At 41.8% G+C, this 1,153,433-nt stretch overlaps 6 protein-coding genes and 1 long non-coding RNA gene across 9 annotated transcripts; 2 read left to right on the forward strand and 5 right to left on the reverse strand.

Annotated features, from left to right (window-relative positions):
- Positions 1-14,094: 14,094 nt before the first annotated feature.
- On the reverse strand, positions 14,095-22,356 carry LOC125448672 (probable G-protein coupled receptor 139). The gene is made up of 2 exons (XM_059642679.1): positions 22,290-22,356; positions 14,095-14,993 (listed from the first exon to the last, which is right to left on the reverse strand). The coding sequence occupies exons 1-2, from the start codon at positions 22,354-22,356 to the stop codon at positions 14,095-14,097; spliced, it is 966 nt and encodes a 321-aa protein (XP_059498662.1).
- Positions 22,357-241,804: 219,448 nt separating this feature from the next.
- LOC132207350 (probable G-protein coupled receptor 139) lies at positions 241,805-243,287 on the forward strand. 2 transcript variants are annotated; one of them, XM_059642706.1, is made up of 2 exons: positions 241,805-241,911; positions 242,268-243,287. In XM_059642706.1, the coding sequence occupies exons 1-2, from the start codon at positions 241,842-241,844 to the stop codon at positions 243,197-243,199; spliced, it is 1,002 nt and encodes a 333-aa protein (XP_059498689.1). In that variant the 5' UTR covers positions 241,805-241,841; the 3' UTR covers positions 243,200-243,287. The 2 variants fall into 2 exon arrangements, with proteins under 2 accessions (XP_059498689.1, XP_059498690.1); XM_059642707.1 differs by having other exon boundaries at positions 242,460-243,287.
- A 657,036-nt stretch (positions 243,288-900,323) lies between these two features.
- On the reverse strand, positions 900,324-901,739 carry LOC132207341 (probable G-protein coupled receptor 139). Its single transcript, XM_059642680.1, has 2 exons — positions 901,636-901,739; positions 900,324-901,285 (listed from the first exon to the last, which is right to left on the reverse strand). Exons 1-2 carry the CDS (start codon positions 901,703-901,705, stop codon positions 900,324-900,326), a joined length of 1,032 nt encoding a protein of 343 aa, XP_059498663.1. The 5' UTR covers positions 901,706-901,739.
- An 82,365-nt stretch (positions 901,740-984,104) lies between these two features.
- LOC132207349 (probable G-protein coupled receptor 139) lies at positions 984,105-985,697 on the reverse strand. Of its 2 annotated transcripts, none has more exons than XM_059642700.1 (2): positions 985,595-985,697; positions 984,105-985,196 (listed from the first exon to the last, which is right to left on the reverse strand). In XM_059642700.1, the coding sequence occupies exons 1-2, from the start codon at positions 985,662-985,664 to the stop codon at positions 984,283-984,285; spliced, it is 984 nt and encodes a 327-aa protein (XP_059498683.1). In that variant the 5' UTR covers positions 985,665-985,697; the 3' UTR covers positions 984,105-984,282. The 2 variants fall into 2 exon arrangements, with proteins under 2 accessions (XP_059498683.1, XP_059498682.1); XM_059642699.1 differs by having other exon boundaries at positions 984,105-985,244; positions 985,595-985,691.
- Positions 985,698-1,115,456: 129,759 nt separating this feature from the next.
- Positions 1,115,457-1,126,029, reverse strand: LOC125448708 (uncharacterized). The gene is made up of 3 exons (XR_007246759.2): positions 1,125,372-1,126,029; positions 1,123,193-1,123,316; positions 1,115,457-1,116,420 (listed from the first exon to the last, which is right to left on the reverse strand). It is a non-coding gene; the product is annotated as an uncharacterized LOC125448708 (long non-coding RNA).
- Positions 1,125,781-1,130,889, forward strand: LOC125448707 (gastrula zinc finger protein XlCGF8.2DB-like). The gene is made up of 2 exons (XM_048524175.2): positions 1,125,781-1,125,853; positions 1,127,019-1,130,889. The coding sequence occupies exon 2, from the start codon at positions 1,127,372-1,127,374 to the stop codon at positions 1,128,155-1,128,157; it is 786 nt and encodes a 261-aa protein (XP_048380132.1). The 5' UTR covers positions 1,125,781-1,125,853; positions 1,127,019-1,127,371; the 3' UTR covers positions 1,128,158-1,130,889.
- Positions 1,130,890-1,137,586: 6,697 nt separating this feature from the next.
- On the reverse strand, positions 1,137,587-1,144,970 carry LOC132207342 (probable G-protein coupled receptor 139). Its single transcript, XM_059642681.1, has 2 exons — positions 1,144,853-1,144,970; positions 1,137,587-1,138,488 (listed from the first exon to the last, which is right to left on the reverse strand). The coding sequence occupies exons 1-2, from the start codon at positions 1,144,968-1,144,970 to the stop codon at positions 1,137,587-1,137,589; spliced, it is 1,020 nt and encodes a 339-aa protein (XP_059498664.1).
- Between the last annotated feature and the right edge of the window lie 8,463 nt (positions 1,144,971-1,153,433).

Consider the following 1,153,433-nt stretch of genomic DNA (forward strand, 5'->3'; position numbering starts at 1 on the left):
ATGACAACATAGGCCAAATAGAACACAGGGTTGGACATCTTTGAGAAGACAGTTTTGAGATATCAAAATGCTTCCAGACTCTTCATTAAATCACAAGCTGAAAAAGTAAATATACTTTGTATTCAGCTCAATCCAAACTGATAATGCAAAAGCTCATGCAGACAGAGAAAGAGGGCACAGATATTTTTGTTGAAATATCACAACTTTTTGAAATGATCTTTAATTCAAGTGCCAATAAAATTGTGAAAGACTGTTATTTAACAGTAGATTTAAGTAGCCAAGGGATTCCATCAATAAGTTAACTAGTGATTGCCACAGATCAGCGGAAAACTGTGATTTTGATGGTTTGACTTTCAGAATTTATAAGGAACAGAATTGTTGGCATTACTGATGAACCTTTGTCAGATTAATCACAGCATAAAGAGCATTTCACTTGAGAGAAATCTATTTGGACTGGAAGCAGAAAGCAAGAAGGGAAATCCTGAGAGAAGGAGGAAAACTTTATCATGAGAGGCAAACAGTTGATTCTGAATTTAGGGTCTAAAAACCCTTAGGATATAAAGCATGGGCCTGACAACAGATGTTAAGAATCAATTGTTTTGAAGCAATGAAGTCCTCACCAGCACAAGCAGTGCACTATTACTTGAAAAATGCAAATCTATAAGTCTGTAGGTCCCTTCCAGAAGATGTGTAGAAGTAGGACACAGTAACTGAGCAAGAAAGAGCCACTCACAAAGATGTTAATATCATAGAGTAGCCAGCATTAGAAAAGATATTCAATGGATCCCTAGAGGAAATTGATAGTCCACCAAAAATCAAGTTTGACCAAACTTGTATCTGCTGATGGACATCTTAGTGATTTTATGCTTGACACAGGGATGTGTATCACTGTGTTATCAGACCGTTTTCTCTGGGTGAGCTAACAGAAGGTAGAGCCAACAACAATGAAACTATATGACCCAGTTGGAACTGCTCTCAAAGTTAGGTGTGTATTGCGAGCAACACTGCAACACAGAGGTGCAAGAGAATAAAGAAGTCATACATTACATCTGATTTAAGAAATTGAGCTGTCATGCCTTGAGTTGAAAATGATTGATGTTGAAGAATTTCAGATAGTTACAATATATAGTGAGCAGGTGAAAGGTGATGTGGTTGTTCACGGCGCCAGGGACCCGGGTTCGATTCCAGTCTTGGGCAACTGTCTGCACATTCTCCCCATGTCTGCGTGGATTTCCTCCGGGTGCTCTGGTTTCCTCCCACAGTCCAAAGATGCGCGGGTTAGAGTGGATTGGCCATGCTAAATTGCTCACAGTGTCCAGGAATGTGCAGGCTGGGTGGGTGAGCCATGTGGAAATGCAGGGTTACTGGGAGTAGAGGGGTGGGTCTGGGCAGGAAGCTCTTCAGAAAGTTGATGTCGATTCGATGGACACAATGGCTTGTATCTATGCTGTAGGGATTTTAATTTATTTTTTAAAAAGGAATTTTGGCCAAAGACCAGCCTATTGGAGAACAAATGGGACAGTACAGACAGTCACTGAACAACAGGTGAAGGGACTTCCTATGGATTTCATTGGAATTTTTTGACTCTTGGCAGAACCCAAGTGAAAAAAACAATCAGCTGACATTACTCAGATTGCCGGAAAAAAATTGCTCTTCGTTCATTTGTGGGATGCGGGCATCGCTGGCTGGGCCAACGTTTATTGCCCCGTCCCTAATTGCTCCCCCCTCCCCGAGAAGGTGAGGGGCTGAGCCGCCTTCTTGAACCGCTGCAGTCCTCCTGCTGTGGGTTGACCCACAATGCCATCAGGGAGGGGAATTCCAGGGCTTCGACCCAGCGACAGTGGAGGAACAGCAATGTATTTCCAAGTCAGGGTGGCGAGTGCCTCGGAGGGCAACTTTGAGATGGTGGTCTTCCCATGGATCTGCTACCCTTGCCCTTCTAGATGGAACAGAGACAGGAGTTGCTGGAAAAGTTCAGCAGGCCTGGCAGCATCTGTGGAGAAAGGGTCAGGGTTAACGTTTCGGCCCCAGTGGCCTTTCCTCAGAACGGGACCCAAAATGTTCATCCTGAATTTTTCTTCACAGATGCTGCCAGACCGGCCGAGCTTTTGCAGCAACTCCTGTCTCTGCTCCTGCACCCGCAGTTCTTTTGGTTTTTATTTAGTCCTGGGTCGTGGGGTTTGGAAGGTGCTGTCTGAAGATCATTGGTGAATCTCTGCAGTGCGTCTTGTAGACGGTACACACTGCTGCGGCTGAGCGTCGGTGGGGGGAAGGAGTGGGATGTTTGTGGATGTGGTGCCAGTCAAGCGGGGGCTGCTCTGTCCTGGATGGGGTCGAGCTTCTTGAGTGTTGTTGGGGCTGCCCCCATCCAGGGGCAAGTGGGGAGTATTCCCTCACACTCCTGACTTGTGCCTTGTAGATGGTGGACTGGCTTTGGGGAGTCAGGAAGTGAGTTATTCGCTGCAGTATTCCTAGCCTCTGGCCTGCTCTTTTAGCCACTCTGTTAATGTGGTGAGTCCAACTGAGTTTCTGGTCAATGGTGACCCCCAGGATGTGGATAGTGGGGGGATTCAGTGATGGTAACACCATTGAATATCAAGGGGCGGTGGTTAGATTCTCTCTTGATGGTGATGGTCATAGCCTGGCATTTATGTGGCATGAATATCACTTGCTACTTATCAACCCAAGCCTGGATATTGTTGAGATCTCGTTACATTTGAACATGGGCCGTTTCAGTATGTGAGGAGTCACGAATGGTGTTGAACATTGTGCAATCATTGGAGAACATCCCCACTTCTGACCTTATGAAGGAGGGAAGGTCATTGATGAAGCAGCTGAAGTTGGTTGGGCCTAGGACACTGCCCTGAGGAACTCCTGCAGAGATGTCCTGGAGCTGGGGTGACTGACCTCTCTCTACCATGGCCATCTTCCTATGTGTCTGGTGTAAGTCCAACCATCAGAGCGTTTGCCCCCCCGATACCCACTGATGCCAGTTTTGCTCGGGCTCCTTGATGCCACACTTGGTCAAATGCAGCCTTGATCTCACCCTCTGGAATTCAGCCCTTTGTCCATGTTTGAACCGAGGCTGTAATGAGGTCAGGAGCTGAGTGGCCCTGGCGGAACCCAAACTGGGCGTCACTGAGCAGGTTACAGCTGAGCAGGTGCTATTTGGTAGCATTGTTACTGACACCTTCCATCACTTTACTGATGATCGAGAGGAGACAGATGGGGTTGGGTTGGAATTGTTCTGCTTTTCAGCCCAGGATATACCCGGGCAATTTTCCACATTGTCGGGTAGATGCCAGTGTTGTAACTGTACTGGAAGATCTTGACAGCATTAAAATGACTGGCAGTGGAGTGTGATTTCGGTTTAACCCTTGATGAGATGCTGAGAGATCCATTGGTATGTGGGGTTAATGTTACAACCGTGCAAAGTGCCCATTAGCTGAAGGCCAGTGGGTACTACAAATGGCTTTGCCATTAGAAAATGCAGCAAGTAGAGGCTATGAGTTACAAAGCATTCTGATGTGAGTTGATATCGTTGCCAGGCCGACTGAGCTTGGGGAAGCCCCACTCGAGTGAAGGAAACTCTCTCAGGGAGAGACACAGCAAAAGCCCAGAACATAGTGCAAATGGTTAAATTTTTCTCAGGATCGGGGGCGGAAAACCGTAATAGTTGCTGCTGGCGTGTGGGCTTGAGATAGCAAAACAGTTCCACTTGGCCAAAATTGTTTTTGATTTGATTTTAATATTATTGTCATGTGTACCGCAATACAGTGAAAAGTTTTGTTTACCAGAGGGTAAGGGCAGATCGCAGCAAGAAAGGGATGTACAGATCAAAAAGTCTCAGAGGAGTACAGGTCACATTGCAGGGCACATTATTTGAGGCTAGAGTCCATTCAACAGCGTGACAACGGCCTGGAAAGTAGCTGTTCCTGCACCTGTTTGTGCATGTGTTGGGGTTTCTGTATCTTCTGCCTGATGGAAGAGGGTGTAGGAGGTCATTACCAGGGAGCGACGGGTCTTTGATGATGTTGGCCGTCCTTCTGTGGCAGCCAGCCGTGGATTTGTAGTTGGTCGATGGAAGGTTGGCTTCCATGAAGGTGAGGCCTGTGCACGTCACCTTCTGCTAGTTTCTCACGGTCCTGGGCAGAGCAGTTGCCGTACCAGGCCGTGACGTACCCAGGCAGTGAACTTCCAGTGGGGCATCTGTACAAGTTGGTGAGGGACCTTATGGGCATGGTACATTTCCTGAGCTCCCTGAGGAAGAAGAGGCTTCGTTGTGTCTTCTTGACTGGCACATCTATGTGGGCAGCCCAGGACAGGTTGATGGTTATTGACACTCTAGGGAACTTGATGCTCTCCACCATCTCAACCACATCTCCTTTGATGTCGATGTGGGCATGTTCTCCTCCTTTCCTTCCGAAGTCACTGGGTAGATGCCAATGTTCTAACTATACTGGGACATTTTGGCAAGTTCTGGAGAACAAGTCTCCATAGTCTTGCCAGGATGTAGCCTGGCCCATAGCCTTTGCAGTATCAGGTACCTTCAGCCATTTCCTGATATCAGTGGAGAGAATGGGATTGAACTAAAGGCGAGTTTTCTCAGATTTTTGACAATTCCACGCAATCTTTTTTTTGTTTATTTGATGTCTTTTTCTCCCTGTTTAACACTTTTTACTCCATTTCTCATCATTCATTAAATGGGTTAAGGGCATCCCTGGCCAGGCCAGCAGTTACTGCCCATCTCTAATTGCCCAGAGGGCAGCTAAGAGTCAACCACATTGCTGTAGGTCTGGAGTCACATGTAGGCCAGACCAGACAAAGATGGCAGTTTCCTTCCCTAAAGGATATCAGTGAACCCGATGGGTTTTTCCAACAATCGATTCATGGTCATCGTTAGATTCTTAATTCCAGATAGTTTATTGAATTCAAATTCCACACATCCATTCACAAGTCTAATAACAGCGAGGAAGACGATGTTTTGAATTTGCTGGTACGTGTGTTAAGCTTTTGAGTCTTCTGCCCAATGGAGGAGGGTGGAAGTGATTATAACTGGGGTGCGAGGGGTCTTATGTGATGTTGGCTGCACTTCCAAGGCAGCGAGAGGTATAGCAGGAGTCAATGGATAGAAGGTTGGCTTGTGTAATGGGCTTGTGTAATGGGCTCATGACTCTGTAGTTTCTTATGGTCCTGGGCAGAGTAATTGCCTTATGTATCCAGGTGGAATGCTTTCTATGGTGCATCTATAAAAACTCCGAAGTTAGGAGTTTTTAATGGACAGGCTGAATTTCCAGCCAGCTCCTTCATTTTGCTGATGTTGCGGGAGAAATTGTTACGTTTATACCACAGCGCCAAACATTCTATCCCTTTCCTGCCTCATCATTGTTTGAGAACCCACCTACAATAGTGTTGTTGTCGGCGAACTTGTCGATGGAGTTAGGGTGAAATTTGGCCACACTGAGTGCACGGGGAGTGCAGGGACAGGGCTGAGTACGCGGCCTTGTGGGGAGATGGTGTAGGGGCTTGTCGTGGGAGGAGGTTCACTGGTGGCTGACTGTGGGTGAGATTAGGTCAGTGGTCGGGTTAGACCGGCGTGGGTGTGGATGGTGTCTAGGGTCACAGGGTGTATCCAAGTGGCTCTTTTGGATTCAATTACATGAAGTTAAGAGAAAAATTGGTGCAAAAGCTGCAGAAACAATCACACCATCCTCTGTGTGAAAAAATTGCTCCTCGGGCCCCTTTTAACTCTCCCCTCTTGTTTCGAACCCTCCCACTCTCAGGATAAGACCTTTGCTGTTGACCTTATGATTTAGAAACCTCTACAAGGTCTCCCCTCAACCTTGTATGCTCCAGGGGAAAAAAAAATTGCCATAGCCTGTTCAGTCTCTCCTCACAGCTCAAAGCCTCCAGCCCTATAAATCTCTTCTACAGCTATTCCAATTTAATAGTAACCTGCCGTTCGCAGGGTGGCCAGAACTGTACACTGTGCTCCAAAAGAGGGCCTCACTAACGCCCTGTACAACCACAACACGGCATCCCAATTCCTACACACAGTGGCCTGAATCATGAAGACAGGCATGCCAAATGCCTTCTTTACCACCCTCGGATGCAGCTTTCTAAAGCAAATGTGCCCGAGCCCTGAGGCCTTTCTGATCGACACCGCTCCCCAGGGCCCTTCCGTTAACCGCATAAGTCTATAGATTTCCTTAGAGCACAGCAGGCCGAGGTGCCTGACTTGGGTACGTAAGTTGTAGGTAGAGCTGATGGGGAGAAATGTTTCCCCTCAGTAGGGTGGCCAACGATTGGGAGGCCCAGACTAAGGCAAAGAGCAGGAGATGTTGGCGATTGGAGGAAAATTGCCTTCACTTGAGGTTGTCTGGAGCTCATTGGCTAAATGGATGGTCGAGGAGGGACGTTTGAAAAAAGGACTTAGATGAGTATTTGAAATGACATAGTGTTCGAGGTTTCAGGCCAAATGTGCAAAATGGAGCGGGAATCGATAGTTGATAACTACTGCCACCTGGAGGGCCAGTGGTGGTATTGCGGCACTGTCACTGGACTCTTATTCCAGAGGCTCAAGTAAGATTCTGGGGACTGAACTTTGGGTCTTACCATGGCAGAGGGTGAAATTTGATTTCAATTTTTGACAGAAAAGTGCCCATAGAATTCTGGTGATGACTAAATTGTTGTCGCTTTTTGGAAGAATGCATCTGTTCCTCCAATGTCCTTCAGGGAAGGAAACTGCCCAGTCTGGCCTACATGTGACTCCAGACCCACAACAATGTGGTTGACTCTTAACTGCTCTCTGGGCAATTAAGGACGGGCAATAAATACCAGTCTGCTCAGGAGTGGCTCACATCCTGCGAATAAATAGAAGGGCCAAAAACTCTACAGATTCTTGGGATCTGGAATCAATGTAGCGAACCCCTTTCTGTATAAGACTGTGCGGTGACCACCAGTGGTGGGTTTGTCAGCCTGGTGCCATTGGACTTGCCAAGGATGGGTGGTAAAGGAGAGCGGCACATTGACTGTAAGGTATGATTGGAGAGTGTGACTACATTGGGCAGTTGCTTCACTAGTCCGAGATAACAAAGTGCAGAGCTGGATGAACACAGCAGGCCCAGCAGCCTCTTAGGAGCGCAAAAGCTGACGTTTTGGGCCTAGACCCTTCATCAGAAATGGGGGAGGGGAAGAAGGTTCTGAAATAAGTAGGGAGAGAGGGGGGAGGCGGAATGAAGATGGATAGAGGAGAAGATCGGAGGAGAGGAGACAGGCAGGTCAAAGAGGTGGGGATGGAGCCAGTAAAGGAGAGTGTAGGTAGGGAGGTAGGGAGGGGATAGGTCATTCCGGGGAGGACAGACAGGTCAAGGGGGCGGGATGAGGTTAGTAGGAAGGTGATGGGGGTGAGGTGGGAGGAGGGGATAGGTGAGAGGAAGAACAGGTTAGGGAGGCGTGGACAAGCTGGGCTGGCTTTGGGATGCGGCAGTGGGAAGGGAGATTTTGAAGCTTGTGAAACCCACATTGAATACCAGATTTCCTGGCTACTTAACCAGAAATGCCCACGTCCTGTGAATGAGTAAAGGAACGAAAAGCAAAAAACAGAATTACTGATGCAAAGACAGCCTGTTTTGACTAGGAGATGACCGCGTGGCACTGAATTCTCTGTGAGAACAGTTTTATTGTCCATGGGGCCACCTGGATTTGTTTTTAAGCCTGTTTCAAATGTTGGAAAAGTTATGAACTGAAGGTTCCGCACATGATCTTAAATTTAGAATAGTGTTAACATCAGGAACTTTACCATGTATGTGAAACTGCTCACCATCGGGCTGGTTGAAGCTTGGAAAGTGTATCCAATCAAAGCACACTGTTCATTAGCTTCGACTGAATGTGTGAGAGAAGGAACTATCTGCTATGAATTTGTTGATGCTGGAAGTGGACTCTGGCCGTTCAGTGAGCCCATTCCGTTGGCCCACATTACATCAAAGGCTGGTAGAAAATGAATGAGTTGTGCAATGCAGTGCGACATATTCGCAAGCTCTTCAAAGGTCGAAAGCATCAGAGGAGCGGGAAAGTTGACATGTTGGGTCATTTTCTTCAGATTCTGAGAATAGAGATTCTTCAGAAATCTTTCAGATTCAGAAATCTGAAGAAAACGACCCGAAACATCAGCTCCCCTGCTCCTCTGCTGCTGCCTGGCCTGCCGTGTTCCTCCAGCTCCACACTGTGTTATCTCTGGCTCCAGCATCTGCAGTTCTGGCTATCTCGCTGCACAATGTGTGTTGTATTTCATTTAAGGAAAGAGTTCTGGGTAACTTGTAAATTTCAACACCATTTGTGATTGGATTATTGTATTTAAAATTTCATTTTCTGGCCAAAGCTAACTTCCAAATATATTTGCAATGTGTGAGTGAATCTTTAAGTTCTGGAAAATAAGATTTACTATCTGGAATGGACTGTCCTATAATTCTATGCTCTATGAATGTTTGCTGCTGTAATTCAGAGCTCTGGAAAGGTGAGGAAAAGAGGAATTTTGGAAAGGCAATTCACCGTGCTGTAATCTGAGAAAACTGACGTCAAAGGGTTTGAAGAAGGTAAAATCTAAGAAAGGCGTATCCTTCACTCAGATCATAAATATTACATCTGGTCCTTATCTCCTATCTCAGAGGAAGAGGGAGGTGTTGACATAATTATGTCCAAGAGACTCCAGACAAACTATTGCATCAGTTCAGAGCATTTAGATATTCTATATACGTATTATTGGATAGTGATGTATGGACTAATTGACCCATTCTGCTTGAAGTGGGATGGATAAATACTTAGAGATCGTAGGAACAGACGATGTTGGAGAATCAAGGTGTAGAGCTGGATGAACACAACGGGCCAGGCAGCATCAGAGGAGCAGGAGAGTTGATGTTTCGGGTCTGGACTCTTCTTCGGAAAATTTTCTGCAGAAGGATCCAGACCCGAAGCGTCAGCTCTCCTGCTCCTCTGATGCTGCCTGGTCTGGATAAATACTTGCCAGTTTTCTTCGCCCAACGGCTTCAAATTTCTGAATTTGGTTGCACACTTCCTGCATCACAGTTGTGCACGCTGCATGTTAATACTGGGGCTGATGATGAGATGGAATTCCCCCTTGACATAGGAAAAAATCAGAGCATGCCAGAGTAAAATCTGTGAACAGACAGTGGCTGCAGCTGTTGGCTTGCGTGCCAAAGCAGTTAACAGTGAAAATGGAGTTGTTAGTCTGTCCCCAACTGTTCCATATCCATGCAGTGAGGCGAAATAAGTGTGGAAAGTCAATCAGGAGCTGGAAAGGATGGGCAACTGAATAGGATGCTGAGGCACAGTTGAGGAAGTGGTCAACAAGTCCCATTCCCCCAGTGAAATTAAAGAAGAGTTCTATGAAAATTGCATTGTACTCACAAAGTATTCCTATGCACGTGCTCCTTACATTCAACTGAAATCAGTACTAAAGCAGTCATCCTAAAGCACCGTCAGTTTTAAACTTTGAAATTTTATATCATTGGAAAGTGTATATTATGTTTAAACTGCTATAGAAAGGATGCTGGAACAAAAATGGTCCAGTTTGTTCTCAGAACATTTTTTGCAGAGGGCATCAAATTTGAACTCTGAACTTGAAATGAGAAATTTTCAGTCTTATTTCTTTTCAAAGGTGGTCTTGAAAGAAACACCTAGAAAATGTTTTCTTTAAAGCGACAGAAAGTCAAGATGCCAGTTTGAGATTATCAGAAGATATTGTGACAGCTTTGAACTGAATAAGCAGAAGCATGACATGATGTTGGCTTGAACTCTGTTGCTTCTCAAAGTTAACTCTACCACTGAGAGTTTTAAATCTTCTCAAGCAACTTCTGGGGGGAGAGATGTGTTGTGTGGATGTTCTTAAACCACTGAGTTTCTTCCTGAGCCACAACAGATTTTGTTTTTTTCTCTTTTTGCATTGGCTTCAAGGGAGCCAGAGGTCTGAAAGATAAAGTCTTTGAATCAGGGGAACCATGAACTGACTACAATTACTGGAATCTCCTGTACAATATAACTCCCTACCCACAAAGCCTGGATATAATTGTTTCTGTAATTGCAATTGATAAAGTTATTTGATACAAGCTGTTAGTTCATGCATACAAAGGGAAATTCAACTGAAGTTTAAAGGGCAAATAAATTTAATTCGTTAAATTTCAATTTAAAACAGGAACCAATGGAAAGAGTCAAGGTGGCTTTAATTTTTGAAAACAAAAATAGAAATGTTGCTTGTGAAGAAATTAGTTTACCACTAATGAAATCTATTTGCCCGACAACACTGCTGAGGCTATACACGACTGAAATCTTTGAGCATGTCACCGTAAATTTTGAAGTAATTTTGAAAGAGGGAAAGTCAAGAGTAATCTAGGAAATTGCATTTGAGGAAATTGTCATGTACGTTTGTTGCAAAAAAGACAACTAAGTGAAAATTTGGTAAAGCTTGAAACCACACGCTAATAACGGTCATTTGCCTCTTTTAAAGTTATCGTATAAACACACTTCTTTCCTTTCCTCTGGACAGCAAGGCTTTCTCCAGAGTTCCTGAATCATGTAGTGTATATAAATGGTGATTAATTGTAAGAGAGAGGTATTGCCTGTGAATTTATGTAGAGTCAGCATTTATTAATGATGCAGTTAGACATAAACTCCACAAAATCAAAGAATAGGAAGTGATAACCTTATGTCACACCACCAATCATTTGAGTAGGGTGTCTTCCCATGTAAGATTTAATAAATTATGTGCTTCTTTGCACAACATCTCATTTAGAACAGTATGCCATGACTTCTTATGGGTAGAAACTGCCATGGCATACAGCCATGATCAATTGATTGGCATAGTGGGCATTTTAGGAACACTTATTGTGCATAATTTGTGGGACATATAGCTTTAGCATACTCTTACTGTTATGGCATCCAGTTGTGGTACTATCGTTAGTTGCTTGTTTCTTGTTCTTATGCACATTTGTAATGGCCTGTAAACTTTATTGCATGTGTAAGCAGCTTACAGCTATTAAATAATATGTATGCACTCGTATAAAGTTTTGATCACCATCAAAAGGTGGTGCGTAGTGTTTGGCTTAAAAACACTATTTTCAAGCCAGGCCATTGAAAGTCAATCATTAAGGATTAATTGCTCACCAATGAGCAATAGAAGGAACAGGGAAGAATACCTGAAAATGGGCCTGTTGCGAAAGATAGTCTGTTTTGACAAGGAGGTGACTGTATGACACTCACTTGTCTGTGAGAGCAGACCCGTGCTGCAGTTGCATGGAGTCACCTCGATTTGTTTCTGAAGATTGGAAAGGTGCTGCTGTTATTGTGAAATGGACATTCAGCACGTAATCTTAGATTTAGAATAATATTACAATTGTGTTTTGTCCCACTCATGGGACTCTTCACCATTGGACTGGGACTTGTGAGACTGGTGCCAGGTATTCTGAGGTAGTGATCCGAGGGCCACATTCACCAAAGCGTCTAACAAATGGAAGGCAGTATCGGATCCACTTGTTTGCACACACGCACACACACACGCACGCACACACACGCACACACGCACACACACACACACACACATGCACACACACACGCACACACACACACGCGCACACACACACACGCACACACACGCACACACACATGCACACACATGCACACAAGCGCAAACACACACACACACACGCACGCACACACTCGCACACACGCACACACACGCACATGCACACACACACACGCACGCACACACACGCACGCACACACGCACACACGTACACACACACGCACACACGCACACACACACACGCACACACACACACACGCACACACACATGCACACGCACACGCACGCACACACTCGCACACACACACATGCACACACACACGCACACACACGCGCACGCGCGCACACACACACACACACACACACACACATAAATACATATTTGTATATATATATATGTATGCATGCATGCATACATAAAAGAGATTCTCTTATTAATTTGTACATGTCTCTAATATATTAAGTAGGTCAAGCTGATAAATTGGCTTCATATTGACATGCATGCATTTTCCTGGAATCATTTTGACCAGGCCTTAAATAACCCATTAGCTATTTTCAGCCTAACAATGCAGGAACTTACAGAGGGTGGTATTCTCATGTATGGACATAGACATAGAATATTACAGCACAGTGCAGGCCCTTCGGCCCTCGTTGTTGTGCTGACCTGTGAAACCAATCTGAAGCCCATCTGACCTACACTATTCCATTTTCATCCATTTGTTTATCCAATGACCATTTAAATGCCCTTAAACTTGGCGAGACTACTACTGTTAGGCAGGGCATTCCATACCCAAACTACTCTTGAGTAAAGAGCCTATCTCTGACATCTGTCCTATATCTATCACCCCTCAATTTAAAGCTCTGTCTGGACTGAAGGGCAGGTCTTATGAGGAAATATTGAGGGAGCTAGGGCTTTTTGTCATTGGACCAAAGAAGGATGAGAGGTGACTTGATAGAGGTGTACAAAATGATGAGAGGCATAGATAGAGTCAGAGGCTGTTTCCCAGGGTGGAAATGATTATTATGAGGGGGCATAATTTTAAGGTGATGGGAGGAAGGTATAGGGGAGATGTCAGAGGTAGGTTCTTCCCACAGATAGAGGTCGGCGTGTGGAATGTGCTGCTGGCAGTGGTAGTGGAGTCAGATACCTTAGGGACTTTTAAGCGACTCTGGGATAGGCACATGGACTATAGTAAAATGTATGGTACACAGGGTAGTTTGATCTGAGTAGGATAATAGGTTGGAACAAAAGTACTGTTCTATGTTCTATGTTCTATCTGTTGCTTTTGTCCTTCCAGCTGGAAATTATCAAAGGTTTTCAAGGTGTGTCTAAGGAGTCACTTTTGCTGTCAGAGCACCCCCAGAATTTCAACTTTGTTCCTTGGAAGTGGGCATCACTCATACAGCCAGCATTTCGTGCCCACCCCTAACTGTCCATTTGAAGCTTAGACCATGTTGCTGCGGGTGTGGAGTCATATGTAAGAAGAAATGTCAAGCTACCATTAATGAGATTCTTCCTAAGAAAAGGGCTCTGTACTATTGATATAAGATGATTAGGCATTGAAGCAGAGGTTGGTGCCTTTTCTCAGGAGGCTCGGGGCTGTGAGGAGTAGACACAAGGGAGAAATTGAGACCATAAGGAAATTCTGCCATATTTTCCTGAATGGTGGAACAGGCATGATGGGCTGAATGGACTAGACCTGCATCTATTTCCTTTGTCCTCTGCTCTGATGATACCATCGATCGCATTTTCTCTGCCCCTCAACAAAAGGAGTGTAAATAGATACTGTAGTAATATCGATCAAGATCACAGAATTGTTGTTGGCCTAAGGGATTGAAAGGCCAACATTACATCAATGTTCTCGAAAAGGGAGAGGGATATGTTTGCAAACATTAGGCAGCAATGTGAAAGAGTACGCAAAGCATTTTTAAACATTTAATATTAGATGAACAGTTCAGGAAAACTGCATTCCATAGGGTTGACATTGCAATTCATTTCAAATTATCTGCTCACTTCAGGGGTAGTAGGAGCTGCAGATGCTGGAGAATCTGAGACAACAAATTGTAGAGCTGGATGAACACAGTAGGCCAAGCAGCATCAGAGGAGCAGGAAAGCTGACATTTCCGGCCGAGGTCTAGGCCCGAAATGTCAGCCTGCATGCTCCTCTGCTGCTGCTTGGCCTGCTGTGTTCATCCAGCTCTACACCTTGTTATCTCTATCTGCTCACTTCATCAGCTTTCCATCTGGAAGCTGCTTATGTCTGGCTATACAGTAAGTGTGAACTGACTTTTATAGATCACCTTATCAAAAATTCTGCACATTGGACTTTCAGCTCTGTCCTTAAATCTAGCAGCTGAGTTGTCAATCTGAACAGTTCATAGCATAGGCAAGAAACAGTATCACACACAGGTATATTTTGAGATCCTGGGATATGTTGGGACCAACAATGAACAGGGTACAGCTTAATGCAGATCTGGATGGAGCTCAGATTTTCTTACTACTTAGTTAATTTCGTGATCAGTTTCACTGGATATTTCAGCATGATCCTGAACTGCTCTCTGAACTTGGTATTAGTCACACCGTAAATAAAAGTGTTTGTGCAGGAGCTCAAAATCTGCAACATGTATCCGAATTGTTCAAAGACAATGACAGAATTGGTGTAATCTGCAAAGTTAGCATCTGTAATGTTGTAATATAAGAATTCTGCAACCGTCGTCAACCATAACAGCGTGAAGCTGCCAGAAACAGCAAACAGCAAGATCACAGACTTCCTTCTGCTTGCCATTTCTGGGTCACTGTGATTCCCTCCTCTGCTCTGACCCCTCAGTTCCTTACGGACACGGCTCTTCACTAGAATGTGTCTGATAGTCAGAAAGTTGAGCAGCAAAATTAAAGCGAAGGGAAGCAATGGAGTTAGAACTGAGTCAAACCAGTCAAATATCACCCACCCAAGATCAGTAAAGTAGTTATCTTTTGTCAAGCAGTCCCATGGTACATTGTCAATGATCGCATCATGTTTTAAGGTAAAGTAGAATGGAAGGCTTTTTAAACAGAACAATAGCGAGGTCGTTGCAATCACTACCGCTGCAGTTTTCTCAGTGCAGTATTTTCTCTTCAGCTTCTGGCTACAAATGGCAACAAAGCGATCAAAGGTGAAAGAGACTGTGAACCAAACTGAAGTGTTTGTAGATATATGACTTAGGACAATAATAATACTACACACAGGAGTCATATCGAGGAAGGAACCCCGGAAGTAATAATAACTAACCCGATACAATATGACCTCATTGATCACAACAAGTAGATCTGCTGTTGCCATGGCTAACAGGTAGCGACTGATACAAACAGAGAGCCCACACTTTCCTTGGGACAGGATCACAATTGCCAGTAAATTAACTGCAAAAGAAAAATACAAAAAAGGTAAAAAAAGGTGGGAAATTGTTGATAAATATCTCATTCTTTATGCCTGAGAATAGGCAATAAAAATTTAATGTATATGACATCAAAGCCCTTTGCTGAATGAAGTATAATTGTGCATTATAATTGGATAATTCCTTGGAGTGAAGGGATTTTAGGCTGGCAGGAAAGTGCCTTCTCAGCCCAGAGTCAGTCTCCCATACTTAATCTGAATATCTGAAACTGGTAACAGCTTGTTTGGAGCTAACCTTTCATGGCATTGATGTTGAGGGTATGCCTTTCCAAAACATTGTTTTGTCTTTTTCTACAACCCCTGCTTTTGTAAATCACCTGCTCAGTTCCACTTCTCAGTCATCTGTTCAGATCCTTTTCCACATGGAGCTTTATAGGTTTCCCCAATTTAATGAGCAAATGCAAAATCACTTCTTTGCTCCACTAGACTTTGTTGTCAATAATTTTAAACTATTGTCACAAACTTTGTAAGCTGTTCTGAGCACTACTAAACATGAGTGAGTGAAAACAAATGCTTTCAGAGCAACAGTGCATCCTGTCTCCTGCATGAGAAAGACACCAGTTCTGTTTTCTGTTATGGATTCAATTGGTTATCTAAAATTTCATTTCCTCTTTAAGCTCATGCCCTTTACAAATAATTTACTCATATCATAAAGTAGTTATTTCTTAATTCAATCCTTTTGCAGAGAGGCGTGAAGCATTTCCTTCAAATCAGTTAAAAATGATCGATCCCATTTTCCTCTTAACATGTTTCCAAGATCATTTAGCCAACTCAGTGTTGACATCCTTTTCATTGGCATGATTTAAATTTAAGGCACTAGTTTTTAACTCCAATTCCCCCCTTCCAACTGATTGTGAAATTTCACATATTATGGCCTCTCTTCCTTAGAGGATCCTTCACCGTGATTTCATTTAGCCCCTAGCCGATGTATTTCTATTCTTAGTTGCTCGAGTGAGGTGTAGGAAGATTGAAAGTTGGCTAATGTTGTACCAGCATCTCAGAAAGGTGGTGAGGAAAAGCCAGAGAACCATAGACTGGTGAGCCGGTCATCAGCAGTGGGTAACTTGTTGGATGGGACTCTGAGGGGCAGGATTTACATGGTTTTTGGAAAGGCTAGGACTGTTTGGGGGTAGGCCAGCGTGGCTTTGTGTATGGGAAATTATGTCTCACTAACTTTGTTGAGTCCTTTGTATAGCCAACCATGTAGATAGATGAAGGCAGTGCAGTAGACAATGTCTTCATGGAATTTAGTGAGGCTTTCAACAAGGTACCACATGATAGACTGGTAAGCAAGGTTATATCACTTAGAATCTAGGAAGAGCTAGCCATTTGGATACAAATTTGGTTTGAAGTTTGTAGGCTGTGGGTCGTGGACGAGGGTTTTTTTTCGGACTGATGGCAAGTGACCAGCGCTGTGCTCCGAGCATTGGTACTGGGTCTATTGCATTTCGTCACTTATGTAAGTGATTTGGATGTTAATACAGTAGGTACGGTTTGTAAGTTTTCAGATGAAACCAAAATTGGTGGCCATGGGTACCCGCATGGGCCCAAGCTATGACTGTCTCTTTGTAGGTTATGTGGGACAATCCCTCTTCCGCACCTACACTGGCCCCAAACCCCACCTCTTCCTCCATTACATTGATGACTGTATCGGCGTCGCCTCGTGTTCCGAAGAGGAGCTCGAACAGTTCATCCACTTCACCAACACCTTCCACCCGAACCTTACATTCACCTGGACCCTCTCTGATGCCTCTTCCTCCTTCCTGGACCTCTCTGTCTACATGTCTGGCATCCACCTGGAAACCAAGATCCATTTTAAGCCTACCAACTCCCACAACTACCTAGAATATTCCTCCTCTCACCCACCTTCCTGTCAGAAGGCCAACCTCTATTCCCAATTCCTTTGCCTCCAGTGCATCTGCTCCTGAGTTGAAGCATTCCACTCTCGAACATCCCAGATGTCCTCATTTTTCAAGAACTGCAGCTTCCCCTCCACAGTGATCGAAAATGCCCCCGACCGTGTCTCCTACATTTCCCACAACTCATACCTCAATCTCATCTGCAAAAATAACCAAAACAGAATCCCCCTCGCCCTCAGGTACCATCCCACCAACCTCCAAATCCAACACATCATTCTCCGACATTTCCGCCATCTGCCCCCACCACCAAAGACATTTTTCCCTCCCACCCTTATGTGTTTTCCAGAGGGACCACTCTCTCCGTGACTCTCTTGTCTGCTCCACACTGCCAGCAGGCCCCACCACTCCCGACACTTTTCCCTGCCACCGAAGCAAGTGCTATACTTGCTCCCACACCTTCCCCTTCCCCCCCATCCCAGGCCCGATGAAGACATTTCACATCGTCAGATGTTCACCTGCACATCTGTTAATGTGATATTCTGTATCCGCTGTTCCCGTTGTGGCCTCCTCTAAATCAGGGAAACCAAATGAGGGCTTGGGGGCTGCTTTGTGGAACCCCTATTCTCTGTTCACAACAAACAACTGCACCTCCCATTCGTGAACCATTTCAATTCCCTCCGCCCACTCCTTGGACGACATGTCCATCCTGGGCCTCCTGCAGTGCCATAATGATGCCACTGGAAAGATGCAGGAACAGTATCTCATATTTCACTTGGGAACCCTGCAGCCCAAGGGTATCAATGTGGACTTCACAAGCTTCAAAATCTCCCCTCCCCTGACCACATTCCAAAACCAGCCCAGTTAGTCCCTGCCTCCCTAGCCATTCCTCCCACCTCGAGCTCCACCCCTATTCCCTACCCACTAACCTCATCCCGCCACCCCTGACCTGTCCATCCTCCCTGGACTGACCTATCCCCTCCCTAACTCCCCACCCCTACATTCACCTTCACTGGCTCTAACCCTGCCTCTTTGACCTGTCTGTCTCCTCTCACCCTACTTTCTCCTTGATCCATCTGCTATCCGCCTCCCCCCGTCTCCCTATTTATTTCAGAATCCCCTTCCCCTCCCCCATTTCTGAAGAAGGGTCTTGGCCCGAAATGTCAGCTTTCCTGCTCCTCTGATGCTGCTTGGCCTGCTGTGTTCATCCAGCTCTACACCTTGTTATCTCACTATACTGAAGTTATTTTGTCAGCCATAAAAGGACTGCTCTTCCTGTTGTAGTCTTTCACCCGAGAAAAGGGTTCCAGATCCTTGAAATGTACACGTTAATCTTTAAACATGAACAGTTACCTCTCCATTTCAGTGAAATCTTGGTATTTGTTGCTATAGGAATGGAGCGTAACGATAGAGGGGTGTGCCTTTACAAAGCATCAGTGAGACCACATTTGGAGTATTGCATTCTAGCTGGGTCTCCTTACTTGAAGGGGATGTAGTTGCTTTGGATGCAGGATAGAGGAGGTTCACTAAGTTGATTCCAGAGACGACGGGTTGTCTTATGAAGAGAGGTAGAACAGTTCAGGCCTATATTACGTAGAGTTTAGGAGAATGAGGTGAAATCTAATTGAGGTACATCAGATGCTAAGGAGGATTTCAGATGTGATGTAGAGAGAATGCTTCCGCATATGTGGCAATCTAGAACGAAACGTCATTGCTTTCTAATGTGAGTTATCAGATTTAAAACTGATGAGGAGAAATTACTTCTGTCAAGGGGTCTTGAATCTCTGGAACTCACTCCCCTCGAGTGCAGTGGACACTGGGACATTGAGTAAGTTAAAGAGGAGATAGAGTTTTAATTAGTAACCAGTTCAAGGGCTATGGAGAGCAGGCAGGCAAGTGGAGTTGATGTCGTGATAAAATGAATCATGATTGTATTGAATGTCTGAGCAGGTTTGAGGAACTGAATGACCTATTGCAGATCCTAGTTCCCATGGAGCTACCCATTCCCTCTCATCCTAAAATCATGCCTTGTACCTCATATCTTCACACTTTCCTTTGTTTAGCTACAATATCCTAGATTCAGACTGGACTACATTAGAAATCATACAGTATGGAAACAGAGGCCATTTCGCCCAACAAGTCCACACTGGCCCTCTGAAGAGCATCCCACCCAGACCCATTCCCCCACCTCTGCATTTCCCTTGTCTAACCCACCTAACCTAAACATCACTGGGCACTATGGGGCAATTGAGCACGGCCAATCCACCTAGTCTGCACAGCTTTGGACTGTAGGAGGAAACCCACACAGATGCCAGGAGAATGTGCAAACTCCTCTCAGACAGTCGCCCGAGCTGGGATCGAACCCGGGTTCCTGTGCTGTGAGGCAGCAGTGCTAACCATTGAGCCACCGTGCAGCCCACTTCAATTTCTATCACAATGAAGAGTTCAATCATGCTTTGGTCATCTTGTGCTAACAGATCTCTCACAAGAAGATTATTGATAAACTCCTTCTCATCGCACAAAACTGAATCTAGGAAACTATTTCCCTCATTGGTTCATCAATATGTGGGTCCACGAAGCTATATTTTACATATTTCAGCAGTGCACCCAGTACAATCTTATTCCTAATGTGCTTTGCTCAGTGTGTACCTGGATTAAAATTATTTCTGGTTACTGTAGTACCCTTGTTTTATTCATCGCTATTTCTTACTTCACCCCAGCTCTGCTTTCCCAACACTGATTGGAGACCTATAAATATCTCCCATTAATATTTTCATCTCTTGTTGCTTCTGAGCTCCACTCAGACTGGTTCTGCACCTTGATTTCCTGTGCCAACATCTTTTCTTGCTTTTGCACTGATTTATTCTTTCACAAAGAACATTAGCCCATCTCCTTTCCCCTCTTACCTGTCATCCACAAAGATTGCATTCTCTTGGATATTTAGTTCCCAGCCCTGGTCACCCTGCTGCCATCTTTCAATAATCATATTAGTTTACCTATTTGCAGCTTTTTCTGCTGTGAATTCATCTATCCTCCATGCTTTCAGATATTTTGGGCTTGTCTTTTTGACATTTCTGCACATTTCGTTGTACCATGGCTCATCTTTTTGACGTTTCTATATATTACTTTGCACCATGGCGCTATTTGCTGCTCATCATTGCTTCTGCTCCCTTCTGTTTTTGCTTTCTGCTTTTCTATAATCAATTTCCAATTTTGCTCCCCCGCTCTTGTTTCCACACTCACGTTTCCGTTTGCCTTAATGCTCAGGTGACCCTGCAACTTGCTGAAGTAGCCTGATATTCAAAGGTGCTGGATGTCAGCAGCCAAGATACACTGCTCCACTACAGTGAATGTTGATCTTAGATTCAAGGAGAATATTGTATATAATATAAATGAGATTTAGCTGAAATAATACAGAGCATCAGTCATACTAAATCTGGAACACACTGAACATTTTTGGACCACTTATCTAAGGATAGATATACAGGCATTGGAAGGCAGTCTACGTAAGTTAATACCAGCTATGGGGCGGGGGGGAACTGTCTCAGGAAGACAGATTGATTAGGTTGGGCCCATACTCATTGGAATGTAGAGGAATAAGAGGCTGCCTTATTGAAACATACAAGATTCTGAGGGACTTGACAGGTTGGATGTGGAAAAGTTGTTTCCCCTTATGGGAGAGTCTAGGATCAGAGGGCATCATCTCAGAAAAAGGTGTTGCACATTTAACACAGCAATGAGGAGCAATTTCTTGTCTGAGAGGGTAACGAGTCTGTGGAATCCTTTGCAACAGAGGGCTATCGAGATTAGGTCATTAAAGGCTGAGACAGACTGAGTTTTAATCAGAGGAGCAGAAAAGTTGATGTTTTGGGTCGGGGCCCTTCTTCAGAAATGACCCGTTTCTGAAGAAGCATCCTGACCCAAAGCGTCAACTTTCCTGTTCCTCTGATGCTGCCTGGCCTGCTGTGTTCCTCCAGCTCTGCACTGTGTCGTCTCTGACTCCAGCACCTGCAGTTCTCGCTGTCTCAGAGTTTTAATCAATAAGCTGATCAAGATCGATGGGGAAAAGGCAGGAAAGTGGAGTTGGGGATTATCAGGTCAACCACAACCTCTTTGAACAGCGGAACACTTGATGGGCTGAATGGCCTATTTCCATTCTTACATGTAATGGTCTTATAACTATGTGTGTACGGTATTAGATTGCTAAAAGTGAAGGGGCTTTATTCAACAGAGGGACAGTGCCACTATAAAGATGTACTGGCGCGAAGACTAGAATTAGGTTGTAACGCAGTGTAAGTTTTACATGCTCGGTAAGTCTGAAACTCCATTCCAAGTGCAATGAGGAGTTAATTATTGCCACCCAGCCAACTGAGCCAATTAGTACCCCAAGGGGTCAGGCTGTTGTAACAATGGATATTTTTAATGCTCCTCACAGCCTTGGTGTTGAAGATAGAACTTCCAAACTTACTCCCATCACATGCCTGTGTTATCAGCTCCAGCCTAGCTCACAGTGCTGCAATCAGCAAATGTCTGTAATATCTGGGACTTCCAATTACGCTCAGCTCACTAGCATTTCACACAATAGTGCCTAATTTCAGCCTTTTACCTAAATAAGCCACATGGTTCTCTCGAGTTGGGAGATTGGCCACCTGAAGTTGTCATTTTAAGGAGCTAAAAACAGTTTTTAGCGCAGCTCCATAAACAAGTAGAGCTGATGGATTACTGTATATTCTCAAACTTTTACACCTTTTTCTAATCAGCACAACATCTCAAACTCAAACAGGACTTCATTCAGGACAGTGAGGCAAAGGCTGAACATATTATAATCCCTAATTCCAACACATCACCTCAGACTAATCCAGCATCTAAAACTACCACTGCATTGCATCCTAATTCTGATGTTCACGCCAACACATCTTTGCAGTGACACTGTCCCTCTGTTGAATAAAGCTCCTCAAATTGATTCCTTTCCTAAAATAGAGCTCAGACAGATAAATCTCCTCTAACTAATATACCGTCTCACACTCATGCAGCACCTCATATGAATAGAGATTCTCTGTAACTCAAGCAAATAAATGTTAATACAGAATCTTTATTTAATACAGCAATTCAAAATTTGTAGTTTATAAATAACCTAACTGGACAACTCAGATAGACACAACATCCTGAACTGATACTAACCTTGAAACCGACCTCCCAATGTGGTCCATTACGTGTAGAATGGGTTCAACTTAACATGAGCAATTACATTTAATAGAAGCATTACAAATACAGTGAAGTGTGATACAGCTGTCTCTGTGATATCCAACAGTGAACCAGCACTTCATTATGTTGTTATTCACAACAGCAAAGGCAGAAACCAACTCACATAAGCTTTACAATGTTTAATTGATCATAGTAACTTACCTGGGACACCAATGATTGCGAGTACAAGGTAATATATTTTAACAAACTTATGAAATATTTCAATCATTTCTCTTGTGAAAGAGCCCCTCTGTGTTGCAGGCAGTCACTTCCAATTAGTTTCTGAGGTGATACAGTCCCAGTTTATAGCTTTTAGCATGTCCACTGGGACAGCTACATTGCAACATGTGAAGAAGGGCCACTGCACTCGAAGTGTAAACTTTGTTTTCTGCCTCCAGAGATGCTGAGTTTCTCCAGCACTTTCTGCTTTCTGTAGGCTGCTTCATCATCAGCTTATGTTTCAACGGCTTTGTCTAAACAGAGTTGACCATACCTCGTTAAATGCCAATTGTGGGTATTGAACATTGAATTTGGCAGATTGAAAGCTGCCAGTCATCCTGTTGTTGGGAGTCCCCAGTGTTAATCATAATGCAGCAATATTTATGTGTTCAGATACCTCTGTGACATCGCTTCAGGATAGGATAACATGCATCTGTTGAAGTTGCTGGTTCAACCGAAATGTTAAATAGAGCTTTGATAGCTAGGAACATTCAAGGGATTCATAGATTGTATGTTGATGACCAAAAGTCTGACTCACAGGGTTGGCATTATCTGGCCATCCAGGCAACTGAGTCAATTGGTACTCCAAGGAATCTGGGCTGCTGTTACAATGCACGTTCTTATACGCACCTTACAGCCTGGATGTTGAAAATTGAGTCTCCAACCTTACTCCCATCATGTACCTTGTTATCAAAGGGCTATTACTAGGCTAGAGGGAGTTCAGAAAAGATTTACCAGGATGTTGCCAGGAACGGAGGGTTTGAGTTGTAATTGAGTTGAGGCTGAATAGGTTAGGAATTGTTTTCACTGGAGCAAAGGATGCCAAGAGGCTACCTTATAGGGGTTTATAAAATCATGAGGAATATAGGTGTCTTTTCCATAGTGTTGGGCTTTTGAAGACTAGGGGAGACATAATTTTAAAGTGAGAGGAAAGAGATTTAAAAGGGACTTGAGGGGCATTGTTTTTACACAGACAGTGATTCATGTGTGGAATGAACTTCCAGAGGAAGTGTTGGGTGCTTGTACCGCTACAACGTTTAAAAGACATTCGGATCAGCACGTGAATAAGAGATGTTTGGAAGGATATGGGCCAAGCGCAGGCAGGTGGGACTAATTTAGTTTGGGATTGCAGTCAGCATGGACTGGTTGGGCTGAGGGGCGTGATTCCCCGCTGTATGACTGCATGATCAGAAGTCTTTCCCTCCATACCTGTCTGCAATTGATGTCTGTAGGAAGGATACAAATGTTGATCCTCAAACAATTTGGCTATGTCCTTCCTTGGCATCTGGTAACAGCAAAGCACTGTAGATGCTGGAGATCTGAAATGAAATCCAGGAATGCTAGGGAAACTGGGAAACTGCTATGAAATTCTATCAGAGAAATATGATTGTTCCTCATCATCAAATCTCAGAGTGGGAATCAAACATGGGACATCAAAGACAGTGAGGCAGTCCACTACACTAACTCAAGGAATTCAGTATTTAGACAATTCTATGTACAGTGCACCCCAGATCGAATGAACATTTATCTCAGATTAATTGTCTAGTGATAATACCAATTGGTCATCACCTCATTGCAAAGGCTGGAGGCAATGACCTGGTGTGTTAGTGCTGGAGTGTTAACGCAAAGACCCAGCTAACATTCTGGGAAACTGGGTTCAACTCCTGCCATGACAGATGGTAGAATTTGAATTTAATTTTAAAAACCTGGAATTAAGAATCTAATAATGACCACGAATTTGTTACCGATTGTTGGGAAAAACCCGTCTGGTTCATCAATACCCTTTAGGGAAGGAAACTGCAATCCTGACCTACATGTGACTCCAGAACCACAGCAATGTGGTTGACTCTTAACTGCCCTCTGGGCAATTAGGGATGGCTAATAAATGCTACCTAGCCAGTGCCACCCATATCCCATGAATGGATAAAATAACTTTACCACCATGTTTATGTGGTTGGCAATTCATAGTGACACCAGTGAAACAATCGCTGAATTTCATCGACAGTGATGATTCAGTCATAGAGCCATTGAGGTATGCAGCATGGAAACTGGCCCTTCAGCCCACTTCATCCTTGCTGATCAGGTTTCAAAAACTGAACTACTCTCATTTGTCTGCATTTGGCCTATGTCTCTTTAAATGTTTCCTCACCATGCACTATTGTAAATGTTGCCAACTCTACCACTTCCTCTGGCAGCTCATTCCATTCATGCACCGCCCTCTGCTGAAAAAGTTTGCCCCCAGGTCTCCTTTAAATTTTCCCTCTCTCGCATTAAACCCACGCCCTCCAGTTTTGGACTCCACATCTTGAGAAAAAAAGACCTTGGCTATTCACCTTATCTATGTCCCTCATGATTTTATGAACCTCTTTAAGGCCACCCCCAGTCTCCAATACTCCAGGGAATAAAGTCCATGCCTATTCAGCCTCTCGTTATAACACAAACCGTCCAGTCTCTTTTTTCATCCTTTTCACTTTAATAACACTCTTCCTATATCCACCATGGTTAGCACAGCCAGGAACCCGGGTTCGATTCCACCCTCAGGCAACTGTCTGTGTGGAGTTTGCACATTCTCCCTGTGTCTGCATGGGTTTCCTCTTGGTGCTCCGGTTTCCTCCCACAGTCCAAAGATCTGCAGGCTGGGTGGATTGGCCATGCTAAATTGCCTGTAGTGCTCAGGGATATTTAGGTTAGGTGGGTAAGATATGGGAAATTAGGGGAGTGGGTTTGGGCGGGATGCTCTTCAGAGGGGTGATGTGGACTTGTTGGGCTGAATGGCCTGTTTCCGGGCTGTAGGGGGTCTATGATTCTATAGCAGGGTGATGCGAATTGTACACAGTACCCCAAATGTGGCCTTACCTGTGTCTTCTGCAGATACAATATGATGCACCAACTCCTGTACTCAATGCTCTGACCAATGAAAGCAAGCATTCCAAAGGCTTTCTTCACCACCCTGCCTACATGTGACACCTACTGTCAAAGAGCTATGTATCTGAACCCAAAGTCTTCCTGTGCGAAAACACTCACCAGGGCTCTGTCATTATCTCTGCGTAAGTCGTGTCCTGGTTTGTCTCAGTAAAACACAAATGCCTCGCATTTATCTGAATTAAACTCATTCACCGTTCCTTGGTCCACTGCAACTACATGCCCTGGATAATCAACATACCCTACCCAAGACTTACCATCCATCATGTCCTTCTCCTTTGTGAATGCCAATGCAAGTATTTATTAATTGCCTAGCCCACATGTAAATTCTCTCCTTTGTCTTTGAGTGGACCTATCCCTTCCCTAGCTACCCTCTTGCTCCTTACACATGTTTAAAATTTCAGGGATTTTCCTTAATCCTGTTTGCCAAAGACATTTCATGGCCATTTTTTGCCTGCTGGGCTGATATTCTTCAAGACATCCATCTTGTCTTAAGTTGCCATAAGCTTCCATAAGCCTCCTTTTACTTCTTGTCTAAACTCTCTATTTCTCTTGCCGTCCAAGGTTCCCAAATCTTGCCATCCCCATCCTTCATTTTCACAGGAGTGCGCTGGTCCTGAAATCTAATCGACCGGCCATTAAATGACTCCCATGTTAGAAATGGATTTACCTCAAACAGTAGCCCTAAATCTACCTTCCTCAATTCCTGCTTAATATTTTGGTATTAACCTTTCCCAATTTAACTACCTTCACCTGAGACCTACTCTTATCCATGAGTAACTTCAAACTTACCGAATTTATTGCCACTGTTCCCGAAATATTCTGAAAGTTCGATCGCCTGACTGGGCTCATTCCCCAACCCAGTCCTAACATCGCCCTTTCCCAAAATGGACTACTCAAATATTGTTTCAAAATAAACACCCCACCCCCCGTGCCCCTTCCCTTCCATAGAACTGTGGTACTAAGTGAGTTCCAGTCAATATAGGGGAAGTTAAAATCACCCACGACAACAACGCTGTCGTTTTCTTACTCTTTTCTATGATCTGTCCACTATCAGTTCCTCTGGTTGTTGGGAGGCCTGTACATAGATATGATTTGATTTATTTATTGTCACATGTACCTGAGTACAGTGAGAAGCTTTGTTTGTGAGCAATACAGGCAGATCATAGTGAGCGAGGACATATAGGTCATTGGGTTAAAAAGTAAGCCATACAGGTTACACCTCATAGAACATGCGCTAGATCAACATTAACAAGATCAGCATTGTTTGAAGTTAGAGATCCATTCAGCAGTCAGATAATGGCAGTGAACAAACTATTCTTGAACCTGCCAGCGCATGTGTTCAAGCTTTTGTATTTCATGCCTTACAGAAGAGGTTGTAGGAGAGCATGACCGGGATGGGGTGGGCCTTTGATGATGTTGGAAGCCTTCACACAGCAATGAGATACATAAATGGAATCCATTGGTGGAAAGATTGGCTTCTGTGATGGTCTGGGCTGTACACACAACTTTCTGCACTTTCTTACGGTCCTGGGCAGAGCAGTTACCATACCAGGCCGTTATGCACCTGGACAGTATGCTTTCAATGATCCATCTGTAGAAGTTGGTGAGGGACCTTATAGACATGACAAATTTCCTGAGCTGCCTGAGGAAGAAGAAGTTTTGTTGTGCCTTCCTGACTGCCGCATCTATGTGGGAAGTCCAGGACTGGTTGTCAGTTATCATCACTCTGAGGAACTTGATGCTCTTCACTCTTTCAACCTCAGTTCTGCTGCTGTAGATTGGGGTGTGTTCTCCTCCTTTCTTCCTGAAATCAATGATCAGTTATTTTTTGCTTTGCTGACATTCAGAGAGAGGCTGTTACCATTGCAGCATAACACCTAGCCCTCCATCTCCTTTCATATGCGTCTTGTGTTTCATATCCGTCCCGCTACAGTGGTGTCATCAGAAAATCTGCTGATGAGGTCTGTTCAGAATTTGGCAACACAGTCGTGGTTGTACAGGGAGTGCAGTTGGGGGGGGGGGCGCGGTGAGTGCTGAGAACGCATCCTTGGGGCTTTCCAATGTCAAATGTTATTATGGACGAAGTGCAGTTGTCTGTCTCTGCTGATTGCAGTCTGTAGGTCAGGAAGCTGAGGATCCAGTTGCAGGGGGCAGAGCCAAGAACTATTTCTTAGAGTTTCGAGATCAGTCTGGACGGGATAATGGTGTTGAAGGTGGAGCTGTAGTCGATGAGCAGGAGTCTGACATTGGTGTCTTTGTTGTCCAGATATTCCAAAACATAGTACATAGAACATAACACATATAACAGTACAACACAGGAACACGCCCTTTACCTGATGATATTGTGCCAAACATGACTCCAAATTAAACTAATCCCTTCTGTCTGTCCTTGATCCATACCCCTCCATTCCTTACATTCTCATGAGCTTATTCAAAAGCCCCTTAATTACTTCTATAGTATCTGCCTTCACTATCACCCTTGGCAGCATGTTCTAGACTCCTAACACTTCTCTGTGTGAAAAAAAATACTTGGCCCTCATTCCTCCTTTAACGTTCTCCCTTTCACCTTAAATGCAAATCCCCTACTTTTAGATATTTCAACTCTGGGGTAAAAGAGGATTCTGACCGTCAACACTATCAATTCATCTCATAATTATGTATACGTCTATTAAGCCTCCCCTCAGACCGAACTTTACTAGCCTGTCTGTATAATTCACAATCTCTAATCCAGTCAGTATCCTGGGAAACCTCTTCTGCACCCTCTCCAAAGCCTCCGCATGCTTCCTGTAATGAGGCGACTGGAATTTGATGCAATACTTGAAGTGTGGCCTAACCAAGGTCTTATAAAGGTGCAACATGATATCCTAACTCTTGCACTCAATTCCCCGCCCGATAAAGGCAAGCATGCCATATGCCTTCTTTACCACCCTACCTAACTGTGCTGCCACTTACAGGGAGCTATGGACTGAGCCCCAAGGTCCCTCTGTACATCAGTGCTGTCCAGGGTCCTCTTATTAACTGCATATTTTTCCTTAACATTTGATCTCCCAAAGTGCTGCATCCCACTCTTACCTGGATTAAACTCCATCTGCCATTTCTCTTCCCATATCTTCGACTGATCTATATCCTTTGATAACTTTATCCTTTGACAACCTTTTACACTATCCACAACTTCACCAAGCTTTGTATCATCTGCAAACTTACCAACCTACCCATATCCATTTTCATTCAAGTCAAAATCAAGTACAGATCTCTGAGGATCACCAATAGTCATGGACCTCCAGCCAGAAAAGCACCCTTTGGCCACTACCCTCTGCCTTCTATGGGCAAGCCAATTCTAAATCCAAGTGGCCAAGTTGCCATGGACCCCATGTATTTTATATCCTGGATAAGCCTAACATGAGACCTTGTCAAAAGTGTTACTAAAATCGACTGGACAGCATCCACTGCTACACCCTCAGATTCTGAGGGGCATTGACAGGGTTATTGTTCCCACAAGGGATTCTTGAACTAAGGGCTTTTGTCCTAATTCTGAGTTGTTTCCCCCGGATGAAATGGGCACTGAACCTTTAATGCAAGTACTGAGATCAATCAGAGAATTGAAAGAATAAATGATATGGTTAAAATTAAACATTCACAATGTGATGGGGTCAGACAGGGTTGTGCAATTCCTTGGCTGAGGCTTACCTCCTTAACAAAGGGAAGTCCAGATAAAATTCAGACAGAGGTAGATGCCAGGCCACTAAGGGGAGAGCTTGTAACTGAGGGTTTGCTTTTGGATGACTGTTGCAAATAACAGACCAAATGCAAAGGCTGGAACATATCCTCGTGTCCAACAAACATCTCCAGCATGAAATTGGCAGTGGTGGGCCAAGAAAAGTCTTGGAAAATTATCTATGCAACAGGTCATTTGAGAACAAGTCAAAAAATCTGGAAGGGAGACAGAGTGAGATTTGTTCAAATCGGTACTGTAAATAATGGTGGAGATTTCTCGGTCACTTTAGGAGATTAAACCTTAATGGTCATGGTTACCCTGCCTGGTATGCCACATTGTCGTTGGGAGAATGTTCATCTTTTGATCAATGACTTTACCTATGCAGCTGCATCTATAACAGACTCATTATTAATATTAATGTCATTCAAAGCTACATTCAGGAAAGGGACATTTTGGTTGGTGTTGGAATATGGCTCCTTTTAGACAATCACTAAGTTAAAATAGTCCACAAATCAATCACTGTGTCTGTCTATCTATCTATCTATATCTCTGTATGCCTGTCTATCTATCTATCTATCTTCAAGAGATTAATAAAACATATTTGCTTTATTTTAAATCAAAAATGGAATATTTGGCCCAACTCTGAATTTACCTGTCCAATTTCTCTTTCACCTGCACCTTTGGTTATTGTTTAACACCCTGGTGGGAAGACTTCAATCCCCTCTAAGGTCTTAGTGAAAAAAGCAAACTGTAAATGATGAAATAACATTGTCAAGGAATCTCAGCCACACCAAAAGAAGGATACAATGAACAAAATACAATGAATCAAATAGGATGTCCTAATGAAATACTTTCAAGGGCATTTATGATGGAATGAAACAGGAGACTGAATTTTTCAACATAGAATATAAATGCAGTTAAAATCAGTACCAAATTAATGTTGCTATTTATTAGGCATACCTATAATGACAAGGGTGGGATAATAAATTTCCTGTATATCTAAAAGTGCATACATAATTCTGTTTTCCAATGAATATTTCTGACCCATCCCCATCTTGTTGACCTCCGCAGAATGCTGATTCATGGTTGTTCAGGAGACCAATCTCTACCTGACACTCTGGCTTTACGCACGGTGAAGGCGAGAGAAATCTCCATTGACATAATTAGGGCACAAGAAGACTGAGTTTAGTTCCACTGGTTGAACAAACAGCTTCAGTCAAACTTTTAATGCAACAACTGAGGTGCAATAATTATATTTAACCAGTTATAGAGCATGAGGAAAGTGAATTTTTCTCTCGCCCTGGTGACACTTGAAACCTGGCACTGGGCAGTTCACAAAGCACTACACAGTTGCGTCCAAGTTATCACGCAATATTGTCTGAGAGAATTTTTGAGTGTAATGGGGTGAGGTTGCTGGTGATGGATACATTAATTAAGAGTTAATGAGGTTTGAAATGGTTTTATAAATACAGGGAACTAGTAATCAAAGCATGAGATTTTTAAGAAATGACTAATTGAAAAGAACTTTCACAACTAAATGAAGATTCAGACTCTGGTTATTTTTTGAATTTAACATTGAGAGTAGAGGATGGTAGAGCCAAAATGTGAAGTTTTGGGGCATGACTGCAGAGCTCTGATTTCTGAAAGTGAGTCTCATGACTGAAATAACTCCACAAAAGCCAATATTCAGTCACCAAGTCACACTTTACTTACACTAGAAGAGCCTTTGACACTGATCCAGCACCCTCAGAGCCAACTCCCAGAGTGAGCACAAGTGCTGATGCTCCTGATTATATCTGTCAGACAGGGCTCCCTGATTGGACCAGATTAACAGCCTCAATCAGGGAACTCTCATTCTATGATGTTCACCTGGCTGAGCTCATTGTAATAACTGCAATGACCAGTGAAAGATTAAGTTAACTCACTAGCAAAGAGGAAGCAAAGGTGTTGTGACTTCCAATATCATAGAGAAGCAAAACTTTCTTTTTGGAATTGGAGCCTGATGATGTGAATACATGTGCACTTTTTGAACAAATTGTTAAGTTTCTTGAATAAACTTCATCCAAACAACTATCCATTGACTGCTTTTGGTGTGGTCAGATTTTGATAAATGTCAGAGAACTACCAAGCTGTAGAGAAATTGGAGTGTCTACAGAGATTATAGTTGGGGGACAACCCTGGATATGCATGGGAAAGTTATCCCTGCAGACACTTGTGCTGATAAAGCAAGGTCAATAGCACAAGGTTTTGAAGAAAAACTGGAGGATTAAGATAAAAAGGCAGATTTTCCAACATCAAGAAATGCACTTTGACTATTTTTTGGCTTTGCGACCAACAAATCCTTGAGAAAGTAGTTGGACTGAAATGAAAGTCACATTTCTATAGGAAGATCTATTCAAGAGGGAAAGCCTCCAAAAAAGGCACCAAATGCAATGGTGACACTCTGGAAGATTAATAAATGTTTATATGGCCTTAGTGTTGCATGTAGAGTTTGGTACTTCTTAATGTGTTCTGTGTTATTAAAACCCGGCTGTTTTTAGTCAAAAGCAAATCCTGCCTTGTTTCATGGCATCACAAAGGGCAGCTTTCAGAGGGAATATGTGACTGCATTAGAGACAATGCAAAGGAGATTCATCAGGATGTTACCAAAAGGCTGGATAAGCTTGGAGATAATGGGAACTGCAGATGCTGGAGAATCCGAGATAACAAAGTGTGGAGTTGGATGAACATATCAGGCCAAGCAGCATCTTAGGAGCACAAAAGCTGATGTTTCAGGCCTAGACACGGGTCAGCTTTTGTGCTCCTAAGATGCTGCTTGGCCTGCTGTGTTCATCCAGCTCCACACTCTACTCAATCTGGAATTGAAAACTAATCAAATGCAAATTTTGCTCGTTACTGCAGTGAGCATATCTGGTTTCAGATCCTTCGCAGGATCCTTCCTTGACAGCAAATGAAGGTACATTTGTTGCACGGGTAAACAATTCAAGAATTAACCTTTAAATCTTTCCAATGCATTTCAATGTAGGTTTTAAAATAAGATTACATATAAGATGTGAGTGTGGATGGCTGACAGGCAGTTATTGCCCATCCTAGCTACCCTTGAGAAGGTGGTGGTGAACGGATTCTCAAACTGCTTCAGTCCACTTGATGTAGGTACCCACAATATCATCATGGAGGGAATTCCAGGAGTGTGACCCAGTGACAATGAAGGAATGACACCATATTTGCAAGTAGGGATGGTGAGTAGTTCGGTGGCAAACTTGCAGGTGGTGATGTTCCCGTATATTTGCTGCTCTTGTACTTCTCAATGGCAGTGGTCATTTGTTTGGACGGTGTTGTCAGAGGAGCCTTGGTGAATTTCTGTAGTACATCTTGCAGAGGATTCACTGCTGCTACTGGCTGTCAGAACTGGATGCATGTGAATGCAGTGCTAATCAAGTGGCCTGCTTCATGTTGGATAATATCAAACTTCTTGGGTGTTGCACCTATCACGCACTCTACTTTGTGCCTTGTAGATGGCGAACAGGCTTTGGGGAGTCAGGAAGTGAGTTACTCACTGCAGCCCTCCTCGCTTGTGACCTGCTCTTGTAGCCATTGCATTTACATGGTGTCTGGCTGCATTTCTGCTCAGTGGTAAACCCCACAATGCTGATAGTTGGGGATTCAGTGATGGTAGCAACCATGGAATGTCAGGGCGCAGTGGCTAGAATGTCACTCATTGGAGATTCTTTTCTTCCTGGCGTTTGTGTGGTCTAATTTTTATTTGCCACTTCAAAGCCCGAGAGTTGATATTGTCCAGATCTTGTTGCATTTGCACTGCTATAATATCTGAGGACTTATGAACGGTGCCAAACATTGTGTATTCATTTGCAAACACCCCTATCTCTGACCTTATGTCAGAGGGAAGATCATTGATGAAACAGCGGCAGACTGTTGAGCCTAGGACACCAACCTGGGGAGCTCCTGCAGAGATGTCTGACCTTCAATAAACATATCTTCCTGTGTGCCAGAACATAGAGAATTTGTTGCAATTCCAGTTTTGCTAGGGCTCCTTGATGCCACACTCAGTCATCTGAAGCCTCGATATCAAAGGCTGTTGCTCTCACCTCACCTCTGGAATTTGACTCTGTTGTCCATGTTTGAACCAAGGCATTTATATAAATGTTATATGGCATAGATTTTATGGATAGAGATTCCAGTTTATTTCCATTGTATGATTGACATTGGTCAAACGTGACCGAAATGCACTGTTTGAGCATAAGCACTGATGTGTTGGGCTGTTTTATCCCTGCGGATTGGAATTTGTGGAGCCCCCACCTCCAGTGAATTGTTTAACTGTTCACCACCATGCACGACCGCATATGATCTTCTGGTTATGGGATCACATAGTTGTGTCTATGCCATATAACATTTATCCTTGTGATGAGGTGAGGAGCTGAGTGGCCCTTGTGGAACCCACACTGAGTGTCACTGAGCAGGTGCGGCTTGATAGCGCTGTTGATGACACCTTCATTTTTTTCAGAGATTATCATAGTTTGTACAGCACACAAACAGGCCATTGGGCCCAACAGGTCCACATTGACTCTCTGAAGAGCATCCCATCCATACCCGCCTCCCTACCCAATCCCTGTAACCCTGCATTTCCTATAATTAATACACCTACGCATTCCTAGACACTACGGGCAATTTAGTGTGGCCAATCTCCCAACCCGCACATCTTTGGACTGTGGGAGGAAACCAGTGCAGACATGGTGAGAATGTGCAATCTCCACATAGACAATGGCCTGGGGTTGGAATTGAACCTGGGTCCCTGGTGCTGTGAGGCAACAGTGCTAACCACTAAGCCACCGTTCTGATGATTGACAGTGGACTGGCACGGCAGTAATTGGTTGGATAGGATTTGTCCTGCTTTTTGTGTACAGGACATACTGGGGCAATTTTCCACTTTGTCGGACAGATTCCAGTGTTTTCACTGTACTGGAATAACTTGGCTAAGGGAGCAGCACTTTCTGTTGCACAAGTCTTCAAAGCAATTGGCAGAATGTTGTTAAGGTTCCACCCACAGCCTCTAACTTCATCGTTCCCCAACCCCACACCACCCAGTGCATCCAACCATTTCTTGATATCAATTGCAGTGAATAGAATTTGGCTGAAGGCTGACATCTGTGGGGCTGGTGGCCACCGGAAGAGGCTGAGATGGACCGTCCACTTGACACTTCTCGCTGAAGATTGCTGCGAATGCTTCATCCTTATCTTTCGCACCGATGTGTTGGGCTGTTTTATCCCTGAGGATTGGAATTTGTGGAGCCCCCACCTCCTGTGAATTGTTTAACTGTTCACCACCATGCACGACCGCATATGATCTTCTGGTTATGGGATCACATAGTTGTGTCTATCACATGCTGCTTATGCTCAAACAGTGCATTTCGGTCGCGTTTGACCAATGTCAATCATACGATGGAAATAAACTGGAATCTCTATCCATAAAATCTATGCCATATAACATTTATATAAAAATGCATGTTGCTACGGAAATGCAGACTCAGCAAGGGAGGGGAGGGCAAGGATTTGCTTAGATGGGCACTGTGGATAAGGTTCATAACTCATGCTAACAACATGGGATTTGACCCACATCCCTGGTGAACCCAGGCCTCACTTCCTTGGTGGGTTGACCTGCCTTCATTGTACTATTATAGATGGTATAATTTATTGCTGAATTGTTCATTATTAACCACCATTATGTGAAATGTATCAAGAGTTATTACCTGATTATTGATTATTATATGTGATGTTTATGATTGATCAACATTCAATATTCAGCAAAAAAATTGCTCCTAGGAAACAGAGACAGTACGAACTGCCGATGCTGGAGAATCTGAGATAACACGGTGTGAAGCTGGATGAACACAGCAGGCCAAGCAGCATCAGAGGAGCAGGAAAACTTGATGTTTCAGGTAGGAACCCTTCTTCAGAAATGGGGGAGCAGAAGGGGATTCTGAAATAAATAGGGAGACAGGGGAGGCAGGTAGAAGATGGATAAAGGAGAAGATAGGGTGAAAGGAGACAGACAGGTCAAAGCGGCGGGTTAGAGCCAGTGAAGGTGAATGTAGGGGTGGGGAGTTAGGGAGGGGATAGGTCAGTCCAGGGAGGACGGACAGGTCAGGGGTCGGGCGGATGAGGCTAGTGGGTAGGGGATGGGGTGGGGCTTGAGGTGGGAGGAATGGTTGGGGAGGCGGGGACTAACTGGGCTGGTTTTGGAATGTGGTCAGGAGAGGGGAGATTTTGAAGCTTGTGAAGTCCACATTGACACCCTTGGGTTGCAGGGTTCACAAGCGAAATATGAGCTGCTGTTCCTGCAGCTTTTGGGTGGCATCATTGTGTCAATGCAGGAGGCCCAGGATGGACATGTCATCTGAGGAGAAGGGGGAGGGGGGGAGAGTTGAAATGGTTTGCGACTGGGAGGTGTAGTTGTTTGTTGCAGCTCGAGCGTAAGTGTTCCGCAAAGCGGCCCCCAAGCCTCTCTTTTGTTTCCCCAATGTAGACGAGGCCACAATGGGAACAGTGGATACAGTATATCACATTAACAGATGTCCAAGTGAACATCTGTTTGAGGTGAAAAGTCTTCTTAGGGCCTGTGGTGGGACTGAGATAACAGGCAGGTGTAGCACTTCCTTTGGTGGCAGGGAAAAGTGCCGGGGGTGGTGGGGCCGGAGGGCAGTGTGGGGCGGACAAGGGAGTCATGGAGTGAGTTAGGAGGGAAAAATGTCTTTGGTAGTGGGGTCAGATTGCAGATGGTGGAAATGTTGGAGGATGATGCGTTGGATTTGGTCGTGTGGTACGTGAGGACGAAGGGGATTCTGTTTTGGTTATTCTTGCGGATAGCAGCTGTGAGGTATGAATTGTGGGAAATGTGGGAGACATGGTTGAGGGCAGTTTTGATCGCAGTGGAGGGGAAGCTGCGGTTTTTGAAGAACACAGACTTCTGGGATGTTTGGGAGTGGAATGCCTCATCTCAGGAGCAGATGCGGCAGAGGCAGAGGAATTGGGACTAGAGGATGGCCTTTTGACAGGAAGGTGGGTGAGAGGAGGAATATTCTAGGTAGTTGTGGGAGTTGGTAGGCTTAAAATGGATATCGGTTTCCAGGTAGATGCCAGAGATGGAGACAGAGAAGCCCAGGAAGGAGAGAGAGGTGTCAGGGATGGTCCAGGTAAACTTAAGGCTGGGTTGGAGGGTGTTGGTGAGGTGGATGAACTGTTTGAGTGCCTCATGGGAACATGAGGTGGTGCCAAAACAGTCATCAATGTACTGGAGTAAGAGGTGAGGGATAGGGCCAGTGTAGCTTTGGAAGAGGGATTGTTCCACATACCCTACAAAGAGGCAGGCAAAGCTTGGGCCTATGTGGGTACCCATGGCCACCCCCTTTGTCTGCAGGGTGAGGAATCAAAAGAGAAGTTGTTGAGGGTGAGAACGAGTTTGGCTAGGTGGATGAGGGTGTCAGTGGAGGGGGACTGGTTGGACCTGCGGAACAGGAAGAAGCGGAGGGCTTTTAAGCCATCTATATGGGGAATGCAGGTGTATAAGGGCTGGATGTCAAGAGTGAAAATGAGGTGTTGGTGGCTGGGGAATTGGAAGTTCTGGAGGTGATGGAGGGAGTGGGTGGTATCACAGACGTAGGGAGGGAGTTCCTGGGCCAAGGGGGAGAAAATGGAGTCCAGATAGGTGGAGATGAGTTCGGTGGGGCAGGAGCAGGCAGAGACAAATAGGTTGACCAGGGCAGTCAGGTTGTTGGATTTTGGGAAGGTGAGAGAAGCGGGTGGTGTGGGGTTGGGGAATGATGAAGTTAGAGGCTGTGGGTGGGAGGTCATCTGAGGAGATGAGGTTGTGGATGGTTTGGGAGATAATGGTTTGGTGCTCGGGGGTGGGGTCATGATCCAGGGGATGGTAGGAGGAGGTGTCGGAGAGTTGGCGTCTGGCCTCAGTAATGTAAAGATCGGTGTGCCATACTACAACTGCGCCTCACTTGTCTGCGAGTTTAATGATGAGGTCAGGATTGGAGCGGAGGGCTACATGTTCTGTGGGGGACAGGTTGGAGAGGGGTGGAGAGGTTGAGGTGATCGATGTCTCGATGGCCCGAAATGTCAAGCTTTCCTGCTCCTGTGATGCTGCTTGGCCTGCTGTGTCCATCCAGCTTCACAGCGTTATATCTCAGATTCTCCATCATCACAGTTCCTACTACCTCTGTAACAATTTTAACCCCGCTGTGAAACCTCTTTGAAGGATGCCTTCCTTAAAGAGGTTACCCTCCTCCCTCCAAGAAAACCTCAGTTCACCCCTCTCCACTGCAACCCTCTTGTACTTTCTTCGGCCTTGAAACTGCTCGACCACGTCCTAAGGCAAACCAGGTACTATAGTCACATTACCTTTCTGAGTACCTGCCTGTGGACCTGGATCATGCCCAACTCCATCCCCATAAACTCTCCATTCAAACCTTCCAAATTTGGCCCCAACCACGACGACTGCTAGGTCTCCTCCAGAAGCGTTTCTTGCTGCGACTGCAGAAATACACACTCGCTGCAATGCGCCGGCATCTCCAAATACTGCAATCAAGCTTAGCCCAACTCAGGGCCTCCCTCTCCCAGGCCTGCAAAGGACCTCTCCTAACCAAAACAGGATCCCCCTCGTCCTCACGTACCACCCCACCAACCTCCAAATCCAACGCATCATCCTCTGATGTTTCCACCATCTGCAATCTGACCCCACCACCAAAGACATTTTTCCCTCCCCACTCTTATGTGCTTTCCAGAGGGGCCACTCTCTCTGTGACTCTCTTGTCAGCTCCACACTGGCCTCCAGCCCCACCACCCCCGGCACATTTCCCTGAAACCGAAGCAAGTGCTATACCTCCCCCTCACCCCCATCTCAGGCCCTAAGAGGACTTTTCATCTCGACAGCATCTCATATTTCGCTTGGGAACCCTGCAGCCCAAGGGTATCAATGTGGGTTTCACAAGCTTCAAAATCTCCCCTCCCCTGACCACATGCCAAAACCAGCCCAGGTAATCCCCCCTTCCCTAACCATTCCTCCCATCACCTACCCACTAACCTTATCCCGCACCCCTGACCTGTCCATCCTCCCTGGACTGACCTATCCCCTCCCTAACTCCCCACCCCTACATTCACCTTCACTGGCTGTAACCCCGCCTCGTTGAACTGTCTGTCTCCTCCCACCCTATCTTTTTGCAGCAGAGAGTGGTGGAAGCCGGGCGGACATGAGGTCGGAGCAGAGAGGCAGTTGGGAAGGTAAGTGAGTGCTATTTAAGTAGGTGTGTTCCCAGCCCCAGGTCCTACACGGTAGGGCCTCCCTCCCACCCTCGTCCTCGAACCTAATTAAGAGTCCCGCAGACTCACAGCAAAAATCAAGGGTTGAGGGAAGTGCCTGGTGAGTAAAGTGCGAGTTTTCAGCGAAGAGGCTCAGTGAGGAGATTATGCCACTGTTGAAGAGGTGAAGACATGATTGCCAAGCTGATTCAGTGTGCTGCGTGCATGATGTGGGAGGTCAGGGACACTGATGATGTTTCTGGCTCCTTTAGCTGTGGTAAGTGTGTACACATTCAGCTTCTGAAGGAGGTTGTTGCAGCCCTGAAGAAAGAACTAGATGACCTCAGGCTAATCCGAGAGAATGAGAATTTTCTGGACAGGACCTTCAGTGAGATCATTACACCGAGGATACCAGAAGAGAGAAAGGGGATGTCGATGAGGAAGGAAGACATGAATGAAGTACAAGAGACCCCGGGGAAGTACCTATTGCAAATAGGTTGACTCTCTTGGAAATTGTTGAGACAGACCACATTGACAGTCCAAGAGGCGGACAGGTCTGCGAGTCAAAAATTGGCATAGAGGCAGAGCCGAGGAGTCAGACATCACGCAGAGCTGTGATAATAGGGGACTCCATAGTGAGAGGGACTGAAAGGGGTTTCTGTGGCAACAGGCGGGATTTGAAGATGGTGTGTTGCCTTCCTGGTGCCAGCATCCAGGACGTCACTGATAGAGTGCAGAGGGTGCTCAAGGATGAAGGTGAAGAACCAGAGGTGGTGGTGCATGTCGGCACTAATGGCATCAGGAAGAAAAGGAGGGGCATTCTACAGTAGGACTTCAGAGAACTCGGAAGAAGGCTGAAAAGCAGGACTTCCAGGGTGGTTATCTCCGGTTTGCTTCCAGTTCCTCGGGCTGGAGAGGGCAGGAACAGAGAGATAATGAACTTGAACGTGTGGCTGAGGAACTGGTGCTGGAAGCAAGGATTTAAATTCTTGGATCAGTGGGGTATATTTTGGGGTAAGGATAAATTGTACAAGAGGGACGGGTTCCATCTTAATGGTGGGGGGGGGGGGGGGGACCAGCATTCTGGCAGGCAGGTTTGCCACTGCAACACAGGTGTGTTTCAACTAAGTAGTGGGGGGGGGGGGGGGGGCGCAAACTGGAAATTTAAGAATGAAGTTAAAGGGAAAGTGAGAATAAGAGAAGTTAAGAAAGACAACAGATTCAACGGAGCAGAAAACTCAAGAAGGGATCGTACAGTATGGCCAAGTGAAATAGGGATTGATAGAAAGGGTGAGGGGAGAAACAAATTAAAAATATTATATATGAATGTACGAAGCGTAAGAAATAAGGTGGTTGAGTTTGAGGCTCAGTTGGAAATTGGCAAGTACGACATTGTGGGATAACTGAGACGTGGCTTCAAGTGGACAGGGCCTGGGGAATGAATATTCAAGGCTATACGTGCTATCGAAAGGACAGATTGATGGGCAGAGGGGTTGGGGTGGCCCTGTTGGTGAGGAATGATATTCGGTCCCTTGCGAGGGGGGACATAGAATCAGGAGATGTAGAGTCAGTATGGATAGAGCTGAGAAATTCTAAGGGTAGAAAGACCCTAATGGGAGTTATCTACAGGCCCCCAAACAGTCGTCAGGATGTAGGGTGCAAGTTGAATCAAGAGCTGAAATTGGTCTGTTGCAAAGGGATCACGACAGTTGTTATGGGAGATTTCAACATGCGGGTAGACTGGGAGAATTAGGATGGTACTGGACCCCAAGAAAGGGAGTTTGTGGAGTGCCTCCGAGATGGATTATTAGAACAGCTTGTACTGGAGCCTACCAGGGAGGAGGCAATTCTGGATCTGGTGTTGTGCAATGAACTGGATTTGATCAGGGACCTCAAAGTAAAGGAGCCATTCGGAGGTAGTGACCATAATATGATAAGTTTTAATCTGCAGTTTGAGAGGGAGAAGGGACAATCAGAAGTGTCAGAATTGCAGTTGAACAAAGGGAACTATGGAGCTATGAGGGAGGAGCTGGGCAAAGTTCAATGGTTCAATACCCCAGCAGGGATGGCAGTGGAACAACAATGGCAGGTATTTCTGGATATAATGCAGAAGGTGCAGGATCAGTTCATTCCAAAGAGGAAGAAAGATCCTAAGGGGAGGCAGGGGCGGCCGTGGCTGACAAGGCAAGTTAAGGACTGTATAAAGATAAAAGAGAAGTATAACATAGCAAAGATGAGTGGGAAGCTGGAGGACTGGGAAGCCTTTAATGAGCAACAGCGGATAACTAAAAAGGCAATACACAGAGAAAAAATGAGCTATGAAGGAAAACTGGCCAAAAATATAAAGGAGGATAGTAAAAACTTTTTTCAGTATGTGAAAAAAAAAGGTTAAGACTAAAGTTGGGCCCTTGAAGTCAGAAACGGGTGAATTTATTATGGGGAACAAGGAAATGGCAGAAGATTTGAATAGGTACTTTGGATCTGTCTTCACTTGGGAAGACACAAGCAATCTCCCAGATGTAACAGTGGCTGAAGGACCGAGGGTAATGGACGAACTGAAGGGAATTTATATTTGGCAGGAAATGGTGTTGGATAGACTGTTAGGTCTGAAGGCTGATAAGTCCCTGGGACCTGATGGTCTGCATCCCAGGGTACTTAAGGAGGTGGCTCTAGAAATTGTGGACGCATTGGTAATTATTTTCCAATGTTCTGTAGATTCAGGATCAGTTCTTGTGGATTGGAGGGTGGCTAATGTTGTCCCACTTTTCAATAAAGGAGGGAGAGAGAAAACAGGAAATTATAGACTGGTTAGCCTGACGTCAGTGGTGGGAAAGATGCTGGAGTCAATTATAAAAGATGAAATTCCAACTCATTTGGACAGCAGTAACAGGATAGGTCAGAGTCAGCATGGATTTATGAAGGGGAAATCCATGCTTGATTAATCTTCTGGAATTTTTTGAGAATGTATGTATGAAGATGGACAAGGGAGAACCAGCGGATATAGTGTACCTGGACTTTCAGAAAGCCTTTGATAAAGTCCCACATAGGAGATTGGTGAGCAAAATTAGGGCACATGGTATTGGGGGCAAAATACTGAGTTGGATTGAAAATTGGCTGGCTGACAGGAAGCAAAGAGTAGTGATAAACGGGTCCCTTTCAGAATGGCAGGCAGTGACCAGTGGCGTTCCACACGGTTCGGTGCTGGTACTGCAGCTGTTTACAATGTACATTAATGATATAGACAACGGCATTGAAAGTAATATTAGCAAATTTGCTGATGACACAAAGCTGGGTTGCAGTGTGAAATGTGAGGAGGAAGTTATGAGAATACAGGATGACTTGGACAGGCTAGGTGAGTGGATGGATACATGGCAGATGCAGTTTAATGTGGATAAATGTGTGGTTATCCACTTTGGTGGCAAGAACAGGAAGGCAGATTACTATCTAAATGAAGTCGTTAGGTAAAGGGGAAGTACAATGAGATCTAGGTATTCTTGTGCATCAGTCAATGAAAGCAAGCATGCAGGTGCAGCAGGCAGTGAAGAAAGCTAATGGCATGCTGTCCTTCATAACAACAGGAATTGAGTATCGGAGCAAAGAGGTCCTTCTGCAGCTGTACAGGGCCCTGGTGAGACTGCACCTGGAGTATCGTGTGCAGTTTTGGTCTCCAAATTTGAGGAAGAACATTCTTGCTATCGAGGGAGTGCAGCGTATGTTCACGAGGTCAATTCCAGGAATGGTGGGGCTATCATACGTTGAAAGATTGGAGCGACTGGGCTTGTATACACTTGAGTTTAGAAGGATGAGAGGGGATCTGACTGAGATGTATACGATTATTAAGGGATTGGACACTCTGCAGGCAGGAAGCATGTTTCTGCTGATGGGTGAGTCCAGAACCAGAGGACACAGTTTAAAAATAAGGGGTAGGCCATTTAGAACAGAGTTGAGGGAAAACTTCTTCACCCAGAGAGTGGTGGATATATGGAACGCTCTGCCCCAGAAGGCAGTGGAGGCCAAGTCTCTGGATACTTTCAAGAAAGAGACGGATAGCTCTTAAAGATAGTGGAATCAAGGGTTATGTGGATAAGGCAGGAACAGGATACTGATTGTGGATGATTCAGCCATGATCATAATGAGAGGTGGTGCTGGCTCAAAGGGCTGAATGGCCTACTCCAGCACCTATTGTCTATTATCTTCTCCTTTATCCATCTTCTATCCGCCTCCCCCTGTCTCCCTATTCATTTCAAAATCCCCTTCCTCTCCACCATTTCTGAAGAAGGGTCCCGACCAAAGCGTCAAGCTTTCCTGCTCTTCTTGAAAACAGGACTCTTTGCAGTGGGAAGGGTTAGACTCAGAGGACAATGGAAGACTGTGGTCCTGTAAACAAGTTCAGTGCTCACTGCAGACAGAAAGAAATAAATATCTGCAGGGAATTGTTTGTTTCATAGAACATTGCAGTGCAGTACAGGCCCTTCGGCCCTCCATGTTGCGCTGACCTGTGAAACCAATCTGTAGCCCATCCAACCTACACCATTCCATTATCATCCAAATGTTTATCCAATGACCATTTAAATGTCCTCAAAGTTGGTGAGTCTACTACTGTTGCAGGCAGGGCATGATAATTTCTAGGTCCTCAACTGCTGTAACCTTCCTGCCATTAGTTTTTGGCATGTTATTTGTGTCTTCCACTGTGAAGGCCGGCACAAAATAACTGTTTAATGTCTTGGCTATTTCCTCATTCCCAGTTATTAAATTGCCTCTGTGTTCACACTCAAAATCAGGGCTAAAAGCACTGACATGACAAATTGTGAACTAGAAAAAAGCTGGGCTTAACCAGAAGGTCAAGATCACGATAAGGAAGCATGACAAGAACAGGAAAGCTGAGCTCCCTGTCAAACATCTGTTAAACTTGGCAAGTAAGGCCCAAGGCATGGTCTGGCAGGAGACTGAATTGTGCTGTCAAACAGGGTGACCTTATTGAGGTGTATAAAATCATGAGGGGCATAGATAGAATGAATGTGTGCAGCATTTTCCCCAGGGATGGGGAACTGAAAACTAGAGGACATTGGTTTAAGGTGAAAGATTTAAGAAGGATCCGAGTGGAAACTTCTTCACAGAGGAGGTGGTCATATTTGGAATGGGCTGCCGGAGAAAGTGGTTGGGGCAGGTACAATAGCAACATTTGAAAAACATTTGGATAGGTACACGGATGGGAAGGGTTTATGGGGACATGGACCAAATGTGGGCAATTGGAACTAGCTGAGTGGGCACCATGGTCAGCATGGACCAGTTTGGGCTGAAGGGCCTGCTTCCATGCTGTATTACTCTATGACTCCTAAAAGAACCGGGCGATTTGGATGAAACAGTTTGCTCCGTGACACTCAGACTGAGGAAAAGACCAAGACACTGTGCACCTGATTTAAGCCAGGGGCCATTTGGGGAATGTTCTGTCACGTCAGGAATCTTTGATCCCCATTGCAAACCTTGTTCCACCCCCATCATCCCTCTCTCTGGCAACCGGCTGATTCAGAATTGGTCAGCTTGCAACCTTATTGGAATGTTTGACCTCGAGAGCTTCTTCCATCCACATGCCTTAACCTCCAGGTAAATCACATTTCCACCTCAAGAAAGTAGCCTGACTCCCTGGCTGAAATCACATGCCAATGCAATTGTCTCCTCTTGACCTGAATATTGCAACAGCAACTCCCCTCCCCACAACCCCCTCCCCCCAACCCACCTCGGTCTCTCACCCATATTCGGGTGTCCATAAGAACATAAGAACCAGGAGTGGGAGTAGGTCATCTGGCCCTTCGAGCCTGCCCTGCCATTTAATAAGATCATGGCTGATCTTTTAGACTCAGCTCCATGTACCTGCCCACTCACCATAAACCTAGGGTCATCCAGAATACCAATGTGTGTATCTGAAAAGGAATGGAATTCTTTTCATCTTCTGCTCCAAGTGCATTGACCTACACCGAATCCCAACTCTGAATCATGCAGCTCAATCTAATTAAATTCTCATCTTTGTTTTTCAGCTGCATGGGAAAGTACAAAACAAAATTAAGACAAAGAAGAACTCAGAAGAAGTCATTAAAGTTTCCAGAACACAAAACAGAAGAGAGTGCTTGGAAAGGGTTAGGAATCAAACTTCAAGCTCACTGGAGAAAGGGATGACAATGAGAAGAGGGGTGGTAAATATAGGACTGAAGGTGTTGTATCAGAATGCACACAGTATATAAAATAAGGTAAATGACCGTGGGGTGCAGATTGAAATTGGTAGGTATGATTCTGAGGGCAACACAGAGATGTAGCTGCCAGGGAATCAGGACTGGGAGCTAAATATCCAGGAATATACATCCTATTGAAAAGACGGACAGGTTGGCAGAGGGGTTGGGATTGCCTTATTCGTAAGAAACGAAATTAAATCAATAGCAAGAAACGAAGTGGGGTGAGATGATGTGTAATCTCCTCTCTGATGAAGGGTCTAGGCCCGAAACATCAGCTTTTGTGCTCCTGAGATGCTGCTTGGCCTGCTGTGTTCATCCAGCCTCACATTTTATTATCTCTGATGTGTAATCTGTCTGGTAGAGCTGAGGAACTGCAAAGGTAAGAAAAAAAGACAGAATAAGCATAATGGGCAGGTCTCCAAACAGTAGTCAGGAGCAGGGGCACAAGTTACACCAGGAGATAGAAAAGGTGCATGAGAAAGGCAAAATTAAGGTGACAATAGGGGATTTCAAATGCAGTTGGAAATCAGGTTGTAAGCGGATTGCAAGAAAAAGAATTTGTGGAATGTCTTGAGATGGCTTTTTGTAGCAGCTTGCAGTAGAGCCCACTAGGGGACAGGCATTACTGGATTTAGTGCTGTGCAATAAGCCTGACTTGATAAAGAAGCTTAAGGTGAAAGAACCCTTGGAAGACAGTGACCATAATATGATAGAATTTCCTTTGCAATTTGAGGAGATGCTGGAATCAGAGGTAACAGTATTACAGTTGAATAAAGACAACTACAGAGGCATGAGGGAGCAGCTGGGCAGAATAGATTGGAAGAGGACCCTCGCAGGAAAGACATTGGAACAGCAATTGCAAGAGTTTCTGGGAGTAGTTGGGGAGACACAACAAAAATTGATCCCTAAGAGAAAAAAAGGGGGGGAGCAAGGAAATCAAGGGAACTCAGGGATAGCATAAAAGCAAAAGAGAAAGCATATAATGCAGCAAAGGGCAATGGGAAGCCTGAGTATTGGGAAGCCTACAGAGACCAACGAAGAAAGAAATAAGGAGGCAGTAGATTAAATCCGACGGCAAGCCAGCCAGTAATATAAAAAGAGTTCCTTTAGATATGTGAAGGGCAAAAGAGAGACAAAAAGTCCACATTAGGCTGCTGGAAAATGAAGCTGGAGAAGGACTAATGGGGAACAAAGAAATGGTGGAGGAACTAAACAAGTATTTTGCATCAGTCTTTACGGCGGAATACACTAGTAACATCCCAAAAGTTCAAGAGAGTCAGGGCAGTAGAGATGAGTGCGGTTGCCATCACCAAAAGAGAAGCTGCCAGAAATACTGAAAGGTCTGCAGGTGGATAAATCACCTGCACCAGTGGGACTACATCCCAGACTTTTGCAGGAGATAGCTGAAGAGATTATGGAGGCGTTAGTGGTGTTCTTTCAGGCATCACTGGAATCAGGAAGGGTCCCAGAGGACTGGAAAGCTGTTAATTTAATCCTCCTGTTTAAGAATGGAGTACAGCAAAAGTCGGTAAATTACAGACTGAGTAGACTGACCTCGGTCTTTGGTAAGATTTTGGAGTCCATTGGAAAAGAGGATATTGCTGAATATTATGAAGTGCAAGGCAAAATAAGGCAAAGTCACTATGGTTTCATCAAGGGGAGGTCATACCTGACAAATCTGTTGGAATTCTTTGAGGAGGTAACAAGCAGGTTAGAACAGGGAGAGCCAATGGATGTTATCAACTTGGACTTCCAGAATACCTTTGATAAGGTGCTGCACAGGAGGCTGCTGAGTAAGGTAAGAGCCCCTGGTGTTAAAGACAAGTTACTAGCATGGACAGAAGATTGGCTGCCTGGCACAAAGCGGAGAGTGGGGTAAAAAGGCTCCTTCTCAGGATGGCAGCTGGTGACTAGTGAAGAGGTCAGTGTTGGGCCACAACTTTTTACTTTAGCATTAATGATGTAGGTGAAGGAGCTGAGGGCATTCTGGATAATGAGATAAAGATAGGTGGAGAAGCAGGTAGTATTGAGGAGGTAGGGAATCTGCAGAAAGATTTAGACAGGATAGGAAAGTGGGCACAGAAGTGGCAGACAGAATATAATGTGGGGAAGTGTGAAGAGTAGAGGTATAGACTATTTTCTAAATGGGGAAAACATTCAGAAATCTGATATGCAAAGGGACTTGGGAGACCTAGTCCAGGATGCTCATAAGGTAAACTTACAGGTTCTTCAGCACCGAGGAAGGCAAACACAATTTTGACATTTATTTCGACAGGACTAAAATATAAAAGCAGGGATGTACTTCTGAGGCTTTATAATGCTCTGGTCAGAGAGCATTTAGACTATTGTGAGCAATTTTGAGACCCATACCTCAAGAAGGATGTACTGGCCCTGGCGTGTGTCCAGAGGAAGTTCATCACATTAATCCCAGGAATGAAAGCTTTAACATACGAGGAACATTTAAGGACTCTGAGTCTATACTCAATAGAGTTTAGAAGTATTGGGGGGTCGGGGGGGGGGAAGCATGATTGAAACTTACTAAATGCTGAATGGCCTGGGCAAAGTGGATGTTAGGAAGCTGTTTCCATTTGGAGAGACTTGGACCCAAGGGCACAAACTTAGAGTAAAGGGAAGGCTCTTTAGAATGGAGATAAGAAGAGACTTCTTCAGCCAGAAAGTGGAGAATCTATGGAATTCAATGCCACAGAAGGCTATGGAGACCAGGTCATTGAGTATTTTGAAGACAGAGATAAATAGGTTCTTGATTGTCAATGGGACCAAAGGGATTGTATTCTTTAGAGTTTAGAAGTTTGAGGGGAGATCTAATAGAAACTTACAAGATAATGTATGGCTTAGAAAGGGTGGATGCTGGGAAGTTGTTTCCATTAGGTGGGGAGACTAGGAGCCATGGGCACAGCCTTAGAATTAGAGGGGGTAAATTTAGAATGGAAATGAGGAGACATTTCTTCAGCCAGAGAGTGGTGGGATTGGGGAATTTATTGCCACGGAGCGCAGTGGAGGCCGGGACATTAAATGTCTTCAAGGCAGAGATTGATAAATTTTTGATCTCACAAGGAATCAAGGGCTATGGGGAGAGTGCAGGGAAGTGGAGTTGAAATGCCCATCAGCCATGATTAAATGGCAGAGTGGGCTCGATGGGCCGAATGGCCTTACTTCCACTCCTATGTCTTACGGTTATGGGGAGTAAGTGGGAGAATGGGGTTGAAGAACTTATCAGCCATGAATGAATAGTAGAGCAGACCTGACTGGCTGAATGACCTGATTTCTGCTCCAATGTCTTATGGTCTCCCTGCTGTGCACACGTCGGTGATCATACAGTGTGGCCGATATTGTGATGCCTCTTCCAAGCACCAAGCAAAGGAATGGCTTCTCCTCCCATAACAGCAGGAAGGACTGAGTGAATCTCTTCCCACACAAGCAGCAGCTGAATGGCCTCTCCCACACTGTAGTGGTGAGTTTCCAGCTGCAATATGGAGTTGAATCCTGTCCCACAGCTTCCACATTTTCAGGGCGTCTCCATGGTGCCCTACATCTCTCCAGTCTGGACGTTGGCCAAAGCTCTGTACACGTACACAGCACAGGTACAGGCTCAGATCTGAAGAAGGCTCACTGGATCCGAAACTCTGATCTCTTTTCACCGATTTTGTCATACCTGTTGAGTTATTCCAGCATTTTGTTTCTTTTTGTATTTTTGCATTCACCGTTTGTTCTTTCTGGCGCAATTTCTCCCTGTTGTGAGCAGGATTTCTTGTTCAGGGAGCATTATCAGTTAATCCACTTCACAGCATGCTGTCACGGGTGTTTGAGTTCAGCCCCAGTCATAGTGATTTTAAAATCTTTTCCCACAGACAGGATGCACAAAGATGTTTTAATCAAAACTGTGTGGAGCTGGAGGAACAGAGCAGGTTAGGCAGCAACAGGGCAGTAGAAAAGTCGAAGTTTCAGGTCAGGACTCTTCTTCAGAAACGTTAATTTTCTTGCTCCTCTGATGCTGCATGACCTGCTGTGTTCCTCCAGCTCCGCACTGTGTTGTCTCTGACTCCAGCATCGGCAGTACTTGCCATCTCCAAGATTTCTCGGTATATGTGAGGAGCTTAATAATATTCGAGTCCTGATTATTCTCTTCAACTTTATGTGATGTTTGCTTTGAGCTCCCCTCTGTAAATACCCACAAACCAAAAGCCTGAGAAAGGAGCTTGGAGTCATCATTTGAAATACAGGACAGAAATCTGCTGTGGATAATTTTATGGATCCATTCCTCCCACTCTTCTGCTAAGGAGCTCCACACTGATGACTCCCTCCTCTCTGGGCTGAGATACCTCAAACTATCTCCTCCATTTCTTTCTTCCACTCCCAGTCGTCTCCATGCCCCTACCCTCACTGGGCTCAGTTCTTCAGACTGTGCAGAGTCAGGATATTCAGAAATGCAGGCACTGGAGTTACTGTTGATATAAAACAGGTCATCAGTGTGCACTTTTAGCCAAATCCTGCACAATCTTCAAGCTCTGAAATCTATGCTTATGCAGCAAATGGCAGAGGTGAATCAAATGATAGATTGATTTGAGACACGTGAGTTTAATGCCAGAAACTGAAGTAGCACTATGTGCAAGGAGGACAGATCAATCAGCAGTTCTGTGAACATCCCTCCCCTCATCCCGACTGCAAATTGAGCCCAGCACAAGCAGCTCACCCACCAATAAATAGCTGAGAAAAATCAAACCCTGTTAAAATACAGTATGGAAATAACACCCAATCCTGTGCACTGAACATTTTTATATACAAATATAAATAAAAGCTCAATATTATCTTCATAGTCATACCAATTAACCTAAAATCCACACACAGTCCCAGTCAGCACTCACTTCACTCATGCAAGTTGAGTATCAGGGCCTGCTATGACTACATTAATACCCTCTTTGTGTGGGTGGGCATTGGCCCAGATTGGATCCTGCAGTTGGAGGATCACTCCTTCCTGCCCTCGGCTTCTCCTCCAGTCACAGGATCTCACTCTGGTGGAACAGCTTGTATCCAAGGTGGTGATTGGAGGAGATGGCAAGAGACAGGATCTCTGCCTCTTTTTTTCCAATTGGATGCTGTGGTGATGGACTTTTTTCTTGGTTTTTTGGGGGAAATCTGCCTGGAGGTAACTGCTACCTCCATGTGTTTACCACCAAGCCACTTCTGAGGCAGATTGGGCCATTATGCCCCTGACTGAATTTTCCCAGGCTTTTTGTGAGCATATTCACCTATCATACCCATCACCGGATTTCTCAGGTGTTCTGTGGACAGATTCACACCGTACCCTCATGATTGAATTTCATAGAATCATTGAACCATACAGTACAGAAGAGGCCCTTTGGCCCATCAAGTCTGTGCCACTAAAGCTATGCGAGACCTACTTTTCAGTACTGGGCCCAGAGCCTTGAATGTTACGATAGCTCAAGTGCTCATCCAAGTACTTTATAAAGATTGTGAAGTTACGATTCTCAACTACCCTCCTAAGCAGTACAATCCAGACCCCCACCTCCCTTTGGGTGAGGTTACGTTTCCTCAAATCCCCACTAAACCTCTTGCCTTGGACTTAAAATTAAACCATTGTTAATGACCTTTTATTGAAGGGGACAACTAAGCTAAAGTGCTCCATTGCAGATAACATTCTGATGAATCTCCTCTTCATCCTATCCAGTACAATCACAACTCTCCCACACAGGGGAGACCAGAACTGCACATCATAGTCCAGCTCCTCAGGTATCTTGATAGCAAATCCACCCAGTAAATTGCCTCAGGCATTCTGATGGTGAATCCAAATGATATATGACTTAATTTTCCCAGGCATTCTGGGGGAAAATCCACCCACGTCTCCTAATATGGAATTTTCCTGGGTATTGCGCTCAGGAAATTTGCCCACCACATGCTCTGATGAGTAAATTTTCCCAGGGTGTTTGGGGGCAAATTCACTTGCAACTCCTACTTTGCTGGGGTAAGTCACCACAGCTTGCATGATTGAATGTTCCTGAGGTGGTTTTCTGGAAACAAATTGACCGTCACATCCCCAACACTAGGTTAATTCAGAGGCCCAGATAATGTTCTCGGGATCCGACTTTGAATCCCGCCAGGGCAGATTGTAGCATTTGAACCTAATATCTACAATTCAGCATCTAGTGATGACTTTGAATCCATTGTCAATAGTTGGAAAAACCCACTGGTTTCACTAATGTCCTTTAGGGAAGGAAACTGATATCCTTACCTAGTTTGGCCTACATGTGACTCCAGGCCCACAGCAGTGGTTGACTCTGAACTGCCCTCCAGGCAATAAATGCTGCCTAACCCAGCGATGCCCTCATCCCATTAATGAATAAAAAATAAACAAGCCCACCCACGAAGCCCCATCCACACTTAAACACTTCCTCACTAAACTCGCTGCTTTGAGTGTCCCAGGGTTGCTGAGCCGATGCTGCCATGACATCACTTCCGGCTGGGTTTCCCCCGGATGGGACCTGTTGCTGTTAGCAACTGGGCCACCCAAACCAACATGGCGGCGACTTGAACCTTCCTAACGCAGCTGCCATTCACTGACGGTTCGGGGAAACGGACACAAAACGTATCCAGAGCAGCAAACATGAAAAATTAAAGGTTCTTTATGCGACTCGAGGTGACGCTGAACGTTTCTCAAACCTCCTCCTGCTCTCCGCGGCAAGAGCCCCTCTTGCCTTCCCCAAGGGGTCTGGGGATCGAAATGACATTGCGCATGCTCTGGACAGCCACGCCGGCGCGCATGCGCACACCCGCTTCACGGTGAAAAAAGGACGGTTTCTGCACCGGGTTGCATGCTGGGTAGGAGATCTACCATTGTTCGACCCCAACAGGAATTGGTTGAGGCATCTCAACAAGGATGGCAGCGTCTGTGAAAAGAGAAAACAGAGTTAACGTTTTAGGTCCGGCGACCCTTCTTCAGAACTGATGGCATTGGAAAATACTGGCATGTATGGTGAAGATCCAGGTGAGAGGTAGAACCGGAAAAGAAATTACTGGAGAAACTCAGCAGGCCTGGCATTACACGTGGAGAGAGAAAATAAGCTTACTGTTTCAAGTCCAGTCACCTTTCTTTCAGAACTGATGGGAGCAAGAAAACAATGGTGTACATGCAGAAGACAGGACAACGTGGATGGATATGGTGGGTGGGGGGAGTGGTGGAATGTAGCCAGTAGACATGGAGTATGTGATAAGGGGAGACAGAGCCCAGAGGGAGAGAAAGAGCGACAATTAAATTAACCATAGTGAACCAGAAGAATGATTAGGATGGAAATCCTGCCACAGAGTGGAGCAAAACTTCAAGGCAGGCATACCAGGGAGAGTTGTCACAGTGAGTTAAACACTAAAATGAAACAAAGAACAGTGGGTGCTGGAAATTTGAAATAAAACCAAAAACAAAATTGATGGAGAAATTGCTGCCAATGCCAGGCAGAGACTGGGAAATTGTTTTCCTGAGATCCCAACGAACTTCAATTCCAAAAGCACAAGCCAAAAGTCCTGCAAAGAAAACAATGGTGGTCCGGTTGCCAGCAGTGATTAATTACTGTTCAGATCTATCAACCCTGAAGTCGTGAGGGTTGTGAAGAATAGCCAAAATGTTAACTCTGTTTTCTCTTTCTGCAGATTCTGCCAGATCTGCCAAGTTTCTCCAGAAAGTTCTGTTTTTTGCCTTGAAGCCACAGGTGGGTGTTTCCCCCCTGCAAATGGAGTGTTCAGTTCTCTCAAAAAGAATCTCAGAATTGTAATGGTGCAGAAGGAGGCCATTCAGTCCATCATGTTTCCGATGGTTCTCTCTAACAGTTCCATATTACCAAGTGAGCAATTTTAGAGTCATAAAAATCTACAACAAGAAAATGGCCCTTCTGCCCATCATGCACATGGCAGCCAAAAATAACCTCCTAACTATTCTAATCCCATTTTCCAGCACTTGGCCATAGCCTGCTATGCCTTGACATTGCCAGTGCATATCTAAATAGATTTTCAATTTGTGAATGGATTCAGCTTCAACCACTTTTACAGACAGTGAGTGCCAAATTCCTGGGTGATTCAGTTTCTCCAAAAGTTGATTAATTTTAGAATTGTTGTGGTGCAAAAGGAGATGGTTCAGTCCATCTTATCTTTACTGGTTCTCTGAACATCTTGACTTCATGCCAATCTCTTGCCTTTGTATTGTACCCTGAACTTGTTTCTGTTTAAGTAATCATCCAATGCCCCCTTGCGCATTTCATGTCTGAACATACTCCCTACATATCAATTTTTTTCCTTAGCCATCTTTGGTACTTTAGAAAAACAAAGCCAGGTTCAGAATCAGAATTTAATGTTAACCCACTTCCACAGCGGGGCTTAAACCCCTGACCTCAAGTTGACCAGCGTCCTCCTGGTCAACTAATATTGCTAATGGACCAGAGCACCTGACATGACAGCTAGTATTTTCCAAGTTTATTTTCTTGTCTTCTATTTTGAAACAAGCAAACACAGTAATATTCAACATTTAACAAAACATTCACAAGTTCTGTCTGATGGCACAATGATGATGTCACCGGGCCAGCAATGCAGAGATGGGTTCAATTCCTATGCAGTGCAGAAGATAAAATTTGAATTGAGCAGAATCTGGAATCAAGATGCCAACCACACGGTGCCCGCATCACCATTGATGTCAAATACCATATGATTCACAAATGCCCTTCAGGAAGACAAATATGCCATCTTTACCCAGTCTGGCCTAAACATAACTTCAGATCAACAGGTCATTTCTGAAGAAGGGTCTAGACCTGAAACTTCAGATTTCATGCTCCTCTGATGCTGCTTGGCCTGGATAAATACTTGTCAGCTTTCTGAGACTCTCCAGCATTGGCAGTTCCTACTATCTCTTCAGATCAACAGTAATGTGATGACTGTGAGCTCCCAGCTGAAATGAACCAAACGAGACATTCAGTTATCTTATCCCCAGGGCAAATAAGACTCGGCAATAAATGCCAGCCCTGTCAGTGACTCCCAAATTATAAAAGTAAAATAAGCCATTGTTCAATTGGAGCTTTGCCATTGACTGAATTTCAAGTCCGGTCATCTGGAATTTTTTGACCTAGAGGTGTTGGGATTATGGGATTATTTACCATCCTGTTCAAAGATGAACAAATTTTATTGAATGTTGTTTGGATAAGATAATGGAATCATGACAATACAGAGGAAGGCTATTCAAGACATTGAGTCCTTGCTGGCTGTCTGGAAAGCAATGCGGTACGTCTTAATGACCCATCCCATACTCATAGCCTGGCCAGATTATAGCCTTCAAGTCTCTGCGCAAAATCTTAAAAGCACCTCATGACTGCTGCATCATCCACCCCTGGAGCCAACAAGATCCATTCATTACACCATTCACCATCCTACACCCTCAAAACTTCTACAGATCCTTAAATCAGTGTTCACTTGGTCCTTCTGCTATTTGCTTATGAGAATGGGTATCATTTATCTCCTCTCATGATATTGCACACTGGTTTTCAATCTCTGCTCAAGCTTCTTTATTTCAAGTTAGACAATTGCAACCACATCAATCGAACATTGCAGCTAAAATCTCTCACTTCTGGAATGAGGCCTTGGTCTCCCTACTACACCAGTCACTAAAAGTAAGTTGTAGGTGCAACTGGTGGTGAAGATGACAAATGGGATGTTGGAATTCAGTGTGACAGGATTGGAATACAGGAGCAGGCATGTCTTGCTGCAATTGTACAAGGCCTTGCTGAGACCACTCATTGAGTACCCTGTGCAGTTTTAGACTCCTTGTCTGGGAAATGAGGTTGTGGCTATGGTGTATGTAATGACAGTTTACCTGATTCCTGGCATGAAAGGACTAATGCATGAAGACAGGATGGATCCATTAGAGTTACAGTCACCAGAGCTTAGAAGAATATTTTTATGTGTATTTCATCGAAACTGAAGAAATTAAAACAGGACTCGTCAGGGCAAACACAGGAAGGACGTTCTCATGATGGGGGCTTCCAGAACAAGTGGATCACAGTTGAATGATACTGGGTAGGGAAATTTGGGCTGACATGTGGAGAAATGTCTTCACACAGAGAGAGGTGAGCCTGTGGAATTCTCTGCCAAACAAAGCAGTTGAGGTTTCAAAACTGAATATCTTCAAGAAAGAATTAGATACAGATCTTTAGGCGAAAGGGATCAGCCATGATCAAGTTGTTGGGTGCAACAGGATCAAGGTTCTGAGATGCCTAATCCTGCTTCTGTTGTCTGTTATTTCATGGCCAATAGCACACAGAGCAAGAATAGCAGAACAGGTCTAATCACAGAGTCCATCCCCTGCTCCTGTTTCTCAATGGTGGGAGGTTGGAAATGGATCACATGACTAATGCACAATTAACATTGTTTGCCCCCTCCTTCATAATGGTACAAATGTGGTGTCCAAATAAAATTCATGAATATGCCTCCTGTCCCTCAAGCACAATCCTTGATAGAAATTAAATGATCTCCTTGTGATAACTGCTCACGGGAATTCATCTCAGTGTGGGTGTGCACCATGGATTGGAGTCGAGCTTACAACATTTATGAACGTACAAAGATACGAAGTTGAAACAGAAGTGAAACATGATCCCCAAGTCTGCTCCACCATTTGATCAGATCATAGCTTATTTGTTTGCATTTCAATTTCTACATTCCCAATTTTCCTTTCATTTTCTTAACTATCAAGAATCTATTTACTCTCAAAAATATTCAATGACAGACCCGCAAATAACAAACACTGTCTGATGTGAGCTACAATCTTGCAACCCCTCAGAGTAAACAGAAATTCTCTTCAGCTCATATAAGGGTAAGTTGTAATTCTAAAACAGTGACATTTAATCACCCCTCAGACTCTACTGACCAAGAAGAGGAAACATTTTTTTTTGCCATTGTGTAGTTATAACTATTTAGGATGTTACATTCTTTGAGGCATTTTATCTCTGCTCAGGACCACAACAGGAAAGAATATTAGTAAACATTTATTTTCTGCTCAATTCAGGAGCAAGGGAGGAATGAGTTTGGATTTTTCATTTGAAGAACCAGGACATCAGTTAAACACATGTTCTTTGTGATCTGCAGAGAGATTGATGTTGATCAGAGCTGGTAATCTGCCTCTTTGCCATTTGCCTGACAGTTCCTGAAAGTCCCACTGCTCTGAAGAATTCTGGTCTCACCATAATCCAGTTCAGCTGTAAAGTTGGCAGATAGAGGTAGAATAATTTGGAAATTAATCCGGGAATTGCCCGGAACTTTCAGGGAAGTGTCAACTTTTCAGACTGACACTCAATTGTCAGTATGTTGTCGGACATATTCAGGCAATCGCCAAATCGCTGGTAAAATTCAGAGCCTGTTTCCTAGTAAACCCAGCACAGAGATGGGCAGTTTGTTCCACATTTTCTCAAGCCTTAGTTGGTATCTGTCTAGACTCTTATTTGCCCAATTTTGTTTTGGGAGATCAATGCATGAATTGTCCACACAGCAAGACTTGTAAGAAATCGATTTTTGTGAACAAAAATAATCAGACTGAAGACTGTGATGGAGACGAGTTAATTCTTTCCCCCTTGGTGATTGTAGGTTGTGAAACATGAAGTGAAAATTAATTCACATGTTTCAATCTTGTTAACCAGTTACATAGTTTAATGAGTTGCTTGAAAGGGTATATCATTGCATTCTTCAGCTCTTTCCTGAATTTAGCCTGGCTCACAACATAAATACACGTGTTGGTGCAGGAGCTGAGCACTTGCAGCATCTTTGCTGTGCGATCTGTGATAAAGCAAGGGTCTGTCAAAGAGTCATAAAATTTGAGATCTCTAATACGTGAATAAATATTATACACAACTTTGGTCACCCACAAAAGCACAAAACTGCCCGATATGCTGAAAAGCAAAATGATGCATTTCCAGCGGTTTTCCATCTCCACATCCTTGTGTTTCTCTCCACTTCTTTGGCCGCGGAGACCCCTACGGATTTGACTGCTCATTAAAATATGCCTGACAGTCAGCACATTGAAGAGCAAGATCAGAAAGAATGGCACACAAGGAGTTAAAATGTAGTTAATCATTTGAAATGCAGTCCATGCAGGGGAAGTGAAATAAGTCGATTTCTGGGTACAACCCCACGGAAGATTATTAATGATGTACCGTGGCTCATATATAAAGTACCAGGGTAGAGACACTACGCAGCCCAGCACGGTCACAGTCCCTAGAAATGCTGCTGCAGTTCTCTCGGTGCCAAATTTTGTTTTCAATCTCTCATGGCAAATGGCCACAAATCTGTCAAAAGTGAATGTGACAGTGAACCAGACAGAAATCACTGTGGCTGCTGACCCCAAGGCAGAGAAAAGACTGCACATGGGAGTAAGTCTCACGAATGAATGTGGTAAATAAATTGGAACAGTGATCCACATTATGGCATCAAAGACAACGACAAGGAGATCAGCCACTGCCATTCCAATCAAGTAATGAGTGATGCACTTGGAGAGTCCACACTTTCCTCGGGACAGGATCATTATGGCCACCAAGTTAACTGTGAGGGAAGACATTCAAATAGAAGTAAATATTTACAGATCGTGTCCTGAACCAAAGAGCAATTTGACAGAAAAACAGGGCAAAATTTCCAGCATTGATGTTGCACAACAGGTCTAAACTGAATGATTGCGTGCTTTCCTATAATTGCGTGCTTGAAGCACGATTACCAACAGTATATTATGGATTCCATAACTAAAACATAAAAAGTAAGCAAAGGAGACATATAGTCCATGGTCAAGGATGAAATGATTCTCCTTGAAGAGTGAAGGATTAGACATCTCAGCAGCATTTCATGATGATGAGAGTTGTTTGTGCGAAATACACAGAAATAAGTAATGACAATTAAACAACAAAGTTATCAGTAGTTTGCATCAGGAACACTTATGATAACATCTTACCAGGAACACCAACAGCTGAAATAAGAGGATAGAAAATATCTTCTATTTGCCATACAATTGGATATCCCATTTCTGAGAGAAGCAACAACTTTGGCTGTTGTGGATATCACGCTTCCAGCAACAGCTATGAACTGATCCATTCCAATCGATCCTGTTTTATTCAGATAGTAAGCCTACAGTGACATCATTTCACATGATATCACTGTTAGTAACACCAACATGAACAAACAAATTACATCAACAGCTTTGCCCCTGATGTGTTTACTATGTTGGGCAAAACACAACCAACTCAAAACTCAGGAGTCAACATTAGTTCCACCATTATACAATGAAGCTAACAGCGCATGCAGATACAACTGAACCCGTAAGTAATGACGAGATGCATTTAGAGTTTCCCTGGAAATCATGGCCCCTTTTGTTGAGATTAAATTAGTTATTGCTGCTCTCGAATGTAGATAGAATAGAAACATAGATTCATTCTGGTTCTACAGAATCCCAGCTAAAAAGACAAACTTCAATTCTCTAATGACACTGAATTCTGTCTCTGCAATTGAGTTGTTGAGATGCATAGAGTTCAATGTTTGACAACCAGTTGGTAAGGGCATTGTATGGAAGTCAATGCTTACTCAGTTTTGATTTAATTCCAAGTTGGAGAATTGTGACTGTTCAAATCTGAAGTGTGAAATACAACTGCATTGCCAGGACAGAACACCCTCTGCAATGAGGCAATTAATGCCCATTTATCAAAACCTAATCTTAACCCTCATCCTAACAGCGTCCCTCTGTCGATACTGAAGTCTATTTTGAGCAATTAATAAAGAATTGTAGTATGCTCTTTCTTTCTCTGTCTCTTCGTTAAGAAGTTGTGGTTATGGTTAAATGTAGCCTGAGAGGCAGGTTTTTGCCATTTTGATTTATTAAATTCACTCGAGGGGCATGGACAACAATGGTTCAACATTTTTCATCATCACCAAATGTCGTTTGAGGAGGGCCTGGTCAGCTGCTTACCTGCACTGCATCAGTCCATGTGCTGTAGGCCGACCCAGAATATCACAATTGAGGGAAACATGAGATTTGGACGATGGAAGTATGAAGAATTATGATTTAGCATGGGAACTCAACTGAATAGTCACACTACAAGGGGCAGTGCTGAGGTAGGCTGCAATTGGAGGTGGCCATCGCGTGCCATGTGGTGTAGGTATCACCTTCCACACCTTAGCCTAAGCCTCAATAGTGTCCAGAACTTGTTGCATTTGTACATGGACTGCTTTGGTGTTTGAGGAGCCATGAAGGATGCTGAACATTGTGCAACCATCATCAAGCTTCCTCACTTCTGACCTTGTGATAGAGGTTAAATCATTGATGAAGTAGCTGCTGTTGGTTGGTCTTAGAACGTTCCCTCTTGCTGAGTTGAGATTCTGGACTTCCAACAACGTCAAAACATCTTCTTTAGTGGCAGGTACGATTCCCAATAGCTGACTGTTTGCTTGCTGACAACCATTGGTTCCAGTTTTGCTCCTTGGTGTCACGCATGGTGTATTATGACCTTGATATCAAGATAGTTATTCTCACCTCTCTTCCCACTTTGTCAATTAAGTTTATTTGTCCATTTTTGAACCAAGGCTGCAATGAAGCCAGTCTCTAAGAGGTCCTGGTGGAAACTGGACATCATTGAGCAGGTAATTGATAAGCTGACGCGAGTTGACAGCCGAGTTGTTGACAGAGTCCATCACTTTACTAAAAATTAAGTGTACTCTGATTGGGTGGTAACTGGTCAGGTTAGATTTGCCGACATTTATTATATGGGAAATACCCGTGCAATTTTCCACCTTGTTGGACAGTTGCCAGTATTGCAACAATATAGAAAAGACTGGTTGCGATGTCGCATGATCTGGAATGCTATTTTCAGGGCTCATAGCCTTTACAGTGTCCAGTGCCCTGAGAAATTTCTTGACGTCATGTTTGCCATATAATTTTATTTAACAGTTCGGGCTTGAGTTCAATTGAGACGGAGATGTCCAAGTTGAGAGCTGTTTGGAATTAAAGAGGAAAGGTTAGTTTCGATAACGAATTGATTTCATGAAAGGAAGCAGAACTGAGGTATTGTGGTTTTGTCAGGCAGGAGACAGAATGCACCATTGATCCTGAAGGATTCGTTTGAGCTCCCTAACAGGTCGTATTGAGGTCGTACTGTGTCAGATCAGTCGTTACTACTTCAAGGAATCCAACCTTGATCTGACTCATGTCTGTGGTATTATTACTGTATGAAGGGGTCTATCTGCAAATACTTCAGTTTCATAAACAGTGGTCTAGTGTTATTATAACTGGACTGTTAATCCAGAGAACAGATAATGTTCTGAGAGACATGTTGAATGGTGACATTGCAGATGGTGGAATTTAAATTGAATACAAATGTCTGGAATTTCGAATCACTTGATGACCAGGAATCCATTGTCAATTGTTGGAAAAATCCATCTTGTTCAGTGGTGTTCTTGAGGGGAGGAAACTGCCAACCTTACGTGGTCTGGACAGCATGTGACTCCAGACACGCAGCAATGTGGTTGACTCTAGATACTGCCCTCTGTGCTTTCAAGGAATTGCAATAAATGCTGCCTGGTCACCGCTGCCTTCATCCAATGAATGAACCAGTTTAAAACTGAATTTTCACTGTGGATCACTTTGTAGCCAGGAGCTGATAAGCAAGTATTGTGCTGAGAAAACTGCAATCATGGTGACTGCAAGAACCATTCTCCTGTTCCATCCAAAGCTCTGCTTATTGACTTTACCCGACAACATGATAATATCTTTGACAATGACCTGTTGGACTTATTAACATGAGATCAGACACATGTTGATGACTGTCAGTTGCTTCATGAACATATTTGTTGATGGAGTGACGAGTACCAAGTTCATGGATCACACTGACATATCCAGTAGAACTTCATTGTCGGGTCAATTCAGCCGTAAGAAGCACTGAAATTTATCCAATGCTGCATTCACTTTTATTCTGCTCACGGTTCATCAAAAGGCATCCCAACATCCCAAAATAAATTTCTGTATGGTACTGTTTCTTGCCTGTCCTGTGCAAAGCTTAGGTTAGCACTCTGATCCAAACTGACATGTCAGTATGTTTGTCTTTTCCATTCAGCATCTCACAATCATTCCAAGTGTAAATTATTCTCATGCCAAATGTCAGAACTAATTGAATCCAGGCATGTCGGATTTAAAGAGTGCTCTTATACTGGAGTTCCAGTGACTGTAGTCAGTTCAGGGTTTGCCTGATTTCAAGTATTGACTTCCAGGCTTCAAGCTCATTTACACTTTTCTTGAAACCTATTTCAACAACACAAAACGAAAGAAGATGTCCACACTGACTCATAAAGAAACCCTGTGAGTGACAAATATCCAGACAATACATCTCACCTCAAAGACATCATGGGAGAAGGTTTAAAACTGTCGGCAGAAGTGTTAAATTTGTGAAGTGGCAGAGCACAGTTCACCACGTGAACTCATATCGCACTTTCATGTCCTCAGATCAAAAACTGTCACAAATATCTTTTGATAATCTCAAAGTTGTATTTTGAATGTCTATTTCTTTAAATAAAACAGCTCCAGACTTTCTTTCATCTAAGTCCTTTTTAAGTGTCTTAAGGCGTTTCTGTGTTGTCAGCCATTCGGACAATGAGTTGGATGCACCCACGGGGTCTCAGTAAGAGCAGTTTTCACAAAATCTTCTCAATTCCCTGCTCTTCATCTTAAATCTGTTCCTCCAGGCTATTGAACCCTGTACTATTGGTAAATCTCCATGTCACCCTCAGAGACACCCCTTGTTACTTTGAACACCCAAATCAAAATCCTTCAATCTTTTCTGCTCAAAGGAAAACTATGGACCAACACAGTTCATGGTAATGCCGTGGGAAAGGAGTGCAGGAGAATTGTTTTTGGAAAGTTGCATTAAAGCAGTACTGAATGGCGCAAAGGCGTTTGGCGAGCTTACCTTCATTGATGTGACCAATGATTATCAGAATTGGGATGTCATGTTGAGGTTGAGCAGTAAATTAGTGATGCGACTTTCAGAGCGTTTTGTTGAAATCTGGTTGCCCTGCTTTGGGAAGGATATTATTGAATTTGAGAACGTGTAGTAAAGATTTACAGGAATGTTATCGGGGCTGGAGTGTTTGAGGTATTCGTAGATATTGGACAGGCGAGGTGTTTCTTTTTGTAAAGTAAAAGTTTGAGGGGTCACTTCATACACGGTTATAAAATCACTCGGGGAATAGATAAGGTGAACTGCAAAGATATTTTCCTTGTTGTAGGATAGTTTGAAACTGGAGGCAATGTGTTTAAACAGACAGAGAGGAATATTTTTAAAACGACACGAGGGCTATCTGTTTTATACAGAGGCGGTATGTGTGTGGAATAAACTGTCAGAGGACGTGGTTGATGTCGGTGCAGTTCCAACAGTTAAAAAACATTTGTACAGGTTCAGGAACAGGAAGGTTTCAGAGGGATATGCGCTAAGTGCCGACACATAGGAGCAGTTTATGGTGGGAAATGTGGTCGTCTTGAATGACTTGAACCTGACAGTCTGTTTCTGTGATGTATGAGCTGATGAGTCTATGGCTTAACAACCTCATGGGCCAGCATATTCTGTAATGTATCATTACTGCTCACCCAGGAGATATGTGAGCACAATTCCTGACACTTCCCTTTCACATACACGCTGGCAGTTGTATTCAATGTAAATTCTCCAAGATATTGACCTGGAAAATGTACCAAGTGTAGCTGTGCATAGATTTGAGATAGTATTTGATATACAGGTTTTAAAACTATTTTTTGTTGGGTGATTTTCTCACTAAAGTTTGGTCTGATTGTCTGATTTAATAATGAAGTTTTGATGTGAATGCAAACATCGTGGTAAACTCTGTAAAATCTGAGTGACCCATGCTGAGGAGGATTCACTCAATCCAAAATATTACCTTTGACATCTCTCCACAGATGCTGCCTGATCTATTGAGCTTTTCCAACAATTTTGGTATGGCAAACCCCCAGTGAGAACTCTTCAGCCTGACTGCTTGAATGAGGCAGATGAGCGTTTGTCACAGTCACATGGATCAGGGCTGGATTTTCTCACACAGGATTACATTCGGTTCAAATCAGATTCACATTCAACGGTCACTACAGGACATAAAACTCTGGCCTAAAATTGACCTCAGTCGTCCCAGTCAACTAACGTTGCTTCAGGACTTGGACAAACACAACTTTCCCTCCTCACCCTGATCTGTCTTCCAGAGAGACCACTCACTCCGTGACTCCCTTGTACGCTCCATAATCCCCATCAGCCCCACCACCCCTGGCACTTTTCCCTGCAACTACAGGAAGTGCTCCACTTGCACCCATACCTCCCCCCTCGGCCCCAAGAAAACCTTCCACATCAAACAGATGTTCACCTGCACATCTGCTAATGTGTTAAAATGTAACCATGTTCCTGATGTGGCCTCTACATCAGGGAAACCAAGCAGAGGCTTGGAGACCGCTTTGTGGAAGATCTATGCTCGGTTCGTGACAGATGACCGCACCTCGCAGTCGCAAACTGCTTCATCAACCCCTCCCACTGCTTGGATGACATGTCCATCCTGGGCCCCCTCCAGTGACACAACAATGCCACCGGAAGATAACTTGACAGCACTTCATATGGGAACCCTGCAGCCAAATGGTGTAGATGTGGACTTCACAAGCTTCAAAAATATTCCCTCCCCCAACCCCATCCCAAAACCAGTCCAGCTCACCCTCGCCTCCCTAACCTGTCCATCCGTTTTCTCACGTATCCACTCTTCCCACATCAGGCCCCACCACACCTCCGACCTACCAGCCTCACCCCATCTTCACTGGACTGGCCTAACCCCACCCTACCTGCCTACCTACACTCACCTTTACTGGCTCCACCCTGCGCTCTATGAAATGTCTGCTTCCTCTACATCTACCTGCTCCTTTATCCGTCTTCCATCCACCTAACCCTCACTCTTTAATTATTTCAGAATATCCTTCCCTTTCACCATTTCTAAAGGAGCATCCAGACCTGAAACATTAACTTTCCTGCTCCTCTGATGTTGCTTGAACTGCTATGTTCATCCAGCTCTCCCCCATGTTATCTTAACTATTATTACTTACAAGCCAAAGCACTTCAAACTGTATCTCATGTTTTGGAAGTTTATTTTCTGATCTTCTATTCAGGAATTAGAAAAACGATTCCAGAATTCTTAAGACAACATCCGTTCAGTTCCACCTGGTGGATCAGTGATCATGTTAGGAATCGAGGCATCGAAACTGAGAAGATCGAAGCAGGAGGATGCCATCCACCCCTGGAGTATGCTCAGTCATTCATGTGAGTAACAAACTCCATTTATGATCCCTCATCACATCATCACCACACTCTTCCTTTAAACCTAAAGTCTGTACCCATTTGGTCCTTATGCTATCTGCTTGTGAGAATTGGTCTTGTTTTTCTACCCTCATAATTTTGATCACTGCTTTCAAATCTCTGGCTGAGCTTCTTCATTCAAGATGCACTATTGTATTTGCCGAGTGCCATTCTCGCTGTGCTGTGGACCTAGAGACCAGATAACATTCCTGTGACTCTGGTTCGAATCCAGACATAGCAGATGGTGGAATTTCAATTCCAAAGCTTCTGGAATGAAGAGTGGAATGATGACGGTGAATCCATTGTTGGGGAAAACCCCATCTGTGTCAAAAATATCTTTTTGGCAGGGAAACTGCTCCCCTTACCTGGTATGGCCTAAATGTGATTCCAGACCTGCAGCAGTGTGATTGACTCTTAACAGCTTTCTGGGCAGTTAGGGATGGGCAATAAATGCTGCCGAACCAGCTGCACCCTTATCCCATGAATGAATAAGAACAAACACAACAACTGAGTGTTGCAGCTAAAATCTCTCAGAGCTGGAACAATGTCTCTTGGTCCTACCTAGAGTTGCTGAAAGTATGTGTGCAGACAGTGAAGATGACAAATGGGACATTGGCATTCAGAGCGAGAGGGTTGGATTACAGGATCATGAATGTCTTGATGCAATTGTACAAGGCTTTGGCAAGACCGCTCATTGAGTATCCTGTGCAGTTTTCGACTCCTTATCAGAGAAATGACGTTCCAGCTCTGGAGAGCGTGTAACCACAGTTCACCAGACTGATTCCTGAAAGCACCGATGCTTGAAAAGAAACCAATCCATTTCGATTATGTTCGTCTGAGATGTGGAGAATGTTTCCATGCGTATTTCATCGAAACTGAAGAAATTCAACGAGGGTTAGTGAGGGAAAACACAGGGTGAATGATGTCATGATGGCTGCCTCCAGATGAAGGAGTTCGCAGTTTAATAATACAAAGCAGGGAACTGAGGTCTGACATGAGAAGAAAATCCTTCACACAGAGAGTAGTGGGCCTGTGGAATTCTCTCCACAAAAGGCAGCTGAGGTCTCAAAACTGAAAATCTTCAAGAAAGAGTTAGATATCGTTTTTTTCGTGTGAAAGGAACGAAAGTGGAGATGGGAGAGTGTGGGATTCGGGCAATAAGTTCAATGATAAGCTCTGGTCATGCAGTGAAGGGCTGAATCGCCTAATCCAGCTTCTGTTTTATGTTTTTTACGGACCAGTAGCGACCAGAACAGAAATAGGAGAACATCGAAAAGCTTAGAATGGAGCCCCTGTTCCCTTCTTCTCAATGGTTTGAGGGTGGCAGAGAGGGAACACATGACTAAGACAGAATTAACTCTGTCGTTTTTCTTAATGCTGCAAATGTGTGTCCATATAATATGGTCTGTAGCCATTCAACAGAATCTTTCATTTCCCTCAAGCACAATTCGTAATGGAAATTAAATGATCTTCTTGCTATAATTGCTCAGGGGATCTCATCTCAATGTGGGTGCGCACTAGGGATTGTAGTTTTTCTTACAATATTTATGAACGTACAAGGTCACAAAGCGGAACCAGAAGTATAACATTGTCCCCAGGTCTGCTACACCATTTAATCAGATTATGGTTTATTTGTTTGTGTTTCAATTCCTGCATTCCCAATTTTCCTTTTAATTTCTTTCCCATCAAGAATTGATTTTCTTTAAAAATATTGAAATACAGGCCCCAAACCACAACCATCCTGTGTTTGCACACCCTCAGAGAAAACAAAAATCTCCTTGTGTCAAAAAGGGGAATTCTAAAACTACAACAACGACACCCCAGTGAACCTTCAGTATGCACAGAACCACAAGATTTAACATTCTTTTCATTTGCAGTTATAAATGTTTGGGAACTTACATGCTTTGAGGCATTAGATCTGTGCTGAGAGCCACAATAGAAAACCATATTGGGCAGCATTTATTTCGTACTCTGTACAGGAGTGAGGGAAAGATGATTTTCGATTTCTCATCTTTGGAACACGGATCACGGTCAACAATCATAAATCAGGTTCAGAGCTGTTATTGTCCCTGTTTGACGTTTTCCTGACAATTCCAGAAGAGCACTGCTGTGAAGAAATTCGATTTCACCTCAATCAGGTTTGGCTATAACGTTGAAAGATACAATTAGAAATAAAATGGGAAATAATTCCGATTTTGGCCAGCAACCTGAGGGAAAAAGTTAACGCTTAAGACTGATGGTCAATTGTCAGCATTTTATTACATATATTCAGACAATTTCCATAACGCTTGTGAAACTCAGAGACCCCTTCCTATCAATCTCACAGCAGAGATGGGTAGCTTCCTGCACTATTTCGACAGACCTAGTTGTTTCCTGTCTGATCTCTTACTTGCCCATTTTTGTCTTCAGAGATCAATTGATGAATTGCCCACACATCAAGACTTGCAATAAATAGATTTATGGAACAGACATAATCCGACTGAAGACTGTGCTGCTGATAATTTACCTTTCACCCCTGTGGCGAATGTAGTTATTCAAATAAATAGTGAAAATAAATTCACCTGTTTCATACATTTCCTTAATCAGTAACGTGTTCCATGATTTCATGATTTGCTTGAAGGGGTAGGTCTTTGCATTCTTCAGCTCTTTCCTGAATTTAGCCTGGAGCACAGTGTAAATACACGTGTTGGGACAGGAGCTGAGCAATTTCAGCATCTTTGCTGTGCGATCTGTGATAAAACAATGGTCTGTGTAGGAGTAGTAATATCAGATATCTGTTATTCGTGCATAAATATTGTACACAAGCTTTGGAACAAACAAGAGCACAAAACAGCCCGATATACTGAACAGCAAAATGATGGACTTCAATCTGTTATTTTTATCTCCGCATCATTGTGTTTCTCTACAGGTATTTGTCCCCGTGAGACCCCGACGGATTTGACTGCTCACCAAAATGCATCTGACAGTCATCGCATTGAACAGCAAGATCTGAAAGAATGGCACACAAGGGTTTAAAATGTAGTTCGTCATTTTAAATGCAGCCCATGCAGGGAAATTGAAATAACTCGGTTTATGGGTGCAACCCCATGGAATATTATCAATAATGTATTGTGGCTCCTGCATGAAATACAACGGTAGAGGCTCCAGGCAGCCCAGCAAAGTCACAGTTCGAGAAATGCTACTGCAGTCCTCTCAGTGCAAAAGTTTGTTTTCAATCTCTCATAGCAAATGGCCACAAGATGGTTAAATGTGAATGTGACGGTGAGCCAGATAGAAATCTCTGTGGCGGCTGATGCCAGGGCAGAGACTACACATGGTAGTAATTTTCATCAAAGAATTTGGTAAATGCATTGGAAAAGTGATCCACAATATGGCATCAAAGAGAATGACATGGAGTTTCGCCACTGCCATTCTCATCCAATAATGAGTGATGCATTTGGGCAGACGACACTTTCTTGGGACAGAATCATGATGGCCACCAAGTTAAGTAGGAGGGATAAGATTGACATCGAAGTAAATATTTACAGAACATGTTCTGAATCAAAAGAACAATGTGACAGAACCTATGGCAACGTTTCCAGCTTTGATACTGCATGATAGGTCAAATCTGAAATGTTGCAGCCTTTTGTACACTTACAAGCTTGTAACGCCGTTATCAACACGATATTTTGGAATCCAAAGCACAAGTAAATAAAGCCAGCAAAGGAGGTTTACAGTCTATCATTAAAGCTAAAATGAATTTGCTTGCAGTTCGAAGGGCCAGATATAATGGTGGACTTCAATGATCAGAAAAGGTGTTTGTGCATAATACAGAGCAATAGCAAATGACAATTAAGCAGCAAAGTTATTGTCAGTTTTTGTCTGGATTATTTGCGATAACAGCTTACCAGGAACACCAATGTCTGAAATAAGAGGAATGAACACATGTTGTGCGTGCCATAAAATAGAGATGCTATTCCTGAGATTAGTAACAAATTCCATTGTTCTGGGTCTCACACTGCTGGCGGGAACTGTGAACTTATCCATTCCAATCGATGCTGATTTAAAAAGCGGGTCAGCCTCCAGTGATGCAGATACAACTGAAATCGTTATTATTAACGCCAACTTGATAAACACAACACATCAACAACTTTGACTCTGATGTAATTACTGTGGTGGGCAAAACATAACCATCTCAAAACTCATAAGTTATCATTAATTTCACCATTCCGCAATGAAGCAAAAATTGCTTGCAGAAGAAACTGATCCCACAAATATTGAGTAGCTTGATTTTGAGTTTTCCAGTAAACCATGGTCCTTTTCGTTTCAGTTAACTTAATTGTTTCTATTTGGAAAGTTAGACAGAATTCAGAAACACAGATTTGTTCTGGCTCTGCAGTTTACCAGACTGATTCCTGGCGTGAAAGGACTAATGCATGAAGACAGGATGGATCCATTTGGGTTATAGTCACCAGAGCTTAGAAGAATATTTTAACGTGTATTTCATCGAAACTGAAGAAATTCAAACAGGACTCGTCAATGCAAACACAGGTTGGACGTTCTCATGATTGGGGCTTCCAGAACAAGTTGGTCACAGTTGAATGATACCCGGTGGGGATCTTCTGGCTGACATGTGGAGAAATGTCTTCACAGAGAGAGAGGTGACCCTGTGGAATTGTCTGGCAATCAAAAGAGTTGAGGTCTCAAAACTGAATACCTTCAAGAAAGAGTTAGATACAGATCGTTGGGCGTGTATGGGTGGGAATGTGGGAGCATGGGGCTAATTTCACTGATCAGCCATGATCATATTGTTGGATGGAGCAGGATCAAGGTACTGAGACACCGAATCCTGCTTCTGTTTTCTGTTATTTCATGGCCAGTGCACACAAAGCAAGAATGGCAGAATAGCTCTAATCACAGAGTGCACCCCCTGTTCCTGTTTCTCAATGGTGGGAGGTTGGAAATGGATCACATGACTGATGCACAATTAACATTGTTTGCCCCCTCCTTCATAATGGTACAAATGTGGTGTCCAAATAAAATTCATGAATTTGCCTCCTGTCCCTCAAGCACATTCCTCGATAGAAATTACATGATGTCCTTGCTATAAGTGCTCATGTGAATACAACTCAGTGTTGGTGCGCCCCATGGATTGGAGTGGAGCTTACAACATTTATGAACGTACAAAGATACGAAGTTGAAACAGAAGTGAAACATGATCCCCAAGTCTGCTCCACCATTTGATCAGATCATAGCTTATTTGTTTGCATTTCAATTTCTCCATTCCCAATTTCCTTTCATTCCCTTAACTATCAAGAATCTACTTAATCTAAAAATATTCAATGACAGACCTCCAACTCACAAACACCATCTGATGTTAGTTACAACATTGCACACCCTCGGAGAAAACAAAAATTCTCTTCAGCTCATATAAGGGCAAGCTGTACATCTTAAACAGTGACACTCAATCACCCCACAGACTCCACCGACTAAAAAGAGGAAAATTTAATTTTTTGTCATTGTGCAGTTATAACTATTTAGGATGTTACATTCTTTGAGGCATTTTATCTCTGCTCAGGACCACATAAGGAAACAATATTAGTGGACATTTATTTCAATTCAAGATTGACGAAGGAATGATTTTGGAGTTTTTATTTGAAGAAACAGGACTACAGTTAAACACATGTTCTTTCTGATCTGCAGAGAGATTGATGTTGATCAGAGCTGGTAATCTGCCTCTTTGCCATTTGCCTGACAGCTCCTGAAAGACCCACTGCTCTGAAGAATTCTGGTCCCACAGTACCAGTTCAGATGTAAAGTTGGCAGATACAGGTAGAATAATTTGGAAATTAATCCGGAATTTGCCTGGATCTTTCAGGAAAGAGTCAACTTTTCAGACTGACGCGGAATTGTCAGCATTTTGTCGGACATATTGAGGCAATCACCGAATCTCTGGTGAAATTCAGAGCCTGTTTCCTAGTAAACCCAGCACAGAGATGGGCAGTTTTTTCCCACATTTTCTCAAGCCTTAGGTGGTATCTGTCTAGACTCTTATTTGCTCAATTTTGGTTTGGGAGATCAATTCAAGCATTGTCCATATTGCAAGACTCGGAAGAAATCGATTTTTGTGAACAAAAATAATCAGACTGAAGACTGTGATGGAGACGAGATAATTCTTTCTCCCTTGGTGATTGTAGTTTGTGGAACACGAAGTGAAAATTAATTCGCACGTTTCAATCTTGTTAACCAGTTGCATAGTTTAATGAGTTGCTTGAAAGGGTATATCATTGCATTCTTCAGCTCTTTCCTGAATTTAGCCTGGCTCACCACATAAATACACGTGTTGGTGCAGGAGCTGAGCACTTGCAGCATCTTTGCTGTGCGATCTGTGATAAAGCAAGGGTCTGTGAAGGAGTCATAAAATTTGATATCTTTAATACGTGAATAAATATTATACACAAATTTGGTCACCCACAAGAGCACAAAACTGCCCGATATGCTGAAAAGCAAAATGATGCATTTCCAGCGGTTTTCCATCTCCACATCCTTGTGTTTCTCTCCACTTCTTTGGCCGCGGAGACCCCTCCGAATTTGACTGCTCATTGAAATATGCCTGACAGTCAGCACATTGAAGAGCAAGATCAGAAAGAACGGCACACAAGGAGTTAAAATGTAGTTAATCATTTGAAATGCAGCCCATGCAGGGGAATTGAAATAACTCGATTTCTGGGTACAACCCCACGGAAGATTATTAATGATGTACCGTGGCTCATATATAAAGTACCAGGGTAGAGACACTATGCAGCCCAGCACGGTTACAGTCCCTAGAAATGCTGCTGCAGTTCTCTTGGTGCAAAATTTTATTTTCAATCTCTCATGGCAAATGGCCACAAATCTGTCAAAAGTGAATGTGACGGTGAACCAGACAGAAATCACTGTGGCTGCTGACCCCAAGGCAGAGAAAAGACTGCACATGGGAGTAAGTCTCACGAATGAATGTGGTAAATAAATTGGAACAGTGATCCACATTATGGCATCAAAGACAACGACAAGGAGATCAGCCACTGCCATTCCAATCAAGTAATGAGTGATGCACTTGGAGAGTCCACACTTTCCTCGGGACAGGATCATTATAGCCACCAAGTTAACTGTGAGGGAAGACATTCAAATAGAAGTAAATATGTACAGATCGTGTCCTGAATCATGGAGCAATGTGACAGAAAAACAAGGCAAAATTTCCAGCATTGATGTTGCACAACAGGTCTAAACTGAATGATTGCTTGCTTTCCTATAATTGCATGCTTTTAGCACAGTTACCATCAGTATATTATGGATTCCTTCGCTAAAGTATATAAAGTAAGCAAACGAAACATATCGTCCATTGTCATGGATGAAATGATTCTCCTCGAAGAGTGAAGGATTAGATATCTCAGCAACATTTCATGATGAGGAGAGTTGTTTGTGTGAAATACACAGAACTAAGTAATGACAATTAAATAACAAAGTTTTCACTGGTTTGCATCAGGAACACGTATGATCACATCTTACCAGGAACACCAACAGCTGAAATGAGAGGATAGAAGATATCTTCTATTTGCCATACAATTGGGTATCCCATTTCTGAGAGAAGCAAGAACTTTGACTGTTGTGGATATCACGCTTCCAGCAGCAGCTATGAACTGATCCATTCCAATCGATCCTGTTTTATTCATATAGTAAGTCTTCAGTAACATCATTACACATGATAACACTCTTAGTAACGCCAACGTGAACAAACAAATTACATCAAAAGCTTTGCCTCTGATGTGATTACCAAGGTGCGCAAAACACAACCAACGCAAAACTCAGGAGTCAACATGAGTTCCACCATTACACAATGAAGCTTATAGTGCATGCAGAAACAACTGAATCTGTAAATAATGAATAGATGCCTTTTGAGTTTCCCTGTAAAACATGGCCCCTTTTGTTGAAATTAAGTTAGTTATTGCTGCTCTGGAATGTAGATAGAATAGAAACATAGACTAATTCTTGTTCTACAGAATCCCAGTTAAAAAGACAAACTTCAATTCTCTAAGGACATTGAATTCTGTCTCTGCATTTGAGTTGGTGAGATGCATAGATTTCAATGTTTGACAACCAGTTGGTAAGGGCCTTGTATAGAAGTCAATGCTTCCTCAGTTTTGATTTATTTCCAAGTTGGAGAATTTTGAATGTCCATACCTGAACAGTGAAACACAAGTGCATTGCCAGGACATGACACACTCTACAATGAGGCAATCAATGTCCATTTCTCTAAACCCAACCTAAACCTTCATCCTTCCAGCGTCCCTCAGTCTATACTGAAGTCTATTTTGTGCAATTAGTTAAGAATTGGAGTACGCTCTTTCTTTCTCTGTCTCTTCATTAAGAAGTTGTGATTATGGTTAAATGTAGCCGGAGAGGCAGGTTTTTGCCATTTTGATTTATTAAATTCTCTTGAGGGGCATGGACAACAATGGTTCAACAGTTATCATCATCACAAAATGTCGTTTGAGGAGGGCCTGGTCAGCTGCTTACCTGCACAGCAGCAGCCCATGTGCTGTAGGCCGACCCAGAATATCATAATTGAGGGAAACATGAGATTTGGACGAAGGAAGTATGAAGAATTATGATTTAGTATGGGGACTCAACTGAATAGTCACACAGCAAGGGGCAGTGCTTGGGTAGACTGCAATTGGAGGTGGTCATCGCGTGCCATTTAGTGCAAGTCTCTCCTTCCACACCTTTGACTTCGCCTCAGTAGTGTCCAGAACTTGTTGCATTTGTACATGGACTGCTTTGGTGTTTGAGGAGTCATGAATGGTGCTGAACATCGTGCAGTCATCATCAACGTCCTCACTTCTGACCTTGTGATAGAGGGTAAATCATTGATGAAGTAGCTGCAGTTGGTTGGGGTTAGAATGTGCCTTCTTCCTGAGATGAGATTCTTGACTTCCAACAACATCAAAACATCTTCTTTAGTGGCAGGTAAGGTTCCAAATCGCTGACTGTTTGCTTCCTGACAACCGTTGATTCCAGTTTTGCTCCTTGTTGCCACACATGGTCTATTCTGACCTTGATATCAAGATAGTCATTCTCACCTCTCTTCCATCTTTGTCACTTCAGGTTATGTGTCTATTTTTGAAACACGGCTGCAATGAAGCCAGTCGCTCAGAGGTCCTGGTGGAAACTGGACATCTTTGAGCAGGTAATTGATAAGCTGATGCTAGTTGATAGCCGTGTTGTTGACAGAGTCCATCACTTTACTAATAATTGAGTGTACACTGATTGGGTGGTAACTGGCCAAGTTAGATTTGCCGACATTTATTATATGGGAAATACCCGTGCAATTTGCCACCTTGTTGGATAGTTGCCAGTATTGCAATAATATAGAAAAGACTGGATGCGGTGTCGCATGATCTGGAATGCTATTCTCTTGGCTCATAGCCTTTACAGTGTCCAGTGCACTCAGACATTTTTTGACATCATGTTTGCCGTCTAATTTTATTTAACAGTTCGGGCTTGAGTTCAATTGAGAAGGAGACGTCCAAGTTGAGAGCTGTTTGGAATTAAAGAGGAAAGGTTAGTTTCGATAACGAATTGATTTCATGAAAGATAGCAGAACTGAGGTATTGTGGTTTTGTCAGGCAGGAGATAGAAGGCACCATTGATCCTGAAGGATTTGTTTGAGCTCCGTCACATTTAGCAGAGTTCAGCGCAGCTTATAAAGTTTGTGCTGATAATTCAGAATTTTGATACCAAAATCTAGAGCATCCCTGAAGTGATGTTGGTTTTTTCTCGTAAAATTTGGAAAACTATAAAGCTCCATATAAAATGTCAGAAAGGAGTTGAGCAAGTAATTGATCAGTGCTAGTGAAAGAGTGATGTCCATATACAGGGGTTGGAGTAAAAGGCAGAACAATGCTTCGTAGAGTCTAACACAGCATGAATGTTGTAATAGGTTAACTCACAACAAATTGCTGGAAATTCCATGATTTGATTTTGAGTGTAGTTCACCGAGTCCGACTGTCTCTGATCTGAAAAGGATCTTTCCTGCAAGCTTGCAATACATTTTCTGGAATTATCTGACTAATGTATGCAATTGTGTTTCTCTGGGCTAAGAATGTTGATTTCAGGTACATTACAATCTTTATTATCTGTTCTGTGGCATGGGTGAATGAGGTGTTTATCATTAATTTCCACTTGTTTTCTTCAGTTCTGCACTGTGCAGTAAAGTTACTGGTGATTGTTGACTCTTTTCCAAGGGTATTGTGCATTTGTGTCAATCACTACTTGGTCACCGTAGCAATGGCAGATATAATGGTTGCAAGCAATGAGGTCGTATTGTATCAGATCAGTCGTTAGTACTTCAAGGAATCCAACCTTGATCTGAATCATGTCTGTAGTATTATTTCTGTATGAAGGGGTCTATCTGCAAATACTTCAGTTTCATAAACAGTGACCTAGTGTCATTATAACTGGACTGTTAATCCAGAGAACCAGATAATGTTCTGAGAGACATGTTGAATGGTGGCAATGCAGATGGTGGAATTTAAATTGAATAAAAATGTCTGGAATTTCGAATCACTTGATGACCAGGAATCCATTCTCAATTGTTGGAAAAATCCATCTTGTTCAGTGATGTTCTTGAGGGGAGGAAACTGCCAACCTGACGTGGCCTGGACAGCATGTGACTCCAGACAGGCAGCAATGTGGTTGACTCTAAATAATGCCCTCTGTGCTTTCAGGGAATTGCAATAAATGCTGCCTGGTCACCGCTGCCTTCATCCAATGAATGAACCAGTTTAAAACTGAATTTTCACTGTGGATCACTTTGTCGCCAGGAGTTGATAAAGCAAGTATTCTGCTGAGAAAACTGCAATCATGGTGACTGCAAGAACCATTCACCTGTTCCATCCAAAGCTCTGCTTATTGACTTTACCTGACAACATGATAATATCTTTGACAATGACCTGTTGGACTAATTAACAAGAGATAACTATTTTGCTGACCTTGAGTGTGCGAAATTTGACTGGTTTGACTCAGTTCTAACATCATTACTACCCTTTGTTTCAATATTGCTGCTCAAATTTCTGAACAGTAAAAACATGTTGCTGAGCAGCAGCAGTGACTGATGTCCAGAACAGAGGAGGAGAATTGCAGAGATCCAGAAATGGCAAACAAAAGAAAGTATGTGTTCTTGCTGTTTGCTGTCTTTGGCACTTCCATGCTTTTGCGGCTGACTATGATCATTAGAGAGGCTAACCTTGCAGATTGCAGCCATTCTCTCATTATCTTTGAAGAGGTCAGGCATATGTTGATGACTTTCAGTTGTTTCACGAACATATTTATTGATGGAGTGATAATTACCAAGATCGTGGATCACACTGACACATCCAGTGGAAATTGATTGTCGAGTCAATTAAGCCGTAAGAAGCACTGAAATTTATCCAATGCTGCATTCACTTTTATTTTGTTCACGATTCATCAAAAGGCATCCCAACATCCCAAAATAAATTTCTGTATGGTACTGTTTCTTGCCTGTCCTGTGCAAAGCTTAGGTTAGCACTCTGATCCAAACTGACATGTCAGTATGTTTGTCTTTTCCATTCAACATCTCACAATCATTCCAGGTGTATATTTGTCTCACGCCAAATATCAGAACTAACTGAATCCAGGCTTGGCGGATTAGAAGAGTGCTCTTATACTGGAGTTCCAGTGACTGTAGTCAGTTCATGGATTTGCCTGATTTCAAGGATTGTCTTCCAGGCTTCCAGCTCATTTATGCTGTTCTTGAAACCTATTTCAACAACACAAAACGAAAGAAGATGCCCACACTGACTCATAAAGAAACCCAGTGAGTTACAAATATCCAAACAATACCTCTCACCTCAAAGACATCATGGGAGAAGTTTTAAAACTGTCAGCGGGCGTGTTAAATTTGTGGAGTGGCAGAACACAGGCCACCACGTGAACTCATATCGCACTTTCATGTCCTCAGATCAAAAACTGTCACAAATATCTTTTGATAATCTGAAAGTTGTATTTTGAATGTCGATTTCTTTAAATAAAACAGTTCCAGATCTTTCTTTCATCTAAGTCCTTTTTAAGTGTCTTAAGGCGTTTCTCTGTTGTCAGCCATTCAGACAATGAGTTTGCAGGCATCCAAGGGGTCTCAGTAAGAGCAGTTTTCACAAAATCTTCTCAATTTCCTGCTCTTCAACTTAAATCCGTTCCTCCAGGTTATTGAATCCTGTACTATTGATAAGTCTCCATGTCACCCTCAGAGACACCCTTTGTTACTTTGTACACCCAAATCAAAATCCTTCAATCTTTTCTGCTCAAAGGAAAACTATGGACCAACACAGTTCATGATAATGCCGTGGGGAAAGGAGTGCAGGAGCATAGTTTTTTGAAAGTTACATTAAAGCAGTACCGAATGTTACAACGGCATTTGGCATGCTTACCTTCATTGATCTGACCAATGATTATAGGTATTAGGATGTCATGTTGAGGCTGAGCAGTAAATTAGTGATGCCACTTTCAGAGCGTTTTGTAGAAATCTGGTTGCCCTGCTTTGGGAAGGATATTATTGAATTGGAGAACGTGTAGTAAAGATTTAGAGGAATATTATCAGGGCTGGAGTGTTTGAGGTATTCGTAGATATTGGACAGGCTCGGACTTTCTGTTCTGGAATGTAAAATTTGAGGGGTCACTTCATACAGGGTTATAAAATCACGACTGGAATAGATACGGTGAAATGCAAAGATATTTTCCTTGGAGTAGGATAGGTTGTAACTGGAGGCAATGTGTTTAAAAAGACAGAGAGGAATATTTTAAAAATGACACGAGGGCTATCTGTTTCATACAGAGGGGGTATGTGTGTGGAATAAACTGTCAGAGGACGTGGTTGAGGTTGGTGCAGTTCCAACAGTTAAAAGACATTTTTACAGGTTCAGGAACAGGAAGGTTTCAGAGGGATATGAGCTAAGTGCGGACACATAGGAGTAGTTTATGTCGGGAAATGTGGTCATCTTGAATGACTTGAAGCTGACAGTCTGTTTCTGTGATGTATGAGCTGATGAGTCTATGGCTTAACAACCTCATGGGCGAGCATATTCTGTGATGTATCATTACTGCTCACTCATAAGATATGTGAACACAATTCCTCACACTTCCTTTTCACATACACGCTGGCAGTTGTATTCAATGTAAATTCTCCAAGACATTGACCTGGAAAATGTACCAAGTGTAGCTGTGCATAGATTTGAGATAGTATTTAATATACAGGTTTTTAAACTATTTTTTGTTGGGTGATTTTCTCACTAAAGTTTGGCTTGAGTGTCTGATTTAATAATGAAATTTTGCTGTGAATGCAAATATCATAAAATCTGAGTGACCCATGCTGAGGAGGATTCACTCAATCCAAAATATTACTTCTGACATCCCTCCACAGATGCTGCCTGATCTATTGAGCTTTTTCAACAATTTTGGCCTGCAAACCCCCAGTGACAACTCTTCAGCTTGACTGCTTCAATGAGGCCGACGAGAGTTTGACACAGTCACATGGATCGGGGCTTGATTTTCTCACGCAGGATTACATTCGCCTCAAATCACATTCACATTTAACGGTCACTACAGGACATAAAGCCCTGGCCTTAAATTGACCTCTTTCGTCCCAGTCAACTAACGTTGCTTCAGGACTTGGACAAACACAACTTTCCCTCCTCACCCTTACCTGTCTTCCAGAGAGAACACTCTCTCCGTGACTCACTTGTCACCTCCACACTCCCCATCAGCCCCACCACCCCGGCACTTTTCCCTGCAGCCACAGGAAGTTCTCCACTTGCCCCCACACCTCCCCCCCACCCCCATCCCAGGCCCCCACAAAACCTTCCACATCAAATAGATGTTCACCTGCACATCTGCTAATGTGTTAAAATGTAACCATGTTCCTGATGTGGCCTCTACATCAGGGAAACCAAGCAGAGGTTTGGAGACCACTCGGTTTGTGACTGATGACCGCACCTCGCAGACGCACTGCTTCAACAACCCCTCCCACTGCTTGGATGACATGTCCATCCTGGGCCTCCTGCAGTGACACAACAATGCCACCGGAAGATAACTTGACAGCACTTCATATGGGAACCCGGCAGCCAAATGGTATAGATGTGGACTACACAAGCTTCAAAATATTCCCTCCCCCAACCGCTTCCCAAAACCAGCCCAGCTCATCCCCACCTCCCTGACCTGTTCATCCTTTCTCCCACGTATACACTCTACCCAAATCAGGCCCCTCCCCACCTCCGACCTACCAGCCTCATCCCGTCTTCCCTGGACTGGCCTAACCCCACCCTACCTGCCTACCGACACTCACCTTTACAGGCTCCACACCGGGCTCTATGAAATGTCTGCTTCCTTTACATCTGTTGGCTCCTTTATCCATCTTCCATCCACCAAACACTCACTCTCTAATTATTTCAGAATATCCTTCCCCTTCACCATTTCTGAAGAAGGGTCCAGACCTGAAACATCAGCTTTCCTGCTCCTCTGATGTTGCTTGGACTGCTATGTTCATACAGCTCTACCTCATGTTATCTTAACTAATATTACTTATAAGCCAAAGCACCTCAAACCATATCTCGCGTTTTGGAAGTTTATTTTCTGTTCTTCTGTTCAGGAATTAGAAAAACGATTCCTGCATTCTTAACACAGCATCCGTACAGTTCTGATTGGTGGATCAATGATCATGTTTGGAATCGAGGCATGGAAACTGAGAAGATCGAAGCAGGAGGATGCCATCGACTTCTGGAGTATGCTCAGTCATACATGTAAGTAACAAACTCATTTTATGATCACTCATCACACCATCCCCACACTCTTCCTTTAAACCTAAAATCTGTACCCATTTGGTCCTTATGCTATCTGCTTGTGAGAATTGGTCTTGTTTTTCTACCCTCATATTTTGATCACTGCTTTCAAATCTCTGGCTGAGCTTCTTCATTCAAGATGCACTATTGTATTTGCCGAGTGCCATTCTCGCTGTGCTGTGGACCCAGAGACCAGATAACATTCCGAGGACCCAGGTTCGAATCCAGCCATAGCAGATGGTAGATTTCAATTCCAAAAATCCTGAAATGATGACGGTGAATCCACTGTTGGGGAAAACCCCATCTGTGTCAAAAATATCTTTTTGGCAGGGAAACTGCTACCCTTACCTGTTATGGCCTTAATGTGATTCCAGACCTGCAGCAGTGTGATTGACTCTTAACAGCTTTCTGGGCAGTTAGGGATGGGCAATAAATGCTGCCGAACCAGCTGTACCCTTATCCCATGAATGAATAAGAACAAACACAACAACTGAGTGTTGCAGCTAAAATCTCTCAGAGCTGGTACCATGTCTCTTGGTCCTACCTAGAGTTGTTGAAAGTATGCGTGCAGATGGTGAAGATGACAAATGGGACATTGGCATTCAGAGCGAGAGGGTTGGATTACAGGATCATGAATGTCTTGATGCAATTGTACTAGGTTTTGGCAAGACCACTCATTGAGTATCCTGTGCAGTTTTAGACTCCTTATCTGAGAAATGACGTTCCAGCTCTGGAGAGCGTGTAACCATAGTTCACCAGACTGATTCCTGAAAACACCGATGCTTGAAAAGAAACTGATCCCTTTGGATTGTGTTCGACTGAGCTTTGGAGAATGTTTCCATGTGTATTTGATCGAAACTGAAGAAATTCAACCAGGGTTAGTGAGGGAAAACAGAGGGAGAATGATGTCATGATGGCTGCCTCCAGATGAAGGAGTTCGCAGCGTAAAAATAAAAAATAAAAAATAAAAGCAGGGAACTTAGGTCAGACATGAGAAAACAATCCTTCACACAGAGAGTAGTGGGCCTGTGGAATTCTCTCCACAAAAGGCAGCTGAGGTCTCAAAATTGAAAATCTTCAAGAAAGAGTTAGATATCGTTTTTTTCGTGTGTAAGGAAAGAAAGTGGAGATGGGAGAGTGTGGGAGTCGGGAAATAAGTTCAATGATCAGCTCTGATCATGTTTGTTGGTGGAGCAGTGAAGGGCTGAATCGCCTAATGCAGCGTCTGTTTTATGTTTTTTAAGGACCAGTAGCGTGCAGAACAGAAATAGCAGAACATTTAAAACCTTAGAATGGAGTCCCTGTTTCTTTCTTCTCAATGGTTTGAGAGTGGCAGAGAGGGAACACATGACTAAGACAGAATTAACTCTGTCCTCTTTTTCTTAATGCTGCAAATGTGTGTCGATATAATATGGACTGTAGGCATTCAACAGAATCTTTCATTTCCCTCAAGCATAATTTGTAATGGAAATTAAATGATCTTCTTGCTATAATTGCTCAGGGGATCTCATCTCAATGTGGGTGCGCACTAGGGATTGTAGTTTTGCTTACAATATTTATGAACGTACAATGTTACAAAGTGGAAACAGAAGTATAACATTTTCCCCAGGTCTGCTACACTATTTGATCAGATTATGGTTTATTTGTTTGTGTTTCAATTCCTGCATTCCCAATTTTCCTTTTATTTTCTTTATATCGAGAATTGATTTACATTAAAAATAATGAAAGACAGGCCCCAAACCATAACCATCCTCTGATTGCACACCCTCAGAGAAAACAAAAATCTCCTTGCGTCAAAAAGGGTAATTCGAAAAGTAAAACAACGACACCCCAGTGAACCATCAGTCTGCACAGAACCACAAGATTTAACATTCTTTTCATTTGCAGTTATAAATGTTTGGGAACTTACATGCTTTGAGGCATTAGATTTCTGCTGAGAGCCACAATAGAAAACAGTATTGGGCAGCATTTATTTCGTACTCTATACAGGAGTGAGGGAAAGGTGATTTTCGATTTCTCATTCTTTGGAACACGGATCACAGTCACCAATTATAAATCAGGTTCAGAGCTGTTCTTCTCCCTGTTTTACGTTTTCCTCACAATTCCAGAAGAGCACTGCTCTGAAGAAATTCTGATTTCACCGCAATCAGGTTTCGCTATAACGTTGAAAGATACAATTAGAAATTAAATGGGAAATAATTGCGATTTTGGCCAGCAACCTGAGGTAAAGAGTTAACGCTTCAGACTGATGCTCAATTGTCAGCATTTTATTACATATATTCAGACAATTTCCATAACGCTTGTGAAACCCAGAGACCCCTTCCTATCAATCTCACAGCAGAGATGGGCCGTTTACTGCACAGTTTCTACAGACTTAGTTGTTTCCAGTCTGAATTCTTACTTGCCCATTTTTGTCTCCAGAGATCAATTGATGAATTGCCCCCACAACAAGTCTTGCAATAAATCGATTTATGGTACAAACATAATCCGACTGAAGACTGTGCTGCTGATAATTTACCTTTCTCCCGTGTGGCGAACATCGGTATTCAAATAAATAGTGAAAATAAATTCATGTGTTTCAAACTTTTCCTTAATCAGTAACGTGTTCCATGATTTCATGATTTGCTTGAAGGGGTATGTCATTGCATTCTTCAGCTCTTTCCTGAATTGAGCCTGGATCACAGTATAAATACACGTGTTGGTACAGGAGCTGAGCAATTGCAGCATCTTTGCTGAGCGATCTGTGATAAAGCAATGGTCTGTGTAGGAGTAGTAATATCAGATATCTGTAATTCGTGCATAAATATTGTACACAAGCTTGGGAACAAACAAGAGCACGAAACAGCCCGATATACTGAACAGGAAAACAATGGACTTCCATCAGTTTTTTTTAATCTCCACATCATTGTGTTTCTGTGCAGGTTTTTGTGCCCGGAGACCCCGGCGGATTTGACTGCTCACCAAAATGCATCTGACAGTCAGCACATTGAACAGCAAGATCAGAAAGAATGGCACACAAGGGGTTAAAATGTAGTTTGTCGTTTTAAAAGCAGCCCATGCAGGGAAATTGAAATAACTCGGTTTATGGGTGTAACCCCTTGGAATATTAACAATAGTGTATAGTGGCTCCAGTGTGAAATGCAACGGTAGAGGCTCCAGGCTGCCCAGCAATGTCACAGTTCCGAGAAATGCTGCTGCAGTCCTCTCAGTGCAAAATTTTGTTTTCAATCTCTCATAGCAAATGGCCACAAGATGGTCAAATGTGAATGTGACGGTGAACCAGATAGAAATCACTGTGGCGGCTGATGCCAGGGCAGAGACTACACATGGTAGTAATTTTCATCAAAGAATTTGGTAAATGCATTGGAAAAGTGATCCACAATATGGCATCAAAGAGAATGACATGGAGGCTCGCCACTGCCATTCTAATCAAGTAATGAGTGATGCACTTGGACAGACCACACTTTCTGGGGACAGAATCATGATGGCCACCAAGTTAACTAGGAGGGAAAACATTGACATCGAAGTAAATATTTACAGAACATGTTCTGAATCAAAAGAACAATGTAACAGAACCTATGGCAACGTTTCCAGCTTTCACATTGCATGACAGATCAAAACTGAAATGTTGCATTCTTTTGTACACTTACATACTTGTAACGCAGTTGTCAACACAATATTTTGGAATCCAAAGCAAAAGTAAATAAAGCAATCAAAGGAGGTTTACAGTCTATCATTAAAGCTAAAATGCATTTCCTTCAAGTTCGAAGGGCCAGATATAATGGTGGACTTCAATTATTGGAAAAGGTGTTTGTGCATAATACAGAGCAATAGCAAATAACAATTAAGCAGCAAAGTTATTGTCAGTTTTTGTCTAGAATACTTGCGATAACAGCTTACCAGGAACACTGGTGGCTGAAATAAGAGGAAAGAAAACATAATGTGCTTGCCATAAAATTGTGATGCTATTCCTGAGATTAGCAACAAATTCCATTGTTCTGGGTCTCACACTGCTGGCGGGAACTGTGATCTTATCCATTCCAATCGATGCTGATTTAAAAAGTGGGTCAGCCTCCAGTGATGCAGATACAACTGAAATCGTTATTATTAACGCCAACTTGAACAAACACAACACATTAACAACATTGTCTCTGATGTAATTACAGTGGTGGGCAAAACATAACCATCTCAAAACTCTGAAGTTATCATTAATTTCATCATTACGCAATGAAGCAATAATTGTTTGCAGAAAAGACTGATCCCACAAACATTAAATAGCTTCATTTTGAGTTTTCCAGTAAACCATGGTCCTTTTCGTTTCAGTTAACTTAATTGTTTCTGTTTTGAAAGTTTGACAGAATTCAGAAACACAGATTTGTTCTGACTCTGCAGTTTACCAGATTGATTCCTGGTTTGAAAGGACGAATGCATGAGGACAGGATCGATCCATTAGCGTTATAGTCACCAGAGTTGGAAGAATATTTTTCTGTGTATTTCATCGAAACTGACGAAATTCAAACAGGACTCGGCAGTGTAAACACAGGAAGGCCGTTCTCATGATGTGGGCTTCCAGAACAAGTTGGTCATAGTTGAATGATACCGGGTAGGGAACTTCAGGGTGACATGAGGAGAAATGTCTTCACACAGAGAGAGGTGACCCTGTGGAATTGTCTGCCAAACAAAAGAGTTGAGGTCTCAAAACTGAATATCTTCATGAAAGAGTTATATACAGGTCTTTGGGCGTGAATGCGTGTGAATGCGGGAGCAGGGGGTTAATTTCACTGATCAGCCATGATCATGTTGTTGGATGGAGCAGAATCAAGTTTCTGAGACGCCGAATCCTGCTTCTGTTTTCTGTTATTTCATGGCCAGTTAACACAAAGCCAGAATGGCAGAATAGCTCTAATCACAGAGTCCACCCGCTGTTCCTGTTTCTCAATTGTGGGAGATTGGAATTGGATCACATGTGTAATGCACAATTAACATTGCTTGCCCCCTCCTTCATAATGGTAAAAATGTGGCGTCCAAATAAAATTAATGAATATGCCTCCTGTCCCTCCAGCACAATCCTTGATAGAAATTAAATGATCTCCTTGCTAAAAGTGCTCATGTGAATACAACTCAGTGTGGGTGCGCTCCATGGATTGGAGTGGAGCTTCCAACATTTATGAACGTACAAAGATACGAAGTTGAAACAGAAGTGAAACATGATCCCCAAGACTGCTCCACCATTTGATCAGATGATGGCTTATTTGTTCGCGTTTCAATTTCTCCATTCCCAATTTCCTTTCATTTCCTTAACTATCAAGAATCCATTTACTCCAAAAATATTCAATGACAGACCTCCAAGTGACAAACACAATCTGATCTGAGTTACAACATTGCACACCCTCGTGTGCAATCAAATTATCAAATTTTATGACTCCTTCACAGACCCTTGCTTTATCACAGATCGCACAGCAAAGATGCTGCAAGTGCTCAGCTCCTGCACCAACACGTGTATTTATGTGGTGAGCCAGGCTAAATTCAGGAAAGAGCTGAAGAATGCAATGATATACCCCTACAAGCAATTCATTAATTGCTTGAACAAAAATTCTCTTCAGCTCATATAAGGGCAAGCTGTAGATCTTAAACAGTGACACTCAAACACCCCACAGACTCCACCGACTCATAAGAGTAAACATTTTTTTTGCCATTGTGCAGTCATAACTATTTAGGATGTTACATTTTTTGAGGCATTTTATCTCTGCTCCGTGCCACATCAGGAAACAATATTAGTTGACATTTATTTCAATTCAAGAGTGAGGAAGGAATGGTTTTGGAGTTTCCATTTGAAGAACCAGGACTACAGTTAAACACATGTTCTTTCCCATGTGCAGAGAGATTGATCAGGATCAGAGCTGGTAATCTGCCTCTTTGCCATTTGCCTGACAGCTCCTGAAAGACCACTGCTCTGAAGAACTCTGGTCCCACAGTACCTGTTCAGATGCATAGTTGGCCGATACAGGTAGAATAATGTAGAAATTAATCCGGAATTTGCCTGGATCTTTCAGGAATGAGCCAACTTTTCAGACTGACACGGAATTGTCAGCATTTTGTCGGACATATTGAGGCAATCACCGAATCTCTGGTGAAAATCAGAGCCTGTTTCCTTGTAATCCCAACACAGGGATGGATAGTTTTTTCCACATTTTCTCAAGCCTTAGTTGGTATCTGTCTAGACTCTTATTTGCCCAATTTTGTTTTGGGAGATCAATTCATGAATTATTCACACAGCAAGACTTGTAAGAAATCGATTTTTTGAACAAAAATAATCAGACCGAAGACTGTGATGGAGACGAGTTAATTCTTTCCCCCTTGGTGATTGTAGGTTGTGGAACATGAAGTGAAAATTAATTCGCATGTTTCAATCTGGTTCACCATTTCCAAAGTTTAATGAGTTGCTTGAAGGGGTATATCATTGCATTCTTCAGCTCTTTCCTGAATTTAGCCTGGCTCACAACATAAATACACGTGTTGGTGCAGGAGCTGAGCACTTGCAGCATCTTTGCTGTGCGATCTGTGATAAAACAAGGGTCTGTGAAGGAGTCATAAAATTTGATATCTTTAATACGTGAATAAATATTATACACAACTTTGGTCACCCACAAGAGCACAAAACTGCCCGATATGCTGAAAAGCAAAATGATGCATTTCCAGCGGTTTTTCATCTCCACATCCTTGTGTTTCTCTCCAGTTCTTTGGCCGCGGAGACCCCTACGGATTTGACTGCTCATTAAAATATGCCTGACAGTCAGCACATTGAAGAGCAAGATCAGAAAGAATGGCACACAAGGAGTTAAAATGTAGTTAATCATTTCAAATGCAGCCCATGCAGGGGAAGTGAAATAAGTCGATTTCTGGGTACAACCCCACGGAAGATTATTAATGATGTACCGTGACTCATATATAAAGTGCCAGGGTAGAGACACTACGCAGCCCAGCACGGTCACAGTCCCTAGAAATGCTGCTGCAGTTCTCTCGGTGCAAAATTTTGTTTTCAATCTCTCATGGCAAATGGCCACAAATCTGTCAAAAGTGAATGTGAAAGTGAACCAGACAGAAATCACTGTGGCTGCTGACCCCAAGGCAGAGAAAAGACTGCACATGGGAGTAAGTCTCACGAATGAATGTGGTAAATAAATTGGAACAGTGATCCACATTATGGCATCAAAGACAACGACAAGGAGATCAGCCACTGCCATTCCAATCAAGTAATAAGTGATGCACTTGGAGAGACCACACTTTCCTCGGGACAGGATCATTATGGCCACCAAGTTAACTGTGAGGGAAGACATTCAAATAGAAGTAAATATTTACAGATCGTGTCCTGAACCAAAGAGCAATTTGACAGAAAAACAGGGCAAAATTTCCAGCATTGATGTTGCACAACAGGTCTAAACTGAATTATTGCGTGCTTTCCTATAATTGCGTGCTTGAAGCACAATTACCAACAGTATATTATGGATTCCATAACTAAAACATAAAAAGTAAGCAAAGGAGACATATAGTCCATGGTCAAGGATGAAATGATTCACCTTGAAGAGTGAAGGATTAGACATCTCAGCAGCATTTCATGATGATGAGAGTTGTTTGTGCGAAATACACAGAAATAAGTAATGACAATTAAACAACAAAGTTATCAGTAGTTTGCATCAGGAACACTTATGATAACATCTTACCAGGAACACCAACAGCTGAAATAAGAGGATAGAAAATATCTTCTATTTGCCATACAATTGGATATCCCATTTCTGAGAGAAGCAACAACTTTGGCTGTTGTGGATATCACGCTTCCAGCAACAGCTATGAACTGATCCATTCCAATCGATCCTGTTTTATTCAGATAGTAAGCCTACAGTGACATCATTTCACATGATATCACTGTTAGTAACACCAACATGAACAAACAAATTACATCAACAGCTTTGCCCCTGATGTGTTTACGATGTTGGGCAAAACACAACCAACTCAAAACTCAGGAGTCGACATTAGTTCCACCATTATACAATGAAGCTAACAGCGCATGCAGAAACAACTGAACCCGTAAGTAATGACGAGATGCATTTAGAGTTTCCCTGTAAATCATGGCCCCTTTTGTTGAGATTAAATTAGTTATTGCTGCTCTGGAATGTAGATAGAATAGAAACATAGATTCATTCTGGTTCTACAGAATCCCAGCTAAAAAGACAAACTTCAATTCTCTCAGGACACTGAATTCTGTCTCTGCATTTGAGTTGTTGAGATGCATAGAATTCAATGTTTGACAACCAGTTGGTAAGGGCGTTGTATGGAAGTCAATGCTTACTCAGTTTTGATTTAATTCCAAGTTGGAGAATTGTGACTGTTCAAATCTGAAGTGTGAAATACAACTGCATTGCCAGGACAGAACACCCTCTGCAATGAGGCAATTAATGCCCATTTATCAAAACCTAATCTTAACCCTCATCCTAACAGCGTCCCTCTGTCGATACTGAAGTCTATTTTGAGCAATTAATAAAGAATTGTAGTATGCTCTTTCTTTCTCTGTCTCTTCGTTAAGAAGTTGTGGTTATGGTTAAATGTAGCCTGGGAGGCAGGTTTTTGCCATTTTGATTTATTAAATTCACTCGACCGGCATGGACAACAATGGTTCAACATTTTTCATCATCACAAAATGTCGTTTGAGGAGGGCCTGGTCAGCTGCTTACCTGCACAGCAGCAGCCCATGTGCTGTAGGCCGACCCAGAATATCATAATTGTGGGAAACATGATGTTTGGACGATGGAAGTATGAAGAATTATGATTTAGTATGGGGACTCAACTGAATAGTCACACAGCAAGGGGCAGTGCTTAGGTAGACTGCAATTGGAGGTGGCCATCGCGTGCCATGTGGTGTAGGTATCACCTTCCACACCTTAGCCTAAGCCTCAATAGTGTCCAGAACTTGTTGCATTTGTACATGGACTGCTTTGGTGTTTGAGGAGCCATGAAGGATGCTGAACATTGTGTAATCATCATCAAGCTTCCTCACTTCTGACCTTGTGATAGAGGTTAAATCATTGATGAAGTAGCTGCTGTTGGTTGGTCTTAGAACGTTCCCTCTTGCTGAGTTGAGATTCTGGACTTCCAACAACGTCAAAACATCTTCTTTAGTGGCAGGTACGATTCCCAATAGCTGACTGTTTGCTTGCTGACAACCATTGATTCCAGTTTTGCTCCTTGGTGCCACGCATGGTGTATTATGACCTTGATATCAAGATAGTTATTCTCACCTCTCTTCCCACTTTGTCAATTAAGTTTATTTGTCCATTTTTGAACCAAGGCTGCAATGAAGCCAGTCTCTAAGAGGTCCTGGTGGAAACTGGACATCATTGAGCAGGTAATTGATAAGCTGACGCGAGTTGACAGCCGAGTTGTTGACAGAGTCCATCACTTTGCTAAAAATTAAGTGTACTCTGATTGGGTGGTAACTGGCCAGGTTAGATTTGCCGACATTTATTATGTGGGAAATACCCGTGCAATTTTCCACCTTGTTGGACAGTTGCCAGTATTGCAATAATATAGAAAAGACTGGTTGCGATGTCGCATGATCTGGAATGCTATTTTCAGGGCTCATAGCCTTTACAGTGTCCAGTGCCCTGAGAAATTTCTTGACATCATGTTTGCCATATAATTTTATTTAACAGTTCGGGCTTGAGTTCAATTGAGAAGGAGATGTCCAAGTTGAGAGCTGTTTGGAATTAAAGAGGAAAGGTTAGTTTCGATAACGAATTGATTTTATGAAAGGAAGCAGAACTGAGGTATTGTGGTTTTGTCAGGCAGGAGACAGAATGCACCATTGATCCTGAAGGATTCGTTTGAGCTCCCTAACAGGTCGTATTGAGGCCGTACTGTGTCAGAGCAGTCGTTACTACTTCAAGGAATCCAACCTTGATCTGACTCATGTCTGTGGTATTATTACTGTATGAAGGGGTCTATCTGCAAATACTTCAGTTTCATAAACAGTGGTCTAGTGTTATTATAACTGGACTGTTAATCCAGAGAACAGATAATGTTCTGAGAGACATGTTGAATGGTGACATTGCAGATGGTGGAATTTAAATTGAATACAAATGTCTGGAATTTCGAATCACTTGATGACCAGGAATCCATTGTCAATTGTTGGAAAAATCCATCTTGTTCAGTGGTGTTCTTGAGGGGAGGAAACTGCCAACCTTACGTGGTCTGGACTGCATGTGACTCCAGACACGCAGCAATGTGGTTGACTCTAGATACTGCCCTCTGTGCTTTCAAGGAATTGCAATAAATGCTGCCTGGTCACCGCTGCCTTCATCCAATGAATGAACCAGTTAAAAACTGAATTTTCACTGTGGATCACTTTGTTGCCAGGAGCTGATAAGCAAGTATTGTGTTGAGAAAACTGCAATCATGGTGACTGCAAGAACCATTCTCCTGTTCCATCCAAAGCTCTGCTTATTGACTTTACCTGACAACATGATAATATCTTTGACAATGACCTGTTGGACTTATTAACATGAGATCAGACACATGTTGATGACTTTCAGTTGCTTCACGAACATATTTATTGATGGAGTGACTAGTACCAAGTTCATGGATCACACTGACATATCCAGTAGAACTTCATTGTCGGGTTAATTCAGCCGGAAGAAGCACTGAAATTGATCCAATGCTGCATTCACTTTTATTCTGGTCACGGTTCATCAAAAGGCATCCCAACATCCCAAAATAAATTTCTGTATGGTACTGTTTCTTGCCTGTCCTGTGCAAAGCTTAGGTTAGCACTCTGATCCAAACTGACATGTCAGTATGTTTGTCTTTTCCATTCAGCATCTCACAATCATTCCAAGTGTATATTATTCTCAAGCCAAATGTCAGAACTAATTGAATCCAGGCTTGTCGGATTTAAAGAGTGCTCTTATACTGGATTTCCAGTGACTGTAGTCAGTTCAGGGTTTGCCTGATTTCAAGTATTGTCTTCCAGGCTTCAAGCTCATTTACACTTGTCTTGAAACCTATTTCAACAACACAAAACGAAAGAAGATGTCCACACTGACTCATAAAGAAACCCAGTGAGTGACAAATATCCAGACAATACATCTCACCTCAAAGACATCATGGGAGAAGGTTTAAAACTGTCGGCAGAAGTGTTAAATTTGTGAAGTGGCAGAGCACAGTTCACCACGTGAACTCATATCGCACTTTCATGTCCTCAGATCAAAAACTGTCACAAATATCTTTTGATAATCTGAAAGTTGTATTTTGAATGTCGATTTCTTTAAATAAAACAGTTCCAGACTTTCTTTCATCTAAGTCCTTTTTAAGTGTCTTAAGGCGTTTCTGTGTTGTCAGCCATTCGGACAATGAGTTGGATGCACCCACGGGGTCTCAGTAAGAGCAGTTTTCACAAAATCTTCTCAATTTCCTGCTCTTCATCTTAAATCTGTTCCTCCAGGCTATTGAACCCTGTACTATTGGTAAATCTCCATGTCACCCTCAGAGACACCCCTTGTTACTTTGAACACCCAAATCAAAATCCTTCAATCTTTTCTGCTCAAAGGAAAACTATGGACCAACACAGTTCATGGTAATGCCGTGGGAAAGGAGTGCAGGAGAATTGTTTTTGGAAAGTTGCATTAAAGCAGTACCGAATGGCGCAAAGGCGTTTGGCGAGCTTACCTTCATTGATGTGACCAATGATTATCGGAATTGGGATGTCATGTTGAGGTTGAGCAGTAAATTAGTGATTCGACTTTCAGAGCGTTTTGTAGAAATCTGGTTGCCCTGCTTTGGGAAGGATATTATTGAATTTGAGAACGTGTAGTAAAGATTTACAGGAATGTTATCGGGGTTGGAGTGTTTGAGGTATTCGTAGATATTGTTCAGGCGAGGTGTTTCTTTTTGTAAAGTAAAAGTTTGAGGGGTCACTTCATACACGGTTATGAAATCACTCGGGGAATAGATAAGGTGAAATGCAAAGATATTTTCCTTGTTGTAGGATAGTTTGAAACTGGAGGCAATGTGTTTAAACAGACAGAGAGGAATAATTTTAAAACGACACGAGGGCTATCTGTTTCATACAGAGGGGGTATGTGTGTGGAATAAACTGTCAGAGGACGTGGTTGAGGTCGGTGCAGTTCCAACAGTTAAAAGACATTTGTACAGGTTCAGGAACAGGAAGGTTTCAGAGGGATATGCGCTAAGTGCCGACACATAGGAGTAGTTTATGGTGGGAAATGTGGTCGTCTTGAATGCCTTGAACCTGACAGTCTGTTTCTGTGATGTATGAGCTGATGAGTCTATGGCTTGACAACCTCATGGGCCAGCATATTCTGTAATGTATCATTACTGCTCACCCAGGAGATATGTGAGCACAATTCCTGACACTTCCCTTTCACATACACGCTGGCAGTTGTATTCAATGTAAATTCTCCAAGACATTGACCTGGAAAATGTACCAAGTGTAGCTGTGCATAGATTTGAGATAGTATTTGATATACAGGTTTTAAAACTATTTTTTGTTGGGTGATTTTCTCACTAAAGTTTGGTCTGATTGTCTGATTTAATAATGAAGTTTTGATGTGAATGCAAACATCGTGGTAAACTCTGTAAAATCTGAGTGACCCATGCTGAGGAGGATTCACTCAATCCAAAATATTACCTCTGACATCTCTCCACAGATGCTGCCTGACCTATTGAGCTTTTCCAACAATATTGGTATGGCAAACCCCAGTGATAACTCTTCAGCCTGACTGCTTTAATGAGGCAGATGAGCGTTTGTCACAGTCACATGGATCAGGGCTGGATTTTCTCACACAGGATTACATTCGGCTCAAATCAGATTCACATTCAACGGTCACTACAGGACATAAAACTCTGGCCTAAAATTGACCTCAGTCGTCCCAGTCAACTAACGTTGCTTCAGGACTTGGACAAACACAACTTTGCCTCCTCACCCTAATCTGTCTTCCAGAGAGACCACTCACTCCGTGACTCCCTTGTACGCTCCATAATCCCCATCAGCCCCACCACCCCTGGCACTTTTCCCTGCAACTACAGGAAGTGCTCCACTTGCACACATCCCTCCCCCCTCAGCCCCATCCCAGGCCCCAAGAAAACCTTCCACATCAAACAGATGCTCACCTGCACATCTGCTAATGTGTTAAAATGTAACCATGTTCCTGATGTGGCCTCTACATCACGAAACCAAGCAGAGGCTTGGAGACCGCTTTGTGGAAGATCTATGCTCGGTTCGTGACAGATGACCGCACCTCGCAGTCGCAAACTGCTTCATCAACCCCTCCCACTGCTTGGATGACATGTCCATCCTGGGCCCCCTCCAGTGACACAACAATGCCACCGGAAGATAACTTGACAGCACTTCATATGGGAACCCTGCAGCCAAATGGTGTAGATGTGGATTTCACAAGCTTCAAAATATTCCCTCCCCCAACCCCATCCCAAAACCAGTCCAGCTCACCCTCGCCTCCCTAACCTGTCCATCCGTTCTCCCACGTATCCACTCTTCCCACATCAGGCCCCACCACACCGCCGACCTACCAGCCTCACCCCGGGTTCGCTGGACTGGTCTAACCCCACCCTACCTGCCTACCTACACTCACCTTTACTGGCTCCACCCTGCGCTCTATGAAATGTCTGCTTCCTCTACATCTACCTGCTCCTTTATCCGTCTTCCATCCACCTAACCCTCACTCTTTAATTATTTCAGAATATTCTTCCCTTTCACCATTTCTAAAGGAGCATCCAGACCTGAAACATTAACTTTCCTGCTCCTCTGATGTTGCTTGAACTGCTATGTTCATCCAGCTCTCCCCCATGTTATCTTAACTAATATTACTTATAAGCCAAAGCACTTCAAACTGTATCTCATGTTTTGGAAGTTTATTTTCTGATCTTCTATTCAGGAATTAGAAAAACGATTCCAGAATTCTTAAGACAACATCCGTTCAGTTCCACCTGGTGGATCAATGATCATGTTAGGAATCGAGGCATCGAAACTGAGAAGATCGAAGCAGGAGGATGCCATCCACCCCTGGAGTATGCTCAGTCATTCATGTGAGTAACAAACTCTATTTATGATCCCTCATCACATCATCACCACACTCTTCCTTTAAACCTAAAATCTGTACCCATTTGGTCCTTATGCTATCTGCTTGTGAGAATTGGCCTTGTTTTTCTACCCTCATAATTTTGATCACTGCTTTCAAATCTCTGGCTGAGCTTCTTCATTCAAGATGCACTATTGTATTTGCCGAGTACCATTCTCGCTGTGCTGTGGACCCAGAGACCAGATAACATTCCTGTGGCACTGGTTCGAATCCAGACATAGCAGATGGTGGAATTTCAATTCCAAAGCTTCTGGAATGAAGAGTGGAATGATGACGGTGAATCCATTGTTGGGGAAAACCCCATCTGTGTCAAAAATATCTTTTTGGCAGGGAAACTGCTACCCTTACCTGGTATGGCCTAAATGTGATTCCAGACCTGCAGCAGTGTGATTGACTCTTAACAGCTTTCTGGGCAGTTAGGGATGGGCAATAAATGCTGCCGAACCAGCTGCACCCTTATCCCATGAATGAATAAGAACAAACACAACAACTGAGTGTTGCAGCTAAAATCTCTCAGAGCTGGTACAATGTCTCTTGGTCCTACCTAGAGTTGCTGAAAGTATGTGTGCAGACAGTGAAGATGACAAATGGGACATTGGCATTCAGAGCGAGAGGGTTGGATTACAGGATCATGAATGTCTTGATGCAATTGTACAAGGTTTTGGCAAGACCACTCATTGAGTATCCTGTGCAGTTTTCGACTCCTTATCAGAGAAATGACGTTCCAGCTCTGGAGAGCGTGTAACCACAGTTCACCAGACTGATTCCTGAAAGCACCGATGCTTGAAAAGAAACCAATCCATTTCGATTATGTTCGTCTGAGATGTGGAGAATGTTTCCATGCGTATTTCATCGAAACTGAAGAAATTCAACGAGGGTTAGTGAGGGAAAACACAGGGTGAATGATGTCATGATGGCTGCCTCCAGATGAAGGAGTTCGCAGTTTAATAATACAAAGCAGGAAACTGAGGTCTGACATGAGAAGAAAATCCTTCACACAGAGAGTAGTGGGCCTGTGGAATTCTCTCCACAAAAGGCAGCTGAGGTCTCAAAACTGAAAATCTTCAAGAAAGAGTCAGATATCGTTTTTTTCGTGTGAAAGGAACGAAAGTAGAGATGGGAGAGTGTGGGATTCGGGCAATAAGTTCAATGATAAGCTCTGGTCATGCAGTGAAGGGCTGAATCGCCTAATCCAGCTTCTGTTTTGTTTTTTACGGACCAGTAGCGACCAGAACAGAAATAGGAGAACATCGAAAAGCTTAGAATGGAGCCCATGTTTCCTTCTTCTCAATGGTTTGAGGGTGGCAGAGAGGGAACACATGACTAAGACAGAATTAACTCTGTCGTTTTTCTGAATGCTGCAAATGTGTGTCCATATAATATGGTCTGTAGCCATTCAACAGAATCTTTCATTTCCCTCAAGCACAATTCGTAATGGAAATTAAATGATCTTCTTGCTATAATTGCTCAAGGGATCTCATCTCAATGTGGGTGCGCACTAGGGATTGTAGTTTTTCTTACAATATTTATGAACGTACAAGGTCACAAAGCGGAACCAGAAGTATAACATTGTCCCCAGGTCTGCTACACCATTTAATCAGATTATGGTTTATTTGTTTGTGTTTCAATTCCTGCATTCCCAATTTTCCTTTTAATTTCTTTCCCATCAAGAATTGATTTTCTTTAAAAATATTGAAAAACAGGCCCCAAACCACAACCATCCTGTGTTTGCACACCCTCAGAGAAAACAAAAATCTCCTTGTGTCAAAAAGGGGAATTCTAAAACTTAAACAACGACACCCCAGTGAACCTTCAGTCTGCACAGAACCACAAGATGAAACATTCTTTTCATTTGCAGTTATAAATGTTTGGCAACTTACACGCTTTGACGCATTAGATCTGTGCTGAGAGCCACAATAGAAAACCATGTTGGGCAGCATTTATTTCGTGCTCTGTACAGGAGTGAGGGAAAGGTGATTTTCGATTTCTCATCTTTGGAACACGGATCACAGTCAACAATTGTATATCAGTTTCAGAGCTGTTATTGTCCCTGCTTGACATTTTCCTGTCAATTCCAGAAGAGCACTGCTCTGAAGAAATTCGATTTCACAGCAATCCGGTTTGGCTATAACGTTGACAGTTACAATTAGATTAAAAAAAGGGAAATAATTCCGATTTTGGCCAGCAACCTGAGGGAAAAAGTTAACGCTTCAGACTGATGCTCAATTGTCAGCATTTTATTACATATATTCAGACAATTTCCATAACGCTTGTGAAACTCAGAGACCCCTTCCTATCAATCTCACAGCAGAGATGGGTAGCTTCCTGCACAATTTCTACAGACTTAGTTGTTTCCTGTCTGATCTCTTACTTGCCCAAATTTGTCTTCAGAGATCAATTGATGAATTGCCCACACAACAAGACTTGCAATAAATAGATTTATGGAACAGACATAATCAGACTGAAGACTGTGCTGCTGATAATTTAGCTTTCTCCCCTGTGGCGAATGTAGTTATTCAAATATATAGTGAAAATAAATTCACCTGTTTCATACATTTCCTTAATCAGTAACGTGTTCCATGATTTCATGATTTGCTTGAAGGGGTAGGTCTTTGCATTCTTCAGCTCTTTCCTGAATTTAGCCTGGATCACAGTATAAAAGCACGTGTTGGTACAGGAGCTGAGCAATTGCAGCATCTTTGCTGAGCGATCTGTGATAAAACAATGGTCTGTGTAGGAGTAGTAATATCAGATATCTGTTATTCGTGCATAAATATTGTACACAAGCTTTGGAACAAACAAGAGCACAAAACAGCCCTATATACTGAACAGCAAAATGATGGCCTTCAATCAGTTTTTTTTATCTCCGCATCATTGTGTTTCTCTACAGGTATTTGTCCCCGTGAGACCCCGACGGATTTGACTGCTCACCAAAATGCATCTGACAGTCAGCGCATTGAACAGCAAGATCTGAAAGAATGGCACACAAGGGGTTAAAATGTAGTTCGTCATTTTAAATGCAGCCCATGCAGGGAAACTGAAATAACTCGGTTTATGGGTGTAACCCCTTGGAATATTAACAATAGTGTATAGTGGCTCCTGCATGAAATACAACGGTAGAGGCTCCAGGCAGCCCAGCAAAGTCACAGTTCGAGAAATGCTGCTGCAGTCCTCTCAGTGCAAAATTTTGTTTTCAATCTCTCATAGCAAATGGCCACAAGATGGTTAAATGTGAATGTGACGGTGAGCCAGATAGAAATCTCTGTGGCGGCTGATGCCAGGGCAGAGACTACACATGGTCATAATTTTCGTCTAAGAATTTGGTAAATGCATCGGAAAAGTGATCCACAATATGGCGTCAAAGAGAATGACATGGAGTTTCGCCACTGCCATTCTCATCAAATAATGAGTGATGCACTTGGACAGACGACACTTTCTCGGGACAGAATCATTATGGCCACCAAGTTAACTAGGAGGGAAAACATTGACATCGAAGTAAATATTTACAGAACATGTTCCAAATCAAAAGAACAATGTGACAGAACCTATGGCAACGTTTCCAGCTTTGATATTGCATGATACGTGAAATCTGAAATGTTGCAGCCTTTTGTACACTTACAAGCTTGTAACGCAGTTATCAACACGATATTTTGGAATCCAAAGCACAAGTAAATAAAGCAATCAAAGGAGGTTTACAGTCTATCATTAAAGCTAAAATGAATTTGCTTGAAGTTCGAAGGGCCAGATATAATGGTGGACTTCAATGATCAGAAAAGGTGTTTTTTTGCATAATACAGAGCAAGAACAAATGACAATTAAGCAGCAAAGTTATTGTCAGTTTTTGTCTGGATTATTTGCGATAACAGCTTACCAGGAATACCAATGTCTGAAATAAGAGGAATGAGCACATGTTGTGCTTGCCATAAAATGGAGATGCTATTCCTGAGATTAGTAACAAATTCCATTGTTCTGGGTCTCACACTGCTGGCGGGAACTGTCATCTTATCCATTCCAATCGATGCTGATTTAAAAAGCGGGTCAGCCTCCAGTGATGCAGATACAACTGACATCGTTATTATTAACGCCAACTTGAACAAACACAACACATCAACAACTTTGACTCTGATGTAATTACTGTGGTGGGCAAAACATAACCATCTCAAAACTCATAAGTTATCATTAATTTCACCATTCCGCAATGAAGCAAAAATTGCTTGCAGAAGAAACTGATCCCACAAATATTGAGTAGCTTGATTTTGAGTTTTCCAGTAAACCATGGTCCTTTTCGTTTCAGTTAACTTAATTGTTTCTATTTGGAAAGTTAGACAGAATTCAGAAACACAGATTTGTTCTGGCTCTGCAGTTTACCAGACTGATTCCTGGCGTGAAAGGACTAATGCATGAAGACAGGATGGATCCATTTGGGTTATAGTCACCAGAGCTTAGAAGAATATTTTAACGTGTATTTCATCGAAACTGAAGAAATTCAAACAGGACTCGTCAATGCAAACACAGGTTGGACGTTCTCATGATTGGGGCTTCCAGAACAAGTTGGTCACAGTTGAATGATACCCGGTGGGGATCTTCTGGCTGACATTTGGAGAAATGTCTTCACAGAGAGAGAGGTGACCCTGTGGAATTGTCTGGCAATCAAAAGAGTTGAGGTCTCAAAACTGAATACCTTCAAGAAAGAGTTAGATACAGATCGTTGGGCGTGTATGGGTGGGAATGTGGGAGCATGGGGCTAATTTCACTGATCAGCCATGATCATATTGTTGGATGGAGCAGGATCAAGGTACTGAGACACCGAATCCTGCTTCTGTTTTCTGTTATTTCATGGCCAGTTCACACAAAGCAAGAATGGCAGAATAGCTCTAATCACAGAGTGCACCCCCTGTTCCTGTTTCTCAATGGTGGGAGGTTGGAAATGGATCACATGACTGATGCACAATTAACATTGTTTGCCCCCTCCTTCATAATGGTACAAATGTGGTGTCCAAATAAAATTCATGAATTTGCCTCCTGTCCCTCAAGCACATTCCTCGATAGAAATTACATGATGTCCTTGCTATAAGTGCTCATGTGAATACAACTCAGTGTTGGTGCGCCCCATGGATTGGAGTGGAGCTTACAACATTTATGAACGTACAAAGATACGAAGTTGAAACAGAAGTGAAACATGATCCCCAAGACTGCTCCACCATTTGATCAGATCATAGCTTATTTGTTTGCATTTCAATTTCTCCATTCCCAATTTCCTTTCATTCCCTTAACTATCAAGAATCTACTTAATCTAAAAATATTCAATGACAGACCTCCAACTCACAAACACCATCTGATGTTAGTTACAACATTGCACACCCTCGGAGAAAACAAAAATTCTCTTCAGCTCATATAAGGGCAAGCTGTACATCTTAAACAGTGACACTCAATCACCCCACAGACTCCACCGACTAAAAAGAGGAAAATTTAATTTTTTGTCATTGTGCAGTTATAACTATTTAGGATGTTACATTCTTTGAGGCATTTTATCTCTGCTCAGGACCACATAAGGAAACAATATTAGTGGACATTTATTTCAATTCAAGATTGACGAAGGAATGATTTTGGAGTTTTTATTTGAAGAAACAGGACTACAGTTAAACACATGTTCTTTCTGATCTGCAGAGAGATTGATGTTGATCAGAGCTGGTAATCTGCCTCTTTGCCATTTGCCTGACAGCTCCTGAAAGACCCACTGCTCTGAAGAATTCTGGTCCCACAGTACCAGTTCAGATGTAAAGTTGGCAGATACAGGTAGAATAATTTGGAAATTAATCCGGAATTTGCCTGGATCTTTCAGGAAAGAGTCAACTTTTCAGACTGACGCGGAATTGTCAGCATTTTGTCGGACATATTGAGGCAATCACCGAATCTCTGGTGAAATTCAGAGCCTGTTTCCTAGTAAACCCAGCACAGAGATGGGCAGTTTTTTCCCACATTTTCTCAAGCCTTAGGTGGTATCTGTCTAGACTCTTATTTGCTCAATTTTGGTTTGGGAGATCAATTCAAGCATTGTCCATATTGCAAGACTCGGAAGAAATCGATTTTTGTGAACAAAAATAATCAGACTGAAGACTGTGATGGAGACGAGATAATTCTTTCTCCCTTGGTGATTGTAGTTTGTGGAACACGAAGTGAAAATTAATTCGCACGTTTCAATCTTGTTAACCAGTTGCATAGTTTAATGAGTTGCTTGAAAGGGTATATCATTGCATTCTTCAGCTCTTTCCTGAATTTAGCCTGGCTCACCACATAAATACACGTGTTGGTGCAGGAGCTGAGCACTTGCAGCATCTTTGCTGTGCGATCTGTGATAAAGCAAGGGTCTGTGAAGGAGTCATAAAATTTGATATCTTTAATACGTGAATAAATATTATACACAAATTTGGTCACCCACAAGAGCACAAAACTGCCCGATATGCTGAAAAGCAAAATGATGCATTTCCAGCGGTTTTCCATCTCCACATCCTTGTGTTTCTCTCCACTTCTTTGGCCGCGGAGACCCCTCCGAATTTGACTGCTCATTGAAATATGCCTGACAGTCAGCACATTGAAGAGCAAGATCAGAAAGAACGGCACACAAGGAGTTAAAATGTAGTTAATCATTTGAAATGCAGCCCATGCAGGGGAATTGAAATAAGTCGATTTCTGGGTACAACCCCACGGAAGATTATTAATGATGTACCGTGGCTCATATATAAAGTACCAGGGTAGAGACACTATGCAGCCCAGCACGGTTACAGTCCCTAGAAATGCTGCTGCAGTTCTCTTGGTGCAAAATTTTGTTTTCAATCTCTCATGGCAAATGGCCACAAATCTGTCAAAAGTGAATGTGACGGTGAACCAGACAGAAATCACTGTGGCTGCTGACCCCAAGGCAGAGAAAAGACTGCACATGGGAGTAAGTCTCACGAATGAATGTGGTAAATAAATTGGAACAGTGATCCACATTATGGCATCAAAGACAACGACAAGGAGATCAGCCACTGCCATTCCAATCAAGTAATGAGTGATGCACTTGGAGAGTCCACACTTTCCTCGGGACAGGATCATTATAGCCACCAAGTTAACTGTGAGGGAAGACATTCAAATAGAAGTAAATATGTACAGATCGTGTCCTGAATCATGGAGCAATGTGACAGAAAAACAAGGCAAAATTTCCAGCATTGATGTTGCACAACAGGTCTGAACTGAATGATTGCTTGCTTTCCTATAATTGCATGCTTTTAGCACAGTTACCATCAGTATATTATGGATTCCTTCGCTAAAGTATATAAAGTAAGCAAACGAAACATATCGTCCATTGTCATGGATGAAATGATTCTCCTCGAAGAGTGAAGGATTAGATATCTCAGCAACATTTCATGATGAGGAGAGTTGTTTGTGTGAAATACACAGAACTAAGTAATGACAATTAAATAACAAGGTTTTCACTGGTTTGCATCAGGAACACGTATGATCACATCTTACCAGGAACACCAACAGCTGAAATGAGAGGATAGAAGACATCTTCTATTTGCCATACAATTGGGTATCCCATTTCTGAGAGAAGCAAGAACTTTGACTGTTGTGGATATCACGCTTCCAGCAGCAGCTATGAACTGATCCATTCCAATCGAAACTGTTTTATTCAGATAGTAAGTCTACAGTAACATCATGACACATGATAACACTCTTAGTAACGCCAACGTGAACAAACAAATTACATCAAAAGCTTTGCCTCTGATGTGATTACCACGGTGCGCAAAACACAACCAACGCAAAACTCAGGAGTCAACATGAGTTCCACCATTACACAATGAAGCTTATAGTGCATGCAGAAACAACTGAATCTGTAAATAATGAATAGATGCCTTTTGAGTTTCCCTGTAAAACATGGCCCCTTTTGTTGAAATTAAGTTAGTTATTGCTGCTCTGGAATGTAGATAGAATAGAAACATAGACTAATTCTTGTTCTACAGAATCCCAGTTAAAAAGACAAACTTCAATTCTCTAAGGACATTGAATTCTGTCTCTGCATTTGAGTTGGTGAGATGCATAGATTTCAATGTTTGACAACCAGTTGGTAAGGGCCTTGTATAGAAGTCAATGCTTCCTCAGTTTTGATTTATTTCCAAGTTGGAGAATTTTGAATGTCCATACCTGAACAGTGAAACACAAGTGCATTGCCAGGACATGACACACTCTACAATGAGGCAATCAATGTCCATTTCTCTAAACCCAACCTAAACCTTCATCCTTCCAGCGTCCCTCAGTCTATACTGAAGTCTATTTTGTGCAATTAGTTAAGAATTGGAGTACGCTCTTTCTTTCTCTGTCTCTTCATTAAGAAGTTGTGATTATGGTTAAATGTAGCCGGAGAGGCAGGTTTTTGCCATTTTGATTTATTAAATTCTCTTGAGGGGCATGGACAACAATGGTTCAACAGTTATCATCATCACAAAATGTCGTTTGAGGAGGGCCTGGTCAGCTGCTTACCTGCACAGCAGCAGCCCATGTGCTGTAGGCCGACCCAGAATATCATAATTGAGGGAAACATGAGATTTGGACGAAGGAAGTATGAAGAATTATGATTTAGTATGGGGACTCAACTGAATAGTCACACAGCAAGGGGCAGTGCTTGGGTAGACTGCAATTGGAGGTGGTCATCACGTGCCATTTAGTGCAAGTCTCTCCTTCCACACCTTTGACTTCGCCTCAGTAGTGTCCAGAACTTGTTGCATTTGTACATGGACTGCTTTGGTGTTTGAGGAGTCATGAATGGTGCTGAACATCGTGCAGTCATCATCAACGTCCTCACTTCTGACCTTGTGATAGAGGGTAAATCATTGATGAAGTAGCTGCAGTTGGTTGGGGTTAGAATGTGCCTTCTTCCTGAGATGAGATTCTTGACTTCCAACAACATCAAAACATCTTCTTTAGTGGCAGGTAAGGTTCCAAATCGCTGACTGTTTGCTTCCTGACAACCGTTGATTCCAGTTTTGCTCCTTGTTGCCACACATGGTCTATTCTGACCTTGATATCAAGATAGTCATTCTCACCTCTCTTCCATCTTTGTCACTTCAGGTTATGTGTCTATTTTTGAAACACGGCTGCAATGAAGCCAGTCGCTCAGAGGTCCTGGTGGAAACTGGACATCTTTGAGCAGGTAATTGATAAGCTGATGCTAGTTGATAGCCGTGTTGTTGACAGAGTCCATCACTTTACTAATAATTGAGTGTACACTGATTGGGTGGTAACTGGCCAAGTTAGATTTGCCGACATTTATTATATGGGAAATACCCGTGCAATTTGCCACCTTGTTGGATAGTTGCCAGTATTGCAATAATATAGAAAAGACTGGATGCGGTGTCGCATGATCTGGAATGCTATTCTCTTGGCTCATAGCCTTTACAGTGTCCAGTGCACTCAGACATTTTTTGACATCATGTTTGCCGTCTAATTTTATTTAACAGTTCGGGCTTGAGTTCAATTGAGAAGGAGACGTCCAAGTTGAGAGCTGTTTGGAATTAAAGAGGAAAGGTTAGTTTCGATAACGAATTGATTTCATGAAAGATAGCAGAACTGAGGTATTGTGGTTTTGTCAGGCAGGAGATAGAAGGCACCATTGATCCTGAAGGATTTGTTTGAGCTCCGTCACATTTAGCAGAGTTCAGCGCAGCTTATAAAGTTTGTGCTGATAATTCAGAATTTTGATACCAAAATCTAGAGCATCCCTGAAGTGATGTTGGTTTTTTCTCGTAAAATTTGGAAAACTATAAAGCTCCATATAAAATGTCAGAAAGGAGTTGAGCAAGTAATTGATCAGTGCTAGTGAAAGAGTGATGTCCATATACAGGGGTTGGAGTAAAAGGCAGAACAATGCTTCGTAGAGTCTAACACAGCATGAATGTTGTAATAGGTTAACTCACAACAAATTGCTGGAAATTCCATGATTTGATTTTGAGTGTAGTTCACCGAGTCCGACTGTCTCTGATCTGAAAAGGATCTTTCCTGCAAGCTTGCAATACATTTTCTGGAATTATCTGACTAATGTATGCAATTGTGTTTCTCTGGGCTAAGAATGTTGATTTCAGGTACATTACAATCTTTATTATCTGTTCTGTGGCATGGGTGAATGAGGTGTTTATCATTAATTTCCACTTGTTTTCTTCAGTTCTGCACTGTGCAGTAAAGTTACTGGTGATTGTTGACTCTTTTCCAAGGGTATTGTGCATTTGTGTCAATCACTACTTGGTCACCGTAGCAATGGCAGATATAATGGTTGCAAGCAATGAGGTCGTATTGTATCAGATCAGTCGTTAGTACTTCAAGGAATCCAACCTTGATCTGAATCATGTCTGTAGTATTATTTCTGTATGAAGGGGTCTATCTGCAAATACTTCAGTTTCATAAACAGTGACCTAGTGTCATTATAACTGGACTGTTAATCCAGAGAACCAGATAATGTTCTGAGAGACATGTTGAATGGTGGCAATGCAGATGGTGGAATTTAAATTGAATAAAAATGTCTGGAATTTCGAATCACTTGATGACCAGGAATCCATTCTCAATTGTTGGAAAAATCCATCTTGTTCAGTGATGTTCTTGAGGGGAGGAAACTGCCAACCTGACGTGGCCTGGACAGCATGTGACTCCAGACAGGCAGCAATGTGGTTGACTCTAAATAATGCCCTCTGTGCTTTCAGGGAATTGCAATAAATGCTGCCTGGTCACCGCTGCCTTCATCCAATGAATGAACCAGTTTAAAACTGAATTTTCACTGTGGATCACTTTGTCGCCAGGAGTTGATAAAGCAAGTATTCTGCTGAGAAAACTGCAATCATGGTGACTGCAAGAACCATTCACCTGTTCCATCCAAAGCTCTGCTTATTGACTTTACCTGACAACATGATAATATCTTTGACAATGACCTGTTGGACTAATTAACAAGAGATAACTATTTTGCTGACCTTGAGTGTGCGAAATTTGACTGGTTTGACTCAGTTCTAACATCATTACTACCCTTTGTTTCAATATTGCTGCTCAAATTTCTGAACAGTAAAAACATGTTGCTGAGCAGCAGCAGTGACTGATGTCCAGAACAGAGGAGGAGAATTGCAGAGATCCAGAAATGGCAAACAAAAGAAAGTATGTGTTCTTGCTGTTTGCTGTCTTTGGCACTTCCATGCTTTTGCGGCTGACTATGATCATTAGAGAGGCTAACCTTGCAGATTGCAGCCATTCTCTCATTATCTTTGAAGAGGTCAGACATATGTTGATGACTTTCAGTTGTTTCACGAACATATTTATTGATGGAGTGATAAGTACCAAGATCGTGGATCACACTGACACATCCAGTGGAAATTGATTGTCGAGTCAATTAAGCCGTAAGAAGCACTGAAATTTATCCAATGCTGCATTCACTTTTATTTTGTTCACGATTCATCAAAAGGCATCCCAACATCCCAAAATAAATTTCTGTATGGTACTGTTTCTTGCCTGTCCTGTGCAAAGCTTAGGTTAGCACTCTGATCCAAACTGACATGTCAGTATGTTTGTCTTTTCCATTCAACATCTCACAATCATTCCAGGTGTATATTTGTCTCACGCCAAATATCAGAACTAACTGAATCCAGGCTTGGCGGATTAGAAGAGTGCTCTTATACTGGAGTTCCAGTGACTGTAGTCAGTTCATGGATTTGCCTGATTTGAAGGATTGTCTTCCAGGCTTCCAGCTCATTTATGCTGTTCTTGAAACCTATTTCAACAACACAAAACGAAAGAAGATGCCCACACTGACTCATAAAGAAACCCAGTGAGTTACAAATATCCAAACAATACCTCTCACCTCAAAGACATCATGGGAGAAGTTTTAAAACTGTCAGCGGGCGTGTTAAATTTGTGGAGTGGCAGAACACAGGCCACCACGTGAACTCATATCGCACTTTCATGTCCTCAGATCAAAAACTGTCACAAATATCTTTTGATAATCTGAAAGTTGTATTTTGAATGTCGATTTCTTTAAATAAAACAGTTCCAGATCTTTCTTTCATCTAAGTCCTTTTTAAGTGTCTTAAGGCGTTTCTCTGTTGTCAGCCATTCAGACAATGAGTTTGCAGGCATCCAAGGGGTCTCAGTAAGAGCAGTTTTCACAAAATCTTCTCAATTTCCTGCTCTTCAACTTAAATCCGTTCCTCCAGGTTATTGAATCCTGTACTATTGATAAGTCTCCATGTCACCCTCAGAGACACCCTTTGTTACTTTGTACACCCAAATCAAAATCCTTCAATCTTTTCTGCTCAAAGGAAAACTATGGACCAACACAGTTCATGATAATGCCGTGGGGAAAGGAGTGCAGGAGCATAGTTTTTTGAAAGTTACATTAAAGCAGTACCGAATGTTACAACGGCATTTGGCATGCTTACCTTCATTGATCTGACCAATGATTATAGGTATTAGGATGTCATGTTGAGGCTGAGCAGTAAATTAGTGATGCCACTTTCAGAGCGTTTTGTAGAAATCTGGTTGCCCTGCTTTGGGAAGGATATTATTGAATTGGAGAACGTGTAGTAAAGATTTAGAGGAATATTATCAGGGCTGGAGTGTTTGAGGTATTCGTAGATATTGGACAGGCTCGGACTTTCTGTTCTGGAATGTAAAATTTGAGGGGTCACTTCATACAGGGTTATAAAATCACGACTGGAATAGATACGGTGAAATGCAAAGATATTTTCCTTGGAGTAGGATAGGTTGTAACTGGAGGCAATGTGTTTAAAAAGACAGAGAGGAATATTTTAAAAATGACACGAGGGCTATCTGTTTCATACAGAGGGGGTATGTGTGTGGAATAAACTGTCAGAGGACGTGGTTGAGGTTGGTGCAGTTCCAACAGTTAAAAGACATTTTTACAGGTTCAGGAACAGGAAGGTTTCAGAGGGATATGAGCTAAGTGCGGACACATAGGAGTAGTTTATGTCGGGAAATGTGGTCATCTTGAATGACTTGAAGCTGACAGTCTGTTTCTGTGATGTATGAGCTGATGAGTCTATGGCTTAACAACCTCATGGGCGAGCATATTCTGTGATGTATCATTACTGCTCACTCATAAGATATGTGAACACAATTCCTCACACTTCCTTTTCACATACACGCTGGCAGTTGTATTCAATGTAAATTCTCCAAGACATTGACCTGGAAAATGTACCAAGTGTAGCTGTGCATAGATTTGAGATAGTATTTAATATACAGGTTTTTAAACTATTTTTTGTTGGGTGATTTTCTCACTAAAGTTTGGCTTGAGTGTCTGATTTAATAATGAAATTTTGCTGTGAATGCAAATATCATAAAATCTGAGTGACCCATGCTGAGGAGGATTCACTCAATCCAAAATATTACTTCTGACATCCCTCCACAGATGCTGCCTGATCTATTGAGCTTTTTCAACAATTTTGGCCTGCAAACCCCCAGTGACAACTCTTCAGCTTGACTGCTTCAATGAGGCCGACGAGAGTTTGACACAGTCACATGGATCGGGGCTTGATTTTTTCATGCAGGATTACATTCGCCTCAAATCACATTCACATTTAACGGTCACTACAGGACATAAAGCCCTGGCCTTAAATTGACCTCTTTCGTCCCAGTCAACTAACGTTGCTTCAGGACTTGGACAAACACAACTTTCCCTCCTCACCCTTACCTGTCTTCCAGAGAGAACACTCTCTCCGTGACTCACTTGTCACCTCCACACTCCCCATCAGCCCCACCACCCCGGCACTTTTCCCTGCAGCCACAGGAAGTTCTCCACTTGCACCCACACCTCCCCCCCACCCCCATCCCAGGCCCCCACAAAACCTTCCACATCAAATAGATGTTCACCTGCACATCTGCTCATGTGTTAAAATGTAACCATGTTCCTGATGTGGCCTCTACATCAGGGAAACCAAGCAGAGGTTTGGAGACCACTCGGTTTGTGACTGATGACCGCACCTCGCAGACGCACTGCTTCAACAACCCCTCCCACTGCTTGGATGACATGTCCATCCTGGGCCTCCTCCAGTGACACAACAATGCCACCGGAAGGTAGCTTGAACAGCACTTCATATGGGAACCCGGCAGCCAAATGGTATAGATGTGGACTTCACAAGCTTCAAAATGTTCCCTCCCCCAACCGCTTCCCAAAACCAGCCCAGCTCATCCCCACCTCCCTGACCTGTTCATCCTTTCTCCCACGTATACACTCTACCCAAATCAGGCCCCTCCCCACCTCCGACCTACCAGCCTCATCCCGTCTTCCCTGGACTGGCCTAACCCCACCCTACCTGCCTACCGACACTCACCTTTACAGGCTCCACACCGGGCTCTATGAAATGTCTGCTTCCTTTACATCTGTTGGCTCCTTTATCCATCTTCCATCCACCAAACACTCACTCTCTAATTATTTCAGAATATCCTTCCCCTTCACCATTTCTGAAGAAGGGTCCAGACCTGAAACATCAGCTTTCCTGCTCCTCTGATGTTGCTTGGACTGCTATGTTCATACAGCTCTACCTCATGTTATCTTAACTAATATTACTTATAAGCCAAAGCACCTCAAACCATATCTCGCGTTTTGGAAGTTTATTTTCTGTTCTTCTATTCAGGAATTAGAAAAACGATTCCTGCATTCTTAACACAGCATCCGTAGAGTTCTGATTGGTGGATCAATGATCATGTTTGGAATCGAGGCATGGAAACTGAGAAGATCGAAGCAGGAGGATGCCATCGACTTCTGGAGTATGCTCAGTCATACATGTAAGTAACAAACTCATTTTATGATCACTCATCACACCATCCCCACACTCTTCCTTTAAACCTAAAATCTGTACCCATTTGGTCCTTATGCTATCTGCTTGTGAGAATTGGTCTTGTTTTTCTACCCTCATATTTTGATCACTGCTTTCAAATCTCTGGCTGAGCTTCTTCATTCAAGATGCACTATTGTATTTGCCGAGTGCCATTCTCGCTGTGCTGTGGACCCAGAGACCAGATAACATTCCTAGGACCCAGGTTCGAATCCAGCCGTAGCAGATGGTAGATTTCAATTCCAAAAATCCTGGAATGATGACGGTGAATCCACTGTTGGGGAAAACCCCATCTGTGTCAAAAATATCTTTTTGGCAGGGAAACTGCTCTCCTTACCTGTTATGGCCTTAATGTGATTCCAGACCTGCAGCAGTGTGATTGACTCTTAACAGCTTTCTGGGCAGTTAGGGATGGGCAATAAATGCTGCCGAACCAGCTGTACCCTTATCCCATGAATGAATAAGAACAAACACAACAACTGAGTGTTGCAGCTAAAATCTCTCAGAGCTGGTACAATGTCTCTTGGTCCTACCTAGAGTTGTTGAAAGTATGCGTGCAGATGGTGAAGATGACAAATGGGACATTGGCATTCAGAGCGAGAGGGTTGGATTACAGGATCATGAATGTCTTGATGCAATTGTACAAGGTTTTGGCAAGACCACTCATTGAGTATCCTGTGCAGTTTTAGACTCCGTATCTGAGAAATGACGTTCCAGCTCTGGAGAGCGTGTAACCATAGTTCACCAGACTGATACCTGAAAACACCGATGCTTGAAAAGAAACCGATCCCTTTGGATTGTGTTCGACTGAGCGTTGGAGAATGTTTCCATGTGTATTTCATGGAAACTGAAGAAATTCAACGAGGGTTAGTGAGGGAAAACAGAGGGAGAATGATGTCATGACGGCTGCCTCCAGATGAAGGAGTTCGCAGTTTAATAATACAAAGCAGGGAACTGAGGTCAGACATGAGAAAAAAATCCTTCACACAGAGAGTAGTGGGCCTGTGGAATTCTCTCCACAAAAGGCAGCTGAGGTCTCAAAATTGAAAATCTACAAGAAAGAGCTAGATATCTTTTTTTTCGTGTGAAAGGAAAGAAAGTGGAGATGGGAGAGTGTGGGAGTCGGGAAATAAGTTCAATGATCAGCTCTGATCATGTTTGTTGGTGGAGCAGTGAAGGGCTGAATCGCCTAATGCAGCGTCTGTTTTATGTTTTTTAAGGACCAGTAGCGTGCAGAACAGAAATAGCAGAACATCTAAAACCTTAGAATGGAGCCCCTGTTTCTTTCTTCTCAATGGTTTGAGAGTGGCAGAGAGGGAACACATGACTAAGACAGAATTAACTCTGTCCTCTTTTTCTTAATGCTGCAAATGTGAGTCCATATAATATGGACTGTAGGCATTCAACAGAATCTTTCATTTCCCTCAAGCACAATTCGTAATGGAAGTTAAATGATCTTTTTGCTATAATTGCTCAGGGGATCTCATCTCAATGTGAGTGCGCACTAGGGATTGTAGTTTTGCTTACAATATTTATGAACGTACAAGGTTACAAAGTGGAAACAGAAGTATAACATTGTCCCCAGGTCTGCTACACTATTTGATCAGATTATGGTTTATTTGTTTGTGTTTCAATTCCTGCATTCCCAATTCTCCTTTTATTTTCTTTATATTGAGAATTGATTTACATTAAAAATAATGAAAGACAGGCCCCAAACCACAACCATCCTCTGATTGCACACCCTCAGAGAAAACAAAAATCTCCTTGTGTCAAAAAGGGGAATTCTAAAAGTAAAACAACGACACCCCAGTGAACCATCAGTCTGCACAGAACCACAAGATTTAACATTCTTTTCATTTGCAGTTATAAATGTTTGGGAACTTACATGCTTTGAGGCATTAGATTTCTGCTGAGAGCCACAATAGAAAACAATATTGGGCAGCATTTATTTCGTGCTCTGTACAGGAGTGAGGGAAAGGTGATTTTCGATTTCTCATTCTTTGGAACACGGATCACAGTCAACAATTATAAATCAGGTTCAGAGCTGTTATTCTCCCTGTTTGACGTTTTCCTGACAATTCCAGAAGAGCACTGCTCTGAAGAAATTCTGATTTCACCGCAATCAGGATTGGCTATAACGTTGAAAGATACAATTAGAAATAAAATGGGAAATAATTGCGATTTTGGCCAGCAACCTGAGGTAAAGAGTTAACGCTTCAGACTGATGCTCAATTGTCAGCATTTTATTACATATATTCAGACAATTTCCATAACTCTTGTGAAACCCAGAGACCCCTTCCTATCAATCTCACAGTAGAGATGGGCCGTTTCCTGCACATTTTCTACAGACTTAGTTGTTTCCAGTCTGATCTCTTACTTGCCCATTTTTGTCTCCAGAGATCAATTGATGAATTGCCCCCACAACAAGTCTTGCAATAAATCGATTTCTGGTACAAACATAATCCGACTGAAGACTGTGCTGCTGATAATTTACCTTTCTCCCGTGTGGCGAACGTAGGTATTCAAATAAATAGTGAAAATAATTTCATGTTTTTCAAACTTTTCCTTAATCAGTAACGTGTTCCATGATTTCAGGATTTGCTTGAAGGGGTATGTCATTGCATTCTTCAGCTCTTTCCTGAATTGAGCCTGGATCACAGTATAAATACACGTGTTGGTACAGGAGCTCTGCACTTGCAGAATCTTGGCTGTGCGATCTGTGATAAAGCAATGGTCTGTGTAGGAGTAGTAATATCAGATATCTGTAATTCGTGCATAAATATTGTACACAAGCTTGGGAACAAACAAGAGCACGAAACAGCCCGATATACTGAACAGGAAAACAATGGACTTCCATCAGTTTTTTTTAATCTCCGCATCATTGTGTTTCTGTGCAGGTTTTTGTGCCCGGAGACCCCGGCGGATTTGACTGCTCACCAAAATGCATCTGACAGTCAGCACATTGAACAGCAAGATCAGAAAGAATGGCACACAAGGGGTTAAAATGTAGTTTGTCGTTTTAAAAGCAGCCCATGCAGGGAAATTGAAATAACTCGGTTTATGGGTGTAACCCCTTGGAATATTAACAATAGTGTATAGTGGCTCCAGTATGAAATGCAACGGTAGAGGCTCCAGGCTTCCCAGCAAGGTCACAGTTCCGAGAAATGCTGCTGCAGTCCTCTCAGTGCAAAATTTTGTTTTCAATCTCTCATAGCAAATGGCCACAAGATGGTCAAATGTGAATGTGACGGTGAACCAGATAGAAATCACTGTGGCGGCTGATGCCAGGGCAGAGACTACACATGGTAGTAATTTTCATCAAAGAATTTGGTAAATGCATTGGAAAAGTGATCCACAATATGGCGTCAAAGAGAATGACATGGAGGCTCGCCACTGCCATTCTCATCAAATAATGAGTGATGCATTTGGGCAGACGACACTTTCTGGGGACAGAATCATGATGGCCACCAAGTTAACCATGAGGGTAAACATTGACATCGAAGTAAATATTTACAGAACATGTTCTGAATCAAAATAACAATGTAACAGAACCTATGGCAACGTTTCCAGCTTTCACATTGCATGACAGATCAAAACTGAAATGTTGCATTCTTTTGTACACTTACATACCTGTAACGCAGTTGTCAACACAATATTTTGGAATCCAAAGCAAATGTAATTAAAGCAATCAAAGGAGGTTTACAGTCTATCATTAAAGCTAAAATGCATTTCCTTCAAGTTCGAAGGGCCAGATATAATGGTGGACTTCAATTATTGGAAAAGGTGTTTGTGCATAATACAGAGCAATAGCAAATAACAATTAAGCAGCAAAGTTATTGTCAGTTTTTGTCTAGAATACTTGCGATAACAGCTTACCAGGAACACTGGTGGCTGAAATAAGAGGAAAGAAAACATAATGTGCTTGCCATAAAATTGTGATGCTCTTCCTGAGATTAGCAACAAATTCAATTGTTCTGGGTCTCACACTGCTGGCGGGAACTGTGATCTTATCCATTCCAATCGATGCTGATTTAAAAAGCGGGTCAGCCTCCAGTGATGCAGATACAACTGAAATCGTTATTATTAACGCCAACTTGAACAAACACAACACATTAACAACATTGTCTCTGATGTAATTACAGTGGTGGGCAAAACATAACCATCTCAAAACTCTGAAGTTATCATTAATTTCATCATTATGCAATGAAGCAATAATTGTTTGCAGAAAAGACTGATCCCACAAACATTAAATAGCTTCATTTTGAGTTTTCCAGTGAAACATGGTCCTTTTCGTTTCAGTTAACTTAATTGTTTCTGTTTTGAAAGTTTGACAGAATTCAGAAACACAGATTTGTTCTGACTCTGCAGTTTACCAGACTGATTCCTGGTTTGAAAGGACGAATGCATGAGGACAGGATCGATCCATTAGCGTTATAGTACCAGAGTTGGAAGAATATTTTTCTGTGTATTTCATCGAAACTGAAGAAATTCAAACAGGACTCGGCAGTGTAAACACAGGAAGGCCGTTCTCATGATGTGGGCTTCCAGAACAAGTTGGTCATAGTTGAATGATACCGGGTAGGGAACTTCAGGGTGACATGAGGAGAAATGTCTTCACACAGAGAGAGGTGACCCTGTGGAATTGTCTGCCAAACAAAAGAGTTGAGGTCTCAAAACTGAATATCTTCATGAAAGAGTTATATACAGATCTTTGGGCGTGAATGCGTGTGAATGCGGGAGCAGGGGGCTAATTTCACTGATCAGCCATGATCATGTTGTTGGATGGAGCAGAATCAAGTTTCTGAGACGCCGAATCCTGCTTCTGTTTTCTGTTATTTCATGGCCAGTTAACACAAAGCCAGAATGGCAGAATAGCTCTAATCACAGAGTCCACCCGCTGTTCCTGTTTCTCAATTGTGGGAGATTGGAATTGGATCACATGTGTAATGCACAATTAACATTGCTTGCCCCCTCCTTCATAATGGTAAAAATGTGGCGTCCAAATAAAATTAATGAATATGCCTCCTGTCCCTCCAGCACAATCCTTGATAGAAATTAAATGATCTCCTTGCTAAAAGTGCTCATGTGAATACAACTCAGCGTGGGTGCGCTCCATGGATTGGAGTGGAGCTTCCAACATTTATGAACGTACAAAGATACGAAGTTGAAACAGAAGTGAAACATGATCCCCAAGACTGCTCCACCATTTGATCAGATGACGGCTTATTTGTTCGCGTTTCAATTTCTCCATTCCCAATTTCCTTTCATTTCCTTAACTGTCAAGAATCCATTTACTCCAAAAATATTCAATGACAGACCTCCAAGTGACAAACACAATCTGATGTGAGTTACAACATTGCACACCCTCGGAGAAAACAAAAATTCTCTTCAGCTCATATAAGGGCAAGCTGTAGATCTTAAACAGTGACACTCAAACACCCCACAGACTCCACCGACTAATAAGAGTAAACATTTTTTTTGCCATTGTGCAGTCATAACTATTTAGGATGTTACATTTTTTGAGGCATTTTATCTCTGCTCCGTGCCACATCAGGAAACAATATTAGTTGACATTTAGAGATAATTGGAACTGCAGATGCTGGAGATTCCAAGATAATAAAATGTGAGGCTGGATGAACACAGCAGGCCAAGCAGCATCTCAGGAGCACAAAAGCTGACGTTTCGGGACTAGACCCTTCATCAGAGAGCTGATGAAGGGTCTAGGCCCGAAACGTCAGCTTTTGTGCTCCTGAGATGCTGCTTAGTTGACATTTATTTCAATTCAAGAGTGAGGAAGGAATGGTTTTGGAGTTTCCATTTGAAGAACCAGGACTACAGTTAAACACATGTTCTTTCCCATGTGCAGAGAGATTGATCAGGATCAGAGCTGGTAATCTGCCTCTTTGCCATTTGCCTGACAGCTCCTGAAAGACCACTGCTCTGAAGAATTCTGTCCCACAGTACCTGTTCAGATGCATAGTTGGCCGATACAGGTAGAATAATGTAGAAATTAATCCGGAATTTGCCTGGATCTTTCAGGAATGAGCCAACTTTTCAGACTGACACGGAATTGTCAGCATTTTGTCGGACATATTGAGGCAATCACCGAATCTCTGGTGAAAATCAGAGCCTGTTTCCTTGTAATCCCAGCACAAGGATGGATAGGTTTTTCCACATTTTCACAAGTCTTAGTTGGTACCTGTCTGGACTCTTATTTGCCCAATTTTGTTTTGGGAGATCAATTCATGAATTATTCACACAGCAAGACTTGTAAGAAATCGATTTTTTGAACAAAAATAATCAGACCGAAGACTGTGATGGAGATGAGTTAATTCTGTCCCCCTTGGTGATTGTAGGTTGTGGAACCTGAAGTGAAAATTAATTCGCACGTTTCAATCTGGTTCACCATTTCCATAGTTTAATGAATTGCTTGAAGGGGTATATCATTGCATTCTTCAGCTCTTTCCTGAATTTAGCCTGGCTCACAACATAAATACACGTGTTGGTGCAGGAGCTGAGCACTTGCAGCATCTTTGCTGTGCGATCTGTGATAAAGCAAGGGTCTGTGAAGGAGTCATAAAATTTGATATCTTTAATACGTGAATAAATATTATACACAAATTTGGTCACCCACAAGAGCACAAAACTGCCCGATATGCTGAAAAGCAAAATGATGCATTTCCAGCGGTTTTCCATCTCTACATCCTTGCGTTTCTCTCCACTTCTTTGGCCGCGGAGACCCCTCCGAATTTGACTGCTCATTAAAATATGCCTGACAGTCAGCACATTGAAGAGCAAGATCAGAAAGAATGGCACACAAGGAGTTAAAATGTAGTTAATCATTTCAAATGCAGCCCATGCAGGGGAAGTGAAATAAGTCGATTTCTGGGTACAACCCCACGGAAGATTATTAATGATGTACCGTGGCTCATATATAAAGTACCAGGGTAGAGACACTAGGCAGCCCAGCATGGTCACAGTCCCTAGAAATGCTGCTGCAGTTCTCTCTGTGCAAAATTTTGTTTTCAATCTCTCATGGCAAATGGCCACAAATCTGTCAAAAGTGAATGTGACGGTGAACCAGACCGAAATCACTGTGGCTGCTGACCCCAAGGCAGAGAAAAGACTGCACATGGGAGTAAGTTTCACGAATGAATGTGGTAAATAAATTGGAACAGTGATCCACATTATGGCATCAAAGACAACGACAAGGAGATCAGCCACTGCCATTCCAATCAAGTAATGAGTGATGCACTTGGAGAGTCCACACTTTCCTCGGGACAGGATCATTATAGCCACCAAGTTAACTGCGAGGGAAGACATTCAGATAGAAGTAAATATTTGCAGATCGTGTCCTGAACCAAAGAGCAATGTGACAGAAAAACAAGGCAAAATTTCCAGCATTGATGTTGCACAACAGGTCTAAAGTGAAATATTGCGTGCTTTCCTATAATTGCCTGCTTGAAGCAGAATTACCAACAGTATATTATGGATTCCATAACTAAAGCATACAAAGTAAGCAAAGGAGACATATAGTCCATGGTCAAGGATGAAATGATTCTCCTTGAAGAGTGAAGGATTTGATATCTCAGCAACATTTCATGATGAGGAGAGTTGTTTGCGTGAAATACACAGAAATAAGTAATGACAATTAAACAACAAAGTTATCAGTAGTGTGCATCAGGAACACTTATGATAACATCTTACCAGGAACACCAACAGCTGAAATAAGAGGATAGAAAATATCTTCTATTTGCCATACAATTGGATATCCCATTTCTGAGAGAAGTAACAACTTTGGTTGGTGTGGATATCACGCTTCCGGCAGGAGCTGTGAACTGATCCATTCCAATCGATCCTGTTTTATTCAGATAGCAAGTCTACAGTGACATCATTACACATGATATCGCTGTTAGTAACACCAACGTGAACAAACAAAATACATCAACAGCTTTGCCCCTGATGTGTTTACTATGTTGGGCAAAACACAACCAACTCAAAACTCAGGAGTCGACATTAGTTCCACCATTATACAATGAAGCTAACAGCGCATGCAGAAACAACTGAACCCGTAAGTAATGAATAGATGCATTTAGAGTTTCCCTGTAAATCATGGCCCCTTTTGTTGAGATTAAATTAGTTATTGCTGCTCTGGAATGTAGATAGAATAGAAACATAGATTCATTCTGGTTCTACAGAATCCCATTTAAAAAGACAAACTTCAACTCTCTAAGAACATTGAATTCTGTCTCTGCATTTGAGTTGTTGAGATGCATAGAGTTCAATGTTTGACAACCAGATGGTAAGGGCATTGTATAGAAGTCAACGCTTACTCAGTTTTGGTTTATTTCCAAGTTGAAGAATTATGACTGTAAATACCTGAACTGTGAAACACAACTGCATTGCCAGGACATAACACAGTCTGCAATAAGGCAATTAATGCCCATTTCTCGAAACCTAAACTTAACCCTCATCCTAACAACAGCCCTCAGTCGATACTGAAGTCTATTTTGTGCATTTAAGAATTGTAGTATGCTCTTTCTTTCTTTGCCTCTTTGTTAAGAAGTTGTGGTTATGGCTAAATGGAGCCTGAGAGGCAGGATTTTGCCATTTTGATTTATTAAATTCACTCGAGGGGCATGGACAACAATGGTTCAACATTTTTCATCATCACAAAATGTCGTTTGAGGAGGGCCTGGTCTGCTTCGTACCTGCACTGCATCAGTCCATATGCTGTAGGCCGACGCAGAATATCCGAATGCAGGGAAACATGAAATTTGGACTAAGGAGCTTTGACGAATTGTGATTTAGCATGGGAACAGAACTGAATAGACACACAACAAGGGGCAGTGCTTAGTTCGACTACAATTGGAGGTGGTCATCGCCTGCCATTTGGAGTAAGTATCACCTTCCACACCTCAGACCAAGCCTCAATCGTGTCCAGAACTTGTTGCATTTGTACATGGACTGCTTTGGTGTTTGAGGAGTCATGAATGATGCTGAACATTGTGCAGTCATCATCAAGCTTCCTCACTTCTGACCTTGAGATAGCGGGTAAGTCATTGATGAAGTAGCTGCTGTTGTTTGAGGTTAGAACGTTCCCACTTACTGAGATGCGATTATTGACCTCCAACAACGTCAAAACGTCTTCTTTAGTGGCAGGTATGATTCCCACTAGCCAACTGTTTGCTTTCTGACAACCATTGATTCCAGTTTTGCTCCTTGGTGCCACACATTTTCCAATACGACCTTGATTTCAAGATAGTCATTCTCACCTCTCTTCTCACTTTTACAATTCAGTTTATTTTTCCATTTTTGAACCAAGGCTGCAATGAAGCCACACGCTAAGAGGTCCTGGTGGAAACTGGACACCACTGAGCAGGTAATTGCCCAGCTGACGCTGGTTGACAGCACTGTTGTTGACACAGTCCGCCACTTTACTAATAATTGAGTGTACACTGATTGGGTGGTAACTGGCCAGGTTAGATTTGCCTACATTTATTATATGGGAAATACCCGTGCAATTTTCCACCTTGTTGGACAGTTGCCAGTATTGCAATAACATAGAAAAGACTGGTTGCGATGTCGCATGATCTGGAATGCTATTTTCAGGGCTCATAGCCTTTACAGTGTCCAGAGCTCTCAGCCATTTCTTGACATCAGGTTGACTATGTAATTTTATTGAACACTTCGGGCTTGAGTTCAATACAGAAGGAGAAGTCCAATTTGAGAGCTGTTTGAAATTAAAGAGGAAAGTTTAGTTTCGGTAACAAATTGATTTCATGAAAGGAAGCAGAACTGAGGTATTGTGGTTTTGTCAGGCAGGAGATAGAATGCAACATTGATCCTGAAGTATTTGTTTCAGCTCCCTAACATTGAGCTGAGTACAGTGCACCTTATAAAGTTTGTGCTGGTAATTTACAATTTTGAAAACAACGTCTATAGCAGCCCTGAAGTGATGTTGATTTTAGCTCACAGAATGATGGAAAACTACAGAGCTCCATGTGGAATGTCAAAAAGGACTTAAACAAGTAATTGATAAGTACTAGTGACAGAGTGATGTCCAAATACATGGATAGAAGTAAAAGGCAGAACAATGCTTTGTAGAGGTTCACACAGCATAGCTTCAACAGGAATACTGTAAAAGTTCATCTCCCAACAAACTGCTGCAAATTCCATGATTTGAGTTTGAGATTAGTACACCGAGCCAGACTGTCTCTGAGCTGAAAAGGAACTTTCCTGCATGTTTGCAATCCATTTTCTGGAAGCAATTATCTGACTAATGTGTGCAATTGTGTTTCACTGGCTAAGAACGTTGATTTCAGGTACATTACAGTCTTTATTGTCTGTTCTGAGGGATGGGTGAATGAGGTGTTTATCATTAATTTCCACCTGTTTTCTTCACATCTGCACGTTGCAGTAATGATACTGGTGATTGTTGTCTCTTTTCCAAGGGAATTGTGGTTTCTGTATTTGAATCAATCACTCCTTGGTCACCGTAGCAACAGCAGATATAATGGTTGCAATCAATGAGGTCGTATTGTATCAGATCAGTTGTTACTACTTCAAGGAATCCAACCTTGATCTGAATCATGTCTGTAGTATTATTACTGTATGAATGGATCTCTCAGCAAATACTTCAGTTTCATAAACAGTGTTCGAGAGTTATTATAACTGGACTGTTAATCCAGAGAACCAGCTAATGTTCTGAGACATATGTTGAATGGTGACACTGCAGATGGTGGAATTTAAATTGAATAAAAATGTCTGGAATTTCGAATCAATTGATGACCAGGAATCCATTGTCAATTGTTGGAAAAATCCATCTTGTTCAGTTTGTTCTTGAGGGGAGGAAACTGCCAACCTGACGTGGTCTGGACTGCATGTGACTCCAGACATGCAGCAATGTGGTTGAGTCTAAATAATGCCCTCTGTGCTTTCAGGGCATTGCAATAAATGCTGCCTGTTCACCGCTGCCCTCATCCAATGAATGAACCATTTAAAAACTGAATTTTCACTGTGGATCACTTTGTCGCCAGGAGCTGAAAAGCAAGTATTCTGCTGAGAAAACTGCAATCATGGTGACTGCAAGAACCATTCTCCTGTTCCATCCAAAGCTCTGCTTATTGACTTTACCTGACAACATGATAATATCTTTGACAATGACCTGTTGGACTAATAACAAGAGATAACTATTTTGCTGACCTTGAGTGTGCGATATTTGACTGGTTTGACTCAGTTCTAACGTCATTACTACCCTTTGTTTCAATATTGCTGCTCAAATTTCTGAACAGTAGAAACAAGTTGCTGAGCAGCAGCAGGGACTGATGTCCAGAACAGAGGAGGAGAATTGCAGAGATCCAGAAATGGCAAACAAAAGAAAGTATTTGTTCTTGCTGTTTGCTGTCTTTGGCACTCCTATGCTTTTGCGGCTGACTATGATCATCAGAGAGGCTAACCTTGCAGATTGCAGCCATTCTCTCATTATCTTTGAAGAGGTCAGACACATGTTGCTGACTTTCAGTTGTTTCACGAACATATTTATTGATGGAGTGACTAGTACCAAGCTCATGGACACACTGACATATCCAGTGGAAAGTGAGTATCGCGTCAATTTAGCCGTAAGAAGCACTGAAACTTATCCAATGCTGCGTTCACTTTTATTCTGCTCACGGTTCATCAAAAGGCATCCCAACATTCTAAAATAAATTTCTGTATGGTACTGTTTCTTGCCTGTCCTGTGCAATGCTTAGATTAGCACTCTGATCCAAACTGACATGTCAGTATGTTTGACTTTTCCATTCAGCATCTCACAATCATTCCAAGTGTATATTTTTCTCATGCCAAATGTCAGAACTAATTGAATCCAGGCTTGGCGGATTTGAAGAGTTCTCTTATATTGGAGTTCCAGTGACTGTAGTCAGTTCACGGGATTGCCTGATTTCCACGACTTGTCTTAGAGGCTTCCAGCTCATTTACACTGTTCTTGAAACATACTTCAACAACACAAAATGAACGAAGATGTCCACACTGACTCATAAAGAAACCCAGTGAGTGACAAATATCCAGACAATACATCTCACCTCAAAGAAATCATGGGAGAAGGTTTTAAACTGCCAGCAGAAGTGTTAAATTTGTGGAGTGGCAGAACACAGGTCACCACGTGAACGCATATCGCACTTTCATGTCCTCAGATCAAAAACTGTCACAAATATCTTTTGATAATCTCAAAGTTGTATTTTGAATGTCTATTTCTTTAAATAAAACAGTTCCAGATCTTTCTTTCATCTAAGTCCTTTTTAAGTGTCTTAAGGCGTTTCTCTGTTGTCAGTCATTCGGACAATGAGTTGCAGGCACCCACGGGGTCTCAGTAAGAGCAGTCTTCACAAAATCTTCTCAATTTCCTGCTCTTCATCTTAAATCTGCTCCTCCAGGTTATTGAACACTGTACCATTGGTAAGTCTCCATGTCACCCTCAGAGACACCCCTTGTTACTTTGTGCACCCAAATTAAAATCCTTCAATCTTTTCTGCTCAAAGGAAAACTATGGACCAACACGGATGATGGTAATGCCGTGGGGAAAGGAGTGCATGAGCATAGTTTTTGGAAACTTGCATTAAAGCAGTACCGAATGGTGCAAAGGCATTTGGCATGCTTACCTTCATTGATCTGACCAATGATTATGGGAATTGGGATGTCATGTTGAGCTTGAGCAGTAAATTAGCGATGCGACTTTCAGAGCGTTTTGTAGAAATCTGGTTGCCCTGCTTTAGGAAGGATATTATTGAATTGGAGAACGTGTAGTGAAGATTTACAGGAATGTTATCGGGACTGGAGTGTTTGAGGTATTCGTAGACATTGGACAGGCTAGGACTTATTGTTTTGTCAAGTAAAAGTTTGAGAGGTCACTTCATACAGGATTATAAAACCACGATGGGAATGGGTAATTTGAACTGCAAAGATATTTTCCTTGGAGTAGGATAGTTTGAAACTGGAGGCAACGTGTTTAAAAAGACAGACAGTAATATTTTAAAAATGACACGAGGGCTATCTGTTTCATACAGAGCGGGTATGTATGTGGAATAAACTGTCAGAGGACGTGGTTGAGGTCGGTGCAGTTCCAACAGTTAAAAGACATTTGTACAGGTACAGGAACAAGAAGTTTTCAGAGGGATATGAGCTTAGTTCGGACACATAGGACTAGTTTATGTTGGGAAATCTGGTCGTCACGAATGACCTGAACCTGACTGTCTGTTTCAATGATGTATGAGCTGATGCGTCAATGGCCTCTCAACCCCATGGGCCAGAATATTCTGTGATGTAACATTACTGCTCACCCAGGAGATATGTGAGCACAATTCCAGACACGTCCCTTTCACATACAAGGTGGCAGTTGTATTCAATGTAAATTCTCCAAGACATTGACCTGGAAAATGTACCAAGTGTAGCTGTGCACAGATTTGAGATAGTAATTGATATACAGTTTTCTTAAACTGTTTTTGCTTGGGTGATTTTCTCACCAAAGTTTGGTCTGAGTGTCTGATTTCATAATGAATTTTTGATGTGAATGCAAACATCGTGGTAAACTCTGTAAAATCTGAGTGACCCATGCTGAGGAGGATTCACTCAATCCAAAATATTACCTCTGCTTTCTCTCCACAGATGCTGCCTGACCTATTGAGCTTTTCCAATAATTTTGGCCTGGCATAACCCCAGTGAAAACACTTCAGCCTAACTGCACTAATGATGCAGATGAGCGTTAGTCACAGTCACATGGATCGGGGCTGGATTTTCTCACACAGGATTACATTCGGCTCAAATCACATTCACATTCAACGGTCACTACAGGACATAAAGCCCTGGCCTAAAATTGACCTCAGTCGTCCCAGTCAACTAATGTTGCTTCAGGACTTGGAGAAACACAATTTTCCCTCCTCACCCTTACTTGTCTTGCAGAGAGACCACTCTCGCCATGACTCACTTGTCTGCTCCACACTCCCCATCAGCCCCACCACCCCTGGTACTTTTCCCCGCAACCACAGGAAGTGTTCCACATGCCTCAACACCTCCCCCCTCACCCCATCCCTGGCCCCAAGAAAACCGTCCACATCAAACAGATGTTCACCTGCACATCTGCTGATGTGTTGAAATGTAAACATGTTCCTGATGTGGCCTCTACATCAGGGAAACCAAGTTTAGGCTTGGAGACCGATTTGTGGAAGACCTACGCTAGGTTCGTGACGGATGACCGCACGTCGCAGTCGCAAACTGCTGCACCAACCCTTCCCACTTCTTGGATTACATGTCCATCCTGGGCCTCCTCCAGTGACACAAAAATGCCACTGGAAGGTAGCTTGAACAGCACTTCATATTGGATCCCTGCAGCCAAATGGTGTCGATGTTGACTTGTCAAGCTTCAAAATATTCTCTCCCCCAACCGCATCCCAAAACAAGCCCAGCTCATCCCTGCGTCCATAACCTGTCCATCCTTTCTCCCATGTATCCACTCTTCCGACATCAGGCCCCACCCCACCTCGGCCCGACCAGCCTCATCCCGTCTTCCCTGGACTGGCACACCCCACCCTACCTGCCGACCTACACTCTACTGACTCCACCCCGGTCTCTTTGAAATGTCTGTTTCCTCTACATCTACCTGCACCTTTATCCATCTTCCAGCCACCTAACCCTCACTCTCTAATTATTTCTGAATATCCTTCGCTTTCACCATTCCTGAAGAAGGGTCAAGACCTGAAACATCAGCTTTCCTTCTCCTCTGATGTTGCTTGGACTGCTATGTTAATACAGCTCTGCATCTTGTTAACTTAACTAATATTACGTATAAGCCAAAGCACTTCAAACCGTATCTCGTGTTTAGGACGTTTATTTTCTGTTCTTCTCATCAGGAAGTAGAAGAACGATTCCAGAATTCTTAACACAACATCCGTTCAGTTCTGCCTAGTGGATCAATGATCATGATAGGATTCGAGGCATGGAAACTGAGAAGATCGAAGCAGGAGGATGCCATCCACCCCTGGAGTATGCTCAGGCATTCATGTAAGTAACAAACTCAATTTATGATCCCTCATCACACCATCCCCACACTCTTCCTTTAAACCTAAAGTCTGTACCCATTTGGTCCTTATGTTATCTGCTTTTGAGAATTGATCTTGTTAACCTACCCTCATAATTTTGATCACTGCTTTCAAATCTCTGGCTGAGCTTCTTCATTCAAGATGCACTGGTGTATTTGCCGAGTGCCATTCTCGCTGTGCTGTGGACCCAGAGACCAGATAACATTCCTGGGACCCAGGTTCGAATCCAACCATAGCAGATGGCGGAATTTCAATTCCAAAAATTCTGGAATGAAGAGTGGAATGATGACGGTGAATCCATTGTTTGGGAAAACCCAATCTGGGTCAAAAACATCTTTTTGGCAGGGAAACTGCTATCCTCACCTGGTATGGCCTAAATGTGATTCCAGACCTGCAGCAGTGTGATTGACTCTTAACTGCCTTCTGGGCAGTTAGGGATGGGCAATAAATGCTGCCGAACCAGCTGCACCCTTATCCCATGAATGAATAAGAACAAACACAACAACTGAGTGTTGCAGCTAAAATCTCTCAGAGCTGGTACAATGTCTCTTGGTCCTACCTAGAGTTGCTGAAAGTATGTGTGCAGACGGTTAAGATGACAAATGGGACATTTGCATTCTGAGCGAGAGGACTGAATTATAGGATCATGAATGTCTTGATGCAATTGTACAAGGCTTTGGCAAGACCACTCATTGAGTATCCTGTGCAGTTTTAGACTCCTTATCTGAGAAATGACGTTCCAGCTCTGGAGAGTGTGTAACCACAGTTCACCAGACAGATTCCTGAAAACACCGATGCTTGAAAAGAAACCGATCCCTTTGGATAATGACAACAAAATGTGAGGCTGGATGAACACAGCAGGCCAAGCAGCATCTCGGGAGCACAAAAGCTGACGTTTCGGGCCTAGACCCTTCATCAGAGAGGGCGATAGGGTGAGGGTTCTGGAATAAATAGGGAGAGAGGGGGAGGCGGACCGAAGATGGAGAGAAAAGAAGATAGGTGGAGTGAGTATAGGTGGGGAGGTAGGGAGGGGATAGGTCAGTCCAGGGAAGACGGACAGGTCAAGCAGGTGGGATGAGGTTAGTAGGTAGATGGGGGTGCGGCTTGGGGTGGGAGGAAGGGATGGGTAGATAGGATAATGTACGTCTGAGCTTTGGAGAATGTTTTCCTGTGTATGTCATCGAGAATGAAGAAATTCAACGAGGATTAGTGAGGGAAAACAAAGGGAGAGTGATGTCATGATGGCTGCCTCCAGATGAAGGGGTTGGCAGTTTAATAATACAAAGCAGGGAACTTAGGACTGACATGAGAAGAAAATCCTGGTCACAGAGAGTAGTAGATCTATGGAATTCTCTCCACAAAAGGCAGCTGAGGTCTCAAAATTGAAAATCTTCAAGAATGAGTTAGATATCGTTTTTTTCTCGTGAAAGGAAAGAAAGTGGAGATGGGAGAGTGTGGGAGTCAGGGAATAAGTTCAATGATCAACTCTGATCATCGTGTTGGATGGAGCACTGAGGGGCTGAATCGCCTAATCCAGCGTCTTTTTTTTAAGGACCAGTAGCGTGCAGAACAGAAATAGCAGAACGTCTAAAACCTTAGAATGGAGCCCCTGTTTCCCTCTTCTCAATGGTTTGAGGGTGGCAGAGAGGGAACACATGACTAAGACAGAAATAAGTCTGTCCTCTTTTTCTTAATGCTGCTAATATGTGTCCATATAATATGGACTGTAGCCATTCAACAGAATCTTTCATTTCCCTCAAGCACAAATCGTAATGGAAATTAAATGATCTTCTTGCTATAATTGCTCAGGGGATCTCATCTCAATGTGAGTGCGCACTAGGGATTGTAGTTTTGCTTACAATATTTATGAACGTACAAGGTTACAAAGTGGAAACTGAAATATAACTTTGTCACCGGGTCTGCTACACCATTTGATCAGATTATGGTTTATTTGTTTGTGTTTCAATTCCTGCATTCCCAATTTTCCTTTTATTTTCTTTACTATCAAGAATTGATTTACTCTAAAAATAATGAAAGACAGGCCCCAAACCACAACCATCCTCTGATTGCACACCCTCAGAGAAAACAAAAATCTCCTTGTGTCAAAAAGGGGAATTCTAAAAGTTAAACAACGACACCCCAGTGAACCATCAGTCTGCACAGAACCACAAGATTTAACATTCTTTTCATCTGCAGTTGTAAATGTTTGGGAACTTACATGCTTTGAGGCATTAGATCTCTGCTGAGAGCCACAATAGAAAAAGATATTGGGGAGCATTTTCTATACAGGTGTGAGGGAAAGGTGATTTTCGATTTCTGATCTTCGGAATACGGATCACAGTCAACAATCATAAATCAGGTTCAGAGCTGTTATTCTCCCTGTTTGACATTTCCTGACAATTCCAGAAGAGCACTGCTCTGAAGAAATTCTGATTTCACAGCAATCTGGTTTGGGCATAAAATTGACAGATACAATTAGAAAAAAATTGGAAATAATTGTGATTTTGGCCAGGAATCTGAGGGAAAGAGTTAATGCTTCAGACTGAACCTGAATTGTCAGCATTTTATTACACATATTCAGACAATTTCCATAACTCTTGTGAAACTCAGAGACCCCTTCCCATCAATCTCACAGCAGAGATGGGTAGCTTCCTGCACAGTTTCTACAGACTTTGTTCTTTCCTGTCTGAACTCTTACTTGCCCATTTTTGTCTTCAGAGATCAATTGATGAATTGCCCCCACAACAAATCTTGCAATAAATAGATTTATGGAACAGACATAATCAGACTGAAGACTGTGCTGCTGATAATTTACCTTTCTCCCCTGTGGCGCATGTAGGTATTCAAATATATAGTGAAAATAAATTCACCAGTTTCGAACATTTGCTTAACCAGTAACGTGTTCCATGATTTCATGATTTGCTTGAAGGGGTATGTTTTTGATTTCTTCAGCTCTTTCCTGAATTGAGCCTGGATCACAGTGTAAATACACGTGTTGGTACAGGAGCTGAGCACTTGCAGCATCTTCGCTGTGCGATCTGTGATAAAGCAATGGTCTGTGTCGGAGTAGTAATGTCACATATCTGTTATTCGTGAATAAATATTGCACACAAGCTTGGGAACAAACAAGAGCACAAAACAGCCCGATATACTGAGCTGCAAAACGATGGACTTCCATCAGTTTCTTTTAAAATCACGGCATTATTGTATTTCTCTGCAGGTTTTTGTCCCCGGAGACCCTGGAGGATTTGACTGCTCACCAAAATGCATCTGACAGTCAGCGCATTGAACAGCAAGATCAGAAAGAATGGCACACAAGGGGTTAAAATGTAGTTCGACATTTTAAATGCAGCCCATGCAGGGAAGCTGAAATAACTCGGTTTATGGGTGCAACCCCTTGGAATATTAGCAATAATGTAATGTGGCTCCTGTATAAAACACACCGGTAGAGGCTCCAGGCAGCCCAGCAAGGTCACAGTTCCAAGAAATGCTGCTGCAGTCCTCTCAGTGCAAAATTTTGTTTTCAATCGCTCACAGCAAATGGCCACAAGATGGTCAAATGTGAATGTGACGGTGAGCCAGATAGAAATCTCTGTGGCTGCTGTTGCCAGGGCAGAGACTACACATGGGAGTAATTTTCGTCTCAGAATTTGATAAATGCATTGGAAAAGTGATCCACAATATGGCATCAAAGAGAATGATATGGAGGTTCGCCAATGCCATTCTAATCAAGTAATGAGTGATGCACTTGGACAGACCACACTTTCTCGGGACAGAATCGTGATGGCCACTAAGTTAAGTAGGAGGGAAAACATTGACATCGAAGTAAATATTTACAGAACATGTTCTGCATCAACAGAACCATGTGACAGAACCTATGGCAACGTTTCCAGCTTTGATATTGCATGATACGTGAAAACTGAAATGTTGCAGCCTTTTGTACACGTACATGCTTGAAACGCAGTTATCAACACAATAAATATGAATCCAAAGCGCAAGTAAATGAATCAAGCAAAGGAGGTTTACAGTCTATCATTAAAGCTAAAATGAATTTTCTTGAAGTTCGGAGGGCCAGATATAATGGTGGACTTCAATTATTGGAAAAGGTGTTTGTGCATAATACAGAGCAATAGCAAATGACAATAAAGCAGCAAAGTTATTGTCAGTTTTTGTCTGGATTATTTGCGATAACAGCTTACCAGAACACCAATGTCTGAAATAAGAGGAAAGAAAACATGTTGTGCTTGCCATAAAATGGAGGCGCTATTCCTGAGATTAGCAACAAATTCCATTGTTCTGGGTCTCACATTGCTGGCGGGAACTGTGAACATATCCATTCCAATCGATGCTGATTTAAAAAGACGGTCAGCCTCCAGTGATGCAGATACAACTGACATCGTTATTATTAACGCCATCTTGATAAACACAACACATCAACAACTTTGACTCTGACGTGATTACTGTGGTGGGCAAAACATAATCATCTCAAAACTCATAAGTTATCATTAATTTCACCATTCCGCAATGAAGCAAAAATTGCTTGCAGAAGAGACTGATCCCACAAATATTGAATAGCTTCATTTTGAGTTTTCCGGTAAACCATGGTCCTTTTCATTTCAGTTGACTTAATAGTTTCTGTTCTGAAAGTTAGACAGAATTCAGAAACACAGATTTGTTCTGGCTCTGCAGTTTACCAGACTGATTCCTGGTGTGAAAGGACTAATGCATGAGGACAGCATCGATCCATTAGCGTTATAGTCACCAGAGCTTGGAGGAATATTTTTCTGAGTATTTCATCGGCACTGAAGAAATTCAAACGGGTCTCGTGAGGGCAAACACAGGAAGGACATTCTCATGATTGGGGCTTCCAGAACAAGTTGGTCATAGTTGAATGATACTTGGTAGGGAACTTGGGGCTGACATGAGGAGAAGTGTCTTCACACAAAGAGAGGTGACCCTGTGGAATTCTCTGCCAAACAAAAGGGTTGAGGTCTCAAAACTGAATATCTTCAAGAAAGAGTTAGATACAGATCTTTGGGCGTGTATGGACGTGAATGTGGGAGCAGGGGGCTGATTTCATTGATCAGCCATGATCATGTTGTTGGACGGAGCAGGATCAAGTTTCTGAGACGCCGAATCCTGCTTCTGTTTTCTGTTATATCATGGCCAGTTCAGACAAAGCCAAATTGGCAGAATAGCTCTAATCACAGAGTCCAACCCCTGTTCCTATTTCTCAACGGAGGGAGGTTGGAAATGGGTCACATGACTAATGCACAATTAACATTGTTTGCCCCCTCCTTCATAATGGTACAAATCTGGTGTCCAAATAAAATTCATGAATTTGCCTCCTGTCCCTCAAGCACAATCCTTGATAGAAATTCAATGATCTCCTTGCTATAAGTGCTCATGTGAATACTACTCAGTCTGGGTGCGCTGCGTGGATTGGAGTAGAGCATACAACATTTATGAACGTCCAAAGATACGAAGTTGAAATAGAAGTGAAACATGATCCCCAAGTCTGCTCCACCATTTGATCAGATGACGGCTTATTTGTTTGCGTGTCAATTTCTCCATTCGCAATTTCCTTTCATTTCCTTAACTGTCAAGAATCTATTTACCAAAAAATATTCAATGACAGACCTCCATCTCACAAACACCATCTGATGTTAGTTACAACATTGCACACCCTCGGAGAAAACAAAAATTCTCTTCAGCTCATATAAGGGCAAGCTGTAGATCTTAAACAGTAACACTCAATCACCCCACAGACTCCACCGACTAATAAGAGGAAACTTTTTTTTGCCATTGTGCAGTCATAACTATTTAGGATGTTACATTTTTTGAGGCATTTTATCTCTGCTCAGGGCCACATCAGGAAACAATATTAGTGAACATTTATTTCAATTCAAGAGAGAGGAAGGAATGATTTTGGAGTTTCCATTTGACGACCAGGACATCAGTTAAACACATGTTCTTTCTGATCTGCAGAGAGATTGATCAGGATCAGAGCTGGTGATCTGCCTCTTTGCCATTTGCCTGACAGCTCCTGAAAGACCCACTGCTCTGAAGAATTCTCGTCCCACAGTACCAGTTCAGATGTAAAGTAGGCCGATACAGGTAGAATAATGTAGAAATTAATCCGGAATTTGCCTGGATCCTTCAGGAAAGAGATAACCTTTCAGACTGACACGGAATTGTCTGCATTTTGTCGGACATATTGAGGCAATCACCGAATCTCTGGTGAAATTCAGAGCCTGTTTCCTAGTAAACCCAGCAGAGACATGGGCAGTTTTTCCCACATTTTCTCACGACTTAGTTGGTAGCTGTCTAGACTCTTACTTGCCCAATATTGTTTTGGGAGATCAATTCATGAATTGTCCACACTGCAAGATTTGTAAGAAATCGATTTTTTGAACAAAAATAATCAGACTGAAGACTATGATGGAGACGAGTTAATTCTTTCCCCCTTGGTGATTGTAGGTTGTGGAACATGAAGTGAACATGAATTCGCATGTTTCAATCTTGTTAACCAGTTGCATAATTTAATGAGTTGCTTGAAGGGGTATATCATTGCATTCTTCAGCTCTTTCCTGAATTCAGCCTGGCTCACCACATAAATACACGTGTTGGTGCAGGAGCTGAGCACTTGCAGCATCTTTGCTGTGCGATCTGTGATAAAGCAAGGGTCCGTGTAGGAGTCATAAAATTTGATATCTGTAATACGTGAATAAATATTATACACAACTTTGGTCACCTTCAATAGCAGAAAGATCCCTGATATGCTGAAAAGCAAACTTATTCCTTTCCAGCGGTTTTCCACCTCCACATCCTTGTGTTTCTCTCCACTTCTTTGGCCGCGGAGACCCCTACGGATTTGACTGCTCACTAAAATATGGCTGACAGTCAGCACATTGAAGAGCAAGATCAGAAAGAATGGAACACAAGGAGGTAAGATGTAGTTAATCATTTCAAATGCAGCCCCTGCAGGGGAACTGAAATAACTCGATTTCTGGGTACAACCCCACGGAAGATTATTAATGATGTACCGTGGCTCATATATAAAGAACCAGGGTAGAGACACTACGCAGCCCAGCACGGTCACAGTCCCTAGAAATGCTGCTGCAGTTCTCTCGGTGCAAAATTTTGTTTTCAATCTCTCATGGCAAATGGCCACAAATCTGTCAAAAGTGAATGTGACAGTGAACCAGACAGAAATCACTGTGGCTGCTGACCCCAAGGCAGAAAAAAGACTGCACATGGGAGTAAGTCTCACGAATGAATGTGGTAAATAAATTGGAACAGTGATCCACATTATGGCATCAAAGACAACGACAAGGAGATCAGCCACTGCCATTCCAATCAAGTAATAAGTGATGCACTTGGAGAGACCACACTTTCCTCGGGACAGGATCATTATGGCCACCAAGTTAACTGTGAGGGAAGACATTCAAATAGATGTAAATATTTACAGATCGTGTCCTGAATCATGTACAATGTGACAGAAAGCAGGGCAAAATTTCCAGCATTGATTTTGCACAGCAGGTCTAAAGTGAAATATTGCGTGCTTTCCTATAATTGCGTGCTTGAAGCACAATTACCATCAGTATATTATGGATTCCATAACTAAAGCATAAAATGTAAGCAAAGGAGACATATAGTCCATGATCAAAGATGAAATGATTCTCCTTGAAGAATGAAGGATTAGACATCTCAGCAACATTTCATGATGAGGAGAGTTGTTTGTGTGAAATACACAGAAATAAGAAATGACAGTTAAACAACAAAGTTGTCACTATTTTGCATCAGGAACACTTATGATAACATCTTACCAGAAACACCAACAGCTGAAATAAGAGGATAGAAGATATCTTCTATTTGCCATACAATTGGATATCCCATTTCTGAGAGTAGCAACAACTTTGACTGTTGTGGATATCACGCTTCCGGCAACAGCTATGAACTGATCCATTCCAATCGATCCTGTTTTATTCAGATAGTAAGCCTACAGTGACATCATTTCTCAAGATATCACTGTTAGTAATACCAACGTGAACAAACAAATTACATCAAAAGCTTTGCCCCTGATGTGTTTACTATGTTGGGCAAAACACAACCAACTCAAAACCCAGGAGTCAACATTCGTTCCACCATTACACAATGAAGCTAACAGCGCATGCAGAAACAACTGAACCCGTAAGTAATGAATAGATGCATTTGGAGTTTCCCTGTAAAACATGGCCCCTTTTGTTGAGATTAAGTTAGTTATTGCTGCTCTGGAATGTAGATAGAATAGAAATATAGACTCATTCTGGTTCTACAGAATCCCAGTTAAAAAGACAAACTTCACTTCTCTGAGGACATTGAATTCTGTCTCTGCATTTGAGTTGTTGAGATGCATAGAGTTCAATGTTTGACAACCAGTTGGTAAGGGCATTGTTTGGAAGTCAATGCTTACTCAGTTTTGATTCATTTTCAAGTTGGAGAATTTTGAATGTACATACCTGAACTTTGAAACACAACTGCATAGCCAGGACATAACACACTCTGCAATGAGGCAATTAATTCCCATTTCTCTAAACCCAACCTAAACCCTCATGATAACAGCCTCCCTCAGTCTATACTGAAGTCTATTTTGTGCAATTAGTTAAGAATTGGAGTACGCTCTTTCTTTCTTCGCCTCTTCGTCTAGAAGTTGTGATTATGGTTAAATGTAGCCGGAGAGGCAGGTTTTTGCCATTTTGATTCACTAAATTCTCTTGAGGGGCATGGACAACAATGGTTCAACATTTATCATCATCACAAAATGTCGTTTGAGGAGGGCCTGGTCAGCTGCTTACCTGCACAGCAGCAGTCCATGTGCTGTAGGCCGACCCAGAATATCATAATTGAGGGAAACATGAGATTTGGACGAAGGAATTATGAAGAATTATGATTTAGCATGGGAACTCAACCGAATAGTCACACAATAAGGGGCAATGCTTGGGTAGACTGCAATTGGAGGTGGTCATCGCGTGCCATGTAGTGCAAGTCTCTCCTTCCACACCTTTGACTTCGCCTCAGTAGTGTCCAGAACTTGTGGCATTTGTACATGGACTGCTTTGCTGTTTGAGGAGTCATGAATGATGCTGAACATCGTGCAGTCATCATCATGCTTCCTCACTTCTGACCTTGTGACAGAGGGTGAATCATTGATGAAGTAGTTGTTTTTGTTTGGGGTTAGAATGTGCCCTCTTACTGAAATGAGATTCTTGACTTCCAACAACGACAAAACATCTTCTTTAGTGGCAGGTACGATTCCAAATAGCTGACTGTTTGCTTCCTGACAACCATTGATTCCGGTTTTGCTCCTTGGTGCCACGTATGGTCTTTTACGGCCTTGATATCAAGATAGTCATTCTCACCTCTCTTCCCACTTTGTCAATTCAGTTGATTTGTCCATTTTTGAACCAAGGCTGCAATGAAGCCAGACGCTAAGAGGTCCTGGTGTAAACCGCATCATTGAGCAGGTAATTGATAAGCTGACGCTAGTTGCTAGCTGTGTTGTTGACAGAGTCCACCACTTTACTAAAAATTGAGTGTACACCTATTGGGTGGTAACTGGCCAAGTTAGATTTGCCGACATTTATTATATGGGAAATACCCGTGCAATTTTCCACCTTGTTGGACAGTTGCCAGTATTGCACTAATATACAAAAGACTGGTTGTGATGTCGCATGATCTGGAATGCTATTACAGCCCTGATAGCCTTTACAGTGTCCAGTGCTCTCAGCCATTTCTTGACATCACGTTTGCCATGTAATTTTATTGGACACTTCGGGCTTGAGTTCAATACAGAAGGAGACGCCTAATTTGAGAGCTGTTTGGCATTAAAGAGGAAAGGTTAGCTTCGGTAACAAATTGATTTCATGAAAGGTAGCAGAACTGAGGTATTGTGGTTTGTCAGGCAGGAGATAGAATGCGCTATTGATCCTGAAGGATTTGTTTGAGCTCCCTAACATTTAGCAGAGTTCAGTGCAGCTTATAAAGTTTGTGCTGATAATTTACAATTTTGAAAACAAAGTCTAGAACAGCTCTGAAGTGAAGTTGATTTTAGCTCACAGAATTATGGAGAACTATAGAGCTCCATATGGAATGTCAAAAAGGACTTAAACAAGTAATGGATATATACCAGCGACAGAGTGATGTCGAAATACAGGGATTGCAGTAAAAGGCAGAACAATGCTTTGTAGAGGCTAACACAGCATACCTTCAACATGAGTACTGTAAAAGGTTAACTCCCAACAAACTGCTGCATATTCCATGAATCGGGTTTGAGATTAGTAGACCGAGCCAGATTGTCTCTGAGCTGAAAAGGAACTTCCCTGCATGTTTGCAATCCATTTTTTGGAAGCAATTAATTGACTAATATGTGGAATTGTGTTTAACTAGCTTAGAATGTTGATTTCAGGTACATTACAATCTTTATTGTCTGTTCTGAGGCATGGGCGAATGAGGTGTTTATCATTAATTTCCAATTGTTTTCTTCACTTCTGCGCTGTGCAGTAATGTTACTGCTGAATGTTGACTCTTTTTCAAGGGAAATGTGGTCTCTGCATTTATATCAATCACTACTTGGTCGCCGTAGCAATAGCAGATCTAAAGGTTGCAATCAATGAGGTCGTATTGTATCAGATCAGTCGTTACTACTTCACGGAATTCAACCTTGATCTGAATCATTTCTGCAGCATTATTACCGTATGAGGGGGTCTATCTGCAAATACTTCAGTTTCATAAACAGTGATCTAGTGTCATTATAACTGGACTGTTAATCCAGAGAACCGGATAATGTTCTGAGACACATGTTGAATGGTGACATTGCAGATGGTTGAATTTTAATTGAATAAAAATGTCTGGAATTTCGAATCAATTGATGACCAGAAATCCATTGTCAATTGTTGGAAAAATCAATCTTGTTCAGTGGTGTTCTTGAGGGGAGGAAACTGCCATCCTTACGTGGTCTGGACTGCATGTGACTCCAGACACGCAGCAATGTGGTTGCCTCGAAATACTTCCCTCTGTGCTTTCAGGGAATTGCAATAAATGCTGCCTGTTCACCGCTGCCCTCATCCAATGAATGAACCAGTTAAAAACTGAATTTTCACTGTGGATCACTTTGTCGCCAGGAGCTGAAAAGCAAGTATTGTGCTGAGAAAACTGCAATCATGGTGACTGCAAGAGCCATTCTCCTGTTCCATCCAAAGCTCTGCTTATTGACTTTACCTGATAACATGATAATATCTTTGACAATCACCTGTTGGACTTATTAACAAAAGATAACTATTTTGCTGATCTTGAATGTGCGAAATTTGACTGGTTTGACTCAGTTCTAACGTCATTTCTTCCCTTTGTTTCAATATTGCTGCTCAAATATCTGATCAGTTGAAATATGTTGCTGAGCAGCAGCAGTGACTGATGTCCAGAACAGAGGAGGAGAATTGCAGAGATCCAGAAATGGCAAACAAAAGAAAGTATGTGTTCTTGCTGTTTGCTGTCTTTGGCACTTCCATGCTTTTGCGGCTGACTATGATCATTAGAGAGGCTAACCTTGCAGATTGCAGCCATTCTCTCATTATCTTTGAAGAGGTCAGACACATGTTGATGACTTTCAGTTGTTTCACGAACATATTTATTGATGGAGTGACTAGTACCAAGTTCGTGGATCACACTGACATATCCAGTGGAAATTGATTGTCGAGTCAATTCAGCCATAAGAAGCACTGAAATTTATCCAATGCTGCATTCACTTTTATTTTGTTCACGGTTCATCAAATTGCATGGCAACATACCCAAATAAATTTCTCTATGGTACTGTTTCTTGCCTGTCCTGTGCAAAGCTTAGGTTAGCACTCTGATCCAAACTGACATGTCAGTATGTTTGTCTTTTCCATTTAGCATCTCACAATCATTCCAAGTGTATATTTTTCTCATGCCAAATGTCAGAACTGATTGAATCCAGGCTTGGCGGATTTGAAGAGTTCTCTTATATTGGAGTTCCAGTGACTGTAGTCAGTTTATGGTTTGCCTGATTTCAAGGACTTGTCTTCCAGGCTTCCACCTCATTTATTCTGTTCTTGAAACCTATTTCAACAACACAAAAAGAAAGAAGATGTCCACACTGGCTCATAAAGAAACGCAGTGAGTTACAAACATCCAGACAATACATCTCACCTCAAAGAAATCATGGGAGAAGGTTTAAAACTGTCAGCAGAAGTGTTAAATTTGTGAAGTGGCCGAACACAGGTCACCGTGTGAACTCATATCGCACTTTCATGTCCTCAGATCAAAAACTGTCACAAGTATCTTTTGATAATCTCAAAGTTGTAGTTTGAATGTTTATTTCTTTAAATAAAACATTTCCAGATCTTTCATCTAAGTCCTTTTTAAGTGTCTTAAGCCGTTTCTCTGTTATCAGCCATTGAGACAATGAGTTGCAGGCACCCACAGGGTCTCAGTAAGAACAATTTTCACAAAATCGTCTCAATTTCCTGCTCTTCTTCTTTAATCTGTTGCTCCAGGTCATTGAAGCCAACATAATGGGGAAAACGCCAGGTCAAGCTCACAGACACCCCGTGTTAATTTGTGCACCCAAATCAAAATCCTTCCATCTTTTCTGCTCAAAGGAAAACTATGGATGAACACAGTTCATGGTAATGCCTTGGGGAAAGGAGTGCAGGAGAATAGTTTTTTGAAAGTTGCGTTACTGGAGGACAGAATGGTACCGAAGTGTTTTGGAATGCTTACCTTCATCGTTCAGACCAATGATTATAGGAATTGGGATGTCATGTTGAGGTTGAACAGTACATTAGTGATGCCACTTTCAGAGAGCTGTGCGGAATTCTGATTGCCCTGCTTTGGGAAGGGTATTATTAAATTGGCGTGCGTGTAGAACAGATTTACAGGAATGTTATCTGGACTGGAGGGTTGAGGTATTCGGAGATACTGGATAGGCTTGGACTTTTTGTTCTGGAAAGTAAATGTTTGAGGTGTCACCTCATATAGGGCTATAAAATCACGACGGGAATAGATAAGGTGAACTGCAAAGATATTTTCCTTGGAGTAGGATAGTTTGAAACTGGAAGCAATGTGTTTAAAAAGACAGAGAGGAATATTTTAAAAATGACACGAGGGATATCTGTTCCATACAGAGTACGTATGTGGAATGAACTGTCAGAGGACGAAGTACAGGTAGGTGCAGTTCCAACAGTTAAAAGACATTTGTACAGGTACAGGAACAAAAAGGTTTTAGAGGGATATGAGCTAAGTGTCGACACATTCGGACAGTTTATGTTGGGAAATGTTTCTGGTTGAATGACTTGTACCTAACAGACTGTTTCTGTGATGTATGAGCTGATGAGTCTATGGCTTAACAACCCCATGGGCCAGCATATTGTGTAATCTATCATTACTGCTAACCCAGGAGATATGGAGCACAATTCCTGACACTTCCCTTTCACATAGAAGCTGACAGTTGTATTCAATGTAAATTCTCCAAGACATTGACCTGGAAAATGTACCAAGTGTAGCTGTGCATAGATTTGAGTTAGTATTTGATATACAGGTTTTAAAACTATTTTTTGTTGGGTGATTTTCTCACTAAAGTTTGGTCTGAGTGTCTGATTTAATCTTGAAGTTTTGATGTGAATGCAAACATCGTGGTAAACTCTGTAACATCTGAATGATCCATGCTGAGGAGGATTCATTCGATCCAAAATATTAATCTGATATGTCTCCACAGATGCTGCCTGACGTGTTGAGCTTTTCCAAAAATTTTGGCTTGGCAAACCCCCAGTGATAACTCTTCAGCCTGACTGCTTCAATGAGGCAGATGAGCGTTTGTCACAGTCACATGGATCGGGGCTTGATTTTCTCACACAGGATTACATTCAGCTCAAATCACATTCACATTCAACTGTCACTACAGGACATAAAGCCCTGGCCTAAAATTGACTTCAGTCGTCCCAGTCAACAAACATTGCTTCAGGACTTGACCAAACACATTTTTCCCACCAGACCCTTATCTGCCTTCCAGAGAGACCACTCACTCCTTGACACCCTTGTCCGCTCCACACTCCCCATCAGCTCCTCACCCCTGGCACTTTTCCCTGCAACCGCAGGAAGTGCTACACCTGCCTCCACACCTCCCCCCTCACTCCCATCCCAGGCCCCAAGAAAACCTTCCACATCAAACAGATGTTCACCTGCACATCTGCTACTGTGGTATACTGTATCCAGACTCTCAATGTGGCCTTTTCATCAGGGGAACCAAGCAGAGGCTTGAGGAACACTTTGTTGAACACCTATGCTCGGTTCATGACAGATGACCGCACCTCCCAGTCGCAAACCACTTCAACAACCCCTCCCACTCCTTGGATGACAAGTCCATCCTGGGCCGCCTCCAGTGCCACAACAATGCCACCAGAAGGTTGCTTGACCAGCACTTCATATGGGAACTCTACAGTCAAACGGTATCGATGTGGACTTCACTAGCTTCAAAATATCCCCTCCTTCGACCGCATCCCAAAACCAGCCCAGCTCTCTCCGTCTCCCTAACCTGTCCATCTTTTCTCCCACCTGTCCACAGTTCCCACCTCAAGCCCCACTCCCACCTCCGACCTACAAGCCTCATCCCATCTTCCCTAGACTGGCCTACCCCACCCTACCTGCCTACCTACACTCATCTTTACTGGCTCCACCCTGGCCTCTTTGAACTGTCGGTCTCCTCTACACCTACGCGCTCCTTTATCCATCTTCCATCCACCTCCCCCTCACTCTCTAATTAATTCAGGATATCCTGCTCCTCCCCCATTTTTGAAGAAAGGCCCCGACCTGAAACATCAGCTTTCCTGCTCCTCTGATGTGACTTGGACTGCTGTGTTCATCCAGCTCTACACCTTGTTATCTTAACTAATATTGCTTCTGAGCCAAAACACTTCAATCCATACTGAGTTATTTTGAAGTTAATTTTCTATTCATCGATTCATAAATAAAAAAATAAACGATTCCAGAATTCTTAACACAACATCCGTAGTGTTGTGCCTGGTGGATCCATGATCATGTTAGGAATCGAGACATGGAAACATAGAAGATGGAACCAGGAAGAGGCCATCCACCCCTCGAGTATGCTCGGGCATCCATGTAAGAAACAAACTCTATTTATGATCACTGATCACACCATCCCCACAACTCTTCCTTAAAACCTAAATTCTGTCTCCATTTGATCCTTGTACTATCTGCTCGTGAGAATTGTCCTTGTTTATCTGCTCTCATAATTTTGAACACTGCTTTCAATTCTCTGGCTGAGCTTCATCATTCAAGATGCACAATTTTATTGGCCGAGTGCCATTATTGCTGTGCCGTGGACCCAGAGACCAGATAGCATCCCTGGGACCCAGGTTCGAATCCAGCCATGGCAGATGGTGGAATTTCAAATCCATAAATTCTGGAATGAAGAGTGGAATGATGACGGTAAATACATTGTTGGGGAAAACCCCACCTGGATCAAAAATATTTTTTCGGCAGGGAAACTGCTATCCTTTCCTGGTATGGCCTCCATGTGATTCCAGACCCGCAGCAGTGTGATTGACTCTGGACTGGGCAGTTAGGGATGGGCAACAAATGCTGCCGAACCAGCTGCACCCTTATCCCATGAATGAATAAGAACAAACACAACAACTGAGTGTTGCAGCTAAAATCTCTCAGATCTGGAACAAGGTCTGTGGGTCGTACTTTGAGTTGCTGAAAGTAAGCATGCGGATGCTAAAGTTGACAAATGGGACATTGGCATTCAGAGCGAGAGGGTTGTATTACAGGATCAGCGATGTCTTGATGCAGTTGGACAAGGCTTTGGTGAGACCACTCGTTGCGTATCCTGTGCAGTTTTAGACTCCTTATCTGAGAAGTGACGTTCCAGCTCTGGAGAGCGTGTAAACACAGTTCACCAGACTGGTTCCTGAAAGCACCGATGCTTGAAGTGAAATGGATCCCTTTCATCGAAGTCTGGAGAATGTTTCGATGTGTATTTCCTTGAAACTGAAGAAATTCAATTAGGGTTAGTGAGGGAAAACACAGGGAGAATGATGTCATGATGGCTGCCCCCAGAACAAGGGTCAGTTTAATAATACAAATCAGGGAATTTAGGGCTGACATGAGTAGGAATGCCTTCACACAGAGTGTAGTGGGCCTGTGGAATTCTCTCCACAAAGGGCAGCTGAGGTCTTAAAATTGAATATCTTCAAGAAAGAGTTAGATGTGTTTTTTTGTGAGAAAGGGAGCAAAGTGTATGCGGGAGAAAGTGAGAATAGGGGAATAAGTTCAATGATCAGATCTGATCATGTTGTTTGGTGGAGCATTGAAGGGCTGAATAGCCTAATCCAGCACCTGCTTTCTGTTTTTTAAGGATCAGTAGCGTGCAGAACAAGAATAGCAGAACGTCTAAAACCTTGGAGTGGAGCCTCTGTTTCCTTCTTCTCAATGGTGTGGGGGTGGCAGAGAGGGAACACATGACAAAGGCAGAATTAACTCTGTCCTCTTTCTCTTAAAAAGAGATTTTCGATTTCTCATCTTAGGAACACAGACTACAGTCAACAATTATAAATCAGGTTCAGAGCTGTTATTCTCTCTGTTTGACATTTTCCAGACAATTCCAGAAGAGCAGTGCTCCAAAGAAATTCTGACCTCACAACAATCCGGTTCAGCTATAAAGTTGACAGATACACTTAGAAAAAAATGGGAAATAATTCCAATTTTAACCAGCAACCCGAGGGATAGAGTCAACTCTTCACACTGATGCTCAATTGTCAGCATTTTATTTCATATATTCAGACAATTTCCATATCTCTGGGGAAATTCAGAGACCCCTTCCTATCAATCTCACAGCAGAGATGGGTAGCTTCCTGCCCAGTTTCTGCAGACATAGTTGTTTCCTGTCTGAACTCTTACTTGCCCATTTTTGTCTTCAGAGATCAATTGATGAATTGCCCACACATCAAGACTTGCAATAAATCATTATGGGACAAACATAATCAGATTGAAGACTGTGCTGCTGATAATTTACCTTTCTCCCCTGTGGCAAGACTGTGCTGCTGATAATTTACCTTTCTCCCCTGTGGCGCAGGTAGGTATTCAAATATGAAGTGAAAATTAATTCACCTGTTTCCAACATTTTCTTAATCAATAATGTGTTACATGATTTCATAATTTGCTTGAATGGGTATGTCTTTGCATTCTTCAGCTCTCTCCTGAATTGAGCCTGGATCACTGTATAAATGCATGTGTTGGTCCAGGAGCGGAGCACTTGCTGCATCTTTGCTGTGCGATCTGTGATAAAGCAATGGTCTGTGTAGGAGTAGTAATATCAGATATCTGTAATTCATGCATAAATATTGCACACAAGCTTGGGAACAAACAAGAGGACAAAACAGCCGAATATACTGGACAGCAAAACGATGGGCTTCCATTGTTTTTTTATGTCCACATAGTTGTGTTTCTCTGCAGGTTTCTGACCCCGGAGACCCCTGCGGATTTGACTGCTCACTAAAATACATCTGACAGTCAGTACATTGAACAGCAAGGTCAGAAAGAATGGCACACAACAGGTTAAAATGTAGTTCGTCATTTAAATTGCAGCCCATACAGGGGAGCTGCAATAATTCGGTTTATGGGTGCAACCCCTTGGAATATTATCAATAATGTAATGTGGCTCCTATATCAAATACCTGGGTAGTGATTACAGGCAGCCCAGCATGGTCACAGTTCCTAGAAATGCTGCTGCAGTTCTCTCAGTGCAAAATTTTGTTTTCAATCTCTCATTGCAAATGGCCACAAATCAGTCAAAGATGAATGTCACGGTGAACCAGATAGAAATCACTGTGGCTGCTGATGCCAGGGCAGAGACTTCACATGGTAGTAATTTTCGTGAAAGGATTTGGTAAATGCATTGAAAAAGGAATCCACAATATGGCATCAAAGACAATGACAAGGAGATTAGCCACTGCAGTTCTCATCAAGTAATGAGTGATGCACTTGGGCAGACCACACTTCCTTGGGACAGAATCATTATGGCCACAAAGTTAACTAGGAGGGTAAACATCGACATCGAAGTAAATATTTACAGAACATGTTCTGTATCAAAAGAACAATGTGACAGAACCTCTGGCAACGTTTCCAGCTTTGATATTGCATGATAGGTCAAAACTGAAATGTTGCATGCTTTTGTACACTTACATGCTTGAAAAGCAGTTATCAACATAATATTTTGGAATCCATAGCACAAGTAAATAAAGTAGCCAAACGAGGTTTATAGTCTATCATTAAAGTTAAAATGAATTTCCTTGAAGATTGACGGAGCAGATATAATGGCGGACTTCAATTATTTGAAAAGGCCTCTTTGCAAAATACACAGCAACAAGAAATGACGATTAAGCAGCAAAGTTATAATCAGTTTTTGTCCGGAACATTTGGGATATAGCTTACCAGGAACACCAATGGCTGAAAAACGGAGGAAAGAAAACATATTGTGCTTGCCGTGAAATTGGATATGCCATTCCGGAGATTAGCAACAACTTCCGTTGTTCTGGGCTTCAAACTGCTGGCAGGAACTGTGAACTTATCCATTCCAATCGATGCTGATTTAAAAAGACAGTCAGCCTCCAGTGATGTAGATACACCTGACATTGCTACTATTAACGCCAACTTGAACAAACACAATGCATCAACAACTTTGACTCTGATGTGATTACTGTGGTGGGCAAAACGGACCCATATCACAACTCAGGAGTCATCATTAATTTCACCATTATGCAATGAAGCTAAAATTGCATGCTGAATAGACTGCTCCTGCAAGTAACGAATAGCTTCATTTAGAACTTTCCAGTAAACCATGGTCCTTATCGTTTCAGTTTACTTAATTGTTCCTGTTCAGGAAGTTGGACAAAATCCAGAAACGCAGATTTGTTCTGACTCTGCAGATTCCGAGTTAAGAATACAGACTTGAGTTCGTTGTGGAAATTGATGTCTGTCTCCATGTTTGCGGTTCTGTGATCCTGAGAGGTCAATGTCTGACAGCCAACTGGTGAACGTAAACGTTAGACGTCAATGTTTACTCAGTTTATTATTTACTTGTAAGCTGGAAAATTGCTGACTGTGAAATCTAACTCCCGAGTCATTTCATGAAACATTTTGTATGTATGTAATTCATGCCCACTTCTCTTATCCTAGCCCTCGCCCTCATCCCAACTCGAATCCAACCTAGATGCCAGTGACAAAGTCATAGCCCACTTTGTAGAATTAACTAGGAAATGAAGTATGCTCTTTCTTTATTTGTCTCTTCACAAAGATATCGGCGTTCTGATTCAATAATGCCTGAGTGGCTCCTTTTTGCTATTTTGATTTGTTTAGTTTACTCGTGGGACTTGAACACAACTGATTGGTTCAACATTTATCGTCATCTCAAAATGCCATTTGGCGAGGCGCTGGTCAGCCTCTTACCTGCACTGTTGCAGTCTGTGTGCTGTAGGTGCAGCCACAATGTCATAATGGGATTTAGGCCCAGGAACGCTGAAGGGATGAGATTCAGTGACCTGTCAAAGGACATTGAATTGTTGGACTCCTATTGGCCGTGGTAATTGCCTGCTTCAGGTTGTAAATATAATGTTCCACTCCTTAACCGAAGCTTCAATGTTGTCCAGAACTTGTTGTATTCATACAGGGACTGCTTTGATGTCTGAGGAGTAATGAATGATGTTGAACGTTGTGCAATCGTCGTCAAGCTTTCCCACTTCTGATCTTATGATAGAGGGAAGGTAATAAATAAGGCAGCTGAAGATGGTTGAATTGAAAACATTTCCCTCAAGAACACCTGCAGGATTGCAATGATTGACCTCCAAAAACTTCAAACAATCGTCTTACAAGCCAGGTATGACTCCAACTAGCCGAGTGTCTACCTCTGATAGTCATTTATTCCAGATTTACATCTTGATGCCAGACACAGTTCAATATGACCTTGATATCAAGGGTAGTCATTCTCACCTCACTCCCCACCTGCTCAAGTCAACTTATTCGTCTATTTTTGAACTAAGGCTGTAAAGAGGTCAGCAGCTGAGTGGTCCTGGTGGAAAGTGGGCTTCACTGAGCAGGTAGGTGCTAACCTGATGCTGCTTGATTACACTGTTCTTGTCGCTTTACTGATGATCAAAAGTTGACTGATTGGGCGGTAATTAGCCAAGGTAGATTTGAATGGGAAATACCGGGGCAATTTTATACATTGTTGGGCATGTGCTGGTATTGCAACTTTATAGAAAAGCATGGTTGCAATGCAGCATGCTCTGGACAACATGTTTTCAATACGATTGTCAGGATTCATCGACTTTGTAATATCCGGTGCTATCAGTCATTTGTTGACATCACATGGATGCATCAAATGCAAGAAGACTGTAATCTGTGTGTTGGATCTGTCTGGACAGCGCAGCGTTCAATTGCACAATGGATACTTATAGCTGAAGCCTGTTCCTAATGCTACAGCCTTATCTTTTGCACTGATGTGCTGGCATCTCCCAACATTGCAGACTTGGCTATGTGCAGAGTGCCCTCCTCGTGACAGGTTTATGATAGCCCATCACCTTTCCCAAGTCAGGGTGTTAGGAGCTTACACCTTATCCATTGGTTTTAGGACCACTTATCTCTGTCTGTCAGTTATTGCTTTGGCTGCTTGGTATGCAAGTCATCCTGGTTGTAGATTCACCAGGTTATTGATTGTTCGCAAGGCTCTCCCATTCATTGACTAGTCGGGGTAATCAGCATAGTCTGGCTAATGGAATGTTATGCTGTACTAATTTATCACATCCTTTGAAGATTTGTCAAGGAAATTGATGAGGGTGATGCAGACGACCTTGTCTACATGTATTTTAGTGAGGCATTTGATGAGGCCCCACATGGCAGACTGGTCAAAAACGTAGACTAATGTGAGGAATTGGATCCAATCTTGGCTCAATGACAGGGAACAAAGGGTAATTGTCGATGGCTACATTTGTGAATGGGAAGCCGCATGGAACGTGCTTCACAGTCTCAACATTGGACTTCAAGGAGAGTTTTAGAGTGGCTTTAGATGATTTCATTGTCTTCTCCTGGAAATAAAAATGTTTCTATCTTTGAATAGTTTGTGTGTGAGAGAGACGATATAGTTGACCAGAAAGTTTTATGGCACACTTTGGGTTTGGGTTCAAGACAGAATTAGGAGAAGACAATGTTGAGAGCTGTTTGGAATTAGTGAGGAAGTGTTAGCTGAGATGAAGAATTGATTCCATAAAGAGAAATAGCAATGATACATAGTGGGTTTGTCAGGTGGAAGATAGAATGCACTGTTGCTCTGTAAGGATTTGTTGCAGCTCCAAAATATTTAGTAGAGTTCAGAGCAGGCTATAAAGTTTGCGCTGATAATTTCCAATTATTGACAACAAAATCCAAATATGCACTGAAGTGATCTTGATTTTTGCTCATAGAATTGTGGAAACCTATAAAGCTCCACATGTAGTGCCAAAACGGATTTGAGAAGTGGAACTGGCAGAGTGATATCCAAGAAGAGGGGTTGCAGACAAAAGCAGAACAATGTTTTGGAGGGGCTAACACAGCATACCTTCAACATGAGATTGTAATAACTGCTGATGCTGAGTCACAGGTAACACAGTGTCGAGCTGGCAGAACACAGCAGGCCAGGTTGTATCAGAGCAGCAGGAAAGCTGATGTCTCCAGTCAGGACCCTTCTTCTGAAATGTTGGAGCAGGAAGGGGCCCCTGAAATAAATAAAGAGGATGGGTGAGGCTGGGGAAGGGAGGTGGGATGATGCAAAGTGAGGGCAGCTAGGCAGTGGCGCGGATTGGTTAGTGAGGTGGGAGGGGCAGACAGGTGGGGTAGAAGATGGACAGGCCAAGGAGGTGGGAATATGAGGGAGGGTTGGTCAAAAGTTGAGGCTGGGGTTGGGGAAAATTTGAATCTAATAAAATCCACATTGAAACCATTGGTTGTAGGCTCCCAAGCTGGAATATGAAGTTCTGCTCCTTTAGTTTCTGGGTGGCATGCTTGTGACACTGGAGAATGCCCAGAATGGACATATGGTCCAGGGAGTGGTGGGGGTGGGTGGTGGTTTGAAGTGATTCACAACTGGAACGTGTTGTCATTTGTTGCGAACTCAGTGCAGACGCAATACAAAGCTATCTCTGAGACTCTGCTTGGTCCCACCAATGTAGAGGAGGCCACATTGGGAGCAGCAGATACATTAGCTGATGTGCAGGTGAACATCTGTCTGATGTGAAAGTTTCTCTGGGTCCTTGGATGGAGGTGAGAGAGAGTCGGAGGGGCAGGTGTAGCAATTCCTGAGTTTTCAGGGACTGGTGCCAGGGGTAGTGGGCTAGTGGGGATTGTGGAGTGGATGAGAGAGTTGCAGAGAGACCGGTCCCGATGGAAGGCGGTTAACGGTGGGGAGGGAAATATATCATTCGTTGTCGGGTCAGCTTGCAGGTGGCCAGAGTGGCGGAGAATGATGGGTCGAATCTGGAGGTTAGTGCGATGATACGTGAGGACAAGGGGGGATTCTGTCTTCATCAGCAAAATGTTAAAGGAGAGGAAGGTTGATGAAGCATTCCATGTCCCAATATCGTCCTTTCATGATGGATTCTTTGTGAAAGAGAGCTTGGTGGGGTGTGGCTCTCTATATTTTGGGGGCTATTTGGAACAATAGCGCATGGGGCTGCTCCATGCCAGGGAGGACTGTCTGCAGGAAATAGATTTTAGAACACAAACCGAGCCTGTTGCACACAGTAGAGAAGGGAGTTTGATGTTTCGGGTCGGGATCCTTCTTCAGCAAGGCGCCCTTTCTGATGAAGTGGCTGCCGTCGAAATGTCAACTGCAGCATCTGCAGTTCTTTGCATCTCCAAAATTGCTTGATCCATGTGAGGTTAATAATATTCGAGCTCTGATGATTCCTCTTCGCCATTCTGTGATGTTTGCTTTGAGCTCGCCTCGACACATTCTCACTCACCAAAAGCCTGAAAAAGGAACTTGGAGGCATCATTTGAAATGCAGCACAGGAATCTATGGATGGTTTTATGTCGTGTGCATTCAGAGGAAAGCCCTCTTCCCTGCCCCAATACCCCCATGTGTCCTTGAATGGAGCAATTGACCCACAGCAGGACTGATCTGGCATTCAAGTAGAGTAGGTGATGGCTTACTGCTGTTATTGCTGGACTATTAATCCAGAGACGCATATAATGTTCTGGGGACACGGGCTCAAAACACGGAGCAGGGAATGGCCATTCAGCTGTTGCTTGTGTGGCAAGTGATTCATTCATTCCTGTAGCCTGCTTTTACATGAGGAAAAACCATTAACTTGCTCAGTGCATAGAAGGGCCATCACAAAATCAGCCACACTCTATGATGAGCAGTGTGTGCACAGCCAGAAGACCAGAAGAACATAAAATTTCAGAGCATAAATTGGTCCATTCAGCCTATCGAGTCTCCCCTGCCTTTCAAGAATGGTTGATAATTTCCTCAATTCCATTCTCTCACTTTCTTCCCTTAACATTAGGAAACAATAGGAAACCTATCTACCTCTGTGTTATATACTCGATGACCTGATATCCACAGCGTACTTTGGCAATGAAGTTCATAGATTCACTACTCTTTTCTGAATTAGTTTGTCCTTATCTCCGATCTAATAGGTCTTCCCTTAGCTATGAGGCTGTGCTCTCGGATCCGTGTCTCCCCTGCCAATGGAAACATCTTCCCAACATCCACTCTGTCCAGGCCATTCAGTATTCGATTAGTTTCAAGTAGATACCCCCTCATCCTTCTAAACTCCATTGAGCATAGACCCAGAGTCCTCAAACTATCCTCATATGTTAAAACTTTCATCTGTGTGATCATTTTGGTAAACCTCCCCGAGACACGGTCCAGGGCCACTCTATCTTTCCTGAAGTATGGGGTCAAAAAAATGCTCACAATAATTTAAATGTGGTCTGATCAGATCGACCTTAGAGGTACACACCTGCTTTTATATTTTAGTCCCCTCGACATAAATGCGAAAATGGCATTTGCCTTCCCAACTACTGACGGAACCGGCAAGAATGCCTTAAGTCAAGCTGGACTAAATTTCCCAAGCCCCTTTGCAATTCATATTTCTGAATTTTCTCCCCATTTAGAAAATAGCCCATACGTCTATTCGACCTACCAAAGTGCACGACCTCAATATTTCCCACATTATATTCCATCTGCTCCTTCTTTGCCCACACGCCTAACCTGTCAAATCCTTCTGCCACCTCCCCCAGTCACCTCAATACACCTGCCTCTCCAGCTACTTTTGTTTCATTAGCCAGAATGCCCTCAGTTCCTCAATCTGGAACATTCATGTTTAGAGTGAAAAGTTGTGGTCCCAAACCTGACCCTTGTGGAAAACCACTTGTCAACACCTCCCACTTTTCACCCCACTCTGTGCTTTGTGCCAGACAGCCAATCTTCCATCCATGATAGTACCTTGCCACTGACACCATGGGCCCTTATCTTACTCAGAATTCTGCTGAGTGGAACCTTGTCAAAAACCTTCTGGAAGTCCAAGTGGATAACAACCTTTGGCTTTCCCTGATCTTATCGGCATGTTACCATCTCAACGATTTATAACAGATTTGTCAGGCATGACACCCCATTGATGAAACCACGCTGTGTTTGGTCTATTTTACTGTGCACATCCAAGCATTCATAAATCTCATCTTTCACAATGGCCTCAAGATAATACCAAAGCCCAGGGTCACACTAATTGGTCAGCAATTTTCCCTTCTTAAAGAGGGGGTTACCTTAACAATTTTCCAGTCCTCTGAGACATTTCGTGATTCCAGTTGCTTGACGGAAACTGTTGTGTCACCAGGTCTTCACTCCAGTCTGGGGATGGATGATACTTCATTGACTCTGAATTTGGGAAGCGTGGCTTCAGTTTGTGCAAACTCTGGACTGATGAGTTCACATGAGGAAGAGACAGCTGTCTTGTAACTAGGTGTGGGAATGCCTTGAGAACTTCATCCAGCCTCCAGTGGCGCGAGTGGCATTCATGGTGAAGAGAATGTGTACCTGAACTGAGCATGGGAAGCAGTTCATCTAATCTGACCCCAGTACCAGTTCACATTTGAGGGATAGGTTTAGAATTGATCTGACTGGAAGGGTGGCTGACTGTACAGAGTTTCACATGTTCCAGTCACTGTGAATATGTTTTGCAGCTCGATGAGCTTACTAAAACGCTTCTGTCCCTGGTATTTCAGTTCCCCTGTTTTATCCTCAGGAAAATTTAGATTGCAGATTGAAGCCCAATCGCTGTCTGTCACTCATTGCAAACTCCCTTTAAAGTGAACTTGCCCAGTGCACGCAGGATCTGTAATGTTATGTACAAGCCACATTATGAAGCACACGTAGATAAGGCGACAATGGGGAGCTTCCTGTTATCGTGGCAATGTTCACAGGGTTAATAATTCAGATCTCGAGGCGAATACTCAAAGAACGCTGTACAAATCATGCAGCAGCGAGAGCTGCACGTGGAATTTAAAATATGATGATTAAATTTGGAGTTAGGCAATGGGTACTGACGTTATTAGAGATGAACATATCCCAGTAAAACTGGAAACAGAACAAAAATTGCATTTTCTTTATGACTGCACTCTTTTTGAGATGCAGAGTCCTTCAGCACAGAGACAGGTCCTTTGGCCCAAAATGTCCAATTCAACCACGTTGGCCATCCACGCTGACCCCATTTCTCTGCACTTGGCCCACCTTGTTCTAACCCTTTCCTGTCCATATATTCATCCAAGTGCTTATAAATGCTGTTCATGTGCCCATCTCAACCACTTCCGTTGACAGCTAATTCCATATATGGACCATTCTCCGTGTAATCAAGTTGCCCTTCAGGTTTCCATGTGTTCTTTCCCCTCTTGGTTTAAACTGATGCCCTCTAGTCCTTGACCACCCACCCCTGGGAAAAGGACTGGGTGCATTGACTATCAATGCCTCTCATGATCATATATACTTCTATTAGATCCCCCATCCGTCTGCTACACTATAAAGAAAGAAGACCCAGCTTGTCCAGCCTTTCCCTCGAACTCAGTCACTTGAGTCCTGGCAAAATCCTTGTAAATGTCTTCTTCCATTGTCAATGACTTCTTTCCTGTGGCAAGTTGGTCGAAACTAAACACCATGTTCCAAGTCTAGCTTCACCAATGCCCTATAAACTGCAAGGTAACTGCGCAACTTCTGTCCTCAGTGCCCTGATTGATGAAGGCCTGTTCCTTCAAATAATCCCTGTTGCTTGTGTTGAATTGTTCCATTTTAACATGAAAGGTCTATTCCAACTCTTCATAAAATTGTACTATCAAAGCAGCAACAGTAAAGCTTCAGTGTGCGGAGTTCAATCAGGTTTAAACATGATGTAGGTCTGACCCACTGAGAAACATCTAAGATCAAAACAAATGTTTATTCTCTTGCACATCTTGGAAAACTTACCAATGTTATGACATAGGAATCACAAGTTACAACAGATCGGGCTCACTTACAGTGGATTCTTAACACAGGAAAACAAAAAAAATAAAACTGCACGTCAACATGCTCGATTTGCTCTATCCAGACTCTAAAAATGACAAAACTTTGTATCAATTTCATAAATTAAACATACAGTTGATTGATTTATTGTGATATGTACTGAAATAAAGTGAAAAACTTTGTTTAAGAGGCAGGTAGGTAAAGGCAGATCACAGCAAGGAAAGGATGCACACATCACTGAGAACTAGAGGCAGACAGTTTTCATTGCTGGTCACAATTTTTGAGGCTAGAGTCCATTCGACAGTCTGATGATGGACTGGAAAGAAACTGTTCCCGGACGTGCTTGTGCATGTGTTCAGGCCTGTGTCTGCAGTTGGACAAAGCACAGAGCTAACTGCAAACCACCAGAGAGAGCAGACCTCAACTCTCATTCTGTACTCCTTTTTGGGTGTTTTGGTTTTAGCTCTCAGAGCAGGGGCCAACCTCCGTTTTGTAACCATATACTACAAATCAAAACACTCCAGAGGAAACCATGAACAGAGGTTGTTACCTTCCAAGGCAATGCGGTCAACCATGAGAACGGGAGTTGTTGGTGTTTCTCCGACTGTTCGATCTCTGGCAGTGAGGTAAACCGGTGTATAATGGTACTCGGGAGATGCAGGTGGGAAAATAAGTACAACATACCGGTGTCTCTGAGTGAGTGATCAACAATTCTCTTTCCTGTAGTGAAGTTAAAGGAACCCTCTGTGAAAATTGTATTGTACTCACAAAGAGTTCAGGGAATCACCTGAAAGCATTACAGATACAAACCTCTGAAATCTTGTTTCATTGAAATTTGAGGAAAATGTTTTCTTTCTAAAGAATGCTGCTGAAACGATTTGTGAATAAAAATGGCTTAGCTTTGTATCGAATCACATATAAAACTTCTGTGGAAGTCATCCAATATGAACTCTGAACTTGGCATGAGATGTGCCTTGTCCGTGTACTTGCATTGGTTCTTTTTGCAAGAGGTCTTGAAAGAAAAGTTAGAAAATATTTTCTTCATGGCAATAGAGATGAGACATGCCAATTTGAAATGATCAAAAGATATCTTTGACAGTTTTTGACCCCAGCATGTGGAAGTAAGATATAACGTCACGTGGAGATGATGGTTATGCCCCCTCACAGATTTAAATCTTTTGTTTACAGTTTTAAACATTCTCCCACAATTTCTATCCGGTGAGATGTGCTGTGGGGATATTCATACCTCACTGGGTTTCTCTCAGAGTCACCATGGACGTTTATATTTTGTTTTGTTTGAACAGGTTTCAAGAATAGAACAGGCTGGATGGAAGCTTGGCAGACAAGTCTTTGAATCCAGATCAGCTATAAACGGAGTCCAATCACTGGAATCACCAATATAACAACCTGCTAAGGACCACCAAGCCGAGATGCAATTGCTTCTGAAATTTGAATTGGGAAAAATATTTAATACAAGTCGCTAGTCGAAGCATGCAATTGGAAACAAAACTTCAGTTTGAATTTCAATTTTAACTTAGGCACAATGTAACAGTCAAGGATGTTTTAATGTTTGAAAACAATAAATGCATATATTGGCTGCAAATGATATTGGAGTCCTGTTGATTCTCTTCTGGAAGTTTTTCTACCTGGAATGCACATCAGTTGCATTGGGGAAGAGACAAACATAGTGAGAGATTATTTTGTGACAGAGTGTGAGTCCAAACATTACATAGGACAGGCAAGAAACAGTATCAAACAGAAATATATTTTGAGATGTTGGGATGTCTCGTGATAAACAGCGAAAAAGATACAAATAAATGTCGTTCTGGAAAGAGCTCAGTGCTTCTTACAACTTAATTGACTTGATAATCAGTTTCCCTTGGATATTTCAGCATAATCTTGAACTGCTCCATGAACTTTATATTAGTCACCCCTATCATGTGCAGGAACTTGATATCAGGACATGTATCTGACTTCTTCAAAAATAGTAAGAGAATGGGTGCAATCTGCAAAGTTAGAATCTGCAATATTAGAATATAAGAATTATGCAATTGTAGTCAGTCACAATATTGTGAAAGTGCCGGACAAACCAAATAGCAAGATCGCAGTTTTCCTTCTGTTTGCCATTTCTGTGTCTCTGCAATTCCCTCCTTTTTCTGGACATCAGTCCCTGAAGGATTTGGCTGCTCTTGCAAAACGTTTCTGCTTTTTGGAAGTTGAGCAGCAAAATTGAAACAAAGGGAATGAATGAAGTTAGAAGGGAGACTAACCAATTAAATATTAACTACCCAATATCAGTAAATTAGTTGTCTTTTGGTGAACATTCCCACACCAGTACATTATCAAAGATCTTATCATGTTATCAGGCAAAACAATAAAGCAGGGATTTCAGATGTAACAGCAGATTGCTTGTTGCAGTTAGCACCATTGCAGTTTTCTCAGTAGGATATTTTCTTTACAACATGTGACAACAAATGATCAACAAAATGATCAATGGTGAAAAAGTCTGTTTACCAAACTGAAGTACTTGTACATATATAACTAGGAGCAGCAATAACACCGAAGTCATGCTTCATGTTGAGTAAGAAATCTGGAAGTAATAATGATTGATCTGACACAATATGACCACACTGATTGAAACCATTAGATCTGCTGTTTGTCTGGGCACCAGGTAATGACTGAAGGAAACGGAGAGCAGACGGTTTCCATGGGAAAGTATCACTATCATCAGCAAATTAACTGTGAAATGGAGAAGGGAAGAAACAAGTGGAAGCCAGAATCTAAAACTGCACATTGGTTGCAGCGGAAGTACGGAGCTCACCAACACCTCCACAAAAGGGCATTTTGGGATGGCGATAAATCTTGAAGCAGTCATGGTGCCCAAATCCAACAAGCGATTTAAAAACTAAACAAAATGTCAAAAAACTTGCCTCTGAGGCTATATTGAAACACCGTCCCAACATTATAATGAACAGGCAGAAAATAAAGAATATACTCCATTTCCTCGGTAATTTTACAATGGAGACTTCAGTGTGCTTCGGCTGTGGTTTGGATTAGGGTTAGGGTTCCGGTTAGACAAGTGGGCATTAATTGTTTCATTGAAAATGCATCATGTATCTACACTGGAGTTGAGTTTCAGTTAAGATTTGAAAATGCACTATTCTCCACTTTACAAATAAACCAAAAACGAAGTACCTGCACCAACTCTATGTCATAAATTGAACTTTGAAGATCACTCAATCGAAAGTGGAGAGAAGGCATCATTGTACTTAAAGAATTGTAGTTCATATTTTAAAGTGAGAATCTACAGAACCAGAATGAAGCTGTGTTCCTGGATTTTTTGCACCTTCCAGAGCAGCAACAGTTCATTGAGCTGAAACAAAAAGGATCATGGCTTACAGGAAAACTGTAAAAGGAGCTATTCATTTTTATGGGATTAGTTTTTCCTGTATGAACTTTTAGCTACATTGCATCATGGTAAAGCTAATGTTGACTCATGAGCTTTGAGATGGTACTGTTTTCCCACAACAGTAATCACATCAGAGTCAAATCTGCTGATGTAATTTGTTTGTTCATGTTGGTGTTACTGATAGCGTTCTCAGGTGTAGCAATGTCACTGGAGGCTGACCCTCGTTTTAAATCAGGCTCAATTGGAATGGATCAGTTCACAGTTCCTGCCATAAGTGTGAGACACAGAACAACTGAACTTGGCGCTAAACGCGGAAATGGCATATCCAATTGTGTGGCAAATAGAAGATGTTTTCTATCCTCTTATTTCAGCCATTGGTGTTCCTGGTAAGCTGTTATTGCAAGTTTTCCTGACGCAAACTCGTGATGCCTTTGCTTCTGAATTGACATTGCTTATCATTTTGTACTTTGCATTAAAATATTTTCGAATCATTAAATACTGCCATTATACATCTGCTCATTCACTCTTCAAGTAAATTTATTTTACCCATTATAATGAGCTATGAAGCTCTGTGGCTTGCTTTGCTGACTTGCATTATGAATTCCAAAATACACTGTTGGTGATTTTATTTCAAATATGCATTTTTAGGAAAGCATGTAATAATTCATTTTTCGCTTGTCATGTGACTACATAGCTGGGCATTTTGCCTGATCTGCTTTCATATTGCTCTTTGATTAGGAGATGATCTGTAAATTTTTACTTCTGTTTCAATGTCTTCCCTCACAGTTAACTTGGTGGCTATAATGATCCTGTCCCGAGGAAAGTGTGGACTCTCCAAGTGCATCACTCGTTACTTGATTGGAATGGCAGTGGCTGATCTCCTTGTTGTTTTCTTTGATGCCATCTTGAGAATCACTGTTCCAATTTATTTTCCGAATTCTTTCGTGAAACTTACTCCCATGTGCAGTCTTTTTTCTGCCCTGGGGTCAGCAGCCACAGTGATTTCTGTCTGGTTCACCGTCACATTCACTTTTGACAGATTTGTGGCCATTTGCTATGACAGACTGAAAACAAAATTTTGCACAGAGACAATGGCAGCGGCATTTCTATGGAGCGTGACTGTTCTGGGCTTCCTGGTGTCTCTACCCTGGTATTTTACATATGAGCCTCATTACTTCATTGGGAATATTCCGTGGGGTTGCGCCCATGCATATAGTTATTTCAATTCCCCTGCATGGGCTGCATTTGAAATGCTCAACTACATTTTAAGCCCTTGTGTGCCATTCCTTCTGATCTTGCTGTTCAATGTACTGACTGTCAGGCGCATTTTAGTGAGCAGTCAAATCCGTCGGGCTCTCCGAGGGCAAAGAACTGGAGAGAAACACAAGGATGTGGAGATGGAAAACCGGTGGAAGTCCATCGGTTTGCTGTTCAGTATATCGGGCAGTTTTGTGCTGTTGTGGGTGACCAAAGTTCTGTACAATATTTATGCACGCATTACAGATATCCAACAGTATAACTCCTACACAGACCCTTGCTACATCACGGATCGCACAGCAAAGATGCTACAAGTGATCAGCTCCTGCACCAACACGTGGATTTATGCTGTGATCCAGGGTAAATTCAGAGAAGAGCTGAAGAATGCAATGGCATACCCCCTCAAGCAAATCATTAAATCATGGAATTGCTTGAAGAGTTTGAGCAATGCAGACTAAATTTCACTTCCTATTCCAACAACTACATTCACCACGGTGACAGGAATTAAGGTATCACGAACACAGTCTTCAGTCTGATTATGATTCTTTGAAAAATCTATTTCTTACTTCACTTTCTGTGTGGTCAATTCATCAATCAAACTCAAAAAACAAAACTGGAAAAGTGAGAGTTCAGATTCAATACCAATTAAGCATGGCAAAAAACTTGTAGAATGCTGGTCATCTCTGCTGTGGGATTAATAGGAAAGGGACTCTGAATTTCAATGGGGATATGGCAAATGCATGAATGCCTGTATCAAAATGCTGAAAATTGGGTAGCATTCTTGAACTTTTATGCTTTCCCGAACATTGCTTCCCTAAATCTGAATTATTACCCAATTCTACCTCCTTCTGCCGACTTTCCAATTGTCAGCTAAATGGCAAAGAGATAGAATATCAGCTTTGATCCGGATCTCAATCGCTGCAGTTGAGAGAGAACACATGTTTAACTCAAGTCATTGTTCGTAAGATAAGCAATCGAAAATCACCTTTCACTCTCCCCTGAATAGAACAGAAAGCTTATTTTCCCCATATTGTTTGCTGATGTTCCTCTGTGCAGACATAATATGTCTCAAAGCATAGAAGATCCCAAGCAGTCTTAACTGTGCAAGGAAATAATGTGTCTTCTTGTGGGTCTGTGGAGACTGAAGCGTTATGGGGGTGTCACTTTATTCCAAGTAGAGATTGCCCTTATATGAGATGAGGAGAATATTTGTTTCCTTTGAGGTTTGTGCAAGATTGAACATCATATCAGAAGGTGGTTGTGGGCTCGATGTCCATCGTTCAATAGGTCTTGAGTGAAGGCTGATGAATTCTTGATAGTAAAGGAAAGGAAAGGAAAATTGGGAATGCAGGAACACAAATAAACAAGCCATGATCTGATTAAATGATGTCGCAGCTTTGCTTAAAAGGGCATACATCTGATTCGACTTCAGATGTTTGTACCTTCATAAATGTTGCAATTCCAATCCAATGTGCCCAACCACATTCAGATGCATTCACGTGAGCAGCGATAGCAAAGACATCATTTAATTTCCAGGCCGTATTGTGCTTAAGAGAAATGAGACATTTTCTTGAATGGCTACAGTCCATAATGTATGGGAACCGCATTTTCATTAAGACAAACACACTAAATTCCATTTTAGTCATGTGTTTCATCTCCTGCTCCCTCAGACCTTTTTGAAGAAGGAAGCAAGTGCTGGAATCTGTGGTTTGGGTTGTTCTGCCATTCCAGCTGTGCACGCTCCTACTCATTAAATAACTGAAAACAGAAGCAGGATTCGGCTTTTCAACATTCAATGTTCACCTGCTAAAGAACATGCTTGTGGCTGATCATTGAACCCCACTCCCATTTTCTCCCAGAAAATAAAAACTTTGTTTCTTTTCACACAAAGAACTGCACTGAACTCCTTCTTGATGATATTAAATGTTGAGTCCTCACTCGCCTTGTGTGGCAGAGACTTCCACAGGTGCATCACTCTGTGAGAAGCTGTTTCTTCTCATGGCAACCTTAAGTTCCCTCACCTATACCATTCAACTGTGACACCCTTGTTCTGGAGGACCCCATAATCAGATCATCCCCCCTGTGTTTGCCCTTTCTATTCCAGTTTGAAATTTTTCAGTTTTGGTGAAATACACATCAAATTATGCTTCTAAACGATGGTGAACATAATCCTAACAGATCCATTCTCTTCATGCATTAGTTCTTTCACACCTGGAGTCAGTCTGGTAAATGATCGTTGAACTCTTTTCACAGCCCGAACATCGTTTATCAGGTAAGGAGGCTAAATATGCAAAGGATGCTCACGCACTGGTCTCACCAAGGCCCTGTCCAATTCTAGATGATCCCTGCTCGTGTACTCTCACTCCTAAAGCCAATGTCCCATCTGTCTTCTTCACTGCCTGCTTCACATTCATGCTGACATTCAGTGAATGGTGCAAGAGGGACACCCAGACCTTGTACAAGCGCTGACAGATTTTATCTGCAAGGTTCGGTTGACGTGGTTCAAATTGTCTATCTTGAAATGAAAAATCTCAGACAGAGATTTGAATGCAGTGTGCAAGATTACGAGGTTAGAAAATCAAGACCCATTCTCATCAGCAGATTAAGTAATGAATGAGGGGATACAGACGAGGTTTTGAGAAAGGTTTGTGGGGAGGATATTGAGTGATGAGTGGGCATGCATGGTGTTTGTTCCTCACATGGTTTGTAAAAGCAGCAATCATGAAGCCACTTCTTAAATATTTTCGATAGGAGTTTGCCTTCTGCTCCTTTATAATGAATCTGTGACCTCAACACTTCCAATAAAATTTGTGTAAGAAACGTTGATACGACATCAAGGATGTAATGTCAGGTGGCAGTTGAGCAAAACACACTGCTAACTGCCATCTACCAGAGCTAACGGACCTCAGCTCTGAAAAGACAAATGCTTGAGTCGCATGTCTCCCCCCTCCCCACATGTCTCAGAGAATGCAGCATCTACTTGGGAAAGTTACCCATGGCATAACTAGTTAACATTCCTGACTGAAGAATTAATGGTGTCCAGAGGGCATGCAACATGACTGTAATTCCAAAGGCATAAGTTATTTTTTTCATTAGAGTTGGGATTTGTATTTATGACATCAGCATACCATTGGGATCTTGCATAATTCAGGAATAGTTCATAGTTAGCGCAGGTTTATTGTGTTTGTTTACACTTTAGGTAATTTGTTCTCTGTTCGAGTTAGAGAAATTAATTGTCACTTTTTGAATTTAAAATGATTGCAATGGATTTATTTTATTTAGAAATTGGAAGTTGCGCAAAGCCAGGGGACACGATTTTTCATACTCCGTTAGAGATCAAAGGATGAGGTGTTCCTCTTCGGGTGTTTCACTTTTAGTTCTCACAGCAGAGATGATACTCCATGTCATAATGCTCGAGCAAAATCAAAACACGCCAGCTGAAACAGTGAGCAGGGGCGATTAACTTCCAATGCAGTGCAGTCAAACATGAGAATGGAGTTGTTGGTGTTTCCCTGACTGTTCGATCTCTGGAAGTGAGGTAAAACCGGTCGATACTGGCACTAAGGGGCTGCAGGTGGAAAAATATGAGTTCAGGAAATCACCCAAAGGCAATACAGCTTGTAACCTCTGAAATCTAGTTTCATTGGAAATTTGAGAAAACATGTTGCTCTTGAGAATGCTGCAGAAATGATTAGTGAATAAAAGTGGCTTAGCTTTGTATCAAAGCAGATATAAAACTCTTTTGGAAGACATCCAATCTGAACTCTGAATTTGCCATGAGAAGTGCTTTACTCGTGCACATGTCTTGGTTCTTTTTGCAAGAGGTCTTGAAAGAAAAGTTAGAAAATATTTTCTTATTGGAAATGGAGATGAGAGATGCCAGTTTGAAGTTATCAAAAGATATCTTTGGCAGCTTTTGACCTGAGGACATGGAAATAAGATATGACATCACCTGAGACAAGGGTTCTGCCCGTTTATATCAAAAAGATTTAAATCTTTTGTTTACAGTTATAAACATTCTCCCATAATTTCTGTTGGTGAGATGTGCTGTGTGTATATTCACAACTCACTGGGTTTATCTCTGGGCCACGGTGGACGTTTTTATCTTGTTTAGTTTGAACAAGTTTCAAGAACAGAACAGGTGGGATGGAAGCTTGGCAGACAAGTCTTTGAATCCAGGTGAACTATAAACTGAGTACAATCATTGGAATCTCCCGTATAACAGCCCTGCTAATAACCACCAAGCCTGGATGCAACTGATTCCGAAATTTGGATTGGTGAAAATATTTGATACAAGTTGCCCTTCGAAGCAGACAAAATGAAACAAAACTTGTTTTAATTTCAATTTGAACTTAGACACAATGTAACAGTCAAAGTTGTTTTAATGTTTGAAAACAATAAATAAGCATATTGCTTGCGAATGTTACTGGAGTCCTGATGATTCTCTTCTGTGAGTATTTACACACGGAATGCACGTCAGATGCTTTGGGGAAAAGACATACACAGTGACATCTTTCTTTGGGTCAGAGCGCTCATCGAAACATTACACGGGACAGGCAAGAAACAGATCAAACAGAAATATATTCTGACCGGTTGGGATATCATGTGACAAACAATGAAAAAGACGCAAATACATGTCGCTCTGGAAAGAGCACAGGGCTTATTACAACTTAATTGACTTGATATTCAGTTTCCCCTGGGCATTTCAGCATAATCTTGAACTGCTCCATGAAATTTATATTAGTCTCCCCCACCATGTCCGGGAACTCGAGATCAGGAACACGTATCTGGCTTATTCAAAAATAGCAAAAGATTGGGCACAATCTGCAAAGTTAGAATCTGCAGTGTTGGAATATAAGAATAATGCAATTGTAGTCAGCCACAAGATTGTGAAAGCGCCTGACGCAGCAAATAGCAGGATCACAGACCTCATTTTGTTTGCCATTTCTGAGTCTCTGAAATTACCTCCTCTGTTCTGGACATCAGCCGTTCAGGATTTGGCTGCTCTGGAAAATATTTCTGATTTTTGGAAGTTGAGCAGGAAAATTGAGACAAAGGGAAGGAATGAAATTAGAAGGGAGACAATCCAGTTATATATGGACCACTCAAGATCAGTAAAATAGTTGTCTTTTGGTGAACATTCCCACAGTACATAGTCGATGATCTTATCATGTTACAAGTCAAAGCAATAAAGCAGGGGTTTCAGATGACTCAGCTGATTGGTTGTTGCATTTACCATCATTGCCGTTTTCTCAGTGGGATATTTTCTTTACAACTTGTGGCAAAAATGGCAACAAAATGATCAATGGTGAAAATGTCTGTTTACCAAACTGAAGTACTTGTAGATACATAACTAGGAACTGAAATAATACAGCAGACAGGAGCCATGTTGAGGGAGAAATCTGGAAGTAATAACAATTGATCTGTTACAATTTGAACACGTAGATTGGAACCATTAGATGTGCTGTTGGTCTGGGCACCAGGTGCTGACTGAAGCAAACAGAGAGCGCACACTTTCCTGGGAAAATATCACTATCATCAATAAATTAACTGCGAAATGGAAAAGGGAAGAAACAGGTGGAAGTTAGAATCTAAGACTGCACATCGAGTGCAGCAGCTGAGGGAAGGAGCTCACCAGCATCTCCTCAAAAGGCATTTTGGGATGGTGACAATTCTGCAACCAGTCAACAAGTGATTTTAAAAGAAAACAAAATGTCAAAAACGTGCCTCTGAGGCTACATTGAAACGTAGTCCCAATATTTTAATGAACAGGCAGACAAATAAAGAACATACACCATTTCTTTGTTAATCTACAAAGGAGACTTTAGTGTACTTAAGATTGTGGTTTGAATTAGGTTTAAGGTGACAGTTAGAGAAATGGGCATTAATTGCTTCATTGCAAAATGCAACATGTAGTGACGCTGGAGATGAGTTTGAGAGTTAGGGTTTGTATATGCACAGCTCTGCACCTTATAACTAAATCAAAAACTAAGTAAAGATTGACTCCAGTAGTTTTCCTACACCAACTCTGCGTCATAAAGTGTACTTTGTAGATCACTTCATCGAAAATGGAGAGACAGGCATCAATGGGAACTGTAGTTCGTAACTTAAAGTGACAATCGACAGAACCAGAATGAACCTGTGCTTCTGGACCCTGTCCACCTTCCAGAGCAGTAACAGTTAAGTTCACTGAAGTTGACAGGAAAATAGTAATTGAAGCTGTTCATTTTTATGGGATCAGTCTTTTCTGTGTGAAGTTTTAGCTTCATTGCATCATGGTGAAACTATTGTTGACTCATGAGCTTTGAGATTGTTCAGTTTCCCAAAACACTAATCACTTCAGCATCAAATTTGTTGATGTAATGTGTTTGTTCACGTTGGTGTTACTAATAGTGTTCTCAGGTGTAGCTATGTCACTGGAAGCTGACCCTCTTTTTAAGTCAGAATCATTTGGAATTTTTCAGTTTACAGTTCCTGCCATAAGCGTGAGACACAGTGCAATTGAACTTGCTGCTGAACTCAGAAATGGCATATCCAATTGTCTGGCAAATAGAAGATGTTTTCTATCCTCTTATTTCAGCCATCGGTGTTCCTTTTAAGCTGTTATCAGAAGTGTTCCTGATGCAAACTCATGATGACTTTGCTGTTGATTTGATGTTGCTTATCATTGTGCATTTTACACTAAAACGGTTTTCTAATCATGAAATACTGTCATTACTATATCTGCTCCTTCACTCTTCAAAGAAATTCATTTTCTCTTTCACGATGGACTATAAAGCTCCTTGCTTGCTTTGCTGACTTGTATAATGAATTCCAAAGTTGGTGTTTGCGTTTCAAACATGTATTTGTAGGAAATCATGTAATAATTCAGTTTTCACTTGTCATGTGACATCTAAGCTGGACATTTTGCCTGAGCTTCTGTCATATTTTTCTTTGATTTAGGAAATGATCTATAAATATTTACTTCTGTTTCAATGCCTTCCCTCACAGTTAACTTGGTGGTTATAATGATCCTGTCCCGAGGAAAGTGTGGGCTCTCCAAGTGCATCACTTGCTACTTGATTGGAATGGCAGTGGCTGATCTCCTTGTCGTTGTCTTTGATGCCATATTTTGGATTACTATTCCAATTTATTTCCCAACTTCGTTCGTGCATCTTACAGCTGTGTGTAGTCTTTTCTCTGCCCTGGCATCCGCAGCCACAGTGATTTCTGTCTGGTTCTCCGTCACATTCACCTTTGACCGATTTGTGGCCATTTGCTGTGAGAGACTGAAAACAAAACTCTGCACAGAGACAAGGGCAGTGGTGTTTCTAGGGAGCGTGACTGTGCTGGGCTCCCTGGTGTCTCTACCCTGGTATTTTACATACCAGCCGAGTTACTTCATTGATAATGTTCCATGAGGTGGCTCCTATACATCTAGTTATTACAGCTCCCCTGCATGGAGTGCTTTTGAAATGCTCAACTACATTTTAATCCCTTGTGTGCCATTCTTTCTGATCTTGCTGTTCAATGTGCTGACAGTCAGGCGCATTTTAGTAAGCAGTCAAATCCGTCGGGCTCTCCAAGGCCAAAAAAATGGAGAGAAACACAAGGGTGTGGAGATGGAACACCAGTGGACGTCCATCAGTTTGCTATTCAGCATATCGGGCAGTTTTGTGCTGTTGTGGTTGACCGAAGTTGTGTATAATATTTATGCACGTATTACAGATATCCAACAGTGTAACTCCGACACAGACCCTTGCTATATCACAGGTCACACAGCGAAGATGCTGCAAGTGATCAGCTCCTGCACCAACATGTGTATTTATGCTGTGATCCAGGTGAAATTCAGAGAAGAGCCGAAGAATGCAATCACATACCCCTTCAAGCAAATCATGAAATCATGGAACAGCTTGAAGAGTTCGAGCAATGCAAGCTAAATTTCACTTCCTATTTCAAAATCTACATTCAGACCAGGAAAAGAATTAAGATATCACCATCACAGTCTTCAGTCTGATCATGTTTATTCGAAGAACCTAACTTTTTTTTGCCCTTGGAGCATGTTCAATTCATCAATTGATCTCCAAAATCAAATCTGAGCAAGTGAGAGTTCTTATTCGATACCAATTAAGCATGGCAAAACCTTGGAGAATGATGCCCATCTCTGCTGCGGGATTAATAGGAAGGGACTCTGAATTTCAACAGAGATATGGCAATTGTCTGAATATCTGTATCAAAATACTGAAAATTGGGTATCATTCTTGAAAGCTTATGCTTCCCCTTGCTCCCTTCTTCAAAAAGTTGTGAGGATGGTAGAGATGGAACACATAACTAAGATGGAATTTACTTTGTTAATTTGAACTCTGAATTTGGCGGGAGGCTTGCTTTGTCGGTGTCGTTGTGTTGGTTCTTTTGGCATGTGGTCTTGAAAGAAAATCTAGAAAATGTTTTCTGAATAGCAATAGGGATGAAACATGCCAGTTTGAGGTTATCAAAATATATCTTTGACAGTTTTTGACCTGAGTACATGGAAGTAAGATATTAAGTCACGTGGAGATGAGGGTGATGCCCCTTCACAGATTTAAATCTTCTGTCCACAGTTTTAAACATTCTCCCACAATTTCTGTATGGTGAGATGTGTTGTGTGGATATTCACAACTCATTGGGTTTCTCTCTGAGCCACCATGGACGTTTTTATTTTGTTTTGTTTGAACAGGTTCCAAGAACAGAACAGGCGGGATGGAAACTTGGAAGACAAATCTTTGAAATCAGATGAACTATAAACTAAGTACAATCACTGGAATCTCCCATGTAACATCCCTCCTAAAAACCACCAAGCCTAGATGCAATTGCTTCTGAAATTTGGATTGGAGAAAATATTTGTTCAAGTTGCTCGTTGAAGCATGCAACAGGAAACAAAACTTTAGTTTAAATTCCAATTTGAACTTAGACATGATGTAACTGTCGAGATTGTTTTAATGTTTGAAAACAATAATTGCACATATTGTTTGCGAATGATATTGGAGTCCTGATGATTCTCTTCTGTAAGTGTTTACACCAGGAATGCACATCAGATGCTTTGGATAAAAGACATATGTATTGACATATTACTTTGTGCCAGAGTGCTAGTCAAAACAATGAACTGGGCGAGAAACAGTATCGAACAGCGATGTTGAGATATCTTTTGACAAACAATGAAAAAGATTTAAATAAATGTAGCTCTGGACAGAACTCAGTGCTTCTTATAACGAAATTGACTTGACATTCAGTTTCCCCTGGATATTTCAAAATAATTTGAACTGCTCCATGAACTTTGTATTCACTGCCTCATCATGTACAGGAACTTGATATCAGGAACATGTATCTGACTTCTTCAAAAATAATAAGAGTGTGGGTGCAATCTGCAAAGTTAGAATCTGCAATGTTATAGTGTAAGAATTATGCAATTGTAGTCATCCGCAAGATTGTGAAAGCACTAAACACAGCAAATAGCAAGATCACAGACCTCCTTTGGTTTGCATTTCTGTGTCTCTGCAATTCCCTCCTCTGTTCTGGGCGTCAGTCCCTTTAGGATTTGGCTGTTCTGTAAAATGTTCCTGATTTTTGGAAGTTGAGCAGCAAAAGTGAAACAAAGGGAGGTAATGAAGTTAGAAGGAAGACAAACCAGTTAAATGTAAACCACCTAAGATTAGGAAAATAGCTAACTGTTGATGAGTACCAGAGTACATTGTCAATGATCGCATCATTTTGTAAGGCAAAGTACAAAGCAAGGATTTCAGATGGAACCGGAGAGCGTTTCCTAGAGAGACCGGCATCAATGTCCATAGAGAATTTGTGGATTTCATTTTTAATTGTGAAACCACAGAAACAGAATGAACCCGTGTTTCTGGATTCTGTCACCTTCCAGAGCAGCAAAAATTAGATTAACTGAAAAAGGGACAATGGTTGATGAGGAGACTCGAAATGAATTAATTCAATATTTGTGGGATCAGTCTTTTCTGCAAGAACTTTCAGCTTAATTGGATTCTGGTGGAGCTCATGTTTACTCATGAGCTTTGAAATGGTTGTATTTTGCTCACAACAGGAATCACATCAGAGTTAAATCCGTTAAAGTAATGTGTTTGTCCAAGCTGGTGTAACTAACAATGTTATCAGGTTTAACAGTGCGACTGGAGGCTGACCCACTGTATCAATGAGGATCAATCGGAATGTTCACAGTTCCTGCCAAAAGTTTGAGACCCAGAACAACCAAAGTTGTTGCCAATCTCTTAAATGGGATAAGCTGTTGTCTGCCAAAAAGAAGATGATTTCTATCCTCTTATTTCAGCCATTGGTGTTCATGTTAAGCTGTAATCACAAGTGATCCTGATACAATCTGTTGATAACTTTGCTGGTCAATTGTCATGACTTATCACTGCGCACTTTTTACAATTATCACATCGCATTATTAAACTCTGCCATTATAGCTGCACCTTCACTTTGAAGGAAATTCATTTTATCCTTGCTGTTGGACTATAAAATTCCTTTGCTTCCCTTATTTATTTATGCTATATACTGTTGGTCATTGTGATTCATGCATTTCATTACTGAAAAATACGCAATAATTAAGTTGACACCTGTCATGCAATATCGAAGTTGGAAAGTTTGCCCGAGTTTCTGTCACATTGTTCTTTGTTTCAGAATATGAACTGTCAATCTGTATTTCTATTCCAATGTCTTCGTGCATAGTTAATGTGTTGGCAATAATGATTCTGTCCAGAGGAAAGTGCGGACCCTTCAACAACATCACTCATTTCTTTTCTGGAATGGCAGGGACTAATCTCCTTATCATTGCATTTGGTGTCATTTTGTGGCTCACGGTTCCAATTTATTTTCAGAATGCATTCGTGAAAATTCTTCATGTTTGGCGTGCTCATTCTGCTTTGAGGTCAGCAGCCACAATGATTTCTGTCTGGTTCACAGTGACATTCACTTTTGACCGATTTGTGGACATTTGCTAGGAGTAATTGAAAAAAAGTTAGCAACTACAGAACCGCAGCGGCATATCTTTATCCCCTGACCATTCTGGGCTCGCTGGAGTCTCTACACAGGTATTTTACAATTGAGCCACGACACTTCATGATAAAATTCCATGTGGTTGCACCCATAAACAGAATTATTATAGTTCTCCTGAATAGATTGCATTTGGATTGATTAATTATATATTCACTCCTTGGCTGCCATTCTTTCTGTTCTTGATCTTCAATGTCCTGACAGTCAGGCGTACTTAGGTGAACAGTTTAACCCGTCGGGGTCTCAGTCGTCAAAAAAGTATGAAGAAACTCAAGGATGTGGACATGAGAAATCTGCAAAAGTCCATCATTTTGCTTTTCAGTACATCGTGTGATTTTGTGCTGTTGTGAGAGACCCAGTTTGTGTACAATGTTTATGCACACATTACAGATGTCCGATATTACTACTCTTACACGGACCCATGCTTTATCACAGATCGCACAGCGAAGATGCTGCAACTCCTCAGCTCCTGCAATAACACAAGTATTTATATTGTCATCCAGGTTAAATTCAGACAAGAGCTGAAGAATGTTATCATATACCCGTTGAAATAAATTGCTCAACCATAGATCGGTGGAGGTGTATGAATTTTGAAAAATAAATTGCACTTAATATTCTGGTGCCCTCAGATCACCATAGGGGAATGAACGAAGTGATCAGAATAATACAGTCTTCAGTCTGATTAATGTTGCTTAAAAATCAATTTATTGCAAGGCTTGCCATGTGGGCAATTAATGAATTCATCACCAAAACAAAGCTCTATAAGTGAGAGGCATGAACAGTTTCCACCGAAACCCATGGAAAAAATGGAGTGAGCTATCAATCTCAGCTGTGGGACTATCGCAGTGGAGTTTATTCCATTTCATGAGATATCGGGAGATGCTCTGAATATGTTGAATAAAATACGGACAACTGAGCATCGGTCTGAAAAGCTGGCTTTCTTTACCTGCTGATGCTGCCTGGAATACAAATTATTTCCTTATGTTCCTGATTTTATCTGGGGACATTATAGCTGAACAGGATGACTGTGAGATCAGAATATCACTTCAGAGCAGTGTTCTGTTATATATTTGGGAAGCAAGTGTCAATGTTTTCACAGGTTGGAGAGAATACACAGCCTGCTGCAGGTCCCCTTAACATGAGAAATCCAAAATCACCATTCTTTGGAAAGAAAAATACTCATAATATTAGTTTCAGAAGTGATTCCAAGCGCATATGACATTCTGCCAGTGTGTCAAAACATGGTCCTAAACAGTGTTGACAAGGTGCAGATGGAATGTATGTTTCCCCTCGGAGGATAGTGCAGAAGGAGGGGCTGGCAGTCTGAGCAGTGGCACTGTTTTAACATGAGGCTGGCCCTTCCGAAAAAAAAAAGGAGAAATTTTGTTTTCGCTCGAGGTTTGTGTAAGTTTGGAACACTCTTCAGAAGGCAGTTGTGAAATTTGGATTGTGTCATTGAATATTTTAAAATCAAAGGAGAGAGATTCTTGCTCGCAAAGGAAATGGAACAAAATTTGGAAGATGGAGCTTGAAACACAAACAGGTAAGCCCTGATCTTATCTAATGGTGGAGCAGGCTTGAGGGGAATGTTATACTTCAGCACCTATTTCATAAGTTTGTACACACATCGATATTTGCAAGTTCAGTTTCAATCCCCAGTGCTCACTCACATCTGGTTGAATTGATACAAGCATTGACGGCAAGGATATCACCGATTGTTCATTCCAAATTGTCCTAGAGGGAGTAGCATGTCATTTCCTTGACCAGCTGTGTACATTTCTTGCAGCCACCACAACTGCAGTGTCATGAGGGAGGGGGAATCAATGTCAATTGCGATTCTTCCATGTGTTCCCTCTTCCCCACCCTCACAGCACCCAGACTAAGGAGCCGGGGCTGAAATCTATTTTTATATTTCATTCCTTCAATGGGTGAGTTTAGTGCTGGTGGGTCTGCGTTTATTACCCATCCCAAATTGCCAAGAGGGCAGTTGGGAGTCATCCACAATGCTGTGTGTCTGGAGCCACACATAGGCCTTACCAGGTAAGGATGGCAGTTTCCTTCCTGGCAGGACGTTGGTGAGCCAGATGTGTCTTTCCCAGCTGTCAACCATGGATTCATCATCATCGCTCGATGCTTTATTCAACATATAAATTGAATTCAAAGTCCACCATCTTCCATGGTGGGATTTGACCCCAGGCCCCCAAGGACATGATCTTGGCCTCGAGTTTAACTGTTCAAAATTAAGAGCACCCAAGAGCTGTATCTCACTCTCTCCTGAAAATATTGAATATTGAAAACAACTGTCATGCGCAGCAGATAATTCTGCAGACTCAACACTCTCTCGGTGATGGCACTGCTCCTCATTTCAGTTCTGAATGGCCTACCTCTTAAACATCACATATGGCCACACTAGTTCTGCAGCACCCATAATCAGGAGCATACTTCCTGCTTTTGTCCTGTGCAATCCTGTCAGAACTACGTCCGTTTTGATGACATTGACCCAAAACCATTCTTCTAAACTCGTCAACAACCCAGTGTCTCTTCAGACATCAACTTTGCTATCACTGGATTCAGTCTATTACACATTCCTTGCATTTCTCACATTGTTAGAATATGGGGTGGCAGAGTATCTCAGTGCACGGTATCTCAGTGGCATGGCACGGTGACACATTGATTCACACTGCTGCTTCACGGCACCAGGGACTTCAGCTGCAAGGCGATGTGGTAGAATTAGTTATGTTAAAATGAAGAAGCTCGATGTGAGATTTGAAAGCACTGTGCAAGATTATGCTGTTAAATAAGCAAAACTCATTCTCATCAGCAGATACTGTAAGAACCAAATGGACATTGACTTTTGGTTTTGAGGAAGCGTTGTGGGGCGAGTGTTGAGTTTTGGCTTGGTCATGAATGGAGTTTGTTACTCTTGTGGATGGAAAAATCAGCAATTATGAAGCCATTTCTCAAGGATTTTGGGTAGGAATATGCCTTGTGCTTTTAACCTGTTGACTGTGTGACCTCATTTCAGACCGTCAACAAAAAATTCTTTCACGTACACGGGAGAGCCAAACATCACAAAGCCTCCACGTACAATGAAACTGCAGATGACCCGAACTGAAGTTCAGTCAATGGCACGTCAACCACTTCAACACGTTTAATCAGCTTCTTTTTTATTTATTCATGGAATGTTTGTGTCACTGTCTCAGCCAGGATTTATTTCCCATCTTTCATTACTCTCATTATGAGACAACTGAAAGGATTGCTCCAAACAATTCAGAGGGCATTTATGATTCAAACACGTTACTGTTGGTCAGCAGTTTTGAGCAGGACAGCCCTGGTAAAGATGGCATGTTTAATTTTCAGAGATTTGAGTAAACCAGGTGTGGTTTCAGGCCAATGGTTTGGGCACCATGAAGTGTGCTTTTTGATTCTGGATTTTTCTGAATTCAAAATTTACCACGAGTATTGGATGGAATTTGAGCGTGTCTCAGCAAAATATCCGCCTCTTCAGCATTAATGCATTCAGGAGGCAACCACATCATGCACCTCTGGCGAATTTTCAAAGTTCATGTGTAGAAAGCAGTTTTGGGCTATTGATTTGGGCAATCAGTGATGATTGGAGGATCAGGGTCGAAGGGTCGAATGGCCTCTTACTGCTCTGATCTTCTATGTTTCTATTCCTAGCTCACTAACATTATCAGTCTTCCATTTGGCAAAAGTTGTGGATGTTGTGTTTGGAATTCCGTATTAGTGTTTTATTTTTCCCTCGTAGTAGACCAGAAAATAAACTTCCAAAACATGAGTTGAGATGTTAAGTGCTATGGCCCATTAGTAAAATTAGTTATCAAGGAGGGCTGCGGTCAAATTTAGGTCAGGGGATGAGATCCTATTATGACAGTTGAATGTGAAAGTGATCTGAGCCGAATGTGATCCTATGTGAGAGAACAAAGCCGCTGATCAATGTAACTGGGACAAGTGCGCTTCTGCCTCAAGAATGCAGTCAGTCTGAAGAGTTGTCAGTGAGGGTTTACCAGGACAAAATTAGAATTTGTTGGAAAAGCTCAGCAGGCCAGGCAGCATCTGTGGATAGATACAAGTGTTAACATTTTATATGGAGTAAACCTTGCTCAGATTCGGGCCACTCCAACTCAGATTTCAGAGTTTACCATGATGTTTGAAAACAGATCATAAATTCAAAGTTAAATATGATACTCAGAATAAAAAATAGTTTCAAAAACACAAAATGAAAGATTCTTTTTCAGAAGTACTGCATTTAATATTTCAAATCAACGCATAACTACACTTGGTGCATTTTCAGGGTCAATGTTGTGAAGAATTTCCATTGAATGCAACAAGAGCTACAAATGCCAGCAAGCATGTGAAAGTTAAGAGCGAGGAAATTTACTCAGTATCTCCTGGTTTAGATGTAACGACAGACTACAGAATATACTGACCCATGCTGTGTCTTTGAGTTGTCAAGTCAGACAGCACACACTGTTTGGTTCAAGACATTCAACCCGACCACCTTTCCCAATGTAAACTAATCCTGTTTGTCTGCATTTGGCTCATATCCCTCTGAGCCTTTCCTGCAGATGAACCTGTACAAATGTCTTTCAAATGTTGTAAGTGTACCCACATCTACAAGCCCCTCTGCCAGTTTAGTCCATCTCCACAAAGCTGTCTGTGTGAAACAGAAACCACTCAGGCCTCTTTGAAATCATTTCACTCTTTCTCTTTAAATAAAAGCCCTCTCGTGTTGAACTGTCTGACTACAGTGGCGGGGTGGTGTCGGGGGAGGAACCCTGATGATCACCTTATCCATGCTCCACATGGTTTTTTAAAGCTGTGTGAGGTCACTCTTCAAACTTTTATTTTCCAGGAAAAATATCCCAGCCTATCCCGCCTCTCCCTATAACTCAAACCCTACAGTGCTGGTTAGATCCTAGCAAGATATTTTCCACAACCTCTCCAATTTAAGTACATCCATCCCATACGGGGCAACCAGACCTTTGCACAATCCTCTGAAGGTTGCAACACTCACGATCTGTATAGCCGTATCATGACACTCCAATCCCTATATGCAATGTTCGAAGCAATGCAGGCAAGTGTGATAAATGCCTTCTTTACCACCCTGTGTACTTCAGATGCAATTTTCACAGAAGCTATGCCCTTGCACTCTTATGTCTCTCTGTTCAACAACATTCCTCAGGGTCTTCCCATTAACTGTGTCAGTCCAAAGTTTCCCTCAGAGCAGAGAAGGCTGGAGGGTTCTGATCTGACTGTAGAAAATAACAAAGGGCCCATGAACTTGACACAGATAATTCTCCTCATTATAGAGTTCAATAACCAGGATGCATAAATTAAGATAAAGAGGTCGAAATTTAGAGGGTTTCAATCAAACCGTTCTCACTGAGAGGGTTTTGTCTATCTGGACAGCATCGTCAAAATGGCTGCGACCAGAGTAATGCCTGAAGCCATTAAAGAAGTACTTCGATGAGAGTTGAAATGACAGAACACATACGGTTTCAAACCAAGTGCTGCTAAAAAAGATGAGAACAGATGTTCTCCAACTCGACCAGATAAGACGAGATGGAATGGATTTATCGGACTGGGAAGGGCGTATTATTACATGGGGCTCAGGTGATCGGGCACGCAGCCTTTTATTGTGCCGCAGGAAGGAGGTAATTTGAATTCAATGTTTAAGGCACTATCAGTGCTTACATAATCTGCAACCAGCACAATCTCCAACGTCATGGCCCTCTTCCAGTCAGCAATTTTCATCAATGAGGGGAGAGCCCTTGGTTTAATGGAGAGAACAGGACGACATGCCACTATAATACCAAAATTCAGTTTTCACCCTGGTGAAGCTACCAGAGAGGAATACTTGTCAAACAGCATGAGCACTAAGTGATAGACCGTACAAAGCAATCCCACCACTAATGGAGCAGATCTAATTCCTGCCGCATGCAGGCCTCAGTGGTTGTGGGCAATTCAAAAACTCACTGGCAGAGGAGTCTCCACTAATATCCACATCCTCAATGATCGAAGATAAGAAATGCCTTCGCCCATAGAGTGAGTCAATCACCTTCTCAAGTGCAACTAGGGAAGGAAATTAAATATTACGCAAGCTAGTGACACACACGCACAAATCCCCTGACTGAAGCCTTTTTAATAAAAAAATTATCATGGAATATTCATGTGAAATTAGTTTCTTCAGGGCTTGGTGACATTTTCATCCTGGAATTGGTTACAGACATGTGAAACCAATTGAAGAAAGGAAATTAAGTCAAATGATCGAACTTATTATTCTTTGCACAAAATGCCATACAACATGCGTTGTATTTAGTTTCAAGCAACAGCCCTGGATCATCATAAAAATTTGCAAACTTTGTGATAGAATAATTGTCTTTGGGATTTCACTTTCTGGTCAGAGTGAACGTCCAAATATTGTTGGCATATCTGAATGAATATTGAATTCCTGACGATACAATTGGCTAATCTTGAATGGATTGTTCTCTTGACTGTGTTCAATGAAGGTTTGTTGACGTGAATTGAAGCTCTGGAAAGATAAGGAAAATTTGAATGTGGAAAGGTAATTAACTCTGATCAGATCGAAGAACATCAATGTCAAAGGGTTTGAAGATGGTAAAATCTGAAAAAGGAAATATACTTTTTCCTATAACCAGAAAGGAAACATAGCACATAGCCCCAATTTCCTGTCCATGTGGAAGAGGGAAGTGTTGACACGATTATGTCCAAGAAAGTTGAGCTGAACTATTGCAACAGGTGAGGGAACTTAGTGATGCAATAAATGTCATTTGCATTGATACATGATCTAATTAACCCATTCTGCTTGAAATCGCTTGGATGGGTGTATTTTTATTTTCCATTCTTTGTTTACAAGCAGCTTCAAATTTCTTCATATGTCTGCACATTTCACGCTTTGCAGCGACATTGACTGGACATTATTATGAGTACTGATTTTGAGATAATTGTATGGTCCCTTTAAAAGTTCAGATGCTTTTCCTGTTGAGATTTGAAGTGGATGTCTACGAACAGCAATGTGAAAGTTTGCAAGTTCACACAAAGCACGGAAACCCAACAATTTGCATCAAAATTCTGTGCCAGTTTACAGGCCAAGCAGCTGGTTTCACGAAAATGACAAACATTTGCTATTCACCAATCAATTGCAGACAGACACGTAGATTCCAAAATCTATTGCATTTACACTTGTAGGTTTTGGCAACTTAGGACGGCCCCTGTGGTAAGAAATATTGATCTGTCGTCAAGTGTATACACGAAGCAGTCTGTTTGAGCAAGAATAGTGCAAATGGCCGTCTGATGGAGCTGTCAGCTCCCAAGTCTCAAGACAGAATCGATCACTCTCACAGCCTCCTCTCTGTTTTATAGAACACACCGCTAAATAACACGGCATAACTAGTTCATATTCCTGACTCAAAAACTGCTGAATGCGGCATTCTTGAAAGAGGAATTGACAGAGAAAGCACAGAAAATTCCAGAAGATGTGTAACCTGTTTGTAATTTCAAGAGGCTGCATTGATTTTTCTGAAACAGTGTGTCTCGTATTTATTGGAACAGAATACCATTGGAATTGGGCTTGATTCAGGAACAGTTATTCGTTTGCAGTGATTGATTCGGTTTGTTAATCGTTGAATTAATTTGTTCACTGTTAGACTTAAGTAAACAATTTCTCCTGCTAAATTTAAAGTGAGTGTCAGGGACTTATTTTATTTCAGAACTAGAAGCTGCTGAAAGGTAGGTTCCGTCACTTTTCACACTCCTTTACAGATTACAAAGTGAAGTGCTCATCATTGGGAGATTCAGTATTAATTCTCAGAACAGGGACCAACCTCCACTTTGTAACAATATAGCAAAATTCAAAGCAGCCAGAGAGAAAATAAGGAAGAGACAGCAGCTGGGGATGTTAACTTGCCTGATCATGCAGTTAAGCTTGAGAATGGATTTGTTACTGTTTCGCCAACTGTTACCTCCCCTGCAGTGAGGAAAAGCCGGTGGATCATGGAACTCAGAAGCTGCAAAAGATGGGAAAATAAGTACCACCTTTATGCACAGCTCAGGAAGACACCAATAGGTGTCTTTCCTCGCACTGCCATTAAAGAATCCCTCTGTGAAAATTGTATCATACTCAGAAAGAGAATCCACGCAGCTTAGTGTGGGAGCACTGCTTATATGCAGCTGAAACCAGTACGAATACAAGGAGTTCTCTAAAAGCATCATAGGTTCAAAACAGTGAAATCTGGTTTCGTTGGAAAACTGTGATTTTTTTTCAAAGATTGCTGCAGAGAAGGTCTGTGAAAAAAAGTCGTTTAGCTCATTCTTGAAAGAAACCGAAGCCTTCTTCGGAAGACATACACTTTGAACTCTGAATTTGTTGTAAGAAATGTTTTATCCATCAAGTCGTGTTGCTCCTTTTTGAAGGTGTTAATGAAAGAAATACCTGGAAAATGTTTTTTGAAGAAAGTACAGGTACAAAATGCCAGTTTGAGATTAACAAAAGATATTTTTGACAGTTTTTGAAAGTATGGTGTGGTGACACATCCTGATTGTGATCGGCCTCTTCTCATGTGTTGTCAGTTTTAAAGCTCCCACTACAATATATACATGCTGAGATGTGTTGTGGAGATGTTCTTAAATCCCCGGGTTTCTTTCTGAGCCAACATGAACATTTCTTTTTGTGTGTTGTTGAATCGTTTTCAGGAACAGAACAAATGAACTGGAAGCCTGGAAGAAAAGTTCTTGAAATCAGGAAAACTGCAAACAGACTAAAATCACAAGAATCTCCAAATTAAAAGCACTGTTTTAACAAACCAAGCCTGGATGCAATTGTTTCTGAAACTTGGATTGATGAAAATATTTGGTTCAAATTGCACGTTCAAGCATTCAAGCAGAAACTAAACTTCAGTTTAAATTCCAGTTTAAAACAAGAGCCAATGGAACAGTCGAGTTTTTTTTAATGTTTGGAAACAAATCCAAGGCACACATTACCTCTGAATGATACTAGAGTCCTGATAATTTTCTTCTGTTAGTGTTTACACCTAGAATTCAAATCAGATTCTTTGGGAAAAACATGTACATACTGATATGTTCCCTTGGATCAGAGAGCCAAACTGATCGTTTCACAGGGCATGCAAGAAACAGTATCACATGGAAAAATATTTTGAAATGATGGGATATCTTTTGGTATCTTGTGATAACCAATGAACAGGATACAAGTGAATTCAGTTCTGGACTGAGCTAAGACTTCTACAAACTTAATTGACTTGACAATCGGTTTCCCCTCGATAACACAGCATGATCTTGAACTTCTCCATGAACTTGGCGTTAGTCGCTCCATAAGAAAACAGTGTTTGTGCAGAAATTTATTATATGCCACATGTATTTGACTTCTTCAAAGATAATAAGAGAATGGTTGTAATCTGCAAGGTTCGCCTCCACAATGTCATAATATCAGATTTCAGCAATCGTAGTCAGCCACAAGAGCACGAAAGTCCCTGAAAAAGCCAAGAGCCAAATCATAGAATTTATTTTGTTTGCAATTCCCTCCTCTGTTCTGGACCTCCATCCACTCTGCCGTTCAATAAAATGATTCTGTTGGTCCAAATGTTGAGCAGCAAAATTGAAAGAAGAGTAATAAATGAAATTAGAAGGCAGTCAAACCGGTGAAACGTCATTCAACCAAGATCAGAAATATAGTGATCTTTTTTTGAACAATCCCACAGTACATTGTCAACGAGCTTATCATGTCGTAAGGGAAAGTCAGAAAGCAGGGTTTTTAGTTTGAAATGTAGAATAGTTCTTGCAATCACCATCAGCCTTCTCACTAGAATGTTTTCTTTTCAGCTTCTCACCACAAATGCTGACAAACTGATCGAGGATGAAAATAAATGTGTTTTACCAAAGTCGATCATTTGTAGATTACTAACCTTGGACAGTAATATCATTACAGGCAGGTGTCAGCTTGAGGAGGGAAATATGGAAGCATTAACGACTGGTATAACACAATATGACCTCAATGATTGTAACCATGAGATCTGCAGTTGCTATGGCTATCAGGAAGGGACTGATAGAAACGACATGTCAACACGTTCCTTGGGAAGTGACCCAAAAACATCAGTAAACTAACTTCACAGTGGAGAAAGGAAAGAAAGAAGTGGAAATTATTGATAAATAATTCATTCCCCATGCCCTCAAACAGGCAATAAGTATTGTAACGTCGACGACATCAACATCATTTGCCCAGTGTAATAGAATTGCACACGTTAGTTCAATAATTTCTTGCAGTAAATAAATTTCAAACTTTGCAAGAAAGTTCATTTTCAGCTCAGAGTCAGTGAGCTTGGTGTTTAACCCTCAATCTCAAAACCTGGAATTTGTTGCAATTTATTTGGAACCAAACTTTCACTGTATTGATGTTGAAGGTATGCAGTATCAGCCCCTCAAAAACATTGTTCTGCCTTTTTTTCTGCAATCCCTGTTATCATACATCACCCTGTCAGTTCCAATACTCAATTACCTGCTCAAATCTATTTGGAATTCCATCTGGAAATTTATATGTTTTCCAATTTTATGAGGATAAATCAACATCACATCAGTACTCCTCTAGATTTTATGATCAGTAATTGTATATTACAACCACTAACTTCATAAACTGCACTGAACTCTCACAAATATTAGAGAGCTGTAAATAATCATTGAGGAGCAACAATGCATTCTGTCTTCTGCCTGACAATATGACCATGTCTCAGCCTTGTTTCTTCATGCAAGCTCAATTTTTTCTCTCAGCTAATGCTTACTCTCTAACTCCAAACAGCTGTTGACTTTTCCTTCTCCACCTTCTGTCTCGACACAAGCCCAAAGAGTTGCTTGAAACTATGAGGGAAAAGATCACAAATTCTCTCATCTCACTAACTGTTTGAGACACAAGCATATTTACTTCCAGGGAAGATGATAAAATAACCCTTTAAATACATTCTAAAACTCTCCTTGAAACCTACATCTGATCCTGTGGATCACTTTCTGTGTAGCTACACATTCACAAATGCAGTCATCAACAATTGCACTTTGTTTCCAGTAACTGGGCCAAGATTACGTCCATTTCATCACAGTCGACTGTGTCCAATGTGTCTTTACGTTTTTGACCAGTCTGCCATGTGGGACTGAGTCAAATGCCTTCCAAAAGTCCTGCAGACAATATCGTCGACATTACCCTCTTCAATTTCCTTGCCTCTTCCTCAATGAATTCAATCTGATTAATACAGCTTCATCTTCCATTGATAAAACCCTGTTGATGATTTCTGATGAGTGACTGACTGGGAAGACCTTGGTCACAATCAATAGTTTGATGAAGATACATTCCAGGGTTACTTGTGCACCAAACAGCCAAAGCAACAAATGAGAGACAGAGTTATGTGGTAGAATTGGGGCGGCACAGTGGCTCAGTGGTTAGCACTGCAGTCTCACAGCACCAGGGACCCGGGTTCGATTCCCGCCTCGGGTAACTGTCTGTGTGGAGTTTGCACATTCTCCCTGTGTCTGCGTGGGTTTCCTTCGGGTGCTCCGGTTTCCTCCCACAGTCCAAAGATGTGCACGTTAGGTGGATTGGCCATGCTAAAATAGCCCGTAGTGTTCAGGGGTGTGTGGGTTGGAGGAGGATGGGTCTGGGTGGGATGCTTCAAGTGGCGGTGTGGACTTGTTGGGCCGATGGGCCTGTTTCCACAGTGTAGGAAATTTAATCTAAAAGTGAACGGATCTGTTCTGCAGTCCTGCCACGCCAATTTGGGAATTGCACTGGACAATCAAATAACTCATGAGAGGAGGGCGCTGAGCTCCGGCATCCAGCACATCAGTGCAAAATATAAGGCTGTAGCCTTTGCAATAGTCTTTAGCCAGAGGTGTTCAATGTGCAATTTAATTCTGCCTCATACAGAGATCCCCCAGCAACACAGATGCCAGTCTTCAGCCATTTGATTCATCTACATGATGTCAAGAAAAGGCTGTGAGCCCCGGATACGACAATGACTATAAACCCTGATGACAGTGTTGAAGACTTGCATCCTAGGGCATGCTGAATCATGGAGATGCTTTCAAATATTGTTGCAATACTGGCACCTGCCCAACAATATGGAAAATTGCCCAGGTATTTCCAATAAAAGAGAAATCGGCAAATCTAACTTGGCCAGTTATCGCCGCATTAGTCTGCTAATGGCCATCAGCAAAGTGATTGATGGTTTCAACAAGAGTGCTATCACGCAGCATCACATTAACAATTGTCCACTCAGTGATGCCAAGTTTCCACCAGGACAATGAGCTCCTGGCCTGATCACAGCTTTGGCACAAAAATGGACAAACAATTTGAATTGAACAACTGGAGAGTGACACAGAATGACGACCCTTGATATGAACCTCATACTGGACCGTGTCTGGTCCCAAATACCAAAACTGGAATCAATGGGTATCCAGAGGCAAACACTTGACTCCTTGGATACATATCTTATATGTAAGAAAATAATCTGAGGCTGTTGGAGATCAATCACCTCAACTACACAGGAGTTCTGCAGGGGCATTTTCTGTACCCAACTATCTCCGGCTGATTCATCTATGGAATTTCCTCTATCTTAATGTCAGAATTGCGATGCTTGGTGTTGATTGCATGTTCAACATCAGTCACGACCCCTCAGATACAAAGCAGTCCTTGCACATCTTCCGGACAATGTTGACGCTCAGGCTAAGGTGTGCAAAGTGACATTTACACCACATGGCAGGCAATGACAACCTCCAATAGCAGAACAAATATACACTGCCCTTGACGAGTTAAAAAAATTCAGTTCTCTGTAACTTTTATTAATGACTTGGATGAGGGGATTGATGGATGGGTCAGCAAGTTTGCAGACGACATGAGTTTGAAGGTGTCGTTGACGGTATAGAGGGCTGTTGTAGACTGCAGAGGGACATTGACAGGATGCAGAGATGGGCTGAGAGGTGGCAGATGGAGTTCAACCTGGATAAATGCGATGTGATGTATTTTGGAAGGTCGAATTTGAAGGCTGAGTACCGGATTAAGGATAGGATTCTTGGCAGTGTGGAGGAACAGAGGGATCTTGGTGTGCAGATACATAGATCCCTTAAAATGGCCACCCAAGTGGACAGATTTGTTAAGAAAGCAGATGGTGTTTTGGCTTTCATTGGCAGGGGGATTGAGTTTAAGAGTCGTGAGATCTTGTTGCAGCTCTATAAAACTTTTGTTAGACCACACTTGGAATACTGCGTCCAGTTCTGGTCGCCCTATTAAAGGAAAGATGTGGATGCTTTGGAGAGGGTTCAGAGGAGGTTTACCAGGATGCTGCCTGGACTGGAGGGCTTATCTTATGAAGAGAGGTTGACTGAGCTCGGACTTTTTTCATTAGAGAAAAGGAGGAGGAGAGGGGACCTAATTGAGGTATACAAGATAATGAGAGGCATAGATAGAGTTGATAGCCAGAGACTATTTCCCAGGGCAGAAATGGCTAACATGAGGGGTCATAGTTTTAAGCTGGTTGGAGGAAAGTATAGAGGGTATGTCAGAGGCGGGTTCTTTACACAGAGAGTTGAGAGAGCATGGAATGCGTTGCCAGCAGCAGTTGTGGAAGCAAGGTCATTGGGGTCATTTAAGAGACTGCTGGACATGCATATGGTCACAGAAATCTTAGGGTGCATACATGAGGATCAATGGTCGACACAACATCGTGGGCTGAAGGGCCTGTTCTGTGCTGTACTGTTCTATGTTCTGTGTTCTATCATGAATCTCATCCCTGCAGATTTCCTGACTATAAATTCGATGTTATCCTCCATTATGATATTGTGGGTCCATCTAAAACGCAACAAATGCAGCAGTGCACATGAACAGCACACTAACAGCTTCTAAACTGTCATTTTGAGATTATGATAAATGTTGAACCAGTCAGCGGTGCCCCAGATCCACAAGTGCATTTTTTTTATTAAAGCAAAGCCTTTGTTCTCAGACGCCTTTGAACCATAATACCAATATCTGAATGAAGAGGCGCAGAAAGAAAGATCATACTGAATTTCTTAGGTAATTGGATTAAAAAAACACCTCAGTGTAAAGGGTTGTGATTTGGATTACAGTTAGGGATAGGGGTGGGGTTAGAGAATTGGCCATGAGTCGCCTCGTTGCAAAATGCGTCATGTACTGACACTGGAGTTGTGTTTCAGAGTTAGGACATGTACATCGGCAATTCTCCACCTGACAGGGAAATCATAAATTGAATAAACATTGACTTCAAACATTTGCCCTCACCAACTGATTGTCAGCCATTGAAATCTTGGGATGTCACGACCTCAAATGAAGAGCCTAAGAGAATTGCCTGAAAGAATTGAAGTTTGTATTTTTATTTGGGAATCTGCAGAACCAGAATGAAGCTGTGTTTCTGGATTGTGTCTACCTTTTAGAGTAGCAACAATTAAGTTAAGTGAAGAAAAGTGGAAGATAGTTTACAGAAAAAACAGTAAATATGAATCCATTCATGATTTATGGAATCAGTTTATTCAACACGCCCTTTTAGCTGCATGGCATAACGGTGGTAATAATGTTGACTCCTGAAGGCTGAGATGGCTGTGTTTTGGCCACCGTAGTAATCACATCATGGTCAGACGTGTTGATGTAATTTGTTTATTCAAGTTGGTGTTATTAGTCGCGACGTCAGCTGTAACTAGATCCCTGTAGGCTTAGCCTCTATATAAGTCATGTTGATGAGAATGGATCAGTTAACAGTTCTGGGAACAGTGTGAGACCCAGAACAACTGAAGTTGCTGCTGATTTCAGAAATGGCATATCCAATTGTCTGGCAAATAGAAGATGTTTTCTATCCTCTTATTTCAGCCATTGGTGTTCCTGGTAAGTTGTTAGTGCAAGTGTTGCTGATGCAAACGTGTGATAATTTAGCTGTTTAAATGTCATGACTTATCATTGTGTATTTTGCACAAAGACCATTCATAATCATGAACTACTGCCGTTATATCTGCTCCTTCAGCTTCCAGGAAATACATTTGACTCTTAATGATGCAGTATTAACTGCGTGTGCCTACTTTGTTTGTTTGTACTCTGAATTCCAAAGTGCATTGTTAGAAACTGTGTTTGAAATGTGTTATTGTTGGACAGCATGTTATATTCAACATCAAAGCTGTACATTTTGCTTATGGTTTTGTTAAATTGCTATTTGATTCAGGACAAGACCGGAAAATATTCACTTGTATTTCACACTCTTCCCTCACAGTTAACTTGGTCGCAATTATCATCCTGGCCCGAGGAAACTGTGGCCTGACCAAGTGCCTCACCTGCTACTTGATTGGAATGGCAGTGGCTGATCTCCTTGTCGTTGTTTTTGATGCCATCTTGATATACACTTTTACAATTTATTTTCCAAATTCATTCGCGAGACTCACTCCGGTGTGTAGTCTTTTTACAGCCCTGGCATCAGCAGCCACAGTGATTTCTGTCTGGTTCACAGTCACCTTCACTTTTGATCGATTTGTAGCCATTTGCTATGAGAGGTTGAAATCCAAATTTTGCACTGAGAGAACTGCAGCGGCATTCCTCGGAGCGGTGTCTGTGTTGGGCTGCCTGGAATCTCTCCCCTGGTATTTTGCAAATAGCCCAGCATACATCATTGATGATATTGAATGGGGTTGTTTGAGTGTGTCGAGTTATTTCACTTCCCCTGCATGGGCTGCATTTGAAATCATCAACTACATTTTAACCCCTTGTGTTCCATTTTTTCTGATCTTGCTGTTCAATGTGCTGACTGTCAGACGTATTTTAGTGAGTAGTAAAATCCGCAGGGGTCTGCATGGCCAAAGAAGTGGCGAGGAGCACAAAGATGTGGAGTTACAAAACCGGCAGAAATCCATCACTTTGCTGTTCAGTATATCGGCCAGTTTTGTGCTTTTGTGGTTAACCAGGCTTCTCTTCAGTATTTATGGACGAATTACAGATATCCAATATTACTACTACTCCGATAAAGACCCTTACTTTGTCACAGATCACACAGCGAAGATGTTGCAAGTGCTCAGCTCCTGCACCAACACATTCATTTATGCTGTGAGCCAGGCTAAATTCAGGAAAGAAATGAAGAATGCAATGACATATCCTTCCAAGCAAATTATTAAATTGTGGAACAGATTGAAGAGTTTGAAACATGTGAATTAATGTTCTCTAATTTTCCAAAATTTACAATTCCATGCAGGAAGAAGTAAGTTATCAGCACCACATACTTCAGTCCAATTTTATTTGTCAAAAACATTGAATCATTGCAAGTTTGCTGTGTGAACAAGTAATGGATTGTTCTCGAAAAAAAGAGCAAGTGAGCTTTCAGACAGATACCAACTAGGGCTGGAGAAAACGTTGAGAAAGGTGTCCATCCCTGCTGTGGGAGGAATAGAAAATGGGATCGAATTTCACTTAGATATGATGATGCCGGAATACATCCAATGAAATGCCAAAAATTGATCATTAGTCTGAAAAGATGTCTCTTTCGTGAACATTACTGCCCACAATTAGAATTATGTCCATCATTTTTTAGCTTTTTTTGCGGACTTTACGGCTGAACTGGATTACTGTGAGATCAGAATTTCTTCAAAGCAGTGCTCTTTCAGGAATTGTCATACAAATATCAAAGATGCAAAATTTCAGTGCTGATCCTGATCAACATCTCTTCTGATCGGAGACAACACATGTTTCACTGTCGTCCTTGTTCTTAATATTAGAAATCTAAAATCAACATTCCCTCTCTCCTGACTAGAACAGGAAATAAGTGTTCCCTACTATTAATTTTTGATATGTCTCTGAGCAGAAACCTAATGCGTCACAGAATCTAAGATCCCAGACATCTTTAACTGCACATGGAAAGATTGCTTCCTCTGTTGTGTCTGTTGAGACTACGGGGGCATAGTGGTGTCACTCTTTTAGAATGAGTGCTTGCCGTGATATGAGATGGGGAGAAGCTATGTTTTCTCTGAGGCATGTGCAAGATTGGAACACACACCAGAAAATAAATGTAGTTTGTTGGTCTGTCATTGATTTTTTTTTTAAGAGTGAAAATAGATGGATTCTTGACAGTGAAACAAGTGAAAGAAAAATTGTGAATGAAGAATCTGAAACATAAACAAAATGGCTGAGCAGGATTGCGAACAATGATTTACTTCTGGTCCAACTTTGGATGTTTGTACATTCATGAATGTTGTCAGCTCAACTCCGATCTATTGTGCTCACGCCCATAAAATTGATTGAGAAAGAGGAGGTCATTTAATTTCCATCCCACATGGAAGATGCTTGAGAGAACCGAGATATATTCATGAATGGCTACATTCCATATGATTTGGTTACCTCGTTTGCAGCATTCTGCAGGAGGGGCAAACAATGTTAATCGCGCCTTAGTCATGTGTTCCCTCTCCACCACCCACACACCATTGAGACGAAGGTAAAAAAGGGCTGGGATCTGTTGATTGGGCTGTTCTGCCATTCTTGCTCTTCATGAAAATGATCTTTAAAGAGAGACTTCCACAGGCTCACCCCTCTCTGTGTGAAGACATATCTCCACATGTCAACTCTCAGTTCCCTAACACAGTACCATTCAATTGTGACCCCCTTGCTCTGGAGGCCCCATCATAACAACATCCTCCAAGTGTTTGCCCTGTCTAGTCCTTTTTGAATTTCTTCATTTTCGAAGAAACAGACATCAAAACATTCTTCTAAACTTTGGTGAATACGACTCTAAATGATCAATTTCCTCTTCACACTAAGAATAAGTCTGGTGACCTATCCTGGCACACGCTTCAGAGTCTAAACATCATTTCTCAGTTAAGGTGATTAAACTGCACAGTATACTCAAGGAGTTGTCTCACTGAGTCGCTGTTCAATTGCAACACGTCAGCCCGACTCCTGTACTCAAAACCTTTAGCTCTGAAGGCCAACTTCCCATGCATGCATGCTTACTTTCAGTGATTCGTGTAGAAGAGACACCAAGGCCTCATTCCAGCAGTTGGACATTTTAGCTGCAGGGTGCGATTGACATGGTTGGAGTTGTCTATCTTGAAATGAAGAGCCTGGAACAGAGATTTGAAATTCATGTGCAATGCTATGACAGTATGTACACGATATCCATCATCATAAGCAAACAGCATAAGGAGCAAGTAAACATTGACTAAAGGTTCTGTAGAAGTTTTGGGGGTGTAGGGTAGCGAGTTGTAATGAATAAATCTTGTGGGCTCCATTGATGGATGAAGCAGCAGTCACGAAGCGAGTTTCAGGATTTTGCACAGACACTTGAAGGAAATAATCTGGCCAGGATATGGATATCGTGTGATCATTAAGACTGACTGGATTGCAATCCAGAGGGCCGGTACAGACTCAACGTGTTGAATAGCCTCCCTCTATCTTGTCCTGATTTTGTGACCTTATCCAAACAACCTTCCTTAAAATTTGATCTCATTTGCACAGGATGACAAATAATCACAACACCTCCAGACCCAAAGAAATCCAGATAACTGGATGTGAAATACCGTCAATGGCAAGGGTCCAATTGAAAATGGGCTTATTTTAGTTTTGAGGTGAGTGAGCAACTGACGGGACTGGGCATTTATTATCGAACATTATTTGCCCGGGAATGAGACAACTGAAAGTGCCATTTGGGTCATTTCAGATGGGAGCTCGGAGTCATCACTCTACCATAAATCTGGTGTGACATTTAGAGCAGACTAGCTAAAGACAGTGTCTTTCTCTACCTAAAGGTCATTCGTGAACCAGGTTGGATTTTCTGTCAAGATTTTGTTCTATTCAAATTTTACAGTTTGCTTCGGTTGGGAATTGAACCGATCTGTGCAAACCGTTCCTTTACTCTGTATTCCAGCCACAGAGACATTTTCTCTGTGCTATCAGGCAAACTTTGCTGAAGCCTCAATAACAATTCAATATTACTGTGTTTGCTTGTTTTGAAACAGAAGACATGAAAATAAATTTCCAAAACATTAGTTGACATGTTCAGCGCTGTGGTCCATTAGCAGTATTGCTTGACTTGGAGAACACAGGTCAACGTGAGGTCAGTGTTTCGACCCCACTGTAGGAATGGGTGAACTTTCAATTCCAATTCAGATCCTGGCTTGTTATAAATGTTTCAGTGTTTTCGTCATTGTGGTTGTTGTCGTAACTGGGAATGGGGATCAGATATCCTACCGCAAAGGACATTCGGGAACCAGTATTGTATGTCACTTGAATCCAGCAGTTCTTACGTCCTCCCTTTCCCATTCACGTCACTGTTGTCTATTTTTGTTAATGTCTCAAATTAATTCCATTGATCTAACAAACTATATCTTAATATTTTCTCTTTTTCTCTGTCAGTTGCTATCAATTTGCATTGCTTTGTTCTTTCATTTCTTTGAGTACTTTAATTCACTCTCATCCTTTTGTTTTATTCCTCATTGGGACATGGGTGCCACTCTCTGGTTCAGCAATTATTGTCCATCCCTACTTTCCCCTTCGAAAGATGACGGTGAACTGCATTCTTAAACAGTAGCAGCTGGTCTGTTCCAAAGGGTCCCACACAAGTCTGTCAGGCAGGGAGTGGCAGGATTTTGCTCCAACAATACTGAAGGTCCTGCAATGTATTTCCAAGTCAGGATGGTGATTGTCTAGAAGGGATTGTAATGTCAGGCTTGAAAATGTTACATTTCAACCAGATTATTAAGGATTGTTTAAGAATTAATTGCTTGTAACATGGAATAGTCTGTGAGATATGTCCTCATTTGCGTTTACATGGGACCACCTGGCTTTGTTTCTCAGCCTGTTTTAAAGAATATAAAAGTGTTGTTGTCGTTTAGAAATGGAGATTCAGCACAAAACCTTAGAGTCAGAAACGTTTTAACATCAGACACTTTGCTGCACTCATGTGACTTCTCACCATTGTGCAAGGTGCCACGTAATCTCATACAGATCGAAGTGCCATCCTTATTAATGTATACAAAGGACAGAAGCCGAATGGGACTCATTTGTTTGTGTATACAAGCAAACAGATTAACTAATGACATTGCATGTGTCTCTCATCTGTCATAAGTTGATTAAATTAAAGATGTCGTGTCATATTGAAGGGCACATGTCTTCCTGTAGTCATTTCGATCAGACCGTAAATAACCCATTGGATACTTCTCGCCTAACAATACTGCGAAGCAGGAAAATAATGCAATACATCTGGCATTTCAAGGAATGTCTGAGCAAAATATTCAAGGAGAAGAAGACTGGGGAAGTATTCTATGTGCAAAAATTGTCTTCTCATGATGGATTCTGTTTGCAACAGAACTTGGTGCCTGGGTTGTGGGTCTTCATGTTTTGGGATCTATTTGGAACAATGTCCCATGTGGTTGCTCCATGCTAAGGAAGACTCCCTCCAGGAAATAGGTTTCACAGTGAAAACCAAACCCGTCACACACAGGCTGAATTCTGATGAATAGCCTCTGCAATTTGTGTTGGGAAGTGGGAGAAATAAAGGTGCTGAACAATACATTGCTCGGCCGTAGCAGAACAGCAGAAGGTTGCGCTGGAAGAGATGGCTTGAATTGACTAAGTTAGGTATCAACCAGGTGAAATGTTGAAGGTGAATAATTTAAAATGCGCTCTTTATTGACATCTGCTCAGTGAGTGAGACAGGGAGATACTGCAAGCGGCCCTGGTGTGCTGAGTGACCTCAGTTAGTGTTTCAGAAACAAGAATCATAGACCCAGAGGAACACGGCAGGACAGGAAGCATCAGAGGAGCAGGAAAGGTGATGTGCCGGATTGGCACACTTCATCACCAAGGTTTCCTTTCTGAAGAAGCGTCCAGAGCTGAAATGTCAACTTTACTGCTCCTCTGATGCTGCCTGGTCTGCAGTGTTCCTCTCACTCCACAGTGTTTTGTCTCTGACTACAGTATCTGCAGTTCTTGCCATCTCCAAGATTTCTTGATCTTTGTGAGGAAGTTAACAATATTCAAGCTGAATGATGCTCTGACACTTTATGTGATGTTTGATTTCATCTCCCTTCTGCAAAGTCTCACGACACAAAGTCTGACCAAGGAGCTTGGAGTCATCATTTGAAATACAGGATAGAAATCTGCTGTGGATAATTTTATGTCGAGGAAAGATCTCTTCCCTCCCAGGGTGCCATTCTTTCTGATCTTGCTGCTCGTTGTGCTGACTGTCAGGCGTATTTTAGTGAGCAGTCGAATCTGAAGGGGTCTCCATGTTCAAAGAATTGGAGGGAAACACAAGGATTTGGAGATGGAAAAGTGGTAGAAGTCAGTTGGTTTGCTGTTCGGTATATAGTGCAGTTTTGTGCTGTTGTGGGTGACCCAGGTTGTGCACAATATGCATGGCTTACAGATATCCGATATTGCAACGCTTTCACAGACCCATGCATTATCACAGATCATGCAGCAAATATGCTCCAACTGCTCAGCTCCTGCACTAACCCATGCATTTATGCAGTGATCCAGGCTAAATTCAGAGAAGAACTGAAGAATGCAATGATATGTCCCTTCAGGTGAATTATTATATTATGAACACTTTGAAGTGATTGAAACATGAGAAGGCAGATTAACTTCATTTTCCAACACCTCCTCTTGGCACGGGCGAAAGAACTAAGTTATCAGCATCAATCTTCAGCCTGATTACTTTTGTCCAAAAATTGAGTTATTGCGAGTATTGCTGTGTGGAAACTCTGTGAATAGATCTCTAAAAAGACAAAAATGGAAAAGTATATAGTTCAGACAGAAATCAAATCTACCCAGGGAAACTATTGAGAAAGCTGCCAATCTCTGCAGTGTGATGAATCAGAAAGATACTTTGAACTTCACCAGAGATACAGCGATTACCTGAATACATGCAATAAAATGCTGACAATTGAGCATCACTCTGAGAAGTTGACTCCGTTCCTGAACAGTGCTGCACAAAATCAGGATTATTTGTCCATTTTATACCTGTATCTGAGGACTTTACAACTGAGCTGGATTACGGTGAGTTCAGAATTCCTTCAGAGCAGTGCATTTTCAGGAATTATCAGGCAAATGTCAAAGAAGAAGTATATCAGCTCTAATCCTGACCAATATCTCTGAAGGTTAGAGAGAACACATGTTTGACCACAGTCCTTATTTTTAAGATGACAAATGCAAAATCAACTTTCTCTCTTTCTTGAATCGGAAAGGAAATAAATGTTCCACAACATTGATTTCGGGTGTAGCTCTGAGCAGAGATTGTGTTGGGGGTGTGTAGTTGAATATTTTAAGAATGAAGGTAGACAAGAGCTTGTCAGGAATGGAAGTGAAAGGAAAATTGGGAATGCAGAATTTGAAACACGAACAAACAAGCCTTGAACTGATCGAATGGTGGAGCAGGTTTCGGGACAATGGAATGCTTTTGTTTCGGCTTCGTACATTTCTATGTTTATAAACGTTGTAAGCTCAACTCCAATCCATGGTGCTCATGTAGAGCACCATGTAGATAAATTCAAGTAGATAAATTCATGTGAGCAGTTAAAGCAAGGAGATCATTTAATTTCCTTCTCGAATTGTGCTTTGGGGAAATGAGACATTATTGTCAATGGCTGCAGACCATATTGTATGCACACATATTTGCAACATTTAGAAAGAGGGGTCAAACAATGTTCCTTGTACCTAAGTCATGTGTTCCCTCTGCCCCACCCTCACACCATTTAGAAGAAGGTAAAAGAGGCTGGAATCTGTCTTTTGGGCTGATCTGCCAGTTTTTCTCTTCATGTTACTGGGCCTTGAACATTAGAAAGCAGAAACAGGATTAGACTTTTCAGGCCTTTGAACCAGCAGCGCCAGCAACTAGACCACGGCAGGTCATCGAACTTAGTCCCCGGTTCCCATTACCTTTGACAAACATTTTGTTCCCTTTAGCCCAAAGAACTATATCTAACTCTTAGAGATATTTAATGTTGAGTCCTCAACTGCCTTGTGTGGAAAGAATTCTCCAGGCTCCCCACTGTCTGTATGAAGACATTTCTCCTCATGTCTGCCGAAGTTACCCAGCCCATATCATTCTCCTGTGATCCCCTTGTTCTCGAGGCCCCCGTCATGAGAACACCTTCCCTGGCTTTTCCCAGCCTATCCCTGTTTGAATTTCTTCACATTCGATGCAATACACATCAAAACATTCGACGAACCTCTGGTGAAACTAATCCAAATGGATCGATTTTCTCTTCATGAATGAGTCCTTTCACGCTAGGTCTCTGTCTGATGAACGATTTTTGCACATATTCCATACCCAGAACATCATGTCTCAGATAAGCACATTAAAACTTCATTGGAAACTCGAGAAATAGCCTCTCCAAAGCACTGTACAATGGCAGCAAGCCAGCTCCACTCCTGTGCTACAGCCCTGTCGCTCTGAAGGCCAACCTCCACTTTGTCTTCTTAACTGCCTGTTACAAATGCATACTTACTTTCAGTGACTGTCGTAGGAGGGACACTCGGACCTCGTTCCAGCAGCGAGAGATTTTCGCTGCAACTTTCCGCTGATGTAGTTACAATTGCTTGTCTTGAATGAAGAAGCTCGACCAGTGATTTCAAAGAGCTGTGGAAGATTATAAGGGTAGATAACTAAAAGCCATTACCATGAGCAGATCATTGAAGGACTTAGTACCGGCTTTAGGTATTGAGGTAAAGTTTTGGGAAGGGAATCCAGTAGATACTGCTCATGAATGGAGTTTGTTACTCGTATGGACGGTAAAATCAGCAATCATGTATACATTTCCACAGGATTTTGCTTCGGGAGTTGCTTCTACTATATTATAATGACTCCATGAAATCATTCAAACACCTTCAAGAAAATTTGCTTTCTCTAACACAGGGACAGAAAAGCACCACAACATCTCCATCTCTTACAAATGTCCAAATGACCCCAAGTGAAATTCAGTCAATGACCAGGATTCAATTGAACAAGCCTATTCAAGGCTTTACTTGAGTCACTATATATCAGTGTTCCTGACTTGCTCAGCATTTATTACCCACCTTAAATTACTTGAAGAGTGAGGCAAATTAGAGGGTCGCTTGAGATAGTAGGAACTCCAGATGCTGGAGAATCCGAGACAACAAGGTAGAGAGCTGCATGAACACAGCAGGTGAAGCAGAATCAAGCAGGAACCCTGGCTGAGAAAGTGTGAAATTAGATGAACACAGCATACCAAGCACCATCTCAGGAGCACAAAGGCTGACGTTTTGGGCCTAGACTCTTCCTCAGCGATGGGAATGGGAGGAGGGTTCTGAAATAAATAGGGAGACAGGGGGAGGCTGACCAAAGATGGAGAGAAAAAAAAAGCTAGGTGGAGAGGAAGTATGGGTGGGGCGGTAGGGAGGTGATAGGTCAGTCCAGGGAGGATGGACAGGTCAAGGAGACGGGATGAGTTTAGTAGGTAGGAAATGGAGGTGCGGCTTGAGGTGGGAGGAGGGGATAGGTGAGAGGAAGAACATGTTAGGGAGGCGGGGACAAGCTGCGCTGGTTTTGGGATGCAGTGGGGGAAAGGGAGATTTTGAAGCTTGTGAAGTCCACATTGATACCATTGGGCTACAGGGTTCCCAAGCAGAATATAAGTTGCTGTTCCTGCAACCTTCGGGTGGCATTATTACGGCACTGCAGGAGGCCGATGATGGACATGCCGTCTAAGGAATGGGAAGGGGAGTTAAAATGGAGGTGCAGTTGTTTATTGCGAACCAAGCGGAGGTGTTCTGCAATGTGGTCTCCAAGCCTCGTCACAGTTTCCCCAATGTAGAGCAAACCACACCGTGTACAGTGGATACAGTATACCACATTGGCAGATGTGCAGGTTAACGTCTGCTTCATATGGAAAGTCATCTTGGGTCCGGTATTGGGGGTAAGGGAGGAGGTGTGGGGCCAAGTGTAACACTTCATGTGGTTGCAGGGGAAGGTGCCAGGTGTGGCGGGGTTGGAGGGGAGTGTGGAGAGGACAAGGGAGTCATGTAGAGAGTGATCGGCCCGGAAAGCAGACAAGGGTGGGGATGGAAAAATGTCTTGGGTGGTGGGATCGGATTGTAGATGGTGGAAGCGTTGGAGGATGATGCGTTGTCTAGCCAAACTTGTCCTCACCCTCAACAACTTCTGTTTTGCTTCGCCCCACTTCCTACAGACAAAGGGGGTGGCCGTGGGTGGCCACATATTCCCAAGCTATGCCTGCCTCTTTGTAGATTACGTGGAACAGTCCCTCTTCCGCACTTACACAGGACGCAAACCCCACCCATTCCACCGTTGCATTGAAGACCATATCGACGCCGCCTCTTGCTCCCAAGATTCCCAGTTCATCCACTTCACCAACAACTTCCACCCAAACCTCAAGTTCACCTGGGCCATCTCCAACACATCCCTCACCTTCCTGGAACACTCAGTCTCCATCTCAGGAAACCAGCTAGAACCTGATGTCCATTTCAAGCCCACTGACTCCCACTGCTACCTAGAATACACCTCCTCCCACCCACCCTCCTGCAACAATTCCATCCCCAATTCCCATATCCTTCGTCTCCGCCGCATCTGCTCCCAGGATGAGGCATTCCACTCCTGCACATCCCAGATGGCCACGTTCTTCAAGGACTGCAACTTTACCCCAGCAGTGGTCGAGAACGACCTTGACTGCGTCTCCCGCATTTCTCGCAACACATTCCTCACACTCCGCCCTTGCCATAACCGCCCTAAGCGGACCACCCTACTTCTCACATAGCACCCCACCAACCTCCGGATACAACGCATCATCCTCTGATTGCACACCCTCAGAGAAAACAAAAAATCTCCTCGTGTCATAAAGGGGAATTCTAAAACTGAAACAACGACACCCCCATGAACCATCAGTCTCCACAGAACCACAAGATCAAACAATCTTTCACGTTCAGTTATAACTGTTTGGGAACTTACATGCTTTGAGGCATTAGATCCTGGCTGAAAGCCACAATTGAAAACAATATTGGGGAGCATTTATTTCCAACTCTAAACAGGAGTAAGGGAAAGGTGATTTTCGATATCTCATCTTTGGAACACCAACCACAGTCAACAATCATGAATCAGGTTCAGAGCTGTTATTCTCCCTGTTTGATATTTGCCTGACAATTCCAGAAGAGCACTGCTCTGAAGAAATTCTGATGTCACAGCAATCCTGGTCAGTGATAAATTTGACAAATACTAATGGAAAAAATGGGAAATAATTCTGATTTTGGGCATCAACCTGTGGGAAAGAGTCAACTCTTCAGAATGATGTTCAATTGACAGCACTTTATTACATGGATTCAGAAAATTTCCATATGTCTGCAGAAATGTACAGCTCCCTTCCTATCAATCTCACAGCAAAGATGGGAAGCTTCCTGCACAGGTTCCCCAGACCTAGTTGTTTCCTGTCTGAACTCTTACTTGCCCATGTTTGTCTTTAGAGTTCGATTTGTGAATTGCCAGCACATCAAGACTTGCAATAAATAGATTTATGGGACAAACATAATAAGACTGAAGACTGTGCTGCTGATAATTTACCTTTCTCCCCTGTGGTGAATGTAGGTATTCAAATATAAAGTGAAAATTAATTCACCAGTTTCAGTCTTTTCCAAAATTCAATAACGTGTACCATGATTTCATGATTTGCTTGAAGGGGAATGTCATTGCATTCTTCAGCTCTCTCCTGAATTTAACCTGGATCACAGCATAAATTCATGCGTTGGTTCAGGAGCTGAGCACTTGCAGCATCTTCACAGTGCGATCTGTGAGAAAGCAATGGTCTGTGTTGGAGTAGTAACATTGGATATCTGTAATTTGTGCATAAATATTGAAAACAAGCTTGGGAACAAACAAGAGCACAAAACAGCCCCTTATACTGAACAGCAAAACGATGGACTTCCATCGTTTTTTTGATCTTCACATCCTTGTGTTTCTCTGCCAGCTTCCGGACCCGGAGACCCGGGCGGATTTGACTGCTCACTAAAATACTTCTGACAGTCAGCACATTGAACAGCAAGATGAGGAAGAATGACACACAAGGGGTTAAATTTTGGTTAGGTATTTAAAATACAGCCCATGCAAGGGAACTGACATAACTCGGTTTATGTGTGCCAACCCTTGGAATATTATCAATAATGTATTGTGGCTCAGAGATAAAATAGCAGAGTAGAGACTCCAGACAGACCAGCATGGTCACAGTTCCTAGAAATGCTGCTGCAGTTATCTTGGTGCAAAATTTTGTTTTCAATCTCTCAGAGCAAATGGCCACAAGATGGTCAAATGTGAATGTAATGGTAAGCCAGATAGAAATCACTGTGGCTGCTGACGCCAGGGCAGAGACTTCACATGGGAGTAATTGTCGTAAAAGAATTTGGTAAATGCATTGGAAAAGTGAGACACAATATGGCATCAAAGACAACGACGAGGAGATTAGACCCTGCCATTCCAATCAAGTAATGAGTGATGCACTTGGACAGACCACACTTTCATCGGGACAGAATCATTATGGCCACCAATTTAACCAGGAGGGAAAATATTGACATTCAAGTAAATATTTACAGAACATGTTCTGAATCAAAAGATCAATATGACAGAACCTATGGCAACGTTTCCATCTTTGATATTGCACTGTAGGTCAAAACTAAAATGCTTCATGCTTTTGTATACATACATGCTTGAAATGCAGACATCAACTCAATATTTTGGATTCCAAAGAACAAGTAAATGAAGTAAGCAAAGGAGGTTTATGGTCTATCATTAAAGTTAAAATGTATTTCCTTGAAGATCGAAGGAGCAGATATAATGTTGGACTTCAATTATTTGAAAAGATGTTTGTGCGAAATACAGAGCAATAACAAATGACAATTAAGCAGCAAAGTTATCAACAGTTTTTGTCGGGAACATTTGGAATAAAAGCTTACCAGGAACACCAATGGCTGAAATAAGAGGAAAGAAAACATATTGTGCATGCCATAGAATTGATTTGTCATTCCTGACATTCTCAACAACTTCCATTGTTCTGGGTCTCACACTGCTGGCAAGAACTGTTAACTGATCCATTCCAATCGATGCTGATTTAAAAAGAGGCAATTCATCCAGTGATGTAGATACACCTGACATCGCCATGATTAATGCCAACTTGAACAAACGCAACACATCAACAACGTTGACTCTGATGTGATTACTGTGGTGGGCAAAACATAACCATCTCAAAACTCAGAAGTCGTCATTAATTTCACCATTATGCAATGAAGCAAAAATTACTTGCAGGAAAGACTGATCCCACAAATAATGAACTGCTTCATTTCCAGTTTTCCAGTAAAGCATGGTCCTTTTCGTTTCAGTTAACTTAATTGTTTCTGTTCTGAAAGTGAGACCGAATCCAGAAACAGATTTGTTCTGACTCTGGAGTTTATCAGACTGATTCCTGATGTGAAAGGACTAATGCAGGAAGACAGGATGGGTCCATTCGGATTATAGACACCGGAGCTTGGAAGAATATTTTTCTGTGTATTTCATCGAAACTGAAGAAATTCAAACAGGACTCGTCAAGGCAATCACAGGAAGGATGTTCTCATGATTGGGGCTTCCAGAACAAGTTGTTCAAAGTTGAATGATGCTGTGGAGGGAACTTTGGGCTGACACGAGGATAAATGTCTTCACTCACAGATAGCTGACCCTGTGGAATTCTCTGCCAAACAAAGCAGTTGCGGTCTCAAAACTGAGTATCTTCTAGAAAGAGTTACATACAGATCATTGGTCTAAAGGAAACAACGTGCATGGGGGTGATAGTGGGAGCAGGGGACAAATTTCAATGATCAGCCATGATCATGTTGTTGGGTGGAGTAGGAGCAAGTTTCTGAAATGCCTAAACATGCTTCTGTTTTCTGTTATTTAATGGCCAGTAGTCCACAGAGAAAGAATGGCAGAACAGCTCTAATCACAGACTCCAGCCCCTGTTCCGATTTCTCAATGGAGGGAGGTTTGAGATGGATCACATAACTCATGCACAATTCAACTTTTTTGCCCCCTCCTTCATAATGGTACAAATGTGGTGTCCAAATAAAATTCATGAATATGTCTCCTGTCCCTCAAGCACAACCCTTGATAGAAATTAAATGATCTCCTTGCTATAACTGCTCATGTGAATACATCTCATTGTGGGTGTGCACCATTGATTGGAGTTGAGCTTACAACATTTTTGAACGTACAAAGATACGAAGTTGAAAGAAAAGCATAACATTATCCCCAACTCTGCTCCACCATTTGAACAGATCATGGCTTGTTTGCGTTTCAATACCTCCATTCTCAATTTTCCATCATTTCCTTAACAATCAAGAATCTATTGACTCTAAAAAAAATTCAATGACAGACCTCCGACTCACAAAAACCATCGGATGTGAGCTACAATCTTGCACACCCTCGGAGAAAACAAAAATTCTCTTTATCTCATATAAGTGGAAAAGGGCAAGCTGTAGTTCTAAAAATAGTAACACTCAATCACCCCTCATGCTCGACCGACCAATAAGAGGAAACATTTTTTCCATTGTGCAGTTAAAACTATTTAGGATGTTACATTCTTTGAGGCATCTTATCTGTGCTCAGGGCCACATCAGGAAAGAATATTAGTGAACATTTATTCCCTGCTCAATTCAGGAGAGAGTGAAAAATGAATTTGGATTTTTCATTTGAAGAACCAGGACTACAGTTAACCATATGTTCTTTCTGATCTGCAGAGAGATTGATCAGGATCAGAGCTGGTAATCTGCCCCTTTGCCATTTGCCTGAAAATTCCTGAAAGACCCACTGCTCTGAAGAATTCTGATCCCACAGTAAACCAGTTCAGCTGTATAGATGGCAGATACAGGTCGAATAATTTGGAAATTAATCCGGAATTTGCCCGGAACTTTCAGCAAATTGTCAACTTTTCAGGCTGACACTCAATGGACATGTTGAGGCAATCACCGAATGTCTGGTGAAATTCAGAGCCTGTTTCCTAGTAATCCCAGCACAGAGATGGGCAGTTTTTTCCACATTTTCTCAAGCCTTAGTTGGTATCTGTCTGGACTCTTATTTGCCCAATTTTGTTTTGGGAGATCAATTCATGAATTGTCCACACAGCAAGAACTGTAAGAAATCGATTTTTTGAACAAAAATAATCAGACTGAAGACTGTGATGGAGACGAGTTAATTCTTTCCCCCTTGGTGATTGTAGTTTGTGGAACATGAAGTCAAAATTAATTCGCATGTTTCAATCTTGTTAACCTGTTCCATAGTTTAATGAGTTTCTTGAAGGGGTATGTCATGGCATTCTTCAGCTCTTTCCTGAATTTAGCCTGGCTCACAACATAAATACACGTGTTGGTGCAGGAGCTGAGCACTTGCAGCATCTTTGCTGTGTGCTCTGTGATAAAGCAAGGGCCTGTGAAGGAGTCATAAATTTTGATATCTCAAATACGTGAATAAATATTATACACAACTTTGGTCACCCACAACAGCACAAAACTGCCTGATGGGCTGAAAAGCAAAATGATGCATTTCCAGCGGTTTTCCATCTCCACATCCTTGTGTTTCTCTCCACTTCGTTGGCTACGGAGACAATTATGGATTTGGCTGCTCACTAAAATATGCCTGACAGTCGGCACATTTAACAGCAAGAATAGAAACAACGGTACACAAGGGGTTAAAATGTAGTTAAACATTTCAAATGCAGCCCATGCAGGGGAAGTGAAATAAGTCGATTTCTGGGTACAACCCCACGGAAGATTATTAATGATGTACCGTGGCTCATATATAAAGTACCAGGGTAGAGACACTACGCAGCCCAGCACGGTCACAGTCCCTAGAAATGCTGCTGCAGTTCTCTCGGTGCAAAATTTTGTTTTCAATCTCTCATGGCAAATGGCCACAAATCTGTCAAAAGTGAATGTGACAGTGAACCAGACAGAAATCACTGTGGCTGCTGACCCCAAAGCAGAGAAAATACTACACATGGGAGTAACTTTCACGAATGAATGTGGTAAATAAATTGGAACAGTGATCCACATTATGGCATCAAAGACAACGACAAGGAGATCAGCCACTGCCATTCCAATCAAGTAATGAGTGATGCACTTGGAGAGTCCACACTTTCCTCGGGACAGGATCATTATGGCCACCAAGTTAACTGTGAGGAAAGACATTCAAATCGAAGTCAATATTTACATATCATGTCCTGCAGCAAAGAGCAATGTCACAGAAACTGGGTTCGTGAACAAAATTAGGGCACATAGTATTGGGGGCAACATACTGAGTTGGATTGAAAATTGGCTGGCTGCCAGGAAGCAAACCGTAGTGATAAACGGGTCCCTTTCGGAATGGCAGGCAGTGACTAGTGGTGCACCACAAGGTTCGGTGCTGGGACCACAGCTGTTTACAATGTACATTAATGATATCGACAAAGGCATCAAAAGTAATATTAGCAAATTTGCTGATGACACAAAGCTGGGTGGCAGTGTGAAATGTGAGGAGGATGTTATGAGAATACAGGGTGACTTGGACAGGCCTGGTGAGTGGACGGATGCGTGGCAGATGCAGTTTCATGTGTATAAATGTGTGGTTATACACTTTGGTGGCAAGAACAGGAAGGCAGATTACTATTTCAATGGAGCCCAGTTAGGTAAAGGGGAAGCACAACGAGATCTAAGTGTTCTTGTACATCAGTCAATGAAAGCAAGCATGCAGGTACAGCAGGCAGTGAAGAAAGCTAATAGCATGCTGGCCTTCATAACATGAGGAATTGAGTATATGAGCAAAGAGGTCCTTCTGCAGCAGTACAGGGCTCTGGTGAGACCGCACCTGGAGTATTGTGTGCGGTTTTGGTCTCCAAATTTGAGAAAGGACATTCTTGCTATTCAGGGAGTGCAGCATAGGTTCACGAGGTCAATTCCCGGAATGGCGGGATGATCATATGTTGAAAGATTGGCGCGACTGGGAATGTATACACTTGAGTTAAGAAGGATGAGAGGGGATCTGATTGAGGCGTATAAGATTATTAAGGGATTGGACACTGTGGAGGCAGGAAACATGTTTCTGCTGATGGGTGAGCACAAGACCAGAGGACAAAGTTTGAAAATAAGGGGTAGGCCATTTAGAACAGAGTTGAGGAAAAACTTTTTCACCCAGAGAGTCGTGCATATATGGAATGCTCCGCTCCAGAACGCAGTGGAGGCCACCTCTCTGGATACTTTTAAGAAAGAGATAGGCAGAGCTGTTAAAGGTAGTGGAATCAAGCGTTATGGGGAGAACGCAGGAACAGGATACTGATTGTGGATGATCAGGCATGATCATAATGAATGGTGGTGCTGGCTCGAAGGGCCGAATGGCCCACTCCAGCACCTATTGTCTATTGTCTATTAGAATTTCCAGCTTTGATGTTGCACAACAGCTATAAACTGAATTATTGCATGCTTTCCTGTAACTGCTTGCTTGAAGCACAATTACCAACAACATATTTCGGAATCCTTCTCTAAAGTATGTAAAGTAAGCAAATGAGACATATAGCCCATGATCAAGGATGAAATGAATCTCCTTGAAGAGTGAATGATCAGATATCACGGCAGCATTTCACGATTAGGAGAGTTGCTTGCCTGAAATGCACAATAATAAGTAATGCCATTTAAACAACGCAGTTATCATTAGTTTGCATCAGGAACACGTGTGATAATATCTTATCAGGAACACCAACAGCTGAAATATAAGAGGAAGGAAAATATCTTCTATCTTCCATACATTTGGGCATCCAATTTCTGAGAGTAGCAACAACTTTGGTTGTTGTGGATATCATGCTTCCGGCAGGAGCTATCAACTGATCCATTCCAATCGATCCTATTTTATTCTGAGAGCAAGCCTGCAGTGATATCGTAACACATGATATCGTTCTTAGTAACACCAACGAGAACAAACAAATTACATCAACAGCTTTGGCTTTGATGTGATTACTGTGGTGGCAAAACACAACCGACTCAAAACTCAGGAGTCAACATTAGTTCCACCATTACACAATGAGGCCAACAGTGCATGCAGAAACAACTGAACCCGTAAATAATGAAGAGATGCATGAGGGGTTTCTCTGGATAACATGGTCCCTTTTGTTTAAGTTAAGTCAATTGTTGCTGCTCTGGAATGTAGATAGAATACAGAATCAAAGATTTATTCTGGTTCTACAGAATCCCAGTTAAAAATACAAACTTCATTTCTCGAAAGACATTGAATTCTGTCTCTGCATTTAAGCTGGTGGAATGCATAGAGTTCAATGTTTGACAACCAGTTGGTCAGGGCATTGTTTAGAAGTCAATGCTTACTCAGTTTATGAGTTATTTCCAAATTGGACAATTGTGAATGTACATACCTGAACTCTGAAACACAACTGCAGTGCCAGGACATAACACACTCTGCAATGAGGCAATTAAAGCCCACTTCTCTGAACCTAACCTTAACCCTCATCCTGACAGCAGCCCTCAGTCTATGCTGAAGTCTATTTTGTGCAATTAACTAAGAATTGGAGTATGCTCTTTCTTTTTCTTCCTCTTCTTTAAGAAGTTTTGGTTATGGTTCTATGTAGCCTGAGAGGCAGGTTTTTGCAATCTTGATTTCTTAAATTCACTCGGGGGGCATGGGCAACAATGGTTCAACATTTATTATCATCACAAAATGTTGTTTGAGGAGGTCCTGTTCAGCTGCTTACCTGCACTGCAGCAGTCCATGTGCTGTAGGCCGATCCAGAGTATCCTCATAGAGGGAAACATGTGATTTGGATGAAGAACTATGAAGAGCTGTGATTTCACATGGGAACACAACTGAATAGTCACACATCAAGGGGCTGTGCATAGGTGGACTGCAACTGGAGGTGATCATTGCGTGCCATGTGATGTAATTATCACATTTCACACCTTAGACTAAGCCTCAATAGTGTCCAGAACTTGTTGCATTTGTACATGGACTGCTTTGGTGTTTGAGGAGTCATGAATGATGCTGAACATTGTGCAGTCATCATCAAGCTTCCTCACTTCTGACCTTGTGATGGAGGGTAAGTCATTGATGAAGTAACTGCTGTTGTTTGGGGTTAGAACGTTCCCACTTACTGAGTTGAGATTATTGACCTCCAACAACGTCAAAACATCTTCTTTAGTGGCAGGTACGACTCCCACTAGCTTACTGTTTGCTTCCTGACAACCATTGATTCCAGTTTTGCTCCTTGGTGCCACACATGGTCCCATACGACTTTGTTATCAAGATAGTCATTCTCACCTCTCTTCCCACTTTGTCAATTCAGTTTATTTGTCCATTTTTGAACGAAGGCTGCAATGAAGCCAGTCGCCAAGAGGTCCTAGTGGAAACTGGACACCACTGAGCAGGTAATTGCCCAGCTGACGCTGGTTGACAGCACTGTTGTTGACACAGTCTGCCACTTTACTAATAATTGAGTGAGCATTGATTAGGTGGTAACTGGCCAGGTTAGGTTTGCCTACAATTATTACATGGGAAATACCCGGGCAATTTTCCACCTTGTTGGATAGTTTCCAGCATTGTGATACTATAGAAATGCCTGGTTGCGATGTTGCACGATATGGAATGCGGTTTGCAGGTCTCATAGCCTTTACAATGTCCAGTGCTCTCAACCCTTTCTTGACATCACGTTTGCAATATAATTTTATTGAACACTTCTGGCTTGAGTTCAGTCAATCCGGAGACGTCCAAGTTGAGAGCTGTTTGGAATTAAAGAGGAAACATTAACGATTTGATTTCATGAAAGGAAGCAGAACTGAGGTATGGTGGTTTTGTCAGACAGAAGATAGAATGCACCATTTGTCCTGAAGGATTATTTGAGTTCCCTAATAATTAACAGAGTTCAGCGCAGCTTATAAAGTTTGTGCTGATAATTTAAAATTTTGAAAACAAAATCTAGAGCATCCCTGAAGCGATTTTGATTTTTGCTTATGGAATTATTGAAGCGTATAAAGTTCCATGTCAATTGTCAGAAAGAACTTGAACAAGTAATTGATAAGTACAAGTGACAAAGTGATGTCCAAATACAGGGATTGCAGTAAAAGGCAGAACAATGCTTTGGAGAGTCTAACACAGCATACCTTCAACATGAATACTGTAAAAGATTAACTCCCAACAAACTGCTGCAAATTCCATTACCTGAATTTGTGAGTAGAACACCGAGCGTGACTGTCTCTGAGCTGAAGAGAAACTTTCTTACAATCTTGCAATCCATTTTCTGGGAGCAATTGTCTGACTACCGTGTGCATTTGTGTTTCACTGGGCTAGGAATGTTGATTTCAGGTACATTAAAATCTTTATTGTCTGTTCTGAGGCATGGGTGAATGAGGTATTTATCATTAGTTTCCACCTGTTTTCTTCACTTCTGCACTGTGCAGTAAAGTTACTGGTGATTGTTGACTCTTTCCAAGGGAATTGTGGTCTTTCCATTTGTATCAATCACTACCTGGTCGCCATAACAACAGCAGATCGAATGGTTGCAATCAATGGGGTCGTATTGCATCAGATCAGTCGTTACTGCTTCAAGGAATCCAACCTTGATCTGAATCATGTCTGTAGTATTATTACTCTATGAAGGGATCTATCTGCAAATACTTCAGTTTCATAACCAGTGGCCTAGTGTTATTATAACTGGATTGTTTATCCAGGGAACCGTATAGTGTTCTGAGACCCATGTTGAATCGTGCCATTGCAGATGGTGGAATTTAAATTCAATATAAATGTCTGGAATAAAGAATCTATTCATGATCAGGAATCCATTGTCAATTGTTGGAAAAACCCATCTTGTTCAGTGGTGTCCTTAAGGGAAGGAAACTGCCATCCTTACCTGGTCTGGACTGCATGTGATTCGAGATGCACAGCAATGTGGTGACTCTGAATACTGCCCTCTATGCCATCAGGGAATGGCAATAAATGCTGCCTCATCCAGTGAACGAAGAAAGAAAAATAAATTTTTCACCTTGGATCACTTTTTAGCCAGGAGCTGAAAAGCAACTATTCTGCTGAGAAAACTGCAATGGTGGTGACTGCAAGAACCATTCTCCTGTTCCATCCAAAGCTCTGCTTATTGACTTTACCTGGCAACATGATAATATCATTGACAATGTACAGTTGGACTAATTAACAAAAGATAACTATTTTGCTGATCTTGTGTGGGTGATATTTGACTGGTTTGACTCAGTTCTATTTTCAATGCATCCCTTTGTTTCAATGTGGCTGCTCAAATTCTGACCATTAGAAACATGTTCCTGTGTAGCAGCATGGACCGACGTTCAGAACAGAGGACGAGAATTGCAGTGATCCAGAAATGGCAAACAAAAGAAAGTCTGTGTTCTTGCTGTTTGCTGCTTTTGGCACTTCCATGCTTTTGGAACTGACATGGTCCCGTGACTGACTATGACATTACAGAGGCTAACCTTGCAGATTGCACCCATTCCCTCATTATCTTTGAAGAAGTCAGACACATGTTAAAGATTTTCACTTGTTGCACGAACATATTTCTTGATGGAGTGACGAGTACCAAGTACATGGATCACGCTGACATATCCAGTGGAAACTGATTGTCGAGTCAATTAAGCTGCAAGAAGCAGTGACATTTATCCAGTGCTGCATTCACTTTCATTCTGTTCATGTTCATCAAAAGACATCCCAGCATCTCAAAATATGTTTCTGTCTGATGGTGTTTCTTGCCTGTCCTGTGCAATGTTTAGATTTTCACTATGATCCAAACTAACATGTTTGTCGTTTCCCTTCAGCATCTCACAACCATTCCAGGTGTATGTTTTCCTGAAGCCAAATGTCAGAAATAACTGAATCCAGGCTTTGTGGATTTAAAGAGTGCTCTTATACTGGGGTTCCAGTGACTGCAGTCAGTTTATGGTTTGCCTGATTTCAAGGACTTGTCTTTCAGGCTTCCAGCTCATCTACGCTGTTCTTGAAACCTATTTCAACAACACAAAAAGAAAGAACATGTTCACGCTGACACATAAAGAAACCCAGTGAGTTACAAATATCCACACAATACATCTCACCTCAAAGAAATCATGGGAGAAGGTTTAAAACTGTCAGCAGAAGAGTTAAATTTGTGAAGTGGCAGAACACATGTTACCATGTGTACGCACATCATACTTTCATGTCCTCAGATCAAAAACTGTCACAAATATCTTTTGACAATCTCGAAGTTGCATTTTGAATCTCTACTTCTTTAAATGAAACATTTCTATATTTTTCTTGCATCTAAGTCCTTCTGAACTGTCTGAAGGCTTTTGTCTGTTATCAGCCTTTGAGACAATGAGTCGCAGGTACCACAGGGTCTCAGTCAGAGCAGTTTTCACAAAATCTTCTCAATGTCCTGGTCTTCATCTTAAATCTGTTCCTCCAGGTTATTGAACCAGATACTACGGGTATATTGTCATGTCACCCTCAGAGACACCCCTTGTTACTTTGTGCACCCAAATCAAAATCCTTCAATCTTTTCTGCTCGAAGGAAAACTATGGACTGACACAGATAATGGGATCTGATTGCAGATGGCAGAAGTGTCGGCGGATGATGTCACCACCCAAGACATTTTTCCATCCCCACCTTTGTCCTCCTTCCAGAGAGACCACTCTCTCCATGACTCCCTTGTCCGCTCCTCACTCCCCTCCAACCCCACCACACATGGCACCTTCCACTGCAACCGCAGGAAGTGCGACACTTGTCCCCACACCTTCTCCTTCACCCCATCCCAGCCCCCAAGATGACTTTCCTTATTAAGCAGATGTTCACCTGCATATCTGCTGATGTAGTATACTGCATCCACTGCACTTGGTGTGGCTTCCTCTACATTGGGGAAACCATGCCTAGGCTTGGGTACCGCTTTGCAGAATACCTCCACTTGGTGTGCAATAAACAACTGCACCTCCTAGTCGCGAACCATTTTAACGCCTCCTCCCATTCCTCAGATGACATGCTCATCATGGGCCTCCTGCAGTGCCACAATGATGCCACCCCAAGGTTGCAGGAACAGCAACTCACATTCCGCTTGGGAACCCTGCAGCCCAATGGTATCAATGTGGGCTTCACAAGCTTCAAAATCCCCCATCCCCCACTGCATCACAAAATCAGCCCAGCTCATCCCTACCTCCCTAACCTGTTCTTCCTCTCACCTATCCCCTCCTCCCACCTGAAGCCACTCCTCCATTTCCCACCAACCAACCTCATCCCACCTCGTTGACCTGTCCATCCTCCCTGGACTGACATATCCCCTCCCTTCTCCCCATCTATACTCTCCTCTCCACCCAGCTTCTCCTCTATCCATCTTCGGTCTGCCGCCACCTGTCTCCCTATTTATGTTAGAACCCTCTCCTCATCCCCCTCTCTGATGAAGGGTCTAGGCCCAAAACGTGAGCTTTTGAGCTCTTGAGATGCTGCTTGGCCTGCTGTGTTCATCCAGCTTCACACTTTTTTATCTTGGATTCTCCAGCATCTGCAGTTCCCATTATCTCTGATCACAATTTTAACCTCACTGCGAAGCCTCTTCCAGGGATGCCTAACCTGAAGAAGTTACCCTCCTCCCTCCGGAACAACCTCAGTAAATCTCTCTCCCTGCATCTGTGTTGTAATCTATTTGGCCTTGAAACTGCTCGACCATGGCCCGAAAGAAAACCAGGTACCACAGTCACATCACCTTCCTCAGCACCTGCTTACAGAATCGAATCATACCCCATGGACTACAGTCTACATTCAAGCCTTCCCAATTTTTCCCCAACCGTGGCCACCTCTACATCCAGAACATTGAGACCCTTCAGCAATGTTTCTCCCTGCGAGCCCTGAAACAGACACTTGCAGCAATGCGCCGGCATCTCCAGGCACTGCGATCCAGCCTACCCCAGCTCAGAGCCTCCCTCTGCCAGACCTGCAGAGGACCTCTCCTGTTTTTTATTCTCCAAAAGATCCACAGACTGAACACTCAGTCCTACTCAGCTTTATTGGACACCAAAAATTGCAAGTACAACAAACTCACTGGCTCCTGCCACAGTAAAAAGGATTCCTGCACCTTCCAAATCCCCAGCCTGTCCCTACACTTCCCCGACCTTGTACCCGCCACCATTGACCGTGAGGACATGACCGGTGAACCCACCAATGACGACCTGTCTGTCACCGCCAGGCACACCACTTCCAGGACTGTGAAAGCGACCATTGCTGCAGTCACCGCCTCCACTTCCAGAACCAACACGACAAACATCACACTTACTGTTGCTGCCACCGCTCACCCCGCTCCTCCCACCGCCGACGGAACATCGCCCACCACCGACGGAACTCCGCCCACCACTGATGACAACAGCACTCCGCCCACCACTGACAGTACCCCGCCCACCACTGACGGAACCCCGCCCACAGCCGGCAACCTCATCGCTCCGCCCACAACCTCCACAGCCAGCAACCCCAGAGAAGACAGCCACCCTGTGCCGTGCTGAATCTTCACCATCCCCATAGACCTACCAGTGACTGAGGACAAACGGTCAGTCCTAGTCAAGGGGCTCACATAAGTCCCCCTCCACCCACATATCAACCAATACCAGTCACCTCTGGACATAGTGCAGTTTTTCCTGCCACCTTCGCCTCCACACTTACTTCTTTAACTGGGAGCATAACCCTTCCTCCACTGACCCCTTCACCGGTCTCCAACCCAAGTCATCCTCCTGGACACCACCTCCAGGCCTCCTACCCTCCCATGACCTCTTCATCTCCAACTGCCTTCGCGACATCAACTGCCTCAACATCTCCACTCCTCTCACCGACCCGAACCTCTCCTCCAGAGAACGGGCAGCCCTCTGCTCCCTCCACTCCAACCACAACCTTACTATCAAACCCGCAGACAAGGGAGGTGCAGTGGTAGTATGGCAGACTGACCTCTACATTGCCAAGTCCAAACGCCAACTCTCTGACACCTCCTCCTACCACCCACTTGATCATGATGCCACCTCCGAGCACCAGACCATCATCTCCAATACCATCCATGGCCTCATCACCTCAGGTGACCTCCCACCCACAGCCTCCAACCTCATTGCATCCCAACCCCGCACAGCCTGCTTCTATCTCCCCACAATCCACCAAATCGCCTTCCCTGGCCGACCCATTGTCTCCGCCTGCTCCTGCTCCACCAAACTCATCTCCACCTATCTGGACTCCATTCTCACCCCCTTGGTCCACGAGCTCCCCACCTACATCCGTGACACCACCCACGCCCTCCACCTCCTCCAGAACTTTCATTTCCCTGGCCACCAACACCTCATTTTCACCATGGACGTCTCGTCCCTATACACCTGTATTCCTCATGCAGATGGCCTCAAGGCTGTCCGCTTCTTCCTATCCCGCAGACCCGACCAGCCCCCATGCACTGACACCTCATCTGCCGAGCCAAACTCGTCCTCACGCTCAACAAATTCTCCTTTGATTCCTCCCAATTCCTACAGACAAAGGGGTGGCCATGTGTACCCGCGTGGGCCCAAGCTATGCTTGCCTCTTTGTAGATTCCCTGTTCCACACCTGCACTGGCCCCAGACCCCACCTCCTCCACCGATATATTGATGACTGTATCGGCGCTGCCTCTTGTTCGCGAGAGGTGCTCGAACAGTTCATCCACTTTACCAACACCTTCCACCCCAAACTCAAGTTTACCTGGGCCATCTCCAACACATCCCTCACCTTCCTGAACCTCTCTATCCCCATCTCAGGCAACCAGCTAGAAACTGATGTCCACTTCAAGCCCACCAACAACCACAGCTACCGAGAATACACATCCTCTCAAACCACCCCCCTGCAAAAATTCCATCCCTAATTCCCAAATCCTTCGCCTCCAAAGCATCTGCTCTCAGGATGAGCCATTCCACTCCCACACATCCCAGATATCCGCGTTCATCAAGGACCGCAACCTCCCCCCCCCGGCAGTAGCCGAGAACACCCTTGACCGCGTCTCCCACATTTCCTGCAACACATCCCTAACACCCCGCCCCCGCAACAACCGCCCCAATAGAATCCCCCTCGTCCTCACATGCCTCCCCACCAACGTCTGGATACAACGCATCATCATCCGACACTTCTGCCATCTACAGTCAGACCCCACCAGCCAATACATTTTTCAATCCCCACCCTTGTCCTCCTTCCAGAGAGACCACACTCTCCGTGACTCCCTTGTCTGCACCACACTTCCCTCCAACCCCACCACACCTGGCATCTTCCCCTGCAACCGAAGAAAGCGCTTCTCTTGCCCCCACACCTCCTTCCTCACGCCCATCCCAGGCCCCAAGATGGCTTTCCATATTAAGCAGATGTTCACCTGCACATCTGCCAATGTACGATACTGTATCCACTAATAATTGAGTGTACACTGATTAGGTGGTAACTAGCAAGGTTAGATTTACCTACATTTACGTACATATATTGGAAATACCTGGGCAATTTTCCACCTTATTGGATAGTTGCCAGTATTGCAATAATATAGAAAAGCCTGGTTGCAATGTCGCATGACCTGGAATGCTATTTTCAGGGCTCATAGCGTTTACAGTGTCCAGCGCTCTCAGACATTTCTAGACATCATGTTTACCATATAATCTTATTTAACACTTCGGGTTTGAGTTCAATAAAGAAGGAGACGTCCAAGGTGAGAGCTGTTTGGAATTAAAGAGGAAAACGTTAGCTTAGATAACGAATTGATTTCATGAAAGGAAGCAGAACTGAGGTATGGTGGTTTTATCAGAGAGAAGATACAATGCACCATTGATCCTGAAGGATTGTTTGAGCTCCCTAACATTTAGATGAGTTCAGTGCAGCTTATAAAGTTTGTGCTGATAATTTACAATTTTGAAACCAAAATCTAGAGCATCTCTAAAGCAATTTTGATTTTTGCTCACGGAATTATTGAAGCCTATAAAGCTCCATGTGGAATGTCAGAAAGGACTTGAACAAGTAATTGATAAGTACAAGTGACAAAGTGATGTAGAAATACAAGGATTGCAGTAAAAAAAGCAGAACAATGCTTTGTAGAGTCGAACACATCATGACTTCAACATGAATAATGTAAAAGGTTAACTCCCAACAAACTGCGGCAAATTCCATGACCTGAGTTGGGAAGTAGAACACCGAGCCTGACTGTCTCTGAGCTGAAAAAAGATATTTAGTGCAAGCTTGCAATCCAGTTTCTGGAGGGAATTATCTGACTAATGCGTGCAGTTGTGTTTCACTGGGTGCAGGATGTTGATTTCAGGTACATTACAATCTTTATTGTCTGTTCTCAGGCATGTAGGAATGAGGAATTTGTCATTCATATTCACCTGTTTTCTTCACTTCTGCACTGTGCAGGAAAGTTACTGGTGATTGTTGACTCTTTTCCGAGGGAAACGTGGTCTCTCCATTTGAATCAATCACTACTTGGTAGCCATAGCAACGGCAGATATAATGGTTGCAATCAATGAGGTCGTATTGTGTCAGATCAATCGTTACTTCTTCAAGGAATCCAACCTTGATCTGAATCATGTCTGTAGTATTATTACTGTATGAATGGATCTCTCTGCAAATATTTCCGTGTCATAAACAGTGGTCTAGTATTACTACAACTGGATTGTTAATCCAGGGAACCAGATGGTGTTCTGAGACCCATGTTGAATCCTGCCATTGCAGATCGTGGAATTTAAATTCAATTAAAAAAATGTCTGGAATAAAGAATCTATTGATGACAAGGAATCCATTGTCAATTGTTGGAAAAATCCATCTTGTTCAGTGGTGTTCTTGAGGGGAGGAAACTGCCATCCTTACGTGGTCTGGACTGCATGTGATTCGAGACGCAAGGCAATGTGATTGACTCTAAATATTGCCCTGTGTACTTTCAAGGAATGACAATAAATGCTGCCTGGTCACTGCTGCCCTCATCCAATGATTGGACAAAGAAAAATAAAATTTTGACCGTGGATCACATTGCAGCCAGGAGCTGAAGAGCAACTATTCTGCTGAGAAAACTGCAATAGTGGTGACTGCAAGAACCATTTTCCTGTTCCATTTAAAGCTCTGCTCATTGACTTTACCTGACAGCATGATAATACCTTTGACAATGACCTGTTGGACTAATTAACAAACGATAACTATATTGCTGATCTTTAGTGTGCAATATCTGACTGGATTGATTAAGTTCTTACTTCATTTCTCCTCATTGCTTCAATATTGCTGCTCAAATTTCGCACCATTAGAAACATGTTACAGAGCAGCAGAAGGGACTGATGTATGGAACACAGGAGGGAATTACAGAGATCCAGAAATGGCAAACAGAAGAAAGTATGTATTCTTGCCGTTTGCAGTTTTTGGCACTTCCATGCTTTTGCGGCTGACTATGATCGTTACAGAGGCTAACCTTGCAGATTACACCCATTGCCTCATTATCTTTGAAGAAGTCAGACACATGTTGAAGATTTTCTGTTGTTGCACAAACATACTGATTGATGGAGTGACTCGTACCAGGTTCATGGATCACACTGACATATCCAGTGGAAACTGAATGTCGAGTCAGTTAAGCTGTAAGAAGCACTGACATTTATCCAATGCTCCATTCACTTTTATGCTGTTCACAGTTCATCAAAAGACATTCCAGCAACTCAAAATATATTTCTGTATAGTACTGTTTCTTGCCTGTCCTGTGCAAAGCTTAGGTTAGCACTCTGATCCAAACTGACATGTCAGTATGTTTGTCTTTTCCCTTCAGCATCTCACAATCATTCCAAGTGTATATTTTTCTCATGCCAAATGTCAGAACTAATTGAATCCAGGCTTGGCGGTTTGAATGAGCGCTCTTATATTGGAGTTCCAGTGACTATAGTCAGTTTGTGGTTTGCCTGATTTCATGGGCTTGTCTTCCAGGCTTCCAGCTCATGTACGCTGTTCTTGAAACCTATTTCAACAACACAAAAAGAAAGAACATGTCTACATGGCTCATAAAGAAACCCAGTGAGTTACAAATATCCACACAATACATCTCATCTCAAAGAAATCATGGGAGAAGGTTTAAAACTGCGAGCAGAAGAGTTAAATTTGTGAAGTGGCAGAACACAGGTCACGATGTGAACTCATATTGCACTTGCATGTCGTCAGATCAAAAACTGTCAAAAATATCTTTTGATAATCTCAAATTTATATTTTGCATGTCTATTTCTATAAATAAAACTTTACCAGATCTTTCTTTCATCTAAGTCCTTTTTAAGTGTCTTAAGGCGTTTCTCTGTTATCAGCCATCGAGACAGTGAGTTGCAGGCACTCACGTGCCTCACTAAGAGCAGTATTCACAAAACCGTCTCAATTTCCTGCTCTTCTTCTTTAATCTGTTGCTCCAGGTCATTACCTTATGGGTAAATCGCCATGTCAACCTCACAGACACCCCGTGTTACTTTGCACACCCAAATCAAAATCTTTCAATCTTTTCTGCTCAAAGGAAAACTATGGGCCAACACAGTTCATGGTAATGCCGTGGGGAAAGGAGTGCAGGAGCATAGTTTTTTGAAAGTTGCATTACTGGAGGACAGAATGGTACAGAAGGCGTTTGGCAAGCTTACCTTCATTGTTCAGACCAATGATGTGAGGAATTGGGATGTCATGTTGAGATTGAGCAATACATAATTGATGCCACTTTCAGAGATCTGTGCAGAATTCTGGTTGCTCTGCTTTGGGAAGGATATTATTAAATTGGAGCGCGTGTAGAAAAGATTTTTAAGAATATTATCAGGACTGGAGGGTTGAGTTATTTGGAGATAGTGGGTAGGCTTGGGCTGTTTGTTCTCGAAAGTACAAGTGTGAGGTGTCACTTCATACAGGGTTATAGATAAGGTGAACTGCAAAGATATTTTCCTTGGAGTAGGACAGTTCAAAACTGGAGGCCACGAGTTTTAAAAAGAAAGAGAGGAATATTTTAAAAATGACACGAGGGATATCTGTTCCGTACGGGGGTGGGGGGGGGGGGGGTACATATGTGGAATAAGCTGTCAGAGGACGAAGTACAGTTAGGTGCAGTTACAACAGTTAAAAGACATTTGGTCAGGTACAGGAACAGGAAGTTTTCAGAGAGATATGAGCTATGTGCGGACACATCGGACTAGTTTATCTTGAGAAACGTGGTTGTTGAATGACTTGAACGGAACAGTCCGTTTCTGTGATCTATGCGTTGCTGAGTCTGTGGCATAACAACCCCTGGGTCAGCATATTCTGTAATGTATCATTACTGCTAACCCAGGAGATAGTGAGTACAATTCCTGACACTTCCCTTTTACATACACGCTGGCAGTTTTATTCAATGTAAATTCTCCAAGAAAATGTACCAAGTGTAGCCATGCATAGATTTGAGATAGTAAATGATGTACTATTTTCTAAACTAAGTTTGGTCTGAGTGTCTGATTTAATATTGAAGTTTTGATGTGAATGCAAACATCCTGGTCAACTCTGTAAAATCCGAGTGACCCATGCTGCGGAGGATTCACTCGATCCAAAATATTAACTCATATATCTCTCCACAGATGCTGCCTGACGTGTTGAGCTTTTCCAACAATTTTGGCCTGGCAAACCCCCAGTCATAACTCTTCAGCCTGACTGCTTCAATGAGGCAGATAAGCGTTTGTCACATTCACATGGATCAGGGCTTGATTTTCCCACACAGGATGACATTCAGCTCAAATTGTATTCGCATTCAACTGTCACTACAGGATATAAAGCCCTGGCCGAAAATTGACTTCAGTCGTCCCAGTCAACTACCATTGCTTCAGGACTTGGCCAAAGACATTTTTCCCTCCACATCCTTATCTGCCTCCCAGAGAGGCTAGTTTCTCTGTGACTCCCTTGTCCGCTCCACACTCCCCATCAGCCCCACCACCCCTTGCACTTTTCCCTGCAATCACAGGAAGTGCTACACCTGCCTGCACACCTCCCGCCACAACCCCTTCCCAGGCACCAAGAATGCCTTCCACATCAAACAGATGCTCACCTGCACATCTGCTACTGTGGTATACTGTATCCAGACTCCTGATGTTGCCTCCACATCAGGGAAACCAAGCACAGGCTTGGAGACCACTTTGTGGAACACCTACGCTCAGTTCATGACAGATGACCGCAGCTCCCAGTCGCAAACTGCTTCAATAACCCCTCCCACTCCTTGGATGACATGTCCGTCCTGGGCCTGCTCCAGTGCCACAACAATGCCACCGGAAGGTTGCTTGAACAGCACTTCATATGGGAACCCTGCAGCCAAATGGTATCGAAGTGGACTTCACAAGCTTCAAAAATCCCCTCTCCCGACTGCAGCCCAAAACCAGCCCAGCTCATCCCTGCCTCCCTAACCTGTCCATCCTTTCTCCCACCTGTCCACTCTTCCCTCCTCCGGCCCAACCTTCACCTCCGACTTACCATCCTCATCCCGTCTTCCCTGGAGTGGCCTACCCCACCCTACCACCCACCTATACTCATCTTTACTGAGTCCACCCCGGGCGTTTTGAACTGTCTGTCTCCTCCACACCTACCCGCTCCTTTATCCATCTTCCATCTCCCTCCCCCTCATCTCTAATTATTTCAGAATATCCTTCTCCTTCCACATTTCTGAAGAAGGGCCCAGACCTGAAACATCAGCTTCCCTGCTCCTTTGATGTGCCTTGGACTGCTGTGTTCATCTAACTCTACACCTTGTCATCTTAACTGATATTGCTTATGAGCCAAAACACTTAACACCATGCCTAGTTATTTTGATGTTTATTTTCTGTTCTTCTATTCAGAACTAAGAAATAAACGATTCCAGATTTCTTAACACAACATCCGTCGTGTTCTCCCTGGTGGATCCATGATCATGTTAGGAATCGAGACATAGAAACATAGAAGATCGAAGCAGGAGGAGGTTAACTACCCCTCGAGAATGCTCGGGCATCCATGTAAGAAACAAACTCTATTTATGATCATTGATCACACCATCCCCACAACTCTTCCTCAAAACCTAAATTCTGTCCCCATTTGATCCTTATACTATATGCTTGTGAGTATTGGTCTTGTTTATCTACTCTCATAATTTTGAACACTGCTTTCAATTCTCTGGCTGAGCTTTGTCATTCAAGACGCACAATTTTATTGGCTGAGTGCCATTATTGCTGTGCCGTGGACCCAGAGACCAGATAGCATCCCTGGGACCCAGGTTCGAATCCAGCCATGGCAGATGGTGGAATTTCAAATCCATAAATTCTGGAATGAAGAGTGGAATGACGATGGTGAATCCATTGCTGGGGAAAAAAAGCCCACCTGGTTCAAAAAAAACTTTTGGGTAGGGAAACTGCTATCCTTTCCTGGTATGGCCTCCATGTGATTCCAGACCCGCAGCAGTGTGATTGACTTTTAATTGCCTTCGGGGCAGTTAGGGGGTGGGCAATAAAAGCTGCCTAACCAGCTGCAGTCTTATCTCATGAATGGATAAAAAACAAACACAGCAGCTGAGTGTTGCAGCTAAAATCTCTCAGAGCTGCAACAAGGTCTGCGGGTCCTACCTCGAGTTGCTGAAAGTAAGCGTGCAGATCATGAAGTTGACAAATGGGACGTTGGCATTCAGAGCGAGACGGTTGGATTACTGGATCAGGGATGTCTTGATGCAGTTGTACAAGGCTCTGGTGAGACCACTCATTGAGCATCCTGTGCAGTTTTAGACTCCTTATCTGAGAAATGACGTTCCAGCTCTGGAGAGTGTGTAGCCACAGTTCACGGACTGATTCCTGAAAGCAACATTGCACGAAGAGAAATTGTTCCCTTTGGATTATTTTCATCGAAGCTTTGTAGAATGTTTCCATGTGTATTTCCTTGGAACTGAAGAAATTCAAATAGTGTTAGTGGGGGAAAACACAGGGAGAATGATGTCATGATGGGGGCCAGCAGAGCAAGGGTCAGTTCAATAATACAAGTCAGGGAATTGAGGGCTGACATGACTCGGAATGCCTTCACGCAGAGAGTAGAGGTCCTGTGGAATTCTCTTCTCAAAGGGTAGCTGAGGTCTAAAAATTGAATTTCTTCAAGGAAGAGTTAGATGTGTCTTTTTGTGTGAAAGGAAGCAAAGTGTATGCGGGAGAAAGTGAGAATAGGGGAATAAGTTCAATGATCAGATCTGATCATGTTGTTTGGTGGAGCAGTGAAGGGCTGAATAGCCGAATCCAACTTCTGGGTTTTTTTAAGGGTCAGTAGCGTGCAGATCAAGAATAGTAGAACATCTGAAACTTCAGAATCAAGCCTCTGTTTCCTTCTTCGCAGTGGGTGAGGGTGACAGAGAGGGAACGCATGAGGAAGACAGAATTAACTCTGTCCTCTTTTTCTTTCAAAGAGATTTTCGATTTCTCATCTTAGGAACGCAGAATACAGTCAACAATTGTTAATCAAGTTCAGAACTGTTATTCTCCCTGTTTGACATTTTCCTTACAATTCCAGAAAAGCACTGTTCTGAAGAAATTCTGATCTCACAGCCACCCGGTTCACCTATGAACTTACTTGACAGATATACGTCGAGAAAAATGGGAAACAATTCTGATTTTGACCAGCAACCTCCGGGAAAGAGTCAACTCTTCACACTGATGCTCAATTGTCAGCATTTTATTACATATATTCAGACAATTTCCATATCTCTGGGGAAATGTCGTCAGAGATCGATTCATGAAGTGCCCACACAACAGGTCTTGCAATAAATCAATTTATGGGACAAACATAACCAGACCTTTCTCCCCTGTGGCGAATGTAGGTATTCAAATATGAAGTGAAAATAAATTCCCCTCTTTCAAACATTTTCTTAATCAATAACATGTTCCATAATTTCATGATTTGCTTGAAGGGGTATGCCTTTGCATTATTCAGCTCTCTCCTGAATTTAGCCTGGATCACAGCGTAAATACATGTGTTGGTGCAGGAGCTCTGCACTTGCAGCATCTTCGCAGTGCGATCTGTGATAAAGCAATGGCCTGTAAAGGTGGAGAAGTATCAGATATCTGTCATTCGTGCATAAATATTGTACACAAGCTTGGAAACGAACAAGAGCGCAAAATAGCCCCACATACTGAACAGCAAAACGATGGGCTTCCATCGTTTTTTTTAATGTCCGTGTAGTTGTGTTTCTCTGCAGGATTTTGTCCCCAGAGACCCCGGCAGATTTGACTGCTCACTAAAATAGGTCTGACGGTCAGCACATTGAACAGCAAGATCAGAAAGAATGGCACACAACGGGTTAAACTGTAGTTCGTCCTTTAAATTGCAGCCCATGCAGGGAAACTGAAATAACTCGGTTTATGGGTGCAACCCCATGGAATATTATCAATAATGTATTGTGGCTCCTGCATGAAATACAACGGTAGAGGCTCCAGGCAGCCCAGCATGGCCACATTGCCTCGCGATGCTGCTGCAGTTCTCTCCGTGCAAAATTTTGTTTTCAATCTCTCATAGCAAATGGCCACAAAACAGTTAAAGGTGAATGTCACGTTGAACCAGATAGAAATCACTGTGGCTTCTGATGCAAGGGAAGAGACTACGTATGGTAGTAATTTTCATGATAGAATTTGGTAAGTGCATTGGAAAAGTGATCCACAAAATGGCGTGAAAGACACCGACAAGGAGATTAGCCACTGCCATTCTAATCAAGTAATAAGTGATGCACTTGGACAGACCACACTTTCCTCAGGACAGAATCATTATGGCCACCAAGTTAACTAGGAGGGTAAACATTGACATCGAAATAAATATTTACAGCACATGTCCTGAATCAAAAGAACAATGTGACAGAACATATGGCAACGTTTCCAGCTTTGATATTGCATGATAGGTCAAAACTGAAATGTTGCATGCTTTTCTCCACTTACATGCTTGAAACGCAGTTATCAACACAATATTTTGGAATCCAAAGCACAAGTAAATAAAGTAGCCAAACGAGGTTTATAGTCTATCATTAAAGTTAAAATGAATTTCCTTGAAGATTGAAGGAGCAGATATAATGGTGGACTTCAATCATTAGAAAAGGTGTCTTTGCAAAATACAGAGCAATAACAAATGACAATTAAGCAGCAAAATTATCATCAGTTTTGGTCCGGAACTTTTGGGATATAGCTTACCAGGAACACCAATGGCTGTAAAACGGAGGAAAGAAAACATATTGTGCTTGCCGTGAAATTGGATATGCCATTCCTGAGATTAACAACAACTTCCATTGTTCTGGGTCTCACACTGCTGGCAGGAACTGTGAATATATCTTTTCCAATCGATGCTGATTTAAAAAGAGGGTATGCGTCCAGTGATGTAGATACACCTGACATCGCTATTACTTACGCCAACTTGAACAAACACAATACATCAACAACTTTGACTCTGATGTGAGTATTGTGGTGGGCAAAACATAACTATCTCAAAACCCAGAAGTCATCATTAATTTCACTATCACGCAATGAAGCAAAAAAATGCTTGCAGAAAAGACTGCTCCCGCAAATAACGAATAGCTTCATTTAGAATTTTCCAGTAAACCATGGCAAATTCCGAGTTAAGAATACAAACTTGAATTCGTTGTGGCAATTGATGTCTGTCTCCATGTTTGTGGTTCTGTGATCCTGAGAGGTCAATATCTGACAGCCAACTGGTGAAGGTAAACTTTAGATGTCAATGTTTACTCATCTTATCATTTACTTGCAAGGTGGAGAATTGCTGACTGTGAAATCTAACTCCTGAGACATTTCGTGAAACATTTTGTATGTATATAATTCATGCCCACTTCTCTCAGCCGAGCCCTCGCCCTCATCCCAACTCGAATCCAACCTAGATCCCGGTGACAAAGTCACAGCCCACTTTGTAGAATTAACTAGGAAATGAAGTATGCTCTTTCTTTATTTGTCTCTGCATAAAGATAAATCCTGAGTGGCTCCTTTTTGCTATTTTGATTTGTTTAGTTTACTCGTGGGACTTGAACACAACTGACTGGTTCAACATTGATCGTCATCCCAAAATGCCATTTGGCGAGGCGCTGGTCAGCCTCTTACCTGCACTGTTGCAGTCTGTGTGCTGTAGGTGCAGCCACAATGTCATAATGGGATTTAGGCTCAGGAACGCTGAAGGGATGAGATTCAGTGACCTGTCAAAGGGCAGTGAATTGTTGGATTCCTATTGGCCGTGGTAATTGCTTGCTTCGGGTTGTAAATATAATGTTCCACTCCTTAACCTAAGCTTCAATGTTGTCTAGAACTTGTTGTATTCATACAGGGACTGCTTTGATGTCTGAGGAGTTATGAATGATGTTGAACGTTGTGCAATCATCGTCAAGCTTTCCCACTTCTGATCTTATGATAGAGGGAAGATGGTTGGATTGAAAACATTTCCCTCAAGAGCACCTGCAGAATTGCGATGATGGACCTCCAAAAACCTCAAACAATCTTCTGACATGCCAGGTATGACACCAACTAGCCGAGTGTCTACCTCCTGATAGCCATTTATTCCAGATTTACTTCTTGATGCCAGACACGGTTCAATATGACTTGATCCCAAGAGTAGTCATTCTCACCTCACTCCCCACCTGCTCAAGTCAATTTATTCGTCTATTTTTGAACTCAGGCTGCAAAGAGGTCAGCAGCTGAGTGGTCCTGGTGGAAAGTGGGCTTCACTGAGCAGGTAGGTGCTAACCTGATGCTGCTTGATTACACTGTTCTTGTCGCTTTACTGATGATCAAAAGTTGACTGATTGGGCGGTAATTAGCCAAGGTAGATTTGAATGGGAAATACCGGGGCAATTTTATACATTGTTGGGCATGTGCTGGTATTGCAACTTTATAGAAAAGCATGTTTGCAATGCAGCATGCTCTGGACAAGAAGTTTTCAATACGATTGTCAGGATTCATCGACTTTGTAATATCCGGTCCTGTCAGTCATTTGTTGACATCACATGGATGCATCAAATGGAAGAAGACTGCAATCTGTGTGTTGGATCTGTCTGGACAGCGCAGCGTTCAGTTGCACAATGGATACTTATAGCTGAAGCCTGTTCCTCATGCTGCAGCCTTATCTTTTGCACTGATGTGCTGGCATCTCCCAACACTGAAGACTTGGCTATGTGCGGAGTGCCCGCCTCTTGACAGGCATTTGATAGCCCATCACATTTCCCAAGTCAGGGTGTTAGGACCATTTATCTCTGTCTTTCAGTTATTACTTTGGCGACTTGGGGTGCAAGTCATCCAGGTTATTGATTGTCAGCAAGGCTCTCCCATTCTTTCAGTAGGAAGGGGTAGTCAACATACTCTGGTTTATGGAAGGTTAAGCTGTACTAATTTGATCACATCCTTTGAAGAAGTGTCAAGGAAATTGATGAGGGCGATGCAGCGGACCTTGTCGACATGTATTTTAGTGAGGCATTTGATGAGGTCCCACATGGCAGACTGGTCAAAACGTAGACCAATGTGAGGAATTTGATCCAAACTTGGCTCAATGACAGGAAACAAAGGGTCATTGTCGATGGCTACATTTATGAATGGAAAGCCGCATGGAAAGAGCTTCACAGACTCAGCATTGGAATTCAAGGAGAGCTTTAGAGTGGCTTTAGATGATGTTATTGTCTTCTCCTGGAAATAAAAAATGTTTCTATCTTTGAATAGTTTGTGTGTGAGAGAGACGACCCAGTTTACCAGAACGTTTTATGCAACACTTTGGGCTTGGGTTCAAGACAGAATTAGGAGAAGACAATGTTGAGAGCAGTTTGGAATTAGCGAGGAAGCGTTAGCTTAGATGACGAATTGATCCCATAAAGAGAAATAGGAATGATACATAGTGGGTTTGTCAGGCGGAAGATAGAATGCACTGTTGCTCCGAAAGGATTTGTTGCAGCTCCCAAATATTTAGTCGGGTTCAGAGCAGCTTATGAAGTTTGCGCTGATAATTTTCAATTATTGACAAGAAAATCCAAATATGGACTGAAGTGATCTCGATTTTTGCTCATAGAATTGTGGAAACCTATAAAGCTCCACATGTAGTGCCAAAACGGATTCGAGAAGTGGAACTGGCAGGGTGATATCCAAGAACAGGGATTGCAGACAAAAGCAGAACAATGTTTTGGAGGGACTAACACAACATACCTTCAACATGAGATTGTAATAACTGCTGATGTCGAGTCACAGGTAACACAGTGCCGAGCTGGCAGAACACAGCAGGCCAGGTTATATCAGGGCAACAAGAAACCTGACGTCTCTGGTCAGGACCCTTCTTCTGAAATGTTGGAGGAGGAAGGGGCCTCTGAAATAAAAAGAGAGGATGGGTGAGGCTGGGGAAGGGAGGTGGGATGGTGTAAAGCGAGGGCAGCTAGGCAGTGGTGCAGATTGGTTAGTGAGGTGGGAGGGGCAGACTTGTGGGGTAGAAGATGGACAGGCCAAGGAAATGTGAATATGAAGGAGGGTTGTTCATAGGATGAGGCTTGGGTTGGGGAAAATTGGAAGCGAGTAAAATCCACATTGAAACCATTGGTTGTAGGCTCCCAAGCTGGAATATGAAGTTCTGCTCCTCTAGTTTCTGGGTGGCATGCTTGTGACACTGGAGAATGCCTAGAATGGGCATATCGTCCAGGGAGTGGCGGGGGTGGGTGGTGGTTTGAAGTGAGTGCAGACGCAATGCAGAAATATCTCTGAGACTCTGCTTGGTCCCACCAATGTAGAGGAGGCCATATTGAGAGCAGTAGATACATTAGTGGATGTGCAGGTGAACATCTGTCTGATGTGAAAGTTTCTCTGGGTCCTTGGATGGAGGTGAGAGAGAGTCGTAGGGGCAGGTATAGCAACTCCTCAGGTTTCAGGGATAGGTGCCGGGGTAGTGGACTAGTGGGGATTATGAAGTGGACGACAGTGTTGCAGAGAGACCGGTCTCGATAGAAGGCGGTTAACGGTGGTAAGGAAAATATATCATTCGTTGCGTGGTCAGCTTCCAGGTGGCCGGAGTGGTGAAGAATGATGGGTCGAATCTGGAGGTTAGTGCGATGATACATGAGGACAAGGGGAAATTCTGTCTTCATCAGCAAAATGTTAAAGGAGAAGAAGGTTGGTGAAGCATTCCATGTCCCAATATCGTCCTCTCATGATGGATTCTTTGTGAAAGAGAACTTGGTGGGGTGTGGCTCTCTATATTTTGGGGGCTATTTGGAACAATAGCCTCTGGGGTGCTCCATGACAGGGAGGACTGTCTGCAGGAAATAGATGTTACAACACAAACCAAATCTGTCGCACACAGGCTGAATGCTGCCGACCAGCCTCTGGACAATGTAGTGGGAAATAGGAGAGTTAAATGGAGTGAATGGTACATTGCCTGCCACAGCAGAATAGCAGAAAGTTATGCTGGGAGAGAAGGTTTGAATTGATCACAGTCCAGCATAACAAGCAGGTGAAATGTTGAAGGTGAATCATATAAAAGTGTGCTCTTCATTAATTTCAGCTCAGTGAGAGAGCGAGTGAGAGGGGGACATCCAAAGACAACCCTTGAGACCATTTTTGGACTCTGAGTATTGAGTGAACTCAAGTAGTGATTCAGGGACAACACAGCACAGACCTGGGGAACACAGCAGGAAGGCAGCATCAGGAGAGAAGGGAGTTTGATGTTTCAGGTCGGGATCCTTCTTCAGCAAGGCGCTCTTTCTGATGAAGTGGCCGCCGTCGAAATGTCAACTGCTGCTTCTGCAGTTCTTTCCATCTCCAAAATTTCTTAGTCCATGTGAGGTTAATAATATTCGAGCCCTGATGATTCCTCTTCTACATTATGTGATGTTTGCTTTGAGCTCGCCTCTGCAGAATCTCACTCAGTAAAAGCCCAAAAAAGGAACTTGGTGCCATCATTTGAAATGCAGCACAGGAATCTATGGATGGTTTTATGTCGTGTGCATTCAAAGGAACGCCCTCTTCCCTGCCCCAATACCCCAATGTGTCCTTAAATGGGGCAATTGACCCACAGCAGGACTGATGTGGCATTCATGTAGAGTAGGTGATGGCTTACTGCTGTTATCGCTGGACTGTTAATTCAGAGACGCATATAATGTTCTAGGGACACGGGCTCAAAACCCGGAGCAGGGAGTGGCCGTTCAGCTGCTGCTGGTATGGGAAGTGATTCATTGAGTCCTGCAGCCTCCTTTGGCAGGAGGAGAAAACATTGCCTTGCTCAGTGCATGGTAGGGCCATCACAAAATCAGCCACACTCCATGATGAACTGCGTGTGCACAGTCGGGAGGCCAGAAGACCATAAAACTTAGGAGCTTAAATTGCTCCATTCAGCCTATCGTGTCGATCCCGCCTTTCAATCATGGTTGATAATTTCCTCAACCCCATTCTCTCGCCTTTTCCCCATAACATTTGATCCAGTTCAAAATAAGAAACCTATCTGTGTCTGTCTTAAATACTCGATGACCTGATCTCCACAGCGTACTTTGGCAATGAATTTCATAGATTCGCTACTCTTTGGCTGAATTAGTTTGTCCTTATCTCCAATCTAATAGGCCTTCCCTTTGCAGTGAAGCTGTGCTCTCGGAACCTTGTCTCCCCTGCCAATGGAAACATCTTCTCAACATCCACTCTGTCCAGGCCATTCAGTATTCGATTAGTTTCAAGTAGATACCCCCTCATCCTTCTAAATTCCATTAAGCAGAGACCCAGAGTCCTCAAACTATCCTCATATGTTAAATCTTTCATCTGTGTGATCATTTTGGTGAACCTTCCCGAGACACGCTCCAGCGCCACTCTTTCTTTCTTAGCAGTGTAGATGAGCAGAGAGATCTCGGTGCCCATGTACACAGATCCTTGAAAGTTTCCACCCAGGTTGACAGGGATGTTAAGAAGGCATACAGTGTTTAAGCTTTTATTAATAGAGGGATCGAGTTCCGGAACCAAGAGGTTATGCTGAAGCTGTACAAAACTCTGGTGTGGCTGCACTTGGAGTATTGTGAACGGTTCTGATCACCGCATTATAAGAAGGATGAGGAAGCTTTGGAAAGGGTGCAGAGGAGATAACTAGGATGTTGCCTAGTATGGAGGGAAGGTCTTACGAGGAAAGGCTGAGGGACTTGAGGCTGTTTTCATTAGAGAGAAGAAGGTTGAGAGGTGACTTAATGGAAACATATAAAATAATCAGAGGGTTAGATAGGGTGGATAGGGAGAGCCTTTTTCCTAGGATGGTGACGGCGAGCACGAGCGGGCATAGCTTTAAATTGAGGGGTGAAAGAGAGAGGACAGATGTCAGAGGTAGTTTCTTTACTCAGAGAGTAGTAAGGGAATGGAACGCTTTGCTTGCAACGGTAGTAGATTCGCCAACTTTAGGTACATTTAAGTCGTCATTGGACAAGCATATGGACGTACATAGTATAGTGCAGGTCAGATGGGCTTGAGATCGGCATGACAGGTCAGCACAACATCGAGGGCCGAAGGGCCTGTACTGTGCTGTATTGTTCTATGTTCTAAGTTCTATGTTCAGAAATGCTCACATAACTTAAATGTGGTCTGATCAGATCGACCTCAGAGGTACACCCCTGCTTTTACATTTTAGTCTCCTCGACATAAATGCGAAAATGGCATTTGCCTTCCTAACTACTGACAGAACCGGCAAGTATGCCTTAAGACAAGCTGGAATAATTTTCCCAAGCCCCTTTGCAATTCATATTTCTGAATTTTCTCCCCATTTAGAAAATAGCCCATACTCTATTCGACCTACCAAAGTGCATGACCTCAAAATTTCCCACATCATAATCCATCTGCTCCTTCTTTGCCCACATGCCTAACCTGTCAAATCCTTCTGCCACCTCCCCCAGTCGCCTCAATACACCTGTCTCTCCAGCTATTTTTGTTTCATTAGCCAGAATGCCCTCAGTTCCTTCATTTTGATCATTCATGTATAAAGTGAAAAGTTGTGGTCCCAAACCTGACCCTTATGGAAAACCACTTGTCAACACCTCCCATCCTGGGAAGGGCCCTTTTCACCCCACTCTCTGCTTTGTGCCAGACAGCCAATCTTCCATCCATGATAGTACCTTGCCACTGACACCATGGGCCCTTATCTTACTCAGCATTCTCCTGAGTGGAACCTTGTCAAAAACCTTCTGGAAGTTCAAGTGGATAACAACCTTTGGCTTTCCCTGAACTTATCGGCATGTTACCATCTCAACGAATTATCACAGATTTGTCAGGCATGGCATCCCATTGATGAAACCACGCTCTGTTTGCTCTACCTTACTATGCACATCCAAGCATCCAGACATCTCATCTTTGACAATGGCCTCCAAGATCTTATCAAAGCCCCGTTTCACACTAATTGGTCAGCAATAGTCCCTTCTTAAAGAGGGGGTGACATTAACGATTTTCCAGTCCTCTGAGACATTTCTTGATTCCAGTGACTTGACTGAAACTGCTGAGCCATCAGGTCTTCACTCCAGTCTGGGGATGGATGATATTTCATTGGCTCTGAATTCGGGAAGAGTGGCTTCAGTTTGTGCAAACTCTGGACTAATTAGTTCACATGAGGAAGAGACAGCTGTCGCGTAACTAGGTGTGGGAATGCCTTGAGAACTTCATCCAGCCTCCAGTGGCGCGAGTGGCATTCATGGTGAAGAGAATGCGTACCTGAACTGAGAATGGGAAGCAGTTCTTCTAATCTGACCCCAGTACCAGTTCACACTTGAGGGATACGTTTAGAATTGATCTGACTGGAGGGGTGGCTGACTGTACAGAGTTTCACATGTGCCAGTCACTGTGAATATGTTTTGCAGCTCGATGAGCTTACTGAAATGCTTCTGTCCCCAGTATTTCTGTTCCCCTGTTTTATCCTCAGAAAACGTTAGCTTGCAGATTGAAGGCCAATCGCTGTCTGTCACTCATTGCAAACTCCTTCTAAAATGAACTTGCCCAGTGCACACAGGATCTGTAATGTTATGTACAAGCCACATTATGAAGCACACGTAGATAAGGCGACAATGGGGAGATTCCTGTTATCGTGGCAATGTTCACAGGGTTAATAATTCAGATCTCTAGGCGAATACTCAAAGAACGCTGTTCAAATCATGCAACAGCGAGAGCTGCACGTGGAATTTAAAATACGATGATTAAATTTGGAGTTAGGCAATGGGTACTGACGTTATTAGAGATGAACATATCCCAGTAAAACTGGAAACAGAACAAAAGTTGTATTTTCTTTATCACTACACTCTTTTCGAGATGCAGAGTCCTTCAGCACAGAGACAGGTCCTTTGGCCCAAAATGTCCAATTCAACCACGTTGACCATCCACGCTGACCCCATTTCTCTGCACTTGGCCCACCTCGTTTTAAACCTTTCCTGTCCATATATTCATCCAAATGCTTATAAATGTTGTTAATGTGCCCATCTCAACCACTTCCGTTGACAGCTAATTCCATATGCGGACCATCCTCCGTGTAATCAAGTTGCCCTTCAGGTTTCCATGTGTTCTTTGCCCTCTTGGTTTAAACTGATGCCCTCTAGTTCTTGATCACTCACCCCTGGGAAAAGGACTGAGTGCATTGACTATCAATGCCTCTCATGAACATATATACTTCTATTAGATCCCCCATCCGTCTGCTACGCTATAAAGAAAGAAGACCCAGCTTGTCCAGCCTTTCCCTGGAACTCAGTCACTTGCGTCCTGGCAAAATCCTTGTAAATTTCTTCTTCCATTGTCAATGACTTCTTTCCTGTGGCAAGTTGGTCTAAACTAAACACCATGTTCCAAGTCTAGCTTCACCAATGTCCTATAAACTGCAAGGTAACTGCGCAACTTCTGTCCTCAATGCCCTGATTGATGAAGGCGTGTTCCTTCAAATAATTCCTGTTGCCTGCCTTGAATTGATCCATGTTAAAATGAAACGTCTATTCCATCTCTTCAAAAAATTGTATTTTCAAAGCAGCAACAGTAAAGCTTCAGTATGCGGCGTTCAATCAGGTTTAAACATGATGCAGGTCTGACCCACTGAGAAACATCTAAGATCAAAACAAATGTTTATCCACTTGCTCATTTTGGAAAACTTACCAATGTTATGACATAGGAATCACAAGTTACAACAGATCAGGCTCACTTACAGCGGATTCGCAACAGAGCAAAACTAAAAAAAAACTGCTCGTCAACATGCTCGATTTGCCCTATCCAGACTCTAAAAATGACAAAACTTCGTATCAATTTCATAAATTAAACAAACAGTTGATTAATTTATTGTGATATGTACTGAAACAAAGTGAAAAACTTTGTTTAAGAGGCAGGTAGGTAAAGGCAGATCACAGTAAGCAAAGGATGCACACATCAATGAGAACTAGAGGCAGACAGGTTACATTGTTGTTCACAATTTTTGAGGCTAGAGTCCATTCGACAGTCCGATGATGGACTGGAAAGAAGCTGTTCCTGGACGTGCTTGTGCATGTGTTCAGGCCTGTGCCTACAGTTGGACAAAGCACAGAGCTAGCTGCAAACCACCAGACCGAGCAGACCTCAACTCTCATTCCGTACTCCTTTTTGGGTGTTTTGGGTTTCGCTCTCAGAGCAGGGGCCAACTTCCGTTTTGTAACCATATACTAAAAATCAAAACACGCCAGAGGAAACCATGAACAAGGGTTGTTACCTTCCAAGACAAAGCGGTCAACCATGAGAACGGAGTTGTTGGTGTTTCTCCGACTGCTCGATCTCCGGCAGTGAGGTAAAACCGGTGTATAATGGTACTCGGGGGCTGCAGGTGGGAAAATAAGTACAACATACCGGTGCCTCTGAGGGAGCGATCAACAATTCTCTTTCCTGTAGTGAAGTTGAAGGAACCCTCTGTGAGACTTGAGGGGAATGCTATACTTCAGCACTTATTTCATAAGTTTGTACATTCTTCGATGTTTGCAAGTTCAGTTTCAATCCCCAGTGCTCACTCACATCTGGTTGAATTGATACAAGCATTGACAACAAGGATATCACCGATTGTCCATCCGAAATTGTCCAAGAGGGGGTAGTATGTCAGTTCCTTGACCAGCTGTGTACATTTCTTGCAGCCACCACAACTGTAGTGTCATGACGGAGTGGGAATCAATGCCAATTGCAATTCTGCCACCTGTTCCCTCTTCCCCACCCTCACACCACCCAGACGAAGGAGACAGGGGCTGCAATGGATTTTTATGCTTCATTCCTTAAAGGGGTGAGTTGGTGCTGGTGGGCCTGTGTTTATTACGCATCCCTAATTGCCAAGAGGGCAGCTGGGAGCCATCCACAATGCTGTGTGCTGCAGTCAGACATCGGCCTTACCAGGAAAGGATGGCAGTTTCCTTCCTGAGAGGACATTGGTGAGCCAGTTGTGTCTTTCCCCAGCTATCGACAGTAGATTCATCATCATGACTAGATTCTTTATTCAATGTATAAATTGAATTCAAAGTCCACCATCTCCCATGGTGGGATTTGACCCCAGGCCCCAAGGACTTTATCTGGGTCTTGAGTTTAACAGTTCAAAATTGAGAGCACCCAAGAGCTATATCTAAGCCTTTCCTGAAAATATTGAATATTGAAACCAACTGTCTTATGCAGCAGAAAATTCCACAGACTCACCACTTTCTCGGTGATGGCACTTCTCCTCATTTCAGTTCTGAATGGCCTACTCCTTAAACATCACATATGGTCACACTAGTTCTGCAACACCCATAATCAGGAACATACTTCCTGCATTTGTCCTGTGGAATCCTATTCGAATTACATCCATTTTGATGAAATTCAACCCAAACCATTATTCCAAACTCCTCAACAACCCATACATCGTCTCTTCATACATCAACTTTGATATCGCTGGAATCAGTCTATTTCTAATTCCTTGCATTTCCTACATTGGCAGAATACAGGGTGGTACAGTGTCTCAGTGGCCCGGCGTCTCAGCGTCTCTCTTGCTTCATGGCACCAGGGACTTTAGCTGCAAGGTCGGTTGATGTGGTTGGAATTGGTTATCTTATAATGAAGAACGTCGATGAGAGATTTGAAAACAGTGTGCAAGATTACCATGTTAAATAAGCAAAACTCATTCTCATTTGCAGATACTGTAAGAACCAAGTAGATACAGACTTTTGATTTTGAGGAAGCGTTGTGGGGAGAGTGTTGAGTTTTGGCTTGGTCATGAATGAAATTTGTCACGCTTATGGATGGAAAATTGAGCAATTATGAAGCCATTTCTCAATGATTTTGTGTCGGAATATGCCTTGTGCTTTCAATCTCTTGACTGTGTGACGTCATATCAGACCTTCAGTAAAATTTTCTTTCACATGCACAGGAGAGCAAAACATCATAAAGCCTCTTTCTACAATAAAACTGCAGGCGACCCGAAGTGAAGTTCAGACAATGGCACGCCAACCACTTCAACGAGTTTAATCAGTTTTTTTTATTCATGGAATGTTCGTGTCACCGTCTGGGCCAGAATTTATTACCTAGTCTTCATTACTCTAATTATGAGAAAACTGAGAGGCTTGCTCCAGCCACTTCAGAGCGCATTTCAGATTCAAATACATTACTGTTGGTCAGCAGTTTTGAGCAGGGCCTGGTAAAGATGGCACATTTGGTTTTCTGAAGTTTGAGTAAACCAGGTGTGGTTTCAAGTCAATAGCTTGGGCACCATGAAGTCTGCTCTTTGATTCTGGATTTTTTCTGAATTCAAACTTTACCACCTGCGTTGGATGAAATTTGAGCGTACCTCAGCCAAATGTTCAGCTTTTCAGCATTAAGGTATTCAGGAGGCAACCACATTATGCACTTGGGGCGAATTTGATCAAAGGTCTGCTTTGGACTGTTGATTTGGGCAATTCGTGATGAATGGAGCATCAGAATCGAAGGGTCGAATGCCTTCTTACTGCTTTTATTTTCTATGTTTCTATTCATAGCTCACTAACATCATCACTGTTCCAGCTTGCAGAAGCGGATGCTGTGTTGCGAATTCCATGTTAGTTTTTAGTTTTTCTTCATAGAAGACCAGAAAAGAAACTTCCAGAACATTATCTGAGATGTTAAGTGCCATGGCCCAATAGTAATATTAGTTAAAAAGGAGGGTTGAGGTCAAATTTCGGTCAGGGGATTAGATTACTTTATGACTGTTGAATGTGAATGCGATTTGAGCTGAATGTGATCCTGTGTGGGAGAACAAAGCCCCTGATCAATGTGACTGGGACAAGTGCGCTTCTGCCTCATGAATGCAGTCAGTGTGGAGAGTTGTCATTGAGGGTTTGCCAGGACAATCATAGAATTTGTTGGAAAAGTCTAGCAGGCCAGGCAGCATCTGTAGATAGGTACAAGTGTTAACATTTTATATGGAGTGACTGAACTTCCCTCAGAATTTATATTGAATGCAACAAGATAAACAAATGCCAGCATGTATGTGAAAAGGAGGAGTGAGGAATTTTACTCAGTATCTTCTGGTTCAGAAGTAAGGATAGACTACAGAATATGCGACCAATGCTGTATCTTCGAGTCATCAAGTCATACAGCACAGAAACAGACTGTTTGGTTCAAGATATTCAACCCGACCACATTTCCCAAATAAACTAATCCAGTTTATTTGCATTTGGCCCATATCCCTCTGAACCTTTCCTGTAGATGTGCCTGTACAAACGTCTTTCAAATGTTATACGTGCACCACCTCTACAAACACCTCTGCCAGTTTCGTCCACATACACACAGCTCTCTGTGTGAAACAGAAATCGCTCAGTTGACTTTGAAAACATTTCACTCTTTCTCTTTAAATAAATGCCCTCTAGTTTTGAACTGTCCTACTCCCGGGGAAAGACCTCTGATGATCACTTTATCCGTGCTCCACATGGTTTATTTTTAACCCTGTCTTCAAACTTTTACTTTCCAGGAAAAAAAAACCCAACCTATCCCACCTCTCCTTGCAACTCAAACCCTTCAGTGCTGGTTCGATCCGAGTAAGATACTTTCCACAACCTCTCCAATTTAAGCACATCCTTCCCATACAGGGTGATGAGAACTCTACACAGTACTCTGAAGGGAGCAGCACGAACGTCCTGCACAACTGTATCATGACATCCCAATTGCTATGTGCAATGGTCTGAGCAATGAAGGCAAGTGTGACAAATGCCTTTTTTAAAATCACCCTGTCTACTTCAGATGCAATTTTCACAGAATCCATGTCCTTGCACTCTTATGTATCACTGTCCAACAACGTTCCTCAGGGTCTTGCCATTAACTGTGCCAGTCCAAAGGTTTCCTCAGAGCAGAGAAGGCAGGAAGGTTCTGATTTGAGTGTACAAAATAACCAGGGGTCAATGAGTTGACACGGATATTTCTCCTTATTATAGAGCTCTATAACCCGGATGCATACATTAAGAGGAAGAGGCAGAAACTTAGAGAATTTCATTCAAACTGCTTTCACTGAGAAGGTTTTGGCTATCTGGTAATCATTGTCAAAATGGCTGGGAACAGAGTAACACGTGAAGTCACTTAAAAAGTGCTTAGATGAGAGCTGAAATGACACAACATCTACGGTTTCAAGCCAAGTGCTGCTAAAAGAGATGTGAATAGATGATTGCCGATTCGACCAGATAGGACGAGATGGAACGGATTTATCGGATTGGGAAAGAACCATTATTACAGGGTCTCAGATGATAGGTCATCATCTGTCATCAAGTGTATACACAGAGCCTTCAACATTGCCACGGCAAGGAGGCAATTTGAATTCAATGTTTAAGGCATTATCAGCGCCTGTAGGATCTGCAACCAGCAGAATCTGCAACCTCATGGCCTGCATATCTTCCAGTCAGCAATTCTCATCAAACAGGAGAATAACCCCTGGTTCAATGGAGAGAACAGGACAGCATGCCACTATAATACCGAAATTCAGTTGTCACCCTGGTGAAGCTCTCAGACAAGTATACTTGCCAAACAGCATCTGCACTAAGTGACACACAGCACAAAGCAATCCCACCACTAATGGAGCAGATCGAATTTCTGCCACATCGAGGCCTCATTGGTGGCTGGGCAATTCAACAACTCACTGGAAGAGGGGATTCCACAAATATCCACATCCTCAATGATTGAAGTGAAGAAATGTCTTCACCCAGAGAGTGAGTCAACCGCCTTCTCAAGTGCAATGAGGGAAGGACATTAAATATTATGCAAGCCAGTGACACTCACACATCCCATGATTGAATCCATTTAATAAAAAAACCTATCATGGAATCTTTATGTGAAATTGGTTTCTTCAGGGTTTGGCACCACTTTCATCTTGGAATTGGTTACAGACATGTGAAACCAATTGAAGAAAAGAAATTAAGTTAAATGATCGAACTTATTACTCTTTACACAAAATGCCACACAATGTGTTTTGTATTTAGTTTCAGGCAACAGTCCTGGTTCATCGGAAATCCTTGCAAACTTTGTGACTGAATCATTGTCTTTGGAACTTCCTCTTCTGGCCAGAGTGAGTGTCCAAATATTGTTGAATATCTGAGTGAATCTTCAATTCCTGACCATACAATGAGCTAATCATGAATGAATTGTTCTATCTTGTATGTTCAATGAAGGTTTGTTGACGTGATTTGAAGCTCTGTAAAGATAAGGAAAATTTGAAAGTGGAAAGGTAATTTACTCTGATAAGATCCGATAACACCAATGTCAACCGGTTGGAAGAAGATAAAATCTGAAAAGGAAATGTAATTTTCCTATAATCAGAAAGGAAATATAACACATGCCGCGTACCTCCTGTCCACGAGGAAGAGGGAAGTGGTGACACAATTATGTCCAAGAGACTTGAGTTGAACTATTGCATCAGCTGAGGGCCCTTAGTTATTCAATATATATCATTTTCATTGATACATGAGCTAATTAACCCATTCTGCTTGAAGTCACTTGGATGGATGCATTTTTATTTTCCATTCTTTGTTTACAAGCAGCTTCAAATTTCTTTGTACGTCTGCACACTTCTCGCTTTGCAGCAGTATGGAATGGACGTTATTATGAGTACTGGTTTTGAGATAATTGCATGGTCCCATTAAAAGGTCAGATGCTTTACCTGTGTTTGGAGATTTGAAGTGGATGTCTATGAGCGGCAATGTGAAAGTTTGCAAGTTCACACAAAGCACGGAAACAAAATTATTTGCATCAAAATTCTGGACAGTTCACAAGACAAGCAGCGAGTTTCACCAAAATGACAAACATTTGTTTTTCTCTGATCAATTGCAGACTGACACTTAAATTCCAAACACTGATTACATTTACATCTCATGGTTTTGACAACTTACATAGGGCCCTGTATTAAGAAACATTGATCTGTCATCAAGTGTATACACGAAGCAGGCTGTTGGAGCAAGAACAGTGCAAATGGCTGTCTGATGCAGCTAACTGCTCTCAAGTCTCAAGAGAGAATCAATCACTCTCACACCTTCCTCTCTGTTTTATAGAACGCACTGCTAATTAACATAGCATAACTAGTTCATATTCCTGACTCAAGAACGGCTAAATGCGGCATTCCTGAAAGATGAATTGACAGAGAAAGCACAGAAAATTCCAAAAGATGTGCAACCTCTTTGTAATTTCAAGAGACTGCATTCATTTTTCTGAAACAGTGTGCCTTGTAGTTAATGGAAGAGAATTCCATTGGAATTGGGCTTGACTCAGGAACAGTTATTGGTTAGCAGTGGTTGATTCGGTTTGTTAATAGTTCAATTAATTTGCTCACTGTTAGACTTAAGTAAATAATTTCTCCTGCTAAATTTAAAGTGAGTGTCAGGGATTTATTTTATTTCAGAACTAGAAGCTGCTGAAAGGTAGGTTCCCTCACACTTCACACTCCTTTACAGATTACAGAGTGAATTGCTTCTCTTTGAGAGATTCGGTGTTAATTCTGAGAACGGGGACCAACCTCCGCTTTGTCACAATATTGCAAAAATCAAAGCACGCCAGAGAGAAATTCAGGGAGAGACAGCAGTTGGGGATGTTAACTTGCCTGACCATGCAGTTAAGCTTGAGAATGGATTTGTTACTATTTCCCCAACTGTTACATCCCTTGCAGTGAGGAAAAGCCAATGGATAATGGAACTGAGAAGCTGCAAAAGATGGGAAAATAAGTACCACTTTTTTACACAGCTCAGGAAGACACTAACAGGTCTCTTTCCCTGCATTACAGTTAAAGAAACCCTCTGTGAAAACTGCATCATAGTCAGAAAGAGAATCCACACAACTTACAATGCTGACATGCAACGAAAACCAGCACTAACACAAAGAGTTCTCTGAAAGCAACATCGGTTTAAAACAGTGAAATCTCGTTTCATTGGAAAACTGTGAATTTTGTTTTTCATAAATTGTTGCAGAGAATGTCTGTGGAAAAAAAAAGTCGTTTAGCTCATTGTTGAAAGAAACAGAAGCCTTTTTCAGAAGTCATACACATTGAACTCAGAATTTGTCATAAGAAGTGTTTTGTGCAGACAGTTGTGTTACTCCTTTTTGAAGGTGTTGATGAAAGAAATATCTGGAAAATGTTTTTTTAAGCAAATACGGGTGCAAAATGCCAGTTTGAGATTATCAAAAGATATTTTTTACAGTTTTTGAACAGAGTACATGAAATTATAATGTGATGACACAGAATGATTGGGATTGGCCTCTTCTCAGATTAGGCTCATCTACTGTGAATTTTATAGCTTCCACTACGATGCAAATATGTTGAGATGTGCTGTGGGCATGTTCTTAACTCCCTGGGTTTCTTCCTGAGCCAGGATGAATGTGGTCTTTCTTTTTGTGTTGTTGAATCGTTTTCAGGAACAGAGCCAGTGAAGTGGGAGCCTGGAAGAAAAGTTCTTGAAATGAATCCAACTGTAAGCAGACTAAAATCACTGGAATCTCCAATTTAAGACCAATGTTTAAAACAACCAAGTCTGGACGCAAATGTTTCTGAAATTTGGATTGATAAAAATATTTGGTGCAAATTGCTCGTTCAGGCATACAAGGAGAAACTATAATGCAGTTTAAATTTCAATTTAAAGCATGAACTGATGGAACATTCGAGTTTGTTTCAAGGTTTGAAAAAAAAATGCAAGTATTGCTTGCGAATGACAGTGAAGTCCTGATGATATTGTTTTGTAAGTGTTTACACCTGGAATGCAAAGAAGATTCTTTGGGGAAAACATTTCCATACTGAGATGTTTTCTTGGATCAGAGAGCGAATCTAAACATTTCACAGAGCATGCAAGAAACAGTATCACATGGAAAAAAAAATTTTGAAATGCTGGGATATCTTTTGGTATCTTGCGATAACTAATGAACAAGATACAAGTCAATCCAGTTCTGGACAGAGCTAAGTGCTTCTACAAACTTAATTGACTTGAGAATCACTTTTCCCCGGATATTTCAACATGATCTTGAACTTCTCCATGAACTTGGCATCAGTGACTCCATACAAAAAATAGTGTTTGTGCAGGAATTTATAATCTGCCACATGTATCTGACTTCTTCAAAGATAGTAAGAGAATGGGTGCAATCTGCAAGGTTAGCCTCTGCAATGTCATAATATCAGATTTCAGCAATCGTAGTCAGCCACAAGAGCACGAAAGTCCCCGAAGAAGCCAACAGCCAAATTATAGGATTTCCTTTATTTGCAATTTCTGGATCTCTGCAATTCCCCCCTCTGTTCTGGATCTCAATCCACTCTGCCGTTCGATAAAATGTTTCTGTTGCTCTAAAAGTTGAGCAGCAAAATTGAAACAAGGGGAATGAATGAAATTAAAAGGCTGTCAAACCGGTGAAACGTCATTCAACCAAGATCAGAAATATAGTTATCTTTTGTTGAACAATCCCACAGTACATTGTCAATGATCTCACATTGTCGTAAGGGAAAGTCAGAAAGCAGGGTTTTTGGGGAGAAATGTAGAATGGTTCTTGCAATCACCACCAGTCTTCTCAGTAGAATGTTTTCTTTTCAGCTTCTCACAACAAATGGTGAAATACTGATCGAGGAAGAAAATAATTGTGTTTTACCAAACTCAATTATTTGTAGATTACTAACCTTGGACAGTAATATTACTATAGACAGGTGTCATCTTGAGGAAGGAAATATGGAAACATTAACGACTGGTCTAACACAATATGAATACAATGATTGTAACCATGAGATCTGCCGCTGCTATGGCTACCAGGAAGGGAATGATAGAAACGACATGCCAACACCTTCACTGGCAAGCGATCCACAAACATGAGTAAATTAACTGCACAGTGGAGAAAGGAATAAAAGAAGTGGAAATTATTGATAAATAACTCATTCTCTATGCCCTCGAACACGCAATAATTGTTGCAATGTGTACGATATCAACGTCATTTGCCCATTATTTGTGAGATAATTTCTTGCAGTAAATAAGTTTCAAACTTTGCAAGAAAGGTCATTTTCAGCTCAGAGTCAGTGAGCTTGGTGTTTCATCCTCAATCTCAAAACCTGAAATTTGTCGCAGTTTATTTGGAGCTAACCTTACATTGCATTGTTGTTGAAGCTGTGCAGTATCAGCCCCGCAAAAACATTGTTTTTCTGCCTTTTCCTGCAATCCCTGTTTTCATACATCACCATGTCAGTTCCACTTCTGAATTAACTGCTCGAATCTATTTGGCATTTCCTCTGGAAATTTATCCGTTTTCTCAATTTTATGAGGATAAATCAACATCACATCAGTGCTCCTCTAGATTTTATGATCAATAATTTTAAATTACCAGCACAAACTTCGTAAGCTGCTCTGAACTCGATCAAATATTAGAGAGCTGTAAATAATCATTGAGGAGCTACAGTGCATTCTGTCTTCTGCCTGACAATACCATCATGCTTCAGTCTTGTTTCTTAATACAAACTCAATTCTTTCTCTCAGCTAATGCTTCCTCTCTAATTCCAAACAGCTGTCGACTTTTCCTTCTCCCTCTTCTGTCTCGAACACAAGCCCAAAGAGTTCTATGAAACTATAAGGGAAAAGACCACACATTCTCTCATTCTCACTAACTGTTTGAGATGCAAGCATTTTTACTTCCAGGGAAGATAATAAAAGCTCTTTAACGACATTCTAAATCTCTCCTTGAAACCTAAAACTGATCCTGTGGATCACTTACCATGTAGCTACACATTCACAAATGCAGTCATCAACAATTACACTTTGTTTCTTGTTACTGGGCCAAGATTGCACCCAATTCATCACATTCGACTGTGTCCAATGTGTCTTTCGTTTTTGAACAGTCGGCCATGTTGGGCTGTGTCAAATACCTTGCAAAAGTCCTGTAAACACTGTCCTCTGCATGACCCTCTTCAATTTCCTTGTCTCTTCCTCAGTGAATTCAATCTGATTAATACAATTTAATCTTCCAATGATAAAACCCTGTTGATAATTCCTGAAAAGTGAATGACTGGGAAGACATTGCTCACAATCAATAAGCTGATGAAGCTACAATCCGGGATTACCTGTGCACCAAACAGACAAAACAACAAATGAGAGGCAGAGGCATGTGATCCAAAAGTCAATGGATCAGTTCTGCCGTCCTGCCACGCCGATTTGGGAATTGTGGTGGACAATCAAATAATGCACGAGAGGAGGACACTGAGCTGCGGCATCCAGCACATCAGTGCAAAATATAAGGCTGTAGCCTAAGCAATAGTCTTCAGCCAGAGGTGCTCAGTGCGCAATTTAACTCTGCCTCGTGCAGAGAGTCCCCAGCAACACAGATGCCAGTCTTCAGCCATTTGATTCATCTAAATGATGTCAAGAAATGGCTGTGAGCACTGGATACGACAAAGACTGTTAACTCTGATGACAGTGTTGAAGACTTGTGTCCCATGCCATGCTGAATCGCGGAGATGCTTTCAAATATTGTTGCAATACTGGCACCTGCCCAACAATATGGAGAGTTACTGACGTATTTCCAATAAAAGAGAAATTGGCAAATCTAACTTGGCCAGTTATCGCCCCATCAGTCTGCTAATGACCATCAGTAAAGTGATTGATGGTTAACAAGAGTGCTGTCACGCAGCATCGCATGAACAATTATCCACTCAGTGATGCCAAGTTTCCATCAGGACCACTGAACTCCTGGCCTGATCACAGACTTGGCACAAAAATGGACAAAAAATTGAATTGAGCAATTGGAGAGTGCCACAGAATGACAACACTTGATATGAACGTCATATTGGACCGTTTGTGGTGCCAAATACCAAATCTGGAATCAATGCGTATCCAGAGGCAAAGACGTGGCTCCTTGGAGACATATCTGACATGTAAGAAAATAATCTGAGACTTTTGGAGATCAATCACCTCAACTACACAGGAGTTCCGCAGGGGAATTTTCTGTACCCAACCATCTCCAGCTGATTCATCCAAGGAATTTCCTCTATCTTAATGTCAGAATTGCGATGCTTGATGATGATTGCATGTTCAACATCATTCACGTCCCCTCAGATATCAAAGCAGTCCTTGCACATCTTCTGAACAATCTTGACGCTCGAGCTAAAGTGTGTAAAGTGACATTTACACCACATGGCAGGCAATGACCACCTCCAATAGCAGAACAACTATACACTGCCCCTTGACGTGCAAACATTAAATTCAGTTGTCATATTGAATCTCATCCCCGCAGATTTTCTGTGTCTAAATTCCATGTCACCGTCCATTATGATATTGTGTGTCGATCTGCAACGCAACGAATGCAGCAGTGCATGTGAGCAGCACACTAACTGCTTCTAAACTGTCATGTTGGGATGATGATAAATGTTGAACCAGTCAGCGGTGCCCCAGTTCCACAAGTGCATTTTTTAAATAAAGCAAAGCCTTCCTTCTCAGACGACATTGAAACATAATACCAATATCTGAATGAAGGGGCACAGAAAGAAAGATCACGCTCAGTTGATATGTTAATGTGATAACATCCCATTGAGTTCTGTGCTTCTATAAATGAAAGCCTTTTATCTGCATTTGATTCATATGCAGAGAGTTTATAGAAGTAAACTCTGATCTACCACACATAAGTAATCAGGCACTGCCCTGAAGCTTCCTGCCCAGCTCGGAATTCAGTGTAAAGCTTTTGTAACTCCTTTTCTTCTCACACATAGGTATGCAGGCACTGCCGTGAAGCTTCCTGCCCAGCTAGGAATTCAGGATAAAGCTTTTGTAACTCCTTATCTTCTCATACATCGATATGCAGACACTGTCTTAAGCTTCCTGACTGAATTAAAATTCGAATCAAACTGTTTCAAATAGGGTTAGGTGGGGAAAATTTGTAATGGTGTGAAAGCTCTAAAGCATGTAACTTTTGCCGCTGTCAAAGGGGCCAGAGAACTGACTTTGTTCTAGACAGACACACTGGCAACTTGAAATCAGAATCTGTCCCGGACAACAACTCGAAATTGCCTCCTGCCATTAGCAGCTACTTCATGAGCAATCGATACTTGATCCTGGTCTTTTATGTTCTTGATGCAATATTTGTTTGGTATCCTGTCTTTTCTTTAGTAATTGGTTCATGAATCATGTCTTTTGTATATTGTGAAATTGTTTTTTGTATCACGTTTTCTGTAAAGTTTAAAAAGTGGGGACTGTTCGCTGCTCGGGGAGAATTACTTGCGAGACTCTGCACTCTGTGCTGGGTTGAGTACAGTGATTCTCCACAGCTTGGACTTGCTTGTTAATGAAAGGATTTGTGTTTTTCTTAACAGGTCAGTGTCTTGTTATTGCAGCAAGTCCGTGAGGGTGTCCGAAAAACAAACCCGACATTTTGCGCAATGAGCACGGTTCCAACATGTACAGCAGTCTCACGTGGAGGGCTGAATAAGTGATCATTCGAGTGTCAGTGGAGTGAGACGGATGGGCCCGCAAGGTACGATTTACCTTGATCTCTCTCACTAAGCTGCCACCCATGCGACCCCTCGTCCCTGCGTGGCTCTACTGACAGAACCCGAGACAACTCACGGTCTTGAACACTGCTCAATCCGAACGCCTGGAGGTTCAAGTCCACAGGTGAGTAAAGAAATCCCGGTGGCTCGAGTCCCCAGGTGGCCAGAGTTAGAGTCCGCAGGTCAGATAAACTGAGAGAAGAAATCCAGCAGGTTCGAGTCACCCGGTGGCCGGGGGTAGAGTCCGCAGGTCAGATAAACTGAGTAAAGAAATCCGGGAGGTTCGAGTCCTCCGGTGGCCGGGGTTAGAGTCCGCAGGTCAAATAAACTGAGTAAAGAAATCCAGGAGGTTCGAGTCCCCCAGTGGCTGGGGTTAGAGTCCGCAGGTCAGATAACTGGTAATTTTTAAGATCCGGGAGGATAGATTACCCCCGGTGACCGGGGGGGGGGGGGGTGAAACCCTGTGTCGGGCAACAGGGAAAAGGGAGGTGGATTAGTATAAGACCGAGGTATAGTATCTGTCTGTTTCAACCACCCTGCCTTAGGCCGGTTGTTAAGAGGGGAAATCCCCCACGCGAAGGTCAGGACCCTGAAGTGGGTGATGAGATGAAGGACACTGCTGTAGTATATAGAGACAGTAAAAACTGAAAATGCTAATAAAATAAAAAAAAGCAAAGGGAAAATGGGACAAAAACTGGATAAATCGGGTGGGGGCACTCCTTTGCATCGATTATGCCAGGATGATCCAGAAAATGAAGTTCAGTGCAGACGTCTGTCAGCATGCTTAAACAAGAGATTGGGAAATGAGAATTGGCCATTAGGGGGATCGTGGGATATAGATCTATGTGCTAAAGCAGAAGAGGCACTGGAAAGGGTTCATGTCATTCTGGAGAAAGAGAGCTGAGGAGCTGACTGAAAAATCAAGCCTGGCCAGTTGGGTGGATAATGCACGTAGGAGAGGGATCAGTGCCTGTGATAACGAGGGGAAACCAAAAACTTGGGAAGTTTTAAAACTGCAGTGTGAGAATAATGAGATGAATGAAAGGGGAAGAGTTAACCGAGAAAGGCAGGAGAGAGAACAACGAGACAAAGAACGGGGGCAAGAGCGGCAGGCCGCGGTGACAGAAAACAAAAAATCAGAGGTACCTCCTGACATATCTGGCATGCAGGTGTTGTTCCAAATTAATGACACAGATGAGCAAGACGAGGAGGACTGGAGAAGGCATCCTTCTGCCCCATGGGGACCTCTACCCCTCCAGAACCCTACCTGTCCTTGGCCATTCTACATCTGCAGGCACCCCACCACTGCCATCAGTCCCAGCAACCGCCACCGTACGCTGCCCAAACTAAACCTCCCATAGAATCTCCAAGCCCTTCAGTAGGCAGCCCACATGGATCCCCTGGCAAGCCCACGGCTTGTACAGACCCTACCTCCTGTCGTACCAGATCTAAAGCAAAACAGGGAAACAGGAAACAGGAGGCAGGCCAGACCGTTAGTGAACAAAAAGACGGATGACAGGATCCTTTTAAAACCCATAAGAGAAACCCAGGAAGACGTAAGTCCCGGGTGCAGCCTACTTGACCCTCTAACACCTGTTTACTGTTTGCTGGCGACTCCACAAGTAGCGAAGAATATGATCGTCCCAACTGACATGCAGAGGATAGTGAATGTGAGGACAGAGTTTGGAAGAGACCCTCGAACAGCCATCCCCTAAAGAAGGATCTCTGTTAAAAAAATCACCGATAATTCCCTCACCGCATGGTCCCTCACCCGAACCCAACACAAGGGGGTCAAAATACAATGCAAGTCTGTACCCCTTGGAAGCCACAAGAGATATGCTTAATTATGTCAAGGGCCCCTGATCGAAAGACTAACACAGAAGATTTTGTAGATGACATCCTGGGCACTATTCAAATGTACCAAGACACCCAACAAGCTCTCTTCAGCCTGTGCTGCATCTATGCTGCGCTCTCCAGCCCTCGGGTTCAGTCCCAGGAATTTGACCTCCCTCAAACCTATCTGTGCCTTCTTAAGGTCTACCTTCAACCCTCTCTTGCACGGGAGTTGTAACAACTCATTAACTAGGTGTCCATGTTCCTCACTAATGTCTGTGAACAACAGGATGTCGTCCATGTACTATACAAGCCTGTGTGGCTCACTGAAATCTTTTAAACAGCCTGCATACACTGGTGGAGAATTCTGGGGCTATAATGGAAACCCCGTGGCAGACAACTCCACGTGTACCATTGTTCTTTAAAAGTAAATGCGAATTTGTACTGGTCCTGCCAATCCGGAATAGGCCAAAAACCATTCGAGATATCTAGCACTGTGCAATTCCAAACCCCACCCTCGCGCTTAAAGGTAGGAGAGCGCCTTTCCATCAATGGCACACGCCATTGTTTTGATATTGACAACCACTTCCCCAGGTAATGGATCCCTCTTGAAACTGCTGGCTGCGGTTTCTCCCGCAGCTGCGGCCCCGGCGGGGGGTCACAACCACTTATCCAGGTAATTGATACGTCTTGGAACTTGCAGTTTCTCCCACAGCTGTGGCTCCGCTGGGTCCGAGGGCCCAGCTGCAACATTAATTCTTTTTTCCCCAAGAATTTCTGATTTTTCTGCATGGTAAATTTGTTTTTTTTAGAGTGTACAAATCCAAATCTTGCTTGGTAATTTTTTAAACGAACTGGAGTTTTCTTCTCCTCCTGCCACTCTCTCTCTAAGTTCAGGATATCATTGCAATGTTAGTGCCCATACTGCCTCCCTGGTTCAGTTTGGTCAATGGGATATGGTGACACTGTGCAAATGAGACATGACACAGAGCAGAGATTCCTCCTCTGCAGTCACCCTGTTGCCCTTCCTCCTGACTGATAGCAAACATCATGCGGAATGGGTATTGAAACTGCCCCACCCCGTGTGGTACTACATCACTTACACACGCACAGGCATCATACTGAAACTGACAGGTTTAAAATAGGCCCTTTAAACTTGAATTATAACAACCAGTTGCCTACTGCTCCACTCGCCTGGACACTGTAGCTCAAGGATTACCCCCCTTGTTCCCAGATTCTCCCTGCAATTTGTTCCTTTTCTCTGCGATTTGTTCCTTATCTCTTCCTGCTCCACTATTAACCCAGCCACATTTCTGTGCGAACCCCCACATGACTGCCTGCTGAGGAACCAATTTCTAATCTCTCCCCTCCCGGCCCTTACTGATGCCCCACTCCCTTCTCCGGACCTAGTATGGATTTTTAACGTCCTCAGGTACACCCATCCAGGATTCCCTGACTGTTGAAATCCTCCAGGCAATCCTCTTCTTTGAACAGTTTCACATCTAAAACTAAACAATTGGCTATTATCAAATGTGCTGCCTATGCCTCTGTTGATTCTATAGTTACTCAGGGCAACATTCGGGCTCATCTGTGTGCTAAACAGGCTGCTGCAGGCCAATTTTTTTATCATACCCTCTATGAGCAAGCAGGCAGTAAATCGCAAGCCTTCAGATAAGACAGGCAAGCCAGATACGGTCACTGTTCGGCACTTACAGGGGGACGCCGCTGTTTCTGAAAAGGATATTTCGAAGGCGCATGGATGTTTTCATTCTGCGTCCTCAGGCCTTTGGTTTACCCCAGTCGGCCAAGTGTGTGTATCTGATACTTTATTACCTGTGCTTGTTGGCTGTCTGCATTCTGACACCCACCTTGGCAAGGAGGGAATGAGTGATATTATGCTCCCTACCTGGTGGCACCCCAGACTGACTGTGGAAGCCCAGTCTCATACAGCATCTTGTTTCACGTCCCAGCAGAACAATGTGGGTCGGGGGTGAAATGCTCACCAGGAAAAAACACCCTTGCCAGGTGAACTGTTTGAATGCATTCAGTTGGATTTTATTGAATTACCGTGCGTAAACTGTTATAAATATTGTCTTAGAATTAGGGTTAGGGTTAGGGATAGAGAAGTGGGCATCAATTGCCTCATTGCAAAATGTGTTATGTCCTGATACTGGAGTTCAGTTTCAGAGTTAGTGCACGTACATCCGCACTTCAACAGCTGACAGTTAGATCATAAACTGAGTAAACATTGACTTCAAACATTTGCCTTCACCAACTGACTGTCAGACGTTGAACTCTCGGGATGTCACGAACTCAAATGAACAGACAGGCATGCCAAAGAGATTTGAAATTTGTATTTTTATTTGGGAATCTGCAGAACCAGAATGAAGCTGTGCTCCTGGATTCTGTCTGCCTTTCAGAGCAGCAACAATTAAGTTAAGTGAAGCAAAGTGGAACATGGTTTGCAGAAAAACGGTATAAATAAATCTATTCATAATTTATGGAATCAGTTTATTCAACATGCCCCTTTACCTTCATGGCATAACGGTGGTAATAATGTTGACTCCTGAAGCCTGAGATGGCTGTGTTTTGGCCACCGTAGTAATCACATCATGGTCAGACGTGTTGATGTAATGTGTTTGTTCAAGTTGGAGTTATTAATAGCAACTTCAGCTGTAACTGTATCCCTGCAGGCTTACACTCTATATAATTAAGGTCGATTAGAATGGATCAGTTAACACTTCCGGGAACAGTGTGAGACCCAGAACAACTGATGTTATTCTACTCTCAGAAATGGCATATCCAATTGTCTGGCAAATAGAAGATGTTTTCTATCCTCTTATTTCAGCCATTGGTGTTCCTAGTAAGCTGTTAGTGCAAGTGTTGCTGATGTAAACTTGTGATAATATCGCTGTTTAAAAGTCATGACTTGTGCATTATAATCATGAAATACTGCCATTATACTTGCTCCTTCATTTCCCAGAAAATTCATTTGGCCATTGATGATGCAGTATTTGCTGCATTTCCTTACTTTATTTGTTTGTACGCTGAAATCCAAATTGCATTGTCAGAAATTGTGTTTGAAATGTGTTATTGTTAGAAAGCATGTTATGTGCAACATCAAAGCTGAACATTTTGCTTATGGTTCTGTTAAATTGCTATTTGATTCAGGACAACGCCTGAAAATATTTACTTGTATTTCACACTCTTCCCTCACAGTTAACTTGGTCGCAGTTATCATCCTGGCCCGAGGAAAGTGTGGTCTGTCCAAGTGCCTCACTTGCTACTTGATTGGAATGGCAGTGGCTGATCTCCTTGTCGTTGTTTTTGATGCCATCTTGATATACACTTCTTTAATTTATTTTCCAAATTCATTCGCGAGGCTTACTCCCTTCTGTCGTCTTTTTACAGCCCTGGCATCAGCAGCCTCATCGATTTCTGTCTGGTTCACAGTCACATTCACTTCTGATCGATTTGTAGCCATTTGCTATGAGAGATTGAAATCCAAATTTTGCACCGAGAGAACTGCAGCGGCATTCCTTGCAGCGGTGACTGTGTTGGGCTGCCTGGAGTCTCTACCCTGGTATTTTGCTAATAGCGCATCATACATCATTGATGATATTGAATGGGGTTGCCTACTTAAATCGAGTTTTTACACTTCCCCTGCATGGGCTGCATTTGAAATCATCAACTACATTTTAACACCTTGTGTGCCATTCTTTCTGATCTTGCTGTTCAATGTGCTGACTGTCAGACGTATTTTAGTGAGCAGTCAGATCCGCAGAAGTCTCCGTGGCCAAAGAAGTGGAGAGAAACACAAAGATGTGGAGTTGCAAAACCGGCAGAAGTCCATCACTTTGCTGTTCAGTATATCAGGCAGTTTTGTACTTTTGTGGTTAACCAAGCTTCTCTTCAGTATTTATGCACGAATTATGGATATCCGAACTTATGACTACTCCGACAAAGACCCTTACTTTGTCGCAGATCACACAGCGAAGATGTTGCAAGTGCTCAGCTCCTGCACCAACACGTTTATTTATACTGTGAGCCAGACGAAGTTCAGGTCCGAACTGATGAATGCAATGACATACCCCTTCAGGAAAATTATTAAATTGTGGAACAGATTGAAGAGTTTGAATCATGTGAATTAAATTTCTCCTATTCTCCATAATCTACAATCGCCACGCAGGACGAAGTAAGTTATCAGCACCACAGACTTAGCTCCGATTATTTGTCCAAAACATTGACTCCTGGCACGTCTTGCTGTGTGAACAATTAATGAATTGCTCTCGCCAAAAAATACAATGAGCAAGTGAGCATTCCGACAGATACCAGCTAACACTGGAGAAAACTTTGAGAAAGGTGTCCATCCCTGCTGTGGGATCAACAGCAAATGGGCTCGAATTTCACCGAGATATGATGATGCCGGAATACGTCCAATAATATGCCAAAAATTGATCGTTTGTCTGAAAAGATGACTCTTTCGCGAACATTGCTGCCCATAATTAGAATTATGTCCACTTTTTTTCCCCTTTATCTGTGGACTTTACAGCTGAACTGATTACTGTGAGACCAGAATTTCTTCAAAGCAGGACCCTTTCAGGAATTGTCTTGCAAATGTCAAAGATGCAAAATTTCAGCGCCGATCCTGATCAATATCTCTTCCGATCAGAGACAACACAGGTTTAATTGTCGTCCTTGTTCTTAATATTATAAACATTCACTCTCTCCTGACTAGAACGGGAAATAAATGCTCCCTAATATTGATTGGTACGGCTCTGAGCTGAAACCTAATGTGTCACAGAATCTAAGATCCCAAGCAGCTTGAACTGCACGTGGAAAGATTGCTTCCTCTGTTGTGTCTGTTGAGACTGCGGGGTCATTGTGGTTTCACTCTTTTAGAATGAGTGCTTGCCCTGCTATGACATGGGGAGAAGTTATGTTTTGTCTGAGGAATGTGCAGGATTAGAACTCACCCCAGAAAATGGGTGTAGTTTGTGGGCCAGTCATTGAATTTTTTTAGGGTGAAAGTAGATGGATTCTTGACAGTAAAGCAAATGAAAGGAAAATTGGGAATGAAGAATCTGAAACATAAACAAGATGGGTGAGCAGGATTGCGAACAATGATATACTTCTGTTCCAACTTCGCATGTTAGTACATTCACAAATGTTGTCAGCTCAACTCCAATCTAATGCGTCCACTCCATTAAAATTGATTGCAACCAAAGAGATCATTTAATTTCCATCCTGCATGGTTCTTGACAGAATTGAGACGTATTCATGAATGGCTACATTCCATATTATTTGGTTACTTCGTTTGCAGCTTTCGGAATGAGGGGACAAACAATGTTATTTGCACTTTAGTCATGTGTTCCCTCACCCCAACCACACACCTATGAGAAGAAGGTAAAAGGGGATGGGATTTGTTGTTTGGGCTGTTCTGCCATTCATCCTCTGCATGAAAATTACCCTGAAACAGGCGCATCCGTTTCTGTGTGAAGACATATCTCCACATGTCAGCTGTCAGTTCCCTACCACAGTATCATTCAACTGTGACCCCAATTGTTCTCAAGGCCCCATCACAACAACATCCTCCAAGTGTTTGTGATGTCTGGTCCGTTTTGAATTTCTTCAGTTTTGATAAAACAAACATCAAAACGTTCTTCTAAACCATGGTGAATATGACCCTAAATGATCCATTTCCTCTTCATGCATCAGTCCGTTCACACTAAGGATAAGTCTGGTAAATTTTCATTGCACACTCTGCATAGTCAAAACATCATTTCTCAGTTAAAGTGATTTAAACTGCATAGCATACTCAAGGGGTTGTCTCACTCAGGCCCTGTACAATTGCAACAAGACATCCCGAATCCTGTATTCCAAACCTTTTGCTCTGAAGGCCAACTTCCCATGAATGCATGCTTACTTTCAGTGATTTGTGTAGAAGGGACAGCAAGGCCTCATTCCAGCAGTGGGATATTTTAGCTGCAGTGATCGATTGACGTGGTTGCAATTGTTTAACTTGAAACGAAGAACATCAAACAGAGATTTGAAATTGGTGTGCAATACCATTTCAGTAGGTACACAATGTCCATTCTCATAAGCAAATTGCACAAGGACCAATCAAACACTGACCAAAGGTTCTGTAGAAGTTTTGGGGGTGTAGGGCAGTGAGTGGTAATGAATGAAGCTCGTTGGCTCCATTGGTGGATGAAGTGGCAGTCATGAAGCGAGTTTAAGGATTTTGCACAGAAACTTGAAGGAAATAATCTGGCCAGGATATGGATATCGCGTGGTCATTAAGACTGACCGGATTGTAATCCAGAGGGCCAGTACAGACTCAATGTGTTGAATAGCCTCCCTCCATCTTGTCCTGATTTCGTGACCTTATCCAAACAAGCCTCATTAAAATTTGATCTCATTTGCACAGGATGGCAATTAAACACAACACCCCCAGATCCAAAGAAATGCAGATAACTGGATGTGAAATGCCATCAATGACAAACCTCCAATTGAACATGGGCATATTTTAGTTATGAAATGTGTGAGTCACTGACTGGGCTGGACATTTATGACCGATCCTTATTTACCCTGGGAATGAGACAAGAGAATCTGTCCGTCGGGTGATTTCAGATGGGAGCTTACAGTCATCACTCTACCATTAATCTGAATTCACGTTTAAGCTAGGCGAGGTAAAGACAGTGTATTTCTCTTCCTCAGGGTCATTCGTGAACCAGGTTGGATTTTATGTCAAAATTTTGTTGGATTCAAATTTTACCATTTGCTTTGGTTGGGAATTGAACCTATCTGTGCAAACTGTTAATGCACTCTGTATTCCAGCCGCAGTGACATTTGCTCTGTGCCATCAGGCAAACCTTGCTGAAGCATGATTAACAATTCAATATTACTGTGTTTGCCTGTTTTGAAATAGAAGACAAGGAAATAAATGTCCAAAACATTAGTTGACATTAGCGAGTTTTGAGAAGATTTGTAGCTCAGGTTGAGGTTCAGGATGTGAGTTTGCTCGCTGAGCTGGAAGGTTAGTTTTCAGGCGTTTCGTCACCATTCTAGGTAACATCATCAGTGAGCCTCCGACGAAGCGCTGGTGTTATGTCCCGCTTTCTATTTATCTGGTTAGGTTTCCTTGGGTTGATGATGTCATTTCCTGTTCTTTTTCTGAGGGGATGGTAGATTGGCTCCAAGTCAATGTGTCACACTGGGAATGGGGATCCGATATCCCACCGCAAAGGGCATTCGGGAACTGGCATTCTATGTGATTTGAATCCAGCAGTTCTTCGGTCCTCCCTTTCCCATTCACATCATTGTTGTCCATTATTTTTTACTGTCTCCAATTGCGTCCATTGATCTGTCAAACTATATCTCAATATTTTCTCTTTTTCTCTGTCAGTCGCTGTATATTGGCATTGCTTTGTTCCTTCTTTCCTTTGATTACTTTCATTCACTCTCATCCTTTGGTTTTATTCATCACTGGGACATGTGTGCCACTCCCTGGTCCAGCAATTATTGCCCATCCCTACTTGCCCATTGAAAAGATGGCAATGCAGTGCATTCTTAAACAGTTGTAGCCTGTCTGTTCCAGGGGCTCTCACACAAGGTAGACAGGCAGGGAGTTGTAGGATTTTGTTCCAACAATACTGGAGGTCCTGCAATGTATTTCCAAGTCATGATGGTCAGTCTCTTGAAGGGATTGCAATGCCACGCTTGAAAATGTTACCTTCCAACCAGATTATTAAGGATTGTTTTAGGATTAATTGCTCATGACATTGAATAGTCTGTGAGATATGTCCTCATTTGCATTTACGCGGGACGGCCTGGCTTTGTTTCTCAGCCTGTTTTGAAGAATATAAATGTGTTGTCGTTGTTAAGAAACGGAGATTCAGCACAAAACCTGAGATTCAGAAAGGTATTAACATCAGACACTTTGCGGCACTCATGTGACTTCTCACCATGATGCGAGGTGCCACGTAATCTGATACAGAACTAAGCACAATCCTCATTATGGTCTAGAAAGGATAGAAGCCGAATGGGACTCATTTGTTTGTGCGTACGAGCAAACAGATTAATTAATGGCATTGCGAGTGTCTCTCATCTTTCATAAGTTGATTAAATTAAAGATGTGGTTTCATATTGAAAGACACTTGTCTTCCTGTAGTCATTTCGATAAGACCATAATTAACCCATTAGATACTTCTCACCTAACAATACTGTGAAGCAGGAAAATAATGCAATATATCTGGCATTTCAAGGAATGTCTGACCAAAATATTCAAGGAGAAGAAGACTGGGGAAGCATTCTATATGCCAAAATTGTCCTCTCATGATGAATTCTGTTTGCAAGATGACTCGGCGTCTGGGTTGTGGGCCTCTACGTTTTGGGATCTAGTTGGAGCAATGTCCCATGTGGCTGCTCCATGCCAAAGAGGACTCTCTCCATGAAATACTTTTCACAGCGAAACCAAACCTGCCACACACAGGCTGAATTTGGCTGAATAGCCTCTGCAATTTGTCACAGGAAGTGGAGAAATAAAGGGGGTGAACATTGCATTGCTCAGCCACAGCAGAGCAGCAGGAGGTTGTGCTGGAAGAGATGGTTCGAACTCACCACAGCCCAGCATAATTAGCAGGTGAAATGTTGAAGGTGAATCATTTAAAATGCACTCTTTATTGACTTCGGGTCAGTGAGAGAGAGAGAGAGGGAGATATCTGCAGTGAACCCTCTGATACTGCACGCAGCCTCTTGGTGTTGAGTGAACTCAGTTAGTGTTTCAGAGACAAGAAGCATAGACCCAGAGGAATACAGCGGGACAGGAAGCATCAGAGGAGCAGGAAAGTTGATGTTTCGGACTGGTACATTTCTTCACCAAGGTGCCCTTTCTGAAGAACATTCAAGAGCTGAAACGATAAATTTACTTCTCCTCTGATGCTGCCTGGTCTGCAGTGTTCCTCTAGCTCCACAGTAGTTTGTCTCTGACTACAGTATCTTCAGTTCTTGACATCTCCAAGATATCTTGGTCTTTGTGAGGAAGTTAATAATATTCAAGCTGGATAATTCTCTTACACTTTATGCGATGTTTGATTTGATCTCCCCTCTGCAAATTCTCACGACTCAAAGACTGAACAAGGAGCTTGTATTCATCATTTGAAATGCAGGATAGAAATCTGGTGTGGTCAATTTTATGTCGTGGGCATTCAGAGGAAAGCCCTCTTCCCTCCTTGGGGACCATTCTTTCTGATCTTGCTGCTCGATGTGCTGACTGTCTGCTGTATTTTGGTGAGCAGTCGAATCTGAAGGGCTCCCCATGTTCAAAGAAGTGGAGGGAAACACAAGGATTTGGAGATGGAAAACTTGTTGGAAGTCTGTTGGTTTACCTGACGGTATCTCGTGCAGTTTTGTGCTGTTGCGTGTGATGCAGGTTGTGTACAATGCTTATGCACGGCTTGCAGATATCTGATATTACAGCTCTTCAGACGCATGCTTTATCACAGATCGCACAGTGACGATGCTGCAACTGCTCAGCTCCTGCACTAACTCATGTATTTATGCTGTGATGCAGGCTAAATTCAGAGAAGAACTGAAGAATGCAATGATATGTCCCTTCACGTGAATCATTATATTATGGAACACTTTGAAGTGATTGAAACATGAGAACACAGATTCACTTCATGTTCCAACACCACCTCTTGGCATGGGTGAAAAAACTTAGGTATCAGCATCAGTCTTCAGACTGATGATGTTTGTCCAAAAAATCAAATTATCGCAAGAATTGCTGCGTCGAAAATCCATGAATCAATTCTCCAAAAAAAAAACAAAAATGGGAAAATTGATAGTTTATACAAAAACCAAATCTTCCCAGGGAAAACATTATGAAAGCTGCCCATCTCTGCAGTGGGATGAATCAGAAAGATACTCTGAATTTCACCAGAGACACAGTGATTGTCTGAATACGTGCAATAAAAGGCTGACAATTGAGCATCACTGAAAAGTTGACTCTTTCCTGAACATTGCTGCCCCAAATCAGGATTATTTGTCCATTTTCTGCCTGTGTCTGAGGACTTTACAGCTGAGCTGAATTACTGTAAGTTCAGAATTTCTTCAGAGCAGTGCTCTTTCAGGAATTATCAGGCATCATAAATTCAACGCTGTATCAGACACACAGCGCAAAATTTAGTGAGAAAAAAACCAAATGAAAAACAATTTTTGTAGATGTACGTAAATAATTTACTGCTATAAATCGATGCATTAATGCACTCAGTGCGTTTTCCAGTTCAATGTCGTTCAGAATTTACATTGAATACAACCCAAGCCAAAATGGTCAGCAGGGATGTGAAAAGGAAGTGTCGAGAATTGTATTCTGTATCACCTGGCTTCACAGTAATGACAGATTACAAATATGTGAGGGCATGGGGTTGCAACAACAGAGAGTCATCAAGTCCTGCAGCAAAAACACAGGCTGTTCAGTGAATATTATTCATGCCGATCACATTTCCCAAGATAAACCAGTGCCATTTGTCTGCCTTTGACCCATATCCCTCAGAAACTTTCCTGCTCATGTACCTGTAAAAATGTATTTTAAATGTTGGAACTCTACCTTCCTCTATCACATCCTTTGGCAGTTTATTTACCAAATGTACACCCCACCAAACCCCGCCCACCCCAAACCCTCGGTATGAAACAGATGTCCCTCAGGTCACATTGAAAATCGTTCATTCTGTCCCTTGAAACACATGACCTCTAGTTTTGAACGTCCTACTTCAGGGAAAAGACCTTTGCTGTTCACCTGATCTATGCCCCTCATGATCTTATTACCGTGCATGAGGTAACCCCTCAAACATTCACGTTTCAGGACAATACGTCCTCGCCAATCCAGTCTCTCCAAATTACTTCAACCATCCAATCCTTGTAACATGCATGCAAATATTTTCGACACGGCCTTCAATTTAATAACATCCTTCCCACAGCAGGGCAACCAGAACTGTACACAGCACGATGAAAGTTACATCATTAAGTCCTGTACACTCACAACATGACATCTGGATCCCTTTTGTAAATGACCTGAGGAATGAAGGCAAGCATGCCAAACATTTCCTTTATCACTCTGTCTGCCTTTGATGCAACTTTGAAAACAGCTACGTACTTGCAATCTTCAGTCTCGTTGTTTGACAACATTCTTCAGGACCTTACCATTAACTACGTCATTCCATAGTTTTCCTTTAGAGCCGAGAAGACTGTTGTATTCTGGTTTGGGTGAAGAAAAGAACAATGACATTGTTTTGGAGATTTCCACACAGTATAGGGTTGGATTACCAGGAGGCATTGATTGAAAATAAAGAGCAGGAAATTCAGAGATTTTGATGAAAACTGTCTTCACTGAGAGATTGTGGGTATCTCGGACTCATTGCCTAAACAGCTGAGAATAGACCAATGCCTTGTGTGATGTTTAAGAATAACTTAGATGAATGTTTCAAACGACACAACACCCATGGTTTCAGACCAATTTCTTTAAAAAAAAAACAGATTTAAATCGATGTTTGATGACAAGTCCGTATTGGAGAGGATGTGTTGGTTTTGTGCAACTGTGAATGAAATATGATTTCAAAGGCTCAAGTAATAATCTGGGGTCAAGTCTTAAATCTCGCCATTGCAAGGATGCCATCTGAATTCAACCTTGAGGGAACTAACAGTGTTTACTTGATCTGCAGCCAGCAGAATCCATTACCTTATCGCCTACCATTTCCAGCAAATGAAGGAATCACTCCTTGATCAATGTAGGGCCCAGGAGGACATGCCAGGTGAATCCCTGAAATTCAGGTATCAACCGAGTGAAGCTTCCACACAAGACTTTTTGCCAAACAACATAAACTGTAAGTGATCAACAAGACAAAGTGATCCCACAACTAACAGATCAGAGCGAACTGCTACCAGATTCAGGCCTGAATCGTGGTGTGCAATTCAACAACTCACTGCAGACAGAGGCTCCACAAATATTCCCATCTCAATGATGGGAGAGAAAAATGTCTTCACCCAGAGAATGAGTCGACGAACTTCTCATGTGCAACTCGCAAATACAATAAATGCTGCCCCAGTCAGTGACATGTATGTATCAAGGATGGAGACTTTTGTTTTAGAAAAAAAAACCTTCTGTGAAGTTTTTAAATAGAACTCGTTCCGTCAAGTCTTACTAGAGCTTTCCAGTTGGATTTGTTTGCAGACGTGTGAAACGAATTGAAGAAAAGAAGTTGATTTAAATGCCAGAAATAAATTCCTTTTTCAAGGAGATGTCGTGAAATGTGTGTTGTATTTCTTATGAGGCAAGGTCCCTGTGTAACTCGCAAATTTCACAATGATTTTGATTCGCTAATTTTCTTTGGAACAGCAGTTTCAGGCCACAGCGATCATTCAGATAATATTGGAAGATGTGAGTGAATCTTTAAATCCAGATAATACAGTTTGCCAGTCGTGAATGAATTGTTGTATGTTGCATTTTCTCAGAAAACTGAAGTAAAAGGGTTTCAAGAAGGTAAAATCTGAAAAGAAAGTACACTTCTCCTTTGCTCAGAAAGGAAATAGAACACGTGGCCCATATCTCCTGCCCATGAGGAAGAGGGAGATGTTGATGCGCTTATGTCCAAGAGTCCTCAGCGAAACTATTGCATCAGCTCAGAGCATTTATCTAATCAAATTCTATAATTTTCATTAATACATGGACAAACTAACCCATTCTGCTTGCAGTGAGATGAATGGACACATTTTCACTTCGCATTTCTTTATTTGCCGACAGTTTCTAATTTCTGAATAATTCTGCACTCTTCTAGCATCACAGCTTCACAGACTGGATAGTAATTTGGGGTCTAATGACGAGATGGATTTCTCCATTCATATTGATGCGAACTTCGTGGAGTAATTGTGGACTGCAAGTCAGCAAGTTAGGACTTGGTGATTGCAAAATGACACGGTCATTATGTGGTCACTTTAAAAGATCACGTACTTTTTCAATGCATTGGCATTTGAAGCCCATGTCTGTGAGCAACAGGTTGGATGGTTGCAAGTAGAAAGCGAGCACCTGAATTGAAACATTTTTATCGAAAGGCCATCCAGTTTGCAAGCCAAGCATCTGTTATTTGTTTTTTCCTGCCAAGACAACATACTTTTAAATTTAGTCAATCAATTTGATAAAAGGCCTTAGATGTTAAGACCATATCAATTTAAATCTGTTGGTAGTGTGAATGTAGGACAAATCCTGTTGGAAGCAATATTGATACGTCATCAATATATAAAGGACGGGGGCAGCTTGACCAAGCACAGAGCTAACAGATTTCAGTTCTCAAGGCACACGCACTGGGTCTCACATCCTCCTCTATGTCTTAGAAAATGTATTATCTGTTTAACAAAGGTACGAATGGCAAAACTAGTTAATATCTTTGACAGACTAATCAGGGTAGAAAGCACAGTATATTCTGGAAGACAAGTAACCTATCTGCAAATTCCAGAGACTGAATTTGTATTTCTATACAAGTGGGACTCATATTTCTTGCAACGGTAGACCATGAATATCTTGGTTCATTCAGGAATGGTTAGTAGTTAGCAGTGGTTTCATCAGTTTGTTAAAGATCAGTTAATTTGTTAGGTAAATAAATTGTTACTTGGTGAATATAAGATTTAAAATTAGTGTCGGGGATCTATTTTATTCAACCACTACAGTTGTTTAAAGGCTCATTAGCTTACTTACTACACTCCTTTACAGGTTACAGGCTGCGGTCATCCTCTTTGGGTATTGCATTTTTAGTCCTCAGAGGGAGTCAACTTCCATGTTATTACAAAACAGCAGAAATCCATGAGATTTTCAATGAGAGCGCTCGTTACATTCAACTCAAATTAGTATGAATACTAGGAACCATCGAAAAGCATCATAGGTTCCCAACTCTGAGACCTTCTTTCATTGGAAATTTGAGAGCAGTATTTTTCTAAAGAAAAGATTTGTGGATAAAAGTGGTTTAACTTGTTCTTGAAACATACAGAGACATTTTTTGGAAGACACCCATTTGTACTCAATTTGTCGTGAGATACATGTGTTGTTTCTTCTTGAATGTGGTCTTGAAGGAAGGATCTAGAAAATGTCAACTTTAAAGAAATAGGGATTCAAAATGTCAACTTGAAAACATGGACAGATATTTTTGAAAGATTTTGAACTAAGTACATGAAAGTATGTGTCACATCATTTGCTGACTTCAGTTCTGCCCCTGCTCAGACTTCACACTTCTGTTGACTGTTTTAAAGCTTCCCCAACAATTCCCATACGGTGAGACTTGACATGTGGATATTCTTAACTCACTGGCTTTCCACCTGACAAATAGATTTTTTTTAATGTGTGCCTGTGTGTTTTATGTTAACAGGTTTCAAGAATCGAACAAGTGAGCTGGAAGCTTGGAAGACATGTCATTCAAATCAGGGAAAACATAAAGCGACTACAATCACTGGAATCTCCAGTATAACAAGAAACCACTTTAAAGCACTACCCGAGAGGCAAATTTTCCTGAAATTTGGATTGGCAAAAAATATTTGAATAAAGTTGCTAGTTCAAGCAGATAGTTGGAAATTAAACTGAAGATTAAATATCAAATTTCAACCAACAGTCAATGGAACCATCCAGGTGGTTTTGATTGAAAACCTAAAGTACACATATTGTTTGTGAATGACACCACACGTCCTGCTGTTTCTCCTTCATCAGCGGTTTCACCTGGAATGCTTTTCAGATGCTTCGGGAAAAGACATACACGCTGATGTGTTAGTTTGGATCACAGTGCAAAGACTCAACAGAACAGGTGAGCAACAGTATCTCACAGGAATATATTTTGAGCTGCTGGGATATCTTGCGATGAGCAATGAATAGGACGCAACTGAATGCAGCTCTGGATTGAACTCAGTACTTGTTACAACTTAATTGACTGGTCAATCAGTTTCCACTGTATATTTCAACATGATCTTGAAATTTTCCATTGAGAAGTTATTGGGAAAACATCCCATTGATTTCTATACTTCTACAAATCAATGTCTTTTATCTGCCTACACATAGGTATGCTGGCACTGCCCTAAAGCTTCCTGCCCAGCTGGGAATTTGGTGTGAGACTTTGTAACTCCTTATCTTCCTACATATCTCTACGCAGACACTGCCTTGAGATTCCTGTCTGAATAGAATTAGAGTTAAACTGTCTCAAATAAGGTTAAGTTAAGAACATTTGTAAGAGTGTGAGACTTTTGAAGTTTGTAACATCTGTCCCTGACATGGGGGCCAGGACAATGACTTTGATTTCAGCCAGACGCATTGGCAACTTGAAATTACAATCTGTCTCGTTAACAACTTGAAATCACCTCCTGCCATTAGCAGCCACTTCACGAACCATCGATACTACATCGTGAACTTTTACGTTCTTGATGTAATAATTGTTTTGTATACTGTCTTTGTCTGTTGTAATGATTATTTCATGCATGATGTCATTGTGAGATGTGAAATTGTTTTATGTATTATGTACTTAGTAATGTATAAAAAGCGGGGACGATCCGCTGCTCGGTGAGAATTACTTGCGAGACTCTGCACTCCGTGCCAGATTAAGTACAGTAATTCTCCACAGCTTGTACTTACTAGGTAATAAAAGGATTTGTGTTTCTCTTAACAGGTCAGTGTCTTGTTATTGCATCAATTCCGTGACAGCCTCCAAAAACGAACCTGACATTTGGCACTACGAGCAAGGTTCCAATATGTACAGCAGTCTCACGTGGAGGTCTGAATAAGTGATCGTTCAAGTGTCGGTGGAGTGAGATGGATGGGCCCGAAAGGTACGATTCACCTTGGTCTCTCTCACTAACCTGCCACCCGTGCGACCCCTTGTCCCTGCGTGGCTCTGTACTGGTGGAACCCCGAGAGAGTTCACAGTCTTGAACACTGCTAAATCCTAACCCCTGGAGGTTCGAGTCCCCACGTTACAGAATAAATCCGGGAGGTTGGAGTCCCCTGGTGGAAATGGGTAAAGAAATCCGGAAGGTTAGAGTTCCCTGGTGGAAGTGAGAAATGAAATCCAGGAGGTTTGAGTCCCCCGGTGTCCCGGGTTCTAGTCCCTGAGTCAAGTCACAAAAAAAAAGAAGCAAAATCCGGGAGGTTCAATTCCCCCAGTGGCCGGGGCTAAAGTCCCTGGGACTTGTAATTTTTTTTTAAATCCGGGAGGATAGAGTTCCCCCGGTGACCGGGGGTGAAGCCCTGTGTCGGGGAATTGTGAAAAGGGAGCGGGGTGAGTATAAGACCTAGGTATAGAATAGTTACAGTGTCTGTCTGTTTCAACCACCCTGCCTTAGACTGGTTGTTATGAGGAGAAATTCCCCAAGCGAAGGTCAGGACCTTGAAGTGGGTGTTGAGATTAAGGACACTGCTGTTGTATATAGAGGTATGTAAAAGGTGAAAACGGCGGATAAGACAGCTGTTGGAACCCTTTCACATCAGTTATGACGGGATGACCCCGAAAATGAAGTACAATACAGACGTCTGTGGGCATGCTGAAACAAAAAATTGGGAAAAGAGAATTGGCCATGGCTGGGAACGTGGGACATGGATCTATGTACAAACGCAGAAGAGGCACTGGAAAGGGTTAATGTCATTCTTAAGAAAGAGAGCTGAGGAGCTGACTGAAAAATCAAAACTGGCCAGTTGGGTGGATAATGCACGTAGGAGAGGGATCTGTGCCTGTAATAACAAGGGAAAACCAAAAACTTGGGAAGTTTTAAAACTTCAGTGTGAAGATCATGAGATGAATGAAAGGGAAAGAGTTAAACAAGAAAAGCAGGAGAGAGAACAACGAGACAAAGAACGGGGCGCTAGAGTGGCAGGCCACATTGACAAAAAAAAAATCAGAGGAACCTCCTGACATATCTGGCATGCCGATGTTGTTGCAAATTTAATGACACAGATGAACAAGACGTGGAGGTGTGGGGATGGCATCCCTCTATCCCATCGGGACCACTACCCCCTCCACAACTCTACCTGTCCTTTCCTAACCTACATCTGCAGGCACACCAACACTGCCATTAGTCCTGGCAATGGCCCATAGCCCTATCACCATACCGTACACTGACCAAACTAAACCTCCTTTAGAATCTCCAAGCACTTCAGTAGTCAGCCCACACCAATCCCCTGACCAACTCGCGGCTTGTACAGACCCTATCGCCTGTCGTACCAGATCTAAAACGAAGCAGACAAACAGGAAACAGGACTCAGGCCAGACCGTTAGTGAGCAAAAGGAAGTACGACAGGATCCTTTTAAAACCCATAAGAGAAGCCTGGGGAAACATAAGTCCCGGGTGCAGTTTACTGGACCCCCTAACACCTGTTTACTGTTTCCAAGCGACTTCACAAGTGGCGAAGAATATGACAGTCCCCACTCACGGGCAGGGGATAGCTTGGGAGGGGTTTGGGTGAGACCCCCAGGTAACCGTCTCCGAAAGAAGGGCTCCATAAGAAAAATCATCGACAATTTTCTAATCGCACGGTCCCTCACCCAAACTCAACACAAGGGGGTCAAAATACAATGCAGGCCTCTACCCCTTGGAAGCCACAAGAGATGTGCTTAGTTATGCCAAGGGCCCCTGATCGAAAAACGAACGCAGAAGATTTTATAGGTTACATCCTGGGCACTATTCAAATGCATCAAGCCAACCCAAGATCTCTTTAGCCTGCGCTGCATGGCTCTTAACCCTAGTGATGTACTAAGAGGAAAGGCCACCGAGGGAACCCGGCTCCCCAAGAGGAGGCTGCCTTCGCGGATCTTGTGGCAGATGGTCTTCGGCTGCAAACCATTAAAGATGCGCTCAAGCGAAACTTCCAAAAGCCAGTAGATATTACCAAGGTACTGAAATGCAAACCCAAATGTGGGGAGGACGGCCCTGATTTCTGGGTTCATTTGTTGCTCTACCTGTGCCACATATTCTGGCGATACTGCCTACATTGCAGGGAATCCCTCACCGCAGTTCAATGCTATTTTGTTACAGTTATCTACAGCTATTGTGGCGACAGCTTTTCACACTAATAACATGGATTGGCCAGATAATGCTCGTCCCCAGATGAGAAGAGCCTTAACTTATTACTGGAACACTGTGAAGGAATCCAAACCAACCAAGATCAAATATGACATGGCGCAATGTCCCCCACGTCAAATTAGATCCAACCGTCTAGCACCCCTCACTTTAGACTTTGCCAGAGCAGATTCAATCGCATCCCACAACTATGTTCCGAGCCAGACTGACAATTACGATTACGGTTATGCGAACCGCCCACAATGTCCTACTGACCTTCGAAATAGAGTGCTGTATGCACCCAGCCCCACGTTTCTCAGGCCTGATGCCAGGATGCCCCACTCCGCCCCAGAATGTTTTCACTGTAGCAGCCAGGATCACTGGTGGAGAGATAGCCCACAGAATCAACCAGGAGGGGATCCCAGGGAAGAAGGCAACCCTTTTCAAGTAATAATTCTTTTCTGGCCTGACTATCTTCGCCCCATCATTTGTCCATTTTAACTAAAGATCCTGAAGATGAACTGATTAATCTAACTGTACAGGGTATATCAATTCCCTTTATGATTGATACTGGGGCCACGACATCTCAGCTGGATGCTTCATGTACACAGCAATATGGGTTGAGGCTCTTACCCTCCTCAGTAAGCCTTAGCGGGCTTTCTGGGAAAGAAGACACCTACTCCTCAACAGAACCGATATGGCCCTCAAACCTGTGTAATTCAATTTGCCCGGGCTCTCCATTTGGGAGTTAGCTTAGCGGGGAGGGACTTGTTGTGTCTTCCTCAAATTGAAATTCTTAGTCTCAACGAGGGCATTAGCATAAAAAGTGATCCGGCTAAACGGCAGTTGTGGGTTCATTGATCGCCACATTGGTGGACAATTGGCTTATCCCCTCGGGATTTCACGTCTCCACAACAAGTCCCAGCCCTCATATTGCATTGTGCTATGACACTACAGAGCTTCCCGTGGATTAGCTGCTATCTACGCCCCCTATCTGGGATAAAGCTTACCTGTCACTGTTACAGGTTATACTGAAGGAAAGGAAGAGTTCGAGTTGTTGTTGGAGGTGCTGCCCCACCTATGGCGCCAATCAGGTCTTGTGCCCACCCGCCACCTCACACTGACTGTGAATACTGGCTCTGAGGCTAAGTCCTTGGGATTCTGAGCGCACCGCTTGATCCAACAGGCGGACCCAGAAGTGAAGGATTCCACACTGCAGTCAGCTGATGGCCTCATTTTATGTTATTCAGATCCCTTTACTGCTATTGGGACATTGTGTTACCACCATCCTCATCATAGCCCTTCCAACGAGCCTTCCCAGACCTGTGGTCTGCTTCCCGACATGAGGACATTGGATTGGAACCTCCTTCGAGCAGAAGATTTGAATGGAGCTGTTTTTGTAAGGTGTGTTCAGGAGGGTTTCCTAACGCAGTACGTTGACAGGCCGACGAGGGGAGAGGCCATTCTAGACTTGGTGCTCGGAAACGAGCCGGGGCAGGTATCAGATCTTGTGGTGGGAGAGCATTTTGGTGATAGTGACCATAACACTCTCTCATTCTACATAGCTATGGAGAAGGAGAGGATTAGGCAGAATGGGAAGATATTTAATTGGGGAAGAGGAAACTATGATGCGATTAGACACGAGTTAGGAAGCATGGACTGGGAGCAGTTGTTCCATGGTAAGGGAACTATAGACATGTGGAGATGGTTTAAGGAACAGTTGTTGGGAGTGATGAGTAAATATGTCCCTCTGAGACAGGCAAGAAGGGGTAAGATAAAGGAACCTTGGATGACGAGAGCGGTGGAGCTTCTAGTGAAAAGGAAGAAGGTAGCTTACATAAGGTGGAGGAAGCTAGGGTCAAGTTCAGCTAGAGAGGATTACATGCAGGCAAGGAAGGAGCTCAAAAATGGTCTGAGGAGAGCCAGGAGGGGGCACGAGAAAGGCTTGGCAGAAGGAATCCGGGAAAACACAAAGGCATTTTACACTTACGTGAGGAATAAGAGAATGGTCAAAGAAAGAGTAGGGCCGATCAGGGATAGCATAGGGAACTTGTGTGTGGAGCCTGAGGAGGTAGGGGAAGCCCTAAATGAGTTTTTTGCTTCTGTCTTTACGAAAGAAACGACCTGTGTAGTGAATGAAACCTTTGAAGAGCAGGTGTGCATGCTGGAATGGATAGAGATAGAGGAAGCTGATGTACTGAAAATTTTGTCAAACATTAAGATTGACAAGTCGCCAGGCCCGGATCAGATTTGTCCTCGGCTGCTTTGGGAAGCGAGAAATGCAATTGCTTCGCCACTTGCGAAGATCTTTGCATCCTCGCTCTCCACTGGAGTCGTACCTGAGGACTGGAGAGAGGCAAATGTAATTCCTCTCTTCAAGAAAGGAAATAGGGAAATCCCCGGCAATTATAGACCGGTAAGTCTCACGTCTGTCGTCTGCAAGGTGTTAGAAAGGATTCTGAGGGATAAGATTTATGACCATCTGGAAGAGCATGGCTTGATCAAATACAGTCAACACGGCTTTGTGACGGGTAGGTCATGCCTTACAAACCTTATCGAATTTTTTGAGGATGTGACTAGTAAGGTTGATGAGGGTCAAGCTGTGGATGTGGTGTATATGGACTTCAGTAAGGCATTTGATAAGGTTCCCCATGGAAGGCTCATTCAGAAGGTCAGGAGGAATGGGATACAGGGGAACTTAGCTGCTTGGATACAGAATTGGCTGGCCAACAGAAGACAGCGAGTGGTAGTAGAAGGAAAATATTCTGCCTGGAAGTCAGTGGTGAGTGGGGTTCCACAGGGCTCTGTCCTTGGGCCTCTACTGTTTGTAATTTTTATTAATGACTTGGACGAGGGAATTGAAGGATGGGTCAGCAAGTTTGCAGACGACACAAAGGTCGGAGGTGTCGTTGACAGTGTAGAGGGCTGTTGTAGGCTGCAGCGGGACATTGACAGGATGCAGAGATGGGCTGAGAGGTGGCAGATGGAGTTCAACCTGGATAAATGCGAGGCGATGCATTTTGGAAGGTCGAATTTGAAAGCTGAGTACAGGATTAAGGATAGGATTCTTGGCAGCGTGGAGGAACAGAGGGATCTTGGTGTGCAGATACATAGATCCCTTAAAATGGCCACCCAAGTGGACAGGGTTGTTAAGAAAGCATATGGTGTTTTGGCTTTCATTAACAGGGGGATTGAGTTTAAGAGTCGTGAGATCTTGTTGCAGCTCTATAAAACTTTGGTTAGACCGCACTTGGAATACTGCGTCCAGTTCTGGGCGCCCTATTATAGGAAAGATGTGGATGCTTTGGAGAGGGTTCAGAGGAGGTTTACCAGGATGCTGCCTGGACTGGAGGGCTTATCTTATGAAGAGAGGTTGACTGAGCTCGGTCTCTTTTCATTGGAGAAAAGGAGGAGGAGAGGGGACCTAATTGAGGTATACAAGATAATGAGAGGCATAGATAGAGTCGATAGCCAGAGACTATTTCCCAGGGCAGAAATGGCTAGCACGAGGGGTCATAGTTTTAAGCTGGTTGGTGGAAAGTATAGAGGGGATGTCAGAGGCAGGTTCTTTACGCAGAGAGTTGTGAGAGCATGGAATGCGTTGCCAGCAGCAGTTGTGGAAGCAAGGTCATTGGGGTCATTTAAGAGACTGCTGGACATGCATATGGTCACAGAAATTTGAGGGTGCATCCATGAGGATCAATGGTCGGCACAACATTGTGGGCTGAAGGGCCTGTTCTGTGCTGTACTGTTCTATGTTCTATGTTCTATGTTCTATGAGGTGGGATACACTCCAGTCACTCCCATACAGATACAGATTTTCCTGGGAGTGCCCTTACCCTCGATACCTCAATATCCTCTCAAGCCCGAGGCAGTGGAAGGGTTAACCTCCTCAGTAGATTCATTACTCCAACAGGGCATATTAGTCCCTTGCCAATCACCTTGCAATACTCCTATTCTGCCCGTCCCTAAACCTGGCTGACGGGAATGGCGACTGGTCCAAGACCTCAGACACATCAATCAGGGAGTCTGACCCTTACATCCAATTTTCCCTAATCATGCCACGACCTAAGTAACATCCCCTCGGATGCGTGTGTTTTCACAGATGTGGACTTGCAACATGCATTTTTTGCTGTTCCCTTGGATAAGGAGTCTCAGTATCTGTTTGCCTTTACCTTCAGGGGTCAGCGGTATTCCTGGACTCATCTCCTCCAAGGGTTCGTTCACTCGCCTACCCTGTTCTCCCAGGTTTTGAACCGCCAGCTCCAAGATCTCCAGCTCTTGGATGGCTCCACGGTTATCCAATACGTCGACGATCTACTCTTGACTAGCTTGTCAGAATCCATTAATGTTGCAGATACAAACCAGCTTTTAAATGCTCTCCACTATTGGGGATATGTTGTGCCTGCCACGAAGGTTAAGCATAACCAACGACAGGTGCAGATCCAAGGGATTTTACTCAGCGCCTCAGAGAGGACCCTCACCCCTGAGTGCGTTGCCCATATCCTTATGACACCCTCGCCCACTACCCCTGAACAGATGAGGACCTTTTTAGTGTTGATAAATTAATGTCGGCCATGACTCCCTAATATCACATTGCTCACCCAATTCCTCACTCCTCTCGCTTCTTGTAAAGCCTCAAAAACCTTGACCCTCTCTAGAGAGCAGGAGTCAGGCTTCACGGACTTAAAAGCAGCCCTTGCTGCCACCCCGACTTTGGGCAGACCTTTGTATGACGGGCCTTTCCAGCTATGTGTTAATGTTCTAGATTGGTGTGCTATGGGGGTGTTTACGCAGACTCACAGCGACCGCAAGCAACCGGTTGCCTACTATTCTACCCTCCTCTTTACTGTTGCTCAGGAATCACCTCCTTTTTCCCAGATTGTCCCCGCGATTTATTCCTTCGTCACTGCAGACTCAAATGTTACTCTCCACCACCCGCATACCGTCTGTATCTCACTTGCCATCGTGACCCTTCTCACCTCTCACCAGACTCAACACCTTACCCAGGCATGTTTGAGCCGCTATGAGGTCGCAATCCTCAACAATCCCCTCCTGACATTCTCTTTCTGCTCCATTATTAACCCAGCCACATTTTTGAGCGAGCCCCCAGATGAGCTCTTCGAACCCCCTCATGACTGCCTAATGAGGAACCAATTCCTGACCTCTCCACGTCCGGACCTTATTGATACCGCACTCCTTTTGCCAGACCTTATCCTGTTTGTTGATGGCAACTCCTCCATGTTCCCCTGAGGTACACCTCTCTCTGGATATGCAATTGTCGATAATACCTCTACATTAGAATTGGCGGCATTTCAGTCCCAGGTGTCCGCGCTGAAGGCAGAACTTTTTGCCCTGCATTCTAGCCGCAGGGAGGTCAGCAAATATTTATACCGACTCTCGGTATGCTTTTGGGGTCTCCCATGGCTTTGGCCAGTTGTGATCTTAGCATGGAGGAACACCCATCCAAAATTCCCTGTAAGTTAAAAGCCTTCTCCAAACAATCTGCCTCCCGAGACGATTGGCTATTGTCAAATGCGCTTCCCATGCCTCCGTTCATTCTATAGTTACTCGGGAAAACGCTCGGGCTGATCTGGCTGCTAAACAGACTGCTACAGACCGAATTTTCATGATACCCTCGATGAACAAGCAGGCAGTAAATCGCACGCCTTCAGACAAGACGGGCATGCTAGGTATGGTCACTGTTTGGCACTTACAGGGGGACGCCCCTGCTTCTGAAAATAATATTAAGAAGGCGCATGGATGTTTGCATTCTGCGACGTCACGCCTTTGGGTTATCCCAGTCGGCCAAGTGTGTGTATCTGATACTTTATTACCTGTGCTTGTTGACTGTCTGCATTCTGAGACCCACCTTGGCAAGGAGGGAATGAGTGGTATTGTGCTCCGTACCTCGTGGCACCCCAAGCTGACTGAGGCAGCCCAGTCTTGCAGAGCATCTTGTTCCACATGCCAGCACAACAATGTGGGTCAGGGGGTGAGATGCTCACCAGGAAAAACACCCTTGTCAGGTGGGCCGTTTGCATTCATTCAGCTAGATTTTATTGAACTGCCACGTGTAAACTGTTACACATATTGTCTTGTCATTGTAGATGTATTCAATAGTTGGATAGAGGCTTTCCCAACGACAAACAACAAAGCCTCAAGAGTAGTAAAACTGTTATTAACCGAAATAATACCAAGGTTTGGAGTACCGCGACAAATTAGTTCGGACAACGGCCCTCAATTTGTGGGGAAAATTAATAAGGACCTGTGTGATACATTACGCAACCAACAACAATTCCACTGTGCCTACCACCCTTGGGAAGCAGGGATAGTAGAGAGAGCTAATGGAACTCTTTAAACTAAACTGACCAAGTTGATATCAGAAACCGGCCTTAATTGGTTAAAGGTTTTGCCACTTGCCTTGTATCACATGCAAATAAAACCATTTTACTACTGGGATCTCAGCAGCGGAAATAGTCTGTGGCCGACCCAGCAGAACACCATGGGATGCCAATACTATCCCATCAGCCAAATTGACCTAAGTGTGATGGGAGAAGAAATGCAAAGGTACTTCCAACAACGAACATCATCTTTACAGTTTCTCCATTCGCAGGTGAAGTGTGCCTTCAGACCACCTCCGCAGACATTGGAACAAGACCTCAACATTCAGGATCGAACTTCGTGTCCGCAGATTGGGGATTTTGTACTTGTCCGGGACTGGGGTCGCCCCAAGCTTGGACCAAGGTGGAAAGGACCATACCAAGTGCTTCTTCAGACTCTGACAGCCCTTCCGGTTAAAGGACAGAATGGCTGGATCCACCGAAGTGACTGTAAACGATGGATTTCCTCATCGGCATGCAGTTAACCATTGGACTGAGTATTATTCTGCCCCTGCATGGCCAGCAGGACAATTTGTCTTATAGAACACACATCTGGCTGCACGGGAATCGGACAGCATGTTACCCACTAGCACGGTCCTTAGAAGGGTTATTTGTAGCGACACCTGCCTAGAACCCTCGTCTTCTTTATGAAATAGAGTATTCCAGTAAGCTTACCGAGGGGAGGGGGGCAAGTTGGACGAGCGGTGTGCTGGGTACATGTGTGAAACTGGTAGTTAGTGGCCTCCCTGTAGTGGGGACACTAGACCTGGCCATGGAAAGAAAGAGGATAACTGTACATGTCCCAACATCTATCCGTTTTGCTTTCATGGAACTGGGACTTTTTGTGTGCCTGCTCTAGTCGCTAATGACACCCAAAATGTTTCCTGGTCCCATCGGTGCGTAAAGAGAAATTGCACCACTAGAGGCGGATTGTTGAACTGCCCTGCTTGAAATCTAATCCCATAACTGTGACCCCGGGCATACAGTGGACTTGTGCGGATTGCAATGGCACTCATGTAAAACAGACTATGGGTCATTTCCATTTAACTCCGCAAACTTCCGTCCACATAAGGTTCAGACTTCCTAGCATAGCTATCAAGAAATACATGAGTCTGCTACCTGCTACCGGGCTAAAAAAAAGGATTTGTTTTCCTCCTTAACGGGACCTGCACTACTGCCACTCCAACTTTGCCGGTGCTGTTTGCTGTTGGGACCATTGAGCCCCTCACGGTCCCTTGTCCCCAACAAGCACGAATTCAACGGCGAATTGTCACACGCTACCTGACCCGGGAGTTTTGCGCTGCATGGCAGAACCCAATTGCCCTGGGCTCTTCCATGGGATGCAGCTTCCCGGGAACTGTCGGCTTGGGGAATTCGAAATTACCTTGTATGTGGTCTCGCCGCCCTGGGAAACAGTACAATGACAGCGTTGGAGGCAGTCAACCAAGAACTGGCTGAACTTCGGCACTATGCTCAGCAAACCCGGTATGCAGTGGACTATCAGCTGGCTCAGCAAGGAGGAGTCTGCGCTATTATAGGGGACGAGTGCATTACCCACGTCACCAACGAGTCCTATAACATTACCCAGGCTCTCCAAACCATACAGCGGCAGTTGGAACAGTACAGAGAGGGACCCCAGCCTGGACAGGGTTTGTTGGGATGGCTTCTGGGCGGTTCTTGGGGCTCATATTTGCTGCATGGGTTAGTTGTTCTAGTGGTTGTCATAGCCACCTGCTGTACATTTATGGCAGTCCTGAACCCTTGCTAAAGATTAGTGTTTGGCAGGCTGGCAGCTGCCTTCTCGGCCCCGATATAGGTTATCATGAAATGATAAAAGGAGGGAGTGAGATGTTATTGGGATGACATCCCATTGATTTCTATACGTCTATAAATTAATGTCCTTTATCTGCTACACATAGGGATGCAGACACTGTCTAAAAACTTCCTGCCTAGCTGAAAGATAGGTGCAAAACTTTGTAACTCCTTAACTTCCGACACATTGGTCTGCAGACAGTGCCTTAAGATTCCTGTCTGAGTAGCATTAGTGTTAAACTGTGCAAATCGTTATCTTCCTGCATGGGGGTATGTGGAAACTGTCTCAAATAAGGTTAAGTGAGGAACATTTGTTAAGGTGTGAGTCTTCTGGGGTATGTAACTTCTGTCTCTGACAAAGGAGCCAGAGCACTGACTTTTGTTCGAGCCAGACACTTCGGCAACTTGAAGTTACATTCTGTCACATCGGCAACTTGAAATCATCTCCTGCCATTCACAGCCTTTTCATGAACGATCGATACTATATCCTGGTCTTTTATGTTCTTGATATAGTAATTATCTTGTATCCTGTCTTTGTCTGTTGTAGCAATTGTTGCATGTACGATGTCATTGTGAGTTGTAAAATTGCTTTATGTATTATGCACTTGGTAAAGTATAAAAAACGGGGACTGTCCGCTGCTCGGGGAGAATTACTTGCAAGACTCTGCGCTCTGTGCCGGGTTAATTACAGTGATTCTCCACAGCTTGTACTTGCTCTCTAATAAAGGATTTGTGTTTTTCTAAACAAGTCAGTGTCTTGTTGTTGCTTCAAGTCCATGAGGATCTCCACAACATGAACCTGACACATGGACTTTTTATTAGTCACCCCATCAGGTACAAGAACTTGATCTCAGGAACATGGATTTGACTTCCTCAAAAATAGCAAGAGAATGGGTGCAATCAGGAAAGTTAGAATCTGCAATGTTATAACATCAGAATTATGCAATTGTCGTCAGCCACAAGATTGTGAAAGCGCTGAACAGAACAAATAGCAAGATCACAGATATCCTTTTGTTTCTCATTTCTGTGTCTCAGCAATTCGCTCCTCTGTTCTGGACATCAGTCCCTTAATGACCTGGCAGCTCTGTAAAATGCCTCTGATTTTTGGAAGTTGAGCAGCAAAATTGAAACAAAGGGAAGTAATGAAGTTAGAAGGGAGACAAACCAGTTAAGTATAAACCACCCAAGATCAGTAAAACAGTTGTCTTTTTTGAACATTCCCTCAGTACATTAACAATGACCTTTTCATGTTATAAGCCAAAGCAATTAAGCAGTGATTTCAGATGGAACAGCAGATTGGATGTTGCCTTTAGCATTTTGAAGTTTTCTCATTAGGATATTTTCTTTACCATTTGTGGCAGCAACTGCCAACAAAATGATCAATGGTAAAAATGACTGTCTACTAAACTGAAGTATGTGTAGATATATAACAGGGAACAGCAATAATACAGAAGACAGGAGTCAAGTTGAGGACGAAATCTGGGAGTAATAACAATTGATGTGATGCTGAATCAAAAATGGAGAGACAGGTATCGCTGAGAATGGTAGTTCCTATTTTTACGTGAGAATCCACAGAACCAGAATGAACCTGAGTTTCTGGAGTCTGCCCACCATCCAGAGCAGCAGCAGTTAAGTTCACAGAGACGAAAAGGACCATGGTTTACAGGAAAAGTGCAAATGAAGCTATTCATTTTTATGGGATAGGTTTTTTACTGCATGAACGTCTGATTTCATAGCTTCATGGTGAAACTCATGTTGACTTAAGATCTTTGAGATCTTTCTGTTTTGCCCACAACAGTTATCATATCAGAGCCAAAGCTGTTGATGTAATTTGTTTGTTCGAGTAGGTGTTAATAATAATGTTGTCAGGTCAAACTATGTTCCTGGAAGCATATCCTCGAAATAAATAAGGATCAAGTGGAATGGACCAGTTCACAGTTCCTGCCTGCAGTGTGAGACCCAAAACGACCAAAGCTGTTGCCAAGCTCAGAAATAGCATATCCAATTGTCCGGTAAATCGAAGATGTTTTCGATCCTCTCACTTCAGCCATTGCTGTTTCTCGTAAGGTGTTATCGCAAGCGTTCATGATACAAACTGTTGAAACTTTTCAGCTGATTTGTCATTACCTATCACTGTGCAATTTGGACAAGGACCTTTTCTAATCATTAATGCTGCCACCATGTCTACACCTTCACTCTTCAAGGAAATTCGTTTTCCTTTTAATGATGGACTGTATACTTCCTTGCTCACTTTAATTACTGTTGCCATTGATTCCAAAAAAGTACTCTTTGTAAATGTGTTTCAAGCTTTTAATTACATTGTTCTTTGATTGAGGCCATGACCTGTAAATATTTATTTCAATTTCAATGCCTCCCCTCGCAGTTAACTTGGTGGTCATAATGATCCTGTCCCATGGAAAGTGTGGTCTCTCCAAATGCACCACTCATTACTTGATTGGGATGGCAGTCGCTGATCTCCTTGTTGTTGTATTTGATGCCATTTTGTGGTTCACTCTTCCAATTTATTTCCGAAATTCATACATGAGCACGACTCCTGTGTGTGTAGTGTTCTTCCTGCCTTGAGGTCAGAAGCCACAGTGATTTCTATCTGGTTCACAATCGCATTCACTTTTGACTGATTTGTGGCCATTTTCTGTGAGAGATTGAAACAAAACTTTGCACCAAGAGAACTGCAGTGGCATTTCTAGGGATGGTGACCATATTGGGCTGCCTGGAGTCTCTACCCTGGTATTTTGCAATTCAGCCACGGTATATCATTGATAATATTCCATGGGGCTATTCCCTTGTACAGAGTTATTCCAATTGCCCTGGATGGGCTGCATTTGAAATGATTAACGACATTTTAATCCCTTGTGATCTGTTCTTTCTCAGCTTGGTCTTCAATGTGCTGACTGACAGGCGTATTTTGGTGAGCAGTCAAACCCGTCGGAGTTTCCGTGGTCAAAAAAGTGGAGAGAAGCACAAGGATGTGGACACGGAAAAGCAGCGAAAATCCATAGTTTTGTTGTTCAGCATATCAGGCAGTTTTGTGCCGTTATGGCTGACCCAGGGCGTGCACAATATTTATGCAGTAATTACAGATATCCAATGTTACTAGTCCTATGCAGACCCATGCTTTATCAAAGATTGTACAGTGAAGATGCTGCAACTCCTCATCTCCTGCACTAACACGGGTATTTATGCTCGCATCCAGGTTAAATTCAGACAATGGCTAAAGAATGCCACGATGTCCCCCTTCAAGAAAATTGCTCAAGCATGGAAAAGGTGGAAGATTTTGAAACTTTCAGAGTAAATTGCACTTAACGCTCTGGTGCCCTAAAATCACCACAGGCAAAAAAAAAGCTGTCAGCATGACAAGGTCTTTATTCTGACCAATTTTGTCCAAAAATAAATAATTTCATTGCAACTCTTGCCATGTGGACAATTCATGAATTGATCTCCAAAAACAAAACTGTGTCAGCAAAAAGGCCCAACAGATTCCACCCAGTGCCATTGCAAGAAATGGAGCAAGCTTTCAATCTCAGCTGTGGGACGACTGGGAGTGGGATCTTCAATTTCATGAGGCATAAGGAGATGGTGTGAATATGTGCAATAAAATACCGACAACTTAGCATCAGTCTGAAAAGCTGCCTTCCTTTTCCCACTGATGCTGCGTGGAATGACAATTATTTCCCGTGACCTGGCTTTATCTGCAGGCTTTACAGTGGAATTGGATTACTCTGAGATCAGAATATCACTTCAGAGAAGTGTCCTGTTATACATGGGGCAGACAATTGGCAATAGTTTCACAGGTTGGAGAGAATGCATGGCTAACTGCAGCTCTTGTTCTTAAGATAAGAAATCCAAAACCACCATTCATTGGAAATAAAAATTGCTCCCTAATATGAATTTGTGATGTGGCTCTGAGCAGATATGACCGTTCTTCCAATGTGTCAAAGCATGTGAGATTCCAAAAAAGTGTTGACAAGGTGTGGATGAATGTCTGTTTCCTCTCGTGGAATACAGCAGAAGCAGGGGTTGCCAGTCTGAGCAGTGGCACTGTTTTATGATTAGGCTGGCCCTTCCAATAGCGAGGGGAATTTTTGTTTTCTTTGAGGTTTGTGCAATTTTAGAATGCTCATCAGAAGGTAGTTGTGCGATTAAGGTTTTTCATTGAATATTTTTAAAATCAAGGTAGACCGATGCTTGCGAGGAAAGGAAATGTAACGGAAATGGGAAAGACGGAAGTTGAAACTCACATAGTGAAGATCTGATCCTATCAAATGGTGGAGAAAACTTGAGGGTAATGGCACTCGTCTGCACCTATTTCATACGTTTATATGCTCGTCGATGTTTGCAAGTTCAATTTCTATCCACAGTGCTCACTCACACCTGATTGAATTGATGCAAGCATTGATGGAAAGGATATCGTCCGTTGTCCATCCCATATTTCCTTGAGAGAGCAGTCAATCATTTTTTTGACCAGCTGTGGTCCATGTCCTGAAGACACCACAACTGCAGTGTCATGAGGTAGGGGGGAAAACAATGTCAGTTGCTGCTCATTTGTATGCCCCCTCCTCCCAATGCTCAAACCACTCAGATGAAGGACACAGGGGCTACATTTTTTTTTCTTTATTAAATCAAAAGATGAAGTTATTGCTGGCTAAGCCTGCATTTATTACTCATCCCTAATTTCCAAGAGGGCAGATGGGAGTTATCTATATTGCAGTGGGTCTGGAGTCACCCATATGCCTGACCAGGTAAGGATGGCAGTTTCCTACATGAAAGGATGTTGGTGAGACAGATATGTCTTTCCCAACTATCGACAATAGATTTGGGGTCAGCAGGACGTTCTTAATTCCAGATATTAGTCGAATTCAAAGCCCACTGTTTGCAATGGTGGGATTGAAACCACATCCACAGAAGGTTATCTGTGTCTCTGGGGTAACATTCCAAAAATAGTCAGAGTTGGCCCTTGACTCTCCTTGTTCCATGGTCTGCGCTGTTCTTCCGTTCTTGATCTGCATACTGCTGGACCATAAATCAGAGAAAATAGAATGAGAAGTATGTGTTTTGAACCTTGAAGCCTGCCACGGCAATCAATGGACCTGTCTTCAGAAATGGCGGAGAGGAAGGGCACTCTGAAATAAATCGAGGGTGGGGTCCGAGATAGAAAGTGCATAGCAGAACGGATAGGTGGAAGAGAAGACAGACAGTTCATCGAGGTGGGGATGAAGCTGGTAATGGTGAGTGAAAGTCGGAAATTGGGATGGGGCTTGGTCAGTGAGGCGGGGGAGCTGATAGGTAGGGAGGAAATTGACTCGTCAAGGAGGTGGGGATGGGGTTGGGCTGGTCTTGGGATGAAGGGAAATTTTGAAGTTAGTAAAATCCACAAAGCCCATTATGACCCCACCCCGACCAGCAAAACATTATCTCACAGACCATCCATCACTTCAGGTGTCCTCTTACACACAGCATTAAACTTCATCTGTCCCCAACCCCGCACCACCCATTTCTATCTCCTTCCAAAAATCCATAAACTCAACTGCTCTAGCTGACACAATGCTTTTGCCTGCTCCTGCCTAATAGCGTTGTAATTCCACCCCGCCCCACCCCGCAATATTTAAATCCAATACATTCTGCTCTTATCCCTCTCCATGACGATAGTAAAATCCAGGCAGCTGTGATCACTGTCACCAATTGCACCCCCCGCCCACACCGAGATATCTGACACCTGACCTGGTTCGTTCCCAAGCTCCGAATCCATATGGTCCCTCCCACCCCCGCCTCTATTCGGCCTATCTGTTCAGTCAGAAATCCTTACCTGACAAAATCTGTTCCATGCAAACTATTTGCACTTCAGATTTTCTAGTCTATGTTATTCAACTTAAAGTCGCTTATGACAATAATCATATTGCTCTGTACCATTCCAAAATCTGTCTCCCAATCTGTTCCTCAGCGTCTCTGTTGTTACTGGGGGATCTACAAAAAACTGCCAAGAAAGTAACTGCTTGTTTCCTGTTTCTGGCTTCCACCCATACCATCTCAGTGGAGAAACCCTCCTCTACGAACACCCTTTCTGCAGCTGTGATACCATACGTGATTAGCAATACCACTTCCCCATCTATTCTAGCTCCCTCCCTATTTCTATTGAAAAAGCTAAAACCCAGAACATCCAATAACCATTCCTGCTCCTGTGTTATCTAAGTCTCCGTTAAGGTCACAACAGCATAGTTCTGAGTACTGATCCATGCTTTAAGTTTGTAACCCTTATTCCTGACACTTCTCACATTGCAGTAAACGTGAAAAACAACCTTTACACATCTCCCTAAAAGTTTCCACTGAAGATGAACCATTGCACCCTTGAAACTGAAAATCAATCCTGGGAAAAAGCTTCTGACAATTCAATCTATGTCTGCCTCTCCTACTTCCACAGAATTCTGTCAGCTCTCTTCTCTGCCGTCATCTTTTGAATGAATACAATCCTTGTATTTTTGGGCCAAGACCCTTCTCTAGAAATGTAAGAGGCTAAGGGGACTCTGAAATAAATATGGAGCGAGGGGGATGTGGATTGAAACCGGATAAGGGATAAGATAGGTGGAGAGGTGACAAACAGGTAAAAGAGGTGGAGGTGGAGCCAGCAAAGGTGAGTGTAGGTGGGGAGTTAGGGGGGAGATAGGTCAGTCCAGGGAGGACGAACGGGTCAAGGATGTGTGATGAGGCTCGTTGGTAGGAGATGGGGGTGAGGCTTGATGTGGTAGGAGGGGGCAGAGAGGAGCAAGGACAGGTTAGGGAGGCGGGGGCAAGCTGGGCTGGTTTTGGGATGCAGTTGGGAGAGAGAAGAGCTTCAAGCTTGTTTGTCTTTTACATTTTGTACACTTCTATCAAATCACCTCTCATCCTAAAGAGAACAGTCCAAACTCACTCAATATTTCCTCTGAAGCACCTCCCTCCATTCCAGGCAACTTCTTGGTAAGTCTCCTCTGCACCTTTTTCCATGCTTCACATCTTTCCTGTAATGAGGCGACTAGAACTGGACATAATTGTCCATATGTGGCCGAACCAGGCTTTTGTCTACCTGGAACATAACTTCATGGCTCTTGAACTCAGTCCTTCTATTAATGAAAGCTAAAGCACAATGTGCCTTCTTAACAACTCTATCCACCTGGATGACAGCTTACAGGGAACAGTGGACATGAACGCCATGATCCCTCTGCACCTCCACACTGCCAAGATCTGTCTGTTAACTCCGTATTCTGCTTTCAAATTTGCCCTTCCAAAATAAATCACCTCACACTTCTCAGGGTTAAACTCCACATGCCACTTCTCAGCTCACTTCTGCATCATTGTCCCTTTGTAACCTAAAACAGCCCTCCACACTTTTCTGAATCTCAGTAATTCCTTCCTCTTTTCTGCCATTCCGTATCTTAAGGACACGGCTGCTCAGTAAAATGTATCTAACTGTCAGAAAGTTTCGCTGCAAAATAGTACATGAGGTTACTGTAGGGAATGCTTCTCTGATCAAGCAACACTCCTATATGCTTAATCCTGTCAAAGCCCTGCAGGCTGAGAAGGATTTGGAAGCCATGCTCCAAGAAGAGATCATAAGGATGAGACAAAGTGAGTTGAGTTCACCAATCATGCTGATACCCAAACCTGATGATTCAACAATTTTGTGTCGATTGTCAGATGGCCAACGCTGTGTCCAATTCAGACTCATACCCATTCAGAGGGTGGACGACTGTATGGGAAAAGTGGGAATAGCCAGCTGCATTACAAAGTTGGACTGACTTTGTGGTTACTGTCAAGTAGTTCTGTCAGAAAGGCAGTGAAATCAGTTTCTGCTTTTGTAAGCTCCAATGCACTAAATCAATTCAAAGCAATGTCCATTGAAAGTAAAATGCACACCAGCCACTTTCCAAAGTCAAAGTTGTGGCAGCATTGACTAATTGTGCCATCTATATAGATAATTGAGTGATCTCTAGCCAATCGTAGGAAAGTCACGCGGCACATTTGACAAAACTCTTTATAGGACTATGAAATGCAAAGTTGATCATAAATTTGATAAGAATAGAATTTGTGAAGGCGGAAGAAACACTCTTCCAGCACAATATCAGATAGGGATGAATGACACTGAGGAATGTAACGATGAACACCATTAAGGAATTTCCAAATTCATCCTCGAAGAAGGAAGTGCTGCAATGTTTCGAATTGAATGGATTCTACAGTTTTTTTTTAACAAAGATCAATATTGTAAAGGCACCATTGAGGGATTTCGTAGTAAAACAGAGCATGAAATTCTGTTGCCAGAACAATGCCAGCAGACATTTGTGATTTTAAAAGCGGTGTTAACCAGCACACCAGCTTCAGCCACACCACATTATTAAAACCCCTTCAAAGTTGTCATCGATGCAAGTGATGTAGTGGTTGGGGCTGGATTGTTTCAGGAGGATAATTGGGGAATTGAATAGCTAATCAGTTATTTTTTTTCAAAGAAACTCAATATCCTCCTGAAAAAAAAGTATTCAAGCATTGAAAATGAGTTTTTGCGCTTTGAAATGACTGCAGAACACGTCAACATTTATGCTGCAAAAAAAGCATCAGACATAATTGTGTATAGCGATCACAGTCCTTTAATATTTCTTGAAATATTTAAATACAAGAGCAACAGATTATTTCATTGGAGTGTCATATTACACACCTTTGATTTACAACCAGTACATGTTGCGATTAGTGAAAATATAATTGGCAGATACTTGATCACGAACCAAAAAGAAAAAAAAAGTTTGTGTCAGTTAGAAATGGTGGAGTTCAATGTTTAAAATGTTTAGAATTAGTGTCAACTTTGTAACTCCAGATAAATGAGCTTTCAATGCAGTAACGTAAGACAGTTGAGGTTTATCTGCGAAAAAAAGCCATCTTTTTTGATAATCATTCATATTTTGCCTTATGGGGGTGGGGATGATAAATTGCAAAGTTGGATAAAGTGCATGTGGATTTGGAGACAGGAAGTTAGAATTTGGTGTTTGTAAAATGCTCGTCGTGAAAGCAATACATGGCCCCTTTGAAGGTTCATGTGCATTTTCTGTGCTGAGAGATTTGAAGTGGATGTCTGTGAGCAGCAGATTGAAAGTTTGCAAGTTCACAGAAAGCACCCAAACTGAAAATACAAGGCGTTTAGCTGGATGGACAGAGCAGGTCAGACAGCATCAGTGGAGCAGGAAAGTTCTCATTTCGGGTCTGGACCATTTTCTTCTGAAGGGTCCAGACCGAAACGTCAGCTTTCCCGCTCTTGCAATACTGCCTGGCCTGCTGCACTCATCCAGCTCTGCACTTTGTTATCTCAGGTTCTCCAGCATCGGCAGTTCATACTATCTTTATACACAAACTGAAACATATGTCTAAAAATGGCAGACAGTTTTAAGACCATGAGACCACAAGACATAGGAGTGGAAGTGAGGCCATTCGGCCCATCGAGTCCACTCCACCATTTAATCATGGCTGATGGCCATTTCAACTCCACTTAACCGCACTCTGCCCGAAGCCCTTAATTCCTTGTGAGATCAAGAAATTATCAATCTCTGCCTTGAAGACATTTAACGTCCTGGCATCCACTGCGCTCTGTGGCAATGAATTCCATAGGCCCACCACGCTCTGGGTGAAGAAACGTCATTTCTGTTTTAAATTTACCCACTCTAATTCTAAGGCTGTGCCCATGCGTCCCTGCTGAAAGGAATCAACCTCCCAGCGTCCACCCTTTCTAAGCCATACATTATCTTCTATGCTTCTATTAGATCTTCCCTCAATCTTCTAAACTCTAATGAACACAATCCCAGGATCCTCAGCGGTTCATCATATGTTCGGCCTACCATTCCAGGGATCATTGGTGTGAATCTCCGCTGGATATGCTCCAGTGCTAGTATGTCCTTCCTCTGGTGTTTCCTCAGGTGGTTTCAGGCCAAGCAACCTTTCTTTTTAACAAGACAACATGACTTTGAATGGAATCAATGATTTTGAACTAGGCCCTTAGATACCAAGAACATACTAAATTTAAATCTGATGGATTTGACAATATTGGACCAATCCTCCTCTTAGAGATGCTGATGCGTCATCAAGGGCATAAAGAAGGTTGGCAGTTGAGCAAAGTACAGTGGTAACTGCTGTGTACCAGAGCTGACAGACATCAGCTCTCAAAAGACAATCGCTTGGGTCTCATGTCCTCCTCGATATTTCAGAGAATGCAGCATGCATTTGGCAAAGGCACCCATGGTATAACTAATTAAAATTCCTGAAAGAAGAATGAATGCAGGAGGCATTCCTGACAGAAGAATTGATGGAGAAGGGATTGATGGAGAACACAGAAAGTAGTCCAGTGGACATGTAACCCGAATGTAATGTCAAAAGCCTAAATATAATATTGTTTCAAATGTAGTGGTAATCATATTTATTGGAACAGCATGCCATTGGAATCTTGCGTAATTCAGGAATAATTAGTTGTGAGCAGGGGTTTATTTGGATAGGTAATACTTTGGCTAATCTATTTACTGTTAGAGTTAGAGAAATAATTTGTTACTTGTTGAAGTTAAAATGAGTAGATTATAGATCATATGATCCCGAAAGTGCTCGAACAGGCCATTTGGCACAATAAGTCCACATCAACCCTCAGAGCACCCCACCCGGACCCATCCCACGATAATCTACGTAATCTACCCAAACTCTGAGCACTACACGCAATTAGCATGGACAAACCACCTAGCCTGCGCATCTTTGGACTGTGGGAGGAAACTGGAGCACCCGGAGGAAACCCACTCAGACATGGTGAGAATGCACAAACTGCACACAGTCACCCGAGCATGGAATTAAACCTGTGTCCCTGGTGCTGTGAGACAGCTGTACTTATCACTGAGCCATCGTGCCACTTAAAGGGCAAAAGGGGAGATTAAAAGATGAATTGCTCTTCTTTGTGTGTTGCACTTTTAATTCTCACAGCAGAGATCAAATTCCACGTTATAACAGTGCAGCAAAAATCAAAACACGCCAAAGGAAACAGTGAGCAGACAGCACCTGGGGCTGTTACCTTACAAGAGAATGCAGTCAAACCCGGGAATGAACTTATTGGTGTTTCCCCGACTGTTACGTCTCTGGCAGTGAGGAAAAGCCAGTGTATGATGGGACTCAGGAGCTGCAAAAGGTGTGAAACTAAGTCAAACACTAATGCACGGTGAAGGAAGAGATCGACAAGTTTCTTTCCCACAAAGAAGTTAAAGAAACCCTCTGTGAAAACTACTCATTCACATAGCATTCCCATGCAAGTTACAGTGAGCGTACGCATTACATTGAACAGAAATCAATATCATTACAAGGCATCGCCCAAAAGCAACACAGGTTCAAACCTCTGAAATCTCGTCTCAATGGAAATGTGAGAATGGTATTTTTGTTGGGAATTCTGTAAAAAAATGTGAATAAATGTGGCTGAGGTTGATATTGAATCATATACAAAGCATATTATTTGGAAGACATCCAATTTGAACTCAGAATTTGTCTTGAAAAAATGTTTTGACAGTATGCAGGTGTTATTTCTTTTGTAAGTGGCCTTGAAAGAAAGGCCTAGAAAATGTTTTCTACAAGGAAATAGAGATTTAACATGCCAGTCTGAAATTATCAAGAAATTTTTGACAGTTTTTGACCTGAGTACTCGGCAGTATGTTATGACATCACATGGAGACCTGGGTTCTTTCCCTTCTCAGATTTAAATTCCCTTTTGGCAGTTTTACACATTCTCCCACAATTTCTCCATGGTGAGATGTGTTGTGTGGACATTCTTTACTCAATGTGGTTCTTTTGGAGCGACTATGGACATTCTTATTGTTTTAATTTGAACAGGTTTCAGGAACTGAGCAGGTCGGCTGGAATCTTGGAAGGCAAGTCTTTGAAATCAGCTGAATCTCACACTGTGGAAGATCACGAGAATCTCCAAAATAACAGCAGTGCTAAAAACCACTAAGCCAAGATACAGACATAACCGGGGGTAGAGCTGGATGAACACAGCAGGCCAAGCAGCATCAGGGGAGCAGAAAACCTGATGTTTCAGACCTAGACCCAACTGTTGTTGAAATTTAGATTGGTAATAATATTTGATACAAGTTGCTAATTCAAGCACACAGTGGCAAACTCAAGTTCAGTTTAAATTTAAATTTGAACCAAGATACAATGGAAATGTCTATGTTGTTTTAATGTTTGAAAACAATAAATACACATATGGCTTGCGAATGTTACCCGAAGCCCTGATGATTCTCTTTTGCAAGTGTTCACACCTGCAAGGCTTATCAGATGCTTTGGAGAAAAGACATGCATAGCGGCATGTTAGTTTGGATCAGAGTGCTAATCTAAACTTTGCACAGAACAGGCACGAAACATTAGCACACAGAAATATATTTTGAGATGCTGGGACATCTTGTGATATCACTGAGCAAGGTAGAAAGAAGTGTTGTTCTGGATAGAACTCATTGTTTCTTCCAACTTAATTGATTAACATTCAGTTTCCCCTGCATGTTTCAGCATGATCTTGAATTGCTCCATGAACATTATGTCCATCATCAAGTAAATAAATATATGTGTGCAGGAACTTAATATCAGGAACATGTCTCTGACTTCTTCAAAGAGAATAAGAGAATGGGTGTAACCTGCAAAGGTAGACGCTTGCAATATTACGATATGATAATTAACACATGTTGTCAGCCACAAGAGTGTGCAAGTGCCAGAAACAGTAAACAGCAAGATCACAGACTTCCTTTTGTTTGCCATTTCTGGATCTCTGCAGTGTCCTCTTCCATCTGGACCTCAATCTCTTAAGGACTTGGCCCGTCAGTAAAATGTTCCTGATTATGAAAGTTGAGCAGCAAAATCAAAATAAAGGGAAGTAATGAAGTTACACGGGAAACAACCCCATCAAATATCACCCACACAAGATCAGTAAAGTAATGAACTGTTGTTTAACAGTCCCACAGCACATTGTCAATGATCTTATCACAATGTAAGGCAAATCCATAAAGCAAGGATTTTAGTTGAACGATAGAGTGGTTGTTGTAATCACCGACATTGCCGTTTTCTCAGTAGAGTATTTTCCTTACAGCGTATGGCATCATATTGCAACGAAGTGATCAATGGTGAAAATATCTGTTTACCAATTTGAAGTATTTGTTGATCCATAACTGCAGGCAGTAACAATACTCGAGACAGGACTCATGTGGAGGAAGGAATCTGCAAGTAATAACGATTGATCTGGTGCAATATAACCTCATTGATTTCTACCATTTAAACTGCTGTTTGTCTGGGTTCCAGGTAGTGACAGAACCAAACGGAGAGCACACACTTTCCGTGGGAAAAGTTCACAATCGTCAGTAAATTATTTGCAAAGTGGAGAAGGGAAGAAAACAGGCAGAAATTAGAGATGAAAACTGCACATGGACTGCAGCAGTGCAGGTAAGCAGCTCACCAGCACCCCCTCAACAGCTATTTTAGGATAACAATAAATGTTGAACTTGTCATTGGTGCCCAAGTCCAATGAGTGAATTAAAAATAAAACAAATTGCAAATAAAATCTTCTCCAGCTGTATTGTAATATAATCCGACGATTGTAATGAAGGGGCAGACAAAGAAAGAACATTAGCGAGTTTTGAGAAGAATTGTAGCTCAGATTGAGGTTCTGGACGTAAGTTTGCTCACTGAGCTGGAAGTTTCGTTTTCAAACGTTTTGTCACCTATTTTTTATTTGAAAAAATATACTTCATTCATAGAATGTATAAAATAATAAAACGTTCATACACCTACCCAGTCATGCAAGCCGCTCCGGGTCACCCAGGGGTAACGTCCACCAACTAAAGAAAAAAACAAAACAAAGTTAAAAAAAGACAAAGAAAAAATACCTCGGCAGTCGGCTCCCCACACAGTCCCCGTTGACCCCCTGAACAGTTGGAGAAGGCATCACCTGGGCCCAGTTACCAGATAGGGCCCTTTTTTCTGTTCTGGATGAGGGGTTTCATACGATGGTCTTTCCCCAGCGTGCCTTGGCGGCAGCTGCCCCAAGCTTTAGTGTGTCCCTCAGCACTTAGTCCTGGACCTTGGAGTGCGCCACTCTGCAACACTCGGTCGGGGTCAGTTCTTTCAGCTGGAAGACCAGCAAGTTGTGGGCAGAGCAAAGAATGTCTTTCACTGCTTTGATGGTCCTCCAGGCTCAGTTGATGTTGGTCTTAGTGTGCGTCCAGCGAAACAGCCTGTAGAGCATGGAATCCGGTGTCATGGAGCTGCTCGGGACGAACTTTGACAAATACCATTGCATCCCCCTCCAGATCTCCTGCGCAGAGGCACACTCCAGAAGGAGGTGATAGACAGTTTCGTCCCTGCCCCCCCACCCACCCCCGGCAGACATCTGGAGGGCAGCGTGCGGTGGCACAGAGAATCCAGGCGTGCATAAAGGATCTCACTGGCAGAGCCCCTCTCACCGCCAGCCAAGCAATATCTTTGTTCATGTTTGAAAGTTCTGTCGAAGAGGCATTCTGCCAAACGACTTTGGCAGTCTGCATGGGGAACCACATGACGGGAACCACACTCTCCTTTTCCCGAAGTTTCTCGAGGATACGATATGCTGACCACTGCCTGACGGCCCTGTGGTCGAAGGTGCTACCTTTCAAATATTTCTCCCTGAAGGACAGGTGGTCCGTGATGGTCCAACGTCTTAGAGCCTTCTGCGGCAAAGAGGCCTGGCCCATCCTTCGCAACACCAGGGACAGGTAGAACCTCAGTAAGTAGTGACACTTGGTGATTGCGTACTGGGGATCTTCGCACAGCTTGCTGCAGCTGCACACAAAAGTAGCCATCAGAACGAGGGTGCCGTTCAGTACGTCCTTTCCGCCGTTCCCCGGGTCATTGTAGTGGGTGCCCCTGCGGACACGGTCCATCGTCGACCCCCAAATGAAGTGGAAGTTGTCCTGGGTGACCGCAGCAACGCATTCCAGGGAATAGGCCAGGCCTACGCCACATACAACAGTACCGAAAGCATCTTGCACCTGACAATCAGGTTTTTACTCACAATGGAGACGGACCGGAGCATCCACCTGCCAATCCTCTGCTTCAGTTTGGTGATACGCTCCTCTCAAGTCTTAGTGCATGCCCCAGCTCCACCAAACAAAACACCCAGCACCTTCAGGTAGTGTGTCCTGACGGTGAAGGGGATGAAGGAGCGGTCGTCCTAGTTCCCGACGAACATGGCCACGCTCTTACTCCTATTGATTTTGGCTCCCAAGGCCAGTTCAAACTGGCCGCAGATGTCCAACAGCCTACTCACGGACTGACGACTGGTGCAGAAGATGGCAATGTCGTCCATGTACAGGGAGGTCTTGACCTGCAGGCCTCCACTGCCTGGGATAGTGACGCCCTTCAGGCTCACATCCTTCCTGATGGATGTGGCGAAGGGTTCCATACAGGACACGAATAAGGCAGGAGAGAGCGGGCAGCCCTGCCTGACTCCAGATCTGGTGGGAAAACTGTCCGATTCCCACCCATTGATCGAGACTGTGCGAATGATGTTGGTGTAGAGCAGCTGGATCCAATTTCGGATGCCCTCCCCGAACCCCAATTTGGAGAAGACGTAACTCATGTAAACATGAGAGACCCTGTCGAAGTCCTTCTCCTGGTCCAGGCTGACAAGGCAGGTGTCCACCCACCTGTCCTGCACGTAGGCGATTGTATCCCTGATGAGCGCGAGGCTCTCAGTGATCTTTCTGCCCGGCACAGCACAGGTTTGGTCAGGGTGAATCACTGACTCCAGGACAGACCTGACCCGGTTGGCTATGATCTTGGCCAGGATTTTGTAGTCCACGTTCAATTTTGAAATGGGGCGCCAATTCTTAATTTCTTCCCTCGCCCCCTTCCTCTTGCAGATAAAGGTAATGATGCCCTTCCTCATGGGCTTGCGCATTTCCCCTGCCCGAAGTGCACTATCATACACCTCCAGCAGGTTCTGGCCGACCAGGTCCCACAGAGTGGAATACAGCTCGACCGGAAACTTGTCATTCCCGGGAGTCTGGCCCAGCCACTCCCTCGTACCGTTGTCTAAGGCCTCCGTGATAGACGACAGGGAAGACTCAGAGGCCGTGCTGTCCGTGGGCTTCACGTCATTCAGTCCAGCATAGAAAGATCTACTGATCCTCAAAATGTCGGCCGAGATGACGTCACTGAGCAGTCATCCTCCTTCAGCCGGCTAAGCACAGGGCTCTCTTTGTGCACCTTCTGAAAGAAGAAACGCGAGCACATCTCGTCCTGCTCCAAGAGCGGACCCTTGACCGGAAGTGTATCCTGGACGCCTCCGCGGCGAAGAGCAAGGCTTGCTGTCCCCTCACTTCATGGAGGTCCTCCGTGACATCAACCCCCATTGACTGCCGAAGGAGCAGGTTCTGCACCCTTTTCTGGAGTCGCGATAGCTTTCCCTGCCTGTCTCTCGCATTCCGAACACCCTTGAGGACAAAGAACCTTTTGATGTTCTCCATCACCATCTCCCACCAGTCGCCCGGAGACTCAAAGAGGGGTTTCATGGTTCTTCAACCGGCATACTCCCTCTTGAGCTCCTGGACGTTCTCTGGGGTCAACAGAGTCGTGTTGAGCTTCCATGTCCGCTTGCCGGCTTGCTGGCCGTCCTCTAAGTGACAGTCGGCCAGCAGGAGGCAGTGGTCTGAGAAGAACACCGGCTCAGCGCCGGTGGACCTGACCAAGAACGTCCGCGAAACAAACAGGAAGTCTATCCTTGAGCGGATAGACCCGACTGGCCGCGACCACGTGTATCTGCGCTGCGCTCCATCTGCAGGGGTGCTGAAGACATCGAGCAGCTTGGTGTCCTTCACTGTGCCCATCAGGAATCTGGAAGTGACGTCCAGTTTACTCCCCCCACCCGCTCTCCCCACGCCCATCGGCTCCCCGCTGAGAAAAAGAACAGGAAATGACATCACCAACACATGAAATGACATCACCAAGCTGAGAAAACATAAACATATAAATAGAAAGCGGGACATAACAGCAGTGGTTCACTGGAGGCTAACTGTTGATGTTACCTTGAATGGTGATGAAACGTGTGGGAGCGAACGTTCCTGCTCAGTGAACCAGCTTACATGCGGAACACAGCAAAGATCCACTCTTTTGTGGACTGAGAGGAGGAGAGCACGACTGTGTTGGAGTTAGAAGGAAGACGTCGGGTTGGCTGTGCACCCTTGCAACCGGTGGATCTTAATGCTGGCTTTGGCCTAACGCTGGTTCAGGGGAATAGCCCACCTGCAACGATGGCTGCGGCGAGTGCTCGTGCCCCAGGTCAGGGGGTCCGGAACACCATCCGCTTTTCCGTGAAGAAGGTGGATGAAGGTGCACCTGTGGACTGCACCTTCTTCGGGAAGAGGGTCCTGTTGGACTGTTGTGGGTTCGCTGCTGCGGACATTTATTGCCTACAGGATTTCCCCAGAGAAGTTTTCTACGATGTAACCTTTCGGAGTGCCAAGCTTTGCGAACGCTTCCTGGAGGTTTTCAAGGAGAAAGGAGGTGAGGGCCCCCTCTCTGTATTGACAGCTGTCCCGCTGTTCATGATGCCAGCGCAGAGGAGTCACATGGTGACTGTACACATGTACAACCAGCATGTGCCAGAAGTTGATGTTCTGACCTTCCTTGGAAGGTACATGAAAGTGGAAGGGGACCGAAGCAACATAATGGACACCTTTGGCATCTGGACCAGTAAGAGGCAGGTCAAGGTGACGCTGAGGATGGGCGCAGACAGGAACATTGTACACCCACTGTCCAGCTTCAAGATCGGCGGGAGCAAGGGCTACCTGACCTACGCAGGGCAACCTAAAGTCTGCCATGCCTGTGGTAGGTCAGTTCACGTGGCAGCCGACTGCAAAGCCACCATCTGCAGGAACTGCAGGGAGGAGGGACACCTTGCAAAGGATTGCCCACAAGATAAAAGCTGCAACCTTTGCGGGGAATCGGGCCACCTCTATAGGGCATGCCCGCTGCGGGGGACCACCTACGCCCAGGTCGCTGGCTGCGGCAATGCAGGGCAAGCCTCCCCGGAGGAGAGGAAGGCGCCAGAGGCCTGCAAGGGCTCCCCTAATGCTGCAGGAGGGCCAGGCCGTGCAGGACGGCCAAGCCCCGCAGGATGGACCCGAGGCCTGCAAAGTGCCCCTGCAGGCTCCGCTCCCCCCCCGACCCCCAACAACTCGGAGTTGATGGAGGCGGCGACAGGTGACTCAGGGGAGTGGACGATGGTCTGGAAAGCGAGGAGGAAGGCGTGCCGGCGGGCCCAGGCACCACACCCATCAGGCGGGAAGAGGCTGCTACGGGGGGAGTGAGGGCTATAAGAGCTCCTCTGACAAGGGAGATTCAGAGGACGCCCACCCAAAGCAGAAGCTAAAGATCGCAAGGGAGAAGGAAAGCAGCACCCCGCTTCCAGGTGACGGGAGGCATCCTGATGCTCCACCCGACACCCAGTCAAGTGCGCTGGGGCACTGGAGGGCCCCCCAGAACTTCCAGGCGGGACGAAGGAAACAGCGCTTGCCCAGCCTGACCCAGAGCCGGACTCTCCTGCCTCCGTACCCCCGACGGGGGGATGCCACCTGGAAAGCAGCACGGATGGTTTCCTAAGCCCGGAGAGTGTCCAGCAGTTAGCCCAGGCAATGGGCATGAAGGGACAGATGGAGGGGATGGACCTTGGACTTGGGGAGGGTCCTGTGGTCACTGCCCACAATGGGGGTACAAGTTGCGAGTTTTAATGTGTGCAGCGTCAAGTTCACCACAAGACGTGTGTCCACGTTGGGCTACCTGACCACCGTCAAGGCGGAACTCCTGATTCTGCAGGAGTGCGTGATGCCGCACCTCAGCAGGTACGGGAATTGGTCCGGCATCTGGGCCTGTGGGCCTTCGATTTGGGTGGGGGCATAACGACTGTCGCTCCTCGGGCCTGGCTATTCTGCTGCGGGAGCACAACATCACCATCTCTCAAGTTCAGGAGGTTGTGGGGGGCGCCTCCTAGTGGCTGATGCCACCTACAGGAATGCTCCCCTGAGGCTGATCAGCGTGTATGCCCCAGTGGTACAGAGGGAGAGGTTGGCCTTCCTGCAGCGGCTTCCACCCCTGCTGGCTACATCCAGGCCGGCCATCCTAGGTGGAGACTTCAACTGCATCATCGATGCAGATGGAATTTCCGGCTTGGGGACAGCGGGTGGGGAGAGTCAACTGGACGTCACGTCCAGATTCCTGATGGGCACGGTGAAGGACGTGAATCTGCTCGACGTCTTCAGCACCCCTGCAGACGGAGCGCAGCGGAGATACACCTGGTTGCGGCCATACGGGCCTATCTGTGCAAGGATAGACTTCCTGTTTGTGTCACAGGCATTGTGGGTCAGGTCCACTGGCGTCGAGCCAGTGTTCTTCTGTGACCGCTGCCTCCTGCTGGACGACTGTCACTTACAGAACGACCAGCAGGCCGGCAAGGGGACGTGGAAGCTCAACACGACTCTGTTGACCCCAGAGAACGTCAACAAGCTTAAGAGGGAGTATGCCGGTTGGAGAAACGTGAAACCCCTCTTTGAGTCTCCGGGCAACTGGTGGGAGATGGTGATGGAGAACATCAAGAGGTTTTTTGTCCTCAAGGGTGTTTGGAGAGGCGGGGAAAGCTGTCACAACTCCAGAAAAGGGTGCAGAACCTCATTTACAAGAGGAAGGGGAGAGGGAAGAAATTAAGAATTGGTGTCCCATTTCATTATTGAATGTGGACTGCAAAATCCTGGCTAAGGTCATAGCCAACCGGGTCAGGTCTTTCCTGGAGTCAGTGATTCACCCTGACCAAACCTGTGCTGTACCGGGCAGGAAGATCGCTGAGAGCCTCGTGCTCATCAGGGTTACGATCACCTACTTGCAGGACAGGAGAGTGGACACCTGCCTCTTCAGCCCTGACCAGGAGAAGGCCTTCGACAGGGTCTCTCATGCTTACATGAGGGAGGTCCTCTCCAAATTGGGGTTCGGGGAGGGCATCCGCAATTGGATCCGGCTGCTCTATATGAACATCGTTAGTGCAGTCTCGATCAATGGGTGGGAATCGGACAATTTTCCCGCCAGATCTGGAGTCAGGCAGGGCTGCCCACTCTCTCCTGCCTTGTTTGTGTGCTGTGTTGAGCCCTTTGCCGCATCCAACAAAAAGACATGAGCCTGAAGGGTGTGACTATCCCTGGCAGCAGAGGCCTTCAGATCAAGACCTCCCTGTACATGGACGACGTCGCCGTCTTCTGCACCGACGGTCGGTCGGTGAGTCAGCTGTTGGGCATCTGCGGCCAGTTTGAACTGGTCTCGGGTGCCAAAATGAATAGGGGTAAGAGCGAGGCCACGTTCTTCGGGAACTGGGACGACCGCCCCTTCATCCCCTTCACGAGGCCACGTTACCAGACAGGGCCCTTATTTTCTATTCTGGACGAGGGGTTCCATATGGTGGTCTTTCCCCACCCTGCCTTGGCGGCAGCTGCCCCAAGCTTCAGCGCATCCCTCAGCACGTAGTCCTCGACCTTGGAGTGGACCAGTCTGCAACACTCGGTCGGAGTCAGTTCTTTCGGCTGGAAGACCAGCAAGTTGTGGGCAGACCAAAGAGCATCTTTCACCGCATTGATGTTCCTCCAGGCAAAGTTGATGTTGGTCTCGGTGTGTGTCCTGGGAAACAGGCCATCAAGCACAGAGTCCTGTGTCATGGAACTGCTCGGGACGAACCTCGACAAATTCCTCTCCAGGCCTACTATGCATAGGCACACTCTAGAAGGAGGTGATCGGCAATCTCGACCCTCCGCAGCCACCTCGAGGGCAGTGTGCGGTGGCGCAGAGATTCTGGGTATGCATAATGGATCTCACTGGCACAGCCCGTCTCACAGCCAGCCAAGCAATGTCCTTGTGCTTGTTTGAAAGTTCTGGCGATGAGGCATTCTGCCAAACGACTTTGGCAGTCTGCATGGGAAACAACATGACGAGATCCAAACTCTCCTTTTCCCTAAGTTTCGCGAGGATACTACATGCTGACCACTGCCTGACGGCCCTGTGGTCGAAGCTGTTTCCTTTCAAAAATTTCTCCATGAAGGACAGGTGGTATGCGATGGTCCAACGACTCAGAGCATTCTGCGGGAATGAGGCCAGGCCCATCCTTCGCAACACTGGGGACAGGTAGAACCTCAGTAAGTAGTGACACTTGGTGTTTACATACTGAGGATCTACGCACAGCTTGATGCAGCCGCACACAAAGGTAGCCATCAGGGCGAGGGTGGCGTTCAGTACGCCCTTTTCCCCATTTTCCAGGTCTTTGTGCATGGTGTCACTGCAGACCCGGTCCATCCTCGAACCCACAATGAAGTAGAAGATGGCCCAGGTGACCGCAGCGGCGCAGGTCCAGGGAATAGGCCAGGCCTTCACCACATACAACAGTACCGAAAGCCTCTTGCACCTGACAACCAGGTTTTTACCCGCACTGGAGGGGGAGCGGAGTGTCCACCTGCCCAGCTTCTGCTTCAGTTTGGTGATACGCTCCTCCGAAGTCTTAGTGCATGCCCCAGCTCCACAGAACCTATCACCCAGCACCTTCAGATAGTCTGTCCTGACGGTGAAGGGGATGAAGGAACGGTCGTCCCAGTTCCCGAAGAACGTGGCCTCGCTCTTACCCCTATTCATTTTGGCACCCGGAGCGGCTTACATGACTGGGTAAGTGCATAAATGTGTTCTATTTTTTGCATGTCTTATGAATAAAGTACATTTTTTTCAAACAAAAAAAGTGACAAACCATCTGAAAACGAACCTTCCAGCTCAGCGAGCAAACTTACATCCAAAACAAAGAGCATGCTCTATTTCTTTTTTAATTCTATCAAGTAAGCTTCAGTGTAAACTTAAGGTTTTTTGGCTGGATGAGGGTGAGATTTACAGTTGAAGAAATGGGAATTAATTGCTTAATTGCAAAATGCGTCATGAACTGGCACTGGATTTGAGTTTCAGAGTAATGATTTGTACACCCGCTATTCTCCAATGTACTAATAAATCAAACTTTAAGTAAAGATTGACTTCAAACTATGCCTACACAAACTGTGTGTCAGACATTGAACTTTTGAGGTCACGCTATCAAAAGTGGAGAGACAGGCACCATTGTCCTGAGAGAATTGTAGTTGAGGTTTTTGAGTGGGAATCTGCAGAACCAGAATGAACCTGTCTTTCTGGATTCTGTCTATCTTCCAGGGAAACAACAGTTAAGTTAACTGAAACCGAAAAAAAAATGATCATAGGTTACAGGGAAACTCTAAATGAAGCAATTCAATATGTATGGGATCAATCTTTTCTGCATGAATTTTCAGCTTCATGACATAATGGTGGATCTGATGCTGACTCATGACATTTGAGATGGTTGTATGTTGCCCACAACAGTAATCACATCAGAGTCAAAGCTGTTGATGTAATGTGTTTGTTCAAGTTGGTGTTAATAATTGCGTTGTCAGGTGTAACTCTGTTACTGGAGGTTTACCCTCTCTATAAATTAGGATTGATTGGAATGGCTCCGTTCATATTTCCTGCCAGAAGTGTGAGACCCAAAATAACCGAAGTTGTTGCTAATCTCAGAAATGGCATATCCAATTGTGTGGCAAATAGAAGACGTTTTCTATCCTCTTATTTCAGCCATTGGTGTTCCTGGTAAGTGTGATCACAAGTGTTCCTGATACAACCTGGTGATATCTTTGATGCTCAATTGTCATTATTTATCATTGTGCATTTTGCTCAAACACCGTTTCAAATCGTTAGATGCTGCCAATTTATCTGCTCCTTCACTCGTCATGGAAATCCATTTTTCTCTTAATGATGGGCTATAAATTTCCTTTGTTTACATTATTTACTTGCACTGTGGATTTCAAAGTATACTGTTGGTGATTGCGTTTCAAGCATTATATGATTGGAAAACACGTTTACAGCTTACAGCTGCCATGCATAACAAACCTAGAAGCTTTGTCTGATTATTCTTTGATTCAGACCTGATCCGTAAATGTGTACTTCTATTTCAATGTCTACCCGCACAGTTAACTTGGTGGCAATAATGATCCTGTCCCGAGGAATGTGTGGACTCTCCAAGTGCATCACTTATTACTTGATTGGAATGGCAGTGGGTGATCTCCTTGTCGTTGTCTTTGATGCCATAATGTGGATCACTATTCCAATTTATTTACCAAATTCATTTGTAAAATTTACTGCTGTGTGCAGTGTTGTTTCGGTCCTGAGGTCAGCAGCCACCGTGATTTCTGTCTGGTTTACAATCACATTCACTTTTGATCGATTTGTGGCCATTTGCTATGAGAGATTGAAAACAAAAGTTTGCACCGAGAGAACTGCAAAGGCTTGCCTATGCACAGTGACTGTACTGGGCTGCCTGGAGTCTCTACCCTGGTATTTTGCACTTGAGCCACGATACATTATTGATAATATTCCATGGGACTGTGCCTATACACAGAATTACTACAGTTCCCCTGGATGGGCTGCATTTGAAATGATCAACTTAATTTTAACTCCTTGTGTGCCGTTCTTTCTCATCTTGTTATTCAATGTGCTGACTGTCAGGCGAATTTTGGTGAGCAATCAAATCCGTAGGGATCTCCGTGGCCAAAAAAGTCGAGAGAAACACAAGGATGTGGAGATGGAAAACCGGCTAAAATCCATCGTTTTGCTGTTCAGCATATCGGGCAGTTTTGTGCTGTTGTGGGCCACCCAGGTTGTGTACAATATTTATGCACGGATTACAGATAAACAATATTACTACTCCTTTACGGACCCATGCTTTATCACTGATCGCACAGCAAAGATGCTGCAACTCCTCAGCTCCTGCACTAACACAGGTATTTATGCTGTCATCCAGGTTAAATTCAGACAAGAGCTGAAGAATGCAATCAAATACCCGCTCAAGCAAATTGCTAAGTCATGGAGCAGACAGAAGGGTTTGAAACTTGAGAACTAAATTGCACTTAACATTCTGGCATTCCAGTAGCACCACCAGGGAAATAAATAAGCTATCAGCATCAAGGAGTCTTCATTCTGATCAATTTTGTGCAAACAATCAATTTATTTCAATTGTTGCTGTTTGGATCATTCATGAATTGATTTCTAAAAACAAAACTGTATAAGTGAACAGCTCAGACAAATTCCACCTCAGCCCAATGACAGAAATAAAGTAAGCCATGAACATTAACTGTTGGAATATTGGGAGTGTGGCTTCACAATTACATGTGACATCAGCAGGTGTTCTGAACATGCGTCATAAAATACTAACATCAGTCTGAAAAGGTGAATTTCGTTTCCCGAATCAAAAACAAATTTGTTGGAAAATCTCAGTCGGTCTGGCAGCATATGCGAAGGTAAAGAAAAGGTAATGTTTCATGTCTGGTGACCCTTCCTCCGAAGAGCAGCTTTGTTTCCATTCCTTATTTACAGCATCTGCAGTACTTTCGCCTTTTTTTTTCTCCTTAATGCTGCCTGTAATGGGAATTACTGCCCGATTTTCCAGCCTTTTTCTGCGGGCCTTACAGCTGAAGTGGATTTCTGTGAGGTCAGATTTTCACTTCGGAGCAGTCTTCTATTGTAAATGGGAGAGGCAATTGGCAATGTTTTCGCAGGTTGTAGAGAACACATGGCCAACTGCAGATCCCGTTCTTAAGCTGAGAAATCCAAAACCGTCTTTCTCTGGAAAGGAAAAAAATGTTCTCTAACATTAATTACTGACATGGCTCCAAGCACATATGATATTTTTCAAGCATATATCATCCTCAACAGCGTTGACAAAGTGCAGATGGATGTTTCGTCTCGTGGGATATTGCAGAAGGAGGGGTTGGCGGTCTGAGCAGTGGCAGTGTTTTAACATTCGGCTGGCCCTAACAAAGATGAGGCAAATTTTGGGTTTCTCTGAAATTTGTGAAAACTTGGAACATTCATGAGAAGGCAGTTGTGAGTTTGGGGGTGGGTCATTGAACATTTTTAAAGTCAAGGTAGATGGATACTTGCTGACAAACAATATGAAATGGAAATTGGGAAGACAGAATTTGAAAAACAAGCTATTAAGACCTCATCCTATCAAATGTTGGAACAGGCTTGAGGATAATGTTATACTTCTGCACTTATTTCATAAGTTTTTACACACATCAATGTTTGCACGTTCAATTTCTATCCACAGTCCTCACTCACATCTGGTTGAATTGATTCAAACATTGATGACAAGGCTGTGACCTATTGGCAATCCCGAATTGCCCTTGAGAGAGAAATAATTCATTTTCTTGACCAGCTGTGGCCCATGTCCTGCAGTTGCCACAATTGCAGGAGGAGAGAAATCAATATCAGTTGTGAAACAGCCGTGTGTTCCCTCTTCCCCATCCTCACGCCACCCAGATGAAGGAAAGAGGGTTTGCAATCGATTTCATTTCTTTATTTATTAGAAGGATGAGGGTGTTGCTGGCTCGTCGTGCATTTGTTACACATCCCGAACTGCCAAGAGGGCATTTGGCATCACCCACATTGCTGTGGTTCTGGAGTCACACAGAGGTCAGACCAGGCAAAAATGACAGTTTCCTTCCTTCAAGGATGTTAGTGTGCCAAATACGTCTTCCATAACAATCGACAATGGATTCATGGCCGTGTCTCGATTCTGAACTCAATATATTGTTTGAATTCTAAGTACCCCATCTCCCATGGTGGGATTTGAATCCAGGCCCATCGAAATTTAACTCAGTCTGTGGGCTAACAGTCTAAATATAATTATAGCACACCCTCGCGTCTTCATCTTCAGTGGTGTGTGCTGTTCTGCCGTTCTTGATCTGCTCGCTGCTGGTCCTTAAATCAGAGCAAACAGAATTAGAAGTATGCCTTATGGGCCTTCGAAGCTGTTCCACCAATCGATATGATCTGGGCTGATCACAGAACTCAGTACCCTATTCCCATGTTCTCACGCATACTGTTTGATCCCTAAAAGGTGCATCTAACCCTTTCTTGAAAATATTGAGCATTTAAAACACAAATTTCTTCTGCAGCAGAGAGTGCCACAGGCTCACCATTCTCTCGTTGAATGGTCTAAATGGCCTCCCCTTAACCTTCGTTTGTAGCTACCTTTGTTTGATAGCAACCATCCTGAGGAAAATCCATACTGCGTTTGTCCTGTCTAATCATGTTAGAATTTCTTCAGATTCAATGAAATTCTCCCAAACCATTCTTCTAAACTCCTAACCAATCGAGTCTTCATGTGGGATGTTAATGTGATAACATCACATTGATTTCTATACTTGTATAAATTAAAGTCTTTTATCTGCATTTTATTCCTGTGCAGAGACTTTAATTTATAGAATAAACTCTTATCTACAGACACATAGGTATGCAGACACTGCCCTGAAGCTTGCTGCCCATCTAGGAATTCAGTGTAAAGCTTTTGCAACTCATTTTCTTCTCACACATTGGTATGCAGACACTATCTTAAGCTTCCTGACTGAATTAAAATTCTGTTTCAAATAGGGTTAGGTGGGGAAAAAAATCTAAAGGTGTGAAACCTCAAAAGCATGTAACTTCTGTCGCTGACAAAGGGGCCAGGGCACTGACTTTGTTCCAGCCAGACAAACTGGGAACTTGAAATCACAAACTGTCCCGGACAACAACTCGAAATCGCCTCCTGCCATTAGCAGCTACTTCACTAGCAATCGATACTATATCCTGGTCTTTTATGTTGTTGGTGTAATAATGGTTTGGTATCCTGTTTTTGTCTGTTGTAGTAATTGTTTTATGTATCATGCCATTGTACATTGTGAAATCGTTTTATGTATCATGTCTTATGTAAAGTATAAAAAGCGGGGGCTGTCCGTGGTTCGGGGAGAATTACTTGTAAGACTCTGCACTCTGTGCCAGGTTGAGTACAGCGATTCTCTACAGCTTGTACTTGCTTGGTAATAAAAGGAGTTGTGTTTTTCTCAACAGGCCAGTGTCTTGTTATTTCAGCAAGTCCGTGAGGGTCTCCGAAACCGACCTTGACACATGCATCAGTTTTGTCATCTGATGGTCAGCCTGGTAAACATTCCTTGCATTTCGTTCATAGCCAGATAACGGCGTAGGGCAGAATCCCAGTGTCATGGCATGGTGACTCAATGGTTAATCCTGTTTTCTCACACCACCTGGGATCCGTGTTCAACTCCAACTTTGGGCAGTTGTAAGTGCAGAGTTTGTTCATTCTTCCCACGTCTATTTGCATTTTCTGTCGGTGTTTCGGTTTGCACCCACCATCCAGAGATGTGCATTTCCGATGGTTTGGTCATGTTAGGTTATCCACAGCATACAAGGATGAGTAGGTTAGGTGCATTTGACATGGCTAATTCAGGGTCTCAAGGACAGTGTGCGGGTGTTGAGTGTGGATGCAAAGCAGTTCAGAGTATTAGTGTGGACTGGTTCGTTTTAATATCCCGTTTCCACACTGTAGCAATCCCAATCGATCTTTCCTCCGTCCGCGAGATCAAAACTAAACATGAACGCTCAGAGGTTCTCACATAGGCACTGGACAATTACAGCGAGACATCTTCACTGCTGCACTCCAACCCTCTCGCTCTGAAGGCTTACATATCAATTTCATTCTTCACCACCTGCTGCACCTGCATGCTTCCTTTGAGTGACTGGTATACGAGTGACACCAAGGCCTCGTTCCAGCAGTGAGAGTCTTCAGCTGCAAGGATCGGTTGATGTAGTTACAATTGTTGATCTTAAAATGAAGAGTCTGTAACAGATCTTCGAAAGCTGTGTGCAAGATTATGACGTGGGTTAAACAAGACCCATTCGCATTAGCAGATAGTACAGGGGAAAGTGCAGACAGACTTGAGGTTTGGTGGAAGCTTTGAGGGGAGCGTGTTGAGTGGCGAGTGGTCACGAATGGGGTTTGTTACTAACATGGATGGGAAAAGCAGCAATCATGAAGCCGTTTTTTTGCTGATTTTGCATAGGAATATGTCTCCTGTTTTTCATTTAATGATTGTTTTATCATCATCTCTAAAACTTGAATACAATTTTCTTTCATTTGCAAAGGACAGCAAAGCACTAAAACACCTCGATCTCCAACAAAACTCCAGATGAACCGAACTGAAATTCAGTCAATGGCAAGTCCTCAGTTCAGCAAGTTTAATCAGGGGTTTATTTTATTCATGGAATGTTGGTGACACTGACAAGGCCAGCATTTACTGCCCATCCTTAATTAACCTAATTATGGTACATCTGAGATGCTTGCTCAAGCTATTTCAGAGTGCAGTTAAGATTCAAAAACATTACTGATGGCCTGCAGTCATGAGCAGGGCAGACCTGGTGAAGAAGGCATATTAAATTCGCTGAAGTTCATGAGTGAGCCGGATGGAGATTCAAGCTAATGGTTTGGGCATCATGAGGCTCGATTTTGATTCTAGATTTTACTGAATTCAAACTTTACCATCAGCATTGAATGGAAATTGAACACATCACAGCAAAATGTTCGTCTGTTCTGCATTAACCTTTTCAAGGAGCAGCTAGTGTAGCATGTGGGCTGAATGCAAACAAAGCTTCTGGGAAGAAAGCAGAATTAGGCTACAGGATTGGGCAATCAGAAATTGTTGTGATGTATAGAGGAGCAGGCTCAAAGGGCCGAATGACCTCCTACTGCTCCTGTCTTCGATGTTTCTATTCCTAGCTCACTAGCATTATGATTGTTCTACTAAGAAGAACTAACAAATTATGTGTTAAGAATTATATGATTTGCTTAACAAAAGACAAGAAAATAAACTTCCAAAATATTAGATGTCACATTAAGCGCTTTGGCCCATTATTAAATACAGTTGACCAGGAAGAATGAGGTCAATTTTAGGTCAGGGGTTTTGATTCTCTTGTTACAGTTGGACGTGAACGTGATTTGAGACGAATGTGATCCTCTGTTGGAGAACCAAGTTCCTGATCCATGTGACTGGGACAAGCGCTCTTCTGCCTCATTAACCTAGTCAGACTGAAAAGTTGTCAGTGAGGGCTTATCAGGATAAAAATAGAAATTGCTGGAAAAGATCAGTGGGTCAGGCAGAATCGGTGGAGAGATATCGGAGTTAACATTTTGGATTGGGTCACTCAAATTTTAGCGTCCACCAGGATATTTGTGTTCAGATCGTATATTTAATGTTAAATAAAACACACAGAAAAAAAAAACACTCATGACAAAATCACAGAATGAAAAACAGTTTTAAAAAGATGTACAGCAGTTAATGTTTCAAATCCCTGTTTCTCTAAAGAAACCAGCTTCAGGTCCCTCAGCCTGTCCACATAAGATCTTCCCTCCATACCAGACAACATCCCGGTAAATCTCCTCTGCACCCTTTCCAATGCTTCCACATCCCTCCTATAATACGGCGAAAAGAACGATACCCAATACTCCAAGTGAGGCTGAACCAGAGTTTTGTACAGCTGCAACATGACCTCATGGCTCCGAAAATCAAACCCTCTACCAATAAAACCGAACATACCATAGGCCTTCCTCACACCCCGATCAAACTGGGTGTCAACTTTCAGGGATCTATGCACATGGACACCGAGATCTCTCTGCTCATCCACACTGCCAAGAATCTTACCATGAGCCCAGTACTCTGTATTCCTGTCGATCCTTCCATAGTGAATCATCTCACATTTTTCCACATGAAACTCCATTTGCCACCTTTCAGCCCAGTTCTGCAGCTTATCTATGTCGCTCTGGAACCTGCAACATCCTTCCGCACTATCCACAACTCCAGTGGCTTTCATGTCATCCACAAATTTACTAAACCATCCTTCTACGCCCTCATCCAGGCCCTTTTGGAAAATGACAAACAGCAGTGGCCCCAAAACAGATCCTTGCAGTGCACTACTAGTAACTGAACTCCAGAATGAGCATTTCCCATCAACCATCACCCTCTGTCTTCTTACAGTTGGCCAATTTCTGATCCAAACCGCTAAATCAGCGTCATCCCATGTGTCGTCATTTTATGCAATACCTACCATGGGGAACCTAACCAAACACTTTACTGAAATCCATATGCACCACATCAACCACTTTGCCCTGATCCACCTGTTTGGCCACCTTCTCAAAGAACTCAATAAGGTTTCTGAGGCATGGCGTATCCTTCACAAAACTGTGTTGACTATCCCGAATCAAATTATTCCTTTTTAGATGATTATAAATTCTATCTCTTATAATCTTTTCCACAATTTTACCCACAGCCAATATAAGGCTCACTGGTCTATATTTCCCAGGGTTGTCTGTACTCCCCTTCTTGAACAAGGTGAGAACATTTGCTATCCTCCAGTCTTCTGGCACTATTTCTGCAGACAATGACGACATAAAGATCAAAGTGAAAAGCTCTGCAATCTCGTCCTTAGCTTCCCAGATCATCCTAGGTTAAATCCCATCCATCCCAGACAACTTGTCTATTTTCACCCTTTCCAGAATTGCTAACAGCTCCTCCTTGTGGACCTCAATCCCGTCTAGTCTAATAGTCAATATCTCAGTATTGTCTTCAACAACATCGACTTTTTCCTACGTGAATACTGACGAAAAATATTCATTTAGTGCCTCTCCTATCACTTCGGACACCAAGCACAACTTCCCGATACTGTCCTTGACTGGCCCTGATCTTCTTGTTTCTCCAACACAGGGCCACGTTCGTTTAAAGTCACATTCACATCCAATTGTCACAATAGGGTCTATACCCCTGATCCAAAATCGACCTCAGTCATCCGGGTAAATTAATATTGCTCATGGGACAACTTACAGAACATCGCAGCTGATGTTTTGGAAATTTATTTTCTGGTCTTCTATTCAGAAAAAAACACTGTCCACGAATATGCATTTCTTAACACAGAATCCCCAATTTCTGCTTGGTGGAACAATGATCATGTTATTGAGCGAGGAAAAGAAATGTGGAAACGTAGAAGATATGAGCAGGAAGAGGCCATTTGGCCCATTCATCACGATCATGGTTGACTGTCTAACTCAATAGCCTGTCCCTGATTTCTCCTCATGATCATTTATCCCATTCGCCCTCAGTGCCAACCTAGCCACCTTCTGAATGAGTTACAGCAGAACAGCTGAGCAGTTTGCAGATATGTGCTAAAATTCAATCAAATGTACAGTGTAAAACTTGAATTCAGTAATATCCAAATCAAAAATCAACCTTCACATTGCCCACAGAATCTTTGCCTCTGAACCTTTTCTTGTTCACTCACAAACTTTAGAAAAGTGAATGTGCTGTCTTTAACGGGTCTGACCAACTCATGACTCCAGACATACAGTCATGTGCTTGAGTCCTATCCTCCCTCTGAAATGGCTTGAGTGAACCTGTCGGGATGTCTCATACTTAGTCTAATTAAAATCTGGTACGAAATGCTGGCTGATTCATTGACACTGGCATCTCATGAATAAAATAAAACCTTGATTAAACTTGCTGAAATGGGGCCTTGCCATTGACTGATTTTCAGTTTGGGGCTTCTAGATTTTAGTTGCTGATGGAGGTTTTGTGGTGCTCTGCTCTCCTGTGAACGTGAGTGGAAATTTTATTGGAGGTGTTGAGGTCACGGAGTCATTATGACGCAGCAGGAGGAAAATTGTTACAGAAAATCTTTACGAAGTGGATGCATGATTTCTACTTTCACAATCTATTTGGGTAACAAATTCCATTCATGACCACTTACAACTCGACGCTCACCACAAATCTCCTCCTCTAAACCTGAAATGTGTATCTACTTCGTCCTTGTGTTATCTGATCATAAGAATGTGTTTATTTTATCTCACCACATAGTTTTGCACACTGCTTTTAAACTCTGCTCAAGCTTTTTAATTTCAGTGTAAGCACTTGCAACCACATCAAGCGAAAATTGCAAATATAATCTCTCAATGTTGGAAGAGAACCTTAGTGTCCCTCCTGCACCAAGCGCTGAAAGTACGCATACACCTGCAGCATGAGGTGAAAACGACAAATAGAATGTTGACCATCAAATCGAGAGGGCTGGAATACAGGGGCAGGGATGCCTTTCTGCAATTGTAAATGGCCTTGCTGAAACCACTCCATCAGCATCCTGTGCAGTTCAATTCTCCTTGTCTGACAAATGATGTTGTGTAGTGGGGAGAGTGCAATGATAGTCGACCAGAATGGTTCCTGGCGAGAAAGGACTGATGCATGAAGTGAGAATGGATTTTTTTTTGGGTTACGTTCACAACAGCGGAGGAGAACGTTTTGTTGTGTATTTCATCGAAACTAAAGAAATTGAAACATGACTAGACAAGCCAAACACTGCGAGGATGATATCATGATGTTCGCCTCCAGAACAAGGGTGTCACAGTTGAAAGATATGGAGTAGGGAACTTAGGGCTGACATAAGCAGAAATGTCTTCAGATAGAGAGCGGTGGGCCTGTGAAATTCTCTGCTACAAAATGCAGCGAACTTCACTACATTGAATAGTGTGTTGATTCTTTCTGTGCCACTCCATTAAGATATCGGTATTTTGTTTCAATATAGGTTTTGGCATTTTGTTTCAGATTCACCTGTGGGAATTAGGCACCATGACTTTTCCAACATTTATCATCATCCCAGAATGCCAGTTGAGGAGCAGGTAGTGAGCTGTTTACGTGCAAGTCTGTATTCTATGTTGTGCAGACAGACTCAAAACATAACTGGCGTGAACATTGAATTTAGACCAAGGAGCTCTTAAGGGATGAGATTCATATTGTATCTGAATGGAATGGTAACACGTCAAGGGGCAGTGGATAGTTGTCCTACTATTGGAGGAGAACATGGCATGCCATGTGGTGCACATGTCATCTCCCATATCTTAGCCTAAGCTTCAATATTGCCCAGGAGATCTACAAGGACAACTTTGGTTTCTGAGGATTCGAGAATGATGCTGAACATTGTGCAATCATCATCAAGCATTGGTGGGTACAAAAAAAAGCAAGTGCTTTCTCTGCCTTTCAGACAAAGCTACCTGACGGTAACCATAAACTAAGTCCAACTTTGTGATGTCCATGGCTGGTTCTACATTCTCCATATATTTCTCCTCACTTAGAATTGGTTATGAGTCTGATTTGCTCACGGTGTTGACGATCTGATAATCTACACAGAAATGTTGTGCACCAACAGATTTGACAACCAGCATGATTTCTGAACTCAACAGACACTAATTCGACTGAATATGTCTCCTTGGAACATTGCTTGCATTTACTTCTGAACTTGCAGTGCTTTGACACACTTAACACCACTGACGTATTGTTTTATTAGAACAGCATTGCTTACATCAACCTCATGTCTGAAAAGACAAGTATTCCCTATTCTATTTCAACAAACAGCCTCACAGCACTTTAAAAAAAAGTTTCAAAATCACTTCTCTGTTTATTGAACAGATGGATCACTATCCTAACCCATCCTCTATAGACGTCCTCATTATTCCGTTTATTCTGAGCTTCATCAACCTGCAAGTCATTTGGATTTGTTTCCTCACTCTGAGTGGCAGTAACTAATACCTGTTTCACCGTTTTGCTTTCCCTGTCATAGTAAGGTTCACACGACATTCTTGACAACATTTTTCTTAACTCGTATCTCTACCAGATAATTCACCTGATTTAACTTTTTTCTCAGTCTGATAGGAACCACGAAATATTGCTTTGATGGGATCTCCTCCCATGTATAACTGCACCAATACTTTATCTCCATGGGTAAACTTATGGAATTGAATTTCCCTTCAGCTTCTGACCTCATTAGGTTCTGTGGCACCTTCAATGTTGTCCTGCTACTTCAAATACTCTGTCTAATTTTCTCTCATCTTGGATTTATAATCTAACCAAGTGATCTCTGACATGGGACCTATCGACATTTCTTAAGTAATTTGTAAGGCCCTTTAACTTTATGTCTGAATGCCAGTTCAAACGATGTAAACTGAGTCAATTTATTTGGAGCATCTCCAGCAGCAGAAAATATAAAGTGAATACATTTATTGCAACCATTTGGGAAATCCTGACAACAAGCCTTCAACATCAACTCTTGCGTCTGATGCCACCTTTTCCATGATCATGTGGATTCAGGATGATACACGCTTGACAAAAGCCGATTGACCCCCAAACTATCCGCAACGATCTTAATAATTTGGCCGAAAAATTGTACCCTTAGTCTAATTGAATGCAAGCAACAGATTCCCCAGCAAACCTTTTTGCTTCTAAATTCCGTCTTGAATTTTCCTCCAGAAATCTGGTAACTGCATCCATTTGGGGGATCTAGAACTGTTTCAAACTTTTTATTTCAGCGAGGCGACCTACAAAATCTATCATGACGTCTTTCAAGGATTCTTCCAATGGAGGATGCTGCTTTAATTACTGTCTCTGCTTTTCTGACCATCTGACATGAATACTTAGTTTGGAAAAAGTCCATGAGAACTCCATGGCTCAGTGGTTTGCCCTGAAGCCTCACTGTGCCAGGGGCCTGGGTTCACATCCATTCTTGGATGAATGTCTGTGTGAAGTTTGCACATTGTCTTGCTGTTTTGTGTGAGTTTTCTCTGGGTGCTGTGCTTCAAACTACAGGACAAAATATGTAGGCTAGGTGGATTGGCCATGCTAAACTGCCCATAATGTTCACCGATGTGTAAATTAGGTGAGTTGTAGTGGGATGTGTCTGGGTGGGATCCTCTGAGGGCCGTGGTGGACTTGTTTGGCCAAAGTCCCTGTTTCCACAATGTCGGGATTCAAAGGTCATGATGTAACTTTTTATGAAAACGCTACTATATCTTCGCCTGAATCTTGCTCGTTCCAAGATGACCTCCTTGCGGTAATTCAGAGGCTAATCACAATACTTCCTATCTATATTCTACTGGCAGCACAATGTGGCGAACTTCCGAATATTTTCCATCTGCACTAACCTGCTGACTTCTCAATTTCCCCTTTAGGATGTTATCCTTCCCGCAATAGCATTCTGGAATGCATTTAATTGCTTTTAAGGAAGACTTTTTGATATCAATTTCTAAAAAAATCCTTTTCTAAAAATCTTTTTGTTGTAACTCGTTAGCCTTTCAGAAATAAACAGCTCTGCTGAACCTCTACCAGCAGTATGTTTTCCTTTAACATCTCATCAAACAGAATGTCAGCTAATTCCTTCAACTTTCACTATGTTTTCCCTTCTTAATTGAAATTAAGCTACGTGATCTTCTGACCACACAGTCCGGACCAATTCCAGTCTATTTTCTTTTTAAACGTCTCAGTTCCTTGATTTTCTTTTGTTTTTGCCACAACGATGGGTACAACACCCACTCGTGAAACAGTTATATCGTTTCCAAGAATAAACTGTCATCTTGGAATAGACAATTTTTCCATCACTCCCACCATCACGTCACCAGTCCTGATTGAGTTTACTAGCCTAACCTTAAATAGGGGAATGCTCCTCCTCTCTCCATTTCTTCAAAAGATAAGAATAGATTCCTTTCAGTGTGGAAACAGGCCCTTCAGCCCAACAAGTCCACACCGCCTCTTGCAGCATCCCACCCAGACCCATCCTCTGAAACACTATGGGCAACTTAGCATGGTCAATCCACCTAGCCTGTACATCTTTGGACTATGGGAGGAAACCGGAGCACCCAGAGGAAACACACGCAGACACGGGGAGAATGTCCAAACGCTGTACAGACAGTTAGCCGAGGCTGGAGTCGAACCCGGGTCCTTGGCACTGTGAAACTACACACTGGGCCACCGTGCCACCCTAAGTACCACTCGATTGGGCAATATTTGAGAAAGACTGCAAATATTTTCATCTCTTACTATTGGAGACAGACGAGGTCAATTAACTCTTAATATTGTAAATCGTTTATCTACTCCCAAGTCTACCCACGTAAATCTGACCCAGACACATGAAGTCTTTGAAAAGATCAAATTTTATCTCCTTATGCAGTCTGTGACAGGCTGTGCACTCTCCTGCAACTCATTGAGCTCTCTTGCGATTTCCTGCACTATCTTAAACAATGCAACTGGTTTAGATTCTTTGGCCACAACCATTTTCCCAGTTCGTCTCTTAACCAATCAGCACTGTGCCTTTGTCTGCCTCATGTTACCGCAGTGAAAACACTGGAGGCCTTCCTCCTCTTTTCCAGCTTCTTGGGTTTCGTTTTTCCACACGTGGGAAACTGAACCTGTGTGACTGACATTTTGTTATTTTTAATCAATGGACGTCCCTGTTTCCCAATTTCTATCCCTCATGGAATGAAATTGCTGTCAGAAGTTAGAATTTGAATTAATGCGTATTCATCCAGCATTTCTGCAGCTCCTCTCAAGGTTTTCAATTTCTGTTAAAAAACATATATTCTTATCACTTCTGCAAATGAGTATTTAAACTCCTCCAGTGGAATAATATCTCTCAGAGCCTCATTTGTCTTTTCTATCTTTAAACCTCCAGCTATTGAAGTTGCTCTTTTCAATTTTTTTTTCAATTTCAACATAATTCTGATCTGTTTCCTTTCTTATATTTCTTTTCTTCTGGTACTAATCTGTATCCGTTCAAAATTGACTGATTTACTGATCCATGTTCTCTTGACACCTCCTCTGACAGAGCTGCATTACCCCAATAGCCCCGCCTGACGCTTTGGTTTGAATTAACATTGCACACATGCAGTCTGTGGCCAGGTTGTCTGTCTTATTAATTGCTCAAAAGAAATGAGAAAGGCATCTTTTTTCATCGAAGTTTGGAAATGTTTAGAGATATTTGTACTTTTACCAACCAGACCGTTGTTTACCATAGATTTGCTAATCATCACTATCGATTTTACAAACGCCAAATTCTAACCTCCTGTATCCCAATGCACAAGTACTCTACCAAAGTTCGCAACAATATCACGGGAGGAGTAAATTTCGTCATCGCACACAACATCGGCATCCAGTCTGTACACCAGCAAAGCTGGAAGTGTGCAGACATGTTCAGGAATTTGAAGCTGGTGGAAAATTAAGAAGTGATAAAGGTAAATGTATCCATCCATCCCAGCTCAAGCAGAATGGGTTGATTAGTGTATGTATTACTGAAAATTATATTTCTTAATTACTTGAATGGTCGGAGCTGATTCACTAGTTTATCTGATGCCTCTTGGAAATAACAATATCAGCAGCTCCCTCTTCCTCCTGGGCGTGAGAAAAGTGTCATGAGTTATACTTTCTTTCTGAACAAAGGAAATGTCTGCTTGCATTTTGCATTTTACCTTTGCCAAAAACTTTGCCATCAGTTTTCTCAGGTCTTTGCAGAGTGAATCACCTTTACAAAATTCCTATTTTCCCAATCTTTCCAGATCTCCAATTCACACCAACTGCTATTCCTGAAACAAACAACATTGAACACTTCATTGAAGACGAGCAATTCGCATTATTTCAAACTAATGATTCATATGCACCTTCCAACAATATTTCGACATTTACACTGGTCAGAAAATGACAGTCCGATAATCCAATCACAAAATTTGTGAAATTTGTCTTTGGTCCAGGACTCTTTCCTTAACTACATGCAACACATCCTGTACTGTGTTTCGTGGAAAGAGGAAATAAGTTCCGGCATTTAAGGTAACTTCTTCATTTCAAATGGTTTCACATGTCTGTCTCCGATTCCAAGATGAAAAATTTGCCAAGCCCTGAAGAAACTGACTCTAAATAAATATTCGGTACAGTTTTTTTTCTTGAAATAAATTCTTGCGGTGTACGTGTCACCAGCTCCAGCAGTGTATATTGTAAGTCCCAAGTTGTGCTCGAGAAGATGACCTGCTCCCTCTTTTTGAGAAGGCATTTGTTCTGTTCCACAGGTGAGGGTTGGGACATTTGTGGAGCCTCCTGCTCCAGTGAGTTATTCAATTGCGCACCACCATTGAGGCTTGGATCTGGCAGGACTTAGATCTGATGCATTTGTTTTGGGATCACTTTGCTCCATCTATCCTTCAATGCTTGTGCTGTTTGATGGGATTGGCTGAGTGGGTGATATTGCAGGCCATGAGTTTGCGAATTGTGCTGTTTGCACATCATTTGAGTAGTAATAGTTCCTGCCAAGATTGAATTCTCTTCACTTCTTTGCAATAGAAAGATAAAAGTCCCATTCCACAGCCTGGAATCTCTGGAATCACTGGAATTGCAGTCCTTTCACCGTGCTGAAATAGCACAAAATCCCCTCCTGTCTGGAAAAAGTAATCAAACATCTAATTTAATCTCTTATTCTGAAACCGTGAATGTTTTGTCATTTCAAACTCTCACCTATGTCCTTTTGAAATATCTTCAGGCTTTATTCCGCAATAAGCCATTTGGGCAGTGAGTTCTAGATATCCACAAACTCTCAGTGAAAGAAGTTTCCCCCCAATTCTCTAAATTTCATTCTCTTTATCTTAAATCTATGCCTCCATTTTATCAAACCCTATACTCAGGGGGAAATCTCCATGTCAACCTCGTAGACACCCCTCATTACTTTGTGAATACAAATCAGAACATCCAACTTTCACTGCTCGAAGGAAAACATGTGAAATTAACCTGTCAATGGTGAGGCCCTTGGGGATGTTATTGAACAGCCAGACGTAAGAGGGCTGGAGCATAGCTTTTTGAAAGTTGGGTCAAAGGTAGTCAAGGTGGTAAAGAAGGCATTTGTCACGCAGCCTTCATTGCTCAGACCATTGAGTATATGAATTGGAAGGTCATGTTTGCCATTGTACAGGACATTCGTGGCGCGAAGTTTGTAGTATTCTGTCTAGTTGTGGTCTACCTGCTGTGGGAAGCATGTGATTAAATACGAGAAAATGTAGAAAATGTTTACAAGAATGTCACCAGGATGTGAGTGTTTTGTGGGAAGGAGAGCCTAGACAGGCATTTTTTCTTGCGAAAAAAATGTTTGAGGGGTGCTGGAAAAGAGTGTTACCAAATCACAAGAGGCAAAGATGAGGTGAAAAGCTTAAGTCTTCTCTCTGGAGCAGGACATTGCAAAGCTGGAGGCCATTAGTTTCAGAGAGAGTGGAACAATTTCAAAGTGACCTGAGTGTCATCTGTTTCACACAGAGGGAGGTGGGTCTGTGGAATAGCGTGGATGTGTGGAATAAACTGCCAGAGGAGGCAGTAGAGGCATTTAATGTTCCAAAATTTAAAATACATGTGTACAGTGACATGAACAAGTATGGTTCGGACGGATATTGTCCAATTACAAAAAAAACAAGACTTGTTTATCTTTGGAAATGTGACGGCCATGTACAACTTGGACTGAGTAGTCTCTTTCTGTGCTGTGTGACTTGATGACTCTGTGATTTAACAAACCCATAGGCCAGCATAACCTGTAATCTATCACTGCTGCTAACCCAGTTGATACTGCATAAAACTACTGACACTTCCATTTCATATATGCGCTGGCAGTTGCAGCTCAGATTGTATTCAATGTTATTTATTCAGGGCATTTACCGGGAAAATGCAAGTTGCTTGAATAAATAGACTTCAAATATGAAATGCTATAGATCTTAGAAAAATGTATTTCACTGTGAGCTTTTCTGTCAAAACTTTTATTCTGAGTATTGGACTTAACACTGAAGACAAACATCCTGTAAACTCTTTAAAATTTGATTGATGCATTCTGAAGAATGTTCATTTGATCTAGAATGAAAACTCTGATGTTGCTCCACAGATGCTGCCTGACCTGTTCAGCTTTTCCAACAATCTCTAATAGAACATAGAACCTAGAACATCACAGACCAGTACAGGCCCTTCGGCCCTCGATGTTGCGCCGACCTGTGAAACCAATCTGAAGCCCATGTAAACGACACTATTCCATTATCATTCATATGTTCATCCAATGATCATTTAAATGCCCTTAAAGTTTGTGAGTCTACTACTGTTGCAGGCAGGTCATTCCATGCCCTTCCTGCTCTCTGAGTAAAGAACCGACCTCTGACATCAGTCCGATATCTATCACCTCTCAGTTTCAAGCTATGTCCCCTTGTGCTAGCCATCACCATCTGAGGAAAAAGGCTCTCACTGTCAACCCTATCTCATCCTATGATCACCTTGTACGTCTCTATTAAGCCTCTCTTCACCTTCTTCTCTCGACCGAAAACAGTCTCAAGTCCCTCGGTCTTTCCTCATAAGACCTTCCTTCTGTACCAGTCAACTTCCTGGTAAATCTCCTCTGCACCATTTCCAATGTTTCCACGTCCATCCGATAATGTGACGACCAGAGCTGTATGCAATACTCCAGGTGTGGCCGCACCAGAGTTTTGTACAGCTGCAACATGACCTCAAGGCTGCAAAACTCAATCCCTCTACCAGTAAAACCTAACACACTTAACACCTTCTTAACAACCCTGTTAACCTGGGTGTCAACCTTCAGGGACCTATGCACATGGACACCGAGATCTCTCTGCTCATCCACTTGACCAATAATCTTACCTTTTGCCCAGTAGTCTGTATTCCTGTTCCTCCTTCCAAAGTGAATCATCTCAAACTTTTCTGCATTCAACTGCATTTGTCACCTCTCAGCCAAGTTCTGCAGCTTATCTATGTTCCTCTGTAACCTGTAACAACCTTCCGCACTATCCGCAACTCCACCAACTTTTTGTCGTCCGCAAATTTACCAACCCATCCTTCTACGCCCTCATCCAGGTTATTTTCAAACATGACAAACAGCAGTGGTACCCAAACAGATCCTTTCAGTACACCGCTAATAACTGAACTGCAGAATGAACATTTCCCATCAGCCACCATCCTTTGACTTCTTACAGCGAGCTAATTTCTGATCCAAACTGCTAACTAATCATCAATCCCACGCATCAGTATTTTCTGCAATAGCCTACTGCGGGGGACACTATCAAATGGTTTACTGAAATTCATATACACCACACCAACTGCTTCACCTTGATCCACCAGTTTGAATTCAATCATGTTTGTGAGGCATGACCTATTCTTCACAAAACTGCGTTGACTATCCCGAATCAATTTATTCCTTTCTGGATAATGATCAATCCTATCTCTTATAATCCTTTCCAACAGTTTATCCACGACCAAAGTAAGGCTCACAGGTCTATAATTACCAGCATTGTCTCGAATCACTTTCTTGAACAAGGGGAAAACATTTGCTATCTTCCAGTCATCTGGCACTATTCCTGTAGACAATGACAACGCAAAGACAAAAATCAAAAACTCTATAATCTCCTTGCTAGCTTCCCAGAGAATCCGAGGATAGACCCCATTCAGCTCAGAGGACTTATCTGTTTTCACCCTTTCTAGAATTACTAACACCACCTCCTTAGAAAACTCAATCCTGTTAGGTCGAACAGCCCGTATCTCAGTATTCTCCTCGACGATATGGCCTTTTTCCCATGTGAACACTGATGGAAAAAAAAATGTTTCATGCCTCTCTTGTCTCTTCGGACGTTGCACACAACTTCCCACTCCTGTCCTCTACTGACCTTAATCTGATTGGTTCTCCAACACAGGATCGCATTCGGCTCGGCTCAAATCACATTGAATTTCAATTGTCATAATAGGATCTATACCCCTGACCTAAAATCGACCTCAGTCATCCGAGTAAATTAATATTGCTAATGGGACAAATCACGTAACATCACAGCTGATGTTTTGGAATTTTATTTTCTCGTCTTCTATTCAGAAACAACAACCTACTAAGATGCATTTCTTAACACAAAATCCCCAAGTTCTGCCTGGTGCAACAATGATCGTGTTATTGAACGAGGAATAGAAATGTAGAAACGTTGATGATACGAGCATGGGGAGATCATTCGGCCCATCATCACGACCATGGTTGATCGTTGATCTCAATAGCCTGTACCTGCTTTCTCCCCGTGACCATTTAACCCATTTACCCTCAGAGCTATATCTAGCCACCTCCTGAACAGTTTGTAGAGATACGCTAAAATTCAATCAACTGTACATGATCAACCTTGAATTCAATAATGTCTAAATCAAAAATCAAGCTTCATTACACCCAACGAATCTTTGGCTCCTAACCCTTCTTATTCACTCATAAACTTCAGAAAAGTGAACGTGCCATCTCTACCAGGCCTGGCTGACTCACGACTCCAGACAGTCACGTGGTTGAGTCTTATCTGCCCTCTGAAATGGCTTGAGTGAACCTCTCGGTATGTCTCATGCTTAGGTTAATTAAAGACGGGTAAGAATTGCTGGCCGACACAGTGACACTGACATCTCATAAATAAAATAAAATCTTGATGCAAGTTGCTAAAGTGAGTCCTTGCCTTTGACTAATTTTCCGTTTGGGATGTCCGAATTTTTGTTGCCGATGGAGGTTTTGTGGTGTTCTGCTCTCCTGAGAACGTGAATGGAAATTTTATTGCAGGTGTTGAGGTCACTGAAACATTATTGTGTAGCAGGAGGAAAATTGTTGTGGAAAATCTTTAAGAAGTCACTGGAGGCTGACCGTCTTTTTCAGTCAGAATCAATTGAAATCGATCAGTTCACCGTTCCTGCCATAAGCGCGAGAAACATGCCAATTGAACTTGTTGCTCAGCTCACAAATTGCATATGCCATTGTCTGGCAAATAGAAGATGTATTCAATCCTCTTTTTTCAGCCATTGGTGTACTTGGTAAGCTGTTATCGCAAGTGTTCCTGAAGCAAACTTTTGCTGCTGAATTGACATGGCTTATCATTGCGTATTTTGCGTTGAAATGTTTTCTAATCATTAAAAAGTGCCAGTGTATATCTGCTTCTTAACTCTACAAGCAAATTTGTTTTACTCTTTGTGATGGACTATAATGCTCCTTTGCTTGCTTTGATGACTTGTATTATGAATTCCAAAATATATCGTTAGTGATGGTGTTTCAAACATGTATTTGTAGGAAAGCATGTAATAATTCAGTTTTCACTTGTCATGTGACATCGAAGCCGAACATTTTACCCGAGGTTCCTTTATTTCATTATCTGATACGGGAAATGGGATATAAATATTTACTTCTGTTTCAATGTCTTCCCTCACAGTTAACTTGGTGGCCATAATGATCCTGTGCTGAGGAAAGAGTGGCCTCCCCTAGTGCATCACTGATTACTTGATTGGAATGGCAGTGGCTGACCTCCTTGTCGTTGTCTTTGATGCCATCTTGTGGATCACTGTTCCAACTTATTTTCCGCATTCAAATGTAAAACTTACTCCAATGTGTAGACTTTTTTTCTGCCCTGCGGTCTGCAGCCACAGTGATTGCTGTCTGGCTCACAGTCATATTCACCTTTGACCGATTTGTGGCCATTTGCTTTGAGGGATTGAAAACATTTTTTCCTTTTCACAGAAACAACCACAGTGGCATTTCTAGGGAGCTTGACTGTGTTGTGCTCCCTGGTGTCTCTACCCTGATATTTTATATATGAGCCTCGTTACATCATTGATAATGTTCCATGGGGTTGCACCTATACCTCTGGTTGTTTCAGTTCCCCTGCATGGCCCGCATTTGAAATGATCAACTACATTTTAACTCCTTGTGTGCCATTCTTTCTGATCTTGCTGTTCAATGTGCTGCTGGTCAGACGCATTTTAGTGAGCAGTCAAATCCGACGGGTTCTCCGTGATCAAAGGAGTGGAGAGAAACTCAAGGATTTGGAGATGGAAAAGCGGTGGAGATCCATCAGTTTGCTGTTCAGTATATTGTGCAGTTTTGTTCTGTTGTGGTTGACCAAAGTTGTGTATAATATTTAAGCATGTATTACAGATATCTGACACTGTAACTCCGACACAGACCCATGCTTTATCAAAGATCACACAGAGAAGATTCTGCAAGTGCTCAGCTCCTGCGCCAACACGTGCACCTATGCTGTGATCCTGGCTAAATTCAGAGAAGAGCTGAAGAATGCAATGACATACCCCGTCATGCAAATCATTAAATCATGGAACAGCTTGAAGAATTTGCACAATGCAAACTTAATTTCATTTTCTATTCCATCATCTACATTCACCACAGGGGAAAGAATTAAGATATCACCATCACAGTCTTCAGTCTGATTATGATTATTCGAAAAATCGAATTATTACTTCACTTGCTGTGTGTTCAATTCATCAACCGCCCTCTAAATTACAAAACTGGAAAAGCGAAAGTTCAGATTCGATACCAATTAAGCATGGCAAAAACTTGGAGAATGATGCGCTTCTCTGTTGTGGGATTAGTAGGAAAGGAACTCTGAATATCAACAGAGAAATGACAATTGGCTGAATATCTATATCAAAATGCTGAATGGTGGTAATCATTCTTGAAATTCTATGCTTGCCCGAACATTGCTCCCCTAAATCAGAATTATTTCCCAATTCTACATTCATCTGCCGCCTTTACAATTGTCAGGTAAATGGCAAAGAGGCAGGATATCAGCTTTGATCCTGATCTATATCGCTGCAGATGAGAGAGAACGTATTTTTAACTCAAGTCATTGTCTGCAAGATGAGAAATCGAAAATCACCTTTCACTCTCTCCTGAATAGAACAGTAAGTGACTGTTCCCCAATATTGTTTGTTGACGTGCCTCTATGCAACCTAAAAAGTCTGAAAGGAGATAATATCCAAAACTGTTTTGACTGCAAATGGCAAGAATGTTTCTTCTTGTGGGTCTGTGGAGGCTGAGGGGTTATGGGAGTGTCACTTATTTCCAAGTAGAGATTGCCCTTATATAAAATGAGGAGAATTTTTGTTTCCTCTGAGGTTTGTGCAAGATTGAACATCATATCAGAGGATGGTTGTAGGTTCGATGCCCATCATTGAATAGTTCTTGAGTTAAGGCTGACAAATTTTTGATAGTAAGGGAAAGGAAAGGAAAATTGGGAATGTAGAAACACAAATAAACAAGCCATGATCTGATCGAATGATGTAGCAGCTTTGCTTAAAATGGCACACTTCTGATTCGACTTCAGATGTTTGTACCTTCATAAATGTTGGAATTCCAATCCAATATGCCCAACCACATCTTGATGCATTCAAGTGAGCAGTAATAGCAATGAGATCATTTAATTTCCATCCTGTATTCTGCTTAAGGGCAATGAGACATTTTCTTGTCTGGCTACAACCCATAATGTGTGGGAACGGCATTTTCATGAAGACAAACACAGTTAATTCCACCTTAGTCATGTGTTTCATCTCCCCCTCCCTCACAACTTTTTGAAGAAGGAAGCAAGGGCTGGAATCTGTGGTTTGGGCTGTTCTGCCATTCTTGCTGTGCGCGCTCCTGCTCATTAAATAACTGAAAACAGAAGCAGGATTAGGCTTTTCAGATATTCAATGCTCCCCTGCAAAATAAAATGTTCGTGGCTGATCATTGAACCACATTCCCAATTTATCCCAGAAAATACTTTGTTTCATTTCACACAAAGAATTGCACCAATCTTTTTCTTGATGATATTAAATGCTGAGTGCTCACTCGCCTTGTGTGACAGAGACTTCCACAGGTGCATCACCCTCTGTGTGAGGATATTTCTCCTCATGGCAAACTTAAGTACCCTAACCTGTATCATTCAACTGTGACAGCTTTGTTCTGGAGAACCCCATCATCAGAGCATCCTCCCTGCGTTTGCCCTTTCTAGTCCAGTTTGAAATTCATCAGGTTTGATGAAATACACATCAAATTATTCTTCTAAACGATGGTGAACATAATCCTAACAGATCCATTCTCTTCATGCATTGGTTCTTTCACACCTGGAGTTTGTCTGGTAAATGATTGTTGAACTCTTTTCGTAGCCTGAACATCGTTTATCACATAAGGAAGCTAAATGTGCAGAGGATGCTCACGCTCTCGTCTGTCGAAGTCCCTGTCCAATTCTACACGATCCCTGCTCGTGTACTCTCACTCTGAAAGCCAATGTCTCAACTGTCTTCTTCACTGCCTGCTTCACGTTGATGCGTACTTTCTGTGAATGGTGTAGGAGGGATGCCCAGACCTTGTTCCAGAGCTGACAGATTTTATCTGCAAGGTTTGGTTGACGTGATTGCAATTGTCTGTCTTGAAATGAAAAATAAAATGCTCAAGCAGAGATTTGAATGCAGTGTGCAAGATTATGAGGTTCGATAATCAAGACACATTCTCATCAGCAGATTGTGCAACAAATGAGTGGATACAGACTAGGTTTTGAGAAAGAATTGTGGGGAGGATATTGCGTGGTGAGTGGCCATGAATGGTGTTTGTTCCTCAGATGAATTTTAAAATCAACAATCATGAAGCCACTTTTTAAAGATTTTCCATAGGAGCTTGTCTTCTGCTCCATTATGATGACTCTGTGACCTCAACGCTATCAATAAAATTTGTGTAAGAAACGCTGATACATCATCAAGTATATAAAGAAAGGTGGCAGTTGAGCAAAGTACACTGCAAACTGACATCTCCCAGAGCTAACAGACCTCAGCTCTCAAAAGACAATCTGTAGGGATGTATGTCTCCCCCTGCCCCCATGTCTCAGAGAATGCAGCATCTACTTGGGAAAGTTACCCATGGCTTAACTAGTTAATATTCCTGATAGAAGAATTAATGGTGTCCAGAGGATACGTAACATGACTGTAATTGCAAAGGGCTAAGGTCTTTTTTTCATGATAGTTGGGAATTTGTATTTATGACATCAGCATACCATTGGAATCTTGCATAATTCAGGAATAGTTAGGAGTTAGCACAGGTTTATTGAGTTTGTTTGCACTTTAGTTAATTTGTTCAATATTCGAATTAGAGAAATTAATTGTAAATTTTTGAATTTAAAATGATTATCAGGGGTATATTTTATTTAGAAATTGGAAGTTGCTGAATGTCAGGGGAATCCACTTTTCACACTCCTTAAGGGATCAAAGGATGAGGTATTCCTCTTCGGGTGTTTCACTTTTAGTTCTCACAGCAGAGATGATACTCCAAATTATAATGATAAGGTAAAAGCAAAACACGCCAGCTGAAACCGTGAACAGGGGCTGTTAACTTCCAAGGCAATGCAGTCAAACATGAGAACGGAGTTGCTGGTGTTTCCCCGACTGCTCATTCTCTGGTAGTGAGGTAAAACTGGTGTATAATGGCACGAAGGGGCTGCAGATGGGAAAATATGAGTTTAGGGAATCACCAAAAAGCATTGCTGATTGTAACCTCTGAAATCGAATTTCTTTGGCAATTTGAGAAAAATGTTTCTCTTGAGAATGCTGCAGAAACGATTAGTGAATAAAAGTGGCTTAGCTTTGTATCGAAGAAGATATAAAAATTTTTTTTGGAAGACATCCAATTTGAACTCTGAACTTGTCATGAGAATTGTTTTACCTGTGCACATGCCTTGGTTCTTTTTGCAAGAGGTCTTGAAAGAAAAGTTCGAAAATATTTTCTTTTTGGAAATAGAGATGAGACATGCCAGTTTGAAGTTATCAAAAGATATTTTTGGAAGCTTTTGACCTGAGGACATGGAAGTAAGATAAGACATCACTTGGAGACAAGAGTTACGCCCCCTCACAAATTTCATTCTTTGGTTAACAGTTATAAACATTCTCCCATAATTTCCGGATGGTGAGATGTGTTGTGTGTATATTCACAACTCACTGGGTTTATCTCTGGGCCACCGTGGACGTTTTTATTTTGTTTTGTTTCAAAAGTTTTCAAGAACAGAACAGCCGGGATGGAAGCTTGGAAAACAAGTCTTTGAATCCAGGTGAACATTAAACAGTACAATCACTGGAGGCTCCCATATAACAGCCCTGCTAAAAAAAATCAAACCTGGATGCAATTGCATCTGTAATTTGGATTGGTAATAATATTTGACACAAGTTGCTTGTCGAAGCAGACAAAGTGAAACAAAACTTTAGTTTTAATTTCAATTTGAACTTAGACACAATGTAACAATCCAGGTTGTCTTAATGTTTGAAAACAATAAATGCACAGATGGCTTGAGAATGATACTGGAGTCCTGATGATTCTCTTCTGTGAATATTTACATACAGAATGCACATCAGATGATTTGGGGAAAAGACATACACAATGACGTCTTTTTTTAGGTCAGAGTGATCATGAAATATGACATGGGACAGGCAAGAAACAGTATCAAACAGAATTATATTCTGACAGGTTGGGATATTATGTGACAAACAATGAAAAAGACACAAATAAATGTGGCTCTGGAAAGTGCTCAGTGCTTGTTACAACTTAATTGACTTGATGTTCAGTTTCCCCTGGATATTTCAGCATAATCTTGAACTGCTCCATAGACTTTACATGAGCCACCCCCATCATGTATGGGAACTCGAGATCAGGAACATGTATTTGACTTTTTCAAAAATAGTAAGAGATTGGGCACAATCTGCAAAGTTAGAATCTGCAATGTTGGAATATAAGAATTATGCAATTGTAGTCAGGCACAAGATTGTGAAAGTGCCGGACACAGCAAATAGCAAGATCACAGACCTCCTTTTGTTTGCCATTTCTGTGTCTCTGCAATTCGCTGCTCTGTTCTGGACATCAGTCCATTCAGGTTTTTTGCTGCTCTGGAAAATATTTCTGATTTTTGGAAGTTGAACAGCAAAATTGAAACAAAGGGAAGGAATGAAATTAGAATGGAAACAATCCAGTTAGATATAGACCACTCAAGATCGGTGCAATAGTTGCCTTTTGGTGAAGATTCCCACAGTACATAGTCGATGATCTTATCATGTTACAAGTCAAAGCAATAAAGCAGGGGTTTCAGATGACTCAGCAGATTGGTTGTTGCATTTACCACCATTGCAGTTTTCTCAGTGGGATATTTTATTTCCAACTTGTGGCAACAAATGGCAACAAAATGATCAATAGTGAAAATGTCTGTTTACCAAACTGAAGTACTTGTAGATATATAACTAGGAACTGAAATAATACAGCAGACAGGAGGCATGTTCAGAAAGAAATCTGGAAGTGATGACGATTGATCTGACACAATATGAACATATTCATTGGAACCGTTAGATGTGCTGTTGGTCTGGGCACCAGGTGCTGACTGAAGCAAACAGAGAGCGCACACTTTCCTGGGAAAATATCACTATCATCAATAAATTAACTGCGAAATGGAGAAGGGAAGAAACAGGTGGAAGTTAGAATCTAAGACTGCACATCGAGTGCAGCAGCTGAGGTAAGGAGCTCACCAGCATCTCCTCAAAAGGCATTTTAGGATGGTGACAATTCTTCAACCAGTCAGTTGTGCCCAAAGCCAACAAGTGATTTTAAATGAAAACAAAATGCCAAAAAAATGCCTGTGAGGCTACATTAAAACGTAGTCGCAAAATTTTATTGAACAGGAGACCAATAAAGAACATGCAACATTCCTTTGTTAATTTTACAAGAGAGACTTTAGTGTACTTCAGATTGTGGTTTGAATTAGGTTTAGGGTGACAGTTAGAGAAATGAGCATTAATTACTTGACTGCAAAATGCAACATGTAGTGACACTGGCGTTGAGTTTGAGAGTTTGGATTTGTGTATCCACAGCTCTGCGCCTAACAACTAAATCAAAAACCGAAGTAAAGATTGACTTCAGTAGTTTTCCTACGACAACTCTGTGTCATAAATTGAACTTTGAAGATCACTTCATCGAAAATGGAGATACAGGCATCACTGAGAATTGTAGATCGTATTTTTAAGTGACAATCGACAGAACCAGAATGAACCTGATTTTGTGGATTCTGTCCACCATCCAGAGCAACAGCCGTCAAGTTCACTGAAGCGAAAAGGACCGTGATTTACAGGAAAACTGTAAATGAAGCTGTTCATTTTTATGGGATCAGTGTTTTCTGTGTGAAGGTTTAGCTTCATTGCATCATGGTGAATCTAATATTGACTCATGAGCTTTGAGATTGTTCAGTTTCCCAAAACAGTAATCACATCAGCGTCAAATCTGTTGATGTGATGTGTTTGTTCAAGTTGGCGTTACTAATAGTGTTCTCAGATGTAGCCAAATCAGCGGAGGCTGACCCTCTTTTTAAGTCAGAATCAATTGGAATGGATGAGTTCACAGTTCCCACCTTAAGCGTGAGGCACAGTACAATTGAACTTGGTGCTGTACTCAGAAATAGCACATCCAATTGTCTGGCAAATAGAAGATGTTTTGTGTCCTCTTATTTCAGCCATTGGTGTTCCTGGTAAGCTGTTATCAGAAGTGATCCTGATGCAAACTCATGATCACTTTGCTGTTGAATTGATATTGCTTATCATTGTGCACTTTGCTTCAAAAGATTTTCTAATCATTGAATACTGTCATTACTGTATCTGCTCATTCACTCTTCAAGGAAATTCATTTTATCATTCTTGATGGACTATGAAGCTGCTTTGCTTGGTTTGCTGACTTGTATTATGAATTCCAAAATTGGTGTTTGCTTTTCAAACATGTATTTGTAGGAAAGCATATAATAATTCAGTTTTCACTTGTCATGCGACATCAAAGCTGGACATTTTGCCTGAGCTTCTGTCATATATTTCTTTGATTCAGGAGATGATCTATAAATATTTCCTTCTGTTTCAAAGCCTTCCCTCACAGTTACCTTGGTGGCTATAAATATCCTGTCCGGAGGAATGTGTGGTCTCTCACTTGATTGGAATGGCAGTGGCTGATCTTTTTGTCGTTGCCTTTGATGCCATATTTTGGATTAATATTCCAATTTAGAGGCCACAGTGATTCCTGATTGGTTCACCGTCACATTCACCTTTGACCGATTTATGGTCATTTGCTATGAGTGATTGATAACAAAACTCTGCACAGAGACAATGGCAGTGGCATTTCTAGGGTTCGTGACTGTGCTGGGCTCCCTAGTGTCTCTACCCTGGTATTTTACATATGAGCCTCGTTACTTCATTGTTAATATTCCTTTGGGGTTGCTCCTATACATCTAGTTATTACAGTTCTCTGCATGGGCTGCTTTTGAAATGATCAACAACATTTTAAACCCTTACGTGCAATTCTTGCTGATCTTGCTGTTCAATGTGCTGACAGTCAGGCGCATTTTAGTGAGCTGTCAAATCCTTCGGGCTCTCCGAGGGCAAAGAATTGGAGAGAAACACAAAGATGTGGAAATGGAAAACCCGTGGAGGCCCATCAGTTTGCTATTCAGTATATTGAGCAGTTTTGTGCTGTTGTGGTTGACCAAAGTTGTGTCTAATATTTTTGCATGTATTAGAGTTATCCAACAATACAACTCCTACACAGACCCTTGCTGTATCACAGGTCGGACAGCGAAGATGCTGCACGTGATCAGCTTCTGCACAAACACGTGTATTTATGCTGTGATCCAGGCTAAAATTCAGAGAAGGGCTGAAGAATGCAATGGCATACCCCTTCAAGCAAATCGTTAAATAATGGAACAATTTAAAGAGTTTGAACAGTGCAAACTAAATTTCACTTCCAATTCCCAAATCTACATTCACCACCGGGAAAAGAATTAAGATATCACCATCACAGTCTTCAGTCTGATTACGTTTATTTGAAAAGTCGAATTATTACGTCACTTGCAGCATGTTCAATTCATCTATTGATCTCCAAAACAAAGGCTAAGCAAGTGAGAGCTCTGAATCAATACCAATTAAGCATGCCAAAACCTTGCAGAATGATGCCCATCTCTGCTGTGGGAGTAATAGGAAAGGACTCTGAATTTCTACAAGGATACGGCAATTGCCTGAATATCTGTATCCAAATACTGAACATTGGGTATCATTCCTGAAAGCTTACACTTTCCCTTGCTTTCTTCTTCAAAAAGTTGTGAGGATGGTGGAGATTCAACACATGGCTATGATGGAATTAACTTTTTAAATTTGAACTCTGAATTTAGCATGAGACTTGCTTTGACCAAGTTCTGGTTTTGGCTCGTTTTGCAAGTGGTCTTCAAAAAAATCTAGAAAATGTCTTCTGAATGGAAATAGGGATGAAACATACCAGTTTGAAGTTATCAAAAGATATCTTTGACTGTTTTTGACCTGAGTACGTGGAAGTAAGATATTCAGTCACGTGAAGACGAAATTTATGCCCCTTCACAGATTTAAATCATCTGTTCACAGATTGAAACATTCTCCCACAATTTCTGTACAGTCAGATGTGATGTGCATACATTCGTAATTCATTGGGTTTCTCCATAAGCTACCATGGACGTTTTTATTTTATTTTGTTTGAACTGGTTTCAAGAACAGAAAAGGCGGTATGGAATCTTGGAAGGCAAGTCATTGAAATCAGGTGAACAATAAACTGAGTACAATCACTGGAATCTTCCATATAACAGCCCTGCTAGAATCCACCAAGCCTAGATGCAATTGCTTCTGCAATTTGCATTGGGAAAAATACATGACAGAAGGTACTCGTCGAAGCATGCAACAGGAAACAAAACTTCAGTTTAAATTTCATTTTGAACTTGGACACAATGTAACAGTCGAGATTGTTTTAATGTTTGAAAACAATAAATACACATATTGCTTGCGAAAGATATTGGAGTCCTGATGATTCTCTTCTGTAAGTGTTTCCACCTGGAATGCACATCAGGTGCTTTGGATAAAAAGACATACGTATTGACATATTACCTTGTGCCAGAGTGCTCGTCTAAACATTGTACAGGATAGTCAAGAAACAGTATCAAACAGCGATGTTGGGATATCTGTTGACAAACAATGAAAAATATACAAATAAATGTCGCTCTGGAAAGAACTCAGTGCTTCTTATAACTTAATTGACTTGATATTCAGTTTCCCCTGGATATTCAGCATCATTTGAACTGCTCCATGAACTTTATATTCACCACCTCATCATGTACCGGAACATGATATCAGGAACATGTATCTGACTTCTTCAAAAATAATAAGAGTTTGCGTGCAATCTGCAAAGTTAAAATCTGCAATGTTATAACATAAACATTGTGCAATTGTAGTCATCCACAGGATTGTGAAAGCGCTAAACACAGCAAATAGCAAGACCACAGACCTGCTTTGGTTTGCCATTTCTGTGTCTCTGCAATTCCCTCCTCTGTTCTGGGCATCAGTCCCTGAAAGATTTAACTGCTCTGTAAAAAGTTTCTGATTTTTGGAAGTTGAGCAGCTAAATTGAAACAAAGGGAAGGAATGAAATTAGAAGGGAGACAAACCAGTTAAATATAAGCCACCCAATATTAGGAAAATAGTTCACTGTTGTTGGATAGTACATTGTCAATGATCGCATCATTTTGTAAGGCAAAGTAGCAAAGCAGGGATTTCAGATGGAACAGTGAGAGTGTTTCCTAGAATCATCATCATTGTAGTTTTCTCAGTTTTTTTTTTCACAGCGTCTGGCAACAGAGTGATCAATACTGAAAATGTCTGTTTCCCAACTGAAGTATTTGTAAATACATGGTTTTGAACAAAAAATAATACTGCAGACAGGCGTCACGTTCAGTAATGAATCTGGAAGTAGTAACGATCGATCTGATATAATGTGACCTCGTTGATTGCAAAAAAAGAGAACTTCTGTTGCTCTGGCCACCAAACAAGTACAAACGAAATTCGAGAGCCCAAATGTTCCTTGGGAAATTATCACAATCATCAGTAAATTAACTGCAAAATAGAGAAGGGACGAAACAGGTGGGAGTTAGAATCTAAAATTGCACATGGATTGCAGCAGTGGAGGTAAGTAGCTCTCCAGCAACTCCTCAATAGGCATTTTAGGATGTTGGCAAATGTTGAACCAGTCAGTGCCGCCCAAGTCTAGTCAGTGAATTTGGAAAATAAAATGCCTCAAATTTGCCTCTCAGGCTGTGTTGTAACATAATCCCACTATTTTAATGAAGATTCAGGCAAAGAAAGAACATGCTCCATTTCTTAGTCAATTCGATAAATCAGACTTCAGTCAAAACTTAAGGTTGTGGTTTGGATTAGGGGTAGGTTTGCGCTGAAAGAAATGGGCATTAATTGCTAAAATGCAAAATTGTCATGTAGTCACATTGGAGTTGATTTTCAGGTTTAGGATTTTTATATCTACTGTTCTCCTCTTCACAAATAACTCAAAAACTAAGTAAAGATGTACTCCAATACTATGCCCACACCAACTGTTCGTCATAAATTGAGCTCTCGAGATCATGCTATCAACATAGAGAGACAGGCATCACTGTCCTGTGAGAATTCATCATTTTCCTTATTAATTAAGAAACTGCAGAAACAGGATGAGCCCATGTTCCTGGATTCTGTTTATCTTCCAGAGCAGCAACAATTAGATTAACTGAAAAAATAGACTGTGGTTGATCAGGAAACTCTAAATGAATTTATCCAATATTTATGGGTTCAGTCCTTTCTGCAAGAACTTTTAGCTTTATTGTATAATGGTGGAGCTCATGTTTACTCATGATTCATGCATTTAATTACTGGAAATCACGCAATAATTAAGTTGACACCTGTTATTCAATATCAAAGCTGAAACGATTGCCTGAGGTACTGTCACATTGTTCTTTGATTCAGAATATGAATTGTAAATGTGGATTTCTATTTCAATGTCTGTGCGCATAGTTAATGTGGTGGCAATAATGATCCTGTCCTGAGGAAAGTGCAGACTCTCCAACTACATCAGTTATTGTTTGTCTGGAATGGCAGGGACTGATCTCCTCGTCATGTATTTGATGTCATCTTGTGGGCCACGTTTCCAATTTATTTTCTGAATTCATTCGTGAAAATTCTTCGTATGTGGTGTTCTTTCTGCCTTGAAGTTAGCAGCCACAATGATTTCTGTCTGGTTCATAGTGACATTCACTTTTCACCGATTCGTGGACATTTGCTCGGAGTGATTGAAAACAAAAGGGCACATCAAGAGAACAGCAGGGGCCTGTCTTTGCCCCCTCACCATCCTGGGCTGGCTGGAGTCTCTACTCTGGTATTTTCCAATTGAGCCATGATACTTCATGATAACATTTCGTGTGATTGCATCCATAAACAGAATTATTACAATTCTCCTGAATGGAGTGCACTTGAAATGATCAATTGCATTTTCACTCTTTGGCTGCCATTTTTTTTTCTGTTCTTGCTCTTCAATGTCCTGACAGTCAGGCACATTTAGGTGAACAGTTAAAACCTTAGGTGTCTCAGTCTTCAAAACAGTGGGAAGAAACAGAAGGATGTAGACATGGAAAATCTTCAAAAATGCATCTTTTTGCTTTTCGGATTATCAGACATTTTTGTCGTGTTGTGGGTGACCCAGGTTGAGTGCAACATTTACGCACAATTTTCAAATATTCGATATTGCCACTCTTACATGGACTCATGCTTTATCACAGATTGCACAGTAAAGACTCTGTAACTCCTCAGGTCCTGCAATAACACAAGTATTTATCCTTTCATCCAGGTTAAATTCAAACAAGAGCCAAAGAGTGCCATCATATACCCGTTCAAGCAAATTGTTCAACTGTAGACAGGTGGAAGGGTATGAAATTTGAGAAATAAATTGCACTTAACATTCTGATGCTCTCAGATCAGCATAGGGGAATGTACTAAGTTATCATCATGATAGAGCCTTCATGATCGATCAATTTTGCCCCCCAAAAATGAATTTTTTGCAAAGCTTGCCATGTGGACAATTCAAGAATTCATCTCCAAAAAACAAAGCTCTATCAGTGTAAAACACAAACAGTTTCCACCTAAGCCCACAGAAAGAAATAGAATGTGCTGTCAATCTCAGCTGTGGGACTATTGGGAGTGGAGTTTGTTCCACTTCATGAGATATTTGGAGATGGTCTCAATATGTGGAATAAAATACTGCCAACCGAGCATCAGTCTGAAAAGCTCACTTTCTTTTCCCGCTGATGCTGCCTGGAATGTGAATTACTTCCTAACGTTTCTGGCATTATCTGCGGGCTTGAAAGCTGAACAGGATGACTGTGAGACCAGAATATCACTTCAGAGCAGTGTTCTATTATACATCTAACAAGCAAGTGGCAATGGGTTCACAGGTTGGAGAGAATACTCGGCCTGCTGCAGGTCTTGTTCTTAACATGAGAAATCCAAAACCACCATTCTTCGGAAAGAAAAATGCCCCAAACGTTAATTTCCAATATGATTCCAAGCGAATACGACATACTTCTGGTGTGTCAAAACATGCAAGATCCTTAACAATGTTGACAAGGTGCAGTTGGAATATATGGTTCCTCTCGTAGGATGGTGCAGAAGGAGGACTTGCCAGTCCGAGCAGTGGCACTGTTTTAAAATTTTGCTGGCCCTTCCAAACATATGAGATGTTTTGCTTTCTCTTGATGATTGTGTAAATTTGGAATGCTCATCAGAAAGTAGTTGAGTGATTGAGGGTGTTGATTAGATTAGATTACCTGCAGTGTGGAAACTGGCCCTTCGGCCCTACAAGTCCACACCGCTCCTTGAAGCATCCCACTCAGACCCATCCCCCTGTAATCCACACACACCTGAACACTATGGGCATTTTTTTAAGCATGGCCGATGCACCTAACCTGCACATCTTTGGACTTTGAGAGCCAACTGCAGCAACCGGAGTAAACCCATGCAGACACGGGGAGAATGTGCAAACTCCACACAGACAGTCGCCCGAGGCTGGAATCGAACCCGGGCCCCTGGTGCTCGGAGGCTGCAGTACTAACCACTGAGCCACCGTGCCGCCCCATTGAGTATTTTAAAATCATGGAAGAAATATTCTTGTTTGCAATGGAAATGAAACAAAAATTGGGAAAATGGAATTTGGAACACAAACAGGTCAGCCCTGGTCCAAACAAATGGTGGAGCAGGCTTGATGGTAATGGTATAGTCTGCACTTATTTAATGAGTTTACGCATTGATCGATGTTTGCAAGTTCAATTTCAGTGCACAGTGCTCACTCACGTCGGGTGGAATTGATGCAAGCATTGATGACTAGGGTATCACCGATTGTCCATTCCAAATTGTCCTTGAGGCAGGACTACGTTCTTTTCTTGACCATCTGTGTCCATTTTTTGTAGCCACCGCAATTGCAGTGGCATGAGGGAGGGGGGAATCGATGTCAATTGCAATTCTGCCGTGTGTTCCCTCGACTACAACCTCACACTGCACAGACCAAGGAGACAGAGACTGCAATCTATTTTTATTCTTCACTCCATCAAGGGGTGAGTTTGGTGTTGTGGGCCGACGTTTATTAGCCATCCCTAATTGCCTGCAGGGCATTTGGGAGTCATGCACAATGCTGTGGGTCTGGAGTCGCACATAGGTCTTACCAGTTTAGCATGGTAGTTTCTTTCCTGACGGGACCTTGGTGAGCCAGATGGGTCTTTCCCAGCTATCGACAGTGGATTCATAATCATTGCTCGATTCTTTATTCAACGTATACATTGAATTCAACGTCCACCATCTCCCATGGTGGGATTTGACCCCAGGCCCCCAGGACATTATCTGGGACTCGAGTTTAACCGTTCAAAAATTAAGAGCACCCGAGAGCAATATCTAACCCTTTCCTGAGAATATTGAATATTGAAAACAACTGTCTTAAGCAGCAGATAATTGCATGGCTCACAACTCTCTCGGTGATGGCACTTCTCCTCATTTCGGTTCTGAATGGCCTACCTCTTAAATGTCGCACATGGTCACCTGACTTCTGAAGCACACATAATCAGGAACATACTTCCTGCTCTTGTCCTGTCTAATTCGGTTAGTATTACGTCCGTTTTGATTAAATTCGCCCAAATGCATTCTTCTAAACGAAACAATCCAGTCTCTCTTCATACATCACCTTTGCCATCGCTTGGATCAATCTGTTACACATTCTTTGCATTTCCAACATTGGCAGAAACGGGGTGGCACAGTGTGTCAGTGGCGTGGCACGGTGACACCTTGATTCACACTGCTGCTTCAGGGCATTGGAGATTTAACTGCAAGGTTCGGTTGATGTGGTTGCAATTAGTTATCTCAAAATGAAGAAGCTCCTGCAGAAATTTGAAAGAAATGTGTGATGAAAGATCGCGATGTTAAATAAACAATCTCATTCTCAATAGCAGATACTGTAAGAACCAAGTGGACACAGACTTTCGGTTTTGAGGAAGCATTGTGTGGAGTGTGTTGAGTTTTGGGTTGGTCATGAATGGAGTTTGTTTCTCTTATGGATGACAAAATCAGCAATTATGAAGCCATTTCTTTAGGATTTGGGGGCAGGAATATGCCTCGTGCTTTAAATATATTGAGTGTGTAACCTCATATCAGACCTTCAATAAAATTTGCAATCATGTACATAGCAGAGGAGAGCACCATAAACCCTCCATTTAAAATAAAACTCCAGATGACCCGAACTCAAATTCTGTCATTTGCAAGTCAACCATTTCAAGAAGGTTAATCAGAGTCTTTGTTTTTAATTCATGGAAAGTTGGTGTCATTGTCTCAGGCAGGATTTATTTCCTATCCTTCATTACTCGAATTCTGAGACAACTGAGAGGCTTGCTCCAACCCCTTCAGAGGGCAACTAAGATTCAACCACATGACTGTTGGTCCGTAGTTCTGAGCAGGGCAGACCTGGTAAAGATGGCCCATTCGGCTTTCTGAAGTTTGAGTAAACCAGGTGGAGTTTCAAGCCAATGGATTGGGCACCATGAAGCTTGTGGATTTTTCTGAATTCAAACTTTACCACACATATTGGATGGAATTTGAGCATATCTCTGCAAAATGTTCGGCTCCTCAGTATTAAAGTACACAGGAGGTGACCAGATATTGCAGTTGGGGCAAAATTCATGTGGAAAAAGCAGTTTTGGGCTGTTGATTTGGATAATCAGTGATGAATGGAGGATCAAAATCGGAAGTTCAATGGCCTCCTACTGCAACTATTTTATATGTTTCTATTCGTAGCTCACTGACATTATCACTGTTCCATCAGGCAGAATTTGCGGATGCTGTGTTAGGAATTCCATATTACTGTTTTATTTTTCCTTGATAGAAGACCAGAAAGTTAACTTCCAAAACATGAGCTGAGATGTTTAGTGCCATGGCCCTTCAGTAAATTCAGTTAACAAGGAGGATTGAGGTCAAGTTTCTGTCAGGGGTTTAGATCCTTTCATGACAGTTGAACGTGAATGTGATTTGAGCTGAATGTGATCCTCTGTGGGGGAGTCAAGCTCCTGATCCATGTGACTGGGAAAAACGCTCTTCTAGCTCATTGACGTAGTCAGACTTCAGAGTTGTCAATGAAAGTTGACCAGAGCAAGCAGAGAAATGGTTGGAGAAGCTCAGCAGGCCAGGCAGCATCTGTCGATAGATACATGTGTAAACATTTTGTTTGGAGCGAACCTTCCTCAGATTTGAGCCACTCAGATTTTATAGTTTACCATGATGTTTCAAACAGATCATAAATTCAATGTTAAATATGATACTCAGAATAATAATGAGTGCCAAAAACACAAAATTAAAAAAACCATAAAGATGTACACGATTAAATATTTCAAATCCGTGCATAACTGCACTTGGTGCATTTTCCAGGTCAATGTTGTGAAGAATTAACATCGAATGCAACAAGAGCTGCCAGCACTTAAGTGAAAGGGAAGAGTCAGGAATTGTACTCAGTAACCCCTGGGTTCGAAGGCAGGACAGACTACGCAACGTGCAGACCCATGCTGTGTCTTCGAGTCCTCAAGTCACACAGTGCAGAAACAGACTGTTTCGTTCAAGTCATTCAACTCGACCACATTTTCCTAAGGTAAACTAATCCTGTTTGTCTGCATTTCGCCCATATCCCTCTGAAATGTTCCTGGTGATGTACCTATATAAATGTCTTTCAAATGTTCTCTGTGTACCCGCATCTACAAACCACTCTGCCAGTTTAGTCCACAAACACACAGCTATCAATGTGAAACAGAAACCGCTCAGGTGACTTTGAAAACTTTTCACTCTTTCTCCTGAAATAAATGTCCTCTGGTTTTGAACTGTCCTACTCCCGGGAAAAGATCGCTGATGATCAGCTTATCCATGCTCCACATGGTTTTTTAACCCTGTCTGAGGACACTCTTCAAACTTTAAGTTTCCAGGGAACATTATCCCAGTCTATCCCAACTGTCCTAAAAAATCAGACCCTCCAGTGCTGGTGAGATCCTAGTAAGATATTTTCCACAACTTCCGAATTGAAGCTCATCCTTCCCATGCGGGGTGACCAGAACTCTCCACAGTACTCTGAAGGTTGCAACACGAACGTCCTGTACAGCCGTATCATGACATCCCAATCCCTATATGCAATGGTCTGAGCAATGCAGGCAAGTGTGATAAATACCTTCTTTACAGCCCTGTCTACTTCACATGCAATTTTCACAAAAACTCGGACCTTGCACTCATGTTTCATTCAGCAAACAAAGACACAAAATGTCATTTTGTGATTAGCAAAAGATATTTTTGACAGTTTTTGAACAGGCGATCTGAAAGTCTCATGTGATGATGCATCGTGACTGTAATCGGCCTCTTCTCAGATTTGACACATCTGTTGTCCGTTTAAAATCTTCTACCACAAATTATGCAGACTGAGAGATGTTGTGGGGATGTTCTTAACTCACCGGGTTTCTTTCTGAGTCAACATTAACATGGTCCTTCTTTTTGTGTTGTTGCATTGTTTTCAGGAACAGAGCAAGTGACCTGGAAGCCTGGAAGAAAAGTCCTTGAAATCAATCAAACCATAAACAGACGAAAATCAATGGAATCTCCAATTTAAGAGCACTGTTGAAAACAACCGAACCTGGATGTAATTGTTTCTGAAATTTGGATTGTTAAAAATGTTTGGTGCAAAATGCTCATTCAAGCAGACAGTAGGAAACTAAAATGCAGTTTAAATTCCAATTTAAAACAAGAACCAATGGAACAGTAGAGGTTGTTTTAATGTTTGAAAACAAATTAAAATGCGCATATTGCTTGTGAATGATACCGGAGTCCTGATGATTTTCTTTTGTAAGTGTTCATGCCTGGAATGCAAATCGGATTCTTTGGGAAATACATATATATGCTGGAATATTACCTTGGATCAGAGAGCCAATCTAAGTACTTCAGAGGGCATGGAAGAAACTGTATCACACGGAAAAAAATTGAAATGCTGAGTTATCTTTTGGCACCTTGTGAGGAACAATAAACAGAATACGATTGATTCACTTCTGGACAGAGCTGAGTGCTTCTAAAAAAATAATTGACTTGACAATCACTTTTCTCCTGGATATGTCTACCTGGTATTAAAGAAACAAAGAAACCTACAGCACGGGAACAGGCCCTTCGGCCATCCAAGCCTGCGCCGATCAAGATCGTCTGTCTAACCTGTCATCTATTTTCTAACGGTCTGTGTCCATTTGCTTCCTGCCCATCCATGTCCCTGTCCAAATATATGTTAAAAGACGCTAACGTGTCTGCGTCTACCACCTTTGCTGGCAACATGTTCCAGGCACCCACCACACTCTGCGTGAAGAGCTTTTCACGCATATTACCCTTAAACTTTCCTCCTCTCACTTTGAACTCATGACCCCGAGTAACTCAGTCCCCCACTCTGGAAAAAAGCATTTTGCGATCCACCATGTCGAGACCCCTCATGATTTTGTAGACCTCAATCAGCACCCCACCCCTCAATCTCCGTCTTTCTAATGGAAATAATCCTAATCCATTCAACATCCCTTCATAGTGAGCACACTGCATAACAGGCAACATCCTGGTGAACCTCCTCTGCACCCTCTCCAAAGCATCCACATCCTTTTGGTAATGTGGCGACCAGAACTGCACACAGTACTCCAAATGTGGCCGAAACAAATTCCTATACAACTGCAACTTGACCTGCCAACTCTTGTACTCAATACCCCGCCCAATGAAGGAAAGCATGCCAGATGCCTTCTTGACCACCCTATTGAACTGCGTTGTTAGCTTCAGGGAACAATAGACCTGAACACCCAGATCTCCTCTCTCACTTCCCTCATCAACCTGGGATAGATCCCATCCGACCTGGGGACTTGTCCGCATTAATGTCTTTTAGGATACCTAACACTTCCTCCTTCCTTCTGTCAACTTGACGTAGACTAAGCAAACATCAATCCTTAACCTCAACATCCATCATGTCCCTCTCCTTGGTCAATACTGATGCAAACTACTCGTTAAGGATACCACCCATTTTCTCTGAAACAGCGCATAACTTTCCTTCTTTGTCCTTAAGTACACCAATCCTTTCTCTAGTTACCCTCTTGCTCTTTACATATGAATAAAAGACTTTGGGATTTTTCTTAACCATGTTTGCCAGCCATATCTCATATCCTCTCTTAGCCCTCTTAATCCCTCATTTCAGATTCGCTCTGCATTCCCGATATTCTTGCAAAGCTTCATCTGTCTTCAGTCGCCTCGACCTCATGTATGCTTCCTTTTTTCTCTTGGCTAGCCTCACAATTTCACCTGTCATCCATGGCTCCCTAGTCTTGTCTTTTCTATTCCTCATTTTCACAGGAACATGTCTCTCCTGCACACTTATCAACCTCTCCTTAAAAGCCTCCCACATATCAAATGTGGATTTACCTTCAAACAGTTTCTCCCAATCTACATTCCTCAGATCCTGCCGAATCTTGGTATAGTCAGCCTTCCTCCGGTTTAATACTCTTCCTTTCGGACCACTCCTGTCCTTGTCCATGACTATTGTAAAATTTACGGAATTGTGGTTGCTATTTCCAAAGTAGTCCCCTACTGTAATATCAACCGCCTGGCCGGGTTCATTCCCCAGCACCAGGTCCAGTATGGCCCCTTCCCGAGTTGGATTACATACATACTGCTTTAGAAAACTCTCCTGGAAACACCTTAAAAATTCTTCTCCATCTTGACCCCTAACACTGAGTGAATCCCAGTCAATGTTGGGAAAATTAAAATCTCCCATCACCACCAAACTGTTTCTCCTACACCTTTCCATTATCTATTTACATATTTATACCTCTATCTCATGCTCGCTGTTGGGAGGCCTGTCGTAAAGCCCCAACATTGTTCCTGCATTCTTCCTATTTCTGAATTCTACCCATATTGCCTCACTGCTTGAGTCCTCCATGGGGCCCTCCTACAGTGCGGCTGTGATATCGTCTTTGAACATTACTGCAACTCCCTTTTACCTCCCTCTCTATCCCGCCTGAAGCATCGATATCCTGGGACAACTAGTTGCCAGTCATGCCCTTCCCTCAAAAAAGTCTCAGTAATAGCAACAACATCATACCCCCAGGTACCAATCCAAGCCCTAAGCTCATCTGCCTTGTCTACTACACTTCTCGCATTAAAACAAATGCACCTCAGCCCACCTGGCCCTTGGTGTTCATCATCTGCTCCCCGACTACTTTTCCCTTTCGTCACACCGACTCCATTATCTAGCTCCCTGCAGGCTTTCCTTTCAATCTCATTTCTGTCCAATATTTGGCTCCCATCCCCCGCCACATTCGTTTAAACACTCCCCCACAGCATTAGCAAAAGCACCCCCAAGATCATTGGTTCCAGTCCAGTTCAGGTGTAGACCGTCGAATTTGTAATAGTCCCACCTTCCCCAGAACCGGTTCAAATGTCCCAAAAATCGGAACCCCTCCCTCCTACACCATCTCTCAAGCCACACATTCATCCTGGCTATTCTTTCATTTCTGCACTGACTAGCACGTGGCACCGGTAGCAATCCTGAGATTACTACCTTTGAGGTCCTTCTTTTTAACTTGGCTCCTAATTCCCTAAATTCTGCTTGTAGGACCTCATCCCGTTTTGTGCCTATGTCGTTGCTGCCTATATGCACCACGACAACTGGCTGTTCACCCTCCGTCTTCAGCCGATCAGAGACACCCCTGACCCGTGCACCTGGGAGGCAACATACCATTCGGGAGTCCCGTTATCGACTGCAGAACCGCCCATCTACTCCCCTTACAACTGAATCCCCATTGACTATCGATCTTCCACTTTTTTCCCGCCCTTCTGTACAGCCGAGAAAGCCACGATGCCAGGAACCTGGCTACTGCTGCCGTCCCCTGGTGAGCCGTCTCCCCCAACAGTGTCCAAAACGGAATACCTGCTTTGGAGGGAGATGAGCGCAGGCGACACCTGCACTGCCTTCTTTCACTTCCTCTGCCTTTTGGTCACCAATTCGCTATCTCCCTCAGCGATCCTAATCTGCAGTTTGATCAAATTGCTCAACGTGCTATTCACGATCCTCTCAGCATCGCTTATGCTCCAAAGTGAGTCCATCTGCAGCTCCAGAGCCGTCATGTAGTCTAATAAGAGAGCAGCTAGACACATTTCCTGCACGTGAAGGAATCAGGCACATCAGCCCTGTCCCTGGGCTCCCACATGGAGCAAGAGAAGCCAACACGTGCGTGAGAGATCTCCTAACATTATTCAACTTAACTTAGATAAATGAAAAAGGAGCCAAAAGGCTTTTGGCAATACTGCAATATATATATAAAGAAACGTGAAATAGAAAAAGCCTTACCTTATCTGCACACCACCGTGTCTTTTTTTTGGTGAGAGGAGGAGGGTGGGTGGGACACACTACACGTGTATTGTCTCGGGTTCAGCTGCTGCCCAAATAAATGAAGAACGCTACCACTCGAGGTAAGCTTTTTAAAGTAGTAAAAAAAAGTTACCTCACCGGCAGCCTCCTGGTTCTCTCTCTGTCTGGCTGTCTCACTCTCCTCGCGGAAATGAAGATGGCTCCCGCTCGAGGTAAGCTTTTTAAAGTGGTAAAAAAGTTACCTTCCGGGCAGCCTGCTGGTGCTCTCTCTGTATGGCTCTCTTGCTCTTCTCGCGAAAATGAACTGCTCCATGAGCTTGGCCTTCGTCACTCCATTAAAAAAAACTGTGTTTGTACAGGAACTTATAATCTGCGAATGTATCTGATTTCTTCAATAACAATAAGTGTATGGGTATAATCTGCAAGGTTAGCCTCCGCAATGCCATAATATCAGAATTTTGCAATCGTAGTCAGCCACAAAGTCCCTGAAACAGCAAACAGCAAAATCACAGACTTTCTTTTATTTGCAATTTCTGGATCTCTGCAATTCCCTCCTCTGTTCTGGACCTCAATCCCCTCAGCTATTCAATAAAATGCTTCTGTTGGTCCAGAAGTTGAGCAGCAAAATTGAAATAAGGGGAATGAATGAAATTAGAAGGCAGTCAAATTGGTGAAACACCATCCAACCAATATAGTTATTTCAGCCTTCTCAGTAGAATATTTTCTTTTCAGCTTCTCCCAACAAATGGCGTCAAAGCAATCGAGGATGAAAGTAATTGTGTTTTACCGAATTGGATTATTTGTAGATTTCTAACTTCGGGCAGTGACACTGCGAGAGGTTGGTGTCATCTTGAGGAAGGAAATATGGAAGCAATTACGACTGGTCTAACACAATATGATTTCAATGATGGTAACCATGAGATCTGCTGTCGCTATGGCTACCAGGTAGGGGCTGATAGAAACGACATGCCAACACCTTCCTTGGGAAGTGAAAACAATCATCAGGAAATTAATTGCACAGTGGAGAAAGGAATAAAATAAGTGAAAATTATTGAGAAGTTACTCATTTCCCGTACCCATGACCAGACAATAAATATTGTAATGTGTACGACATCAACGTCATTTGCCCAGTGTAATACAATTGCTGACGTTAGTTAGATAATTTCTTGCAATAAATAGATTCCAAAGAATTTTTTTTAAGAAAGTTCATTTTCAGCTCAGAGTCAGTGAGCTTGGTGTTGCATCCTCAATCTCAAAACCTGGAATTTGTCTCAGTTTGTTTGGAACTATCCTTTCACTACATTGATATTGAAGAAATAGTGTCAGCCCCTCAAAAACATTGTTCTGCCTTTTCCTTCAATCCCTGTTTTCAGACATCGCCCTGTCAGTTCCACTTCTAAATTACCTGCACAAATCTATTGACATTCCAAATAGAAATGTATGCGTTTTCTCAATTTTATGAACATAGATCAACATCACATCAGTGCTTCTCTACATTTTATGATCAATAATTGTAAATTACAAGCACAAAAGTTGTAAACTGCTCTGACCTCTACTAAATACGAGAGAGCTGAAGATAATCCTTGAGCATCAAAACTGCATCCTATATTATAGCTGACAACATCCATATGCCTCAGTCTTGTTTCTTAATATAAAATCAATTCTTTCTCTAAGCTAATGCTTCCTTTGTCACTCCAAACAGCTTTGGACTATTCCTCCTTTCCCTTCTTCTTGAACACAAGCCCAAAGGGTTGCATGAAACTATATGGGAAAGATCACACACTCTCTCACTCTCACAAACTGGTTGAGGTTACAAGCATTTCTTTTTACTTACAGGGAAGATAATACAAGCACTTTGAAGACATTCTGGAACTCACCTTGAAACCAAAAGCGTCCCTGTGGAACATATTTTGGGCAGCTACCCATTCGCAAATGCAGCCATTAACAATTGCACTTTGTTTCCTGTTATTGGGCCAAGATTGCAGCCACTTCATCATATTCGCCTGTGTCCAATGTGTCTTTACGTTTTTGACCAGTCTGCCACGTGAGATTGAGTCAAATGCCTTCTGAAAGTCCTGTAGATAGCAACCTCTGCGTTACCCTCTTCAATTTCCTTGTCTCTTCCTCAATGAATTCAATCTAATTAATACGGCTTCATCTTCCATTGATAAAACCCTGTTGATGATTCCTGAAAAGTGAAAGAATGGGCGGACCTTGTTCACAATCGATCACCTGATTAAACTACAAACCAGGATGACTTGTGTACCAAGGATAACAAGGTGTAGAGCTGGATGAAAACAAGCAGGGCATGCAGAATCAGAGGAGCACAAAGGCTGACATTTTGGGCCTAGACCCTTCTTCAGAAGAAGGGTCCAGGCCCGAAACTTTAATCTTCCTGCTCCTCTGATGCTTCTTTGACTGCTGTGTTCATCGAGATCTACACCTTGTTCTCTCAAATTCCTCAGGATCTGCCTTTCCTACTTGTTCACTAAACAGCCAAAGCAACAACGGGAGACAGAGTTATGAGATCGAAAAACCAACGGATCAGTTCTGCAGTCCGGCCATGCTGATTTGGATATCGTGGTGGACAATCAAATAATTCACGAGAGCAGGACGCTGAACTGCGGGATCCAGCACATCAGCGCAAAATATAGAGCTACAGCCTGAGCAACAGTCTTCAGCCAGAGGTGCTCAGTGTGAATTTTAACTATGCCTCTTCCAGAGAGCCCCCAGCAACACAGATGCCAGTCTTCAGCCATTTCATTCCTCGACGTGATATCAAGAATTGGCTGCCAGTGCTCGATACTAGAAACATTGTGAACCGTGATGACAGTGTTGAAGACTTATGTTCCAGAGCATGCCAAAACACAAACATGCTTTTTTACATTGTTGCAATATTGGCATCTGTCCAACAATGTGGAAAATTGCCGAGGTATTTCCCATAAAATAGAAATTGGCAAATCTAACTTGGCCAGTTATTGCCCTATCAGTCTGCTATTGACCATCAGCAAAGTGATTGATGGTTTTATGAAGAGTGCTATCACGCAGCATCAAATTAACAATTATCCGCTCAATGATGCCCAGAAAAAAAAACAGGAAAGAAACGAACAGCAACAGTACATGAACACCAACTGGCTACAAAAAGAGTCGACAAATCCTCACTCATCTCAATCCACATGGACAAGGAGAACCACGACTTTGGCTGGGACAGCACCAAGATCCTGGGACAGGCCAGGCAGAGACAAACATGCAAATTCCTGGAAGCATGGCACTCCACGAAGCGTGCTATTCAGAAACACAATGAACTCGATTCTATATCCATTCCACTACGGAGGAAGCCCGGAAGTAAGGCAATCATCACAATGGACGCCAGAGTTTAAAAACCAGGTGGGAAAACAGACCACTGCTTCACCAGAGGCTGCACTGAGGATGTTACGAAGAATGCTGACAAAATGTTTGCGGAACAACAAATGAGCTCAGCGAGCCAATCAATCTCAAACACTTGGCGAGTTGGAGTCATATCAAACACATGAGAAGATAGTCGGAATGTATTGGAGACGAATCATCTTAACTGCAGAGGAGTTCTGCAGTGGAATTTTCTGTGCCCAAACATCGCCAGCTGTTTCATCAACGAAATTCCCTCTACAGTAACACCAGAAATGCAGTGCTTGATGATATTGCATGTTCAACATCATTCGCCACTCCTCAGAAACCAACGCAGTCCTTGTACATCTTCTGGGCAATTTCGAGGCTTAGGGTAATGTGTGGGTAGTGACATTTGCACCACATGGCAGGCAACGATCACATCCTAAAGCAGAACAACTATACACTGCCCCTTGACTTCTTAACATTAAATTCAGTTCTCATACTGAATCTTATCCCTTCAGATATCCTGGGAATAAATTCCATATTACCCCCAATGCTCGGAAACTGTCATTTTGGGATGATGATAAATGTTGAACCAATCAACAGTGCCCCATTTCTATGAGTGCATTTAAAAGAAAAAAAAACAAAGCCTGGCCTCTCAGACTATATTGAATGATACTACCAATATCTAAATGAAGAGGCACAGAAAGAAGGAACCGACTCAGTTGTTGAGCTAATTCCAGAAAATACACATCAGTGTAAAGTAAGCTGTGGTCTGGATGAGAGTTAGGATTCGGGTTGCGTTTAGAGAAGATGGCATCAATTGCCTCATTGCAAGATGTGTTATGTACTGACACTGGAGTTGGGCTTCAGAGTTACGACACATAGGTACGCAATTCTCCACCTGACAGGGAAATCATAAACTGAATAAACATTGACTTCAAACATCTACCTTCAACAACTGGCTGTCAGCTATTGAAATCTCGGGATCCCACGACCTCAAATGAACAGACGGGCATGCCTGAGAGAATTGAAATTTGCATTTTTATTTGGGGATCTGCAGAACCAGAATGAACCTGTATTTCTGGATTTTGTACACCTTTCAGAGCAGCAACAATTAAGTTAACTGAAGCAAAAATGACCATGGTTAACAGAAAAAAAAGGTATCTCAATGAATCAATTTGTTATTTATGGAATCAATTTATTCAACATGCCCTTTTACCTTCCTGGCATAATGGTGGTAATAATGTTGACTCCTGAAGTCTGACATGACTGTGTTTTGCACACCATCGTAATCAAATCATAGTCAGACCTGTTGATGTATTGTGTTTGTTCAAGTTGCTGTTATTAGTAGCGGTGTCAGCTGTAACTGTATCCCTGGTCGCTTACACTCGATATAATTCGCGTTGGTAAGAATGGATCAGATCACAGCTCGGGCAGCAGAGTCAGACCCTGTACAACTGAAGTAGTTGATAATTTCATAAATGGCATATCCAATTGTCTGGCAAATAAAAGATGTTTTCTATCCTCTTATTTCAGCCATTGGTGTTCCTGGTGAGTTGTTAATGCAAGTGTTCCTGATGCAAACTTGTGATAATTCAGTGTTTAGATGTCATGACAGATCATTGTGGTTTTTTTGCACAATTACCATTTGTAATCATGAAATACTGCCGTTATATCTGCTGCTTTATTTTCCAGAAAATTCATTTGACCTTTAATGATGGAGTATTAAACTCACTCGCTGACATTATTTGTTTTGTGCCATGTTTTCCAAAGTACACAGTAGTCATTGCCTTTCAAGAGTGTTATGATTGGAAAGCATGCCATATCTCCGGACAAAACTGTCTTGCAACATCAGAGCCGTCCATTTTTCCCTAGGTTCTGTTACATTGTTCTTCGCTTTTGGGCAAGACCTGCAAATATTTACTTGAATTTCAAACTCTTCTGTCACAGTTAACTTGGTCACAATTATCATCCTGTCCCGAGGAAAGTGTGGTCTGTCCTAGTGCCTAACCTGCTACTTGATTGGAATTTCAGTGGCTCATCTCCTTGTCGTTGTCTTTGATGCCATATTCAGTTTCGCCATTCCAATTTATCTTCCAAATTCATTTGCAAGACTGTGTCCCTTGTGTAGTCTTTTTACGGCCCTGGCATCAGCAGCCACAGTGATTTCTGTCTGGATCACAGTCTCAATCACTTTTGATCGATTTGTATCCATTTGCTCTGAGAGATTGAAATCAAAATGTTGCTCTGAGAGAACTGCAGCGGCATTGCTAGGGACAGTAACTGTACTGGGCTGCCTGGAATCTCTAAAATTGAATTTTGCAAATGATCCAGAATACCTTATTGATAATATTGCATGGGGTTGCATCAGAGTATCGAATTATTTTACTTCCCCTGCATGGGCTGCATTTGAAATTATCAACAGCACTTTAACCCTTTGAACCCTTTAACCCTACACTTTCATTCGAGAGAAGAATGTTGAGAGGTGACTTAATTGAAACCTATAAAATAATCAGAGGGTTAGATAGGGTGGATAGGGAGAGCCTTTTTCCTTGGATGGTGATGTCGAGCACGAGGGGGCATAGCTTTAAATTGAGGGGTGAAAGATATAGGGCAGATTTCAGAGGTAGTTTCTCTACTCAGAGAGTAGTAAGGGAATGGAACGCTTTGCCTGCAACGCTAGTAGATTCGCCATCTTTAGGTACATTGAAGTCGTCATTGGACAAGCATATGGATGTACATGGAATAGTGTAGGTTAGATGGGCTTGAGATCGGTATGACAGGTCGGAACAACATCGAGGGCCGACTGTGCTGTAATGTTCTATGTTCTATGTTCTATGTTCTAACCCCCGTGTGCCATTCTTTCTGATCTTGTTGTTCAATGCACTGACTGTCAGACATATTTTCGTGAGCAGTAAAATCCGCAGGGGTCTCCGTGGCCAAAGAAGTGGAGAGAAGCGCAAAGATGTGGAATTACAAAACCGGCAGAAATCTGTCACTTTACTGTTCAGTATATCAGCCAGTTTTGTGCTTTTGTGGATGACCCGACTTGTCTTCAGTATTTATGGACGAATTGCAGATATGCGATATTATTACTACTCCTACAAAGACACTTATTTCATCACAGATGCTGCAAGTGCTGAGCTCCTGCACCAAAACATTTATTTATGCTGTGAGCCAAGCTAAATTCAGGAATGAACTGAAGAATTCAATGAAATACCCTTTCACGCAAATCATTAAATTATGGAACAGACTGAAAAGTTTGAAAAATGTGAATTAAATTTCTCCTATATTCCAAAATCTATGATTGCCACGGCGGAAGAAGTAAGTTATCAGCATCACAGACAGTCCAATTATATTTGTCCAAAAAAATTCATTGCAAGCCTTGCTGTGTGAACAATTAATGAATCACCCTTCCAAAAAAAAGGCAAGTGAGCAATCAGACAGATACCAACTAAGGCTGCAGAAAACTTTGAGAAAGCTGTCCTCCTTTGCTGTGGGATGAATAGAAAATGGGCTCAAATTTCACCGAGATATGGTGATTGCCGCAAGACATCCAATAACATGCTGAAAATTGAGCATTAGTATGTAAAATTGACTCTTTCGTGAACATTGATGCCCATCATTAAAATTATGTCCAGCATTTCTTTTTACCTCTATCTGCAGACTTTAATGCTGAAATTACAGCTGTGTTGCTGTGACATCAAAATTTCTTCAAAGCAGTGCTCTTTCAGGGATTGTCATGCAAATGTCATCAACACAGACTTTCAGCGCTGATCCTGATCAGTATCTCTGATGAGTGGAGACAACACGTATTTGACTGTAGTCCTTGTTCTTAAGGTTAGAAATTTATCATCAATATTTTCTCTCTCCTGACAAGAACGGGAAATAGAAGTTCCCTCAATAGATGTTGGTTTCTGATGTGGCTCTGAGCAGAAACCTAATGTGTAACAGAATCTCAAGTCCCAAACAGCTTTAACGGCACATGGAAAGATTGCTTCCTCTGTTGTGTCTGTTGAGACTGGGGGGTCAGAGTGGGATCGCTGATTTCGAATGAGTGCTTTCCATGATCTGAGATGGGGAGAAGTGATTTTTTTTCTGAGGGTTGTTCAAGATGCGAACTCACACCAGAAAGTGGATGTTGTGGGTTGCGGGCCTGTCATTGGATATTTTCAGCGTGAAAGAAGATGGATTCTTGACAATAAAGCAAATGAAACAAAAATTGGGAATGAAGAATCCGAAACATAAACAAAATGGCTGAGCTGGATAGCATGTAATAGCATACTTCTGTTTTCACTTCGTATGTTTGTACATTCATGAATGTTGTAAGCTCAACTCCGATCTATCGTGCTCCGTCCCATAAAATTGATTGAAAACAACAAAATCATTTAATTTCCATCCGGCAGGGTGCTTGACAGACTTGGGACTTATTCGTGAATGGCTACTTTCCATATTATTTTGTTACTTCATTTGCAGAATTCTGAAGAAGGGGACAAGCATGTTAATTGCATCTTAGCCATGTGCTCCCTCTCCCCCCCGCCCACACACCAATGAGAAGAAGGTAAAAGGGGCTGGGATCTGTTGTTTTGGCTTTTCTGCCGTCCTTGCTTTGCTTGAAACTGACCCTTAAGTCGAGATTCCCACAGGCTCATCCAACTCTGTGTGAAGACATTTCTCGACATGCCCGCCCTCAGGTCCCTACTCCCATATCATTCAACTATGATGCCCTTGTTCTGGAGGCCCAATCATAATAACATCCTCGAGTGTTTGCCCTGTCTAGTCCTGTTTGAATTTCTCCAGTTTCAATGGAACACACATCAAAAGGTTCTTCTAAACCATGGTGAATATGACCTCAGATGATACATTTCCTCTTAATGCATCGGTCGTTTCACACTAAGAATATCTCGAAAATCATCACTGCACACTCTCCATAGTCATAGAACATAGAGACACAGAACATCGAAACATACAGCACAGTACAGACCGTTTGGCCCATGATGTTGTGCCGAGGAATAATCAGAATCCAAAAATAAAATAACCGAACCTACATTCCCCTCAATCCACTGCTGTCCATGTGCATGTCCAGCAGTCGCGTAAATGTCACTAATGACTCTGCTTCCACGACTTCCACTGGCAAAGCATTGCATGCGCTCACAACTCTCTGGGTGAAGAACCTCCATCTGACGTCCCCTCTATACTTTCCTCCTAACACCTTAAATCTATGACCCCTTGTGGCAGTCAATCCTGCCCTGGAGAAAAGTCTCTGGCTCTCGACTCTATCCTTGTCTCTCATTACCTTGTACACCTCGATCAGGTCACCTCTCTTCCTCCTTCGCGCCAGACAGAAAAGTCCACGATCAGTCAAACTCTCCTCGTAAGAGAAGCCCTCCAGTCCAGGCAGATTCCTGGTAAACCTCCTTTGCACCCTTTCCAAAGCTTCCACATCTTTCCTATAATAGGGCGATCAGAACTGTACACAATATTCCAAGTGTGTTCTCATCAGGATTTTGACGAGCTGCAGCATAACAGCGTGGCTTTTAACCTCGATCCCCCTGTTAATGAAAGCCAAAACACCAAATGCTTTCTTCACAACCTTACCTACTTGCGTGGCAACTTTGAGGGAGCTACGCACTTGAACACCAAGATCCCGCTGTTCCTTCATACTGCTAAGAATCCTGCTTTAATTCTATATTCCACATTTAAGTTCGACCTTCCAAAATGCATCACTTTGCATTTGTCCAGGTTGAACTCTATCTGCCAATTCTCAGCCCAGCTCTGCATTCTGTCAATGTCTCACTGAAGCCTGTAATAGCCCTCGATACGATCAACGGCTCCTCCAACCTTTGCGTCATCAGCAAACATATGAACACACCCCTCAGACTCTTCATCCAAGTCATTTATAAAAACTACAAAGAGCAGAGGGGTGTGGGACACCACTCAGCACTGACCTCCAGGCAGAATACAGACCAACTACAACCACTCTCTGTCTCCTATCAGCCAACCAATTCTGAATCCAGACAGCCAAATCACCCTGTATCGTATACCCGCTGACGTTATGAATGAGCCTGCCGTGGGGAACGTTATCAAATGCCTTACTGAAGTCCATGTGCACCACATCCACGGCTCGATCCTCATCAACCTGTGTTGTGACTTCCACAAAGAACTCAATAAGATTAGTAAGGCATGACCTCCACCTCAGAAAGCCATGCTGACTCCCTTTAATCACACTATACTTTTCCAAATGGTCATAAATCCTATCCCTCAGCATTCTTCCCAAAACCTTGCTGACCACAGACGTAAGGCTGACTGGTCTGTAATTTCCAGGGATTCTCCTATTCCGTTACTTGAAAAGAGGAACAACATTTGCCTCCCCCCAATCTTCTAGTACGACTCCCGAGAGTGACGAAGCATAGATCTTCGCCAGCGGCTTAGCAACCTCCTTTCTCGCTTCCTGGAGCAACCGCAGATAAATCTGGTCTGACCCTGGGGACTTATCAATCTTAATGTTTGTCAGAATTTCCAGCACATTAACTTCCTCAGTCTTGATCTGTTCAAGCCTGTTTTCCTGCTCCTCAAAGTTCTCATTCACAACAAGGTCCCTTTCCTTAGTGAAAACCGAAGCAAAAAAAAACTTATTTAGGTCTTCCCAATCTGCTCAGACTCCATGCACAAGTTCCCTACGCTATCCCTGATCGACCCTACCTTCTCCCTGATCCTTCTATTATTCCTCACGTATGAGTAAAATGCCTTCGGGTTCTCCCTAATCCTTCCTGCCAAGCCTTTATTGTGCCCCCCCGACACTCCTCAGTCCACTTTTGAGCTCCTTCCGAGCAAGCCTGTAATCCTCTAAAGCTGTGCCAGATCCTTGCTTCCTCCACCTTACATACGCTGCCTTTTTCGTTTTGACAAGAAGCACCTCTGCACTCGTCATCCAAGGGTCTTTAATCTTACCCCCTCTTACCTGTCTCAGAGGAAAAAATTTTTACATCACTCGCAACAACTGCTCCTTAAACAGTCTCCACATGTCTGCTGTGCCGTTTCTGTCGAACAATCGCTCCCAATCTGTACTTCCCAACTCCCGCCTGATGGCGTCATAGTTTCCTTTTCCCGAGTTAAATATCTTCCCCTGGTAACTGCTCCTTTCCCTTTCCATAGCTATGGTAAATGTGGTCACTGTCGCCAAAGTGTTCTCCCACCACGAGTTCTGACACCTGTCCTGGCTCATTGCCGAGCACCAAATCCAAAATGGCCTTTCCCTCGTCGGCCTGTCCACGTACTGAGTAGGGAAACCCGCCTGAACACACCTGACAAAAACGGCTCCATCCAAATCATCTGCACTAAAGAGGTTCCAATCAATATTGGGAAAGTTGAAGTCAACCATAACAACAAGCCTGCCACGTTTGCACTTTTCAACAATCTGCCGGCCGATGAGTTCTTTGATCTCCCTACTGATTTTTGGGGGTCTGTAGAAAATCCCCTATGAGGTGACTGCTCCCTTGCTGTTCCTAACTTCCACCCATACTGACTCGGTCGATAAATCTTCCTCGACAACCTCATCCCATACCACCACGTCAAAAGTTCTTTCAGCCACCGTTATACTGTCCTTGGCCAACAAAGCCACACCTCCCCCTCTTTTACCACCTTCCCTGACCTTCATGAAAGATCCCAACCCTGCAACCTGCAACGACCATTCCTGACCCTGCTCTATGTCTCCGAAATGGCCACAACATCGAAGTCCCACGTACCTACCCAAGCTGCAAGCTCACCTACCGTATTCCAGATACTCCTGGCGTTAAAGTAGACGCATTTCAATCCAGCTTGCTGCCTGCCAGCACACGTCTGTGACAGTGAGGTCCTGACCATGTCCTTCTGCCGCTCATCCTCCTGTGTACTAGCAATATACCTCAGTTTCCCATCCCCTTCTGATCGAGTTTAAATCCACCGGAATAGCACCAGCAAATTTACCATACAGAATATTAGTTCCCCTCTGGTTCAAGTGGAGACTGTCCTGTTTGTAGAGGTCCCACCTTCCCCAGAATGAGCCCCGATTGTCCATGTACCTGAAGCCCTCCCTCCAGCAACATTCCCGCAGCCACGTGTTAAGCTGAAATCTCTCCCTGTTCTTTGCATTCGTATCATGTGGCACGGGTAAGAACCCAAGATAACCACTCTGCTTGTTGTAGCTCTCAGCTTCCACCCTACCTCCCTGAAATCCTGCCTGACATCCTTATCCCTCTTTCCACCTATGTCGTTGGTGCGTATGTGGACCACAACTTGGGGCTGGTCACCCTCTCCCTTCAGGACCCCAAAGACAAGATCCAAGGCATCACGGAACCTGGCACCGGGGAGGCAACACACCAACCGTGAGTCTCTTTCGTTCCTGGCAAACCTTCTAGCAATCCCTCTAACTATTGAGTCCCCAATGACTATCACTCTCTTCCTACCCCACCTTCCCTTTTATGCAACAGGGACAGAAACTGCGCCAGAGACCTGCACCCGACTGCATGCCCCTATAAGTGGCCTCCCCTCAACAGTATCCAAAACGGTATGCTTGCTTTTCAGGGGAAGGACCACAGCGGATCCCTGCACTGACTGCTCTCCCCCACTTCCAACAGTTACCCAGCTTTCCTCACACTTAGGAGTAACTACTTCTCTGTAAGTCTTGTCTATCACTGACTCTGCCTCCCGAAGGATCTGAAGTTCATCCAGCTCCCGCTCCAGTTCCCTAATGCGGTCTTGGAGGAGCAAGAGTCAGGTGCACTTCCTGTAGACATATTTTGATGGGACACTAACGGGGTCCCTCACCTCATACATCATGCAGGAGGAAAATTCTTCTATCTGCACTGCCATCCCTGCTAATCCCCTAAACAGAAAGTAATAAAAAAGAAGCTTCCCTTGATTTGCCCCTGATGTATAAGGTCAGAGGAGGTGGATGGGTGGGGCGCTCTACAAGGGTAGGGTCTCGGGTTTACCAAACTATCACTTATGTAGCTGAGGGATGTTAAAAAAAAGTTACTCCCTTCCCAGAAACCTCTGCTCCCAGGTGCTGCTGCTGCAACCAGAAATGGAAGGCACCGATGAGCTTTATAAAGTTTGAAAAATCTCTGACTCAAATGCTTCCCGACAGTCCCCCGGTCCAAGCTCCCAGTCGCACCGCCGCTGCAACCAGAAATGGAAGGCACCAATGCTCGAGGTAAGCTTTTTAAAGATATAAAATCTCTGGCCCACCGGCTTCCCAACAGGCCCCTTGTCCAAGCTCCAACTCGCGCCACCTGCAGTCAGAACATAATTTCTCAGTTAAGGTGATTTAACCTGCACAGGATACTGAAGGGGTAGTCTCACTCAGGCCCTGCACAATTGCAACAAGACATCCCTACTCCTGTACTCCAAACCTTTTGCTCTGAAGTCCGACTTCCCATGCATGCATGCTTACTTTCAGCGACCGATGTAGAAGGGATACCAAGGCCTCATTTCTGCAGTGGGTTATTTCAGCTGCAAGGTTCTCTCGATATGATTGCAATTTCCTAACTTAAAACTAAGAAGCTCGATTAGAGATTTGTAAGTGGTGTCCAGTATCATGACAGTAAGTCCACAATGTCCATCCTCATAAGCAAATAACACAGGGACCAAGTAAACACTGACCGAAGGTTCTCTCGAAATTTTGGGGGTGTAGGATAGCCAATGGTAATGAATGAAGCTTGTTTGCTCCACTGGTGGATGAAGCAGCAGTCATGGAGCTAATTTACATATTTTGCACAGGCACTTTCTAAGGAAATAATCTGGCCTGGATATGGATATTGCGTGGTAAATAAGATTGACTGGATTGCAATCCAGAGAGAAAGTACAGACTTAATGTGTGGAATAGCCTCCTTCTATATTGTCATGACTTTGTAACCTTATCCAAACAACCTTCATTAAAATTTGATCTCATTTGCACTGTACGGCAAATAATCACAACACCTCCCGATCCAAAGAAATCCTGATGACTGGATGTGAAAATCCATCAATGGCAAAAGCTCCAATTGAACATGGGCATATTTTAGTTATGAAGAGTGTGCCTAACTGACTGATCTGGACAGTTATGACCGAGACTTATTTGCCCTGGGAATGAGACAACTGAACACCTCATTTGGTTCATTTCAGACAGGAGTTAACAGTCATCACTCGACAGTTGATCTGAAGTTACGTTTAAACCAGCCTGGGGAAAGACAGTGTCTTTCTCTTCCTGAAGGTCATTTGTGAACCAGGTGTGACTTTATGTCAGGATTTTGCTTTATTCAAATTTTACAATTTACGTTAGTTGGGAAATCAACCTGTCTGTGCAAAATGGTAATGTGCTCTGAATTCAAGCCACAGTGACATTTTCTCTGAGCCACCAAACAAACCTTGCTGAAGCCTGGTGCACAATTCAATATTACTGTGTTTGCGTTTCTTGAAACAGAAGGCAAGAAAATAAATTTCCAAAACACTAACTATGTGCTGTGGCACATTGGCAGTATTATTTGAGTGGGAGGACACAGGCCAACTTGAGGCCAGTGATTATAACCCACTGTAGGAATGGGTGAGCTTGAAATTCCAATTCAGATCCTGGCTTTTTAGCAAATGGTTTTTCTGTTTTTATTGTTGTGGTTGTTGTCGTAACTGGGAAAGGGGATCAGGTGTCCCACCCCGAAGCTCATTATGGAACCTGTATTGCATGTCATTTGAACCCAGCAGTTTTCACGTCCTCCCTTTCCCATTCATGTTATTGTTGTCCATTACTTTTTACTGTCTCCAATTGCCTCCATTGATCAGCCAAACTATTCTCTATTAGTTGTTGTCTATTTATATTGCCTTGTTCTTTCTTTCCATTGAATTCTTTACTTCTCTCTCGTCTTTTTGCTTTCTTCATCACTGGGACATGGGTGCCACTCTATGGTCCAGCAATTATTGCCCATCCCTAGTTGTCTCTTGAAAAGATGACGGTGAACTGTATTCTTAAACAGTTGTAGCCTGTCAGTTCCAGGACCTCCCACACAAGGCTGTCAGGCAGCGAGTTGCAGGATTTTGTTCCAACAATACTGAAGGTACTGCAATGTATTTCTAAGTCAGGATGGTGAGTGTCTTGAAGGGACTTGTAATGCTAGGCTTGAAAATGTTACCTTCCAAACAGTTTATTAAGGATTGTTTCAGGATTAATTGCTCATGACATTGAATTGTCTGTGAGATATGTCCTCATTTACATTTACACGGGATCGCATGACTTTGTTTCTCAGCCTGTTTTGAAGAATATAAACGTGTTGTCGTCGTTCAGAAATGAAGATTGAGCACAAAACCTGAGATTCAGAAGTGTATTAGCATCAGGCACGTTGCTGCACTTATGAGACTACTCACCATGATGGTAGGTGATATGTCATCTGATACAGATCAAAGTGCGATCTTCATTATGGTCTACAAGGGATCGATGGCCATAGGGGACTCACTTGTCAGAGTATAGAAATAAACAGACTAACTAATTGCATTGCATGTGTCTCTCATCTGTCGGAAGTAGATTCAGTTACAGATTTGGTTTCATAATGAAGGGCACATCTATTTTTGTGGTCATTTCGATCAGCCCATAAATAAGCCATTAGATACCTGTAGTTTAGGGATTGGCAATAATTGCTGGACCAGCGAGTGGACCCCATGTCCCAGTGATGATTAAAACAAAAGGATGAGAGAGAATGAAAGTATTTAAAGTAAAGAAGGAACAAAGCAATATAAATAGACAGCGACTGACAGAGAAAAAGAGAAAATATTAAGATATCATTTGACAGATCAGTGGAGGCAATTGGAGACAGGAAAATATAATGGACAACAATACGTAAATGGGAAAGGGAGGGAGTAAAAACTGCTGGTTTCAAATGACACACAATATTGGTTCCTTCATACCCTTCAGAGTGGTATATCTGATCCCCATTCCCACTTATGACAACAATCAGAATGACAAAAACACGGAAACATTTGCTACAAAGCCATGGTGTGAAATGCAATTTAAATTTCACCCATTCTTCCATCTCCCAAATTCGTCCTCACATGATGGATTCTGTGTGCAAGATAACTCGGTGTCTGGGTCGTGGCTCTCTATGTTTTGGGATCTATTTGGAACAATGTCCCATGTGGCTGCTCCATGCCAAGGAAGACAGTCTCCAGGAAATACTTTCCACAGCGAAAACCAAGACTGTCGCACACAGGCTGGATACTGCTGAATAGCCTCTGCACTTTATCTCGGGAGGTGTGAGAAATAAAGGGGGTGAACAGTACATTACTCAGCCGCAGCAGAGCAGCAGAAGGTCGTGCTGGAAGAGATGGCTTGAATTAACCATAGTCCAGCAAAACAAGCAGGTGAAATGTTGAAGGTGAACCATTTTAAATGCCTCCTTCATGGGTTTCTTCTCAGTGAGAGAAAGAGGGAGATATCGACAGTGAAACAGCTGATACTGCAAGCGGATTGTGGGTGTTCAGTGAACTCAAAATAAGTGTTTCAGAGACAAGAACCATCGACCCAGCGGAACAAAGCAGGACAGGAAGCATCAGAGGAGCAGGAAAGTAGATGTTCCGGATTGGTACTCTTCTTCACCAAGGTGCCCTTTCTGAAGAAGTCTCCAAAGTTGAAACGTCAGCTTTTCTGCTCCTCTGATGCTGCGTCTTCTGCCGTGTTCCTTATATCCAATCTAAAAAAGGTCTTCCTTTTGCTATATGGCTGTGCTATCGGATCCTTCTCTCCCCTCCCGGTTGAAACATCTGGCCAACATCCACTCAGCCCAGGCCATTCAGTTTTTAGATTAGATTAGATTCCCTACAGTGTGGAAACAGGCCCTTCAGCCCAACAATTCCACACAGCCCCTTGAGGCATCCCACCCAGACACATCCCCCTGTAATCCACACACCCAGGAACACTACGGGCAATTTATCATGGCCAATCCACCTAACCCGCACATCTTTGGACTGTGGGAGGAAACCGGAGCACCCAGAGGAAGCCCATGCAGACACGGGGAGAATGTGCAAACTTCACACAGACAGCCACCCGAGGTGGGAATTGAACCCCCGGGCCTCTGGCGCTGTGAGGCTGCAGTGTTGACCACTGAGCCACCACGCCGCCAGTGTCGATAAGTTTCAATTAAATCCCACCTCATTCTTCTCAACTCCAGTGAGCACAGAGCCAGAGTCCTCAAGCTATCCTCATATGTTAAGGCCTTTTTGCGCTGGGATCATTCTGATGAATCTCCTCGAAACAAACTTGAATCTCAAGATATCTTTCATGAGGGATGGGGCTCAAAACTGCTCGCAATAATCTAAATGTGGTCAGACCAGAGCCTTATAAATCCTAAGAGTTACATTCCTGCTTTTACGTTTTTGTCCTCTCGAAATAAATGACAATTTAGTATTTGCCTTCCCAACTGCCGACAAAAACCGACAATTTCCCCTCAAAATAAGCCTGGCCAAGGTTTCCCAAGGCACGTTACACTTCCGATTTCTGAATTTTTTTCCCCGTTTGGAAAATTGCTCATACCTCTATTCTACCTACCAAAGCACATGGCCTCATGCTTTCACACATTATATTCATTTGCTACTTCATTGCCAACACTCCTAACCTGTCAAATCCTTCTGCAGCCTCACACCACCTACTCAATACGACTTGTTTCTGCACCTGCCTTAGTTTCATTAGCCAGAATGCTCTCAGTTCTTTCATCTACATCGTTAATATATACAGGGAAAAGTTGTTGTCCCAAAACTGACCCTTGTGGAACGCCACTTGTTAAAGCCTAGCATCCTAGAAGGGACCATTTATAATCACATTCTCTGCTTTGTGCCAGACAGCCAATCTTCTATCCATGCCAGTACAGTGCAGCGAACACCATTGGCCCTTATGTTACACAGCAGCCTGCTGTGTGGCACAGTATCAAAGGCCTTTGGGAATTCGAAGTGGATAACAAGCGTTGGCTTTCGCTGGCTGCAGCTGCTCGATACCAACTCACAGAATTATAGCGGATTTGCCGGGTATGAGTTCTGAGGAAGTTTCACGGGACCCGAAATGTTAATCAATTTTCTCATCGATAGAAGCTGCTAGACCGACTGAGCTTTTCCTGCAACATTTTTTTTTGTTTTCAGGTATGATTTCCCCTTGGCGAAACCATGCTGACTTTGTTCTATTTCACTTTGAACATCCAAGCATTCAGAAATCTCATGTTTCATAATGAACTCCAAAATCTTTCCAATGCTCGTCTTCAGGCTAATTGGGGACTCAGCTCATGTCTTCAGCCTTACTCCCTTCCACAAGACGGGGTTACATTAACTCTTCTCTAGTTCTTTGAATACTTTCATGATTCCAGTGACTCAACTGAAACTGGTGAGCCACAAGGGGTTCTCTACTGTTTGGGGATGTAGGAGAAAATTGTTGACTCGGAAATTGGGAAGTGTGGCTTCATTTTATGCGAACTCCAGCCCGACGAGCTCACTCGAGGCAGACACTGCTGTCCTGTAACCAGGCGCGGCACGGCCAAAAGAAATTCAAACAGCCTCCTGCTATATGAGTAAAATATAACGATGAAGAGAAAGTGTACCTGAACTACGCATGTAAAACAATTTGTTGCTTCATCTCGTCTCACACCATTATCAGTTCACACTGAGGGAAATGTTTAGAAATGAGCTGACTCAAGTTTGGCTCACTGTACAGAATTTCACGTGCATCAGTCACCATGAGTATGTTTTCCATCTCGATGAACTTACTAAAATGCTTCTGTCCCCAATATTTCATTGTTTTTATCCTTGGGAAATCTTAGCTTGCAGATTGAAGTCCAATAACTTTCCATCACTAATTGCAAACTCCTTCAAAAATGAACTTGCCCACTGCACTCAGGATCTGTAACATTATGTACAAGCTATGGCTGCTGGCCTTATCAATGACCCCCATGCCCCACGAAAACATGAAACAAAACAAAAGTTGCCCTTTTTGATTACCACAGTCTTTTCGAGCCAGAGAGTCTTTCAGCATAGAGAAAGGCCCTTCGGCCCAAACTTTGCAGCAAAGATTTGTGAATAAAAGTTGTTCAGCTTGTTCTCGAAACATACACAAACCTTTTTTGGAAGAAACCCAATTCAAACTCTGAATTTGTCATGAGAAATGTTTTGATGGGACACCGGTGTTGTTTCTTTTTGAAGGTCGTCATGAAAGGAAGATCTGTAAAATGTCTTCTTTTTTTTTCCCAAAAGATTTCATATGCCAGTTTGGTATTACTGAACGATAGTGTTGAATGTTTTTGAGATGAGTACATGAAACTGCGAAATGAGGTCACATGGTGACCTCGGTTCTGCCTTTTCACAGATTTACCCTTTCTGTTAACAGTTTTTAAACTTCTCCCACAATTTCTTCATGGTGAGATGCGTTGTCTGGAGTTTATTAACTCACTAGGATTCTCTCAGAAACAGCATAGACATGTTCTTTCTTTTTGTGCAGTTCAATACATTTCAAGAACAGAGCAAGTGAGCTGGGAGCCTGGAAGACAAGCTCTTGCAATCAGACGAACCATAACCTGACGATGATCCTTGGAATCTCCAACTTAAGGTAAATTCTAAAAATCGCCAAACCTGGACGCAATTATTTCTGAAATTTGAATTGATAAAAATATTTATAAGCCATCGGTAGTTCAAGAATACAACAGGAAATTAAACAGGTGTTCAAATGTTTATTTCAAACAAGGCACAACGGAACAGTTTAGGTGATCTTAGTGCATGAAAATTAAAAAAAAACATATATTGTTTGTGAATGATACTGGAGTCCTGCTGATTCTCTTCAAACAGTGTTTACACTGAGAAAGCATATCCGATGCCTTGGGGCACAGACATTCACACTGCCGTGTCAGTTTGGATCAGAGTGGTAATCTAATCATTTCACAGGACAGGCAAGAAACAATGTCACACAGAAACATATTTTGAGCTGCTGGGATATCTTGTGATGAGCAATGAACGACATACAAGAGAATGCAGCTCTGGATAGAGTTCAGCACTTGTTGCAACTCAATTGACTGGACAATCAGTTTCCTCTGGATATTTCGGCCTGATCTTGAAGTACTCCATGAACTTGCGATTAGTCACACAATAATTAAATGTGTTTCTGCAGAAACATAAAATCTGCGAAGCATATCTGATTTCTTCAAATATAATAACAGAAAGAGTGCAGTCTGCAATGATGGCCTCTGTGATTTTATGAAACACCTTGAAACCAATATCCATTTCAAGCCCACTGGCTTCTACAGCTGCTGAGAATATAACTCCTCCCACCCATCTTCCTGCAAAAAAAAATGCCATCCCATGTTCATAGCTCCTTCAGCTCCGCTGTATCTGCTCCCGGGATGAGACATTCCATTCTCGTACATCTCAGATGCCCTCGTTTTTCAAGGACCACAACCTCCCTGCCTCAGTGGTCGAGAACGCCCTCGACCATGTATTCCGCATTTCAAACAATTCATCCATCACACCCCATCCCCGCAATAAGAACCAAACGAGAACACATTAAAGCCTCACATACCAACCCACCAACTTCCGGATCCAATGCGTCATCCTCTGACACTTCTGACATCTACAATCCAACCCCACCACCCAAGATATTTTTCCCTCCCCACACTTACCTGCTTTCCGAAGGGACCATTCTCTCTGCGAATCCCTTGTCCGTGCACAGTCCCGTCTAGGCACACCACACCCGGGACTTTTGACTGCAAATGCACGAACGGCTGTACCTGCCCCTTATCCTCACCCCTTGGCCCCATCCGTGGCCCCAAGAAGACATCCCCCATCAAGCCAATGTTCACCTGCACATCTGCTGATGTGGTATGCTGCATCCGCTGTTCCCGTTGTGGCCTTCTCTCCATTGTGGAAACAAAGTGAATGCTTGCGGACGGCTTTGCAGAACACCTATGCTTGTTAGGCACTAAACAACTGTAACTCACAGTCATGAACCATTTCACACCCCTCCCCATTCCCAAGACGCCATGTCCATCCTGGGCCCACTGCAGTGCCACAGTGATGCCACACAAAGGTTGCAGGAACAGCACCTCACATTCAGTTTAGGAACCCTACATCCCAATGGTATCAATTCACAAGCTTAAAAATCTCCTTTCCCCCACCACATCCCAAAACTAGCCCAGATCATCCCTGTCTCCCTAAACTGCCCTCTCTCCTTTATATCCCCTTGTCCCTCTTCAAGCCCCGTCCCCACCACCTACTAGCCAACCTCATCCCGCACCGTTGACCTGTCCGTCCTGCCTGGACTGACCTATCTCCTCCCTACCTCGGCACCTACACTCACTCTTTACTGGCTCCACCCTCGCCTCTTTGATCTGTATGTCATGTCTCCTCTCCACTGATCTTCTCCCCTGATCATCAACTATCCGCTTCCCCCTCTCTCCCTTTTAATTTCAGAAACACATTCCCCTCCCCCATTTCTGAAGAAGGTTCTAGGCTCAGAACGTCAGCCTTCCTGCTCCTCTGATGCTGTGTGGCCTGCTGTGTTCATTCAGATCTACACCTTGTTATCTCAGTATTGAAGACTTGTTGTCCCGAGCATGCTGCATCACAGACATGCTTTCCTATAATGTTGCAATACTGGCACCGACCCAAAAATGTGGAAAATTGCCCAGATACTTCCCATTCAGTGGAAGTTGGCAAATCTGTAAAGTTGGACTATTACAGACTCATCAGTCTACTCTTGATCACTGTGCAGTGACTGACGGTTACAAAATGAGTGCGATCAAGAAGCGTCAAATTAGCACAAAACTGTTTAATTTCACAGGTTCCAACAGGGCCACTGAGATTTTGACTGCATGCAGCCTTGGTACAAAAATGGACAAATATATTGAATTGAACAACTGGAGAGGGAGGTGGGAATGACAACCCATGATATGAAAGTCATATTGGACGTGTCCGATGTCAAATACCAAAATTGCAATCAACGGTTAGTTGGAGTATTATCCGACACTTAAGAAATTCGTTTATGCTGCTGGATGCGAATCATCTCAACTCCAGCAGAGTTCTGTAGGGGGATTTTCTGTCCCCAACCATCTCCAGCTGCTTCATCAATGAAATTCCCTCGATCGTAACAACAGAATTGGGATGCTTGCTGATGATTGCTCAATGGTCAACATCATTCACGATTCCTCAGAATAAAACATCTAGTCCTTGTCGATCTTCTGGAAAAATGTTGTGACTTGTGCTCAGGTATGGGAAGTGAATCTTACACCAGATGACAGGCAATGACCGCCTTCAATAGTAGGACAATCATCCACTGCCCCTTTCACGTGTTCCCATTCAATTGAGTTCCCATAATGAATCTCATCCCTCAAGAGTTCCTTGGTCCAAATTCCAAGTTACTGCCCATTATGATATTGTGCGTCTATCTGCAGCACCTAGACTGCAGAATTGCATGTAAGCAGTTCACCAGCTGCTCCTCAATTGGCATTCTGGGATGATGATAAATGTTGAAAAAGTCAGTGGTGCTCAATTCCCACAAGCAAGTTTGAAACAAAATGCTGAAACCTTGCCCTTACGCTCGATTGAAACAAAACACCAATATCTTAATGAAGAGGCGCAGAAAGAAAGAACATACTCCATTTCTTAGCAAATTGTATAAAGTACACTTCAAAATAAGGTTGGGTTCTGGTTATAATTCGGGTTAAAATTCGTATTGGGTTTGGAGAAGGAGGCACTAATTGCCTCATTGCAAAATGCACCATGTACTGGCACTGTAGCCGTGTTACAGAGTTAATATATGTCCAGATGCTCTTCTTCACCTGACAAGTAAGTTATTAACTGAGGAAACATTGACTTTAAAACTGTGCCTTCACCTTCTGGCTGTCAGACATTGAACTCTCGGGATCCCACTAACTCAAATGGAGAGACATATATGCCTCAGACAATTGAAGAATGTATTTTTATCTCGAAATTGGCAGAACAGGAATGATTCTCTGTTTGTGAATTCTGTGTAGCTTCCAGAGCAGCAACAATTAAGTTAACGGAAACAAGTTCCATGGTTTACTGAAAACGAATCCAAATGAATCTATTCATTATTTATGAGATCAGTCATTTCTGCAAGCATTTTTTAGATTCGTTGCATAATGGTGGAACGATTGGTGCGTCTTGAAGTTTGAGATGGTTGTGTTTTGACCACCATGGTAATCACATCATAGTCAAACAAGCTGACGTAATGTGTTTGTTCAAGGTCCTGTTACTAACAATCATGTCAAGTGGAACTGCATCATGGGAGGATAACACTATATAATTCGGATCAATTGGAATGGATCAGTTCACAGTTCCTGCCAGTAGTCTGAGACAAAGAACAATTGAAATTGCTCATCTCTGAAATGGAATATCCAATTGTCTGGAAAATAGAAGATGTTTTCTATCCTCTTATTTCAGCCATTGGTGTTCCTGGTAAGCTGTTATTGCAAGTGTTCCTGATGAAAACTGCTGTGTAAATGTCATGAGTTATTAGTGTGTGTTTTGAACAAAGACATTTTCTGTTCATTAAATGCTGCTGATATATCCAAAACTTCTAACCTCCAGCAAATTTATGTTACCCTTAATGATGAAGCACTAACCTCCTTAGCTTACTTTATTTGCTAGTGCTATGGATTCCAAAATGCACTATCAGTAATTGTGTTTCAAGTGGGTTATTATTGGAATGCATTTTGTAAGTCAGTATATATCTGTCTTCCAAAAGCGAGGCTGGGCATTCTGTCCTAGGTTCTGTTGCAATGTTGTTTGCCTCAGGGCGATATTTACTTCTACTTCAATCTCTTTCCACACAGTTAACTTGGTGGCAATAATAATTCTGTCACGAGGAAAGTGTGGTCTCTCGACTTGTGTCACTTGTTACATGATTGGAATGGCAGTTGCTGATGTCCTTGTCGTCATCCTTGATGCCACATTGCAATACACTTTTTCAATTTATTTACCAACTTCATTCCTGAAAATAACTCCCATATGCAGTGCTCTTTCTGCCCTCGTGTTTGCAACCACAGCGATTTCGGTCTGGCTCACAGTCACATTCACTTTTGACCGATTTGTGTCCATTTGCTATGAAACATTAAAAACAAAATTTTGCACCAAGAGAACGGCAGCGGCAGTTATGGGGACTGCGACCGTGCTGGGCTGCCTGGAATCTATACCATGGTATTTTACATATGAGCCACGAAATATTATTCATAGTATTCCGTGGGGCTGCAAGCAGAAACCAAATTATTTCATATCCCCTGGATGGGCTGCGTTTGAAATTATCAATTACATTTTAACCCCGTGTATGCCTTTCTTTCTGATCTTGCTATTCAATGTGCTGACTGTCAGACGTATTTTACTGAGCAGTCAAATCCGTAGGGGTCTCCGTGGCCAAAGAAGTGGAGAGAAGCAAAATGATGTGGAGTTACAAAACCGGCGGAAGTCCATCACTTTGCTGTTCAGTATATCGGGCAGTTTTGGGCTTTTGTGGGGGACCAAGCTTGTGTTCTCTATTTATGGACGAATTGCGGACATCCGATATTACTACTATTCTGACACAGACCCTTACTTTGTCACAGATCACACAGCGAAGATGCTGCAAGTTCTCAGCTCCTGCACCAACACGTGTATATATGCTGTGAGCCAGACAAAATTCAGGAACGAACTGAAGAATGCAATGACATACCCCTTCAAGCAAATTATTAAATTAAGGAACATTTTGAGGAATTTGAAAAAAATGAATTAAATTTCATTTCATATTGCAACATTGACAGACGCAACGGGGGAAAGAAATAAGTTATCAGCATCACAGTCTTCAATCTGGGCAGATGTCTAATGAGTTTAAGCATGTATGATCCTCAACCGTTTCAACTGCACCTGGGAAGAAAGTTTTCTCTTGTAGGTCTGCAGATACTCAACGAAAATATGAGAGTCCCTGATTCAGAGCAAGTGCTTGCCATGATTTGAGATGGGGAGAAGTTTTGTTTTCTCTGACTGATGTGCAGGTTTGCAAGTCTCACCAAAAAGGGATTGTTCCATGGGGGTTGTCATTGAATATTTTTCCATTGAAGGCAGACAGATTCTTTATATTAAAGGAAATGAAAAGAAAAATTGGGAATGCAGAAACTAAAATGTCAATAAATATGTCAAGATCTGATCAAATTACTAATTACAGTTGGGGATAATGGCAGACTTCTGTTCCGAATTTGCATGTTTGTACGTTCATGAATGTTGCAAGTGCAACTCCAAACTATTGTGCCGAGCTGCGTAAAAATCAATTTGTGTGAGCAGTTATATCAAAGGGATACTTTAATTTGCATCTTGAATTATATTTGTGGGAAATTTGACATATTCGTTAATGGTGAAATTCCATTTTTGGACACCACATTTACAGCATTCTGAATGACGGACAAACAATGTTATTTGCACCTTAGCCATGTGTTCCTTCTCGTACACACTCACTCCATTGTGAACGAGGAAACAGGAGCTAGAATCTGTGGTTTGAGTTATTCTGTCACTCTTTTTCCACATGGTACTAGTACTTAAATAATAGATAACAGAAGCACAATCAGTCTTTTCAGAACTTTAAGTCTCCTCTGCCAAATAACATGAACATAACTGATCATCAAAATTAGCGGCGTGTTCACACATTCTCACCCATGCTCTTTGTTCCCTTCAATCCAAAGAACAATATCTAACTCACTCTTGAAGATATTCAATTTTGTGATGTTAACTGCATTGTGTGGCATAGAATTCCACAGGCCCACCACTTTCTCTGTGAAGGGATTTCTGGTTTTGTCAGTCCTCAGTTCTATACTCCGTAGTATTCAACTGTAGCCTTCTGGTTTGGGAGGCCAACATCGTGACATCATCCTCCCTGCATTTTCCTTGTCTCGTCACGTTTCAATTTCTTCAATTTTGAAGAAATACACATCAAAACATTCTTCTCTGCCATGGTAAATATAATCCTAAAAGATCCATTCCCACTTCATGCATCAGTCCTTCTCCCCCAGGAATCAGTCTGGTAAACGATTGTTGCACTCTCTCCACAACACAACATCATTTATCGGAAAAGCGGAATAATCTGCACAGGATGTTGACAGAGTGGTCTCACCAAGTCTCTTTACAATTGCAGCAAGAAATCCCTGCCATTGTATTCCAGACCTCACGCTCTGAACATCAACATTCCATTGGTCTTCTTCACCTCATGCTGCAGCTGTATGCATACTTACAGCGCTTGGCGTAGGAGGGACATTGAGATCTCCTTCCAGCATTGAGAGATTTTATCAGCAAGGTTTGTTTGATGTGGTTGCATTTATTTACACTGAATTGAAAAAGCTCGAGCAGAGTTCGAAAAGCAGTGTGCAAGATGATGAGGTGAGCTAAAATAAACACATTCTCATGATCAGATAGCACAACGACTTAGTTGACACACATTTCAGGTTTTGAGGAAGAGATTTGTGGTGAGCGTCGATTTGTGATTGGTCATAAATGGATTTTGTTCCCCAAATAGATTCTGATAGCAGAAATCATGTCGCCACTTCCTAAAAAAATTCCATTACAATTTGCCTCCTGCTACATAATAATGTCTCAGTGTCCTCAACACTGGCAATAAAATTCCCATTCACTTTAACACTGGAGCAGATCACCACTAAACTTCCATCGGCACCAAAAATCCAGATGTCCCAAAATGAATATACGTCAATGGCAAGGCCCCACTTCAGCAAGTTTAGTCAACGTTTTCTTTTATTCATGAGATGTCAGTGTCAATGAATCGGCCAGCATTTCATACCCGAGCTGAATTAGACTAAGTATGAGACATCCCGAGGGTTCACACAAGCCATTTCACAGGGCGGATAAGACTCAAACACATGACTGTTTGTCCAGAGTCATGAGTTGGAGAGACCTGGGAAACATGGCACCTTCGCTTTTCTGAAGTTTATGATTGAATAAGAAAGGGTTGAGAGCCAAAGACTCTGTAGGCAACATGAAGCTTGATTTTTCTTTCAGATATTAATGGGTTCAAATTTTACCAGAAACATTTGTTTGAATTTTAGCATATCTCTGCAAACTGTTCAGAAGGCTACATATAGCACTGAGAGGGAATGAGATAAATAATGAGGGGGTGAAAGCAGGTTTGGTCTACTGAGTTAGACGATCAACTATGAGCTTGATGCAGGGCCGAATGACCTCGTCATGGTCCTGTCTTTGACTTGTCTACATTTCTATTCCTAGCTCAAAAACATGATCATTGTTCCACTGGGCAGAATTTGGGGATTCTGCGCAATGAAATTCATCTTAGTGGATTGATTGTTCTGAATAGAAGACCAGAAAATAAATTTACAAAACAACAGCTGTGATGTTACGTGAGTTATCCCATGAGCAACATTAATTTCCTATGATGACCAAGGTCGATTTTAGGGCAGGGATATAGATCCCATTGTGACAATTGAATGTGAATGTGATTTGAGCTGATCGTGATCCTGTGTTGGAGAACCAATAAGACGAGGGCCAGTGGAGGACAGGAGTGGGAAGTTTTGCGTGGCGTCCGAAGAGACAGGAGAGGCATTAAACAAATATTTTTCATCAGTATTCACACGGGAAAAAAAGACAACGTTGTCAATGAGAATGCTGAGATACAGGCCATGAGATCAGACAGTATTCAGTTTTATAAGTAGGAGATATTAACCATTCTGTAAAGGGTGAAAATAGACATGTCCCCTGGGCCGGATAGGATTTATCCCAGGATTCTCTGGGAAGCTAGGAAGGAGATTGCAGAGTTTTTGACTCTGATCTTTGCATCATCACAGTGGCTCAGTGGTTAACACTGTTGCCTCACTGCACCAGGGACCTAGGTTTAATTCCAGTCTCGGGTGACTGTTTGTGGAGTTTACACATTCTCCCTGTGTCTGTGTGGGTTTCCTCCGGGTGCTCCGGTTTCCTCCCACATTCCAGAGATGTGCAGGTTCGGTGGATCGGCCATGCTAAATTGTCCGTAGTGTTCAGGGGTGTGTGGGTTACGGGGGGCAGGTCTGGGTGCGCAGCGTCAAGGGGCAGTGCGGACTTTTTGTGCCGAAGGGCCTGTTTCCACTCTGTAGGGAATCTAATCTCATCTGCTCGTGCCAGAAGACTGGAGGATAGCAAATGTTGTCCCCTTGTTCAAGAAGGGGAGGAAGGACAACCTTGGAAATTATAGACCAGTGAGCCTTACTTTGGTTGTGGGCAAAGAGTTGGAAATGATTATAAGAGATATGATTTATCATCATCTAGAAATGAATAATTTGATTAGGGATAGTCAACACGATTTTGTGACGGGTAGGTAGTGCCTCACAAACCTTATTCGGTCAGACGTGTTTGGGGAGGTAGATGAGTGCTGGCCCCAGTCACATGGATCAGTGGCTTACATAGAACATGGAACAGAGAACATTAAAGCACAATACTGGCCATTAGGCCCTCGATGGTGTGCTGACCTGTGAAACCAATTTGAAGCCCATCTAACCTACACTATTCGATTATCATCCATATGTTTATCCAAAGGCCTTTTTACATGCCCTTAACGTTGGTGAGTCTACTACTGTTCCAGGCAGTGCATTTCATATCGTTACTACTCTCTGACAAAAGAACCTATCTCTGACATCTGTCCTATATCTATCACCCCTCAATTTAAAGCTATGCCGCCTTGTGCTAACCATCACCATCCGAGGAAAACCTCACAAACCTGAGAAAGTGCCCAGACAGGTGGGTGAGGGTAAAGCTGTTGATGCGGTGTATATGGATTTAAGTAAAGCATTTGATAAGGTTCCCCGCAGTAGGCTATTTCAGAAATTCCTGAGGCATGGGATGGTGAGTGACTGAACGGTTTTGATCAGAAATTGGCTCGCTGTAAGAAGACAGAAGGAGTAGCTGATGGGAAATGTTCATCCTGGAGAACAGTTATCCGTGGTGTACTGCAAGGATCTGTTTTGGTGCCAGTGCTGTTTGTCATTTTTGATAAATGACCTGGGCATAGAAGGATGGGTTAGTAAATTTGCGAATGACACTGAAGTCGGTGGAATTGTGGATAGTGCAGAAGGATGTTGGAGGTTACAGAGGGACATAGATAAGCTGCAGAACTAGGCTGAGAGGTGGCAAATGTAATTTAATGCAGAAGAGTGTGAGGTCATTCACTTTGGAAGGGATAACAGGAATACAGAGTACTGAGCTAAAGGTAAGATTTTTAGTAGTATGGATGAGCAGAGAGATTTCCATGTCCAAGTGCACAGATCCTTGAAAGTTGCCACCCAGGTTGATCGGGTTGTTCAGAAGCAGTATGGTGGGTTAGGTTTCATTGGTAGAGGGATTGAGTATGGGAGCAATGAGATCATGTTGCAGCTGTACAAAACTCTGCTGTAGCCACACTTGGAGTATTGTGTACAGTTCTAGTCGCCGTATTATAGAAAGGATGAGGAAGCATTGGAAACGGTGCAGAGGGGATTTAACAGGATGTTACCTTGTATGGAGGGAAGGTCTTATGAGGAAGAGCTGAGGGACTTGAGGCTGTTTTCATCGGAGAGAAGAAGGTTGAGAGGTGACTCAATAGAGACATATAAGATGATCAAAGAATGAGATAGGGTGGACAGTGAGAGCCTTTTTCCTCGGATGGTGATGGTTAGCACAAGAGGGCATAGCTTTACATTGAGGGATGATAGATATAGAACAGATGTCAGAGGGAGTTTCTTTCAGCAGAGAGTAGTAAGGACATTTAATGCACTGCTTGTAACAGTAGTACACTCGCCAACGTTAAGGGCATTTAAAAGGTTATTTGATAATCATATGGATGACAGTTGAACATTGTAGGTTAGATGGGCTTCAAATTGGTTTCATAGGTCGGCACAGCATCGAGGGCTGAAGGGCCTGTACTGTGCTGTAATGTTCTCTGTTCCATGTTCTGTGGAAGCCACTGATCCATATGACTGGGACGAGAACTCATCCACCTCCCCAAACACGTCTCACCGAAGAGTTATCATTGAGGGTTCACTGGGAAACAAAATAGAAATTGTGGGAAATGCTGAACAAGTCAGGCAGCATCTCTGGACCAACATCAGAGTAACATTTTGTATAAAATGAACATTCCTCTGAAGTGGGCTGGATGAACTCAGCAGGCCAAGCAGCATCTTAGGAGCACAAAAGCTGCTGACTCGGGCCTAGACCATTCATCAGAAAAGAGGGATGGGGAGCGGATTCTGAAATAAATTGGTAGAGAGGAGTCGGCGGACTGAAGATGGATAGAGGAGAAAATAGGTGGAGAGGAGAGTATGGGTGGGGAGGCAAGGAGGGAATAGTTCAGTTCGGGGAGGACAGACAGTCCAAGGGGGCAGGATGAGGTCCGTAGATAGGAAATGGAGATGCAGCTTGAGGTGGGAGGAGGGGATAGGTGGGAGAAAGAACAGGTTACAGAGGCGGGGACAAGCTGGGCATGTTTTGGGATGCGTTCGGGGGAGGGGAGGTTTTGAAGCTGATGAAAAACAATCGATACCATCAGGGTGCAGGGTTCCTAAGCGGAATATGAGTTGTTGTTCCTGAAACCTAAGGGTGGCATCATTATGGCACTGGAGGAGGCCCAGGATGGACATGTCTTCTAAGGAATGGGAGGGGGAGTTGAAATGGTTCACGACAGGGAGGTGCAGTTGTTTATTGCGAACCAAGCAATGGTGTTCTGCAAAGCGATCTCAAAGCCTCCACTTGGTTTTCTCAATGTCGAGGAAGACACACCGGGTACAGTGGATGCAGTATACTACAATGGTGGAGTTGCAGGTGAACATCTGCTTGATGTGGATGGTCATCTTGGGGCCTGGGATGGGCGTGAGGGAGGAGGTGTGGGGAGAGGAGTAGCACTTCCTATGGCTGCAGGGGAAAGTTCCAGGTGTGGTGCGGTTGGAGGGGAGTGTGGAGCCGACAACGGAGCCACGGAAAGAGTGGTCTCTAAGAGATGGTTCTCAGGTCACTTTGAAAATTTTCCACTCTCCCTTGAACAAACAGCCTCCAGTTTCGACCTGTCCGACTCCGGAGAGAGGACTTCAGCTTTTCACCACATATATGCCTCTCATGATTTTATAACACTCTGTTCCAGCACCCCTCAAACTTTCTTGTTTCTCCCCAGGAAAAAAAATCCTGCCCAGCCTCTCCTTCTACCAAAAGCCCTTTCGTCCTTCTGACATCCTTGCCAGTCTTTACCAAATGATCTCATATTTAATCACATCTTTCCCACAGCAGGTACACCAGAACTGCGCACAATACTCCAAAAGTCATACCAGTAATGTCCTGTACAATGGCAAACATAACCTTACAATTCATATACTCATTGGTCTGAGCAATGAAGGCTGCATGACAAACACCTTCTTTACCAGCCTGTCTATCATTGATGCAACTTGCCAAAAAAAACGATGGGCCAGCCCTCTTAAGTCTCGCTGTTCAACAAGGGCCTCACCATTGCCAGCGTAATTCCAAAGGTTTCGTTCGAGCACCTTATCCTAACCCTTTCGCAGTTTATGACTTGTGTTCACAAAGTCACAATGGGTGTCTGCGAGTTGACATGGAGATTTCCCCTGAGTATAGGTGTCGATAAACTGCAAGCATAGATTTAAGATAAACAGAATGAAATGTAGAGAATTGTACTAAAACTGCTTTCACTGAGAGTTTGTGGATACGAGAACTCACTGTCAAAATGGCTCATAGCAGAATAATGTTTGAAGATATTTTGAAAGGACTTAGATGCGAGTTTGAAATGACAAAGCATCCACGGTTTCAGAAAAAGCGATTAAATTTGATGTTTGATGACCTTTCCAGACAGAAGGTGATTTGGTGCAAGTTTGGCTCTGTGAATGGAATGTCTTTCCAGAGATTCAGGCCAGGGTCTGAGGACTGAGACTTTACTCTTGTGACTGCAATAAAATAAATTGAATTCAGTCTTGAACGAGCTTATAGTGCTTAAATTATGTTCAAACAGCACAATTCGCAATCTCATGGGAGGGAATATCATCCGTTCAGCCATTCCCATCAAACAGCAGAAGCATTCAGGGATAAACAGAGCAAAGTGATCCCGCAACGAATGCATAGCATCTCAGTCCTGCCAATCCAAGCCTCAATGGTGGTTGGCAATTCAATAATTCGCTGGAGCAGGAGGCTCAACAAATATCCCCATCCTCACCTGTGGAACAGAACAAATGCCTTCTCAAAAAGAGGGAGCAGGTCACCTTCTCAAGCAAAATTGAGGACTGACAATAAACGCTGCTGTAGCCAGTGACACACACATCGCAAGAAAGAAGTCTTTTTCTTTTTTCCGAGGGAAAAAAAAACTGCTACTGAGTATATATTTAGGGTTAGATGCTTCGGGATCTGGCAAAATTTTCGACTTGGAATCGGTTGCAGACGTGTAAAACCATTTGAAATGAACAATTTCAGTGAAATGCCAGAATGTCTTTCCTCTTTCCACAGAATATCGTCCAGTAATTGTTGCATTTAGTTTCAGGAAAGAGTCATGGGCCACAGGCAAATTTCACAAGTTTTGTGACTGATTTGTCGTGCTTTCATTTTCCGACCACTGTGGATATCCAAATATAGTTGGAAAGTGCAAGTGAATCACTAGTTTGAGATTATGCAAATTGCTGGTCTTCAATGAAGTGTTCACGGTAGTTGGTTCCATGATTGCCAGTTGATGCGAAATGGAGATCTGGAAAAATTGGGAAAATAGGAATTTTAGAAAGGCCATTCGCTTCACTAAGATTGGAGAAAACTGATGGCAAAGTGTTTGGAAAAAGTAAAATGCTAAATGTCCAGGAGGAAGAGGGAGCCGCTGACATAATTATTTCCAAGAGGCATTGGATAAACTCATGAATCAGCTCAGACCAGTCACGTACTTAATCAATATAATTTTCAGTGATACCTGGACAAATCAGCCCATTTTGCTTGAAGTGGAATGAATGGATACATTTTCCTTTGTCATTTCTTACTTTACCAACAGCTTCAAATTCCTGATTATGTCTGTACAGTTCTAGCTTTTCCGGTGTACAGACTGGATGCCAATGTTGTGTACGATGATGAGATGGACGTCTCCCTTCATATTATTGCGAACTTTGGCAGAGTATTTGTGCGTTGGAATACAGGAGATTAAAATTCGGCATTCGTAAAATCGATAGTGATGATGAACAAACTGATGGTAACGAATAGCCTGGTAGGTAAAAATACAAACATCTCTAAACATTTCCGAACTTTGATGAAAGAGATGTAGATGCCTTTCTAATTTCCTTTGAGGAAAAGGCGAGACAGACAAGCTGGCCACAGACTGCCTGTCTGCAATGTTTATTCAGACCAAAGTGTCAGATAGGTCTACTGGGGTGATGATGCGCTGTCAGAGGTGATGTCAAGAGAACATGGATGAGTAAATCAGGCAATTTTGAATGGACACACATTAGTACCAGAAGAAAAGAAATGTAAGAAATGAAACAGATCAGAATTATTTCGAATTTGAAAGAATTAAAAAGAGCCACTTCAATAGCTGGAGGTTTAAAGATAGAAAAGACAAATGAGGCTCTTAGAGATACAATTCTACTGGAGGAGTTAAAAGGCTCACTTCCACGTTTGATAAGAACGCATGTTGTTTAACAGAAATTGGAAACCTTGAGAGGAGCTGGAGAAATGGTTGTTGAATACGCATTAAGTCAAATTCTAGCTTCTGACAGCAATTGCATTCCATGAGAGAGAGCTATTGGGAAGCAGGGACGTCCTCTGATTAAAAATAACAAAAAGTCGATCACACTGGGAACAGTGTACCACGCGTAGAAAAACGAAACCCAAGAAGCTGGAAAAGAGGTGGGAGGCTTCCAATGTTTTCACTGCAGTGAGGTGAGACATACAAAGGCACAGTGCTGATTGGTTAAAAGGGGCACTGGGAAAATGGCTATGGCTGAAGAGGCTGAACAGGTTGCATTATTTAAGGCAGTGAAGGAAAATGCAAGAGAGATCAAGGAGTTGCAGAAGAGTGCACGGCCTGGTCACGGACTGCATAGGGAGAAAGAAATTGATCTTTTTCAAAGATTTCATGTGTCTGGGTCAGATTTATTAAGAGTTAACTGAACTCGTCAGTCTCTAAGAGTAAGAGATGAAAAATATTTGCACTCTTTCTGAAATATTGCTCAACAGAGAGGTAATCTGTGGATGAAATGGAGAGAGGAGTAGTGTTCCACTGTTTAAGGGTCAGCTGGTAAAGTCAATCAGGACTGGTGGTGTGATGGTGGGAGTGAATGAAAAATTGTTTCCTCCAGGATTACAGTTTCTTCTTGGAAACAACATAACTGCCACAAGTGGGCGTTGTATCCATCGTAGTGCAAAAGCGAAAGGAAAGTCAATGAAATGAGAAGTTAAAAGGAAAATGCCCTGGAATTGTTCCGGACTGTGTGGTCAGGTGATCCCGTTGGAGAACTTAAAATAAAAAAGGGCAAACATAGTGAAAGTTGAAGGAGTTAGCTGACATTCTGTTTTAAGAGATTTTAAAGGAAAACCTACTTCTGGTAGCGGGTCAAGCAGAGCTGTTTATTTCTGAAAGGTTAAGGAGTTACAACGAAAAGATTAAACAATAACGGATTGATCCCAAAACATCTTCCTGAAAAGCAATCACAATGTATTCCAGAATGCTATCACCAGAAGGAAAATCCGAAAGGGGAAATTGAGGGTTTAGCAGATTAGTGCAGAGGCAAAATGGGCAGAAATTCACCAGATTGTGCTGCTCGTAGAATAAAGACCAGAAGTATTTTGATTCGCACCCAGATTACTGCAAGTCGATCATCTTGGGACGAGGAAGACACAGGCAAAGATATACAAGCATTTTCGTCTAAAAGACCTTACATAATGACCATTGAATCCCTGCAGTGTGGAAATCGGTACTTTGGCCCAACAAGTCACAATGACCCGCAGAGGACCCCACCCAGACCCATTCCACAATAACTCACCTCAGGTACATATTGCTGAACACTATGGCCAATTCAGCATGGCCAATCCACCTCTCCTACATGTCTTTGGAAAATTGATTTCATAAGTTTATCCATGGAGGTAAAGCATTGGTGCTGTAATAAATAGAAGGAGATCACATCAAAACAATGATTAGTGGTTCCTACCAGATTGAGAAAAAAGCTAAATCAGGTGAATTATCTGGTAAATATACAAGTAAAGGAAAAAAGTTATCGAGTATGTCGAGTGAACATGCTGAAACTGTACCATGACGGGGAAAGCAAAACAGTGAAACAGGGATTAGCTACTGTGACTCAGAGGGAGAAGACAAATCCAGGTGTTTTGAACTTTGGAGAAGCTCAGAAGAAAGAGTATAATGAGGATATATATAAGGAATGGGAAAGGATAGGGATCCATCTGTTCCACGAATAGAGAATGAATTTGAAAGATTATTTACAGTGCTCCGAGGATGTTTGTAGAAATAGAATAGGGAGGACTTGTGTTAGAGTACATGTGGTTGATGTAGATAATGCTGCTCTGATAAAACAACACTCCTATAGGGTTGATCGTGTCAAAGAAGTGCACGTTCAAAAGTAAGTGCAAGCGATGGTCCAATAAGACCTCATAAAGTCAAGTCGAAGCGTGTTGAGTTCACCAACCATGCTGGTTCTCAAACTTGCTGGTGTTCTACCTTTCGATGTAGATTATCAGATCTTCAACGCCATGAACAAATCAGACTCACACCCAAGTCGAAGGGAGGAGAAATGTATAGAGAGTGTAGGATCAGCCAGTGACATCACACTGTTGGACTTATTTTATGGTTACTGCCAGGTGTTTTTGCCAGAAAGGCAGTGCAAACACTTCCTTCTTTTGTATCCACCAATGCGCTATATCAATTTACAATCATGCCCTTTGGAAGTGTAGCAGCCACTTTTCAAAGGCTCATGAACAGAGTTGTGGCACCAGTGACTCATTCCGCCATTTATATAGAAAGCTGAATGATCTTTTACCATTCATAGAAAATTCACATGGTGCATTTGGCAGAAATTTTTGACAAAAAATTGACAAAGGCAGAAATTGTGAAGTCGGAAGTGACATTCTTCGGGCACAACATCAGATATGGATGAATAACACTGAGGAACGTGAGATGAAGACCGTTGAGTAATTTCCAAGATCATACTCCAAGGAGGAAGTGCTATGATTTTTTTGGATTGACCACATTCTGCAGGACATTTGTAACAAACATGCATTGCTTACTGGTGCACATGATGAATTTAAAAACGAACAGAAAGAGAAAAAAAAAACATGACATTCCGATGGCCAAAACAATGCCAGGAGGCATTTGAGAATTGGACTGCCATACCAGCTGTAACCAATCCACATTTTTTAAACCCCTTCAAATTGTCATTGCTGAAAATGATGTACGGGTTGGAGCTGTTTTCTTACTAGAGGATGATTGTGGAATTGAAAGGCCAATCAGTTATTTTTCAAAGAAATTGAAGATCAACCTGAAAAAACAATCAGCCATTGAAAAGGAGATGTTGAGTTTGGTAATGACTTTACAACCTGTTCATGTTTCCACTTCAAACAAAAAAGCAGAGATGATTTTGGATATCAATCACAGAATTTTGACATTTCTTGAGATATTTAAGGACAAAAACATCAGATTATTTCAGTGGAGCCTCATTTTACAAGCATTTGACACACAGACTGGACATGCCGCAAGTCATAAAAAAAAAACAAGGGGTAGTTTATCGTGAGTGTAAAAGAAAAATGTTTATATATGGTAGGAATGGTACAGGTCAATGTTTTATATGTGTCGAATTAGTATAAAATTTGTACGTTCTCACGAATGAGCTTTAGATCCAGAATTATAGCATAGTTGAAGACTTTTTTTTGAAATGAGAAGCTGCCTTTTTCAAAGAATCATTCATCTCTTGTATTTTGGGGGATGTGGTGCAAATTTGGAAAAAAAAACTTGTGAATGGGGAGTCAGAAGGAAGATAGGGAGTTAGAAATTAGTGTTTGTAAAATGCTAGGAGGGAAAGAATTACACGGTTCCTCTAAAAGCTCACGTTCCTTTGCTGTGCATAAAAATTTGAAGTGGATGTTTGTGAGCAGCAGAATGAATGTTTGCATGAACACAGAAAGCACCCAAAGTGAAACATTTATGAAAAAAAAGGCCGTACAATTTGTGGGCCGAGCAGTGAAGATGAAGACTATTGAGGAATTTACAAAGAACATTGTCAAAGAAGAAAATGTTATGATTTTTAGGACTGGACAGAACCTGAAGGAAATTTGCACCAAACAATCAAAACACAGTGGTACCGTTGTTTTAGAAAAATGAAATTCTGCTTTGCTATTTAATTTAGAATTTAAAAGCAGACTTAACCAGAGCACTAACTTTCACTACATTTATAAAGTTCCGTCAAGGCTGCCATCGATGCAAATGCTGTAAGTGTGGAATTGTATTGTTACAGGAGGGTGATTGTGGGATTGAAAGGACAATCAATTATTTTTCAAAGAAACTCACTACCCTCCTGAAAAAATATTCAACAATCGGAAAAGAGTTATTGCAATGGTCATGACCTTACAACATGATAATGCTTATGCTGCAAACGAAGCATTGGAGACAATTGTGTATATCAATCAGAGTCCTTTGACATTCCTTGAAATATTTAAGGACAAGAACACAAGATCATTTAATTGGTGTCTCATATTACAAACAATTGATTTACGGCCAATACAAGTTGTGTGGCATGAAAATATTAATGCATGGCACATTATCCTGAACCAAATGGAAAATAGTTATGTAAGACAGAATTGGAGGATTTCAATGTTTAAATTAATTTCATTGAATAAAATTGGTAACTCCAGATGAATGAGCCTTCGATCAAGTAATATAATAGAGTTAAGTTTTATTTTAAAGAAGCCATATTTTTCTAATAACAGTTCTTTTTTGTCTGACAGGGAGATATGTCAGAAAGTTGGTTAAATCCTTGTGCATTGGAAGACAGGAAGTTAGAATTTCGTGTTTGTAAAATGCTTCCAGAGAAAGCATTCCATGGATCCTGAAAAAGAGCGTGTGCTTTTTCTGTGCTTCGAGGTTTAAATTGGAAGTATGTGAGCAGGAGACTGAAAGTTTGCAAATACACAGGAAGGACACAAGTTGACACAAAAAACAAAAACAACAGCCATACAATTTGCAGGCCAAGCAACATGTTATATTAACAACAATTTGAATTTAGACAATTAATTTGAACCAGATCCTGAGATACCAAGAAACTATTAAATTTAAATCTGATGGTTTTGACAACACACACACAATCCTACTGTAAGGAATATTGAAATGTCATCAATGATATAATGGAAGGGGGAAGTAGGACCGAGATAACTTCCATCCGCCAGAGCTAACAGACTTCAACTCTCAAAAGACAATCGCTGGGCCTCGAGAGCTGCTCTCTGTCTCATAGTATGCAACATCTATTCAGCAAAGATATCTCTTGCACAACCAGTAAATATTCCTGACAGAAGAATCGATGGAGAAGGCATTCCTGAAAGAAGAATTGATAGAGAAATCACAGAATAGGCCAAAGGACATGTAAGCTCACTGGAATTTCAAAAGCATTTTTGTTTCCAACATGGTAGGGAGTCATATTTATTGGAACACTGTGCCATTGGAATCTTGCCTAATTGAGAAATAGTTAGCAGTTGGCAGATTATTATTAGGTTTGTTAATACTTAAGTTAATCTTGTACACTGTTAAAGTTCGAGAAATAAATTCTCACGTGTTGAATTTAAACGAGTGTCAATAATTTATTTTATTCAATAACTAGAAGTTGCTGAATTGCAGGTAACATGATTTTTCATACTCCTTTTGAGATTAAAAGTTGAAGTGTTCCTCTTTGTGGGTTTCGCTTTCAGTCTCAGAGGAGAGGTCGAACTCCACATTATAGCAATCAAGCAGAAATCAAAACATGGCAGAGGAAACCATGAACAGACAGCAGCAGGGGCTGTTACCTTACAAAACAATGCAGTTAACCACAAGAACGATGTTATTCGTGTCTCGCCAACTGTGAAATCTCTGGCAGTGAGGTAAAGCCAGTGTATAATGGCACTCAGGAGTTGCAAAATGTGCGAAACTGAACACAACACTAAGGCACAACTGAAGAAGAGATGAACAATTCTCTTTCCCATAATGAAGTTAAAGAAGCCCTCTGTGAAAATTTCATCGTCCTCACAAAGAATACCCACGAATTTACAATGAGACCACGCCTTACATTCAACTGAATATGGAATAAAATCCAAAAAAAACTGTGGAGAAGCTGTTGTCAAGTTCGTTTCAGAGACCCACATGGACTTGCTGCAATAACAAGACACTGACCTGTTTAACAAAACACAAATCCCTTTATTACCAAGCAAGTAAAAGCTGTTGAGAATCATTGTACTCAACCCGGCACAGAGAGCAGAGTCTTGCAAGCAATTGTCGCAAGCAGCGGACAGTTCCCGTTTTTTATACTTTACAAAAAACATGATACATGAAACGATTTCACAATTTACAATGGCATGAGACATAAAACAATTAACACAACAGACATAAACATGATACCAAGCAATTATTACATCAACACTTAAAAGTCCAGGATATAATATCGATTGTGAGTGAAGTAGCTGCTAATGGCAGGAGGCGATTTCGAGTTGTTGTCCGGGACAGATTCTGATTTCAAGTTGCCAGTGTGTCTGGCTAGAACAAAGTCAGTGCCCTGGCCCCTTTTCCAGCGACAGAACTTACATGCTTTAGAGGGTTCACACCTTTACAAATTTTCCCACCAAACCCTATTTGAAACAGTTTAATTCCAATTTTAATTCAGTCAGGAAGCTTAAGTCAGAGTCTGCATACGGATGTGTGAGAAGATGAGGAGGTACAAAAGCTTCACCCTGAGTTCCTAGCTGGGCAGGAAGCTTCAGGGCAGTGCCTGCATACCGATGTGTAGGCAGATAAGAGTTTACTTCGATAAATTAAAGTCTCTGCATAGGAATAAAATGCAGACAAAGGACTTTAATTTCCAGAAGTATAGAAATCTCTTTCCCTCCTTTTATCATTTCATGATAACCTATAATGGGGCCGTGAGGGGAGCTGCTAACCTGTCAAACACAAATCTGCAGCAAGGGCTCAGGCATGCTGTAAATGTACAGCAGGCAGCTTTGACAACCACTAGAACAACCAACCCATGCAGCAAATATGAGCCCCAAGAACCGCCCAGAAGCCATCCCAACAAACCCTCTCCAGGCCGGGGTCCCTCACTGCACTGTCCCAACTGCCCCTGGATGGCTTGGATAGCCTAGGTAATGTTATAGGACTCGTTGGTGACGTGGGTAATCCACTTGTCCCCTATAATAGTGCATACTGCTCCTTGCTGAGCCAGCTGAAAGTCCACTGCATACCGGGTTTGCTGAGTATAGAGCCGAAGTTCAGCCAATTCTTGGTTGACTGCCTCCAAAGCCGTCATTGTACTGTTTACCAGGGCGGTGAGTCCACATATAAGGAAATTCCGATTTTTTGCGGACACCACCCCAGGGGAGCCTCCCAAGCTGACATTTCCCAGGAAGCCGCATCCTAAGGAAGAGCCCAAGGCAACTGGGTTCTGCCATGCAGTGCAAAACTCCCGGTTAAGGAAGTGTGTGACAATTCGCCATTGAATTTGTGTTTGTTGGGGACAAAGGACCGTGAGGGGCCCAATGGCCCCAATAGCAAACAGCACCGACAGAGTTGCAGTGGCAGTTGTGAAGGCCCTGTTTAGGAGGAAAACAAATCCCTTTTTTACCCCGTAGCAGGTAACAGACTCACATATTTCTTGATAGCTATGCCAGGAAGACTGACAGTTATATGGATGGAAATTTGCGGAGTTAAATGGAAATGACCCATAGTCTGTTTTTTACATGGTTGCCATTGCAATCCCCACAAGTCCACTGTATGCCCGGGGTTACAGTTATTGCCTTAGATTTCAAGGAGGGACGGTTCAACAATCTGCCTCTCATGGTGCAATTTCTCTTTACGCACTGGTAGGGCCAAGAAACATTTTGGGGGTGATTAGTAACTAGAGCAGGCACACAACAAGTCCCCAGTTCCATTAAAGCAAAACAGATAGATGTTGGGACCTGTACAGTTCGCGCCTTTCTTCTCATGCCCAGGTCTATTGTCCCCAGAACCAGAGAGGCCACTACCTACCAGTTTCACGCATGCACCCTGCACACCCCTCGTCCATGTTCCCCCCTTCCCTCAGCAAGGTTTACTGGAATACTCTATTTCATAAAGCTGACGAGGGTTCCAAAAAATGTGTCGCCACAAATAACGCTTCTACAGACCGTGCTAGCGGGTAACATGCTGTCTGATTCCTGCGCAGCCAGATGTGTGTTCAATAAAACAAATTGCCCTGATGGCCAATCATGGGCAGAATAACACTCAGTCCAATGGTTAACTGCACGCTGATGAGGAAATCCATCGTTTGCAGTCACTTAAGTGGATCCAGCGATTCTGTCCTTTAACTTTAAGGGCTGTTGGAGTCTGAAGAAGCACTTGATACGGTCCTTCCCAACTTGGTACAAGCCTGGGACCAACCCAGTCCCGGACAAGTACAAAATCTCCAATCTGTGGACACGAAGTTCGATCCTGAATCTCGAGGTCTTGTTCCAGTGTCTGCGGAGGCGGTCCAAAGGCGCACTTCACCTGCAAATGGAGAAACTTTAAAGATGATGTTAGTTTTTGGAAGTACCTTTACATTTCTTCTCCCATCACATTTAGGTCAGTTTGGGTGGGTGGGCTTGTATTGCCATCCCACGGTGTTCTGCTGGTTTGGCCACTGACTATTTCCGCTGCTGAGAGCCCAGTAGTAGAATGAAGTGTTTTCACAAGGCTGGTGGCAAAACCTTTAACCAATTAAGGCCGGTTTCTGATGTCAACTTGGCCAGTTTTATTTTTAAGTGTTCTATTATTTCTCCCTGCGATCCCTACTGCCCGAGGGTGGTAGGCGCAGTGGAATTGTTGTTGGATGTTTAATGTATCGCACAGTTCATTTTTAAATTTTCCCTACAAAGTGAGGGCCGCTTTCCGAACTAATTTCTCGCGGTACTCCAAACCTTGGTATTACTTCACTTAATGGCAGTTTTGCCACTGTTGGGGCTTTGTTGTTTGTCGTTGGGAAAGCCTTTATCCAAATACTGAGAACATCTACAATGACAAGACAATATTTAAAACAGTTTACGCGCGGTAGTTCAATAACATCCAGCTGAATGCATTCAAACGGTCCACCTGGCGAGGGTATTTTTCTTGGTGGGCATCTCACCCCTTGACCCATATGGTTTTGCTGGCATGTGAGACATTATGCTATACGAGACTGGGCTGCCTCAGTCAGTCTGGCGTGCCACCAGGTACGGAGCATAATACCACTCATTCTCTCCTTGCCAAGGTGGGTGTCAGAATGCAGACAGCCCACAAGCATAGGTAATAAAGTATCGGGGACACACACTTGGCTGACTGGCGAACCCAAAGGCCCGAGGACCTAGAATGTAACATCCATGCTCCTTCCAAATATTCTTTTCAGACGCGGGGGCGTCCCCCTGTAAGTGCCGAACAGTGACCATATCTGGCATGCCCATCTTGTCTGCAGGTGTGCGATTTACCGCCTACTGGTTCATAGAGGGGAGAAGAAAAATTTGGTCTGCAGCAGCCTGTTTAGCAGCCAGATCAGCCCGAAGGTTTCCCCAAGTAACTACAGAATCAACAGACGCATGGGCAGCATATTTGAGAATAGCCAATTTTTTCATTTTTAGTGTGAAACTGTTTAGTGAGGACGACCTCATGGAGGTTTTCAAAAGACAGGGAACCCTGGATGGGTGTACCAGAGGACGTTAAAAATCCACACGACGTCCGGAGAAGGGAGTGGGGCATCAGCAAGGGCCGGGCGGGGTGAGGTTAGAAATTGGTTCCTCAGCAGGCAGTCATGCGGGGGTTCGCTCAGAAATGTGGCTGGGTTAATCGTGGAGCAGGAAGAGATAAGGAACAAATCGCAGGGATAAGGAACAAATCGCAGGGAGAATCAGGGAATAAGGGGGGTAATCGCTGAGCTACAGTGTCCAGGCGAGTGGAGTAGTAGGCAAGTGGTCGTTATCATTCAAGTTTAAAGGGCCTTTTATAAACCTGTCAGCTTCAGTATGATATCTCTGCGTGTGTAAGTGATGTAGTACCGCACGGGGTGGGGCAGTTTCAATACCCACTCCACATGATGATTGCTATCAGTCAGGTGGAAGGGCAACACGGTGAGTGCACAGGAGGAACCTCTACTCTGTGTCATGTCTCATTTGCACAGTCACCATATCCCATTGACCAAACTGAACCAGGGAGGCACGATGGGCACTAACATTGCAATGGTGTCCTGAACTTAGAGAGAGAGTGGCAGGAGGGGAAGAAAATTCGTTTGAAAAAAATACCAAGCAAGAGTTGGATTTATACATGCTAAAAAAAACTAATTTACCATACAAAAAAATCAGAAGTTCTTGGGGGGATAAAAAGAATTAATGTTGCAGATGTTCCCTAGGACCCAGCGGAGCCATAGCATTGGGAGAAACTGCAAGTTTCAAGAGGTATCAATTACCTGGATAAGTGGTTGTGACCCCCCGCCGGGGCCACAGCTGTGGGAGAAACCGCAGCCGGCAGTTTCACGAGCTATCCATTACCTGGAGAAGTGGGTGTGAATTTACCCCCCGCCAGGGCCAGAGCTGTGGGGGAAACTGCAACCGGCAGTTTCAAGAGGTCTCCATTACCTGGAGAAGTGGTTGTGAATTTCAAAACAATGACACGTTCCATTGATGAAAAGGCGCTCTCCTGCCTTAAAGCGGGGCGGGGGGAGCCGTGTGGTGCGGGGGGGTTGGAATTTCACAGTGCTGGATATCTCGTGTGGTTTCTGGTCTGTCCCAGATCGGCAGGACCAGTACAAATTCGCGTTTACTTTTAAATGAAGAACGGGACACGTGGAGTTGTCTGCCACAGGGCTCCCATAATAGCCCTGGCATTCTCCACCAGTGTATGGCAGAATGTTTAAAAGATTTCAGTGAGCCACACAGGCTTGTACAATACGTGGACGACATCGTGTTGTTCACAGACAATAGTGAGGAACATGGCCCCCTACTTAGTGAGTTGTTACAACTCCCGTGCAAGAGCGGGTTGAAGGTAAATCCTAAGAAAGCACAGAGAGGGTTGAGGGAGGTCAAGTTCCTGGGACTGACCCCGACGCTGGAGAGCGCAGCATAGATGCAGCACAGGCTGAAGAGAGCTTGTGGGGTGGCTTAGTACATTTGAATACTGCCCAGGATGTAATCTATTAAATCTTCTGGGTTAGCCTTTCGTTCAAGGGCCCTTGACATAATTAAACACATTTTTTGTGCCTTCCAAGGGGCATAGACTTGCATTGCATTTTGACCCCCTTGTGTTGGGCTCGGGTGAGGAACCGTGCGCTTAGGAAATTGCCAGTGATTTTTTTCTTACTAGTGTCCTTCTTTAGGGGAAGGCTATTCGAGGGTCTCTTGCAAACTCTGTCCTCACATTCACGATCCTTTGCCCGTGAGTTGGGACTATCATAATCTTCGCTACTTGTGGAGTCTCTAGGAAACAAGAAACAGGTGTTAGAGGGTGGAGTAGGCTGCACCCGGGACTTTTGTCTTCCCGGGCTTCTCTTCTGGGTTTTCAAAGGATCCTGTCATCCCTCCTTTTGTTCACTAACGGTCTGGTCTGCGTCCTGTTTCCTGTTTGTCTGTTTAGTTTTAGATCTGGTACGACAGGAGAGACTGTCTGTACAAGCCGTGGGTTTGTCAGGGGATTCATGTGGGCTGACTACTGAAGGGCTTGGAGATTCGAGAGGAGGTTTAGTTTGGTCAGTGTACGGTGGCGGTTGCTGGGACTGATGGCAGTGTTGGGGTGCTTGATGATGTAGATTGCCAAGGACGTTTAGGTTTGTGGAGGGGGTAGTTGTCCCGATGGGGCAGAAGGATGCCTTCCCCAGTCCTCCTCGTCTTGCTCATCTGTGTCATTAATTTGGAACAACATCGGCATGCCAGATATGTCAGGAGGTAACTCCGATTTTTTGTTTTCTGTCAACGCGGCACACCACTCTCACCCCCATTCTTTGTCTCGTTGTTCTCTCTCCTGCCTTTCTTGGTTAACTCTTTCCCTTTCATTCATCTCATGATCCTCAGACTGCAGTTCTAAAACTTCCCAAGATTTTGGTTTCCCCTCGTTATCACAGGCACGGATCCCTCTCCTAAGTGCATTATCCACCCAACTGGCCAGTTTTGATTTTTCAGTCAGCTCCTCAGCTCTCTTTCTCCAGAATGACATTAACCCTTTCCAGTTCCTCTTCTGGTTTAGTACAGAGATCTAGATCCCACGTTCCCCCCAATGGCCAATTCTCATTTCCCAATCTTTTGTTTAAGCATGCTGACAGACGTCTGCACTGTACTTCATTTTCAGGGTCATCCCAGCATGCTCGATGTAAAGGAGTGCCGACACCCGATTTATCCAGTGTTTGTCCCACTTTTTTTTCCTTTGCTTTGTTTTAAATTAGCGCTTTCAGTTTTTACAATCCCTATATACTACAACAGTGTCCTTAGTCTCAACACCCACTTAAGGGTCCTGACATTCGCGTGGCGGATTCCTCCTCTTAACAACTGGTCTTAGGCAGGGTCATGGAAACAGATAGACACTGTAACTACACTATACCTAGGCCTTATACTATTCCCCCTCCTTTTTCCCTGTTGCCCGACACAGGGTTTCACCCCCGGTCACTGGGGGAAACATATCCTCCCGGATTTTAAAAATTACCAGTTACCTGACCTGGGGACTCTATTCCCGGCCACCGTGGGACTCGAACCTCCTGGATTTCTTTATTCACCTGGAGACTCGAAAGTCCAGGCGTGAGGATTTAGCAGTGTTCCAAGGCTGTGAGCTGAGAAACGTGGGGCTGGGTGCATACAGCACTCTATTTTGAAGGTCAGTAGGACATTGTGGGCGGGTCGCATAACCATAATCGGAATTGTCAGTCTGGCTCGGAACATAGTTGTGGGATGCGATTGAATCTGCTCTGGCAAAGTCTAAATTGAGGGGTGCTAGACGGTTGGACCTAATTTGACGTGGGGGACATTGCGCCATGTCATATTTGATCTTGGTTGGTTTGGATTCCTTCACAGTGTTCCAGTAATAAGTTAAGGCTCTTCTTATCTGGGGACGAGCATTTTCTGTCCAATCCATGTTATTAGTGTGAAAAGCTGTCGCCACAATAGCTGTAGATAGCTGTAACAAAATAGCATTGAAACTGTGGTGAGGGATTCCCTGCAATGTAGGCAGTATCGCCAGAATATGTGGCACAGGTAGAGCAACAAACGAACCCAGAAATCAGGGCCGTCCTCCCCACATTTGGGTTTGCATTTTAGTACCTTGGTAATATCTACTGGCTTTTGGAAGCTTCGCTTGAGCGCATCTTTATTGGTTTGCAGCCGAAGACCATCTGCCACCAGATCCGCGAAGGCAGCCTACTCTTGGGGAGCCGGGTTCCCTCGGTGGCCTTTCCTCTTAGTACATCACTAGGGTTAAGAGCCATGCAGCGCAGGCTAAAGAGATCTTGGGTTGGCTTGATGCATTTGAATAGTGCCCAGGATGTAACCTATAAAATCTTCTGCGTTCGTTTTTAGATCAGGGGCCCTTGGCATAACTAAGCACATCTCTTGTGGCTTCCAAGGGGTAAAGGCCTTCATTGTATTTTGACCCCCTTGTGTTGAGTTTGGGTGAGGGACCGTGCGATTAGAAAATTGTCGATGATTTTTCTTATGGAGACCTTCTTTCGGAGATGGTTACCTGGGGGTCTCTCCCAAACCCCTCCCAAGCTATCCCCTGCCCGTGAGTGGGGACTGTCATATTCTTCGCCACTTGTGAAGTCGCTTGGAAACATTAAACAGGTGTTAGGGGGTCGAGTAAACTGCACCCGGGACTTATGTTTCCCCAGGCTTCTCTTATGGGTTTTAAAAGGATCCTGTCGTACTTCCTTTTGCTCACTAACGGTCTGGCCTGAGTCCTGTTTCCTGTTTGTCTGCTTCGTTTTAGATCTGGTACGACAGGCGATAGGGTCTGTACAAGCCGCGAGTTTGTCAGGGGATCGGTGTGGGCTGACTACTGAAGTGCTTGGAGATTCTAAAGGAGGTTTAGTTTGGTCAGAGTATGGTGGTGGTGATAGGGCTATGGGCCATTGCCAGGACTAATGGCAGTGTTGGTGTGCCTGCAGATGTAGGTTAGGAAAGGACAGGTAGAGTTGTGGAGGGGGTAGTGGTCCCGATGGGATAGAGGGATGCCATCCCCACACCTCCACGTCTCGTTCATCTGTGTCATTAATTTGGAACAACATCGGCATGCCAGATATGTCAGGAGGTACCTCTGATTTTTTTTTTGTCAATGTGGCCTGCCACTCTAGCGCCCCGTTCTTTGTCTCGTTGTTCTCTCTCCTGCTTTTCTTGTTTAACTCTTTCCCTTTCATTCATCTCATGATCTTCACACTGCAGTTTTAAAACTTCCCAAGTTTTTGGTTTCCCCTCGTTATTACAGGCACAGATCCCTCTCCAACGTGCATTATCCACCTAACTGGCCAGTTTTGATTTTTCAGTCAGCTCCTCAGCTCTCTTGCTCAAGAATGACATTAACACTTTCCAGTGCCTCTTCTGCGTTTGTACATAGATCCATGTCCCACGTTCCCAGCCATGGCCAATTCTCTTTTCCCAAGATTTTGTTTCAGCATGCCCACAGACGTCTGTATTGTACTTCATTTTCGGGGTCATCTCGCCACAACTGATGTAAAAGGGTACCAACAGCTGTCTTATCCAGCGCTTTCACCTTTTACTTATCTCTATATACAACGGCAGTGTCCTTAATCTGAACACCCACTGAAAGTCCTGGAGTTCGCTTGGGGAATTTCTCCTCATAACAACCAGTCTAAGGCAGGGTGGTTGAAACAGACAGACACTGTAACTATTCTATACCTAGGTTTTATACTCACCCCGCTCCCTTTTCACAATTGCCCGACACAGGGCTTCACCCCCCCGCCGCCGGTCACGGGGGGAACTCTATTCTCCCGGATTTTAAAAAAAATTACAAGTCCCAGGGACTTTAGCCCCGGCCACTGGGGGAATTGAACCTCCCGGATTTTGCTTCTCTTTTTTTGTGACTTGACTCAGGGACTAGAACCCGGGACACCGGGGGACTCAAACCTCCCGGATTTCGTTTCTCACTTCCACCAGGGAACTCTAACCTTCCGGGTTTCTTTACCCATTTCCACCAGGGGACTCCAACCTCCCGGATTTATTCTGTAACGTGGGGACTCGAACCGCCAGGGGTTAGGATTTAGCAGTGTTCAAGACTGTCAACTGTCTCGGGGTTCCACCAGTACAGAGCCACGCAGGGACAAGGGGTCGCACGGGTGGCAGGTTAGTGAGAGAGACCAAGGTGAATCGTACCTTTCGGGCCCATCCATCTCACTCCACCGACACTTGAACGATCACTTATTCAGACCTCCACGTGAGACTGCTGTACATATTGGAACCTTGCTCGTAGTGCCAAATGTCAGGTTCGTTTTTGGAGGCCGTCACGGAATTGATGCAATAACAAGACACTGACCTGTTAAGAGAAACACAAATCCTTTTATTACCTAGTAAGTACAAGCTGTGGAGAATTACTGTACTTAATCTGGCACGGAGTGCAGAGTCTCGCAAGTAATTCTCACCGAGCAGCGGATCGTCCCCGCTTTTTATACATTACTAAGTACATAATACATAAAACAATTTCACATCTCACAATGACATCATGCATGAAATAATCATTACAACAGACAAAGACAGTATACAAAACAATTATTACATCAAGAACGTAAAAGTCCACGATGTAGTATCGATGGTTCGTGAAGTGGCTGCTAATGGCAGGAGGTGATTTCAAGTTGTTAACGAGACAGATTGTAAATTCAAGTTGCCAATGTGTCTGGCTGAAATCAAAGTCAGTGTCCTGGCCCCCATGTCAGGGACAGATGTTACAAACTTCAAAAGTCTCACACTCTTACAAATGTTCATAACTTAACCTTATTTGAGACAGTTTAACTCTAATTCTATTCAGACAGGAATCTCAAGGCAGTGTTTGCGTAGAGATGTGTAGTAAGATAAGGAGTTACAAAGTCTCACACCAAATTCCCAGCTGGGCAGGAAGCTTTAGGGCAGTGCCAGCATACCTATGTGTAGGCAGATAAAAGACATTAATTTGTAGAAGTATAGAAATCAATGGGATGTTTTCCCAATAACTTCTCAAGCGAAAATTTCAAGATCATGTTGAAATATACAGTGGAAACTGATTGACCAGTCAATTAAGTTGTAACAAGTACTGAGTTCAATCCAGAGCTGCATTCAGTTGCATCCTATTCATTGCTCATCGCAAGATATCCCAGCATCTCAAAATATATTCCTGTGAGATACTGTTGCTCACCTGTTCTGTTGAGTCTTTGCACTGTGATCCAAACTAACACATCAGCGTGTATGTCTTTTCCCGAAGTATCTGAAAAGCATTCCAGGTGAAACCGCTGATGAAGGAGAAACAGCAGGACGTGTGGTGTTATTTACAAACAATATGTGTACTTTAGGTTTTCAATCAAAACCACCTGGATGGTTCCATTGACTGTTGGTTGAAATTTGATATTTAATCTTCAGTTTAATTTCCAACTGTCTGCTTGAACTAGCAACTTTATTCAAATATTTTTTGCCAATCCAAATTTCAGGAAAATTTGCCTCTCGGGTAGTGCTTTAAAGTGGTTTGTTGTTATACTGGGGATTCCAGTGATTGTAGTCGCTTTATGTTTTCCCTGATTTGAATGACCTGTCTTCCAAGCTTCCAGCTCACTTGTTCGATTCTTGAAACCTGTTAACATAAAACACACAGGCACACATTAAAAAAAATCTATTTGTCAGTTGGAAAGCCAGTGAGTTAAGAATATCCACATGTCATGTCTCACCGTATGGGAATTGTTGGAGAAGCTTTAAAACAGTCAACAGAAGTGTGAAGTCTGAGCAGGGGCAGAACTGAGGTCAGCAAATGATGTGACACATACTTTCATGTACTCAGTTCAAAATCTTTCAAAAATATCTGTCCATGTTTTCAAGTTGACATTTTGAATCCCTATTTCTTTAAAGTTGACATTTTCTAGATTCTTCCTTCAAGACCACATTCAAGAAGAAACAACACGTGTATCTCACGACAAATTGAGTACAAATGGGTGTCTTCCAAAAAATGTTTCTGTATGTTTCAAGAACAAGTTGAACCACTTTTATCCACAAATCTTTTCTTTAGAAAAATACTGCTCTCAAATTTCCAATGAAAGAAGGTCTCAGAGTTGGGAACCTATGATGCTTTTCGATGATTCCTAGTATTCGTACTAATTTGAGTTGAATGTAACGAGCACTCTCATTGAAAATCTCATGGATTTCTGCTGTTTTGTAATAACATGGAAGTTGACCCCCTCTGAGGACTAAAAATGCAATACCCAAAGAGGATGACCGCAGCCTGTAACCTGTAAAGGAGTGTAGTCAGTAAGCTAATGAGCCTTTAAACAACTGTAGTGGTTGAATAAAATAGATCCCCGACACTAATTTTAAATCTTATATTCACCAAGTAACAATTTATTTACCTAACAAATTAACTGATCTTTAACAAACTGATGAAACCACTGCTGACTACGAACCATTCCTGAATGAACCAAGATATTCATGGTCTACCGTTGCAAGAAATATGAGTCCCACTTGTATAGAAATACAAATTCAGTCTCTGGAATTTGCAGATAGGTTACTTGTCTTCCAGAATATACTGTGCTTTCTACCCTGATTAGTCTGTCAAAGATATTAACTAGTTTTGCCATTCGTCCCTTTGTTAAACAGATAATACATTTTCTAAGACATAGGGGAGGATGTGAGACCCAGTGCGTGTGCCTTGAGAACTGAAATCTGTTAGCTCTGTGCTTGGTCAAGCTGCCCCCGTCCTTTATATATTGATGACGTATCAATATTGCTTACAGCAGGATTTGTCCTACATTCTCACTACCATCAGATTTAAATTGATATGGTCTCAACATCTAAGGCCTTTTATCAAATTGATTGACTAAATTTAAAAGTATGTTTTCTTGGCAGGAAAAAAACAAATAACAGATGCTTGGCTTGCAAACTGGACGGCCTTTCGATAAAAATGTTTCAATTCAGGTGCTCTCTTTCTACTTGCAACCATCCAACCTGTTGCTCACAGACATGGGCTTCAAATGCCAATGCATTGAAAAAGTTCGTGATCTTTTAAAGTGACCACATAATGACCGTGTCATTTTGCAATCACCAAGTCCTAACTTGCTGACTTGCAGTCCACAATTACTCCACTAATTTCGCATCAATATGAATGGAGAAATCCATCTCGTCATTAGACCCCAAATTACTATCCAGTCTGTGAAGCTGTGATGCTAGAAGAGTGCAGAATTATTCAGAAATTAGAAACTGTCGGCAAATAAAGAAATGCGAAGTGAAAATGTGTCCATTCATCTCACTGCAAGCAGAATGGGTTAGTTTGTCCATGTATTCATGAAAATTATAGAATTTGAATAGATAAATGCTCTGAGCTGATGCAATAGTTTAGCTGAGGACTCTTGGACATAAGCGCATCAACATCTCCCTCTTCCTCATGGGCAGGAGATATGGGCCACGTGTTCTATTTCCTTTCTGAGCAAAGGAGAAGTGTACTTTCTTTTCAGATTTTACCTTCTTGAAACCCTTTGACATCAGTTTTCTGAGAAAATGCAACATACAACAATTCATTCACGACTGGCAAACTGTATTATCTGGATTTAAAGATTCACTCACATCTTCCAATATTATCTGAATGATCGCTGTGTCCTGAAACTGCTGTTCCAAAGAAAATTAGCGAATCAAAATCATTGTGAAATTTGCGAGTTACATAGGGCCCTTGCCTCATAAGAAATACAACACAAATTTCACGACATCTCCTTGAAAAAGGAATTTATTTCTGGCATTTAAATCAACTTCTTTTCTTCAATTCGTTTCACACGTCTGCAAACAAATCCAACTGCAAAGCTCTGGTAAGACTTGACGGAACGAGTTCTATTTAAAAACTTCACAGAAGGTTTTTTTTTACTAAAAAAAATCTCCAACCTTGATACATATATGCCACTGACTGGGGCAGCATTTATTGTATTTGCGAGTTGCACATGAGAAGTTCGTCGACTCACTCTCTGGGTGAAGACATTTTGCTCTCCCATCATTGAGGATGGGAATATTTGTGGAGCCTCTGTCTGCAGTGAGTTGTTGAATTTCACACCACAATTCAGGCCTGAATCTGGCAGCACTTAGCTCTGATCTGTTAGTTGTGGGATCACTTTGTCTTGTTGATCACTTACAGTTTATGTTGTTTGGCAAAGAGTCTTGTGTGGAAGCTTCACTCGGTTGATACCTGAATTTCAGGGATTCACCTGGCATGTCCTCCTGGGCCCTACATTGATCAAGGAGTGATTCCTTCATTTGCTGGAAATGGTAGGCGATAAGGTAATGGATTCTGCTGGCTGCAGATCAAGTAAACACTGTTAGTTCCTTAAAGGTTGAATTCAGATGGCATCCTTGCAATGGCGAGATTTAAGACTTGACCCCAGATTATTACTTGAGCCTTTGAAATCATAGCTCATTCACAGTTGCACAAAACCAACACATCCTCTCCAATAGGGACTTGTCATCAAACATCGATTTAAATCTGTTTTTTTTTTAAAGAAATTGGTCTGAAACCATGGGTGTTGTGTCGTTTGAAACATTCATCTAAGTTATTCTTAAACATCACACAAGGCATTGGTCTATTCTCAGCTGTTTAGGCAATGAGTCCGAGATACCCACAATCTCTCAGTGAAGACAGTTTTCATCAAAATCTCTGAATTTCCTGCTCTTTATTTTCAATCAATGCCTCCTGGTAATCCAACCCTATACTGTGTGGAAATCTCCAAAACAATGTCATTGTTCTTTTCTTCACCCAAACCAGAATACAACAGTCTTCTCGGCTCTAAAGGAAAACTATGGAATGACGTAGTTAATGGTAAGGTCCTGAAGAATGTTGTCAAAGAACGAGACTGAAGATTGCAAGTAAGTAGCTGTTTTCAAAGTTGCATCAAAGGCAGACAGAGTGATAAAGGAAATGTTTGGCATGCTTGCCTTCATTCCTCAGGTCATTGACAAAAGGGATCCGGATGTCATGTTGTGAGTGTACAGGACTTAATGATGTAACTTTCATCGTGCTGTGTACAGTTCCGGTTGTCCTGCTGTGGGAAGGATGTTATTAAATTGAAGGCCGTGTCGAAAATATTTGCATGCATGTTACAAGGATTGGATGGTTGAAGTAATTTGGAGAGACTGGATTGGCGAGGACGTATTGTCCTGAAACGTGAATGTTTGAGGGGTTACCTCATGCACGGTAATAAAATCATGAGGGGCATAGATCAGGTGAACAGCAAAGGTCTTTTCCCTGAAGTAGGACGGTTCGAAACTAGAGGCCATGTGTTTCAAGGGACAGGATGAACGATTTTCAATGTGACCTCAGGGACATCCGTTTCACACCGAGGGTTTGGGGTGGGCGGGGTTTGGTGGGGTGTACATTTGGTAAATAAACTGCCAAAGGATGTGATAGAGGAAGGTAGAGTTCCAACATTTAAAATACATTTTTACAGGTACATGAGCAGGAAATTTTCCGAGGGATATGGGTCAAAGGCAGACAAATGGCACTGGTTTATCTTGGGAAATGTGATTGGCATGAATAATATTCACTGAACAGCCTGTGTTTTTGCTGCAGGACTTGATGACTCTCTGTTGTTGCAACCCCATGCCCTCACATATTTGTAATCTGTCATTACTGTGAAGCCAGGTGATACAGAATACAATTCTCGACACTTCCTTTTCACATCCCTGCTGACCATTGTGGCTTGGGTTGTATTCAATGTAAAATCTGAACGACATTGAACGGGAAAACGCACTGAGTGCATTAATGCATCGATTTATAGCAGTAAATTATTTACGTACATCGACAAAAATTGTTTTTCATTTGTTTTTTTTCTCACTAAATTTTGCGCTGTGTGTCTGATACAGCGTTGAATTTATGATGCCTGATAATTCCTGAAAGAGCACTGCTCTGAAGAAATTCTGAACTTACAGTAATTCAGCTCAGCTGTAAAGTCCTCAGACACAGGCAGAAAATGGGCAAATAATCCTGATTTGGGGCAGCAATGTTCAGGAAAGAGTCAACTTTTCAGTGATGCTCAATTGTCAGCATTTTATTGCACGTATTCAGACAATCACTGTGTCTCTGGTGAAATTCAGAGTATCTTTCTGATTCATCCCACTGCAGAGATGGGCAGCTTTCACAATGTTTTCCCTGGGAAGATTTGGTTTCTGTCTAAACTATCAATTTTCCCATTTTTGTTTTTTTTGGAGAATTGATTCATGGATTTTCGACGCAGCAATTCTTGCGATAATTTGATTTTTTGGACAAACATAATCAGTCTGAAGACTGATGCTGATACCTAAGTTTTTTCACCCATGCCAAGAGGTGGTGTTGGAACATGAAGTGAATCTGTGTTCTCATGTTTCAATCACTTCAAAGTGTTCCATAATATAATGATTCACGTGAAGGGACATATCATTGCATTCTTCAGTTCTTCTCTGAATTTAGCCTGCATCACAGCATAAATACATGAGTTAGTGCAGGAGCTGAGCAGTTGCAGCATCGTCACTGTGCGATCTGTGATAAAGCATGCGTCTGAAGAGCTGTAATATCAGATATCTGCAAGCCGTGCATAAGCATTGTACACAACCTGCATCACACGCAACAGCACAAAACTGCACGAGATACCGTAAGGTAAACCAACAGACTTCCAACAAGTTTTCCATCTCCAAATCCTTGTGTTTTCCTCCACTTCTTTGAACATGGAGACCCCTTCAGATTCGACTGCTCACTAAAATACGCCCTACAGTCAGCACATCGAGCAGCAAGATCAGAAAGAATGGTCCCCAAGGAGGGAAGAGGGCTTTCCTCTGAATGCCCACGACATAAAATTGTCCACAGCAGATTTCAATCCTGCATTTCAAATGATGAATAGAAGCTTCTTGTTCAGTCTTTGAGTCGTGAGAATTTGCAGAGGGGAGATCAAATCAAACATCGCATAAAGTGTAAGAGAATTATCCAGCTTGAATATTATTAACATCCTCACAAAGACCAAGATATCTTGGAGATGTCAAGAACTGAAGATACTGTAGTCACAGACAAACTACTGTGGAGCTAGAGGAACACTGCAGACCAGGCAGCATCAGAGGAGAAGTAAATTTATCGTTTCAGCTCTTGAATGTTCTTCAGAAAGGGCACCTTGGTGAAGAAATGTACCAGTCCGAAAATTCAACTGTCCTGCTCCTCTGATGCTTCCTGTCCCGCTGTATTCCTCTGGGTCTATGCTTCTTGTCTCTGAAACACGAACTGAGTTCACTCAACACCAAGAGGCTGCTTGCAGTATCAGAGGGTTCACTGCAGATATCTCCCTCTCTCTCTCTCTCACTGACCCGAAGTCAATAAAGAGTGCATTTTAAATGATTCACCTTCAACATTTCACCTGCTAGTTATGCTGGGCTGTGGTTAGTTCAAACCATCTCTTCCAGCACAACCTCCTGCTGCTCTGCTGTGGCTGAGCAATGCAATGTTCATCCCCTTTATTTCTCCACTTCCTGTGACAAATTGCAGAGGCAATTCAGCCAAATTCAGCCTGTGTGTGGCAGGTTTGGTTTCGCTGTGAAAAGTATTTCATGGAGACAGTCCTCTTTGGCATGGAGCAGCCACATGGGACATTGCTCCAACTAGATCCCAAAACGTAGAGGCCCACAACCCAGACGCCGAGTCATCTTGCATACAGAATTCATCATGAGAGGACAATTTTGGCATATAGAATGCTTCCCCAGTCTTCTTCTCCTTGAATATTTTGCTCAGACATTCCTTGAAATGCCAGATATATTGCATTATTTTCCTGCTTCACAGTATTGTTAGGTGAGAAGTATCTAATGTGTTAATTATGGTCTTATCGAAATGACTACAGGAAGACAAGTGCCTTTCAATATGAAACTACATCTTTAATTTAATCAACTTATGAAAGATGAGAGACACTCGCAAAGCCATTAGTTAATCTGTTTGCTCGTACACACAATCAAATGAGTCCCATTCGGCTTCTATCCTTTCTCGACCACAATGAGGATTGTGCTCAGTTCTGTATCAGATTACGTGGCACCTCGCATCATGGTGAGAAGTCACATGAGTGCCGCAAAGTGCCTGATGTTAATACCTTTCTGAATCTCAGGTTTTGTGCTGAATCTCCGTTTCTTAACAATGACAACACATTTATATTCTTCAAAACAGGCTGAGAAACAAAGCCAGGTCGTCCCGCGTAAATGCAAATGAGGACATATCTCACAGACTATTCAATGTCATGAGCAATTAATCCTAAAACAATCCTTAATAATCTGGTTGGAAGGTAACATTTTCAAGCGTGACATTGCAATCCCTTCAAGAGACTGACCATCATGACTTGGAAATACATTGCAGGACCTCCAGTATTGTTGGAACAAAACCCTACAACTCCCTGCCTGTCTACCTTGTGTGAGAGCCCCTGGAACAGACAGGCTAGAACTGTTTAAGAATGCACTGCATTGCCATCTTTTCAATGGGCAAGTAGGGATGGGTAATAATTGCTGGACCAGGGAGTGGCACACATTTCCCAGTGATGAATAAAACCAAAGAATGAGGGTAAATGAAAGTATTCAAAGGAAAGAAGGAACAAAGCAATGCCAATATACAGCGACTGACAGAGAAAAAGAGAAAATATTGAGATTTAGTTTGACAGATCAATGGACGCAATTGGAGACAGTAAAAAATAATGGACAACAATGATGTGAATGGGAAAGGGAGGATGGAAGAACTGCTGGATTCAAATCCCATAGAATGCCAATTCCCGAATGCCCTTTGCGGTGGGATATTGGAACCCCATTCCCAGTGTGACACATTGACTTGGAGCCAATCTACCATCCCCTCAGAAAAAGAACAGGAAATGACATCATCAACCCAAGGAAACCTAACCAGATAAATAGAAAGCGGGACATAACACCAGCGCTTCGTCGGAGGCTCACTGATGATGTTACCTAGAATGGTGATGAAACGTCTGAAAACTAAACTTCCAGCTCAGCGAGCAAACTCACATCCAGAACCTCAACCTGAGCTACAAATCTTCTCAAAACTCGCTCATGTCAACTAATGTTTTGGACATTTATTTCCTTGTCTTCTATTTTAAAACAGGCAAACACAGTAATATTGAATTGTTAATCATGCTTCAGCAAGGTTTGCCTGATGGCACAGAGCAAATGTCACTGCGGCTGGAATACAGAGTGCATTAACAGTTTGCACAGATAGGTTCAATTCCCAACCAAAGCAAATGGTAAAATTTGAATCCAACAAAATTTTGACATAAAATCCAACCTGGTTCACGAATGACCCTGAGGAAGAGAAATACACTGTCTTTACCTCGTCTGGTTTAAACGTAAATTCAGATTAATGGTAGAGTGATGACTGTAAGCTCCCATCTGAAATCACCCGACGGACAGATTCTCTTGTCTCATTCCCAGGGTAAATAAGGATCGGTCATAAATGTCCAGCCCAGTCAGTGACTCACACACTTCATAACTAAAATATGCCCATGTTCAATTGGAGTCTTGTCATTGATGGCATTTCACATCCAGTTATCTGCATTTCTTTGGATCTGGGGGTGTTGTGTTTAATTGCCAACCTGTGCAAATGAGATCAAATTTTAATGAGGCTTGTTTGGATAAGGTCACGAAATCAGGACAAGATGGAGGGAGGCTATTCAACACATTGAGTCTGTACTGGCCCTCTGGATTACAATCCGGTCAGCCTTAATGACCACGCGATATCCATATCCTGGCCAGATTATTTCCTTTAAGTTTCTGTGCAAAATCCTTAAACTCACTTCATGACTGCCACTTCATCCACCAATGGAGCCAACGAGCTTCATTCATTACCACTCGCTGCCCTACACCCCACAAAACTTCTACAGAACCTTTGGTCAGTGTTTAATTGGTCCTTGTGCAATTTGCCTATGAGAATGGACATTTTGTACCGACTGTAATGGTATTGCACACCAATTTCAAATCTCTATTTGATGTTCTTCGTTTCAAGTTAAACAATTGCAACCACGTCAATAGATCACTGCAGCTAAAATATCCCACTACTGGAATGAGGCCTTGCTGTCCCTTCCACACAAATCACTGAAAGTAAGCATGCATTCATGGGAAGTTGGCCTTCAGAGCAAAAGGTTTGGAAGACAGGATTCGGGATGTCTTGTTGCAATTGTACAGGGCCTGAGTGAGACAACCCCTTGAGTATGCTATGCAGTTTAAATCACTTTAACTGAGAAATGATGTTTTGACTATGCAGAGTGTGCAATGAAAATTTACCAGACTTATCCTTAGTGTGAACGGACTGATGCATGAAGAGGAAATGGATCATTTAGGGTCATATTCACCATGGTTTAGAAGAACGTTTTGATGTATGTTTTATCAAAACTGAAGAAATTCAAAACGGACCAGACATCACAAACACTTGGAGGATGTTGTTGTGATGGGGCCTTCAGAACAATTGGGGTCACAGTTGAATGATACTGTGGTAGGGAACTGACAGCTGACATGTGGAGATATGTCTTCACACAGAAACGGATGCGCCTGTTTCAGGGTAATTTTCATGCAGAGGATGAATGGCAGAACAGCCCAAACAACAAATCCCATCCCCTTTTACCTTCTTCTCATAGGTGTGTGGTTGGGGTGAGGGAACACATGACTAAAGTGCAAATAACATTGTTTGTCCCCTCATTCCGAAAGCTGCAAATGAAGTAACCAAATAATATGGAATGTAGCCATTCATGAATACATCGAAATTCTGTCAAGCACCATGCAGGATGGAAATTCAATGATCTCTTTGGTTGCAATCAATTTTAATGGAGTGGACGCATTAGATTGGAGTTGAGCTGACAACATTTGTGAATGTACTAACATGCGAAGTTGGAACAGAAGTATATCATTGTTCGCAATCCTGCTCACCCATCTTGTTTATGTTTCAGATTCTTCATTCCCAATTTTCCTTTCATTTGCTTTACTGTCAAGAATCCATCTACTTTCACCCTAAAAAAAAATCAATGACAGGCCCACAAACGACACCCATTTTCTGGGGTGAGTTCTAATCCTGCACATTCCTCAGACAAAACATAACTTCTCCCCATGTCATAGCACGGCAAGCACTCATTCTAAAAGAGTGAAACCACAATGACCCCGCAGTCTCAACAGACACAACAGAGGAAGCAATCTTTCCACGTGCAGTTCAAGCTGCTTGGGATCTTAGATTCTGTGACACATTAGGTTTCAGCTCAGAGCCGTACCAATCAATATTGGGGAACATTTATTTCCCGTTCTAGTCAGGAGAGAGTGAATGTTTATATTTCTAATATTAAGAACAAGGACGACAATTAAACATGTCTTGTCTCTGATCGGAAGAGATATTGATCAGGATCGGCGCTGAAATTTTGCATCTTTGACATTTGCAAGACAATTCCTGAAAGGGTCCTGCTTTGAAGAAATTCTGGTCTCACAGTAATCAGTTCAGCTGTAAAGTCCACAGATAAAGGGGAAAAAAAGTGGACTTAATTCTAATTATGGGCAGCAATGTTCGCGAAAGAGTCATCTTTTCAGACAAATGATCAATTTTTGGCATATCATTGGACGTATTCCGGCATCATCATATCTCGGTGAAATTCGAGCCCCTTTGCTGTTGATCCCGCAGCAGGGATGGACACCTTTCTCAAAGTTTTCTCCAGTGTTAGCTGGTATCTGTCTGAACGCTCACTTGCTCATTGTATTTTTTGGTGAAAGCAATTCATTAATTGTTCACAAGTCAATACTTGCCAGGAATCAATGTTTTCCACTAATAATCGGAGCTATGTCTGTGGTGCTGATAACTTACTTCGTCCTGCGTGGCGATTGTAGTTTATGGAGAAGAGGAGAAATTTAATTCACATGATTCAAACTCTTCAATCTGTTCCACAATTTAATAATTTTCCTGAAGGGGTATGTCATTGCATTCATCAGTTCGGACCTGAACTTTGTCTGGCTCACAGTATAAATAAACGTGTTGGTGCAGGAGCTGAGCACTTGCAACATCTTCGCTGTGTGATCTGCGACAAAGTAAGGGTCTTTGTCGGAGTAGTCATAAGATCGGATATCCATAATTCGTGCATAAATACTGAAGAGAAGCTTGGTTAACCACAAAAGCACAAAACCGCCTGATATACCGAACAGCAAAAGGTTTGGAATACAGGATTCGGGATGTCTTGTTGCAATTGTACAGGGCCTGAGTGAGACAACCCCTTGAGTCTGCTATGCAGTTTAAATCACTTTAACTGAGAAATGATGTTTTGACTATGCAGAGTGTGCAATGAAAATTTACCAGACTTATCCTTAGTGTGAACGGACTGATGCATGAAGAGGAAATGGATCATTTAGGGTCATATTCACCATGGTTTAGAAGAACGTTTTGATGTTTGTTTTATCAAAACTGAAGAAATTCAAAACGGACCAGACATCACAAACACTTGGAGGATGTTGTTGTGATGGGGCCTTGAGAACAATTGGGGTCACAGTTGAATGATACTGTGGTAGGGAACTGACAGCTGACATGTGGAGATATGTCTTCACACAGAAACGGATGCGCCTGTTTCAGGGTAATTTTCATGTAGAGGATGAATGGCAGAACAGCCCAAACAACAAATCCCATCCCCTTTTACCTTCTTCTCATAGGTGTGTGGTTGGGGTGAGGGAACACATGACTAAAGTGCAAATAACATTGTTTGTCCCCTCATTCCGAAAGCTGCAAACGAAGTAACCAAATAATATGGAATGTAGCCATTCATGAATACGTCTCAATTCTGTCAAGAACCATGCAGGATGGAAATTAAATGATCTCTTTGGTTGCAATCAATTTTAATGGAGTGGACGCATTAGATTGGAGTTGAGCTGACAACATTTGTGAATGTACTAACATGCGAAGTTGGAACAGAAGTATATCATTGTTCGCAATCCTGCTCACCCATCTTGTTTATGTTTCAGATTCTTCATTCCCAATTTTCCTTTCATTTGCTTTACTGTCAAGAATCCATCTACTTTCACCCTAAAAAAAAATCAATGACAGGCCCACAAACGACACCCATTTTCTGGGGTGAGTTCTAATCCTGCACATTCCTCAGACAAAACATAACTTCTCCCCATGTCATAGCACGGCAAGCACTCATTCTAAAAGAGTGAAACCACAATGACCCCGCAGTCTCAACAGACACAACAGAGGAAGCAATCTTTCCACGTGCAGTTCAAGCTGCTTGGGATCTTAGATTCTGTGACACATTAGGTTTCAGCTCAGAGCCGTACCAATCAATATTGGGGAACATTTATTTCCCGTTCTAGTCAGGAGAGAGTGAATGTTTATATTTCTAATATTAAGAACAAGGACGACAATTAAACATGTCTTGTCTCTGATCGGAAGAGATATTGATCAGGATCGGCGCTGAAATTTTGCATCTTTGACATTTGCAAGACAATTCCTGAAAGGGTCCTGCTTTGAAGAAATTCTGGTCTCACAGTAATCAGTTCAGCTGTAAAGTCCACAGATAAAGGGGAAAAAAAGTGGACATAATTCTAATTATGGGCAGCAATGTTCGCGAAAGAGTCATCTTTTCAGACAAATGATCAATTTTTGGCATATCATTGGACGTATTCCGGCATCATCATATCTCGGTGAAATTCGAGCCCCTTTGCTGTTGATCCCGCAGCAGGGATGGACACCTTTCTCAAAGTTTTCTCCAGTGTTAGCTGGTATCTGTCTGAACGCTCACTTGCTCATTGTATTTTTTGGTGAAAGCAATTCATTAATTGTTCACAAGTCAATACTTGCCAGGAATCAATGTTTTCCACTAATAATCGGAGCTATGTCTGTGGTGCTGATAACTTACTTCGTCCTGCGTGGCGATTGTAGTTTATGGAGAAGAGGAGAAATTTAATTCACATGATTCAAACTCTTCAATCTGTTCCACAATTTAATAATTTTCCTGAAGGGGTATGTCATTGCATTCATCAGTTCGGACCTGAACTTTGTCTGGCTCACAGTATAAATAAACGTGTTGGTGCAGGAGCTGAGCACTTGCAACATCTTCGCTGTGTGATCTGCGACAAAGTAAGGGTCTTTGTCGGAGTAGTCATAAGATCGGATATCCATAATTCGTGCATAAATACTGAAGAGAAGCTTGGTTAACCACAAAAGCACAAAACCGCCTGATATACCGAACAGCAAAAGGTTTGGAATACAGGATTCGGGATGTCTTGTTGCAATTGTACAGGGCCTGAGTGAGACAACCCCTTGAGTCTGCTATGCAGTTTAAATCACTTTAACTGAGAAATGATGTTTTGACTATGCAGAGTGTGCAATGAAAATTTACCAGACTTATCCTTAGTGTGAACGGACTGATGCATGAAGAGGAAATGGATCATTTAGGGTCATATTCACCATGGTTTAGAAGAACGTTTTGATGTTTGTTTTATCAAAACTGAAGAAATTCAAAACGGACCAGACATCACAAACACTTGGAGGATGTTGTTGTGATGGGGCCTTGAGAACAATTGGGGTCACAGTTGAATGATACTGTGGTAGGGAACTGACAGCTGACATGTGGAGATATGTCTTCACACAGAAACGGATGCGCCTGTTTCAGGGTAATTTTCATGTAGAGGATGAATGGCAGAACAGCCCAAACAACAAATCCCATCCCCTTTTACCTTCTTCTCATAGGTGTGTGGTTGGGGTGAGGGAACACATGACTAAAGTGCAAATAACATTGTTTGTCCCCTCATTCCGAAAGCTGCAAACGAAGTAACCAAATAATATGGAATGTAGCCATTCATGAATACGTCTCAATTCTGTCAAGAACCATGCAGGATGGAAATTAAATGATCTCTTTGGTTGCAATCAATTTTAATGGAGTGGACGCATTAGATTGGAGTTGAGCTGACAACATTTGTGAATGTACTAACATGCGAAGTTGGAACAGAAGTATATCATTGTTCGCAATCCTGCTCACCCATCTTGTTTATGTTTCAGATTCTTCATTCCCAATTTTCCTTTCATTTGCTTTACTGTCAAGAATCCATCTACTTTCACCCTAAAAAAATTCAATGACTGGCCCACAAACTACACCCATTTTCTGGGGTGAGTTCTAATCCTGCACATTCCTCAGACAAAACATAACTTCTCCCCATGTCATAGCAGGGCAAGCACTCATTCTAAAAGAGTGAAACCACAATGACCCCGCAGTCTCAACAGACACAACAGAGGAAACAATCTTTCCACGTGCAGTTCAAGCTGCTTGGGATCTTAGATTCTGTGACACATTAGGTTTCAGCTCAGAGCCGTACCAATCAATATTAGGGAACATTTATTTCCCGTTCTAGTCAGGAGAGAGTGAATGTTTATAATATTAAGAACAAGGACGACAATTAAACCTGTGTTGTCTCTGATCGGAAGAGATATTGATCAGGATCGGCGCTGAAATTTTGCATCTTTGACATTTGCAAGACAATTCCTGAAAGGGTCCTGCTTTGAAGAAATTCTGGTCTCACAGTAATCAGTTCAGCTGTAAAGTCCACAGATAAAGGGGAAAAAAAGTGGACATAATTCTAATTATGGGCAGCAATGTTCGCGAAAGAGTCATCTTTTCAGACAAACGATCAATTTTTGGCATATCATTGGACGTATTCCGGCATCATCATATCTCGGTGAAATTCGAGCCCATTTGCTGTTGATCCCACAGCAGGGATGGACACCTTTCTCAAAGTTTTCTCCAGTGTTAGCTGGTATCTGTCGGAATGCTCACTTGCTCATTGTATTTTTTGGCGAGAGCAATTCATTAATTGTTCACACAGCAAGACGTGCCAGGAGTCAATGTTTTGGACAAATAATCGGAGCTAAGTCTGTGGTGCTGATAACTTACTTCGTCCTGCGTGGCGATTGTAGATTATGGAGAATAGGAGAAATTTAATTCACATGATTCAAACTCTTCAATCTGTTCCACAATTTAATAATTTTCCTGAAGGGGTATGTCATTGCATTCATCAGTTCGGACCTGAACTTCGTTTGGCTCACAGTATAAATAAACGTGTTGGTGCAGGAGCTGAGCACTTGCAACATCTTCGCTGTGTGATCTGCGACAAAGTAAGGGTCTTTGTCGGAGTAGTCATAAGTTCGGATATCCATAATTCGTGCATAAATACTGAAGAGAAGCTTGGTTAACCACAGAAGTACAAAACTGCCTGATATACTGAACAGCAAAGTGATGGACTTCTGCCGGTTTTGCAACTCCACATCTTTGTGTTTCTCTCCACTTCTTTGGCCACGGAGACTTCTGCGGATCTGACTGCTCACTAAAATACGTCTGACAGTCAGCACATTGAACAGCAAGATCAGAAAGAATGGCACACAAGGTGTTAAAATGTAGTTGATGATTTCAAATGCAGCCCATGCAGGGGAAGTGTAAAAACTCGATTTAAGTAGGCAACCCCATTCAATATCATCAATGATGTATGATGCGCTATTTGCAAAATACCAGGGTAGAGACTTCAGGCAGCCCAACACAGTCACCGCTGCAAGGAATGCCGCTGCAGTTCTCTCAGTGCAGAATTTGGATTTCAATCTCTCAGAGCAAATGGCTACAAATCGATCAGAAGTGAATGTGACTGTGAACCAAACAGAAATCGATGAGGCTGCTGATGCCAGGGCTGTAAAAAGACGACAGATGGGAGTAAGCCTCGCGAATGAATTTGGAAAATAAATTAAAGAAGTGTATATCAAGATGACATCAAATACAACGACAAGGAGATCAGCCACTGCCATTCCAATCAAGTAGCAGGTAAGGCACTGAGACAGACCACATTTTCCTCGGGCCAGGATGATAACTGCGACCAAGTTAACTGTGAGGGAAGAGAGTGAAATACAAGTAAATATTTTCAGGCGTTGTCCTGAATCAAATAGCAATTTAACAGAACCATAAGCAAAATGTTCAGCTTTGATGTTGCACATAACATGCTTTCCAACAATAACACGTTTAAAACACAATTTCTGAAAATGCAATTTGGATTTCAGCGTACAAACAAATAAAGTAAGAAAATGCAGTAAATACTGCATCATCAATGGCCAAATGAAATTCCTGGGAGATGAAGGAGCAAGTATAATGGCAGTATTTCATGATTATAATGCACAAGTCATGACTTTTAAACAGCGATATTATCACAAGTTTACATCAGCAACACTTGCACTAACAGCTTACTAGGAACACCAATGGCTGAAATAAGAGGATAGAAAACATCTTCTATTTGCCAGACAATTGGATATGCCATTTCTGAGAGTAGAATAACATCAGTTGTTCTGGGTCTCACACTGTTCCCGGAAGTGTTAACTGATCCATCCTAATCGACCTTAATTATATAGAGTGTAAGCCTGCAGGGGTACAGTTACAGCTGACGTTGCTATTAATAACACCGACTTGAACAAACACATTACATCAATACGTCTGACCATGATGTGATTACTACGGTGGCCAAAACACAGCCATCTCAGGCTTCAGGAGTCAACATTATTACCACCGTTATGCCATGAATGTAAAGGGGCATGTTGAATAAACTGATTCCATAAATTATGAATAGATTTATTTATACCGTTTTTCTGCAAACCATGTTCCACTTTGGCTCACTTAACTTAATTGTTGCTGCTCTGAAAGGCAGACAGAATCCAGGAACACAGCTTCATTCTGGTTCTGCAGATTCCCAAATAAAAATACAAATTTCAATTCTCTTTGGCATGCCTGTCTGTTCATTTGAGTTCGTGACATCCCGAGAGTTCAACGGCTGACAGTCAGTTAGTGAAGGCAAATGTGTGAAGTCAATGTTTACTCAGTTTATGATCTACCTGTCAGCTGTTGAAGTGCGGATGTACGTGCACTAACTCTGAAACTGAACTCCAGTATCAGGACATAACACATTTTGCAATGAGGCAATTGATGCCCACTTCTCTATCCCGAACCCTAACCCTAATTCTAAGACAATATTTATAACAGTTTACGCATGGTAATTCAATAAAATCCAACTGAATGCATTCAAACAGTTCACCTGGCAAGGGTGTTTTTTTCCTGGTGAGCATTTCACCCCCGACCCACATTGTTCTGCTGGGACGTGAAACAAGATGCTGTATGAGACTGGGCTGCCACAGTCAGTCTGGGGTGCCACCAGGTAGGGAGCATAATATCACTCATTCCCTCCTTGCCAAGGTGGGTGTCAGAATGCAGACAGCCAACAAGCACAGGTAATAAAGTATCAGATACACACACTTGGCCGACTGGGGTAAACCAAAGGCCTGAGGACGCAGAATGAAAACATCCATGCGCCTTCCAAATATCCTTTTCAGAAACAGCGGCGTCCCCCTGTAAGTGCCGAACAGTGACCGTATCTGGCTTGCCCGTCTTATCTGAAGGCTTGCGATTTACTGCCTGCTTGCTCATAGAGGGTATGATAAAAATTTGGCCTGCAGCAGCCTGTTTAGCACACAGATCAGCCCGAATGTTGTCCTGAGTAACTATAGAATCAACAGAGGCATAGGCAGCACATTTGATAATAGCCAATTGTTTAGTTTTAGATGTGAAACTTTTCAAAGAAGTGGATTGCCTGGAGGATTTCAACAGACAGGGAATCCTGGATGGGTGTACCTGAGGACGTTAAAAATCCATACTCGGTCCGGAGAAGGGAGTGGGGTATCAGTAAGGGCCGGGAGGAGAGAGGTTAGAAATTGGTTCCTCAGCAGGCAGTCATGTGGAGGTTCGCACAGAAATGTGGCTGGGTTAATAGTGAAGCAGGAAGAGATATGGAACAAATCGCAGGGATAAGGAACAAATTGCAGGGTAAATCTGGGAACAAGGGGGGTAATCCCTGAGCTACAGTGTCCAGGCGAGTGGAGCAGTAGGCAACTGGTTGTTATAATTCAAGTTTAAAGGGCCTATTTTAAACCTGTCAGTTTCAGTATGATGCCTGTGCGTGTGTAAGTGATGTAGTACCACACGGGGTGGGGCAGTTTCAATACCCATTCCGCATGATGTTTGCTATCAGTCAGGAGGAAGGGCAACAGGGTGACTGCACAGGAGGAATCTCTGCTCTGTGTCAAGTCTCATTTGCACAGTGTCACCATATCCCATTGACCAAACTGAACCAGGGAGGCAGTATGGGCACTAACATTGCAATGATGTCCTGAACTTAGAGAGAGAGTGGCAGGAGGAGAAGAAAAATCCAGTTCGTTTAAAAAATTACCAAGCAAGATTTGGATTTGTACACTCTAAAAAAAAACAAATTTACCATGCAGAAAAATCAGAAATTCTTGGGAAAAAATGAATTAATGTTGCAGCTGGGCCCTCGGACCCAGCGGAGCCACAGCTGTGGGAGAAACTGCAAGTTCCAAGACGTATCAATTACCTGGATAAGTGGTTGTGACCCCCCGCCGGGGCCGCAGCTGCGGGAGAAACCGCAGCCGGCAGTTTCAAGAGGGATCCATTACCTGGGGAAGTGGTTGTCAATATCAAAACAATGGCGTGTGCCATTGATGGAAAGGCGCTCTCCTACCTTTAAGCGCAAGGGTGGGGTTTGGAATTTCACAGTGCTAGATATCTCGAATGGTTTTTGGCCTATTCCGGATTGGCAGGACCAGTACAAATTCGCATTTACTTTTAAAGAACAATGGTACACGTGGAGTTGTCTGCCACGGGGTTTCCATTATAGTCCCAGAATTCTCCACCAGTGTATGCAGGCTGTTTAAAAGATTTCAGTGAGCCACACAGGCTTGTATAGTACATGGACGACATCCTGTTGTTCACAGACAATAGTGAGGAACATGGACGCCTAGTTAATGAGTTGTTACAACTCCCGTGCAAGAGCGGGTTGAAGGTAGACCTGAAGAAGGCACAGATAGGGTTGAGGGAGGTCAAATTCCTGGGACTGACCCCGAGGGCTGGAGAGCGCAGCATAGATGGAGCACAGGCTGAAGAGAGCTTGCGGGGTGTCTTGGTACATTTGAATAGTGCCCAGGATGTCATCTAAAAAATCTTCTGTGTTAGTCTTTCGATCAGGGGCCCTTGACATAATTCAGCATATCTCTTGTGGCTTCCAAGGGTACAGACTTGCATTGTATTTTGACCCCCTTGTGTTTTATTCGGGTGAGGGACCATGCGGTGAGGGAATTACTGGTGATTTTTTTAACAGAGATCCTTCTTTCGGGGATGGCTGTTCGAGGGTCTCTTCCAAACTCTGTCCTCACATTCACTATTCTCTGCATGTCAGTTGGGACGATCATATTCTTCGCTACTTGTGGAGTCGCCAGCAAACAGTAAACAGGTGTTAGAGGGTCAAGTAGGCTGCACCCGGGACTTACGTCTTCCTGGGTTTCTCTTATGGGTTTTAAAAGGATCCTGTCATCCGTCTTTTTGTTCACTAACGGTCTGGCCTGCCTCCTGTTTCCTGTTTCCCTGTTTTGCTTTAGATCTGGTACGACAGGAGGTAGGGTCTGTACAAGCCGTGGGCTTGCCAGGGGATCCATGTGGGCTGCCTACTGAAGGGCTTGGAGATTCTATGGGAGGTTTAGTTTGGGCAGCGTACGGTGGCGGTTGCTGGGACTGATGGCAGTGTTGGGGTGCCTGCAGATGTAGAATGGCCAAGGACAGGTCGGGTTCTGGAGGGGTAGAGGTCCCCATGAGGCAGAAGGATGCCTTCTCCAGTCCTCCTCGTCTTGCTCATCTGTGTCATTAATTTGGAACAACACCTGCATGCCAGATATGTCAGGAGGTACCTCTGATTTTTTGTTTTCTGTCACCGCGGCCTGCCGCTCTTGCCCCCGTTCTATGTCTCGTTGTTCTCTCTCCTGCCTTTCTCGGTTAACTCTTCCCCTTTCATTCATCTCATGATTCTCACACTGCAGTTTTAAAACTTCCCAAGTTTTTGGTTTCCTTTCGTTATCACAGGCACTGATCCCTCTCCTACGTGCATTATCCACCCAACTGGCCAGTTTTGATTTTTCAGTCAGCTCCTCAGCTCTCTTTCTCCAGAATGACATGAACCCTTTCCAGTGCCTCTTCTGCTTTAGCACATAGATCTATATCCCACGATCCCCCTAATGGCTAATTCTCATTTCCCAATCTCTTGTTTAAGCATGCTGACAGACGTCTGTACTGAACTTCATTTTCTGGATCATCCTGGCATAATCGATGCAAAGGAGTGCCCCCACCCGATTTATCCAGTTTTTGTCCCATTTTCCCTTTGCTTTTTTTTATTTTATTAGCATTTTCAGTTTTTACTGTCTCTATATACTACAGCAGTGTCCTTCATCTCATCACCCACTTCAGGGTCCTGACCTTCGCGTGGGGGATTTCCCCTCTTAACAACCGGCCTAAGACAGGGTGGTTGAAACAGACAGACACGATACCTCGGTCTAATACTAATCCACCTCCCTTTTCCCTATTGCCCGACACAGGGTTTCACCCCCCCGGTCACCGGGGGAAATCTATCCTCCCGGATCTTAAAAATTACCAGTTATCTGACCTGCAGACTCTAACCCCAGCCACTGGGGGACTCGAACCTCCTGGATTTCTTTACTCAGTTTATTTGACCTGCGGACTCGAACCCCGGCCACCGGGGGACTCGAACCTCCCGGATTTCTTTACTCAGTTTATCTGACCTGCCGACTCTCACCCCGGCTACTGGCGGATTCGAAACTCCCGGATTTCTTTCCTCAGTTTGTCTGAACTGCGGACTTTACCCCCGGCCACCGGGTGACTCGAACCTGCTGGATTTCTTCTCTCAGTTTATCTGACCTGCGGACTCTAACTCTGGCCACCTGGGGACTCGAACCACCGGGATTTCTTTACTCACCTGTGGACTTGAACCTCCAGGCGTTAGGATTGAGCAGTGTTCAAGACCGTGAGTTGTCTCGGGTTCTGTCAGTAGAGCCACGCAGGGATGAGGGGTCGCATGGGTGGCAGGTTAGTGAGAGAGACCAAGGTGAATCGTACCTTGCGGGCCCATCCGTCTTACTCCACTGACACTCGAACAATCACTTATTCAGCCCTCCACGTGAGACTGCTGTACATGTTGGAACCGTGCTCATTGCGCAAAATGTCGGGTTTGTTTTTCGGACACCCTCATGGACTTGCTGCAATAACAAGACACTGACCTGTTAAGAAAAACACAAATCCTTTTATTAACAAGCAAGTACAAGCTGTGGAGAATCACTGCGCTCAACCCAGCACAGAGTGCAGAGTCTCGCAAGTAATTCTACCTGAGCAGCGAACAGTCCCCACTTTTTATACTTTACAGAAAACGTGATAGAAAAAACAATTTCACAATATACAAAAGACATGATGCATGAAACAATTACAACAGTAAAGGCAGGATACCAAACAAGTATTGCATCAAGAACGTAAAAGACCAGGGTCAAGTCTCGATTTCTCGTGAAGTAGCTGCTAATGGCAGGAGGCAATTTCGAGTTGTTGTCTGGGACAGATTGTGATTTCAAGTTGCCAGTGTGTCTGGCTCGAACAAAGTCAGTGTTCTGGCCCCTTTGACAGCGGCAAAAGTTACATGCTTTAGAGCTTTCACACCATTACAAATTTTCCCCACCTAACCCTATTTGAAACAGTTTGATTCTAATTTTAATTCAGTCAGGAAGCTTAAGACAGTGTCTGCATACCGACATGTGAGAAGAAAAAGAGTTACAAAAGCTTTACCCTGAATTCCTGGCTGGGCAGGAAGCTTCAGGGCAGTGCCTGCGTACCTACGTGTAGATAGATACGAGATGACTTCTATAAATTAAAGTCTCTGCATAGGAATCAAATGCAGATAAAATACTTTAATTTGTAGAAGCTTAGAAACCAATGGGATGTTATCACATTAACATCTCAATCCATCGCATCGGACCTCAGAGTTTAAAATCTCCGACGCTTCATCAGAGGCTACACTGAGGATGTTACGAGGAATGCTAATGAAATGTTTGCAGCACAACAAAACAGCTTACCGAGCCAACCAATCTCAAACACTTGGCTAGTTAGAGTCATACCTGACACGTAAAAAGATGGCCTGAATGTGTTGGAGACCAATCATCTCAACTGCCAGATGTTCTGCAGGGGCATTTTCTCTGTCCAAACATCTCCGGCTGATTCATCAATGAAATTTCCTCTATCATTATGATGCTTGATGCTGATTTCATGTTCAGCATCATTCACGAATCCTCAGAAAACATAACAATCCTTGTACATCTTCTGGACGATGTTGAGGCTGAGGGTAATGTGTGGGAAGTAACCTCTACATCACTTGGCAGGCAATGATCATCTCCAACAGCAGAACAACGATACATTGCCCATTGACGTGTTCACATTAAATTCAGTTCTCATACTGAATCTCATCCCTTCAGAAATCCTGAGACAAAATTCCATGTTACCCTCCATTATGATGTCGTGAGTCCATCTGCAGCGTAAACAAAATGCAACAGCGCATGTAAGCAGAACCCCAGGTTCTATGAAACTGTCATTTTGGGATGGCGATAAATGTTGAACAAGTCAGCGATGCCTCAGTGTCACGAGTGCACTTTAAAAAAAACTTTGCCTCTCAGACTCCATTGAACCCCAATACCAACATCTGAATTAAGAGGCACAGAAACAAAGAACATACTCAATTTCTTAGCTCATTGTATAAAACGCACCTCGATGAAAATTGGGATGTAGAGTGGATTACAATTAGGGTTAGGGTTGAGGTTAGAGAAGTGGGCATCAATCACCCCATTGCAAAATGTGTTATGTCCTGATACTGGAGTTCAGTTTCAGAGTTAGGGCACGTCCATCCGCACTTCAACAGCTGACAGGTGAATGATAAACTGAGTAAACATTGACATCAAACATTTGGCTTCACCACCTGGCTGTCAGCCATTGAGCTCTCGGGATCCCATGACCTCAAATTAACAGATAGGCATGCCTGAGAGAATTGAGGTTGCATTTTTATTTGGAAATTTGCAGAACCAGAATGAAACTTTGTTTCTGGCTTCTGTCTACCTTTCAGAACAGCAACAATTAAGTAACTGAAGGAAAGTGGACCAGGGTTTGCAGATGAACAATCGAAATAAATTTATTCATTATCTATGGATTCAGTTTATTTCTCATGCCCTTTCAGCTTCATGGCATAATGGAGGAAATAATGTTGACTCTGAAGCCGAAGATGGTTGTGTTTGACGCACCGTAGTGATCACGTCGTAGTCAGACCTGTTGACTTCATGCGTTTGTTCAAGTTGGTGTTGCTAATGGCAATGCCAGCAGTATCTGTATCACTGGAGGCTTACCCTCGATATAAATAAGATCTATTAGAATGGATCAGTTGACAGTTCTAAAAGCAGTGTGAGACTCAGAACAACTGAAGTTGTTGCTAATCTCAGAAATGAAATATCCAGTTGTCTGGCAAATAGAAGATATTTTCTATTCTCTTATATCAGCCATTGGTGTTCCTGGTGAGATGTTAATAAGAGTGTTCCTGATGTGAACTGGTGGTAATTTAGCTGTTTAAATGGCATGACTTATCATTGTGCTTTTTGCACAAAGACTATTTATCATCATAAACCACTGCCATCATATCTGCTCCTTCATCTTCCAGGAAATTCATTTGACCAAATATAATGGGGCATGAACTTCATTTTCTTGTTTTTTTGTGCTATGAACTCCAAAGTGCACTGTTAGTAATTGTGTTTCAATTGCATCATTGTTGGAAAGTATGACCTGAAAATATTTACTTCGAACTCTTCCCTCACAGTTAATTTTGTCGCAATTATCATCCTAGCAAAAGGAAAGTACCGTCTGTCCGAGTGCATCAGTTGCTACTTGATTGGAATGGCAGTGGCTGATCTTCATGTCGTTGTCTTTGATGCCATATTGGTGCACACTTTTCCAATTTATTTACCAAATTCTTTTGCGAGACTTACTCCCATGTGTAGTCTTTTTACAGCCCTGGCATCAGCAGCCGCAGTGATTTCTGTCTGGTTCACAGTCATATTCACTTTTGATCGATTTGCAGCTATTTGCTACCAGAGATTGAAATCAACATTTTCCACTGAGAGATCTGCAGTGGTATTCCTTGGAGCAGTGACTGTGCTGGGCTGCCTGGATTCTCTACGCTGGTATTTTGCAAATGACCCAGCATACATCATTGATGATATTGAATGGGGTTGCTTCAATGAATCGAGTTATTTCACTTCCCCTGCATGGGCTGCATTTGAAATCATCAACCACTTTTTAACCCTTTGTGTGCCATTCTTTCTAATCGTCCTGTTCAATGTGCTGACTGCCAGACGCATTTTAGTGAGCAGTCATATCCGTAGGGGTGTCCTTGGCCAAAACAGTGGAGAGAAGCACAATGATGTAGAGTTGCAAAACCGGCAGAAGTCCATCACTTTGCTGTTGAGTATATCAGCCAGTTTTGTGTTTTTTTGTGGATGACCCGGCTTCTGTTCAGTATTTATGCACGAATTACAGATATCCGATATTACTACTACTCCGACAAATACCCTTACTTTATCACAGATCACACATCAAAGATGCTGCAAGTGCTCAGCTCCAGCACCAACACATTTATTTATGCTGTGAGCCAGGCTAAAATCGGGAAAGAGCTGAAGAATGCAATGACATACACCTTCAAGCAAATTATGAAATTGTGGAACAGATTGAAGAGTTTGAAACATGTGAATTAAATTTGTCTCATATTCCAAAATCTACAATCCCTGCGGAGAATGAACTCAGTGATCAGCACCATAGACTTCAGTCCAATTATATTTGTACAAAACGTTGATTCATTACAAGTCTTGCTGATTGAACAATTAACAATTTCCCTTCACCAAAAAAGGGCAAGTGTGTGTTCAGACAGATATCAATTAAGGCTGGAGAAAACGTGAAGAAAGCTGTCCATCTCTGCTGTGGGATGAATAGAAAATGGTCTCGAATTTCACTAGAGATATGGTGATTTCTGGAATACATACAATAACATGCTGAAAATTGATAATTAAACTGTAAAGATGACTCTTCCGTGAACATTGCAGCCCATAATTAGAATTGTGTTCACCGTTTTCAAAACTTTCTGCAGACTTTGCAGCTGAACTGGATTACTGTGAGATCGGAATTTCTTCAAAGCAGTGCTCTTTCATGAATTGTCATGCAAATATCAAAGACGCAGAATTTCAGGGCTGATCCTGATCAATATCTGCCGTTCAGAGACAAGCCATTGGAAATCTAAAATCAACATTTTCTCTCTCCTGACTACAACACGAAATAAATGTTCCCTAAAATTTCTTCCTGATGTGTCGCTGAGCAGAAACGTAATGTGTCACAAAACCTAAGATCGCAAACCGCTTTCACTGCACATGGAAAGAATATGTCTGTTGAGGTGGAGGGGTCATAGTGGTGTCGCTCTGTTAGAATGAGCACCTGCCACAATATGAGATGGGAAGAACAGATGTTTTCTCTGAGGGATGTGCACGATTGGAACTCACACCAGAAAGTGGGTGTCGGTTGCGATTCAGTCATTGAGTATTTTTTACGGTGAAGTAGATGGATTCTTGACCCTAAAGCAAGGAAATGTGGGGATGAAAAATCTGAAATATAAACAAAATGGCTGAACACGATTGCAAATAATTGCATACTTCTGTTTCGACTTTGTATGTTTGTACATTCACGAATATTGTAAGCTCAAATCCAATCTATTGTGCCTACTCCCATAAATTGACTGAGAACACGGAGATCATGTAATTTCCATCCCGCATGGTGCTTGACAGAATTGAGACATATTCATGAATGGCTACATTCCATATTGTTTGGTTACCTCGTTTGCAGCATTCTGAAGGAGGGGACAAACAATGTTAATTGCACCTCAGCCATGTGTTCCCTCTCGTGCACCCTCACACCATGGAGAAGAAAGAAAAAAAGGGGCAATGATCTGTTATTTGGGCTGTTCTGCCATTCTTGGCCTGCATGAAAATGACCCGAATGCAGAAAGTTCCACAAGCTCACACCGCTCTGTGTGAAGACATTTCTCCACATGTCAGCCCTAAGTTTCCTACCCCCGTATCATTCAACTGTGGCCCCTTGTTATGGAAGCTCCCCATCAGAACAACATCCTCAAGTGTTTGCAGTCTCCAGTCAAGCTTGAAATCCTTCAGCTGCGATGAAACACACATCAAAACACTCTTCCAAATTATGGTGACTATGACCCCAAATGATCCATGTCCTGTTCATGCATCAGTTCTTTCACACTAAGAATAATCTGGTAAACTATCATTGCACACTCTCCATAGTCAAAACATCATTTCTCAGATAAGGTGATTTAAACGGCATAGGATACTCAAGGGATTGTCTCACTAAGGCCCTGTACAATTGCAACAAGCCATCCCTACTGCTGTACTCCAAACCTTTTGCTCTGAAGGCCAACTTCCCATGCATGCATGCTAACCTTCAGTGACTGGTGTAGAAGGGACACAAGAGGAATCATTCCAGCAGTGGGATATTTAAGCTGCAAGGTTCAATTGACGTGGATGCAATTGTCTAACTTAAAATGAAAAACCACAAACTGAGATATGAAATTAGTGTGCAACATCATGACAGTAGGTACACAATATCCATCCTCATAAACAAATGGCATAAGGACCAAGTAAACACTGACACAAAGTTCTGTCGAAATTTTGGAGGTGTTGAGTAGGGAGCAGTAAAGAATGAAACTTGTTGGCTCCATTGGTGCTTGAAGCAGCAGTCATGAAGCGAGTTTAAGGATTTTGCACAGACTCTTGTAGGAAATAATCTGGACAGGCTATGGGTATTGTGTGGTCATTAAGGCTGACCGGATTACAATCCAGAAGCCAGTACAGACTCAATGTTTTGAATCGCCTCCCTCTATATTGTCCTGATTTCCTGATCTTATCCAGACAACCTTCATTAAAATTTGATCTCATTTGCACAGGATGGCACATAGCCTCAATCCCTCCAGGCCCAAAGAAATCCAGATAACTGGATGTGAAATATCGTCAATGTCAAGCCTCCAATTGAACATGGGCATATTTAGTTATGAGGCGTGTGAGCCACTGGCTGGGCTGACATTTATTGCTGAGCCGTATTTGACCTGGGAATGAGACAATTGAACATCTCATTTTGGACATTGCACCAAGGACTTAACAGTCATCACTCTCCTATTGATCTGAAGTTACATGTAAACCAGATCTGGTAAATACAGTGTCTTTCTCTTCCTGAAGGCCATTCGTGAACGAGGTGGGACTTTACAGCAAGATTTTGCTTTAATCAAATTTTAAAATTTGCCTTGTTTGGGAATTGAACTTACCTGTGCAAAATGTTAATGCGCTCTGTACTCCAGACACAGTGAGGTGTTCTCGTGACATTAGGCAAATCTTGGTGAGGACTGATTCACAATTCAATTTTACCGTGGTTGCTTGTTTTGAAATAGAAGACAAGAAAATAAATTTCCAAAACATTAGTTGATACGTCAGCTGCTGATACCCATTGGCAGTCATTACTTGACTTGGAGGACACAGGTCAACTTGAGGTGTTTCGAACCCACTGGGTGGGTGAACTTTAAATTCAAATTCGCATCCTGGCTTTATTGCAAATGTTTCTGTGTTTTTGTCATTGTAGTTGTTGTCCTATCTGGGAATCGGGATCAGATATCCCACTCCGAAGGGCATTGGGGAACAAATATTGCACATCAGTTGAAACGAGCAGTTTTTACACCCTCCCTTTCCCATTCACATCATTGTTTTCCGTTACTTACTACATCTCCAATTTCCTCCATTGATGTGTCAAACGATATCTTAATATTTTCTCTTTTTCTCTGTCAGTCGCAGTCTATTTATATTGCATTGTTCTTTCTTTCCTTTGAAGACTTTCATTCTCTCTCATTCTTTTGTTTTATTCATCACTGGGGCATGGGTGCCACTCTCTGTCACAGCAATTATTGCCCATCCCTAGTTGCCCCTTGAAGAGATGACAGTGATCTTCATTCTTTAACAGTTGTAGCCTGCCTGTTCCAGGGGTTCCCACCCAAGGCTGTCACGCAGGGATCTGAAGGATTATGTTCCAATGATACGGAATGCATTGCCACGTCAGGATGGCGAATGCCTTGAAGGGGCTTTTAATGTCAGGCTTGAAAATGTTACCTTCCAACCAGATTATTAAGGATTGTTTAAGGATTAATTGCTCATGACATTGAATTTTCTGTGAGATATCTCCTCATTTACATTTATGCAGGACAACCTGGCTTTTTTTCTCAGCCTGTTTTGAAAATATAAATGCGTTGTAGTCGTTAAGAAATGGAGATTCAACACAAAACCTGAGATTTAGAAATGTATTAACATCAGGCACTTTGCTGCACTCATGAGACTCCTCACCATTCTGCTAGTTGACACGTAACCTGAAACAGATCTGTATGCCATCTGCATTATGTTTTCCAAAGAACAGAAGGCGATATGGGACTCATTTGTTTGTGTATACAAACAAACAGATTAAATAATTGCATTACATGTGTCTCTCATCTATCGTGAGTAGATTAAGTTGAAGATTTGTTTCCATATTGAAGGGCAGGTCTTCTTGTAGTCATGTCGATCAATCCATAAATAACCCATTAGCTAGCTCTAACCTACCAATTCTGCTGAGCAAAAAATAAAATACAATACACTTGCCTTTTCAATGAGTGTCTGAGCAAAATATTCAAGAAGAAGAAGACAGGGAAAGCATTCCATGTCCCAAAATCGTCCTCTCATGATGGATTCTGTGTGCATGAAAACTCGGTGTCTGGATTGTGGCTCTCTATATTTTGGGATCTATTTGTAACAACGTCCCATGTGGCTGCTCCTTGCCGAGGAAGCTATCTACCGGAAAAAAAAATCACAGCGAAATCCGAGCCTGTTTCACACAAGCTGAATAGCCTCTGCACGTTCTCTCCGGAGGTGGGAGAAATTAAGGGTGTGAACAGTACATTGCTCAGCTGCAGCAGAACTGTGCTGGAAGAGATAGCTTGAATTGACTACAGTCCAGCGTAACAAACATGTTAAATGTTGAAAGTGAATCATTTAAAATGCAACCTTTATTGGCTTCTCCTCAGTGAGAGAGAGAGGGAGATATCTGCGGTGAACGCTCTGATACTGCAAGTGGCCTCTGGGTGATGAGTGAACTCAATTAGTGTTTCAGAGACAAGAAACAGAAACCCAGAGGAACACAGCAGGACAGGAAACATCCGAGAAGCAGGAACATTGACGTTTCAGACTGGTACCCTTCTTCACCAAGGTGCCCTTTCTGAAGAAGTTTCCAGAGTTGAAACGACAACTTTACTGTTCCTCAGATGCTTTCTGGTCTGCAGTCTTCCTTGTCTCCGATGTAAAAGGTCTTCCCTTTGCTAGAAGTCTGTGCTCTCGGATCCTTGTCACCCCTGCCAATTGAAACATCTTCCAAAAACATCCACTCTGTCCAGGACATTCAGTATTCGCTGAGTTTCTATTAGATCCTGCCTCATTCTTCTCAACTCCATTGAACATCCACCCAGAGTCTTAAAACTATCCTCATATGTTAAGGCTTTTTCACCCTGGGATCATTCTGATGAATCTCCTCTGGACACGCTCAAAGTTCGAGATATCTTTCATGAGGGATGAGGCTCAAAACTGCTCACAATACTGTAAATGTGTTCTGACCAGAACCTGATAAAGCCAAAGAGGTACACCTCTGCTTTCACATTTTCATCCTCTCAAAATAAATGATAACTTTGTATTTGTCTTCCCGACTGCTGACAGAACCAGAAAGTTTAGTTTGAAACAAGCTTGGACTGGATTTCCCAAGTCATTTTTAACTTCAGATTTCTGAATTTTTTCCCCATTTAGAAAATAGCCCATACGTCTCTTCTACCTACCAAAGCACATGACCTGGCACTTTCCCACATTATATTTCATCTGCTACTTCGTTGACCATACCACTGACCTGTCAAATCCTTCTGCTGCCTCCCACCACCTCCTCAATACTACTTCTCTCTGCACCTGCCTTTGTTTTATTGGCCAGAATACACTCAGTTCCTTCATCTAGATCATTAATATATACAGAGAACTGTTGTTGTCCCGGAACCGACCGTTTTTGAATATCATTTGTCAACGCCTAGCATCCTGGGTGGGACGTTTTATAACCACACGCTGTGCTTTGTGCCAGACATCATATGTTCTGTCCATGCTAGTACATTGCTGTTATCACCATTGGTCCTCATCTTACACAGCAGCTGCTGTGTGGCACCTTGTCAAAGGTCTTTGGGAATTCGAAGTGTAGAGCAACCGCTGGCTGCCCCTGGTCTAAACAACTTGATACGAACTCAGAGAATAATAGCGGACTTGCTGGGTATAAGTTCTAAGGAAGTTTCACTGAACCCGAAATGTTACTCTATTTTGCCCTCCACAGATGGTGCCAGACTGCTGAGCTTTTCCTGCAACTTTGTTTTTGTTGCCAGATATGATTTCCCCTTTGTGAAGCCATAATGAATTTGCCCTTCCTCAGCACCTGCCTACGGAACCAAATTATCCCCAATGGACTACAGTCTACATTTCAGCCTGCCCAATTTGGCCCCAACCGTGACCACCTCTGCACCCTGAATATTCAGACCCTTCAGAAGCGTTTCTCCCTGCGAGTCCTGAAACAGACACTCGCAGCCATGTGCCGGCACCTCCACAAACTGTAACCTTAACCGTAATCCAAACCACAACCTTAATTCTACTTTGAAGTCGACTTTATACAATTAACTAGGAAATGAAGCATATTAGCCATGCGCCAGCACCTCCAGGCACTGCAATCCAGCCTGCCACAGCTCAGAGCCTCCCTCTCCCAGACCTGCAAAGGACCCCTGCTGTTTTTTATCCTCCGCAGGATCCACAGACTGAGCACCCAGTTTCACTCAGCCTTACTGGACACCAAAAATCGTAAGTACAACCAACTCACGGGCCCCTGCCACCCACAAGTGGATTCCTGCGCCTCCCAAATCCCGAGTCTGTCCCTGCCCCTCCCCCACCATGCACCCGCCGCCATTGACCATGAGGACACGGCCGGAGACCCCACCGATGACGTCACATCCGCCTCCGCCGGCCACACCACTTCCAGGACGCTGCACCAGTCATCACCTCCACTTCCAGTTACCACACCTCACAAACCACCCTCACCGCAGCTGCTGCGCCCGCCCGCCCCGAATAAGCCAACCGCCGACGGAACCCCGCCCACGGCCGACGGAGTCACGCCCACGGCCGACGCCGACGGAACCCCGCCCACGGCCGACGCCGACGGAACCCCGCCCACGGCCGACGACCTCATCGCTCCGCCCACAACCTCCACAGCCAGCAACCCCAGAGGAGACAGATACACTGAACCCTGCCGCATCTTCACCATCGCCCCCAGACATCCCACGGACTGAGGACGAACGCTCAGTCCTTAGTATGGGGCTCACCTTTGCCCCCCTACAACCACACATCAACGAATACCAGTCACGATTGGACATAGAGCAGTTTTTCCGCCGCCTTCGCCTCCATGCCTACTTCTTCAACCGGGAGCCTAACCCTCCCTCCACTGACCCCTTCACCCGCTTCCAACACAAGTCCTCCTCCTGGACAGCACCCCCAGGCCTCCTACCCTCCCTCGACCTCTTCATCTCTAACTGCCGTTGAGACATTAACCGCCTCAACCTCTCCACCCCTCTCACCCACTCCAACCTCTCCCCTGCAGAACGGGCAGCCCTCTGCCCCCTCCCCTCCAACCCCAACCTCACCATCAAACCCGCAGACAAGGGTGGCGCAGTGGTAGTATGGCGCACGGACCTCTACATCGCTGAGGCCAGACGCCAACTCTCCGACACCACCTCCTACCGCCCCCTCGATCATGACCCCTCACCCGAGCACCAAACAATCATCTCCAACACCATTCATGACCTCATCACCTCAGGGGACCTCCCACCCACAGCCTCCAACCTCATTGTTCCCCAACACCGCACAGCCCGTTTCTATCTCCTTCCCAAAATCCACAAACCTGCCTGCCCTGGTCGACCCATCGTCTCAGCCTGCTCCTGCCCCACCGAACACAGCTCCACCTATCTGGACTCCATTTTCTCCCCTTTGGTCCAGAAACTCCCTATCTACGTCCGTGACACCACCCACGCCCTCCACCTCCTCCACGACTTCCAATTCCCTGGCCCCCAACACCTCATCTTCACCATGGATGTCCAGTCCCTATACACCTGCATTCTGCAAGCAGATGGCCTCAAGGCCCTCTGCTTCCTCCTGTCCCGCAGGCCCGACCAGTCCCCCTCCACCGACACCCTCATCCGCTTAGCCGAACTCGTCCTCACCCTCAACAACTTCTCTTTTGACTCCTCCCACTTCCTACAGACTAAGTGGGTGGCCATGGGCACCCGCATGGGCCCCAGCTATGCCTGCCTCTTTGTCGGTTACGTGGAACAGTCCCTCTTCCGCACCTACACAGGCCCCAAACCCCACCTCTTCCTCCGGTACATTGATGACTGTATCGGCGCCGCCTCTTGCTCCCCAGAGGAGCTCGAACAGTTCATCTACTTCACCAACAACTTCCACTCCAACCTTCAGTTCACCTGGGCCATCTCCAGCACATCCCTCACCTTCCTGGATCGCTCAGTCTCCATCTCAGGCAACCAGCTTGTCACTGATATCCATTTCAAGCCCACTGACTCCCACAGCTACCTAGAATACACCTCCTCCCACCCACCCTCCTGCAAAAATTCCATCCCCTATTCCCAATTCCTCCACCACTGCCGCATCTGCTCCCACGATAAGACATTCCATTCCCGCACATCCCAGATGTCCAAGTTCTTCAAAGACCGCAACTTTCCCCCGACAGTGATCGAGAACGCCCTTGACCATGTCACCCGTATTTCCCGCAACACATCCCTCACACCCCGCCCCCGCCACAACCGCCCAAACAGGATCCCCCTCGTTCTCACACACCACCCCACCAACCTCCGGATACAACGCATCATCCTCCGACACTTCCGTCATCTACAATCCGACGCCACCACCCAAGACATTTTTCCATCCCCACCGCCGTCTGCTTTCCGGAGAGACAACTCTCTCCATGACTCCCTTGTTCGCTCCACACTGCCCTCCAACCCCACCACACCCGGCACCTTCCCCTGCAACCGCAGTAAATGCTACACTTGCCCCCACACCTCCTCCCTCACCCCTATCCCAGGCCCCAATATGATATTCCACATTAAACAGAGGTTCACCTGCACATCTGCCAATGTGGTATACTGCATCCACTGTACCCGGTGTGGCTTCCTCTACATTGGGAAAACCAAGCGGAGGCTTGGGGACCGCTTTGCAGAACACCTCCGCTCAGTTCGCAACAAACAACTGCACCTCCCAGTCGCCAACCATTTCCACTCCCCCTCCCATTCTTTAGATGACATGTCCTTCATGGGCCTCCTGCAGTGCCACAATGATGCCACCCGAAGGTTGCAGGAACAGCAACTCATATTCCGCCTGGGAACCCTGCAGCCTCATGGTATCAATGTGGACTTCACCAGCTTCAAAATCTCCCCTTCCCCCACCGCATCCCTAAACCAGCCCATTTCGTCCCCTCCCCCCACTGCACCACACAACCAGCCCAGCTCTTCCCCTCCACCCACTGCATCCCAAAACCAGTCCAACCTGTCTCTGCCTCCCTAACCTGTTCTTCCTCTCATCCGTCCCTTCCTCCCACCCCAAGCCGCACCCCCATCTCCTACCTACTAACCTCATAACACCTCCTTGATCTGTCCGTCTTCCCTGGACTGACCTATCCCCTCCCTACCTCCACACCTATACTCTCTCCACCTATCTTCTTTTCTGTCCATCTTCAGTCCGCCTCCGCCCCTCTCCCTATTTATTCCAGAACCCTCACCCCATCCTCCTCTCTGATGAAGGGTCTAGGCCCGAAACGTCAGCTTCCCTGAGATGCTGCTTGGCCTGCTGTGTTCATCCAGCCTCACATTTTATTATCTTGGATTCTCCAGCATCTGCAGTTCCCATTATCTCATGACTTTGCCCTATTTTACTTTTAACATCGGAGCATTCAGAAATCTCATCTTTCATAATGAACTCCAAAATCTTGCCCAAGCCCGAGTTGAGGTTAATTGGGCAGTAAGCTCGTGTCTTTTTCCTTACTCCCTTCATCAAGAGGGGGTTACATGAACATGTTTCATGTTATTTGCGTCCTTTCGTGATTCCAGCGGATTCAACTGAAACTGTTGAGCCACCAGGAGTTTTCTTCAATTTGGGGATGGAGGAGACAATTGTTGCCTCTGAAATTGGGAAGCGTGGCTTCATTTCATGCAAACTCCAGACCGATGAAATCTCTCCAGGCAGAGACTGCTGGTCTGCAAATAGGCTTGGCAAGGCCTTCAGAAATTTACCCACCCTCCTGCTATACGAGTGAAATCTAACAACAAAGAGAAAGTGTACCTGAACTGAGCATGGAAAACAAGTTGCTGCTTCATCTCGTCTCACCCGATTACCAGTTCACACTGAGAGAAAAGTTTGGAAATGGTCTGACAAGAGGGATGGCTCGCTTTACAGAGTTTCACTTGCGTCAGTCAATGTGAGCATATTTTCCAACTCGATGAGCTTACTAAAATGCTTCTGTCCCCAGTATTTCAGTCCACCTGGTTTATCCTCGGGAAATCTTTGCTTACAGATTGAAGCCTGGTCACTGTCCATCATTAACTGCAAACTCCTTCTAAAATGAACTTGCCCAGTGCACTCAGGATCTGTAATGATATGTACAAGCCACATTATGAAACACACATTGATAGCACCTCAGTTGGGAACTGCCTGATACATTGGCAACTTTGACTGGATTAGACATTCAGAACAGCTGGGTAATTCTCAAAGAAGACATGTTAAAATCAAGCATCAGCAACCGCTGGAGGTGGAATTTATATTTGAAAAATAAATTTGGATTTCGGCTATGGATGCTGGCCTTATCAGTGATGATGAAAACAGAAGTTGCACTTTTTAAAAATTATTATCACTACACACTTTTTTGAGGTATAGAGCTTTTCAGCATAGAGGAAGGCTCTTTGCCACAAACTGTCCACATCAAACAAGTTTTTGATCCACGCTGATCCCATTTCTTTACACTTGTCCCACATCCTGCTCAATCTTTCCTATCCCCATATTCATCCAAGTGCTTTGAAATGTTGTTAATGTGTCCACCTCAGTCACTTCCGTTGGCAGCTCATTCAAGATGAATACCACCCTCTTCGAAAATAATTTACCCTTCAGGTTGCCATGTATTCGTTCCCCTCTTGCTCTCAACTGATGTCCTCTCGTTGTTGAGTATCCAACCCTGGGAAAAATAAAATACTGAGCGTATTGGCCCTATCGATGCCTCTCATGGCCTTATATATTTCTACAAGTTCAGTCTACATTGCTTGAAACAAACAAGTCCTAGCATTCCCAACTTCTCCCTGTAACTCAGTCCATTCAGTCCTGGCTACATGCTTTTAAATTTCTTCTGCACTCACCCCAGTTTAATCGCATCCTTCCTATAGCAAGGTGAAAACTATTAACATAATACTCCACGTGCGGCCTCACCAATGTTCTTGAAATCTTCAAGATAACTTCCCAAAGTTTGTACTGAATGTCTTGACTGAAGAAGGCTAATTCATTCAAATAGTTCCTGTTGGCTGTTCTGAATTGATCAATTTTAATAGATTGTGTAATGTTCTTTCCAACTCCTAAAGAATTTATGCATTCAAAGCACAAGCAGCATAGCTTCTTTATGCGGAGTTAAATCAGGCTTAAAAACGGTGCAGGTATCGCTCACTGAGAAACGTGCAAGTTGAAAACCATTTTCGATTTTGGAAAACCTACTACTGTTACGATATAGGGATCACAAGTCACGCCAATTCAGACTCACTAACACTGGATTCACAATACAGTGAAATAAAGAAAAAATCACTGCACGTCAACATTACGCAATTCACCCTATCCAGACTCTAAAAGTAACAAACCAGGGTACAAGTTCATTAATTAAATAAATAATTCATGGGTTTATTGTCCTGTGTTCCAAAATACAGTGAAAAGCTTTGTTGAAGAGGCAGATAGGTATAGGCAGATCTCAACAATATAAGGCTGCACAGATCAAAAAGGTTAGAGGCATTCCAGTCACATTATTTGAGGCGACAGTCTGTTTAACAGTCTGATCATGGCTGGTAAGAAGCTGTTCCTGAATCTGCTCGTGCATGTGAACAGACTTGTTGTATCTTCAGTTGGACAAAGCATCGAGATATCCGCCATCCACCAGGACCAGTAGACCTTAGCTCTCATGAGGGACTCGCTGGTTCTCCTGTATTTCTCTATGCCTCAGAATTAGCACCATGTATTTAACAAAGGTACCCAGGGCAAAACTAAATGATATTCCTGACTGAAGAAACGATGGAGAAGACATTCCTCTCAGAGCGTTTGACAGAGAAAGAATGCATTTTAGGAATAGTTGACAATTAGCAGGTGTTTATTCGATTTGTAAATGATTTAGCGAAGTTGTTCACTGTTTCACTTCGATAAATAAATTGTTCCTTGTTAAATTTCAATATCAGTGTCAGAGATTTTTTTTATCCAATAGAATTTGCTTAAAGGCAGATTATCTCACTTTCACAACCCTTTAGACATGATAGGATGAAGTCCTCATCTTCGGATGTTTCAGTTTCTGTTCTCAGACCATGGATCAAACTCGACGTTATAACAATGCAGCAAAATCAAATCACACCAGAGAGACCACTGTAATCAGATAGCAGCGTGGGGCTGTTACATTACAAGGCAATGCAGTTAACCTCAAGAATGAAGTTTTCTGTGTTTCCTGAACTGTTAAATCTCTGCTGGTGAGCTAAAATTGGTGTGGAATTGTACAATGCAAAAATTGGGAAATTATTTAAAACACTTAGGCACAGCTGAGGAAGAGATCAACAAGTCTCCTCACCACAGTGAAGATGAAGAAAACCTCTGTGAAAATTACATGGCACTCATAGAGTGCTCCCATCCAAGTTAAAATGAGAGCACCCCATATATTCAACTGAAAACAATACTAATCCAAGTTGTTGTTTGAAAGCATCACAGGTTCAAAGCGCTGAGATCTTGTTTTGTTAGACATTTGAGAGAAGTATTTTTCCTGAGACTGCTGTCGAAAGGATTTGTGAAATAAAGTTTTTCAGCTTGTTCTCAAAACATACAAAACATTTTTTGAAGAAATCCAATTCCAACTCGAAATTTGTCATGAGAAATATTTTGACGGAAAACCGGTGTTGTTTCTTTTTGAAGGAGGTCATGAAAGAGAGATCTCGAAAATGTCTTCTTGAAGGACAGAGAAATTCCAAAAGCCTGTTTGGCATGGCCCAATGACAGTCTTGAAACTTTTAGCACTCGTTGCGTGAAAGTAAGATATGACGTCACATGACGACCTGCGTTCTGCCCTTTCACAGATTTAACTCTTCTGTTGAGAGTTTTCAACATTCTCCCACAATATCTACCTGGCGACATGCGTTGTCTGGACTTTATTAACTCACTGGGTTTCTTTCTGCACCACAATGGACGTGTCCTTTTTTTTGTGTTGTTCAATATGTTTTGAGAACAGAGCAAGTGATCTGGAAGCGTGGAAGACAAGCTCTTGAAATCAGGCAAACCGTAAACTGACGATGACCCTTGGAATCTCCAAGTTCAGATAAATTCTAAAAATTACCAAACCTGGACGCAATTATTTCTGAAATTTAGATTGATAATTTTTTAAAACATTGTCAGTTCAAGAACACAACCAGAAATTAAACTGATGATTATATTTCTATTCGAAACAAGAGACAATAGAACAGTTTAGGTAATTTTAATGCATGAAAATAATTTTTAAAAAAAACTACATATAGTGCTTGCGAATGATCCTGGAGACCTGCTGACTTTCTTTCAGAAGTGTTTACACCTGGATTCATGTTTTGACGAGTTTGCCATGTGTACCGACTGAAATGCCTCACTAAACTCCATGCAGACAACATCTCTTACATTACCCTCATCAATTTCTTTCTCATTTCCTCAATGGATACTATCTAAGTAATAGCACCTCATCTTCAATTCACAAAACGATGTGACTATCTCTGATGAGTAAATGTTTGGGAAGATCTTAAGAATAATCAATGACATTTTGAAGCAGCAAACTAGGATTAGCTGCGTACAAAACAGGTAAAACAACAAATGAGTGAAAGAGCTACATATGTTAACACAAAAGGACAGGTCCAAGCACTCCAGTCCTGCCGCCACGACTTGGAAATTGCATTGGGCAATCACATAACTCACAAGAGGAGGAGGCTGTGCAAATATACATGTCCTGAGTTTTTGGAGGGACCAGCACATCAGTGCAAAAGTTAAGGCTGTAGCCTCAACAACAGCCTTCAGCCAGATGATTTTTTTTTTAACAATTGAAAGCTGCCTCGTCCAAAGAGTCCCCACCTACACGGATGCCAGTCTTCAGACATTTGATTCATCAATGTGATGTCAAGAAATGGCTGAGAGCACCAGATGCTGCAAAGTGCATGAGCTCTGACTATATTATTGAAGGCTTGTCGTCCGGAGCACATTGCTTTGCAGACATGCTTTCCCATAATGTTGCAATACTGGCACCTTTCAAAAATGTGGAAAATTGCCCAGATATTTCGTATACAATTGAAATTGGAAAATCTAACTTGGCCTATTACAGGCCCATCAGTCTACTCTCGATCATCATTCAGTGACTGACGGTTTCAAAAAGAGTGTGATTAAATAGCATCAACTGAGCACTAAACTGCTCAGTGATGTTCAGGTTCCACGAGGACCACCGAGCTTCTGGCCGCATGACATCCTTGGTAAAAACAAAAAGGCAAAATAAGTTGATTTGAGCAACTGAGAGTGACGTGAGAATGACTACCCATGATACGAAAGTCATATTGGACTGTGTGTGACGTCAAATACCAGAACTGAAATCAAGGGTTAGTTGTAGTCAAATCTGACACATTTGAAGATAGTTCAGGCTGCTGGAGGTCAGACTTTTCACCTCTACAGGATTTCTGCGGGGGAACGTTTTGCACCCATCTGTCTCCAGTTGCTTTGTCAATGGTGTTTCCTCTACCAGAACATCAGAATTGGGATGTTTGATGATGATTGCACGTTCAGCATCATACATGGCTCCTCAGAAACCAAAGCAGACCTTGTGCATCTTATGGACAAGGTTGAGGTTCAGGCTGAGTTGTGGAAAGTGAAATTTACACCACATGGCAAGCAATGACCACATCCAATAGCAGGACAAATATCCACTGCCCATTGATGTGTCACCATTCGATTTAGTTATCACACTGAATCTCACCTTGAAAGAGTTGCTTGAACTAAATTCCAAGTCAACACTCATGATGATATTGTGGGTCTATCAGAATCACATAGAGTGCAGCAGCGTATGTGAGCAACTCACCAGCTGTTCCTCAACTGGCATATTGGAATGACGATAAATATTTAAAAAGTCAGTGGTGCCCAATTCCCAGGACTGAATTTAAAACAAAATGGCACAACCTTGTCTGACATTGAACAGTAATATCAATATATTAATGAAGAAGCACAGAAATAAAGACCATACTTCATTTCGAAGCAAATTGTATAAAATACATATTAATATAAGGTTGGGTTGTGATTTGGATTAGGGTTAGGATCAGCTTTGGATTAGAGAAGTTAGTATTAATTGCCTCGTTGTAAAATGCGTCATGCACGAGCACTGGAGTCGGGATTCAGCGTGAGGATATGTACAGATGCAATTGTCCACCTTACAAGTGAGTCATAAACTGAGCATGCATTGAATTCAAAAATTTGCCTTCACCTGCTGGAGGCTCTCAGAAAATTGCGAATGCAGAATATGAAACGTACATAAATCAGCAATGATCTGCTCAAATGGCTAAGAACGCTAGGAGGCATTTGAGAATTTAAAAGCAGCCTTAACCAGCAAACCAACTTTCAACAAGCGACATTTTTAAAGCCCATCAAAGCTGCCATTGATGAAAACGGAGTAGTGTTTGGAGGTTTATTGTTACGGGAGGGAAAGCGTTGCCTTGTTCCTATAAAAGGACATGTGGTTGTTCTGTGCTTCGAAACTTGAAGTGGAAGTCTGCGAGCAACAGATTGAACGTTTGCAAGTCCACAGAAAGCACCCAATTTGAAATATTTGTTTCAAACGGCCGTACAGTTGGCAGGCCGAGCAGCATTTTCTTTTCAACAAGAAACCAAGGTTTTTAATTTAGACAATCAATTTGAACGAGACCCTTAGATACCAAGAACTTATTAAATTTAAATCTGATGGCTTTGACAATACACAGACATTCCTACTCTGAGGAATATTGATATGCCATCAAGGATATAATGGAAGGGGGCAGTAGGACAGAGACAACTGAGCTAGAGCAAAAACAACTCAGCTCTCAAAAAGAAATCGCTGGATCTTGAGGCCTCCTTTGTGCCTCAAAGTATGCAGCATCTATTCAGCAAAGGTACCTCTTGCACAACGAGTATATAGTCCTCACAAAAGAATCGATTGAGAAGGAATTCCCGAAAGAAGAATTGATGGAGAAAGCACAGGATAGTCCAGAGGACATGTAACCTGACTGTAATGTCAAAAGACTAAAAATTATTTTCCAACACAGTCGGGAGTCGTATTTATTGGAACAGCGTGCCATTGAAAAGTTACCTAATTCAGGAGTAATTATTAGTCAGCAGAGGATTATTTGGTTTGTTAATAATTTAGTTACTTCGTTGACTGAGAAATAAATTGTTACCTGTTGAAACTAAAATGAGTGTGAAGGATTTATTTGACCCCGAATTTCCTGAAGTTGTTCTGAATTCTGAAGTTGCTGAAAAGCAGGTGATATGATTTTTCAGACTACATTAGAGATTAAAGTGTTACGTGTTCCTCTTTGTGGGTTTCACGTTCAGTTCTCAGAGTAGGGCCCATCTCCACGTTATAGCGATTGAGCAAATATCAAATCACACCAGAGGAAACCGTGAGCAGGCAGCACCTGGGATTGTTACCTTACAAGACAATGCAGTCAACCACGAGAACGGTGTTATTGGTGTTTCCCCGACTGTTACATATTGGGGAGAGAGGTAAAGCCGGTGTTTAATGGCATTCAGGAGCTGCAAAAGGTGCGAAACTAAGTACAACACGAAGGCACAGCTGAGGAAGACATCAACAATTCTCTTACCCACAATGAAGGTAAAGAAGCCCTGCGTGAAAAGTACATTGCACTCACAAAGAGTTCCAACGCAAGTTACAATTCGACCACCCCTCATATTCAACTGAAACCAAGACTAATATACAAAATCAATCAACACCGTCACAGATTCAAAGCTCTGAAACTCCATTCCATTGGAAATTTGAGAACAGTATTTTTTTTGAGAATGCTTTCAAAAAGTTGTGTGAATAAAAGTGGCTCAGCTTGTCATCGAAACAACCAAAAATGTTTTGGAAGATACCCATTCTGAACTTTGAATTTGTTGTGAAAATTTATTTGTTTGTATTCAATTGCTGTTTATTTTGAAAGTGGTCGTGAAATAAAGATTTGGATTTTGTTTTCTTGAGCAACATAGAAATTCAAAATGCCACTTTGAAATTATGCAAAGCTATTTTCACAGTTACTGAACTGAGTACATGGAAGCATGATATGACGTCAACTGGAGACCTGGGTTCTGCTCCTTCACAGATTTAAATCTTCCGTAGAAAGTTGTCCACATTCTCTCACAATTTCTGTATGGTCGGATATGTTGCATGGACATTCTTTGGATTTCTTTTTGATCCATCATGGATTTTTCTTCTTTTTTTGGTCTCTTCATGAACAGATTTTAAGAACAGGACAGGTGGGCTGGAAGCTTTAAAGATAAATCTTTGAAATCAGGTGAACTATAAACCGAGTACAATCACTGGAACTTCCCACATAAAAAAGACCTGCCAACATCAGCCAAACCTTGCTGCAACTGTTTCTGAAAGTTGGATTGGAAGTTCCAAGTTCAAGCTTTGCGGAAAAGGCAGAAATACTGAAATCTTTTGTTGAATCAGAGTGCTAAATTAAACTTTACACAGAACAGGCAACAAACAGTATCACACCAAAATACATCGTGATGTGCTGGGATGTCTAGCGATGAACAATGAACAAGATACAAATTAATGTTGCTCTGGATAGAGCCCAGTGATTCTTACAACTTAATCGCCTTTAAATTCAATTTCCCCTGCATATTTCTGCATAGTATTGAACTGCTCAATGAACGTTAAATTGCTCACCACAAAAATAAATATGTTTGCGCAAGAAATTAACATCAGGGGCATTTTATTTGGTTTCTTCGCACACAGTAAGGGCCTGGGAGCAATCTGCTCAATTAGACTCTGCAACATTAAGACGTATGGATTCTGCAATTGTGCTCAGCCATGAAGTTGTAAAAGTTGCCGAAGCAGCAAACAGCAAGGCCATAGATTCCCTTCCACTTGTCATTTCTGGATCTCTGCAATTCCCTGCTCTGTTGTTTGTCAGTAAAACAGTGCATTGAAAATGATCTAATCATGTTCTCAGGCAAAGGAACAAAGGAGGGATTTCAGATGGAAGAGTTCAGAGTTTTTTGCGATCACTATCATTGCAGTTTTGTCAGTAGGATATTTTCTTTACAGCCTCTCGTACAGAATGATCAATGGTGAAAATGTCTGTTTTCCAAACTGAAGTATTTGTAAATATAAGGCTACAAGCAAAAATAATACTGAAGAAAGGAGTCATGTTCAGTAATGAATCTGGAAATAATAATGATTGATCTAATATAATATGGCCTCATCACTTGCAAACATTAGAACTGTTGTTGATCTGGCCACCATGAAAAGACTGGTGCAAACAGAGACCCCACGCTTTTCTTGGGAAAGGATCACAATCACCAGTAAATTAACTGTAAAATGGAGAATGGAAGAAAACGGATGAAAATTAGAAAGTAAAATTACACGTAGAGAGCAGCAACGTGTGTCAGCAGCTCACCAGCACCTCCTCTACAGGCATTTCTGGATGATTATAAATGTTGAAACAGTCATTGCTGCCCAAGTCCAATAAGGGAATCTGAAAAATTAGAAAAAAATCAAAGTGATAAAAATTTGCCTCTCAGGCTATATTGTAACATAAGCCCACTATTTTAGTCAAGATGCAGGCAAAGAAAGACCATGCTCCATTTCTTGGTTTATTCTACAAGGTAGAATTCAGTGCAGACTAAAGTTTGCGGTTTAGATTAGAGGTAGGGTTGCGGTTAGAGAAATGGGCATTAATTACTAAATTGCAAATTCTGAAAACAATGGCAATCAGGAGCTGCCAATAACGGAAAATAAGTGCAACACTTTCTCACAGCTCAGGAAGAGATCAAGAAGTCTCTTTTTCCCAGTGAAGTTAAAGAATCCTCGATACAGATTGCATTGAATTCACGAAGATTTCCCACGGAATCTACAATGAGAGCACTCATTACGTTTAACTTAGATCAGGATGAATACCGGGAGTTATCTGAGAGCATCAAAGGTACAAGACGCTGAGATCTCGTTTCATTGGAAATTTGAGAAAAGTGTTTTTCTGAAGAAGGCTTTAGAAAATATTTGTGAATAAAAGTGGTTTTGCTTGATCTCGAAACATACAGAAAGCATTTTTGCAAGATACTCAAGTTGTACTCAATTTGTCATGAGAAATGTTTTGCCCACAGACATGAGTTGTTTCTTCTTGAAAGTGGTCTTAAGAAAAGATCTTGAAAATGTCACCTTTAATGAAAGAGAGATTCAAAATACCAGCTTGAAATTATTGAAAGATTTTTTTGACAGTTTTTGAACTGAATACATGAAGGTTTGTGTTATATCACCTGTTGATCTCAGTTCTGCCCCTTCACATATTTCACGCTTCTGTGAACCATATTAAACCTTCTCCCACAATTTCTATGTGGTGAGATGTGTGGTGTGAATATTCTTACCTCACTGAGTTTCTATCTGTGCCATGGAAAATGTTTTCTTTTTTAACAGGTTTCACAAATAGAACCAATGAGCTGGAAGCTAGGAAGGCAAATCCTTGTATTCAGGGAAAACGTAAAGTGAGTACAATCAACGGAATCTCCAGCATAACAGCACCACTTTCAAGCACCAACCCGACATGCAAATGCTCCAGAAATTTGAATTGGCAAAAAAAATTGAATAAACTTGTTAGTTCAAGCATACAACAGCAAATTAAACTGAAGATTAACTTTCAAATTTCAAACAAGTGACAATGGAACAGCCGAGTTGGTTTCACTGAAAACCTAAAGGACACATATTGCATGTGAATGATACCCCAATTCCTGCTGATTCTCCTTCATCAGTGTTTACGTTTGGAATGCTAATCAAGTGCTTTGGTTAAAGACATACATGCTGGCGTGTTAGTTTGGATCAAAGTGGAAAGATCCACCAGGACAGGCGAGAAACAGTATCTCACAGGAATATATGTTGAGATGCTGGGATATCATGTGATGAGCAATGAACAGGATGCAACTGAATGCAGCTCTGGATTGAACTCAATACTTGTTCCAACTTAATTGATTGGCGATCACTTTCCACTTGATATTTCAGCATGATCTTGAAATGTTCCCTGAACTTTGTATTACTCATTACCTTACAAGTAAATGTGTTTGTGCAGGAAGTTACACCATGTGTCTGACTTCTTCATTGATTATAAGAGAATGAGTGCAATCTGCAAAGTTAGCCTCCATAATCTTAAAACGTAATAATTCTGCAACTGTCGTCAGCCACAAGATTGTGGAAGTGCCAGGATCAGCAAACAACAAGAGCATGGACTTCTTTTTGTTTGCCACTTCTGGATCTCTGCAATTCCGTCCTCTATCCTGGAACTCAGTCCCTAAAGGACTTGGCTGCTCACTAAAATATTACTGATGGTCTGAAACTTGAGAGGCATAAATGAATCAAAGAGAAGCAATTAAGTTAGAAGGAAATCAAAACAGTCAAATATCACCCACACAAGATCAGTAAAATATATATATTTTTTCAACAGTTCCATAGTATATTGTCAATGATATTGTCATGTTGTAAGGTAATGTAGAAAAGCAGGGTTATTAGATTGAACAGTAAGACTGGTTGATTGATTAACAACCATTGCTGTTTTCTCAGTTGATCATTTGGTTTCACTTTCTGGCAACAAAGTGATCGAAGTTGAAAATGATTCTTTACCAAATTGAAGTACTCGTAGGCAGATAACTGCAAACAGTAATAATACTACAGACATGAATCATTTTGAGGAAGGAATCTGTTTGTAGTAACAATTGATCTGATGCTATATGACATCGCTGATTACTATCATCAGATAAACTGCTGCTATGGCCACCAGGTAGTGTCTGAAGCAAACGGAGAGCCAGCATTTTACTTTGGAAAGATCACAATCACCAGTCAATTAATTTTTTTAAAAAAAATGAAGAAAAGAGAGGGAAATTAAAAATTAAAACTACACTTCGATTGCTGAAGTGGAGGGAAGCAGCTGGCCATCACAAGTGGTATTTTCAGATGATGATAAGTAGTGAAAAAGTCCGTGGTGCTCAAGTCCCACGAGTGAATGAAAAAAAGCCAAATTGCATTAACTTGCCTCTCATGCGACATCGAACCATAATCCCAATTTGTTAATGACGAGGCAGAGAAAGAAAGAGCATACGCAATTTCAGAGTTAGTTCTGCAAAATAGATTTCAGTATACAGTTAGGGTTGTCGTTTGGATTCGGCTCAGCGTGAAGGTTGGTGTGAGAGAAGTGGGTATGAATTGTCTCATTGCAAAATGCACCATGTACTGGCACTGGAGTTGGGTTTCAGAGTAAGGATATGTGCATCCACAATTCTCCAATATACAAATAAATCATAAACTGAGTAAAGGTTGGCTTCTAAATTATACCTTCACCAACTGGCTGTCAGACATTGAAATATTGGGGTCCCACTACCTCAAATGGAGAGACAGACTTCACTGACATTAGAGAATTGAATTTTGCATTTTTATCTAGGAATCTTCCGAACCAGAACGAATATGTGTTTCTTGATTCTGTATACTTCTGCACGAAGGTATTCATTATTTATTAGATCAGTCGATTCTGCATGCATTTTTCCCTTCATAGTATAATGGTGGAACTCATGCTGACTTCTAAATTTTGAAATTATTGCATTTGGTTCACTACAGTAATCACACCAGAGTCAAAGCTGTTTGTTCAAATTGGTGTTACTAGTAGTGATATTGAGTGTCACTATTTCACTGGAGGCTTACACTGTGTACAAATCAGGATCGATTGGAATGGGTTAGTTCACTACTCCTGCCAGAAGTGTGAATCCCAAAACAACTGAAATAGATGCCAATCTCAAACATAGCGTATCCAATCATATAGCAAATTGAAAATGCTTTCTTTCCGCTTATTTCATCTTTTGGTGTCATAGGTCAGCTGTTATCACAAGTGATCCTGATGCAAATTTTGCTATTTAATTTTCATTACTTATCACTGTGCATTTTGCTCAAACACCTCTTCTCATCATTAAATGCAGACATTATATCTGCTCCGACATTTTTCAAGGAAATTCATCTCACTCTTAATAATGGACGATAAACCTCCTTTGCTTGCTTTATTTACTTGTGCTATGGATTCCAAAATGTACTGTTGGCAAGTGTGGTTTAATTTTGTAATAATAGGAAAGAATGCAGTATATCAGTTTAGACCCATCTTGTAACATCAAAGCTGGACATTTTGCATGAGGGTTTATCACATGGCTCTTTGATTCAGGATATTTGAGATCAATACTTGTTTTTTTTTTCAGTCTCTTTCCTCACAGTTAACTTGTGGCCATAATGATCCTGTCCTGAGGAAAGTGTGGACTCTCGAAGTGCATCATTCATTACTTGATTGGAATGGCAGAGGGTGATCTCCTTGTCGTTGCCTTTGATGCAATATCGTGGATCATGGTTCCGAATTTTTTCCGAATTCATTCATAACAATTACTCCCATGTATAGACTATGTTTTCTGCCCTGGGGTCAGCAGCCACAGTGATTTCTGTCTGGCTCGCTGTCGCATTCAATTTTGAACATTTTCTACTCATTTGTTATGGGAGATTGAAAGCAAAACTTTGTGGCAACAGAACACTAGTGACAATTCTAAGAACAGTGACCGTGCAGGGCTGCCTGGAGTCTGGTATTTTCTGATAAATCTCCTGGCCCCGATGGGCTACATCCTAGCGTTTTGAGGGAGATGGCTGAGGAAATAGCAGAGGCTTTGTTTGTGATCTTTCAAAAGTCACTGGAGTCTGGGAAATTCCGAGGTGATTGGAAAATTGCTCCTGTAACCCCCCCTGTTTAAGAAAGTATCAAGACAAAAGATGGAAAATTTTAGGCCTATTAGCCTCACCTCGGTTGTTGGTAACATTCTTGTATCCATTGTCGAGGATGAGATTTCTAAATTTTTGGAAGTGCAGTTTCGGGTTTGAACAATTCAGCATGGATTCAGTAATGGGAGGTCGTGCCTGACAAACCTATTAGAATTCTTTGAAGCGGTAACAAATAGGTTTGAGCAGGGAAACCCAATGGATGTTATCCATCTGGACTTCCAAAAGACCTTTGAGAAGGTGCCTCATGGGAGGCTGCTGAGTAAGGTGAGGGCCCATGGTGTTCGAGGTGAGCTACTGGGTTGGATTGAGGATTGGCTCTGACAGAAGGCAGAGAGTTGGGATGGAAGGTTCTTTTTTTGGAATGGCAACCAGTGACAATTCAGTGTTCAGTGTTGGTGCCGCAGCTGTTCACACTATATAATAACGATCTGGATGAAGGGACTTGGGGCATTCTGGCAAAGTTTGCCGATGATATGAAGATAGGTGGACAGGCAGATAGTACTGAGGAGGTGGGGAGGCTGCAGAAACGTTTAGACAGTTTAGGAGAGTGGTCCAGGAAATGGCTTATGAAATTCAATGTGAGCAAATGCGAGGTTTTGCACTTTGGAAAAAAAGAATACAGGCAGGGACTATTTTCTAAATGCTGAGAAAATTTGGTGCAAAAATTCGTCAAGTAGCAGTACAAAGGGATCTGGGAGTGTTGGATTCTCTGAAGGTTAACTTGCAAGTCGAGTCCGTGATTAAGAAAGCGAATGTAATGTTGCTGTTTACCTCAAGAGGGTTGGAATATAAAAACAATGATGTGCTTCTGAGGCTTTATAAAGTTCTATTAGGCTGCATTTAGAATACTGTGTCCAATTTTTGCCCCACACCTCAGTGGCCCTGGAGAATGTCCAGCGGAGATTCACTTGGATGATCCCTGGAATGGTAGGTTTAACGTATGATGAACGGGTGAGGATTCTGAGATTGTATTCAATAGAGCTGAGAATGGTGAGGGGTGATCTAATAGAAACTTATAATTTAATGCATGGCCTAGGAAAGGTGGACGCTGGGAAGTTTTTTGTGTTATGCAGGGAGATTAGGACCCGTGGACACAGCCTTAGAATTAGAGGTGGTAAATTTTAAACGGAAATAAGGAGACATTTCTTCAGCCAGAGAGAGGTGGACCAGTGGAATTCATTGCCATGGACTGCAGTGGAGCCCAGGACGTTAAATGTCTTCAAGGCAGAGATTGATAAATTCTTGATCTCACAAGAAATCAAGAGCTACAGGGAGAGTGCAGGGAAGTGGAGTTGAAATGCCCATCAACCATGATTAAATGGTGGCGTGGACTCGATTGGCCGAATAGCCTTACTTACACTACTTTGTCTTATGCTCTTATGTATGAGCCACGGTACATCATTCATAAAATTCTTTGGAGCTGCGCCCATAAACCCAGTTATTTCAGTTCCCCGGCATGGGCTACATTTGAAACAATCAACTACATTCTCACTCCTTATGTGCTGTTCTGCCATGGTACTGTTTTCAAGAACCACCATACTGTTCCATCTAAAATAATTGCTTTATTACATTACCTTACAACACGGTTAGAACATGGACAATGTGCTGTGTGACCGTTCAACAAAAGAGAACTATTTTACTTATCATTCGTGGGTGATATTTGATTGGGTTCACGCCATTCTAAATTCATTACTTCCCTTTGCTTCAATTTTTCTGCTCAATGTTCCGGCCACCAAAAACATTTTACTGAGGACTAGAAGGGAGATGAAGCAGCAAATCGTCGTCTGTGCTCAGTTCATGTACACTTTCTCTTCATCATTCGATTTCACTCGGAGAGCAGGAGACTGGGTGAATTTCTTAAGGCCTTGCCACACCTGAGTTGCAGGACAACAGTCTCTTCCGAGAGTGAACTCGTCTGCCTGGAGTTTGCATAAAATGAAGCCACCTTTCCCAATTTCAGAGTCAACAACTGTCTCCTCCATCCCCAAACTGAAGAGAACGCCTGGTGGCTCAACAGTTTCAGCTGGGTCACTGAAATGACGAAAGGACTCAAAGAACTAGAAAGGTGTTCATGTAATCCCCTCTTCAGGAAGAAAGCCAGGCAAAATCCAGGAACTTACTGCCCACTTAGCCTGAACTCGGTCTTGGGTACGATTTTGGAGTTCATGATGAAAGATGAGATTTCTGAATGCTTGGATTGTCAAAGTAAAATAGGACGAAGCCAGCATGGTTTCACCAAGAGGAAGTCATATCTGGCAACAAAAACAGAGTTGCCAGAAAAAAATACTCAGCAGGTCTGGCAGTATCTGTGAGTAAGAATTTAGAGTAACATTTCGGGTCCCATGAAACCTCCTCAGAACACACACCCGGTAAATCCGTTAAAATTCTGTGAGTTGGTACCAAGAAGCTTAGGCCAGGGACAGCCAATTGTTGTTATCCACTTCGAATTCCCGAAGGCCTTGATAAGGTGCCGCACAGCAGGCTACTGTGTCAGATAAGAGCCAATGGTGACAACGGCAAGGTACTAGCATGGATAGAAAATTGGCTCTCTTGCACAAAGCAGAGTGTGTGGTTCTAAAGGGTCCCTCCCAGGATGCTAGGCATTGACAAGTGGTATTCTACGAGGGCTAATTTTGGGACAACAACATTTCCCTGTGTATATTAATGATCTAGATGAAGGAATTGAGGGCATTCTGGCTAACGAAACAAAGGTAGGTGCAGAGGCAAGTAGTATTGAGGAGGCAGTGGGAGGCTGAGTAAATATTTTGCAGGATAGGAGTGTAAGCAATGAAGTGGCCAATGGAATATAATGTGGGGAAGTGTGAGGTCACGCATTTTGGTAGGTAGAATAGAGGTATGGGCTATTTTTTAAATGGAGAGAAAATTCACAAATTGGAAGTGCGAAGTTACTTGTGAAATAAGTCCTGTGTTCTTTTAAGGTAAATATGTCCTGTGTTCTTTTAAGGTAAGCTTGCCGGTTCTGTCAGTCTTTGGTTAGGCAAATACAAAGTCGTGCTTTATTTCAAAAGGACGAAAATGTAAGAACAGGGGTGTACGTCTGAGGCTTTCTCAGTCTCTGGTCAGACCACACGTAGATGATTGTGAGCAGATTTGAGGCCCATCCCTCAGAAAAGATATCGTGAACTTTGAGCGTGTGGAGAGGATATTCACCAGTGAGATCCCGGGGGGGGGAAAATGCCTTAACATTCGAGGATAGATTGAGGACAATGTGTCTATGCTCAATGGAGTTTAGAGGAATGAGGCAGGATCTAATTTTGAAACGTATTGAATACTGAATGGACTGGACAGAGTGGATGTTGAGAAGATGTTTCCATTGTCAGGGGTTACAAGGATCCGAGAACACAGCCTTATAGCAAAGGGAAGACCTTTTAGATTGGTGATCAGGAAAGACGGGGAAAACGTAAGACAGAGATAGATACCTCCCCTATTGTGAACTGGATCAGACATTACAGGGATGAAGTGAAAGAATGGGGTCCAGGAAATTATTAATCATGATTGAATGGCAGGGCATACTCGATTGGCTGAATAATTGACGCTCCTATGTCTCATGATCTCCCTGCTGTGCACACGCTGTTGATCAGAGAGTTTAGCAGATTTTTTGATGCCTCTTCCATGCTCTAAACAAGGTAATAGTTTTTTTGCCTCCTGAAAAGGCAGGCTGCCGACTGAGTGAATCCCTTTCGACACGATCAGCAGCTGAACGACCTCTCTCCCACTGTGGGATTCCATGCGAGTTCCCCAATACATTATCTGTGTATGTAGATTAAGAGTCCAGCAATTAAAGAAGTAAGCCATCGTCTCCTCTGCACACTGCCAGATCAACTCTGCCACGGTTCAGTCGCTCCAGGTCAGGATACATGGGGGCATTGGAGGAGGGAAGATGACTTTGCATTGAATGCCGATGACATAAAATTATCCACAGCAGATTTCTGTCCTGCATTTCAAACGATGACTCCAAGCTCCTTTTTTCAGAATTTGGGTCGTGAGAATTCGCAGAGCGGAGATCAAATCAAACATCACAGAACGTGTAAGAGAATCGTTCAGGCTTGAATATTATTAACCTCTTCACAAACACCAAGAAATCTTGGAGATGAAAAGAAATGCAGATCCTACAGTCAAAGACAAAACACTGGAATTCCACAGACTCCCCACTGTCTGGGTGATGACATTTCTTCGCAGCACGGTCCACCCTGTATCCTTAAACTGTGTCACGCCCACCCACCTTCAGCAGAGTACATAGAGTCTCACAGCACAGAAAGTGGCCCTTCGACCTATCCAGTCGATACTAACCCATTGCACTAGTCTCACTTAGGCCTGTATCCTTCACTGTTACGACATTTCAAGTGCTTATCCAAATACTTCGTAAAAAAAAAGACGTTCGCGAGGTCTCCCGCCTGAACCAGCCTCCCAGGTCGAGCATTCCAGACACCACCCCCTCCCCCGGCAACGCCGACCTCACCCCACCCCCAACCAGGCTCCAGTTGGAATAAACAAAGTTTTTCCTCACATTCCTTCTAAACCTCCTGCCCATTTCCTAAAATCCATCCCACAGTGAGAGTACTGTGTTATTGGAGGGACATGATAAAACATAGAACCATACAGCGTAGGACAGGCCCTTCGGCCCTCGATGTTGTGCCGACCTGTGAACTAATCTAAGCCCAACACCCTACACTGTTCCATCATCGTCCATATGCTTATCTAAGGACTGTTTAAATGCCCCTGATGTGGCTGTGTTAACTACATTGGCAGGCAGGGCATTCCACACCCTGACCTCTCTCCGAGTAAACAACCTGTCTCTGACTTCTGTCTTAAATCTATCACCCCTCAATTTGGAGCTATGCCCCCTTGTACAAGCTGAAGTCATCATCCTTGGAAAAACACTCTCACTGTCCACCCTATCTAATCCTCTGATCATCTTTTATTTTTCTATTAAATCCCCTCTTAGCCTCCTTCTCTTCAATGAGAACAGAACCAACTCCGTCATCCTTTCCTTATAGGGCCTGCGCTCCAGACCAGTCGACATCCTGGTAAATCTCCTCTGCGCCCTTTCCAATGCTTCCACATCCTTCCTGTAATTGGGCGACCAGAACTATATGCAATACTCCAAATGAGGCCATACTGGCATTTTGTACAGTTGCAGCATGACATCATGGCTCCGGAACTCAACCCGTACCAATAAAACTTAACACACCGTAAGCCTTCTGAACAGCACTATCAACCTGGGTGGCAACTTTCAGGGCTCTATGTACATGGACACCACGATCCCTCTGCACGTCCACGCTACCAAGAATATTTCCATTGACCTGGTATTCTGCCTTCCTATTGTTCCTCCCAAAGGGAATCACCTCACAATTATCCGTCTTGAACTCCATTTGCCACCTTTCAGCCCAATTCTGCAGTTTATCCAAGTCTCCCTGCAACCTGCAACATTCTTCCACACTGTCCACCACTCCACCGACTTCAGTGTCATCTGCAAACTTACTAACAAATCCACCTATGCCTGCTTCCAAGACAATGATAAAAATGACAAACAGCAGTGGTCCCAAAATAGATCCTTGAGGCACCCCACTAGTGACCTGACTCCAGGCTGAATATTTTCCATCAACCACCACTTGTTGCCTTCTTACAGAAAGCCAGTTTGTAATCCAAACTGCTATATCTCCCTCAATCCCGTGCCCATGTATTTTCTCAAATAGCCGACTATGTGGAACCTGATCAAAGGCTTTACTGAAGTCCATGTACACCACGTCAAATGCCCTTCCCTCATCCACATGCTTGGTCACCTTCTCACAAAACTCAAAATGAGTTTTGTGAGACACAACCTGCCCTTGACGAATCCATGCTGGCTATCTCCAATCAAATTGTTGATTGCAAGATGATTATAAATCTTGTCTCTTATAATCCTTTCCAAAACTTTTCTCACCACAGTCGTAAGGCTCACAGGTCTCTCATTACCTGGGTCATCCCTCCTGCCCTTCTTGAATAAGGTGACAACATTTGCTATCCTCCAGTCCTCTGGTACTAAACCTGCAGACAATGAGGGCTCAAAGATCAAGGCCAAAGGCTCCGCCACCTCCTCCCTAGCTTCCCAGAGAATCATCGGTAAAATTCCATGCGGCCCAGGGCATTTATCTGCCTTCACATCTTCTAGAATTGATAACATCTCCTCCTGACTAACCTTAATCGTTTCAATTCTAGTAGCCCGTAACTCAGTCTTCTCCACTACAATATCCTCGTGTTCCTCAGTGAAAACAGATGAGAAATAATCATTTAGAACCTCTCCAATCTCCACAGGGTTCACACATAACTTCCCACTTCACCCTTTGACTGGCCATGTTCCTAACCGAGTCATTCTCTTATTCCTCACATGCCAATGGAAAGCTTTAGTGTTCTCCTTTATTCTACCTGCTAACGTCTGCTCATTGCCCCACCATGCTCTTCTTAAAGGTTCTCCTTCATTCTAACTGCTAATGTCTGCTCATGTCCCCACCATGCTCTTCTTACCTCTCTCTTTAAATCTTTCCGAGCAAATCTGTAACTATCCATCACCTTATCTGAACCATCTTGTCTCATTGTCACATATGCCTCCCTCTTCCACTTAACAAGAGATACAATTTATTTCATAAACCACGGTTCCCTTACCTTATCGCTTCCTCCCTGCCTGACAGGGGCGTACCTATAAAGGACATGCAATGTCTCTTCCTTAAACTATCTCCACATTTCGATTGTCCCCATTCCCTGTATTTTGCGGACCCATTCTATGCCTCCTAAGTCTTGCTTAATCGCATTATAATTTCCTTTCACCCATCGATAACTCTTGCCCTGTGGCATGTTCTGACTCCTTTCCATTGCTAAAGTAAACGTAACTTTTGCGCTGAATCTCCATTCCTTAACGACGAGAACACATTTATATTCTTCAAAACAGGCTGAGAAACAAAGCCAGGTGATCCCGTGTAAACGCAAATGAGGACATATCTCACAGACTATTCAATGTCATGAGCAATTAATCCTTAAACAATGCTTACTAATCTGGTTGGAAAGTAACATTTTCAGGCCTAACATTACAACTTCTTCAAGACACTCACCACCCTGATTTAGAAATACGTTGTTGGACCCTCAGTACTGTGGGACCAAAATCGTGCAAATCCCTGCCTGACAGCTTTGTGTGGGAGCCCCTGGAGCAGACAGGCTACAACTGTTTAAGAATGCAGTTCACCGTCATCTTTCCAAGAGGCAACGAGGGATGGGCAATAATTGCTGGACCAAAGAGTGGCACTCATGTCCCGGTGATGAATAAAACAAAAGGATGAGAGACAATGAAATTATCAAAAGGAAAGATAGAACAAAGCAATATAAATAGACAGCTACTGACAGAGAAAAGGAGAAAATGTTCAGATATAATTTGACAGATCAACGGAGGCAATTGATGACTGTGAAAAGTAATGGGCAATAATAACGTGACTGGGAAAGGGAGGAAGTAAAACTGCTGGATTTAAACAACATGCAATGTTGGTTCCCTAATGACCTTCATGGTGTGATATCCGATCCCCATTCCGAGTTACGACAACAACCACAATACCAAAAACACAAAATCATTTACTACAAAGACAGGATTCGAATTGGGATTTAAAGTTCACCCATTCCTGCAGTGGGTTCTAAACACAGACCTCATGTCCTCCGAGTCAAGCAATACTGCCAATGGGCCACAACAACTAATATGTCAATTAACGCCTTCAATTTCAAAACAAGCAAACACAGTAATATAGAATTTTTATTCAGGCTTGAACCAGATTGTCCTGATGGCTCAGAGAAAATGTCATCAGAGCTGGAATGCAGAGTACATTAATATTTTGCACAGGTAGGTTCAATTCCGAACGAACACAAATTGTAAAATTTTAACAAAACAAAATCCTGACATAAAATCCCACCTGGTTCACGAATGGCCTTGAGGAAGAGAAAGACACTGACTTTACCCTGATAATAAAATGTGAAGCTGGATGAACACAGCAGGCCATCTTGGAATTCTCCAGCATCTGCAGTTCCCATTATCACTGACTTTACCCTGACTGGTTTAATTGTAACATCAGATCAATTGTAGAGTGATGAGTGTTAACTCCCATCTGAAATGACCTGAATGAGACGTTCAGTTGTCTCATTCCCAGGGCAGATAAGGCTCAGTAATAAATGTCAGACCAGTCAGTGGCTCCCTCACCTCATAACTAAAATATGCCCATGTTCATTTAGAGCCTTGCCATTGACGGCATTTCACATCCAGTCAAGTGGATTTCGTTGGGTCTGGAGATGTTGGGATTATTTGCCATACTGTGAAAATGAGATCAAATGTTATTGAAGGATGTTTGGATCAGGTCACAAAATCATGACAACATACAGGGAGGCTATTCAACACATTGAGTCTGTACTGGCCCTCTGGATTGGAAACCAGTCAGTCTTCATGGCCACATAATATCCATTGCCTGGCCATGCTATTTCCTTCAAGTGGCTGTGGAAAATCCTTAAACTCGCTTCATGACTGCTGCTTCATCCACCAATGGATCCAACAAGCTTCATTCATTACCAGTCGTGACCCTACACTCCCCAAACTTTTACAGAACCTGAAGTCAGTGTTTACTTGGTTCTAATGCTATTTGCTCATGAGGATGGATATTCCGTACCCATTGTCATGATATTGAACACCACTTTCAAATCTCTACACGAGCTTCTTCGTTTTAAGTTAGACAATTGCAGCCACATCAAAAGAACTCTGCAGCTCAATTATCCCACTGCTGGAGTGAGGCCTTGGTGTCCCTTCTACACCAGTCACTGAAAGTAAGCATGCACACGTGTGAAGTTGGCCTTCAGAGCAAAAGGTTTGAAGTACAGGGGTAGGGATGTCTTGTTGCAATTGTACAGTGCCTGAGTGAGACAATCCCTTGAGTATCCTCTGCAGTTTAAATCACCTTGTCTGAGAAATGGTGTTCTGACTTTGGGGAGTGTATAATGATAGATTACCGGATTATTCTTAGTCTGAAACGACTAATGCATGAAGTGGAATAAGATCATTTCGGGTCATAATCACCACTGTTCAGAAGAATGTTTTGATGTGTGTTTCAACAAAACTGAAGAAATTCAGAAAGGACTAGACAGGGCAAACACTTGGAGGATGTTGTTCTGATGGGTCACTTCAGAACAAAGGGGTGACAGTTGAAAGATATGGGGGGAGGACACTTAGGGCTGACATGTGGAGAAATGTCTTCACAGAGAGAGGGGCCAGCCTGTGGAAATCTCCATTTGAGGATCAGTTTCATGCAGGGCAAGAATGGCAGAACAGCCCAAACAACAATCGCAGCTCTTTTTTCCTTCTTCTCAATGATTTGTGGGTGGGGGAGAGGGAATACATGACTAATGTGCAATTAACATTGTTTGTCTCCTCCTTCAGAATGCTGCAAATGACGTATCAAATAATATGGATTGTACTTATTCATTAATATGTCTCAATTCTGTCAACACCATGTGGGATGGAAATTAAATTATCTCCTTGCTCTCAGTCAATGTTAATGGAGTGGGCACAATAGATTGGATTTGAGATTGAAACATTCATGAATGTACAAACACACGGAGTCAAAACAGAGGTATTTCATTCTCCGCAATCCTGCTCAGCCATATGGTTCAAGTTTCAGAGGCTTCATTCTCAATTTTCCTTTCAGTTGCTTTACTATCAAGAATCCATTTTCTTTCACCCTAAAAATTATCAAGGAAAGACCCGCTACCTTCATCGACTTTCTGGCCTGAGTTCCAATTTTGCACAACCCTCAGAGAAAACATCACTCCTCCCCATTTCATATAATGGCAAGCACGCATTCTAAAAGTGCGACACCACGATGAATCCTCAGGCTTAACAGATATAACAGAGGAAACAATCTTTCCATGTGCAGTTAATGCCATTTGGTATAATCGATTCTGTGATGCATGAGGTTTCTGCTCAGAGGCACATTAGAAACCAATATTAGGGAACATTTATTTCCTGTTGTTATCAGGAGAGAGGGAATGTTGATTTTAGGTTTCTAATCTGAAAAAGAAGGACGACAGATAAGCATGTGTTATCTCCAATCGGTATACATATTGATCAGTATCAGTGCTGAAATTCTGCATCATTGACATTTGCATGACAATTCGTGAAAGAGCACTGCTTTGAAGAATTTCTGAGCTAATAGTAATCCAGTTCAGCTGTAAAGTCTGAAGATAAAGGTAAAAAACTGTGGACAAAATTCTAATTATGGGCAGCAATGTTCTCGAAAACATCAACATTTCAGACAGATGATCAATTTTCAGCATTTTATTGGATGTATTCCGGCAATCACCATATCTCACTTGTCCATTTTTTTTCGGGGGAGAGTGATTTGTTCAGTGTTCACACAGCAAGACTTGTAATGAATCAATGTTTTGGACAAATATAATCGGCCTGAACCTTGTGGTGCTGATAACTTACTTGTTCCTCTATGGCAATTGGAGACCTTGGAATATAAGACAAATTTAATTTACATGTTACAAACTCTTCAACATGTTACATAAATTCATAATTTGCTTGAAGAGGTATGTTATTGTATTCCTCAGCTCTTTCCTGAATTTAGCTTGACTCGCAGCATAAATAAACGTGTTGGTGCAGGAGCTGAGCACTTGCAGCATCTTTGCTGTGCAATCTGTGACAAAGTAAGGGTCTTTGTCAGAGTAGTAGTAATATCGGATATCTGTAATTCGTCCATAAATACCGAAGAGAAGCCGGGTTAACCACAAAAGCACAAAACTGGCCGATATACTGAACAGCAAAATGATGGACCTCTGCCGGTTTTGCAACTCCACATCTTTGTGCTTCTCTCCACTTCATTGGCCACGCAGACACCTGCTGATTTGACTGCTCACGAAAATACGTCTGCCATTCAGCACATTGAACAGCAAGATCAGAAAGAATGGCATACAAGGGGGTAAAAAGTGGTTGATGAATTCAAATGCAGCCCATGCAGGGGAAGTGAAATAACTAGAGTCACTGTTGCAACCCCATTCAAAATCATCAAAGATGGATGCTGGGTCATGTGTAAAATACCAGGGTAGAGACTCTAGGCAGCCCAGCACAGTGACAACTCCTAGGAATGTCGCAGCATTTCACAGTGCAAAATTTTGATTTCAGTTTCTCATAACAAATGACAACAAACCGATCAAATGTGAATGTGACTGTGATCCAGACAGAAATCACTGTGGCTGCTGATGCCAGGGCTGCAAAAAGATTACACAGGGGAGTAAGACTCGCAAATGAATCTGGTAAATAAACTGGAATAGTGTACCGAAATATGGCATCAAAGACAACGACAAGGAGATCAGCCACTGCCATTCCAATCAAGTAGAGAGTGAGGCATTTTGACAGACCACACTTTCCTCGGGACAGGATGATAATTGCGACCAAGTTAACTGTGAGGGAAGTGATTGAAATAGAAGTCAATATTTTTAGGCCTTGTCCTGAATCAAAGATCAATGAAACAGAAACATCAGCAAAATGCGCATCTTTCAAGTTGCAAAACGGGTGTATACTGATATATAACATGCTTTCCAAGAATGAAGCACTTCAAACACAATTTCTGACAGAGCGCTTTGGAATTTATTGCACAAACAAATAAAGTAAGCAAATAAGGTTAATACTGCATCGTTAATGGTCAAATAAATTTCCTGGAAGATGAAGGAGCAGATATAATGCCAGTATTTCATGATTCTAAGTGATCTTTGTGCAAAAAACACAATGACATTTAAACAGCGAAATTATCACATGTTTGCATCAGGAACACTTGAAATAACAACTTACCAGGAACACCAATAGGTGCAATAAGAGGATAGAAAATATCTTCTATTTTCCACACAATTGGATATGCCATTTCTGAGATAAGCAACAACTCAGTTGTTCCTACAACTTAGTCTCACACTATTGGCCAGAAATAAAAAACAACTGATCCATTCTAATTGATCTTAATTATATTGAAAGTAAGCCTCCAGGGACACAGTTACTGCTGACATGGCTATTAATAACACCAACTCGAACAAATAAATTATTTCAACAGTTCTGACTATGATGTGATTACTATGGTGGGTAAAACACAACCATCTCATACTTCAGGAGTCAACATTATTTCCACCATTATACCATGAAGCTAAAATTGCGTGTTGAATAAACTGATTCCATAAATAATGAATAGATTCTTTTAGATTGTTTGTCTGTAAACCATGTTCTACTTTTCTACAGTTAACGTCATTGTTGCTGCTCTGAAAGGCAGACAGAATCCAGAAACACAGCTTCATTCTGGTTCTAGAGGTCCCAAATAAAATACAAAGTTGAATTCTCTCAGGCATGCCTGTCTGTTCATTTGAGGTCGTGGGATTCCGAGAGTTCAATGGCTGACAGCCAGATGGTGAAGGGAAATATTTGAAGTCAATGTTTACTCAGATTATGATTTACCTGTCCGGTAGAGAATTGTGTCTGAAATCTGAAACCCAACTCCAGTGCGAGTACATGACGAATTTTGCAATGAGGTAATTCATGGCCACTTCTCTCACCCCAACCCGAATCCTAACTGTACTCCAAACCACAATCCACTTTACACTGAGCTGTATTTTATACAATTAGCTCAGAAATTGAGTATGATCTTTCTTCCTGTACCTCTTCATTCAGATATTGATTTCATGTTTTAATGTAATCTGAGGAGCAAGGATTTGCTTTTTTAAAGAAAAAGAATTGCACTTATGGAACTGGGGCGCCGCTGACTGGTTCAACATTTATCATCATCCAAAAATGACAGGTGAGAAGCAGTTGGTGTACTGCTTCCATACATTGCTGCATATGTTGCGTTGCAGATGGACGCACAATATCATAATGGAGCTTAACGTGGAATTTAGACGAGGAAGTCTGACGGGATGAGATTCAGTATGGGCACTGAATATAATTTTAACCCGTCAAGGTGTAAATGCATCGTTTTTCTGCTACTGCAGATGGCCATTGCCTGCTATGTGGTGTCAATGTCACTTTGGATGCCTTCGTCTGAGCCTCAGCATTGTCCAGAAGATGTGCATGGACGGCTTTGGTTTCTGAGGAGTCGTGAATGATGTTGAGTATGCAATCATCATCAAGCATTGCAATTCTTCCGTTATGATAGAGGAAATTCCATGGATGAATCAGCCAGAGATGGTTGAGTACAGAAAATTGCCCTGCAGAACTCCTGTGCGGTTGAGGCGATTGATCTCCAATAGCCTCAGATTATTTTCTTACGTGTCAGGTATGACTCCAACGAGCCAAGTGTTTGCCTTTGATTCCAGTTTTGCTATTTGGCACCACACACTGTCCAATATGACGTTCATATCAAGTATAGTCATTCTGCGTCATTCTCCAGTTGTTCAATTAAAGGTGTTTGTCCATTTTTGTTCTCAGGCCATAATTAGGTCAGGAGCTCAGTTGTCCTGGTGGAAACTTGGCATCACTGAGCAGAATACTGTTTGATGCTGCGTGTTAGCACTCATGTTGAAACCATCAATCGTGTTACTGATGGTCATTAGCAGACTAATGGGGTGATAAGTGGCCAAGTTATTTTGTACATTTATCTATGAAATGGAGTATGTTCTTTCGTTCTCTGCTTCGTCATGAACATTTTAGGATTGTAGTTTGATGTAGCCTGAGAGGCAACATTTTGCCATTTTGCTTTTTTATGAATTTGCTCATGGGACTTCAGCACAAATCATGGTTCAAACATTTATTGCCATCCAAAAATACCAGTTGAGGAGGTGCTGGTCAGCTGGACCTGCACTGCAGCAGTCTGTGTGCAGTTTCAACACATGTTTTCCCCATTGTATCTTTTCTTCTTCGCTTTTCAATTAATTGAAAAGATATTGTAAACTTCCCAAAGGAAAATGTTCACTCTCTGTTTGTTTCATTTATTACCTGGTGAACATAGCAACAACATATCTGGTGATAGAAATCAATGATGTCATATTGCTTCAGATCATTCGTTATCACTTCCAGATTCCTTCCTCAACATGATCCCTGTCTGTGGTATTTTTACTGTTCGCAGTTATACACCTACAAATATTTCAGTTTGGGAAACAATCATTTTCAACCTCGATCACTTTGTTGCTAGAAGCTGAAAAGAAAATGTTCCTCTCAGAAAACAGCAATAGTTGTTCTTGTACCAATCACTCTACTATTCCATCTAAAAACCCTGCTTTTCTACATTACCTTACAATGTGAGCAGATCATTGATGATGTACTGAGGGAATATTGAACAAAATATATCTATTTTACTGATCTTGGGTGGGTGATTTCTTTTCTGGTTTGACTCTCTTCTAAATTCACCTGTTCTCTTTATATCAATTATGTTGCTCAGGTTGCAGACCTTCGATAATATGTCAATGAGCCGATGAGTCCTTTACAGACTGAGGTCCAGAACAGAGTGGGGAATTGCAGACATCCAGAAATGACAATCAACAGGAAGTCTGCGATCTTGCTGTTTGCTGTTTCTGGCACTTTCACGATCTTGCAGCTGACTACAATTGCAGAATTCTTATATTACAACATTATGGTGGCTAACATTGCAGGTTACGCTCATTCCCTTATTATCGGTGAGGAAGTCAGATACGTGGTGTAAATTCATGCACAAACACATTTATTTCTGTGGTAATGCATCAAACAAAGTTCATGGATCATTTAAAGATCATGCTGAAATATCCAGTGGAAAGTGATTGTCAAGTCAATTTAGTTGAAACAAGGAGTAAGTTCAATCCAGAACTGCATTCAGTTGCATACTGTTCATTGCTCATCATAAGATATCCCAGCATCTCAAAATATATTTCTGTGAGATACGGTTTCTCGCCTGTCCTGTTGAATCTTTGCACTCTGATCCAAGCTAACGCATCAGCATGGATGTCTTTTCCCGAGGCATCTGAGAAGCATTCCAGGTTTAAACACTGACGAAGGAGAATCAGCAGGATGTGCGGTATCATGCACAAGCAATATATGGACTTTAGGTTTTCAATCAAAACCACCTCGAGTATTTGGTTGTATATTGGTTGAAATTTGTAATTTATCTTCAGTTTAGTTTCCTATTGTCTGCTTGAAGTAGCAACTCTATTCGAATAATTTTACCAATCCAAATTTCAGGAACGTTTGCATCTTGGGCTGTTGCTATAAACTAGTGTTGTTATCCTGGAGATCCCAGTCACTGCAGTCGGTTTATGTTTTCCCTGATTTCAAAGTTTTGTCTTCCAAGCTTCCAGCTCACTCGTTTAATTCTTGAAATCTGTTAATATGAAACACACACACAAAAAACACCCATGGCTCAGATGGACAACCAGTGAGGTAGGAATATCCATCTACCACACCTCACCGTGTGGGAATTGTTGGAGAAGGTTTAAAACTGTCGACAGAAATGGTAAATCTGTGCACGGGCAGCACTGAGATCAGCAAATGATGTGACACATATTTTCATGCACTCAGTTCAAAAACCGTCAAAAATATCTATCGATAATTTCAACGTGGCATTTTAAGCCGCTATTTCATTAAAGATGACAATTTCTAGATCTTTCCTTCAAGACCACTTTCAGGAAGAGACAATACATGTATGTGGGCAAAACATGTCTCATGACAAATTGAGGACAAATGCGAGTCTTCATACAATGTTTATGTGTGTTTTGAGATCAAGCTAAACCACTTCCATTCACTATACTTTTCCAAAGCCTTCTTAAGATGCTTTGCTGTCCTTATGTTAGTGAAAGCAAATTTTATTGCAGATATTGAAATGAGCTCACGGAGTCATGATAATATATCAGGAAGCAAATCCCGAAGCAAAATCCTTAAGAAATAGATACATAATTGCTAATGTTACCATCTATCTGAGTAACAAACTCCATTCAGGAGCACTATCGACTCAAATCTCTTCACAAATCTCTCCCTCAAAACCTAAAGTTTGTAATTAGTTCTTATACTAACTGCTCATGATAATGGGTTGTTTTTATCTACCCTTATAAGCTTCCACAGTGCTTTCAAATCTCTGGTCAAGCTTCTTCATTCGAGACAAACAATTGCAACCACGTCAGCGGAAAGTTGCAGCTAAAATCGCTCACTGCTGGAACGAGGCCCGGGTGTCCCTTCTACAGTGGGCACTGAAAGTAAGCATGCATTTAGAAGAGGCAGTGAAGAAGACAAAGAGGAGGTTGGCCTTCAGATTGAGAGGGCTCGAGTATAGGAGTGGAGTTGTCTTAGTGCAATAGTACAGAGTCTTTGAGAGGCTATTCCTGAAGTATTCTGTGCAGTTTTAATCTGCTTATCTGAGAAATGATGTTCTGTCTGTAGGGTTTGTGCAAAAAATCCCTTATCAGACTGAGTCCTGGCCTGGAAGGGCTGATTGTTAAAGAGGAAACTGATCCATTTGGATTATTTTCACCAGAGTTCTGTCGAATATTTTGATGTGCATTTCACCGAAAGTGAAGAAATTCAAACAGGGCGAGACAGGGAAAATACAGGGAAGGTGTTCTCATGATGGGGGGTGACCAGAACAAGGGGGTCATAGGAGAATGATATAGACCGGGGAGCTCAGGCTGGCATAAGGAGAAATGTCTTCACACAGACAGTGGTGAGGCTGGGGAATTATTTCCACACAAGGCAGTTGAGGGCTCATAATTGAATATCTTCAAGTAAGAGTTAGATATAGTTCTTTGGGCAAAAGGGAACAAAGTATACGGAAAAGGTAATGGGAACAAGGGACTAAGTTCAATGAAATGCCAAGGTCATGTTGCTGGTGCAGCAGGTTCAAAGGACCAAACAGCCTCATCCTGTGTCTCCTGTCGTATGTTCAAGGAACAGTATAATGAAGCGCAAAACTGGCAGAACAGCCCAAACCACAGATTCCACCCCTTTTTGATTTTTTCTCAATAGTGTGAGGGTGCTGCAGAGGGAAAGGGTGACTTAGGTACAAGTAACATTGTTTGTTCCCTCTTTCATAATGTTGCAAAAATGGTGTGCAGATAATATGGTGTGCAGCCATTGACAAGAAATGTTTCCTTTCCCCTAAGCCCAACTCGAGATGGAAATTAAATGATCTCCTTGCTACAACTGGTCACGTGAATTCATCTCCATGCTCATGGGAATCATGGATTGGAGTTGAGCTTACAACGTTTATAAACATACAAATGTATGAAGTCGAAAAGAAGTATTCCATTATCCCCAAACCTGCTCCATCATTAGATCAGTTCAAGGTTTGTTTGTTTCTGTTTCAAATTCTGCATTCCCAATTTTCATTTCACTTTTATTCCTGAAAAGCTCTTGTCTGCCTTCATTCTAAAAATATTTAACAACACACCGCTAAACCAATCTCTGCTCAGAGCTACATCAGAAATCAATGTTGTAGAACATTTATTTCCTTTCCAATTCAATAAAGAGAGAATGTTGATCTTGCATTATCATCTTCAAAAAAAAGGACTGTGGTTAAACACGTGTTCTCTCTAACCTTCAGGAATATTGATCAGGATTAAAGCTGATAGTCTTCTTCTTTGACATTTGCTTGATAATTCCTGAAAGAGCACTGCACTGAAGAAATTCTGAATTCACAGTAATACAGCTCATCCGTAAAGTCCTCAGGTTGAAGTAGAAAATGGACAAATAATCCTGAATTTTGGGCAGCAATGTTCAGGAAAGAATCGACATTTCAGAGTGATGCTCAATTGTCAGCATTTTATTGCATGTATTCAGGCAGTCACCGTATCTCTGGTGCAATTCAGAGTAATTTTCCTATTCATCCCACTACAGAGATAAACAGTTTCCTCAATGGTTTCCCTGGGTAGATTTGGTTTCTGCCTGAACTATCAACTTTTCCATTTTTGTTTGTGAAGATCGATTTATGGATTTTCCACACAGAAATTCTTGCATTAAATTGAGTTTCTGGACAAAGATAATCAGGCTGAAGACTGATCCTGAAAACTTAGTTCTTTCGCATGTGCTAATAGCATGTCTTGGAACTTGAAGTGAGACTTCATTCTCATATTTCAATCACTTCAAAGTGTTCCATAATATAATGATTCTCCTGATTGGTATGTCATTGAATTCTTCAGTTCTCTGAATTTAGCCTGGATCACAGCATAAATACACGTGTTGGTACAGGAGCTAAGCAGTTGCGACATCTTCGCTGTGCCATCTGTGATGAAGCATGGGTGTGTGTAAGAGTTGTCACATCGGATATCTGTAAGTCGTGCATAAGTGTGGTACACAACCAGGGTCTCCCACAACAGCACAAATCTGCATGATATACCAAACAGCAAACCGACTGACTTACATCGTTTTCCATCTCCAAACCCTTGTGTTTCTCTCGAGTTCTTTGACGACGGAGACCCCGACGGATTTGACTGCTCTTTAAAATGCACCTGACAGTCAGCACATTGAGCAGCAAGATCAGAAAGAATGACACACAAGGAGTTAAAATATAATTGGTCATTTCAACTGCAGCCCATGCAGGGGAAGTGAAATTACTTGATTTCTTGGAGCGACCCCATGGTATTTTCTTAATGATTTATTTTGGCTCGGAGATAAAATACTAGGATAAAGACTGTATGCAGTGCAGCATGGTTACAGTGCCTAGAATCGCCACTTGAGTTCTCATAGTGAAAAGTTTTGTTTCAATCTCTCACAGCAAATAGCTGCAGATCTGTCATATGTGAATGTGACTGTGAGCCGGACATAAATCATTGTGGCTGCAGATGCCAGAGTAGAAAAAAAACTCGACACATGGGAGTAAATCTTACGAATGAATGTGGCAAATAAATTGGAATAGTGATCCATAAGATGGCATCAAAGGCAACGACAAGGAGATCAGCACTGCCATTCCAATCATGTAATGAGTGATGCACTTGGAGAGACCACGCTTTCCACGGGACAGGATCATTACTGCTGCCAAGTTAACTTGAAGAGAAAACATTGAAATAGAAGTAAATATTTACAGATCTTGTCTTGAATCAAAGAACTGTGTGACAGAACCTTGGGCAAAATGTGCAGCTGTGATAATTCATGACCGGTGGCAAATGAGGTATTGCATACTTTCCTACAACTACATGTTTGAAACACAGTTACCAGCAGTATGTTTTTAAATCCAGAGAACAAGTAAAGAAAGTGAGAAAAGGAGGTTAATAATTCATCAGTGTAAAATGAATTCCCTTGAAGAAGGAAGGAGTAGATTTAATGGCAGCATTGAATGATAAGAAAAGGTGTTTATGCAAAATGCACAGTAATAGGTAATAATAATTGAGCAGAAAATAAACACAATTTTGCATCAGGAACACTTTGATCACATCTTAAAAGGAACACCAATGGCTGAAATAAGAGGAAATTAAATCTCTTCTATCTTCCACACAATTGGATATGCCATTTCTGGGATTAGCAAAAACTTTGGTTGTTCTGGGTCTCACACTTTTGGCTGGAACTATCAACTGATCCATTCCGAGCACTCTTGATTTTATTAGAATTTAAGCCTCCAGTAATGAAGTGATGCCTGACATCACCAATAGTGACATCAACTTGAACAAACACATTCCATGATCAGCTTTGACTCTAATGTAATTAATGAGATGGGAAAAGCACAACCATCTGAAAACTCAGAAGTAAACACGAGTTCCACCACCATGAAATCAAGCTAAAGATGCACGCAGAAATCCCATGAATAATGAATGGCTTCGTTTAGATTTTCCTGGTAAAGCATGTGCTCATTGCTTCAGTTAACGTAATTGTTGCTGCTCTGGGATGCAGGCAGAATCCAGAGGAAAAAAAAACGAGTTTTATGCTAATTCTGCCAATTCCAAGGTGAAAATGCAAACTTCATTTTTTGAAGGACATTGACATCGGTATCTCCAGTGGGATCTTGAGAATTAAATGTCTGATAGACAGTTGGAGAAAGCATAGTTTAGAAGTCAATTTGTACTCAGTTTCAGTTTTTTGTTTAGGTCGAGAACTGGAGAAGTAACTCTGAATTCCAACTCTGTTGCCAGGACAAGACACATTTTACAATTAAGTGATTAAAGCCAACCTCTCTGATCCTAACCTGTGCCCAAATTCAAACAACAACCCTAACTCTACACTGAGGTCTATTTTCTGCGATTAACTAAGAAATGGAGTGTTCTCTTTCTTGCTCTGCCTCTTCAATAAGATATTGGGATTATGGTTCATTGCAGCCTGAGAGGAACGTTTTGCCAGTTTGATGGTTTTTTTAAAAAAAATCACTCGTGGGACTTGGGCACCACAGATTGGCTGAAATGTTATTAACGTCCCAAAATGCGTTTCGAGGTGAGCTGCTTCCCGGCACTTCTGCAGTCAATGTGTTGCAGAGAGACACAGGATATCATTATGGAGGGAACTTTGGAATTTCGACCAAGGAACTCAGAAGGATGAGATTCAGTATTATAACACATCTGAATGTAAACACGTCAAGAGGGTGTGGTGAGTTGGACGTGCGTTTGAGGAAGCCATTGCCTGCCATGTAGTGGAAATATTACCTTCCACTTCTTCGCCTGAGCCTCAGTACTGCCCAGAAATTGTTGCATTGGAGCAAGGAATGCCTTGGTGTCTGAGGAGTCATGAATGATGCTAAATATCGAGCAATCATCATCAAGCATTCTCACTTCTGGCCTTTGGATAGATGGAAGATTATTGATAAAGCTACCAGAGACGGTTGGTTTAGAAGATTCCCCAGAAGAACTTCTGAGGAGTTGAGATGATTGACCTCCAACAACATTAAACCATCTTCTTATATGCCAGGTATGACTCCAACTACCTGAAAGTTTAGCCCCTGATATCCATTGTTTCCAGCGTTAGTCAGCATTGTTTTGACAAAGGAAAGTCAAGCCTGACTAATTTGATTGCATTCTTTCAAGAAGTGACACGGAGATTGGAACAGTGAAGCAAAATATTGCATCAAAGACAATGACAAGAAAATCAGCAGCTACCATTCCAATCAAGTAATGGATGGAGTCACTTGGGGAGATCAGAAATTCCATGGGACATGATCATTATTGCTACCATTAACTGTGAGGGAAGACATTGAAGTAGAACTAACTATTTTCAGATCTTGTTCTGAATCAAAGAACAATGTGACAGATCTTTGGAAATACGTCCAACTTTGATGTTGCAAGACAGGTGTAGACCAAAGAATAATATGCTTTCCAATAAAGAAACACTCGAAACATAATTACGAACAGTGCGCTTTAGAATCCACAACATAAACAAGTAAAGGTCGCAGAGAAGGTTACTACTCCATCATTAAGGGTAAAATGAATTTCCTGGAAATTTGAAGGAGAAGAGATAACGGCAGCATCTAATGATGATAAAATGTCTTTGTGCAAAATACACAGTGATAAGTCATGGTAATTAAACTGCAAAATTACCACCAGTTTATGTCAGGAACACTTTGCAATAACAGTTTCCCAGAAACACCAATGGCTGAAATAAGAGGATAGAAAACATCTTCTATTTTCCAGACAATTGGATATGGCATTTCTGAGATAATCAACAACTTCGGTTGTTCTGGGTCTCAGACTGCTGGCAGGAACTGTGAACTGATCCATTCCAATCGATTCGATTTGTACAGAGTATAAACCTCCAGTGATACACTTGCACCTGATCTCGCTATTAGTAATACCAACTTGAACAAACACATGAATTCAACAGGTTTGACTGTGATGTGATTTCGGTGGTGGGCAAAACACGACCATTTCAAACATCAGGAGTCAACAATAGCCCCACCATTATGTAATGAAGATAAATGGGCATGCTGGAAAAAAAAAACTGACACCATTAATAATGAATACCTTTATTTCGAGATTCCCTGTAAATCATCATGCTTTTTTGTTTGAGGAATCTGAAGTGATGCTGCCTGGAAAGTCGACAGAATCCAGAAACATGGATTCATTTTAGTTTTTTTCACATTCCCATATAAAAATACAAACTTCAATTCTCTCAGAACGTTGAATTCCGTCTCTCCATTTGAGGTGAAAGGATGTGGAGAGTTCAGTGGCTGGTAGCCTGTGTGTGAAAGCATATTTGAGAAGCCAATTTTTACTAAGTTTTTGATTTATTTCTAAGTTGGAGAATTGCGGATATACAGATCCTTACTTTGAAACTGAACTCCCAGTGCCAGGACAGAACACATTTTGCAATGAGGCAATGAATGCACACTTCTCTGAACCTAAACCTAACCTGAAAGCAAACAAAAACCCTCAGTCTGAGCTGAAGTTTATTTTGTGCAATTAGATGGGAAATGGGGTATGCTCTTTCTTTCTCTGCCTCTGCATTCAGAAGTTGTGATTGTGGTTCAATGTAGCATGAGAGGGAAGTTTTGCCATTTTAAATTTTTAAATTCACTCTTGGGGCATGGGCACCACTAACTGCTTCAACATTTGTCATCATCATCATGAGGAGGCGCTGGTTAGCTGCTTACAAAAACTTTTGCAGTCTCTGAGCTTTAGGTGGACTCACAATATCATAAGGGATGGAAAGATGGACTTTGGAATAAGGAAATCTGAAAACATGTGACTCAGTACGGTAACACAACTGAGTGGTCAAGGGACAGTGGCTCGCTGGACTCTTTTTGGAGGTGGACATTGCTGCAATGTGGTGTAAATGATAGCTCTCATTCCTTTGCCTTCCCTCAGTATTGACCAGACCTTGTTGCATTTATACAAGAATTGCTTTGGTTTCCGAGTGTCATGAACAATGCTGAACATTGCGTAATCGTCATCCATTCTCAATCCTGACCTTATATTCAGCAAAATTCACTGATGTAGCAGGTGGAAATGGGTGTGTTCAGAACATTCCACTGAAGAATTCTTGTTGAGTTGAGTTTACTGGCCGGTACCAAAATCAAACCTTCTTCTTTCGTATCAGGTATGACTCTAACGAGATTAATGGTCTCCTCCTGACATCCATTGATCCCGGTGTTGCTCCTGATGCCACACACTGTCGAAAAAGACATTGATATCGAAAAAGTCATTCTCACCTCACTCACCATTTGCTCAATTCATTTTATTTGTCCATTTTTGAAAAAATCCTGTAATGAGGTCAGCAGCTCAGAGTTCCTGGTTGAAACTGGGCATCACTAAAGATGCAGGTGCTAAGCTGATGATGCTTGATAACGTTGTAATTGAAAACATCCAGTACTTTACTGATGCTGGAGCACAGAATGATGAGGTGAAAACTGACCAGGTTAGATTTTCTGACATTTATTGTAATAAAATACTGTACAAATTTCCATGCTGTTGGGTACTTGTCAGTTTTGTAACACTATATAAAAACCCTGCTGCGATGTCGCAAGTCTTTAATACTATTTTTCGGGCTCAAAGCCTTTACAGCATTCATCCCTCTCAGCCATTTCTTGACATCACGTGGAGTGAATCAAATGGCTGAAGGCTGGCATCTGTATTGTTTTGGGCTATCTGAATGTGACAGAATTAAATTGAACACTGAACACTTCTGTCATTGACATGGCAGGGATGGTCAGTGTGGTGGGCAGAAGGTTAAACCTTACTAATGTGATTGCATCCTTTGAGGAAATTGCAAGGAGTTTGATAAGTGTGAGTAACATGGATTGTATTGAGGAATTTGACTAGGTCCCGCATGGCAGACTGGTCAAAAAGTAGTCTCATGGGATACAGGAAAATTTGGTGAATTGGATCCAAACTTGGCTCAGTAATAGGAAACAAAGGCTAATTGTTAATGGTTGTGTTTGCGAATGGAAAGCTGTACAGAAAGTCTCGCACACAGGTTCAGTGTTGTTTGTCAAGGATAGTTTCAGCGAGCCTTTAAAGTATTCTTATTGTCTTCTCCTGGAAGTAAACACGCTTGCATCTTCAAATAGTTTGTGTGTGAGAGAGGATGTGTGTTCTTTTCACATATAGATTCATGCAACACGCTCGGTTTGGGTTCAAGACCGGAGGATGAGAACACAAAATTGAGAGCTGTTTGGAATTCAAGAGGAAGTGACAGGTTAGATAACTAACTAATTTCATCAAATGAAACAGGACTGGAGCATCATGGTTTTGTCAGGCAGAAGATGGAATGCAATGTTGCTACAATAATTTCTATTTCAGCTCATAATATCGAGTAGAGTTCAGAACAACTTATAAAGTTTGGGCTGATAATTACTGTGGAAACCTGTAAAACTCCATATTATATCTCCAAAATGATTTGGGCATGTAGTTGAGAAGTGTAATTGACAGAATGATGTGCAAAAACGGGGATTTTTGGAAAAGGTAGAGCAATGTTTCAATCGAAATAACACAGCATGCTTTTAATATCAATGCTGCAAAATTTCGCCTCAACTCAAATTCCAGGTTTTGAGAATGAAGCTCGAACAAGAAGTCTCACTGACTCTGAGCTGAAATTGAACTCTCTGACAAGCTTGACATGAATTTTCCAAAAGCCATTATCTAACTAAAGTGTGTATTTGTATTTCACAGAGCAAAGAATGTTGATGCAATTAACATTACTCTATTAATTATCTGTTCAAGGGCATGGAGAATTAGCTGTTTATCAAAAATTTCTCCCTCTTTTCTTCCATTCTCTACTGTGCATTTATTTTATTGGTGATTGCCATCATATCGAAGGAACTGTGGACTCTCCGTTTGTATCAGTCACTACGTGGGAGCCTTAGCAACAACAGATCTCATGGGTGCAATCAATGAAGTCAAATTCTATCAGATCCATTGTTGTTGCTTCTAGGATTCCATCCTCGATATGACTCGTGTCTGTAGTATTATGATTGTCCAAAGTTAAAAAATCTGCAAATATTTCAGCTTGGTAGACAGTCGTTTTCACCTTCGATCAGGTTGTTGTCATTTGTTTCCGGAACTGGAAAGAAAATATTCGATCTGGAAAACTGAAATGATGGTGATTGCAACAACCAGTCTACTGTTCCATCGAAAACTCAGCATTTCTACTTTACCTCGCAATATGATCTGATCACTGACAATGTACCGTTCAGCAAAAGTCAACTATTTTAGTGATCTTGGGTGAGTGATATTAGACAGGTCTGACTTCTTTCCAGCTTCATTTCTTCCCATTCCGTTTTGAATTTGATGCTCTACTTTCTGAACGTCAGAAACATTTTACTGAGCAACCACAGCCTTAAGGTTCCGAGTCCCAGAGCTGGGAAGGGAATTGCAGAGATCCGGAAATGGCGGACAAAACGAACTCTGTGATTTGGCGAAGATAATAAAGTGTGAAGCTGGATGAACACAGCAGGCCAAGCAGCATCTCAGGAGCACAAAAGCTGACGTTTCGGGCCGAGACCCTTTATCAGAGACGAGGATGGGGTGAGGGTTCAGGAATAAATAGGGAGAGAGGGGGAGGCAGACCGAAGATGGAGAGAAAAGAAGATAAGTGGAGAGGAGAGTGTAGGTGGGGAGGTAGGGAGGGGATAGGTCAGTGCAGGGAAGACAGACAGGTCAAGGAGGTGGGATGAGGTTAGTAGGTAGGAAATGGAGGTGTGGCTTGGGGTGGGAGGAATGGATGGGTGAGAGGAAGAACAGGTTCGGGAGGCAGAGACAGGCTGGGCTGGTTTTGGGATACAGTTGGCAGAGGGGAACATCCGGGCTGGTTGTGTGGTGCGGTCGGGGGAGGGGACGAACTGGGCTGGTTTTGGGATGGGGTGGGGGAAGGGGAGATTTTGAAGCTGGTGAAGTCCACATTGATACTATTGGGCTGCAGGATTCCCAAGCGGAATATGAGTTGCTGTTCTTGCAACCTTCGGGTGGCATCATTGTGGCACTGCAGGAGGCCCATGATGGACATGTCATCTAAAGAATGGGAGGGGGAGTTGAAATTGTTCGCGACTGGGAGGTGCAGGTGTTTATTGTGAACCGAGTGGAGGTGTTCTGCAAAGCAGTCCCCAAGACTCTGCTTGGTTTCCCCAATGTAGAGGAAGCCACACCGGGTACAATGGACACCTCCACTTGGTTCGCAATAAACAACTGCACCTCCCAGTCGCGAACCATTTCAACTCCCCCTCCCATTCTTTAGATGACACGTCCATCATGGGCCTCCTGCAGTGCCACAATGATACCACCCGAAGGTTGCAAGAACAGCAACTCATATTCCGCTTGGGAATCCTGCAGCCCAATGGTATCAATGTGGACTTCACGAGCTTCAAAATCTCCCCTTCCCCCACCCCATCCCAAAATCAGCCCTGTTCTTCCCCTCCCCACACTGCACCACACATCCAGCCCAGCTGTTCCCCTCCCCCTACTGCATCCCAAAACCAGCCCATTCTGTCTCTACCTCCCTAATCTGTTATTCCTCTCACCCATCCCTTCCTCCCACCCCAAGCCGCACCTCCATTTCCTCCAGACTATCCTCATCCCACCTCCTTGACCTGTCCGTCTTCCGTGGACTGACCTATGCCCTCCCTACCTCCCCACCTACACTCTCCTCTCCACCTATCTTCTTTTCTCTTCATCTTCCGTCCGCCGATTCCTCGCTCCCAGAACCCTCACCCCATCCCCATCTCTGATGAAGTGTCGAGGCCCGAAACGTCAGCTTTTGTGCTCCTGAGATGCTGCTTGGCCTGCTGTGTTCATCCAGATTCATGCTTTACTATCTCGGATCTCCAGCATCTGCAGTTCCCATAATCTCTGTGATTTGGCTGTTTTCTGTTGTGGCAGTTTCATGCGTTTGTGGCTGACTGCGATTGCAGAATTCTTATATTGCAAGATTACAGAGGCTATATGTGTTGTATTGTTTATACAGATACTAGAAGGAGGTGGAAGCTTTGGCGAGAGTAGAGAAAGGGTTGACCAGATGGTTTCCTTCTCTCCAGGGCATTGAATATGAGGAAAGATAAAAAATGACATAGGCTGTTTTTACTGGAAAGACGTCAGATGAGAGGAGACCTGATAGAGGTCTGCAAAAGAAGGAGAGTCATAGATCGAGAGGATCATCAGAAGCCTTACCCCAGGGGTCGAGTTTTCAATGACAAGGAGGCAGAAGTTCAGTATCAGTGAAATTTTTAAGGGAGATGTGCAAGTGGTGTTTTTCATGCAGAGGGTGGTAACAACTTGGAATGGGACACCAGAAGAGGCGGTGGAAGTGGACATATTGAAGACATTTAAGAGGCACCCAGATGGACAAATGAATAGCGAATGAATAGAGGGATATGGAACAAAAATAGCAGTTTGTTTTTAGACTCAATGGGGCATAATGATTGATACATGTTTGGAGGGCTAAAAGGACTGTTTCTATGCTGTACTTTATTGGCATTTTTTATTTGTTTATTGCACCCAGTTTTTTACTACTGTCGATGAGTCAGATACACGTTGCAGATTTGAAGTTCCCAGACAAACACATTTATTTCGAGCGTAACTAATATCAAAGTTCATGGGACAGTTCAACATCATGCCAAAATTACCTGGGGAAACGAGTTGTCATGTCCTGCAAAGTATAAGAAGCACTGAGCTGTATCCTGTTCATTGTTCATCAAGAGGTATCCCAGCATTTCAAAATATATTTCGGTTCATTACTGTTTCTTGCCTGTCTTGTGAAATGTTTAGATGAGCACTCTGATCCAAACCAACATGTCAGTATGAATGTCTTTCTCCCCTTTCTTCTGATAAGCATTGCAGGTGTAAACATTGATGAAAGAGAATCAGAATGACCTGGGATATCATTCACAAGCAATCTGTGTATTTACTGTTTTGAAGCAAGAAAGTAAGCTAAACTGTTCCATTATGTCTTGGTTCAAAATGAAAATTAAACTGAAGGTTTTTTACCGATTGTATAATTGAACTAGCAACTTCCAGTCCAAATATAAATTACAAAATCTACTTCCCAAACAAGCAGCCATTTCACTGGTAAAAAAAAAGGTCCCAGAGGCCTGGAAAACTGTTATTGTAACACACACCACCCCACCTTGAAGAGGGAACATGGCAAAAGTCAGTCCATTACTGATTGATGAAACTGATGCTGGGCTTTGGTGAGGTTTTGGGGTCCATTGAGAAAGATGAATTTTCTGAATGCTTGGATGTACATGGTGAAAGAAGTCAAAGTCAACATGGTTTCACCAATGGGACGTGGTTTCATAAATCTCTCATCATTCTTGGAAGTGGTATCAAGCAGTTTCGACGAAGGAGAACCAATGGTTGTTATCCACTTGCACTTCCAGAAGGCTTTTCACAAAGTATTGCACAGGAGGCTGCTGAGTAAGATCGGGACCATTGGTGCCAGCGGCAACATACTAGTATGAGAGGAAGATTGGCCGTCAGGCACAAAGCAGAGGGTATACTTAACGGTGTCCTTCCCGGGATGGCAGATGGTGACAATTGGTTTTCCATTAGGCTCGGGTTTGGGAACACACATTTTCACTTTGCCCATTAATGGTCTAGATGAAGGAATTGAGGGAATTCTGGCTAATGAAACAAAGATGGGTTGAGAGACAGGCAGTATTGAGGAGGCAGTGTGAGGCTGCAGGAGAATTTTACAGCTTAGGAGTCTGGGCAACAAAGTGGCAGATGGAGTACATTGTGGGAAAGTGTAAGGTCATGCACTTTGGTAGGAAGAATACAGGTATGAGCTGTTTTATAAATGGTGAGAAAATTCAGAGACCTGAAGTGCGTTGTGACTTAGTCCTGTGTTGTTTCAAGGTAAACTTCCCAGCTCTGTCAGCAGTTAGGAAGGCAAATACAAAGTTGTCATTTGTTTCGAAATGACGAAAATGTAAAAGGAGGAGTGTACCTCTTAGGTTTTATAAGGCTGTGGTCAGACCACACTTGGATTAATTTGAGCAGTTTTGAGCCCCATCTTGAAAGAAAGATATCGTGAACTTCGAGTTTGTCTGGAGGAGATTCATCAGAATAATCCCGGGGGAAAAAAGCCTTAACATATGAGGATAATTTGAGGTCTCTGGGTCAATGCTCAGCGGAGTTTAGAAGAATGAGGTGTGACCTAATAGAAACTTATGGAATACTGAATGGCCTGGAGAGATTGGAAGTTGGGAAGATGTTTGCTTTGGCAGGGCAGACAAGGATCCGAGAGCACAGCCTTATAGCAAAGAAAAGACCTTTTAGATCGGAAATAAGGTAGAATGTATTCAGGTAAAGAGTGGTGAAACTGTGGAATTCATTGCCGCAGAAGGCTATGGAGACCGAATCATTCAGTGTTTCAGACAGAGAGAGACAGCTTTCTTATTGTGAACTGGATCAGACATTACGGGGATGAAGCCAGAGAATGGGGTTCAGGAAATTATTAATCATGATTGAACGGCAGGGCAGTCTCGATTGGCAGAATGGACTAATCGATGCTCCTATGTCTCAGGATCTTCTAGACAGCCTGCTGTGCACACGCTGTTGATCATCGAGGGGAGCCGATTTTGCGATGTCTCTTCGATGCACCGAACAAGGGAATGGCTTTTCCTCCTGTAAAGGCAGGCTGTGACTGAATGAATCCCTTCCCACATGATCGGCAGCTGAACGGCCTCTCTCCCACTGTGGGATTCCACGTCCGGTCCCCAGAACATGATCTGGGTCTCTGGATTAACAGCACAACAATAAAAGAAGTAAGCCATCGCCTCCTCTACACATTGCCAGATCAGTCCTGCTGTGGGTCAATCTCTCAATTTAAGGATACATGGGGACACTAAAGGATGGAAGAGGGCTTTCCTCTGAACGCCCACGAAAATAAAATTAGACACAACAGATTTCTGTCCTGCATTTCAAATGATGACTCCAAGCTCCTTTTTCAGACTTCGTTTCATGAGAATTTGCAGAGGGATGCTCAATTCAAACATCACATAAAGTGTAAGAGAATCATTCAGACTCGAAGATTATTAAACTCCTGACATAGACCAAGAAATCTTGGAGGTGGCAACAAATGTAGTCAGAGAGGAAACACTGTGGAGCGAAATTAACACTGCAGACAAGGCAGCATCAGAGGAGCAGTAACAGTAATGTTTCAGCTCTGGATTATTTTTCAGAAAGGGCACCTTGGTGAATAAGTGTACCAATGTGAAACGTCACCTTTCCTGCTCCTCTGATATTTCCAGTCCTGCTGTGTTCCTCTGGCTTCTTGTCTCTGAAACACGAATTGAGTTCAATCATCACCCAGAGGCCACTTGCAATATTAGAGGGTTCACCGCAGATATCTCCCTCTGTCTCTCACTGAGCAGAAGCCAATATGAGGGCATTTTAAATGATTCACCTTCAAATTTTCACCTGCTTGATATGCTGGGCTGTGGTCAATTTAAGCCATCTCTTCCAGCACAACCTTCTGCTGTTCTGCTGCGGCTGAGCAATGTACTGTTCACCCCCTTTATAGCTCCCACCTCCCGAGACAAAATGCAGAGGCTCTTCAACAGAATTCACCCCGTGTACGACAGACTTGGTTTGTGCTGTGAAAAGTATTTCCTGAAGATATTCTTCCTTGGCATGGAGCAGCCACATGGGACATTGTTCCAAATAGATCTCAACACATAGAGACGCACATCCCAGGCACCGAGTTCACTTGCACGTAAAATCCATCACGTGCGGACGATTTTGGGACATGGGCTGCTTCCCCAGTCTTCTTCTCTTGAATATTCTGCTCAGACACTCCTTGAAATGCCATGTGTATTGTTGTTTTTTTTTGTTTTGCTTCGCAGTATTGTTAACTTACAGATATGTCATGGGTTATTTATGGTCTGACCGAAATGACTGCCAGAAGACTTGTGCCCTTCAATATGAAACCAAATCTGAAACTTAATCTACTTACGACAGATGAGAGACACATGCGATACAATTAGTTGCTCTGTTTGCTCGTATACACAAAGAAATGAATCCCATATCGCCTTCTATCCTCTTTCGAACATAATGAGGATGGCACTTAGATCTGTATCAGATTACGTGGCACAGAGCATGAAGGTGAGGAGTCTCACGACTGCAGCAAACTGCCTGATATAAATACATTTCTGAATCTCAGGTTTTGTGCTGAATCTCCATTTCATAACGACGACAACACTTTTATTTTCTTCAAAACAGGCTGAGAAACAAAGCCAGGTGGTCCCGTGTAAATGCAAATAAGGACACATCTCACAGACAACTCAATGTCATGAGCAATTAATCGTTTAACAATCCTTAATAATCTGTTTGGAGGGTAATTTTTCAAGCCTAACATTACAAGTCCCTTCAAGACACTCACCATCCTGACTTGGAAATACATTGCAGGAGAGGTGTGTGGGTGGCGGGGCATGGGGGTGGGGGAGGGTACACATGACTAAGGTGCTATGAAGATTGTTTGCCCCCTCATTCAGAATGCTGCAAATGAGGTAACCAAATAATATAGAATGTAGCCATTTATGAATATGTCTCAATTCTGTCAAACACCATGCGGGATGGAAATTAAATGATCTCGTTCTCAATCAATTTTGTGGGATTGGACAAAATGGAACGGTGTTGAGGTTACAACATTCATAAATGTACAATCATACAAAGTCGGAACAGAAGTATACCATGATCTTCAATCCTGCTCAGCCATTTTGCTTATGTTTCAGATTCTTCATTCCCAATTTTCCTTTTCATCGCTTTACTGTCAAGAATCCAGCTACTTTCACCCTAAAAATATTCAATGACAGACCCGCAACCGACATCCATTTTCTGGTGTGAGTTCAAATCTTACACAATCCTCACGGAAAACAACACTTCTCCCCATCTCATATCATTGGGAAGCATTCATTCTAAAAGAACGACACAACTATGACACCTCAGTCTCAACAGACGTAAGAGAGGAAGGCTTCTTTTCATGTGCAGTTAAAGCTGTTTGGGATGTTAGATTTTGTGACGCGTTAGGGTTCTACTCAGAGCCACATCTGAAACCAATATTCGGACACATTTATTACCTGTTCGAGTCAGGAGAGAGGGAATGTTAATTCTAGATTTCTGATCATAAGAACAAGGACTACAGATCATCATGTGTTATCTCCAATCGGCAGAAATATTGATCAGGATCAGTGCTGGAATTTTGCGGCATTGACAAGTGCATGACAATTACTGAAACAGCACTGCTTTGAAGAAATTCTGATCTCACAGTCATCCAAGTCAGCTGTAAAGTCCGCGGATAAACGTAACAAACGTTCGACAAAATTGAAATTATGTGCAGCAATGTTCGCAGAAGAGTCAACTTTTCAGACAAATGATCAATTTTCAACATTTTATTCAACATCATATTCTGGCAATCACCATTTCTCTGGTGAAATTCGAGCACATTTTCTATTCATACGTCAGCAGGGATGGACAGCTTTCTTAGCATTTTCTCCAGCCTTAGCTGTATGAACTGTATGAACGCTCACTTGCCCATTTTTTCATTTTTTTTTGCGAGAGCGATTCGTTAATTGTTCACACAGAAAGACTTGCAATGAATCAATGTTTTGGGCACATATAATCAGAACAACGTCTGTGGTGCTGATAACTTACTTCTTCCTCCGTGGCAATTGGAGATTTTGGAATATAAGACAAATTTAATTCACATGTTTCAAGCTCATCAACCTGTTACATAATTTAAGCATTTGCTTGAAGGGGTATGTGATTGCATTCTTCAGCTCTTTCCTGAATTTAGCCTGGCTCACAGCATAAATAAACGTATTGGTGCAGGAGCTGAGCACTTGCAGCATCTTCGCTGTGCGATCTGTGACAAAGTAAGGGTCTTTGTCGGAGTTGTAGTAATATCGGATATCCATAATTCGTCCATAAATACTGAAGAGAAGCTGGGTTAACCATAAAAGCACAAAACTGGCTGATATAGTGAATAGCAAAGTGATGGACTTCTGCCGGTTTTGCAACTCTACATCTTTGTGCTTCTCTTCACTTCTTTGGCCACGCAGACACCTGCGGATTTGACTGCTCACTAAAATACGTCTGACAGTCAGCGCATTGAACAGCAAGATCAGAAAGAATGGCACACAAGGGGTTAAAATGTAGTTGATGATTTCAAACGCAGCCCATGCAGGGGAAGTAAAATAATTTGATGCACTGATGCATCCCCATTCAATATTATCAATAATGTATTCTGGGGCATGTGCAAAATACCAAGGAAGAGACTCCAGGCAGCCCAGCACAGTCACTGCTCCTAACAATGCCGCTGCAGTTCTCTCAGTGCAAAATTTTGATTTCAGTCTCTCATAACAAATGGCGACAAATCGATCAAAAGAGAATGTGACTGTAAACCAGACGGAAATCACTGTGACTGCTGATGCCAGGGCTGCAAAAAGACTACACACGGGAGTAAGTCTCGCGAATGAGTTTGGTAAATAAATTGAAAAAGTGTATACCAATATGGCCTCAAAGACAACGACAAGGAGATCGGCCACTGCCATTCCAATCAAGTAGTGAGTGAGGCACTTAGACAGACCACACTTTCCTCGGGACAGGATGATAATCGCGCCCAAGTTAACTGTGATGGAAGAGTTTGAAATTGAAGTAAATATTTTCAGGATATGCTTTCCAACAACAACGCAAGTCAAACACAATTGCTAAAGGTACATTTTGGGATTCATAGCACAAAAAAGTAAGCAAATGATGTTAATATTGAATCAGTAGTGTTCAAATGAGTTGCCTAAAAGAGGAAAGAGCAGATATAATGGCAGCATTTCATGACTGTAAATAGTCTGTAAATTGTAAAAAAAAACACAATGATGCACTTTTCAACAGCAAAATTATCACAAGTTTACATCCTGAACACTTGCACAAACAGCTTACCAGGAACACCAATGGCTGAAATAAGAGGATAGAAGACATCTTCTATTTTCCAGACAATTGGATATGCCATTTTAGAGATTAACAACAACTTCAACTTTTCTGTGACTCACACTGCTGCTGGATCTGTCAACTGATCCATTCTATGTGATCTGAATTATATAGAGTGGAAGCCTCCAGGGGTACAATTACAGCTGACATCACTATTAATAACACCAACTTGAACAAACTCATTATATCAACCGATCTGACTATGATGTGATTACTATGGTGGGTAAAACACAACCATTCAGAAGAAGGGTCTAGGCCAGAAATGACAGCTTTCCTGCTCCTCTGATGCTGCTTGACCTGCTGTGTTCATCCAGCTCTACACCTTGTTCTCCCTGATCAGCAAGTAATCCTGGTTTGTAGCTTAATCAGTTATTGATTCTGAGCAAGGTGACCCCAATCATTCACTCGTCATGAATCATCAACAGGGTTTTATTAATGGAAGATGAAGCCCTATTAATTCGATTGGATTCATTGAGGAAGACACAAGGAGATATAAGAGGGCAATGCAGAGGATGCTGTCTGCAGGACTTTCGGAAGGCATTTGACTCACTCCCACATGGCAGGCTGGTCAAAAACTTAAATACACATTGGGCACAGGCGAATGTGATGAAATGGGCGTAATCTTGGCCCAATAACAGGAAACAAAGGGCTCATTGACCAATCGTGGATTCGAGAGACCACGCAGGGGGTCAAGATTTTCATCTGGAGCCATGGCTTGGATTCAGTATGGACGAATTGTGGACAATGGTGTAAGACCCTTGAGTCCTCCACTGTCGAGTGTTGAGAAAACGGCCAGCCAGACGGAAGTATTTTCTCCATCTGGCTTTCCTCTCATTCTGGTAGCAGTGGACTCGACCCTTCTCTGCCTATAGTCTAAGTCCAGCCTAAAAAAGCATCGGTCTTGATATGATAAAAAGCAGTCCGTGACTCTAATGTTGTGAAGTGAGAGACAAAAATAGACAGGTCAGGGACCTGAGTATTGAAGATTTCAAATGATTCAGGGACTCAAATCTGATGAAATTGGCATTATCTAAAATGATTTCCAAATTAGTCTGTGAAAGACGACACTAGGGAGTATTGTGATATATTATAACGAGGCTGTCAAGGTTTTCGAATGTTGTGAAGGTTTTGTGGACGTCGTTAGTTTGTGTTCGTTGACAGACTGTTGATTAGTGAAAGTTTTGGGTCGAGATTATAAAGTAAGGTTGTTCAAGATGGGTAATAATGTAGATAAGATGGACGATTGTCTTCTTCAATGGTGAAACTGTGTGAAAATTATTCGGATAAATCTGAAAATCTGCGTGAACTTTCTGGCGGCTTAAGTCAGAAATTAGGTGATGAACAGTGGCCCTTAGGTGGTCCCAAACATAATCAATTGGTTAAATCAGCCCAGCAATTGTTTTGGCGATGAAATATGGACTCAAAAATGGAAGTACTGATTGGGCTGTGGCGACAATTTTGTGATGAAAGCCACAAAAAATCGGTATTAAGTTCATGGCAGGAGTCTGCCACCGAATTGGGAATTAAACTGAGTGATTGGTGTTCCTATCTGCGCCTCGCACCCTTGAGCAGGCGTTGTGTTTAAAAGACCGGGAGGTTTGTGTCCTCCAGTGGCAGGAAAAGTAAAAAATTCTGGAGATTCTCAGGGAAAGAAGAGTCGGGAGGGGTTCGTATAAGACTGGTAAAGTAGAATAAGTATTCCGCTGGAAGTATAAGACAAGTACAGTGTTTGTCTGTTTCAAACACCCTCCCTTAGACTGGTTGTTAAGAGGGGAAATCCCCCACGCGAACGTCAGGACACTGAAGTGGGTGTTGAGACCCAGGACACTGGTGTAGTATAGAGAAATAAGCAACAAGGTAAAAGCGCTAAAATGGGGAAAACCTTCGATAAATCCGGCACTGGAGCTCCTCTACATCGAATGTTCCGAAGTAATTCTGAGGATGAGAAGTGATGCAGACGTCCGCCGGCATGACTTAATAACAAATTAGGGAGTGAAATTTGGCTGATGGGGGAATGTGGGATGCAGATAAATGCATAAAAGTGAAAGAAGCAATTTGAAAATGCAGTTTGGGGACAAAATGAAAAACTTTAATGTCCACGTGGAGAAAACCTGCTGAGGAAATAACAAACAAATCTAAACTGCCAAGGTGGGAGAATAATGCACATTGAAGAGGTATCAGAGTATGTGATCATGAGGGAAACTTGAAGTCGTGAGGGATGTTGAAGCAGCAGCGTGAGGATTATGATTTGAGTAAAACAGAACTGGAAATCTTGAGAAAGGAAATGCAGAATAAAGAATTATGAGTGAAACACCAGTCTGAATTACCATACAGAAATAAAAAGGAGGTACCTCCTGACATGTATGGCTTGCCAATGTTATTACAAAGTAATGATATAAATGAGTAAGACAAGGAGGACTGGACAGGAAGTAGGCAACATAAAATAAAGTGTTACATGCAAAGCAGATGACGTGAAATAGTAGAACATGCAGAAAACAGAAGATGTGCATTCAAAAAAATTCACACTACAGAAGCTGTACTTCACACACGGTAGTTATTAGACCCAAGTTAAAAGATAAACTGCTTTTTAATACATATCCAAGATTGTGTCATTTACAACCACAAGCTCCAAGACTTATTTTATAGAGCAATATCGGATATCCCCCCAAAAAAGTCGACTGTTAACCAAGATCATGAGAGCATTGCATTCATATCTGTAAGAAATACTGTTCAATTCATTAATTTGGTCTTCCTTGCCCAATTTATGTTTCTGCAGAAAGATCTAAAACACAAGGCGACATTTGGCTCAAGTACAAATAAGGATGTGATTTAAAATCTTCTGGCAAACCTTATTCTAAAAATATTTACAAATTAACAAATTTTGCAGAAATTCTACCAATACTGAGTTGCAGATCTGATTAATTGTTTTAAACTTCCTGTTAACAATGCAGAGATTTAGCTGGTTTCGAAGCACGTCATAATACAGCATCAAGGGGCTATTTACTTGCAGAAGTTATTTTTAAAGAACGCAGTAACCTGCCTTTGGTTGCCCACATTGGAATACTGGAGGAATTCAATTCTTTCATGTCGTCATTTTCAGACTAAACATCATTAATGCACTTATACTGTTTCCCGGCACACCACATTTCTGGCCCAAGCCATAAGATAAATAATACAAACCCATACACACCTGATCTCCTGTCGTACAAGTTCTAAAACTGAACAGAGAAACAGGCAACAGAATACGGAACAGACTGCGGGTGGACAAAAGGAGGGAGAGCAGGATTCTTTTTAAAACTCACAGAGGACGCCTGAAAAAAAAAAGTCCTTAGGTACACCCATCCAGAATTCCATGTATGTTAAAAACTTTTTCCAGGCAATCCTCCTCCCCAAACAATTGGCTGTTATCAAATGCGCTGCCCATGCCTCTGATGAATCTGTAGTTATTTGTGTAACGCTCAGGTTTCTCAGGCTGCCGCAGATCAAACTTTTATTGTGCCCTCTATGAGCAAGCAGGCAACAAATTGCTTGCCTCCTTGGAACACGACGAGCATGCCAGATATTGTCACTGTTCAGTGTTTACAGGGGAACGCCCGTGACTCTGAAAAACAACTATGGAAGACACATGGATGTTTGTGCTCTGCGTCAAAAGGCCTCTGGGTCACTCCAATTGGCCAAGTGTGTATACCTGATGCTTTCTTCGCAATGCTTAATGCTGGTCAAGGAGTGCAGTGCATAACAGTCTTGTCAGGTGGTCTGTTGGAGCGCATTCAGTTTGATTTTATTGAAATGCTGCATGTACATTGCTCCAAGTATTGTCTTGTTACTGTTGATGTAGTTTGTATATGGATTGAGGCCTTTTCAGTCACGAATAATAAAGCCTCGACAGTGCTAAAATCATTACTGACAGAAAGTATAGCAAAGTTCAGGGTACCTCGACAGATTAGTTCAAAAATGTCCCCACTTTGTCGGAAAGATCAACTGAGAACTATGTGAGGTACTGCATATCCAGCAGCAATTTCATTGTGCTGAACACCTCCAAGCAGCAGGAGTAGTGGAAAGGGCAAATGGAACCTTTAAGACCAAATTGACTAAATTAATGTCTGAGACTGGTCCCAACTGGTTAGAAGTCCTGCCTTCACCTTGATCCCACATGAGCTTAACCCCCATTCAACTACAGGTTTATCCGCCAAGAAAATAATATATATCTGACCGAATAGAACCCCTTGGGATGCTGACACAGGCCCACCTACACAGATAGACCCGAATATCATGGGAGAGGAGATGCAAATATATTTTCAGCAGCTTACCTCGTCTCTAAAGTTTCTCCATTCACAGGTAAAGAATGCCTTCGGACCACCAGTAGAAGTGACAGATCAGAACTCAGATGACCAGAAGGAACCTTGCAGACTGCAAATGTGAAACCTCGTGTTGATCAAGGACTGGGACCGCCCCAAGCTCAGGCCAAGGTGTAAAGAACCATTCCAGATACTCCTGCAAATAACAACAGCAGTCAAAGTTGAGGGACACAGAGGCGCTGGATTCATCTGAGTTATTGTAATGAGTTTTGGGCCCCCACAGAAGGATTAATGATGACTGTCAGACTTTCCATTGTCATGGCCACTTTATGGCATTAGGCCTAGAGGACATTTTTTATCTAAGACTCAAATCCTTTTGCATGGAAACCGCAGTGTGTGTTACCCATTTGCTCGATCAGGAGAGGTGTTATTTGTAGCCACCCTTGGATGAACCTGCGCTGTTCAGCTTTTCCAACAATCTCTAATAGAACATAGAAGAGAGAACATCACAGCCCAGTACAGGCCCTTCGGCCCTCGATGTTGCTGCGACCTGTGAAACCTATCTGAAGCCATTCTAAACTCCACTATTCCATTATCATTCATATGTTTTTCCAATGATCATTTAAATGCCCTTAAAGTTTGTGAGTCTACTACTGTTGCAGGCAGGGCATTCCATGCCCTTATGACTCACTGAGTAAAGAACTGACCTCTGACATCAGTCCAATATCTAGCACCCCTCAATTTGAAGCTATGCCCCCTTGTGCTAGCCATCACCATTTGAGGAAAAAGGCTCTCACTGTCCACCCTATCTAATCCTATGATCACCTTGAATGTCTCTAATCAGTCACTTCTTCACCTTCTTCTCTCTCATGAAAGCAGTCTCATGTCCCTCAGTCTTTCCTCATAAGACCTTCCTTCTGTACCAGTCAACTTCCTGGTAAATCTCCTCAGCACCATTTCCAATTTTTCCACATCCTTCCTATAATGCGGCGACCAGAACTGTACACAATACTCCAAGTGCGGCCGCACCAGAGTCTGGTACAGCTGCAACACGACCTCAAGGCTCCAAATCTCAATCCCTCTACCAATAAATCCTAACACACTTAACACCTTCTTAACAACCCTGTTAACCTGGGTATCAAATTTCAGGGATCTATGCACATGGGCACCGAGATCTCTCTGCTCATCCACACTGCCAAGAATCTTACCATTAGCCCAGTACTGTGTATTACTGTTACTCCTTCCAAAGTGAATCATCTCACGTTTTCCTGCATTCAAATCCATTTGTCACCTCTCAGCCAAGTTCTGCAGCTTATCTGTGTCCCTCTGTAACCCGTAACATCCTTCCGCACTATCCGCAACTCCACCAACTTTCTTGTCATCCACAAATTTACTAACCCGCCCTTCTACACCCTCATCCAGGTCATTTACAGACATGACAAACAGGAGTGGCTCCAAAACAGATCCTTTCGGGACACTGCTAGTAACTGAACTCCAGAATAAACGTTTCGCATCAGCCACCATCGTCTGACTTCTTACAGCGAGCTAATTTCTGATCCAAACTGCTAAATAATCCTCAATCCCATGCCTCAGTACTTTCTGCAACAGCCTACTGCGGAGAACATGATCAAATGCTTTACTGAGCATCCATGTACACCACATCAACTGCTTTACCCTCATCGACCAGTTTGAACTCAATCAGGTTTGTGAGGCATGACTTACCCTTCACAAAGCTGCGTTGACTATCCCAAATCAATTTATTACTTTTCAGGTAATGACGAATCCTTTCTCCTTTAATCCTTTCAAACATTTTACCCACAACCAAAGTAAGGCTCACTGATCTATAATTACCAGCGTTGTCTCTACTCCCCTTCTTGAACATGAGGACAATATTTGCTATCCTCCAGTCTTCTGCCACTATTCCTGTAGACAATAACAACGTAAAGATCAAAGTCAAAGGCTCTACAATCTCCTTCCTAGCTTCCCAGAGAATCCTAGGATAAACCCCATCCAGCCCAGAGGACTTATCTGTTTTCACCCTTTCCAGAATTATGAACACCACCTCCTTTAAAACTCAATCCTGCCAGGTCGAATAGCCTGTATCTCAGTAGTATTCTCCTCGACGATATAGACTTTTTCCTCTGTGAACACTGATGAAAAATATTTGTTTAACGCCACTCCTGTCTCTTCAGACGACGCGCACAACTTCCCACTCCTGTCCTCGACTGGCCCTAATCTGATTGGTTCTACAGCACAGGATCATGTTCGGCTCAAATCACATTGACATTCAATTGCCAGAATAGGATCTATACCCCTGACCTAAAATCGACCTCAGTGACCCTAGTAAATTAATATTGCTCATGGGACAAATCACGTAACATAACAGCTGATGTTTTGGAAATTTATTTTCTGGTCTTCTATTCAGAAAAAAAACTATCTACTGCGATGCATTTCTGAACACAAAATCCCCAAGTTCTGCCTGGTGAAACAGTGATCATGTTATTGAGCTAGGAATAGAAATGTAGAAACGTAGAAGATACGAACATGAGGAGATCATTCGGCCCATCAGCACGCTCATGGTTGATCGTCGATCTCAATAGCCTTTACCTGCTTTCTCCCCATGACCATTTATCCCATTCACCCTAGGACCTATATCGAGCCACCTCCTGAACAGTTTGCAGAGATATACCAAAATTCAATTAAATGCACATGATAAAACTTGAATTCAGTAATATCTAAATCAAAAATCAATCTTCATTCTGCCCACAGAACCTTTGGCTCTGAACCCTTTCTTCTTCACTCATAAACTTTAGAAAAGTAAACGTGTCATCTTTACCAGGTCTGACCGACTCATGAATCCAGACAAACAGTCATGTGGTTGAGTCTGATCTGCCCTCTGAAATGGCTTGAGTGAACCTCTCGGGATGCCTCATCCTTAGTTTAATTAAGGACGGGTAAGAAATGCTAGCCGTTTCAGTGACACTTACATCTCATGAACAAAATAAAATCTGATTTAACTTGCTGAAGTGGGGCCTTACCATTGACTGATTTTCAGTTTGGGACGTCTGGAGTTTTGTTTCCAAAAGAGGTTTTGTGGTGATCTGCTCTCCTGAGGACGTGAATGGAAATTTTACTGAAGGTGTTGAGGCCACTGAGACATTATTACACAGCAGGAGGAAAATTGCTGTGGAAAATAGTGAAGAAGTTGCCACATGGTTTCTGATTTTTGAACCTATTTGGGGAATAAACTCCACACGTGACCACTCACAACTCAACGCTCACCACAAGTCTCTTCCTCCAAACCTGAAATGTGTATCTACTGAGTCCTTGTGCTATTTGATCTTGAGAATGTGTTTATTTTGTGTCTCCTCATAATCTTGCACACTGCTTTCAAACTCTGCTCGAGCTTTTTAATTTCAGTGTAAGCACTTGCAACCACATCAAACGAACATTGCAGATAAAATCTCTCCATGCTGGAAGGAGATCTCAGTGTCCCTCCGACACCAACCGCTGCAAGTACGCTTACAGCTGCAGCATGAGGTGAAGAAGACAAATAGAATATTGACCTTCAGGCCGAGAGGACTGGAATACACAGGCAGGGATGACTTGCTGCAACTGTAAGCGGCTTTGATGAGACAACTCAATCAGCACCCTGTGCAGTTCATTCTCCTTATCTGATAAATGAAGCTGTGGTTGTGGAGAGAGTGCAATGATAGTTTGCCACGCTGATTCCTGGGGGGAGCGGACTGACGCATGAAGTGAGAATAGATCCTTTAGGATTATATTCACCCCAGTGGATAAGAATATTTTGATGTGTATTTCATCGAAATTGAAGAAATTGAAACAAAACAAAACAGGTTAAATACAGTGAGGATGATGTCCTCAGGGCGGCCTTCAGTACAAGGGGTTCACAGTTGAATGATATGAAGTAGGGTACTTCGGACTGACAGAAGCAGAAATGCCTTTACACAGAGAGTGGTGTGCCTGTGGATTCTCTGCCACACAATGCAGTTAACGTCACAAAATTGAACAGACAATAGACAATAGGTGCTGGAGTAGGCCATTCGGCCCTTCGAGCCAGCACCACCATTCATTATGATCATGTCGGATCATCCACAATCAGTATTGTGTTCCTGCCTTATCCCTATAACCCTTGATTCCACTATCTTTAAGAGCTCGGTCTATCTCTTTACTGAAAGTATCCAGAGAGTTGGCCTCCACTGCCTTCTGGGGCAGAGCATTCCGTATATCCAATACTCTCTGGGTGAAGAAGGTTTTCCTCAAGTCTGTTCTAAATGGCCTACCCCTTATTTTTAAACTGTGTCCTCTGGTCCTGGACTCACCCATCAGCAGAAAAATGCTTCCTGCCTCCACAGTGTCCAATCCCTTAATAATCTTATACATCGCAATCAGATCCCCTCTCATCCTTCTAAACTCAAGTGGATACAAGCCGAGTCGCTCCAATTTTTCAACATATGATAATCCTGCCATTCCGCGAACTGACTTTGTGAATCTACGCTGCTTTCCCTCAATAGCAAGAATGTCCTTCCTCAAATTGGGAGACCAAAACTGCACACAATACTCCAGGTGCGGTCTAACCAGTGTCCTGTACAGCTGCAGAAGGACGTCTTTGCTCCTATACTCAATTCCTCTTGTGATGAAGGCCAGCATGCTCTTAGCTTTCTTCACTACCAGCTGTACCTGCATGCTTGCTTTCATTGACTGATGCACAAGAACACCTAGATCTCGTAGTGCTTCCCCTTTACTTAACTTGACTCCATTGAGATAGTAATCTGCCTTCCTGTTCTTGCCACCAAAGTGTATAACCACACATTTATCCACATTAAACTGCATCTGCCATGCATCCGTCCACTCACCGAGCCTGTTTAAGTCACCCTGTATTCTCAGAACATCCTCCTCACATTTCACACTGCAACCCAACTTTGTGTCATCAGCAAATTTACTAATATTACTTGGAATGCCTTTGTCTATATCATTAATATATATCATAAACAGCTGCGGTCCCAGCACCGAACCTTGTGGTACCCCATTGGTCACTGCCTGCCAATCAGAAAGGGATCTGTTTGTCATTACTCTTTGCTTCCTATCAGCCAGCCAATTTTCAATCCAACTCAGCATTTTCCCCCAATGCCATGTGCACTAATTTTGTTCACCATTCTCCTACGTGACACTTTATCAAAGGCTTTCTGAAAGTCCAGGTACACTACATCCACTGGTTCTCCCTTATCCATCTTCATAGAGACATCCTCAGAAAATTCCAGAAGCTTAGTCGAGCACGATTTCCCCTTCGCACGCCCATGCTGACTCTGACCTATTCTGTTACTGCTATCTGAATGAGTTGTAATTTCATCTTTTATAATTGATTCCAGCATCTTTCCCACCAACGACGTCAGTCCAACCAGTCTATAATTTCCTGTTGTCTCTCTCCCTCCTTTCTTGAAAAGTGGGACAACATTTGCCTCCCTCCAATCCGCAGGAACTGATCCTGAATCTATAGAGCTTTGGAAAATAATGACCAACGCGTCCACCATTTCGAGAGCCACCTCCTTATGTACCCTGGGATGCAGACCATCAGATCCCGGGGACTTATCAGCCTTCAGGCCGAGCAGTCTATCCAACACCATTTCCTGCCTGATATAAATTCCCTTCATTTCGTCCATTACCCTCGGTCCTTCAGCCACTGTTGCATTTGGGAGATTGCTTGTGTCTTTCCTCGTGAAGACAGATCCAATGTACCTGTTCAACTCTTCTGCCATTTCCTTGTTCCCCATAATAAATTCACCCGTTTCTGACTTCAAGGGCCCAATATTAGTCTTCACCAATTTTTTTTTCTTTTCACATGTTTGAAAAAGCTTTTACTATCCTCCTTTATATTTTTGGCCAGTTTTCCTTCATAGCTCATTTTTGTCTGTGTATTGTCTTTTTAGTTATCCGCTGTTGCTCTTTAAAAGTTTCCCAGTCCTCTGGCTTCCCACTCATCTTTGCTATGTTATACTTCTTCTCTTTAATCTGTATACAGTCATTAACTTTCCTCATCAGCCAAGGTCGCCCCGCCTCCCCTGAGCATCTTTCTTCCTCTCTGGTATGAACTGATCCTGCACCTTCTGCATTATATCCAGAAATACCTGTCATTCTTGTTCCACTGCCATCCCTGCTAGGGTATTGTACCACTGAACTTTGGCCAGGTCCTCCCCCATAGCTCCATAGTTCCCTTAATTCAACTGCAATACTGACACTTCCGATTCTCCCTTCTCCGTCTCAAACTGCAGATTAAAATTTATCATATTATGTTCACTACCTCATAATGGCTCCTTTACTTTAATGTCCCTGATCAAATCCGGTTCATTGAACAACACCAGATCCAGAGTTGCCTCCTCCCTTGTAGGCTCCAGTACAAGCTGTTCTTAGAATCCATCTCGCAGGTACTCTACAAACTCCCTTTCTTGGGGTCCAGTACCATCCTGATTCTCCCAGTCTACCTGCATGTTGAAATCTCCATAACAACTGTAGAGATACCTTTGTGACAGAACAATTTCAACTGTTGATTCAACATGCAACCTACCTCCTGACTACTGTTTGGGGGACTGTAGATAACTCCTAATAGGGTCTTTCTACGCTTAGAATTTCTCAGCTCTATCCATACTGACTCTACATCTCCTGACTCTCTGTCCCCCCTCGCAAAGGACTGAATATCTTTCCTTACCAACAGGGCCACCCCACCCACTCTGCCCACCAGTCTGTCCTTCTGACAGCACGTAAAGCCTTGAATATTCATTTCCCAGGCCCTGTCCACTTGAAGCCACGTCTCAGTTATGCCCACAACATTATACTTGTCAACTTCCAACTGAGCCTCGAGCTCATTCACCTTATTTCGTATGCGTCGTGCATTCATATATAATATTTTTAACTTGTTTCTCCCCTCACCCTTCCTATCAATCCCTATTTCACTTGGCCATACTGTACGATCGGTTCTTGAGTTTTCTGCTCTGTTGATTCTGTTGTCCTTCTTAACTTCTGTTATTCTCACTTTCCCTTGAACTTGATTCTTAAATTTCCAGTTTGGCCCCTCCCCCCCATTACTTAGTTTCAACATACCTGTGTTGCAGTGGCAAACCTGCCTGCCAGAATGCTGGTCACCCAACTTATAAGATGCAAACCGTCCCTCTGGTAGAATTTATTCTTCCCCCAAAACATACCCCAGTGATCCAAGAATTTAAATCCTTGCTTCTGACACCAGTCCCTCAGCCACACGTTCAATCCAGTATCTCTCTGTTCCTGCCCTCTCCGGCCCGAGGAACTGGAAGCAAACCAGAGATAACCACCCTGGAGGTCCTGCTTTTCAGCCTTCTTCTGAGTTCTCTGAAGTCCCGCTGTAGAATGGCCCTCCTTTTCTTCCCGACGTCATTTGTGCTGACATGCACCACCGCCTGTGGTTCTTCACCTTCACCCTCGAGGATTCTCTGCACTCTATCAGTGACATCCTGGATGCTGGCACCAGGAAGGCAACACACCAACCTCAAATCTCGCCAGTTGCCACAGAAACGACTGCCAGTCCCTCTCACCATGGAGTCCCCTGTTACCACAGCTCTCTGTGATGTCTGACATCTCAACTCTGCCTCTACACCAATTTTTGAATTGCAGACCTAACCACCTGTCGGACTGGCAGTGTCGTCTGTCTCGACAGTTTCCAAGACAGTCAGTCTGTTTACAATATGTGCCTCCCCTGGGGTCTCTGGTACTTCATTCATGTCTTCCTTCATCATCGACATTCCCCTTCTCTCTTCAGGTATCCTCGGTGTAATGACCTCGCTGAGGGTCTTGTCCAGAAAATTCTCATACTCTCGGATGACCCTGAGGTCTTCTAGTTCTTTCTTCAGTGCTGCAACAACCTCCTTCAGAAGCTGAATGTGTACACACTTACCACAGCTGTAGGAGCCAGAAACATCATCAGTGTCCCTGACCTACCACATCATGCACGCAGCACACTGAAACAGCTTGGCAGTTATGTCTTCACCGTCTTCAACAGTGGCACAATCTCCTCACTGAGCCTCTTCACTGAAAACTCACACTTTACTCACAAGACACTTCCCTCAACCCTTGTTGTTTGCTGTGAGTCTGTGGACTCTCAATTACGTTAGAGTAGGAGGGTGGGATGGAGGCCCTATCGTGTCGGACCTGTGGCTAACAACACACCTAATTAAATAGCACTCCGCTGCGAAAAGGACAGCTGGCTTCGAGGTAAGTACTTAAATAGCACTCACTTACTGTCCCAACTGCCTCTCAGCCCTGACTTCATGTCCGCCCTGCTCCCGCCGCTGTCTGCTGCAAATAGACTGACTTAGATATTATTCTTTTGGCTTATGGGAACAAAGTGCATGGGTGAGCATGTGGGAACACGCCACTAAGTTCAATGATCAGCAATGATCATGTTATTTGGCAGAGGAGGCTTTGTCAGGTTGGTTTTCGGAGACCCTCACGGACTTGCTGCAATAACAAGACCCTGACCTGTTTCACAAAACACAAATCCTTTTATTACCAAGCAAGTACAAGCTGTGGAGAATCACTGTACTTAACCCGGCACAGAGTGCAGAGTCTCATGAGTAATTCTCCCCGAGCAGCAGACAGTCCCGGCTTTTTATACTTTACAAAAGACATGATACATAAAACGATTTCACAATTTACAATGACATGATGCATGAAACGATTTCACAATTTACAATGACATGATATATAAAACATTACTACAACAGGCAAAGACAGGATACCAAACAATCATTACATCAAGAACATAAAAAAACCAGGACATAATATCGGTTGCGAGTGAAGTAGCTGCTAATGGCAGGAGGCGATTTCAAGTTGTTATCGGGACAGATTGTGATTTCAAGTTGCCAGTGTGTCTGGCTAGAACAAAGTCAGTGCCCTGGCCCCTTGGTCAGCGACAGAAGTTACATGTTTTAGAGGTCACACACGCTTCCAAATGTTCCCCACTTAACCCTATTTGAAACAGTTTAATTCTAATTTTATTTCAGTCATGAAGCCGAGACAGTGTCTGCATACCGATGTGTGGGAAGGTAAGGAGTTAAAAAAGTTTTACACTGAATTCCAAGCTGGGCAGGAAGCTCCAGGGCAGTTCCTGCACACCTATGTATTGAAAGATTTTAATTTATACAAGTATAGAAATCAAATGCAGATAAAAGACTTTAATTTATAGAAGTATAGGAATCAATGGGATGTCATCACATTAACATCTCAGCTTGAAGGTCTGAAAAGCCTGATTGTGCTTCTGTTATCAATTATTTGAGGACGAGTACCATATAGAGCAAGAGTGACTGAATAGCTCAAACCACAGATTCTCACTCCTGTTTCCTCATTCTCAATGGTCTGAGCAAAAAACATGACGAAGATGCATTTGACATTGTTTAGTCCCTCATTCAGAATGCTGCAAATGTTGCGTCCAAAAATATGGAATGTCACCATTCAAGAATATGTCAAATTTCCCACAGACACAATTCGGGAAAAAAATAAATTATCCACTTAATATAACTGGTCACGGGAATTTATTTTTCACTGACTTGGCACAATAGATTGGCGTTGAGCTCACCACATTCATGAACGTAAAAACATACAAAGTCGAACAGAAGTATGCCATCAGTCCAAAGACTACTTAGCCATTTGATCAGATTATGGCATATTTATTGACGTTTAATTTCTGCATTCCCAATTTTACATTTCTTTTCCTTTAATATCAAGAATCTGTCTCCCTTCAATGTAAAAATATTCAACGATAGACCCCCATCACATCAGCCCATTTTTAGTGGGAAATCCAAGCTTGCACATTGCTTAGATAAAACAAAACTTCTCCCCATCTCATATCATGGTAAGCATTTATTCCAAAACTGCGATAACCCCATGATCCTTCAGTATCCGCAGACCTACAAGAGAAAACTTTATTTCCATGTGCACTTAAAATTGTTGATAATCACCCATGTTTCGACGCATTCCACATCTGGTCAGCCTGAAGACTGTGATGCTGATAACTTATGTCTTTGCCCTGAGATGACTGTAGATGTTGGAATATGAAATGAAAATTAATTCGCGTGTTTCAATCTCTTCAAAATGTTCTATGACTTAATCATTTGCTGAAGGGGTATGTCGTTGCATTCTTCAGCTGTTTCCGGAACTTTTTTCTGGCACAGAGCAGAGATACACGTGTTGGTGCATGAACTGAGCACTTGTAGCTACTTCGCTGTGCGACCTGTGATAAAGTAAGCGTCTGTGTCAGAATAGTAATAGTACACCGAACTAAGATATGACGTCACCTGGAGACGAGGATTATACCCCTTCACAGAGGTAAATATTCGGTTCACAGTTTTAAACATTCTCCGACAATTTCTGTATAGTGAGATGCATTGTGTGGATATTCATAACTCTCTGGGTTTCTCTCAGAGCCGCCATGGACTTTTTTAAAAAATTGTTTTGTCTGAACAGGTTTCAATAACAGGACAGGCGGGATAGAAACTTCGCAGACAAGTCTTTGAATGCGGGTGAACCATGAACTGAGTACAGTCACTGGAATCTCCCATATAACAGCCCTGCTAAAAACCACCAAGCTGAGATGCAATTGCTTCTGAAATTTGGATTGGTGAAAATATTTGATACAGGTTGCTCAACGAAGGATACAATTGGAAACAAAACTTTTGTTTAAATTTCAGTTTGAACGTAGACACAATGTAACAGTCAAGGTTGTTTTAATGTTTGAAAACAATAAATACACATATTGCTTGCGAATGTTGCTGGAGTCCTGATGATTCTCTTCTGAAAGTGTTTACACCAGGAATGCACATCAGATGCTTTGACGAAGAGTCTTACATCGCGACATACTACTTTGGTTCTGAGTGCTCGTCTCAACATTACTCAAGACAGGCAAGAAACAGTAGCAAACAGTGATGTTGGTATATTTTGTGATAGACAATGAAAAAGATTCAAATAAATGTAGCTCTTGAAAGAGTTCTGCGCTTCTTACAAAATAATTGACTTGATATTCAGTTTCCCATTGATATTTCAGCATAATCTTGAACTACTCCATGAACTTTTTATCAGTCACCCGATCATGCAGAAGAACTTGATATTAGGAACATGTATCTGAATTCAAAAATAGTAAGAGAATGGGTGCAAACTGCAAAACTAGAATCTGCAATGTTATAACACAAGAATTGTGCAGTTGTCGTCAGCCACAAGATTGAGAAAGCGCTAAACACAGCAAATAGCAAGATCACAGATCTCCATTTGCTTGCCATTTCTGTATCTCTGCAATTCCCTCCTTTGTTCTGGACATCAGTCTCTTAAGGACTTAGTTGCTCTGTAAAATGTTTCTGATTCTTGGGAGATGAACAGCAAAATTGAAACAAAGGGAAGGAATGAAGTTAGAAGGGAGACAAACCAAATAAATATAACGCACCCAGGAGCAGTAAAATAGTTCTGTTTTGGTGTACGTTCCCACAGTGCATTGTCAATGATCTTGCCATATTGTACGTCAAAACAATAAAGCAGGGATTTCAGAAGGAACAGCAGATTGGTTGTTGCAATTACCACCATTGCAGTTTTCTCGGTAGGATATTTTCTTTACAACTTGTGGCAACGAATAGCAACAAAATCATCAATGGCGATAATGTCTGTTTACCAAATTAAAGTACTTGTAGATATATAATTAGAAGCAGCAAGAATACAGAAGACAGGATTCATGTTGAGGAGGAAATCAGAAAACAACAACAATTGATCTGATACAATATGACCTAATTGAGTGAAACCATGACATTTGTGGTGATTCTGGGGAACAGGTAATGAGTGAAGGAAATGGAAAGCGCACACTTTCCTGGAAAAGTATCACAATCATCTAAAAATTAAATGCAAAGTGGGGAAGGGAAGAAACAGGTGGAAGCTCGAACCTAAAACTGCATATAGACTGCAGCACTGGAGGTAAGTTACTCACCAACAACTCCTTAATAGGCATTTTGGGATGGTGATAAATCTAAAACCAGTCAGTGGTGCCCAAATCCAACAAGTGATTGAAATAGAAAGCAAAATGTCAAAAAAAAACTAGCCTCTGAGGCTATATTGAAACAAAGTCCCAATACTTTAATGAGCAGGCAGGCAAGTAAAGAACATGGCAATAAAATGTGAGGCTGGATGAACACAGCAGGCCAAGCAGCATCTCAGGAGCACAAAAGCTGACGTTTCGGGCCTAGACCCTTCATCAGAGAGGGGGATGGGGTGAGGGTTCTGGAATAAATAGGGAGAGAGGGGGAGGCGGACCGAAGATTGAGAGAAAAGAAGATAGGTGGAGAGAGTATGGGTGGGGAGATAGGGAGGGGATATGCCAGTCCAGGGAAGACGGACAGGTCAAGGAGGTGGGATGAGGTTAGTAGGTAGATGGGGGTGCGGCTTGGGGTGGGAAGAATGGATGGGTGAGAGGAAGAACAGGTTAGGGAGGCAGAGACAGGTTAGACTGGTTTTGGGATGCAGTGGGTGGAGGGGAAGAGGTGGGCTGGTTGTGTGGTGCAGTGGGGGGAGGGGACGAACTGGGCTGGTTTAGGGATGCGGTGGGGGAAGGGGAGATTTTGAAACTGGTGAAGTCCACATTGATATCATTAGGCTGCAGGGTTCGCAGGCGGAATATGAGTTGCTGTTCCTGCAACCTTCGGGTGGCATCATTGTGGCATTGCAGGACGCCCATATTGGACAGGTCATCTAGAGAATGGGAGGGGGAGTGGAAATGGTTTGCGACTGGGAGGTGCAGTTGTTTGTTGCGAACTGAGCGGAGGTGTTCTGCAAAGCGGTCCCCAAGACTCCGCTTGGTTTCCCCAATGTCGAGGAAGCCACACCGCGTACAGTGGTTGCAGTATACCACATTGGCAGATTTGCAGGTGAACCTCTGCTTAATGTGGAATGTCATCTTGGGGCCTGGGATAGGGGTGAGGGAGGAGGTGTGGGGGCAAGTGTAGCATTTCCTGCTTTTGCAGGGGAAGGTGCCGGGTGTAGTGGGGTTGGAGGGCAGTGTGGAGCGAACAAGGGAGTCACGGAGAGAGTGGTCTCTCCGGAAAGCAGACAGGGGTGGGGATGGAAAAATGTCTTGGGTGGTGGGGTCGGATTGTAGATGGCGGAAGTGTCGGAGGATGATGCGTTGTATCCGGAGGTTGGTGGGGTGGTGTGTGAGAACGAGGGGGATCCTGTTTGGGCGGTTGTGGCGGGGGCGGGGTGTGAGTGATGTGTTGCGGGAAATACGGGAGACGCGGTCAAGGGCGTTCTCGATCACGGTGGGGGGAAATTTGCGGTCCTTGAAGAACTTGGACATCTGGGATGTGTGGGAGTGGAATGTCTTGTCGTGGGAGCAGATGCGGCAGAGGTGGAGGAATTAGGAATAGGGGATGGAATTTTTGCAGGAGGGTGGGTGGGAGGAGGTGTATTCTAGGTAGCTGTGGGAGTGAGTGGGCTTGAAATGGACATCAGTTACAAGCTGGTTGCCTGAGATGGAGACTGAGAGGGCCAGGAAGGTGAGGGATGTGCTGGAGATGGGCCGGGTGAACTGAAGGTTTGGGTGGAGGGTGTTGGTGAAGTGGATGAACTGTTCGAGCTCCTCTCGGGAGCAAGAGGCGGCGCCGATACAGTCATCAATGTACCGGAGGAAGAGGTGGGGTTTGGGGCCTGTGTAGGTGCGGAAGTGGGACTGTTCCACGTAACCTACAAAGAGGCAGGCATAGCTGGGGCCCATGCGGGTGCCCATGGCCACCCCCTTTGTCTGTAGGAAGTGGGAGGAGTCAAAAGAGAAGTTGTTGAGGGTGAGGACCAGTTCGGCTAGCCGGAAGAGGGTGTCGGTGGAGGGGGACTGGTCGGGCCTGCGGGACAGGAAGAAGCGGAGGGCCTTGAGGCCATCTACATGCGGAATGGAGGTGTATAGGGACTGGACGTCCATGGTGAAGATAAGGTGTTGGGGGCCAGGGAATTGGACGTCCTGGAGGAGGTGGAGGGTCTGGGTGGTGTCACGGACGTAGGTAGGGAGTTCCTGGACCAAAGGGGAGAAAATGGAGTCCAGATAGGTGGAGATGAGTTCGGTGGGGCAGGAGCAGGCTGAGATGATGGGTCGACCAGGGCAGGCAGGTTTGTGGATTTTGGGAAGGAGATAGAAATGGTCCATGCGGTGTTGGGGAACAATGAGGTTGGAGGCTGTGGGTGGGAGGTCCCCTGAGGTGATGAGGTCATGAATGGTGTTGGAGATGATGGTTTGGTGCTCAGGTGTGGGGCCATGATCGAGGGGGCGGTAGGAGGTGGTGTCGGAGAGTTGGCGTCTGGCCTCGGCGATGTGGAGGTCAGTGCGCCACGCTGCACCACCCTTGTCTGCGGGTTTGATGGTTAGGTTGGGGTTGGAGCGGAGGGAGCGGAGGGCTGCTCGTTCTGCAGGGGAGAGGTTGGAGTGGGTGAGAGTGGTGGAGAGGTTGAGGCAGTTCATGTCTCGACGGCAGTTAGAGATGAAGAGGTCGAGGGAGGGTAGGAGGCCTGGGGGTGCTGTCCAGGAGGAGGATTTGTGTTGGAAGCGCGTGAAGGGGTCAGTGGAGGGAGGGTTAGGCTCCCGGTTGAAGAAGCAGGTGTGGAGGCGAAGGCGGCGGAAAAACTGCTCTATGTCCAATCGTGACTGACATTCGTTGATGTGTGGCTGTAGGGGGACAAAGGTGAGCCCCTTACTAAGGACTGACCGTTCGTCCTCAGTCAGTGGGAGGTCTGGGGGGATGGTAAAGATGCGGCAGCGTTCAGTGTGGCTGTCTCCTCTGGGGTTGCTGGCTGTGGAGGTTGTGGGCGGAGCGATGAGGACGTCAGCCGTGGGCGGGGTTCTGTCGGTGTCGGCCGTGGGCGGGGTTCCGTCGGCGGTTGGAGCATCGTGGTGGGCGGCAGCAGCTGCGGTGAGGGTGGTGTGTGAGGTGTTGTACCTGGAAGTGGAGGTGGTGACTGTTGCGGAAGTGGTGTGGCCGGCGGAGGCGGATGTGACGTCATCGGTGGGGTCTCCGGTCGTGTCCTCATGGTCAATGGCGGCGGGTGCATGGTGGGGGAGGGGCAGGGACAGACTCGGGATTTGGGAGGCGCAGGAATCCTCTTGTGCGTGGTAGGGGCCAGTGAGTTGGTTGTACTTACGATTTTTGGTGTCCAGTAAAGCTGAGTGGAACTGGGTGTTCAGTCTGTGGATCCTGCGGAGGATAAAAAACAGCAGGGGTCCTTTGCAGGTCTGGGAGAGGGAGGCTCTGAGCTGTGGCAGGCTGGATTGCAGTGCCTGGAGGTGCCGGCGCATGGCTGACATGCTTCATTTCCTTGTTAATTGTATAAAGTCGACTTCAATGTAGAATTAAGGTTGTGGTTTGGATTACGGTTAAGGTTACAGTTTGATAAATGAGTATTAATTGCTTCATTGCAAAATGCGTCATGTAGTGAAACTGGAGTTGAGTTTGAGACTGAGGATTTGTACATCCACTGCTATCCACTTTGCAAATAAATCAAAAACTAAGCAAAGATTGTGTTCTGTAGTACACCTATACCAACTCTCTGTCATAAATTGAACTTTTAAGATTACTTAATCGAAAATGGAGAGACAGACATCACTGAGAATTGTAGTTTGTACCTTGAAGTGAGAATCTGCAGAACCAGAACGAACCTGTGTTTCTGGATTCTGTTCACCTTCCAGAGCAACAGCAGTTCAGGTTGCCGAAAGGAAAAGGACCACGGTTTACAGGAAAACTGTAAATGAAGCAATTCATTTTCATGGGATCTTTCTTTCCTGCATGAACTTTTAGCTTCATTGCATAATCATGAAACTAATGTTGACTCATGAGCTTTGACATGGTTCCTTTTTGCCCACAACAGTAATCACAGTAATGTGTTTGTTCAAGTTGGTTTTAGTAGTAGTGTTCTCAGGTGTAGCTATGTCACTGGGGGTTTACCCTCTTTTTAAGTCAGAATCAATTGGAATGGGTCGGTTCACAGTTCCTGCCATAAGCGTGAGGCACATGCCAATTCAACTCAGAAATGGCATATCCAATTGTCTGACAAATAGAAGATGTTTTCTATCCTCTTATTTCAGCCATTGGTGTTCCTGGTAAGCTGTTATCGCAACTGTTCCTGATGCAAACTCATGACGACTTTTGCTGCTGAATTGACATTGCTTATCATTGCGTATTTTGCATTAAAATATTTTCTGAACATTAAATACTGCCATTATATATCTGATTCTTCACTCATAAATGAAATTTATTTCACCTTTATGATGGACTGTCAAGCTCCTTTGTTTGCTTTGTTGACTTGTATAATGAATGCCAAAATATACTGTTAGTGATGGTGTTTCAAACATGTATTTGCAGGAAAGCATGTGATAATTCAGTTTTCACTTGTCATGCAACATCAAAGCTGGGCATTTTGCCCGAGGTTCTGTCATATTATTCTTTGATACTGGAAATGATCTGCAAATAATTACTTTTGTTTCAATGTCTTCCCTCGCAGTTAACTTGGTGGCTATAATGATCCTGTTCCGACGAAAGTGTCGTCTCTCCAAGTGCATCACTCCTTACTTGATTGGAATGACAGTGGCTGATCTCCTTGTCGTTATCTTTGATGCCATATTGTGGAACACCGTCCCTATTTATTTTCCGAATTCATTTGTAAAACTTACTCCAATGTGTAGACTTTTTTCTGCCCTCGGGTCTGCAGCCACAGTGATTTCTGTCTGGCTCACAATCACATTCACCTTTGACCAATTTGTGGCCGTTTGCTTTGAGGGATTGAAAATAAAATTTTGCACAGAAACAACCGCAGTGGCATTTCTCGTGAGGGGGACTGTGCTGGGCTCCCTGGTATCTCCACCCTGGTATTTTATGGATGTGCCTCGTTGCATCATTGATCATATTCCATGGGTTGCACCTATACCTCTAGTTATTTCAGTTCCCCTGCATGGGCTGCATTTGAAATGATCAACTACATTTTAACTCCTTGTGTGCCATTCTTCTGATCTTGCTGTTCAATGTGCAGACGGTCAGACGCATTTTAGTGAGCAGTCAAATCCGTCGGGTTCTCCGTGGTCAGAAAAGTGGAGAGAAACACAAAGATTTGGAGATGGAAAACGGTGGATGTCCATCAGTTTGCTGTTCGGTATATTGTGCAGTTTTGTGCTGTTGTGGGTGACCAAAGTTGTGTATAATATTTATGCCCACATTACAGATGTCCGACACTACTACTCCTACACAGACCCAAGCTTTATCACAGATCGCACAGCAAAGATGCTGCAAGTGCTCAGATCCTGCACCAACACGTGTATCTATGCTGTGATACAGGCTAAATTCAGAGAAGAGCTGAAGAATGCAAGTAAATGCCCCTTCAAGCAAATCATTAAATCTTGGAACAGCTTGAAGGGCTTGAACAATGCAAACAAAATTTCACTTCCTGTTCCAGCATCTACATTCGCCACGGGGAAAAGAATTAAGATATCACGATCACAGTCCTCAATGTGATTATGATCATTCGAAAAATCGAATTCCTACTTCACTTGCTGTGTGGTCAATTCATCAATCGACCTCTAAAAGCAAAACTCGAAAAGTGAGAGTTCAGGATCGATACCAATTAAGCATGGCAGAAACTTGGGAGAATGATGCCCATCTGTGCTGTGGGATTAATAGGAAAGGGACTCTGAATTTCAACATGCATATGGCAATTGCCTGAATATCTGTATCAAAATGCTGAATGTTGGGTATCATTCTTGAACGTTGAAGCTTTCTCGAACATTTCTCCCCGAAATAAGAATTATATATCCAATTCTACCTTCATCTGCCGCCTTTACATTTGTTAGGTCAATGGCAAAGAGGCGGAATATCAGTTTTGATCATGATCTATATCGCAGCATATGAGAGAGCACACATGTTTAACTCAAGACATTGTCCACAAGATGAGAGATCGAAAATCGCCTTTCACTCTCTCCTGAACAGAACAGAAAGTAACCGTTCCCCAATATTGTTTGCTGATGTGCCTCTGCCCATAAAATGTCTCAAAGGAGAGAAGATCTAAAACAGTTTTAACTGCACATGGAAAGAATGTTTCTTCTTGTGGGGCTGTGGAGACTGAGGGGTGGTGGGAGTGTCACTTTATTCCAAGTAGAGATTGCTCTTATCTGAGATGAGGAGATATTTTTTGTTTCCTCTGAGGTTTGTGCAAGATTGACCCTCATATCAGAAGGTGGTTTTAGGTTCGATGTCCTTCGTTGAATAGTTCTTGAGTGATAGTAAAGGAAAGGAAAGGAAAATTGGGAATGCAGACACTCAAATAAAAAAGCCATGATCTGATCACATAATGTAGCAGATTTGGTAAAAATGGCATTCTTCTGTTTCGACTTCAGGTGTTTGTACGTTCATAAATGTTGCAATTCTAGTCCAATGTGCCCAACCACATCCAGATGTATTCACGTGAGCGATAAGGGCAAAGACATCATTTAATTTCCATCCCATATTGTGCTTAAGGGAAATGAGACATCTTCTGAATGGCTTCGGTCCACAATGCATGGGAATTGCATTTTCATTATGACAAACAAAGCTAATTCCATCCCAGACAAGTGTTCCATCTCCCACACCCTCACACCTTTTTGAAGAAGGAAGTAAAGTCTGGAATCTGTGGATTGGCTTGTTCTTCCATTCCTGTTGTGCGCGCTTCTGGTCATTAAATAACAGAAGACAGAAGCAGGATTTGTCTTTTTAGACATTCAATGCTCCCTTGCTGCAGAACATGATCATGGCTGATCATTGCACCCCGTTCCTCATTTCTCCTCTTTACACTTTGTTTCCTTTACCCAAAGAACAGCTTCAAACTCTTTCTTGATGGTATTAAATGTTGAGTCCTGACTTGCCTTGTGTGGCAGAGACTTCCACACGCACATCACTCTCTGTGTGAAGATGTTTCTCCTCATGACAACCTTAATTTCCCCACCCTGTATCATTCAACTGTGACACCCTTTTTCTGGAGGAACTCATCAACAGACCATCCTCCCTTTGTTTGACCTTTCTAGTCCAGTTTAAATTTCTTCAGTTTCGATGAAATACACATCAATTTTTTCGTCTGAACGATGGTGAACATAATCCTAACAGATCCGTTCTCTCTTCATGCATTAGTTATTTCACCTGGAATCAGTCCGGTAAATGATCGTTGAACTCTCTCCACAGCCATGACATCGTTTTTCAGATAAGGAGGCCAAACACGCACAGGATGCTCACACAATCGTCTCAACGAGGGCCTGACAATTCTATATAATCCATGCTCGTATACTCTCACTCTGAAGGTCAACGTCCCATCTGTCTTCTTCATTTCCTGCTTCCCATCCATGCTTACCTTCAGTGAATTGTGTTGGAGGGACTTACTGGCCTCGTTCCAGCGCTGACTGATTTTATCTGCAAGATTCGTTTGACGTGATTGCAATTGTCTATCTTGAAATGAGAAAAAAAAACAACAATGCTGTGTGCAAGATCATGAGGTTAGATAATCAAGAGCCAGTCTCATTAGCAGATTGTGTGAGGACGAAGTGGATACAGACTAGGTTTTGAGAACGAGTTGTGGAAAGGATATTGAGTGGTGAGTGGTCATGAATGGAATTTGTTTCTCCAATGGATGGTAAAAGCAGAAAGCATGAAGCCACTTCTTAAAGATTTTCCGTAAGAGTTTGCCTTCTGATACATTATAATGACACTGTGACATCAACACATCTAATTAAATTTGCGTTCACGTATGCAGGGTGGTAGACCACCACAAACCTTCATCTCCACCAAAAACCCAGACAATCCAAACTGACATTCAGCCAATGGCAAGGTCCGACTTCAGCAAATTTAATCAGTGTTTTATTTTATTCATGTCAGTGTCCCTGAATCTGCCAGCATTTATTACCCATTCGTAAGGGCCCTCAGTTTGAGACAACTTGAGAAGTTTGCTCAAGCCATTTCAGAGGGTGGATAAGACTGAAGCAAATTACTGATGGTTTGGAGTCATGAGTCAGTCAGGCCTTGTACAGATTGCACATTTTCATTTCTAAAGTTTATGAGTGAACCAGATGTGGTTTCAAGTCAAGGATGACATGAAGCTGGATTTTTAATTCTTGATTTGATTGAATTCAAACGTTACCATTTGTATTGGATGGAATTTGAGGATAACTCTGCAAAGTATTCGGCTGTTCTGCATTTACATATTGAAGAGCTATGGCACTTGAGGGATTGGGGTCAAAGGCAATGGGGAGAAAGCAGGTTTAGGTGGTTGAGTTGGACAGTCAGACATTTTTGTGGCGAATAGTGGTAGAAAGTTGGAAGGACCGAATGGCCTCATCCTGCTCCTATCATTTATGTTTCTATTACTGGTTCATCAAAATTAAACTGTTGCACCAGCCAGAATTTTCAGATACTTTATTAAGAATTGCATATTAGTTTTTTTCCCTTATTAGAAGATCAGAAAATACACTTCCAAAACATCAGTTGTGATGTTAAGTGTTTTGGCCCATCAGAAATTTTAGTTGAATCCGAGGGCCGAAGTTCATTTTAGATCAGGCTTACAGGTCCTGTTGTGACAGTTGAACGAGAATGTAATTTGAGCCGAACGCAGTCCGATGTGCAGGAATCAAGTCCCTGATCCATGTGAGTGGGATCAACACTCACTTTCCTCAGTAACACATACAGACTGAAGAGACATCAATGAACATTCCACAGGACTAAAACAGAAATTCTTCGAAAAGTTAAACAGGTCTGGCATCATCTGTGGAAAGACATCAGGGGTAATATTTTTAATTGATTGAAACTTCCCCAGAATGGATGTTTCCATTCACATCATAAATTCAGTGTTAAATCAGATTCTCTGAACTAAATTTATTGAGAAGCACACAGAATGAAAATAATATTGTTTTAAAGATGTATAATGTTTAATATTTCAAATCAATGCATAACTCACTTCGTGCATTTTCCAGGTCAATGTCATGATGAAATTACAGTGAATACAATGCAAGCTAAAACTGCCAGCATCAATGTGAAAGGTAAGTGTTAGGAATTGAACTCAGTGTCTCCTCAGTACACAGTCGTGATAGATTGCAGTATGTATTGGACCGCGGTATTACTTAATCACAATGTCATCAAGTGATGCAACATAGAAACAAACTCTTTGGCTCAATTAATTTACTCCAAACACATTTCCCAAGAGAAATAGTACGACCTTCACATGGAAGCCCTACAGTGTGGAAAAAAGGCCCATCCGCCCAACAATACAACACCGATCCTTGCAGCACCGCACCCAGACCCATCCCCCATAACACACCAAACGACACATCCCTGAACACTATGGGCAATTTAGCATGGCCAGTATACCCTCGCCTGCACATCTTTGGACTGTGGGTATAAAACGGAGCACCGGGAGGAATCACGGGGAGAATGTGCAAACTCCACACAGACAATTACCCAATTGAAACCAGATCCATAATGCTGTGAGGCAGCACTGTTAACTACTGAGCCACCAGGCCATCTGACAGCATTTGGCCCATATCTGTGGAAAACGTTCCTGTTCGTAGGGCAAGGAACACTCAGGCTAAAATACAGAAGTTGGCCCAGATTACATAATGATTGGTTGAATCTTTTCATAGCTACCATTCATGTCTGATGGTCAGAAAGTCACAGTCAGTAATAAAAACAGCATCCTGCTTTTGAAGAATCCTTTAAAAAGTTATGATTGATTGTGCAAGTCCCATTCCTGATAACAGAAGTGGGGAACAATACTTGCCAACCCATTGGATGCTGGTACCAGATTTCTGGAGGCAAATCGATTCCGGAATGTCAAGGCAAAAAAGGTTGTGGAGGAGTTTCTTTCTTGCAGGGAGATTCAATCAGACCAAGGGTCCAATTTTACTGCCAAATTATTTGAGAGGGTCATGTCTTGTTTGGACGTCAAATAGTTTTTATCAAATGTTACCATATTGAATCCAAGGAAGCATTGGACACGCAGCATCAAACCTTAAAGTTTGTGTTGCAGGTTTATTTTCAGCATTGAACGAACGATTGGGGTAAATGCATCTTGCTGAGATTATTTGCTGCTGGAGATGGTGCAAATGAATTGCCTCAGATTACTCCACTTGAATTGATATTCAGACTCGAAGTGAGAGGACCTTTATAATTCAGTCAGAAAATGTTGGATTCTGTATCTGTGTTGAGAGAAAGATTAGATACAGCACTATAATGAGCAAGATAACATTTCAAGCTGTCACAGTACCTAATGGAAGATCGGAAAGCAGATTGGAAAGCTTACATACATATGTTTGCCGAAGGAGATAAAGTATTTGTGCTGTTACAAATGGTTGAATGTCCTTGCAAAATAATGTTTAGTGGTACTTATCAGATGGAGAAAAAGTTAATCAGGTAAATTATCTGGTTAAGATACAAGTTAGGAATAAAATGTCGAGTATGTCATGTCAATGCGCTGAAACCTCAATATGGCAGTGAAAACAGACTGTGAAACAGGTGCAGTACCTGCCACTCACGGTGTGGAAACAAATCCAGAAAAAAGAAACTGGATTTTGATGGGCCTCAGAATAAATTGAACAATGAGAATGTCTTAAGGAATTCGACCGGATCATGATTTATCTGTTCCATGAGCAGAGAACTGAATTGAAAGCTTCTTTGTACAGTGCTATGCGAATGTCAGTAGAAATAGAATGGGGAGGGATTGTGTTATAGTGCATGTGGTTAATGTAGGGAATGCTGTTCTGATTAAACAACAATCCTATAGGTGAAATCCTGCTCAAGCAGCGCAGGTTCAGAAGGAGTTGGAAGCCATGTTCGAAGAAGGCATTGTTGAGACGAGACAAAGTGAGTTGTGTTCACCGATAATGCTGGTACCCAAACCTGATTGTACTCAACAATTCTGTGCCAATTGGCAGATGTTCAATGAAGTGTCCAGATCAGACTCATACACATTCCAGTGATGGTGGACTGTATGGAAAATGGAGGACTAGCCAGCTACATCACAAAGTAAGACGTACATTGTGGTTAATGTCAAATACTTCTGTCAGAAAGGCAGTGAAGGCAGTTTCTGCTTTTGTAACCTCCAATGCTCTAAATTATTTCAAAGTAATGTCATTTGCAAGTAAAATGCACAGCAGCCACATTTCAAAGTCTATTTTATGCACGATGGAAGGCAAAGTTGGTCATAAACTTGACAAGGGAAGACTTTGTGAAGGAAGGAGTGACATTTCTTGGGCACAATATCAGATAGAGATGAATGACACTGTGGAATGTGAAGAGCAAAGCAATTGAAGAAATTCCAAGGTCATCCTCGAAGAAGGAAGTGGTATGACTTTTAGGATTGTACGTGTTCTACAGGAAACTTGAAATAAACTTTCATCATGCAGTTACACCATTGACGGATTTGTTAGATATAGGCATGAAATTCCATTTCCAGAAGAATACCAGGGAGGCATTTGAGAATCTAAAAGCCGGTTTGACCAGCACTCGTCTTTCGCTAAGCCACATTATTTAAACCCCTTCAAAGTTACCATCGATACAAGTGATGTAGTGACTGGGGCTAGGTTGTCCCAGGAAGATGATTTTCGGATTGACGGCCATTCAGTTATTATTCAAAGAAATTTCCTAAAAAAAATTGAAAATGAGCTAATGAGTTTTTTTAAATAACCTTACCTAACGTTAATAATTACACAAAAACAAAGCATCGGAGATGATTATGTTACCGTTCATACTCCTGTGATACTTCTTGAAATATTTAACGAGAAGAACACTGGGCGGTTTCCTTGATTTACAGACTGTACACGTTGCCAGTTGTGAAAAAAAAAAGTTCGGCAGATACTTCATCATGAGTCTAAAAGAAAAGTGCATCTGTCAGTTCTAAATGGTGGAGTTCAATGTTTTATGTGTATAGAATTCAGATAATATTTGTAACTCCAGATGAATGAACTTTAGATCTCTTGATGTAATCCAATTCAGGTTTATTTTAGCAAAAAAAGACAAATCTTATTCAAACAAGCCATCATTTTTGTCTTTCGGGTAATTTGTTGCAAAGTTAGATGAAGCACTTGTGAATTGGGAGGCAGGAACATAGGGTTTGTCTTTTTTGTTAAATGCTACTGGGAAAAGCATTACATGTTACGTTTAAAAGACCATGTGCTTTTCCTCTGCTAAGAAATTTGAATTGGACATCAGTGAGTAGCAGATAGAAAGTTTGCAAGTATGCAGAAAGCACCCACTTTGAACCATTTGTATCAAAAGACCATAGTTTGCAGACCAAGCAGCATTTTGTATAAAAAAGACTTTGAATTTAGGAAACCAATTTGAACCAGCTCCTCAGATGGCTAAAACTTATCAAATTTAAATCTGATGGTTATGACAATATCCGGCCAATCCTAGTGTAAGAAATGTTGAAACACCATCAAGGACAGAAAGGTACGTGGCATTTACGCAAAGCACAGTGCTAAATGCCATCTATCAGAGCTAACAAAAGACAATCCGCTGGGTTACATGTCTCCCCCCTCCCACCATGTCTCAGAGAATGCAGAATCTACTTGGGAAAGGTTCCCAAAGCACAACGAGTGAATATTCCTGATAGAAGAATTAATGGCAAAAACACAGGATAGTCCGGAGGGCATGTAACCTGCATTTAATTCCAAAGGACTAAGTTCTTGTTTCATTAGATGTGGGATTCGTATTTATTACATCAGCATACCATTGGAATTTTGCGTAATTCAGGAATAGTTAGTAGTGAGCACAGGTTTATTTCTTTTGTTTGTAATTTAGTCAATTTGTTCACTATTAGAGTTAGAGAAGTTGATTGTCTCCCTTTGAATTTAAAATGAGTGTCAGGGATTTATTTTATTCAGGAATTAGAATTTGTTGACAGTCAGGCTACACCAGTTTTCACACTCCTTGAGAGATCAAAGGATGAGGTGCTCCACTTCGGGTGTTTCACTTTTAGTTCTCACAGCAGAGATAAAACTCCACGTTATAATGATCGAGCAAATTCAAAACACAGCATAGGAAATCGTGAACAGGGGTTGTTACCTTCCAAGGCAATACAGTCAAACATGAGAATGGAGTTGTTCGTGTCTCCCCAACTGTTTGATCTCTGGCAGTGAGGAAACACCGGGATATAATGGCACTCAGGAGCTGTCGGTGGGAAAATAAGTACATCACATAGACACATCAGAGGAAGGGATCAATAATTCTCTTTCCATTGTCATGAAGTTAAAGGAGCCCTCTGTGAAAATTGCATAGTATTCACAGGGAGGTCAGCGAATCACCAAAAAGCATGACTGATTGAAACCTCTGAAATCTTCTATTGTTGGAAATTTGCGAAAAATGTTTCTCCTGAGAATGCTGCAGAAATGATTTGTGAATAAAATTGGCTTAGCTTTGTATCGAAACATATATAAAACATTTTTGGAAGACATCCAATTTGAACTCTGAATTTGACATGAGACTTGGTTTGTCTGTGTACTTGTGTTGGTTCTTTTTGCAAGTGGTCTTGAAAGAGAATCGAGAAAATGTTTTCCGAATAGAAATAGGAATGAAACATGCCACTTTGAAGTTATCAAAAGATATCTTTGGCAGTTTTTGACCTGGGTACGTGGAAGTAAGATATTAAGTCACCTGGAGGCGTGGGTTCTGCCCCTTCACAGATTTAAATCTTCTGTTCACAGTTTTAAACATTCTCCCACAATTTCTGTATGGTGAGATGTATTTTGTGTATATTCACAACTCATTGGGTTTCTCTCTGAGCCACCATGGACGTTTTTATTTTGTTTTGTTTGAACGGGTTTCAAGAACTGGACAAGCAGGATGGCAGCTTGGAAGGCAAGTCTTTGAAATCAGGAGAACAATAAACTGAGTACAATCACTGGAATCTCCGATATAACTGCCCTGATGAAAACCACCACGCCTAGATACAAATGCTTCTGAAATTTGGATTGGTAAAAATACATGATATAATTTGCTAGTCGAAGCATGCTACAGAAAACAAAACGTTAGTTTAAATTTCAATTTGATTACAGACACAATGTGACAGTCGCGATTGTTTTACTGTTTGAAAACAGTAAATATACATATTGCTTCCGAATGATATTGGAGTCCTGATCATTCTCTTCTGTCAGTGTTGACACCAGGAATACACATCAGATGCTTTGGATAAAAAACATATGTATTGACATGTTACTTTGTGCCAGAGTGCTCGTCTAAACATTGCACAGGGCAGTCAAGAAACAGTATCAAACAGCGAAACAGCGATGTTGGGATATGTTTTGACAAACAATGAAAAAAATACAAATAAATGTAGCTCTGGAAAGAATGCAATGCTTCTTATAACTTAACTGACTTGATATTCAACTTCCGCTGGATGTTTCAGCAAAATTTGAACTGTTACATGAACTTTATCTTCACTACCTCATCATGTACAGGAACTTGACATCAGGAACATGTATCTGACTACTCGTAAAATAATAAGAGACTGGGTGCAATCTGCAAAGTTAGAATCTGCAATGTTATAGTATAAGGATTATGCAATTGTAGTTTTCCACAAGATTGTGAAAGCGCCTGTCACAGCAAATAGGAAGATCACAGACTCCCTTTGGTTTGCCATTTCCGTGTCTCTGCAATTCCCTCCTCTGTTCTGGGCATCAGTCCCTTTGGGATTTGGCTGTTCTGCGAAAAGATCCTGATTTTTAGAAGTTGAGCAGTAAAATTGAAACAAAGGGAAGGAATGAAGTTACAAGGAAGAGAAACCAGTTCAATATAAATCAACCAAGATTAGGAAAATAGTTAACTGTTGTTGATCGGTACCATGCTACATTGTCAATGATTGCATCATTTTGTACGGTAAAGTAACAAAGGAGGGATTTCAGATGGAACAGTAGACTGTTTCCTGTAACCACTACTGCTGCAGTTTTCTCAATTAGATATTTTCCTCAAAGCTTGTGGAAACAGAGTGATCAATACTGAAAATGTTTGTTTACCAACTGAAATATTTGTAAATATATGGTCCTGAACAACAATAATACTGCAGACAGGAGTCAACTACAGTAATGAATCTGGAAGTAATAATGATTGAGCTGATATAATGTCATCTCATGGATTGCAAACCATAGAACTGCTGTTGCTCTGGCCACCAGATAATTACAAATGCAATTGGAGAACCCAAACTTTCCATGGGAAAGTGTCACAATCATCAGTAGTTAACTGCAAAATCGAGAAGGGAAGAAACAGGTGGGAGCTAAAATCTAAAACTACACATCGACTGCAGCAGTGGAGGTAAGTAACTCACAAATACCTCCTCAATAGACATTTTGGGATGGTGATAAATCTTGAACCAGTCAGTGATGCCCAAGTCCAATGAGTCAATTTTGAAGAAAAAGTCACAAATTTGCCTCTCAGTCTGTTTTGTATCATAATACCACTATTTTAATGAAGACGCAGGCAAAGAAAGAACATGCTCTATTTCTTAGTTAATTCAACAAATCAGACTTCAGTAAAAACTTGAGGTTGTGGTTTGGATTAGGGTTCGGATTGTGGTGAGAGAAATGGGCATTAATTGCTAAATTGCAAAATCGTCATGTAGTCGCACTGGAGTTGAGTTTCAGGTTTAGGATTTTTACATCCATTGTTCTCCACTTTACAAATTACTCAAAAATTAAGTATAGATTGACTCCAACACTATGCCTACACCAACTGTATGTAATAAATTGAACTCTCGAGTTCACACTATTGAAATGGAGAGACAAGCATTACTGTCCTTTGAAATTTTATAGAATTCATTTTTCATTGGGAAATTACAGAAACAGAATGAACCCGTGTTTCTGGATTTTGCTCACATTCCAGAGCAGCAAAAATTAGATTAACTGAAAAAGGGAGTATGGTTGATAAGGCGACTCCAAATGAATTAATTCAATATTTATGGGATCAGTCTTTTCTGCAAGAACCTTTAGCTTAACTGCATTCTGGTGGAGCTCATGTTTACTCATGAGCTTTGAAATGGTTGTAGTTTGCTCACAACAGGAATCACATCAGATTTAAAGCTGTTAAAGTAATGTGTTTGTCCAAGTTGGTGCACGTAACAATGGTATCAGATTTAACAATGTGATTGGAGGCTGAGCCACCATATCAGTCAGGATCAATTGGAATGTTCATAGTTCCTGCCAGAAGCGCGAGACCCAGAACAACCAAAGTTGTTGCTAATCTCAGAAAGGGGACAAGCCATTGTATGCCAAAAAGAAGATGATTTCTATCCGCTTATTTCAGCCATTGGTGTTAATTTTAAGCTGTTATCGCAAGTGATCCTGATAGAATTTGATGATAACTTTGCTGGTCAGTTGTCATGACATATCACTGCACGCTTTTCACAAACATCATTTCTCATCATTAAACTCTGCCATTATATCTGCAAATTCACACTTGAAGGAAATTCATTTTATCGTTACTGATCCACTCTTAACCTCCTTTGCTTACTTTATTTACTTGTGCTAAGGACTCCAAAATATACTGTTGGTAATTGTGATTCATGCATTTATTGGCTGAAAAATATGCAATTATTAAGTTGACACCTGTCATGCAATATCAAAGTTGAAATGTTTGCCCGAGTTTCTTTCGCTTTGTTATTTGATTCAGAATATGAATTGTAAATATATATTTCTATTCCAATGTCTTCGTGCGTAGTTAATGTGTTGGTAATAATGACCCTGTCCCGAGGAAAGTGCGGACTCTCCGACAACATCATACATTGCTTGTCTGGAATGGCAGGGACTGATCACCATGTCATTGTATTTGGTGTCATCTTGTGGCTCATGGTTCCAATTTATTTTCTGAATGCATTCGTGAAAATTCTTCATGTTTGTCGTGTTCCTTCTGCCTTGATGTCAGCAGCCACAATGATTTCTGTCTGGTTCACAGTGACATTCATTTTTGAACGATTTGTGGACATTGTCTCGGAGCAATTGAAAACGCAATTGTGCACAAATAGAACTGCAGTGGCATATCTTTGCCCCCAACCATTCTGGGCTGCCTGGAGTCTCTACACTGGTACTGTGCAATTGAGCCATGTTACTTCATGACAACGTTCCATGCGGTTGCACCCATAAACAGAATTATTACTGTTCTCCTGAATAGAGTGCATTTGAAATGATTCATTACATTTTCACTCCTCGGTTGCCATTCTTTCTGTTCTTGCTCTTCAATGTCCTGACAGCCAGGCGTACTTAGGTGAACAGTTAAACCCGTCGGGGTCTCAGTCGTCAAAAAATTAAGAAGAAATTCAAGGATGTAGACATGAGAAATCTGCAAAAATCCATCATTTTGTTTTTAAGTATATCGTGCGACTTTGTGCTGTTGTGGGAGACCCAGTTTGTGGACAATATTTATGCACACATTACAGATGTCCGATATTACGACTCTTACACGGACGCATGCTTTATCACAGATCGCACAGCGAAGATGCTGCAACTCCTCAGCTCCTGCAATAATACGGGTATTTATGTTGCCATCCAGGTTAAATTCAGACAAGAGCTAAAGAATATTATCATATACCCGTTCAAGCAAATTGCTCAACCACAGATGGTGGAAGTGTATGAAATTTGAGAAATAAATTGCACTTTGCATTCTGGTGCCCTAGGATTACCATAGGGGAATGAACTAAGTGATCAGAATGGTAGAGTCTTCAATCTGATTAATTTTATCCAAAAATCAATTTATTGCAAGTCTTGCCAAGTGGGCAATTCATGAATTCATCACCAAAAACAAAGCTCTATCAGTGAAAAGCGCAAACAGATTCCACCGAAGCCCATGGAAAGAAATGGAATGAGCTATCAATCTCAGCTGTGGGACTAGCAGCAGTGGAATTTATTCCATTTCATGAGATATATGGAGATGCTCTGAATATGTGGGATAAAATACTGACAACTGAGCATCGGTCTGAAAAACTGACTTTCTTTTCCCGCTGATGCTGCCTGCAATGCGAATTATTTCCTTATGTTCCTGACTTTATCTGGGGGCATTATAGATGAACAGGATGACTGTGAGATGAGAATATCACTTCAGCGCAATGTTCTATCGTATATTTTGTGAGCAAGTGGCAATGTTTTCACAGGTTGGATAGCATACACAGCCTGCTGCAGGTCCCCCTCTTAACATGAGAAATCCAAAATAACCATTCTTTGGAAAGAAAAATGCTCATAATATTAATTTCAGATGTGATTCCAATCGCATATGACATTCTGCCAGTGTGTCAAAACATGTACGATCCTAAACAGTGATGATGAGGTGCAGATGGCATGTATGTTTCCCCTCGGAGGATAGTGCCGAAGGAGGGGCTGGCAGTCTGAGCAGTGGCACTGTTTTAACATTAGGCTGGACCTTCCGAAAAAAAGGAGAATTTTTTTTTTCACTCGAGGTTTGTATAAGTTTGGAACATTCTTCAGAAGGCAGTTGTGAAATTTGGGGTGTGTCATTGAATATTGTAAAATCAAAGGAGAGAGATTCTTGCTCAAAAAGGAAATGGAACAAAGTTTGGAAGATGGAACATGAAACACAAACAGCGAAGCCCTGATCTTATCTTATGTTGGAGCAGGCTTGAGAGGAATGGCATACTTCAGCACCTATTACATAAGTTTGTACACACATCGATGTTTGCAAGTTCAGTTTCAATCCCCAGTGCTCACTCACATCTGGTTGAATTGATACAAGCATTGATGGCAAGGATATCACCGATTGTCCATTCCAAATTGGCCGAGAGGGAGTAGTATGTCATTTCCTTGACCAGTTGTGTACATTTCTTGCAGCCACCACAACGTCAGGGTCATGTGGGAGGGGGAATCAATGTCAATTGCGATTCTGCCATGTGTTCCCTCTTCCCCACCCTCACACCACGCAAACTAAGGAGACAGGGGCTGAAATCGATTTTATAATTTCATTCCTTCAATGGGTGAGTTTGGTACTGGTGAGTCTGCGTTTATTCCCCATCCCAAATTGCCAAGAGGACAGTTGGGACTCATCCACAACGCTGTGTGTCTGGAGCCACACATAGGCTTTATCAGGTAAGGATGGCAGTTTCCTTCCTGACAGGACGTTGGTGAGCCAGATGTGTCTTTCCCAGCTGTCGACAGTGGATTCATCATCATCGCTCGATTCTTTATTCAACATATAAATTGAATTCAACGACCACCATCTAACATGGTGGGATTTGACCCCAGGCCAGCAAGGACATGATCTGGGCCTCGAGTTTAACAGTTCAAAATTAAGAGCATCCAAGAGCTGTATCTAACTCGTTCCTGAAAATATTGAATAATGAAAACAACTATCATGTACCGCAGATAATTCCACAGACTCACCACTCTCTCGGTGATGGCACTGCTCCTCATTTCAGTTCTGAATGGCCTACCTCTTAAACATCACATATGGCCACACTAGTTCTGCAGAACCCATAATCAGGAACATACTTCTTGCTTTTGTCCTGTGGAATCCTGTTAGAATTACGTCCTTTTTGATGACATTCACACAAAACCATTCTTCTAAATTCCTCAACAACCAACTATCTCTTCAGACATCAACTTTGCCATTGCTCGATTCAGTCTGTTATACATTCCTTGCATTTCGTACATTTGTAGAATATGGGGTGGTAGAGTGTCTCAGTGGCACGGTGTCTCAGTGGCATGGCACGGTGACACAGTGATTTACTCTGCTGCTTCACGGCACCAGGGACTTGAGCTGCAATGTTCGGTTGATGTGGTGGAATTAGTTCTGTTAAAATGAAGAAGCTCGATGACAGATTTGAAAGCAGTGTGCAAGAATACGATGTTAAATAAGCAAAACTCATTCTCACTAGCAGATACTCTAAGAACCAAATGGATACTGACTTTTGGTTTTGAGGAAGCATTGTGTGGAGAGTGTCGAGTTTTGGCTTGGTCATGAATGGAGCATGTCACTCGTATGGATGGAAAAATCAGCAATTATGAATCCGTTTCTCAGGGGTTTTGGGTAGGAATATGCCTTGTGCTATTAACCTCTTGACTGCGTGACCTCATTTCAGACCTTCAACAAAATTTTCTTTCACGTACACAGAAGAGCCAAACATCACAAAGCCTCCATGGACAATAAAACTGCAGATGATCCGAACTGAATTTCAGTCAATGGCACGTCAACCACTTCAACACGTTTAATCAGGTTCTTCTTTTTTACTCATGGAATGTTTGTGTCAGTGTCTTGGCCAGGATTTATTTCCCATCCTTCATTACTCTAATTATTAGATATCTGAGAGGATTGCTCCAAACACTTCAGAGCGCATTTATGATGGAAACACGTTACAGTTGGTCAGCAGTTTCGAGCAAGCAGCGATGGTGAAGGTGGCACATTTGATTTTCAGAGATTTGAGTAAACCAGGTGGTGTTTCATGCCAATGGTTTGGGCCCCATGTAGTGTGCTTTTTGATTCTGGATTATCCTGAATTCAAAATTAACCACTCGTATTGGATGGAATTTGAGCGTGCCTCAGCAAAATGTCCGGCTCTTCAGCATTAATGCATTCAGGAGGCAACCACATCATGCACGTCTGGCGAATTTGATCAAAGTTCAAATGTAGAAAACAGTTTTGGGCTATTGATTTCGGCAATCAGTAATGAATGGAGGATCAGGCTTGAAGGGTCGAATGTCCTCTTACTGCTCTTATCTTCTATGTTTCTATTCCTAGCTCACTAACATTATCACTCTTCCATCTGGCAGAAGTTGTGGATGCAGTGTTTGAAATTCCATATTAGTGTTTTATTTTTCCTTCGTGGTAGACCAGAAAATAAACTTCCAAAACATGAGTTGAGATGTTAATGCTATGGCCCATTAGTAAAATTAGTTATCAAGGAGGGCTGAGGTCAAAGTTAGGTCAGGGGATTAGATCCTTTTATGACAGTTGAATGTGAATGTGATCTGAGCTGAGTGTGATCCAATGTGGGAGAACAAAGCCCCTGATCAATGTAACTGGGGCAAGTGCGCTTCTGCCTCAAGAATGCCGTCAGTCTGAAACGTTTTCAGTGAGGGTTTACCAGAAATAACATTGAATTTGTTGGAAAAGCTCAGCAGGCCAGTCAGCATCTGTGGATAGATACAAGCGTTAACATTTTATATGAAGTGACCCTTCCTCAGATTCGGGCCACTCAGGCTTTAGAGTTTAAATTCAAAGTTAAATATGATACTCAGAATAAAAAATTGTGACAAAACACAAAACGAGAATTTCTTTTTTCAGAAGAACAGCATTTAATATTTCAAATCAACACATAACTACACTTGGTGCATTTTCAGGGTCAATGTTGTGAAGAATTTACATTCAATGCAACAAGAGCGACAAATGCCAGCACGTATGTGAAAGTTAAGATTGAGGCATTTTACTTGGTATCTCCTGGTTTAGAAATAATGACAGGCTACAGAATGTACTGACCCATGCTGTGTCTTTGAGTTGTCAAGTCAGACAGCACACACTGTTTGGTTCAAGACATTCAACCCCACCACCTTTCACGTTATAAACTAATCCTGTTTGTCTGCATTTGTCTCATATTCCTCTGAACCTTACCTGTAGATGAACCTGTACAAATGTCTTTCAAATGTTTTAAGTGTACCCGCATCTACAAACCCCTCTGCCAGTTTAGTCCACCTACACAAAGCTGTTTGTGTGAAACAGACTCAGGCGTCTTTGAAAACCTTTCACTCTTTCTCTTCAAATAAAACCCCTCTAGTTTTGAACTGTCCGACGACCGTGGCGGGGGAGGGGGTTTGGTGGAGGTACCCTGATGATCACCTTATCCATGCTCCACATGGTTTTTTTAAAGCTGTGTGAGGTCACGCTTCAAACTTTTAGTTTCCAGGAAAAATATCCCAGCCGATCCCGCCTCTCCTTATAACTCAAACCCTCCAGTGCTGGTTGGATCCTCGCAAGATATTTTCCATAACCTCTCCAATTTAAGTTCATCCTTCCAATACGGGGGGACCAGAACTCTACACAGTCCTCTGAAGGTTGCAACAAACACGATCTGTACAGCCATATCATGACACTCCAATCCCTATATGCAATGGTCGAAGCAATGCAGGCAAGCGTGATAAATGCCTTCTTTACCACCCTGTCTACTTCAGATGCAATTTTCACAGAAGCTCTGCCATTGCACTCTTACATCTCTCTGTTCGACAACTTTCCTCAGGGTCTTCCCATTAACTGTGTCAGTCCAAAGTTTCCCTCAGAGCAAAGAAGGCTGGAGGGTTTTGATTTGAGTGCAGAAAATAACAAAGGGCCCATGAACTTCACCCAGAGAATTCTCCTTACTATAGAGTTCAATAACCTGGATGCATAAATTAAGATAAAGAGGTAGAAATTTAGGCAATTTCACTCAAACTGTTTTCACTGATAGGGTTTTGGCTATCTGGAGAGCATTGTCAAAATGGCTGGGAACAGAGTAATGACTGACGTCATTAAGAAGTACTTCGATGAGAGTTGAAATGACAGAACACTTACGGTTTCAAACCAAGAGCTTTTGGGCGGCATGGTGGCTCAGTGATTAGCACTGCAGCCTCACAGCACCAGGACCCAGGTTCGATTCCAGCCTCGGGCAACTGTCTGTGTGGAGTTTGCACATTCTCCCCTCGTCTGCGTGGGTTTTCTCCGGGTGCTCCGGTTTCCTGCCACAGTCCAAAGATGTGCACGTTAGGTGGATTGGCCATGCTAAAATAGCCCGTAGTGTTCAGGGGTGTGTGGGTTATAGGGGGATGGGCCTGGGTGGGATGCTGCAAGGGGCAGTGTGGACTTGTTGGGCCGAAGGGCCTGTTTCCACAATGTAGGGAATGTAATCTAATCTAAAAGAGATGAGAACAGATGTTTGCTGACTCGAGCAGACAAGACGAGATGGAATGGATTTATCGGACTGGGAAAGGATTATTACATGGGACTCAGGTGATTGGTGTGGCACAAAGCCTTTAATCTTGCCCCCAGAAGGAGGTAATTTGAATTCAATGTTTAAGGCACTATCAGTGCTTACATGATCTGCAACCAGCACAATCTCCAATGTCACGGCCGTCTTCGAGTCAGCAACTTTCATCAAATGAGGGGAGAGCCCTTGGTTTAATGGAGAGAACAGGGCGGCATGCCACTATAATACCAAAATTCAGTTTTCACCCTGGTGAAGCTACCAGAGAAGAATACTTGCCAAACAGCATGAGCACTAAGTGACAGACAGGACAAAGCAATCCCTCCACAAACGGAGCAGATCTAATTCCTGCCGCCTTCAGGCCTCAGTGGTGGTGGGCACTTCCAAAACTCGCTGGAAGAGGAGTCTCCACAAATATCCGCCTCCTCAATGATCGAAGAGAAGAAATGCCTTCGCCCAGACTGAGTCAACCACCTTCCCAAGCACAACTTGGGAAGGGTAATACATATTAGGCAAGCTTGTGACACACACACAAATCCCCTCACTGAAGCCTTTTTAATAATAAACTATCATGGAATACTCATGTGAAATTAGCTTCTTCAGGGCTTGGTAAAGGTTTCATTTTGGACTTGGTTACAGACAGGTGAAGCCAACTGACGAAAAGAAATTAAGTTAAATAACCCAACTTATTACTCTTTACACAAAATGCCACACAATGTGTGTTGTATTTAGTTTAGTCAACAGCCCTGGATCATAGGAAACTTTTGCAAAATTTATGATTGAATCATTGTCTTCGGAACTTCATTTTCTGGCCAGAGTGAACGTCCAAATATTGTTGGCATATCTGAGCGAATATCAATACCTGACCACAAGGGTGGCACGGTGGCTCAGTGGTTGCCACTGCAGCCTCACGGCGCCAGGGAATGGAGTTCGATTCCAGCCTCGGGTAACTGTCTGTGTGGAGTTTGCACATTCTCCCTGTGTCTGCGTGGGTTTCCTCCGGGTGCTCTCGTTTCCTTCCACAGTCCAAAGATGTGCGGGCTAGGTGGATTGGCCATGTTAAATTGCCTGTAGTGTTCATGGGTGTGTGAGGGTGATGGGTCTGGGTTGGATGCTGCAAGGGGCAGTGTGGACCTGTTGCGCCAAAGGGCCTGTTTCCGCACTGTAGAGAATCTAATCATACAATTAGCTAATCTTGAATGAATTGTTGTGTTTACTATGTTCAATGAAGGTTTGTTGACGTGAATTGAAGATCTGGAATGATAAGGAAAATTTGAATGTGGAAAGGTAATTTACTCTGATAAGATCCGATGAACACCAATGTCAAAGGGTTTGAAGAAGGTAAAATCCGAAAAAAAGGAAACATACTTTTCCGATAATCAGAAAAGAAACATAGCACATAACCCCAATCTCCTGTCCATGAGGAAGAAGGAAGTGTTGACACAATTATGTCTAAGAGTGTTGAGCTGAACAATTGCATCAGCTGAGGGGACTTAATTATTCAATATATATCAGTTTCATTGATACATGAACTAATTAATCCATTCTGCTTGAAGTCACTTGGATGGATGCATTTTTATTTTCCATTCTTTGTTTACAAGTGGCTTCAAATTTCTTAATATGTCAGCACATTTCTCCCTTTGCAGCGATGTTGACTGGACGTTATTATGAGTACCGATTTTGAGATAATTGCATGGTCCCTTTAAAAGATCAGATGCTTTTCCTGTGTTTGGAGATTTGAAGTGGATGTCGATGAGCAGCAAGGTGAAAGTTTGCAAGTTCACACAAAGCATGGAAACCAAAGTATTTACATCAAAAGTCTGCACAGTTCACATGCCAAGCAGCCGGTTTCACCAAAATGACGAACATTTGTTTTTCACCGATTAATTTCAGACAGACACTTAGATTCCAAAACCTATTTAATTTACATCTGAAGGTTTTGACAATTTAGGACGGACCCTGTGGTAAGAAATATTGATATGTCATCAAGTGGATAAACGAAGCAGGCTGCAGGATAAAACAGAGTGCAAATGGCTGTCTGATGGGGCTATCAGCTCCCAAGTCTCAAGACAGAATTGGTCACTCTCACAGACTCCTTTCTGTGATATAGAACGCACCGCTAAATAACATGGCACAACTAGTTCATATTCCTGACTCAAGAACTGTTGAATGCGGCATTCCTGAAAGATGAATTGACAGAAAAAGCACAGAAAATTCCAGAAGATGTGTAACCTGCTTGTAATTTCAAGAGGCTACGTTGATTTTTCTAAAACAGTGTGTCTCGTATTTATAGGAACAGTATACCATTGGAATTGGGCTTGATTCAGGAACAGTTATTCGTTAGCAGTGATTGATTCGGCTTGTCAACGGTTCGATTAATTTTTCACTGTTAGACTTAAGTAAATAATTTCTCCTGCTAAATTTAAAGTGAGTGTCAGGAATTTATTTTATTTCAGAACTAGAAGCTGCTGAAAGGTAGGTTCTGTCATTTTTCACACTCCTTTACAGATTACAAAGTGAAGTGCTACTCTTTGGGTGATTCAGTATTAATTCTCAGAACGGAGACCAACCTCCACTTTCTAACAATATAGCAAAAATCAAAGCAGCCAGAGAGAAAATAAGGAAGAGACAGCAGCTGGGGATGTTAACTTGCCTGACCATGCAGTTAAGCTTGAGAATGGATTTGTTACTGTTTCGCCAACTGTTACCTCCCCTGCAGTGAGGAACAGCCGGTTGATCATGGAACTCAGAAGCTGCAAGAAATTGGAAAATAAGTACCACCATTTTGCACAGCTCAGAAAGACACCAACAGGTCTCTTTCCCTGCATTACAGTTAACGAAGCCTTCTGTGAAAATGGTATCATACTCAGATCGAGAATCCACGCAGCTGAGAGTGGGAGCACTGCTTATATGCAACTGAAACCAATACGAATACAAGGAGTTCTCTGAAAACATCATAGGTTCAAAACGGTGAAATCTCGTTTCATTGGAAAACTGTGTTTGTTTTTCAAAGATTGCTGCAGAGAAGGCCTGTGAAAAAAAACGTCGTTTAGCTCATTCTTGAAAGAAACCGAAGCCTTCTTCAGAAGAAATACACTTTGAACTCTGAATTTGTCGTATGAAATGTTCTGTCCATCCAGCCGTGTTGCTCCTTTTTGAAGGTGTTAATGAAAGAAATATCCGGAAAATGACCTGGAAGCCTGGAAGAAAAGTCCTTGAAATCAATCCAATTGTAAACAGACTAAAATCACTGAAATCTCCAAATTAACAGCACTGTTTTAAAAAAAACAAACCCGGATGCAATTGTCTCTGAAATTTGGATTGATAAAAATATTTGTTTCAAATTGCATGTTCAAGCATACAAGAGGAAACGAAACTGCAGTTTAAATTCCAATTTAAAACAAGAGCCAATGGAACAGTCGAGATTTTTTTCAATGCTTGGAAACAAATCAAATGCACACATTACTTGAGAATGATACCGGATCCTGATGATTTTCTCTTGTTAATGTTTTCACCTCGAATGCAAATCAGATTCTTTGGGAAAAACATATACAAACTGAGATGTTAACTTGGATCAGAGAGCCAATTTATTCATTTCATAGGGCATGCAAAATACAGTACCCACGGAAAAATAATTTGAAATTCTGGGATGTCTTTTGTTATCTTGTGATAACCAATGAACCGGATACAAGTGAATTCAATTCTGACAGAGCTCAGTGCTTCTCCAAACTTAATTGACTTGACAATCAGTTTCCCCTGGATCTGTCAGCATGATCTTGAACTGCTCCACGAACTTGGCGGTAGTCACTCCATAAAAAAGTCTGTTTGTGCACGAATTTATAATCGGCCACATGTATCTGACTTCTTTAAAAATAATAAGAGAATGGGTGTAATCTGCAAGGAGGACGCTGAGCTGCGGCATCCAGCACATCAGTGCAAAACATTAGGCAGTGGCCCGAGCAATTGCCTTCAGCCAGAGGAGCTCAGTGTGTAATTTAGCTCTGCCTCATACAGAGAGCCCCCAGAAACACAGATGCCATTCCTTAGCCATTTGATTCATCTACGTGATGACAAGGAGTGGCTGTGAGCACCAGATACTACAAAGACGATTAACCCTGATGACAGTGTTGAAGACTTTTGTCCCAGGCCATGCTGAATCACGGAGATGCTTTCAAATATCTTGCAATACTGGCACCTGCCCAACAATATGGAAAATTACCCAGGTATTTCCAATAAAAGAGAAATTGGTAAATCTAACTTGGCCAGTTATCGCCTCATCAGTCTGCTAATGGCCATCAGTAAAGTTTTTGATGATTTCAACAAGAGTGTTATCACATAGCATCAAATTAACAATTATCCGCTCAGTGATGCTAAGTTTCCACCAGTAACACTGAGCTCCTGGCCTGATCACAGCCTTGGCACAGAAATGGACCAACAAATTGAATTGAACAACTAGAGAGTAACACAGAATGACAACCCTTGATATGAACCTCATACTGGACCTGGCGTGGTGCCAAATACCAAAACTGGAATCAATGGGTATCCAGAGGCAAAGACTTGGTTCCTTGGGGTCATACCTGGCATGTAAGTAAATAATCTGAGGTTGTCAGAGATCAATCACCTCAACGACACAGGAGTTCTGCAGGGATATTTTCTGTACCCACACATCTCCAGCTGATTCATACAAGGAATTTCCTCTATCTTAATGTCAGAATTGTGATGCTTGATGATGATTGCATGTTCAACATCATTCACGACTCCTCAGATACCAAAGCAGTCCTTGCACATCTTCTAGACAATGTTGAGGCTCAGGCTCAGGTGTGCAAAGTGACATTTACACCACATGGCAGGGAATGACCACCTCCAATAGCAGAACAAATATACACTGCCCCTTTACATGTTAACATTAAATTTAGTTCTCATGCTGAATCTCATCCCTGCATATTTCCTGGGTCTAAATTCAATGTTAACCTCTATTATGTTATTGTGGGTCCATCTACAACACAACAAATGCAGCAGTGCACATGAGCAGCACACTAACTGCTTCCAAACTGTCATTTTGGGACGATGATAAATGTTGAAGCAGTCAGCGGTGCCCCAGTTCCACAAGTGCATTTTGTTTATAAAGCAAAACCTTCGTTCTCAGACGACATTGAACCATAATACCAATAGCTGAATGAAGACGCACAGAATGAAAGATCATACTCAATTTCTGAGCGAATTGCATAAAATACACGTCAGTGTAAAGTGGGTTGTGGTTTGGAGCACAGTTCGGTTTAGGGTTGGAGTTATAGAATTGGGCATGAGTTGCCTCATTGCAAAATGCATCATGTGCTGAAACTGGAGTTGGGTTTCAGAGTTAGGACACGTTCATACGCAATTCTCCACCTGAGCGACAATTCATAAACTGATTAAACATTGACTTCAAACATTTGCCTTTACCAACTGGCTGTCAGATATTGAACTCCCGGGATGTCACGATCTCAAATGAACAACCCGGCATGCCTAAGAGAATTGGAGTTTGTATTTTTATTTGGGAATCTGCAGAGCCAGAATAAAGCTGTGTTTCTGGATTCTGTCTGCCTTTCAGAGCAGCAATAATTATGTTAACTGAAGCAAAGTCAAACATGGTTTGAAGAATTTCAATATAAACGAATCTATTCATTATTCAAGGAATCAGTTCATTCAACACGCCCTTTCAGCTTCTTGGCATAGTGATGGTAATAATGTTGACTCCTGAAGCCTGAGATGGTTGTGTTTTGGCCACTGTAGTAATCACATCATGGTCAGACGTGTTGATGTAACGTGTTTGTTCAAGTTGGTGTTATTAACAGCAATGTCAGCTGTAACTGTATCCCTGGAGGCTTACCCTCTATATAATTAACATCGATGAGAATGGATCAGTTAACAGTTCCGGGAACAGTGTGAGACCCAGAACAACTGAAGTTGCTGCGAATAACAGAAATGGCATATCCAATTGTATGGCAAATAGAAGATGTTTTCTATCCTCTTATTTCAGCCATTGGTGTTCCTGGTAAGCTGTTCGTGCAAATGTTCCTGATGCAAACTTGTGATAATTTCACTGTTTAAATGTCATGACTTATCATTGTGTGTTTTGTACAAAGACATTTATAACCATGAAATACTGCATTATATCTGCTCCTTCATCTTCCAGGGAATTCATTTGATTCTTTATGATGCAGTATTAATCTCATTTACTTACTTTATTTGTTTGTGCTCTGAATTCCGAAGTGCATTGTTAGAAATTGTGTTTGAAATCCGTTATTGATGAGAAACATGTTATATGCAACATCAAAGCTGTACATTTTGCTTCTGGTCCTGTTACATTGTTATTTGATTCAGGACAAGACCTGAAAATATTTACTTGTATTTCACACTCTTCCCTCACAGTTAACTTGGTCGCAATTATCATCCTGGCTCGAGGAAAGTGTGGTCTGTCCAAGTGCCTCACCTGCTACTTGATTGGAATGGCAGTGGCTGATTTTCTTGTCGTTGTCTTTGATGCCATATTGATATTCACTTCTGCAATTCATTTTCCAAGTTCATTTGCGAGACTTACTCCGGTGTGTAGCCTTTTTACAGCCCTGGCATCAGCAGCCACAGTGATTTCTGTCTGGTTTACAGTCGCATTCACTTTTGATCGATTTGTAGCCATTTGCTACGAGAGATTGAAATCAAAATTTTGTACTGAGAAAACTGCAACAGCATTCTTAGGAGCAGTGACTGTGTTGGGCTGCCTCGTGTCTCTACCCTGGTATTTTGCAAATGGCCCATCATACATCATTGATGATATTGAATGGGGTTGCCTGTTTGAATCGAGTTATTACACTTCCACCGCATGGGCTGCATTTGAAGTCATCAACTACATTTTAACCCCTTGTGTGCCATTCTTTCTGATCTTGCTGTTCAATGTGCTGACTGTCAGATATATTTTAGTGAGCAGTCAAATCCGCAGGCGTCTCCGTGGCCAAAGAAGTGTAGAGAAACACAACGATGTGGAATTGCAAAACCGGCAGAAGTCCGTCACTTTACTGCTCAGTATATCGGCCAGTTTTGTTCTTTTGTGGATGACACGGCTTCTCTTCAGTATTTATGGACGAATTATGGATATCCGTTATTACTACTACTCCGACAAAGACCCTTATTTTGTCACAGATCGCACAGCAAAGATGCTGCAAGTGCTCAGCTCCTGCACCAACACGTTTATTTATGTTGTGAGCCAGGCTAAATTCAGGAAAGAGCTGAGCAATGCAATGATATACACCTTCAAGCAAATGATTAAATTGTGGAACAGATTGAAGAGTTTGAAACATGTGAATTAAATTTCTCTTATATTGTAAAACCTACAATCACCACAGAGGAAGAAGTAAGTTATCAGCACCATGTACTTCTCTCCGATTATATTTGTTCAACACATGTTGATTCATTGCAAGTCTTGCTGTGTGAATAATTAATAAATTGCTCTCACCAAAAAAAGGGCAAGTGAGCATTCAGACAGATACCAGCTAAGGCTGGAGAAAATGTTGTGAAAGCTGTCCATCCCTGCTGGGGATGAACAGAAAATGGTCTCGAATTTCACTGAGATATGGTGATTGCCGGAATACATCCAACAAAATGCTGAACATTGATCATTAGTCTGAAAAGATGACTCTTTCACGAAGATTGCTGCCCACAATTAGAATTATGTCCATCATTTTTTAGTTTTATCTGCAGACTTTACAGCTGAACTGGATTATTGTGAGATCAGAATTTCTTCAAAGAAGTGCTCTTTTAAGAATTGTCATGCAAATGTCAAAGACACAGAATTTCGGCGCTGATCCTGATCAATATCTCTTCCGCTTCGAGACAACACATGTTTAACTGTAGACCTTTTTCTTAAGATTAGAAATCTAAAATCAACATTCCCTCTCTCCTGACTAGAACCGGAAATAAATGTTCTCGAATATTGATTTCAGATATGTCTCTGAGCAGAAACCTAATGTGTCACAGAATCTATGATCCCAAACAGCTTTAATTGCACATGGAAACAATGCTTCCTCTGTTGTGTCTGTTGAAACTGCGGGGTCAGAGTGGTGTCGCTCTTTAAGAATGAGGGCTTGCCATGAAAAGAGATATTGAGAAGATATGCTTTCTCTGAGGAATGTGCAAGATTGGACGCCACACCAGAAAATGGATCCAGTTTGTCGGTCTGTCATTGAATATTTTGCAGGGTGAAAGTAGATAGATTCTTGACAGTAAAGCAAATGAAAGGGAAATTGGGAATGAAGAATTTGAAACATAAACAAAATGGCTGACCAGGATTGCGGATTTTGGTATTCTTCTGTTTCAATTTCCTATGTTTGTACATTCATGAATGTTTTAAGCTCAACTGCGACCTATTCTGCTTCACCTATAAAAATTGATTGAGAACGAGGAGATCATTTAATTTCCATCCCATATGGTGCTTGACAGAATTGAGACATATTCATGAATGGCAGCATTCCATATTATTTAGCTACCTCGTTTGCAGCATTCTGAAGGAGGGGGCAAACAATGTTAATTGCACGTTAGTCATGTGTCCCCTCACCCCCACCCACACGCCATTGAGAAGAAGGCAAAAAGGGCTGGGACCTGTTGTTTGGGCTGTTGTGTCATTTTTGCTCTCCATGAAAATGATCCTGAAATAGAGTGTTCCACAGTGTCACCCGACTCTGTGCGATGACATATCTCCACATGTCAACTCTCAGTTCCCTCCCACAGTATCATTCAATTGTGACCCATTTGTTCTGAAGGACCCATCATAACAATATCCTCGATAATAAAATGTGAGGCTGGAAGAACACAGCAGGCCAAGCAGCATCTCAGGAACACAAAAGCTGACGTTTTGGGCCTAGACCCTTCATCAGAGAGGGGGATGGGAGGAGGGAACTGGAATAAATAGGGAGAGAGGGGGAGGCGGACCGAAGATGGAGAGTAAAGAAGATAGGTGGAGAGAGTGTAGGTGGGGAGGTAGGGAGGGGATAGGTCAGTCCAGGGAAGACGGACAGGTCAAGGAGGTGGGATGAGGTTAGTAGGTAGCTGGGGGTGCGGCTTGGGGTGGGAGGAAGGGATGGGCCGCACCCCCAGCTACCTACTAACCTCATCCCACCTCCTTGACCTGTCCGTCTTCCCTGGACTGACCTATCCCCTCCCTACCTCCCCACCTACACTCTCTCCACCTATCTTCTTTACTCTCCATCTTCGGTCCGCCTCCCCCTCTCTCCCTATTTATTCCAGTTCCCTCCCCATCCCCCTCTCTGATGAAGGGTCTAGGCCCGAAACGTCAGCTTTTGTGCTCCTGAGATGCTGCTTGGCCTGCTGTGTTCATCCAGCCTCACATTTTATTATCTTGCAATTCTCCAGCATCTGCAGTTCCCATTATCTCTGAATACAATATACTCCAAGTGTTTGGCCTGTCTAGTCCTTACTCTTCAGTTTTGATGAAAAATACATCAAAACATTCTTGTAAACTATGGTAAATATGACCCTAAATGATCCATTTCCTCTTCATGCATCAGTCCTTTCACACTAAGAATAACTTGGTCAACTATCACTGCGCTCTCTCCATTGTCAGAACATCATTTGTCAGATCAGGTGATTTGAAATGAATAGCATACTCAAAGGGATGTATCACTAAGGCCCTGGACAATTGCAACAAGACATCCGGAATTCTGTGTTCCAAGCCTTTTGCTCTGAAGGCCAACTTCCCATGCATGCATGCTTACTTTCAGTGATTGGTGTAGAAGGGACAGCAAGGCCTCATTCCAGCAGTAGAATATTTTAGCTGCAGGTTTCGATTGATATGGCTGCAGTTGTCCATCTTGAAATGAAGAACCTCGAGCGGAGATTTGAAATTGGTGTGCAATACCATGACAGTAGGTACGATATCCATCGACAAAAGCAAAGAGCATAAGGAGCAAGTAAACAATGACTAAAGGTTCTGTAGAAGTTTTGGGGGTTCTGTAGAAGGCTTGGGTACCGCTTTGCAGAACAACTCCACTCGGTTCGCAATAAACAACTGCACCTCCCAGTCGCGAACCATTTTAACTCCTCCTCCCATTCCTCAGATGACATGCCCATCATGGGCCTCCTGCAGTGCCACAATGATCCACCCGAAGTTTGCAGGAGTAGCAACTCATATTCCGCTTGGGTGCACTGCAGCCCATTGGTATCAATGTGGGCTTCAAAGTCTCCCCCTCCCCCACTGCATCCCAAAACAGGACCAGCTCATCCCCTCTCCCCACTGCATCACAAAATCAGCCCAGCTCATCACTGCCTCCCTAACCTGTTCTTCTTCTCACCTATCCCCTCCTCCCACCTCAAGCCGCTCCTCCATTTCCCACCTACCAACCTCATCCTGCCTCGTTGACCTGTCCATCCTCCCTGGACTGACACATCGCCTCCCTCCTCCCCACCTATACTTTCCTCTCCACCTAGCTTCCCCTCTATCCATCTTCGGTCCGCTGCCCCCTCTCTCCCTATTTATGTCAGAACCCTCTCCTCATCCCCCTCTCTGATGAAGGGTCTCAGCCCAAAACGTGAGCTTCTGTGCTCCTGAAATGCTGCTTGGCCTGCTATGTTCATCCAGCTTCACACTTTGTTATCTTGGATTCTGCAGTATCTGCAGTTCCCATTATCTCGGATCACAATTTTAACCTCACTACGAAGCCACTTCCAGGAATGCCTAACCTGAAGAAGTTACCCTCCTCCCTCTGGAACAACCTCAGTAAATCTCTCTCCCACTGCAACTGTGTTGTAATCTCTTTGACCTTGAAACTGCTCGAACATGGCCTGAAAGAAAACCAGGTAACACAGCCACATCACCTTCCTTGGCATCTGCCTGTGGAACCGAATCATACCCCGTGAACTACAGTCTATATTCAAGACTCCCCAATTTGGACCCAACTGTGGCCACCTCTCCATCAAGAACACTGAGATTCTTCAACAACGTTTCTCCCTGCAAGTCCTGAAACAGACACTTGCAGCAATCCGCCGACATCTCCAGGCACTGCAGTCCAGCCTACCCCAGCTCACAGCCTCCCTCTCCCAGAACTGCAGAGGACCTCTCCTGTTTTTTGATTCTCCATAAGATCCACAGACTGAACACCCAGTTCTACTCAGCTTTATTGGATACCAAAAATTGCAAGTACAACAAACTCACTGGCTCCTGCCACCCACAAGAGGATTCCTGCACCTCCCAAATCCTGAGCCTGTCCCTACACTTCCCCCACCCTGCACCCGCCACCATTGACCATGAGAACGTGGCCGGTGAACCCACGGATGACATCACATCCGCCACCACCGGGAACATCACTTCCAGGACTGCAGAAGCGACCACAGCTGCAGTCACTGCCTCCACTTCCAGAACCAACAGGACAAACATCACCCTCACCATTGCTGCCGCCGGCAACCCCGCTCCTCCCACCGCCGACAGAACACCGCCCACCACTGATGACAGCAGCACTCCGCCCACCACCGACGGAACCCCGCCCACCACCGACGGACCCCCGCCCACAGCCGACTACCTCATTGCTCCGCCCACAACCTGCACTGCAAGCAACCCCACAGAAGACAGCCACCCTGAGCCCTGCCAAATCTTCACCGTCTCCCCAGACCTTCCAGTGACTGAGGACAAACAGACAGTTCTAATTAAGGGGCTCATCTTTGTCCTCCTCCAGCCACATATCAACGAATACCAGTCAACTGTGGACATAGAGCAGTTTTTCCCCTGCCTTGGCCTCCACAATTACTTCTGTAACTGGGAGCATAAACCTCCCTCCACCGACTCCTTCACCCACCTCAAACCCAAGCCCTTCTCCTGGACACCACCCCCAGGCCTCCTACCCTCCCATGGCCTCTTCATCTCCAACTGCCGTCGAGACATCAGCCGCCTCAACCTCTCCACTGCTCTCGACCACCCCAACCTCTCCCCCAGAGAATGGGCAGCCCTCTGCTCCCTCTGCTCCAACCCCAAACTTACCATCAAACCCGCAGACAAGGGAGGCACATTGGTAGTATGACGCACTGACATCTACATCGCCAAGGCCAAACGCCAACTCTCCGACACCTCCTCCTACCACCCCCTTGATCATGATGCCACCTCCGAGCAGCAAACCATTATCTCCAATACCATCCATGGGTGCATCACCTCTGGTGACCTCCCACCAAAAAGCCTCCAACCTCACTGTTTCCCAACTCTGCACCACCCGCTTCTATCTCCCCAAAATCCACCAACTCGCCTGCCCTTGCTGACGAATTGTCTCCACCTGCTCCTGCCCCACCGAGCTCATCTCCACCTATCTGGACTCCATTCTTTCCCCCTTGGTCCAGGAGCTCCCCACCCACATCCATGACACCACCCACGCCCTCCACCTCCTCCAGAGCTTTCAATTCCCTGGCCCCCAACACCTCATTTTCACCATGGACGTTGAGTCCCGACACACCTGCATTCCTCATGCAGATGGCCTCAAAGCTCTCCGCTTCTTCCTGGCCCACAGACACGACCAGCCCCACTCCACTGACAACTCATCCGCCGAGCCGAACTCATCCTCACCCTCACCTTCAACAACTTCTCCTTTGATTCCTCCCACTTCCTACAGACAAAGGGGGTGGCCATCGGTACCCGTATGGGCCCAAGCTATGCTTACCTCTTTGGAGGTTACGTGGAACAGTCCCTCTTCCACACCTACACTGTCCCCAAACCCCACCTCTTCCTCCGTTACATTGATGACTGTATCGGCGCCGCCTCTTGCTCCCTCGAGGAGCTCGAACAGTCCATCTGCTTTACCAACACCTTCCACCCCAAACTCAAGTTTTCCTGGGCCATCTCCAACACATCCCTCACCTTCCTGGACCTCTCTGTCTCGATCTCAGGCAACCAGCTAGAAACTCATATCCACTTCAAGCCCACCAACACCCACAGATACCAAGAATGCACATCCTCCCAACACGCCCCCTGCAAAAATTCCATCCCCAATTCCCAAATCCTTCGCCTCCGCCACATCTGCTCACAGGATGAGGCATTCCACTCCCACACATCCCAGATATCCGCGTTCATCAAGGACCGCAACCTCCCCCCTGGCAGTAGCCCAGAACACCCTTGACCGTCTCTCCCACATTTCCTGCAACACATCCCTAACACCCCGCCCCCACAACAACCGCCCAAAAAGAATCCCCGTCGTCCTCACATGCCTCCCCACCAACGTCTGGATACAACGCATCATCATCTGACACTTCCGCCATCTACAGTCAGACCCCACCAGCCAAAACATTTTTCAATCCCCACCCTTGTCCTCCTTCCTGAGAGACCACACTGTCCGTGACTCCCTTGTCTGCAACACACTCCGCTCCAACCCCACCACACCTGGCATCTTCCCCTGCAACCGCAGGAAGTGCTACACTTGCCCCCACACCTCATTCCTCACCCCCATCCCAGGCCCCAAGATGGCTTTCCAGATTAAGCAGATCTGCCCATGTCATATACTGTATCCACTAATAATTGAGTGTACACTGATTGGGTGGTAACTGGCCAGGTTAGATTTATCTACGTTTGCTACATATATTGGAAATACCTGGGCCATTTTCCACCTTATTGAATAGTTGCCAGTATTGTAAAAATATAGAAAAGCCTGGTTGCGATGCCGCATGAGTTGGAATGCTATTTTCAGGGCTCATAGCGTTTACAGTGTCCAGCGCTCTCAGACATTTCTTGACATCATTTTTACCATATAATTTTATTTAACACTTCGGGCTTGAGTTCAATAAAGATGGAGACGTCCAAGGTGAGAGCTGTTTGGAATTAAAGAGGAAAACGTTCACTCAGGGAACGAATTGATTTCATGAAAGGAAACTGAACTGAGGTATAGTGGTTTTGTCAGGCAGGAGGTAGAATGCACCATTGATCCTGAAGGATTGTTTGAGCTCCCTAACATTTAGCAGAGTTCAGTGCAGCTTATAAATTTTGTGCTGATAATTTACAATTTTGAAACCAAAATCTAGAGCATCCCTGAGGCGATTTTGATTTTTGCTCATGGAATTATGGAAGCCTATAAAGCTCCATGTGGAATGCCAGAAAGGACTTGAACAAGTAATTGATAAATACAAATGACAAAGTGATGTCCAAATACATGGATTGCAGTAAAAGGCAGAACAGTGCTTTGTAGAGTCTAACACAGCATGCATTCAACATTAATACTGTGAAAGGTTAACTCCCAATAAGCTGTTGCAAATTCCATGACCTGAGTTTGGAAGTAGAACACCAAGCCTGACTGTCTCTGAGCTGAAAAGGATATTTCCTGCAAGCTTGCAATCCATTTTCTGGAGAGAACTATCTGACTCATGCATGCAATTGTGTTTCACTGGGCGAAGGATGTTGATTTCAGGTACATTACAATCTTTGTTTCCTGTTCTCAGGCATGTGGGAATGAGGAACTTATCATTAGTTTCCATCTGTTTTCTTCACTTCTGCACTGTGCAGTAAAGTTACTGGTGATTGTTGACTCTTTTCCGAGGTAAACGTGGTCTCTCCATTTGAATCAATCACTACTTAGTAGCCATAGCAACGGCAGATATAATGGTTGCAATCAATGAGGTCGCATTGTATCACATTAGTCGTTACTACTTCAAGAAATCCAACCTTGATCTGAATCATGTCTGTAGTAGTATTACTGTTTGAATGGATCTCTCTGCATATACTTCAGTTTCATAAACAGTGGCCTTGTGTTATTATAAGCGGACTGTTAATCCAGAGAACCAACTCATGTTCTGAAACCCATGTTGAATCCTGCCATTGCAGATGGTGGAATTTAAATTCAATAAAAATGTCTGGAATAAAGAATCTATTAATGACAAGGAATCCATTGTCAATAGTTGGAAAAATCCATCTTGTTCAGTGGTATCCTTGAGGGAAGGAATCTGCCATCCTTAAGTGGTCTGGACTGCATGTGATTCTGGATGCAAGGCAATGATTGACTCTAAATACTGCCCTCTGTACCATCAGGGAATGGCAATAAATGCTGCCTGGTCACTGCTGCCCTCATCCAATGAACGAACAAAGAAAAATAAAATTTTGTCAGTGGATCACGTTGTAGCCAGGACCTCAAAAGCAGCTATTCTGCTGAGAAAACTGCAATCATGGTGACTGCAAGAACCATTTTCCTGTTCCATTTAAAGCTCTGCTTATTGACTTTACCTGACAACATGATAATATCTTTGACAATGACCTGTTGGACTAATTAACAAAAGATAACTATATTGCTGATCTTGTGTGTGTGATATTTGACTGGTTTGATCAAGTTCTTACTTCATTTCTCCTCATTGTTTCAATATTGCTGCTCAAGTTTCTCACCATTAGAAACATGTTACAGAGCAGCAGATGGGACTGATGTCCGGAACAGAGGAGGGAATTACAGAGATCCAGAAATGGCAAACAAAATCAAGTATGTATTCTTGCTGTTTGCTGTTTTTGGCACTTCCATACTTTTGCGCCTGACATGCTCTTGTTGCTGACAATGATCATTACAGAGGCTAACCTTGCAGACTTCACCCATTCTCTCATTGCCTTTGAAGAAGTCAGACACATGTTGAAGACTTTCTGTTGTTGCACGAACATATTTATTGATGGAGTAACTCGTACCAATTTCATGGATCACACTGACATATCCAGTGGAAACTGAATGTCGAGTCAGTTAAGCTGTAAGAAGTACTGACATTTATCCAGTGCTCCATTCACTTTTATGCTGTTCACAGTTCATCAAAAGACATTCCAGCAACTCAAAATATATTTCTGTATAGTACTGTTTCTTGCCTGACCTGTGCAATGCTTAGATTAGCACTCTGAACCAGTCTGTTTGTCTTTTCTCTTCAGCATCTCACAATCATTCCAAGTGTATATTTTTCTTAGGCCAAATGTCAGAAATAATTGAATCCAGGCTTGGCGGTTTTAAAGAGCGCTCTTAAATTGGAGTTCCAGTGACTGTGGTCAGTTTATGGTTTGCTGATTTCAAGGACTTGTCTTCCATGCTTCCAGTTCATGTATGCTGTTCTTGAAAACCATTTCAACAACACAAAAATAAAGAATATATCTACGTGGCTCATAAAGAAACCCAGTGAGTGACAAATATCCACACAGTATATCTCACTGTTTAAGGAACAGTTGTTGCGAGTGATGAGTAAATATGTCTCTCTGAGACTGGCAAGAAGGGGTAAGATAAAGGAACCTTGGATGACGAGAGCGGTGGAGCTTCTTGTGAAAAGGAAGAAGGCTGCTTACATAAGGTGGAGGAAGCTTGGGTCAAGTTCAGCTAGAGAGAATTACACGTAGGCAAGGAAGGAGCTCAAAAATGGTCTGAGGAGAGCCAGGAGGGGGCACGAGAGAGGCTTGGCAGAACGAATTAGGGAAAACACAAAGGCATTTTACACTTATGTGAGGAATAAGAGAATGGTCAAAGAAAGAGTAGGGCCGATCAGAGATAGCATAGGGAACTTGTGTTTGGAGTCTGAGGAATTAGGGGAAGCCCTAAATGAGTTTTTTGCTTCTGTCTTTACGAAAGAAACGAACTTTGTAGTGAATGAAACCTTTGAAGAGCAGGTGTGCATGATTGAATAGATAGAGATAGAGGAAGGTGATGTGTTGAAAATTTTGTCAAACATTAAGATTGACAAGTCGCCAGGCCCGGACCAGGTTTGTCCTCGGCTGCTTTGGGAAGCGAGAAATCCAATAACTTCGCCACTTGCGAGGATCTTTGCATCCTCGCTCTCCACTGGAGTCGTACCTGAGGACTGGAGAGAGGCAAATGTAATTCCTCTCTTCAAGAAAGGAAATAGGGAAATCCCGGGCAATTACAGACCAGTAAGTTTCACGTCTGTCGTCTGCAAGGTGTTAGAAAGGATTCTGAGGGATAGGATTTATGACCATCTGGAAGAGCATGGCTTGATTAAATGCAGTCAACACGTCTTTGTGAGTGGTAGGTCATGCCTCTCAAAACTTATCGAGTTCTTTGAGGATGTGACTAGAGAAGTTGATGAGGGTCGAGCTGTGGATGTGGTGTATATGGACTTCAGTAAGGCATTTGTTAAGGTTCCCCATGGTAGGCTCATTCAGAAGGTCAGGAGGAGTGGGTTACAGGGGAACTTAACTGTCTGGACACAGAATTGGCTGGCCATCAGAAGGCAGCGAGTGGTAGTTGAAGGAAAATATTCTGCCTGGAAGTCAGTGGTGAGTGGTGTTCCACAGGGCTCTGTCCTTTGGCCTCTAATGTTTGCAATTTTTATTAATGACTTGGATGAGGGGATTGAAGGATGGGTCAGCAAGTTTGCAGACGACACAAAGGTTGGAGGTGTCGTTGACAATATAGAGGGCTGTTGTAGACTGCAGTGGGACATTGACAGGATGCAGAGATGGGCTGAGAGGTGGCAGATGGAGTTCAACCTGGGTAAATGCGAGGTGATGCATTTTGGAAGGTCGAATTCGAAAGCGGAGTACAGGATTAAGGATAGGATTCTTGGCAGTGTGGAGGAACAGAGGGATCTTGGTGTGCAGATACATAGATCCCTTAAAATGGCCACCCAAGTGGACAGGGTTGTTAAGAAAGCATATGGTATTTTGGCTTTCATTAACAGGGGGATTGAGTTTAAGAGTCGTGAGATCTTGTTGCAGCTCTAAAAAACTTTGGTTGGACCGCACTTGGAATACTGCGTCCAGTTCTGGTCGCCCTATTATAGGAAAGATGTGGATGCTTTGGAGAGGGTTCAGAGGAGGTTTACCAGGATGCTGCCTGGACTGGAGGGCTGATCTTATGAAGAGAGGTTGACTGAGCTCGGACATTTTTATTGGAGAAAAGGAGGAGGAGAGGGGATCTAATTGAGGTATACAAGATAATGAGAGGCATAGATAGAGTTGATAACCAGAGACTATTTCCCAGGGCAGAAATGGCTAACACGAGGGGTCATAGTTTTAAGCTGGTTGTAGGAAAGTATAGAGGGGATGTTAGAGGCGGGTTCTTTACACAGAGAGTTGTGAGAGCATGAAATGCGTTGCCAGTAGCAGTTGTGGAAGCAAAGTCATTGGGGTCATTTAAGAGACTGCTGGACATGCATATGGTCACAGAAATTTGCGGGTGCATACATGAGGATCAATGGTCGGCACAACATCATGGGCTGAAGGGCCTGTTCTGTTCCGTACAGTTCTATGTTCTATGTTCTAAATCGTGGGAGAAGGTTTAAAACTGCCAGCAGAAGAGTGAAATTTGTGAAGTGGCAGAACACACGTCACGAATTTAACTCATACTGCACTTTCATGTCGTCAGATCAAAAACTGTCAAAAATATGTTTTGATAATCACAAAGTTATATTTTGAATGTCTATTTCTTTAAATAAAACATTATTGGATGTTTCTTTCATCAAAGTCCTTTTTAAGTGTCTAAAGGCGTTTGTCTGTTATCAGCCATTGAGACAATGAGTTGCAGGTACCCACACGGTCTCAGGAAGAACATTTTTCACAAAATCGTCTCAATTGCCTGCTCTTCTTCTTTAATCTGTTGCTCCAGGCCATTGAAGCCTACATTATGGGTAAATCGCCATGTCAACCACACAGACAGCCCGTGTTACTTTGTACACCCAAATCAAAATCCTTCAATCTTTTCTGCTCAAAGGAAAACTATGGCCCAACACAGTTCATGGTAATGCCTTGGGGAAAGGAGTGAAAGAGCATAGTTTTTTGAAAGTTGTATTACACGAGGACAGGATGATCCAGAAGGCGTTTGGCCAGCTTACCTTCACTCTTCAGACCAATGATGAGAGGCATTGGGATGTCATGTTGAGGTTGAACAGTACATTAGTGATGCCACTTTTAGAGCGTGGTGCAGATTTCTGGTTGCCCTGCTTTGGGAAGGATATTATTAAATTGGAGAGTATGTAGAAATGATTTTTAAGAATATTACCAGGACTGGAGGTTTGTGTTGTTTAGAGATAGTGGAAAGGCTTGGACTTTTTTGTTCTCGAAAGTAAAAGTGTGAGGTGTCACCTCATACAAGGTTATAAAATCAGGAGGGGCATAGATAAGGTGAACTGCAAAGATATTTTGCTTGCAGTAGGGCAGTTCAAAACTGGAGGCCACGAGTTTTAAAAAGACAGAGAGGAATATTTTAAAAGTGACACGAGGGATATCTGTTCCACACAGAGGGGGTACGTATGTGGAATAAGCTGTCAGAGGACGAAGTACAGTTAGGTGCAGTTACAACAATTAAAAGACATTTGGTCAGGTACAGGAACAGGAAGGTTTCAGAGGGACATGAGCTTTGTGCTGACACATAGGGCTAGTTCATCTTGGGGAATGTGGTTGGTTGAATGACTTGAATGGAACAGTTCATTTCCATGATGTATGAGTTGATGAGTCTATGGCTTAACAACCCCATGGGTCAGCGTATTCTGTAATGTATCATTACTGCTAACCCAGAAGACACTGAGCACAATTCCTCACACTTCCCTTTCACATACACGCTGGCAGTTGTATTCAATGTAAATTCTCCAAGACATTAACCTCGAAAATGTACCGAGTGTAGCTGTGCATAGATTTGAGATAGTAAATGATGCACTATTTTGTAAACTAATTTTGCTTGGGTGTCTTCCTCACTAAAGTTTGGTCTGAGTGTCTGATTTAATATTGAAGTTTTCATGTGAATGCAAACATCCTGGTCAACTCTGTAAAATCCGAGTAAACCATGCTGTGGAGGATTCACTCGATCCAAAATATTAACTCATGTATCTCTCCACAGATGCTGCTTGACGTGTTGAGTTTTTCCAACAATTTTGGCCTGGCAAACCCCCAGTGATAACTCTTCAGCCTGACTGCTTCAATGAGGCAGGTGAGCGTTTGTCACATTCACATAGATCGGGGCTTGATTTTCCCACACAGGATGACATTCAGCTCAAATCGCATTCACATTCAACTGTTACTACAGGATATAAAGACCTGACCTAAAATTGACTTCAGTCGTCCCAGTCAACTACCATTGCTTCAGGACTTGGCCAAAGACATTTTTCCTTTCACATCCTTATCTGCCTCCCAAAGAGGCCAGTCTCTCTGTGACTCCCTTGTCCGCTCCACACTCCCCATCAGCCCCACAACCCCTGGCACTTTTCCCTGTAACCACAGGAAGTGCTACACCTGCCTGCACAACTTCCACCTCAACCCCATCCCAGGCCCCAAGAATACCTTCCACATCAAACAGATGTTCACCTGCACATCTGCTACTGTATCCAGACTCCTGATGTGGCCTCCACGTCAGGGAAACCAAGCAGAGGCTTGGAGACCACTTTGTGGAACGCCGACGCTCGGTTCATGACAGATGACCACACCTCCCAGTCGCAAACTGCTTGAACAACCTTTCTCACTCCTTGGATGACATGTCCATCCTTGGTCTGCTCCAGTGCCACAACGATGGCACTGGAAGGTTGCTTGAACAGCATTTCATATGGGAACCCTGCAGCCAAATTGTATCGATGTGGACTTCACAAGCTTCAAAATATCCCCTCCCCCGATCTCAGCCGCAAACCATCCCAGCTCATCCCTGCCTCCCTAACCTGTCCATCCTTTCTCCCACCTGTCCACTCTTCCCACTTCAGGGCCCACCTCCAGCTCCGACCTACCAGCCTCATCCCGTCTTCCCTGGAGTGGCCTACCCCACCCTACCACACCACCAAAACTCATCTTTACTGGGTCCACCCTGGCCTTTTTTAACTGTCGGTCTCCTCCACACCCACCCGCTCCTTTATCCATTTTCTGTCCCCCTCCCCATCACTCTCTAATTATTTCAGAATATCCTTCTCCTTCCACATTTCTGAAGAAGTGCCCAGACCTGGAACATCAGATTCCCTACTCCTCTGATGTTCCTTGGACTGCTGTGTTCATCCAACTCTACACCTTGTTATCTTAACTAATATTGCCTATGAGCCGAAACACTTAACACCATGCCCAGTTATTTTCATGTGTATTTTCTGCTCTTCTATTCAGAAATAAGAAATAAATGATTCCAGATTTCTTAACACAGCATCCGTAGTGTTCTGCCTGGTGGATCCATGATCATGTTAGGAATCAAGACATGGAAACATAGAAGATGGAAGCAGGAGGAGGCCATCCACCCCTCGAGTATGCTTGGTCATCCATGTAAGAAACAAACTCTATTTATGATCACTGATCACAGCAACCCCACAACTCTTCCTTAAAACCTAAATTCTCTCCCCATTTGATCCTTGTACTATCTGGTCGTGAGAATTGGCTTTGTTGTCTACTCTCATAATTTTGAACACTGCTTTTAATTCTCTGGCTGAGCTTCGTTATTCAAGACGCACAATTTTATTGGCCGAGTGCCATTATCGCTGGGCTGTGGACCCTGAGACCAGATAGCATCCCTGGGACCCAGGTTCGAATCCAGCCATGGCAGATGGTGGAATTTCAAATCCATAAATTCTGGAATGAAGAGTGGAATGATGATGGTGAATCCATTGGTGGGGAAAAAACCCGCCTTGTTCAAAAATAACTTTTGGGCAGGGAAACTGCTATCCTTTCCTGGTATGGCCTCCATGTGTTTCCAGGCCCGCAGCAGTGTGATTGACTCTTAATTGCCTTCTGGGCAGTTAGGGATGGGCAATAAAAGCTGCCTAACCAGCTGCACTCTTATCTCATGAATGAATAAAAATAAACACAACAGCAACAGCTGAGTGTTGCAGCGAATATCTCTCAGAGCTGCAACAAGGTCTTTGGTCCTACCTCGAGTTACTGAAAGTAAGCGTGCAGATCGTGAAGTTGACAAATGGGATGTTGGCATACAGAGCGAGACGGTTGGATTACTGGATCAGGGATGTCTTGATGTAGTTGTACAATGCTTTGGTGAGACCACTCATTGAGTATCCTGTGCAGTTTTAGACTCCTTATCTGAGAAATGTCGTTCCAGCTCTGGACAATGTGTAACCACAGTTCACGGACTGATTCCCGAAAGCACCATTGCACGAAGAGAAATTGTTCCCTTTGGATTATTTTCATCGAAGCTTTGGAGAATGTTTCCATGTGTATTTCCTTGGAACGGAAGAAATTCAACTCGTGTTAGTCGTGGAAAACACAGAGAGAATGGTGTCATGATGGGGGCCTGCAGAACAAGGATCAGTTCAATAATACAAATCAGGGAATTGAGGGCTGACATGATTCGGAATGCCTTCGCACAGAGAGTAGAGGGCCTGTGGAATTCTCTCCACAAAGGGCAGCTGAGGTCTAAAAATTGAATTTCTTCAAGGAAGAGTTAGATTTTTTTTGTGAGAAAGGAAGCAAAGTGTATATGGGAGAAAGTAAGATAGGGCAATAAGTTCAATGATCAGATCTGAGCATATTTTTTTGTCGAGCAGTGACGGGCTGAATAGCCGAATACAGCTTCTGTTTTTTTTTGTTTTTTTAAGGACCAGTAGCGTGCAGATCAAGAATAGCATAACATCTGAAACTTCAGAATCGAGCCTCTGTTTCCTTTTTCGCAATGGGTGAGGGTGGCAGAGAGGGAACACATGACGAAGACAGAATTATCTCTGTCCTCTTTTTCTTTCAAAGAGATTTTCGATTTCTCAACTTAGGAACACAGAATACAGTCAACAATTGTAAATCAGGTTCAGAGCTGTTATTCTCCCTGTTTGACATTTTCCTGACAATTCTAGAAGTTCACTGTTCTGAAGAAATTCTGATCTGACAGCCACCCGTTTCAGCAACAATCTTATTGACAGATACATGTCGAAAAACTGGGAAACAATTCCGATTTTGTCCAGCAACCTCCGAGAAAGAGTCAACTCTTCAGACTGATGCTCAATTGTCAGCATTTTATTACATATATTCAGACAATTTCCCTAACTCTGGGAAATTCAGAGTCCACTTCCTATCAATCTTACAGCAGAGATGGGTAGCTTCCTGCACAGTTTCTCCAGACTTGGTTGTTTCATTTCTGAACTCTTCCTTGCCCATTTTTGTCGTCAGAGATCGATTCATGAATTGTCCACACAACAGGTCTTGAAATAAATCAACTTATGGGACAAACATAATCAGACTGAAGACTGTGTTGCTGATAATTTACCTTTGTCCCCTGTGGCGAATGTAGGCATTCAAATATGATGTGAAAATAAATTCCCCTCTTTCAAACATTTTCTTAATCAATAACGTGTTCCATGATTTCATGATTTGCTTGAAGGGCTTATGTCATTGCATTCTTCAGCTCTCTCCTGAATTTAGCCTGAATCACAGCGTAAATACATATGTTGGTGCAGGAGCTCTGCACTTGCAGCATCTTCGCAGTGTGATCTGTGATAAAACAATGGTCTGTGAAGGTGTAGAAATATCAGATATCTGTAATTCGTGCATAAATATTGTACGCAAGTTTGGGAACGAACAAGAGCACAAAACAGCCCGATATACTGAAAAGCAAAACGATGGGCTTCCATGGTTTTTTTTTATGTCCGCGTAGTTATGTTTCTCTGCAGGTTTTTGTCCCCAGAGACCACGGCGGATTTGACTGCTCACTAAAATAGGTCTGGCAGTCAGCACATTGAACAGCAAGATCAGAAAGAATGTCCCACAACGGGTGAAAATGTAGTTCGTCAAATAAATTGCAGCCCATGCAGGTGAACGGAAATAACTCGGTTTATGGGTGCACTCCCTTTGTAATATTTTCAATAATGTATTGTGGCTCACATATAAAATACCAGGGTAGAGACTGCAGACAGCCCAGCATGGTCACATTACCTCGAGATGCTGCTGCAGTTCTCTCAGTGCACTACTTTGTTTACAATCTCTCACAGAAAATGTCCACAAAACAGTCAAAGGTGAATGTCACATTGAACCAGATAGTAATCACTGTGGCTGCTGACACCAGGGCAGAGGCTACACATGGTAGTAATTTTCGTGAAAGAATTTGGGAAATGCATTGGAAAAGTGATCCACAATATGGCATGAAAGGCTCCGACAAGGAGATTAGCCACTGCCATTCTAATCAAGTAATGAGTGATGCACTTGGACAGACCACACTTTCCTCAGGACAGAATCATTATGGCCACCAAGTTAACTAGAAGGGTAAACATTGACATCGAAGTAAATATTGACAGAACATGTTCTGAATCAAAAGAACAATGTGACAGAACCTATGGCAACGTTTCCAGCTTTGATATTGCATGTTAGGTCAAAACTGAAATGTTGCATGCTTTTCTCCACTTAGATGCTTGAAAACAGTTATCAACACAATATTTTGGAATCCAAAGCACAAGTAAATAAAGTAGCCAAACGAGGTTTACAGTCTATCATTAATGTTAAAATGATTTTCCTTGAAGATCGAAGGAGCAGATATAATGGTGGACTTCAATCATTAGAAAAGGTGCCTTTGCAAAATACAGACCAATAACAAATTACAATTAAGCAGCAAAGTTATCAACAGTTTTGGTCCGGAACATTTGGGATTTCAGCTTACCAGGAACACCAGTGGCTGAAAAGCGGAGGAAAGAAAACATATTGTGCTTGCCAAGAAATTGGAACTGCCACTCCTGAGATTAGCAACAACTTCCATTGTTATGGGTCTCACACTGCTGGCAGGAACAGTGAACATATACATTCCAATCGATGCTGATTTAAAAAGAGGGTATGACTCCAGTGATGTAGATACACCTGACATCGCTATTACTTACGCCAACATGAACAAACACAATATATCATCGACTTTGACTCTGATGTGATTATTGTGGTGTGCAAAACATAGCTATCTCAAAACTCAGAAGTCATCATTAATTTCACCAGTATGCAATGAAGCAAAAATTGCTTGCAGTAAAGACAGGTCCCACAAATAACGAATAGCTTAATTTAAAATTTTCCAGTAAACCATGGTCCTTTTCGTTTCAGTTAACTTAATTGTTCCTGTTCTGGAAGCAAGACAGAATCCAGAAACACAGATTTGTTCTGACTCAGCAAATTCCGAGTTAAGAATACAAACTTGAATTCGTTGTGGCAATTGATGTCTATCTCTATGTTTGTGGTTCTGTGATCCTGAGAGGTCAGTGTTTGACAGCCAACTGGTGAAGGTAAATTTTCGATGTCAATGTTTACTCAGCTTATGATTTACTTGCAAGGTGGAGAATTGCTGATTGTGAAATCTAACGCCTGAGACATTTCGTGAAACATTTTGTACGTATACAATTCGTGCCCAGTTATCTTATCTGAGCCCTCGCCTTCATCCCAACTCAAATCCAACCTAGATCCCGGTAACAACGTCGCAATCCATTTTGTAGAATTAACTAGGAAATGAAGTATGCTCTTTCTTTATTTGTCTCTTCATAAAGATATTGGGGTTGTGATTCAATAAAGGCTGTTTGGCTCCTTTTTGCTATTTTGATTTGTTTAGACTTGAAAACAACTGACTGGTTCAACATTGATCGTCATCCCAAAATACCATTTGATGAGGTGCTAGTCAGCCGCTTACCTGCACTGTTGCAGTCTGTGTGCTGTAGGTGCAGCCACAATGTCATGATGGGATTTAGGCCCAGGAACGCTGAAGGGATGAGATTCAGTGACCTGTCAAAGGACATTGAATTGTTGGATTCCTATTGGCCGTGGTAATTGCTTGCTTCGGGTTGTACATATAATGTTCCACTCCTCAACCTCAGCTTCAATGTTGTCCAGAAGTTGTTGTATTCATACAGGGACTGTTTTGATGTCTGAGGAGTTATGAATGATGTTGAACGTTTTGCAATCATCATCAAGATTTCCCACTTCTGACCTTATGATAGAGGGAAGGTAATAAATAAGGCCGCTGAAGATGTTTGGATTGAAAACATTTCCCTCAAGAACACCTGCAATATTGCAATGTATGACCTCCAAAAACCTCAAACAATCTTCTGACATGCCAGGTATGACTCCAACTAGCCGAGTGTCTACCTCCTGATAGCCATTTATTCCAGATTTACTTCTTGATGGCAACCACGGTTCAATATGACCTTGACATAAAGTATCGTCATTGTCACATCACTCTCCACCTGCTCAAGTCAACTTATTCGTCTATTTTTGAACTAAGGCTGTGAAGAGGTCAGCAGCTGAGTGGTCCTGGTGGAAAGTGGGCTTCACTGAGCAGGTCGGTGCTCACCTGATGCTGCTTGATTACACTGCTGTTGTCGCTTTACTAATGATCAAGAGTTGACTGATTGGGGGGTAATTAGCCAAGGTAGATTTGAATGGGAAATACCTGGGCAATGTTATACATTGTTGAGCATGTGTTAGTATTGCAACTTTGTAGAAAAGCATGTTTGCAACGCAGCATGCTCTGGACAAGAAGTTTTCAATACGATTGTCAGGATTCATCGACTTTGTAATATCCGGTGCTGTCAGTCATTTGTTGACATCATATGGATGGATCAAATGCAAGAAGACTGCAATCTTTGTTTTGGATCTGTCTGGACAGCGCAGAGTTCAATTGCACAATGGACACTTATAGCTGAAGCGTGTTCCTGATGCTACACCGTTATCTTTTGAACTGATGTGCTGGCATCTCCCAACACTAAAGACTTGGCTATGCGTGAGTGCCCTCCTCTTGACAGGTATTTGATAGCCCATCACCTTTCCCAAGTCAGGGTGTTCGGACCACTTATCTCTGTCTCTCAGTTATTACTTTGGCTGCTTGGGTTGCAAGTCATGCTAGTTTGTACGTTCACCAGGTTATTGATTGTCAGCAAGGCCCTCCCATTCATTCACTAGTAAGGGGTAGTCAGCATAGTCTGGTTTATGGAAGGTTAATCTGTACTAATTTGATCACATCCTTTGAAGAAGTGTCAAGGAAATTGATGAGGGCGATGCAGCGGACCTTGTCGACATGTATTTTAGTGAGGCATTTGATGAGGTCCCACATGGCAGACTGGTCAAAACGTAGACCAATGTGAGGAATTTGATCCAAACTTGGCTCAATGACAGGAAACAAAGGGTCATTGTCGATGGCTACATTTGTGAATTGAAAGCCGCATGGAAAGAGCTTCACAGACTCAGCATTGGAATTCAAGGAGAGTTTTAGAGTGGCTTTAGATGATTTTGTTGTCTTTTCCTGGTGATAAAAATGATTCTGTCTTTGAATAGTTTGTGTGTGAGAGAGACGACATATTTTACCAGAAAGTTTTATGCAACACTTTGGGCTTGAGGTCAACACAGAATTAGGAGAAGACAATGTTGAGAGCTGTTTGGAATTAGCGAGGAAGCGTTAGCTTAGATGACGAATTGATCCCATAACGTGAAAGAGGACTGATACAGAATGGTTTTGTCAGGCGGAAGACAGAATGCACTGTTGCTCTGAAAGGATTTGTTGTAGCTCCCAAATATTTAGTAGGGTTCAGAGCAGCTTATGAAGTTTGCGCTGATAATTTCCAACTATTGACAACAAAATCCAAATATGCACTGAAGTGATCTTGATATTTGCTCATCGAATTGTGAAAACCTATAAGGCTCCACATGAAGTGCCAAAAACGATTTGAGAAGTGGAACTGGCAGAGTGATATCCAAGAACAGGGATTGCAGACAAAAGCAGAACAATGTTTTTTGGGAGGGCGCTAACACAGCATACCTTCAACATGGGATTGTAGTAACAGCTGATGCTGAGTCAGAGGTAACACAGTGTCGAGCTGGCAGAAAACAGCAGGCCAAGTTGTATCAGAGCAACAGGAAAGCTGACGACTCCGGTCAGGACCCTTCTTCTGAAATGTTGGAGGGGGAAGGCGCCTCTGAAATAAATAGAGAGGATGGGTGAGGCTGGGGAAGTTTGGTGTGATGGTGCAATGTGAGGGCAGCTAGGCAGTGGTGGAGATTGGTTAGTGAGGTCGGAGAGGCAGATATATGGGGTAGAAGATGGACAGGCCAAGGAGATGGGAATATGAGGGAGGGTTGTTCTAAGGATGAGGCTGGGGTTGGGGAAAATTGGAAGCGAGTAAAATCCACATTGAAACCATTGGTTGTAGGCTCCCAAGCTGGAATGTGAAGTGCTGCTGCTTTAGTTTCTGGGTGGCATGCTTGTGACACTGGAGAATGCCCAGAATGGACATATGGTCCAGGGAGTGGCGGGGGTGGGTGGTGGTTTGAAGTGATTCACAACTGGAAAGTGTTGTTATTTGTTGCGAACTCAGTGCAGATGCAATGCAAAGTTATCTCCGAGACGCTGCTAGGTCCCACCAATGTCGAGGAGGCCACATTGGGAGCAGCAGATACATTAGCGGATGTGCAGGTGAACATCTGTCTGATGTGAAAGTTTTTCTGGGTCCTTGGATGGAGGTGAGAGAGAGTCGTAGGGGCAGGGATAGCAACTCTGCAGATTTCAGGGATAGCTGCCAGGGGTAGTGGGCTCGTTATGGATTGTGGAGTGGACAGAGAGTTGCAGAGAGACCGGTCCCTATGGAAGGCGGTTAACGGTGGGGAGGGAAGTATATCATTCGTTGTGGGGTCAGCTTGCAGGTGACCGGAGTGGCGGAAAATGATGGGTCGAATCTGGAGGTTAGTGCGATGATACGTGAGGACAAAGGGGGATTCTGTCTTCATCAGCAAAATGTTAAAGGAGAAGTAGGTTGGTGAAGCATTCCATGTCCCAATATTGTCCTCTCATGATGGATTCTTTGTGAAAGAGAACTTGGTGGGGTGTGGCTCTCTATATTTTGGGGGCTATTTGGAACAATAGCCTATGGGGCTGCTCCATGCCAGGGAGGGCTGTCTGCAGGAAATAGATTTTACAACACAAACGGAGCCTGTTACACACAGGCTGAATGCTGCCGACCAGCCTCTGGACAATGTCGTGGGAAATAAGAGAGTTAAAGGGAGTGAGCGGTACATTGCCTGCCACAGCAGAACAGCAGACGTATTGAGTGAACTCAAGTAGTGATTCAGGGACAACACAGCACAGACCTGGGGAACACAGCAGGAAGGCAGCATCAGTCGAGAAGGGAGTTTGATGTTTCAGGTCGGGACCCTTCTTCAGCAAGGCACCCTTTCTGATGAGGTGGCCGCCGTCAAAATGTCACCTGCAGCTTCTGCAGTTCTTTCCACCTCCAAAATCTCTTGGTCCATGTGAGGGTAATAATATTCGAACCCTGATGATTCCTCTTCTACATTATGTGATGATTGCTTTGAGCTCGCCTCTGCACAATCTCACTCACTAAAAGACCGAAAAAGGAACTTGGAGCCATCATTTGAAACGCAACACAGGAATCTATGGATGGTTTTATGTCGTGTGCATTCAGAGGAAAGCACTCTTCTTAGCCCCAATACCCCCATGTGTCCTTAAATGGGGCAGGACTGATCACGGATTCATATAGAGTAGGTGATGGCTTACTGCTGTCATCGCTGGACTGTTAATCCAGAGACGCATATAATAGAACATAGAACAGTACAGCACAGAACAGGCCCTTCAGCCCACGATGTTGTGCCGACCATTGACTCATGTATGCACCCTCAAATTTCTATGACCATATGCATGTCCAGCAGTCTCTTCAATGACCCCAATGACCTTGCTTCCGCAACTGCTGCTGGCAACGCATTTCATGCTCTCACAACTCTCTGTGTAAAGAACCCGCCTCTGACATCCCCTCTACACTTTCCTACAACCAGCTTAAATCTATGACCCCTCGTGTTAGCCATTTCTGCCCTGGGAAATAGTCTCTGGCTATCAACTCTATCTATGCCTCTCATTATCTTGAATACCTCAATTAGGTCGCCTCTCCTCCTCCTTTTCTCCAAAGAAAAAAGTCCGATCTCAGTCAACTCTCTTCATAAGATAAGCCCTCCAGTCCAGGCAGCATCCTGGTAAACCTCCTCTGAACCCTTTCCAAAGCATCCACATCTTTCCTATAATAGGGCGACCAGAACTGGAAGCAGTATTCCAAGTGCGGTCTAACCAAAGTTTTATAGAGCTGCAACAAGATCTCACGACTCTTAAACTCAATCCACCTGTTAATGAAAGCCAAAACACCTTATGCTTTCTTGACAACCCTGTCCACTTGGGTGGCCATTTTAAGGGATCTATGTATCTGCACACCAAGATCCCTCTGTTCCTCCACACTGCCAAGAATCCTATCCTTAATCCTGTACTCAGCTTTCAAATTCGACCTTCCAAAATGCTTCACATCGCATTTATCCAGGTTGAACTCCATCTGCCACCTCTCAGCCCATCTCTGCATCCTGTCAATGTCCCACTGCAGCCTGCAACAGCCCTCTATACTGTCAACGACAGCTCCAACCTTCGTGTCGTCTGCAAACTTGCTGACCCATCCTTCAATCCCCTCATCCAAGTCATTAATAAAAATTACAAACAGTGGAGGCCCAAGGACAGAGGCCTGAGAACACCACTCACCACTGAGATCATTTAATTTCTATCCCGTATTGTGCTTAAGGGAAATGAGACATTTTCTTGTCTGGCTATTTTCCATAATGAATGGGAACCACATTTTCATTAAGGCAAACACAGTTAATTCCACCTTAGTTATGTGTTCCATCTCTCCACCCCCCCCCCCCCCCCACCTCACACACCTTTTTGAAGAAGCAAGTAAGGATTGGAATCTGTGGTTTGGGTGTTCTGCCATTCTTGCTGTGCACTCTCCTGGTCATTAAATAACAGAAAACAGAAGCAGGATTAGGCTTTTTTACACATTCAATGCTCCCCTGCTAAAGAATATGTTCGTGGCTGATCATTGAACCCCAATCCCATTTTATCCCAGAAAAAAAACAACTTTGTTTCTTTTCACACAAAGAACTGCATCAAACTCTTTCTTGATGATGTTAAATGTTGAGTCCTCCCTCGTCTTGTCTGGCACCGACTTCCACAGGCTCACCACTCTCTGTGTGAAGATGTTTCTCCTCATGGCAACCTTCAGTTCCCGAAACTGTATCAGTCAACTGTGACACCCTTGTTCTGGAGGACCCCATCATCAGAGCATCCTCCCTGTGTTTGCCCTGTCTCGTCCAGTTTGGAATTCTTCAGTTTTGATGAAATACACAACAAGTTATTCTTCTAAACGATGGTGAACATAATCCTAACAGATCCATCCTCTCGTCATGCATCAATTCTTTCACACCTAGAATCAGTCTTGTAAATGATCGTTGAAATCTCTCCATAGCCCCAACATCACTTATCAGATAAGGAGGCTAAACATGCAGAGGATGCTCACGCTCTGGTCTGACGAAGGCCCTGCCCAATTCTGCACGATCCCTGCTCGTGTACTCTCACTCTGAAAGCCAATGTCTCAACTTTCTTCTTCACTGCCTACTTCACATTCATATTGACTTTCAGTGAATGGTGCAGGAGGGACACCCAGACCTTTTTCTAGGCTGACAGATTTTATCTGCAAGGTTCAGTTGATGTGATTGCAATTGTCTATCTTGAAGAGAAAAAGCAAAAACAGAGCTTAAATGCAGTGTGCAAGATTACGAGGATCGAAAATCAAAACACATTCTCATCAGCAGACTTTGTAATGAATAAATGGATACAGACTAGGTTTTGAGAAATAGTTGTGGGGTGGAAATTGAGCCGTGAGTGGTCATGCATGGTGTTTGTTTCTCACATGGATTGTAAAAGCAGCAATCATGAAGCCACTTCTTAAAGATTTTCCACAGGAGTTTGCCTTCTGCTACATTACAGTGACTCCGTGAACTCAACACTTTCAATAAAATTTGTGCAAGAAACATTGATACATCATCAAGGATAGAAAGGAAGGCGGCAGCTGAGCAAAGCACACTGCTGACTGCCAACTAGAAGAGCTAACAGACCTCAGCTCTTAAAAGACAAATGCTTGGGTCGCATATCTCCCCTTTTCCTCCAGGACTCAAAAAATGCAGAATCTATTTGGGAAAGGTACCCATAGTATAACGAGTTAATATTCCTGACAGAAGAATTAATGGTGAAAACACAGAATTGTCCAGAGGACATGTAACATGACTGTAAATCCAAAGGTCTAAGTTCTTTTATCATTAGAGTTGGGCCTCGTATTTATGACATCAGCATACCATTGGAATCTTGCGTAAGTCAGGAATAGTTCATAGTTAGCACAGGTTTATTGGGTTTGTTTGTACTTTTGTTACTTTGTTCATTTTTCCCGTTAGAGAAATTAATTGTTACTTTTTGAATTTAAAATGAGTGTTAGGGATTTATTTTATTTAGATGTTGGAAGTTGTTCAAAGTCAAGTTACACCATTTTTCACACTCCTTTAGAGATCAAATGATGAGGTGTTCCCCTTCGGGTGTTTCACTTTTCGTTCTCAGAGCAGACATGATATTCCACGTTATAATGATTGAGCAAAATCAAAAGACGCCAGCTGAAACCGTTAACAGGAGCTTTTACCTTCCAAGGCAATGCAGTCAAACGCGAGAACGGAGTTGGTGTTTCCCCGACGGTTTGATCTCTGGCAGTGAGGGAAAACCGGTGTATGATGGCACAAATGGGCTGCAGGTAGGAAAATATGAATTCGGGAATCACCCAAAAGCATTGCGAATTGTAACCTCAGAAATCTAGTTCCATTGGAAATTTGAGAAAAAATGTTTTTTCCTGAGAATGCAGCAGAAACGATTTGTGAATAAAAGTGCTTTCTATCGAAGCTCATATAAAACTTCTTTCGGAAGACATCCAATTTGAATTTGGCATGAGACGTGTATTGCCCGTGTACTTGTGTTGGTTCTTTTTGCAAGAAGTCCTGAAAGAAAAGTTAGAAAATATTTTTTTTAATGGCGATAGAGATGAGGCATGCCAGTTTGAAGTTATCAAAATATGTTATTTTCTTTTGTTTGAACAGGTTTCAAGAACAGAACAGACTGGATGGAAGCTTGGCAGACAGGTCTTTGAATCCAGGTGAACTATAAACTGAGTACAATCACTGGAATCTACCATATGACAGCCCCGCTAAAAACCACCAAGCCTGAATGCAATTGCTTCTCTAATTTGGATTGGTAATAATATTTGATACAACTTTCTAGTCGAAGCAGACAAAATGAAACAAAACTTTAGTTTAAATTTCAATTCTAACTTAGACACAATGTAGCAGTCAAGGTTGTTTTAATGTTTGAAAACAATAAATACACATATTGCTTGTGAATGATACTCGTTTCCTGATGATTGTCTCCTGTGAGTATTTAGACAGGGAATGCACATCAGATGCTTTGGGGAAAAGACATACACAGTGACATCTTTCTTTGGGCCAGAGTGCTCATCGAAACATTACACAGGACAGGCAAGAAACAGTAAAAACAAACAGAAATATATTCTGACCAGTTGGGATATCATGTGACAAGCAATGAAAAAGATACAAGTAAATGTCGCTCTGGAAAGAGCTCAGTGCTTCTTACAACTTTATTGACTTGATATTCAGTTTCCCCTGGATATTTCAGCATAATCTTGAACTGCTCCATGAACTTTATATTAGTCACCTCCATCGTGTATGGGAACCCGAGATCAGGAACAGGTATCTGACTTATTCAAAAATAGTAAGAGTTTGGGCACAATCTGCAAAGTTAGAATCTGCAATGTTAGAATACAAGAATTATGAAATTGTAGTCAGCCACAAAATTGTGAAAGCGCCAGACAAAGTAAATAGCAGGATCACAGACCTCCTTTTGTTTGCTATTTCTGTGTCTCTGCAATTCCTGCCTCTGTTCTGCACATCAGTCCAATCAGGATTTGGCTGCTCTGAAAAATATTTCGGATGTTTGGAAGTTGAGCAGCAATATTGAAACAAAGCGAAATTTGAAGGGAGATAAACCAGTTCAATATAAACCACCCAAGGACATTTAATTAGTTGTCTTTTAGTGAACGTTGCCATCATTCATTGTCAATGATCTTACCATGTTACCAGGCAAAGCAGGAAAGCAGGGATTTCAGATGGAACAGCAGATTTTTTTTGCAATTACCACCATTGCACTTTTCTCAGTAGGATATTTTCTTTACAACTTGTGGCAACAAATCTTCAACAAAATGATCAATGATGAAAAAGTCTGTTTACCAAACTGAAGTACTTGTACAGATATAACTCGGAGCAGCAAAATACAGAAGACAGGAGTCATGTTGAGGAAGAAATCTGGAAATAGCACGATTGATCTGATGCAATATGACAACAGTGATTGAAACTATTAGATCTGCTGTTGGTCTGGGCATCATGTAATGACTGAAGGAAACGGAGAGCACACGGTTTTCATGGGAAAGTATCACTATCATCAGTAAATTAACTGTGTATGGAGAAGGGAAGAAACAGGTGGAAGCTAGAATCTAAAACTGCACATCAACTGCAGCAGCGGAGGTAAGGAGCTCACCAACACCTCCTCAAAAGGCATTTTGGGATGGTGTTACATCTTGAAGCAGTCAATGGTGCCCAAATCCAACAGGCGCTTTAAAAACTAAACAAAATGTCAAAAACGTGCCTCTGAGGCTAAATTGAGACACAGTGCCAACATTTTAATGAACAGGCAGACAAATAAAGAATATACTCAATTTCTCAGTTTATTTTACAAAGGCGACTTCGGTGTATTTAAGGTTGTGGTTTGAATTCGGGTTTGGGTTGCGGTTAGACAAGTGGGCATTAATTGTTTCATTGCAAAATGCATCATGCATCAACACTGGGTTTGAGTTTCAGAGTTAAGATTTGTATATCCACAGCTCTCCACGATACAAATGCATCACAAACTAAGTACACATTGACTGCAGAGGTACACCTACACCAACTCTATGTCAGAAATTGACCTTTGAAAGTCATTGAATTAAAAATGGAGAGAAGGCATTACAGTCCCTGGAGAATTAATGCTATGTAATGAGCCTGACTTTATTAAAGATCTTAAAGTGAAGGAACACTTAGGAGGCAACGATCATAATATGGGAGAATTCAGTCTACAGTTTGAAAGAGAGAAGGCAAAATCGGATGTAATGGTGTTACAGTTAAATAAAGGTAATTACAGCGGCATGAGAGAGGCATTGACGAAAATCGACTGGAAGCAGAGCCTAGTGGGGAAGACAGTCTATCAACAATGGCAGGAGTTTCTGGGTCGAATTGAGGGCACAGCACGGAAGTTCATCCTAAAGAAACGAAAGATTATCCGGGATGGGATTCGACAGCCATGGCTGACAACGGAAGTCGGGAAATGTATCAAAGAGAAAGAGACAGCTGATAAAGTGGCCAGGAGCACTGGGAAATCAGAAGATTGGGAAGGCTACAAAAACAAACAGAGGGTAACAAAGAGAGAAATAAGTAGGAGAGGACCAAATATGAAGGTAGGCTAGCTAGTACAATTAGAAACGATAGTAAAAGTTTTTTTCAATACATAAGAAACAAACAAGAGGCAAATGTAGATTTAAAATTGAAATGAGGAGACATTTCTTCAGCCAGAGAGTGGTGTGCCTGTGGAATTCAATGCGACGGAGTGCAGTGGAGGCCGGGACGTTAGATGCCTTCAAGGCAGAGATGGATAAATTATTGAACTCACAACGAATCAAGGGCTACGGGGAGAGTGCAGGGAAGTGGAGGTGAGGTGCCCATCAGCCATGATTTAAATGGCGGACTGGACTTGATGGGGCGAAGGGCCTTACTTCCACTCCTATGTCTTATGGTCTTATGGAATTGTAGTTCGTATTTTTAAGTGAGAATCTAAAGAGCCAGAATGAACCTGTGTTTCTGGACTTTTCCACCAGCCAGAGCAGCAACAGCTCAGTGAGCTGAAACAAAAAAGGACCATGGTTTACAGGAAAACTATAAATAAAGCTGCACATTTTTATGGGATCAGCCTTTCCTGCATGACCTTTTTGCTTCATTGCATCATGGTGAAGCTCACGTTGACTCATGAGCTTTGAGATGGTTCTGTTTTGCCCACAACAGTAATCACATCAACGTCAAATCTGATGATGTAATGTGCTTGTTCACGTCGGTTTGACAAAGTGTTCTCAGGTGTACCTATGTCACTGGAGGCTGACCCTGTTTTTAAGTCAGATTCAATTGGAATGGATCAGTTCACAGTTCCTGCCATAAGCGTGAGACACAGAACAACTGAACTTGCTGCTAAACTTCGAAATGGCATATCACATTGTCTGGCAAATAGAAACAGTTTTCTATCCTCTTATTTCAGCCATTGGTGTTCCTGGTAAGCTGTTATCGTAAGTGTTCCTGATACAAACTTGTGATGACTTTGCTGCTGAAATGCCATTGCGTATCATTGTGTACTTTGCATTAAAATATTTTTCCATCATTAAATACGGCCATTATATATCGACTACTTTACTCTTCAAGGAAATTCATTTTACACTTTGTGATGGACTATGAAGCTCCTTTGCTTGCTTTGCTGACTTGTGTTATGAATTCCAAAATATGTTGTTCATGATTTAGTTTCAAATATGCGTTTGGACGAAAGCATGTAATAATTCAGGTTTCACTTGCCCTTGTGACAACAAAGTTGGGCATTTTGGTCGAGGTTCTGTCATATTATTCATTGATTCAGGGGATGATCTGTAAATTTTTACTTCTACTTCAATGTCTTCCCACACAGTTAACTTGATGACTATAATGATCCTGTCCCAAGGAAAGTGTGGTCTGTCTAAGTGCATCACTCGTTACTTGATTGGAATGGCAGTGGCTGATCTCCTTGTCATTGTCTTTGATGCCATCTTGAGAATCACTGTTCCAATTTACTTTCCAAATTCATTCGTGAAACTTACTCCCATGTGCAGCCTTTTTTCTGCACTGGGGTCAGCAGCCACAGTGATTTCTGTCTGGTTCACCGTCACATTCACCTTTGACCGATTTGTGGCCATTTGCTATGAGAGACTGAAAACAAAAGTTTGCACAGAGACAACCGCAGTGGCATTTCTAGGGAGCATGACTGTGCTGGGCTTCCTGGTGTCGCTACCCTGGTATTTTACATATGAGCCTCATTACTTCATTGATAATGTTCCTTGGGGTTGAGCCCATGCATCTAGTTATTTCAATTCCCCTGCATGGGCTGCATTTGAAATTATAAACTACATTTAACCCCTTCTCTGCCATTCTTCCCTGATCTTGCTGTTCAATGTGCTCACTGTCCAACATATTTTAGTGAGCAGTCAAATCCGTAGGGGTCTCCGTGGTCAAAGAATTGGAGAGAAACACAAGGATGCGGAGATGGAAAACCGGTGGAGGTCCATCGCTTTGCTGTTCAGTATATCAGGCAGTTTTGTGCTGTTGTGGGCGACCAAAGTTGTGTACAATATTTATGCACGTATTACAGATATCCAACTGTATAACTCCTACACAGACCCTTGCTATATCACAGACCGCACAGCGAAGATGCTACAAATGCTCAGTTCCTGCACCAACACGTGTATTTATGCTGTGATCCAGGCGAAATTCAGAGAAGAGCTGAAGAATGCAATGACATACCCTGTCAAGCAAATCATTAATTCATGTATCAGCTTGAAGAGCTTGAACAATGCAAACTAGATTTCGCTGCCTACTCCAAAGTCTACATTTGCCAAGGGAAAAATAATTAAGATATGACAATCTCTGTCTTCAGTCTGATTATTTTCATTCAAAATATCAATTTATTGCGTTTCTTGCTGGGTGTTCAATTAATCATTCAACCTCCAAGTACAAAAGTTGGCAATTGAGAGTTCAGATTCGCTACCAATTATACATGAAAAAAAAACTAAGAGAATGATGCCCAGTTCTGCTATGGGATTAATAGGAAAGAGAGTCATAATTTAAACAGAGAAATGGCAATTGCCTGAATATCTGTATCAAAATGCTGAGTATTGGGTATCATTCTTGAAATTTGATGCTATACCGAACATTTCTGCCCAAAATCAGAATTATTTCCCAATTTTTCTCCCTTTATCTTCCGACTTTACATCAGAACTAGATAACTGTGAGATCAGAATTCCTTCAGAGCTGTCCTCGCTCAATAATTGTCAGGCAAACAGTGAAGAGCTAGACTATTATTGAACATAGAACATAAGACATTACAGCACAGTACAGGCCCTTATGCTCTCGATGTTGTGCCGACCTGCCATTCCGATCTCAAGTCCATCTAACCTACACTATTCCATGTACGTCCATATGCTTATCCAATGACGACTTAAATGTACCTAAAGTTGGTGAATCCACTACTGTTGCAGGCAAAGCGCTCCATTCCGTTACTACTCTCTGAATAAAGAAACTACCTCTGACATCTGTCCTACATCTTTCATCCCTCAATTTAAAGCTATGCCCCCTCGTGGTCGCCGTCACCATCCTGGGAAAAAGGCTCTGCCTTTCCACCCGATCTCACCCTCTGATTATTTTACTTGTCTCAATTCAGTCAACTCTCAACCTTTTTGTCTCGAACGAAAACAGCCTCAAGTCCCTCAGCCTTTCCTCGTAAGACCCTCCTTTCATACCAGGCAACATCCTAGTAAATCTCCTCTCCACCTTTTCCAAAGCTTCCACATCCTTCTTATAATGCAGTGACCAGAAATGTATACAACACTCCAAGTGCGGCTGCACCAGAGTTTTGTACGGCTTCACCATAACCTCTTGGTTCCGGAACTCGATTCCTCTATTAATAAAAGCTAAAACACTATACGCCTTCTTAACAGCCCTGTCAACCTGGGTGGCAACTTTCAAGGATCTGTGTACATGGACACCGAGATCTCTCTGCTCATCTACACAACCAAGAATCTTACCATTAGCCCTGTACTTTGACTTCTGGTTACTCCTACCAAAGTGCATCACCTCACACTTGTCTGCATTAAACTCCATTTGCCACCTCTCAGCCCAACTCTGCACCTTATCTATGTCTCTCTGCAACCTACAGCATCCTTTGTCACTATCCAAAACTCCACTGACCTTAGTGTCATCTGCAAATTTACTAACCCATCCTTCTACAACCTCATAATAAAATGTGAGGCTGGATGAACACAGCAGGCCAAGCAGCATCTCAGGAGCACAAAAGCTGACGTTTCGGGCAGGGTCTAGGCCCGAAACGTCAGCTTTTGTGCTCCTGAGATGCTGCTTGGCCTGCTGTGTTCATCCAGCCTCACATTTTATTATCTTGGAATTCTCCAGCATCTGCAGTTCCCATTATCTCTTCTACAACCTCATCGAGGTCATTTAAAAAAATGACAAACAGCATTGGACCCAACACCGACCCGTGCGCTACACCACTAGTAACTGGTCTCCAGCATGAATATTTCCCATCAACTGCCACCCTCTGTCTTCTTTCAGCAAGCCAATTTCCGATCCAAACTGCGATATCTCCCGCAATCCCATTCCTTCGCATTTTGTACAATAGCCTACTGTGGGGAACCTTACCGAACGCCTTGCAGAAATCCATATATACCACATCAACCGGTTTACTCTCATCTACCTGTGTGGTCACCTTCTCAAAGAACTCAATAAGTTTTGTGAGGCACAACCTTCCCTTCACAAAACCGTGTTGATATCCCTAATATATTGATTATTTTCTAGATGATTATAAATCCAATCCCCTATAACCTTTTCCAACATTTTACCAACAACTGAGGTAAGGCTCATCGATTAAATTTGATCCTGATCGCAAAAGCTGCAGATGAGAGAGAACACATTTTTAACTCAAGTCATTTTTTGTAAGATGAGAAATCGCAAACCAATTTTTACTCTCTCCTGAACAGAGTAGAAAATAAATGTTCCCCCAATATTGTTTGATGATGTGCCTCTGTGCAGACATAAAATGCCTCGAAGCAGAGAAGATCATAAACAATTTTAACTGCACATGGAAAGAATGTTTCCTCTTGTGAGCCTGTGGAGACTGAGGGGTTATGGGAGTGTCACTTCATTCCAAGTAAAGATTGCACTTATATGAGATGAAGAGAATGTTTGTTTCCTCTGAGGGTTGTGCAAGATTGAACCTCATATCAGGAGGTGGTTGTGGGCTAGATGTCCATCGTTGAATTGTTCTTGAGTGAAGGTTGATGAATTCTTGTAGTAAAGGAAAGGAAAGTAAAATTGGGAATGCCAAAACGCAAATAAACAAGCCAAAATCTGATTAAATGATGTAGCAGCTTTGGTTAAAATGGCGTACTTCTGATTCGACTTCGGATGTTTGTTTGCTCATAAATGTTGCAATTCCAATCCAATGTGCCCAGCCACATCCAGATAAAGTCATGTGGGCTGTAAAAGCAAAGAGATCGTTTAATTTCCATCCCGTATTGTGTTTAAGGGAAATAAGACATTTTCTTGAATGGATACAGTCCATAATGTACTGGAACCACATTTTCATGATAACAAACAGAGTTAATTCCATTTTAGTCATGCGTTCCGTCTCCCCCACCCTCACACCTTTTTGAAGAAGGAAGTAATGGCTGGAATCTGTGGTTTGTGTTGTCCTGCCATTCTTGCTGTGCACGCTACTGGTAATTAAATAACAGAAAACAGAAGCAGGATTCAGCTTTTCAGACAGTCAATGATCCTCCACTAAAGAACATTATCATGGCTGATCATTGAGCCCCGTTCCCAATTTATCCCTGAAACACTTTGTTTCCTTTCGCCCAAAGAACTGCATCAAAGACTTTCTTGATGATATGAAATGTTGAGTCCTCACTTGTCTGTTGTGGCAGAGACTTCCACAGGTTCACCACTCTCTGTGTGAAGATATTTCTTGTCATGGTAACCTGAAGTTCCGACCCTGTAGCATTCAACTGTGACACTCTTGCTCTGGAGGTCCTCATCATCAGAGAATTCCCTTTGTGTTTGCCCTTTCGAATCCAGTTTGAATTTCTTACATTTCGAAGAAACACACGTCGAATTATTCTTCTAAACTGCGATGAACATAATCCTAACAGATCCATTCTCTCTTCATTCATCAGATCTTTGACACCAAGAATCAACCTGGTGGATGATAGGTGAACTCTCTCCATAGCCAGAACATCGCGTATCAGATAAGGAGGTTAAACGTGCACAGGACACATACACAGTGGTCTCACCAAGGCTCTGTACAATTTTAGCAGAACATCCCTGCTCCTGCACTCTCACTCAGAAGGCGAGCATCCCAGCTGTCTTCTACACTGCCTGCTTCACATTCATGCTGACTTCCAGCAAATGGTGTAGTGTCAGGTTCATTTTCGGAGACCCTCACGGACTTGCTGCAATAACAAGACATTGACCTGTTTAGAAAACAAAACACAAATCCTTTTTTTACCAAGCAAATACAAGCTGCGGAGAATCACTGTACTTAACCCGACACATAGTGCAGAGTCAAACACGTAATTCTCCCCGAGCACCGGACAGTCCCCACTTTTTATACTTTACAAAAGACATGATGTGTTAAACGATTTCACAATTTACAATGGCATGATACATAAAACAATTACTGCAACAGACAAAAACAGGATACCAAACAATTATTCCATCAACAACAGAGAAGACCAGAATATAGTATCGATTGTTCGTGAAGTAGCTGCTAATGGCAGGAGGCGATTTCGAGTTGTTGTCCAGGATAGATTGTGATTTCAAGTTGCCAGTGCGTCTGGCTAGAACAAAGTCAGTGCCCTGGCCCCTTTGTCAGCAACAGAAGTTACATGCTTTCGATGTTCCACACCTTTACAAATTTTCCCCACCTCGCCCTATTTGAAATAGTTTGATTCTAATTTTAATTCAGTCAGGAACCTGAAGACAGTGTCTGCATACCGATGTGTGAGAAGATAAGGAGTTACAAAAGCTTTACACTGAATTCCTAGCTGGGCAGGAAGCTTCAGGGCATTGCCTGCATACCTATGTGCGAGAAGAAAAAGAGTTACAAAAGCTTTACACTGAATCCCTAGCTGGGCAGGAAGATTCAGGGCAGTGCCTGCATACCTATGTGTAGGTAGATAAGAGTTTATTTCGATAAATTAAAGTCTCTGCATAGGAATAAAATGCAGATAAAAGACTTTACTTTATAGAAGTACCGAAATCAGTGGGATATTATCACATTGACACCTCAGTAGGAGGGACACCCAGGCCTTGTTCCAGCGCTGACAGATATTATCTGCGAGGTTCGGTTGACCTGGTTGCAATTGTCTATCTTGAAATGGAAAGAAAAGCCCAAGCAGAGGTTTGAATGCTGCCTGCAAGATTACGAGGTTAGGTAATCAAGCCCCGTTCTCATTAGTAAATTATATAAGGACTGAATGGATACAGACTGGTTTTCGAAAAAGAATTGTGGGGAGGCTATTGAGTGGTGAGTAGTCATGAATGGAGTTTGTTCCACACATGGATGGCAAAAGTCGCAATCATGAAGCCACTTGTGAAAGGTTTTCATAGGAGTTTGCAATCTGCTACATTAAAATGACTCTGTGGCCTCAACACCTTGCATAACATTTGTGTTCACACACAGGATAGCAGAGCAGCAGAAAACGTCGATCTCCAACAAAAATCCAGATGACCCTAACTGTAACTCAGTCATTGGCAAGGCTCCACTTCAGCAAATTTAATCAGTGGTTTATTTTGTTCATGTCACTGTCCCTGAATCTGCCAGCATTTATTACCCATCCTTAAGCACCCTAATTATGAGACTTCCCGATAAGTTTGTTCAAGCCATTTCAGAGGTCGGAGAAAAGTCAAGCACATTACTGATGGTCTGGACTCATGAGTCGGCCAGACGTTGGAAAGATGGCACATTTTCTTTTCTAAACTTTCAGCGTGACCCAGGTGGTGTTTCAAGCCAAAAATTACATGAAGCTGGATTTTTAATTCTAGATTTTATTGAATTCAAACTTTACCATCTGTATTGGATGCAATTGGAGCCTATCTCTGCAAAATGTTCGGCTGTTCTGCATTAACATATTCAGGAGGTACGGCATTTAAGGCGATTTGGATCAAAGGTAACGGGAACAAAGCAGGTTTAGGCGATTGAGTTGGATGATCAGACATGAACGTGGCAAATGATGGAGAGAGTTGGAAGGGCCGAATAGCCTCCTCCTGCTCATATCATTTATGTTTCTATTCATGGCTCGCCAACATTAAAATGTTGCACCAGGCAGTACTTGCAGATACTTTGTTAAGGATTGCATATTAGTTTTACTTTTTCCCTTATTAGAAGATCAGAAAATAAACGTCGAAAACGTGAATTGTGATGTTAAGTGGTTTGGCCCATGAGAAATATTAGTTGACTCGGAGGACGGAGGTCAATTTTCGATCGGGGTTGAGGTCCTGTTGTGAAATAAGATTGTAATTTGGGCCGGACATGATCCGATGTGCAGCAACCAAGTCCCTGATCCATGTGACTGGGATCAGCACTCACTTGCCTCAGTAACACATACAGACTGAAGGGACATCAGTTAACATTTAGCAGGACAATAACAGAAATTCTTGGAAAAGCTCAACAGCTGAGACATCATCTGGGGAGAGACATCAAAGGTAATATCTTCCTCAGAATGGATACTTCCATTCACATCGTATATTCAGTGTTAAATCAGATTCTCAGGACTAAATTTAGTGAGAAAAGCATAGAATGAAGAAAGATTTTTTTAGAAGATGTATCACATTTGATATGTCAAGTCTATGTTGAACTCGCGTGGTGCATTTTCCAATGTAATGATGAATTTACAGTGAATGCACTGCAAGCTACAACTGCCAGCACTAAAGTGAAAGGAACGTGCCAGGAATTGAACGCAGGATCTCCTCAGTATGCAGCAATGGCAGATTACAGGGTACACTGGACCGTGCTTTTACTAACTCACAGAGTCATCAAGTGATATACAGCATAGAAACAAACTGTTTGGGTCAATTAATTTATACGGATCACATTTCCCAAGATAAACTAGTACTACATTCACATAGAAGCCCCACAGTGTGGAAAATGGCCCTTTGGGCCAACAATACCACACCGATCATTGCAGCAGCACCCCATGCAGACCCATCCCCCGATAACACACCTAACCTACACATCCCTGAAAACGAGGCGCAATTTAGCATGGCCAATCCACCTACCCTGTACACCTTTGGACAGTGGTAGAAACCGGAGACCAATGGAAACACAGGCAGATGTTGGGAGAATGTGCAATCTCCACACAGGCAATTGCCCAACGGTTGAATTGAGACTGGATCGCTGACGTTGTGAGGCAGCACTGTTAACCACTGAGCCACCATGCTATCGTCTGCATTTGGCCCATATCCCTGTCAAACTTTCCTGATCATAAAGAACAAAGAACAAATCAAATTACAGCACAGGAACAGGCCTTTTGGCCCTCCAAGTCTGCACCGATCAAGATCTTCTGTCTAGCCTGTCATCTATTTTCTAACAGTCTCTGTCCATTTGCTCCCTGCCCATCCATGTGCCTGTCCAAGTATATCTTAAAAACGCTAATGTGTCTGCGTCTCCCCCCTCCGCTGGCAACATGTTCCAGGCGCCCACCACCCTCAGTGTAAAGAGCTTTCCATGCATATCTCCCTTAAACTTTCCTCATCTCACTTTGAACTCATGACCCCCAGTAATAGAGTCCCCCACTCTGGGAAAAAGCTTTTTGCTATCCACCCTGTCTATACCCCTCATGATTTTGTAGACCTCAACAAGTTCCCCCGCAATCTCTGTCTTTCTAATGATAATAATCCTAATCTACTCAACCTCTCTTCATAGCTTGCACGCTCCATACCAGGCACCATCCTGGTGAACCTCCTCTGCACCGTCTCCAGAGCACCCACATCTTTTTGGTAATGTGGCGACCAGAACTGTACACAGTAGTCCAAATGCAGAGAACCAAAGTTCCATACAACTGCAACATGACCTGCCAACTGTTGTACTCAATACCCTGTCCAATGAAGGAAAGCATGCCGTATGCCTTCTTGACCAGCCTATTGACCTGCATTGTCACCTTCAGGGAATAATGGACCTGAATACCCAGATCTCTCTGTACACCAATTTTCCCCAGGACTTTTCCATTTACCGTATCGTTCGACCTTGAATTTGATCTTCCAAAATGCATCACCTCGCATTTGCCCAGATTGAACTCCATCTGCCATTTATGTGCCCAACTCTCCAGTTTATCTATATTCTGCTGTAATCTCTGACAGTCCCCTTCACTATCTGCTATTCCACCAATCATAATGTCATGTGCAAACTTGCTGATCAGACCACCTACACCTTCCTCCAAATCATTCACATGTATCACAAACAAAAGTGGTCCCAGCACAGATCCCTGTGGAACACCACTGGTTACAGGTCTCCAATTTGAGAAACTCCCTTCTACTACTAACCTCTGTCTCCTGTTGCCCAGCCAGATTTTTTATCCATCTAGCTAGCACACCCTGGACCTCATGTGACTTCACTTTCTCCATCAGCCTGCCATGGGGAACATTATCAAACGCCTTACTAAAGTCCATGGAAATGACATCCACAGCCTTTCCCTCATCAATCAACTTTGTCACGTCCTCAAACAATTCTATTAAGTTGGTCAGACATGACCTTCCCTGCACAAAGCCATGTTGCCTGTCACTGATAAGCCCATTTCATTTTCTTCCAAATGGGAATAGATCCTATCATTCAGTATCTTCTCCAGTAGCTTCCCTACCATGTCGTCAGGCTCACCAGTCGATAATTACCTGGATTATCCTTGCTGCCCTTCATAAAGAAGGGGACAACATTAGCAAGTCACCAGTCCTCCGGTACCTCACGCGTGTCTAAGGAGGCTGGAAAGGTCTCTGTTCAGGCCCTCGCTATTTCCTCTCTCGCTTCCCTCAGTGCCCTGGGAGAGATCCGGACCTGGGGTCTTGTACATCTTAATGTCTTTTCGAATACCCGACACACCCACCTTCCTTCTGTCAACTTGACCTAGAGTAAGAAAACATCTATCCCTAACCTCAACATCTGTCATGCCCCTCTCCTTGGTGAATACCAATGCAAACTACTCATTAAGAATGTCACCCATTTTCTTTGACGCCGCGCAAAACTTTCCTTCTGTGTCCTTAAATGGGCCAACCCTTTCTCGAGTTACTCTCTTGCTCTTTATATATGAATAAAAGGCGTTGGGATTTTCCTTAACCATGTTTGCCAGCGAGATCTCATGTCCTCTCTTAGCCCTCTTAATCCCTCGTTCCAGATTCACTCTAGATTCCTGATATTCTTGCAAAGCTTCGTCTGTCTTCAGTCGCTTAGACCTCATGTATGCTTCCTTTTTCCGCTTGGCTAGTCTCACAATTTCACCTATCATCCATGGTTCCTTAATCTTGCAATTTTTGTTCCTCATTTGCACAGGAACATGTCTCTCCTGTACGTTAATCAACCGCTCCATAAAAGCCTCCCACATATCAAATGTGGATTTACCTTCAAACAGTTTCTTCCAATCTCATTCATGCAGCGAGCAACACTCAGGCTAAAATACCGAATTGATCCCAGGTTACATCATGATTGGTTGAATCTTTTCACGGCTAACATTGTGAAAATGTCTGTTTACCAAACTGAAATAACAGGAGATGTATAGCTAGGGACAGAAATAATACAGCAGACAGGAGTCATGTTGAGGAAGAAATCTGGAAGTAATAACGATTGATCTGACACAATATGACCGCATTGATTGGAGCCATTAGATGTGCTGTTGGTCTGGGCACCAAGTAATGTCTGAAGTAAACAGAGAGCGCACACTTTCCTGGGAAAGTATCACTATGATGAATAAATTGACTGCGAAATGGAGAAGGGAAGAAACAGGTGGAAGTTAGAATCTAAGACTGCACATCGAGTGCAGCAGCAGAGGTAAGGAGCTCACCAGCATCTCCTCAAAAGGCATTTTGGGATGGTGATAATTCTTCAATCAATCTGCGGTGCCCAAAGCCAAAAATTGATATTAAAAGAAAACAAAATATCAAAACTTTGCCTCTGAGGCTATATTGAAACGTAGTCCCAATATTTTAATGAACAGGCAGACAAATAAAGAACATGCACCATTTCTTCGTTAATTCTACAATGGAGACTTCTGTGCAATTAACATTGTGGTTTGAATTAATTGTAGGGTGACAGTTAGAGAAATGGGCATTAATTGCTTCATTGCAAAATGCAACATGCAGTGACGCTGGAGGTGAGTTTGAGAGTTAGGGTTTGTATATGCACAGCTCTGCACCTTACAACTAAATCAAAAACTAGGAAAAGATTGACTTCAATAGTTTACCTACACCATCTCTGCGTCATAAAGTGTACTTTGTAGATCACTTCATCGAAAATGGAGAGACAGACATCAATGGGAACTGTAGTTCGTAACTTAAAGTGACAATCGACAGAACCAGAATGAACCTGTGCTTCTGGACCCTATCCACCTTCCAGAGCAGTAACAGTTAAGTTCACTGAAGTTGACAGGAAAATTGTAAATGAAGCTATTCATTTTTATGGGATCAGTCTTTTCTGTATGAAGTTTTAGCTTCTTTGCATCATGGCGAAACTATTGTTGACTCATGAGCTTTGAGATTGTTCAGTTGCCCAAAACAGTAATCACTTCAGCATCAAATCTACTGATGTAATGTGTTTGTTCAAGTTGGTGTTACTAATAGTGTTCTCAAGTGTTTCTATGTCACTGGAGGCTGACCGTCTTTTTAAGTCATAATCAATTGGAATGGATCAGTTCAGATTTCCTGCCACAAGCGTGAGACACAGTACAATTGAACTTGCTGCTGAACTCAGAAATGGCATATCCAATAGTCTGGCAAATAGAAGATGTTTTCTATCCTCTTATTTCAGCCATTGGTGTTCCTGGTAAGCTGTTATCAGAAGTGTTCCTGATGCAAACTTGTGATGAGTTTGCTGTTGAATTGATATTGCTTATCATTGTGCATTTTGCATTAAAAGATTTCCTAATCATTAAATTCTGTCATTACAAAATCTGATCCTTCACTCTTCAAGGAAATTCATTTTATCCTTCATGATGGACTATAAAACTGCTTTGCTGAATTTTATTATGAATTCCAAAATTGGTATGTGTGTTTCGAACATGTATTTCTAGGAAAGCATGTAATAATTCAGTTTTCACTTGTCATGCGACGTCAAAGCTGGGCATTTCGCCTGTGCTTCTGTCATATTTTTCTTTGACTCAGGAGGTGATTGATAAATATTTACTTCTGTTTCAATGCCTTCCCTCACAGTTAACTTGGTGGCCATAATGGTCCTATCCCGAGGAAAGTGTGGTCTCTCCAAGTGCATCACTTGCTACTTGATTGGAATGGCAGTGGCTGATCTCTTTGTCGTTGTCTTTGATGCCATATTTTGGATTACTATTCCAATTTATTTCCCAACTTCGTTCGTGCATCTTACTGCCGTGTGTAGTCTCATCTCTGCCCTGGCATCCGCAGCCACAGTGATTTCTGTCTGGTTCACCGTCACATTCACCTTTGACCGATTTGTGGCCATTTGCTGTGAGAGACTGAAAACAAAACTCTGCACAGAGACAATGGCAGTGGCATTTATAGGGAGCGTGACTGTGCTGGGCTCCCTGGTGTCTCTACCCTGGTATTTTACATACCAGCCGAGTTACTTCATTGATGATATTCCATGGGGTTGCTCCTATACATCTAGTTATTACAGTTCCCCTGCATGGGCTGCTTTTGAAATGATCAACTACATTTTAAACCCTTGTGTACCATTCTTTCTGATCTTGCTGTTTAATGTGCTCACAGTCAGGCGCATTTTAGTGAGCAGCCAAATCCGTCAGGCTCTCCGAGGGCAAAGAAGTGGAGAGAAGCACAAAGATGTGGAGTTGCAAAACCGACAGAAGTCCATCACTTTGCTGTTTAGTATATCGGGCAGTTTTGTGTTGTTTTGGTTGGCCAAAGTTGTGTATAATATTTATGCACGTATTACAGATATCCAACAGTATAACTCCCGCACAGACCCTCGCTATATCACAGGTCGCACAGCGAAGATGCTGCAAGTGATCAGCTCCTGCACCAACACGTGTATTTATGCTGTGATCCAGGCTAAATTCAGAGAAGAGCTGAAGAATGCAATGGCATACCCCTTCAAACAAATCATTAAATCATGGAACAGCCTGAAGAGTTTGAGCAATGCAAAGTAAACTTAAGTTCAGATTCCAAAATCTACATTCACCACCAGGAAAATAATTAAGATATCACCATCACAGTCTTCAATCTGATTATGTTTATCGAAGAATCGAATTATTTCGTCACTTGCAGCATGTTCATTTCATCAATTGATCTCCAAAACCAAAGTTGGACAAGTGAGAGTTGTTATTCAGTACCAATTAAGCATGGCAAAACCTCCGAGAATGATGCTCATCTCTGCCGTGGGAGTAATAGGAAGCGACTCTGAATTTCAACAGAGATATGGCAATTGGCTGAATATCTGTCTCAAAATCCTGAAAAATTGCGGATCATTCTTGAAAGTGTAGGCTTTCCCTTGCTTCCTTCTTCAAAATGGTGTGAGGATGGTTGAGATGGAACACATGGCTAAAACGGAATTAACTTTGCCAATTTGACCTCTGAATTTGGCATGAGACTTGTTTTGTCCCTGTACATCTGTTGGTTCTTTTTGAAAGTCGTCTTGAAAGAAAATCTGGAAAATGTTTTCTGAATGGAAATAGGGATGAAACATGCCAGTTTGAAGTTATTAAAAGATATATTTGACAGTTTTTGACCTGAGTACGTGGAAGTAAGATATGACGTCATGTGGAGACAATGGTTCTGCCCCTTCACAGATTTAAATCTTCTGTTCACAGTTTCAAACTTTCTCGCACAATTTCTGTACAGTGAGATGTGTTGTGTGGATATTCATACCTCACTGGGCTTCTCTATGAGCCACCATTTTGTTTTTATTTTGTTTTGTTTGAACAGGTTTCAAGAACTGAACGGGTGGTACGGAAGCTTGGAAGACAAGTCTTTGAATCCAGGTGAACTATAAACTGAGTACAATCACTGGAATCTCCCATATAACAGCCCTGCTAAAAACTACCAAGCCTGGATGCAATTGCTTCTGAAATTGGGATTGGTAAGAATACATGATATAAGTTGCTAGTCGAAGCATGCAACAGGAAACTAAACTTTAGTTTAAATTTCAATTTGAACTTGGACACAATGTAACAGTCGAGATTGTTTTAATGTTTGAAAACAATAAATACACATATTGCTTGCAAATGATATTGGAGTCCTGATGATTCTCTTATGTAAATGTTTGCACCAGGAATGCACATCAGATGCTTTGGATAAAAGATAAAAGACATATGTACTGACAGATTACTTTGTGCCAGAGTGGTCGCCTAAACTATGCACAGGGCAATCAAGAAACAGTATCAAACAGCGATGTTGGGATATCTTTTGACAAAGAATGAAAAAGATACAAATAAATGTAGGTTTGGAAAGAACTTAGTGCTTCTTATAATGAAATTGACTTGATATTCAGTTTCCCCTGGATATTTCAGTATCACTTGAACTGCTCCATAAACTTTATATTTACCACCTCATCATGTACAGGAACTTGATGTCAGGAACATGCATCTGACTTCTTCAAAAATAATAAGAGAGCGAGTGCAATGTGCAAAGTCAGAATCTGCAATGTTATAATATAAGAATTGTGCAATTGCAGTCATCCACAAAATTGTGAAAGCTCCAGACACAGCAAATAGCTAGAACACAGACCTCCTTTGGTGTGCCATTTCTATATCTCTGCAATTCCCTCCTTTGTTCTGGACATCAGTCCCTTTAGGATTTGGCTGTTCTGTACAAATTTCCTGATTTTTTGCAATTTCAGTAGCAAAATTGAAAGAAAGGGAAGTAATGAAGTTAGAAGAAAGACAAACCGATTAAATATAAACCACCCAGGGTGAGGAAAATAGTTCACTGTTGTTAATCAGTACCACGGTACATTGTCAATGATCGCATAATTTTGTAAGGCAAAGTAACAAAGCAGAGATTTCAGATGGAACAGTAGAGTGTTCCCTGCAATCACTGCCGTTGCAGTTTTCTCAGTCAGTTATTTTCTTCACAGCTTCTGGAAACAGAGTGATCAATACTGAAAATGTCTGTTTACCAACTGAAGTATTGTAAATACTTGGTCTTGATCAAAAATAATACTGCAGACAGGAGTCACATTCAGAAATGAATCTGGAATTTACAATGATTGATCTGATGTAATGTGATCCCATCGATTGCAAACAATAGAACTGTTGTTGCTCTGGCCACCAGATAACTACAAATGCAACTGGAGAGCCCAAACATTCCTTGTGAAAGTGTCACAATCATCAGTAAATTAACTGCAAAATGGAGAAGGGAAGAAGCAGGTGGAAGTTAAAATTTAAAACCACACATCGACTGCAGCAGTGGAGGTAAGTAGCTCACCAACACCTCCTCAATAGGCATTTTGGGATGGTGATAAATCTTGAACCAGTCAGTGCTGCCCAAGTCCAATGAGTTAATTTTGAAGGAAAAGTCACAAATTAGCCTCTCAGGCTGTATTGTAACATAATTCCACAATTTTAATGAAGATGCAGGCAAAGAAAGAACATGCTCCATTTCTACGTTAATTCTCTCAATCAGACTTCACTAGAAACTTAAGGTTGTGGTTTGGATTAGGGTTAGAATTGTGGTGAGAGAAAGTGGCATGAATTGCTAAATTACAAAATCATCATGTAGTCGCACTGGTGTTGAATTTCAGGTTTAGAAGTTTTACATGCACTGTTCTCCACTTTACAAATAACTCAAAAATTATGTAAAGATTGACTCCAATACTATGCCTACACCAACTGTTTGTAATAAATTGAACTCTTGAGATCACACTATCGAAATGGAGAGACGGGCATCACTGTCCACAGAAAATGTGTAGATTTCATTTTACTTGGGAAACTGTGGAAACAGAATGAACCCGTGTTTCTGGATTTTGCTCACATTTCAGAGCAGCAAAAATTAGATTAGCTGAAAAAGGGACGATGGTTGACAAGGAGACTCGAAATGAATTAATTCAATATTTATAGGAGCAGTCTTTTCTGCAAGAACTTTTAGCTTAACTGCATTCTGGTGGAAGTCATGTTTACTCATGAACTTTGAAATGGTTGTATTTTGCTCACAACAGGAATCACATCAGAGTTAAAGCTGTTAAAGTAATGTGTTTTTCCAAGTTGGTGGAACTAACAATTTAATCGTGTTTAACAATGTGACTGGAGGCTGACCCACTCTATCAGTCAGGATCAATTGGAATGTTCGTAGTTCCTGCCAAAAGTGTAAGACCTAGAACAACCAAAGTTGTTGTTAATCTCAGAAATTGGATAACCTAGTATATACCAAAACGAAGATGATTTCTTTCCCCTTATTTAAGCCATTGGTATTCATGTTAAGCTGTTATCGCAAGTGATCCTGATACAATCTGTTGATAACTTTGCTGGTCAATTGTCATGACTTATCACTGCTCACTTTTACCAAATATCATTTCTCATCATTAAACTCTGCCATTCTGTCTGCGCCTTCACTCTTGAAGGAAATTCATTTTGTCCTTCCTGATGGACTATAAAGCCTCCTTTGCTTACTTTATTTATTTGTGCTACGGACTCCAAAATATGCTGTTGGTAATTGTGATTGATGCATTTAATTCCTGAAAAATACGCAATAATTAAGTTGACACCTGTCGTGCAATATCAATGTTGAAAAATTTGCCCGAGTTTCTGTCGCATTGTACTTTGATTCAGAATATGAATTGTAAAGATGGATTTCTATTCCATTGTCTTTGTGCATAGTTAATGTGTTGATAATAACGATCCTTTCCCGAGAAAAGTGCGGACTCTCCAACAACGTCACTAATTCCTTGTCTGGAATGGCCGGGACTGATCTCCTTGTCGTTGTATTTGGTGTCATTTTGTGGCTCACGGCTCCAATTTATTTTCTGAATGCATTCGTGAAAATCCTTCATGTTTGTCATGTTCTTTTTGCCTTGAGGCCAGCAGCCACAATGATTTCTGTCTGGTTCACAGTGACATTCACTTATGACCAATTTGTGGGCATTTTCTCGGAGTAATTGAAAACAAAAGTGTGTACCAAGAGAACTGCTGTGTCCTATCTTTGCCCCAATACCATTCTGGGCTGCCTGGAGTCTGTACACTGGTAGTTCGCAATCGGGCCATGATACTTCATGATAACATTCCATGTGGTTGCACCCATAAACAGAATTATTAGAGTTCTCCTGAACAGAGTGCATTTGAAACGTTCAATTACATTTTCACTCCTTGGTTGCCGTTCTTTCTGTTCTTGCTCTTCAATGTCCTGAGAGTCAGGCTTCACGCGTATTTAGGTGAACAGTTAAACCCGTAGGCGTCTCAGTCATCAAAAAAGTAGAAAGAATCACAAGGATGTAGACACGGAAAATCCGCAAAAATCCATCATTTTGCTTTTCAGTATATCGTGCGATTTTGTGCTGTTGTAGGACACCCAGTTTGCGTGCAATATTTATGCACAAATTACAGATGTCAGATATTACTTCTCTTACATGGACTCATGCATTATCACAGATCGCACAGCGAAGATGCTGGAACTCCTCGGCTCCTGCAATAACACAGGTATTTATGCTGTCATCCAGGTTAAATTCAGACTAGAGCTAAAGAATGTAATCATACACCCGTTCAAGCAAATTGCTCAACCATAGATAGGTGGAAGTGTATGAAATTTGAGAAATAAATTGTACTTTAAATTCTGCTGCTCTAAGATCAGCGGAGGGGAAGGAACTAAGTTATTAGAATGATAGAGTCTTCAGTCTGATTAATTTTGTCAAAACATCAATTCATGAATTCATAACCAAAAAAAAAGCTCGAAAAGTGAAAAAACACAAACAGTTTCCACCTAAGCCCATGAAAAGAAATGGATTGAGTTATCAATCTCACCTGTGGGACTATTGGGAGTGGAGTTTATTCCATTTCATAAGATATATGAAGATGGTCTGAACATGTGGAATTAAATGCTGACAACTGAGCATCGGTCTGAAAAGCTGACTTTCCTTTCCCGCTGATGCTGCCTGGAATGTGAATTATTTCCTTATGTTCCTGACTTTATCTGGGGACATTATAGATGAGCAGGATGACCATGAGATCAGAATATCATTTCAGAGCAGTGTTCTATTATATATTTGGGAAGCAAGCGGCAATGTTTTCACAAGTTGGCGAGAATACACGGCCTGCTGCAGGTCCCAATCTTAAGATGAGAAATCCAAAATCACAATTCTTTTGAATGAAAAATGCTCATAACATTAATTTCAGATGTGATTCCAAGCGTATATGACAACCTTCCAATGTGTCAAAGCATGTAAGATCCTAAACAGTGTTGACAATATGCAGATGGAATGTATGTTTCCTCTCGTAAGATAGTGCAGAAGGAGGGGTTGGCAGTCTGAGCAATGACACTGTTTTAACTTGAGACTGGCCCTTCCGAAAAAAAGAGATTTTTTTTTCTCTCGACGTTTGTGTATGTTTGGAACGCTGTTTAGAAGGCAGTTGTGAAATTGTGGGGGGGGGGGGGGGGGTGTCATTGAATATTTTAAAATCAACGGAGAGAGATTCTTGCTCGCAAAGGAAATGGAACAAAAAATTGGAAGACGGAACTTGAAACACAAACGGGTAAGCCCTGATCCCATCAAATGGTGGAGCAGGCTGGAGGAGACTGGTATACTTCAGCACCTATTTCATACGTTTGTACATTCATCGATGTTTGCAACTTCAGTTTCAATCCACAGTGTTCATTCACGTCTGGTTGAATTGGTACAAGCATTTACAGCAAGGATATCACCGATTGTCCATCCCAAATTGTCCTAGAGGGAGTAGTATGTCATTTCCTTGACCAGCTGTGTACATTTCTTGCAGCCACCACAACTTCAGGGTCATGACGGAGTGGGAATCAATGTCAATTGCAATTCTGCCACGTGTTCCCCCATCCCCACCCTCACACCGCAGAGACGAAGGAGACAGGGGCTGAATTCTATTTTTATATTTCATTCATTCAAAGGGTGAGTTTGTTGCTGGTGGGCCTGCGTTTATTCCCCATCCCAAATTGCCAAGAGGGCACGTGGGAGTCATCCACAATGCCGTGTGTCTGGAGCCACACATAGGCCTTACCAGGTAACGATGGCAGTTTCCTTCCTGATAAGACGTTGGAGAGCCAGATGTGTCTTTCACAGCTATCGACAGTGGATTCATCATCAAAGCTCGATTCTTTTTTCAACATATAAATTGAATTCAAAGTCCACCATCTTCCATGGTGGGGTTTGAAACCAGCTTCCCAAGGACATTATCTGGGCCTCGAGTTTGACAGTTCAAAATTAAGAGTACCTAAGAGATGTATCTAACACTTTCCTGAAAATATTGAATATTTGAAACAACTGTCGTGCGCAGCAGATAATTCCATAGGCTCACCACTCTCTCGGTGATGGCACTTCTCCTCATTTCGGTTCTGAATGGCCTACCTCTTAAACATCACATATGGCCACACTAGTTCTGCAGCACCCATAATCAGGAACATACTTCCTGCTTTTGTCCTGTGGAACCCTGTTAGAATTACACCCGTTTTGATGGCATTCGCTCAAAAACATTCTTCTGAACTCCTCAACAACCCAGTCTCTCTTTACACATCACCTTTGCCATCGCTGGACTCAGTCTATAACACATTCCTTGCAACCCGTACATTGGCAGAATACGGGGTGGCAGAGTGTCTCAGTGGCACGGTGACTCAGTGGTGTGGCACGGTGACACAATGATTCACACAGCTGCTTCACGGTTCGGTTGATGTGTTTGGACTTAGTTATCTTAAAATGAAGAAGCTCGATGAGAGATTTGAAAGCAGTGTGCAAGATTACAATGTTAAACAAGCAAGACTCATTCTTATTAGCAAATACTGTAAGAATCAAGTGGATACAGACTTTTGGTTTTGAGGAAGCATTGTGGGGAGAGGGTTGAGTTTTGTCTTGGTCATGAATGGCGTTTGTCACTCTTATGGATGGGAAAAAATCAGCAATTATGAAGCTGTTTCACAAGGATTTTGGACAGGAATATGCCTTGTGCTTTTAACCTCTTGATTGTGTGACCTCATACCAGACTTTCAATAAATTTTTCTTTCACTTACACAGGGGAGCAAATCAACACAAAGCCTCCATGTGCATTAAAACTGCAGGTGACCCAAACTGAAGTTCAGTTAATGGCACGTCAAGCACTTCAACAAGTTTAATCAGGTTTTTTTTTGAAATGTTCGTGTCACTGTCTCGGCCAAGATTTATTTCCCATCCTTCATTACACTAATTATGACAAAACTGAGAGGCTTGCTCCAGCCACTTCAGGGCATTTAAGATTCAAACACATTACTGTTGGTCAGCAGTTCTGAGTGGGGCAGCCCTGATAAAGATGGCACATTTGGTTTTATGAAGCTTGAGTAAAGCAGGTGGGGGTTCAAGCCAGTGGTTTGAGCACCATGCAGTTTGGTTTTTGATTCTGGATTTTTCTGAATTCAAAGTTTACCACCCGTATTGGATGGAATTTGAGCGTATCTCAGTAAAATGTTCAGCTCTTCAGCATTAATGTATTCAGGAAACAACCACATTATGCACTTGGGGCGAATTTGATGAAAGTTCATGAGTACAAAGCAGTTTTGGACTTTTGATTTGGACAATCAGTGATGAATGGAGGATCAGGATCCAAGGGTCGAATGGCCTCTTACTGCTGTTATTTTCTCTGTTTCTATTCCTAGCTCACTAACATTATCACTGCTTCATCTGGCAGAAGTTCTGGATGCTGTGTTAGGAATTCTATATTCGTGTTTTAATTTTCCTTTGGAGAAGACCAGAAAATAAACTTCCAAAACATCAGCTGAGATGTTATGTGTTATGGCCCATTAGTAAAATTAGTTAACAAGGATGCTGAGGTCAAATTTAGATCAAGGGATAAGATTATTTTATGACAGTTGAATGTGAATGTGATTTGAGCCGAATGTGATCCTGTGTGGGAGAACAAAGCCCCTGATCATTGTGACTGGGACAAGTGAGCTTCTTCCTCATGAATGCAGACAGTGTGAAGAGTTGTCAGTGAGGGTTGACCAGGACAAACATAGAATTTGTTGGAAAAGCTCAGCAGGCCAGGCAGCATCTGTGGTTACATTCATGTGTCAACATTTTATATGGAGTGAACCTTCCTCAGATTCGGGCCACTCAGATGTTAGAGTTTACATTGACGTTTGCAAACAGATCATAAATTCAATGCTAAATATGATACTCAGAATAACAATTAGGGACAAAAACACAAAATGATTTTTTTTTCCAGATGTACAGCATTTAATATTTCAAATCGACACATAACTACACTTTGTGCATTTTCAAGGTCAATGTTGTGGAGAATTTACATTGATTGCAACAAGAGCTACAAATGCCAGCACGTATGTGAAAAGGAAGAGTGAGGAATTTTACTCAGTATCTCCTGGTTCAGAAGTAAGGATAGACTACAGAATATGCGACCAATGCTGTATCTTCGAGTCACCAAGTCATCAAGCACAAAAGCCTTGTTACGGCAAGGAGGTGATTTGAATTCAATTTTTAAAACACCATCAATGCCTGTAGGGTCTGCAACCAGCACAATCTGCAACCTCATGGCCTGGCATATCTTCCAGTCAGCAATTTCCATTAAACGACGGGATAATCCCCCGTTCAATGGAGAAAGTAGGAGGAATACCGAAATTCAGAAGTCACCCTGGTGAAGCTACCAGAGAAGAATACTTTCCAAACAGCATGAGCACCAAGTGACAGACAGTACAAAACAATCCCACCACTAATGAAGCAGATCTAATTCCCCACATCCAGGTCTCAGTTGTGGTGGGTAATTCAACAACTCACTGGAAGAGGAGTCTCCACAAATATCCACATCCCGAATGATCGAAGAGAATAAATTTCTTTACCCAGAGAGTGAGTCAATTACCTTCTCAAGTGCAACTAGGGATGGACAATAATTGTCACACCAGCCAATGACACACACACATCTCATGAATGAAGTCTTCTCTTAATAAAAATATATCATGGAATCTTTATGTGAAATTAGATTCTTCAGAGCTTGGGAACATTTTCATCTTGGAATTGGTTGCAGACATGCGAAACCAATTGAAGAAAAAGTATTAAGTAAAATTCCAAAACTTATTTACTCTTCACACAAAATGCCACACAGTGTGTGTTGTATTTAGTTTCAGGCAGCACTCCTGGATCATCGGTAAATTTTGCAAACTTTGTGATTGAATCATTGTCTTTGGAATTTCATTTTCTGGCCAGAGTGAATGTCCAAAATATTGTTGGAATATCTTAGTGAACATTTAATTCCTGACCATGCAATTAGCTAATCTTAAATGAATGTTCTATTTTGTATGTTCAATGAAGGTTTGTTGGTGTGAACTAAAGCTCTGGAAAGATAAGGAAAATTTGAATTTGTAAAGTTAATTTATTCTGATAAATCCGAGAACACAAATGCCAAAGGATTTGAAGAAGGTAAAATCTGAAAAAGGAAATATCATTTTCAGACAATCCGAAAGGAAATCTCGCACAAGGCCCCGATTTCCTGTGTATGAGGAATAGGGAAGTGTTGAGACGACGATGTCCAAGAGATTTTAGCTGAATTATTGCATCAGCTGAGAGCACTTCGTATTCAATACACATAATTTTCATTGATACAAAGACTAATTAACCCATTCTGCTTGAAGCTGCTTGAATGAATGCATTTTTATTTCCATTCTTTGTTTACAAGCAGCTTCAAATGAATGTTATAATTAGGACGTATTATGACATGGTCATTTCCTTTGATATCGTTGCAAAGTAATTAGAGCACATGTGAATGGGAGGTAGGAAGTTAAAATCTGGGTTTTATAAAACGCTGGGGGATAAATAATTGCATGATCCCTTTAAAATATCAAACGCTTTTTCTGTGGTGAGTGATTTGAAATGGATGTCGGTGTGCAGCAATTTAAAAGTTTGCAAGTACGTGTAAAGCACCTAAACTGAATTATTTGCATCAAAAATCTGTACAGTTCACAGGCCAATCAGCCGCTTTTACCAAAATGACAAGCATTTGCTTTTCACCAATCAATTGCAGCCAGAAACTTAGATTCCAAACATCCATTACATTTACATTTGATGGCTTTGACAAGTTAGGACAAACCCTGTTGTACGAAATATTGATATGTCACAAGTGTATAAAAGAAGAGGGTTGTTGGAGGAAGCACAGATCAAATTGTCATCTGATGGAGCGAACAGCTCTCAAGACTCAAGAAAGAATTGGTCACTCTGACAGCCTCCTCTCTGTTTTACAGAATGCACGACTAAATAACATGGTGTAACTAGTTCATATTCCTAACTCAAGGACAGTTGAACGTGGCATTCCTGAAAGATGAATTGACAGAGAAAGCACGGAAAATTCGAGAAGACTTGTCAAATGTTTGTAATTTCAAGAGACTGCTTTCATTTTTTTTTCTAAACCAGTGGGTCTCGTATTTATTGGAACAGAATACCACTGGAATTGTGCTTGATTGCGGAACAGTTTTTCGTGAGTAGTAGTTGATTTGGTTTGATAATAGTTTAATTAATTTGCTCACCATTAGATTTAAGTAAATAATTTGTCGTGCTAAATTTAAAGTGAGCGTCAGAGATTTATTTTATTTCAGAACTGGAAGCTGCTGAAAGTTAGGTTCCCTCACTTTTCACTCTCCTTTACATATCACAGAGTGAAGTGCTCCTGTTTTGATGATTCGGCATTAATTCTCAGAATGGGGACCGATCTCCATTTTGTAACAAAAACGCAAAAATCAAAGCACGCCAGAGTGAAAATCATGAAGAGACAGCAGCTGGGAATGTTGCCTTGCCTGACCACTGAGTTAAGCTGGAGAATGGGGTTGTTACTGTTTCCCCAACTGTTACCTCCCCTGCAGTGAGGAAAGGCCAGTGGGTGTATAATGACACTCAGAAGATGCAAAAGATGGAAAAATAAGTACCTCTTTTATGGACAGCTCAGGAAGACACCAACAGGTCTCTTTCCTTGCATTACATTAAAGAAGGGATCTCTGAAAATTGCATCATACTCAGAAAAAAATTCCATGCAACTTACAGTGGGAGCACTGCTTACATGCAACTGAAACCAATACTCATACAAAGTGTTCTCTAAAAGCATCATTGATTCAAAACGGTGAAATCTCATTTCATTGGAAATCTGAAAAAACTTTTCTTTCCAAAGATTGCTGCAGAAAGGATTTGCAAAGGATATTCTGACAGTTATTGAACAGAGTACATGAAAGTATGATGTGATGACACACAGTGACTGCGATCGGCCTCCTCTCAGATTTGACTCATCTGTTGTCAGTTTTAAAGCTTCTACTACAACATATACATTCTGAGATGTGTTGTGGAGATGTTCTTAACTCGCTGGGTTTCTTTATTAGCCAACATGAACATGGTCCTTATTTTGGAGTTGTTGAACAGTTCAACAAGGTCAGGAACAGAGCAAGTGAGCTGGAAGCCTGGAAGAAAAGTCCTTGAAATCAATCAAACTGAAAACAGACTAAAATCACTGAAACTTCCACTTTAAGCACGCCATATAAAACAACCAATACTGGATGCAATTGTTTATGAAATTTGGATTGATAAAAAATATTTCGCGCAATTACTCATTCAAGCATCCAAGAGGAAACTAAACTGCAGTTTAAATTCCAATATTTAACAAGATTAAATGGAGCTGTCGAGGTTGCTTTAATGTTTGAAAACAAATCAAAAGCACATATTGCTTCTGAATGATACCAGAGTCCTAATGATTTTCTTTCGTAAGTGTTTACACCTGGAATGCAAATCAGATTCTTTGAGATGTTGCCTTGGAACAGAAAGCCAATCTAATCATTTCACAAGGCATGCAACAAATATTATCACACAGAAAAATATTTTCAATGCTGGGATATCGTTTGGTATCCTGTGATAACAAATGAACAGGATATGAGTGAATTTAGTTCTGGACAGAGCTAATTGTTTCTACCAGCTTGATTCACTTGACAATCACTTTTCCTCTGGATGTGTCAACATGAACTTGAACTGCTCCGTGAACTTGGCATTTGTCACTCCATTAAAAAAATGTTTGTCCAGGAACTTATAATCTGCACATGAATCTGACTTCTTCAAAAGTAATAAGAGAATGGCTGTAATCTGCGAGGATAACCTCCGCAATGTCATAATATCAGAATTCAGCTATTGTAGTCAGCCATAAGAGCACGAAAGTCCCTGAAACAGCAAACATCAAAATCACAGAATTTACTTTATATACATTTTCTGGATCTCTGCAATTCCCTCCTCTGTTCTGGACCTCAATCCCCTCTGCCTTTCAATAAAATATTTCTGTTGTTTCGAAAGTGGAGCAGCAAAATTTAAACAAGGGTAATGAATGAAATTAGAAGGCTGTCAAACCAGTGAAACGTCATTCAACGAAGATCAGAAATATAGTTATCTTTCGTTGAACAATCCCTCAGTACATTGTCGATGATCTTATCATGTTCTAATGTAAAGTCGGAAAGCAAGGTTGTTATGTAGAAATGTAGAAGGGTTCTTGCAATCACCACCAGTTTTTGCAGTAGAATATTTTCTTTTCAGCTTCTCTCAATGAATGGTGACAAACTGATCGAGGATGAAAAAAATGTGTTTTATCAAACTGAATGATTTGTAGATTAGTAACTTTGGACGGTAATACTGCAATAGACAGGTGTCATCTTGAGGAAGGAAATATGGAAGCAATAACGACTGATCTAACGCAATATGACCACAATGATTGTAACCATGAGATCTGCAGTTGCTGTGGCTATCAGGAAGGGACTGATATAAACGACATGCCAACACCTTCCCTGGAAACTGATCCACAAACATCAGTAAATTAACTACACATTGGAGAAAGGAATAAAAGAACAGGAAATTATTGATAAATAACTCATTCCCCGTGCCCTCAAACACGCAATAATTATTGTAATGTGTACGGCATCAAAATCATTTGCCCGAGGCAATATAATTGCACAAGTAAGTTAGATAATTTATTTCAGTAAATAAGTTTCAAACTTTGCAAGAAAGTTCATTTTTAGCTCACTCAGTGAGCTTGGTGTTTCATCCTCATTCTCAAAACCTGGAATTTGTCGCAGTTTATTTGGAACTAACATTTCACTGTGTTGATGTTTAAGCTATGGATTATCAGTCAATGAAAAAACATTTTTTTTCTGCCTTTTCTGGCAATCCCTGTTTTCATACATCGCCCTGTCAGTTCCACTTCTCAATTACCTGCTCAAATCTATTTGACATTCCATCTGCAAATTTATCCATTTTCTCAATTTTATGAGTTTAAATCAACACCACATCAGTGCTCCTCCAGATTTTATGATCAATAATTGTAAATTACAAGCACAAACTTCATAAGCTGCTCTAAATTCTACCAAATATGAGGCAGCTGTAAGTAATCCTTGAGGAGAAGCAGTGCATTCTGTCTTCTGTCTGACAATACCACCATGCATTAGTCTTGTGTCTTAATAGGAAATCATTTTTTTCTCTCAGCTCATGCTCCTCTCTAATTCCAAACAGCTGTCGACTTTTCCTTCTCCACCTTCAGTCTCGAACGCAAGCCCAAAGAGTTACATGAAACTATTTTGGAAAAGACCACACATTGTCTCACTCTTACTAACTGTTTGAGATACAAGCATTTTTACTTCCAGGGGAGATAATAAAAAAAAACTTCAAAGACATTCTAAAGCTCTCCTTCAAACCTAAAGCTGACCCTGTGCATCACTTTCTGCGTAGCTACCCATTCACAAATGCAGTCATCAACAATTACACTTTGTTTCCTGTTACTGGGCCAAGATTGCACCCAATTCATCAAATTCGACTAGGTCCAATGTGTCTTAACGTTTTTGACCAGCCTACCAGGTGGGACTGTGTCAAATGATTTCCAAACGTCCTGTAGACAATATGCTCTGCATTACCCTCTTCAATTTCCTTGCCTCTTCCTCAATGAACTCAATCTGATTAATGCAGCTTCATCTTCCATTGATAAAACCCTGTTGATACTTCCTGAAAAGTGAATGACTGGGAAGACCTTGCTCACAATCAATAACCCGATGAAGCTACATTCCAGGATTACTTGTGCACCAAACATCCAAAGCAACAAATGAGAGGCAGATGTATGTGATCCAAAAAAAAATCAATGGATCAGTTCTGCAGTCCTGCCACGCCAGTTTGGGAATTGTGGTGGAAAATCAAATAACTCACGAGAGGAGGACGCTGAGCTGTGGCATCCAGCGCATCAGGGAAAATATAACGCTATGGCCTTAGCAATAGTCTTCAGACAGCGATGCCCAGTGTACAATTTAACTCTGCCTTGTACAGAGAGCCCCCAGCAACACAGATGACAGTCTTCAGCCATTTGATTCATCTACATGATGTCAAGAAATGGCTGTGAGCACCGGATACTACAAAAACTATAAACCCTGATGATAGTGTTGATGTCTTGTGGCACAGAGCATGCTGAATCACAAACATGCTTTCCTATATTGTTGAAATACTGGCACCTGCCCAAAAATATGGAAAATTGCTGAGGTATTACCAATAAAATAGAAATCGGCAAATCTAACTTGGCCAGTTATTGCCCCGTCAGTCTGCCAATGACCATCAGTAAAGTGATTGATGGTTTCAACAAGGGTGCTGTCACGCAGCGTCAAATTTACAATTATCCGTTCAGTGACGCCAATTTTCCACCAGAGCCACTGAGCTCCTCGCCTGATCTCAGCCTTGGCACAAAAATGGACAAACAAATTGAATTGAACAAATGGAGAGTGACACAGAATGACGACCCTTGACATGAACCTCATACTGAACCCGGTGTGGTGCCAAATATAAAAACTGGTATCCAGAGGCAAACATTTGGCTCGTCGGAGTCTAACCTGGCATGTAAGAAAGTAATCTGAGGCTGTTGGAGATCAATCGCCTCAACTAAACAGGAGTTCTGCAGGGGAATTTTCTGTACCCAACCATCTCCGGCTGATTCATCCATGGAATTTCCTCTATCTTAACGTGAGAATTGTGATCCTTGATGATGATTGCATGTTCAGCATCATTCACGACTCCTCAGATACTGAAGCAGCCCTTGCAAGTCTTCTGGACAATGTTGAGGCTCAGGCTAAAATGTGCTAAGTGACATTTACACCACATAGTAGGCAATGACCACCTCCAATAGCAGAACAAATATACACTGCCACTTGATGTGTTAACATTAAATTCAGTTCTCATACTGAATCTCATCCCGGCAGATTTCCTGAGTCTAAATTCCATGTTACCCTCCATTATGATATTGTGGGTCCAACTGCAACGCAACAAATGCAACAGTGCACGTGAGCAGCACACTAACTGCTTCTGAACTGTCGTTTTAGGATGATGATAAGTATTGAACCAGTCAGCGGTGCCCCAGTTCCACAAGTGCATTTTTAAATAAATCAAAGCCTTCCTTCTCCGACGACATTGAACCATCGTACCAATATCTGAATGAAGAGGCACAGAAAGAAAGATCATTCTCAATTTCTGAGCTAATGGCATAAAATACACGTCAGTGTAAAGTGGGTTGTGGTTTGGATCACAGTTAAGATTAGGGTTGGGGTTAGAGAATTGGGCATGAGTTGCCTCATTACAAAATGCATCATGTACTGACACTAGGGTTGGGTTTCAGAACTAGGACACATACATATGCAATTCTCCACCTCACAGGTAAATCATAAACTGATGAAACATTGACTTCAATCATTTGCCTTCACCAACTTACTGTCAGCCATTGAACTCTTGGGATCCCATGAATTCAAATCAACAGACAAGCATGCCCGAGAGAATTGAAGTTTGCATTTTTATTTGGGAATCTGAAGAACCAGAATGAAGCTGTGTTTCTGGATTCTGTCTACCTTTCAGAGCAGCAACAATTACGTTAAGTGAAGAAAAGTGGAACATGGTTTGCAGAAAAAAAACAGTATAAATGAATCTGTTCATTATTTGTGGAATCAGTTTATTCAACACGCCCTTTTAGCTTCATTGCATAATGGTGGTAATAATGTTAACTCCTGAAGACAGAGATGGTTGTGTTTAGGCCACCATAGTAATCAAATCATGGTCAGACGTGTTGATGTAATGCATTTGTTCAAGTTGGTGTTATTAATAGCGATGCCAGCTGTAACTGTACCCCTGTAGGCTTATCCTCAATATAACTAAGGTCGATGACAATGGATCAGTTAACAGTTCCGGGAGCAGTGTGAGACCCAGAACAACTGAAGATTTTGTTAATGTCAGAAATGGCATATCCAGTTGTCTGGAAAATAGAAGATGTTTCTATCCTCTTATTTCAGCCATTGGTGTTCCTGGTAAGCTGTTTGTGGAAGTGTTCCTGACACAAACTTGTGATAATTTTGCCGTTTAAATGTCATGAATTATCATCGTGTATTTGGCACAAAGATCATTTATAATAATGAAATACTACCATTATATCTGTTCCTTCATCTTCCAGGAAATTCATTCATCAATGATGCAGTGTTAACCGCATTTTCTTACTTTATTTGTTAGTACTCTGAATTCCAAAGTGCATTGTTAGAAATTGTGCTTGAAATGCGTTATTGTTGGAAAGCATGTAATATGCAACATCAACTGTACATTTTTCTTTGGTTCTGTTACATTGTTATTTGATTCAGGACAAGACTTGAAAATACTTACTTGTATATCACACTTTCCCTCACAGTTAACTTGGTCGCAATTATCATCCTGGCTTGAGGAAAGTGTTGTCTGTCCAAGTGCCTAACCTGCTACTCGATTGGAATGGCAGTGGCTGATCTCCTTGTCATGGTCTTTGATGCCATCTTGATATACACTTTTACCATTTATTTTCCAAAGTCATTCACGAGACTTACTCCCGTGTGTAGTCTTCTTACAGCCCTGGCATCAGCAGCCACAGTGATTTCTGTCTGGTTCACAGTCACATTCACTTTTGATCGATTTGTAGCCATTTGCAATGAGAGATTGAAATCAAAATTTTGCACTGAGAGAACTGCAGCGGCATTCCTAGGAGCGGTGACTGTGTTGGACTGCCTCGAGTCTCTGCCCTGGTATTTTGCAAATCGCCCATCATACATCATTGATGACATTGAATGGGGTTGATGGAGTGAATCGATTTATTTCTCTTCTCCTGCATGGGCTGCATTTGAAATTATCAATTGCATTTTAACCCCTTGTGCGCCATTCTTTCTGATCTTGCTGTTCAACGTGCTGACTGTCAGACGTATTTTAGTGAGCAGTCAAATCCGCAGGGGCCTCCGTGGCCAAAGAAGTGGAGAAAAGCACAAAGATGTGGAGTTGGAAAACCGGCAGAAGTCCATCACTTTGCTGTTCAGTATATCGGTCAGTTTTGTGCTTTTGTGGATGACCCAGCTTCTGTTCAGTATTTATGGTCGAATTATGGAAAATCCGATATTACTACTACTCCGACAAAGACACTTACTTTGTCACAGAACACACAGCGAAGATGCTGCAAGTGTTCAGCTCCTGCACCAACACTTTCATTTATGCTGTGAGCCAGGCTAAATTCAGGAAAGAACTGAAGAGTGCAATGACATATCCCTACAGGCAAATTTAATTGTGGAACAGATTGAAGAGTTCAAAACATGTGAATTAAATTTCTCTTGTATTCCAATACCAACAATCGCCACGATGGAATAAGTAAGTTATAAGCACCACAGACTTCAGTCCGAATATATTTGTCCAAAACATTGATTCATTGCACGTCTTGCTGTGTGAACAATTACTGAGTTGCTCTCACCAAACAAAAGGGCAAGTGAGCGACAATTACTGAGTTGCTCTCACCAAACAAAAGGGCAAGTGAGCGACAATTACTGAGTTGCTCTCACCAAACAAAAGGGCAAGTGAGCGTTCAGACAGATACTAGCTAAGGCTGAATAAAACGTTGAGAAAGCTGTCCATCCCTGATGCAGGATGAATAGAAAATGGGCTCGAATTTCACCAGAGATATGGTGGATGCTGGAATACATCCAATAAAATGCTGAAAATTGATCATTAGTCCGAAAAGATGACTCTTTCGTGAACATTGCTGCTCATAATTAGTATTATGTCCACCATTTTGTAGCTTTATCTGTGGACTTCACAGCTGAACTAGATTATTGTGAGATCAGAATTTCTTCAAAGCAGTGCTCTTTCAGGAATTGTCATGCAAATGTCAAAGACACAAAATTTCAGGGCTGACCCTGATCAATATCTCTTCTGATTGGAGACAACACATGTTTATCTGTAGTCCTTGTTCTTAAGAGTAAAAATCTAAAATCAACATTCCCTCTCTCCTGACTAGAAGTGGAAATAAATGTTCTCTAATATTGCATTCTGATGTGTCTCTGAGCAGAAACCTAATGTGTCACAGAATCTAAGCTTCCAAACAGCTTTAACTGCACATGGAAAGAATGATTCCTCTGTTATATCTGTTGAGACAGCGGGGTCATAATGGTGTCACTCTTTTAGAATGAGTGCTTGCCATGATATGAGATGGGGACGAGCTATGTTTTCTCTGTGGAATGTGCAAGATTGGACCTCACGCCAGAAAATGAATCTAGTTTGTCGGTCTGTCATTGAATATTTTGCAGGGTGAAAGGAGATGGATTCATGACAGTAAAGCAAATGAAAGGAAAATTGGGAATGAAGAAATCTGAAACATAAACAAAATGGCTGAGCAGGATTGTGAACAAAGGTACACTTCTGTTCCAAATTTGTATGTTTGTATATTCATGAATGTTGTAAGCTCAACTCCGATCTATTGTGCTCACTTCCATAAAATTGATTGAGAACGAGGAGATCTTTTAATTCCCATCTCACATGGTGCTTGACAGAAGTGAGACATATTCATGAATGGTTACATTCCATATTATTTGGTTACCTCGTTTGCAGCATTCTGAAGGAGGGGGCAAACAATGTTAATTGCACGTTAGTCACGTGTCCCCTCTCCCCCACCCACACGCCATTGAGGAGAAGGAGAAAGCGACTGGGATCTGTTGCTTGGGCTGCTCGGCCATTCTTGCTCAGCATGATAATGACCCTTAAATAGAGATTTCTGCAGGCTCACCCCTCTTTGTGTGAAGACATATCGCCACATGTCACCTCTCAGTTCCCTACCACATTATCGTTCAAATGTAATCCCCTTGTTCTGGAAGGCCCCATCGTAACAGCTTCCTCCAAGTGTTTGCCCTGTCTAGTCCTTTTTTAAATTTCTTCAGTTTTGATGAAACATACGTCAAAACATTCTTCTAAACAATGATGAATATGACCCTAAATGATCCATGTCCTCTTCATGCACCGGTCCTTTCACACTAAGAAGTAGTCTGGTAAACTATCATTGCACACTCTCCACAGTCAGAATATTATTTCTCAGTTAAGGTGATTTAAGCAGCCCAGGGTAGTCAAGGTGTTGTCTCACTAAGGCCCTATATATTTGCAACAAGACATCCTAATTCCTGTATTCCAAACCTTTAGCTCTGAAGGCCAACATCCCATGCATGCATGCTGACTTTCAGTGATTCATGTAGAAGGGACACCAAGGCCTCATTCCAGCAGTTGGATATTTCAGCTGCAGGGTTCGATTGATATGGTTGCATTTATCTATCTTGAAACGAAGAACCTCGAACAAAGCTTTGAAATTGGTGTGCAATGCCATGACAGTCGGTACACGATATCCATCGTCATAAGCAAACAGCATAAGGAGCAAGTCAACATTGAATAAGGATTCCGTAGAAGTTATGGGGGTGAAGGGTAGCGAGTAGTAATGAATGATGTTTGCTGGCTCCATTGGTGAATGAAGCAGCAGTCACGAAGCGAGTTTCAGGATTTTGCACAGACACTTGAAGGAAATAATCTGGCCAGGATATGGATATCGCATGGTCATTAAGACTGTATGGATTGCAATCCAGAGAGCCAATACAGACTCAATGTGTTGAATAGCCTCCCTCTGTCTTGTCCTGAATTTGTGACCTTATCCAAACAACCTTCAATAAAATTTGATCTCATTTGCACAGGATGGCAAATAATCAAAACGCATACAGACCCAAAGAAATACAGACAACTGTATGTGAAATGCCGTCAATGGCAACGCTCCAAATGAACACGGGCATATTTTAGTTTTGAGGTGTGTCAATCCCTGGCTGGGCTGACATTTATTACCGAGCCTTATTTACCCTGGGAGAGAGACAACTGAACGTGTCATTTGGGTCATTTCAGATGGGAGCTCACAGTCATCACTCTACCATTAATCTGATGTTACATTTAAGGCAGACTAGGTAAAGACAGTGTCTTTCTCTTCTAAAGGTCATTCGTGAACCAGGTTGGATTTTACGTCAAGATTTGTTTTATTCAAATTTTATATTTTGTATTGGTTGAGAATTGAAGCAATCTGTGCAAACTGTCAATGCTCTCTGTATTTCAGCCACAGTGACATTTTCTCTTTGCCATCAGGCAAACCTTGCTGAAGCCTGATCAACAATTCAAGATTACCGTGTTTGCTTGTTTTGAAATAGAAGACAAGAAAATAAATTTCCAAAACATTCGTTGACATGTTAGGCGCCGTGGCCCACTAGCAGTATTGTTTGGCTAGGAGGACACAGGTCAACGTGAGGGCGGTGTTTCAACCCCACTGTAGGAATAGCTGAACTTTAAATTCCAATTCGGATCCTGGCTTTGTAATAAATCTTTCTGTGTTTTCATCATTGTGGTTATTGTCGTAACTGGGAATGGGGATCAGACATCCCACCCCAAAGGGCAGTAGGGAATCAATATTTTATGTCACATGAATCCAGCAGTTCTTACATCCTTCCTTTCCCATTAACGTTCTTGTCTTCCTGTACTTTTTACTGTCTCCAATTACCTCCATTGATCTGTCACACTATATCTCAGTTTTCTTCTCTTTTTCTCTGTCAGTCTCTGTATATTTGCATTGCTTTGTTCTTTCTTTCCTTTGAATACTTCCATTCGCTCTCATCCTTTTGTTTTATTCATCACTGGGACACGTGTGCCACTCGCTGGTCCAGCAATTATTGCCCAACTTGTCCCTTGGAAAGATGACGGTGAACTGCATTCCTAAACAGTTGTAGCCTGTCTGTTCCAGGGGCTCCCACAGAAGGCTGTCAGGCAGGGAGTTGCAGTATTTGGTTCCAACAGTACTGAAGGACCTGCAACATATTTCCAAGTCAGAATGGTGAGTGCTGTGAAGGGATTGTAATGTCAGGCTTGAAAATGTTCCATTCCAACCAGATTATTAAGGATTGTTTCAGAATTTTTTTTTGTGACATTGAAGAGTCTGTGAGATATGTCCTCATTTACATTTACACGGGACCACCTGGCTTTGTTTCTCAGCCTGTTTTGAAGAATATAAAGTGTTGTCATCATTAAGAAATGGAGATTCATCACAAAACCTTAGATTCAGAAACATATTAACATCAGGCACTTCATTGCACTCATGCGAATTCTCACCATTATGCGAGGTGCCACGTAATCTCATACAGATCTGAGTGCCATCCTTATTATGGTCTACAAAGGGCAGAAGCCGAATGGGACTCATTGGTTTGTGCGTACGAGCAAACAGATTAACTAATGGCATTGCATGTGTCTGTCATCTGTCGTAAGTTGATTAAATTAAAGATTTGGTTTCATATTGAAGGGCACATGTGTTCCAGTAGTCATTTCGATCAGACCATAAATAACCAATTAGATACTTAACGCCTAACAATACTGCAAGCAGGAAAACAATGTGATACATTTGGCATTTCAAGGCGTGTCTGAGCAAAATATTCAAGGAGAAGAAGACTGGCAAAGCATTCTATGTGCCAAAGTTGTCCTCTCATGATGCATTCTGTCTGCAAGATAACTCGGTGCCTGGGTTGTGGGTCTTTACGTTTTGGGATCTATTTGGAACAATGTCCCATGTGGCTGCTCCATGCCGAGGACGACTCTCTCCAGGAAATACTCTTCACAGCGAAATCCCAGCCCGTCACACACAGGCTGAATTCTTCTGAATAGCCTCTATAAATTGTCTCGGCATGTGGGAGAAATAATGTGGGTGAACAGTACATTGCTCGGCTGCAGCAGAACAGCAGAAGTTTGTGCGGGTACAGATGGCTTGAATTGACCACAGTCCAGCATAACAGGCAGGTAAAATGTTGAAGGAGAATCATTTAAAATGTACTTTTTGTTGACTTCTGCTCAGTTACAGACAGAGAGAGAATTCTACAGTGAACCCTCTGATACTCCAAGCGGCCTCTGGGCGTTGAGTGAACTCAGATCGTGTTTCAGAGACAAGAAGCATAGACCCAGAGGATCACGGCAGGGCAGATAGCATCAGAGGAGTAGGAAAGTTGATGGTGTGGATTGGTATCCTTCTTCACCAAGGTGCCCTTTCTGAAGAAGTCTCCAGAGCTGAAATGTCATCTTTACTGCTCCTCTGATGCTACCTAGTCTTCAGTGATCCTCCAGCTCCCAATGTTTTGCCTCTGACTACAGTATCTGCAGTTGTTGCCATCTCCAAGATTTCTTGGTCTTTGTGAGGAAGTTAGCAATATTCCAGCTGGATGATTCTCTTACACTTTATGTGATGTTTGATTTGATCTCTCCTCTGCAAATTCTCACGATTCAAAGACTGAAAAATGGAGCTTGTAGTCATCATTTGGAATCCAGGATGGAAATCTACTGTGGTTAATTTTATGTCCTGGGCATTCAGAGGAATGCCCTCTTCCCTCCTTGGATGCCATTCTTTCTGATCTTGCTGCTCGATGTGCTGACTGTCAGGCGTATTTTAGTCAGCAGTCGAAGCTATACGGGTCTTCATATTCAAAGACGTGGAGGGAAACACAAGGATTTAGAGATGGAAAACTGGTGGAAGTCACTTGGTTTGCTGTTCGGTATATCATGTAGTTTTGTGTTGTTATGGTTGACCGACGTTGTGTACAATATTTATGCGCGGCTTACAGATATTACAACTCTTACACAGACCCATGCTTTACAATAGATCGCACAGCGAAGATGCAGCAACTGCTCAGTTCCTGTACCAACACATGTACTTATGCTGTGATCCAGGCTAAATTTGGAGAAGAACTGAAGAATGCAATGATATACCCCCTCAGACCAATCATTATATTATGGAGCACATTGAAGGGATTGAAACTTGAAAACGAAGTTTCACTTCATGTTTCAATACCTAATATTGGCAGGGGCAAAATAAGTAAGTTATCATCAGCTTGATTATGTTTGCCCTAAAAAATCAATTTATTGCAAGAATTGCTGTGTGGAAAATCCATGAATCGATCTCCAACGCCAAAAATGGGAAATTTGATAGTTTAGACAGAAACCAAATCTGCCCAGGGAAAACATTGTGAAAGCTGCCCATCTCTGCAGTGGGATGAATCAGAAAGTTACTCTGAATTGCACCAGAGATGCAGCGATTTCCTGAATACATGCAATAACTTGCTGACAACTGAGCATCACTCTGAGAAATTGGCTCTTTCCTGAACATTGCTGCCCGAAATCAGGATGATTTGTTCATTTTCTGCCTGTATCTGAGGACTTTACATCTGATCCGAATTACTGTGAGTTTAGAATTTCTTCAGAGCAGTGCTCTTTCAGGAATTATCAGGCAAATGTCAAAGATGAAGAATATCAGCTCTTATCCTGATCGATATCTCTGAAGGATCAAGAGAACGAGTGTTTAAGCACAGTCTTTTTTTTAGGATGACAATGCAAAATCAACTTTCTCATTTTCTTGAATTGGAAAGGAAATAAATGCTCCACAGCATTGATTTCTGATGTAGCCCTGAACAGAAATTGGGTTGGGAGTGTCTCGTTGAATACTTTTAGAATGAATGTAGACAAGGACTTGTCAGGATTGGAAAAGAAAGGATAATTGGCAATGCAGAACTTGAAACACGATGTTGATATTTCGGGCCGAGACCCTGAAGAGTCAAGGTCCAAAAATTCAGCTTTCCTGCTCCTATGATGCTGCTTGGCCGATTGTGTTCATCCAGCTTTACACCATGATATCTGAGAGTTTCACTCTAGCCATTTCCAGAGGCAGTTAAAATTCAAGCCTCATGCTGTTGGCCTGGAGTCATGAGTACGCCCTTTATATCCTGCTGTGATTCTTGAGAACATGAATGTGATTTGAGCTGAACATGAACCTGTGCCGGAGAACAAAGTCCCTGATGAATGTAACTGGACAAACACTCATCTGCCTCATTACACCAATCAGACTGAAGAGTTGTTAGTGAGGGCTTACCAGGACAATAAATAGAAGACTTTGGTGATGACTTTGTTGATTAATTATCATTACTTATCACTGTGATTTTTGCTCAAGCATCCTTTCTAATCATTAAATGCAGACATTATATTTGCTCCTGCATTCTTCAAGGTAATTCATTTCACCCTTCATGATCGACTATAAACCTACTTTGCTTGCTTTATTTATTTGTACGCTGGATTCCAAAATGTACTGTTGGTAATCGTTTTTCAGTCTTGTAATTATCGGAAAGCATGCAGTTTATCAGTATGTCATGCAACATCAAAGGTGGACATTTTGCCTGAAGTTCCACCACATTATTCTTTGTTTCAGGACTTTTTATGAAAATATTTACTTCTGATTCAACACTTTCCCTCGCAGTTAACTTGGTGACCATAATGATCCTGTCCTGAGGAAAGTGTGGACTCTCCAAGTGCATTATTCGTTATTTGATAGGAATGGCAGTGGCTCATCTCCTTTTCCTTATCTTCGACGCCATATTGTGGATTATTGTTCCAATTTATTTTCTGAATTCATTCATGAAACTTACTCCCATGTGTGATGTTCTTTCTGCCGTGGGGTCAGCATCCACAGTGATTTCTGTCTAGCTCACTGTCATATTCACTTTTGACCGATTTGTGGCCATTTGTCATGAGAGATTGAAAATAAAATTTTACACCAAGGGAATTGCAGCAGGAATTAAAGGTACTGTGACAGTGCTCGGCTGCCTGGAGTCTCTACCCTGGTATTTTATGTATGAGCCACGATATATTATTGATAATATTCCATGAGGCTGCACCCATAAACTGAGTGACTTCAGTTCCCCTGCATGGGCTGCATTTGAAATAATCAATTACATTTTCAACCCCTGTGTGCCGTTCTTTCTGATCTTGCTTTTCAATATGCTGACTGCGAGGTGTATTTTAGTGAGCTTTCAAATCCGTAGGGGTCTTCATGGTCAAAAGTGTGGCGAGAAACACAAGGAAGTGGAGATGGGAATTCAGCAAAAATCCATCATTTTGCTCTTCAGATTGTCGGTCAGCATTGTGCTGTTGCAGGTGACCTGGTTCGTGTAGAAGATTAATGTACGAATTACACATATCCGTTAATTCAATTCCTGCACAGACCCATGATTTATCACAGATTGCACAGCGAAGATGCTGCAACTCCTCAGCCGCTACACTAACACAGGTATTTATGGTGTCACCCAGTTTAAATTCAGACAAGATCTAAAGAATGCAATGATATATCAATTTAAGCAAATTACTCAACCGTAGAATAGGTAGAAGAGTCTGAAATTTGAGAAGGAAATTGCACTTAAAATTCTGTTGCTTGCAGGTCTTTCAAGAACTAATTTATCAACATCATCGAGAATTCAGTCTGATTAATTCTATACAAAGGATCTGTTTATTGCAAGATTTGCCATGTAGACAATTCATGAATTTATCTCCAAAAACAAATCTGTTTTAGTGAAAAAGCTCAGACAGATTCCACCTAGTGCCACGGATAGAAATGGGGAAGCTATCAATCTCAGCTGTTGGACTATTGGGAGTGGGGCTTCTCAATTTCATGAGACATAAGGAGTTGGTTGGAATGTGTGGAATAAAATACTGACAACCTAGCAGCAGACTGAAAAGTTGACTTTTTTCCTGCTGATGCTGCCTGGAATATGAATTATTTGTTGATTTTACTGCCTTTATCTGCGGTCTTTACAGGTGAAGTGGACTACTGCAAGATCAGAATATCACTTCAGATATCACTTCAGTTCTATTATTAATGGGACGTGCTAGCAGCAATGATTTTGCAGGCTGGAGAGAATACATGACCAACTGCAGCTCGTCTTCTTCAGATGAGAAATACAAAATCACCTTTTTTTGGAAATAAAAGTGCTCCCTAATATTAATTCCTGATGTGGCTCTGAGCAAAAATGACATTCTTCCAATCTGTCAAAGCATGTATGATCCGAAACAGTGTTGACATTGTGCAGCTGGATTGTATGTTTCCTCTCGTGGGATAGTGCAGACGGAGGTCGGGTGGGGGGTGGTCGTTGGAAGTCTGAGCAATGGCACTGTTGTAAAATTATACTGGTCTTTCCAAATATAAGACTTTTTTGTTGCCATTGAGGATTGAGCAAGTTTAGTTTGCTTATCAGAAGATAGTTGTGAGTTTGAAGGTTTCTCGTTGAATATTTTCAAAATCAAGATCGATAGATTCTTGCTAGCAAAGGAAATGAAACGAAAATTGTAAAGATGTAATTTGAAACGCAAGCAGGTAAGCCCTGAGTCTACCAAATGTTGGAGCAGGCTTGAGAGAAATGGTATACTTCTGCGCCTATTTCATAAGTTTCTACAGTCGCGAAGTTTGCAAGTTCAATTTCTATCCACAGTGCACACTCACACCTGGGTGAATTGTTGCAAGCGTTGATAACAAGAATATCACCTATTCTCCATAACAAATTGTCCTTGATGGAGTAGTACGTCATTTTCTTCACCAGCTGTGTCCATATCCTGCAGCCACCACAACCCCAGTGTAATGAGGGAGGTGGGGAGGAATCAATGTCAATTGCGATTCTACCGACTGTTCCCTCTTCCCCAAACTCTCACCACCCAGATGAAAGAGACAGCGGCTGCACTCAAACTTTTTTCTTCATTCGTTCAAAAGATGAGCTTGTTGCTGACTATGTCTGCAACTATTACCCACATTCCCAAGAGGGCAGTTAGGAGTTAGCCACAATGCTGTGGGTTTGGAATCAAACAGAGGCCACAGGACGAAAGGACGAAAGGTTCCTTGCTGATATGGACGTTGCTGATCCGGATGCGCCATTCCCAGTGTCGGCAGTGAACTCATAACCATCACAAAATTCTTTATTCAACGTATGAATTGAATTCAAATTCCACTGTCTGCCATGGTGGGGTTGGTCCCAGGTCCCCAGGATGTTAGCTGACTGTCCGTGTTAACAGCCGATAAATAAGATGGCCCAAGAGCAATATCTAACCCTTTTCCTGTAAAGAGTGAATATTGAAAATTCATTGTGTTCAGAGATAATGGGAACTGCAGATGCTGGAGAATCCAAGAACACAAAGGGTGAAGCTGGATGAACGCAGCAGTCTAAGCAGCTTCTTAGGAGCACAAAAGCTGACGTTTTGGGCTTAAACCCTTCATCAGAGAAGGGGCTGGGGAGAGGGATCTAAAATAAATAAGGACAAAGCGTGAGATGGGCCGAAGATGGGTAGAGGAGAAGATAGGTGGAGAGGAGAGTATAGGTGTGGAGGGATGGAGGGGATAGGTGGCCAGGGAGGACAGAGCGGTCAAGGGGGTGGGATGTTGCTAGGTCGGAAATGGAGGTGCGGCATGAGGTGGGAGGAGGGCAGAGGTGAGAGGAAGAACAGGTCAGGGAGTCAGGGACGAGCTGGGCTGGTTTTGGGATGCAGTGGGGGGAGGGGAGAATTTGAAACTTGTGAAGTCCACATTGATACGATTGGGCTACTGGATTCCAAGCGGAATATGAGTTGCCGGTCCTGCAACCTTCGGGTGGCATCATTACGGCACTGCAGGAGGCCCAGGATCGACATGTCGTCCAATGAATGGGAGGGAAAGTTAAAATGTTTCGCAACTGGGAGGTGCAGTAGTTTATTGTGAACTGAGCAGACGTGTTCTGCAAAGTGGTCCCCAAGCCTCCGCTTAGTTTCCCCAATATAGAACATAGAACATAGAACATAGAACAGTACAGCACAGAACAGGCCCTTCAGCCCACAATGTTGTGCCGACCATTGATCCTCATGTATGCATCCTCAAATTTCTGTGACCATATACATGTCCAGTAGTCTCTTAAATGACCCCAATGACCTTGCTTCTACAACTGCTGCTGGCAACGCATTCCATGCTCTCACAACTCTCTGCGTAAAGAACCTGCCTCTGACATCCCCTCTATACTTTCCACCAACCAGCTTAAAACTATGACCCCTCGTGCTAGCCATTTCTGCTCTGGGAAATAGTCTCTGGCTATCAACTCTATCTATGCCTCTCATTATCTTGTATACCTCAATTAGGTCCCCTCTCCTCCTCCTTTTCTCCAATGAAAAGAGACCGAGCTCAGTCAACGTCTCTTCATAAGATAAGCCCTCCAGTCCAGGCAGCATCCTGGTAAACCTCCTCTGAACCCTCTCCAAAGCATCCACATCTTTCCTATAACAGGGCGCCCAGAACTGGACGCAGTATTCCAAGTGCGGTCTAACCAAAGTTTTATAGAGCTGCAACAAGATCTCACGACTCTTAAACTCAATCCCCCTGTTAATGAAAGCCAAAACACCATATGCTTTCTTAACAACCCTGTCCACTTGGGTGGCCATTTTAAGGGATCTATGTATCTGCACACCAAGATCCCTCTGTTCCTCCACGCTGCCAAGAATCCTATCCTTAATCATGTACTCAGCTTTCAAATTCGACCTTCCAAAATGCATCACCTCGCATTTATCCAGGTTGAACTCCATCTGCCACCTCTCGGCCCATCTCTATATCCTGTCAATGTCCCGCTGCAGCCTACAACAGCCCTCTACACTGTCAACGACACCACCGACCTTTGTGTCGTCTGCAAACTTGCTGACCCATCCTTCAATCCCCCCATCCAAGTCATTAATAAAAATTACAAACAGTAGAGGCCCAAGGACAGAGCCCTGTGGAACCCCACTCACCACTGACTTCCAGGCAGAATATTTTCCTTCTACTACCACTCGGTGTCTTCTGTTGGCCAGCCAATTCTGTATCCAAGCAGCTAAGTTCCCCTGTATCCCATTTCTCCTGACCTTCTGAATGAGCCTACCATGGGGAACCTTATCAAATGCCTTACTGAAGTCCATATACACCACATCCACAGCTCGACCCTCATCAACTTTTCTAGTCACATCCTCAAAAAACTCGATAAGGTTTGTAAGGCATGACCTACCCCTCACAAAGCCCTGTTGACTGTATTTGATCAATCCATGCTCTTCCAGATGGTCATAAATCTTATCCCTCAGAATCCTTTCTAACACCTTGCAGACGACAGACGTGAGACTTACCGGTCTATAATTGCCGGGGATTTCCCTATTTCCTTTCTTGAAGAGAGGAATTACATTTGCCTCTCTTCAGTCCTCAGGTACGACTCCAGTGGAGAGCGAGGATGCAAAGATCTTCGCAAGTGGCGAAGCAGTTGCATTTCTCGCTTCCCAAAGCAGCCGAGGACAAATCTGGTCCGGGCCTGGCGACTTGTCAATCTTAATGTTTGACAAAGTTTTGAGAACATCAGCTTCCTCTATCTCTATCCATTCCAGCATGCACACCTGCTCTTCAAAGGTTTCATTCACTACAAAGTTGGTTTCTTTCGTAAAGACAGAAGCAAAAAACTCATTTAGGGCTTCCCCTACCTCCACAGGCTCCACACACAAGTTCCCTATGCTATCCCTGATCGGCCCTACTCTTTCTTTCATCATTCTCTTATTCCTCACCTAAGTGTAAAATGCCTTTGTGTTTTCCCGGATTCCTTCTGCCAAGCCTTTCTCGTGCCCCCTCCTGGCTCTCCTCAGACCATTTTTGAGCTCCTTCCTTGCCTGCATGTAATCCTCTCTAGCTGAACTTGACCCTAGCTTCCTCCACCTTATGTAAGCTACCTTCTTCCTTTTCACGAGAAGCTCCACCGCTCTCGTCATCCAAGGTTCCTTTATCTTACCCCTTCTTGCCTGTCTCAGAGGGACATATTTACTCATCACTCCCAACAACTGTTCCTTAAACAGTCCCCACATGTCTATAGTTCCCTTACCATGGAACAACTGCTCCCAGTCCATGCTTCCTAACTCATGTCTAATCGCATCATAGTTTCCTCTTCCCCAATTAAATATCCTCCCATTTTGCCTAATCCTCTCCTTCTCCATAGCTATGTAGAATGTGAGGCAGTTATGGTCACTATCACCAAAATGCTCTCCCACCACAAGATCTGATACCAGCCCCGGCTCGTTTCCGAGCACCAAGTCTAGAATGGCCTCTCCCCTCGTCGGCCTGTCAACTTACTGCGTTAGAAAACCCTCCTGAACAAACCTTACAAAAACAGCTCCATTCAAATCTTCTGCTCGAAGGAGGTTCCAATCAATATTAGGAAAGTTAAAGTCACCCATTACAACAACCCTACTGCGTGCACACTTTTCCAAAATCTGTCGACCTATGCTTTCTTCAATCTCCATGCTGCTATTGGGGGGCCTGTAGTAAACCCCTAACGAGGTGACTACTCCCTTGCTGTTCCTAATTTCCACCCATACTGACTCAGTAGGCAGATCTTCCTCGACAATGGAAGCTTCTGTAGCTGTGATACCCTCTCTGATTAGTAGTGCTACACCCCCTCCCCTTTTTCCCCCTCCCTATTCTTTTTAAATGTTCTAAACCCTGGAAGATCCAGCAACCATTCCTGCCCATGAGAAACCCATGTCTCTGTTATGGCCACAACATCATAGCACCAGGTACTGCACCATGCTCGAAGTTCATCACTTTTATTCCTGATACTCCTTGCATTAAAGCAAACACACTTTAACCGATCCCTTGGTTCCTTCCCAGGAAAATCCTTCCCACTAGCTGGTCTACCTCTTGCTACTGCCTCACCTGCATCAACGCTCACCTCTGGTATACAGCTCAGGTTCCCACCCCCCTGCCATACTAGTTTAAACCCTCTCGAACTACTCGAGCAAACCTTCCACCCAGGACATTGGTCCCCTTCCAGTTCAGATGCAACCCGTCCTTCTTGTACAGGTCCCACCTTCCCCTTAAGGCATCTCAATTATCTTCATATCTGAAGCCCTCCCTCCTACACCAGCTGCATAGCCACGTGTTCAGCTGCGCCCGCTCCCTGTTCCTCACTTCGCTATCTCGTGGCACCGGTAGTAAACCAGAGAACACTACTCTGTTCGTCCTGCTCTGCAGCTTCCATCCTAACTCCCTGAAATCACTTTTTATATCCTCAATCCTATTTCTGGCTATATCATTTGTGCCAATATGTAACACGATTTCTGTCTGTTCGCCCTCCCCTTTTAGAACCTTATACACCCGATCGGAGACATCCCGGACCCTGGCACTAGCGAGGCAACATACCTTCCGGGAATCCCGATCTTGACCACAAAATCTCCTGTCGATTCCCCTAACTATCGAGTCCCCTACCACGAGTACTTTTCTATTCTGCCCCCTTCCCTTCTTTGCCACAGTGTCAGGCTCAGTGCCAGAGAACTGACTACTATGGCTTTCCTCTGGTAGGTCATCCCCCCCAGCAGTATCCAAAACGGTATACTTATTGCTGAGGGGAATGCCCACAGGGGATCTCTGCACTGTCTGTCTGTCCCCTTTCCTCCCCCTAACTGTAACCCATCTATCCTCGTCCTGAGCCTTAGGAGTGACCAACTCCCGATAACTCCTCTCAATTACCCCCTCTGCCTCCCGAATGATCCGTAGTTCATCCAGCTCCAGCTCCATTTCCCTAACACGGTTTTCAAGGAGCTGTAGTTGGGTGCACTTCCCGCAGATGTAGCCAGCGGAGACGTGTGCCACATCTCCCAACTGCCACATTCTGCAGGAGTAGCAAGCAACTGCCCTAGCATCCATACCCCACTTATCTGAACACCCACTCAATACTAAAGTAGAAAGCTTCCGTCAAGTAATAATAACAAATTAATAACAAACTTATATTCAATAGAGAAAGTTTAGAATGAACCTTACCTTATTAACTAGGTTAGAGGAGGAGGGCGGGTGGGAGACTCTACAGTTGTAGAGTCTCGGGTTGAGCCGCCTTGCTGATATATATGGTCACTGCTTTCCTTCCCAGCTGCCCCTCCAATCTCCAATCTAAAAGGCCTTCCTTTTGCTATAAGGCTGTGCTCTCGGATCCTTGTCTGCCCTCCCAATTGAAACATCTTCCCAACATCCACTCTGTCCAGGCGATTCAGTTTTCGATAATTTTCAATTTGATCCCAACTCATTCTTCTAAACTCCATTGACCATAGACCCAGACTGCTCAAACTATCCTCATACGTTAAGGGTATTTTTTTACACTGGGATCATTCCGACGAATCTCCTCTAGGCAAACTCGAAGTTCACGATATCTTTAATGAGACATGGGGCCCAAAACTGCCCACAATAATTTAAATGTCGTCTGACCAGAGCCTTATAAAGCCTAAGAGTTACATTTTTGTCTTCTCAAAATAAATGACAACATTGTATTTGCCTTCCCAACTGCTCACAGAACCGGCACGTTTTCCTGAAAACAAGATAATAAAGTGTGAAGCTGGACGGACACAGCCGACCAAGCAGCATCTCAGGGGCACAAAAGCTGACGTTTCCGGCCTAGATCCTTCATCAGAAAGGGGGATGGGGTGAGGGTTCTGGAATAAATAGGGAGAGAGGGGGAGGGGGACCGAAGATGGAGAGAAAAGAAGATCGGTGGAGAGGAGTTTATAGGTGGGGAGGTAGGGAGGGGATAGGTCAGCCCAGGGAAGACGGACAGGTCAAGGAGGTGGGATGAGGTTAGTAGGTAGGAGATGGAGGTGCAGCTTGGGGTGGGAGGAAGGGATGGGTGAGAGTAAGAACAGGTTAGGGAGGAGAGACAGGCTTGGCTGGTTTTGGGATGCAGTGGGTGGAGGGGAAGAGCTGGGCTGGTTGTGTGATGCAGTGGCGGGAGGTGAAAAACTGGGCTGGTTTGGGGATGCGGTGGAGGAAGGGGAGATTTTGAAGCTGGTGAATCCACATTAATACCATTGGGCTGCAGGGTTCCAGAACGGAATATGAGTTGCTCTTTCTGCAACCTTCGGGTGACATCACTGTGGCACTGCAGGAGGCCCATGATGGACATGTCATCTAAAGAATGGGAGGGGGATTTGAAATGGTTCGCGACTGGGACGTGCAGTTGTTTATTGAGATACAAACGGAGGTGTTCTGCAAAGTGGTCCCCAAGCCTCTGCTTGGTTTCCCCAGTGTAGAGGAAGCCACACCGGGTACAGTGGATGCAGTATACCACATTGGCAGATATGCAGCTGAAGCTCTGCTTAACATGGAAAGTCATCTCGGCGCCTGGGATATGGGTGAGGCAGGAGGTGTGGGGGCAAGTGTAGCACTTCCTGCGGTTGAAGTGGAAGGTGCCGGGTGTGGTGGGGTTGGAGGGCAGTGTGGAGTGGACAAGGGAGTCATGGAGAGATTGGTCTCTCCGGAAAGCAGACAAGGGTGGGAAAGGAAAAATGTCTCGGGTGGTGGGGTCAGATTGTAGATGGCGGAAGTGTCGGAGAATGATGCGTTGTATCCGGAGGTTGGTGGGGTGGTGTGTGAGAATGCGGAGGATACTCTTGGGGCGGTTTTGGCGGAGGCAGGGTGTGAGGGAAGTGTTGCAGGAAATGTGGGAGACGCCATCAAGGGCGTTCTCCACGACTGTGGGGGGAAAGTTGCGGTCCTTGAAGAACTTGGACGTCTGTGATGTGCGGGAGCCGCATCCTGGGAGCAGATGCGGTGGAGGCGGAGGAATTGGGAATAGGGGATGGAATTTTTGCAGGAGGGTGGGTGGGAGAATGTGTATTCTAGGTAGCTGTCGGAGTTGGTGGGTTTGAAATGGGCATCAGTTACAAGCTGGTTGCCTGAGATGGAGACAGAGAGGTCCCGGAAGGTGAGGGATGTGTTGGAGATGGCCCAGGCGAACTTGAGGTTGGGGTGGAAGGTGTTGGTGAAGTGGGTGAACTGTTCGAGCTCCTTGTGGGAGCAAGAGGCGGCGCCGATACAGTCATCAATGTAACACAGGAAGAGGTGGGGTTTGGGCCCTGTGTCGGTGCGGAAGAGGGATTGTTCCACATAACCTACAAAAAGGCAGGCATAGCTGGAGCTCACGCGGGTGCCCATGGCCACCCGCTTTGTCTGTAGGAAGTGGGAGGAATCGAAAGAGAAGTTGTTGAGGGCGAGGACGAGTTCAGCTAGGTGGATGCCGGTGTCGGTGGAGGGGGACTGGTCGGGCCTGCGGGACAGGAAGAAGTGGAGAGCCTTGAGGCCATCTGCATGCGAAATACAGGTGTATAGGGACTGGACGTGCATGGTGAAAATGAGGTGTTGTGGGCACCGACGTAGGAAGGGAGTTCCTGAACCAAAGGGGAGAAAATGGAATCCAGATAGGTGGAAATGAGTTCGGTGTGGCAGGAACAGGCTGAGACAATGGGTCGACCAGGGCAGGCAGGTTGTGGATTTTGGGAAGGAGATAGAAATGAGCTCTGCGGGGTTGGGGAATAATAAGGTTGGAGGCTGTGGGTGGGAGGTCCCCTGAGGTGATGAGGTCATGAATGGTGTTGGAGATGATGGTTTGGTGCTTGGAGGTGGGGTCATGATCAAGGGGACGGTAGGAGGATGTGTCGGAGGGTTGCCGTTTGGCCTCGGTGATGTTAGAGGTCAGTGCGCCATATTACCACTGTGCCATCCTTGTCTGCGGGTTTTACGGCGAGGTTTGGGTTGGAGCGGAGGGATCGGAGGTCTGCCCTTTCTGCACGGGAGAGTTTGGAGTGGGTGAGAGGGGTGGAGAGGTCGAGGCGGTTAATGCCTCGACAGCAGTTGGAAATGAAGACGTTGACGGAGGGTAGGAGGCCTGGGGGTGGTGTCCAGGAGGAGTACTTGTGTTGAAAACGGGTGAAGGGGTCAGTGGAGGGAAGGTTAGGTTCCCGGTTGAAGAAGTAAGCGTGGCGGCGAAGGCGGCGGAAAAACTGTTCTATGTCCAAATGTGACTGGTATTCGTTGATGTGTGGGTGGAGGGGGACAAGGTTGACCCCCTTGCTGCGGGCTGACCGTTCGTCCTCAGTCAATGGGAGGTCTGGAGGGATTTTGAAGATTCGGCAGGGGTCAGTGTGGCTGTCTCCTCTGGGGCTGCTGGCTGTGGAGGTTGTGGGCAGAGCGATGAGGTTTTCAGCCGTGGGCGGAGTTCCGTCGGCGATGGGAGGAGCAGCGTGGGCGGCTGCAGCAGCGGTGAGGGTGGTGTGTGTGGCGTTGTAACTGGAAATAGAGGCAGTGACTGCAGCAGCAGTCACGTCCGCGGTCCCGGAAGTGCTGTGCCCGGCGGTGGCGGATGTGACGTCATCGGTGGGGGTCACCAGCCGTGTCCTCATGGTCAGTGGCGGTGGTTGCGTGGTGAGAGAGGGGCAGGGACAGGCTTGGGATTTGAGAGGTGCAGGAATCCTCTTGTGGCTTGAAGGGGCCAGTGAGTTTGTTGTAGTTACGATTTTTGGTGTCTAGTAAAGCTGAGTAGAACTCTGTGTTCAGTCTGTGGATCCTGCCGAGGATGAAAAATAGCCAAGGCCCTTTGCGGGTGTGGACGAGGGAGGCTCTGAGCTGGGGCAGGCCGGATTGCAGAGCTTGGAGGTGCCAGCGCATGGCTGCGAGTGTCTGTTTCAGGACTCGCAGGGAGAAACACTTCTGAAGGGTCTGAATTTTCTGCGTGTAGAGGTGGCCACAGTTGAGGCCAATTTGGGAAGGCCTGAATGTAGACTGCAGTCCAGTGGGGATGATTCGGTTCCATAGAAACGTGCTGAGGAAGGTGATTTGACTGTGGTACCTGGTTTGCTTCAGGACATGGTCGAGCAGTTTCAAGGCTGAAGAGATTACAAGAGATTTGCAGTGGGAGAGAGATTCCCTCAGCTTGGTCTGGAGGGAGGAGGGTAACTTCTTCAGGTTAGGCATCCCTGGAAGAGGCTTTGCAGTGAGGTTAAAATTGTATCAGAGATAATCGGAACTGCAGATGCTGGAGAATCCAATATAATAAAGTGTGAAGCTGGATGAACACAGCAGGCCAAGCAGCATCTCAGGAGCACCAAAACGAACGTTTTGGGCCCTAAAATAAGACAGGACCAGGTTTCCCAAGTCACTTTGCACATTAGATTTCTGAATTTTTTCCCCATTTGGAAAATAGCCAATACTTCTATTCTACCTACCAAAGCACATGACCTCACACTTTCACACATAATATTCCAACTGCTACTTCGTTGCCCACACCCCTAACCTGTCAAATCCTTCAGCAGCCTCCCACCACCACCTCAAAACTACTTGTCTCCGCACCTAACTTTGTTTCATTAGCCAGAATGCCCTCGGTTCTTTCATCCAGATCATTAATATGTACAGGGAAATGTTGTTATCCCAAAACTGACCCTTGCAGAACACCACTTGCTAATGGCTAGCATCCTGGGAGATAACCTTTATAATCACATTCTCTGCTTTCTGACAGACAGCCAATCTTCTACCCATGCTTGTACCTTGCTGAGATCACCATTGCCCCTTATGTTACACAGCAGCCTGATGTGTAGCACCTTATCAAAGGCTTTTGGGAATTCGAAGTGGATAACAACCGTTGGCTTTCCCTGGCCTAAGCTGCTTGATACCAACTCACAGAATTATAGTGGATTTGCCTGGTATGAGTTCTGAGGAAGTTTCACAGGACCCGAAATATTACTCCAGTTTTTTATTCACAGAAGCCACCAGAACTGCTGAGCTTTTCCTGCAAGCTTGTTTTTGTTGCCACATATAATTTCCCCTTTGTGAAACCATGCTGGATTTTCTTCTATCTTACTTTGAACATCCAAGCATTCAGAAATCTCATGTTTCATAATGAACTCCAAAATCTTTCCAAAGCCCGAGTTCAGGCTAATTGGGCAGTAAGGTTGTGTCTTTTGCCTTACTCCCTTCCTCAAGAGGGGGTTACATGAACTCTTTTCTCGTTCCTTGAGTCCATCCGTGATTCCAGCGACTCAACTGAAACTGTTGAGCCACCAGGTGTTCTCTTCAGTTTGGGGATGGAGGAGAAAATTGTTGACTCGGAAATTTTTAAGTGTGGCTTCATTTTATGCTAACTCCAGACCGACGAGTTCACTCTAGGAAGAGACTGCTGTCCTTTAACTAGGTGTGGAAAGACCTTAAGAAATTTATTCACCCTCCTGCCATATGTGTGAAATCTAACAATGAAGAGAAAGTGTACCTGAACTGAGCATGAAAAATAATGTGCTGATTCATCTCGTCTCAGCCCATTATCAGTTCACACTGAGGAAAATGTTTAGAAATGATCTGATTGGAGGGGTGGCTCACTGTACAGAATTTCACGTGCATCAGTCACTGTGAGTATGTTTCCCAACTCCAAAAGCTTACTACAATGCTTCTGTCCCCACGATTTCAGTTCCCCTGTTTTTATCCTCGGCAAATCTGAACTTGCAGATTGAAGTCCAATCACTGTCCGTCACTGATTGCAAACTCCTTCTAAAATGAACATGCCCAGTGCACACAGGATCTGTAACGTTAAGCACAAGTTGTGGATGCTGGCCTTATCAATGACACCCATGACCCAGAAAAAAACATCATTCAAAACAAAAGTTGCACTTTTTAAAATTACTACACGCTTTTCAAGTCAGAGAGTCTTTCAGCACTGAGAAAGGTCCTCCGGTGCAAACTTTGCGGCAATGACTTGTGAATAAAAGTTGTTCAGCTTGTTCTCGAAACATACACACACCATTTTTGGACGAAATCCAATTCAAACTCTGAATGTGTCATGAGAAATATTTTGACAGTATTCCGGTGTTGTTTCTTTTTGAAAGTTTTCATGAAATGAAGTACTGGATAATGTCTTCTTGAAGGAAATAAAGATTCCGAATGCCAGTTTGATATTTTAAAGGGTTCTGCCCTTTCACAGATATAACTTTTCTGTTAACAGCTTTCAACCTTCTCGCACATTCTCTTCATGGCGAGATGCGTTGTCTGGAGTTTATTAACTCACTGCGTATCTTTCTGAACCACCTTGGGCATCTTCTTTCTTTTTGTGTCGTTCAATACGTTTCGAGAACAGAGCAAGTGACCTGGAAGCATGGAAGACAATCTCTTGTAATCAAGCAAACGGGAAACTGACTATGACCTCTGGAATCTCCAACATAAGATAAATGTTTCAAATCACCAAACCTGTACGCAATTATTTCTTAAATTTGGATTGGTAAAAATAGTTATAAAACATCCGTAGTTCAAGAATACAACAGAAAATTGAACAGATGTTTAAATTTCTATTTCAATCAAGACACAGTGGAACAGTTTAGGTGATTTTAATGTATGCAGATAAAAAAAATACATATATTGTTTGTAAATGATGCTGGAGTCCTTTCATCAGTGTTTACACCTCGAAAGTATATCCAATGCTTTGGGGAAAAGACATTCAGTCTGCCAAGTAAGTTTGGATCAGAGTGATAATCTAATCATTTAACAGGACAGGCAAGAAACAACATCACACAAAAAAAAACACATTTTGAGCTGCTGGGATACCTTGCGATGAACGATGAACAATATACCAGAGAATGCACCTCTGGATAGAGTTCAGTACTTGTTACAACTTAATTGACTGGACAATTAGTTTCCTCTGGATATTTCAGCCTGATCTTGAAGTACTCCATGAACTTGTGATTAGTCACATAATAAATAAACGTGTTTCTGCAGAAACATAAAAGCTGCAAAACATATCTGATTTCTTCAGATACAACAATAGAAAAAGTGCAGTCTGCAATGTTGGCCTCTGTGATTTTATGAAACCACCTTGAAACCAATATCCATTTCAAGCACACTGACTCCTACAGCTGCCTAGAATATAAATCCTCCCACCCACCTTCCTGCAAAAATGCCATCCCCTGTTGCCAACTCCTTCAACTCTGCTGATTCTGCTCCCAGGATGAGGCATTTCACTCACATACATCTCAGATGTCGTCGTTTTTCAAGGACAACTTCGCTGCCTCAGTCATTGAGAACATATTCGATCGTGTATCCCGCATTTCCCAAAACTCATCCTTCACACCCCATCCCCGCAATAACAAACAAAACAGAACCTATTAAAGCATCACGTACCAACCCACCAACATCTGGTTCCAACGCATCATTCTCTGACACTTTCAACATCTGCAACCCGTCCCCACCACCAAAGATATTTTCCCTCCCCATCCTTATTTGCTTTCTGAAGGTATAACTCTCTCTGTGACACCCTTGTCCACTACACACTCCCCTTCAGCCCCATCACAGCCGGCACTTTTCACTGCAAATGCAGGAATTGCTGCACTTGCCCCTACACCTCACCGCAGCCCCCATCCCAGGCACCAAGAAGACATTCCACATCAAGCCGATGTTCACCTGCACATCTCTGATGTAATACACTGACGCGCTGTTCACGTCTGGCCTTCTCTACATCAAGCAAACTAAGCGGAAGCTTGGGGACAGCTTTGCAGTACACCTATGCTCGTTAGGCACTAAACAACTGTACCTCCCAGTCACGAACCATTTCACCTCCCCCTCTCATTCCCCAGATGACATGTCCATCCGAAGTCGAGTGCAGTGTTACACCGATGTCACTGGAAGGTTGGAGGAACAGCACCTCATATTCAGTTTGGGTACCCTGCAGCCCAGTGGTATCAATGTGGACTTCACAAGCTTAAAAATCTACCCTCCCCCCACCACATTCCAAAACTAGCCCAGATAGTCCCCGCCTCCCTAACCTGTCCTTTCTCCCTCATATCCCCTTATCCCTTTCCAAGCACACGCCCCACCTCCGACAGGCCAACTTCATCCCACACCATTAACCTGTCCGTCCTCCCTGGAATAACCTATCCCCTCCGTCCATTGCCACCTACACTGGCTCCATCCCTGCCTCTTTGACCTGTATGTCTCCTCTCCACTGATCTTCTCCTCTGTCAATCTTCTATCCGCTTCCCCCTCTTTCAATTTTAATTGCAGAAACACATTCCCCTCCCCCATTTCTGAAGAAGGTTCCAGGCTCAAAACGTCAGCCTTCCTGATCCTCTTATACGGCTTGGCCTGCTCTGTTCATCAAGGTCTAAACCTTGTTACCTCAGTACTGAAGACTTGTTGTCCAGAACACACTGCCTCACCGACATGCTTTCCTATAATGTTGCAATACTGACATCTACCCAACAATGGGGAAAATTGCCCAGATATTTCGGGTTCAGTGGAAGTTGGCAAGTCTAACTTGGACTATTACAGACCCAGCATTCTACTCTTGATCACTGTGCAGTGACTGACGGTTTCAAAATGAGTGCGATCAAGAAGCATCAAATTAGCACAAAACTGCTCAGTTGCACAGGGTCCACCAGGACCACTGAGCTCTTGACTGCATACAGCCTTGGTACAAAAAATGGGCAAATATATTGGAATGCACAACTGGAGACAGAGCTGAGAATGATAACCCATGATATGAAAGTCATATTGGACATGTGCGATGTCAAATACCAAAACTGCTATCAATGGCGAGTTGGAGTATTACCTGACACATCAGGAATTCGTTTAGGCTGCTGGAGGTCAATCATCTCAACTCCAGCGGAATTCTGTCGGGGAATTTTCTGTACCCAACCATCTCCAGTTGGTTCATCAATGAAATTCCTTCGATCATAACATCAGAAATGGGACGCTTGATAATCATTGCACAATGTTTAACATCATTCACGACTCCTCGGGAAAAAGAAAAAAAAGTAGTCTCTGTCGATCTTCTGGACAATTTTGTGGATTAGTCTAAAGTATGGGAAGTGAAATTTACACCAGATGGCAAACAATGGTCGTCTTCAATAATAGGACAATTATCCACTGCCCCTTGACTTGCTACCATTCAACTGAGTAACCATAATGAATCTCATCCCTGAAGAGCTCCTCGGCCTAAATTCCATGTTGCTGCACATTATGATATTGTGGGTCTATCTGCAACATATAGACTGCAGAATTGCACAAAAGCAGCTCCCCGACTGCTCCTCAACTGGCATTCTGGGATGATGATAAATGTTGAAACAGTCAGTGGTGCCCAATTCCCAAAAGCAAATTTGAAACAAAATGCCAAAACCTTGCCCTTACACTCGATTGAAACAAAATACCATGATCTCAATGAAGAGGGACAGAAAGAAAGAACATACTCTATTTCTGAGCAATTAGTATAATATAGTCTTTAACATAAATTTGGGCTGTGGTTTTAATTCGGGTTAAAATTCCTGCTGGGTTTGGCGAAGGAGGCATTAATTGCCTCATTGCAAAATGCACCAAGTACTGGCACAGTAGCTGTGTTACTATGTTAGAATATGTATAACGTCTATATATACATACCTGACAGGTAAATCATTAATTGAGTCAACATTGACTTCAAAACTTTGCCTTCACCAACTGGCTGTCAGGTATAGAACTCATGGGATAACACTAACTCAGATGGAGAGACAGACATGCCTCAGACAATTGAAGAATTTAATTTTATCTGGGAATTGGCAGAACCGGAATGATTCTGTGTTTGTGTATTCTGTGTAGCTTCCAGAGCAGCAACAAGTAAGTTAACAGAAACAACAAGGCCCATGGTTTACTGAAAAAGAACCCAAATGAATCTATTCATTATTTCTGGGATCAATCTTTTCTGCATGCTCTTTTAGCTTTGTTGCATAATGTGGAACTACTGTTGCCTTCTGAAGTTTGAGATGGTTGTGTTTTGCCCACCACAGTCGTCACATCATAGTCAAACCTGTTGAGGTAATGTGTTTGTTAAAGCTAGTGTCACTAACAGTCATGTCAGGTGTAACTGTATCATGGGAGGATTACACTCTATATAATTCGGATCGATTGGAATGGATCAGTTCACAGTTCCTGCCAGCAGTCTGAGACAAAGAAGAACTGAAATTGCTCATCTCAAAAATGCCATATCCAATTGTCTGGAAAATCGAAGATGTTTTCTATCCCCTTATTTCGGCCATTGGTGTTCCTGGTAAGCTGTTATTGCAAGTGTTCCTGAAGCAAACTGCTGATATTTTTCGCTGATTAAATATCATGAGTTTCCACTGTGTGTATTTGAACAAAGACATTTCTATTCACTAAATGCTGCTGGTATGTCAGCTCCTTCTAACCTCCATGAAATTTCTGTTACCCTTAATGATGGAGCATTAACCTCCTTAGCTTACTTTATTTGCTTGTGCGATGGATTCCAAAATGCACTGTCAGTAATCGTGTTTCGAGTGGGTTGTTATTGGAATGCATGTTGTATGTCAGTATATATCTGTCTTCCAAAAGCGAAGCTGGGCATTCTGCGTTAGGTTCTGTTACAATGTTGTTTGCCTCAGGGCAATATTTACTTCTACTTCAATCTCTTCCCTCACAGTTAACTTGGTGGCAATAATAATTCTGTCACGAGGAAAGTGTGGTCTCTCGACTTGTGTCACTTGTTACATGATTGGAATGGCAGTTGCTGATCTACTTGTTGTCATCCTTGATGCCGCATTGCAATACACATTTTCAATTTATTTCCCAACTTCATTCCTGAAAATTACTCCCATGTGCAGTGCTCTTTCTGCCCTCGTGTTTGCAACCACAGCGATTTCGGTCTGGCTCACAGTCACATTCACTTTTGACCGATTTGTGTCCATTTGCTATGAAACATTAAAAACAAAATTTTGCACCAAGAGAACTGCAGTGGCATTTATGGGGACTGTAACCGTGCTTGGCTGCCTGGAATCTGTACCCTGGTATTTTACATATAAGCCACGAAATATTATTCATAATATTCCGTGGGGCTGCATACGTAAACAGACTTATTTCATATCCCCTGGATGGGCTGCGTTTGAAATTATCAATTACATTTTAACCCCTTGTGTGCCATTCTTTCTGATCTTGCTCTTCAATGTGCTGACTGTCAGACGTATTTTAGTGAGCAGTCGAATCCGCAGGGGTCTTCGTGGCCAAAGAAGTGGAGAGAAGCAAAACGATGTAGAGTTACAAAACCGGCGGAAGTCCATCACTTTGCTGTTCAGTATATCAGGCAGTTTTGTGCTTTTGTGGGGGACCCAGCTTGTGTTCTCTATTTATGGACGAATTGCAGACATCCGATATTACTACTATTCTGACACAGACCCTTACTTTGTCACAGATCACACAGCGAAGATGCTGCAAGTGCTCAGCTCCTGCACCAACACGTGTATTTATGCTGTGAGCCAGACAAAATTCAGGGAAGAACTGAAAAATGCAATGGTATACCCCTTCAAGCAAATTATTAAATTATGGAACATTTTGAAGAATTTGAAACAAATGAATTAAACTTCATTTCATACTGCAACATTAACAATCGCCACGGGGGAAAGAAATAAGTTATCAGCATCACAGTCTTCAGTCTGAGCAGATGTCTAATGCGTTTAAGCATGTATGATCCTCAACAGTTTGAACTGCACATGGGAAGGAAGTTTTCTCTTTTAGATATGCAGGTACTGAAGGACAATGGCGGGGACCCTGATTTAGAGCAAGTGCTTGCCATGATATGAGATTGGGAGAAGTTTTGTTTTATCAGAGTGATGTGCAAGTTTGGAACTCTCACCAAAAAGGGATTGTTGTATGGGAGTCTGTCATTGAGTTCTTTTTCCATTGAAGGCAGACAGATTCTTTATATTAAAGGAAATGAAAAGTAAAATTGTGAATGCAGAAACTGAAATGTCATTAAATATGCCATGATCTGATCAAATGACTAATTTTGCTTGGGGATAATGGCAGACTTCTGTTTCGAATTTGCATGTTTGTACGATCATGAATGTTGCAAGCTCAACTCCAAATTATTGTGCTGAGCCACCTAAAAATGAATTTGTGTGAGCAGTTATATCAAGGGGATACTTTAATTTTCATCGTGAATTGTGTTTGTGGGAAATTTGGCATATTCATGAATGGTGACATTCCATTTTTTGGACACTGCATTTGCAGTATTCTGAATGAAGGGACTAACAATGTTGTTTGCGCCTTAGCCATGTGTTCATTCTCGTCCGTACTCACTCCATTGAGAATGGGGAAACAGGAGCTAGAATCTGTGGTTTGAGTTATTCTGTCACTCTTGCTCAGCATGGTACTAGTCCTTAAATAATTGATAGAGAAGCGCAATTAGGCTTTTCAGAACTTTAAGTCTCCTCTGCCAAAAACCATGAACATAACTGATCTTCGAATTTAGTGGCATATTCCCACATTCTCACACATACACTTTGTTTCCTTCAGCCCAAAGACCAATATGTAACTCTCTTGAATTTATTCAATTTTGTGGCGTTAACTGCTTTGTGTGGCATAGAATTCCACAGGCCCTCCACTCTCTGTCTGAAGAGATTTCTGCTTTTGTCAGTCCACAGTTCCCTACTCTGTATCATTGAACTGTAACCTCCTTGTTTGGGAGGCCAACATCATGACATCATCCTCCCTGCGTTTGCCTTGTCTAGTCATGTTTCAATTTCTTCAATTTTGATGAAATACACATCCAAACATTCTTCTCTGCCAAGGTAAATATAATCCTAAAAGATCCATTCTCCCTTCATGCATCAGCCCTTCACCCCCGCCCCCCAGGAATCAGCCTGGTTAACGATCGTTGCACTCTCTCCACAACACAACATCATTTCTCGGATAAGGGGAATAAACTGCACAGGATGCTGACAGAGTGGTCTCACCAAGTCCCTTCACAAATGCAGCAAGACATCTCTGCCCGTGTGTTCCAGACCTCTCGCTCTGAATGTCAACATTCTATTTGTCTTCTTCACCTCATGCTGCAGCTGCATGCATACTTTCAGCATTTGGCATAGGAGGGACATTGAGATCTCTTTCCACATTGCGAGATTTTATCTGCAAGGTTTGTTTGATGTGGTTGCAATCGTTTACACTGAAATGAAAAAGCTCGAGTAGAGTTCTCAAAGCAGTGTGCAAGATGATGAGGTGAGATAAAATAAACACATTCTCATGGTTAGATCGTACAAGGACTAAGTAGATACATATTTCAGGTTTTAAGGAATAGATTTGTGGTGAGCGTTGAGTTGCGATTGGTCATAAATGGAGTTTGTTCCACAAATAGGTTCTAATAGCGAAATCATGTAGCCACATCTTAAAGATCTCCCATAACAATTTTCCTCCTGCTACATAACAATGCCTCAGTGACCTCAATACCTGCAATAAAATTGTCATTCACTTTCACACTGGAGCAGATCACCAAACCTCATCGGCAACAAAAAATCCAGACAACTCTAACTGAAAATAAGCCAATGGGAAGGCCCCACTTCAGCAAGTTTATTCAAGGTTATATTTTATTCATGATGTCAGTGTCACTGAATCGGCCAGCATTTCTGAGCCGTCTTTAATTAGACTAAGTATGAGACATCCTGAGAGGATCACACAAGCCATTTAAGTGGGCATATAAGACTCAAGCACATGACTCTTTGTCCGGAGTCATGGCAAGACCTAGTAAAGATGGCACCTTCATTTTTCTCAAGTTTATGAGTGCAGAAGAAAGGGTTTAGAGCCAAAGACTCTGCAGGAAAGAAGAAGCTTGATTTTTGATTTAGATATTACTGAGTTCACATTTTACCAGAAACATTTGTTTGAATTTTAGCCTATCTCTGCAAACTGATCAAGAGAAGGCTACATATAGCACTGAGGGGGAACCAGATAAATAATGATGGAGTGAAAGCAGGTACGTTCTTCTGAGTTCGACAATCAACCATGATCGTGATGCAGAGCCGAATGACCTCCTCATGCTCCTATCTTCGACTTATCTACATTTCTATTCCTAGCTTAAAAACACTATCTTTGTTCAACCAGGCAGAATTGGGAATTTTGCGCTAAGAAATGCATCTTCGTGGATTGATTGTTCTGACTAGAAGGCCAGAAAAAAATTTTCCAAAACATTAGCTGCGATGTTACGTGAGGTATCCCATGAGCAACATTAATTTACTAGGTTGAGTAAGGTCGATTTTAGGTCAGGGGTATAGATCACATTGTGACAATTGAATGTGAATGTGATTTGAGCTGAACGTGATCGTGTGTTGGAGAACCAATAAGATTAGGGCCAGTGGAGGACCGGAGTGGGAAGTTTTGCGTGGAGTCCAAAGAGACAGGAGAGGCATTAAACAAACATTTTTCATCAGTATTCACACAGGAAAAAAGGCAACATTGTCAATGAGAATACTGAGATACAGGCTATTAGACAAGACAGGATTGAGTTCTCTCAGGTGGAGGTATTAACGATTCTGCAAAGGGTGAAAAAAGACATGTCCCCTGGGATGGATAGGATTTATCCTAGGATTCTCTGGGAAGCTAGCAAGGAGATTGCAAAGTTTTTGACTCTGATCGATAGTTCGTCACAGGGGCTCAGCGGTTAGCACTGCAGCCTCACAGCACCAGGGACCCAGGTTCAATTCTAGCCTTGGGTGACTGTCTGTGTGGAATTTATAAGTTCTCCCTGTGTCTGCGTGGGTTTCCTCTGGGTGCTCCGGTTTCCTCCCACAAGATGTGCAGGTTAGGTGGATTGGCCATGCTAAATTGCCCGTAGTGTTCAGCAGTGTGTGGGTTATAGGGGGACAGGTCTGGGTGCGATGCTTCTAAGGGCAGTGTGGGCTTGTTGGGCTGAAGGGCCTGTTTCCACACTGTTTGGAATCTAATCGAATCTAATAGTGCCAGATGACTGGTGGATAGCAAAATTTGTCCCCAGTTTCAAGAAGGGGAGGAAGGACAACCGTGGAAATTTTCAACCAGTGAGCCTTACTTTGGTTGTGGGTAAAGTGTTGGAAATGATTACAAGTGATATGATTTATCATAATCTAGAAAGGAATAATTTGATTACGAAGAGTCAACACGATTTTGTGACGGGTAGGTAGTGCCTCAGAAACCTTATTGAGCTCTTTCAGAAAGTGGCCAAACAGGTGGATTAGGGTAAAACTGTTGATGTGGTGTATATGGTTTTAAGTAAAGTGTGTGATAAGTTTCCCCACGCTAGGCTATTGCAGAAATTCCTGAGGGATGGGATTGAGCGTGATTTAGCGGTTTGGATCACAAGTTGGCTCGCTGGATGAAGTCAGAGGGTAGTGGCTGATGGGAAATGTTCATCCTGGGGTTCAGTTATTCGTGGTGTACTGCGACGATCTGTTTTGGGGCCAGAGCTGTTTGTCATTTTTGATAAATGACCTCGATGAGGGCATAGAAGGATAGGTTACTAAATTTGCGGATGACACTAAAGTCGGTGGAGTTGTGGATAGTGCAGAAGAATGTTGCAGGTTACAGAGGAACATAGATAAGCTGCAGAATTGGGCTGAGAGGTGACAAATGTAGTTTAATGCAGAAAAGAGTGCGGTCATTCACTTTGGAAGGAGTAACAGTGGAATACAGAGTACTGAGCTAAAGGTCGGATTGTTAGTCGTGTGGATGAGCAGAGAGATTTCCATGTCCATGTGCATAGATCCCTGAAAGTTGCCAACCAGGTTTATCGGGTTGTGAAGAAGAAGTGTGGTGTGTTAGGTTTCATTGGTAGAGGGATTGAGTATGGGAGCAACGAGGCCATGTTGCAGCTGTACAAAACTCTGGCATAGCCGCACGTGGAGTATTGTGTACACTTCTTTACAAAGAGGGTGGTGGGTGCCTGGAACGCATTGCCACTGGAGGTGGTAGGTGCAGACACGTTATCATCTTTTAAGGTATATTTGGACTGGTACATGGATGGGCAGGGAGCAAATGGACACAGACCGTAAGAAAATAGATGACAGGTTAGGCAGCGGATCTTGATTGGCGCAGGCTTGGAGGGCCAAAGGACCTGTTCCTGTGCTGCAATTTTCTTTGTTCTTTGTTCTTTGTTGCTCTGGTTGCCGCATTACAGGTTGGATGTGGAAACATTGGGAAGGGTGCAGCGGGGATTTACCAGGATACTACCTTGTATGGAAGGAAGGTCTTATGAGGAATAACTGAGGGACTTGAGGCTGTTTTCATCAAGGAGAAGAAGGTTAAGAGGTGACGTAATAGAGACATATAAGATGAACATAGAATGAAATAGGGTGGACAGTGACAGCCTTTTCCCTCAGATGGTGATGGTTCGCTCAAGGGGGCATAGCTTTAAATTGAGGGGTGATAGATATAGGACAGGTGTCAGAGATAGGTTCTTTAGTCAGACAGTAGAAAGGACATTGAATGCACTGCCTGTAACAGTGGTAGACTCGCCAACGTTAAGGGCATTTAAAAGGTCATTGGATAAACATACGGATGACAGTGGAAGAGAGTAGGTTAGATGGGCTTCAAATTTTTTTCACAGTTTGGCACAGCATCGAGGGCCGAAGGGCCTGTTCTGTGCTGTACTGTTCTCTGTTCCATGTTCTATGAAAGCCATTCATCCATGTGACTGGGATTAGCACTCTTCTACCTCACCAAACACGTCTGACTGAAGAGTTATCATTGAGGGTTTACCAGGAAAAAAAAATCGAAATTGTTGGAAAAGCTGAACAGGTCAGGCAGCATCTCTGGACCAACATCAGAGTTAACATTTTGGATCAAACCAACATTCCTCAGAACGGGGCGGAATGAACTCAACAGGCCAAGCAGTATCTTAGCAGCACAAAAGCTGATGATTCAGGCCTAGAACATTCATCAGAGAGGGGCATGGGGAGAGGGAAAAAAAAAGGGAGAGAGGGGGAGATGGGCCAAAGATGGAGAGAAAAGAAGATAGGTGGAGAGGAGAGTATAGATGGGGAGGTAGGGAGGGGATAGGTCAGTCCAGGGAGGACGGACAGGTCAAGGAGGCGGGATGAGGTTGGTAGGTTTTTAGTGGAGGAGCAGCTGGAGGTGGGAGGAGGGAATCGGTGGGAGGAAGAACAGGTTAGGGAGGCGGGGATGAGCTGGGCTGGTTTTGTGATGCAGTGGGGAAGGGGAGATTTTGAAGCTTGTGAAGTCCACATTGATACCAATCGGCTCAGGGTGCCCAACTGGAATATGAGTTGCTGTTCCTGCAACCTTCGGGTGGCATCACTGTGGCACTGCAGGAGGTCCATGATGGACATGTCGTCTGAGCAATGGGAGGGGGAGTGAAAATGGTTCGCGACTGGGAGATGCAGTTGTCCTGCTGATATGCTTGCAAGTCTTTTCTGAAATATCTCATGTTTAATCACATCCTTCCGAAAGCAGGTACACCAGAACTATGCACAATACTCCAAAAGTCGTACCCATGATGCCCTGTACAATGGCAAACATAACCTTACAATTCATATACTGAATGGTCAGAGCAATCAAGGCTGCAGGATAAACACCTTCTTTACCACCTGTATACATTTGATGCAACTTACAAAAAAAACCTCTGGGCCAGCCCTCTTAAGTCGCGCTGTTCAACAAGGCCCTCACCATTGCCAGCATAATTCCATAGATTTCCTTCGGGCACCTTACCCTTACCCAATCGCAGGTTCTGATTAGTGTTCACAAAGTCACAAAAAGGGATGACTGTGATGATTACATTGAGATTTCCCCTGAAAATAGGTTTCAATAAACTGGAGGCATAGATTTAAGTTAAAGAGAAGGAAATTTAGAGAATTGTGGGAAAATGGCTTCCACTGAGAGTATGTGGATGTCTGGAACTTACTGTCGAAATGTCTCATAGCAGAATAATGCTTAAAGATATTTCAAAAGGACTTAGATGACAGTTTGAAATGACAAAACATCCACGGTTACAGGAAAAGAGATTAGAATTGATTTTTGATGACCTTTCCAGACAGAAGGTGATTTGGTGCTGTTTTGGAACCTGTGAATGGAATGTCTTTCCAGAGATTCAGGCCATGGTCTGGGGGCTGAGATTTTATTCTTGCTTCTGCAACAAAGTAAAGTGAATTCAGTCTTGAAGGAGTTATTAGTGCTTAAATGATGTCCAAACAGCACAATTCGCAACCTCATGGCTGGGAATATCATCAACTCAGCCATTTCCATCAAAACGAATAAGTGTTAAGGGACAGACAGAGCAACGTGATCCCACAACGAATGCATCGCATCTCAGTCCTGCCAATCCAAGTCTCACTGCTGGTAGGCAATTCAATAACTCTCTGGAGCAGGAGGCTCAACAAATATTCCCATCCTCACCTGTGGAACAGAACAAATGCCTTCTCAAAAAGAGGGAGCTGGTCACCTTCTCAAGCACAACTTGGGACTGACAATAAACACTGCTGTAGCCAGTGACACACACATCGCAAGAAAGAATTTTTTTCGAGGAAAAAAGAACTCCTACTGAGTATATATTTGGAGTTAGATTCTTCAGGGTCTGGCAAAATTTTCATCTTGGAATCGATTGCGCACGTGTGAAACCATTTGAAATGAAGAAGTTAAGTTAAATGCCAGAATGTATTTCCTCTTTCCAAGGAATACAGTACAGTATGTGTTGCATTTAGTTTCAGGAAAGAGTCCTGCGCCTCAGGCAAATTTAACAAATTTTGAGATTGGTTGATTGTGCGTTCATTTTCCGACCAGTGTGGATGTCCAAATATTGGTGGAAGGTGCAAGTGAATCATGAGTTTGAGATAATGTAAATTGCTGGTCTTCAATGAATTGTTCAATGTAGCTGGTTCCATGATTGACAGTTGGTGCAAAACGGAGATCTGGAAAAATTGGGAAATGGGAATTTTAGAAAGATAATTCACTTAACTAAGATCTGACAAAACTGATGGCAATGTGTTTGGAAAATGTAAAATGTTACATGCATCAGGCCTTTCCGTTGCTCAGAAAGAAAATATAACGCATGACCCTTTGCTCACTTCCAGGAGAAAGAGTGAGGCGCTGACATAATTATTTCCAAGTGGCATTCGATAAATTTGTGAATGAGCTCAGACCATTCACGTACTGAAGCAATATAATTTTCAGTGATACATCGAATGTCAGCCCATTCTGCTTGATGTGGGATGGTTGGATACATTTTCCTTTCTCACTAATTAATTTACCAACAACTTCGAATTCGTGATTTTGTCTGTACAGTTCTAGCTTTTCTGGTATACAGACTGGATGCCAATGTTGTGTACGAAGATGAGAATGGACGTCTCCCTTGATATCATTGCGAACTTTGCCCGAGTATTTGTGCGTTGGAATACAGGAGGTTAGAATTTGGCGTTTGTAAAATCGATAGTGATGATAAGCAAACCGATGGTAACCAATGGCCTGGCAGAGAAAAATACAAATGCCTCTAAACATTTTAAACTTTGATGATAGAGTTGTAGATGCCATTCTAATTTCCTTTGAGGAAAAGGCGAGACAGACAAGCTGGCCACAGACTGCGTATACGTAATATTTATTCTGACCAAAGTGTCAGGCGCGGCTACTGGGGTGATGCTGCGCTGTCAGAGGAGGTGTCAAGAGACCATGGATCAGTAAATCAGGCTATTTTGAGTGGATACTGATTAGCACCAGAAGAAAAGAAATGTAAGAAATGAAACAGATTAGAATTATTTTGAATTTGAAAGAATTAAAAAGAGTCACTTCAATAGCTGGAGGTTTAAAGATAGAAAAAGACAAATCAGGCTCTGAGAGATATTATTATACTGGAGGAGTCTAAAGACTCACTTCCAGATTTGATAAGAATGTATGTTGTTTAACAGAAATTGAAAAACTTGAGAGGAGCTGTAGAAATAGTGAATGAATACACATTCAGTCAAATTCTAGCTTCGGACAGCAATTCCATCCATGAGGGACAGAAATTGGGAAGCAGGGACGTCCTTTGATTAAAAATAACGAAACGTTGGCCACATTGGGAACAGGGTATCACACGTGGATAAACGAAACACAAGAAGCTGGAAAAGAGGTGGAAGGCCTCCACTGTTTTCACTGCAGTTACGTGAGACAGACAAAGGCACAATGCTGATTGGTTAAGAGAGGCACTGGGAAAATGGATGTGGCCAAAGAGGCTAAACCAGTTGTATTAGTTAAGGCAGTGAAGGTAATCGCTAGAGAGCTCAAAGAGTTGCAGAAGAGTGCACAGCCTGGTCATGGACGTGTAGGGAGGTAGAATTTGATCCTTCCAAAGACTTCATGTGCCTGGGTCAGATTTACTTGGGTAGACTTGGGAGTAGATAAACGATTTACAACATTAAGAGTTAATTGACCTCGTCAGTCTCCAAGAGTAAGAGATGAAACATATTTGCACTCTTTCTGAAATATTGCTCAACAGAGTGGTAATCTGTTAGAGAAATGGAGAGAGGAGTAGTGTGCCATTGTTTAAGGGTCGACTTGTAAAATCAATCAAGACTGGTGATGTGATGGTGGGAGTGATGAAAGAATTGTTTTCTCTGGGATTACAGTTTCTTCTTGGAAACGGCATAACTGTAACACAAGTGGGTGTTGTACCCATCGTAGTGAAAATGCCAGAAGAAAATCAATTAACTGAGAAATTAAAAAGAAAATACCCTGGAACTGTTCTGGACTGTGTGGTCATATGATCCCATTGCAAAACTTAAAATACAAAGGGAAAACATAGCGAATGTTGAAGGAGTTAGCTGACATTCTGTTTGATGAGATGTTAAAGAAAAACCTACTGCTGGTAGAGCATCAGGCAGAGCTGTTTATTTCTGAAAGGCTAAGGAGTTACAACAAAAAACGATTAATCAATAATGGATTGGTATCAAAACGTCTTCCTGAAAAGCAATCAGAATGCATTCCAGAATGCTATTAACATCTGAAAGGGCAAATTGAGAGCTCAGCAGATTAGTGCAGAGGCAAAATAGGCATAAATTCACCAGATTGTGCTGCTGGTAGAATAAAGACAGGACGTATTGTGATTCACACCCAAAGTACTAAAAGGAGATCATCTTGGACTGAGGAAGTCTCAGGCAAAGATATGCAAGCATTTTCATGAAAAAGTCACATAATGATCAATGAATCCCTACAGTGTGGAAACAGGTACTTTGGCCAAACAAGTCACATTGACCCTGAGAGGATCCCATCCAGACCCATTCCACAATAATTCACCTCAGGTACATATTGCTGAACACTATGGGCAACTTAACATGGCCAGTCCACCTCTGCTACATATTGTTTGGAAAATTGATTTCATAAGTTTATCCTTGGAGATATAGCATGGGTGCTATTGTAAGTAGAAGGTGATCACATCAAAGCAATGTTTAGTGGGTCCTACCAGGTTGAGAGATAAGTAAAATTTGGTCAATTATCTGGTACATATACAAGTTAAGAAAAAGAAAGTTATCGAGTATGTTGTGTGAACATGCTGAACCCTTACTATGACAGGGAAAGCAAAACGGTGAAACAGGGATTTGGTACTGTGACTCAGAGGCAGTCCAAAAATCCAGATGTTTTCCACTTTGATGAAGCTCAGAAGAAATAGAATAATGTAGATGTCTACAAGGAATGGAATAGGTTAGTGATCCATCTGTTCCAGGAACAGACAACTAATTTGAAAGATTATTTTACAGTGCTGTGAGGATGTTTGTAGAAACAGAAAAGGGAGGGCTTGTGTTATAGTAAATGAGGTTGATGTCGATAATGCTGTTCTGATAAAACAACACTCCTCTCGGGGTTGACCCTGTCAAAGCACTGCAAGTTCAGAAGTAAATGCAAGCGATGGTCCAAGAAGTCATCATTGAGATGAGTCAAATTGTGTTGAGTTCATCAATCATGCTTGTTCTCAAAACTGTTGGTGCTCAACATTTCTGAGTAGATAATCAGATCATCAACGTCGTGGATAAATCAGACTCATACCAAATTTGCAGGGAGGAGAAACGTATGGAGAATGTTAGACCAGTCAGCTACATCATAAATTTGTACTTAGTTGATGGTTACCGTCAGGTACTTTTGTCAGAAAGGCTGGGCAAGCACTTGCTTCTTTTGTATCCACCTATGCGCTCTATCAATTTGCAGTCATGTCCTTTGGAAGGGTCCAGCCACTTTTCAAAGGCTCACATTAAACCTGTGACACCATTGATTAAGTGTGCCATTTGTATGGACAACTGAATGATCTTTTACCATACTTAGAAAATTCACATGGTGGATTCGGCAGAACTCTTTGAAGGACTATGTAAGGCAAAGTTTGTCATAAATTTGATTAGTCAGAAGTTGTGAAGTCAGAAGAGACATTCTTAGGGCACCACATCAGATCGGGATGAATGACTCGGAGGAACATGAAGATGAAGACCATTGAGGAATTTCCAAGAACATCCTCCAGAAGGGAATTGCAATGACTTTTAGGAATGAGCACATTCTACAGGAAATTTGCACCAAATGTTCATAGCTCATTGGCACACAAAATGAATCGTAAACAAAGAAGTCCACAAAATTTCGGTGGACAGAACAATGCCAGGAAGCATTTGAGAATTGAACTGGCAAGATCCACCTGAAAAAGATGTTCAACCATTGAAAAGGAGATGTTGCGTTTGGTAATGACTTTACAACATGTTCATGTTTCCACTGCGAAAAAAAGAATGCATCAAAGGTGATTAAGAATGTCAATCGCAGACTTTTGATATTTCTTGAAATAATTAAGTACAAAAACGTCAGGCTATTTCATTAGAGCCTCATATTACAAACATTTGACATGCAGACTGGACATGTCACGAGTCAGTAAAAAAAAAATTGGCAGGTAGTTTATCATGAGTCGAAAAGAAAAATGTTTGCATGCGATAGAAATGTAACAATTCAATGCTTTATATGTCTCAAATTAGTATAAAATTTGTAACTCGTCGTGAATGGGCTTTAGATCTCGGATTATAACACAGTTAAAGATTTTTTAAAGAAAGAAGAAGCTGTATTTTTCAAACAATCGTTAATATTTTGTATTTGGCGGGCGCAATATTCTGCAACTTTGGAAAAAAAATTGTTGACAGGGAGGCAGGAAATTAGAATTTGGTGTTTGTAAAATGCTAGCAGGGAGAGAATTCTGCGGTCCGTATGAAATCTCATGTACCTTTTCTGTGCCTAGATATTTGAAGTGGATGTATGTGAGCAGCAGAGGATGAAGACCATTGAGGAATTTACAAACATCATTCTCAAAGAAGAAAGTGCTGTGATTTTTAGGACTGGACAAATCCTAGAAGAAATTTGGACCAAACTCTCAAAATGCTGTGGTCCTGTTGACGGAATTGATACAAAAAAAAAGAAATTCCATTGCCAGAACAATGCCAGGAGACACTTGAGAATGCAAAATTAGCCTTCACCAGCAACAACTTCGAACATATTTTTAAAATTCCATCAAAGCTGCCACTGATGTAAACGATGTAAGTGTGGAAGTGTATTGTTGCAGGAGGATGCTTGGGGAATTTAAAGGCCAATCAGTTATTTTTCAAAGAAACTCAACAGACACGTGGAAATAAAATGAACAATTGGAAAAGAGTTATCGCATTTGGAAATGACCTTACGACATGGTAATGCTAACGTTGCAAGCAAAGCATTAGAGACGATTGTGTATCCCAATCACAGGCCTTTGGTATTTCTTGAAATATTAAAGACAAGAACACTAGGTTATTCATTACAGCCTCATATGAGAAACATTTGATTTACAGTCAGTACATGTTGCGGGGCATGAAAATATGAATACAAGGGATATTATTGTGAATCAAAAGGGCATTTTTTTCTATAATACAGAAATGAAAGAGTTCAATGTTTTGTGCAAATATAATTGTTATAAAATTTGTATGTCTAGATGAATGAGTCATTCGTTTCTGTAATATAGTGCATATAAAGTTTTTGCTTGAAAAAAAGGCCATCTTTTTCAAATAATCGTTCTTTTTTTTGTCTTACAGGTGGCTATGTCGGAAATTTGAATAAAATATTTGTGTATTGGGAGACCGGAAGTTACATTTGGTGTTTGTAAAATGCTTCCAGAGAAAGCATTCCATGGTTCCTGTAAAAGATCGTGTGCTTTTTCTGTGCTTCGAGGTTTGAAGTGGATGTTTGTGAGCAGCAGATTGAAAGTTTACAAGCACACAGTAAGCACCCAAATTAAAAAAAAACAAAATCAAACAGCCGTACAATTTGCTGGCTGAGCAGAATTTTAACAAGGCACCAAGAGTTTGAATTTAGACAATCAATTTGAACCAGGCCCTTAGGTACCAAGAGCTTAATAAATTTAAATCTGATGGTTTTGACAATATGCAAGCAATCCTACTGTAAGGACTATTTTTATGTCATCAAGGGTATAATGGAAGGGCGCACTTGGACAGAGATAACAGCCATCCTCCAGAAATAAGAGACTTCAGCTCTCAAAAGACAATCACTGGGTCTCGAGAACTGCTCTCTGTCTCATAGTATGCAACATCTATTCTCCAAAGGTACCTCTTGCACAACTAGTAAATATTCCTGACAGAAGAATCGATGTAGAAGGCATTCCTGAAAGATGAATTGATACAGAAAGCACAGAATAGCCCAGAGGATGAGTAATCTGACTGTAATTTCAAAAGACATTTTTTTTCAACATAGTAAGTGCTTTTATGTCTTGAAACAGCGTGCCCTTGGAATCTTGCCTCATTCAGGAACAGTTAGTCATTGGCAGAGTATTATGTGGTTTGTTAATATTTTAGTTAGTTTGTTCACTGTTACTGTTAGAGATATAAATTTTCAATTATTGAATTTAAATGAGTGTCAAGGGTTTCTTTTATTCAATAACTAGAAGCTGCTGAAAGGTGACACGATTTTTCACGCTCCTTCAGGGATTAAAATGAGACGTGTTCCTCTTTGTGGGTTTTATTTTAGTTCTCAGAGTAGAGGTGAAACTCCACGTTGTCGTGATTGAGCAGGAATCCAAACACGCCAGAGGAAATCGTGAACAGATCGCAGCTGCGTCTAAAACTTACAATACAATGCAGTCAAACACGAGAATGGAATTATTGGTGTTTCCCTGACTGTTACATTTCTGGCAATGAGGCCAATCCCGCGTATAATGGCACTTGGGAGCTGTAAAAAGGTGCGAAACTAAGTTCAACACGAAGGCACAGCTGAGGAAGAGATGAACAATTACCTTTCCCATAATGAAGTTTAAAAAGCCCGCAGTGAAAATTCCATCGTACTCACAATAAATACCCACACAAGTTCTAATGAGGCCACGACTTATAGTCAACTCCAATACTAATACATGGAATAAAAAACAAAACAAAACAAAAAAAAACACTGTGGATGCTGTAAATTAAGAACAAAAAATGTTGCTGGAAAACCTCAGCAAGTCTGGAGGGATCTGTGAAGGAGACAAGAGTGTTAAAGTTTTGTTTCCACTGACCCTTCCTCAGAACAAGGAGTAGAAGGAATCACACAAGAGCATCACAGGTTTAAAACTCTGAAACATCGATTCGTTGGAAATTCGAGAATAGTATTTTTCTTCAGAATGCTGTCGAATAGATTTGTGACTAAAAGTGGCTTCGTTTGTCATCGAAACATGCAGAACACTTTTTGGAACACACCAAATTTGAACACTTAATTTGTCATGAAAAATCTTTTCTTCAGATATAAATGATGTTTATTTTGTGAGCAGACTTGAAAGAAAGATCTAGAGTTATTTTTCTTCGACAGCACAGAGATTCAAAACGCCAGTTTGAAATTATGAAACGGTACTTTGACAGTTTCTGACCTGAGTACATGGAAGCATGCCATGACATCGTCTGGAGACCTGCGTTCTGCTGCTTCACGGATTTAAATCTTCGGTTGGCAATTTTACACATTATTCCACAATGTGTATTTGATCACATGTGTAGCATGGATATTCATAAATCAATGGGTTTCTTTCCAAGCCACCATGCATTTTTTTTTATAGTTTCTGTATGAACAATTTTCAAGAACTGAACAGGCGGGCTAGAAAGTTGGAGGACACGTCTTTGACATTGTGTGAATCATAAACTCAGCACAATCACTGGAAACTCCCATATAACTTACCTACACAAATCAACCAAGCCGGGATGCAATTGTTTCAGAAATGTGGATTGTAATTGGCTAGGTAACAGAACTTCAGTTTAAATTTCAATTTGAAACAAGACATAATGGAACAGTTTGGATTGTTTTAGTGCTTAAAAACAATAAATACACATCTTGCTTGCGAATGATATTCCAAGCCCTGATGATTCCCTTTTGGAAGTGTTTACTTCTGGAATGCTTATCACATGCTTTGGGGGAAAGGAAAAAAATGCTGACATATTAGTTTAAATCAGAGCGCCAATCTAAACATTTCACAGAACAGACCAGAAACAGTGTCACACAGAAATACCTTTTGAGATGCTGGGATATCTTGCGATGAACAATGAACAAAATACAAATAGAGGTTGCTCTGCACAGAGCACAGCGCTTCTTACAACTCAATTGACTAATCATTCAGTTGCCAGTGCATATTTCGGCATGATCTTCAAATGCTCCATATACTTTATATCATTCACCACATGAATAAATATGTTTGTGCAGTAAATTAATAACAGGAATATTTACCTGAATTATTCACACATTAGAACAGACTGGGAGCAATCTGCAAAGTTAGACTCTGCAATAATATGACAGAAGTATTCTGCAATTGTCGTCAGCCACAAGGATGTGAAAGTGCCCGAAGCAGCAAACAGCAGGATCACAAACTTCCTTTTGTTTGCCATTTCTGGATCTCTGCAACTCCCTCCTCTGTTCTGAACCTTGGTCCCGAAAGGACTTGAATGCACCATAAAATGTTTCTGATTATGAAAATTGTGCAGCAAAATCGAAACAAAGTTAGAAGGAAGACAACCCAGTCAAACATCACCCACCAAAGATGAGCAAAATAGCTAACTGTTGTTGATCAGTGCCACAGTGCATTGTCAATGATCTTATCGCTTTGTAAGGCAAGTAACAAAACAGGGATTTCAGTTGGAACAGTAGAGTGTTTCCTACAATCACCATCATTGCAGTTTTGTCAGGAAGATATTTTCTTCACAGCTTCTGGCAACAGAGTGCTCAACAGTGAAAATGTCTGTTTACCAACTTAAGTATTTGTAAATACATAGTTTTGAACAAAAACAATACTGCAGACAGGACTCACGTTCACTAATGAACCTGGAAGTAATCATGATTGACCTGATATAAAGTGACCTCATTGATTGCAAACACTAGAAATGCTCTTGCTCTGGCCACCAGACATTTACAAAATCAATTGGAAAGCCTACACTTTCCTTGGGAAAATGTCACAATCATCAGGAAATTAGCTGCAAAATGGAGAAGTGAAGAAAACATGTGGAAATTAGAAAGTAAACCTGCACATAGAGTGAAGAAGAGCATGTAAACCGCTCACCAGTATCTCCTAAATAGGCATTTCGGGATGGCGAGAAATGGTGAACCAATGAATGCTGCACAAGTCCAATGAGTGACTTTGTAATATAACAAAAAAAAGTCACAAATTTGCCTCTCAGGCTGCACTGTTACATAATCCCACTATTTTAATGAATATGCCAGCAAAGATAGAACATGTTCCATTTATTAGTTAATTCTACAAATCAGACTTCAGTAAAATCTTAAGGTTGTGGTTTGGATTCTGGTTGCGGCTGCAGTGAGAGAAAGGGACATTAATTGCAAATTTGCAAAATCGTCATGTCGTCGCACTGGAGTTGAGTTTTAGGTTTAGGGTTTTCACATCCACTGTTCTCCACTTTCCAAAAAATTCGAAAACTAAGTAATGATTGACTTCAATACTATGCCGACAGCAACTGTTTGTCATAAATTGAACTCGCTAGATCACACTGTCAAAATGGAGACAGGCATCACATCATAGTTAATGCTGTTCATATAAAGTGTTTGCCCAACTTTGTGTAACTAACAGTGTTCTCAGGTTTAACCCTGTTACTGGATGCCTACCCAGTATATCAGTCAGGATCAATTTGAATGTTCACAGTTCCTGCCAAAAGTGTGAGACCCAAAACAATCAATGTTGTTGCTAATCTCAGAAATGGGATAACCTATTGTATGCCAAAAAGAAGACGATTTATCTCCACATTTCAGCCGTGGCTGTTAATGTTAAGCTGTTATTGCAAATGATCCTGCTACCAACTGCTGATAACTTTGCTCGTTAATTGTCATGGCATATCACTTTGCACTTTTCACAATACCTTTGCTGATCATTAAATTCTGCCATTTTATCTGCACCTTCACTCTCGAAGGAAATTCACTTTATCCTTACTGATGGAACATAAACCTCCTTTGCTCACTTTATTTACTTACGCCAAAGACTCCAAAATATATTGTTGGTAATTGTGATTCATGCATTTAATAACTGGAAAACATGCAATAATTAATTTGACATGTCTCATGCAAGATCAAAGCTGAAACGATTGCCCGAGGTTCTGTCACATTGATCCTTGATTCAGAATATGAACTGTCAATATATATTTCTATTCCAATGTCTTCGTGCATAGTTAATGTGGTGGCAATAACGATCCTGTCCTGAGGAAAGTGTGCCCTCTCCAACGACATCACTCATTCCTTGACTGGAGTGGCAGCAACTGATCTCTTCGTCATTGTATTTGACGTCATCTTGTGGCTAACAGTTCCAATTTTTTTCTGAATTCATTCATGAAAGTTCTTCATGTGTGTCGTGTTCTTTCTGTCTTGAGGTCAGCAGCCACAATGATTTCTGTCTGGTTTACAGTGACATTCATTTTTGACCGATTTATGGAGATGTGCGACGAGTGACTTAAAACAAAAGTTTGCCCTGAGAGAACTGCAGTGACCTATCTTTGTACCCTGACCGTTCTGTGCTGCCTGGAGTCTCCATAATGGTATTTTGGAATTGAGCCATGACATATCATGATAACATTCCATATGGTTGCGCCCACAAACAGAATTATGAGAGTTCTCCTGAATAGAGTGCATTTGAAATGATTAATTACATTTTCACACCTTGGCTGCATTATTTCTGTTCTTGCTCTTCAGTGTACTGACGCTCAGGTGTATTTAGGTGAACAGTTAAACCCATAAGGGTCTCAATCGTCAAAAAAGGGGAAAGAAACACAAAAAAGTAGATTTGGAAAATCTGCAAAAAATTCATCATTTTGCTTTTCAGTACATTGGGCATTTTTGTTCTCCTGTGGGTGACCCAGATTACGTACAATGTTTGTGTACAAATTCCAGATATCCGATATTAATACTCCTAAATGGACCCATGCTTTGTCACAGATCGCACAACGATGATGCGGCAAAGCCTCAGCTCCAGCAATAAGACATGTATTTATGCTGTCATCCAGGTTAAATTCAGACAAGAGACAAAGAATGCAATCATAAACCCGTTCAAGCAAATTGCTCAAATGTAGATCGGTGGAAGGTCATGCAATTTGAGAACTAAATTGCACTTAACATTCTGGTGCCCGACGATCACCACAGGGGAGTGAACTAAGTTATCAGCATGATAGAGTTTTCAGCCTGATTCATTCTGTCCATAAAGCAATTTACTGCAAGGCGGACAATTACATGAATTCATCTCCAAAATACAAAGCTCTCCAACTGAAAAGCACAAACAGTTTCTACATAAGCCCACAGAAAGAAAAGGAAGAATCTATCAATCTCAACTGTCGGACTATTGAAAGTGGGGTTTATTCCATTTCATGAGATATATGGAGAATGTCTGAATATGTGGAATAAAATACTGACAACACAAACATCAGCCTGAAAAGTGGACATTCTTTAACCGGTGATGCTGCCTGGAATGCAAATTATTTCCTTATGTTCATGGTTTTATCTGAAGACATTATAGCTGAACAGGATGACTGAGAGGTCAAAATATCACTTCAGAGCAGTGTTCAAATATATGTTTGATTCGCATGTGGCAATGGTTTAGAGGTTGCATAGAAAACACGGCCTGTTGCAGGTCTCGTTCTTAACATGAGAAATCCAAAACTATCATTCTTTGGAATGAAAAATGCTCCTAAAATTAATTTCAAATGTGATTCCAATCGTATATGACATTCTTCCAATGTGTCAAAGCATGGAAGATCCCAAACAGTGTTGACAAGGTGCAGATGGAATGTACGTTTCCTTTGGAAGGATAGTGCAGGAGGAAAGGTTGGCAGTCTGAGCAGTGGCACTGTTTTACCATTCGGCTGGTCCTTCCAAATATAAGTAGATATATTGTTTTCTTTTGAGGTTTGTGCAAGTTTGGAATGTTCATCAGAAAGCTGTTGTGTGATTGGCAGTGTATCATTGACTATTTTAAAATTAAGGGAGAAATATTCTTGCCAGCAAAGGAATTTGAACAAAAATTGGGAAAAGAGAATTTGATACACAAACGGGTAAGCCCTGATCTGATCAAATGGTGGAGCAGGCTTGAGGGTACTGGTATACTCTGCACTTATTTAATATGTTTATATATTGATCAATGCTTGCAAGTTCAATTTCCATGCACAGTGCTCACTCACATCTGTTTGAATTGATGCAAGCAATGAATGCAATGATATCACCAAGTGTCCTTCGAAAATAGTCCTTGAAGGAGTAGTGCGTCCTTTTCTTGACCAGCTGTGTCCATGTCTTGTAGCCACCACAACTGCAGTGTCATGAGGGCGGGGGGAACCAATGTCATTTGTGATTCTTCCATGTGCTCCCTCTTCCCCACTTCAAACCACCCAGACGAAGGAGATGGGGGCTGCATTTGATGTGTATTCCTCATTCCTTCAAAGGGTGAGGTTGTTTCTGCCGAACCTGTGCTAATTACCCACACCTAATTGCGTGCAGGGCAGTTGGGAGCCATCCACATTACTGTGGGTCTAGAGTCACACATAGGCAATACCAGGTAAGGATGTCAAATTCCTTCCTATTAGGATGTTGGTGAGCCAGATATGTCTTTCCCAGCTTTCGACAGTGGATTCATCAACATCACAAGATTCTTTATTTAACATATAAATTAAATTCAAAGTCTATCGTCTCCCACGGTGGTATTTGACCAAAGGTCCCCAGAACGTTATCTGGGTCTTAGGTTTAACAGTTCAAAATTAAGATCGCACAATAGTGGTATCGAACTATTTCCTGAAATTATTGAACATTGAAAACAACTGCCTTATGCAGCAGATAATTCCACAGGATCTCAACACTCTAGGTGATGGCACTTCTCCTCATTTCACTTGTGAATCGCCTACCCCTTAAGCATCATATATGGTCACCCGAGTTCTGTCGCACCCATAGTCAGGAACATACTTCCTACATTCTGTTAGAACGACTTCAGTTCCAATCAAATTCTCCCAAAACCATTCTTCTAAACTCCTCAACAATCCAGTCTTTCTTCATTCATCAACTTTGCCGTCGGTGGAATCAGTCTGTTACACATTCCTTGCATTTCCTACATTGGCAGAATACGGGGTGGCACAGTGTCTCAGTGGAATGGGGTCTCAGTGGCGTGGCCCAGTAACACAGTGATTAACACTGCTGCTTCACGCCACTGGGGGCTTTAGCTGCAAGGTTCAGTTGACATGCTTGGAATTAGTTTTTCTTTTGAAATGAGGGGGCTCGATGAGAGTTTTGAAAGCAGTGTGCAAGATTACGACGTTAAATAAACAAGACTCATTTTCATTATCATATATGGTAAGAACCAAGTGGATACAGATTTTGCGTTTTGAGGAAGCATTGTGGGGAGGGTATTGGGCTTTGGCTTGGTCATGAATGGAGTTTGTCACTCTTAGGATGAAAAAAAATCAGCAATTATGAAGCCATTTCTCAAGGGTTTTGGGGAGGAATATACCATCTGCCTTAAATCACTCGACTGCGTGACCTCATATCTGACCTTCAATAAAATTCTCTTTCATGTACACAGGACAGCAAAGCACCATAAGGCCTCCATGTACAATAAAACTCCAGACGACCCGAACTGAAGTTCAGGCAAGGGCAAGTCAAACACTTCAACAAGTTTATCAAGGCTTTGTGTTTATTCATGGCATGTTAGTGTCACTCTTTTGGCGAGGATTTATTTCCCATTCTTCATTACTCTAATTATGAGACAACTGAAGGACTTGATCCAGCCACATCGGAGGGCATTTAAGATTCATGCACCTTACTGTTGGTCTGCAGATATGAGCAGGGCAAATCTGGTAAAGATGGCACTTTTGGTTTTCTGAAGTTTGAGTAAACCAGATGGAGTTTCAGGCCTATAGTTTTGGCACCATGAAGTTTGCTTTTTGATTCTGGATTTTTCTGAATTCAAAGTTTTCCACCCATATTTGATGGAATTTGAGCGTATTTGAGCAAATGTTCGGCTCTTCAGCATTATCATATTGATGAGGCAACCAGATATGACACTTGCGGAGAATTTGATCAAAGTTCATGAGGACAAAGCAACTTTGGGCTCTTGATTTGGACAATCAGTGACGAATGGAGGATCAGGATCGAAGGGTCGAATGGCCTCTTACTGCTCTTATTTTCTATATTTCTATTCCTAGCTCACTAACATTATCACTGTTCCATCTGATAGAAGTTGTGGATGCTGGGTTTGGAAATCCATATTAGTGTTTTATTTTTTCCTTCACAGAAGACCAGAAAACAAACTTCCAAAAGATTAATTGAGATGTTAAGTGCTACGGCCCATTAGTAAAATTAGTTAACAAGGAAGATTGAGGCCAAATTTAGGTCTGGGGTTTAGATCCTTTTATGACAGTTGAATGTGAATATGTTTTGAGCCGAATGTGATCCTCTATGGGAGAACCAAGCCCCTGATCCATATGATTCGGACAAGTGCTCTTCTGGATCATTAATGACAGACAGTCTGAAGTGTTGGCAGTGAGGGTTTACCAGTACAAACATAGAAATTGTTGGAAAAGCTCAGCAGGCCAGGCGGCATTTGTGGATAGATATAAGTGTTAACATTTCATATGGAGTGAACATTCCTCAGATTTGAATCACTCAGATTTTAGAGTTTACCATGATGTTTGCAAACAGATCATACATTCAATGTTAAATATGATACTCAGAATAAAAATTAGTGACAAAAACACGAAGTCAGAAATAAATTTTAAAAATGTACCCTATTTTATGTTTTAAATCCACACATAACCACACTTCACGGATTTTCAGGGTCAATGTTGTGAAGAATTTATACTGAATGCAACAAGAGCTACAAATGGCAGCACGCATGTGCAAGTTAAGAGTGAGGAATTTTACTTGGTTGCTCCCGGTTTGGAATTAATGACAGACTACAGGATATATTGACCCATGCTGTCTCTTTCAGCTGTCAAGTTATACAGCAAAGACTGTTTGATTCAAGACATTCAAACCGACCACCTTTCCCAAGGTAAACTAATTCTGTTTGGCTGCATTTGGTCCATAAACCCTCTGAATTTTTCCTGTAGATGTTCCTGTACAAATGTCTTTCCAAGGTTGTAAGTGCACCAGCATCTAACAACCCCTCTTCCAGTTTAGTCCACATACACGCAGCTCTCTGTGCGAAACAGAAGCCGCTCAGGTGACTTTGAAAACATTTCACTCTTTCTGTTGAAATAAATGGCCTCTAGTTTTGAACTGCCCTACTACTGGGAAAAGACGTCTGATGATCACCTTATCCATGCCTCACATCGTTTGTTTAACCCTGTGTGAGGTCACACTTCAAATTTTTACTTTCCAGGAAAAAAATTTCCAAGTCTATCCGACCTGTCCTGGCAACTCAAACCATCCAGTGCTGGTTAGATCCGAGTCAGATATTTTCCACAACCTCTCCACCTTAAGCTCATCCTTCCCATACGGGGCGTCCAGAACTCCACACAATACTCTGAAGGTTGCAACACTAACGTCCTGCACAACCATATCAGGACACTCCAATCCCTGCATGCAATGTTCTCTGCAATGCAGGCAAGTGTGATAAATGCCTTCTTTACCACCCTATCTACTTCAGATGCAATTTCCACAGAAGCTATGCCCTTGCACTGTGATGTCTCTGTGCTCGACAACATTCCTCAGAGTCTTGCCATTAACTGTGTGAGTCCAAAGTTTTCCTCAGGGCAGAGAATGCTGGAGGGTTCTGATTTGAGTGTACATAATAACCAGGGTCTACGAGCTTGACACGGACATTTCTCCTTATTAATAGCGTTCAATAACCCGGATGCATACATTAAGATAAAGGGGCAGGTATTTACAGAACTTCACTCAAACTGTTTTCACTGAAATGGTTTTGGCTATCTGGAAATCTTTGCCAGAATGACTGGGAACACAGTCATGCCTTAAGTCATTGGAAATGTACTGAGATGAGAGTTGAAATGACATAACATCTACGGTTTCAAACCAAGTGCTGCAAAAAGAGATGTGAATAGATGATTGCCGACTCGACCAGATAGGACAGATGGAATGGCTTTCTCGGTTTGGGAATGCACTATTATTACAGGGGACTCAGGTGATAGGTGAGGGACAATGACTTCAACCTTGCCACGACAGGGAGTTAATTTAAATTCAATTTCAAAGGCACTATCAGTGCTTACATGATCGGCAACCAGCACAAACTGCAACCTCATGGCTTGGGATATCTTCCAGTCGGCAAGTTCCATCAAATGAGGGGATAACCCCTGGTTCAATGGACAGAACGGAGGCGCGGGGGCATGCCACTATAATACCGAAATTCAGTCGTCACTCTGGTGAAGCTCCCAGACAAGGATACCTGCCAAACAGCATGTGCACGAACTGATAGACAGGATAAAGCAATCCCACCACTAACAGAGCAGACAGAATTCCTGCCACATCCATGCATCAGTGGTGGTGGGCAATTCAACAACTCACTGGAAGAGGGTCCTCCACAAAAATCCGCATTCTCAATGATCAAAGAGAAGTAATGTCTTTGCCCAGAGAGTGAGTCAATCACCTTATCGACCGCAACTTGGGAAGGACAATAAATGTTACCCAAGCCAGTGACACACACACACACACACACACACACACACACACACACACACACACACACACACACACATCCCCTGAAAGAAGTCTTCTTTGCATAAAAACCTGTCATGGAATCTTCACGTGAAATGAGCCTCTTCAGAGCTTGGTAACATTTTCACCTTGGAATTAGTTGCACACGTGTGAAAACAATTGCAGAAAATAAATTAAGTTAAATGCCAGAACTTATTTGCTCTTTACACAAAATGCCATCGAATGTCTGTTGTATTTAGTTTCATGCAACAGTCCTGGTTCAGAGGTAAATTTCACTACCTTTGTGATTGAAACGTTGTCTTTGGAATTTCATTTTCTGGCCACAGCGAACGTCCAAATTTTGTGTGAATCTTTAATTCCTGACCACACAGTGAGCTAATCATGAATGAATTGTTCTATTTACTGTGTTCGATGAAGGTTTATTGTGCGAATTGAAGCTCTGGAAAGATAAGGAAAATTTGAACGTGGAACAGTAATTTGCTGTGATTAGATCCGAGAACACCAATGTCAAAGGTTTTGAAGAAGGTAAAATCTGAAAAAGGAAATATACTTTTCCTATAATCAGAAAGAAATGCTAGCACTTTCCCCCTACCTCCTGCCCATGAGGAAGAGGGAAATATTGACACGATGATGTCCAAGAGACATGAGCTAAACTGTTGCAACAGCCGAGAGCACTTCAGTGTTCAATATATATAATTTTCGTTGATAAACGGGCTAAGTAATCCTACCTGCTTGACGTTGTTTGTAGACGCATTTTTACTTAATTTTCTTCGTTTACAAGCAGCTTCAAATTTCTGAATATGTTTGCACACTTCTCGCATCATAGCAATATAGATTGGACATTATTATTCGGACTGATTTTGAGATGAACTTCTCCCTTGATATTGTGAAGTTTTTAGAGTGCATGTGGATTATGACGTTGGAAGTTAAAATTTGGTGATGATAAAATGCTAGTGGAAAAGTTATTGCATGGTCCCTTTAAAAGATCAGATGCTTTTTCTGTGGTCAGAGATTTGAAGTGGATGTCTGTGAGCAGCAAATTGAAATTTTGCAAGAACACACAAGGCACCTAAACTGAGCTATTTCCATCAAAAGTCTATACAGTTCACAGGCCATGCAGCTGGTTTTACCAAAATGACAATCATTTGCTTTTCACCAGTGAATTGCAGCCAGGCATTTAGATTCCAAACACCTATTGCATTTATTTCTGATGGTTTTGACAACGTCGGACAATCCCTGTTGCCAGGAATATTGATATGCCAAAAAGTGTAGAAAAGAAGCGGGCTGTTGGAAAAAGAACAGTGCAAATTGCCATCTGATCGAGCTAACAGCTCTCAAATCTCAAGAGAGAATCGATCACTATCACAGTCTACTCTCTGTTTTATAGAACGCACCGCTAAATAACATGGCATAACTAGTTCATATTCCTGACTCAAGAACTATTGGATGCGGAATTCCTGAAAGATGAATTGACAGAGAAAGCACAGAAAATTCCAGAAGGCGTGTATCCTTTTTGTAATTTCAAGAGACTGCATTCATTTTTTCTAAATCAGTGTGTTGCGTATTTATTGGAACAGAATACCATAGGAAGCGGGCTTGATTCAGGAGCAGTTATTCGTTTTCAGTATTTTTGTTCGGTTTGCTAATAGTTCAATTAATTTCTTCACTGTTACACTTAAGTATATAATTTCTCCTACTAAAGTTAAAGTGAGTGTCACGGATTTATTTTATTTCAGAACTAGAAGCTGCTGAAAGGTAGGTTCCCTCACTTTCACACTCCTTTACATATTGCAGAGTGAAGTGTTCCTCTTTGGGTGATTCAGTATAAATTCTCAGAACGGGAACCAACCTCCACTTTGTCATAATATAGCAAAAATCAAAGCACGCCAGAGCGAAAATCAGGAAGAGACAAAAGCTGGAAATTTCAGCTTTCCTGGCAATGCAGTTTATTTTGAGAATTGAGTCATTACTCTTTCCCCAAATGTTCCATCCCTGGCAGTGAGGAAAAGCCGGTGTATCCTGGCGCTCAGAAGCTGCAAATGATGGCAAAATAAGTACCAGCTTTATGCACAGCTGAGAAAGACACCAACAGGTCTCTTCCCCTGCATTGCCGTCAAAGAAGCCCTCTGTGAAAATTGCATCAAACTGTGCAAGAGTTTTCACGCACTTACAGTGGGAGCACTGCTTATATGCAACTGAAATCAGCACTAATACAAGCAGTTCTCTGAAAGCATCACAAGTTCGATACGGTGAACTCTCATTTCCTTGGAAGTCTGATTTTTTTTCAATGATTGCTGCACAGAAGGTATGTGACTAAAACTGGTTTAGCTCATTCTCAAAACATACAGAAACCTTTTTTGTAATCTGCGGTTACTATGTCTGCCAGGTAGGGACTGACTGAAACGATATGCTAACACCTTCCTTGGGAAACGATCACAGTCAGCAGTAAATTAAAAACAGTGGAGAAAGGAATACCAGAAGTGGAAATTATTGATAAATAACTCATTCCCCGGTGCAGTCATTCACTTTGGAAGGAGTAACGTTGGAATACAGAATACTGAGCTAAAGGTCGGATTGTTAGTAGTGTGGATGAGCAGAGAGATTTCCATGTCCATGTGCATAGATCCCTGAAAGTTGCCACCCAGGTTTATCGGGTTGTGAAGAAGCAGTGTGGTGTGTTAGGTTTCATTGGTAGAGGGATTGAGTATGGGAGCAACGAGGCCATGTTGCAGCTGTACAAAACTCTGGCATAGCCGCACGTGGAGTATTGTGTACACTTCTTTACAAAGAGGGTGGTGGGTGCCTGGAACGCATTGCCACTGGAGGTGGTAGGTGCAGACACGTTATCATCTTTTAAGGTATATTTGGACTGGCACATGGATGGGCAGGGAGCAAATGGGCACAGACCGTAAGAAAATAGATGACAGGTTAGACAGCGGATCTTGATTGGCGCAGGCTTGGAGGGCCAAAGGGTCTGTTCCTGTGCTGTAATTTTTTTTGTTCTTTGTTCTTTGTTGTTCTGGTTGCCGCATTATAGGTTGGATGTGGAAACATTGGGAAGGGTGCAGCGGGGATTTACCAGGATATTACCTTGTATGGAAGGAAGGTCTTATGAGGAATAGCTGAGGGACTTGAGGCTGTTTTCATCAAGGAGAAGAAGGTTAAGAGGTGACATAATAGAGACATATAAGATGAACATAGAATGAAATAGGGTGGACAGTGACAGCCTTTTCCCTCAGATGGTGATGGTTCGCTCAAGGGGGCATAGCTTTAAATTGAGGGGTGATAGATATAGGACAGGTGTCAGAGATAGGTTCTTTAGTCAGACAGTAGTAAGGACATTGAATGCACTGCCTGTAACAGTAGTAGACTCGCCAACGTTAAGGGCATTTAAAAGGTCATTGGATAAACATACAGATGACAGTGGAAGAGTGTAGGTTAGATGGGCTTCAAATTTTTTTCACAGGTTGGCACAGCATTGAGGGCCGAAGGGCCTGTCCTGTGCTGTAATGTTCTCTGTTCCATGTTCTATGAAAGCCATTCATCCATGTGACTGGGACTAGCACTCTTCTACCTCACCAAACACGTCTGAATGAAGAGTTATCATTGAGGGTTTACCAGGAAAAAAAAATCGAAATTGTTGGAAAAGCTGAACATGTCAGGCAGCATCTCTGGACCAACATCAGAGTTAACATTTTGGATCAAATCAACATTCCTCAGACCGGGGCGGGATGAACTCAACAGGCCAAGCAGTATCTTAGCAGCACAAAAGCTGATGTTTCAGGCCTAGAACATTCATCATCGTCCTCAAAACATACAGAAACTTATTTTCAGAAGCCATACAATTTGAACTCTGAATTTGTCACAAGAAATATTTTGTCTGTAGAATTGTGTTACTCCTTTTTAAAGGTGTTAATAAAATAAATATCTGGAAAATGTTTCCTTTAAGCAAATAGAGATACAAAATGCCAATTTGTGATTAACAACAGATATTTTTGAACAGAGCACATGAAAGTATGATGTGATGCCACATAGTGACTGGGATCAGCCTCTTGACAGATTTGATTCATCTGTTGTCAGTTTTAAAGTTTCTACCACAATACATACATGCTGCGATGTGCTGTGGAGATATTCTTAACTTCCTGGGTTTCTTTGTGAGCCAACATGAACATGGTCTTTCTTTCTGTGTTGTAAAATCGTTTTCAGGAACAGAGGAAGTGAACTGGAAGCCTGGGAGAAAAGTCCTTGAAATCAATCAAACTGTAAACAGATTAAAATCACTGGAATCTCCAATTTAAGCGCACTGTTTAAAACAACCAATTCTGGGTGCAATTGCTTCTGAAATTTGGGTTGATAAAAATATTTGGTGCAAATTTCTTGTTCAAGCATACAACAGTCAAAGCTGTTTTAATATTTGAAAGCACATTAAATACACATATTCTTTGTGAATGATACCGGAGTCCAGATGATTTTCTTTCATAAGTGTTGACACCTGGAATGCAAATCAGGTTCTTTGGGGAAAACATATACATACTGACATGTTACCTTGGAACAGAGAGCTAATCTAAACATTTCGCAGGGCATGCAAGAAACAGTATCACATGCAAAAAAAAAACTGGGGGTATCTTTTGTTATCTTGGATTTCACAATGAACAGAGTACGAGTGAATGCCGTTTTCGAGAGAGCTAAATGCTTCCAAAAACTTAACTAACTTGACAATCACTTTCCCCTGGATATGTCAGCATGATCATGAACTGCTCATGAACTTGGCGTTTGTCACTCCATAATTTTGTTTTAAAAGTGTTTGTGCAGGAACTGATAATCTGCCACATGTATCTGACTTCTTCAAAAATAATAAGAGAATGTGTGTAATCTGCAAGATTTGCCTCCGCAATGTCATAATATCAGAATTCAGCAATCGTAATCAGCCACAACAGCACAAAGTCCCTGAAACAGCAAATGGCAAAATCAAAGAATTTCTTTTATTTTTTATTTCTGGATCTGTGCAATTCCATCCTCTGTTCTGGACCTCAATCCCCTCCGCCGCTCAATAAAATGTTTCTGTTGTTGCGGAAGTGTAGCAGCAAAATTGAAACAAGGGGAATGAATGAAATTTGAAGGCAGCCAAACCGGTGAAACGTCATTCAACCAAGATCAGAAGTATAGTTATCTTTTGTTGAACAATCCCAGATTACATTGTCAATGATTTTATCATGTTGTAATATAAAGTCCGTAAGCACTGTTTTTAGGTAGGAATGTAGAATGGTTCTCGTAATCACCACCAGTTTTCTCAGTAGAATATTTTCTTCTCAGCTTCTCGCAACAAATGGCAATAAAGTGATCAAGGATGAAAATAATTGCGTTTGACCAAACTGAATTATTTGTAGATTTCTAAATTCGGACAGTAATGCTACTACAGGTAGGTGTTAACTTGATGAAGGAAATATGGAAGCAATAACGACTGGTCCAACACAATATGATTTCAATGATTGTAATCTGCGGTTACTGTGGCTGCCAGGTAGGGACTGACTGAAACGACATGCTAACACCTTCCTTGGGAAACGATCACAATCAGCAGTAAAGTAAAAACAGTGGAGAAAGGAATAAAGAAAGAGAAAAATATTGATAAATAACTCATTCCCCGTGCCCCTGAACAGGCAATATGTATTGTAATGTGTACAGTGTCAACATCATTTGCCCAGTGTTCTACAATTGCACACGTTAGTTAGATAATTTCTTGCAGTAAATAAATTTCAAGCTTTGCAAGAAAATTCATTTTCAGCTCACAGCCATTGAGCCTGGTGTTTCATCTGGAATTTGTCACAGCTTGTTAGTAACTAACCTTCCACTGCTTCTAGGTTGAAGAGTTGTCGAGAGTGTAGTGGAGTCAACATCACTAGGAGCATTTAAGCAGATGTTAGATAGGCATATGGATGATAGTCTCAGGTAGCAGTGGAGTTTAGAGAGACCACATGTTTCGGGTAAAGCTTCAGCACAATATCATGGGCCGAAGAGCCTGTACTGTGCTGTGCTGATCTATGTTCCATGTTCTATGTTGTATGTATGTAACATCAGCCCCTCAAAACATTGTTCTGCCTTTTTCCTGCAATTCCTGTTTTCGGATAATACCCTGTCAGTTCTGATTCTCAATTATCTGTTCAAATCTATTTGGCATTCCATCTGGAAATTTATATGTTTTCTCATTTTTTATGAACATAAATCAGCATCGCATCAGTGTTCCTCTAGATTTTTGATTAATAATTGTATATTACAAGCACAAATTTCATAAGCTGCTCTGAACTCAACTAAATATTAGAGAGATGAAAAATAATAAGATCCTTGAGGAGCAACAGTGCATTCTGTCTTTTGCCTGACAATGCCAAAATGCCTCAGCCTTGTTTCTTAATACGAAACAAATCTTTCTCTGAACTAATGCTTCCTTTCTAATTCCAAACAGCGGTCGACTTTTCCTTCTCCCACTTCTGACTTGAACACAAGTCCAAAATGTTGCATGAAACTATAAGGGAAAAGACCACACATTCTCTCACTCTCAAAAACTGTTTCAGGGAACAAGCATTGTTATTTCCAGGCAAGATAATAATAATAATAATAATAATAATAATAATAATAATAATAATAATAATAATAATAATAATAATAATAATAATAATAATAATAAAACAACAATACTGACCCTTTAAAGACACTATGAAAAATCTCCTTGAAACCTAAAACAGACCGTGTGGATCACTTTCTGTGCAGCTATCCATTCGCATATGCAGCCATCAAGAAATGTACTTTTGTTTTTTTTTCCTGTTACTGGTTCAATATTATGCACATTTCATCACATTCGCCTGTGTGAGATGTTTATTTACGTTTTTGACCAGTGTGCCATGTAGGACTTGGTCAAATGCCTTCCGAAAGTCCTGTAGAAAACAACATCTGCATTACCCTCTTCAATCTCCTTGTCTCTTCCTCAATGAATCCAATCTAATTAATAGGTCTTCATCTTCCATTGATAAAACACTGTTGATGATTTCTGTTAAGTGAATGACTGGGAAGATCTTCTTCATCATCAGCAATCTAATGAAGCTACAAACCAGGATTACTTGAATAGTTGGGATGACAAGGTGTCGACCTGGATGAGTGCAGCAGACCAAGTAGCATCAGAGGAGCAGGAAAGCTGACACTTAGAGCCAAGGCCCTTCTTCTGAAGCGTAGGCTTTCTCGCTCGTCTGATGGTGCTTCGCCTGTTGTGTTCATACAGCTCTACACCCTGTAATCTCAGATTCTCCAGCATCTGCAGTTCCTACAATCTCTTACTTGTGTACAAAACAGCCAAAGCAACAAAGGAGAGACAGCGTTATGTGATCCAAAAATCAATGGATCAGCTCTGCAGCCTTGCCACGCTGATTTGGGAATTATGGTGGACAATCAAATAACTCATGAGAGGAGGATGCTGAGCTGTGCTATTCAGCGCATCAAGCAAAATATAAGGTTCTAGCCTTCGCAGTATTCTTGAGCCAGAGGTGCTCAGTGTACATTTTAATTCTAATTCATCCAGAGCGCCTCCAGCGTGAGATGGGTGCCACTCTCTGGTCCAGCAATTATTTCCCATCCCTACTTCCTGAGCATGACGGATGCCCGGCTTCAGCCATTTGATTCATCTATGTGTTGTCAAGAAATGGCTGCCAGCGCCCAATGCTACAAAGACTATGAACCGTGATGACTGTGTTGAAGAATTGAGTGCCAGAGCATGCTGAATCACAGACATGCTCTGCTATATCGTTGCAATACTGGCAGTTGTCCCATAATGTGAAAAATTGCCCAGGTATTTCCCATAAAATAGAAATTGGAAAATCTAACTTTGCAAATTTCGACCCCATCAGTCTGCTATTGGCCGTAAGTGATTGATGGTTTCAACAGGAGTGCTATCACAAACACATGACCAACACTCACTCATCTCAATTCATATGGGCCAGGAGAATCATGACTTTGCCTCAGTCAACACCAAGATCCGGGGAGAAGCAAGGCAGAGATAAGCACGATAATTCCTGGAAGCATGTCACTCCACGAATCATGCTACTAAGCAATAGATTGAACGTGACCCCATATACATTGCACTACGGAGGAAAACCAGAAGTAAGGCAATCCATGGCAATGGAGGCCAGTGTTGAAAAAAACAGGTGGGAAAACACACCTACGTTTCATCAGAGGTTGCAGTCACGATATCACAAAGGATGGTAACGAAACATCTGCAGAACGACAAGCCAATTCGGTGAGCCAACCAACTTCAAACACTTGGCTCGTTGGAGTTATACCTGGCATGTAAGAAGATAATCTGAGGCTGTTGGAGAACAAGCATCTCAGTTGCACAGGAATTCTGCAAGGGAATTTTCTGTGCCAAAATATCTCCGGCAGATTCATCAATGAAATTCCCTCTGTTGTAACATCAGAATTGTGATGCTTGAGGATGCTTACATCTTCAGCATCATTCACGACCCGTCAGAAACCATAACAGTCATAGAACATAAAACATACAAAAGTACAGCACACTACAGGCCCTTCTGCACACGATGGTGTGCTGTGGAATAATCCAAATCCAAAAATGAAATAACCTAACCTACATTCTGCTCAATTCACTGCTGTCCATGTGCATGTCCAGCAGTCACTAAAACGTCACTAATGACTCTGCTTCAACGACTACCACTGGCAAATTATTCCATGTGCTCACAACTCTGGGTGAAGAACTTCCCTCTGAAGTCTCCTCGGTAGTTCCACTGGGGAAAAGTCTCTGGCTATCGACTCTATCCGTGCCTCTCATTATCTTGTACACCTCGATCAGGTCACCTCTCTTCCTCCTTCTCTCCAGAGAGAAATGTCAGAGCTCAGTCAACCTCTCCTCGTAAGACAAGCCCTCCAGTCCAGGCAGAATCCTGATAAACCTCCGTTGCAACCTCTCCAAAGCCTCCACATCTTTCCTATAATAGGGCGAGCAGAACTGGACACAATATTCCAAGTGCAGTCTCACCAGGGCTTTGTACAGCTGCAGCATAAACTCGCAGCTCTTAATCTCGATCCTCTATTAATAAAAGCCAAAACACCATATGCTTTCTTAACAACCTTAACCACTTGGGTGGCAACTTTGAGGGCTCTATGCACTTGAACACGAAGATCCCACTGTTCCTTCACACTGTCAAGAATCCTGCCTTTAATCCTATATTCAGCATTTGAGTTCGACCTTCCAAAATGCATCACTTCGCATTTATCCAGGTTGAACTCCATCTGCCGTTTCTCAGCCCAGCTCTGCATTCTGTCAATGTCTTGCGAAGCCAGCAATAGCCCTCAATACAATCAACGGCACCTCCAACTTTTGTGTCATCAGCAAATATACTAACCCACCCTTCAGCCTCTTCGTACACGTCATTTATAAAAAAAAACTGCAAAGAGCAGAGGCCCAAGAACAGAGCCCTGCGGGACACCACTCAGCACTGACCTCCAGGCAGAATATTTACAATCTACAATCACTCTCTGCCTCCAGTCAGCCAAGCAATTCTGAATCCAGACAGCCAAATCTCCCTGTATCCCATACCTCCTGACTTTATGAATGAACCTGCCATGGGGAAACTTATCAAATGCCTTGCTGAAGCCCATGCACACCACATCCACTGCTTGACCCTTGTCAACCTGTCTCGTGACCTCCTCAAAGAACTCAATAAGATATGTGAGGCATGACCTGCCCCTCACAAAGCCATACTTACTCCCTTTAATTACATCTTCTGGACAATGTTGAGGTTTTGGGCAACGTGTGGGAAGTGACATTTACACCATATGGCTGGTAATGATAAACTTCAACAGCAGAACAACTACACACTGCCCTTTGACATGTTCCCATTAAATTCTGTTCTCATACTGAATCTCATCACTTTGGATATCCTGGGACGAAATTACATGTTACCCTCCATTGTGATATTGTGGGTATATCTGCAGTACAACAAATGCAGCAGTGCAGGTCAGTAGAACACCAGCCGCTCCTAAGCTGTCATTTTGGGATGATGATAAATGTTGAACCAATCAACGGTGCCACAGTTCTACGAGTATATTTCTTTTAAGCAAAGCCTTGCCTCTCAGACATCATTGAACCATAATACCAAATCTGAATGAAGAGGCACAGAAAGAAAGATCATAATCATTTTCTGAGTGAATTTTACAAAATACACCTTAGTGTAAACTGGGTTGTGGTTTGGTTAGAGTTAGGAATAGGGGTGGGGTTAGAGAAGTGGGCATGAATAGCCTTGTTTCAAAATGCTTCGTGTACTGACACTGGTGTTGCGTTACATAATTGGGGTATGTACACATGCCAATCTCCAGCTGACAGTTACATCATAAACTGAGTAAACATTGACTTCAAATATGTGCACTCAGCAACTGGCTGTCAGCCATTGAACTCTTGGGATGTCACAATTTCAAATGAGCAGACAGGCATGGCTGTGAGAATTGAAGTTTGTATTTTAATTTGGGAATCTGCAGATCCAGGATGAAGCTGTGTTTCTGGATTCTGTGCACCTTTCAGAGCAGCAACAATTACGTTAACGGAAGCCAAGTAGAACATAGTTTACAGACAATCAGTCCAAATGAATCTCTTCATTATGTATGGAATCAGTTTATTCAACATGCCCTTTTAGCTTCATGGCATAATGGTGGAAATAATGTTGACTCCTGAAGTATGAGATCGTTGTGTTTTTTCCCACCATGGTGATTACATCATAGTCAGAACAGTTGATGTAATGCGTTTGTTCAAGTTGCTGTCATTAATAGCGATGTCAGCTGTAACTGTGTTTCCGGAAGCTTACTCTCTGTATAATTAAGATTGATTAGAATGGATCAGTTGCCAGTTCCGGCCAGCAGTGTTAGACCCAGAACAACTGAAGTTGTTGCTACTCTCAGAAATGGTATATTCAATTGTCTGGCAAATAGAAGATGTTTTCTAAGACAACAAAATGTGAGGCTGGATGAACACAGCAGGTCAAGCAGCATCTCAAGAGCACAAAAGCTGACGTTTCGGGCCTAGACCCTTCATCAGAGAGGACCGAAACATCAGCTTTTGTGCTCCTGAGATGCTGCTTGGCTTGCTGTGTTCATCCAGCCTCACATTTTGTTGTCTTGGAATTCTCCAGCATCTGCAGTTCCCATTATCTCAGAAGATGTTTTCTATCGTCTTATTTCAGCCATTGGTGTTCCCGGTGAGTTGTTATTGCAAGTGTTCCTGATGCAAACTTGAGATAATTTAGCTGTTTAAATGTCATGACATATCAATGTGTATTTTGCACAAAGACCGTTTATAATGATGAAATACTGACATTATATCTGTTCCTTCATTGTGCTGGGAAATGATTTGACCATTAATGATGCAGTATTAACCTCATTTGCTTACTTTATTTGTTTGCCCTATGAATTCCAAAGTGCACTGTTAGAGATTGTGTTTGATAAGCATTATTTTTGGAAAGCATGTTTTCTGCAACTTCAAAGCTGTACATTTTGCTGATGGTTCCGTTGCATTGTTATTTGATTCAGGACATGACCTGAAAATATTTACTTCGATTTCAAACTCTTTTTTCACAGTAAACTTGGTTGCAATTATCATCCTGGCCCCAGGAAAGTGTGGTCTGTCTAAGTGCCTCACTTGCTACTTGATTGAAATGGCAGTAGCTGATCTCCTTGTCGTTGTCTTTGATGTCATATTGATATGCACTTTTATTATTTATTTACCAAATTCATTCACGAGACTTTCTCCCTTGTGTAGTCTTCTTACAGCCCTGGCATCAGCAGCCACAGTGATTTCTGTCTGGTTCACAGTCACATTCACTTTTGATCGATTTGTCGCCATTTGCTATGAGAGACTGAAATCAAAATTTTGCACTGAGAGAACTGCAGCGGCATTCTTAGGAGCAGTGACTGTGTTGGGCTGCCTGGAGTCTCTACGCTGGTATTTCGCAAACGGCCCAGAATACATCATTGATGATATTGAATGGGGTTGCATCAGTGTATCGAATTATTTTACTTCCCCTGCATGGGCTGCGTTTGAAATCATCAACTGCATTCTAACCCCTTGTGTGCCTTGCGGTCCGATCTTGCTGTTCAATATGCTGACTGTCATACGTATTTTAGTGAGCAGTCAAGTCCATAGGGGCCTCCGTGGCCAAAGAAGTGGAGAGAATCACACAGATGTGGAGTTACAAAACCGGCAGAAGTCCATCAAATTGCTGTTCAGTATATCGGCCAGTTTTGTGCTTTTGTGGATGATCTGGCTTGTGTTCAGTATTTATGGCCGAATTGCCGATATCCGATATTACTCCTACTCCGACAAAGACTCTTATTTCGTCACAGATCGCACAGCAAAGCTGCTGCAAGTGGTCAGCTCCTGCACCAATACGTTTATTTATGCTGTGAGCCAGGCGAAATTCAGGAAATAGCTGAAGAATGCAATGATATATCCCTTCAAGCAAATCATTAAATTATTGAACAGATTGAAGAGTGTGAATTATTTTTTCCTTCTATTCCAAAACCAACAATGGCCACAGAGGAAGAAGTAAGTTATCAGCACCACAGACTTCTGGCCGATTATATTGGTCCAAAACATTGATTCATTGCAAGCCTTGCTGTGTGAACAATTAACGAACTGCTCTCGCCAAAAAAAAACAAAATAAGCAAGTGAGAATTCAGACAGAAACCCACTAAGGCTGGAGAAAACGTGAAGAAAACAGTCATTCCCTGCTGTGCGATGAATAGAAAATGGGTTCAAATTTCACCAGAGATATGGTGATTGCCAGAATACATCCAAGAAAATACTGAAAATTGATCATTCGTCAGAAAAGATTACTCTTTCACGAATATTGCTGCCCATAATTAGAATTATATGCACGGTTTTTTACTTTATCTGCAGTCCTTACAGCTGAACTGGATTACTGTGAGATCAGAATTTCTTCAAAGCAGTGCTCTGTCAGGAATTGCCATGCAAATGTCAAAGATGCAGAGTTTCAGCGCTGATCCGATCAATATCTCTGATGATCGGAGATAACATATGTTTATCTGTAGTCCTTGTTCTTAAGATTAATAATCTAAAATCAAATTCCCTCTCCCCCGTCTAGAACAGGAAATAAATGTACCCGAAAATTTGTTTCTGATGTGTCTCTGAGCAGAAACCTAATGTGTCACAGAACCTAAGATCTGCAACAGCTTTAACTGCACACGGAAAGAATGCTTCCTCTGTTATGTCCAATGAGCCTGAGGGGTCGTAGTGATGTCGCTCTATTCAAATGAGTGCTTGCCATGACATGAGATGTTAAGAAGTTATGTTTTCTCTGAGAGATGTGCAAGATTGGAACACAAGCCAGAAAGTGGGTGTGGGTCGCAGGTCTGTCATTGAATATTTTTAGGGTGAACGTTGATGGATTCTTGACAGTGAAGCAAATAAACGGAAAATTGGAATGAAGAATCTGAAACATAAACAAAATGGCTGAACGGGATTGCGGGAAATGGTATACTTCTGTTTCAACTTCGTATGTTTGTACATTCACGAATGTTGTCAGCTCAACTCCGATCTAATGTGCCCACTCCCATAAAATTGATTGCGAGCAAGGAGGTCATTTAATTTCCATCATGCATGGTGCTTGACAGAATTGAGACACATTCACGAATGGCTATATTCCATATTACTTGGTTACCTCGTTTGCAGCATTCTGAATGAGGGGACAAACAATGTTAACTGCACCTTAGGTCATTTGTTTCATGTCCTCCACCCACACACCATTGAGAATAAGGAAAAAGGGGCTGCGATCTGTTGTTTGGGCTGTTCTGCCATTCTTGCTCTGCATGAAATAATCCTTAAATAGAGGGTTCCGCAGGCTCACCCCTCTCTCTGTGAAGACATTTCTCCACATGTCAGCCCTAAGTTTCCTACCCCCGTATCATTCAACAGTCACCCCCTTGTTCTGGAGGGACTCATCAGAGCCACATCCTCCAAGTGTTTGCCCTGTCTAGTCTTTTTTTTTAATTTCTTCAGTTTCGATGAAACATACATCAAAACATTTTTCGAAACTATGGTGAATATGACTTAACTGATCCATGTCCTCTTTTTGCATTGGCCCTTTCACACGAAGAACAAGTCTGGTAAACTGTCTTTGCACACTCTCCATAGTCAAAACATCACTTCTCAGTTAAGGTGATTTAAACTGCATAGGATACTCAAGGGGTATCTCACTATGGCCCTGTATAATTGCAACAAGACATCCCTACTCCTTTGTTCCAAACCTTTCGCTCTGAAGGCCAAATTCCCATGCATGCATCTTACTTTCAGTTATTGGTGTAGACGGGTCGCCAAAGCCTCATTCCATCAGTGGGATATTTCAGCTGCAAGGCTCTATTGCAGTTGCAATTGTCTAACTTAAGATGAAGAAGCACAAGCAGAGATTTGAAATTGGTGTGCAATATCATGACAGTAGGTACACAATATCCATCCTCATAAGCAACTAGCATAAGGACCAAATACACAATGACATAAAGTTCTGTCGAAGGTTTTGGGTGTTTTGGGGGGCGAGTGGTAAAGAATGAAGCTTGTTTACTCCATTGGTGGATGAAGGAGCAGTCATGAAGCGAGTTTAAGGATTTTGCACAGACACTTGAAAGAAATAATCTGACCAGGATGTGGATATATCGTGGCCATTAGGACTGACTGAATTGCAATCCAGAAAGCCAGTACAGACTCAATGTGTTCAATAGCCTCCCTCTACAGTGTCGTGAATTCCTGATCTTATCCAGACAACTTTCATTAAAATTTGATCTCATTTGCACAGGATGGTAAATAATACCAACACCTCCAGACCCAAAGAAAACCAGATAACTGGATGTGAAATGCCGCCAATGGCAAGGCTCCAGTTGAATATGGCATATTTTAGTTATGAGGTGTGTGAGTCTCTGACTGGGCTGGATATTCATTACCGAGCCTTATTTGCCCTGGAAATGACACAACTGAACATCTCGCTTGGTTCATTTCAGATCAGAGTTAACAGTCATCACTTTCTTATTGATCTGATGTTAAATTTAACCCAGTCAGGGTAAAGAAAGCGCCTTTCCCTTCCTAAAGGCCATTCGTGAACAAGGTGGGATTTTATGACAAACCTTGCCTCTGATGAAGGGTCTAGGCCCGAGACGTCAGCTTTTGTACTCCTGAGATGCTGCTGGGCCTGCTGTGTTCATCCAGCCTCACATTTCGTTATCTTGAAACCTTGCTGAAGCCTGATTAACAATTCAATATTACTGTGTTTGCTTGTTTTGAAATAGAAGACAAGAAAATAAATTTCCAAAACATTCCTTAACATATTAGGTGACGTGTCCCATTAGCAGTATTGCTTTGCTAGGAGGACACAGGTCAACTTGAGGTCGGTGTTTGGACCTCACTCTAAGAATGGGTTGACTTTAAATTCCAAGATAACAAACTGTGAAGCTGAATGAACACAGCAGGCCAAGCAGCATCTGAGGAGCGCAAATTTGACATTTCAGGCCTAGAACCTTCATCAGAGAGGGCGATGGGGAGAGGGTTCTTGAATAAATAGGGAGAGGGGCGAGGCGGACTGAAGATGGAGAGAAAAAAAGATAGGTGGAGAGGAAAGTATAGGTGGGGAGGTAGGGAGGGGACAGGTCAGTCCAGGGAAGACGGACAGGCCAATGAGGCGGGATGAGGTTAATAGGTAGGAAATAGAGGTGCGGCTTGAGGTCGGAGGATGGGATAGGTGAAAGGAAGAACAGGATAGGGAGGCGGGGACAAGCTGGGGTGGTTTGGGGCCTCAGGCCTTCCACTTCTTCCTGTCCCGCAGGCCTGACAAGTCGCCTTCCACCGACTCCCTCATCCGCCTTGCTGAATTTGTCCTCACAACTTCTCTTTCAATTCCTCCCACTTCCTACAGACAAAGGGGGAGGCCACGGGTACCCGCATGGGCCCAAGCTATACCTGCTTCTTTGTAGGTCATGTGGAACAGTCCCTCTTCCGCAACTACACAGGCTCCAAACCCCACCTCTTTTACAGTTACATTGATGACTGTATCGGCACTGCCTCTTGCTCCCGAGAGGAGCTGAAACAGTTCGTCCATTTCACCAACACCTTGCACCCCAACATCAAGTTCACATTGGCCATCTCCAACACATCCCTCACCTACGTGGAACTCTCTGTCTCAATCTAAGGTAACCAGCTGGAAACTGATGTCCATTTTAATCCCACCGACTCCCACAACTACCTCGAATTCACCTCCTCCCAGCCACCTTCTTGCAAAAATTCCATCCCCTATTCCCAATTCCTCCGCCTCCGCTGCATCTGCTCCCAGGATGAGGCATTCCACTATCCCACATCCCAGATGCCCACGTTCTTCAAGGACCGCAACTTTCCCCTCACAGTGGTCGAGAACGCCCGTGACCGCATCTCCCGCATTATCCGCAACACATCCCTCACACCCCGTCGCCACCACAGCCACACCAAGAGGATCCCCCTCGTTCTCACATACCACACCACCAACCTCCGGATACAACGCATCATCCTCTGACACTTCCACCATCTACAATCTGACCCCAATACCCAAGACATTTTTCCGTCTCCACCCTTGTCTGCCTTCTGGAGAGACCACTCTCTCCGTGACTCCCTTGTTCACTCCACACTTCCCTCCAACCCCACCAGCTCCAGCACCTTCACCTGCAACCGCAGGAAGTGCTACACTTGCCCCCACACCTTCTCCCTCACCCCCATCCTAGGCCCCAAGATGACTTTCCATATTAAGCAGATGTTCACCTGCACATCTGCCAAGTTGTATACTGTGTCCACTGCATCCGGTATGGCCTCCTCTACATTGGGGAAAACAAGCGGAGGATTGGGGACCACTTTGCAGAACACTTCTGCTCGGTTTGCAATAAAAAACTGCACGTCCCAGTCGTGAAACATTTTAACTCCCCCTCCCATTCCTCAGATGACATGTCCATCATGGGCCTCCTGCAGTGCCACAATGATGTCACCCGAAGGTTGCAGGAACAGCAACTCATATTCTACTTGGGAAACCTGCAGCCCAATGGTATCAATGTGGACTTCACAAGCTTCAAAATCTCCCCTTCCCCCAGTGCATCCCAAAACCAGCCCAGCCTCTCCCTGCCTCCCTAACCTGTTCTTCCTCTCAACTATCCCTTCCTCCCAACTCAAGCTGCACATCCATTTCCTCCCTACTAACCTCATCCCGCCTCCTTGACCTGCCCATCATCCCTGGACTGGCCTATCCCCTCCCTACATCCCCACCTATACTCTCCTCTCCACCTATCTTCTTTTCTTTCCATCTTCGGTCCACCTCCCCCACTCTCCCTCTCTATTCCAGAACCATAAGACCATAAGGCCATAAGACACAGGAGTGGAAGTAAGGTCATTCGGCCCATCAAGTCCACTCCACCTTTAAATCGTGGCTGATTAGAATTTCAACACCTCTTTCCTCACCCTCCACGTACCCCTTGATTCCTTGTGAGACCAAGAATTTGTCTATCTCTCCCCTCAAGGCATCCAATGTCCCAGCATCCACTGCACTCTGTGGCAATGAATTCCAAAAGCCCACCACTCTCTGTCTGAAGAAATGTCATCTCATTTCAGTTTTAAATTTAACCCCTCTAATTTTAAGGCTGTGCCCACGCGTCCTACTCTCCCCGCCTAACGGAAACAACTTCCAAGCGTCCACCCCTTCTAAACCTTTCATTGACTTGTAAGTTTCTATTGGATCTCCCCTCAACCTTCTAAACTCTGATGAGTACAATCCCAGGATCCTTCGCCGTTCATCATACGTTCAACCTACCATTCCAGGGATCATCCGTGTGAATCTCCTCTGGGCATGCTACAGGGCTAGTATGTCCTTCTTGAGGTGTGGACCCCAGAATTGGACACAGTATTTTAAATGGGGCCTAATGAGAGCTTTATAAAGCCCAAAATAACCTCTCCCCATCCCCCTCTCAGATGAAGGGTGGAGGCCAGAAATTTCAGCTTTTGTGCTCCTGAGATGCTGCTTGCCCTGCTGTGTTCATCCAGCTTCGCACTTTATTATCATGGATTCTCCAGCATCTGCCGTTCCCATTATCTTTAACTTGAAATTCCAATTCTGATCCTGGTTTTGAAGTAAATGTGTCCTTTTTTATCGTCATTGTGCTTGTTGTTTGAACTGGGAATGGGGATCAGTTATGCCACCACGAAGGGCATTAGTGAACCAGTATCTTTTGCCAATTGAATTGAGCGGGTTTTACGTCCTCCCTTTCCCACTCATGTTATTGTTGTCTGCTACTTTTTACTGTCTCCAATTTCCTCCATTGATCTGTCAGAATATATATTAATATATTCTATTTCTCTCTATTCGTTGCTGTCTATTTATGTTGCTTTTTTCGTTCTTTTCTTTGAATACTTTAATTCTCTCTCATCTTTTTGATTTATTCACCACTGGGACATGGGTGCCACTCTCTGATCCCACAATTTTTGCCCATCCCGAGTTGCCCCTGGAAAAGATGACGGTGAACTGCATTCTTAAACAGTTTTAGCCTGTCTGTTCGAGGGGCTTGTACACAAGGCTGTCAGGCAGGGAGTTGCAGGATTTTGTTCCAACAATATTGAAGGTATTTCCAAGTCAGGATGGTGAGTGTCTTGAAGGACTTGTGATGTCAGGCTGGAAAATGTTACCTTCCAATCAGATTGTTAAGGATTGTTTCCGATTAATTGCTCATGACATTGAATTGCCTGTGAGATATATCCTCATTTGTATTTACACAGGCCCACCTGGCTTTGTTTCTCAGCCTGTTTTGAAGAATTTAAAAGTGTTGTTGTTATTAAGAAATGGACACTCAGCACAAAGCCTGAGACTCAGAACTGTATTAGCATCAGGCACTTTGCTGCAGTCATGAGACTTCTCACCATTATGCTCGGTGACTCTTAATCTGATACAGATGGAAGTGCCATCTTCATTATAGTCTACATAGGATCGATGGCAATAGGGGACTCACTTGTCAGAGTATGGAAATAAACGGACTATCTAAGCGCATTGCATGTGACCATAAATAACCCATTAGATAGCTGTAAACTAACAATTCTGCGGAGCAATAAAAAGAAACAAAAATTCAATACATTTGGCATTTCAAGTAGTGTCTGAGCAAAATATTCAAGGAGAAAAAGATTGGGGATGAGCAATAATTGCTCGACCTGAAAGTGGCCCCATGTCCCAGTGATGCTTAAAACAAAAGCAAGAGAGAGAATGAAAGTATTCAAAGGAAAGTAAGAACAAAGCAATATAAATAGACAACGACTGACAGAGAAAAAGAGAAAATATTAAATATCGTTTGACAGAACAATGGAGGCAATTGGAGTCAGCAGAATGAAACGGATAACAATGACGTGAATTAGAAAGGGAGGGAGTAAAAACTGCTGGATTCAAATGGCATACAATATTCGATCCCTCATACCCTTCGGGGTGGTTTATCTGATCCCTATTCCCAGTTCTGACAACAACCACGGTAAAGAATACAAGGGAAAATTTACGACGAAGCCAGGATGCAAATTGTAATTTAAAGTTCTCCCATTCGTCCATCTCCCAAATTCGTCTTCACATGATGGATTCTTAATACAAGATAACTCAGTGTCTGGGTTGTGGCTCTCTCTGTTTTGGGATCTATATCCCATGTGGCTGCTCCATGCTAAGGAAGATTCTCTCCAGGAAATGCTTTCCACAGCAAAAACCACGCCTGTCGCACACAGGCTGAATTCTGCTGAATAGCCTCTGCACTTTGTCTTGGGAGGTGGGAGAAATAAAGGGGGTGAACAGTACATTGCTCAGCCGCAGCCGAACAGCAGAAGGTTGTGCTGAAAGAGGTGTCTTGAATTGACCACAATCCAGCATAGTAAGTCGGTGAAATGTTGAAGGTGAATCATTTAAAATGCCCCCTTTATAGGCTTCTTCTCAGTGAGAGAGAGAGGGAGAGAGCTACAGGGAACGCTATGATTCTGCAAGCGGATTCTGGGTGCTCAGTGAACTCTATTATTGTTTTAGAGACAAAAAACATAGACCCAGAGGAACACAGCAGGACAGGAAGCATCAAAGGAGCAGGAAATTTGATGTTTCAGATTGGTACCCTTCTTCACCAAGGTGCCCTTTCTGAAGAAGTGCCCAGAGTTGAAACGTCAGCTTTTCTGTTCCTCTGATGCTGTCTGGTCTGCCATGTTCCTTAACTCCATTCTAAAAGGTCTTCCTTTTGCGAGAGGGCTCTGCTCTCGGATCCTTGCCTCCTCTCCCAAGAGAAACATCTTCCAAACATCCATTCTGTCCAGGCCATTCAGTTTTCGATAAGTTTCAATCAGATCCCACCTCATTCTTCTCAACTCCATTGAGCACAGACTCAGAGTCCTGAAACTCTCCTGATATGTTAAGGCTTTTTTGTGCTGGGATCATTCTGATGAATCTCCTCCAGACAAACTCAAAGTTCACATTATCTTTCATGAGGGATGGGGCTCATTACTGCTCACAATAATTTAAATGTGGTCTGACCTGAGCCTGAGCAAGCCTAAAATTTACACCCCAGCTTTTACATTTTTGTCCTCTTGAAATAAATGACAATGTTGTATTTGCCTTCACAACTGCTGACAGAACCAGCAAATGGACCTTAAAACAAGCCTGGCCTAGGTTTCCCAAGTCACTTTGCTCTTCCGATTTCTGAATTTTCTCCCTATTTAGAAAATAATCCATACCTCTATTCTACCTACCATTGTACATGACCTCACACTTTCGCACATTATATTCCATCTGCTACTTCGTTTTCTTCACTCATAACCTGACAAATCCTTCTGCAGCCTCCCACCACCTCCTCAAAACTACTTGTCTCTGCACCTACCTTTGTTTCATTCGCCAGAATGCCCTCAGTTCTTTCATCTCGATCATTAATATATACATGGAAATGTTGTCACAAATCTGACCCTTGTGGAACACCACTTGATAACGCCTAGCACTCTGGGAGTGACCCTTTATAATCAAATTCTCTGCTTTGTACCAGACAGCCAATCTTCCATCCATGCCAGTATGTTGCTGCTTTCACATTGGCCCTTACGTGACATGGCTCCCTGCTTTGTGTCACCTTATCAAAAACCTTTGGGAATTCGAAGTGGATAACAAACGCTGGCTTTCCGTGCTGCAGCTGCTTGGTACCAACTCACAGAATTATAGAGGTTTTGCCAGGGACGAGTTCTGAGGAAGTTTCACGGGACCCAAACTGTTACTGTATTTTCTCACTCACAGAAGCCACCAGACCTACGGAGCTTTTCTCCAACATTTTCTTTTTTGTTTCCAGATATGATTTCCCCTTGGTGAGGTGAAAACCATGCTGACTATGTTCTATTTTACGTTTTACATCCAAACATTCAGAAATCTCTTTAATAATGAAGTCCAAAATCTTACCAAAGCCTGAGTTGAGGCCAATTGCGCAGTGAGCTCGTGGCTTTTACCTTAACCCTTCCTCTAGCGGGGTTACATGAATTCTTTCCGCGTTCTTTGAGTCGTTTCGGGATTCCAGTGACTCAAATGAAACCTTTGAGCCACCAGGGGTTCTCTTCAGTTTGAGGGTGGAGGAGATAATTGTTGACTCGGAAATTTTTAAGTGTGGCTTCATTTCATGCAACTCCAGACCGACAGGATCACTCTAGGAAGAGACTGCTGTCCTCTAACTAGGTGTGGAAAAACTTTAAGAAATTTACCCACCCTCCTGCTATATGAGTAAAATTAACAATGAAGAGAAAGTGTACCTGAACTGAGCATGAAAAACAATTTGATGATTCATCTCGTCTCACCCCATTTTCAGTTCATAATGATGGAAAAGTTTAGAAATGATCTGACTGGAAGGGTGGCTCACTGTGCAGTATTTCCAGTGCATCAGCCACGTGAGTATGTTTTCCAACTCGATAGCTTACTAAAGTGCTCCTGTCCCCAGTATTTCAGTTCCCCTTTTTTTTGTACTTGGCTAATCTGAACTTGCAGATTGAAGTCCAATCACTGTCCGTCACTAACTGCTAACTCCTTCTGAAATGAACTTTCCCAGTGCACTCTGGATCTGTAATGTTATGTACAAGCTATGGATGCTGGCCCTATCAATGACACCCATGCCCCAGGAAAACATGAAACAGAACAAAAGTTGTACTTTTTTTATTACGACACGCTTTTCGAGCCAGACAGTCTTTCAGCATAGACAAAGGCCCTTCAGCCCAAACTTTGCATCAAAGATTTATGAATAAAAGTTGTTCAGCTTGTAGTCGAAACATACACACACCTTTTTTGGAAGAAATCCAATTCAATCTCTGAATTTGTCATTAGAAATATTTTGACAGTATTCCGGTGTGGTTTCTTTTTAAACGTGGTCAAAAAAGGAAGTTCTAGAAAATGTCTTATTGAAACAAATAGAGATTCCAAATCCCAGTTTGAGATTATCCGACTACACTTCGAAACTAAGAAATGAAGTCACGTGGTGTCCTAGTTTATGTCCTTTCACAGATTTAACCTTTCTGTTCAAAGTTTTCAACCTTCTCCCACAATTTCTTCATGGTGAGATGCGTTGTCTGGAGTTTATTAACTCACTGAGTTTCTTTCTGAACCACCATGGACACGTCCTTTCTTTTTGTGTCGTTTAATACGTTTCGGGAAGAGAGCAAGTGATCTGGAAGTGTGGGAGACAATCTCTTGAAATCAGGCAAACTGTAAATTGGCAATAACCCTTGGAATCTCCAACTTAAGATGAATGCTTAAAATCGCCAAACATAGATGCAATTATTTCTGAAGTTTGGATTGAAACAATATTTTTAAAACATCAGTAGTCCAAAAATACAACAGGAAATTAAACAGATGTTTAAATTTCTATTTCAAACAAGACACAATGGAACAGTTTAGGTGATTTTGCATGAAAAATTTAAAAATACATATGTTGTTTGTGAACGACACTGGAGTCCTGCTGATTCTCTTTAATCAGTGTTGACACTTCGAAAGCATATCTGATGCTTTGGGGAAAAGACATTCATACTGACATGTATGTTTGGATCAGCGTGGTAGTCTAATCATTTCACAGCGCAGGCAAGAAACAATATCACACAGAAACATATTTTGAGCTGCTGGGATATCTTGTGATGAGAAGTGAACCGTATACAAGAGAATGCCCCTCTGGATCGAGTTCAGTACTGGTTACAATTTAATTGACTGGACAATCAGTTTTCTCTGGATGATTCGACCTGATCTTGAAGTACTCTATGAACTTGCTATCAGTCATGCAATAAATACATGTATTTCTGCAGAAGCTTAAAATCTGCAAAAGATATCTGATTTCTTCAAATATAATAGCAAAAACAGTGCAGTCTGCAATGTTGGCCTCTGTGATTTTATGAAACCACCTTGAAACCAATATCTGTTTCAAGCCCACTGACTCCTACAGCTCCCTAGAATATAACTCCTCCCACCCACCTTCCTGCAAAAGTGCCATTCCCTGTTCTCAACTCCTTCGGCTCCACTGTATCTGCTCCCAGGATGAGGCATTCCACTCCCATATATCTCAGATGTCCACGTTTTTAAAGGACCACAACTTCCCCGCCTCAGTGGTCAACATGCTCTCGACCATGTATCCTGCAATTCCCGCAACTCATCCCTCACATCCCATCCCCGCCATTACAACCCCCACAGCCTCAAGTACCAACTCACCAACTTCCGAATCCAATGCATCACCGTCTGACACTTCCGGCATCTACAATCCGACCCCACCACCAAAGATACATTTCCCACCCCACCCTTATCCGCCTTCCAAAGGGACCACTCTCTCCGTGACTCCCTTGTCCGCTCCACAATCCCCTCCAGCTCGACCACAGCCGGGACGTTTCACTGCAAATGCAGGAATTGCTGCACCTGCCCCGACACCTCACCCCGTACCCCCATCCCAGGCACCAAGAAGACATTCCACATCAAGCTGATGTTCACCTGCACATCTGCTGATATAGTATACTGCACCTGCTGTTCCCAAAGTGCCCTTCTCCACATCAAGGAAATTAAGCGGATGCTTAGGGCGAGGTTTACCAAACACCTATGCTCGTCAGGCACTAAACAACTGTACCTCCCAGTCACAAACCATTTCATCTCCCTCTCCCATTCCACAGATGACGGGTCCATCCTGAGCCTACTGCAGTCCCACAGTGATGCCACACGAAGGTTGCAGGAGCAGCACCACATATTCGTTTAGGGAACTCTGCAGCCCAATGGTACTAATGTGGACTTCACAAACTTAAAAATCTCCCTGCCCCCACCACATCCCAAAACTAGCTCAGATCATCCCTGCCTCCCTAATCTGTCCTTTTTCCCATATATCCCCTTGTCCCTCTTCAAGCCCCATCACCACCACATACTGGCCAAACTCATCCTGCACCCTTGAACTGTCTGTCCTACCTGGACTGGTGTATCTCCTCCCTATCTCCCCACTTACACTCACCTTTACTGGCTCCATCCCCTCCTGTTTGACCTGTATGTCCCCTCTCCAATGATCTTCTCCTCTGTCAATCTTCTATCCACTTCCCCATCTCTCACTTTTAATTGCAGAAACACATCCCCCCCAACCCCATTTCTGAAGAATGTTCTCAGCTCGAAACGTGAGCCTTCCTGATCCTCTGATGCTTCTTGATCTCCTGTGTTCAGCCAGGTCCACACCTCGGTATCTCAGTACTGAAGGCTTGTTGTCCAGAGCACGCTGCATCACAGACATACTTTCCTATAATGTTGCAATACTGGCACCTACCCAACAATGTGTAAAATTGCCCAGATATTTCCCGTCCAATGGAAGTTGGCAAGTCGAACTTGGACTATTACAGACCCAGCAGTCTACTCTTGATCACTGTGCAGTGACTGATGGTTCAAAATGAGTGCTATCAAGAAGCATCAAATTCGCACTAAACTGCTCAGTTGCACAGGTGCACCAGGGCCACTGAGCTCTTGACCACAGACAGCCTTGGTACAAAAATGGACAAATGTATTGAATTGAGCAACTGGAGACGGAGGTGAGAATGACTACCCATGATATGAAAGTCATATTGGGCGTGTGCGAAGTCAAATACCAAAACTGCAATCAATGGCTAAATGGAGTTTTACCTGACACTTTAGAAATTCGTTTACGCTTTTGGAGGTCAATCATCTCAACTCAGGCGAGTTCTGTAGGGAAGTTGTCTGCACCCAATCATCTCCAGCAGTTGCAATGTTGTTTGCCTCAGGGCAATATTTGCTTCTACTTCAACTTCTTTCCTCACAGTTAACTCGGTGGCAATAATAATTCTGTTATGAGGAAATTGTGGTCTCTCTACTTGTGCCACTTGTTACATGATTGGAATGGCAGTAGTTGCTCTCCTTGTCGTCATCCTTGATGCCACATTGCAATACACTTTTGCAATTTATTTACCAAATTCGTTCCTGAAAATTAAGCCCATGTGCAGTGCTCTTTCTGCCCTCGTGTTTGCAACCACAGCGATTTCGGTCTGGTTCACAGTCACATTCCCTTTTGACAGATTTGTGTCCATTTGCTATGAAACATTAAAAACAAAATTTTGCACCCAGAGAACTGCAATGGCAATTATAGGAACCTTGGCCATGCTGGGCTGCCTGGAATCTGTACCCTGGTATTTTACGTATGAGCCACGAAATATTATTCATAAGATTCCATGGGGCTGCATCCCGAAACTGAGTTATTTCATATACCCTGGATCGGCTGCATTTGAAATTATCAATTACATTTTAACCCCTTGTGTGCCATTCTTTCTGCTCTAGCTGTTCAATGTTTTGACTGTCAGACGCATTGAAGTGAGCAGTCAAATCCGAAGGGGTCTCCATGGCCAAAGAAGTGGAGAGAAGCAAAAAATTGTGGAGTTACAAAACCGGCGGAAGTCCATCACTTTGCTGTTCAGTATTTCAGGGAGTGTTGTGCTTTTGTGGGGGACCCAGCTAGTGTTCTCTATTCATGGACGAATTGCAGATATCCAATATTACTACTATTCCGACACAGACCCTTATTTTGTCACAGATCACACAGTGAAGATGCTGCAAGTGCTCAGCTCCTGCATTATTATATGTATATTTGCTGTGTGCCTGACAAAATTCAGGGAAGAGCTGAAGAATGCAGTGGTGTACCCCTTCAAGCAAATTATTAAATTGTGGAAAATTGTGAATTATGTGAAACACATGAATTAAATTTCATTTCATATTCCAACATCGACAATCGCCACGGGGGAAAGAAATAAGTTAACAGCATCACAGTCTTCAGATTGAGCAGATGTCTCGTGTGTCTAATCATGTAAATCCTCAGCAGTTTTAACTGCACATGGAAAGAAAGTTTTCTCTTGTAGGTATGTAGATACTGAAGGGCAATGGTGGTGTCCCTGTTTAGAGAAAATGCTTGCCATGATATGAGATGGGGAGAAGTTTTGTTTTCTCTGAGTGATTGCAAATTTGGAACTCTCACCAAAAAGGGATTGTTGTATCGGGATATGCCATTGAATATTTTTCCATTGAAGGCAGACAGATTCTTTATATTAAAGGAAATGAAAAATAAAATTGGGAATGCAGAAACTGAAAAGTCAAGGAATATGCCATGATCTGATCAACTGAATAATTACGGTTGGGGATAATGGCAGACTTCTGTTTCGAATTTTTATGTTCGTCCTTTCATGAATGTTGAAAGCTCAACTCCAATTTATTGTGCCGAGCCAGGTAAAAAATGAATTTATGTGAGCAGTTACATCAAGGGGATACTTTAATTTACATCCTGAATTGTGTTTGTGGGAAATTTGACGTATTTGTGAATGGTGACATTCCATATTTTTGGACATCACATTTACAGCATTCTGAATGAAGGGACAAACCATGTTAATTGCGCCTGAGTCATGTGTTCCTTTTCATCCACCCTCACTCCATTGAGAATGAGGAAACAGGAGCTAGAATCTGTGGTTTGAGATATTCTGTCACTCTTGCTCCGCATGGTACTAGTCCTTAAATAACAGATTACAGAAGCACAATGAGGCTTTTGAGAACTTCACGTCTCCTCCGCCAAACAACATGATCATAGCTGATCATTGAACTTAGTGCGTGTTCCCACATTCTCAGGCAAGCACTTTGTTCCCTTCAACCCAAAGAACAATGTCTAACTCACTCTTTAAGATATTCAAGTTTGTGACGTTAATTGCATTGTGTGGCTGATAATTCCACAGGCCCACCACTTTCTCTGTGAAGGCATTTCTGCTTTTGTCAGTCCTCAGTTCCCTACTCCGTATCATTCAACTGTAATCTCCCTGTTCTGAAGGCCAACATCATGACACATCCTCCCTGTGTTTGCCTTGTCTAGTCATGTTTCAATTTCTTCAATTTTGATGAAAAACACACCAAAACATTCCTCTCCGCTGTGGCTCATATAATCCTAAAAGATCCATTCTCACTTCATGCATCAGTCCTCCCCCCACCCCCCGCAGGAACCAGTGTGGTAAACTATTGTTGCACTCTCTCCACAACCACAACAGCATTTATCAGATAAGGGGAATAAACTGCACAGAATGCTGACAGAGTGATCTCACCAAGACCCTTTAAAATTGCAGCAAGACATCGCTGCCCGTGTAGTCCAGGACTGTTGCTCTGAAGCTCAACATTCTATTTGCCTTCTTCACCTCATGTTGCATCTGTATGCGTACTTTCAGCGGTTGGTGTGGGAGGGACACTAAGATCTCGTTCCAGCATTGAGAGATTTTAGCTGTAAGTTTGGTTTGATGTGGTTGCAAGTGGTTAAACTGAATTTTTTTTTTAAAAAAAGCTCGAACAGAGTTTTTAAAGCAGTGTGCAAGATTATGAGGTGAGATAAAACAAACACATTCTCATGATCAAATAGTACAAGGACTAAGTAGATGCACATTTCAAGTTTTGAAGAAGAGATTTGTGGTGAGCATCGATTTGTGAATGGTCATATGTGGAGTTTGGTACCCAAGTAGTTTCTAAAAGCAGAAATCTTGCAACCACTTCTTGAAAATTTCTATAACAATATTTCTCCTGCCACATTATAATGTCTCAGTGACCTCAACAACTCCAATAAAATTTCCATTCACATTCACAGGACAGCAGATCATCACCAAGCCTCTGTCAGCAACTAAAACCGAGACATCCCAAACTGAAAATCAGTCAATGGCAAGGCCCCCTACAGCAAGTTTAATCAAGGTTTTATTTTATTCATGACAGGTCAGTGTTACTGAATCGGCCAGCATTTTTTAACCAATCCTTAATTAGACTAAGTATGAGACATCCCGAGAGGTTCACACAAGCCATTTCAGAGGGTGGATAAGACTCAAGCACATTATTGTTTGTTTGGAGTCACGTGTCGTCCAGTCCTGGTAAAGATGGCACATTCACGTTTCCAAAGTTCATGAGTGAACAAGAAAGAGTTCAGAGCCAAAGATTCTGTGGGCAATATGAAGCTTGAATTTTAATTAAATATTATTGAATTCACCTTTTACCACACACATTTGTTTGAACTTTTGCATATCTCCGCAAACTGTTCAGTTGTTCTGCTTTAATGCATTCAGGAAATGACTAGATTAACACTTAGGGTGATTGGGATAAATGATCATGGGGAGAAAGCAGGTTTAGGCTATTCAGTTAGACGATCAACCACGATTGTGATGAAGGGCCGAATGGTCTCCTCATTTTCTACGTTTCCTTGTTACTACTCCTAGCTCAATAACATGATCATTGTTCCACCAGGCAGAACTGGGGATTCTGTGTTCAGAAATGAATATTAGAGGATTGTTTTTTTTTCTGAATAGAAGACCAGAAAAGAAATTTCCATAACATCAGCTGTGATGTTACGTGATTTGTCCCATGAGCAATATTAATTTAATGGGACGACTGAGGTCGATTTTCGGTCAGGTGCCAATATCCTATTGTGACAATGGAATGGGAATGTGATTTGTGCCGAACATGATCCTGTCTCGGAGAACCAAGCCATTGACCCAGGTGACTGGGTCCAGTACTCATCTACCTCATTAAACACGTCTGACTGAAGAGTTATCATTGAGCGTTTACCAGGACAAAAATACAAATTGTTGGAAAAGCTGAACAGGTCAGGCATCATCTATGGACAACATTAGAGTTTACATTTTAGATCGAGTGAACGTTCCACAGAATGGGTCAAACAGATTTTAAAGTGTTTACCGGGATGTTTGTATTCAATGTTAAATCAGATGCTCAAAAAATAAGTTTCAATAGAAAAACTCAGAGTGAAATACATTTTTCTAAAGACGTACAGCATTTCATGTTTGAAACCTATTAATTACCACAACGTGCATTTTCCAGGTAAATGTCATGAAGAATTTACATCGAATACAATCCGAGCTACAACTGCCAACACGTATGTGAAATGGAAGTGTTAGTGATTTTATGCAGTATCTCCTGGGTTAGCAGTAATGATAGGATAGAGGATGTGCTCGCCTATGGGTCTGCTGAATCATAGAGTCATATAGGCATACAGCACAGAAAGAGACTGTTCAGTTCAAGTTGTACATGCCCGTCACATTTCCCAAGATAAACTAGTGGTTTTTTTTGCACTTGGACAGTATCCCTCTGAACCTTTCCTGTTCATGTAACTGTATAAATTTCTTTAAAATTTTGTAACATTAACTGCATATACCACTTCATCTGGCAGTTTATACCACACGTCTACGCTATTCCACATACCCAGATCCCCCTGTGTGAAACAGATGCTCCTCCGGTCACTTTGATTTTTATTTCCACTCTCTCTTTAACAAACGGTCTCCAGTTTTGAACTGTCCTACTCCATGGAAAACACCTGTGCTTTTCACCTCATCTATGCTCCTTGTGGTTTTACAACACGCTTTTCAGGCATACCTCAGACTTTTGTTTTCTCTGGTAAAAAAAGCCTATCCAGCTTCTCCTTCTTACAAAGCCCTCTCCTCCTGGTGACATTCTTATAAGTCTTTTCTACATGATATCGAATTTAATCGCATCCTCCTCACAGCAGGTAGACCAGAACTATACTCAGTATTCCAAATGTTGCGCCAGTAATGTCCCGTACAATGGCAGACATGACCTTCCAATTCTTATCCTCAATGGTCTGAGCAATGAAGGCTGAGTGGCAAACGGCTTCTTTACCACCCTGTCTACTTTTGCTGGAACTTTCAAAAAACCTCTGGACCAGCCCTCTAAAGTCTCGCTGTTCAATAACATTCCCAAGGGCCTTCCCATTGCCAGTGTAATTCCATAGTTTTCTTCGAAGGCTGGAGGTTCGGATTTGCATTCACAAAGTAAACAGGGGTGTCTACAGGGTTGACATGGCGATTTCCCCTCAGCATAGTTTTCAATAACCTGGAGGCATAGATTGAAGAAAAAGGGAAGAAAACTTAGAGAATTGTAGGAAAACTTCTTGCCCAGAGAGTTTGTGGATATCTAGAACTCATTGTCGAAATGGCTCATAGCAGAATATGCCTGAAGAAATTTCAAAAGGACTTAGAAGAGGGTTTGAAATGACAAAACAGCCATTGTTTCAGAACAAGATATTAAATTTGATGTTTGATTACCTTTCCAGACTGGACGGGATTTGGTGTTTTTTTGGCACTGTGAAGGAACTGCAATTCCAAAGATTCAGATCGCGGTCTGTGGACTGAGACTTTAATCTTCCCGCTGCATTAAAGTAATGTGAATACAATCTTTCAGGAACTGTCATTGCTTAAATGATGAGAAAACAACAGAACTCACAAACTCATGGCCCGGAATATCACCCACTCAGCCATTCCCATCAAACAGCATAAGAATTGAAGGATAGAAAGAGCAAAGTTTTCCCACAGCCAACGAATCACATCCAAGCCCGCCACACCCAAGCGTCAATGGTGGTGGATAATTCAGTAACTCATTGGAGGAGGAGGCTCAACAAATATTCCCATCCTCACCTGTGGAATAGATCAAATGCTTTCTCAAAAAGAGGGAGCAGGTCACCTTCTCAAGCACAACTTGGGACTTACAATAAACACCTCCATAACCAGTGATACGCACATCACAAGAAAGAGGTTTCTTTTTTTGCGGGAAAACAACTGGCTACTGAGTACTTAATTGAAGTTAATTTCTTCAGGGCTTGGCAAAATGTTTGTCTTGAAATCGTTTGCAGACAAGTGAACCATTTGAAATAAAGAAGTTAAGTTAAATGCCAAAACTTATTTCCTCTTTCCATGAAATGCAGCACAGTATGTATTGCATTTAATTTAAGGAAAGATGGCCGGACCACAGGTAAATTTCTCACATTTCGTGTTTGGTTTATCGTGCTTTCAGCTTCTGACCAATGTGAATGTCCAAATATTGTTGGAAGGTGCAAGTGAATCATTAATTCGAGATAATGCGAATTGCTAATCTTCAACGAATTGTTCAACGTTGTTTGTTCCATTATGATAGTTGGCGTGAATTGGAGATCTGGACAGATTAGGAAAATAGGAATTTTGGGAAAGTAATTCACTCTACTAAGATCTGAGAAAAACTTATGGCAAGGTGTTTGGGAAAGGTAAAATGCAAAATGCATCAGACTTTTCCTTTGCTCAGAAAGAAAATATAACTCATGACCCTTTTCTACGTCCAGGAGGAAGAGGGAGCTGCTGACATAATTATGTCCAAGAGAATCGGATAAACTAGTGAAGCAACTCAGGCCATTGAAATAATTAAGAAATAAAATTTTCGGTGATACATGGACTAATAAATCCATTCTGCATGAAGTGGGCTGGATGAATACATTTCCATTTATCACTTCTTAATTTACGAACAGCTTCGAATTCCTGATAATGTCTGCACACTTCTTGCTTTGCTGGGATACACACTGGATGACAATGTTCTCTGCGATGAAGAGATGGGACTACTCCCTTGATATCATTGAGAACTTTGGCAGAGTACTTGTGCATTTGAATACAGAAGGTTAGAATTTGGTGTCTGTGAAATTGATAGCGATGATGAGCAAACCCATCGTAACCAGAGGCCTGGGAGGGAAAAATGTATCGAAAATGTAGGACCAGCCAGCTACATCACAAAGTTGGACTTACTGTGTGGTTACTGTCAAGTACTTTTGTCAGAAAGGCAGTGCAAGCAATTCCTTCTTTTGTAACCACTAATGTGCTATACAAAACTTGTCGTAAAGCCCTTTGGCAGGGTATCAGCCACTTTTCAAAGACTCATGAACAGAGCTTTGGCACCAGTGACTATTTGTGCCATTTATATAGACAACGGAATGATCTTAGTAGAAAATTCACAGGGTGCATTTGGCAGAACTCTTTGAAAGACTATGTAAGGCAAAGTTTGTCATAAATTTGTCAAAGGCAGAAATTATGAAAGCAGAAGAGACATTCTTCGGGAACCACATCAGACAGGGATGAATAACAGTGAGGAAAGTTTAGATGAAGACCTTTGAGGAATTTCCCAGATCATCTTCCAGGAAGAAAGTGCTCTGATTTTAAGAATTGGACACATTCTGCAGGAAATTTGCATAGCTTCCTGGCACAGACGATGAATTTTTTAAAAAGACAAAATTTCGGGGAACAGAACAATGCCAAGAGGCATTTGAGAATTGAACTGGTATACCAGCTATAACCATGCCACATTTTTTTAAACCCCTTCAAAATTGCCATTGTTGAAAGCGATGTAGGGTTTGGAGCTGTGTTGTTACAGGAGGATAATTCTGGAATTGAAAGGCCAATCAGTTATATTTCAAAGAAAGGCAAGATTGATATGAAAAAATATTCACCCGTTGAAAAAGAGATATTGAGTTTGGCTATGGCCTCATAAGATGTTCATGTTTCTGCTACAAACAAAGCATCAAAGACAATTATGTGTATCAATCACAGACTTTTATATTGATTGAAATATTTAAGGGCAAGAATGTCAGATTATTTCATCGGAGCCACTTATTACAAGCATTTGATTTACAGCCAGGATATGTTGGGGAGCGTGAAAATATTAATGCACAGTAAAAGGCAAATGTTTATATCAGTCAGAAATGGAGGCGTTCAATGTTTTATACGTGTAAAATTAGTATAAAGTTTGTAACTCCAGATGAATGAGCCTTAAATCAAATAATATAATACAGTTTTTTTTATGTTCGAAAATAGAAGACATCATTTTTTCAAATAATCATTCTTTTTTTGTCTTACAGGTGGGGAAATGTCGCAAAGTTGGATAAAATACTTGTTTATTGGAAGACAGGAAGCCAGAATTTGGTGTTTGTAAAATGCTTCCGGGGAAAGCATTCCATTGTTTCTCTAAAAGGTCATATGCTTTTGTGTTCTTCAAGGTTTGAAGTTGACGGATGTGAGCAGCAGATTGAAAGTTTGCAAGTACGCAGAAAGCACCCAATTTGAAAATTTAAAAATGCATCAAACAGCCATACAATTTGCTGGCCAAGCAGCAGTTTTTTTTAACAAGTCAACAAGACTTTGATTTTAGACAATCAATTTGAACCAGGCCCTTGGATTCCAAGAACTTATTAAATGTAAATCTAATGGTTTTGACAATATACACACAATCCTACTGTAAGGAATACTGATATGTCATCAAGCAGATAATGGAAGGCGGAAGAAAGTCAGAGATAACTGCCATCCAGCAGAGCTAACCGACCTCAGTTATCAAAGGACAATTGTTTGGCCTCAAGAACTGCTCTCTGTCTCATGGTATGCAGCATCTATTCAGCAAAGGCACCTCTAGCACAACTAATAAAAATTCCTGACAGAAGAATCGATGGAGAAGGCATTCCTGAAAGAATTGATACATAAAGCACTGAATAGCTAAGAAGACAAATAACCTGACTGTAATTTCAAAAGACTATTTTATTTTCACGTAGTAGGGATTCATATTTATTGGAACAGTGTGCCAATGGAATCTTGCCTTATTCAAGAATAGTTACTAGTAAGCAGACAATTATTTGGTTTGTTAATACTTTAGTTAATTTGTTCATTGTTTCTGTTAGATAAATAAGTTGTCACCTGTTGAATTTAAAATGAATGTCAAGGATTTATTTTATTCAATAACTAGAAGTTGCTGAAAGGCAGTTTACGCGATAGAGATTAAAGGGTGAGTTGTTCCTCTTCATGGGTTTCACTTTCAGTTCTCAGAGTAGAGGTCAAACTCCACATTACAGTGATCGAGCAAAAATCAAAACACGCCAGAGGAAACAGTGTGCAGACAGCAGCTGGGTCTGTTACCTTACAAGACAATGCAGTCAACCATAAGAGTGGGTTTGCAGGTGTTTCCCCGACTGTTACATCCCTGACAGTGAGTTAAAGCCAGTGTAGGAGCTGAAAAAGATGCGAACCAAAGTACAACACCCAGGCACAACTGAGGAAGAGATGAACAATTTTCTTTCCCACAATGAAGTTAAAGAAGCCCTCTGTGAAAATTCCATCGTACTCACAAAGAATACCCATGCAAGTTACAATGAGACCACGCTTTACATTCAACTGAAATCAATACTCATACACGGAAGAAAAACCCAAAAAGCTAAAAAGCTGTAAATCAGGAACAAAAACAAAGTTGCTGTAAAAGCTCAGCAAGTCTGGCTGGATCTGTGAAGGAGAAAATATAATTAACATTTTGTTTCCAGTGACCCTTACTCAGAACAAGGGATATGTGGAATCACACAAGAGCATCACAGTTTTAAAACTCTGACGCCTCGTTTCAATGGAAATTTGGGAACAGTATTTTTCTTGAGAATACCGTCGCAAAGATTTGTGACTAAAAGTGACTTCGCTTGTCATCGAAACATACAAAAAATTTTTTGGAAGTCAGCCAATTTGAACTCTGAATTTGTCATGAAATATGTATTGTTCGGATATAGATGCTGTTTATTTTGTGAGCAACCTTGATAGAAAGGTCGAGTTTTTTTTTCTCTTTAACAGCATCGAGATTCAAAATGCCAGTTTGAAATTATCAAAGGGTATTTTCACAGCTTCTGACCTGAGTACATGGAAGTATGACATGCTTTCACCTGGAGACCTGTGTTGTGCTCCTTCACAGATTTAAATCTTCTGTTGACAGTTTTACACATTCTTCCACAATTTCTATTTGCTCAGGTGTGCTGTGTGGATATTGATAAATCAGTGGGTTTCTTTCCGAGCCACCATGGATTTTTTTTTAGTTTCTTTATGAACATTTTTCAAGAACAGACCAGGCGGGCTAGAAACGTGGAAAAAAAGTCTTTGACATTGTGTGAATCATAAACTGAGTACAAGCACTGGAACCTCCCATATAACTTACCTGCTAAAATCAAACAAGCCTGGATGAAATTGTACCTGAAATTTGGATTGTAATTTTCTCGTTAACTGAGCCAGTTTAAATCTCAATTTGAAAAAGACAAAATGAAACAGTTTAGGTTGTTTATATTCTTCAAAATAATGAATACACATCTTGCTTGCGAATGATAATCCAAGTCCTGATGATTTTCTTCTGTAAGTGTTTACACCTGCAATGCTTATGAGATGCTAAGGGGGAAAGACAATCATGCCGACGTATTAGTTTATATGAGAGTGCAAATCTTAACATTTCACAGAATAGGCAAGAAACAGTATCGTGCAGAAATATATTTTGAGGTGCTGGGAAATCTTGCAATGATCAATGAACAAAATACAAATATATGCTGCTCTGCAGAGAGCGCAGTGCTTCTTACAAATGAATTGAATTATCATTCAGTTTCCCCTGCATATTTCAGCATGATCTTCAAATGTTCCATAAATTTTATATTATTCGCCACGTAAATAAAATGTTTGTCCATTAAATTAATGTCAGGAAGGTTTATATGGTGTCTTCACACATAATATGAGACTGGGGGCAATCTACAAAGTCAGACTCTGAAATAATATGACAGAAGAATTTTGCAATTGTCATCATCCACAAGGCTGTACAAGTGCCTGAAGCAGCAAACAGCAAGATCACACACTTCCTTTTGTTTGCCTTTTTTGGATCTCTGCAATTTTCTGCTCTGTTCTGGACCTCAGTCCCCGAAATGACTGGGATGCTCAGTAAAATGTTTCTGATTATATAAATTGAGCAGCAAAATCAAAACAAAGGAAGGAACGAAGTTGGAAGGAAGTCAACCCAGTCAAATACCACCCACCCACGATTAGTAAAATAGCTAACTGATATTGATCAGTATCGCAGTACATTGTCAATGATCGCATCATTTTGTAAGGTAAAGTAACAAAGCAGGGATTTCAGATGGAACTGTAGAGTGTTTCCTGCAATCACCATCATTGCAATATCCTCAATAAGATATTTTCTTCACAGGTTCTGGCAACACAGTGATCAACCGTGAAAATGCCTGTTTACCAACGGAAGTATTTGTCAATACATGGTTACAAACAGCAAAAAAGTGAAGTCACGAGCCACATTCAACAATAAATCTGGAAGTAAGAATGATTGATCTGATATAGTGTGACATTATTGAGTGTAAACAGTAGAACTGCTGTTGCTCTGGCCACCAGATAATTAAAAAAGCAATTGGAGAGCCCACATGTTCCTTGGGTAAGTAGCACATTCATGAGAAAATTAACTGCAAAATGGAGAAGCGAAGAAAACATGTGGAAATTAGAATGTGAAACTACACACAACATGCAGGGGAGCGTGTTAACAGCTCACCAGTACCTCCTCAACAGGCATTTTGGAATGACTATAACTTTTGTACCAATCAGTGCTGCCCATGTCCAACAAATGAATTGGAGTAAAAAAGCAAAATGTCAAAAATTTGTCTCTCAATCTATATTGGGGCATAATCCCACTATTTTAATGAAGAAATAGGCAAAGAAACATCATACCTCATTTCTTAGTTAATTCTACATATCAGAGCTCGGTAAAAAAAAAACTTAAGGTCGTGGTTTGGATGAGGTTTAGGGTTGCGGGTAGAAAAATGGACATTAATTGATAAATTGCAAAATTGTCATGTCGTCCGCTGAATTTGCGATTCAGGTTTAGGGTTTTCACATCCACTTTCCTCCACTTTACAAATAACTCAAAACGAAGTAAAAGACGTTGCCTACTGCAGCTGTTTGTAATGAAATGAACTTTCAAGATGACACTATCGAAATGGAGAGAAAGGCAAGACTGTCCTTAGAGAATTTATTCTTTTTGGTTTTCAATTGGCAAAATATAGAAACAGAATGAACCGGCGTTTCTGGATTCTGTTCACCTTCCAGAACAGCAACAATTGGGTTAACTGGGAGAGAAAAGGCCTCCGGTTGATAAGGAAACTCCAAATTAATCAATTCAATATTTGTGGGATTACTCTTTTCGTGCAGAACTTTTAGCTTCATTGCATAATGTTGGAGCCAAGTCCAACAAATGAATTTGAAAATAAAAGCAAAATGTCAAACATTTGCCTCTCGATCTATTTTGGGACATAATCCCAATGGCTGTATTTTGCCAACAACAGAAATCACATCAGAGTCAATGCTGTTAATGTAATGTGTTTGCCCAAGTTGGTGTAACTGACAGTGCTGGCAGGTTTAACGATGTTGTTGGAGGCTTACCCACTCCATCAGTCAGGATCGATTGGAATGTTGACAATTCCTGCCAAAAGTGTGAGACCCAGAACAACAAAAGTTGTTGCTAACCTCAGAAATTGGATAACCTATTGTATGCCAAAAAGAAGATGATTTCTATCCTCTTATTTCAGCCATCGGTGTTAATGTTAAGCTGTTATCGCAGGTGATTCTGATACAAACTGTTGATACCTTTACTGGTTAATTGTCATGACATATCATTGTGCACTTTTCACAAATATCCTTTCTCATCATTAAATTCTGCCATTGTATATGCACCTTCACTCTTGAAGGAAATTCCTCTTATCCTTACTGATGGAATATAAGCGTCATTTGCTTCCTTTATTTAGTTGTGCACAAACTGCAAAATATACTGTTGGTAATTGTGATTCATGCATGTAATAACTGAAAGACACACAATAATTAAGTTGACACCTGTCATGCAATATCAAAGCTGAAAATATTGCCCGAGGTCCTGCCACATCGTTCTTTGATTCAGAATATGAATTGTAAAGGTTTTATCTGTTCCAATGTCTTCGTGTATTGTTAATGTGGTGGCAATAATGATTCTGTCCCGAGGAAAGTGTCGACTCTCCAACTACATCACTCATTGCTTGACAGGAATGGCAGGGACTGATCTCCTTGTCATTATATTTGATATCATTTTGTGGATCACAGTTCCAATTTGTTTTCTGAATTCATTCATGAAATTTTTTCATGTGAGTCGTGTTCCTTCTGCCTTGGGGTCAGCAGCCACAATCATTTCTGTTTGGATCACAGTGGCTTTCGCTTTTGACCGATTTGTAGACATTTGCTGGGAGTGATTGAAAACAAAAGTTTGCACCAAGAGAATTGCAGTGGCATATCTTTGTACTGTGACCATTCTGTGCTGACTGGAGCCTCCACACTGGTATTTTGCAGTTGACCCATGCCACTTCATGATAACATGCCATTTGGTTGCACACATAAACAGAATTCTTACAGTTCTCCTGAATAGAGTGCATTTGAAATGATTAATTACATTTTCACTCCTTGGCTGCCATACTTTGTCTTCTTGCTCTTCAACGTACTGACAGTCAGGCGTACTTAGGTGAACAGTTGAACCTGAAGGTGTCTCAATCGTCAAAAAAGTGGAGAGAAACACAAGGACGTAGACATAGAAAATCTGCAAAAATCCATAATTTCGGTTTTCAGTATATCGGGCAGTTTTGTGCTGCTGTGGGTGACCCAGGTTGTGTAAAATATTTATGCACAAATTAGAGATATCCGATATTACTACTCCGACATATCAAAGATCGCACAGCGAAAGTGCTGCAAATCCACAGCTCCTGCAATAACGTAGGCATTTCTGCTGTCATCCAGGTCACATTCAGACAAGAGCTAAAGAATGTAATCAAATACCTGTTTAATCAAATTGCTCAAATGTAGATCGGTGGAAGAGTGTGAAATTTGAGAACTAAATTGCACTTAACATTCTGGTGACCAAAGATCACCATAGGTGAATGATCTAAGTTATCTGCATGGCAGAGTCTGTAATCTGATTAATTTTGTCCAAAAATCAACGCATTGAAAGGCATGCCATGTGGTCAATGCATGAATTGATCTCCAAAAACAAAGCTCTACAAGAGAAAATCACAAACAGTTTTCACCTAAGCCCAAAGAAGAAATGGAGGAAACTATCAATCTCAGTCGTGGGACTATTGGGAGTGGGGCTTATTCCATTTCATGAGATATGTGGAGATGGTCTGAATATGTGGAATAAAATACTGACAACTGAGCATCGGCCTGAAAAGCTGACTTTCTTTTCCCGCTGATGCTGCCTGAAATGTGAATTATTTCCCAATGTTCCTGACTGTATCAGGGGACTTTATAGTGAGACCAGAGTATCATTTCAGAGCAGAGTTCTATTACATATTTGGCAAGAGAGTGTTAATGGTTTCACAGGTTGGGGAGAATACATGGCCTGCTGCAGGTCTTGTTCTTAACATGAGAAATCCAAAACCACCATTCTTTGTAAAGAAAAATGCTCCTAATATTAATTTCAGATGTGATTCCAAGTATATATGACATTCCTCCAATGTTTCAACGCATGTAAAATCCAAACCAGTGTTGACTAGGTGCAGATGGAATGTGTGTTTCCTCTCGTAGGATAGTGCAGAAGGAGGGGATGGCAGTCTGAGCAGTGGCACTGTGTTAAAAGTTGGGCTGGCCCTTCTATATATAAGGAGAAATTTTGTTTTGAGGTTTGTGTAAGTTTGGAACGCTCATCAGAAGGCAATTGTGAGATTGGGGGTGTGTCATTGAATATTTTAAAATCACCGAGAAAGATTCTTGCCAGCAAAGGAAATGAAAAAAAAATTAGAAAAGTAGAATTTGAAACACAAACGGGTAAGCCCTGATCCTATCAAATGGTGTAGCAGGCTCGAGGGTAACGATGTACTCTGCACTTATTTAATAAGTTTGTACATTCATCGATGTTTGCAAGTTCAATTTCAATCCCCAGTGCTCACTCACATCTGTTTGAATTGATACAAGCATTGATGACAAGGATATCACCAAGTGCCCACCCAAAGTGACCTTGAGGGAGTAGTACGCCTTTTTCTGGACGATCTGTGTCGATGTCCTGCAGACACCACAACTGCAGTGTCATGAGGGAGTGGGGAAATCAATGTCAACTGCATTTCTGCCGTGTGTTCCCTCTTCCCCACCCTCACACCACCCAGACGATGGAGACATGGGCTGCAATCGATTTTTAAACTTCATTCCTTCAAAGGGTGATGTTGTTGCTGGCTTGGCTGACATTTATTCCCCATCCCGAATTGCCAAGAGGGCAGTTGGGTGTCATCCACAATGTTGTGTCTCTGGAGTAACACTTAGGCCTTACCAGGTAAGGATGGCAGTTTCCACCCTGACAGGACGTTGGTGAGCCAGATGTTTCTTTCCCAGCTGTCGACAGTGCATTAATCATCATCATTAGATTCTTTACTCAACATATAAATTGAATTCAATGTCCACCATCTCCCAGGGTGGGATTTGACCCCAGGACGTTATCTGGTTCTCGAGTTTCACAATTCAAAATTAAGAGCTCCCAAGAGCTATATCTAACCCTTTCCTGAAAATATTGAACATTGAAAACAACTGCCTTATGCGGCAGATAATTCCACAGGCTCACAACTCTCTCGGTGATGACATTTCTCCTCATTTCAGTTCTGAATGGCCTACCTCTTAAACATCGCATATGGTCACCCTAGTTCTGTAGCACCCACAGTCAGGAGCATACTACCTGCTTTTTTCCTGTCGAATCCCGTTCAAATTACTTTACCCAAAACCATTCTTCTAAACTCCGCAACAATTGGATAAACATCCCATATGGATGATAATGGAATAGTGTAGATTTGATGGGCTTCAGATTCATTTCGCAGGTTGGCACAACATTGAGGGCCGAAGGACCTGTACTGTGCTGGTCTATGTTCTATGCTCTCTGTTCTAATACAGTCTCTCTTCATTCCACAGCTTTGTCATTACTGGAATCAGTCTGGTAGACATTCCTTGCATTTCCTACATTAGCAAAATACGGGTTGGCACAATGTCTCAGTGATTAACACTGCTGCTTCATGACACCAGGGACGTTAGCTGCAAGATTCAGTTGACGTGTTTTCAATTAGTTATCTTAAAATGAAGAAACTTGAGCAGAAATTTGGAAGCAGTGTGCAAGATTACGATGTTAAATGAACAAGACCCATTCTCATTAGCAGATACTGTAAGAACCAAGGGGATGCAGACTTTCAGTTTTGAGGAAGCGTTGTAGGGAGAGTGTTGCGTTTTGGCTTGTTTATGAATGGAGTTTCTTACTCTTATGGATAGCAAAATCAGCAATTATGAAGCCATTTCTCCAAGATTTTGGATCGGAATATGCCTTGTGCTTTAAATATATTGACTGTGTGATCTCATATCAGAACTTCAATAAAATTTGCTTTCACGTACACAGGGGAGCTAAGCATCACAAAGCCCCCATGTACAACAAAACTGCAGATGACCCGAACTGAAGTTCAGTCAGTGGCACGTCAACCAAATCAACAAGTTTAATCAGGTTATTTTTTATTCATAGAATGTTTGTGTCACTGCCTCGGCCAGGATTTATTACCCATCCTACATTACTCTAATTATGAGACAACTGAGAGGCTTGCTCCAGCCACTGCAGAGGGCATTTAAGATGCGAGCACATTCCTGTTGGTCTGCAGTTATGAGCAGGGCAGCCAAAATAAAGATGGCGCATTTAGTTTTCTGACGTTCGAGTAAACCAGGTGGGGTGTCAAGCCAATGATTTGGGCATCATGAAAATTGCTTTATGATTCTGGATTTTTCTGAATTCAAACTTTACCATCTGTATTGGATGAAATTTAGCATATCTTTTGCATTAATGTATTCAGGAGGCATCCAGATATTGCATTTGGGGCGAATTTGATCAAAGTTCATGTGGAGAAAGCAATTTCAGGGTATGGATTTGGACAATCAGTGATGATTGGAGGATCAGGATCGAAGGGTCGAGTGGCCTCTTCCAGCCCCTATTTTCTGTGTTTCTATTTCTGAAAATGCCAACATTATCATTGTTCCATCAGGCCAATGTTACGGATGCTGCGTTAGGATTCCCACATTAGCACTTTATTTTTCGTTAATAGCAGACCAGAAAATAAACTTCCAAAAGATTCGCTGAGATGATCGGTGTTCTGGCCCATTCGTTAATTTAGTTAACAAGGAGGACTGAGGCCAAATTTTGGTCAGGGATTAAGACCCTTTAATGACAGTAGAATGTGAATGTGATTTGAGCCGAATGTGATTCTCTGTGGGAGAACCAAGCCGCTGATCCGTATTGCTGTCAGTAGGCCAGGCTGCATCTGTGAATCGATATATCTGTTAATATGTTGAATGGAGTGAAAATTCCTTATATTCAGGCCACTCAGATTAACAACTCATGCATTCAACTTTAAACATGATACTCAGAATAAAAATTCGTGACAAAAACACAAAATGAAATATATTTTTTAAAGATGTGCAGCATTCAATATTTCAAATCTACGCATAACTAATCTTGGTGCATTTTCCAGGTCAATGTTGTAAAGAATTTACACTGAATGCAACAAGAGCTACAAATGCCAGCACGTATGTGAAAGGGAAGGGTCAGGAATTTTACTCAGTATCTCCTGGTTTAGATTTAAAGATAGACTACAGAATATGCTGACCCATGCTAAGTCATCGAGGTATCAAGTCACACAGCACAGAAACAGGCTCTTTGGTTCAAGTAATTCAAGCCGACCACATTTCCCAAGATGAACTAATCCTGTTTGTCTGCTTTTGGCCTATCTACCTCTGAAGATTTCCTGTTGATGTGCCTGTGCAAATGTATTTCAAATGCTGTACCTGACCCCTGCCTCTCCCACCCCCTCTGCCTGTTTAGTCCACATACACACAACTCTCTGTGTGAAACAGAAACCATTCAGGTGACTTCGAAAACTTTTCACTCTTTCTCTTTAAATAAATGCCCTCTAGTTTTGAACTGTCCTACTACTAGGAGAAGACCTCTGATGATCACCTTATCCATACTCCACGTAGATTTGTTAACTCTGTGTGAGGTCACTTTTCAAATTTTTACGTTCCAGGAAAAAAAAATCCCAGCCTATCCCGCCTGTCCTTATAATTCAGACCCTCCAGTGCTGGTTTGATCCGAGTAAGATATGTTCCACAACCTCTCCCATTTAAGCACATCCTTCCCAGATGGGGTGACCAGAACTCTACTCAGTCTTCTGAAGGTTGCAACACTAACATCCTGCACAAACAGAACATGACATCCCAATTCCTAAATGGAATGGTCTGAGAAATGCAGGCAAGTGTGACAAATGCCTTATTTACCACCCTGTCTACTTCAGATGAAATCTTCTCAATAACTATGTATTTGCACTGTTATGTCTCGCTGTTCGTCAACGTTCCGCAGGGCCTTGCCATTAACTATGTCAGTCTGTAGTTGTACTTGCAGCAGAGATGACTATAAGACCATAAGACATGGGAGTGGAAGTAAGGCCGTCAGGCCCATCAAGTCCACTCTGCCGTTTAAAACATGGCTGATGGGCATTTCAACTCGAAGGTTGGAAGGCTGGAAGCTTCTTATTTGAGTGTACAAAATAACAAGTGGTCTCTGATTTTGACACTGAGATTTCTCCTTATTATAGAGTTCAATTACCTGAATGTATACAAGAGCTAAATAGGTCTAAATTTAGAGAATTTCATTCAAACTGTTTTCACTGAGGGTTTTGGCTTTCTGGAAATCATTGTCAAAATGGCTGGGAGCAAAGTAACACCTTAAGTCATGTAAAACATCTACGATTTCAAACCAAGTGCTGCAAAAAGAGATGAGAAAGAGACGTTTACTGACTCGACCAGACAGGACAAGATGGAACAGATTTATCGGACTGGGAATGGACTAGTTTTTCAGGGACTCAGGTGATAGGTGGGGCAGAGATCCTTCAACCTTGCCACGGCAAGAATGTAATTTGAATTTAATGTTTAAGGTACTATCAGTGGTTACATGATCTGCAACCACCACTATCTGCAATCTCATGGCCTGCCATATCTTCCACTCAGAATTTCCATCAAACAAGGGGATAACCCCTGGTTCAATGGAGAGAACAGGACGGCATGCTACTATAATACCGAAATTCAGTTGTCACCCAGGTGAAGCTCCCAGACAAGAATACATGCCAAACAGCATAAGCACGAAGTGATAGACAGGACAACACAATCCCGCCACTAAGGGACCAGATCTAATTCCTGCCACATCCATGCCTCAGTGGTGGTAGGGAATTCAACATCTCACTGGAAGAGGAGTCTCCACAAATATCCACATCCTCAATGTGCAAAGAAAAGAAATGTCTTTGCCCAGAGAGTGAGACAAACACATTATCAAGTGCAACCAGGGAAGGACAATAAATGTTACCCAAGCCAGTGACACAAACACACAGATCCCATGAATGAAGTCTTCTTTTAATATTAAAAGCTATCATGGAATATTTATGTGCAATTAGTTTCTTCAGGGCTTGGTAACATTTTCATCTTGGAATTGTTTGCAGACATGTGAAACCAATTGAAGAAAACAATTTAATTAAATGCCAGAACTTATTTACTCTTTACACAAAATGTCACACAATGTGTGTTGTATTTAGTTTCAGGCAGCAGTCCTGGCTCATAGGTGAATTTCGCAAACATTGTGATTCAATCATTGTCTTTGGAATTTCATTTTCTGGCCAGAGTGAACGTCCGAATCTTGTTGGTATATCAGAGTGAATCTTTAAAGCCTGCCCATACATTTAGCTAATCTTGAATGAAAGTTCTACATTGTATGTTCAATGAAGGTTTGTTGTATGAATTGAAGCTCTGGAAAGGTAAAAAAAGAATTGAACGTGGAACGTTGTGATTAGATCCGAGAACACCAATGTCAAAAGGTCTAAAGAAGGTAAAATCTAAAAAAAAATATACTTTTCTAATTATCAGAAAGGAAATATAACACATGTCCCCTATCTCCTGTCAATGAGGAAGAGGGAAGTGTTGACACGATGATGTCCCAGAGACATGAGCTGAACTAATGCAACAGCTGCGAGCACTTTGGTATTCAATATACGTAATTTTCTTCGAGACACATACTAATTAACCCATTCTGCTTGAAGCCATTTGGCTGGATACATTTTTATTTTCCATTCTTTGTTTACAAGCAGCTTCAAATTTGTGAATATGTCGGCACACTTCTCCCTTCACAGTGATAGAGACTGGATAATATTATGAGGACTGATTATGAGATGGACTTCTACTTGATATTGTTGCGAAGTTTTTAGAGTACATGTGGATTGGGAGGTAGGAAGTTAAAATTTGGTGATGATAAAATGCCGGGGTAAAGTTCTTGCATGGTCCCTTAAAAAGATCAGATGCTTTTTCTGTGGTTAGAGATTTGACGTGGATGTCTGTGAGCAGCAATTTGAAAGTGTGTAAGTGCACACAAAGCACCTAAATTGACCTATTTGCATCAAAAGCCTGTACAGTTCACAGGCCAAGCAGCTGGTTTTACCATAATGACAACCATTTGCTTTTAACCAATCATTTGCAACCAGCCACTGAGATTCCAAACACCTATTACATTTATATCTGATGGCTTTGACAACATAGGATGAACCTGTTGTAATAAATATTGATATGCCATCAAGTGTATAAAAGAAGTGGGCTGTTGGATGTAGCACAGTGCAAATTGCGAGCTAATGGAGCTAACAGTTCTCAAGTCTCAAGAGAGTACCAATCACTCTCACAGGATCCTTTCTGTTTCACAGAATGCACCGCTAATTAACATGGCAGAACGAGTTCATATTCCTGACTCAAGAACTGTTGAACACAGCAATCCGGACCAATGAATTGACAGAGAAAGCACAGATAATTCCAGAAGACGTGTAACCTGTTTGTAATTTCAAGAGACTACATTCACTTTTCAAACAGTGGGTCTTGTATCTATTGGAACACAATACCATTGGAATTGGAGTTGATTCAGGTATGGTTATTTGATAACAGTGGTTGGTTTGGTTTGGGAAAAGTTCAATTAATTTGTTCACTGTTCGACTTATGTAAATAATTACATGAGTGTCAGGGATTTATTTTATTTCAGAACTAGTAGCTGCTGAAAGGTAGGTTCCCTCAAATCTCATACTCCGTTGCAGATTACAGAGTGAAGTGTTCCTCTTTGGGTGACTCGGTGCTAATTCTCAGAACGGGGTCCAACCTTCACTTTGTAACAATATAGAAAAAATCAAAGCATTCCAGAGAGAAAATCAGGAAAAGACAGCAGCTGGGGACATTAACTTGCCTGACAGTGCAGTTAAGCTTGAGAATGGAGTTGTTACTGTTTCTCCAACTGTCCCATCCCTGGCAGTGAGAAAGAAAAAATATATAACGCCACTTGGAAGCTGCAAAAATGGGAGAATAAGTACCACCTTGATGTACAGCTCAGGAAGACCTCAACAGGTCACATTCTCCGCATTGCAGTTAAAGCAGCCCTCTGTGAAAATTGCACCATACTCAGAAAGAGTTTCAACCAAGAGTGGGAGCACTGCTTATATGCAACTGAAACCAGTACTAATGCAAGGAGTTCTCCAAAAGCATCATAGGTTCAAAATGGTGAAATTTCGTTCCACATGAGTTGTGAGAAAAAAAAATTCAAAGATTGCTGCAGAGAAGATATGTGAACAAAAATGGTTCAGCTCATTCTTGAAACATACAGAAGCCTTTTTCGGAAGATGTACAATTTGAACTCTGAATTTGTCATTAGAAATGTTTTGTCCATATCAATGTGTTGTATCTTTTGGAAGGTGTTAATAAAAGAAATATCTGGAAAATGTTTTCTTTCAGCAAATGCAGGTATAAAATGCCAGTTTGTGACTAGCAAAAGACATTTTTGACAGCTTTTGAACAGAGTACATGAAAGTGTGATGACCCATTGTGACTGGGGTCAGTCTCCTCTCAGATTTGACTCATCTGTTCTCAGTTTTAAAGCTTCCACTACAATATATATATGCACAATGTTTAAAACAACCAAGCCTGGATGCAATTGTTTTTGAAATTTGGATTGATAAAATAGTTGGTGAAAATTGCTCGTTCAAGCATACAATAGGAAACTAACAGTTGAAATTCCAATTAAAAACAAGAGCCAATGGAACAATTGAGGCTGTTTTAATGTTTTAAAACAAATTAAATACACATATTGCTTATGAATAATGCCAGAGTCCTGATGATTTTCTTTTGTAAGGGTTTACACCTGGAATGCAAATCAGATTCTTTGAGGAAAACCGATACGTGCTGAGATGTTACCTTGGATCACAGAGCCAATCTAAAAATTTTACAGGGTATGCTGGAACAGTATCACAAGGAAAAAAATGAAATGCTGGGATATATTTTGGTATCTTGTGATAAACAATGATCATGATAAGAGTAAATTCAGTTCTGAACAAAGCTAAGTGCTTCTAAAAACTTAATTGACTTGACAATCACTTTTCCCCTGGATATGTCAACATGATCTTGAACTGCTCCATGTACTTCACGTTAGTCACCCATTTTTTAAAAATAGTGTTTGGGCAGGAACTTATAATCTGCCTTATGTATCTGACTTCTTCAAAAATAATAAGAGAATAGGTGTACTCTGCAAGGTTAGCCTCTGCAATGTCATAATATCAGACTTCGGCAATCATAGTCAGCCACAAGAGCACAAGGTCCCTGAAATAGCAAACAGCAAAAGCACTGACTTTCTTTTATTTGCTATTTCTGGATCTCTACAATTCCCTTCTCTGTTCTGGACATCAATCTCCTCTGCTGTTCAACAAAAAAATTCTGTTGGTCCAGAAGTTGAGCAGCAAAATTGAAACAAGGGGAATGAATGAAATTATAAGGGATTCAAACCAGTGAAATATCATCCAACCAAGATCAGAAAGATAGTTATCTTTTGTTGAACAATCCCACAGTATATTGTGAATGATCTTATCATGTTGTAATATAAAGTCAGAAAGCAGGGTATTTCGGTAGAAATGTAGAATGGTTCTTGCAATCACCACCAGTTTTCTCAGTAGAATATTTTCTTTTCAGCTCCTTGCAACAAATGGCGACGAAATGATGAAGGATGAAAATAATTGTGCTTTACCAATCTGGATTAATTTTAGATTTCTAACTTTGGGCAGTAATATCACTACAGACAGGTGTCATCTTGAGGAAGGAAATGCGGAAGTAATAACGACTGGTCCAACATAATATGACATCAATGATTATAACCATGAGATTTGTGGTTGCTATGGCTACCAAGAAGGGAATGATAGAAACGACATACCAACACCTTCCCTGGGAAGAAATCAATATCATCCGTAAATTAACTGCACAGTGGAGAAAGTAATAAAAGTAGTGGAAATTATCGATAAAGTACTCTGTGCCCCTGAGCAGGCAATAATTATTGTAATGTGTACAATATCAACATCATTTGCTCATTGTAATACAATTGCACACATTAGTTAGATCATTTCTTGCTGTAAATAGATCATAAAAATCCTTTAAAGACACTCCAAGATTCTCCTTGAAACCTAAAACTGACCCTGTGGACCACTTTCTGTGTAGCTATCCATTTGCAAATGCGGCCATCGACATTTGCACTTTGTTTCCTGTTACTAAGCCAAGATTGCACCCATTTCATCACAATCACCTGTGTCCAAAGTGTCTTTACATTTTTGACCAGTCTGCCACGTGTGACCTGGTCAAATGCATTCCGAATGTCCTGTAAATCACATCAAATGCATTACCCTGTTCAATTTACTTGCCTCTTCCTAAATGAATCCAAACTGATTAATTTGATTTTATCTTCTATAGAGAAAACCTTGTTGATGATTCCTGACAAGTGAATGACTAGGAAAAACTTACTCACACCCAATAACCGTTTGAAGCTACGTACCAGGATTACTTGTGTAACAAACAGCCAAAGCAATAGAGAGAGGCAGAGTTATGTGATCCAAATTTCAACGTATCATCTCTGCAGTCCTTCCACACTGATTTGGGAATTGTGGTGGACAATCAAGTGATTCACGAGAGGAGGATGCTGAGTTGCAGGATTCAGTGCTTCAGGGCAAAATATAAGGCTGTACCCTTGGCAATAGTCTTCCGCCAGAGGTGCTCAGGGAGCAATTTAACTCTGACTCATCCAGTGAGACCCTAGCGACGCAGATGCCAATCTTCAGCCATTTGATTCATCAACGTGATGTCAAGAAATGGCTGCCAGCACCCGATACCACAAGCACTGTTAACTTGATGACAGTGTTGAAGACTTGTCTCCCAGAGCATGCTGAATTGCACGCATGTTTTCCTAAGGTTTTGCAATACTGGCAGCTGCCCAACAATGTGGACAATTGCCCAGGTATTTACCATAAAATAGGAATCGGCAAATCTAACTTGGCCAGTTATCGCCCCATCAGCCTGCTAATGACCAAAAGTAAAGTGATTGATGTTTTCAACAAGAATGCTAACACACAGCATCAAATTTACAATTATCAGCTCAGTTTCCACCCAGACTCAGACCCCCTGGCCTGATTACAGCCTTGGTACAAAAATGGAAAGAGAATTTGAGTTTAACAACTGGAGAGTGACACAGAATGACTACCCTCAACATGAATGTCATACTGGACTGTGTGTGGTGACAAATGCCAAAACTGGAATCAATGGGTATCCGGAGGCAAACCTTTGGATGGCTGGAGTCATACCTGACATGTAAGCAAATAAACTGAAGCTGTTGGAGATGAATCATCTCAACTACACAGGAGTTCTGCAGTAGAATATTCTGTACCCAACCATCTCCGGCTGATTAATCAATGGTATTCCCTCTATCATAACGTCAGAATTGCAATGTTTGATGATGATTGCCTGTTCAGCATCATTCACGAGTCCTCAGAAACCAAAGCAGTACTTGCACATCTCCTGGACATTGTTGAGGCTCAGGCTAAGTTGTTGAAAGTGATATTTACACCACATGGCAGCAATGACCGCTTCCCATAGTAGAACATATATATACGGCCCCTTGATGTGTTCACACGAAATTCAGCTCTCATACTAAATCTCAATCCCGCAGATTTACTACAGTTCATTTTCGGGTTGGGGTTAGAGAAGTAGGCATCACTTGCCTCAGAGTTAGGACACACGTGTACGCAATTCTCCACCCGACAGGTAAATCATAAACTGAATAAACATTGCCTTCAAATATTTGCCATCACCAACCGGCTGTCAGCCTTTGAACTCTCGGGCTCCCGCGACCTTCAAATGAACAGTCAAGCATGCCTGAGAGAATTGATGTTTGTATTTTTTTTTTATTTGGGAATGTGCAGAACCAGAATGAAGGTGTGTTTCTGGATTCTGTGTACCTTTCAGAGCAGCAACAATTAAATTAAGTGAAGCAATTGAGAATCCAAGATAACAAAGTGTGGGGCTAGATTTTCACAGCAGGCCAAGCAGCATTCTAGGAGTACAAAAGCTGACGTTTCGGGCCTAGACACTTCATCAGAAAAGATGGATGGGGACAGGATTCTGACATAAGTAGGGAGAGAGGGGCAGGTGGACTGACAATGGATAGAGGAGAAGATACGTCGAGAGGAGAGTGTGGGTGGGGAGGTAGGGAGGGGACAGGTCAGCCCGGGGAGGATGGACAGGTCAAGGGGGCGGGATGAGGTGAGTATGTAGGAAATGGAGGTGCAGATTGAGGTGGGAGGAGGGTCTAGGTGACAGGAAGAACACGTTAGGCAGGCGGGGACGAGCTGAGCTGGTTTTGGCATGCAGTGGGGGGAGGGGGGATTTTGAACCCTGTTAAATCCACATTGGTACCATTAGGCAGTAGGGTTCCCAAGTGGAATATGAGTTGCTGTTCCTGAAGCGTACGGGTGGCATCATTGTGGCACTACAGGAGGCCCAGGATGGACAGGTCATCTAAGGAATGGGGGGGGGGTGTTGAAATGGTTTGCGAATGGGAGGTGCAGTTGTTTATTGCGAAACGAACACACTGACACTTTGCCCTGCAACTGCAGTAAGTGCTACAGCTGCCTCCATACCTCCTCCCTCACCCGCACCCCAGGCCCCAAGATGACCTTCCACATCAAGCAGATGGTCACCTGCACATCCACCAATGTGGTATACTGCATCCACTGTACTCGGTGTGGCTACCTCTACATTGGGGAAACCAAGCGGAGGCAGAAAACCTACACTCGGGTTGCAATAAACAACTGCACCTCCCAGTCGCAAACCATTTCATCACCCCCTGGGTCCCCATCCTCGTTTTCTGATGAAGGGTCTAGGCCCAAAACATCAGCTTTTGTGCTCCTAATATGCTGCTTGGCCTGTTGTGCTCGTCCACCCCCAAGACTTTGTTATCTTGGATTCTCCAGCATCTGCAGTTCCCATTATCTCTGATCACAACTGAATCTATTCATTATTTTTGGAATCAGTTTATTCAACATGCCCTTTTAGCTTTATGGCATAATGGTGGTAAATAATGTTGATTCCTGAACTCTCGGATGGTAGTGTTTTGCTCAACATGGTAAACACAACATAGTCAGAACTGTAGATGAAATTTGTTTGTTCAAGTTGGTGTTATTAATAGCGGTGTCAGCTGTAACTGTGTGCCTGGAGACTTACCCACTATATAATTAAGATCGATTAGAATAGGTCAGTTGACAGTTGCGGCCAGCAGTATGAGATCCAGAACAACTGAAGTTGTTGCTAATCTCAGAAATGCCCTATGCAATTGTCTGGCAAATAGAAGATGTTTTCTATCCTCTTATTTCAGCCACTGGTGTTTCTGGTGAGTTGTTTATGCAAGGGTTCCTGATGCAAACTTGTGCTAATTTAGCTGTTTAATTGTCATGACGTATCATTATTTTTTTTTTTCACAAAGACCATTGATAATCATGAAATACTGCTATTATATCTGCTCCTTCATCTTGCAGGATATGTATTTAACCATTAATGATGATGTGTTAACCTCATTTGCTTTATTTCTTAATGTAGTGTGGGCTCTCCAAGTGCCTCACTCGCTACTTGATTGGAATGGCAGTTGCTGATGGCCTTGTCGTTGTCTTTGATGCCATATTGATAAACACTTTTTCAGTTTATTTTCCAAAATTCATTTGCGAGACTTACTGCCATGTGCAATCTTATTATAGCTCTGGCATCAGCAGCCACAGTGATTTCTGTCTGGATCACAGTCACATTCGCTTTTGATCGATATGTAGCCATTTGCTATGAGAGATTGAAATCAAAATTTTGCACTGAAAGAACTGCACCGGCATTCCTAGGAGTGGTGACTGTGCTTGGCTGCCTGGAGTCTCTCCCCTGGTATTTTGCAAATGACCCAGAATACATTATTGATAATATTGAATGAGGTTGCAGCTTTGAATCAAATTATTCCAATTCCACTGCATGGGCCACATTTGAAATCCTCAACCACACTTTAGCCCCTGGTGTGCCATTCTTTCTGATCTTGCTGTTCAATGTGCTGACTGTCAGATGTATATTAGTGAGCAGTCAGATCCGCAGGTGTCTGCGTGGCCAAAGAAGTGGAGAGAAACACAATGATGTGGAGTTGCAGAACCGGCCAAAGTACATCACTTTGCTGATCAGTATATCGGGCAGTTTTGTGCTTTTGTGGGTTACCCGGCTTGTGTTCCATATTTATGGTTGAATTCTTGATATCCGATAGTACTACTACTCTGACAAAGACCCTTGCTTTGTCACAGATCGCACATCGAAGATGTTGCAAGTACTCAGCTCCTGCACCAACACGTTTATTTGTGCTATGAGCCAGGCTAAATTCAGGAATGAACTGAAGAATGCAGCAAAATACCTCTTCAAGCAAATTATTAAATTATGGAACAGGTTGAAGAGTTTGAATCATGTGAATTAAATTTCTCATACTTTCCAAAATCTACGATCGCGTCAGAGGAAGAAGTAAGTTATCAGCACCATAGACCTCGGTCCCATTATATTTGTCCAAAACAATGATTCATTGCAAGTCTTGCTGTGTGATCACTTAACGTACAGCTCTCACCAAATAAAAAAAAAAGTGCAAGTGAGCATTCAGACGGATACCAACTAAGGCTGGAGAAAACGTTAAGAAAACTGTACATCTCTACTGTGGCATGAATAGAAAATGGGCTCGAATTCCTTCCAGAGATTTAGTGATTGCAGTAATACATCCAATAAAAGCTGAAAATTGATCATTAGTCTGAAGCGATGACTCTTTCACGAACATTGCTGCCCATAATTAGAATTTTGTCCATCGGTTTTTTTTCTGCAGACTTTACAATTGAACTGCATTACTGTGACATCAGAATTTCTTCAAAGCGGTGCTCTTTTAGGAATTGTCATGCAAATGTCAAAGATGCAAGATTTCAGCGCTGATCTTGATCAATGCCTCTGCGGATTGGAGATAACAGATGCTTATTTGTAGTCCTTGTTCTCAAGATTAGAAATCTAAAATCAACATTCCCTCTCTCCTGATTAGAACAGAAAAACGAATATCCTCTAACACTGGTTTTAGATGTGGCTCTGAGCAGAAACCTAATGTGTCACAGAATCTCAGATCCCAAACAGTTTTAACCGCACATGGAAAGAATGTTTTCTCTGTTATGTCTGTTGAGACTGAGGAGTCACAGTGGTGTCACTGTTTTAGAATGTATGCTTGCCATGATGTGAGATAGGGTGAAGCTGTGTTTTCTCTGAAGGTTGTGCAAGATTGGAACTCACGCCAGAAAGTGGGCGTAAGTTGGGGGTCTGTCATTGAATATTTTGCGGGCAAAAGAAGATGGATTCTTGACATTAAAGCAAATGAAGCGAAAATTGGGAATGAAGAATCTGAAACATAAACGAAATGGCTGAACAGGTTTGCAGATAATGGTATGCTTCTGTTTCAACTTCGTATGCTTGTACATTCACAAATGTTGTAAGCTCAACTCCGATCTATTGTGCCCACTCCCATAAAATTGATTGAGAACAAGATCATTTAATTTGCATCCCACATAGTACTTGACAGAATTGAGACATAATCATGAATGGCTACATTCCATATTATTTGGTTACCTCATTTGCAGCATTCTGAAGGAGGAGACAAACAATGTTAATTGCACCTTAGTCATGTATTCCCTCTCCCCCACCCACACACCATTGAGAAGAAGGGAAAAGGGGCTGTTTGGGCTGTTCTGCCATTTTTGCTCTGCATGATAATGATCCATATACAGGAGAGTTCCACGGGCTCACCCATCTGTTTGTGAAGGCGTTTCTCCACATGTCAGATCTAAGTTCCCTACGCCCCTCCCCCGCATTATTCAACTGTAACCCCCTTGTTCTGGAAGGCCCCATCATAACAACATCCTCCATGTCTCATCCTTTTTGAATTTCTTCAGTTGAAATTCGATGAAACATGCATCAGAATATTCTTCTAAACTATGGTGAATATGACACGAAATGATCCATGTCCTCTTCATGCATCAGCCCTTTCACACTTAAAACAAGTCTGGTAAACTATCACTGCACACTCTCCATAGTCAAAACATCATTTCTCAGATCAGGTGTTTTAACCTGCACAGGATACTCAAGGGGTTATCTCATTAAGGCCCGGTGCAATTGCAACAAGTCATCCCTACTCCTTTATTTGAAATCTTCTGCTGTGAAGGCCAACTTCCCATGTATGCATGCTTACTAGCAGTGACTGGTGCAGAAGGGACACAAAGGCCTCATTCCAGCAGTAGGATATTTTAGCTGCAAGGTTTGATTGACGTGGTTGCAATTTTCTAATTTAAAGTGAAGGAGCACAAGCAGAGAGTTGATATTGGTGAGTAATATCATGACAGTAGGTACACAATATCCATCCTCATAAGCAAATAGCATAAGGACCAAGTAAACACTGACTTAAAGTTCTGTAGGAGTTTTGGGTGTGTTGCGTTGTGAGCAGTAATGAATGTACCTTGTTGGCTCCATTGGTGGATGAAGCAGCAGTCATGAAGCAAGTTTAAGGATTTTGCAGGGAGACTTGAAGGAAATAATCTGGCCAGGCTATGGATATTGCGTGGTCATTAAAACTGACTGGATTTCAATCAAGAGAGCCAGTACAGACTCAATATGTTAAATATCCTCCCTCTATGTTGTCCTGATTTCCTGATCGTATCCAAACAACCTTCACTAAAATTTGATCTCATTTGCACAGGATGGCAACTAATCACAACACCTCTGTAGCCAAAGAAATCCAGATGACTGGATGAGAAATGCCGTCAATGGCAAAGCTCCAATTGAACGTTGGCATATTTTAGTTATGAGGTGTGTGAGTCACTGACTGGGCTGGACATTTATTAGAGAGCCTTATTTGCCCTGGGAATGAGACAATTGAACGTCTCGTTTGGGTCATTACACAAAGGAGTAAACAGTCATCATTCTCTTATTGAGAGATAATGGGAACTGCAGATGCTGGAGATTCCAAGATAATAAAATGTGAGGCTGGATGAACACAGCAGGCCAAGCAGCATCTCAGGAGCACAAAAGCTGACGTTTCGGGCCTAGACCCTTTCACCTTCCTGGACCTCTCAGTCTCCATCTCAGGCAACCAGCTTGTAACTGATGTCCATTTCAAGCCCACCGACTCCCACAGCTACCTAGAATACACCTCCTCCCACCCACCCTCCTGCAAAAATTCCATCCCCTATTCCCAATTCCTCCGCCTCCGCCGCATCTGCTCCCACGATAAGACATTCCACTCCCGCACATCCCAGATGTCCAAGTTCTTTAAGGACCGCAACTTCCCCCCCACGGTGATTGAGAACGCCCTTGACCGCGTCTCCCGCATTTCCCGCGACACATCCCTCACACCCCGCCCCCGCCACAACCGCCCCAAGAGGATCCCCCTCGTTCTCACACACCACCCTACCAACCTCCGGATACAACGCATTATCCTCCGACACTTCCGCCATTTACAATCCGACCCCACCACCCAAGACATTTTTCCATCCCCACCCCTGTCTGCTTTCCGGAGAGACCACTCTCTCCGTGACTCCCTTGTTCGCTCCACACTGCCCTCCAACCCCACCACACCCGGCACCTTCCCCTGCAACCGCAGGAAATGCTACACTTGTCCCCACACCTCCTCCCTCACCCCCATCCCAGGCCCCAAGATGACATTCCACATTAAGCAGAGGTTCACCTGCACATCTGCCAATGTGGTATACTGCATCCACTGTACCCGGTGCAGCTTCCTCTACATTGGGGAAACCAAGCGGAGGCTTGGGGACCGCTTTGCAGAACACCTCCGCTCAGTTCGCAACAAACAACTGCACCTCCCAGTCGCAAACCATTTCCACTCCCCCTCCCATTCTCTTGATGACATGTCCATCATGGGCCTCCTGCACTGCCACAATGATGCCACCCGAAGGTTGCAGGAACAGCAACTCATATTCCACCTGGGAACCCTGCAGCCATATGGTATCAATGTGGACTTCACCAGTTTCAAAATCTCCCCTTCCCCCACTGCATCCCTAAACCAGCCCAGTTCATCCCCTCCCCCCACTGCACCACACAACCAGCCCAGCTCTTCCCCCCCACCCACTGCATCCCAAAACCAGTCCAACCTGTCTCTGCCTCCCTAACCGGTTCTTCCTCTCACCCATCCCTTCCTCCCACCCCAAGCCGCACCCCCAGCTACCTACTAACCTCATCCCACCTCCTTGACCTGTCCGTCTTCCCTGGACTGACCTATCCCCTCCCTACCTCCCCACCCACACCTTCTCCACCTATCTTCTTTACTCTCCATCTTCGGTCCGCCTCCCCCTCTCTCCCTATTTATTCCAGTTCCCTCCCCCCATCCCCCTCTCTGATGAAGGGTCTAGGCCCGAAACGTCAGCTTTTGTGCTCCTGAGATGCTGCTTGGCCTGCTGTGTTCATCCAGCCTCACATTTTATTCTCTTATTGATCTGAATTTACGTTGAAGCCAGACTGGGTAAAGACAGTGCCTTTGTCTTCATAAAGGGCATTCATTAGCAAGTGGGATTTTATGTCAAGATTTTGCATTATTCAAATTTTACAATTTGCATTGGTTTGGAAAATGAATCCATCTGTGCAAAATATGAGTGCATACTGCAGTTCAGCCACGGTGACATTTTCTCCGTGCTAACAGACAAACCTTGCTGATGCCTGATTAACTTTCAATACTACTGTGTTTGCTTCATTTGAAATAGAAAACAAGAAAATAAATTTTTAAAACATTAGTTGATGCAGCCAATTAGCAGTATTGTTTGACTAGGAGGAAACAAATCAACTTGAGGTCGGTGTTTAGACCCCACTGTCGGAATGGGTTAACTTTAAGTTACAATTTGAATCCTGGCTTTGTAATTAATGTTTCTGTGTTTTCATCATTGTTGTTGCTGTCTTAACTGGGAACAGGGATCAGATATTCCACCGCGAAGGGCATAAGGGAACCAGTATTGTATGTCATTTGGATCCAGCAGTGTTTACGCCCTTCCTTTCCCATTCACAACACTGTTGTCCATTACTTTTTTACTCTCTCCAATTGCCTCCATTGATCTGTCAAACTATACTTTCATATTTTCTCTTTTTCTCTGTCAGTCGCTGTCTATTTATATTGCTTTGTTCTTTCTTTCCTTTCAATACTTTCATTTTCTCTCATCCTTTTGTTTTATTCATCACTGGGACATGGGCGCCACTCTGTGGTCCAGCAATTATTGCCCATCCCTACTTGCCCCTTGAAAAGATGATGGTGAGCTGCATTCTTAAACAGTTGTAGCCTGTCTGTTACAGGGGATCCCACACGTGACTGTCAGGCAGGGAGTTGCAGGATTTTGTTCCATCAATACTGAAGGTATTTCCAAATCGGGATGGTGAGTGACTTGAAGGGACTTGTAATGTCAAGCTTGAAAATTTTACCTTCCAACTAGACTATTAAGGATTGTTTAAGGATTCATTGCTCATAACATTGAATTGTCTGTGAGATATGTCCTCATTTGCATTTACATGGCAGCACCTGGCTTTGTTTCTCAGCCTGCTTTGAAGAATATAAAAGTGTTGTCGTCGTTCAGAAATGGAGATTCAGCACAAAACCCGAGATTCAGAAATGTATTAGCATCAGGCACTTTGCTGCACTCATGGGACTCCTCACCATTATGCTAGCTGGCACATAACCTGAAACAGATCTAAGTGCCATCTTCCTGCTGGTCTGCAAAGGATCGATGGCAATGGGAGGCTCACTTGTTAGAGTATTCAAACAAACAGATTAAATAATTGCATTGCATGTGCCTCTCATCTGGTACAAGTAGATTAAGTTAAAGATTTGGTTTCATATTGAAGGGCACATGTCTTGCCGTGATTTCAAACAGACCATAAATAACCCGTTAGATATCTATAAACTAACAATTCTGCTGCGCAAAAAAAAAGTACACTTGGCATTTCAAGGAGTGTCTGAACAATATATTCAAATAGAAGAAGACTGGGGATGGGCAATAGTTGCTGGACCAGAGAGTGGCACCCATGTCCCAGTGATGAGTAATACAAAAGAATGAGAGAGAATGAAAGTATTCAAAGGAAAGAAGAGCAAAATAATATAAATAGACATCGATTGACAGGGAAAAAGAGGAAATATTAAGACATCGTTTGACAGATCAGTGGAGGCAATTGGAGACTGTAAAAATTAATGGATAGCAATAATGTGACTGGAAAAGGGAGGGTTTAAAAACTACTGGGTGCAAATGTCATACAATATTGGTTCCCTCATACCCTTTGGGGTGAGATATCCGATCTCCATTCCCAGTTATGACAATAACCACAATGACGAAAACACAAACGTTTACTACAAAGCCAGGATCTGAATTGGAATTTAAAGTTCATCCATTCTTCCATCTCATGAACTTGTCCTCGCATGGTGGATTCTTAATGCAAGAGAACTCAGTGTCTGGGTTGTAGCTCTCTGTGTTTTGGGATCTATTTGGAACAATGTGCCATGTGGCTGCTCCATGCCAAGGAAGACTGTCTCCAGGAAATACTTTTCACAGTGAAAACCAAGCCTGTCGCACACAGGCTGATCTCTGCTGAATAGCCTTTGCATTTTATCTCGGGAGGTGGGAGAAATAAAGGGGGTGAACAGTACATTGCTCAGCGCAGCAGAACAGCAGAAGGGTATGCTGGAAGAGATGGCTTGAATTGACCACAGTCCAGGATGACAAGCAGGTGAAATGTTGAAGGGGAGTCATTTCAAATGTTCTCTTTATTGGCTTCTGCTCAGTGAGAGAGTGGGAGGGTGGGGAGATATTTACAGTGAACGCTCTGATACTGCAAGTGGCCTCTGGGTGATGAGTAAACTGAATTAGTGTTTCAGAGACAAGAAGCATAGACCCAGAGGAACACAGCAGGGCAGGAAGCATCAGAGTAGCAGCAAAGTTAATGTTTCAGATCGATACCCTTTTTTTCACCATGGTGCCCTTTCTGAGGAAGCCTCTAGACCTGAAATGTCAACGTTACTGCTCCTCTGATGCTGTCTGGTCTGCAATGTTCCTCTAGCTCCACAATGTTTTGTCTCTGACTACAGCATTTGCACTTCTTGCCATATCCAAGATTTCTTGGTCTTTGTGAGGCGGTTAATACATATTCGAGCCCTCATGTTTCTCTTCCACTTTATGTGATGTTTGATTTGATGACCCCTCTGCGAATTCTGATGAACCGAAGTCTGAAAAGGGAGCTTGGAGTCATCATTTGAAATGCAGGATAGAAATCAGCTGTGGATAATTTTATGTAGTGGCCATTCAGAGGAAAGCCCTCTTCCCACCTTGGGTGCCTCTCTTTCTGATCTTGCCTCTCAATGTACTGACTGTCAGGCGAATTTTAGTGAGCAGTCAAATCCGTAGGGTTCTCTGTGTTCAAAGAAGTGGGCAGAAACACAAGGATTTCGAGGTGGAAAACCGGTGGAAGTCAGTCGGTTTGCTGTTTGGTATATCGTGCAGTTTTGTGCTTTTGTGGGTGACCCAGGTTGTGTACAATGTTTATGCATGGCTGACAGATATCCAATATTACAACGCTTACACTGACCCATGCTTTATCACAGATCGCACAAGAAGATCCCGCAAGTGCTCAGCTCCTGCACCAACAAATGTTATTTATGCTGTGATCCAGGCTAAATTCAGAGAAGAACTGAAGAATGCAATGATATATCCCCTCAGACCGATCATTATATTATGGACACTTTGAAGTGATTGAAACATGAGAATGCAGATTCACTTCATGCTCCAACGCCTCTTCTTGGCACGGGCGAAAGACCTGAGTTATCAGCATCAGTCTTCAGCCTGATTATGTTTGTCCAAAACATTGAGTTATTGCAAGCATTGCTGTGTACAAAGTCTATGCATAGATCTCCAAAAAAACAAAAATGTAAAAGTTGATAGCTCAGACAGAAACCAAATCTGCCCAGGGAAAACAATCAGAAAGCTGCCCATCTCTGCAGTGGGATGAATAGAAAAGTTACTCTGAATTGCACCAGAGATATGACGATTGCCTAAATACACGCAATAAAATGCTAACAATTGATCATCACTCTGAAACATTGTCTCTTTCCAGAACATTGCTGCCCAAAATCAGGATTATTTGTCCATTTTCTAACTGTATCTGACGACTTTACAGCTGAGCTGGATTACTGTGAGTTCAGAATTTCATCAGTACAGTGCTCGTTCAGGAATTGTCAGGCAAATGTCAAAAAAGAGGAATATCAGTTCTAATTCCGATCAATACCTCTTAAGGATAGAGAAGACACATGTTTGACCACTGTCCTTTTATTTTAAGATGACAAATGCAAAATCAACTTTCCCTCTTTCTTGAATTGGAAAGGAAATAAATGTTCCACAACATTGATTTCTGATGTAGCTCTGAGCAGAGATTGGGTAGGGGTGTGTCGTTGAATATTTTTAGAACTAAGGTAGACAAGGACTTTTCAGGAATGGAAGTGAAGGGAAAATTGGGAATGCAGAATTTGAAACACGAACAAACAAGCCTTGAATTGATCTAATGGTGAAGCAGGTTTAGGGACAATGGGATGCATTCATTTCGATTCCATTCATTTGTGTGTTTATAAATGTTGTAAGTTCAACTCCAATCCATGGTGCCCATGAGCATGTAGATGAATTCACGTGAGCAGTGATAGCAAGATCATTTAATTTTCATCTCAAATTGTGCTCACGGGAAATGAAACATGTTTGTCAATGGCTTCTGTATCATATTATATGCACACTATTTTTACAACATTGTGAAGAAGGGGTCAAACAATGTTACTTGGACTGAAGTCATATTTTCCCTCTCCCCAACCCTCACATCATTTAGAAGAAGGAGAAAGGGGCTGGAATCTGTGGCTTGTGAAGATCTTCCAGTCTTGCTCTGCATGTTACTGCTCCTTGAACATTAGAAAACAGAAGCAGGATGAGGCTTTTCAGGCCTTTGAACCTGCTGCACCAGCAACATGACCATGGTAGGTCATTGAACTTAGTGTCCAGTTCCCATTACCTTTCCCATACACTTTGTTGCTTCAGCCCAAAGAACTATATCTAATGCTTACTTAAAGATATTCAATATTGAGTCCTCAACTGCCTTGTGTGGAAAGAATTTCCCTGGCTCACCATTGTTTGTGTGAAGACATTTCTCCTCATGTCTGCCTAAGTTACTCAGCCAATATCATTCTACTGTGATCCCCTTATTGTGGAGGCCCCGATTACGAAAACACCTTCCCTGTATTTTCCCGGCCTAGCCCTCCTTGAATTTCTTCACATTTGATGCAATATACATCAAAACATTCAATGAACCTCTGGTGAAAATAATCCAAACTGATAGCTTTTCTCTTCATGAATCAGCCCTTCCATGCCAGGAATCTGTCTGATAAACGATGTTTGCACAATCTTCATAGTCAGAACATCATTTCTCAGAAAGCAGCTTATAACTCTACTGGATACTCAAGGAATAGCCTCTCCAAGGCACTGTACAACTGCAGCAAGACAACTCCACTCCTGTTCTGCAGCCCTCTCGCTCTGAAGGTCATCCTCCTCTTTGTCTTCTTCACTGTCTGTTCCAAATGCATATTTACTTTCAGTGACTGTTGCAGGAGGGACAACCGGGCCTCATTCCAGCAGTGAGAGATTTTAGCTGCAACTTTCGGCTGTCGTGGTTACGTTGTTTATCTTGAATGAAGAAGTTCGACTAGTGATTTGAAAGCGCTGTGGAAGATTGTAACTGAAGATCAACAAAACCCATTATCATGAGCAGATAGTATAAGGGCTAAGTACAGGCTTTTGGTTTTGAGGGAAAGTTTTGGCAAGGGAATCGAGTAGATAGTGCTCGTGAATGGAGTTTGCACTCGTATGGATGGTAAAATCAATAATCCTGCATTCATTTCTTTAGGATTTTGCTTCGGGATTTGCTTTCTGCTATATTATAATGACTCCATGAAATCATTCCAACACCTTCAATAAAATTTGTTCTCACTTACACAGAGACAGCAAAGCACCACAACACCTCTATCTCCTTCAAATGTACAAATGACCCCAAGTGAAAATCAGTCAATGGCCAGGCTCGAATTCAACAAGTTTATTCAAGGCTTTATTTGAGTGACTAGATCTCTGTGTTACTAACTTGGCCAGCATTTATTATCCACCTTAAATTACCTGAAGAATGAGACAAATGAGAGGCTCACTTGAGATAATATGCACTGCAGATGCTGGAAAATCCGAGATAACAAGGTAGAGAGCTGCATGAACACAGCAGGTCAAGCAGAATCATAGAAACAGGAAGGTTGATGTTTCGGGCCTAGACCCTGAAGTGTCTCTGCCCGAAAATTCATCCTTGCTGCTCCTGTGATGCTGCTTGGCCTCTTGTGTTCATGCAGGTCGACACCATGAGATCTGAGAGGTTCACTCAAGCCATTTCCAAAGGCACTTCAAATTCAAGCCCAACTCTGTTAGCCTGGAGGTATGATTACGCACGACCTGCGAAAGATGACATATTTCATTTTCTGAAGGGTATGAATTAACCAGATGTGGTTTCAAGCCAATTCCTTCTTGGGCACCAAGAAGATTGATTTCTGTTTCTAGATTTTACTAAAGTCAAACTTTACCATGTATATTGGATGTAATTTGAACATGAACTTTGCAAAGTTTTCTGCTATTCTGCATTAATGTAATCAAGAGGTGTTGAGATATAGCACTTGAGGCGAAAAGGATCATTGGTAATGGGGAGAAAGCCTGAATCAGGTGAATCCCTGAAATTCAGGTGTCAAGCTAGTGAAGCTACCAAACAAAACTGCTTGCCAAACAGTGTAAACAGTAAGTGATCAACAGAACAAAGTGATCCCATAACCAACAGATCAGAATTAACTCCTGCCAGATCCAGGCCTGAATCATGGTGTGCAATTCAACAATTCATTGACAAGGAGTCTCCAAAAATAGCCCCAACCTCAATGATAGGAGAGACCAATTTCTTCACACAGAGAGTGTGCCAAACAACTTCTCGCATGCAACTAGCGAAGGACAATAAATGCTACCCGAGCCAGAGACATGAATGTATCAAGAATGGAGCTTTCTTTAAAAAAAACACAAATCTACGACGAAGTATTTTAAATGGAATTTGTTCCTTCAGGGCTTGCTAAAGCTTTCCACTTGGAATTGGTTGCAGACGTGTGAAACCAATTGAAAGAAAAGAAATTGATTTAAATGTCAGAACTAAGGCCCTCTTTCCAGGAGATGCTGTGAAATTTGTGCTGGAGGCACTTGTGTTTAGTTTGAGGCAAGGACCCGAGGTAACTGGTAACTTTCACAATCTTTGTGATTGGACAAATTTCTTTGGAATGGCATTTTCTGGCCTGAGCGATCTTTCAAATAACATTGGAAGGTGTGAGTGAATCTTTAAATCCAGATAATGCAGTTTACCAATCTTGAATGAATTGTTGTATGTTGCGTATTCTATCATTGTTTCTTGGTCTGAATTAGAGCTCTGGAACGGGAAGAAAAATTGATATTTTGGAAAAGTAATGCATTCTGCTCACTTCTAAGAAAACTGATTTCAAAGAGTTTCAAGAATTTAAAATCTGGAAAGGAAGTACACTTCTCCTTTCCTCAGAAAGAAAATATAACACGTGGCCCATATCTCCTGTCCATGAGGAAGGCGGAGATATTGACAGGATTTTGTCCAAGAGACATCAGCTAAACTATTGCATCAGGTCAGAGCATTTAGCTGTTCAATTTCTACAATTTTCATTAACACGAGGACAAGTTAACTCATTCTGCTTGAAGTGAGATGAATGAATACATTTTCACTTAGCATTTCTTCATTTACCAACAGTTTCTAATTTCTCAATATATCTGCACTCTTGAAGCATCAGAGCTTTTCAGACTGGATGGTAATTTTGGGCCTAATGAAGAGATGGATTTCTCCTTTCATATTGTTGCGAAGTTGGTATAGTAATTGTGGACTGCAAGTCAGCAAGCTCTTACTTGCTGATTGTAAAATGACAGGGTCATTATGTGGTCACTTTAAAAGATCGTGTGCTTTTTCAATGCATAGAGATTTGACGCAGATGTCTGTGAGCAACAGGTTGAATGTTTGCAAGGAGGAGAGCAGCTGAATTGAAGCACTTGTATCGAAAGGCCATACAGTTTGCAAGCCAAGCATCAGCTTTGTTTTTGCCAAGGCAACATACTTTTGAATTTAGTCAATCAATTTGAAAAAAAAACCTCAGTTATCAAAACATCATTAAATTGAAATCTGATGGTTATGACAATATAGGACAAATCATACTGTAAGAAATATTGATACATCATCAAGAATATAAAGTACAGGGGCAGTTTGAAAAACTACAGAGCTAACTGCCATCAACCAGACGTAACAGAGCCCAGTTCTCAGGACACACCCCCGCTGGGTCTGATGTCCTCCTTTATGTCGTAGAGAAAGTACCATCAAATTAACAGTGGTACGAATGGCAAAACTCGTTAATGTCCTTGACAGAACAATCAGGGGAGAAAGCACAGAACATTCTGGAAGACAAGTAATCTCACTATAATTTCAAGAGACTTAATTTGTTTTTCTAGACAAGTGGGACTCATATTTCTTGCAACAGTAAATCATTAGTGTGTTGGTTTATTCAGGAATAGTTTGCAGTAAGCAATGGGTTCACCAGTTTGTTATAGATTGGTTAATTTGTTCACTGTTAGAGTTAAGTAAGTACATTGTTACTTGGTGAATATATAATTTAAAGTGAGTGTCAGGGAGTTAATTTAGTTAACTCCGACAATTTCAGAAAGGCTGGTTAGCCCACTTACCACACTCCTTTACGGGCTATAGGGTGAGGTGATCCTCTCTTGGCATTACAGTTTTAGTTCTCAGAACGGGGTCAACTTCCACGTTGTAATAAAACAGCAAAAATCAAAACATAACAGAGACAAAACCGTGAACAGACAACAATCAGGGCTATTACCTTACAAGATAGCGCAGTTAACCTCGAGAAAGCAGTTTGTGTTTCCTCCACTGTTCCATCTCTGGCAGTTACATAAAGCCGATGGATAATGGCACTCAGGAGCTGGAAAATGTGGAAAATAAGTACAACACATTGTCACAGCTGAGGAAGAGATCAAGAAGTCTCTTTCTCCAGTGAAGGTAAAGGAGGCTGTGTACAGATTGTATCGACTCAGAAAGAGTTCCCATGGAATTTACAATGAGAGCGCTCCTTACATTCAACTTAAATCATTGTGAATATTGGGAGTCATCCAAAAGCGTCGTAGGTTCAGAACGCTGAGAGCTTGTTTCATTGGAAATTTGAGAAAAGTACTTTTCTTAAGAAGGCTTTGGAAAAGAATAGTAAATAAAAGTGGTTTAGCTTGTTCTTGAAACATACATAAACTTTTTTGAAGACGCCCATTTGTCCTCAATTTGTCATGAGAAATGTTTTGCCCACATACACGTGTTGTTTCTTCTTGAAAGTGGTCTTGAAGGTTAGATCTAGAAATGGTCATCATTAATGAAATAGAGGCTTAAAATGACAGCTAGAAATTATTGATAGATAGTTTTGACAGTTTTTGAACTGAGTGCAAGAAAATATGTGTCACATCATTTGCTGATCTCAGTTCCGCCCCTGCACAGATTTAACACTCATGTTGACAATTGTAAAGCTTCTGCAACAATTCCCATTCGGTGGGATTCGATAAATGGATATCCTTAACTCACTGGCTGTCTATCTGAGCAATGGATTGTGTGTGTGTGTGTGTGTGTGTGTGTGTGTGTGTGTGTGTGTGTGTGTGTGTGTGTGTGTGTGTGTGTGTGTGTGTGTGTGTGTGTGTGTGTGTGTGTGTGTGTGTGTGTGCTTTTTATTAACAGATTTCAAGAATTGCACAAGTGAGCTGGAAGCTTCGAAGACACGTCTTTGAAATCAAGGAAAACATAAAGCGACTGCAATCACTGGAACCTCCAATGTAACAACACCACTTTACAACACCAATCCGAGATGCAAATGTCCCTGAAATTTGGATTGATAAAAATATTTGAATAAAGTTGTTAGTTCAAGCAGACAATAGGAAATTAAACTGAAGATTAAATTTCAAATTTCAAACAGGAGACAATAGAACAGTCCAGGTGGTTGTGATTGAAAACCTAAAGACCACATATTGCTTATGAATGATCCCACACGTCCTACTGATTCTCATTCATCAGTGTTTAAACCGGGAATTCTAATCATGGGCTTCGGGGAAAGCCACGCATGCTGATGTGTCAGCTTGAATCAGAGTGTAAAGATTCAACAGAACAGGTGAGAAACAGTATCCCTCAGGACCATATTTTGAGATGTTGGGATATCTTGTGATGAGAAATGAACAGGATGCAACTGAATGCAGCTCTCGATTGAACTTAGTGCTTGTTAAAACTTAATTGATTTGACAAACACTTTCCACTGGATATTTCAACATGAGTGTATCCTGCAATGTTACCCAACATAACATTATACTATAAGAATTCTGCAGTTGTAGTCAGCTGCAAGATCGTGAAAGTGCCAGCAACAGCAAACAGCAAGATCACAGACTTCCTGCTGATTGTCATTTCTGGATCTCTGCAATTCCCACCTCTGTTTTGGACCTCAGTCTGTAAAGGACTCATCTGCTCATTAACATATTATTTATGGTCTGCAACCTGAGAGCATGATTGAGTTAACAAAAACAGGTGAAGTTAGAAGAGAGACACCAGCCAAATATCACCCACCCAAGATCAGTAAAATAGATATCTTTTATCCAACAGTCCCTCAGTACATTATCAATGATCTGGTCACATTGTACGGTAAAGTAGAAAAACAAGGTTTTTAGATGGAACAGTAGAGTGATTGGTGGAAGAACAACTATTGCTGTTTTATGAGTAGAACATTTTCTTTTCAGCTTCTGGCAACAAATGGTAACAAAGTGATCGAGGTTGAAAGTGACTGTTTCTCAAACTGACAAATTTGTAGATATATAACTGTGAACAGTAAAAATATACAGACAGGGGTCATGTTGAGGAAGGAATCTGGAAGTGATAGCGAATGATCTGATTCAATATGACGTCATTGATTGTTATCATCAGATATACTGTTGCTATGGCCACCAGGTAGTAAATACAACGAACAGAGAATGAGCATTTTCCTTTGGGATGATCACAATAACCATTCAATTAATTGAAAAGTGAAGAGGGAAAGGTGTGTTGGGGAAAACAGATATTAAAACTGCACACAGACTGCTGCAGTTTAGGGCCAGTTGACAAGCACTTCCTCAAGTGGTATTTTTGGATGGCAATAAATGTTTGAACAATCAGTGTTGCCTAAGTCCCACGAGTGAATTAAAAATAAAACGTAACATGGAAAAATCTTGCCTCTCAGGCTACATTGAACCACAATCTTAAAATGTTCATGACGAAGCAGAGAACGAAAGAGCATATTCAATTTCTAAGCGAATTGTGCAGTGCAGAATAACTGGCCACATATCACCCATCAGTCTGATTATGACCATCAGTAAAGTGATTGATGGTTTCAAACACAGTGCTAACACGCATGATCAAACAAACAATAATCTGCTCAATGATGCCCAATTTCCACAAGGACCACTGAGCTCCTGGCCTGATTACAGCCTTGGAACAAAAATGGGCAAACAAATTGAATTGAACAACTGGAGAGTGACACAAAATGACTACCCTTGATATGAACGTCATACTGGAATGTGTGTGGTGCCAAATACCAAAACTAGAATCGATGGGTATCAAGAGGCAAACACTTGACTCATTGGAGTCACGCCTGATATGTAAGAAAATAATCTGAGGCTGTTGGAGGCCACTCATCTCAACTACACAAGAGTTCTGCAGGAGAATTTTCTGTACCCAACCATCTCTGGCTGATTCATCCATGGAATTTCCTCTATCATAACGTCAGAATTGCAATGCTTGATGATGATTGCCTGTTCAGCATCATTCACAATTCCTCAGAAACCATAGCGGTCCTTGTACGCCTTCTAGACAATATTGAAGCTAAGGGTAATGTGTGGGAAGTGACATTGACACCACATGGCAAGCAATAATCAACTCCCAAAGCAGAACAACTATACACTGCCCCTTCACATGTTAACATTAAATTCGGTTCACATACTGAATCTCATCCCATCAGATTTTCTGGATCTAAATTCCATGTTTCCTTCCATTATGATATCTACAGTATGATATCTACAAGACAACAAATGCAGCAGGGCACGTAAGCAGAACACCAGCTGCTCCAAAACTGACATTTTGGGATGATGATAAATGTTGAATCAGTCAGCGTTGTCCCCATTTCCACAAGTGAATTGATTTTTTTTTTAAATAAAAACAAAAATCTGTTTCTCAGATTACATTAAAACATGATACCAATACCTGAATGAAGAGACACAGAAAGAAAGATCATACTCAATTTCTGAGCTAATTGTATAAAGTACAGCTCAGTGTAAAGTGGGTTCTGGTTTGGATTACAGTTAGGATTCGGGTTGGGGTGAGTGAAGTGGCCATGAATTACCTCATTGCAAAATTCATCATGTACTTCGCACTGGAGTTGGGTTTCAGATTTTGGGCACGTATGTACGCATTTCTCAACCTGACAAGTAAATCATAAACTTTGTAAACATTGATTTCAAACATTCACCTTCACCAACTGGCTCTCAGCCATTGAACTCTTGGGATTCCACAACCTCAAATGAACAGACAGGCATGCCTGAGAGAACTGAACTTTATATTTTTATTTGGGAATCTGCAGAACCAGAATGAAGCTTTTTTTCTGGATTCTGCACAACTTTCAGAGCAGCAACAATTAAGTTAACTGAAGCAAAGTAGAACATGGTTTACAGACAAACAATCTAAATGAATCTATTCATTTAATCAGTTTATTCAACATGGCCTTTAGCTTCATGACATAATGGTGGAAATAAGGTTCAGTGCTGAAGCCTGAGATAGTTGTGTTTTGCCCACCATAGTAATCACATCATCGTCAGAACTGTTGACGTAATGTGTTTGTTCAAGTTGGTGTTATTAATAGCAATGTCAGCTGTAACTGTATCCCTGGAAGCTTACCGTCTAGATAATTAAGAACGATTAGAATGGATTAGTTGTCATTCTGGCCAACAGTCTGAATCTATGTTGTGAGAACAACTAAGTTGTTGCTCATCTCAGAAATGGCATATCCAATTGTGTGGCAAGTAGAAGACATTTTTTATCCTCTTATTTCAGCCATTGGTGTTCCTGGTAAGTTGTTATTGCAAGTGTCCTGATGCAAAATTGTGATAATTTTGCAGTTTAAATGTAATGACTTATCATTGTGTTTTTTGCACAAAGACCATTTATAATCATGAAATACTGCCACTTTTTCTGATCCTTCATCTTCTGGGAAATTCATTTGACCATTAATGATGGAGGATTAACCTCATTTGCTCACTTTATTTGTTTGTGCCATGAATTCCAAAGCGCTCTGTTAGTAATTGTGTTTGAAGTACTTCATTATTGGAAAGCATGTTATATGTCAGTATGCACCTGTCTTGCAACATCAAAGATGCACATTTTGCTATTGGTTCTGTTCCATTGATCTTTGATTCAGGACAAGACCTGAAAATATTGACTTCTATTTCAATCAATTCCCTCACAGTTAACTTGGTCGCAATTATCATCCTGTCCCGAGGAAAGTGTGGCCTGTCAAAATGCCTCACTCTGTACTTTATTGGAATGGCAGTGGCTGATCTCCTTGTCGGTGTCTTTGATGCAATATTTCGATACACTATTCCAGAATATTTCCCATATTCATTTGCGAGCCTTACACCCATGTGCAGTCTTTTTACACCCCTAGCATCAGCAGCCACGGTGATTTCTGTCTGGGCCACAGTCACATTCACTTTTGATCGATTTGTCGCCATTTGTTATGAGAAACTGAAATCAAAAATTTGCACTGAGAGAACTGCAGCAGCATTCCTAGGAGCAGTGACTGTCCTGGGCTGCCTGGAGTCTCTACCCTGGTATTTTGCAAATGACCCAGCATACATCATTGATGATATTGAATGGGGTTGCAATAGTGTATCGAATTATTTTACTTCCCCTGCATGGGCTGCATTTGAAATCATCAACTACATTTTAACCCCGTGTATGCCATTCTTTCTGATCTTGCTGTTCAATGTGCTGACTATCAGACGTATTTTAGTGAGCAGTCAAATCCGTAGGGATCTCCGTGGACAAGGAAGTCGAGTGAAGCACAAAGATGTGGAGTTGCAAACCGGCTTGTGCTCAATATATATGGACGAATAATGGATATCCGATATTACTACTACTCTGACAAAGACCCTTACTTTGTCATAGATTGCACTGCAAAAATGCTGCAAGTGCTCAGTTCCTGCACCAACACGTGAATTTACGCTGTGAACCAGGCTAAATTCAGAAAAGAGCTGAAGAATGCAATGACATACCCCTCCAAGCAAATTGTTAAATTATGGGACAGGTTGTGGAGCTTGAAGCATGTGAATTAAATTTCTCTTATATTCCAAAATCTCCAATTGCCACAGAGGAAGAAGTAAGGTATCAGCACCACAGACTTCAGGCCGATTATATTTGTCCAAAACATTGATTCATCACAAGTCTTGCTGTGTGAACAATCACTGAATCGATCTCCCAAAAAACAGGCAAGTGAGTGTTCTGAAAGATACCAGCTAAGGACGGAGTAAACGTTGAGAAAGCTGTCTATCCCTGCTGTGGGATGAATAGAAAATGGTCTCGAATTTCACCAGAGACATGGTGATTGCTGGAATACATCCAATAAAATGCTAAAAATTGGTCATTTGCCTGAGAAGATGAATCTTTTGCGAACATCGCTGCCCATAATTAGAGTTTTGCCCACCCGTTCTTTATCTGCGGACTTTACAGCTGATCTGGATTACTGTGAGATCAGAATTTCTTGAAGGTAGTGCTCTTTCAGGGATTGTCATGCAAATGTCATAGAAGCAGAATTACAGTGCTTATCCTGATCAATATTTTCTGCTGATCAGAGATAACACATGCTTAACTGTCATCCTTGTTCTTAAGATTGGAAATCTAAAATCAACATTCCCTCTCTCCTGACAACAACAGGAAATAAATGTTCAATAATATTGGTTTCTAATGTGTCTCTGGCAGAAACCGAATGCGTTGCAAAATCTAAGATCCCAATCGGCTTTAACTGCACATGGAAAGATTGCTTCCTCTGCTTTTTTTTTCTGTTGAGACTGAGGGGGTCACAGTGGTGGCGGTCTTTCAGAATGAGTGCTTGCCATGGTATGAGTTGGGGGGAAGTGACGTTTTCTCTGAGGGTTGTGCAAAATTGGAACTCTGACCAGAACGTGGACAGAGGTTATGGGTCTTTCACTGATAATTTTTAGGGTGGGGAAAAAAGGAGTCTTGACTGCAAAGCAACTGAAAGGAAAATCGGGAATGAAGAATCTGAAACATAAACAAATGGCTGAGCAGAATTGCGGATAATGGTGTACTTCTGTTTTGACTTCGTATGTTTGTACATTCATGGATTTTGTAGCGTCAAATCCAATCTATTGTGCCCACTCCCATAAAATTGATTGAGAGCAAGGAGATCACTTAATTTCCATCCCGCGTGTTGCTCGACAGAATTGAGACATATTCATAAATGGCTACATCCATATTATTTGGTAACCTCGTTTACAGCATTCTGAAGGAGGGGACAAACAATGTTAATTACACCTTAGTCATGTGTCCCCTTCCCCCACCCACACGCCGTTGAGAAGAATGCAAAACGGGCTGGGATCTTTTGGTGGGGCTGTTTTTCCATTCTTGCTCTGCATGAAATTGATCCTTACATAAAGAGTTCCACAGGGTCACGCCTGTCTGTCTGAAGATATTACTCCTCATGTCAGCTCTAAGTTCCCTACCATGGTATCATTCAACTGTGACCCCCTTGTTCAGGAGGCCACCATCGTAACAACATCCTTCAAGTGTTCGCTCTGTCTAGTCATTTTTGACTTTCTTCAGTTTCAATGAAACATACATCAAATCATTCTTCTAAACAGTGGTGATTATGACAGTAAATGATCCATTTCCTCTTCATGCATCGGTCCTTTCACACGAAGAGGAATTTGGTAAACTATCATTGCACAGCTTCCTTAGTCAGAACATCATTTCTCAGATAAGGTGATTTAAACTGCACGGGATACTAAAGGGGTTGTCTCACTAATGCCCTGTACAATTGGAACAAGACATTCCGAATCCTGTACTCCAAACCTTTTGCTCTGAAGGCCAACTTCCCATGCATGTATGCTTACTTTCAGTGAGTGGTGTAGAAGGGACACCAAGGCCTCATTCCAGCAGTGGGACATTTTAGCTGCAGGGTTCGATTGACATGGTTGCAATTGTCTAATTAATACGAAGAAGCTCGAGTAGAAATTTGAAAGTGGTGTGCAATATCATGAAAGTAGTTACACAATATCCATACTCATAAGCAAACAGCATAAGGACCAAGTAAACACTGACTTGAAGTTCTGTTAATATTTTGGTGGGGTAGGGTAACGAACGGTAATGAATGAAGCTTGTTTGCTCCATTGGTGGATGAAGCAGCAGTCATGAGCGAGTTTAAGGATTTTGCAAGGACAGTTGAAGGAAATAATCTGGGCAGGCTATGGATATTGTGTGGTCATTAAGACTGACTGGATTGCAATCTAGAGACCCAGTACAGACTCAATGTGTTGAATACTCTTCCTCTATGTTGTCCTGATTTAGTGACCTTACCCAAACGACATTCAATAAAATTTGATCTCATTTGCACAGGACGGCAAATAATCCCAACACCATGTGAAATCCCGTCAATGGCAAGGCTCCAATTGAACATTGGCATATTTTAGTTGTGAAGTGCATGAGTCACTGACTGGGCTGACATTTATTACCGAGCCTTATTTGGCCTGGGAATGATGCAACTCGCTTGAGTGATTTCAGATCGGACTTGACAGTTATCACTCTACTATTGATCTGATGTTACACTTAAACCAGTCAGAGTAAAGACAGCGTCTTTCTCTTCATCAAGGCCATTCATAAACCAGGTGGGATTTTATGTCAGGGATTTGCTTTGTTCAAATTTTACAATTGGCGTTGGTTGGGAATTGCACCTATCTGTGCAAAATATTAATGCTCCCTGCATTCCAGGTACCATGACATTTTCTCAGAGCCATCAGGACAACCTGGTTCAAACCTGAATAAAAATTCTATATTACTGCGTTTGCTTTTGAAATAGAAGGCGTTAGTAGACTTATTAGCTGCTGTGGCCCATTGGCAGTAATGCTTGACGAGGAGGACACAGGTTAACTTGACGTCGGTGTTTAGAACCCACAGTAAGAATGGGTGAACTTTAAATTCTAATTCGGATCCTGGATTTGTAGTAAAAGCTTCTGTGTTTTCATCATTGTGGTTGTTGTCATAACTGAGAATGGGGATCGGATATCCCACCCCGAACGGCAGTAGGGAGCCAGTATTGTATGTCACCTGAATCCAGCAGTTTTACGTCCTCCCTTTCCCAATCATGTCATTGTTGTCCATTACTTTTCACTGTCTCCAATAGCATCCGTTGATCTGTCAAATTACATCTTAATATGTTCTCTTTTTCTCTGTCAGTCGCTGTCTATTTATATTCCTTTGCTCTAACATTCCTTTCAATACTTTTATTCTCTCTCATCCTTCTGTTTTATTCATCACTGGGAGATGGGTGCATCTGCCTGGCCCAGCACTTATTGCCCATCCCTATTTGCCCCTTGAAAAGATGACAGTGAACTGCATTCTGGAACAGTTGTAGCTTGTCTGTTCCAGGAGCTCCCACGTAATGCTGTCAGGCAGGGATTTGCAAGATTTTGTTCCAACAATACTGAAGGTCCTACAATGTATTTCCAAGTCGAGATGGTGAGTGTCTTGAAGGGAATTGTAATGTTAGGTTTGAAAATGTTACCTTCCATCCAGATTATTACGGATTGACTAAGGTTTAGAGATAACACTCTGTGAAGCTGGGTGAACACAGCGGGCCACGCAGCATCACAGGAGCAGGTAAACTTGCCGTTTCAGGTCGGGACATTTCTGAAGAAGGGTCCCGACCAGAAACTTCAAGCTTTCCTGCTCCTCTGATGCTGCTTGGCCCGTTGTGTTCACCCAGCTTCACAACGTGTTGTCTCAGATTCTCCAGAATCGGCAGTTCACGCTATCTCCTTGTTAAAGGTCTAATTGCTCATGACATTGAATAGTCTGTGAGATACGTCCTCATTTGCACTTACGTGGGAAAACCTGACTTTGTTTCTCACCCTGTTTTGAAGAATATAAAAGTGTTGTTGTTGTTACGAAATGGAGATTCAGCACAAAATCTTAGATTCAGAAATGTATCAACATCAGGCATTTTGCTGCATTCATGAGACTCCTCGCCATTGTGCTCTGTGCCACGTAATCTGATACAGAACTAAGTGCCATGTTCATGATGGTCTACAAAGGATGGAAGACGAATGGGACTAATTTTTATTTTGTGTATACCAGCAAACAGATTAACTAGTTCCATTCCACGTGTCTCTCATCTGTCGAAAGTAGATGAAGTTAAAGATTTGGTTTCATCTTGAAGGGCACCCGTCTTGTTGTAGTGATTTTCAACAGACCATAAATAACCTCTTCAATCCTTGTAGCCTCACAATACTGCTCATCAAAAAAAAAAGAAATACAATAGACTGGTATTTCGAGCAGTGTCAGAGAAAAATATTCAAGTTGAAGAAGACTGGGGATGCATTCCCTGTCCCAAAACCGTCCTCTCGTGATGGATTCTGTGTGCAAGATAACTCGGTGTCTGGGTTGTGACGCTCTGTGTTTTGGGATCTATTTGGAACAATGTCCCATGTGGCTGCTCCATGCCAAGGAAGACTGTCTCCAGGAAATACTTTTCACAGTGAAAATGAAGCCTGTCGCACTCAGGTTGAATTCTGCTGAATAGCCTCTGCACTTTGTCTCGGGAGGTGGAAGAAATAAAGGTGGTGAACAGTACATTGTTCAGCTGTAGCAGAACAGCAGAAGGTTATGCTGGAATACATGCCTTGAATTGACTACAGTCCACAAAACAAGCATTTGAAATGTTGAAGGTGAATCATTTAAAATGCCCTCTTTATTGGTTTCTGCTCAGTGTGAGAGAGAGGGAAATATCTACAGTGAACCCTCTGATACTGCAAGCGGCCTCTGGGTGTTGAGTGAACTCAATTGGTGTTTCAGAGACAGGATGCATAGACCCAGAGGAACACAGCAGGACAGGATGCGTCAGAGGAGCAGGAAAGTTGATGTTTTGGATTGGTACCCTTCTTCACCAAGGTGCCCTTTCTGAAGAACTATCTAGAGATGAAACGTCAACTTTACTGCTCCTCTGATGCTGCCTGGTCTGCAGTGGTCCTCTAGCTCCACAGTGTATTGTCTCTGACGACAGCATCTGCCGTTCTTGCCATCTCCAAGATTTCCTGGTCTTTGTGAGGAGGTTAATAATATTCAATCCTGGATGATTATCTTACGCTTACCTGTGATGTTTGATTGGAGCTCCCCTCTGCAAATTATTACGTAAGTCTGAAAAAGGAGCTTGGAGTCATCATTTGACAGAACTGGACAGAAATCTGCTGTGGATAATTTTATGTCGTGGCCATTCAGAGGAAATCCCTCTTCCATCCTCCAATGCCCCCATGTATCCTTAAATGGAGAGATTGACCCACAGAAGGACTGATCTGGCAGTGCCTAGAGTATGCGATCACTTACTTCTTTTATTGCTGAGCAGTTAATCCAAAGACCCTGATAATGATCTGGGGACCCTACACGGAATCCCAGAGTGGGAGAGGGGCTGTTCAGCTGCTGTTCCTGTGGGAAGGGGTTCACCCGGTCTGCAGACTGCCTTTACAGGAGCAAAAGCCATTCCCTTGTTCAGTGCATGGAAGAGTCATCAAAGAATCGGTCACACTTTATCATCAATAGTGTGTGCGCAGCAGGGAGACCAGAAGATCATGAGACATAGGAACATCAATTAGCCCATTCAGCCAATCGAGTCTGCGCTGCCAATCAATCATGATTTAGAATTTCCTGAACCCCATTCTCTCGCTTCATCCCTTTAATGTCTGATCCAGTTCACAATAGGGAAGCTATCTATCTCTGTCTTAAACACTGAATGAATTGACCTCCGTAGTCTATTGTAAAATGAACTCGATAGTTTCAGCACTCTTTGTCTGATGATGTTTTTCCCTTATCTCCAGTCTAAAAGGCCTTCCCTTTGCTAATAGGCTGTGCTCTCGGATCCTTGTCTCCCCTGCCATTGGAAACGTTTTCCCAACATCCACTCAGTCCAGGCCATTCAGTATTCGATAAGTTTCAAAATTAGATCCCACCTCATTCTTCTAAACTCCACTGACCATAGACACATTGTCCTCAAACTATCCTCATATGTTAAGTTTTTTTTTCCCCGGGATCATTGTGGTAAATATGCTCCAGACACAGTCAAAGTTCACTCTGTCTTTCCTGAGGGATAGGGCTCTACAATAATCTAAATGTGGTCTGACCAGAGCCTGAGAAAGCCTCAATGGTACACACCTGTTCTTACATTTTTGTCCTTTTTCAAGTAAATCACAACTTTGTATTTGCCATCACAACTGCTGACAGAACCATCAAGTTTACCTTAAAACAAGACAGGACGCGTTTTCCCAAGTGACTTTGCACATCCAATTTCTAAATTTTCTGAATTTAGAAAATAGCCCGTACCTCCATTCTACCTACCAAAGTGAATGACCTCACAATTTCCAACATTATATTACATTGACCACTTCATTGCTCACACTCATAACCTGACAAATCCTTCTGCAGCCTCCCACCACCTCCTCAATACTCCTTGCCTCTGCACCAATCTTGTTTCATTAGCCAGAATGCCCTCAATTCCTTCATCTAGATCATTAGTATATACAGGGAAAAGCTGTGGTCTCAACACTGACCCTTGTGGAACACCACTTGTCAACGCCTGGATTCCTGGGAGGGACCCTTTATAACCACATGCTGTGCTTTGTGCCAGACAGCCAATCTTCTATCCATGCCAGTCAATTGCTGCTATCAACATTGGCCTTTATGTTACACAGCAGCCTGCTGTGTGGCACCTTATCAACGGCCTATGGCAATTCAAAGTGGATAACAACCTTTGGTTTTCCCTGGCAGCAGCTACTTGAAACGAACTCACAGAACTATGGCGGATTTGCCGGTTATGAGTTCTGAGAAAGTTTCACGGGTCCCAAAATGTAACTCTATTTTCTCTTTCACAGTTGCTGCCAGACCTACTGAACTTTTCTTGCAAATTCGTTTTTTTGTTGCCTGATATGATTTCCACTCGGTAAAACTATACTGGCTTAGTCCTATTTTACTTTCAACATCCAAGCATTCAGAAATCTCATCTTCCATAATGAATTGCAAAATATTACCAAAGCCCGAGTTCAGGCTAATCGGGCAGTAAGTTCCTGTCTTTTGCCTTATTCTCTTCTTTAAGAGGGGGTTACACGAACTCTTTTCTAGTGTTTTGAGTCCTTTCATGATTCCAGTGATTCAACTGAAACTGTTGAGCCATCAGGGGTTCTCTTAGGTTTGGGAATGGAGGAGACAATTGTTGACTCTAAAAGTGGGAAGTGTGGCTTCATTTCATGCAAACTCCAGGCCGACAAATTCACTCTAGGAAGAGACTGCTATCCTGTAACTAGGTGTTGCACGGCCTTTAGAAATTCACCCAACCTCCTGCTCTACGAGTGAAATTGAATGATGAAGAGAAAGTGGAACTGAACTGAGCACAGAAAACAATTTGCTGCTATATCTTCTTTTACCCCATTTTCAGATCACACTGACGGAAAAGTTTAGAAATAACTGACTAGAGGGATGGTTCACTATACAGAGTTTCATGTGTGGGAAACAGATAGGTACAGAAAGGCCACAACCAACAAAGGATACACAGATCCAAAAGATTACAAGCATTTAGGTCACATTATTTGAGGTTAGAGTCCGTTCAACAGTCTGATCATAGTTGAAAAGGCGTTGTTCCTGAATCTGCTCGTATCAGACTTGTATCTTCAGTTGAACAAAGCATGGAGATCTGCCATCCACCAGAACTAGCACACCTGAGCGCTCATGAGAGAATCGATGGCTCACATATTTCTCTATGCCTCAGAATTAGCGGCATCTATTTAACAACGGTACCCTTGGAAAAACTAATTCTTGTTTCTGAATGAAGAACCGCTGGACAAGACATTCCTGTCAGAAGATTTGACAGAGAAAGAATCCATTTCAGGAATAGTTGGCGTTTCCTGGCTGTTTATTTGTTTGGTAAATAGTTTAGCTAATTTGTTCACTGTTAGATTTAGATAAATAAATTATTACTTGTTGAATTTCAAATGAGTGTTGGGAAATTTTTTTTTAACCAGTAGGATTTGCTTAAAGGCAGATTATCTCACTTTCCACACCCCTTTAAACATTATCAGGTGAGGTCCTCATTTTTGGATGTTTTCGTTTCGGTTCTCAGACCATGGGCAAAGACCCACATTATAACAATGCAGCAAAATCAAATCACACCAAAGAGAAACCGTAAACAGATAGCAGCTGGGGCTGATACTTTCGAAAGCAATGCAGGTAAACCTCAAGAATGAAGTTATTGATGTTTCCTGAACTGTTTAATCTCTGCTGGTGGGGATAAAATCGGTGTGTAATTGTATAATGCAAAAATTGGGCAAATAAGTACAACACTTAGGCACAGCTGAGGAAGAAATCAACAAGTCTCCTTCGCACAGTGAATGTGAAGAAATCCTCTGTAAAAATTACATGGCACTCACAGAGTGCTCCCATTCAAGTTAAAATGACAGCATCCCATATATTCAACTGAAAGCAATACTAACACAAGTTGTCATTCAAAAGATTCACAGGTCCAAAAAACTGAGATCTTGTTTCATTTGATATTTGAGAAAAGTATTTTTTCCTGTGACTGATGTTGAAAAGATTTGTGAATAAAACTTCTTCAGTTTGTTCTCGAAACACACACAAACCTTTTTTAGAAGAAATCCAATTCAAACTTTGAATTTGTGATGAGAAATGTTTTGATGGTTTACCGGTATTGTTTCTTTTTGAAAGTGGTCATGAAAGATAGATCTCGAAAATGTCTTGAAGAATATAGGGATTCCAAATGCCTGTTTGACATGATCCAACGATACTGTTGAAACTTTTAGAACTGATTGCATGAAAGTACGATATGATGTCACATGATGACCTGGATTCTGCCCTTTCACAGATTTAACCCGTCTGTTCACAGTTTCCAACCTGCTCCCACAATATCCACATGCTGAGGTGAGTTCTCTGGATTTTGTTAACTCACTGGGTTTCTGTCTGAATCACCAAGGGCATGTCCTTTCTTTTTGTGTTGTTCAATACGTTTCGAGAACAGAGCAAGTGATCTGGAAGTTTGGAAGACAAGCTCTTGAAATCAGACAAGCTGTAAACCGATGATAACCCTTGGAATCTCAAACTTCAGATAAATTCTTAAAACTACCAAACCTGGCGCAATTATTTCTGAAATTTGGATTGATAAAATTATTTTTAAAACATCGAGATTTCAAGAATACAATGGCAAATTAAACTGATGATTAGATTTCTCTTTGAAACAAGAGACAATAGAACAGTTTGGTTAATTTTAATGCATGAAAATATTTTTTTTAAAAAACTACATGTATTGCTTGCGAATTATCCTGGAGTCCTGCTGATTTTTTTTCGTCAGTGTTTACACCTGGATTCACGCTTTGACCAGTTTGTCATGTTGTACCTACTGAAATGCCTCACTAAACTCCATGCAGACAACATCTCTTACGTTACCCTCATCAATCTCCTTGTCACTTCCTCAATGGATGCAATCTAATTAATAGCGCTTCATTTTCCATTCACAAAACCATGTGACTATCTCTGCTGAGTAAATGACTGCGAAGATCTTAAGAACAATCAATAACATTTTGAAGCAACAGACCAGGATTAGTGCGTACAAAACAGCTAAAACAACAAATGAGAGAAAGGGCTCTGTTACGCTAACACCAAAAGACCAGGTCCAAGCACTCCAGTCCTGCCACCACGACTTGGGAATTGTATTGGGCAATCACATAACTCACAAGAGAAGTAGGCTGCCCAAATATCCATGTCCTGCGTTTTGGGAGAGCACATCAGTACAAATGTTAAGGCTGTAGTCTCAACAAAAGCCTTCAGCCAGATTAGTTTTTTTTTAACAATTTAAAGCTGCCTCGTCCAGAGAGTCCCTAACCACACGGATGCTAGTCTTCAGACATTTGATTCATCAATGTAATGTCAAGAAATGGCTGAGAGCACCAGATACTGCAAAGTATATGAGCTCTGACTATATTATTGAAGGCTTGTCATCCAGAGCACAATTGTTCACAGATACGCTTTCCCATAATGTTGCAATGCTGGCACCTATCCAAAAATGTGGAAAATTGCCCAGATATTTCGTATACAATAGAAATTGGAAAATCTAACTTGGCCTATTATAGACCCAACAGTCTACTCTTGATTATCGTACAGTGACTGGCAGTTTCAAAGAAGAGTGCTGTCAAGTCGCATCAACTTAGGACTAAACTGTTCAGTGATGTTCAATTCCCAAGTGGACCACCGAGCTCCCGGCCACATTACAGCCTTGGTAAAAAAAAAAGAAAAATTAGTTGAATTGAACAACTGGAGAGTGAGGTGAGAATGACTAGCCATGATATGAAAATCATATTGGACTGTGTATGACGTCAAATACCAGAACTGAAATCAAGAGTTAGTTAGATCAGATTCCCTACAGTGTGAAAACAGGCCCTTCGGCCGAACAAGTCAGCACTCCACTTGAAGAATCCCAAACAGACCCATCCCCCTATAACCCACACTCCCCTGAACACAGCGGGCAATTTAACAAGGCCAATCCACCTAGCCTGCTCATCTTTGATCTGTGGAATGAAACCGGAGCACCCAGGAGAAACCCACATAGACACGGGGAGAATGTGCAAACTCCACACAGGCAGTCACCCGAGGCTGGAATCGAACCCGGGTCCCTGGCGCTGTGAGGCTGCAGTGCTAACTATTGACCCACCATGACGTTGGTTGGAGTCAAATCTGACACATTTGAAGATAGTTCAGGCTGTTGGTGGTCAGACTTTTCAACTCTACAGGATTTCTGCAGGGGATTTTTTTTTTGCACCCAACCGACTCCAGCTGCTTTGTCAATGGTGTTTCCTGTACCAGAACATCAGAATTGGATGGCTTGATGATGATTGCACGTTCAGCATCATACATGACTCCTCAGAAGCCAAAGCAGACCTTATGCATCTTCTGGACAATGATGAGGTTCAGGCTGTGTTATGGGAAGGGAAATTTACACCGCATGGCAGGCAATGGCCATCTCCAATAGCAGGTCAAATGATCCACTGCCCATTTGACGTGTCACCATTTCGTTTAGTTATCACATTGAAACCCATCCTAAAAAAATTCCTTTGTCTAAATTCCATGTCACCACTTATTATGATATTGTGGGTCTATCTGCAGCACATAGACTGCAGCAGTGCATGTGAGCAACTCACCAGCTGCTCCTCAACTGGCATTTTGGAATGACGATAAATATTGAAAACGTCAGTGGTGCCCAATTCCGACGACCGAATTTAAAACAAAATGGCACAACCTTGCCTGACATTGAACAGTAATTCCAATATCTTAATGAGGAAGCACAGAAAGAAAGACCATACTTCATTTCTTAGCAAATTGCATAAAATACATGTCAATATAAGGTTGGGTTGTGTTTTGGATTAGGGTTAGGATTAGTGTTGGATTAGAGAAATTTGCATTAATTGCCTCATTGAAAAATGCTTCATGCACTATCACTGGAGTCAGGTTTCAGAGTTAGGATATGTACAGATGCAATTGTCCACCTGACAAGTAAGTCATAAATTGAGTATGCATTGAATTCAAAAATTTGCCTTCACCTGCTGGTGGCTCTCAGAAAATTGGGAATGCAGAATATGAAACGTACATAAATCAGCAATGATCTGCTCAAATGGCTAAGAACGCGAGGAGGCATTTGAGAATTTAAAAGCAGCCTTAACCAACAAACCAGGTTTCAACACGCCACATTTTTAAAGCCCCATCAAAGCTGCCATTGATGCAAACGATGTAGCGTTCGGAGGTTTATTGTTACAGGAGGATGATTTTGGAATTGAAAGGCCATTTAAAAAAAAAACTCAAAATCTTCCTGAAAAAAAATCATCGATTGAAAAAGAGTTATTGAGTTTGTTAATGACCTTACAACATGTTAATGCTTACTTTGCGAACAAAGCATCAGTGACGATTGTGTTAACCGATCACAGCCCTTTGACGTTTTTTGAAATATTTAAGGATGAGAACACCAGATAATTTCATTTTCGTCTCAGATTACAAACATTTGATTTACAGCCAATATATGTTGTGGGCCCTGAAAATATTGTTGGCAGGTAGTTTATTGTGAATGAAGAAGAAAGATTTTTATATCAGGTCGAACTGGCAGCGTCCAATGCTTTATGTGTATAATAATTATATAATATTTGGAACTCCAGATGATTGAGCCTTAGGTTGATTCAGTATTTTGTTCGAAAAAAAGAAGCCATTTTTTCTAATAGTAGTTTATTTTTTTACAGTGGGTTTATGGTATAACGTTAGATGAAGTACTTGTGGATTGGGAGACAGGACATTAGACTTTAGTGTTTGTAAAATGCTCGCAGGGAAAGCATTAACTTGTTCCTATAAAAGGACATGTGTTTTTTTTCCGTGCTTCGAAACTTGAAGTGGAAGTCTGTGAGCAACAGATTGAAAGTTTGCAATTCCACAGAAAGCACCCGATTTGAAACATTTGTTTCAAACGGTCGTAGAGTTTGCAAGCCGAGCAGCATTTTCTTTTAACAAGGCAACAAGATTTTTAGTTTGGACAATCAATTTGAACCAGACCCTTAGATACCAAGAACTTACTAAATTTAAATCTGATGGCTTTGACAATACACGGACAATTCTACTCTGAGAAATATTGATATGCCAACAAGGATATAATGGAAGTGGGCAGTAGGACAGAGATAACTGAGCTAGAGCTAACAGAGCTCAGCTCTCTAAAGGAAATCGCTGGATTTTGAGGCCTCCTTTGTGCCTCAAAGTATGCAGCATCTATTCAGCAAAGCTACTTCTTGCACAACGAGCGTATATTCCTCACAAAAGAATCGATGCAGAAGGCATTTCTGAAAAAAGGAGTGATAGAGAAAGCACAGAATAGTCCAGAGGACATGTAACCTGACTGTAATGTCAAAAGACTAAACTTTTATTTCAACGTAGTAGGGAATCATATTTATTGGAACAGCGTGCCATTGAAAGGTTACCTAATTCAGGAGGTATTATTAGTTAGTAGATGATTATTTGGTTTGTTAATAATTTAGTTACTCTGTTGACTGTCACAATTAGAGAAATAAATTGTTACCTGTTGAATCTAAAATGAGTGAAAAGGATTGATTTGACCCCGAATTTACTGAAGTTATTCTGAATTCTGAAGTTGCTGAAAGGCAGGTGACACGATTTTTCATACTCATTTAGAGATTAAAGAGTGAGGTGTTCCTCTTTGTGGATTTCACTTTCAGTTCTCAGAGTACGGTTCAAACTCCACGTTATAGCAATCGAGCAAAAATCAAGACATGTCAGAGGAAACCATGAACAGACAGCAGCTGGTACTGTTACCTTACAAGACAATGCAGACAAATACAAGAACGGAGTTATTGTTGTTTCTTCAACTGTTACATCTCTGGCAATGACATAAAGCCAGTGTATAATGGCACTCAAGAGCTTCAAATTTGAGAAAGTAAGTGCAACACGAAGGCACAGTTGAGGGAGTGATGAACAATTCTCTTTCCCATAATGAAGGTAAAGAAGCCCTCTGTGAAAAGTACATCATACTCACAAAGTGTTCCAACGCAAGTTACAATGAAACTAACACTCACATTCATTTGAAACTGAGACCAATATACAGAATCAATCGAGACCGTCACAGATTCAAAACTATGAAACACCATTTCATTGGAAATTTGAGAACAGCTTTTTTTAAAATGCTTTCAAAAGGTTGTGTGAATAAAAGTGGCTTAGCTTGTCATCAAAACATACAAAAAACGTTTTTGGAAGACACCTAATTTGAACTGTGAGGCATTAAAAGTAATATTAGTAAATTTGCTGATGACACAAAGCTGGGTGGCTGTGTGAAATATGAGGAGGATGTTATGAGAACACAGGGTGACTTGGACAGACTGGGTGAGTGGATGCATGCATGACAAATGCAGTTTAATGTGGATAAATGCGTGGTGATCCACTTTGGTGGCAAGACCATGAAGGCACATTACTATCTAAATGGAATCAAGTCAGGTAAAGGGGAACGACAACGGGATCTAGGTGCTCTTGTACATCAGCCAATGAAAGCAAGCATGTAGGTGCAGCAGGCAGTGAAGAAAGCTATTAGCATGCTGGCCTGCATAACAAGAGAAATTGAGTATAGGAGCAAAGAGGTCCTTCTGCAGCTATACAGGGCCCTGGTGAGACCGCACCTGGAGTACTGTGTGCAGATTTAGTCTCTAATTTTAGGAAGGACATTCTTGCTATTGTGGGAGTGCTGCATAGGTTCACGAGGTCAATTCCCGGAATGGCTGGGCTATCATGTGTTGAAAGATTGTAGCAACTGGGCTTGTATACACTTGACTTTAGAAGGATGAGAGGCGATCTGATTGAGGCGTATAAGATTATTAAGGGATTGGACACTCTGGAGGCAGGAAACATGTTGCTGCTGATGGGGGAGTCCAGAACCAGAGAGCACAGTTTAAAAATAAGGGGTAGGCTATTTAGAACAGAGTTGAGGGAAAACTTCTTCACCCAGAGAGTCGTGAATATATGGAATGCTCTGCCCCAGAAGGCAGTGGAGGCCAAGTCTCTGGATACTTTCAAGAAAGAGGTGGGTAGAGCTTTAAAGATAGTCGCCTCAAGGGTTATGGGGATAAGGCAGGAACAGGATACTGATTGTGGATGATCAGCCATGATTACTAATGAATGGTGGTGCTGCCTCGAAGGGCCGAATGGCCTACTCCAGCACCTATTGTCTATTGTCTATTGAACTATGAAATTGTCGTGAAAATGTATTTGTTTATATGCAAGTGCTGTTTATTTCGAAAGTGGTCATGAAATAAAGATCTCGGATTTTGTGTTCTTGAACAACATAGAAATTCAAAAGCCTGTTTGAAACTATGCCAAGCTGTTTTCACAGTTATTGAACTGAGTACATGGAAACATGATATGACGTCACCTGGAGACCTGGGTTCTGCTCCTTCACAGATTTAAATCTTCTGTTGAAAGTTATCCACATTCTCCCACAATTTCTGTATGGTCAGATGTGTTGCATGGACATTCCTTGGATTTCTTTCTGAGCCATCATGGATTTTTCTTTTGTTTTGGTGTGTTTATGAACAGATTTCAAGAACAGTACAGGCAGGTTGGAAGCTTTGAAGATAAGTCTTTGAAATCATGTGAACTATGAACTGAGTACAACCACTGGAAAGCCCCACATAAAAGACCTGCCAAAATCAGCCAAACCTTGATGCAACTGTTTCTGAAAATTGGATTGGAAGTTCCAAGTTCAAGCTTTGTAGAAAAGGCAGAAATACTGACATCTTAGTTTGAACCAGAGTGCTAATTTAAACATTACACAGAACAGACAAGAAACAGTATCACACCAAAATAGATATTGATGTGTTGGGATCTCTTGCGATGAACAATGAACAAGATACAAATTAATGTTGCTCTGGATAGAGCCCAGTGTTTCTTACAACTTAATTGCTTTGACATTCCATTTCCCCTGCAGATTTCAGCATAGTATTGAACTGCTCCATGAACATGAAATTGCTCACCACAAGAATAAATATTTTTGCGCGAAAAATTAATATCAGAGACATTTATTTGGTTTCCTCATTCATGGTAAGGGACTGGGAGCAATCTACTCAGTTAGACTCTGCAACATGAAGATATATGAATTCTGCAACTGTGGTCAGCAGTCAGGTTAAAAAAGTGCCCGAAGCAGCAAACAGCAAGGTCACAGATTTGCTTCTGTTTGCCATTTCTGGAACTCTGCAATTCCCTCCTCTGTTGTTTGTCAGTAAAGCAGTGCATTGAAAATGATCTTATCATGTTCTAAGGCAAAGGAACAAAGCAGGGATTTCAGATGGAAGAGTTCAGTGTTTTCTGCGATCATGATCATTGCAGTTTTCTCAGTAGCATATTTGCTTTACAGCGTCTTGAACAGAGTGATCAATGGTGAAAATGCCTGATTTCCAAACTGAAATATTTGTAAATATAAGGCGACAAATAAAAATAACACTGAAGACAGGAGTCACGTTCAGTAATGCATGTGGAAGTAATAATGATTGATCTGATATAGTATGACCTCGTTAATTGCACACATTAGAACTGTTGTTGCTCTGGCCACCATGGAAAGAGAGAAGCGAACAGAGAGCACACGCTTTTCTTGGGAAAGGATCACAATCACCAGTAAATGAACTGCAACATGGAGAATAGAAGAAAAAAGGTGAAAATTAGAAAGTGAAATTGTGCACAGAGTGCAGCAAAGCGTGTAAGCAGCTCACCAGTACCTCCTCTACAGGCATTTCTGGATGATTATAAATGTTGAAACAGCCATTGCCACCCAATCCAACGAGTGAATCTGAAAAAAAAGACAAAGTGATAAAAAGTTGCATCTCAGCCTGTATTGTAACATAATCCCACTATTTTAATGAAGACGCAGGCAAAGAAACAGCAAGCTCAATTTCTTGGTTAATTCTACAAGGTAGACTTCATTGTAGACTGAAGTGTGTGGTTTGGATTAGAGTTAGCGTTGAAGTTAGAGAAATGGGCATTAATTGCTAAATTGCAAATTCTGAAAATAATGGCACTCAGGAGCTGCCAATGGTGGAAAATAAATGCAACACTTTGTCACAGCTCAGGAAGAGATAAAAAGGTCTCTTTTTCTCCCAGTGAAGTTAAGTAACCCTATGTACAGATTGCATTGAATTCACAAAGAGCTCCCACAGAATTTACAATGAGAGCACTCATTATAATTAACTTACATCATGATGAATTCCGGGAGTCATCTGAGAGCATCAACGGTTCAAAATGGTGAGATCTTGTTTCATAGGAAATTTGAGAAAAGTGTTTTTCTTAAGAAGGCTTTTGAAAATATTTGTGGATAAAAGTGGTTTAGCTTGATTTCGAAACATACATATTTGTGGATAAAAGTGGTTTAGCTTGATTTCGAAACATACATAAACATTTTTTGAGAGATACTCAAGTTGTACTCAATTTGTCATGATAAATGTTTTGCCCAAATACATGAGTTGTTTCTTCTTGAAAGTGATCTTGAAAATGTCATATTTAATGGAATAGAGATTGAAACTACCAGCTTGGAATTAATGAAAGATTTTTTTGACAGTTTTTGAACTGAGCACACGAAGGTAGACGTTATATCACCTGTTGATCTCGGTTCTGCCCCTGCACAGATTTAACTCTTCTGCTAACAGTTTTAAAACTTCGTCCACAATTTCAATGGGGTGAGATGTGTAGTATGGATATTCTTATCTCACTGAGTTTCTATGTGAGCCACGGATTTTTTGAACAAGTTTCAAGAATAGAACAAGTGAGCTGGAAACTTGGATGACAAATCTTTGTATTCAGGGAAAACGTAAAGCGAACGCAATCACTGGAATCTCCAGCATAGGAGCACCACATTCAAGCACCAACCCGAGATGCAAATGTTCCTGAAATTTGAATTGGTAAAAAGTTTGCTAGTTCAAGGATACATTAGGAAATTAAACTGAAGATTAAATCTCAGTTTTCAATCAAGAGACAATGGAACAGCGTCGGTGGTTTAATTGAAAACCTAAAGTACACATAGTGCATTTGAATGATAGCCCAATTCCTGCTGATTCTCCTTCGTCAGTGTTTAAACCTGGAATGCTAATCAGGTGCTTTGGGAAAAGACATACATGCTGGCGTGTTAGTTTGGATCAGAGTGCAAAGATTCAACAGGACAGGCGAGAAACAGTATCTCAGATGAATATATTTTGAGATGCTGGGATATCATGTGATGAGCAACGAACAGGATGCAACTGAATGCAGCTCTGGATTGAACTCAATACTTGTTACAACCTAATTGATTGACAATCACTTTTCACTGGATATTTCAGCATGGCCTTGAAATGTTCCCTCAGCATTGCATTACCCATTACCCTACAAATAAATGTGTTTGAGCAGGAAGTAACACCATGTGTCTGGCTTCTTCACTGATAATAAGATAATTAATGTAATCTGCAAAGTTAGCCTCCATAATCTTGTAACATAAAAATTCTGCAACTGTAGTCAGCCACAAGATCGTGGAAGTACCAGGATCAGCAAACAACAAGAGCAGAAACTTCTTGTTATTTGCCATTTCTGGATGTCTGCAATTCCCTCCTCTGTTCTGGATCTCAGTCCCCAAAGGACTTGGCTGCTCAATAAAATCTTACTGACATACATGAGTTGTTTCTGAAACGTTAGCGGCATAATTGAATCAAAGCGAAGCAATGAAGTTAGAAAGAAGTGAAAACAGCCAAATGCCACCCATACAAGATCAGTTATATATATATAGTTCAACAGTCCCATAGTATATTATCAATGACATTGTCATGTTGTAAGGTAATGTAGAAAAGCAGGGTTTTTAGATGGAACAGTTGTGTTTGATAGACCAACAACCATTGCTGTTTTCTCAGTAGAACATTTCATTTCAGCTTCTGGAAACAAATGGCAACAAAGTGATCGAAGTTGAAAATGACTGTTTACCAAATTGAAGTACTCGTAGATAGATAACTGCAAACAGTAATCATACGACAGACAGAAATCATGTTGAGGAAGGGATCTGTAAGTCATAACAATTGATCTGATACAATATGACATCATTGGTTACTATCAAGCGATATGCTGTTGCTGTGGCCACCAGGTAGTGACCGAAACAAACAGACAGCAAGCATTTTACTTTGGAAAGATCGCAATCACCAGTCAATTCATTAAAAAATAAAGGAAACAGAGGGAAATTAGAAATTAAAACGACTGCTGCAGTGCAGGGAAGCAGCTGATCAGCACTTCCTCAAGTGATATTTTCGGATGATGATAAATGTTGAAAAAGTCAGTGGTGGTGAAGTCTCACGAGTGAACTAAAAAAAAACCAAACTCGCAAAATCATGCCTCTCATGTGACATCGAGCCACAATCCCAATATGTTAATGACGAGGCAGGTAAAGAAAGAGCATACTCCATTTCGTAATTATACAAAATAGACCTCAGTGCGCAGTTAGGGTTGTGGTTTAGATTAGGGTTAGCATGAGGGTTGGTGTGAGACAAGTGAGTACGAATTGTTTCATTGCAAATTGTGCCGTGTACTGGCACTGGAGTTGGGTTTCAGAGTAAGGATATGTACATCCACAATTCTCCAACATACAAATAAATCATAAACTGAGTAAAGATTGTCTTCTAAATTATGCCTTCACCAACTAGCTGTCACACATTGAACTCTTGGGGTCCCATTACCTCAAATGGAGAGACAGACTTCACTGGCATTAGAGAATTAAAATTTGCATTTTTATCTGGGAATCTGCAGAACCAGAAGGAATATCTGTTTCTTGATTCTGTACACCTCTGCATGAAGGTATTCAATATTTATTAGATCAGTCGCTTCTGCATGCATTTTTCCTTCATTGTATAATGGTCTAACTAATGTTGACTTCTAACTTTTGAAATTATTGTATTTGGTTCACTGCAGTAATCACATCAGAGTCAAAGCTGATTGTTCAAGTTGGTGTGGCTAGTAGTGATGACAAGTGTCACGATTTCACTGGAGGCATACCCTGCATACAAATCAGGATCGATTGGAATAGATCAGTTCACAGCTCCTGCCAGAAGTGTGAATCCCAAAACAACTGAAATTGATGCCAATCTCAAAATTGGCGTATCCAATCATATGACAAATAGAAGATGCTTTCTTTCCGCTTATTTCAGCCATTGGTGCTCGAGGTCAGAAGTTATCGCAAGTGATCCTGATGCAACCTGTGATAACTTTACTGTTTAATTTTCATTACTTATCATTGTGCATTTTGCTCGAACACCTTTTCTAAGCATTAAACGCAGACATTATATCTGCTCCTACATTCTTCAAGGAAATGCATTTCGCTCTTAATGATGGACTATAAACATCATTTGCTTGCTTGATTTATGGAGCTATGGATTCCAAAATGTACTGTTGGCAAGTGTGTTTCAATTTTGTAATTATAGGAAAGCATGCAGTATATCAGTTTAGGCCCATCTTGCAACATCAAAGCTGGACATTTTACACGAGGGTCTATCACATGGCTCTTTGATTCAGGATATTTTATGTCAATACTTGCTTTCTTTTTTCAATGTCTTTCCTCACAGTGAAGTTGGTGGCTATAATGATCCTGTCCTGACGAAAGTGTGGACTCTCCAAGTGCATCATTCATTACTTGATTTGAATGGCAGAGGCTGATCTCCTTGTCGTTGCTGTTGATGCAATATTGTGGATCACAGTTCTGATTTTTTTTCCCGAATTCATTTATGACAATTACTCCCTGCTTGTTTTCTGCCCTGGGGTCAGCGGCCACAGTCATTTCTGTCTGGTTCACTTTCACATTCAATTTTGAACATTTTTTACCCATTTGTTACGAGAGATTGAAAGCAAAACTTTGCAGCAACAGAACACTAGCGGCAATTCCCAGAACCGTGACCATGCTGGACTGCCTGGAGTGTGGTGTTTTATGATAAATCTCCTGGCCCCGATGGGCTACATCCTAGAGTTCTGAGGGAGGTGGCTGAGGAAATAGTGGAAGCTTTGGTTGTGATCTTTTAAAAGTCACTGGAGTCTTGGAAAGTCCCAGATGATTGGGAAATTGCTATTGTCACCCTCTTGTTTAATAAAGGATCAAGACAAAAGATGAAAAATTAGAGGCCAATTGGCCTAACCTCGGTTGTTGGTAGAATTCTAGAATCCAATTAAAGGATGAGATTTCTAATTTTTTGGAAGTGCAGTTTTGGGTTGGAACAAGTCAACATGGATTCAGTATGGGAGGGCATGCCTGACAACCTTTGAAGTAGTAACCAGTAGGTTTCAGCAGGGAAACCCAGTGGATGTTATCTATCTAGACTTCCAAAAGGCCTTTGATAAGGTTCCTCACGGAAGGCTGCTGAGTAAGGTGAGGACCCATGGTGCTTGAGGTGAGCTACTGGCTTGGATTGAGGATTGGCTGTCTGACAGAAGGCAGAGAGTTGGGATAAAAGGCACTTTTTTGGAATGGCAACCAGTAACAAGTGGCATCCCGCACGGTTCAACGTTGGGGCCGCAGCTGTTCACTTTCTATATTAACGATCTTAATGAAGGGACTGGGGGCATTCTGGCGAAGTTTGCCGATGATACAAAGATAGGTGGACAGGCAGGTAGTACTGAGGAGGTGGGGAGACTGCAGAAAGACTTAGACAGTTTCGGAGAGTGGTCCAGGAAATGGTTGATGAAATTCAAAGTGAGCAAATGCGAGGTTTTGCGCTTTGGAAAAAAGAATACAGGCGTGGACTATTTTCTAAACGTTGAGAAAATGCGTAAAGCAGAAGTACGAAGGGATCTGGGAGTGTTGGTCCAGTATTCTCTAAAGGTTAACTTGCAGGTAGAGCCCATGATTAAGAAAACGAACGTAATGTTGTTGTTTACCTCAAGAGGGTTGTAATCTTAAAGCAGTGATGTGCTTCCAAGGCTTCACAAAGCTCTAGTTAGGCCCATTTAGAATACTGTGTCAAATGTTGGGCCCCACGCCTCAGGAAGCACATACTGGTGCTGGAACATGTCCAGCGGAGATTCACACTGATGATCTCTGGGAAATGGTAGGTTTAACATACGATGAATGGCTAAGGATCCTCGGATTGTATTCATTAGAGTTTAGAAGTTGGAGGTGTGGTCTAATAGAAACTTACAAGATAATGTATGGCTTCGAAAGGGTGGACGCTGGGAAGTTGTTAGGTGTGGAGACTAGGATCCGTGGGTACAGCCTTAGAATTAGAGGGGATAAATTTAAAACGGAAATGAGGAGACATTTCTTCAGCCAGAGAGTAGTGGGCCTGTGGAATTCGTTGCCATGGAGCGCACTGGAGTCCAGGACATTAAATGTCTTCAAGGCAAAGGCCAATAAATTCTTGATCACACAAGGAATCAAGGGCTACGGGGAGAATGTAGGGAAGTAGAGTTGAAACGCTCATCAGCCATGATTAAATGGTGGCATGGACTCGATGGGCCGATTGGCCTTACTTCCACTCCTATGTCTTATAGTCTTATGGTCTTATGTGTGAGCCACGGTACATCATTGATAACATTCCATCGGGCTTCACCCATAAACCGAGTTATTTCAGTCCCCCTGCATGGCTGCATTTGAAACGATCAACTACATTTTTACTCCTTAAGTGCTGTTCTGCCATGGTTGAGATTTCAAGAACCACTGTACTGTTCCATCTAAAATACCTGCTTTATTACGTTACCTTACAACACGGTCAGATCATTGACAATGTGCTGTGTGGCTGTTTCACAAAAATAACTATTTTACTGATCATTCGTGGTGATATTTGATTGGATTCACTCCATTCTAACTTAGAACATCGAACATAGAACAATACAGCACAGAACAGGCAGTTCGGCCCTCGATTTTGCGCCGAACTAATATAAGCCCCTCCCCCTACACTCTCCCAACATTATCCAAGGACTGTTTAAATCCCCCTACGTATCTTAATTCCCCTTGTTCCAATTTGGCTGCTCAATGTCCTGGCCACCAAATCATTTTACTGAGGAGCAGAGGGGACTGAGGTCCAGAACAGAAGAGGGAATTGAAAAGATCCAGATTTGGCGTACAAAATGAATTTCCTGATCTTGATGTTTTTTGCTTGTGGCACTTTCATGCTCTCCTGGCTGATTACGACTGCAGAATTTGTATATCATAACATTACAGAGGCCAACATTGCAGACTACACTCTTTCTGTTATTATATTTGTAGAAATCATATACATTTTGCAGATTTTAAGTTTCTGAAAGAAACACATTTATTTATGAGGTGACTAATACAAAGTTCATGGAGTAGTTCAAGGTCAGGCCAAAATATCCAGAATGAACTGATTGTCCAGTCAATTAAGTCGTAACAAGCACTGAGCTGTATCCAGAGCTGCATTCTCTTGTATACTGTTCATTACTCATCACAATCTATCCCAGCATCTCAAAATATGTTACTGTGTGATATTGCTTCTTGCCTGTCCTATGGAATGATTAGGTTATCACTTTGAACCAAACTTATATGTCAGTATGCATGTTACCCCACCCCACCCCGCCACCAAAGCATCTGATATGCATTCCAGGTGTAAACACTTTTGAGAGAGAATCAGCAGGAATCCAGGATCATTCGCAAGCAATGTGTGTGTTTATTTTTATTTTCATACATTAATGTCACAAAAACCGTTCCATTCTCTCCTGTTTCAAATAGAAGTTTCATCAGCGGTTTGATTTCCTGTTGTATTCTTGAACTACCAATGTTTAAAAAATATTTTTATCAACTTAAATTTCAGGACTAGTTGCGTCCAGGTTGGTAGTTTTAAGAAGTTATCTGAAGTTTGAGATTCCGAGGGTTATCATCAGTTTACGGTTTGCCTGACTTCAAGAGCTTGTCTTCCAGGCTCCCAGCTCACTTGCTCTGTTCTTGAAACGTATCGAACAACACAAAAAGAAAGAACATGTCCAAGGTCATTCAGAAAGAAACCCAGTTAATTAATAAAATCCAGACAACACATCTCACCATGTAGATGGTGTGGGAGAAGGTTGAAAACCTCCAACAGAAGAGTTAAATCTGTGAAAGGGCAGAACTCAGATCACCATGTGATGTCATATCATACTTTCATGCAATCAGTTCTAAAAGTATCAACTATTGTTGGAATATGTCAAACAGGCATTTGGAATCTCTATTTTCTTCGGGGAGACATTTTTGAGATCTATATTTCATGACCACCTTCAAAAAGAAACAGCACCAGTAAACCATCAAAACATTTCTCATGAAAAATTCAGAGTTTGAATTGGATTTCTTCCAAAGAAATTGTTTGTGCACGTTTCGAGAACAAGCTGAGCAACTTTCATTCACAAGCCTTGTCAACAGCAGTCACAGGAAAAATATTTTTCTCAAATATCTAATGAAACAAGATATCAGCACTTTGAAACTGTGATGCTTTCGAATGACAACTTGTGTTAGTATTGCTATCAGTTGAATATATGGGATGCTCTCATTTTAACGTGGATGGGAGCACTCTGTGAGTGCCGTGTAATTTTCACAGAGGATTTCTTCACATTCACTGTGGGAAGGAGACTTGTTGATGTCTTCCTCAGCTGTGCCTAAGTGTTGTACTTATATTCTCAAGTTTTGCATTTTACAAGTGCACACCGTTTTTACCTCACCAGCAGAGATTAAACAGTTCAGGAAACATGAACAACTTCATTCTCGAGGTTAACTTCATTGCCTGGTTTGGAAGCAAACCCATCTGCTGTCTGTTTACGGTGGTTTCCTTGATGTGATTTGATTTTCCTGCTTTGTTATCATGTCGAGCTTTGACCATGATCTGACGACCAAAAGCGCAACATCCAAAGAGCAGGACCTCGCCTTGTAATGTCTAAAGGGGTGTGAAAAGTGAGATAATCTGCCTTTAAGCAAATTCTAGTAGTTAAAAAAATCCTGACACTCATTTGAAATTCAAGAAGTAACAATTTATTTATCCAAGTCTAACAGTGAACAAATTAACTAAACTATTTATCAACCAAATAAACACCCGCTAAGCGCCAACCATTTCCGAAATGTATTCTTTCTCTGTCAAATCTTCTGACAGGAATGTCTTCTCCATCAATTCTTCATTCAGGAAACATCATTGTCCATCGGAACCTTTGATAAACAGATGGCGCTAATTCTGAGGCATAGAGAAATACGTGAGACCCAGCGTGATTCTCATGAGAGCTGAGGTGGGCTAACTGGAAGAGAGTTCATGTAACCTCCTCTTGAGGATGAGAGTAAGGCAAAAGACAGGAACTTCCTGCCTGATTAGCCTGAATTCGAGCTTTGGTAAGACTTTGGAGTTCATTATGAAAGATGAGATTTCTGAATGCTTGGATGTTCAAAGTAAAATAGAACAAAGTCAGCATCGTTTCACTAAGGGGAAATCACATCTGGCAACAAAAAAAAAAGTCGCAGGTAAAGCTCAGCAAACCTGGTGGCTTCTGTGAATCAGAAAAAAAAGAGTAGCACTTCGGGTCCCGTGAAACGTCCTCAGAACTCATACCTGGCAAATCTGCTATCATTCTGTGAGTTGGTATCAAGCATCTGTGGCCAGGGAAAACCAACGGTTGTTATCCACTTCTAATTCCCGAAGGCCCTTGATAAGGTGCCACACAGCAAGCTGCTGTGTAACATAAGGGCCAATCGTGACAGCAGTAAGGTACTGGCATGGACAGAGGATTGGTTGTCTGGCACAAAGCAGAGAGTATGGTTATAAATGGTTGCTTCCAGGATGCTAGGCGCTGACAAGTGGTGTTCCACAAGGGTCAGTTTTGGGACATGCCCCTGTGTATGTTAATGATTTGGATGAAGGAATTGAGCGCCTTCTGGCAAATGAAGCATGATAGGTGCAGAGACAAGAGGTATTGAGAAGGCGGCGGGAAGCTGCAGAAGGATTTGTTAGGTTATGCGTGTGAGCAATGAAGTGGCCAATGAAATATAAATTGGGAAAGTGTGAGGTCATGAACTTTGGTAGGTAGAATAGAGGTTTGGGCTATTTTCTAAATGTGGAGAAAATTCAGAAATCGCAAGTGTGAAGCGACTTGGGAAAACGAGTCCTGTCTTGTTTTAAGGTAAACTTGCTTGTTCTGTCAGTAGTTAGGAAGGCAAGTGCAAAGTTGTGATGTATTTCGAAAGGACGAAAATGTAAGAACAGGGGTGTACTTCTAATACTTTCTGAGGCTCTGGTCAGAGCACATTTAAATTATTGTGAGCAGATTTGAGCCCCATCCATCAGGAAAGACATCGTGAACTTTGAGCATGTCGAGAGGATATTCGCCAGAATGATCCTGGGAAAAAAAAAACTTTAACATATGAGGATAGGTTGAGGACAATGTATCTATGCCTCATGGAGTTTAGAAGAATGATGCGGATCTAATTTTGAAACTGATTGAATACTGAATGGCCTGGACAGAGTGGATGTTGTGAAGGCGTTTCCATTGGCAGGGGAGACAAGGTGACGAGAGCACGACCTTATAGCAAAGGGAATACCTTTTAATTCGGAGATCAGGAAAAAAGTCTTCAGGCAAAGAGTGGTAAAACTATGGAATTCATTGCCACAGATGGCTATGGAGACCAATTCATTCAGTGTTTAAGACAGAGATAGACAGCTTCCTTATTGTGAACTGCATCACACTTTATGGGGATGAAGTGACAGAATGGGATTCAGGAAATTATTAAACATGATTGAATGGCAGGGCAGACTCGAGTGGCTGTATGGACTAATTGATGCTCCCATTGCTCATGATCTTCTGGTCTCCTTGCTGTGTACATGCTGTTGATCATAGAGTGTGGCCGATTTTGTGATGCTTCTTCCATGCACTAAACAAGGGAATGTTTTATCCTCCTGTAAAGGCAAGCTGCAGACTGACTGAATCCCTCCCCACACGATCAGCAGCTGAACGGCCTCTCTCCCACTGTGGGAGTCCATACCGTGTCCCCAGAACATTATCTGGATCTCTGGATTAACAGCCCATCAATAAAATAAGTAAGCTATCGCCCACTCTACACACTGCCAGATCAGTCGTGCTGCAGGTCAATTGCTCCATTTAAGGATATATGGGGGCAATGGAGGAGCGAAGGCAACTTTCCTCTGAATGCCCACGACATAAAATTATCCACAACAGATTTCTATCCTGCATTTCAAATGATTACTTCAAGCTCTTTTTTCAGACTTTAGGTTGTGAGAATTTCCAGAGGCGAGCTCAAATCAAACATCACATATAAGTGTAAAAGAATCATCTGGCCTTGAATATTATTAACATCCACACTTAGACCAACACCTACAGATGTTGTAGTCAGAGAGAAAACACTGTTGAGCTGGAGGACCACTGCAGACCAGGCAGCATCAGAGGAGCAGTAATGTTGACATTTCAGGTCTGGAGACTTCTTCAGAAATGGCACCTTGGTGAAGAAGGATACCAATCCAAAACATCAACTTTCCTGCTCCTCTGATGCTTCCTGTCCTGTTGTGTTGCTCTGGGTCAATGCTTCTTAACTCCAAAACATTAATTGAGTTCACTCAAAACCCAGAGGCTGCTTGCAGTATCAGAGGGTTCACTGTAGATATTTCCCTCTCTCTCTCTCACTGAGCAGAAGCCAATACAGAGGACATTTTAAATGAGTCACCTTCAACATTTCACCTGTTTTTTTTTTATGCTGGGCTGTGGTCAATTCAATCCATGTATTCCAGAACCACAGTCTGCTGTTCTGCTGCTGCTGAGCAATGTACTGTTCACCCCCTTTGTTTCTCCCAGCTCCCTAGACAAAGTGCAGAGGCTATTCAGAAGAATTCAGCCTGCGGGCGACAGGCTTGATTTTCGCTGTTAAAAGTATTTCCTGGAGACACTCTTCCTTGGCATGGAACAGCCACATGGGACATTGTTCCAAAGACATCCCAAAACATAGAGAACCACAACCCAGACATCGAGTTATCTTACACACAGAATCCATCATGAGACGATGATTTTGGGACATGGAATGCTTGCTTAGTCTTATTCTCGTTGAATAATTTTCTCAGACCTTACATGAAATGCCAAGACCATTGTGTTTTCTCGTTTTTCTTAGCAGCATTGTTAAGCTCCAAATATCCAAAGGGTTATTTATGGTCTGTTCAAAATAACTATGAGAAGACCTGTGCCCTTCAATCTGAAACCAAATCTTTAACTTTTTCTACTTACGACAGATGAGAGACACATGCAATGCAATTAGCTGAACTGTTTCCTTCTCTACACAAACAAATGAATCCCATATCACCTTCTATCCTTTGTAGACCATAACAAAGATGGCAGTTAGATCTGTTACAGGTTACGTGTCAACTGACATCATGGTGAGGAGTCTGATGAATGCAGCAAAGTGCTGGGTGTAAGTACATTTCTGAATCTCAGATTTGTGCTAAAATTCCATTTCTTAACGACGACAACACTTTTATATTCTTCAAAACAGGCTGAGAAACGAAGGCAGGTGCTCCCATGTAAATGCAAATGAGGACAAATCTCACAGGCAGTGATAATGGGAACTGCAGATGCTGGAGAATCCAAGATAATAAAATGTGAGGCTAGATGAAAACAGCAGGCCCAGCAGCATCTCAGAAGCACAAAACCTGACGTTTCAGGCCTGGACCCTTCATCAGAGAGGGGGATGGGTGAGGGTTCTGGAATAAATAGGGAGAGAGGGGGAGGCGGACCGAAGATGGAGAGAAAAGAAGATAGGTGGAGAGGAGAGTATATATGGGGAGGTAGAGAGGGGATAGGTCAGTCCAGGGAAGACGGACAGGTCAAGGAGGTGGGATGAGGTTAGTAGGTAGGAGATGGAGGTGCGGCTTGGGGTGGGAGGAAGGGATGGGTGAGAGGAAGAACAGGTTAGGGAGGCAGAGACAGTTTGGGCTGGTTTGGGGATGCAGTGGGTAGAGGAGAAGAGCTGGGCTGGTTATGTGGTTGTGTCTCACAGGCAATTCAATGTCCTGAGCAATTAAGCCTTAAACAATCCTTCATAATCTGGTTGGAAGTTAATTTTTCAAGCTTGACATTGCAGACCCCTTCAGGACAGTCACCATCCTGACTTGGAAATACGTTGCAGTACTTTCAGTATTGTTGGAACAAAATCTTGCAACTCCCTTCCTGACAGACTTGTGTGGGAACACCTGTAACAGACAGGCTACACCTGTTTAAGAATGCAGTTCACTGCCACCTTTTCAATGGGAAGCTGGGGATGGGCAATATTGCTGGACCAGAGAGTGGCACCCATGTCCCAGTGATGAATAAAACAAAAGGATGATCTAGAATGAAATTATTGAAAGGAAAGAAAGAACAAAGCAATATAAATAGATAGCGACTGGCAGAGACAAAATAGAAAATATTAAGAATAATTTTGACGGATCAATGGAGGCAATTGGAGTCAGTAAAAAGTAATGGACAACAATGCCGTTAATGGGAAAGGGAGAACATAAAAAGGCAGGATTCAAATGACATGCAATACTGGATCCCTAATGCCCTTCGGGGTGGGATACCTGATCCTGATTCCTAGTTACGACAATAACCACAATGATGAAAACACAGAAATATTTGCTACAAAGCCAGGATCCAAATTGGAATTTAAACTTCATCCATTCCTACAGTGGGGTCGAAAACCGACCTCAAGTTGACCTCTACCCTCCTAGTCAAATAATACTGCTAACGTGCCACAACACCTAAAATCTCAACTGATGGTTTGGAAATTTATTTTCTTGCCTTCCATTTCAAATCAAGCAAACACAGTAATATTGAATTGTTAATCATATTCAGTATGATTCGCCTGATGGCACAGAGAAAATGTCACTGCGGCTGGAATGCAAAATTCATTAACATTTTGCACAGATACGTTCGATTCCCAAATAAAGCAAATGAGAAAATGTGAATGAAGCAAAATCGTCAGATAAAATCTCACCTAGCTCACGAATGGCCTTTCGGAAGAGAAAGATGCTGTCTTTACCCAGTCTGGTTTAAATGTAACTTCAAGTCAACAGTAGAGAGATGACTGTTAACTCCCACTTGAAACTGTCTGAATGCTCACTTGCCCATTTTTGGGGGGAAGAGTGAGTCGTTAATTGCTCACACTGCAAGACTTGCGATGAATTAATGTTTTGGGCAAATATAATCGGACTGAAGTCTGTCATGCCGATAACTTACTTCTTCCTCAGTGCCAGCTGGAGATCTTGGAATATAAGACAAATTTAATTCACATGTTTCAAACTCTTCGATCTGTTCCATAATTTAATGATTTTCTTGAAAGGGTATGTCATTGCATTCTTCAGCTCTTTCCTGAACTTAGCCTGGCTCACAGCATAAATAAACGTGTTGGTGCAGGAACTGAGCACTTGCAGCATTTTCGCTGTGCGATCTGTGATAAAGTAAGGGTCTTTGTCAGAGTAGTAGTAATATCGGATGTCCATAATTCGTCCATAAATACTGAACAGAAGCCGGGTCATCCACAAAAGCACAAAACTGGCTGATATACTGAATAGCAAAATGATGGACTTCCGCCGGTTTTGTAACTCCACATCCTTGTGCTTCTCTCCACTTCTTTGGCCACGGAGACCCCTGCGGATTTGACTGCTCACTAAAATACGTCTGACAGTCAGCACATTGAACAGCAAGATCAAAAAGAATGGCACACAAGGGGTAAAAATGTAGTTGATGATTTCAAATGCAGCCCATGCAGGGGAAGTGAAATAACTCGATTCAAAGAGGCAACCCCATTCAATATTACCAATAATGTATTCTGGGTCAGTTGTAAAGTACCACGGTAGAGATTCCAGGGAGCCCAGAACAGTCACTGCTCCCAGGAATGCCGCTGCAGTTCTCTCAGTGCAAAATTTTGATTTCAACCTCTCATAGCAAATGGCTACAAATCGATCAAAAGTGAATGTGACTGTGAACCAGACTGAAATCGCTGTCGCTGCTGATGTCAGGGCTGTAAAAAGACTACAAATGGGAGTAAGTCTCGCGAATGAATTTGGTAAATAAATTGAAAAAGTGTTTACAAATATAGCATCAAAGACAACGACAAGGAGATCAGCCACTGACATTCCAATGAGGTAGCAAGTGAGGCACTTGGATAGACCACACTTTCCTCGGGAAAAGATGATAATTGCCAACAAGTTAACTGTGAGGGAAGAGTTTGAAATAGAAGTAAATATTTTCAGGTCATCCTTTGCAAAAATAACGCGTTCAAACACAATTACTAATAGTGCACTTTGGAATTCACAGCACAAACAAATAAAGTAAGCAAATGAGTTTAAATCATGCATCATTAATGGTCAAATGAATTTCCTGGAAGATGAAGGAGTAGATATAATGGCAACATTTCATGATTCTCAATGATCTTTGTGCAAAATACAAAATGATAATTCATGGCATTTAAACAGCTAAATTGCCAGCAGTTGTGCATCAGGAAAACTGTAATAACAACTCACCAGGAACACCAATGGCCGAAATAAGAGGATAAAAAACATCTTCTATTTGCCAGACAATTGGATATGCCATTTCTGAGAGTAGCAACAACTTCAGTTGTTCTGGGTCTCACACTGCTGCTGGAAATGTCAACTGATCCATTCTAATCGATTTTACTTATATAGAAGGTAGGCCTACAGGGATACAGCGACAGCTGCCATCACTATTAATAATAACAGCTTGAACAAACACACTACATCAACAGTTCCGACTATGATGTGATTACTACGGTGGCCAAAACACAACCATCCCAGGCTTCAGGAGTCAGCATTATTACCACCATTATCCCATGAAGCTAAAAAGTCATGTTGAATAAACTGATTCCATAAATTATGAATAGATTCATTTATGTTGTTTTTTCTGTAAACCATGTTCTACTTTGCTTCAGTTAACATAATTGTTGCTGCTCTGAAAGGCAGACAGAATCCAGAAACACAGCTTCATTCTGGTTCTGCAGATTCCCAAATAAAAATGCAAACTTCAATTCTCTAAGGCATGGCTGTCTATTCATTTGAGGTCGGGACATCCCAAGTGTTCAATGGCTGATAGCCAGTTGGTGAAGGCAAATGTTTGAAGTCAATGTTTTCTCAGTTTTGATTTACCCGTCAGGTGGAGAATTGCTCTGGGATACAAGTCTTCAACACTGTCATCAGGGTTCGTAGTCTATGTAGTGTTGGGTGCTGGCAGCCATTACTTGACATCACGTCAATGAGTCAAATGGCTAAAGACTGGCATCTCTGTTGCTGGAGGCTGTCTGAACGAGGCAGAGTTAAATTGCACACTGAGCACTTCTAGATAAAGACAATTGCTAAGGCTGTAGCCTTACATTTTGTCTAATGTGCTGGATCCCTCAGCTCAGCGTCCTTCTTTCGCGAGTTAATTGATTGTCAACCATCATTCCCAAGTCAGCATGGCAGGGCTGTTGAGCTGATGCGTTGATCTTTGGATCACATAACTCTGTCTCTCTCTTTTGCATTGGCTGTTTGGTACACAAGTAATCATGATATGTAGCTTCAAACGGTTATTGGTTGTGAGTAAGTTCTTCTCAGTCATTCACTCAATAAACATCAACAGCGTTTTGACAATGGAAGATAAAACAGTATTAATCAGATTGGAATAATTGAGGAAGAGACAAGGAGTTTAAAGAAGGTAATGCAGAGGATATTGTCTACAGAAGTGGGCGTACATGGACTAGTGTAGGTTAGATGGGCTTCAGATTGGTATGACAGGTCGACACAACATCGAGGGCCGAAGGGCCTGTACTGTGCTGTAATGTTCTATGTACATCTCAACGTGTATGTATTGTGGTAGAAGCTTTAAAACTGACAACAGATAAGTCAAATCTGAGAAGAGGCCGATCCCAGTCACTATGTGTCATCAGATCATACTTTCATGTACTCTGTTCAAAAACTGTCAAACATATCTTTTGTTCATCACCATCTGGCATTTTGTGTCTGTATTTGGGTAAAGAAAACATTTTCTAGATATTTCTTTTATTAACGCTTTCAAAAAGGAGCAACACAATTGTATGGACAAAGCATTTCTTACGACAAATTCAGAGTTCAAATTGTATGTCTTCCGAGAAAGCTTAGGTACTTTACAGAATGAGCTGTACCACTTTTATTCACATATCTTCTCTGCAGCAATCTTTGAAAAAAAAATCTCAGAGTTCCAGTGAAATGAAATTTCACTGTTTTGAACCTCTGATGCTTTTAGAGAACTCCTTGACTTAGTGTTGTTTTCAGTTGCATATCAGCAGTGCTCCCACTGTAATTTGTGTGGAAACTCTTTCTGAGTATGGAGTAATTTTCACAGAGGGCTTCTTTAACTGTAATCCAGTGAGAGAAACCTGTTGGTGTCTTCCTGAGCCGTGCACAAATGTGATACTTATTTTCCCATCTTTTGTAGCTTCTGAATGCCATTGTACACCGGCTTTTCCACTCTGCCAGGGATGGAACATTTGGGGAAACAGTAACAATTCTACTCTCAAGCTTAACTGCATGGTCAGGCAAGTTAACATCCCCAGCTATTGTCTCTTCCTGATTTTCGTTCTGGCATGATTTGATTTTTGCTCTATCGTTACAAAGTGGAGGTTGGTTGCCTTATTGAGAATTAATACTGAATCACCCAAAGAGGAGCACTTCACTCTGTAATCTGTACAGGAGTGAGAGAAGTGAGGGAACCTACCTTTCAGCAGCTTCTGGTTCTGAAATAGACTAAATCCCTGACACTCATTTTAAATTTAGCTGGTGAAATTATTTACTTAAATCTAACAGTGAAGAAATTAATTGAATTATTAACAAATCAAATCAACCACTGCCAATGGATAACTGTTCTGGAATCAAGCCCAATTCCAATGGTATTCTGTTCCAATAAATACAAGACACACAGTTTTAGAAAAAAAATGAATGTCATCTCTTGAACTTCCAAACAGGCTTCACGTCTTCTGGAATTTTCTGTGCTTTCTCTGTGAATTCACCTTTCAGGAATGTTGTGTTCAACAGTTCTTGAGTCTGGAATATGAACACGTTATGCTTTGTTGTTTAGAAGAGCATTCTATAAACCAGAGAAGAGGCTGTGAGAGTTATTGATTCTCTCTTGAGACTTGAGAGCTATTAGCTCCATTAGATGGCAATTTGCGCTGTGCATTATGCAACAACCCGCTTCTTTTATACTCTTGATGACATATCAATATTTCTTACAACAGCGTCCATCCTAATTTGTCAAAACCATCAGATATATTTGGAATCTAAGTGTCTGGCTGAAGTGGATTTGTGAAAAGCAAACGTTTGTCATTTTGGTAAAACCAGCTGCTTGGCCTGTGAACTGTATAGACTTTTGATGCAAATAATTCAGCTCAGATGCTTTGTGTGTACTTGCAAACTTTCAATTTGCTGCTCACAGACTTTTGCTTCAAATCAAAAAAACCCCTGATCTTTTGAAGGGACCATGCAATAAATCCCCCCCCCCAACCCACCGCAGCGTTTTATAAACACCAGATTTAAACTTCCACCTCCCAACCCACATGTACTATAAAAACTTCGCAATGATATCAAGGGAGAAGTCTATGTCAAAATCAACCCGAAGAATATGTCCCGTGTATATCACTGTGATGCGAGAAGTGTGCAGACATATTCATAAATTTGTAGCTCCTTGTAAATTAAGAATTGAAAGCAAAAATGCATCCATCCAAAAGACTTCAAGCAGAATGGGTTTGTTAGTCCCTGTAGGAATGAAAATTATATCTATGTATCTTGAATACCAAAGTGCTCTCAGCGGATGCAATACTTCAGCTGATGCCTCTTGGACATCACCGAGACAACAACTCCCTCTTCCTCATGGGTAGGAGATAGGGGCCAAGTGCTATATATCCTTTCTGATTATAGGAAAGGTGTATTTCCTTTGAAACTGCTTGGCCATTTGTGCTCATCCAGCTTCACACTTTATTATCCTTTATTTCCTTTTTTTCAGCTTTTACCTTCTGCAAACCTTTTGACATTGGTATTCCCGGATCTTATTATAACTTTCCACATTCAAATCTTCCTTATCTTTCCAGATCTTCAATTCACACCAACAAAATTTCATTCCACATACGAAATAGAACAATTCTTACAATATTAGCGAATTGTATGGCCAGGAATTAAAGATTCGTTCAGATATTCCAACAATATTTGGCCGTTCACTCTGGCCAGAAAATCAAATTCCAAAGACAATGATTCAATCACAAAGATAGTGAAATTTACCTGTGAGCCAGGACGGTTGCATGAAACGAAATAAAATATACATTGTATGATATTTTGTGTAAAGAGTAAATAAGTTTTGGCATTTAGCTTAATTTCTTTTCTTCAATTGGTTTCACATGTCTGCAACTAATTCCAAGATGATAATGTTACCAAGCCCTGAAGAGACTAATTTCACATAGATATTCCATGGTAGTTTTATTTTATTAAAAGAAGACTTCAGTCAGGGAATTTGTGTGTTTGTCATTGGCTTGGGTAGCATTTATTACCCTTCACTAGTTGTTGTCGGTAAGGTTTTTGACTCACTCTCTGGGCGGAGAGATTTCTTCTCTTTGATCGTTGAGGATGAGGATATTTGTGGAGACCACGCTTCCAGTGAGTTGTTGAATTGCCCACCACCACTGAGGCTTGGATGTGGCAGGAATTAGATCTAGTCCATTAGTGGTGGGACTGCTTTCTCCTGTCTATCACTTAGCGTTTATGCTGTTTGGAAAGTATTATTGTCTGCTAGCTTCACCAGGGTGACAACTGAATTTCGTTATTATAGTGGCATGCCCTCCCGTTCTCTCCATTGAACCAGGGGTTACCCCTCGTTTGATGAGAATTGCTGACCAGAAGATATGCTAGGCCATGAGGTTGCAGATTGTTTTGGTTGCAGATCATGTAAGCACTGATAGTTTCATAAACGTTGAAATCAAATTACCTCCTTGCCATGGCAAGGTTGAGGGCTCTGTGCCCCAAATATCACCTAAGTCCCTGTAATAATAGTCCCTTCCCCGTCTGATAAATCCGTTCCATTTCGTCCTATCTGGTCGAGTAGGCAATCATCTATTCTCATTTCTTCTTGCAGCCCTTGATTTGAAACCGTAGATGTTAAGTCATTTCAACTCTCATCTAAGTACTTTTTAAATGACTTCAGGCGTCACTCTGTTCCCAGCCATTTTGACAATGATTTCCAGATAGCCAAAACCAACTCAGTGAAATCAGTTTGAATCAAATTCTCCAAATTTCTGCCTCTTTATTTCAATGTATGCATCCAAGTTATTGAACTCTATGATAAGGAGAAATATCCGTGTCAACTCATAGACACTTTGTTATTTCATACACTCAAATCAGAATCCTCCAGCCTTTTCTGCTCTGAGAAAAACTAGAGACTGACACATTTAATGGCAAGACCCTGAGGAATGACAGAGAAACATGAGAGGCAAGTACATTTTTTGTGAAAATTGGATCTGAAAGAGGCAGTGTGTTAAAGAAGGCATTTGTCACACTTGCCTGCATTGCTCAGACCATTGCATATTGGAATTTGGGATGTCATGATACGGTTGTATAGGATGTTAGTGTTGCAAACTTCAGAGTACTGTGTAGAGTTCTGGTCACCCCGTATGGGAAGGGTGTGCTTAAATTGGAGAGGTTGTGGAAAATATCTTACCAAGATCTAACCAGCACTGGAGGGTTTGAGTTGTAAGGAGAGGCGGGAGAGGATCGGATATTTTTCCTGGAAAGTAAAAATTTGAAGAGCGACCTCACACAGCGTTAATAAAAACCATGTGGAACGTAGATAAGGTGACCATCAGAGGTCTTTTCCCGGCAGTAGGGCCGTTCAAACCTGGAGGGCATTTATTTAAAGTGACAGAGTAGAAAGGTTCTGAAGTCACCTGAGCGATTTCTGTTTCACACAGAGAGCTGTGTGTAGATGGACGAAACTGGTAGAGGTGTTGGTAGAAGTGGGTGCAGTTACAACATTTGAAAGACATCTGTACAGGTACATGAATAGAAAATGTTGAGAGGGATATGGGCCAAATGCAGATAAACAGGACCAGTTTACCTTGGAAAGTGTGGTTGGCTGGAATGACTTGAACCAAACAGTCTGTTTCCGTGCTGTATAACTTGATGGCTCAATGACACAGGATGATTCAGCGTATTCTATAGTCTATTCTTACATCTAACCCAGGAGACAGTGAGTAAATTTTTTGACTCTTCCCTTTCACAGATGTGATGGTGTTGTAATTCTCGTTGCATCCAATGTAATTTCCTCACAACATTGTCCTGAAAATGCACCAAGTGTAGCTCTGCGTGGATTTGAAATATAAATATTAAATGCTGTACATTTTAAAAAGAAAATTCTCATTTTGTGTTCTTGTCACACAATTTTATTCTGAGTATCATATTTAACGTTGAATTTATGATCTGTTCGCAAAACATCATGGTAAACTCTAAAATCTGAGCGGCCCGAAGCTGAGGAATGTTCACTCCATACAAAATGTCAACACATATATCTATCCACAGATGTTTCCTTGGACTGTTCAGCTTTTCCAACAAGTTCTGTGTTGGTCCTGGTAAACTCTCATTGACAACTCTTCAGACTGACTGTGTTAATGATGCAGAAGAGCGCTTGTCCCAGTCGCATAGATCGGGGGCTTGGTTCTCCCATAACGGATCACATTCAGCTCAAATCACATTCAAATTCTACTGTCATAAAAGGATCAAAACCCCAGAACTAAAATTGACCCCAGTCTTCCAGTTTATAAATTTTATACATGTGCCATAGTGCTTAACATCTCAGCTAATGTTTTGGAAGTTTATTTTCTGTTATGTTCACGAAAAATAAAACACTAAGATGGAATTCCTAACACAACATCAGCGACTTTTGCCTGATGGAACAGTGATAACGTTAATGAGCTGGAATAGAAACACAGAAAATAGTAGAAGTAGGCGGCCATTCAACCCTTCAAACCTGATCCTGCATTCATCACTGTTTGTCCAAATCAATAACCCAAAACTGCTTTCTCCACATGAACTTTGATCAAATTCGCCCCCAAGTGCCATATCTGGTTGCCTCCTGAATACATTAATCCTGAAGAGCCGAGCATTTTGCTGAGATACACTCAAGTTGTATTCAATACAGGTGGTAAAGATTGAATTCAGAAAAAAATCCAGAATCAAAAAAGCAAACTTCATGGTGTCAAAACATTCGCTTGAAACCCCACCTGGTTTACTCAAACTTCAGAAAGCCTATTGTGCCATATTTACCAGGTCTGCCCTGCGCAGAACTGCAGAGCAACAGTAATGTGCTTGACCCTTAGCTGCCCTCTGGAGCTTTATTGTACATGGGGTCTTGTGGTGCTTTGCTCTCCTATGTACCTGAGAGAAAATGTTGTTGAATGTCTGATATGAGGTCACACAGTCAATATATTTAAAGCACGAGGCATATTCCCACTCAAAATCCTTGAGAAATGGCTTCATGATTGCTGATTTTACCATTTACAATCATGACAAACACCATTCACGACCAACCAAAGCTCAACACTCTCCACACAACCCTTCCTCAAAACTGAAAATCTGTATCCACTTGGTTCTTGCAGTATCTGCTAATGAGAATTAGTCTTGTTTATTTAAAACAGTAATCGTGCACACTGGTTTCAAATCTCTGCTCAGGTTTCTTCATTCTAAGATAACTAATCCCAAACTGGCCATCCGAACCTTGCAGCTAAAGTGCCTGTGCCATGAAGCAACAGTGTTAATCACTGTGTCATCGTGCCACGCCACTGAGACGCCATGCCTCTGAGACACTGTTCCACCCCGTATTCTGCCAATGTAGGAAATGCAAGGAATGTGTAACAGACTGATTCTAGCGATGGCAAAGGTGATGGATGAAGAGAAGCTAGTTTGTTGAGGAGTTTAGAAGAATGGTTTTGGGTGAATTTCATCGAAACTGAAGCAATTCGAGCAGGAGAAGACCGGAAAAAAAGCAGGAGGTATGTTCCTGATTATGGGTGCTACAGAACCAGGGTGATCATAGGCGATGTTTATGGGGTAGCCCATTCAGAAATGAAATAAGGAGAAGTGCCATCACCTAGACATCTGTGAGCCTGTGGAAATATCTGCTGCATAAGAAAGTTGTTTTCAATATTCAATATTTCAGGAAAGGGTTAGATATAGCTCTTTGGCGCTCTTAATTTTGAACTGTTAACCTCGAGAACCAAATAATGTTCTGGGGGCCTGGTGGTCAAATCCCAAAATGGGAGATGATGGATTTTGGATTCAATTTATTTGCTGAATAACGAATCTAGTGATGATTATGAATCCACTGTCCATAGCTGGGAAAGACATATCTGGCTCACCAACATCTTATTGGGAAAGAAACTGACATCCTTACGTGTTATTGCCTATGTGTGACTCCAGACTCACAGCATTGTGGATGACTTCCAACTGCACTCTTGGCAATAAGGAATATGTAATAAATGCAGGCCCACCAGCGCCAACCTCAAACTTTGAAGGAATGAAGAATAAAAATCGATTGCAGCCCCTGTCTCCTTAATCTAAGTGGTTTGGGGTGGGGAAGAGGGAAAACACGGCAGAATCGCAATTGGCATTGACTTCCCCTACCTCATGACACTGCAGTTGTGGTGGCTACATGAAATGGACACATCTGGTCAAGGAAATGACATATTACTTCCTCAAGGACAACTTGGGATGGACACTTGATAATATCCTTGACATGAATTTTTGCATCAATTCAACCAGACGTGAGCGAGCTCTGTGGATTGAATTTGAACTTGCAAACTTTGATGAACGTATAAACTTATTAAATAAGCGCAGAGTATACCACTAACCTTAAGCCTGCTCCCCCATTTGATAGGATCAGGTCGTAGGATATAGTGTAAGAGAAACATCAGAGCTCGTTTGTTATTAATCTTGGCATAGAGATCGAGACATCTGGGAGATGACAGAACGTCAGATGTTGTAGTCAGACACAAAATGCTGTGGAGATAGATGAACACCGTAGACCAGGCAGCGTCAGAGGATCAGTAAAGTTGACATTTCAAATTTGGTCGCTTCTTCAGAATGGAGACCTTTTTGAAGAAGGATACCAATCTGAAACGTCAACTTTCCTGCTCTCTGATTATTCCTGTCCTGCTCTGTTCCTCTGGGTCCATGCTTCTTGTATCTAAAACACTAATTGAGCTCACTCAATACCAAGAGACTGCTTGCAGTATCAGAGGTTTCATGGTAGATATCTCTCTCTCTCTCTCTCTCTCTCTCTCACTGAGCAGAAGTGCAATAACGAGGGCATTTTAAATAATTCACCTTCAACACTTCACATGCTTGTTATGCTGGGTGGTCGTTAATTCAAGGCATCTCTTCCAGCACAACTTTCTGCTGGTCTGCTGCGGCTGAGCAATGTACTGTTCACCCCCTTTATTCCTACCACATCCCGAGACAAAGTGCACAGCGTATTCAGCAGAATTCAGCCTCAGCTACTAGCAGGAGGTGGAAGCTTGGGAGAGGGTAGAGAGAGGGTTCACCAGGATGTGGCCTTTTCCCTAGGGCATTGACGATGAGGAAAGGTAAAAAGTGACAAGGACTGTTTTCACTGGAAAGATGACAAATGAGACGAGACCTGATAGAGGTCTACAAAAGTGGGAAAGTCCTAGATCGAGCGGATAGTCAGGGGCTTTTCCTCAGGTTTGAACTTTCAATTTCAAGGAGGCACAGATTCAATGTCAGTGAAAGTTTAAGGGAGATGTGCGAGTGATGTTTTTCATGCAGAAATGGTAACAGCTCGGAATGGGACACCAGAAGAGGTGGTGGAAGTGGGCACATTGAAAACATTTAAGAGGCACCTAGATGGACACATGAATAGTGAATGAATAGAGGGATATGGAACAAAACAATAACAGGATTGTTTTGAGATGATTTGGGGCAAAACGGTTGGTACAGACTTGGAGAGCTAAAATAATTGTTCCTATACTGTCCTTTTTCATTTTTCATTTGTTTATTACACCTAGTCTTTTAGTATCTTCGATGAGTCAGATACATGTTGCAGATTTGAAGTACTGTCAAACATATTAATTTCGAGCGTGACTAATACCAAGTTCATGGAACAGTTCAACATCATGCTGAAATTTCCTGGGGAAACTGGTTGTCATGTCCTTTCAATTATAACAAGCACTGAGCTGTATCCTGTTCATTGTTCATCACGAGTTATCCCAGCATCTCAAAATATATTTCTGATTGTTACTGTTTCTTGCCTGTTTTCTGAAATGTTTAGATCTGCACTCTGATCCAAACTAGCATGTCATTATGACTGTCTTTGTACCTTTGCTTCTGATAAGCATTCCAGGTGTAAACACTTCAGAAAGAGAATCAGAAGGACCTGGGGCATCATTTGCAAGCAACATGTGTATTTCTTGTTTTGAAGCAAGAAAGTAATCTAAACTGCTCCATTATGTCTTGGTTCAAATTGAAATTTCAACTGATGTTCATTTACTTACTGTATACTTGAACTAGCAACTTCCAGTGAAAATTTCAATTATAAAATTCACTTCCCACAAAAATAAGTCGTTTCGCTGAAGTAAAATATCTTCTCAGAAGACACAAAGCTGTTATTGTTACTCCACTATCCACCGCCCCCCTTCAACTTTCAGTCGGGTATAGGGCAAAAGACAGTCCATTACTGATTGATGAGACTGACCCTGGGCTTTGGTAAGGTTTTGCAGACCATTATGAAAGATGAGATTTCTGAATGCTTAGAAGTGCATGGTAAAATAAGGCAAAGTCCGCATGGTTTCAGGAATTGGCCATCATACCCGACAAATCTCTCATAATTCTTGGAGGTGGTATCAAGCAGTTTAGGCCAAGGAGAGCCAAAGGTTGTTATCCACTTGCACTTCCAGAATGCCTTTCACAAAGTATTGTATATGAGGCTGCTGAGTAAGATAAGGTCCCATGGTGAAAGCGGCTAGGTACTAGCATGGATGAAGGATTGGCTGTCTGGGACACAGCAGGGAGTGTGGTTAACGGTGTCCTTCTCAGGATGGCAGACAGTGGCAAGTGGTTTTCCACAAGGGTCAGGTTTGGGGCCACAGCTTTTCACTTTGTCCATTAATGATCTAGATGAAGGAATTGACGACTTTCTGGCAAATGAAACAAAGATGGGTTGAGAGACAGGTAGTATTGAGATGTGGTAGGAGGCAGCAGAAAGATTTGACAGGTTAGGAGTGTGGGCAATGAAGTGGCAGATGAAAAATAATATGGGAAATTTTGAGGTCATGCACTTTAGTAGTTAGAATAGAGGTATGGGATATTTTCTAAATGGGCAGAAAATTCAGAAATCTGAAATGCAAAGTGACTTGGGAAACCTAGTCCTCTCTTGTTAAAAGGTAAACTTGCTGGTTCTGTCGGCAGCTGGGAAGGCAAATACAAAGTTGACATTTATTTCGAGAGGACAAAAATGCAAAACCCGAGGTATAACTCTTAGGCTTTATAAGGCTCTGGCCAGACCACAATTAGATTATTGTGAGCAGTTTTGAGCTCATTGCGCAGGAAAGGTATCGTGAACTTTGAGCTTGTCCAAAGGAGATTCACCAGAATGATTCCAGGGAAAAACAAAACCTTAAAATATGAGATAACAAAGTGTGGGGCTGGATTGAGACAGCAGGTCAAGCAGCACCTTAGCTTTTTCTGATGAAGGGTCTAGGCCCAAAACGTCAGCTTGTGTTCTCCTAAGATGCTGATAGACCTGCTGTGTTCATTCAGCCCCACACTTTGTTATCTTGGATTCTCCAGCGTCTGCAGTTCCCATTATCCCTTAACATATGAGCATAGTTTGAAGACAATGTGTTTATGCTCAACGGAGTTTAGAAGAATGAAGTGGGATCTAATTGAAACTTATTGAATACTGAATGGCTTGGACTGAGTGGATGTTGGGAAGATGTTTCCATTGGCAGGTGAGGCAAGAATTCAAGAGCACAGCCTTCTAGCAAAAGGAAGGCCTTTTTGATCGGAAATAAGGTAGAATGTATTCAGGCAAAGAATGGTGAAATTATGGAATTCATTGCCACAGAAGGCTATGGAGACCAATTCATTCAGTGTTTAAGACAGAGATAGTTAGCTTCCTGACTGGGAACTGGATCAGACGTTAAAGGGATGAAACGAGAGAAGGGGGTTCAGGAAATTATTGATCATGATTGAATGGCAGGGCAGACTCGTTTGACGGCATGGGCTAATTGGAGCTCTTATGTGTCATGATCTTCTGGTCTCCTTGCTGTGCACACGCTGTTGATGATAGAGTGTGGCCGATTTTGTGATGCCACTTCCATGCACTAAACAAGCGAATCGCTTTTCATCCTGGAAAGGCAGGCTGCAGACTGACTGAATCCCTTCCCAAAGGAACAGCAGTTGACGAGACTCTCTCCCACTGTGGGATTTGAATCTGGGTCCCCAGAATATTACCTGGGTCTCTGGATTAACAGTTCAGGAATAAAGTCAGCAAGCCATCACCTACTCTCCACACTGCCAGATTAGTTCTGCTGCGGGTCAATCTCTCCATTTAAGGACACATGGGGGCATTGGAGGATACAAGAGTGCTTTCCTCGGAATGCCCACGACGTAAAATTGTCCACAGCAGATTTCTGTCCTGCATTTCAAATGATGATTCCAACCTCTTTCTTCAGACTTTGGGTCGTGAGAATTTGCAGAGGGGTGCTCCAATCAAACGTCACCTGAAGTTTTAGAGAAACATCAGGGCTCGAATATTATTAACCTCCTTACAAAGACCAAGAAACCATGGAGATGGCAAGAACGGCAGATACTGCAGTCAGAGACAAAACACCGTGGAGCTAGAGGAACACTGCAGCATCAGAGGGGCAGTAAAGGTGATGTTTCAACTCCGGACACTTCTTCAGAAAGGGCACTTTGGTGAAGAAGGGTACCAATCAACAGCGTCAACTTTCCTGCTCCTCTGATGCTTCGTCTCCTGCTGTGTTCCGCTGGGTCTATGCTGTCTTGACTCTGAAACACTAATTGAGTTCACTCAACAACCAGAGGCCGCTTGCAGGGCCATAGTCTTCACCGTAGATATCTGCCTCTCTCTCTCATTGAGCACAACCTTCTGCTGTTCTGCTGCAGCTGAGCAATGTACTGTCCACCATCTTTATTTCTCCCACCTCCCGAGAAAATGTGCAGAGGCTATTCAGCAGAATTCAGCCTATGTGCAACAGGCTTGGTTATCGCAGTGAGAAGTATTTCCTGGAGACAGTCTTCTTTGGCATGGAGCTGCCACATGGGACATTGATCCAAATAGATCCCAAAACATAGAGAGCCACAACCCAGTCGCTGAGATGCCTGGCAGAAAGATTCCATCATGAGAGGACGACTTTAGGACATGGAATGCTTTCCCAGTCTTCTTCTCCTTGAATATTTTGTTCAGACATTCCTTGAAATGCCAGATGTGTTGTGTTATATTACTGCTTAGCAGAATTGTCAGGCTACAAGTATCTGTTTGGTTATTTATGGTCTGATCATAATGGCTACAAGAATATATGCACCCTTCAATGTGAAACCAAATCTTCAACATAATCCACTTACGACAGATGAGAGACACATGCAACATAATTAGTTAATCTGTTTGCTCGTGTACACAAACAAATGAGTCCCATTCGCCTTCTATTCTTTGTGGACCGTAATGAAGATGGCACTTTAATCTGTATCAGATTCTGTGAACAGGAGCATATTGGTGAGGAGTCTCATGAGTGCAGCAAAGTGTCTGATTTTAATACATTTCTGAATCTCAGATTTGTCCTGAATCTCCATTTCTTAACGACGACAACAGTGTTATATTCTTAAAAACAGCCTGAGAAACAAAGCCAGGTTGTCCCGTGTAAATGCAAATGAAGACATATCTCACAGACTGTTCAGTGTCATGAGCAATTAATCCTGAAACAAGCCTTAATAATCTGGTTGGAAAGTAACATTTTCAAGCCGAGCATTACAAGTCCATTCTAGACACTCACCATCCTGACTTGGAAATACATTGCAGGACCTTCAGCATTGTTGGAACAAACTCCTGCAACTTCCTGTCTGACAGCCTTGTGTGGGGCTCCCTGGAACAGACAGGCCATAACTCTTTAAGAATGCAGTTCACTACCATCTTTTCAAGGAGAACCTGGGGGTGGGCAATAATTGCTGGACCAGAGAGTGACACCCATGTCCCAATGATGAGTGAAACAAAAGGATGAGAGAGAACGAAATCATTCAAAGCAAAGAAAGAACAAAACAATATAGAGAGCGACTGGCAGAGAAAAAGAGAAAATATTAAGATATTGTTTGGCAGATCAATGGAGGGAATTGGAGGCAGTTAGAAGTGATGGACAACAATGACATGAGTGGAAAAGGGAGGAAGTAAAAACTTCTCAATTCAAGTGACATACAGTATTGGTTCCCTACTGCTCTTTGGGATGGGATATCTGGTCTCCATTCCCAATTACAACAACAACCACAATGAGGAAAACTCAGAAAAATTTACTACAAAGCCAGGATCCAAATTGGAATCTAAAGTTCATCCATTCCTGCAGTGGGGTCGAAACACTGACATCAAGTTGACTTGTGTCCTCCCAGTCAAGCAATACTGCGAATGTGCTACAGCGCCTCACATGTCAACTGATGCTTTGGAAATTTATTTTCTTGCCTTCTATTTCAAAACAAACAAATGCAGTTACATTGAATTGTTAATCAGGCTTCATCAAGATGTGCCTGATGTCACAGTGAAAATGTCACTGTGTCTGGAATACAAAACACATGAACATTTTGCACGGACAGGTTCAATTCCCAAACAATGCAAATTGTAAAATTTGAATTAAACAAAATCTTAACATAAAATCCCACCTGGTGAACGAATATCTTTACCCAGTCTGGTTTAAACATACCATCTGATCAATGGTAGAGTGACGATTGTTAACTCCCATCTGAAAGGACCCAAGCGAGACAGTTGTCTCATTCCCGGAGCAAATAAGGCTCGGTAATAAATGTCCAGCCCAGTCAGTGACTCACACACCTCATAACTAAAATATGCCGATGTTCAATTGGAGGCTTGCCATTGACGGCTTTTCACATCCAGTCATTTGGCTTTCTTTGGGTCTGGAGGTGTTGTGATTAATTGCCATCCTGCGAAAATGAGAAGGTTGTTTGGATAAGGTCAGGAAAACATGACAATATAGAAGGGGACTAGTCAACACATTGAGTCTGCACTGGCTCCCTGGATTGCAATCCAGTCAGTCTTAATGATCACGCAATATCCATATCCTGGCCAGATTATTTCCTTCAAGTGTCTGCGCAAAATCCTTAAAATCGCTTCATGACTGCTGCTTCATCCACCAATGGAGCAAAGAAGCTTCATTCATTATCGTTCGCTACCCTACACACCCAAAACATCTACAGAACACTAGTAAGTGTTTCCTTGGTCCATATGCTGAGATGTTAATGTGATAGCATCCCAGTGATCTCTATACTTCTATAAATTAAAGTCTTTTTATGTGCATTTGATTTCTATAAAGAGACTTTAATTTATAGAAGTAAACTCTTATCTACCTACACATAGGTACGCAGACACTGCCCTGAAGCTTCCTGCCCAGCTAGGAATTCAGTGTAAGGCTTTTGTAAATCCTTTTCTTCTCACACATAGATATGCAGGAACAGCCCTGAAGCTTCCTGCCCAGCTAGGAATTCAGTGTCAAGCTTTTGTAACCCCTTTTCTTCTCACACATCAGTATGAAGACACTGTCTTAAGCTTCCTGCCTGAATTAAAATTAAAATCAAACTGGATGTGAGTTTGCTAGCTGAGCTGGAAGGTTAGTTTTCAGACGTTTCATCACCATTCTAGGTAACATTATCAGTGAGCCTCTGATGAAGCGCTTGTGTTATGTCCCACTTTCTACTTAACTGTTTAGGTTTCCTTGGGTCAGTGATGTCATTTCCTGCGTTGGTGATGTCATTTCCTGTTCTTTTTCATCGAGGATGGTAGATTGGCTCCAAATCAATGTGTTTATTGATGAAATTCTGGTTGGAATGCCATGCTTCTAGGAATTCTCGTGCATGTCTCTGTTTGGCTTGTCCTAGGATGGATGTGTTCTCCCAATCAAAGTGGTGTCCTTCCTCATCTGTATGGAAGGATACTAGTGATAGTTGATCATGTCGTTTTGTGGCTAGTTGATGCTCATGTATCCTGGTGGCTAGCTTTCTGCCTGTTTGTCCAATGTCGTGTTTGTCACAGTTCTCACATCCAGAAACTCAACCTGAGCTACAAATCTTCTCAAAACTCGTTAAAATGAAACTGTTTCAAATAGGGTTAGGTGGGGAAAATTTGTAAAGGTGTGAAACCTCTAAAGCATGTAACTTCTGTCGCTGGCAAAGGGGCCAGGGCACTGATTTTGTTCTCGCCAGACACACTGGCAACTTGAAATCACAATCTGTCCAGGACAGCAACTCGAAATCGCCTCCTGCCATTAGAAGCTACTTCACTTGCAATTGATATGATATCCTGGTCTTTTATGTTGTTGATGTAATAATTGCTTGGTATCATATTTTTGTCTGTTGTAGTAATTGTTTTATGTATCATGCCATTGTAAATTGTGAAATCGTTTTATGTATCATGTCTTTTGTAAAGTATAAAAAGTGGGGACTGTCCGCTGCTTGGGGAGAATTACTTGTGAGAATCTGCACTCTGTGCTGGGTTGAGTACAGTGATTCTCCACAGCTTGTACTTGCTTGGTAATAAAAGCATTTGTGTTTTTCTAAACAGGTCAGTGTCTTGTTATTGCAGCAAGTCCGTGAGGGTCTCCGAAAACGAACTTGACATTTGGTGCAACGAGCACGGTTCCAACACGTACAGCAGTCTCACGTGGAGGGCTGAATAAGTGACTGTTTGAGTGTTGGTGGAGTGAGATGGGCGGGCTGGCAAGTTACGATTCACCTTGGTCTCTCTCACTAACCTGCCACCCATGCGACCCCTCGTCCCTGCGTGGCTCTGTACTGATGGAACCCGAGGCAACTCACGGCCTTGAACACTGCTAAACCCTAACGCCTGGAGGTTCGACTCCCCAGATGAGTAAAGAAATCCAGGAGGTTCGAGTCTCCCCAGTGGCCGGGGTTAGAGTCCCCAGCTCAGATAACTGGTAATTTTTAAAATCCGGGAAGATAGATTTCCCCCGGTGACCGGGTGTGAAATCCTGTGTCGGGCAACAGGGAAAAGGGAGGGGGTTTAGTATAAGACCTAGGTATAGTGTTGTTACAGTGTCTGTCTGTTTCAGCGACCCTGCCTTAGACCGGTTGTTAAGAGGGGAAATCCTCTATGCGAAGGTCAGGACCCTGAAGTGGGTGTTGAGACTAAGGATACTGCTATAGTATATAGAGATAAGTTTAAAAAAAAAGTGTAGTTACAGTGTCTGTCTGTTTCAACCACCCTGCCTCAGACCGGTTGTTAAGAGGGGAAATCCCCCACACGAAGGTCAGGACCCTGAAGTGGGTGTTGAGACTAAGGACACTGTTGTAGTATGTAGAGATAGTGAAAAGTGAAAGCGCTAATAAAAAAAAATACAGCAAAGGAAAAAAAAATGGGACAAACACTGGATAAATCAGCTGTCGGCACTCCTTTACATCGATTATGTCAGGATGATCCCGAAAATGAAGTACAGTAGAGACATCTGTCAGCATGCTTAAACAAAAATATTGGGAAATGAGAATTGGCCGTTGCGGGGAACGTGGGATATAGATCTATGTACTAAAGCAGAAGAGGCACTGGAAAGGGTTAATGTCAGTCTGGAGAAAGAGAGCTGAGGAGCTGACTGAAAAATCAAAACTGGCCAGTTGAGTGGATAATGCACGTAGGAGAGGGATCAGTGCCTGTGATAACGAAGGGAAGCCAAAAACTTTGGAAGTTTCAAAACTGCAGTGTGTGGATCATGAGACGAATGAAAGGGAAAGAGTTGACGAAGAAAGTCAGGAGAGAGAACAACGAGACAAAGAACGGGGGCTAGCGCAGCAGGCCGCGGAGAGAGAAAACAAAAAATCGGAGGTACCTCCTGACGTATCTGGTATGCCGATGTTGTTCCAAATTAAGGACACATTTCAGCAAGACGAGCAGGACTGGGGAAGGCATCCCTCTGCCCCATCAGGACCACTACCCCTCCACAACCCGACTCGCCCTTGGCCAATCTACATCTGCAGGCACCCCAACACTGCCATCAGTCCCAGCAACCGCCACCGTACGCTGACCAAACTAAGCCTTCTATAGAATCTCCAAGCCCTTCAGTAGTCAGCCCACATGAATCCCCTGACAAAACACAGCTTGTACAGACCCTATCTCCTGTCGTACCAGATCTACAACTAAACAGACAAACAGGAAAGAGGATGCAGACCAGACCATTAGTGAACAAAAGGAGGGACGACAGGATCCTTTTAAAACCCATAAGAGAAGCCCAGGAAGACATAAGTCCTGAGTGCAGCCTACTTGACCCTCTAACGCCTGTTTACTGTTTCCTGGCGACTCCACAAGTAGCGAAGAATATGATCGTCCCAACTCACATGCAGAGTATAGTGAATGTGAGGACAGAGTTTGGAAGAGACCCTCGAATAGCTATCCCCTAAAGAAGGACCCATGTAAGAAAAAAATCACCGGCATTTCCCTAATTTCACGGTCCCTCACCCGAGCCCAACACAAGGGGGTCAAAATGCAATGCAAGTCTATGCCCCCTGGAAGCCACAAAAGATGTGCTTAATTATATCAAGGGCCCCTGATCGAAAGACTAACTCAGAAGATATTTTAGATGACATCCTGGGCACTATTCAAATGTACCAAGCCACCCCGCAAGCTCTCTTTAGCCTGTGCTGCAACTATGCTGCGCTCTCCAGCCCTCGGGGTCAGTCCCAGGAACTTGACCTCCCTCAACCCTATCTGTGCCTTCTTAGGGTTTACCTTCAACCCGCTCTTGCACAGGAGTTGTAACAACTCACTAAGTAGGGGGCCATGTTCCTCACTATTGTCTGTGAACAACAGGATGTCGTCCACGTACTGTACAAGCCTGTGTGGATCACTGAAATCGTTTAAACAGCCTGCCATACACTGGTGGAGAATGCTGGGGCTATTATGGGAACACTGTGGCAGACAACTCCAAGTGTCCCGTTGACCTTTAAAAGTAAATGCGAATTTATACTGGTCCTGCCGATCCGGGATAGACCAGAAACCATATGAGATATCCAGCACCGTGAAATTCCAACCCGCCGCACCCCCCCCCCCACCCCGCCTTAAGGCAGGAGAGCGCCTTTCCATCAATGGCACACGCCATTGTTTTGAAATTCACACCCACTTCTCCAGGTAATGGATACCTCTTGAAACTGTCGCCTGCGGTTTCTCCCACAGCTGCGGCCCCAGCCGGGGGTCATAACCACTTATCCAGGTAATTGATACCTCTTCAAACTTGCAGTTTCTCCCACAGCTGTGGCTCCACTTGGCCCTAGGGCCCACCTGCAACATTGATTCTTTTTTCCCCAATAATTTCTGATTTTTGTGTATGGTAAATTTGTTTTTTTTAGCATGTATCAATCCAACTCTTGCTTGGTAATTTTTTAAACGAACTCGAGTTTTCTTCTCCTCTTGCCACTCTCTCTCTAATTTCAGGACTCCATTGCAATGTTATTGTCCATACTGCCTCCCGGGTTCAGTTTGGCAAATGGGATATGATGACACTGTGCAAATGAGACATGACACACAGCAGAGATTCCTCCTGTGCACTCACCCTGTTGCCCTTCCTCCTGATGGATAGCAATGATCATGCGGAGTGGGCATTGAAGCTGCCCTACCCCATGTGGTACTACATCACATACACACGCACAGACATCATACTGAAACTGACCGGTTTACAATAGGCCCTTTAAACTTGAATTATAACTGCCAGTTGCCTACTACTCCACTCGCCTGGACACTGTCGCTCAGGGATTACCGCCCCTAGTTCCCAGATTCTCCCTGCGATTTGTTCCTTATCCCTGTGATTTGTTCCTTATCTGTTCCTGCTCCACGATTAACCCAGCCACATTTCTGAGCGAACCCCCACATGACTGCCTGCTGAGGAACCAATTTCTAACCTCTCCCCACCCGGCCCTTACTGATGCCCCACTCCCTTCTCCGGACATAGTGTGGGTTTTTAACATCCTCAGGTACACCTATCCAGGATTCCCCGTCTGTTGAAAACCTCCAAGCAATCCTCCTCCCTAAACACTTTCACACTTAAAACTAAACAATTGGCTATTATCAAATGTGCTGCCCATGCCTCTGTTGATTTTATAGTTACTCAGGGCAACACTCGGGCTAATCTGGCCGTTAAACAGGCTGCTGCAGACCAATTTTTATGATACCCTCTATGAACAAGCAGGCGGTAAATTACACACCTTCAGACAAGACGGACTTGCCAGAATGGTCACTGTTCAGCACTTACAGGGGGACGCCCCTGCTTCTGAAAAGATTATTTGGAAGGTGCATGGATGTTTGCATTCTGCGTCCTCAGGCCTTTGGGATACCCCAGTCTGCCAAGTGTGTGTATCTGATACTTTATTACCTGTGCTTGTTGACTGTCTGCATTCTGACACCCACCTTGGCAAGGAGAGAATGAGTGGTATTATGCTCCGTACCTGGTGGCACCCCAGACTGACTGAGGCAGCCCAGTCTCGTATAGCATCTTGCCCACATGCCAGCAAAGCAATGTGGGCCAGGGGGTGAGATGCTCACCAGGAAAAACACCCTTTCCGGGTGGACCGTTTGAATGCATTCAGCTGGATTTTATTGAACTGCCACGCGTAAACTGTCACAAATATTGTCTTGTCATTGTAGATGTATTCAGTAGGTGGATAGAGGCTTTCCCAATGACAAACAACAAAGCCTCAACAGTAGTAAAACTGTTATTAACAGAAATAATACCAAGATTTGGAGTACCACGACAAATTAGTTCGGACAACGGCCCTCACTTTGTGGGGAAAATTATTAAGGAACTGTGTGATGCATTAAACATCCAAAAACAATTCCACTGTGCCTACCCACCTCGGGCAGCAGGTATAGTGGAGAGAGTTAATGGAACACTTAAAACTAAACTGACCAAGTTGACATCAGAAACCGGCCTTAATTGGTTAAAGGTTTTGCCACGAGCCTTGTATCACATGCGAATAACACCCCATTCTACCACTGGGCTCTCAGCAGCGGAAATAGTCTATGGCCGACTCAGCAGAACACCATGGGATGGCAACACCAGCCCACCGACCCAAATTGACCTGAATATGATAGATAAAGAATTGCGAAGGTATTTCCAGCAACTAACATCATCTTTAATGTCTCTCCATTCGCAGGTGAAGTGAGCCTTCGGACCACCTCCGTAGACAATGGAACAAGACCTCGAGACTCAGGATCGATCTTCGTGGCCACAGATTAGGGATTTTGTACTTGTCCGGGACTCAGGTCACCCCAAGCTTGGACCAAGGTGGAAAGGACCATACCAAGTGCTTCTTCAGACTCCGACAGCCCTTAAAGTTAAAGGACAGAATCGCTGGATCCACTTAAGTGACTGCAAACGATGGATTTCCTCATCAGATTGCAGTTAACCATTGGACTGAGTGTTATTCTGCCCATGCATGGCCAGCAGGACAATCTGTTTTTTGGAACACACATCCAGCTGCACGTGAATCAGACAGCATGTTAACTGCTAGCACTGTCCATAGAAGTATTATTTGTGGTGACACCTGCCTGGAACCCTAGTCAGCTTTATGAAATAGACTATTCCAGTAAGCCTTGCCGAGGTAGGGGGGAGCTAGGACGAGGGGAGTGCAGGGTACATGTGTGAAGCCGGTAGTTAGTGGCGTCTCTGGTTGTGGGGACACTAGACCTGGGCATGGGAAGAAAGGGGATAACTGTACAGGTCCCAACATCTATCCGTTTTGGTTTAATGGAACTGGGACTTGTTGTGTGCCTGCTCTGGTCACTAATCACCCCCAAAATGTTTCCTGGCCCTATCGATGCATAAAGAGAAATTGCACCACTAGAGGCGGATTGTTGAACTGCCCTGCTTGAAATCTAAACCCATAACTGTGACCCCGGGCTTACAGTGGACTTGTGGGGATTGCACTGGCACTCATGTAAAAACAGACTATGGGTCATTTCCATTTAACTCCGCAAACTTCCATCCACATAAGGGTCAGTCCTCCTGGCATATCTATCAAGAAATACATTAGTCTGTTACCTGCTACTGGGCAAAAAAGGATTTGTTTTCCTCCTCAACAGGGCCTTCACCACTGCCACTCCAACTCTGCCAGTGCTGTTTTCTGTTGGGACCATTGGGCGCCTCACGGTCCATTGTCCCGAACAAGCAAGAATGCAATGTCGAATTGTCACATGTTACCTGAGCCGGGAGTTTTGCGCTGCATGGCAGAACCCAGTTGCCCTGAGCTCTTCTTTGGCATGCGGCTTCCTGGGAACTGTCGGCTAGGGAGGCGCCCCTAGGGTGTTGACCACAAAAGAAAATTCGAAATTACCTTGTATGTCGACTCACCGCCCTGGGCACCAGCACAATGACGGCATTGCAGGCGGTAAACCAAGAACTGGCTGAACTTTGACTCTATGCTCAGCAAGCCCGGTATGCAGTGGACTATCAGCTAGCTCAGCAAAGAGGAGTATGCAAAATATAGGGGACAAGTGCATTACCCACGTCACCAACGAGTCCCATAACATTACCCAGGCTCTCCAAGCCATACAGGGGAAGTTGGAACAGTCCAGTGAGGGACCCTGGCCTGGAGAGGGTTTGTTGGGATGGCTTATGGGCGGTTCTTGGGGCTCATATTTGCTGCATGGGTTAGTTGTTCTAGTGGTTGTCATAGCTACCTGCTGTACATTTATGGCAGTCCTGAACCCTTGCTGCAGGTTTGTGTTTGACAGGCTGGCAGCTCCCTTCTCGGCCCCGTTATAGGTTATCATGAAATGATAAAAGTAGGGAATGAGATTTTAATGTGATAACATCCCATTGATTTATATACTTCTATAAATTAAAGTCTTTTATGTGGAGATCATAGATTATGGAATATAAGAGAAATTTAATTAACATGTTTCAAACTCTTCAACCTATTCCATAATTTAAGGCTTTGCTTGAAGGGGTATTTCATTGCATTCTTCAGCTCATTTCTGAATTTAGCCTGGCTCACAGCATAAATAAATGTGTTGGTGCAGGAACTGAGCACTTGCAACATCTTTGAAGTGTGAGCTGTGACAAAGTAAGGGTCTTTGTCAGAAATGGAGTAATCTCGGATGTCCATAATTCGTCCATAAATACTGAACACAAGCCTGGTCATCCACAAAAGCACAAAACTGCCCGATATACTGAACAGCAAAATGATGGACTTGTGCCGGTTTTGCAACTTCACATCGTTGTGCTTCTCTCCACTTCTTTGGCCACGCAGACACGTGTGGATTTTGCTGCTCGTTAAAATACGTCTGACAATCAGCACATTGAACAGCAAGATCAGAAAGAATGGCACACAAGGAGTTAAAATATAGTTGATGATTTCAAATGCAGCCCATACAGAGGAAGTGAAATAACTTGATTCAAAAGTGCAACCACATTCAATATTCTCAATAATGTATTGTGGGACACGTACAAAATGCCAGGGCAGAGACTCTAGGCAGCCCAGCACAGTCACCGCTCCTAGGAATGCTGCTGCGTTTCTCTCAGTGCAAAATTTTGATTTCAATCTCTCATAGCAAATGCCTACATATCGATCAAAAGTGAATGTGACTGTCAACCAGACAGAAATCACTGTGGCTGCTGATGCCAGGGTTATAAAAAGACTACACTCGGAAGTAAGTCTTGTGAATGAATTTGGTAAATAAATTGAAAAAGTGTTTCTCAACATAGCATCAAAGACAACGACAAGGAGATCAGGCACTGCCATTCCAATCAAGTAGCAGGTTAGGCACTTGGACAGACCACACTTTCCTCGATCCAGGATGATAATTACGACCAAGTTAATTGTGAGGGAAGAGTGCGAAACACAAGTAAATATTGTCAAGCCTTGACCTGAATCAAACAACAATGGAACAGAACCTCCGGCAAATTGTGCTACTTTGATGTTGCAAGGCAGATGTATACTGTCATATAACATGCTTTCCAACAATGACTCACTTCAAACACAATTACGAACTGTGCGCTTTTTAATTCCTGGTACAGACAGATAAACAAAGCAAATGAGGTTAATACTTCATCATTACTGGTCAAATTAATTCCCCAGAAGATGAAGCAGCAGATATAATTGCAGTATTTCATGATTATTATTGCTCTTTCGGCAACAAAACACAATGATACGTCCGGGCAATTAGACAGTGAAATTATCACAAGTTTGCATCAGGATCACTTGTAGTAACACCTCACCAGGAACACCACTGGCTGAAATAAGAGGATAGAAAACATCTTCTATTTGCCAGACAATTGGATATGCCATTTCTGAGATTAGCAACAACTTCAGTTGTTCTGGGTCTCGCACTGCGGGCAGGAACTGTGAACTGGTTCTTTCTAATCGACCTTAATCATATCGAGGTTAAGCCTGTTGTGATACAGTTACAGCTGACACAGCTATTAATAACACCCACTTGAGCAAACACATTACATCAACAGTTCTGACTGTGATGTGATTAGTATGGTGGGCAAAACACAGCTATCTCAGACTTCAGGAATAAACCTTCTTACCACCATTCTGCCATGAAGCTAAAAGGGCTTGTTGAATAAATAATGAACAGATTCATTTGGATTGTTTGTCTGTAAACCATGTTCTACTTTGCTTCAGTTAACTTAATTGTTGCTGCTCTGAAAGGTACACAGAATCCAGAAACACAGCTTCCTTCTGGTTCTACAGATTCCCAAATAAAAATACAAAGTTCAATTCTCTAGGGCATGCTTGTCTGTTCACTTGAAGGTGGGGACATCCCGAGAGTACAATGGCTGACAGCCAGTTGTTGAAGTCAAATGTTTGAAGTCAATGTTTACTCGGTTTATGATTTACCTGTTAGGTGGAGAATTGCATTGGTAGGTGCCCTAACTCTGAAACCAACTCCAGTGCTAGTGCATGCCGTATATTGCAGAGGCAATTGTTGCCCACGTCTCTAACCCCAACCATAATCCTAACTGTAATCCACACACCAAACCAACTTACACCAAGGTGTATTTTATACAATTAGCTAAGAAATTGAGTATGATCTTTCTTTCTGTGCCTTTTCATTCAGATATTGTTATTATGATTCAATGTAGCCTGGCAGGCAAGGCCTTGAGTTTTTTTTTAAATGCACTTGTGGAACTGGGTACCTCTGACTGGTTCAACATTTATCATCATCCCAAAATGACATTTTAGGAGCAGTTGGTGTGCTGCTTACATGCACTGCTGCATTTGTTGCGCTGTAAATAGAACCGAAATATCATAATGGAGGGTAACATGGAATTTACACCCAATAAGTCTTAAGGGATGAGATTCAATATGAGAACTACATTTCATGATAACACGTCAAAGGGTGCTCTATATTTGTTCTAGTATAGGAGGTGGTAGTTGCCTTCCATGAGGTGTAAATGTCACTTCCCAGAAATTAGCCTGAGCCTCAACATTGTCCAGGAGATGTGCAAGGACTGCTATGGTTTCAGAGGACTCGAGAATGATACTGAACAGGCAATCATCATCAGCATCCCATTTCTGGTGCTATGATAGAGGGAATACCAAGGATGAATCAGCCAGAGATGTTTGGGTACAGAAAATTCCCCTGCAGAATTCCTGTGTAGTTGAGATGACTGATCTTCAACAGCTTCAGATTATTTTCTTACATGTCAGGTATGACTCCACCCATCCAAGGATTTGCCTCTGGATACCCATTGATTCCAGTTTTGGTATTTGTCACCACACACAGTCCAGTATGACGTTCATGTAAAGGGTAGTCATTCTGTGTCACTCTCCAGTTGTTCAATTCAAATTATTTGTCCATTTTTTGTACCAAGGCGGTAATCAGGTCAGGAGCTCAGTCTTCCTTGTGGAAACTGAGTGGATAATTATTAATTTGATACTGCGTGATAGCGCTCTTGTTGAAACCATCAATCAGTTTTTGCTGATCATTAGCAGACTGATGGGGCGATAACTGGCCAAGTTAGATTTGCCAATTTCTATTTTATGGGGAATACCTGGGCAATTTTCCACATTGTTGGACAGCTGCCAGTATTGCAACAATGAAAGAAAGCATGTATGCAACTCAGCATGCTCTGGGAGACAAGTCTTCGACACTGTCATCAGAGTCTTTGTAATATCAGGTGCCGGCAGCCATTTCTTGACGTCATTGTCGATGAATCTAATGGTTGAAGACTGGCATCTGTGTTGCTGGGGTTCGCTGGACGAGGCACAGTTAAATTGCATGCTCAGCAGCTCTGACTGAAGACTTGCGAAGGCTACAGCCTTATATTTGGCCACGATGTGCTGGATCCCGCAGCTCAGCATCCTCCTCTCATGAGTTATTTGATTGTCCACCGCAATTCCCAAATCAGCGTGGCAGGACTACAGAACTGATCCGTTGATTTTTGGATCTGACTCTCTCTCTTGCTTTGGCTGCTTGGTACACAAGTAATCCTGGTATGTAGCTTCATCAGGTTCTTGGTTGTGAGTAAGTTCTTCCCAATCATTCACTCGTCAGGGATCATCAACAGGGTTTTCTCAAGGGAAGATAAAGCCAAGTTAATAAGGTTGGATTCATTGAGGAAGAGACAAGGAAATTGAAGAGGGTAATGCAAAGGATGTAATTTACAGGACTTTCGGAATGCATTCGGCCATGTCCCTCGTGGCAGACTGGTAAAAAAATGTAAACACACATTGAACGCAGGCGAATGTGATGAAATGGGTGTAATTTTGTTCCTGTAACAGTAAACAAAGTGCAATTGTGATTGCTGCATTTGCCAATGTATAGCTACACTGCAAATGTTCCACAGGGTCGGTTTTCGGTTTCAAGGGGAGTCCTAGAGTATCTTTAAAGGGTTTTTATTACCTTCCCTTGAAGTAAAAACACTTGCATTGTCAAACAGATTGTGAGAGTGAGGGAATATGCGATCTTTTCCCATATAGTTTCATGCAACACTTTAGGCATTTTAACGAGACAGAATGGGGAGACAGAAAAGTCGAAAGCTGATTGGAATTGGAGAGGAAGCATTAGTTTCGAGAAAGAATTTGTTTCATATTAAGAAACAAGACTATTGCATGGTGGCATTGTCAGGCAGAAGACAGAATTCACTGTTACTCATCCAGGATTATTTGCAGCTGTCTAAAATTTGGTAGAGTTCAGTGCAGCCTATGAAGTTTGTGCTGGGAATTTACAATTTTTGATCATAAAATCTAGAGGAGCACTGATGTGTGCTGATTTATGCTCACAAAATTAAGAAAACGGATAAATTTCCATTTGGAATGGAAAATAGATTTGAGCAGGTAATTGAGAAGTGGAACTGACAGGGTGATGTCTGAAAACAGGATTGCTGGAAAAGGCAGAACAATGTTTTTGAGGAACTGGAGCTGCACACTTTCAACATCAATGCAGCAAAAGGCTAGTTCCAAAACAAACTGAGACAAATTCCACGTTTTGAGATTGAGGAGATTTGAAACTGACTCTGAGCTGAAAATGAACTTTCTTGAAAATTTACAATCTATTTACTTCAAGAAATTATCTAACTAACGTGTGCAATTGTATTAAACTGGACGAATGTTGCTGATGTCGTACACATTACAATACTTACTGCCTGTTCAAGCGCATGGGGAATGAGTTAATTATCAATAATTTCCACTTCTTTTCTTCCTTTCTCCACTGTGAAATTAATTTTGCTGATGTTTGTGATAGCTTCCCAAGGAAGGTGTTGGCATGTCGTTGCTGTCAGCCCCTACCTGGTAGCCATAGCAACTGCAGATCTCATGGTTACAATCACTGAGGTCATGTTGTGTTAGACCAGTCGTTATTGATTCTATATTTTCTTCCTCAAGATGACACCTGTCTGGAGTAGTATTACTGCCCCAAGTTAGAAATCTACAAATCATCCAGTTCAGTAAGACACAATTATTTTCTCCTCGATCACTTTGTCGCCATTTGTTGCAAGAAGCTGAAAAGAGAATATTCTACTGAGAAAGCTGGTGGTGATTGCAAGAAGCATTCGACGTATCTACCTAAAAATTCTGCTTTTTGGCTTTATCTTACAATATGATAAGATCTTTGACTATATACTGTGGGATTGTTGAACAAAACATAATTATACTTCTGATCTTGGTTGGATGACATTTCACTGGTTTGCCTCCCTTCTTATATGATCAATTCGCCCTGTTAAAATGTTGCTGCTCATCTTGCGGACCAACAGAAACATTTTACTGAATTTCAGAAGAGATTGAGGTCCAGAAAAGAGGAGGGAATTGTAGCGATCCAGAAATAGCAAATAAAAGAAGGCCTGTGATTTTGCTGTTTGCTGTTTCAGGGACATATGTGCTCTTGTGGCTGACTACGATTGCCGAATTCTGATATTATGACATTGTGGAGGCTAACCTTGCAGATTACACCCATTCTCTTATTATTTTTGAAGAAGCCAGATCCACGTGGCAGATTATAATTTCCTGCACAAACACATACTTTTGTTTCATGGAGTGAATAACGCCAAGTTCATGGAGCAGTTCAAGATTATGTTGACATATCCAGGGGGAAGTGATTGTCAAGTCAATTAAGTTTGTAGAAACACTTAGCTCTGCCCAGAACTGAATATCGTGTTCATTGTTTATTACAAAATAACAAAAGATATCCCAGCATTGCAAAATATTTTTCCTTGTGATACTGTTTCTTGCATGCCCTGTGAAACACCTAGAAAAGAAAATCATCAGGACTCCAGCATCATTCACAAGCAATATGTGCATTTAATTTGGTTTCACAACATCGAGGGCCAAAGGGCCTGTACTGTGCTGTAATGTTCTATGTTCTATGTATTAAAACAACCTCAACTGTTCCATTGACTCTGGCTTTAAATTAAAACTTAAGCTGCAGTTTAGTTTCCTGTTGTATGCTTAAACGAGTAATTTGCATCAAATATTTTTATCAATACCAATTTCAGAAACAATTGCATCCGGGCTTGTTTGTTTTAAATAACAGACAATAGACAATAGGTGAAGGCCACTCGGCCCTTCGAGCCAGCACTACCATTCATTATGATCATGGTTGATCATCCACAATCAGAATTCTGTTCCTGCCTTATCCCCATAACCCTTGATTCCACTGTCTTTAAGAGCTCTATCCATCTCTTTCTTGAAAGTGTCCAGAGACTTGGCCTCCACTGCCTTCTGGGGCAGAGCATTCCGTATATCCACCACTCTCTGGGTGAAGAAGTTTCTCCTCAACTCTGTTCTAAATAGCCTACCCCTTATTTTTAAACTGTGCCCCCTGGTTCTGGACTCCCCCATCAGCAGAAACATGGTTCCTGCCTCTAGAGTATCCAATCCTTCAATTACCTTATATACCCCAATCAGATCCCCTCTCATCCTTCTAAACTCCAATGTATAGAAGCCCAGTCGCTCCAATCTTTCAACATATGATAGCCCCACCATTGCGGGAATTGACCTCGTGCACCTACACTGCACTCGCTCAATAACCAGAATGTCCTTCCTCAAATCTGGAGACCAGAACTGCACACAATACTCCAGGTGCAGTCTCACTAGGGCCCTGTGCAGGTGCAGAAGGACCTCTTTGTTCCGATACTCAATTTCTCTTGTTATGAAGGCCAGCATGCCATGAGCTTTCTTCACTACCTGCTGTGCCTGTATACTTGCTTTCATTGACTGAAGTACAAGAGCACCGAGACCGTGCTGTACTTCCCCTTTACCTAGCTTGACTCCATTTCTATAATAATCTGCCTTCCTGTTCTTGCAACCAAAGTGATATACCACACATTCATCCACATTAAACTGCATCTGCCATGCATCCATCCACTCACCTAGCCTGTCCAAGTCACCCTGTATTCTCAGTACATCTTCCTCACATTTCACCTTGCCACTCAGCTTTGTGTCATCAGCAAATTTGCTAATATTACTTTTAATGCCTTTATCTATAGCATTAATGTATCTTGTAAATAGTTGTGGCTCCAGCATCGAACCTTGTGGAATCCCACTGGTCGCCGCCTGCCATTCTGAAAGGGACCTGTTTATCACTACTTTTTGCTTCCTGTCAGCCAGCCAATTTTCAATCCAAGCCAGTATTTTGCCCCTAATACCATGTGCCCTAATTTTGCTCACTAATGTCCGATGTGGGACCTTATCAAAGGCTTCCTGAAAGTCCAGGTATACTACATCTACTGGCTCTCCCTTATCCATCTTCCCAGTTACATCCTCAAAATATTCCAGAAGATTAGTCAAGTACGATTTCCCCTTCGTAAATCCATGCTGACTCTGACCTGTCCTGTTACTGCTATCCAAATGATTCGTAATTTCATCATTTATAATTGAATCCAGAATCTTTCCCACCACTGACGGCAGGCTAACTGGTCTATAATTCCCTGTTTTCTCTCTCCCTCCTTTCTTGAAACGTGGGACAACATTAGCCACCCTCCAATCCGCAGGAACTGATCCTGAATCTATAGCACATTGGAAAATATTTATCAATGCGTCCACGATTTCTAGAGCCACCTCCCTAAGTACCCTGGGATGCAGACCATCAGGTTCTGGGGAATAATCAGCCTTCAGACCTAACAATCTGTCCAACACCATTTCCTGCCTAATATAAATTCCCTTCAGTTCATCCATTACCCTAGGTCCTTCTACCACTATTAAAGCTGGGAGATTGCTTGTGTCTTCCCTAGTGAAGACAGATCCAAAGTACCTGTTCAACTCTTCTGCCATTTCGTTGTTCCCCATAATAAATTCACCTGTTTCTGCCTTCAAGGGCCCAATTTTAGGCTTAACCTTTTTTTTTTCTTTTCACATACCTATATTTTTGTCCAGCTTCCCTTCGTACCTCTTTTTTTTCCATGTGTTTTGCCTTTTTAGTTATCTTCTGTTGCTCTTTAAAAGTTTCCCACTCCTCCGGGTTCCCGCTCATCTTTGCTATGTTATATTTCTTCTTTTTTATCTTTGTACAGTCCTTAACTTCCCTTACCAGACACGGACGCCCCTGCCTCCCCTTAGGATCGTTCTTCCTCTTTGGAATGAACTGGTCCGGCACCTTATGTATTATATCCAGAAACACCTGTCATTGTTGATCCACTGCCATCCCTGATAGGGTATTGAACCACTGAACTTTTGCCAGCTCCTCCCTCATATATCCATCGGGCCCTTTGTTCAACTGCAATACTGACACTTCTGATTCTCCGTTCTCCCTCTCAAATTGCAGATTAAAATTTATCATATTACGGTCACTATCTCCTAATGGCTCCTTTACTTCGAGGTCCCTGATCAAATCCGATTCGTTGCACCGTACCAGATCTAGAATTGCCTTCTCCCTGGTAGGCTCCAGTAACAGCTGTTCCAAAAATCCATCTCGGAGGCACTCCACAAACTCCCTTTCTTGGGGTCCAGTACAATCCTGAATCTCCCAGTCTACCTGGATGTTGAAATCCCCCATTACAACTGTTGTAATACCTTTGCAAAAGGCCAATTTCAACTCCTGACACAACGTGCACCCTACATCCAGACTACTGTTTGGGGGCCTGTAGGTAACTCCCATTTTGGTCTTTCTACCCTTAGAATTCCTCAGCTCTATCCATACTGACTCTACATCTCCTGATTCTGTGTACCCGCTCACAAGGGACTGAATATCATTCCTCACCAACAAGGTTACCCCACCCTCTCTGCCTGTCAGTCTATCCTTTCGATAGCACGTATAGCCTTGAATATTCATTTTCCAGGCCCTGTCCACTTGAAGCCACGTCTCAGTTATACCCACAACATCCTACCTGCCAATTCCCAATTACTTAAATAGCACTCACCAGCCTTGCCGACTGCCTCTGTGCTGCGACCTCACTTCTGTCCGGCTCCCGCCGCTCTCTGCTGCAAACAGTGCTCTTAAATTGGAGTTTCCAGTGATTTTAATCTGCTTCCAGTTTGATTGATTTCAAGGACTTTTCTTCCAGGCATCCAGTTCACTTGCTCTGTTCCTGTAAACGATTCAACAACACAAAAGGAAAGTCCATGTTTATGTTGGCGTAGAAAGAAACCCGGGGAGTTAAGAACATCTCCACAACACATCTCACCCTGTATACATTGTGGTAGAAGCTTTAAAACTGACAACAGTGGCCGGTACACTTCTACAGGGCATGACTGTAAATTAATATCACGCATTGATGGCTACAAAAGAAGGAAGTGCTTGCAATGCCTTTTTGACAAAGGTACCTGACAGTCACCATACAGTAAGTCCAACTTGGTGATGACGCTGGCTGGCCCTACATTCTCTCTACATTTCTCATCCCTTTGAAGTGGGTATGCGTCTGATTTGCTCATGGCATTGACGATCTGATAATCTATACAGAAATGTAGAGCATCAACAGGTTTGAGAACCATCATGATTGGTGAACTCAACACATCTCAATGACATCTTCTTGGACCATTGCTCGCACTTATTTCTGAACTTGCAGTGCTTTGACAGGATGAACTCGATAGGAGTGTTGTTTTATCAGAACAGCCTTACCCTCCTCAACCTCATGTAATATAACACAAGTCCTCCCTATTCTATTTGTGCAAACATCCTCACAGCACTGTAAAAAAAACTTTCCAAGCAGTTCTCTGTTCATGGTACAGATGGATCATTATCCTATCCCATCCCTTGTAGACATCCTCATTATTCTCTTTATTCTGACCTTCATCAAAGTGCAAAACATCTTGGTATGTTTTCTCTCTCTGAGTCGCAGGAACTGAAACCTGTTTCACGATCTTGCTTTCCCAGTTAGTAGGAAGGTTTCAGCACGTTCACACAACATGCTCGATAACTTATTTTGTCTTAACTTGTATCTTTACTAGATAATTCACCTAATTTAACCCTTTTTCTCAATATGATAGGAACCACTAAACATTGCTTTGATGTGACCTCCTACCAGTTATAACAGCACCAATACTTTATCTTGGCGGATATATACGCCTTACCTAAAATTGAACCCAGTTGTCCTCGTAAATTAATGTTGCTCATGGGACAAATCACGTTACATCACAGCTGATGTTTTGGAAATTTATTTTCTGGTCTTGTATTAAGAAATGGCAATCCACAAATATGCATTTCTTAACATAGAATCCACAAGTTCTGCCAGGTGGAACAATGATCATGTTATTGAGCGAGGAATAGAAACATAGAAACGTAGAAGAGATGAGCATGGGGAGGACATTCGGCCCTTCATCACGATCACGGTTGATCGTCTAATTCAGTAGCCTGTACATGATTTCTCCCCATGATCATTTATCTCACTCACCAGACATGCTGTATCTAGCCACCTCTTGAACTGTTTGTAGAGATACGCTAAAATTCAATCAAATGTGCAGGGTTAATCTTGAATTCAGTAATACCTAAATCAAAAATCAAACTTCATGTTGTGCACAGAATCTTTGGCTCTCAACCCGTTCATGTTCACTCACAAACTTTATAAAAGGGAATGTGTCATCATTAAGGTGTCTGGCCAACTCATGACTCCAGACAAACAGGATTTCTTAAGCACCCTCTGAAATGGCTTGAGTGAAACTTTCAGGTAGCCTCAGACTTAGTTTAATTAAAGTCGGGTAAGAAATGCTGGCCCATTCACTGTCATCTCATGAATAAAATAAAACCTTGATTAAGCATGCTGAAGTGAGGGCCTTGCCATTGACTGATTTTCAATTTGGGGCGTCAGGATTTTTGTTGCTGATGGAGGTTTTGTGATGCTCTCCTCTCCTGTGAATGTGAACGGAAATTTTATTGGAGGTGTTGATGTTATGGTGTCATTATGATGAAACAGGAAGAAAATTGCTGTGGAAAATCTTTAAGCATTGGCAACATGATTTCTGCTTTTAGAATCTATTTCGGTAACAAGCTCCATGCATGACAACTCACAACTCCACGCTCAGCAGAAATCTCTTCCTCAAAACCTGAAATGTGTATCTACTTAGCCCTTGTACGATTTAATCACGAGGATGTGTTCATTTTATCTTACCTCATCATCTTGCACACTGCTTTAAAAACTCTGGTCAAGCTTTTTCATTTCAGTGCAAGCAATTGCAAACACATCAAACAAACATTGTAGATAAAATCTCTCAATGCTGGAAGGAGATCTCAGTGTCCCCCCTACAACAAGCGCAGAAGCCCCGCTCCAACAGTTGCAGCATGAGGTGAAGAAGACAAATAGAATGTTGACCTTCAGTGCACGAGGGCTGGAATACGCGTGCAGGAATGCCTTGCTGCAATTGTCAGCATATTGTGCAGTTTATTCCCCTTACCTGTGAAATGATTTTGTGTTGTGGAGAGAGTGCAGTGATAGTTTACCTGACTGATTCCTGTGGTGAAAGGACTGATGCATGAAGTGAGAATGCATCTTTTAGGATTGCATTCACCTTAGCGGAGAAGAATGTTTTGATGTGTTCTTCATCGAAATTGAAGAAATTGAAATATGACTAGACAGGGCAAACACAGGGAGGATGATGTCATCATGTTAGCCTCCAAAACAAGTGGGTCACCATTGAATGGTACGGAATAGGGAACTTAGAACTGACATAAGCAGAAATGCCTTCACACAGAGAGTGGTGGGCCTGTGGAATTCTTGGCCACACAATGCAGTTAACATCACTAAATTGAATATCTTCCAAAGTGAATTAGATATTGTTCTTTGCGCTGAAGGGAACAAAGTGTATGTGTGAGAATGTGGGAACATGCCACTAACTTCAATGATCAGCAATGATCATGTTATTTGGCGGAGGAGACTTGAAGTTCTGAAAAAAGGCTAATTTTGTTTCCGTTATATATTATTTAAGGAGTAGTAGCATGCAGAACAAGGGTGACAGAATAACTCAAACCACAGATTGGAGCTTCTGTTTCCTCATTCTCAATGGTATAGATGTGGGCGAGAGGGAAAACATGATTAAGGCACAGTTAACATTGCTTGTCCCGTCATTCAGAATGCTGCAAACGTGGTATGCTAAAATATGGAATATCATCATTCACGTACATGTCAAATTTCACTCAAACAGAATTCGGGACAAAAATTAACGTATCCTCTTCATATAACTGCTCACGTGAATTCATTTTTAATTGGCTTCGAATAGATTGGTGTTCAGCTTACAACATTCATGAAGGTGCAAACATACAAAGTCGAAACAGAAGTAAACCATTGTCCTCAAGCTTACTTCTTCATTTATTCAGATCATGGAATATTTGTTGATGTTTCAGTTTCTGCATCCCCAATTTTACTTTTCATTTCCCATAAATAATGAATAGATTCATTTGGATTTTTATTTTCAGTAAACCATGGACATTGTAATTTCAGTTAACATGTTTGTTGCTGCTCTGGAAGCTACACAGAATCATTCTGGTTCTGCCAATACTCAGATAAAAACTATAATCTTCAATTGTCTGAGGCATGGCTGCCTCTCCATTTGAGTTAGTCGAATCCCAAGAGTTCAATGTCTGACTGCCAGTTGGTAAAGGCAAAGTTTTGAAGTCAATATTTACTCTGTTTATGATTTACCTATCAGGTGAAGAATCGTGTCTGTCCTTATCCTAACTCTGAAACAGAACTCCAGATCCAGTACCTGGTGCATTTTGCAACTAGGCAATTAATGCCCACTTCTCTAATCCCGAACCGAATTCTAACCCTCATCAAAAACACAACCCAAACTTATCTTAAAGTATATTTTATACAATTTTCTCAGAAATGGAATATATTCTTTCTTTCTGTGCCTCTTCATTAAGATACTGGTATTTTGTTTCACTGTAGTCCGAGAGGCAAGTTTTTGGCATTTTGTTTCGAATTCGCTTGTGGGAATTGGGCACCGCTGACGTTTTCAACATTTATCATCATCCAAGAATGCCAGTTGAGGAGCAGCCAGTGAGCTGCTTGCGTGCACTTCTGCACTCTGTGTGCTGCAGATAGATCCACAATATCATAATTGTCAGAAACGTAGACTTTAGACCAAGGAACACTTAAGTAACATTATGGTAACTCAATTGAATGATAACACGTCAAGGGGCAGTGGATAGTCGTCCTACTGTTGGAGGTGGTCATTGCCTGCCATGTGGTGTAAATGTCACTTCCCACATTTTAACCTAAGCCTCAACATTGTCCGGAAGATCTACAAGGACTGCTTTGGTTTCTGTGGAGTCGTGAATGATGCTGAACATTGTTCAATCTCATCAAGCATTCCAATTCTGATGTTATGCTAGAGGGAATTCCATTGATGAAGCAACTGGAGATGGTTGACTGCAAAAACCTCCCTTGCAAAATTCCTCTGGAGGTGAGCTTATTGACCTACAGCCTAAACTAACTTCTTATGTGTCAGGTATGACTCCAACTAGCCTGTGATTGCAGTTGTAGTATTTGACATCACACATGTCCAATATGACTTTCATATTATGGATAGTCATTCTCACCTCACTCTCCAGTTGTTCAATACAATACATTTGACCATTTTTGTACCAAGTCTGTATGCGGTCAAGAGCTCAGTGGCCCTGTTGGACCTAGTGCAACTGAGCAGTTTAGTGCTAAGTTAATGCTTCTTGATAACACTCTTTTTGAGACCAGCAGTTACTGTATGATGATCAAGAAGAGACTGATGGTTCTGCAAATGGCCAAGTTAAATTTGCCACAGTCCATTTTATGGGAAATACCTGGGCAATTATCCACATTGTTGAGTCGGTGCCAGTTTTGCAACATTATAGGAAAGCACGTCTGTGATGCAGTGTGCTCTGGACAACCAGACTTCAACACTGAGCGGAGCGATGTCCGTCGTGCAACTTTGGCTATGGGTGGAGTTGTGTTAGCATCGGGCAGAGTTATGTGAGCATTGGCTGTGGGCGTTCACTGTTCTGTAAGTGATGTACCTCTCTGTTTCCATCTCTTGCAAACAACTAGAAACCAATATCCATTTCAATCTCACCGACCCCCTCAGCAACCTAGAATACACCTTTTCCCAGCCACCTTCCTGCAAAAATGCCATCCCCATTCCCAATTCCTTCACCTCCGCCACATCTGCTCCCAGGACAAGGCATTCCACTCTCGTACATCTCAAATGTCCTCATTTTTCAAGACCGCATCATCCCCCCCGTCAGTGGTTGAGGACATCCTCGACAGTGTCTCCCACATTTCCCACAACTCACCCCTCACACCCCACCCCCACAATACCAAACAAAACTGAATCCTCCATGTGCTCACGTACCACCTCACCTACCTCCGGATCCAAAGCATCATCCTCTGACACTTCTGCCATCTGCAATCTGACCCCACGACCTAAGACATTTTCTCTCCCCACTCTTATCTGCTTTCAGAAGGGACCACTCTTGTCCTGACTCCCTTGTCGGCTCCACACTGCCCTCCAGCCCCACTACACCCGGCACTTTTCACTGCATACGCTATCTGTTTGTTTGTTTTTCCCCCCGTCGTGGCCTCCTCTACATCGGTGAAGCCAATTAGAGGCGTGGGAACCACTTTGATGAACACCTACTCTCTCTTCACACTAAACAACTTCACCTACCCCTCCCATTCCATTATTGACTGTTAGTAAGGTCTTCACAGTCATTTACTCATCAGGGGTAGTCACATGGTTTTGTGAATGGAGGATGAAGCATTATTAATTCGATTACATCCATTGAGGAAGTGGCAAGGAGATTGATGAGGCTAACGCAGGAGGATGTTGTCGACATGGATTTTAGTGAGACATTTGAAAAGGTTCCACCTGGAAAACTTCTCAAAATGTGAAATCATATGGAATACAAGGTAATGGGATGAATTGGATCGAAACTTGGTTCACTGACAGGAAACATAGAACATAGAAAAATACAGCACAGTACAGGCCCTTCGGCCCTCGATGTTGTTCCGAAATTTTATCCTAAACCTATGGTCTATCTCACCTCTACCCCTAACTTATTCAATCATCCAGACACCTATCTAGCAGCTGCATAAATGCCCCTAATAAGGCCGACTCCACTACCCTGTCTGGAAATGCATTTCACGCCCCTACCACTCTCTGAATAAAGAACCTACCTCTGACATCTCCCCGATATCTATCTCCTTTCACTCTAAAACTATGTCCCCACATAAATGTTACCTACCCCCCAGGAAAAAAAAAAACGTCTTTGACTGTCTACTCTCCCTCTACCTCTGATCATTTTGTACACCTCTAACAGGTCATATCTCATGCTTCGTTGTTCTAAAGTGAAAAGCCTGAGCTCTCTCAACGTTTCCTCGTAAGTCCTTCCCTCCATTCCAGACAACATCCTGCTAAATCTCCTCTGCAACTTTTCTAACGCTTCCACATCGTTCGTGTAATGCTGCCACCAGAGTTGGACTCAATACTCGAGATGTAGCCAAAACAGGCTTTTGTACAGCTGGAGCATAACTTCATGGCTCTTGAACTCAATCTGTCCATTAATGAAAGCTAATACACCATACATCATCTGAAAAACTCTATCCACCTGAGTGGCAGCTCTCAGAAACTGTGGACATCAACCCCAAGATCCTCCACACTACCAGGAATCTTTCCATTAACCCTGCGTTCTGCTTTTAAGTTTGTCCTTCCAAAATGAATCACCACACACTTTTCAGGGTTAAGCTCCATCTGCCACTTCTCAGCCCAGCTCTGCATTCTATCAATGTCCCTTTATAACCTGTAACAGCCCTCCAAACTGTCCACAATGTGACCCACATTCGCGTCATCTGCAAACTTGTTAATGCACCCTTCCACTCCTTCAGCCAAATCATTTGCAAAAATCTCAAATCGAAGAGGATCCAGAACAGATCCTTGTGGTTCACCACTCGTAACTGATCACCATGTTGAATATTTTCCGTCCACTAGAACACGTTGTCGTCTAAGGGTCAGCCAATTCTGAACCCAGTCTGCCACATTTCCCCCATCCCATGCCTCCTTACGTTCAGCATGAGCCTACCATAGGGAACCTTTACAAACACCTTTCTTAAATCCATGTGTACTCCATCCACTGTTCCAACTTCATCCGTGTATTTGGTCACCTCTTCAAAGAATTTAATAAGGCTTGTGAGGCATGACCTACCCATCACAAATCCATGCTGACTATCACGATGTAAAAACAAAAGGTAATTTATTGATGGATGCATTTGCGAATGGCTAGCTGCATAGGACGTATTCTGCATGCTCGGTGTTAGGTTTCAACGAGAGATTTTTAGTGTCTTTAAAGTGTTTTCACTATCTTCCACTGGAAGTAAAAGTGCTTGTATCTTCAAACAGTTTGTGTGAGAGCGAGAGAGTGTGTTGTCTTTTCCCACGAAGTTTCATGCAACACTTTGTGCTTAGGTTCAAGACAGAAGCAGGTGAAGGCAAAGACCAGCGCTTTGGAATGAGAGACTAACGATTAGCTTAGACAAAGAATTCCTTTCATAAAAAGAACCACAGCTGAGGCATAGTGGTTTTGTCAGGCAGAAGAGAGAATGTAGTGTCGATCATGAAGGATTTGTTTCGGCTCCCTAATATTTAGTCGAGTTCAAAGCAGCTTACAGCGTTTCTGCTGATAATTGACTATTAGTGACAACAAATTCCAGAAGAATGCTGAAATGATGTTGATTTATACTCCCATAACTGAGGAAATGTACAAATTTCCTTATGGAATGCCAAAAAAAAAAGATTTGTGCGGGTAATTGAGAACTGGAACAGACAGGGTGATGTCCAAAAACTGGGTTTACAGGAAAATGCCGAACAATGTTTTGGAATGGCTAACATTGCACACCTTCAACATCAATGCAGTGAAAGGTTTGCTCTAACCAAACTGCTACGAATTCCAGGTTTTGAAATTGAGGGTGAAGCATTGAGCTCACTGACTTTAATCTGAAACGATACTTTCCTGTATGTTTGAAATCCATTTTCCGTAAGGAGTTATCTAACTAACGTATGCTGTTGCATTTCACTGGGCCAATGATGTTGATGTCATTTCTATTACATTATTTATCGTCCATTCTCAGGCATGAAAGTTGAGATGTGTATCAATATTTTCCATCTCTTTTCTTCCTTTCTATACTATGCAGTCATTTTTCTGGTGATTGTGATCATTTGCCAAAGGAAGTGTGGGCTGTCCGTTTAAATCAGTCATGACCCGGTACCAATAGCAACAGTAGGTCCAGTGGTTGCAATAAATGATGTCATATTGTTTCAGATCTTGTGTTATTACTTCCATGCTTCCTTCTTTGACATGTCTCCTGTCTGCAGTAGAATTCCTGTGCGAAGTTAGAAATCTCCAAATAATCCAGTTTGGTAAAACACAATCATTTTCACCTTCAATCACTTTTTTCGTCTTTTGTTGGCAGAAGCCGAAAAGAAAATATTCTTCCGAGAAAACTGCAGTGGTGGTGCTTGCATGAACCAATCTACAGTTTTACCTAAAAACCTTGCTTTCTGACTTTACCTTACAACATGATAAGATCATTGACGATTGTTGAACAAATGATAACTATGTTTTGATCTTTGGTGCTTGACATATTCTTGGTTTGATGACTATACAATTTCATTAATAACCTTTATTTCAATTTTGCTGCTCAACTTTCTCACCAAAAGAATCATTTTACTGAGCAGAAGAAGAAGCAGAGGTGCAGAGGAGAGGAGGGAATTGCAGAGATTATGAAATGGAAAATACAAGGAAGCCTGCGGTCTTGTTGTTTTCTGTTTCTGGGACTTTCATGCTCTTATGGCTGATTATAGTTGCAGAATTGTTATATAATGACATTGCAGAGGCTAAACTTACAGTTCACACCCAATCTTCGAAGAAGTCAGATACTTGCGGCAGATTTTAATTTCCTGCACAAGCACATTTTTTACATTTGTTGAATGATGCCAAGTTCATGGAAGAATTTAATATCATGCTGGAATGTACGGGGAAAGTGATTTTGGATTCAATTAAGTTGAAAGAAACATGGCAGTCTATTCAGAACTGGATTCAATGGTATCGTCTTCAATGTTCATTACAAGATATCCCAGCATCTCAAAATATTTTTCAGTGTGATATCATTTCCTACGTGCCTTGTGAAATGTTTAGATTCACACACTGATCCAAGGTAACATATGAGTAAGTATGTCTTTTCCCCGTAACATCTGAAATGCATTCCAGGTGTAAACACTTACAAAACAGAATCCGCGGTGTCATTCTCAATATCTATTCGTTTTCAATCATTTAAACAGCCCAGACTTTTCCATTGTCTCCTGTTTTAAATTGAAATTTAAACTGAAGTTTAGTTTCCAGTTGTTTGTTTGAACTGGCAACTTGCATCGGATATTTTTATCAGTCCAGTTGTCGGTAACAAATGCATCCTGGCTTGATGGCTTTAACCAGTGCCTTATATCGGATATTGCAGCGATTAACTTACAGTTGGCCCCATTTTAAGGAGTTGTCTTCCAGGCTTCCAGCTCACTTGCTCTGTTTTTGAAATCTATCCAACATCCCAAAAAGAAAGAACATGTCCATGGTGGTACAGAAAGAAATACGGTTCGCTAAGAAGATCTACACAACACATTTCACCATATATTTCTCGAGGGAAATGCTTTAAAGCTGAAGAGTTAAATCTGTGACGAGTAGAACCAAGGTCTACATGCGATGTCACATACAGTTTCATGTACTTTGTTTATAAACTGACAAAATATCTTTTGTGAATGTCAAACTGGCATATTGAATCTCTATTTCCTTGAAGAATACATTCTCCAGATCATTCTTTCATGACCACCTTCAAGAAGGAACATCGCATTGACACGACAAAATATTTCTCATGACAAACTCAGAGTTCAATTTGGATGTCTTCGAAAAAATAGCTTCGGTGTGATTCAGGAACCACCTAAATCGCTTTTATTCACAAATCTTTTCTATAGCATTTGTACGGGAAAAAGAAGTTCTCAAATTTACAACGAAATGAGATTTCACTGTTTTTAAGTGAAGATGTTTTTGGACAACTCCTTGTATTAGAACTTATTTCAGTTGAATATAAGGTGCGGGCTCATTGTAGCTTGCGTGGGAACTCTTTGTGAGCGCACTGCAATTTTCACAGATGGCTTCTTCAATTCACTGGGGGAAGCAGGGTTGTTGATAACTTCCTCTAATGTGCCTCAGGATGGTACTTATTTTCCCACCTTTTTCAAATCCTCAGCTCCGTTTTCACCAGCGTTACTTTACTACCAGAGGTGGAACAGTTGGAGAAAGACTAACAACTCAATTTTCGAGATTACCTGTGTTGCCTGGCAAGGCAACAGCCCCAAGTGCTGTCTATTCACAGTTCTCACTCTGGTATGTTTTGATTTTTGCTGTATTGTTATAAAATGTACATTGAACCCGCACTATGAGAACTAAAACCAGAACACCCAAAAAGGAGCACTAGACCCTCTAATCTGTAAAGGAGTGTGAAAAGTGAGGTGACCTGCCTTTTGGCAACTTGTAGTTGTTTAATAAATTAAATCCCAGACAATCTTTTTACATTCAACAAGTAAAACAAAAAATATCTAAATCTAACAGTGAAGAAGTTAACTGAACTATTACCAAACCGAATAAACCACTGCTGATTAGTAACTTTTTTGAATAAAACAAGATTCCAATGGTATGCTGTTCCATTAAAATCAAAACACACAGATATAGAAAAATGAATGCAGGACCTTGAAATTACCGGCAGGTTACATGTCATCTGGGATTTTCTCTGCTCTCTCTCTGACAAATTTTCTGTCAACAACGCCTTCTTCATCAATTCTTCCGACAGGAATATTATCCAGCTGTGTCATGGGTTCCTTTATTAGTTGGGTAGCACTTTCTATAAAACAGAGCGTAGGCTGTAAGAACAAGGGATTTTCTCTTCAGAGCTGAGAACTGTTTGCTCTTGTAGATGGCAATTAGATCTGTGCTGAAACTAAAAGCCCACTTCTTCCATAACTTTGATGATGTATCAACACTTCTTACAGTAGAATTAGTCATAAGCCGTCAATACCATCAGATTTAAATTTATTAGGGTTTTGATACGCAAGTGCCTCCTTCCAATTGATTGGCTAAAAGCAAATGCTTGTTGTCTTGTTAAATCCTGCTGTTTGGTCTCTGAACTGTACAGCCTTTTGGTGCAAATCGTTCAATTTAGGTGCTTTCTGTGTACTTGGAAACTTTCAAATTATTGCTCAGAGCCATCTGCTTCAAATCCCTAAGCACAGAATGAACATCTGTTCTTTTAAAAGGACCATACATTAATTTCCACCCTAGTGTTTTGCAAACACTGCATTCAAAATTCTTGCCTCCCAAACCACATGCAATCTATTAAATTTGCAAAGAAGAAGTCCATCTCAGAATGAGCCCTAAGATTAACATGTCGTCTCTGTAGCTGCGATGCCAGAAGTGTGCAGACATATTCAGAAATTCGAAGCTGTTTGTAAGTAAAAATTGCAAAAAGATAATATATCCATACATCTCACTTCAAGACTGGTGGCTAGCTTTCTGCCCGTTTGTCCAATGTACTTTTTGTCACAGTTCTTGCAAGGTATTTTGTAAGTGGCGTTCGTTTCTTGACTGTGACAAACACTACATTGGACAAACGGGCAGAAAGCTAGCCACCACAATGCAAGAACATCAACTAGCCACAAAAAGGCATGACCCACTATCACTAGTATCCTGACATACAGATGAGCAAGGCCAGCACTTTGATTGGGACCACACATCCATCCTAGGACAAGCTAAACAGAGATACGCACGAGAATTCTGAGAAGCATGGCATTCCAACCGGAACTCCATCAACAAACACAGAGAGTTGGAGCCCATCTACCAGCCTCTGAGAAAAAGAACAGGAAATGACATCATCAATTCTAGGAAACCTAAATATATATATATAGAAAGTGGGACATAACACCAGTGCTTCACCGGAGGCTCACTGATGATGTTACCTAGAATGGTGACGAAACATCTGAAAACAAACCTGCCAGCTCAGCAAGCAAACTTACATCCTCAACCTCAACCTGAGCTACAAATCTTCTCAAAACTCACTAATATCTGGGTCTATTCGGAGGCCTAAATAAAACTCCTAACAGGGTGAGCTCTCTTTTCCTGTTTCTAACCTCAGCCCATACTACCTCAATTGACATGTCCCCAAACACCCTTTCTACGACTGTAATACTGTCTTTGACAAACAATGCCACACCTCCCCCTCTTTTACCATCTCCTCTGTTCTTACTGAAACATCTAAATCCCAGAACCTGCAACAACCATTCCTGTCTCTGCTCTGTCCATGCCTCCGAAATGACCACAACATCAAAGTCTCAGGTACCAACCCATGCTGCAAGTTCACCCACCGTACTCAGGATGCTCCTGGCGTTGAAGTAGACGCACTTCAAACCAACCTCTTGCTTGCTGGTGCCATCTAGCGAGCCTGGAACTTTATTTCGGCCCTCCCTACTCTCAAACTTTTCTATCCTCGAACTACAACTTTGATTCCCATCCCCCTGGTGAATTAGTTTAAAACCACCCGAATTGCCTTCACGAATTCCCCCCTCCCCGAGGATATTGGTACCCCTCTGGTTCAGGTGAAGACGATCCTGCTTGTAGAGGTCCTACCTACCCCAGAAAGAGCCCCAATTATCCAAGAATCCGAAACCCTCCCTTCTGCACCATCCCTGTAGCCACGTGTTCAACTCCTCTCTCTCCCTATTCCTCACCTCACTAGCACGTGGCATGGGCAACAAACCAGAGACAACAACTCTGTTCGTCCTAGCTCTAAGGTTCCATCCTAGCTCCCTGAATTTCTGCCTTAAATTCCCATCTCTCTTCCTACCTATGTTGTTGTTGCCTATGTGGAACACGACTTGGGGCTTCTCCCCTTCCCCCTTAAGGATCCCAAAACACGATCAGAGACATCACGAACCCCGGCACCGGGGAGGCAACACACCAACCGTGAGTATCTCTCATCCCTATCTGTCTTCTTAACTAGAACTTCCTACCTGTTCCCCGAACTATGGAGTTCCCAATGATTACTATTCTGCTCCTCTTCCCCGTTGCCTTCTGAACAGTACCGACATGCTCTGTGCCAGAGACCTGTAGCCCTGTGCTTTCCCCGATAAGTCCCCGCTCAACAGTATGCAAAACGGTATACTTATTGTTGAGGGGAACGACCACAGGGGATCCCTGCACTGTCTGTCGGTTCCCTTTCCGTCCCCTGACTGTAATCCGCCTGACTTTTTCTTGAACCTGAGGCGTGACTACCTCCCTGGAACTCCTCTCAATAACCCCCTCTGCCACCCGAATGATCTGAAGTTCATCCAGCTCCAGCTCCAGTTCCCCAACACGGTTTTCAAGGAGCTGGAGTTGGGTGCACTTCCAGCAGATGTAGTCAGCAGGGACACGAGTGGTGACTCTTACCTCCCACATTCTGCAGGAGGAACATTCAACTGCCCTGACCTCCATTCCCATTATTCTATATTCCCAAAGAGACTATTGAAAAATAAAGAAAAAAATAAACTAGTTACCTTACAAATCTGGTGCACAGAACCGTTTTTTTTTTGGTTCGAGGAGGAGGATGGGTGGGAGACACTACCCGAGTAGTGGTTTGGGTAACGCAACCACAAAAATATATTACCTCACTTAGAACCTGGTCGACGCTCCCGCTCCTCCTGCTGCTGAAACCAAAATGGAGGAGCCCGACGCTCTCGGTAACTTTTTAAATCAGTGACTCACCTTCCCGGCAGCTACCTGGTCAATGTTCCGGCTCCTCCTGCTGCTGAAATCAAAATGGTATGTCATTTCAACTCTAATCTGATTAGTTTTAAAACTTAAGGCGTTTTGCTGCTCCCAGTCATTTTGACAATAATTTCCAGATCGCCAAAAATCTCTCAGTGAAAACAACTTGGATGAAGTTCTCCAAATTTCCACTTGTTTTTCTCTACGTATGCATCCAGTTTATTGAAAACTACAAGAAGGAGAAGTCTCCATGTCAAACTCATGGACGCCTTGGTATTTTGTACACTCAAATCAGAACCCTCCAGTCTTCTCTGTTCAAAGAAAAACTACGGAACGATGTAGTTAATGACGGGACAATTCGGAATGTTATCGAATAGCAAGACATAAGAGTGCAAGCATATAGTTTTTTTTGTGAAAATTGCAGCTGAAGTGGTCATGCTGGTAAAGAAGGCATTTATCTCGCTTACCTGCATTGCTCAGACCATTGCATATAAGGATCGGGATGGCTTGTAACATTTGTACAGAAGGTGAGTTTTGCAACTTTCAGTGAACTGTGTGCAGGTCTGGTTGCCCTGAATGGGACGGATATGCTTAACTTGCAGATGTTCTGGAAAATATCTTACGAGGAACTCACCAGCACTGGACGATTTGAATTAGAAGGAGAGGCCACATAGGCTGGGATTTTTTTTTCATAGAAAGTAAAAGTTTGAAGAATGACGAATGATGGGGTGAACAGCACAGGCCTTTTCCCGGGAGTAGGACAGTTCAGAATGTGAGGGCACTTATTTCAAGAAACAGAGTGGAATTTTTTCAAAATCACCTGAACAACTTCTGTTTCACACAGAGAGCAGTGGGAGGTGGACTAAATTGGCAGTGGGTTTGGTAGAGGCCGGTAGATTTACAACATTTGAAAGACATTTCTAAAGTTACATGAACAGAAAATGTTCAGAGGTACGTGGAACAAATGCAGACAAACACGACTAGCTTATTTTGGGAAATGTGATTGGCTTAAATCACTTGAAACAAACTGTCTGTTTCTGTGCTTTATGCTTTGATGATTCTGTGAAAGAGCAATCCCATGAACCAGCCCATTCTGTGGCCTATCCTCACTGTGAACCCAGGAGATACTGAGCAATATTCCTGACGCATCCCGTTCACAAAGGTGCTGGCAGTTTTAGCTCAGGCTGAATTCAATGCAAATTCTTCATAACTTTGGCCTAGAAAGTGCACCAGTGCGGTTATGTATGGATTTGAAATATTAAATGCTGTACAACTTTTGACAAGTATTTTTCACTCTGTCTTTTTATCACTTTTTTTTTCCTGGGGATCAAATTTAACGTTGAATTTATGATCTGTTTGCAAACATCCTGTTTAACTCTAAAACCTGAGTGTCCCAAATCTAAGGAAGATTCACTCCATCCAAAAACATCTGCCCAATCACTGACTGTGTGCCTGACTGCTGAGCATTTCCAATAATTTCTGTGATTGCCCTGGTAAACGTTCACTGATAACTCTTTAGTCTGACTGTGTTAATGATGCAAATGAGTGCTTGCTCCAGTAGCACAGAGCAGGAGCTTGGTTCTCTATTGAGGATCACTTTCAGCTCAGATCATATTCACATTCAACTGTCAAAAGAGGGTCTAAACCTTAAACCTTACATTGACCTCAGTCGTCCTGGGCAACTAATTTTGCTCATGGGTCAAAACACGTCGCATCACAGCTCATGTTTTGTAAGTTTATTTCTTGTTCTTCTATTGAGGGAAAATAAAACATGAATATGTAATTCCTAACACAGCATCATCAGGTTTTGCATGATAAAATAGTAATAACATCAGTAGGCTAGGAATAGAAACACAGAATATAGGAGCAGGAAGAATCCATTTCACACTTCGAGTCCGATCATGCAGTCATCATGATCATGGCTGATTGTTCAAATCATATCACCTATGACTGCTTTCTCCCCATGAGCTTTGATCCAATTTTCCCTCATTGCAATATCTAGCCTCCTGTTGAATATATTAGTTCAGAAGAGTCCGACATTTTCCTGAGATGCGCTCAAACACCATTCACTGCAGATGTTAAAATTTTCAATTCAGTAGAATCTAGAATCAAAAAACAAACTTCATGGTGTCCAAACCTTTGGCTTAAAACCCCATCCGGTTTAGTCATAAATGTCAGAAAACGAAATATGCAATCTTTACGAGACCTGCCCTGCTGATGCCTGCAGACCAAGAGTAATGCGCTTGAATTTTAACAGCCCTCTAAACTGACTTTAGGAAGGATCTCAGCTGTCTCATGTTTAGGGCAATTAAAGAGGAGTAATAAATGTCAGCCTAGTCAGTGACACTAGCATGCCCTAAAGAAAATAAACCCCTGATAAAACTTCTCAAGCTTCAAAATCTCCCCTCCCCTACCACATCCACAAACCAGCCCAGCTCGTTCCCACCTCCCTAACCTGTCCTTCCTCCCACTTATCCCCTCCTCCCACCCCAAGCCTCACCTCCATTTCCTATCTACTAACCTCATCCTGCCCCCTTGACCAGTGCATCCTCCCTGGACAGACCTATCTCCTCCTTACCTCCCCCCTACACTCAGCTTTACTGGCTCCATCCCCACCTCTTTGACAAGTCTATCTCCTCTCCACCAATCTTCTCCTCTATCCAACTTCTATCCACCTCCCCCTCTCTCCCTATTTATTTCAGATCCCCCTTCCCCTACCTCACATCTGAGGAAGGGTCTAGGCCCAAAACGTCAGCCTTCCTGCTCATCCGATTCAGCTTGCCCTGCTCTGTTCATCCAGTTCTACACCTTGTTATCCCTAATTAAACTTGTTGAACTGGGGACTTACCAGTGACTTAATTTCTGTCCAAATCATCCAGCGTTTTGTTGGACACGAAGGTTTTGTGGTGCTTTGCTCTCCTGTGTACATGAAATAACATTTTATTGAACGTGTTGGTACGAGGTCATACAGTCAATGTATTAAAACCAGGACGCATATTCCTACCCAAAATTCTTAAGAAATGGTTTCATGAATGCTGATTTTTCCAATACAAGGAGCAAACTCCACTCATCAGCACCCAAAACTCAACACTCTCCCCACAATGCTTCCTCAAAACCAGAAGTCTGTATCCACTTGGTCCTCACTGTATCTGCTAATGAGAATGATCTTGTTTGCCTAACCACATAATCGTGCACGCTGCTTCCAAATCTCTTCTCGGGCTTCTTCATCTTAAGGTAAACAATTCCAGCAACATCAACCGAAACTTGCAGCTAAAGTCTCTCACTGCTGGAACTAGGACTTGTTATCACTCCTGCAGCAGTCACTAAAAGTAAACAGGCAGACACAATGGTGAAGAAGGCAAATAATATGTGAGGTTTAGACTGAGAGGTTTGCAGTACAGGAATGAAGATGTTTTGATGAAATTTTAAAGTTCCGAAGTGAGACCGCCCAGAGAATTTTTGTCCAGTTATGATCCTATTATCTGTGGACGGACAGAATGGAACACTGGAAATGTGGAAACAGGCCATTCAGCCTGTGAACTGCATTCCAAACAGACTCAATACCTCACGTTATCCTTGGAAACGAGCAATTCCCATGGTAAATGCACCTAACGTACACATTCTTCTATGCTATGGGCAATTCAGTACAGCCAGTCCACGGAAAATGCACATCTCTGAATAATGGGAGGAAACCATAGCATCCAGAGATTATCCATGAAAACGCAGTGAATATGTGTAAATTCTGCACATTCAGCTGCCTAAGGCTGGAATTGAACATGGTTCCTAGGTGCCGTGTTAACCGTGTTAGCAGTGTTAACCACTGAGTCACTGTGCCTCGCCATTGAGACACCATGCCACTGAGCCACCATGCCACCACATATTCTGCCAATGGAGTAATTGCTAGCAATGTGTAACAGACTGATTCGTACAATGACAAAACTGATGGAAGAAGAGAGACTGGATTGGTGAGGAGTTTTGGAGAATGATTTTGGGTGAATTCCATTGAAACTGAAGTATTTTTACCGGGATTAAACAAGACAAACACAGGAATTATGTTCCTGATTCTGGGTGCTTTCGAACTCGGGTAACCATATGCGATATTTAAGGGGTAGGCCATTCTGAACTGAAATGAGGAGAAATGTCTTCACCTACAGAGTGATGAGCCAGTGGAATTATCTGCCACATAAGAGAGTTGAGATTTGAATTTTCAATATTTTCAGGAAAGCGTTAGCTATAGCACTTCGGTGATATTATTTGTGGACTTTCAACACAGATACCCAGTTAATATCCAGGGAACCTGGGATCAAACCCCACTATGGCAGACAGTGGACTTTAAGTTCAATTTATACGTTGAATAAAGAATCTAGTGATGGTTATGAGCCCACTGTCGACAGCTGGGAATGGCACATCAGGCTCACCAATGTTGTATCATGAAGGAATCTTCCATCCTTACTTGATATAGTCTTTGTGTGACTCCAGACTCACAGCATTGTGGATAACTCCCACTTACCCTCTTGGCAATTAGGGATGGGTAATAAATGCAAGCCTAGCCAGCGACAACCTCATTCTTTGAATGAAAGAAGAAAAAAAATTGCCTGCAGCCCCTGTCTCCTTAGTCTGGGTGGTGTGAGGGTGGGGAAGAGGGAGCTCACGGCAGAATCACAATTGACAATGATTTGCCCTCTCCATCATTACTCTGCGGTTGTGGTGCCTACAGGACATGGACCCAGCTGGTCAAGAAAATGACATACTACTTCCTTAAGGATAATATGGGATAGACACTTGCTGATATCCTTGTCATCAATGCTTGTGCCAATTCAACCAGATGTAAGTAAGCACTGTGGATGGAAACTGAACTTGCACACATCGATGAATGCGTACACATATGAAATAGGGCAGAAGTAGACCATCACCCTCAAGTCTCCTCCAACATGTGATAGGATCAGGGCTTAGTTGCTTCTGTTTCAAATTACATCTTTCAAATTTTCGTTTCGTTTCCTTTGCTATTAGGAATCTATCGATCTTGAATTTAAAAATATTCAGTGACACACCCCCAACCTCACAACTGTCTTCTGACGAGCCTTTCAAACTTGCACAATCCTCAAAGGCACGAAAAATTTGCCTTATATTTGGAATACCAGTCTAACTTTAAAACAGTGCCACTGCTCAGACTGGCAGCCCCACTATCTGCACTATCCCACGAGAGGAGACAAACATTTCATCTCCTTGTCAACACTGTTTAGGATCATACATGCTTTGACAGATTGGAAGTATGTCGTTTTTGCTCATAGCCACATTAGGAATTAATATTAGGGAGCACTTTTCTTTCCAAAGAAAGATGGTTTTGTATTTCTCATCTTAAGAAGACGAGTTGCAGTTGGCCATTTATTCTCTCCAACCTCCGAAACCACTGCCACTTCCACGTCCCATTTATGAGAGAACACTGCTCTGAAGTGAAATTCTGAAGTCGTAGTCTTCCAGTTCAGCTGTAAAGACCTCAGATAATGGCAGGAAATAATTTGCATTACAGGCAGCATCATTTGGAAAAGAAAGTTATCTTTTCAGTATGATGCTATGTTGTCAGTATTTTATTCCACACATTCTGACCAACTCCTTATGTAAGATGAAAATGAGAAGCTCTACTCCCAATAGCCCCACAGCTGCGATTGATAGCCTCCTCCATTTCTATTCGTGGCACGAGGTGGAATCTGTCTGAGCTATTCACAAGAAGAGTTTTTTTTTAGATCAATTCATGAATTGTCCACACGGCAAAGCTTGAAATTAATTGAGTTTTTTGGACAGAATTAATCAGACTGAATACTCCTTGATGCTGATAAATTAATTCATTCCCCCACGGTGATGTTCAAGTTCCAGAATGCTAAGTGCAATTTATTTATCAATATTCATACCCTTCCACCTGTTCCACAGTTGAGAAATTAGTTTGAACGGATATATGATTGCATTCTTTCGCTCTTGTCTGAATTTAGCCTGGGTGACAACATAAATACCTATGCCATTCCGATTGATCCTGATTTATATAGAGAGTAAGCCTTCAGTGACATAATTACATTGACATCACAATTAGTAACATCAACTTCAACAAAAAAAATGTATCAACATGTTTCACTTGGATGTGATTATTGTGGTGGACAAAACACAATCATTTCAAAATTCAGAAGTCAACATTCATTCCACCATTATGTCATGAAGGTAAAAACGCATGCAGAAGTTACTAATCACATAAATAACTAATACCTTCATTTAATTTTCCTTGTTAACCATGTGCTGGTTTGATTCAATCAAATTAATTCTTTCTGCTGTGGAAGGTGTATAGAATCGAGAAACAGTGATTCCCTCTGATTCTGTAGTATCCCAGTTAAAAATAAAAACTTCAGTTCTGCAATGACATTGAAGTCTGTCTCTCCTTTTGAGGGCGTGGGATCCCAAGAGTTCATTGCCTGACAACTGGTTGGTGAAGATATAATTTAGAAGTCAATCTTTACTCAGTTTATGATTTATTTATCTGTTGCAGAATTGTGGATGTATGTATCCTTACTCTGAAACCCAACTCCAGTGCCAGGACATGGCGCATTTTGCAATGAGGCAATTCATGCCGACTTCTCTCACACCAACCCTCACGCTAACCTAATCCAAACCACAACCCTAATTGTACACTCAAGTCTATTTTATACAATTAACTAACAAATTAAGAATGTGCTTTCTTTCTCTGTCTCGTCATTATCATTTTAGGATTGCGGTTCAATGTGGGCTGAGAGAAAATTTTTTGCCATTTTGCTTTACTTTAAATTCACTCGTGTGACTTGGGCTCCACTGACTGTTTCAACATTTATCATCATCCGAAAATGCCTGTTGAAGAAGCGCTGGTCAGCTGCTTCCCTGCACTTCAGCAGTCTATGTGCAATGGTAATTTGTCTTCTTGCGAATTTTCTTCCATTCTTCACTTTTCAATTAATTTATTGCTGAATGTGATCTTCCCAAAGGAAAATGGCTAACCTACACTATTCCATTATTATCCATATGTTTATGCAATAACCATTTAAATATCCTTAAAGTTGGCAAGTCTACAACTGTTGCAGGCAGTCATCTCATGCCCTTACTGCTATTTGAGTAAACAACCACCCTCTGACTTTTGTCCTATATCTATCACCCCTCAATTTAAAGCTATGTCCCCTCGTGCTAGCCATTCCATCTGAGGGAAAAGGCTCTCACTGCCCACCCTATCTAATCATCTGATCATCTTGTATGTCTCTACTGAGTCATCTATAACCTTCTTGTCTCTGATGAAAGCAGCCTCAAGTCCCCAGCCTTTCCTCATTATACCTTCCATCGATACCAGGCAATATCCTTGTAAAACTCCTCTGCACTCTTTCCGATGTTTCCACATCCTTCCTGCAATGCGGCGACCAGAACTGTATGCAATACTTCAAGTGCGGCCGCACAAAAGGCTTGTACAGCTGTAACAAGACCTCATGGCTCCGAAACTCAATCCCTCTCCCAATAAAACCTAATACTCTGCACACTGGCTTAAAAACCCTATCGACATGGGTGGCAACTTTCAGGGATCTATGGATATGGACACTGGGGTATCTCTGGTCATCCACACTACCAAGCATCTTACCATGAGCCCAGTACTCTGTATTCCTGTTACTCCTTCCAAAGTGAATCACTTCACACTTTTCTGCATTAAACTCGACTTGCCACGTCTCAGCCCACATCTGCAGCTTACCTATGTCCCTGTGTAACTTGATACATCCTGCTGCACTATCTACAACTCGACCAATTTTCAGGCCATCTGCAAATTTACTAACCCATCCTTCGACGCCCTCATCAAGGTCATTTATGAAAATGGCAAACCACAGTGGCCCTAAAACAGATCATTGCAGTACACCACTGGTAACTGAACTCCAGGATGAACATTTCCCAACAACCACCACCCTCTGTCTTCTTCCAACTCGCCAATTTTTGATCGAAATCGCTAAATCACCATCAAACCCATGGCTCCATATTTTATGCAATAGCCTCCCGTGGGGAACCTTATCAAAGCTTTACTGAAATCCATATATACCACAACAACAGTTTTACCCTCATCCAGCTGTTTACTCACCATCTAAAAAGAACTCAGTAAGGTTTTTGAGTCACGACCTACCCTTCACAAAACAGTGTTGACTATCTCTAATCAAATTATTCCTTTCTAGATGATCATAAATCCTATCTCTATTAATTCTTTCCAAAAGCTTATCCTCAACTGAAGTAAGGCTCACTGGTCTATAATTACCAGGATTTTCCCTCCTCCCTTCTTGAACAAGGGGACAACATTTACTATCCTCCAATCTTCTGGCACCACTCCTGAAGATAATGACGACATAAAGAGGGCCGCTACTGCACGAGGTGAGTTTTTATATCACAAAAAAAAGACCATAGCTCCATGTAAGTGCTCTGGCTCGCGCTGCTGCAGCTGGAAACTTTTATCAGCGAAGAAGTCAGATGTGTAAGTGATGTAAGTTCCTGCACAAACACATTTATTTGTGGGGTAAAGAGTAATTCAAAGTTCATGGAACATTTCAAGATCATGTTGAAATGTACAGTGGAAACAGATTGACCGGTCAATTAAGTTGTATCAAGCACCGAGTTCAATCCAGAGCTGCCTTCAGTTGCATCCAGTTCATTGCTCATCAGAAGATATCCCAGCATCTCAAAATATATTCCTGTATGATACTGTTTCTCGCCTGTCCTGTTGAATCTTTACGGTCTGATCCAAACTAACACGTCAGCGTGCATGTCTTTTCCCGAATCATCTGATAAGCATTCCAGGTTTAAACGCTGAAGAAGGAGAATCAGCAGGACGTGCAGTATAATTCACAAGCAATATGTGTACGTAAGGTTTTCAATCAAAACCACCTGGACGGTTTCATTGTCTCTTGGTTGAAATTTGAAATTTAATCTCCAGTTAAATTTCCTACCGTCTGCTTGAACTAGCAACTTTATACAAGTATTTTTAGCAAATCCAAATTTTGGGAACATTTACATCTCAGTTTGGTGCTATAAACTGGGTTGTTATACTGGATATTCCCATGACTGTAGTCGCTTTATGCTTCCCCTGATTTCAAAGACTTGTTTTCCAAGCTTCGAGCTTACTTGTACTATTCTTGAAACCTGCTAATTTAAAACACTCAAAAAAAAGCATTTCCATGATTCAGATGGAAAACCAGTGAGTTAAGAATATGCAATCATGATATGTCACCATTTGGGAATTGTTAGAGAAGTTTTAAAGCTGTCAACAGAAGTGTTAAATCTGTGCAGGGGCAGAACTGAGATCAACAAATGATGTGACACATACTTTCATGTACTCAGTTCAAAAATGTTCAAAAATATCAATCCATAATTTCACACCGGTATTTTGAATTCCGATTTCATTAAAGATGACATTTTCGAGTTCTTTCCTTCAAGACCACCTTCAAGAAGAAACAACGCATGTATGTGGGCAAAACATTTCTCATGATAATTTAGTACAAATTTGGTACCTTCCAAAAATGTTCATGCATGCTTTGAGAACAAGCTAGACTACTTTTATTCACAAGTCTTTTCTAAAGCCTTCTTAAGGAAAGCACTTCTCTCAAATTTCCAATGAAACAGGATCTCAGCGTTTTGAACCTATGATGCTTTTGGATCATTCCCAGTATTCATACTTATTTATGTTGAATGTAAGGAACACTCTCATTGTAAATTCCATGGGAACTCTTCCTGAGTTCCATACAGTCTGCACACAGTCTCCTTTAACTTTAACTTCACTGGGAGAAAGAGACTTCTTGATCTCTTCCTCAGCTGTGACGAAGTGTTGTACTCATTTTCCATCTTTTGCAGCTCCTGAGTGCCATTTTCCATTGGCTTTATGTAACTTCCAGAGATGGAACAGTTGAGGAAACACTAACAACTCCTTTCTCGAGGTTAACTGGGCTGCCTTGTAAATAGACCCGCCTCTTGTCTGTTCACGTTTTCTCTCTGGTGTGTTTTGATTTTTGCTGCTGCATAATAACGTGGAAGTTGACCTCGCGCTGAGAACTGTAACTGTAACGCCCAAAGAGGATCACTGCTCCCTGTATCCTGTAAAGGAGTACGGTAAGTGAGCTAACCGGCCTTTCAGCGACTGTAGTGGTTAAATAAAATGAAACCCTGACACTGATTTTAAATCTTATATTCACCAAGTAACAATTTATTTACCTAAATCTAACAGTAAACGAATTAACTAATCTTTAACAAACTGATGAAGCTACTGCTAACTATTAACCATTCCTGAATAAATCAGGATACTAATGGTATATTGTTGCAAGAAACATGAGTCCCTCTTATGTAGAAATACAAATTCAGTCTCTTGAAATTACAGATAGGTTACTTGTCTTCCAGAATAATCTATGCTTGCTCCTCGAATATTCTGTCAAAGATGTTAACTAGTTTTGCCATTCGAACCTTTGTTAAATAGATGGTACATTCTCTAAGACACAGAGGAGGATGTGAGACCCAGCGAATGTGCCTTGAGAACTGAGGTCTGTTAGCTCAGGTGGATAACAGTTAGCTCTGTGCTTCATCAAACTTCCCCCTTCCTTTATGTATTGATGCCATATCAATATTGCTTACAGCAGGATTTGTCCTGTATTGTCACAACCATCAGATTTAATTTAATACGGTTTTGCTATTTAAGGCCTTTTTCAAATTGATTGGTAAATTCCAAAGTGTGTTGCCTTGGTAAAAAAAAATCTCATTCTTGGCTTGCAAGCTGTATGTCCTTTTGATTCGAATGTTTCAGTTCAGGTGCTCTCTTTCTACTTGCAACATTCAACCTGTCGCTCACAGACGTGGACTTCAAATGTCTATGCATTGAAAAAGTACATGATCTGTAAAAGTGAACACATAATGATGGTGTCATTTTACAATCACCACGTCCGAACATTGTGATTTGCAGCCTACAATTACTCCACTAACTTTGTGATGATATGATTGGAGAAATCCATCTCGTCATTAGCACCAAAATTACCACCCATTCTGTAAGGCTCTGATACTTGAAGAGTGCAGAAATATTCAGAAATTAGAAACCGTCGGTAAATAAAGAAATGCTAGATGAAAATGTATCCATTCATTTCACTTCAAGCAGAATGTTTTAGTTTGTCCATGTATCAATGAAATTTACAGAAATTGAATAGCTGAATTCTCTGAACTGATGCAATAGTTTAGTTGATGTCCCTTGGACATAGTCGTGTCTACATTTCCCCCTTCTTCATGGACAGGAGATATAGACCATGCGTTATACTTCCTTTCTGAGCAAAGGAGAAGTGCACTTTCTTTTCAGATTTAACCTTCTTGAAACTCTTTGACTTCAGTTCGCTCAGAAGTGAGCAGAATGAATTACTGATCCAAATTTCACTTTTCCTTCCCTTTCCAGAGCTCTAAAATACACCAAGAAGCATTAATAGATCGTGCAACATTAAAAAAATCATTCAAGACTGGTAAACTGTACTATCTGGGTTTAAAGATTCACTCACACCTTCCAATGTTATTTGAATGATCGCTCGGGACAGAAAATGTCATTCCAAAGAAAATTATCCAATCACAACGTTTGTGAAATTTACCAGTCGCCTCGGGTCCTTGCCTCAAACTAAATACAACACAAATTTCACGGCATCTCCTGGAAAGAGCAATTTAGTTCCGGCATTTAAATTAATTTATTTCTTTCAATTGGTTTTACACGTCCACCAATAAATCCAATTGGAAAGCTTTAGCAAACCCTGAAGGAATGAATTCCACTTAAATACTTTAGCGTAGGTGTATTTTTTTTACTATTTCATTCTTGATACATTCATTCCCCTGGCTCGTGCAGCATTTATTGTCCTTCACCAGTTGTACATGAGAAGGTGGTTGACTCACTCTCTGGGTGAAGACAATTTCCTCTCCTATCATTAAGAATGGGGGTATTTGTGGAGCCTTCTTCTCCAGTGAGTTGTTGAATTGAACACCACGACTCGGCCTGGATCTGGCAGGAGTTAGCTCTGATCTGTTAGTTATGGGATCGCATTGCCCTGTTGATCACTTACTGCTTAAGCTGCTTGGTCAGTGCTCTTGTTTGGTAGCTTCATGTGGCTGACACCTGAATTTCAGGGATTCACCCGACATGCCCCCCTGGGTTCCGCATTGAACGAGAGTTGATCCGCTCATTTGATGGGAATGGTAGAGCAGGAGATATACCAGGACATGAGGTAAAAGATTGTCCTGGTTGCAGATCAAGGAACTGATAGTTCCTTAAAGATTGAATTCAGGTGACCTCCTTGCAATGGCAAGACATGAGGCTCTGTGCTCAGACTATTACTTGAGCCTTTGAAATCATATTTCATTCACAGTTGCACAAAACCAACACATCCTCTCCAATCTGTACTTGTCATCAAATATCTATTGAAATCTCCTTTTGCAGAAATTCTTCTGAAAACATGGATGTTGTGTCATTTTAAACTCTTATCCAAGTCATTTTTGAACATCTCAAGGCATTGGTCTATTATCAGCGGTTTCGGAAATGAATCCGAGATATCGACAATCTCTCAGTGCAAACAGTTTTCATCAAAATCTCTGAATTTCCTGCTCTTTATTTTAAATTTATACCTCCTGGTGATCCAACCTTATACTGTGGGGAAATCTCCAAAACAATGTCACTGACTTGTTGTTTTCTTCACCCAAACCAGAATACTTCCGCCTTCTCAGCTTTAAAGAAAACTGTTGAATGACACAGTTAATGGTAAGGTCCTGAGGAGTGTTCTTGAGCAACGAGATTGAAGATTGCAGATACACAGCTTTTTGAAAGTTGCATCAAAGGTAGACAGGGTGGTAAAGAAAGCATTTGCCGTGCATGACTTCACTGCACAGGCCATTGACAACAGGGATTAGGATGTCATGTTGTGATTTTACAGGGCTTAATGATGTAACTTTCATCGTGCTGTGAGCAGTTCTGGTTGCCCTGCAGTGGGAAGGATACACAACATTCACAAGATCTGCCTCGTGGAACAGTGATAATGTTATGAACAGAAATATAGAAACACAAAAGATAGGAGCAGGAGGAACCCATTCGGCTCTCCTAGCCTGCTCTGACGTTCATCACGATCATGGCTGATCATCTAAGTCGGTCAACAAATCCTGCTTTCTCCCCATAATCTTTGATCCATTTGGCCCCAAGTGCCATATCTAGATGCCGTTACATTAATGGTGAACAGCCGAAACCTTTGCAGAGATATGTTCAAATTCCATCAAATGCACATGGTAAAGTTTGAATTTAGTAAAATCTAGAAACAAAAATCAACTCTTTGGTGCCCAACGAACAATTGGCTTGAAACCCCATCTGTTTCATTCACACACTTCAGAAAATGAAAGATGCCATCTTTAACAGGTCGTGTGTACTCATGGCTCCAGGAAAACAGCATTGGGCTTGAATTTGAACTGCTTGTGGAACTGGATCGAGCGAGTCTCTCCAATAACAAGATATGGAGCTGGATGAACACAGCAGGCCAAGCAGCATCACAGAAGCAAGAAGGCTGAATTTTTGGGCTTAGACAATTGAGGGTCTTGGCCCAAAACGTCAAACCTCCTGCTCCTATGATGCTACTAGCCCTGCTGTGATCATCCAGCTCTATATCTTGTTATCTCAGATTCTCCAGCATCTGCACTTCCTATTATCCTTCGTGAGCCTCTCCTTTGTCTCACTCTTCAGGCAATTTAAGGTAGGTAAAAAATGCTGGCCAAAATAGTAACACTGATATCTCGTGACTAAAGTAAAGCCTTGAATAACCTTGTTGAATTGGAACCTGGCCATTGACTGAATTTCACTTTGGGTCATTTGGACATTTGTCGGAAATAGATGTTGTGGCGCTTTGTTGTCCCTGTGTAAGTGAAAGCAAATTTTATTGAAGTTGTTGAAATGAATTCACAGAGCCATTATGATACAGGAGAAAGCAACTCCCGAAGCAAAATCCTGAAGAAATGGATGCATGATTGCTGATTTTACCGCCCATATGAGTAACAAATTCAATTTATGAGCACTATCTACTCGATTCCCTTCCCAAAACTCTCCCTCAAAACCTAAAGCCTGTACTTAGCCCTTATGCTATCTGCTCATGATAATGGGTTTTGTTTATCTACCCTTATAATCTGCCACAGCGCTTTCAAATCTCTGGTCGAGCTTCTTCATTCAAGATATACAATTGCAACCACGTCAGCAGAAACTTGCAGCTAAAATCTGTCACTGCTGGAACAAGGCCCGGGTGCCCCTTGTATAACAGTCACTGAAAGTTGGAATGAGCAGTGAAAAGACAAAGAGGAGGTTGGCCTTCAGAGCGAGAGGGTTGTCGCATAGGAGTGGAGTTGTCTTGCTGCAATTGTACAGTGTCTTGGAGATGCTATTCCTTGAGCATCCAGAGCAGTTTTAATCTGCTTATCTGAGAAATGATGTTCTGACTTAGGAGTTTATGCAAAAATCGTTTATCAGACAGATTCCTGGCGTGAAAGGGCTGATTCGTGAAGAGAGAATAGATCCGTTTGAATTAGTTTCACCAGAGGTTCGTCGAATGTTTTGATGTGTATTTCATCGAAAGTGAAGAAATTCAAGCAGGGCTAGACAGGGAAAATACAGGGAAGGTGTTCTTATGATGGGGGCCTCACGAACAAGGAGATCACAGTAGAATAATATAGGCTGGCGAATTACGCTGACATGAGAAGAAATATCTTCACACAGACAGTGGTGAGCCTGGGAAATGCTTTCCACAAAAGCCAGTTGAGGACTCAACATTAAATATCAGTAAGTAAGAGTTAGACATAGTTCTTTGGGCTGAAGGGTGCAAAGTGCATGGGAGAGGAAGTGGGGATCCGGGACTAAGTTCAATAGCCTGCCATGGTCATGTTGCTGGCACAGCAGGTTCAAAGGCCTGAAAAGTCTAATCCTGTTTCTGTTTTCTAATTTTTAAGGACCAGTAACATGCAGAGCAAGACTGGCAGATGAGCCCAAACCACAGATACCAGCCCCTTTCTCTTTCTTCTCAATGGTGTGAGAGTTGCAAAGAGGGAACACATGACTTAGGTACAAGTAACATTGTTTGTCCCCTCCTTCATAATGTTGCAAATATGGTGTGTATACAATGTGGTCTGAAGGCGTTGATGCAAATGATTTATTTCCCCTAAGAAGGAAATTAAATTATCTCCTTGCTATAACTACTTACATGAATTCATCTACGTGCACGTAGGCACCATGGATTGGACTTGAGCTTACAACATTTATAAAAATACACATGTAAGAAGTCGAAACAAAAGTATTTCATTGTTCCTAAACCTGCTCCACCATTAGATCAGTTCAAGGCTGATTTGTTCGTGTTTCAAATTCTACATTCCCAATTTTCCTTTCTCTTCCATTTCTGTCAATCCTTGTCTACCTTCATTCTAAAAATATTCAACGAGACACCGCCAAACCAATCTCTGCTCAGAGCTACATTAGAAATTAATTTTGTGGAACTTTTGTTTCTGTTCCAATTCAAGAAAGCGGGAAAGTTGATTTTGCATTTGTCGTCTTTAAAAAAGGACTGTGGTTAAACAAGTGTTCTCACTAAGCTTCAGAGATATTGGTCAGGATTCGAGCTGACATTGTTCTTCCTCTTTGACAGTTGCCTGACGATTTCTGAAACAGCACTGCTCTGAAGAAATTCTGAACTTATAGTAATCCAGATCAGCTTTAAAGTCGTCAGATAGAGGCAGAAAATGGACAAATAATCCTGATTTTGGACAGCAATGTTTAGGAAAGTGTTAAGTTTTCAGAGTGATGCTCAATTGCCAGCATTTTATTAATGTATTCAAGCAATCGCCGTATCTCTGGTGAAATTCAGTGTAATTTTCCTGTTCAGCCCACTGCAGAGATTTGCAGCTTTCTCAATGTTTTCCCTGGGGAGATTTGGTTTCTGTCTGAACTATCAACTTTTCCATTTGTGTTTTTGGAGATCGATTCATGAATTTTCCACACAGCAATTCTTGCAATAACTCGATTTATTGGACAAACGTGAGCAGGCTGAAGACTGATGCTGATAACTTATTTCTTTCGCCCATACCAATAGTAAGCCTTGGAACATGAAGTGAAATTTCATTCTCATGTTTCAATCACTTCAAAATGTTCCATAATATACTGATTTGCCTGAAGGGGTATATCATTGCATTCTTCAGTTCTTCTCTGAATTTAGCCTGGACCACAGCATAAATACGCGTGTTGGTGCAGGAGCTGATCAGTTGCAGCATCTTTTCTGTGAGTTCTGTGATAAAGCATGGGTCTGTTTAAGAGTTGTAATATCGGATATTTGTAAATCGTGCAGAAATATGGTGCACAACCTGGGTCACCCACAACAGCACAAAACTGCACCATGTACCAAACAGCAAACCGACTGACTTCCACATTTTTACATCTCCAAATCCTTGTGTTTCTCTTCACTTCTTTGAACACGGAGATCCCTACGGATTTGACTGCTCACTAAAATATGCCTGACAGTCAGCACATTGAGCAGAAAGAAACAGAATGGCTCACAAGCTCTTAAAATGTAACTGATCATTTCAAATGCAGCCCATGCAGTGGAACTGAAATAACTCAATTTCTTGGAGCAATCCCATGGAGTTTTCTCAATGATGTATTTTGGTTCATAGATAAAACACTAGGGTAGAGACTCTAGGCAGCCCAGCATGGTCACAGTGCCGAGAAACGCCGCTGCAGTTGTCTCATTACAAAATTTTGTTTTCAGCCTCTAATAGCAAATAGCCACAAATCGATCAAAAGTGGATGTGCATTGGTAGTGCATGTGAGCCAGACAGAAATCACCGTGGCTGCTGAAGCCAGGGTAGAAAAATGTCGACACATGGGACTAATTTTTACGAATGAATGTGGTAACTATATTGGAATAGTGATGGCATGAAAAACAACAACAAGGAGAGCACTGAGGAACTGAATATTTCTGAACCCTCCTCCTCTTGAGAGTTACTTCATTGCCCACCACCATTCTCAAGTCTGGGTGGCAGGGCTATGGAGCTTAGACCTGATCTGATGGTTTTAGGATCATGAAGATCTGTCTCTCAAATTTGCTGTGGTTGCTTGGTGAGCAAGTAATCCTAGTTTGTAGCTTCACCAGGTCCTTAGAAGATCTTCTGGGGTTGTTAGCAGGACCTTCCCAGTCATGGGCTTGGCAGGGCTAGTCAGCATGGTGGGCAGAAGGTTAGGCCTCACTCATATGATCGCATCCTTTGAGGAAATAATCGGGAGATTGATGAGTGTAAGTCAGAGCATTTTGTCAATCTGGATTTTATTGACGCATTTGACTCGGCCCCACATGGCAGACTGATCAAAAAGCAATGCCCCATGGGATACAGGCGAATGTGCTGAATTGGACTCAACCTTGGCTCAGTAACAGGAAACAAAGGCTCATTGTTGATGGTTACATTTGCAAATGGAAAACTGAACAGAAAGTCTGGCAGAGGTTCGGTGTTGGTTGTCAAGGAGACCTTTAGAGAGTCTTTAAAGTGTTTTTATTGTCTTCTCCTGGAAGTAAAACTGCTTGCATTTTCAAATAGGTTTTGTGACAGAGACTATGTGTGTTTTTTTCGCATGTAGATTCATGCAACACATTAGGCTTGGGTTGAAGACTGAAGGATGAGAAGACAAAATCGAGAGTTTTTTGTATTAAAGAGGAAGCGTTAGGTTAGATAACTAATTGATTTCATAAAATGAAACTGAACTGAGGTTTTGTGGTTTTGTCCAGCAGAAGATAAAATGTAATGTTGCAAAAACAAGATTTCTTTCAGCTCCTAATATTTAGTAAAGTTCAGAGTAACTAATAAAATTAGCACTGATAATTATTGTGGAAACATTTAAGACTCCTTATTAAATGCCAAAAATGATTTGAGCTGGGAACTGAGACGAGTAACTGACAGAGTGATCTCTATAAACAGGGGTTTACGAAAAAGGCAGAACAATGATTTAGAGGGACGAACACAGCATGCTTTCAAAATGAACGCTGCAAAATTTCACCTCCAAACAAACTGCTACAAATTCCAGATTGGAGACTGAAGATTGAACAGCAAGCCTCACTGACTCTGAGCTGAAATTGAACTTTCCTGCAAGATTGATATCAATTTTCTGAAATATATTATCTAACTAAAGTGTGTATTTGTATTTCACAGAGCTAAGAATATTGACACCATATACATTACAAATTTAGTTGTCTGTTCAAGGGCAGGAAGAATGAGCTGGTTATCAATAAATTCCTCCTCTTTTATTCGATTCTCCACTGTGCAATTAATTTACTGGTGATTGTCATCTATTCGAAGGAAGTATGGGCTCAGTCACTGCCTGGTACCTTAGCAACAACAGATCTAATGGGTGCAATCAATGAAGTCAAATTGTAACAGATCAGTTATTGTTGCTTCCAGGATTCCATCCTCTATATGACTCCTATCTGTAGTATTATTATTGTCCAAAGTTAAATATCTACAAATATTTTGGCTTGGTAGACAATCGTTTTCACCTTCGATCATTTTGTAGTCTTTTTTTGCCAGAAGCTGGAAAGGTAATATTCTACCTTGAAAACTGAAATTCTGGTGATTGCAACAATCACTCTCCTCTCCCATCTCTAAACCCTGCTTTTCTACTTTACCTCGCAACAACATGATAAGATCACTGGCAATGTATTGTTGGACTGTTCAACAAAAGAAAGCTATTTTACTGGATGTGTGATATTAGACTGGTATGACTCCTTCCCAGCTTCATTGCTTCCCTTTCCATTTCTAATTCGCTGCTCAACTTTCTGACTATCAGAAACATTTTACTGAGCAATTGCTTCCTTAAGGTGCAGAGCCCCAGAACAAGGGAAGGAATTGCAGAGATCTGGAAATGGCAAACAAAATGAAGTCTGTGACATGTCTGTTTGCTATTCAAGCAGTTTCATGCTCTTGTGGCTGATTACAAATGCAAAATTCTTACACTGAAACATTACAGAGATTTTCTTTGCAGTTTTTTTTATCCTGCTACCAGAAGGGAGTGGAAGCTTTGGAGAGAGTAGAGAAAGGGTTCACCAGGATGTTGCCTTGTCTCCAAGGCATTGAGTATCAGGAAAGGTAAAAAGTGACAAAGTCTGTTTATACTGGAAAGACGGCGGATGAGAGGAGACCCGATAGAGGTCTAGAAAAGTCGGAGAGTCATAGATCGAGTGGATAGTCAGAGGCTTTTCCCCAGGTTCGAATTTTCAATTACAAGGAGGCACAAGCTCAATGTCAGTGAAAGTTTAAGGGAGAAGTTTGAATGATGTTTTTCATGCAGAGAGTGGTAATGGCTTAGAATGGGGCATCAGAAGAGATGGTGGAAGTGCGCACATTGAAGACATTTCAGAGGCATCTACATAACTCATGAATAAGGAATGGACAGAGGGATATGGAACAAAAAATAGCAGGTTTGTTTTTTTAGACTATTTGGGGCATAATGGTTGGTCCTGGCTTGGAGGGCTAGAAGGACTGTCTGCATGTTTTTTTTATTTTTCTTTTCATTCGTTTATTACACCCTGTCTTTTATTATCTTCGATGAGTCAGATACATGTTGCAGACTTCAATTTCCCAGACAAACATATTTATTTCGAGCTTGACTAATACCAACTTCATGAGACCGTTCTATATTATGCTGAAATTCCCTGGGGAAGCTGGTTGTCGTGTCCTTTAAATTCTAACAAGTATTGAGCTCTATCCAGAGCTACGTTCAGCTGTATCCTGTTCATTGTTCATCATAATGTACCCCAGCATCTCAAAATACATTTCTGTTTGTTACTGTTCCTTGCGTGTCTTCTGACATGTTTCGATTTGCACTCTGATCCAAACTAACATGTCAGAATAAATGTCCTTCTCCCTTTGCATCTGATAAATATTCCAGCTGTAAACACTTATGAAAGAGAATCAGAAGGACCTGGGGTATCATTCTCAAACAATGTGTGTATTTATTTTTTTGAAGCAAGAAAGTAACCGAAACTGTTCCATTGTGTCTTGGTTCAAACTGAAATTAAAACTGAAGTTCAGTTATCTATTGTATGCTTGAACTAACAACTTTCAGTCCAACTTTCAATGACAAAATCCACATCCCAAATAAACAGTCGTTTCACTGGAATAATGAAAGATCCCAGATGACAGGAAAATTGTTATTGTAACGACTCCCACCCCCACGTGAAGAAGGAAATAGGGCAAAATACAGTCCATTACTGATTGACGAGACTGACCTTGGGCTTTGGTATGGTTTTGGAGTCCATTGTGAAGGATGGCATTTCTGAATGTTTGGATGTGCGTGGTAAAATAAGGCAAAGTTCACCAATAGGACTCCATGCCTGATAAATCTCTCATAATTCTTGGAGGTGGTATCAAGCAGTTTAGACCAAGGAGAGCCAATGGTTGTTATCCACTTGCACGTCCAGTAGGCCTTTCACAAAGTATTACACAGGAGACTGCTGAGTAAGATAAGGGCCCATGGTGTCAGCGGCAAGGTGCTAGCCTGGATGAAAGATTAGCTGTCTGGCACAGAGCAAAGAGTGTGGTTAAAAATGTTCTTTCCGGGATGGCAAACAGTGACAAATAGTTTTGCTCAGTGGTCAGGTTTGGGACCAACACTTTTCACTTTGTCCATTAAAGATTCAGATGAAGGAATTGAGGGCATTCTGCCTAATGAAACAAAGGTGGGTTGACAGCCAGGTAGTATTGGGCAAGTGGTGGGAGGCTGCAGAAGGATTTGACAGGTTAGAACTGTGGACAACGAAGTGGCAGATAGAATATAATTTGGAAATTTTGAGGTCATGTGCTTTGGTAGGTAGACTAGAGGTATGGGCCATTTCCTAAATGGGGAGAAAATTGAGAAATCTGAAGTGCAAAGTGACTTGGGAAACCTAGGCCAGGCTTGTTTTAAGGTAAAGTTGCCAGTTCTGTCAGCAGTTGGGAAGGCAAACACAAAGTTTTGATTTATTTCCAGAGGACGAAAATGTAAATGCAGGGGCTACCTCTTAGATTTTATAACGCTCTGGTCAGAACACGTTTGGGTTATTGTGAGCAGTTTTAACCCCATCCCACAAGAAAGATATCATAAAATTCAAGCCTGTCTGGAGGAGAAACACCAAAATGATCCCAAGGAAAAAAAGCCTTAACATATGAGAATAGTTTGAGCACAAGGGTTTATGCTTAACGGAGTTGAGAAGAGTGAGACATAATCTCATTGACACTTAATGAATACTGAATGGCCTGGGCAGAGTGGATGTTGGGAAGATGTTTCCATTGGCAGGGGAGACAAGGATCAGAGAGCGTTGCCTTATAGCAAAGGGAAGACCTTTTAGATCGGAGATAAGGTAAAATGTATTCAGGCAAAGATTTGTGAAACTGTGGAATTCATTGCCACAGGAGGCTCTTGAGATCAATTCATTCAGTGTTTAAGACAGAGATAGATAGCTTCCTTATTGTGAACTAGATCAGACTTTACGGGGATGAAGGGAGAGGATGGGGTTCAAGAAATTACTAATCCTGGTTGAATGGCAGGGCGGACTCGATTGGCTGAATGGACTAATTGATGCTCCCATTTCTCATGATCTTCTGGTCTCCTGTTGTGCACACGCTGTTGATCATGGAGTGTGGCCAATTTTGAGATGCCTCTTACATGCACTGAACAATGGAATGGCTTTTCTTCCTGTAAATGGAGGCTGAAGATTAAGTGAATCCCTTCCCAAATAAACAGCAATTGAATGGTCTCTCTCCCACTTTGGAATTGGAACCTGGGTCGCCAGAACATTCTCTTGATCTCTGGATTAGCAGTCCAGCAATAAAATCAGTAAGCCATTGCCTACTCTACACACTGCCAGATCAATCTTGCTGTGGATCAGTCTCTCCAATTAAGGATACATAAGGGCACTGGAGGACGGAAGAGGGCTTTCCTCTGAATGCCCACGAAATAAAATTATTCACAGCAGATTTCTGTCCTGCATTTCAAATGATGACTCCAGCCTCCTTTCTGAGACTTTGGATCGTGAGAATTTGCAGAGGGGTGCTCCAATCAAGTATCACCTAAAGTGTAAGAGAAACATCCAGGCTTGAATATTATTAAATTCCCCACATCGGCCAATAAGTCTTGGAGATGACAAGAACTGCAGATGCTCTAGTCAGAGACAACACACTGTCGAGCGAGAGGAACGTTGCAGACCAGGCACCATCAAAGGAGCAGTAACAGTGACGTTTCAACTCTGGACACATCTTCAGAAAGGGCACAGTGGTGAAGAAAGGTACTAATCCACAACGTCTTCCTGCTCCTCCGATGCTTCCTGTCCTGCTGAGTGCCTCTGGACCTATGCTTCTTGTCTCTGAAACGTTAAATGAGTTCACTTCACTGAACGCCCAGAAGCCGTTTGCAGTATCGGAGAGTTCACCTTAGATATCTCCCTCGCTCTCTCTCACTGAGCAGAAGAGTAATAATGAGGACATTTTAAATGATTCACCTTCAACATTTCACCTGGTTGTAATGCTGGACTGTGGTCAATTCAAGCCATTTCTTCCACCACAACCTTCCACTGCTCTGCTGCGGCTGAGCAATGTACTGTTCATCCATTTTATTTCTCCCACCTCCCAAGACAAAGTGCAGAGGCTATTTAGCAGAATTCAGCAAGTGTGCGACAGGCATGGTTTTAGCTGTGAAAATTATTTCCTGGAGACAGTCTTCATTGGCATGGAGCAGCCACATGGGACATTGTTCCAAACAGATCCCAAAACATAGAGAGCCACAACCCAGGCACCGAGTTCTCTTGCATGAAGAATTCATCACGAGAGGACGATTTTGGGACATGGAATGGTTCCCCAGCCTTCTTTTCCTTGAATATTTTGCTCAGACACTCCTTGAAATGATAAGCGTATTGGATTTTTTTTTTCTGTTCAACAGAATTGTTAGGATACAAGTATCGAATGGGTTATTTATGGTCTGATTGAAATGCCAGAAGACGTGTGCCCTTCAATATGAAACCAAAACTTTTAACTTAATCTATTTACGACAAATGAGAGACACGTGCAATGCAATAAATTAATCTGTCTTCTCGTATACACAAACAAATGAGTCCCATTTGCCTTCTATCCTTTGTAGGCCATTATGAAGATGGCCCTCAGATCTGTATCAGATTGCGTGGCACAGAGCATAATGGTGAGGAGTTTCATGAGTGCAGCAAAGTGTCTGGTGTCAATACATTCCTGAATCTAAGGTTTTGTGCTGAATCTCTATTTCTTAACGACAACAACACTTTTATATTCTTCAAAACAGGCTGAGAAACAAAGCCAGGTGGCCCCGTGTAAATGCAAATGAGGACATATCTCACAGACTATTCAATGTCATGAGTAATTAATCCTGAAACAATCCAGAATGATCTGGTTGGAAGGTAATATTTTCAAGCCTGACATTACAAGTCCCTTCAGGACAATCACCATCCTGACTTGAAAATACATTGCAGTACCTTCAGTATTGTTGGAACAAAATCCTGCAACTCCCTGCCTGACAGACATGTGCAGGAGCCCCTCGAACAGACAGGCTACAACTGTTTAAGAATGCAGTTCACCACCATCTTTTCAGGGGGCAACTAGGGATGGATAATAATTGCTGGACCAGGGAGTGGCACCCATGTCCCAGTGATGAATAAAACAAAAGGATGAGAGAGAACGAAAGCTTCAAAGGAAAGAAAGAACAAAGCAATATAAATAGACAGTGACTGACAGAGAAAAAGAGAAAACATTAAGATATAGTTTGAACGATCAATGCAAGTAATTGGAGACAGTAAAAAATAATGGACACCAATGACGTGGATGGTAGAGGGAGGATGCAAAAAGTGCAAGATTCAAATGACATCCATTACTGGTTCCCTAATGCCCTTCACGGTGGGATATCTGATCCCCGTTCCCAGTTACGACAATAACCACAATGATGAAAATGCAGAAACATTTACTACAAAGCCACGATCCGAATTAGAATTTAAAGTTCACCCATTCCTGCAGTGGTGTTTAAACACCGGCCTCAAGTTAACCCCTCCCCTCCAAGACAAGTAACACTGCCAATGGGCCACAGTGCCTGGCATGTCAAATAATGTTTTGGAAATTTATTTTCTTGCTTAATATTTGAAAACAAGCAAACACAGTAATATTGAATTGTTAATCAGGTTTCAGCAAGATATGTGTGATTTCACAGAAAAAATGTCACTGTGGCTGGAATGCAGAGCAAATTAACATTTTCTGAAGACGGGTCTCTGCCCAAAACGTCAGCTTTCTTGCTCCTCTGATGCTGATAGGCCTGCTGTGTTCATCCAACTCGAGAAGTTGTTACCTAACATTTTGCACAGATTGGTTCAATTTCCAATCAATGCAAATTGTAATATTTGAGTTAAACAAAATCTTTCCCACTTGGTTGAAGAATGCCCTTTAGGAAGAGAAAGACGCTGTCTTTACCCAATCTGGCTTAAATGTAACTTCAGATCAACATTCGAGTGATGGCTGTCACCTTCCATCTGAAATGACCCAAATGCAGTGTTCAGTTGTCTCATTCCCAGGGCAAATAAGGCTCGGTAATAAATGCCAGTCCAGTCAGTGACTCACACACCTCATAACTAAAATATGTCCATGTTCAATTAGAGCCTTGCCATTGACGGCATTTCACACCCAGTCACATGGATTTCTTTGGGTACAGAAGTGTTGTGATCATTTGCCATCCTGTGCAAATGAGATCAAATTTTATTGAAGGTTGTTTGGATAAGGTCACGAAATCATGACAATATAGAGGGAGGCGTTTCAACACATTGGATCTGTATTGGCTCTCTGGATTGCAATCCAGTTAGTCTTAATGATCACAAAATATCCATAGCCTGGCCAGATTACTTCCTTCAACTGTCCGTGCAAAGTCCTTAAACTTGCTTCATGACTGCTGCTTCATCCACCAATGGAGCCAAGAAGCTTCATTCATTACCGCTCGTGACCCTACACTCCCCAAACTTCTACAGAACCTTAAGACAGTGTTTACTTGTTCCTTGTGCAATTTGCTTATGAGGATGGATATAGTGTACCTACTGTCATGTTATTGCACGCCACTTCCGAATCTCTGTTCGAGCTTCTTCATTTCAAGTTAGAAAATTGCAACCACGCCAATCGAACCCTGCAGCTAAAGTATCCCACTGCTGGAATGACGCCATGATGTCCCTTCTACGCCAATCACTGAAAGTAAGCATGCATGCATGGGAAGTTGGCCTTCAGAGCAAAAGGTTTTGATGGCACGAGTAGGGATATCTTGTTGCAATTGTACAGTGTCTTAGTGAAGCAACCCCTTGAATATCCTGTGCAGTTGAAATCACCTGATCTGAGAAATTATGTTTTGACGATGGAGAATGTGCAATGATAGTTTATGAGACGTATTCTTAGTGTGAACGGACTGATGTGTGAGGAGGAAATTGATTATTTAGGGTCATATTCACCATAGTTTAGAAGAATGCTTTGATGTATGTTTAATGGAAACTGAAAAAAAAATCAAAAAGGACCATACAACGCAGACACTTGGAGAATTTGGTTTTGGCGGGGAGCCTCCAGTACAAGGGGGTAACAGTTGAATGGTACGGTGTGGGGAATTTAGAGCTGACATGTGGAGAAATGTCTTCACACAGAGAGGGGTGAGCCTGTGGAACTGTCTATTTAAGGATCAGTTTCATGCAGAGCAAGAATGGCAGAACTGCCCAAAGAACAGATCTCAGCCTCCTTTTCCTTCTTCTTCATGGTGTGTGGGTGGGGGACAGGGAACATATAACTAAGATGCAATGAACATTGTTCGTTCCCTCATTCAGAATGCTCCAAACAAGGTAACCAAACAATATGGAATGTAGCCATTCATGAATATGTCTCAATTCTGTCAAGCTCAATGTGGGATGGAAATTAAATGATCTCCTTGCTCGCAATCCATTTTATGGGAATGAGCTCAATAGATGGGAGTTGAGCTGACAACAATCATGAATGTACAAACATACGAAGTCGAAATGAAGTATACCATTATCTGCAGTTCTTCTCAGCCATTTGTTTGTGCTTCAGATTCTTCATTCCCAATTTTCCATTCATTTGCTTTACTGTCAAGAATCCACATCCTTTCATGGTAAAAATATTCAATGACAGACCCGAAACCCACATCACATTCTGGTGTGAATTCCAATCTTACACGACCCTCAGAGAAAACATCACTTCTCCCCATCTCATATCAAGGCAAGCACTCATTGGAAAAGAGCCACACCACTACGACCTCTCAGTCTTAGCAGACATAACAGAGGAAGCATTCTTTCCATGTGCACTTTAAATTGTTTGGGATCTTAGATTCTGTGACACATTAGGTTTCTGCTCACAGCCACATCAGAAACCAATATTAGGGAACATTTATTTCCTGTTCTGGTCAGGAGAGAGGGAATGGTGATTTTAGATTTCTAGTCATAAGAACAAGTATTACAGTTAAACATGTGTTATCTCCAATCGGCAGAGATATTGATCAGGAACTGCGCTGAAATCCTGCATCTTTGAAATTTGCATAACAATTCCTGAAAGAGCTCTGGTTTAAGAAATTCTGATTTCACAGTAATCCAGTTCAGCTGTAATGTCCACACATAAAGCTAAATACACGGCGGACCTAATTATAATTAGAGGCAACAATATACACGAAAAAGGGATCTTTTCAGATGAATGATCGATTTATGGCATTTTATTGCAGCAATCACCATATCTCTGGTGAAATTCGAGCCAATGTTCAATTCATCCCACAGCAGAGTTGTCAAACTTTCTCAACGTTTTCTCCAGCCATAGTTTGTATCTTCCTGAAAGCTCACTTGGCCATTTGTTTTTGGGAGAGTAATTCATTAATTGTTCACACAGCAGGGCTTCCGATTAAGCAATGCTTTGATCAAAGAGAATCGGAATGAAGTCTGTGGTGCTGATAACTTACTTCTTCCTCTGTGGTGATTGTAGATTTTGTGATATAAGTGAAAGTTAATTCACATGTTTCAAACTCTTCATCCTGTTCCATATTTTAATGAATTGTTTGAAGGGGTACGTCATCGCATTCTTCAGCTCGTTCCTGAACTTAGCCTGGCTCACAGCATAAATAAACGTGTTGGTGCAGGAGCTGAGCACTTGTAGCATCTTCGCTGTGCGATCTGTGATAAAGTAAGGGTCTTTGTCAGACAAGTTATAATATCGAATATCTGTAATTCGTCCATAAATACTGAACACAAGCCGGGTCATCCACAAAAGCACAAAACTGGCCGATATACTGATCAGCAAAGTGATGGACTTCTTCCGGTTTTGTAACTCCACGTCTTTGTGCTTCTCTCCACTTCTTTGGCCACGGAGACCCCTGCGGATTTGACTGCTCACTAAAATACGTCTGACAGTCAGCACATTGAACAGCAAGATCAGAAAGAATGGCACACAAGGGGTTAAAATGTAGTTGATCATTTCAAATGCAGCCCATGCAGGGGAAGCAAAATAATTTGATTCACTGATGCAACCCCATTCAATATTATCAATAATGTATTCTGGGCCATTTGCAAAATACCATGGTAGAGATTCCAGGCAGCCCAGCACAGTCACTGTCCCTAGTAATGCCGCTGCAGTTCTCTCAGTGCAAAATTTTGCTTTCAATCTCTCATAGCAAATGGCTACAAATCGGTCAAAAGTGAATGTGACTGTGATCCACACGGAAATCACTGTGGCTGCTGTCGCCAGGGCTGTAAAAAGACGACACATGGAAGTAATTCTTGCAAAAGAATTTGGTAAATAAATTGGAACAGTGAAACAGAATATGGCATCAAAGACAACGACAAGGAGATCAGCGACTGCCATTCCAATCAAGTAGCAAGTGAGGCACATGGACAGACCACATTTTCCTCGGGCCAGGATGATAATTGCGACCAAGTTAACTGTGAAGGGAAGAGTTTGAAATAGTAGTAAATATTTTCAGCTCTAGCCCTGAATCAAGGAACAATGTAACAGAACCTCGGGCAAAATAGACAGCTTTGACGTTGCAAGACAGGTGTGTCCTGAGATATAACATTCTTTCCAACAATAATACTCTGAAAAGACAATGACTACAGTGCACTTTGGAAATCATGGCACAAACAAATAATGTCTACAAGGAAGTTTAATACTCCATCATTAAGAGTCAAATGAATTTCCTGGAAAACGAAGGAGCAGATATAATGGCAGTATTTCATGATTATAAGTGGTCTTTGTGCAAAAACCAGAATGATAATTCATGACGTTTAAGCAAATAAATTATCACAAGTTTGCATCAGGAGCACTTTGAATAACAACTTACCAGGAACACCAATGGCTGGAATAAGGGGATAGAAAACATCTTCTATTTGCCAGACAATTGGATATGCCATTTCAGAGATTTACAACAACTTCAGTTGTTCTGAGTCTCACACTGCTGGCAGGAACTGTGAACTGATCCACTCTTATCGATGAGAATTATCTAGCAGGTAAGCCTCCAGTGAAACGGTTATGGCTGACATCGCTATTAGTAACACCAACTTGAACAAACACATTACATCAACAGTTATGACTATGATGTGATTACTATGGTGAGTAAAGCACAACCATCTCAGGCTCCAGGAGACAACATTATTTACACTATCAGGTCATGAAGCTAAAACGACATGCTCAATAAACTGATTCCATAAATAATAAATCGATTCATTTAGATACATGATTTTTTTTCTGTAAACCAAGGCCAATTTTGTCTCATTCAACTTAGCTGTTGCTGCTCTGAAAGGTAGACAGAATCCAGAAACACAGCTTCATTCTGATTCTGCAGATTCCCAAGTAAAAATACAAATTTCATTTCTCTCAGGCATGCCTCTCTGTTCGTTTGAGGTTGTGACATCCCGAGAGTTCAATGGCTGACAGCCAGTTGGTGAAGGCAAATGTTTCAGGCCAATGTTTACTCAGTTTATGATTTACCTGTGAGGCGGAGAAATGCATATGTATGTGTCCTAACACTGAATCCCAACTCTAGTGTCAGGACATGACACATTTTGCAATGAGGCAATTCATGCCAACTTCTCTAACCCATCCAAAATTCTAACTGTAATCCAAACCAGAACCCATTCTACACTGAGGTGTATTTTTTACAGCTAGCTCAGAAGTTGAGTCTGATCCTTCTTTCTGTGTGTACTCATTTAGATATTGGTGGTATTGTTCAGTATAGTCTGAGAGGCCACGCATTGTTTTTTTCTTCTTTTAAATGTATTCATAGAAATGGGGCACCATTGATTTGTTCAACATTCATCATCGTCGCAAAATGACAGTTTAGGGGCAGTTAGTTTTCTGTTTACAAGCATTGCTGCATTTGTTGCATTGTAGATCTACCCACAACGACATAATGGCGGGGGGGGGGGGGTGCAGTAATATGGAATTTATTCCCAGGACATCTGAAGGGATAAGATTCAGTAGGAGAACTGAATGAAATGTTCGCAAGTCAAGGGGCAGTGTACAGTTGTTCTGCTATTGGAGGTGATCATTGTCTGCCATGTGGTGTAAATGTCACTTCCCACATATTAACCAAAGGCTCAACATTGTCCAGAAGATGTACAAGGTCTGCTTTGGTTTCTGAGGGGTCGTGATTGATGCTGAAAATGCAAGCATCAAAAAGCATCGCAAATCTGACGTTATGATAGGGGAAAGTCCATGGATGAATCAGTCGGAGATGTTGGGTGCTGAAAATTCCTCTGCAGAACTCCTGTGCAGTTGAGACGATTGGTATCCAACACATTCCGACGATCTTCTTATATATCAGGTATGACACCAATTAGCCAAGTGTTTGAGATTGGTTGGCTCGCTGAGCTGGTTTGTTGTTCTGCAAACGTTTTATTAGCATTCTTCGTAACATCCTCAGTGCAGCCTCTGATGAAGCGGCGGTGTGTTTTCCCGCCTGGTTTTTAAACTCATGGGTCCATTGTGATGGATTGCCTCACTTCCGGGTTGCCTCCATAGTGGAATGTATATGGCATCGAGTTGAATGCGTTTCCTTATAGCATGCTTCGTGGAATGCTATGCTTCCAGAAATTCTCGTGCTTGTCTGTGCCTGGCCTGTCCCAGGATCTTGGTGTTGTCCCAGTCAAAGCCGTGGTTCATCTTTTCCATGTGGATTGAGATGAGCATGTATTGGTCGTCTCTTTTTGTAGCCAAATGGTGTTCATGTACTGTTGCTGTTAGTTTCTTTCCTGTTTGTCTGGGCATCAATGAACGGATCATTGCTAATTTGATGCTGCGTGTTTGCACTCTTGTTAAAACCATCGATCACTTTACTGATGGTCAATAGCAGACTGATGGGGCGATAACCAGCCAAGTTAGATTTGCCGATTTCTATTTTATGGGAAATACCTCGGTAATTTTCCACATTGTTCGACAGATACCAGTATTGCAATGTGAGAAAGCAGGACTGTGATTCAGCGTGCTTTGGGACACCAGTCTTCAACACTGTCGTCAGGGTTTATAGTCTTTGTAGTATCGGGTGCTCACAGCCATTTGTCGACATCACATAGATGAATCAAATGTCTAAAGACTGGCATCTGTGTTGCTGGGGGCTCTCTGCAAGAGGCAGAGTTAAATTGCACACTGAGCACCTCTGCCTGAAGATTATTGCTAATGTTATAGCCTTATATTTTGCACTGAAGTGCTAGCTTCCGCAGCTCAGCGTCCTCCTCTCATGAGTTATTTGATTGTCCACCATAATTCCCAAATCAGCACAGCAGGACTGCAGAGCTGATCCGTTGAATTTTGGATCACATAACTCTGTCTCTCGTTTGTTTCTTTGACTGTTTGGTACGCAATTAAGAGATAGTAGGGACTGCAGATGCTGTAGAATCTGAGATTACAAAGTGCAGACCTGGATGAACACAGCAGGCCAAGCAGCATCAGAGGAGCAGGAAGGCTGAAGGTTTGAGCCTGCACCATTCTTTTGAAGAAGGGTCGAGGCCTCAACTGTCAGCCTTCCTGGTCCTCTGATGTTGCTTGGCCTACTGTGTTCATCAGGCTCTGCACCTTGTTATCCCTGGCACACAAGTAATCCTGGTCTGGAGCTTCATCAGGTTAGTGATTGTGAGCAAGATCTTCCCAGTCATTCACTTTTCAGGAATCATTAACATTTTGTCAATGGAAGATGAAGCCCAATTAATTGGATTGGATTCATTGAGGAAGAGGCAAGGAGATTGAAAAGAGTAATGCAGAGAAAATTGTCTACAGACTTTCAGAAGCCATTTGACTCGAATCCCAATGGCAGACTGGTCAAAACGTAAAGACACATTGGACACAGGTGAATGCGATGAAATGGGTGCAATCTTGGCCCAGTAACAGCAAACAACGTGTGGTGATGGCTGCATTTGCGAATGGGTAGCTCCACAGAAAGTGTTCTACAGGATCGGTTTTAGGTTTCAAGGAGAGCTTTAGAATGTCTTCAAAGCGTTTTTCTTTAATCTTCCGTGGAAGTGAAAAACTCTTGAAACCTCAAACAGTTTATGAGACAGAGAGAGTGTGTGGTCTTTTCCCATATAGCTTCATGCAACCCTTTGGGTTTTTGTTCGAGAAGAAGGGGGAGGAGGAAAAGTCCAAAGCTGTTTAGAATTACAGAGGAAGCATTAGCTTAGAGAAATAATTGATTTTGTATTAAGAAATAAGACTGAGGTGTGGTGGTATTGTCAGGTAAAATACAGAATGCACTGTTGCTACTCAAGCATTATTTTCAGCTCTCTAGTATTTAGTTGAGCAGCTTGTGAAGTTTGTGCTTTTACTTGACAACTGTTGATCTTAAAATCTAAAGGAACACTGATTTGAAGTTCATTTATGTTCATAAAATTGAGAAAGTATATACATTTCCAGATGGAATGCCAAATAGATTTGAGCAGGTCATTGATTAGTGGAACTGACAGGGATATGTATGAAAATGGGGATTGCAGGGAAAAGGCACAACAATGTTTTTGAGGGTCTGGCACTGCAGACATTCAACATCAATGCAGCAAAAGGTTAGTTCCAAACAATCTGAGGTTTGACGATTGAGGATGCAACACCAAGCTCACTGACTCTGAGCTGAAAATGAACTTTCTTGCAAGTTTGAAATCTATTTACTGCAAGAAATTATCGAACTAACGTGCAATTGTATGACACGGGGCAAATGATGTTGATGTTGTACACATCACAACACTTATTGCCTGTTCAAGGGCACGGGGAATGAGTTATTTATCAATAATTTCACTTCGTTTATTCCTTTCTCCACTCTGCAGTTGATTTAGTGATGTTTGTGATCGCTTCCCAAGGAAGGTGTTGGCATTTCATTTCAATTAGTCCCTACTCTGTAGCCATAGCAACGGCAAATCTCATGGTTCCAGTCATTGAGGTCATATTGTCTTGGGCCAGTCGTTCTTGCTTCCATATTTCCTTCCTCAAGATGATACCTGTCTGTGGTAGTATTACTGTCCAAAGTTAGAAATCTACAAATAATCCAGTATGGTAAAACACAATTATTTTCATCCTCGATCACATTGTTGCCATTTGTTGCAAGAAGCCGAAAAGAAAATATTCTACTGTGAAAACCTATGGTGATTGCAAGAACCATTCTACATTTCTACTGAAAAAAGCTGCTTTCTGACTTTACCTTATGACATGATAAGATCATTGTCAATGTACTGTGGGATTGTTCAACAAAAGACAACTTTCTTTCTTGTTTGGATGACATTTCACTGGTTTGACTCCCTTCTAATTTCATTCATTTGCCTGGTTTCAAATTAGCTGCTCAACTTTCGGACCAACAGAAAAATTTTGTTGAACAGCAGAGGGGATTGAGATCCAGAACAGAGGAGGGAATTGCAGAGATCCAGAAACTGCAAACAAAACAAAGTCTGTGATTTTGCTATTTGCTGTTTCAGGGACTTTCATGCTTTTGTGGCTGGCTACGATTGCTGAATTCTGTTATTATGATATTGTAGAGCCAAACCTTGCAGATTACACCCATTCGCTTAATATTTATGAAGAAGCCAGATACATGTGGCACATTATAAGGTCCTGTACAAACTTTTTTTTATTATGGAGTGGCTGACGCCAGGTTCATGGAGCAGTTCAAGATCATGCTGGCATTTCCAGGGGAAACTGATTGTCAAGTCAATTAAATTATTAGGAGCACTTATCTCTGTCCAGAACTGAATTCACTCGTATCCTCGTCATTGTTTATCACAAGGTGCCAAAAGATATCCCAGCAATTTCTTTTTTTTTCGTGTGATACTGTTTCTTGCATGCCCTGTGAAATGTTTAAATTGGCTGTCTGATCCAAGGTAATATTTCAGTATGCATCGGATTTCCCCAAAGAATCTGATTTGCATTCCAGGTGAAACCACTTACAAAAGAAAATCATCAGGGCTCCAGTATCATTCGCAAACAATATGTCCATTTATTTTCTTTATCAAACCTCAAAAGAAACTTGCAAGTTCCATTCCGTCTTGGTTTAAATTGAAATTTAAACTAAAAATAATAGGAGAATGGGTGTAATCAGCAAGGTTGCTTTCCTATTGTATGATTGAACGAGGAATTGTCACCAAATATTTTTCTCAATCCAAATTTCAGAAACAATTGCATCCAGGCTTGGTTGTTTTAAACAATGATCTTAAATTGGCGATTCCAGTGATTTTCGTCTGTTTATGGTTTGACTGATTTCAAGGACTTTTCTTCCAGAGTTCCAGTTCACTTGCTCTGTTCCTGAAAATGATTCAACAACACAAAAAGAAAGACATTGTTCATGCTGTCTAAGAAAGGAAAGCAGTGAGTTAAGAATATCTCCACAACACATCTCAGCACGTATATATTGTAGTGGCAACTTTAAAACTGACAACAGATGAGTCAAGTCTGAGAGGAGGCCGATCCCAGTCACTATGTGTCATCACATCAAACTTTCATGTACTCTGTTCAATAATTGCCAAAAATCTCTTTTCATAATCACAAACTGGCATTTTGTATCTACATTTGCTTCAAGAAAACATTTTCCAAATATTTCTTTTATTAACACCTTCAAAAAGGAGCAACACAACTGTACGGACAAAACATTTCTCATGACAAATTCATAAGTCAAATTTTATGTCTTCTGATAAAGGCTTCTGTATGTTTTGAGAACGAGCTAAGCCACTTTTATTCACATATCTTCTCTGCAGCAATCTTTGAATTATTTTTTCTCACATTTGCAATGAAACAAGGTTTCGCCGTTTTGAACCTATGATGCTTTCAGAGAACTCCTTGTATTAGTATTGGTTTCAGTTGAAATAAGCAGTGATCCCAATGTAAGTTGCATGAAAACTTTTTCTGAGTATGATGCAATTTTCACAGAGGGCTTCTTTCACTGCAATGCAGGAAAGAGACCTGTTGGTGTCTTCCTGAGCTATCCATAAAGGTGGTACTTATTTTCACATCTTTTGGAACATGTGAGTGCCATTATCCACTGTTTTTTTTTCTCACTGCCAGGGATGGAACAGTTGGGGAAACAGTAACGACTTCATTCTCAAGCTTAACTGCATTGCCAGGCAAGTGAATATCCCCAGCAGCTGTCTCTTTCTCATTTTCGCTCTGGCGTCCTTTGATTTTTGCTGTATTTTTACAAAGTGGAGGTCGGTCCTCATTCTGAGAATTTATACCGAATCACCCAAAGAGGAGCACTTCATTCTGTAATCCGTAAATGAGTGTGAAAAGTGAAGTAACCTATCTTTCAGCAACTTCTGACTCTGAAATTAAATAAATCCCTGACACTCATTTTAAAATTAGCAGGAGAAGTTATTGACTTAGGTGGAACAGTGAACAAAATAATTGCATTATGACCCAGCCAAATCAATCACTGCTAAGTCATAAATGTTCCTGAATCAAGCACAATTCCAATGATATTCTGTTCCAATAAATACGAGACCCGTTGGTGTAGAAAAATGAATGTAGTATCTTGAAATTGCAAACAAGTTAAACATCTGCTGGAATTATCTGTGCTTTCTCTGTCAATTCCACTTTCAAAAATGTCATGCCCAATAGTTCTTGAGCCAGGAATATGTACGAGTTATGTCATGTTATTTAGTGGTGCATTCTGTAAAACAGAGAGGAGGCTGTGTATGAATGTTGTACTGAGTCTCACACTGTTTGCAGCTCCTGAGTGCGATTATACACTGGCTTTACGTCACTGTCAGAGATGTAACAGTCGGTGAAGCACCAATAACACCTATCTTGTGATTGACTGCATTGCCTTGTAAGGTAACAGCCCCAGGTGCTGTCTGCTCACGGTTTCCTCTGGCGTGTTTTGATTTCTACTAGATCACTATAATGTGGAGCTTGATCTCTACTCTGAGAACTGGAAGTGAAACCTACAAAGAGGAACATCTCACCCTTTAATCTCGAAAGGAGTATGAAAAATCGTGCAACATGCCTTTCAGCAACTTCTAGTTATTCAATAAAATAAACCCTTGACACTCATTTTAAATTCAATAGGTGACAATTTACTTCTCTAACAGTAACAGTGAACTAAATTAATGAAAGTATTAACAAACCAAATAATCCTCTGCTAACTGCTAACTATTCCTGAATGAGGCAAGATTCCAATGGCATGCTGATCCAATAAATACGAGCCCTGCCTATGTTGAAATAAAATAGTCTTTTGAAATTACCGTCTGGTTACATGTCCTCTGGGCTATTCTGTGCTTTCTGTACCAATTCTTCTTTCAGGAATGCCTTCTTCATCCATTCTTCTGCCAGGAATATTGACTAGTTGTGCAAGAGTTTCCTTTGCTGAATAGATGCTGCACACTATGAGACAGTTCTCGAGACCCAGCGATTGCCTTTTGAGAGCTGAAGTCTGTTAGTTCTGGTAGATGGCGGTTATCTGTGTTCTACTTCCACCTCCCATTATACCCTTGATGACATATCAATATTACTTCCAGTAGGATTGTTTGTATATTGTCAAAACCGTCAGATTTAAATTTAATAAGTTCTTGATATCTAAGGGCCTGTTTCATTTGATTATCTAAATTCAAAGCCTTGTTGTTTGTAGACAAAAAATGCTGCTTGGGTGGCAAATTGCAGGGACGTCTGATGCATTTTCAAAAAAAAATTTTGAATGCTTTATGCGTACTTGCAAACTTTCAATCTGCTGCTACATACATCCACTTCAAACTTCAAAGCACAGAGAAAGCCCATGATCTTTTACAGGAACCACGAAATGCTTTCTCCGGAAGCATTTTACAAACACCAAATTCTAACTTCCTGTCTTCCAATACACAAGTATTTTATCCAACTGTGCGACATATCTCCCTGTAAAACAAAAAAGGAACAATTATTGGAAAAAAAAGGCTTCTATTTTCAAACAAAAAGAGTTAACTCTATGATATTACTTGATCCAAGGCTCATTCACCTGGAGTTAAAAATTTTATATAAATTTTACACGTATAAAAATTTGAACTCCTCCATTTCCGTCTGATAGAAACATTGGCCTTTTTGATTCATGATAATGTACCGTGCATTAATATTTTCACGCCCCACAACATGTACTGGCTATAAATCAAATGCTTGTAATATGAGAAACCAATGAAATAATCTCACATTCTTACCCTTAAATATTTCAAGAGTCTGTGATTGATATAAGTAACGTTTTTGATGCTTTGTTTGCGGTGGAAACATGAGCATATTGTGAGGTCATTACCAAACTCAACATCTCTTTTGCAATGGTTGATTTTTTTTTCATGTGGATCTTGAATTTCTTTGAAAAAATAACTGGTTGGCCCTTCAATTCTACAATCTCACCCCTGTAACATCACAGCTGCAAATCCTACATCACTTTCATCAATGGCAATTCTGAAGGGGTTTAAATAATATTGCTTGGTGACAACTGGTATGGTGGTTCAATTCTTAAATGCCTCCTGGCATTGTTTGGTCCGCCGAAATTTCGTGCTTTTTAATTCATCATTTGTGCCAGGAAGCTATGCAAGTTTGGTGGAAAATTTCCTGTAGAATGTGTTCAATCCTTAAAATCATGGCATTTCCTTCTTGAAGGATGATCTTGGAAATTCCTCAAAGGTCTTCATCTTCACGTTCCTCAGTGTAATTCATCCCCGTACGATGTGGTGCCCGAAGAATGTCTCTTCTGCCTTCACAATTTCTGCCTTTGTCAAATTTATGACAAACTTTGCCTTACATAGTCCTTCAAAGAGTTCTGCCAAATGCACATACGAATGGCTAAAGACCATTTTGTTGTCTATATAAATGGCACAATTAATCACTGGTGCCGCAGCTCTGTTTGTGAGCCTTTGAAAAGTGGCTGGCACACCTCCAAAGGCCATTACTGTAAGTTGATATCGCACATTGGTGGATACAAAAGAAGGAGTACTTGCACTGCCTTTCTGACAAAACTACACGACAGTAACCATACAGTAAGATGATAAAATGTGAGGCTGGATGAACACAGCAGGTCAAGCAGCATCTCAGGAGCACAAAAGCTGATGTTTCGGGCCTAGACCCTTCATCAGAGAGGGGGATGTGGTGAGGGTTCTGGAATAAATAGGGAGAGAGGGGGAGGCGGACCGAAGATGGAGAGAAAAGAAGATAGGCGGAGAGAGTACAGGTGGGGAGGTAAGGAGGGGATAGGTCAGTCCAGGGAAGACGGACAGGTCAAGGAGGTGGGATGAGGTTAGTAGGTAGATGGGGGTGCAGTTTGGGGTGGGAGGAAGGGATGGGTGAGAGGAAGAACCGGTTAGGGAGGCAGAGACAGGTTGGACTGGTTTTGGGATGCAGTGGGTGGGGGGGAAGAGCTGGGCTGGTTGTGTGGTGCAGTGGGGGGAGGGGACGAACTGGGCTGGTTTAGGGATGCAGTAGGGGAAGGGGAGATTTTGAAACTGGTGAAGTCCACATTGATACCATTGGGCTGCAGGGTTCCCAGGCGGAATATGAGTTGCTGTTCCTGCAACCTTCGGGTGGCATCATTGTGGCACTGCAGGAGGCCCATGATGGACATGTCATCTAAAGAATGGGAGGGGGAGTGGAAATGGTTTGCGACTGGGTGGTGCAGTTGTTTGTTGCGAACTGAGCGGAGGTGTTCTGCAAAGCGGTCTCCAAGCCTCTGCTTGGTTTCCCCAATGTAGAGGAAGCCACACTGGGTACAGTGGATGCAGTATACCTATACCCCACCTATACTCTCTCCACCTATCTTCTTTTCTCTCCATCTTCGGTCCGCCTCCCCCTCTCTCCCTATTTATTCCAGAATCCTCACCCCATCCCCCTCTCTGATGAAGGGTCTAGGCCCGAAACGTCAGCTTTTGTGCTCCTGAGATGCTGCATGGCCTACTGTGTTCATCCAGCCTCACATTTTATCATCTTGGATTCTCCAGCATCTGCAGTTCCCATTATCTCTGCTACCATACAGTAAGTCCAACTTTGTGATGTAGCTGGCTGGTCCTACATTCTTTATACATTTTTGTCCCTCCCAGGCCTTTGGTTAAGGTGGATTTTCTCATCATCACTATCGATTTTACAGATGCCAAATTCTAGCCGCCTGTATCCCAATGCACAAGTACGCTGCCAAAGTTCACAACGATATTAAGGGAGAAGCACATTTCGTCATTGCACACAACATTTTCATCCAGTCTGTATCCCCGCAAAGCCAGAAAGTGTCCAGACATATTCGGGAATTCGCAGCTGTTAATAAATTAAGAAGTGATAAAGTAATTTGTATTCATCCCTCCCACTTCAAGCAGAATGGTTTAATTAGTCCATGTATCACTGAAAATAGGTGATTCACCAGTTTATCCAATGTCTCCGGGCAATAATTATGTCAGCAGCTCCCTCTTCCTCTTGGACATGAGAAAAGGGTCATGAGTTATATTTTCTTTCTGAGCAAAGGAAAAGTCTGATACATTTTGCATTTTACCTTTTCTAAACACTTTGCCATCAGTTTTCTCAGATCTTAGCAGAGTGAATTACCTTTTCAAAATTCCTATTTTCCCAATATTTCCAGATCTCCAATTCACACCAAATAGCATTCATGGAAGAAACAACGTTGAACAATTCATTGAAGACTAGCAATTCGTATTATCTCGAATTGGTGATTCACTTGCACCTTCCAACAATATTTGGACATTCACACTGGTCAGAAAATGAAAGCACGATAAACCAAACACAATATTTGTGGTATTTACCTGTGGTCCAGAGAACTTTATTTGAACTAAATGCAACACATACTGTCCTGTCTTTCATGGAAAGAGGAAGCAAGCTCTGGCATTGTGCTTAACTTCTCCATTTCAAATGGTTTCACATTTCTGCAACCGATTCCAAAACGAAGATTTTGCCATCGCAGAAGAAATTAACTCCAAATAAATTCGTGAACCGGTTGTTTTCACACAAAAAAGAAAGCTTCTTTCTTGCCCTGTGTGTGCCACTGGGTACGGCAGTGTTTATTTGAAGTCCCAAGTTGTGATTGAGAAGGTGACCTGCTCCCCCCTTTTGAGAAGGCATTTGTTCTGTTCCACAGGTGAAGATGGGCATATTTGTTGAGTCTCCTCCTCCAGTGAGTTCCTGAAATACCCACCACCATTGAGGCTTAGATGTGAAACATTGATTTTGGCGTCAGTTTGCTCTTTCTATCCCTCAATGCTTATTCAGTTTGGTGGGAATGGCTCAGTGGGTGATGTTCCAGGCCATGAGGTTGAGAATTGTGCTGTTTGCACATCATTTAAGCACTAATAGCGCCTTATAGATTGAATTCACATTACTTTGTTGCAGTAGCAAGATTAAAGTCTCAGTCAACAGACCATGACAGGAGTCCCTGATATGGCAGTTCCTTCACAGAGCCAAAAAAAACCATTAAATCCCCTCCAGTCTGGAAAGGTCATCAAACATCAAATTCAATCTCTCGTTCTGAAACCGTAGATGTTTTGTCATTTCAAACTCTCAGCTAAGTCCTTTTGAAATATCTTCAGGCATTATTCTGCTATGAGCCATTTCGACATTGAGTTCTGGATATCCACAAGCTCTCAGTGAAAGCTGTTTCCCTACAATTCTCTAATTTTCATTCTCTTTACTTAACTCTATCCCTCCCGGTTATCGAGCCCTGTACTAAGGGGAAATCTCCATGTCAACCTCGTAGACCGCGCTCTTTACTTTGTGAATGCAAATCAGAACCTTCAGCCTTCGCTGCTCGAAGGAAAATTATGGAATTACGCTGGCAATGGCAAAGCCGTTGGGAATGTTATTGAACAGCCAGACATAAGAGGGCTGGAGCTTAGGTTTTTTGAAAGTTGCATCAAAGGTAGACAAGGTGGTAAAGAAGGCGTTTGTAACGCAGCCTCCATTGCTCAGGCCAGTCAGTACATGAATTGGAAGGTCATTTTTGCCATTGTACAGGACATTAGTGGTGTGACTTTTGGAGTACCGTGTATAGTTCTGGTGTACGCGCTGTGGGAAGGATGTGATTAAATACGAGATCATGTAGAAAAGGCTTTCAAGGATGTGCCCAGGATGTGAGGGCTTTGTTAGAAGGAGAGACTGGACAGGATTTTTTCACCAGTGAAAACAAAAGTTTGAGGGGCGCCCTAAAAGAGTGTTGTATAACCACAAGGAGCATAAATGAGGTGAAAAGCACAAGTGTTTTCCGTGGAATAGGACAGTTCAAAACTGGAGGCTGTTTGTTAAAGAAGCAGTGGAAAAAATTTAAAGTGTCCTGAGGGACATCTGATTCACACAGAGGGCGGTGGGTATGTGGAATAGCGTGGATGTTTGTAATAAACTGCCAGAGGAAGTGGTATATGCAGTTAATGTTCCAAAACTTAAAAGACATTTGTACAGTAACAGAAACAGGAAATGTTCCGAGGGATATTGTCTAAGTGCAAACAACTAAGAATAGTTTATCTTGGGAACAGTGATGTCTGACTCGGACTGAACAGTCGATTTCTGTGCTGTATGACTTGACGACTCTGTGATTTAGCAACCCCATAAGCCAGCATATCCTGTAGTCTATCATTACTGTGAACCCAATAGATACAATGTAAAATTACTGACTCTTCCGTTTCACATATGTATTAGCTGTAGTAGCTCGGATTGTATTCAATGTAAATATTCTGCATGACATTTAACTGAAAAATGCACGTTTAAGTAATGAAGTTAAGTAATGAAATGTTATATATCTTCAGAAAAATGTATTCCACTCTGAACTTTTCTGCTGAAACTTTTTTTTTCTTCTGAGCATCTGTTTTAACATTGAATGCAAACATCCTGGCAAACTCTTTAAAATCTGATTAACCCGTTCTGAGGAATGTTCACTCGATCCAAAATGTAGACTCTGACGGTCCTCCACAGATGCTGCCTGGCCTGTTCAGACTTTCCAAGAATTTCTAATTTTGTCCTTTTAAATTCACAATGATAACTCTTCAGTCCAACGTGTTTAATGGGGCAGATGAGTGCTTGTCCCAGTCACATGGATCAGTGGCTTGGTTCTCCCACACAGGATCACATTCGGCTTGAATCACATTCATATTTAATTGTCACAATAGGATCTATACCCTGACCAAAAATCGACCTCAGTTGTCCGAGTAAATTAATATTGCTCATGAGCCAAATCACATAACATTGCAGGTGATGTTTCGGAAATTTATTTTCTGCTCTTCTATTCAGAAAAACAACCCACTAATATGCATTTCTGAACACAGAATCCCTAAGTTCTACCTGTTAGAACAACGATAATGTTACTGAGCTAGGAATAGAAACAGAGAAACGGAGAAGATACAAACATGAGGGGGCCATTCGGCCCATCATCATGACCACTTTTGATCGTCTAGCTCAATAGACTGAACCTGCTTTCTCCCCATGATCATTTGTCCCATTCACCCTCAGTGCTATATCTCGTCATCTCCTGAACAATTTGCAGAGATACGCTGAAATTCAAACTTTTTTTCTTTCCCTGGTAAAACTTGAATTCAGTACGATCTAAATCAAAAATAAAGCTTCATGTTGCCCACAGAATCTTTGGCTCTGAAACCTTTCTTGTTCACTCATAAACTTCAGAAAAGTAAATGTGCCATCTTTACCAGGTCTGGCCGACTGAAGACTCCAGACAAACAGTCATGTGCTTGAGTCTTATCCGCCCTCTGAAATAGCTTAAGTTGACCACTCGTGATACCTCACACTTAAGTTAATTAAGGATGGGTATGATAATGCGGCCGATTCAGTGACACTGGCATCTCATGAATAAAATAAAACCTTGATTAAGCTTGCTGATGGGGGGCCTTGCCATTGACTAATTTTAAGTTTGGGACATCTGGGGTTTTGTTGCTGATGGAGGGTTTGTGATTCTCTGCTCTCCTGTGAACGTGAATGGAAATTTTATTGGAGGTGTTGAGGTCCCAGAATCATTACAATAGAGTAGTAGGAAAATTGCTATGGAAAATCTTGAAGAAGTGGCAACATGATTTCAGCTTTTAGAAATTATTTGGGTAACAAGCTCCATACATGGCCACTCACAACTAGACGCTCACCACAAATCTCTTCCTCAGTATCTGAAATGTGTCTCTACTCAGCCCTTGGACTATCTGACCATGAGAATATGTTTATTTTATCTCACCTCATCATCTTACACACTGCTTTAAAAATTCTGCTCGAGCATTTTCATTTCATGTAAACAATTGCTACCACATCAAACGAACTTTGCAGATAAAATCTCTCAATGCTGGAAGGAGATCTCAATGTCCCTCCTACACCAAGCACTGAAAGTCCACATGCAGCCGCAAGGTGAGGTGAAGAAGACAAATAGAATGTTGACCTTCAGAGCGAGAGGGCTGGAACACACGGGCAGGGATGTTTTGCTGCTATTTTAAAGGGCCTTGGTGAGACCACTCCGTCAGCATCTGCGCAGTTTATTCTCCTTATCTGGTAAATGATGTTGTGGTTGTGGAGAGGCCGCAACGATAGTTTACCAGAATTATTCTTGGGAGGAAATGACTGATGCATGAAGCTCCATCAGCAACAATATGTTATGATTATATTCACCTCAGCGGAGAAAAATGTTTTGATGCGTATTTCATTGGAATTGAAGAAATTGAAACTTGACTGGATGAGGCAAACACAGGGAGGATGATGTCATGATGGTGGCCTTCAGAACAACGGGGTCACAGTTGAATGACATGAAGTAGGGAACTTAGGACTGGCAAAAGCAGAAAATGCCTTCATACAGAGAGGGGTGGGCCTGTGGAATTCTCTGCCACAAAATGAAGTTCACATCACAAAATTGAATGTCTTCAAGAGTGAGTTGGAAATTGTTCTTTGGGCTGAAGCGAACAAAGTGTAAGGGTGAGCATATGGGAACACGCCATGAAGTTGTATGATCAGCCATTATCGTGTTATTTGGCGGAGGAGACATGAAGTTCTGAAAAGTCATATAGTGCTTCTGTTATCTATTACGTAAGGACTAGTAGCATGCAGAGCAAGTGTGATTGAATTGCTCAAACCACAGATTCTAGCTCCTGTTTCCTCATTCTCAATGGTGTGAGTGTGGGGGAGAGGGAAAACATGGCTAAGGTGCATTTGAAATTGTTACTCCGCTTATTCAGAATGCTGCAAATGTGGTGTCCAAAAATATGGAATGTTGCCTTTCACGAATATGTCAAATTTCACACAAACACAATTTGGAACGAAAATTAAAGAGTCCCCTTGATATTACTGTTCCCATGAATTCATGTTAACATGGTTTGGCACAATAATTTGGAGTTGAGCTTACAACATTCTTGAACGGACAAACATACCAAGTCAAAACAGAAGTAAACCATTCTCCTCAAGCCTACTGAGTCATTTGATAAGATAATGGCACATTTATTGATGTTCCTGTTTCTGCATCCCCAATTTTACTTCCATTTCCTTTAAAATCTCGAATCTATCTACATTCAATGTAAAAATATTCAACAACAAACTCCCACACAACAACCACTTTTTCATGGGATATCCAAACTTGCACATCGCTCATAGAAAACAAATCATCTCCCCATCTCATATCATGGCAAGCACTTAATCTAAAACAGCAACACCCCCATGATCCTTCAGTAGCCGCAGACCTACTGAGAAAACTTTATTTCAGTGTGCAGTTAAAACTGTTGAGGATCTGACATGCTTAAAAACATTAGACATCTGCTCAGGCTGAAGCCTGAGATGCTGATGACTTATTTCTTTGCCCTGTGGCGAATTTAGATGTTGGAATATGAAATGAAATTTAGTTGACGTGTTTCAAACTCTTCAAGATGTTCCATCATTTAATACATTGCTTGAAGGGGTATGTCATTGCATTCTTCAGCTCTTTCCTGAATTTTGTCTGGCACACAGCATATATACACGTGTTGGTGAAGGAGCTGAGCAGTTGTAGCATCTTCGCTGTGTGATCTGCGATAAAGTAAGGGTCTGTGTCATTTTGATAGTAATATTGGATATCTGCAATTCGTCCATAAACAGAGAATGCCAGCTTGGTGCCCCACAAAAGCAGAAAACTGCCCGATAGACTGAACAGCAAAGCTCAAAAACCACCGACGGTTTTCTAACTCTACATTGTTTTGCTTCTCTCCACTTCTTTGGCCAGGGAGATCCCCACGGATTTGACTGCTCACTAAAATGCATCTGACTGTCAGCTCATTGAACAGCAAGATCAGAAAGAATGGCACACAAGGGATTAAAATATAGTGTATTATTTCAAATATAGCCCATGCAGGGGAATTAAAATAAATTGATACAGACATGCAAGCCCATGAAATATATTCAATTATATATTTTGGCTGAAATACAAAATACCAGGGTAGAAATTCCAAGTAGCCCATCACGGTCACTGTCGCTAGGAATGTCGCTGCTGTTGTCTCAGAGCAAAATTTTGTTTTCAATCTCCCACAGCAAATAACCACAAATCGGTCAAAAGTGAGTGTGACTGAACCAGACAAAAATCGCTGTGGTTGGTGAAATATGCTTGAATTCCATCAAACGCAGATGGTAAACTTTTCAATTTAGTAACATCTCGACCCAAAAAACAAGTTTCATTGTGCGCAAATCTTTGGCTTAAAACCCCATCTGCTTTACTCATAAATGTCAGAAAATGAAATACGCCATCGTTACCAGGTCTTCCCTGCTCATGACTGCAGCCCAACAATAATGTACATGAATCTTAACTGTCCCCTGAAATGGCTTTAGGAAGTATCGCAGTTGTCTCATACTTAGGGAAATTAAAGAGCGGTAATAAATGCTGGCCTAGTCAGTGACACCAACATGTCATGAATAAAATAAACCCCTGATCAAACTTTTTGAACTGGGGACTTTCCATTCACTGAATTTCAGTTCGGGTCATCTGGAGTTTTGTTGGATGTGGAGGTCTTGTGATGCTTTGTTCTCCTGCGTAAGTGAAAGAGTATTTTATTAAATCTGTTGGTATGAGGTCACACAGTCAATATATTAAAACAGAAGACATATTCCTACCCAAAAGTCTTAAGAAATGGCTTCATGATTGTTGATTTTGCCATCAGGAAGAGGAGAAAACTTCATTCATTACCACCCAAATCTCAACACCCTCCCCACAACGCTTCCTCAAAACCGAAAGTCTGTACCAACTTGGCCCTCACTGGATCTGCTAATAATAATGCGTCTTGTATATCTAACCATGTAACCTTGCACACTGCTTTCAAATCTTGGCTTGACCTTCTTCATCTTACGATAAGTAAGTCCAACAACTTAAACCGAAACTTGCAACTCAAGTCTCCTACTTCTGGAACCAGGATTTGTCCCTCCAACAGAAACTAAACATAAACATGCAGGTGAAGTATTGAAGGAGACAAATGGTATGTGGCATCAGAGTGAGAGGCTTGCAGTGCAGGAGTGGAGATGTTTTGCTGCAATTGTGCAGTCCCTTTGTGAGGCTGCCTGGAGCAATCTGTGTTCATTTAAGACCTTGTTATCTGTGGACGGAAGGAATGGAACGCTGGCAGTGTGGAAACAGGCCATTCAGTCCAAAAAATCTACACTAATCCTCTGAACTGCGTTCCAATCAGAATCACCACCCCACCCTATCCTTGGAAACCTGCAATTCACAAGGCAGATGCACCTAACGTACATATTATTGTGTGCTATGGGCAATTTAGGAAAGCCAATCCAGGTAAAATGCACATCTCTGAATGATGGGAGGAAACCATAGCAACCAGACATAACCTCCGCAGACTCAGGGAAAATGTGTAAATTCTGCACAAACTGCGGCCCAAGGCTGGAATTGAACATAGTTCCCAGGTACTGTAAAGCAGCAGTGTTAACCACTCTGTCACTGTGCCTCACCACTGAGACTCCATGCCACCGAGTCATGGTGCCACCACGTATTCTGCAAATGGACGAAATGCAAGGAATGTGTAACAGGCTGATTCGGACAATGACAAAACTGATGTTTGAAGGGAGACTGGATTGGTGCGGAGTTTCGAAGTATAATTTTGGGTGAATTTCATCAAAACTGAAGTAATTGTACTCGGATTAAACAGAACAACTGCAGCAATTGTGTTCCTGATTATGGGTGCTTTCAAAGTAGGGTGATGATGTTCGGTATTTCAGGGGTAGGCCATTCAGAATGGAAATGAGGAGACATGTCTTCAGCGAGAAAGTGATGGGCCGTTGGAATTATCTGCTGCATGAGAGAGTTGATTTCAATATTCACTCTTTACAGGAAAAAGGATTAGATACAGTTCTTGGGCATTCTTACTTATGGAGTGTTAACACGAACACCAAGTTAACATCCTGGGGACCTGGGATCAAACCCCGCCATGGCAGACGATGGACGTTGAATTCAATTTTTCCATTGAATAAAGAATTTTGTGATGGTTATGAATCCACTGTCGACAACTGGGAATGGCACATCTGGCTCACCAATGCCCTATCAGGAAGGAAACTTGCATCCTTTGTGACTCCAACGTGTGTGTGACTCCAGACCCACAGCATTGTGGATAACTCCTAACTGTCCTCTTGGCAGTTAGGAGTGGGTAATAAACGTAGACATAGTCAGCAACAAACTCATCTTTTGAATAAATGATGAAAAAATAATCGAGTGCAGCCCCTGTCTCCTTCGTCTGGGTGGTGTGAGGGTGAGGAAGAGGGAACATACGACAGAATTGCAAGTGACATTGATTCCCCCCCACCTCCATCATTACACTGGAGTTGTGGTAGCTGCAGGATAGGGACACAGCTGGACAAGAAAATGATGTACTACTCCGTCAAGGAAAATTTTGGATGGAGAATAGGTGATATTCTTGTCGTCAACGCTTGCAACTATTCAGCCAGATGTGAGTGAGCGCTGTGGATTGAAATTGAACTTGCAAACATCGATGAATGTAGGAACTTATGAAATCGGCGCAGACGTATACCATTACTCTCAAGCCTGCTCCACCATTTGGTAGAATCAGTGCTTAACTGCTTGTGTTTCAAATTACATCTTTCCAATTTTCGTTTCATTTCCTTTGCTAGCACGAATCTGTCGATCTTGATTTTGAAAATATTCAATGAGACACCTCCAAACTCACAACAGTCTTCTCATAAGCATTCCAAACTAGCACAATCCTCAAAAGCAACAAAAAAATCGCATTATATTTGGAAGGGCCAGTTTAATTTTAAGACAATGCCACTGCTCAGACTTCCAACAGACCCCAACCCCGAACTCCGTCTGCACTATCCCACGAGAGGAAACATAAAATCTATCTGCACTACGTCAATGCTGTTTAGGATCTTACATGCTTTGACAGAGCCGAAGAATATCATTTTTGCTCAGAGCCACATCAGGAATTAATATTAGGGAGCACTTTTCTTTCCAAAAAAGGTGATTTTTTTTATTATTCATCTGAACAAACAGAGCTGCGAATGGCCATGTGTTCTCTCAAACCTTCGAAATCATTGCCACGTGCCTCTCCCATTTATAATAGAACACTGCTCTGAAGTGATATTCTGATCTTACTGTAATCCAGTTTAGCTGTAAAGACCGCAGTTAAAGGCAGTGAAATTAGGAAATAGTTCATATTCCAGGCAGCATCAGCAGGAAAAGAAAGTCAACTTTTCAGTCTAAGTTGTCAGTATTTTATTCCACGCATTCTGACCATCTCCTTATGTCGCATGAAGTTGAGAAGACCCACTCCCAATAGTCCCACAGCTGAGATCGATAGCTTCCTCCATTTCTATCCATGGCACCAGGTTGAATCTGTCTGAGCTTTTCAATAAAACGGTTTTGTTTTTGGAGATATATTCATGAATTGCCCACATGGCAAACTTTGCAAGAAATTGATCTTTTGGACAGAAAATTCTCCATGATGCTGATAAATTAGTTCATTAGTGACCTTCAAGCACCAGAATGTTAAGTGCAATGTCCTTCTCGAATTTCATACCCTTCCACTTGTTCTATGGTTGAGTAATTGCTTGAACGGATATATCATTGCATTCTTCAGCTCTTGTCTGAATTTAACCTCAGCGACAGCATAAATACCTGTGTTTGTGCAGGGGCTGAAGAGTTGCAGCATCCTCGCTGTGCAATCTGTGATAAAGCATAGGTTTTTCTTGGAATTGATTTACATATATCTGTAATTCGTGCATAAATATTGTACACAACCTGGGTCACCCACCCCAGCACAAAGCTGACTGATATGCTAAACAGCAAAATGATGGATTTTCGCCGGTTTTCCGTCTCCGCATCCTATATGTCTCTCCACACTTTTGTCCATGGAAGCCCCTACTGATTTGACTCTCACTAAAATACGCCTAACAGCCAGCACACGGAAAAGCAAGATGAGAAAGAATGGAACACTCGAGTTGAAAATGTAATCGATTACTTCAAATGTAGCCCATGCAGGGGAACTGAAATAACTCGGTTTATGGGTGCAGTCACATGGAATAACATCAACAATGTATCGTGGCTCATACCTAAAATGCCAGGTTAGAGACGCCAGGCACCTCAGCGCCATCGGGGTACCTATAAATCCTTCAGCATCTTTCTCAGTGCAAAATTTTATTTTCAATCTCTCATGACAAATGGCCACAAATCTGACAAAAGTGAATGTGACAGTGAGCCAGACAGAAATAATTGTGGATGCTGACCCCAGGGCAGAAAGAACTCTATACATGGGAGTAATTTCACGACTGAATTCAGAAAATAAGTTGGAAAAGAAACCCACAGGATGGCATCAAAGACAGCGAGAAGGAGATCAGCTACTGCCATTCTAATCAAGTAACGAGTGATGCACTTGGAGAGTCCCGGGACAGGATCATTATGGCCACCAGGTTAACTGCAAGAGAAAACATTGTATCATAAGTAAATATTTTAATAAAAGGTCCTGAATCAAAGAACAATGTGGTAGAACTTCAGGCAAAATGTCCACCTTTGATGTTGCATGACATACTGATATACTGCATGCTTTCCTCTAATTACAAGACTGAAATACGATTACCAACAGTACATTTTGGAATCAATGGTACAAATATATAAAGCAAGCAAAGTAGGTTTACTGTCTATTATTAAGGGTGAAATTACTTATCTTGAAGAATATAGGAGCAGATATAATGTTTGCATTTAATAACTAGAAAAGATGCTTGAGCAATATACACAGTGATAAGTAATGATAATTCATCAACAAAGTCATCACCAGTTCACATCAGGAAGACTTGCGAGAATAGCTTCCCAGGAAGACCAATGTTTGAAATAATTGGAAAGAAAGCATTTTCTATTTGCTACACAGTTGGATACGCCATTTTTGAGATTAGCATCAACTCCAGTTGCTTTGTGGTTCACACTTCTGGCAGGAACTGTGAACTGATCCATTCCAATCGATCCTGATTCATATTGAGGATAAGCGCCCAGTGACATAATTACATTGACATCACTGTTTGTAACACCAACTTGAATGAACCAATTGTATCAACATTTTTCGTTCTGATTTGATTATTGTGGTGGACAAAATGCAATCATTTCAAAATTCAGAAGTCAACGTTAATTCCACAATGATGCTATGAATGTAAAAATGCATGCAGAAGTGACTAATCTCATAAATAATTAACATCTTCATTTAATCTTCCGTGTTAACCATGTGCTAGTTTGTTTCAGTTAACTTATTTTTTTTCTGCTCTGTAAGGTGTATAGAATCGAGAAGCACAGTTTCCTTCTGATTCTGCAGATCCCCAGTTAAAAATACAAACTTTACTTCTGTAATGATGTTGAAGTCTGTCTCTCCATTTGAGGTGGTGGGATCCCAAGAGTTAATTGTCTGATAACTAGTTGATAATGGTACAATTTAGAAGTCAATCTTTACTCAGTTTATGATTTAGTTGTATGTTGGAGAATTGTTGATATACATACCCTTATTCTGAAACCCAGCTCCAGTGCCAGTACATGGCGCATTTTGCAATGAGACAATTCATGCTCACTTCTCTCACACCAACCTTCACGCTAACCATAATCCAAACCACAACTCTAACTGTGCACTGAAGTCTATTTTGTATAATTAACTAAGAAATTGTGCATGCTCTTTCTTTCTCTGCCTCATCTTTAACTTTGTAGCATTATGGTTCAATGTGGGCTGCAGACAAGATTTTGCCATTTTTCTCTCTTTCTTAATTCACTCCTAGGACTTGGGCTTCACTGTTTCAACATTTATCATCATCTGAAAATGCCATTTGAGGAAGTGCTGGTCAGCTGCTTCCTTACACTGCAGCACTCTATGTGCTGTTTTAATTTGTATACCCCCCCCCCCCCAGATTTTCTTTACATCTTCACTTTTCATTTAATTGAATGGTGATTGTGATTTTCCCAAAGAACAAAGCTCACTGTCTGTTTGTTTCAGCCACTACCTGGTGGCCATAGCAACAGCATATCTGATGATAGCAGTCAATGATGTCATATTGTAACAGATCAATAGTTATTACTTCTAGATTCCTTCCTCAACATGACCCCTGTCAGTGGTATTATTACTGTTCACAGTTATATATCTATGAATACTACAGTTTGTTAAACAACCATGTGCAGCCTGGATCAGTTTGTTTCATTTGTTGCCAGAAGCTAAAAAGAAAATATTCTACTGAGAAAACAGAAATGATTCTTCCTCCACCAATCACTCTACTGTCCCATCTAAAAACCCAGTTATTCTACTTTGCCTTACAATGTGACAAGATCATTGATAAAGCCCTGAGGGACTGTTGGACAAAAGATATCTATTTAGTGATCTTGGGTGTGTGATATTTGAATGGTTAGACTCTCTTCTAACTTCATTTGTCTTCTTTATTTCAATCATGCTGCTCAGGCTTCATACCATTGGTAATAGTTTAATGGGCAGACGAGTGCTTTGCGGACTGAGGTCCAGAACAGAGGAGGGAATTGTAGAGATTTGGAAATGGCAATCAACAGGAGTTCTGTGATCTGGCTGTTTGCTGTTTCTGGAACTTACAGCAACTTTCGGCTGACGACAATTGCAGAATTCTTATATTATAACATTGTGGAGGCTAACATTGCAGATTACGCAAGAACATAGAACGTAGAACACTACAGTGCAGTCCATGCCCTTCAGCCCTCGATGTTGTGCCGATCTGTGAAACCAAACTGAAGCCCATCTAACCGGCATTGTTCCATTCTTATCCATATGTTTATCCAATGACCATTTAAATGCTCTTAAATCTGTCGAATCTACTACTGTTGCAGGTAGGGCATCCCACGCTCTTACTACACTCTGAGTAAAGAACCTACCTCATATCTGTCCTATATCAATCACCACTCAATTTAAAGCCATGTTCGTTCTTGCTAACCATCCCCATCTGAGGAAAAAGGCTGTCACTGTCCACCCTATCTAATCCTCAGATCATCTTGTATGTCTCTGTTAAGTCGCCTCTTCGACTTCTTCTCTCTCAGGAAAACAGCCTCAAGTCCCTCAGCCTTTCCTCATGTTCATTCCCTCCATACCAGGAAACATCCTGGTAAATGTCCTCAGCACCATTTCCAAGGGTTCCAAATCCTTCCTATAATGCAGTGACCAGAACTGTACACAATACTCTAATGTGCCCGCACCAGAGATTTGTACAGCTGCAACACGGCCTCACGGCTCCAAAAGTCAATCCCTCTCCTAACAAAACCGAACACACTGCACGCCTTCTTAACAATCCTATCAACCTGGGTGGCAACTTTCAGAGATCTATGTACATGGACACCAGATCTCTCTGCTCATCAACACTGCCAGGAATCTTACCATTAGCACAGTACTCTGTATTCCTGTTCCTGCTTCCAAAGTGAATCAACCTCACACCTTTCTCCATTACAATCGATTTGCCACATCTCAGCTCAACTCTGCAGCATATCTATTCCCTCCGTAACTTGCAATATCCTTCTGCACTATCTACAACTCTACTGACTTTCATGTCATCTGCAATTTTACTAACACATGCTTCAATGCCCTCATCAAGGTCACTTATAAAAATGACAAACCGCAGTGGCGCCAAAACAGATCCTTGCAGTACACCACTAGTACCTGAACTCCAGGATGAACATTTCCCAACAACTACCACCCTCTGTCTTCTTCCAACTCACCAATTTTTGATCCAAACCGCCAAATCACCCTCAATCCCATGACTCCGTGTTTTATGCAATAGCCTCTTATGGGAACCTTATCAAACGCTTTCCTGAAATCCATATACACCACAACAACCGCTTTACCCTCATCCACCTGTTGACTCACCTTCCCAAAGAACTTAATAAGGTTTGTGAGTCACAACCTACACTTCACAAAACCGTGTTGACTATCCCTAATCAAATTATTACTTTCTCGATGATTATAAATCCTATCTCTTATAATTCTTTCCAATACTTTACCCACAACCGAAGTAAGGCACACTGGTCTATAATTCCCAGGATTGTCCCTCCGCTTCTTCTTGAACAAGGGGACAACATTTGCTATCCTCCAGTCTTCTGCCACTATTCCTGGAGACAATGACGACATAAAGATCAAAGCCAAAGGCTCTGCAATCTCCTGCCTCACATCCCAGAGAATCCTAGGATACATCCCATCCGGCCCAGGTGACGTATCTATTTTCACACTTTCCAGAATTGCTAACATATCCTCCTTATGAACCTTAATCCCGTCTAGTCTAATTCCCTGTATCTCACGATTCTCCTTGGCAACAGTGCTTTCTTCCTGTGTGAATACTGATGAAAAAATATTCATTTGGCATCTCTCCTATCGCTATGGACTCCACGCACAATTTCCCACGACTGTCCTTGACTGGCTCTGATCTTACTCTAGTCGTTGTTTTGTTCCTGACATGCCTATAAAAAGCTTTAGGGTTTTGCTTGTTCCTACCTGCCAAAGATTTCTTGTGTCCCCTCCTGGGTCTTCTTAGCTCTCACTTTAGGTCCTTCCTGGCTAACGTATAATCTCAACCACCCTAACTGAGCCTTCACGCCTTATTTTTACATAGGTCTCCCTCTTCTTCTTGACAAGAATTTCAGCTTCTTTAGTAAACCACAGTTCCCTCGCTCGATCACTACCTCCCTGCCTGAAAGGTATATGCTTATCAAGGACAACCATTCACTGTTCCTTGAACAAGCTCCACATTTCATTTGTGCCCAACCCCTGTAGTTTCCTTCTCCATCCTATGTATCCTTAATCTTGCCTAATTGACTCATATTTGCCTTTCCCCCTGATATAACTCTTACCCTGAGGTATATACCTGTCCCATTCCATCACTAAAGTAAACATAACAGAGCTGTGGTCACTATCACCGAAGTGCACACCTAGCTCCAAATCTAACACCTGGCCTGGTTCATTACCTGGAATCAAATCCAAAGTTGCCTCACCTCTTGTTAGCCTATCTACATACTGTGTCAGGAAACCCTCGTGCACACATTGGACAAAAACTGCCCCATCCAGCAGACTCAACCTATAGCGTTTCCAGTCAATATTTGGCAAGTTAAAGTCCCCAATAACAACTACCCAGTTACCTTCACTTCTATCCAGAATCAGCTTGGCAATCTTTTCTTCTACATCTCTGGAACTTCTCGGACGCCTATAGAAAACTCCCAACAGGGTGACCACTCATTTCCTGTTTCTAACCTCAGCCCATAATACCTCAAAAGATGAGTCCTCAAAAAACGTCCTTTCAGCCACCATAATACTGCCCTTGACAAATAATGACACGCCTCCCCATCTTTTACCACATTCTCTGATCTTACTGAACAATCTAAACCCCTGAACCTCCAACAACCATTCCTGTCCCTGCTCTATACATGTCTCTGAGATGGCCGCAACATCAAATTCCCAGATACCAATCCATGCTGCAAGTTCACCCACCTCATTCTGGATGCTCCTGGCGTTGAGGTAGACACACTTCCGACCACCTTGCTGCCTGTCGGTACACTCCAGTGACCTTGAAACCTTATTTATGACCTCATTACACTCAACTTCCTGTACACTGGAGCTACAATTCAGGTTCCCATCCCCCTGTTGAATCAGTTTAAACGCTCCCGAAGAAAAATAACAAATTTCCCCCCCGTCCCCCCCAGAGTATTGATAACCCTCTGGATCAGGTGTAGACCAACCCGTTTGCAGAAGTCCCACCTATCCCAGAATGAGCCCCAATTATCCAGGCATCTGAATCCCTCCCTCCTTCACCATCCCTGCAGCCACGTGTTCAACTGCCCTTGTTCCCTCTTTCTCACCTTGCCAGCACGTGGCACAGGTGACAAAGCAGAGATGACAACTCTGTTTGCTCTAGCTCTAAATTTCCCTGAATTTCACATCCCCATCCCTTTTCCTATCTATGTCGTTGGTGCCTGTATGGACCACGACTTGCGGCTGCTCCCCCTCTCACAGAAGGATGCTGAAAACACAATTCGAGATGTCACGGACCCTGGCACCTCGGAGGCAACATACCAAACGCAAGCCTCTCTCGTTCCCAAAGAATCTCCTATCTGCACCACCACCCACCCCCCCCCCCCCGACCCCGGCTATGAAGTCCCCAGTGACTAGCACTTGCCTCCGATCTCTCCTTTTCTTCTGTGAAACAGGGACAGACTCTGTCCCAGAGAATTCTACCCCGTGGCTTACCCTGGTAAGTCATCCCGCCCAACAATATCCAAAACGGTTTATTTGTTATTGAGGAGAAGGGTCACAGGGGATCCCTGCACTGTCTGCTTGTTCCCTTTCTGTCCCCTGACTATAACCAATCTACCTTTGTCCTGTACCTGACGTGTGACTACCTCCCTGTAACTCCTCTCAATTACCCCTTCAGCTCCCGAATGTTCCGAAGTTCATCCAGCTCCAGCTCCCTAGTGCAGGTTCCGAGGAGATAGAATCGGCTGCACTTCCTGCCGATGAAATCAGTGGGGTCACTCGTAGTGACTCTTAACTTCCACATTCTACAAGAAGAGCATGCAACATCCCTGGCACGCATTCTTCTGTTCTAAATTCACACACAGACTATTAAAAAAGAAATAAAAAGTAAATCTTACCAAATCAGCGTTCAGATCCATTTTTTTTTTAGTCAGAGGAGGAGGATGGGTGGGAGACACTACTGAAGTAGTATTACGGGTGAAGCACCTGCCCAAATATATTACTTCACTTAGCTTCCCATCAGCACTCTGGCGCGTGCTGCTGCCACTGAAAAACAAGAGGGCCAGTGCTGTATGAAGTGAGTTTTTATACCTGAAAAAAAATTACCTTATTTTTCCATTGGCACTCTGGCTCATGCTGCTGTTGCTGGAAACATATTATCAGTGAAGAAGTCAGATACATGGTGTAAGTTCCTACACAAACACATTTATTTATGGGGTAATGAGTAATTCAAAGTTCATGGAACATTTCAAGATCAAGTTGAAATATAAAGTGGAAACTGATTGACCAGTCAATTAAGTTGTAACAAGCACTGAGTTCAATCCAGAGCTGCATTCAGTTGCATCCTGATCATCACAAGATATCACAGCGTCTCAAAATATGTCCCTATGTGATACTGTTTCTCGCCTGTCCTGTTGAATATTTACACTTTGATTCAAACCAACACGTCAGCATGTATGTCTTTTTTTTCCCCAAAGCAACTGATAAGTATTCCAAGTTTAAACACTGATGAAGGAGAATCAGCAGGGATGTGGGATCATTCTCAAGCAATATGTGTACTTTAGGTTTTCAATCAAAACCACCTGACAACTTTATTCCAATACTTTTTACCAATGCAATTTTCAGGAATATTTACGTCTCAATTTGGTGCTTTCAAGTGGTGTTGTTATCCTGGAGATTCCAGCAATTGTAGTCGCTTTATGTTTTCCCCGATTTCAAAGACTTGTCTTCCAAGCTTCCAGCTCACTTGTTCTCGTCTTGAATGTAAATCAGAAAAAAAAAATCCGTGGTTCATATGGAAAGCCAGTGAGATAAAAATATCCACACAAAACTATCAACAGAAGACAGTTAAATCAGTGCAGGGGCAGAACTGAGATCAGCAAATTTTGTGACACACATTTTCATGTACTCAGTTCAAAAACTTTCAAAAATATCTATCAATAATTTCTAGCTGACATTTTGAATCCCTATTTCGTTAAAGATGACATTTTCTAGATCTTTCGTTCAAGACCATTTTCAAGAAGAAACAATTCATATATGTGGAAAAAACATTTCTCATGATGAATTGAATACAAATGGGTGTCTTCCAAAATAATATTTCTGTATGTTTTGAGAGCAAGCTAAACCATTTTTAATGACAAATGTTTTCTGAAGCCTTCTTAAGCAAAAAATACTTTTCTCCAATGTCCAATGAAACAAGATCTCAGCGTTTTGAACCTATGATGCTTTCGGATGACTCCCAGTAATCACACTGATTTAAGTTGAATGTAAGGAGCGCTCTCATTCTAAATTCCATAGGAACTCTTTCTGAGTACGATACAATCTGTACACAGCCTCCTTTAACTTCACTGGGAGAAAGAGATTTCTTGATCTCTTCCTCAGCTGTGACAAAGTTTTTTTTTTACTCATTTTCCACCTTTTGCAGCTCCGGAGTGCCATTTCCTATCGGCTTTATGTAACTGCCAGAGATGAAACAGTTGAGGAAACACTAACAACTCCTTTCTCGCGGTTAACCGCGTTGCTTTGTAAGGTAATCGCCCTGGTTCTTGTCTGTTCATGGTTTTCTCTCTGCTGTGTTTTGATTTTTGCTGTTTACTCTAACAAGGAAGTTGACCCTCACCCTATAACCTGTAGAGGAATGTGATAAGTGAGAAAACCAACGTTTACACAACTGTCACGGTTAAATAAAATAAATCCCTGACACTCATTTTAAATTTTCTATTCACCAAGTAACAATTTATTTACCTAACTCAAACAGTGAGAAAATTAACTAATCTTTAACAAACTAATGAAACCACTGCTAAATACTGACTATTCCTGAATAAACCAAGACAGTAATGGTAAACTGTTGCAGAAATATGAATCGCACTTACATAGAAAAACAAATTCATTCTCTTGAAATTACAGATAGGTTACATGTCTTCCAGAATATTGTCTGCTTTCTCCCCTGATTATTCTGTCAAAGACATTAACTAGTTTTGCCATGCATATCGCTGTTAAATAGATGGCACTTTGTTTGAGACACCAAGGAGGATGTGAGAACCAACGACTCTGTCTTGAGAACTGAGGTCCAATAGATCTGGTGGATGGCAGTTAGCTGTGTGCTTTGTCAAACTGCCCTATTCCTTTATATATTTAATGACATATCAATATTCCCAACAGTAGGATTTTTCCTATACTGTCACAACCATCAGATTTTACTTTAATACTGCTTTGATATCTAAGGCCTTTTCCAAATTGATTGACTAAATTCAAAAGTGTGTTGTCTTGGTAAAAAAAAACTGATGCTTGGCTTGGAAAGTATATGGACTTTTTATACAAATTCTTCAATTCAGGTGCTCTCTTTCTACTTGCAAACATTCAACCTGTTGGTCACAGACATGGGCTTCAAATGTTGAAGTGTTGAAAAAGTACATGTTTTTTTAAGTGACCACATAATGACCCTATCATTTCACAATCACCAAGTTCTAACATGCTGACTTGTAGTCCAAAATTAGTCAGCTAACCTCACGACGATATGAAGGGAAAAATCCATCTTGTCATTGGCCCCCAAATTACCATGCAGTCTGTAAAGCTCTGATGCTTGAAGAGTGCAGAAATATTCAGAAATTAGAAACTGTTGGTAAATAAAGAAATGCTCAGAGAAAATGTATACATTCATCTCACTTCAAGCAGAATGGGCTAATGTGTCACTGAAAATTATAGAAAGTGAATAGCTAAATGCTCTGAACTGATGCAATAGTTTAGCTGATGTCTCTTGGGCATAAGCGTGTCAACATCTCCCTCTTCCTCATGGACTGGAGATATGGGCCACGTGTTATATTTCCTTTCTGATCAAAGGAGAAGTGTACTTTCTTTTCAGATTTACCTTCTTGAAACTCTTCGACTTCATTTCGCTCAGAAGTAAGCAGAATGAATTACTTTACCAAAATTCCAATTTTGCTTCCCTTTCCAGAGCTCTAATTCACATCAAGTGACATTAATAGAACATGCAACATACAACAATGCATTCAAGCCTGGTAAACTATATTATCTGGATTTAAAGATTCACTCACATCTTCCAACAGTATTTGAACGATAGGTCTGGCCAGAAAATGCTATTCCAAAGAAAATTATCTAATCACAAATTTCGTGAAATTTGCCAGTTGCCTCGTGTCCTTGCCTCAAACTAAACACAACACAAATTTCACGGCATCTCCTGGAAAGACCAATTTAGTTCTGGCATTTAAATCAATCTATTTCTTTCAATTGGTTTCACACGTCTACCAAAAAATCTAATTGGAAAATTTTAGCAAGCCCTGAAGGGACGAATTCCACTTAAATACTTCATCATAGGTTGATTTTTTTTAATGTTTCATTTTGATACATGCATGTCCCCAGCTTGTGTAGCATTTATTGTCCTTCGCTAGCTGCATATGAGAAGGTGGTCGACTCAGTCTCTGGGTGAAGTCTTTTTTTTTCTCTCCCATCATTGAGGATGGGGATATTTGTGGAGCCTCCTTCTCCAGTGAGTTGTTGAATTACACAACAGGATTGAGGCCTGGATCTGGCAGGAGTTAGCTCTGGCCTGTTCGTTATGGGATCACATTGCCCTGTTGATCACTTCCTGCTAATGCTGTTTGGCATGTTCTCCTGTTTGGTAGCTTCACGTGGTTGACACCTGAATTTAAGGGATTCACCTGGTGTGCCTTCCTGGGCTCTCCATTGAACGAGGGGTGATCCCCTCATTTGATGGGAATGACAGAGTGGAAGATATGGCAGGCCTGAGGTAACAGACTGTGCTGGTTGCAGATCAAGTAAGCACTGATAGTTCCTTAAGGAGTGAATTCAGGTGACCTTCTTGCAATGGCAAGATATAAGACTCTGTCCCCAGACTATTATTTGAGCCTTTGAAATCAGATTTCATTCACCATTGCACAAAACCAACACATCCTCTCCAATCTCTACTTGTCATCAAAGATCTTTCAAATCTCTTTTAACAGAAACTGGTCTAAAACTGTGGATGTTGTGTCATTTAAAACACTCATCTAACCCCTCCTTAGATATCTCAAGGCATTGGTCTATTATCAGCCGTTTAGGTAACGAGTTCTGGAAACCCACAATCTCGCAGTGAAAGCAGTTTTCACCAAAATCTGTGAATTCCCTGATGTTTATTTTAAATCTATGCATCCTGTAATGGAACCCTATACTGCGGAGAACTCTCCAAAACATTTTAATCACTGACACACCTATTTTTGTTTTCGTCACCCAAACCAGAATACATCAGCCTTCTCGGCTCTAAGCCGGACAGTTCAAAACGAGACTCCATGTGTTTAAAGGAACAGAGTGCGCATTTTTCAATGTGATCGGAGGAACATTGGTTATTCACGGACGATGTGGGGTGGGCAGCGATTGGTGGGTGGTGCTTTTGTGAAATAAACTGCCAGAGGGCGTGGTAGAGGCAGGTAGAGTTCTAACATTTAACAGGCATTTTTACAGGAACATGAACAGGAAAGTTTCCGAGGAATATGTGTCAAATGCAGACAAATGGGACTAGTTTATACTAGGAAATGCGGTCGGCATGGACAGTTTCGACCGAACAGCCTATGTTTGTGCTGTAGGACCTGATGACTCAATGTCGTGGCAACCCCATGTCCTTGCATATTTGTGATCTGTCATTACTGTGAAGCCAGGTGATACAGAGTACAATTCTAGACACTTCCTTTTCACATCCGTACTGGCAGTTGTAGCTTGGGAAGTATTTGATGTAAATTCTAAACAACATTGAATTGGAAAACGCACTGAGTGCATTTATGCATAGATTTAAACTAGTAAAAGATGTACGTACATCCATCAAAAAATGATTTTCATTTGTTTTTTTGTCACACTAAATTTTGCTCTGAATGCCTGACATGGTTTTGAACTTATGATGTGTATGGCAACATTCTGGTAAACACTGTAAAATCTGGGTGACACGTTCTGGAAGGTTCATTCGCTCCAAAATGGAAACAGTGATGTCTCTCCACAGCTGCAGTCTGACCTGCTGAGCTTTTCCAACAATTTCTATTTTTGTCCTGGTAAACCCTCACTGACAACTGTTCGGTCTGATTGGTCTAATGAGGCAGATGAGTGTTTGTCATGTCACATTGTTCAGGGGCTTTGTTCTCCTGCATGGGATCATGTTCAGCTCAAATCACATTCACGTTCAAGTATCACAACAGTATCTCAAGCCCTGACCTAAAATTGACCTGAATCCTCCCAGACAAATAATATTGCTCGTATCCCAGAGCAGTTAACATCACAGCTAGTGCTTTGGAAGTTTTTTTCCGGTCATGTATTTTAAAAAATTACCCACTAATATTCAATTATTAACACAGCATCCACAAGGTTTGCCTAGAGGAACAGTGATAATGTTGTGAACAGAAAGATAGATACACAGAAGATAGCAGCAGCAGAACCATTCGGGTCTCCTAGCCTGCTCTGAGATTCATCGCGATCATGGTTGATCATCTAATTCAGTAGACTAGTCCTGCTTTCTCCCGATAACCTTTGATCTCTTTCGCCCCAAGTGCTAGATCTAGACGCCTCTTGATTACATTAATGCAGAACAGCAGAAAAAATTGCAGAGATATGCTCAAATTCCATCCAATATATATGGTAAAGTTTGAATTGCATGAAATCTAGAAAAAAAAAACAAGCCTCTTGGTGCCCAAGGAACAGTTGACTTGAAACCACATCTGGTTCATTCATACCCTTCAGAAAAGGAATTATGCCATCTTTAACAGGTCATGTGTACTCATGACTCCAGGCCAACAACATTGGGCTTGAATTTGAACGGCTTTCTGAACTGGCTCAAGTGAGCCTCTGGGATAACAAGGTGTAGAGCTGGATGAACACAGCAGGCCAAGCAGCATCACAGGAGCAGAAAGGCTGAACTTTTGGGCCTAGGCACTGCAGAGTCTAGGCCCGAAACGTCAGACTTCCTGCTCCTATAATGTTGCTTGGCCTGCTGTGTTCATGCAGCTCCATATCTTGTTATCTCACATTCTCCAGCGTCTGCAGTTCCTATTATCTCAAGTGAGCCTCTCCTTTGTCTCACTCTTCAGGTAATTTAAGGTGGATAATAAATGCTGGCCAAGTTAGTAACACGAACATCTAGTGACTCACATAAAGCCTTGAATAAACTTGTTGAATTGGATCCTGGCGATTGACTGAATTTCACTTTGGGTCATTTGGACATTTGTAGGAGATAGAGATGTTGTGGTGCTTTGCTGTCTAAGTGTAAGTGAAAGCAAATTTTATTGAAGGTGTTGAAATGAGTTCACAGAGTCATTATAATATAGGAGAAAGCAAAGCAAAATCCTGAAGAAATGGATGCGTGATTGCTGATTTTACAGTCCATATGACTAACAAACTCCAATCATGAGCACTATCTACTCGATTCCCTTCCCAAAACTCTCCCTCAAAACCTTAACCCCATACTTAGTCCTTATCCTATCTGCTCATGAAAATGGTTTTTGTTTATTTACCCTTATAATCTTCTACAGTGCCTACAAATCTCTGGTCAAGATTCTTCATTCAAGACACACAATTGTCACCATGTCTCTGCAAACTTGCAGCTAAAATCTCTCACTGTTGGAACGAGGCCCGGGTGCTCCCCCAAAACAATCACTGAAAGTAAGTATGCATTTGGAACAGGCAGCGAAGAAGACAAAGAGGAGTTTGGCCTTCAGAGTGAGAAGGCTGTCGTACAGGAGCGGACTTGTCTTGCTGCAATTGTACAGTGCCTTGGAGAGGTTATTCCTTGAGCATCCAGTGCAGCTTTAATCTACTTATCAAAGAAATGATGCTCTGGCTATGGAGTTTGTGCAAAAATCGTTTATCAGACTGATTTCTGGTGTGAAAGGATCATCGAATGTTTTGATGTGTATTTCATCGAAAGTGAAGAAATTCAAGCAGGGCTAGACAGGGAAAATACAGGGAAGGTGTTCTTATGATGGCGGGCCCAAGAAAAAGGGGATCACAGTAGAATGATATGGTCTAGCGAATTACGCTGACATGAGAAGAAATATCTTCACACAAGCAGTGGTGAGCCTGGGAAATTATTCCACACAAGGCAGTTGAGGACTCAACATTAAAAATATATTTAAATAAGAATTATATATCATTCTTTGGGCTAAAGGGAACAAAGTTTATGGGAGAGGTAATGGCAACAGGGGGGACTAAGTTCAATGACCTGCCATGGTCATGTTGCTGGTGAGCAGATTCAAAGGCCTGAAAAGCCTCATCCTGTTTTTGTTTTCTAATGTTCAAGTACCAGTAACATGCAGAGCAAGGTGGCAGATAAGCCCAAACTGTAGATCCCAGACCCTTATTCTTACTTCTCAAGGGTGTGAGGGATGGGCAGTGGGAACACACGACTGAGATACAAGTAACATTGTTTGTCCCCTCCTTATGGTGTGCATATAATATGGTCGGCAGCCATTGACACAAATGTTTTATTTCGCCTCAGCACAATTCAAGAAGGAAATTAAATGATCTCCTTTCTATAACTGTTCACTTGAATTCATCTACATGCTCATGGGAACGATGGATTGGAGTTGAGCTCAAAACATCTATAAACATACAAGCGTATGAAGTCGAAACAAAAATATTCCACTATCCTCAAGTCTCCTCCAATATTATGTCAGTTCAAGGCTTTTTTTGTTCGTGTTTCAAATTCTGCATTAACGATTTTCCATTCGCTTCTATTCCTGACAAGTCCTTGTCTAACTTCATTCTAAAAATATTCAACGACACACCCCTAAACCAATCTCTGCTCAGAGCTACATGAGAAATCAAAGTCGTGGAACATTCATTTACTTTCCAATGCAAGAAAGAGTGTAATTTGATTTTACATTTGTCATCTTAAAAAAATGACTATGATCAATCATGTGTTCTCTCTATCCTTCAGAGAGACTGATCAGGATTATAGCTGATATTGTTCTTCTTTGACATTTGCCTGATAATTCCTGAGAGAGCACTTCTCTGAAGAAATTCTGAATTCGCAGTAATCCAGCTCAGCTTTAAAGTCGCCAGGTACAGTTCGAAAATGGATAAATAATCCTAATTTTGGGCAGCAATGTTTAGGAAGGAGCCAACTTTTCAGAGTGGTGCCCAATTGTCAGCATTTTATTGCATGTATTCAGACAATCGCCGTATCTCTGGTATAAGTCAGAGTAACTTTCCTATTCATCCCACTGCAGAGATGGCCAGTTTTCTCAATGCCTTCCCTGGGCAGATTTAGTTTCTGCGTGAACTAGCAACGTGTCCATTTTTGTTTTTGGAGATCGATTCATGAATTTGCCACACAGCAAATCTTGCAATAACTCGATTTTAAGGAAAAACATAGTCAGGTGAAGAGTGTGACGTTGTTCACTTAGTTCTTTCACCCCTGCCAATAGCAGGTATTGGAACATGAAGTGAAACTTCCTTTTAATGTTTCAATCACTTCAAAGTGCTTCATAATGTAATGATTGGCCTGAAGGTGTATATCATTGCATTATTCAGATCTTCTCTGAATTTAGCATGGATCACAGCGTAAATACAGATGTTGGTGCAGGAGCTGAGCAGTTGCAGCATCTTCGCAGTGTGATCTGTGATAAAGCATGGGTCTGTGTAAGCGTTGTGATGTCGGATATCTGTAAGTCATGCATTAATATTGTACACAACCTGGGTCACCCACATCAGCACAAAACTGCACCATATACCGAACAGCAAACTGGCTGACTTCCACTAGTTTTCGATGTCCAAATCCTTTTGTTTCTCTCCACTTCATTGAACACGGAGAGCCCTACGGGCCCCTGCTCACTAAAATATGCCTGACAGTCAGCACATTGAGCAGCAAGATCAGAAAGAATGCTACACAAGGCATTAAAATATAATTGGTCATTTCAAATGCAGCCCATGCAGTGTAACTGAAATAACTCAATTTCTTGGAGCAATGCCATGGAATTTTCTCAATTATGTATTTTGGCTCATAGATAAAATACCAGGGTAGATACTCCACACAGCCCAGCATGGTCGCAGTGGCAAGAAACGCCGCTGCAGTTCTCTGATTGCATTTTTTTTTTGTTGTTGTTTTCAATCACTCATAGCAAATAGCCACAAATCGGTCAAACGTAAATGTAACTGTGAGACAGACAGGAATCACTGTGGCTACTGAAACCAGGTCTGAAAAATAAAAATCCACACACAGGAGTAAGTCTTGTAAATGAATTTGGCCAATAAATTGGAACAGTGAAACACAGTATGGCATAAAAGGCAGTAACAAGGTGACGAGCCACTGCCATTCCAATCAAGTAACGAGTGATGCCACTTGAGAGACCACACGTTCCTCAGGACAGGATCATTACTGTCACCAAGTTAGCTGTGAGGGAAGAGAATGAAATAGAAGTAAATATGTTCAGATCTTGTCCAGAAGCAAAAAACAATGTGACAGAAATGAGAGCAAAACGCCCAGCTTTGATTGTACAAGACAGATGTACACTGACATATGACATGCTTTCCAATAATAACACACTTAAAACACAATTGCTGATAGTGAATTTTATAATCCACAACAAAAACAAATACAGTAAACAATACAGTTAACACTCAATCATTAAGGGGAAAATGAATTTCCTGGCAGTTGAAGGAGCGGAGATAATGGAAGCATTTAATAATTAGAAAATGTCTTTGTGCAAAATACACAGTGATAAGTCATGACAATTAAAAACCAAAAGTATCACCAGACTGCTTCAGGAACATTTGCAATAACAGCTTACCAGGAACACCGCTGACTGAAATAAAAAGAAAGTAAACACCTTCTATTTGCCAGACAATTGGTTCTGCCATTTCTCAGATTAGGAACAACTTTGGCTGTTCTGGGTCTCAGACTGCTGGCAGGAACTGTGAACTGATCCATTCCAATCGATCCAATTTGTACAGAGTGTAAACCTCCAATGATTCACTTGCACCTGATCTCGCTATTAGTAATACCAACTTCAACAAATACATGACAGGTTTGATGATGATGTGATTATGGTGGTGAGGAAAACACAGCCATCTCAAATTTCAGGAGTCAACATTAGTTCCACCATTATGCATCAAAGATAAAAGGGCATGCTGAAAAAACTGATCCCATAAATAATGAATAGCTTTATTTCCAGATTCCCTGCAAATCATTGTTCTTTTTGTTTGAGGTAACTGAAGTCCTGCTGCTCTGGAAAATAGACAAAATCCAGAAGCATTGCCTCATTTTGGTTCTGCAGATTCCCAGTTCAAAATTCAAATTTCAATTCTCTAAAAGCTTTGAATTCCATCTCTCCATTAGTGGTGATGGGATGAGGAGAGCTCAAAAACCAGTTGGTGAAGGCATATTTTAGAAGCCAATTTTTACTCACTTTATGATTTATTCCTAAGTTGGAGAATTGCAAATGTACATATCCTAAGTTTGAAACTGAACTCCAGTGCCAGGACAGAACATATTTTGCAATCAGGCAATTAATGCACACTTCTCTAAACCTAACCTTAACCCTAAAGCAAACGACAACCCTCAGTATAAACTGAAGTTTAGTTTGTACAATTAACTGAGAAATGTAATATGCTCTTTCTCTCTCTGCGTTTTCTTTAAGAAATTGTGATTGTGGTTCAACGTAGCCTGAGAGGGAAGTTTTCCCATTTCTAATTTTAAAATTCACTCCAGGGACATGGGTACCACTCACTGGTTTAACATTTGCTATCATCATCATAAGGAGGCACTGGTTAGCTGCTTACAAAAACTTTTGCAGTCCATGTGCTTTAGGTTGCCCCACAACATGATAAGGGATGGAATGATGGGCTTTGGAATAAGGAACTCTCAAGACATGTGATTTAGTACAGGAACACAACTGAGTGGTAACACGTCAAGAGACAGTGGCTCATTGGGTTCTTATTGGAGGTTGTCATTGCCTGCCATGTGGTGTAAATATTACCTTCCATTCCTTTCCCTTAGCCTCATTATTGACCAGAACTTGCATGTGCACAAGGACTGCTTTCGTATCCGAGGTGTCATGAACAATGCTGAACATTGTGCAATCATCAAGCATCCTCACTCCTGACCTCATTTTCGAACAAAATTCACGGATGAAGCAGTTGGAGATGGTTGGGTTTAGATCATTCCACTGAAGAATTCCTGCTGAGTTGAGCTTCTTGAGTTAAGTGGAGCGAATCAAATGGCTGAAGTCTGGTATCTCTGTTGTTTGGGTCAGTTTGAATGTGACAGAGTTCAAACTAACACTGAGCACTTTGGTCTGAAGAATGTTACCAATGTGACAGCATTATCGTTGCACTGATGTGCTTATCTCTCCAAGCACTGAGGACGGGAATATTTTTGAAAGCTCCTCCTCTTGAGAGTTACTTCATTGTCCACCACCATTCCCACGTCTGGTTGGCAGGATTGCAGAGCTTAGACCTGATCCGCTGGTTTTAGGATCACCAAGATCTGTCTCTCACTTTTGCTCTGGTTGCTTGATGTTCAAGTCATCCGAGTTCGTAGCTTCAGCAGGTTCTTGGCAAGATTACCAGGATTGTTAGCAAGGCGTTGTCAGTCATTGACTTGTCAGGGACAGTCAGCATGGTGTACAGAAGGTTAAGCCTTCTGATGTGATTGTATCCTTTGAGGAAATGACAAGGAGATTGATGAGTGTAAGTAAGGCCATTTTGTCAACATGGATTTTATTGAGGCATTTGACGAGATCCCACATGGCAGGTTGGTCAAAAAGTAAAGTCCTATGGGATACAGACTCATGCGGTGAATTGGATCCAAACATGGCTCAGTAACAGGAAACAAAGGCTGTTTGTTGATGGCTGCATTTGCAAATGGAAGGCTGTACAGAAAGTGTAGCAGAGACTCAGTGATGGTTGTCAAGGAGAGTTTTAGAAAGTCTTTAAAGTGTTTTTATTATCTTCTCCTGGAAGTAAAAATGCTTATATCTTCAAATAGTTTGTGTGAAATAGAGGAAGCGACCTTATTTCGCATTTAGATTCATGCACCATGCTAGGCTTGGGCTCAAGACTGAAGAGTGAGAAGTCAAAATCGAGAGCAGTTTGGAATTAAAGAGGAAGCATCGGGTTAGATAACTAATTGATTTCATAAAATGAAACAGGACTGAGGCATTGTGTTTTTGCAGGCGGAAGATAGGATGCCATGTTGCAACAAAAAGATTTATTTCAGCTCTTAATAGAGATCAGAGCAACTTATTAGTTCTGCATTGATAATTATTGTGGAAACCTATAAACCGCCATACTAAATACCAAAAATGATTTGAGCAGGTAATTGAGAAGTGTAACTGACAGAATGATGTCTGAAACAAGGGTTTTAGGAAAAGGCAGAACAATGTTTTAGAGGTGCTAACACAACATGCTTTCAAAATGTATGCTGTAAAATTTCACCTTCAAAAAACTGCGACAAGCTATTGGTTTTGAGACTGAGGATCGACAACAAGTCTCACTGACATGGAGCTGAAACTGAATTTTCCAACAAGCTTGACATCAATTTTCTGAAAGGCATTATCTAAGTAAAGTGTGTATTTGTATTTCACTGAGCTCAGGATGTTGATGCCAGATACATTACAATATTAATTGTCTGTTCGAAGGCATGGGAAATGAACTGTTTATCAATAATTTCCCCCTTTTTCTTCCATTCTCCACTGTTCAATTATTTTACTGATGATTGTCATCCTTCCGAAGGAAGTATGAGCTCTCCGTTTGCATCAGTCACTACCTGGTAGCTTTACCTACAGCAGGGCTAATAGATGCAATCAGTGAAGTCAAATTGTATCAGATCAGTTGTTACTGCTTCCAGTATTCCATCCTCGATATGTCTCCTGTCTATAGTATTATCATTGATCAAAGTTAAATATCTACAAATATTTCAGCTTGGTAGACAGTCGTTTTCGCCTTCGAACAGTTTGTTGTAATTTGTTGCTAGAAGCTGGAAAGAAAATATTCCACCTTGAAAGCTGAAATGGTGGTGATTGCTCTTCTGTTCCATCTAAAAACCCTGCTTTTCCACTTTCCCTTGCAACATGACAAGATCACTGACAATGTACTGTTGGACTGCTCAGCAAAAGTTAACTATTTTACTACTCCTGGGTGATTGATCTTAGACTGGTATGACTCCTATCCAGCTTCATTGCTTCTCTTTCCATTTCTAATTCGCTGCTCAACTTTCTGACCATCAGAAAGATTTTACTGAACAACCACATACTTAAGGTGCCGAGATGCAGAACAGGGAAGGGAATTGCAGAGCTCCGGAAATGGCAGACAAAACGAAGTCTGTGATTTGGTTGTTTGTTGTTCTGGCAGTTTCGTGTTCTTGTGGCTGACTACGATGGTGGAATTCTTATATTACAACCTTACAGAGGCTATGTCTGAAGTATTGTTTATCCCGCGACTAGCAGGAGGTGGAAGCTTTGGAGAGAGGTGAGAAAGGGTTCACCAGGATGTTGCCTTGTGACCAGGGCATTGGCTGTCAGGAAAAGTAAAAAGGTGATTAGGACTGTTTATACTGGAAAGACGGCGGATGAGAGGAGACCCGATAGAGGTCTAGAAAAGTCGGAGAGTCATAGATCAAGCGGATGGTCAGAGGCTTTTCCCCAGGGTTGAATTTTCAATTACAAGGAGACACAGGTTCAACGTCAGTGAAAGTTTAAAGTAGATGTGCGAGTGATGTTTTTCGTGCTGGAAGTGGACACATTGAAGACATTTAAAAGGCACCTAGATGGACACATGAATAGGGAACGAGTAGAGGGATATGGAACACAAAATAGCAGGTTTGTTTTTAGACTAAATATGCACAATGGTTGGTACAGCCATGCGGGGGGCGGTGGGGGGGTGGGGGGAGGACTGTTCCTATGTTGTGCTTTTTCATCTTTCATTTGTTTATTACACCCCGTCTTATATTATCTTCAATGAATCCGAACATGTTCCAGATTTGAAGTTCCAAGGCAAACATATTTATTTCGAGTGTGACTAATACCAAATTAAAAGAACAGTTCAACAACATGCTGAATTTCCTGGGGAAACTGGTTGTCATGTTCTTTAAATTGTAACAAACACTGAACTCTATCCAGAGCTGCGTTCAGCTGTACCCTGTTCATTGTTCATCACGAGGTACCCCGACATTTCAAAATATATTTTTGTTTGCCACTGTTTCTTGCCTGTTTTATGAAATGTTTAGATTAGCACTCTGATACAAACTGACATGTCAGTGTGAATGATTTTCTACCTTTGCATCTGATAAGCATTCCAGGTGTAAACACTAATTAACGAAAATGAGAAGGGGTATCATTTGCAAGAAATATGTGTATTTGTTGTTTTGAAGCAATCAAGTAAACTAAACTGTTCCATTTTATCTTGGTTCAAATTAAAATCTAAATTGAAGTTTACTTACCTATTGTATACTTGAAATAGTAACTTGCAGTCCAGATTGCAATTACAAAATCCACTTCCCAAATAAGCAGTAGCTTCACTGGAATAAAGAAAGGTCCCAGAAGACGGGGAAATTGTAACGACCCGCAGCCCGACTTCAAGAAGGGAATAGGGCAAAAGACAGTCCATTACTGATTGATGAGACTGAACTTGGGCTTTGGTAAAGTTTTAGAGTCCATTGTGAAAGATGAGATTCCTGAGTGTTTGGATGTACATGGTAAAATAAGGCAAAGTTCATCGATAGGACTTCATGCCTGACAAATCTCTCAAAATTCTTGGAGGTGGTATCAAGCAGTTTAGATCGAGGAGAGCCAATGATTGTTATCCACTTGCACTTCCAGAAGGCCTTGCACAAAGTATTGCGCAGGAGGCTGCTGATTACGAGCCCATGATATCAGCGGCAAGGTACCAGCATGGATGGAAGATTGGCTGTCTGGCACAAAGCAGAGAGTGTGGTTAACAGTGCCCTTCCCGGGATGGCAGACATGGCAAGTGGTTTCCCACAAGGGACACGTTTGGGACCACAACTTTTCACCTTGTCCGTTAATGATCTAGATGAAGGATTTGCGGACATTTTGGCTAATGAAACAAAGATGGGTTGAGAGACAGGTAGTTCTGAGCTTGCGGTGGGAGGCTGCAGAAGGATATGACAGGTTAGCAGTGTGGGCAACGAAGTGGCAGATGGAATATAATGTGGAACATTTTAAGGTCATGTACTTTTGTAGTTAGAATAGAGGTATGGGCTATTTTTAAATGGGGAGAAAATTCAGAAATCTGAAGTGCAAAGTGACTTGGGAAAACTAGCCCTGTCTTGTTTTAAGGTAAACTTGTTTGTTCTGTCAGCAGATGGGAAGGCAAATACAAATTTGTTATTTATGTTGAGAGGACAAAAACGTAAAAGCAGTGGTGTAAAACTTAAGCTTTATAATGCTCTGGTCAGACCACATTTAGATTATTGTGTGCAGTTTTGAGCCCCATCCCATATGAAAGATATCGTGAGCTTCGAACTTGTCCAGAGGAGATTCATCAGAATGATCCCATGGCAAAAAAAGCCTGAACATATGAGGATATTTTGAGGACTCTGGGTCGGTGCTCAGTGGAGTTGAGAAGAATGAGGCGGGATCTCATTGAAACTTATCGAATACTGAATGACCTGGAAAGAGTGAATGTTGGGAAGATGTTTCTATTGACAGGGGAAACAAGGATTCCAGAGCAAAGCGTTTTAGCAAAGGGAAGACCTTTTAGATCAGAGATAAGATAAAATGGCTTCAGGCAAAGAGTGTTGAAACGACGGATTTCATTGTCACGGAAGCCTCTGGAGACCAAATCATTCAGTGTTTAAGACAGAGAGAGATAGCTTCCTTATTGTGAACTGGGTCAGTCTTTATGGGGATGAAGTGAGAGACTGGGGTTTAGGAAATTATTGATCACGATTGAATGGCAGGGCAGACTCGATTTGCTGAATGGACTGACTGATGCTCCTATTTCTCATGATCTTCTGGTCTCCTGCTGTGCACATGCTGTTAATCATAGAGTGTGACTGATTTTGTGATGCTTCTTCCATGCACTAAACAAGGGAATGGCTTTTCCTCCTGTAAAGGCAGGCTGCAGACTGAGTGAATCCCTTCCCACACGAATAGCAGCTGAACGGCCTCTCTCCCTCTATAGGATTCCACGTCGAGTCCCCAGAACATTATCTGTGTCTTCGGATTAACAGTCCAGCAATAAAAGAACTAAGCCATCGCCTCCTCTCCACACTGTCAGAGCAGCACTGCTCTGGGTCAGTCATTCTATTTAAGGATACATGGGGGTACTGGAGGGGGGAAGACAGCTTTCCTCTGAATGCCCAAGACATAAGATTATCCACAGCAGATTTCTGTCTTGCATTTCAAATGATGACTCCAAGCTTCTTTTTCAGACCTTGGGTCATGAGAATTCGCTGAGGGGAGCTCCAATAAGACACCACATAATGTGTAAGAGAATTATCCAGGCTTGAATATCATTAGCCTCCACACAGAGACCAAAAAATATTGGAGGTAGCAAGAACTGCAGATACTGTAGTCAGAGACAAAACACTGTGGAGCTAGAGGACCACTGCAGACTGGGCAGCATTAGAGGAGCAGTAAATTTGACGTTTCATCTCTGGACAGTTCGTCAGAAAAGGCACCTTGGTGAAGAAGGGTACTGATCCAAAACATCAACTTCCCTCCTCCTCTGATGCATCCTGTCCTGCTGTGTTCCTCTGGGTCTATGCTTCTTTTCTCTGAAACACTAACTGAGTTCACTCAACATCCAGAGGCCGCTTGCAATATCAGAGAGTTTACTGTAGATATCTCCCTCTCTCTCCCACTGAGCAGAAGTCAATAAAGAGGGCATTTTAAATGATTCACCTTCCAAATTTCACCTGCTTGTTATGCTGGACTGTGGTCAATTCAAGCCATCTCTCCCAGCACAACCTTCTGCTGTTCTCCTGCGGCTGAGCAATGTACTCTTCACCCACTTTATTTCTCGCACCTACAGAGAAAAAGTTACAAGGCTATTCAGCAGAATTTAGCCTGTGTGTGACAGGCATGGTTTTCACTGTGAAAAGTATTTCCTGGAGAGAGGCTTCTTGGCATGGAGGAACCACATGGAACATTGTTCCAAATAAATTCCAAAACATAGACAGCCACAACCCAGACACTGAGATATCTTGCAAAACGAATCCATCATGAGAGGGCGATGTTGGGACATAGAATGCTTCCCCTATCTTCTTCTTCTCCTTGAATATTTTGCTCTGACATTGCTTGGAATGTCAAGTGTATTTTTTTTTGCTCCGCAGTATTGTTAGGCGACAAAATATTGAATGGTTTATTTATGGTCTGTTCAAAATGACTATGAGAAGATATGTGTCCTTCAGTATGAAACCAAATCTTTAACTTAAACTATTTACGACAGGTGACAGACACGTGCAATGCAATAAAAAAAATTGTTTTCTCTTGTACATAAACAAATGACCCTCATTCGCCTTCAATCTTTTGTAGACCATAATGAGGATGGCACTAAGATCTGTATCAGATTATGTGGCAGCTAGCATAATAGTGAGGAGTCTCATGAGTGCAGCAAAGTGTCTGATGTTAATACATTTCTGAATCTCAGATTTTGTGCGGAATCTCCATTTCTTAATGTCAACAACAGTATTACACTCTTCCAAACAGGCTGAGAAACAAAGTCAGGTGGTCCGGCATAAATGCAAGTGAGGACATACTCACAGACTATTCAATGTCGTGAGCAATTAATCCTTAAACAATCCATAATAATCTGGTTGGAAGGTAATATTTTCAACCTTACATTACAAGTCCTTCAAGACACTCACAATCCTGATTTGGAAATATATTGCAGTAGCTTCAGTATTGTTGGGACAAAATCCTGCAACTCACTGCCTGACAGCCTTGTGTGGGAGCCCCTCGAACAGACAGACTACAACTGTTTAAGAATGCAGTTCACGGTCATCTTTTCAAGGGGCAACTAGGGATGGGCAATAATTGCTGGACCAGAGAGTGGCAGACATGTCCCAGTGATGAATGAAACAAAAGGAAGTTGGAGAATGAAAGTATTGAAAGAAAGGAAGAACAAAGCAATATAAATAGACAGCGACTAACAAAGAAAAAAGAGAAAATATTAAGACATAGTTTGACATATCAATGGAGGTAATTGGAGACAGTAAAAAGTAATGGACAACAATGACGTGACTGGGAAAGGGAGGATGTAAAAACTGCTGGATTCAAACGACATACAATGCTGGTTCCCTAATACCCTTTGGGGTAGGATATCTGATCCCCATTCCCAGTTACGACAACGACCACAATGACGAAAATGCAGAAACATGTCCTACAAAGCCAGCATCTGATTTGGAATTTAAAGTTCACTCATTCCAACATTGGGGTCCAAATATCGACCTTAAGTTGCCCTGTGCCTTCCAAGTCAAATAATACTGCTAATTGGCCAAAGAGCCTAACATAACAACTAATGTTTTAGAAATGTATTTTCTTCTCTCCTGTTTCAAAACAAGCAAAACAGTGATATCGAAATGTTAATGCGTCTCAGCAAGATTTGCCTCATGTCACAGAGAAAATGTCGCTGTGGCTGGAATGCAAAGCGCATGAACATTTTGCACAGTTAGGTTGAATTCCCAAACAATGCAAATTGTAAGAATTGAATTAAGCATAATCTGAACATAAAATCCTACCTGGTTAACGAATACCTTTTAGGAAGAGAAAGACATTGTCTTTATCCAGTCTGGTTTAAACGTAACTTCTGATCAATGGGAAAGTGATGACTGTTAACGCCCATCTGAAATGACCCAAGCGAGACGTTCAGTTGTGTCATTTCCAGGGCAAATAGGCTCAGTAATAAATGTCCAGCCCAGTCATTGACTCACAAACCTCATAGCTAAAATACGCCCAGGTTCAATTGGAGCCTTGCCATTGATGGCATTTCACATCCAGTCATCTGGCTTTCTTTGGGGCTGGAGGTGTTGGGATTATTTGCCATCCTGTGCAAATGAGATCAAATATCATTGAAGGATTTTTTGGATGAGGTCAGGAAAGCATGGCAATATGGAAGGAGGCTTTTCAACACATTGAGGCTGTACTGGCTCTCTGGATTACAATCCAGTCAGTCATAATGACCACGTGATATCCACAGCCTGGCCAGATTATTCCTTCAAGTGTCTGTGCAAAATCCTTAAACTCGGTTCATGACTGCTGCTTCATCCACCAGTGGAGCAAACGATCTACATTCATTACCGTTCGCTACCCTACACCCGCAACACTTCTACAGAACCTTAAGCCAGTGTTTATTTGGTCCTTACACCATTTGCTTATGAGGATGGATATCGTGTACCTACTGTCCTTATATTACACACCAATTTCAAATCTCTGTTCAAGCTTCTTCACTTCAACTTGAACAATTGCAACCACGTCAATCGAACCCTGCAGCTAAAATATCCCACTGCTGGAATGAAGCCTTGCTGTCCCTTCTACACCAATCACTGAAATTAGGTATGCATGCATGGGAAGTTGGCCTTCAGAGCAAAAGGTCAGGAGTAGGGATGTCTTGTTGCAATTTTACATGGCCTCAGTGAGCATCCCCTTGAGTATCCTGAGCAGTTTAAATCACCTTATCTGAGAAATGACTTTCTGACTATGGAGCGATTGCAATGATAGTTTACCAGACTTATTCTTGGTGAGAAAGAACTGATGCATTAGGAGGAACTGGATCATTTAACGTCACGTTCACCATAGTTTAGAAGAATCTTTTGATGTATGGATCATCATCACTGACGAAATTCAAAAATGACTAGACAGGGCAAACACTCGAGGATGTTGTTATGATGATGCCCTCCAGAACAAAGGGGTCACAGTTCAATGACACAGAGGTCGGCAGCATAGAGCTGACATGTGTAGAAATGTCTTCACACATAAAGGGGCGAGCCTGTGGAATTCTCTATTCTCATGCAGAGCAAGAATGGCAAACAGGCCACACAACAGATTCCAGCCCCTTTTTCCTTCTTCTCAATGGTTTGAACGTGGGTGAGAGGGAACACATGACGAAGGTGCAATTAACATTGTTTGTCCCCGCCTTCAGAATGCTGAAAATGAGGTAACCAAATAGTATGGAATATAGCCATTGTGAATACGTCTCAATTCCGTCAAGCACCATGCAGGATGGAAATTAAATGACCTCCTTGTTCTCAACCAATTTTATGGGAGTGGGCACAACAGATCGGAGTTGAGCTTAAAACATTTGTGAATGCACAAACATACAAAGTTGAAACAGAAGTATACCATTATCTGCAAACCTGCTCAGCCATTTTGTTTACGTCTGAGATGCTTCATTCCCAATTTTCGTTTCATTTGTTATGCTGTTCATAATCCATCGACTTTCACCCTAAAAATATTCAATCACAGTCCCACAAGCTACATCGATTTTCTGGCGTGAGTTCCAATCTTGCCCAAGCCTCAGAGAAAACATAGCTTCTCCACATCTCATATCATGACCAGCCCTCATTCTAAAAGAGCAACACCACTATGTCCCTGCAGTCTTAACAGACATAACAGAGGAAGCTTTCTTTCCACGAGCAGTTAAAGCTGTTTGGGATCTGAGATTCTGTGACACATTAGGTTGCTGCTCAGAGCCACATCTGAAACCAATATTCGAGAACATTCATTTTCCTTTCTAATCAGGAGAGAGGGAATGTTGATTTTAGATTTCTAATCTGAAGAACAACGACGAGAGTTAAACATGTGTTATCTCCGATTGGCACAGATATTGATCAGATTCGGTGCTGAACTTCTGTGACTTTGGCATTTGCATGACAATTCCTGAAAGAGCACTGCTTTGAAGAAATTCTGATCTCACAGTCATCCAGTGCAGTTGCAAAGTCTGCAGATAAAGATAAAAAAAAGATGGACAAAATTCTAATTATGGGCAGCAATGTACGCTAAAGAGTCATCTTTTCGGACTAATGATCAATTTTCAGCATTTTATTGAGTGTATTCTGGCAATCACCGTATCTCGGATGAAATTCAAGCCCATTTTCAATTCATCCCACAGCAGAAATGGACAGTTTTCTGAATGTTTTCTCCAGTCTTAGCTGATATCTGTCTGAATGTTCACTTGCCCATTATTTTCCTTTTGGGACAGCTATTCGTTAATTGTTCACACAGCAAGACTTGCAATGAATCAATGTTTTGGACAAATATAATCGGACCGAAGTCTGTGGTGCTGATAACTTACTTCTTCCTCTGTGGCGATCGTAGATTTTGGAATATAAGAGAAATTTAATTAACATGGTTCAAACTCTTCAAACTGTTCCATAATTTAATAATTTGCTTGAAGGGGTATTTCATTGCATTCTTCAGCTCTTTTCTGAATTTAGCCTGGCTCACAGCATAAATAAATGTGTTGTTGCAGGAGCTAAGCACTTGCAACATCTTTGATGTGCGATCTGTAATAAAGTAAGGGTCTTTGTCAGAAAAGTAGTAATATCGGATATCTGCAATTTGTCCATATATAGAGAACACTAGCTGAGTCAACCACAAAAGCACAAAACAGGCCGATATACTGAACAGCAAAGTGATGGACTTCTGCCGGTTTTGCAACTTCACATCTTTGTGTTTTTCTCCACTTCTTTGGCCACGCAGACACCTGCAGATTTGACTGCTCACTAATATACGTCTGACAGTCAGCACATTGAACAGCAAGATCAGAAAGAATGGCACACAAGGAGTCAAAATGTAGTTGATGATTTCAAATGCAGCCCATGCAGGGGAAGTGAAATAACTTGATTCAAAGATGCAACCCCAATCAATATTATCAATAATGTATTCTGGGTCATGTACAAAATACCAGGGTAGAGACTCCAGGCAGCCCAGCACAGTCACCACTCGTAGGAATGCTGCTGCGTTTCTCTCCGTGCAAAATTTTGCTTTCAATCTCTCACAGCAAATGGCTATAAATCGATCAAAAGTGAATGTGACTGTGACAGAAATCACTGTGGCTGCTGATGCCAGGGCTCTAAAAAGACTACACACGGGAGTAAGTCTTGCAAATGAATTGTGTAAATAAATTGAAAAAGTGTTTATCAATATGGCATCAAAGACAACGACAAGGAGATCAGACACTGCCATTCCAATCAAGAAGCAAGTGAGGCACTTGGACAGACCACACTTTCCTCGGGCCAGGACGATAATTGCGACCAAGTTAACTGTGAGGGAAGAGTTTGAAATAGAAGTAGATATTTTCAAGTCTTGTCCTGAATCAAATCACAATGTAATAGAGCCATTGGCAAATTGTACCACTTTGATGTTGGAAGACAGGTGTATACTGACATATAACATGCTTTCCAACAATGACACACAATTACTAACAGTGCACTTTGGAATTCATAGTATCCACAAATGAACAAAGCAAATGGGGTGAATACTTCATCATCAATGGTCAAATAAATTTCCTAGAAGATGAAGGAGCAGCTATAATAGCAGTATTTCATGATTATAAATGGTCTTTCTACAAAAAAAACACAATGTTTCGTCATGAGAATTAAACAGCTAAATTATCACAAGTTTGCATCAGCAACACTTGCAATGACAACTCACCAGGAACACCAATGGCTGAAATAAGAGGATAGAAAACATCTTCTATTTGCCAGACAATTGGGTATGCCATTTCTGAGATTAGCAACAACTTCAGCTGTTCTGGGTCTCACACTACTGGCAGGAACTGTGAACTGACGCATTCTAATCGACTTTAACTATGTGGAGGGTAAGCCTGTCATGATACAGTTACAGCTGACACTGCTATTAATAACACCAACTTGAACAAACACATTACATCAACAGTGCTGACTATAAAGTGGTTACCATGGTCGGCAAAACACAACCATCTCAGACTTCAGGATTCAACATTGTTACCACCTGAAAGGGCGTGTTGAATAAGCTGATTCCATAAAGAATGAATAGATTCATTTCTGTTGTTTTGCTGTAAATCATGTTCTACTTTGCTTCAGTTAACTTAATTGTTGCTGCTCTGAACGGTGGACAGAGTCCAGAAACAAAGCTTCCTTCTGGTTCTACAGATTCCCAAATAAAAATACAAAGTTCAATTCTCTTCGTCATGCTTGTCTGTTCATTTGAGGTTGTTACATCCCGACAGTTCAATGGCTGACAGCCAGTTGTTGAAGTCAAATGTTTGAAGTCAATGTTTACTCGGTTTATGATTTCCCTGGGAGGTGGAGAAATGCATTGGTACGTGCCCTAACTCTGAAACCCAACTCCAGTGCAGGTACATGTCACATTTTCCAATGTGGCAATTGATGCCCACTTCTCTAGCCCCAACCATAATCCTAACTGTAATCAACACCCCAACCCACTTGACACTAAGGTGTATTTTATACAATTAGCTAAGAAATTGAGTATGACCTTTCTTTCTGTGCCCCTTCATTCAGATATTGGTATTATGGTTCAATGTAACCTGACAGGCAAGGCCTTGTGTTTTTCAAAAAAAATGCTCTTGTGGAACTGGGGCATCACTGACTGGTTCAACAGTTATCATCATTCCCGAAATGACAGGTTAGAAGCAGTTGGTGTGCTGCTTACATGCATTGCTGCATTCGTTGCGTTGCAGATAGAAACAAAGTATCAGAATGTAGGGTAACATGGAATTTAGGCCCAGGAAGTCTGAAGGGATGAGATTCCGTATCAGAACTAAATTTAATGTTAACATGTCAAGGGGCTGTGCATATTTGTTCTACTATCGGAGATGGCCATTGCCTGCCATATAGTGTAAATGTCACTTTCCACAACTTAGCCTGAGCCTCAACATTGTCCAGGAAATGTGCAAGGACTGCTTTTGTTCCTGAGGAGTCATGAATGATGCTGAACAGGCAATCATCATCAAACATTGCAATTCTGACGTTATGATCGAGGGAATACCATTGATGAAATAGCCGGAGATGGTTGGGTTCAGAAAATTCCCCTTCAGAATTCCTGTGCAGTTGAGATGATTGATCTTCAACAGCTTCAGCTATTTTCTTACATGTCAGGTATGACTCCAGCTATCCAAGAGTTTGCCTCTGGATACTCATTGATTCCAATTTTGGCATTTGTCGCTACACACAGTCCAGTATGACGTTCATGTCAAGGGTAGTCATTCTGTGTCACTCTCCAGTTGTTATATTCAAATTATTGTCCAGTTTTGCACCAAGGCTTTAATCAGGCCAGGAGCTCAGTTGTCCTAGTGGAAGCTGAGAGGATAATTGTTAATTATGTATTGTGTGTTAGCACTCTTGTTGAAACCATCAATCACTTTACTGCTGGTCATTAGCAGACTGATGGGGCGATAACTGGCCATGTTAGATTTGCCAATTTCTATTTTATGGGAAATACCTAGCCAATTGCCCACATTGTTGGCCAGGTGCTAGTATTGCAACAATATAGGAAAGCATGTGTGCAATTCAGTATGCTCTGGGAGACAAGTCTTCAACACTGTCATCAGAGTCTTTATAGTGTCAGGTGCTGGCAGCCATTTCTTGACAACATGTTGATGAATCTAATGGCTGAAGACTGGCATCTGTGTTGCTGGGGACTCGCTGGACAAGGCAGTGTTAAATTGCACACTGTGCACCTCTGGCTGAAGACTATTGCGAAGGCTAAAGCCTTATATTTGGCCCTGATGTGCTGGCTCCTGCAGCTCAGCATCCTCCTCTCATAAGTTATTTGACTGTGCATCACAATCCCCAAATGAGCGTGGCAGGGCTACAGAGCTGATGCTTTGACTTTTGGAACACTTTACTCTGCCTCTCTCCATTCCTTTGCCTGTTTGGTTCACAAGTAATCCTGGCATGTAGATTCACCTGGTTATTGGTTGTGAGTAAATTCTTCCCAGTCATTCACCCATCAGGAATCATCAACAGGGTTTTCTCAAGAGGAGATAAAGCCATATTAATCTGGTTGGATTCATTGAGGTAGAGACAAGGAAATTGAAGATGGTAATGCAAAGGATGTTATTTGCAGAACATTCGGAAGGCATTCGACAAGGTCACATATGGCAGACTGGTCAAAAAAGTAAAGACACATTGGAGACAGGCGAATGTGATGAAATGGGTGTAATCTTGGCCCAGTAACGGGAAACAAAGTGCAAATGTTGCTTGCTGCACTTGCGAATGAATAGCTACACAGGAAGTGTTCTTCAGCTGGTTCGATTTTAGGTTTCAAGGAAAATCTTAGAGTATCTTTAAAGGGTTTTTATTATCTTCCCTTGAAGTAAAAACACTTGCATCCTCAACCAGTTTGTGAAAGTGAGAGAATATGTGATCTTTATCCATATAGTTTCATGCAACACTTTGGGCATGTTAACGAGACAGAATAGGGAGGCAGAAAAGTCGAAAGCTGTTTGGAATTAGAGAGGAAGCATTAGCTTCGAGAAAGAATTTATTTCATATTAAGACACAAGACTGATGCATGGTGGCATTGTCAGGCAGAAGACAGAATGCACTGTTCCTCCTCAATGATTATTTTCAGCTGTCTAATATTTGGCAGAGTTCAGTGCAGCCTATGAAGCTTGTGCTGGTAATTTAGAATTATTGATCATAAAATCTAGGGGAGCACTGATATGATGCTGATGTATGCTCACAAAATTGAGAAAACGGGTACATTTACATTTGGAGTGGAAAATAGATTTGAGCAGGTAATTGACAAGTGGAACTGACAGGGTGATGTCTGAAAACAGGGATTGCTGGAAAAGACAGAACAATGTTTCTGAGGTTCTGACACTGCACACTTTGAACATCAATGCAGCAAAATGTTAGTTCCAAACAAACTGAGACAAATTCCACGTTTTGAGATTAAGGATGCAACACCAAGCTCACTGACTCCGAGCTGAAAATTACTTTCTTAAAAATTTAAAATCTATTTACTTCAAGAAATTATCTAACTAACATGTGCAATTGTATTCCATTGGGTGAATGATGTTGATGTTGTACACATTACAATACTTATTCCTTGTTCAAGGGTATGGGGAATGAGTTAATTATCAATAATTTCCACTTCTTTTCTTCCTTTCTCCACTCTGCAGCTGATTTACTGATGATTGTGGCCGCTTCCCAAGGAAGGTGTTGGCATGTCGTTTCTATCAGTCCCTACCTGGTAGCCACAGCAAATGCAGATCTCATGTCACAATCATTGAGGTCATGTTGTGTTAGATCAGTCGTTATTGCTTCCATATTTCCTTCCTCAAGATGATACCGCTCTGTAGTAGCATTACTGTCCAAAGTTAGAAATCTACAAATCACCCAGTTTAGTAAAACACAATTATTTGCATCTTCGATCACTATGTCGCCATTTGTTGCCAGAAGCTGAAAAGAAAACGTTCTACTGAGAAAAGTGGTGGTGATTGCAAGGACCATTCGACATTTCTAAAGAAAAGTTCTGCTTTTTGACTTTCTCTGACAACATGATAAGATCATTGACAATATGCTGTGGGATTGTTTAACAAAAGATAACTATATTTCTGATCTTGGTTGGATGACATTTCGCTGGCTTTCCTCCCCTCTTATTTGATCAATTCGCCCTGTTTCAATGTTGCTGCTTATGTTGCGGACCAACAGAAACATTTTATTGAATTTCAGAAGGGAGTGAGGTCCAGAATAGAGGAGGGAATTGCAGAGATCCATAAATAGCAAATAAAAGAATAAAATGGAAGTTTTTCAGGGACTTATGTCCTCTTGTGGCTGACTGCAATTGCTGAATTCTGACATTATGACATTGTGGAGGCTAACCTTGCAGATTACACCCATTCTCTTACTATTTTTGAAGAGGCCAGATACATGTGGCAGTTTATAAGTTCCTGCATAAACACTTTTTTTGGGTGACTAACACCAAGTTCGTGGAGCAGTTCAAGATCATGTTGACATATCCAGGAGCAAAGTGATTGTCATGTCAATTAAGTTTGTAGAAACACTTAGGTCTGTCCAGAATTGAATTGACTCATATCCTGTTCATTGTTTATCACAAAATAACAAAAGATATCCCAGCATTTCATTTATTTTTCCTTCTGGTACTGTTTCTTGCATGCCCTGTGAAATGTTTAGATTGGCTTTATGATCCAAGGTAACATCTCAGCATGTAGATGTTTTCCCAAAAAAACCTGATTTGCATTCCAGGTGTAAACACCTACAAAAGAAAATCATTAGGACTCCAGTATCATTCACACACAATATGGGCATTTAATTTGTTTTCAAACATTAAAACAACCTCAACTGTTCCATTGGCTCTTGCATTAAATTGAAACTTAAGCTGCAGTTTAGTTTCCTATTGTATGCTTGAACGAGTGATTTGCATCGAATATTTTTATCAATACCAATTTCAGAAACAATTGCATCCGGGCTTGGTTGTTTTAAACAGTGCTCTTAAATTCGACATTCCAGCGATTTTAGTCTGTTTACAGTTTGATTGATTTCAAGGACTTTTCTTCCAGGCTTCAATTCACTTGCTCTGTTTCTGAAAATGATTCAACAACACAAAAAGGAAGACCATGTTCATGTTGTCTCAGAAAGAAACCCGGGGAGTTAAGAACATCCCTACAGCACATCTTAGCATGTGTATATTGTGGTAGAAGCTTTAAAACTGACAACAGATGAATCAAATCTGAGAAGAGGCTGATCCCAGTCACAGTGTGTCATCACATCATACTTTCATGCACTCTGTTCAAAGACTGTCAAAAAATGTCCCTTGATAATCACCATCTGGCATTTTGTGTCTATATTTGCTTAAAGTAAACATTTTCCAGATATTTCTTTTATTAACACTATCAAAAAGGAGCAACACAATTATACGGATGAAACACTTCGTGTGTCAAATTCTGAGTTAAATGTTCGGAATGTCTTCCGAAAAAGGCTTCTGTTTCTTTTGAGAATGATCTAAACCACTTTTATTCACATTTCTTCGCTGCAGCAATCTTTGAAAAACAAAATTTCACAGGTTTCCAATGAAACATCATTTCACCGTTTTAAACTTCTGATGCTTTTCGAGAACTCTTTGTATTAGTACTGATTTCAATTGCATATAAGCAGTGCTCCCATTGTAAGTTGCATGGAAACTCTTTCTGAGTATGATGTAATTTTCACAGAGGGATTCTTTCACTGCAAGGTGGGAAAGAGACCTGTTGGTGTCTTCCTGAGCTGTCCATAAAGGTGGTACTTATTTTCCCATCTTTTGAAGCTTCTGAGTGACATTATCAACCAGCTTCTCCTCACTTCCAGGGATGGAACAGTTGAGGAAACAGTAACAACTCCATTCTCAAGCTTAACTGCATGATCAGGCAAGTTAACATCCCCAGCTGCTGTCTCTTTCTGATTTTCGGTCTGGCGTCCTTTGATTTTTGCTCTCTTGTTCCAAAGTGTATGTTGGCCTCCATTCTGAGAATTAATAACGAGTCACCCAAAGAGGAGCACTTCACTCTGTAATCTGTAAAGGAGTGTGATCAGTGAGGGAACGTACTTTTTAGCAGCTTCTAGTTCTGAAATAAGATAAGTCCCTGACGCTCATTTCAAATTCAGCAGGAGAATTTATTTACTTAATTCTAACAGTGAACAAACTAATTGAACCATTAACAAACCGAACCAACCATTGCTAACGAATAGCTGTTCCTGAATCAAGCCCAATTCCAATGGTATTCTGTTCCAATAAATATGAGACCCACTGTTTTTGAAAACTGAACACAGTCTCTAGAAATTACAAACAAGTTACATGTCTTCTGCAATTTTCTATGCTTTCTCCGTCAATTCATCTTTCAAGAATCTAGTGATGATTATGAATCCACTGTTGATAGCTGGGAAAGACACATTTGGCTCACCAAGTCCTATCAGGAAGGAAACTGCCATCCTTACCTGGTATGGCAGATGTGTGACTCCAGACCCACAACACTGTGGATGACTCCCAGATGCCCTCTTGGAAATTAGGGATGGGTAATAAATGCAGGCCCACCAGCACCAAACTCACACTTTCAAGAAATGAAGTATAAAAATCGATTGTAGCACCTGTCTCCTTAGTCTGGACGGTGTGAGGGTGGAGAAAAGGGAACACACGGCAAATTTGCAATTGACATTGATTTCACTCCTCCCTCATGACACTGCAGTTGTGGTGGCTACAGGACATGGACACAGGTCAAGAAAATGAGGTACTACTCCCTCAAGGACAATTTTGGATGGAGACTTGGTGATATCTTTACCATCAATGCTTGCATCAACTCAACTAGATGTGAGTGAGCACTGGGGATTGAAACTGAACTCGCAAACAACGGTGAATGTATAAATTTATTAAATAAGTGCAGACTATGCCACTACCCTCGAGCCTCCTCCACCATTTGATAGCGTCAGGTCTTACCTGCTTATGTTTCAAATTTCATCTTCCCAAATTTGCTTCATTTCCTTTGCTGGCAAGAATCTTTGTCCCTTGATTTTAAAATATCCAACGACACACCTCCAATCACACAACTGCCTTCTGATGAGTGTTCCAAACTTGCAGAAACCCCAAGAGAAAACAAAATTTCTCCTTATATTTGGAAGGGCCAGCCTAATGTTAAAACAGTGCCACTGCTCAGACTGCCCACTCCTCCTTCTGCACTATCCTACCAGAAGAAAAATACATTCCATCTGCACCTAATCAACACTGTTTAGGATCTTACATGCTTTGACACATTGGAAGAATGTCATATTCGCTTGGAATCACATCTGAAATGAATATTAGGAGCATTTTTTCTTTCCAAAGAATCGTTGTTTTGGATTTCTCATGTTAAGAAGGAGACCTGCAGCAGGCCGTGTAATCTCTCCAATCTCTGAAACCATTACCACTTGTTTACCTCATATATCATAGAAAACTGCTCTGAAGTGATGTTCTGATCTCACAGTCGTCATGTTCAACTATAAAGTTCCCAGACAAAGTCAGGAACATTAGGAAGTAATTCACATTCCAGGCAGCATCAGTGGGAAAAGAAATTTGGCTTTCAGACTGATGCTCAGTTGTCAGTATTTTATTCCACATGTTCAGACTTTCTCGATATATCTCATGAAATGGAATAAACTCCACTCCCAATAGTCCCAGACCTGATCTTGAAAGCTCGATCCATTTCTTTCTATGGGCTTAGGTGAAAAAATGTTTGCGCTTTTCAGTTATAGAGCTTTGTTTTTGGAGATGATTTCATGAATAGTCCACATGGCAAGCTTTGCAACAAATTGAGCTTTTGAACAAAATTAATCAGACTGAAGACTCTATCATGCTGATACCTTAGTTCATTCTCCCATGATGATCTTAGAGCACCAGAACACTAAGTGTAGTTAATTCTCGAACTTCATAGCCTTCCACCTGTCTACAGTTGAGCAATTTGCTTGAACGTGTATATGATTACATTCTTTAGCTCTTGTCTGAATTTAACCTGGGTTACAGCATAAATACCTATGTTATTTCAGGAGCTGAGGAGTTGAAACTTCTTTGCTGTGCGATTTGTGACAAAGCATGGGTCCTTGTCGGAGGAGTAATATTGAATGTCTGTAATTTGTGCATAAATATTGTACACAACCTGGGTCACCCACAGCAGCACAAAATTGCCCACTATACTGAAAAGCAAAATGATGGATTTTTGCAGATTTCCCATGTCTACATCCTCCTGCTTCTCTCCACTCTTCTGATGACTGAGACCCCTACGGGTTGAACTGTTCACCTAAGTGTACCTGACTGTCAGGACATTGAAAAGCAAGAACAAAAAGAACGGCAGCCATGGAGTGAAAATGTAATTAATCATTTCAAAAGCGCTCTATTCAGGAGAATTGTAATAATACTGTTTATGGGTGCAACCACATGGAAAGTTATCATGAAGTATCATAGCTCAACTTCAAAATACCAGTGTAGAGACTCCAGGCAGCCCAGAATGGCCAGGGTACAAAGATATGCCACTGCAGTTCTCTTGGTGCAAACTTTTGTTTTCAATGACTCCTAGCAAATGTCCACAAATCAGACAAAAGTGAATGTTACTGTGAACCAGGCAGAAATCTTTGTCGCCGCTGACCTCAAGGGGGAAAGAACATGACACACATGATGAATTTTCACGAATGCATTCAGAAATTAAATTCGAACTATTAGCCACAAGATGATCCCAAATACAATGAAAAGGAGATCAGTCCCTCCCATCCCAATCAAGCAATGAGTGATGTTAGTGAGTTTTGAGAAGATTTGTAGCTCAGGTTGAGTTTCTGGATGTGAGTTTGCTCACTGAGCTGGAAGGTTAGTTTACAGACGTTTTGTCACCATTCTAGGTAACATCATCAGTGAGCCTCCGATGAAGCGCTGGTGTTATGTCACACTTTCTATTTATCTGTTTCGGATTCCTTGGGTTGGTGATGTCATTTCCTGCGTTGGTGAAGCCATTTCCTGTTCTTTTTCACAGTGGATGGTATATTGGCTCCAAATCAATGTGTTTGTTGATGGAGTTCCGGTTGGAATGCCATGCTTCTAGGAATTCTCGTGCGTGTCTCTGTTTGGCTTGTCCTAGAATGGATGTGTTGTCTCAAGCAAAGTTGCGTCCTTCCTCATCTGTATGTAAGGATACTAGTGATAGTGGGTCATGTCGTTTTGTGGCAGGTTGATGTTCATGTATCCTGGTGGCAAGCTTTCTGCCAGTTTGTCCAATGTAGTGTTTGTCACAGTTCTTGCAAGGTATTTTGTAGATGACGTTCGTTTCGCTTGTTGTCTGTATAGGTCTTTTAAGTTCATTAGCTGCTGTTTTAATGTGTTGGTGTGTTTGTGGGCTACCCTGATGCCAAGAGGTCCGAGTAGTCTGGCAGTCATTTCGGAAATGTCTTTGATGTAGGGCAGTGTGGTTGTGGCTTCTGGGCCCGTTTTGTCTGTTTGTTTGGGTTGTTTGCTGAGAAATCAGCAGACAGTGTTCAATGGGTACCTGTTCTTTTTGAATACGCTGTATAGGTGATTTTCTTCTGCTCTGCGTAGTTCCTCTGTGCTGCAGTGTGTGGTGGCTCATTGGAATAATGTTCTAATGCAGCTTTGTTTGTGGGTGTTGGGATAGTTGCTCCTGTAGTTCAGTATTTGGTCCGTATGTGTTGTTTTCCTGTAGATGCTGGTTTGAAGTTCCCCATTGACTGTTCGCTCTACTGTGACATCTAGGAATGGCAGTTTGTTGTTGTTTTCCTCCTCTTTTGTGAATGTTATGCCAGTAAGGGTATTAGCACCTATGGGTGCAATACGCTAAAACTGGCCCGAAGATGGGAAAGCAATGCCATCCAACAGAGTGCCACCCACGAAAGGCTGTACTTCCTGCATGAATGCCTTAGGAAACAGGTACTACCTAAATGCCTCAAATACAAACCTCCCCTCAACAACCCACTAGCCAAAAGAATAGCTGAGCAAAACGGCCGCACGAGATGTCTGAAAACTAAGCTTCAGCTCAGCGAGCAAACTCACATCCAGAAACTCAACCTGAGCTACAAATCTTCTCAAAGCACGCTAGCAGTTCTAATGTTTGCAATCAATGGGGTCATGTTATATCAGATCAATCTTTATTACTTCCAGATTTATTACTGTCCATGAATGCCTTAGGAAACAGGTACTACCTAAATGCCTCAAATACAAACCTCCCCTCAACAACCCACTAGCCAAAAGAATAGCTGAGCAAAACGGCCGCACGAGATGTCTGAAAACTAAGCTTCAGCTCAGCGAGCAAACTCACATCCAGAAACTCAACCTGAGCTACAAATCTTCTCAAAGCACGCTAGCAGTTCTAATGTTTGCAATCAATGGGGTCATGTTATATCAGATCAATCTTTATTACTTCCAGATTTATTACTGTCCATGACTCCTGTCTGCAATATTATTTTTGTTCAAAACCATGTATTTACAAGTACTTCAGTTGGTAAACAAACATTTTCACGATTGATCACTCTGTTGCCAGAAACTGTGAGGTAAATATCTAACTGAGAAAGCTGCAATGATGGCGATTGCAGGAAACACTCTACTGTTCCACTTGAAATCCCTGCTTTGTTACTTTGCCTTACAAAATGCTAAGATCATTGACAATGTACCATGGTACTGATCAACAACAGTTAACTATTTTACTAATCTTGGGTGGGTGATATCTGACTGGTTTGCCTTCCTTCTAATTTCATTACTTCCTTTTGTTTCGATTTTGCTGCCAATTTTCAGAATCTGAAATATTTCACTGAGGATTCCAGTCCATTGGGGACTGAGGTCCAGAACAGAGGAAGGAATTACAGAGCTGCAGAAATGGCCAACAAAAGGAAGTGTTGTGATCCTGCGGTTTGCTGCTTCGGGCACTTATACAACCTTGAGGGTGACGACAAGTGCAGAGTTCTTCTGTCGTATTATTGCAGAGTCTAACTTTCCAGATTGCCCCCAGTCTCTTATTATGTGTGAAGAAGTCAGATAAACGTTCCTGATAAATAAATACGTTTGTCCAGTATGTTGTTATGTGTGAATAATATAAAGTTTATGGAACATTTGAAGATCATGCCCAAACATGCAGGGGAAAGTGAATGCATAGTCAATTAATTTGTAAGAAGCACTGCGCTCTGTGCAAAGCAACATTTATTTGCATTTTGTTCATTGTTCATTGCACGATTTCCCAGCACCTCAAAATATATTTCTGTGTGATACCGTTTCTTGCCTGTTCTGTGAAATGTTTAGATTGGCACGCTAATTAAAACTAACATGTCAGTATGAATGTCTTTCTCCCTTTGCACCTGATGAGCATTCCAGGTGTAAACACTTAGGAAAGAGAATCATCAGGGTCTGGATTATCATTCACAAGAAATATGTGTATTTATTGGTTTGAAGCTTTAAAACAGCCTCAACTGTTCCATTATGTCTTTTTTCAAATTGCGTTTTAAACTGATGATCAGTTAATTAGCAACTTGCAATCCAAATTTCTGCAACAATTGTGTCTAGGCTTGTTTGATTTGAGCAGGTAAGTTGTATGGGAGTTTCCAGTGATTGTACTCAGTTTATGATTCACACGATGTCAAAGACTTGTCTTTCAAGTTTCTAGCCCGCCTGTTCTGTTCTTGAAAACTGTTGAAAAAGAAACCAAAAAAAATAAATCAATTGTGGCTTGGAAAGAAACCCATTGATTTATGAATATCCACACAACACATGTGAGCAAATAAAAATTGTGGGAGAACGTGTAAAACTGTCAACGGAAGATTTAAGTCTGTGACGGAGCAGATCGCAGGTCTCCAGGTGACATCGCATCATACTTCGATGTACTCAGGTCAGAAACTGTCAAAATACCTTTTCATAATTTCACACAGTCATTTTCAATCTCTGTGCTGTTGAAGAAAAAAAAACTAGATATTTATTTCAAGTCCGCTCACAAATAGACTGCAGCTCTATCCGAACAATACATTTTTCATGACAAATTCAGAGTTCAAACTGGGTGACTTCCAGAAAAAAGTCTTTTTTTGTATGTTTCGATGACATGTGAAGCCATTTTTATTCACAAATCTTTTCGACAGCATTCTCAAGCAAAATACTGTTCTCCAATTTCCAATGAAACGAGGATTCAGAGTCTTCAATCTGTGAAGCTCTTGTATGATTCTGTGTATTCCTTGCTCTGAGGAAGGGACACTGGAAACGAAATGTTACCTCTGATTTCTTCTGCACATATCCAGCCAGACCTGCTGAGCTTTTCCAGCTACTTTCTTTATGTTCCTAATTTCCAGCTTCTACAGTTTTGTTTTGGTTTTTATTCTGTGCATTAACATTGTTTTCAGTTGAATGTAAGGCGTGGTTTCATTGTAACTTCGTGGGTATTCTTTGTGAGTACGATGGAATTTTCAGAGGGCTTCTTTAACTTCATTGTGGGAAAGAAAATTGTTCATCTCTTCTTCAGTTGTGCCTGAGTGTTGTACTTAGTTTCACACCTTTTGCAGCTCCAGAGTGCCATGAAACACTGGCTTTACCTCATTGCCAGAGATGTAACAGTCGGGGAAACACCAATAATTCCGTTCTTGTGGTTGACTGCATTGTCTTGTCAGGTAACGGCCCCAGCTGCTGTCTGTTCACGGTTTCCTCTGGCGTGTTTTGATTTCTGCTCGATCACTATAGCGTCGAATTTGAGCCCTACTCTGAGAACTGAAATTGACAAACACAAAGCAAAACACTTCACCCTGTAATCTCTAAAGGAGTGTGAAAAATCGTGGGACCTGTCGTTCAGCAACTTCTAGTTATTGAATAAAATAAATTCTTGACGCTCATTTTAAATTCAACAGGTGACAATTTATTTCTCGAACAGTAAGAGTGAACAAAATTAATTAAAGTATTAACAAACCAAATAATCCTCTGCCAACCACCAACTATTCCTGAATGAGGCAAGATTCCAATGGCACGTTGTTCCAATAAATATGAGACCCTACTATGTTGAAAAAAATATATCGTTCTTTGCAATTACAGTCAGGTTACATGTCCTCTGGGCTATTCTGTGCTTTCTCCATCAATTCTTCTTTCAGGAATGCCTTCTCCACCCATTCTGCTGTCAGGAGTATTTACTGGTTGTGCAAGAGTTTCCTTTGCTGAATAGATGCTGCATACTATGTTAGTTCTGGTAGATGGTAGTTATCTATGTTCTACTTCCTCCTTCCATTATATCCTTGATGACATATCAATATTCCTTACAGTAGGATATGTGTGTATGTTGTCAAAACCATCAGATTTAAATTTAATAATTTCTTGGTATCTCAGGGCCTGGTTCAAATTGATCGTCTAAATTCAAATTCTTGTTAAAAGAAAATGTTGCTTGGCCTGCAAATTGGATGGTCGTATATATATATATATATATATATATATATATATTTCTTTTTTTTTCAATTTGTGTGTTTCCTGCGTACTTGCAAACTTTCAATCTATTGCTCACATATTTCCACTTCAACCACAAAGCACAGAAAAAGCACATTATGTTTTACAGGATCCATGGAATGCTTTCTCTGGAAGCATTTTAGAAACGCCAAATTCTGACTTCCTGTCTTCTAATACACAAGGACTTGATCCAACATTGTGACATATCTCCCAGTTAGACAGAAAATGAGCAATTATGAGAGAAAATGGCTTTTTTTTCAAACTAAAGACTTAACTCTGTTATACTACTTGATCTAAGATTCACTTATCTGGAGTTACCAATTTTATTCATTGAAATTATTGTAAACATTGAAATCTTCCATTTCTGTCTTACATAAACATTTTCCATTTTGATTCATGATGATGTGCCATGCGTTAATATTGTCATGCCCTGCAACATGTACTGGCTGTAAATCAAATGTGTGTAATATGAGACTCCAATGAAATAATCTGGTGTTCTTGTCCTTAAATATTTCAAGAAATATCAAAGGACTGTGATTGGTATACACAATCGTCTCCAATGCTTAGTTTGCAGTGTAAGCATTATCATGTCGTAAGGTCATTATCATTGCAATTACTCTTTTCCACCTGTTTAATATTTTTCAGGAGGCTATTGAGTTTCTTTGAAAAGTAATTGATTGGACTTTCAAATCCACAAACACCCTCCTGTAACAATACATTTCCACCCTTACAGCATTTGCATCGATGGCAGCCTTGACGGAATTTTAAAAATGAGGTGAATGTTGGTGCACTGGTTAAGAATGCTTTTAAATTCTAATTTAAATGATAAAGCAGAATTTCATGTTTTTTTTTAACAAATCCGTCAACCGTACCACTGTGTTGTGAGTGTTTGGTACAAATTTCATCGAGAATCTGTCCAGAGCTAAAAAACATAACACTTCCTTCTTTGCCAACGATCTTTGGAAATTCCTCAATGGTCTTCATCTTCAAAGCTTGACCTACAAATTGTACGGCCTGTGTTTTTTTCACAAATGTTTCAATTTGGGTGCTTTCTCTGTACTTGCAAACTTTCAATCTGCTGCTCACAAATATCCACTTCAAATCTCTACGCACACAAAAGAAACATGAGCTTTCATAGGGACCACAGAATTCTTTCCATGCTAGAATTTTACAAACACGAAATTCTAACTTCCTATCTTCCTTCTAACTTGCTATCCACAAGTATTTTTTTCCAAATTTGCACCATATCCCCCTGGAATACAAAGTATGAACGATTCTTTGAAAAAGACAGCTTCTTCTTTCTAAAAAAAGACCTTAACTGTGTTATAATCCTAGATCTAAAGTTCATTCATGAGAATTTACAAATTTAATATTAATTCTATATACATAAAATATTCAACTGTACAATTCATATCATATGTAAACATTTTTCTTTTACACTCATGATAAACTACCTGTTGATAATTTTTAAACAACTTGTGGCATGTCTAGTCCTTATGTTAAATGCCTATAAAATGAGGGTCCAATGAAATATTCTGACGTTTTTGTCCTGTTTTTTATCAAAAGTCTGTGACTGATGTCCAAAATCGTCTTTGGCATTTCTTTTTCCAGCGGAAACATGAACATATTGTAAAGTCATTACCAAACTCAACATCTCCTTTTCAATGGTTGAATTTTTTTTCGGGTGGATCTTGAATTTCTTTGAAAAATAACTGATTGGCCTTTCAATTCCACAATCATCCTCCTGTATCAACACAGTTCCAAACCCTTTGGCAATTTCATCAATAACAATTTTGAAGGGGTTTAAAAGAATGTGGTGTGGTTACAGCTGGTATGCCAGCTCAAATTGCAAATGCCTCCTGGCATTGTTTTGTCACCAGAATTTCATGTTTTTTTTTCTATTAAAATCCTTCATGTGCGCCAGTAAGCTATGCAAGTTTGGTACAAATTTCCTGCAAAATGTGTTCAATCCTAAAAATCATAGCACTTCATCCTTGGAGTATGATCTTCGAAATTACTCAATGGACTTCATTTAAACATTCCTCAGTGTCATTTATCCCTATCTGATGTGGTGCCCTGACTTCACACATTCTGCCTTTGTCAAATTTATGACAAACTTTGCCTTACGTAGTCCTTCAGAGAGTTCTGCCGAATGCACCATGTGAATTTTCTACGAATGGTAAAAGATCTTTCAGTTGTCTATATAAATGGCACAATTCGTCAATGGTGCCACAGCTCTGTTTGTGAGCCTTTGAAAAATGTCTGTTACACTTTGAAAGGTCATCACTGTAAATTGAGAGAATGCATTGGTTGTTACAAAAGAAGGCAGTGATTGCTTGCAATGCCTTTCTGACAAAAGTACCTGACAGTAACCATACAGTAAGTACAACCTTGTGATGTCGCTGGGTGGTCCTACATTCTCGATATATTTCTCCACCCTTCGAATTAGGTATGAGTCTGATTTGTTCATGGTGTTGATGATCTGCAAAGCTACGCAGAAATGTAGAGCACCAACAGGTTTGAGAGCCAGCATGACTGGTGAACTCAACACGCTTAGACTCGTCTCAATTATGTCTTCTTGGACCATCGCTTGCACTTACTTCTGAACTTACAGTGCTTTGACAGAATCAACCCCTATAGGAGTGTTGATGATCAGAACAGCATTATCTATATCAACCTCACGTACTATAACACAAGTCCTCCCTATTCTATTTCTGCAAACATCCTCACAGTACTGTAAAAAATCTTTCAAATCAGTTCTCTGTTCATGGAACAGATGGATCATTATCCTATCCCATTCCTTGTAGACATCCTCATTATTCTTTTTATTCTGAGCTTCATCAAAGTGCAAAACATCTCGGTCTGTTTTCTCACTCTGACTCGCAGTAACTGAAACCTGTTTCACTGTTTTGCTTTCCCTGTTAGTAGTAAGGTTTCAGTATATCACACGACATCCTGAATAACTTCTTTTTTCTTAACTTGTATCTTTACCAGATAACTCACCTGATTTAGCCTTTGTCTCAATCTGATAGGAACCATGAAACATTGCTTTGATGTGATCTCCTCCCATGTATAACAGCACCAATACTTTATCTCCATGGGTAAGCTTATGAAAATTAGTTTTCCCCTCTGCTTCTGACCTCATTAGGTGCTGTGGCATGTTCAATGTTGTCTTGTCAATTCAACAAATCTGTCTAATTTTCTGTCATCTTAAATTTATAATTTAACTCTGTGTTTTCTGACATTGGACCTATCAACATTTCTTAAGTCATGTCTGAATATTAATTCAAATGATATAAACTGAGTCCATTTATTTGGAGCATCTCCAGGAGCATAGAATATAAATGGGATACATTTATCCCAAACACATGTGAAATCCTGACAACAATCCTTCAACATGGTCTTTAGGGTCTGATGCCACCTTTCCAATGCTCCCTTGGATTCAGGATGGTATGCACATGATAAAAACTCTTTGACACCCAAATTATCCATAACCATCTTAAATAATTTGGCTGAAAAATTGGACCCTTGGCCTGATTGACTGCAAGCAACAGACTCCCCAACAAACCCTTTTGCTTTGAAATTCCACCATGATTTTGCTTCCAGAAATCTGGCACCTGCATCCATTGGGGCGAGCTAGAACTGTTACCCACTATTTATTTGAGGGAGGGGACCTACAAAATCAATCATGACCCGCATCAAGGATTCTTCAACTGTGGGATGCAGCTTTAATTACTGTCTATACCTTTCTGACCAGCTCACATGAATGTTTGGTTTGGAAAAATTCAATGAGAACATGGTAGCTCAGCAGTTCGCACTGTTGCCTCAGAGCACTGGGGGCCTGGGTTCGAATCCATCCTTGGGTGAAAATCTGTGTGAAGTTTGCACATTCTCTTGGAGTTTGTGTAGGTTTTCCCTGTGTGCTCTGGCTCAAGACAGACTACAAAAATATGTAGTCTCGGTGGATTAGCCATGCTAAATTGCCCGTAGTGTTCACTGATGTGTACATTAGGTGAGTTGCTGTGGGATGGGTCTGTGTGGGATCCTCCTCTGAGGGTTGTTGTGGACTTGTTTGGCCTGTTTCCACACTGTAGGCATTCAATGGTCATTCGGTAATTTTTTTTCTGAAAATGCTTCAATATCTTTGCCTGAATCTTCCTCATTCAAAGATGGTCTCCTTGCAGTAATTTGGAGGTTAATCACAATACTTCCTGTCTTTATTTTACCGGCAACACAACCTCGTGAATTTCCGAATATGTTCCCTCTGCACTAACCTGCTGAGTTTTCAATTTCCCCTTTAGGATGTCATCCTTCTGGTAACAGCATCCTGGAATGCATTCTGGTATCCTGTAAACTATCATTAATCAAGTTTTGTTTGGCACAACCTACCCTACACAAAATCGTGTTGAATATCCCTAATCAAATTATTCCTTTCAAGATGATTACAAACCTATCTCTTATAATACTCTCCAACACTTTACCCACAACCGAAGTAAGGCTCATTGGTTGATAATTATCAGGTTGACTCTACTCCCCTTCTTGAACAAGGGGACAACATTTGCTATCCTCCAGTCTTCTGGCACTATTCCTGTTGACAATGACGACAGAAAGATCAAAGACAAAGACTCTGCAATCTCCTCCCTAGCTTCCCAGAGAATCCTCAGATAAATCCCTTCCGGCCCAGGGGTCTTAACTATTTCCAAACTTTCCAGAATTGCTAACACCTCCTCCTTGTAAACCTTAATCCTGTCTCATCTAATAGACTGTATCTCAGTATTCGGCTCGGCATCATTGTCTTTTTACTGTGTGAATACTGATTAAAAATATACAATTAACACCTCTCCAATCTCTTCAGGTTCCACACACAGCTTCCCAATACTGTCCCTGACTGGACCTAATCTTCTTGGTTCACCACCATACGATCACGTTCGGCTCAAATCACATTCACATGGAATTGTCACAAAAGGATATATATCCCTTACTAAAATTGACCTCAGTTGTCTTCGTAAATTAGTATTGCTCATGGGGCAAATCATGTAACATCACAGCTGATGTTTTGGAAATTTATTTTCTGGTCTTCTATTCAGAAAAAGCAACCCAGAGATATCCATTCCTTAACACAGAATCCCCAAGTTCTGCCTGGTGGAACAATGATCATTTTATTGAGCGAGGAATAGAAATGTAGAAACGTAGAAGAGACGAGCATGAGGAGGCCATTCGGCCCTTCATCACGATCATGGTTGATCGTCTAATTCAGTAACCTGTACCTGATTTCTCCCGATGATCATTTATCTCATTCACTGGATGTGCTATATCTAGCCTCCTCCTGAACAGTTTGTAGAGACACACTAAAATTCAATCAAATGCACAGGGTCTATCTTGAATTCAGTAATATCTAAATCAAAAATCAAGCTTCATGTTGCCCACAGAATCTTTGGCTCTGAACCCTTTCCTGTTCACTCACAAACTTTAGAAAAGGGAATGTGCCATCATTAAGGTGTCTGGCCAACTATTGACTCCAGACAAACAGTCATGTGCTTGATTCTTAAGCACCCTCTGAAATGGCTTGAATGAACCTCTCGGGTAGCTACATACTTAGTCTAATTAAGGTCGGGTAAGAAATGTTGACAGATTCAGTGACACTGATATCTCATGAATAAACAAAAACCTTGATTAAACTTGCTGAAGTGGGGCCTTTCCATTGACTGATTTTCAATTTGGGGCATCTGGATTTTTGTTGCTGATGGAGATTTCACGGTGCTCTGCTCTCCTGTGAATGTGAGCGGAAATTCTAACTGAGGTATTGATGTTATGGTGTCATTATAATGTAGCAGGAGGAAAACTGCTGTGGAAAATCTTTAAAAATTGGTGACATGATTTCTGCTTTTAGAATCTATTTTGGTAACAAACTCCATGCATGGCAACTTGCAACTCCACACTCACCACAAATCTCTTCCTCAAAAGTGTGTTCAGGAGTGTTTGCTTACTCGGTATGTGGACAGGCCGACGAGGGGAGAGGCTATTTTGGATTTGGTGCTCGGCAATGATCCAGGACAGGTGTCAAATCGCGTGGTGGGAGAACACTTTGGCGACAGTGAACACAACAGCCTCACATTTACCACAGCCATGGAAAGGAAAAGGAGCAGTTACCAGGGGAAGATATTTAACTGCGGAAAAGGAAACTATGACACAATCAGACAGGAGTTGGGAAGTACAGATTGGGAGCAATTGTTCCACAGAAAGGGCACAGCAGACATGTGGAGGCTGTGTAAGGAGCAGTTGTTGCGAGTGATGTGTATATTTGTTCCTCTGAGACAGGTAAGAAGAGGTAAGATTAAGGAACCTTGGATGATGGATACAGAGGTGCTTCTTGTCAAAAAGAAAAAGGCAGTGTACGTAAGGTGGAGGAAGCAAGGGTCTAGCACAAATTTAGAGGATTACAGGCTTGCTCAGAAGGAGCTCAAAAGTGGACTGAGGAGGACCAGGAGGGAGCACGACAAAGGCTTGACAGGAAGGATTAGGGAGAACCCGAAGGCATTTTATTCATACGTGAGGAATAAGAGAATGATCAGGGAGAAGGTAGGGCCGATCAGTGATAGCGTAGGGACCTTGTGCGTGGGGACTAAGCAGATAGGGGAAGCCCTAAATGAGTTTTCTGCTTCAGTTTTCACGAAGGAAAGGGACCTTGTTGTGAATGAGAACTTGGAGGAGCAGGAAAACAGGCTTGAACAGATCAAGATTGAGGAAGTTGATGTGCTGGAAATTTTGGCAAACATTGAGATTGATAAGTCCCCAGGGCCAGACCAGATTTATCGTTGGTTGCTCCGGGAGCGAGAAAGCAGGTTGCTGAGCCATTGGCAAAGATCTTTGCTTCCTCACTCTCCATGGGAGTCGTACCGGAAGATTGGAGGGAGGCAAATGTTGTTCCTCTTTTCAAGAAAGGGAACAGGGAAATCCCTGGCAATTACAGACCAGTCAGTCTTACATCTGTGGTCAGCAAGGTTTTGGAAAGAATTCTGAGGGATAGGATTTATGACTATTTGGAAAAGCATAGCGTGATTAAAGGGAGACAGCATGGCTTTGTGAGGGGCAGGTCATGCCTTACAAATCTTATTGAGTTCTTTGAGGAAGCCACGAGACAGGTTGACGAGGGTCGAGCAGTGGATGTGGTGTACATGAACTTCAGCAAGGCATTTGACGATGTTCCCCATGGCAGGCTCATTCATAAAGTCAGGAGGTATGGGATACAGGGTGATTTGGCTGTCTGGATTCAGAATCGGTTGGCTGACAGGAGGCAGAGAGTTGTTGTAGATGTTAAGTGTTCTGCCTGGAGGTCAGTACTGAATGGTGTCCCACAGGGCTCTGTTCTTGGGCCTCTGCTCTTTGTAGTTTTTACAAATGACTTGGATGAGGAGGTTGAGGGGTGGGTTAGTATGTTTGCTGATGACACAATGGTTGGAGGCGTATTGAGGGCTATTGCAGGCTTCAGCGAGACATTGACAGAATGCAGAGCTGGACTGAGAAATGGCAGATGGAGTTCAACCTGGATAAATGCGAAGTGATGCACTTTGGAAGATCGAAATTAAATGCTGAATATAGGATTAAAGGCAGGATTCTTGGCAGTGTGGAGGAACAGCGGGATCTTGGAGTTCAAGTGCATAGCTTCCTTAAAGTTGCCACCCAGGTGGATAAGATTGTGTAGAAATCATATGGTGTTTTGGCTTTCATTAACAGGGGGATCAAGTTTAAGAGCCGCGAGGTTATGCTGCAGCTCTACAAAACCCTGGTGAGACCACACTTGGAATATTGTGTCCAATTCTGCTCGCCCTATTATAGGAAAGATGTGGAGGCTTTGGAGAGGGTGCAAAGGAGGTTTACCAGGATGCTGCCTGGACTGGAGGGCTTGTCTTACGAGGAGAGGTTGACTGAGCTCGGACTTTTCTCTCTGGAAAGAAGGAGGAAGAGAGGTGACCTGATCGAAATGTGCAAGGTGATGGGAGGCATGGATAGAGTCGATAGCCAGAGACTTTTCCCCAGGGCAGGATTGACTGCCACGAGGGGTCATAGTTTTAAGGTGTTAGGAGGAAGGTATGTAGGAGACGTCAGAGGGAGGTTGTTCACCCAGAGAATTGTGAGCACATGGAATAGCTTGCCAGTGGTAGTCGTGGAAGCGGAGTCATTAGTGACATTTAAGCCACTGTTGGACATGCACATGGGCAGCAGTGAATTGAGGGGAATTTAGGCTAGGTTATTTTATTTTTGGATTAGGATTATTCCACGGCACAACATTATGAGCTGAAAGGCCTGTACTGTGCAGTACTTTTCTATGTTCTATGTTCTAAAAGATGAAATGTGTGTCTACTTCGCCCTTGTACTATCTGATCATAAGAATTTATTCATTTTATCTCACCTCGTCATCGTGCACACGGCTTTAAAAACTCTGGTCAAGCAGTTTCATTTCAGTGCAAACAATTGCAAGCACATCAAACAAACATTGCAGATAAAATCTCTCAATGCCGGAAGGAGGTCTCAGTGTCCCTCCGACAACAAGCGCTGAAAATATGCATACAGCTGCAGCATGAGGTGAAGAAGATGAATAGAATGTTGACCTTCAGAGCAAGAGGGCTGGAATACACGGGCAGGGATGTCTTGCTGCAATTTTCAGCATCTTGGGCAGTTTACTCCCCTTATCTGAGAAATGATGTTGTGTTGTGGAGAGAGTGCAGTGATAGTTTACCAGACTGATTCCAGGGAGGGAAAGACTGATGCATGAAGTGAGAATGGATCTTTTAGGATTTTATTCACCTTAGCGGAGAAGAATGTTTTGATGTGTACTTCATGGAAATTGAAGAAATTGAAACATGACTAGACAGGGCAAACACCAGGAGGATGATGTCATGAAGGTAGCCTCCAGAACAAGTGGGTCACCGATGAATGATACTGAATAGCTCAAACCACAGATTCAAGCTGATGATTCCTCATTCTCAATGGTATAGGTCTGGGGGAGAGGGAAAAAATGACTCAGGCACAATTAACATTGTTTGTCCCATCATTCAGAATGCTGCAAACGTGGTCTGCAAAAATATGGAATGTCATCATTCACGAACATTTCAAATTCCCCACAAACACAATTCGGGACAAAAATTAAGTATCCCCTTGATATAACTGCTCACATGATTTCATTTTTAAGTGGCTTGGTACAATAAATTGGAGTTGAGCTTGCAAAATTCATAAATGTGCAAACATACAAATTCGAAACAGAAGTAGACCATTGTCCTCAAGCTTCGTTAGTCATTTGTTCAGATCATTGCAGATTTGTTGATATTTCAGTTTCTGCATTCACAATTTTACTTTTCACTTCCTTCAATATAAAGAATCTATCGACATTCAATGTAAAAATATTCAACGATAGACCCTAATACAATAATTCCTATTTGGTGAGAGTTCCAAACTTACACATCACTCAGGGAAAACTAATTTTTTCCCCATCACATAACACGGCAAGCATTTATTTTAAATCGGAGACACCCCCATGATCCTTCAGTATCCGCAGAAATACAAGAGAACACTTTCTTTCCATGTGCAGGTAAAACTCTTGAGGATCTTGCATGCTTATGCACATTACACATCTGCTCAGACTGAAGACTGTGAAGCTGATAGCTTCTTTCTTTGCCCTGTGGTGTTTGAGGAGGTTGGAATATCAAATGAAATTTAATTCACGTGTTTCAAATTGTTCACAATGTTTCATGATTTAATAATTTGCTTGAAAGGGTATGTCATTGCACTATTCAGCTCATTTCAGAATTTTGTCTGATTCACAGCATATATACACGTGTTGGTGCAGGAGCTGAGCACTTGCTGCATCTTCGTTGAGCGATCTGTGATCAAGTCAGGGCCTGTGTCATTTTGGTAGTAATATCAGATATCTGCAATTCGTCCATAAATAGTGAACACTAGCTTGGCCCCCCACAAAAGCACAAAACTGCCCGATATACTGAACAGTAAAGTGAAAAAACCACTGACGGTTTTGTAACTCCAGATCTTTCTGCTTCTCTCCACTTCTTTGGCCACAGAGACCCCTATGAATTTGACTGCTCACTAAAATATGTCCGACAGTTAGCACATTGAGCAGCGAGATCAGAAAGAATGGCACACAAGGGGTTAAAGTGTTAAGTATGATTTCAAACGCAGCCCATGCAGGGGAAATGTAACAACTCAGTACAGACATACAAACCCACGGAATATATTTAAGCACTAATTTTGGCTGAAATGCAAAATACCAGGGGAGAGATTCCAGGCAGCCCAGCATGGTCACCGTCGCTAGGAATGTCGCTGCTGTTCTCTCAGTGTTAAATTTTGTTTTCAATCTCTCACAGCAAATGGCCACAAATCGGTCAAAAGTGAATGTGACTGTGAGCCAGACAGAAATCACTGTGGCTGCTAATGCCACGGCAGTAACTGTACTACACACGGGAGTAATATTCATGAATGAAGGTGGTAAATAAATTGAAAAAGTGTATCCCGACATGGCATCAAAGATGGCGACAAGGAGATCAGCAACTGCCATTCCAATCAAGTAACAAGTGACGCAAGTAGACAGGCCACACTTTCCTCGTGACAGGATTATTATTGCCACCAATTTAACAGTGAGGAAAGAGATTGAAATAGAAGTGAATATTTTCTGATTCTGTCCTGACGTGAACAACATTGCAACAAAACCTAGTACAAAATGTTCAGCTTCGAGTTTGCAAGACAAATGTATACTGACATATAACATGCTTTACAATAATATCCCACGTGAAACACAATTACTGACAGAGCATTTTGGAATCCATAGCGCAAGAAAATAATGTCAGCTGAGGAGGTTAATACTCCATCATTAAGGGTAAAATAAATTTCCTGGAGTTTAGAAGGAGCAGGTATATTAGCAAGTAATGAATAGAAAAGGACTTTATTCAAAGCACACAGTGGTAACTCATGACAGTTAAACAGCAAAATTGTCACCAGTTTGCTTCAGGAACACTTGCAATAACAGCTTACCAGGAATACCAATGGCTGTAATCAGAGGATAGAAAACGTCTTCTATTTTCCAGACAATTGGATATGCCATTTCTGAGATTAGCAACAACTTCAGTTTTTCTGGGTCTCATACTGCTGCCAGAACTGTGAACTGATCCATTCTAATTGATCTTAATTATATAGAGTGTAATGCTGCCGTGATACAGTTGCATCCGACATCACTGTTAGTAACACTAACTTGAACAAACACATTACCTCAACGGGTTTGACTATTGTGTGATTACTGTGGTTGACAAAACACAACCATCCCACACTTCTGGACACAGCAATTGTTTCAGCATTACGCAATGCAGCTAAAAGCTACACAGGCCCCAAACCCCACCTCTTCCTCCGGTACATTGATGACTGTATCGGCGCCGCCTCTTGCTCCCCAGAGGAGCTCGAACAGTTCATCCACTTCATCAACACCTTCCACCCAAACCTTCAGTTCACCTGGGCCATCTCCAGCACATCCCTCACCTTCCTGGAACTCTCAGTCTCCATCTCAGGCAACCAGCTTGTAACTGATGTCCATTTCAAGCCCACCGACTCCCACAGCTACCTAGAATACACCTCCTCCCACCCACCCTCCTGCAAAAATTCCATTCCCTATTCCCAATTCCTCCGCCTCCGCCGCATCTGCTCCCACGATAAGACATTCCACTCCCGCACATCCCAGATGTCCAAGTTCTTCAAGGGCCGCAACTTTCCCCCCACAGTGATCGAGAACGCCCTCGACCGTGTCTCCCGTATTTCCCGCAATACATCCCTCACACCCCGCCCCCGCCACAACCGCCCAAAGAGGATCGCCCTCGTTCTCACACACCATCCTACCAACCTCCGGATACAACGCATCATCCTCCGACACTTTCGCCATTTACAATCCGACCCCACCACCCAAGACATTTTTCCATCTTCATCCCTGTCTGCTTTCCGGAGAGACCACTCTCTGTGACTCCCTTGTTCGCTCCACACTGCCCTCCAACCCCACCACACCCGTCACCTTCCCCTGCAACCGCAGGAAATGCTACACTTGCCCCCACACCTCCTCCCTCACCCCTATCCCAGGCCCCAAGATGACATTCCACATTCAGCAGAAGTTCACCTGCACATCTGCCAATGTGGTATACTGCATCCACTGTACCCGTTGTGGCTTCCTCTACATTGGGGAAACCAAGCGGAGGCTCTGGGACCGCTTTGCAGAACACCTCCGCTCAGTTCGCAACAAACAACTGCACCTCCCAGTCGCAAACCATTTCCACTCCCCCTCCCATTCTCTAGATGACATGTCCATCATGGACCTCCTGCACTGCCACAATGATGCCACCCGAAGGTTGCAGGAACAGCAACTCATATTCTGCCTGGGAACCCTGCAGCCTAATGGTATCAATGTGGACTTCACCAGTTTCAAAATCTCCCCTTCCCCTACTGCATCCCTAAACCAGCCCAGCTCTTCCCCCCCACCCACTGCATCCCAAAACCAGTCCAACCTGTCTCTGCCTCCCTAACCTGTTCTTCCTCTCACCCATCCCTTCCTCCCACCCCAAGCCCACCCCCATCTACCTACTAACCTCATCCCACCTCCTTGACCAGCCCGTCTTCCCTGGACTGACCTATCCCCTCCCTACCTCCCCACCTATACTCTCTCCACCTATCTTCTTTACTCTCCATCTTCGGTCCGCCTCCCCCTCTCTCCCCATTTATTCCAGTTCCCTCTCCCCATCCCCCTGTCTGATGAAGGGTCTAGCCCCGAAACGTCAGCTTTTGTGCTCCTGAGATGCTGCTTGGCCTGCTGTGTTCATCCAGCCTCACATTTTATTATCTTGGAATGCATTTTGATTGCTTTTCAGGAAGGCGTTTTCATATAGATCAGTTATTGTTTCATCTTTTTTTATAACTCATTCGTCTTTCCTTCATTTCCTTAAATAATGCAACTGGTTTAAGCTCTTTGGCTACATCCATTTCCTCACTGCCTCTCTTAACCAATTAGCACTGTGCCTTTGACTGCCTCACCTTACTGCAGTGAAAACATCGGAGGCCCTCCACTTATTTTCCAGCTTCTTGGGTTTTGTTTTTCCACGTGTGGTACCCTGCTCGCAGTGAGATCGACATTTTGTTATTTTTAATCAAAGGATCTCCCTTTTTCCCAATTTCTATCCCTCATGGAATGAAATTGCAGTCAGAAGCTACAATTATATTTAATGTGTATTCATTAACCATTCCTGTCAAGCTTTTACATTTCTGTTAAACAACATGTGTTCTTATCACTTCTGGAAGTGAGTTCTTAAACTCCTCCGGTACAATAATATCTGTCAGAGCCTCATTTCCGTTTTCTATCTTGAAACCGCCAGCTATTGAAGTAGCTCTTTCGAATTCTTTCAAATTCCTTTCTTCTGGTACTAATCTGTATCCACTCAAAATAGCCTGACTTACTGATTCATGTTCTCTTGACACCTCCTCTGAGAGCGCTGCATTACCTCAGTATCCCCACCTGACACCTTGGTCTGAATAAACATTACAGGCACGCAGTCTGTGGCCAGTTTGTCTGTCTCGCCAATACCTCAAAGGAAAAGAGAAAGACTTCTAAATCTTTTTCAGCAAAGTTTGGAAATATTTAGAGATATTTTTATTTTTCCCTGTCAGGCCATTGGTTACCATGGGTTTGCTCATCATCACTATCGATTTTTCAAAAGCCAAATTCCAACTGCCTGTATCCCAATACACAAGTACTCTGCCAAAGTTCGCAATGATATCAAGGGAGAAGTCCATCTCATCATTGCACTATCATTGTCATCCAGTCGGTATACCAGCAAAGCTAGAAGTGTGCAGACATATTCAGGAATTGGATGCTGTTGGTAAATTAAGAAGTGATAAAGGAAAATGTATCCATCCATCCCAACGTCAACCACAATTGGTTAATTAGTCCATGTATCACTGACTATTATATTTCTTAAGTACCTAAATGGTCTGAGCTGATTCATTAGTTTATCCGATGTCTCTTCGATATAATTATGTCAGCAGCTCCCTCTTCCTCCTCAACGTGAGAAAAGGGTCATGAGCTATATTTTCTTTCTGAGCAAAGGAAATGTCTAATGCATTTTGCATTTTACCTTTTCCAAACACTTTGACATCAGTTTTCTCAGATCTTTCCAGAGTGAATTACCTTTCCAAAATTCCTATTTTCACAATCTTTCCAGATCTCCAATTCACACCAACAAGCATTCATGTAACAAACAACGTTGAACAATTCATTGAAGACTAGCAAATCGCATTATCTCGAAATAGTGATTCACCTGCACCTTCCAACAATACTTGGACATTCACACTGGTCAGAAAATGAAAGCATGATAAACCAAACACAAAATTTGTGAAATTTACCTATGGTCCAGGACTCTTGCCTTAAGCTCTATGCAACGCATACTGTACTGCATTTCCTGGAAAGGGCAAATAAGTACTGGCTTACCTTAACTTTTTCATTTCAAATGGTTTCACAAGTCATTTGCCAAGCTCTGAAGAAAGTGACTCCAGATAAATACTCGGTAGCCGGTTTTTTTTTTCTCTCAGAATAAGCTCTTTCTTGCCATGTGTGTGTCACTGGCGTCAGCAGCATTTATTGTAGGTCCCAAGTTGTGCTTGAGGAGGTGACCTGCTCCCTCTTTTTGTGAAAGGGGTGAGGATGGGGATATTTGTGGAGCCTCCTGCTCCAGCGAGTTATTGAATTTCCCACCACCATTGAGGCTTGGATGTGGCAGGACTTAGATGTGATTCATTTGTTGTGGGATCACTTTGCTCTGTCTATCCCTTAATGTTTATGCTGTTTGATGGGAATGGCTGAGTGGGTGATATTCCAGGCCATGAAGTTGTGAATTGTGCTGTTTGCACATCATTTAAGCACTAATAGCTCGTTCAAGACTGAATTCACTTTTACTTTGTTGCAGTAGCAAGATTAAAGTCTCAATCCAAAACCATGGCCTGAATCTTTGGAATTGCAGTCAATTACAAGTGCCAAAATAGCACCAAATGTCATCAAACATTAAATTTAATCTCTTGTTCTGAAACCGTGGATGTTTTGTCATTTCAAACATTCATCTAAGTCCTTTTGAAATATCTTCAGGTGGTATTATACTATGAGCCATTTGGACAATGAGTTCTAGATATCCACAAATTCTCAGTGAAAGCGGTTCTCCAAAAATTCTCTACATTTCCTTCTCTTTATCTTAAGTCTATGCCTCCAAGTTATCAAACCCTATACGGTGGGGAAATCTCCATGTCAAACTTGTAGACACCCCTCGTCAATTTGTGAATGCAAATCAGAACCTCCAGCTTTCGCTGCTTGAAGGAAACTATGGAATTACACTGTAAATGTTGAGGCCCTGGGAATGTTATTGAACAGCGAAACTTAAGAGGGCTGGTACAAGGTACTTTTTGAAATGTGCATTAAAGGTAGACAGGGTGGTAAAGGAGGCATTCGTCATGCAAGCTTCATTGCTCAGACCACTGAGTATATGAACTGGAATGTCATGTTTGCCATTGTACAGAAACTTAGTGGTGCGACCTTTGGAGTACTGTGTATATTTCTGGTCTACCTGCTGCGGGAATGATGTGATTAAATTCGAGATCACGTGGAAAATAATTACAGGGTTGTGACCAGGACGAGAGGGTTGTTGTTAGAAGGAGAGGCTGGATAGGTTTCTTTTTTATCTCAAAAAAAAGATTGAGGGCTGCCCGAAAAGAGTGCTGTAAAAGCACGAGAGACAGAGATGTCGGGAAAAGCAGATTTTTTTTTTCCCTGGAGTAGTTTAGTTCAAAACTGGAGGCCGTTTGTTAAAGGGAGAGTGGAAAAGTTTCATAGTGACCTGAGGCACATCTGATTCACACAGCCGGTAGCGAGTATGTAGAATAGTGTGGATGTGTGGAATAAACTTCCAGAAAAGATGGCAGAAGCCGACAATGTTACAAATTTAAAAGACATTTTTAAAATTACATGAAAAGGAAAGTTTCAGAGGGATATTGCCCAAGTGCAAACAAATAAGACTGGTTTGTCTTAGGGAATGTGACGGGCATGTACAACTTGGACTGAACAGTCTACTTCTGTGCTGTATAACTTGATGATTTAGAAACACCAGAGACAGCATATCCTGTAATCTATCATTAGTCCATCTCGTCATTGCACATATCATTGTCATCCACTCGGTAATCTATCATTACTGCTAAACCAGGAGAAACTGCGTAAAATTACTGACACTTCTGTTTCATGTATGTGCTGGCCATTGCAGTTCGAATTGTATTCAATGTAAAATCTTCATGCCATTTACCTGCAAAATGCACGTTATAATAATGAATAGGTTTCAATTATCAAATGTCATACATTTTTACCAAAATGTACCTCACTGAGTTTTTTCTGTCGAAACTTTTTATTATTTTCTGAGTATCGGATTTAACACTGAATACAAACATCCTGTAAACTCTTTAAAATCTGATTGACCCATTCTGAGAAATGTCCACTCAATCCAAAATGTTAACTCTGATGTTGATCCTCAGATGCTGCCTGGCCTGTTCAGCTTTTCCAACAATTTCTGTTTTTGTCCTGGTAAGCCCTCATTGATAACTCTTTGGACAGATGTGTTTAATGAGGGAGGTGAGTGCTTGTCTCAGTCACATGGACCAGTGGCTTACATAGAACATGGAACATAGAACATTACAGCGCAGTACAGGCCCTTCGGCCCTCGATGATGTGTCTGTGAAACCAATCTGATTATACAATGACCATTTAAATGTCTTTAAACTTTACGAGTGTACTACTGTTGCAGGCACGGCTTTACATGCCCTTACTACCCACTGAGTAAAGAGCCTAGTTCTGACAACAGTCCTATATCTATCACCCTCAATTTAAAGCTCTGTTCCCTCTTGCTAGCAATCACCATTCGAAGAAAAAGGCTGTCAATGTCCACACTATCCAAGCCTCTGATCATTTTGTCTGTCTCTATTAAATCTCCTCTTAGCCTTCTTCTCTGTACCAAAAGCAGCTTCAAGTACCTCAGCCTTTCCTGATAAGAACTTCCCTCCATACCAGACAACAAACTGGTAAATCTCCTCTGCACCCTTTCCAATGCTTCCACATCCTTCCTAAAATGCAGTGATTGGAACTGTATGTAATACTCTAAGTGGGGCAGCACCAGTTGCAACATGACCTCATGGCTCAAAAACTCAATCCCTCCGACAATAAAAACTACCACACCATTTGCCTTCTTACCAACCCTATCAACCTTGGTGGCAACTTTCATGGATCTATGCACATGGTCATGGAGTTCTCTCTGCTCATCCACATGACTTAGAATCTTACCATGAGCACTCTACTCTACTCTACTCCTGTTACTCCTTCCCCAGTGAATCACCTCACACTTTTCCGCATTAAACTCCATTTGCTACCTCTCAGCCCAGCTCTGCAGCTTATCTATGTCCCTCTGTAACCTGCAGCATCCTTCTGCACTATTTACAACTCCACTGACTTTACTGTCACCTACAAATTTACTAACACATCCTTCTACGCCCTCATCCAGGTCATTTATAAAAAATCACTAACAACAGTGGCCCCAAAACAGATCCTTGCGGTACACCACCAGTAACTGAACTCCAGGATGAACATTTCCCATCAACTTCCACTATCTGTCTTCTGACAGGAACCAATTTCTGATCTCAACGGCTAAATCACCCTCAAAGCCATCTCTCAGCACTTTCTGCAATAGCCTACCGCGGGGGAATTTATCAAATGCTTTAGTGAAATCCATATGCAACACATCAACCACTTTACCCTCATCCACCTGTTTGTTCACTTTCTCAAAGAACTCAATAAGGTTTGTGAGGCATGACCAACCCTTCATAAAACCGTTTTAACTCCATGATCAAATTATTCCTTTCCAGATGATTATACATCCTATCTCTTATAATACTCTTCAACACTTTACCCACAACCAATGGAAGGAACACTGGTCGATAATTACCAGAGTTGTCTCCACTCCCCTTCTTGAACAGGGAGACAACATTTGCTATCCTCCAGGCTTGTGGCACTATTCCTGTTGACAATGACAACATAAAGATCAAAGATAAAGGTTCTGAAATCTCCTTCCTATCTTGCCAGAGAATCCTAGGATAAACAGCATCCAGCACAGGGGACTTACAAATTTTCATGCTTTCCAGAATTGCTAACACCTCCTCCTTGTGAACCTCAATCCCGTCTCGTCTAATAGCCTGTATTTCAGTATTGTCTTCAGCAACATTGTTTTTTTTTCCTCTGTGAATACTGACAAAAAATATTAATTTAGCGCCTCTCCAATCTCTTCAAACTCCATGCACAACTTTCCAATACTGTCCTTACTGCCAGTCTATTGGTTCTTCAACACAGGATCATGTTCAAAATTGCATTCACATTCCATTGTGACAATAGGATCTATACCCCTTACTTCAAAACGACCTGAGTCATCCGAGTAAATTAATATTGCTCATGGGACAAATCATGTAACATCACAGCTGATGTTTTGGAAATGTATTTTGTGGTCTTCTATTTAGAAAAAAAAAATCCACAAATATTCATGTCTTAACGCAGACTCCAAGTTTTGCCTGGTGGAACAATGATCATGTTATTGAACTTGGATTAGAAACGTAGAAACGTAGAAGATACAAGCATGAGGAGGCCATTCGGCCCTTCATCACGATCTTGGTTGATCGTCTAACTCAATAGCCTTACCTGCTTTCTCCCCAAGATCATTTACCCCATTCACCCTAAGTGCTATATCTAGCCACCTCCTGAACAGTTTGCAGATATACACTAAAATTCAAACAAATGTAAAGGCTGAAACTTGAATTCAGTAATATCTAAATCAAAAATCAAGCTTCATCTTGCCTACAGAGTCTTAGGCTCTAAACCCTTTGTTATTCACTCACAAACTTTAAAAAAGTGAATGTGTCATCTTTACCAGGTCTGGCTGACTCATGACTCCAAACAAACAGTAATAAGCTTGAGTCCAATCCTCCCTCTGAAATGGCTTGAGTGAACCTCTCGGGATGTCTCATACTTAGTCTAATTAAGAACGGGTATGAAATGCTGCCCGATTCAGTGACACTGACATCTCATGAATAAAATAGAACCTTGATTAAACTTGCTGAAGTGGGGCCTTGCTAATGGCTGATTTTCAGTTTGGGACGTCTGGATTTTTGTTGCTGATGGAGGTTTTGTGGTGATCTGCTCACAAATGAAGGTGAATGGAATTTTTATTGGAGGTGTTGAGGCCATAATGTCGTCATAATGTAGCAGGAGGAAAATTGTTGTGGAATATCTTTACGAAGTAGTTACATAATTTCTGCTTTTAGAAACTATTTCATAACAAACTCCATACATGAACACTCACAACTCGATGTTCACCACAAATCTCTTCCTCAAAAGCTGAAATGTGTATCTACTTAGTCCTTATACTATCTGATCATGAGAAAGTGTTTATTTTATCTCACCTCATCATCTTGCGCACTGCTTAAAACCTCTGCTTGAGCTTTTTCATTTCATGAAAACAGTTGCAAACACATCAAACAAACATTGCAGATAAAATCTCTCAATGCTGGAAGCAGATCTCAGTGTCCGTCCTACACCAAGCACTGGAAGTATGCATAGTGCTGCAGCATGAGGTGAAGAAAACAAATAGAATGTTGCCCTTCAGTGAAAGAGGTGCAATACACGGGCAGTTATGATTTGTGGCAATTGTTAAAGTGCCTTGGTGGGACGACTCCATCAGCATCCTGTGCAGTTTATTCTCCATATCTGATAAATTATTTTCTGGTTATGGAGAAAGTGCAACAATAGTTTACCAGACAGATTCCTGGCGGGGAGCGGCATGGGGGGAAGGACTGAAGCATGACGTGAGAATGAATCTTTTAGGATTGTATTCGCCTTAGCGGAGAAGAATATTTTTCATGTGTATGCCATAAAAATTGAAGAAATTGAAACATGACTAGACAGGGCAAACACACGGAGAATGATGTCATGATGTTGGCCTCCAGAACAAGTGGGTTACAGTTGAATGAAACGGAGAAGGGAACTTAGGATTGACAAAAGCAGAAATGCCTTCACACAGAGAGTGGTGAGCCTCTGAAATTATCTGCCACACAATGCAGTTAACATCACAAAATTTGAAGATATTCAAAAGTGAGTAAGAAATTGTTCTTTGGGCTGAAGGGAACAAAGTGTATGGCTGAGAATGTGGTAACACGACACTAAGATCAATGATCAGCAATGATCAAGTTCTTTGGCAGAGGAGACTTGAATTTCTGAAAAGCCTAATTGTGCTTATTTTATCTATTATTTAAGGAGTAGTAGCATGTAGAACAAGGTGACTGAATAGTTCAAACCACAGATTCTAGCTCCTGATTCCGCATTCTCAATGGAATGAGTGTCGGGGAGAGGGAAAACATGACTAAGGCACAATTAACATTGTTTGTCCCCTCACTAAGAATGCTGCAAATGTAGTGTCCAAAAATATGGAATGTTTCCATTCACGAAGATGACAAATTTCCCACAAACCCAATTCGGGACGAAAATTAAAGCATCTCCTTAATACAACTGCTCACATGGATTCATTTTTACATGGCTCATCACAATAGATTGGAGTTGAGCTTACAACATTCATGAACCTACAAACGTACAAAGTCGAAACGGAAGTATGCCATTATCCCCAAGCCTACTTAGCCATTTGATCACATCATGGCATTTTTTATTGACATTTCAGTTTCTGCATTCCCAATTTTAATTTTCATTCCCTTTCATATAAAGAATCTACCTATCTGCAATCTAAAAATATTCAACGACAGGCCCCCATATAAAAATCACTTTTTGGTGGCAGATCCAAACTTGCTCTTCGCTCAGAGAAAACAAATCATCTCCCCATCGCAAATCATGGCAAGTGCTTGTTCTGAAACAGCGACAGCCCCATGGTTCTTCAGTTTCCCGCAGACCTACAAGACCAACATTTCTTTCCATGTGCACTAAAAACTGTTTAAGACCTTACATGCTTAGACACATTAGACATCTACTCAGACTGAAGACTGTGATATTGATAACTTTTTTCGTTGTCCCGTGGTGATTGCAAATGTTCGCATATGAAGTGAAATTTAGTTTGCGTGTTTCAAACTCTTTAAAATGTCCCATGATTTAATAATTTACTTGAAGGAGTATGTCATTGCATTCTTCAACTCTTTCCTGAATTTCGCCTGGCTCACAGCATATATACACGTGTTGGTGCAGGAGCTGAGCACTTGCAGCATCTTCACTGTGTGATCTGTAATAAAGTAAGTGTCTGTGTCATTTTGGTAGTAATATTGGATACCTGCAATTTGTCCATAAATAGTGAACACTAGGTTGGTCCTCCATAAAAGCACAAAACTGCCGGATATACTGAACAGTAAAGTGATGGACTTCTGCCGGTTTTGTAACTCCACATCGTTTTACTTCTCTCCACTTCTTTGACCACAGAGACCCCTACGGATTTGACTGCTCACTAAAATCCATCTGACAGTCAGCACATTGAACAGCAAGATCAGAAAGAATGGCACACAAGGGGTTAAAATGTAGCTTATAATTTCAAATGCGGCCCATGCAGGGAAGTAAAATAATTTGATACACTGATGCAACCCCATGGAATACACTCAATGATGTATTTTGGCTGAAATACAAAACACCAGGGTAGAGATTCCAGGCAGCCGAGCACGGTCACCATCGTTAGAAATGTCACTGCCGTTCTCTCAGTGCGCAATCTTGTTTTCAATCTGTGACAGCAAATGTCCATAAATCGGTCAAAAGTGAGCCAGACAGAAATCACTGTGGCTGCTAATGCTAGGGCAGTAACAATACTGCACATAGGAGTAATATCCAGGTATGAATTGGGCAAATAAATTGAAAAAGTCTGTCGCAACATGGCATCCAAAATGACAAAATGATGACAACGAGATCAGCAACTGCCATTCCAATCAAGTAATGTGTGACGCAAGTAGAGAGGCCACACTTTCCTCGTGACAGGATTACTATTGCCACTAATTTAACTGTGAGGGAAGAGGTTGAAATCGAAGTAAATATTTTCAGATCCTGTCCTGAATGAAACAATAGTGCAACAGAACCGCTTGCAAAGTGTCCAGCTTCGAGTTTGCAAGTCAAATGTATACTGACATATAATATGCTTTCCAATAATAGCACATTCAAAACATAATTACTAGCAGTGAATTTTGGAGCCCATAGCGCAAGTAAATAATGTCAGCAAAGGAGGTTAATACTCCATTGTTAAGGGTAAAATAAATTTCCTGGAAGTTAGAAGGAGCAGATATATTAGCACCACTTAATGAATAAAAAGCCTTTGTTCAAAACACACAGTGATAACTCATTACATTTAAACAACAAAAGTATCACCGGTTTGCTTCAAGAACACTTTGATAACAGCTTACCAGGAACACCAATGGCTGAAGTAAGAGGATAGAAAACATCTTCTACTTTCCAGACAATTGGATATGCCATTTCTGAGATGAGCAATTTCAGTTGTTTTTCGTCTCAGACTAGTGGCAGGAACTGTGAACTGATCCATTCCAATTGATCCGAATTATATAGAGTGTAAGCTTCAGGTTGCACCTGACATCGCTGTTAGTCACACTACCATGATCAACCACATGATGTCAACAGGTTTGACTATCGTTTGATTACTACGGTGGGCAAAACACATCCATCTCAAACATCAGGAGACTGAAATAGCTCCACCATTATGCAATGAAGCTAAAGTTTATGCGGAAAAGACTGACCATAAATAATGAATAGATTCATTTGGAATTTTTTCAGTAAACCATGGACCTTGTTGTTTCAATTAGCTTAATTGTTGCTGCTCTGGAAGCTACACAGAATCCAGAAACACAGCATCATTCCGGTTCTGCGGATTCCCAGATACATATGCAATCTTCAGTTGTCTGAGTCATGTTTGTGCCTCCACTTGAGTTAGTGGGATCCCAAGAATTCAATGTCTGACAGCCAGTTGGTGAAGGCAAAGTTTTGAAATCGATGTTTACTCAGTTTATGACTTACCTGTCAGGTGGAGAATTGCATCTGTACACACCCTAACTCTGAAACACAACTCCAGTGCCAGTACATGGTGCATTTTGCTATTAATCTCACTCTCTAGCCCAACCCTAATCCTCACGTGAATCTAAACTACAACCCAACCTTACATTGAAGTCTATTTTATACAATGTGTGAAGAAATTGAGTATGTTCTTTCTTTCTGTGCCTCTTCATCAAGATATTGATATTTTGATTCAATGTCGTCTAACAGGCAAGTTGTCAGCATTTTGTTTCAAATTTGCTTGTGGGAATTGGGCACCACTGACTTTTTCAACATTTATCATCATCCCAGAATGCCAGTTGCGGAGGAGGTAGTGAGCTGCTTACGTGTAATTCTGCAGTCCATGTGCTGCAGATAGACCCACAATATTATAATGGACAGTAACATGGAATTTAGACCAAGTAACTCTTAAGGGATGAGATTCATTATGATAACTCAATAGAACGGTAACACATCAAGGGGCAGGGAATAGTTGTCTTACTATTGAAGGTGGTCATTGCCTGCCATGTGGTGTAAATTTCACTTCCCATACATTCGCCTAAGCCTCAACATTGTCCAGAAGAACTACAAGGAATACTTTGATTTCTGACGAGTCATGAATGATGCTGAACATGTAATCATCATAAAGCATCGCAACTCTGATGTTATGGTAGAAGGAATTTCATTGACAAATCAGCTGGAGATGGTTGGGTGCAGAAAACTTTCCTACATAACTCCTCTTTGGGTGAGATGATTGACCTCCAGCAGCCTAAATTATCTTCTTATGTGTCAGGTATGACTCCAACTGGCCATTGATTGCAGTTTTAGTATTTGACATTGCACACGTCCAATATGACTATAATACCATTGGTAGTCATTCGCACCTCACTCTCCAGTTATTCAATTCAATATATTTGCCCAGTTTTGTAGCAAGGCTATAATGTGGTCAAGAGCTCAGTGGCCCTGGTGGAATCTGTGCAACTGAGCAGTTTAGTGTAAAGTTAATGCTTCTTGATAGCACTCTTTTTGAAACCATCAACCACTGTACAATGATCAAGAGTAGACTGATGGGTCTGTAATTGGCCAAGCTGGATTTTCGAACTTCCATTGAATGGGATATTTATGGACAATTTTCCACACTGTTGTGTAGGTGGCAGTATTATAACATTATAGGAAAGTATTTCTGCGACACGGCGTGCTCTGGACAACCAGACTTCAATACTGAGATAACAAGGTGTAGAGCTGGATGTACCCAGTAGGCCAAGCAGCATCAGAAGAGCAGGAAGGCTGATGTTTTGGGCCTAGACACTTCTTCAGGAATGGCGGTGGGGGAGGAGGTTCTGAAATTGAAAGGGAGAGAGAGGAAGACGGATCGAAGACAGATAGAGGAGAAGATAGGTGGAGAGGAGACAGACAGGTCAAAGAGTCAGGGATGGAGCCAGTAAAGGTGAGTATAGGTGGGGAGTTAGGGAGGAGATAGGTCAGCCCAGGGAGGACGGACAGGTCAAGGGGGTGGGTCAAGGTTAGCAGGTCGGACATGAGGTGGGACTTGAGGTGGGAGGAGGGGATGGGTAAGGAGGAAGGAGAGATTAGGGAGGTGGGGACAAGTTGGGCTGGTTTTGGGATATGGTAGGGGGAGGGGAGATTTTGAAGCTTGTGAAATCCACATTGATACCATTGGGTGCAGAGTTCCCATGCAGAATATGAGTTGCTGTTCCTGCAACCTTCAGATGACATCGTTGTATGATTGCAGGAGGCCCAGGATGAGCATGTGATCTGAGCAATGTGAGGGGGAGTTGAAATGGTTCATGACTGGGAGGTGCAGTTGTTTCATGCGAACTGAGCATAGGTTTTCTGCAAAGTGGTCCCCAAGCCTCCGTTTGGTTTCCCCAATGTAGAGGAAGCCACAAGGGGTACAGCGGATGCAGTACACCACATTAGCAGATGTGCAGGTGAACATTGGCTTGATGTAGATCATCTTCTTGGGGACTGGAATGGGGGTGAGGGAAGAGGTGTGGGGCAGGTGTAGCGCTTCTTGCGTTTGGAGTGAAAAGTTCCGGGTGTGGTGGGGCTGGAGGGGAGTGTGGAGCGAACAAGCGAGTCATGGAGAGAGACTGGTCCCTCCAGAAAGCACATAAGGGTGGGGAGGGAAAAATGTCTTTGGTGGTGGGGTCAGATTGCAGATGGCGGAAGTGTCGGAAGATGATGCATTCGATCTGGATGTTGGCGGGGTGGTACGTGATGAAGAGGGGTATTCTGTTTTGGTTGTTATTGCGGGGACAGGGTGTGAGGGATTAGTTGAGGGAAATTCGGGAGACACAGTTGAGGGCATTCTCAAACACTGAGGATGGGAAGTTGCAGTCCTTGAAAAACGAGTACATCCGAGATGTACGAGAGTAGAATGCTTCATCCTGGGAGCAGATGCGGTGGAGGCAAAGGAATGGGGAATCGGGGATGGCATTTTTGCAGGAAGTTGGTTGGGAGGATATATATTTCAAAGGATGACTCCAAGTTCCTTTTCAGGCTTTTTCTTTGTGAGAAACTGTATCAGATTACGTGGCACAGAGCATAATGGTGAGGAGCCTCATGGGTCTGCAAAGTACCTGATGTTGATACATTTGTGAATCTAAGATTTTCTGCTGAATCTCTATTTTGTACCGACAACCACATTATTCTATCCTTCTAAATAGGCTGAGAGGCAAAGCCGGGTGTCCCCCTGTCACTGCAAAACTTGGCCATATCTCACAGACAATTTAATGACATGAACAATTAATCCTTAGACAACCCTTAATAATCTGGTTGGAAGGTAACATTTTCAAGCCTGACATTACAAGTCCCTTCAAGACACTCACCATCCTAACTTGGAAATACATTGCCGGAACTTCAGTATTGTTGGAATAAATTCCAGCAACTCCCTGCCTGGCAACCTTGTATGGCAGCCCCTGGAACAAACAGGCTACAACTGTTTAAGGATGCAGTTCACCGCCATCTTTTCAAGAGAAACTAGGGATGGGCAGTAATTTTGCTGGACCAGAGAGTGGCCCCATGTCCCAGTGAAGAATAAAACAAAATGATGAGTGAGAATGAAAGTGTTCAAAGGGAAGAGGAATGAAAGAATATAAATAAACAGTGACTGACAGAGGAAAAGAGGATATAGTAAGATATAGTTTGACAGATTAAAGGAGGAATCGGAGACAGTTAAAATTAATGGGAAATAATGTGAATGGGAAAGGGAGTGTGTAAAAACTGCTAGATTCAAATGAGAACAATTCTGATTCCCTAATGCCCATTGGGGTGGGATGTCTGATCCCCTTTCCCAGTTCGGACAACAACCACAATGACGAAAACACAGAAACCTTGACTTCTGAATCAGAATTTAATGTTCACCAAATCCAGCAGTGGGTTCTAACTCTGACCTCAAGTTGCCTGCGCCCTCCAAGTCAACTAATGTTGCTAATGGGCCGGAGCACCTGAGATGGCAGCTAGTATTTTGGAAGTTTATTTTCAATAAACACGGTCATATTGAATTTTTAACAGATGCTTGACCAGGCCAGGAATGCTGAAGAGATTAATATGTCACAGAAATAGATTCAATTCACAGTCAATGCAAATGGTAAAATTTGAATTGAGCAAAATCTGGAATCAAAATGTTCACCGCATGGTGCCCATGTCAGCATTGACACAAAATCTCATCTGATTCATGACTGCTCTTTAGGAAGAGAAATACACTGCCTTCACCCAGTCTGGCCTAAACGTGACTCCAGACCAAGAGTAATGTGACATCTGTTAACTCCCCTCTGAAATGATCCAAATGAGACTTTCAGTTGTCTCATTCCCAGGGCAAATAAGGCTCGGCAATACATGTTGACCCAGTCAGTGACTCCCACATCGTATACCTAAAATCAGATCTTGGCCAATTGGAGCTTTGCCATTGATGGAATTTCAAGTTCGGTCATCTGGATTTTTTTTTGATCTGGAGGTGTTGGGATTATCTGCCATTCTGTGCAACAGAGAGCAAATTTTAATCAAGGTTTTTTTCAGATGAGGTCACAGAATCATGACAATATAGAGGGAAGTTATTCAACACACTGAGTCCGCACTGGTGCTCTGGAATTCAATCCAGTCAGTCTTAATTACTCAGTCGATACTCATACCCTGGCCAGATTAGTTCCTTCAAGTGTCTGTGCAAAATCCTTGCATATACTTCATGTCCGCTGTTTCATCGACCATGTAGCCAGCAAGCTCCATTCATTACCATTCAAAGCCCTACACCCTCAAAACCTGTACAGAACCTTAAATCAATTTTCATTTGGTCCTTTTACTGTTTGCTTATGAAAATGGATATTCTTTTATCTACACTCATAATATTGCACACCATTTTAAATCTCTGCTTGAGCTTCTTTGTTTCAAGAAAGAAAATTGCAATCATGACTAAGGTGCAGTTAACATTGTTTGCCCCCTCATTCAGAATACTGCAAAGGTGGTATCCAAATGATATGGAATGTAACCATTCACAAGTATGTCCCATTTCCCTCAAGCACAATTCAGTATGCAAATTAAATGATCCCTTCACTATAAATGCTTACGTGAATTATTTTTTACGTGGCTCATCACAATAGATTGGAGTTGAGCATACAACATTCATGAATGTACAAACATACAAAGTCGAAACAGAATTATGCCATTATCCCCAAGCCTACTGAGTCATTTGATCAGATCATGGCTTATTTATTGACGTTTCAGTTTCTGCATTCGCAATTTTACTTTCAGCTCCGAAAATATCAAGAATCTATCTACCTTCAATGTAAAAATATTCAACATCAGACCCCCAAACAACAATCACTTATTCGTGAGAGTTCCAATCTTGCACAATCCTCAAAGCAAAAATAGAAGACTTCTCCCCATCTCATATCATGCCAAGTACGAACTCTAAAACAGTGAAACCCCCATGTCTCCTCAGTCTCCACAGACCTACAAGAGAACATATTCCTTTCATGTGCAGTTAACCCTGTTTTTTAGACTCTTTTTCTCTGAAAACCATTGTCCTTTTTGTTTCAGTTAACTCAATTGTTGCTGATCTGAAATATAGGCAGAATCCAGAAATTGATTCATTCTGTTCCTAGAGATTTCCACTTAAAAATACAAATTTCAATTCTCTCAGGCATGCCTGTCCCTCCATTTAACATTGTGAGAGCCTGGGAGCTCAATGTCTGACAGCCAGTTGGTGAAGATAAAGTTTTGAAGTCAATGTTTAGTCAGTTTATGATTTACTTGTTAGGTGGAGAATTGCGTATGTAAATGTCCTAACTCTGAAACCCAACTCCAGTGCCGTACCCAACGCATTTTGCAATAAGGCAATTAATGCTACTTCTCTAACACCAAGCCAAATCCTAACCCTAATCCAAACCAGAGCCCAACTTTCTACTGAGGGTATTTTATACAATTAAATAAGAGTTGGAGTATGCCCTTTGTGTCTGTCCCTCTTCATGAGGTGTTGGTATTACGGATCAATGTAGTCTGAGAGGCAAGGTTTTAACAATTTTTAAATTCTCTTGTGGGACTTGGCACCACTGACAGGTTCAACATTTATTGTCATCCCAAAATGCCAGTTGAGGAGCAGCTAGTGAGCTGCTTACATGCAGTGCTACAGCCCATGGGCTGTAGATAGACCCACAATATCATAATGGAGGGTAATATGCAATTTGGTCCCAACAACTCTGAACGAATGAGATTCAGTACGGTCACTAAATTGAATGGCAACACGTCAAGAGGCAATGGATAGCTGTTCTACTGTTGGAGGTGCTCATTGCCTGCCATGTGGTATAAATATTACTTTGCACACATTGTTCTAATTCTCAACATTATCCAGACGATGTACAAGGACTGCTTTGGTTTCTGAGGAGTCATCAATGACGAACAACATTGTGAAATCATCATCAAGTGTCATAATTCTGGAGTTATGATACAGGGATTTTCATTGATGAAGCATCCAGAGATGGTTGGGTACAGAAAATTTCCCTGCAGAACTCTTGTAGAGTTGAGATGATTGACTTCCAGCAAACTCAAACTATCGTCTTCAGTGTCAGATATGACTCCAGCTAGCCAGGTGTTTGCCTCTCGATATGCATTGATTCTAGGTTTGGTATTTGGCGCCACACACGGTTCAGTATGAATTTCCTATCAAGGGTAGTCATTCTCGCCTTGCTCTCCAGTTGGTCAATTCACCTTATTTGTCCATTTTTTGTACCAAGGCTGTAATGAGGTTATAAGCTCAATGGCCCTGGTGGAAGCTGGGCATCATAAGATGACAACTGCTCAGGTGAAGCGGCTTGATAGCACCTTTGCTGAAACATTCAATCACTTCACTGATGATCAACGGTAGACTGATGGGGCTGTAACTGTCCAAGTTAGATTTGCCAACTTCCATTGTATGGGAAATACTTGGGCAATTTTCCACATTGTCGGTTCGGTGCCAGTATTGCAACAATACAGGAAAGCATGTCTGCAAGGCAGCATGCTCTGGGCCACAAGTCTCCAATACTATTATCAGAGTTCATAGTCTTTGTAGTACCTGGTGTTGTCATCCATTTCTGGACATCACATTGATGAATCAAATGACTGAAGACTGCCATTTGTGTTGCTGGAGGCTCTCTGGGCGAGGCAGAGTTAAATTGCACACTGAGGACTTCTAGATGAAGACTGCTGCTAAGGGTAATGCCTTATCTTTTGCACTGATGTGCTGTGCTCTCCCAACACTGAGGGCATGGATATTTGTGCAGCCTCCTCCTCTTGTGAGCTATTTGATTGTCCACCACCATTCCCAAATTGGGGTGACAGAACTGCAGAGCTGATCCGTTGATTTTAGAATCACACATCCCTGTCTGTCATTTGTTGCTTTGGCTGTTTGGTACACAAGTAATCCTGGTTTTCAGTTCCAACAGGTCATAGATTGTGAGCAAGGTCTTCCCAGTCATTCGCCAGTCAGTGATACTCAGTAGGGTTTTGTCAATGGAAGGTGAAGCCTTTTGAATTAGATTGCATCCATTGAGAAAGAGACAAGGAGATTGAAGACAGTAATGCAGAGAAAGTTGTCTACAGGACATTAGGAAGGCATTTGATTAGGCCCCACTTGGTAGACTCGTCAAAAAAAAATTAAATGCAAATGGGACGCAGGTGAAAGTGATGAAAAGGGTCCAAACTTGGCTCATTAACAAGAAACAAAGGATAATTGTTGACGTCTGTATTTGCGGATGGATAGTAGTTCAGAAAGTGTTCCACAGGTTCGGTGTTAGATTTCAAGGAGAGTTTTAAAGCCTCTTCAAAGTGTTTCTGTTGTCTTTCCCAGAAGTAAAAATGTTTGTACCTTCAAATACTTTGTGAGAGTAAGGAGATGTGTGGTATTTTACCATATAGTTTTTTGCAACACTTTGGCTTGGGTTCAAGACAGATGGGGGAGAATAAAAGGTCGACAGCTGTTTGGAATTATTGAGGAAACATTAGCTAAGATAAAAAATTGATTTCATAAAAAAGAAACAAGATTGAGACATTGCAGCTTTGTCAGGCAGGCAGAAGACAGAATGCAAGTCCTACTCTTAAAGGATTTGTTTCAACTCTGTAAATTTCGTATTGTTCAAAACAGCTTATAAAATTTGTTTTGGTAATTTATTATTATTGATAATAAAATCTAGAGGAGCACTGTTGTGATTTTGATTTGTCTCATAAATTGAGGAAATGTATAAATTTCCATATGGAATGCCAAAATAGATTTGAGCTCGTAACTGAGAGGTGGAGCTTACAGTGTAATGTTCAAAAACAGGGATTGCAGGAGAAGGGAGGACAATGTTTTTTGAGGGGCTAACACTGTGTACCTTCAAAAGCAATGCAGTGAAAGGTTGGTTCCAAACAAACTGCGACAAATTCCACGTTTTTCAGATTGAGGATAAACACCCAGCTGACTGATTCTGAGCTGAAAATGAACTTTCCTGCAAGTTTGAAATATATTTCCTGCAAGAAATTGGCTAACGAACGTGTGCAATTGCATGACACTGGGTGAATGATGTTGATGTCATATACTTTGCAATATTTACTATCTGTTCAAGGGCAGGGGGGAATGAACAACTTATCAATAATTTCCGCCTCTTTTGTTCTTTCCTCCATTGTGCAGTTACTTTACTGGTGGTTGTGATCCTTTGCAAAGGAAGGTGTGGGCCGTCCATTTAAATCAGTCACTCCCTGGTAACCATAGCTACCGAAAATTGAAAGTCTGCAATCAATGTATCAATTGTATCAGATCAATCATTATTAATTCCATGATTCCTTCCTTGACATGACTCCTGTCATGAATAGTATTACTCTCTGAAGTTAGAAATCTACAAAAAATCCAGTTTGGTAAAACACAATTAATTTCACCTTCGATCACTTTGTCGCCATTTGTTGCCAGAAGCTGAAAAGAGAATATTCTACGAAGAAAACTGCAATGCTGGTGATTGCAGTAACTATTCTACAGTTCTACCTTAAAAACCCTGCTTTCTGACTTTACCTTACAACATAATAAGATGATTGACAATGGACTGTGGGATCATTCAACAAAAGTTATCTATTTTTTCTAATTTTGGGTGTGTGACATTTGACTGGTTTGACTCCCTTTTAAATTCATTAGTTCCCTTTGTTTCAATTTTGTTGCTCAACTTTCTAACCCAACAGTCTCATTTTACTGAGCAAAAAAAAGGAGCAAAGTCCAGAAAGAGGTGGAACTTGCAGAGATCCAGAAATGCACAATGAAAGGAAGTCTGTGATTTTTTTATGCTGTTTCATGGACTTTTGCACTCTTTTGGCTGACTATGGTTGCAGAATTCGGATGTTATAACATTTCAGGGGCTAAACTTGCGGATTACTGCCATTCCCTTAATATCTTTGAAGAAGTCAGATAAATGTACCAGATTTTAATTTCCAACGCAAACACATTTTTTATGGAGTGTCAAGTACCAAGTTCATGGAGCAGTTTAAAATCATGCTGAAATATCCAGGGGAAACTGATTGTCAAGTCAATTAAGTTGTAAGCAGCACTGAGCTCTTTACAGAACTGCATTCACTTGTGTCCTGCTCATTGTTTATTACAAGATATCCCAGGAAAGCAAAATATTTCTCTGTGGGATACTGTTTCTTTCCTGTCCTGTGAAATGTTTAAATTGACACTCTGATCCAAGGCAAAATGTCAGTAGGTATATGCTTTCCCATTAACACTTGATATGCATTCCAGGTGTAAACACTTGTAAAAGAAAATCAGCAGGACTCCGGTATCTTTTGCAAGCAATATGTGTATTTTATTTGTTTTCCAACATTAAAAGAACCTCGACTGTTCCATTGGCTTTTTTTTAATTCAAATTTAAACTGAAGTTTAGTTTCCTATTGCATGATTGAACAAGCAATTTGCACCAAATATTTTTATCAATCCAAATTTCAGAGACAATTGCATCCAGGCTTGTTGGCTTTAAAAAGCGCTCTTATATTGGAGATTCAAGTGATTGTAGTCAGTTTATGAGTCACCTGATTTTAAGGGCTTTTCTTTCAAGCTTCCACATCACGTGCTCTGTTCGTGAAACCGATTACACAAAACAAAACGAAAGACCATGCCCATGAAGGCTCAGAAAGAAACCCAGAGAGTTAAGTGCATCCCCACAACATATCTAACCAAATAGACCTTATGGGAGAAGCTTTAAAACTAACAACAGTCGAGTTAAATCTGTGAAGAGGCCGATCCCAGGTCACCATGTGTCATCATATCACACTTATGTGTACTCTGTTCAAAAACTGTCAAAAATACCTTTTGATAACCTCAAACAAGCATTATGAATGTGCACTTGCTTAAAGAAAATACTGTCCAGGTATTTCTTTCATTACCACCTTCAAAACGGAGCAACAAACTTATACAGACAAAGTATTTCTCATGACAATCTCAGAGTTCAAGTTGGATGTCTCCCAAAAAAGGCTTTGTGTCTTTTGAGAACAAACTAAACCACTTTCATTCGCAGATAATAAGATGCAGAGCTGGATGAACACAGCAGGCCAAGCAGCATCTTAGGAGCAGGAAAGCTGACGTTTTGAGCCTAGACCCTTTCATTCGCAAATCTTTTCAACAGTATTCTGAAAAAACATTTGTTCTCAGATTTCCAATGAAACGAGACAACACCGTTTTGAGCCTATGATGCCGTTAGAGAGCTCTTTGTATTAGTACTGATTTCAGTTGAAATAAGGGGCGTTCTCATTGTAAATTGGGTGGGAACTCTTTCTGAGTACAATGCAATTTTTCACAGAGGGATTCTTTAACTGCAATGCAGGAAAGAGACCTGTTGGCGTCCTCCTGAGGTGAGCCCTGGGTGGTACTTATTTTCCCATCTTTTGCAGCTTCTGAGTGCCATTATACACCAGCATCACCTCACTGCCAGGGATGGAATAGTTGGTGAAACAGTAACAACTCCATTCTCAAGCTTAACTGCATTGTCAGGCAAGTTAACATCCCAGTTGCTGTCTCTTCCTGATTTTGTCTCTGGCGGGCTTTGATTTTTGCTATATTGTTACAAAGCAGAGGTGTGTCCCCTTTCTGAGAATTAAAACTGCAACACTCAAAGAGGAGCACTTCACTCTATAATCTATAAAGGAGTGTAAAACGTGAGGTAACCTACCTTTCAGCAACTACTGACACTCATTTTAAATTCAGCAAAAATAAACTAAAGCTAATCGTCAGCAAATTAACTGAACTATTAACAGGCCGAATAAACCACTACTAATGATTAATTGTTCCTGGACAAAGCAAGATTCAAAAGGTATTCTGTTCCAATAAATATGCAACCCACTGTTACAGAAAAATTAATGCAGTCTCTTGAAATTACAAACAGGTTAGACATCTTGTGGAATTTTCTGTGCTTTGTCTGGCAGTTCTTCTGTCAGGTTTGCCATGTTCATCAATTATTGAGTCAGGGATATGAACTAGTTGTGCCATGGCTGCCTTTATTATTTAGACGGTGCTTTCTATAAAACAGAATGGAGGCTGTGACAGCAATCGATTCTCTCTTGAGAGCTGAGAGCTGTTAGCTCTTGCAGATGGCAATTCACCCAATGCTTTTTCCACAGCCCGCTTCTTCTATACACTTGATGACATATCAATATTTCTTCTAACAGGATTGATCCTAAGTCGCCCAAACCATCCAGATTTAAATTTAATAGATTTTTGGTATCTCCGTGCCTGGCTATAACTGACTGGTGAAAAGCAAATGCTTGTTGTTTTGTAAAACCGATTGCTTGGCCTGTGAACTGTATAGACTTTTGATGCAAATGTTTTAATTTAGATGCTTCCTGTGTACCTGCAAACTTTCAAATTGCTGCTCACTTCAAATCTCTAAGTACAGAACAAGCATCTGAGCTTTTAAAGGAACCATTCAATAATTTCCCCCTTGCATTTTACAAATACCAAGTTCTAATTTCGTACCGCCCAATCCACATACACACTATTAACTTCACAGTGATATCAAGGCCAAAGTCCATCTCATATTCAGCCTTAACATTAATGTCCAGTCTGTATCACTGCGATGCTAGAAGTGTGCAGACAAGAAATCGAAAAGAAAAATGTATCCATCTATCTAATCTCAAGCAGAATGGGTTAGTTAACAGGTGTATCAGTGAAAATTATATATATATATAATGAATATCTGAATGTTCTGGGCTGATGCAACAGTTCAGCTCATGTTTCTCAGACAAAATCGTGTTAACACACCCTTCAACCTCATGGATGGGAGGTAGCGGCCATGCGTTGCATTTCCTTTCTGGTTATAGGAGACTTTTATTTCCATTTTCAGATTTAACCTTCTTCAAACACTTTGACATTGGTTTTCTCAGATCTTATCACAGTAAATTACCTTTCCATATTCAAATTTTCCTCATCTTTTCAGAGCTCCAATTCACATCAACAAACCTTCATTGAACATTCAAAGTAGAACAACTCATGAAAGATTAGCTAATTGTATGATCAGGAATTAAAGATTCACTCACACATTCCAATAATATTTGGATGTTCATTGGCCAGAAAACGAAATTCCAAAGACAATGATGCAATCACAAAGGTTGTGAAATTTACCTATTAGCCAGGACTCATGCCTGAAATTAAATATGATACGCATTGTGTGGCATTTTGTGTAAGGAGGAAATTAGTTCTAGCATTTGATGTAATTTCTTTTCTTCAATTAGTTTCACATACCTGCAATCAATTCCAATAGGAAAATTTTACCAAGCCCTGAAGAAAGTAATTTCACAGAAATATTCTATGGTGGTGTTTTTTTTTTCATTAAAATGAGACTTCATTCATGGGTTGCATGTGTCATTGGCTCAGGTAATATTTATGGTCTTTCCCACATTGCACTTGAGAAGGTGGTCGACTCACACTCTGGGCAAAGACATTTCTTTTCTTTGATCGTTGAGGATGTGGATATTTGTGGAGACTCCTCTTCCAGTGAGTTGTTGCATTGCCCACCTCCACTGAGGCCTGGATGTGGCAGGAATTAGATCTGCTCCGTTGGTGGTGGGATTGCTTTGTAGTGTTTATCACTTAATGCTTATGCTGTTTGGCAAGGATTCTTCTCTGGTAGCTTCACCAGGTTGACAACAGAATTTCAGTATTATACTGGCATGCCATCCTGTTCTCTCCATTGAACCAGGGGTTATCCCCTTGTTTGATGAGAATTGCTGACTGGAAGATATACCAGGCCATGAGGTTGCAGATTGTGCTGGTTGCAGATCACGTAAGCACTGATAGTGCCTTAAAGATTGAATTAAAATTAACTCTTTGCCATGGAAAGATTGAAGGCTCTGTCCCCCAGCTATCACCTGAGCCTCTGGAATAATGATCTTTTCACAGTGTCACAAAACTGTTCAATCACCTCCAGTCTGGAGTGGTAGTCAAGCATCTATTCTAATCTCTTTTTGCAGAACTTGTTATGAAACTGTGGATGTTTGTCATTTCAGACTCTCATCTAAGTATTTTTGAAATGACTTAAGGCGTTACTCTGCAACCAGCCATTTAAGACAATAATTTACAGATACCCAAAACCCTCTCAGTGAAAAGAGTTTTATTCAAATTCTCTATTGAACCCTATACTGAGGGGAATTCTCCATGTCAAACTCATGGACCCCCTCTCATTATTTTATACACCCAAATCTGGATGCTCCAGCCTTCTCTGCTCTCAAGAAAACAATGGGATGACAGCTAATGGGAAGGCCCTGAGGAATGTAGCCAAACAGTGATACAAAAGAGCACAAGTACATAGTTTGTTTTTTGAAAATTGCATCAAAGGTAGACAGGACCTTAAAGAAAGTATCTGGAATGCTAGCCTTCATTGCTCAGACTACTGCATGTAGGAATTGGGATGTCATGTCACAGTTGTATGGGACATTAGAATTGCCACTTTCAGAGTACTGTGTACAGGTTGCCCTGTATGGGAAAGATATGCTTAAATTGGAGACCGTGTGGAAAATATTTCCAAGGATGTCACCAAGACTAAAGGTTTTGATTTGTCAGGAGAAGTTGGGACTATTTCTTCTTGGAAATTAAATGTTTGCGAGGTGATCTTATACAGGGTTATAAAATCATGAGGGGCAAAGGCAAAGATCCTTTCCTTGAAGTAGGACAGGTCAAAACTCGAGGTGATTCGTTCAAGGGTTATAGTGGTATGTTTTCAAAGGGACTTGAGTGATGTCTGTTTTACACAGTGAGGGGTGCATATGTGGACTAAACTAGTAGAGGATTTGATAGAAGCAGGTACAGTTGCAACATTTGAAAGACATTTGCACAGGTATGTTCAGAGGGATTTGCCCAAATGTAGGCAAATAGGATTAGTTTAGCTTGGGAAATGTGATCGGCTTGAATGACTTGAATCAAACAGTCTGTTTCTGTGCAGGATGACTTGATGACCCTGTGACTTATCAACCCCATATTCTGTAATCTATCCTTACTGATAGTCCAGGAGATACTTCGTAAAATTCCTGACATTTCCTTTTTCACAGATGTGCTGACAGTTGTAGCTCAGGTCGTATTCAATGCAAACTCTTCATTACAATGGCCTGGAAAATATAGTTGCAGTTATGCACCGATTTGAAATATTAAATAAATCTTTTTTAAAAATGTTTTTCATTCTGTGTTTTTTCACGAATTTTCTTTTTCTGAGTATTTCATTTAACATTCAAAATATGATTAGAATGCAAGCATCCTGGTAAACACTAAAATCTGAGGAAGTTTCACTCAATCCAAAATGTGAACTCTCATATCTTTCCATAGATGCTGCCTGACCTGCTGAGCTTTACAAACAATGTTTACTTTTGTCCTGGTAAGGCCTCTCTGTTCACTCTTCAATCTAACTGGATGGATGAGGCAGATCAGTGTTTGCCCCAATCACACGGATCAGGGGCTTGGTTCTCCCACATTCGGCTCAAATCACATTTGCATTCAACTGTTACAACAGAATCTAAGCCCCTGACTTGCAGTTGGCCTCAGACCTCCGAGTCAACGAGTGTTGCTAACAGGCCAAATCACGTCAAGTCACAGATAATGATTTGGAAGTTTATTTTCTGGTGTTCCATGAAGAAAAGAAAAACACACTAATATACATCAGAGATAATAGGAACTGCAGATGCTGGAGAATCCAACATAACAAGGTGTGGAGCTGATGAACAAAGCAGGCCAAGCAGTATCTTAGGAGCAGGAAAGCTGACGTTTCCGGCCTGGACTCTTCATCTGATGATGAAACGTCAGCTTTCCTGCTCCTAAGATACTGCTTGGCCTGCTTTGTTCATCCAGCTCCATGCTCTGTTATCTCTAACACTAATATGCAATTATTAACACAACATCTGACAGTGCTGCCTAGTGGAACAGCAATAATGGAAGTGAGCTAGGAATAGAAACATAGAAATGGGAAGGTAGAAGCAGAAGTATGCCATTCGGCTCTTAGAACCTAACGAAAGACATTCGTGACGATCTTGTCTCATCGCCCAACTCATAGCCAAAACTTGCTTTCACCCCACGATCTTAGATCCCATTCACCCCCAGTGTTGTAACTAATCACCTCTTGAATACATTAATGTGGAACAGTCAAACATTTTGCAGGGATGTGCTCAAATTCAATCCAATGCAGATGGTAACATTTGAATTCAATAAAATGTATAATCAAAAATCAAGCTTCATGGTGCCCATATAACCATTGGCTTGAAACCCCTTCTGTTTAACTCATCAACTTTAGAAAAGGGAATGTGCCATCTTTACCAGGTCTGGCTGACTCATGACTCCAGACAAACAGTCAGTGCTTGAGTCTTATTAACCCTCTGAACTGGCTTGAGCAAACCTCGGGGTTGTCTCATACTCATGCTATTTAATTATGGGTAATAAAAGATGGCCGATTCAGTGTCACTCTCACACTCTGACCCGTGTGATTCAGACAAGCACTCATCTCATGAATAAAGTAAATCTCTGATTAAACTTGTTGAAGTGGGGCCTTGCTATAGACTGACTGTCAGTTTGGGTTGTCCGGACGTTTGTTGGAGATGGAGGTTTTGTGTTGCTCTGCTGTCCTACGTATGTGAACACAAGTTTTATTGAAGGTGGGGAGGGCACTGAGTCATTACAATGTAGCAAGTCACAAATTCCTATGGAAAATATAAGACGTGGCTTATTGATTATTACTTTTAACATCTATGTGAGTAACAAACTCCATTACTGACCACTAACCACTCGTTGCTTTACCCAAAACTCTTCCTCAAAACCTACATTTTGCATCCAATTCGTCATTATACCATCTGCTAATGAAAATGGGTTTATTTTATCTCACCTCATAAGCTTGTACACTGATTTAAAACCTCTGCTTGAGCTTTTTCATTTCAAGATAAACACTTGCAACCATATCAAATGAAACTTGCAGATAAAATCTCTCAATGCTGGAAGGGGATCTCAGCGTCCCTCCTGCACCAACTACTGAAAGTATGCATAACGTTGCAGCATGAGGCGAAGAAAACAAATGGGATGTTGACCTTTAGAGCGACAGGGCCGGAGTACACGAGCAAGGATGACTTGCTGCAATTGTACAGGACCTTGGTAAGACCATTCCATGAGTATCCTGCGCAGTTTTATTCTCCTTATCGGATAAGTGTTTTTCGGGCTCAGGAAAGAGTGCAACAATCGTTAACCAGACTGATTGCTGGCGTGAAGGGTCTGGTGCGCGAATGAGAATGGATCTGTTATGATTATAATAACCGTAGGTGAGAAGAATGTTTTGATGTGTATTTCATCACAACTGAAGAAATTCAAACTGAATTAGACAGTGCAAACACTGGGAGGATGTTTTCGTGATATGGGCCTTCAGAACAAGGTGGTGATATTTGAACGATACCGGGTAGGGAAATTAAATGATGGGAAATGTCTTCACTCAGAGAGTGGTGGGCCTGTGGAATTCTCTGCCACACACGGTAGGTGAGGTCTTTTAATTGAATATCTTCAATATTGAGTTAAGTAAAGTTCTTTGGGCTAATGGGAACAAAGTGTATAAGGAGGACAGTGGGAACAGGTGACGAAGTCCAATGATCACCCATGATCATGTGGTTTGGTGGAGGAGGCTTGAACTCTGATGTCTCTCCACAGACGCTACCTGACCTGCTGAGCTTTTCCAACAATTTCTATTTTTTCCCTGGTATAAGGGCAAGCTGTAAAACAGTGACACCCTATGACCCCTCAGACTCCACAGCCCCACATGAGGAAGGTTTTTTTCCCCAATTGCAGTCAAAACTGTTTATGATCTTACATGCTTTGATGCATTTTATCTCTGCACAGGGCCACATCAGAAAGCAATACTAGGGAAAATTCATTTCTTCTTCTATTCAGGAGAGAGGGAGAAGTGATTTTGGATTTCTCATCTTCAGACCAAGGACTACAGTTAGCAGGCATTCTCTTTGATCTGTGGTGAGATTAATCAATTGTTTGTTTAAAAAAAAACCTGTTAAAAATATATTTCGATAATCTTTAACTGGCATTTTGAATCTCTATTTCTTAAAAGGAATTATTTTCCAGATCTTTATTCTAGGCCACCTTCGAAAGAAAAGCAACACCATTATACACATGAGGCATTCCTCATGGCAAATTCAGAGTTCAAGTTGGATGTCTTCCAAAAAAAATGCTCTGTACCTTTTGAGAGCAAGCTGAAACATTCTCATTCACTAATCTTTCTAGTAAATTGCTCAGGAATTCTTTGTGAGTACTATTTAATTTTCACAGAGGCCTTCTTTAACTTTGCTGTGGGAAGGAGACTTATTGGTTTCTTCCTCGGGTGTGCCAAGTGTGGTTCTTATTTTTCCACCTTTTGCAGCTTCTGGGTGGAATAAAACATCGACTTTACATCACTTCTGGGGAAGGAACAGTTCGGGAAACGTTATCAAGTTACCTGCATTGCATGGCACGGTGACAGCCCCAGATGCTGTCTATTCTTGGTTTTCTCTCTGGCATGCTTCGATTTTTGCTATATTGTTACAAAGCAAATGTTTGTCCTCGCTTTGAGAACTAAAACCAAAACACCCAAAGAGGAACACGCCACTCTTTTATCTGTCTCGGAGTATGAAAAGTGATGTAAAATGCCTTTCAGCAATGACTCATGGTTAAATAAAATAAATCCCGAACACTCATTTTAAATTCAACAAGTAAAAGTTTATTTATCTAAATCTAACAGTGAACAAATTAACTGAATTATTACCAAACCGAATAAGCAACTGCTAACGACTAACTATTTCTGAATAAAGCTAGATTTCAATGCTATGCTGTCCCACTATATATAAGACCCACTGATGTCGAAAAGCCAATTCACACTCTTGAATTTATCAACAGGTGACATGTCATCTGGAATTTTCTTTGCTTTCTCTGTAAGTTCTTCTGTCAGGAATGCCTTCTTCATCAATTATTCTGTCAGTAATATGAACCAGTTGTGTCATGGGTACCCTTGTTGTTTTGATGGTGATTCTATACAACAGGGAGGAGCCTGTGAGGGTGAGCAATTCTCTCTTGAGAGCTGAGCGATGTTAACTCATGAAGATGGCAATTTGCTCTGTGCTTTATCCAGCAGCCCACTTCTTTTATACACTTGATGACATATCAATATTTCTTCCAATAGGTTTGGTCCTAAGTTGTCAAAACTATCAGATTTAAATTCAGAGATAGTAGGAGTTTAATAGTCATTTTTTTAGAATCTAAGTGCCTGGTTCGAATTGAATACGTAAACAATCTGAGCTGATGCTGGAGCTTAGCCGTTGTCTCTTGGACATATTCATGTCAACACCTCTGTCTTCCTCACGGGCCGAAGATAGGGGCCATGTGTTGTATTTCCTTTATGAACAAAGGAAAAGTATATTCCTTTTTTTAAGATTTTATGTTCTTCACACCCATTGATATTGGCTTTATCATATCTTATGAGGGTGCGCCAAATCAATTAGCATCATATCTGATGATTTGGAATTTTATTTTCTGGTCCTCTATTAAGAAAAAAAAAACACTAATATAGAATTCTTAACACAGCATGCACAAGTTCTGCCTGGTGGAACAATGATAATGTTAATGAGCTAGGAATAGAAAAATAGAAGATAGGAGCAGGAGGAGGACATTCGGTCCTTCAAGCCCACCCTACATTTATAACGATCATGGTTGATTGTCCAACTCAGTGCCCTAAAACTGCGTTCTCCCCATAAGCTTTAATCACATTCAGCCCAAGTTCTATAGCCAGCCACCTCTTGAATACATTCATGCAGGACAACTAAATATGTTGCTGAGATATGCTTCAAATCCTTCCAATGCAAATGCTAAAGTTTGAGCAATATCTATAATCAAAACGCAAGCCTCAATGTGCACAAACCATTGGCTTGAACCCCCATCTGGTTCACTCATAAACATCAGAAAAGGAAATATTCCAACTTGACCAAGGCTGTCTTGCTCATGACTGAAGATCAACAGTAATGTATTTGAATTTTAACTGCCCTCTGAAACGGTTTGAGCAAGCCACTCAGTTGTCTCATAGTTAGCGTAATTAAGGATGGGTAGTGAGTGCTGGTCCTGTCAGTGACACTGATGTATCATGGTCAAAATAAACCCTGATTAAACTTGTTGAACTGAGGGCTTGCCATTGACTGAATTTCAGTTCAGGTCATCTAGGTTTTCGTTGACCATGCAGGTTTTGAGTTGCTTTGTTGTCCTGGGTCAGTCAAAGAAAATTCTATTGAAGGTGTTGAATGAGGTCACACAGTCAATATATTAAAAGGAGGGGGGCATATTCATATGCAAAATCCTTAAGAAATGGCTTCACATTACTGCTTTCACCATCCATTATGATAAAAAATTCCATACATGACTACTCCCCTCACAAAGCCGCACACCCCCCCCACAACTCTTCCTCAAAACCCAAAGTTTGTATCCACTTTGTCCTTATACTATCTGCTGATGAGAATGGGTTTCGTTTATCTAATCTCATACTGTTGCGCACAGCTTTCAAATCTCCGCACAAACTTCTTTATTTTAAGATGAACGATTGCACCCATGACAACCAATCCTTGCAGCTAAAGCCTCTCACTGCTGGAACGAGGTCTTGGTGTCACTTGTACACCAGCCACTGAAAGTAAGCATGCAGGTGCAGCTGGCATTGAAGAAGACAAATGGTATGTTGGCCCTCAGAGCGAGAGAGTTGGAGTACAGCAGTGGAGATGTCTTGCTGCAGTTGTACAGTGTCTCATTGAGACCCTTACAGTGCTCTGCGCTCAGTTTTGATCCTGTAATCTGAGGAAGGTGAGAAAACAATCCCGACGGCGTGGAAACAGCCCATTCAGCCCTACAAGTACACACCGACTCTCTGAAGAGCACCCCACCCAGACCCACTGCCTCCATGCCTCTCCTTGGAACCTTGCATTTCCCATGACAAATGTATCGAACCCTCAGATCCCTCTAGGCTATAGGCAATTTAGCAGAGCCAACCAAACTAAAATGCAATCTCTGGATGACAGGAGGAAAGCAAAGCACCCACAGGAAACTCACGTAGACACAGGGCGAATATGCAAACTCCACGCATAGAGCTGCCTGAGGCTCGGACTAAACCTGGGTTCCTGGTCCGGTGAGGTAGTAGTGTTAAGCTTTGTGTCACTGTGCTGCCCCACTGAGAAATCGTGCCGTCCCTTGTTCTGACTATGGAAGGAATGCAATGAATGTTTACTTGAATGATTCCCGTAATAACAAAACTGATGTATGAAGAGAGATTGGATTATTTTCAGTACGTTCAGTGGAGATTTTTTTTAAAAAATGGTTTGGGGTGGATCTCATTGCAGCTGAAAAATTCTAACAGTATTAGACAGGAAAAGCCCGGAAAGGATGTTACTGGTGAGTGGGCTTTTGAACGAACGTGGTCACAAACGAAGTTTAAGGTGTAGGCCATTTAGGACTGAGATGAGCAGAAATGTCTTCAACTACAGAGTCCTGAGCCTGTGGAACTCTCTGCCACATTTGAAAGCTGAGTTTTCAATATTCAATATTTTCAAGAAAAAGTTAGATAGAGCTCTTAGGTCTAAAGAATCAAACAGTATAGGAGAACATAGCCCAGATCATATCGATTTATGGAGTAGCCTCAAAGGTCCGAAAGACAAGCTTCTGATTCTGCTTCCTCTGATTTAAGGACCAGCAGCATGCTGATCAAGAGTGGCAGAACAGCACAAACTACTGGCTAAAGGGAGGCAACGGCCTACTGGCATTATCATTGGAAAATTAACCCAGAGTCCAGATACCGCTCTGTGGACCTGGGTTCAAACCACATGATGGCGCATGAATTCCATTAATATTTGGAATTAAGATTCTAGTGATGACCATGGATCTACTGTCGATGGTTGGGAAAGACACATCTGACTCACCAATGTCCTTCAGGGAAGGAAACTGCCATCCTTACCTGGTCTGGCCTATGTGAGAGTCCAGGCCCACAGCAATGTGGATGAATCTCAACTGTTCTCTTGGCAATTAGGGATGGGTGATAAATGTAGGCCCAGCCAGCAACACCCTCATAGTTTGAATGAATGAAGAAAAAATTAGATTGCAGCCCTGTCTCCTTCATCTGGGTTGTGTGAGGGTAGGGAAGAAGAAACAAACCAATGGGCTGCAGTTGACATTGACATAACTCCCACATGACGCTGCACTTGTGACGTCTACAGGACATGGTCCACAGTTGGTCAAGAAAATGATTTAATACTCTCTCAAGGACAATTCGGAATGAACAACACGTGATATTCTTGCCATTAATGCTTGTATCAATTCAAACAGATGTGACTGAGCACTGTGGATTGGAACTGAACTTGCAAAATCCATGAATATATAGACTTATGAAATCGTTGCAGGAGTACACCATTACCGTCACGCCTGCTCCACCATTTGTTCAGATCAAATCTTATTTGTTTGTGGTCCAGTTTCAATCCTTCCAATTTCCATTTCATTTCCTTTGCTGTCAGTAATGTATCTACCTTAATTTGAAGACGTTCAATGCCACATCCGCATTTCTAAACTACCTTTTGAGGTGTTTTCCAAATTTGTACAATTCTCGAAGAAAACAAAAATTTTGCCTCATCTTTGTCAGGGCCAGCTTAATGTTAAAAATGCCATTGCTCAGACTGCCAACACTTCCTTCTGCACAGACCCTCGAGACGAATCATACGTTCCATCTGAAACTTTTTCAACAATGTTTAGGATCCTACATGCTTTAACTGATTTGAATACTGTTAAATTTGTTCAAAGCAACATCAGTAAGTAATATTAGGGAGCATTGTTTGAATTTTGGTTTTGGTTTTCTCAACTTAAGAACAAGAGCTGCAGATGGCCACATGCTCTCTCTGACCTGTGAAACCACTGCCACATGCCTGCCACATTTAAAACAGAAAACTGCTCTGAAGTAAAATTCTGATCTCGCAATAATCCAATTCAGCTGTAAAGTCCGAAGATGAAGGCATGAAAAACAGGAAATAATTCTGATCTCCTGGCAGCATCAGCAGGAAAAGAAAGTCAGTTTTTCTGACTGATGCTCAGTTGTCAGTATTTTATAACAAATATTCAGACCATTTCCTTATGTCTCATGAAATTGAAAAACCCCATTCCCAATAATCTCACATACTCCACTTCTTTCTATAGACTCAGGTGGAATTTGTCTGAGCTATTCACTTACACTGTTTTGTTTTTGGAAATCAATTCATGAATTATCCACGTGGCAACAATTGCAACAAAATGAGAAAAAGAAAACACAAACGAACTGTGGCTTCTGTAAATCAGGAACAAAAACAAATTTGCTGGGAAACTTGGCAGGTCTGGCAGCATATGTGAAGGAGAAAACAGCCAATGTTTGGGGACCACTTCTGAGGAAGGGTCACTGAATCCAAAGCATTGCCATGTTTTCTGCTTCACAAATGCTGCCAGATCTGCTGAGCTTTCCCAGCAACTTTGTGATTGCAATAAATTGATTTTATTAGGCAAAATTAGTCCGAATGAAGGCTTGGTGATGCTGATCACTTACTTCTATCACCTATGTTGCTTTTAGACCACCAGAGTGTTAAGTGCAATTCAGTTCTCAAGTTTTAAAACCTCCACCTGTTCCACGCCTGAGCAATTTGGTTGAACGGATATATGATTGCATTCTTCAGCTCTTGTCGGAATTTCACCTGGATGACAGCATAAATACCTGTATTAGTGCAGGAGCTGAGGAGTTGCAGCATCTTTGCTGTACGATCTGCGATAAAGCATGGATCTGTTGTGGACTTGTAATATCGGACATCAATAATTCGTGCATAAATATTGTACACAACCTGGGCCACCCACAACAGGACAAAACTGCCTGATATACTGAACAGCAAAATGATGGATTTAAACCGGTTTTCTATCTCTACATCCTTGTGTTTCTCTGTACTTTTTTGACCACGGAGACCCCTACGGATTTGACTGCTCACTAAAATACGCCTAACAGTCAGCACATTGAACAGCAAGATCAGAAAGAACGGCACACAAGGAGTTAAAATGTAGTTGACCATTTCAAATGCAGCCCATCCTGGGGAACTGTAATAACTCTGCTTATGGGTGCAGCCCCATGGAATATTGTCAATGAAGTATCGTGGCTCAATTGCAAAATACCAGGGTAGAGACTCCAGGCACCCTAGCACAGTCACGGTCCCTAGAAATGCAGCTGCAGTTGTCTTAGTGCAAAATTTTGCTTTTAATCTCTCATAGCAAATGGCCACAAATCGATCAAAAGTGAATGTGACTGTGAACCAGACAGAAATCACTGTGGCTGCTGACCTCAAGGCAGAAAGAACACTACACACAGGAGTAAGTTTCACGAATGAATGTGGTAAATAAATTGGAATAGTGATCCACAAAATGGCATCAAAGACAACGACAAGGAGATCAGCCACTGCCATTCCAATCAAGTAATGAGTGATGCACTCAGAGAGACCACATTTTCCTCGGGACAGGATCAATATTGCCACCAAGTTAACTGTGAGGAAAGACATTGAAGTTGAAGTAAACATTTTCAGATCTTGTCCTGAATCAAAGAACAATGTGACAGATATTAAGGCAAAGTTTCCAGCTTTGATATTGCATTACAGATGTAAACTGAACCATCGATTGCTTTCAAATAGTTAAATGTTTGAAACACAATGAGCAGCAAGATATTTCAGAATCCATAACTCAAGTAAATAAAGTAAGCAAAGGGGTTTAATACTCTATCATTAAGGGTAAAATGAACTTCCTTCAAGAGTGGAGGTGCAGATATAATGGCAGCATTTAATGATTAGAAAGGAGTTTTTGCAAATTACACAGCGATAAGTAATAACAATAAAGCAGCAAAGTGACCACCAGTTTAAATCAGAATCATCAGCTAGAATAGCTTACCAGGAACACCAATGGCTGAAATAAGAGGATAGAAAACATCTTCTATTTGCCACACAATTGGGTATGACATTTCTGAGGTTAGCAACAAATTTGGTTGTGCTGGATCTCACACTTCTGGCAGGAACTGTGAACTGATCCATTCCAATGGTTCCTGATTTATATAGAGCGCAAGCCTCCAGTGGCACTGTTACACCTGACAACAAAATTAGTAACATGAACTTGAACAAACACATTACATCAACAGCTTTGCCTCGGATTTGATTACTGTCGTGGGCAAAACACAACCATCTCAAAGCTCACGAGTCAGCATTAGTTCCACCGTTATGCAATGAAGCTGAAAGTTCATGCAGAAAAGACTGATCCCATAATAACATCATTTAGAGTTTCACCGCAAACCATGGCCTTTGTTTTTTTTTTCTGTTAACTTAACTGTGCTGCTCTGAAAGGTCGAAAGAAATCAATAACGCAGGTTCATTCCCATTCCATAGGTTACCAGTTAAAAAATGCGAACAACAATTCGCTCAAGACAGGGATGCCTGTCTCTCCATTTTCAATAGGCTAATCTCGAGATTCAAAATGTGACAGACATTTGATGTAGGCATAGTTTTAAAGCCAATCTTTACTTAGTTTCTGATGTATTTATAAAGTAGAGAATAGTGGACGTTCAAATCCAAAATCAGAAACTCAAGTGCGAGTACATGATGCATTTTGCAATGAAGCAATTAATACCCATTTCTCTCATTGAAAACCTAACCTTAATCCGAAGCACAACCTATGTCTACACTGAAGTCTACATTGTAGAATTAGCTAAGAAATGTAGTATGCTATTTCTTTGTCTGCCTTTACATTAATATATTTGGACTGTGTTTCATTATCGCCCGAGAGGCAAGTTTTTTTTTCCATTTTTACATTTTACATTTTTTTTTACATTTTTTAATTCACTTGTTAGACTTCGGCACCAGTGTCTTGTTCAAGATTTATCATCACCCTGAAATGCCTGTTGAGGAGGTACTGGTGACCTATTTACCTGTGCTGCTGCAGTCTACGTGCAGTTTTAATTTTTAAATTCCACCTGTTTTCTTCCCTTAATCACTTTGCAGTTGATATGCTGGTGATAGTGATCCTTTCCCAAGGAACGTGTGTGCTCTCCGTTTGCTTCAGTCATTTCCTGGTGACCAGAGCAACAGGAGTTCTAATGGGTGCAATCAATGAGGTCAGATCAATCGTTACTACTTCCAGATTTCTTCCTCAACATGACTCCTGATGGTAGTATTTTTTTGTCCATCGTTATATATCTACTAGCACTTCAGTTTGTTAAACAAACATTTTCACCATTGATTACTTTGTTGCCATTTGTTGCCAGAAACTGTAAAGAAAATATCCTACTGAGAAAACTGCAGTGGTGGTGATTGCAAGAACCTCTATGCTGTTCCATCTAAAATCTTTGCTTTATGACTTTCGCTTACAACATGATAAGATCATTGACAATGCACTGTGGGGCCATTCACCAAAAGGTAACAATTTTACTAATCTTGGGTACATGATATTTGACTGGTTTGTCTCGCTTCCAACTTCATTACTTCCTTTGTTTCAATTTTGCTCCTCAACTTTCACAATCAGAAACTTTTTCACTGAGCAGTCAATCTTCAAGCAACTGAGGTTCAGAACTGAGGAGGGAAATGCACAGATCCAGAAATGGCAAACACAAGGAAGTCTGTGATCTTACTGTTTGCTGTTTTTGTCTCTTTCACAGTCTTGTGGCTGAATCCAATTGCAGAATTATTATGTTATAACATTCCGGAGTCTATCTTTACAGATTACATCTGTAGTCTTATTATCTTTGAAGAAATCAGATCCCTATTTCTGATATTTACTTCCTGCACAAACACGTTTACTGATAGGATGACTAAGATAAAGTTTATGGAGCAGTTCAAAATCATGCTGAAATGTCCTGAGGAAAGTGAGTGTCAAATTAATTAAGTTGTAAGAAGGACTGAGCTGTATGCAGAGCTACATTTATTTGTAACTTGTTAATTGTTTGACACAAGATATCCATGCATCTCAAAATAAATTTCCATGTGATACCTTTTCATGCCTGGCCTGTGAAATGCTTAGATTAGCACTCTGGTTCAAACTAACATGTCAAAATGAATGTCTTTTACGCAAAACATTTGATATGCATTCCAGGTGTAAACGCTTACAAAAGAGAATTGTCAGGTCTTGAGGTATTATTCGCAAGCAATATATGTACTTATTATTTTCAAACATTAAAAACACCTTGACTGTTCCATTGTAGCTTGGTTCAAAATGAAATTTAAGCTGATGTTTCATTTATTGTGTGTTTGCATGAGCAATTTGTACCAAATATTTGACCAATCCAAATTTCAGGAACAATTACATCTTGGATTGGTTGTTTTATGCAGGGCTCTAATATGAGGCAGTCCAGTAACCGTACTCAGTTTATGGTCCACCTGAATTCAAAAGCTTGTCTTCCAAGCTTCCATCCCACGTGTTCTCTTCTTGAAACCTGTTCAAAAAGAAAAAAAAAACAAAAAAAAATCATTCGTGACACAGAGAAAAACCCAGTGGATCATGAAGATCCACACAACATATCTCACCATACAGAAATTGTGGGAGAATGTTTAAAACTGTGAACAGAATATTTAAATCTGTGAAGGGGCATAACCATCATCTCCAGGTGACGTCATATCTTACCTCCATGTACTGTACTCAAAAACTGTCAAAGATACCTTTTAATAATTTCAAACTAGCATGTCTCATCTCTGTTTCCGTAAAGAGAACATTTTCTCGACCATTATTTCAAGACTACTTAGCAAAAGAATCAACACAGGGATATGGACAAAACATGTTTCATGACAATTTCAGAGTTCAAAGTGGATGTCTTTCAAGAGGTTTTCTGTATGTTTCGATAACAAGTTAAGCTACTTTTATGCACAAATCTTTTCTGTAGCGTTCTCAAGAAAAATACTGCTCTCAAATATCCAATGAAGCGAGATTTCAGAGGTTAGAACCTGTGATGCTTTCACTCGATTCCCTGTGTTAGTATTGATTTCAGTTCAATGTAAGAGGCGCTTTCATTGCAACTTGCATGGGAACAGTTTGTGAATACGATGCAGTTCTTACAGAGGGTTTCTTTAACTTCACTGCGGGAAAGAGAATTGTTGATCTCTTCCTCAGATATAACTAAGTGTTGGACCTATTTTCCCAACTTTGTCAGCTCCTGAGTGCTATTATACACCGGTTTTACCTCACTACCAGAGATGGAACAGTTGGGAAAACGCCAACAGCTCCATTCTGGTTGTTGCCTTGTAAGGGAACGGCCCCAGCTGCTGGCTGTTCACGGTTTCCACTGGCATGTTTTGATTTTGCTTGATTACTATAACGCAGAGTTTGGAAAGTGAAACACCTGAAGAGGAACGCCTCATGCTTTAAACTCTACAGGAATGTGAAAAATGGTGGTATCTGTCTTTGAGCAACCATTAGTTTTTATATAAAAGAAATACCTGACCCTCATTTCAAACTCAAAAAATAGCCATTTATTTCTCTAACTCCAAGAGTGAACAAATCAACTGAAGTATTAAAAAATCAAATAAAACACTACTAACTGCTGACTATTCCTGAATTACGCAACATTCCAATGGTATGGTGTTCCGATAAATACAAGTCCCACCGATATCAAAAATGCAACTTCGTCTTTTGAAATTAAAGTCAGGTTACATGTCCTCTGGGCTATTATGTGTTTTCTCTATCAATTCTTCTTTCAGCAATATTAACTAGGTGTGCCATGGGTACCCTTGCTGAGTCGGTGCTGCATTCTCTGAAACAAAATGGCGGACATTAGACCCAGCGATTGTCTTTAGTGAGCTGAGGCCTGTGAGCTCTGGTAGATGGCAATTAGCACTGTGTTTTGTCCAACTGCCCACTTCCTTTATATCCTTGATGACATATCAATATTTCTTACAGCAGGATTGGTCATACATTGTCAAAACCACCAGATTTAAATGTAGTAAGCTTTTGGTGTCTATGGGCCTGGTTCAAATTGATTGGCTAATTTCAATGGCTTTTTGTATTGTTAAAAAAACTGCTTAGTTTGCAAATTGAATAACCTTTTGATACAAATGATTCATTTTGGGTGCTTTCTGCATACTTGCAAACTTTCAATCTGCTGCTCACAGATGCCCACTTTAAATCTCTAAGCAAAGAAAAAGCACATGATCTTTTCAAGGGATTACGTAGTGCTTTCCCTGCCACCACTTTGCAAACACGAAATTCTAACTTCCTGCCTCCCAATCCACAGGCACTTTATCCAAATTTACAACAAATCCCCACATCCAGACAAACAATGAAGGATTATTTGAAAAAGATGGCTTTTTTTTTCAAAAAATAACCATAACTGTATTAAAGTCCCAGATCTAAAGCTCATTCATCTGGAGTTACAATTTTTATCTTAATTCTATACATATAAAACATTGAACTTTGTCATTTCTATCTGTCATAAACATTTTACCTTAAGACTCACAATAAAGTACCTGATGATAATCTTTCACAACTCACAACATTTACAGTATGTAAATCAAATGCTGGTAATATAAGACTCGAATGAAATAATCTGGCGTTCTTCTCCCTAAATATTTCAAGAAAATTCAAAGGACTGTGATCGGTTTACACGACAGTATGTGATGCTTTGTTGGCAACTTAAATATTAACATGCTGTAAGGTCATTATCAAACTCAACAACTCGATTTTCAATGGTTAGGTTTTTTTTTCAGGAGGATATTGAGTTGCTTTGAAAAATAACTGATTGGTCTTTCAATTCCACAATCATCCTCCTGTAACAACCCATCTCCAATCACTACATCACTTACATCGATGGCAACTTTGAAGGAGTTTAAGAAACGTGGCGTGGCTAAAGCTAGAGTGCGGGTCAACATTGCTTTTAAATTCTCAAATGCTTCCTGGCATTGTTCTGGCAACGGATGTTTACGCTCCTTCTTAAAAAATCCATCAACAGTACCTCGATGCTATGAAAGTTTGTTACAAATTTCCTGTAGAATCCATTCAATCCTAAAAATCATACGACTTCCTTCTTTGAGGATTCTCTTGGAAATTCCTCAATGTTCTTCATCATCAAGTTCTTTGGTGTCATAAGGCCATGAGACATTGGGCCAGAAACTAGACCATTCGGCCCACCAAGTCTGCTCCACCATTCAATCATGGCTGATAAGTTCCTCAACCCCATTCTACCACATTTGGCCTGTAACTGTTGATCCGTTTGCTGATCAAGAACCTATCTATCTCAGTCTTAAATGTACTCAATGACTTGGCCCCCACAGCCTTCTATGATAGTGAATTCCATAGATTCACCACTCTCCGGCTGAAGTAGTTTTGTCTTATCTCTGTTCTAAAAGGTCTTCCCTTTACTCTAAGGCCAATCCCTCGGGTCCTAGACTCTCCTAACAATGGAAACATCTTCCCAACATCCACTTTGTTGAAGCCATTCAGTCTTCTGAAAGTTTCAATTAGGCCTCCCCTCATCCATCTAAAATCCAATGAGTTTAGTCCCAGAGTCGTCACTCATTCCTTGTATGTTAAGCTTTCCATTCCAAGGACCATTCTCATGAGCTTCCTCTGAACCCACGCCAGGGCCAATACATTCTTCCTGAGATATGGGGCCCAAAACTGCACACAGTACTACAAATATGGCCTGACCAGAGCCTTATAAAGCCTCAGTAGTACAGCACTGCTTTTATATTCAAATCATTTCAAAATGAATGCCAACATTGCACTTACTTTCCTGACTACTGACTTAACCTGTTTACCTTGAGATATCCCTGGACTACAACTCAAGAGTTTCTTTGCACTTCAGACATCTGAAATGTTTCTCCATACAAAAAAAAACTTGCTTTTATTCTTTTGACCAAAGTGCATGACCTCACACTTTCATCCATCCTACCTGATGTTGTTCCCCATCAAGTGTCACTTCTGCCTTCACAAATTTAGTCTTTGCCAAATTTATGATCAACTTTGCCTTCCATAATCCTTCAAAACACTTTGCCAAATTTGCCATCTAATGGTTCTATGAATGGTTAAAGATCTCTTAGTTATCTATATGAATGGTAGAATTAGCCAATCCGACCTCAACTCTGTTCATGAGCCTTTAAGAACTGTTTGGTATGCTTTTTTTTTCCTGCCAAAGGGCATTACTTTAAATTTATATAGGGCATTGGAGGTTAAAAATGCAAGAACTGTTTTCACTGACTTTCTGACAAATGTACTTGACAGTAACCACAAAATAATTCCAACTCAGTGATGCAGCTGGATAGTCCTAAATTTTCCATATACTCCTCTACCCTTGGAATTGGGCATGAGCCTGATTTTGTCACAGCATTGACCATCTGATATCTGCAGAGAATTGTTGAGTACCATCAGGTTTGAGAACCAGCATGATTGGTGAATTCAACTCACTTTGCCTCGTTTCTGTGATGTCTTCTTGCAGCATTGCTTGCAATTCATTCTGAACCTGCACTGCTTTGACAGGATTAAACCTATAGGAGTGTTGTTTTATCAGACCAGCCTTCACTACGTCAACCTTATGTACTGTAGATCAAGTCCTCCACATTCAATTTCGACATATATTCCCACAGCACTAAAAGATCACTATCCTATCCCATCCCTTAAAGACATCCTCATTATTCAATATATTCTGAGGTACATCAAAATCCAATTTATCTGGATTTGTTTCCTCACAGTGAGTGGCAGGCACTATACCTGTTTCACTATTTCCTTTTCCCTGCCGTTGTAAGGTGTCAGCACGTTAACATGACATACTCGATCATTTATTTTGAAACTTGCATTTTTACCAGATAATTCACCTGACTTAACATCTTCTCAATCTGATAGGAACCACTTAACATTGATTTGAAGGAATCTACTATTATCTATAACAGTAGAAATACATTATCTCCATGTGCAAATGTATGAATTTTAGCTAGCCTATCTGCTTCTTGCTCCATGAGTCACTTGTCTTGTTGCCAACAAATGTTTTCTTGCTAATTCAACTACTCTGTCCAAACTTTCTCTCACCTCAGATTTCTTAATAAATCTTAAAGTTCCTTTTACTTCATGTCCAAATATCAATTCCAACGGAGTAAACTGAGTCAATTTATTTGGAACATCTGCAGTGGCAAATAATATAAATAGGATATGTTTATTCCAATCATTTGGGTAATCCTGAACATAAGCCTTAATCATGGTCTTTTGTGTCTGATGCCAACTTTCCAATGCTCCCTGAGATTCGGGATGGTACGTGGTTGGTAAAACCCGTTTGATGCCAAAGCTATCCATGAACGTCTTAAATCATTTAGCAGTAAATTTGGACCCTTTGATTGAATCGCCCTGCAAGCAAGAAACTCCACCATAACCTCTCTTGCCTTGACATTATGGAATGGATTTGCCTCCAGAAATCTGGTAGCCATGTCCATTAGAGTCAGAAAGTATGGGTGCCCACTTTTGGTTTCAGGAAGGGGTCATATATCACACACAATAATAACCCATGTAAAGGATTGCAGGTTGCTGCTTTTATTACTGTCTGTGCCTTTCTAACAATCTGACACAAAGCGACAGTGAGAGTCTTTTTCCGAGGATGATGACTTCAGTTTGTACAAGGGGGCATAGCACAAATTGTGGCAGGGCACGCAAAGGAGAGGAGCACTGGAAAAATGGATGTGGCAAAAGAGGTTAAACCAGAAGGATTATTTAAGGCAATGAAGAAAATCCCAAGAGACCTCCAGGAGCTGCAGGAGAGTGCACAGCCTGGTCACAGGCTGGAGCATGAGGTAGAGCCTCATATTAATGTCATATTAATGGGATGTCATATTAATGACATATTAATGGGTCAGACTTACTCAGGTATACCTGGGAATGTAGGCAAACGAGTTAAAATATTTAGAGATAATTGACCTGTTCAGTCTCCAACAGTCGGAGATGAAATATTTGCAGTCTTTCTGAAATATTGCACAATAGAATGGTAATCTGTGGAAGAAACAGAGAGAGGAGTAGTGTTCACTGTGTAAGGTAAGGTGCAAAACGCCAATCAGGACTGGGGATCTTATGGTGGGAGTGATGGAAAAATGATCTATTCCAGGATTACAGTTTATTCTTGGAAACGATATAGCTGTATCACAGGTCGGTGTGGTACCCAGCACTGTGCAAAAGCCAATAGAAAATCAGAGAGCTGAGGAGTTTAAAGGAAAATACACTGGATTTTTTCTGGACTGTAAGTTAAATCAAGAAGGAAAAGCAAAAGTGAAAGATGAAGGAGTTAGCTGACATTCTGTTTGATGAGATGGTAAAGGAAAACCCTCTGCAGGTTAAGGATCAGGAGGACCTGTTTATTTCTGAAAGGCTAATCAGCTACAGCAAAAAAGATGAAACAATAAAGGATTTATGTCATAAGGTCTCCCTGAAAAGGAATCAAAATGCACTTCAGAATGCTACTACATGCAGGGTAAAATCTTAAGGGGGAAATGGAGACCTCGGCAGGTTAGTGCAGAGGAGAAATGGATGTAAATTCACCAGACTGAGTTGCCAGTGGCATACAGACAGGAAGTATTGCAATTAGAATCCGAAGTACCTATAAGAGGTCGACATAGGAGCAAGGAACACACAGGCTAAGATCCAGAAGCATTAGACAGAATTCTAGACAGAATCTAGAATCACAGATTTATTCTTGTTCACTGGATTTCTAGTTATAAAGACAAGGTCAAATTCTCTAAGGACATTGATATCTGTCTCTCCATTTGAGGTAGTGTGTGGCTGCGAGTTCAATGTCTGACAGCCAGTTGGTGAAGGTAAAGCTTGGAAGTCAACCTTTACTGAGTTCATGCTCTATTTATGTGGTGTAGAAATGTGTGGATGCACATAACCTAACTCTGAAACCCAGCTCCAGTGCCAGTACGTGACACATTTTGTTATGAGGCAATTCATGTCCACCTCCCTAATCCTAACCCTAACCCTAACCCAAACAACAACCATAAGTGTACGCTAAAGTGGACACTTTATACACTGTTTAAATTAGACAATTAGCAAAGAAATGAGCGTGTTCTTTCTTTCTCTGCCTCTTCACCAAAATATTGTCATTATAGTTCAATGTAGCTTGAGAGGCAAGTTTTTCCTATTTATATTTTTTGCAATCACTCATGGGACTTGGGCATGAAGTTATCCCTAAATGCCAATTGAGATGAAGGTGGTGAGCTGCATGCTTGCACCACTGCGCTCAATGTGCTGTATGTGGATCCATAATGTCAGAATGCTGGGAAACGTTTGATTTAGACGCAGGAACCCTGAAGTGATGAGTTTCAGTGTGGTAACACAACTGAATGGTGCCACATCAAAGGGCAGTGGTTAGTTGGACTGCTATTGAAGGTGGTCATTGCCTGACATGTGGTGTAAATATCATTTTCTACTCCTTAGCCTAAGCCTCAATATTATCCAGAATTTGTTGCATTTTTACAAGGAGTTCTTTGGTGTCTGAACATCATGAATGATGCTGAACATTGTGCAATCGTCATCAAGCATCCCCACTTCTGACCATTCGGTGGACGGAAAGTCATTGATGAAGCACTTGGAGATGGTTGGGTTTAGAACTTGCCCCTGAAGAACACCTGCAGAGTTGAGATGATTGACGTCCAACAACCTCAAACCGTCATCTTCATTGCCAGCTATGATTCCAACTAGCCAAGTGTTTTCCTCCTGATATCTACTTATTTCAGTTTTGCTTCTTGATGCCACACATGGTCCAATGCAACCATGATATCATGGTTAGTCATTGCCTGCTCACTCCCCACTTATTCAATTCAACTTACTTTTTCAATTTTCAACCAAGAATGTAATACGGTCAGGAGTTCAGTGGTCCAGGTGGAAACTAGACATCACTGAGCTGGTAATGTGCTAAGCTGATGCTACTTGATAACACTGTTGTTGAGACCTTCCATCACTTCACTGATGAAGAAGTGTAGGCTGAAGGGTCAATAGTTGACCATGTTAGATTTGCCTATTGATTGTATGTGAAATACCTGTGCAATATTCTTTATTGCTCATCAGGTACGCTGAGCAGGAGCGGACACGGGACTGCTGAGGAAGTGAGGTAATATATTTGTGTGGTTGTCTTACCCGAAACACTACTCGGGTAGTGTCTCCCACCCATCCTCCTCCTCTAAACAAAAAAAGGGTTCTGTGCACCAGATTGGTAAGGTAACTAGTTTATTTTTTATTCTTTATTTTTCAACAGTCTTTTCGGGAATTTAGAATAATGGGAACGGAGGTCAGGGCAGTTGAATGTTCCTCCTGCAGAATGTGGGAGGTAAGGGTCATCACTAGTGTCCCTGCTGACTACATCTGCGGGAAGTGCACCCAACTCCAGCTCCTCGCAATCCGCGTTAGGGAACTGGAGCTGGAGCTGGATGAACTTCGGATCATTTGGGAGGCAGAGGGGGTTATTGAGAGGAGTTCCAGGGAGGTAGTCACTCCACAGGTACAAGAAGAAGGCAGATGGGTTACGGTCAGGGGACAGAAGGGGAACTGATAGGCAGTGCAGGGATCCCCTGTGTCCATTCCCTTCAACTATAAGTATACCGTTTTGGATACTGTTGGGGGGGACTTACCAGGGGAAACAGTGGGGAACAGGTCTGTGGCACAGAGTCTGTCCCTGCTGCTCAGAAGGGAAGAGGGAAGAGCAACAGAGCAGTAGTCAATGGGGACTCCACAGTTAGGGTGACAGATAGGAGGTTCTTTAGGGACGAGAGAGACTCATGGTTGGTGTGTTGCCTCCCAGGTGCCAGGGTGCATGATGTCTCTGATCGTGTTTTTGGGATCCTTAAGGGGGAGGGGGTGCAGCCCCAAGTCGTGGTCCACATCAGCACCAACGACATAGGTAGGAAGAGATTTAAGGCAGAAATTCAGGGAGCTAGGATGGAAGCTGAGAACTAGGGTGAACAGAGTTGTTGTCTCTGGTTTGTTGCCCATGCCACGTGCTGGTGAGGCGAGGAATAGGGAGAGAGAGGAGTTGAACACGTGGCTACAGGGATGGTGCAGGAGGGAGGGTTTTGGATTCTTGGATAATTGGGGATCTTTCTGGGGTAGGTGGGACCTCTACAAGCAGGATGGTCTTCACCTGAAGCAGAGGGGTACCGATATCCTTGGGGGCGGGCAATTTGCTAAGGCTAATCAGATGGATTTAAACTAATTCAGCAGGGGGGTGGGAACAAAAATTTTAGGTCGAGTATAGAAAAGGTTGAGAGTAGGGTGTTCCTTAATAAAGTTTCAGGGAAGCAAGATGGCACAGGCAAGCAAGAAGTTGGTTTGAAGTGTGTCTACTTCAATGCCAGGAGCGTCGGATTAAGGTGGGTGAACTTGCAGCATGAGTTGGTACCTGGGACTTCGATGTTGTGGCCATTTCGGAGACATGGATAGAGCAGGGACAGGAATGGTTGTTGCAGGTTCCGGGGTTTAGATGTTTCAGTAAGAACAGAGAAGATGGTAAAAGGGGGGAGGTGTGGCATTGTTGGTCAAGGACAGTATTACAGTTGCAGAAAGGATGTTTGGGGCCTCGTCAACTGAGGTAGTATAGGCTGAGGTTAGAAACAGGAAAGGAGAGGTCACCCTGTTGGGAGTTTTCTATAGGCCTCCGAATAGTTCCAGATATGTAGTGGAAAGGATAGCAAAGATGATTCTCGATAGGAGTGAGAGAGACACGGTAGTTGTCATGGGGGAATTCAACTTTCCAAATATTGACTGGGAGCACTATAGTTCGAGTACTATAGATGGGTCAGTTTTGGTCCAGTGTGTGCAGGAGGGCATCCTGACACAGTATGTAGACAGGCCAACAAGGGGGCGAAGCCACATTAGATTTGATGCTGGGTAATGAGCCCGGCCAGGTGTTAGATTTGGAAGTAGGTGAGCACTTTGGTGATAGTGATCACAATTCTGTTATGTTTACTTTCATGACGGAAAGGGATAGGTGTATACCACTGGGCAAGAGTTATAGCTGAGGGAAAGGCAATTACGATGAGATTAGGCAAGATTTAGGGAGAAAGGATGGGGAAGGAAACTGCGGGGGATGGGCACATTAGAAATGTGGAGCTTATTCAAGGAAAAGCTCCTGTGTGTCCTAGATAAGTATGTACCTGCCAGGCAGGGAGGAAGCTGTAGAGCGCGGGAGCCATGGTTTATGAAGGAAGTGGAATCTCTGGTCAAGAGGAAGAAGAGGCTTATGTTAGGATGAGATGTGAAGGCTCAGTTAGGGCGCTTGAGGGTTACAAGGTAGCCAGGAAAGATCTAAACACAGAGCTCACAAGAGCCAGGAGGAGACATGAGAATTTGTTGGCGGATAGGATCAGGGTAAACTCTAAGGCTTTGTATAGGTATATAAGGAGTAAAAGAATGATGACAGTAAGATTAGGGCCAATCAAGGATAGTAGTGGGAAGTTGTGTTTGGAGTCAGAGCAGATAAGGGAAGCACTAAATTAATATTTTTCGACTGTATTTACTCTAGAAAACAACAATGTTGTCGAGGAGAAAACTGAGATACAGGCTACTATACTAGGTGGGATTGAGGTTCACAAGGAAGAGGTATTAGAAATCCCACAGAGTGTGAAGATAGATAAATCCCCTGGGCCAGATGGGATTTATCTTAGGATCCTCTGGGACGACAGGGAGGAGATTGCTGAGCCTTTGGCATTGATCTTTAACTCGTCATTGTCTACAGGAATCGTGCCAGACGACTGGAGGATAGCGAATGTGTTTCCTCTGTTCAAGAATGGGAGTAGAGACAACCCTGGTAATTACAGACCAGTGAGCCTTACTTCAGTTGTTGGCAAAGTGTTGCAAAAGGTTATAAGAGATAGGATTTATAATCATCTAGAAAAGAATAATTTGATCAGGGATAGTCAGCACGGTTTTGTGAAGGGTAGGTCGTGCCTCATAAACCTTATTGACTTCTTTGAGAAAGTGGCCAAAAAGGTAGATGAGAGTAAACCAGTTGATGTAGTGTATATGGATTTCAGCAAGGCGTTCGATAAGGTTCCCCACAGTAGGCTATTGTACAAAATGCAGAGGAATGGGATTGTGGGAGGCATAGCAGTTTGGATCAGAAATTGGCTTGCCGAAAGAAGACAGAGTGTGGTGGTTCATGGGAAATGATCATCCTGGAGACCAGTTACGAGTGGTGTACCGCAAGGGTCGGTGTTGGGTCCACTGCTGTTTGTCATTTTTATAAATGACCGGGATGAGGGCAGAGAAGGATGGGTTAGTAAATTTGCAGACGACACTAAGGTCGGTGGAGTTGTGGATAGTGACGAAGGATGCTGCAGGTTGCAGAGAGACATAGATAAGCTGCAGAGCTGGGCTGAGAGGTGCAAATGAAGTTTAATGCAGACAAGTGTGAGGAGATGCACTTCGGTAGGAGTAACCGTACAGCAAAGTACTGGGCTAATGGTAAGATTCTTGGTAGTGTAGATGGGCAGAGAGATCTCGGTCTCCATGTACACAGATCCTTGAAAGTTGCCACCCAGGTTGACAGGGTCGTTAAGAAGGCATACAGTGTTTTAGCTTTTATTAATGGAGCTATCGAGTTCCGGAACCAAGAGGTTATGCTGCAGCTGTGCAAAACTCTGGTGCGGCCGCACTTTGAGTATTGCGTACAGTTCCGGTCACCGCATTATAAGAAGGATGTGGAAGCTTTGGAAAGGGTGCAGAGGTGATTTACTAGGATGTTGCCTGGTATGGAGGGAAGGTATTATGAGGAAAGGCTGAGGGACTTGAGGCTGTTTTCATCAGAGCGAAGAAGCTTGAGAGGTTACTTAATTGAGACACATAAAATAATCAGAGGGTTAGATAGGGTGGATAGGGAGAACCTTTTTTCCTGGGATGATGATGGCGAGCACGAGGGTGCATAGCTTTAAATTGAGGGGTGGAAGATACAGGACAGATGTCAGGGGTAGTTTCTTTACTCAGAGAGTAGTAACGGAATGGAATGCTTTGCCTGCAATGGTAATAGATTCGCCAACTTTAAGTACAATTAAGCCATCATTGGACAAGCATATGGATGTGCATGGAATAGTGTAGGTTAGATGGGCTTCAGATCGGTATGACAGGTTGGCACAACATCGAGGGCCGAAGGGCCTGTACTGTGCTGTAATGTTCTATGTTCTATGTTCTATATTTTTGGGCAGGTTCCTGGACTGCAACATTATAGGAGAACAAAGCTTGGTTATGATGCAGCATGCTCCGGACGACAAGCCATCAATGCCATTTTCAGGGTTCATAGCCTTTGCAGTATCCAGTGCTCCCAGACAATTCTTCACATCACATTAAAAAAATAAAATGATTGAAGGCTGGCTTCTGTGGACGAAGCAGAGTTGAAGCGCACACGAAACGCTTCTGGTTGAAGACCATTGTTAAGACTACTGCCTTATCTTTTGCACTGGTGTGAGGTATCTCCCAGCACAATCTCCTTCTCTTGTAAGTTATTTGATTGCCCAGCACCAATCCCAAGTCAAGGTGGTAGAACTGTAGCGCTTAGACTGATCCGTTGCATTTAGGATCAATTAAATCTTTCTCTGACTTGTTGATTTAACTATTTGGTATGCAAGTAATTGTGGTTTGTAGCTTCACCACGTTATTCATTGTAAGAAAGGTCTTCCCAGTCAGGGATAGAGTCAGCATGGCTTTGTTAACGAAAGGTCAAGCCTTATGAATGTGATTGCATCCTTTAAGGAAGAAACAAGGACATTGATGAGGGTAATGCAGAGGATGTTGTCTACATGGATTTGAGTGAAGCATTTGACTCGGTCCCAAATGACAGACTGGTCAGAAAAGTAAAGACTCATGGGATACAGGCTAATGTGATGAATTGGGTCCAAACTTGGCTCAAAGACAGTCAACAAAGGGTTGCTGTCGATGGCTACATTTTTGAATGGAAAGCTGTATGGACAGTGTTCCACAGACTCGGTGTTGAGTCCCAAAATGTTTGGAATGTCTTTAAAATGCTCTTATTGTCCTCTCCCGGAAGTAGAATTGCTCGTATCTTCAAATGATTTGTGTGTGAGAGAGGATGTGTGGTCTTTTCCCAGACAGCTTGATGCAATACTTTGGGCTTCTGTTTGAAGACAGACAGAGGAGAAGACAAGGTTCAGAGGTGTTTGGAATTAGAGAGGAAGCATTAGCTTATATAAAGAATTGTTTGCATAAAGAGACACAAGACTGGGGTATGATGCTTGTATCATTGGGAAGATAGAATGCACTGTGGGTCCTGAAGGATTTGTTTCAGCTCCTGAATATTTAGTAGAGTCCAGAGCAACTTATGAAGTTTGTACTGATAAATTATTATTATTGACAACAAAACCTAGAGGAGGACTGAAGTCATATTGATATTTGCTGATAGAATTGTGGAAAACTATAAAGCTCCATATGGAATGCTAAAAAGCATTTTAGCAAGTAATGGAGAAGTGGAACTGACAGGGTAATTTCCCAAAAGTGGGGTTGCAAGGAAAAGGAAGACAACGTTTTAGAGTGGTTAGCACAGCCTAACTTCAACATGAACGCTGCAAAAATTTAGCTCCAAAGAAACAGATACAAATTCCAGTTTTTGAGATTGAGTATGGAACACCAAGCCTCACTAACTCTGAGCTGGAAAGGAACTTCCTGCAAGCTTGAAATTCATTTTCTGTAAGAAATTAGACAACTAAAATGTGCAATTTTTATTTCGCTGGGCTACAGATAATGATGTCATACACATTACAATCTTTATTGTCTGTTTTCAGGCACGGAAAATGAACTATTTATCAATAATTTCCACTTCTTTTCTTCTCTTCTCAACTTTCAAGTCAATTGGCTGGTCATTGTGTTCCTTTCCTCAGGGAAGTGTGAGCTCACCATTTGTATCAGTCACTGCCTGGTAGCCATAATAAAGCAGATGTAATGTTTGCAGTCAATGAGGTCATATTGTTTCAGATCAGTCGTTATAACTTCCAAGATAACTTCCTCAATATGACTCTTGTCTGTAGCATTATTACTGTCCAAAGTTATACATCTGCAAATACTTCAGCTTGGTAAATAATCATTTTCACCTTTGATCACATCGTTGCTATTTGTTACCAGAGCCTGTAAAGAAAATATTCAACTGAAAACACTGCAATGCTTGTGATTGCAATTCAGTTCCAGACCAAAGGAGGGAATTTCAGAGATCCAGTAATGACAAATAAAAGAAAATCTATGACCTTGCTACTTGCTGTTTGTGACACATTCATGTTCTTTTGTCTGACTATGATTGCAGAGTTCTTATAGTATAGCATTACAGAAATTAACTTTGTAGATTGCACGCATTCTCTTATTATCTTTGAAGAAATCAGATGCAAGTTGCAGATTTTAACTTCCTGCACAAATATATTTATTTATGGAGTGACTAATGCCAAGTTCGTGGATCAGTTCAAGATCATGCGGAAATATGCTTTGGAAATTGATTGTCAAGTCAATTAACTTGGAAGAAGCACTGACATCCATACAGATCTGCATTCATTTGTATTCAGTTCATTGTTCATCACAAGACATCCCAGCACCTCAAAGTATATTTCGGTATGACACCGTTTCTTGCCTGTCCTGTGCAGTGTTTAGATTAGCTCTCTGATACAAACTAACATGTCAGTAAGTATGTCTTTCCCCTTCAGCATTTGATAAGCATTCCGGGTGTAAACATTTGCAAAGAGAATCTGAAGGATTTGGGGTATCATTCAAAAGCAATATGTGTGTTTCTTTGTTTTCAAACATTAATGCCAACTAGACTGCTCCAATATAACACAGCATGGAGCTTGAGGAACACAGCAGGCCAGGTAACATCGACAGAGTAGGAAAATTGACTTTTCAGTTTGGGACAATTCTTCATAAAAAGGGTCCTGACCCAAAACGTCAACATTCCTAATCCTCTCATGCTGTCTAGGCTGTTGTGTTCCTCCAGTTGCATACTGTGTTCTCGTTGACTCCAGCAGTGGCAGCTCCTATTATCTCCAGCCTGTTCCATTGTTTCTTATTGTAAATTGAAATGTAAACTTCAGTTTAATTTCCTATTGTTTGCTTGAACTAGCAACTTGTATCAAATATTTGTAATATTCCAATATTCAGAAACAATTGCATCCAAGCTTGGTGGTTTTAAACAGCGCTCTTATATTGGAGATTCCAGTGACTGCAGTCAGCTTGTTAATTTCAGACTTGTCTTCCAGGCTTCTAGACCACTTCCTCTGTTCTTGAAACTTATTCAACAACACAGAAAGAAGGAACATATCCATGGTGGCTCAGGAAGAAACACAGTGAGTTATGAATATACACACAATAGATCTCACCAAACAAAAATTGTGGGAGAAAATTTAAAACAATCAACAGAAGACTTAAATCTGTGAAGCGGCAGAACCCAGGTTACCATGTAACGTCATATCATACTTTCCTGTACTCGGTTCAAAAACTGTCAAAAATATATTTTTATCATCTCAAACTGGCATTTTAGATCTCTATTTTCTTAAAAAAAAACATTTTCCAGATTTTCTTTCGTGACCACCTTCAAAGAGAAACAACACATGCATTTGTACAAAATATTTCTCATGACAAATTCAGATATCAGATTGGATGCCTTCCAGAATAATATTTAAGTATGTTTCCAAATCAAACAAAACAACTTTATTCACAAATATTTTATTATTTTTCTCAAATTTCCATTGAAAGGAGTTTTCAGAGTTTTGAACCTATGGTGCTTTTGGACAACTCTTTGTATTCGTACTGATATCAATTGAAAATAAGGGGTGCTTTCATTGAAAGTTGCATCAGAACTCTTTGTGAGTATGATGTAATTTTCACGGAGGGCTACTTTGAAATCACTTTGGGAAAGAGACTTGTTGATGTTTTCCTCAGCTACTACTAAATGTTGTCCTTAATTTCCATCTTTTGCAGTTTCTGAGTGCCATTACACGCCATCTTTATGCCACTGTCAGAAATGGTGCAGTTGGAGAAACAGGAACAAATCCATTTTCGAGGTTGACTGCATTGTCTTGCAGCGTAGCTACTGCAGCTGCTGTCTTTTGATAGTTTCCTGTCTGGCATGTTTTGACTTTTCCTATATTGTTAGAAAGTGGAGGCCGATTCCCACTCTCAGAGCTAAAAGTGAAACACCCAAAAAGGAGCACCACATTGCATAATTTATAACGGAGCGTAAAAAGTGGGTAACCTTTCATGAGCTTCTACTTCCTAAATGAAATAAATCCCTGACACTCATTATAAAATCATGCAACAATATACTTAACTAACTCTAAAAGGGAACAAATGATCTTAACTATTAACAAACCAAATTAACCTCAACTAACTATTCCTGAATAAAGACAGATTGCAATGGTATGTTGTTTCATTTACTATGAGACCCATTTACACAGAAAAGTGAATTTAGCCTCTCCAAATTAATGCCAGGTTACATGTCTTCTGGAACTTTCTGTGCTTCCTCTGTCAAGTCTTCTGTCAGGAATGACTCTTTTATCTATTCATCTATCTGGAATATTTAATAATTGTGCCTCAGATACCTTTGCTCTTTAGACAGTGCATTCTCTAAGACAGATAGGAGGCAATGAAACCAGCAATTCTTTTTTGTGAGCTGAGGGCTGTTAGATTTGGAAGATGGACAGTAGCTCTGAGCTTTATCCAAATGTCCCTTTCTTTCATGCCCTAGATGACATTTCAGTATTGGGTGCAATACGATTGGTCCTAAGTTGTCAAAACCATCAGATTTAATTTAATAGGGTTTTAGTATTTAGGTGCCTGTTTCAAACTGATAGGCTAAATGCAAAAGCTTGTTCTCTTGATAGAAAATAAAAATAACCTGCTGTTTAGCCTGCAAACTATATCGCCTTTTGATGCAGATGTTTCAGTTCAGGTGCTTTCTGTGTACATAAATCTTTCAATCTGCTGCTCACAGACATTCACTTCACATCTCTGAGCACAGAAAAAGCACATGACCTGTTAAAAGGACCATACAATGCTTCACCCCCGAACATTTTACAAACACCAAATAGTAACTTTCTGCCGCCCAATCCACAAGTATTCTACCCCACTTCACAATAATATCAATGGAGACATGAATCTCATCGTCATCCCCAACATTATCTCTCAATGAAAACAGTTTTACTCGAATTCTCCAAATTTCCTGCTCTTCAACTTAAATCAATCCCTCAAGGTTATTGAACCGTATACTGATGAGAACTCCCCATATCAAACTCATAGACCTCCTCGTTGTTTTGTACATGCAAATCAGAAATCTTCAGCTTTCTCTGCTCTAAGGAAAACGATGGACTGACACAGTTAATGAAAAGGCCCTGAGGAATGTTGGCAAACAGCAATACTGTAGAGGGCAGGTACATTGTCTTTTGAAAGCTGCAACAAACTTTGACAGGTTGGTAAAGAAGGCATTTGGCACGATTGCCTTCATTGCTCAGACAACTGGGTAGAGGAATTGGGATATCATGTTGCATTGTACGGGACATTATGTTACCGATTTAGAGTACTGTGTACAGTTCCGTATGCCCTGTATAGGAAGGATACTATTACATTGGAGAGCGTGTGGAAAAGATTTATATGGATGTCATGATGACTAGAGTGTTTGAGTTGTAAGGAGAGGCTGGATAGTCTGGGAATTTCTTTCCTGAAAAGAAAAAAAATGAGGGGTGACTTCATAAAGGGTTATAAAATCATGAGGGGCGCGTATAAGGTGAACAGCAAAGATCATTTCCCTGGAGTAGGACAGTTCAAAACTGGAAACCATTTGTTAAAGACAGAGAGAGATTTATTTCATTCTAAGTTATCTGAGGGACATCTGTTTCACACTGAGGGTGGGGCGTGTATGTGGAATAAATTGCCAGAGGATGTGGTAGAGGCAGGTACAATGACAACATTTCAAAGGCATTTGTGCAGAAAAGTGAAGAGGAAAGGTTCAGAGGGATATTGGCCAATTGCAGCCAAATAAGACTAGTTTATCTTTGGAACTGTGGTCAGCATGTATGACTTGGAGCAAACAGTCTCTTTCTGTGCTGAGATATAATGGGAACTGCAGATGCTGAAGGATCGAAGATAACAAAATGTGGGTGTTGATGAACACAACAGGCCAAGCAGCATCTTTGGAGCACCAAAGCTGACGTTTTGGGCCTAGACCCTTCATCAGAGGGTCGGGGCCCGAAACGTCAGCTTTTGTGTTTCTGTGCTGTATGGCTTGATGACTCGATGACATAGCAACCCCATGGCCCAGCATATTCTGTAATCTGTCATTAATGCTAACCCAGGAGATACTGAGTACAATTCCTGACACTTCCCTGACACATATGTGCTGACAGTTGTAGCTCGGGTTGTATTAAATGTAAATTCTTAACGACATTGACCTGGAAAATGCACAAGTGTCGTTATGCACAGCGTTGAAATGTTAAATGCCTAATTCCCTTTAAAAATGTATGTCATTTTGTGATTTTCCAACTTCATTTCGACAGTATTTGATTTAATATTGAATTCATGATGAGACTTGCAACATCCTAGTAAACTCTGTAAAATATGAGTGATCCTTTCTGGGGATGGTTCTCTCAGTCTCAAAATGATAACTCTGATATCTCTCCATTGATGCTGCCTGATGTGTTGAGCATTTCCAACAACGTATGTTTTTGTCCTGGTAAACCCTCACTGATAACTCTTCAGTCTGACTGGGTTAATGAGGTCGATGAGTGGTTTTCCCAGCCACATGGATCAGGGACTTAGTTCTTCAACATAAGAACACGTTTATCACAAATCAAATTCATGTTCATTTGTCACAGCAGGATCTAAATCACTGACCTAAAATTTACAGCAGTCATCCCAGTCAACTAACATTGCTAATGGGCCAAATCACGTAACATCTCAGCTAATGTTTTGGAAGTTTATTTTCTGGCTTTCAGTTAAAAAAAAACACTATCATCAATTCTTAGCACAGCATCCACATGCTCTGCCTGGTGGAGCAGTGATAATTTTAGTGAACTTGGAATGGCACCATAGAACCACAAATGATAGGAGCGGAAGCATGCTATTAGGCCAATCGAGTCTGCTCCACCACTCATCACGATCATGGCCAATCGTCAAACTCAATAGTACATCTTTCACCACATGACCTCTGATCTCATTCGCCTCAAGTGCTATATCTAGCAACCTCCTGTATGCATTAAAGCAAAACGGCTAAATATTTTGCAGAGATACGCTCAAATTCAATCCAAAACATATGGTAATTTTTGAATTCAGATAAACTTATAATGAAAGAAATCAAGCTTCATATAGCCATAGGCTTGAAACTCCATCTGGTACACTCACGAGCATCAGAAAAGGAAATGTGAGAGATAGTAGGAACTGTAGATGCTAGAGAGTCTGAGATAGCAAGGTGTAGAGCTGGATGAACACAGCAGGCCAAGCAGCAATAGAGGAACAGGAAAGCTGACGTTTCGGGCCTAGATCCTTCTTCAGAAAAAGTGTCACCTTGCCTAGGTCTGGTCAACTCATGACTCCTCACAAAGAGTGATGTGCTTGAATTTTAACTGCCTTTTGAAATGGCTCAAGCAAACCACTCAGGCTGTTGCATATTTGGGGTAATTAAGATTGGGCAACAAATGCTGGTTGCTTCAGTGACACAGACATCTCTTGACCAAAATACACCCCTGCTTAAACTTGTTGAAGTGGGACCTGGCCGTTGACTGACTTTCATTTTGAGACATCTGGATTTTGGTTGGAGATGCAGGTTTTGTGGTCCTATGTTGTTCTATGTATATGAAAGCAACTTTAATTGAATTTGTTGAGGTCACAGAGTCATTACAATGTAGCAGGAGGCAAAACCCTACAGAAAATCTTTAAGAAGTATCTTCATGATTGCTGTTTTTACCATCCATGTGAGCAACAAACCCGACTGACCACCACTCACCACTTGATGCCCTCCTCAAAACTCTACCTCAAAACCGAAGGTCGGTATCCACTTAGTCCTTACACTATCTGCCAATGAGAAAGGGTGTTGTTCGCCTAACCTCATAACCTTGCACACTCCTTTCAAATCCTTGCTTGAGCTTTCTCATTTCAAGATTAAACAATTGCAACTACGTCAAATGAACATTGCTGCTAAATTCCCAGAAAGTTGGACTGAGACATCAGTGTCCCTCCTACACCAGTTAGTGATAGTAAGCATGCAGTTGGAACAGGCAGTGAAGAAGACAAACAGGATGTTGTCCTTCAGAGCAAAAGGATTGGAGTACAGGATTAGGGATGTCTTGCTGCAATTGAACAGGGCCTTGTTGAGACCACCCCTTGAGTATCCTATGCAGTTTTGGTCTTCTTATCTGAGAAATGATGTTCTGGCTGTGGAGAGTGCACAATGAGAGCTTACCAGACTTGATCCTGGTGTGAAAGGGCTGACGCATGAAGAGAGAATGGATCAATGTAGGTTATATTCACTCTTGCTTAGCAGAATCCTCTGATGTGCATTTCATTGAAATGGAATAAATTCAAACACAACTCGACAGGACAAACATATGGAGGATGTTGTCGTGATGGGGGCCTCCAGAGCAAGGGGGTCACAGTTGAATATTATGGGGTAGGGAACTTAGGGCTGACATGGGGATAAATTTCTTCACAGAGAGAGTGGTGAGCCTGTGGGACTCCCTTCCAGCCCTGTTTCTCTTTCTTGATGGTGTGAGGGTGGGGGAAAAGGAACACATGACTAACATTTATTTCCAGTTCTATTCAGGAGAGAGACAATGTTGATTTTAGATTTCTCATCTTAAGAACAAGGAAAACAGTTAACCAAATGCTGCATTTGATTGGTAGAGACGCTGATCAGGATCACCGATGATATTCTGCCTCTTAAACATTTGCCTGACAATTCCTGTACCAGCACTGTTCTGAATAATTCTGATATCACAGTCATCCAGTTCAGCTGTAAAGTCCCCAGATAAAGGTAGAAAATGGGGAACATAATTCCAATGTTGTGCAGCAATGTTCGGGAAATGATCAAGTTTTTAGACAAATGATCACTTGTCAGCATTTTATTGGACAGACTCAGGCAATCGTTGTATCTCTGGTAAAATTCAGAGCACTTTTTCTATAAATCCCACAGCAGAGATGGACAGCTTTCTCCATGTTTTCTCTGCCCTTAATTGGTATCATGCCTGAACTCACACTTGGCCATGTTTGTTTTGGGATATTGATAAATGAATTGTCCACACAGCAAGACATGAAATGAAGCAATGATTTGGACAAACATAATCAGACTGAAGAATGTAATGCAGATAATTTACTTCTTCGCCCATGGCGATTGTAGATGTTGGAATATGAAATGAAATTTAATTCACTTGTTTCAATCTCTTCATAGCATTCCATGATTTAATGATTTGCTTGAAGGGGTGTGTCATTGCATTCTTCAGCTCTTTCCTGAATTTAGCCTGGATCACAGCATAAATACACGTGTTGGTGCAGGAGCTGAGGATTTGCAGCATCTTTGCTGTGCGATCTGCGACAAAGTGAGGGTCTGTGTCGGAATAGTAGTAAAATCGGATATCTGTAATTCGTGCATGAATATTATATGCAAGCTTGGTCACCCACAAAAGCACAAAACTGCCCGATATACTGAACAGCAAAGTGATGGACTTCCACCGGTTTTGCATCTCAACATCCTTGTATTTCTCTCCACTTCTTTGGCCACGGAGACCTCTGCGGACTTGACTGCTCACTAAAATACATCTGACAGTCAGCGTGTTGAACAGTAAGATCAGAAAGAATGGCACACAAGGAGTTAAAATGTAGTTGATCATTTCAAATGCAGACCATGCAGGGGAAGTGAAATAATCCGATTTACTGATACAACTCCATGGAATATTATCAATGATATATCTTGGCTCATATGTAAAATACCAGGGTAGAGACTCCAAGCAGCCCAGCATGGTCACAGTCCCTAGAAATGCTGTTGCAGTTCTCGCAGTGCAAACTTTAGTTTTCAATCTCTCATAGCAAATGGCCACAAATCGATCAAAAGTGAATGTGACTGTAAGCCAGACAGAAATCACTGTGGCTGCTGACCCCAGGGCAGAAAAAGCACTGCACACAGGAGTAATTTTCACAAATGAATTTGGAAAATAAATTGGAACAGTGATATACAATATGGCATCAAAGACAACAACAAGGAGATCAGCCACTGACATTCCAATCAAGTAATGAGTGATGCACTTGGAGAGTCCACACTTTCCTCGGGACAGGATCATTATTGCCACCAAGTTAACTGTGAGGGAAGACATTCAAATCGAAGTAAATATTTACAAATCATGTCCTGAATCAATGGAACAATATGACAGAACCTAGGGCAAAATGTCCAGCTTAGATGTTGCATGACAGGTCTAAACTGAATTATTGTATGCTTTCCTCATATAACACACTTGAAACACAATTATGAACAGTGTATTTTGGAATCTGTAGCACAAGCAAATAAAGTAAGCAAAGAAAGATAATACTCATCATAAAGGGTAAAATGCATTTTTAAATGTTGAAGGAACAGATATAATGGCAGCCTTTAAAGATTAGAAAAGGTCCTTGTGCAAAATACACAGTGATAAGTGATGACATTTAAACAGTAAAAATATCATCTGTTTGCATCAGGAAAACTTGTGATAACAGCTTACCAGGAACACCAATGGTTGATATCAGAGGATAGAAAACATCTTCTATTTTCCAGACAATTGGATATGCCATTTCTGAGATTAGCAACAACTTCAGTTGTTCTGGGTCTCACTGCTGGCAGGAACTGTGAACTGATCCATTCCAATTGATCCAAATTAAATAGAGGTTCAACCTCCAGTGACATAGTTACATCTCACATCGCTATTAGTAACACCAACTTGAACAAACACATTACGTCAACAGCTCTGGCTCTGATGTGATTACTATCGTTGGATAAACCCAACTATCTCAAACTTCAGGAGTCAACGTTAATTCCACAATTGTGCAATGACTCTGTACTAACTCTGTGACCCAACTCCAGTCGCAGTACATGACGCATGTTGCAAAGGAGCAATTAAGGCTGACTTCTCTAACCCCAAATCTAACCCTAACCCTAATCCAGACTGTGACCTAACTCTACACTGAAGTTTATTTTACTCAATTAACTAAGAGAAGGAGTATGCTCGTTCTTTTTCTGCCTCTTCATTAAGATACTGGGGTTATTGTGCAATGTAGTCTGTGAGGCAAATTTTTGTCTTTTTTTTTTCAAATTCACTCATGGGCCTTGGGCACATTGTCCAGAAGGAGTTGCATTTGTACAAGGACTGCTTTTGTTTCTGAGGAGCAGTGAATGATGCTGAACATTGTGCTACCATCATCAACCATCCCCACTTCTGATATTATGGCAGAGGGAAGGTCATTTATGAAACAGCTCTAGATAATTGGGTTTAGAACAATCCCCCGCAGAATTCCTGCGGAGTTGAGATGATTGACCTCCAACACCCTCAACCACACACATTCCAACATGATCCTGATATCAAGGATAGTTATTCTCACCGCACTCTCCAGGTGTTCAACTCAACTTGTTTGTCCATTTTTGTTTAAAGGCTGTCATGAGGTCAGGAGCTCAGTGGTCCTGGTGGAAACTGGGCTTCACTGAACAGATAAGTGATGTACTGATGCTGCTTGATAGCACTTTTATTGAAAGCGTCAAACATTTTACTGATGATCAAGAGCACACTGATAGGGCGGTAATTGATCAAGTTAGATTTGCAGATGTTTATTGTAAGGGAAATCCCTGGGCAATTTTTCACATTGTTGGAGAGACACCTTTATTGAAATAATATAGGAAAGCATGTTTATCATGCAGCATGCTCTCAACTACAATATTATTGTCAGGGCTCGTAATCTTTGCAGAATCCAGTGCTCTCAGCCATTTCTCGACATTACATGGACAAATCAAATGGCTGAAGACTGGCTGCTATATTGTTGGGGGCTCTCTGGACAAGGCAGAGTTCAATTGAACATTGAGCACTTCTGGTTGAAAACTGATGTTAAGGCGACAGCCTTGCCTTTTGTACTGACGTGCTGGCCTCTCCCAACACCAAGGACATAGATATTTGCACAGCCTCTTTTTCTTGTGAGTTAATTGATTGCCTGCCACAATTCCGAAGTCAATGTGGCAAGACTGCAGAGCTTAAGCCTGATCTGTTGGTTTTAGGATCATATAGCTCTGACTCTCATTTGTTGCTTTGGCTGTTTGATATGCAAGTTATCCTGGTTTGTAGCTTCAACAGGTTTTAGAATGTGAGCAAGGCCTTCCAAGGCATTGGCTACGATAGGATATTATCATGGCTTTGTCACTAGAGGGTGAAGCCTTACTGATTACATTGAGGAAGTAACAAATAGATATATGAGGATAATGCAGAGGATTTTATCTACATGGATTTGAGGAAGGCATTTGACGAGGTCCCATTTGGCAGACTGGTCAAAAAAGTAAAGACACATGGGATACGGGTGAATGTTATGAAATTAATCCAAACTTGGCTCAGTAAGGGGAAAGAAAGGGTCAATGCCAATGGCTGCATTTGTCAATGGTTAGTTGCATAGAAAGTGTTCCACGGGCTTGGTGTTAGGTTACAAGGAGAGTTTTAGAGTGTCTCTAAAGTGTTTTTATTGTCTTCCCCGGGACTAAAACTGCTTGCCTCTTCAAATAGTTTGTGAGAGTCTGAGGATGCATGCAGTCTTTTACCTAATAGTTTTATTTGACACTTTGGGCTTGGGTTCAAGACAGAAGCGGGAGAAGGCAAAGTCGACAGCTGTTTGGAATTAGAGAGGAATCATTAGCTGAGAGAAAAAAATTGATTTCATAAAAAGAAACAAGGCTGATGCATAGGGGTTTTGTCAGGCAGAATATAGAATGTGCTGTTGTTTCTAAAGGACTTGTTTCAGATGCCTAATATTTCTTAGAGTTCAGAGCAACTTATAAAGTTTGTGCTGGTAATTTACAATTATTGACAAGAAAATCTAAAAGAGCATTGAGGTGATGTTGATTTATGCTCATAAAATTAAGGAAACATGCAAATTTCCACAGGCAAAGCCAAGGAATATTTGAGCAGGTAATTGACAAGTGGAACTGACATGGTGATGTCCAAAAACAGGGGTTGTAGGAAAAGGCAGAACAATGTTGTTGAGTGGAGTGACTAAAACTGCATACCTTCAACATCAATGCAGAGAAAATTCGAATAAACTGCCACAAATTCCATGTTTACAGATTGAGGATGAAACACTGATCTCACTCTGAGCTGAAAATGAGCTTTCCAGCAAGTTTGAAATCTATTTTATGCAAGATATTATCTGACTGAAGTGTGCAAGTTTATTTCACTGGGCAAAGGATGTTGATGTCATATACATTACAACATTTACTGTCTGTTCTTCGGCTTAAGGAATGAGTTGTTTATCAATAATTTTCACCTCTTTTCTTCCTTTTTCCACTGTGCAGTTAATTTACAGGTAATAGTGATCATTTCCCAAGGAAAGTGTTTGAATCAGTCACTATCCGGTAGCCATAGCAACCGCCAATCGAACGGTTGTAATCAATGAGGTCATATTGTGTCTGATGAGTCGTTATCATTTCCATGCTTCCTTCCATGACTCGACATCTGTCTGTACTGGTATTACTGTCTGAAGTTAGAAATCTACAAATAATGCAGTTTGATAAAACACATTTTCACCTTCCATCACTTTGTTATCATCTCTTGCCAGAATCTGAGAAAACTGCAATGGTGGTGATTGCAAGAACCATTCCACAGTTCTATCTAGAAACCCTGCTTTCTGACTTTACCTGACAACATGATGAGGGTCGAGCTGTGGATGTGGTGTATATGGACTTCAGTAAGGCATTTGATAAGGTTCCCCATGGTAGGCTCATTCAGAAGGTCAGGAGGAATGGGATACAGGGGAACTTAGCTGCTTGGATACAGAATTGGCTGGCCAACAGAAGACAGCGAGTGGTCGTAGAAGGAAAATATTCTGCCTGGAAGTCAGTGGTGAGTGGGGTTCCACAGAGCTCTGTCCTTGGGCCTCTACTGTTTGTAATTTTTATTAATGACTTGGATGAGGGGATTGAAGGATGGGTCAGCAAGTTTGGAGACGACACAAAGGTCGGAGGTGTCGTTGACAGTGTAGAGGGCTGTTGTAGGCTGCAGCGGGACATTGACAGGATGCAGAGATGGGCTGAGAGGTGGCAGATGGAGTTCAACCTGGATAAATGCGAGGTGATGCATTTTGGAAGGTCGTATTTGAAAGCTGAGTACAGGATTAAAGATAGGATTCTTGGCAGCGTGGAGGAACAGAGGGATCTTGGTGTGCAGATACATAGATCCCTTAAAATGGCCACCCAAGTGGACAGGGTTGTTCAGAAAGCATATGGTGTTTTGGCTTTCATTAACAGGGGGATTGAGTTTAAGAGTCGTGAGATCTTGTTGCAGCTCTATAAAACTTTGGTTAGACCGCACTTGGAATACTGCGTCCAGTTCTGGGCGCCCTATTATAGGAAAGATGTGGATGCTTTGGAGAGGGTTCAGAGGAGGTTTACCAGGATGCTGCCTGGACTGGAGGGCTTATCTTATGAAGAGAGGTTGACTGAGCTCGGTCTCTTTTCATTGGAGAAAAGGAGGAGGAGAGGGGACCTAATTGAGGTATACAAGATAATGAGAGGCATAGATAGAGTTGATAGCCAGAGACTATTTCCGAGGGCAGAAATGGCTAGCACGAGGGGTCATAGTTTTAAGCTGGTTGGTGGAAAGTATAGAGGGGATGTCAGAGGCAGGTTCTTTACGCAGAGAGTTGTGAGAGCATGGAATGCGTTGCCAGCAGCAGTTGTGGAAGCAAGGTCATTGGGGTCATTTAAGAGACTGCTGGACATGTATATGGTCACAGAAATTTGAGGGTGCATACATGAGGATCAATGGTCGGCACAACATTGTGGGCTGAAGGGCCTGTTCTGTGCTGTACTGTTCTATGTTCTATGTTCTATGATAAGATCGTTGACAATGTACTGTAGGATTGTTCAACAAAAGATAACTATTTTTTCTGATCTTGGGTGGGTGACAGTTGACTGGTTTGATTCCCTTCTAATTTCATTAGTTCCCTTTGTTTCAATTTTGCTGCTCAACTTTCTGATCAACAGAAACATTTTGCTGAGCAGCAGAAGGGACTGAGGTCCAGAGCAAGAGGAGGGAATTGAAGAGACACAGAAATGGCAAATAAAGGGGAGTCTGTGATCTTGCTGTTTGCTCTTTCTGGCACTTTCATGCTCTTGTAGCTGACTATAATTGCAGATTTATTATATTATGACATTACAGAGGCTAACCTTACAGATTAGAGTCATTCTTTTATTCTCTTTGAAGAATTCTGATCCATGGGCCACCTTTTGAGCTTCTGCACACTTTTTTTTAATGTATAACATATAAAGTTCTTGGAGCTGTTCAAGATCATGCTAAAATATCCAGGGGAAACTGATTGTCGAGGTAATTAAGTTGTAAAACGCACTGAGCTCCATCCAGAGCTGCATTCACTTGTATACTGTTCATTGTTCATCACAAGATATCTCAAAATGTATTTCTGTATGACACCATACATTCCATGCCCTGCGAAATGTTTAGATTGTCACACTGATCCAAGGTAACATCTCAGTATGCATGTCTTTTCCCCGTAGCATCTAACGTGCATTCTAGGTGTAAAGACTTGCAAAAAAGAATCATCTGGGCCCCAGTATCATTTGAAAGAAAAATGTGTATTTTTTTTTTGTTTTCGACCATTAAAACAACCTCAGCTGTTCCATTGTCTCCCATTTTAAGTGGGAATTCAAACTTAAGTTTAGTTTCCTGTTTTGTGTGTGAACCAGCAATTAGCATCAAATATTTTTATCAGTCCAAATTTCAGAAACAATTGCATCCAGGCTTGGTGGTTTTAAACAGTGCTCTTATACTGGAGATTCCAGTGACTGTAGTCAGTTTATGGCTCACCTGAATTCAAGGCTTCCAGGTCACTTACTCTGCTCTTGAAACATATTCACAACACAAAAAGAAAGACCATGCCCATGATGGCTCAGAAAGAAACACAGTGAGTTAAGAACATCCCCACAACACATCTCGCAATACAGATATTGTGGGACAATCTTCAGAAAAGACAACAGAAGAGTTAAAATTGTGGAGAGGCAAATCACATGTCACATCATATTATGCTTTCATGTACTTTGTTCAAAAACCATCAGAAATATCTTCATTGGGGTAATTTAAGAGACAGCTGGACATGTATATGGTCACAGAAATTTGAGGGTGCATACATGAGGATCAATGGTCGGCACAACATTGTGGGCTGAAGGGCCTGTTCTGTGATGTTCTATGTTCTATGTTCTATGTTCTATGTTCTATGTTCTATGTTCTATGTTCTATGTTCTATGTTCTATGTTCTATGTTCTATGTTCTATGTTCTATGTTCTATGTTCTATGTTCTATGTTCTATGTTCTATGTTCTATGTTCTATGTTCTATGTTCTATGTTCTATGTTCTATGTTCTATGTTCTATGTTCTATGTTCTATGTTCTATGTTCTATGTTCTATGTTCTATGTTCTATGTTCTATGTTCTATGTTCTATGTTCTATGTTCTATGTTCTATGTTCTATGTTCTATGTTCTATGTTCTATGTTCTATGTTCTATGTTCTATGTTCTATGTTCTATGTTCTATGTTCTATGTTCTATGTTCTATGTTCTATGTTCTATGTTCTATGTTCTATGTTCTATGTTCTATGTTCTATGTTCTATGTTCTATGTTCTATGTTCTATGTTCTATGTTCTATGTTCTATGTTCTATGTTCTATGTTCTATGTTCTATGTTCTATGTTCTATGTTCTATGTTCTATGTTCTATGTTCTATGTTCTATGTTCTATGTTCTATGTTCTATGTTCTATGTTCTATGTTCTATGTTCTATGTTCTATGTTCTATGTTCTATGTTCTATGTTCTATGTTCTATGTTCTATGTTCTATGTTCTATGTTCTATGTTCTATGTTCTATGTTCTATGTTCTATGTTCTATGTTCTATGTTCTATGTTCTATGTTCTATGTTCTATGTTCTATGTTCTATGTTCTATGTTCTATGTTCTATGTTCTATGTTCTATGTTCTATGTTCTATGTTCTATGTTCTATGTTCTATGTTCTATGTTCTATGTTCTATGTTCTATGTTCTATGTTCTATGTTCTATGTTCTATGTTCTATGTTCTATGTTCTATGTTCTATGTTCTATGTTCTATGTTCTATGTTCTATGTTCTATGTTCTATGTTCTATGTTCTATGTTCTATGTTCTATGTTCTATGTTCTATGTTCTATGTTCTATGTTCTATGTTCTATGTTCTATGTTCTATGTTCTATGTTCTATGTTCTATGTTCTATGTTCTATGTTCTATGTTCTATGTTCTATGTTCTATGTTCTATGTTCTATGTTCTATGTTCTATGTTCTATGTTCTATGTTCTATGTTCTATGTTCTATGTTCTATGTTCTATGTTCTATGTTCTATGTTCTATGTTCTATGTTCTATGTTCTATGTTCTATGTTCTATGTTCTATGTTCTATGTTCTATGTTCTATGTTCTATGTTCTATGTTCTATGTTCTATGTTCTATGTTCTATGTTCTATGTTCTATGTTCTATGTTCTATGTTCTATGTTCTATGTTCTATGTTCTATGTTCTATGTTCTATGTTCTATGTTCTATGTTCTATGTTCTATGTTCTATGTTCTATGTTCTATGTTCTATGTTCTATGTTCTATGTTCTATGTTCTATGTTCTATGTTCTATGTTCTATGTTCTATGTTCTATGTTCTATGTTCTATGTTCTATGTTCTATGTTCTATGTTCTATGTTCTATGTTCTATGTTCTATGTTCTATGTTCTATGTTCTATGTTCTATGTTCTATGTTCTATGTTCTATGTTCTATGTTCTATGTTCTATGTTCTATGTTCTATGTTCTATGTTCTATGTTCTATGTTCTATGTTCTATGTTCTATGTTCTATGTTCTATGTTCTATGTTCTATGTTCTATGTTCTATGTTCTATGTTCTATGTTCTATGTTCTATGTTCTATGTTCTATGTTCTATGTTCTATGTTCTATGTTCTATGTTCTATGTTCTATGTTCTATGTTCTATGTTCTATGTTCTATGTTCTATGTTCTATGTTCTATGTTCTATGTTCTATGTTCTATGTTCTATGTTCTATGTTCTATGTTCTATGTTCTATGTTCTATGTTCTATGTTCTATGTTCTATGTTCTATGTTCTATGTTCTATGTTCTATGTTCTATGTTCTATGTTCTATGTTCTATGTTCTATGTTCTATGTTCTATGTTCTATGTTCTATGTTCTATGTTCTATGTTCTATGTTCTATGTTCTATGTTCTATGTTCTATGTTCTATGTTCTATGTTCTATGTTCTATGTTCTATGTTCTATGTTCTATGTTCTATGTTCTATGTTCTATGTTCTATGTTCTATGTTCTATGTTCTATGTTCTATGTTCTATGTTCTATGTTCTATGTTCTATGTTCTATGTTCTATGTTCTATGTTCTATGTTCTATGTTCTATGTTCTATGTTCTATGTTCTATGTTCTATGTTCTATGTTCTATGTTCTATGTTCTATGTTCTATGTTCTATGTTCTATGTTCTATGTTCTATGTTCTATGTTCTATGTTCTATGTTCTATGTTCTATGTTCTATGTTCTATGTTCTATGTTCTATGTTCTATGTTCTATGTTCTATGTTCTATGTTCTATGTTCTATGTTCTATGTTCTATGTTCTATGTTCTATGTTCTATGTTCTATGTTCTATGTTCTATGTTCTATGTTCTATGTTCTATGTTCTATGTTCTATGTTCTATGTTCTATGTTCTATGTTCTATGTTCTATGTTCTATGTTCTATGTTCTATGTTCTATGTTCTATGTTCTATGTTCTATGTTCTATGTTCTATGTTCTATGTTCTATGTTCTATGTTCTATGTTCTATGTTCTATGTTCTATGTTCTATGTTCTATGTTCTATGTTCTATGTTCTATGTTCTATGTTCTATGTTCTATGTTCTATGTTCTATGTTCTATGTTCTATGTTCTATGTTCTATGTTCTATGTTCTATGTTCTATGTTCTATGTTCTATGTTCTATGTTCTATGTTCTATGTTCTATGTTCTATGTTCTATGTTCTATGTTCTATGTTCTATGTTCTATGTTCTATGTTCTATGTTCTATGTTCTATGTTCTATGTTCTATGTTCTATGTTCTATGTTCTATGTTCTATGTTCTATGTTCTATGTTCTATGTTCTATGTTCTATGTTCTATGTTCTATGTTCTATGTTCTATGTTCTATGTTCTATGTTCTATGTTCTATGTTCTATGTTCTATGTTCTATGTTCTATGTTCTATGTTCTATGTTCTATGTTCTATGTTCTATGTTCTATGTTCTATGTTCTATGTTCTATGTTCTATGTTCTATGTTCTATGTTCTATGTTCTATGTTCTATGTTCTATGTTCTATGTTCTATGTTCTATGTTCTATGTTCTATGTTCTATGTTCTATGTTCTATGTTCTATGTTCTATGTTCTATGTTCTATGTTCTATGTTCTATGTTCTATGTTCTATGTTCTATGTTCTATGTTCTATGTTCTATGTTCTATGTTCTATGTTCTATGTTCTATGTTCTATGTTCTATGTTCTATGTTCTATGTTCTATGTTCTATGTTCTATGTTCTATGTTCTATGTTCTATGTTCTATGTTCTATGTTCTATGTTCTATGTTCTATGTTCTATGTTCTATGTTCTATGTTCTATGTTCTATGTTCTATGTTCTATGTTCTATGTTCTATGTTCTATGTTCTATGTTCTATGTTCTATGTTCTATGTTCTATGTTCTATGTTCTATGTTCTATGTTCTATGTTCTATGTTCTATGTTCTATGTTCTATGTTCTATGTTCTATGTTCTATGTTCTATGTTCTATGTTCTATGTTCTATGTTCTATGTTCTATGTTCTATGTTCTATGTTCTATGTTCTATGTTCTATGTTCTATGTTCTATGTTCTATGTTCTATGTTCTATGTTCTATGTTCTATGTTCTATGTTCTATGTTCTATGTTCTATGTTCTATGTTCTATGTTCTATGTTCTATGTTCTATGTTCTATGTTCTATGTTCTATGTTCTATGTTCTATGTTCTATGTTCTATGTTCTATGTTCTATGTTCTATGTTCTATGTTCTATGTTCTATGTTCTATGTTCTATGTTCTATGTTCTATGTTCTATGTTCTATGTTCTATGTTCTATGTTCTATGTTCTATGTTCTATGTTCTATGTTCTATGTTCTATGTTCTATGTTCTATGTTCTATGTTCTATGTTCTATGTTCTATGTTCTATGTTCTATGTTCTATGTTCTATGTTCTATGTTCTATGTTCTATGTTCTATGTTCTATGTTCTATGTTCTATGTTCTATGTTCTATGTTCTATGTTCTATGTTCTATGTTCTATGTTCTATGTTCTATGTTCTATGTTCTATGTTCTATGTTCTATGTTCTATGTTCTATGTTCTATGTTCTATGTTCTATGTTCTATGTTCTATGTTCTATGTTCTATGTTCTATGTTCTATGTTCTATGTTCTATGTTCTATGTTCTATGTTCTATGTTCTATGTTCTATGTTCTATGTTCTATGTTCTATGTTCTATGTTCTATGTTCTATGTTCTATGTTCTATGTTCTATGTTCTATGTTCTATGTTCTATGTTCTATGTTCTATGTTCTATGTTCTATGTTCTATGTTCTATGTTCTATGTTCTATGTTCTATGTTCTATGTTCTATGTTCTATGTTCTATGTTCTATGTTCTATGTTCTATGTTCTATGTTCTATGTTCTATGTTCTATGTTCTATGTTCTATGTTCTATGTTCTATGTTCTATGTTCTATGTTCTATGTTCTATGTTCTATGTTCTATGTTCTATGTTCTATGTTCTATGTTCTATGTTCTATGTTCTATGTTCTATGTTCTATGTTCTATGTTCTATGTTCTATGTTCTATGTTCTATGTTCTATGTTCTATGTTCTATGTTCTATGTTCTATGTTCTATGTTCTATGTTCTATGTTCTATGTTCTATGTTCTATGTTCTATGTTCTATGTTCTATGTTCTATGTTCTATGTTCTATGTTCTATGTTCTATGTTCTATGTTCTATGTTCTATGTTCTATGTTCTATGTTCTATGTTCTATGTTCTATGTTCTATGTTCTATGTTCTATGTTCTATGTTCTATGTTCTATGTTCTATGTTCTATGTTCTATGTTCTATGTTCTATGTTCTATGTTCTATGTTCTATGTTCTATGTTCTATGTTCTATGTTCTATGTTCTATGTTCTATGTTCTATGTTCTATGTTCTATGTTCTATGTTCTATGTTCTATGTTCTATGTTCTATGTTCTATGTTCTATGTTCTATGTTCTATGTTCTATGTTCTATGTTCTATGTTCTATGTTCTATGTTCTATGTTCTATGTTCTATGTTCTATGTTCTATGTTCTATGTTCTATGTTCTATGTTCTATGTTCTATGTTCTATGTTCTATGTTCTATGTTCTATGTTCTATGTTCTATGTTCTATGTTCTATGTTCTATGTTCTATGTTCTATGTTCTATGTTCTATGTTCTATGTTCTATGTTCTATGTTCTATGTTCTATGTTCTATGTTCTATGTTCTATGTTCTATGTTCTATGTTCTATGTTCTATGTTCTATGTTCTATGTTCTATGTTCTATGTTCTATGTTCTATGTTCTATGTTCTATGTTCTATGTTCTATGTTCTATGTTCTATGTTCTATGTTCTATGTTCTATGTTCTATGTTCTATGTTCTATGTTCTATGTTCTATGTTCTATGTTCTATGTTCTATGTTCTATGTTCTATGTTCTATGTTCTATGTTCTATGTTCTATGTTCTATGTTCTATGTTCTATGTTCTATGTTCTATGTTCTATGTTCTATGTTCTATGTTCTATGTTCTATGTTCTATGTTCTATGTTCTATGTTCTATGTTCTATGTTCTATGTTCTATGTTCTATGTTCTATGTTCTATGTTCTATGTTCTATGTTCTATGTTCTATGTTCTATGTTCTATGTTCTATGTTCTATGTTCTATGTTCTATGTTCTATGTTCTATGTTCTATGTTCTATGTTCTATGTTCTATGTTCTATGTTCTATGTTCTATGTTCTATGTTCTATGTTCTATGTTCTATGTTCTATGTTCTATGTTCTATGTTCTATGTTCTATGTTCTATGTTCTATGTTCTATGTTCTATGTTCTATGTTCTATGTTCTATGTTCTATGTTCTATGTTCTATGTTCTATGTTCTATGATCTCAACCTAGCATTTTGAATCTCTGTTTCCTCAAAGAAAACATTTTCAAGGCTTTTTTTTTTCATGACCACCTTCAAAAAGAAGCAATACTGTTATACGAACTAAACATTTCTCATGATCAATTTCAGAGTTCAAGTTGGATGTCTTCTTAAAAACGGCTTCTGTATCTTTTGAAAACATGGTAAACCACTTTTGTTCACAACTTTTTTTTTTCCTACGGCACACTTCAGAAAAATATTTTTTTCTCAAATTTCCAATGAAACGAAATTTCACCATTTTGAACCTATGATGCTTTTGGACAACTCCTTGCAGTAGTACTGATTTCCGTTGAATATAAAAGTCTTCTCATTGTAAGTTGGGTGGGAACTCTTTGTTAGTAAGATTTAATTTTCACAGAGGACTTCTTTAACTTCACCATGGGAAAGTTGCTAGTCTCTTCCTCAGTTGTGGCTAAAGGTGGTACCCATTTTTCTACCTTTTGCCACTTCTGAATGCCATTATCCACTGTCTTTACATTATTGCCTGGGATGGAACGGTTGGGAAAGCACAAAAAACTCCATTGTCAAGGTTAACTGTATTGTCTGACAAGGTAACAGTCCCAGCTGCTGTCTGTTCATAGTTATCTCTCTGGTGTGCTTTGATTTTTGCTATATTGTGAAAAAGCGGAGGTTGGTACCCACTCTAAGAACTAAAACCAAAACATCCAAAAAGGACCACTTCACACTATCGTCTGTAAAGGAATGTGAAAACTGGGGTCACCTGCTTTTCAGCAACTTCTAGTTGTTAAATTAAATAAATTTCTGAACTCATTTTAAATTCAATAAGTAAAAATTTATTCATCTAAATCTAACAGTGAACAAATTTACTGAACTATTAACAAACCAAACTAACCCCAGCTGACTACTAACTCTTACTGAACAAAGCAAGATTCCAATGGTATATTGGTCCGATTAATGCAAGACCCGCATATACAAAATTGAATTGGGCCTCTCAAAATAAATCCCAGGTGACAAGTCTTCTGGGATGTTCTGTGCTTTCTGTCAATTCTTCCATCAGGAATGCCTTCTTCATCAATTCTTCTTCAGGAATATTAACTAGTTGCTCCTTGGTACTTTTGTTGTTTAATGAGTGCTTTCTATACAACACAGAGGAGGCTGTCAGAGCAAGTGATTCTCTCTTGAGAGCTGAGAGGTGTTAGCTCCTGCAAGTGACAATTCGCTCTATGCTTAATCCAATAGCCCACTTGTTTAACACTCTTGATAACTTTTTTTTGGCAATAGGATTGGTCCTAAATTGTCAAAACCATCAGATTTAAATTTAATAGGCTTTGGTAGCTAAGTGTCTGGTTCCAATTGACTGGTGAAAAGCAGATGCTTGCTGTTTTGGGAAACCTACTGATTGGCCTGTGAACTGTACAGCATTTTGATGCAAAGTTACCACTTAGGTGCTTTCTGTGGACTTGCAAACTTTCAAAGTGCTGCTCACAGACATCCATTTCAAATCTCTTAAGCACAGCAAAAACATCTGATATCGTAAAGGGACCATGCGTTAATTTCTGCTCTATCATTTTACAAACACCAAATTCTAACTTCCTGCCTCCCAATCTACATGCACTCTACTAACTCTGCAATGACATCAAGGGAGAAGTCCATCACATAATCATCCCTAAGATTAAACCTAGTCTGTACAGCTGTGATGCTAGAAGTGTGCAGACATATTGAGAAATTTGAAGGTGTTTGTGAATAAAGAAATGGAAAAGGAAAATGTATTCATCCATTCGTCTTCAAGCAGAATGGGTTAATTAGCCCATGTATCAATGAATATTATATATATATTGAATACTTAAATGCTCTGAGCTGACGCAATACTTTAGCTGATTTCTCTTGGACAGCATCTTGTCAACACCGCCCTCTTCTTCCTGGGCAGGAAGTAGGGTCCATGTGTTATATTTCCTTTTTGAGCCAAGGAAAAGTATGTTTTTTTTTAAGAATTTACTTTCTTCAAACACTTTGACATTGTATTTCTCAAATCTTATCAGAGTGAATTACCTTTCATTATTCAAATTTTTCACATCTTTACTAAGCTCTAATTCGCACCAACAAACATTCAGTTAACGTACAAAACAGATCAATTCATTTAAGACTTGCAAATCATATAATCTGGAATTGAACATTCATTCACACATTCCAATAATACTTGAACATTCGCTCTGGCCCAAAAATGAAATTCCAAAGACAATTGCCTCTCAGTGAAAGCTTTGTTTTTACTCAAATTCTCTACATTTCATGCTCTTTACCTTAAATTTATACCTTCAGGTATTGAACCCTATTCTAAGGATAAATCTCCATGTCAAACTCATAGACACCTCATTATTTTGTACACCCAAACCAGAACACTTCAGCCATCTCTGCTCTAAGGAAAACTACAGAATAATACAGTTACTGAAAAGACTCTGAGGAATGTTTCTGAACAGTGAGACATAACAGTGCAGATACAGAGAGTTTGAAAGTTGCAACAAAGGTCGACAGGTAGAGAAGGTGTTTGGCATGCTTGCCTTCATTGCTCAGACCATTGCATACAGGAATTGGGATATCATATTGCATTTGTACAGGACATTAGTGATGCCATTTTCAAGTACTGTGTACAGTTTCAGATGTCTGCTGTGGGAAGGATATTATTAAATTGGATAACGTGCATAAAAGATTTGTGAGGATGTTACCAGGACTGGAGGTCTTGAGTTATAAGGAGGGGCTGGAATGGCTGGGACATTTTATTTCCTGGAAAGTAAAAGTTTGAGGGGTGAACTCAAATAGAGTTATAAAATCATGAAGGGTATGGATCAGACACGCCTCAGAGATTGTTTCCCTGGAGTAGGACAGTTCAAAACTAGAGTCCATTTGTTTAAATAGACAGATTGGAACGTTTTCAAAGCTAACTGAGGGGGATCTGTTTCACACACAGGATGGTGCAAATATGGAATAAACTGGCAGAGGATTTGGTAGAGGTAGGTACAGTTACAATATTTAAAAGACATTTGTACAGGTACATGAACAGGAAAGATTTAGAGAAACATGAGCAAAATGTGGACAAATGGGACAGTTACCTTGGTAAAGGCAGCCAGCATGAATGACTTGAACCAAACAGTCTGTTTCCATGCTCTATGACTTGATACCTCTATGATACCTCTATGACTTCGCAACCCCATGGCCAGCATATTCTGTAATCTATCATTATTGCTGAACCAGGAGATAATGAGTACAATTCCTGTCACTTCCCTTGTAGCAGTTGTAGCTTGTGTTGTATTCAATGTAAATTCTTTATGACATTGACCTGGAAAATGCACCAAGTGTAGTTATGCATTAATTTGAAATATTAAATGCTATACAGCTTTAAAATTAGTTTTCATTCTGTGTTTTTCTCACTAAATTTTGATCTGAGTATCTAATTTAACATTGAATTGATGCTGTGAATGGAAACATCCTGGTAAACTCTGTAATATCTCAGCAATACATTCTGAGGAAGGATCACTTGATCCAAAATGTTCACTCTGGTATTTCTCCTCAGATGCTGCCTGAACTGCTGAGCTTTTCCAACAATTTCTATTTTTGTCCTGGTAAACTCTCATTGACAACTCTTAAATCTGACTTGTTAAATGAGGCAGAAGAGCGCTTGTCCCAGACACATGGATCGGGGCTTGGTTCTCCCACATAGGATCACAATTGGATCAAATCATATTCATATTCAACTGTCACCACAGGTTATAAAGGCCTGGACTAAAATTGACCTCAGTCCTCCTCGTCAACTAATATTGCTCATGGGCCAAAGCACTTAACATCACAGCTAATATTTTGGGAGTTTATTTTCTGGTTTTCTATTAAGGAAAAATCAGTAGTATGCAATTCTTAACACGGCATCCGCAAGTTCTGGCTGATGGAACAGTGATAATATTTGGAATAGGAACAGAGAAGATAAGAGCAGGAGGAAGCCAGAGGGCCATTTGAGCCTGCTTTGCCATTCATTATGTTCATGGATGATCATCCAACTCAAGAGCCTAAATCTGTTTCTCCCCATAACCTTTGATCCAATACGGCCCAAGTGCTATATCTAGCCGCCTCTTGAACACATTAATGCAGAACAGCCACTCATTTTGCAGACGTACGCTCAAATTCCATCCTATGCCAATGGTAAAGTTTGAATTTAATAAAATCTAAAATCAAAAGCCAGCATCATGGTGCCCATGTAACCATTGGCTTGAAAACTATCTGCTTCATTCATACCCTTACAGAAAGGAAATACGCCTTCTTTACCAAGTCTGGCCTACTCATTGATCCAGACCAACAGTAATGTGCTTGAATGTTAATTGCCCTCCGAAATGGCTCAAATGATACTTTCTGTTGTCTCATACTTATCGGGATTAAGGATGGGTAATACATGTTGGCCCAGTCAGTAACATCAACATCTTGTGAATAAAGTAAACTTATCCAACTAGAGCCTTGCCATTGACTGAATTTCAGTTCAGGTCATTATTATTTTTGATAGACATGGAGGTTTTGTCATGCTTTGCTGTTTTGTGTAAGAAGAAAGAAGATTTTATTGCACGTGTTGAGATAAGATCACAGAGTCATTATAATGTTGCAAGAAGCACATCCCTACGCAAAATCCTTAAGAAATGGCTTGATGATTGCTTTATTTCCCATGGAAGTAATAAACTTCATTCATGACCAATCACCACTCAACTCCCTTCCCATAATTCTTCCTCAAAACCTAAAGTCTGTATCCACTTAGTCCTTATACTATCTGCTAATGAGAGTGGGTCCTGTTTACCTCACCTCATAACCTTGCACATCACTTTCAACTCGCTGCTCAAGCTTTTTGTTTCATTTCAAGATGAACAACTGCATCCACGTCAATCAAACACTGCAACTAAAATCTCTCACTGCTGGAAAGAAGCCCGGGAATCCTTCCTAAAGTGTTCGCTGAAAGTTACCATGCAGATGCAGCAGATGGCAAAGAAGGCAAATGGTATGTTGGCCTTCAGAACAAGAGGTTTAGAGTACAAGAGTGGAGATGTTTTGCTGCAATTGTACAGTCCCTTGGCAAAACCCCTCATTGAGTTTTATGTGTAGTTTTGGTCTCCTTATTTTATGAAGGATGCTCTGGAAAGGGAGGGAATGTATTGTATGTTATCAGACTGATTCTTGGGGTGACAAAACTGATGTACGAAGAGTGACTGAATTAGTTAGGGTTATATTCATTTGAGTTTAGAAGAATGGTTTTGGGTGGATTTCATTGAAAATGAAGAAATTCAAACTGGATTGACAGGACAGACCCAAGAAGGACTTTCTTCATGACAGGGGACTCCAGACCAAGGCTGATCACATGGTAAATTTAAGGGGTAGGCCATTTAGGGCTGTGATGAGAAGAAATGCCTTCACCCAGAGAGTGGTGAGCCTGTGGAATTCTCTGCCACATAAAACAGTTAAGGTTTCAACATTCAATATTTTCAAGAAACAGTTCGACATAGCTCTTCGATCTAAGGGGATTAAATGGTATCGGGCCATTTGAGAGCCCCCACTCCCCTTAGTCCCACAGATTTCTCCATTTTTTTTTCTCTGTGGGGCTCGGTGGAATTTGTCTGAGCTTTACCCTTATGCAGTTTTGTTTTTGGAGATCGATTCATGAATTGTCCACACAGTAAGTCTTGCAGTCAATCGATTTTTGTACAAAATTAAACAGACTGAAGACTCTGTGATGCTGATAATTTACTTCTTTCCTCTGTGGTGATTGCAGGAGACAGAATGTTAAGTGAAATTTAGTCCAAAACTTTCAAACCCTTCCACTAGTTCCATGATTGAGCAATTTGCTTGAATGGGGACATCATTGCATTCTTCAGCTCTTCTCTGAATTTAACCTGGATGACAGCATAAATACACGTGTTGGTGCAGGAGGTGAGCAGATGCAGCATCTTTGCTGCACGACCTGTGATAAAGCATGGGTCTGTGTAGGAGTTGAAGTATCGGATATCTGTAATTCATGCATAAATATCGTACACACAACAGCACAAAACTGCCCAATATACTGAACAGAAAAATGATGGGTTTTTGCTGGCTTTCCATCTCCAAATCCTTGTGTTTCTCTCCACTTTTTTTGGCCACTGAGACCCCTGCGGAATTGACTGGTCACTAAAATACACCTGACTGTCAGCACATTGAACAGCAAGATCAGAAAAAATGGTACACAAGGGATTAAAATGTAATTGGTGATTTCAAATGCAGCCCATGCAGGGGATCTGAAAAATCCTGGTTTACAGGAGCAACCCCATGGAATATCATCAATGGCGTATTGTGGCTCATATGTAAAGTACCCGGGTAAAGACTCCAGACAGCCCAGCACCGTCGGTTCCTAGAAATGCTGCTGTAGTTTTCAGTGTGATATTTCGTTTTCAAACTCTCACAGCAAATGTCCGCAAATTGGTCAAAAGCGAATGTGACTGTGAGCCAGACAGAAATCACCTGTGGCTGCTGATCCCAGGACAACATCAAGGCTTCACACAGGAGTAATGTTCATGTATGAATGTGGTAAATAAATTGGAACAGCACACCTCAATATGGCATCAAATACAATGACAAGTAAATCAGCCACTGCCATTCCAACCAGGTAATGGGTTACACACTTGGAGATACCACACATTCCTCTGGACAGGATCACAATCACCACCAAGTTAACTGTGAGGGAAGAGAGTGAAACAGAAGTAAATATTTACATATCATATCGTGCATTAAAGAACAATGTGACAGAATCTCGGGCAAAATTCCCAACTTTATTGTTGCTTGATGGGTGTAAGCTGAAATATTCAGTGCTTTCCGACAAATGCATTGAACACAATTACCAATAATTTGTTTTAGGAATCGATAACAAATTAATAACGTAATCACAGGACGTTTAATGGCCATCATTAATCATAAAATGAATTACTTACAAGAGTGAGGGAACATATATAACAACAGCACTTGACAACTAGAAAAAGTGGTTGTCTAAAATATACAGTGATAAATGATAACACTTAAGCAGTGCATTTAGCATGCATCAGGAATGCTCACTCGTCACACCTATGGCTGATATTAGGGGAAAGTAAATGTCTTCTATTTGCCATACAATTGGATATGCCATTTCTGGAATTAGTGGTCATCTCTGTTGTTTTCATGGCCAAGATTCTGGCAGTAACTGTGAACTAATGTGCTTCAATAGATCTTGAGTTATACAGACGATAAGCTTCTAGTGACATAGTTACACCTGGTACCATTTTTCATTACAATAATTTGAACAAACATTATATCAACCACTTTTACTCTGATGTAATTAATACAGTGGGATAAAAATAAGCATCTCAAAATTCAGTCGTCGATCTTAGCTCCACTGAAATGCAATCAGCTAAAAGTACAAGCAGAAAATGCTGACTCCATAATCAATGCAAAGCCTCATTTACAGTTTCTCTAAAAGCCACAATACTTTTACTGCTCTGTAAGGTAGACTGAATCCAGAGACACAGCTTAATTCTGTTCCTGCAGATTGCCAGTTAAAAATGCTAATTTCAGTTCTCTAAGGACATTGGCATTTGTCCCTCTAATTGAGGACAATGTCCACTGAACTGAACGACAGATCTTTGGTTACATGGTGCAGGACAACCCACAAGGTCGTGGGATCCATTGAGTTTAATGTCAGATAGCCAGTTGGTGCAGGAAAAGTTTATAAGTCGATCTTTGCATAATCTAGGATTTATTCACAAATTGAAATTTTTCAGATGTACAGATCCTAACTCTAAAACTCATGACGCTTACAAGCAATAATTAAACTAGTGTCCTTTGGCTCTAACCCTAACCCTACTCCTACCATCCCTCTAACCCTAACTTGAGTTGGGCATTACTGGCTGAGTCAACATTTATCGCTATCCCTAAATGCCCCTTGGGAAAGAGCTGCTAAGCTACTTTCTTTAACTGATGCAATCTATTTGCTGTGAGTAGACTTGCAATGCCATAAGGGAGGGGCTATAGGATTTAGACCCAGCAATACTGAAGAAATGGGATTCAGAATGGTAAAACCATAGAATGCCAAGGGAGGGTAGTTAGATAGACTCCTATTTTGGAGATGGTCATGGCCTTGTGTGTGGCATAAATATTACTTGCCACTTGCCACTTCTCAGCCTAAGCCTGGATATTGTTCAGAACTTGTTGTGTTTGTATGTGGATAGCTTCAGGACCTGAGGAGTTGTGAATGTTGCTGAGAATTGTGCAATCATTATCAAATATCCCCACTCCTGATTTAAATTAGAGGGTAAGTCATTCATGAAACAGCTGAAGATGGTTGGATCAAGGGCATTCTCTTGTGGAACTCTTGCAAAGATTTTTGAAAAGATTTGTAGCTCAGGTTGAGGTTCTGGATGTGAGTTTGCTCGCTCAGCTGGAAGGTTAGTTTTCAGATGTTTCGTCACCATTCTAAGTAACATTATCAGTGAGCCTCCGACGAAGCGCTGGTGTTATGTCCCGCTTTCTATTATAATAAATAGAAAGCGGGACATAACACCAGCACTTCGTCGGAGACTCACTGATGATGTTACCCAGAATGGTGACGAAACGTCTGAAAACTAACCTTCCAGCTCAGCGAGCAAATCTTGCAAAGATGTTCTGGGGTTGAAATGATTGACCTCCAACAACCACAACTATCTTTCTATGTGCCATTACTCATTGACACCACACTCAGTCAAATACTACCGTGAGGTCAAGGGTAGTCGCTCTCACCTCACTGCCCACTTGCTCAGTTTAACCTATTTGTCCATGTTTGAATCAAGGCTGTACTCAGGTCAGGGGATGAGTGGTCCTAGTAGAACCCAAACTGGGCATCACTGAGCAGGTTATTGCTGGGCTGATGCTGCTTGATAGCACTGTTGTTGACACCTTCTACACTTTACTGATGTTCAACAGTTAGACTGATGGGGCAGTAATTGACCAGGTTAGATTTGCTGACTTTTATCATATGGGATATACCTTGGCAATTTCCCGCATTATTGTGTAGGTATCAGTGTTGCAACAGTATTGGACTAGCTTCATTGTGATGCAGTACGCTCTGGCCCATAAGTCTTCAATAATATTGTCAGAGGTGATAACTTTTGCAGTATCTGGTGCTTTCAGCCATTTCTTAATATCGCATGCAGTGAACCGAATGGCTGAAGATTGGCATCTGTGTTGTTGGGGCTTTCTCAATGAGACTGATAAATTACACACTGAACACGTCTTGCTGAAGATTATTCTGAATGCTACAGCCTTTTCATTTGCACTGATATGTTGGTGTCTCCCAACATTGAGGATGGGGTTATTTGTGGACCATCTTCTTCCAGTGAGTTGTTTTATTGTCCACAACCATCCCTGACTGGGGTGGCAGGACTGTAGAGCTTAGATCATTGGTTTTGGGATCACATAGCTGCTTATGCTGTTTGGCACACACATTATGGTTTGTAGCTTCACCAGGTTATTGTTTAGTAGCAAGGTTACTATTCACGGGCTATTCAGGGATAGTCAGCACGGTTTAGATTATGGAATGTCAAGCTATACAAATTTGTTGGAATTGTTTGAAAGCATGACAAAGAGATTGTTGAGGATAGTGCAGCAGATGTTACCTGGTTTTAGTAAGGCAGTTGACAAGATCCCACATGGAAAACTGATTTTTAAAAATGACCATGGGATACAGGGTAAGATGATAGATTGGGTACGAACTTGACTCGGTTTCGGGAAACAGAGTAATAGACAATAGCTGCCCTTATGAATGGAAAGCTGACAGGCAAGTGTTTGGCAGGGCTCAGTATTGGGTTTCAAGGAGGGTTTCGAAATGTCTTTAATATTTTTATAGTATTCCACTAGAAGCAAAATCACTTGTATCGTTAATATATTGTGATCGAGGATGTGTGGCTTTTTATCATGTGATTTAATGCCACACCATGGGTTTGGGTTCAAGAGAAAAGGAGGAGACGGCAAAGTCAAAAACTGTTTAGTATATAGTCCTCAAAGTAACACTATATGCAGTAATACAATTAAATAGAGCCCAGGAACAGGCATTTTAGCCCACCAAGCCTACACTAATTCCTAAGCCTTATTTGAGCCCATTATATATTGCCCATACATGGTTTCAATCCTTCTGTTCACATGCTGTTCATGTGTCTATCAAGATTTTCCTAATGTGCTTGCTTCCAACACTGCCACAAGCAGTGCATTCCAGGCATCCACCACCCGCTTTGTGAAAAACTTGCACCGCATTTCTCCCCTAAGCTTTTGTCCTCTCACCTTGAAACTGTATCCTCTTGTAGTTGACTTTTCTAGTGTGGGAAAAATACTTTTGACTATCCACCCTATCTATCCCTCTCAAAATTTTGTAGACCCCCATCAGGCTGTCCTTCAGCCTCCATTTTTCCAATGAAAACAATCCAAGTATATCCAACCTCTCTTCATAACAAAATCCTCCACACCAGGCAACATCCTGGTAAACCTTCTCTGCACCCCCTCCAAAAGCATCCAAGTCCTTCTGGTAGTTGTGGCAACCAGAATTGCATGCAATATTCCAAATGTGGTCTAACTACAGCTGTAATATAACTTGCCAAGTTTTATATTCAACGCCCTGGCCAATAAAGGCCAGCCTACTGTATGTCTTCTTGGCCATTTTACCCACCTGTGTCACCACCGTCAGGGATCCGTGGACCTGTACACCTAGATTCCACTGTATGTCAATGTTCCTAAGTGTTCTGCCATTTATCGTCTAATTCATACCTGAATTTGATCTTCCAAAATCCATCACCTTGCACTGGTCCAGATTAAACTCCATCTGCTTTTCTCTGCCCAAATCTGCATTCTATCCATATCACTGGCAGCTTTGGAAAGAGCTGTTATGCTAATATGAGTCACTTATAAACCAGAGTGGAGGCATTGAAACATATCACCAAGTGAGATTTGAGAGGGAGAAATATCTTCACTTAATCTGAGGGATGCTGAAGCTGAAGAAGGGTCTAGGCCTGAAACATCAGCCTTTGTGCTCCTCTGATTCTGCTTGACCTGCTGTGTTCATCCAGCTCTACACCTTGTTATCTCAGATTCTCCAGCATCTGCAGTTCCTACTATCTCTATCTCACTGACAATCAGGTTTAATAGGTTCAGGACACAGGATAGTAGGCAACATCTCCCAGTGAAAAATAGCTTATCAATTAAATTGTCATAATGGGTTTGGATGTCTCTGACTTAATATTTTTTACAGTTTTCACAGGGGTCTGTTGTGTTTCAAACGATTGGCTGAACAGAGATGATGACAGCTCCCTGGAGAAGATATTCCACTTCAGATTAATGCAAGTCATCCAGGAAAATTTCTCCACTGCTCCCGCATTCTTGGCCTAATGGTGTTAGTGGACTGTTAATCCAGAGACCCAGATAACATTCTGGGGATCTGGGTTCAAATCCTGCCTTGGCAAATGGCAGATGGTGGAATTTGAGTCTAATAAAATATCTGAAATTAAGAATCTAATGATGACCATGAACCCATTGTCAATTGTCAGGAAAACTCATCTGGTTCACCAGTGTCCTTTAGGGAAGGAAACTGTTGTCCTTACCTGATGAAGGGTCTAGGCCCGAAACATCAGCTTTTGTGCTCCTGAGATGCTGCTTGGCCTGCGGTGTTCATCCAGCTTCACACTTTGTTATCTTGGATTCTCCAGCATCTGCAGTTCCCACTATCACTGATGGCCTTCCCTGGTCTGGCCTACACATGACTCCAGACACAGCAATGTGATTGACTATGAACTGCCCTCTGAGCAATTAGGCATGGGCAATAATGCTGCCTAGCCAGTGGTGCCCTCATCTTGCTAATGATTTTATTAAACAAACTATCTCTGTGGACTGTCAGACACCCTGATATGGAGCGCACAGATTAGACAATTATTTTTTTTAAAATTGAAGGGAAAATTAGTGTCTTTCAACCTAACAGACACATTGCCACTCGACAAGAGCACAATCATTAAATGTGTACACATCAACATGAGTCAGAGTAATACCAAAGCACAGCTCAGAGATCAATTTAAACAACCTCCACAGTTGCAGTCACTCACCAGGAACTCAATAAAAGCAAGAATCAGGTAATATACTTTTACAACTCTGGAAAATGTTCCAAGTATTTTCAGTGTGAAGTTTAGTGTCTGCAGGCAACCTCACTTATTATTTCTGAGATGATAGGCTCCCATTAATTTAGTTTATACCCTGTGGAAATATCATGCGGGTTGAAACACTGGTCTAGTTGAATTTTCTTTTTACTTGAACAAACACATTACAACATCAGGTTAAGTCAATGTTGTTGTTGAACAGACACATTTCTGAGAGCCTGCAATTGGAAAACTCCAAATGCTGGACAATTGTGAATCATATTATTAAAATAATGATTTGAGCTTGTTATTTTTGACACCAACAGTCCCACCCCTCACTTTTATGTTGTTACAGTGATGTCCCATTACTGCCTGATAGTGTCACGAGTATTAGGTTCAATGGAGTTCTTTAAATATGATTTGGATTCACAATTGATAGAGGCAAAATTACAGGATTGTGCATTTGGAGTTTTGTTGGGTGGGGTGAAGAAAAAGGAGTTATCAACAATGAGCTTTCCAGCAACTGTCCCAGGCTCCTGCCAAAGCACCATCCAAACTCACAACTTCTGCAAATTAGAAGAACAAGGGCAGCAGATACACGGTAATGCCAACCCCTGCAAGTTCCCCTCCAAACCACATACTGTCATGATTTGGAAATATGTTGCCTTTCCCTTGCTGTCACTGGGACAACATTCTAAAACTGCACCCCCACACCACACTCCCCCCACCCTGACTCCCCTCAGAGCTAAATGAGATGAAAGCAAACAAGACAGCTCACCACAATCTTCTCAAAGTCAATTCAGGATGGACAACTGCTGTCTTGCCAGCATTACTCACATCTTTTTTCTTCCTGGCGAGCCCTTGCAGTCAGCACCTGTCTATCCCACTCACTCTCTGTCACTTCCACTCAGCCCCCTCTCTCCTGCTCAGCCCAAAAGTGTTCCACTCAGCCCTTGTCCTTTCTACTCACCTTGTCTCTTACACTCATTCTCTGCCTCTCTCTCACTCAGCCTCCATCTCTCCCATTCACTCTCTCACTCCTACTCTCCTTGTCTCTTCCACTCAGCACACCCTCTCTCCCACTCACTCTCTTGCTCACACTTACCTCCTGTCTTTCACTCAGGCCCCGTCTCTACCACTCTGCCCCGTCTCTACCACCTCTATTTTTCCATCTGCTTTAGAGTCAGAGTCATAGAGATCTACAGCACAGAGAAAGGTCCTTCATGTATCACATCGCACCCATCAGAAACAACCACGTCAGTATCCTAAGATAACATGGTGTGAAGCTGGATGAACACAGCAGGCCAAACAGCATCAGAGGAGCAAGAAAGCTGACATTTTTTACCCTTCTTCAGAATTTTCTCTGATGCTGTTTGGCCTGCTGTGTTCATCCAGCTCTACACCTTGTTATCTCAGATTCTCCAGCATTGGCAGTTCCTACTATCTCAACGTCAGCATCCTAGTTCCATTTTCCATTACTTGGCCCATAGTCCCGTATGCCTTGGCGTCACAAGCGTATATCTAAATATTTCTTAAATGGCATGATAGTCTCTGCCACTGCCACCCTCACAGGCAAAGATTTCCAGATTCCATCACCCACTAGGTGAAAACACTTTTTCACACATCTCCTCTAAACCAACTACTCCTTACCATAATCAATGCCCCCAGTCATTGATCCCTCTGTCAAGTGGAAACATTTCTTTCTGTCTTCCCTGTCTAAGCCCCTCATACTTTTATAGATCTCAATCTAGTTACCTCTCAATCTCTTCTGCTCCAAGAAAAACAACCCTAACATGATGCCTTAAGCAACTGATGGACTTATACATCAGGGTTCGTTTGATCCTCATTCCTTCCCAGGGTCTTAGCATTCATCATGTATTCCCTTGCCTTGTTTATCCTGTCCAAGGGCATCACCTCACATTTATCCCAACTGAATTCCATTTACCGTTGATCAGCTCTTCTGACCAGCCTGTCTATGTGCTCTTGTCATCTTAGGTTATCCTGTTCACTTTTTACCACCTCACCAAGTTCTGTATCATCTGCAAACTTACAGAACAACCTTTCAACATTCTAGTCCGAATTGTTTATATAAACCAGAAACAGAAAGGGCCCCAACACTGATCCTATTGGACACTGACCTCCAGTTGGAAAAATACCCCAGCACATTCTCTGTGTCCTGCCAGTTCTGAGTCCAATTTGCCAAATTTCCTCGGATCCCACAAGCCCTTACATTTCCTATCAGTCTCCCCTGCGGGATCTTATTGCTGATTCCAAGTAGGCTACATCAAAAGCATTGCCTTCATCGACACATCTGTTCTTCTCTTTGAAACATTCAATCAAGCTGGTTAGGCATGACTTCGCTTAACAAAACCATTCTGAATGTTCTTGATTCATCCCTGCCTCTCCAAATGATTAATTCCCTCTGTCAGAATTGCTTCCTATATAGTTTCCCCAACACCAAACAGACAGACTGGCCTATTATTTCTTGGTTTATCCCTTGCTCCCTTCTTGAATAGCAGTAACTGGCTGTCTTGTCGTCCTTCAGTACCTTGTCTGTGACCAGAGAAGAATTCAAAATATTTACGAGTGCCCATGCTATTTCCTCCCTTACCTCATTGACCTCACTTGACAGTGTGGGATACATTTTATCTCTAAATTTATCAACTTTTAATCCTGCCAGACCGCTCTCAACCTCCTCTCTGACTACGCTAATTTTGTTAATTGTATCACTGACCTTCTCCCTGATATCTGTACCCATATCACCCCTCTCATTAGTGAACATTGACACAAAGTATTCATTTTGAACCCTGCATAGATCCTCTGGCTGAGGCACAAATTCCTATTGTGGTCTGTAATGATCTCTGGCCTTTCTCTGGTTAGCCTCTTACCCTTAATATACCTGTAAAACAACTTAGGATGTCCCTTTATTTTTACCTGACAATATGCTTTCTTCAGCTCTTCTAATTTCCATATAAGTTCCCTTTTGCACATTTTATACTTCTCTGGGGCTTCCGCTGTTTTAATTTCAAAGTTCTTTAATAGGTGAATGGAGATTCCCCTTTTAGGTCCTCTATTTTCCTCACAACACTATTGGAGTTGTAAACACAAACAGACAGTTTGTTAATTACATCTGGATAACCACGCACAAATGAACACTCAGAGATACACTTAGTAATACCTGTAAGCACAGAAATTCACACTGACATTGAGAGAAAGAGAGAACCACACTGACTCTCCTCACATTCACAAATCTTAATGGATAAACCCAAATACTTCCTGTCATTTATATATTGTGTTTTTTAAAGCTCCTTCACCCCAGATGCCTCACTCATATGCAACACAGAATCCTTAATCCCAGCCTCCTGATAGCTCTCACTCCCGGCCTCCCAGACCCCTCACCCTCAGATTCCTCAGACCCTTCTCTTCCAGCATCCTCAGAGCCTTCACTCGCAACCTCTCCAGAGCCTCCACCCGTATTTTGGTTCTATAAATAAAGAATTTAATTCCTGTCTCCTTTTCTGCCCTGTCTACAGGTTAGGTGTCAGCTCACCCATACTCCCAACACTATGTGGTGAGGTTCCAGCTCTCCCCCTAAGCCATCACTGGCTCTGATTGATCACACAACAATGATCGGCGCTCCACACACTAGAATATCATCAATCGGGGTCAGGGGTAAGGTTGGTCATAGGTGAAATGATTTTGCCTGACTTGGAAGTGGTCTGGCTTTTGATACTCTATTGCTAACTGTTATGAACAGTCTTTGGGCAAGATTTCCCATTTATCATGATTACAGATAGATGCACTCAAGCCCAGGTAAACTATGGTGATATGGAGTAAACTGGTTCCTTTTGGTCATGCCTGCCTGTTTTAATGATTGCAAAATGTTTAATTTAGAAGGATCCCTTTCTCCCAAACCCAACATGACCTTAGGATTCAGAAGGCGCTCATCTTACTAGGGTTTCTTGAATCTACAAAAATAATGAGCTGATTGATTAGTAAACAGAAGAATGTGTAATATGGTATTGCAAACAAGCGCAGATTAAAAATAAGACGTAAGTGAATGCAAGACAAAATTTATAACTAACTGTAATATGGATTGGGTCTGAATGTTCATGAAGGACAGGTAATTAAATCTCATGACTCTTGCAGTGGAGATTATCGGTAGAAATGACACTGGTAGGTGCACTGTCAATTTTGAGATTCTTGGTTTTGTAACTTAAGTCCAATTCTTTTCTCCTGTTTGCTTTCAACAGTGACTGACAGGCAGCACTCAGTGAGCAAAGGCTTTTCTTGTTTTCTAACCTGCAGCGTGGGGGTGTTTAAATCACTGTTTTCAGAACTGTGACCCTTGCAGTACTACACACTAGTCCACACACGAGGATCTAAGGCCAGGAATGTGTTGCAGACTAGTGTTGCAGTCAGTGTAGAGTTGCATTTCTCTTGTATTTCTGGAAGATTAAGGCACTAAAGTTCTGCAAGAGATAGCTCTCTCAACAAAAGCTTTCTCTTCCTGTTACATCTCTGCCTCTGCTTCAGGTTTCCCTGCTGCACTGCTGTTGCAAAAAAAAATGACTTTGTCGGACAGAGACTGAATTTACATCAGCAGTCAACGTTTGCGGTTCAGTAGACTTCTTTTCAGAAGTTAAAATGTGTGTAAAAGTTAACAATATCCATGGTACTTTGTGCTAGTGATCCATCACCATGACATTGCTCAATGCTGACCAAAGCACAGGTCCACCTTGCCTGTCACAAACACATGACACTTGAGCATCCAAAACATTTCTCACCTCCGCCCTGACTCAGGTCCTCAGACATGGAAACCCTCAACTAACCAGCTGTCATTGCTGATCTGGGCAACCTTTGAACAGTCCAACAGTTCTCCATTCTCCTGAAATGAACATATGAACAAGGAACAGAGTAGGCCACTTAGCACGTCCAGTTTGATCTGCCATTCAATAAGATTAGGGCTGATATTAACCTGAAGTCTGCTCCAAGAAGACCACAATCATCCTTGTGCCAAAGAAAACTCATGCAGCATTCCTCAATGACTACCACCCGGTGGCTCTGACATCTCTAATTATGAAGCGCTTCGTGAGGTTAGCCATGGCTCATATCAACTCTAGCCTCCCAGTCTGACTTGATCCCTTGCAATTTGACTACTGTCACAACAGGTCCGTGGCTGGTGTCATCTCCATGGCGCTATACTTATCCCTGGAACATTTCCATCACAAGCTTCTACTTATCAAGTACAGCTCCACCTTCAACACCATTATTCCAATGAAACGAATCCCCAAATTCTGACATCTAGGCCTCTGTTCCACCCTCTGCAACTGGATCTTTGACTTTCTGACCCACAGACCACAATCAATGAGAATAGGTAAGAACACCTCCTCCACAATAATCCTCAACACCACACTCCTCGAGGCTGCAGAGTCAGGCCTTTACTGTACTCCCTATATGTTCTAACTCCATTTACACCATCATCGTAGGTGGGATCTCAAATCGTGTTGATACAGAAATACAGGAAAAACTGAAGTGATTGAAGACAAGGTGTAAAGATAATAATCTCTCCCACAACAGCTGAAAAATGAATGAGCTGTGCATTGATTTCAGGAAGCAAGGGGAGGGCATGCCTCTGTCCACAACGATGGAGCTAAGGTGGAGATGGTTGAAGGTGTCAAGTTGCCAGGAATAATGATCAACAACAATCTGTCCTGGTCCACCGCCTTGCTGATATATATGGTCACTGCTTTCCTTCCCAGCTGCCCCTCTGGTCCTCGTCACTTCCTCTGCTGCTCCCGCTCCTTCTCTGAAAGTGGAAAAACAACGCTGCCCGCTACCGGTAAGTAATTTTTAAAAATAAACTGCTTTACCTTCGCTGCAGTCTTCCGGGTCCGTCTTACCTCCGCTGCTGCTCGCACTCAAATTATAGGAAAGATGTGGATGCTTTGGAGAGGGTTCAGAGGAGGTTTACCAGGATGCTGCCTGGACTGGAGGGCTTATCTTATGAAGAGAGGTTGACTGAGCTCGGTCTCTTTTCATTGGAGAAAAGGAGGAGGAGAGGGGACCTAATTGAGGTATACAAGATAATGAGAGGCATAGATAGAGTTGATAGCCAGAGACTATTTCCCAGGGCAGAAATGGCTAGCACGAGGGGGCATAGTTTTAAGCTGGTTGGAGGAAAGTATAGAGGGGATGTCAGAGGCAGGTTCTTTACACAGAGAGTTGTGAGAGCATGGAATGCGTTGCCAGCAGCAGTTGTGGAAGCCATGTCATTGGGGTCATTTAAGAGACCGCTAGACATGTATATGGTCACAGAAATTTGAGGGTGCATACATGAGGATCAATGGTCGGCACAACATCGTGGGCTGAAGGGCCTGTTCTGTGCTGTACTGTTCTATGTTCTATTTTCTACGTTGGCCTCCAGAACGAGTGAGTTACAGTTGAATGAAACGGAGAAGGGAACTTAGGATTGACAAAAGCAGAAATGCCTTCACACAGAGAGTGGTGAGCCTCTGAAATTATCTGCCACACAATGCAGTTAACATCACAAAATTTGAAGATATTCAAAAGTGAGTAAGAAATTGTTCTTTGGGCTGAAGGGAACAAAGTGTATGGCTGAGAATGTGGTAACACGACACTAAGATCAATGATCAGCAATGATCAAGTTCTTTGGCAGAGGAGACTTGAATTTCTGAAAAGCCTAATTGTGCTTATTTTATCTATTATTTAAGGAGTAGTAGCATGTAGAACAAGGTGACTGAATAGTTCAAACCACAGATTCTAGCTCCTGATTCCGCATTCTCAATGGAATGAGTGTCGGGGAGAGGGAAAACATGACTAAGGCGCAATTAACATTGTTTGTCCCCTCACTCAGAATGCTGCAAATGTAGTGTCCAAAAATATGGAATGTTTCCATTCACGAAGATGACAAATTTCCCACAAACCCAATTCGGGACGAAAATTAAAGCATCTCCTTAATACAACTGCTCACATGGATTCATTTTTATATGGCTCATCACAATAGATTGGAGTTGAGCTTACAACATTCATGAACCTACAAACGTACAAAGTCGAAATGGAAGTATGCCATTATCCCCAAGCCTACTTAGCCATTTGATCACATCATGGCATTTTTTATTGACATTTCAGTTTCTGCATTCCCAATTTTAATTTTCATTCCCTTTCATATAAAGAATCTACCTATCTTCAATCTAAAAATATTCAACGACAGGCCCCCATATAAAAATCACTTTTTGGTGGCAGATCCAAACTTGCTCTTCGCTCAGAGAAAACAAATCATCTCCCCATCGCAAATCATGGCAAGTGCTTGTTCTGAAACAGCGACAGCCCTATGGTTCTTCAGTTTCCCGCAGACCTACAAGACCAACATTTCTTTCCATGTGCACTAAAAACTGTTTAAGACCTTACATGCTTAGACACATTAGACATCTACTCAGACTGAAGACTGTGATATTGATAACTTTTTTCGTTGTCCCGTGGTGATTGCAAATATTCGCATATGAAGTGAAATTTAGTTTGCGTGTTTCAAACTCTTTAAAATGTCCCATGATTTAATAATTTACTTGAAGGAGTATGTCATTGCATTCTTCAACTCTTTCCTGAATTTCGCCTGGCTCACAGCATATATACACATGTTGGTGCAGGAGCTGAGCACTTGCAGCATCTTCACTGTGTGATCTGTAATAAAGTAAGTGTCTGTGTCATTTTGGTAGTAATATTGGATACCTGCAATTTGTCCATAAATAGTGAACACTGGCTTGGTCCCCCATAAAAGCACAAAACTGCCGGATATACTGAACAGTAAAGTGATGGACTTCTGCCGGTTTTGTAACTCCACATCGTTTTACTTCTCTCCACTTCTTTGACCACAGAGACCCCTACGGATTTGACTGCTCACTAAAATCCATCTGACAGTCAGCACATTGAACAGCAAGATCAGAAAGAATGGCACACAAGGGGTTAAAATGTAGCTTATAATTTCAAATGCGGCCCATGCAGGGAAATAAAATAATTTGATACACTGATGCAACCCCATGGAATACACTCAATGATCATTTTGGCTGAAATACAAAACACCAGGGTAGAGATTCCAGGCAGCCTAGCACGGTCACCATCGTTAGAAATGTCACTGCCGTTCTCTCAGTGCACAATCTTGTTTTCAATCTGTGGCAGCAAATGTCCATAAATCGGTCAAAAGTGAGCCAGACAGAAATCACTGTGGCTGCTAATGCTAGGGCAGTAACAATACTGCACATAGGAGTAATATCCAGGTATGAATTGGGCAAATAAATTGAAAAAGTCTGTCGCAACATGGCATCCAAAATGACAAAATGACGACAACGAGATCAGCAACTGCCATTCCAATCAAGTAATGTGTGACGCAAGTAGAGAGGCCACACTTTCCTCGTGACAGGATTACTATTGCCACTAATTTAACTGTGAGGGAAGAGGTTGAAATCAAAGTAAATATTTTCAGATCCTGTCCTGAATGAAACAATAGTGCAACAGAACCGCTTGCAAAATGTCCAGCTTCGAGTTTGCAAGTCAAATGTATACTGACATATAATATGCTTTCCAATAATAGCACACTCAAAACATAATTACTAGCAGTGAATTTTGGAGCCCATAGCGCAAGTAAATAATGTCAGCAAAGGAGGTTAATACTCCATTGTTAAGGGTAAAATAAATTTCCTGGAAGTTAGAAGGAGCAGATATATTAGCACCATTTAATGAATAAAAAGGCCTTTGTTCAAAACACACAGTGATAACTCATTACATTTAAACAACAAAAGTATCACCGGTTTGCTTCAAGAACACTTTGATAACAGCTTACCAGGAACACCAATGGCTGAAGTAAGAGGATAGAAAACATCTTCTACTTTCCAGACAATTGGATATGCCATTTCTGAGATGAGCAATTTCAGTTGTTTTTCGTCTCAGACTAGTGGCAGGAACTGTGAACTGATCCATTCCAATTGATCCGAATTATATAGAGTGTAAGCTTCAGGTTGCACCTGACATCGCTGTTAGTCACACGACCATGATCAACCACATGATGTCAACAGGTTTGACTATCGTTTGATAACTACGGTGGGCAAAACACATCCATCTCAAACATCAGGAGACTGAAATAGCTCCACCATTATGCAATGAAGCTAAAGTTTATGCGGAAAAGACTGACCATAAGTAATGAATAGATTCATTTGGAATTTTTTCAGTAAACCATGGACCTTGTTGTTTCAATTAGCTTAATTGTTGCTGCTCTGGAAGCTACACAGAATCCAGAAACACAGCATCATTCCAGTTCTGCGGATTCCCAGATACATATGCAATCTTCAGTTGTCTGAGTCATGTTTGTGCCTCCACTTGAGTTAGTGGGATCCCAAGAATTCAATGTCTGACAGCCAGTTGGTGAAGGCAAAGTTTTGAAATCGATGTTTAATCAGTTTATGACTTACCTGTCAGGTGGAGAATTGCATTTGTACACACCCTAACTCTGAAACACAACTCCAGTGCCAGTACATGGTGCATTTTGCTATTAATCTCACTCTCTAGCCCAACCCAAATCCTAACCTGAATCTAAACAACAACCCAACCTTACATTGAAGTCTATTTTATACAATGTGTGAAGAAATTGAGTATGTTCTTTCTTTCTGTGCCTCTTCATCAAGATATTGATATTTTGATTCAATGTAGTCTAACAGGCAAGTTGTCAGCATTTTGTTTCAAATTTGCTTGTGGGAATTGGGCACCACTGACTTTTTCAACATTTATCATCATCCCAGAATGCCAGTTGCGGAGGAGGTAGTGAGCTGCTTACGTGTAATTCTGCAGTCCATGTGCTGCAGATAGACCCACAATATTATAATGGACAGTAACATGGAATTTAGACCAAGTAACTCTTAAGGGATGAGATTCATTATGATAACTCAATAGAATGGTAACACATCAAGGGGCAGGGAATAGTTGTCTTACTATTGAAGGTGGTCATTGCCTGCCATGTGGTGTAAATTTCACTTCCCATACATTCGCCTAAGCCTCAACATTGTCCAGAAGAACTACAAGGAATACTTTGATTTCTGACGAGTCATGAATGATGCTGAACATGTAATCATCATCAAGCATCGCAACTCTGATGTTATGATAGAAGGAATTTCATTGACAAATCAGCTGGAGATGGTTGGGTGCAGAAAGCTTTCCTACATAACTCCTCTTTGGGTGAGATGATTGACCTCCAGCAGCCTAAATTATCTTCTTATGTGTCAGGTATGACTCCAACTGGCCATTGATTGCAGTTTTAGTATTTGACATTGCACACGTCCAATATGACTATAATACCATTGGTAGTCATTCGCACCTCACTCTCCAGTTATTCAATTCAATATATTTGCCCAGTTTTGTAGCAAGGCTATAATGTGGTCAAGAGCTCAGTGGCCCTGGTGGAATCTGTGCAACTGAGCAGTTTAGTGTAAAGTTAATGCTTCTTGATAGCACTCTTTTTGAAACCATCAGCCACTGTACAATGATCAAGAGTAGACTGATGGGTCTGTAATTGGCCAAGTTAGATTTTCGAACTTCCATTGAATGGGATATTTATGGACAATTTTCCACACTGTTGTGTAGGTAGCAGTATTGTAACATTATAGGAAAGTATTTCTGCGACACGGCGTGCTCTGGACAACCAGACTTCAATACTGAGATAACAAGGTGCAGAGCTGGATGTACCCAGTAGGCCAAGCAGCATCAGTAGAGCGGGAAGGCTGATGTTTTGGGCCTAGATACTTCTTCAGGAATGGCGGCGGGGGAGGAGGTTCTGAAATTGAAAGGGAGAGAGAGGAAGACGGATCGAAGACAGATAGAGGAGAAGATAGGTGGAGAGGAGACAGACAGGTCAAAGAGTCAGGGATGGAGCCAGTAAAGGTGAGTATAGGTGGGGAGTTAGGGAGGAGATAGGTCAGCCCAGGGAGGACGGACAGGTCAAGGGGGTGGGACGAGGTTAGCAGGTCGGACATGGGGGTGGGACTTGAGGTGGGAGGAGGGGATGGGTAAGGAGGAAGGAGAGATTAGGGAGGCGGGGACAAGTTGGGCTGGTTTTGGGATATGGTAGGGGGAGGGGAGATTTTGAAGCTTGTGAAATCCACATTGATACCATTGGGTGCAGAGTTCCCAAGCAGAATATGAGTTGCTGTTCCTGCAACCTTCAGATGACATCGTTGTATGATTGCAGGAGGCCCAGGATGAGCATGTGATCTGAGCAATGTGAGGGGGAGTTGAAATGGTTCATGACTGGGAGGTGCAGTTGTTTCATGCGAACTGAGCATAGGTTTTCTGCAAAGTGGTCCCCAAGCCTCCGTTTGGTTTCCCCAATGTAGAGGAAGCCACAAGGGGTACAGCGGATGCAGTATACCACATTAGCAGATGTGCAGGTGAACATTGGCTTGATGTAGATCATCTTCTTGGGGACTGGGATGGGGGTGAGGGAAGAGGTGTGGGGGCAGGTGTAGCGCTTCTTGCATTTGGAGTGAAAAGTTCCGGGTCTGGTGGGGCTGGAGGGGAGTGTGGAGCGAACAAGCGAGTCATGGAGAGAGACTGGTCCCTCCAGAAAGCACATAAGGGTGGGGAGGGAAAAATGTCTTTGGTGGTGGGGTCAGATTGCAGATGGCGGAAGTGTCGGAAGATGATGCATTCGATCTGGATGTTGGCGGGGTGGTACGTGATGAAGAGGGGTATTCTGTTTTGGTTGTTATTGCGGGGACAGGGTGTGAGGGATTAGTTGAGGGAAATGCAGGAGACACAGTTGAGGGCATTCTCAAACACTGAGGATGGGAAGTTGCAGTCCTTGAAAAACGAGTACATCCGAGATGTACGAGAGTAGAATGCTTCATCCTGGGAGCAGATGCAGTGGAGGCAAAGGAATGGGGAATCGGGGATGGCATTTTTGCAGGAAGTTGGTTGGGAGGATATATATTTCAAAGGATGACTCCAAGTTCCTTTTCAGGCTTTTTCTTTGTGAGAATTTACAGAGGGGAGCTCAAGCAAACATCACATACATTCTAAAAGAATCATTCGGACGCGAATGTGATTACCTTCTCACATAGACCAAGGAATCCTGGAGACATCAAGAACTGCAGGTGCTGTAGTCAGAGACAAAACAGTATGGAGCTGGAGGAGAAGAGCAGACCAGGCAGCATCAAAGGAACAGTCACATTGAAATTTCGATTCTGGACACTTCTTCAGAAAGGGGACCCTTGCTCAAGAAGCGTCCCGACCTGAAACACCAGCTTTCCTCCTTTTATGATGCTGCCTGTCCTGCCAGGTTCCTTTGGGTCTATGCTGTTTTGACTCTGAATCACTAATTGCATTCATTTATCACCAAGAGTCTGTTTGCAGTGTCAAAGTGTTCAAAGTAGACATCTGCCTCTCTGTCACTGAGCTAAAGTTGATAAAGAGCGTACTTTTATACAATTCCTCTTCAACATTTCACCTGCTTGCTACGCTAGGCTGTCGTAAATTCAAGCCATCTCTCCCAGAACAACCTTCTAATTTTCTGCTGTGGCTGAGCAATGTACAGTTCATCTCCTTTAACACTCCCACCTCTCGAGGTAATGCCCAGAGGCTGGTCGACAGAATCCAGCATGTGTGTGATAGCCTTGGTTTGTGCTGTGAAAACTATTTCCTGCAAACAGTCCTTCTTGGCATGGAGTAACCCCATGGGGTGCTGATCCAAATAGCCCTCAAAATATGGGGAGCCACAAACCAGACGCCGAGTTCTCTTGCACGCAGAATCCGTCATAAGAGGACGATTTTTGAACATGGAATGCTTTCCCGGCCTTCTTTTCTTTGAATATTTTTCTCATACCCTACTTGAAGTGCCAAGTTAATTGTTTTTATTTGTTAGCTCTGTGGTGAGGTTAAAAGTATCAAATGGGTTATTTAAGGTCTGATTGAGGTGACTACAAGAAGACACGCACTTTCCAATATGAGACAAGTTCATTAACCGAATCTAAACACTAGATTAGAGAGACATGCAATTAAATGAGTTAATCTGTTCGTTAGTACAGACAAACGAGTCCCATGTCGCCTTCTGTCCTTTGTAGACCATAATGAAGATGGCCCTTAGATCTGTATCAGATTACGTGGCACAGAGCATAATGGTGAGGAGCCTCATGGGTCAGCAAAGTACCTGACGTTGATACATTTGTGAATCTAAGATTTTCTGCTGAATCTCTATTTTGAACCGACAACCACATTATTCTATCCTTCTAAATAGGCTGAGAGACAAAGCCGGGTGTCCCCCTGTCACTGCAAAATTTGGCCATATCTCACAGACAATTTAATGACATGAACAATTAATCCTTAGACAACCCTTAATAATCTAGTCGGAAGGTAACATTTTCAAGCCTGACATTACAAGTCCCTTCAAGACACTCACCATCCTAACTTGGAAATACATTGCCGGAACTTCAGTATTGTTGGAACAAATTCCAGCAACTCCCTGCCTGGCAACCTTGTATGGCAGCCCCTGGAACAGACAGGCTACAACTGTTTAAGGATGCAGTTCACCGCCATCTTTTCAAGAGAAACTAGGGATGGGCAGTAATTGCTGGACCAGAGAGTGGCCCCATGCCCCAGTGAAGAATAAAACAAAATGATGAGTGAGAATGAAAATGTTCAAAGGGATGAGGAATGAAAGAATATAAATAAACAGTGACTGACAGAGAAAAAAAGGATATAGTAAGATATAGTTTGACAGATTAAAGGAGGAATTGGAGACAGTTAAAATTAATGGGAAATAATGTGAATGGGAAAGGGAGTGTGTAAAAACTGCTAGATTCAAATGAGAACAATTCTGATTCCCTAATGCCCATTGGGGTGGGATGTCTGATCCCCTTTCCCAGTTCGGACAACAACCACAATGACGAAAACACAGAAACCTTGACTTCTGAATCAGAATTTAATGTTCACCAAATCCAGCAGTGGGTTCGAACTCTGACCTCAAGTTGCCTGCGCCCTCCAAGTCAACTAATGTTGCTAATGGGCCGGAGCACCTGAGATGGCAGCTAGTATTTCGGAAGTTTATTTTCAATAAACACGGTCATATTGAATTTTTAACAGATGCTTGACCGGGCCAGGAATGCTGAAGAGATTAATATGTCACAGAAATAGATTCAATTCACAGTCAAAGCAAATGGCAAAATTTGAATTGAGCAAAATCTGGAATCAAAATGTTCACCGCATGGTGCCCATGTCAGCATTGACACAAAATCTCATCTGATTCATGACTGCTCTTTAGGAAGAGAAATACACTGCCTTTACCCAGTCTGTCCTAAACATGACTCCAGACCAAGAGTAATGTGACATCTGTTAACTCCCCTCTGAAATGATCCAAATGAGACTTTCAGTTGTCTCATTCCCAGGGCAAATAAGGCTCGGCAATACATGTTGACCCAGTCAGTGACTCCCATATTGTATGCCTAAAATCAGACCTTGGCCAATTGGAGCTTTGCCATTGATGGAATTTCACGTTCGGTCATCTGGATTTTTTTTTGATCTGTAGGTGTTGGGAATATCTGCCATTCTGTGCAACAGAGAGCAAATTTTAATCAAGGTTTTTTCAGATGAGGTCACAGAATCATGACAATATAGAGGGAAGTTATTCAACACACTGAGTCCGCACTGGTGCTCTGGAATTCAATCCAGTCAGTCTTAATTACTCAGTCGATATTCATAACCTGGCTAGATTAGTTCCTTCAAGTGTCTGTGCAAAATCCTTGCATATACTTCATGTCCGCTGTTTCATCTACCATGTAGCCAGCAAGCTCCATTCATTACCATTCAAAGTCCTACACCCTCAAAACCTGTACAGAACCTTAAATCAATTTTCATTTGGTCCTTTTACTGTTTGCTTATGAAAATGGATATTCTTTTATCTACACTCATAGTATTGCACACCATTTTAAATCTCTGCTTGAGCTTCTTTGTTTCAAGAAAGAAAATTGCAATCATGTCACTCAAGCCTTGCAGCTGATATCCCTCACAGATGCAGCAACGCCTGGGTGCCCCTTTTACACAAGTCCCTGTAAGTAAACGTGCACGTGCAGCCGGCAGTGAAGATGGCAACCAGGATGTTGGTCTTCAGAGCCAAAGGATTAGACTACAGGAGAAGGGATATCTTGTTGCAATTGTACAGGGCCTTGTTGAGACCACCCCTTGACTATCCTGCGCAGTTTTAGCCTCCTTATGTGAGAAATGAAGTTCTGGCTGTGGTGAATGTGCACTGATAATTTACCAGACTTATCCCTGGTGTGAAAGGAGTGGTGCATGAAGAGAGTATGAGTTCATTGGGGGTCATATTCATCATAGCTTAGGAGATAGTTTTGATATGCATTTCATTGGAACTGATGAAATAAAAACAGAACTAGACAGGGTAAACACAGGGAGGATGTTCTGTTGATGGGAGCCTCCAAACTTGGGGTCAATGTAACGGGGAAGGAAAATTACAGCTGACATGAGGAGAAAAGTCTTCACACAGAGAGTGATGGTCCTGTGGAACTCTATTTAAGGATCAGCAGCATGAAGGTCTGAAAAGCCTAACCTGCTTGTTTTCCATCATTTAAAGATCAAGAATGGCAGAACAACTCAATCCACAGATGGCAGCCCTTCCCCCTCGTTCTCAATGGTGTGAGGGTGGGGGAGAGGGAACACATGACTAAGGTGCAGTTAACATTGTTTGCCCACTCATTCAGAATGCTGCAAATGTGGTATCCAAATGATATGAAATGTAACCATTCACAAGTATGTCCCATTTCCCTCAAGCACAATTCAGTATGCAAATTAAATGATCCCTTCACTATAACTGCTCACATGAATTTTTTTTAAGTGGCTCATCACAATAGATTGGAGTTGAGCATACAACATTCATGAATGTACAAACATACAAAGTCGAAACAGAATTATGCCATTATCCCCAAGCCTACTGAGTCATTTGATCAGATCATGGCTTATTTATTGACGTTTCAGTTTCTGCATTCCCAATTTTACTTTCAGTTCCGAAAATATCAAGAATCTATCTACCTTCAATGTAAAAATATTCAACATCAGACCCCCAAACAACAATCACTTATTCGTGAGAGTTCCAATCTTGCACAATCCTCAAAGCAAAAAAAGAAGACTTCTCCCCATCTCATATCATGCCAAGTACGAATTCTAAAACAGTGAAATCCCCATGTCTACTCAGTATCCACAGACCTACAAGAGAACATATTCCTTTCATGTGCAGTTAACCCTGTTTTTTAGACTCTTTTTTTCTGAAAACCATTGTCCTTTTTGTTTCAGTTAACTCAATTGTTGCTGATCTGAAATATAGGCAGAATCCAGAAATTGATTCATTCTGTTCCTAGAGATTTCCACTTAAAAATACAAATTTCAATTCTCAGAGGCATGCCTGTCTCTCCATTTAACATTGTGAGAGCCTGGGAGCTCAATGTCTGACAGCCAGTTGGTGAAGATAAAGTTTTGAAGTCAATGTTTAGTCAGTTTATGATTTACTTCTTAGGTGGAGAATTGCGTATGTAAATGTCCTCACTCTGAAACCCAACTCCAGTGCCGTACCCAACGCATTTTGCAATAAGGCAATTAATGCTACTTCTCTAACACCAAGCCAAATCCTAACCCTAATCCAAACCAGAGCCCAACTTTCTACTGAGGGTATTTTATACAATTAAATAAGAGTTGGAGTGCGCCCTTTGTGTCTGTCCCTCTTCATGAGGTGTTGGTATTACGGATCAATGTAGTCTGAGAGGCAAGGTTTTAACAATTTTTAAATTCTCTTGTGGGACTTGGCACCACTGACAGGTTCAACATTTATTGTCATCCCAAAATGCCAGTTGAGGAGCAGCTAGTGAGCTGCTTACATGCAGTGCTACAGCCCATGGGCTGTAGATAGACCCACAATATCATAATGGAGGGTAATATGCAATTTGGACCCAACAACTCTGAACGAATGAGATTCAGTACGGTCACTAAATTGAATGGCAATACGTCAAGAGGCAATGGATAGCTGTTCTACTGTTGGAGGTGCTCATTGCCTGCTATGTGGTTTAAATATTACTTTGCACACATTATTCTAATTCTCAACATTATCCAGACGATGTACAAGGACTGCTTTGGTTTCTGAGGAGTCATCAATGACGAACAACATTGTGAAATCATCATCAAGTGTCATAATTCTGGAGTTATGATACAGGGATTTTCATTGATGAAGCATCCAGAGATGGTTGGGTACAGAAAATTTCCCTGCAGAACTCTTGTAGAGTTGAGATGATTGACTTCCAGCAAACTCAAAATATCGTCTTCAGTGTCAGATATGACTCCAGCTAGCCAGGTGTTTGCCTCTCGATATGCATTGATTCTAGGTTTGGTATTTGGCACCACACACGGTTCAGTATGAATTTCCTATCAAGGGTAGTCATTCTCGCCTTGCTCTCCAGTTGGTCAATTCACCTTATTTGTCCATTTTTTGTACCAAGGCTGTAATGAGGTTATAAGCTCAATGGCCCTGGTGGAAGCTGGGCATCATAAGATGATAACTGCTCAGGTGAAGCGGCTTGATAGCACCTTTGCTGAAACATTCAATCACTTCACTGATGATCAACGGCAGACTGATGGGGCTGTAACTGTCCAAGTTAGATTTGCCAACTTCCATTGTATGGGAAATACTTGGGCAATTTTCCACATTGTCGGTTCGGTGCCAGTATTGCAACAATACAGGAAAGCATGTCTGCAAGGCAGCATGCTCTGGACCACAAGTCTCCAATACTATTATCAGAGTTCATAGTCTTTGTAGTACCTGGTGTTGTCATCCATTTCTGGACATCACATTGATGAATCAAATGACTGAAGACTGCCATTTGTGTTGCTGGAGGCTCTCTGGGCGAGGCAGAGTTAAATTGCACACTGAGGACTTCTAGATGAAGAATGCTGCTAAGGGTAATGCCTTATCTTTTGCACTCATGTGCTGTGCTCTCCCAACACTGAGGACATGGATATTTGTGCAGCCTCCTCCTCTTGTGAGCTATTTGATTGTCCACCACCATTCCCAAATTGGGGTGACAGAACTGCAGAGCTGATCCGTTGATTTTAGAATCACACATCTCTGTCTGTCATTTGTTGCTTTGGCTGTTTGGTGCACAAGTAATCCTGGTTTTCAGTTCCAACGGGTTATAGATTGTGAGAAAGGTCTTCCCAGTCATTCGCCAGTCAGTGATACTCAGTAGGGTTTTGTCAATGGAAGGTGAAGCCTTTTGAATTAGATTGCATCCATTGAGAAAGAGACAAGGAGATTGAAGACAGTAATGCAGAGAAAGTTGTCTACAGGACATTAGGAAGGCTTTTGATTAGGCCCCACTTGGTAGACTCGTCAAAACAAAATTAAATGCAAATGGGACGCAGGTGAAAGTGATGAAAAGGGTCCAAACTTGGCTCATTAACAAGAAACAAAAGGTAATTGTTGATGTCTGTATTTGCGGATGGATAGTAGTTCAGAAAGTGTTCCACAGGTTCGGTGTTAGATTTCAAGGAGAGTTTTAGAGTCTCTTCAAAGTGTTTCTGTTGTCTTTCCCAGAAGTAAAAATGTTTGTACCTTCAAATACTTTGTGAGAGTAAGGAGATGTGTGGTATTTTTCCATATAGCTTTATGCAACACTTTGGCTTGGGTTCAAGACAGATGGGGGAGAATATAAGGTCGACAGCTGTTTGGAATTATTGAGGAAGCATTAGCTAAGATAAAAAATTGATTTCATAAAAAAGAAACAAGATTGAGACATTGCAGCTTTGTCAGGCAGGCAGAAGACAGAATGCAAGTCCTACTCTTTAAGGATTTGTTTCAACTCAGTAAATTTAGTATTGTTCAAAACAGCTTATAAAATTTGTGTTGGGAATTTATTATTATTGATAATAAAATCTAGAGGAGCACTGTTGTGATTTTGATTTGTCTCATAAATTGAGGAAATGTATAAATTTCCATATGGAATGCCAAAATAGATTTGAGCTCGTAACTGAGAGGTGGAGCTTAAAGTGTAATGTTCAAAAACAGGGATTGCAGGAGAAGGGAGGACAATGTTTTTTGAGGGGCTAACACTGTGTACCTTCAAAAGCAATGCAGTGAAAGGTTGGTTCCAAACAAACTGCGACAAATTCCACGTTTTTCAGATTGAGGATAAACACCCAGCTGACTGATTCTGAGCTGAAAATGAACTTTCCTGCAAGTTTGAAATATATTTCCTGCAAGAAATTGGCTAACGAACGTGTGCAATTGCATGACACTGGGTGAATGATGTTGATGTCATATACTTTGCAATATTTACTATCTGTTCAAGGGCAGCGGGGAATGAACAACTTATCAATAATTTCCGCCTCGTTTGTTCTTTCCTCCATTGTGCAGTTACTTTACTGGTGGTTGTGATCCTTTGCAAAGGAAGGTGTGGGCCGTCCATTTAAATCAGTCACTCCCTGGTAACCATAGCTACCGAAAATTGAATGTCTGCAATCAATGTATCAATTGTATCAGATCAATCATTATTAATTCCATGATTCCTTCCTTGACATGACTCCTGTCATGAATAGTATTACTCTCTGAAGTTAGAAATCTAAAAAAATACAGTTTGGTAAAACACAATTAATTTCACCTTCGATCACTTTGTCGCCATTTGTTGCCAGAAGCTGAAAAGAGAATATTCTACGAAGAAAACTGCAATGCTGGTGATTGCAGTAACTATTCTACAGTTCTACCTTAAAAACCCTGCTTTCTGACTTTACCTTACAACATAATAAGATGATTGACAATGGACTGTGGGATCATTCAACAAAAGTTATCTATTTTTTCTAATTTTGGGCGTGTGACATTTGACTGGTTTGACTCCCTTCTAAATTCATTAGTTCCCTTTGTTTCAATTTTGTTGCTCAACTTTCTAACCCAGCAGTCTCATTTTACTGAGCAAAAAAAAGGGAGCAAAGTCCAGAAAGAGGTGGAACTTGCAGAGATCCAGAAATGCACAATGAAAGGAAGTCTGTGATTTTTTTATGCTGTTTCATGGACTTTTGCACTCTTTTGGCTGACTATGGTTGCAGAATTCGGATGTTATAACATTTTAGAGGCTAACCTTGCGGATTACTGCCATTCCCTTAATATCTTTGAAGAAGTCAGATAAATGTACCAGATTTTAATTTCCAATGCAAACACATTTTTTATGGAGTGTCAAGTACCAAGTTCATGGAGCAGTTTAAAATCATGCTGAAATATCCAGGGGAAACTGATTGTCAAGTCAATTAAGTTGTAAGCAGCACTGAGCTCTTTACAGAACTGCATTCACTTGTGTCCTGCTCATTGTTTATTACAAGATATCCCAGGAAAGCAAAATATTTCTCTGTGGGATACTGTTTCTTTCCTGTCCTGTGGAATGTTTAAATTGACACTCTGATCCAAGGCAAAATGTCAGTAGGTATATGCTTTCCCACCAACATTTGATATGCATTCCAGGTGTAAACACTTGTAAAAGAAAATCAGCAGGACTCCGGTATCTTTTGCAAGCAATATGTGTATTTTATTTGTTTTCCAACATTAAAAGAACCTCGACTGTTCCATTGGCTTTTTTTCATTCAAATTTAAACTGAAGTTTAGTTTCCTATTGCATGATTGAACAAGCAATTTGCACCAAATATTTTTATCATTCCAAATTTCAGAGACAATTGCATCCTGGCTTGTTGGCTTTAAAAAGCGCTCTTATATTGGAGATTAAATTGATTGTAGTCAGTTTATGAGTCACCTGATTTTAAGGGCTTTTCTTTCAAGCTTCCACATCACTTGCTCTGTTCGTGAAACCGATTCCACAAAACAAAACGAAAGACCATGCCCATGAAGGCTCAGAAAGATACCCAGAGAGTTAAGTGCATCCCCACAACATATCTAACGAAATAGACCTTATGGGAGAAGCTTTAAAACTAACAACAGTCGAGTTAAATCTGTGAAGAGGCCGATCCCAGGTCACCATGTGTCATCATATCACACTTATGTGTACTCTGTTCAAAAACTGTCAAAAATACCTTTTGATAACCTCAAACAAGCATTATGAATGTGCACTTGCTTAAAGAAAATACTGTCCAGGTGTTTCTTTCATGACCACCCTCAAAACGGAGCAACAAAGTTATACAGACAAAGTATTTCTCATGACAATCTCAGAGTTCAAGTTGGATGTCTCCCAAAAAAGGTTTTGTGTCTTTTGAGAACAAACTAAACCACTTTCATTCGCAGATAATTAGATGTAGAGCTGGATGAACACAGCAGGCCAAGCAGCATCTTAGGAGCAGGAAAGCTGACGTTTTGAGCCTCGACCCTTTCATTCGCAAATCTTTTTAACAGTATTCTGAAAAAACATTTGTTCTCAGATTTCCAATGAAACAAGACAACACCGTTTTGAGCCTATGATGCCGTTAGACAGCTCTTTGTATTAGTACTGATTTCAGTTGAATATAAGGGGCGTTCTCATTGTAAATTGGGTGGGAACTCTTTCTGAGTACAATGCAATTTTTCACAGAGGGATTCTTTAACTGCAATGCAGGAAAGAGACCTGTTGGCGTCCTCCTGAGGTGAGCCCTGGGTGGTACTTATTTTCCCATCTTTTGCAGCTTCTGAGTGCCATTATACACCAGCATCACCTCACTGCCAGGGATGGAATAGTTGGTGAAACAGTAACAACTCCATTCTCAAGCTTAACTGCATTGTCAGGCAAGTTAACATCCCAGTTGCTGTCTCTTCCTGATTTTGTCTCTGGCGGGCTTTGATTTTTACTATATTGTTACAAAGCAGAGGTGTGTCCCCTTTCTGAGAAATAAAACTGCAACACTCAAAGAGGAGCACTTCACTCTATAATCTATAAAGGAGTGTAAAACGTGAGGTAACCTACCTTTCAGCAACTACTGACACTCATTTTAAATTCAGCAAAAATAAACTAAAGCTAATCGTCAGCAAATTAACTGAACTATTAACAGGCCGAATAAACCACTACTAATGATTAATTGTTCCTGGACAAAGCAAGATTCAAAAGGTATTCTGTTCCAATAAATATGCAACCCGCTGTTACAGAAAAATTAATGCAGTCTCTTGAAATTACAAACAGGTTAGACATCTTGTGGAATTTTCTGCGCTTTGTCTGGCAGTTCTTTGCCATGTTCATCAATTATTGAGTCAGGAATATGAACTAGTTGTGCCATGCCTGCCTTTATTATTTAGACGGTGCTTTCTATAAAACAGAATGGAGGCTGTGACAGCAATCGATTCTCTCTTGAGAGCTGAGAGTTGTTAGCTCTTGCAGATGGCAATTCACCCAATGCTTTTTCCACAGCCCGCTTCTTCTATACACTTGATGACATATCAATATTTCTTCTAACAGGATTGATCCTAAGTCGCCCAAACCATCCAGATTTAAATTTAATAGATTTTTGGTATCTCCGTGCCTGGCTATAACTGACTGGTGAAAAGCAAATGCTTGTTGTTTTGTAAAACCGATTGCTTGGCCTGTGAACTGTATAGACTTTTGATGCAAATGTTTCAATTTAGGTGCTTCCTGTGTACCTGCAAACTTTCAAATTGCTGCTCACTTCAAATCTCTAAGTACAGAACAAGCATCTGAGCTTTTAAAGGAACCATTCAATAATTTCCCCCTTGCATTTTACAAATACCAAGTTCTAATTTCGTACCTCCCAATCCACATACACACTATTAACTTCACAGTGATATCAAGGCCAAAGTCCATCTCATATTCAGCCTTAACATTAATGTCCAGTCTGTATCACTGCGATGCTAGAAGTGTGCAGACAAGAAATGGAAAAGAAAAATGTATCCATCTATCTAATCTCAAGCAAAATGGGTTAGTTAACAGGTGTATCAGTGAAAATTATATTTCTATATATATTGAATATCTGAATGTTCTGGGCTGATGCAACAGTTCAGCTCATGTTTCTCAGACAAAATCGTGTTAACACACCCCTCAACCTCATGGATGGGAGGTAGGGGCCATGCGTTGTATTTCCTTTCTGGTTATAGGAGACTTTTATTTACATTTTCAGATTTAACCTTCTTCAAACACTTTGACATTGGTTTTCTCAGATCTTATCACAGTAAATTACCTTTCCATATTCAAATTTTCCTCATCTTTTCTGAGCTCCAATTCACATCAACAAACCTTCATTGAACATTCAAAGTAGAACAACTCATGAAAGATTAGCTAATTGTATGATCAGGAATTAAAGATTCACTCACACATTCCAATAATATTTGGATGTTCATTGGCCAGAAAACGAAATTCCAAAGACAATGATGCAATCACAAAGGTGGTGTAATTTACCTATTAGCCAGGACTCATGCCTGAAATTAAATATGATACGCATTGTATGGCATTTTGTGTAAGAAGGAAATTAGTTCTAGCATTTGATGTAATTTCTTTTCTTCAATTAGTTTCACATACCAGCAATCAATTCCAATAGGAAAATTTTACCAAGCCCTGAAGAAAGTAATTTCACAGAAATATTCTATGGTGGTGTTTTTTTTCATTAAAATGAGACTTCATTCATGGGTTGCATGTGTCATTGGCTCAGGTAATATTTATGGTCTTTCCCACATTGCACTTGAGAAGGTGGTCGACTCACACTCTGGGCAAAGACATTTCTTCTCTTTGATCGTTGAGGATGTGGATATTTGTGGGGACTCCTCTTCCAGTGAGTTGTTGCATTGCCCACCTCCACTGAGGCCTGGATGTGGCAGGAATTAGATCTGCTCCGTTGGTGGTGGGATTTGCTTTGTAGTGTTTATCACTTAATGCTTATGCTGTTTGGCAAGGATTCTTCTCTGGTAGCTTCACCAGGTTGACAACAGAATTTCAGTATTATACTGGCATGCCAACCTGTTCTCTCCATTGAACCAGGGGTTATCCCCTTGTTTGATGAGAATTGCTGACTGGAAGTTATACCAGGCCATGAGGTTGCAGATTGTGCTGGTTGCAGATCACGTAAGCACTGATAGTGCCTTAAAGATTGAATTCAAATTAACTCTTTGCCATGGAAAGATTGAAGGCTTTGTCCCCCAGCTATCACCTGAGCCTCTGGAATAATTATCTTTTCACAGTGCCACAAAACTGTTAAATCACCTCCAGTCTGGAGTGGTAGTCAAGCATCTATTCTAATCTCTTTTTGCAGAACTTGTTATGAAACTGTGGATGTTTGTCATTTCAGACTCTCATCTATGTATTTTTGAAATGACTTAAGGCGTTACTCTGCGACCAGCCATTTAAGACAATAATTTACAGATACCCAAAACCCTCTCAGTGAAAAGAGTTTTATTCAAATTCTCTATTGAACCCTATACTGAGGGGAATTCTCCATGTCAAACTCATGGACCCCCTCTCATTATTTTATACACCCAAATCTGGATGCTCCAGCCTTCTCTGCTCTCAAGAAAACAATGGGATGACAGCTAATGGGAAGGCCCTGAGGAATGTAGCCAAACAGTGACACAAAAGAGCACAAGTACATAGTTGGTTTTTTTAAATTGCATCAAAAGTAGACAGGACCTTAAAGAAGGTACTTGGAATGCTAGCCTTCATTGCTCAGACTACTGCATGTAGGAATTGGGATGTCATGTCACAGTTGTACGGGACATTAGAATTGCCACTTTCAGAGTACTGTGTACAGGTTGCCCTGTATGGGAAAGATATGCTTAAATTGGAGACCGTTTGGAAAATATTTCCAAGGATGTCACCAAGACTAAAGGTTTTGATTTGTCAGGAGAAGTTGGGACTATTTCTTCTTGGAAATTAAATGTTTGCGAGGTGATCTCATGCAGGGTTATAAAATCATGAGGGGCAAAGGCAAAGATCCTTTCCTTGAAGTAGGACAGGTCAAAACTCGAGGTGATTCGTTCAAGGGTTATAGTGGTATGTTTTCAAAGGGACTTGAGTGATGTCTGCTTTACACAGTGAGGGGTGCATATGTTGACTAAACTAGTAGAGGATTTGATAGAAGCAGGTACAGTTGCAACATTTGAAAGACATTTGCACAGGTATGTTCAGAGGGATTTGCCCAAATGTAGGCAAATAGGATTAGTTTAGCTTGGGAAATGTGATCGGCTTGAATGACTTGATTCAAACAGTCTGTTTCTGTGCAGGATGACTTGATGACCCTGTGACTTATCAACCCCATATTCTGTAATCTATCTTTACTGATAGTCCAGGAGATACTAAGTAAAATTCCTGACATTTCCTTTTTCACAGATGTGCTGACAGTTGTAGCTCAGGTCGTATTCAATGCAAACTCTTCATTACAATGGCCTGGAAAATATAGTTGCAGTTATGCACCGATTTGAAATATTAAATAAATCTTTTTTAAAAATGTTTTTCATTCTGTGTTTTTTCACGAATTTTCTTTTTCTGAGTATTTCATTTAACATTCAAAAAATGATTGGAATGCAAGCATCCTGGTAAACACTAAAATCTGAGGAAGTTTCACTCAATCCAAAATGTGAACTCTCATATCTTTCCACAGATGCTGCCTGACCTGCTGAGCTTTACAAACAATGTTTACTTTTGTCCTGGTAAGGCCTCTCTGTTCACTCTTCAATCTAACTGGATGGATGAGGCAGATCAGTGTTTGCCCCAATCACACGGATCAGGGGCTTGGTTCTCCCACATTCGGCTCAAATCACATTTGCATTCAACTGTTACAACAGAATCTAAGCCCCTGACTTGCAGTTGGCCTCAGTCCTCTGAGTCAACGAGTGTTGCTAACAGGCCAAATCACGTCAAGTCACAGATAATGATTTGGAAGTTTATTTTCTGGTGTTCTATGAAGAAAAGAAAAACACACTAATATACATCAGAGATAATAGGAACTGCAGATGCTGGAGAATCCAACATAACAAGGTGTGGAGCTGATGAACAAAGCAGGCAAAGCAGTATCTTTGGAGCAGGAAAGCTGACGTTTCATCATCAGATGAAGAGTCTAGGCCGGAAACGTCAGCTTTCCTGCTCCTAAGATACTGCTTGGCCTGCTTTGTTCATCCAGCTCCATGCCCTGTTATCTCTAACACTAATATGCAATTATTAACACAACATCCACCAGTGCTGCCTAGTGGAACAGCAATAATGGAAGTGAGCTAGGAATAGAAACATAGAAATGGGAAGGTAGAAGCAGAAGTATGCCATTCGGCTCTTAGAACCTAACGAGAGACATTCGTGACAATCTTGTCTCATCGCCCAACTCATAGCCAAAACTTCCTTTCACCCCACGATCTTAGATCCCATTCACCCCGAGTGTTGTAACTAATCACCTCTTGAATACATTAATGTGGAACAGTCAAACATTTTGCAGGGATGTGCGCAAATTCAATCCAATGCAGATGGTAACATTTGAATTCAATAAAATGTATAATCAAAAATCAAGCTTCATGGTGCCCATATAACCATTGGCTTGAAACCCCTTCTGTTTAACTCATCAACTTTAGAAAAGGGAATGTGCCATCTTTACCAGGTCTGGCTGACTCATGACTCCAGACAAACAGTCATGTGCTTGAGTCTTATTAACCCTCTGAACTGGCTTGAGCAAACCTCAGGGTTGTCTCATACTCATGCTATTTAATTATGGGTAATAAAAGATGGCCGATTCAGTGTCACTCTCACACTCTGACCCGTGTGATTCAGACAAGCACTCATCTCATGAATAAAGTAAATCTCTGATTAAACTTGTTGAAGTGGGGCCTTGCTATAGACTGACTGTCAGTTTGGGTTATCCGGACTTTTGTTGGAGATGGAGGTTTTGTGTTGCTCTGCTGTCCTACGTATGTGAACACAAGTTTTATTGAAGGTGGGGAGGGCACTGAGTCATTACAATGTAGCAAGTCACAAATTCCTATGGAAAATCTAAGAAGTGGCTTATTGATTACTACTTTTAACATCTACGTGAGTAACAAACTCCATTCGTGACCACTAACCACTTGTTGCTTTTCCCAAAACTCTTCCTCAAAACCTAAATTTTGCATCCAATTCGTCATTACACCATCTGCTAATGAAAATGGGTTTATTTTATCTCACCTCATAAGCTTGTACACTGATTTAAAAACTCTGCTTGAGCTTTTTCATTTCAAGATAAACACTTGCAACCATATCAAATGAAACTTGCAGATAAAATCTCTCAATGCTGGAAGGGGATCTCAGCGTCCCTCCTGCACCAACTACTGAAAGTATGCATAAAGCTGCATCATGAGGTGAAGAAAACAAATGGGATGTTGGCCTTCAGAGCGACAGGGCCGGAGTACACGAGCAAGGATGACTTGCTGCAATTGTACAGGACCTTGGTAAGACCATTCCATGAGTATCCTGCGCAGTTTTATTCTCCTTATCGGATAAGTGTTGTCAAGGCTCAGGAGAGTGCAACAATCGTGAACCAGACTGTTTGCTGGCGTGAAGGGTTTGCTGCGCGAATGAGAATGGATCTGTTATGATTATAATAACCGTAGGTGAGAAGAATGTTTTGATGTGTATTTCATCACAACTGAAGAAATTCAAACTGAATTAGACAGTGCAAACACTGGGTGGATGTTTTCGTGATATGGGCCTTCAGAACAAGGTGGTGATATTTGAACGATACCGGGGAGGGAAATTAAATGATGGGAAATGTCTTCACTCAGAGAGTGGTGGGCCTGTGGAATTCTCTGCCACACAAGGTAGGTGAGGCCTTTTAATTGAATATCTTCAATATTGAGTTAAGTAAAGTTCTTTGGGCTAATGGGAACAAAGTGTATAAGGAGGACAGTGGGAACAGGTGACGAAGTCCAATGATCAACCATGATCATGTGGTTTAGTGAAGGAGGCTTGAACTCTGATGTCTCTCCACAGACGCTGCCTGACCTGCTGAGCTTTTCCAACAATTTCTATTTTTTCCCTGGTATAAGGGCAAGCTGTAAAACAGTGACACCTTATGACCCCTCAGACTCCACAGCCCCACATGAGGAAGGTTTTTTTTCTCCAAATGCAGTCAAAACTGTTTATGATCTTACATGCTTTGATGCATTTTATCTCTGCACAGGGCCACATCAGAAAGCAATACTAGGGAAAATTCATTTCTTCTTCTATTCAGGAGAGAGGGAGAAGTGATTTTGGATTTCACATCTTCAGACCAAGGACTACAGTTAGCAGGCATTCTCTTTGATCTGTGGTGAGATTAATCAATTGTTTGTTTACAAAAAACCTGTTAAAAATATATTTCGATAATCTTTAACTGGCATTTTGAATCTCTATTTCTTAAAAGGAATTATTTTCCAGATCTTTCATTCTAGGCCACCTTCGAAAGAAAAGCAATACCATTATACACATGAGACATTCCTCGTGGCAAATTCAGAGTTCAAGTTGGATGTCTTCCAAAAAAAATGCTCTGTACCTTTTGAGAGCAAGCTGAAACATTCTCATTCACTAATCTTTCTAGTAAATTGCTCAGGAATTCTTTGTGAGTACTATTTAATTTTCACAGAGGCCTTCTTTAACTTTGCTGTGGGAAGGAGACTTATTGGTTTCTTCCTCGGGTGTGCCAAGTGTGGTTCTTATTTTTCCACCTTTTGCAGCTTCTGGGTGGAATAAAACATCGACTTTACATCACTTCTGGGGAAGGAACAGTTAGGGAAACGTTATCAAGTTACCTGCATTGCATGGCACGGTGACAGCCCCAGATGCTGTCTATTCTTGGTTTTCTCTCTGGCATGCTTCGATTTTTGCTATATTGTTACAAAGCAAATGTTTGTCCTCGCTTTGAGAACTAAAACCAAAACACCCAAAGAGGAACACTCCACTCTATAATCTGTATAGGAGTATGAAAAGTGATGTAAAATGCCTTTCAGCAACGTCTCATGGTTAAATAAAATAAATCCCGAACACTCATTTTAAATTCAACAAGTAAAAGTTTATTTATCTAAATCTAACAGTGAACAAATTAACTGAATTATTACCAAACCGAATAAGCAACTGCTAACGACTAACTATTTCTGAATAAAGCTAGATTTCAATGCTGTGCTGTCCCACTATATATAAGACCCACTGATGTCGAAAAGCCAATTCACACTCTTGAATTTATCAACAGGTGACATGTCATCTGGAATTTTCTTTGCTTTCTCTGTAAGTTCTTCTGTCAGGAATGCCTTCTTCATCAATTATTCTGTCAGTAATATTAACCAGTTGTGTCATGGGTACCCTTGTTGTTTTGATGGTGATTCTATACAACAGGGAGGAGCCTGTGAGGGTGAGCAATTCTCTCTTGAGAGCTGAGCGATGTTAACTCATGAAGATGACAATTTACTCTGTGCTTTATCCAGCAGCCCACTTCTTTTATACACTTGATGACATATCAATATTTCTTCCTATAGGTTTGGTCCTAAGTTGTCAAAACTATCAGATTTAAATTGAGAGATAGTAGGAGTTTAATAGTCATTTTTTAGAATCTAAGTGCCTGGTTCGAATTGAATACGTAAACAATCTGAGCTGATGCAGGAGCTTAGCCGTTGTCTCTTGGACATATTCATGTCAACACCTCCGTCTTCCTCACGGGCCGAAGATAGGGGCCATGTGTTGTATTTCCTTTATGCACAAAGGAAAAGTATATTCCTTTTTTAAAGATTTTATGTTCTTCAAACCCATTGATATTGGCTTTATCATATCTTATGAGGGTGGGCCAAATCAATTAGCATCATATCTGATGATTTGGAATTTTATTTTCTGGTCCTCTATTAAGAAAAAAAAAACACTAATATAGAATTCTTAACACAGCATGCACAAGTTCTGCCTGGTGGAACAATGATAATGTTAATGAGCTAGGAATAGAAACATAGAAGATAGGAGCAGGAGGAGGACATTCGGTCCTTCAAGCCCACCCTACATTTATAACGATCATGGTTGATTGTCCAACTCAGTGCCCTAAAACTGCGTTCTCCCCATAAGCTTTAATCACATTCAGCCCAAGCTCTATATCCAGACACCTCTTGAATACATTCATGCAGGACAGCTAAATATGTTGCTGAGATATGCTTCAAATCCTTCCAATGCAGATGCTAAAGTTTGAGCAATATATAGAATCAAAACGCAAGCCTCAATGTGCACAAACCATTGGCTTGAACCCCCATCTGGTTCACTCATAAACATCAGAAAAGGAAATATTCCAACTTGACCAAGGCTGTCTTGCTCATGACTGAAGACCAACAGTAATGTATTTGAATTTTAACTGCCCTCTGAAACGGTTGGAGCAAGCCACTCAGTTGTCTCATAGTTAGTGTAAATAAGGATGGGTAGTGAGTGCTGGTCCTGTCAGTGACACTGATGTATCATGGTCAAAATAAACCCTGATTAAACTTGTTGAACTGAGGGCTTGCCATTGACTGAATTTCAGTTCAGGTCATCTAGGTTTTCGTTGACCATGGAGGTTTTGAGTTGCTTTGTTGTCCTGGGTCAGTCAAAGAAAATTCTATTGAAGGTGTTGAATGAGGTCACACAGTCAATATATTAAAAGGAGGGGGGCATATTCATATGCAAAATCCTTAAGAAATGGCTTCACATTACTGCTTTTACCATCCATAATGATAAAAAATTCCATACATGACTACTCCCCTCACAAAGCTGCACACCCCCCCACAACTCTTCCTCAAAACCCAAAGTTTGTATCCACTTTGTCCTTATACTATCTGCTGATGAGAATGGGTTTCGTTTATCTAATCTCATACTGTTGCGCACAGCTTTCAAATCTCCGCACAAACTTCTTTATTTTAAGATGAACGATTGCACCCATGACAACCAATCCTTGCAGCTAAAGCCTCTCACTGCTGGAACGAGGTCTTGGTGTCACTTGTACACCAGCCACTGAAAGTAAGCATGCAGGTGCAGCTGGCATTGAAGAAGACAAATGGTATATTGGCCCTCAGAGCGAGAGAGTTGGAGTACAGCAGTGGAGATGTCTTGCTGCAGTTGTACAGTGTCTCATTGAGAGCCTTACAGTGCTCTGCGCTCAGTTTTGATCCTGTAATCTGAGGAAGGTTAGAAAACAATCCCGACGGTGTGGAAACAGCCCATTCAGCCCTACAAGTACACACCGAGTCTCTGAAGAGCACCCCACCCAGACCCACTGCCTCCATGCCTCTCCTTGGAACCTTGCATTTCCCATGACAAATGTACCGAACCCTCAGATCCCTCTAGGCTATAGGCAATTTAGCAGAGCCAACCAAACTAAAATGCAATCTCTGGATGACAGGAGGAAAGCAAAGCACCCACAGGAAACTCACGTAGACACAGGGCGAATATGCAAACTCCACGCATAGAGCTGCCTGAGGCTCGGACTAAACCTGGGTTCCTGGTCCGGTGAGGTCGTAGTGTTAAGCTTTGAGTCACTGTGCTGCCCCACTGAGAAATCGTGCCGTCCCTTGTTCTGACTATGGAAGGAATGCAATGAATGTTTACTTGAATGATTCCCGTAATAACAAAACTGATGTATGAAGAGAGATTGGATTATTTTCAGTACGTTCAGTGGAGATTTTTTTTAAAAAATGGTTTGGGGTGGATCTCATTGCAGCTGAAAAATTCTAACAGTATTAGACAGGAAAAGCCCGGAAAGGATGTTCCTGGTGAGTGGGCTTTTGAACTAACGTGGTCACAAACGAAGTTTAAGGTGTAGGCCATTTAGGACTGAGATGAGTAGAAATGTCTTCAACTACAGAGTCCTGAGCCTGTGGAACTCTCTGCCACATTTGAAAGCTGAGTTTTCAATATTCAATATTTTCAAGAAAAAGTTAGATAGAGCTCTTAGGTCTAAAGAATCAAACAGTATAGGAGAACATAGCCCAGATCATATCGATTTATGGAGTAGCCTCAAAGGTCCGAAAGACAAGCTTCTGATTCTGCTTCCTCTGATTTAAGGACCAGCAGCATGCTGATCAAGAGTGGCAGAACAGCACAAACTACTGGCTAAAGGGAGGCAACGGCCTACTGGCATTATCATTGGAAAATTAACCCAGAGTCCAGATACCGCTCTGTGGACCTGGGTTCAAACCACATGATGGCGCATGAATTCCATTAATATTTGGAATTAAGATTCTAGTGATGACCATGAATCTACTGTCGATGGTTGGGAAAGACACATCTGACTCACCAATGTCCTTCAGGGAAGGAAACTGCCATCCTTACCTGGTCTGGCCTATGTGAGAGTCCAGGCCCACAGCAATGTGGATGACTCTCAACTGTTCTCTTGGCAATTAGGGATGGGTGATAAATGTAGGCCCAGCCAGCAACACCCTCATAGTTTGAATGAATGAAGAAAAAATTAGATTGCAGCCCTGTCTCCTTCATCTGGGTTGTGTGAGGGTAGGGAAGAAGAAACAAGCCAATGGGCTGCAGTTGACATTGACATAACTCCCACATGACGCTGCACTTGTGACGTCTACAGGACATGGTCCACAGTTGGTCAAGAAAATGATTTAATACTCTCTCAAGGACAATTCGGAATGAACAACAGGTGATATTCTTGCCATTAATGCTTGTATCAATTCAACCAGATGTGACTGAGCACTGTGGATTGGAACTGAACTTGCAAAATCCAAGAATATATAGACTTATGAAATCGTTGCAGGAGTACACCATTACCCTCACGCCTGCTCCACCATTTGTTCAGATCAAATCTTATTTGTTTGTGGTCCAGTTTCAATCCTTCCAATTTCCATTTCATTTCCTTTGCTGTCAGTAATGTATCTACCTTAATTTGAAGATGTTCAATGCCACATCCGCATTTCTCAACTACCTTTTGAGGTGTTTTCCAAATTTGTACAATTCTCGAAGAAAACAAAAATTTTGCCTCATCTTTGTAAGGGCCAGCTTAATGTTAAAAATGCCACTGCTCAGACTGCCAACACTTCCTTCTGCACAGACCCTCGAGACGAATCATACGTTCCATCTGAAACTTTTCAACAATGTTTAGGATCCTACATGCTTTAACTGATTTGAATACTGTTAAATTTGTTCAAAGCAACATCAGTAAGTAATATTAGGGAGCATTGTTTGAATTTTGGTTTTGGTTTTCTCAACTTAAGAACAAGAGCTGCAGATGGCCACGTGCTCTCTCTGGCCTGCGAAACCACTGCCACATGCCTGCCACATTTAAAACAGAAAACTGCTCTGAAGTAAAATTCTGATCTCGCAATAATCCAATTCAGCTGTAAAGTCCGAAGATGAAGGCATGAAAAACAGGAAATAATTCTGATCTCCTGGCAGCATCAGCAGGAAAAGAAAGTCAGTTTTTCTGACTGATGCTCAGTTGTCAGTATTTTATAACAAATATTCAGACCATTTCCTTATGTCTCATGAAATTGAAAAACCCGATTCCCAATAATCTCACATACTCCACTTCTTTCTCTAGACTCAGGTGGAATTTGTCTGAGCTATTCACTTACACTGGTTTGTTTTTGGAAATCAATTCATGAATTATCCACGTGGCAACAATTGCAATAAATTGAGAAAAAGAAAACCCAAACGAACTCTGGCTTCTGTAAATCAGGAACAAAAACAAATTTGCTGGGAAACTTGGTAGGTCTGGCAGCATATGTGAAGGAGATAACAGCCAATGTTTGGGGACCACTTCTGAGGAAGGGTCACTGGATCCAAAGCATTACCATGTTTTCTCCTTCACAAATGCTGCCAGATCTGCTGAGCTTTTCCAGCGACTTTGTGATTGCAATAAATTGATTTTATTAGGCAAAATTAGTCCGAATGAAGACTTGGTGATGCTGATCACTTATTTCTATCACCTATGTTGCTTTTAGACCACCAGGGTGTTAAGTGCAATTCAGTTCTCAAGTTTTAAAACCTCCACCTGTTCCACACCTGAGCAATTTGGTTGAACGGGTATATGATTGCATTCTTCAGCTCTTGTCGGAATTTCACCTGGATGATAGCATAAATACCTGTATTAGTACAGGAGCTGAGGAGTTGCAGCATCTTTGCTGTACGATCTGCGATAAAGCATGGATCTGTTGCGGACTTGTAATATCGGACATCAATAATTCGTGCATAAATATTGTACACAACCTGGGTCACCCACAACAGCACAAAACTGCCTGATATACTGAACAGCAAAATGATGGATTTAAACCGGTTTTCTATCTCTGCATCCTTGTGTTTCTCTGTACTTTTTTGACCATGGAGACCCCGACGGATTTGACTGCTCACTAAAATACGCCTAACAGTCAGCACATTGAACAGCAAGATCAGAAAGAACGGCACACAAGGAGTTAAAATGTAGTTGACCATTTCAAATGCAGCCCATCCTGGGGAACTGTAATAACTCTGCTTATGGGTGCAGCCCCATGGAATATTGTCAATGAAGTATCGTGGCTCAATTGCAAAATACCAGGGTAGAGACTCCAGGCACCCTAGCACAGTCACGGTCCCTAGAAATGCAGCTGCAGTTGTCTTAGTGCAAAATTTTGCTTTTAATCTCTCATAGCAAATGGCCACAAATCGATCAAAAGTGAATGTGACTGTGAACCAGACAGAAATCACTGTGGCTGCTGACCTCAAGGCAGAAAGAACACTACACACAGGAGTAAGTTTCACGAATGAATGTGGTAAATAAATTGGAATAGTGATCCACAAAATGGCATCAAAGACAACGACAAGGAGATCAGCCACTGCCATTCCAACCAAGTAATGAGTGATGCACTCAGAGAGGCCACATTTTCCTCGGGACAGGATCAATATTGCCACCAAGTTAACTGTGAGGAAAGACATTGAAGTTGAAGTAAACATTTTCAGATCTTGTCCTGAATCGAAGAACAATGTGACAGAAATTAAGGCAAAGTTTCCAGCTTTGATATTGCATTACAGATGTAAACTGAACCATCGATTGCTTTCAAATAGTTAAATGTTTGAAACACAATGAGCAGCAAGATATTTCAGAATCCATAACTCAAGTAAATAAAGTAAGCAAAGGGGGTTAATACTCTATCACTAAGGGTAAAATGAACTTCCTTGAAGAGTGGAGGTGCAGATATAATGGCAGCATTTAATGATTAGAAAGGAGTTTTTGCAAATTACACAGCGATAAGTAATAACAATAAAGCAGCAAAATGACCACCAGTTTAAATCAGGATCATCAGCTAGAATAGCTTACCAGGAACACCAATGGCTGAAATAAGAGGATAGAAAACATCTTCTATTTGCCACACAATTGGGTATGACATTTCTGAGGTTAGCAACAAATTTGGTTGTTCTGGATCTCACACTTCTGGCAGGAACTGTGAACTGATCCATTCCAATGGTTCCTGATTTATATAGAGCGCAAGCCTCCAGTAGCACTGTTACACCTGACAACAAAATTAGTAACATGAACTTGAACAAACACATTACATCAACAGCTTTGCCTCGGATGTGATTACTGTCGAGGGCAAAACACAACCATCTCAAAGCTCATGAGTCAGCATTAGTTCCACCGTTATGCAATGAAGCTGAAAGTTCATGCAGAAAAGACTGATCCCATAATAACATCATTTAGAGTTTCACCGCAAACCATGGCCTTTGTTTTTTTTTCTGTTAACTTAACTGTGCTGCTCTGGAAGGTCGAAAGAAATCAATAACGCAGGTTCATTCCCATTCCATAGATTACCAGTTAAAAAATGCGAACAACAATTCGCTCAAGACAGGGATGCCTGTCTCTCCATTTTCAATAGGCTAATCTCGAGATTCAAAATGTGACAGACATTTGATGTAGGCATAGTTTTAAAGCCAATCTTTACTTAGTTTCTGATGTATTTATAAAGTAGAGAATAGTGGACGTTCAAATCCAAAATCAGAAACTCAAGTGCTAGTACATGATGCATTTTGCAATGAAGCAATTAATACCCATTTCTCTCATTGAAAACCTAACCTTAATCCGAAGCACAACCTATGTCTACACTGAAGTCTACATTGTAGAATTAGCTAAGAAATGTAGTATGCTATTTCTTTGTCTGCCTCGACATTAATATATTTGGACTGTGTTTCATTATCGCCCGAGAGGCAAGTTTTTTTTTCCATTTTTACATTTTACATTTTTTTTTACATTTTTTAATTCACTTGTTAGACTTCGGCACCAGTGTCTTGTTCAAGATTTATCATCACCCTGAAATGCCTGTTCAGGAGGTATTGGTGACCTATTTACCTGTGCTGCTGCAGTCTACGTGCAGTTTTAATTTTTAAATTCCACCTGTTTTCTTCCCTTAATCACTTTGCAGTTAATATGCTGGTGATAGTGATCCTTTCCCAAGGAACGTGTGTGCTCTCCGTTTGCTTCAGTCATTTCCTGGTGACCAGTGCAACAGGAGTTCTAATGGGTGCAATCAATGAGGTCAGATCAATCGTTACTACTTCCAGATTTCTTCCTCAACATGACTCCTGATGGTAGTTTTTTTTGTCCATAGTTATATATCTACTAGCACTTCAGTTTGGTAAACAAACATTTTCACCATTGATTACTTTGTTGCCATTTGTTGCCAGAAACTGTAAAGAAAATATCCTACTGAGAAAACTGCAGTGGTGGTGATTGCAAGAACCTCTATGCTGTTCCATCTAAAATCTTTGCTTTATGACTTTCGCTTACAACATGATAAGATCATTGACAATGCACTGTGGGGCCATTCACCAAAAGGTAACAATTTTACTAATCTTGGGTATATGATATTTGACTGGTTTGTCTCGCTTACAACTTCATTACTTCCTTTGTTTCAATTTTGCTCCTCAACTTTCACAATCAGAAACTTTTTCACTGAGCAGTCAATCTTCAAGCAACTGAGGTTCAGAACTGAGGAGGGAAATGCACAGATCCAGAAATGGCAAACACAAGGAAGTCTGTGATCTTACTGTTTGCTGTTTTTGTCTCTTTCACAGTCTTGTGGCTGAATCCAATTGCAGAATTATTATGTTATAACATTCCGGAGTCTATCTTTACAGATTACATCTGTAGTCTTATTATCTTTGAAGAAATCAGATCCCTATTTCTGATATTTACTTCCTGCACAAACACGTTTACTGATAGGATGACTAAGATAAAGTTTATGGAGCAGTTCAAAATCATGCTGAAATGTCCTGAGGAAAGTGAATGTCAAATTAATTAAGTTGTAAGAAGGACTGAGCTGTATGCAGAGCTACATTTATTTGTAACTTGTTAATTGTTTGACACAAGATATCCATGCATCTCAAAATAAATTTCCATGTGATACCTTTTCATGCCTGGCCTGTGAAATGCTAAGATTAGCACTCTGGTTCAAACTAACATGTCAAAATGAATGTCTTTTACGCAAAACATTTGATATGCATTTCAGGTGTAAACGCTTACAAAAGAGAATTGTCAGGTCTTGAGGTATTATTCGCAAGCAATATATGTATTTATTATTTTCAAACATTAAAAACACCTTGACTGTTCCATTGTAGCTTGGTTCAAAATGAAATTAAAGCTGATGTTTCGTTTATTGTGTGTTTGCATGAGCAATTTGTACCAATTATTTGACCAATCCAAATTTCAGGAACAATTACATCTTGGATTGGTTGTTTTATGCAGGGCTCTAATATGAGGCAGTCCAGTAACCGTACTCAGTTTATGGTCCACCTGAATTCAAAAGCTTGTCTTCCAAGCTTCCATCCCACGTGTTCTCTTCTTGAAACCTGTTCAAAAAGAAAAAAAAAACAAAAAAAAATCCATCGTGACACAGAGAAAAACCCAGTGGATCATGAAGATCCACACAACATATCTCACCATACAGAAATTGTGGGAGAATGTTTAAAACTGTGAACAGAATATTTAAATCTGTGAAGGGGCATAACCATCATCTCCAGGTGACGTCATATCTTACCTTCATGTACTGTACTCAAAAACTGTCAAAGATACCTTTTAATAATTTCAAACTAGCATGTCTCATCTCTGTTTCCGTAAAGAGAACATTTTCTCGACCTTTATTTCAAGACTACTTAGCAAAAGAATCACCACAGGGATATGGACAAAACATGTTTCATGACAATTTCAGAGTTCAAAGTGGATGTCTTTCAAGAGGTTTTCTGTATGTTTCGATAACAAGTTAAGCTACTTTTATGCACAAATCTTTTCTGTAGCGTTCTCAAGAAAAATACTGCTCTCAAATATCCAATGAAGCGAGATTTCAGAGGTTAGAACCTGTGATGCTTTCACTCGATTCACTGTGTTAGTATTGATTTCAGTTCAGTGTGAGAGGCGCTTTCATTGCAACTTGCATGGGAACAGTTTGTGAATACGATGCAGTTCTCACAGAGGGTTTCTTTAACTTCACTGCGGGAAAGAGAATTGTTGATCTCTTCCTCAGATATAACTAAGTGTTGGACCTATTTTCCCAACTTTGTCAGCTCCTGAGTGCTATTATACACCGGTTTTACCTCACTACCAGAGATGGAACAGTTGGGAAAACGCCAACAGCTCCATTCTGGTTGTTGCCTTGTAAGGGAACGGCCCCAGCTGCTGGCTGTTTGCGGTTTCCTCTGGCATGTTTTGATTTTGCTTGATTACTATAACGCAGAGTTTGAAAAGTGAAACACCCGAAGAGGAACACCTCATGCTTTAAACTCTACAGGAATGTGAAAAATGGTGGTATCTGTCTTTGAGCAACCATTAGTTTTTATATAAAAGAAATACCTGACCCTCATTTCAAACTCAAAAAATAGCCATTTATTTCTCTAACTCCAAGAGTGAACAAATCAACTGAAGTATTAAAAAATCAAATAAAACACTACTAACTGCTGACTATTCCTGAATTACGCAACATTCCAATGGTATGGTGTTCCGATAAATACAAGTCCCACCGATATCAAAAATGCAACTTCGTCTTTTGAAATTAAAGTCAGGTTACATGTCCTCTGGGCTATTATGTGTTTTCTCTATCAATTCTTCTTTCAGCAATATTAACTAGGTGTGCCATGGGTACCTTTGCTGAGTAGGTGCTGCATTCTCTGAAACAAAATGGCGGACATTAGACCCAGCGATTGTCTTTAGTGAGCTGAGGCCTGTTAGCTCTGGTAGATGGCAATTAGCACTGTGTTTTGTCCAACTGCCCACTTCCTTTATATCCTTGATGACATATCGATATTTCTTACAGCAGGATTGGTCATACATTGTCAAAACCACCAGATTTAAATGTAGTAAGCTTTTGGTGTCTATGGGCCTGGTTCAAATTGATTGGCTAATTTCAATGGCTTTTTGTATTGTTAAAAAAACTGCTTAGTTTGCAAATTGAGTAACCTTTTGATACAAATGATTCATTTTGGGTGCTTTCTGCATACTTGCAAACTTTCAATCTGCTGCTCACAGATGCCCACTTTAAATCTCGAGGCAAAGAAAAAGCACATGATCTTTTCAAGGGATTACGTAGTGCTTTCCCTGCCACCACTTTGCAAACACGAAATTCGAACTTCCTGCCTCCCAATCCACAGGCACTTTATCCAAATTTGCAACAAATCCCCACATCCAGACAAACAATGAAGGATTATTTGAAAAAGATGGCTTTTTTTTCCAAAAAATAACCATAACTGTATTAAAGTCCCAGATCTAAAGCTCATTCATCTGGAGTTACAATTTTTATCTTAATTCTATACATATAAAACATTGAACTTTGTCATTTCTATCTGTCATAAACATTTTACCTTAAGACTCACAATAAAGTACCTGATGATAATCTTTCACAACTCACAACATTTACAGTATGTAAATCAAATGCTGGTAATATAAGACTCGAATGAAATAATCTGGCGTTCTTCTCCCTAAATATTTCAAGAAAATTCAAAGGACTGTAATCGGTTTACACGACAGTATGTGATGCTTTGTTGGCAACTTAAATATTAACATGCTGTAAGGTCATCAAACTCAACAACTCGATTTTCAATGGTTAGGTTTTTTTTTCAGGAGGATATTGAGTTGCTTTGAAAAATAACTGATTGGTCTTTCAATTCCACAATCATCCTCCTGTAACAGCCCATCTCCAATCACTACATCACTTACATTGATGGCAACTTTGAAGGGGTTTAAGAAACGTGGCGTGGCTAAAGCTAGAGTGCGGGTCAACATTGCTTTTAAATTCTCAAATGCTTCCTGGCATTGTTCTGGCAACGGATGTTTACGCTCCTTCTTAAAAAATCCATCAACAGTACCTCGATGCTATGAAAGTTTGTTACAAATTTCCTGTAGAATCCATTCAATCCTAAAAATCATACGAATTCCTTCTTTGAGGATTCTCTTGGAAATTCCTCAATGTTCTTCATCGTCAAGTTCTTTGGTGTCATAAGGCCATGAGACATTGGGCCAGAAACTAGACCATTCGGCCCACCAAGTCTGCTCCACCATTCAATCATGGCTGATAAGTTCCTCAACCCCATTCTACCACATTTGTCCTGTAACTGTTGATCCGTTTGCTGATCAAGAGCCTATCTATCTCAGTCTTAAATGTACTCAATGACTTGGCCCCCACAGCCTTCTATGATAGTGAATTCCATAGATTCACCACTCTCCGGCTGAAGTAGTTTTGTCTTATCTCTGTTCTAAAAGGTCTTCCCTTTACTCTAAGGCCAATCCCTCGGGTCCTAGACTCTCCTTCCAATGGAAACATCTTCCCAACATCCACTTTGTTGAAGCCATTCAGTCTTCTGAAAGTTTCAATTAGGCCTCCCCTCATCCATCTAAAATCCAATGAGTTTAGTCCCAGAGTCGTCACTCATTCCTTGTATGTTAAGCTTTCCATTCCAAGGACCATTCTCATGAGCTTCCTCTGAACCCACGCCAGGGCCAATACATTCTTCCTGAGATATGGGGCCCAAAACTGCACACAGTACTACAAATATGGCCTGACCAGAGCCTTATAAAGCCTCAGTAGTACAGCACTGCTTTTATATTCAAATCATTTCAAAATGAATGCCAACATTGCACTTACTTTCCTGACTACTGACTTAACCTGTTTACCTTGAGATATCCCTGGACTACAACTCAAGAGTTTCTTTGCACTTCAGACATCTGAAATGTTTCTCCATACAAAAAAAAACTTGCTTTTATTCTTTTGACCAAAGTGCATGACCTCACACTTTCATCCATCCTACCTGATGTTGTTCCCCATCAAGTGTCACTTCTGCCTTCACAAATTTAGTCTTTGCCAAATTTATGATCAACTTTGCCTTCCATAATCCTTCAAAGCACTTTGCCAAATTTGCCATCTAATGGTTCTATGAATGGTTAAAGATCTCTTAGTTATCTATATGAATGGTAGAATTAGCCAATCCTACCTCAACTCTGTTCATGAGCCTTTAAGAACTGTTTGGTATGCTTTTTTTTCCTGCCAAAGGGCATTACTTTAAATTTATATAGGGCATTGGAGGTTAAAAATGCAAGAACTGTTTTCACTGACTTTCTGACAAATGTACTTGACAGTAACCACAAAATAATTCCAACTCAGTGATGCAGCTGGATAGTCCTAAATTTTCCATATACTCCTCTACCCTTGGAATTGGGCATGAGCCTGATTTTGTCACAGCATTGACCATCTGATATCTGCAGAGAATTGTTGAGTACCATCAGGTTTGAGAACCAGCATGATTGGTGAATTCAACTCACTTTGCCTCGTTTCTGTGATGTCTTCTTGCAGCATTGCTTGCAATTCATTCTGAACCTGCACTGCTTTGACAGGATTAAACCTATAGGAGTGTTGTTTTATCAGACCAGCCTTCACTACGTCAACCTTATGTACTGTAGATCAAGTCCTCCACATTCAATTTCGACATATATTCCCACAGCACTAAAAGATCACTATCCTATCCCATCCCTTAAAGACATCCTCATTATTCAATATATTCTGAGGTACATCAAAATCCAATTTATCTGGATTTGTTTCCTCACAGTGAGTGGCAGGCACTATACCTGTTTCACTATTTCCTTTTCCCTGCCATTGTAAGGTGTCAGCACGTTAACATGACATACTCGATCATTTATTTTGAAACTTGCATTTTTACCAGATAATTCACCTGACTTAACATTTTCTCAATCTGATAGGAACCACTTAACATTGATTTGAAGGAATCTACTATTATCTATAACAGTAGAAATATATTATCTCCATGTGCAAATGTATGAATTTTAGCTGCCCTATCTGCTTCTTGCTCCATGAGTTACTTGTCTTGTTGCCAACAAATGTTTTCTTGCTAATTCAACTACTCTGTCCAAACTTTCTCTCACCTCAGATTTCTTAATAAATCTTAAAGTTCCTTTTACTTCATGTCCAAATATCAATTCCAATGGAGTAAACTGAGTCAATTTATTTGGAACATCTGCAGTGGCAAATAATATAAATAGGATATGTTTATTCCAATCATTTGGGTAATCCTGAACATAAGCCTTAATCATGGTCTTTTGTGTCTGATGCCAACTTTCCAATGCTCCCTGAGATTCGGGATGGTACGTGGTTGGTAAAACCCGTTTGATGCCAAAGCTACCCATGAACGTCTTAAATCATTTAGCAGTAAATTTGGACCCTTTGATTGAATCGCCCTGCAAGCAAGAAACTCCACCATAACCTCTCTTGCCTTGACATTATGGAATGGATTTGCCTCCAGAAATCTGGTAGCCATGTCCATTAGAGTCAGAAAGTATGGGTGCCCACTTTTGGTTTCAGGAAGGGGTCATATATCACACACAATAATAACCCATGTAAAGGATTGCAGGTTGCTGCTTTTATTACTGTCTGTGCCTTTCTAACAATCTGACACAAAGCGACAGTGAGAGTCTTTTTCCGAGGATGATGACTTCAGTTTGTACAAGGGGGCATAGCACAAATTGTGGCAGGGCACGCAAAGGAGAGGAGCACTGGAAAAATGGATGTGGCAAAAGAGGTTAAACCAGAAGGATTATTTAAGGCAATGAAGAAAATCCCAAGAGACCTCCAGGAGCTGCAGGAGAGTGCACAGCCTGGTCACAGGCTGGAGCATGAGGTAGAGCCTCATATTAATGTCATATTAATGGGATGTCATATTAATGACATATTAATGGGTCAGACTTACTCAGGTATACCTGGGAATGTAGGCAAACGAGTTAAAATATTTAGAGATAATTGACCTGTTCAGTCTCCAACAGTCGGAGATGAAATATTTGCAGTCTTTCTGAAATATTGCACAATAGAATGGTAATCTGTGGAAGAAACAGAGAGAGGAGTAGTGTTCACTGTGTAAGGTAAGGTGCAAAACGCCAATCAGGACTGGGGATCTTATGGTGGGAGTGATGGAAAAATGATCTATTCCAGGATTACAGTTTATTCTTGGAAACGATATAGCTGTATCACAGGTCGGTGTGGTACCCAGCACTGTGCAAAAGCCAATAGAAAATCAGAGAGCTGAGGAGTTTAAAGGAAAATACACTGGATTTTTTCTGGACTGTAAGTTAAATCAAGAAGGAAAAGCAAAAGTGAAAGATGAAGGAGTTAGCTGACATTCTGTTTGATGAGATGGTAAAGGAAAACCCTCTGCAGGTTAAGGATCAGGAGGACCTGTTTATTTCTGAAAGGCTAATCAGCTACAGCAAAAAAAGATGAAACAATAAAGGATTTATGTCATAAGGTCTCCCTGAAAAGGAATCAAAATGCACTTCAGAATGCTACTACATGCAGGGTAAAATCTTAAGGGGGAAATGGAGACCTCGGCAGGTTAGTGCAGAGGAGAAATGGATGTAAATTCACCAGACTGAGTTGCCAGTGGCATATAGACAGGAAGTATTGCAATTAGAATCCGAAGTACCTATAAGAGGTCGACATAGGAGCAAGGAACACACAGGCTAAGATCCAGAAGCATTAGACAGAATTCTAGACAGAATCTAGAATCACAGATTTATTCTTGTTCTCTGGATTTCTAGTTATAAAGACAAGGTCAAATTCTCTAAGGACATTGATATCTGTCTCTCCATTTGAGGTAGTGGGTGGCTGCGAGTTCAATGTCTGACAGCCAGTTGGTGAAGGTAAAGCTTGGAAGTCAACCTTTACTGAGTTCATGCTCTATTTATGTCGTGTAGAAAGGTGTGGATGCACAAAACCTAACTCTGAAACCCAGCTCCAGTGCCAGTACGTGACACATTTTGTTATGAGGCAATTCATGTCCACCTCCCTAATCCTAACCCTAACCCTAACCCAAACAACAACCATAAGTGTACGCTAAAGTGGACACTTTATACACTGTTTAAATTAGACAATTAGCAAAGAAATGGAGCGTGTTCTTTCTTTCTCTGCCTCTTCACCAAAATATTGTCATTATAGTTCAATGTAGCTTGAGAGGCAAGTTTTTCCTATTTATATTTTGTGCAATCACTCATGGGACTTGGGCATGAAGTTATCCCTAAATGCCAATTGAGATGAAGGTGGTGAGCTGCATGCTTGCACCACTGCGCTCAATGTGCTGTATGTGGATCCATAATGTCAGAATGCTGGGAAACATTTGATTTAGACGCAGGAACCCTGAAGTGATGAGTTTCAGTGTGGTAACACAACTGAATGGTGCCACATCAAAGGGCAGTGGTTAGTTGGACTGCTATTGAAGGTGGTCATTGCCTGACATGTAGTGTAAATATCATTTTCTACTCCTTAGCCTAAGCCTCAATATTATCCAGAATTTGTTGCATTTTTACAAGGAGTGCTTTGGTGTCTGAACATCATGAATGATGCTGAACATTGTGCAATCGTCATCAAGCATCCCCACTTCTGACCATTCGGTGGACGGAAAGTCATTGATGAAGCACTTGGAGATAGTTGGGTTTAGAACTTGCCCCTGAAGAACACCTGCAGAGTTGAGATGATTGACGTCCAACAACCTCAAACCGTCATCTTCATTGCCAGCTATGATTCCAACTAGCCAAGGGTTTGCCTCCTGATATCTACTTATTTCAGTTTTGCTTCTTGATGCCACACATGGTCCAATGCAACCATGATATCATGGTTAGTCATTGTCTACTCACTCCCCACTTATTCAATTCAACTTACTTTTTCAATTTTCAACCAAGAATGTAATACGGTCAGGAGTTCAGTGGTCCAGGTGGAAACTAGACATCACTGAGCTGGTAATGTGCTAAGCTGATGCTACTTGATAACACTGTTGTTGAGACCTTCCATCACTTCACTGATGAAGAAGGGTAGGCTGAAGGGTCAATAGTTGACCATGTTAGATTTGCCTATTGATTGTATGTGAAATACCTGTGCAATATTCTTTATTGCTCATCAGGTACGCTGAGCAGGAGCGGGCACGGGACTGCTGAGTAAGTGAGGTAATATATTTGTGTGTGAGGCTGGATGAACACAGCAGGCGAAGCAGCATCTCAGGAGTGTGCTCCTGAGATGCTGCTTGGCGTGCTGTGTTCATCCAGCCTCACATTTTATTATCTTGGAATTCTCCAGCATCTGCAGTTCCCATTATCTCTAATATATTTGTGTGGTTGTGTTACCCGAAACACTACTCGGGTAGTGTCTCCCACCCATCCTCCTCCTCTAAACAAAAAAAAGGGTTCTGTGCACCAGATTGGTAAGGTAACTAGTTTATTTTTTATTCTTTATTTTTCAACAGTCTTTTCGGGAATTTAGAATAATGGGAACGGAGGTCAGGGCAGTTGAATGTTTCTCCTGCAGAATGTGGGAGGTAAGGCTCACCACTAGTGTCCCTGCTGACTACATCTGCGGGAAGTGCAGCCAACTCCAGCTCCTTGAAAACCGCGTTAGGGAACTGGAGCTGGAGCTGGATGAACTTCGGAACATTCGGGAGGCAGAGGGGGTCATTGAGAGGAGTTACAGGGAGGTAGTCACTCCACAGGTACAAGAAGAAGGCAGATGGGTTACGGTCAGGGGACAGAACGGGAACTGATAGGCAGTGCAGGGATCCCCTGTGTCCATTCCCTTCAACTATAAGTATTCCATTTTAGATACTGTTGGGCGGGACGTACCAGGGGAAACAGTGGGGAACAGGTCTGTGGCACAGAGTCTGTCCCTGCTGCTCAGAAGGGAAGAGGGAAGAGGAACAGAGCAGTAGTCATTGGGGACTCCACAGTTAGGGGGACGGATAGGAGGTTCTTTAGGGACGAGAGAGACTCATGGTTGGTGTGTTTCCTCCCAGGTGCCAGGGTGCATGATGTCTCTGATCGTGTTTTTGGGATCCTTAAGGGGGAGGGGGAGCAGCCCCAAGTCGTGGTCCACATCAGCACCAACGACATAGGTAGGAAGAGATTGAAGGCAGAAATTCAGGGAGCTAGGATGGAAGCTGAGAACGAGGATGAACAGAGTTGTTGTCTCTGGTTTGTTGCCCATGCCACGTGCTAGTGAGGCGAGGAATAGGGAGAGAGAGGAGTTGAACACGTGGCTACAGGGATGGTGCAGGAGGGAGGGTTTTGGATTCTTGGATAATTGGGGATCTTTCTCGGGTAGGTGGGACCTCTACAAGCTGGATGGTCTTCACCTGAAGCAGAGGGGTACCGATATCCTTGGGGGCGGGCAATTTGCTAAGGCTAATCAGATGGATTTAAACTAATTCAGCAGGGGGGTGGGAACAAAAATTTTAGGTCGAGTATAGAAAAGATTGAGAGTAGGGTGGTCCGAAATAAAGTTTCAGGGAAGCAAGGTGGCACAGGCAAGCAAGAAGTTGGTTTGAAGTGTGTCTACTTCAATGCCAGGAGCGTCGGATTAAGGTGGGTGAACTTGCAGCATGAGTTGGTACCTGGGACTTCGATGTTGTGGCCATTTCGGAGACATGGATAGAGCAGGGACAGAATGGTTGTTGCAGGTTCCGGGGTTTAGATGTTTCAGTAAGAACAGAGAAGATGGTAAAAGGGGGGGGAGGTGTGGCATTGTTGTTCAAGGACAGTATTACAGTTGCAGAAAGGATGCTTGGGGCCTCGTCAACTGAGGTAGTATGGGCTGAGGTTAGAAACAGGAAAGGAGAGGTCACCCTGTTGGGAGTTTTCTATAGGCCTCCGAATAGTTCCAGATATGTAGAGGAAAGGATAGCAAAGATGATTCTCGAGAGGAGTGAGAGAGACACGGTAGTTGTCATGGGGGAATTCAACTTTCCAAATATTGACTGGGAGCACTATAGTTCGAGTACTATAGATGGGTCAGTTTTGGTCCAGTGTGCGCAGGAGGGCATCCTGACACAGTATGTAGACAGGCCAACAAGGGGGCGAAGCCACATTAGATTTGATGCTGGGTAATGAGCCCGGCCAGGTGTTAGATTTGGAAGTAGGTGAGCACTTTGGTGATAGTGATCACAATTCTGTTATGTTTACTTTCATGACGGAAAGGGATAGGTGTGTACCACTGGGCAAGAGTTATAGCTGAGGGAAAGGCAATTACGATGAGATTAGGCAAAATTTAGGGAGAAAGGATGGGGAAGGAAACTGCGGGGGATGGGCACATTAGAAATGTGGAGCTTATTCAAGGAAAAGCTCCTGTGTGTCCTAGATAAGTATGTACCTGCCAGGCAGGGAGGAAGCTGTAGAGCGCGGGAGCCGTGGTTTATGAAGGAAGTGGAATCTCTGGTCAAGAGGGAGAAGAAGCTTATGTTAGGATGAGATGTGAAGGCTCAGTTAGGGCGCTTGAGGTTTACAAGGTAGCCAGGAAAGATCTAAAGACAGAGCTCAGAAGAGCCAGGAGGAAACATGAGAATTTGTTGGCGGATAGGATCAGGGTAAACTCTAAGGCTTTGTATAGGTATATAAGGAATAAAAGAATGATGAGAGTAAGATTAGGGCCAATCAAGGATTGTAGTGGGAAGTTGTGTTTGGAGTCAGAGGAGATAAGGGAAGCACTAAATTAATATTTTTCGACTGTATTTACTCTAGAAAACGACAATGTTGTCGAGGAGAAAACTGAGATACAGGCTACTAGACTAGGTGGGATTGAGGTTCACAAGGAAGAGGTATTAGAAATCCTACAGAGTGTGAAGATAGATAAATCCCCTGGGCCAGATGGGATTTATCTTAGGATCCTCTGGGAAGCCAGGGAGGAGATTGCTGAGCCTTTGGCATTGATCTTTAACCCGGCATTGTCTACAGGAATCGTGCCAGACGACTGGAGGATAGTGAATGTGTTTCCCCTGTTCAAGAATGGGAGTAGAGACAACCCTGGTAACTACAGACCAGTGAGCCTTACTTCAGTTGTTGGCAAAGTGGTGCAAAAGGTTATAAGACATAGGATTTATAATCATCTAGAAAATAATAATTTGATCAGGGATAGTCAACACGGTTTTGTGAAGGGTAGGTCGTGCCTCATAAAACTTATTGACTTTTTTGAGAAAGTGGCCAAACAGGTAGATGAGAGTAAACCAGTTGATGTAGTGTATATGGATTTCAGCAAGGCATTCGATCAGGTTCCCCACAGTAGGCTATTGTACAAAATGCAGAGGAATGGGATTGTGGGAGACATAGCAGTTTGGATCAGAAATTGGCTTGCCGAAAGAAGACAGAGTGTGGTGGTTCATGGGAAATGTTCATCCTGGAGACCAGTTACGAGTGGTGTACCGCAAGGGTCGGTGTTGGGTCCACTGCTGTTTGTCATTTTTATAAATGACCAGGATGAGGGCAGAGGAGGATGGGTTAGTAAATTTGCAGACGACACTAAGGTCGGTGGAGTTGTGGATAGTGATGAAGGATGCTGCAGGTTGCAGAGAGACATAGATAAGCTGCAGAGCTGGGCTGAGAGGTGCAAATGAAGTTTAATGCGGACAAGTGTGAGGAGATGCACTTCGGTAGGAGTAACCGGAAAGCAAAGTACAGGGCTAATGGTAAGATTCTTGGTCGTGTAGATGGGCAGAGAGATCTCGGTCTCTATGTACACAGATCCTTGAAAGTTGCCACCCAGGTTGACAGGGTCGTTAAGTAGGCATACAGTGTTTTAGCTTTTATTAATAGAGCTATCGAGTTCCGGAACCAAGAGGTTATGCTGCAGCTGTACAAAACTCTGGTGCGGCCGCACTTTGAGTATTGCGTACAGTTCCGGTCACCGCATTATAAGAAGGGTGTGGAAGCTTTGGAAAGGGTGCAGAGGTGATTTACTAGGATGTTGCCTGGTATGGAGGGAAGGTCTTATGAGGAAAGGCTGAGGGACTTGAGGCTGTTTTCATTAGAGCGAAGAAGCTTGAGAGGTTACTTAATTTAGACACATAAAATAATCAGAGGGTTAGATAGGGTGGATAGGGAGAACCTTTTTTCCTGGGATGATGATGGCGAGCACGAGGGTGCATAGCTTTAAATTGAGGGGTGGAAGATATAGGACAGATGTCAGGGGTAGTTTCTTTACTCAGAGTGTAGTAAGGGAATGGAACGCTTTGCCTGCAATGGTAATAGATTCGCCAACTTTAAGTACAATTAAGCCATCATTGGACAAGCATATGGATGTACATGGAATAGTGTAGGTTAGATGGGCTTCAGATCGGTATGACAGGTCGGCACAACATCGAGGGCCGACGGGCCTGTACTGTGCTGTAATGTTCTATGTTCTATGTTCTATATTGTTGGGCAGGTTCCTGGACTGCAACATTATAGGAGAACAAAGCTTGGTTATGATGCAGCATGCTCCGGACGACAAGCCATCAATGCCATTTTCAGGGTTCATAGCCAATGCAGTATCCAGTGCTCTCAGACAATTCTTCACACCACATTTAAAAAATCAAATGATTGAAGGCTGGCTTCTGTGGACGAAGCAGAGTTGAAGCGCACACGAAACGCTTCTGGCTGAAGACCATTGTTAAGACTACTGCCTTATCTTTTGCACTGGTGTGAGGTATCTCCCAGCACAATCTCCTTCTCTTGTAAGTTATTTGATTGCCCAGCACCAATCCCAAGTCAAGGTGGTAGAACTGTAGCGCTTAGACTGATCCGTTGCATTTAGGATCAATTAAATCTTTCTCTGACTTGTTGATTTAACTATTTGGTATGCAAGTAATTGTGGTTTGTAGCTTCAACACGTTATTCATTGTAAGAAAGGTCTTCCCAGTCAGGGATAGAGTCAGCATGGCTTTGTTAACGGAAGGTCAAGCCTTACGAATGTGATTGCATCCTTTAAGGAAGAAACAAGGACATTGATGAGGGTAATGCAGAGGATTTTGTCTACATGGATTTGAGTGAAGCATTTGACTCGGTCAGAAAAGTAAAGACTCATGGGATACAGGCTAATGTGATGAATTGGGTCCAAACTTGGCTCAAAGACAGTCAACAAAGGGTTGCTGTCGATGGCTACATTTTTGAATGGAAAGCTGTATGGACAGTGTTTCACAGACTCGGTGTTGAGTCCCAAAATGTTTGGAATGTCTTTAAAATGCTCTTATTGTCCTCTCCCGGAAGTAGAATTGCTTGTATCTTCAAAAGATTTGTGTGTGAGAGAGGATGTGTGGTCTTTTCCCAGACAGCTTGATGCAATACTTTGGGCTTCTGTTTGAAGACAGGCAGAGGAGAAGACAAGGTTCAGAGGTGTTTGGAATTAGAGAGGAAGCATTAGCTTACATAAAGAATTGTTTGCATAAAGAGACACAAGACTGGGGTATGATGCTTGTATCATTCGGAAGATAGAATGCACTGTTTGTCCTGAAGGATTTGTTTCAGCTCCTGAATATTTAGTAGAGTTCAGAGCAACTTATGAAGTTTGTACTGATAAATTATGATTATTGACAACAAAACCTAGAGGAGGACTGAAGTCATATTGATATTTGCTGATAGAATTGTGGAAAACTATAAAGCTCCATATGGAATGCTAAAAAGCATTTTAGCAAGTAATGGAGAAGTGGAACTGACAGGGTAATTTCCCAAAAGTGGGGTTGCAAGGAAAAGGAAGACAACGTTTTAGAGGGGTTAGCACAGCCTAACTTCAACATGAACGCTGCAAAAATTTAGCTCCAAAGAAACAGATACAAATTCCAGTTTTTGAGATTGAGTATGGAACACCAAGCCTCACTAACTCTGAGCTGGAAAGGAAGTTCCTGCAAGCTTGAAATTCATTTTCTGTAAGAAATTAGACAACTAAAATGTGCAATTTTTATTTCGCTGGGCTACGGATAATGATGTCATACACATTACAATCTTTATTGTCTGTTTTCAGGCACGGAAAATGAACTATTTATCAATAATTTCCACCTCTTTTCTTCTCTTCTCAACTTTCAAGTCAATTGGCTGGTGATTGTGTTCCTTCCCTAAGGGAAGTGTGAGCTCACCATTTGTATCAGTCACTGCCTGGTAGCCATAATAAAGCAGATGGAATGTTTGCAGTCAATGAGGTCATATTGTTTCAGATCAGTCGTTATCACTTCCAAGATAACTTCCTCAATATGACTCTTGACTGTAGCATTATTACTGTCCAAAGTTATACATCTACAAATACTTCAGCTTGGTATATAATCATTTTCACCTTTGATCACATCGTTGCTATTTGTTACCAGAGCCTGTAAAGAAAATATTCAACGGAAAACACTGCAATGCTTGTGATTGCAATTCAGTTCCAGACCAAAGGAGGGAATTTCAGAGATCCAGTAATGACAAATAAAAGAAAGTCTATGACCTTGCTACTTGCTGTTTGTGACACATTCATGTTCTTTTGTCTGACTATGATTGCAGAGTTCTTATATTATAGCATTACAGAAACTAACTTTGTAGATTACACACATTCTCTTATTATCTTTGAAGAAATCAGATGCAAGTTGCAGATTTTAACTTGCTGCACAAATATATTTATTTATGGAGTGACTATTACCAAGTTCGTGGAGCAGTTCAAGATCATGCGGAAATATGCTTTGGAAATTGATTGTCAAGTCAATTAACTTGGAAGATGCACTGACATCCATACAGATCTGCATTCATTTGTATTCAGTTCATTGTTCATCACAAGACATCCCAGCATCTCAAAGTATATTTCGGTATGACACCGTTTCTTGCCTGTCCTGTGCAGTGTTTAGATTAGCTCTCTGATACAAACTAACATGTCAGTAAGTATGTCTTTCCCCTTCAGCATTTGATAAGCATTCCGGGTGTAAACATTTGCAAAGAGAATCTGAAGGATTTGGGGTATCATTCAAAAGCAATATGTGTGTTTCTTTGTTTTCAAACATTAATGCCAACTAGACTGCTCCAATATAACACAGCATGGAGCTGGAGGAACACAGCAGGCCAGGTAGCATCGACAGAGTAGGAAAATTGACTTTTCAATTTGGGACAATTCTTCATAAAAAGGGTCCTGACCCAAAACGTCAACATTCCTAATCCTCTCATGCTGCCTGGGCTGTTGTGTTCCTCCAGTTGCATACTGTGTTCTCGTTGACTCCAGCAGTGGCAGCTCCTATTATCTCCAGCCTGTTCCATTGTTTCTTATTGTAAATTGAAATGTAAACTTCAGTTTAATTTCCTATTGTTTGCTTGAACTAGCAACTTGTATCAAATATTTGTAATATTCCAATATTCAGAAACAATTGCATCCAAGCTTGGTGGTTTTAAACAGTGCTCTTATATTGGAGATTCCAGTGACTGCAGTCAGCTTGTTAATTTCAGACTTGTCTTCCAGGCTTCTAGACCACTTCCTCTGTTCTTGAAACTTATTCAACAACACAGAAAGAAGGAACATATCCATGGTGGCTCAGCAAGAAACACAGTGAGTTATGAATATACACACAACAGATCTCACCAAACAAAAATTGTGGGAGAAAATTTAAAACAATCAACAGAAGACTTAAATCTGTGAAGCGGCAGAACCCAGGTTACCATGTAACGTCATATCATACTTTCCTGTACTCGGTTCAAAAACTGTCAAAAATATATTTTTATCATCTCAAACTGGCATTTTAAATCTCTATTTTCTTAAAAAAAAACATTTTCCAGATATTCTTTCGTGACCACCTTCAAAGAGAAACAACACATGCATTTGTACAAAATATTTCTAATGACAAATTCAGATATCAGATTGGATGCCTTCCAGAATAATATTTAAGTATGTTTCCAAATCAAACAAAACAACTTTATTCACAAATATTTTATTATTTTTCTCAAATTTCCATTGAAAGGAGTTTTCAGACTTTTGAACCTATGGTGCTTTTGGACAACTCTTTGTATTCGTACTGATATCAATTGAAAATAAGGGGTGCTTTCATTGAAAGTTGCATCGGAACTCTTTGTGAGTATGATGTAATTTTCACGGAGGGCTACTTTGAAATCACTTTGGGAAAGAGACTTGTTGATGTTTTCCTCAGCTACTACTAAATGTTGTCCTTAATTTCCATCTTTTGCAGTTTCTGAGTGCCATTACACGCCATCTTTATGCCACTGTCAGAAATGGTGCAGTTGGAGAAACAGGAACAAATCCATTTTCGAGGTTGACTGCATTGTCTTGCAGCGTAGCTACTGCAGCTGCTGTCTTTTGATAGTTTCCTGTCTGGCATGTTTTGACTTTTCCTATATTGTTAGAGAGTGGAGGCCGATTCCCACTCTCAGAGCTAAAAGTGAAACACCCAAAAAGGAGCACCTCATTGCATAATTTATAACGGAGCGTAAAAAGTGGGTAACCTTTCAAGAGCTTCTACTTCCTAAATGAAATAAATTCCTGACACTCATTATAAAATCATGTAACAATATACTTAACTAACTCTAACAGGGAACAAATGATCTAAACTATTAACAATCCGAATTAACCTCAACTAACTATTCCTGAATAAAGACAGATTGCAATGGTATGTTGTTTCATTTACTATGAGACCCATTTGCACAGAAAAGTGAATTTAGCCTCTCCAAATTAATGCCAGGTTACATGTCTTCTGGAACTTTCTGTGCTTCCTCTGTCAAGTCTTCTGTCAGGAATGACTCTTTTATCTATTCATCTATCTGGAATATTAAATAATTGTGCCTCAGATACCTTTGCTCTTTAGACAGTGCATTCTCTAAGACAGAGAGGAGGCAATGAAACCAGCAATTCTTTTTTGTGAGCTGAGGGCTGTTAGATTTGGAAGATGGACAGTAGCTCTGAGCTTTATCCAAATGTCCCTTTCTTTCATGCCCTAGATGACATTTCAGTATTGGGTGCAATACGATTGGTCCTAAGTTGTCAAAACCATCAGATTTAATTTAATAGGGTTTTAGTATTTAGGTGCCTGTTTCAAATTGATAGGCTAAATGCAAAAGCTTGTTCTCTTGATAGAAAATAAAAATAACCTGCTGTTTAGCCTGCAAACTATATAGCCTTTTGATACAGATGTTTCAATTCAGGTGCTTTCTGTGTACATACAATCTTTCAATCTGCTGCTCACAGACATTCACTTCAAATCTCTGAGCACAGAAAAAGCACATGACCTGTTAAAAGGACCATACAATGCTTCACCCCCGAACATTTTACAAACACCAAATAGTAACTTTCTGCCGCCCAATCCACAAGTATTCTACCCCACTTCACAATAATATCAATGGAGACATGAATCTCATCGTCATCCCCAACATTATCTCTCAATGAAAACAGTTTTACTCGAATTCTCCAAATTTCCTGCTCTTCAACTTAAATCAATCCCTCAAGGTTATTGAACCGTATACTGATGAGAACTCCCCATATCAAACTCATAGACCTCCTCGTTGTTTTGTACATGCAAATCAGAAATCTTCAGCTTTCTCTGCTCTAAGGAAAACGATGGACTGACACAGTTAATGAAAAGGCCCTGAGGAATGTTGGCAAACAGCAATACTGTAGAGGGCAGGTACATTGTCTTTTGAAAGCTGCAACAAACTTTGACAGGTTGGTAAAGAAGGCATTTGGCACGATTGCCTTCATTGCTCAGACAACTGGGTAGAGGAATTGGGATATCATGTTGCATTGTACGGGACATTATGTTACCGATTTAGAGTACTGTGTACAGTTCCGTATGCCCTGTATAGGAAGGATACTATTACATTGGAGAGCGTGTGGAAAAGATTTATATGGATGTCATGATGACTAGAGTGTTTGAGTTGTAAGGAGAGGCTGGATAGTCTGGGAATTTCTTTCCTGAAAAGAAAAAAAATGAGGGGTGACTTCATAAAGGGTTATAAAATCATGAGGGGCGCGTATAAGGTGAACAGCAAAGATCATTTCCCTGGAGTAGGACAGTTCAAAACTGGAAACCATTTGTTAAAGACAGAGAGAGATTTATTTCATTCTAAGTTATCTGAGGGACATCTGTTTCACACTGAGGGTGGGGCGTGTATGTGGAATAAATTGCCAGAGGATGTGGTAGAGGCAGGTACAATGACAACATTTCAAAGGCATTTGTGCAGAAAAGTGAAGAGGAAAGGTTCAGAGGGATATTGGCCAATTGCAGCCAAATAAGACTAGTTTATCTTTGGAACTGTGGTCAGCATGTATGACTTGGAGCAAACAGTCTCTTTCTGTGCTGAGATATAATGGAAACTGCAGATGCTGAAGGATCGAAGATAACAAAATGTGGGTGTTGATGAACACAACAGGCCAAGCAGCATCTTTGGAGCACCAAAGCTGACGTTTTGGGCCTAGACCCTTCATCAGAGGGTCGAGGCCCGAAACGTCAGCTTTTGTGTTTCTGTGCTGTATGGCTTGATGACTCGATGACATAGCAACCCCATGGCCCAGCATATTCTGTAATCTGTCATTAATGCTAACCCAGGAGATACTGAGTACAATTCCTGACACTTCCCTGACACATATGTGCTGACAGTTGTAGCTCGGGTTGTATTAAATGTAAATTCTTCACGACATTTACCTGGAAAATGCACAAGCGTCGTTATGCACAGCCTTGAAATGTTAAATGCCTAATTCCGTTTAAAAATGTATGTCATTTTGTGATTTTCCAACTTCATTTCGACAGTATTTGATTTAATATTGAATTTATGATGTGGCTTGCAACATCCTAGTAAACTCTGTAAAATATGAGTGATCCTTTCTGGGGATGGTTCTCTCAGTCTCAAAATGATAACTCTGATATCTCTCCATTGATGCTGCCTGATGTGTTGAGCATTTCCAACAACGTATGTTTTTGTCCTGGCAAACCCTCACTGATAACTCTTCAGTCTGACTGGGTTAATGAGGTCGATGAGTGGTTTTCCCAGCCACATGGATCAGGGACTTAGTTCTTCAACATAAGAACACGTTTATCACAAATCAAATTCATGTTCATTTGTCACAGCAGGATCTAAATCACTGACCTAAAATTTACAGCAGTCATCCCAGTCAACTAACATTGCTAATGGGCCAAATCACGTAACATCTCAGCTAGTGTTTTGGAAGTTTATTTTCTGGCTTTCAGTTAAAAAAAAACACGATCATCAAATCTTAGCACAGCATCCACATGCTCTGCCTGGTGGAGCCGTGATAATTTTAGTGAACTTGGAATGGCACCATAGAACCACAAATGATAGGAGCGGAAGCATGCTATTGGGCCAATCGAGTCTGCTCCACCACTCATCACGATCATGGCCAATCGTCAAACTCAATAGTACATCTTTCACCACATGACCTCTGATCCCATTCGCCTCAAGTGCTATATCTAGCAACCTCCTGTATGCATTAAAGCAAAACGGCTAAATATTTTGCAGAGATACGCTCAAATTCAATCCAAAGCATATGGTAATTTTTGAATTCAGATAAACTTATAATAAAAGAAATCAAGCTTCATATAGCCATAGGCTTGAAACTCCATCTGGTTCACTCATGAGCATCAGAAAAGGAAATGTGAGAGATAGTAGGAACTGTAGATGCTAGAGAGTCTGAGATAGCAAGGTGTAGAGCTGGATGAACACAGCAGGCCAAGCAGCAATAGAGGAACAGGAAAGCTGACGTTTCGGGCCTAGATCCTTCTTCAGAAAAAGTGTCACCTTGCCTAGGTCTGGTCAACTCATGACTCCTCACAAAGAGTGATGTGCTTGAATTTTAACTGCCTTTTGAAATGGCTCAAGCAAACCACTCAGGCTGTTGCATATTTGGGGTAATTAAGATTGGGCAACAAATGCTGGCTGCTTCAGTGACACAGACATCTCTTGACAAAAATAAACCCCTGCTTAAACTTGTTGAAGTGGGACCTGGCCGTTGACTGACTTTCATTTTGAGACATCTGGATTTTGGTTGGAGATGCAGGTTTTGTGGTCCTATGTTGTTCTATGTATATGAAAGCAACTTTAGTTGAATTTTTTGAGGTCACAGAGTCATTACAATGTAGCAGGAGGCAAAACCCTACAGAAAATCTTTAAGAAGTATCTTCATGATTGCTGTTTTTACCATCCATGTGAGCAACAAACCCGACTGACCACCACTCACCACTTGATGCCCTCCTCAAAACTCTACCTCAAAACCGAAGGTCGGTATCCACTTAGTCCTTACACTATCTGCCAATGAGAAAGGGTGTTGTTCGCCTAACCTCATAACCTTGCACACTCCTTTCAAATCCTTGCTTGAGCTTTCTCATTTCAAGATTAAACAATTGCAGCCAACGTCAAATGAACATTCTGCTAAATTCTCAGAAAGTTGGACTGAGACATCAGTGTCCATCCTACACCAGTTAGTGATAGTAAGCATGCAGTTGGAACAGGCAGTGAAGAAGACAAACAGGATGTTGTCCTTCAGAGCAAAAGGATTGGAGTACAGGATTAGGGATGTCTTGCTGCAATTGAACAGGGCCTTGTTGAGACCACCCCTTGAGTATCCTATGCAGTTTTGGTCTTCTTATCTGAGAAATGATGTTCTGGCTGTGGAGAGTGCACAATGAGGGCTTACCAGACTTGATCCTGGTGTGAAAGGGCTGACGCATGAAGAGAGAATGGATCAATGTAGGTTATATTCACTCTTGCTTAGCAGAATCCTCTGATGTGCATTTCATTGAAATGGAATAAATTCAAACACAACTCGACAGGACAAACATATGGAGGATGTTGTCGTGATGGGGGCCTCCAGAGCAAGGGGGTCACAGTTGAATATTATGGGGTAGGGAACTTAGGGCTGACATGGGGATAAATTTCTTCACAGAGAGAGTGGTGAGCCTGTGGGACTCCCTTCCAGCCCTGTTTCTCTTTCTTGATGGTGTGAGGGTGGGGGAAAAGGAACACATGACTAACATTTATTTCCAGTTCTATTCAGGAGAGAGGCAATGTTGATTTTAGATTTCTCATCTTAAGTACAAGGAAAACAGTTAACCAAATGCTGCATTTGATTGGTAGAGACGCTGATCAGGATCACCGATGATATTCTGCCTCTTAAACATTTGCCTGACAATTCCTGTACCAGCACTGTTCTGAATAATTCTGATATCACAGTCATCCAGTTCAGCTGTAAAGTCCCCAGATAAAGGTAGAAAATGGGGAACATAATTCCAATGTTGTGCAGCAATGTTCGGGAAATGATCAAGTTTTTAGATGAATGATCACTTGTCAGCATTTTATTGGACATACTCAGGCAATCGCTGTATCTCTGGTAAAATTCAGAGCACTTTTTCTATAAATCCCACAGCAGAGATGGACAGCTTTCTCCATGTTTTCTCTGCCCTTAATTGGTATCATGCCTGAACTCACACTTGGCCATGTTTGTTTTGGGATATTGATAAATGAATTGTCCACACAGCAAGACATGAAATGAAGCAATGATTTGGACAAACATAATCAGACTGAAGAATGTAATGCAGATAATTTACTTCTTCGCCCATGGCGATTGTAGATGTTGGAATATGAAATGAAATTTAATTCACTTGTTTCAATCTCTTCATAGTATTCCATGATTTAATGATTTGCTTGAAGGGGTATGTCATTGCATTCTTCAGCTCTTTCCTGAATTTAACCTGGATCACAGCATAAATACATGTGTTGGTGCAGGAGCTGAGGATTTGCAGCATCTTTGCTGTGTGATCTGCGACAAAGTGAGGGTCTGTGTCGGAATAGTAGTAAAATCGGATATCTGTAATTCGTGCATAAATATTATATGCAAGCCGGGTCACCCACAAAAGCACAAAACTGCCCGATATACTGAACAGCAAAGTGATGGACTTCCACCGGTTTTGCATCTCAACATCCTTGTGTTTCTCTCCACTTCTTTGGCCACGGAGACCTCTGCGGACTTGACTGCTCACTAAAATACATCTGACAGTCAGCGTGTTGAACAGTAAGATCAGAAAGAATGGCACACAAGGAGTTAAAATGTAGTTGATCATTTCAAATGCAGACCATGCAGGGGAAGTGAAATAATCCGATTTACTGATACAACTCCATGGAATATTATCAATGATATATCTTGGCTCATATGTAAAATACCAGGGTACAGACTCCAAGCAGCCCAGCATGGTCACAGTCCCTCGAAATGCTGTTGCAGTTCTCGCGGTGCAAACTTTAGTCTTCAATCTCTCATAGCAAATGGCCACAAATCGATCAAAAGTGAATGTGACTGTAAGCCAGACAGAAATCACTGTGGCTGCTGACCCCAGGGCAGAAAAAGCACTGCACACAGGAGTAATTTTCACAAATGAATTTGGAAAATAAATTGGAACAGTGATATACAATATGGCATCAAAGACAACAACAAGGAGATCAGCCACTGACATTCCAATCAAGTAACGAGTGATGCACTTGGAGAGTCCACACTTTCCCCGGAACAGGATCATTATTGCCACCAAGTTAACTGTGAGGGAAGACATTCAAATCGAAGTAAATATTTACAAATCATGTCCTGAATCAATGGAACAATATGACAGAACCTAGGGCAAAATGTCCAGCTTAGATGTTGCATGACAGGTCTAAACTGAATTATTGCACGCTTTCCTCATATAACACACTTGAAACACAATTGTGAACAGTGTATTTTGGAATCTGTAGCACAAGCAAATAAAGTAAGCAAAGAAGGATAATACTCATCATTCAGGGTAAAATGCATTTTTAAATGTTGAAGGAGCAGATATAATGGCAGCCTTTAATGATTAGAAAAGGTTCTTGTGCAAAATACACAGTGACAAGTGATGACATTTAAACAGTAAAAATATCATCTGTTTGCATCAGGAAAACTTGTGATAACAGCTTACCAGGAACACCAATGGTTGATATCAGAGGATAGAAAACATCTTCTATTTTCCAGACAATTGGATACGCCATTTCTGAAATTAGCAACAACTTCAGTTGTTCTGGGTCTCACTGCGGGCAGGAACTGTGAACTGATCCATTCCAATTGATCCAAATTAAATAGAGGTTCAACCTCCAGTGACATAGTTACATCTCACATCGCTATTAGTAACACCAACTTGAACAAACACATTACGTCAACAGCTCTGGCTCTGATGTGATTACTATCGTCGGATAAACCCAACTATCTCAAACTTCAGGAGTCAACATTAATTCCACAATTCTGGAATGAAGCTAAGAGGGCATGCAGTAAGAAAACTGACCCCAAAAAATAATGAATAGATTCATTTCGATTTTTCTTTCAGTGAACCATGATCCTTTTTGTTTCAGTTATTTTGCTGCTCTGAAAGATGGACAGAATCCAGAAACACAGATTCATTTTTGTTCTGCAGATTCCCAAATCAAAATACAACTTTCAAATCTTTAAAGCATTGGCGCCTGTCTCTCCATTTGAGGTGTTGGGACCCTGAGTGTCCAATGTCCAACAGCCAGTTCGTAAAGGCAAAGTTTTGAAGTTAATGTTTACTCAGTTTACGATTTTCTTGTAAGGTGGAAAATTGTCTGTGCACATATACTAACTCTGTGACCCAATTCCAGTAGCAGTACATGACGCATGTTGCAAAGGAGGAATTAAGGCGGACTTCTCTAACCCAAAACCAACCCCAAACCCTAATCCAGACTGTGACCTAACTCTACACTGAAGTTTATTTTACTCAATTAACTAAGAGAAGGAGTATGCTCTTTCTTTTTCTGCCTCTTCATTAAGATACTGGGGTTATTGTTCAATGTGGTCTGTGAGGCAAATTTTTGTCTTTTGTTTTTCCAATTCACTCATTGGTCTTGGGCACATTGTCCAGAAGGAGTTGCATTTGTACAAGGGCTGCTTTTGTTTCTGAGGAGCAGTGAATGATGCTGAACATTGTGCTACCATCATCAACCATCCCCACTACTGATATTATGGCAGAGGGAAGGTCATTTATTAATAAAGGACACCTTTATTGAAATAATATAGGAAAGCATGTTTATCATGCAGCATGCTCTCAACTACAATTCTTCAATATTATTGTCAGGGCTTGTAATCTTTGCAGAATCCAGTGCTCTCAGCCATTTCTTGACATTACATGGACGAATCAAATGGCTGAAGACTGGCTCCTATGTTGTCGGGGGCTCTCTGGACAAGGCAGAGTTCAATTGCACACTGAGCACTTCTGGTTGAAAACTGATGTTAAGGCTACAGCCTTGCCTTTTGTACTGACGTGCTGGCCTCTCCCAACACCAAGGACATAGATATTTGCACAGCCTCTTTTTCTTGTGAGTTAATTGATTGCCTGCCACAATTCCGAAGTCAATGTGGCAAGACTGCAGAGCTTAAGCCTGATCTGTTGGTTTTAGGATCATATAGCTCTGACTCTCATTTGTTGCTTTGGCTGTTTGATATGCAAGTTATCCTGGTTTGTAGCTTCAACAGGTTTTAGAATGTGAGCAAGGCCTTCCAAGGCATTGGCTACGATAGGATATTATCATGGCTTTGTCACTAGAGGGTGAAGCCTTACTGATTACATTGAGGAAGTAGCAAATAGATATATGAGGATAATGCAGAGGATTTTATCTACATGGATTTGAGGAAGGCATTTGACGAGGTCCCATTTGGCAGACTGGTCAAAAAAGTAAAGACACATGGGATACGGGTGAATGTTATGAAATTAATCCAAACTTGGCTCAGTAAGGGGAAAGAAAGGGTCAATGCCAATGGCTGCATTTGTCAATGGTTAGTTGCATAGAAAGTGTTCCAAGGGCTTGGTGTTAGGTTACAAGGAGAGTTTTAGAGTGTCTCTAAAGTGTTTTTATTGTCTTCCCCGGGACTAAAACTGCTTGCCTCTTCAAATAGTTTGTGAGAGTCTGAGGATGCGTGCAGTCTTTTACCTAATAGTTTTATTTGACACTTTGGGCTTGGGTTCAAGACAGAAGCGGGAGAAGGCAAAGTCGACAGCTGTTTGGAATTAGAGAGGAATCATTAGCTGAGAGAAAGAATTGATTTCATAAAAAGAAACAAGGCTGATGCATAGGGGTTTTGTCAGGCAGAATATAGAATGTGCTGTTGCTTCTTAAGGACTTGTTTCAGATCCCTGATATTTCTTAGAGTTCAGAGCAACTTATAAAGTTTGTACTGGTAATTTACAATTATTGACAAGAAAATCTAAAAGAGCATTGAGGTGATGTTGATTTATGCTCATAAAATTAAGAAAACATGCAAATTTCCACAGGCAAAGCCAAGGAATATTTGAGCAGGTAATTGACAAGTGGAACTGACATGGTGATGTCCAAAAACAGGGGTTGTAGGAAAAGGCAGAACAATCTTTTTGCGTGGAGTGACTAAAACTGCATACCTTCAACATCAATGCAGAGAAAATTCGAATAAACTGCCACAAATTCCATGTTTACAGATTGGGGATGAAACACTGATCTCACTCTGAGCTGAAAATGAGCTTTCCAGCAAGTTTGAAATCTATTTTATGCAAGATATTATATGACTGAAGTGTGCAAGTTTATTTCACTGGGCAAAGGATGTTGATGTCATATACATTACAACATTTACTGTCTGTTCTTCGGCTTAAGGAATGAGTTGTTTATCAATAATTTTCACCTCTTTTCTTCCTTTTTCCACTGTGCAGTTAATTTACAGGTAATAGTGATCATTTCCCAAGGAAAGTGTTTGAATCAGTCACTATCCGGTAGCCATAGCAACCGCCAATCGAACGGTTGTAATCAATGAGGTCATATTGTGTCTGATGAGTCGTTATCATTTCCATGCTTCCTTCCATGACTCGACATCTGTCTGTACTGGTATTACTGTCTGAAGTTAGAAATCTACAAATAATGCAGTTTGATAAAACACATTTTCACCTTCCATCACTTTGTTATCATCTCTTGCCAGAATCTGAGAAAACTGCAATGGTGGTGATTGCAAGAACCATTCCACAGTTCTATCTAGAAACTCTGCTTTCTGACTTTACCTGACAACATGATAAGATCATTGACAAAGTACTGTAGGATTGTTCAACAAAAGATAACTATTTTTTTCTGATCTTGGGTGGGTTACAGTTGACTGGTTTGATTCCCTTCTAATTTCATTAGTTCCCTTTGTTTCAATTTTGCTGCTCAACTTTCTGATCAACAGAAACATTTTGCTGAGCAGCAGAAGGGACTGAGGTCCAGAACAAGAGGATGGAATTGAAGAGACACAGAAATGGCAAATAAAGGGGAGTCTGTGATCTTGCTGTTTGCTCTTTCTGGCACTTTCATGCTCTTGTAGCTGACTATAATTGCAGATTTATTATATCATGACAATTCAGAGGCTAACCTTACAGATTAGAGTCATTAGAACATAGAACATAGAACATAGAACAGTACAGCACAGAACAGGCCCTTCAGCCCACAATGTTGTGCCGACCATTGATCCTCATGGATGCACCCTCAAATTTCTGTGACCATATGCATGTCCAGCAGTCTCTTAAATGACCCCAATGACCTTGCTTCCACAACTGCTGCTGGCAACGCATTCCATGCTCTCACAACTCTCTGCGTAAAGAACCTGCCTCTGACATCCCCTCTATACTTTCCACCAACCAGCTTAAAACTATGACCCCTCGTGCTAGCCATTTCTGCCCTCGGAAATAGTCTCTGGCTATCAACTCTATCTATGCCTCTCATTATCTTGTATACCTCAATTAGGTCCCCTCTCCTCCTCCTTTTCTCCAATGAAAAGAGACCGAGCTCAGTCAACCTCTCTTCATAAGATAAGCCCTCCAGTCCAGGCAGCATCCTGGTAAACCTCCTCTGAACCCTCTCCAAAGCATCCACATCTTTCCTATAATAGGGCGCCCAGAACTGGACGCAGTATTCCAAGTGCGGTCTAACCAAAGTTTTATAGAGCTGCAACAAGATCTCACGACTCTGAAACTCAATCCCCCTGTTAATGAAAGCCAAAACACCATATGCTTTCTTAACAACCCTGTCCACTTGGGTGGCCATTTTAAGGGATCTATGTATCTGCACACCAAGATCCCTCTGTTCCTCCACGCTGCCAAGAATCCTATCTTTAATCCTGTACTCAGCTTTCAAATTCGACCTTCCAAAATGCATCACCTCGCATTTATCCAGGTTGAACTCCATCTGCCACCTCTCAGCCCATCTCTGCATCCTGTCAATGTCCCGCTGCAGCCTACAACAGCCCTCTACACTGTCAACGACACCTCCGACCTTTGTGTCGTCTGCAAACTTGCTGAACATTCCTTCAATTCCCTCGTCCAAGTCATTAATAAAAATTACAAACAGTAGAGGCCCAAGGACAGAGCCCTGTGGAACCCCACTCACCACTGACTTCCAGGCAGAATATTATGATCATTCTTTTATTCTCTTTGAAGAATTCTGATCCATGGGCCACCTTTTGAGCTTCTGCACACTTTTTTTTAATGTATAACATATAATATAAAGTTCTTTGAGCAGTTCGAGATCATGCTAAAATATCCAGGGGAAACTGATTGTCGAGGTAATTAAGTTGTAAAACGCACTGAGCTCCATCCAGAGCTGCATTCACTTGTATACTGTTCATTGTTCATCACAAGATATCTCAAAATGTATTTCTGTATGACACCATACCTTCCATGCCCTGCAAAATGTTTAGATTGTCATGCTGATCCAAGGTAACATCTCAGTATGCATGTCTTTTCCCCATAGCATCTAATGTGCATTCTAAGTGTAAAGACTTGCAAAAAAGAATCATCTGGGCCCCAGTATCATTCGAAAGAAAAATGTGTATTTTTTTTTTGTTTTCGACCATTAAAACAACCTCAGCTGTTCCATTGTCTCCCATTTTAAGTGGGAATTCAAACTTAAGTTTAGTTTCCTGTTTTGTGTGTGAACCAGCAATTAGCATCAAATATTTTTATCAGTCCAAATTTCAGAAACAATTGCATCCAGGCTTGGTGGTTTTAAACAGTGCTCTTATACTGGAGATTCCAGTGACTGTAGTCAGTTTATGGCTCACCTGAATTCAAGGCTTCCAGGCCACTTACTCTGTTCTTGAAACATATTCACAACACAAAAAGAAAGACCATGCCCATGATGGCTCAGAAAGAAACACAGTGAGTTAAGAACATCCCCACAACACATCTCACAATACAGATATTGTGGGACAATCTTCAGAAAAGACAACAGAAGAGTTAAAATTGTGAAGAGGCAAATCACATGTCACATCATATTATGCTTTCATGTGCTTTGTTCAAAAACCGTCAGAAATATCTTTTGATGATCTCAACCTAGCATTTTGAATCTCTGTTTCCTTAAAGAAAACATTTTCAAGGCTTTTTTTTCATGACCACCTTCAAAAAGAAGCAATACTGTTATACGAACTAAACGTTTCTCATGATCAAATTCAGAGTTCAACTTGGATGTCTTCTTAAAAACGGCTTCTGTATCTTTTGAAAACACGGTAAACCACTTTTGTTCACAACTCCTACGGCACACTTCAGAAAAATATTTTTTTCTCAAATTTCCAATGAAACGAAATTTCACCATTTTGAACTTATGATGCTTTTGGACAACTCCTTGCAGTAGTACTGATTTCCGTTGAATATAAAAGTCTTCTCATTGTAAGTTGGGTGGGGACTCTTTGTTCGTAAGATTTAATTTTCACAGAGGACTTCTTTAACTTCACCATGGGAAAGTTGCTAGTCTCTTCCTCAGTTGTGGCTAAGGGTGGTACCCATTTTTCTACCTTTTGCCACTTCTGAATGCCATTATCCACTGGCTTTACATTATTGCCTGGGATGGAACGGTTGGGAAAGCACAAAAAACTCCATTGTCAAGGTTAACTGTATTGTCTGACAAGGTAACAGTCCCAGCTGCTGTCTGTTCATAGTTATCTCTCTGGTGTGCTTTGATTTTTGCTATATTGTGAAAAAGCAGAGGTTGGTACCCACTCTAAGAACTAAAACCAAAACATCCAAAAAGGACCACTTCACACTATAGTCTGTAAAGGAATGTGAAAACTGGGGTCACCTGCTTTTCAGCAACTTCTAGTTGTTAAATTAAATAAATCTCTGAACTCATTTTAAATTCAATAAGTAAAAATTTATTCATCTAAATCTAACAGTGAACAAATTTACTGAACTATTAACAAACCAAACTGACCCCAGCTGACTACTGACTCTTACTGAACAAAGCAAGATTCCAATGGTATATTGGTCCAATTAATGCAAGACCCGCATATACAAAATTGAATTGGGCCTCTCAAAATAAATCCCAGGTGACAAGTCTTCTGGGATGTTCTGTGCTTTCTGTCAATTCTTCCATCAGGAATGCCTTCTTCATCAATTCTTCTTCAGGAATATTAACTAGTTGCTCCTTGGGTACTTTTGTTGTTTAATGAGTGCTTTCTTCCAACACAGAGGAGGCTGTCAGAGCAAGTGATTCTCTCTTGAGAGCTGAGAGGTGTTAGCTCCTGCAAGTGACAATTCGCTCTATGCTTAATCCAATAGCCCACTTGTTTAACACTCTTGATAACATTTTTTTTGCAATAGGATTGGTCCTAAATTGTCAAAACCATCAGATTTAAATTTAATAGGCTTTGGTAGCTAAGTGTCTGGTTCCAATTGACTGGTGAAAAGCAAATGCTTGCTGTTTTGGGAAACCTACTGATTGGCCTGTGAACTGTACAGCATTTTGATGCAAAGTTACCACTTAGGTGCTTTCTGTGGACTTGCAAACTTTCAAAGTGCTGCTCACAGACATCCATTTCAAATCTCTTAAGCACAGCAAAAACATCTGATATCGTAAAGGGACCATGCGTTAATTTCTGCTCTATCATTTTACAAACACCAAATTCTAACTTCCTGCCTCCCAATCTACATGCACTCTACTAACTCTGCAATGACATCAAGGGAGAAGTCCATCACATAATCATCCCTAAGATTAAACCTAGTCTGTACAGCTGTGATGCTAGAAGTGTGCAGACATATTGAGAAATTTGAAGGTGTTTGTGAATAAAGAAATGGAAAAGGAAAATGTATTCATCCATTCGTCTTCAAGCAGAATGGGTTAATTAGCCCATGTATCAATGAATATTATATATATATTGAATACTTAAATGCTCTGAGCTGACGCAATACTTTAGCTGATTTCTCTTGGACAGCATCTTGTCAACACCGCCCTCTTCTTCCTGGGCAGGAAGTAGGGTCCATGTGTTATATTTCCTTTTTGAGCCAAGGAAAAGTATGTTTTTTTTTAAGAATTTACTTTCTTCAAACACTTTGACATTGTATTTCTCAAATCTTATCAGAGTGAATTACCTTTCATTATTCAAATTTTTCACATCTTTACTAAGCTCTAATTCGCACCAACAAACATTCAGTTAACGTACAAAACAGAACAATTCATTTAAGACTTGCAAATCATATAATCTGGAATTGAACATTCATTCACACATTCCAATAATACTTGGACATTCGCTCTGGCCCAAAAATGAAATTCCAAAGACAATTGCCTCTCAGTGAAAGCTTTGTTTTTACTCAAATTCTCTACATTTCATGCTCTTTACCTTAAATTTATAACTTCAGGTATTGAACCCTATTCTAAGGATAAATCTCCATGTCAAACTCATAGACACCTCATTATTTTGTACACCCAAACCAGAACACTTCAGCCATCTCTGCTCTCCGGAAAACTACAGAATAACACAGTTACTGAAAAGGCTCTGAGGAATGTTTCTGAACAGTGAGCCATAACAGTGCAGATACAGAGAGTTTGAAAGTTGCAACAAAGGTCGACAGGTAGAGAAGGTGTTTGGCATGCTTGCCTTCATTGCTCAGACCATTGCATACAGGAATTGGGATATCATATTGCATTTGTACAGGACATTAGTGATGCCATTTTCAAGTACTGTGTACAGTTTCAGATGTCTGCTGTGGGAAGGATATTATTAAATTGGATAACGTGCATAAAAGATTTGTGAGGATGTTACCAGGACTGGAGGTTTTGAGTTATAAGGAGGGGCAGGATTGGCTGGGACATTTTATTTCCTGGAAAGTAAAAGTTTGAGGGGTGAACTCAAATGGAGTTATAAAATCATGAAGGGTATGGATCAGACACTCCTCAGAGATTGTTTCCCTGGAGTAGGACAGTTCAAAACTAGAGTCCATTTGTTTAAATAGACAGATTGGAACGTTTTCAAAGCTAACTGAGGGGGATCTGTTTCACACACAGGATGGTGCAAATATGGAATAAACTGGCAGAGGATTTGGCAGAGGTAGTTACAGTTACAATATTTAAAAGACATTTGTACAGGTACATGAACAGGAAAGATTTAGAGAAACATGAGCAAAATGTGGACAAATGGGACAGTTACCTTGGTAAAGGCAGCCAGCATGAATGACTTGAACCAAACAGTCTGTTTCCATGCTCTATGACTTGATACCTCTATGATACCTCTATGACTTCGCAACCCCATGGCCAGCATATTCTGTAATCTATCATTATTGCTGAACCAGGAGATAATGAGTACAATTCCTGTCACTTCCCTTGTAGCAGTTGTAGCTTGTGTTGTATTCAATGTAAATTCTTTATGACATTGACCTGGAAAATGCACCAAGTGTAGTTATGCATTAATTTGAAATATTAAATGCTATACAGCTTTAAAATTAGTTTTCATTCTGTGTTTTTCTCACTAAATTTTGATCTGAGTATCTAATTTAACATTGAATTGATGCTGTGAATGGAAACATCCTGGTAAACTCTGTAATATCTCAGCAATACATTCTGAGGAAGGATCACTTGATCCAAAATGTTCACTCTGGTATTTCTCCTCAGATGCTGCCTGAACTGCTGAGCTTTTCCAACAATTTCTATTTTTGTCCTGGTAAACTCTCATTGACAACTCTTAAATCTGACTTGTTAAATGAGGCAGAAGAGCGCTTGTCCCAGACACATGGATCGGGGCTTGGTTCTCCCACATAGGATCACAATTGGATCAAATCATATTCATATTCAACTGTCACCACAGGTTATAAAGGCCTGGACTAAAATTGATCTCAGTCCTCCTCATCAACTAAAATTGCTCATGGGCCAAAGCACTTAACATCACAGCTAATATTTTGGGAGTTTATTTTCTGGTTATCTATTAAGGAAAAAATCAGTAGTATGCAATTCTTAACACAGCATCCGCAAGTTCTGGCTGATGAAACAGTGATAATATTTGGATTAGGAACATAGAAGATAAGAGTGGGGGGAAGCCAGAGGGCCCTTTGAGCCTGCTGTGCCATTCATTATGTTCATGGATGATCATCCAACTCAATAGCCTAAATCTGTTTCGACCCATAACCTTTGATCCAATACGGCCCAAGTGCTATATCTAGCCGCCTCTTGAACACATTAATGCAGAACAGCCACTCATTTTGCAGAGGTACGCTCAAATTCCATCCTATGCCAATGGTAAAGTTTGAATTTAATAAAATCTAAAATCAAAAGCCAGCATCATGGTGCCCATGTAACCATTGTCTTGAAAACTATCTGCTTCATTCATACCCTTACAGAAAGGAAATACGCCTTCTTTACCAAGTCTGGCCTACTCATTGATCCAGACCAACAGTAATGTGCTTAAATGTTAATTGCCCTCCGAAATGGCTCAAATGATCCTTTCTGTTGTCTCATACTTATCGGGATTAAGGATGGGTAATACATGTTGGCCCAGTCAGTAACATCAACATCTTGTGAATAAAGTAAACTTGTCCAACTAGAGCCTTGCCATTGACTGAATTTCAGTTCAGGTCATTTATATTTTTGATAGACATGGAGGCTTTGTCATGCTTTGCTGTTTTGTGTAAGAAGAAAGAAGATTTTATTGCACGTGTTGAGATAAGATCACAGAGTCATTATAATGTTGCAAGAAGCACATCCCTACGCAAAATCCTTAAGAAATGGCTTGATGATTGCTTTATTTCCCATGGAAGTAATAAACTTCATTCATGACCAATCACCACTCAACTCCCTTCCCATAATTCTTCCTCAAAACCTAAAGTCTGTATCCACTTAGTCCTTATACTATCTGCTAATGAGAGTGGGTCCTGTTTACCTCACCTCATAACCTTGCACATCACTTTCAACTCGCTGCTCAAGCTTTTTGTTTCATTTCAAGATGAACAACTGCATCCACGTCAATCAAACACTGCAACTAAAATCTCTCACTGCTGGAAAGAAGCCCGGGAATCCTTCCTAAAGTGTTCGCTGAAAGTTACCATGCAGATGTAGCAGATGGCAAAGAAGGCAAATGGCATGTTGGCCTTCAGAACAAGAGGTTTAGAGTACAAGAGTGGAGATGTTTTGCTGCAATTGTACAGTCCCTTGGCAAAACCCCTCATTGAGTTTTATGTGTAGTTTTGGTCTCCTTATTTTATGAAGGATGCTCTGGAAAGGGAGGGAATGTATTGTATGTTATCAGACTGATTCTTGGGGTGACAAAACTGATGTACGAAGAGTGACTGAATTAGTTAGGGTTATATTCATTTGAGTTTAGAAGAATGGTTTTGGGTGGATTTCATTGAAAATGAAGAAATTCAAACTGGATTGACAGGACAGACCCAAGAAGGACTTTCTTCGTGACAGGGGACTCCAGACCAAGGCTGATCACATGGTAAATTTAAGGGGTAGGCCATTTAGGGCTGTGATGAGAAGAAATGCCTTCACCCAGAGAGTGGTGAGCCTGTGGAATTCTCTGCCACATAAAACAGTTAAGGTTTCAACATTCAATATTTTCAAGAAACAGTTCGACATAGCTCTTAGATCTAAGGGGATTAAATGGTATCGGGGGAACATGGGAATAGGGGATTGAGTCCTGTGATCAGCCCAAATCATGTTGATTGGGTTGATTGGTGAAGCAGGCTCGAAGGTCCAAAAGGCATTCTTCTGCTTCTGTTTTCTCTGATTAAATAACCAGCACCATGCAGAGCTAGAATGGCAGAACAGCACACAGCAGTGAACAAGGAGGGGCAATGGCCTACTGTTATTATTTTTGGACTGTTAAACCAGAGACCCAGATAATGTTCTGGGGTAACACAGTGTGGAGCTGGAGCAACACAGTAGGCCAGCCAGAATCACAGGAGATGCAAGCTGATGTTTCTGGATCTCAACCCAAAACATCAACTGTTCTGCTCCTCTGATGCTGCCTGGCCTGCTGTGTTCCTCCAGCTCCACACTGTGTTATTTCTAGCTCTAGTATCTGCACTTCTTGCTATCTCTAATGCTCTGGGGATGTGGGTTCAAGTCCGGTCATAACAGACAGTGGAATTTGAATTCAATTAATATCTGGAAATAAAAATATAGTGGTGACTATGAATCCATTGTTGATTGTAGTGAAAAATACACCTTACTCACCAATGTCCTTTAGGGAAGGAAACTGCCATCGCTACCTGGTCTGGCCTATATGTGACTACAGGCCCATAGTAATGTGATTGACTCTCACCTGTTCTCTGCTTGTGTTCCAAATTCCACCTTTCCAATTTCTGTTTCATTTTCTTCGCTGTCAAGGATCTATCTACTTCCATTCTAAAAATATTCAATGACACAGCCCCAACTCCTCAACCACCTTCTGATGAGCATTCCAAACTTGCACAACTCACAAATAAAACAATAATTTGCCTCATCTTTGTAAGGGCCAGCCTAATTTTAAAATGGAGCCCCTGCTCCGCCTGCCAGCCCCTCATACTGCATCCACAAGAGCAAACATCCATTCTGTGTGCACATTGACAACCCTGTTTAGGATCTTATATGCTTTGACTGACTTGAAGAATGTTATATGTGCTCGGAGCCATATCAGAAAGTAATATTACGGAGCTTTTTTTTCCACACAAAGGTGGTTTTGGATTTCTCATCTTGTGAACAAGAGCTGCAGTTGGCCATGTGTTCTCTCCAACCTGCAAAAATTGTGACTTGCCTGTCCAGTTTATAATAGAACTCAACACGGAAGTGACATTCTGATCTTACAGTAATCCAGCTCAGCTGTAAAGTCCACAGATAAAGGCAGGAAAATCGGGAAATAATTCCCATTCCAGTTGGCATCAGTGGGAAAAGAAAGTCTGCTTTTCAGACTGATGTTCAGTTATCAATTTTTAATTGCACATATTCAGACCTTTTCCTTATCCCAGATGAAATTGAGAGCCCCCACTCCCCTTAGTCCCACAGATTTCTCCATTTTTTTTTCTCTGTGGGGCTCGGTGGAATTTGTCTGAGCTTTACCCTTATGCAGTTTTGTTTTTGGAGATTGATTCATGAATTGTCCACACAGTAAGTCTTGCAGTCAATCGATTTTTGTACAAAATTAAACAGACTGAAGACTCTGTGATGCTGATAATTTACTTCTTTCCTCTGTGGTGATTGCAGGAGACAGAATGTTAAGTGAAATTTAGTCCAAAACTTTCAAACCCTTCCACTAGTTCCATGATTGAGCAATTTGCTTGAATGGGGACATCATTGCATTCTTCAGCTCTTCTCTGAATTTAACCTGGATGACAGCATAAATACACGTGTTGGTGCAGGAGGTGAGCAGATGCAGCATCTTTGCTGCACGACCTGTGATAAAGCATGGGTCTGTGTAGGAGTTGAAGTATCCGATATCTGTAATTCATGCATAAATATCGTACACACAACAGCACAAAACTGCCCAATATACTGAACAGAAAAATGATGGGTTTTTGCTGGCTTTCCATCTCCAAATCCTTGTGTTTCTCTCCACTTTTTTTGGCCACTGAGACCCCTGCGGAATTGACTGGTCACTAAAATACACCTGACTGTCAGCACATTGAACAGCAAGATCAGAAAAAATGGTACACAAGGGATTAAAATGTAATTGGTGATTTCAAATGCAGCCCATGCAGGGGATCTGAAAAATCCTGGTTTACAGGAGCAACCCCATGGAATATCATCAATGGCGTATTGTGGCTCATATGTAAAGTACCCGGGTAAAGACTCCAGACAGCCCAGCACAGTCGGTTCCTAGAAATGCTGCTGTAGTTTTCTCAGTGCGATATTTTGTTTTCAAACTCTCACAGCAAATGTCCGCAAATCGGTCAAAAGCGAATGTGACTGTGAGCCAGACAGAAATCACCTGTGGCTGCTGATCCCAGGACAACATCAAGGCTTCACACAGGAGTAATGTTCATGTATGAATGTGGTAAATAAATTGGAACAGCACACCTCAATATGGCATCAAATACAATGACAAGTAAATCAGCCACTGCCATTCCAACCAGGTAATGGGTTACACACTTGGAGATACCACACATTCCTCTGGACAGGATCACAATCACCACCAAGTTAACTGTGAGGGAAGAGAGTGAAACAGAAGTAAATATTTACATATCATATCGTGCATTAACGAACAATGTGACAGAATCTCGGGAAAAATTCCCAACTTTATTGTTGCTTGATGGGTGTAAGCTGAAATATTCAGTGCTTTCTGACAAATGCATTTAACACAATTACCAATAATTTGTTTTAGGAATCGATAACAAATTAATAACGTAATCACAGGACGTTTAATGGCCATCATTAATCATAAAATGAATTACTTACAAGAGTGAGGGAACATATATAACAACAGCACTTGACAACTAGAAAAAGTGGTTGTATAAAATATACAGTGATAAATGATAACACTTAAGCAGTGCATTTAGCATGCATCAGGAATGCTTACTAGTCACACCTATGGCTGATATTAGGGGAAAGTAAATGTCTTCTATTTGCCATACAATTGGATATGCCATTTCTGGAATTAGTGGTAATCTCTGTTGTTTTCATGGCCAAGATTCTGGCAGTAACTGTGAACTAATGTGCTTCAATAGATCTTGAGTTATACAGACGATAAGCTTCGAGTGACATAGTTACACCTGGTACCATTTTTCATTACAATAATTTGAACAAACATTATATCAACCACTTTTACTCTGATGTAATCAATACAGTGGGATAAAAATAAGCATCTCAAAATTCAGTCGTCTATCTTAGCTCCACTGAAATGCAATCAGCTAAAAGTACAAGCAGAAAATGCTGACTCCATAATCAATGCAAAGCCTCATTTACAGTTTCTCTAAAAGCCACAATACTTTTACTGCTCTGTAAGGTAGACTGAATCCAGAGACACAGCTTAATTCTGTTCCTGCAGATTGCCAGTTAAAAATGCTAATTTCAGTTCTCTAAGGACATTGGCATTTGTCCCTCTAATTGAGGACAATGTCCACTGAATTGAACTACAGATCTTTGGTTACATGGTGCAGGACAACCCACAAAGTAGTGGGATCCATTGAGTTTAATGTCAGATAGCCAGTTGGTGCAGGAAAAGTTTATAAGTCGATCTTTGCATAATCTAGGATTTATTCACAAATTGAAATTTTTCAGATGTACAAATCCTAACTCTAAAACTCATGACGCTTACAAGCAATAATTAAACTAGTGTCCTTTGGCTCTAACCCTAACCCTACTCCTACCATCCCTCTAACCCTAACTTGAGTTGGGCATTACTGGCTGAGTCAACATTTATCGCTATCCCTAAATGCCCCTTGGGAAAGTGCTGCAAAGCTACTTTCTTTAACTGATGCAATCTATTTGCTGTGTGTAGACTCGCAATGCCATAAGGGAGGGGCTATAGGATTTAGACCCAGCAATACTGAAGAAATGGGATTCAGAATGGTAAAACCATAGAATGCCAAGGGAGGGTAGTTAGATAGACTCCTATTTTGGAGATGGTCATGGCCTTGTGTGTGGCATAAATATTACTTGCCACTTCTCAGCCTAAGCCTGGATATTGTTCAGAACTTGTTGTGTTTGTATGTGGATAGCTTCAGGACCTGAGGAGTTGTGAATGTTGCTGAGAATTGTGCAATCATTATCAAATATCCCCACTCCTGATTTAAATTAGAGGGTAAGTCATTCATGAAACAGCTGAAGATGGTTGGATCGAGGGCATTCTCTTGTGGAACTCTTGCAAAGATTTTTGAAAAGATTTGTAGCTCAGGTTGAGGTTCTGGATGTGAGTTTGCTCGCTCAGCTGGAAGGTTAGTTTTCAGATGTTTCGTCACCATTCTAAGTAACATTATCAGTGAGCCTCCGACGAAGCGCTGGTGTTATGTCCCGCTTTCTATTATAATAAATAGAAAGCGGGACATAACACCAGCACTTCGTCGGAGACTCACTGATGATGTTACCTAGAATGGTGACGAAACGTCTGAAAACTAACCTTCCAGCTCAGCGAGCAAATCTTGCAAAGATGTTCTGGGGTTGAAATGATTGACCTCCAACAACCACAACTATCTTTCTATGTGCCATTACTCATTGACACCACACTCAGTCAAATACTACCGTGAGGTCAAGGGTAGTCGCTCTCACCTCACTGCCCACTTGCTCAGTTTAACCTATTTGTCCATGTTTGAATCAAGGCTGTACTCAGGTCAGGGGATGAGTGGTCCTAGTAGAACCCAAACTGGGCATCACTGAGCAGGTTATTGCTGGGCTGATGCTGCTTGATAGCACTGTTGTTGACACCTTCTACACTTTACTGATGTTCAACAGTTAGACTGATGGGGCAGTAATTGACCAGGTTAGATTTGCTGACTTTTATCATATGGGATATACCTGGGCAATTTCCCACATTATTGTGTAGGTATCAGTGTTGCAACAGTATTGGACTAGCTTCATTGCGATGCAGTACGCTCTGGCCCATAAGTCTTCAATAATATTGTCAGAGGTGATAACTTTTGCAGTATCTGGTGCTTTCAGCCATTTCTTAATATCGCATGCAGTGAACCAAATGGCTGAAGATTGGCATCTGTGTTGTTGGGGCTTTCTCAATGAGACTGATAAATTACACACTGAACACGTCTTGCTAAAGATTATTCTGAATGCTACAGCCTTTTCATTTGCACTGATATGTTGGTGTCTCCCAACATTGAGGATGGGGTTATTTGTGGACCGTCTTCTTCCAGTGAGTTGTTTTATTGTCCACAACCATCCCCGACTGGGGTGGCAGGACTGCAGAGCTTAGATCATTGGTTTTGGGATCACATAGCTGCTTATGCTGTTTGGCACACACATTATGGTTTGTAGCTTCACCAGGTTATTGTTTAGTAGCAAGGTTACTATTCACGGGCTATTCAGGGATAGTCAGCACGGTTTAGATGATGGAATGTCAAGCTATACAAATTTGTTGGAATTGTTTGAAAGCATGACAAAGAGATTGTTGAGGATAGTGCAGCAGATGTTACCTGGTTTTAGTAAGGCAGTTGACAAGATCCCACATGGAAAACTGATTTTTAAAAATGACCATGGGATACAGGGTAAGATGATAGATTGGGTACGAACTTGACTCGGTTTCGGGAAACAGAGTAATAGACAATAGCTGCCCTTATGAATGGAAAGCTGACAGGCAAGTGTTTGGCAGGGCTCAGTATTGGGTTTCAAGGAGGGTTTCGAAATGTCTTTAATATTTTTATAGTATTCCACTGGAAGCAAAATCACTTGTATCGTTAATATATTGTGATCGAGGATGTGTGGCTTTTTATCATGTGATTTAATGCCACACCATGGGTTTGGGTTCAAGAGAAAAGGAGGAGACGGCAAAGTCAAAAACTGTTTAGTATGTAGTCCTCAAAGTAACACTATATGCAGTAATACAATTAAATAGAGCCCAGGAACAGGCATTTTAGCCCACCAAGCCTACACTAATTCCTAAGCCTTATTTGAGCCCATTATATATTGCCCATACATGGTTTCAATCCTTCTGTTCACATGCTGTTCATGTGTCTATCAAGATTTTCCTAATGTGCTTGCTTCCAACACTGCCACAAGCAGTGCATTCCAGGCATCCACCACCCGCTTTGTGAAAAACTTGCACCGCATTTCTCCCCTAAGCTTTTGTCCTCTCACCTTGAAACTGTATCCTCTTGTAGTTGACTTTTCTAGTGTGGGAAAAATACTTTTGACTATCCACCCTATCTATCCCTCTCAAAATTTTGTAGACCCCCATCAGGCTGTCCTTCAGCCTCCATTTTTCCAATGAAAACAATCCAAGTATATCCAACCTCTCTTCATAACAAAATCCTCCACACCAGGCAACATCCTGGTAAACCTTCTCTGCACCCCCTCCAAAAGCATCCAAGTCCTTCTGGTAGTTGTGGCAACCAGAATTGCATGCAATATTCCAAATGTGGTCTAACTACAGCTGTAATATAACTTGCCAAGTTTTATATTCAACGCCCTGGCCAATAAAGGCCAGCCTACTGTATGTCTTCTTGGCCATTTTACCCACCTGTGTCACCACCGTCAGGGATCCGTGGACCTGTACACCTAGATTCCACTGTATGTCAATGTTCCTAAGTGTTCTGCCATTTATCGTCTAATTCATACCTGAATTTGATCTTCCAAAATCCATCACCTTGCACTGGTCCAGATTAAACTCCATCTGCTTTTCTCTGCCCAAATCTGCATTCTATCCATATCACTGGCAGCTTTGGAAAGAGCTGTTATGCTAATATGAGTCACTTATAAACCAGAGTGGAGGCATTGAAACATATCACCAAGTGAGATTTGAGAGGGAGAAATATCTTCACTTAATCTGAGGGATGCTGAAGCTGAAGAAGGGTCTAGGCCTGAAACATCAGCCTTTGTGCTCCTCTGATTCTGCTTGACCTGCTGTGTTCATCCAGCTCTACACCTTGTTATCTCAGATTCTCCAGCATCTGCAGTTCCTACTATCTCTATCTCACTGACAATCAGGTTTAATAGGTTCAGGACACAGGATAGTAGGCAACATCTCCCAGTGAAAAATAGCTTATCAATTAAATTGTCATAATGGGTTTGGATGTCTCTGACTTAATATTTTTTACAGTTTTCACAGGGGTCTGTTGTGTTTCAAACGATTGGCTGAACAGAGATGATGACAGCTCCCTGGAGAAGATATTCCACTTCAGATTAATGCAAGTCATCCAGGAAAATTTCTCCACTGCTCCCGCATTCTTGGCCTAATGGTGTTAGTGGACTGTTAATCCAGAGACCCAGATAACATTCTGGGGATCTGGGTTCAAATCCTGCCTTGGCAAATGGCAGATGGTGGAATTTGAGTGTAATAAAATATCTGAAATTAAGAATCTAATGATGACCATGAACCCATTGTCAATTGTCAGGAAAACTCATCTGGTTCACCAGTGTCCTTTAGGGAAGGAAACTGTTGTCCTTACCTGATGAAGGGTCTAGGCCCGAAACATCAGCTTTTGTGCTCCTGAGATGCTGCTTGGCCTGCGGTGTTCATCCAGCTTCACACTTTGTTATCTTGGATTCTCCAGCATCTGCAGTTCCCACTATCACTGATGGCCTTCCCTGGTCTGGCCTACACATGACTCCAGACACAGCAATGTGATTGACTATGAACTGCCCTCTGAGCAATTAGGCATGGGCAATAATGCTGCCTAGCCAGTGGTGCCCTCATCTTGCTAATGATTTTATTAAACAAACTATCTCTGTGGACTGTCAGACACCCTGATATGGAGCGCACAGATTAGACAATTATTTTTTTTAAAATTGAAGGGAAAATTAGTGTCTTTCAACCTAACAGACACATTGTGCTCTTGTCGAGTGGCAATCATTAAATGTGTACACATCAACATGAGTCAGAGTAATACCAAAGCACAGCTCAGATCAATTTAAACAACCTCCACAGTTGCAGTCACTCACCAGGAACTCAATAAAAGAAAGAATCAGGTAATATACTTTTACAACTCTGGAAAATGTTCCAAGTATTTTCAGTGTGAAGTTTAGTGTCTGCAGGCAACCTCACTTATTATTTCTGAGATGATAGGCTCCCATTAATTTAGTTTATACCCTGCGGAAATATCATGCGGGTTGAAACACTGGTCTGGTTGAATTTTCTTTTTACTTGAACAAACATTACGACATCAGGTTAAGTCAATGTTGTTGAACAGACACATTTCTGAGAGCCTGCAATTGGAAAACTCCAAATGCTGGACAATTGTGAATCATATTATTAAAATAATGATTTGAGCTTGTTATTTTTGACACCAACAGTCCCACCCCTCACTTTTATGTTGTTACAGTGATGTCCCATTACTGCCTGATAGTGTCACGAGTATTAGGTTCAATGGAGTTCTTTAAATATGATTTGGATTCACAATTGATAGAGGCAAAATTACAGGATTGTGCATTTGGAGTTTTGTTGGGTGGGGTGAAGAAAGGAGTTATCAACAATGAGCTTTCCAGCAACTGTCCCAGGCTCCTGCCAAAGCACCATCCAAACTCACAAATTCTGCAAATTAGAAGAACAAGGGCAGCAGATACACGATAATGCCAACCCCTGCAAGTTCCCCTCCAAACCACATACTGTCATGATTTGGAAATATGTTGCCTTTCCCTTGCTGTCACTGGGACAACATTCTAAAACTGCACCCCCACACCACACTCCCCCCACACTGACTCCCCTCAGAGCTAAATGAGATGAAAGCAAACAAGACAGCTCACCACAATCTTCTCAAAGTCAATTCAGGATGGACAACTGCTGTCTTGCCAGCATTACTCACATCTTTTTTCTTCCTGGCGAGCCCTTGCAGTCAGCACCTGTCTATCCCACTCACTCTCTGTCACTTCCACTCAGCCCCCTCTCTCCTGCTCAGCCCAAATGTGTTCCACTCAGCCCTTGTCCTTTCTACTCACCTTGTCACTTACACTCATTCTCTGCCTCTCTCTCACTCAGCCTCCATCTCTCCCATTCACTCTCACTCCTACTCTCCTTGTCTCTTCCACTCAGCACACCCTCTCTCGCTCACACTTACCTCCTGTCTTTCACTCAGGCCCCGTCTCTACCACTCTGCCCCGTCTCTACCACTCTGCCCCGTCTCTACCACCTCTATTTTTCCATCTGCTTTAGAGTCAGAGTCAGAGATCTACAGCACAGAGAAAGGTCCTTCATGTATCACATCACACCCATCAGAAACAACCACGTCAGTATCCTAAGATAACATGGTGTGAAGCTGGATGAACACAGCAGGCCAAACAGCATCAGAGGAGCAAGAAAGCTGACATTTTTTACCCTTCTTCAGAATTTTCTCTGATGCTGTTTGGCCTGCTGTGTTCATCCAGCTCTACACCTTGTTATCTCAGATTCTCCAGCATTGGCAGTTCCTACTATCTCAACGTCAGCATCCTAGTTCCATTTTCCAGTTCTTGGCCCATAGTCCCGTATGCCTTGGCGTCACAAGCGTATATCTAAATATTTCTTAAATGGCATGATAGTCTCTGCCACTGCCACCCTCACAGGCAAAGATTTCCAGATTCCATCACCCACTAGGTGAAAACACTTTTTCACACATCTCCTCTAAACCAACTACTCCTTACCATAATCAATGCCCCCAGTCATTGATCCCTCTGTCAAGTGGAAACATTTATTTCTGTCTTCCCTGTCTAAGCCCCTCATACTTTTATAGATCTCAATCTAGTTACCTCTCAATCTCTTCTGCTCCAAGAAAAACAACCCTAACATGATGCCTTAAGCAACTGATGGACTTATACATCAGGGTTCGTTTGATCCTCATTCCTTCCCAGGGTCTTAGCATTCATCATGTATTCCCTTGCCTTGTTTATCCTGTCCAAGGGCATCACCTCACATTTATCCCAACTGAATTCCATTTACCGTTGATCAGCTCTTCTGACCAGCCTGTCTATGTGCTCTTGTCATCTTAGGTTATCCTGTTCACTTTTTACCACCTCACCAAGTTCTGTGTCATCTGCAAACTTACAGAACAACCTTTCAACATTCTAGTCCGAATTGTTTATATAAACCAGAAACAGAAAGGGCCCCAACACTGATCCTATTGGACACTGACCTCCAGTTGGGAAAATACCCCAGCACATTCACTCTGTGTCCTGCCAGTTCTGAGTCCAATTTGCCAAATTTCCTCGGATCCCACAAGCCCTTACATTTCCTATCAGTCTCCCCTGCGGGATCTTATTGCTGATTCCAAGTAGGCTACATCAAAAGCATTGCCTTCATCTACACATCTGTTCTTCTCTTTGAAACATTCAATCAAGCTGGTTAGGCATGACTTCGCTTAACAAAACCATTCTGAATGTTCTTGATTCATCCCTGCCTCTCCAAATGATTAATTCCCTCTGTCAGAATTGCTTCCTATATAGTTTCCCCAACACCAAACAGACAGACTGGCCTATTATTTCTTGGTTTATCCCTTGCTCCCTTCTTGAATAGCAGTAACTGGCTGTCTTGTCGTCCTTCAGTACCTTTGTGACCAGAGCAGAATTCAAAATATTTACGAGTGCCCATGCCATTTCCTCCCTTACCTCATTGACCTCACTTGACAGTGTGGGATACATTTTATCTCTAAATTTATCAACTTTTAATCCTGCCAGACCGCTCTCAACCTCCTCTCTGACTACGCTAATTTTGTTAATTGTATCACTGACCTTCTCCCTGATATCTGTACCCATATCACCCCTCTCATTAGTGAACATTGACACAAAGTATTCATTTTGAACCCTGCATAGATCCTCTGGCTGAGGCACAAATTCCTATTGTGGTCTGTAATGATCTCTGGCCTTTCTCTGGTTAGCCTCTTACCCTTAATATACCTGTAAAACAACTTAGGATGTCCCTTTATTTTTACCTGACAATATGCTTTCTTCAGCTCTTCTAATTTCCATATAAGTTCCCTTTTGCACATTTTATACTTCTCTGGGGCTTCCGCTGTTTTAATTTCAAAGTTCTTTAATAGGTGAATGGAGATTCCCCTTTTAGGCCCTCTATTTTCCTCACAACACTATTGGAGTTGTAAACACAAACAGACAGTTAGTTAATTACATCTGGATAACCACGCACAAATGAACACTCAGAGATACACTTAGTAATATCTGTAAGCACAGAAATTCACACTGACATTGAGAGAAAGAGAGAACCACACTGACTCTCCTCACATTCACAAATCTTAATGGATAAACCCAAATACTTTCTGTCATTTATATATTGTGTTTTTTAAAGCTCCTTCACCCCAGATGCCTCACTCATATGCAACACAGAATCCTTAATCCCAGCCTCCTGATAGCTCTCACTCCCGGCCTCCCAGACCCCTCACCCTCAGATTCCTCAGACCCTTCTCTTCCAGCATCCTCAGAGCCTTCACTCCCAACCTCTCCAGAGCCTCCACCCGTATTTTGGTTCTATAAATAAAGAATTTAATTCCTGTCTCCTTTTCTGCCCTGTCTACAGGTTAGGTGTCAGCTCACCCATACTCCCAACACTATGTGGTGAGGTTCCAGCTCTCCCCCTGCTCTCTTCCTAAGCCATCACTGGCTCTGTTTGATCACACTGCAATGATCGGCGCTCCACACACTAGAATATCATCAATCGGGGTCAGGGGTAAGGTTGGTCATAGGTGAAATGATTTTGCCTGACTTGGAAGTGGTCTGGCTTTTGATACTCTATTGCTAACTGTTATGAACAGTCTTTGGGCAAGATTTCCCATTTATCATGATTACAGATAGATGCTCTCAAGCCCAGGTAAACTCTATGGTGATATGGAGTAAACTGGTTCCTTTTGGTCATGCCTGCCTGTTTTAATGATTGCAAAATGTTTAATTTAGAAGGATCCCTTTCTCCCAAACCCAACATGACCTTAGGATTCAGAAGGCGCTCATCTTACTAGGGTTTCTTGAATCTACAAAAATAATGAGCTAATTGATTACTAAACAGAAGGATGTGTAATATGGTGTTGCAAACAAGCGCAGATTAAAAATAAGACATAAGTGAATGCAAGACAAAATTTATAACTAACTGTAATGTGGATTGGGTCTGAATGTTCATGAAGGACAGGTAATTAAATCTCATGACTCTTGCAGTGGAGATTATTGGTAGAAATGACACTGGTAGGTGCACTGTCAATTTTGAGATTCTTGGTTTTGTAACTTAAGTCCAATTCTTTTCTCCTGTTTGCTTTCAACACAGTGACTGACAGGCAGCACTCAGTGAGCAAAGGCTTTTCTTGTTTTCTAACCTGCAGCGTGGGGGTGTTTAAATCACTGTTTTCAGAACTGTGACCCTTGCAGTGCTACACACTAGTCCACACACGAGGATCTAAGGCCAGGAATGTGTTGCAGACTAGTGTTGCAGTCAGTGTAGAGTTGCATTTCTCTTGTATTTCTGGAAGATTAAGGCACTAAAGTTCTGCAAGAGATAGCTCTCTCAACAAAAGCTTTCTCTTCCTGTTACATCTCTGCCTCTGCTTCAGGTTTCCCTGCTGCACTGCTGTTGCAAAAAAAAATGACTTTGTCGGACAGAGACTGAATTTACATCAGCAGTCAACGTTTGCGGTTCAGTAGACTTCTTTTCAGAAGTTAAAATGTGTGTAAAAGTTAACAATATCCATGGTACTTTGTGCTAGTGATCCATCACCATGACATTGCTCAATGCTGACCAAAGCACAGGTCCACCTTGCCTGTCACAAACACATGACACTTGAGCATCCAAAACATTTCTCACCTCCGCCCTGACTCAGGTCCTCAGACATGGAAACCCTCAACTAACCAGCTGTCATTGCTGATCTGGGCAACCTTTGAACAGTCCAACAGTTCTCCATTCTCCTGAAATGAACATATGAACAAGGAACAGAGTAGGCCACTTAGCACGTCCAGTTTGATCTGCCATTCAATAAGATTAGGGCTGATATTAACCTGAAGTCTGCTCCAAGAAGACCACAATCATCCTTGTGCCAAAGAAAACTCATGCAGCATTCCTCAATGACTACCACCCGGTGGCTCTGACATCTCTAATTATGAAGCGCTTCGTGAGGTTAGCCATGGCTCATATCAACTCTCGCCTCCCAGTCTGCCTTGATCCCTTGCAATTTGACTACTGTCACAACAGGTCCGTGGCTGGTGTCATCTCCATGGCGCTATACTTATCCCTGGAACATTTCCATCACAAGCTTCTACTTATCAACTACAGCTCCACCTTCAACACCATTATTCCAATGAAACTAATCCCCAAATTCTGACATCTAGGCCTCTGTTCCACCCTCTGCAACTGGATCTTTGACTTTCTGACCCACAGACCACAATCAATGAGAATAGGTAAGAACACCTCCTCCACAATAATCCTCAACACCACACTCCTCGAGGCTGCAGAGTCAGGCCCTATATGTTCTAACTCCATTTACACCACCATCGTAGGTGGGATCTCAAATCGTGTTGATACAGAAATACAGGAAAAACTGAAGTGATTGAAGACAAGGTGTAAAGATAATAATCTCTCCCACAACAGCTGAAAAATGAATGAGCTGTTCATTGATTTCAGGAAGCAAGGGGAGGGCATGCCTCTGTCCACAACGATGGAGCTAAGGTGGAGATGGTTGAAGGTGTCAAGTTGCCAGGAATAATGATCAACAACAATCTGTCCTGGTCCACCGCCTTGCTGATATATATGGTCACTGCTTTCCTTCCCGGCTGCCCCTCTGGTCCTCGTCACTTCCTCTGCTGCTCCCGCTCCTTCTCTGAAAGAGGAAAAACACCGCTGCCCGCTACCGGTAAGTAATTTTTTAAAAATAAACTGCTTTACCTTCGCTGCAGTCTTCCGGGTCCGTCTTACCTCCGCTGCTGCTCGCACTCAAATTATAGGAAGATGTGGATGCTTTGGAGAGGGTTCAGAGGAGGTTTACCAGGATGCTGCCTGGACTGGAGGGCTTATCTTATGAAGAGAGGTTGACTGAGCTCGGTCTCTTTTCATTGGAGAAAAGGAGGAGGAGAGGGGACCTAATTGAGGTATACAAGATAATGAGAGGCATAGATAGAGTTGATAGCCAGAGACTATTTCCCAGGGCAGAAATGGCTAGCACGAGGGGGCATAGTTTTAAGCTGGTTGGAGGAAAGTATAGAGGGGATGTCAGAGGCAGGTTCTTTACACAGAGTTGTGAGAGCATGGAATGCGTTGCCAGCAGCAGTTGTGGAAGCCATGTCATTGGGGTCATTTAAGAGACTGCTGGACATGTATATGGTCACAGAAATTTGAGGGTGCATACATGAGGATCAATGGTCGGCACAACATCGTGGGCTGAAGGGCCTGTTCTGTGCTGTACTGTTCTATGTTCTATGTTGGCCTCCAGAATGAGTGGGTTACAGTTGAATGAAACGGAGAAGGGAACTTAGGATTGACAAAAGCAGAAATGCCTTCACACAGAGAGTGGTGAGCCTCTGAAATTATCTGCCACACAATGCAGTTAACATCACAAAATTTGAAGATATTCAAAAGTGAGTAAGAAATTGTTCTTTGGGCTGAAGGGAACAAAGTGTATGGCTGAGAATGTGGTAACACGACACTAAGATCAATGATCAGCAATGATCAAGTTCTTTGGCAGAGGAGACTTGAATTTCTGAAAAGCCTAATTGTGCTTATTTTATCTATTATTTAAGGAGTAGTAGCATGTAGAACAAGGTGACTGAATAGTTCAAACCACAGATTCTAGCTCCTGATTCCGCATTCTCAATGGAATGAGTGTCGGGGAGAGGGAAAACATGACTAAGGCACAATTAACATTGTTTGTCCCCTCACTAAGAATGCTGCAAATGTAGTGTCCAAAAATATGGAATGTTTCCATTCACGAAGATGACAAATTTCCCACAAACCCAATTCGGGACGAAAATTAAAGCATCTCCTTAATACAACTGCTCACATGGATTCATTTTTACATGGCTCATCACAATAGATTGGAGTTGAGCTTACAACATTCATGAACCTACAAACGTACAAAGTCGAAACGGAAGTATGCCATTATCCCCAAGCCTACTTAGCCATTTGATCACATCATGGCATTTTTTATTGACATTTCAGTTTCTGCATTCCCAATTTTAATTTTCATTCCCTTTCATATAAAGAATCTACCTATCTGCAATCTAAAAATATTCAACGACAGGCCCCCATATAAAAATCACTTTTTGGTGGCAGATCCAAACTTGCTCTTCGCTCAGAGAAAACAAATCATCTCCCCATCGCAAATCATGGCAAGTGCTTGTTCTGAAACAGCGACAGCCCCATGGTTCTTCAGTTTCCCGCAGACCTACAAGACCAACATTTCTTTCCATGTGCACTAAAAACTGTTTAAGACCTTACATGCTTAGACACATTAGACATCTACTCAGACTGAAGACTGTGATATTGATAACTTTTTTCGTTGTCCCGTGGTGATTGCAAATGTTCGCATATGAAGTGAAATTTAGTTTGCGTGTTTCAAACTCTTTAAAATGTCCCATGATTTAATAATTTACTTGAAGGAGTATGTCATTGCATTCTTCAACTCTTTCCTGAATTTCGCCTGGCTCACAGCATATATACACGTGTTGGTGCAGGAGCTGAGCACTTGCAGCATCTTCACTGTGTGATCTGTAATAAAGTAAGTGTCTGTGTCATTTTGGTAGTAATATTGGATACCTGCAATTTGTCCATAAATACTGAACACTGGCTTGGTCCCCCATAAAAGCACAAAACTGCCGGATATACTGAACAGTAAAGTGATGGACTTCTGCCGGTTTTGTAACTCCACATCGTTTTACTTCTCTCCACTTCTTTGACCACAGAGACCCCTACGGATTTGACTGCTCACTAAAATCCATCTGACAGTCAGCACATTGAACAGCAAGATCAGAAAGAATGGCACACAAGGGGTTAAAATGTAGCTTATAATTTCAAATGCGGCCCATGCAGGGAAATAAAATAATTTGATACACTGATGCAACCCCATGGAATACACTCAATGATCATTTTGGCTGAAATACAAAACACCAGGGTAGAGATTCCAGGCAGCCTAGCACGGTCACCATCGTTAGAAATGTCACTGCCGTTCTCTCAGTGCACAATCTTGTTTTCAATCTGTGACAGCAAATGTCCATAAATCGGTCAAAAGTGAGCCAGACAGAAATCACTGTGGCTGCTAATGCTAGGGCAGTAACAATACTGCACATAGGAGTAATATCCAGGTATGAATTGGGCAAATAAATTGAAAAAGTCTGTCGCAACATGGCATCCAAAATGACAAAATGACGACAACGAGATCAGCAACTGCCATTCCAATCAAGTAATGTGTGACGCAAGTAGAGAGGCCACACTTTCCTCGTGACAGGTTTACTATTGCCACTAATTTAACTGTGAGGGAAGAGGTTGAAATCGAAGTAAATATTTTCAGATCCTGTCCTGAATGAAACAATAGTGCAACAGAACCGCTTGCAAAATGTCCAGCTTCGAGTTTGCAAGTCAAATGTATACTGACATATAATATGCTTTCCAATAATAGCACACTCAAAACATAATTACTAGCAGTGAATTTTGGAGTCCATAGCGCAAGTAAATAATGTCAGCAAAGGAGGTTAATACTCCATTGTTAAGGGTAAAATAAATTTCCTGGAAGTTAGAAGGAGCAGATATATTAGCACCATTTAATGAATAAAAAGGCCTTTGTTCAAAACACACAGTGATAACTCATTACATTTAAACAACAAAAGTATCACCGGTTTGCTTCAAGAACACTTTGATAACAGCTTACCAGGAACACCAATGGCTGAAGTAAGAGGATAGAAAACATCTTCTATTTTCCAGACAATTGGATATGCCATTTCTGAGATGAGCAATTTCAGTTGTTTTTCATCTCAGACTAGTGGCAGGAACTGTGAACTGATCCATTCCAATTGATCCGAATTATATAGAGTGTAAGCTTCCCATGGTACAGTTGCACCTGACATCGCTGTTAGTCACACGACCATGATCAACCACATGATGTCAACAGGTTTGACTATCGTTTGATTACTACGGTGGGCAAAACACATCCATCTCAAACATCAGGAGACTGAAATAGCTCCACCATTATGCAATGAAGCTAAAGTTTATGCGGAAAAGACTGACCATAAGTAATGAATAGATTCATTTGGAATTTTTTCAGTAAACCATGGACCTTGTTGTTTCAATTAGCTTAATTGTTGCTGCTCTGGAAGCTGCACAGAATCCAGAAACACAGCATCATTCCGGTTCTGCGGATTCCCAGATACATATGCAATCTTCAGTTGTCTGAGTCATGTTTGTGTCTCCACTTGAGTTAGTGGGATCCCAAGAATTCAATGTCTGACAGCCAGTTGGTGAAGGCAAAGTTTTGAAATCGATGTTTACTCAGTTTATGACTTACCTGTCAGGTGGAGAATTGCATCTGTACACACCTTAACTCTGAAACACAACTCCAGTGCCAGTACATGGTGCATTTTGCTATTAATCTCGCTCTCTAGCACAACCCTAATCCTAACGTGAATCTAAACTACAACCCAACCTTACATTGAAGTCTATTTTATACATTGTGTGAAGAAATTGAGTATGTTCTTTCTTTCTGTGCCTCTTCATCAAGATATTGATATTTTGATTCAATGTAGTCTAACAGGCAAGTTGTCAGCATTTTGTTTCAAATTTGCTTGTGGGAATTGGGCACCACTGACTTTTTCAACATTTATCATCATCCCAGAATGCCAGTTGCGGAGGAGGTAGTGAGCTGCTTACGTGTAATTCTGCAGTCCATGTGCTGCAGATAGACCCACAATATTATAATGGACAGTAACATGGAATTTAGACCAAGTAACTCTTAAGGGATGAGATTCATTATGATAACTCAATAGAATGGTAACACATCAAGGGGCAGAGAATAGTTGTCTTACTATTGAAGGTGGTCATTGCCTGCCATGTGGTGTAAATTTCACTTCCCATACATTCGCCTAAGCCTCAACATTGTCCAGAAGAACTACAAGGAATACTTTGATTTCTGACGAGTCATGAATGATGCTGAACATGTAATCATCATCAAGCATCGCAACTCTGATGTTATGATAGAAGGAATTTCATTGACAAATCAGCTGGAGATGGTTGGGTGCAGAAAACTTTCCTACATAACTCATCTTTGGGTGAGATGATTGACCTCCAGCAGCCTAAATTATCTTCTTATGTGTCAGGTATGACTCCAACTGGCCATTGATTGCAGTTTTAGTATTTGACATTGCACACGTCCAATATAACTATAATACCATTGGTAGTCATTCGCACCTCACTCTCCAGTTATTCAATTCAATATATTTGCCCAGTTTTGTAGCAAGGCTATAATGTGGTCAAGAGCTCAGTGGCCCTGGTGGAATCTGTGCAACTGAGCAGTTTAGTGTAAAGTTAATGCTTCTTGATAGCACTCTTTTTGAAACTATCAGCCACTGTACAATGATCAAGAGTAGACTGATGGGTCTGTAATTGGCCAAGTGAGATTTTCGAACTTCCATTGAATGGGATATTTATGGACAATTTTCCACACTGTTGTGTAGGTGGCAGTATTATAACAATATAGGAAAGTATTTCTGCGACACGGCGTGCTCTGGACAACCAGACTTCAATACTGAGATAACAAGGTGTAGAGCTGGATGTACCCAGTAGGCCAAGCACCATCAGAAGAGCAGGAAGGCTGATGTTTTGGGCCTAGACACTTCTTCAGGAATGGCGGTGGGGGAGGAGGTTCTGAAATTGAAAGGGAGAAAGAGGAAGACGGATCGAAGACAGATAGAGGAGAAGATAGGTGGAGAGGAGACAGACAGGTCAAAGAGTCAGGGATGGAGCCAGTAAAGGTGAGTATAGGTGGGGAGTTAGGGAGGAGATAGGTCAGCCCAGGGAGGACGGACAGGTCAAGGGGGTGGGACAAGGTTAGCAGGTCGGACATGAGGTGGGACTTGGGGTGGGAGGAGGGGATGGGTAAGGAGGAAGGAGAGATTAGGGAGGTGGGGACAAGTTGGGCTGGTTTTGGGATATGGTAGGGGGAGGGGAGATTTTGAAGCTTGTGAAATCCACATTGATACCATTGGGTGCAGAGTTCCCATGCAGAATATGAGTTGCTGTTCCTGCAACCTTCAGATGACATCGTTGTATGATTGCAGGAGGCCCAGGATGAGCATGTGATCTGAGCAATGTGAGGGGGAGTTGAAATGGTTCATGACTGGGAGGTGCAGTTGTTTCATGCGAACTGAGCATAGGTTTTCTGCAAAGTGGTCCCCAAGCCTCCGTTTGGTTTCCCCAATGTAGAGGAAGCCACAAGGGGTACAGCGGATGCAGTACACCACATTAGCAGATGTGCAGGTGAACATTGGCTTGATGTAGATCATCTTCTTGGGGACTGGAATGGGGGTGAGGGAAGAGGTGTGGGGCAGGTGTAGCGCTTCTTGCGTTTGGAGTGAAAAGTTCCGGGTGTGGTGGGGCTGGAGGGGAGTGTGGAGCGAACAAGCGAGTCATGGAGAGAGACTGGTCCCTCCAGAAAGCACATAAGGGTGGGGAGGGAAAAATGTCTTTGGTGGTGGGGTCAGATTGCAGATGGCAGAAGTGTCGGAAGATGATGCATTGGATCTGGATATTGGCGGGGTGGTACGTGATGAAGAGGGGTATTCTGTTTTGGTTGTTATTGCGGGGACAGGGTGTGAGGGATTAGTTGAGGGAAATTCGGGAGACACAGTTGAGGGCATTCTCAAACACTGAGGATGGGAAGTTGCAGTCCTTGAAAAACGAGTACATCCGAGATGTACGAGAGTAGAATGCTTCATCCTGGGAGCAGATGCGGTGGAGGCAAAGGAATCGGGAATCGGGGATGGCATTTTTGCAGGAAGTTGGTTGGGAGGATATATATTTCAAAGGATGACTCCAAGTTCCTTTTCAGGCTTTTTCTTTGTGAGAAACTGTATCAGATTACGTGGCACAGAGCATAATGGTGAGGAGCCTCATGGGTCAGCAAAGTACCTGATGTTGATACATTTGTGAATCTAAGATTTTCTGCTGAATCTCTATTTTGTACCGACAACCACATTATTCTATCCTTCTAAATAGGCTGAGAGGCAAAGCCGGGTGTCCCCCTGTCACTGCAAAATTTGGCCATATCTCACAGACAATTTAATGACATGAACAATTAATCCTTAGACAACCCTTAATAATCTGGTTGGAAGGTAACATTTTCAAGCCTGACATTACAAGTCCCTTCAAGACACTCACCATCCTAACTTGGAAATACATTGCCGGAACTTCAGTATTGTTGGAACAAATTCCAGCAACTCCCTGCCTGGCAACCTTGTATGGCAGCCCCTGGAACAGACAGGCTACAACTGTTTAAGGATGCAGTTCACCGCCATCTTTTCAAGAGAAACTAGGGATGGGCAGTAATTTTGCTGGACCAGAGAGTGGCCCCATGTCCCAGTGAAGAATAAAACAAAATGATGAGTGAGAATGAAAGTGTTCAAAGGGAAGAGGAATGAAAGAATATAAATAAACAGTGACTGACAGAGAAAAAGAGGATATAGTAAGATATAGTTTGACAGATTAAAGGAGGAATCGGAGACAGTTAAAATTAATGGGAAATAATGTGAATGGGAAAGGGAGTGTGTAAAAACTGCTAGATTCAAATGAGAACAATTCTGATTCCCTAATGCCCATTGGGGTGGGATGTCTGATCCCCTTTCCCAGTTCGGACAACAACCACAATGACGAAAACACAGAAACCTTGACTTCTGAATCAGAATTTAATGTTCACCAAATCCAGCAGTGGGTTCGAACTCTGACCTCAAGTTGCCTGCGCCCTCCAAGTCAACTAATGTTGCTAATGGGCCGGAGCACCTGAGATGGCAGCTAGTATTTCGGAAGTTTATTTTCAATAAACACGGTCATATTGAATTTTTAACAGATGCTTGACCGGGCCAGGAATGCTGAAGAGATTAATATGTCACAGAAATAGATTCAATTCACAGTCAAAGCAAATGGCAAAATTTGAATTGAGCAAAATCTGGAATCAAAATGTTCACCGCATGGTGCCCATGTCAGCATTGACACAAAATCTCATCTGATTCATGACTGCTCTTTAGGAAGAGAAATACACTGCCTTTACCCAGTCTGTCCTAAACATGACTCCAGACCAAGAGTAATGTGACATCTGTTAACTCCCCTCTGAAATGATCCAAATGAGACTTTCAGTTGTCTCATTCCCAGGGCAAATAAGGCTCGGCAATACATGTTGACCCAGTCAGTGACTCCCATATTGTATACCTAAAATCAGACCTTGGCCAATTGGAGCTTTGCCATTGATGGAATTTCACGTTCGGTCATCTGGATTTTTTTTTGATCTGTAGGTGTTGGGAATATCTGCCATTCTGTGCAACAGAGAGCAAATTTTAATCAAGGTTTTTTCAGATGAGGTCACAGAATCATGACAATATAGAGGGAAGTTATTCAACACACTGAGTCCGCACTGGTGCTCTGGAATTCAATCCAGTCAGTCTTAATTACTCAGTCGATATTCATAACCTGGCCAGATTAGTTCCTTCAAGTGTCTGTGCAAAATCCTTGCATATACTTCATGTCCGCTGTTTCGTCTACCATGTAGCCAGCAAGCTCCATTCATTACCATTCAAAGTCTACACCCTCAAAACCTGTACAGAACCTTAAATCAATTTTCATTTGGTCCTTTTACTGTTTGCTTATGAAAATGGATATTCTTTTATCTACACTCATAGTATTGCACACCATTTTAAATCTCTGCTTGAGCTTCTTTGTTTCAAGAAAGAAAATTGCAATCATGTCACTCAAGCCTTGCAGCTTATATCCCTCACACATGCAGCAACGCCTGGGTGCCCCTTTTACACAAGTCCCTGTAAGTAAACGTGCACGTGCAGCCGGCAGTGAAGATGGCAACCAGGATGTTGGTCTTCAGAGCCAAAGGATTAGACTACAGGAGAAGGGATATCTTGTTGCAATTGTACAGGGCCTTGTTGAGACCACCCCTTGACTATCCTGTGCAGTTTTAGCCTCCTTATGTGAGAAATGAAGTTCTGGCTGTGGTGAATGTGCACTGATAATTTACCAGACTTATCCCTGGTGTGAAAGGAGTGGTGCATGAAGAGAGTATGAGTTCATTGGGGGTCATATTCATCATAGCTTAGGAGATAGTTTTGATATGCATTTCATTGGAACTGATGAAATAAAAACAGAACTAGACAGGGTAAACACAGGGAGGATGTTCTGTTGATGGGAGCCTCCAAACTTGGGGTCAATGTAACGGGGAAGGAAAATTACAGCTGACATGAGGAGAAATGTCTTCACACAGAGAGTGATGGTCCTGTGAAACTCTATTTAAGGATCAGCAGCATGAAGGTCTGAAAAGCCTAACCTGCTTGTTTTCCATCATTTAAAGATCAAGAATGGCAGAACAACTCAATCCACAGATGGCAGCCCTTCCCCCTCGTTCTCAATGGTGTGAGGGTGGGGGAGAGGGAACACATGACTAAGGTGCAGTTAACATTGTTTGCCCACTCATTCAGAATGCTGCAAATGTGGTATCCAAATGATATGAAATGTAACCATTCACAAGTATGTCCCATTTCCCTCAAGCACAATTCAGTATGCAAATTAAATGATCCCTTCACTATAACTGCTCACATGAATTTTTTTTAAGTGGCTCATCACAATAGATTGGAGTTGAGCATACAACATTCATGAATGTACAAACATACAAAGTCGAAACAGAATTATGCCATTATCCCCAAGCCTACTGAGTCATTTGATCAGATCATGGCTTATTTATTGACGTTTCAGTTTCTGCATTCCCAATTTTACTTTCAGTTCCGAAAATATCAAGAATCTATCTACCTTCAATGTAAAAATATTCAACATCAGACCCCCAAACAACAATCACTTATTCGTGAGAGTCCCAATCCTGCACAATCCTCAAAGCAAAAAAAGAAGATTTCTCCCCATCTCATATCATGCCAAGTACGAATTGTAAAACAGTGAAATCCCCATGTCTCCTCAGTATCCACAGACCTACAAGAGAACATATTCCTTTCATGTGCAGTTAACCCTGTTTTTTAGACTCTTTTTTTCTGAAAACCATTGTCCTTTTTGTTTCAGTTAACTCAATTGTTGCTGATCTGAAATATAGGCAGAATCCAGAAATTGATTCATTCTGTTCCTAGAGATTTCCACTTAAAAATACAAATTTCAATTCTCAGAGGCATGCCTGTCTCTCCATTTAACATTGTGAGAGCCCGGGAGCTCAATGTCTGACAGCCAGTTGGTGAAGATAAAGTTTTGAAGTCAATGTTTAGTCAGTTTATGATTTACTTCTTAGGTGGAGAATTGCGTATGTAAATGTCCTAACTCTGAAACCCAACTCCAGTGCCGTACCCAACGCATTTTGCAATAAGGCAATTAATGCTACTTCTCTAACACCAAGCCAAATCCTAACCCTAATCCAAACCAGAGCCCAACTTTCTACTCAGGGTATTTTATACAATTAAATAAGAGTTGGAGTGTGCCCTTTGTGTCTGTCCCTCTTCATGAGGTGTTGGTATTACGGATCAATGTAGTCTGAGAGGCAAGGTTTTAACAATTTTTAAATTCTCTTGTGGGACTTGGCACCACTGACAGGTTCAACATTTATTGTCATCCCAAAATGCCAGTTGAGGAGCAGCTAGTGAGCTGCTTACATGCAGTGCTACAGCCCATGTGCTGTAGATAGACCCACAATATCATAATGGAGGGTAATATGCAATTTGGACCCAACAACTCTGAACGAATGAGATTCAGTACGGTCACTAAATTGAATGGCAATACGTCAAGAGGCAATGGATAGCTGTTCTACTGTTGGAGGTGCTCATTGCCTGCCATGTGGTATAAATATTACTTTGCACACATTATTCTAATTCTCAACATTATCCAGACGATGTACAAGGACTGCTTTGGTTTCTGAGGAGTCATCAATGACGAACAACATTGTGAAATCATCATCAAGTGTCATAATTCTGGAGTTATGATACAGGGATTTTCATTGATGAAGCATCCAGAGATGGTTGGGTACAGAAAATTTCCCTGCAGAACTCTTGTAGAGTTGAGATGATTGACTTCCAGCAAACTCAAAATATCGTCTTCAGTGTCAGATATGACTCCAGCTAGCCAGGTGTTTGCCTCTCAATATGCATTGATTCTAGGTTTGGTATTTGGCACCACACACGGTTCAGTATGAATTTCCTATCAAGGGTAGTCATTCTCGCCTTGCTCTCCAGTTGGTCAATTCACCTTATTTGTCCATTTTTTGTACCAAGGCTGTAATGAGGTTATAAGCTCAATGGCCCTGGTGGAAGCTGGGCATCATAAGATGATAACTGCTCAGGTGAAGCGGCTTGATAGCACCTTTGCTGAAACATTCAATCACTTCACTGATGATCAACGGTAGACTGATGGGGCTGTAACTGTCCAAGTTAGATTTGCCAACTTCCATTGTATGGGAAATACTTGGGCAATTTTCCACATTGTCGGTTCGGTGCCAGTATTGCAACAATACAGGAAAGCATGTCTGCAAGGCAGCATGCTCTGGACCACAAGTCTCCAATACTATTATCAGAGTTCATAGTCTTTGTAGTACCTGGTGTTGTCATCCATTTCTGGACATCACATTGATGAATCAAATGACTGAAGACGGCCATTTGTGTTGCTGGAGGCTCTCTGGGCGAGGCAGAGTTAAATTGCACACTGAGGACTTCCAGATGAAGACTGCTGCTAAGGGTAATGCCTTATCTTTTGCACTCATGTGCTGTGCTCTCCCAACACTGAGGACATGGATATTTGTGCAGCCTCCTCCTCTTGTGAGCTATTTGATTGTCCACCACCATTCCCAAATTGGGGTGACAGAACTGCAGAGCTGATCCGTTGATTTTAGAATCACACATCTCTGTCTGTCATTTGTTGCTTTGGCTGTTTGGTGCACAAGTAATCCTGGTTTTCAGTTCCAACAGGTTATAGATTGTGAGCAAGGTCTTCCCAGTCATTCGCCAGTCAGTGATACTCAGTAGGGTTTTGTCAATGGAAGGTGAAGCCTTTTGAATTACATTGCATCCATTGAGAAAGAGACAAGGAGATTGAAGACAGTAATGCAGAGAAAGTTGTCTACAGGACATTAGGAAGGCTTTTGATTAGGCACCACTTGGTAGACTCGTCAAAACAAAATTAAATGCAAATGGGACGCAGGTGAAAGTGATGAAAAGGGTCCAAACTTGGCTCATTAACAAGAAACAAAAGGTAATTGTTGATGGCTGTATTTGCGGATGGATAGTAGTTCAGAAAGTGTTCCACAGGTTCGGTGTTAGATTTCAAGGAGAGTTTTAGAGTCTCTTCAAAGTGTTTCTGTTGTCTTTCCCAGAAGTAAAAATGTTTGTACCTTCAAATACTTTGTGAGAGTAAGGAGATGTGTGGTATTTTACCATATAGTTTTATGTAACACTTTGGCTTGGGTTCAAGACAGATGGGGGAGAATTAAAGGTCGACAGCTGTTTGGAATTATTGAGGAAGCATTAGCTAAGATAAAAAATTGATTTCATAAAAAAGAAACAAGATTGAGACATTGCAGCTTTGTCAGGCAGGCAGAAGACAGAATGCAAGTCCTACTCTTAAAGGATTTGTTTCAACTCTGTAAATTTAGTATTGTTCAAAACAGCTTATAAAATTTGTGTTGGGAATTTATTATTATTGGTAATAAAATCTAGAGGAGCACTGTTGTGATTTTGATTTGTCTCATAAATTGAGGAAATGTATAAATTTCCATATGGAATGCCAAAATAGATTTGAGCTCGTAACTGAGAGGTGGAGCTTAAAGTGTAATGTTCAAAAACAGGGATTGCAGGAGAAGGCAGGACAATGTTTTTTGAGGCGCTAACACTGTGTACCTTCAAAAGCAATGCAGTGAAAGGTTGGTTCCAAACAAACTGCGACAAATTCCACGTTTTTGAGATTGAGGATAAACACCCAGCTGTCTGATTCTGAGCTGAAAATGAACTTTCCTGCAAGTTTGAAATATATTTCCTGCAAGAAATTGGCTAACGAACGTGTGCAATTGCATGACACTGGGTGAATGATGTTGATGTCATATACTTTGCAATATTTACTATCTGTTCAAGGGCAGGGGGGAATGAACAACTTATCAATAATTTCCGCCTCTTTTGTTCTTTCCTCCATTGTGCAGTTACTTTACTGGTGGTTGTGATCCTTTGCAAAGGAAGGTGTGGGCCGTCCATTTAAATCAGTCACTCCCTGGTAACCATAGCTACCGAAAATTGAATGTCTGCAATCAATGTATCAATTGTATCAGATCAATCATTATTAATTCCATGATTCCTTCCTTGACATGACTCCTGTCATGAAGAGTATTACTCTCTGAAGTTAGAAATCTACAAAAAATCCAGTTTGGTAAAACACAATTAATTTCACCTTCGATCACTTTGTCGCCATTTGTTGCCAGAAGCTGAAAAGAGAATATTCTACGAAGAAAACTGCAATGCTGGTGATTGCAGTAACCATTCTACAGTTCTACCTTAAAAACCCTGCTTTCTGACTTTACCTTACGACATAATAAGATCATTGACAATGGACTGTGGGATCATTCAACAAAAGTTATCTATTTTTTCTAATTTTGGGTGTGTGACATTTGACTGGTTTGACTCCCTTCTAAATTCATTAGTTCCCTTTGTTTCAATTTTGTTGCTCAACTTTCTAACCCAACAGTCTCATTTTACTGAGCAAAAAAAAGGGACCGAAGTCCAGAAAGAAGTGGAACTTGCAGAGATCCAGAAATGCACAATGAAAGGAAGTCTGTGATTTTTTAATGCTGTTTCATGGACTTTTACACTCTTTTGGCTGACTATGGTTGCAGAATTCAGATGTTATGACATTTTAGAGGCTAACCTTGCGGATTACTGCCATTCCCTTATTATCTTTGAAGAAGTCAGATAAATGTACCAGATTTTAATTTCCAATGCAAACACATTTTTTTATGGAGTGTCAAGTACCAAGTTCATGGAGCAGTTTAAAATCATGCTGAAATATCCAGGGGAAACTGATTGTCAAGTCAATTAAGTTGGAAGCAGCACTGAGCTCTTTACAGAACTGCATTCACTCTTGTCCTGCTCATTGTTTATTACAAGATATCCCAGGAAAGCAAAATATTTCTCTGTGGGATACTGTTTCTTTCCTGTCCTGTGGAATGTTTAAATTGACACTCTGATCCAAGGCAAAATGTCAGCAGGTATATGCTTTCCCACCAACATTTGATATGCATTCCAGGTGTAAACACTTGTAAAAGAAAATCAGCAGGACTCCGGTATCTTTTGCAAGCAATATGTGTATTTTATTTGTTTTCCAACATTAAAAGAACCTCGACTGTTCCATTGGCTTTTTTTTTATTCAAATTTAAACTGAAGTTTAGTTTCCTATTGCATGATTGAACAAGCAATTTGCACCAAATATTTTTATCATTCCAAATTTCAGAGACAATTGCATCCAGGCTTGTTGGCTTTAAAAAGCGCTCTTATATTGGAGATTAAATTGATTGTAGTCAGTTTATGAGTCACCTGATTTTAAGGGCTTTTCTTTCAAGCTTCCACATCACTTGCTCTGTTCGTGAAACCGATTCCACAAAACAAAACGAAAGACCATGCCCATGAAGGCTCAGAAAGAAACCCAGAGAGTTAAGTGCATCCCCACAACATATCTAACCAAATAGACCTTATGGGAGAAGCTTTAAAACTAACAACAGTCGAGTTAAATCTGTGAAGAGGCCGATCCCAGGTCACCATGTGTCATCATATCACACTTATGTGTACTCTGTTCAAAAACTGTCAAAAATACCTTTTGATAACCTCAAACAAGCATTATGAATGTGCACTTGCTTAAAGAAAATACTGTCCAGGTGTTTCTTTCATGACCACCCTCAAAACGGAGCAACAAAGTTATACAGACAAAGTATTTCTCATGACAATCTCAGAGTTCAAGTTGGATGTCTCCCAAAAAAGGCTTTGTGTCTTTTGAGAACAAACTAAACCACTTTCATTCGCAGATAATTAGATGTAGAGCTGGATGAACACAGCAGGCCAAGCAGCATCTTAGGAGCAGGAAAGCTGACGTTTTGAGCCTCGACCCTTTCATTCGCAAATCTTTTTAACAGTATTCTGAAAAAACATTTGTTCTCAGATTTCCAATGAAACGAGACAACACCGTTTTGAGCCTATGATGCCGTTAGAGAGCTCTTTGTATTAGTACTGATTTCAGTTGAAATAAGGGGCGTTCTCATTGTAAATTGGGTGGGAACTCTTTCTGAGTACAATGCAATTTTTCACAGAGGGATTCTTTAACTGCAATGCAGGAAAGAGACCTGTTGGCGTCCTCCTGAGGTGAGCCCTGGGTGGTACTTATTTTCCCATCTTTTGCAGCTTCTGAGTGCCATTATACACCAGCATCACCTCACTGCCAGGGATGGAATAGTTGGTGAAACAGTAACAACTCCACTCTCAAGCTTAACTGCATTGTCAGGCAAGTTAACATCCCAGTTGCTGTCTCTTCCTGATTTTGTCTCTGGCGGGCTTTGATTTTTACTATATTGTTACAAAGCAGAGGTGTGTCCCCTTTCTGAGAATTAAAACTGCAACACTCAAAGAGGAGCACTTCACTCTATAATCTATAAAGGAGTGTAAAACGTGAGGTAACCTACCTTTCAGCAACTACTGACACTCATTTTAAATTCAGCAAAAATAAACTAAAGCTAATCGTCAGCAAATTAACTGAACTATTAACAGGCCGAATAAACCACTACTAATGATTAATTGTTCCTGGACAAAGCAAGATTCAAAAGGTATTCTGTTCCAATAAATATGCAACCCGCTGTTACAGAAAAATTAATGCAGTCTCTTGAAATTACAAACAGGTTAGACATCTTGTGGAATTTTCTGCGCTTTGTCTGGCAGTTCTTTGCCATGTTCATCAATTATTGAGTCAGGAATATGAACTAGTTGTGCCATGCCTGCCTTTATTATTTAGACGGTGCTTTCTATAAAACAGAATGGAGGCTGTGACAGCAATCGATTCTCTCTTGAGAGCTGAGAGTTGTTAGCTCTTGCAGATGGCAATTCACCCAATGCTTTTTCCACAGCCCGCTTCTTCTATACACTTGATGACATATCAATATTTCTTCTAACAGGATTGATCCTAAGTCGCCCAAACCATCCAGATTTAAATTTAATAGATTTTTGGTATCTCCGTGCCTGGCTATAACTGACTGGTGAAAAGCAAATGCTTGTTGTTTTGTAAAACCGATTGCTTGGCCTGTGAACTGTATAGACTTTTGATGCAAATGTTTCAATTTAGGTGCTTCCTGTGTACCTGCAAACTTTCAAATTGCTGCTCACTTCAAATCTCTAAGTACAGAACAAGCATCTGAGCTTTTAAAGGAACCATTCAATAATTTCCCCCTTGCATTTCACAAATACCAAGTTCTAATTTCGTACCTCCCAATCCACATACACACTATTAACTTCACAGTGATATCAAGGCCAAAGTCCATCTCATATTCAGCCTTAACATTAATGTCCAGTCTGTATCACTGCGATGCTCGAAGTGTGCAGACAAGAAATGGAAAAGAAAAATGTATCCATCTATCTAATCTCAAGCAGAATGGGTTAGTTAACAGGTGTATCAGTGAAAATTATATTTCTATATATAATGAATATCTGAATGTTCTGGGCTGATGCAACAGTTCAGCTCATGTTTCTCAGACAAAATCGTGTTAACACACCCTTCAACCTCATGGATGGGAGGTAGCGGCCATGCGTTGCATTTCCTTTCTGGTTATAGGAGACTTTTATTTCCATTTTCAGATTTAACCTTCTTCAAACACTTTGACATTGGTTTTCTCAGATCTTATCACAGTAAATTACCTTTCCATATTCAAATTTTCCTCATCTTTTCAGAGCTCCAATTCACATCAACAAACCTTCATTGAACATTCAAAGTAGAACAACTCATGAAAGATTAGCTAATTGTATGATCAGGAATTAAAGATTCACTCACACATTCCAATAATATTTGGATGTTCATTGGCCAGAAAACGAAATTCCAAAGACAATGATGCAATCACAAAGGTTGTGAAATTTACCTATTAGCCAGGACTCATGCCTGAAATTAAATATGATACGCATTGTATGGCATTTTGTGTAAGAAGGAAATTAGTTCTAGCATTTGATGCAATTTCTTTTCTTCAATTAGTTTCACATACCTGCAATCAATTCCAATAGGAAAATTTTACCAAGCCCTGAAGAAAGTAATTTCACAGAAATATTCTATGGTGGTGTTTTTTTTTCATTAAAATGAGACTTCATTCATGGGTTGCATGTGTCATTGACTCAGGTAATATTTATGGTCTTTCCCACATTGCACTTGAGAAGGTGGTCGACTCACACTCTGGGCAAAGACATTTCTTCTCTTTGATCGTTGAGGATGTGGATATTTGTGGAGACTCCTCTTCCAGTGAGTTGTTGCATTGCCCACCTCCACTGAGGCCTGGATGTGGCAGGAATTAGATCTGCTCCGTTGGTGGTGGGATTGCTTTGTAGTGTTTATCACTTAATGCTTCTGCTGTTTGGCAAGGATTCTTCTCTGGTAGCTTCACCAGGTTGACAACAGAATTTCAGTATTATACTGGCATGCCATCCTGTTCTCTCCATTGAACCAGGGGTTATCCCCTTGTTTGATGAGAATTGCTGACTGGAAGATATACCAGGCCATGAGGTTGCAGATTGTGCTGGTTGCAGATCACGTAAGCACTGATAGTGCCTTAAAGATTGAATTCAAATTAACTCTTTGCCATGGAAAGATTGAAGGCTTTGTCCCCCAGCTATCACCTGAGCCTCTGGAATAATGATCTTTTCACAGTGTCACAAAACTGTTCAATCACCTCCAGTCTGGAGTGGTAGTCAAGCATCTATTCTAATCTCTTTTTGCAGAACTTGTTCTGAAACTGTGGATGTTTGTCATTTCAGACTTTCATCTAAGTATTTTTGAAATGACTTAAGGCGTTACTCTGCGACCAGCCATTTAAGACAATAATTTACAGATACCCAAAACCCTCTCAGTGAAAAGAGTTTTATTCAAATTCTCTATTGAACCCTATACTGAGGGGAATTCTCCATGTCAAACTCATGGACCCCCTCTCATTATTTTATTCACCCAAATCAGGATGCTCCAGCCTTCTCTGCTCTCAAGAAAATAATGGGATGACAGCTAATGGTAAGGCCCTGAGGAATGTAGCCAAACAGTGACACAAAAGAGCACAAGTACATAGTTTGTTTTTTTAAATTGCATCAAAAGTAGACAGGACCTTAAAGAAGGTACTTGGAATGCTAGCCTTCATTGCTCAGACTACTGCATGTAGGAATTGGGATGTCATGTCACAGTTGTATGGGACATTAGAATTGCCACTTTCAGAGTACTGTGTACAGGTTGCCCTGTATGGGAAAGATATGCTTAAATTGGAGACCGTGTGGAAAATATTTCCAAGGATGTCATGAAGGCTAAAGGTTTTGATTTGTCAGGAGAAGTTGGGACTATTTCTTCTTGGAAATTAAATGTTTGCGAGGTGATCTCATACAGGGTTATAACATCATGAGGGGCAAAGGCAAAGATCCTTTCCTTGAAGTAGGACAGGTCAAAACTCGAGGTGATTCGTTCAAGGGTTATAGTGGTATGTTTTCAAGGGGACTTGAGTGATGTCTGTTTTACACAGTGAGGGGTGCATATGTGGACTAAACTAGTAGAGGATTTGATAGAAGCAGGTACAGTTGCAACATTTGAAAGACATTTGCACAGGTATGTTCAGAGGGATTTGCCCAAATGTAGGCAAATAGGATTAGTTTAGCTTGGGAAATGTGATCGGCTTGAATGACTTGAATCAAACAGTCTGTTTCTGTGCAGGATGACTTGATGACCCTGTGACTTATCAACCCCATATTCTGTAATCTATCCTTACTGATGGTCCAGGAGATACTTAGTAAAATTCCTGACATTTCCTTTTTCACAGATGTGCTGACAGTTGTAGCTCAGGTCGTATTCAATGCAAACTCTTCATTACAATGGCCTGGAAAATATAGTTGCAGTTATGCACCGATTTGAAATATTAAATAAATCTTTTTTAAAAATGTTTTTCATTCTGTGTTTTTTCACGAATTTTCTTTTTCTGAGTATTTCATTTAACATTCAAAATATGATTAGAATGCAAGCATCCTGGTAAACACTAAAATCTGAGGAAGTTTCACTCAATCCAAAATGTGAACTCTCATATCTTTCCATAGATGCTGCCTGACCTGCTGAGCTTTACAAACAATGTTTACTTTTGTCCTGGTAAGGCCTCTCTGTTCACTCTTCAATCTAACTGGATGGATGAGGCAGATCAGTGTTTGCCCCAATCACACGGATCAGGGGCTTGGTTCTCCCACATTCGGCTCAAATCACATTTGCATTCAACTGTTACAACAGAATCTAAGCCCCTGACTTGCAGTTGGCCTCAGACCTCCGAGTCAACGAGTGTTGCTAACAGGCCAAATCACGTCAAGTCACAGATAATGATTTGGAAGTTTATTTTCTGGTGTTCTATGAAGAAAAGAAAAACACACTAATATACATCAGAGATAATAGGAACTGCAGATGCTGGAGAATCCAACATAACAAGGTGTGGAGCTGATGAACAAAGCAGGCCAAGCAGTATCTTAGGAGCAGGAAAGCTGACGTTTCCGGCCTGGACTCTTCATCTGATGATGAAACGTCAGCTTTCCTGCTCCTAAGATACTGCTTGGCCTGCTTTGTTCATCCAGCTCCATGCTCTGTTATCTCTAACACTAATATGCAATTATTAACACAACATCTGACAGTGCTGCCTAGTGGAACAGCAATAATGGAAGTGAGCTAGGAATAGAAACATAGAAATGGGAAGGTAGAAGCAGAAGTATGCCATTCGGCTCTTAGAACCTAACGAGAGACATTCGTGACGATCTTGTCTCATCGCCCAACTCATAGCCAAAACTTGCTTTCACCCCACGATCTTAGATCCCATTCACCCCCAGTGTTGTAACTAATCACCTCTTGAATACATTAATGTGGAACAGTCAAACATTTTGCAGGGATGTGCTCAAATTCAATCCAATGCAGATGGTAACATTTGAATTCAATAAAATGTATAATCAAAAATCAAGCTTCATGGTGCCCATATAACCATTGGCTTGAAACCCCTTCTGTTTAACTCATCAACTTTAGAAAAGGGAATGTGCCATCTTTACCAGGTCTGGCTGACTCATGACTCCAGACAAACAGTCATGTGCTTGAGTCTTATTAACCCTCTGAACTGGCTTGAGCAAACCTCGGGGTTGTCTCATACTCATGCTATTTAATTATGGGTAATAAAAGATGGCCGATTCAGTGTCACCCTCACACTCTGACCCGTGTGATTCAGACAAGCACTCATCTCATGAATAAAGTAAATCTCTGATTAAACTTGTTGAAGTGGGGCCTTGCTATAGACTGACTGTCAGTTTGGGTTGTCCGGACGTTTGTTGGAGATGGAGGTTTTGTGTTGCTCTGCTGTCCTACGTATGTGAACACAAGTTTTATTGAAGGTGGGGAGGGCACTGAGTCATTACAATGTAGCAAGTCACAAATTCCTATGGAAAATATAAGAAGTGGCTTATTGATTATTACTTTTAACATCTATGTGAGTAACAAACTCCATTCCTGACCACTAACCACTCGTTGCTTTACCCAAAACTCTTCCTCAAAACCTAAATTTTGCATCCAATTCGTCATTATACCATCTGCTAATGAAAATGGGTTTATTTTATCTCACCTCATAAGCTTGTACACTGATTTAAAAACTCTGCTTGAGCTTTTTCATTTCAAGATAAACACTTGCAACCATATCAAATGAAACTTGCAGATAAAATCTCTCAATGCTGGAAGGGGATCTCAGCGTCCCTCCTGCACCAACTACTGAAAGTATGCATAAAGCTGCAGCATGAGGTGAAGAAAACAAATGGGATGTTGACCTTCAGAGCGACAGGGCCGGAGTACACGAGCAAGGATGACTTGCTGCAATTGTACAGGACCTTGGTAAGACCATTCCATGAGTATCCTGCGCAGTTTTATTCTCCTTATCGGATAAGTGTTGTCCGGGCTCAGGAAAGAGTGCAACAATCGTTAACCAGACTGATTGCTGGCGTGAAGGGTCTGGTGCGCGAATGAGAATGGATCTGTTATGATTATAATAACCGTAGGTGAGAAGAATGTTTTGATGTGTATTTCATCACAACTGAAGAAATTCAAACTGAATTAGACAGTGCAAACACTGGGAGGATGTTTTCGTGATATGGGCCTTCAGAACAAGGTGGTGATATTTGAACGATACCGGGTAGGGAAATTAAATGATGGGAAATGTCTTCACTCAGAGAGTGGTGGGCCTGTGGAATTCTCTGCCACACAAGGTAGGTGAGGTCTTTTAATTGAATATCTTCAATATTGAGTTAAGTAAAGTTCTTTGGGCTAATGGGAACAAAGTGTATAAGGAGGACAGTGGGAACAGGTGACGAAGTCCAATGATCAACCATGATCATGTGGTTTGGTGGAGGAGGCTTGAACTCTGATGTCTCTCCACAGACGCTGCCTGACCTGCTGAGCTTTTCCAACAATTTCTATTTTTCCCTGGTATAAGGGCAAGCTGTAAAACAGTGACACCCTATGATCCCTCAGACTCCACAGCCCCACATGAGGAAGGTTTTTTTCCCCAATTGCAGTCAAAACTGTTTATGATCTTACATGCTTTGATGCATTTTATCTCTGCACAGGGCCACATCAGAAAGCAATACTAGGGAAAATTCATTTCTTCTTCTATTCAGGAGAGAGGGAGAAGTGATTTTGGATTTCTCATCTTCAGACCAAGGACTACAGTTAGCAGGCATTCTCTTTGATCTGTGGTGAGATTAATCAATTGTTTGTTTAAAAAAAACCTGTTAAAAATATATTTCGATAATCTTTAACTGGCATTTTGAATCTCTATTTCTTAAGAGGAATTATTTTCCAGATCTTTCATTCTAGGCCACCTTCGAAAGAAAACCAACACCATTATACACATGAGACATTCCTCATGGCAAATTCAGAGTTCAAGTTGGATGTCTTCCAAAAAAAATGCTCTGTACCTTTTGAGAGCAAGCTGAAACATTCTCATTCACTAATCTTTCTAGTAAATTGCACAGGAATTCTTTGTGAGTACTATTTAATTTTCACAGAGGCCTTCTTTAACTTTGCTGTGGGAAGGAGACTTATTGGTTTCTTCCTCGGGTGTGCCAAGTGTGGTTCTTATTTTTCCACCTTTTGCAGCTTCTGGGTGGAATAAAACATCGACTTTACATCACTTCTGGGGAAGGAACAGTTAGGGAAACGTTATCAAGTTACCTGCATTGCATGGCACGGTGACAGCCCCAGATGCTGTCTATTCTTGGTTTTCTCTCTGGCATGCTTCGATTTTTGCTATATTGTTACAAAGCAAATGTTTGTCCTCGCTTTGAGAACTAAAACCAAAACACCCAAAGAGGAACACGCCACTCTTTTATCTGTCTCGGAGTATGAAAAGTGATGTAAAATGCCTTTCAGCAACGTCTCATGGTTAAATAAAATAAATCCCGAACACTCATTTTAAATTCAACAAGTAAAAGTTTATTTATCTAAATCTAACAGTGAACAAATTAACTGAATTATTACCAAACCGAATAAGCAACTGCTAACGACTAACTATTTCTGAATAAAGCTAGATTTCAATGCTATGCTGTCCCACTATATATAAGACCCACTGATGTCGAAAAGCCAATTCACACTCTTGAATTTATCAACAGGTGACATGTCATCTGGAATTTTCTTTGCTTTGTCTGTAAGTTCTTCTGTCAGGAATGCCTTCTTCATCAATTATTCTGTCAGTAATATTAACCAGTTGTGTCATGGGTACCCTTGTTGTTTTGATGGTGATTCTATACAACAGGGAGGAGCCTGTGAGGGTGAGCAATTCTCTCTTGAGAGCTGAGCGATGTTAACTCATGAAGATGGCAATTTGCTCTGTGCTTTATCCAGCAGCCCACTTCTTTTATACACTTGATGACATATCAATATTTCTTCCAATAGGTTTGGTCCTAAGTTGCCAAAACTATCAGATTGAAATTCAGAGATAGTAGGAGTTTAATAGTCATTTTTTTAGAATCTAAGTGCCTGGTTCGAATTGAATACGGAAACAATCTGAGCTGATGCAGGAGCTTAGCCGTTGTCTCTTGGACATATTCATGTCAACGCCTCTGTCTTCCTCACGGGCCGAAGATAGGGGCCATGTGTTGTATTTCCTTTATGAACAAAGGAAAAGTATATTCCTTTTTTTAAGATTTTATGTTCTTCAAACCCATTGATATTGGCTTTATCATATCTTATGAGGGTGCGCCAAATCAATTAGCATCATATCTGATGATTTGGAATTTTATTTTCTGGTCCTCTATTAAGAAAAAAAAACACTAATATAGAATTCTTAACACAGCATGCACAAGTTCTGCCTGGTGGAACAATGATAATGTTAATGAGCTAGGAATAGAAACATAGAAGATAGGAGCAGGAGGAGGACATTCGGTCCTTCAAGCCCACCCTACATTTATAACGATCATGGTTGATTGTCCAACTCAGTGCCCTAAAACTGCGTTCTCCCCATAAGCTTTAATCACATTCAGCCCAAGTTCTATAGCCAGCCACCTCTTGAATGCATTCATGCAGGACAACTAAATATGTTGCTGAGATATGCTTCAAATCCTTCCAATGCAAATGCTAAAGTTTGAGCAATATCTATAATCAAAACGCAAGCCTCAATGTGCACAAACCATTGGCTTGAACCCCCATCTGGTTCACTCATAAACATCAGAAAAGGAAATATTCCAACTTGACCAAGGCTGTCTTGCTCATGACTGAAGATCAACAGTAATGTATTTGAATTTTAACTGCCCTCTGAAACGGTTTGAGCAAGCCACTCAGTTGTCTCATAGTTAGCGTAATTAAGGATGGGTAGTGAGTGCTGGTCCTGTCAGTGACACTGATGTATCATGGTCAAAATAAACCCTGATTAAACTTGTTGAACTGAGGGCTTGCCATTGACTGAATTTCAGTTCAGGTCATCTAGGTTTTCGTTGACCATGCAGGTTTTGAGTTGCTTTGTTGTCCTGGGTCAATCAAAGAAAATTCTATTGAAGGTGTTGAATGAGGTCACACAGTCAATATATTAAAAGGAGGGGGGCATATTCATATGCAAAATCCTTAAGAAATGGCTTCACATTACTGCTTTTACCATTCATAATGATAAAAAATTCCATACATGACTACTCCCCTCACAAAGCCGCACACCCCACCACAACTCTTCCTCAAAACCCAAAGTTTGTATCCACTTTGTCCTTATACTATCTGCTGATGAGAATGGGTCTCGTTTATCTAATCTCATACTGTTGCGCACAGCTTTCAAATCTCCGCACAAACTTCTTTATTTTAAGATGAACGATTGCACCCATGACAACCAATCCTTGCAGCTAAAGCCTCTCACTGCTGGAACGAGGTCCTGGTGTCACTTGTACACCAGCCACTGAAAGTAAGCATGCAGGTGCAGCTGGCATTGAAGAAGACAAATGGTATATTGGCCCTCAGAGCGAGAGAGTTGGAGTACAGCAGTGGAGATGTCTTGCTGCAGTTGTACAGTGTCTCATTGAGAGCCTTACAGTGCTCTGCGCTCAGTTTTGATCCTGTAATCTGAGGAAGGTTAGAAAACAATCCCGACGGTGTGGAAACAGCCCATTCAGCCCTACAAGTGCACACCGAGTCTCTGAAGAGCACCCCACGCAGACCCACTGCCTCCATGCCTCTCCTTGGAACCTTGCATTTCCCATGACAAATGTATCGAACCCTCAGATCCCTCTAGGCTATAGGCAATTTAGCAGAGCCAACCAAACTAAAATGCAATCTCTGGATGACAGGAGGAAAGCAAAGCACCCACAGGAAACTCACGTAGACACAGGGCAAATATGCAAACTCCACACATAGAGCTGCCCGAGGCTCGGACTAAACCTGGGTTCCTGGTGCGGTGAGGTAGTAGTGTTAAGCTTTGAGTCACTGTGCTGCCCCACTGAGAAATCGTGCCGTCCCTTGTTCTGACTATGGAAGGAATGCAATGAATGTTTACTTGAATGATTCCCGCGATAACAAAACTGATGTATGAAGAGAGATTGGATTATTTCCAGTACGTTCAGTGAAGATTTTTTTTAAAAAATGGTTTGGGGTGGATCTCATTGCAGCTGAAAAATTCTAACAGTATTAGACAGGAAAAGCCCGGAAAGGATGTTCCTGGTGAGTGGGCTTTTGAACTAACGTGGTCACAAACGAAGTTTAAGGTGTAGGCCATTTAGGACTGAGATGAGTAGAAATGTCTTCAACTACAGAGTCCTGAGCCTGTGGAAATCTCTGCCACATTTGAAAGCTGAGTTTTCAATATTCAATATTTTCAAGAAAAAGTTAGATAGAGCTCTTAGGTCTAAAGAATAAAACAGTAGAGGAGAACATAGCCCAGATCATATCGATTTATGGAGTAGCCTCAAAGGTCCGAAAGACAAGCTTCTGATTCTGCTTCCTCTGATTTAAGGACCAGCAGCATGCTGATCAAGAGTGGCAGAACAGCACAAACTACTGGCTAAAGGGAGGCAACGGCCTACTGGCATTATCATTGGAAAATTAACCCAGAGTCCAGATACCGCTCTGTGGACCTGGGTTCAAACCACATGATGGTGCATGAATTCCATTAATATTTGGAATTAAGATTCTAGTGATGACCATGAATCTACTGTCGATGGTTGGGAAAGACACATCTGACTCACCAATGTCCTTCAGGGAAGGAAACTGCCATCCTTACCTGGTCTGGCCTATGTGAGAGTCCAGGCCCACAGCAATGTGGATGACTCTCAACTGTTCTCTTGGCAATTAGGGATGGGTGATAAATGTAGGCCCAGCCAGCAACACCCTCATAGTTTGAATGAATGAAGAAAAAATTAGATTGCAGCCCTGTCTCCTTCATCTGGGTTGTGTAAGGGTAGGGAAGAAGAAACAAACCAATGGGCTGCAGTTGACATTGACATAACTCCAACATGACGCTGCACTTGTGACATCTACAGGACATGGTCCACAGTTGGTCAAGAAAATGATTTAATACTCTCTCAAGGACAATTCGGAATGAACAACAGGTGATATTCTTGCCATTAATGCTTGTATCAATTCAACCAGATGTGACTGAGCACTGTGGATTGGAACTGAACTTGCAAAATCCATGAATATATAGACTTATGAAATCGTTGCAGGAGTACACCATTACCCTCACGCCTGCTCCACCATTTGTTCAGATCAAATCTTATTTGTTTGTGGTTCAGTTTCAATCCTTCCAATTTCCATTTCATTTCCTTTGCTGTCAGTAATGTTTCTACCTTAATTTGAAGATGTTCAATGCCACATCCGCATTTCTCAACTACCTTTTGAGGTGTTTTCCAAATTTGTACAATTCTCGAAGAAAACAAAAATTTTGCCTCATCTTTGTAAGGGCCAGCTTAATGTTAAAAATGCCACTGCTCAGACTGCCAACACTTCCTTCTGCACAGACCCTCGAGACGAATCATACGTCCCATCTGAAACTTTTCAACAATGTTTAGGATCCTACATGCTTTAACTGATTTGAATACTGTTAAATTTGTTCAAAGCAACATCAGTAAGTAATATTAGGGAGCATTGTTTGAATTTTGGTTTTGGTTTTCTCAACTCAAGAACAAGAGCTGCAGTTGGCCACGTGCTCTCTCTGACCTGCGAAACCACTGCCACATGCCTGCCACATTTAAAACAGAAAACTGTTCTGAAGTAAAATTCTGATCTCGCAATAATCCAATTCAGCTGTAAAGTCCGAAGATGAAGGCATGAAAAACAGGAAATAATTCTGATCTCCTGGCAGCATCAGCGGGAAAAGAAAGTCAGTTTTTCTGACTGATGCTCAGTTGTCAGTATTTTATAACAAATATTCAGACCATTTCCTTATGTCTCATGAAATTGAAAAACCCCATTCCCAATAATCTCACATACTCCACTTCTTTCTATAGACTCAGGTGGAATTTGTCTGAGCTATTCACTTACACTGTTTTGTTTTTGGAAATCAATTCATGAATTATCCACATAGCAACAATTGCAATAAATTTTGAAAAAGAAAACCCAAACGAACTGTGGCTTCTGTAAATCAGGAACAAAAACAACTTAGCTGGGAAACTTGGTAGGTCTGGCAACATATGTGAAGGAGAAAACAGCCAATGTTTGGGGACCACTTCTGAGGAAGGGTCACTGGATCCAAAGCATTACCATGTTTTCTCCTTCACAAATGCTGCCAGATCTGCTGAGCTTTTCCAGCGACTTTGTGATTGCAATAAATTGATTTTATGAGGCAAAATTAGTCCGAATGAAGACTTGGTGATGCTGATCACTTATTTCTATCACCTATGTTGCTTTCAGACCACCAGAGTGTTAAGTGCAATTCAGTTCTCAAGTTTTAAAACCTCCACCTGTTCCACGCCTGAGCAATTTGGTTGAACGGGTATATGATTGCATTCTTCAGCTCTTGTCGGAATTTCACCTGGATGATAGCATAAATACCTGTATTAGTGCAGGAGCTGAGGAGTTGCAGCATCTTTGCTGTACGATCTGCGATAAGGCATGGATCTGTTGTGGACTTGTAATATCGGACATCAATAATTCGTGCATAAATATTGTACACAACCTGGGCCACCCACAACAGCACAAAACTGCCTGATATACTGAACAGCAAAATGATGGATTTAAACCGGTTTTCTATCTCTACATCCTTGTGTTTCTCTGTACTTTTTTGACCACGGAGACCCCTACGGATTTGACTGCTCACTAAAATACGCCTAACAGTCAGCACATTGAACAGCAAGATCAGAAAGAACGGCACACAAGGAGTTAAAATGTAGTTGACCATTTCAAATGCAGCCCATCCTGGGGAACTGTAATAACTCTGCTTATGGGTGCAGCCCCATGGAATATTGTCAATGAAGTATCGTGGCTCAATTGCAAAATACCAGGGTAGAGACTCCAGGCACCCTAGCACAGTCACGGTCCCTAGAAATGCAGCTGCAGTTGTCTTAGTGCAAAATTTTGCTTTTAATCTCTCATAGCAAATGGCCACAAATCGATCAAAAGTGAATGTGACTGTGAACCAGACAGGAATCACTGTGGCTGCTGACCTCAAGGCAGAAAGAACACTACACACAGGAGTAAGTTTCACGAATGAATGTGGTAAATAAATTGGAATAGTGATCCACAAAATGGCATCAAAGACAACGACAAGGAGATCAGCCACTGCCATTCCAATCAAGTAATGAGTGATGCACTCAGAGAGACCACATTTTCCTCGGGACAGGATCAATATTGCCACCAAGTTAACTGTGAGGAAAGACATTGAAGTTGAAGTAAACATTTTCAGATCTTGTCCTGAATCAAAGAACAATGTGACAGATATTAAGGCAAAGTTTCCAGCTTTGATATTGCATTACAGATGTAAACTGAACCATCGATTGCTTTCAAATAGTTAAATGTTTGAAACACAATGAGCAGCAAGATATTTCAGAATCCATAACTCAAGTAAATAAAGTAAGCAAAGGGGGTTAATACTCTATCATTAAGGGTAAAATGAACTTCCTTGAAGAGTGGAGGTGCAGATATAATGGCAGCATTTCATGATTAGAAAGGTGTTTTTGCAAATTACACAGCGATAAGTAATAACAATAAAGCAGCAAAGTGACCACCAGTTTAAATCAGGATCATCAGCTAGAATAGCTTACCAGGAACACCAATGGCTGAAATAAGAGGATAGAAAACATCTTCTATTTGCCACACAATTGGGTATGACATTTCTGAGGTTAGCAACAAATTTGGTTGTTCTGGGTCTCACACTTCTGGCAGGAACTGTGAACTGATCCATTCCAATGGTTCCTGATTTATATAGAGCGCAAGCCTCCAGTAGCACTGTTACACCTGACAACAAAATTAGTAACATGAACTTGAACAAACACATTACATCAACAGCTTTGCCTCGGATGTGATTACTGTCGTGGGCAAAACACAACCATCTCAAAGCTCATGAGTCAGCATTAGTTTCACCGTTATGCAATGAAGCTGAAAGTTCATGCAGAAAAGACTGATCCCATAATAACATCATTTAGAGTTTCACCGCAAACCATGGCCTTTGTTTTTTTTTCTGTTAACTTAACTGTGCTGCTCTGGAAGGTCGAAAGAAATCAATAACGCAGGTTCATTCCCATTCCATAGATTACCAGTTAAAAAATGCGAACAACAATTCGCTCAAGACAGGGATGCCTGTCTCTCCATTTTCAATAGGCTAATCTCGAGATTCAAAATGTGACAGACATTTGATGTAGGCATAGTTTTAAAGCCATTCTTTACTTAGTTTCTGATGTATTTATAAAGTAGAGAATAGTGGACGTTCAAATCCAAAATCAGAAACTCAAGTGCTAGTACATGATGCATTTTGCAATGAAGCAATTAATACCCATTTCTCTCATTGAAAACCTAACCTTAATCCGAAGCACAACCTATGTCTACACTGAAGTCTACATTGTAGAATTAGCTAAGAAATGTAGTATGCTATTTCTTTGTCTGCCTCTACATTAATATATTTGGACTGTGTTTCATTATCGCCCGAGAGGCAAGTTTTTCTTTTCCATTTTTACATTTTACATTTTTTTTTACATTTTTTAATTCACTTGTTAGACTTCGGCACCAGTGTCTTGTTCAAGATTTATCATCACCCTGAAATGCCTGTTGAGGAGGTATTGGTGACCTATTTACCTGTGCTGCTGCAGTCTACGTGCAGTTTTAATTTTTAAATTCCACCTGTTTTCTTCCCTTAATCACTTTGCAGTTAATATGCTGGTGATAGTGATCCTTTCCCAAGGAACGTGTGTGCTCTCCGTTTGCTTCAGTCATTTCCTGGTGACCAGAGCAACAGGAGTTCTAATGGGTGCAATCAATGAGGTCAGATCAATCGTTACTACTTCCAGATTTCTTCCTCAACCTGACTCCTGATGGTAGTTTTTTTTGTCCATAGTTATATATCTACTAGCACTTCAGTTTGGTAAACAAACATTTTCACCATTGATTACTTTGTTGCCATTTGTTGCCAGAAACTGTAAAGAAAATATCCTACTGAGAAAACTGCAGTGGTGGTGATTGCAAGAACCTCTATGCTGTTCCATCTAAAATCTTTGCTTTATGACTTTCGCTTACAACATGATAAGATCATTGACAATGCACTGTGGGGCCATTCACCAAAAGGTAACAATTTTACTAATCTTGGGTATATGATATTTGACTGGTTTGTCTCGCTTCCAACTTCATTACTTCCTTTGTTTCAATTTTGCTCCTCAACTTTCACAATCAGAAACTTTTTCACTGAGCAGTCAATCTTCAAGCAACTGAGGTTCAGAACTGAGGAGGGAAATGCACAGATCCAGAAATGGCAAACACAAGGAAGTCTGTGATCTTACTGTTTGCTGTTTTTGTCTCTTTCACAGTCTTGTGGCTGAATCCAATTGCAGAATTATTATGTTATAACATTCCGGAGTCTATCTTTACAGATTACATCTGTAGTCTTATTATCTTTGAAGAAATCAGATCCCTATTTCTGATATTTACTTCCTGCACAAACACGTTTACTGATAGGATGACTAAGATAAAGTTTATGGAGCAGTTCAAAATCATGCTGAAATGTCCTGAGGAAAGTGAATGTCAAATTAATTAAGTTGTAAGAAGGACTGAGCTGTATGCAGAGCTACATTTATTTGTAACTTGTTAATTGTTTGACACAAGATATCCATGCATCTCAAAATAAACTTCCATGTGATACCTTTTCATGCCTGGCCTGTGAAATGCTAAGATTAGCACTCTGGTTCAAACTAACATGTCAAAATAAATGTCTTTTACGCAAAACATTTGATATGCATTCCAGGTGTAAACACTTACAAAAGAGAATTGTCAGGTCTTGAGGTATTCTTCGCAAGCAATATATGTATTTATTATTTTCAAACATTAAAAACACCTTGACTGTTCCATTGTAGCTTGGTTCAAAATGAAATTTAAGCTGATGTTTCGTTTATTGTGTGTTTGCATGAGCAATTTGTACCAATTATTTGACCAATCCAAATTTCAGGAACAATTACATCTTGGATTGGTTGTTTTATGCAGGGCTCTAATATGAGGCAGTCCAGTAACCGTACTCAGTTTATGGTCCACCTGAATTCAAAAGCTTGTCTTCCAAGCTTCCATCCCACGTGTTCTCTTCTTGAAACCTGTTCAAAAAGAAAAAAAAAACAAAAAAAAATCCATCGTGACACAGAGAAAAACCCAGTGGATCATGAAGATCCACACAACATATCTCACCATACAGAAATTGTGGGAGAATGTTTAAAACTGTGAACAGAATATTTAAATCTGTGAAGGGGCATAACCATCATCTCCAGGTGACGTCATATCTTACCTCCATGTACTGTACTCAAAAACTGTCAAAGATACCTTTTAATAATTTCAAACTAGCATGTCTCATCTCTGTTTCCGTAAAGAGAACATTTTCTCGACCTTTATTTCAAGACTACTTAGCAAAAGAATCAACACAGGGATATGGACAAAACATGTTTCATGACAATTTCAGAGTTCAAAGTGGATGTCTTTCAAGAGGTTTTCTGTATGTTTCGATAACAAGTTAAGCTACTTTTATGCACAAATCTTTTTCTGTAGCGTTCTCAAGAAAAATACTGCTCTCAAATATCCAATGAAGCGAGATTTCAGAGGTTAGAACCTGTGATGCTTTCACTCGATTCCCTGTGTTAGTATTGATTTCAGTTCAATGTAAGAGGCGCTTTCATTGCAACTTGCATGGGAACAGTTTGTGAATACGATGCAGTTCTTACAGAGGGTTTCTTTAACTTCACTGCGGGAAAGAGAATTGTTGATCTCTTCCTCAGATATAACTAAGTGTTGGACCTATTTTCCCAACTTTGTCAGCTCCTGAGTGCTATTATACACCGGTTTTACCTCACTACCAGAGATGGAACAGTTGGGAAAACGCCAACAGCTCCATTCTGGTTGTTGCCTTGTAAGGGAACGGCCCCAGCTGCTGGCTGTTCGCGGTTTCCTCTGGCATGTTTTGATTTTGCTTGATTACTATAACGCAGAGTTTGGAAAGTGAAACACCTGAAGAGGAACGCCTCATGCTTTAAACTCTACAGGAATGTGAAAAATGGTGGTATCTGCCTTTGAGCAACCATTAGTTTTTATATAAAAGAAATACCTGACCCTCATTTCAAACTCAAAAAATAGCCATTTATTTCTCTAACTCCAAGAGTGAACAAATCAACTGAAGTATTAAAAAAATCAAATAAAACACTACTAACTGCTGACTATTCCTGAATTACGCAACATTCCAATGGTATGGTGTTCCGATAAATACAAGTCCCACCGATATCAAAAATGCAACTTCGTCTTTTGAAATTAAAGTCAGGTTACATGTCCTCTGGGCTATTATGTGTTTTCTCTATCAATTCTTCTTTCAGCAATATTAACTAGGTGTGCCATGGGTACCTTTGCTGAGTAGGTGCTGCATTCTCTGAAACAAAATGGCGGACATTAGACCCAGCGATTGTCTTTAGTGAGCTGAGGCCTGTTAGCTCTGGTAGATGGCAATTAGCACTGTGTTTTGTCCAACTGCCCACTTCCTTTATATCCTTGATGACATATCGATATTTCTTACAGCAGGATTGGTCATACATTGTCAAAACCACCAGATTTAAATGTAGTAAGCTTTTGGTGTCTATGGGCCTGGTTCAAATTGATTGGCTAATTTCAATGGCTTTTTGTATTGTTAAAAAAACTGCTTAGTTTGCAAATTGAATAACCTTTTGATACAAATGATTCATTTTGGGTGCTTTCTGCATACTTGCAAACTTTCAATCTGCTGCTCACAGATGCCTACTTTAAATCTCTAAGCAAAGAAAAAGCACATGATCTTTTCAAGGGATTACGTAGTGCTTTCCCTGCCACCACTTTGCAAACACGAAATTCTAACTTCCTGCCTCCCAATCCACAGGCACTTTATCCAAATTTGCAACAAATCCCCACATCCAGACAAACAATGAAGGATTATTTGAAAAAGATGGCTTTTTTTTCCAAAAAATAACCATAACTGTATTAAAGTCCCAGATCAAAAGCTCATTCATCTGGAGTTACAATTTTTATCTTAATTCTATACATATAAAACATTGAACTTTGTCATTTCTATCTGTCATAAACATTTTACCTTAAGACTCACAATAAAGTACCTGATGATAATCTTTCACAACTCACAACATTTACAGTATGTAAATCAAATGCTGGTAATATAAGACTCGAATGAAATAATCTGGCGTTCTTCTCCCTAAATATTTCAAGAAAATTCAAAGGACTGTGATCGGTTTACACAACAGTATGTGATGCTTTGTTGGCAACTTAAATATTAACATGCTGTAAGGTCATTATCAAACTCAACAACTCGATTTTCAATGGTTAGGTTTTTTTTTCAGGAGGATATTGAGTTGCTTTGAAAAATAACTGATTGGTCTTTCAATTCCACAATCATCCTCCTGTAACAACCCATCTCCAATCACTACATCACTTACATCGATGGCAACTTTGAAGGGGTTTAAGAAACGTGGCGTGGCTAAAGCTAGAGTGCGGGTCAACATTGCTTTTAAATTCTCAAATGCTTCCTGGCATTGTTCTGGCAACGGATGTTTACGCTCCTTCTTAAAAAATCCATCAACAGTACCTCGATGCTATGAAAGTTTGTTACAAATTTCCTGTAGAATCCATTCAATCCTAAAAATCATACGACTTCCTTCTTTGAGGATTCTCTTGGAAATTCCTCAATGTTCTTCATCGTCAAGTTCTTTGGTGTCATAAGACCATAAGACATTGGGCCAGAAACTAGACCATTCGGCCCACCAAGTCTGCTCCACCATTCAATCATGGCTGATAAGTTCCTCAACACCATTCTACCACATTTGGCCTGTAACTGTTGATCCGTTTGCTAATCAAGAACCTATCTATCTCAGTCTTAAATGTACTCAATGACTTGGCCCCCACAGCCTTCTATGATAGTGAATTCCATAGATTCACCACTCTCCGGCTGAAGTAGTTTTGTCTTATCTCTGTTCTACAAGGTCGTCCCGTTACTCTAAGGCCAATCCCTCGGGTCCTAGACTCTCCTACCAATGGAAACATCTTCCCAACATCTACTTTGTTGAAGCCATTCAGTCTTCTGAAAGTTTCAATTAGGCCTCCCCTCATCCATCTAAAATCCAATGAGTTTAGTCCCAGAGTCGTCACTCATTCCTTGTATGTTAAGCTTTCCATTCCAAGGACCATTCTCATGAGCTTCCTCTGAACCCACGCCAGGGCCAATACATTCTTCCTGAGATATGGGGCCCAAAACTGCACACAGTACTGCAAATATGGCCTGACCAGAGCCTTATAAAGCCTCAGTAGTACAGCACTGCTTTTATATTCAAATCATTTCAAAATGAATGCCAACATTGCACTTACTTTCCTGACTACTGACTTAACCTGTTTACCTTGAGATATCCCTGGACTACAACTCAAGAGTTTCTTTGCACTTCAGACATCTGAAATGTTTCTCCATACAAAAAAAAACTTGCTTTTATTCTTTTGACCAAAGTGCATGACCTCACACTTTCATCCATCCTACCTGATGTTGTTCCCCCTCAAGTGTCACTTCTGCCTTCACAAATTTAGTCTTTGCCAAATTTATGATCAACTTTGCCTTCCATAATCCTTCAAAGCACTTTGCCAAATTTGCCATCTAATGGTTCTATGAATGGTTAAAGATCTCTTAGTTATCTATATGAATGGTAGAATTAGCCAATCCTACCTCAACTCTGTTCATGAGCCTTTAAGAACTGTTTGGTATGCTTTTTTTTCCTGCCAAAGGGCATTACTTTAAATTTATATAGGGCATTGGAGGTTAAAAATGCAAGAACTGTTTTCACTGACTTTCTGACAAATGTACTTGACAGTAACCACAAAATAATTCCAACTCAGTGATGCAGCTGGATAGTCCTAAATTTTCCATATACTCCTCTACCCTTGGAATTGGGCATGAGCCTGATTTTGTCACAGCATTGACCATCTGATATCTGCAGAGAATTGTTGAGTACCATCAGGTTTGAGAACCAGCATGATTGGTGAATTCAACTCACTTTGCCTCGTTTCTGTGATGTCTTCTTGCAGCATTGCTTGCAATTCATTCTGAACCTGCACTGCTTTGACAGGATTAAACCTATAGGAGTGTTGTTTTATCAGACCAGCCTTCACTACGTCAACCTTATGTACTGTAGATCAAGTCCTCCACATTCAATTTCGACATATATTCCCACAGCACTAAAAGATCACTATCCTATCCCATCCCTTAAAGACATCCTCATTATTCAATATATTCTGAGGTACATCAAAATCCAATTTATCTGGATTTGTTTCCTCACAGTGAGTGGCAGGCACTATACCTGTTTCACTATTTCCTTTTCCCTGCCGTTGTAAGGTGTCAGCACGTTAACATGACATACTCGATCATTTATTTTGAAACTTGCATTTTTACCAGATAATTCACCTGACTTAACATCTTCTCAATCTGATAGGAACCACTTAACATTGATTTGAAGGAATCTACTATTATCTATAACAGTAGAAATACATTATCTCCATGTGCAAATGTATGAATTTTAGCTAGCCTATCTGCTTCTTGCTCCATGAGTCACTTGTCTTGTTGCCAACAAATGTTTTCTTGCTAATTCAACTACTCTGTCCAAACTTTCTCTCACCTCAGATTTCTTAATAAATCTTAAAGTTCCTTTTACTTCATGTCCAAATATCAATTCCAATGGAGTAAACTGAGTCAATTTATTTGGAACATCTGCAGTGGCAAATAATATAAATAGGATATGTTTATTCCAATCATTTGGGTAATCCTGAACATAAGCCTTAATCATGGTCTTTTGTGTCTGATGCCAACTTTCCAATGCTCCCTGAGATTCGGGATGGTACGTGGTTGGTAAAACCCGTTTGATGCCAAAGCTACCCATGAACGTCTTAAATCATTTAGCAGTAAATTTGGACCCTTTGATTGAATCGCCCTGCAAGCAAGAAACTCCACCATAACCTCTCTTGCCTTGACATTATGGAATGGATTTGCCTCCAGAAATCTGGTAGCCATGTCCATTAGAGTTAGAAAGTATGGGTGCCCACTTTTGGTTTCAGGAAGGGGTCATATATCACACACAATAATAACCCATGTAAAGGATTGCAGGTTGCTGCTTTTATTACTGTCTGTGCCTTTCTAACAATCTGACACAAAGCGACAGTGAGAGTCTTTTTCCGAGGATGATGACTCCAGTTTGTACAAGGGGGCATAGCACAAATTGTGGCAGGGCACGCAAAGGAGAGGAGCACTGGAAAAATGGATGTGGCAAAAGAGGTTAAACCAGTAGGATTATTTAAGGCAATGAAGAAAATCCCAAGAGACCTCCAGGAGCTGCAGGAGAGTGCACAGCCTGGTCACAGGCTGGAGCATGAGGTAGAGCCTGATCTTTTCAAGGATGTCATATTAATGGGTCAGACTTACTCAGGTATACCTGGGAATGTAGGCAAACGAGTTAAAATATTTAGAGATAATTGACCTGTTCAGTCTCCAACAGTCGGAGATGAAATATTTGCAGTCTTTCTGAAATATTGCACAATAGAATGGTAATCTGTGGAAGAAACAGAGAGAGGAGTAGTGTTCACTGTGTAAGGTAAGGTGCAAAACGCCAATCAGGACTGGGGATCTTATGGTGGGAGTGATGGAAAAATGATCTATTCCAGGATTACAGTTTATTCTTGGAAACGATATAGCTGTATCACAGGTCGGTGTGGTACCCAGCACTGTGCAAAAGCCAATAGAAAATCAGAGAGCTGAGGAGTTTAAAGGAAAATACACTGGATTTTTTCTGGACTGTAAGTTAAATCAAGAAGGAAAAGCAAAAGTGAAAGATGAAGGAGTTAGCTGACATTCTGTTTGATGAGATGGTAAAGGAAAACCCTCTGCAGGTTAAGGATCAGGAGGACCTGTTTATTTCTGAAAGGCTAATCAGCTACAGCAAAAAAGATGAAACAATAAAGGATTTATGTCATAAGGTCTCCCTGAAAAGGAATCAAAATGCACTTCAGAATGCTACTACATGCAGGGTAAAATCTTAAGGGGGAAATGGAGACCTCGGCAGGTTAGTGCAGAGGAGAAATGGATGTAAATTCACCAGACTGAGTTGCCAGTGGCATACAGACAGGAAGTATTGCAATTAGAATCCGAAGTACCTATAAGAGGTCGACATAGGAGCAAGGAACACACAGGCTAAGATCCAGAAGCATTAGACAGAATTCTAGACAGAATCTAGAATCACAGATTTATTCTTGTTCTCTGGATTTCTAGTTATAAAGACAAGGTCAAATTCTCTAAGGACATTGATATCTGTCTCTCCATTTGAGGTAGTGTGTGGCTGCGAGTTCAATGTCTGACAGCCAGTTGGTGAAGGTAAAGCTTGGAAGTCAACCTTTACTGAGTTCATGCTCTATTTATGTGGTGTAGAAATGTGTGGATGCACATAACCTAACTCTGAAACCCAGCTCCAGTGCCAGTACGTGACACATTTTGTTATGAGGCAATTCATGTCCACCTCCCTAATCGTAACCCTAACCCTAACCCAAACAACAACCATAAGTGTACGCTAAAGTGGACACTTTATACACTATTTAAATTAGACAATTAACAAAGAAATGAGCGTGTTCTTTCTTTCTCTGCCTCTTCACCAAAATATTGTCATTATGGTTCAATGTAGCTTGAGAGGCAAGTTTTTCCTATTTATATTTTTTGCAATCACTCATGGGACTTGGGCATGAAGTTATCCCTAAATGCCAATTGAGATGAAGGTGGTGAGCTGCATGCTTGCACCACTGCGCTCAATGTGCTGTATGTGGATCCATAATGTCAGAATGCTGGGAAACGTTTGATTTAGACGCAGGAACCCTGAAGTGATGAGTTTCAGTGTGGTAACACAACTGAATGGTGCCACATCAAAGGGCAGTGGTTAGTTGGACTGCTATTGAAGGTGGTCATTGCCTGACATGTGGTGTAAATATCATTTTCTACTCCTTAGCCTAAGCCTCAATATTATCCAGAATTTGTTGCATTTTTACAAGGAGTTCTTTGGTGTCTGAACATCATGAATGATGCTGAACATTGTGCAATCGTCATCAAGCATCCCCACTTCTGACCATTCGGTGGACGGAAAGTCATTGATGAAGCACTTGGAGATGGTTGGGTTTAGAACTTGCCCCTGAAGGACACCTGCAGAGTTGAGATGATTGACATCCAACAACCTCAAACCGTCATCTTCATTGCCAGCTATGATTCCAACTAGCCAAGTGTTTTCCTCCTGATATCTACTTATTTCAGTTTTGCTTCTTGATGCCACACATGGTCCAATGCAACCATGATATCATGGTTAGTCATTGCCTACTCACTCCCCACTTATTCAATTCAACTTACTTTTTCAATTTTCAACCAAGAACGTAATACGGTCAGGAGTTCAGTGGTCCAGGTGGAAACTAGACATCACTGAGCTGGTAATGTGCTAAGCTGATGCTACTTGATAACACTGTTGTTGAGACCTTCCATCACTTCACTGATGAAGAAGCGTAGGCTGAAGGGTCAATAGTTGACCATGTTAGATTTGCCTATTGATTGTATGTGAAATACCTGTGCAATATTCTTTATTGCTCATCAGGTACGCTGAGCAGGAGCGGACACGGGACTGCTGAGGAAGTGAGGTAATATATTTGTGTGGTTGTGTTACCCGAAACACTACTCGGGTAGTGTCTCCCACCCATCCTTCTCCTCTAAACAAAAAAAGGGTTCTGTGCACCAGATTGGTAAGGTAACTAGTTTATTTTTTATTCTTTATTTTTCAACAGTCTTTTCGGGAATTTAGAATAATGGGAACGGAGGTCAGGGCAGTTGAATGTTCCTCCTGCAGAATGTGGGAGGTAAGGGTCATCACTAGTGTCCCTGCTGACTACATCTGCGGGAAGTGCACCCAACTCCAGCTCCTCGCAATCCGCGTTAGGGAACTGGAGCTGGAGCTGGATGAACTTCGGATCATTTGGGAGGCAGAGGGGGTTATTGAGAGGAGTTCCAGGGAGGTAGTCACTCCACAGGTACAAGAAGAAGGCAGATGGGTTACGGTCAGGGGACAGAAGGGGAACTGATAGGCAGTGCAGGGATCCCCTGTGTCCATTCCCTTCAACTATAAGTATACCGTTTTGGATACTGTTGGGGGGGACTTACCAGGGGAAACAGTGGGGAACAGGTCTGTGGCACAGAGTCTGTCCCTGCTGCTCAGAAGGGAAGAGGGAAGAGCAACAGAGCAGTAGTCAATGGGGACTCCACAGTTAGGGTGACAGATAGGAGGTTCTTTAGGGACGAGAGAGACTCATGGTTGGTGTGTTGCCTCCCAGGTGCCAGGGTGCATGATGTCTCTGATCGTGTTTTTGGGATCCTTAAGGGGGAGGGGGTGCAGCCCCAAGTCGTGGTCCACATCAGCACCAACGACATAGGTAGGAAGAGATTTAAGGCAGAAATTCAGGGAGCTAGGATGGAAGCTGAGAACTAGGGTGAACAGAGTTGTTGTCTCTGGTTTGTTGCCCATGCCACGTGCTGGTGAGGCGAGGAATAGGGAGAGAGAGGAGTTGAACACGTGGCTACAGGGATGGTGCAGGAGGGAGGGTTTTGGATTCTTGGATAATTGGGGATCTTTCTGGGGTAGGTGGGACCTCTACAAGCAGGATGGTCTTCACCTGAAGCAGAGGGGTACCGATATCCTTGGGGGCGGGCAATTTGCTAAGGCTAATCAGATGGATTTAAACTAATTCAGCAGGGGGGTGGGAACAAAAATTTTAGGTCGAGTATAGAAAAGGTTGAGAGTAGGGTGTTCCTTAATAAAGTTTCAGGGAAGCAAGATGGCACAGGCAAGCAAGAAGTTGGTTTGAAGTGTGTCTACTTCAATGCCAGGAGCGTCGGATTAAGGTGGGTGAACTTGCAGCATGAGTTGGTACCTGGGACTTCGATGTTGTGGCCATTTCGGAGACATGGATAGAGCAGGGACAGGAATGGTTGTTGCAGGTTCCGGGGTTTAGGTGTTTCAGTAAGAACAGAGAAGATGGTAAAAGGGGGGAGGTGTGGCATTGTTGGTCAAGGACAGTATTACAGTTGCAGAAAGGATGTTTGGGGCCTCGTCAACTGAGGTAGTATAGGCTGAGGTTAGAAACAGGAAAGGAGAGGTCACCCTGTTGGGAGTTTTCTATAGGCCTCCGAATAGTTCCAGATATGTAGTGGAAAGGATAGCAAAGATGATTCTCGATAGGAGTGAGAGAGACACGGTAGTTGTCATGGGGGAATTCAACTTTCCAAATATTGACTGGGAGCACTATAGTTCGAGTACTATAGATGGGTCAGTTTTGGTCCAGTGTGTGCAGGAGGGCATCCTGACACAGTATGTAGACAGGCCAACAAGGGGGCGAAGCCACATTAGATTTGATGCTGGGTAATGAGCCCGGCCAGGTGTTAGATTTGGAAGTAGGTGAGCACTTTGGTGATAGTGATCACAATTCTGTTATGTTTACTTTCATGACGGAAAGGGATAGGTGTATACCACTGGGCAAGAGTTATAGCTGAGGGAAAGGCAATTACGATGAGATTAGGCAAGATTTAGGGAGAAAGGATGGGGAAGGAAACTGCGGGGGATGGGCACATTAGAAATGTGGAGCTTATTCAAGGAAAAGCTCCTGTGTGTCCTAGATAAGTATGTACCTGCCAGGCAGGGAGGAAGCTGTAGAGCGCGGGAGCCATGGTTTATGAAGGAAGTGGAATCTCTGGTCAAGAGGAAGAAGAGGCTTATGTTAGGATGAGATGTGAAGGCTCAGTTAGGGCGCTTGAGGGTTACAAGGTAGCCAGGAAAGATCTAAACACAGAGCTCACAAGAGCCAGGAGGAGACATGAGAATTTGTTGGCGGATAGGATCAGGGTAAACTCTAAGGCTTTGTATAGGTATATAAGGAGTAAAAGAATGATGACAGTAAGATTAGGGCCAATCAAGGATAGTAGTGGGAAGTTGTGTTTGGAGTCAGAGCAGATAAGGGAAGCACTAAATTAATATTTTTCGACTGTATTTACTCTAGAAAACAACAATGTTGTCGAGGAGAAAACTGAGATACAGGCTACTATACTAGGTGGGATTGAGGTTCACAAGGAAGAGGTATTAGAAATCCTACAGAGTGTGAAGATAGATAAATCCCCTGGGCCAGATGGGATTTATCTTAGGATCCTCTGGGACGCCAGGGAGGAGATTGCTGAGCCTTTGGCATTGATCTTTAACTCGTCATTGTCTACAGGAATCGTGCCAGACGACTGGAGGATAGCGAATGTGTTTCCTCTGTTCAAGAATGGGAGTAGAGACAACCCTGGTAATTACAGACCAGTGAGCCTTACTTCAGTTGTTGGCAAAGTGTTGCAAAAGGTTATAAGAGATAGGATTTATAATCATCTAGAAAAGAATAATTTGATCAGGGATAGTCAGCACGGTTTTGTGAAGGGTAGGTCGTGCCTCATAAACCTTATTGACTTCTTTGAGAAAGTGGCCAAACAGGTAGATGAGAGTAAACCAGTTGATGTAGTGTATATGGATTTCAGCAAGGCGTTCGATAAGGTTCCCCACAGTAGGCTATTGTACAAAATGCAGAGGAATGGGATTATGGGAGACATAGCAGTTTGGATCAGAAATTGGCTTGCCGAAAGAAGACAGAGTGTGGTGGTTCATGGGAAATGATCATCCTGGAGACCAGTTACGAGTGGTGTACCGCAAGGGTCGGTGTTGGGTCCACTGCTGTTTGTCATTTTTATAAATGACCGGGATGAGGGCAGAGAAGGATGGGTTAGTAAATTTGCAGACGACACTAAGGTCGGTGGAGTTGTGGATAGTGACGAAGGATGCTGCAGGTTGCAGAGAGACATAGATAAGCTGCAGAGCTGGGCTGAGAGGTGCAAATGAAGTTTAATGCAGACAAGTGTGAGGAGATGCACTTTGGTAGGAGTAACCGTACAGCAAAGTACTGGGCTAATGGTAAGATTCTTGGTAGTGTAGATGGGCAGAGAGATCTCGGTCTCCATGTACACAGATCCTTGAAAGTTGCCACCCAGGTTGACAGGGTCGTTAAGAAGGCATACAGTGTTTTAGCTTTTATTAATGGAGCTATCGAGTTCCGGAACCAAGAGGTTATGCTGCAGCTGTACAAAACTCTGGTGCGGCCGCACTTTGAGTATTGCGTACAGTTCCGGTCACCGCATTATAAGAAGGATGTGGAAGCTTTGGAAAGGGTGCAGAGGTGATTTACTAGGATGTTGCCTGGTATGGAGGGAAGGTATTATGAGGAAAGGCTGAGGGACTTGAGGCTGTTTTCATCAGAGCGAAGAAGCTTGAGAGGTTACTTAATTGAGACACATAAAATAATCAGAGGGTTAGATAGGGTGGATAGGGAGAACCTTTTTTCCTGGGATGATGATGGCGAGCACGAGGGTGCATAGCTTTAAATTGAGGGGTGGAAGATGCAGGACAGATGTCAGGGGTAGTTTCTTTACTCAGAGAGTAGTAACGGAATGGAATGCTTTGCCTGCAATGGTAATAGATTCGCCAACTTTAAGTACAATTAAGCCATCATTGGACAAGCATATGGATGTGCATGGAATAGTGTAGGTTAGATGGGCTTCAGATCGGTATGACAGGTTGGCACAACATCGAGGGCCGAAGGGCCTGTACTGTGCTGTAATGTTCTACGTTCTATGTTCTATATTGTTGGGCAGGTTCCTGGACTGCAACATTATAGGAGAACAAAGCTTGGTTATGATGCAGCATGCTCCGGACGACAAGCCATCAATGCCATTTTCAGGGTTCATAGCCTTTGCAGTATCCAGTGCTCTCAGACAATTCTTCACATCACATTAAAAAAATAAAATGATTGAAGGCTGGCTTCTGTGGACGAAGCAGAGTTGAAGCGCACACGAAACGCTTCTGGCTGAAGACCATTGTTAAGACTACTGCCTTATCTTTTGCACTGGTGTGAGGTATCTCCCAGCACAATCTCCTTCTCTTGTAAGTTATTTGATTGCCCAGCACCAATCCCAAGTCAAGGTGGTAGAACTGTAGCGCTTAGACTGATCCGTTGCATTTAGGATCAATTAAATCTTTCTCTGACTTGTTGATTTAACTATTTGGTATGCAAGTAATTGTGGTTTGTAGCTTCACCACGTTATTCATTGTAAGAAAGGTCTTCCCAGTCAGGGATAGAGTCAGCATGGCTTTGTTAACGAAAGGTCAAGCCTTATGAATGTGATTGCATCCTTTAAGGAAGAAACAAGGACATTGATGAGGGTAATGCAGAGGATGTTGTCTACATGGATTTGAGTGAAGCATTTGACTCGGTCCCAAATGACAGACTGGTCAGAAAAGTAAAGACTCATGGGATACAGGCTAATGTGATGAATTGGGTCCAAACTTGGCTCAAAGACAGTCAACAAAGGGTTGCTGTCGATGGCTACATTTTTGAATGGAAAGCTGTATGGACAGTGTTCCACAGACTCGGTGTTGAGTCCCAAAATGTTTGGAATGTCTTTAAAATGCTCTTATTGTCCTCTCCCGGAAGTAGAATTGCTCGTATCTTCAAATGATTTGTGTGTGAGAGAGGATGTGTGGTCTTTTCCCAGCAGCTTGATGCAATACTTTGGGCTTCTGTTTGAAGACAGACAGAGGAGAAGACAAGGTTCAGAGGTGTTTGGAATTAGAGAGGAAGCATTAGCTTATATAAAGAATTGTTTGCATAAAGAGACACAAGACTGGGGTATGATGCTTGTATCATTGGGAAGATAGAATGCACTGTGGGTCCTGAAGGATTTGTTTCAGCTCCTGAATATTTAGTAGAGTCCAGAGCAACTTATGAAGTTTGTACTGATAAATTATTATTATTGACAACAAAACCTAGAGGAGGACTGAAGTCATATTGATATTTGCTGATAGAATTGTGGAAAACTATAAAGCTCCATATGGAATGCTAAAAAGCATTTTAGCAAGTAATGGAGAAGTGGAACTGACAGGGTAATTTCCCAAAAGTGGGGTTGCAAGGAAAAGGAAGACAACGTTTTAGAGGGGTTAGCACAGCCTAACTTCAACATGAACGCTGCAAAAATTTAGCTCCAAAGAAACAGATACAAATTCCAGTTTTTGAGATTGAGTATAGAACACCAAGCCTCACTAACTCTGAGCTGGAAAGGAACTTCCTGCAAGCATGAAATTCATTTTCTGTAAGAAATTAGACAACTAAAATGTGCAATTTTTATTTCGCTGGGCTACAGATAATGATGTCATACACATTACAATCTTTATTGTCTGTTTTCAGGCACGGAAAATGAACTATTTATCAATAATTTCCACCTCTTTTCTTCTCTTCTCAACTTTCAAGTCAATTGGCTGGTGATTGTGTTCCTTTCCTAAGGGAAGTGTGAGCTCACCATTTGTATCAGTCACTGCCTGGTAGCCATAATAAAGCAGATGTAATGTTTGCAGTCAATGAGGTCATATTGTTTCAGATCAGTCGTTATCACTTCCAAGATAACTTCCTCAATGACTCTTGTCTGTAGCATTATTACTGTCCAAAGTTATCCATCTACAAATACTTCAGCTTGGTAAATAATCATTTTCACCTTTGATCACATCGTTGCTATTTGTTACCAGAGCCTGTAAAGAAAATATTCAACTGAAAACACTGCAATGCTTGTGATTGCAATTCAGTTCCAGACCAAAGGAGGGAATTTCAGAGATCCAGTAATGACAAATAAAAGAAAATCTATGACCTTGCTACTTGCTGTTTGTGACACATTCATGTTCTTTTGTCTGACTATGATTGCAGAGTTCTTATAGTATCGCATTACAGAAATTAACTTTGTAGATTACACGCATTCTCTTATTATCTTTGAAGAAATCAGATGCAAGTTGCAGATTTTAACTTCCTGCACAAATATATTTATTTATGGAGTGACTAATACCAAGTTCGTGGATCAGTTCAAGATCATGCGGAAATATGCTTTGGAAATTGATTGTCAAGTCAATTAACTTGGAAGAAGCACTGACATCCATACAGATCTGCATTCATTTGTATTCAGTTCATTGTTCATCACAAGACATCCCAGCACCTCAAAGTATATTTCGGTATGACACCGTTTCTTGCCTGTCCTGTGCAGTGTTTAGATTAGCTCTCTGATACAAACTAACATGTCAGTAAGTATGTCTTTCCCCTTCAGCATTTGATAAGCATTCCGGGTGTAAACATTTGCAAAGAGAATCTGAAGGATTTGGGGTATCATTCAAAAGCAATATGTGTGTTTCTTTGTTTTCAAACATTAATGCCAACTAGACTGCTCCAATATAACACAGCATGGAGCTGGAGGAACACAGCAGGCCAGGTAACATCGACAGAGTAGGAAAATTGACTTTTCAGTTTGGGACAAATCTTCATAAAAAGGGTCCTGGCCCAAAACGTTAACATTCCTAATCCTCTCATGCTGTCTAGGCTGTTGTGTTCCTCCAGTTGCATACTGTGTTCTCGTTGACTCCAGCAGTGGCAGCTCCTATTATCTCCAGCCTGTTCCATTGTTTCTTATTGTAAATTGAAATGTAAACTTCAGTTTAATTTCCTATTGTTTGCTTGAACTAGCAACTTGTATCAAATATTTGTAATATTCCAATATTCAGAAACAATTGCATCCAAGCTTGGTGGTTTTAAACAGTGCTCTTATATTGGAGATTCCAGTGACTGCAGTCAGCTTGTTAATTTCAGACTTGTCTTCCAGGCTTCTAGACCACTTCCTCTGTTCTTGAAACTTATTCAACAACACAGAAAGAAGGAACATATCCATGGTGGCTCAGGAAGAAACACAGTGAGTTATGAATATACACACAACAGATCTCACCAAACAAAAATTGTGGGAGAAAATTTAAAACAATCAACAGAAGACTTAAATCTGTGAAGCGGCAGAACCCAGGTTACCATGTAACGTCATATCATACTTTCCTGTACTCGGTTCAAAAACTGTCAAAAATATATTTTTATCATCTCAAACTGGCATTTTAAATCTCTATTTTCTTAAAAAAAAACATTTTCCAGATTTTCTTTCGTGACCACCTTCAAAGAGAAACAACACATGCATTTGTACAAAATATTTCTCATGACAAATTCAGATATCAGATTGGATGCCTTCCAGAATAATATTTAAGTATGTTTCCAAATCAAACAAAACAACCTTATTCACAAATATTTTATTATTTTTCTCAAATTTCCATTGAAAGGAGTTTTCAGAGTTTTGAACCTATGGTGCTTTTGGACAACTCTTTGTATTCGTACTGATATCAATTGAAAATAAGGGGTGCTTTCATTGAAAGTTGCATCGGAACTCTTTGTGAGTATGATGTAATTTTCACGGAGGGCTACTTTGAAATCACTTTGGGAAAGAGACTTGTTGATGTTTTCCTCAGCTACTACTAAATGTTGTCCTTAATTTCCATCTTTTGCAGTTTCTGAGTGCCATTACACGCCATCTTTATGCCACTGTCAGAAATGGTGCAGTTGGAGAAACAGGAACAAATCCATTTTCGAGGTTGACTGCATTGTCTTGCAGCGTAGCTACTGCAGCTGCTGTCTTTTGATAGTTTCCTGTCTGGCATGTTTTGACTTTTCCAATATTGTTAGAAAGTGGAGGCCGATTCCCACTCTCAGAGCTAAAAGTGAAACACCCAAAAAAGAGCACCACATTGCATAATTTATAACGGAGCGTAAAAAGTGGGTAACCTTTCAAGAGCTTCTACTTCCTAAATGAAATAAATCCCTGACACTCATTATAAAATCATGCAACAATATACTTAACTTACTCTAACAGGGAACAAATGATCTCAACTATTAACAAACCGAATTAACCTCAACTAACTATTCCTGAATAAAGACAGATTGCAATGGTATGTTGTTTCATTTACTATGAGACCCATTTACACAGAAAAGTGAATTTAGCCTCTCCAAATTAATGCCAGGTTACATGTCTTCTGGAACTTTCTGTGCTTCCTCTGTCAAGTCTTCTGTCAGGAATGACTCTTTTATCTATTCATCTATCTGGAATATTAAATAATTGTGCCTCAGATACCTTTGCTCTTTAGACAGTGCATTCTCTAAGACAGAGAGGAGGCAATGAAACCAGCAATTCTTTTTTGTGAGCTGAGGGCTGTTAGATTTGGAAGATGGACAGTAGCTCTGAGCTTTATCCAAATGTCCCTTTCTTTCATGCCCTAGATGACATTTCAGTATTGGGTGCAATACGATTGGTCCTAAGTTGTCAAAACCATCAGATTTAATTTAATAGGGTTTTAGTATTTAGGTGCCTGTTTCAAATTGATAGGCTAAATGCAAAAGCTTGTTCTCTTGATAGAAAATAAAAATAACCTGCTGTTTAGCCTGCAAACTATATCGCCTTTTGATACAGATGTTTCAGTTCAGGTGCTTTCTGTGTACATACAATCTTTCAATCTGCTGCTCACAGACATTCACTTCACATCTCTGAGCACAGAAAAAGCACATGACCTGTTAAAAGGACCATACAATGCTTCACCCCCGAACATTTTACAAACACCAAATAGTAACTTTCTGCCGCCCAATCCACAAGTATTCTACCCCACTTCACAATAATATCAATGGAGACATGAATCTCATCGTCATCCCCAACATTATCTCTCAATGAAAACAGTTTTACTCGAATTCTCCAAATTTCCTGCTCTTCAACTTAAATCAATCCCTCAAGGTTATTGAACCGTATACTGATGAGAACTCCCCATATCAAACTCATAGACCTCCTCGTTGTTTTGTACATGCAAATCAGAAATCTTCAGCTTTCTCTGCTCTAAGGAAAACGATGGACTGACACAGTTAATGAAAAGGCCCTGAGGAATGTTGCCAAACAGCAACACTGGAGAGGGCAGGTACATTGTCTTTTGAAAGCTGCAACAAACTTTGACAGGTTGGTAAAGAAGGCATTTGGCACGATTGCCTTCATTGCTCAGACAACTGGGTAGAGGAATTGGGATATCATGTTGCATTGTACGGGACATTATGTTACCGATTTAGAGTACTGTGTACAGTTCCGTATGCCCTGTATAGGAAGGATACTATTACATTGGAGAGCGTGTGGAAAAGATTTATATGGATGTCATGATGACTAGAGTGTTTGAGTTGTAAGGAGAGGCTGGATAGTCTGGGAATTTCTTTCCTGAAAAGAAAAAAAATGAGGGGTGACTTCATAAAGGGTTTTAAAATCATGAGGGGCGCGTATAAGGTGAACAGCAAAGATCATTTCCCTGGAGTAGGACAGTTCAAAACTGGAAACCATTTGTTAAAGACAGAGAGAGATTTATTTCATTCTAAGTTATCTGAGGGACATCTGTTTCACACTGAGGGTGGGGCGTGTATGTGGAATAAATTGCCAGAGGATGTGGTAGAGGCAGGTACAATGACAACATTTCAAAGGCATTTGTGCAGAAAAGTGAAGAGGAAAGGTTCAGAGGGATATTGGCCAATTGCAGCCAAATAAGACTAGTTTATCTTTGGAACTGTGGTCAGCATGTATGACTTGGAGCAAACAGTCTCTTTCTGTGCTGAGATATAATGGAAACTGCAGATGCTGAAGGATCGAAGATAACAAAATGTGGGTGTTGATGAACACAACAGGCCAAGCAGCATCTTTGGAGCACCAAAGCTGACGTTTTGGGCCTAGACCCTTCATCAGAGGGTCGAGGCCCGAAACGTCAGCTTTTGTGTTTCTGTGCTGTATGACTTGATGACTCGATGACATAGCAACCCCATGGCCCAGCATATTCTGTAATCTGTCATTAATGCTAACCCAGGAGATACTGAGTACAATTCCTGACACTTCCCTGACACATATGTGCTGACAGTTGTAGCTCGGGTTGTATTAAATGTAAATTCTTCACGACATTTACCTGGAAAATGCACAAGTGTCGTTATGCACAGCGTTGAAATGTTAAATGCCTCATTCCCTTTAAAAATGTATGTCATTTTGTGATTTTCCAACTTCATTTCGACAGTATTTGATTTAATATTGAATTCATGATGTGACTTGCAACATCCTAGTAAACTCTGTAAAATATGAGTGATCCTTTCTGGGGATGGTTCTCTCAGTCTCAAAATGATAACTCTGATATCTCTCCATTGATGCTGCCTGATGTGTTGAGCATTTCCAACAACATATGTTTTTGTCCTGGTAAACCCTCACTGATAACTCTTCAGTCTGACTGGGTTAATGAGGTCGATGAGTGGTTTTCCCAGCCACATGGATCAGGGACTTAGTTCTTCAACATAAGAACACGTTTATCACAAATCAAATTCATGTTCATTTGTCACAGCAGGATCTAAATCACTGACCTAAAATTTACAGCAGTCATCCCAGTCAACTAACATTGCTAATGGGCCAAATCACGTAACATCTCAGCTAATGTTTTGGAAGTTTATTTTCTGGCTTTCAGTTAAAAAAAAACACTATCATCAATTCTTAGCACAGCATCCACATGCTCTGCCTGGTGGAGCAGTGATAATTTTAGTGAACTTGGAATGGCACCATAGAACCACAAATGATAGGAGCGGAAGCATGCTATTAGGCCAATCGAGTCTGCTCCACCACTCATCACGATCATGGCCAATCGTCAAACTCAATAGTACATCTTTCACCACATGACCTCTGATCCCATTCGCCTCAAGTGCTATATCTAGCAACCTCCTGTATGCATTAAAGCAAAACGGCTAAATATTTTGCAGAGATACGCTCAAATTCAATCCAAAACATATGGTAATTTTTGAATTCAGATAAACTTATAATAAAAGAAATCAAGCTTCATATAGCCATAGGCTTGAAACTCCATCTGGTTCACTCATGAGCATCAGAAAAGGAAATGTGAGAGATAGTAGGAACTGTAGATGCTAGAGAGTCTGAGATAGCAAGGTGTAGAGCTGGATGAACACAGCAGGCCAAGCAGCAATAGAGGAACAGGAAAGCTGACGTTTCGGGCCTAGATCCTTCTTCAGAAAAAGTGTCACCTTGCCTAGGTCTGGTCAACTCATGACTCCTCACAAAGAGTGATGTGCTTGAATTTTAACTGCCTTTTGAAATGGCTCAAGCAAACCACTCAGGCTGTTGCATATTTGGGGTAATTAAGATTGGGCAACAAATGCTGGCTGCTTCAGTGACACAGACATCTCTTGACAAAAATAAACCCCTGCTTAAACTTGTTGAAGTGGGACCTGGCCGTTGACTGACTTTCATTTTGAGACATCTGGATTTTGGTTGGAGATGCAGGTTTTGTGGTCCTATGTTGTTCTCTGTATATGAAAGCAACTTTAATTGAATTTGTTGAGGTCACAGAGCCATTACAATGTAGCAGGAGGCAAAACCCTACAGAAAATCTTTAAGAAGTAGCTTCATGATTGCTGTTTTTACCATCCATGTGAGCAACAAACCCGACTGACCACCACTCACCACTTGATGCCCTCCTCAAAACTCTACCTCAAAACCGTAGGTCGGTATCCACTTAGTCCTTACACTATCTGCCAATGAGAAAGGGTGTTGTTCACCTAACCTCATAACCTTGCACACTCCTTTCAAATCCTTGCTTGAGCTTTCTCATTTCAAGATTAAACAATTGCAACCACGTCAAATGAACATTGCTGCTAAATTCTCAGAAAGTTGGACTGAGACATCAGTGTCCCTCCTACACCAGTTAGTGATAGTAAGCATGCAGTTGGAACAGGCAGTGAAGAAGACAAACAGGATGTTGTCCTTCAGAGCAAAAGGATTGGAGTACAGGATTAGGGATGTCTTGCTGCAATTGAACAGGGCCTTGTTGAGACCACCCCTTGAGTATCCTATGCAGTTTTGGTCTTCTTATCTGAGAAATGATGTTCTGGCTGTGGAGAGTGCACAATGAGGGCTTACCAGACTTGATCCTGGTGTGAAAGGGCTGACGCATGAAGAGAGAATGGATCAATGTAGGTTATATTCACTCTTGCTTAGCAGAATCCTCTGATGTGCATTTCATTGAAATGGAATAAATTCAAACACAACTCGACAGGACAAACATATGGAGGATGTTGTCGTGATGGGGGCCTCCAGAGCAAGGGGGTCACAGTTGAATATTATGGGGTAGGGAACTTAGGGCTGACATGGGGATAAATTTCTTCACAGAGAGAGTGGTGAGCCTGTGGGACTCCCTTCCAGCCCTGTTTCTCTTTCTTGATGGTGTGAGGGTGGGGGAAAAGGAACACATGACTAACATTTATTTCCAGTTGTATTCAGGAGAGAGGCAAATTTGATTTTAGATTTCTCATCTTAAGAACAAGGAAAACAGTTAACCAAATGCTGCATTTGATTGGTAGAGACGCTGATCAGGATCACCGATGATATTCTGCCTCTTAAACATTTGCCTGACAATTCCTGTACCAGCACTGTTCTGAATAATTCTGATATCACAGTCATCCAGTTCAGCTGTAAAGTCCCCAGATAAAGGTAGAAAATGGGGAACATAATTCCAATGTTGTGCAGCAATGTTTGGGAAATGATCAAGTTTTTAGACGAATGATCACTTGTCAGCATTTTATTGGACATACTCAGGCAATCGCTGTATCTCTGGTAAAATTCAGAGCACTTTTTCTATAAATCCCACAGCAGAGATGGACAGCTTTCTCCATGTTTTCTCTGCCCTTAATTGGTATCATGCCTGAACTCACACTTGGCCATGTTTGTTTTGGGATATTGATAAATGAATTGTCCACACAGCAAGACATGAAATGAAGCAATGATTTGGACAAACATAATCAGACTGAAGAATGTAATGCAGATAATTTACTTCTTCGCCCATGGCGATTGTAGATGTTGGAATATGAAATGAAATTTAATTCACTTGTTTCAATCTCTTCATAGCATTCCATGATTTAATGATTTGCTTGAAGGGGTATGTCATTGCATTCTTCAGCTCTTTCCTGAATTTAGCCTGGATCACAGCATAAATACACGTGTTGGTGCAGGAGCTGAGGATTTGCAGCATCTTTGCTGTGCGATCTGCGACAAAGTGAGGGTCTGTGTCGGAATAGTAGTAAAATCGGATATCTGTAATTCGTGCATGAATATTATATGCAAGCTTGGTCACCCACAAAAGCACAAAACTGCCCAATATACTGAACAGCAAAGTGATGGACTTCCACCGGTTTTGCATCTCAACATCCTTGTATTTCTCTCCACTTCTTTGGCCACGGAGACCTCTGCGGACTTGACTGCTCACTAAAATACATCTGACAGTCAGCGTGTTGAACAGTAAGATCAGAAAGAATGGCACACAAGGAGTTAAAATGTAGTTGATCATTTCAAATGCAGACCATGCAGGGGAAGTGAAATAATCCGATTTACTGATACAACTCCATGGAATATTATCAATGATATATCTTGGCTCATATGTAAAATACCAGGGTAGAGACTCCAAGCAGCCCAGCATGGTCACAGTCCCTAGAAATGCTGTTGCAGTTCTCGCAGTGCAAACTTTAGTTTTCAATCTCTCATAGCAAATGGCCACAAATCGATCAAAAGTGAATGTGACTGTAAGCCAGACAGAAATCACTGTGGCTGCTGACCCCAGGGCAGAAAAAGCACTGCACACAGGAGTAATTTTCACAAATGAATTTGGAAAATAAATTGGAACAGTGATATACAATATGGCATCAAAGACAACAACAAGGAGATCAGCCACTGACATTCCAATCAAGTAATGAGTGATGCACTTGGAGAGTCCACACTTTCCTCGGGACAGGATCATTATTGCCAAAAAGTTAACTGTGAGGGAAGACATTCAAATCGAAGTAAATATTTACAAATCATGTCCTGAATCAATGGAACAATATGACAGAACCTAGGGCAAAATGTCCAGCTTAGATGTTGCATGACAGGTCTAAACTGAATTATTGTATGCTTTCCTCATATAACACACTTGAAACACAATTATGAACAGTGTATTTTGGAATCTGTAGCACAAGCAAATAAAGTAAGCAAAGAAGGATAATACTCATCATAAAGGGTAAAATGCATTTTTAAATGTTGAAGGAACAGATATAATGGCAGCCTTTAAAGATTAGAAAAGGTCCTTGTGCAAAATACACAGTGACAAGTGATGACATTTAAACAGTAAAAATATCATCTGTTTGCATCAGGAAAACTTGTGATAACAGCTTACCAGGAACACCAATGGTTGATATCAGAGGATAGAAAACATCTTCTATTTTCCAGACAATTGGATACGCCATTTCTGAGATTAGCAACAACTTCAGTTGTTCTGGGTCTCACTGCTGGCAGGAACTGTGAACTGATCCATTCCAATTGATCCAAATTAAATAGAGGTTCAACCTCCAGTGACATAGTTACATCTCACATCGCTATTAGTAACACCAACTTGAACAAACACATTACGTCAACAGCTCTGGCTCTGATGTGATTACTATCGTTGGATAAACCCAACTATCTCAAACTTCAGGAGTCAACATTAATTCCACAATTGTGCAATGAAGCTAAAAAGGCATGCAGTAAGAAAACTGACCCCAAAAAATAATGAATAGATTCATTTAGATTTTTCTTTCAGTGAACCATGATCCTTTTTGTTTCAGTTATTTTGCTGCACTGAAAGATAGACAGAATCCAGAAACACAGATTCATTTTTGTTCTACAGATTCCCAAATCAAAATACAACTTTCCAATCTTTAAAGCATTGGCGTCTGTCTCTCCATTTGAGGTGTTGGGACCCCGAGTGTCCAATGTCCAACAGCCAGTTGGCAAAGGCAAAGTTTTGAAGTTAATGTTTACTCAGTTTACGATTTTCTTGTAAGGTGGAAAATTGTCTGTGCACATATACTAACTCTGTGACCCAACTCCAGTAGCAGTACATGACGCATGTTGCAAAGGAGCAATTAAGGCTGACTTCTCTAACCCCAAATCTAACCCTAACCCTAATCCAGACTGTGACCTAACTCTACACTGAAGTTTATTTTACTCAATTAACTAAGAGAAGGAGTATGCTCTTTCTTTTTCTGCCTCTTCATTAAGATACTGGGGTTATTGTGCAATGTAGTCTGTGAGGCAAATTTTTGTCTTTATTTTTTCAAATTCACTCATGGGTCTTGGGCACATTATCCAGAAGGAGTTGCATTTGTACAAGGACTGCTTTTGTTTCTGAGGAGCAGTGAATGATGCTGAACATTGTGCTACCATCATCAACCATCCCCACTTCTGATATTATGGCAGAGGGAAGGTCATTTATGAAACAGCTCTAGATAATTGGGTTTAGAACAATCCCCCGCAGAATTCCTGCGGAGTTGAGATGATTGACCTCCAACACCCTCAACCACACACATTCCAACATGATCCTGATATCAAGGATAGTTATTCTCACCGCACTCTCCAGGTGTTCAACTCAACTTGTTTGTCCATTTTTGTTTAAAGGCTGTCATGAGGTCAGGAGCTCAGTGGTCCTGGTGGAAACTGGGCTTCACTGAACAGATAAGTGATGTACTGATGCTGCTTGATAGCACTTTTATTGAAAGCGTCAAACATTTTACTGATGATCAAGAGCACACTGATAGGGCGGTAATTGATCAAGTTAGATTTGCAGATGTTTATTGTAAGGGAAATCCCTGGGCAATTTTTCACATTGTTGGAGAGACACCTTTTTTGAAATAATATAGGAAAGCATGTTTATCATGCAGCATGCTCTCAACTACAATCCTTCAATATTATTGTCAGGGCTCGTAATCTTTGCAGAATCCAGTGCTCTCAGCCATTTCTCGACATTACATGGACAAATCAAATGGCTGAAGACTGGCTGCTATATTGTTGGGGGCTCTCTGGACAAGGCAGAGTTCAATTGCACACTGAGCACTTCTGGTTGAAAACTGATGTTAAGGCTACAGCCTTGCCTTTTGTACTGACGTGCTGGCCTCTCCCAACACCAAGGACATAGATATTTGCACAGCCTCTTTTTCTTGTGAGTTAATTGATTGCCTGCCACAATTCCGAAGTCAATGTGGCAAGACTGCAGAGCTTAAGCCTGATCTGTTGGTTTTAGGATCATATAGCTCTGACTCTCATTTGTTGCTTTGGCTGTTTGATATGCAAGTTATCCTGGTTTGTAGCTTCAACAGGTTTTAGAATGTGAGCAAGGCCTTCCAAGGCATTGGCTACGATAGGATATTATCATGGCTTTGTCACTCGAGGGTGAAGCCTTACTGATTACATTGAGGAAGTAACAAATAGATATATGAGGATAATGCAGAGGATTTTATCTACATGGATTTGAGGAAGGCATTTGACTAGGTCCCATTTGGCAGACTGGTCAAAAAAGTAAAGACACATGGGATACGGGTGAATGTTATGAAATTAATCCAAACTTGGCTCAGTAAGGGGAAAGAAAGGGTCAATGCCAATGGCTGCATTTGTCAATGGTTAGTTGCATAGAAAGTGTTCCACGGGCTTGGTGTTAGGTTACAAGGAGAGTTTTAGAGTGTCTCTAAAGTGTTTTTATTGTCTTCCCCGGGACTAAAACTGCTTGCCTCTTCAAATAGTTTGTGAGAGTCTGAGGATGCATGCAGTCTTTTACCTAATAGTTTTATTTGACACTTTGGGCTTGGGTTCAAGACAGATGCGGGAGAAGGCAAAGTCGACAGCTGTTTGGAATTAGAGAGGAATCATTAGCTGAGAGAAAAAATTGATTTCATAAAAAGAAACAAGGCTGATGCATAGGGGTTTTGTCAGGCAGAATATAGAATGTGCTGTTGCTTCTAAAGGACTTGTTTCAGATGCCTAATATTTCTTAGAGTTCAGAGCAACTTATAAAGTTTGTGCTGGTAATTTACAATTATTGACAAGAAAATCTAAAAGAGCATTGAGGTGATGTTGATTTATGCTCATAAAATTAAGGAAACATGCAAATTTCCACAGGCAAAGCCAAGGAATATTTGAGCAGGTAATTGACAAGTGGAACTGACATGGTGATGTCCAAAAACAGGGGTTGTAGGAAAAGGCAGAACAATGTTGTTGAGTGGAGTGACTAAAACTGCATACCTTCAACATCAATGCAGAGAAAATTCGAATAAACTGCCACAAATTCCATGTTTACAGATTGAGGATGAAACACTGATCTCACTCTGAGCTGAAAATGAGCTTTCCAGCAAGTTTGAAATCTATTTTATGCAAGATATTATCTGACTGAAGTGTGCAAGTTTATTTCATTGGGCAAAGGATGTTGATGTCATATACATTACAACATTTACTGTCTGTTCTTAGGCTTAAGGAATGAGTTGTTTATCAATAATTTTCACCTCTTTTCTTCCTTTTTCCACTGTGCAGTTAATTTACAGGTAATAGTGATCATTTCCCAAGGAAAGTGTTTGAATCAGTCACTATCCGGTAGCCATAGCAACCGCCAATCGAACGGTTGTAATCAATGAGGTCATATTGTGTCTGATGAGTCATTATCATTTCCATGCTTCCTTCCATGACTCGACATCTGTCTGTCCTGGTATTACTGTCTGAAGTTAGAAATCTACAAATAATGCAGTTTGATAAAACACATTTTCACCTTCCATCACTTTGTTACCATCTCTTGCCAGAATCTGAGAAAACTGCAATGGTGGTGATTGCAAGAACCATTCCACAGTTCTATCTAGAAACCCTGCTTTCTGACTTTACCTGACAACATGATGAGGGTCGAGCTGTGGATGTGGTGTATATGGACTTCAGTAAGGCATTTGATAAGGTTCCCCATGGTAGGCTCATTCAGAAGGTCAGGAGGAATGGGATACAGGGGAACTTAGCTGCTTGGATACAGAATTGGCTGGCCAACAGAAGACAGCGAGTGGTAGTAGAAGGAAAATATTCTGCCTGGAAGTCAGTGGTGAGTGGGGTTCCACAGAGCTCTGTCCTTGGGCTTCTACTGTTTGTAATTTTTATTAATGACTTGGATGAGGGGATTGAAGGATGGGTCAGCAAGTTTGGAGACGACACAAAGGTCGGAGGTGTCGTTGACAGTGTAGAGGGCTGTTGTAGGCTGCAGCGGGACATTGACAGGATGCAGAGATGGGCTGAGAGGTGGCAGATGGAGTTCAACCTGGATAAATGCGAGGTGATGCATTTTGGAAGGTCGTATTTGAAAGCTGAGTACAGGATTAAGGATAGGATTCTTGGCAGCGTGGAGGAACAGAGGGATCTTGGTGTGCAGATACATAGATCCCTTAAAATGGCCACGCAAGTGGACAGGGTTGTTAAGAAAGCATATGGTGTTTTGGCTTTCATTAACAGGGTGATTGAGTTTAAGAGTCGTGAGATCTTGTTGCAGCTCTATAAAACTTTGGTTAGACCGCACTTGGAATACTGCGTCCAGTTCTGGGCGCCCTATTATAGGAAAGATGTGGATGCTTTGGAGAGGGTTCAGAGGAGGTTTACCAGGATGCTGCCTGGACTGGAGGGCTTATCTTATGAAGAGAGGTTGACTGAGCTCGGTCTCTTTTCATTGGAGAAAAGGAGGAGGAGAGGGGACCTAATTGAGGTATACAAGATAATGAGAGGCATATATAGAGTTGATAGCCAGAGACTATTTCCCAGGGCAGAAATGGCTAGCACGAGGGGTCATAGTTTTAAGCTGGTTGGTGGAAAGTATCGAGGGGATGTCAGAGGCAGGTTCTTTACACAGAGAGTTGTGAGAGCATGGAATGCGTTGCCAGCAGCAGTTGTGGAAGCAAGGTCATTGGGGTCATTTAAGAGACTGCTGGACATGTATATGGTCACAGAAATTTGAGGGTGCATACATGAGGATCAATGGTCGGCACAACATTGTGGGCTGAAGGGCCTGTTCTGTGCTGTACTGTTCTATGTTCTATGTTCTATGTTCTATGATAAGATCATTGACAATGTACTGTAGGATTGTTCAACAAAAGATAACTATTTTTTCTGATCTTGGGTGGGTGACAGTTGACTGGTTTGATTCCCTTCTAATTTCATTAGTTCCCTTTGTTTCAATTTTGCTGCTCAACTTTCTGATCAACAGAAACATTTTGCTGAGCAGCAGAAGGGACTGAGGTCCAGAGCAAGAGGAGGGAATTGAAGAGACACAGAAATGGCAAATAAAGGGGAGTCTGTGATCTTGCTGTTTGCTCTTTCTGGCACTTTCATGCTCTTGTAGCTGACTATAATTGCAGATTTATTATATTATGACATTACAGAGGCTAACCTTACAGATTAGAGTCATTCTTTTATTCTCTTTGAAGAATTCTGATCCATGGGCCACCTTTTGAGCTTCTGCACACTTTTTTTTAATGTATAACATATAAAGTTCTTGGAGCTGTTCAAGATCATGCTAAAATATCCAGGGGAAACTGATTGTCGAGGTAATTAAGTTGTAAAATGCACTGAGCTCCATCCAGAGCTGCATTCACTTGTATACTGTTCATTGTTCATCACAAGATATCTCAAAATGTATTTCTGTATGACACCATACAGTCCATGCTCTGCGAAATGTTTAGATTGTCACACTGATCCAAGGTAACATCTCAGTATGCATGTCTTTTCCCCGGAGCATCTAACGTGCACTCTAGGTGTAAAGACTTGCAAAAAAGAATCATCTGGGCCCCAGTATCATTTGAAAGAAAAATGTGTATTTTTTTTTGTTTTCGACCATTAAAACAACCTCAGCTGTTCCATTGTCTCCCATTTTAAGTGGGAATTCAAACTTAAGTTTAGTTTCCTGTTTTGTGTGTGAACCAGCAATTAGCATCAAATATTTTTATCAGTCCAAATTTCAGAAACAATTGCATCCAGGCTTGGTGGTTTTAAACAGTGCTCTTAAACTGGAGATTCCAGTGACTGTAGTCAGTTTATGGCTCACCTGAATTCAAGGCTTCCAGGTCACTTACTCTGTTCTTGAAACATATTCACAACACAAAAAGAAAGACCATGCCCATGATGGCTCAGAAAGAAACACAGTGAGTTAAGAACATCCCCACAACACATCTCGCAATACAGATATTGTGGGACAATCTTCAGAAAAGACAACAGAAGAGTTAAAATTGTGGAGAGGCAAATCACATGTCACATCATATTATGCTTTCATGTACTTTGTTCAAAAACCATCAGAAATATCTTCATTGGGGTAATTTAAGAGACTGCTGGACATGTATATGGTCACAGAAATTTGAGGGTGCATACATGAGGATCAATGGTCGGCACAACATTGTGGGCTGAAGGGCCTGTTCTGTGCTGTACTGTTCTATGTTCTATGTTCTATGTTCTATGATCTCAACCTAGCATTTTGAATCTCTGTTTCCTCAAAGAAAACATTTTCAAGGCTTTTTTTTTTCATGACCACTTTCAAAAAGAAGCAATACTGTTATACGAACTAAACGTTTCTCATGATCAATTTCAGAGTTCAAGTTGGATGTCTTCTTAAAAACGGCTTCTGTATCTTTTGAAAACATGGTAAACCACTTTTGTTCACAACTTTTTTTTTTCCTACGGCACACTTCAGAAAAATATTTTTTTCTCAAATTTCCAATGAAACGAAATTTCACCATTTTGAACCTATGATGCTTTTGGACAACTCCTTGCAGTAGTACTGATTTCCGTTGAATATAAAAGTCTTCTCATTGTATGTTGGGTGGGAACTCTTTGTTAGGAAGATTTAATTTTCACAGAGGACTTCTTTAACTTCACCATGGGAAAGTTGCTAGTCTCTTCCTCAGTTGTGGCTAAGGGTGGTACCCATTTTTCTACCTTTTGCCACTTCTGAATGCCATTATCCACTGGCTTTACATTATTGCCTGGGATGGAACGGTTGGGAAAGCACAAAAAACTCCATTGTCAAGGTTAACTGTATTGTCTGACAAGGTAACAGTCCCAGCTGCTGTCTGTTCATAGTTATCTCTCTGGTGTGCTTTGATTTTTGCTATATTGTGAAAAAGTGGAGGTTGGTACCCACTCTAAGAACTAAAACCAAAACATCCAAAAAGGACCACTTCACACTATAGTCTGTAAAGGAATGTGAAAACTGGGGTCACCTGCTTTTCAGCAACTTCTAGTTGTTAAATTAAATAAATCTCTGAACACATTTTAAATTCAATAAGTAAAAATTTATTCATCTAAATCTAACAGTGAACAAATTTACTGAACTATTAACAAACCAAACTAACCCCAGCTGACTACTGACTCTTACTGAACAAAGCAAGATTCCAATGGTATATTGGTCCGATTAATGCAAGACCCGCATATACAAAATTGAATTGGGCCTCTCAAAATAAATCCCAGGTGACAAGTCTTCTGGGATGTTCTGTGCTTTCTGTCAATTCTTCCATCAGGAATGCCTTCTTCATCAATTCTTCTTCAGGAATATTAACTAGTTGCTCCTTGGTACTTTTGTTGTTTAATGAGTGCTTTCTATACAACACAGAGGAGGCTGTCAGAGCAAGTGATTCTCTCTTGAGAGCTGAGAGGTGTTAGCTCCTGCAAGTGACAATTCGCTCTATGCTTATCCAATAGCCCACTTGTTTAACACTCTTGATAACATTTTTTTTTGCAATAGGATTGGTCCTAAATTGTCAAAACCATCAGATTTAAATTTAATAGGCTTTGGTAGCTAAGTGTCTGGTTCCAATTGACTGGTGAAAAGCAAATGCTTGCTGTTTTGGGAAACCTACTGATTGGCCTGTGAACTGCACAGCATTTTGATGCAAAGTTACCACTTAGGTGCTTTCTGTGGACTTGCAAACTTTCAAAGTGCTGCTCACAGACATCCATTTCAAATCTCTTAAGCACAGCAAAAACATCTGATATCGTAAAGGGACCATGCGTTAATTTCTGCTCTATCATTTTACAAACACCAAATTCTAACTTCCTGCCTCCCAATCTACATGCACTCTACTAACTCTGCAATGACATCAAGGGAGAAGTCCATCACATAATCATCCCTAAGATTAAACCTAGTCTGTACAGCTGTGATGCTAGAAGTGTGCAGACATATTGAGAAATTTGAAGGTGTTTGTGAATAAAGAAATGGAAAAGGAAAATGTATTCATCCATTCGTCTTCAAGCAGAATGGGTTAATTAGCCCATGTATCAATGAATATTATATATATATTGAATACTTAAATGCTCTGAGCTGACGCAATACTTTAGCTGATTTCTCTTGGACAGCATCTTGTCAACACCGCCCTCTTCTTCCTGGGCAGGAAGTAGGGTCCATGTGTTATATTTCCTTTTTGAGCCAAGGAAAAGTATGTTTTGTTTTTAGAATTTACTTTCTTCAAACACTTTGACATTGATTTTCTCAAATCTTATCAGAGTGAATTACCTTTCATTATTCAAATTTTTCACATCTTTACTAAGCTCTAATTCGCACCAACAAACATTCAGTTAACGTACAAAACAGAACAATTCATTTAAGACTTGCAAATCATATTATCTGGAATTGAACATTCATTCACACATTCCAATAATACTTGAACATTCGCTCTGGCCCAAAAATGAAATTCCAAAGACAATTGCCTCTCAGTGAAAGCTTTGTTTTTACTCAAATTCTCTACATTTCATTCTCTTTACCTTAAATTTATACCTTCAGGTATTGAACCCTATTCTAAGGATAAATCTCCATGTCAAACTCATAGACACCTCATTATTTTGTACCCAAACCAGAACACTTCAGCCATCTCTGCTCTAAGGAAAACTACAGAATAACACAGTTACTGAAAAGGCTCTGAGGAATGTTTCTGAACAGTGAGACATAACAGTGCAGATACAGAGAGTTTGAAAGTTGCAACAAAGGTCGACAGGTAGAGAAGGTGTTTGGCATGCTTGCCTTCATTGCTCAGACCATTGCATACAGGAATTGGGATATCATATTGCATTTGTACAGGACATTAGTGATGCCATTTTCAAGTACTGTGTACAGTTTCAGATGTCTGCTGTGGGAAGGATATTATTAAATTGGATAACGTGCATAAAAGATTTGTGAGGATGTTACCAGGACTGGAGGTCTTGAGTTATAAGGAGGGGCTGGAATGGCTGGGACATTTTATTTCCTGGAAAGTAAAAGTTTGAGGGGTGAACTCAAATAGAGTTATAAAATCATGAAGGGTATGGATCAGACACGCCTCAGAGATTGTTTCCCTGGAGTAGGACAGTTCAAAACTAGAGTCCATTTGTTTAAATAGACAGATTGGAACGTTTTCAAAGCTAACTGAGGGGGATCTGTTTCACACACAGGATGGTGCAAATATGGAATAAACTGGCAGAGGATTTGGTAGAGGTAGGTACAGTTACAATATTTAAAAGACATTTGTACAGGTACATGAACAGGAAAGATTTAGAGAAACATGAGCAAAATGTGAACAAATGGGACAGTTACCTTGGTAAAGGCAGCCAGCATGAATGACTTGAACCAAACAGTCTGTTTCCATGCTCTATGACTTGATACCTCTATGATACCTCTATGACTTCGCAACCCCATGGCCAGCATATTCTGTAATCTATCATTATTGCTGAACCAGGAGATAATGAGTACAATTCCTGTCACTTCCCTTGTAGCAGTTGTAGCTTGTGTTGTATTGAATGTAAATTCTTTATGACATTGACCTGGAAAATGCACCAAGTGTAGTTATGCATTAATTTGAAATATTAAATGCTATACAGCTTTAAAATTAGTTTTCATTCTGTGTTTTTCTCACTAAATTTTGATCTGAGTATCTAATTTAACATTGAATTGATGCTGTGAATGGAAACATCCTGGTAAACTCTGTAATATCTCAGCAATACATTCTGAGGAAGGATCACTTGATCCAAAATGTTCACTCTGGTATTTCTCCTCAGATGCTGCCTGAACTGCTGAGCTTTTCCAACAATTTCTATTTTTATCCTGGTAAACTCTCATTGACAACTCTTAAATCTGACTTGTTAAATGAGGCAGAAGAGCGCTTGTCCCAGACACATGGATCGGGGCTTGGTTCTCCCACATAGGATCACAATTGGATCAAATCATATTCATATTCAACTGTCACCACAGGTTATAAAGGCCTGGACTAAAATTGACCTCAGTCCTCCTCGTCAACTAATATTGCTCATGGGCCAAAGGACTTAACATCACAGCTAATATTTTGGGAGTTTATTTTCTGGTTTTCTATTAAGGAAAAATCAGTAGTATGCAATTCTTAACACGGCATCCGCAAGTTCTGGCTGATGGAACAGTGATAATATTTGGAATAGGAACATAGAAGATAAGAGCGGGAGGAAGCCAGAGGGCCCTTTGAGCCTGCTTTGCCATTCATTATGTTCATGGATGATCATCCAACTCAATAGCCTAAATCTGTTTCTCCCCATAACCTTTGATCCAATACGGCCCAAGTGCTATATCTAGCCGCCTCTTGAACACATTAATGCAGAACAGCCACTCATTTTGCAGAGGTATGCTCAAATTCCATCCTATGCCAATGGTAAAGTTTGAATTTAATAAAATCTAAAATCAAAAGCCAGCATCATGGTGCCCATGTAACCATTGTCTTGAAAACTATCTGCTTCATTCATACCCTTACAGAAAGGAAATACGCCTTCTTTACCAAGTCTGGCCTACTCATTGATCCAGACCAACAGTAATGTGCTTAAATGTTAATTGCCCTCCGAAATGGCTCAAATGATCCTTTCTGTTGTCTCATACTTATCGGGATTAAGGATGGGTAATACATGTTGGCCCAGTCAGTAACATCAACATCTTGTGAATAAAGTAAACTTGTCCAACTAGAGCCTTGCCATTGACTGAATTTCAGTTCAGGTCATTTATATTTTTGATAGACATGGAGGTTTTGTCATGCTTTGCTGTTTTGTGTAAGAAGAAAGAAGATTTTATTGCAGGTGTTGAGATAAGATCACAGAGTCATTATAATGTTGCAAGAAGCACATCCCTACGCAAAATCCTTAAGAAATGGCTTGATGATTGCTTTATTTCCCATGGAAGTAATAAACTTCATTCATGACCAATCACCACTCAACTCCCTTCCCATAATTCTTCCTCAAAACCTAAAGTCTGTATCCACTTAGTCCTTATACTATCTGCTAATGAGAGTGGGTCCTGTTTACCTCACCTCATAACCTTGCACATCACTTTCAACTCGCTGCTCAAGCTTTTTGTTTCATTTCAAGATGAACAACTGCATCCACGTCAATCAAACACTGCAACTAAAATCTCTCACTGCTGGAAAGAAGCCCGGGAATCCTTCCTAAAGTGTTCGCTGAAAGTTACCATGCAGATGCAGCAGATGGCAAAGAAGGCAAATGGCATGTTGGCCTTCAGAACAAGAGGTTTAGAGTACAAGAGTGGAGATGTTTTGCTGCAATTGTACAGTCCCTTCGCAAAACCCCTCATTGAGTTTTATGTGTAGTTTTGGTCTCCTTATTTTATGAAGGATGCTCTGGAAAGGGAGGGAATGTATTGTATGTTATCAGACTGATTCTTGGGGTGACAAAACTGATGTACGAAGAGTGACTGAATTAGTTCGGGTTATATTCATTAGAGTTTAGAAGAATGGTTTTGGGTGGATTTCATCGAAAATGAAGAAATTCAAACTGGATTGACAGGACAGACCCAAGAAGGACTTTCTTCGTGATAGGGGACTCCAGACCAAGGGTGATCACATGGTAAATTTAAGGGGTAGGCCATTTAGGGCTGTGATGAGAAGAAATGTCTTCACCCAGAGAGTGGTGAGCCTGTGGAATTCTCTGCCACATAAAACAGTTAAGGTTTCAACATTCAATATTTTCAAGAAACAGTTCGACATAGCTCTTAGATCTAAGGGGATTAAATGGAAACGGGGGAACATGGGAATAGGGGATTGAGTCCTGTGATCAGCCCAAATCATGTTGATTGGGTTGATTGGTGAAGCAGGCTCGAAGGTCCAAAAGGCATTCTTCTGCTTCTGTTTTCTCTGATTAAATAACCAGCACCATGCAGAGCTAGAATGGCAGAACAGCACACAGCACTGAACAAGGAGGGGCAATGGCCTACTGTTATTATTTTTGGACTGTTAAACCAGAGACCCAGATAATGTTCTGGGGTAACACAGTGTGGAGCTGGAGCAACACAGTAGGCCAGCCAGAATCACAGGAGATGCAAGCTGATGTTTCTGGGTCTCAACCCAAAACATCAACTGTTCTGCTCCTCTGATGCTGCCTGGCCTGCTGTGTTCCTCCAGCTCCACACTGTGTTATTTCTAGCTCCAGTATCTGCACTTCTTGCTATCTCTAATGCTCTGGGGATGTGGGTTCAAGTCCTGTCATACCAGACAGTGGAATTTGAATTCAATTAATATCTGGAAATAAAAATATAGTGGTGACTATGAATCCATTGTTGATTGTAGTGAAAAATACACCTTACTCACCAATGTCCTTTAGGGAAGGAAACTGCCATCGCTACCTGGTCTGGCCTATATGTGACTACAGACCCATAGTAATGTGATTGACTCTCACCTGTTCTCTGCTTGTGTTCCAAATTCCACCTTTCCAATTTCTGTTTCATTTTCTTCGCTGTCAAGGATCTATCTACTTCCATTCTAAAAATATTCAATGACACAGCCCCAACTCCTCAACTACCTTCTGATGAGCATTCCAAACTTGCACAACTCACAAATAAAACAATAATTTGCCTCATCTTTGTAAGGGCCAGCCTAATTTTAAAATGGAGCCCCTGCTCCGCCTGCCAGCCCCTCATACTGCATCCACAAGAGCAAACATCCATTCCGTGTGCACATTGACAACCCTGTTTAGGATCTTATATGCTTTGACTGACTTGAAGAATGTTATATGTGCTCGGAGCCATATCAGAAAGTAATATTACGGAGCTTTTTTTTCCACACAAAGGTGGTTTTGGATTTCTCATCTTGTGAACAAGAGCTGCAGTTGGCCATGTGTTCTCTCCAACCTGCAAAAATTGTGACTTGCCTGTCCAGTTTATAATAGAACTCAACACTGAAGTGACATTCTGATCTTACAGTAATCCAGCTCAGCTGTAAAGTCCACAGATAAAGGCAGGAAAATCGGGAAATAATTCCCATTCCAGTTGGCATCAGTGGGAAAAGAAAGTCTGCTTTTCAGACTGATGTTCAGTTATCAATTTTTAATTGCACATATTCAGACCTTTTCCTTATCCCAGATGAAATTGAGAGCCCCCACTCCCCTTAGTCCCACAGATTTCTCCATTTTTTTTTCTCTGTGGGGCTCGGTGGAATTTGTCTGAGCTTTACCCTTATGCAGTTTTGTTTTTGGAGATCGATTCATGAATTGTCCACACAGTAAGTCTTGCAGTCAATCGATTTTTGTACAAAATTAAACAGACTGAAGACTCTGTGATGCTGAGAACTTACTTCTTTCCTCTGTGGTGATTGCAGGAGACAGAATGTTAAGTGAAATTTAGTCCTCAACTTTCAAACCCTTCCACTAGTTCCCTGATTGAGCAATTTGCTTGAATGGGGACATCATTGCATTCTTCAGCTCTTCTCTGAATTTAACCTGGATGACAGCATAAATACACGTGTTGGTGCAGGAGGTGAGCAGATGCAGCATCTTTGCTGCATGACCTGTGATAAAGCATGGGTCTGTGTAGGAGTTGAAGTATCGGATATCTGTAATTCATGCATAAATATCGTACACACAACAGCACAAAACTGCCCAATACACTGAACAGAAAAATGATGGGTTTTTGCTGGCTTTCCATCTCCAAATCCTTGTGTTTCTCTCCACTTTTTTTGGCCACTGAGACCCCTGCGGAATTGACTGGTCACTAAAATACACCTGACTGTCAGCACATTGAACAGCAAGATCAGAAAAAATGGTACACAAGGGAGTAAAATGTAATTGGTGATTTCAAATGCAGCCCATGCAGGGGATCTGAAAAATCCTGGTTTACAGGAGCAACCCCATGGAATATCATCAATGGCGTATTGTGGCTCATATGTAAAGTACCCGGGTAAAGACTCCAGACAGCCCAGCACAGTCGGTTCCTAGAAATGCTGCTGTAGTTTTCTCAGTGTGATATTTCGTTTTCAAACTCTCACAGCAAATGTCCGCAAATCGGTCAAAAGCGAATGTGACTGTGAGCCAGACAGAAATCACCTGTGGCTGCTGATCCCAGGACAACATCAAGGCTTCACACAGGAGTAATGTTCATGTATGAATGTGGTAAATAAATTGGAACAGCACACCTCAATATGGCATCAAATACAATGACAAGTAAATCAGCCACTGCCATTCCAACCGGGTAATGGGTTACACACTTGGAGATACCACACATTCCTCTGGACAGGATCACAATCACCACCAAGTTAACTGTGAGGGAAGAGAGTGAAACAGAAGTAAATATTTACATATCATATCGTGCATTAAAGAACAATGTGACAGAATCTCGGGCAAAATTCCCAACTTTATTGTTGCTTGATGGGTGTAAACTGAAATATTCAGTGCTTTCCGACAAATGCATTGAACACAATTACCAATAATTTGTTTTAGGAATCGATAACAAATTAATAACGTAGTCACAGGACGTTTAATGGCCATCATTAATCATAAAAAGAATTACTTACAAGAGTGAGGGAATATATATAACAACAGCACTTGACAACTAGAAAAAGTGGTTGTATAAAATATACAGTGATAAATGATAACACTTAAGCAGTGCATTTAGCATGCATCAGGAATGCTCACTCGTCACACCTATGGCTGATATTAGGGGAAAGTAAATGTCTTCTATTTGCCATACAATTGGATATGCCATTTCTGGAATTAGTGGTAATCTCTGTTGTTTTCATGGCCAAGATTCTGGCAGTAACTGTGAACTAATGTGCTTCAATAGATCTTGAGTTATACAGACGATAAGCTTCTAGTGACATAGTTACACCTGGTACCATTTTTCATTACAATAATTTGAACAAACATTATATCAACCACTTTTACTCTGATGTAATTAATACAGTGGGATAAAAATAAGCATCTCAAAATTCAGTCATCTATCTTAGCTCCACTGAAATGCAATCAGCTAAAAGTACAAGCAGAAAATGTTCACTCCATAATCAATGCAAAGCCTCATTTACAGTTTCTCTAAAAGCCACAATACTTTTACTGCTCTGTAAGGTAGACTGAATCCAGAGACACAGCTTAATTCTGTTCCTGCAGATTGCCAGTTAAAAATGCTAATTTCAGTTCTCTAAGGACATTGGTATTTGTCCCTCTAATTGAGGACAATGTCCACTGAATTGAACTACAGATCTTTGGTTACATGGTGCAGGACAACCCACAAGGTAGTGGGATCCATTGAGTTTTATGTCAGATAGCCAGTTGGTGCAGGAAAAGTTTATAAGTCGATCTTTGCATAATCTAGGATTTATTCACAAATTGAAATTTTTCAGATGTACAGATCCTAACTCTAAAACTCATGACGCTTACAAGCAATAATTAAACTAGTGTCCTTTGGCTCTAACCCTAACCCTACTCCTACCATCCCTCTAACCCTAACTTGAGTTGGGCATTACTGGCTGAGTCAACATTTATCGCTATCCCTAAATGCCCCTTGGGAAAGTGCTGCAAAGCTACTTTCTTTAACTGATGCAATCTATTTGCTGTGTGTAGACTCGCAATGCCATAAGGGAGGGGCTATAGGATTTAGACCCAGCAATACTGAAGAAATGGGATTCAGAATGGTAAAACCATAGAATGCCAAGGGAGGGTAGTTAGATAGACTCCTATTTTGGAGATGGTCATGGCCTTGTGTGTGGCATAAATATTACTTGCCACTTGCCACTTCTCAGCCGAAGCCTGGATATTGTTCAGAACCTGTTGTGTTTGTATGTGGATAGCTTCAGGACCTGAGGAGTTGTGAATGTTGCTGAGAATTGTGCAATCATTATCAAATATCCCCACTCCTGATTTAAATTAGAGGGTAAGTCATTCATGAAACAGCTGAAGATGGTTGGATCGAGGGCATTCTCTTGTGGAACTCTTGCAAAGATTTTTGAAAAGATTTGTAGCTCAGGTTGAGGTTCTGGATGTGAGTTTGCTCGCTCAGCTGGAAGGTTAGTTTTCAGATGTTTTGTCACCATTCTAGGTAACATCATCAGTGAGCCTCCGACGAAGCGCTGGTGTTATGTCCCGCTTTCTGTTATAATAAATAGAAAGCGGGACATAACACCAGCACTTCGTCGGAGACTCACTGATGATGTTACCCAGAATGATGACGAAACGTCTGAAAACTAACCTTCCAGCTCAGCGAGCAAATCTTGCAAAGATGTTCTGGGGTTGAAATGATTGACCTCCAACAACCACAACTATCTTTCTATGTGCCATTACTCATTGACACCACACTCAGTCAAATACTACCGTGAGGTCAAGGGTAATCGCTCTCACCTCACTGCCCACTTGCTCAGTTTAACCTATTTGTCCATGTTTGAATCAAGGCTGTACTCAGGTCAGGGGATGAGTGGTCCTAGTAGAACCCAAACTGGGCATCACTGAGCAGGTTATTGCTGGGCTGATGCTGCTTGATAGCATTGTTGTTGACACCTTCTACACTTTACTGATGTTCAACAGTTAGACTGATGGGGCAGTAATTGACCAGGTTAGATTTGCTGACTTTTATCATATGGGATATACCTGGGCAATTTCCCACATTATTGTGTAGGTATCAGTGTTGCAACAGTATTGGACTAGCTTCATTGCGATGCAGTACGCTCTGGCCCATAAGTCTTCAATAATATTGTCAGAGGTGATAACTTTTGCAGTATCTGGTGCTTTCAGCCATTTCTTAATATCGCATGCAATGAACCGAATGGCTGAAGATTGGCATCTGTGTTGTTGGGGCTTTCTCAATGAGACTGATAAATTACACACTGAACACGTCTTGCTGAAGATTATTCTGAATGCTACAGCCTTTTCATTTGCACTGATATGTTGGTGTCTCCCAACATTGAGGATGGGGTTATTTGTGGACCGTCTTCTTCCAGTGAGTTGTTTTATTGTCCACAACCATCCCCGACTGGGGTGGCAGGACTGTAGAGCTTAGATCATTGGTTTTGGGATCACATAGCTGCTTATGCTGTTTGGCGCACACATTATGGTTTGTAGCTTCACCAGGTTATTGTTTAGTAGCAAGGTTACTATTCACGGGCTATTCAGGGATAGTCAGCACGGTTTAGATGATGGAATGTCAAGCTATACAAATTTGTTGGAATTGTTTGAAAGCATGACAAAGAGATTGTTGAGGATAGTGCAGCAGATGTTACCTGGTTTTAGTAAGGCAGTTGACAAGATCCCACATGGAAAACTGATTTTTAAAAATGACCATGGGATACAGGGTAAGATGATAGATTGGGTACGAACTTGACTCGGTTTCGGGAAACAGAGTAATAGACAATAGCTGCCCTTATGAATGGAAAGCTGACAGGCAAGTGTTTGGCAGGGCTCAGTATTGGGTTTCAAGGAGCGTTTCGAAATGTCTTTAATATTTTTATAGTATTCCACTGGAAGCAAAATCACTTGTATCGTTAATATATTGTGATCGAGGATGTGTGGCTTTTTATCATGTGATTTAATGCCACACCATGGGTTTGGGTTCAAGAGAAAAGGAGGAGACGGCAAAGTCAAAAACTGTTTAGTATGTAGTCCTCAAAGTAACACTATATGCAGTAATACAATTAAATAGAGCCCAGGAACAGGCATTTTAGCCCACCAAGCCTACACTAATTCCTAAGCCTTATTTGAGCCCATTATATATTGCCCATACATGGTTTCAATCCTTCTGTTCACATGCTGTTCATGTGTCTATCAAGATTTTCCTGATGTGCTTGCTTCCAACACTGCCACAAGCAGTGCATTCCAGGCATCCACCACCCTCTTTGTGAAAAACTTGCACCGCACTTCTCCCCTAAGCTTTTGTCCTCTCACCTTGAAACTGTATCCTCTTGTAGTTGACTTTTCTAGTGTGGGAAAAATACTTTTGACTATCCACCCTATCTATCCCTCTCAAAATTTTGTAGACCCCCATCAGGCTGTCCTTCAGCCTCCATTTTTCCAATGAAAACAATCCAAGTATATCCAACCTCTCTTCATAACAAAATCCTCCAGACCAGGCAACATCCTGGTAAACCTTCTCTGCACCCCCTCCAAAAGCATCCAAGTCCTTCTGGTAGTTGTGGCAACCAGAATTGCATGCAATATTCCATATGTGGTCTAACTACAGCTGTAATATAACTTGCCAAGTTTTATATTCAATGCCCTGGCCAATAAAGGCCAGCCTACTGTTTGTCTTCTTGACCATTTTACCCACCTGTGTCACCACCGTCAGGGATCCGTGGACCTGTACACCTAGATTCCACTGTATGTCAATGTTCCTAAGTGTTCTGCCATTTATCGTCTAATTCATACCTGAATTTGATCTTCCAAAATCCATCACCTTGCACTGGTCCAGATTAGACTCCATCTGCTTTTCTCTGCCCAAATCTGCATTCTACCCATATCACTGGCAGCTTTGGAAAGAGCTGTTATGCTAATATGAGTCACTTATAAACCAGAGTGGAGGCATTGAAACATATCACCAAGTGAGATTTGAGAGGGAGAAATATCTTCACTTAATCTGAGGGATGCTGAAGCTGAAGAAGGGTCTAGGCCTGAAACGTCAGCCTTTGTGCTCCTCTGATGCTGCGTGGCCTGCTGTGGTCATCCAGCTCTACACCTTGTTATCTCAGATTCTCCAGCATCTGCAGTTCCTACTATCTCTATCTCACTGACAATCAGGTTTAATAGGTTCAGGACACAGGATAGTAGGCAACATCTCCCAGTGAAAAATAGCTTATCAATTAAATTGTCATAATGGGTTTGGATGTCTCTGACTTAATATTTTTTACAGTTTTCACAGGGGTCTGTTGTGTTTCAAACGATTGGCTGAACAGAGATGATGACAGCTCCCTGGAGAAGATATTCCACTTCAGATTAATGCAAGTCATCCAGGAAAATTTCTCCACTGCTCCCGCATTCTTGGCCTAATGGTGTTAGTGGGCTGTTAATCCAGAGACCCAGATAACATTCTGGGGATCTGGGTTCAAATCCTGCCTTGGCAAATGGCAGATAGTAGAATTTGAGCGTAATAAAATATCTGAAATTAAGAATCTAATGATGACCATGAACCCATTGTCAATTGTCAGGAAAACTCATCTGGTTCACCAGTGTCCTTTAGGGAAGGAAACTGTTGTCCTTACCTGATGAAGGGTCTAGGCCCGAAACATCAGCTTTTGTGCTCCTGAGATGCTGCTTGGCCTGCGGTGTTCATCCAGCTTCACACTTTGTTATCTTGGATTCTCCAGCATCTGCAATTCCCATTATCACTGCTGGCCTTACCTGGTCTGGCCTACACATGACTCCAGACACAGCAATGTGATTGACTATGAACTGCCCTCTGAGCAATTAGGCATGGGCAATAATGCTGCCTAGCCAGTGGTGCCCTCATCTTGCTAATGATTTTTTTTTAAACAAACTATCCCTGTGGACTGTCAGACACCCTGATATGGAGTGCACAGATGTTGGGTATGAGGCACTCATGGATCAGATAATTACCCTCCCTCACCCTCATAAAATTCAGATAACTCAGAATCTAGAAGTTGCAAAACAGAGAAATATTTTCAGTTTAGACAATTATTTTTTTTAAAATTGAAGGGAAAATTAGTGTCTTTCAACCTAACAGACACATTGTGCTCTTGTCGAGTGGCAATCATTAAATGTGTACACATCAACATGAGTCAGAGTAATACCAAAGCACAGCTCAGAGATCAATTTAAACAACCTCCACAGTTGCAGTCACTCACCAGGAACTCAATAACAGCAAGAATCAGGTAATATACTTTTACAACTCTGGAAAATGTTCCAAGTATTTTCAGTGTGAAGTTTAGTGTCTGCAGGCAACCTCACTTATTATTTCTGAGATGATAGGCTCCCATTAATTTAGTTTATACCCTGTGGAAATATCATGCGGGTTGAAACACTGGTCTGGTTGAATTTTCTTTTTACTTGAACAAACACATTACGACATCAGGTTAAGTCAATGTTGTTGTTGAACAGACACATTTCTGAGAGCCTGCAATTGGAAAACTCCAAATGCTGGACAATTGTGAATCATATTATTAAAATAATGATTTGAGCTTGTTATTTTTGACACCAACAGTCCCACCCCTCACTTTTATGTTGTTACAGTGATGTCCCATTACTGCCTGATAGTGTCACGAGTATTAGGTTCAATGGAGTTCTTTAAATATGATTTGGATTCACAATTGATAGAGGCAAAATTACAGGATTATGCATTTGGAGTTTTGTTGGGTGGGGTGAAGAAAGGAGTTATCAACAATGAGCTTTCCAGCAACTGTCCCAGGCTCCTGCCAAAGCACCATCCAAACTCACAACTTCTGCAAATTAGAAGAACAAGGGCAGCAGATACACGGTAATGCCAACCCCTGCAAGTTCCCCTCCAAACCACATACTGTCATGATTTGGAAATATGTTGCCTTTCCCTTGCTGTCACTGGGACAACATTCTAAAACTGCACCCCCACACCACACTCCCCCCACCCTGACTCCCCTCAGAGCTAAATGAGATGAAAGCAAACAAGACAGCTCACCACAATCTTCTCAAAGTCAATTCAGGATGGACAACTGCTGTCTTGCCAGCATTACTCACATCTTTTTTCTTCCTGGCGAGCCCTTGCAGTCAGCACCTGTCTATCCCACTCACTCTCTGTCACTTCCACTCAGCCCCCTCTCTCCTGCTCAGCCCAAATGTGTTCCACTCAGCCCTTGTCCTTTCTACTCACCTTGTCTCTTACACTCATTCTCTGCCCCTCTCTCACTCAGCCTCCATCTCTCCCATTCACTCTCTCACTCCTACTCTCCTTGTCTCTTCCACTCAGCACACCCTCTCTCCCACTCACTCTCTTGCTCACACTTACCTCCTGTCTTTCACTCAGGCTCCGCCTCTACCACTCTGCCCCGTCTCTACCACTCTGCCCCGTCTCTACCACTCTGCCCCGTCTCTACCACCTCTATTTTTCCATCTGCTTTAGAGTCAGAGTCATAGAGATCTACAGCACAGAGAAAGGTCCTTCATGTATCACATCACACCCATCAGAAACAACCACGTCAGTATCCTAAGATAACATGGTGTGAAGCTGGATGAACACAGCAGGCCAAACAGCATCAGAGGAGCAAGAAAGCTGACGTTTTTTACCCTTCTTCAGAATTTTCTCTGATGCTGTTCGGCCTGCTGTGTTCATCCAGCTCTACACCTTGTTATCTCAGATTCTCCAGCATTGGCAGTTCCTACTATCTCAACGTCAGCATCCTAGTTCCATTTTCCAGTACTTGGCCCATAGTCCCGTATGCCTTGGCGTCACAAGCGTATATCTAAATATTTCTTAAATGGCATGATAGTCTCTGCCACTGCCACCCTCACAGGCAAAGATTTCCAGATTCCATCACCCACTAGGTGAAAACACTTTTTCACACATCTCCTCTAAACCAACTACTCCTTACCATAATCAATGCCACCAGTCATTGATCCCTCTGTCAAGTGGAAACATTTCTTTCTGTCTTCCCTGTCTAAGCCCCTCATACTTTTATAGATCTCAATCTAGTTACCTCTCAATCTCTTCTGCTCCAAGAAAAACAACCCTAACATGATGCCTTAAGCAACTGATGGACTTATACATCAGGGTTCGTTTGATCCTCATTCCTTCCCAGGGTCTTAGCATTCATCATGTATTCCCTTGCCTTGTTTATCCTGTCCAAGGGCATCACCTCACATTTATCCCAACTGAATTCCATTTACCGTTGATCAGCTCTTCTGACCAGCCTGTCTATGTGCTCTTGTCATCTTAGGTTATCCTGTTCACTTTTTACCACCTCACCAAGTTCTGTGTCATCTGCAAACTTACAGAACAACCTTTCAACATTCTAGTCCGAATTGTTTATAAAAACCAGAAACAGAAAGGGCCCCAACACTGATCCTATTGGACACTGACCTCCAGTTGGAAAAATACCCCAGCACATTCACTCTGTGTCCTGCCAGTTCTGAGTCCAATTTGCCAAATTTCCTCGGATCCCACAAGCCCTTACATTTCCTATCAGTCTCCCATGCGGGATCTTATTGCTGATTCCAAGTAGGCTACATCAAAAGCATTGCCTTCATCTACACATCTGTTCTTCTCTTTGAAACATTCAATCAAGCTGGTTAGGCATGACTTCGCTCAACAAAACCATTCTGAATGTTCTTGATTCATCCCTGCCTCTCCAAATGATTAATTCCCTCTGTCAGAATTGCTTCCTATAGTTTCCCCAACACCAAACAGACAGACTGGCCTATCATTTCTTGGTTTATCCCTTGCTCCCTTCTTGAATAGCAGTAACTGGCTGTCTTGTCGTCCTTCAGTACCTTTTCTGTGACCAGAGAAGAATTCAAAATATTTACAAGTGCCCATGCTATTTCCTCCCTTACCTCATTGACCTCACTTGACAGTGTGGGATACATTTTATCTCTAAATTTATCAACTTTTAATCCTGCCAGACCACTCTCAACCTCCTCTCTGACTACGCTAATTTTGTTAATTGTATCACTGACCTTCTCCCTGATATCTGTACCCATATCACCCCTCTCATTAGTGAACATTGACACAAAGTATTCATTTTGAACCCTACATAGATCCTCTGGCTGAGGCACAAATTCCTACTGTGGTCTGTAATGATCTCTGGCCTTTCTCTGGTTAGCCTCTTACCCTTAATATACCTGTAAAACAACTTAGGATGTCCCTTTATTTTTACCTGACAATATGCTTTCTTCAGCTCTTCTAATTTCCATATAAGTTCCCTTTTACACATTTTATACTTCTCTGGGGCTTCCACTGTTTTAATTTCAAAGTTCTTTAATAGGTGAATGGAGATTCCCCTTTTAGGTCCTCTATTTTCCTCACAACACTATTGGAGTTGTAAACACAAACAGACACAGTTAGTTAATTACATCTGGATAACCACGCACAAATGAATACTCATAGAGATACACTTAGTAATATCTGTAAGCACAGAAATTCACACTGACATTGAGAGAAAGAGAGAACCACACTGACTCACCTCACATTCACAAATCTTAATGGATAAACCCAAATACTTTCTGTCATTTATATATTGTGTTTTTTAAAGCTCCTTCACCCCAGATGCCTCGCTCATATTCAACACAGAATCCTTAATCCCAGCCTCCTGATAGCTCTCACTCCCGGCCTCCCAGACCCCTCACCCTCAGATTCCTCAGACCCTTCTCTTCCAGCCTCCTCAGAGCCTTCACTCCCAACCTCTCCAGAGCCTCCACCCGTATTTTGGTTTTACAAATAAACAATTTAATTCCTGTCTCCTTTTCTGCCCTGTCTACATGTTAGGTGTCAGCTCACCCATACTCCCAACACTATGTGGTGAGGTTCCAGCTCTCCCCCTGCTCTCTTCCTAAGCCATCACTGGCTCTGTTTGATCACACTACAATGATCGGTGCTCCACACACTAGAATATCATCAATCGGGGTAAGGGGTAAGGTTGGTCATAGGTGAAATGATTTTGCCTGACTTGGATGTGGTCTGGCTTTTGATACTCTATTGCTAACTGTTATGAACAGTCTTTGGGCAAGATTTCCCATTTGTCATGATTACAGATAGATGCGCTCAAGCCCAGGTAAACTCTATGGTGATATGGAGTAAACTGGTTCCTTTTGGTCATGCCTGCCTGTTTTAATGAGTGCAAAATGTTTAATTTAGAAGGATCCCTTTCTCCCAAACACAACATGACCTTAGGATTCAGAAGGCGCTAATCTTACTAGGGTTTCTTGAATCTACAAAAATAATGAGCTAATTGATTACTAAACAGAAGGATGTGTAATATGGTGTTGCAAACAAGCGCAGATTAAAAATAAGACGTAAGTGAATGCAAGACAAAATTTATAACTAACTGTAATATGGATTGGGTCTGAATGTTCATGAAGGACAGGTAATTAAATCTCATGACTCTTGCAGTGGAGATTATCGGTAGAAATGACACTGGTAGGTGCACTGTCAATTTTGAGATTCTTGGTTTTGTAACTTAAGTCCAATTCTTTTCTCCTGTTTGCTTTCAACAGTGACTGACAGGCAGCACTCATAGTGAGCAAAGGCTTTTCTTGTTTTCTAACCTGCAGCGTGGGGGTGTTTAAATCACTGTTTTCAGAACTGTGACCCTTGCAGTACACACTAGTCTACACACGAGGATCTAAGGCCAGGAATGTGTTGCAGACTAGTGTTGCAGTCAGTGTAGAGTTGCATTTCTCTTGTATTTCTGGAAGATTAAGGCACTAAAGTTCTGCAAGAGATAGCTCTCTCAACAAAAGCTTTCTCTTCCTGTTACATCTCTGCCTCTGCTTCAGGTTTCCCTGCTGCACTGCTGTTGCAAAAAAAAATGACTTTGTCAGACAGAGACTGAATTTCCATCAGCAGTCAATGTTTGCGGTTCAGTAGACTTCTTTTCAGAAGTTAAAATGTGTGTAAAAGTTAACAATATCCATGGTACTTTGTGCTAGTGATCCATCACCATGACATTGCTCAATGCTGACCAAAGCACAGGTCCACCTTGCCTGTCACAAACACATGACACTTGAGCATCCAAAACATTTCTCACCTCCGCCCTGACTCAGGTCCTCAGACATGGAAACCCTCAACTAACCAGCTGTCATTGCTGATCTGGGCAACCTTTGAACAGTCCAACAGTTCTCCATTCTCCTGAAATGAACATATGAACAAGGAACAGAGTAGGCCACTTAGCACGTCCAGTTTGATCTGCCATTCAATAAGATTAGGGCTGATATTAACCTGAAGTCTGCTCCAAGAAGACCACAATCATCCTTGTGCCAAAGAAAACTCATGCAGCATTCCTCAATGACTACCACCCGGTGGCTCTGACATCTCTAATTATGAAGTGCTTCGTGAGGTTAGCCATGGCTCATATCAACTCTAGCCTCCCAGTCTGCCTTGATCCCTTGCAATTTGACTACTGTCACAACAGGTCCGTGGCTGGTGTCATCTCCATGGCGCTATACTTATCCCTGGAACATTTCGATCACAAGCTCCTACTGATCAACTACAGCTCCACCTTCAACACCATTATTCCAATGAAACTAATCCCCAAACTCTGACATCTAGGCCTCTGTTCCACCCTCTGCAACTGGATCTTTGACTTTCTGACCCACAGACTACAATCAATGAGAATAGGTAAGAACACCTCCTCCACAATAATCCTCAACACCACACTCCTCGAGGCTGCAGAGTCAGGCCCTTACTGTACTCCCTATACGTTCTAACTCCATTTACACCACCATCGTAGGTGGGATCTCAAATCGTGTTGATACAGAAATACAGGAAAAACTGAAGTGATTGAAGACAAGGTGTAAAGATAATAATCTCTCCCACAACAGCTGAAAAATGAATGAGCTGTTCATTGATTTCAGGAAGCAAGGGGAGGGCATGCCTCTGTCCACAACAATGGAGCTAAGGTGGAGATGGTTGAAGGTGTCAAGTTGCTAGGAATAATGATCAACAACAATCTGTCCTGGTCCACCTATGGTTGATGTTACGGTCAAGAAAATACAACAACGCTTCTTCTTCCTCAGGAGGCCAAGGAAATTTGGCATGTCCATAAAGATTCTTACCAAATTTTATTGATGCATCATTGAAAGTATTCTATCTGGATACATCACAGTTTAGTGTGGCAACTGTTCTCCCTAGATTCAAAAGAATCAACAAAGAGTTTTGTGCACAACCCAGTCTATCATACAAGCCAATCTGTCATCTATTGATTCAATGCATAATTATTGCACCCTTGGGAAGGCATCCAACATTACCTCTTCCATTGGGCAGAAGATACCAAAACTTAAACACACAAAACCAACAGATTCAAAAAACAGCTGTCTCCCTGAAAATCAAACTTCTGAATGGAACTCTCAAATTTTAAGTACAAATGTTGATCTCACTCTTTGCGCACCTGCTCTGCAGCTGTAACATTGAATTCATTTGGTTCTATTACCATCAGGCACTTTGTCGGTATGATCTGCCTGTACTGCACGCAAAACAAAACTTTTCAATGTACCCAGGTACTTTTTTGATGTATTCATTTTGTTGAATGTGGGCGGCGCTGGCTAGCCAGCATTTATTGCCCATCCCTAGTTGCCCATGAGAAGGTGGTGGTGAGCTGCCTTCTTGAACTGTTGCAGTCCATCTGTTGTGGGCTGACCCACAATGCCATTGGTGGCGGAGGCTGGTGGAATTTCAGCTTTTGACCCAGCAACAGTGAAGGAATGGCAATATATTTCCAACTCAGGATGGTGAGTGGTTTGAAGGTCAACTTGACAGTGGTGATACGCTAATACATCTGCTGCCCTTGTTATTCTACATGCAAAGAGGTCATGGATTTGGAAGGTGCTATGTGAGGATGTTTGGTGAATTTCTGCCAGTCCATCTTGTAGATGGTACACACTGCTGCTACTGAATGCCAGTGGTGGAGGGGAGTGGATGCTTGTGGATGTAGCGCCAATCAGGCAGCTGTCAGTCCCCCGCTCAGCTACCTAAACGTAGGGTCAATATGATAAATGATATATGAAATTGCCATTTTAAAGCTTGTACTCTGTAAAATTAATCGATTAGCAGCAACATTACATTGATCTCATTCATATAGTTCAAATGTTTTTTCAATTATCAGTACACAACTGACAAGGTGAATAGTTCAGATAAAATGATAGGATATCACTTTGGAAATTATTGACAAATACATTGGAGGATCAATATTTACACAGGTCACAATAACTCATATAGATGGCATAAAATAGAAGAAATACTATTTTTGAGTTCCTTTATTGGCAATCAAATTAATAATTGATCAAGAGGGAAAGCTTCAGCAAAGATTTTGAACGCTGAAGTGCTTTTAACTAGTCTCCTTTCCTGGGTTTGCAGCTCTTCTTGCTGAATCCTATTTCCATGAGGGCACTACTCTGCTCATGTGAAGCACCGCAGTAAAGTTTGATCTCACCCATATTTCGTGCTCACTGCTTCATTCCCCAGCTGAGCTCCTAGGGTCTGGGAAAAATATATCGTATTTGACACTGGCAGCACATAGGCCACCACTTACACACACATCTCAGGAGTGGGGTTGAGTTACACCTGGGGGGAGTGGATCATTGGCTAATTCACACAAGTCAATTAACGACCAAAGTTGATTTTCCAACACTCACTCAGATGAAAGATACCAAGCAAGAGGATTTTAAAATCTTTTATTTCATTATCCAAGATATACTGAGATCACTATTTGATCTAATAATGGATTAGTTCTCGGGTTTCAACACTCAAACAATTTTCATTGGCATGTGTAATTATTAGTTCAGCAGTGAACTTCATTTGATCTCTTATAAGCTGTTATTCCTCAGCTATCATTTCATTCTGAATATTATAATTACATGTTCAAATTTCAATAGCGCCTGCAAAACTTCAAAATGTCTGAGATATAATGTCCACCTTTATTTCCCTTCCTAACAGTTAATTTAGTTCTAACTGTGATTCTCGCACACAGAAAGTGTGGTATCTCCAAACATATCATCCACAATCTTGTCACCAGGGCAGCAGAAGAGCTGTTGGTCATTATCTTCGATCTGATACTGAGGTAGAGTCCAACTGCTTATCGGAAACTGTTCTTTTTACAATTTTCCATTAAATGTGTGCAACATCCATGCCATCTTACTTCATACAGTCACAAATTGCTCTGTATGGCTGATCATCACTTTCACTTTTGATCCATATGTTGTCATAAATTGAGAATACTGCACTGAGAAAATGGTGGCTGTAGTTCCAGGAACATAACAGCTCTAAGCTGTTTAAAAAACATTTTTGGTATTTTGTGCTTACATTTACAAAAAACACTAAATTCAGACTTTTCCCTGGTTTTGTTATATAGCATCCAATGTTATGGAATCAACCACTTGGACAATAATCTACTTTATTCAGCATATTACAACACCAGGCATTTCATTTGTTCTGATTATGCTGCTCAATACTTTAACTGTTAGACACATTTTGGTGAGCAGCACAGCCCAAAAGAGACTCCAAAGTCACAGCAATAGGAAGACTCCTAGAGATGCTGAGATGGAGAGTCTAAGGAAATCCATCATCCTATTCAAAGAGCAAAAACAGAAGTTGCTGGAAAAGCTCAGTTGGTCTGGCAGTATCTGTGAAGAAAAAAATCAGAGTTAACATTTCGGGTCACCAGTCTGTGATATGAACTAATAATATCAGACTAACTGATGGACATTAGTGTGTCATCATCCGCTAATGGGTGCAAACTGGCAACTGTGAAATATGCACACAGACATCAAGAATGTGAAGGCTTTGAGAGTGTCAACAGACTAATAATAATCAAAGAGAGAACATACTCAACAGATACAAAAATGGAGGAATTCGCAGTGAGTAACTACCCTCCTGATGCCTCAAAGCCTACCCATCATCTAAAAAGGCACAAGTTAGGCATGTGTGGAATACTCCCTAATTCCCTGGGAATAGTGCAGCTGAATGTGGAGAATTGCCTAAGTATGTCCTGCACATAAAAAGCAGGACAAATCCAACCCAGTCAGTCAATTACTGCCCCAACAGTCTGCTCTCAATCATCAGTAAAGTGATGGAAGGTGTCAGTAACAGCGCTATCAAGCAGCACCTGCTCAGCAATAACCTGCTTAGTGATGCCCAGTTTGGGTTCCACCAGGGCCACTCAGCTCCTGACCTCATTACAGCCTTGGTTCAAACAGACAAAAAAGCAGAATTCCAGAGGTGAGGTGACAGTAACAGCCCTTGACATCAACACTGAATTCGACAGAATGTGGCATCAAGGAGTCTGAGCAAAACTGTAATCAAATCAGTGCCAGTAGGCAAACTTTCTGGCTGTTAGTCATAACTGGCAGTAGAATGATCGTTGTGCTTGTTGGAGGTCAATCATCTCAGCTCCAGCACATCTCTGTAGGAGCTCCTCAGTGCAGTGTTCTAGGCCCAACCATCTTCAGCTGCTTCATCGATGGATGAAGCAGGGTCTGCTTCAGAGGGTCAGAGGTTGGGAATGTTCACCAATGACTGCACAATGTTCAGCACCATCTGCGACTTCTCAGATGCTGAAACAGTCCGTGTTCAAATGCAACAAGATCCGGACAATATCCAGGCTTGAGCTGACAACCGGCAAGTAACATCTGCGCCATACAAATACCAGATTATGTCTCACTGGTGATGGCAAATCTAACCACCATCCCTTGACATTCAATAGTGTTACCATCACTGAATCCCAGGCTATCGAAATCCTTGGGGTTATCATTGGTCGGAAACTCAACTGGACTCATGACAAACACAGTGGCTACAAGTGTGGTCAGAGGTTAGAAACACTGGAGTAAGTAACTCAACTCCTTACTCCGCAAAACCCACCCTTCATCTGCAAGGTAGAAATCACTCCCTCCACCACTGATGTTCAGTAGCAGCAGTGTGTACTTTCTACAAGATGCACTGCAGAAATTCCCCAAATATCTGAAAACCTATGGCGACCTCTATCCAGAAGGACAAGGACAATATATTTCCAAGACAGGTTTGAGAGTAGCTTGGAGGGGACTTGAAGGTTGTGGTGTTCTCAGTATGTGAGAACAGGGTCACACGCATGGAATTCCCTCTTTAATGGCATTGTGGGTCAACCCACAATAGGTGGGCTGCTGTGGCTCAAGAAAGTAGCTCACCACCACCACCTTCTCAAAGTGAAATGGTGGCAGGCAATCAACAGTGGCCAATCACAGATGCCAAAACATCCCACAAATGAATGAAAAATTAATGATAATTTCCTTCTGGAAAAGAAACATCCGTTACTACAATCCTATAACAGGATATTTCAAACAGACCATTAAGATATCAATTACACAGACTTCAAATATTTCACACCTCTTAATCTTTTGGAAGTAAACACATCATTGGGTGGGGGTGACAAGAAAGGGATCACAGGAAAAATAACTTATAACCACAACAAAGTCAGAGGTTCTCTTCAGCTGTCAAAATCGATACCGAGACACTGTGAGGCGTTCAGAAATAACTTAGCAGCATGATTACAAAAGTGTATGGTTTTACAATATCAGGACAGAGACTGACAAGCTTCTCCTCATGTTTAAAAAAAAAATGACCAGAGATCACCAGCACAAGGTAGTCAGGAAAAAAAAAAACCTAATCTGGGCTTTCAAAGAAATCTTTTCAGCCAGAGAGTGGTGAGAATCTAGAACACACCACCACAGGGAGTGGTTGAAGTAAACAGTATAAAGGAAATTTAAGAGAAAAGCAGGAAAGCATTTGAGAAGGAAGCAGAGAACCACATCATACATTGAGATAACAGATGGGAGGACATTGGCTGGTGCACAAATATTGAAATAGACTGATTTGGCCAAGGAACTAGTTTCTCTTTGGATTACAGAAGATTCACAATGTGGCTCTATAAATCATGATGGAAAAATCAAGGTAATCAGTTGCCATCTCTTATTCTTTGTTGGTCAGCTTGCACAAGGTACAAACAATTGAAAATTAAACTAGAGCAGAAAATAGACTCTTTCAATTTTTAAAAAAAATTGTTGAAAAATTCTTCAACGCTTATTTTACACAGCCATCAAAATGACGGCAATGCAGAAAAGCAAGAAAAATTACTTCAGTTAAAATGATACAAACCATGAATGGAACCTTTTTATATGGTTCTGAGCTCTTAAGTCCTCATCAACTTGGATCACCTCCACCTGCAAATTTTCTTTCAATTCACTACCTATCCTGAAGTGGAAATATTTCACAATTGCATCAACATCACTGGATCAAAACCCTGGAACTCCCTCCCAAAGGGCAATTTGGGTATCCCTCTGCCACACAGACCGCAGCAGTTCACAAAGGCAGTTCACCATCATCTTCTCAGGGATACTTAAGGATGAGCAATAAATGATGGCCAATTCAGCATCACTTTTGTCCTATGAAACATAAAATTAGACCTGATTCTCCTCCACTACCAAGATTTCCATATCATCTTGTTCTTTTCTTGGGAAATTTCAGTTCAGAGAAACGAAACACTTTGATTGGAGGGATGTGTCAAATGAAGCTTGACTCATAAAATGAAGGGTTATAAATGTGAAAAGACTGTCAATTGAGTTAATCATGAAAAAGCCTGTGTAACAATTAGTCTCAGCCTCAGAAATGTTGACAGTCCACCTTCACTTGAATATCCAATCTTTGTCTCCTCAGCTCACCCTTCACTTCTCTCCCACCGATCTTTAAAGGCTGCCATCTGGGCTATTCTATCTGAGTCAGCCATGGCACACAGCTCCAAGTACTCTAATCTTTCAGCTTCTCGATGCTTTGTGCTTCCACCTCCAGCTCTCATTTTCTTCATCTCCTCATGCCACAGCTACCAGAATAGGATATAAGCCTTAGTTCTGGTTTAATTGGCAACCCCTTCTGATCTATATCTGATGTTTCGTAGTTCATGCTACTCCAATGGTACAGTTCTTGTGTTGCACCCCGTCGGGCAGACACCATAGACATTTCTCACCACTGTCATTGGCAACACTATTCACTATGTTGAACTGCACTTTAAATCGACTCGGTTTAATGATTTTTGGCTTGCAGAAATAAAAAAAAAGCCACATCACTAAGGATCTGCTGTTGCCTAATAGTCTCCAAGAACACATGGCATGAGGACTGTACGCCAATGTCTCAAAATCTTAGAAGTCAATAGCAACATGAGGAAGTAACAGAAAATCAGCAATACGGTATTACAAGTAGATCATTCAATAATTTCAGCCTATTCTAGTATTCAATGAGATCTTGGCCAATCCATTCCTCTGTTGTGTTCAGCTGCCTTGGTTCTTGGTCTTTAAGTATCCTGGTCTAACAAAAATCCATCAGTCTCAAATTTCACATCATTCAATCGTTGAAGATATAATCACTTATTTGTTGGAGCATGTTCCAAATGTCAAAACACCCTTTCTGTGAAAAAATATTTTCATATTTCTTTCCTGGATGGCCCAGCTTTAAATCTAAGGTTACTTCCCTTTCCGGTGGACCAGGATTTCCTACACTCTTCTACCCCACACGGAACAGGAGCATCCATACAGGAACAGGTCAGTAATAAGACTAGTATAGGGATACATTAGATGAGGACTCTGCAGTGAGGCTGTAAATCTCCAAGGTTACATCAATAGTTCCAAGATTTCAAAGTTCCTTATTTGAAATTTTGGGACTTCTTTGGTATTGATGGCCATGACGCCATTATGCGTGTCATGCCTAATGATGCAACACAGCAGCTAACAGGAAGCAGAATACTAGGACTGAGTTTATCTGCAGGGTTGCCAATGTCAAAGTAACATTACAAAGAGTGTAAGATTCAAATACATGGCAATGACTGTCAAATGTCTAGTACATCAATAAGACATTAGTTGTTATTTTTAACTATGTCATTAGGTAAATGGTATTCAAAAATCCAATTGTCACACACAATGCCTGTCAATCTTTTTTCAATGTTCCCATTTATCTTCATAATGAACGACAATGGTATTTGTAACTCCACACACCCTCAGCTCTGCGGAGGCTCTGTCTGACTGTAAAGATATATGGATACATTCAAAATTATATATTCACCTACAATTGTCTTTGGACCTCTAAAGCTACTTCACCTGGAAATCTACACTTGGTGTTTAACTCTGTAAAGTGTTTAGAGATTTTATCTATTACTGATCAAAGAAAAGTGCACAAATGTCAGGGATTTGAAATAAAGACATAACATAACAGACACACCTGGGTAGATCAGTCAATGAAACACAGAGAAACAAGATGTGGGTTCGCTCATTCCTGCTCATAACAGGCAGCAAGTCTCTGTGGCTAGCTCATGTCCAACAAAATCTCTCTCTCCATCTCAGATGGTGTATGATTCCTGAAAGCCTTCATTACAAGATTTCTTTAGCTGGCCAGTCTTCTTCGTTGGCCGTATAATGGTGCCCACTGTATTGCCATTCACCCATGTCTGGGAGATGTTAGATGTGCGCTAACAATGACATCCATGCCACTGAATCTCTGCAATGCTTCCTCATTGTCATATTGCCAGTACACGCAGAGAGAAGAGAAAGGTTTGGCGGGGAGGTGGTGTCTTGTGCTGGTCAATATTTCATCTGGTGTTTGCATCTGAGCTGTCACAGCAGGAAACGTTTCTTATAAAATTTATCAAAACAAACAGAAGGATACAATAGAAAGATGTCATTGGGAATGATGTCATAAGTGCTTCCTTTTTAAGAAGATCCCTTAAATTAAGAGTGATCTTTCTCTGGAATTGAGTCCTTGTAACAGATACTGCCAATAAACAACTCAATACTTTGTTTTAATATCTGTGTTCAAAGCTTTCTGTTTTCAATATACATGCAGTTTTGTTTAATTTTTTTTGTTTTAAAATAAAAACTTTGTTCTATTGTCAAACAGCATCTGCAGCCTCACATGAAGTTTCAGTGACTAGCCACCATGTTAACCAACTGCAAAAATTAAACACATAATATATCAAGACAGTTTCCATGCCTGAATCTGACATGTACAGTATTACCAAATGGGATCACAGGACAAGGATACCTGATTTATGGGAATATCACTTCTTGCAAGCTCCCCTCCAAGTCACATTCCATCCTGACTAAGAGCTATCTCGCTGTGTCTTCATTATCACATGATAATTTCCCATTAAGTAATAAGCTTTAAAAATCACCTTCTCATACCTTAAATCTGTGCTTATTAATCCTTTCATATCAGCTAATGGGAGCATCTTTTCTTTTATCTATCTGATCTAAACTGATCACAATCTTGTACACCTCTATCAAATCTCCACTCAGCTTCCTTTACTCCGAGCAGAACAACCTCAGCTTCTCCAACCTTGTTGCTAAAATCCCTCCCCGCTGAAATCATTCTAGTAAATCTCCCTCTGCACCATCTTAAAGACCCTCAATTTCTTCCTAAATTGTGATGACCAGGACTGGATACAAGACTCAAGTTGAAGTCATACCAGTGCTTTATAAATGTGCAACATAAATTCCATGTTTTGCAGTCCATGCCTCTTTTTAGGAAGTCTATGATTCCACATGCTTTGCTAACTATTCTCTCACTCTGTCCTGCCCCCTTCAACTTGCTCTACACATGAAGCTCCCTGAGCACTCTTTAGAATTGTGTCTCTAATTTGACATTGCCTCTCCCAATCCCTTCTGCCAAAATGCATTATCTCACACTTCTCAGTATTAAATTCCATCTGCTACTTGCTTGCCCACTATACTTGCTTATCTGTGTCCTGATGCAGCAAAGTATCATCATCCCAGTTGCATACCATCGTTCCATGTTTGGCATTGTTGGCAAATGTTAAAATATTACGCCGCACTCCAATATTTAAGCTATTTAAATATCCCAAAAAAGCAGTGGATCTAACATGGACTGCTGTAGAACACTCTCCTGAATACCATCTTCCAGTCTGAAAACAAACTGTCAAATTCACTATTCTCTGTCCTTCAGCCATTTATTGTAAAGAATTCTCTCCTATTCCATGAGCCACAAAGTTTACCCAAGGTCTGGACCCAGGAGGATTCAGGAAAAGGCAGGGAAGAAACACTGGAAATAAAAAAATGCAGTTCCAAGAGCTAAAAACTATAAATGCAGACTATTTTGTTGCATTTGCGGGTTGCTTCAGAAAAAGGAAGAGAAAGAGCTCAAAAGCACTTTTGAAATAATTTCCTTTACTAAAAAAAATTCTGCTCATTATAGATATTGAATTTGACAAATGTGTATTACAATTCTATTAGTTTACGCCAAAACGAGGAAACTGATGTCATTGTTTTTCTATTTTGTGTGAAACAAAATATTGAGAAAATATTGTAAACATTCAGAGAATACTAACAGCCCATGCATGGGCATTGTTATTTCAGAAGTATTTACCTCATAAAGTTCACTGTTATTCTTGTTAGCTGTGGAAGTTATTACTGTTTCAGAACTGTCAACTTTTGTCCTGGTTTCCTCCTGAACAGGATATCAAAGTCATCTTCCATTGGTATCCTTTCAACTATTAAAGGAAAATTAGCATTTAGCATTTGGTTATTATTCCATTTTTAAAAACATAGAATTCCACAGTGCAGAAGCAAGCCACGCAGCCTATGCAGTCCACACCAACCCTCCGTAGAGCATCCCATGCAGACCCACCCTCCACCCTATTCCTGTAACCTTGCACAACCCACGGCCAATCTACCTAACCTGCACAGAGAATGGTGTATGTATGGAATGAGCTGTCAGAGGAAACAGTAGCGGCAGGTACTATTGCAACATTTAAAAGACGTTTGGATAGGTACATGAACAGAAAAGGTTTAGAGGGATATGGGCCAAACACAGGCAAATGGGACTAGCTCAGTTTAAGATACCCGGTCAGCATGGACAACCTGCACCAAAGGGTCTGTTTCTGTGCTGAATGACTCAATGAATCTATTGTGAATTTATCATTATGTGGCATGAGACACTATGGTACCAAAGCACTAATCTCCTTGAGTACCATTCCAATAATGGTCTTGTACTGAATGGGGGGCTGTGGTGTTTTTGTTGACCAAGCATACTCTTATCAGCTAACCAAAGGAATGGTACAATTTCCTATTGAAACAGATCATTTACATGATCAACTTTGAAAAATGATTAATCAACAAGTAAACTACAGTGAATGCTAGAAATCTGAAATTAAAAGATAACATGAGATGCTGGAAATACTTAGCATGTGAAGGCCATACGTATGATGAGAGAAATAACATTTCAAGTCAAAAACTCTTCATTAAAGGCAGGGAAAGTCAGTGCTCTTCAGTGTGTTTCAATAAGGCACTTTGCAGTCTTCTAGAAGCATCAATGATCTCAACAATTTCAGACATCTGTTCCACTGTTTTATTCCTCTTATCAAAATGTTTTGCTTTTTCATGTATTTTTGTGCTCTGGAATCAGCACACCTGCTCCAGACATATCTGTTATTTTCTTTGGTTCTCCTGTTGCCTCATCCGCATTCCCTTTCATCCTATAAGGCTAACTCTTTTGCCCATTGGTCTCTCCTGTCTTCCACCCTATCATAGGCCTTCCTTTTGTCCTGATCCCCCACATCCCTTCCTGAAACTCTACTATTCTTCTATCGTTTCACAATTCTTATCAAAGAACATTGCTGAATGTTCCCATCATTCTCTGTCACAGGGAAGTAATTTGGTAAAATGTGAATGATTGGAGGATTGGGCAATGTAATCCATAATGTCTGCAGCACCTACCAGGGCAACAGATTATTTAAAGCATCAAATGTTGCTGTCTCAAATGCTTATGAAGTTTATAGAGTTCCAAGTAATATACCATATTTTCAGCGATTCAACATTAACACCACAGCTTGAGTAACAGCAAGAGACTTGATGTAACAAGAACAGAAATTGCTGGGGCAACACTCAGTAGGTCTAGCAGCATCTGTGAAGATAAATCAGGGTTAACATTCCGGGCCCAGTGACCCTTCCTCAGAAAACAAGTGCTGGAAAAGGTCAACAGAAATTTCTGATTTTGTTCAGCATATCCAACATTGACAGTTACTTCAGTTTTTAATGAATAGATGGAATGAATAGAACAATCGGGACTTTACTGAGTTGTGAGAATTCCGTTTTTGGCTTTTACAAAAGCTATTGGTTTCCTTTTATCAAGCAATGCAAGATTCAGACATTGATAGAATTTCTGGCCTAATCAGAGAAAGTGTGTGGTGACTATTGAAACAATGCAAGCACCTCTCTCCAAGTGTCATGTCCCCAGGATTCAAAAAGCCTTCAATCAAACTGAAAGGAACAGATTATCTGGCCAAAGAGAACTACAACACAGAAAAATGATCTTCAACCCATTGCATCATGTTGGTGAAAAACAACCACCTAATTATTCTAACTTTATTTTCCAGCATTGCCCATAGTCTTGTATGATTTGGCAACACAAGTTCACATCTAAATATTTAATGAAAGTTGTGAAAGTTTTTGCCTCTACAACTCATACAGCCAGTGAGTTCCAGATTTACACCAGGCTCCGGGTGAAAATATTTCCTCACATTTTGGTTAAATCTTCTACACCTTACCTTAATTCTGGTCAGTGATCCTCCAATCTTTGATTCCTCCAGCCCTCGTCATTGCCCAATAGATTTTCATGGGATTGAATCAGGAGAACCACCTGCTTTATTTGGGTGACCAGGTATCTAAGTTTTGCCAGGGGAGGCAGAGTGAAACGTCCAACGATTTTTAGCTTGCCAGTTTTCCTCAAGAAAACTCGCGCAAACCCTAATCCTGTCAAAGAAGGGCTCCTGACATTCCTTGTGCTCTTCTTTTTGAAGAGAAATTGATTTTATATCAATCGAATACCAGACTATCGAATTTGCCTTTAAAGGTGGCGCTGTTACCCAGCATGCCGCGCGGCAATGACAGTGTCCTATTCGGAATGTGGGAGTAGAGGGACGCAAGCGCAGTGCTGGCAATCCGGAGTATGCGCAGTGTCACTTCGAAAAGGATCTTGCAGTAACCGAAGCCGGTTTGAACGGCGAGCGGCGTGCAACGGAGAAAGAGGGTGCGTTTGGCGGTGTGTGCAATCGGAAGGCCTCGGCTAAGGGTTTTTAAGGGCGTCAGTCGAAGCGGCGGGGTTTTCCTGAGTCTGCCTGGCTAGTAGTTAACGGCCTGTCGTCTTGGTGCCAGGTCGCTCGAGCCAGCCCACTAGCCGCCATCATGGAATACGCAGGCGGCGCATGCGCGATTCAGGCGGCGCTGACAATATGAGGTGGGCGGAGCCATCCTAGGAGCCAATCGAATCTGAATTTCAGACTCCGAGACCCATGCGGTGTAGAAGAGGCCGTTCGGCCCATCAAGTCTGTACCAGACCGATAGCGTTTAATGTTATGTCTTGTAAAGGTGCTCAATCAGATAACTTCACAACCTTTAAAAAGGTTTGAATCTCACCTACCTTCCTAAACAGTGCATTCTACATCCCCACCATTCCTTGCCTTGCATCTTAAAATTATGCCCCCTTCTTCTTGACGTTTCAACTCAGGGCAATAGCTGCTGCCTGTTCATCCTGCTGATGCACCTTGTAATCTTATACACCCCTGCAGGCCTCAAGGCCTCACCTCAGCCGTCTCTGCTGTGAAAAAGCAAACTGAGCGCACACAGCATCTCCTCATGGCTAAAGCTTTGCGGTGACTTGCAGGTTAAACCACCACCTGTTGATTCTCTGCATGATGAAAGAGCAGCCCACTCCAATAGGACAATAACAACTTTATCATTTAGCGAAAGTTACTAATGTGAACCGGGAGGGATGCCCACACAAAGTCTTCTGCAGAAGAGAAACATAGTATTATTGAACAGAATGGGGTCTGTTACATTGCTACTTAATGACTAGTTACACTGCATCTGAGTTGTATGATAGTCTCTTGTGAGTTCTTATGCTAAGCTTAAGAGTGAGTGTGTTTACTGCATAGCTGCATGGATTTAACAGTAGAGTAACTTAACCAGGTGAGTTCCTCTTAGGAACAGTCCTTTCTGATATGATGGATGCAGCTTTTCTCGTAATGTGAGCTAAACCGTTCAACTGCCTTACACAACAGAGGGAAGCAACCTGTGTAGCACAGGGTTTACATTGTTGGGGGATCAAGAACGAACCAATGTCCTATTAAAACCAACACTGTCCTAAATTTCTACCCTGTGCTTACACTAATAATTTTTATAAACTTGCTTTCCAGGACATTAAAACAGGATTTACAAATGAACACATGCCAAATAAGGGATGAAATCTGAAAGTCATCCAATTCATCAGGGCCTCAGTATCATTGGCCTTTTGGTGCACAGAAAAACTTTTTCTATTCCTCTTCCTTTTTCTGGTTTTAAACATTGTGTGGCTGGAAGCGTACCAAGACACAAGCACTTGAATGAGAATGCTCCCTTGTAATGACTGGAAAAAGCTTAAACTAGCAATGCAGCCTGAAAAAAGATTTTGCATCTGCCACAGTTGAAAGAATCTGTGTGCATACTCTGTGCATGGACCCAGGTTTCAACTGATTGTCCTACCAGGGAGAAACATAAGGATACAGGCATCATGGAGACACCAGAAAAAGTTGGGGACTGTGGGAAGACTATATGTACCTCTTATGAGCTGGACATGTATCGACCCGGTCACAGTGGGCAGAAGCTGTTAACCTGTCCAGTGTGTGGCAAAGGATTTGCTCAGTCACCCAATCTGCTGTTACATCAGCGAGTTCACACTGGAGAGAGGCCATTCACCTGTTCCGTGTGCAGGAAGGGATTTTCAGAATCTTCCAGCCTGCTGACACACCAGCGTGTTCACTCTGGGGAGAAGCCATTTACCTGCTCGGTATGTGGGAAGGGATTCACTAATTCGTCCAACTTGCTCTTACACCAGCGAGTTCACACTGGCGAGAGACCATTCACCTGCCCTGTGTGCGGGAAGAGATTCACACAGTCGTCCAGCCTGCTGACACACCAGCGCCTTCACACTGGGGAGAGGCCATTCATTTGCTCAGTGTGTGGGAAGGGATTCACTAATTCGTCCAACCTACTGACTCACCAGCGAGTCCACACTGGGGAGAGGCCATTCACCTGCCCCGTGTGTGGGAAGGGATTCACTCAGTCATCCAGCTTGATTACACACCAGCGCGTTCACACAGGGGAGAGGCCATTCTCCTGCTCTGTGTGTGGGAAACAATTCAGAAATTCATCCAACCTGCTGACTCACCAGCGAGTTCACACTGGGGAGAAGCCATTCACCTGCTCTGTGTGTGGGAAAGGTTTCACTCAGTCATCCAGTCTGCTGACGCATCAGCGTATACACAACGGGCAGCGGCTTTTCGGATGCACTGTGTGAAGGGGTTCACTTGGTCATTCAATTCTTATCTGCTGAAACATCAACTAGTTCACAAGTGACTGTAAGAGTTGGATTTTTTTGTTGCTGGTACTGTTAAACATACGTGGAGTAATTATCAATTACTCTGAAAGTTTGAATTTCTGCTGGTGTTAAGAATTCCTATGCCACGCAGCTTCTGCAGTCCTTGATGCTTTGGTTTTCTGGCTTTTAGAATTAACTGAATTATAGAATCACTTGTGGTTATGTGTTCCAAAGTTAATGGACCAGTAAATACTAGTATAAATGTTTACCTGAAACACAAAACATGTAATACTTTATGAAGCAAATAATTATGCAAGTAATGTTTTCACTCCCTAGATATTGTATGAAAAGATGCCGGAAATTGCAGCTCTAAATAATTCCACCTGACTGATGTTTCTGAACATTAACTGGGAAGCTTATGGCATAACTGGGCTGGAATACAGTACAAATTTTACATTTCTGTGAAATTTGATAACATGCCTATGTCTGCCTTTGAAAGAGGGAATTAGATGAACAGTGGATGGAGAGAAATATCTGATGGGAGATTGAAAAAGAGTGTATATGTGTCAGTAACTGGATTTTGTTAAAGACTGTAAGGGAAGCAGTGGGATCATTAGTGCTGTTGCCAGATGCATAATTTCAATGTAATTATTAGACCTGGAATATAAAGGTAATCTCTATAATGGTAACCACAAAACTATTATCAGTTGTTGTAAAACTCCACCTGATTCATAGATTCAGTTTAGGGAAGGACATCAGCCAATATTACCCAGTTTGGCCTACATGTGAATCCATACCCTTAATGTGGCTGACTTAACTGTCCTCTGAAATTGCTTAGTGAGCTTCTCAATTCAGAGGCAATCAAAGGTGTGCAACAAATGCTGGCCCATCAGTGCCGACCATATTCAATGAAAGGATAAAAAAATCTTGAATGTGACATTTGCAAGAAATTGCTGTAAAGTAAGTAAGAGTCATTTTATTCTTCTGATAACTACTTGTTTAATTTTTCTGATAACTACAAGTTGTCCCCAGGTTACAAATGGGCTCCATTCTGGAGTTCACACACAAGTGTATTTGTCCGCAAGTCAGACCACAATGTGGATGGTCACCTTCATTTCAGATGAATCAGCCAAGACCACTTATCTCACTCATAATGGTTTATTGATGGAGAGTTTTTGCCATAGTAACAAAAAGCATAAACTAAAGCAAACAATTTGTTTTAATGCCTTTTCAAGGCAAAACTTTGAACAACAGACTTGACAAGTAATTGCAGTGACGTCTCTGATAACATACGCCAGCATTATAGGATTCCAGATGACCTGCGAGGGAGATACAGAACATGCGATTGAAAGAGCTGCATAGATATTGAGAGATTTACTTCTCTCTCTCACCATCTCTCTCTATCTGTCTCACAGTCCACTCATCTCTCCTGCTTTCTCTCTGTCTTGCTGTCATTCTCCGTCTCTCATACACTATCTCACACTATCTCTCCATCTCTCGTTCTCACCATTTCTCATTGTCCATCTGTACATCTCTCTCACTCTCCGTTTATCTCTTGCTTTCTCTGTTGACTCTGTCTCACTATCCATCTCTATCTCATTCTCTCTCCATCTATCCTACGAAGGAAAGGCACAGAGAGCAAGCACAAGATAAAGAATCAGAGAGAGAATGGAGAGAGAAAGAGACCCAAAGACGTCCAACGTGACACTCCGTGCCCTCAATGACACCGACGTTGTCAGTGATTTTGTGGACACTGAAGGACTTGGAGATGGATCGTTAGCCAAGAACCTCTTTGTCTCTCCATCTCTCCCTCTCTCCATTTCTTATTCTTTCTCTCGTGCTCTCTCTCTGTGCCTCTCCCTCTCTAGCTTTTGATCCCCCTCTTCTGTTTCTGCATTGACAACAACAAGACAACCCAGGCTAAATTACCCAGCCAAGGACACTTTCCTGGCACAGGCACTGAGACTCCTCCTTGCTCAACACAATAAAGGGGTAGAGTGGGAGAGGGTGGCTTCAAAGAAACCAGCAGTTGGGCGAAGGACAGCCAGTGTGTGCTCACAAACAAGAAGTCATGGATTAGCTTGATGGGCTTTCAGAGAATGTGATTACTTTGAATATCTGCCTCTGTTAATGGAAAGTCAAAGAAGAGATTTCCTCCCACCTGTCATACTGATATAAGGTATACAACCAAGATCTCAAGTGGCAATAAATCACGCCAGCCAGCAATTTTTTTTTCACATGAATGCAGCTGGCTCAGGCTTATCACCTGTTTGGTTAAGGAGAATTTTGGCCAGAGTGCAGGCCTTTTAAGTGATCCATGCTGCCTTCATCCGAACAATTTGACAAGTTCCAAAAGATTATAATAAACAGAATACCCTGCCACCTTCATTGTCGTCTGTCCAGCTCAGTTCTGAAAAAGAGTCATACAGAATTCGAAACATTAACTCTGTTTCTCCACAGATGCTGCCAGACCTACTGAGTTTCTCCAGCATACTTTGTGTTTATTTCAGATTTACAGCATCGGTCATGTTTACACCTTATTTACCTGTGCATCTGACTAACCTGGGACCAAGTAAAGATTCTGAGATGACTGTGGCCACAGAGGTCTGTTCTTTTGTTTATCTGTTTTATTTTATCCCACTTCTGTTTATCTACTCTGGGATCAATTATCTATTCTAACTTGACCTGATCATATGTCTGTTAGCTTTATAACATGTCTAAACTGTTGGTTCTTAATAAATTGTCTTGAAATCACCTATGTATTAGACTTTTTGTTTTGGATATTCAGTGACCTCCAAATCAAATTTGTGCAGTGGTATCAGCAGTGGCGTTATATGGTTTGAGTTGAATATGTATTAAATAGAATCATGTGAAGAATTTCCTCAGCAAAGTCAGGAGTATCTGATGACTTTGGCATAATTGATTAAAAAGCTTGATGGATAGTCAGAATCATAGAATCCCTACAGTGTGGAAACAGGCCCTTTGGCCCAACAAGTCCACCCCAGCCCTCAGAGCGTCCCACCCAGACTCATCCCCTATAACCTGTCTATTCATCCCTGAACACCACAGGCAACTTAGCATGGCCAATCTACCAAGCTTTCACATCTTTGGACTGTGAGAGGAAACCAAAGCATTCGGAGGAAACCCGTGCAGACACGGGGAAAATGCGCAAAGTCCACACACACTATTGCCCGAGTGGGGAGGAACCCAGGATCCTGGTGTTGTGTGGCAGCAATGCTAACCACTGAGTCACCATACCACAGAAGCACCTTGGAGAGAATGATATCCCGGGAGTTGTAGAAGACTGCAATGACCTTTCAAATCCTGGATAGGCTTTCTAAAGAGGTTGAGGAAGGCAAAATTTAGACCATGAGAAATAAGGGTAGGCTATTCTGCCCATCAAGCCTGCTGTGCCGTTTGGTAGGATCATGACTGATCCGACACCTCCACCTTCCTGCCCACTACCAATATCATTGATTGACATACTGATCAAGAATCCAATTAAGTAAAAATCTCATGCTGTACTGATTGAACTAGCTGGACATGATTTTTTTTGTTGTTTATATGAATGATTCGGATGTATATATTGGGCGAATAGTTAGTTAATTTGTTAGGTAACACCAACATTGGTACTATAGTGGATACTGAAGAAGGTGATGTCAGAGTACAACAGGACCTTGATCAGATAGGCAAAGAGTGGCAGATGGAGTTGAGATGAACGTGAAGTGTTGCATATTTTATAGATTCCGACAATGTGGAAACAGGCCCTGCAGCCCAACAAGTCCATACTGACACTCAGAGCATCCCACCCAGACCCATCCCCATATAACTCACCTAACCCTGAATACTAAGAGCAATTTAGCATAGCCAATCCACCTAGCCTGTGCATCTTTGGACTGTGGGAGGAAACCAGAGCACCTGGAGGAAACCCCGACAGATACAGGGATACAGATATAGGGAAAATATGCAAACTCCACACAGACAGTTGCCTGAGATCAAACCCAGGTCCCTGGTACTGCAAGGCAACATTGCTAACCACTGAGCCACCGTGCTGACATAGGCAAATCAGGGTAGGACTATAAACTTAATGATAGAGTCCTGCAGAGTTTTGCGGAGCAAAGAGACCTGGAATGTAGGTTCACAGTTCATTGAAGGTAGAGTTGCAGGTCAACAGATTGGTGAAGAAGGCATTTGGCACTCTTGCCTTTATTGGTCAGTGCATTGAGTGTAGGACTTGAGGTGTCATGTTGCAGCTGCACAGTTAGACCACTTTTGGAACAGTGCTTTCAATTCTGGTCATCCTGTTATTGGAGAGATGTTAAACTTGAAAGGGTGCAGAAAAGATTTACAAGAATGTTGCTGGGTTTGGAGGGCTTGAGCCAGAGGGCAAGGCTGAAGGTAGTGGGTGATAATGGGAACTGCAGATGCTGGAGAATCCAAGATAATAAAATGTGAGGCTGGATGAACACAGCAGGCCCAGCAGCATCTCGGGAGCACAAAAGCTGACGTTTCGGGCCTAGACCCTTAATCAGAGAGGGGGATGGAGAGAGGGAACTGGAATAAATAGGGAGAGAGGGGGAGGCGGGCCGAAGATGGAGAGAAAAGAAGATAGGTGGAGAGGAGAGTATACACATCCCTCACACCCCGCCCCCGCCACAACCGCACAAAGAGGATCCCCCTCGTTCTCACACACCACCCCACCAACCTCCGGATACAACGCATCATCCTCCGTCACTTCCGCCATTTACAATCCGACCCCACCACCCAAGACATTTTTCCATCCCCTCCCCTGTCTGCTTTCCGGAGAGACCACTCTCTCCGTGACTCCCTTGTTCGCTCCACGCTGCCCTCCAACCCCACCACATCCGGCACCTTCCCCTGCAACCGCAGGAAGTGCTACACTTGCCCGCACACCTCCTCCCTCACCCCTATCCCAGGCCCCAAGATGGCTTTCCACATTAAGCAGAGGTTCACCTGCACATCTGCCAATGTGGTATACTGCATCCACTGTACCCGGTGTGGCTTCCTCTACATTGGGGAAACCAAATGGAGGCTTGGGGACCGCTTTGCAGAACACCTCCGCTCGGTTCGCAATAAACAACTGCACCTCCCAGTCGCAAACCATTTCCACTCCCCCTCCCATTCTTTAGATGACATGTCCATCATGGGCCTCCTGCAGTGCCACAATGATGCCACCCAAAGGCTGCAGGAACAGCAACTCATATTCCGCTTGGGAACCCTGCACCCCAATGGTATCAATGTGGACTTCACCAGCTTCAAAATCTCCCCTTCCCCCACTGCATCCCAAAACCAGCCCAGTTCGTCCCCTCCCCCCACTGCACCACACAACCAGCCCAGCTCTTCCCCTCCATCCACTGCATCCCAAAACCAGTCCAACCTGTCTCTGCCTCCCTAACCTGTTCTTCCTCTCACCCATCCCTTCCTCCCACCCCAAGCCGCACCTCCATCTCCTACCTACCAACCTCATCCCATCTCCTTGACCTGTCCGTCTTCCCTGGACTGACCTATCCCCTCCCTACCTCCCCACCTATACTATCCTCTCCACCTATCTTCTTTTCTCTCCATCTTCGGTCCGCCTCCCCCTTTCTCCCTATTTATTCCAGAACTCTCACCCCATCCCCCTCTCTGATGAAGGGTCTAGGCCCGAAACGTCAGCTTTTGTGTTCCTGAGATGCTGCTGGGCCTGCTGAAGGTAGTGGGGCTATTTTTCCCCAAAGCATCAGATGTTAAGAGGTTACCTTATAGATATTTATAAAATGATTGGAGGGGCGTGGGTGGGAGCATTGGTAGGGTGAATAGCCAAGGTCTTTTTTCCCAGCATGGGGAAGTGCAAAACTAGAAGGCATAGGTTTAAGATGAGAAATGAAAGATTTAAGAAAAGGACTTAAATGGCAACATTTTCACACAATGGGTCATGCGTGTGATGAATGGGCAGCCAGAAGAAGTGGTGGAAGGTGGTACAATGATAGTCGGTTCTGCTATGATGCATGTTTCTTCAAAGCAAATTGGTTTTAACAGAATCGAAGAATTATAGAACGCTATTTGAAGAGCGCAAACTTTCACTGCCTGTATTGGCTATAATGCAATTCTGTCCCTATCACTTTAAATGTCACAGTTATTGTGTGATTTTCTTATTATGCAAGATTCCATGAGAATGAACTATCATGTTGTATTAGAACTGACTGAACAATGTTTGAAAGGCATCTGGATGGGTACATGAATAGGAAGGCTTAGAGGGGCCTGGGCTAAACGCTGGCAAATGGGAATAAATGAATTTAGGATATCTGTTCAGCATGGAAAGAGTTGTACTGAAGGCTCTGTTTCTGTGCATTACAACTCTATGACTTTATGATTTCATGAGTTGAAGTAGGTCAAGAATTTGTTGCTGTACTCAGCATATGGTGTGCCTCCCAGCTGGGTAACAAATGCAAGGAGTTAAGGATATAGGCAAATACATTGCAAAAGGAAATAGTTGGCAGCAATTAATTTCTGAAATAAAAGAGAAATACGAAGGGGTGATTTTGGTGTCATTAGATCAGTAATCCAGAGGCTTAGTCAGAACTTTCATTCACAGCCAATGTCCCTTCCTCACTGACTGTCTTCAACACCACCTTACCCCATGTGGGTCCCAACTGATTCCATTCTTCATGAATCTGACCAGAATTACAGGGATCTCTGTGACATACAAAGATATTCAGTCTGCTGTTCCTACCACATCCTGAGATCCATACTCTGTCCTGCACTGCTACGTGCACCCTTTCAATCTCTCTCCATCAACACCACCTCATGCTATCTCTAAGCTGTCCTGATGTCCAGTTCCATCTTATTCTTAGTCACATTTGATCATTTGATGCCCTAACAAGATCATTGCTTCTTCTTCCTCTCATCCAGTTTTTGAAAAATGAATCAATTTTGTTTCTAGTTTCATCATCATCTGGTCCATCTCTAACTCATCCTTCTCTTCTTTGACTTTGCTGTTTTTATTTCTGGCGATAGACCATCCAATAATATCCACTATAAACTCACGGGTTACCTTGATTGCAATTTCTCACAATCTGCTTCCTGGAAGGAATCCATTCTGTTCTCCAAATTTCTCCAGCTCCAATACATCTGTTCATCTGTGGAATTCACTATCCTAGAATGCAGTCGATGATATTGAATATATTCAAGTTGGGCATCGACAGATTTTTGATTAGAAATGAGTTGAAGTTTTAAGGGGAGTGCATAAGAAAGTGGACTTGATGCTGAGGCTCATGGGACTGAATGACCTATTCCTGCTCCGAGTTCTTAAATTCCTGACATGCTATCATTCTGCAGAGTGCCTCCAACATTTCTCCATTTTCTGCAATTGAAAACTCCCCCAAAATGGTTTAGCCATATCCAATCCATTTCCCACACTCCTGTCCCCAGCCCTTCCCTGCCTTCTCAGGATAATGATAAGATTACGTTAATTCTCAGTTGCCACCCCTCCACATTCAAAGTATCATCCTCCACCATTTTCCTCACCTCCATCAGGATGTCACCCAACATATCTGCCCCCCTCCCCGCACAATCAGTATTTCACAAGGACCCTGGTTGACCCTTCCATCATTCCTGACATTTCCTCAACAGCCCCTCCTATGACATTTTCCCACGCAATCACAGAAGATGTCAAACTTGCCCCTTCACCTCCTCCCTCCTCAATGTCCAAAGCCCCAACTGTATCTTCCAGATGGAGCAGCATTTCATTCAAACAAGTCTATTGCATCTGCTGCTAACAATGCGGTCTCCTTTAACAGGGCAAAACCGAACAGAGAATGGGAGACCACTTTGTGGCACAGCTTTGCACTGAAGGTGAGGATGACACTGACCTTTCCATTTGCTTGCCACTTCAGAATACTATCTTGCTGTATTACGAACACTTCCATCATCAGTCTGTTCAACCAGTGGAACTTAACACAAGCTGGAGGAACCATACCTCACCTTTCACTCAGGCTCTTTACAACCATTAGAACTCAACATTGAGTTTAACATACTTAGATAATAAATTCTGCACCTCCCACCACCCAAAACACACACACACACACACACACACACACACACACAGCTTTAATCTCAGTAGATCTGACCTGCTGTCTCCTGTTCAAACCTAGCATTAACACATTATCTTATATCCAAATCCCTCCTTTTCTATGATTTCCAATCCTTTTGTCTTTTGCTCTAGACACCCTCACTGTCTATCAACAACATAAGCCATTGTTTCAACACCATTGCCAGCCTCTTTGAGCTCTCAAGAAGTCATACTGGACCTAAAATGTTGACTCAATTTCCCTCCATAGATGTTGCCAGACCTGTTGAGTTCCTCTGGTGCTTTCTGTGATAAATTTTCTAGCTGGTTATATCATAGAGAGAAACAACTCCTTTTCATTAAAGTGCAGTGTTGTGTGTGTGTTGCACTTAAATGTGGATTTGCATGACTTAAATGTAACAAACAAATTCATTTTGAACATTTGCTTCCAATTACTTTGATTTGTTATTCTTTCGTGGAACTCTGCGTGGTGCTGATAAGACCAGCCTTTTGGGAGCCTATCCCAATTGTCCCTTGCCAGCAGCCTACTCGGCTATTTCAGAAGGCAGCTGAGATCCAATCCCATGTAAAAACAGAACTGAGACATTCAGCCCATCAAATAAGTTGCTGTTGTTCTGAATTCATATGGGCCAGCTCAAGTGATGATGGTAGATTTCTCTCCCTAAAGGGCATGAGTGAACCCAATGGAATTTAAGAGCAATCAACAATAACTTCATGATCAATGTTACGGAGGCCACTTCTCAGTTAAAGGTTTATTAATTTAATTTTAAAATCCACTAGCCCACCGTGGTGGTATTTCAACCCATATCCCCAGAACATTGAAGTAATCTGCTCAAGCCTAGGTCCAGTGACATTACCACAACTCTGTAATTACATTTGATCAGCCTGGTCAACGGTAGCAGCTTTTCTTCCCTGGAACATGTTACAAACTGTTTAGGTTTTAATTCATGATTGCCATTACTACCTTTCAATTTTCGATTTTAATTTTAAGATAGGCTTCCCCCAGCAGTATTTGCTTAATCTGGGGCTTTTGAACCAAGGAAAAATACTTCCCGTGCTAGAAATCTGAAATAAATGTGGAGAATACTGAATGAACTCAGCTGGTCTAACAGCATCCGAGAAAAACAGTTCACCTTTCAGGTTCAATATGTCACTACTTCAGAATCCAAATTATTAACTGTGTTTCTATCTCCCTGGATGTAACCCAGTTCTCCAGTAATCTCAGAGCCTGATTGATTTTGTGTTTTGATTGCTTGATTCACTGATGTTAGCACAACATTATGGCCTTCTGCCTCACAGCCTGCTACGCAGTGGCATTTTTATTTAATGAGTTGGCAAACCAGCACGAAAGGACGTTTCAGCATGCTTTTCAACTGCTCCCTGAATTTGGTTTGGGTGACTGCATAAATGTACGTGTTTGTGCAAGAGCTCAACACCTGCAACATGTATCCTGTTTCCAGAGCAATGTAAAATGGATCTTCCAAAGTTTCGTAAGAGTATGTTTGGGTAATGCGCCAGTACAGGAAAACTGCTACATGGGTGGCCCAGAGCAGCATGAAACTGCCTGAGACAGCAAACAGTAATATGATTGATTTTCTTCTGTTCTGCATCTCTGGGTCGTGTCGCTTGTCTCCGTTCCTTTGTGTCCGAAAGCCTTGACGCGCTTTGCTGGCCACCATGATATGCCTGACCGTCAGAACGTTGAGGGTGAAGATCAGAAGGAATGGGACACATGGTGTTAAAATTGTATCAATCCAATCGAATGTCACCCAAGCAGCCGAATCGTAGAAGCTCAGTTTCACATCACAAAACCACGGCACGTTGTTGATTACGTAGAGGGGTTGGTAAGTGAAATACCAACGAGCATTTTTTGCACAGAACAGCATGGCCACGATCCCAATCACCCCAGCAGCTGTTTTCTCTGTGCAGTATTTTCCTTTCAGCTGTTGGCAACAAATGGCAACAAATCGATCAAAGGTAAACGCAACTGTTAACCAGACGGAAGAGTCCAAGGCGGCGTAAACCAGGACGAATTTCAAGCTGCAGACGGGAGTGTGATCCAGGAAGCATGTCGGAAAATACAGGTCGTTAATCCGATTGAAGATCACGTCAGTAATGAGAGCCAGAAGATCGGCTACTGCCATGGCCAACAGGTACCTGGTGATCCCTTTAGTGAGACCAACATTTCCCTGAGACAGAATCGCTACAGTCACCAGATTGGCTGCAAGAAGAGAGCAAAAGAAATAGTAGCCGGTAAATTATCTTCACGCATGTGAGCACGGACTTCAAGACATGACCGTGGAAATTTTATCCTGGGTTGTAACCTCATTAGGTTGATGAATTCAGTGTGTAGGTGCATCTGTTGCTATTTTCGTCATACAATGTAGAATACAGGAGCAAGAGTAGGCCGCTCGACACTTCCAGACCGTCCCGCCATTCAATATGATAATGGCTGATCGCCCAGCTCAGTAACCTGTTCTTGCTTTGACCCTCATAGCTTTTGATCTTTTCAGTCCCGAGAACTACATTCAATCCTACTTGGTGGCAGAGAATTTCACAGGCACCCCTTTCCCTGGGTGAAGAAATTCCTGTTTACCTCAGTCCTGAATGGTCGGACTCTTATCCTTCAACTGTGATCACAAGTTCTGGACTCCTCCGTCATCAGAAACATCCTTCCCTGCATTTACTGTGTCCTGCCCTGGTCAGGTTTCTGTGAGATCCCACACTCCCCACCCCCCCCCCCCCACCCCCACCAAATTCTTCTAAAACCCCAGTGAATGTAATCTCAACAGATCAAATCTCTCTTCATATATTAGCCCTGCCATCCCAGGAATCGGTCTCATACATCTTTGATGTATTCCCTCCACAGCCAGAGCAGCCTTCCTTACAAAAGGAGACCCAAAGTGCACAGAATACTCCAAGAGTGGTCTCACTAAGGGCCTATACAATGGAAGCATGACACCTCTACTCCTGTACTCAAATTCTCTTGCTATGAACACCAACCTATCATTTGTCTTCTTCTCTGCCTGCTGCACATGCAAGCTTACTTTCAGGAATTGGTGTGCAAGGACACCCAGGTCTCATTGCAGCTCTCCCTTTCCCAATCCTCAATCACATTGTACTGTACAGCTGGTAATTTTAGCCTTGATTATTATCACAAATGAAGTGACTATCTATAAGTTATTTGGTTTTACACCACATCAGATATCCCTGATTGATACATAGTGAGAGTGAAAACAGGCACAAAGAAAGACATGGGCTTAATATCAAATTTCCAACTGTCTTTAATGTCAAACAGAGAAGTATGTTTTATTTACTTTGTCAAACGTTTGGAATGAACTAGAGAACGAAAGCAGAATGCAGGAGGGTCTTCCGCTCTGAAGTCATATGAGACTCAAAACGTTAAGTTTGGGGTGGCACCGTGGCACAGTGGTTAGCACTGCAGCCTCACAGCACCAGGGACCCAGGTTCAATTCCAGCCTCGGGCAACTGTCTGTGTGGAGTTTGCACATTCTCCTTGTGTCTGTGTGGGTTTTCTCCGGGTGCTCCAGTTTCCTCCCACAGTCCAAAGATGTGCAGTTTAGGTGGATTGGCCGTGCTAAATTGCCCCATAGTGTTCAGGGGTGTGTGGGTGATAGGGGGATGGGCCTGGGTAGGAGGCTCTAAGGGGCAGCGTGGGCTTGTTGGGCTGAAGGGCCTGTTTCCACACTGTAGGGAATCTAATCTAATCTTAACTCTGTTTCTCTTTCCACAGATGCTGCCAAATCTGCTGAGTTTCTTCAACATTCACTATGTTTGTTTCAGATTTCCAGCATCCACAGTGTTTTGTCAAGCCTGCATCCATTCTTTGTTCAATTTATGCCACACTCTTCCACCAGATCTCAGCAATGATTTGGCTTCAAATATATGTTAATTTCCCTTTAGAATAAAACTAGTGATAAAAGTTGCATGGTGCTTTCAGATTATGCATTCACATGCGGGTGTGGTGTGAACATCAACATGGAAATGACCAGTGAAAACATGACCAGTGTTCAAAATTACAGACGTAGGTGTGGAGGAGTGAATTTCGAGTGATGTATTCTGTGCATTTCCAACACCCATCCATTAGCGCCGATTCAAGATGGTGCAGACTCTGGGTGACACTTCGCAAGCTCCCTACAGAAGATCTTGTAACAACATTTCTTACAAACTTTCCACTCCTTTAAACCTAAATTCTACATATGTAAAGATTCCCAGACAATCACAGAAGCCAACTTCCCATCCATGGACACCATTTACACTTCTCATTGCCGTGAAAAGTCTGCCAACATCATCAAAGACCCCTTCTACCCCTTCCAACCTCTTCCATCAAGAAGAAGATACAGAAGCTTGAACACATGCACCAAAAGGTTCAAGAATAGGTTCTTGCCTTCCATTATTAGATGGCTGAATGGACTCTCCAACTTCAAATAATGGTGATCTTGCTGACGTTGATTTTGTTTTGTGCACCTCCTGAGCAGTTATAAACTGAATACCTCACTCTAGCTAAGGACTCTACGATCTGTACATCCTTGATAATAGGAACTGCAGATGCTGGAGGATCTGAGATAACAAGGTGTAGAGTTGGATGGTCAAGCAGCATCAGAGGAGCAGGAAAGCTGATGTTTTGGGTCTAGAACATTCGTCACAAATGGAGGAGAGGTAAGGCGTTCTGAAATAAATAGGGAGAGAAGGGGAGATGGATTGAAGATGGATAGCGGAGAAGATAGGTGGAGAGGAGACAGACAAGTCAAAGAGGTGGGGATGGAGCCAGTAAAGGTGTAGGTGGAGAGGTAGGGAGGAGATAGGTCATTCCAGGGAGGATGGACAGGTCAAGGGGCGGGATGAGGCTAGTAGGTAGGAAATAGGAGTGTGGGGGCAGGTGTAGCACTTCCAGCAGTTGCAGGGAAAAGTGCTGGGTATGGTGGGGCTGGAGGGGAATGTGGAGCAGACAAGGGAGTCACGGAGAGAGCAGTTCCTCCGGAAAGCAGACAAGTGTGGGGACAGGAAAATGTCTTTGGTGGTGGGGTCAGAATGCAGATGGCAGAAGTGTCAGAGGATGATGTGTTGGATCCAGAGGTTGGTGGGGTGGTGCCTGAGGATGAGGGGGCTCTCTTCTGGCGGCTATTGCGGGGACGGGGTGTGAGGGATGAGTTGCGGACAATGCGGGAGACACAGTCAAGGGCGTTCTTGACCACTGCAGGGTGGAGGTTGCGGTCCTTGAAAAACAAGGATATCTGAGATGTACGGGAATGGAATGCCTCATCCTGGGAGCAGATGCAGTGGAGCTGAAGGAATTGGGAATAGGGGATGACATTTTCGCAGGAAGGTGGGTGGAAGGAGGCATATTCTAGCCAGCTATGGGAGTCGGTGGGCTTGAAATGGATATCAGTTTCAAGGTGGTTGCCCGAGATGAAGACAGAGAGATCCAGGAAGGTGAGAGAGGTGTTAGAGATTGTCCAGGTGACCTTAAGGTTGTGGTGGAAAGTGTTGGTGAAGTGGATGAACTGTTCGAGCTCCTCATAGATGCATGAGGTGGCACCCATGCAGTTATCAATGTAAGAGAGGAAGAGGTGGGGTTGAGGGCCAGTCTAGGTACCTCACAATAGCAGCCAGAAAGGAATCTCCCTCATCCTCACGTACCACCCTACCAACCTCCGGATCCAACACATCATTCTCCGACACTTCCACCATCTGCAATCTGACCCCACCACGTCTGCTTTCTGGAAGGACCACTCTCTCCGTGGCTCGCTTGTCTGCTCCACACTCCCTTCCAGCCCCAACACACCTGGCACTTTTCCCTGAAACTGCAGAAAGTGCTACACCTGCCCCCACACCTCCTCCCTCATTCCCATCCCAGTCCCAAGAAGACTTTCCACATCCAGCAGATGTTTGCCTGCACATCTGGTAATGCGATATACTGCATCCGCTGTACCTGTTGTGGCCTCCTCTACATCGGGGAAACCAAGCAGATGTTTAGGGACCGCTTTGCAGAACACCCACACTCGGTTCGCAATAAACAACTACACCTCCCATTCATGAACCATTTCAACTCCCCCTCCCATTCCTTAGATGACATGTCCATCCTGGGCCTCCTGCAATGCCACAAAGATGCCACCCGAAGGTTGAAGGAACAGCAACTCGTATCCCGCTTGGGAACCCTGCAGCCCAATGGTATCAATGTGGATTTCACAAGCTTCAAAATCTCCCCTCCCCGCAATGTGTCCCAAAACCAGCCCAGCTCGTCCCCGCCTCCCTAACCTGTTCTTCCTCTCACCTATCCCCTCCTCTCACCTCAAGCCACACCCTCAGTTACTATCTACTAACCTCATCCCGCCACCTTGACCTGTCCATCCTCCCTGGACTGACCTCCTCCTCCCTACCTCCCCACCTACACTCACCTTTGCTGGCTCCACTCCTGTCTCTTTGACTTGACTGTCTCTCCACCTATCTTGTCCTTTATCCATCTTCGATCCACCTCCCCCTCTCTCCTCATTTATTTCCGAACCCCCTTCCCCCATTTCTGAAGAAGGGCCCAGGCCTGAAACGTCAGCTTCCCTGCTCCTCTGATGCTGCTTGGCCTGCTGCGTTCATCTAGCTCTACACCTCGTTATCTGTACATCCTTGTTTGCTACGATCTGCCTGTGCTGCTCGCAAAACCAAGCTTTTCACGGAACATGAGTTCATGTGACTAGAGTAAATCAAATCAGATTTTAAAAAAGCAAAGTCCAGAATAATTGTCATTTGGCTCGTAACCCTGAAGAAGGTCAACAGATCTGACTGCATCTGTGTCAGGAGAAACAGAATTAACATATCAAGGCTGGCATGACTCTTCTTCAGAACTGAGTTTCTCCAGCAATTTCTGTTTTTTGTTTTAAGTTTCCAGCATCCACCTTTTTTTTTGTTTTGTATTAGTAAACTGGATGCCCAGGTTAATGCTCAGTTATAGTTCAGTTAGGCAGGACACAGTTTTATTGTGTTGACCATCTGGATTTCATGACAATTTGCCAGTACCCTTCCAAAAAGATTATGAAAGCCACTACTGGGACTTATAACCCAAAATGTTAACCTTGTTGATATGGACAGGACGCTTGTCTCTACCCTCTGATTCAAAGAGAAACCCACTGCTCTGGCAGGACCTATGATATACCAAAATATAGAAGACCATAAATCAAAAAGCTGTCTCACATAAATAGAAACCAAAAGAACTGTGGATGCTGTAAATCAGGAACAAAAACAAAGTTGCTAGAATAACTCAGCAGGCCTGGTGGTATCTGTGAAGGAAAAAAACAGAGTTAATAGTCCTGAGGAAGGGTCACCAGACCTGAAATATTAATTCTGTTTTTTTTTCCTTCACATATGCTGCTAGACCTGCTGAGCTTTTCCAAGCTCTCTCGCATTTTGGCAGGGAGTGGGTGGTCTGGTTAAGTTTTAGCATAAGAAAGAGTCTGCAGAGGAGATTTACCAGGATGCTGCCTGGGCTGGACAGTTTCAGTTATGAAGAGAGATTGGTCAGACTGGGTAAAAACCAAAAGAACTAAGGATGCTGTAAATCATAAAATAGCAATTGCTGGAATAATTCAGCAGGTCTGACAGCATCTGTGGAGAGAAATCAGTGTTCACATTTTGGGTCGTGTGACACTTCCTCAGAACTTTCCTCAGAACTCAACACAGATGCTGTCAGACCCGCTGAGCTTTTCCAGTAATTTCTGATTTTGTTTTGGAAATGCTGTTTGTTTTCTTTTGAGCAGAGAAGATTGAGAAGGGACATTTTTGAGATGTATAAATTATGAAGGACATGGGGGAGACAAGAAGAAAACTTCCCCTTGATGGAAAGATCATTGAATGAGGGGCATAGATTTAAGACAAGGGGAAGAAGGTTTACAGGATTGTAAGGAAGATTATTTTTCACCCAGAGGATGGAATCTAGAACTCACTGCCTATAATGGTGATAGAGTCAGAAACCTTCATAATGTTGAAGAAGTATTTAAATGTGCATTTGAAATACAAAGAGATATAAGGCAAGGTCTGGCAGCATCTGTGGTGAGAGAAACAGAGCTAATAGTTTGAGTCCAGTATGACTCTTCTTAACAACTAAAGATCCCCCTCCATTACTATCTAGTTCTGAAGGTCAAATATTTGACAAAATGTGGAAAGAAATTCTACATCTGACACTCAGACCAAACAGTTGAAAATTTGATATTAAGCCCATGTCTGCTATCTGAAGTTTACTGCAATGGGCCATGTGCTGAAAAATGGGATTAGAGTAGTTTGGCGCTTGTTTTTGACTTGATGAACTGAAAGGTCTTTTCCTGTGCTGTAGATCTCTACTGTCCCAGCTCATTTTTTAAAGAAATTGTAATGGCTATTCAAGCCCATGTTACACAATTTCTTTGTGTCTAGGAGCTAAACTTTCATTCTAAAACAACAACAGTATGAAAAGTAAATCAGAGAAACACAAGATCTGAAGATTCACTTTTGACAGCAGCTAGAAGGAAGATAAATGCCTATATTCTGCAAGGCTTGTGATGGTAAGAGAAGGACAGGAACTGGTTGCAGCCAATTACCTGGAATTCCAATAGCTGCGAGAGTCGGATAGTAAATAGCTCCAACCTGACTGATGGTGGATCGGTGCATCTTCTGGGAAAAACGATGGTGTCTGCTCATGGTGGAAGCCATTGCCATTGCTATTTCTGCAATGGGATCTCATGCTGAATCATCTGCCTTTAACACACAGCAGCAAACACTCCAGAGAGCCAACTGAGAAACCGATGAAGGAAATCAATTACGCATGACAAAACAAACAACACATCAAGTCCTGTGGTATAAGAGATCATTGCATAAAGGTAGCATGACTAAATAGTAGACTAATGACCCTGGATTTGGGTTCCAAATCTGCAACGGTACTAGGTGGAATTTAAATGCAATGAGTAAATCTGGAATTAACAGTAGGGCTGCATGAAACCATGACTGATTTTCATTAAAATGCCACTGAGTTTGCAAATGTCATTTAGGGAAGGACATGGGCCATCCTGACCATTTTGACTTACTCCAGACTCACTGCAAGGGGTTGTTCTTAACTGCTTTCAGAAATAGCCTATGAGACATTCAGTTCAAGGGGCAGTTAGTGATGGACAACAAATGATGGCCTTGCCCCATCCTATAAGTGAATAATTTTTAAATATCTTCCCTATCCAACAGAAGTTTTGACAACTGCAGAATGCTGGAATGAAACATCATGTGACTTTGACTGTGTCAAAACATATTTAAAGCATTCCAAATGGCATGAAAATTGTAAAATTGTGCTTCAACAGTTGAAAAGTAATAAAACCAGAAAATGCTGAAAATCTTTGGCAGGTTGGCAACATCCCACCAAATGAATTAGACTGAATATTTCATGACCAGGAACAGCAAACGTTAAAAATGTTATAGGTTAGTTTAGTTTGGGAAACACTGGTCAATGTGGACAATTTGGACTAAAAGGTCTTTTTCAGTGCTGTGTGATTCTATGGCTTATAATTATCATATAAAAGGTTAGTTTGCAAATATGTCACAGTTAGAACAGGGGTCTATTTGTTTAAATTTTTAAAGTAAGTGGATGACGGAAAGATTGTGGCAGGACTGGATAATAACACCTGAAGGATATGTAATGTGTCACTGTGATGGAGTGTGCACATTTCCTCTTAATGCACATATGAATGTGACCAATCTAGGGAAAGAAACAACACATCAGTCTAGACAATTAAGTGATGGGGCTGCAATAGTTTTGATGGTTGTATTCCAAGCTGTCGACCTGGGTGACATTCCAAACAAGCAGGGATGCTTTTTCCTGGGTAGTATCAAGCCTACTGAGTATTGCATACCTGGTCACTTTGTGTGGCCTTCCGTAAGTGCCCTTTGTGTGCACCTGCACCACATGGACTGGAGCAGCTCAAGTAGGTTGCTTGCTACCACCCTCTCATGGGCAATTAGGGCTTGACATTGAATGTTCATCAACAGTGCCCAAATCCTGTGAAAGAATTTTAAGAATTCACATCACCTATCACTGTCCACTTTACCGACTCTCTTTTTCCCCTCGCAACTTGCTTTCCCGTATATTCCAGTATCACTAGCAAATTTGGCTACAACACACTGAGGCCCATAATCTAATGATGTGTGTAGATTGTAAAATGTTGAGGCACCAACACTAACTGTTCAGGTAGCCCACTGGTTAGTGTTTCCAACTGTAAATTGCCCTTTTATCTACAATCTCTGCTTTCTGTTTGTTAGGCATTCCTATATCCATGCTACTCTTCCATCCCCTAAAACCATGAGCACTAAAATTGCTTTTATATAACATATTACCAAAAGTCGTTTGGAATTTAAAATATACTATATCTACCTGTTTTTCTTTATCTAATCTGCTTGCTTAACGATCTCTAGTACAGTTTCAAGAACCTACTTTCTACCATGAAGCCATGTTGATTCTGTTATACATTTATTACAACACTGCATTAGCCACAATTTAAGTAACAATGCAGCTGCCAGAGAAGTGTCTATATAATCTAGACATTGATAGATGTAACAAAAACCTAAATTACTGGAAAAACTCTGTAGACCTGGCTGCGTCTATGAAGAGAGAAAGCAGAGCTAACATTTCAAGGCCTAGAAGAAGTATCACTGGACGCAAAATGTTCACTATATTTTCTGTCCATAGAGGCTGTAAAATCTGCTGAGTTTCTCCAGCATTTTTTTGTCTTCATTTCAAGAACCTTTGTTGGACTTGTCTGAGAGTAATGGCATGCTCTGCAGTGTAGTGGATGGGATTCATTGTCATGATTCATTGTGGCCAGGCATACAACACTTAGTAACCTTGACACTATCCAGAATAAAGCATCCCTGCTTGTTTGGCACTCAATCCACCACCTTCAACATACAATCCCTTGGCCATTGGTGCACAGTGGCTACAATTTACACCATCACTGTCATTTATTCCCAGATTGGAATTGTCCAATTCTGACTTTAAAGTGAGAGGGAGAAAGTTTAAATGAAATATGGGAGGCACACTTTTTTTTCCACAGAGCATGGTAGGTGTCTGGAACATGCTGACAGGGCAGGTGGTAGAAGCAGATATGATACCAACATTCAGAGGCATTTAGACAGACATATGAACAGATAGGGAATAGAGGGACATGGTCCATGTGCAGTCAGATGGGATTAGTTTAGAACTGCAACATGGTTGATACTGACATGGTGGGCCAAAAGGTCTGTTCCTGTGCTGTATTCATCTGTGCTCTCTGGAGAGCTTGTAATGTAAAAATTGAGTGATGTCTCTGGACTAGCAATCCAGAACTCCAGGCCCATGCTCTCAGGATATGACAGATGGTGAAATTTGAATTCAGTACAAAGCTGGAATAAAGGCTTGATGGCAACCACTTTCAATCATCATTTAAAAAGACACCTGGTTCACTAATGTCCTATAGGGAAGGAATTTTGCTATCATTACCTGGTCTGGCCTATATGCAATCTCAGATCCATAACAATGTAGTTGACACTTAGCTGTCTTCAGGGCCATTAAGGACTCTGTAGTGACTGGAACAAGGTCAGCTAGTTGAATATCATAGAATATGAGTTCCCTGATTGGGGCTGTTAACCTGGCCCAATCAGAAAGGCCTGACTGACAGATACACATAGGAGTACCAGGGGTTCTGTGCACTCTAGGATCCAGCTCTGAGCTAGCTGGGTCAGTGTCATGTACTATGCACATGTAAATAAAGGGTGACGTTGACAGGATATCGTCTTTCATGGAGTTACTTCAGTGGCAACGAGAGAAAAGTGCACTCCTGAAGAGATTTACTCACAACAGTCAACTTTAAGTTGGGATAAGCATTTCTGGTATCGTGCCATGATTTAAGAAGTTGACTCGTTCAATCCTGCCATTGAAAACTGGACCCAGCATGTGGAAGGAAAGCAGTGCTTTTTTCCAGGCTGGGGCAGGTGAAAAGAAATAGGTAAATCTCCTGACAGCTTGTGGACCTACAGCTTTTTTGGATATTAGGTGCCTGACATTCCCCAAGGTGCCAGATATTAAAACAGTTTAAAATTTGACGGATTGAGCTGAGGAATATTACAACTCCAAGCCTCCTCTAATTCTGAGGCACTGTCAATTTCTGTCAGCAGTTCAAGAACCAGGGGGAAATCCATATCAGGATTTTTGACAAAGCTGAGATGACTGGCAGAGGCATGTGGTTTTGATTTAAACCTATGTAAGATGCTAAGAGACCATTTGTTCTATAGGATTGATGGTGTAAACATACAGCTGGTTACTGCTAGCTGAAGACCAACTGGACTTCGGGCACTACAACTGGCTTTATCATTAGAAAATGCAGCAAATGGAGCTGATGAATTACAGAAAAAAAAACAAAGTTGCTGGAAAAGCTCAGCAGATCTGGCAGCATCTGTGAAGGGAAAAACAGAGTTAACATTTCAGGTCCGGTGGCCTTCCTCAGAATTTACGAATTACAGAGTATTCTGATGGAAGTGGACACCCACCTGAGCTTGGGGAACACCACTTACTCAAAACATATCCTGAACAGAGGGACACAAGGTGACACACAGCAAAACACCAAAAGAAAGACATGCATTGGCCAAACAAATTAAAATTTTCTTGAGGATCCGTGTTGGTAGACCATTATAGTTGCTACTGGTGTGCAAACTTGAGTCAGCAAAAGAATCCCACTAGAACTGAATTGAGTAAGAGAACTCATAGGCCAGTGTCCAAGAGAGTGCAAACCCAGGAAAGCGCACTTACAGCTGGTTTTGAACAGTTAAATTACTTATCAACATCCAAATCAGAAGCGATCAATATAAATGATCATCCAGTTCAGATGGAGGCGAATACTGGCGCAGCTGTATCAGTAATTGCAGAACCAGTCGAGTGTACAACATCAGTTCCGGTCTCTTAGAGAAGCAGCTGGCTCAGTTACCACTGATTGTAGTAAAAGGCTTTGGGCCAAACCTGATGGGGTGAAATTTGGTGAGAAAGATTCAACTTGATTGGTTGCGCATTTTTCAATTAAAAAATGGCTGCCTGAATGAAATCCTAATTATATACCCAGAAAATTTTCATGAAATTCTAGGGCCTATCAAAGGCACCAAGGTCACATTACACAGAGACCAAGAAGCAATTCCACAATTCTGCAATGCCTTCCCAGTGTCATTTTCAAAAATAGAGGCAGAAATCAGGAGGCTGGAAAGTGAAGGAATCAACAAACTTGTCCAATTGCAGAATGGGTCATACCAATGGTGAAGCTGGATGGGCCAGTTTGCCATTTTGGGAATTTTTTAAAAATGGTAAATCACTTTGCACTGTTGGATAAATACCCACCCCTGACTTAGAGGACTTATATACAAAGCTGGCAGGGGGGTGCTGTCCTTTATGAAGCTGGAAAAGAGCCATGCGCACTTGCAGTTGTGATTAGAAGAGGATTCCCGGAGTTATGCTACAATTAATACTCCATGTGGGGTATCATCAGCCTGTGCCATTTTCTAGCTGATGATAGGGAACATTTGACAAGGTTGTCATTTATCTGGATGATGTGCTAACAACAGGGAAGAGCAATAAAGAACATTAGAGAATTTGGATACAGCGCTTAAATGTTTCTCCAAGGTGGATGCATGCCTCAGGAGAACAAAGGGTGTCTGTCAGGCAGCCCAAGTGACCTACCTGGGTTACAGAATCAATAAGACCAAGTTACACCCACTGGAAGATAAAGTGAGGCTGATCAAACTTAGGTCTTTCATCGGGTCAATGAACTATTACAGAAAATTCATACATAACCTAGCCTCCAGAATGGCACCCTTAAATCTGCTATTTAAACAGAGGCATCCTTGGAAATGGTCTCATAACCAAGATGTGGCCTTTAGGGAAGTGAAAAAGCAGCTATCACAGTCTAAGGTGTTGTTACACTATGATCCCAAGTGAGATGTGGTGCTGACATGTGATGTTTCCCCGTACAATATCAGGGTAGTGTTGGCTCAGCATTGGCCCAGTGGAGAGGAATGTTCAATAGCGTACGCCTCCTGGACTTCGGCTAACGCCAAACGAAATATGCCCAGATAGAGAAGGAAGGTTTGGCAGTCATCTTTAGTGAGAGAAAGTTTCATCATTACCTTTACGGTTATAAATTTGTAATACCAACAGATCATAAACCCTTGCAGGGCGACTTAAAGAGGACAGGGCCATGCTGCCCATAGCTTCAGGTCGAAATCAGTGGTGGGCCCTTATTTTGAGCATAGACAATTACAAATTGGAACACCATCCAGGAGTCTAAATAGCAAATGTGGAAACATTGAGCCACCTCCCACTGGCCGATGTACCAACAGTGGTGCTGTCACCAGTGTCCAATTTGATTTTCAACTTTCTGGACACCCTTCCAGTCCCTGCTGACAATATCATACTTTGGACACAAAAAGATCCCATCCTTGCAAAACTAAATCAGCTGGTGGTGATAAAGGAAACATTTGGTCCATCACAAGTTGAACAGAAACCTTTCTGGTCTCAGTGAGACCCGACCACCATAGAGGACAGCGAATTATTATGGGAAGAGAAATTACCTCAAGCAAAGGTCATTGCCAGGTACTGGCTAATCTTCACCAGGGTCATCCAGGGGTTTCAAATTGAAGCTGTTGGCGAGAAGTTATGTCTTATGGCCAGGATTGGATGCCAATATAGTTATGTTGGTGGGCAGTGCCCAGAGTGCCAACAAGGAGAAAAATTACTGTCAACAGCTCCCCCACATTCATGGGAATGACTGTAGAAACACTGAACTAAGTTACACGTTGCCTATGCATAGTCTTTATGTTCTTAGCCATTGTGGGCACCCACTCAAAGTGGTTGGCTCTGCATAGAGTTCATTCGTCAAATACAGGGACAATGATTGAAACATTGTGAGTGTCTTTTGCAATACATGGAGTTCTGGAGGTGTTGATTGCAGACAACGGGCCATTATTTACCAGAAGGGAATTTGAGTATTTCCTAAAGTTGATTGGCATTCAGAATGTCAGGAAGGATAAATACCATCCGCCATCCAATGGTCCAGCAGACAGAACAGCCCAAACTTTGAAGGAAGGCTGAAGAAAACAACCTACAGCTTTACTCGATACCAACCTGCCCTGATTCTTGTTTGATTATAGGAGCACCCCTTAGACAACTGTAGGGATAGTTCTTGCAGAGTTGCTAATGGAGAAAAGACTCTGCACCAGGTTAAACCTGACCTTCCTGGACCTGGGGTAAGGTAAAACTGAATCGGGAACGCCAATGTCAAACACAAGGCATATCTAACCGAGAGAAGCAGTTTACTTCAGAGGTTGAAGTTTTGTGTCAAAACCATGGGAATGGCCCTGCATGGTTAAAAGGCATGTTTTACTCCCAGAGGAGCTCGAACAGTTCATCCACTTCACCAACACCTTCCACCCCAACCTTCAGTTCACCTGGGCTATCTCCAGCACATCCCTCACCTCCCTGGACCTCTCAGTCTCCATCTCAGGCAACCAGCTTGTAATTGATGTCCATTTCAAGCCCACCGACTCCCACAGCTACCTAGAATACACCTCCTCCCACCCACCCTCCTGCAAAAATTCCATCCCCTATTCCCAATTCCTCCGCGTCTGCCGCATCTGCTCCCACGACAAGACATTCCACTCCCGCACATCCCAGATGTCCAAGTTCTTCTCGGACCGCAACTTTCCCTCCACAGTGATCGACAACGCCCTTGACCGCGTCTCCCGTATTTCCCGCAACACATCCCTCACACCCCGCCCCCGCCACAACCGCCAAAAGAGGATCCCCCTCGTTCTCACACACCACCCCACCAACCTCCGGATACAACGCATCATCCTCCGACACTTCCGCCATCTACAATCTGACCCCACCACCCGAGACATTTTTCCATCCCCACCCCTGTCTGCTTTCCGGAGAGACCACTCTCTCCGTGACTCCCTTGTTCGCTCCACACTGCCCTCCAACCCCACCACGCCCGGCACCTTCCCCTGCAACCGCAGGAAATGCTACACTTGCCCCCACACCTCCTCCCTCACCCCTATCCCAGGCCCCAAGATGACTTTCCACATTAAGCAGAGGTTCACCTGCACATCTGCCAATGTGGTATACTGCATCCACTGTACCCGGTGTGGCTTCCTCTACATTGGGGAAACCAAGCGGAGGCTTGGGGACCGCTTTGCAGAACACCTCCGCTCAGTTCACAACAAACAACTGCACCTCCCAGTCGCTAACCATTTCCACTCCCCCTCCCATTCTTTAGTTGACATGTCCATCATGGGCCTCCTGCAGTGCCACAATGATGCCACCCGAAGGTTAGAACATAGAACATAGAACAGTACAGCACAGAACAGGCCCTTCAGCCCACAATGTTGTGCCGACCATTGATCCTCATGTATGCACCCTCAAATTTCTGTGACCATATACATGTCCAGCAGTCTCTTAAATGACCCCAATGACCTTGCTTCCACAACTGCTGCTGGCAACGCATTCCATGCTCTCACAACTCTGCGTAAAGAACCTGCCTCTGACATCCCCTCGATACTTTCCACCAACCAGCTTAAAACTATGACACCTCGTGCTAGCCATTTCTGCCCTGGGAAATAGTCTCTGGCTATCAACTCTATCTATGCCTGTCATTATCTTGTATACCTCAATTAGGTCCCCTCTCCTCCTCCTTTTCTCCAATGAAAAGAGACCGAGCTCAGTCAACCTCTCTTCATAAGATAAGCCCTCCAGTCCAGGCAGCATCCTGGTAAACCTCCTCTGAACCCTCTCCAAAGCATCCACATCTTTCCTATAATAGGGCGCCCAGAACTGGACGCAGTATTCCAAGTGCGGTCTAACCAAAGTTTTATAGAGCTGCAACAAGATCTCACGACTCTTAAACTCAATCCCCCTGTTAATGAAAGCCAGGAACAGGTTGCAGGAACAGCAACTCATATTCCGCCTGGGAACCCTGCAGCCTAATGGTATCAATGTGGACTTCACCAGTTTCAAAATCTCCCCTTCCCCCACCGCATCCCTAAACCAGCCCAGTTTGTCCCCTCCCCCCACTGCACCACACAACCAACCCAGCTCTTCCCCTCCACCCACTGCATCCCAAAACC

The sequence above is a fragment of the Stegostoma tigrinum genome, chromosome 45 (genome assembly GCF_030684315.1).
Source record: "Stegostoma tigrinum isolate sSteTig4 chromosome 45, sSteTig4.hap1, whole genome shotgun sequence".
NCBI classification, from domain to species: Eukaryota; Metazoa; Chordata; class Chondrichthyes; order Orectolobiformes; family Stegostomatidae; genus Stegostoma; species Stegostoma tigrinum.

Coding starts and splice junctions, on each gene's coding strand:
- LOC125448672 (XM_059642679.1), bottom strand. CDS start 22,356: ATGATTGAAATATTTCATAAGTTTGTTAAAATATATTACCTTGTACTC. Junction 14,994..22,289: donor CGCAATCATTGGTGTCCCAG/GTAAGTTACTAT, acceptor TTTCTTTTGCAG/TTAATTTACTGGCAATTGTG.
- LOC132207350 (XM_059642706.1), top strand. CDS start 241,842: ATGGCATATCCAATTGTCTGGCAAATAGAAGATGTTTTCTATCCTCTT. Junction 241,912..242,267: donor TTCAGCCATTGGTGTTCCTA/GTAAGCTGTTAG, acceptor CTTCCCTCACAG/TTAACTTGGTCGCAGTTATC.
- LOC132207341 (XM_059642680.1), bottom strand. CDS start 901,705: ATGTCATACCCAATTGTGTGGCAAATAGAAGATGTTTTCTATCCTCTT. Junction 901,286..901,635: donor TTCAGCCATTGGTGTTCCTG/GTAAGCTATTCT, acceptor TCTTTGATTCAG/GACAAGATCTGAAAATGTTT.
- LOC132207349 (XM_059642699.1), bottom strand. CDS start 985,664: ATGTCATACCCAATTGTGTGGCAAATAGAAGATGTTTTCTATCCTCTT. Junction 985,245..985,594: donor TTCAGCCATTGGTGTTCCTG/GTAAGCTATTCT, acceptor TCTTCGATTCAG/GACAAGATCTGAAAATGTTT.
- LOC125448707 (XM_048524175.2), top strand. CDS start 1,127,372: ATGGAGACACCAGAAAAAGTTGGGGACTGTGGGAAGACTATATGTACC.
- LOC132207342 (XM_059642681.1), bottom strand. CDS start 1,144,970: ATGGCAATGGCTTCCACCATGAGCAGACACCATCGTTTTTCCCAGAAG. Junction 1,138,489..1,144,852: donor CGCAGCTATTGGAATTCCAG/GTAATTGGCTGC, acceptor CTCTTCTTGCAG/CCAATCTGGTGACTGTAGCG.